Source organism: Dermacentor albipictus, chromosome 8, assembly GCF_038994185.2.
Source record: "Dermacentor albipictus isolate Rhodes 1998 colony chromosome 8, USDA_Dalb.pri_finalv2, whole genome shotgun sequence".
Classification (NCBI taxonomy): domain Eukaryota; kingdom Metazoa; phylum Arthropoda; class Arachnida; order Ixodida; family Ixodidae; genus Dermacentor; species Dermacentor albipictus.
The window spans coordinates 103,557,383-104,659,962 of NC_091828.1; the positions used below are offsets into that span (position 1 = coordinate 103,557,383).

General features: G+C 47.4%; 11 protein-coding genes and 1 long non-coding RNA gene across 24 annotated transcripts; 4 read left to right on the forward strand and 8 right to left on the reverse strand.

Annotated features, from left to right (window-relative positions):
• Window positions 1-2,053: 2,053 nt before the first annotated feature.
• On the reverse strand, window positions 2,054-78,847 carry LOC139048921 (3-phosphoinositide-dependent protein kinase 1-like). Of its 5 annotated transcripts, none has more exons than XM_070523887.1 (13): window positions 77,430-78,847; window positions 34,785-34,982; window positions 30,455-30,497; window positions 29,126-29,272; window positions 28,400-28,544; window positions 26,163-26,257; window positions 25,379-25,484; window positions 23,899-23,967; window positions 23,024-23,120; window positions 21,097-21,273; window positions 19,123-19,458; window positions 15,024-15,272; window positions 2,054-6,548 (listed from the first exon to the last, which is right to left on the reverse strand). In XM_070523887.1, the coding sequence occupies exons 2-13, from the start codon at window positions 34,932-34,934 to the stop codon at window positions 6,438-6,440; spliced, it is 1,725 nt and encodes a 574-aa protein (XP_070379988.1). In that variant the 5' UTR covers window positions 34,935-34,982; window positions 77,430-78,847; the 3' UTR covers window positions 2,054-6,437. The 5 variants fall into 5 exon arrangements, with proteins under 5 accessions (XP_070379988.1, XP_070379986.1, XP_070379989.1 ...); XM_070523885.1 differs by lacking the exon at window positions 77,430-78,847 and adding an exon at window positions 39,461-40,286; XM_070523888.1 differs by lacking the exon at window positions 77,430-78,847 and adding an exon at window positions 39,461-40,278 and having other exon boundaries at window positions 15,024-15,182.
• On the forward strand, window positions 60,076-77,976 carry LOC139048922 (uncharacterized). 2 transcript variants are annotated; one of them, XM_070523891.1, is made up of 6 exons: window positions 60,076-60,497; window positions 68,622-68,859; window positions 70,644-71,003; window positions 72,923-73,075; window positions 74,471-74,828; window positions 77,182-77,976. In XM_070523891.1, exons 2-5 carry the CDS (start codon window positions 68,638-68,640, stop codon window positions 74,804-74,806), a joined length of 1,071 nt encoding a protein of 356 aa, XP_070379992.1. In that variant the 5' UTR covers window positions 60,076-60,497; window positions 68,622-68,637; the 3' UTR covers window positions 74,807-74,828; window positions 77,182-77,976. The 2 variants fall into 2 exon arrangements, with proteins under 2 accessions (XP_070379992.1, XP_070379991.1); XM_070523890.1 differs by having other exon boundaries at window positions 60,077-60,497; window positions 74,471-74,824.
• Window positions 78,848-80,095: 1,248 nt separating the features above from the next.
• LOC139048923 (protein rhomboid-like) lies at window positions 80,096-306,869 on the reverse strand. Of its 4 annotated transcripts, XM_070523892.1 has the most exons (10): window positions 306,449-306,869; window positions 304,939-304,962; window positions 298,216-298,380; window positions 123,569-123,722; window positions 120,105-120,316; window positions 95,286-95,428; window positions 89,457-89,569; window positions 88,269-88,369; window positions 86,230-86,284; window positions 80,096-84,125 (listed from the first exon to the last, which is right to left on the reverse strand). In XM_070523892.1, the coding sequence occupies exons 4-10, from the start codon at window positions 123,720-123,722 to the stop codon at window positions 83,893-83,895; spliced, it is 1,011 nt and encodes a 336-aa protein (XP_070379993.1). In that variant the 5' UTR covers window positions 298,216-298,380; window positions 304,939-304,962; window positions 306,449-306,869; the 3' UTR covers window positions 80,096-83,892. The 4 variants fall into 4 exon arrangements, with proteins under 4 accessions (XP_070379993.1, XP_070379994.1, XP_070379996.1 ...); XM_070523893.1 differs by lacking the exons at window positions 298,216-298,380; window positions 304,939-304,962; window positions 306,449-306,869 and adding an exon at window positions 174,529-175,356; XM_070523895.1 differs by lacking the exons at window positions 298,216-298,380; window positions 304,939-304,962; window positions 306,449-306,869 and adding an exon at window positions 127,663-128,121.
• Window positions 306,870-383,548: 76,679 nt separating this feature from the next.
• On the reverse strand, window positions 383,549-464,405 carry TyrRS-m (Tyrosine--tRNA ligase, mitochondrial). 2 transcript variants are annotated; one of them, XM_070523927.1, is made up of 13 exons: window positions 464,340-464,405; window positions 408,941-409,054; window positions 408,274-408,418; window positions 407,262-407,446; window positions 405,809-405,910; window positions 405,019-405,133; window positions 402,840-402,918; window positions 399,521-399,630; window positions 398,451-398,549; window positions 394,168-394,234; window positions 390,885-391,079; window positions 386,911-387,036; window positions 383,549-385,309 (listed from the first exon to the last, which is right to left on the reverse strand). In XM_070523927.1, the coding sequence occupies exons 1-13, from the start codon at window positions 464,402-464,404 to the stop codon at window positions 385,272-385,274; spliced, it is 1,440 nt and encodes a 479-aa protein (XP_070380028.1). In that variant the 5' UTR covers window position 464,405; the 3' UTR covers window positions 383,549-385,271. The 2 variants fall into 2 exon arrangements, with proteins under 2 accessions (XP_070380028.1, XP_070380029.1); XM_070523928.1 differs by lacking the exon at window positions 464,340-464,405 and adding an exon at window positions 409,742-409,893.
• A 5,980-nt stretch (window positions 464,406-470,385) lies between these two features.
• Window positions 470,386-474,520, reverse strand: LOC139048926 (uncharacterized). Its single transcript, XM_070523902.1, has 3 exons — window positions 474,373-474,520; window positions 471,439-473,344; window positions 470,386-470,793 (listed from the first exon to the last, which is right to left on the reverse strand). The coding sequence occupies exons 2-3, from the start codon at window positions 473,337-473,339 to the stop codon at window positions 470,484-470,486; spliced, it is 2,211 nt and encodes a 736-aa protein (XP_070380003.1). The 5' UTR covers window positions 473,340-473,344; window positions 474,373-474,520; the 3' UTR covers window positions 470,386-470,483.
• Window positions 474,521-480,891: 6,371 nt separating this feature from the next.
• LOC139048927 (uncharacterized) lies at window positions 480,892-647,887 on the reverse strand. 4 transcript variants are annotated; one of them, XM_070523903.1, is made up of 4 exons: window positions 499,718-499,823; window positions 484,838-484,998; window positions 481,912-483,796; window positions 480,892-481,294 (listed from the first exon to the last, which is right to left on the reverse strand). In XM_070523903.1, exons 3-4 carry the CDS (start codon window positions 483,789-483,791, stop codon window positions 480,985-480,987), a joined length of 2,190 nt encoding a protein of 729 aa, XP_070380004.1. In that variant the 5' UTR covers window positions 483,792-483,796; window positions 484,838-484,998; window positions 499,718-499,823; the 3' UTR covers window positions 480,892-480,984. The 4 variants fall into 4 exon arrangements, with proteins under 4 accessions (XP_070380004.1, XP_070380006.1, XP_070380007.1 ...); XM_070523905.1 differs by lacking the exons at window positions 484,838-484,998; window positions 499,718-499,823 and adding an exon at window positions 647,760-647,887; XM_070523906.1 differs by lacking the exons at window positions 484,838-484,998; window positions 499,718-499,823 and adding an exon at window positions 643,862-643,888.
• On the forward strand, window positions 604,064-608,314 carry LOC139049296 (putative nuclease HARBI1). The gene is made up of 4 exons (XM_070524674.1): window positions 604,064-604,618; window positions 605,361-605,496; window positions 605,565-606,082; window positions 607,591-608,314. The coding sequence occupies exons 1-3, from the start codon at window positions 604,064-604,066 to the stop codon at window positions 606,065-606,067; spliced, it is 1,194 nt and encodes a 397-aa protein (XP_070380775.1). The 3' UTR covers window positions 606,068-606,082; window positions 607,591-608,314.
• Window positions 633,665-637,849, reverse strand: LOC139048941 (NLR family CARD domain-containing protein 3-like). Its single transcript, XM_070523929.1, has 3 exons — window positions 637,726-637,849; window positions 634,793-636,678; window positions 633,665-634,176 (listed from the first exon to the last, which is right to left on the reverse strand). Exon 2 carries the CDS (start codon window positions 636,640-636,642, stop codon window positions 635,425-635,427), a length of 1,218 nt encoding a protein of 405 aa, XP_070380030.1. The 5' UTR covers window positions 636,643-636,678; window positions 637,726-637,849; the 3' UTR covers window positions 633,665-634,176; window positions 634,793-635,424.
• Window positions 643,645-647,869, reverse strand: LOC139048928 (uncharacterized). Its single transcript, XM_070523907.1, has 3 exons — window positions 647,790-647,869; window positions 644,822-646,727; window positions 643,645-644,172 (listed from the first exon to the last, which is right to left on the reverse strand). The coding sequence occupies exons 2-3, from the start codon at window positions 646,720-646,722 to the stop codon at window positions 643,863-643,865; spliced, it is 2,211 nt and encodes a 736-aa protein (XP_070380008.1). The 5' UTR covers window positions 646,723-646,727; window positions 647,790-647,869; the 3' UTR covers window positions 643,645-643,862.
• Window positions 647,888-648,274: 387 nt separating the features above from the next.
• LOC139048932 (uncharacterized) lies at window positions 648,275-900,828 on the reverse strand. The gene is made up of 7 exons (XM_070523913.1): window positions 900,420-900,828; window positions 835,916-836,069; window positions 792,027-792,106; window positions 656,842-656,973; window positions 653,910-655,800; window positions 652,987-653,297; window positions 648,275-648,686 (listed from the first exon to the last, which is right to left on the reverse strand). The coding sequence occupies exons 5-6, from the start codon at window positions 655,793-655,795 to the stop codon at window positions 652,988-652,990; spliced, it is 2,196 nt and encodes a 731-aa protein (XP_070380014.1). The 5' UTR covers window positions 655,796-655,800; window positions 656,842-656,973; window positions 792,027-792,106; window positions 835,916-836,069; window positions 900,420-900,828; the 3' UTR covers window positions 648,275-648,686; window position 652,987.
• Window positions 859,133-873,381, forward strand: LOC139048534 (uncharacterized). The gene is made up of 4 exons (XR_011507754.1): window positions 859,133-859,597; window positions 861,139-861,225; window positions 867,345-867,558; window positions 873,185-873,381. It is a non-coding gene; the product is annotated as an uncharacterized lncRNA (long non-coding RNA).
• A 166,962-nt stretch (window positions 900,829-1,067,790) lies between the features above and the next one.
• LOC139048924 (uncharacterized) lies at window positions 1,067,791-1,071,423 on the forward strand. The gene is made up of 6 exons (XM_070523896.1): window positions 1,067,791-1,067,938; window positions 1,068,419-1,068,585; window positions 1,068,944-1,069,039; window positions 1,069,096-1,069,203; window positions 1,069,968-1,070,162; window positions 1,070,601-1,071,423. The coding sequence occupies exons 1-6, from the start codon at window positions 1,067,823-1,067,825 to the stop codon at window positions 1,071,065-1,071,067; spliced, it is 1,149 nt and encodes a 382-aa protein (XP_070379997.1). The 5' UTR covers window positions 1,067,791-1,067,822; the 3' UTR covers window positions 1,071,068-1,071,423.
• Window positions 1,071,424-1,102,580: the final 31,157 nt, after the last annotated feature.

The window sequence follows — 1,102,580 nt, forward strand, 5'->3', positions numbered from 1 at the left end:
CGAACAAACCGGTATAATGACAGTCATTTTCCCAATGCAATGTTTCTTATCCAAGTCACTCTCAGATGTGAGTCGCCAAATTGTTTAGCTAAAAGATGAAATCATACATTGCTGTCTTTCCACCGCGAGGACACGCATAATGGTACACAAGTCTTTTGACATCCATCTCATTTTTCATTTCTGGGCTTGTGATTTGAGCACAGCGATTTGAGCACTGCGAGGCCTTCAGCGCGTGCTGTGATAGGAGGCCCTCTTTCTCTTCAACCTTGAACCTGGATGAGCTGTTTCTCGATGCGACCGCTAGGGGGCGAGCGTTTAGTTCTAAAGCCACTTAAACTTCGTAATGTAGTGCCACGCTTTGAAGAATGCCGCCTCCTCCTCGCGCGCTCTGGCCGAGGCCGCCGCCGCGTCGCTATTGGCCTAATGGCATCACGTGGGCCCTCGCGCCATGCATCAGCGCCATTTTTGCTCGAGAAGCGTCTACGGAGTGGCGAGCAGCGCATGTTGGCGCCGTTGCTACGCTCGAGCAGTGTAGGCGGTGCTATAGTCGAGGAGGGAGCGTGAAAGAGAGGAGAAGCGAGACGGAGGGAATGTGGCGGAGGAGAGTGTCGCTACTTTAGGAAGTTTGAGGGGCTTTACTTAGTTCGAGTCGCCAATGGAGGAACCGACAATCGTAGGCGTGTTCTATTTGGCCGTGACAGTTCTTTATAGGTATGAACCGGTTTTTATTTCATTATCCAGGATGCGTCACGACAGAGACTCGTTTCACTAATCTATCATAGCTAGCCTTATTGCTAAGCAACGTCAGCAACTTGTGCTCCGTGTCGTGCACGTCACGATAACGGCGATGGCGCCAGGCTTCGACGGCAGCCCAGCTCGATCATCACTGGTTGACTCAGTCTTCAGATTAGTACGATCTGAAGCCTTACCTTGAGTCCAGCACTGACTTTTCCTATTCACATACAGCCAGCTCCCGTTAGTTCGACTCTAGCGAGACCGGAAGGTTTGATCGAATTATCCGAAATTTCGCGTTAACGAACGGCAGCAAAATGAACGAATTCACATACTTTTATTTTTATTGCTCGAGGCAGCCTGCTATGTCTTTCTGCTCAGAGCTCTTGAAGCGCAACTCTAAAGGCATGTGGCACGAGCCATCGACATGCTTAGATGCTGCCTCAGTGTTGAACTTAAAGGAAAGGTAAAGTTTGGAAAACTCTGAAAATAAACAAAGAAAACGCAATGCAAGGCAGGTTCGCACTTAGGCCGACAGTAGCAACGTCCGGCAAATTCCTAGTAGTTCAAGCCTTAGCAGTGCACGAGAGGATGTCGCCGTGGGTCAAATGAACTGAAGTTGTATACTTCCGTATACAGAGCTTTTCTTCCACAGCCAATGTAAGGTGTCTTGCCCGGACTTCCTAGTGTGTTCGAATTAAGCGTGAAGTTGATTTAACCGAGGTCAAATTGACAAGTGTTAGCCGCACAGGAAAAATGCAGAAATGCTCTCAGACTGCCGAAAGGACTTGAATGACATTTGCTGCATTCTAATGATTTAACAGAGAAAGTTACGTTTTAGCAACTGCATTAACCAGAATTTTGACATAGGACTTCAATTTTTTTACAAAAATTGCCGAAAATCTGCGAGTTTAGCAGCAATTCGAGCAAGAGGTTTAAAAATTTATAGTTCTGCAAAACAAAAGGAACAGTTATCACAATTCTGTTTACTGCAACTGATTGAGCACCTGAAGTGGACAAATTTAATGCATATAAGTTAACAGCCTATGTGAAATTATTACACGAAAGCTTACAAACATTCTTCAATGTCCCACTCGCAAATTCTTCGGATATTTCGTAGTGTCTGCTTTTCCAAGTTTTCCATCAACTAATCCACTTGCAGTTTATGCGCGAACTTCTGCACGGAACATTATGTGTACATTATCTGAAAGTACTCTTTCTAAATGGGGAAAAGTCCCCTACACGTGGTTTAACATGAAGAGCGTCTCACATGCTGCACAAGTATTTTTTGAATTGATAAAAAGAAAGAACAAGCACCGAAGAGGTTCCCGTATATTTTATTACAAGAAAAAAAACTGTTCGGAGGTTCCCACACTCTTTCACAAACACTTTCCAGGCACTCTCAGCACTTTTGTACAATGACAAAGGCATCCGTCCTTCAGTCCAGCAGTCCATCTCAAGTCCAACATCACACCAGCACGCACGTCACTTCAAACACAACACTCACATAAAAAACACGAAAAAAAAAAACGAAACAAGAACACAGTCCATGTCTCCATCTCCTGTGCAGTTTCTGAAAAACGTATAAAACACTCTCTTCCTCCTCCATTCTGCTTTCCTTTAATTTAGCCGTCTTAATTTGTAACTTGTCTAACTAGTGAGAAGCGGCCACTCCGCCGGCAAGTCGAAAACGTTGGCTCGTGAAGTATATTTACAACGCCTCCCCGAGGCAAAAGTGGACGTGGAGGCGCCTTCGGCAACGCCATGTGTGCGTGCGTGTGCAGGCATGCGACAAGTGTCGAGAAATAATAAGCGCGACAAAATGAAAACTTGCTCTCTGCATTTGATAACAGACACTGGAAGATATTTAGAGGCCGGCAAGCTGAGTGACCACAGTGCTTCGGGCACTTTGTGCACTTGAACTGGAGTACCCATTAGTCTACCGAATCTGGGTGACAGGCACAATGCTTGTGGCGATGGCCACCGCAAGACTGGCTACTATAGGCAGGCTTAGAAGAAATTCAATTCAAGTCACCAGCATTAGCTTAAAGAGCACTGAAAGGCCAGCTGCAACAAAATTTCCCTGCAGCTAATTACAAATGTGTACATATCCTATTGAAGTGATCTTGTTTAAGCCACTGTGCTTGTAATTGACCCATTCTTTAATTACAAAGCCTTCAAACAGTGGCTAAACAGACAACAAGGGCACCCGATTGTAAGCAGAAATGGTATTACTTGCCCACAGAAAATGGCAACAAACTTCGAAACTGATAATCTATTGATATAGCTCAACTTAATCATTTACTTTACGCGTCGCTTTAAATGTGGAGACTGCCCCTTAGCAACACAATCAGAAACAAGGCTTTGTGTGCAGTTCTGAAGTTCAAAATTTCATTGTAGATGACCTTTAAAGCATGTTTTGCCCAACTCCCAGGCCTACAGACCAACCTAACACCTAGAAAAACTATTAGGCAAATCTGTCCGCGATGTCTCATTGCTCAAGGTAAGGCAGCTAACCAAAGTTACCGCAGAGTATCTGCTGGCTCTGGTGGGTCTCCAGGCTTGCATATTGGCAAAAATATGTCTACCGTGGAGCGGCGCTATCGCCGCTGATTGCAAATCAAAATTTTTTTTCCAGTGAATCTTGAACGGATCTAAAAAATTTTTTTGTAGATTGCAGCGAACTTAAAATGCTGTTTTTGTAGCGTCTGAAACGCTGAAATCTCGCAGCGCCTGTCCCTGTTGCAACTTGGAAACTACAGTGCATCATCTGTTTGTTAAAGTCAACCGGCACACATCATTTCCAAAAGGTGTTGATCCGTTTTTAGGAAAATCATACTTAGGTCAGCATAACACTAACACTGTCGTCATAAACATATGCGACACTATAAACACTTATAAGCCTTCAAAGTATTCAAAAACACAATTTACCTTAAATACCCCATTTATCGTTCAGATTTCAAAAACAGATCTTTTGGGCACATTTATGAGGATACTTAGCAAACTTTGACATAGTTATAACTTTTGTTTTAATGTATCGCTTGCTTAAAAAAATCGCGAAACTGCAGCCAGCGCTGAAGTTACTGTTCTTGCCCACCCTCTCAAAACTTCTCTGCACACAACCTGTCGAAAACATGCTAAAGGTACTGCTTCAGCCACAAGCAGTGCTTCAATGTGATGGCAATAGCAGCAGGGCCAGTGCCAACTTCAAGGCCACTATTTCGTAGCTATATTTTCCTGCTCAATTCTATGAGTGTTACCATCCACTGCGTTATTCTGACCACTGACAAAGCACAAAAAAGTGCGAAAAGGCAGTAGCATTTTTCAAAATTGCGGCCCGAGTTTGTGCGAAGGGTCAGTACTGAGCTCACCATCAAATCTCCATCAGTCATTCATTGTATCACTGAATTCTAATGCATCTGCAAATGCACCAGCTAATGCTGACGCACCACCAGACGCTAATGCATCATTGAATAACAGTGCATCAGTGAATCCTAATGCATCACCAGACGTCTGTGCATCACCAAATGTTGACACATTATTCCACGTTAGTGCATCCGCAAATGCTAATGCATCAGCAAATGCTACATCAAAAAGCACACAAGCGTTTTTAAGAATGCAAAGAGGCAAACATGCAATGGCTGCTTTTCATGAACAAATTATGCAAAGGAACAGCATGGGCTCTCTGTAAAACACATACAAGGCTGAAAGTGAAATAAATGTGCGCACTGTACAAAGATGTTGACACCAAACTTGTGATGCGATTACATATTGCGTGTCTTAATGCACATGCACTTTTGTTTTAAACTAAATAATTGATCTTGCGAATTAGTTTTTAGGAACGATGGCAGCCTCGGGCATTGTCTAATTGCGATTAGGTGTATAATATGAGCGATAAAAGAAGAAATGCAGTTGGCCACGCGGTCAAATAGACATTAAGCAAAGGTCATAACTTAAAGCAGCATACGATGGACTAAATTTAAACTGATGCCACTTCCATTCTAGTCGTTCATAAAACATTTGTGATAGTTGTACTTTGGTATAATTTTTGCCCAACCTCATATGCCAAAATGTCATTTATCTCAAGTGATGCCCAACTAGCCCCAAGTCGCACGGTACTATGTTACCATGCGACAATGATATACCATCTATTTTTTAGCATCACTATGTGGGACACTCTTTTAAGGTTATCACACAATTCTTTATTCTACGTAGACTGTGATCTGGTTGCATGCTATTTGCACTTGATAGTGCCTCATGTTTCGCTTCTCAATGACACATCGTACAAGTGTCATTTGCCATTCCATGTGCAAACTTCTATTATGCCTTAACATGCCATTATGTAATTTACTAAGACTGTGATCTTGTTATATGTTGTTTGTACTCAAATAGTCTTTTCAAATTTAACTTTGTAATGGCATGTTGTGCAATTATTGTTTGCCATTTCACATGCAAACTTATATCATGCTTTAGCACCTACTGATTTAATCTACACAGACAGCAATCTCCTTATTTGTTACAAATATTATTGGCCATTCCTTGCGCTTCTATTATCAAACCTTAACTTCCAGTTTCAGCTCGACATTTAAGAAAGAAAAAAAAAATTTAAATACTAGGTGCCAGGCTATGCCACGCAAACTGCTAAGTTAAATAGGGACACATACACCATGACATAAAAAGAAAGTGCCGCGATTTCTAAGAGGCGATATACCATAACACGCACCTGAAAACATAGCAGACACATAAGGAAATAAGCAAGGTGGCGCATTGCAATACTGTAGCCACATCTGACGGTATAAATTAACACAAGCTAACTTCTCTTATAAGTTATGAAAAGGATACATCACCCCTTTCTGTCGCATATTTCTTTTAACGAAAGTGGCAAAAAACGTCGCTCAATTTTTTTTTTTTACATCGTGAAAGTGTCCACAAGAATGCAATTTTTGCTCGTACGTTTCAATGAACAAAGTAACACACTCCTGTGTAGTTGCAGGTGGAGTGATGATTGTAAGAGAGGGGAAGTAATAAAGAATTTAAGCTTACTTCAGCTTTGTGTTGCCACAAGTAGACCATATTACGAGCCTCTAGCAAGGAAACCCTTTATGCATGCAACAGTTCCAAGGGAACTACATTTACAAGGAGTAACATTCAGCCAAAGCAACGTTGCTATTCAGCTAAGCTCCCGAACGCTGCTAAACGTTGTCAAAGCAAGTATTTTTAAGATAAAAGTTGTTCTAATTCTTGCTTCAACAGAAAAACACTTCGAAGGTTTATAGAGTTCAGAAAACAGTCCAATGATCTCATGAGTAGCCTCTATCAAGACCTCTTATGCCGAGAACTATTCCCAGGGTAACAATTTCCGGGGCGCAATGTTTGGATGAAGCAACATCGTAGTTCAGCTGAACTCCCACAAGTTTCCACGAGGCAAAGCAAGGGTACATATATAAAGGAACTGTCCCAATTTTCGCTCCTACAGAAAAAAAAGTTTAGAAGGCTTATTTAAGAGTCCTGGAAATGGTTTGCCTGCCCCCGATCGCAGTCATCAGCAGGCACTGTACACTCCAGTCCACACCTCAGGACGCACTCGTCGAAGAGAGCTGGCAAACAGCGATGTCGAAGTGGTGAATCCTCTCCGCGGCCACTCGAGAGGAGGAAGCGGGCACGAGCCAACGGACAGCCAGGGAGAGAGCCGGCTAAAGCCATCATTAGGACGCATCGTCGGCTTGGTTGTAGGTGGCCTTGCGTACTTCCTCGATGGCCTTGCACCAAGCCAGGGCGTAGCCTTCGGGGTCTTCTAGGTAGTAGGTTCGGTTGGGCTGCGATGTCCACCACACAACACAGTCACTTTTCGAACTCCGAGGAGCAAGCTCTAGCCTGCTCTAAAGCATGCAGACTTCCAACAGACATAAAATTGCTGTACTTATGCAATTCTAGTGCACAGTTTTCGTGCCCAAGAAAATGAGTCCGAGAATTGTTTGCATGCTACAATTGCATAGTAAATAGCATGTTCATGGCTTTGGTGAAAGAACACACGTGCTTGTAAGTTGGCTACGACGGTGCTATTCGAGACCCTCGCACGTTGCAGGTTATCGTCTCATTTGCAACTGCCGAGTCCTTCACAAAATGCGGTATATCAAATGCATTGCACGGCAAAGGATGTGCACTGGTTCACAGGCAGTCATGATAAAACTGATACCTGTGCCACACAGGAACAGAAAATTACATTAACCTGCTAATGCCTCACATTTTAATGCCATTTGCATGATGCTACATGGGCAAAACCTAATGTAATTTGCCCTAATGTCATTTGTTACCTAATGCGTTCCCCAGAACTCCTTCAACTGAGAAATGCATACTCTCAATAGCATAGCTTGCGCAGTATAATTGAAGTACAGTAAAACATAATTAATCCTAATTTCACGGGACGGAAAAAATGTCCAGATTAATCAAATGTCTAATTGTCGACAGCATCAAGAAAAAGAAATGCTTACTATGTCAACACGCTTTTATTTACTGAATGAATCAGCAAATCTCGTTTCTATTTTGCACGAAAGCTGCGTAGAAGCTGCAATTCTGATCATTTCGTTACCGATTTGCACTCGCAGCAGCAAAGGCCTTGCGACTTCCTTCACAGCAGGGCAGAGTCAAAACGAAATTGCTGCTTGCCGCAATCGCTCTGGACGAAACCGTGGTAGCTATCGACAGGTCGGTTGCATCGCAGACTAGCACTGCATGCACAATGGCTCCTCTAACTGGATGACGCAACCCATCGCTTTCACTGTACTGCAAGCAGATTGCGAGATGGAGCATAGAACCGTGAACGTGCTGTCAAAATTCCTGGTGTCACGGCAAGTTGGCACAGGAACTTTAGGGCATCTTCTCTTCAGAGACTTCTCTGGCTTACCACACTTTCCTGTCTTGGCAAGAGTGGAATGTTTTGTCCTTGCAAAAGAGTTCATGCAGTTCAAAAGAAATGGCTTCTAAACCACCTTAAGTACTGTGAAGGCATCTTAAATGAACATGCATTTCATAGTAGGGTAGAAAGATGGGCGACTTGAAAAGGATGCATACTTATTGATCAGTGTGAAAACAACGGAAGACAAAAAGATAGTAGGACAGCACTCGTCCCGAGTCCTTCTACCTTGTTTCTGCCGTTGTTTCCGCGCCTATTAATAGGTACGAATTTCGTGTACGTAAAGCTGTGACGATAATCTTTGCCGGAGACTGCAGACCCACAGACCGTAAGAAAACCACAAATTCGAAAAACAATCCCATGCTCCTCTCTGGGCTTTTCCAGTCCACTCTTCGAACATGGCAGAAGGGTCATGTACGTGACATCACCAGGGTAAAAGCCGCCGATTGGTTGGCCGACCAGGGATGATAGGGCCGTGGTGACGAGAGCCGGCTGTGTTCCGAGACAAAAAGGGGGGCCTCGATGATTGTGCACCAATGATGCTTTTGAGAAGCTTCCATTCAGTTGGCATCATGGGGAGGCCTATTAAGGGAGAGCTTTCGCTCGGGGGCTCCTATCTAAATACATGGGAAAGAAGAAATAATTTTTCTCAGCAACCACTGCAGGAAATTTGATGAGGTTTGTTGTATTTAAAAGAAAAAGTGGAAATTAAGTGACTGTTGGAAGCAGATTTCCTTTATTTACGCTGTTTACTCTTTTATAAGAATGGTCTGAAATCAAACATTTTCAGAAAACGAAGCTATCAAGTTTAGAACTCTTAACTCGGCAATAAAATAAACTATCAAATTTCTGCAAATTGCCGCTAATAGTACATCTGAAACAGACAAAAGATATACACTATACAACACTCTGCAGTATACCATTGTTATGAGAGTGTGGCTTTTGCAAAGCCCTTGTAAAGATAGTAACCAGTTCATATAAGCTTTAAATGTATATATCGAATTTGTTCACTTTCGACGCTCTAACAGATGCAGTTTACAGAACAACGATATCTGTTTTTGATACAGAGGGCCAAATTTGTAAACTGTGGGCTTCCGTTGTTTTTTTTAACTTACGAAGATCTTTATACTGTATTCATTCAGGCCCCAAATCAAAATTTCGCTTTCAACAATCACTAGAATTTGACACTCTCTCTAAAATGCAACAAATTTCATTAAAATTGACCAAGGGTTAGCTCAGAAAAGGATATCTATAGGCAGCATCGGAGTTGGGCCTGAGCTAAATCTTCCTCTTAAGCACTGACAATGGAGAGCCGTTTTTCTGGTTCTCCATCTTGGTTCCGTTGCCCTACAGCGGCCTGCGCAGAGCTGGTGAGACAGCGCATAGAGAAGTACTCTGCCAAGGAGGAGAGAGTCCATGGGGAGAGTAGTGAACACAAGCAAGACACCACAATGACTATGCATAGTCATTTATGGAACATCTGTACCTTCGTTATCACCGCATCGTTCCGAAAAATTCTTTCGGCTGTATGTACATTGTAGACTGGTACACAACCACTGCTATATAACAGATTTTTGAGCTCAGGGTGGTTTAGGAGGTATTTTAATATTGTTGAAATTGAAGTGTCGAAGAAAGAGGACGACTTTTGCTCCAGGAATGCTGCAAAAGAACACAGCCTGGATCGAGCTCCCTTCCATCTTTGATCAACGCTGGTTCTCTTGTAGATAGAGTAGATCGTGTAAATAGTTTTCTTGTGAATAGTGCTTTCTCAACGTTACATATTTTGTGAAGCTAGGTAAGCGTCGTCGCCACAGTGTTCTACAGCGGAGCCACACTCAGCAATTGGCCATGCCTCCTTGGGACGACATGTCGTCCACACCTTGCATGTGTAGCAACGAACACCCAGTGTGTTGCCCTCTCCTCACCTCTAATCCCATCCCATACTCTGGCCTCGACATTGCTGACGTTTGAGAATGGCTGAGCATGTGCAAGAGCGTAAGGCAAGCTTGTGTGCATAGTGCTTTTATCAATACAGTCAAACCTTGGTGTATCAAATAAGGATAAAGTGAACTGTTGCTTAAGTCGAATAAGTGGGCAATCGCCAAGATAACTGCACATACGGTTGGACCTCGATATAACGAAGTTGGCAAAATCGGTAATTTGCTTTGTTATATCGAAATTTCATTCTATTGAAATTGCGTCTTTTATGCAAATAATTGCCGATGGATTTCTTTTACACTAAAGCGCCAGAAAATGTTCTAGATCATCAGGCAATCGGAAAAGGCTAACTTGAATGGAAAAATAAAAATTCATTTTGTTGAATCTGAGAGTTGATGACGAAAGATACGGCAACATGCCGTGTTGATCATATCTTCCCATCGGCAATACAAAGCGAAGCCTGCCACGAATTGGCGTACATTCTGCCCTCTCGGCTGATGGTGTCCCTCCTGCAGTGGGGCGACGCTATCACAAAAAGCGCCAGCTGAGGAGAGCAAACGCTTTGTCTGCCTCTCTGTTCAATGCGTCTCCAAAACTCGAGATTATGCAACCTACAGCACTAAACACGTGGGCAGACAGCGCACGATGGCATGCCACCTCAGTTTGCCCAGTCCTTGCTTACACGGCAGACAACCTATGAAACGGGGCGCACGGGCTGCGTCCGCGCTCAGCCACACTAGAAAAGGAGACAAGTGCGGTGGTAAGGAAGGAATGCTTTGTTTATCAAGCCAATGTTCACGCAGCTCATGTTTTCTGAGGTGTTGAATTATCCCTACAATAACAGTTGCGCTCTTGCTGGTTTCCGGTTCAAATGCTCTGGTCATATACAAGTCAAGGCATTCGTTTTCGGCATCGCCACTGCCACTCGTTTTTGTCTTTACAACGGCCCCTTTGACAGCCACCCAAATGATGCATCGGCACGGTGTGCGCCACGCTCTCTAACGACGGCGATTCCTCCTTGTTTGCGCCCTCTAAAGGGGCACGGCCATCGCCCTAAAACAAAGGGCTTAAATCGCCACAGCAAAGTAGTGCCCATTTCTACTTTCGACATGCTTCACTGCAATACACTATGTATGCTTCGCTGCACAACACTACTGTACTGCATCGAAACTTATTTTTAGAAAACGAGCATTACACAAAGCTTATGTGCTTGCCCTTAAACGCCTCCATGCTATTCGCCTGTTTCTCTCGTACTTTTACATATTGAATTCTGGCTATATAGTTGAACCTCACAATAATGAAACCGGCGGGGAACGCCAAGAAAATTGCTTTCGCGAGAATTTCATTCTTGTGAAATGAGACGGAACAGATAGGCAACGCGTCGAAGAACGAAGCTTTACTGCCACAATTACATTAGCCTAACTTTGGCAAGCTCTGCTCGAGGATATAGAACCGCACTGCTGACTGTACAACGTGCACCGCATGCATCGATCAGCTGCGGCAGCACTGCCGTGGAGCAGTATTCTCGGTCAATATCTTTCGGAGATGCGATCACTTTTGCGAGATTTTACGTAACTCTGCGCCGGACGCAAAGCAACAGTGCTCCACGCATGCAGCAGCATTCCTCCAGCGCACGCTGTTGCCCGCACGCACCGACGCGTCCGGTGTCGAGCGCGAAAGTGATCGTATCTCGTATACCCGAAGGCAATCGATCGAGATTACGGCCCCTTCGCACTAATCTACATCCGGCGCCTAATCTGCACACGAAGCCATTTGAGTGGCATCAAAACCAGTGTTCTTGAACCAATGCGTACAGACGTACAGGCGCCGACGCGTCAGGTGCTGAGCGCGAAAGTGATCGTATCTTGTACATCCGAAGGCAGTCATTTGAGATTACGGCCCCTTCACACTAATCTACGTCCGACGCCTAATCTGCACGCAATGCCATTCGAGTGGCATCAAAACCAGTGTCCTTGAGGCAAGGGATGTGTATTCCTGGACAATCGCTCAATTATGGCCGGATGCGCAGCCCTCCATGCTGCAACCGCCACCTCAAGCACCATAATTTTCCACGTCGGTGGGACATTTATTTCCTTGTTTTTGCTTGCTTGTATTTCCTTGTTTTTGCATTTTTCTCACAAAAGCGCACATCACATACTGCACTAGGTGTGCAAAAACTGTCGTCACATACCGGTAGCAACATGCATGCTGCTTCAAACAGGCGATCAACTAACAAGATGGTGGTCATGACGTGTTTTCAGCCCACGCGATCGCTTCCGGTGCTTGGTTGTTTTGTAAAAAAAAAAAAAGGCTGCGCCCACACAAGTGTAACGTGGTGGTATTTACGTGCAAAGCAATCGCATTTGAGCACATTTTGGAGCCTGCTAGCCTTGTGCGAGTAAGTAACAGTGCGGAGTTACGTTTCGGCAAATTTCGTTGATGCAGGCTTGTAGCACAGAGACATTTCGATGTCGAGAGGTGCGAAATGCATTGAATCCTATGGGCATTTGCTGCGGATACGAAAATATTTCGTTGTCACATATATTTTGTTATCGCGGATTTCAATTCTATAAAACAATTTTTTTATATAACAGGGTTTGACTGTATAACAATATTGCTTGATTGATTTCAATTTGCAATATTGATTTTTGTAAGTCACTATCATATGAAGCCAAGGAAAGCATAGGGGATATATTATTAGTTGTTTAATTGAAATGTGCAAATGATAAAGCAAAGAGAAATGAAAGCAGACAAAAAAAATGTAGTGCGAATTAAGCAGTAAATGCGAGAGATATGCATCAGCATTAAATCGCATCTTTTTGACATCCCGAATCCATGATTTGAGGAAGCTTTGGCTCGGCCACAATTCATATGTCGTCTACTCAAATACATGTAAAACGCAGAAATGGTTTTTGCCAAGATAGCCCCTGGGCTCATTTTCATGATACTTGTGGCATTTCAGAGAAAAAGTTAAATTATAGTGACTGTTGGAAGCAAAATGATAATTTACAGCCTGAACTTCTCACAAAAATTTTAAAATATTGGCAAGTTAGAAATAAATGGAAGCGCAATGCTCACAAATTCGTAAATCTGCACCAAGAAATGGTATCGCAGTTCCGTAAATTGCATCCACCAGAGCATCCAAAGCGGACAAATTTGATATATGAATTTAATTACAAAAGTATGTTGCAATCTTTATGAAAGTTTTTCAAAAGTCCTATTCACATATTAGAGAGCTTTAGAATAGGGGCCCCAAATGTTTTGGGGCCCCAAAGAAATAGCATCGAAGCCAGTGTGCATGGCCGAGACGCAAACTACGTTTGGGTTTTGCATTGGGCTCGCTAATTTCACTGATTTACTGGGAGCCTGAAAAGCTGCCCTATAAGTTTTGCGTTGGCAAACATGGCGGCCCACATCGAAGCGCGACGGCTCTGACCCAGTCCCATACTGTGCCTGATTCGTGGTGACGCGTGAAGTTCATAAGCTGGGAGAATGGACGGCAGTTAGTGCTTTCTCTCAACTAATGTAACTAATGTAACAAGTAATGAAGATTGATTCATTAACCGTGCTGATTCTGACTTCGATTGTAAATTTCATGGATCCTAGGTCTAACACGGCACTTGGCTGGTGAAGGCACACAAAGTTGGTTAGGCAAAACGAAGCACAACTCATTTGCTGCTAATAGAATAACCTCAAAATTGTAATTAAACTTGTAAACATGAGTAAAAATTACTCTTATCATAAAACAGTATATTTCATTTTAATATTTCTAATAGCTTTTCTTTGACGTCATAGTGCCACTGCAAGTGCAAAATGCTATCTGCAAACGCAATGTCTTATTCTAACATTTTTCACATCTGCGTGCCCCAATGCTAACGTTCGCAGAGCTCTTTGTGACCCTTATTCTAATACCCCTGTCACATGGGCACCCGCGAACTCCATTTTCGTTTTTAGGTCAAGGGAGTTGCACTCCGTGTCACACGGTCTCCCTCGTTCCTTGCAAGTTAAATGGAGATTTCGGCGAAGGAAGTTTGGCAATGACCACTACGGCTGGATGAAGTACTCTCGTTTCCAGATAGCTACAGCTGCGAAAAAAAAATTGCGCTAATAAAATCGTCGTAACTGGCTCACTCGCCAAATTTAAGATTATTTTCTTTTGCCTTGGTTCATATGCCACGTAGTGGGAACCTTTAATTTGCTTTTAGGGACATAGCACCTGCACCCTCAACACCAATGCTTCACCAGGCGCCATGTTGTTTCGGCATTTCGTATGTTTATCCGCCTCGTCGCTCATCTGGAAGCAGCCGAGTTCACCGCTAACACACGCGCAATTACACAGCGCAGAATCGCAATAGGAAGCGCACCGGTCAAACAATGTGACCCGCGCGGCCCATGCAAGAAACACGCAGCAAGCTCTCTCGCTGCAATTTTATTAGATTACGTACTGCCTTAAAAGAAAAGCTACCTTTAATGGCGACTGTATATATGAGCAGTTGCACGCAAAAGTAAGCGTAGCAGCGCCGTTTCTGTCCCATGCGGCGCCAGTCAAAAGCTCGCATTGTCCCATGAGGCACGGCTGCAGCTCCAGTGCCATAAATCACCGTTAGGGAGTTTCATGCGAACGGAGTTTGCGGGTGCCCGTGCGACAGGGGTATTAAACTCTCTATTAGTGGTGTACTTCAAAGCCATGTACAATACGTCAAATTTGTCCGTTTTGGATGTACCATTAGATGCAATTTGCAGAATTGCGGTATCATTTTTCTATAGCTGAGTTACACAGCTGCAAACTTGGTACTTACATATTCTGAAAATTGGCGATTTTTAACAACCTTTATTTAAAAAATTGCCAGCCTAAATAAAGATAATCTGCTTCCAACAGTGATTAGATTTTAACATTTTTTTTATAAGTGCAAGACACTTCATCAAATTCGGTGCAGCGGCTGCGGAGAAAAACAATTTCTCTGTTCCCCTGTATTTGCAAAGGAGACCTCGAGCTAAAGCATCCTCTTAAACCCCATTCACCACATTGCGAAGTGTTGTTCTCGAGCTCACTCTGCCCAGGCCCTGCCTCTTCGAGCAGCAATGTGCAACTGATGGTGGGGTAGGCCGGCGTGGGCATGCAGGCACACACACATACACACACACCTCCAACACCTAACCAGCTTCCCACACTTCACAAACGCATTTTTCCACTTCGACACTCCTAATGCTAACACAAAAAGGATTTGCTGAAGGCCGCAGCCAAACTTAGATGGTTTCTTTCCGGCAATAAATTGCTTTTTTCGTCAACTTTAATTTTCCTTTAACTTATCATTCCTACATTTCAATTAAAAACACCAAACAAGTTTCCCCTAAGCTTTCCTTGGCTTCACACGTACTAGTTGCGAACGCGCCCCATCCCTCGTTAAAGAAACCAAAGAGACAAGTGAAAAGCACGCACGCTCACCGTGTGTACGAAGAAAGTCTTGAAGTTCTTGGGCTCGGGCCTGAGCTCGGTGGACCAGGGTATCTCGCCCTTGAGCACCATCGCCTGGGGGTCCACATAGTATAGGTGGGGCCCCGTCGTCAGCAGCAGCATCCGCCGACGCGCGAACAGGCCCTGCTCGTTGAGGAGGCATAGTTGTAAACTGAGAAGGCTGCATCGTACCCTATGCCACCAGGGTGAAATAACGTCCGATTTCCCCATAATCTGAAAAGAACCCCGCAATAATATCTGTTCTTGAACCCCAAGCAAGACATTCAAGTAAGTGTAGATGTCTTTCAAGAAATCTATTTCCCACGCTAAAGAAATTTTGAAAAGAACATATAGTACTACAATGTGAAAACAGTTTAGAACGACAGAAAGCTGAGCTAGTTGGCAAGGATTCATTATGCAAAAAAGAGGTGAGGCGTGCAGACAGGACACAAGAGTAGAGAAGTGGGCAACATGAACGCCGACTATCAACTGAAGGGAGCACTGAGGCGAAAAAAGAAAGAAGACACAAAACTCATATGCGCAAGCTCAGGAATGGTAACACCACGTGTCAGTCGGGTACATGTGCCGGTCTACGTGAGAGATAACTGTTAAGGCACGTAATCTCTTCCTTATGTAAATTAATCGAAGGCTGGCTCACACATGCACTTCCACCATTATAGATAAGCCATGGCTCTACTATAAGACGCGTATCTTCATTCTTGTGCCTGTACAATATCGCGTATTCATCTAACTCTGGCGTGCAGTTGCAATCTTGGCAATGTAGCGAAAGATTAGAAGGCGATCCACCGGTTAACGCCCTTCTATGTTCCATTAGCCTCTGACTGATACAACGTCCCGTTTGCCCTACGTAGGACTGGCCAGGCTATTGTACAGACATAAGAATGACGATACGTGTCTTATGGTAGAGGCATGGCATATCTATAATGGTGGAAGTGCATGCTTGAGTCAGCCTTCAGTTACTTTACATAAGGAAGAGATTAAGGGAGGAAGTGGGTCTTAAAAATCTTTTTCTTATTTATGGGTTAATCTTTAATAAACTCCACTGTCTGGGGTAATTTTTCGTGCTGATTTCAGATCTGTAATTAGATTTTTGATAGCTGTAGCAGTTCAAAAAATATTGAGGTCTGAGAGAGAGAGAAACGTTTATTAGACGAAACAGTGTCCCGAGCGAGGCCGGGTATCACCCTAAGGTGGGAGGGCTCCTTAGTCCAGGAACCCTCTGGCTTCGACTGCCCTCTTAGCCCTGGAGACGAGTTGCCGTTGGTCTTCCAGGTCCCCGAGGGTTAGCTTGGCCTCCCACGTTTCGAACAGGTCGTTTGCCTGCGTTTCTGGTTGCATTTCGCTGCCTTCCTGCCACGGGCATTCCAGGAGCAAGTGTGCCAGAGTGTCGGGTACGTTGCACAGTGGGCAGAGGTAGCCGTGGAGTGTCGAAGTCAAATTAATTTCAAACTCGTTACGGGGCTTTTTGATGATTCCATCTTGCTAAACCAAAAACTAAATGCATGACACCATTGCTAAAGACCTACTGTAGGGGGTGATGCTATTTTTATTCATTTGGAAGCATTTTGCGGACAAGAAAACAATCTTGCATTTATTATGAAAATTTTTTTCTAATTAGCAGCGAGTACTATACTTGAATGTAATTTTCATGACGGGTCAAGAGTAATGAAAATAGCATCACCCCGCAGATCATTTCAATACGAATAAAATGATACCACCCTTGTCATTTTTGGCCAAAGACAACCTAGAAAAAACACCCGTAAGGCGGAGTACAGTGTGCAAAAACATCGAACTGAAATAAACGCATTTGAAGTTTCAAACAAATGTAGCTTTTGCTGAAGTGAATCTACAGCAATACAAATGGCACCATTTTGAAGCTCTATGTTTTGTAAGAATGGCCATACTAAATGTGTGACTGCACACTCTCAAAATAATAGCACACTGGCCACTGAACTAGCACAAGAAACTTTATTAGGCACCATGCTCTACAAAGAGCATAGTGCCTGGGTTTCAAACTGAAGTGTAGAACTCTGAGTGGGCATGAATATAGTTCCAGTGTTGTACATGCAGGCTGTCTGATTGATAGCAGTCTCCATTACAATCAGTTAGGCATTTTTTCATTTGGTATAATTGACCATGTTACTGAATGAAGGCTCTGAGTATGTGTAGCCTTCCAAGTCATCTTCACCTGACAGTGGCTGTGGAACTTAGGATCAGAGAGCCAGTGATAGATATGCAGCTGCTAGGTGCTTTCCAGAATTTTACTTTTGTATGATGCCTCGATCACTTCTGCAGCCAGGTGTGTGCCAGCCCAAGGGGCCTAGTGAACAGAGCTCATGATGAGGTTCTCTTTATAAAGGGGTGGTATGATAGATATTGTTACGAGCTATCGTGACAATATGATAATAGAGCGAACGCGCAATGTGCTTGGTTGCGAGTCCGAAGTGCCGATGTGCGAAATGCACAGCCGCAGATACAAGGAGCCGACGCGCGATGTGCTTAGTCGCGCAGTTCAAGGTGCCGACGCGCGAAATGCCTAGTTGCGGGCCCGAGGAGTCGACTTTCGACGCGCTTATTCGGGCAGTCCGAGGTGCCGATGCACGAAATGCCTAGTCGCGGGCTCGAGAAGTCGACCCTCGATGCGCTCATTCGGGCAGTCCGAGGTGCCGACGCGCGAAATGCCTAGCCGCGGGCTCGAGGAGTCGACACACGATGCGCTTATTCGCGCAGTCGGAGGCGCCGATGCACAAAATGATTAGGTGACGGTCCGAAAAGTCCGCGCGCGATGTGCATGATCGCCGACTCGGAGACTCCCTATGCGCGGTATGTTTAGCCGCGTTTCCGAGGATTGCGTGCGCGATACGAATTTGTCACGAATTCGAAACGCCGAGTGCTGAAAGGCTTAGCCGCATGTCCGCATGTCCGAGGATTCCGCGCGTGAATGTTGGTTGCGAAGTCCGCGTCGCCGATGCTCGGAATGCTTAGCCGCGAGTCTGAAACGTCCACAAGTGCAGGGATAGGCCACGCTACTGCGATGTCCGCGTAGCGCCCGTTTTGACACGTCGAGATTACGGCGAGTGGAGACATCAAACACGCGAGGTGCAAAGAGCCGAGCAGACGACGCGAGCGCCGGACCAATGGCGAACCGCGCTGGACCAATGGCGAACCGCGCTGGAGTCACGTGGCAGGCGCGGCCAATCGCAGACTCCGGCACGACCTTCAATCATTTGCTTTTTGTGCGCTTGTTTCTGTATGGAGGAGACTGCTGAAGCGGCAAATTTGAAGACGGAGAAATGCGCTTTCCAACGAGACCAAGATGGCGGCGCTCGGTCGCGCCGTTCCGGAGATATCGTGGCGTGAAAAACGCTGTTCTTTCTTGATTTCCGCGAGATTTTTCGCAACCTTGGCTGATAAAACGAATTTTTTAGAGCACTTCTAAGTGGTTTACAGTGATGATATTTGGGTATCAGATAGAAAAGGGGTTATAGAAACTGAAATTGTGATTTTCAAAAAATTGATTTTTTGGCCATTTTTCGCGATTTAAAACCCGCGTCCCCCCTTAAGTGCCTTAACAGTTATCTCTCACGTAGACCGGCACGTGTACCAGACTGACACGTGGTGTCACCATTTCTGAGCTTGCGCAGATGAGTTTTGTGTCTTCTTTCTTTTTTCGCCTCAGTGCTCCCTTCAGTTGATAGTCAGCGTTCGTGTCGTCCTCTTCTCTACTCTTGCGTCCTGTCTGCCCGCCTCACCTCTTTTTTGCATAATGAAAAGTTTACCCCCTCCGAGTCATGTCTCTGTCCCACAACAATCATCATTTGTCCTGTGTTTGATTTCTTGAAAACACGGCGCTCTGCTACTGTCCTTCCAAGAATGCTATGTCATGCTGACAACGTGCATGACATTTGTGATTGGGCACGCAGCTATCAAGAAAGGAAACGCAGGCGAGATTGACTATGCTTATCGTGGTGGGACGGAGATACGCCCCCAAAGCGTGAAACTGTTTTTTCACACTGTATTAACCGACATACAAAAAGCAGGACGCTGTCAGAAGTGCCCTTGCCTTGCGCTTGTCGACGAGACCTTGCTTGAGGATGAGGTTGCCATTGACAAACTTGTGGTACGGATTCGACTCGGACTGCTTCTGGAGCCGCCGGCTGTGCTCCTCGGGGCCGAAGTCCAGAATGTGAAGCTGCGTCCGAGAAATGCGCTGCTGCGGCTGTGTTCGTTGTTGCTGCTGCTGTTGTTGTTGTTGTTGTTGTTGTTGCTGCTGTTGCTGCTGCAGTGGTTGTTGGGGAGCCACGGTCGGCGAAGACACGGGCGTGTCGTCGTCGAAGGCGAGGCCCATGAGGCGCGTCATCTGCTTGTCGTCGAGGCCAGGCTCCAAGTCGTCTGGGACCTGAGTGGAATGCAGTAAAAACGAAACAGAGAAATAGTATTGGAAACAGAGGCAGACCGGATATCTTGTTCAGCCAGGCGACAAAGAAGCAGGAGCAGGTAAGGTTGCTGCTTTGGGCTGTTTTAACTGTTCTCCCATGGCTTCATTTTCTCATGTTATGTCAATGTCAGCATTCTAGCCTTTTGAATTGCGTATTTATCAGTGTGCCATGCCCCTCTTGCTTGGGCTACAAGGCCTGCAGTATGATGTAAATAAAACAAATAAAATATTTTTATTCCCCTTTTTTTGTTAATTTGCAGATTAAAGGCGTTGTAAACACTAGAAAATATACTAGAAAGCATCACAGCGCCTTATTCACTGTAATGCTTGTTTCTACAAATAATTTTCAGTTTCGGTACCCAGGAGCTTAACGCATGACGACTTTCATGAAACAGTGGCTTGCTGCATTCCCCATGATTGCCGACATGGCGGCCACACGCAAATACAACCAGAAGAAATGTACAGTGCTCACTGAATGAAACGCGCCAGTTTAGGGCTAAGTAACGTGCATACTTTCGTCTCAACCGGCTGCAGTTTGTGTCACATCGACGTAATTCTGGCGTGTACGCTTACATCGGAGTCCTCGTCACCTTTGGTGACCGAATTCCTAGCGACATGACATGGTGCTCTCGCGTACTTTGCACATATGTAGGGTTCTACTAAATCCTCCATGCCCCATTTGATTCCGTGAGCACTGTACATGGCATTCCTGCACCCCCTCCCCCCCCCCCCTTTTCTTTTGTTACCAGCAACATAAGAAACCTAGGCCTATTGCTACACGACATTGGCAAGATTCGGCTCTGTCTCACGGCGTAACAATAATTTAAATGACACGAGGTCTAGCATTTAGAAAGTAAGCTTAAAATAAACTTTTTTCCCAACCTTTATACTTGCCAGGTGCCATCCTTTCCCATGCACGGAGCTGGTACAGTAAAACCTCGTTAATTTGGATTTCACGAGACCGAAAAAAAGATGTCCGAATTAGCCGAGCGTCGAATGATCGAGAGCATCAAGAAAACGATAAACAAATGCCTACTACGTCAACATGCTTTTATTTACTGAATGAATCAGCCAATCCTGTTTCTATTTTGCACTAAAGCAGAGCAGAAGTTGCAGTTATCATCTCGCGACTGATTAGTGCTCGTAGCGGCAAAGGCCTCGCAACTTCCTTCACAGTATGGCTGCGATGCGCAACTTCATATGAGACACGCTTTTTATGTGCGCATATCAATTATTTTTTCGCCAGTAAGCTGCTCGCCAACAGATTGTCCGTCCATCACGATAGAGCTGGTGCTCTTCATCCTCGACAGCTCCGCACAAAGTCAAAACGAAACTAACATCTGCTGCAACCGCTGCGGACGAAACCACGGCTGCTGTCGATGCGATCATGGACAACGACTATGCAGTTATGAAGGTATGCGGCCGACGTGGCGTTGTGCGCGGCCATTTATGCTAGGATAAAGGGCCCCCTTGGGTAATGCCAGTGGGCCTCTGAGCAGGAAATAAGGTAAAATTAAACACTCCCGTGGTACCACTGGAAGCCAAATGAGGCCTGCACCAGCAGGTACGCCAAACGTCGGAAGGGAGAGGTCAGCTTACGCAGTATTGGGAGCGCAGCTCTTCGTTGCTCGACGTGCCGGGGAGGAATGGGAGCATCTTGGGCGGGTCCATCTCGGGCAGCTTCTCCCACCGGACCTCGGTGAAGAACTCGTGCTGCTTGAGCGTCGGGTAACCGCCCGTGGTCGCTGCACCCAACCTCTGGTTGGGGTCGAGCACCTGTATTCACACCGTGTTGGGAGAAACGCGTTATCACACGTAAAAAAAAAGCGAGACAACAAGATTGGAGAGGATAGAGAAAACTGTCGATGTCGCCGATTGCAACACTAACCACGATAACTTGTGAAGAAGAACCGAAGGGTGCGATTTTCATTAGTCGCAATCGCACGAAGCCAACAGAAGATGAAATCAAAGAAAGCACAGGGCAAGTTACTTGTTTCAATTGAAACGTCGAAATGATAGTGCAATGGGAAATGAAAGTACGTGTAAGTGGATGAAACTCTTGCCGATTGAGCTACATGTGGCATGCCACTTTTCCATCCACATTCTTGGGTATTATTATGTGTACTAGACTTAGCCTTGGAAGCACCAGTCAGTGCCGCAACTCAAGGCCATAGGAAGGATGGCAGAAGACTCAGTTTAAGCAGTGTTACCGAGTTTTGCCTAAAGAAGAACTTACTAATGCTACAACGTCCTTTACACTGCTCTCTCAGCACTAGACTGAAACAAAGTTACAGTAGGCCCTGCTACATTTAAATTTATTTGTTGAACACTGAAGTTGGCCACGAGAATACATAACAAAATGTATGGTTGCATCGGACAAAAATCGTATCCATAACTGACATGCGGACTCAACTCTCCGCCTGTGATGGTAACTTGGCAAGAAAGTTTCTAAATTTAGTCAGTTTTTAGTTGCATTAACAACAACTTCGCTTTTTTTGGAGTATTAGCGATCTCTTTAGTAATGCAGATAACCCGTAAAACGATCAAATAAAATTTTGCAAGGAGCTTTGGCCACGTACAATGCCTCAACCGCCATTTAAGCCGATCCAAGGGATATAGGGGGCTTCCAATTTTCACTACTCCCGATGATGTACTGAAGAGCTCACTAGTAAAGTCATCTAGATGCATTACAGTCACTTCTCTAGGCGAAGCGCAGTCTGGAGATCTGACATCGTTTCAGAAAATTGGCAGATGTCTCCTCCTTATCACGTTTCGAGTGCCGACTTGACACCGCAAGAAGTGATTTAAAGCTACATACTTCAAAAAAATTTATTAAGGAAGACGTGGAAATGATTAATTCCCAGCAAGTCATCCGTCATTATCATCACTTGGCGATTTTTGGAAAAAATGACGAGCTCAGGGCCTGAACCTAGCAACTTCGACCAAAAAAGAAAAAGTTACCAAAACGGCTTCGCACTACATCAAATAACTCTGTAAGCTTTCCTTCCTGCATGGCTGCTGCAGCCACCGTAAAGGCCAAACTGAAACCAACATTTACGAGCCTGGTATCCTACAGCTCCTTCGTGTCTCAACAAGTGAAACTTTTATTTGGTTTGATTCGGTTTGCCTGGCCACGTCAGTACATGATGAACTATGTCCTAATGGAGAGGACAATTTTAGCAGCATGACTAATCCCACCACACCCAGGTAATGAAGACGGCAACGAAACAGACAATGCAGGAGAATTCCTATGTTACATAACAGAGCAGACATGACAAATATTACTGAACAGAATATGCAAAAAGAAACATCAGAAAGCACAATCAAGACGCAATTTCCTATAACAGCATCCCTTGGATAATAAACGCAAGTGGTCATCCATCAGTTTGAGCCTTTCTAGCATGCCCAGTGCACAAAAAAGAAGCAGTTGCAGACCACAATTTTAGTATGTGGCCGTGGAATAAACCAGTGTTCTGTATGTCTTGTCATGCGAGAGGCAGGGTTAACTGTTAGATGGTAAACTTACCAGGAGGTTCTCTACAAGGTCTCTAACCACAGGGTTGAAGCCATCAGGAAACTCATACTTCAACTTCAGAATCTTCTGGAACGTTAAATACTCGTTCCTGGGCAGACCAGAAGAACAGAACGCAGGAGTTTTACACATAAGCCTGCAGTTGCGACTGCTACAACATGGACCGAGCAAACAATTTCAAGAGCTAGCCAATATTGCAATACTATGCACCACACATCTGAACAATGGCCAGTCTCTGGTTATTTTAAAATAAGGAATCGGAGACAAAATTATAATTTATTGCTGACCAAGCTCACAGCCCCAATGCAGCAATCATAAGTCATACTAATTAACCACGTTTGAGATTTTGTGGCTCTGGGGGGGGGGGGTCATATATTATGTTTGCAAGTTGTACTTAAAGCATAACTATTTTGCTAAAAAGCTGTGTTATGCTCCAGTTGCAAGAGATTAGTAGTCATAATCCGCAGCAAAACGCACCGCAGCAAAACGCACTGCCATTCTAGTCAATACCGCATGGAAAGCTGTTTTCGGAACGTGGTTTCAGAACGTTTCGGCACAGACGACGGACGTTTCGGCAACACACGCGCGATGCCAAAGTGGAGGTTGCCCTCGCTGGGAAGGAGCTTAAATGCAGGGATTTCAAATGACAATTTCGGGTCAAAAATGTGCACTGCGACCTCGGTTCTCTTGTGCGTAGTACACCCATACTGGCCCCTCTACTCTCAGTTACAGCGACAAGCTCAGGATATTTGGGCGACAATGTCATGAGATTTTCAATTACTAGGTATGAAACGACAGGGTCGCTATGTGGGGGTGAAAACAACCAAGAAAAACACATCTATACATATAAAGACATATATACGGCTTACGATGCTCGAAATGGAGGCAGGCCGGAAATCATCTGGTAGACGATGCATCCCAGAGCCCAGAGGTCGGTGCTGTTTGTCAAGAGAAGGAATGCAAGAGAGCAAAGAAATCAGGGGTGATGAACTCGTTAAGCTTTTCGTTCTCAAGAGGCAGCTTTAGGTCGGGAGCTCCTATCTAAATACATGGGAACGAAGAAATCTGTTTTCTCTGCAACTACTGCACCGATATGTATGAACTTTGTTGCATCCAAAAGAAGTACAAATCTAGGGACTCTATGAAGCAGATGTTTTATTTAGGCTGTCAATGTTTGCAGCACACACACTATTGAAAACTGCAAACCTGAAAAACAACAAAAACTGCAGTATCAAGTGTGCAACTCTAACCCGGCAAAATATAGTAATAATAATTATTATTATGTAATATAATATTCTATATTATTCGATAATATTCTATATTTTCGAATATTTGTGCACCCCTATTAAACATAATTATATTTAGGCAAGCATGGGAATGGCATGAACCAATCAACGCACTTTGTAGTAGAGTGCTGCCATGCAACAATGCAACCAGCTGGACTGTGATAGCACAACCCCTTTCCACTAAAATTTCAACTAAAAAATTACTTGCTGGATTTTTTTCATGCCAAAGCCACAAAGTGATTATGAGGCACGCCGCAGTGGGGGACTTCGGACAGATTTTGGCTACCTGGTGTTCTTTAACACGCATCTAAATTTAAAACCGCATGAGCAATTTTGCATTTCACCCACATCGAAACACGGCCGCTGCATCCTTTACCTCAGCATTGCAACACCATAACCAATAAGCTACTGCAGTGGGAGAAAAAGTTCGTTTCTCACCCCCCTCCCCCCCCCCCTCTAAAGAAAGAAGCAGTACAAAATCAAGAAAACTCAGCTACAAAAAAACTCGCAAGCATTACATAACGTGAAGGGCGCATTCACACCGACCACCGACAGAGTTCACGTGACCAACCGCAAGTGGTGACCAAGCAACAATTCAAGGTGACCGATGTTCACACCAACACGTGCGATTGGCCTGTCACCGCACGGAAGTGCCTCGCAGTTGATGCTGTTCATATCAGCCCTGACACGACCACATTGTATACCAAAAGAAAGACATCCTGCTTCCATGCCACTGATTGGTTCACTAGGTCTGCGACTGCACAAATGAAAAATTGAGCAGCGGGCGACTGACACAAAACAGTTGCTTTTGTCCGAGGCGACCATTCGTGGCCGGTCAAGTGACCACGGTGAGTCGCCGATGTGAATGAGCTCGATAGGGAAGAAGGAGGAAAATGAAAGCCATTCAAATGTGGCAAGTTTAAAATTACAGAATTTGCGCACACTCAAAGCTAGCCGCTAGTGCACACAGCAACTAAGACTAAAACAAGGTGTTTCACAATTTTTTTTTTTTTTTATCCAACGGAGATTGGGAAGGAAGACAGTCACATGCTGGCCAACGAACCTGGGTGAACAGCTCTTATCCGAGAGCATCTCCGGGGAGACGTACTGTGCCGTCCCAACGAACGAGTTGTGACCATTGAGCTCGATCTCCCCAATGTCCACCTCATCTGGAATGAGCAAGACGTACCAGTTAGGAGGAAGCTTTAGTTCGGGGGCTCTTGCCTAAATACATGGGAAGAGAGAAATTGTTTTGCTCGGCAACCCCCGCACTGACTTTGATGAGATTTGTTGCATCCCTGAGAAAAAGTTATCTAGTAACATTAGGCAGCAAATTATTTATATAAATAAGTAATGATATCACAATTCTGTAAACTGAACCTATTTGCACATCTCAAGGAAACAAACGGATGTATTATGCACAGCTCTGAAATATGCTGCTAATTTATGGGTAGGACTTTTGCAAAACCCTTGTAAACATTGTGATGGTGTTACACAAGCTGTAAGCTCGTATCACATTTGCCCCGCTTCAGATGCTCTTAAGGAATGCAGTTTACAGAAGTCCAAGATATATTTTCGTTGCCAAGTTCCGAATCTAAATGCCGTGCCCTGCTTTATTCTTATTTTTTCCAACTTATCGATTTTCGGCGATCTTGTAAAATGTACGAGGTTCTAAATTGAAACTTTGCTCCTAACGACTGCTAGAATGCAACTTTCATTCTCAAATGCAACGAATTTCATTCACATCAGTGCAGCGGTTGTCTCGTGAGAGCGTTTCCGCATTCAACATGCATTTGAAACAGCTGGAAAGTTCAGAACGGCCTGTAATGTAATGAGGTGTAACTCACCACAGAACTCCCTCGAAATAATCTTAGCAGAGCCAAAATCTGTGATCTGAATGTGCATTCGTTCATCCAGGAGAATATTCTCTGGTTTAAGGTCCCTGCAGAGAAACGCAATGCCTTAGTGGGATTACGAGTGCTCCTTAACAAGTACTAAAGGAAAAACAAAGAGAAAATATTGCGTAGCAACCGACGACGATGCCCGTCGATGCAAGCTACTAGCAGAATGCTTGCAGAAAGCCTAAACGCTTTATTGAAGAAATAATGTGCGTGAAAGCATATATTTGTTGCAGTGAGGATATTGAAAAATGGGCGATCAGAGCCAAGGAGTGTTATTTGCATTGAAATAATTTGAGTCGTACGACTATGTTACAGGTGAATCTCAATAATCCGAACTCGAAGAGGCCAAAAAAAATGTGTTTGAATCAAATGCAGTTCAAACTGCAGGAAGCTTATTAAATTGAGGACTTGTACACAGCAGCACGTTAGGCGGTGCATATTGTGCACTGAGCTAACACAGGTGACGAGTTCCGGAAGTGTGCCTTCATGGTAATGTACGTCACGCTGCCGTACGGCCTGGTCAGAAGCACCGCAGTGAGAATTGGCACGCTGCTGAGAACACGGCCGGCCGCGCGACATGTTTGAATCAACCGTCGCAAGCGCGTAAGCGTTCCGAATTGTCGGCCCGTTGTTACACATCAAAATGCACTTTTTCTTTTTTTTTACAGAGGCACGGCTTCAAATTTCAAGTTAAACAGGTTCAAATCAACGGGATTCCACTGTGCTGCTCAACAGAGACACGAGAACAAGAGACGACAACAAGGCCGCGTGGCAGTTCTCGCACCTGCTTGCCGTTACGTCAGGGGTTTCGATGGTGTCTGCTCCAAGCCTAGTTAGATTTTCGCTCGAAAAAGATTGACTGCAATGTATATTCTCAAGGAGCAAAAGATCGAACTTGGCAAATTTCAAGAAGCTTCACCGAGCCACCACTGCCCATATACGAAAAAAAGAAAAAGCATTGAAATCTACGTCATGCCAACACATACTAGCGCTGGGATATCGGTGTGAAATTCGGAAAATCAACCTTGACCTTCATTTCCTCTCCTATAGATCAACATTTTTGCCCTCCAAGTTCGCGAACATGGGAGTTTTGAAAGTGTGCTTGCACTCTAAGCCTAATTTAGTGATTTTTATTTAGTATCCCTTTAACGACATAGACATATTAGAAAAAGTATATAATTTCAGATTCATGAACCATCTTTCAAGACTTTTGGTTTCATTATTATTTTGCAGAAAAGTGCTTATTACAAGCGGGGAGAAAGAAAAATACAGGTGGAAGATTCCCTCTCCTAGATCTTGCAAGCCATTTGTGTCACCGGCACATCAGCATTACGGCACAAATTTTAAAGTGATTTTCCGTGTTTAAGCCTTCTCTCAGCTGAGGAGGTGCGAGTCAAAATATTAACTAGTAGTTCCAAGCAGACACTCTACAAAAAGTGCACGGCATCATGGGCACCTAGCGCGGTCACTCCAAGGAAACGCTGTCACCCATCGTTTGTTCTTGCTCCTTTTCTGCCTCATCAATTCTTCGATGTGTGGTGAGACTGACTTTTTTGGTGTCGCGGATGTGTAATTTGTCAATCTAATTTAACGTGGCATTTCTCTTTATAGTTCCTTGAAAGGAACAATAGTGAAACCTTCAATACACCACAAAACAATTTAGAGGCATTTCATACCAAGACTCAGTGGTGGTAGAACAAGATAAAGCATGGCTGCCAAGGTGTAGTTTCCAAGAGCGTGGCAAAACACTCACATTGTGATGCAAACTCCAGCTGTAAGCCCAAGTTTAAACATTCAAACTCCATTAAAAATTTATATATACACACATACGACATATCAAGCAAAAACTGATGTGTAGCACAGGATATGACATATTGTATTGGGGTGTCTCCCCTAACAGTTTCGAAGTTTAGGACCACATATCGTGCCACCCATTTGGTATTTTGGTCAAACGTAAACTACCATTGGAAGAAAAAAAGGGACTTGGTTCAAAATGTGCTCAATGGTGGTAATCCCACTTGCAAGTACGACAGGCACGTTGGATTCTGAGGCAGCTCAGATTTCTAGAAATGCAGTTGCATTTATCTAGAGTGACCCTTATTATATTCATCACATCAATATGTTGTGAAGCCTACAATCAGTAGCAACCTCGGGGCAGCCACTCGAACAACCACTTTCCTCACCTGTGCACAATGCCTAAAGAATGGAGGTGCTCTAATGCCGAGATGATCTCGGCCGTGTAGAATCGCGTCACGTCGACATCAAACGACCCATACTTGACAATGTGCGGAAGGAGTTCCCCATTTTTTGCATAGGTGACCACGAAATCTGCAGGGTCCCAAGGTCAAGGAATGCAAAACATGGTAACTCGAAAGTTTCTCAACGTTCTTTAAAATCCTCTGGTTAGAAGAAAGCCTTACTTCAAACAATCAGGTCATACTTTGAAGCAATGAAGCCAAGGAATGTAAGGCAATTAACTGAGGTTTTATATGAAAAGTAGAAATAATAAGGAAAAAGGAAATGAAAGCAGGCAAACTGAAAGTTGCTTTCAGTGGGAGTCAAACCTGCATCTTCCACATGGCAATAAGAAGGTCAGTGTATATTAAATGTCGGTAGCAATCGTATGTCTCCTCTAACTCGTTAAGTGCGACTCAATTTAACTGTATAACTCGCACTGTAAGCAAGCAACTACAAATTATGGTATTATGAGAGGTCCCACAGCAACGAACACTCAATTCCGAGAAAACATTTACTTGCACTATCATGACGATGTTCTAATATTAACACTAAACTCGCCATGGACGGTGACGCTCAATTTCTCTCTAGGCAGCATTACAAGGAGCCACATCTACAACTACTCATTCTGATTAAATAGAAAAGAAAAGCACAAATAAAAACACGAAGGATACAGAGTTTGTTTGCATCGTGGAACGTGGAGTGAAGGCGAATGAAGAACGGGTGCGGCCGAGCGCTGAGTATCCGGAGGATCTGCTTCTCGCGCATGATGGCCCGCTGCTTCTTCTCGCGGATGATGTGCTGCTTATAGCACACCTTAACTGCGGCGAGAATGAAGAAAGAAAACAACCCACGAAATCTTGCAATGCAGTGCACGAAGTCATGTCGCGACAGCCAACGGAAACCGCTTTCGTAACTTTCGGCTGCCTGTTCAAACACCAAGCTGTGTTGTCGCATACAGCCAGTATAGCCTGTGCGAACACATAGAGGGGTGCTGACAAAGAGCACTGAAGAGGTTGAAATCTGTTTCAGACTGGTAAACTATTGTCGCGTCATGGCAACAATGGTGGAGAACAAGGCAAATGCCCTAAACTGTGAGTCATGAATCTAACTCTTTAATTTCATAAACTTGTGCCTAGAAAAATATTTGACACTCAACGCACAAAGACAGCAGTAAAGCACTGTCATTGGTCGTTGAAGTCTGACGTACGAGTCAAGTGATTCGGCCATTTATATGTGGATTGCCGTAGTAAATTCCAGCATAATTGCTGCAGCTCACATCTGTCCCAGAATGTACTACACCGCTACTCGCGTTGCACACACAATCTGATTAGACAGGATCATTTCGCTATACAATTGGTGACAACATTCGGGGAAGTTCCAATACTTGTAGGCATCAACCGGTAACTTTGTAACAGTGGTTAGCCAGTGAAAAAATACGGTTGCTGGATAAAGGTAAACAATGTATGTGTCGCTATTCTACCAAAACAGTAGGTTGTGGAAAATTTTGGCTGATTATTGTGGGAGAAAATTAAGGGCTTTCTTCAATTCCGTGCCCAAAAACATCAGCTCCTATTTACATCAGTGTAAAGTCATGATTATTTAGGTATTTTCTTGAATTAGGCTACTTTGGCGCAGCGACTTTTCTCATAACTTAAGCATTTCTGGTTCTTTTAGATCACAATGTAGCCCTCCTTTAATGACAAACAACTAAAATTTAAAAACTGCACAAGTGAAACAAATAGTAAACAGAGAAATTCAGGCACTGTGTCAAGATAGTTATCTTTGCGCAGTGCCAGGTAGTCTGTTACAATGTCCAAACACACTGAAAAATTTTAGTCACTTCGCTATATGTGATCATTTGCTTTATCAAGGTTTGACTGTATTACACTTCCTTGGCTTAACAGGCACAACTGCACACCTTCATTATGCTTCTTCACAAACAAAGGACAGTGCAATGAGTGCGTTACTAGAAAGAGACAGTGAGGATATGCCGCACTCACTTGCATATTCCTTATTGGTACGAATTTCCTTGGCCAGGTACACCTGCAGAAGACAAAGCAGACGACACATAAGAACTAGTCATGACGAATACAAGCACATATAATCCGCTCAAGAGTGTTAAAGAATCAAAGAAAACAAACACATGCAAGCATTCACGAGACCGCCAATGCTTTTGAGTTAATGTTCTTTGTAGGGGTGTGCGAATATCAAAACATTTAAATACGAATTGAATACAAAAGCTTAGCATTGAATATCGAATCGAATAATGATATGCACATGCATTTACATTAGCAAGTTCGTTTATTTTAACATGCTGGAACATTGGAATTATATTGTAATTAGAAAAAGAAATTGAAATAATAAGCCATTATACTAAAGGATTGTGTATTGTGTTTATTGTGTAGCTTTGGAAAATTAAGTAATTTCCGCTAGTCGTCTTATTACACTGCATCAATTTCCCGTAAACTCACAGGCATTCAACCCTTTACCGGCCTTCACTCATTGCATTTGCTGTCAAGCAATAAACTCAGTATCGGCAGTGGAACCTGCAAACGAGCTTTCCCGAGCGGTTCTCAAACCTGTGCTCTTTGCAACAAAGATGCTGGCTTTCCTGCACAGCTTAGATGTCCAGTGGCTAAGCGTGTTTCACAGGGGAACTTCTGCCAGCAGCATGAAATTGCCGCAAAATTCAACACAACATCAGACACACTTTCTTAGGTTACCTAGGAATAAACGCTAAGAATCATGATTTCTCCCCTACACAGCCAGCAATACATTCGATTCGTTCCGAATATTCGTATCCAATCGAACATACGAAAATTTTCGAATACCTAGTTTTCTAATTGAATACAAATATTAACATGTGTATTCAACAATATTCCAAAGTTTAGAATTTTCGCACACTCCTAATTTTATGTCATTTGATTAGTTCAAGTCGTCTGTGCCATCTTGACGACATGCACATAGACCTGCGTTCTTATGACAGACTAATGCTCCCAGAGTGCTGCTTTTGCAATGTACAGTGGCAACTGAAAAACAGTGGCACAAGTAACCAGAGCACAGAAATTACAATACCCGGAACTGCAGCTGACGACATGCTGATAGCAAGAGTACTGGGCCGCTCACATTCATACAATGTGAGAGTGCGGTTCAGTAGACGATTGCAGCTTGGGAAGGAATGATTGCTAGCTAGGACGCGGAGGCAAGATAAAAAGAAATCGCAGTGCAGATTAACGATTGCTCGGACAAGGTTGTAGATAACTGCCATCTCCTCCACACTGCAAACACAGGAAAGGGACCCTTACTCGCTTGCCTACTCCCGCACGGGCGGTGGGAGTACATTGCAATTTTGCCGCTCCCAGTTGCCGGTCGTTCGTGCTTATCTTTCTTCATTGCCGCTGTGCTGCCAGCTTCAAAACGTTTAGCCGGCGTGAAGCTTTACCTTGAATGCTCCTGTCTTATAAACGGGAATGACAAATTGTTTTTCTCCGCAACCGCTGCACCAATTTTGATAAGGTTTGTTACATTTCAAAGGTGAAAGTTAAAATCTACCAAATGCAGGAGGCAATTGAGAAATTTCAGAAAATCCAATTATCAAAGTTTACAAGTTTAAGTAGGCAGTTAAAGAAAGGACATCACATCGTGTTAAACTGCCTTTGTCGAAAGATCCCAAGCAGAAAAAATTGATGTATTATGCACAGCTCTCAACTATACCCCTAATTTGTGATGACTTTTGTAAAACTTTTGTACACATTGCAGCATTTTCATGTCAGCTGCAAACTCGTACATCACACTTGTCAACTTCAGAAGTTCTAACAGGTAGAGTTTACCGAACTGTGGTATCTCTTTTTGGTACCGTCCCTTTGAATCTGTAAACTCTGTTCTTGAGTCTTCTTGAAAGTAACGAATTTTTAGCAATTTTGTTTTTAAAAAAATATTTAACACTTTAAATCAATATTTTTCATCTAACACTCAGTGGAATTCAGCTCTCCCCCTTCAATAAAACAAACTTCATTCAAGTTAGCTCCGTGATTGTCTTAACCCTCCTGTGTTTCGGATGTACTTAATAGAGAGATTGGAGTTCTCCCAGAGACAAAGCTCCTTAACAGGGCTGAAGATAAAAAGAACTGAATATTTTCAGAATATGGGCAAACAATCTGGAATTTAGATTTGCAGCTAGTAATAAGTGTCTGCAACCCTACACAATATTGCATTCTTTGCCGACTGCAGACCAAAATTGTGCATTAAAACAGGTTTTACTGCGGTAGCAATTATATATGGACACTCCAAGTGAATTTTCACCATCGTTGTCGTGAGGTTCCGTATATATTTCGGTATGTATGCATGCTATATGCCATGCCATGCTGTATTACATGCGGAATATGCGAGTTATATTGCCACACCGTTCTATCACTAAAATTGCTCATATTAGGTCTCAAACTCTCGACAAAATTATTCCTCAGAATTTTTCAAGAATTGCAGCCCACAGAAAAATGTCGTGAAACAAGACACCGACAGTCCCTTGGTTACCAACGCTTGCTTTTATCTTAAATATTCTTAGATTTAAATATTAGAAGTGTGAAACAATAGCAGGGACGCAACTTTGTAGCGATGCCTTTTCCCGACGCTAATGCCTTTTGTGCTTTTCGCGTTTGTGAGTGGTCAAGCGACGCTACGCCCTGGGCGAAGCTTTGAACGCGGCCTCTCACGAGCGTGAGAAGCACCGAAAGGCATCAGCATTGCGAAATAGGCATCGTTACAAAATCATGGCCCAGAGCTCAAACTTGAAAGTCGTATAACTTATTGGCGAGGCTGGGCACTACCTCAAAAATCAGTACAGGAAAGTTTGAAACATACCCGGTGCAGAAAAGTAGTGGTAAGGACGCTAAGGCAAACATGGGCTCCAATTAATAAACATTAATAAAATTGTCCGATGGCAGGATTCAAACAGAGGAACCCAAATACAACAGCTCATTTTGATGTAGTCACTTACGTTTGCTTCAATTCATACTGTCGTACACTTCGTGTAATATTCTAACATGTTGCCATCGTATTCATTGCTTCACCGTTATGGCAAAATTGTGATACCCTTTTGCAAGGTTGAAGGCCTGTACAGCTTCAATGGTAGCAGAACTAGGCAAACAGAAGGCGGCCCAAATGCAGCAAATAATTCTGAAGTCGCTCCTTTTTATCATAAGTGAGGAGATATCTTCATACCAGCGCTGACAATGGTTGTCAAGGTTAAGTAAACAAGGTGAACAGATAAGGTCAGACATGTTGGCTGTTGGACGGAAGTTTGTTAAAACAAACAAACAAAACTCATTCATTCAGACACAGATAAGACACGACATGATAAAATACAAGAACATGCCTGCAAGGGCTGCAAAAAAGGTGAAGAGATAAGTGTCCGTATACATGTGCAGCCAATTCATAAGGTACTGAGAGATAATACTTTTTTGTTGTTGTTTCTTCACATGTACAGATAACCTTGGTGATAACACCCACATTGTGCCCCTGAGCGTATTGCAAGCAATCACAGATGTTATCTAAAGCCAGAAAGACAGGGACCAATGCAGCTCACAACAAAAGCCTTCACAGATGTTAAGCCAGTTTATTTCTTGCAGTATAGTTCTTAATCTGCCCTTAGCTTTCGCCTGGCAAAGAATCATTCCGTAAAAGATATTGAAGTACTATTACGAGCAATACTTTGTTTAGTCTGTTGAAATCTTTTTTTTTTATTTTAATGGCTCGATTCACATTCATTAAGTTCGGCGAACGGTTACACTACAGGCAACACATCAGATAATTTTTTTCCTTGTCTAGTTCCGGTTGCGAGTACCGAGTTTCCTAGCTAAAGTGCATTCGGCAAATGCTGGATGACAGGCACCAAGCACCATTTGTTGGGTTAGAGCAGGATCAGAAGGGAAGGACTAAAGCAACACCTCCCACTGCGATGGTATCACACAGATAGCACACGGTTGTGCCAAGGTTCTCCCCTGTTTCACATTTGATCGGAGTGGCCTGTACAAGTTCTGCACAAAGCCATAGGTGGCTTGAGAGGTGAAGCTTGCTTTCAGTGTCCTGCCTGGTGTCATCCACCTATTGCTAAGAAAGCTTCTGCAAAACATTTCCTTCAGTTTTCGCAGAATATCCTCATTCACAGTGTATCTTGGCAAACTTATGCATTAAAAGATCATTGTTTCCTTCTGGCTTATATTGTTGTTGTTGTTGTTTCACGCTTAACACAATAAAGAGTATTCTAATGTTAAAAGAGGGAGAAAGGATTGAATTTATTACCCTAACAAGGAGGAAGGAAAGGGGGGGGCTTACCATGGAGAATGAGCCTTCGCCGATGAGCTTGCCAAAGATGAAATCATTGGCGCACATCTTGGCAGGCTGCTTGGACTCCTCGCCACCATGCTTGGACAACGCGGCTGCAGCTCCCGTCGAGGCAGCGGCACCAGTGACAGGCGTCGGCATCGCGGTAGTTCCAGCCAGAGGGGTTTCAGCAGATTCTTTCACGCTCCTCTACAAACCATGGCGTGAGAAGTAAACAACAGTTAAAAGGGCCCGTACGGAGAAACACAGTTCAGATCGACACAGCATTGTTTCAAAACTATTTTTCTTTAATGTCGTGGCAAGAAGTTGATTACCCAAAAAAATATGACTGTATTTCCACAATCTTAATTTCGCATCTGAAGCCCTTGAACCTGTATGTCAAATCGACATCAGAGATTTGTAAGTATTCCCTCATTTCATTTATTATCACCCTGAAGGCCCATAGGCATCTCCATTCCCATGTGTTGAAACACGAGCTCCCTATCTAGTAGTTGCATCTAATATCTAGTAATAGCAGTAACTGATGGGGTCCATCACGCCACCCATGGGCTATGAGACATGCAGTGGTGCAGAGATTCAAATAACCCGCCGCAGTAGCCTATTCACTCAGGACCATGAGCTCAGAACCATGAGTTCAACATCAGTGCACGTCGATGCGAGTGACATGCAAGAACGCTTGTGCACCTGGAACACCAGGCAGTCAAAATCACCTTGGAGTCACCCCATTAATGGCATGCCTCATAATCAGTCTGTGGCTTTTTGCACTTAAAACCCCCGATAATCTTCATTTTGTCCAAAATCCAAATCAACCCTGACAACCTGGAGTTCTTCAATGGGCACTTGAATTCAAGTGCACGGGCGTTGTCAGCGTCTGAACCACTGGCATCTGCAATTTTGACGCGCAGGCACCGTGGCTTAAAATCAAATACGACATTGTGCTCAACAAGGGAAGCTGTTGTTTTTTTTTTTATCAGTCAGGATTGATAGGAAGAAACTGAAGTTATCACACGGAGAGGCCGCCTTCCAGTGGCTTTAAATTCCAAAAAGTACACTTTCATTGCATCTTTGATAGCACACTACACTCAGTGCATTATTTCAAAGCAACTGTAGAAGCATGCAACCCTGCACTAGTTGTTTCGGGTTTGCTTTCGGACAACAAAACAGTGCAACAAAGGCAAGCGGAAGGAATGAATGGTGCTTTGTGGCGTGCATGTCCATCCCTTCCATCTGTCTTTGTTTTGCAGTGTTTTGTAGTTCAAAATGGCACTGAAACAAAGAGTTTTTCGTGCCATACATCTTGCACCAAATACAGCAATGGTTAAATTAAGATGGGCTAGTTGTCTTGTTGTCAATGTCACCTAAAAATTATTGTGCAAATAAATGACACCACAAGAGACACAGGCCTGTGTTGTTGTCGTTCTTACTTGAGCCCTATTCTGAACCGATACAGAAGTGACCTCAACACATGGTCTTCTATTAAACTAACATTTCTACAACAACGAATCAGCAGGCTTCCCAAGTCACACTGTAACTTGCTTTTGGTATTTCTTCTCACTTCAAACATAGTGAACCACATATCTTGAGACTTATCATGCACAGCTGAAAGCTTCACACAACTATTCTATAATGGATGATATGAACAATCATCTATAAAAAAAAATGCTGTCTGTCTCAGAAAATGCTTCTGTATATCACTACATCCTAAACTAGGGCACGTGAAGCTCGTGGATACTGAAATTTCAATTTATCCCCGCTGTACCGTGAACTGCAAATGAAAATAAATCAATTTACCGTAGCACGATCAGAACGCAAATGACTAGAGAGCGCTCCCTATCGGAATGTTATCGGCTCATCGGAGAAAGCCAGTTGACATTGACACCGCTACGAATTTATCAGGCAATGATTGCACCTGAAGGTTAGTCATCACCTCGGTTATCAGGCTACGTGGGAATGATACAGCTTGCGCAAGCTTACACTATGTGAGCCAAGCAGGAACCACTTGCTGGGCAAGCGGTTCGTAACATTACATGTTACGAATGCATTACAGCATCCACTTCTGACGGAATCTAGCTTCATATCTTGACAGGGAACTTGCCGCTTTGTCTTCTTTAACGGATGCCCAGTGTCATCGTCGTCATTGTAGTAGTAGTTCAGAGAAATAATAGCTTAAGCGGCAAAATGTTTGTAAAATCAGTGAGATCGTTTTCCAGCGGAAGGAAAAGTTGCAGCAGCACACATTTCTTTTTTTCTTTTTTTTTTTTGTCTAAATATGCGTGGCGATGCCTGCAGAGTCCTGCTTGTGTTATAACGCAACAGTTGGTTTCGCACTTTTTGCCAAACTGTAAATACTTTATCGCTTGCACATTTCTTCCCTTCTGAGTACAGTTGCTCTGTCGCTGTCAAAACCTACCACTCTTGTATATATTTCTGTGCGTTTCTAGAGCTGATGTACTCTTGCTTCACTACCTACACGTATTACTCTAAACCTCCCCTTACCCAATGCTCCCTCTGCGGGGCGTTTAAGGTATTAGAAATAAACAAATAAAATAAAAGGGGTCACTGCCACAGGTAGCACGGGTGAACAAGGACAACTGGGCTAGTCTAGTCCAGTCTATGTGCAGCTCTGCGCGGTTAGCGAAAACATGCTTATTGAAGCGGGAAGTTGGTAATACATTCATAATGGGAACAGAGCAAACCAGACGACGACGGAGTGAAAGGTCACAGGCCGAGCGCTGTCCTGTGCCCTTTCACTCCGTCGTTGTCCGATTCGCGCTGTTCCCATTATGAACAGCGAAAACAGCTGGAAGATCAACGGAACGTTCAGGTCGACATCCGACCGGCGAAAGTGTTGCGGACTCTTGTTTTTTTCAAATAGTAGTAACCTATATAGTGCGGTGGAACAACAAATAAAGCGACAAACGCCGGCGCACCGGATGTTGGAACTGACAATTATGAATGACTCGCACGCGCACACTCTATGCTTACGGTCTGGCGCGAAATAAAGGAACATCAATAAATAAATAACGGAGAGGGGGGGGGGGGGGTAAGAGAAAGGGCGAGTCGGGACAGGCTCCGACAGGACTGCGCATTTTCGGACCCTACGACGCACTGTCCGTTGGTACAAACATTCTTTTAAGTGTTCCTTTTATTTTTCCCTCCCCTCCACCCCCTCAACATCAGAAGTGAAAAAAAAAAAAGCACGGAAAGGTCTTGCTCAACAAGTCTACGCCGTCAACAACGTTATTTACGCCGTTGTTAACGCAGCAGTCCGTCTGCTGTTGTTCGCCCTGAGACTGACGCACGCAAATCGATAAGGAGGTGTCGGTCACGACCCGCGTGGTCGCTAAAAAAAAAAAAAAAATCCATTCCTTCGTCGAAGCGAGAGTTTTTAGTGGTGTCGAAAGTCGTCAGCGCTCGACGAGTTTTCGAAACGATAATCTCTGACTCGTGTTAGAACACACGGAAAGTACCTTAATCTTCCCGTTTAACGCTTTCTTTTCTTTTCCTTCTTTTTTCTGTTTTTAGAGTCCCATACTGATGTCCATATGCACACTTTTATCGCAGGCTCCGTCCCGAAACTTATCCACTTCAGAAAAAAAAACAAAAAAAAAACTCGAGCTTTTAAAATGGACCGAAGTGCCGATTTAGCTACCATGAAGCGATGCCTCTGTTCGTCGTATAACTTATTCAGATCGTATCCGTTTACTTTGTACATAACTTCAAACACTAAATCAAGCACAGCTAATTAAGCATTTTATTATATCGGGGTTGATTAGGCCAACACATTTGTAACGAGGGTAACAACACATTGAATAGCGCGATCGGCGAATTCATTCAAGACTGGCGGCCGAATTCGAAAAGTTTTATCATTCGTGAGCGATGTTTGCCGAGTTCTCAACAGACTTCTCAAAATCACGATTCACATGACTTCACTACTTTACGAACACCTCTAGCGCAGTAACTTTTACGTGAACAACGGGCCCTGATCCGCTAACTGCACGGAACAGCGAGGAAATGCATGTGTACTCATCGCCTACGCTTTTTTTTTAAAGCGGAGCAGAACAATGCCACGCACTACGGCACGAGACAAAGTTGCATACATACACATGTAGCAACAACAGCTCGAGCGATACATGGTTTCAGCGCGCCGCCTTTCTTTGTTTTTTTTTTTTTTTCTGCTACACTCGCGAGAACACCGTAACCGAGCTCGATTGTTCGGTTTCTGACGCTGCCGGCGGCAAGTAAACAGACCGGGCTACAGGACCTTCGAAAGAACCCCCTCGCAACATTCCCGAGTTCGGAGAAATAACACCGAAACAACATAAAACGCCACGGCGGCGGCTTTGGGACGGCGACAGCCACGCTAAGCGGCCGTGGGGACTTTCCCCGAGCGAAGTCACAAACAACCGAAGCCGGGCCAGCCGTCCGGCCCGCCGCTAGACAAAGGTCAGTGACATTCCTCGTTAGGCCTAACGCAGTGCCAGCCCTTCCCCACCGCCCTTCCGAACTCCCGCCGGCTACGCCAATGATCGCCGGCAAACGACGTGGTTGACGCCGTAGCCCCGGTTACGCAGGGTAGTCCCGAAACCCCCGGGGCTACCCCCCGGAGGCGATGGGCTCAAAAACAAATGACGCAACGACGCCCACCCGATATTCGTACTACTTACCTCATTCGAAGGAGCCTCAGCGGACATTCTCCGGTGGAAGGGGCTTGGGCGAGCGAACGAAACCGGCGTCCCTTCAAACCACTAGCCGCTGCAAGAATTCATGATCGTCGCGGCGGAGGGTGTTCCAACGCGAAGACGACCACGACGTCGTCCGACAGACGAGACTCGGACGTGCGAATGGACCACGCACCAGCACACCGCGCGCACAACACAACACGTACCGAGGCAGGAAATTCACTTGGTGCGCCGGTGTACTGCACCACCACACCCGGGCACGCATCCGCACCAACACCCGCCACGAAAGAAGAAGAAAGAAATGGGAACGTCTTCGCTTCTTTCTTCGCCGCGCGTGCTTTCAGGTTACACGAATGCCGGACCGCCGCGGCATGAATGAAAAATTCAACACCCCGAAGCCGGACAAGTTGCGGCGGCTGCACAAGAGTTTGTTGGTCTGTGTGGCGGCGGCTTCGACGGTGCGGTCGGTGTTGCCAGAGGAAGGAGTGCGACGCGCGCTGCCAGTGGCGCGGTCGTTCTCGTCAGACTGCAACGTGCCGAGGGGGGTGCCGAAGGAGCACTGAGCTTGCTGGCGCTGTATTCTTTGTGTTGTTGCCTCGAGCGTCGGCGCCGGCCGCCGTCCAGACTGTGCGTCATCGGCAGTGCGTCACGCGACCGTCATTTGGGAAGCACATGTTTTCGCTACGTCGGGCCTCTCACGACTGTTCGTGTGTGTGCGCGTCGGGGCCCTCAGTAAAGAATAATCACTCACTTTTCACCGTTTAACAAATCTCTTTCCGCTAACAAATTGTCCTGTCATCTACGAACAAGAACTAAAACTGCTATTTCTTAAATTATTAAAAAAATATTGGCAATTTTAGTTCTGACTTTGCCCCTAGATGACGCCACAACACGTAATAGGTCGGTATTTGTGAAAAAAAATACACATTTTATTTTGAACTACGGCGTCTGCGGTTGACTTGACTACTACGACGGAGGGTTCAAGTGCGCGCCGGTTGTTGAGACATCCGTCACAAGCTTGCGCGTCAGTTTAGTCGGAAGCGCACAGAGACAGCGGCTGCGAAGCAAAGAAATAAACAGACCGGCACAAGAGAGGAAGGGAATCACTCCAGAGGCGAACCCGTACCGCTCCTCCGCGCATGCAGATAGGCTGCAGGAACCGACAGAATCGTTCCTGCCGTTAAGGCAAACAAACCCCGCGCTGGGCGCAACTCTGTTAGCGTAGGATTTCCAGGATGGGCGTAACTCGGAAGGCGAGGGACGGTTGTTGTTTCCTTTCAGCATTTTTTTTTCCGGCGTATTACTGCGATATCGCAATTACACGGTCGCTGGAGCCGCATTCAAGCCGTTGGCGCCGCCTCCGTAGTGATGCCCCGCCATCGACGCAATGCGCATGCGCATTGCGCAATGCGCATTGACGCACCGTTGGCATGTTCGTAGTGCTCACGCATGCTAAAAGCAAAAACGTAGTCCGGATTTTTTTTTTTTTCAGTGAGGAAGGGAGGGGGGAGGGATCACTTGCTTGATGTGCCCCCTCTCCAGCACCGGGTATACGTTGTGAGCAGCTGCAGCGTGTATTCTGGTCTGAGCGGAATTGACAGTAACCGTCGAGTTATCGTTATTCAAATATTTCACCGTTGAATGCCGACTGTCTACCCCGTCGGTCTCTTATCGCACGCCGAAGAGGTGTGACGCTCCATATCACGCGAGCGAAAGGAACCTAGATAAAACAAGCTTTTGTTTTTGTTTTATCTAGGGGCCCTACGCTATAGCGTTGTGAGACGCCTGCTACGTGTGCAGCAAAATAATTTGCGCCCTCAAATGTGAATGGGGCTGTAAATCGATATTTAACTCGCAACCTCACACACCCAAGGGGTGCAACGACATCGTTTACAACCTTTGAGTGTAAGGGTGTGAGTTATATACCGATAATATACTGTAGTTGGAGTAGTATGGGAGAGGCCTTTGCCCTGCAGTAGGCATAGCCGGGATGATGATGATGATACCATACGCATATCCACTTGGTACGAATTCAGAGGATGGCACCGGCTTGGAGACATGGTGCTGTCAAACTCGCGGTAAAAAATGCACTGTTGCTCCACTAGCTTTTTAAAGAAAACGCTGCTCTATGCACTCAAGCACAGAGAGAGAGAGAGAGAACAACTTTGGTAAATATGCCTGCAGAGTCGGTTAGGCTCACTCCACGCAGGGAGGACAAGCTTAAGTAACCGCAACGACAATGCATTTCGTCGGACACTTTCAAAATTATTATCTCCTAAGACATTCACATATTAATAACGTTATTATATGAACATTATTAACATACGATTATTACGCGAGAACCGGCATATGTAGAAAGAAATAATATATTAAGCGCCTGCCGCGTTGAGTGAACGAAAGCTTGTTGCTTTCTTTTATGCGAAGCATATTACGAGGGCTCAACCCAGCTCCTCAGGCGCGGCGGTGACCATGAAATCACGTGACACCGTGACGTCACGACAGAGGAGAAGTGGCTTTGGCTCAACTCTTGCAAGACGGGCTGGGTGGGAATCGAACCAGGGTCTCCGGAGTGTGGGACGGAGACGCTACCACTGAGCCACGAGTACAACGCTTCAAAGCGGTACAAAAGCGCCTCTAGTGAATGCGGTGTTGCCTTAGAAACGCGCTGTTTCTAAGGCGTGCGTCTCTTGCTCAGGCGCACATTTCGTTGCCGCGCCGAACGCTGCTTTGCTCGACGCTCACCGCGTCCAATGCGGGGCGCGTAGTCGCTGCCCTGTAGCCCATTGTCTTACACCCCTTGGCGGGTCGACGGGAACGCTGTCGCGTTCCACTCTTGAAGGCGAAGAAGTAATGCATGAGTTGTTTCTTCGTCTAGCCGAACCAAATATAGCCAAGCAACAGCAGTTCACCAGGCTAAACAGTGGTTCAACAACTAAAATAAAGGCTAGTATGCTTCGCATCCTGGGCTTAACCTTACCTAAGCCACAGCCATTTTTTTTTTTAGTAGCCGCGTGTTTACATAAATGCGACAGCGGCGCATTGCGTCGCGTTTCCCGCGCGTCGCGCACGCGCGTGAACGGCGGTGACGGCTACGAAGCGAATCATAACGCGTTGCGAGCGAGAGCTGCGACTTTGAGAGGATGTTTACGCGACAGCGTTATACGTTCGCAGGAGGACGGCTGATTTGCCTGGCTGGTGTGTTCCAATAGTTTTGTTGCAGGAGCGTGCACTGTGAACCAGTAAAATGGGATCAAAAACAGACAAGGACGAAGCGCTCGCTGGGTCTACTATATAGGATACACGCAGAGATACTCCCAATACATATATACGATATTACGCATCGACAAGGAGTTTGCTAGTTGAGGAAAAGCATCACATTTCCGGTGAAGCTAGTCCGTGCGTACATCTTTTGGTGCTTCTTTCTTTTTTTGTTGCCTTTGTTAAAAAGTGCAGAGAACAAGGCATAGCAGACATTGCCAAAGCCGTTTCTATTTGTTGCTTTTGTTAATCTGGTTTCCTTAAAGTGTATAATTATGCGTGATAACGAGTCTTTGTAGAGAGGAGTTCGTCACGTGATTTGCGATTAGATATCTTTGCTTTTACACATTCCTGTGTATGACTTCGCTTGTTTAAGCATAGAGCGTCTGTGTCCAAAAGGAGACCGCTGCCTGTGTTGACCGTTCGTCGAAAAGGTTACCAGGAAAATCACGAACTGTAACCTGCCAGAGAAAGACTCCCCCCCCCCCTCCCCCCCTTCCCCGATTTTTCTTTGGTGCTTTCCTCTTTAAAGGTAGCACCCGAATACGAAGGAGCCTACTTATACAGTTTGTCCAGGTCCTTAACCTCGCGTAGTTGACCTGTATCACGTGATCGTTTGTACATATGCTGCTGAATCACTACTCGTGTTGTTGTAAACGTTGCTGTTAGCGCGGTTTTGCTCTATAGGGAGCCTAGATGAAAAGCAGACTTGCAGTTTTGTTTTACTCTCAATCTTCGTGCCTACTCGAAACTGCGCACGACTTTAGCTCGGGGGCTCCTATATATACATGCATGGGAAAGGAGAACTCGGCAATCAATGCATTCAATTTCAAAAGGTTTCCTGCACTACAAAAAAAAGCATAGAACTAGTTAAGATATTATAACTGTAGGAAGCAGATATTTTACTTAGGCCGTCAATTTAAAAAAAAAAAGATGTTGTTGTGAGGTCTTTTGGCTGGACTCAATAAGAAATTCCTGAACAGCGGAGCAAATCTCTCCGAGAATGAATGACACTCTGCACGAGGCCCGATACGAAAGAGTAACATGTCCCGCTAATTAATCCAGGTCAAATACTAGGAAGGGTATAACTCAAACGTCCTCTTCCTTTCAGTTTGTATAAAGCGGCGACGAGAGACAGAAGGAAGTGATGAATTGCTTCTTCACCAAACCTGACCTGCGTAAGCGGAGGTTCAGGGAGGGTGAATGCGGCAACGCAATTTTGCGAGCGACATCCTCAAGCATCCTATAGCTTGCGTTTGAGAATTCCCTATACGTACGCCAGGGAAATGCGACATGCTCATAATCTGGAGAAGTAGGGAGTGTATACTGGGTCTGAGAATGTATATGCTTTCACAATTGAACGCGCATCCGAAAGCTATACATGTAGCCGCCGTGACGTGCGCTGAAAGTTGTAAAACAGCGAGGAGTGTGCCGCAAGGCGACGCCCATTGTTGTCCGTCCGTCCGTCCCTCCGTCCGTCCGTCCGTCCGTCCGTCCATCCATCCATCCATCCATCCATCCATCCATCCGTCCGTCCGTCCGTCCGTCCGTCCGTCCGTCCGTCCGTCCGTCCGTCCGTCCGTCCGTCCATCCATCCATATCATCTATCCCATCCAATCCCACCAAACGGTGAAGAAAAGTCTGTATATTGAGCCAAAGTAAGGGTAGGCCGGTTAGAGGAAGGCAAGCTGCAGCACACCGGACGGATCCGCACATTCCAAGGTGATAACGAACCGCCAGTGCCACTGCCGCTGTCGTCTGGTCTTCATCCGGTACACAACCCGTGGAGCTGATTTCTCTGCACTCGAAACTCGTACACACACAATTTCGCGGAGCTTCAAGGTCAAACTATAAGCCCTGCCCGTTTATCTATCTATCTATCTATCTATCTATCTATCTATCTATCTATCTATCTATCTATCTATCTATCTATCTATCTATCTATCTATCTATCTATCTATCTATCTATCTATCTATCTATCTATCTATCTATCTATCTATCTATCTATCTATCTATCTATCTATCTATCTATCTATCTATCTATCTATCTATCTATCTATCTATCTATCTATCTATCTATCTATCTATCTATCTATCTATCTATCTATCTATCTATCTATCTATCTATCTATCTATCTATCTATTAATGAAGTGCACAGAGATAGCTAGTCGGTAACTGTAGCAGCCAATGTACAGTTGGAAGATTTAATTTACGTAGAGCTGTAGCTTTTACTGGAATAAACTCAACTCGGAAAGGAAAATCATGACAATCAGGCGACCTTATAACTTAAGAGAAAAAGGTCAAGTGCAGGACAAAAAACATTCCAATGCCAGACATTTTCCCTCACATTGCAACGCGTCTGTCGCAGTGACGACGTTTATTGCTACAGCGTATTTTTAGATGGTCTTGTGGCCGTAAGTAGTTTTAAGTAATGTCGCTCGATTTTGGAGAAGAAAAAGAAAGTAACCATCACGAAACGAAATTTTCCGCGTAATTAGGATGCGTATTCGCGCGAAGCACATCGAGAATTCGTATACACATTCAGTAGGTCAAGTATAATGTTTGAACAAACATATGTGTGTGTATATATATACATATATATATATATATAGGAAGGTAAGGGAACAAACGCGAGTTAATGATATCTTAGTTCAACTCAAGAAAAAGGAATGGGGGGCATGGGTACCCGACGGTCATCGAGAGTTACGGAATGGATTGCAAGGGAAGGGAAGCGTAGCAGAAGGCGGCAGAAAGTTAGGAGGCTGGATGAGATTAAGAAGTTTGCAGGGACAACATGGCCACTATTAGTACATGACCGGGGTAGTTGGAGAAGTATGGGAGAGGCCTTTGCCCTGCAGTGCGCTTAACCAGGCTGATGATGATGATGATGATGATGATGATGATGATGCTGATGATGGGAAGCTAAAAAATACGCAGATTCGACGCACACGTTGGAATCTATATACGTGAAGCTAAGTTTTCGCGAAGTGGGTGATTAAGTGCCGCAAATTTTGCCAATCCGTTTCCGCGTCTTTGTCACAAATGGAACTGGTGGCGCGCGCGCATGCGCTCTCACTCACCCGTGACAAACCTGTTACAATGTGAGAAATCTTATCAATTGCTTGCTTTCTTCATTTATTCTGACATATTTTAAGTGCGCCGGCCACTGAACTTGCCCGTCCCTCGCGGTGGGTATGTGTGCCATGGCGTGGAAATTGTAGTCGGCTGCAACACCACGGTGGCGACACCTCAAAGAAATGTATATATAGTTGGCGCGATATCTACCTGCCCGCTTCTTGGCCAACCATCCGTTGAGGGCAGGTTTCCACGGCATGGAATTCATTATCTTCAACAACAACAACAAAAACAACAACACGTGGCGACCATCTGCAAGAGCTATAGTTTGAGCTGGCACGAGATCCGTATACGTGCGATTGTGGCCAAGTGATAATAAAGGAAAAAAAAAGCAATTGCGGCCTAACGGTTAGAGCGCCGAGCTGCTGCACTGGGCGTCCGAGGTTTGAATCCCGCCGCTGGACGCTGTCTTCTTCCTTCTTGTTCGTTTTTTGAGAGTGAGGGGAACCTGTGCGGCGAGAATCCTACCAGCGACCTATAAGCGACCGACCAACTGACCGACACAGGCAAAACCATGCCTGTGCAAACAAAGTTTCGCTTTAGTAAATAAGGCCCCCAAGATAAAAGTAAATAAAATAAGAGGAAGCTAAATAGTCCTCTTAGTAATGACTTCTTTCTTCTTCTTCTTCGTCAGGCACACAAAGTGTCGTGTTGGTTTCCGTGGCCCCTGAGATGTGCGCGCAGACGCCGTTGCTCTCGGAGGCCGCGTGCGTTGGGCCCGCAAACTCGCACCAGAGGCGCTGCCCGCACTGATTGCATCCTTAACGGAATGCGAAGGGGATTTCCCCCAGTGAGGCCCGTAGGCAACGCGCACCTTCCAGAAGCGCTTGGAATTAAAGTGCGCGAAAGCGTCCACCGGTCAGCAGTCTAGGTAAGCAAGAGACGTCTTGAGCAAGATACGTTTGGAGGAAAAAATACAGGCAAAGATTGATACGACCGGTATCGGTACAGGATAGATAAGAAAGTTTTGAGGAAGAGACAAAGGATTAACGAGACGTATACAAAAATGTTTAGAATTAAAAACATGTGTGCAACATACCTGATCAATTAAAGCAGGCTAGGTGACTATTTGTCACCGCCCAGTTTGAAAGGTTATGCCAATAAATATTAATCATCATCATAATCACGGCCGGCTAGGGCATGTTAGATTTGCCAGCCCGATGCAAAGGGCTAATCCACATTTCATCATCATCATCACAAAGCGCCAGACCTACGCATGAGAGAGAGAGAGAGAGAGAGAGAGAGAAGGCAGGGATCTTAACCAGTCAAGAGTCCGGTTGGCTACCCTACGCTGGGGGAAGGGAGAAGGGGAAGAGAGGGAAGGAAGATAGAGAGGATATAGAGACGTGCATGGACAGTACTAGAGACAAAGCCGCTCGTACAAACCAGTCGTTCTAAGAAAGAACAAAAGTGAATTCACTGCCTTCTGAGCCGATGATGTGCGGGGACGGTGTTCTATTACCGTCTGTTCCTACGCAGAGGACAATCATCTAGTTTCCTCAATGTGTTGCTATAGCGTATATTTAGGTGACCTTGCAGCCGTAAGTAGTTTAATTAATACCACGACAACAGTCTCCTTGCAGACGTGATTCCGTGACACTGCCTATCCTTGTACCCCTACCGATATAGGCTAGGCCAGGTGCTGGCTCGGCGTTCTAGTCTCAGCCGCTTAGGCGAGAGTCAGTTCTCCGATGCAAATTGATGCTGGAACCGAGGCTAAATATTTCTACAGGGCAACTGAAGCGCTGCTTGTGGAACGCGACGGAACAATACAAGTGCTTGCGACTATTTTACGTTAGTGAACAATCAGGATGACGATGATGCTCCATGTTTATGGCACGTACACACTACAAGGGGGATAGGCCAAGAACCGAGCGGCAGGAGGTACCATGAGAGAAATTTTTATTCGAAGAGGAGAAGCGATAAAGTAAAAAGAAAGAAAGAAACGGAAATCAAAATGAAAGAGCGGAAAATACTAGAACAGTATGCAAGGGAACTGTCAGACCCTCTGAAAGAAAATTATGAAAGAGGTACTAATCGAGGACAGAATAAAGACCACGTTAGTAATACGTTGTAGCGTGACAAACAATTACGTACCTGAACTGCATGAAACACTAAATGACATACCACAAGCAACAATCACAGGTTGATCGTCTAGGCTTCAGCCGGAAAACGGAAAACAAAGTTGGTTTTACACATCTTTGTTCGTACCTTGCTTCGAGAAATTTTGTCGTTGACTTACTTCTGATGAGTGCCGTACACTTTTGTTTAGCAGACGAAGAACAATAACCAGACTTTATGATTCCGTTGTTTGGAAAATAATTGGTTAGTTTCGACATTCGAAAACACCGCGAATAGTCCCTTTTTCGAATGCGAACAGTCAGACTTTGAGGTAATAGTTCTGCGGAAACCCGCAAGGTGGAGCAATTGTAGCCTTTGTAGCAATTGCACTTGTAGCAGTTGCTACGAACGAGTGGATGTCTAATTCTCCCTTTAATAATTACTTCTCTCCACCTTGCGGGTTTCCGCACAACTATTATACGTCAAATTCTTGCCTTTGCTTCGAGTTTTTAACAAATTCTACTTCGCCCTGCCATCTGCTAGCCGCCTGGTTAACTCGGATGGTAGAGCTGCTGCCCCGGAAAGGCGGTGGTCCCTTGTTCGGGCGCCGGACCAGGACCAATTGTTCTTTAACTGCGAGGCTTTTCTTTCGAGGAACCCGTATGGATTTCCTTTGAAGCAATCGCTAGGAACGGGTGGACGTCTGATTTTCCCTTTATGAATAGTCACAGCGTCTCGAATTCGATTCGTATCCAAAACTTGAAAGTTAATTCACCCGCCCCTCCTATCACTGTAAAGTAATTTACACCCTTCAAAGTGATAAAAGGGTGTAAATGTGTCTATAACTCGCTCCCTTAGGCTGTCAGCTACACTCTTAGAAAAATTTACACCCTTTGGGGCGTATCTTGTCCCACAACAATAATCGTCATCCGTGCTGCCCGCGTTTCCTTTCTTTAACGCGGCGAGCCCGGCACTTTCCAGTCACGAACGGCATGCGCGTTATCAGTGTGACGCAGCATTCTCGACAGGAAAGTAGCGAGCGCAGAGTTTTCAAGAAAGGAAACGCAAGCAAGGCTGATGACGATTATTGTTGTGGGACAAATATACACCCCAAAGGGTACAACCGTTTTAAGAGTGTATATAAATCACACCCTAAGGAATTGACACCATTAGGGTGTGATTTATATAGCAGACACATTTACCCCCTTAGACCCTTACACACCATAGACACAGTTACACCCTTTTTTCACTTTGAAGGGTGTAAATTATTTTACTCTCTTGGGCTCTAGCCCTCGTTTCCGTGGTCGGCGGGCCGGAATTTCTCCTCTGACAGAATGAGGAGAGGTTAGCGTCGTACGGCATGATGAGTAGGATGGGGCAGCCGCCGAGGCGGAGCCATCCCCGGCAGCTTAGGCGTTACGCTATAGACGTCACGCTAGACGTCACGCTAGACGTCACGCTCGAGGTTGGCGAACTTCACGGGTCGGCGAAGCGGCCAGCCCACCGCGTGCTGCTTCGACGTCTGCGGCAGACGAGGAACAGAAGTCGATCAAAAAGCGAAGCGGGCCTCGGCGTGAGTTATGTGGAAGCAACGACCGCACGCAGAGGATACGCGAAGAATAAGCGTATAGAGCCAAAGAATTTCGCAGATAAGCATATTCGGCGGATTCGGACAGCTATTAGCTCACTTTGACAATCGCCAAAGATTCGAAACTTTCGAAATAACGAATCGAACGGCCGGTGTCCCATGCGATTCGGTTTTCGGATTCGAACAGTCGATATTCGTAACTGCGAACGTTTTGTCTGCGGACGCAGTGACCGCACGCAGAGGATACGTGAAGAGTAAGCGTAGAGACAACGAATTTCGCAGATAAACATATTCGGCGGATTCGGACAGCTATTAGCTCACTTTGACAATCGTCTAAGATTCGAAACATTCGAAATAACGAATCGAACGGCCGGTGTCCCATGCGATTCGGTTTTCGGATTCGAACAGTCGATATTCGTAACTGCGAATGTTTTGTCGAATACTTTTAGATGTTTCAGAACGTCAACTGCGCCCATGGTTAAACATAATATTGGAGCAAAAGTGGGGTAAATTTCCACTCCCGCAGGCATAGTATCGACATAGAAAAATGAGAACACGCTTATTGTGGCAGGCTGCAGGCGTCGCTTAGGTAGCCATACTTTACTGACTTTACAGCGGTCATTCGCACTCTCTGAAGAGCCCTCGACAACCGAAGAAAGCAACTTGTTTGTGCTCCTAATGCTCCATTCGTGCTTTTAATAAGGAATACTCCATACCGTAGTTGGCAATGATTGAAACTCGCTAACTTTAACGATACTGGGATGTGAACATCGTATTACATTACTTGTGATAACGGCTATTCAGTCTTCGAAATACTATTCCGAAAGCATTCGATATCCTATTCGATTCGCTTCTGTCGCTATTCGATTCGCATTCGAATCGGTCTCAGAAACCACTTTTCGTACACCACTAAGATTCATCTTCGGTGGTTCCTGCATAAGTTTTTACCTTTACCTTATGGCGGGGTTAAAACTGCACGATGTGCTCTGAGGGCAACGGCTATATACGATGACGGTAGTGTGCGCCTATTGGAAACGATGGGCTAAGGGACTCGGTGAATCAAGCTTGGAATTCTGAGCTTTAATATAATGAACTTGATGTGGCTATACTTCTTCAGTTAGCAAAAACATTAGCAAGCCATTCGAGTACAACGTCCCGTCCATCTTTTACTGCATCTTCTGTTATGCCATCGGCTCCTGCCGCTTCGCCCCTGGACATACCTTGCAGAGCCCTACCCGCACATGGTGTTCGTCCGTACATTCAGTAATGGTCACGCGTATAGATGTTGTGCATGGGTACAGTGCAGTATCGAGAAGATGAAATGATGACGGTTACAAGGCTCCAGTACAAGCCTTCCCATCTTGCATCAACGCTTCTGCAAAGGAAACACGGTGCACTTTGGTGTCCGAGTAACAGCTGTAATTTAATTCTTTCTACGGTGCTTGTCGGTTGTGTTGTAGTTGGTCGAAGAGCAAAGGCTCTTCAATTACCTTGCGCGGGTGAATCTGCGCAACTCCTCTGGTATGTGTATGTATACCTGTCATGACAGGGCGGGGCAGATGTCTGGTCGTCGTCTTGGCGCTGAGCACACCAACATCACAAAAGGGACAAAAATGTCCCGGCGCCTTCGTTCAATCACAATGAGAATGATTTCTAGCACGAGCATCGATTCATCCCATGCTTGTGACTTCGGACGTACTTGTGAGGCGTTATCTATATCTCTTTATCTTTCTGAATGTCCAAGCAATCGTAGTTTTTCTAAACACAGCAAAGCACTTAGAATGCATAAGCAATTTGGGAACTGTCGCACTTATAATGCGCAGTACCTTGCCGAAAATGATCAACGATTTAATTGCCAAGTCACAAAGCCGTTTGAAGCCAGAAGAACGAAGTTTAGGTGAATCAACGCCCTTCCCATAACTTTTTTCTTATTTCTTCTAGGCGAACCAACATACTTGCAGGTCCCGCAGACGTGACACATCGGCCGATTTCCTTCTTAGTAATTTTTGTAGGAAACGCGGTGGCCGCGAGGGTGATTCTATAAGCACGCCAACGAAACAAGCTGAAACGAGAATAAATAAGAGCGCTACACTGTGCAGTCTTCGGATGCAGACGACCGTACAGGGAAAGAGCGTCTGCTATCCCCGCATGGTCGCAGACGACGCGAAAGCTTTGAGCCGGCAACAAACGGTGACGTCAATAGCTTCAGCCGTGCATCTGGCAGTGCGTTACCTGCTGACGCAGCCGCGGAGAAAGCAAAATGGCCAATAAACCGATCCCTGACGTCAGGTTACCGCCATTCTTTTATTTGCCTTCTTGCCTGCCCATTGTGCAACTTGAGAAGCTATGGCCAACAGCTGTCCCGCTCGCGTGCGCGCAGCAGACGACGCCAGCAAAAATACGATTCGCGCAGGCATGCACGCACGTGTTGAGGCACGCTTCTGCCTGGGACTGCCGCAGGCGATCCATGACGTCATGTTCGAGGAATTCATTCGCCTTCTTCTGTCGGTGACGTCACGGGCTACGTTTGCGCAGTGCCGCGTGGCTTTACTCCGGACATGGGTCAGCAGCAGACGACGCGATACATCAGACTACGATTCGCGTATTCTCCCAGTTCCCACGTGATACAGGCTGCTGAGTCATCTTTCTCTCTCTGCTGCACGCCCGTCTCGTTCGGTGACGTCACCACATTAGCCGAATTGCTCTTCCTCTGGCAGATACGTCATTCGTTATGTTTGCGCGGTGACGCACGTTGGCCTGCTGCGGAGTTTTCTTTTTCTGCCAGCTGCCGCAACAGACGACGCCAACGACGCTATGGCGCCGAGCCGCCTATTGCAGCGCATCTTCAAACCTAGCCGTTGTCTTCAAGGCCTACTAGACTATTACACAGTGTATCACAGGTCAGTCAAACGCCAAATAAGCTGAAACTGGTAGTTACGTAGGTATACAGAGTTTCTACACCTTCCATTAGAGTGGTGTTAACAGAGTGCTTGAAGTCCGATCTTACTTGCCGGGACAGCGGCAGCGAAATTCGCAGCGTTGTTTGCTAAAACACTCTGTAACGCCCGTTTGAACCATGCATGACATGTGTTAACGCAAAACGAACCCAAAAGGAGTGCGAAAGTTACACGCGCGGTAAAACAATAGTAATTTCAAACACTGATTCTTCTTCTTTCTCTGCGCCAGAACGCCCTTTGTGCTTCGAACCTCCAGAGCTACCGTAAGCGAATCACAGACTGGCACACGTTACAGAAATCTCACTAGCGTGTCAGCTCTAGACCTTGATATTGTTAACAAATATATATTCTTATGAGTAACTGTTTCTGTAACGTTACCCACCACTTTTTTTTCTTTTTAGCTTCTGGCTTATCAACAGGGCGGCGAAAGCAAGTAATGACCACGGCTTCCTGGGGTAATATTCTGTAGGAGTCCACCTAGTGGACTGTCCATTTCGGCCGCTGCTGATTGGCTGGAGCCGCTCCACTCCTCCTCGCTCGTACAACTGCATCCAATCAGCAGCGGCCGAAATGGACAGTCCACCAGGTGGACTCTTACAGAATACCGCCCCTGGACTGTGGAAGCCGGTCAGAAACAAATGCAACGAATGCTTCAATAAACGTTTATTCACTCAATCAATCAACTAGTACTCAAGTGACCAGCAGGTGCCGTTGTATGTAGCTCTCTTGGTAAGCAGCGTACGCGTCATGCGGAGGTTGTGGGTTCGTCTCCAACTGGCGCACAAGTTGTTGCACGCACGCACGCACGCACGCACACGATCAACGCACTGTAACGCGGAGGAAATTCCGACCAAAATTATTCATTCTAATGGCGTGTGGGGTATTCCACACTTGTCACTCATAAAACGTCTGCTCTCGATTGCCTCAAAAGGGGTACGAAACAATAGGGCCTTACCACCCATACAGTGAAGACATCGGCAGACGTTTGCGGTGCAGTCTGAAACAACGATCTTTCCACAATCGCTGCTGTATCAATCAAAATTTTTGTTTGCAGACAGTTAATCACTGCATTCCTTACGCTCGCTCGAGTAGGTGTAGTAGTAGTAGTAGTATATAGTTGAGAAAAGAGAACATGCAGTCATTAATTCATTGTCTTGTCTGTCTGCCAACGGACGTACTCTGAAGCATAACAGCTCGTTAAATACCTCCAGATCATTAATTCTGCCAAGCAAAACTTCTTCGACGACAACCAGCCTCCTACGTGGATATGACGGGTTTCTTTCGGCAACTGGGAAAATTGCAGATTACTGACGTCCGTGCCACCTGTGAGCGACGGTCAGAAACATACCTCATCATGCGCATACGGCGACCAACAAATTCCTAGAAACTCATATGTTTGTATTCATCTGTGTAGCCTGCACACGCAGAACTACAGCGCTGCCAACCTTCCGCAGTTCCTATAGATTCAGCACGCCGTTTTACGAAACACGGTTTTACGAAACCCCGTATGATGAAACAGTTCCAAACAAAGAGCGCGCCCTGTGCAAAACAAGCGTCATATATAACAGACGACCGCCGCAGCAGACGGCAGCAGCAGACGACAGCCATACTACGGAGATGGAAAAATGCCATTGCGTAAACGCTTTCTCGATTTCCTCTGCAGCTTCACATCGCTTAGACGACGTGGTGCGCCTTTGTACACGGGTGTTTTCGCATTTAGCCCTCATCGAAATGCGGCTGCCGTGGCCGGGATTCGATCCCGCGACCTCGTGCTCAGCAGCCTAACACCATAGCCACTGAGCAACCGCGGCTGCGCCTTTGTTGAACCGTGGCACAGAACAATGGCCTCCTCGGCGACTCGGATTCGCTGACGCTCTAATCGACGAGAGAATAGAAACATCCTTTACTGAGGGGTTCTTCGAACATATTGGAAATTTGAGCCCTAATCGATCAGTTTAGCAGTGATTGCACACGGGACACTCAGTGCGTCAGAGAGATAGAAAGAATAAACCTTATGCAATAATTTGAGCCGGATGTTCTTCGTCCTAGGTGTGCGGCTCCAAAAAGAAAAGAAAGAAGGAAATATTTAAACAAAGAGTGGAGGAAGCACAAGAAAGCGCTCATTTTGTCGTCGTTCTCGCGCACTGTTCACGTTACTAATCGAATACTCTTGGTGGTTCGATTAGAGCCTGATTCCGGAGTTCGATGTGCGAAACTTTCGGATATTCATTTCGTTGCCGAATGCGCGCGAGATATGTGTCTTTGTTAGAGCAACAATGATAAATATAGGTTTTCAATATCGCCTAAACGAACACAAAGAGGATTGCTAAGTGAAATGTGAACGCTCAAGAAGAATATGTAGTTAAGCTGCATTAGTAAATTACGCTCCTTCAAGACGTGCCAGGGGGCTTGCTAAGCCAGAAAAGAGGAGAAAACGAAATGCAGGTGGTGACGCCACCCTACAAGTTGTTCATCATCAGTTTCAGCATCAGGTTCATCAGGTTCATCATTGTGAGTTCAGGCATCATCCTAGACGTGGGGTCATGGATTTTTACAGCGTCCACTGTTCGGTTCTGTTTTACCGCTTACCGACTTGAACTATCGTTTACCGACTCAAACGGGCGAGTTTTGCAAACTATAAGGGGACATTGAAAGTGCGTGCGCTTCTCCGAGCACCTTGTTTGACCTAACCAACATGGCGGACCTCGTGCTAGAAATGTCAAAGAGGTGTCGACATGCTGGCTGGTGACATCATTCCTGCTGCCAATGATGTCCCCGCACCGTCCAAGCTTTCAAAAAAGAACGTCTCACCTTTGACTGTATTACCGACGGGAACGCAGCCATCTTGGTAAGGACAAGTCAGACGAGCGGAAAAGCCTGCTCGCGGAATTTCGCATATCGTCCCCAAAACGGTCCGAATACACGAAAATACCTTTAAATTCGTGACTTTACACTGACGCGCCAGCACTGATGGTCTCGACTTCAAATTTGAGATCAAGAGAAGTTTGACATTAATTTTCTTTAGCAATTTGTCATTTTCTCGCCAAAATGTATACCGTGACAGCCTAAAACTGATTTAATACTGGCCTTTTGGCGTCATATTAAGGGGAACATGGAAGTTAGTAAAAAAAACTTTGAAAATAATGTTAAGGACGGCGCAACGAGCGTTGGAACACAAAGGCTCGCGCCGTGCGCGAGAGATGGCGCCAGGAGCGCGCGCAGCTGGAGCAGCGCACTGGCCCCGGCTACGGAGCTGGTTACGGCGAGGGACAACGGCGAGGCACAACGACGACGGCGACGCGAAACGCAGGAATGGGCGCCAAAGAGCTGCGCTCTAAAAAATGTTAGGAGCAACATTAAGAGACTGGACCGAGCGGCGTGAATTCGAGATAAACGGTGGTAGCCAATATTCTATAGTTGACATTAAGAGTATGAAATGGAGCCAAGCAGGTCATGTAATGCGTAGGACGGATAACCGTTGGTCTATTCGAGTTACAGAATGGGTGCCAAGGGAAGGGAAGTGCAGTCGAGGACGAAACAAAATCAAGTGGCTGACGAACTTAGGATATTTGCAGGCTCAAGCTGCAACGAGCTAGCGCAAGGCACGGACAACTCCGGGGATCGCTGGGAGAGGCCTTTGTGCTGATGTGGACATACAAATAGGACGCTGATGATGATAATGAACTTCTAGTGGCGCCTGCTGTCGCAGGCATGGAGACACGTAGGAAGTAACGGGCGGTTTTCTGTATACCGCCCGCATCATTCTTCGCATCAAATGCATTGCCTTGAAACGTGCAGAAAGGCTGGGGCGCCTGATACATGACGGCATAAATTTTCAAGGCGTTACTTGCGCTAACCACCGCGGTTATAATGGAGTTGTCAGCGCTCTCGGCTCAGAACCGAAGAGCAGGGCGAATACGACGAGTGGCGACGGTAACAGCAACCTCAACAGGCACAGCGGCGTTGTGGTCAGGCTAGGCGGGACCCAGTTCAAGGCTGCGACACCTTGGTTTATCGGATCAGGGGATACTACAGCTTCTCTGGCCAACAACTCTCACAGCGCGGACTGCGACCCACTTTCTGATTTCCGCATAACAGGCCTTCCAGCCATCCCACAATAAATACATTCGTTTAGCAGAGAGTTTTCTTCAACAAGAGACGATACGAACACTTGAGTCACAATGACGGCAAAATTCCACCAGGAAGATAACATATACAGAGTACGAAGCATTGCATGTTGTTACGATCAGCCTGCAGGGTGCCGACCTGCAAAATTTTCCCAAGCCCGCTGCAACTGTGAGGTGGCGATCTAGAGGAGAAGCGACCTCCGAACACTCCCGGCCCGCTGCGGCGACTCGCTTTGTAAGGACGACAATGCGCCGCGTCAACCGCCCGTCGGTGCCACCATGTCTAGACGCGGTCGGCGGACCAAATATTGTTAGTGGGTTCGTCGTCGCCGTCTCGGTTTGTTTGGAGGGGGGGAACTCCTGGAGGGAGATGTTTTGCGGTGCGGTCCCACGGGCACCAGAAGAGGTCACAGTCAATGGACAGACGCGGCGGCCACTGTCTGCAGGGTCAGCTCTGGGATCAAAGAGGCGCCTGCTCGGGCCAAGACCTCTGTCTGTGAAAAACCCTCTCATCTTGATGTGTTCAGTGAAACGTGTGCGGAAGCGAGTGTGTCAACCTTCCTTTTAAAGGCGATTACTTTGGGCGCTCCCATTGGTCGAAGGTTGAACAGCCGTTTTCCCTCACCCATGGATCTAGGGAGGACAGAGTGTTTATAAGCAGCTGTTGCGCGGCTGCTGAGTGTGCATTCCTCTTTCAGTCATGCTAGACTGATGGACTGTAACGCTCTCATGTAGCTACTGTAAATAAATCCCATATTCCTCGTTCTATGCACATGCACCTACATTCTATGCACATTCAATTAATACTTCTGATGGCCTGGCTACAAGTACCAGGCTGGTCGAAAATTAAGCATTATCACTATCGTAATGCAGTAGGTTTCCTCGCCAGACGACTTAACGTAAAACACTCGATTATAGTGCTACAGTATTGAACTGCCAAGGTTGCTCAACCGGATATTATGCTCTTGACTCAATTATTCCTCAGAATTTTTGAGAATGGTAACCCGCAAACAAACGTCGTTAAAGATAGCCATTAGCAGTGTATGGCTTTTATCTTAAATCTTATCAATATTTTAAGTATTAGAAGTACGTAACCATATAACTGCTCAACTTGAGGGCGCTGCAATTTTTTTTTGGCGTAGAAAGAATAGGAAACTTCACTGCCTTCGACCAGAGGCCCAGCGTCTGGTCGAATAGACAGACGCTGTCCTTCGAGACGCTGGCGCAATGTCTGGTCGAAGAGATAGACGCTGTCCTTCGAGACGCTGAGCCTCTGGTCGCAGGCATGGCGCAGGGTTCCGAACTGGTCCTGGCGGAAGTGGTGTTAAAAGTACCGGTTAGCTCCCGCGTGAGGGTAAGAACTAAGGAGGCGGGATCGCAAAGGGAGCGCCACCAATGACACACGTATTGCAGCATAGTACCGCATGTAATTACCTCCGATATAGCGAATTCTAGGATAGTAACCATGATTTGTTCCTCGTGAATTTTCTTTTTAAAGATGAAATTTTGGTGAGTTACCCCAAATTTTTCGTTTCGAAACCTCAAAATTGTCTGTTGTGCAAACTGTGTTCGAGTTGGAAAGCGTACATACTGTACATACATCTAACTTTAGTCAGAGTTTAAAAATATGCCGACGCACTCTAAGGGGACGCGACCAAATTCATGTTGCTTAATACTGTATGAAGTAACTAACACTATCTTTTATTCTGTTTAATTGCATAATTAGTCCAGATTAATTAACCAACTTCGGAAGCAGCGGAGATAGGCAAAAAAATTCCAATTAGAAAGTTGTGGAGCCATTGCAAATCGCCCGATTAAATAAGTTCTAACTTCCTATCTACTATTAAGTAGTGTTTTTTCAGCTTACTGCGGGATGCCCACGAAAGAAAAGAAAAAACACCACGTGATATCTTTAGCGGACATCTGTAGTAAGCGGGAAAACACTATTACCTAAACTGTTTAATGGGACGTTTTGCAAACCGTTCTACAACTTTCTCATTGGAATTTTTTTGCCTAACTTCGTTGCTTCCGAAGTTGGTTAATTAACCTTGGCTAATTATGTAATTAGGCAGAATACAAAAATAGTGTGTCTTACTCCATACAATAGTAAGCAACCTGCATTTGGTCGTGTCGCCTGGCTCATCGGCATATTTTTGAGCTCTGGCTAAAGTTAGCTGCGGCACCCTTCAACTGCAACAAATTTTATTCAAATCGGTCCAGCGGTTGTTTCAATAAATAATTTCAGCGTTTTAGACTTATTTGAATTGAGAAATCGGAGAATTGGGATTTCGCAAGGGCTCGGCACGGCAAACTTTCGCTCCATAGAGTTTCTCACTACATTTCCTAGAGGGAAATCTGGCGCTGCTGCGCTGTGGTATGCATGGGAATGCCGGTATATTGTGACTTCGGATTGGCATCATTGTCGGAGAGCCATGCAAGCGCCGTTCCATCTGTCACAATGATTAATTTTCTGGTAAAACTGCATGTAAAAAGTTGTTTTAGCTTTATTATCACACAAAAACACGTTTTGTTTAACTACGAGAACCTGTTATTGCATGCACAGTTATATGAAACGTAAAAAGTATCAGCGGGCCGCTAAAGTTGGAGAACAGACGACAGGATTCGTGCTCGATTTGGAAGAGTTTGTCGTCTGTTCTCACGTACGGGGCAGAAACCTGGAGGCTTACGAAAAGGGTTCTACTCAAATTGAGTACGAGGCAGCGAGCTATGGAAAGAAGAATTATAGGTGTAAGATTTAAGAAAAGAGCAGATTGGGTGAGGGAACAAACGCGAGTTAATGACATCTTAGTTGAAATCAAGGAAAAGAAATGGGCATGGGCAGGACATGTAATGAGGAGGGAAGATAACCGATGGTCATTAAGGGTTACGGACTGGATTCCAAGGGAAGGGAAGCGTAGCAGGGGACGGCAGAAAGTTAGGTGGGCGGATGAGATTAAGAAGATTGCAAGGACAACATGGCCACAATTAGTACATGACCGGGGTAGTCGGAGAAGTATGGGAGAGGCCTTTGCCCTGCAGTGAGCGTAACCAGCATGATGATGATGATGATGTCGTCTGTTCTTGCTTTTCTTCGCTTGGTTATGCATTGTAGGTGCGTAAACTTCACTGGAAGATGTAATATGCGTGAATGAAACAGTTTATGAAGATTTTACTTTCCGAACGCGTTATTTGTGTAGCCATATCCACGTTTTATAGACGAAGCCTCTTACAACACCAGCCAATACGAGCCTCGCAGACACATATACCGTCATTCCCATGACGGCACGGTGCCCCCTTAAGAAACTCCCATGGACGGTGGCGCCAGATTTCCCTCTAGGTGTTATAGTGAGAAACTCTATGGAAACTCCCATAGACAGTGGCACCAGATCGCCCTCTAGGTTTTATAGTGAGAAACTCTATGGTTCGCCCCGTCCCCGGCCGCGTCCAGCGTCTGGCGTCGATGCTGCGTCTCAAACGCTCTGTCGGACGCCAGCTAGCAGAAGCTGCGTCTCTGCATGCAGAAGCAGGTTGTTCAGAAGCGAACGTTCGTACTCGAAAGCGGGCTCCAGCAGTATACGCTGCGTCTCGCTGCGCAGAGAAGACGTGCCAACCGACACGAGATCGAGAGGGAGCAAACGTCAGAGCGGTGTCGGCAAGAATCCGCGGGTTGTCGGTGCAGTCGGCGTCCCCGAAGCAGAGCAGCCGGAAATCACTGAGGAGAAAGAAGCAGACGACACAACGCGCGTCTGTCGTCTGCACGTTCGTGGCTACTGACTGGCACGCGACCGTTGCTCGTGCATAGCCGGGATCCCTGGCTTCGACGAGTGGCTGCAACCGTTCCCCGCTGGGCTCTGGCGGTCAGCTGTGTGTCTCATCGGGGAGACCGTAGTCGAGGTAAGTGATTTCCTGCTCCGTGATGTGCGTATCGTAGAGTTATTGGAATATAGCAGTAAGTGCGAGGCCCACGTGTTCCTCCGCCTGCAGCGACGCTTGGCTCGGCTTGAAACGGACCACTCGCGTCCTTACGAAGTTAGCGACGCCTGGCAGTGGAGTTCTTCATTCGTGCGTAGCAGTTACGCTCCGCTTCGGCAAACAGTTTATAAGAGGCGGCCAAACACAGACGCGTGTGACTGATAGTTATTGGGGCGGCGTTACCTCTAAACGCATGTTTAGGCGTCAGCTCTTCGCTTAACCACAGTTTAGAAGCAGTGCTTAAAATATTGATATAATCTACAATTCTACATGCTCTCATTGCTTCAGAACACCGTAGAACTTCAGAACACCTGCGGAGGCTAACAGTGCTTTGTCTGTTTCCTTCTTATGTCCAGTTTCTTGCGCTGTTAGTCGTTTCGTATGCAACACGTACCAACCGGCCTCAGCGCGCACTTTATTGTTTCAGAACACATGGCTTAGCGACCAATTTATCTATACTCTGCAGGGCAACTAAGGACCAAATGCAGGTGATATATACGATTTTTCAGCCACGGCCTAAAGCTATAGGCGCGTCGTTCGTGCAGGAGAATCTTTCCTCGCGAACCGTGAATGGTCACAGTATAGAAGAGCGCGGCGAGCGAGAGAGTACTGCAGCAAATCGACACCAAACAGCTAAAGATGCTGGGCGGAAATGCAACGAGCAGAGGGGTTGACAGCGCACCGACTGGCCGACGACGGCGTCATCCCACGCTATCGCAATCAGCATTTGCCGTGTAAGGTACCAAGCTCCGATGGAAGTCTGTTCGATTCACGCGTGGGTCACTGAACCACGAGCACGCAGTCCACGGGGCGGCTGCACCGCGGCCTTCGATTGCGGCGTGGTGGAGGCAGTGGCGTAGCTAGGTCCTCTGGCACCCGGGGCCCATAGGTCTTCTGTCAACCCCCCCTCCCGGGTGTAGTCGAGGAACGCGAGGATATCAACAAGTTCCGGGTGTCTTCAGACGTATATGACACCCCCCCGCTGGCCCTTGCACCCGGGGCCCACGGCCCCCGGGCCCCCCCCTGTTGCTACGCCACTGGGTGGAGGCGAGGAACTGCTTCATTGCAGCAGGGAACTGCACCTCTGCAATTGCATGGCGAGGAGGCGCAGCAGAAGTGCTTGGCGTCATGCAGACGACACTCACGGGAAGTGGCGACACAGCGTGCGCTTCCGGTAGAGGCGGACACGCTCCTTAAAACCTCTTCGACGTATTACTGCCCGGTACGTCGAAATTTCGATGCGGGCGTGCTCCAGCGCCCGTCGGATTTGCTAAGCGGCGCAGGATCTCCAGGGCACCCAAGGGGGGATCAAAGCTGGAAGCAGGGCGGCACGTTGGTGGGGGCCGCGGAGGCTGAAGCGTAAGTGCCAGGGGGTATTCGCATAAAAAATTGCCTGTCCGCGACAGCGGACAGTCGATCTTATACACTCTGGCACGCGCATGCCTCGGCGAGCCCCATCCCACGGTCCAGTCGGGGTTCTAGCTTTGGTGTCCCCTATGCCGCTTTGGTTTCCTGGAGGCGCCGCCAATAGTGCGAAAAAAATCACACGTTGTTGCAATCAGTGCAAACCACGATTGAATAAATATTACGTTCAGCCGCCAACTTGAGACGCTAAGTTCAGCACTACCGCGACTTCTGCAAAACGAGTCAGAACTTTGCCTCTGAAGGTACGTCGGACAGACTTTCTCGCACCTGCGGCCCTGGTACTGGGTCAGTCATCGTCACCGGCAGCCTTTCAGCCATTTGCGTTCAACCGCGGTTGCTAAGATTTCTAGATTCTAGAAATCCAGCCTTCTAGGTTTTCAATATATGCAGCCGGCGTTCCGCTACGCTCGTCACTGCTCCCACAGAAACATCTGTGATCTCATTTACAAGGTACATCGCCGTAACGCGCGTGAAAGCTACGATCCGCCACGGCTTAGCCCGCCGCTTCACCTACTTCACCGCGCCGGCAGCCATGCTCGACCCCACTCCGCAATGCCGACACGCCTATAGGGACACACGCCTACAACACGCGCTAAGAAACCTCCCGCGTAGTACCTAGGCAGGATCATATATTCAGGGAGCAAAAGCCCCCAGATTTTCCCTCTCGTGCCCGCTCTTACTCACGCCTGCGCACAAACGACTGGCGATCCGTCCAATGAACGTCTCGAGGAAATGATACATGCGATGCGACCGCGGGCAACGGTTGCTGCCGGCGCCGACACGTATGGACAAGCATGTCGGGTTTTCGTCACTGTTCATACCCCTAAAGTTCGCACATGTATACGTCGGGTGTTCGTCACTGTTATGCCCCTAAAGTTACTTCAAGTGCAAGTAAATAACGCTTACGTGGTCTGTTACTTGCGCTGTCGCTTACGATCACTCGAGTATGCTCGCGAGATAGGCGACTGCGAGAGAGGGTGCGTTGATCCGTCAACGTTCAACCTGCTGGGACAGAAATCGTGGAGTCTCCACCTGGAACGTGTTTTCGCGTTGGTGTCCGCTGGTGTCCGCTGGTGGCCGTGTCGTCCATGACCGAGGAGTGCATACGTCATCGGTGTAGGATTCGCGCCGTGCCAACACCTTGGCCTTAGGCGAGGAGGTCGCCTTTTGAAAAGCGGCTGTGCGCAGAAGCCATCGGCTCGTGTACTGGGTGTGCTACGTCCGCGTCTGCCTGTCGGCAAGTATGAATTTCGCATTTCCGACTCTTGTTAACCACATCGCGACAGCAGCGTCGCATGGCGGTGCTAGCTATAGAATTCACACTAAAACCGCGGGGCCATAATACTCTTCAAGTGCAGAATTCATGGAGCTTTTCGTTCGTTGGGGCTGTTTGACAGAGACCGTCTGCTTTCTCCAACAAGATATCTTAACACCACGAGTAGCTGGCATCTAATTTTACGATAAATTGCAGCGTAATCACTTTTTTTTGTGTGTGAATGCGGGTCTGGTTGTGTCATTACGTAGTCGTTTAAATGGCAAACACCAAGGGCAGGGTTGAGATCTGTCTTAACGATCAGTAACTCGTCTCTAGGCAAGTGCAGAGTGTTTTAACGTCGGCTCTTTTTAACTCACAAGAATGCATATCGGGAAATGTTTCCGCCTTGGTTTCGTATGGCGCGATACCGGTAGCGCTGTAGCCTCGAAAATACACCTCGTATATCTCCCATGTTAAGAATACAATAGGCGCACGGGTTTTAAGCGGTACGAATTAAGGTGCCGTGCTGTGCTGTCGCGCGAACAGTGTGAGAGGAAACACGGAATTCGCTTTAAAGCAACGGTATTATTCGAGACGCGTAAATTCAAATCGGGGGAGCTATTCTGTAGAAGTCCACCTAGTGGACTGTCCATTTCGACCGCTGATGATTGGCTGGGGCCCGCTCGTCTTCTTTTCTCTCGTACAGCTGCATCCACTCAGCAGCGGCCGAAATAGATAGTCCACTAGGTGGACTCGTATACGGAATACCCTCCCACGTGCCTTAATATGTGTTAAGAGTAGCTCTCGCCTGTCTGAACAAGAGAGAGGTTCCCTGGGAAGACGGAGCTATGCTTCAAGTGATGAGCGGTAGTCGAACAAAGGATGTCGCTGCAGCCAACGTTTGGACTTCGTCATGGCGAGGACAACCTCCGGCATCCCTTGTTCGACTACTGTTAGTAATTTGCGCCCTGTCGAGCGTGTAGTCTCGTGGAACATGTGTACGTGGGGGGGGGGGGGGGGGGGGGGGGCATGTGTGCTTAGCCGCTACGTCTCTTTTGAAGTGTCATTTGGATGTTTCCGTTGCACTATAAGTCGGTACCCTTTTATCGTATTCCCAAAGGATATTCACTCATCTTGCGTGTTTTTTCCTTCTTTCACCGTTGCGCGCCCTGTATACTTCCATGTCACGAAACAGCATGCGCATTATCAGCGTGACTTAGCATTCTGGGCGGAGTAGTAGTGAGCGCGAAGTTTTCCGAGCGAGGAAACGCAACAGATCTCTACGCTCCGGCTGATAACTCCGTGCGCTACCCAACGCTGTGTGGGTCGCGCCAGCCAATCGGAAGACAGAACCGTCAAAGACAGTTACTGCGCTGCACTTTACCCCAATTTTTCCTTTCACAAATAAGAATCTCTATCTCTCAAAGGGCTCAACCACTGTCCGCCTCCGATCGCGCCCGCGCGCGACGCTCTCGAAAGAATGGAAAAGGGGGTGGGGATCAGTACCACCAGACAATGGACAAGGGCTGTTTTCTTCCTCGTCTGGAGCATCCAGCTGGTTCTCGTTTGCTGATCGGCTTACGCAATGTACATACCTTGCAGCACTGCACGAACTGGGGGTTGCATTCTGTAAGTGTTCACCTAGAGGACGTGTCCGTTTCGTCTGCTGCTGAAGCGCTGATTGGCTGGGGGGCGCCTGTCTCCTTCTGACGTGTACCTCAGCCCAGCCTTCAGCAGACATGTCCACTAGGTGGTAATGTAGGGGCGAGACTCCCCAGTATTGAGGCTCAGGCGTCGGTAAGACTTCAGCGCGGTTCGTCTGGTGGTAAACGTCATTCGCTGCGAAGGCAGCAGGACCTCGCGCAGCGCAGAAATGCCGTCTGCTCGAGGGCGTGCACTCGTCCCATTGCGATGCACGGGGAGTCTTTCTCGATCACTATGCACGCATTCAGTATGAGAGGCAACGCGAGAGAGAACACCGAATTCGTGTTCAAGCAGCGATCACTCGTTATGCGTGAATTTGAATCTGACGTGTTGCTTTGGAACAGACAGCTTTTCGATTGAACATGTGGTTCCATTGAACACGCGTGCGCTTGGCCAACTGCGTTTAGCCACTGCATGCCTCTTGAAGGCAGTCTGTGTAGCCACTACATTACACTACATGCATCTTGAAGGCAGGTTCTGTGTCCCCTTTCGTATTGCTCAGGGGGGGGGGGGGGGGTGGATACTGCCTGTCGTGGCCTCCCGATATACACGTGCAGACGCCGCCGCTCCCCGTATTGGCCTCGAGCTCCACCACTGGAAAAGCTGGCGCCACCGTCGGCGTGACGTGCTAGGAGGGATCACGTGGACATAGCGGCCGCGTCGGCTGCTTCGGGCGCGCCGGAGCGAGCTGAAAACGAGTTTAAATTCCCGCGTACGCTGCGGTTTTCATTTAGTGGCGAAATTTTCCCGCTTCGAGTGTCTCCTTTACAACGCTTGAAAGCACTACAATAGGTAGTAGTAGTGGCTGCCTTTGAAGGCGCGCAACATGGTAGGCTACTGCTCGGTGCCGCAGGGCCGGACGCACGTAACGGAGGCCGGTGTCGGTCTTATTCACACGTAGCCGCAGGACAAGAAGCTGTGTGAAGCTTGGCTCGCGAAACATAAAACCGGCAGTCATCGGCTACAACTCGGGTATGCAACAAGCACAGACGCGAGGAAGATTTCTGCTACGGCGCCCGGTCTGCGATGTTCTCAAAACGCGCACTGAGACGCTCGCCTGAGTCCGCTGTCCGACTAATGTCATGACGGTTTGGTCTATGAACTTGTCGATACTATAGATACTGCCAAGTTCAGTGGAGTGGAAAGGCAGCGGTGAGAAGCACATTTAAAGAAAGCATGGCATATGGTCATGTTTGTGTTATGAATTAATGCACTGGATTACAAAAAAGGAGCAGCGGGAAATTGCACGCTGAGAACGCCGATAAACATACAGTGCGACGCAACTCCAGAAATAGTATTGAAAGGGCAAAGAATTTAGAAGAAAAAAAAAGATTGCATCGTCGCGACGGCACATCACAGTCCCCGTAGGCGCCGAAGTCTCTACAATGAAATTATTTTTTAACAGCTCTGATAGCGCCCACGCAACAATGGTTGCCTGTATACTGTCAAATGCTCATATTCTGCGGCCTAAAGCTCATGGCACTGTGCGAAAACGCGCGCGCGGAGAAAGCGAAACAGTGCGCGGACAAGCATGCAGACGCGCAGTCGGTCGCTGCGAATCTGCGCGATCGCTGCATTGAGGCTTCATTCTATTACGCTCCATTTAGTTATAAAAACACTATAAGAACATATTTCACATAGTTTGCTCTCGGCGTTTACCTACCTTTCACGCAAGAAGCCGGTTCGGCAGACTCCATCGCGGCGACCGTGCGCAGTGGCGTTCACTGTACGTATTCGGTAAAGAGATAGCGGCTGTAAACAATTGTGTGCTTTCAGCTTGCCCAGGATTATTATTTAGACAGTAAGAAACTTCTCTCGTTTCGAAAGTACTTACAGAAATGTCCGGGAGAGCTCGCGCGTGGTGTTTTCAGTGAGCGCTGACAGCAAAACCTATGAGGAGCGCGTCACGTGATCCCTCATACTACGGCATCGAGGCGCTTCCGATAGAGGGCGACTCCGTAACTCCTCGCCGCCAATAGTCTGCGTAGCGCGCGAAAAAACACCGCACCATGACCCAGATCTCCGCGATCGCGTGGTGATAATCGCGTCCAGCTCTGCAACTGCACATTGTCGCAGAGGGCCGTCAGTTCGAATACCTGTGGCGGTGGTAATGGGAAAGGCTCCCGATTTTCTTCTCCCGGCTCCCTTCTTTCCTACGAAACAAAGTAATGTCGCATTTATTCTGTGGTACTCTGCTAAGCCAACTGAATTTCACCAAGGATTAAAAAAAATAACTGAGGGCATTACGCGAACGGCGTTCACTGTATGTTGATGGGTGTTATTCACGGTTGTCACAGTCAGCATTTCTTGTTCATTGTGCGCGAATACGTCCATAATTAGCTAACTTTATAAACTCACCTAATCGACGAGATGTCAACGAAAGAGTTGTAGAGGATGTTGAAACATGAGCGATAATTGGATTTAAAGCAACCTATGATTTTCATTATCCAATATCCTTATCGAAGAAGTGATGTAATGAATGTTAGCTAATCAAACTTAAATATTAGTTGCTTGTGCAGAACAAAAAAAAAAGAGAAAAGGCCTATCAACATACAATGGGTGCTGTCCGCGTACATCCCTTGGTTATATATTTTTTTTCAGGGCCACATTTAATTGGTTTCGTTTGTCGGGTGTGTGACATTTTTTTTCCCCTTTAGTGAATCTTCCTCCACCTTGCGGGCTTCAGCAGAACGGATTCGCCGTAACCTAATAAGTGTTCGGCAAAGTCGAAGAACATCTTGATTTGTCTGTATTTCACTCGCGTTGAGAGCTGCACGTAGTGTGCTCCAAAGCGCGCATACCTTCTGCTTCAAAACGAACAATTCCTGCTCGAAACCTGCTCCAGTGTGCCAAACTTGCTGCACCCAGAGCTACTCCAAAACTCCATTAGCCGCTTACATTCATGATCAATTTTCACTGTTTTCTTCGCACCAGTATGCATGCTCTCCGTGGCTGGAAATAAACGCGAGCGAATTGTTTTAATATTTCGTGATGTGAAGTGGGGTTCGAGCTTTGTGGGGTTAATTTAGCCTTATTTCACAGTGAAGGCCACATGAGTAAAGGCCATATGAGTAAATACCTTACGAGTAAAGGCCATACGAGTAAAGGCCATACGAGTCAATGTCATACGAGTAAAGACCTTACGAGTAAAGGCCTTACGAGTAAAGACCTTACGAGTAAAAACCATACGAGTAAAGGCCTTCCGAATAAAGACCTTACGAGTAAAGACCATACGAGTCAATGCCATACGAGTAAGTAAAGACATTACGAGTAAAGGCCTTACGAGTGAAGACCTTACAAGTAAAGTGAAGACCCTACGAGTAAAGGCCATACGAGTCAATGCCATGCGAGTAATGACATTACGAGTAAAGGTCTTACGAGTCAATGCCATGCGAGTAAAGGCCATACGAGTCAATGCCATACGAGTAAGGACATTACGAGTAAAGGCCATACGAGTCAATGCCATACGAGTAAAGACATTACACGTAAAGGCCTTACGAGTAAAGGCCTTACGAGTAAAGGCCATACGAGTAAAGGCCTTACGAGGAAAGGCCTTACGAGTAAAGGCCTGTGGTTCAATGGGAGAGTGCAATATGGAATCGGGACAGTGCCCAGAGTACAGTACCCCCCACCCCGGTATATATCGCTTCGGCTGCACGCAGGAAGCACGGGGCCGTCATGATTCCGGTGCGACCGATGTCCATGGCACCGGCGGGCGTGATCGCGGCCGCCGACACCCTGGGTGCCGCGCTGCCCCGCCAGACGGTGTACGTGTTCCCGCCGCTGGGCCAGTTCGACCCCAACTGCGTGCGGCTGGTGACCGAGGGTCGTGACCCGGCCACCGCGGTCGCCTGCCTGCTCGGCTTCTTCAAGCTCGTCTGCGAGGCCGGATACGAGCAGGCGAGCCGCAGCGAGTGCAGCTTTATCTTTTTTTAATGCCTTAGCATTAAGAGTGTCAGAGTGGGAAAAAGAAAGTATATGTTAAAATCGCAGAGAAATTGTCAATCAGAAAATTCTAGGCCATTGTGAAAAAAATGTCGCCATGCGTCTTTCTGTTGCTCAATACATGCTACATAAACGTTAATTCTTCCAAGTGTCCAAAGAATTAAAGCTCTCCAAAACACGCAAAATTGCTGCTCCACTGGCCACTCGAGGCACATTGCGTGCACATGTGTTCGCGGGCTTCTTTCACGCTCGGAAAAAAACGTGTGTAGATCGTATTGTGCAACGGAAAGCTGTGTCGGGAGTTTCTCAGGTTGCTGTTCAATTTTATCACGGACACTTTTCATCTCATTATAATAATTGAGAAGTTAATTAACCAATTTAAGAGTAATTATCTAATTAGGAAGAATGCAAAGAATAATCTGGGTATCTCCAAGCGACGGCAAAACTACATTACCTTGGTTCCGTCCAGCTACGTAGCATTTGCGTATTTTGAAAGTTTCGCTCAAGTTAAGTGAAGCACCCTGTAGTGCGCGGATAGAATACGCTGCCGTGAATAATTAAATTATGGGGTTTTACGTGCCAAAACCACTTTCTGATTATGAGGCACGCCGTAGTGGAGGACTCCGGAAATTTCGACCACCTGGGGTTCTTTAACGTGCACCTAAATCTAAGTACACGGGTGTTCTCGCATTTCGCCCCCATCGAAATGCGGCCGCCGTGGCCGGGATTCGATCCCACGACCTCGTGCTCAGCAGCCTAACACCATAGCCACTGAGCAACCATGGCGGGTACTGCCGTGAACAGTATCAGCCAAGTTTTGCTGTCGTACGCGGTGCGTAGAGCTCGCGCAAGCGGAGCGCGAACTCACCTTTCTCTCAAACGCCCTCTTTTCAACAGAAGCCTGCTCCTCATTCTCTTTTGGACGCTTTATTTCGCACTAAAGCGAATTCCCATACGCAGCTGCTATTGGTAGCTGCGGTCGGCTACGTAGCGTAGATACCGCGGCCGCCGCGGGGTGTCGCCACGAGTCCACTGGCCAAGCCCACCGCGGCTCGCCGAGGACAACACCGTCTGGCTTGCGTTTGGCGCGTCGTGGGGCACTAGCATCGGAAGTCGTGGCGTCTGCGTTAACGCCCAAAATGAAATTTGAACTGCGCGCCACTGTGACATTTAGAAGGCGGAGCGTTGTGGGCGTGCTCCGCCGTAGCCTTCGCAGTGCAAGGCACTGCAAAAGGAACGGGAGCACAGCGGAGGCCCTGTTTGATTGTCAATAACTCCGCTTCTGCTGAACGCATTGAAGTACGTTTTGAGGGCAAAGTATTTCCGAAATAGCCTGTATGTGTTCACTGATAATGCCTTCCTCCACTTCGATAAAAAAGTCGCGGTTTCGCACGAAAGGCGAAGCATCGGTTGCGATAGCAAATTAAAAAATAAATTAAAAATTAGATTGCGGGGGTTTTAGGTGCCAAAACCACTTTCTGATTATGAGGCGCGCCGTATAGTAGAGGTCTCGGAAATTTGGACCACCTGGGGTTCTTTATAACGTGCACCTAAGTCTAAGTACACGGGTGTTTTCGCATTTCGCCCCCGCATCGAAATGCGGCCGCCGCGGCCGGGACTCGATCCCGCGACCTCGTGCTCAGCAGCCCAACGCCATATATCCGCTGAGCAACCACGGCGGGTGACCCGCAGATTAAAATTGACGAGAGAACGCGCGTGTTATTGCACGCCGCCGCCAGGTGGTGCGCGCCAGCGACCTGGACGGCGTGTGGCTGGACGAGGTGCACGTGAGCGGCGCGTTCGTGCGGCGCCAGCTGCGGGCGCTGCGCGCCGACCCGCCGCCGGCCACCATGGACGACTTCCACGTGCTGCTCAGCGTGCTGCTGTGCAACCTGCCGCGCGCGCGGGGCTCCAACCTGAACCGCGACTGGTTCCAGCACCGGATCGACGACCTGGTCGCGCTCTTCCCGGCCGTCTCGGAGCCGCCGCCGGTGCCGCTGTACGGCGCCGAGCAGGCGGACGCCGTCTCCAGCTTCGGCGAGCAGTGGCCGCACACCAGGGCGGCGCTATGCAACGCCCTGCTCAAGGGACGCTTCGAGGTGCGTCGCGTCTAGCTGTATGTACGGGGCGGCCATCTTTTTTTTTCTTTTTTTGGAGATGTACTACGGAACTTTGTTTGTAATTTGCTGTGGCTCTTTCAACACGGCGTTCTCGAAAAAAACCCCACCCTACTCAAGGGACGCTTCGAGGTGCGTCGCGTCTAGCTGTATGTACGGGGCGGCCATTTTTTTTTTGAAGATGTACTACGGAACTTTTTTTACTATGCTGTGGCTCTTTCAGCACGGCGTTCTCGAAAAAAAAAACCTGCTCAAGGGACGCTTCGAGGTGCGTTGCGTCTGCGTGTCTGCGTGTGCGGCGCGGCCACCTTTTTTCTTTTTTTTCTTGAAGATTAACTACGGAACTATTTCTTGAAAATCTGCTGTGGCTCTTTCCGCATGGCGTTTTCAAAAAGAGAAAAAAAAAGGAAAACGCCCTGCTCAAGGGACGCTTCGGGGTGCGTTGCGTCTGTATGTACGGGGCGGCCATTTCTTTTTTTTTTTTGAAGATTTACTACGGAACTATATTTTTTTAAATCTGCTGTGGCTCTTTCAGCACGGCGTTTTCAAAAAGAAAGAAAGGAAAACGCCCTACTCAAGGGACGCTTCGAGGTGCGTGCTTGTCTATATACGGGGTGGCCATTTTTTAAAGATTAAAAAAAAGTCTGCTGTGACTTTTCAGCACGGCTTTTTCGAAAAACGCCATGCTGAAGGACCGCTTCGAGCAGGTGCGTCCACATTTGGCGGTGTTGTTACTCGACTGACCTCTTAATTATAGGAGGATCAGTGGTTGTACTAATTGCCTTGGCTTGGCTGTATGAGGCTATATGCAACGCGATTTGCTCACCAAAACCGAAGCTGCCGGGTTATGTTTCAACATTGACCGATATTTTTGTGCGTTCAAGATGCGCCGAAAATGTTCAAACAAAAATTTAGCAGTATAAAAGCGGGTAGCGAATTATACGCGAATTTCGACTGGAGCTGCGGCTTCTCGGCGGTGCTAAATTTCGTTTCGAGGTGTGTTTTCACGGCAGTGCGGGCCTGCGCTGCTGTGAAACCGCCGTTAGGGCGGAGTTCTTCGCTAAAATCAGCGTCGCCGAAGAGGTGGTGAAGAGAGCCGCTGGCCAGAGGTGCGCGACGTGTGTGATTCGCGCATGCGCGAACCGAGACATTTATTTTAACATTTTATTTGGGCGTTGTATGTGCAGTTACTTCTGCGGGCCGTACGCGCGGTACGTTCTTTTTTTCCCTTTCCGAGAGTGTGTAGTAATTGGGGAAGCGCGGCATATGCGCGAAAAAAAGAAAGTGAGTTTACATGCGCGTTCGTTTCGAATTCTTCGAAAACTTATTCGAACGCTGAAATTCGAGCCGAGGCGAATATCGAATAGCACGACATTCGATCGCACGTTCGAAAATACCGAATATTCGCACAAGCGTATAGCTTGGAAGAAAACCATAGGCAACTTGCGATCACTTTCTCGCGTTCTCGCCTCCTTTGTAACCTCCTGCGCCATGAAAGACAAACTATATATACCCAGTGATGAAGAAATTGCGGCCACTGACCAGGTCAAGGTGAAAAAACAGACGTTTCGGGAACCGTACGGGTTCCTCGATCACACTGATCAAGGAACACACTGATCACACTGAGTGTGATCAAGGAACCCGCACGGGTCCCGAAACGTCTCTGTGTGTTTTTTCACCTTGACTTGGTCAGTGGCCGCAATTTCTTCATCATCATGTTACCTGACCAGACAAACTTTCGTCGAACTCTTGACTATATATATATATATATATATATATATATATATATATATATATATATATATATATATATATATATATATACCTAGCTTCTTTTGTGTGTGTTTCTTTCTCCTCCTCGAGGAGCCCGTCTGAGAAGCCCTCCTCCGAACTCCGAGCAGGGCCCGATGCAGCAGGTGCAGGAGTACGTGTCCGTGGGCTGGCGCTTCGCGGGCATGAAGCACGTGCACCTCATCCTCGAGTTCCTCAAGGGGCGCAACTCCTGGGTCCTCGACATCATCCCGGAGCTGCGCGCCAAGGGCGACCGCCTCCAGGTGACGCATGCGTGGTGCAACGCGCCGGGGCGGTCGGAATAAGCGGGAAGACGCATGATGCGATACCGCGTTGGGAATCCCATTGCATGGCTCCAGGCGTGCCAAAGACCGCACGCAACGAGCTTCGCGGACAGGTTCCCTCCAGTTTCATCCGGGTCCTTATCACAGTCGGGACATCATGCTAGGGACGCATCGAAGTCTGCTTGCGTTTCGTTCGATACGACTCGAGACGAGGTCTTTTAGACGGCGTTTCTCTGACTGTCTGAACGCGCCGTAAGCTCGCTAGATGCGATTATTTGTGAAGACGGGTCGTATATGCGAATGATCTTAACGTGGAGCCGTTCAGTATGAGCCCCCTGCTTCAAATTCCGTCGCACGTCGTATCGGAAGCTGGTCGAGTGCTTGAAGATACGTGGCACAACGCTTCGTTCAACTCGATGCGACTCGCCGCACGCGACGAAATGTCGCTGTAGTTCCGGTGGTTGGGTCTTGCCGGGAACTTGTCGGATGCGTTTGTTACCGCGTGGCCGAGCCGCGCGGCCGATATAAAGCAACAGCGCTTCTGTGTTGCTCGCCGCTGGCAACAAGACTGCTGAATCGCGGGTCGAGGCGGCGATCTCTTTAGCATGCGTATAGCCTCGACTCCCATTTTCCTGTTTCGATAACGCGTCGTTCGCGCAGATGTTCTCATCGGATAGCCGCTGTGGAGCGCTTTGAATAGAATTTGTTACACCCTGGAGGTTTGGGCCAGAGTGAACCTGGGTATTGTAGACAGTGGCCTATGGGCGAAGACTACACGACGACGGCCTAACAAGAAAGGACATATGTACGAGACGTCGGGACGGTTACACAGCAAAACCGTTTTTGAGGTCCTAAACTGACATGTCGAAGTTAAAAAAAGAAGAAGCACGACACTGTGTGTCTAAACAATGACTGCGGTTGTACATGGGGCTTGTTACGTCGTACCGAAGGGTGCAGCGAACGGGACATAGGACACGAGAGCACACACACGCACGCAGGGCACTGTGCTCCTCTCGCGTTCTGTGTCGAACCTCCCCGAGGGTTGCAGTGTGGGCTTGTTGGTAATGCATCTTCAAGGGGTGTAGGGTAGCGCGATTAAAAGTTGGGACAAAAGAAGACACACGGGGACACGCAGCGCCGTGTGTGTCCCCGTGTGCCTTCTTTTTGTCCCGTCTTTCAATCGCGACACCCCTTGAAGAACCCTCCCCCCTCTAGCCCACGAAGATTTTGCGTCGAACTTGACGCCCACACAGCACATGACCGGGGTAGTCGGAAAAGTATAGGAGAGAGGCCATTTGCCCTGCAGTGGGCGTAGCCAGGCTTATGGTGATGATGGTGACGCCCGCAACGAATTCCGCGCGCGGGGTCCCGCAGGCGTTCCTGAAGGCGTACCAGCGGCTGGGCGAGGACGGCCCGTACATGAAGCTGCTGCACCTGCCCGAGGCGGCCACCGCGCTGCGCAAGCACCTGGGCCTGCACGTGGCGGCCGCGTACGCGCTGGCCGTGCTCGAGGACGACAACTGGCTCCAGTACAGGGGCGTGCCCCGCGACGAGGCCGAGGAGGCGGTGCTCGCCAAGATCTCCGCCATCAAGCGCATGGGCCTCGGCGCGCCCCCCAAGGACGCCGCGCCGCCGGGCCGGGGCGGCGCGAGGGACGACGCCGTCGACGTCGCCGCAGCGGGCGAGCCCGCCGCGTGCGCGGCGCCATAGACGTCGGCGGCGGGCCAGGTAGGTGAGCTCTCCTATTTTTGGAGCGAGGTGCGAGACCGGGCTGGTTGGTATTATGCGAAGCATACTAGCCGCACAACCACGCTCTTCTTGCTGCGCCGCGCGCGGCCGCGTAGCTACCATATGACGTCATAACAGCTGCAAAAGCGGAGGCTCAACTCGTGCGCTCGCTTGCGGCCGCGTAGCTACATAGCCGGGTCTCAGCTCGTGCGCTCGCCTGCATGAGTTGTTTCTTCGTCTAGCCGAACCAAATATAGCCAAGCAACAGCAGTTCACCAGGCTAAACAGTGGTTCAACAACTAAAATAAAGGCTAGTATGCTTCGCATCCTGGGCTTAACCTTAGCTAAGCCACAGCCATTTTTCCATAACGATGTGACCGGCGCGAACGTAGACACGGAGCACTCAAAGAAGTGACAAGGACACGGGTTCTTTTGGTTCGCTTCACGGGGCGTCATATCGTCAGATTGCAAAGGATTTCGGTGTGGAAAGTTTTGCGCGCGCTGAACGAAGACAACAAGAAAAGGACACAAAGACCAGCGTAGTCTGACCATACTGGCAATTGGCAAGTTGTCAGTCTGCACTGGTCTTCGTGTCGTGTTGTTGTCTTCATTCGGTGCGAGCAAAACTTCCCACAATGAAGTCAAACCAAGTAGCCCGCCTTTCATTCTTATTGCAATGGATTTTCTCAGTGGAGTATACACGAGAGTTTTAGCGCTCGCCCACAGCACTATAATATGGTTCGCATTGACTTCATCGTGGCCGCCATCTTGGGGTGCATGTTAGCACGTCGAAAAGCAGCGTAAACTAGAAACGCGACAGCACGACAGGCGCGTCGTGGACCGAGCGACAGATCGATAGCAGTGATAATACGGTGAGAAACTAGCCGCCAAAAAGAGAAAAAAAGCGTGACGATATGGTAGTCTGACGTCATCGTGTTAGGGCACTAACGGCGAAGAGCTGCGCCCGCGTGAGGTCACATGTAATCTATAGCTTCCGCTTCCGCGGCGTACCAGCTACGATTAGTCCGCGTAATATCGTAGCGGTGCTTTCATGCACTGCGTCCCTGCAGGCATCGTCACCACGCATCGTTTTAGCGGAAACGTTGGGGGAGTGTTTAAAGCGTTACTTACCTTACTTCCCCTAGATTTGACGTGTCGTCATCGTTGCCGGCTGTCTGTCTCCGAGTATCGAAGCCGTACACTTTCGCCATGGTTTCGGGCGACTCGCATCATCGGCTCCGGAAGCGTTGGCGCATGCAAGTTTGGACACAGCGATCCTGGTGCACAGCTTGCTGTCTTCGATTATATATGGGGTTTTACGTGCCAAAACCACTTTCTGATTATGAGGCACGCCGTAGTGGGGGACTCCGGATATTTTGACCACCTGGGGTTCTTTAACGTGCACCTAAATCTAAGTACACGGGTGTTTTCGCATTTCGCCCCCATCGAAATGCGGCCGCCGTGGCCGGGATTCGATCCCGCGACCTCGTGCTCAGCAGCCTAACACCATAGCCACTGAGCAACCAAGGCGGGTAGCTTGCTGTCTTCGAACATTATACCATAGGAATGCTTTCGACCGTATGCGCCGATGTTGTCAGGTCGCGTACGAAATCTGGCGAAGGTTATGAAGTGTCACAGTAAATGATCGCTTAAGAGTATCGCACCTCTGAACATTTGCGCCCTGCGAGGCCCGCCACCGTTGCAAAGGATGCGCGCGCGCGTCGCCGAAATCCGCCGCGAGTTTCTTATCGTGATGCGCCGTCTTGTCTTCGAAGGTTCGCTTCCGCACAGTGGGCGATTCGTTAGCAGTCTGCCACCGCTCTACACTTAACCGTTTCAGCCACCTACCGAGCTTTGCGCTTGCCGAGCTGCGCCAGATGCATGGGCGCGGCTCTGCGTATCAAGTGTGTCACGATCAAAGGTACCAAGTAAGTATTATAGAGCTTTAGCGTGTCCGCTATTCCGGCAAACGGGGGTGCTTTGGGCGGATTGCCGGATGGGCGGGGGCGGCCGGAGTGGTGTAGCCACCTGGTGACATAGAGCTCAACCAAACACAGAGCTAAAATCCCAGTAACCTACTGTATTCTGCTTCGCTGCTGGTGCACATTTGCGGCAGCGGCGTAATTATGAACGCAATTACGCCCCCGCTCATCCGGCAAACCGCCAGCGCTTGCCGGAATACCGGACGCACTAAACGTAGGTTGCCAGCGGTAATGCTAGCGTTCCGTATTGCTACATGAACGGCGAATGCGTTTCTGCGGCGTCGTCGACCTCCTCTGCAAACAGCGGCAGCAGGAAGTGTCGACGGGAGTGCAGCGCCCGTCTGGATCGGTTTCGTCTCCTTCCCCATTGTGCAGGCGGAGCTCGCGCCGCGGCGGGACGACGAAGACGCGCGCCGGAGCCACACGGCGGGTCACTCGGGAGGGCAGGCGATCGACGAAGGCCCGCGGGGGTTCATCATCGATCGGCGTGTCACTGCACGACGAACGTTCAAACCGCGGCGCACAATGCATTCGCCGGGGGGGGGCCGTCGTCGACGTACTACGCCTGCCCTCCCCCTCTGCGCGCCGTGTCCTTTTAGTCAAGAAAACCACAACCAACGTACCACCGTCGTCCAGTGCCGTGGCCAGCCGGCCAATTAGCGAGCCGCCTGTCGTCGTCGCCCGACGCCACAGCGCCGGGTGTGGACACCGCGGGTCCCCCAGGCTTCCGCACCGGCCGGCGTTGATGACCGCGCGATCCTTCTGCAAGCTCGAGGAACTTTTTTTTGTTTGGCCACGCCCACACGGTGCCGGGTGCGCCGTGATAAGAGCCGCCTCAGCGCCGCCCTGCATCTTCTCCGCGTTCGGCAGGGAAGCCCCCCCGCCGCCGCCGCGGAGACGACGGAAAGGGCGGCGTCGTAGATGAAGAAATAATTTTTCGTCCGTGCCGCGTGGCTCCGAGGGCGAGCCTTGCTTTCTTAGCGGCATTTACGGGTCCGAGGGCGGGCGGGAAGATAGCGCGGGGGCGCTCACCCTCCCCCCGCCCCCCCTTCCCCTCCACTCCACCTTCACCTGGCGGCGGCGAAGGCGCTGCCGTGCTTTTTTTGACCCCGTACGCGTTCGGGGACGCCGCCGTTGTGATCACGAACGAATAAAGGGCTTCCAGACGGTCGTGTCCCCGCTGCCTGCCGTGGTGAGCACACAATTGAGCAATGGAATCTGCGACGGTAGCTTTATCGCTGTCATCTTGTAACTAAGTAGCTAGACATAGGAACGATCTAGCATATGCACATGGCCTCCGAGAATCGCAGTGGTGAAGTTTGAGTTGCTTCGTCCTATGGCGAGAAGTTGGCCTGAAGACATTGATTCCAGTGGCACAACACAGGACGGATAGATTCTGCAAATCTTACTCAAGTCGTGTACTGCCGCCACAAAAACAAAAAAGAAGAGTTCAACACTGGGAATGCCAGTAGCAAAGCATGTTTACACCAAAAAAAGTGCAGGCCACAACGCATGGCAGCAGCATTGGCATTCCCACAGGAAAGCTGCTTAAAATAACAGGGAAAAAAATTCGGTGCTGTCAACCTTGAAATCAAAGGTCGTAAGCAAATTTACGGCTAGTAGTCCTTTTACTATTATTGCTTTTGCCAATCGTGACCACGGAGATATTCTGCCAGACCTCAATAGTCCTATGCTTGCCATTGTTGATTTTAGAACAGCCGTCAGGAATAATGTGGTAGGAGTTGCCCAGGTAGTATTCATCCAGCGATGAATGTGACAGTGCTTAGCCTGTGAAATGCTTTGACCTTTAGTTGAAGACTAGTGAGAGATGACTGGAAGATCGATTGTGAAAAAAGGAAAAAGAATTGTGCATTCAAGCAAACATTCTACAGACTTTATAACAAGGTGCTCAGGACCTCCAATATCCTTCATTATACAGGTCATTTCATTGCAAGGCCATGCACTTTACCACTTGCACTTGAGCAGGCTAAGTGCATTCAATAAAATAAAACCTTTAGCATGAATTTAATAGAGACTTGGTGAACTGAGTTGCTAGTTATTTTGCACATGCTTGGTCTGGAAGAATGTGCAACTGCTGCTAACCTTTTTGCACCAACGCTCACTGCATACCCCAGCGCAAAACGCAGAAGCGGCTCAAAGCGGCAGACCGTCGAGTGCCTTTATTGCCACCCTTCCCACCAATTCTTGATTTGTTTACACGATTTTCGTTGCAGTTGCCCTTGTTGACATTTGCGTCTTTTCCACCTTAAATGGCTTTGAAGATGCCGCTGGTCGTTATGTCATTACATAATTACTCCGTAGTCAACTGCGATGTATTCGTCAGCCCTTGCACCCGCTGACGAGTTGCAACAAGCAGCGTCCGACTTGAGCGATTCCTGCAGCAGTTGCGCAGGACTCTAAATATCGGCACAATCGTCAAGTGCATCAACAGCGCCACTGTTGGCAATAGTGCAGAGCGTACCTTGGCGACGACTGTAGTGGGCTGTGGTGGCACTGCTACGTGAATTTCGTTGTAAAGCAACCAATTGTCTAGTGGGGGGGGGCTCCTAAATTGCGTCGTCGTACAGGCAAATTCGTCGTAGAGGCATTCACACCACATATGAAAGATAGGAATTCAGCCAGGACATATTCAACCTTTCATAATACAGGCTATATTGCTGTAGAGGCGTTCGTTCTAGAGGCATCAGACTATTTGGAATAATGTGGCTTGATGTACAAAAGTATAAAACGTTTGGATATAAAGGGTAAAAGGAACAAACTTGTTAGCTGCGCCACAACACTGTTTCAAGGGAACTGCTCGTCATCATCAGGCAAATTTTCAGTTCCGATAACATATTCAATTTGGAGAATTGATGAAATTATATGACAAGGCGCCCTTCTACATCTGGCACCCATGCCACTGTTCCTTTCATGACCACCCCAAAAATTACTGATGTACCCTTCTTATTGGCTTCCGCTTCCTATGTGATTAATGAGTTGCTTTTATAAATTTGTACTAATTCAGCATGTGCATATGTAATGGTATGCACCATTGATGGAGTCTGTGAACTTGCTGTAAACGTCGCATTTTGAAGCTTGCAGAACACAAATAGACAAACAATGCGGACTTATGCAGCTGGAAAGACAAGACAAGGTGGAGATGGTAAAGCAGCATGTGAGAAGTCCACTGACTGTCAGAATTACCCTAAACGAGATATTACCTTTCTTGGACCCGCATAATCCATGGGTCCAAGAAAGCTGTGGGCGATGAATTCACAAAACACACAGGTAAAGGGAACAAAAGAAAACACTTTAATAAAGTTGCAAATCTGTTTTTTCAAATAAATTACTTTGTACAATAGGCTTAAAAAAAGAATCTCTCATCTACAGCTGTACAAACACGATACACGCGAACAGACTAAAATGGACACATACAAGGTGACACAGTGTCGGTGTTAGTGCCGCTTATACGAAAAAAAAATGTGGAATGACAGTGGGCGTGGGGTCATATTGTGACGCACATTGCTGCTGCACAGGATGTGACAGGTTTTTTTTTGTCAAAGGCCACACCGCAGGTAAAAGGAGGAAGAACAGGTTATACAGCGCACAAGCAGCTTTTCTTTTGCATGTGACTCGAGCAACAATGTGCAGGCACAGTCAGTGCCAAAACTGCCTGGGACATCGTAGACGCCTGGCAGTGTTGTGGATATTGGATGTGTAATCCTGGTCTCAAACCACTATGCACATAACTCTTGGCAAACTTAATATTATCCATTCTTTAATAAGAAATAGCTGTGACCAGTTATTATATGAAGTTACGTATAAACAGCTTGCGCTAAGCAATGAGGTGTTAAAATTGATATTAGTGATTGTCACTAACTTAGAGGTAAAGTGAGAAATGCGTGCAATGAGAAACATTGGCTGCCACCCTCAAAACTGTGGCAGGTGTTATCTTTTGAGGGTGCGATAAGCAATATTAGAGCTCCTGTCTTTACGTCAGCAGTCAATAAGCCTAATTTCGACAGCTTGATGTTCTAGACAGTTGTGGTACTGACTGTGCACAAATGGTGTGTCGGGTGATTTCAACCAGTGCTGGAAGTTTGTGACGTGGGCTCGCATCAATCTGTGCACGAACCCATTGGAAGCGGCCATGTCCGACTTTCTCAGGAAAGGGAATGACACAATTTGCAAAGAAAAAAAAAGGTGCTTTGGCTAAATAAGTGAAGAACAGTGTGCTAATGGAACATCACGGAATGTGCGCTGAAACAAACAGACCATGCGGTGCTCTTTTATATACACCGGTGAGCACTCGTGTCGTCTCCTGTGTACCAAGCAGCAAACAAGGCCGATGCGTAACGAAGAGCGACAACGCGTGCATTTTTTTTTTGGATTCCTGCCGAAACTTGTGAAAACTGTGGCTCCTGACGCAAGAAAAACGTGTGTCAGATTCAGCCATTGCTAGAGAAAAGCAACGCAAAAATGCGAGGCCCGTGGCTTGCTTGCACCAACATCTACGGAATGGTTGTGACAATGAAAGTAATATATCTGTGCAAAAAGCTGTGGATGGTCACATTTTCCGCGACCTGATGGATGGCGGAAGCAGTAGGTGCGACACACTAACACCTCAGCACTTGTCCAGCACTTGTTCACTGAGGTTGATGTGGCAGACTTGATAAACATTGTTCTTCTGAAGTGCAAGGCAAGCAGATTCGGTTACAAGCGCCACTTCGAGCGACATGACGCAGGCCTTTGCATGGTGAGAATTTCAACATGCCTGAAAAACCTGAGAATTGGCAGACAAATGCCTCTCTAGATGGTTTTGCAGATATCTATAATTATCAAGTTGCCACATTAGGACAGTAAGGGGAAATCACATGTGCGAGGTGCTAGCTGCACCAACCTTTTGGTTTAAAGAACGGGAATCTGCACTTGTGCCACTTCCGAATGATGTTCAAGACAGCTTTGCACACTAAGTTTTCCTTGTTGCATGGTAGTGCTAAGCCATGCAAAGGGTAAACTGAGGTAACTGGCGTTGTGGGCGTGAGCAAGGCAAAGTTGAAGCAAAAATATAAATAGAACAAAAATATCGACGTCAATCACTATTGTAAGAACCACTCTTCAGGATGCGCGACAATAAATGCTTGCTATTTAGAAGTTGCAGCTCGATGAGCACTATAGCGGTTTGTTAGAATGGCTACACGATCTTGTTCATATTATGATTATTAGACTGCAGTCTGATCATGTCAAATGAGAATTAAGAAATTAAACCTGATTATAACTCTCAGCATTGTGGTTACATAGTTGTTCATGTTGAAAAGAATAACACAATAAACTTGGATACGGAATCGAAGCACTTGCATTTATGCCCGCAGAGAGCATTCCAAATAAGCGCTTGAAAAAAAAAAGAGGCCATACGTAGCACCAAATTCATAAATAAATAAAATATACACAGCATGCCGCTTCTAAACACATCTCATTTATCAGATCTATAACTACATTCTGGAATATAATTGACATTGAGGTCATAAAAGGTCTATAGATATATCTGGGCAAGGCCTAAATAAATATATTCTCACCATCTGCGCTAGCACGCCTTGAGGAAATATAGACTATCTGTTTGTGAGCTTACAAAAAAAAGGTGCTGTACAGAAAAGCCACGCAAAGCAATTGGAGACACTTTTCTGTCTGGCGAGAGAGGGAGTTCGAAATGCACACATGGCGAAACACATACATGCACACTAGTCCAGAACGGTACGGCAGGATGTGAAACAAGGGTTCACGAAGTTTGTGTCCTTGCTTGCAATGGCTACTCATTCTCACGAAATGCGGAGGACCACTCGATTTTCCCATGCAGTTCGAAGAGGGTCCTTTCTTTTTCAGTGTCGTCAACAAAGCGCATCACACACTCAACGCTCTCGGAAAAGCATTCACTTTGTTGTTCGTTTTCGTTTGCACACCCTGTACACAGCAGTCGCACACACAGACACATTTGGAGTACTGTAAACAAAAGTCCCAGCTGCTTGTCTTGTAGCTGCCAGATGTCGAAAAGAAGGTCTCCGTCGATCCCTGAGGAGCTTCAACTTGTTTGTACGACGACTCCTTTTTCTAACTTTTTTTTTCATGGCAGGATTTGAGCTGCGAGCAGACATGCGGCAGTACTGTTTTTCTTGGCAGTGGGCTTGTATTTCGAACTCATCGGCTTGTCACAGTTGGTCGCTATAGCTCCAGAAGTCTTGCATGCTATTAGTGCGGCAGTGTGTGCTGTTGCATTCAGAGGCGGTGCTTTTACAGTGCTTTATCTGTCGGGTTAGTGAACCCACCGGAAATGGTAGGCTTACTAAAGTCACTGGAAATGGTAAAAGCAGTTCATTGACTCTTTGGTTTAGAGCTTTTTTTGAAATATGTTTCAGTGTTGGTGGCAGTCTAGAAAAGGCCTGCTCACACGCATTCTATGCATTCGGAAATTCTTCGTTGCCATTCAATCGATTAAAAGCATGTTCTTCTCTGGCTATACTGCGCTTTGACATGAGTCCACAAACTACGACACATGGTCTACACCCTGCTGCTTGTGTTTCTGTTGCATGCTTGTGGAAAGCCTCGGGAAGCATGAACAGCACGCCTCTTCCATATCTTGTTTCTTTGCACGAGTCACTGGAACACAGCAAAGTCCACTAAAAAGTCCTCACCTCACGGTGTTTTCACAAATTTCTTTGGTTTGTTCTGTGGTCATACATTTGTTTAAAACAAAGGCAACTTCGAGTCTGCCACACTTGTCTGTCGTTGACTTGCAAAGGGATCTTCAACTCTGGCCTGTAAGGAAGCAGTATCTTGCCGATTCTCAAAGTTTTGCTTCCACATATAAAACAGGCAGACACTTTTCTTGTGCTGACTCAGTGTTGCTAGCCATAGCATGTCGTCTTTTAGCGTATCAGTTCCAACCTCACACCATTTAAGCACGATTTAGAATTGACTTGATGTGAACGCTCCTCCACCAGCAAGCGCAAACTGCATTAACACGGTGGTCGCTCACAAGCTGTCGCAGTAGTTGCAAGACGCTAAAGACCCATTTGCTCTCACTTCCGGCGCTCAGTAATTGAAGATGTTGAAGAGCACGGCGAAGAGGGTACAGGCCGCGTAGACGCCTAGCGCCACCCACCAGAGCAGCTGTTCATGCAGTTTCTGCTCAAAGTTCTTGAGCACCAGCAGGCCGATGGTGAGGCCCGCCAGTGCACCGGTCAGGTGTGCCACGTACGATACTGGCGGCCCATGAGGCTCGGCGGCGTACCGGTCGTAGACCGCGAAGCCCACGTCGGCGGAGGCTGCGCAGAGCAAAGCAGAAACAACACGTCACCATGAAGCTTTCACTGCCTTTTGTCTCACACGTGACATGCTACATTTGCTGCTTTAAATGTTTGAATGGTGTACTATTTTTGTTCACACTTGCTTGCTTCCGTTATGCCTGTTTAGTAATTTGTACGCCAACTGCTTTTGGAGTCCCCTGCCCTTTAATCAACTAATCCTATGAGAACAGGAGGTCCTTCTGACAGTTTTCACTTTGAGGCCTCCTCCTGTAACCACCTATATACTAAGACACTTGCATATCTTTATGGCATCATAATAGACGTCAACAATTTGAACAACACAACCACTTTAGAATTGCTAAAAATTACGTTGTGGGGTTTTACGTGCCAAAACCACTTTCTGATTATGAGGTACGCCTTAGTGGAGGACTCCGGACATTTTGACTGCCTGAGGTTTATGTGCACCCAAATCTAAGTACACTGGTGTTCTCACATTTCGCCTCCATCGAAATGGGCCGCCGTGGCCGGGATTCGATCCCGTGACCTCGTGCTCAGCAGCCCAACATCACACTTTAGAATTGTACACTATGAACACCACAATGCCTTTCGCCACACAAGTGATGCAGTGCACATTCTTGTCTTAAAGAGGCTCTAACAATTAAAGCTATTGCTTTAGGTTGGTGAAGCATTCTTTGGTTCAGTTTATTTGGCACAAGAACGTTGGCTACAGCCGAGAAAATGAAGGCTAGTGTTTCCTTCTTGGATTTTCAAATGTCATTGATATGAGATTTCTGAGCCGTAGACAGGAGTTCAAATGTTAACTCGAATTTGGCCTAGTGCTGTGCAGAATGTGGTCCCTCTTTGACTATAGACTGCCATTTATTCTCGCGCAGATGCAATCAAAGACTGTACGTGACGTCTTGGGGAGTTAGTAGGGATTCAAAATGGCGTTGCAATTACTCCACCGCCATCCACTTTATGATTTTTTTATCTTTTCTGTCTTATCAAATGTTGATGCAATAAAAGGCCGAGAATTTGAGTGTCCTAGAAGCGAAATAAACCAATTCAGCTTGACTAATTAGCTCTTTAATGTCTCTGTAAAAGTCAATTTGAAATCGCAGTAGCTTAAAAGGAGCTTTACCTCGGGTGCTCCTATCTAAATAGATCTAAAAGGAGAGTTCGTTTTTCTTGGCAACCACTCCACCAAAGTTGACGTTGCATTTAAAACAAAAACTTAAAATCTAGTGACTATTGGTCTCGAATTTTTTTATTTAGGTTGTCAATTTCTCATTAAAAATTGGCAAATATCACAAATTTTCAGAAAACGAGAACCGTCAAGCTTAAAACTGTAACGTGGCAACGAAAAATGATATCACAATTTTGTGGTTTGTGCCTAATAGTACCTCTAAAGTGGACAAAATTGATATGTTACACGTGAATCTAAAAAAGTTTACTCATATGAAAATACAGCTTTTGCAGAACCCTCATACACAACGTAACAAATTCACGTAAGATATACATTTACATATCAACTTTGTCCACTTTGAATGATCTAATGGATGCCATTTACAGAACCACGATATTTGTTCTTCACGCAGAGATATTACTTTGTAAACATTGTGCTTCTATCTTTTCTTGAACTTTTAAATTTGTGAAAATTTTTTAAACAAAATTCAGGCCCTAAATCTGACTTCCGACGCGTAATTCGAAAACGTGGGATCGTTCCCCACCTGCGACAAGTTGTTCTTTCATCCTCTTTCATTGCCATTAATTTATCATTTCTTTAATTCAATAAGTAGGTACAAGTAATTCCCCCTATGTTATCCTTGGTGCCTTTATTGGCCTCTTATGATATGATTATATATATATATATATATATATATATATATATATATATATTGCAATGTTACATGGATCACAAAGATTTCCAATGATTAACTCCTCACACAAGTTCAAAGCCTTAAAGACTTCATTGTTTCTGCACACAAACATTCAAAAAGACCAAAATAACGCAAGAAGGGATTTAGGTTGCAAAAGAAATGAAATCAGAGCTGTCACTCTGACAGTGATGCACGAATACTGAACTACAACTAAGCAAGAATGAAGCATCAGAGTTGCTCACCAATCAAGAATACGCCCACCAGCCTCACGAGACCGAACTGCATCTGGTTGTAATTCTGAAAAGAGAAAGAGGAGGCAAACCATGATTGCACTGTCAGCTTGAGCAGCTCAGAGGAATTGAACCATGTTTTAAGATGAGATTACAAACTAATAAAAGGGGTATAACGTAAAAGAGGAACATAAGCTTATCGCATCATCAGCTGGAGCTGATGATGCAATAGAGCTGATGATTTATTTCTGCAAAAGGGCACCATCTGAATGCAGATTCTTACAGCAAGGCAGCTTTGTGACCGAGGCGGTTACGTAGGAGGTTCAACTAGGCCGAGCCGAGTTAGCGTCATGCAAACATACGGCTGTAGTTAGTCACGAATTTTTGAATTTCTTAGTGAAGACGTCGCTCTAACAGGCGTGCTATGGACCCTTTAAATAATTTGCTAGTGCGCTTCCCTGTACTGCGCATTCGACCAACTGGTGGCTGCACCGCTCAAACGAAAAACTAGGCGCTGACTGCGACATGCTGGGGCTTGTATCTTGTACGTTAATTCTCATCGTCATAGTACGGGCAAACTCTTGTTCGTGAATGTTCGTTCGAAAAAAAAAGAAAAAACGACTACGCCGCCATTATTGGTCGGGCAAACTGCCCTCGCAGCAAGTCTAACTTTTATACAACGATGACACCAAGTATTCGTACGTCCCCACCTGCCGAGCCTGTTTCACAGCTTGCGCTCTGCATGCCTCTGCCCGTTTTCTGATACGCAGCGTAACTGGCGAAGAACGAACACGCAGTGACGCGGGTGCACATGTTAGTTTAGTAAGGCACACGCAGTTTACATCGATACGGTTATAGTAAAACAAAAAACGCCGAAGTGGCAAAACAAGGTTTTGTTTAAAACCGAAACGAAAGCGCACCGAAAGCTCGCTTCACTGTTAAGCAATAATGTCGTGCGGCAGAGCACACATTCGCAAAACGAACTCGCGTAACCCCTGCTTCGCTGCTGAGCAATACTGTCATGCGGCGCAGCATATATATATATATATATATATATATATATATATATATATATATATATATATATATATATATATATATATATATATATATATATATATATATATATATATATATTACGTTGCTTATGCACAACGTAAAGTCGTACTGAAGACTTCGCGCCCCTTATGCATCTTTCGTTCACAGTATCACAGCAGACAAAGAAATAATGATGCCCCACTCAATGAACTGTCCTGTGCCTGGGGAGATTGATGCACCATTCGCCACTGACCTTTTCTTTCAGCCAGGACGGGAGTTATTGAATAGTAAATCGGCGTTCAATGACGTCATGCGCGCGTTTGTAATTCGCGCTAATATTCTTCCATTCCTTAAATAAATAAACAAATAACTAAATAAATATAAGGAGTCACGAAAGAGAAATAGAGATGTTCGCCTCAAGGTAGAAGTTCACTGACGTGCCCAGAGTACCTGCTTTACATCGAAAAGTAAACGTTGTCTTGGATGGGTTTAAATGTAATACGGCATGATTTAAATAAGCCGCATCACTTCCTTGGCAGTCATACAAATTAAGGGATGGGCTATATATAACGTTCACAATGAAAGTATCTATTTGCGACATTACTGCTTCACTGCCGCTCTGCGCTTGTGAGGAAAGCGAGAAAAAAAGACTGGTACGATAGGCGACGATTAGAGGAGGCAGGAAATTGCATCAGTACGCACGAATACCTGCCCCAATTAGCCGAGAATGTAAGCCCGCGATGCTAAAAAAGAGTATAGGAGACCACACGATCGAATGGCTTATTGGTGTAAGGCTGATACAAAGCGCGCAAAATTTAACGCGATAAAGCGGCTTAGTTGGCGTAAAGCTGATACAAGGCTCCCGAAATTCAACGCGATTAGCTCACCAAGGTGCGAACGAGTTCCCACCAATATTTTTTTCAATCTTAATTACATGGACGCGGCGCCGGGTAACCCACGAAGGCGCCAAAACGTGGGGGTCGACGAACGTCACGTGCCAAAGCGAAACTCACCAGTAGTACGTTCGCCAAGTGCGCCGCCAGCAGAGCGTAGACTCCGCCCGAAGCACCGACGAGGTAGACGTCCGTGTCGAACACTGACGTGCCTAGAGAACCTGCACGGAGAGGAGGGAATGGTGAACGAATGAATTAGTGAAGTGCCGGTAACGCGTACGCGTACAGAAACGAAAACGACATTGGAGAGTTTTAGGTTAGGGAACGCAAGCGGCTTGCGTACGCAGGAACTAGGGGCGACGGTACTGCGCATGCGCAGGTACGGACGGCCTGCGCATGCGCAGTACCGTCGCCCCTAGTTCTTGCGTACGCAAGCCGCTTGCGTCCCCTAACCTAAAACTCTCTATTGCTATTAGATACATTGCTATTCGATAGCAGTAATTAATAAGATTCTTGGGAGAATCTGGCGACCACAAAAGGGACACACACAGAGAAAAGATGGGTACTGTTATATTTCACATAGGCAAGCATAATCAAGAGTACCTTATAGAATGCTACAGGTAGTGTCCAAATGGCGTGAGCCAGCGACTGCTCTCTCTCTCTTTCTCTCTGGGTAACAGGAAGGAGCTAGTCTCGAAGGCCACACTTCCACTAACTGCATGCGTCGGAAGCGATTTCGTGAGCCGGGAACACGTCATACACGCCCCGCTTTTTCGGGGCACCACCATTGAACGCCGTTATGTACGGACGCATTCGGGGGGCTTTCGCTGCCTTGCCCGGATTCTGTGAGGCGGAGCGCACTTGCCGGGCAAGCATTGCACAGCGGGGAAGCGCACTTTGCACAACTGTCGCGCGTCGCGCCGCCAGCTGGCGCCACGTGTCCCATACGCCCCCCCCCCCCCCCCCCCCGACTCTCGCGCGCTGCATCAGCGGTTTCAAATGACTGTCTAAGCTTGTTTTGCGTAAACGACAGCTGCGCAGCGTGCTGTCAACGAGGCGAGGAAGGCCGCCACTTAAGTGCTTAAAAGAAAGAGAAAGAAAGTTAAATGAGAAAGGGTAAAGACGCGAGGGGGAGACGGGAGAGGGAGCAAGCGACACGTGACGCTTCTGAGGGCGAGGAGGAAAGCGAGGAATGGTAACAAAAAGGTCGGGACCGATAATTACACTGCGGGAAAACACTAGTAATGTAAGGAGCGGTAAGGATAATAACAAAAATAAAAGAGAAAGGGTCTCAGACGTGCGACTGACCGGCGAGCACTCCGGCCATGTAGACGGTGCCGATGCGTAGGGAGCCGTGGACCATTTCCAGGGGCAGGCCCACCAACATCTGGACGAGCAGGTTGAACAGCAGGTGGATCCACCTGTTGCCAAGGGGGGGTGTCGGGGGAGAAACGAGGTCAATCGCCAGTTTAACGACCCCCACGAGACAACGCCCGTCAGCTACTATACTGTTCGGCGCATGCTTTTGTTCTCTTCCTCGAAGTGCCTCTAGGACGACGTTAACGAGACAGGTGAACAGTGAGACTGCGGCCGTTTTACGATCGATGGTAAATCATCGTGCGTTTTACAAACGAAGCGGCTCTTCTGAGGAGAGCTCTGCACTCCGAAGTTGAGCGGCCGCGATTCCAGTGCGTCGTTCGAGAATAAATAAATAAATAAATAAATAAATAAATAAAGAACCGGAGTGGTTTATAGTGCACGTACGTCTCTCTTTTCCTCACTTTGGGACAGATACGTATGTAGGTCGGGAGGGCCGAGCTGCGAAACACCAATCACACTGGCAAAATAATCACAATTACTTCAAGGTTTCCGTCAGAGTTACGGGTATTTGACTAACAGGGGGGGGGGGGGGGGGGGGGGGGGGGGTGAGCTATCTTCCGAGAGGCGACGTACATGAGATGTACTGCGCACGTTAAATTAATTGTGCAGCCGAGTACAAAAAAAAAGAAAAAAAATCGGAGCGCGGAATAGGCGAAAAGGTTACAACAGCCTGAAATCTGGGCGAACAATGCGGTTGTCGTAGTACGGAGCCAAGTATCCACCGCAACTTTCGTGTTGAGGCTGTGTGGTGCACTGGGTGTGAAAAAAAAAAGTTTTTTTTCTTCTTCTCGGTTCCCACGCTCCGAAATTTACTTTCGCTTTCTGTGGTACACCCGGCCACAAAAGTTTACGGACCAGGGAATTGTAGAAAACGTCGAATTTCCGAGCAGTCTGTAGCAGTAGCCAGCAGAACTGTATACGACTGTGTTGTTAACATGTTCTAGTCAGTGGCGTAGCCAGAAATTTTGTTCGGGGGGGGCTACGCCACTGGCCCCATGTGTGTATGTATATATATATATATATATATATATATATATATATATATATATATATATATATATATATATATATATACATGGGGCCAGTGGCGTAGCCAGAAATTTTGTTGTTGCATTTAAAAGAAAAAGTTTAATTCTAGTGACTACTGGTTTCAAATTTTTTATTTAGGTGGTCAATTATTTAGTAAAAATTGGCCAAATCAAAAATTTTCAGAAAACGCAGCTATCAAGTTTAAAACTCCGTGACTCAACAATGAAAAATGATATCACAATTTTGTGAATTGCATCTAATAGTGCATCTACAGCGGACAAAATGCATATGTGACACATGAATCTCAAAAAAGTTTAGTATTGTGGAAATACGGCTTGTGCAGAACCCTTGTACACAACGTAACCAATTCACGTAAGATACAAATTGACATAGCAAACTTGTCCGCTTTGACTGTTATAATAGATGCCGTTTACAGAACCACAATGTCTGTTATTCATGCATAGCTATTAGTTTATAAACTTCGTGCTTCTATATTTTCAAACTTTCGAATTTTTCAAAATATATTAAACAACATTCAGGCCCTGAATCGAAGTTGTGTTTCCAACAGAACTAGGATTTAACTTTCTCTCTCAAATGCAACGAATTTCAATAAAAGCGATTAGCAGGATTATCTAAGAATAGGGTTTTTGCGTTTTACAAGTATTTGAATAGGCCGCGTCGGATTGGGCCCGAGCTAAAGCTCCCTCTTAAACAATTTGTCAAGGGATCAAATCCATGAATAACTGCATTGCCATTGCCAAAGATGCTGCAAACGAATTCTTGAACGCTACGCACAGTCAAAACAATAAAATATGTATTTTTTCATGAAAGAATATACTTGTATGTGCCAAAAATATTGCCCAAAATAACTGATATCAATGCTTCCATATTTTTGTCTATTTAAGTAAAGAAAATATCACAAGAACTTTAGAACTATATCAGTTCGAAACCAGGAAAGCAGTGCATGCCACTGATATGAAAAATTAAAAGGCAATGAACTGAACAAGTTGAGGACAAATATGTTAATGAAACTTTGTCATTCAAGAACCGTGCTTACATTCTTGTATATATGCAATGGACAGTGAAAAATCTCAATGACGCTGTAATTTGTTTTAATGTATTACGCAGAAGCAGCTGTCACGGGTCGTGTATCGTGAGTAATTGCACCGAAATCAGTCGCAACAGAGGGCACGTATAAAAAGCAGGAATTCTGCAAGATATACGAGGGCAAGTCAAATGAATGTGAGCCAACAACGGGGTACTTCTTTTAAAAGTAGTCTTCATGAGAATTTAGGCATTTGTCCCATTGACTAACGAGTCGCGTGATTCCCGTCTTATAAAACTCCTTGGGTTGCTGCTTCAAAAAGTCTGTATCTGGTTCCCTTGAGCTGTTTTTTTGGTTGCCCCAAAATGTAGAAGCCGCAAGGTGACAGGTCTGAGCTGTATGGCGGATGCTGCAGCGTTTCCCACTTGAACTTTGCCAGTTTTGTATTAACCACATAAGCGACATGGGGACAGGCATTGTCGTGGAACAAGATGACCCCATTCGTCAATTTTCCACGTTGTTCGTTCTTGATTGCGACACACTGCCGTTCTGGCGTTTCACAATATCGGAAACAATTGATAACCTCTCAAGATTTAGCAAATTCTATCAGTAATGGACCCTGACGACCGAAAGAAAAGTCAACACCACCTTTCCAGCGGAAGTGATGGCCTTTGCGTTCTTTGGGGGTGGTAAATTCGAATGTTTCCACTGTAAGCTTTGCCGCCGTGTTTCAGGCTCGTAGTAGTGGCACCAAGGTTCGTCCCCGATCACAATTTCAAACATGAAGTCGTCATCCTCATTGTGATACCCGATCAGATGAGTCAAGGCAGCGCGAAACTTCTCCGTCTTCTCGCTATGGATCAAAATCTTGGGGATCCATTGCGCAACAAAGAGCCGATAACCGAGAATCTCATGAATTAAGGCGTGAACCGAACCTTGACTGATGTTTCAGACGCTCTGCCAGTTCATCGATGCTTATCCTCCATTCTTGTTTCATCAGCTCATGAACCTTTGAAATTGTGTGGGGGTGATTGCACGATGGTTTTGGCCCGGTCTTGGAATGTATTTACAACGTCCTTTAAACCGTTTGCTACAATGCTTCACAGTGGTCAATGAAATGCCGTGTTCAACGTAAACGGCAGCCATACGGCGATTAATTTCTGTTTCGGAAACACCTTTAGCTGTTAAAGACTTCGCGACACCGAGCTGTTAAACTTTTGAAGTGTCCATTATGTGACGCAACCATATTCAACCCAGTGTATGAGAGCATTAAAGAACATTTATCTTCACACCTGCGTGCCACTTTTGTAAATGAGACATGCCGTTCTCCTACGCGCATGCCTCGCAGATAATGAACCGAACCATTATTGCGCGGGTAGGGTAGGCGCACTTTCATTTGACTCGCCCTCGTACATTAGAAATGCAAAGATACAATGGGATATACAAATGTGAAAATACGGCTTGATAAAGGACAAAAAAGTGTCAGTGGAAACATAGTTCACTGCATGTATACACAAAACATCGCAACAAGATATTTAAGTATACGTATAAGTCTCCTATGAGTCTATGTATGTAAGAAAAAGTAACTGTATGTAATGCGTCAAACAAGGCAAATAAACATGTTGCACAATCATAGATTCACAGAATCCTAGATTCCGCCCCCATTCCATCCACTCCCCCCGATGTATTGCGCGCGACGGAAGGCGGCGCGCTTGCTCCCCGCTTTTCTCCTTTGCGCACACAAGACTGAGCCAGCATCGTCGGCTCACCCATTCCACCTCCCCCCCTACGCTTTCACTCGCACATACAGCATGCAGCGCGTGGTCACGATTTTATCACCCTTGGACTTTATACGAAACATGGGGGCGACGGCGACGGCAGGAATGCGCCTGGAGTGTCCATATAATTGTTTTCGCAATAATACAATAAACGTATCCGGCAACTGAAGCGTCCCGTCGCCCATTACTTTCTGCAAAAGAAGTATAAAAATCGAACTTTCACCATGCGACAATTCGCTGCGCCGCAACAATGTATTTTTTTTTCTGTGGGGCGGAGACACCGAAATGGAAAAAAAAAACGCATAGGAAAGTATGTTGGCCAGAATCGAATGCCTACATCGGGCACCTAATGGGGCTACAGAATTAATACCGAAGAAAACATGAGACGATTGGCCCACTGAGAACCATACGCATATTGCTCAGTATCCTACACCGGCGAAACAAGACTTTCCGGAAAGGTTCCGCTCAAGGAACGCGGTGCAATCCTTCGAGTCCCCACAGTGATGGCGGCGAGTGACCATTGTTTTTTTTTCTCGTCTGCTAGCCAAAAAGCTTCCAAATCTCTGTCAGGTGAAAATCCACTCGTCCAGAGCAAACCGAATGCCCACCGAAGTGCACAGCACGGTGGTCGGGGCCATACGAGAAAAACACATGCGCTCTGGCTCGCTCTGGCAGCCCGCGGGTAGGGTAGTGAAAACAAAAAAAATTGAAGAGGCTCAATGTGTTCTCGGCGAATAAAAGTCAAAGTAGAAAAAATAAATAAGGACGTAGTTACTTTGGCTGGCTTTAGTGTCTTGACACGGTTGTTCTGGCGTAGGTTAAAAAAGTGTTGATATTTTTTATGTGACATGACGGCACAAATGAACCACCTCAACACATCGTCTCATTGGACCTCGCTGCGTGCTTTGTCAACTCGTCTGCTAGTGTGTCGATTTGGCTTGTCTCGTTGTATGTTCCGATGTAAGACTTTAGAAAAGTCAATGGGCCTTTGGTGTCAAATGTTTATAACAACATTAAACCAACAAAGTTCCGCAATTGAAAATTTAAAGCACAACTTTGGAAATGTCAATGCACGTTTCACATCAAGAGCTTATGAGCTTTATACCCATAAAGTTCCGCAATTGATATCCATGCGCTCCATAGATTCCATGGCCACAGTGAGATGCCGCGGCGAGCCCGCTCACCATCAAAGCGCCCTTGAAACAATGTGCTCGGATGGGACTGCTTGGCGTTATGTGACTGCCGGTGTATGGGCGTTGCCACGAAATCCAGCCCGAGTTCGCAATCTTCGCGCTTAAATGTCTTTTCGAGCGTCAAAAAGACATTCTAGACAAAATCCAGAGTGCTTTCCGGCGCCGGGGGCCGCTTTGGTCGGCGGTGCATGGACAGCACGAAAAAAATTTCGGGGGGGGCTGAAGCCCCATAAGCCCCCCCCCCTGGCTACGCCCCTGGTTCTAGTCGATGCCCGAAATGCAAATACCAGGTTGCGTTGTGAAGTTGCGGAGATGTTCAGCTTTTTCTCAGACTTTATGGTCCGTAATATTTTGTGGCTAGGTGTACGTGTCCATACGGCGTGTTCGCGATCGTCTTTCGTGGCTCTCTGAGCCTCGTTAAAAATTTGCACAGTGCAACAACTTCCCTTCCGCAACAATAAGATATCGACCCAGCTAGCCCTTGCGCCCGATCTTTAATAATATTACGATATGAATGAGCGATGCTCAAGAGACGCCGCGAGAACGACGAAGAAGTTGGTTGGTGCCCTTGGCACGAGCGAATGTCAGCCTGGCTGCCTGGCTCCAGTGTAAATAGCGTGTAAATAGCATCTCCCGTCTGTGTCTTTCCACACGTAACAATGTTTTTTAGGGGGATGCCGCGTGGGCGGGGGCAACGCGTGCACACACTCACCCTGCGTGCAGGACCATGTAGAAGACGAACCGCCATACTTGGAGGCGCTTGTCGGGCCGGTAGATGAAGAAGCTGTCGATGGGCACCGGACCCGTGGGCGTGACGGCGCCAGTGGTCACCGTGTAGTAGGTGAAGAAGCCAAGCTGCGAGAGACGGACAGCGGTCGAGCGACGGTGTCATGCGAGCCGCACAATAACACCCCCACGTGGAAGGGTGTGCGCCAACGCTATCTATCTATCTATCTATCTATCTATCTATCTATCTATCTATCTATCTATCTATCTATCTATCTATCTATCTATCTATCTATCTATCTATCTATCTATCTATCTATCTATCTATCTATCTATCTATCTATCTATCTATCTATCTATCTATCTATCTATCTATCTATCTATCTATCTATCTATCTATCTATCTATCTATCTATCTATCTATCTATCTATCTATCTATCTATCTATCTATCTATCTATCTATCTATCTATCTATCTATCTATCTATCTATCTATCTATCTATCTATCTATCTATCTATCTATCTATCTATCTATCTATCTATCTATCTATCTATCTATCTATCTATCTATCTATCTATCTATCTATCTATCTATCTATCTATCTATCTATCTATCTATCTATCTATCTATCTATCTATCTATCTATCTATCTATCTATCTATCTATCTATCTATCTATCTATCTATCTATCTATCTATCTATCTATCTATCTATCTATCTATCTATCTATCTATCTATCTATCTATCTATCTATCTATCTATCTATCATCTATCTATCTATCTATCTATCTATCTATCTATCTATCTATCTATCTATCTATCTATCTATCTCAAACACACACACACACACGTACGCCGTTATATAGTTGAGAAAGGGAGCGCTGACGAAATTACGCGCCCATATGCTACGAGAACTCACACACACTCCCCAAACGGAAGAGTGAAGAGCACATTCTATACACGTATAGACGAGCACGCGAAACGCCCGCGGCAAATCAGCCGTGGCACGAGGCAGTCTACACACACTCCGGTCGAAATATTCGCCGGCACTCGCTTTGTGTAGTATATATAGCCTAGATGCTGCGCGCACTTTGTGTTCAGAGCGAAACCGGTACAGAGTGCATGCACTGTGATGCACACGTGTGCGGCAGAGTTCGCACAATCAGCGGGCTGACTGCACGTATACCACGCTCTGCGCACGAGCGTCCATGTACGTTTCCTCGCCGAGGGAGGAAGTCCGATGGAATCCGAAACAGTTATTATTTCTTGAAACGACGAGTCGTGCACGAAAAGACGATCCCCCACTTTCCCACGCAGTCCCCCCCCCCCCCTATTCGGAATGAGACAGCGCCGCGACCGCGAGTCGAACTCGGGACCATCTCGCTGAGAAAAGCCGCAGCATGGACGCCGTAAGACAAACCGATAGACAGTCAGAGAGATAGGTTAGACAGACATGGTAGATATACGTAGATACGCAGAAAGACAGATCTGGCAAACAGATACATGCTTCCCCTGTGCACTGGTGAAGCAAAAGGTACCACTTTGCAAGGAAAGCAAATATGCATGGAAGGTGTACACTTTCAACGTACTACAACAATACCACAACAGGCTAACAGAAAAAAAAAGATGAATTTATTCGTAATTCAGGCGCACCGACCGAAATTGACGAGTACATCATCATCATCATCATCAGCCTGGTTACGCCCGCTGCATGGGCAAAGGCATCTCCCATACTTCTCCAACTACCCCGGTCATGTACTAATTGTGGCCACGTTGTCCCTGCAAACTTCTTAATCTCATCCACCCACCTAACTTTCTGCCGCCCCCTGCTACGCTTCCCTTCCCTTGGAATCCAGTCCGTAACCCTTAATGACCATCGGTTATCTTCCCTCGTCATTACATGTCCTGCCCATGCCCATTGTCCACTGATCACTTCATCACTGGTTGACAATTACAAGTTTGGAGTGCAGTCCCGAGTTTTCATTTGCGTTTACGACAGAAGAAAAATTAGGCTTTATCGCGGAATCTCTGACCCGTGCACTTTTCTCGCGGGAGTAAATTTCCCGCCCTCGTCCCTATAGGAGGGTCTGTTCTGTTGGCCTCGCCAGGCAATCCTCTGGATTCGTTTCACTTATATCGGCGATTATGATGGACGATCTCTATCAGCATCGCTTTCGAAATCGGGTGGCGACGAATAAGACACCTAGCCTGCTAGAGCTGATCAGGCATAACATAAACGTATTTCAATCTAGCCAGCAGCTTGTTTATCTCTCCTCGATCTTTCGACGCCTCTCCTCATCTAAACCTCTGTCACTCTATACTGCCCCGCTACCAGCGCAAGTAACGACTCCAGTTCTGTCGATTCCCTCCCTGTTAACCAGCTAGCCGCAGCGATCCTAGCGGTGCTCCTTGTCTAAACTGGCGCGCGCGTCTACAGTATACACCTCAAGCCAGACAGAAGTGGGGCAGGGGACTCCGGTTCTGTCGATATCCTTCCTCCCTGTTAACCAACCAGTCGCAGCGATCCTAGCGGTGCTCCTTGTCTAAACTGGCGCGCGCGTCTACAGTATACACCTCAAGCCAGACAGAAGTGGGGCAGGGGACTCCGGTTCTGTCGATATCCTTCCTCCCTGTTAACCAACCAGTCGCAGCGATCCTAGCGGTGCTCCTTGTCTAAACTGGCGCGCGCGTCTACAGTATGGCACCTACACCTCAAGGCAGACAGAAGTGGGGGAGGGGACTCCGGTTCTGTCGATATCCTTCCTCCCTGTTAACCAGCTATCCGCAGCGATCCTAGCGGTGCTCCTTGTCTAAACTGGCGCGCGCGTCTACAGTATGGCACCTACACCTCAAGGCAGACAGAAGTGGGGGAGGGGACTCCGGTTCTGTCGATATCCTTCCTCCCTGTTAACCAGCTATCCGCAGCGATCCTAGCGGTGCTCCTTGTCTAAACTGGCGCGCGCGTCTACAGTATGGCACCTATACCTCAAGGCAGACAGAAGTGGGGGAGGGGACTCCGGTTCTGTCGATATCCTTCCTCCCTGTTAACCAGCTATCCGCAGCGATCCTAGCGGTGCTCCTTGTCTAAACTGGCGCGCGCGTCTACAGTATGGCACCTACACCTCAAGGCAGACAGAAGTGGGGGAGGGGACTCCGGTTCTGTCGATATCCTTCCTCCAGTGGCGTAGCTAGGTCGTCTGGCACCCGGGGCCCATAGGTCTTCTGTCACCCCCCCCCCCCCGGGTGTAGCCGGCGGAAAGAGGGGTGTCTTCAGACGTATATGACACCCCCCCCCCCCATTGGCCCCTTGCACCCGGGGCCCAGGGCCCCCCGACCCCCCTGTTGCTACGCCACTGCCTTCCTCCCTGTTAACCAGCTATCCGCAGCGATCCTAGCGGTGCTCCTTGTCTAAACTGGCGCGCGCGTCTACAGTATGGCACCTACACCTCAAGGCAGACAGAAGTGGGGGAGGGGACTCCGGTTCTGTCGATATCCTTCCTCCCTGTTAACCAGCTATCCGCAGCGATCCTAGCGGTGCTCCTTGTCTAAACTGGCGCGCGCGTCTACAGTATGGCACCTACACCTCAAGGCAGACAGAAGTGGGGGAGGGGACTCCGGTTCTGTCGATATCCTTCCTCCCTGTTAACCAGCTATCCGCAGCGATCCTAGCGGTGCTCCTTGTCTAAACTGGCGCGCGCGTCTACAGTATGGCACCTATACCTCAAGGCAGACAGAAGTGGGGGAGGGGACTCCGGTTCTGTCGATATCCTTCCTCCCTGTTAACCAGCTATCCGCAGCGATCCTAGCGGTGCTCCTTGTCTAAACTGGCGCGCGCGTCTACAGTATGGCACCTACACCTCAAGGCAGACAGAAGTGGGGGAGGGGACTCCGGTTCTGTCGATATCCTTCCTCCCTGTTAACCAGCTATCCGCAGCGATCCTAGCGGTGCTCCTTGTCTATACTGGCGCGCGCGTCTACAGTATGGCACCTACACCTCAAGGCAGACAGAAGTGGGGGAGGGGACTCCGGTTCTGTCGATATCCTTCCTCCCTGTTAACCAGCTATCCGCAGCGATCCTAGCGGTGCTCCTTGTCTAAACTGGCGCGCGCGTCTACAGTATGGCACCTACACCTCAAGGCAGACAGAAGTGGGGGAGGGGACTCCGGTTCTGTCGATATCCTTCCTCCCTGTTAACCAGCTATCCGCAGCGATCCTAGCGGTGCTCCTTGTCTAAACTGGCGCGCGCGTCTACAGTATGGCACCTATACCTCAAGGCAGACAGAAGTGGGGGAGGGGACTCCGGTTCTGTCGATATCCTTCCTCCCTGTTAACCAGCTATCCGCAGCGATCCTAGCGGTGCTCCTTGTCTAAACTGGCGCGCGCGTCTACAGTATGGCACCTACACCTCAAGGCAGACAGAAGTGGGGGAGGGGACTCCGGTTCTGTCGATATCCTTCCTCCAGTGGCGTAGCTAGGTCGTCTGGCACCCGGGGCCCATAGGTCTTCTGTCACCCCCCCCCCCCCCCCGGGTGTAGCCGGCGGAAAGAGGGGTGTCTTCAGACGTATATGACACCCCCCCCCCATTGGCCCCTTGCACCCGGGGCCCAGGGCCCCCCGACCCCCCTGTTGCTACGCCACTGCCTTCCTCCCTGTTAACCAGCTATCCGCAGCGATCCTAGCGGTGCTCCTTGTCTAAACTGGCGCGCGCGTCTACAGTATGGCACCTACACCTCAAGGCAGACAGAAGTGGGGGAGGGGACTCCGGTTCTGTCGATATCCTTCCTCCCTGTTAACCAGCTATCCGCAGCGATCCTAGCGGTGCTCCTTGTCTAAACTGGCGCGCGCGTCTACAGTATGGCACCTACACCTCAAGGCAGACAGAAGTGGGGGAGGGGACTCCGGTTCTGTCGATATCCTTCCTCCCTGTTAACCAGCTATCCGCAGCGATCCTAGCGGTGCTCCTTGTCTAAACTGGCGCGCGCGTCTACAGTATGGCACCTACACCTCAAGGCAGACAGAAGTGGGGGAGGGGACTCCGGTTCTGTCGATATCCTTCCTCCCTGTTAACCAGCTATCCGCAGCGATCCTAGCGGTGCTCCTTGTCTAAACTGGCGCGCGCGTCTACAGTATGGCACCTACACCTCAAGGCAGACAGAAGTGGGGGAGGGGACTCCGGTTCTGTCGATATCCTTCCTCCCTGTTAACCAGCTATCCGCAGCGATCCTAGCGGTGCTCCTTGTCTATACTGGCGCGCGCGTCTACAGTATGGCACCTACACCTCAAGGCAGACAGAAGTGGGGGAGGGGACTCCGGTTCTGTCGATATCCTTCCTCCCTGTTAACCAGCTATCCGCAGCGATCCTAGCGGTGCTCCTTGTCTAAACTGGCGCGCGCGTCTACAGTATGGCACCTACACCTCAAGGCAGACAGAAGTGGGGGAGGGGACTCCGGTTCTGTCGATATCCTTCCTCCCTGTTAACCAGCTATCCGCAGCGATCCTAGCGGTGCTCCTTGTCTAAACTGGCGCGCGCGTCCACAGTATGGCACCTACACCTCAAGCCAGACCCAAGTGTGGAGGGGAAGAAAAGAAAGGAAGGAAACAAGAAGACACAAAGGAAGCAGACGGGAAGGTATAGCGATGATTAGCGGCCACTCGGAGGTCACCGCCGGCGCACGCCGCGTCCAAGACGCGTGGACGAAGACGGGAGGGAGGAGGAGGGGGGGAGTGTTCTCGTCTCGCAGCAGCGAGCCAGGCCGGCGAAGAAGACTTCGCGAGGCGGCGTCCGGGCGGCGCGCGCGCAAGGCATAGTCACGCCCGGACAGGCCCGCCACCTGGCATCCGCGTGGTGCGCGCGCACGCGTTACGCACCGCTAATGACCCTAATGAGACTGCGTGTGCGTGCGTGTGTTGTGGACGGACGCCCTCGCCTCCGTGTAACACGGCTCTCGAGCGACGCGGCGTCCTTCCTCCTCGAGAACGCTGTGCTGGACGGCGTTCCTCGCTACCGAATCCCTCATGCGCGGCACATACACGCCCATGCGGCAGCAGCAGCAGCGGCCGATATGGAGGAGGGATTGAACGCGAGGAGGTCGCCGAGTCTTTCTTTTCTCTCTCTCTCCCTCTCGATCGCGTGGGAGAGGGGAGGGGAAGGTGCGTGACCTCTCGAAGAGACCCTGTCCGAGCAGCCGTATACCAGATCGCGCGCAAGGCAGCCGAGTCTTGGAGGTTAATTGACGCCGTAACGCCGGATTCCGCATCGAGAAAAATTAGAACCACTTGTTCACCTCTATTTCAGGCCACGCAGAGAGAGGGGGGGGGGGAGAGGGAGAAAGAGAAAGGACACGAAATGCTATTTTAGCTGTAATCTAAGTAGAGCAGTAATTAATTAGTAATAGGTTTGTTGAACTATCCATGACAGGAGAAATCGCTCCGCCGTATCGAAAACATTACTACTACATGGTATGCGTTAAGTTTCCAGGGCTTAAGTACGAAACTGTAGGCGTTATAAACTGGGCGTAGCAAATCAGATACGTTGACATAAGACATACGACATTGCACCTAACAAGGCTGCGTTCTTGTTCCGCATTATACGTAGCCAATTCACACCTTCCGTATTTTCCTAGTCTGCCCGGACCTTTTATTGCTGCCGGGTCTCTGGATCCGCCCAATGCCTTATCTACCCGTCTAGACAGGTTATCTTTTCGTCCCCTTTCATTTTTCCTTTACCTTACCATCTGCACATTTCAATTAGAGACGGCGAGTAATTTCTCCGACGCTTCGTCTGGCTTCACTGTCTGCGTTTCGCGTGGCCGAAACTACGGCGATAAAACTGAGCCGCTCGGATGCTCCTATTCGTTTCCTTCGTCACACCGATACGCCAAGCACTGGAACACAAAAGCGTGGCAGCTTGGGCGAGTTGGTATGTCATTACTTTTTTAGGCTCGTAGCGCAGCTCAGAACGAGCAAGAAAGGAAGGTGGAAGGGGTGACCGTGTTCTCCGTTCCAATTAATTACCCTTCCTTTTTTTGCTCGTTCTGAGCTGCGCTACAAGCCTAAAAAAGTCATGACAGGAACACAGCTATAGCCATCGGGGGGCCGGCCGGTTCTAGGTGTGCGCGGGACGCGGGTGCAGCGCGGTTTCGTGGGCGGGGCGCGTACCGACCGAATGCCATCGGCTTGTCGCTACGCGCGCACGCAGTAATAACGCGCGTGGCTCGTACCGGTTGATACTGCGAATAACTCGCAGGCGTGTTTCATGGCGCGCGTGTACACAGAAAGGGGGGGCACACATTCCCGTCCGCACACACTCGGGGATCGAGAGTCAACGCGGTGGGTCCTCCCGTGTTTTTCCGCTTGGGTGCGCGCGCGCCTGCGTCGTGCGTCACCCAGCGGCATTTCCACGAACCACGCGCGCGCCCTATGTGTGTGTGTAGTGCTACTTATACGCGATACTCATCCGGGAACTTCGAGCACACCTCCTTCCCCCCCCGATGCGTAAAATGGGATCTCGCCTTTGAGGCACACCGCAGCAGTGGTGGAGACGGCTATGCATACGTATACCACATCCAATTACCCCTACGCTTTCCTTGGCTTCATCGCCCGTTGGCTTTACGTGGGCGCGATCAACAAAAATATCGAGCCCCTTCGTTTCCCTTCTTCTCTTTCTCCTTATTAAAGAGAATTGTGACATTTGTTTTTAGTTAGTCGAGGGTTGTACGTTTAGATTCAGCGCTATGTCCCAAATTCTTTTTCAATCTTCACTAGTCAAAAAAGTAAGTTGCGTCTCCATATAGAAACAGCAGTTTAAAAGGAGTACAGTCAGGTTGACTGCTGCCACAAATGTATAGCGTTCGAATTCACTGCACGGTGACTTGGTGGGGGCGGAATCTCGAAGACTACGACGACGCGTTCCCGCCGTCTCGTACTGAAAAATTCAATCCAAGTTCAAAGAGGAAGTTCTCCGCTTTAACACTTCTGCGCCGCGCTCTGCTTCCTGTATAGGCGACTTCGAGTTTTCGAGGCGTTTATTTTTTTTATTGGAGCGTGAAAACGCGCAACATGGCGAAAGAAGACTCGTGCGACGAAGCCGATGGACTCGGAAAAGAAGCCGCCTCGCATCAGGATGCAACAGGCGGTGCTCATTTAAGCCGTTTCTTCCGGAGAATTCGCAGGGCGCGCAGTCTTTCAGGTGTGAAAAAGCGGAAACTCGCGGCGTTTTAGGCTTTTTTAAATTGCCCGTATCGCGAAGGATGTACACTAAAAGTATATACGAACGGCCGCTAGGTGGCCGCTCGCAGAGTTCTTTAATGGCGGATAGGGCTAACCGAACAGACGAAAAATAGAGGGGGGAGCGACAGACGACGAGCTTTGTTTGTCAGTCGTCTGCTCCGTCGGAGCGCCGAAAGAATGGTCAATACTGCTTCGATGCAAATCCAATGTGACTCAGCCATACGGCCGATCACGGCTCAATATATATAGCCGATGTGGCCCCGCGTTAGACTTAGGTAAACTCGCTACGTTTGCTCCCTTCGTCGTGAATTCATGAGAGCATTTTTACCCTGTTCCAAAGCCGGTTAAGGGCATCAGGAGTGAACCACTCGTCACGACTGGATTATCACTAATCAAAAAGAAAGAAAGAAAGAAAGAAAGAAAGAAAGAAAGAAAGAAAGAAAGAAAGAAAGAAAGAAAGAAAGAAAGAAAGAAGGAAGGAAAGATGACTTCGCGCTTTGTTCACGTTCCGACACGGCAGACGGTAATGGCACTTAGGAGGCTATGATCCTGCTGCCGAGTTCGCAAATGAGACAGAGAGATACAAGATGGTGCTTGTCCCTTCCGGAATGACACGGTCAGAAAGTCAACAGAAACGCTAGATATGTGGATGTTAAACTCCGCAGCGTTTTCTACAGAGCTGTCCCGGACTATATAGAATAAATCAAAGGCTACACTTCGTAAATACCAAGTGTAGTAGCCAAGTTCAAGTTCTTCTGAAGCTGACGGCAGTTGGACTGCCAAATATCTACAGACTATATACGTTCGTAATAGATGTCTATTAGAGATACTGCTCGGACTTCCGAGAGACTGCGCAGCACGTCTGGGTCACCGGATGTGGGGGCCATGATAAGTGACGGATTACTGCATTTACTCTGAGCTACTCTGAATTACTACTTCTGCATCTACTGCTGCATCTACTGCATATTACTCTTGAAATTCGCTGAAAGTGTAAATCGGTCTATTCTACTCTATATTGAGATTAGTCGCTTCATTTTTCCTTCTTCACTTTTGTCTACAAGAAGTCCCTCTATAGTCGTATACAGGCAGCTTTCTTTTTCGAGAGGAGTGGGTTGGCATTAGTTTAGCAATTTGCTGAAAGTATAAAGCAGCCTACATTCTACTCTACGTTGGGATTCGTCGCTTCACTTTTCCTTTTTCACTTCTTCACCTCGGAGAAGACAAAGGTGCTCCGTAGGATGTCTACGAGAAGTTTCTCTATAGTCGTATACAAACCGCGTTTTTTCTTTTTTTCTCGAAAGGAGTGAGTTGGCATTACCCTTGCAATTCGCTGAAAGTGCGAAGCAGCCTATACTACTCTACGTCGCGATTCGTCGCTTCACTTTTCCTTCTTCGCTTCTCCAAATCTTGGAGAAGACAAAGGTGCTCCGCATGATGTCTACAAGAAGTCTCCCTATAGTCGTAACAAGTCGCATTTCTTTGCGAGAGGACTGAGTTGGTGTATAGCTACAGTCAGGTAGCCAAACAACGATAACAAGACAGTATACGGGCGGCAGCAGGGCGTGCGCTAAGCTCGCTTCTCCAGATCTCGGAGAAGACAAAGGTGCTCCGCATGATGTCTACAAGAAGTCTCTCTATAGTCGTATACAAGACGCATTTACTAGCGAGAGGGCCGAGTTGGTGTAAAGCTACAGTCAGGTAGCCAAACAACGATAACAAGACAGTATACGGGCGGCAGCAGGGCGTGCGCTAAGCTCGCTTCTCCAGATCTTGCAGAAGACAAAGTTGCTCCGCATGATGTCTACAAGAAGTCTCTCTGTAGTCGCATACAAGTCGCATTTCTTTGCGAGAGGGCCGAGTTGGTGTACGGCTACAGCCAGGTAGCCAAATAACAATGACAATGAGACAGTATACGGGCGGCAGCAGGGCGTGCGCTAAGCTCGCTTCTCCAGATCTTGGAGAAGACAAAGTTGTTCCGCAGGATGTCTACAAGAAGTCTCTCTGTAGTCGTATACAAGCCGCATTTCCTATCGAGAGGGCCGAGTTGGCGTACGGCTACCGTCAGGTAGCCAAATAACAACGATAACAAGACAGTATACGGGCGGCAGCAGGGCGTGCGCTAAGCTCGCTTCTCCAGATCTTGGAGAAGACAAAGTTGCGCCGCATGATGTCTACAAGTCTCTCTCTGGGCCGGTATTTTGTAGCGATGCCTTATGCCTTATTCTATGCTATTCTTATCACCTACCACACAGGGCCGCCTGATCGAGTTGATAATGTGGGAAGACCGTCGCTCTGACCAGTGGCCAAGCGCGAAAAGACGTAAAAAGCATAGAATCGGAAAAGGTATCGCTACGAAATTCCGGCCCTGTAGTCGCATACAAGTCGCATTTCCTTGCGAAAGGGCCGAGTTGGTGCACGGCTACAGCCAGGTAGCCAAATAACAATGACGATAAGACAGTATACGGGCGGCAGCAGGGCGTGCGCTTAGCGAACCGCACGGTGTCGGCGCGCCAAAGCCAGGTATCCTGCTTACAGCGACCTGCACGCCACCATGCACACACGGTTGCGTGCCGAGCGATCCGGCACCACGTTCGCGCCTACCATCTGTCGGCGGCGCAGGCGTTGCTCCACAGAGCACCGGCGGCGGCGGCGGGTAGCAGCAAAAGCGCCTTGCGAGGCCGTCGTGGCAGGTAGCAAGCAAACTGAACGCCTTCCTCCTCCTCCTCTAGCCCTCCTCCTCCCTTCCCAACCACCGCGCTCCCAACTCTGCCGGTGGATGCACTCCGTGGCCGATAGTAATTCATCTCGCCTGCTCTCCGCGCGCGCGGCGACGGCGGCAGCATGGCCTATTCTGAATGTTTTACTTTGTTTCGTTTTTTTTTTCTTTCAGTCCTCTGTCACAACCTTCCGAAGCGAGTGAGAGAGGGGGGGAGAGTTGTAGTCAGCACCAGTAGCCTCACGTTCACTGCCGATGCTTCTTCAGTCTTGCCATTCGGGTTCGAATGCATCGTATAACGCGTACATTTGTTTTTGTTTTATGGTTACCCTTCATTCTTAAAAGTATACCGGCCTCTTTTTTCTCTGTTTCTCTCATGCAACAACGTAGTTATGAAAAAGCATTCATTACTTGTGCCCCACCGCTTATGTAACACCCCTGATAAGGGGACCTTTAGGGGGGGGGGGGGCGGCTTTAAGTAGATAAGCTGACCTGACCTGAGAGAGGATGGTTACACGCGTCCGCGCGATTGGAACGCTTGGGTGATTGAGTAGGGCTTGAGAGAGGGTTACCCTGCAATAACATCACTAGTAAACTTAAAGCGCGAAGTAAGGAAAAGAAATACAGGGACGAAAGCGCGGGCAGCGCCTATCCGTGCCCGCCTTCTCGCTCCTGCTTTTTTTCGCGCTTCAAGTCTGTGCTAGCGGGTGCAAGGGACCAGTGGGAGGGGGGGGGGAGGAGGGTGTCATATACGTCTGAAGACACCCGGAAATAGTTGATATCCTCGCCTTCCTCGACTACACCCGGGGTAGGGGGAGGGGGGGGGGTTGTGACATAAGACCTATGGGTCCCGGGTGCCAGACGATCTAGCTACGCCATTGGGTATATAGTACAACGGCACAAGGAACAGACGGCGTCTTTTTAGGGGAAAATCGGGAGCGCGCCGAAAATCAATTAAAAGAACCTAAACGTTCTCCCGCCTCGCACCAGTCGTCGAAACACGCCCCCGTGCTGCTTTCCCCCCATAGAACGGTTCGTTCGCAACCCCTCTGCAACACACAGCAGTCGGGCGCCGTCAACAGCTTCAGAACCGTCCGTGCGTCCATAGATCACCCGCGTGCATATACACCGCGTCGCACGCAATCCCGCTTAGCACGACCACGCAGTCGGGCACGTCGCAGCTTGTTTTGCGGCCTTGCGCACACAGAGGCCGCAGTGTGTGGTGCAAGACAATGCGCGCCAGATGGAGACGTGGTGGAGAGAGTGCAAATGAGGGAAGGGTGGAAGAGGAGGAAAATGAGGCGGAGGTGGGGGTAGTTGCGTGGAGTGAGGCAAGGAGAGGTTAGCGTGGTGGAGAGAGTGCAAGTCAGGGAAGGGTGGAAGAGGAGGAAAATGACGAGGAGGGGGTAAGTTCCGTGGAGTGAGGCAAGGAGAGGTTAGCGTGGTGGAGAGAGTGCAAATTAGGGAAGGGTGAAAGAGGAGGACAATGAGGAGGAGTTGGGGGTAGTTGCGTAGAGTGAGGCAAGGAGAGGTTAGCGTGGTGGAGAGAGTGCAAATGAGGGAAGGGTGGAAGAGGAGGAAAATGAGGCGGAGGTGGGGGTAGTTGCGTGGAGTGAGGCAAGGAGAGGTTAGCGTGGTGGAGAGAGTGCAAATGAGGAAAGGGTGAAAGATGAGGAAAATGAGGAGGAGGGGGTAAGTTGCGTGGAGTGAGGCAAGGAGAGGTTAGCGTGGTGGAGAGAGTGCAAACGAGGGAAGGGTGGAAGAGGAGGAAAATGAGGAGGAGGAGGGGGTAAGTTGCGTGGAGTGAGGCAAGGAGAGGTTAGCGTGGTGGAGAGAGTGCAAGTGAGGGAAAGGTGGAAGAGGAGGAAAATGAGGAGGAGGAGGAGGAAGGGTAGTTGCGTGAAGGAGGGGCAAGGAGAGGTTAGAGACCACAAACGCAACGCGCCGCGGGCTTAATTTGCGCGTCGGTCGGCCCGCCGCCGTATTTTTTGCGCCACCTCGGATCGGAAACGGCCGCCGGAAAAACAGCCCCGCACGCTCGCCGCTACGTGGCTTTTACACGTACGCAAACTCGCCGCTACGTGGCCTTTCAAACCTGGTAACGTACAACGCGTCAAGTATGTGCTATATGAGGCGGGGCAGAGTCGTGAGTCCTTGGCAGTTCAGCAAACCAATTACTCACAGTTGAGCATACCAATTACTAATTAAATAATTAGTGTACCCATTCAGTAATTGCTATTCTAATAACACTTCGCTGTGCGCATGCGCGCACTGTCGGGACTAACGCGTTCCGTGCCACCATCGGCACCAAGCGATCCAGCATTGATCAGTTCTCTGAAAAATAATTTAAAAAAAAACGCAAGAAAAAAGAAAATTGTAATGAATAAGTAAGCGATAGGACGAAGGACGGAAAGAAGGAGGCGGGGGGAGGGAGGAGACATGGAATAAACGGGAGTGCTGTGTGTTTATCTCTGTCGTTCCGCCTGGCCGACGGTCACGAAATTTCCATCTCAGTTACGGCCGCCGTTAAACGGGCCCCCTACATACAACTCGCCCACAAAGCAGACGAGATACACTACCGTCCGCGGGCGCTCGGCTTCATTCTCGACACGCGCGCCTGCCCCCGCTGCGTCGTATATCGTGGCCTCCGAGATCCCGCACCGGCGCGTCCGGTGTGGCATCTCGGAGGCCACCGCTATTGCGGCAATGTTCCAGCAACCGCAGCATGCATATGTTGCCCGCTCGGGTGGTGAGAACGCCCTGAATTCTTTTTTTTTTTTTCACACAAGAGTTCTCCGCGACGTCATGAATAACGACGCCGCCTGGTCGGGCCTAGTTGAATGTTTATATTGTTAGATGTTTATTATATAGATATGTTTATTATGGATATTACATTATGCTCTAAAGGAGCCAAACAGTGGTGAAGTTAGGGACTGTCGATAAAGTTTCTTTCTGCGCCACCAACGGCCTAAATACGAGAAGATACATTGAAATCCGTTATGTCAAGCTGGCGCGCCCGCGATGATGTGTGAACACGACATAAAAATGAAAGAAAAGAAACCGGAACTTTGAATTGTCTCTTCTATCAATCAATCTGTGGCCCTGAAATCAACGAAAACAAGAGTGTTCAGAGAACACCTTATCACCCTATAAACTGACCTGACGTTTCTCTGCACTTAAGGCAACCAGGTCGTCGTCCCTGCCTTCGAAGCTCGCAGAGACACAGGAAATGGCCCGCCTTGTTGAGGAGCTCGCCCTCAACACCTCCTCCTCCTCCTTCATATTATCGAAGGGCGGGGCACGCCACTCTTCCGGCTGTGGACGTCTCTGACCCATCTCCCCATATCCGTATCTATACATGCCGCGCAGCGAATGGACCGTCGTCACCGGCTGGCGACAATTCGGTGCAGCGCAGCCCCGCGCACGTCCTGCCAGCTCGATGTATACACCTGCGCAGGACCTTACGCATGCGTTGCGCTTTAACTGCTGCCGTACTTCGCGCGTCTCCTACTTTAAATGCGGGGCTGCACGTAAATGATGAGCATGCTTAAGTTGAGCTCACGTTGCTGACAAGAATGCTTGCCTGATTAGATAGATAGATAGATAGATAGATAGATAGATAGATAGATAGATAGATAGATAGATAGATAGATAGATAGATAGATAGATAGATAGATAGATAGATAGATAGATAGATAGATAGATAGATAGATAGATAGATAGATAGATAGATAGATAGATAGATAGATAGATAGATAGATAGATAGATAGATAGATAGATAGATAGATAGATAGATAGATAGACAGACAGACAGACAGACAGACAGACAGACAGACAGACAGACAGACAGACAGACAGACAGACAGACAGACAGACAGACAGATAGATAGATAGATAGATAGATAGATAGATAGATAGATAGATAGATAGATAGATAGATAGATAGATAGATAGATAGATAGATAGATAGATAGATAGATAGATAGATGCCAACGTCTGAAACGCAACTCGGAGGTAGCAGCGACGCGGCAGAGCAATGGTGTTATTTTAGACCGCCTAAATGGAAAGACAAGAGCGTTTCTTGCGTTCCACCTCCTACAGCAACGCCTCCCCCACTCCCCCCACCGGTCACGAATCGAACCCGCGACATTGCGCTACGCAGCAGAAGTGCCCACAGCCGCGACTCGCGGCCGGCTTTTGCGTTGCTGCACCCAATTAGTGCCCAACGGGCTCACCTCTGTCTTCCTCATCTCTCTATCTCTCTCTCTCTCCGAAATGAATAATTCCCGTTCCGTCCGCGACGAGGCGTGGTCGAGTGCGACCTCTCTCTCTCTCTCTCTCTCTCTTTCTGCTAACTCCTTCCAGCCATTCTCGGCAACTTTCAGGACAACACACACACAAGAGGGGCATGCAGCGTCGTGAACTAACGGCAAAGAAACAAAAAAAAAATAAATAAAAGAAACAGAAAAGAAAGAACGCGGGCCTTTTTTTTTTTTTGCCCTCGGCACAGGTTAGGAGCCAACGCCCTGCAAAACCCCGGGCCAAGCCCCCCCATCGCGGGAAGGCCCAGAGACCCACAGCGCACGCCAGCTCGATCAAGGACGTGCGCGCATAACTGCCGTGTGTGCGTAGTTCCGCTTGCCTTCTTCGTGGCGTGCTTCGATTCTGGCGGTACTCTCTCGCTGCGCCGATATCGAGAGCGTCGATCAAACGAGCGCCCCGGAGAAGCCCTTCTTCCGGGGGCCGAGTTATGACGGGAACGAGATAGAGGTGGCGTGCGGAAAGGCCATCGCTCTATAAAGAAATAATAATAATAATATTTGGGGTTTTACGTGCCAAAACCACTTTCTGATTATGAGGCACGCCGTAGTGGAGGACTCCGGAAATTTCGACCCCCTGGAGTTTTTTAACGTGCGCCTAAATCTAAGCACACGGGTGTTTTCGCATTTCGCCCCCATCGAAATGCGGCCGCCGTGACCGGGATTCGATCCCGCGACCTTGTGCTCAGCAGCCCAACACCATAGCCACTGAGCAACCACGGCGGGTCTATAAAGAAAGGCGCGTTAAATAAAAATATTAAAGAAACAATAAACAGTAATAACTCCGCCGCCGTTCGCGGCCGTAATTAGGTTAGATTAATGGACTGCGCGTAAACGTTTATTAATAAAGTTAGGGCCCGAGCGGCGTTGCGGGTTCTGCTGCAGGCTTCTTTATGGTTTCCGTCCCGATGTGACAAGCAGCGCGAGGCGAACACGTGACCTGTATAACGGCGCACGCTACGCTGCGAAATTAATAACTGCGGCTACGTGATTATGCCTCCCCTATTTTCACATACGCCAGCTTTTCATGCATGGTTATTATTACAAAAAAAGGGGTAAAATGTAAAGTAGAAAAATATAACTTCAGTTTTGAAAGGGAATCTCAACATAAACACAACAGAGGGGCCAGGCGACGTACAGGAGCACAGCGAAGAAGTCGACAAAAAAAATCAGGTTAATATTTAGGACGGTCAATCAACAGAAATCAATTCTCGATGTGCACTGGCGATACGCGTAGCTTTGTCACGCAATGCGCCAATAATTTATTGTAGTGAATTGATAAATTGGCTGAGATTGAGTTCTTGCGCGATCGAACGAATAAATCAAACCTCCCGCATAAACAACCGGGCGGGGACTGGGAGACGCATCGAAAGAAAACAATACGTGCGATATCAATACGTCTCTGCTCAGCCATGTCGACAAATGCCGTCGTCGTTTATGCCTATCACGACACACGCTAATTAGAAAAGCCTTGAACGCGCAGCTGCATCACTTCGCGACTACATCGTACGCAATTAGGTAATTACGTAACGAAGCTTAACTAATAATTATCATCCTTAACGAATTAGGTGATAGTTATTTAAGTTGGTAAGCGATTACCAAAGGTATATGTTGAGGTCACCGCAGCTAATAAGCTACTACTACACAAAGGGCACTGCCACCATTGAAGTGAACTATCTAAAACCGGCCAAAGTTTTTGTGACCAGCGGCAAATAAGAAGAAGAAATGGAAGGTCACGTGTCGAGTACTAGAGGCAGCAGCATTTACGAAGTAGTCGAGCGCACAACTTTGCAAAAATCATGGAGTACATATTCGGTTTAATCTCAACAGAAAGTCTGTCGGACCTGACGAAAAGTCAACAAAAAGGCAACATAGCTTCGGCAAATGCTTTGGTAAGGGAACTGGCACAATGAGGAGGTAAATAAACTAAACAAAAGAAAGGTACTCGCGATGTTGCAGAAGGAAGCGATTCGCGAATTAGATACGGTTAAGAGCGTGCGTAGCTCATTTAGGAAGTGCAAGAACGCTAACGCGGTCGTTTTTTTTTTTCTCGCGCACCCAGAAAAAGAAAGACGCCGAACACTCTGCAGTGATGACTCGGCGTTCCTTATCCCTTTTCAGCCACCCCGGGTTCCCACAATAGCGGCCACGACAAGCTGAAGCAATCTCTGCAGCGCCCTTACTCGGAAGCGGCAAACTAAATACGGCGCCGCTATTTACTCAGCGCCCCTATAGCAGACGGTCGCTCTTAACTCTTCCGGCATGTATAGGCGAACGCGGTAAGGCGCCTGTCGTCTGTGACGCATGCAGCGGCGCGAAAGGTCCTTCTTACACGCCCGTTGATGAGAGCTATAGAGTTGCAGCCTGGCAGTAAACGCATTACAGTTTACGGCCGGTATTCCGTAAATGCATTCATGCAGTTTACGGGATACCGGCCTTCTGTAAACAGAGGGATAAAAAAAATGGCGGGGAGATGATTGTTGCGCGTGTCGTCTGTTTGCGCCGTTCGAGCAGACGACCGGCCGTGCGCGTATACCGGCATGTAGTAACGCACCCGTCTGTTCGCGTACGTTTACACGACTATAGTATTACCTTTTTAAAGCTCCGGTAGAGAAATATACGCCGCTTACACCAGACGTCCATGCAACCAGCTTGTGCGTTACAGTTCTATTGAAAGGTCGGAAAGGGCACGAGGAAGCGGACGGTATAATATTGGAATTTGTATACATTTTCTGTGGCGTCGTCTGTTAACGTGGACCAGTCGAAGACGCCTTCGTCATAGTTTGGTTCGGCTTTCTCGCTATACCATCCTGCAGCACACTATGCGCGATATTTCGACGAAAACATGGTAAATTCAGCAGGCCAGACGCGGGGGTAAGAAAGGACAGCAATTCGTCGTTCTGTAAACTTGACTATATATGTGCCGGTGAAGTTGCGAGTAATGACACAGCGTCATCCGAAGCGCTCCGCAAAGCGAGCCGGGTCTTATATGCGCCCGAAGCACCAGAGCGGGTGGCTCATTCGTCAAACGCGCCGAGGAACAAGCAACTAAAAATATAAGAGCCGGCGACGGTCTAAGAACAACTCGACGCCGCTAGACGGACACGTGCGCAGACGCGTGTGTTCGCATCCGCCGGTGAAGCAGACCGGATGTTGTGGCGCTCCCAAGAGTGAGGGACGCGGGGCGCGCGCCAAATGTGCGCGACAGCCTCAGTGCGACACCGGTGCATGCGCCGGAATTCAATTAGCCGTCGTCTGCTCGCGTCCCCCCCCCCCCCACCATCCTGTACTCAGCCCCCATAACTGGAAGCAGACGGACACCGGCAGACGACAAGAAACGTGCAGTGGCTCGGAAGGCGAATTCGATAGATGCCTGCCTAATTTGCAAAGCCGAATGAGCAACTTTGGCAAGAAACAGCTCGCCAATCAAACGACGGGCAAATAAAGCAGACAAACACGTGTTGTCTGCTGCCGTCTTCTCGCGTAGGGAGAAAGAAGGGGCTCAGATTCACAAATACTGCGACATGGCTAGCTGGTATGGGCTCACGGCTGTGCACGCAGCGGAAAGCAGATGAGAAGACAAGGAACAGACGACACAAGCATTCGGTATCGTCTGTCCCCTCTCTTCTCGTCTGTTCTGCGGTGCTTAAGGCCACTTATTTACAAAGCAGACGCTCGGTCGGGTTCATACATAAGAACAGAAGCCGGTCAGTCTTGATTGCCGACAAACGCGATCGTCCCAGATTTGCCGCAAGTGCTGCTAGTAGTCAGCAGACGCTAGCTTCCGCAGCACTGCACCCAATTAAGTACAAGCATAAAAATTGTGAGCGTAGGAATGAGAGAGGGAAAAGCGAACACGTGGGGAGAGAGAGATAGAGAGGGGGGCGGAGAATGGAATGACAGAACTGTAACTCTAGACGCGTCAAGCACGGAGGAAGGATGTGAGAGAAGGAGCGAATAGGGGTGACGTTACTACGTGCCCATGTCACGTGGCATCGGCGAAGCCCTTTCATGGTTTCGACTTACGGGTGGCCTCCCAAGACGCACAAACGAACGGCTGAAAGGGCCGATTGTTTCCAGCAGACGAGTGATCTGCAACCACGGAGAAACAACCCGCGGAACGGCTAAGGGCTTCGATAAATCATATGTTGGAGTTAAGTGACAACCGCCTAGCTCTTTGTGCGCCATCGTATGACCGTGGAATCCGCACTCCCACGGGCTGCAAAACGTCCTTGCATCCCTCATTTTATTTTATTTTTACTCGGCATTCTTCAGTTTAGATAATGGTGATGAGTGTTCGCTGCGGGCTAAAACATGTCTCGTATGCTGTTTAGTTTCGCTATAACGAGTGTGTTCCTCGCACGTTTTCACTATTGCCACGGATGCAACATCTAGACGGAAGAAGAGAAAAATCAGGCATATCTAACCAGAAAAACTAAAGGGGTATTCCCGCATGCAGCCTCAGAAGCGATAGTGTTTCTGAGATGCTTTTGCGAGACTACAAACACCGGCAGCGTACCTTAAACTCCGTCTTAAAAATAACTGCAAACGGACACCAAGGACGGATATGACGTTAAGCATTAATAGTAAGCTACACTTTCCAGTAGCGAAAAGATGGTACAGAAGTTACATAAACAGGGATCAAGTGCCTTAACAAGGCTCGCCAACGTTTCGATAGGTGGACCTACCTTTGTTAAAGGCCTTTGATAAAGATAGGTCCACCTACCGAAGCGTTAGCCAACCTTTCTGAGCTACCTTATCCCTGTTTATGCAACTTCTGCCCCAAAGTGTGCTACTTCATCTGTAGGCCCTCTTGAATAGCGAAAAGGTGATTTTTACCGTGAGAGACTGCTCTGCAAGGGGGGATAGGATGTCAGACGTAAAAAAACGAAAGACTGGTGGAGAAGCTTCACCACCAGCTCTCCGCGACGTCATGCAGTTTGACAGCGTCTGCTCGCAGTTAGTTACACATTTATTGACAAACAAGGATAGCGTTTAACGCTAACGAAACGAAAGGCTCAATCAAAGCGTCGAGAAGTTTCGACGAGATGACTTGTTGTAGTCAGGCCGAACACAAGTGCCGATGTGGAAACATTGCCCCCTGGCGGAGTCTTTCAATGGTTGCTCACTTTTAAGCATCTCAGGCCTCCGTAGTCCTATGACCCTTTTTTAGCTGCTTGCATAATAGTTCGGTGAATGCAATCAGTGACAAAAATGGTTCGCCTTCCTTACAAGCGCATCGCACAGCAAAGGAGCACCGGACAAAAGCTACGCTTGAACAGTTAACGTATACGTTACAGCAGACGCTTCCGCCCGATAATAACAAGCAGACAGCATATTCATCGGCGTCGTCTGCTCAACCCGATATTAACAAGCAGACGGCAAATAGCGATCGTCTGCTCGAGCCGATAATAACAAACAGACGACATAATACTCGTCGTCTGCTGCTCCACATCCGGGTTCCAGGAGACACAGTGCCGCAGCCGCCGCTGCTGCTGCACGGGCAGGCAGCGCCCTCCGATAAAAATAAAAAAATAAAAAAAGTACCGGCCTGCAACAGGTGTGCGCGAACTGAACCGTGCCGGAAAGGAGAAAAACCCTGCAACAGGGCGAACATCCGGGGTAACGTGAGACCGGATGTGCCGGAAGTGTATTTAACACCCTGGCCACAGCTACAGAGATGCAGACGACGCGTACGCGGCGACGCTATAGCGGGTGAAACCAGGAACCGTCCGTGGGTGTGCCCATGGGTGCGTAGTACAGTATACATACGCCCACCCTGTGCACTCTGCGTCTATACGCTTGCCCACTCGCGTATGATGATAAGTGAAAGAAAAATAATAACGAAGACACGACGCACGTAAGGCGAAACGGGTACAACGCGACGAAGGCGTTGCGCGGTGTTTTAGTTAAACGGTCTCCGAGATTAATTGAACCTTGCTGGCAAGGACGGTCGTTTAAAACGGTGGTTTTTAGGAAATGCTTGTTTGCTTTTTGTTGAAAGAAAATGAGTGAGAAAACACCTCCAACTACACTGCCGCGTTCTGTTTTCTCGCCACCGCGGGACGACCCACGGCAATTCAACAGCCCGTGATTGATGATCGTTTACGAAAGCCTCGTGGGCTGCTGTAGACGAGGCTGGCGCGTCTCTTCGTAGGCCTACCTTCGGAAACCGTACGATACAGACTTCGTAGACAGCAACCGCTGACGCGCACGAATGAACCGAACGAAAATAATAAAATTTAGAGGCACACTGGCTTAAAGAGAGAATAAAGAAGTTATTTAAGCTGTATATTAGCAAATTACTTATAGTTGCCAGAAAAAAATAGTAAAAAATAAGTCACTTCAAGGCGACACCGCCTTGAAGTACCGGTGGCAGAAAGAAAGAAATTTTCACGACGTCTATCCGCACAGTTCTCGTTAAAGATAGACTACGACGTATATTGAAAGTGCCCGCGACTGAATTTGGCAAGCTTAGACTACAACGCTTATTGAAAGAGCCAGCGACTCAATTTGGCAAGTTTAGGTAACGTTTAACGAGCCACAACGGCCGAAATACGACAAAAAAAGAAAAAAAATGAAAAAGAAAGCGCCGAAACCCGTGACGTCACATTGACGTAGGAACGCTGGGGGCTTCGGCGCGAAATTCAAAGTATCAAACTTCGCCATTCATTTTCTCCGCTGATAATCAAGCCATTCGCGCGAAACGCCTGCTTTTCTAAAGCGATAGACACATACTCAACGCGACGTTCTGCCCACAGACTGAGCAAGATTAAGCGAAAAAACTGTACCACGCGTCAGTCATCTGCTCGCCGTGTGCGCCTGGGCAGCGTCCGGCGAGTGAAGATGGCGACGGAGCCGGATTTGCGTCCAGCCGGTCAAACAGTTAAGCCGGACTTGAGTCCAGGCGGTCAAAGAATAAAGCCGGAACGGCCGGACGGAGTGCAAGACACAACACACGCACACGGGAACGCACGACAACGCACCGGAAGCGGCGGAGAAAAAAAAAAAAAGAAGGACGCCACGTTTGTTCAGACATGACTGCGGCCCAGCGGATGCGACAATACACTGGTGACCAAACGCCCCGGCTAGGTTGGCCCCTCCCGTATCCACTTCCCTTCCCTTGGCACCCATTCTGTAACTCTGATAGTCCAACGGATACACTGCGCTTTACATGGCCTGCCCAGCTCTTTTTTCCTCTTAATGTCAACTAGGAGAACATCGGCTATCCACGTTTGCTCACTGATCTATACCGCTCTCTTCCTGTCTCTTAACGTTACGCCTAACATTTTTTTCCCTCCATCACTCTTTGCGCGGTCCTTAACTTGTTTTCGCCCTTCTTAGTTAACCTCCAAGTTTCTGCACCACACGTTAGCACTGGTAGATTGCAATGATCGTACGCCTTTCTTTCGAACGATCAGCAATAAGCTCCCAGTCAGGATTTTGTATAACGCCTGCCGCATACGCTCCAACCCATTTTCCCCCCTTCTTCTTTACCATCACCAGAGACTTCAAAACTGTCACGTGACACTACCTCCTAGTCTTTCGTCTTTCTTCCCCATTCCTTGTGACTAAACACCCTGCATACTACTACATCCCAGCAGCACCGACATGCAGTGCGGATATGCATGTATTCTGGGACGATCACTTTCGGCGATACTATATATTGGATCGGCCACCAGGCTCACGCCGATTGGCTGGTCGAGCAAAATCGGACGAGCCGATTGTCTGGTCGAGCAAAATCAGACGAGCCGATTGTCTGGTCGAGCAAAATCAGACGAGCCGATTGGCTGGTAGAGCAAAATCGGACGAGCCAATTGTCTGGTCGAGCAAAAACGGACGAGTCGATTGGCTGGTCGAGCAAAATTGGAGGAGCCGATTGTCTGGTCGAGTAAAATCGGACGAGCCGATTGTCTGGTCGAGCAAAATCAGATGACCCGATTGTCTGGTCGAGCAAAATCGGACGAGCCGATCGTCTGGTCGAGCAAAATCGGACGAGCCGATTGGCTGGTCGAGCAAAATCGGACGAGCCCATTGGCTGGTCGAGCAAAATCAGATGAGCCGATTGTCTGGTCGAGCAATGTCAGATGAGCCGATTGTCTGGTCGAGCTAAATCGGACGAGCCGATCGGCTGGTCGAGCAAAGCACTACGTCACGCGAAGGCGACGGCGTCGTCGCCGAAAGTGGTCGTCCGCGAATACGTCTCCAGAGAGAGAGAGGGGGGGGAGAGAGAGGAGAGAGAGAGAGAGAGCCGCGCGAGCGGCTCACACCAAAAAATAGCAGCGGACGGACGCAGACTGCGGATTACAGAGGAAACCGGAACGCGGCCGATCGAGCGTGTGTGCGTGTGTGTATACGCGCGCCGTAAACGCGTTCTCCATTCACGCTGCCGCCGCCGAGAGAGACTATACGACGTGGTGGGCGGGAAGAAAACAGGTATACGGCAGCCACGAGAGACGAAGCCTGCGCGTGTACGGAACGGATCTGGACGGCCCACGCTGAGGTCACCGTCGTAGCACGTGGGCGCGCTGCGTATGTATAACGTAACCAGCAGTGCGCGCCGATCGCGTGGGTAAACAGCGCGGGTGAAAAGAACGCAAGAGAGAGAGAGAGGGAAATATTAAGGTCACAGCGGGTGGGCCAGCCTGGACGAGAGAGCGACATATCTGAGAAGGCGAAGCAAAACAGACGGGTGTATAAGGAAAAAAAAGAGAGAAGAAACTAGATTCGTGGGTTGACTGCAGTGTAAGGCAAGGTAGGGGTCTAGCGTGTGCGTACGAGCGCTGATTAGGTGTCCAGTGTATGCGAACGAACCGGAAGGAAAGGGGGGGGGGAGTGAGGGGACATCGCCCCGAGATTGAGCGGGCGGGAGAATTTTTTCGCTCCGGTTGTCGACGAGGGACGGGTGATGAAGCACACAGCGCGGTCAACTCGTAAATGGAGCACCGTATAACTAGTAATAAGGTCGACGAATAACTCGAACATTTCAAGCTGCCCAACTTTCGTCGGAAAAACAACGGCACTGCCAAACCACGTAAAAACACGTTGTAAACAACACGAGTGTAGCAATCTGTAGAACGTGCGTTTTTTTTTTTCGAACCTTCGGACGAACGCTAGAGTCTGCATGCCACACAAACGATTGTTGCCACGACTGACTCGGTGTTCAGGGCGATAATTACACTAATTTCGTAACTTCCAGCAATCATGTACAGAGGATCCCGGTACGGTCTTGTGACCTTGGGATCCCCTTCTGCGTATCCTTCTTGTTATTATAATAATGCTTTAAGACAAAAACAAATAAATATTTCATTTGATCGCGCGAACGCGACGGGCATGACAATGAAGAGGTGACATGATTTTGGCTTCTAGCGCGAAGTGAAACACGGACACAGAAAGGAGCGGACAGGACGAGCGCTAAGTGTCCGTGTTTCACTTCGCGCTAGAAGCCAAAATCATGTTACCGTACCAACTCGCCCAACTGTCTATCCTTTTGAATGAAGAGGTGGCCACGCCTCCTGGCGGAGGGGAGCCGACTGACCTCGATGAGGGTGACGACGAAGACGAACAGGGGCGGCGGCCGGCAGCTGTAGTGGTCCGCGTAGTACTTGCGGTCCCTGCCGTCCGGCAGGAACTCGGTGGCGATGGCGCGAACCATGCTGCGGAACACGGAGCCCTCGGCCCTCGCGCCGGCGCCAGGGCGGCGCCACGGGTCCTCCTCGTCGTCGGCCGCCGACGAAGACGAGCCGCAGCCTGCGCCGAATCCACGCACGTCTATATACAGCCACGTCCGCCAGATACTGTACACGCGCTTAGTGAGGAAGCTATTGTGGGCATTGGAACGACAGAAAGCTGAGCTAGTTGGTAAGGAGGATTCATTATGCGAAAAAGGTGAGGCGTGCAGACAGGACACAAGAGAAGTGGACAACCCGAACGGGTTCGTGTTGTCCACTTCTCTTTCTCTTGTGTCCCGTCTGCACGCCTCACCTTTTTTTTTGCATATTGTGGGCACCACCGGAGGAAGGAAATAACTTCGTTACTTCATCCATCGCGGAAATAAGTCTAGCTTCTTCCTCTAAGGTGGACGCCCAAATCCTGCCATGTCGTCGTGCTCCGCCATCTTGGCGTTTCGAGCCAATCAGAGAGGCCCGCATATACGTAGCACGCACCGTGAGCCAATGAGATACGACAAGATGGCGAGCTCTACGATGCGGCGGAAACCTACAATGCACATTTGACAGTGGCAGTGTCTAGGGACGCCATTCGGGAAATTGTCACACTCACTGGCTGCTTACAGGGCGGCTGAGACCTCTCTCGCTGGCTTCAAAGCACCGACATCCGTGGCGGAACGTGTCATTGCCCGGGGTGCTACGCGTGAACACCGTCCAATTCTGCCATATTGTCAAATTCTCTTAATGGCGTCGTCTTGTGCCAATCAGCAGAGGCCGTACATGAGCCATCCTCTGGACCAATCAGAGCTCACAAGATGGCGGATTCGACAGCGCGGCGGAATGTGACAATGCCCAGAAGAGCACCCGATAGCGCAAACCCTGGGAGCGTACAACAAGCTCGACTATTAGAACGCGTATCCGTAGCCACGTCCGTAGGCCACATCCACACTAAACTGCCCGCTCGAAGGACAGTGTCGGGTAAAGAGAGAGAGAGGGAGAGCGAGCGTACCGTAGTATCCCCTTCCGGGAGACACTAAACTGCCAACACCTTGAAACTGCCCGCTCCAAGGACAGCGTCGGGTAAAGAGAGAGAGAGGGAGAGAGAGAGAGAGAGCGTACCGTAGTATCCCCTTCCGGGAGACACTAAACTGCCAACACCTTGAAACTGCCCGCTCCAAGGACAGCGTCGGGTAAAGAGAGAGAGAGGGAGAGAGAGAGAGAGAGAGCGTACCGTAGTATCCCCTTCCGGGAGACACTAAACTGCCAACACCTTGAAACTGCCCGCTCCAAGGACAGCGTCGGGTAAAGAGAGAGAGAGGGAGAGAGAGAGAGAGAGAGCGTACCGTAGTATCCCCTTCCGGGAGACACTAAACTGCCAACACCTTGAAACTGCCCGCTCCAAGGACAGCGTCGGGTAAAGAGAGAGAGAGGGAGAGAGAGAGAGAGAGCGTACCGTAGTATCCCCTTCCGGGAGACACTAAACTGCCAACACCTTGAAACTGCCCGCTCCAAGGACAGCGTCGGGTAAAGAGAGAGAGAGGGAGAGAGAGAGAGAGAGAGCGTACCGTAGTATCCCCTTCCGGGAGACACTAAACTGCCAACACCTTGAAACTGCCCGCTCCAAGGACAGCGTCGGGTAAAGAGAGAGAGAGGGAGAGAGAGAGAGAGAGCGTACCGTAGTATCCCCTTCCGGGAGACACTAAACTGCCAACACCTTGAAACTGCCCGCTCCAAGGACAGCGTCGGGTAAAGAGAGAGAGAGGGAGAGAGAGAGAGAGAGCGTACCGTAGTATCCCCTTCCGGGAGACACTAAACTGCCAACACCTTGAAACTGCCCGCTCCAAGGACAGCGTCGGGTAAAGAGAGAGAGAGGGAGAGAGAGAGAGAGAGCGTACCGTAGTATCCCCTTCCGGGAGACACTAAACTGCCAACACCTTGAAACTGCCCGCTCCAAGGACAGCGTCGGGTAAAGAGAGAGAGAGGGAGAGAGAGAGAGAGAGAGCGTACCGTAGTATCCCCTTCCGGGAGACACTAAACTGCCAACACCTTGAAACTGCCCGCTCCAAGGACAGCGTCGGGTAAAGAGAGAGAGAGGGAGAGAGAGAGAGAGAGAGCGTACCGTAGTATCCCCTTCCGGGAGACACTAAACTGCCAACACCTTGAAACTGCCCGCTCCAAGGACAGCGTCGGGTAAAGAGAGAGAGAGGGAGAGAGAGAGAGAGAGCGTACCGTAGTATCCCCTTCCGGGAGACACTAAACTGCCAACACCTTGAAACTGCCCGCTCCAAGGACAGCGTCGGGTAAAGAGAGAGAGAGGGAGAGAGAGAGAGAGAGAGCGTACCGTAGTATCCCCTTCCGGGAGACACTAAACTGCCAACACCTTGAAACTGCCCGCTCCAAGGACAGCGTCGGGTAAAGAGAGAGAGAGGGAGAGAGAGAGAGAGAGCGTACCGTAGTATCCCCTTCCGGGAGACACTAAACTGCCAACACCTTGAAACTGCCCGCTCCAAGGACAGCGTCGGGTAAAGAGAGAGAGAGGGAGAGAGAGAGAGAGAGCGTACCGTAGTATCCCCTTCCGGGAGACACTAAACTGCCAACACCTTGAAACTGCCCGCTCCAAGGACAGCGTCGGGTAAAGAGAGAGAGAGGGAGAGAGAGAGAGAGAGCGTACCGTAGTATCCCCTTCCGGGAGACACTAAACTGCCAACACCTTGAAACTGCCCGCTCCAAGGACAGCGTCGGGTAAAGAGAGAGAGAGGGAGAGAGAGAGAGAGAGAGCGTACCGTAGTATCCCCTTCCGGGAGACACTAAACTGCCAACACCTTGAAACTGCCCGCTCCAAGGACAGCGTCGGGTAAAGAGAGAGAGAGGGAGAGAGAGAGAGAGAGCGTACCGTAGTATCCCCTTCCGGGAGACACTAAACTGCCAACACCTTGAAACTGCCCGCTCCAAGGACAGCGTCGGGTAAAGAGAGAGAGAGGGAGAGAGAGAGAGAGAGAGCGTACCGTAGTATCCCCTTCCGGGAGACACTAAACTGCCAACACCTTGAAACTGCCCGCTCCAAGGACAGCGTCGGGTAAAGAGAGAGAGAGGGAGAGAGAGAGAGAGAGCGTACCGTAGTATCCCCTTCCGGGAGACACTAAACTGCCAACACCTTGAAACTGCCCGCTCCAAGGACAGCGTCGGGTAAAGAGAGAGAGAGGGAGAGAGAGAGAGAGAGCGTACCGTAGTATCCCCTTCCGGGAGACACTAAACTGCCAACACCTTGAAACTGCCCGCTCCAAGGACAGCGTCGGGTAAAGAGAGAGGGAGGGGAGAGAGGGAGAGAGCGTACCGTAGTATCCCCTTCCGGGAGTGGTGGCAGCGCTGAGGCTGCCGTGCCGCTGGCAGTAGTTGCCCGCTCCGGCCCGCGTCTGCTGCTGCCAGATGTCGCGCTCGTCTCGGCGGTGCACGGCGATCTTAAAGCTCCGAGTGCGCTTGCCGCTCATCTGCGAGGACACACAAAGAGAAGCCGATCATGGTACGGCGGCTTAAGAACACACGGGACATATAAAGAATAGAACACTGGATACAAGTTTGAAAGAAAGACCACGACACATTTCGTCCCTCAGACGTGAGGCCTGCTCGTGAACGAGGCTCTGATCGAACTCAACGTCACCGGGTGGCATCAGAGACATTTAGCGGGTCCGCTATTCCGGCAAACCGGGGCGGTTTGGGCGGATTACCGGATGGTCGGGGGCGTAAACGTGAGCGGCGAGGTTGGTGGCGCCAGCTGGTGGTGCAAAGCTCAACCACCTAAACGCAGAGCCAATTACTATATTCTTCTTAACTGGGGTGTAAGTTTTCGACAGCGGCGTAACTGTGAATACAATTACGCCGCTGCCAAAATGCTTCGCTGCACCAGCAGCGAAGCATAAGTAGGTTACTGCAATTTTAGTTTTGTGTTTGTCTGAATAAGCTCTGCAACACCAGGCGGCTGCACTGCTCCGGCCGCTCACGTTTACGCCCCCGACCATCCGGTAATCCGCCCAAACCGTCCCGTTTTGCCGGAATAGCGGACACGCTAAAGGTCTCTATTTTTCGCTGCGCCTCCGGTATTCCGGACGTCTCCGGTATCCCGGACCTCCCGGTATCCCGGACGTCCCCGCTATTCCGCGAGTGGGAAGTTTGCGGACAAACCAAATTGTCTCACACTGGATCGATTGGCACCGCAATACCAGCGCGATGAACCGTAGTATAGCAACGACTGCGCGTGCGTGACACGTGACGTCACAAAAGAAAAAGACAGACAACCACGACATGTCCCTGTGGATGTCAAGTGCGTACAACTGCTTAACGAAAAAGTCGAATACAAAGATGAAAAACTGTTTCAACAGTGCAGTTTTAGTTTGTCCGTATGTACACCCATCGCGGAACACCTGGTCACCGGAAACACAGACGAGAGAAGCCGCGTTGCTGGCGCCCTTTTGCGGCGTAGAGTTGTAACCGGCGAGGACGCAGAGCTATTACTCCAGCCTGGCAACCATGTGTCACTTCTCTGCTGGTGTGAAGCACTGGCAGCGGCGAAAACATTAGCACGCAGTTTTTTAAATTTTTTTCCTGAGGCCACGGAACGTCAACGCAATACAAGATTGTTTCTATAGCGAGTTGTGGTTGGACAAAGCGTCACAAGATGTCGACACCGGCGTTGTTATGGGTTTCTCTATTACTGTTTACAACTTGGATGTACGATGACGGGAAATTCAATAGGACACCGGCCCTTCTGTATACGGAGAAGTCGTGAAGTTTTTCTCTAAATACCCACGGCCGTCCACGCATCCGGCGACCCGTTATACCGTGAAGGGTAATACGTGTATTGGCGAGCCAAAGCTTAAGTCTAATTAAAAACACAAACAAAAGGGTATTCCATTTTCCCCTCCAATCCATCGCCGAACACGAGAAAGCTTTCTTTTTCGATTGACCCCCGCGCTATCGGCGCTCGAACGAATACACACCGGAACTCATTAGCGGAGACCGTTCGATTGGAATCGGATCTAGTGAACATAGTCGCAACGCACGAGACACTTGGATGGCTGCGTGCACATTGCTGATGAACGGAGATTGGATGGTGCAATCGGGGGCTCTGAGTTGGGGGTTGAGCGGGCGGGGCGGAGGTTACGACCTAATCGGGGTCGCTGTTGAATCGATTCGCGCGTGTGCCCGGCCTCGCAGCGCTCTACCGAGAGACAAGAAGACCGCCAGGAAAAAGAAGAAAAAAAGAAAGAAAGAAAAAGAGGGGAGAAAGGTAAGATCACAGCAGCACGTCCGGTGGAGATGGAATCGACGCTTATATATACATCCGATTCGGAACGGGAAATGACCGCCCCGCGAGGACCTCGGAGATATACGGAGGAAACGGTGCCGTCAGCACGGCATGGCGGTCGCAAACTGAGCTCTACAGTTCTGGCATGAAAACACGAGGTGTGTGTGTGTGGGGGGGGGGGGGGGGGGGGGTCAACGCGCGTAACACATTCACTTTTTTTTTCGTTTCCCATTACGCAGAAGCGTATACGCACAAGCAGCCGTACGAGATTATCAGATATGGAAATTACAGCAGCGTGTATATAAACCGGTCTCGAGCCATTTCGACTGTTCATCTGTAAGTGCTCTAGAGTTGTTGTTTTTTTTTTTGTACCTCGAAAGTACAACTATTGCTCGCGAAACGCTGATCTGCTTGTAGCCAAAAAAAAAAAAAAAAAATGAGAGAGTTGTGGTTTACCGCTCTGTATACGGCTATATAAGCGGTATCCGTCGCAGCCACCTGCCAGCTTTGCGGGCTGTGCCAGCTGTGCATACGGGGCGCGGTGCATGCATCTATAGCATATATGATGAACTGGCAGGTGGTCCAAAGCATTTGCAGTAAGCGACAGCGTGGGTATACTATACGTTATGCTAAAGCCCTCTGTAACACATGCACGCTAAAGTCTGGCATGATGTCGGAATCCAAATATGTATACACATCGCCCACTTCTTCACCCTCTGCTCCCACAAATCGAACTTTTCAAATTTCAAGTTGCGCGCCCGATGCACGAGTAAGTTTCGTTCTAACCACTCACTCCCTCCGCGCCTCCCCCCTATCTTTGTCGCAAGAACTTTTCATAGTCGAGTTTACGTACTCGATTTAGCACTTGTCGGGTTTGCGCTATATAGCCTTACGGGCTTCGTCAAACCAACTGAAACTGACCGCAAGTCTTCCTAAAGCGTATACAGTACGTGTAACGCTATGTGAGCTCTGCCGTCCATCACCTAATTGCTGCTGACACAACTATTTTCGGCGTGGTCGCTGATCGGTGACTGCTGTCACAGGCTCAAAACAACGGTCTCACTCTCGCCTGACCATTGGCTCGTAGACCTCCATTTACTAAATAAGTTGCAATCGCCTATAGACACGGGAGGGGTCAAACAGCGATTTCGCGCATTACGAATACATGTGCGCCGTCGCCCGAAAGCCGTGCTGGTGTGTGTGTGTGTGTGTGTGTGTGTGTGTGTGTGTGTGTGTGTGTGTGTGTGTGTGAGAGAGAGAGAGAGAGAGAGAGAGATGCTTTCGCGGTTCCATGAAGCTTGCCTTATCCCACTTTATATGTTGGGACATTATAGCCGGCACGGCTGCTGCGCCACTAAAACCCCAGGTCATTGTCACCTGACTTTACATGGATATACATTTTCCAAGTAAACGACCGTAACAGACAAAAAACAACAAGGCTGCAGGCTACACCCTTGAAGCTTTCTACGACTGTGGGCCAAGTTGGTCAAGCACAGGTAAGGTGCGCTTGACTCGACTCGATAAAGTCGGGTCGAGTCGGTTCGTGGGAGCAAAACAGGGGCGTCGATCGGGTTCATGCAAACGGTACGGCGTGTCGTGCCGAGCGGGCGTCGAGGCGAGATCGGTCGACCAGCGATGCAGGAGACGGGTTAAATCGCCCAACCGTTCTGGGACGAAGCACGTAAACGCGGTTGAGTCAGGCCGAGTCGGCTCGACTTCTGACTTGACCCGCCTGCGTGCGTCGAGTTCATCGTGTAAGCGAAGCTGCTGTCATATGGCTTATTAGCTTTGCGGCCAGAAAAAGTGTGAAGGTAAACACCGGCGCGAAAACAACAGTCACGGTACGTTAGAGCAACAACTGAATGACGCGCCACCTGGAGACATCAAGACGATGAAAACAGACTTTGGCACTTTGTGTACTTTCAGTGCAGACTGGAGAAAGCGACGATGGGACAATCTCGACATCGCGACAGAGAAACACTAAAGCAGGACTCCGTCCTTTTTTTCTATATAAACAAAAAGAACAAAGGAGAAAAATCCGCATCTCAAGGCTGCCACGCTACCAGTCGGGACGTATATTAGGCGAAAAGAGAAAAAGGGGTACCCTTAGAAGTAGCCAAGCTCACCCGAGAACAGGCGAGGGAAGAACTCACGCGGTTCGCCGCAATGCCATTCTTCGCAGAGGCCCCGACAACCTCATCTCCTCGAAGAACGGAACAGGTTGGTCGCGTCTAGATATAGGTGACAACAAGGAGGTGGGGCGGCACAAGAAGGCGTCCACAGCCAACCGGACGCGCCGACTGCAGGGTGGGGGTGGAGGTGAAGTCGGTGCTGACCACTACGACGGTCAGCTATAGCGTCCTGGCCGATGGAGGCAGCGGCCTTGGCTGCTCTTGGACTCGAGGTTCCTGGACAGGTCACCGACGCGGAGCCACGGCGTGTAGTTGACGTCCGGCGAAGGCTGCTGCAGAATCGCCGATCGCCGTGGGACACAACAAAAAGCCACGTGGTGTCAGCGGCGCGGTTTGGGCCTTTCGTGGGGGGCTGAGGCGGCCACTGATTGGACGCCCGGCTGATCATCCGACCGGCAGCGTCTCTCGTGCAAACGAGGAACGCGTGCACGGTTTTTGTTTGTTTGTTTCTATTCGGGAGCGCGGCCAGCGCGAGACGGAAACAAGAGGAACGCGAACGACGAAAGAAGAAGACGAGGAAGAAGAATGACGGACGCTACGAGGTGATCATGACGTCAGGAGGTCAACAGCCAGACAAAAAAAGCCAGGCCGCTACGTCAGCGCGGTCTTTTCGAAAGTGAAGAGAAACGGGAACTGTCGGGCTCCTGAAAAGCGACGAAGGGGTGGATGCTATTCCCACCAACTAGGCCGTAATATTGCAACACTAGCGACTGGAAAAAGGACGACATCCACGACCACAACCCAGAAGTAAGCAAGGAAGAAGCCACCGCACCCGCCGCAGAATACAAATGGATATACACGTCCATGGAATTATCATGCACCGCATGGAACGTTGAGCGCACCTTAAACGGGCACTAAAACGCTCGAGACTTGCAAAGTGTTATTCCAAAATCCTATTCTAATTCAGTTGCTGGAGAGAGAGAGAGAGAAGACAGTTCATTATTTGCTAAACTAGAAAACGGTCGCCGATAAAGTGGGTCGTGTGATCTCTAGCTGAAAATTATCACTGAACAGGAATAGCGTTCATAACAAATACCAATAAAGGCTTTGCTTAAACCGGTTTCCATAGGGCGTCGGATCCGCAGAGTCTTTTCTTTTTCTTTTTAGTTTTCGCGCGGAAACCTGTGTGACGTGTAACGCCTGTGTGACGTCACGGATTTCAAAGTATTTCAAAGAGGCGCTTAGGCGCAGGAAAATGTTCATGAAGATCTCTGGGCTGAACCCTTGGTTTCCTTAGAATGCAGTGCCGCGCGGTCCAAACAATATATGCTCGCGTAGAAAGACACTGTGGAGATCCATGACGTCACGGCGATATGGTGCGGGGGCGTCACAGCGGCGTCGCCACCTGACCTCCTACTACGGCATAAGTCGAACCTGGATATATCGAACTCGAAGGAGATTGCGAAATATTTCGATATGTTAATCATTCTATATGTAAAGTAATAATTTTGTACAAAAATTTTCAAGGGAATCTTACAGTGGTTCGTTATACCAACAATTCGTTATATCCGGGTTCGACATATAAGAGCGACCGCTTTGCTACTGCTGCCTACCCTTTAGCTTATTTAATTAATGCAACCAGACAGCGTCTCCAGACAGAATGCAACCCCAAGTAAGCCCAAGTTATTCCTGATTCCCGCCACCTACGTCGCATTTCACAGCCACGCTTGTTGCTTTGATTCGCAAAGCACCGCGATTTCCGTCTCGGTTATTGCCGAGTTATAAGGAGGCCGCTACATGCTCATAACGGAGATGACTAGTCAGTCCTACGGCCTTAAATGCTACAAACACTCAAAATCCGGTCACGCTCCACCGACGGGTCGCCGGCGCGTGCCAATGTCGAACTGACGCAATGCGCCTGCGCGTTACGAGGTTCGCGCTTATATAAGGCAAACGGCGCTGTCGCACAGGCCAAGCCCACGGCGCGGCGAAAGCGAGGGAGGAGACCGCGTCCTCCCACGCGGCCTGCTCGAGTGCCCCCACCTCAAAGGCAAACGGGAACCGAGAAAAGTAAACCCCGACGACGTTTGAGCCAACGTTGCTAGGTTTGAGCGGTATAGCTGTCTCGAAACGTTGCGCGGCGCATTTTCGAGCAGGACAAACGGACCGCCTCCGTTTTGGCTGCGACGCGACCCGCATCCAGAGGGGGCAACCAGCCGACGACTTTGATAGAGGAGGTGGGGATGCTGCGTTGTGTACCGCATTTGCTCCGGTACTGAAGAGAGGGAGAGAGGGCGGTAGATGCGCCGCTTCCCCCCCCCCCTTTTTTTTTAAATCTTTTTCTTCAGGGGGACGTTACGTTAGCGGCGTTTACACGAATGCGAACAAGTGGCGCGTCGCATTTCGCGGTTGTATATCGCGTATATCGTGTTCGCGCAAACGGCGGTCACGCGATGTAGGAAAGGCGGATCTCACTGACGCGACGGGAGAGGTTAGTTGGAGACTATACAGGGCAAAAGCCGTTTCACGCGGTGCACGTTAATGGCATCACCGCTACAATTTCGAGTATACATATACCTAGGTCACATACACTGCAGTCAATGATATATAGCTTTTTTGTCTTCTGATCTATCTATCTATCTATCTATCTATCTATCTATCTATCTATCTATCTATCTATCTATCTATCTATCTATCTATCTATCTGTCTGTCTGTCTGTCTGTCTATCTATCTATCTATCTATCTGCCTATCTACCTGTCTAACACTAACTAACTAACTAACTAACTAACTAACTAACTAACTAACTAACTAACTAACTAACTAACTAACTAACTAACTAACTAACTAACTAACTAACTAACTAACTAACTAACTAACTAACTATCTATCTATCTATCTATCTATCTGTCTGTCTGTCTGTCTGTCTGTCTGTCTGTCTGTCTGTCTGTCTGTCTGTCTGTCTGTCTGTCTGTCTGTCTGTCTGTCTATCTATCTATCTATCTATCTATCTATCTATCTATCTATCTATCTCAAAATGGCGAAGAGGGCTCCTTCGCCGTCGAGCCTAGAACCGAATCGGGAACGCCGCAGCAAGGGAAGTAGCCCTGTCCGTCGGGCCAGTTGTGCTGCGGAGAGGGGGGGGGAGAGGGGGAGGCCGCTGTGCGTATAGATGTAGCCATAAATCGCCCGGGCGGCCGTGGGCCTAATTAAAGACGCCAGGGCCACGGCCGCCCGACGTCGTCCACCACGCAGTGATCACAAAGCGGAGCGCCTCTATTATGCTCCGACCCCCGCCTACTTTGACCGCCCCCACCCACACGGCCGCTTCGCATGCACTACACCATCATCTCTTCTCCAGTACGTATGTGTGTAAGGAAAGCAACACCTCCCCCCCCTCCCTCCCACTCGCGGCGACCCCCTTCCCAAGCCGTCTTTTTCAACCTCCTTGGTGTGTATATATATATATATATATATATATATATATATATATATATATATATATACACACACACACACACACACACACAAAAGAGAAACACTTAAGGGCGGGGTTTTAGAAAGACAAGCCGGGCAAACGGTATAAGGGGTATTATAGAAAGGGCAACGCACACGGGCCTTGTGACGTCACACCAGGGATCGGGGGCATCGCCTCCTAAACGCCGGAGAGTGGGTTCCGCGAGTCGACTTCGGGGGCAGATTTTGATGGGACGACATCAGGAGGGCCTGGGGAAGGCGTGTATGGATGACCGCGTAAATGACCTTGCGGACATGACCCGCGTGTGGCGGTAAAGTGAACGCGAAAGCGAAATGTAAGCGAAATGGGAATGCGCACTTCACCGTTGTGTACGCAATGCTTCAATATGTCGCCGGCCCCGTTTGAACACATACAGAGCTTAGCCCAACTACCTCGCCTCTTTTTCATGCACACAAGGAGAGAACGCATGAGGCCGTTGTGGAACGAGCAGTCGGGTAAACGGATAGAATTATTACTAAGGAGCATTTCATGCCATACATATACGATGCCACTTCGGGATCGGGCGTCCCCCTTTCGAAACCATCGGCGAATACCGTTGGTCAGTTTCAGGCACATTCCTGCGGTACGGCATGCGAGGGCCGGGAACCTGTGCAAATGACTTTGGAGACACGACGTGAAGGTAGGCAAAATCGAGGACGCGAAACAACTAAAGATAAAATAAAATAAAATAGCTTTGGCGCTCACCACCGTTGTAGTACTAACGCAAGGAAACGATGCCACGGCCAGCGACAGTTTCGTATTGCAGACAATAGGTCTTTGCAGTGTGTTATGCACACGGCATATCGATCGGAGGCAGTGCTGCTGTGTGCGTTGCAATAGATGTCGTCTCCCCTTATCCCTTCTCCAGTGCAGGGTACAAACTGCAGAGCTATATTCCGGTTAACCTCCCTGCCTTTCGTATATTTATCTCTATCTCCTCGGTAGTCGTCTAGTGAGTGAGTGAGTGAGTGAGTGAGTGAGTGAGTGAGTGAGTGAGTGAGTGAGTGAGTGAGTGAGTGAGTGAGTGAGTGAGTGAGTGAGTGCGTGAGTGAGTGAGTGAGTGAGTGAGTGAGTGAGTGAGTGAGTGAGTGAGTGAGTGAGTGAGAATGAGGGAGCGCGCGCATAAGTGATTCATAGTTGACCGTGTGAGGAGATAACCCACATTGCACTGTCCACATGGCGCATGCAAATGGCGCGCGCGAAGTCTCAAGAGCGACGTGCGATGTGACTAAGCTCGTGATACTTTAATTGGGCAGTAGTATGGAATGAAAATGGCTGAAATAAGACAATTGTTTCCCAACGAAGCAATCAAACAACGAAGTGCAAGTACCTATCACTTTCCGAAAGCGAAGTAAATAATAGTAAAGGTAGTAAAGAAATTAAGTGGTACAAGTTTCGTGAAACGACTTGCGAATATTGAAACCTTGCATCGTATTGTACGAGCCGCTTCTGCATGCGCAAAGCACACAATACACGTTGACAGGATCCAGAAGACCGAAGAACGCAGCAGACGGCAAGCAGAAGGCAAACAGAAGGCAAACAGAAGAAGAACAGACGACAAGCAGAAGGCAAACAGAAAGCGAGCAGAAGACAGAAGAAACAAGGGCTGTCACGCAGACGAAACACTCCTCGCGATTATGGGTGACGCCATTGTTGCGATAAACAATTGCGGCCGCGCGCTATACGAAGAGCCACTCGCAGCCTGCTTTATAGGGCCGTTAGGAGGCCCGACTATCGAAGCAAATAGTACAGGCCCGTTCCCGCGCGCGGGAAATGTGGCCACGACAGACGGTTGAGCCGGGTCGAGCTTTGGAACGAACGGAAGTATACGTGAGAAGCTTCGCTGCGGTCAACGCCACCGTACGTGTGTGCACAGCAGCTTACCACTTCTTGTGTGCACGCTCGTGCATGCGTGACTACATACATTGCGTACATACGCAGAAATTCATTCTCTCAACACCGCACAGGCAAACGTACCATATTTTCAAGTGTTTGCACATTCGTTCCATTGTGCGTACAATGTATGGCAGCCGGTCTGAACGCGTGTATGCTAATAGCGGGCTCGAGCAGTACATACATACATACATACATACATACATACATACATACATACATACATACATACATACATACATGCATACATACATACATACATACATACATACATACATACATACATATCCCCCTCAATACCACACATACGTACGTATACATACGGGCCACGTATATAGCATACATCCACACATCCCGTCACGCTTTTCAAGTGGAGTGCACAGAGAGCGTGTGTGTGTGTACAGAACGCATTTGCGGCGCTGACCACATGCAGCGCCTGTTTCGTGAGTCTATATGCCTTTCGGGGGGGGGGGGGGGTCCTTGAATAGATAGATTAGCGAGCGCCCTCGGACGAGGGCAAGTGCCATCATCACTCTATATACACTGGCGCGCAACGCCGCTACGGCACACACGCACCTACACGTCCACATAGCAGACGCCGCTCTCGCGGCCTTTCCGTTCTCACGGTGCCGCGGTCGGCGCTCCGGTATGCGCGCCCGCGACCTTTGACGGCGCCGCCGCCGCCGCTACACACACGTGAACTATACGCCGCCCTGCGTGAGGAGATCACGAGGACCGAGGGGGGCGGCGGCAAAACTGCGTTTAACAAAACATACGTTCCCACCACAGCGGCCGCGCGGCGCGCATGCTTTCAATTGCGTTTTATTTTTTTTTCCGTTATTTTATCGTCGAGTTGTTCTTTTGGCCGGTCGAGTACAAAGACGACGCGAAGGTCTGCCGCGCCGTTGCGTCGTTATAACGCGTAGAGCGATGATGATGCGTTTGCTTTGACGATTTGCGCGCGGCGACCGTCCGTGTGGAGGGTCAGAGAGGAGGTGTCGAAAAGAGAAGGTCGGCGCGCACCGCCGTCGAAGTTGTCGCGTTGACGTTTGACCCCCTGGCTTCCCCGTCTTTTTTTTGTCTTTTCTTATTTCACCTGCACGACTTCAAAATTTTCCCCGTTCCCAACACCTCCACTTCGAGTGCCACCCACCTCTCTCTGTCCGTGTCACACAATCTCTATGCCTCCATACAGACAGAAAGATTCGGCGGATATCGCCTGTGGAGCTTTTCGGCGTACGTAGTTGTCCTCGAAGTGTCCCACGGTGCTCGGGAATGCCTGGAAGAGTGGAGGGTTTGCTGCACGGGAGAAGCGAAAGTACAAAGGGATGCCCAATCGTGCCCACCGTTTACGAGATAAGGCCCAGAGCGTGCCTGGCGCGGTATTGTATTGCAGTATCGCGGGACGCATCTCACTGCATCAATGAGGCAGCACTTCTCTATATTTGGTCCCATCGCCGTTATATACAGTACCGCATGCCTTCTCCTAGAACAGTCCCGACCAATTTTTACCACCACGTGTAACACGTAGCTCGTCGCCGGCGGCTTCGGACACAAAGCTTGTCCTCCGAGCGCCTGACGCCCTCTCCCTCGGATAAGGGAGTGCGCCCGGCGAACTGCACAGCGGCGAGTGGGCATCAACGTATCTCCCCGGCGGCTTTGGACACAAAGCTCGTCCTCCGAGCGCGTGACGCCCTCTCCCTCGGAGAAGGGAGGGCGGGCGTCCGGCGAACTGCACAGCGGTGAGCATCAAAGAGTGTTGACGCGAGTCGTTCTCCGCTTTCCCTGGGAACGCCAAGCCGCGGTTTTCTTTCCTCCTCCGTTTCCTCTTTGACGTCTGCGCGTGACATTTCGCGGTCTCTCCTCAATCGCCGCAACCTAGGTGGGAGACCGAAGAGAGGGGTGGTGGTGGGGGGAGGGTATACGATATCGTGATTTCGAAGCCGTGGACTCTCGAGCCGGTAATGTTCCTTGGCCGCTCGCCGCCGGCCGCTTGACCCCTGCGGCTGACCGCTGCGATTATGCCGACGAACAGAAAGATGGAGGTTCTGCGAGAACGCATTGTTGTGTCCGAGATGCCACGCGTGGGTCGGCGAGACAAAGACGCCGTCCCCCCTTCCACTCCCCCACCTCCCGCGCACTCTCGCGGTGCGCGAGAAAGTGCGCATCTTCAGCGCGGTTAGTCGCTGATGACAGGGAGAGTGTAATACTGTATATTGAATTCCGGCGCGGCGACTCTTGTGAAAGCGTGCCGGCGGTCGGATCAATGGATGCGGCGCACGGCTACCGAGCTCGAGGTCGCCGGTTCGATGCCCCAGCCGCGGCGAAGTCGCGGTGAGGTGCGCAAAAGGTTTGTGTGCTTTGGGTCGGGTGAACGTTAAAAAGAGCGTCAAGCAGTCAAAATTGTGATCCCCGGGTTTTCAACACGGCGCTTTTCTCGAAGCCCCCGTGTTGCTCATGGACGGTAAATTTCGAATCAATCAATCAATCAATCAATCAATCAATCAATCAATCAATGAACTGCAGCAGAATGTAGGACTAACACAGCGACAGAAATGCAATTGACACCAATCACTGGCTCTTTGTCATGAGGCATCGTCAGTAATTCATTCCTCGTATCCAAGCACCTTGTCCTGGAATTGATCGCAGAATTGATGCAGATAAACGCGCTTAATTATCAGTGCCGTAAGCTCGCAGGAAACACTGAAACACCTTCCGACTCGTTAAACGGCGCACTCTAAGCGTAGAATTATAAATATTATTACGCCTTGTTAGAGAAGCACACGGACTCAATGAAGACAAGACAAGACAAGACAAGACAAGACAAGACAGACAGACAGACAGACAGACAGACAGACAGACAGACAGACAGACAGACAGACAGACAGACAGACAGACAGACAGACAGACAGACAGACAGACAGACAGACATACATACATACATACATACATACATACATACATACATACATACATACATACATACATACATACATACATACATACATACATACAAAGGACGCGGCCGAACAATTCCTACCGGCCCTCAACGCACCCCCGCAGATCGGCGTGGTGTCGTCTAAATGAAATGCAAACACGGCAGGCAGCCGCAATACCTAGCTAGCTGACCTCCCCGCACTCTAAGAAATGAGGCGGCCACGAAAGTGCAGCCACAAGATGACGTGTACAGAAACGACGTCGCTCTCAACAAAGACGGACTCCCCGCTGCTTTGGCTCTCTCTCTCTCTCTCTCTCTCTCTCTCTCTCTCTCAAGAGTTCCCAAAAAGGGGTGCACGGACAGTTCCTCGCATCAGCGCCAAGCAGCCCCCAATCGTCGGCAAAGGCGTCGACGAACGCGTGAACGATCACCGAAAACTGCACAAGTCGCCACGTGCCCAATGAGTGAGTGGGCCGAGCGGTGACTGAGTGAGCCGGGCCCGCTCACGGAGGATATGCGTAGTGCAGCTGATGAGCGGGCCGATTTCCGAAAGTTCACACACGTCAATTGGAACACGCGTGCACAGTAACAGAGTCACTAGTAGAGTCACTAGTACAACCGCCGGACCCCGGAGGTTGTGGCCTGTAAATAAGGGGAAACGTAGACGGATAGGAGGATGCAGAGTCGGCGGGATTTTGGAAATGGCCAAGCTGTCATTGCTTTGGCGTGTATACGGCCTACGCACGGCAGTGATGGTATATTCCTCAAGTAACTCCTTTTCGTTTCCCTCGATGTTACAGTGACTATACGTACTCACTGAATAGTTCTTCGTAGTATATCCCCTAGGAGCGCTGATAAAAAAAAACTGCAGTGCGTGTTTTCAAACCGCAAATGAATTAGCGGTGCGAAATGGCAAAAGAGTCGCTTGAAGGATTGCTGGGATTAAGGCAAGCAACAGAGGGAATGAAAATAAGTCATTTCAGGGCAATGAGATTCTTCCAGCTTTGATCGTTAATTAACGCGAACGCCGAATCCTAGGTAGCCACAATGAATTCAACAGAAAGGCTAGATTAACGAGCTTAGTGGCATCGACCACCACCCCGTTCCAAGGGGATTCCCGTAACATCTGGAGCTTTTACTCGATGCCCGTTTTATTGCGCAGGCAATTATGTGCACACTCCAGGCGATTTTTTTGCCGTCGCCGTGAGGTTCTGTATATATTTAGGTATATGTATTTTATGAATACGCGTCTATACAAGAACGCCGCGCGATCGGTCGGAGAGTGTGGGAATGGGACCGCGAGTCGGAAACATCCGAAACACACACAAGCACGCACGTAAGCACGCATACCGCAGCCTAAGAGCAAGCACTTCGCAGAAACTTCCCAGTTTCTTTTCTTTCTTTTCGTTTTTTTTTGTTTTTGTTTCGCGGCTAATGGTCATAGAGAGGCGCCAGGCGCAAGCGACCTGCACGAACACAGAAAAGGAAGAGGCGCTTGCTCTCATTGTTTAAACGGACAGTCCAAGAAGGAGAAGCGGTCGCCTTCAGACCCCCACACCGCGCTTCCCGCCCCACCTCCTCGCCTTTTCACTGCGCGCGAAAGACGCCGCACGCCAGTCGTTCATACAGGAACCGCAAGGGGTCGCTTTTGTCCGAAGCGCTACAGCGGCGCGTTGCTGCGCGCTTCTCGTCACACACAGCGACGGCTTTGTCGAGGAACGTTCATCTTCGGGCTCGCCGTGTGTGGACTACGCGGAACCGAGGAGGCGATCCGATCGAGAGTTCCGCGCAGAGGCGCGTCATCGTCGGTCGGTAAAACAAAACACCAGAAAAAAGAAAGTTACACGAAAGAAAGGCGAACGAAGCCTTTCGCTTCGGCCTCACTGCCTGCCTGTCTGCCTGGGGTCCTTTTGTTCTGGTCATGCTTCCACAGCGAAAACGGCTCCGCATATTCCGCGCGCGCATTACTACTACTACTACTTGTCGCTTTCTCCGAAGCCCGCGGCTTTCGGTTACTTTCACACGCGGCGGCGCCCGCGATTCTGTTTGCGCGGCGGCGACGGCCAGCGGGGGCGGATTGTGTTCTTCGCTCGTTCTTGCCGACGACCTGTTTGTTCTCGGACGGAGCTGGCGCGGTCTATAGGCGGGCCGTAATATGCCATATTTTTTGTTATTATTCTAGCGGTGGCTGTGTTTCGTCCACTCGATGCGGTGTCGACGGCGTACGCGTTGGACGGTGGGAAAAAGGGGGGAAGGTTTGTTTGGATTCTCCGCCGCCTGTACTACTTGTTTTTATTTATTTTTGGCTCGGATGAGCGTTAGCTCCGTCCGTCTATGGGAGGCTTTCTCACGCTCGGAGCATCAGCGGCCGTTGTTGGCCGGTACATTCCTTTGGGTGACCGAGTTTTTTTTCTCGCGGACTTCCTCTATCGTCATCGTACCCGAAGACAGCTCAAGGACATGATCGCTTTTCAAGTTTGGTTTTGATGAGGGCGCTTTAGATTAGGGGACGCGAGACCGACTTTCGCACGCATGCGCAAACGCGAGCCTCTTGCCTCCCCCAATCTAAAACAGGCTCGTAAGTGCTCAAGGAAATTTGGAATGTGCCCACATCAAGGAAATTTTCAGCCTTCTCACCTCTTATTTTTCGCTACGGAAAGCACATTTCTACAAAACAACAACAATGAAATGTTATTTGAATTATAACTTAACATAGTATTTAATAACCTAATCACTAATAGTTTGTTGAACAGTCCACAGATGAAAAAACTTCTCAAAGCTTCTCACTGGCATGTTGAAAACGCAACTACGGGCTTTGCGTAGAGCTTTCCGCTATTAAATCACGATTAGGTGGCATCAAACTAACCGCATCATATCTACGATGCGTTGGCAATTGCAGGGATGCCCCAGTACTGTCCAGTACTGACCGGTGCGTTAACCACACATTCGTAACATACCAACGTACAGCTCGCCAGTTGAATGCCACACTTTATGAGTCACCGCGGCACGTGCAACAGAATAATACGAAAGAAAGAAAGAAAGAAAGAAAGAAAGAAAGAAAGAAAGAAAGAAAGAAAGAAAGAAAGGAAGATATGGAAGGCAACAAATGCTCAAAAACGCGTGGCGGCCGTCGGGGTCGACGGGGACCTCTTCGATGGGCGTGGACGTCGCGAGGAACCGGGGGGGGGGGATAACGCGACATGCATCCGGCGGAAGGAGGCGCTGTCGCTACCTGCATGAGGCGTTTCGCGAAGGAGCAAAGGCCACGCGATCGCATAACACCGCGAGCACACCTACAGGTGAGCCACGCCACCTGGCGGGCCGAGCCAGCGTCTCTGGGATGCACAGCAGCCGGGTCAGGGGTTGCAGGTCCGAGCTGTGGATCGCTCGCTCGACGGGGTCCCCGAGACTCAAACCAGAACGGTAGGTAGAGACACTTCCAAGATGACCAGAATGAGGCCCAGAATGGGGAGGCGGGTGCGCGGTCTAGGAATCGAGAGGTTGTATAGGAAGCGCACAGCAACGATTGCGGATTCGCTCAACTCGTCCACTCGGGCCCGACCGCCGCAGTGTTTGTAGCGTTTCTTCTGCCGAGTTGCCGATGTCGTGGGTTCGACTTTCGATCGACTTCCGATTGTGAGGGAGCCACTCTAGAGAACGGATTACACACGAATTAGCTTGACGTTTATTGTCCGTTTGGTAACCACCGTGCGGTGCGCACACTGCTAACGCTATGTAATGACCACGAACGCTAAACGTGTCTGCGCCGAACGCTCAACACCAGCAGCGCGGAAGCCACAAGGGACGCATTCTGCGGCGATCACTTTCGGCGAATGTGTCGCCGTCAGGAGCGCGCTGATTGGTCGGTTGAGTGAGCTTAGTGGACTGGTCGAGCACTACGTCACGCGAAGGCGATAGCATCGCCGAAGCGATCGTCACAGAATGCGTCCCCAGAAAGCGGCTCCATGGCATCGGCAGATCCGACGGAGCGCAACGTGATGGGGCTTCCACGTATGACTTCCGTCGTTTTCTTTTTCTTTCTTTCTTTTTCTTTTTTTTCTTTTTGCAGCCAGCCGCACTTGCAGGTGCTCTTTAAAGCTCACCACGCGCGGCCTGCGCATGCGCCGTCGATAACAGGACCGCACGGCGGCGCGAATGCTCGTGTACTGTCAAATGCTTCTACAACGAACGCTCCTACAACGAAATTACCTGTATAACGAAGCAACAATTCTGTCCCGGTTCTATTACGAGCTGTGCGGTGCGCGACCTTTACCAACGAGGTGACCTGTATAACGAATGATTTCGGAGGCCCCGATCGCTTCGTTATAAAGAGGTTCTACTAATCGCAATGGCAGTAACATAAACCCGACAGCTACCCCTTCTTTTCTGCCAGCCCCCAAAGCGTTCCGTTTCCCTGCTAGTGACGGCGCGACAACGACTGTGGGCTCTTCGGAGAAAAACTGCGAAACGCGGGTTCATTAACCACGGCCGCGATGAACCATTCCTGTCGGTCATAGGACCGCGCAACCGACTAGACAAGCGCGCGCGCACTAACACTACACCCAAACGACGACGACTTCTCCGCACCTCGGCTCGCGCCAGAAGAAAGCGTGGGAAAAAAAATAACGCGCGGTGCGATGTGGGCGACGAGATGAGGGGGGGGGGGGTGGAGGGGGTGGCTTTCGAACGCAGTGGCGATGTGGAGGGAGTGGTTCGAAGGAGAGCACATAAACATCGCGCCGAGAGCGATGAGTCAGGCGCGCGCACACTGGGTCTTCGAAAGCAGGCGGCGACGACGACGACATCGCTCGGAAGTCGCGGGGCAGCGCCCGGCGTTTGGCGTGTAGAAACAAACAACCGACGGCGATCCAAATGTGAAAAGAAGGAATCCGTAAGCACGCTTTCCCGCGACACCTAACTCGCCTTAACCGGGACGGTGGCAGCGTTCCTGCTGGTTAGGGTATGAGGCACGCGTTTTGAAAGCTTGGACGTTGGATGGGGGGTGGGGGACCCCACATCCTTTCTCCCCACTTCCCAACCACCACCACCACCAGGAATGATGTTCCTCCGTCGCTCGCGTGTTGACACGCCTAATTACGATTCTATACTCCGAGGTTCGCCATCTCGATTGGTTCAAATCCTGTGCGTGGGGAAGCCCACACGCGGGTCCCTCGCATGTCGACGATTAATAGTTTTGCTACGGCCACGAACAGCCAAGGGTTCCCTAGAAAACAGTATCACGTACTGCTTCGCTGTCGTATGGATAATACCACAATAAGCGCCTCTGTAGCTAAGTCGTGACAAACCACTAGTCTCGTTCTGTTACATTTGATCTACTATCATTTTCATTTTATTAAAATTCGTTCTAGGGCTTGAAGACGGTTCTTCCTAAGCAGCGACGTCTGTTCTTCTCTCTTTTTTTTTTGTCACTCAGTAACATTCACAGTGCCGTTCTTTTCGGTCCTGTGAGCTCTGCGCTGCCCGAACGGGCACAGTACGGCCATCCAGAGGGCGCGCGCGATGCATCATTAACCACCGCTATCACCATCGCCTCAACGAACAACAACGAACGAACAATTAAGAACAACGACAACGCACCACCACCACCAACGAGACAGATCGCCGCAAACTGTTCAAACAAGCCGAGATGAGCGATAACAACAAAAAAATGGCTGTGGCTTAGCTAAGGTTAAGCCCAGGATGCGAAGCATACTAGCCTTTATTTTAACGCGACAGCGTTAAGGAGCTCGTGTCGCAGAAAAGCCGGTGTCGTCGGCTCAGGCGTGAGGCGCTTGTTCAGGCGCACATTTCGTTGTCGCGCCGAACGCTGCGTTGCTCGACGCTCACCGCGTCCGATGCGGGGCGCGTGGTCGCTGCGCCGTAGCAAAGCCACCTAGAAACAGTCTCTGTAGCACGCCGCAACCTTCGCTTCTCATTCCAACGACCAGCTCTGTCTCCAGGAGGCATCTCACCTCGTGAGTGTCTAGCAGAGGCAAGCGCAGCTGCTTGTATACCGCCGCGACGCCGCGAGCGACGGCGCGAGTTGGAGCCCCGTTTCTCCTCTCTCGTGACGTCACGGTGTCACGTGGTATTGAAGGCGACACCGCCGCGCCTGAGGAGCTGGGTTGAGCTCTCGTAATATGCTTCGCATAAAAAGAAAACACAGACGAACAAACAAAAGCGCGACGTCCGGCGTGCGGCCATTCCTCTCTCGCGAGGAGGCATTCCGGAGGCGGCGCCGCGGGCGCGGACAGCGTATTGCGCCAGGCGCGCCCCTGGTGGATGACGCACGCACACTTGGCGTGCGCGCTTCGCGGTGTCATCGAACAGAGCCGCGTCGTCGTCCTGCACCCCGGTCCTTCTCCATCCTCCGCCGCCTCCTCGTTCTCGTCGCAAAACGTGCGACGAGAACTATACGTGCTTGGCTTGGCTTGGCTGCTAGTACCGTTGAACCGCAGGCGACGACGAAGGTACGAGCAGTGTATAAATCCGTCATCGGCCGGTTCTCCAAGGTTCTGCCTTTTTCACACACCCAGTCTCTCTCTCTCTCTGAGCGTTGGTGTCCTGACGTTGCCAAGTTAACCCCACCGTCGCTTTCGTCCGGAACGGGAGCAAGGTTGTCGTAAATCACGTCGCCTGGCGCCGAGCGGCGACAAAGAGGAGACCGCGCAGTGTGTGTGTGTGTGTGTGTGTGTGTGTGTGTGTGTGTGTGTGTGTGTGTGTGTGTGTGCGTGCGTGCGTGCGTGCGTGCGTGTGCGGTATATACTGTGACACTTTGTTTCTCCGAGGTCTTTGACACCGGCCGGTGGAGGTGACGTCGGCCGACTTGCATCTGACGCGCGCGAAGAACGCTGTATATCGGTGCCTTGCCCGACAGCGGCGATAGCCGAGGCTCAATAACGGAGAAAAAAAATTAATGCTGAGCGCGGACGAAGCCATTCCGAAGTTGAAGACAGAGAACGGAGAGTTGCGCTAGCCATAGCAGAGAGTTTTCGATTGTACGCTTTCTGCAGAAATACCGGGTTGCGGTGATAGAGTTAGTACGCAAGCTCTATGCCACCGTAAACGTGGACGTCAGTGACGACGCTGGCAGCCACATCTCGCGGCGATTTGCTCAACAACCCGCCAAACGTATTTTGTTTTCCTTCTTTAGTGTTACGTGGATGTTGTATCCGAAAGAATATGAAGCGAAAGGTACTACACTTCACGTTGTTGGTTGGGTCATTTCCGACGCTTTACACCTGCAGATAAGTAGCGCATACGGTCACTGACGGCAATATTAACTCTGCGTCCTCTCTGGTTAAACTCTCTGCCACAAGATGGCGCCACCAACCCAGGATTATTTTCGTGAAAGGTTTATTACGTACACAGGAAAACCAAAACTTCCTATATTACGTACACAGGAAAACCAAAACTTCCTAATGAGGCTAGATCAGTATTATTGGCTGTGTTCTCCGCGGTGTAATGACCGAAAAAGTAATCATACCAATACAATAATAATAATAATAATGTGTGTGAGAGAGAAAGAGAGAGAGACATTCACAGAAGCCTGTGCAAAATACGAAGGCAGGAGGCGGAAAAGGACAACACACTTAGGAAAAATAGTTATACGCAGGCGTACGTCTTTACGTGCACACAGTTCGGCATTAGCACGTTTATCGTGCTAAGCACTTCGCGTGACATTCCGCGTAATTTCCGCATGCGGAGCAACGCTAAAAATAACGCTGGACATCATTCGACTGCATGAATAACGTTTCTCGAGACAGACAGAGAAGAACAACAGTAACACAAAAGAAGACACGTTCTGTTACACTGACACAATAACGGCTTCGTCACGGAGCGAGAACGTCTAGGGCTTTCCCAGATCACTTCCTATTCTCCCTCCCCATCGCTAAGGATATGAATCCGTCATTCTCTCGTACGCAACACAACAGCAACTGATCATACGAGGCGAGACGGCGCACGCCGTGCGACAGGTGCACCGATCATGCGAGCCTCATTAGAGGCAATTTACCGAGCAACGGCTGATGGCGACACGCTCGGAAACAATCAGCCGATCAGCGTGAGAACAAACGGGCATCGAAAGCGACATGGAAAGCGAGCGAACGGAAAGAAGCGGAAAAAAAAAAGGAGACAAGCGGAGACAGAAAGAAACAACCGCACAGTAGGTTATAGCTGACGTCGTTACGTACCGTATAACAAAAGCAAGAAAAAGGGCACAATGGGAAAGGCGCGTATTAGCGATCGAGCGAAGACAAAAGAGACACCGACGAACGCTACAGCTCACCTCCCCCCCCCCCCCTCCCTCGCCCCCTCGGAGGCTGCGTTGCAGTATCGTGGCGGCGGAAGCAGGCGTAATTACAGGAACACCGCAATCGACGCTTCGTCGCGGCTTGCAACAAGCCGTGTACGTATACGTACGCGGGATAACGGTGCCGCAATCGGCACTTACGCGAGAGGGATTCAATCGGGCGGTTTGTGCGTAACGGTGCGTGTACCCACGTGCCTATAGGACCCACCGTCTCAATAGTACCGTGCACTTTTGGGAAAGTTATTAGCAAAGTATTGAATGATGACGTCTGCTTATAGCGGCGATGCTAGACGATCAGGAGGAATCTGTTCTGCACGAACGCGTTCTTCCAGAAACCAGCATAAATCGTCTGCTTGGCAGAGTGCAGACGACTCTTAACGGCGGGCTCTGTATATATCGTCTGTCTGTGGAGCTCGCGAAGCAGACGACAAGAATCAGAGCTGCTTCCAACGCCTTAGAACAGGGACATAGGCAAAATATGCCAGTCGCGATTCTAATTGTGTCTGCTGACGTCAGTGTCACAACTTGAAGCCACCGGCGCTACGCACACGTCGATGTCTGCAACGATCCACCATTTCGCAAAAATTGAAGAGATTTAGATTGTCCGCAAACTTGTTATCGCGGAAGTAGAGAAACTCATAGCGACATATATAGTGGCGCTTTGTCTAATTACAAAGCGCCTGAAAACATTTTTATGCTCGGTGAGTGTTCTCGTCGATGGAACATTTGTACAAGTACTGCAGGTTAACGACCGTGACGGCTTACCAACGCTTTACACCAGCAGTTTAAGTATAGACTATAGCAAGTAACCGCAGTATTACCTTCGTGTGACCCTTGGTTAAACCCTGGGTCACGAGATGTCACTACCAGCGTTCCTGCGGCCTCAACACCTACGCTGTAAACCGGTTTTAGGCAAATGCTAATACGCTTACGCAACGGTTAAGTGCGCTCAATCCGCACGGAAGATGGGAAGATGTGTGCCTGTCATGGACAGGTGCACAAATTTTTAGTTTACACTGTGTTCGGACGAGCATGCGTGAACCTAAATTTGTGCACATGCATGCTGAATGCGCAGATTTTTGTTATTTCTTCTTTATTCTGTTTTTTTTAGGGGGGGGGGGGGGCACGTGCACGCCTGTGGCATGCTTGCGGAAGGCCGCGCTGAAGATCACGCGGAGTGAGCGTAAAAGTCGACCCGGAAAAAAAAAAGAATAAAGCCCTTTGGACTGTGTGTGCGGAAATGTATCAGCAGGGCAGTTGATAGATTGACCGCCTCGTTTCGTCACGGCTTCACTGCACGCTTTCTTTCAGCGAGTAAAACTGCGGGTGCATCTCGGCACCCCCTACCGAGGAAGCCATCTACCCACGCAAAGCGGAGTCGAGCGGAAGGAATCCCAAGATCGTACCGTCCATTGTTTTTCGCGTCGAGCGGCGATGGGTTCCGTAGACAATACGCGACGCTACCACACTGCTTGCCACACTCTTTTTCCTTTCAGATTTTCCGGCTATCTCTATCTACACATTCTTTTTTTCTATTAGCATAGCAGCTGTTGCGCTACTGCGGCTGCTGTATAAGAGACCGGATCGTTATAACTGTGATTACGGGGCTCATTTCCCATCGGCGATGAGACACAGACGATCCGGGTCAGTGGGCACCAGGATTGCGTGACGTCAATCTTTCTTTTTTTCTATACGCGGGTTGACAGATAAATCGTGCCGACTTGCCTCATGCTTTTCCGCTGACGTGTTTATGTATAGCACAGACATGAAATGGAGAAGCCTGTATTCTCAAAGAAAAACAAAAGTGGCAGGCCACGAGCGGAGACGACTCGCCTTATTAACGTAGAACGTATGCAGGGTATGCGACTTGGCGCCGCATATACACCCACGTGGCGATAAGGGTAATCCGATTCGTCATACACCGTTAAGCAAGTTACTCCCTGAGAAACGAAGAGGGTGTATGCCTGCGTGTAAGTCACATCTTTACACCCTTTTCGGTGTAAGGATGCGAGTTATAAAGCGATTCACACCTTTACACCCAAAAAGGGTTAAGGGTGTGACTTATGGACATACCTACACCCTTTTTTTCGCTTTTAAGTGCGCACATTTTACACAGTGCAAGTCTTGTCGGGCCCACAAGACATCGAACAAATCTCCCAACAAATATGTCCAACTGTGGTGTCAAACAAGTGCTAAGAACCCCGGAGGAGTCCTTTCCTCTCGCCCCCCCTCCTTCCCAATTTTTTTTTCTAAACCAGGAGACTGATGCCATGATATGTCGTCCTACAGGTAGGACATGCGGCGTGTGTGTATGCGAAAGGAGCGGTGGAGTTTATTCTCTGCCGGCGATGCAAATTCTGTTGAAATAAACAAAAAAGTTGTAGGACACGGTTGTGCTGGTACGACAGTGACGTTCGCCGAATTGCGACCCGAATCGTGCATATAGCACTATTAAGTTGAGCCGGAAAAAAAAAATCACCTACGCGATGCGTTGAATGAGACGACAGAAAGATGAGTGCTCTGTCTGTCGGAAACCGGGGTCCGTATTCTCTCTCTCTCTCTCTCTTTCACGCACACACACACACACACATACACACACACAAACACACACACACACACACACACACACACACACACACAGACAGACAGAGAAACAATTAAGCGCGCGCGCTAGAAATGTTCGTAAAGATGAAATCGCAGCCAATCTTGATGCCGCACATTGTCAGCGAAGGTGGCCAGGCAATGGCAAAGGGTGCCACTCACGAATGAAAACTTAAGCTTCGTGAATTTGGCCCCTTACGAAATCTATCGAGAAAAATCTTCTGTGTCACCTACAGCTGGAAACTTGTCGGACGGGGCGGCTACTGGTATGCGAATTGTATGATGGGACGGACGGCCCTCGCGCCCCCATAGAGTTTCGCGCTTCCACCTCCCTGCCCTCTCACTTTCCTCTCATATATATATATATATATATATATATATATATATATATATATATACGGGACCATCGCAAACACAAAAGCGGCCCGCGGCAGGCCGCGGATATGGCGGCTGGCGCCAGCGAGAGTATACTCGCACTGGCACTTCAGCGGGCTCGCATCTCAGCATACTGCAGTCGTAATGCGAGCTGAACGACAAGAGCCACCACCACCACCTTCGCCTTCCTATCCACTGCGCGCCTCGGCCGCGGGGTTCACGAAGGGAGCCCTTTGAATTGACGGGGCCATTATGTTCGCGGTGTACAACGGCCGTTCGTATATACCGGCCATTCGTATAAACCGGTATCCCCCCTCCCGCTCGTCTCGCTTTCTCGGCATTACACGCACGTGACCGAGCGTGCCAGTGGCAACGCGGAAACGCTCGGCACTCCAGAAACGCGCGCTCCTGCGGCAGCCGGGGCGGCCTGGCGTATACGTCGCCGCGGTCCTGTTTTTCTCACACGGTTTCTTCGCACGGCTGACGCGCGGTCATATATTGCCCGCTATGTTTTAGATCCCGAGACGTGAGGAAGTTTTGTAAGGAAGAAAGAAAGGAGAAGTAAAGCAGTGAAAGAGAGACGTGAATGGGCCCGGTACTTCCGCGAGGGGGCGGGCCAATTCGTAGCGAGGTCGACGGCGATCACGGCAGGGATCCAGTTTCTCCACAAGTGTATAACTTATATATCGAGGTAAACTCTGGCGCTGGTGGTTTTACTGGAGCTGCCGGCGGTTCGTCGGCCAACGTGGAGAGAATGGTCGGCTGCTATTCTGGAATGCCGTCAAATTCCGCCGTATGTACAGCTATATTGGCAAGTTCTGCACGAGGGGGGGAATTTTGAGCCAACGGGAGACACTGCATGTATATAACAGCAGTTTTTGCGGGTCCGATCAGAGCCGAGAGGATGGCGAATCGGACAATATGGCGGAACCTGGCAATGCCCTTAACGACACCCATGGTGTACGGGGTGTCTTGCTAACCCATGGCGGGATCGAGTGCGTGGATTTTTGCCTAAACGTCGCTGGATCTGCTACACTGCCTTCGATGAACGGTTTTGAGGGTTTGCAAATCAACCATTTTTTTCAACGAAGAAGTGCGTTACAAAATGAACCAGTTAGTAATGGTTATACGCACATGCGCGGAGAGTTATTGTCGTGCAGTGCTTACAGAAATCTATACATGGGTACTTGAAAAGTAGGGAGGGTAATAAAGCGTAGTAAATAAGGTTACAATAATCCGTGTTCGAAGCCGCAAGCACGAAGATTACGCAAATTCATGAGCTACACTTCTGCTGAAGAATCGTGCTTGGGTTTACTCTAATAATAATAATAATAATAATAATAATAATAATAATAATAATAATAATAACAAAGAAGAAGAAAAGCTATATTTGCTATAGAAAACAGCGTGGCTCGGCCAACTCCGGGCTCCGGGCTCACGAAACAGCTCACGAAACAGCTCCGGGCCGTCCAGAGGGCTCACGAAAGGGCGGAGGCTCACGGGCTATCCCGCCCCAACGTGGGTGCGGCCCGCGACCCCTGCTGCCCACTAAACCAAGAGTGGGTGGGGAGGGGTTCCTCAGGACACATTAAAGTTAGTTCCTCCTCCTCCTCGGCCAACTTCGCTGACCTGCCTGCCTGCCCATAAGCATTGCGTGTTTAGGTGTGGCAGTGAGTATGTGTGTTACCTTTGAAGACCAATAAAATTATTATTATTATTATTATTATTATTATTATTATTAACCGGAATGGCCTGCGTCGTATGTGCGACTAAAGAGACCAGAAAGGCAAAGAAAATGAAAGAACAGAAAAAAAAAGAAATGACCATTTGGAGAGGAAGCACTCGGATGTTTTTAAGGGCACACGGCCTCAGAGTCGCACACGGCTCTCCTTAGTAAAGGATCGGAGCCCGGCCGACAGTAAAGGGCGGACGATTTTAATTACCTGCGAAGAATGTGAGCTTTGTCGTTCGTATAGCCGCCAGTTGGTGAATAACGCGCGTCTTGCGATTGCAGTGGGGAATGCCGCTCCTGAATGAGACGAAGACTAGGTGCGAAAAGAGAAATGTGCACGAATGCAACAGTATGGTCTGTATAGTCTGGTGTGTCTCTTCCAGTGGCCCGGATCAGGAAAATTCGAATCCACTCCATCTTCCGGTACCCGAAGACTATATTCACGAAGCCCGTCGGGGGAATCAATGTCTATTGTATCAGTCTCACGATGTCTATATCTCAATGTCCATATCTCGATGTCCGTATCACGATATCCATATCTCGATGTCCATATCTCGATGTCCATATCTCGATGTCCATACCTCCATGTCTATATCGAAGTCTATATCAATGCCCACACATCGTTCAGGAGTCTCGTGTATCGGTGCTCGCGACTAAACGAAGGCACCAAGCTATATAGACTGCCCGTGTGGCCTTGGCTCGCGGAAGCCCAACCGCAGTGTTTTCTTTTTCCCCCTATCTTCGTTATTGGTCTTTTTTTTAAACGCACGGCGCGCGCTTCCGCGGACTCGATGAATAAGGGCGTGCGCAATTCTCTCTCCCGTCGCGCTCTCTCGCAGATATCTGCCGCGGCCCGGAACAGTTGTGGACCGGCAGGACGCGCTCCGTTTCCCCGCGACTAGGAAGCCGCAAGGTGGGTCGGTCGCGGAGATGGAGAGGAGAATGCCGACGGGGAGAGGGGGAGCAAGAAAGGGCTAACAGAGAGAGAGAGAGAACACGAAATAACGAAAGAGCGAGACAGAAATGTCAAGAAATACCGGAGGAAAGAGGGAGAAGAAACACGGAGTAAACAAAAGAAAGGCAGGGTAAGAGTAGGGTAGAAACAATGAGGAAGATGCGGTGAAACAAAGAAAGGATCAATCAGTCAGTCAGTCCGCTTTGTTACTTGAACATGGGAAAAAATTTGTGCATAATGAATGAATCGATAGCCATGAGACCGCATGGTTGCCTTTCAAAAGCAAACTCCGTCTGCAGTTAGGTTACAGGGCCCACACGCCAGGTACATAAAAAAATGAAAGCCGAAGAGAAAAGGGAATCAAAATTATGAAGGAGGAGGAGGAGAAGTAAGAGATAGTGAAACAAAGGTATGATGAAAGAAAGAAAGAATCGGGCCCTCTGGTGGCGGCAACGTGACCTACAGCGCGCGTTTCAGCCACGCAGCCGCACAAATTGAAAAAGAAGAAAGCCTCAGCGGCAGGCAGAAGCCGGGAGGCCGACGCGAAAATGAATTCCAACGCAGGGAGCACGCGAAGACCGGCTCGAAACAAAAGGCGCCCTGTATCGGCGAGTTTTATAACAAAGGCGGCGTGTGGTGGGGAGGCGGGCCCAGCCATAGCGAGCGGCGACTCTGCAAAGTGTGTGTTGAGTGCACACAATGCCTCACGCGCGGGCAGACGTGATTAACCGCCCGCTATATGCATGTCGAAGACGGCCGCGTTGTAATATAGTGCACTGGGCGCGCGCGGGACCGTCTGCTATATGGACGCGTGGGAACCAAGAGCCCGTACAAGCAAACACTGAGGCCTCCGAGACCGACGGTCTCGGAGGCCACGGTTTGCGTCGTTCCTGACAAGATTTGCTATTCCTGACACTGGCACTTCGAATTACGCCGAGCCAATCAGAGTAACCATAGCCGTCCTGTCAGCCAATCCGAGCAGACAGGAGGCGAATTGAACGATATGGCGGAATCTGGCGTACAGCTTTTGTTGTTGCGTTGATGATGATGATGATGATGATGATGATGACGATTACTTTACGCGTCAGCAGCGCTGTTCAGCGTCGGCATAAGCAGATTGGTGTTCTTAATTGTTCAGTAAAAACTGCTGAAAATGTGCGAGCACTAATCATTACAACACATCTTCTTTTAAGCCTTCGTCGTTGCTATAACAGCGTACGTTTAACTGAGCATAGGTAAGTCATGCCTTCACGACGTCATTATTTACGAATCACGCAATAAAATGCTGCAAAACGCGTTTTCGCACTCAACTTCTCTTGAGTCGTAGTCTACGCGGCATCCGCCCTTAACGTAATTCCTGCCACGGGCAGTCTGTAGCGCGCTTTCTCCGCATTTTCGTTCCTGCCATTGGCGCATTCATTTTGTCTCTCTGCAGTGCCAGCTTGCCATTTACACCAGAAAACACACGCAACACCAACGCTTTCTCGTCGGTTTGTGCATTCGTCGTCTGCGCAGCGGCCCTTTTCTGTCGTCTGCAGAGCGGCGCAACCCTTTGTGTTTTTTTCTGCCGTCTGCAACGGTGCGTGCGCGTCTGCTAGACAAGAGAGACCCGACTCCGTACGTCGTTGAAGCTGAAAGGATCGCTTTACAGCCCCACTACTCAATGAGCCGCTACTCTCTCGAGTCGTCGAACGCGCGTGTACAAATGACGCGGCGTAGAAATGGGACAAAAGGACAGGGATAAAAAAACAAAACGCAGCAGAAACGTAGAAGAAAGCAGCAGACGACAGAGGGAAAACAGACGACGCGAGCAGACGACGCAGAAGCGCCGATGAACGGGAACAGACGACGAAGCTCGTTGGGGAGCAGCGAAAATGAGAGGCGACAAAGAGGTACGTACGGAGCCGCAGTTCCGCGGTTGACAGGCGTTGCTATCTGAGAGTAAAAAAGAAAATGAAAAAAAGGAGAAGATAGAGAAACAAAAAGGAAGCGCTGCGGTGCTTGGCTTTTGTTGTCTCCGGCGTACGAGTTACTACGCGCAGGGTTCGTCTCACCCTCTTGGAAAGAGAATTAGTCGCGCCTCACTTGGAAACGCGCCCCAACTCGAGAAAGACAAAAGAACGGGAGGTTTTCCACGAAATAACTGCGCGGCTAGCTAGCGTGGGAGCCATGCGTTCTTTTTCTTTTTTTTTTTTCGTGGCGCCGTCTGCAACTCGTTCCTTTTCCTGCTTCGTGTGCATTCTAAGAGAGGTATACACGCCAGGGGGCTTCGTTTGGGTATACGGCGCTCTTCTGTCGAGCGCGCCCGAGGTCGCAGGTTCGGCTTCTAGAGGCAGCGGTCGTACTCTGGTGGGAGCGGAACGCATGGGTGAATTCGGCGGTAATAGTCGGTGAAGTTTTGAAGATGGCACAAAGCGAACACATCTGTTCGATCGATCGAGAGTGTTAACGGAAGCAAGCAATCTTTTATTTTTCCTTTTTAGGTTTGGCATTTCTAGCTCTGGTAGTTCGCTTTTGAACGCTGCTGTCATCTTTAGTTTGAAAGGCAGTAAATAGCAAAAAAAAAAAATCAGCGTAACAATCAATACATTGAAACCCGCCAACATGAACTAAAAGGCAGTTAGCAACGTTAATCACCGACAGTTACACGATTGTTCTTCCTCGGCACATCTCCAGCACACAGCCCCTTAGCGGCAACACCACATGGCAACCTGTCTACAGGTGGCCGGGGAGTCGAACCGTCGACCTCGAGCCATGCAGAACGCCGTACATATAGGCACCGACATCGAACAACAGACGAACGATACACCATGCGGTATCGACACACGCCTCTACCGAAATAAAAGTTTGTCAACGTCGCGTCCCAAAGTTGTGTGTACACAAACGACGTGGGCGTCTGCGGTCGGCCTCGCTGCCGCGGGGTTCGCTGACTCGAGTTCGCGGTCGCGGACATGCACCGCACGCGCCGGGCCACTCACGCTGTCTGTCTGCGTCTCGTCGTCGCCGAGACGACTAGTCTGCTAAAAATACGGTCCCAGCGCGGCCACCTTTAAAAGAGCCAACGCTGAAGCTCCGCGGCGGGTAAGCACGACTCACTCACGGCGCGCCGCCGACCGCTGCAGACGGCTTCCAGACGGCGTGTTGCGAATAGGTGGCGCCGGGAGAGTTCAAGCAGGCAGAAGAAGCAGACGACAAAACAAGAAAAAGAAAGAAATCGTCTGCGCATTTTCTGCGACTTCTGCAAGGAGCTTTAAATCGGTTCGGCAATATCGTACCTTGCTAACCTGTGAACTTTTGATTTCGCAAGGTCCCGCGACACGACAGCTAAAGGAGGGGTCTCATGGAAAGGGTGGCGATGGGAAGGAGGGTAGCGAACATTTTTTTTTAAAAGAAAGCTTGCCTTGAGCACACGCTATTTCGGAGACACATATGCACCTTATTAACGATGTTTTGCAAGCAACGCATTGTTCACAACATAATTTATTTTTCGTTAAACTTAACGCAACATTCGTAAAATTGTAAAACGAGACCACCTTAGTAAAATTGTGAAACATTCGGGAGAGTTGGCAGGTACGCATAATGTAACTTCAGCTGAAAGTGTAGGCGCAACTTCATATATAGAGATTCTGTTATAATAATCGATTTCGCTTTTTCTACCTAAGACATATATCAGCGCAGCCTGTGCGCAGGCGATATCTTTAGCGTCTGCAGCAAACCATGCATGCCCCTTCGAGCTGTGGAAGAAGCACGTAGCGCATTTAAAATAATAAAAAAATACGTAGTTTACAAGGTGTTCGTATACAATACGTAGAACGTTTGAACGTATGTTTAGGGTTACAGAGTTCACATAAACGCACGTATGGCGTCTTTGCGTAAATTAATGAAAACCTTAGCATCAGCATTCGCATGATCGCGTACGAACACAATAATAGAGCTTGCGTTTGCTGCATATCGTCGCAGCGAAACGGAAGTCCTTGTATATATATATATATACCATGACATGGCACTTTTCATACTCGACAAATACGAGCAGCACCACATTCTGAGAGTCTCGCCAGTTCTCGAAGGTGCGGAACAAACAAATCGAAACGCGCATGTGAGACGAAAACACGCGAAGTTCCCGTCGTCTGCACCAAACCGGACGGCGCTTGCGGAAACCGCCGATGTGGTTGTTCAACGAACAGAATAACAGTGGGAAACACATGTCAGACATATCTAACGGGAAAAATATATCAAATGGAAAAAAGAGAAAGCGAAAGAAAACAAGGGGGAAGGGGGAGGAGGGTTCTTTCAAAAGAAAGCGAAAAATAAGATGCCACTAAAGGCCTCGTGCGCAATCTGTAGAGTGAGGAAAGCCGCAGTTTCGCCACAAAAACGTCCTTCCTGAGGCACGTGTGTGTACATACGTATACATCTATGTGAGCCAGGAAAAACCTTAGCGCGCGCGCGCGCGTGCACACGATATATCGAAAACGAGCCGAAAATACCAGACGACAGAAAATCTCTTCTCAACGAAAGCAGACGACGCATTTATTTGATGCGAACGTCCGCAACGGCCTTCTGCAGCGTATTACTCGGTGCCGGCGCCGAAGATTACAGGCGTGCGCTGAGCTGCGGCGCCGGGTAAATAAGACGCGCCCGAACGAAAACAAAAGAAAGCGTTCTTAGCTTAGCGGTCCGGCGAGCAGGCAGGTCTAAGTGCCGGTCGTGATCCATTATTTTGGTACAGACGCGCGATACAGCTATCCTCTTTCTCTACCCCTACCCCCCTTCTTTTCCCTGACAAACAAGCGGCGATGGAGGCGGATATTTTATGCCGTTGCAACATGCCGGGCGACCGCGTTCGATCTGCCACGGCTTATTATATTGCCCGGGGAAAGCTTAGAGACCCACGTACAAGCGAGAGGTAGAAACCTTGTGACGACAAATGACATTTTAATGCGATCGTGTTTTTTTTTTCTTATTGAAAGACGGGATTAGAGCTTTCTTGAAGGAAAATACCCCGGATAAAGATGCAGGGGAAGTTTGGCTAAGTGTTTGTCGTTCAATATACCATTGAGGCTTAGATAAACACGCGCACCAGTCAGCAGCACAATTATCCGACCACACTATATGGTATATCAGCAGGGTAACTGTAGAAGTACGCACTCTCAACTTAGCAGACGGCTGTCACTACATGCAGATCGGTTGCAGACGCACACGTTCTAACAGACGTAATAGGCCTAGCAGACGAACCTTACTGCAGGCCAGTTGCAGACGTAAACGCTCTTGCAGACGTATACGCGCTCTTGCAGACGTAATGTACATACAGCAGACGAGAACGCGGACACTTACAGACAACGAGTGGGATGCAATGTTGTGAGTGACGTTAATCCATAGAGCAGTCGAAGAGCGAACAGTCAGTTACCCATTGAATCATAGATTCCGGATTGGACAGGTCGAAGCTCGTTAAGTATAGCTATGCCCTAGAAGCAGTCTGGTTCAAATTATGCTGAGCGAAAGCGACGGCATGGCGGATTGCCAGTAAGGAAAATACAAAGACGTTACATTGCCTCACACAGAAAAGGAGACGTTTATTCGTAGAAACACCTTTTCCGCCTCATCAATATCGCGCTGTTCTCTCTCTCTAAACACAAATGCCACGATATGGCCGTGCCACTTTATTTGTAGGTTCATTTTCTCGCAAGGCTAAGAACGTTAGGAGAGCCTCCTTGAAGGAAAAAAAAGAAACGACCGGGTATGCAGAGAATTAAGCCGTGGAAGTTTGCCTAAGTGACTACTTCTATGGTGCAATCCTGCTGGGGCGTGTATAAAACCCGAGGAGAGGACACGGCAAGCGAAGTATGCACGAAACGTTTCCTCCGAGCACATTATCCACAGCACAGTCCGCAGGCATGATACATGTACTTATCTCTCACCGTCGCATGCGCCCTTACCCCGAGTAAAAGACCGTGGTTTACATCTCGGCAATGCATGAGGAAAAGAAGACACAGCAGGACATATTGGAGCTCCCTAATAACTACATACGAATAGCCGAGACAGTTAGCTGTGTCCTTGAGAGGGAAGCTATATGCAAGGAAGGGTGATGGCTCGCTTGGGCGAGAAACCTGTGACACGTATTAGGAAAGACCTTCACATGACCGAATTTTTCTTGGCAAACGATTCCGCGATGACCTCAGTGTGTGTGTCCATGAGCTGCAGAGCGTGAGAAATGAGGTTACAGGGAAGGAAACACTTCCTTACGAAAATCCTTGCCGACATTTCGTTGATTTCTAACCGAGCATTTGTAGCCTTCAATATACTTTATGGTATATCAGCAGGGTAACTGTAAAAGTACGCGCTCTCAACTTAGCAGACGGCTGTCACTACGTGTAGATCGGTTGCAGACGCACACGTTCTAACAGACGTAATAGGCATAGCAGACGAACCTTACTGCAGGCCAGTTGCAGACGCAAACGCTCTTGCAGACGTATACGCGCTCTTGAAGACGTAATGTACATATAGCAGACGAGAACGCGGACACTTACAGACAACGAGTGGGATGCAATGTGGATGCAATACGCCATTAGATTTATATTTGTACTTCTGAAAGGGAAGCGCTAGCTTGCGACTGAAATTTTATTCCAATGACTCACACAAATTTCCTTTAGGCACTCTATAGAGGATCCATCGACATTTGTCTACAGGGTGGACTGACCCTCTAAAAGAATTCTATAGACTTCTATAGGAAAATTCTAGAGGCTTGTGTATAGACTTATGGCCTTACACTTCTCGTCGAGTATTCTCTATAGAATGGCTATAGACAGTGTAATGACTCATTGTCGTACAATATTTATCCACCACAGTATATTGAATGCTTATATGAAAAATTTCTATAGAACATCTGTGAATCTTTATGCATAATCTCACACTTCTTTATTGACTGTTGTTTATATAATGCATTTGGACAAACTCTCCAGAACGGTTTATAGATGCCTATAGACTGCGTAAAACTATTTCTGTAAGGGCGAGAAATCAGGTTTTATTACCGCAGACGCGGTAACAACGCCATTAAATCTATGAAAGAAGACACCATATATGAAGCGTGACCGAAGAACGGGTGTGGAAAGGTAAAAATGGAAAAACGGGGAAGGCATCCCTCAGAATTAATGTTGACATTCTGAAGAATTCCTGTTGAGATTTGTAGCTTTTAATAGGCATTATTAGTAAAGCTATCTAACTTCAAATTTTTGTAAGGAGAGGGTAGCTGACATTGAGTCGGAAGTATCACAATTAACGCCCTAGTTCTATCTCGCAGAAGGCGAACACCTTAACTATTTCCGACACTAGTGAGAAAAGCCAGCACTCGATATCAACCAGGTGGCCTCCCTCACAAATAATGACCAAGAACAACGCCGTTTAGCTTCAGTCGTGTAACGAGAAGCGTCGCATTCAACACGATACGTCCGATGATCTGCGAGCAAAGTGAAAATATAAGGTACCTCGCAAAAGACGTGCACGATATTCCATTGCATCTCAACCGAATGTCCACTGAACGCAACAAAAATTCAAGAAGAAGGCAACCCGTTTTTCAATAACGACTTTTGTAGGAGGTGAAACCGCCACCCGGCAGGGTTGTCTGGCCAATACGTGAGAAATGTAAGAACCAACAGAAAGAAAGCCATAGGAACTCAACACGAATTAATTAGAAAGTCAACGAGGAAGTCTTTTTTGCGAGTGATGCGGCATGCAGTGCTGGTAATGTGTACACTCAACAGAGTGTGTGTGTGTGTGTGCTTTTTTCGCGGATCGTAACGCAAACAAATGGCGATGTGGGTTAATTAGCGAGCGACCTACCGCGCCCTTCTACAACCTTTCATTAAGAGAAATCGTAAGATCGACGTGTACACACACACACACACACACACACACACACAGACACACACACACACGCACACACACACCTAAGGGCAAAGGCGAAGTCGAAGAAGCTGCAGACACACAGAAGAGAAGTCAGCTGAGAAAGAACGCGGCGCTAATGACACCGCTACTCCGGGCCTAATGATGACGGCTGCGGGGGGTGGGGGAGTCACCTTCCAAACAGCAACGCCGCTCAAAGGAAGGGGGCAAAACAAAGCGCGGAGGACTCCATTACGTAATTGGGGAGTGAGTAGCTGCGCGTATAGCGACTACGCCGTCAGTGGGATTGCGGGGGTCCGTGGCTTAGTGGGCCCCGGGTACAATAGACAGTTGTACGCACAGCTTGTTAGCTGTCGGCGGCTCGACTGCTTCAGCCGAAGATGACGTTTTATAAGGAACAGTCCAATGTGAACCTGAAAATGATCTATCTAGTCGGGATTGAAGCAACGATTTACACTTACCTTACTGGTTAAAAATACCGGGCAAAGGAGTTCGCCCGATAAGTAATACGCCATGTCACAGGTACTCTTTTACATTCCATCGCAAAGAGAACCGTTCCACAGTCTAGGGTGGATAATCGTTCTTTTTCATCTTGGTTTCGCATCTGCGTCAATCTGCTGTAATAAGCCTGGGGTATTGTAAACGATCTCGTGTCGTATTCCTGCGAATTAATTTTCGCAAGCTGCGGTTGTACAACGCGCACGGACATACTTGTCGACACGCGGGTACCATACTTAGCGTTCAGTTCCCATCGCATTGTAGTCAACCACGTGACGACGCGTTTGGAATCGAACTCGCTGCCTCCTTTTGCCCAGCGACACAAGGCAGGGCCACTCAGCCACCTCTGTGGATATAGCGAAAGCAATTAAACAAACGGACGACCATGACATCAAATTAACAGAGAAGTGCGTGTGTGTGTGTGTGTGTGTGTGCGTGTGTGTGTGTGTGTGTGTGTTTGTGTGTGAGAGAGAGAGAATCTGACATTCAAATGTTATGACATCAGCATTAACGCGGAAACTCATCTTACAAGGTACGCTATACAAATCTCGTAGCGCTTTCACTTTCGCATTCGCTAGACTTGCAGTTGAAATCCAAGTGAATGCCATACGTGGCGTTGACAAGGCGCGACACTTTTGAAAGTCAGCCACTTGTGAGACCACGTTTGACCACTGAAAGCGCGGACCTCTACACGAAGCGTGTTCAATAACTGGTAGCGTTGGAGCACATGACTTGAGGGCCAGCGGTGTGTGGATGGCGGATATATTTTTTTTGAAAGCTTTCATATCGCAGCATTCCGACGGAGCAACATCGCCGCTGCCATAGTTGCAGTCAGGGGTACTCGTGCTTCAGTCGCCGTCCTAGCAAGAAGCAGCGTACGCGCAAGCGCCGATTCGCAGAAGCTGAACGCATGCTGTTCAATTGAATTTCAACGGAAAGTCAATTTAAAGCAACGAATATTCAATAGAAATACAACGAATAGTCAACAGAAATACAACAACTACCTTAAATACTTTACAAGGGGTGGGCGGCGTCGCTTGCGAAACCGTGTAAACCGCGCGGAGAAACACTTGCACGCATACCGGACGCGAGCAAGGGGAGGGGGGGTGGGGTGAAAGGCTACTACGCAGCTGCGGCGACGCCTTAGTGGCCTCATTCCGCATGCATACCCCGACTGTGCGCGCACGAAGACGAAGAAGAAGCGAGCACCGCGGCAGAAGGACGCAGCTCAGCCGAGCCGGCATTCTCCAGCTCGCTTTCCTGCATATTTCTTTTTTTCTTTTCTCGTATTCCTTCCCCGCGCACCGAGAGTACGAATTCCGTGCAGCGTGGCAGAAACCGCTCGGGAACCTTCACACCGCGGCTTTTCTCTCCTTTTGGCTTTTTTTTTTGACATATCAGAGAAGGCGCATATAGTCGCCCTGTGAGCCCATCGGAAGTGACAATTAAGAAGGCCAACTTTAACAGTACGGCGGAATGTGACCAATCTATGAATGACGTTCCAGAAACGAAGATAGCGCTGAGGTGGGGTGTTGAAGCTCGTACGGATCGAGGAGGCTTCGAACCCGCCTTCGTACAGGTGCGTTTTTGAGCCACAAGAAAGTAAACATTAGACTTGCCAGGTGTCCTACCAAAAAAAAAAGGAGTTTCTACATAAAGGATCGATCACAGCTGACAATCAGAGCCAAGAGGACGATGGCGCGGACTCGACGACCATTTGGCGGAATCCGACGTCGTCCATAGAAATATAAGCCCCACGGAGAGGTAATACGCTTTTTTTTTTCACGGTTCAACCGTCGGTACGTAGGCGAGAACCGCAGCGCTCGCCGCACGCACACACTGCACGGAATTAAGCGAGACTTTGTGTATAAGCGGGAGAGAACGGCGGAACGGTGAGTGTGTACACGGTGTATACGCATACGAGAAGCGCTCGCGTAGTAGCAGCAGCAGCAGCAGTAGGAGCATACGGGTAGTACCTCGCAGTAGCTTTTGTAGACTCCCTGCTCGTTTTTTTTTTCTTTCCCTTGCTCCCCGTATGGTTTCGCGCACGCTCGTATTCGGTAGCGCGCACGCGCTGTACAGTCTTTCCGGTACGCTACATCATGCAAGAGAGAGAGAGGGAGCATTCTAGACGCGTAAAGTCGTCTTGCGTTCCATGCATGCAGAAAAGTATGCGCGCTACGGGCGCGGCGCGTGCGTATGGGCGAGTTGAGACGCGTCGCACAGCGTCGGCGCGCGCCAGATCGTTTTTCGACCAGGTGTGACGTATGATGAAAACCCGTTTAAAATTAACCCCCCCCCCCAACCCTTCCATTTCTTTTTCTTCTTCAAATTCAAGAGTCAGCATTGGTCTTTTTTGTTTAACTCAACAACATTTTCGTGTACGGGAGCCTACACTGAATGGCGCACAGAGTGCTTAAACAAACAAACAAACAAACAAACAAACAAACAAACAAACATGCATCGTATGCGGTATGTAACGGAACATTAACAGCTTCAGCAATTTTTCACAGCGAAGCTCTATATGGCTAGCCAATTCGTCCGCCCGTCTGTCGGTCGCCTGTACGGCGAAAACTTCTCCGGCGCAACCCAATGCGCATGCGCGTAGAAAAGAAGAAGAGGGAAAGAGGTGTGCGATTAGCCAGCACAACCTAGATAGCACAAGGCCTGTTCACTACGATCCGTGACGTCACGCTACTTGGTCTGAAATTTTAATTGACGAGGCTGGCGTGATGAAAGCGGTGACGTCAAAATCACTGTTGCCAAACTCGGGAGCATTAACGTTAGACTATATGACACTCGGGCGAGGTAACATGACATCACGGATCAGAGTGAAAACGCCTTGTACAGTCTAGCCCGGTTATAACGAAGCCACTTATAGCGAAATAGCGGTTATAACGAAGGGATTTCAATTTCCCATTCCCATGTCTGCATTTTTTTCATAGTCCACATATTACGAAATAGCGGATATAGCGAAATGATTTCCGATTCCCGCCGACTTCGTTATAACCGGGCTAGACTGTACTTTCTAGACGGTGTTGGATTAGCTGCGCCAGTAGTGACACCGTTGCTCTTCGTCGCAGCCGAGCGCACGCGCAGCAGTTTCTTTCCGGCTCCGAAATGGGTAGGCCACGCGTCATACGTGCTCCTTAGGAGTAGGCAGCTTTCGATCAGTAACGCCGCGAGCAGAACCGGGAACGAGGTCGTGTACGCCATGCCGATGTTGCAGTCCGGGCACAAGAACAGGCTTGTACAGCCGAGCGCAAGCAGCAACTGCGTACGGAGGATCCGGCAGCCTACCAAGCCGTCGTTTCATTAACCACAGGGATTAACCCAGTGATAATCACCGGGGCCGCACGCTTCAGCTTCATTGGTTAACCATCTGTACGGAGTGCTTGGGCAGTGATTTTTTATTCTAGTAACGTGTACCGATGTTTCACAGAGAAGTTCTGCGGCGATTGTAAGTGTTGCATCAAGAAGGAAAGTATATTAGCATAATGTTCACTTACACTCCAATGACTTCCCTTTGGAGTGAGGCGTTACATGTAGGGGACTTTCTGCACTGAGTACTACAATCAACACGTCGTCTATGATGCCAGGTGGAAAGTAACCAGATACGCTTGTTTCAATGACATTTAGACACTCTTTTGGTATTTCGTTGAATGTACAGTTACGTTCAGTGTCAATGCGAGCGGCGTATTACGTAGCATAACGCGTTTTCCTCCGCAAGTGTGCCTATATCGTAAGGCCAGGGATATATCTTTATTCGCTCTTTAAAAAAAAGAAACAAGAAAGCGAACAAACGAAAACGAAACCGCTGGTTTCCGATGGCACTTGTGACAGCAAAACCTATACCTCCGACGGCAAAACTTTCCCTCATCAGGAAATTGCATATGGAGTCCCACAGACTAAACAAGCCATATTAGCGCGTTACTTCTATAGAACATTGTAACACAGGGAGAATTTACCAAGGTCACGCAAGTCGGCCAACCGGACTTTCTGATAAAGGCGCCCAGACAAAGGACGAAGGCAACTTACGATTCTCGACACACACACACGCTGGCAATCAAGTCGCAGCCAGCCAAGCGGAAACAAAGAAACCCATTTGGCGCGACGATAACAAATTCGCTAGCAGCCCCAAAAGCAGGCGCGCATATCCCTTCTAGCTGCTCAAGAAATAAATAAATACGAAACAATAAAACGACTCGCGAGCTTCCATTGTCTCGCGACGCGCATCTGTCTCCTGCGCGTGGTCCGTTACTTCTTTTCTTCTGTCCACGTGATTTTTCGTTTTCTTTCTTTCTGTTTGTTGAACATTTCCGTTATAAGTCTTCCGCTAAGCGTATACCGTTAAGTGCGGTCTGGGCGGAGCCTTTATCTACAGCTTTAATTGCCCCGGAAAGCCTTGGGAAAGCGCCATGACAAGGTAGAGGCACGGCTCTTTATAGAGGCCAGAGAGCTGGCATACAGGTCCACGTTCGAAGTGACACGCACGGCCATTCAGGAAAGACAAAAGGGCGGTCTGTACCTATAACCCGCGATAAAAGGAAATCGATAAGACGTGGCACGTACTTACGCACGCACGCGCGCGTGCGTGCATCGAATGAGTCGTGATCGATTTGTAGATGCCCGCGACGACGTGGCGTTTCGATTCAAGGACGTCGTCTGCATCTCGATTGGGAAGCGTACGTAACAGCCGAGCGGTTAACGTCTGCAACCTGCTTCGAGCAGACGACGGAAGCAGACCAGCGGTGAGTGGTGCTCCAGCGACGCGCCATATTGGTGCGTCTGCTCGAAGACGAAAAGGTAATCGTTCCCTGTTTCTCATAAAGGAAAGGTTATACAGCGCACGCGCATGCTGCATGCTCGGGAAGGCGCGTCTGTGGTCAATTGGAATCGATTCCCATTTGCACAAGATGCGGCGATGAATTCAAGGTCGCGGCGCAGGCATCGAAAGGAGAAGAACCAGACGGCGAGCAGACACCTCGTACACGCGCGCAACAGACGGATCAAGTGTGATAGACGCATACTGCTCTGCGATGATGCAATCTGAAGAAAAGGTGCTCGTACAAAGGCTAGCGAAACTGGTGTGTCATTGCATTCAGAAACTAAAGATGGCGTATACCTAAACACACACACACACACACACACACACACACACACACACACACACAGGGCGGTCGGTCATGTACTCGCATGCGCATGCGTCTAGCTAATTGCGATCAATTCTTATGCGCGCGACGCCGCGGCAAGTCAAGGTCACCATGTGCATAAAAGGGGAAGCAGACGGCCAGCAGACGTGTGTGTGCGCGCTGAAGAGACGAAGCCATGCGCGACGCATAATGTTCAACGATGACGCAAGGTGAAAGCGAAGCAACGTGCGCCTCATCCATTCAGACATAAAGGAAAGGGTCTATATCTCCACCTGATAAGGAACAATTGATAAAAGAGACACGTATAGCACATGCACAGGCACGCATGCAGGCGCGCTCTCGTGTGATAAATTGCGGCCGATTCCTATGCACCGGACGACGCGGATAAACCAAGGCCGTCGTATACAACGGAATGGGGGAAGCAGACGGCTAGCAGACGGACGAAAATGTGAGCTGCATAAATGTCCACAGATGATGCAAGATTGGAGACCTTTCGTAACAAAAGCAGGGTCATGCGTGAAATAAAGAAAATTATCGCCTCATCGTGCAGCAGACGTCTGTTCGGAAACCGCAGCCACAGAAACGTCTTGAACGGCAATAATGCTTGAGTTAATGGGCGTAAAGTCAAAAAGATACAAGAGCCTTTGGGCTATTGGCGGCGAGGAGTGACGGAGTCGCCATCTATCGGAAGCGCCTCGCTGGCACAGTATGAGGGATCACGCGGCGCGCTCCTCATAAGTTTTGCTGTCAGCGCTCACTGAAAACACCACGCGCGAGCACTCCCGGACATATCTGTAAGTACTTTCGAAACTAGAGAAGTTTTTTACTGTCTAAATAATAATCTTGGGCAAACTGAAAGCATAGAATCGTTTACAGACGCTATCTCTTTACCGAATACGTACAGTGAACGCCACTGCGCGCGGTCGCCGCGATAGAGTCTCCCGAATCGGCTTCTTGCTTGAAAGGTAGGTAAACGCTGAGAACAAACGTGTGAAATATGCTTTTATAGTGTTTGTATAACTAAATGGAGCGTAATAGAATGAAGCCTCAATGCAGCGATCGCACAAATTCGCAGCGACCGACTGGGCGTCTGCATGCTTGTCCGCGCACTGTTTCGCTTTCGCCGTGTGCGCGCTTTCGCACCGTGTCATGAGCTTTAGGCCGCAGAATATGAGCATTTGACAGTATGCAAGCAACCCTTGTTGCGTGGGCGCTATCAGAACTAGAGCTGTTCAAAAATAATTTCATTGTAGAGACTTCGACGCCTACGGGGACTGTGATGTGCCGTCGCGACGATTCAATCTTTTTTTTTCTTCTAAATTCTTGGACGTTTCAACATTTCTCGAGTTGCGTCGCACTGTACGTTTATCGGTGTTCTCAGCGTGCGATTTCCCGCTGCTTCTTTTTTGTAATCCAGTGTATTAATTCATAACACAAACATGACCATATGCCATGCTTTTTTTTTAATGTGCTTCTTACCGCTCCCTTTCCACTCCACTGAACTTGCCAGTATTTATAGCATCAACAAGTTCATAGACCAAACCGTCATGACATTAGTCGGGCAGCGGACTCGGGCGAGCGTCTCAGTACGCGTTTTCCGAACATCGCAGACCCGGCGCCATAGCAGAAACCTTCCTCGCGTCTGTGCTTGCTGCATACCCGAGTTGTAGTCGATGACTGTTTGCCGGTTTTATGTTTCGCGAGCCAAGCTTCACGCAGCTTCTTGTCCTGCGGCTACGTGTGAATAAGGCTGACACCGGGCTCCGCTGCGTACGTCCGGCACTGCGGCACTGAGCAGTAGCCTACCATGTTGTGCGCCTTCAAAGGCAGCCACTACCTGTTGTAGTGCTTTCAAGCGTTGTAAAGGAGACACTCGAAGCGCGAAAATCTCGCCGCTAAATGAGGACCGCATCGTACGAGGGAATTTAAACTCACGTTTTCAGCTCGCTTCGGCGCTCCCGAAGCAGCCGACGCGGCCGCTATGTGCACGTGATCCCTAATAGTACGTCACGGCGACGGTGGCGCCAGCTTTTCCAGTGGTGGAGCTCGAGGCCAATAGCTATCAGCATTAACAGAAAGGAGACAACTACGGAAAGGAGTGAAATCCATTGGCTTTTTAAAGCGAGTGGCTTTCTTTAGCTTTTTCAGAGGACTTCGTGGTTGGTCGGGCTCGGCAAGGACAACGTACGTTGTCGTTCGTTCGTTCGTTCGTTCGTTCGTTCGTTCGTTCGTTCGTTCTATTCGCCAGCATTGACAATCATCGTCAAAAGTTTCCACACAGTCGTTCTTCTAAAGTAAATGGATATACAGGGGAAGTCGGCCCCTTGATATACGGACCAGCCTACAAGTGCACGTTGACGCTCGTGCACTCAGATTTACATAGGTGCACGCCACAGAAACAAACACCTTGAGGTCAAAATTTATACCGAGCCCTCCACTATAGCGCCGTATCCCATAGCCCCAGCAGTTGATTTGGACACATCCAACCTCACCGAATCGATCAATGTCTCTCTTTGTGTGCTTTTGACGTTTGCGAACGATAAAATAATGCACTCGCGGCGGGTACGCAGCAAAGGGTGTTTACGGGGTGTCATTTCAGGTGTACCGGAGACTTTCCTCCAAGACGCGCTGGGGTATTCCACCTCAAGAACAGCACCCGAATATATATACATATGATAAAGAAGACAACACGAGGCGAAATATAGGAGTAAGTATTTTCTGCATTACAGAGGGGAGGGTACTTGGCACGGGCGAATACCGGGGGGGACACAGTCCCGGCTTTATGTGCGGGACATTCAGGATGAATCAATTACAGCTGTAAAAGGTGCGGGCGAAAGGAGCCTCACTATTTAAGCGGGCGCAGACAAGACACTATAGGGAGGTTAGAAAAAAGAAAAAAGAATGAGTAAACCCTCTCTATATGTCTGAAGACGCAAACAAGCCCCCCCCCCCCCTTCCCCGGCCAGGTGGATTCCATCACGAAACCGCCGACGCCGACGCCACCGACACCTGTGAGCAATTCGCCATTTTTTGTTCTTTTTTGTTCTTTTTTTCATTTCTCTCTCTTTGTCTTCGCTTGGCTGGGCGTCCTTTTTGTCTCGCCAAGGACGCCGGCGACAAAAGGAATTAGCTAGCGGCGTGATACGGAATCCGGATGTCTTGGGAAGAGACGACCTTCGGTGGCGCCCGACGAAGCTGAGCGCTCGCTCGCGGCGCGTTTCGAGGATGCAAGCGGCTCCAGGCACGCACACACACCCGGAGACGTTTCGGAACGGGGAGAACGGTTTTTGGTTTCTTCGAGGGATACACTTTCGGGGGCAAAAAGGGTTCGGGAGAGAAGAGGACCGAGATGTCTTTCGCCGCGAAAGGGCTGTACCAGGGCTATACCACGGGATAGTATAGTGTGGTCCATGTGTAGGCGCGTTTACACGAATGCGACGGTGGCGCGTCGCATCGCATTTCTGTCGCATCGTGTTCACGTAAGCAACGGTAACGCGCTAGAGGAATGCGCGTCGCATTAAGAATCCAGGGGAGGGTAGTGGTTTGCGGGTGCAAGTCGACTCACGCATTTGGTGCGGTGTTCTCGCCAAAGTTAACGTGCTGCATGTAAACGGAGTCGCATCGTCTTTCCGAAACGCGCTTGTAAATGCGATGCGCTAGCTACTGTATGCGGCTGGTGTGGAGCAAGACTCGGAGTAACTTGGACGGCTGTGGCAGGAGTATAATAGGTGACATACGGGGCATACATCGTGGGAAGAAACACCCTAGAAACCGACAAATGGAGAAATGATTTCTTTTAACGATTCTTGAAAGTTCGAGTCATCTGATGTCGGAGTCTAGCGAGAGCGATAGATAAATTAGTAAACGTAGCGGATAAGATAAGAGAAAGGGCGGCCTGCACCTCAAGCCGCCGTGCCACACAGGGTTATACCACGGCGGGTTGATAAGGCTAGCGGTTTAAACCAGGTTTGAGGTTCAGTTAGTGCTGGGACACATACTAATAAGTTGCGCGTTCCATCGGTTGAGACGTCGCAAGAAAACAGATTCTGATTCTGATGCAGCTATGACGCGTGCTGTATGCCTCCCTGATAGAGTCGGGAGACAGCGGTTTATGCGACACCTGTCGGGTGACCAGCGTCGATATGCTTATTACGTCGTTAAGTGGAAAGCGGAAGTTTTCCAGAAGGCGTAGCCGCGACGCGATCATACGATAAGAAAGAATGATCGATGAGAAGCAAATTGCTTCGCAAAGCGCAAGAGATTGAAAAAAAGAAGAAGAAAAAAAAAAACAGGAAAGGTAGTATTAACAGGGACTTTCCTATCCTATAGCGGTGAGATGTATGCCCAACTGGACGCATACGAAACGAGACACGTAAAACGCAGTCACGGTCTTTGATTATGGAGGTTTTAATACAGTGTGTACGACATTGAAACACCGACAGATCGAGTGACCTCGGTCTTGTGATACGGCAAGGTCGTACGGCAAAAAAAAACAGTCGTCCGATATTTACGAGATACGTACGAACGATGGCGATGATTGGGAAAAACAAGATAATGTCACGCGAAGATAGGAAGAAACGAGGGCATCGTGAGAGAAGAACGTTTTCGCGTACGACTCCGACGAGATCGTGGTGTGTCGTCGGTGGACCTTCCCGGCTGATGTGACGTCCGTGCGTTTGGAGCCATGCCCTCTCGATAACTAAGTTGAGCGCGCGCATATAGGCGACATTGAGTACAGCGAAAGGACAAAGCAGAACGAATGGCGAACGTTCTAGGAGCGGCTGGATTTTATTTATTTTTTGTCTTCGTTTTTAGCCCTTCCTAACATATACCGTAATTGCGAGACTATAGTCCGCACCCCTTGTATAGCCTGCAAGGACAAATTATGGCAAAAAAAAAGTTTTTTTTTCTTTTGATAGTCTGCAGTGAAAGTAGTTTCTTTTTTCCGTTTGTGCACACAAACTTAAGCAATGAAAAAGAAAACGACGCAACCCACTTCAGTTTCATTTTATTGATGCGATTGAAATGTGTTACAGAAAACGTAACTCTAGGAGGTCCCATAGTCAAAGACCGGGGAGGGACCCTCCCCAGTATCGTATGCTTCGAGTATCCTGTGCTTACACATCCTCCCGATCTGCCATTGTGAGCTGAAAGTATAGTGCAGGTATACGCAAGAGACGATCTTGCGCAGCTAATTTCGCCACGTGATTTGGCCGTTAACGCGGGAAAAAGAATCTGCAAGTGCAGATATGGCAGCTTCTTTCTTCAAGCACGTCTCTGATGATACCCAACTTTAAAAAAAAAGTAGGAATGATGTAGCCCACTATCCCATAGATAGTCCTCGTGCACCACGAAAGCTTTTAGGACTTGTATATAGTCCGCGGACTATAGGCCGAAAGATACGGCAAATATAGCTCCTCTTTCGGGGTTACCACCGGTGAAGGTCGGAGTCGGACGCTTCGGGAAGCAGCGTGCCACCATCATAAACTCCAAATACCACCGCGCGCTTATCCAATGGCATCAACGGCTTAATCTTGTCAAGGCTGACTCGTTTTGCGGCTTTATCATCTTGGGGTAACGATACTCCTGGTTCCCGCTTCTGTTCGAGCGAGATTCGAGCGCCCTCAGATGTGCGGCGTGCTTCGTCTTATCTGCACGCGTAACACGTGCAAATGCAAACGGTCGCATCCGCGATACACATCTACATATCTCAGCGTGTTCGTGATTCTAAGATAACAAGAAAGAAAGAAAGAAAGAAAGAAAGAAAGAAAGAAAGAAAGAAAGAAAGAAAGAAAGAAAGAAAGAATGAAACATGCGAACGCGAGCATGGCCACAAAATTAGATGTTCCTGTTAGGCCAGTCGGTGCACAGATAGTTTTCGAGAAACTTCACCGCGTTAAATAATAAAAAAAAAGTTATGTGGTTTTACGAGCCAGGAACAACGATTTGAATATGAGAAACGCCGCATAGTGGGAGGGACATACGGTCTAATTTGTGCAAGCTTAGAAACGTCGCCTCGCAACAACAACAACAACATTAATAATAATAATAATAACAATAATAATAATGCAAACAGGCTGTATATGAATACTCTACAAGCACCTTGCCTTTCTTTTTTATTTAGGCGAAGTTTACATGTAGTCTAGCTAGATATATGCACTTCATGGCCTCACTTCCTTCCTTCTATTCTCTTTTCACTACCGTCCACAGACTTCCACGCAAACAATCTGCTCGCCAGTCTATGAAGCGCAATAGAGGCGAAAAGACGTAGACGCGTTAACGACTTTTGTCCAATAGGCAGCACGTAGATTTTTCAGAGCCGAAAGAAAGCTCTGTAACGAAGAGAAGGCGAACGCACGAAGTTTATACGTAGCCAATCCGTAGACTGCCAATATAGTTTTCGATAAAGGTTGTCGTACGTTGTGTCTTTGTCGGTCGTGCTCGAATTTCTTTGTTTTTTTGTTTCTTAGTTACTCGCTAGTCTTTCCTTTAGGAACACCGATGTTAAATTCAGCCGAAAGAAAGCTCTGGTCCTTTGTCCGAAGGAAAGCGATACAGCGTGCTGGTTCTGTGTGTATGTGTTCCTTGTTGTCGCAGTATTTTTTTCTTTTTTTTTCGCATCGTTTAAACTTGAAATTCCAGCGGTTGTTACTGTACAAGTTCAGACCGGAGTAGGGCGGCCTCCAATGTAACGCAGCGCTTCGCTCCTTGTGAGCTGCACTTGCTGTATCCACCCGCGCCGGCTCGTAATAGCGCCGTCGCGGTTGCAATTGATTGCCAATTATTCCAGGCCTTGCGTGGCACCGACTCGGGCATGAGCAGCGCCTTAAACGAAAGCAAGAGTGGAGGAGAAGAAAAAAAAAACGCGAAAGTCTTGCGTAACCTTGGCATTTGGGGCTGACCGGAAGTGATTCCTGGCACGGTTTCCCCATAAACGACGCAGGAAGTCCGCGAAGCCGCAGATGTAAACGGACATCCACGGCCATCCCGCTTAAAATTCGCCGATATGCTCGAACGAACCTGGCTTTTGTTTTTTCTGGCAGCGAACTGCGCCAGATTTGGCCGGAAGGCCAAGCAAGAGTGACGCAGCACGTATAGGTGGTGCGCTTAGAAACAACACTCGATCCGTTATTTTGAAACTACTATACGGTGCGTTTTGTTGGGCTCGTGTGGCCATCCTTGGTTAACGAAGCCAAAAAGAGCGAACGGAAAATCGTCTGCTTCTGCGCTTCATTGAGATCGTCTGTTCGCCTATAAGCTTGGCAGAAAGCAGACTACAGCGAACCAAACGTCAGGTATACGGCCAGAAGGCCAAGAAAGAGTGACGCAGCAGGTAGGTTTGCGCATTCAAACAACACTTCAGCCATTATCTCGGAACTATTAGCACTTTTTAATGAGCTGCTTGGTCTTTATTTAGTTTAACTGAAACGGACAAAAGCGCGAATAGAGAGTCGCCTGCGCCTGCCCTTCATCGTCTGTTTGTTAGGCTTGGCAGGTATAGCAGACAACCGTGAACTGCGCCATATTTTGTCGCAATGCCAAGCAAAAGTGACGCAGTATATGAATGTGCGCTTCGAAACATCACAACAGTTATTCAGGAGTTGCTATAACAGTCGCTTGCGTCCGCCTGTAAGTTTTCTGTCGCGATACCTGCACACTATAACATCCGACAGATGTGCCCTGACTAACCACCGCAATCTTGTTATAATGTGCGGATAAAATTAAATTTATCCAGTTTGGCACACAAGCCGCTAAAATTTTTGACGCCGTACAAGCGTTAACGACAATCGTGAAACTGATTGTGCAGTTGCCAAGCGCCTGCAAAATCTAAGATGGAAGACAACCACATGACAGCGTCGTCTGCTTTGTTTTCTGGAAGCGCCAGCGATATCTAAAGTCATAAAAAAAATTCAATTGATGGTTTTTAGGCGCCAAAATCACTTTCTGATTATGAGGCACGCCGTAGTGGAGGACTCCGGAAATTTCGATCACCTGGGGTTCTTTAACGTGCACCTAAATCTAGTACACGGGTGTCTTCGCATTTCGTCCCCATCGAAATGCGGCCGCCGCGGCCGGGATTCGATCTCGCGATTTTGTGCTCAGCAGCCTAACACCATAGCCACTGAGCAACCACGGCGGGTATCTGAAATCATAGGATGCGAGCCAAGCTACAAATGTTTGCAATAAGCAGAGCCCAAGATCATTGCAGTTAACCGGTCCAAGAAAGCAATATGTATATAGTGCAACTAGCTGACATATGTCAAGCGTCTTCAATTAAGGCAATTTATTGCGTCGTAGCGTTATAGGCTCGTAGCGTCATAGGCTCAGCATGTTGCAATCCTTCCGTACGTGCTACGGAAGCCGAAGCTTTTTCAGAGTTCCTACATCGCATCCCTGCTAACCAACAGTGCAATCAATACACTTTTGAAACCGACTGCGTCCTACGCGGAAGTGGCCATCTGGCTCGAGAGTCAAATTACCTACGCACCAGCCGCAGACGGACAAAGCTACAGAGGCCAATACGCCACTTACACGAACCGTCTGCAACTCCACAATCGCGGATCGTCTGGCTCTAATACGAAATCGTCTGCGCAGCGATCAATAAACCACGTCTATTACCCATCTGCAAATGTATACAGTCGTGATCGCCTTCTTCGAAGACCAAATCGTCTGCGCGTAAACGAGTGAAGGACGGCGACTCAATTATCGTTATACCGCGCCTTTAATGATGCGTCTGCAACTCTGCACCCGTGTCCGTCTGCATGCTCGAGACAAAATATCATCTGCGCACGAGTACTGCAGATAGCCGGGACTTGCCGTAATCAATATAATGCCGCCTTTATGAACCGCCTGCAATTCCGCAACCGTGATCGTCTCGTCGGCGACAAAAATATCGTCTGCGTACCGAACGCCGACGGACAACGTTGCAGACGTACAAAAAATAATAATAATGCGAAGCAGAAGATCGCACACTGCAAGTGCAGCTGAGACACCGCTGCGCACCCAGAAACTGCGGCCCTTTTCATTGCCCTTTAAAGTAATAATAATAATAAGGAACGCCGCGCTTGGCCTCAGCACCGTGTACCGCGTCGAACCGCTTACAAGCCATGCACTGCACCAGCCGAGTCCCGTAAAACCCCGCATTTACATTTAAAGTGCGTGCGCGTGTGCGGCGGTAAATAACCAGACGGCTCCGTAGGGCGAACGCTTTTTTTCCCATCGCTACAGCGGCTGACCGGGCGCTTGCTACCGCGACCATCTCGCGGCGGGGTTGCTTATGGAGACAAGAACATCGCGGTGTGACGCAAGGGCCATACGAGACCGCACCGACCGAGGGCTGCTCGTCGGCCCAACGAGGCAGCGGTGAAAGGCGACCTCTCTCGGGAGAAGAAAACAGGTCAACCTTGAACCCATCCGCCGCGTTGCCGCTGCCACGCGGGGTACAGACACAGAAAGAACGAACTTGCCGTTTCACCTTATGGCCAACACAAGCCCGCCCAGATGTCCGGAGCGGTCGCTTGAGCAATAACTGCAGGTCCGCGCGCAAGTGCCGATTGTAAGCGCGGCGTCGAAGTCGAGGGGGTGTATACCTTTTACCGAAAATTAAAAGAAAGAGTCATTATGGAGATGCCGTTGAGTTACTGTTTACTTTCCGTTGAAATTCGATGGAATATCTGTTGAGATGCAATTGGATGTCGCGCAACCTTTTCCGTAAGGGCTATAGCGTAGAAAGAAGTTTACTGCAAACCATTACTATAAGAAACTCTGCCGCTATAGTTGCCGACGGGAGCTGCAGTTACGGCAGTTCCGTCAGCGTGGGAATGATTGTTGGCGCATGGATTTGCCTAAATTTCGCCCTTCCGGCTTCAAACGACTTTTCCGACCTTGCAAATTGGTAATTTTCGAAACAAGATATCCACTATGAGTACAATTCGCGATGATTCTGCGTGTGCGTGTAGGCTTCTTGCCTTAGCGTGTTTAGAAAAAAATACTGATTAAAAAGTACTACATAATGCCACGAGAACGTCCGATGTTGTAAGCACACATTACAGACAAATGCATGTACTACCAATAATTCACATGGTGGATGAACAATCACAGCGCCATAGTCTCGTAAGTTCTGTATTAAATTATGTTATGAAAAGCACGTATGTTGAACACACAGAATAGCGCTTATAAAATTTGAAAAAAGAAATTAAAGAAAGTTCAGTAAAATAAAGAAACTAAGAAAAAGCAAGCGCACCTTTTCTTAAATCACACGACGGGTCAGAAGCCGAGAAAGCCAATTCGACGCGAAATATCTTTAGCGAATTATTAGAAGCCCTAGCAAAAATGCTTTGTGCAATATGACGTTTTGTTTGTGGGAATGCATAGATCGGAGATTGGAATACAAAGTCTAAAGGTAATTCCGTCTGATCATTACGTCACAGATTCCGATTCCACTTACGAAAGAATTTCATCATCGCCAGCCTGTATTAACACGAATGTCGGAAATGAAAGAGAAGAAAAGGAAATGCAGTAATTATGCGGCTCACATCGCGCATTGGAACGTCGAGGTGCGATCCGCTTCTACAGGCGCGATCGAATGAGGAGGTCCGGTGCGGAAACCGGGCTACGGCAAATCGCGTTTTCCCTGTCACCAACGTTAACGGAAACCGAAGCGGAAATACGAAAGGAAATAGGTGATTGTTACCTAGGCCACATTACTGGTCATCTAAGAGTTCCAACGACGTGACGATAATTAGACGCGTATTACTGTCCTCAATCGACCAGCTGATACGCGTTTGTACGCGCACGTCTGCTACCACGTCTGTCAACGCTACGGTTCAACGTCGTCTGCATTTAAACTGCATTCTTCTAATGAACATACATACAAATCCGAGTGGTTCGTTCGTTCAGAACAGACGACATATACGATCGTAGGCTTTAAGAAAACAAGTCAGATATCCCCGAGTCGTTTTACGGCACCAGCTGAAGCAAAGATCTCACCTGACATGGCTGAGCGGCTTGCAAAGGCAGGAATTCCACACGTGCTCCTTTCGAGACGAGGCTGCAAGCACTCCGTCGCAATCCGAATCACCATGTCGGCGTCGAAAGGAAATCAATTGGCGAAGCAACACGGCGACAAGTCTTTAAAACGACCGCACAGCGAAGGGGGGCCTTGTCGAAGGTCGTCGTCGAAACACGCACAGCCAACACCGAGACGGCTCTCCGGTCGGAGGACAACCGCGTCTCTCGCAAGAGCGCTCGACCTTACGGAGCCGAGGGGGTCGCCTTGGCGTCGAAGATCGGAACCGGCGATCTCAGATCAACCGCTCCGATCGCGCAAAATCTCGTCGCTGTCGTCGGCACACCAGTCGCCCGGGCACTCCACCACCACCACCACCTTCGGACGTCACGTCGACGATTATTACTACGTCAACCGGCGGGGACAGCCACCTAACCGACGAATACATCGGAGCAGCTCTTGGAAAGCACGCCAAGACATGAAACAAATTTTCCCCCACGCAAGCTCCGCTTATTTTTTCTTTCTTTCTTTTTTTCCTTTAGAGCCTCCGTGTGGTCGGTCCCCTTCTCGTACGAGGAGTGCGCGGAGTACGCCGGCACGCAGACGACACACACACTGCGAGCAGACGACGCGTCGAGCGACCGCCAGAGGGAAGCACACGCGATCCCAGGAGGGTTTTGTCTTGCGGCGAAGCCGAGCCGAGCCTCAACTCGCACACGCTCGCGGGAGCAGCAGACGACGCGAGAAGTCAGCGAGGAGCTGCAGCAACCGAACCACGACAGCCGACGGACCGCCGCCGACTGAAGAACTGCTGAACGCGAAAGCGGTACGGCGCCGGCGGCCCTTTCATCTCGTTTTGTTTCTTTTCTTTCTTTCTTTCTTTCTTTCTTTCTTCCTCGCTGGGTCGCCGCGCTTTTTTATCGCCAAACTAGGTTGCGAAGCGGAGGAGGAAATAGAGGAGAGAGACAAAAAAGGGGGAAAGAAAGCCTCCCGTCGCGCCGCGGGTCCCCCTCGCTTTCGTCTCTCTCCATCCGCTCCGCACTCGCACACGTACGTACACACACCTCCATCGGTTTACAAGAAGGAAACGCATTTCCTCCTCCTCGCCTCACCTCTCCGCGCCACCTTTTGCGCGCTCTTTAAAGAAAGAAAGCCCCGCACGGGGAAGCGAAAGTACCCATGTACAATAAAGTGCCTCAAGACGACGGGGGAGAAACCGGGCACCACACCTTTCGGCTTGGGGAGGCCCGAACTGACGACGAATCGGGGAGGAGGGTAGCTGCTACGCGGCATGTGAGAGACAAAGAACGTTGCTACACACCCTTGCCGTCTGCATCACTTCCCTCATCTACTATGCTTCCGTCTCGGAGAAAAATAAAGCACTCGGAGGGTAAGAGAAAACGGAGAGGGAGAGGACGTTGGCTAATAGACGCAAAGACGAACACGCGGTACAGGCGGCAGACGCAAATCAAAGTCACTCGGTCGGCCCCTCTCTTCATTGATACGAAAGCCGCCCCCACGTAGCCGGCCCTCATCACGGGCTAAGAAGAAACAGGTGAAGCCGGGCGGCAGAGCCGGGAAGTGCGGGAGTAAGCGGGCGAGGGTAGTTCCAATACACGCGAGATTAAAACGGCCGCAAAAGCGAAACAAGGTGGTGGTGGAGATGCGCGTGCGAGTCAGTGAGTGAGTGAGCGAGAGAGAGAAGAGCGAGGCGAGAGACAGCAGACGACGGGCGTCCGTTCGGCGAGAGCCAAAGCCGAGACAAGACAAGCGAGGTCAAAGTGGCAGACGAAACAAATCGCATTATAGGGTTCCGTCCCGGGGACGGCCGGGCTACCAGATCAAACACGGCCGTCGCTGTGGGAAACGGGTAGGTGGGTGCCCGCGGTGAGGGAATTCGCGCAGCGCCCCAAACTCGTTTATACACGCGCTCCATCCGCTCAGTAGTGGCCGATGTGCGATGAGCACGGGAGTTAGCAGCGCGGCAGAATCGGGCGCGCGCGCACCTTTCTCTTTTATCGGCCGTTGGCGTCCGCGTCGATGGTGCGTGGCGGAGGCGGCCTGCGTGGGAGTCGTTTTCGCGTTCGCATTCGTAGCAGACGACAGGAAAGAAAAAAAGCGTAACGCAGCCGCTTGATCAGGCATGGTAAAGGCATGGCGCGCGGCAGCGCCACGTGGTGGGCGGTTGCGGTGTGGACGAAATCGTCTGCAATGCGCTCATAATTGCTTATTAATGTGCCCAGATAGATAGAGTAAACTTTGTTGTCCAGCGGATCGGGTGATCTACCAAACCCCCGACACGCAGGTCAGGGGGCGGGTGTCGCGGCCAACAACAGCGTACCTGCCTTCTGATTTGATGGTAAAAAAATAATAGTAAAGAAAGAAAAAGAAAGAACTGACACCGAAAGGAGGCGAAGAAGAAATTGCATATAGCTTAGAGAGGTAATTAAGTACTAATTTCTTTTTTAAAACAGGTAATCGCTGGACCGTTAGGGTTACAGAATGGGTGCCACGAGAAGGGAAGCACAGTTACGCAGTTCGCGGCAGTAAACAAGGTGGAATGGTGAAATTAGGAAATTTGCTGGCGGAAGTTCGAATCCGCTAGACAAGGATAATTGGAGATTACTGGGAAAAGCCTTCGTCCAGCAGCGGACACTAAATAGGCTGATGATAATGATGATGTTGATGACCATGACATGAAAATGTCAGTATTGTCATATCACTCACGGTATTATAATGGGAGCGCGAGGAAAGGGGGGGGTGGCGTCTTTGCATTGTTTTGCTCCGGATAATGCGATGTCGCTCCCTACAGGAGAAGTTAGTTTCTCGAAAGTCAAACGGAAGATTGGTTGAGGAACCACGAAGAGCAATGCAACACTGTTCCGTCGGACAACGCAGAATCGCAAATACGCTGAAGGGAAAGTCGACTTATTCAAGAGAAAACTAGTCGATGGGGCGGGATACTGAAATGATTCAACAATAGCGGTACTGAAACGAAGAATAACAGGGAGCGTTTCAAGCACACACGTGCACAGGGAAAGAAGAGTAAGAGCACGTAGGGGGTGCATCCGATGATGATGATGATGATGATGATGGCTAAGAAATGTACAATCAACAGCAAAAGTTTGCCGGATGCGGTTTCCCCTCCGAATATGAATGATTGCACTGTTAAGGCATGACACTTCGTATTTAATGAATCACTGTGTAGGTGGCGAAGGCTACTACATGCTGGAGCATTTATTTCGAGGCTGTGTGACCATGCTTCGCGAGAATTCAGCTTCTTGGCAGACCCTGCGTCCCGTAAACTTTTGCGGTTGACTGTACATATCCGCTAGAGCGTATAGGCTACGAACCGGATGGTAATACGATAAAAAAAAAGAGACGAAAATGTATAAATGATGGTATGAAAGAAACCGATGATAAATTAAATGGCGTGTAATACAGTAATCGCTCCTGCATAAGCAAATATATACTTAATGTAAAGGAAAGGGCACCAAGGCGAAGGCTTAATGTGCGCTTTTTTTAGACAACTAAGGCAAAAAAGATATTACATTTTGATTATTACTATTACTGTCATTACTATATATATAAATTTACATACGAAGTAATATGAATTTGCCGTCTTGGTATCTGAACTTTATGATTTAATGATGAAGAAGTAAATCCATCGCGGAAGAAAATTGAAATATTAACAGCGACCGACTTTCAGACGAACAAAAAACTAATTTCTTCTTTTTTATTATTATTTTTTTCCTTGATGAAGACGGCGCCTGGTCAACAGAAGCGAAATTTCGGGCTTGCTGATAGGGCGATGCAGGCAATAACAGAACGCTAAAACGACACATGAGCGCTGACGAAAAGAAAAAAAAGACACCTTGTGGCGTCTGCTCACAAAGCTAGGCCTAAAAAAATAAACAATATCCAGGTTGATGCGGAACCGAGCTAAAGAATCCAAGCAACGGCCGCGACTATATACTGTGGGGAAAGGAAAACGTGAAATGGAGCGAATAAGGGGGAAGAGAGAGAGAAATAACAAAAAAAAAGGAAATCCACACGGCATATATAAAAGCCATTCGCCCTCATTTTGCCTCGCGTATAGCGCGTTTGTCGTAAACACGTAAAAAAGAATAAATTAACCGCCCGTATGGTACCTTGAAGCGAGTTACATCGGTACCAAACGTAGTACATTTTGTATCATACGTCTAACATCGTGTTGACAGACAGACAGACAGACAGACAGACAGACAGACAGACAGACAGACAGACAGACAGACAGACAGACAGACAGACAGACAGACAGATACACAGACAGACACACAGACAGATACACAGACACACATAGATAGATAGATAGATAGATAGATAGATAGACAGATAGACAGATAGACAGACAGACAGACAGACAGACAGACAGACAGACAGACAGACAGACAGACAGACAGACAGACAGACAGACAGACAGACTTCAAAAGAATTCATGAAAATCGCAAAATTTCGCAGAAAGAAGAAAATATGAAGCAACTAGCTTACAACTCTGTAAGTGGGGAACACAAGGTGATACCGCAATTCTGTCAAATGCAACTATCGAGACATCTAAAGCGGACAACGTCGATGAAGTCTACGCCACTCTGTTGTACTATACCACGGACTTGTGAACAGCGCTTTTTGCTAAAACCCTCGCAAACATCGCGACACTTTCACGTACAGGGCTGCAATTTCTCGCGCATCACATTTGTCCCTTTCGGATGCGTTGACACACGCAGTTTGCAGAACTGCGACATCCGCTTCCGGTACCGAACTGCGGATTTGTGAACTTCCGCTACCAATAAGCTTCCATGGATTATGCTACCGAATTACGAATTTGTAAATTTTAAGCTTCAGTCCTCGGACAAGCTGGTGGGTGCGTCGTTGTGGGCGTACGGAGAGACTCCGTTGTAGTCTGCTCAAAAACTACGCCGGCAGCTTTGTTCTGGAAGGAAGCTCTGTGCCTCTAAATACGACAATTCATTACCTAACCTTACCCACTTTGAGGCTGGTTGGGCCTCTACACAGCGCATACGCAATATGTCCCTTGTCAAAATAATCCACATCCATAGTCACCCCGATGCGACTGCATAGAAAGACGTACTAACGTAAAGCAAAACAGAAAACCAGGTCCCGAATTCAGAAAAGAAAAAAAAGAGATCTTGCGCTGAAATTGTTCGTAACAGCAGATGTCAGCCAATGCTGATGCTGGATGTATTTTTAGCGTAAAGGGACAGCCGATGGCAAAGAAAACTTATACGAACCAAAAGCCTTGTGAATACCCGCCCTGGTTATTTAGTGGGTTCGCACCAAGAATTCGATATGGCTGGCGCAGGTGGTTTTCCACATTCAGCACATTCAGCACATTCGGCATATTCAGCATATTCAGCGAATGAAAGCTATTCGCTTTAAAACAGAGCTACTTGGTGACAGCTGATCGCAAAGCGCTCGGCTTGTGGACTTATTGAAGCGAACAGCGCGAAAGATCCTAATGCGAAGGAGAAATAAAGACAGACACGGCTCTGCAAATACTTCGTATCTAAGACTTTTCGCGCTGTCAATTTCAAGAATGCAATACCAACTGACCGAACGAACCATCCTCGTGAACTTCATTTACAGGAACTCGATCGACCCAAGCGGGTCGAGTCCAAAGTCGATCTGAGCCATATCCCGATCCGACCGGGTTTCCACGCACTCTACTCCAAGTGGGTTGGGCGAGTCAAAATCCCCGCCCCTTGCTACCGTATATACCGACCGAACCCGCCTCGACCCCGCTCGACCTCGACACCACTCGGCCTCGACACCGCTACGCTGTTTACGTAAACCCGACGACAGCGGCTTCCGGCCCGACAAGTCTTGACTCTAGGCTACCTTTCTTTTTATAGGGTTCACGTAAACGCACCACCTGAGGGACGCCCGCACTACGTCCCTATAGCGGACGTTAAGAACCGTGCTTCGCTCCGTCCGTGTCGTCCTTCCCCTTGCAGAAGTAACGCATTCCATTCAACTGCGTCTCACCAGACATTCTATAGTCAACAACATAACCAGAACGAAAACGCAACAGGGTCACCATAGATATATTTTTTTGCAAGGGTTATACGTACTATATAGTCACGCATGTTATCTCGTCCAGCACAGCTCCGCAAGAAGTACACACACAGTTGGAATTCAGACGCGGTCTGTCGAAAGGTCAACAACGTGCAGTGACGCTAACGCGCATCCCCGCGAGAAGACGCACAGTGGCGGTTTACGCCGTGTCCCTGCCAACATATACGTGTGTGTGTGTGTGTATACCGTTCACAAGGCGTGGAGAATGCTACCGCGTCGCCCCCGCTGCCGCTGCACCGCAGCCGTACCGGCCGCGGGTCGTTCCTCGTCCCAGTTTTCTGTTGCAACGTCGCATGCATGGTTGCGGCTTCTTCGTCTCCGCTCGGATGGCCCTCGGCGAGCTACCGCGTTTTCACTCGCGTAACAGGCGTTCCAAACATTGGTGTGCGTGTGAGAGGTACGTGTATGTATGTATGTATGTATGTATGTATGTATGTATGTATGTATGTATGTATGTATGTATGTATGTATGTATGTATGTATGTATGTATGTATGTATGTATGTATGTATGTATGTATGTATGTATGTATGTATGTATGTATGTATGTATGTATGTATGTATGTATGTATGTATGTATGTATGTATGTATGTATGTATGTATGTATGTATGTATGTGCGTAAGCATGCGTCCTTAAATTGCCCCAGATAAGAACCAGCATGTTGATCAAACGGAAAAGCTGAAAGCATGCGCTTCCTGCTATTCTGTTTCACATTTATAATAAGCTAAAGCGTCGCGAGTGATGAAAATTACTTGAGAAAAGAAATGTACACACACACACGAACGAAAAAAAAAAGAATGAAATAGTGGAGCCCGCAATGGTCACACTTAAACGCGCGATGATAAGAGGAAATATTTTACACATGGCAGTAACCTGCTAGTTTGGACGAAAATTCCGGCCAGCATGCATTAGAAGCTCTATGGCAGGCAACTATCGCCGACTTTCCTCCTTTACCGCGCTCGCGGTATGCTTCGCTTTCAAAGTTGGCGGACTGTACGAAAGAAGACACGGTATAAGTGGCCGTGCACAAAGCACTGCGGGTGGCTGACACAGCGAGACGCTGTATCGCAACGCCTAAGCACTCCTAACAGGGATTAACCGGGCAGATTAGCCCACTCGTAACGATCAGCGCATTAATATGCATACTTGGACACGGCACGTACAGAGTTAAAGGGACACTAAAGCCAAACAATAAATCAGTTTAGAGTAATGAAGCATTGTTTGAGAACGCTGCTGGCAGTCATTTAAAAAATAGTTTGGTTATTAGATGGAGAAAATAAAGGTCCAAGTATCGGTATTTGAATTTCGCGCCGAAACCCCAGCGCCGTTACGTCAGCGTGACGTCAGGGATTCCAAAGTATGTTTTCGCATTTGGGCCGCGTTGGCTGAATAAAGGTTCCCGAAACTTGGCATGCTTAATATCTGGTTCCTTTAGAACACAATGTAGTCAATCTGTACCGCTATATATAGTTAGTAGGCCCTAGAAGGTGCCACCAAAATGCAAGACGTCACAGCCCCCAGGTGCGGGAACTTAAGTAGGCGTCGCCACCCGTATTTCGTTCTTGCGCTTTTTCTGGCTTACCAAACGCCTTATCGTTGTAAGAGTGGTGTTTTTTGGTGTTGTAGAACGGTAATTTACTGATGCAGAAGAAAACATTTTTCACTTTAGTGTCCCTTTAAGCTATGTATTAGACGACGGTAAGGGACCACACAGGGCCGAGATTGGCGAAAACATGGCACTGCCTCTCATGGTGCGGTCATCCCTTCATTGCGCGCCGGAAACATGCAGACTTTTCTCCATCACTTGCCGACGTCCAACTCAGAATTCGCACAGAAGCAGCGCCAGCCAATTACGTTCGCTCATTGTCATGACGTCACGGCGGAGGCAAACTTCTTTCAATACAAGTGTCCTTCTGTAACTAAGTTTCGGTGCGCAGGAGCAGAGAAAGCTATGTGCAATGAGGCCTTGTGTAGGCGGAGCCTGTACTACGTGTGGGTGTGTGTTGCCCCACGTTGCATACATGTCCCAATGAAGCCGCAAGCCAGTCGACTACAGGGTTACAATTCAGGCTCGCTGGCACATGCCACCTTGGGAAGTCATTATATTACGGTCATTATTACGAACGACAATCTTGTGGGCATCATTAAGGAGTGTGCAATGGAAGTCGGTGGTAACTCCGTTAGGCAGGATACCAGCAAACTATTGCAGGAGACGAAAGATCTGATCAAGAAACGCCAATGTATGAAAGCATCTAACCCTACAGCTAGAATAGAACTGGCAGAACTTTCGAAGTTAATCAACAAGCGTAAGACAGCTGACATAAGGAAGTATAATATGGATAGAATTGAACATGCTCTCAGGAACGGAGGAAGCCTAAAAACAGTGAAGAAGAAACTAGGAATTGGCAAGAATCAGATGTATGCGTTAAGAGACAAAGCCGGCAATATCATTACCAATATGGACGAGATAGTTCAAGTGGCTGAGGAGTTCTATAGAGATTTATACAGTACCAGTGGCACCCACGACGATAATGGAAGAGAAAATAGTTTAGAGGAATTCGAAATCCCGAAGGTAACGCCGGAAGAAGTAAAGAAAGCCTTGGATATGCAAAGGGGGAAGGCAGCTGGGGAGGAACAGGTAACAGCAGATTTGTTGAAGGATGGTGGACAGATTGTTCTAGAGAAACTGGCCACCCTGTATACGCAATGCCTCATGACCTCGAGCGTACCGGAATCATGGAAGAACGCTAACATAATCCTAATCCATAAGAAAGGGGACGCCAAAGACTTGAAAAATTATAGACCGATCAGCTTACTGTCGGTTGTCTACAAAGTATTTACTAAGGTAATTGCAAATAGAATCAGGAACACCTTAGACTTCTGTCAACCAAAGGACCAGGCAGGATTCCGTAGGGGCTACTCAACAATAGACCATATTCACACTATCAATCAAGTGATAGAGAAATGTGCAGAATATAACCAACCCTTATATATAGCTTTCATTGATTATGAGAAAGCGTTTGATTCAGTCGAGACCTCAGCAGTCATGGAGGCATTACGGAATCAGGGTGTAGACGAGCCATATGTAAAAATACTGGAAGATATCTATAGCGGCTCCACAGCAACCGTAGTCCTCCATAAAGCAAGCAACAAAATCCCAATAAAGAAAGGCGTCAGGCAGGGAGATACGATATCTCCAATGCTATTCACAGCGTGTTTACAGGAGGTATTCAGAGACCTGGATTGGGAAGAATTGGGGATAAAAGTTAATGGAGAATACCTTAGTAACTTGCGATTCGCTGATGATATTGCCTTGCTTAGTAACTCAGGGGACCAATTGCAATGCATGCTCACTGACCTGGAGAGGCAAAGCAGAAGAGTGGGTCTAAAAGTTAATCTGCAGAAAACTAAAGTAATGCTTAACAGTCTCGGCAGAGAACAGCAATTTACAATAGGCAGCGAGGCACTGGAAGTCGTAAGGGAATACATCTACTTAGGGCAGGTAGTGACGGCGGATCCGGATCATAAGACGGAAATAATCAGAAGAATAAGAATGGGCTGGGGTGCGTTTGGCAGGCATTCCCAAATCATGAACAGCAGGTTGCCATTATCCCTCAAGAGAAAAGTATATAATAGCTGTGTCTTACCAGTACTCACCTACGGGGCAGAAACCTGGAGGCTTACGAAAAGGGTTCTACTCAAATTGAGGACGACACAACGAGCTATGGAAAGAAGAATTATAGGTGTAACGTTAAGGGATAAGAAAAGAGCAGATTGGGTGAGGGAACAAACGCGAGTTAATGACATCTTAGTTGAAATCAAGAAAAAGAAATGGGCATGGGCAGGACATGTAATGAGGAGGGAAGATAACCGATGGTCATTAAGGGTTACGGACTGGATCCCAAGGGAAGGGAAGCGTAGCAGGGGGCGGCAGAAAGTTAGGTGGGCGGATGAGATTAAGAAGTTTGCAGGCACGGCATGGCCACAATTAGTACACGACCGGGGTTGTTGGAGAAGCATGGCAGATGCCTTTGCCCTGCAAGGGGGGCAACCAGGCTGATGATGATGATGATGATATTACGGTGGGATTCATAATGCGTCTTAATAATTTTCTAGGAATGTTGCACTGCAGCGCTATCGAGACGAGGACTCGGCAAGAGCACACAAACGCGAACATGCATAGCGACTGTGCGTGTTATCGTGCTCCTTTCCTCCTGCTTTCGCGTTGATTTCGCTACGCTACATTAGTATTTCAAGTCACAAAGGCCGTTTGTGGCGTACCTACCCGCCCGGTCTGTCGTCTGCTCGCGCTGCCGCATACGTTCGTCAGCAGACGTGCCTCGTCTGCTCCGGCCATGCACGAAAATTAGCGAAGAGATGTGAGCAAAGCGCTAGGTCCACGCAAAAAAAAAAGAAAAAAAGAAACCCAGGTAAGACACACGAGGGACAACGCACACGAATTTCACCCAGTGGCCCGCTCTCCGCAGCCAGCTTCCATCTCTCCCTCTCGCTCCCCTCTTTCTCGAAACACACCCCGCGTCTCTTCTCTGCAGCTTTGCGAAATACCTCCCGCGGCCTTTCTTGTTCCGCACGACGTGGACAGCCGCGCGCCAAAATCGCGTGCCTCCCGTAACAAGGAAAAACAAAACAAAACAAACAAACAAACAAACAACCAAACACACAAACAGTGGCGCTACTGCCGTAGCCAGTAGCGGCAGCAGGCAGCGGAGCCTACGATGCGGGAACGTAGGGGAAGCAGGCGGTTACGCAAGCCTCAAAAAAAGAGAGAGAGAGAGGTTGAGAAAGAAGAAAAAGGTGCGCCGGACAATGGCTGGCCAAGATTTTTCGTTCTCCCGTACCTATACAGCGGTATACGCGCTTATACATATCTACGAGGTGTACAAAACGGTCAAGACAGCGGCAGCAGGCCCCCCGGACAACAACAGAAAGGGGACGACGACATAAGCGCGTGCACAAAGGAGTTCTTTTTATTTTGTTTGTTTTTTTGTCAGGTCTTCCAGTGTGCGTTGAAAACTACGTACTGCCTACGCGTATACCTCTCTGTCTTATCTTTTTCGCGATCATATTTACTTCTTTTACGGGCTTGCACCAACATACGGTTTCACAACCTCAACACGTGCTGGACGGAAAATTAAAAGGAAGGAAGGAAAGAAAGAAAAAAAAGAAAGAAGGAAAGGAAGATTTCGATTCCATTTCCTGCAGTAATTAATGATCACACAGTAAACCTCAGCGTCCACAGGGTGACGCAAGATTCCACCCTGTGAACGTGGATGTGTACAGCGAAGATGTTGCCGACGTCATACAAGCACAAACGACGTTAGACAAGTATACCGCGACTCCAGCTGACGTCAGACGACGTCACACGGGCGCCACCGCAAGCGACGTACGTCACGCCGCCACGCTCGTATGCAGAAGTGCAACGTCACGTCCTCATTCTTCTAGGCCCTACGGCAAGCGCAAGTGGCCCTATCTAACTGATTTAATTTCTTGAAGTAAACGGCGTCGGATAACTTGTAAAGTACGAGTTACACACACACGATGCAGAACCGACAGCTTCGGAAATTGTCATTCGAATATACGAGAAAGCATAATTCTGTTACGCGGAAACTCAGACCCAAGGCCCGTTTTCCAGCTACCGTATGAGGTCTGTCAGAGCAGCCGCGGTAGCTAGGTGGCAGCACTGTTTTTGGGCTGAACGCGAGCCCACGAAAAATCCCGACCTCGTAAGGGGTAACAGCTTCGCCGTAAAACAGAAAGAACAAAAAAAAAATACAATGGTGGGTTTACGTGCCGGAACCATAATATAATTAGAGGCACGCCGTATATAGTGGCGAACTACGGATTAATTTTCACCACCTGAGGGTCTCTCTCTTTTTCTTTTTTAACGTGCACGTATACAAATCGAAGTACACAAACTTTTTTCTTTTCATTTTGCTGCCATCGAAATGCAGTCGCCGCTGCCGGAATCAAACCCCCAACCTATAGCTATACCGCGGATTCCCTGGTGTCGTGTTCGTACTATAAGTATTATCACACTACCAGGCTTAACACGCCCGTCAATGCATTAAGCTGAACAAACATAATTAGCTTTCCCTCGCCAAACAAATGAAAACGTCGGATTTTTATTTTTTAAAGAGGGCATTATACACCATTATAAACTGAATTACGCTCGCATCCGCTCCTGTCCCGTGGCCCAGCTCTTCACCTTGGGGGCGGGGGGGGGGGGGGTTCCGTTGGTAACACTCTCGAAGTTTGCGCGCCTACGCCCCCGGACGACATAACGCAGGTCAAGCTGCGCGCCACTGTCTGCGTTATAACAAGCGTCTATAGTTTCTGTTTCCCCTGCTCCAATCAACGCCGACACCGCGCTGCGCAGAACAGGCGGGAAGCAGGTCGGACGCTCAAAACAGTCGTCAGGCGTGTACCTTGTTCTCTCTCTATGGGGAATTAACAACCGAACACTTCTCCCCGAGATAAAGAAAGAAAGAAAGAAAGAAAGGAAAGAAAGAAAGACTCAGAGAAATATATACGGCGAGAAACAAAAGAAGTACGGCTTTCTTTTTCCTTTCCTTTTGTTTTTCTTTTGCGTAGCACAGGAGCAAACAACCAGGTCATCAGCGTGCGGCACACAAAGTGCTTACAACACAGCACAATCGGGCGCAAACGAAGGCGACTGGTCTCTCGAGTCGGTGCACAAAGGGGGGTAAAAAGAAAAAAAAAACAGCGTGCGCGTTTTGTGTAGCCAGGCACACATGTCGCGGCGTCTGCCTCGAGAGTCAGACGACGGGAAAAGAATCGGTGTCTAACTCTTTCTTTTTTCGGCGCCCACGGAATAACGCGGATACGCCGTATTATGAACCAAGTTTCGCGAAAATAAAGCGGGCAGTTCTGCCGACGCCGGTCAGAGAGAGAGAGAGAGAGTCAATAGCGACGCCGAAAGCGCAACACGGCAACCTTGCAAAGCAACCGAATTGTGCGATCACGCGTGTAAAAAAATGAAAGCAAAAATTGTTGCGAGCGCATCAAGATTTAAAAGAGCCAGCACATCGGGATTAATTTTCAGTCGAGTATACAGAGGAACGCGCAGACCTATACGGCCAATATTGGAGCAGGTCGCTGTGGCATATGCGCTACAAACGACGAAACAGAGAAAATTAATCGCGTTGCGGGCGCATTTCGAAATGTTTGCCGCGTGTATTGTGTTTGTGCATGCTTGTGTATGCATGTGTGCCTCTGCGAATGCGCCTGTCTGAATGTTTGTGAGTTTGCATACCAGTTTGCGTTCGTGGTTATTGTGTGTGTGTGCGTGCGTGCGTGTGATTTCGTGTACGCGCATGTTCGTGTGTTTCAAATGAGACAGCATGTATCTCTTCTCAAGAAATTCAACGCCCCACCCAATTCGCTCATAGATTTCTCCACTAAAATAAACGAGACATACGCTATAAACTATAGCTCCGGTATTAAGTACACAGCAAATTCTCGCATGTATCATCATCATCATCATTTATTGGACCCTTAAGGACCCTTTACAGGGTATTACATAAGGGGGGAGGGGGAGTCATAGATATACATAAGTCAAAGATGTTACATCAAGAATGAATTGAAATAGCGCAGGTTAAGAAATTCAGCAAAACAAAATAGGTGTACAGGCAACTTCAAATGCAACAACACTTGGAATGAAAAGAGAGATTGTTCAATTGTAGTTTCCAAAATGTGAAAGCAACCGCTCTTTAAATTCTTCAGGATCATGCTCCCTCACAATTGCATCTGGGAGTGCATTCCATTCCTGGATTGCTGAGGGTAAAAATGATTTATTGAAGGCAGCAGTTGATCCAGACAGGCGCTGTAAACTGAGTGAATTGGACAGGCGTCGTATGTATGTATGTATGTATGTATGTATGTATGTATGTATGTATGTATGTATGTATGTATGTATGTATGTATGTATGTATGTATGTATGTATGTATGTATGTATGTATGTATGTATGTATGTAGGTAGGTACACATGCATGCGAGTGTGCGCGCGTGTGTGTGTGTGTGTGTGTGCGTGTGTGTGTGTGTGTGTGTGTGTGTGTGTGTGTGTGTGTGTGTGTGTGTGTGTGTGTATGTGTGTGTGTGTGTGTTCATTTGGAACAGACGGTAGACTTTCGAGTGTGGATTCTTCGGGTGCTCGGATTGCAAGCCCTTGATCTACCTGTTCCGCCTCTTCGTTCCCCGCTATTCCTGCATGTCCAAGCACCCACAGTATCTTGTGTTGGATCGGCTGTGCTTGCGTTATGTGGTGTTTTGCGCCGCCTGTCGTCTCGGGGAGTATACACGGAGTCGCTTTCATTTCATGCAAGGAACCTGGCGCCCCATACTGAATTATGGACTGGCAGCAAATAGAGGGCACAATTAGATAGATTGTGACAAGCTCAAGGGACCTAAGCTGTATGAAAGCACAATATCGATACATTGGGCCAAGTTGCTTTCTGCGGTATATACCTGTAGAATTTATTGCCGTTGAAAGTGGCGGATAGTAACGACGAAGGGTGTAACCAAGCTATGTATAGGCCTCTATTTGGCCAAATCCGCTAATATAACTAACAATGTACATTTACATCGTGAGTTGCATCATTATGCCTTCTCTGTTGACGCAAACGGAGCTTGCCTAAATATCTAAGAGTTACATCGTACGCTTTCTTTTTCCGCTAGGACAAGTGCACAAGCTGAGCTGCGTACGCCTCATAGCTGGCGCAGAGTCTTCTGCTGTATAGGGCAGCGAAGCAGACGACGGTGCAATGAGCGTAGCGGTATATACGCCTGAATACCGTATAAAATGATAGCGCTGGCGAAGCTATCCATCGCATGGAAGCTGTTTATTATAAAGCTGCCGCCCGTCTAAGTGCCTTCTGCGTTGCGCAAGGCTGCACAGTGCTCTAGCATACGACTTGATCACAGTTGTAGGTTCCAGCGCCTATCGCATTTCGCTCAAGTGGGAGGCGAAAAAAGGAGCAGACGACACGGAAGCCAGCATTCACGAAAGAACAACTGCAGACGACGAACAGACGGCGAGCAGAAGAAAAATGGCGATATAAAGGAGGACGGAGGTGCGGAACAAAGGTGCAAGTGCGCAGAGTATACACAGAAAATAACGGAAAAGCGGGGAGGAAAAAAAAGGGGGGCCGTAATAAAGACACCCGCAAAATGTTGGCGGCGAGCGTTTCAGAGAAGCCGGGCCGCCGCGGCAGAGATGCTCGTTACACGAGAAACTGGAGCGTGATGGTGGTCTATGTAGCTCCCACACGCCGGCAGCAAGGAGCACGTGAGGAACCTAGATGCTCCTGCCGACTTCACGGACTTGCACAAATATTTGCGCCCGTCGGCGCGTTCATGAAGCTAGCGAAATCCGTGCAGTGTTGCGAAAGCTTGGAGAGGTGCAACCGAAGCAGCCGCTATAAAAAGATGTTGCGCTTACCGCTACTTTGTGTTTGCTCATAATTCGCATCAAGATTGCACTTATACCGGTCTGCGTCGTTAAATATAGCACTTGGCGATCTTACTTGCCTGGTTTGTCGAGGGAAACAAAGGCGAAGTTGCCTTCGTCTGCGAGTGATTCCCAATACGCAGCGAGTGATTCCCAATACCTGGCGGATATGACGCTCACTTCTGGCTTCTCTAGCACGGCAAAACATGAGCTTCGAGATTGGTTTCCACCAATTGCTGGGGGATGCAATGTACATTGAGGGAGGCGCAGACGAAGTAATATTTGCCTCTCTTTCTTGACCAAGCAGGCAAGTAAGAGTGGCAAGTGTTATATTACAACACTGATCATAAAACGTGATACTGGTGCGAAATCTCAGAAAGAATAAAGAAGCAGTGTGCACGAAGTATATTTTAAATGCTGGTAAGAGAAAGAACTCGGACTCCTGTAGAGTGCAGTAACAGAAGGAGTGCCAATCTTTAAAAGTGATTGGAAATGATGTTGATTAACGCCTAGGGCGGCAATAACTCCACAGTTTAGCCTGTGGATAAGAGAAAAAGGTTTGAACTAGCGAATCGGGAACTTACTCGCTTGCGTGGAGACATGTCCGGCGTTGCAGCACCATAGCTTTGTATGACCAGAGGCATCTAAACTGCTGAGCTATACGAGTAAACTAGGACCTGTGCCAGCAACATCGGCTGGTATTGTACCCAACGCTACCAGAACTTTGATAAAGGTGATTCAGCACTGCTAGTTATCACAGTAAGCTCGCCTCGAGGTGAACCTTTAACATCAGGACCTCCATCTCACGGTGTCGTCTGCTTACTATACTTTCTGGAGCAGACGACGTGATGGCTAACGCGAACTCTAAACATTCCCTAACATGGCAATCGTTTAACGAGGCATCTTTACTAGCGTTCGTTGGTTCACTGAACATATCTGGGTTAAGCGAAAGCAGGTAAAGCAGGCATAAGCGTTGTCGGAAAAAAGAATGAACGGACAACCTATGAAAAGGTTGCAATCAAACGTGCACGGTGCAGTGGGAGCAGCTGCGGTAGCCATAGAGCGTCTATGGATTGACTTTCTTTATTTATTTCCAGACAAAGCGGCAGCTGGGCCAAGGAAGACGCCATTGTAGCCCCACGAATGGGGTGTGCGCGAACCGCTCGTCTGTCTGTACACGGATGGGTGATCACGTGTTTCTTCAGCGGCAAGATGCTGAAATGAACGGTTTCAGGCGAACACTGGTGTACGCAGTACTAAAGTGGACAGGCGGTGGCCATACAAAAGTGCCTCTATACCATAGTTATTTCGACAGTATAACATCAGCACGCCCTACATTTCTTGAGCAGACATCTTTGTTTCGCGGATGCCAGGATTATTGCAGTGGTCAAGCCATCGCCACCTCCCGAATACAGCTAGGTGAGAGGAGTTGAACCCTGCCAGAAGTGCGGATGCTTGTGGCGCTCTACTTGGCCAAAATTGAACAGACCAGGAGAAAGCATGTCCTACATACCTTACGTACGTTTCTGCGAAGAACGCATCAAGATTATTAAATGAGTACTGGCACAATGTTTCGGACTGTTCATTATTGGTTCTCTGTTTCTTTTAGCCTCAGAGCGCCCAAAATATTTTTTATAATAGCTTTTGTACGAACAGCTGCGGTCTCCTTTCCCAGGTGGTTACTGTGTCGTGACATCACAACACAGAAGGTGGTCACGTGGCCTCCTACGCTGCTGCCTCGTTGTGAGGCACGGCGTTGCAGTACGGCTAGCAGGCGACCGAGGGAGCCGGAGCAAGTGTCAACTAAGTGACGTCACAACGCCCTGCTCCCACGTGACCACATTCTGCGTCGTGACGTCATGGCACAGCAGAAACGTAACCGGCTGTACAAAAGCTATTACAGTCATCTTTTTTATTGATATGTAATTTAAGGATAGGTTGGCGCCTTTAGTGGCGCCGGCTACTTCTCCTGAGCGAGGCAAGGAAGGCTAAACACACGCACAAACAAACAAACACACACACACACACCAAAACAAAGTTCACAAACATTGCCGAAACTCTGGCTATGAAGTATTTAAATATACTCTGAAACTTGCCGCTATATTTTGTAGGATTTAGAGGTCAAGAAACTTCATATAGCTAACGCAATATAATAATAATAATAATAATAATAATAATAATGAGCCGAAATTATCATGCCGGTACGCCTATAAAGAGACGATAATGAGAGAAACGAGTTCTACTGTATTGGTGAATTACTCTTCTGCAATAGCAATTAAGTCAATCTTGCCACGAGAGGAGGCTGACTGCTAGGCCAGAAAAGACGCAAATATGAAAGACCAGTGGTGACGCCACACAAGCTCGACGTGACGTCACGTATTTTTGACGTCGTCTGTTCGCGGGCCCAGTTAAATTCTTGATCGGTATGAAGGTGGGCAACACTGCATTCTAAAGTAGCCAGTAACTAAATTTCCCAAAACAAAATTCGACATCTAGTGCGCCAGGAAAAGTCCAAAATACGAAAGAGAGAGAAAAAGAAATGCTGCAATATAACGTGAAGTCACACCGACGTACCGGCGCGAGCATTTTGGCGCGAAATTCAAAAACTCAACTTTGACTTCCTCTTGGACAGTAACACAACCTACTAACCGCAAAATAAGCGAAAATACAATTTTCAAGGGCTGCTTTATCAGTCAACACAGATTAGTGTTTCTCTTTTGAAAAGAATACTGACACGACATTTTTCGACTTGTCATCATCTGCGATGAATCCGGTCGCAAACTTTAACAAACCATAGAAACACAGTGGCCTTATATACAGCTGTTTTTTCCCCATAATACATCTCCCTAGAGGCTAGTTTAAGGTTAGGTATAGTCTCAAGGTGGACACGTCTTGAAGGTCATGACGTCACTATCCTTTGGCTGGCTCCGTTCTTTCGACTGCTTATTTTTCAGTAATGATTAAGTAATCTTGGTGTACATTTTGTATCTTTTTATTACTACCAACTCTGCACACTTCCTTTTGTAGGAACTACGAGCGCCCAAGTCAAAACTCTGCTTCCATACAGTCAGCAGAATCGAGCCTTTCTTCTCTTCAATGCACACAGAGTGCGTCCGAATCGCTCCGGCAATTCTCTGACGACAGCAGATGCGCGTTTTCCACGCGTATTCGAATACGGAAGTCGCATTTGTCCCCGAGCTGCAGCTTCCACTCAAACCCAGACACTAAATGCGCGAACGAGAAAGAAAAAAAAAGAAAGAAAAAACAGACGACCCTCGTTCCGGGCGCCATTTTCTATAGGCGCGGTGGCGACTGCCGCGCCGCGCGGCGGACAAACTCCTCCCGAGGAACTCCCGGCGGAAACAGTCTGTCGCGGCTGCTGCAAACGGGGAGGATGTGCGCGCGGCCACAAAGTCCCGGAAACGCGAGTTGCCCCCAGACGGGTTCGGCTTTCTCTTCGCTCCTTCGACTCCGGGTCACGTGTGTCTGCACGACTGTGCCGCAGAGAACGGAAAGCGAAGAGCGCGCGACTCGATGAAGATAAAAAAGCCACGCGGTCGCAGCCCCAAACCCGGTGCTGCTACTGCTGCTGCTGCCGCCTCTGCTGTCGGCGTTGTTTGTGCGTGTGTGTGTGTGTGTGTGTGTGTGAGAGAGAGAGAGTGTGTGTGTGTGTATGCGTAAGAGAGAGAGAGAGAGTGTGTGTGTGTGTGAGAGAGAGGGTGTGTGTGTGTATGTGCGTGTGTGTGAGAGAGAGAGAGTGTGTGTGTGTATGCGTGTGAGAGAGAGAGAGAGTGTGTGTGTGTGCGTGTGTGAGAGAGAGAGTGTGTGTGTGTGTATGTGCGTGTGTGTGTGAGAGAGAGAGAGAGTGTGTGCGTGTGTGTGAGAGAGAGAGTGTGTGTGTGCGTGTGTGAGAGAGAGAGTGTGTGTATGCGTGTGTGAGAGAGAGAGAGTGTGTGTGTGTGCGTGTGTGAGAGAGTGTGTGTGTGTGTGTGCGTGCGTGCGCGTGTGCGTGTGTGTAATAGTGCCCGCCACCCCATTGGCGCCGGGGCCTTCCTGTGCGCGTGGAAAACCGACGAGTGCGACAATAAATTTGACCCGTCAGCCTGCTTTCTTGTTCGGTGCCGACTCTTACCTCTATTTATTCCCTTCCGTTTCTTTTTTTTTCCCCTTCTTTTCTTTAATTGCGCGCGCGCGCATGCTCTGTACAAAGGTGTCGTAAACGTGCTGCTCGTTACTATTCACCTTGAAACTCGCTTGCGTTCTTTTCCTGCGTCTTTTTTTAGTGGCAAGAGCATCGAGTGGCACTCTTGTGTCTTGCGCGACACTTCGGTTCACCTCCCGGGACGACCGGGTAGGAAATTAAAAATAAACCAGAAAAAAAAAGAAATAGGAAAAAGTAGTACAGTACAATACACACGGGTTTCATCGTATATATGATATCAGAGCATAAGTTTAGTTACAAGTTGAGTTACTGAAGTGTCTGGAATAAGTACAATTCATTAGACTTCACTGATTACCGCGCACCAAAGCACAGAATCGTAGGCAAAATTTAGAGACCCGCCACGTGGGCACGACTTTGGCGAAATTCCGGGCAACCCGGAAGTAGAAAGCGGAACTAATGACGTCACTAATGACTTCACACACAAGAAGGTGGCGTGATGTTTAACCGGCTAACTAATGGAAAACGGTTGCCTCCGAGTTCGGCTCTCGCGTTGCGTTTACCTAAAGTTAACCTAAAGAACACCAACGCCGAGGTGCGAGTACCGCTAAGAGACACCTAAGTCAAAGGTTAGGGTCGCCTACCATTTTTTTTGTTATTTTTTCTACCCGTTTCACGAACTACGCTTTGCCTACTGCTGGGTTAAATGGACGTCGATAGGACATTTCCGGTTTCTACTTTTTCGCGTTAAGAGGATACTAAAAGCGATACACCAAAACAGTTTAGAATTTTGAAACTCTGCCTTCATATTCCTTCAAAACTCCGTTTTCTTTTACTTCCCAGTACGAGATCGATTATTAATGCAGTAAATGAAAGGTACAAGTAAAGAACCTTAGAAACACCGTTCCGCCTTCTTAGATTAGATTTGAGTGTTGAAAACTATAGAATCCTGTATCTTCTTATTTACTATCTAATTTGCTAGCGACAGGAAGGCTTGCGAAGCCATCCGGGTTTTTCTTGTAGAGTCAATGAGATGTCGAAGCCTTAAGGTTCCAGTTCTTTTTCCGCCGAATTGATTTCGATTAGCTACATTTTTAAAAATTGTTTTAACTTAATCCTTCATTTTCACAAAATGGTTATCTGCTGTCTATATTTCGATGCTAATCCGCCTATTATCGAATTATGATGCAATAATTTAACATTTCTCCTTTCTTACTTTATATTCAACTACCCGGTCCACGGCCAATCCACCAGATTGTGCCGCAAATTCTAGGCTGTAAATCTGTGCCGCAAATTTCTAGGCTGTAAATCTGCGACAACGCATTTATATCTCGTATGCCCACCCGCACTAACTCCTATTTATCAATTTTTTGAGACCGCAGGTTTTGTTTTATTATCATACGTGGTTTACCCAAATCTACTCTTCTGCACTTGTAGGAACACTAAAGAAAAAAAATCCAACAGAGAGAGAGAGAAGCTACTCTTACAGCGAGAATCCACTTGATAAGCAGAAAATAAAATACAGGTGGCGCCGCCGCCGTTAACTTCCCGCACTAGGTCACCGTGACGTCACGGAATTCGACGGCGTCCGCTCGGGCGCAAAGCTATTTCTTTTTATCGGCCGAGATGGATCGCACTGCATTCTGAAAGACTCAACTACTGAAATTAGCAAGTTTCGGTAGCGTTTGCAGAGCCCGCCCACAAAGGCCCTGACAGTAAAATAATACTTTGCAATTTATGACGTCACAGTGGCGTACTGGCGCGCATTGGTTTCAGCGCCACTATAAAACAAAAATGAGTCTCTCTTCTTTTATTCCCCACACTGAAATAATCAACATATTACTGACGATACTAACGAAAGTGTATAGTTTTAAAGGAATGCTTCATCAATCTAAACCGATTCATTGTTTCACTTTAGCGCCCCTTTAAATACGCTTTCTATTCAGCGCATGACGCCATTTGCGCCTTATTCTCTAGTAATCTAGTGCTGGCGTTTCCGTCACCTAATTAATTAAGCACAACAATCCCGAAAGTCGACAGCGTGCGAATACTTGGACTCCACATCCACAAAGACGGATCGGGAGCTGCCAGCCTACCGAGACTAGAACGCACCCTTTCGCAACTAACGCACCTCATCAAACGGATCTCAAGCCAAAGAAGCGGGCTCAAGGAGCAAGACACTCTAAGAATAGTACAAGCGCTCCTCACCAGCCGCATCACATACGGCACGCCGTACCTGGCTTTAAAGAATGCTGAAATAGAAAAACTGAACATCATGATAAGGAAGGCAATCAAAGCCGCCCTGGGACTCCCCGCCATGGCCTCTACATCACGTCTCCTTAAGATGGGCGTCCACAACACGTGGCAAGAGCTCGCCGAAGCGCACAAGAACAGCCAGCTGGAACGACTCAAGCTCACGCCCACAGGGAGATCAGTACTCCGAAACCTAAACTACAGCGAGACGTATGTCGCAGACACGGACAAGAAAGAGCGAATACCACCGGACGTTCGAGAGTGCATTTCCATCGCACGTGTCCCGCGTAACATGCATCCCATATATCACAAGAGTAGAAGACAGGCTAGAGCCAACGCCATCAAAAGAAGTTTCAAGCATGACCCGAATGCCCGCTACACCGATGCGGCCAAGTATCCGCATCGAAACGCGTACGCTCTGAGCGTCGTCGACTCCCAAGGCTCCGAGCTTGCATCGGCAACCATCAAGGCACGCAACCCGGAAACGGCTGAAGAAGCGGCAATCGCTCTCGCCACCACCACATGCACAGACGCAGCAATTATATTCACCGACTCTCAGGCCGCCTGCAGAAACTTCTTGAGGGGCCGCATCTCGGCCGATGCACTCAAGATACTAAAAAGACGAAGCACTCCGCTCCCGTACACCTGCGTAACGTGGGTACCCGGACACGAGGGACTAGAGGGGAACGAAGCGGCCCACGCCGCTGCCCGCGAGCACGTCAGCCGGGCTCCCCACTTCCCACGCGCTCTCGGACCCGTGACAGAAGAGGCGGAGGCCGTACCCACCAACTATTCGGCCATATTGCAGCATTACAGGCTCGAGCGTCGAGTGTACCCTCCACCGCACCCTAAACTCGACAGAGAAGAAAGCCTAATCCTTAGACGCCTGCAAAGTAACACATACACGCACGGAACGATGATGCATCGCCTCTACCCGACACTCCACGGCTACCTCTGCCCACTGTGCAACGTACCCGACACTCTGGCACACTTGCTCCTGGAATGCCCGTGGCAGGAAGGCAGCGAAATGCAACCAGAAACGCAGGCAAACGACCTGTTCGAAACGTGGGAGGCCAAGCTAACCCTCGGGGACCTGGAAGACCAACGACAACTCGTCTCCAGGGCTAAGAGGGCAGTCGAAGCCAGAGGGTTCCTGGACTAAGGAGCCCTCCCACCTTAGGGTGATACCCGGCCTCGCTCGGGACACTGTTTCGTCTAATAAACGTTTCTCTCTCTCTCTACGTGTACGACTACGCTTTGTGAGTGCTCGAGCGATGGGACAAACTCTAAGAAAGAGAGCAGACGTATACAGACGTTGCAGACGACGACGAGTCGGAAGTACGCTTCCGTGGCTACAGCTACGCAGTGCGCGTGGAAGCGGAAAGACCAAGGGATGGGTGACGGATGAGCATGGGGGTCACGGTGTTGGAACGCAGGGCGCGTGCCCAAGGTTGCCGGGCGCATGGCCGCCATTCCGCTTGCCCTCCCCGCCCATCTAGGCAACCGCTATTTCTCTATATATGTATATATGTATATATATGCTCTCTCTGTATATATGTATACGCATAGACTCTTCTCCGAGTCTTGGACTGCAAGCAGACGGACCGACGCAAGACTGCACGCGCCGCGGTGAGGCCCGCAAAGCGGGTGATCTATTAAGGAGTGCGTAAACTCGAAATTCTCCGAAAACAGATGCGCCGGAGGAAAACGACATCGCTCTACGAGCTTTCAGCGCAGGGAAGCGGATATAAACTAAGCACTTTCAACGCGTTGGGTGACGTTGAACGAACGCGCCGTGGGCGCTCGATTCCAAGGAGGCGCTTTGTTCCGGACCAGAAGGGCAATTGTCTTCTGCTGTACGAACGGGTGACAGACGACGGCCTTCTGGAACGCAGAAGGCGACGTGGGAGGCGCAAGTTTTCGAAATAGACGAACAAAAGAAGAATCTCTGTCCTCTTAAACAAAAATAAAGGAAGAAACGTACTGAAACAATGGCGCATGAAATAAATACAGCGGCGGAGCAGTGAATGAACAGAACTGCAGGAGGATAAACATAAATTGTGACCCGCCAAAAAATATTTCGCTGAGATGCACGGCCGGGCGTGAACAGACGCACAGAATGGAAAATGCTCTGAGTTTTTCCCTTCGCTTAATTTCTTGCAGTTGAAATTCCTATATCTGTTATCTTGTATCTCAAGATTCCTTCAATGTGCTTTCCTTTCGCACCTAAAATACTTCAGAATTTTGCCGTACTATAGTTTATAATTGATTCTAGGTTCTCGGACGGCATGCACTTGTTCGCACAGATGCGCAGAAGTGCTCAAATTGAAACAGTGTAACGCCGCGAATGCAGGCGGGAATATGACAGAACGAGGGATATATGTTGCGTGTTTGTTCACCAGAAGTATTCTGAACACACTTGGTCACAACGCACAAATTTATAGTGCATCTGTTCAAGCTCAATTGCCATTGGTGAAAGAAACTGAAAGTGGCCAATAAGTGGCGCCTCTTCCCCCCTTTCATGATCATTTATTTTTCATCGCTTACAAAAGTAAGTGCGGTGATGTCACAGCGCGGTCTATAGGCTTTACCGTGTTTCCTATGCGAGTACGACTTCGCGTAATTAAGTACAAGTTGCCACAACCTATAAGCAAACCTTGACTAACAGATAAGCTAACTTCAGAACTAGGCTTACTTAAAACACGGTAAAACCGTGTCGAGTCGGCTTGTCGGGATGAGATCCGGTCGCCGTGTTTATGCGCTATAGCGAGTCGGCCAGAGCGGACGTCGAGGCGCTATCGATCATCCTGCCTGCGAGGGGTACGTTGACACGCCCACCCGCTTGTCAAGGTGCACGTAAACGCAGTCGGGTTGGGTTAGGCCAGCTCGGTTTCTGACTCGAACAGTTCGCGTTGAGTTCGCGCAAACCGAGCTTACTTGGCAGAAGAAAACACCACCCTCGCTGGCTTCCGTTCAGGTGAACTCGACAGGAACGCGAGTCGAGTCAAAAGTGGAGACGAAGAGGCGCCTCGGTGTCCTCCTCGCCCGGGCGAGTAGCACATCCGAGGCACCCCATGCAAGTGGGGACGATCCACAGCGAGCCGATCGCGGTCAAACCGACTTCGACGAGCGTTTCGAGCAACTCGACCCGCACCTCGCAGTCGATCGGAACGACTCGACCCCACTCGAATCGACTCTACCTGTCACTACCTGTACTAAGTAGATGTGGTAAGGGAATACATCTACTTAGGACAGGTAGTGACTGCGGATCCGGATCATGAGATTAAATAATCAGAAGAATAAGAATGGGCTGGGGTGCGTTTGGCAGGCATTCCAAGATCATGAACAACAGGTTGCCATTATCCCCTCAAGAGAAAAGTATATAACAGCTGTGTATTACCAGTACTCACGTACGGGGCAGAAACCTGGAGGCTCACGAAAAGGGTTCTACTTAAATTGAGGACGACGCAACGAGCTATGGAAAGAAGAATGATAGGTGTAACTTTAAGGGATATGAAAAGAGCAGTGGCGTTTACGCGAACCCAATGACCGAATTTCGGCACGACAAGGTGACTTGCCCCGACTGCTTCGGGTTCGTATAATCGTATACCTATGCTGAAGAGTTTAGCATTTCGGTTTTCGAAAGCAATGCGTTTCTCAATTACCACAGTAATCATATAGGCATCTCGTCACCAGCCAATCGAGTATGGCGGATCGACCACTTATATTTGAACAGAAAGTTACTGGCACGCAACAATATCGACGCAATATGGCTGCTTAATTGGTATTTCTAAGGACTCATTCAAACTTGTGACTCGACGAGGTCGCAAGTAGCTTCAAATGGTCGATTCGGTATATATCGCAGCTTCATTTTTTCAGTCGCGCGACTGCCGTCGCAAACCTACCGAACCAATCAGCGGCGCAGGAAGTCTACGTAGCGACAGCGGGGCGAGATATTTCGGTTTGGCGACTCGCAAGTAGCGCTTGCTGGTGTGAAACACCAGCCAGCGCGGATCGCTCCTTGGTCGCCAGGAGCGGTCGGTCGCGCGAGTTGTCCGAGTAGCCGGTGTGAACGTGCCTTAAGTGTTCGGTGACGCAGTTTGCTATTCTCGACAGAACTGTCAAAGTTCGCCCTGTTGGCTTTTCGAGCGAACCAATAAAGCCGAAGCGGCCCTACGAGCCAATAAGAAAGAAAAAAAAGATGGCCGATATGACAATAGGGCGGAATGAGACGTTGTTTGAGGTTAAAGGTGATTGCCCTTGAAAGTGATGGCTATAATAAAAGCCGGGAAAGTCCTACGCGCGCGTAGCGGCAGAGGGCAGTTCTCGGAGCAGACGAACGCGATAAATTTTAGAACGACAGAAAGCTGAGCTAGTTGTGGTAAGGATTCATAATGTAAGAAAGGGTAAGGCGCACAGACACGGACACAAGAGAAGTGGACAACACGAACGCCGACTATCACCTGAAGGAAGCTCTGCGCAGATGAGTTTTGTGTCTTCTTTCTTTTTTCGCATCAGTGCCTCTTTCAGTTGATATATAGTTGGCGTTCGTGTTGTCCACTTCTATTCTCGTGTGTCCGTATCTGCAGGCCTTACCCTATTTTGCATTATTAACGTGATCAAGCTTGGCTTTTTCAGTCAATCAGAAAGGTCGTAGCAGCCCTACGAGCCAATCAGAAGTGACAAGATGGCGAATTTGACAGTACGGCGGAATTTGACAGTGTATGGACTTAGAACGCACGGACGGGATTTGAAGTGCCTGCACTTGAGGCTGAATAAGCCTATATAGAGATGCCGAGAAAGTTCTGCGTGCGCATAGTTGCAGACGGCGGTTCTCGGGACAGAAGAGCGTATATATAAAGCGCTACCCTTCTGTCGAGAACAGAAGAAGCAGACGAAAATGCGGCAGTGAAGGGGTCAGTGAGCAGACGACATCAACTGGGAGCGCATCCTCAGAGGAAATCTTTTGTGTCGAACCACTCGTGCCTGAGCACGCGTGGGCGCATGCGCACACAGGTTGAAGTGACGGTGTGGTTTGGGAGATTTGAGGCTGAAACGGTGGCGAAACGAAACGAAACGCCAAAAAAAAAAAATCTGAACAGAAAGGCAGACGGAAAGCGCGCAGAATGGGTCACGCTTTGACGGTCTTTTTGTCCCTCGTCGCTCGGTCTCTGCGGGAACCCTGCAGTATACAGAGAACTCCCGGTCTCGTTTGCCAGGCGCGCTTCGTAAACTGTTTCCCCGACAAACGGATGTGCAATCGCGTAGCGTGGCTTCGGACGTCCGGCGAATGAGAAAACAGTTTTCATTCATAACGCGTTACGGCGCCATGACGCCGGTCAGGACGTGCCCGTACCAACTGTGCGTTTCTGTATAGCGTATGCATACGCATATAGTAGGGGCGCGGTTAGGCGAAACAGCACGACTTACGAAGGACACCAGATGTTGCCGGTGAAAAGCGGCAGCACCGAGATTTAAAGGGGAACTTGAGAGGAAGCTTTAGCTCGAAGCCAACTATACGATTTCAGCCGTGCTCGACCGATGTGGATACAATTTGTTGAATTGGAGAGAGAGAGAGAGAGAGACATTCTAGTAACCCTCAGAAGCAGAATATTTCAGACCTCCAACTTGATGAAAAAAAAAATTGTTGATGATGGGGAGTTTGAAAAGAAAGAATATAGGAGCCACGAAGTTTCGAAATTTGTATAGCTGCGTGCGCACCAAGAACACATATCGTAGTTGCGTAAACTACATTTGTTACAGCATCTAAAGTACGGCAACTAAAAAAAAAAATTATGGGTTTTTACGTGCCAAAACCACTTTCTGATTATGAGGCACGACGTTGTGGAGGGCTCCGAAAATTTCGACCACGTGGGGTTCTTTAACGTGCACCTAAATGTAAGTACACGGGTGTTTTCACATTTCGCCCCCATCCAAATGGGGCCGCCGTGGCCGATTCGATCCCGCGACCTCGTGCTCAGCAGCCCAACACCATAGCCACTGAGCAACCACGGCGGGTTAAAGTACGGGAACTGGATGCGAGCTAGAAAATTAAAAAAAAAACAAAGAATACCGAAGTGAGCGAGAAGTTCGCGCTGGTGTGTAAATTAATTAAGGCACACTCGGACGATCGCACTAATAGCAACATATCGCGCGCTCTTGTTTTTCCCGGTATTTCGAGAGGTGAAATTTTGACCGCCTTTTTCCCCCTTTATAACGTGCGCCAAATCTACAGTGCACGAATGGTTATTATTATTATTATTATTATTATTATTATTATTATTATTATTATTATTATTATTATTATTTGCATTTTGCCTCCATCGAAATAAGGCCGCGACGGCCGCGAATGCGAACCCACGACCTTACACCTCGTGCTACCGAGAAGGTTACGTAGAGGTTTGTAAGAGCGTTCCCGCCACTCAGCTTTTTTCTCGCAACGTGACGAGGCTAATAGAGGGGCCCCGTCTCTTCGATCGCTCAACCGTATCGACATTCGGCTACAGCTACACGTCGAAGGCGTCGACAGTGCAAGAAGGATCGAGCCCCAATAACCATCGACGCCCAATGCACACGTGAAACAACTCCGGGTCACGCAACCCGCGATCGCAGCTGGCGCGTTTCCTGCGAAACGCCACAATGCGCATGCGACTGCCTTTCCCTTCGCACAGCGGGGTCATACGGGTGTAATATACACACACACCTCAAGCCGGCGGGCCTAACAACCTGCCGTCCGGTTGTTACGACACCGGTCGGTTGATGCGGGAGCCAATCGGTGAAACGCGAGCTCCCCCCCCCCCCCTCTCTTCCGATGATCCCCAGTTTGAGGAGAGCGCCGCGAAATGGCATTTCTATGACACGCACGCAACCAATTACGGGAGCCCTCCGATTCGCGCAGGGTAGGGTGACCTTCTGGCTCGGCAAGGCGACGGCCGATCGCGCGTTCTGATTGGTTGGCGCGCGCACCTAGCGGCCTCTGGCGTGCAAGAAGCGCTGCAAACAGTAGAGAGAGAGAGAGAGAGAGAGAGAGAGAGAGGGGGGGAAATAAGAGATGAAATGCATTAACTTGAGTAACCGCTTGGGTGGCTACTCCGCAGTGAAGGAAGGGACAAACTATAAAAGATGAGAAAAAAAAAAGGTTTGGAAAGAAACTGTCCGCACAAATACTAGGAATCCAACTGACGACGATCGCAATTTTTCATTCAGTTCCAATGGCTTCAAAAACTACAGCAATAGTGCTTTTAAAGCAGCTCGACCTGAAGTCGGGTGGGACCAGAATTCAAACAGAAGTGCTTGCGAGGACTAAGGAACAAGAAAGAGCCATGCTAAATCTGGTTCGACCCCGTAGTCTTCCAAAAGCTTCATTTTTAATTATTGATAGTTGGAAGGTCGACTGATTTAGATGTAATTGGAAGTATTTGGGACTATTTTGTCACCTGCTCCTTCGCAATCAATGAATAGTTAAATGATTAAATGCGGATGACTATGAGATGACATGGGAAATTATGACAATTGAGCAGCTTTCGCAAACATTTGTGAATACTCAACTGAATGAACATCCCGAAATCATAGAATATGCAAAAGAAACCGCTAATGTACTACAATTCAAGGAAAAAGTTACCCACGTACGTGTTAAAAAATTAACTATCTGCATGTATATACACAGAACCGAAACTACAATGCGTTGTCTCATACAATGTATGTATCAGATTAGGTACGAATCGGCATTGCCACATATGTGAACACTATATTGTAGTTTGCTAATTGCTTGCTTTCATGTAAATTTGTGATGTGTTAGACAAACATCGATGTATATATAACTAACACATGCATTATGTATGACTGATGACCTGTGCGCTTGTTTATTTATTTTGTTGATGACGATGCATCTAATCTTCTCTGTACATAGTGTATTGTTTGTTTGTGTTCTGCTTTGCTGTACCTGTCCGAAGTGCATGCAGCACGAATAGTAGGCCCAATCAGGAGACAGAGTGTATCCGCTTGCCGCGAAATCTAAATCTATATCTAAAATGTAGCCAAGAAGAAAAACAAATCCGCGATATGGGACATTCTGTAGTTTTGTTGTCTAGCATTTCACTGAAGTCCCCCTGCCCCTCCCCTTCGCCCACGAACGAAAGACAGAGAGAGCGCGGAGTCGTAGAAGCACCTACACCGCATTTATTGATTTCGCTGTTTACGTTAGGCCAAGCCATGCGTGCCTTCTGCTTTCGGTACATTTGCGACATAAACGCTATCACGCACAGCTTACGCGCGTTTCACTCCATGGACTGTTCAGACCCGCGTGATGAAGACCAGAAACAACAACCACAACGCAGAGTGCAAAGCCACTACACGTCGTCTGCATTGCGACTGAGTTGCAGACGACACGGGTCTACCAGACGATGTAAGCTATCGCCTTCTGCCTTTACTATATACTCGAGCAAAGCAGCATCCGGCTGACTTTGAACAGACGACGGCGGGACTACCAGACGACGTGCCCCTATCGTCTGCCGACCTGGTTATGCAGAGCGACATCCTAACGTGCAAAAAAACAAACCAATCTCAGATTACGGTGCCTCGAGAGTGCATACCCTGACCTGAGCACGAGTCTACATACGTGTATTCGGGAACTCCGCAAGACGGCGGCAGCAGCGGCATAGAATGGCAGTGGCGGCACGCGCGAGGTGCCGCGCTATAGGCGCGCACGCATGTAGCAGACGACGAACGCAGCAGACGATGGACAACAACAACGCAACAACCGTTCGTGCGTGCCTTCGGTCCGCTACGATGCGGGCCGCGGGCACGCGAGATAAACTTTGCACGCGAACGACGCGTGAGCGCACGCGGAACGCCGCTCGCGCACAACAAAGCCGAAGAAAGCTTGTAGCACGCGCAGCGCCGCCGGCCATGCAGTTCGAAAAAGCGCCTCCCTTCGGTCCTGGCCTTGGATGCAGACGGCGTGTGCAGCGCGCGTGCGTGTGCTTGTATAGGCGTGCGTCTGCTCGCGTACGTCTGTTCAGCGCCTCCTGCGCAACATCCTGCGAGGGGTCGGGTCAGCGCTCTGTCACGCGTGACCAACGATGGCTGCAGGCGACGTGTGTACACCAATGATGCCAGGACACCAAAACCGTACAAATTTCGAGTGTGTTTTTTCTATCCCTGTCGTTTTCTTGCTCACCGTTTCGTGTGGACAAAATGGACGGAGGCCTCGCTCTAGATTGCGACGCTCTTTTCGCTACTATCGCTTTCGGCGCTCTCCGATTGGTTGGACTGAAAGCAGACGAATACGCGTGGCATACGCCTTCGAGACGGCATATCGAAAACATGCGATTCTGCGTGCTCGTTTGACACGTGTGCCATTTCGCGCCCCTCTACTAATGGCCATATTTCACCGACTATAGCCCAACAAGAAGTGCACCATCAAGCTATTATAGTCTACGGTTCGTAATGACTTTTCCGGGATGTAATATATAGAGCTACTCGCGAACTTCGCGAAAGGCGTCTGAGGGCTCCGAGTTAAGGAACATTTAATGACCTGACGCCGGCCGAAAAAAGAAACTCTAGACGTGCCTTTCGGGCGGCGAACTCCAGGTATGTTGCAGTGCTGTACAGAAAGAAAGAAAGTAAGGCGCTTAAAAGCGAAACCCGACGTCGCTTAACAATCCCCCTCCCCCCCCCCCCCCCAAAAAAAGAAGAAAGTCGAGGTGAGTGTGTGTACCACGGAAGGAAGCTGCTGACGAGAAGATGGGATGCGAACGTATGTGGAATATTTCGCATCCAAGAAGAGACAGTAAGCTTCGTCTCCCAAGCTTTCCTAAGAGGCTGAGAGAGCTGAACATAGCGCATGCAGGAAGGCGCGAAGCAGTCGCAGTGGCGCAAGAAAGCTCGCGAAACGTTCCCCAAAGTTCCGGAAATAGAGTGTCAAGTAGCGCGACAGAAAAAGAAGAAAACAAAGAATGTCAAAGGTTCCCATGCTTCACAGTGAGCAACGGTAATGCGACAGCATATTAAGAGGTAATATCAGGCATGAGAGAAAAAAAAGGGAGGGGGGGATTTGAGGGCTTAGATTTCTTTCTGAGTCGAAATCCTATCGAGAAAAAAAAAAGAATGCAAGAGAAACCAATTAGAGGAAGATAACTGACGAGTTCGAGTGAGACAGCAGAGCCAAATGTTTTACCATACAGTGATGCATATAACTTAACAAAGCGCAGGTAAACACAAGTACACGCTTGTTTCCCAACAGGAATCTGCAGACACATGCTCTGGTGCCAAAACTGTCGCACAGCCTAGTTATTAATCAAGCTTGCCTGCCGTCTTTGAAAGACGCTCGTTTGTTATTCTCCAGCTTAAAGGATCACCCAGGGTACTTCTCGCGAGAAAAGCACGAACGAGATATTTCGCTAAGCTTGGCGGTGTGGGGTATCTACCATATATATAGTTAGTTTAGTTTAGTTAGTTAGTTAGTTAGTTAGTTAGTTAGTTAGTTAGTTAGTTAGTTAGTTAGTTAGTTAGTTAGTTAGTTAAACAGACAGACAGACAGACAGACAGACAGACAGACAGACAGACAGACAGACAGACAGACAGACAGACAGACAGACAGACAGACAGACAGACAGACAGACAGACAGACAGACAGACTAGAAAATACGATGTTAGAAAAGATCGCGAGAAAGTGAAAAGAAACGAAGATTTGATAAGCCATACAGGCAAACAGTGACATTAAGGCAATCAATCATTGCAATCTAGAATGTCACTGAATAGATCAATGAAGCCGCAATATCTTCGCTGAGGCTCAGCCCACATAACTTCCTGACGTCTGGAATGACTTGCAGCCGACTTCATTCAGTTTGTACAGGGTGTCCCAGCTAACTTTAGCCCGAGCTCAAAAATATGGCGATGCACTCTTGAAACGACGCGACTAGATGCATGTTGCTGACCATTGCATGTAGTAAGCCAGGCTACTTTTTCTATTCTGTTTAATTGGATAATTAGTCCAGATTAAATAACCAAATTCTGAAGCAACTAAGTTAGGCAAAAAAATTCTGATTAGAAAGTTGTAGTGCGGTTTGCAAAACGTCCGATTAAACACTTTCTAACTTTTTTATCTGTTAAGTATTTTCTCGCTTACTGCATATGTCCTCTAAATACTAAAATATAACACCCGCCGTGGTTGCTCAGTGGCTATGGTGTTAGGCTGCTGAGCACAAGGTCGCAGGATGGAATCCCGGCCACGGCGGCCGCATTTCGATGAGGGCGAAATGCGAAAACACTCGTGTAGTTAGATTTAGGTGCACGTTAAAGAACCCCAGGTGGTCAAAATTTCCGGAGTCCCCCACTACGGCGTGCCTCATAATCAAAAAGTGGTTTTGGCACGTAAAATGCCATAATTATTACTAAAAAATAACACGTGAAATGCCCGCCCACTGCCAAATGCTATATGTTAGTTTGTACGCGGAACCTTAAGGAGCACTGCAATCACGGCGCACAAGCGAGCATGTGATTGCCCAAAGATTGGCTTTTTCCGGCAAACCAGTTACAATCGCACGAATGGCGTACGTAGCGCTATGTATGGTCTGCAACGTTAAATAGCAAGCGTGTATAACTCACAGCGTTTGTGTGTACGAACATGTACATATTTTTCAGTGGATGCTAGTGTATAAGGTGTCTATTCTATGGGTACGCCCCCAGCCAATGAATATGCATCCAGATGCGCCTATCACCACTTATCTTACTTTTCGGACGAAATAAACTTTTTTTTTTTCAATGTGGGTCCTTTAGATTGGCACGGCACAGAAACACGAATGTGCAGAGAAAACAACTAGGCAGGACGTAGTCCATGCATGCATTTGAGTAATGACCCTAACGGTGTCACTGTCCGAAGACGTCTCCGAGACCAGACAGCGCGGGCGCATCCGTCTTGGCGTTTCCGAGACAAATTTAGCCCCCCACACAACGGGCTTCCGAAACCCTTTCGGCACTTCCGATCGAAGACTTCTTTCGCACGGGGGACGCATTTTTGCAGAGAAATATATGCTCATCGGCATGCCTGGCGTAACGCAGACGACAGAAAAAAAGCTGTCGTGAAGACTGATGTCGTCACACCAGGAAGTGTAGCCGTCGTCTGCTCCGCATCCACGGGCCAAGACGAACCGTCTGCCCACGTTCCATAGGCACGCAGGAGCCTGGGAACAGAACGGAAGCTTCTGAAACACCCGGATGTTTTTTAAGACGTCTGCTCTGCAGCCTAAACGCGAGGTGCTGAGTGCTGCTTCCTAAGGACGAAGGGGGGCTCTGAGAGCAAAACAAAAGCAGAAGGAAGACAGAAGGATGCAGGAAGGAATCCACGTCAACCAGGAAGGGAGGCCAAAGCGTGCGCCCACGGCTAACTCCTTTTGCCGCACGAGAGCCGTGCAACAGTATAGGCAAGGCAGAGTGCCCTGCCCTGCCTATAGGTCGCGCTTCATGACTCATGCAGGCGACGGCAGGGTTGCCGTCGGGCCGTTGGCCGGCGGAAATAGAAGCGTGGGCGAAGTCGCTCGTCCCCGGGCGCACCCTTATAACTCGGTCTCCCCTCTTAAATGTGTGCACTGGTGTCCCAAGAGGCGTAGCCGGACGGCCACTCTGGAGAGGTAGGCGCGTAGATGCACCGTTTTACTATTCCGCCTCGTCTGCATACGCGCCCACGTTTGCCGTCTGCTATCAAGAACGGCCAGCAGACGACGCTCCGCTTGAGGCAAGCGTTCCCTGTTTTTGTAACATTTCATTTAAAGAAAGAACGACGACAACACCCACCAAGAAATAAGATGTTACAAGGCGTCCCACTTAGCATAGAAAGGTCAATCCAGTCCAACTTAGAAGGAAAAAGGTCTTTAACGTTCAAACAAGCACTAAAATACGAGTTGAAACGTCACTTGCCCTTATCACCTTCTCAGGGGTTCTCTTAGCCTGTTGAAAACGTATACCTGTAGCACTTTCTAATGTTTGGTGTACAATGTGGACGGTGCAAACGGTCCCGCGGTAACATTGAACTATCCTGTACTTGCTTCGCTGGAACACAATTTTTACCAAAAGAGGCGTGACGCAGCAATGTCAAGGCGTTATCAAGAAATATAGACGGTATGATGCCTATACCGTCAAGTTACACATTACGAAACTACACGCGTAGTCGGGTTAAGCGTTCCACTGTGCAATAAGCGTTCTCGCGCAATAAGGGTCGCACCTCGTCGAGACGGCGAGAGAGAAAAAGACAAACTGCGGTCCTTTCACGAGTTTATACGGTAAGTAGTGGATTTGCACGGATGCACCCACACACACACAGCTCTTTGCATTGCGTCTTCAACACGTGGTCATCGTCTTACAACGCACAGCTGTCGTAGCCCGGTGAGCAACAACCGGTCGACCTGATCGCGACCACGAATTACAGTGTCTGCTGCTGGATCGGCCCACTTCACACCGCGTGAAACTGACCGCGCAAACGCGGTCAAAACCCCGGCGAAGATGGCACAGAAAACTTCGCTGTATTAAAGGAATTGTGCGTTTTAAAGTGCACATTCGTTGCACTTAGATATTTTGAACACCATGTATCGCCTCATTGCGCAATTCCGTAGAGAACAGAGCCGGTCACCCGCACATCTGTGGTTGTAGTGCCGATAGCTATGCTGTCTTGCATGTGTGTGTGTGTGTGCGCGCGCGCGATTGTGAGATTTTCGACAGGGCAGCATCAGCTGTAGCCACGGTAATTAGAAGCCCGGGAGTGCCCGAAAGGGAAGTTTCGATAAAATATATTAGAAGTGTCATAGAAACGAGAGCACCGCGTGGATTTCTCACTCAGTCCGGCGCTGCTTCAGCGGAGAAACCAAGTCAATCAATTTCTTTTCAACGCCTAGTAACTTGGATACACTGTCAAGTAGGGGGTGCGAGAATATTCAGGATTTCCGAATAACGAATCGAATTCGGTCACCAACAGCCAATATTTTTCGAATACCTTTCGAATATTTCAAAACGTAAAGTGCGCCCAAATAAGCGCAAAATTGGAACAAAAGTACGGTAAGTTCTCATCCCCCCCCCCCCCCAGGCGTAGTAAAGGCATAAAACGTGAGAACTTGCGTAGTGGAGCAGACTGCGTAGCTTAGGCATCCATAGCTTACAGATTGCACAGTGATCATTCACTCTCTGAAGAGCCCCGCATATACATGCGAAGAAATTACTTGTTTGGTTTTAATGCTCCATTTGTGCTTTCAGCAAACAACGCTTCATACCGTACAATGTAATGACAGAAACTTTCTAACCTTAACGATACTGAGATCTAAACACCGCTCTATATTAATTGTGACAAGGGCTATTCATTATTCGAAAACTATTCGAAAAGCATCCGATTCGATTCGCTTCTGGCACTGCTCGATTCGTATTCGATTCGGTCCCGAAAATCCACTGTTCGAGCACACCCCTACTCTCAAAGCTATGTCGCAACCTTGAAAGGCGTCACTGACCCTAAGCACCACGGTTACGTGCGCGACAAATCACGCGACCGGATCCGGAAACGCGAAACAAAAGAAAGAAAGAAACAAACGAACAAAAAAACGGCAAGAGTTGCGGACCCCAGAGCAGTGGCAGGCAAAGCAGAGAACGGCATCGCGTGACAACGGTACCAGGCGGCATGCGCACGGCGCATGCGCAGCGCGCGCCAGTCGCGAGCGCGGCACGCGCGTTCCAGAAGGACGCGTGCGCGCACGCCACCGCGTCCGAGCGCATCTGCTGCAGCTGTTGCCGCAGACGCCGACAGAGGGCGGTGCGGAAGCTTTTCACAACATCTCCCCCCTGCTGCACCCCGACCGCATCAACACGCAGAGTCGCTGCACCGCGCTGGATGCGGACGGGAGGAGGCGAAAAAAAAAAGAGAGAATTCCAGCAATCAACAAATATACGCAGCGCGCTGAAGGCGACCACTGAAAGGCGTACAGGCCTTTCACTCTCAGCTCCGAGAACTACACCGTGCCTCCCCACTCCCTCCGCATCCCCTCTTACCTACAGCGCCCCCTTTGCTCCTCCAGCCCCCGGAGATACGACCTCCCCCCCCCCCCCAGCTTCTCGGGGTTGCCCTCCGTCACTGCTTGGCAGGATTCGGGAATCCCCTGAGGCTGGGAGGGATTTTCTTTTGGGTTGGCACTTTCTCTAAGAAAAGAGGGAGGGGGTGGGGTCAATCAGCTCAAAGAACGGGACCTCAGTCACGCGCAAGCAGCTAATGCCTCCAGTATATGCATAAAAAGGCTACGCACGAACTCACGCTCACGAAATAGTAATAACAAACACAAGAGAGAGAGAGAGAGGAACACCGTTTGTAGCAAGCCGGCAGAGTTCGCTGGTGGCGGCTGGCCCGAGTGAGGAAACAGAAGACGAACGAGCCAGCAGGCGGATCATTGGAAGAGGTTCAAACGGTGAGGTGCTCTAAACGAAGCAAAATAGCCAAGCGAAGGAAGAAAGACTGAAAGAAACGGTAGCTCAGAGCGACGACGGCGAACGAAACAATGGCGTTCTTCTCTTTCTGTACAACCGTGCGATTTCGAGAAACCGCGACAGCCTCGCTTTGGAAGACCACACCGCTTCACTCGCGAAGCTCAGGTGAGGCAGAACAAAAGAGAAAGGGCCCCCGAAGTAATGAAAAGACCACTCCGCGCGTGCTGGGACTACTCGCGGTCTGTTTCTGTTCGCTTCCAGCGCTGCGCTCCACCTCACTCCATCTTTATTTTTTTGCCTTCCTCTGCGCCGTACATTTTTCCATCTTTGATCTTTTTGTTGGCCCCTCCTGTCATCTGCGCAGCCAGTGCGCGAGCCACCACCGGTAGCCTTTCTTTTCGAGCCGACAGAAGACAAGAAAAGGCCTATAGCTCAGACTTCCAAGACGAAAAACAGAAAAAGAAAAATCGGTAAAGAACAGTGAGGCAAAGAAACAGACGGCGACGAGCAGACGAACAACAGAAAGCGAGCGGCTCTCATTCTCTAAGAGAGAAATGGGGGGCGCTGTTTTTCAAAGACCGCCACCAGGTGTCACTTATCAACGGAGCAATGGGCACGGCGGGACAAAGGGGGCAAAAAAGGATGGGTGTTGCTGTTCCTTTCAAAACTCCATCCATCCCTGCGGCTGTCTTCCTTTCCGTTCCTTTCCATCGCGTTCATTTATTTATTTTTTCATCATGTGTATTCCTTAGGTTCCCGTTCGGCCAAGGCTGCCGTGCTGCGGCACGGACGGGCCTTAAAAGAAGGAATGGGATTCTCTTGTGAAAGCCGCAACAAGTATTCTTGCAACGATGTACACACACACACGGGGCCGCTGCACCAACTCTCTCCTCCTCTCATATATGCCTCCTCCCTTCTTCCTGCCAACCTTCTTTTTTGAAGGACAACTGAAGCAGGAAAAGCGATTGTCATACGCCGCCCATAACGCCATTCGCCCAGGTAGGTATCCACTACGGGTTACTTGTTCGATGCAGTGTGGTTGGTAACCGCTACATGCCGACTAAATCGGTGACTTTCACACTTCAAGCGGTAAACGAGACGGTGAAATCGCGCATGACGACCTGGGAGAGGAACTGGAGTTATGAAAGCCTGTCGGAATCGATCAAAGCACGAACTCCTCGTGGCTGTAAGTAGCAGTATACAAGGCGCTGGCTATATACTTGTCATGATCATCAGCTTCCTCGCAGAAAAAGCCCGAATATTCCCTTAATGAGCAGAAATCTAGCACCGTGTCGCAAGTGCATCATGTCACGTTCCTTGTGGTCGGGACATTGAACAGAGTTCATAAGCGAAGAACGTATCGGCAAGGACGTCGGGGAATTATATGATATATGATACACATATATGATATACCTAGTAAATAATATAAGGTTAAAAGACGTTGGCGGGCTAGTTGGTTCGAATCCATGATAGATTGTATAAGCGTGACTGGAGAAGGACGTAGCAAGAAACAGATACACAGAGACAGCGCTGTCTCTGTGTATCTGTTTCTTGCTACGTCCTCGTTCAGTCACGCTTACACACTCTATCATGGACATCATATAAGTATACGCATAGACATCGACCTGAACGCCGAGAAGCCCTAGTGCACAGAACTTGCGGACGAATGAAGGAAGAACGCTCGGAAGCTGAAGGTGAGGAGAAGAGGTCAGCCGAAACAAAAATATGCAGAGAGAGGTGTGGCGTTCGAACCCCGGGGTGCTGTTACCTTGCTCGTGCCCTCAGAGGAGGGGGGGGGGGCAACCTTTTGAGAGGGACTGCGCGCGCAGCATAACAAATGAGACTCGTACACAAAAGAAATTGACGACAAAGAGGTCGCCAGGGGGCCTCCCCGTCTTGAATACTGAGCGGCAGGAGGAGGAGGGATTGCGCACGCGCGGAGCACGAGCCGGCATAAGGCCAGCGCGCACGGACCCCCGGCTTCAGTCCTTCTTCACCGGGGGGGGCCCTGCCATTTTTGCGTCCATCTTGTCGTCGTGCCGTGACGTGCCGCCACGAGCAACAGCCCAGACAAGAGACAAGCCAAGACAACACCAGCCGCGGCGTGGTTGGATGGCCGTGCCCTTCTGCTACTGCGGTTATATAGCAGACGACGTACGTGGAGATTCGAGGAAACAGCGGCAGACGACGCGGAAACAACGACAAACGGTGCCGCCGGCTTCACAGTATACGAGAAAAAAGAAGTGTTGCAGACGACGCGGGAATAAGAGGAGAGAACGGGATGAACACCGGACACAATACAAAACGGAAAGAAAGGTTGCAGACGACGCGGATCGGAGAGCGAAGAAAACAACGATAAACGGGTCTGCAGACGACACAATGCAAGAAAAAAAAGGTGTTTCAGACGACGGTGAATAGAGTAAGGGTAGGGACGAAACAGAATAAGCAAAATAATGACGGAAAGAAAAAAAGAGAAAAAGAAAAATAGTAGACGATGCGTGGAAGACCTCCCACGGCAGGCGTAAACTACTGGGGCGGTCCCCGTTCCTAAGCGTGGTAGAGTTAGAACTGGTTCGTAAACGGTTGCCGGGGCTCGCGAGGCAGTTAAGAAACGCGACTCTATGAGCTGTGTAATGGCCCCCGGTTATTTTACGCGTCCATGCTCAGCCGAGCCAACGAGGGATGTTTAGGGGGGATTGACACTTCACAGCCCTCCGCGAGGTGATTGCCCAAGGGAAGGAAACAAACAACAACAAAAAGAGGCAAAAGTCAGTGCAACTGCATGCGATAGCCGCCAAAGCGTGAAAACCCGTGATGCCTCTCTTCTAACGGGAAACGAAAAGCGCCTTTACAGCGGGAAATCTTCCGATGCTTGTTATACATGACAGAGACCAATTTTGTAGCGGCGATCCCGAGCCTTAGCAGTAAAAATGGGGATGCTTTCAATAGGAACTACGCGTCCGGGTCCCATTGCCAAATCGGAACAAATGTTCAGTCTAGTTGACAAACATCAACTAATCAGAAAAGGAAGAAAAAGGAACGCTGGCATTTCTGGTTTTGGCGGCAGCTAAGTTCCATACACATCTTCATGTTTGAGGGCATCATGCGGCGTTGCAGTGGTGGCGTGAATTATTAATGCCTCGTTATTTGTTTATTAGTATCATCATTGGCATTATCCCCAGAAAAAGTACACATTTTATTCTACAAAGTGAATCTCCTATCTTGACAAGCTCAGCATTCCAATTAAGTACGATATAGTGCCTCTGGCACGACATGTTTCTGCCGACATTTTTCCTGTAGATCAAGTGATTGGTTCTGTGGTGTGTTAATTGATTGCCCCACTACACACGTGAACAGAAATATGCCTCATGTCACTTCATGAGCGTAACTTAGGCATTCTAACACGCCCTGTATTGTTTCACGAATTCTCGTTAACTTGCAAGCTTCCAACAACTCTTTTTAACTCTTTTTTTTTCTGCAATAAATTAATGCTTGGGAAATCTAAACAATAGAAATGACGCTGGGTAGCCTCAGAGCACCGTAAACATTTTAATGTATTAGCTTTTGTACGAAGCAGTTTCGGTTTCGTATCCGGGGTGGAACAGAACCGAACAGAACAGAACACATACAGCACTTAGAGATAAGGAACTGCCCCTTCCACAGTGATACGGAAATCAAAGTAGCGGTGGAGTCCTATATAAAGTATACGAACTAGAGATGGCTCCGTCAAAAGCAAAGCTAATATCATGATCATCATTAGACAGCGAGAAATATGGCCGCTGCGGTAGCGGCTGGTGGGGCGCTTCGCGCTGTTGGCTCGCAGGTTTTGGGCGTTCTGTTACCGCTATCCGGGCAGTATTCGTCTGTACGGTACTCTAACGTGACCACAGATACCGTCGCCAGGTGATCGAGAGGCCTCTACCGGCAAAAAAAGAAACGCTTCAAACACGTAAGCTTATACATCGTTTATTGTCAATGGTGAATGAAACAGTCCATGCCCAGAATTTCCGTACAGGTCAGGTGGACTTAATGATGCCAGCTAGATTATAAAAAGACATAAAAAGTCGCACTTTCGCCCGAAAGGCGAAGCATCGATTGCGATCGCAAATTAGCAGACAACTATGAGAATTAAGGATAGTAGTCTTATCGGCCGTATAAACTTGGAAACATTTTCGCTTACTAACTGAATTAACAAGCACGGTGTCAGCGTGCACAAGCAAACATGAACACTTCACACTCTATGTGCGCGGACACACTCGCTGTCAAAACACTAGTGTGAGCAAACAAGGCAGCAGCAGCGAGCGAAGTGACCTTCGCGCTGTCTATCGCTTCAAAGCAACAGCGGCGGGAACCCAGCGCACACAAAGGTATGACCCGTCTGCAGATACCTATCAAGATACGGTGCGCGCGGTCGTGCAAAGTACGCGCCTGGTGGCGGAGTCGAAGCCTCCCTCCCTCCCCGCTTTCCTCCCCACCGCACGCCAGATGGAGCCACGATCGTCGACTGCCCCCCTCGCGCGCTCTCACTCGCACATGCAGCATACGAGGCGCGGCGACGGTGTTATCACCCTTGGACTTTATGCGGGACATCACGGCGACGGCGACGGCGAAAATACGCCTGGAGTGTCCGTATAATTGCTGTCGCAATAAGTGTGCCAGACAAATTGTAGTGTCAGAAAGATAAGCTCGAGCTGGCAATATCCCATTCCTTTCATAACACACTGGCGAGGGCCACGTGGTGTCGGAAAAGAAAACGTTATGCTAAATTTCCTAGCTCGTATTGTCTGTCCTTGATGTTTACCCTGCACATTTATTGTTCAGGGTACTCATAGGACAGCAAGGGACATTATGGAGACAACAGCGCTTACAAGGACTTCTGCAAAGATTGTGCGAACAAAGAAGGACACTAAATAAACATATATGCAAGCTCAATTAATCTTCGCAGAACCTTGGAAAATGCCGTTTACGGTTTCATGTTAAAAATTAAATCTCGGATTATGTATTCAAACAAGGCAAAGAGGTTGCAAGGAAATTCAGTGAGGGAGGTGAGCAAGGGACGCCTCAGCTTGGCGCCAACGTTTCGACAAGCAAACGTATTTGTGAGCGTCGCGACGAAGACAAGTTCTGAGGTTCCATTTGCTCGTCCGCTGTTGATTGGCTGAATGTTAAGCCAAATTTACCCCGAGTGTATTTTAAAAACTTTCTTTGGGTAACATAATGTGCTCAGGTTTGCCACCTGCTGTGGCGGCTATCGAATGTTGGACGCATAAACTGGCCGAGATAGTATAGTTATCAAAGGAAAGCTGCTTCAAAACGAACATGCGTGATGCTGCTCAAAGGAAACGACCACCCCGTTCGCAAATATTACTACTGTGCAATTTTAATCGATACACGGCCCGGACTGCAATCGATACCAAAGGGCTGCTGCTTATTGCACGGCAGTCAGATCTCAAAACATTTATTAAAGTAATAAAGCACAGTCTTTAAAGGGCCCCTGAAACGGTTCGGACAAATTTTGTAGGCGCGTAGGGTACAGCTTAAGTAGAACATTCGCACCACAATTTAAGTGAAGCGTTACGTATTAATGGAGCTGCAAGCGATTAGAAGTTAGCCTCCTCCCTAGCTATGCTTTTCCTCCTCAACTCGCTCGCCGAGCGAGCGGCGCTAAGCTCCGCCTTCACTGGTTCAGCGTCACGATGCGACGTCACATCATTCGCTTCCGGTTGTTTAGGAGCACGCCCCTACCGCGCGAGACCTCTCCGCTAGCCGCTTGGCCGTCGACCGAGAGCTATCGAAGCAGCGTGCGTTGCGAGCATTCTGTCGTAGCGCCGAACGTGTCCGGTACTCCGCTAAAAACAGGCAAGCTGGTCATTTCGGCAAATGACTGGAGGCATAAACTCAAGCTGATGAAGGAACTTTAGCGTAGACGTACGTGAGCAGCCTGATCGGTCTGCACGGACCAGACACTTGCTGGCGCAGCGCTTAACCAGTCAAACAAAGCGCTAATATTGCTCTAAGCAAGTGTAAAGCATTTTAAACATTTATAAATCAACGTGTTGATGATTACACTCCTGCGAAAAATACACACCAGCAGCAAAGAATACACTTCGTTGCTGCTACTGTGTATGGTTGAGCTCTGTGCCACCAGGTGGCTGCACCGTGCAGACCGTTCACATTTGCCCTTCTGCTCATCTCGTGGCTCATCCCGGCACAGTCAAGCGGCCAGACCCTGTCCCCTTGCGCTTGCGTTTGCCCTAATACTGGACTCGCGGTTTGCAGGTCGCTAGGTTTGCAGTCCACAAGGCAACAAAGTCGAATCATAGTGCTCCCGAAAAGACTGAGACCGACTCTGGCCGCGGAGCTCTCGTCAAAATGGAGTATGTTGTAACACAAGCAGACGACACTTGCTGTGTGCCGGAAGTGCTGAAGTGTACTAAAAACTATTCTTGTGTATTCTCTTTAAGTTATTTTCTTTTTACAAAAACAAAGTAACTAACATTCCAACTATTACGAGCATAATTTGTTCACCATAAAGTTGGAAAAATTATCGACCACGCGCCCTGGTCAGCCAATCAGATAGCTCGCCCATGTGACGTAATATGGGTTTATTTGCATCATATGGGTAGGGGCGGCTTAAAATTCCGCCGAGCAGTGCGCTGCGATCGGCAGCGATGTGTATTTTTAAAGCCTTATAATAAATTACACGCTTTACGCAGAGCACTTAGATGCATCAATCAATGATCAGAAGAACCTACACTAACGACTCAGTACGTTTGTAGAAAATCGCCAAAATCGTTTCAGGGTCCCTTTAATAACAGAAGTTCAATAAAAACCATGGCCTACCTTTTTTGTAAAGAATTATTGCAGGTTATTATGATCACCCATCTATAGATTAAATAATAATCCGCGTCGAGCGTCTCTAGCAGAAAAAAAAAATACAGATTAAAGCATGCGACCAAGTTACAGTAGCTCCACTTGCACGCTTCAAGCTGGAACGCGGATGGATGGATGGATGGATGGATGGATGGATGGATGGATGGATGGATGGATGGATGGATGGATGGATGGATGGATGGATGGTATGAGCGTCCCCTCTGGAACGGGGCGGTGGGTTGCGCCACCAAGCTCTTGCTACTAAACTGCCTAATATTCTACCTAGGTTAAAAAAGAAAAGAAAAAAAAAACACAATGAATTTCCATAACCAAATTTTCTGACATCCTATTGTGAACTTTGGTTTCGGACGTCTCCGTTTTTTGTCGTTGGGGCGCCGCGGTTTATTTTTCGCCATCTGCGGCGATCGCTGGAACTCGACAGCGTTCGGGGGGGGGGGGGGGGCTGGCGATTGCATCGGAGCATGACGACGCAGGAGGCGGTCCCGTGGGAAGCAGTACGTCACGATGAATAAAGGGAAAATCAGACATCCACCCGTTCGTAGCAATTGCTACAAGGGAAACCCATACGGGTTCCTCGAAAGAACCTGACAGCACAACTCTGGGCCGTCCAGCGAGCCGAGGAAGCCGCTTCGAGACAAGGTCTCGGAACCGCGTCCGCGGCGGGTGCCCAGACCCACTAAAAGACGGCGGACTCAAATCTTGCTGATTTGCAATAAAAGTTTACGCTCTCTCCCCTCGAAAAAAAATGGCTGTGGCTTAGGTAAGGTTAAGCCCAGGATGCGAAGCATACTAGCCTTTATTTTAGTTGTTGAACCACTGTTTAGCCTGGTGAACTGCTGTTGCTTGGCTATATTTGGTTCGGCTAGACGAAGAAACAACTCATGCATTACTTCTTCGCCTTCAAGAGTGGAACGCGACAGCGTTCCCGTCGACCCGCCAAGGGGTGTAAGACAATGGGCTACAGGGCAGCGACTACGCGCCCCGCATTGGACGCGGTGAGCGTCGAGCAAAGCAGCGTTCGGCGCGGCAACGAAATGTGCGCCTGAGCAAGAGACGCACGCCTTAGAAACAGCGCGTTTCTAAGGCAACACCGCATTCACTAGAGGCGCTTTTGTACCGCTTTGAAGCGTTGTACTCGTGGCTCAGTGGTAGCGTCTCCGTCCCACACTCCGGAGACCCTGGTTCGATTCCCACCCAGCCCGTCTTGCAAGAGTTGAGCCAAAGCCACTTCTCTGTCGTGACGTCACGGTGTCACGTGATTTCATGGTCACCGCCGCGCCTGAGGAGCTGGGTTGAGCCCTCGTAATATGCTTCGCATAAAAAAGCCTCATAGCTGAAGAAAAATTCGTCCTGGTCCCGGACCAGGACGAATTTTTCTTCAACTATGAGGCTTTTCTTTCGAGGAAGCCGTATGGGTTTCCCTTGTAGCAATTGCTACGAACGGGTGGATGTCTGATTTTCCCTTTATTCATTACTTCTCTCCACCTTGCGGGTTTCCGCAGAACTACTACGTCAGTACGTCACGAAGTTTCGGCACTCGCTCCGGTTCGGTCGGTCGCCTGCTCTGGTGCTGCGTCGGGTCTCGCGACGCGCAGCCCTAGCGCGTGCCAAAAAACGTCGCGACATCGTGTACCCACGTGACCAACCCTAATTCTGCGTCGCGACACAGTCGCCTCTCGGGAAACGAAACCGGGAATGGTTCTTAGGAAAGCTAAAGGTAACAGCCACTTTAGTATCCTTACGTGTGTATTGAACGCGAAAACGCGATGGCTTCTATAAGTTACCACCTTAAATTAAAGCTCTACCTTAATCCACCTCGCTCTCATTTGTACCAACCTTAATCAGCTTTGATCCACCGTATTCCACCTTAATCCACGCTGATGACGACTTTTCCTGCCACTCGTTGCAGACACCTCCGGCTTTTCTGCTTCGCAGGATATATAATGCTTTCGCATTAACAAATTACGTTATTTAGGTCGCCCTCAGGCTTGCCAGCATATTTTTTTTCTGAGATTTCGTCTAGGTCCTCCTTCTTCTAGCGGTAGAAACTGGGGGGTGGGGGAGTCGGAAATATCACGTCAGTGGTGCTCCTTTAGAATTACCGGCCAATCCTTCTAAAGGGAAGCTTCCTGCCTCGCTGCAACGGCGGCAGCAGAGCGACGTGAATCCCCCCCCCCCCCCCTCCCCCACCTCGTACACCGTGCACAGCGAAAGGAATCGCCCTGCGCGCCGGCACGTCAACCTTCGAGGAAAAGTGCCTTAGGGGGGGGGGGGGGAGGGGGGTACAGGTCCTCGTTTTCTGCGTGAGCGATGGGCAGCTGGATTCCGCCACTCCCGGGGTGGGGGGGTGGGGGGGGACGCACGACAGAAAAGAGCACGCGCCTCGCATTTCGCTGCGTCACGACACCGGCGGCCGAAGAAGGAGAACGCCGAGTTGCGCATGCGCGGCACGTGCTCTTTCGCCTGGCGACAGCGTGCGGCTGAGATTTGGCGCACTGGAAACACTGGAAGTACGGCGCGGGAAGGACGATCGACAAGGACAAGCGCTAACTCTCAACACAGCGTTTACTGCGGAAGAGGAGCACACGTACACAACTGATTCTGCTGAGGGAGGGAAAGAAGGAGATAAAAGCTTGACAAAAACACCACATCATGCCGTCGTGCCATGGATTACTACTAGAATACGAGAAGGCCTCTAGTACACTGTAGTTGAGAGCTATAGGTTCGACGACACGAAGCCCTTGCCGAGGTGCCTTTGTGAGCTACCCCGCCGCAAGAAGGCCCGCCACGGCGGTGTGCGCAGGGCCTCGGGGGGGGGGGGGCGTGAAAGGGAGGTCAAGGACTTGCACACACGGCTTTACGTAGAACACAAAAATGTACGCGGAAGGAAACACGGAGAACGCGTGCGGCGCGGGGGAGGAGGGGGTCGGGGGGTTCCTTCGCTCGGAGGGACAGACGGACAGACACACCTGCAGCATGTTTGCAACTATATACTGAGAAAGAAGCCTTGCGGCTGTCGCCATGGGATGGTTCGGAAAAGCGAAACTCTCAGCTCCAATGCTTCACTAGCTCTACTGACACCCGCATGACTTCGTCTATACTCTATGTACCGATCATGTGCGGGTTATTGGAATACTGTATGACCCACTGCTGTTGTCTACCAGTCGTTGGATGGATGGATGGATGGATGGATGGATGGATGGATGGATGGATGGATGGATGGATGTTATGAGCGTCCCCTTTGGAACGGGGCGGTGGGCTGCACCACCAAGCTCTTGCTATTGTACTGCCTAGTGTCCTACCTAGGTTTAAAAGAAAAAAAGGAACGCTATGAACTCCCACAAATGCGTTGCCAGAGAGTCGACAGCGTCACCTATTGGCCATTCGAAACACATCACCGCGAGGAGTGATTTTTCGTTCGTTGACTTTTTCTTTAAAGCAGAGCGATAGGTTTAAAGCTATTGCTGTGCACCGTACCATTCAGCTATCGCCATAATGAGTTCGCTATAAACTGGCCGTACCTATCGCTGCGTGGCCACGTACACGTCTGAACCACAGCTGTCTCTTTCTTGCAACCTCTTCCGCACAGAGCAGTGAGTGCACACTGGAGAGCACTGTGCAATCCAGCGGGCCCTGCCGCCTCCCCTGTAGCCTACTGTGACGTGCCTCGCTACGTCACGTCGCTCCTCCGCTCTTGCTTCGCCGGTTCGTCGCTCTCGCTCCACCAACCGCTCCGCCGAGTACGCAACTCCTTACATAGCCGAATTCGGACGAGGTTTTGATCCGTTTAATGCTACTGCATTAAAAGATGTGATAGCGTGCTACACTGAAAAACACTGCGGAAGGGCACGGACGAGTACTCTCTTTCGTGCCGTACATGGTTTTTTTCCCTTTAGTTTGGAACCTAACCATAACTACACTGAGCCGACGCTTTGCCGAGCGAGGGTGCGAAACGGTGAAAGTTTACGTGAGGTGGCACAAAAAACCGCAGCCACGAAACATAAGAAACGCGACCTCACATTACATACGTGTCACCTTTTTCGTCCGCAGGCTATACAGCGCCCGCCGCCGTCGCCGGTGTTCCATCATTTCCGCTTTCATTCAATCCCCAGAAAAACAATTTGCGCCACAGCCAGCTGGCCGACGCCGCACATCCTATTGCAGCGACCCCTCCCGGACGGCCCGCTAACCACATATACCACCGTCCCCTCCTTAGTGTGTGGGCGCCGGCCATGTAATTCGGAGTACACACACTGGTTCCTCGAACGGTATACTCGACGTCATCTCCAAGCGGCCCGCCAACCCACCCACTCTCGAGCGAGTAGGCGACGTCCGTCTCGTCAGTCCGGCTCGCATTCCGCGGGCGCGGCGCGGCGCGGTGGGGTCCCCCGCTCCGGTGCCCAACACTCGAAAAAGTGCACAACGCGGATGGCCGCACCGCCGAGCCGGGAACCACTCTCGGAGACCGACGACCGGCAACCCGAAGGCACCACCGTCGCCACCACCAAGTTAGGAAGGAGCGGCCTCCATCCCCCCCACCTTGTTCGTCTTTTGCTTCAGCCGGAACTCGCTCCCACCTCGTCTAAAAAGCGCGTCGTTCCAGAACGGGACGACGCCGGTCTATACCGCCACGGGTCCGGTGCACGGTACACCGCATACACCCTGGCTGTGGGCAACAGTGGCAGCGGCCCGAAGATGCGCGCGGACCACCAACCGCACGCTGGCGGGCGGGCGGTGGCTCTCGCACCGCCGATGCGGAGACCGCACCGCGCGCGGCAATTCTCCGCCGCTTTTGACTCAACGACCGAACCGCCGCGTCAATTTGGGCGCGGACCGCAATTCGGCGGCCGCCCGGCCTCTCCGAAGCGCTGCTGCTGCTGCCTCTCCTCTCATATCGTAAGCCTCGTATCCGTCTTTTCTTTGACTCCTTCGTTCGCTGCGTCCGGCGGCCGGGCCTCGCTGAAGACACCGCGGACCGGCTCGCTAGGGGACGCGCCGGGCGATCAACGCGGACCACACGTGACGATCGCCGCTATCTGGGGAGAGTGGGTGAGGTGGGGAGGGAGAAGGAGGCTTGCGGGCTGCGGGGAGGAGTTGGTACCGCTTCGCATCGCCTAGGAGATGCCAGGAATGCGCAGTGAAGTTATGTGTAGTGGACCGGTTAGAACCTAGTATGTTGACTGCTTGTTAGAACGTAGCGTTGCGGCGATAGAATAATAATGATATTCAGCCCATTTTTACGTCCACTGCTGACGGAATATAATAAATATCCGAAGACACCTAAGCACGTCTTATGAGTTGCGAATGCGAAAGCATTCATGGGAAATTGAACGCCGCTGATCGGTCCTTCGAGCAATGAACTCCTCACAGGCAAGCGAGCGCGCTGAGACGCTTCGGGCGTTATGAGATTTGGCCTCGCCGAAGCCACAGTTAAGAGCGCCAGTGAGAGCTTGCGCGGACGAGGAACGCGCGGACAACGCAAGCTTCCAAGAGCGAGGGCGATTTGGCGTAGCGACGATATCTAAAGCCCCTTAAACTTCGTAAAGTAGCGACACCCTCCTCCTCCGCGCTCCTTCCTCGACCGTGGCGCCACCTACACTGCTCGAGCTTAGCAACGGCACCAACATGCGCTCCTCGCCACTCCGTAGACGCTTCTCGAGCAAAAATGGCGCTGGAACAAGGCGCGAGGGCCCACGTGATGCTATTAGGCCAATAGCGACGCGGCGGCGGCCTCGGCCAGAGCGCGCGAGGAGGAGGCGGCATTCTTCAAAGCCTGGCACTACTTTACGATGTTTAAGGGGCTTTAACGATATCCTCTCCCCTCACGCGACACCTGGCGCGCGCTACTGGCGCGGCAGCTGTTCCCTTTCGCCCGCTCTGTTCCATCAACGTGGACTCGTAACGTGGCGTCGCAGCCAATGGGGATTTAGGTGCCGTATCACTGCTACAGACGCCGGACTCCAACTTCTTTTCGCTCAACGTGTCATTTGACACTTTCGCATCGATTATAACAGACAGCTTGCCTACGCTTTCATTTATTTTTCGTTTCGGGATACCGGAACAGCGGATTTTTTTCTCGTGTCGTTCCTACAGAAATTCAGCCGGCGCGGCCAGGAGTCGTACCCGCGACCTCGTCCACGAGAGCATCACAATGCCATAGCTACTGAGACACCCCGGCAGGAAGCATCTACACGGTCAAAAGCGGTATACACGCGCACGCGCAGATCCTTCGCGGAGAGGGTGTCCGAGGCGTCTTCTCGAACGGTGTATCATGTGTACTTCTCGGGGAACGGGTGTAGGGTCGCCGCCACCAGCTGCAACAACTACCATCCTCTCCTCACTCCTGCAGCCAAACCACACGAACAGTATACACGATTGCGCGCCATCAACTCTCCCGACGTTTTCTTTCACAAACAGAAACTATATACACATGTACACAGTCTCGCCGATCCACGTGCAGGGCCCAGAACAGCCAATCAGTAACGAGTGCCGGGCTGCGTGTTTCTGAGAAAGGGAGCAGCAGGGCTCGCTCGCCCACTGTGCGGCAGTGATCCTTCCGGGAAACCTTTTCCATTCGGTCGGCGTCGGACGGGCTGTTATTTGAGGCGATTAACTAGAGGGAATAATCTCGATTATTCAGGTTTTCATTTCTGAGCGGCTAATTAACGCGAACCTGGCCTTTTAATGCGATTAGCATTCTTTGGGAATTTCACTCAGTTTGCGGTACGCTTGTGTGTCTGTCCGTATCTAACCTCTTTCACGCCAACGTGGGTTACGAGGCATTTGCCACTGGGCATGCGCCGCTCTTCAATGAGGAAAGAATCATTTCAAATTTCTGAGGCGCTGGGCAAAATTGAACCCGATTCATATGCGTATATGTTAATCTTGATTTAATATATATCCTGGAACGCGCCAGACACGGTTACTTCGTGGCGGCGGCGCCAGATGGCGCAACGTGTCCGGAGGGAAGCGCGAGGGAGGTGCGCGGCTGAAGTACACGCGCCTCATGCATGACGCGTTTTCGCGGGGCCCACAGCCAGCGTGTCGCTGCATGGATGGATGGATGGATACAACTTTCTTGTACGTCCGGCAAGGTTTAACGCGACCCGGGCTCAGGTCTCCCATGGAGGAACGTCAAGGCCCTGCCTCAACGCCGCCTCACGGGCTTGCTGGACTGCCCACGTCTGGATTCCGAGGTCTGAGCTGCGCAGAGCGGCGGCCCACCTCGACGACAGGGTCTCCGGAGTAACTGCCATCCCTCCTATAACTACATTGCACTCCCACAGCATGTGTTTGAGTGTTGCTGGTCCTTCCTGGCACAATTTGCACGTGTCGTCGTGATGCTTATCTGGGAAGATGCGTTTGAGACGGAATGGATTAGGGAACGTGTTTGTCTGGAGTTGTCGCCAGGCGACGGCCTGCCTCCTGTTCAATTTGGGACTCGGCGGGGGGTATATCCTTCTGGCGTTCAAATATGCACTGGTGATGTCGTTGTATCTTGTGAGCCTGTCCCGTTCTGCTCGAGAAGCGTTCACTATCGTGCGAGAGGCGTTTCCCTGTTCGGCGCGGCGGGTCATGTCTCGCGCCGTCCGGTGCGCCGTCTCGTTTAGGTTCGGGAGCGCGTCGCCTTCCGTGGTGACGTGCGCGGGGAACCATATGATCCTCGAGTTCGCGGTTTTGGATCTGCCCGCTTTGGCCAGAATGGACATGGCTTCCTTGGAAATTCGACCTTTGGCATAATTCCTTACTGCCGTTTGCGAGTCACTTAGTACGACTTCGCATTCCTGTTCTGTGAGGGCTAGCGCAATCGCTACTTCCTCCGCTATTTCTGAGTGTTTGGTGTATACACTACATGTGGTTCTGATTTTTGATTCTGCGTATATGACTACGGCGGCGTATGTTTGGCCGTTCGCATATTCGGCTGCGTCGACAAAGCGCGCGTTTCTGTCCCTGCCGAATGAACGGAGCAGAGCCTCGGCTCTTGCCTTTCGTCTACCTCGGTTGTAATCGGGGTGCACGTTTCTTGGGATGGTTGCCACCGTAATGGTCTCTCTGATTTTGTTGGGGATTGGCATTTTCTGGCCGTGCTGGTTGTGGTACGTTATGCCGAGCGTGTTCATAATGTGTCTTCCCGTCGTGGTGGTCGACAGGCGTTCGAGCTGCGAGATGCGTTGTGCTTCGGCTATTTCTTCTATGGTGTTGTATATGCCCAGCTGAGTCAGGAGCTCGGTGCTCGTCGATTCCGGTAGGCCCAGGGCTATCTTGTACGTTTTCCTTATGAGCGTGTTAATCTTGTTCTTTTCCGCGACGTACCAGTTGTGGTAGGCGGCTACATAGGCGATGTGGCTGACAACGAATGAGTGGATCAGTCGAATGACGTTGTCTTCCTTCATGCCCGCGTGTCTATTGGTTATTCTCTTTATGAGTCTCGTGGCGCTGATGACTTTGCCTTCGATCTTCCTCACGGTTTCACCGTTAGCTCCGTTGGCCTCAATGATCATTCCGAGGATTTTGATCTTGTTCACTTTGGGGATTGCGTTTCCGTCTTGGGTGTACAGGCGGATTTCCTCGTACTCCCGGGGTCCTGTGTAGCTCTTTGGTGGCATGCCTCTGCGCGTGGGCCGGTAAAGGAGTAGTTCGGACTTGCTCGGGGAGCATTTGAGGCCCGTTCCTTGGAGGTACTCTTCCACTTTGTTAATGGCCGTTTGTAGTGCGTGTTCAATTTGCCCATCACTGCCGCGGTCTGCCCATATCGTTATATCGTCTGCATATATAGCGTGGTGGATTCCTTCGATTTCGCGTAGTTTGCTGGGGAGACCCAGCATGACTAAGTTGAAAAGGAGCGGAGATATAACTGAGCCCTGGGGGGTACCTCCACTTCCCTGGGCTCGTTCTTCGGACTCGAGGTCGCCAACCGTAAGGGTGGCTTTGCGATCGTTCAGAAAGTCCCTCACGTAGTTGTAGGACCTTTCCCCCAGGTTCAGATTAGACACTTGTTTAAGGATCGACTCGTGAGCGACGTTGTCGAATGCTTTCTCCAGGTCTAGTCCTAGGATGCCTCTGGTGTTTCTTGTCTTGTCGTCAAGGATCTGGTTCTTTAGTTGTAACATGACGTCCTGCGTGGACAGGCGGGATCGGAAGCCTATCATGGTGTGGGGGTAGGCTTCCGTCTCTTCTAGATGGCTGTTGATACGGTTCAGGAAGGCGTGTTCCAAGACCTTACCCACGCACGACGTGAGAGAGATTGGGCGTAGGTTCTCCAAACTCAACGGCATTCCGTGCTTGGGTATGAGGATAGCCTTGGACCTCTTCCACTGCTCCGGGATGCGGCCTTCTCTCCAGCACTTGTTCATATAGCCCGTGAGTTTGGTAACAGATTTGTCGTCCAGGTTTTTGAGCGTTTTGTTGTTAACCCTGTCCGGTCCTGGGGCTGACTTGCTGTTGAGTCCTTGGAGTGCCGTTCTGATTTCCGCCTCACTGAAGTCTTCATCTAACTTGGGACTAGGACTGCCAGTGTACCGGCCGTGCTCGACCGTCGGTCGTTGCGGGAGGTATTTGTCGCAGAGTTTCATGACGATTTGCTTCTCGCTCGCCACCCCTTTTTCTTTGTGCAGAAGTCTCTGCATGTCGGCTCTTTGCTTGGATTTGCACTGGGTTTCGCCCAGTAGGTGCCTCAGCAGTCGCCACGTATTTCCGTTGTGGAGTTGGCCATCCGCGGCATTGCAGACTTCGTCCCACTGTTGCTTGCTCAAGGTGTTGCAGTGCTCTTCGATTTGTTTGTTTAAGTCGGCTATCTTTTTTCTCAGCTTTCGATTGAACCGCTGGCCTTGCCATCGGGTTTTTATGGATTTCTTGGCTTCCCAGAGGTGGGCGAGGCGACTGTCCATCTTCTCCGTCAGGAAATCGGGAGTGATGGTTTGCGTGGCCTCCCCGACATCCCTGGTCAAGTCTGCGATCCATCTGTCAATGTCACCGATTGGCTCGTCGTCTTGCCTGGTATGCCGGTGCTTGCGGAACTTGTCCCAGTCTGTCCATTTGAAGCTTTTGACTGGGAGGGTGGTTCCCGCTCGGGGGATCGTGATCTCGATGATCATGTGGTCGCTACCTAGGTCTTCTAGGGTGTTTCTCCAGGTAGCCCTCTCGATGTTTTTGACCATTGTTAAGTCCGGTGTGGTATCTCTTGCAACCGAATTGCCCATACGCGTTGGGGCGCTGCAATCCGTGATGAGCGTGTATCCCAAGTCTTGCGAGTCCTGCCATAACTGTTTTCCCTTGGTTGTGGTGTGGCCGTATCCCCAGGCATGGCACGGCGCGTTGAAATCCCCACCCACTATTAGCGGGTTCAGGCCGGCGAGCTCGGCTGCCTTTTTGAGCAGGGAGAGAAAACGCTGCCGTCTTTTGGATGGGCTACTGTATATGTTCAATATGAAGATGCTATTCTTTTGCGTTCTGTTAGGAATAATTTCTATCATTATATGCTCGGCCTGCGGGCCTGTAATCTCATGTTCAATGGATACTAGACCCTTCCTGATTAGTGTGGCAATGCCCCTATCGTTTTGGAATTTAGGGACGAGGGCGTGGTAGCCCGGGATGTTGGCCGACGCGCCCACAGTTTCTTGAAGCATTATCACATCGGGTTTGGGTTGGATGTTTCTTACGTATTGTTGTAGGACAGGTTTTTTCCCGGCTATACCTCTGCAGTTCCACTGCCAGACCAATAACTCTTTATCGTGTCTGGCCATCCTGGAGTCTTGAAGAAGAAGCTGTTGAAAAACTGGAGCGGTGCACGGGGGGCGGTGCCACCATGGGAACGTCTGAGATTACGGGATTTATATTATGAGTTCCCATGTTTGGCTGTGGTGATTGCGACAGAGACGGTGCCCACATCGCACATTCTTCGAGCTTGACCACCCTGGTTGTGAGGCTGGATATGGCGGAAGACAGATTGCCGATTGCACTTTGTAGTTCGGTAAGCATGGCTTTTATTTCCGATCTAGCCTGTTCGGCGCGGCTGGTGTCTTGGCTTTGCACGGCTCGCTTTTTCGCGGGTGGGGTTGCTTTGTCCGGTTCCTCGCCATTGTTGCTCGGAGCAGGAGTACTGACGGGAGTGGGTATGGGGATTTGCGCGGGAGGCGCGACCTTTCTCAGTTCGCGTACCTCTTGGGTTAGCTGTTGTACAAGGCTCTTGAGCATGGCGTTCTCACGTTTTATTTCTGCAATTATCTCATTGTCTATGTTCTTTGTGACTTGCGGTTCTGAGGCAGTTACTCCGTATACCCCGCGCCTTGGCGCACCCTTGACCGCGTCTGCCCAGCTCACCTTTTCTGGGAGGGCCTGGATGGATCTGGACCTGGCTCGGCCCGGTCCTGGGGTGCGACTGCGAGCTCTGCTCCTCGACTGGCTGTGCTGGCGGGAACGAGGGGTCGCGGTAGCCGACGTCGATCTGGACCTGGCCCGGCCTCTGGATCTGGATCTTGGCTTTTGCAGGGCGGGGGCTTGATCTTCTCTGGATTCCTTGACCGCCTCGAGTTCTGCTTCCGCTTCGGCTCTTTTCCTTTCCCATCTTCGTTTCTTAACTATATACGGGGTCTTGAATTTTGCTCGGCAGGATTTGTCTGCCGTAGGGTGTTTCCCTCCGCATAAGCGGCAGTTTGGCGTGCACTGGTGATTGGGGTCTGGGTTCTTGGCACCGCAGCCCCTGCAGATCTTGTCCTGGGGATTTGGGCAGACGTCCATACGGTGCCCCAGTCTACCGCATTGGTGACAGATGTCGACCTGCTTCCTGTACAGCGAACAGCGAAGCAGAGTGCCTCCATACCTGACGAGAGTGGGCACTTTTAGGCCTTCGAAGGCGATGATGACTGTGGTCGTGTTGCTAAGACGCTTGGCTGCCAGGGCTGTCGGGTTCCTGTCGTTCACGATCTTGGAGTTAATTGTCCTGGAGTCTTCTTCGAGTGGTATGCCTCGGATGACCCCCTTGGCCGTATGATCGGGCGCCGTTTCATAGGCGTTGACTTCGTATTGGCGGTCGCCGATCCTGATGACCTCGAGCTTCCTGTATTTTTCTGCGTTGGTGCTGCTGGGTGTGCTGATAACGACGATATTTTGGTGGGTGTTGGGGCAGACGGTGTCTTTGCTGGCGTCTTGATCGGACACTCCTGCAGCCCGGTATATAGCTGACGCAATCCTGACTGCGCCAATCGTTGCGGTGTTGAGGCCGCAACAGTGTCGCTGCAGTGCCTCAATGGTAATAGCACTAAAAGTCGATATCCACCGTGAGACAGGGTTCTGTCGGCAACTTCTTTCGACAGAGGTCTGACCGCGCAAAGCACGAAGACGAGAAAGGCTGCACGGCGCACGGTTACAGCTGTATAAGGTGGCGAACACGGCGAACACACACGTGCGCAGGAAACGATCACGTGTGCCTTGCACAGCGCGACTTGCACCACACAGTGGTGCCAGATCAACTAGCTCGAGTGGAAGCAGTTTTGAACGTCAAGACGAAAAGGAACACATATGCGACAGGATCGGGCGCCGAACTTTCAGCTACAGCGTTTTTTGTTGCGAAAGCATCGCATGGCGCTCTGAGCAATACAAAAACAAAAAAAAAGCCGACGGTGTTTGTAGCAGCGAAATGGCGCGTAAATTCCCACTGGCTGCGGCTCTAGGTCGCGAGTGCGCCCACTGGTCGCGACGCCACGTCACAAGCGTTGTGACGTCACGCCACGTCACAAGCGCGCCTCGCTTGTGACGTGTGACACGGTGGCTCCCGCTTGCTGGCTCGGACCTCGACGGAGCAGAGCGGGAGAATCGTAACAACTGCTAGACCGGTAGCGCGCCAGGTCTTGCATGAGGGGAGAGCTACGCATCTCGGAAGCCGGCGCGCGGTGCGTATCTCTCCATCTCTTTCACCCCTACTTTAGTTTAACTCAGATTCTGCGTGCGCCAGCCGGCCTTGGTGGCCGCTGTTGCTTCCTCGGTCTCTGCTCCCGCAAGACATCGGCGGCATGCGGCATATCCTTGATTTCTTAGCAATATCGTCCAAATGATTTTGGTCCATAGCCAACATTCTAAAGTAGAAACTGTACAAGAAAAAAAATAATAACCCGCACCAATTTAATGGAAAAACTCCACACTATGTCCCGCATAAAAACTCGAAAGTGCTTAGGTATTTTCGGATTTCCTTTTGCCCTTACAGCGCCCGTACTGCTGCATGAGTTCCTTTTCGTCTTGATAGTTTGGCGCTGTTAGAACGGTAACGGCAAGGCGGCCCAAGTTCGGTGTATCAGTGATAACGTAGGCGCTGCTCGCACCGCTGACTGAGAGCGGAAACGAACAGCACTGGAACAGAATCGTTGCATTATTCCTGCAGCGCCCAAACACAAGGAAAATGAAAGCAACTTGTTCACCTATATTTTTTGAGAAAGCAGAGTATACATTTATGATAAAAAACGATATGTTCGTTTAATAGGAACCCACAGTTATTGGTTTTAAACTATCCGCCACTGAAATTTTGCTCCAGTGCATAAAAAACGTCACTGCGAGATATAAATTAGGCTTTCCAGAGTAAATGGTCATTTATTTTTACACGAAACGAAGTTAAAGGATAGTTACAAAAAAGAAACCACTCCTGACCGCACTGTAACTATCCAGCTAAAACGTCTGCGTACATCTGAACAGCGGTCGGAACTGGTGTTGAAGTGGGGGTAGTGGGGTTAGTGGGGGAGGAGCCAGGGTATAAAAAGAGATTTTGAGGTATCAAACTCGTCGTACCGTAAATGATACGTGCGGTGGGGCATTGCAGGCATTATAACGCATACCGGCTCAGCTCCTCCACGCCGAGGTAGCGTCGCCGTAGGCTTCGCCGCATTGCCCGGAGTCGATGAGGCGGAGTGCAACTCCCCGGACGCTCCCTCTCCCACCGCCCCGCTCTCCTCACCAGCTGCCGAAGGACCGTGGGGGCGCGTCAGAGGGCCTGTCCTACCTGTCCGTCGCGAGGGCGCCTCGTCTAAATAAGACCTCCGGGTTGAGGACGGCATGCGAAGAAGGAGGAGGAGGAGGTGTGCCAGGGGGGCATGGCGATGGGAGCGACGACTTCGGGCGGCGGACCGCCGCAGGTTGCGGCGACGGCGGCGGCGGCCGGGTGGTGCGTTTACGAGCGTCGAAAGCGGCCGCCGCCGCGCCTTCTCGCTTCGCCGGTCGCCCGAGTAGTTTTACTGGAGCTCGCGACGCAGGGAAACGCGAGCGACGGGTCAGAGCTGCGCGTTTTCGCCGCCGCACAAGAGGGCAGGGCCACTACTCCGAGGTGTTGGTGAGGAGCCGGAGCCAATGCCGGCGGCAGTGGGAGCATTGATTGCGAGAATTGGAAGTCCATGACAGACAGACAGACAGACAGACAGACAGAAACAGACAGACAGACAGACAGACAGACAGACAGACAGACAGACAGACAGACAGACAGACAGACAGACAGACAGACAGACAGAAACAGACAGACAGATAGACAGAAACAGACAGACAGACAGACAGACAGACAGACAGACAGACAGACAGACAGACAGACAGACAGACAGACAGACAGACAGACAGACAGACAGACAGACAGACAGACAGACAGACAGACAGACAGACAGACAGACAGACAGACAGACAGACAGACAGACAGACAGACAGACAGACAGACAGACAGATAGACAGACAGACAGACAGACAGACAGACAGACAGACAGATAGACAGACAGACAGACAGACAGACAGACAGACAGACAGACAGACAGACAGAAACAGACAGACAGACAGACAGACAGACAGACAGACAGACAGACAGACAGACAGACAGACAGACAGACAGACAGACAGACAGAAACAGACAGACAGATAGACAGAAACAGACAGACAGACAGACAGACAGACAGACAGACAGACAGACAGACAGACAGACAGACAGACAGACAGACAGACAGACAGACAGACAGACAGACAGACAGACAGACAGACAGACAGACAGACAGACAGACAGACAGATAGACAGACAGACAGACAGACAGACAGACAGACAGACAGACAGACAGACAGACAGACAGATAGACAGAAACAGACAGACAGACAGACAGACAGACAGACAGACAGACAGACAGACAGACAGACAGACAGACAGACAGACAGACAGACAGACAGACAGACAGACAGACAGACAGACAGACAGACAGACAGACAGACAGACAGACAGACAGACAGACAGACAGACAGACAGACAGACAGACAGACAGAAACAGACAGACAGATAGACAGAAACAGACAGACAGACAGACAGACAGACAGACAGACAGACAGACAGACAGACAGACAGACAGACAGACAGACAGACAGACAGACAGACAGACAGATGGACGAATGGAAGGATGGACAGACGAATGGAAGGATGGACAGACGAATGGAAGGATGGACGGACGGAAGGATGGACGGACAGATGGATGGACGGATGGACGTACGGAAGGATGGATGGATGGACGGATGGATGGATGGACGGATGGATGGATGGATGACTGTGCGATGAAATGTCCATATAATTGCCATGGCAATAAAATGACAGATATAGAGAGCATTCAACCACTCAAGAAAACAAAGAGAGATGACGAATAGTGTGCGTTCACGCTAGCTCCCGTTATCCCGACAAAGCAGTAGAGATGCGGACCTCTGGGCGAAAAACGAAAAGAATGAAGAAATGAGAGAGGAAGAGAAAGCAATACAATAAAGAGCGAGGACCGCGGACATTGACGCCGAATCTGCGTGATTTCGCAAAACGCTCACCCGCACAGTAGAGTCAGCTATATATGCGTTCGCGAGAGTGAAGAACGGTTTGTCTGCGAAGCTCAAGCGACAGTACTAGCAAGAAAAAAAAAGAAAAGAGAGAGAGAGAAATGAGAACAGGCGTTGAAGATATAACGCACGCTGTATGGAATGACACGGGCGCGCGACCATGCAACACCAACAACAACGGAGAGGCGCCTTCTAGTCCCGGCTACGCGAAAGTGAAGAAGCGGAGTTCAAGCAGCGGGATGGGGTGACAAAAGGAAAAAGAATGAAAAAGCCTACGTGTAAATTTATCCCGTGTTTTTCTCATACTCCCTGACTTTAGTGTAGTTAGGCGACTGGACTTTGTGTTACGAGGTTTTTATTCTGGCGTCCCTCTTTAGGTATTTTTGTGTGTGACTTCACTTTTAAGATTGAGTGCGTTTCACTGATACGTGGCTTGACCTTACTTATTTATACGATTCGACTACAATTTGAAGTATGCTTATATGTGATTTCTATCGTGCACATATGACGTTCCTTATTCGCATTTCTGCGTGAAACGCAATCGCCGGCGCCAACCTAAAGGCTCCAACATCTCCTTAACACCATACATATAAAAATATAACCCTCATATATGCCATGTCATATAGCATGACATGGCATATAGGATACGTATCCCTATATATATATATATATATATATACGAAACCTCACGGCGACGGCAACAATTTGCATGGATTGTCCATATAATTTCAACGGCAATAAAATGACAGATACAAAGAGCATTCAACCAGTCAATTAAACAGTGAATAACGGTGGCACCAACCAAGAACGACGGGGATGAATGCATCCGGAAACGAGTGAGGACAGCGAAGCGTTTCAACCCGAAACAAAGCAAAAAGTAAAAACCAAAAGGAAAAGAGTTAGACCGCTCACAAGAAAAGCAAGCTGGCAGACCGACACGCCGTATAGTTCTTGTGCGTACGCGCCCAACATGCAGCGCCCCCTACGCACACATACAGCTACTCGAGAAAAAGAGCGTCACGGTTACTGGTGGGACACGAGTGACGAACCAGAACAGACTTAGACGAGAGAGAATGAACGCGCCATACCGAAAAAACACAAAACATTGGCGACGCTGCGTAATCTATGGACTGCACAAGAGAGCTTTATAACAAGAGACGTCAGCGCCTGTGGCTGGACAAGTCCGGGCGATGTAGGCAGAGAGATCCATGCCCGGAAAGAAAAGCAGCATACAAAAGAAACTAAAGAGAAAGACGTAAGCGCGAATGGAAAAGCATCCATAAAAAAATTAGATGACAGGAAGACAACGCCCTCTCGTGAAAAGAAGGAGAAAATGGACGAAGGATGCAGGCGAGTAGAGAGACCAGAAAAAAAAGGGGGGCGTCATCGGGTGCGTGTGTATACATGGCGAGTACACGAAGGGCATACACAATGACCCAGCTCCCTTTCAGGAAGTCAAAGAACCCATCTCCGGGACGCCTCAGACATGAGGCATAAATCGATGACGACTGGCCCTTGCAACATATAAGCGCGACCATAGGCGCCGAACTGGGGTTGCTCGAAGAGAAAGCGACGCCCGCGACGCCACGCGAGAGAAACGCGAACTTACGAACACGCGGGTGCATTGAACTGCAGTTTCGCCACAGGAATAACGAGAGGGAAACTCTGGCGCTAGTGTCTAGGGAAGCTGCAAAGCACTGCGGTTTAGCCGGCGCGGGGAATTATGGGTAATACACGTGGATTTGCCTAAACTTCGTGTTTCTGGCTTCAAAACAGCTTGGCGACTTAGCAAACCGATCATTTCAAAACAAAGATGTTGCGTTACAGATGCCACAATGCATAGTGAGCGTAGTGCACGCGCGTCGAATATGATTGCCTCCTTCGTTTAGAAAGGTGGCGTTGGTGCGAAATGTAGGCTTACAAAGGCAGGTTATAAGCGCAGCAAACAAAGCCACAAGAACGTCCGAAGCCACAAGCAAAGGATCAGAGGACTCCGTGTATTGCACATCATTCCCATGGATGGATGGATGGATGGATGGATGTTATGAGCGCCCCTTTGGAACGGGCCGGTGGGTTGCGCCACCGAGCTCTTGCTATTATACAGCCTAATGAACTACCTAGGTTAAACAATAAAAAAGAAAGAAAAAACACTATGAACTCCTACAACCGAATTGTCTGATCCCCTATTGCGAACTGTTGTACGTCTCTGTTTTTTGCCGATTCCCTACTTTTATTCCACCAATCCTCCAATCACCTCTTACTGGTGGCAGTTACATGGTGGCTGAACGAGCTCCCTCTGGTGGCATTTGAAGGAAACTCGTGCGATAAAGGAATATTGCCGTCGCGGCACGGTCAACTCGTGCACGCCGGCGACAGCAGAGAGGTCTAGCATTTGTCCAATTAGATAATTAAATTTTACGGAATACCGGGTTACATACCGGGGTCGTACACAACAGTGGTAACGCTCGTAAGCGACACTTCGTGACACTTTGTCAAAGCAGAAAGCGTTATAAATGCCTTCGCGCTTACGTGGGTGTTCCATCGAAGGAAATTGTTAACATGCATACACACGCGGGTACGTATACGTTCACATGCACGTAAGTACATACACACGTACGTACACACATGCAAGTCGACCAAAAAAGTTTACGGACCAAGAGATCTGAAAAAAAGCTGAATATCTCCTCAGCCTCAAACCGCAGCCTGGTGTTCCCATTTCCAGCCTTTAGTGGTACGTGCGAACAACATTCGAATACCCGGTTTTAGTGGCTGCTTTTAAACGCTACTCGTATATTTAGAATTCTTTTAGATCTCATGGTCCGTAAACTTTTTTGGTCGACTGTACATTCATAACAGATACATATACGTACACACACACACACACGCACATTATATATATATACATACATACACACATATATATATATGCGTGCGTGTGTGTGTGTGTGTGTGTGTGTATACGTATATGCATACATGCAGCGCTTGTCTGTGGTATTTGTTTCCTTGTGTACTCGTTTTTTCGCGCTGTTTCACCTCAGTTCTATGCATACATAAATCGATACATAAGTCCGTACACGCACGTACGCACATACATACATACATACATACATACATACATACATACATACATACATACATACATACATACATACATACATACATACATACATACATACATACATACATACATACATACCTACCTACATACCTACATACATACATACATACATACATACATACATACATACATACATACATACATACATACATACATACATACATACATACATACATACATACATGCATGCACACATACACACACACACACATAAATACAAGAACCGAGACCTGAGCACCCGTTTAGTGCGAACGACTTGAATGAATCATGCTCGTCGGCAGAATATGGTTCGCTGGTTCTCCACAAAAGGGGACTCCATAAAATAACCCCGCCCCCGAGTCTCATTGGAACGACCTCGAATGAGGAGGAGACTATCTCTCCAGAAGCTTTTATAGTGTCGTCGCGGAAGATCGAGTCCAGAAACGAATTACTCTGTATATAGAGCCATGCGTATACACACACAGAGGATCTCAAGACGATCGAACCAATGAGAGAGTCGAGGCTGTTAGCAAGACTCGTTGGGTACACAAAAGATCGGGTCGTAAAGAAAGCTCCACCAGAGTTATTAGGCAATGCAAAAAAAAGAATAGAAAGACAAAAAAAGAAACGAAAGTACGAATGGTGAGAAAGGATTTAAGCATGGCCACGTCAACGGGACCACGTCATTCCGGATGTTGCCCCACGGTCCTTGCCATCGAAAAAAAAAATAGAAAAGTTGACGAAACGAAGTTTGTTCTCTCGTCGCTTATAACGTGTTTGTCGAAGGGAAAGCATCCCACGCCTTTCCGCTGCTTTAGCAGATAGATGTAGCATAGAAAAGAGTAAACTTACGAAAAACGAAAGGGGAAAGAAAAACAAGAAAAACAGAAAAAGGGCGTGTACGACTGTTTGCCCCGCCATCCTATTTTTTTTCTTTGTCGCGTAAAATCGTCGAACCGGAAATTGTGCACCACGCAACTCTTTTTTTTTTTTGGTTCTTTCGCGTCGTTTGCGAAGCACACAACTTTTTTGAGCCGTGTGCTCACTGACGTCATTGGAAACCATGACAACAAGAGAGACGTTATTGAGCACTTGATTCGCGCCAACGGAGCACATTGACATGAAGTTATTAAGCAAGTGTGTTACAGTTCTTTTATTGTTATCAATATTTCTTTAGCTGTTTTAGAGCTACACGACTGCGGGATGGTGCACTGACAACGCAAACCCGCCGTGGTTGCTCAGTGGCTACGGTGTTGGGCTGCTGAGCACGAGGTTGCGAGATCGAATCCCGGCCACGGCGGCCGCATTTCGATGGGGGCGAATGGCGAAAACATCCGTGTACTTAGATTTAGGTGCACGTTAAAGAACCCCAGGCGGTCAAAATTTCCGGAGTCCTCCACTACGGCGTGCCTCATAATCAGAAGTTGGTTTGGGCACGTAAAGCCCCATATAATTTAAGTTGACAACGCAAATGAAGAGATGTGCGAGTATAGTTGCCGAACGAGAATAGCAAGTGTCCGGAGCCAGCAGCCCTCATGCGTAAAAGTCGCGATGAACACGCTCATAATATTGCGAAGCGATAAATATATTGAAGGAGACATGTCCGATGCAGCGGATACACGCCGCTTTGCTTAATCCTGACGTCACAAGTCTTGAGGCGCAGTCAGCTTTCGTCCGCCTGTACCGTGTAGCGCAGACTGTCTCGACAACGTTTAATGCAATGTGCAAAAGAAACGAGACAATATGTTTGAAAAAAACAACAAAAAAACATTCAGTGCCATTGCACTCTGTGAAGGCGGGCGACCAGCGAAGCTGTGTGTGGTGATTATATATATATATATATATATATATATATATATATATAATGAAAAAAAACAATTTGGAGGGTTTGAATTGAATTCTGGGGATTTCCGTGGCAAAACCACGATCTGATTGTGCGGCACGCCGTTGTGGTGGCACTCCACATGAATGGCGACCACGACGGGGTTTTTTTACGTGCCCACAATGCGCGGGACCACGGGCAGTTTTGCATTTCGCCCGCGCCGAAATGCGGCCGCCTCGGCCGGGATTCGATCCCGCGACCTCGCGCTCGGCAGCGCAACACCACAGCCGCAAAGCCTTTACTTAACTTATGGGGTTATACGTGCCAAAACCACTTTCTGATTATGAGGCACGCCGTAGTGGAGGGCTCCGGAAATTTCGACCACCTGGGGTTCTTTAACGTGCGCCTAACTCTAAGTACACGGGTGTTTTCGCATTTCGCCCCCACCGAAATGCGGCCGCCGTGGCCGGTATTCGATCCCGCTACCTCGTGCTCAGCAGCCTAACACCATAGCCACTGAGCAACCACGGCGGGTGTTGGGGGGTTTAAGAACAACCAGTCATAAATGCGGAACTGAAGGGGTTTTATTGTACTCCCCCTTTGTGCCTAAAAAAAAAAAATGTTGCAGACATTCTGTTGCGTTAGAGCTTTTTTCTTTTGCATTCCATATAATTTCTTGCGAAATACAATTGAATGTGACGCATGATTTTTTTTTTAAAGGAGTATCTCTTTAAAATGACTCCAGGCGATCAAATTTTACTCGACGTCGTCCACTACACACGGTGTCCCTCACGGCTCACCACGTGGCTTTCGGTGTGCTAAATCTCCACGATCTAACTCCGTGTGGCACCACATCTTAGTTTGTTTTTTCTCTTTTTCTCTACCCGAGCCAGACGTGCAAGGTCTGTAAAACTGAATCGGCAACACTCCCCCACATGCTGTGGGAGTGCAAACACCAATACCAAGGCCTTAATCCCGTGACCCTCTCGTCGAGATGGCACGCCCCCCTGCGCAGCTCCCACCTCGACGACCAACTCTGGGCGACCCAGCAGGCCTACGAAGCGGCGAAGAGGCAAGACCTCGACGTCCCATCGTGGGAGGCCTAGGCCCAGCCGACTAAACTGCTGGTGCTTATTAAAGTTCTCTCTCTCTCTCTCTGTTCCAAGCTTCACACAGCGCAATTACGCAATTAAGTGACACGCATAATTCAGCCCCGTCCATCGGATACGCGCTCCTGTTTTTTTGTCAAGCTCCACACAACCAAGTTCGACGTTCCGGTCGCGTTTGCAAGAATCACGCTTGTCGCTGCACCCTGATCGAAGTAAAGCATAAAGTACAAACCCCATGCAAGCGATCTTGCGCGCGACAGCGACAAGCGACGCGATGGAGATGGCTGTCGCGTTCGCTCGTCGCCTGCAAGTCGTACCCCATGCGGGCGATGACTTCGAGCGACGTCTCCCCGGTGTCGCCGGTATGAGGGCAGCAATGTTGGCGCCGAAACTAGCGTGACGCGTGCTTTATTAACTTAAGTTGATGTGTTTTTACTGTAAAAAGCAGCATAACATACTTCTAAAGGTCTTGCAGTGGGTTCTTGTCCTTAATTTGCACGTATAAAAATTCAATCGTTCGCTCGTTCCGTGCCACAGTCGGTAGTATTTGAGTGACGTACAGTCGCGGACAGAATATTATGGACCGTGAAATCTAAGAAAAAGCGGAATATCTCCGCCACCTCACAACGCAATCTGGTATTTGCATTTTGGACCTCGACTAGAATATGCAAACAACGTTGTCGTGGGCAGTTTTACTGGTTACTGCTACAGGCTGCTCGGGAATTGAACGTTTTCGGAGATCTCGTGGTCCATTTTATTCTGTCCGCGACTGTACATCCAGTTCCGGCTGCGCGCTATTGGCTAGTCGCTCGTAGCAGTTCCGGGCGACGAATTTTAGATTTGCAGAACCGAGCGGTCTGTTCAAGCGACGGCCCGATCCATCGCTGGTCGCGCACAATATCGCGCTCACGGGGTTTAGCCTAAAAGCGAAGGAACCAGTGGCGACCCCTGCCGGCAGCCGCCGTCCCGGAACGATCGCGTGACGAACGATGTAGGCAAACCCGAAGCGCGGCAGTTGTGCCGCCACCCTCGCCGTTCCTCAGTTCCTGCGCTTCCAGGCGGCAAATTTTTACGGTTCCTCCTTCGAGGAAAAACGAAGAGGCATCGCTTTTAACCCCGCGTGCACATCAAAAGCTTCCGCCGCGGTCAAGGTGGTCGCGTCGTAAGCGCGTACGCACAACAAAGGCGTCAGTTTCTCAAGAAAAGAAGAGAAAGAGGACGGGGTACTTTGGAAAGTGAAAAAAGGGGCAGCCGACGACAGGTATGCGTGGGTGACGACAACGGTGGGAGGGACTTTTCGGGCTGTACAGGCGTCTAATCTTTGCAGGCATGGATACTGCAGGCTTTTATTTGTTTGTTTATTTTCCCCACACGTTCTAAGCGCGCGCCGTACAGCTCCTTGTGTGTTTGTGTGTCTTTAGTTACTTTGCGCCAGCGTTCGTAGAAAAAAGGAGGAAGGTGAGCGGTGACTCGGCAAACCAGGGGGGGAGGGGGGATAACAACACCGATCTCCGCTCCTTCTGCGGCGGTGGACATTCCGTTAGGAGAGAGGCCCCCGAGCATAACAACGTTCGAGTTCGGCGAGCGTCGCCGGGCGGATCTCGGAGGCAATCCACTGGGCGCCGCAGTTCTTTTCGCACGGTCTACGTCTACATCGTATATCGGAGGATCTCTACAGTGAAATCACGTACCGGGTTGCGAACGCATTAAGTTCTATAAGAGACGTGACAAACAAACAATACAACGGAGTAGCGCCGTAAAAATTGTTTGGTGCACGAAAGCCACGCAGTACGAGAGGCGATTGAGTACGGTGTGATGGAATACAGAGGCAAAAAATACACGACATTGTATTCGTATTGTACTCACAGGAGAATGAGAAAGATAATATCAATACCATCCGTAACGATATTTATCGGTAACTCTCGCGTAAATGCTTGGAATGGTATACACTGCAGCAAGGCCTGACATGCTACACTGCGCTTAATGCTCGGCTTGCCATACTTTAGGCGTAATAAATGACGAGGGTTAAAAAACCCAAGAAAATAAATTATGCCATAACGTAGCTTCGCAATCGTTTTTCTTTTTTTTTTAAGTACGGGATAGATTGCTATTATCGCGACGTTTCGACAGGCTGCGCGCGCGTGCATCACGAGCCGACGTTGCGTACTTTGACTTATCGAAGTGACGTTGCTGTAACTTCGTGTCTCCATTGCGATTGTGCGAATTCCGCCTATAACGTACGCTATAAAGAAGACGTAATAGTTCTGCGGAAACCCGCAAGGTGGAGAGAAGTAATTATTGTTTGAGCTTCAAGCAAAAATTTAAAGAGTTCACTAATTAGAAGTAATTAAGTGACACTACGCGATGAAAAAGATACTGGCCGTAAGTACAGTCAACCGCAAAAGTTTGCGGGACGCAGGATCTGCCAAGAAGCTGAATTCTCGCGAAGCGTGGTCAGACAGCTTCGAATAAAATGTCCCGGCATGTAGTAGCCTTCGCCACCTACACAGTGATTCCTTAAATACGAAGTGTCATGCCTTAACGGTGCAGGAATTCACATTTGAAGGGGAAATCGCATCCCGCAAACTTTTGCTGTTGACTACGGCTACGGCTACGACTACAACTACGGCTACTATGCAGTCGGTACGATCTTTCTATAGCTTTTGGGCATTCTTAAAATCTTGGTCCAAGTTAGCAGGGACACCCTTTGTATGTGAAACGCTTTGCGCATGCGTCGATCACGTGCCAGTTTCCCGTTTCCTTCACTCAGGACGCGTTAGCGGTGACACCGCATCCTCGTGGTAGGCAGAGCGTCCGCCTCGATCGGCTGCGGGAGGTGGTGGGTTGAATGCTCCCTGTCGCCGTTGGGCACCCCACCGGCTCTCCGAAATGATTACCGCAGTCCCCTCCTCCCTCCCGGCCTGGCGCTCGGCGTTCTTCGGGGTGTGATAAGCTTGGGTACAGTGTACTAGAATAGTAGTACACTGTAAGCTTGGCGCTGGGGGGAAGGAGCCTGCGCCTACAACATGCTACAACCACCGGGCGCGGGAGGAGCATGGACCTGTGGCGCCCTCATGCGGCGGCGCCGCGAATACAACGACATCTGGCGGCGGTCGCCGGACTCAACAAGCGTTGTCGCCAGCTACCTTGATTTAGTATTGCCACAGTACGGTACGTGCCGGCATCGCAGCAAGGGAAAAAAGACGAAGACCGACTGTTTTCCGACACCGTGGTTCGGAGCCCGCCTCCGCCATTTGCGTTTAATAGAACTCCGGTGCAGATCTCCTGCACCGACCGTCACAATACGTCGCGTCGTTTTTTTTCTTTTCTGTTTCGCGTAGTCGAAATACCACGTGAAACCAGATCGGATCGAACGTGTGTTTTTGGGTGCTCGAACAGTTCCTCAAATACGACTGAACCTGGTTAGGCCATTCACCCCAATCGTTTTTTTTTTTTTCCATCGTGGCCTCAACCAGGTGGAACGCCGGAAAGACTGGATACGCGGGGTCTGGAGGCAACGGTATACGTACAGTCGCGGACAGAATAAAATGGACCACGTAATCTCCGAAAACGTTTAATTCCCGAGCAGCCTCTAGCAGTAACCAGTAAAACTACGACAACGTTGTTAGCATATTCTAGTCGAGGTCCAAAATGCAAATACCAGACTGCGTTGTGAGATTGCGGAGATATTCAGCTTTTTCTTAGATTTCATGGTCCGTAATATTCTGTCCGCGACTGTACAGTACAGTGTTCAGCAATTGAAAAGCGATACTCGAAGCGCATGGTCGCCGCGCGTTCTTTTTGCGCCGACTGTAAGCGCTGGGGACAACACCGAGGTGATGCCTCGTGGCACACAGCGAGAACGAGAACATCTGTGACGCATTGCGACTGCATGTGGTCCCACTGCGATCACCTAGGGCTCACCTGTGGCGCAGAAAAAAAAAGAAAGAAAGAAGGACGGTGGTAGTCGTGCTCTCCGAGTATTACGTTTCAATCGCTGAGCACTGTACATTTACGACGCTATACGTTGCTATATGGTCTAGCATAGTTCTAACGTTAATAAAGGAGCCGTAAGTGCTCTAGCTCGTGCTATGTGGGGCGTGGACGTGCCAGTCGTGTCAAAGGAGTGTAATGCTGTCGAACGCCTTTATAACGAAGTGCTTGGGACCTCCGAAATCCTTCGTTATACAGGTCACTTCGTTATATAGGTCACTTCGCGCGCAGCTCACAGAAGAATGGGGTCGTTGCGTTCTACGAAGAGGTGCTAAACTGTGGCCATAGAGAAAGAAAAAGACTTGAGAGCGGACACTCCGAGAAATCTGGCCTCAGGAACTACGTCTCGGCTACTTAACGAACTAGTGCTCTCACCAGAGGACGCAGGCGCAAAAAAAAAAAACGAAAATGTTGTAATGAATTCTGCTCAATCGTTTTACAAAATGATGATTATGCGCCCAAATTTGCGTGTTTCTTATACATAAAAACAGAGTTTATCCAAGACGCCTTCCATGCTTCTTGTTCTTCATCCGTACCGCCATCAACACCAATCACCATTCGTCCATCGAGAAGAGGAGGAGGAGGAAGTAAACTTTATTGCTCTAGAAAGAGTAATTCAGCGGTCAGGCCGGATGTCTTCATGTTCTATTGGTTAATCAACGATTCGAGTACCAGCGGCGTGCCAGCGGGAAGGTTTCGTGAACGTCGGCTGCGGCGGTGTTTTCGTGTGTGAGGCAGGTGAGTCACGTTTTCAAGCGAAGCTTGGAGTAAGTGACTTGTGAGGGCGACGAGGTTCGTTAAAAAAAATGGCTGTGGCTTAGCTAAGGTTAAGCCCAGGATGCGAAGCATACTAGCCTTTATTTTAGTTGTTGAACCACTGTTTAGCCTGGTGAACTGCTGTTGCTTGGCTATATTTGGCTCGGCTAGACGAAGAAACAACTCATGCGTTACTCTGCTTCGCCTTCAAGAGTGGAACGCGACAGCGTTCCCGTCGACCCGCCAAGGGGTGTAAGACAATGGGCTACAGGGCAGCGACTACGCGCCCCGCATTGGACGCGGTGAGCGTCGAGCAACGCGGCGTTCGGCGCGGCAACGAAATGTGCGCCTGAGCAAGCGACGCACGCCTGAGCCTTAGAAACAGCTCGTTTCTAAGGCAACACCGCATTCACTAGAGGCGCTTTTGTACCGCTTTCAGGCATCGTACTCGTGGCTCAGTGGTAGCGTCTCCGTCTCACACTCCGGAGACCCTGGTTCGATTCCCACCCAGCCCATCTTGCAAGAGTTGCGCCAAAGTCACCTAGAAATTCAGTCTCTGTAGCACGCCGCAACCTTCGCTTCTCATTCCAACGAGCAGCTCTGTCTCCAGGAGGCCTCTCACCTCGTGAGTGTCTAGCAGAGGCAAGCGCAGCTGCTTATATACCGCCGCGACGCCGCGAGCGACGGCGCGAGTTGGAGCCCCGTTTCTCCTCTGTCGTGACGTCACGGTGTCACGTGGTATTGAAGGCGACACTGCCGCGCCTGAGGAGCTGGGTTGAGCCCTAGTAATATGCTTCGCATAAAAGTTTGCGGCTCTATATGAGGCGGCTAGACGCGAACAATGCGAGAAGCATGCCCCCTCAATAAACGCGTAGCGAGAGGGCTGTATACCATGTACTTTCTTGCTACCCCCGCCGGAAACGGAATAATCTTTGGTGGTTGCGTTCCGTGAAAATCGTCAAACAACGCGAAGCTGCCATTTAACTTGCACCGGTTCACGGCTGTGCACTGCACTGCGACTCGCAGCCTGCCAGACGCCATCGAGACGCTGCGTCTCGGTTTGCGAGGGTAAACCCTTCTTGCCTGCAGCGCTGTTTGCGACAACCACGGTATCGCCGCTCCACTGAAATAGTTCGTGTTGGCGGACTAAAAACAATCTGCTTTGACAACGCTGAAGGGCAATATCAGGAATTGCAGATTTCAGGAAAATTCCGGTTTCGAGAAAAATCGAATTCCTAACCCACGTTTACGTGATCGCGTGACGGTTTACGGTCCTTTCGTTGGCCCGTTCTAGAGGCTGACGAACGCTGGAAAGAACATAAAGGACGCCACGTCGATTCAGACCGAAAACGGCGTTCCTGGCACGGGTGCTACCTAAATTTTTATTTATTTATTTATTTATTTATTTATTTATTTATTTATTTATTTATTTATTAAGTACTGCTAGCCTGAATTCCAGGCCTTAAGCAGGAGTGGGTTACTCTTCGGTACAAATGTACCTGAACAACAAAAAGAGCACACATACAAATAAATGGAACTGGAGAAAAAGTGAATGTTGTGTGAAGTACGGCACTGGATTATATAATTTCAAATGGTAAAATGTTATATATATGAACACACATCATATCGCAATAGTAGATATATGAATACACATCAAGACATATTTGACAAGTGCGTTGCTCGACAATTGACAATGTGAAGGAAACAAGAGAAACAAAAAGGTATTTGGTTCGATGCGTTATACATGTCAATGCGATGCACAATATAAAGAAAACATAACTGTAAAAACATCAAAATAAAGAAAAGCAGGAGATAAGTGCGACGCTTTCATGAAAGGTTGCTATATAATTGGTGAAAAGACACTATCATTTCACATTTTGAAGTGCGGCAGTGAAAGTGGCAACAGAAGAGCTCTCGATTATTTCTCTGGGCAAACGATTCCAATCACGGATGGTACGGGGGAAGAAAGAATTCATGTAAGTGTTCGTTCTACAATAAATTTCGCTAAGTTTTTTTGAATGGAAAGAACGAGTGGAACGCTGCGTAAGAGGTTTCAAGTACGTGTTTTTGTCGATTCCAAGGTTATCATTGTATATCATGTAGAATATTTTTAGCCTTTCGCGGTACCGTCTTGTTTGAAGGGATTCTAGATTTGCAGAAGTTATTAGAGCCGTCGGCGATGTTTTGCTGCTATACGAATTAAAAATGAATCTAGCTGCCTTTCGCTGAATGCTTTCTAGTTTTCTTATATTTGTATTTGTGTGCGGATCCCACACTGCTGCAGCGTATTCGAGTGTTGGTCTTATATACGTTTTGTAGGCCAAAAGTTTTACATCGCTTGAAGCTTTGGGAAGTGTTCGCCGTAAGTAGCCTAGTTGTCTCGTGGCTTTCTTGTGTATGTATGTGGTGTGATCATTCCATCGAAGATCGGATGTAATAGTTACCCCTAAATATTTGTAACTTGGAACTACAGATAGATGTAGACAGATAGATAGATAGAAATAAAGAAAAGTAGGACGTTAGGCACGCTGTAGCCAAGCATTGCTTGCCCCCCTTTTGCCTTATAGAGTAAGGGCTGCTGAACATTTTAATAACATTGCTTGCAAACAATGGCATGTGACAAACAGCGAGCGTAGCTAATTGCGTCTTGTACTGCAGCGAGGGGTGTATCTACGGCGTACGGACGGACGGTGGTGTATGCGTCCGTGCGGATTGCGTCGGCATGAGTGGAGCACGCGTACGCTTTGAACATCGCGCTGCTCTCTGTGTTGCGTCATGGGTTCGGCCCCACGCTCTAAGCCCACGATATCGTCGGTAATACGGACACCAAAGTCAAACAACAGATGCGCAATCCTACCATCTTATCGCTCATAACCACCGCAGTCAGTCTGGGAATCTTCGTGGTCTTCTGACAAATGCTTCGTCATTGTATGATTTGACGAGAAAATCAGAGCAGTATTCGTGAACCACTTCGGTAGCAGCGAAGGTCTTTTAGCTCAATATCTGCCATGCAAAGCCCTTAATGTGCATAAACGCGATGTTGAAGGTCACATTTGTCAAGAACGCGCCTTTTGAGAGTCGCAAAAAAAAAAAAGAAGCCAGAACGTCGACACGGATCCCCATTTGCAAGAAAAATCGCGTTACGTGAACGTCACCATGTAGGTGTGATGTTGTTGTGATACTTGCAGTGATCCAAGTTGACGTCAAAAAAAAAAAAAGTGAATTGATGAGAGGCTGATGCCCGTTGGCTGCAGTGAGCACAAACTCAGTGGCACACACCCATGCAGCGGCTTCATGGGTACATACGTAATGGTATGTGTTTTAGACACTTTTCCTACATCGATCGTGCGTTTTCTGTGCTCTTCTCCCATTTTACACGGTTAAGCACGCGACAATGTTAAGGTGCACAGCTAACATCATCATCAGCAGCAGCAGCAGCAGCCTGGTTACGCCCACTGCAGGGCAAAGGCCTCTCCCATACTTCTCCCACTACCCCGGTCATGTACTAATTGTGGCCATGTCGTCCCTGCAAACTTCTTAATCTCATCCGCCCACCTAACTTTCGGCCACCCCCTGCAACAATTCCCTTCTCTTGGAATCCTGTCCGTAACCTTTAATGAACGCCGGTTATCTTCCCTCCACATTACATGGCCTGCCCATGCCAATTTATTTTTCTTTATTTCAATTAAGATGTCAATAACTCGCGTTTGTTCCCTCACCCAATTTGCTCATTTCTTATCCCTTAACGTTACACCCATCATTCCTCTTTCCATCTAATAACATCTGGAATACAAATGCTGGAGCTCCAGGTCTATGCTTACCGCGGGGAGCTCTGTTGGCGGAGTGCATTCGCATCGCAGTTTGCGCTATACTCTTCCACTTCCTATAGTACCGGTTGGTGCCGTGAATGTTACCTGCTTCGTACGAGCGGCGACTTTTCTCAAAAAGAAAAGGCAGACACACGAATAATGGTGCTTCTTTTTTCTTTTCTTTTTTTACCGGTACGTTAGGCCTTAAAACCGGCAGTGCGAAATCGCCGGGAGCACCGTGGGCGCCTTCGTCCCGTCGTCTGCTTCGCACGCCGTCTGCTACGACTTCTGCCGTTCGCCACCACTTCGCTGACGCACAGCTGACGCCTTTACGACGGCCGCCCGCGGTGCCCACAGCGCCTCGAGACACTTTGGGATTGGCCCACATCTTGTTCCGTTACATACACTGTAAAAGAATGTACACCCTAAAAAGTGAAAAAGGGTGTAAATGTGTCTATAACTGACACCCTTAGGGTGTTGTTTATATTACGGACACCGTAAGGGTGCGAGTTATAGACACATTTACACCCTTTTTCACTTTTTAGGGTGTAAATTATTTTACAGTGTAGCGCGGATGCCTCCAAAGCGGTTAAAGTCCGCCCATAATGCTGTCGCCTTACACGAAGAACACACGCGCGAAACGTTCCCATATAGCAATAAGACCAAAGGAGGAACATTTACAATCAAACAAAACGTTTGTATGTATGTGTGTATATATATAGCTCTGCCCGAAACCATCACCACCACAAGCGCGACGCCGTGTAACAACAAGCCTCTGTCCCACTGAGAGGATGCCGACCTCCGCGCACGCCTATATACCCTGTAACAGCGACGACACATAAAGCACGCCCCGTTAGCCCCGACTGAGCACAACGATACAATAAACAACGAAGCGGGGGGTGAGAGGAGGGGACGAGACGGAGAAAGAAAGAGAGCCCAAGGTATCTGGAGTCTTACACGTACGTCGACTCCTCGCGCGAATATATATACTCCTCCCCCGCTATGTACGTGTGGCAGCTATACACCACGAGGCCGTCCTCGGTCCGAGAGACAAAACGGACACCGCCCCGCCAACAGAAGCCAAAAAAAAAAGACACGACCAGAGAGGAGCAGCGCCCGCCCGCGGTTAGAGAAAAGGGGGGATCGCCGATTGTCCGGTCCAGCACCCCGCGCGGTCTCTCGTACGAGAAAGAATGCCGAGGACGCGGTGTTCGCCGCCGCCGCCGCACGACGTAGCGGCATCATCAGCGTCGGCGGGAGTTGACCGTCGCCGAAGCGCGTCGTACATACGCGCGCCGCACCGTCAGCGGCGGCGATCCGTAAAAAGAAACCGGGCCACACAGCCAACGTGGGCCCACCGCAGCGTGAGAGCCGCCCGGGCTTGACTGCCCCCTCGCGGCCAGATGACAATCACGTTTGGCGCTCGGCTCCATGCGCGCGCGAGCGCATATGGGGCGCGCCCCTGGGCCTTTCTCCGTCGTGTCGTTATTAGCGCGGTCACTAAAATCTTCTACTTCTCTCTCTCTCTCTCTCTTTTAGGTTCGTCTTCGTCTATACTCGGTCTTCGTTATAATCGTCGTCGTCACCGTCTTCTTGTTGATGCTTCTATTGCAATTGTAACGGTAATAAGGACGCCCGTCGATCGTGTGCTGTCACGGTATGTCCACGCGCATGTGGTGCGCCGGGAACGTTTCCAGAGACGCGCAGCCGAGTTTGGCTGCAAAAGCTACGACGCAAAGTGGGGCGCAACCATCCGCCACGCGCGCTCTGCATACGTCGGGGAAGCGTTGGGCTACTGGCACGAGAGCATTGAGCTCAGATACACTAGGATAGCTGCCGAGAAATTGACACCACGTGACATGGCACCACGTGGTACGTGCACGCAAAACTGTTCGCCTGTCTGAGCGGAACGGGTAGTGAACGCAAAAAAAAAAAAGAAGAAAGGAAGCTATAAATCTACGCAAATCCTTTCATTGGGCGCCGACGAAACGCCAAGGGTTCTCGCTCGGGCCCTTAATTCCGCGAGTGCATTCACCCGACGGGGAGGGCTGAAGCAACACACCTGCGACACATCGTCGCGGAGACAGCGTGCAGTGACACCACACCACCGCCTCCAGGCCTGGCAATCAGCCACTTGCCGTTCCTATCCAAGGAACCAACCAGCTGCTGGGTCAGTAACATATACTCTGAGGCTACTCGTCCTTACAAAATTTTTTATAGAAACCCACAGACTGTCTATAGACTTTCTGTAAAAAAATCTGTAAGAGCGGCTCTCGCCGAGCACCGTAGAAGAGCGATCGCCACCCTCCCGCCTGCTCCAAGGCCTCAGGATTGGGACGCCTGGCATCTTCCCACTAGTCACCCCCCCCCCCCCCCCTTACTCCCTTGAGAGCCGGAGCCTAATATTCCAGACATTACTTCCGTTTCTACTGGACTCAAAAATGGCCAATAATATCTGAACCTTTGTCCCTCCCACCGCCCTGATGGATGCACTTCGTGATCAATGTTATTTGCGCCTGTGTTTGTCGTTCCACAGTCCTCGTTCCAGGTGGTGCGCAAATATTGATCATGAATTGTAACGAACGAGCACAAACCAGTACCCTTCTAGGATCCACTTCCTGGGGGCGGAAACTTTTTTTATGGTTTGTATATATATATATATATACATATATATATATATATATATATGTATATATATATATATATATATATATATATATATATATATATATATATATATATATATATATATGTATATATATCTGAACGCCGTAACAACAGCAACAACCCAACGGGGACGGTCGGCCGGAGCGAAAGGACGTACTGCACAGCCTCTGGGGGATTTCATGCGGAAAGCGCCACTCCCGTATTTACTTTCGCCCCGACAGCCCGCCAAAGTATAGGGTGTTGGTCAAAGGGGCAAAATATGACGGCCACGTTCCCTATATAGTAGTTATTTGGCTTAACAAAGTAATTTAAACAGCAAGTCAGTTAGTGCGCCATCGCCGACGTCGTATTATTGCCACTTACCACGCCATGCTATCCGAGACGCCTTCAGCACAAACCTAAACCTTACCACCACCCTTCTTCCTCTTCGCGTCTTATCTCTTCCCCATATCCCTTCCCCAGCGTGGAGTTCCAAGTCAGAGACCCGTCAGTCAGGCCGACCTCTCCACCGTTCAGCGATTTAAAATATCTCTCTCTGGCTTAGTGCATGTGAAAGTGCGATCAATACTCGTGTCCTCCTCACCCTTTCTTTCACTCCCCAATCCCCACGTGTAGGGTAGCAAACTGGACAAAGTCTAACTGACCGCCCTGCTTTTCCTTCCTTCCACCTTCCAGACAAACGAGACTGCGCCTTCGGGCGAAACTGCCAAGTTTTGTTGTTCTACAACTTCTCAATCATCGTCTTGATCGCCAATGCCATCTTGTCGTTTGATAACAGCTCGGTCATCATTATCATCATCATCACCCCTAGATTCGTTATCTTGTTGTTGGTCTACTTCTTCAAGTGTCTTAAACACGCCAAATAATTCGCTGCAACACTTTATCTTTTGAGCCTCTTTCGCGATACCCAGGTGGCGTCCTCGTGGTGAGGCCATAATACATTGGCCAGCTCTGTTCCTGCCATACATAGCTGCGACAGGAGCTCATCCGCCAGAAGAAACGCTCGTTTATTTTGTTGCGAGCAAAAGCCGCGACACCTTGTCCTTATTGCTACGCCGCGTCAACAAACTTTGCTCCCTGCCATGACGTCACCATGATGTCGATGACGCCAGGTCCGGCATTTCGAGACGCACCTTAGTAGCAAATTAAAATATCGCGTAGAAGTGTTTCGACAAGCTTCCAACCTCCTAAGTTTCGTTCGCCCGTGCGCGATAAGCGTGCGACAGAGCCTCTCGAAACAAAAAGAAAATTAAACTACACAAAGTAAATGTGTGTCAGCACTGCTCTAAGACATGCGGCAACTGGGAACTATAGACATTCCGTGTCCGCGCGCTTGGCCTACACAATGTGTCGTCCGCACGGAGCTACACCCCAAGGTCACATCCACACAGCTCCCACGTAGCCCCCCACCACCACCCCTCCGTATGCCGTGGCATTAACAACACTTTCGCAGTCGGGGGGTCCTCCCTGCCCGCCCGGTGTGCTTAAGCGCAGACCCCAGCACGGCAGACAGTAGACGTCGATGGTAAAAATAAACGCGCACGCCCATCAGGCGGCCGGCCTGACGGCCGCAGCCTCTCTCCCACTCCTCCTCCCCCTTTTCTTGCAGCCATACGAGGGTCCCCCTCAATCCCCTCCCCCTTTCTCTTGCCTTCTCTCTCCCACTCCCCTCCCCCTTTCACTTGCACGCTCTCGCACTCCCCTCCCCTTTTTCTTTGCTGCCATACGAGGGTCCCCCTCAATCCCCTCCCCTTTCTCTTGCATTCTGTCCCATTCCCCTCGCCCTTTTCCTTGCTGCCGTACGAGGCTCCCCTCCCCCTTTCTATTGCACTCTCTCCCACTCCCCCTCCCCCTTTCCCTTGCAGCCAAACGAGGGCCGTGTCGTAGCCGCTAGGTCGGCCGACCTGCATATCAACCGCGAACAGGAAGGCGTGTCAGCCTGCGCCGCCGCCCGAATGAAGACCTCACGCGGAGCCATCCATGCGGCCTCGCCGGACAAGGCCTTGCGCAGCGCATGAGCGAGGCGGTGGTCACTCTGGGACGGGCCGAACCACCATAAAACACCGCGGGCGCGATTTGGGAGACGGTTCACGGATGCGGCTGGTTCGCGAACCCTGGTGGCACCTGCTTGTTGTTGTAATCAGAGCGTCGAACTGAAACTTTCTTCTTTCACGTTCCGGTTTTCGTTACAGTTAAGAGCAAACTGTTCGGTTCCGGTTCAACGACACACACACACACACACACACACACACACACACACACACACACACACACACACACGCACACACGCACGCACGCACGCACGCACGCACGCACGCACGCACACACGCACGCACACACGCACACACGCACGCACGCACGCACGCACGCACTTATATATATATATATATATATATATATATATATATATATATATATATATATATATATATATATATATATATATATATATATATATATATATATATATATATATATATATATATATATATATATATATATATATTATATATATATATATATATATATATATATATATATATATATATATATATATATATATATATATATATATATATATATATATATATATATATATATATATATATATATATATATATATATATATATATATATATATATATATATATATATATATATATATATATATATATATATATATATATATATATATATATATATATATATATATATATATATATATATATATATATATATATATATATATATATATATATATATATATATATATATATATATATATATATATATATATATATATATATATATAATATATATATATATATATATATATATATATATATATATATACTATATATATATATATATATATATATATATATATATATATATATATATATATATATATATATATATATATATTCAGCATAACGCATCGGTTCAGTTCCGGTTCGCGCAAGAATGACGGTTCATTTCGGTTTTCCACTCAGTCCCTCTTCAACGCCCTGATTTCAACGACCTTTTCGAAACTGTGCAGCTATATTTCCCGTGAGACTGTTTTCCGAGACTAATGGCAGCGTAGTCGTTTCCGCAGTCAACATGAACGAGCACAGTTTTGCTTGTCTTATCCGGAGTCATCCGGGCTATACGAAGTCATAATCAGATAGTTTCTTTTCTTTTTTTTTCTTTTTTGACACACAGAATTCCTAGAATGCCTTACGATTAAAAGGCGCACGTGACTGTCACGTTAGAACCATGCGCAATTAAGCATTATGCCCCAGAATGTGTCGACAGCGCCTCGTCGTCATTTGATTTATGAGAGCTGTCGCTGCATTAGTTGGCCAAAATGTGCAATGCTGAGAAGCACACTTTCGAATTATAGGAAATAAGGGTCTGTAATATACCGTCATCCTTGACTGCTCCGACGGGCGGTGGAACTTGGAAGATGTAACAAAGGAGTACTGACAAATATTCCTGAAGTTTTGCAAACTGTAAGGCACGGTTTTAGCACGTAAGTCAATTACATTTAGCAAGTACGTCAAAGTAGGGAACCGGTTATATAAGACATTTCAATTTGACACTTAAAGTTGGTCCCTCGAGAGGCCGGACCCGGCTTCGTCGACGTCAACGTGACGTCGCGATACCGCGCGAAATTTGCTCACGTCGCGTGTCAGTAAGTCTATATATAGGTACGATGACGTTGTTCGTAAAAGAAACGAAAACGAAAAATACCGAAGGTACTGCGCCGTAACAAAGACATGGCATGTGCCATTCAATGGCCTCTCACCAGAAAGTCTATAGTGGAGACAATAAAAACTCAATAGAAAAGCAACATAATTCTCATAACGGCTTTTGCAACAGCGCAAGTTTCACGTGGTTGTTGTGCTCGCATGCTAATCGCAGGAACGGAGTGGAACAGCGAGTCGTGATATCGCATCAACCGAAATGGGTTTGTGGAAAAAGGTGCTACAGACTACAATACCACCGCGGTGGCTAAGTGAATAAGAAGAAAGAATACACAAACGAAAAGAACGAGAAGAAGAAGCAGGTAATGTCCGTTGGTTTCATGGGCTATCCCCCTTAGAGGGTGCGAGCGACGACAAAGGTTCATCTGCATCTTCTTCTTTCTTCTGGGCAGGTACGAACTACACACTGTCTCAAAAATTTCCAGAAATTGAAAAAAAAGCGCACGAACGTACGCAAGCGCGCGCGCACGCACGCACGCACACACGCACACACTCAAAGTTTCTGTTCCGTCTTGGTTCCAGAGATATATATATACACACAGCGTGGTCCGTTAAACCTTAAAAGCGCCGTCGTGCCTTTTACCAGTCGCGGGGCAGAGATTCACATTTGTCGCGATACGCAGTTGTCCCGCCAACTTCCGCGCGGCCGGCTCTTTATTTTAGAGAAACGCAAATAACGCAAGCGCACGCACACACAGAAGGGAGGAAAGAACGAAGCAGCAGCATCGGCGGCGGCGACGACGACGACCGGCGAGCAAAAAGAACAGAGAAGGAGAAAATTCATCGTGTTCCTCCAGCGGAGAGAGAGAGAGACAGAGAGAGATAGACAGAGAGAGAGAGACGGCGACGGAAGACGTGTACAGGTATAGGTGCATGCAGAATCTCGCTCGCTCGCCCGGCATGAAGGCAGGCAACCCATACACAGGGCGTAGGTGTGCGCGCGGCATTTTGTTCCCACGTCCCCGCTGACCCAGAGCCAGGGCGCGGTCGCACGTCGGACGGACGGACGGACGACGCCGCCTAGCGATGCGGCGCCCCCATCCCCTCCCTACACCGCCGTCGACGGCGGAGCACCGCCACGTCTCGTGTTGTTGTTCTTCCTGAGGTGCTCCTTACACGGCCTGTTCAAAGTAAACGCGTACACAGGCATCACGCAGCCGTCCGGTTGGACGAAGGAACCACGTGGTTTCGCGGTCGACCACGGGACAATACTCTCTGTGAAATGCTCGTAGAAGAGTATGAGCATTAATTACAGTACCGTGATGTGCAGCTGAGGACGACAGAAGGATAAGTGGGCTGATGAAATTTAAGAAATTCGTAGGCACTATAGCTGGGATCGGTTGGCGCCGGACAGGGGTGATTGGAGATCGCGGGGAGAGGCCTTCGTAATGCAGTGGGCATTAAAGGATGACGACGACGACGACGACGACGACGACGACGACGACGACGATGATGATGATGATGATGATGAAGTGTGTGTTTTTTATTTGTTCTTTGGTTTGCCCTCTATGGTGGCACACACCCACTGCGGGGTGTGTGCCACCCCGCAGTGGGTGTGGCACTGCGGGGGATTGGCCGAGATATTACGGCATTACGAAATTGCCCTTAATACTAAAGTTCGTTAAATTGTCGCGAGGAAATTAATCAAAAGAAGTAACATATGAAGAACTTAGGATTATCTACCTGAAACAACTGTATAAGTTTCTCCACGGCCGAGCGAAACATCCCTGTGGTATAGTTTCCCAGAGAGGAGGCTCCTAGCCGAAACTACATTAATGGCAGAATCGGTCAAAAAGCGCTCCAAATCTTCCTCCGCGCTGGCCAACAGAATAAACGCATCAGACACACCATCTTTTGGGTACCTGGGCACACTGAGATTGAGGGCAACCAAAGGGTCGATAGGATCGCTCGCGAGCATGCAAACCGAGCAGACCTAAATAGAGATCCTGAGGATTTCATGACAGTGATCCCAACGTACTCTGACATACTAAATTACCATAGAGGGACGAGAATCAGATATCCCCCGCCCCACAATACACTCACTCAACAACAGGCAGTTTACTGGCGAAAGCTGCAGACAGGAACTTTCCCAAATTTACATATACTATGCAAAATGTTCCCAAGTCAATACAGGGACACATGCCCGTGGTGTGGTGCAATACCCACACTTTATCACATCACATGGGAGTGCAATACAAATAAGGAATTCCACAAAATAGAAAATCCGAGTGCGGAGCAGTGGGAGAGCGTGCTCTCCAGCGGCGACCCTAGCCTCCAACGGAAGCTGGTGGATCATGCCCGACGAGCAGCCACGCTCAGTGGTGCCCTGGAATAGGGGCGCCAACTATGCAGGCCGGAGATCTTCATCAACCAATAGAAGATCAAGACACCCGGCACGACCGCTGAATTACTCTTTCTAGAGTAATAAAGTTTGCTTCCTCCTCCTCCTAGAGAAAGAATATTCAGAACGGAAAAAAAAATGTTTACTGCAAGTTGGCTAAACCTTGTCTCAAATTTGTTTTTCCGCAACGAAGAAAAGCGTCTTGTGGTGTGCGTTCCTCTTCTCTCCCCCTTTCCCAATCTTCCTCTTCTTTTCTTTCTATTACTTTCCCTCTCCTGTGCAAGAGCGTTGGTGTGCGTCCATTTGAAGAGACAAAAGCCCGCTTCTCCGTCTCTTTTCGTGATCTTTATGTACGTTTACATTATTATTAATAATAATAATAATAATAATAATAATAATAATAATAATAATAATAATAATAATAATGTGGATGCGAAAGAAAGGATTTGTTGTATAAGCCAGCCAAGATGAATTTGCAGCTCCGAGATAACAGTTCTGCATAAATTCATTGGAGCGTCCGAAAGCTTAAGCTGCTATAGTAGTACCGACTGCGGTACATTAGGATACCTATTAGGAAAAAAAATACGTTGTCCTCGTATTACGCAGTGTTCTGCTTCTTGTTTTGCCGACAAAAAGTGAAATTCGGGCGAGTTCCTACGAATTCATACCTTACATAGTAGTGTGAAGTAGAGCTCGTCCTGTCTGGTCTTCCTTCTTGTGTCCTCGCTTTTTTTCGCGCTGCAAGTTAGGTATGAATTCTTTTTTATTGTTGGCTTTGTTTATATATATATATATATATATATATATATATATATATATATATATATATATATATATATATATATATATATATATATTGTGCATACTGTACTCGTATAGTGTGGCCATTCGAGGCCCCTCGTCGGTATCACAACTAGCCATGCTTTAAGGCAACAACAAGAACGGCGTATAGAAGAGAGAGAGAGAGAGAAAAGAAAAGACGGGGAGGTTACCTGGACGCAGGTCCGGTTTGCTATCCTACACAGGCGCAGGCCTCACAATCAGATGGTGGTCTTGGGACGTAAAACGCCATATATTTGTTTACCCTACACAAGAGGGCGACGGGGCGGGGCTAAAAGATGAGAGGAAGGCGAGCAAGAACATTCGAGTGTGATGGTTCATACGGAGGTGCACAACAGTTGCGCATTAAGGTTTGCAGGCCTTGATGGTCTGCATTAGGGTTTGCAGGCCTTGATGGTCTGCATTAAGGTTTGCAGGCCTTCATGGTCGACATTAAGATTTGCAGGCCTTGATGGTCTGCATTAAGGTTTGCAGGCCTTGATGGTCTGCATTAAGGTTTGCAGGCCTTCATGGTCGACATTAAGGTTTGCAGGCCTTGATGGTCTGCATTAGGGTTTGCAGGCCTTGATGGTCTGCATTAAGGTTTGCAGGCCTTAATGTTCGAGATTAAGGTTTGCAGGCCTTGATGGTCTGCATTAAGGTTTGCAGGCCTTAATGTTCGAGATTAAGGTTTGCAGGCCTTAATGGTCGACATTATGGTCTACAGACCTTAAATGAAGACGTCTTCCCGGTTTGAAGTAGTAGTAGTTCTTGGCATGGGGCAGCACCGCACAGCGAACGTACGGGAGGTCCATTGCGGATAGAAACGAACATTTTGTTAGATTGTATCTGACTTATTTGTAGCTAAACGAAAGGCATGCAAACAAAAGGCGCCTTGTTTGTACATCTGTGCTCCTACACACGTGTTCTTTGACCAACAAAAGATTCAGCTGCGTGGTATACAGTCCCTACCCGTCGTGGCGACTTCGTGGTTATGGCCTCGCACCGCTATATAAGCACGAGGTCGCGAGATCGAATCCCAACCGCGGCGGCCGCACTTCGACGGGTGTCGAAACTCAATAACGGCCGTGTACACCGTGTGTTCGGCGGTCGTTAAGGAACCCCACGAGCTCGAAGTTATTCTGAAGTCCGCCACTATAGCTATACAAATATGAAATTACATAATTCAGTGGGTTTTCTTTTCACCGCATTAACGTAATCGACTAGCGGTTATCCGTCTCACGCATTACGTCACCTGCTGGACTCCACTGCTTCCTCTTAATCTCAACGGCTTGCACGCCAGGTTAAATCTCTCGAACGCTTACTTTCGGACCGTATCAGGCAGTTGTTCAGCGTCCCCTGTGACGTATACGTAAGATGAGTACGAGTGCAAATTAAGTCCCCCATCGTCATTCATTCATTCATTCAACTCACTCATTAATTAACGTCGGATCGATTCCTTCACTCTCGAAACATGCGACGGCGCCGCTTCCACCGAAACCGTTCGATTTCGACCCCGCCACCATGCATCGTTAACTCTGTTTGGAACAACCAGCGCTGATTGAAGCTCCTCGAACAAGGGCCTACCGCGCAACGCTCCTTCGAGCTCTTTCGTCGGCAACCGAGCTTCTCAAAGGTTGCGCACAAACACTTTGTTTCGAGAAGCGTTTGCGGAAGTGTTCGCTGCATATATAGGCGGGTCAGAGAGAGAAAGAGAGAGAACGCGCCGTGCAGTTATGCGTAACAGGCTCTTCCGGAGAGAACAAACTTCGCGGCTCCCAAAATACACACACACACACGCGAAATGGAGGCTAGGGAAGGACCCCTGGCCGAAATCCAAGAGCCCGCGGCTGCAGCCCGGAGCGCGAGCCGGTGGTTCGTCGAACCCGAAGAGGCGAGTGCGGCGCCCTGGTAATCGGCGCCCTCTCGTCTCGCTTTTTGAGATGTTAAACAGCCACTGTGAAGACAAACAACACCGAATCGGTTGGGACTGATAAAGCATTCTTTTCAAAGCGAGACCTTGCTTAATTTTGCATTAATAGGCTGAATAACTAAAGAGAAAGTAACGGCGAAGCTTTCCTTTTTTTCTATAAAATGTTTCGCACCATAACCCCTCAGCGTTGACGTCACGGATTTCGATGTATTCTCTCCGTATTACAACGTAGTGGCGCAGTAAACGTTTTCTGAGCTAACTGAGTTCAGCCTTTCACTCTTTTAGAGTATAGTGTCACCCATGCTTAACGACAAAAACTTTACTATATAGGTCCAAGCCGACCCCGTGGAAATCTGTGACGTAACGACCGGCTAGTGCAGGAACTTCAAGACGGCGTCGCCACTTGTTCCATACGTTCTCGCGTATTCCTCTGACTCAAGCCTCTCCACAAATAAAAGGCACCGAACGTTAAAGGAAACCGAACGTTAACGCTGACAGTTTGCACACAGCCCCTACTTTAGCCCGATGGCGGCGAGGGAATAACCCAAGTCGGCGCGTGCGAATTATCCGATGAAGCGATACCAGCTTGCACGTGCATCTTTTACATCTGTTTTCTCCCATAGCTCTTACCAATTCAGTAGCGCGCAATCCGTCGTTATCTTGGCTACGCTCGAGCAACCTCCCCATACTACTGCTTGCAGTGCCAATAAAAATGTATCCGTCGTTTTCCCTGCCTCTATGCACTATGTCATTTATGCAATCTGTTATGATATCCAGTCAATAGAGTTACAGCACAAGCCCACACCCTAGTTTTTTGCGACGATTCAGCCAATGGACTGCCGTCGGAAGGCACTCGGCTGCACTCAGGAGGCGTCGTATGGCGCCGGAACCGGTAGCGCCATCTCTTGGAGCTCCGCAAACTAGCTACTGTAAAATGTCTATACTGCCCGGTCGCCTTGCTATAAACTTACCCTTCCGATCACATGGTGTATGCTCTATGTTAGCAAGTCAAAACGTTAAGTACGTCTCTCTCACTCCGTGTGTTTGTGGCCCATACACCCTCGAAATGAATGGAGAAGAAATGTACAGAGTAATAAACTGAAGGTGCTGGACATTGTGCATCCTTCATAGCAAATCCTAAAATCAATTTTTTTATTGATGTTCGAAATTAAATAATCGGCCAGGGCGCTGACTCAAGACTGACCGCTGTCGGTCGTTCAATGGGCGTTAATGCAACTGCCCAATTTGAAGCTGCAAGCAAACTGATTACGACTGTGATTTTACCCCGCATATTCGTTATTTTCCATTACAAGTAAACATTGTGGGGGAAAATCTGACAAGTGGCAACACCCCAGAAATGCCACTGTCCCTAAGATATATCTTCGCAAATTCAGCTGGAAGTAACAGAAAGTCAATCGAACGTAACCGACAGTCAAATGAATACAATCGAAGGTCGCTGAAAAAAAGTACGACTTTTGCAAGTGTATGAGAGTACATATACCTCGGTTGCAGGACGCCCCCAGCGCTTTATAATCAAGTACTGTAATGGGTCAGAATTTTTCACGTTCGACAGTCATTTATTGGCGAGTTCGCTCGCGAAGCGACCGACAGGTGACCTAGCATCCGAGGGCGCACGAGACGTAAAGCGAGAAACCCGCTAAACTAGAACTAGAACAACAACAACAACAACAACAACAACAACAACAACAACAACAACAACAACAACAACAACAACAACAACAACAACAAAGTCAGTTCTCAAGCTAACCATGATTTGTCGCTCGTCCTGCAGGAAGAACAACCGTTGGTTGGAAACACTCGGCAACTCGCTCTGCGAGCAGGGTTACACCGCCGTAACCGAAATCCCGGACACCGCGGGACGCCGGTTACAAGAAGCCCGAAGTAATCTGCGAAACGCATATATATACACGCACGAAAAGAAGCCGCAAGCGCGCGCGAAGGAAAGCTCGTATACCGGGGAATAATTAGAAAGACCAAGCAGCGGGCGAGACAGCGGGTCATCACTTATCCATAGCACACACAACGCGCGCGCAGGAGCAGGAGCAGGAGCAGGAGCGATCGCAGCGCCCCCCTCTCGCCTCCCCTTGAGCCCGATTTCCTGGAATGCGGAACTGCGCGGGCATCCAATGACGCGGCGCATATTAGATGGGCAAGCCCAGCTTGTTGCGAGCGAGGTAATCGCATCAGGGAAACTCATCGCCACTTGATGCAAAAACAAACGAGACACAGAAGAGGGATGAAAGTAAAAAGAAGAAAAAGCAGAGGGGGGGGGACACCAATGAGGAGAGGTGGTGGTGCGCTAGGGACGAAAGAAAGACGCGGCAGCAGGACAGAAGGCGTCACCGTGCTTGCTTTTTATTTCATTACTATTCTTTTTTTTTGTTTCACTCCTTCCCCCCCTGCCCCCCCCGGGAGACAGGGAGAAGGGTCCGCGTTCCTTGCAAAGCTTCGCGCTCTGGTTTTTTTTTTTTTTTAATTGCGGCCCTACCCACCAAGCGCCGCGCCAGAGCACTGCGCCACCACACGCTGTGAAGCGGCCCTCAGTGGCTACACGGAGCGGCGTCGTACCGATTGTTGTTGCTATTCGGGCAGGCTCCGCACGCTGCAATAATAATAATAATAATAATAATAATAATAATAATAATAATAATAATAATAATAATGCCTTTATTTTCCATCTCAAGGATGTGGGAGGGGGAGAGAAAAAGCTACATATCCAGCTTGACGAGCTCTCGCCTCCCCGATACAATACATGATGTTTAGAAAAAAAAGGCAAACAGTACAAGCATATCAGTACAGTCAAAAAGGATCAATGGGATCAATGCATCATCGAGCGGTGAAAAGTTCCTGGGTTATAATTGGCTCCGTCGACATCTCCCGTTTCTCCATTACCTCTCGCCGCCAGGCCGATACGCGATAGGATGGGTAGGATATCCCTCTACGATGGCGCGGTGTATGTCTGTAAAGCTTCATCGTCGTCACCGTCATGAGCTCACCAAGCTAGGACGAGTTTCACAAAGCATAGGCGCTTAAAGAAGAAAAGAAAAAAGGAAGCCAGGCAGACTCGGCTCTAGTAGACATCTCCGCGAAGAGAAGTATTCGTGTGTTTGGCTCGTCAATCATGTGTGACTGTACATGAAGTGTGGTTTTCGAGTTTTCGCCAATTTTGGTAAAAGCTACGAGATCTGAAATCGAAATTCCGTTCCCTATAGAGTGTGTACAGTTCTGCTTTCGCTCTCTTAAATGCAACAAATTTTACTGCAACAACTGTCAGCGCCAGGTAGCGGCCGCGGCGGCTCACCGTTGAAGGTGTGTAGAAAGTGGGGGGCATGGCGCCCCCCGCTTCCTATATATATATATATATATATATGTATATATATATATATATATATAGCACAAGACGAGTCGGCCCCACAAGCGGGCGATGGCTACATATTTATTTCCGAAAGTGCACCTGACATACGCCGCAGATCGGGCACACGAAAATAAAGTAAGAAACAGATGAAACAATCGCATGTGCGCGGTTACCGCTTAGCGGGAATTGCTGTTTTTGTTTTTCTTTATCTAAACGTAAGCACCTGCCAAATTACTTCTCTATATTTTTCTGTCAGACGAGATGCGTCGGAGTGTGTCGAGAGGAGTGTGTCATTCAGTTTAGGCATATATACCACCGCTGCTTCGATTATTAATCTAGTCCTCTCCAAAAATATAAGCTCGCAGCGCGAGGCTGTGTACACGCGCGAGCGGAATTCAAGATGCATAAACACGGACATCGATGTGACTTCCCACTGAATTTTAATCGCGGAGATACGACTCACCAAATTAGCCCAAACTCTGCTAATCTGGTCATTTTGTGAAAAAAGAAAGAAAAGAAAGAAAAAGAAAGCTGCTATTCGGGCGGACTGCGTCGACTTCCCGCATCGATATGACTTCCGACTGAATTCTAATCGCGGAAATACGACCCATCAACTAGCCCAAACTTTGCTAAACTGGTCATTTTGTGAGAAAGAAAGAAAAAAGAAAGCGGCTACTCGGGCGGACTGCGTCGACTTCCCACATCGATATGACTTCCAACTGAATTCTAATCGCGGAAATACGACCAATCAACTAGCCCAAACTTTGCTAAACTGGTCATTTTGTGAGAAAGAAAGAAGAAAGAAAGCGGCTACTCGGGCGGACTGCGTCGACTTCCCACATCGATATGACTTCCAACGGAATTCTAATCGCAGAAATACGACCCATCAACTAGCCCAAACTTTGCTAAACTGGTCATTTTGTGAGAAAGAAAGAAAAAAGGAAGCGGCTACTCGGGCGGACTGCGTCGACTTCCCACATCGATACGACTTCCAACTGAATTCTTCTAATCGGAGAAATACGACCCATCAACTAGCCCAAACTTTGCTAAACTGGCCATTTTGCAAGAAAGAAAGCAAAAAGAATGCGACTACTCGGGCGGACTGCGTCGACTTCCCACTTGGGCCTCGCTGCTGGCTCGTCTCGGGAAGCGTGGACGCGGGGTTACTGCCCCTCCGAGTGCGCGAGGGCGCAGCAACACCTCGTCCATCTTCGCATGCGCGCGCGGTCAGCGAGCTAGCTGCGCAACTTCGGCGGCGCGGACACCGGCCGCAGCAGCAGCAGCTCCGTCTTTCTGGGAGGGCGAAAGTGTGCGCGCGCAGCAGACGCGCAGACACCCAGGCGCCGGCGCGGCTGGCAGCTAGCAGACGACGTCGGCAGATGCAGAAGGCGCCGTCCTCCTGCACCGTAGGCGCATACCTTGTCTCGGTAGTACCGTGCAGCAGCGAGCAATGTGTTCCAAACCGCCGCAGAGTCGGCAAAGGTTACAGCGTTTTGGTACTGAGCGCGAGGTTGCGGGTTGGATACCCGGCCGCGCTGCGCGGCCGCCATTTCGTTGGCGGCGAGATGCAAAACGCGCGCTCGCGAATACCGTGCTTTTTTCAGTGCGTTGTTAAAGAACCCGAGGTACATCTAAATGAGCCCGGAACCCGCCATTGCGGCGTCTCTCGTGGCCCTAGGTCTGCTTTGGGACGTATACGCCAAATCAATCAATCAATCGATCGATCGATCAATCAATCAATCAATCAATCAATCAATCAATCAATTATCGAACGTGTATATAGGTATACGAGACGCTGGCCCAGAAGTGTCAACAGGTATACGACATTTTAAACGCGACTAGCAAGACGAAGGAACTACGCTTGAAAAAAAAAAAGAAGTCAACAAAAGCATACAGAAACAAAGAAGGAAACTGAAAAGGTGTGCGGGAAACTGCTTCTGCCAGAGTTGTCTAGTAAGTTGTCCCCTACGTCATACCGCTTTCAAGAGTTCTCGCGCTATTATCGATGAAGCACGAGAACAGCTTGAGAGAGCGCGCCGCTCTCTTCTCTCCCTCCGAAAAAGCAGTTTGTCCTATACATCGGAAATTATCCTTCCAAACGAACGCGCTATTTCACCTAAAAAAACATTCTTTTCTTTCTTTTTTGCGCTCAGATTACTATAAATTCGCAAAGCCTGCACTTTGTGTTCTGTCTGTCTTTCGCCGTCTCGTCCGGTGATGGAAACAGCAGACGACGCTGCAACGGGAAAACCGTACGATGAGTAGTGCGAAAACGTACATCGCGTTCATTATCCCTGACGTTAGGAACGCTGTTGCTCAAAATTCTGGGACGCCGCAATCTATAGTTAGTTAGCTGGAAATTTTCACAATATAGACCACACGCCCCTATTGCGCTAGATAGCGCGGTGTACACCTTGTCGAACTCCGTTTCCAATCTGATCATGCTTCCGCCTGCGACGCCGTCTGCAATACTGTGTTCGACAGCAGACGACAACAGGCGACTGCTGACGACAGTAAGCGATGCCACCGGAGCGAACAGCAGACGACATTCGTGCGCAAATAAAACAAACCTACGTAAGCTTGTCTCTCTAATAAGCACGCATGGAGAAGCTATGGCTTTGGGCGAGTATTATAACGTATATTCGAAATTATTCGATAGCTGTATGACATACAGACGAGAAACAGACGACAAACAAACAAGGTAAAATATATATAAAGGACATGAACGCATAGGTCGCTAATGAGCTTCAAGTAAGTCGAAGACTCCAAGCGAAGAAAGTTACATCTTGCAACGACGAAAAAGGGATTCAACGCCAAGCCCGAGGCTTCGACAACAGGCCCGTCTTCGCGTAGCCTTCGCCTCACTGCGCCCTTCTAGAAACGCCGCGCGTTATAGGCCCGGCAGCGCACGCAATACCGGAGCTTATTCGGAGTCCGACGCGTCGGACTTTCTCCCCGCCGCCGTGCCTTGCTCACCGCACACACCCACCCGCGCAACCTTTGCAGACTCCGGCGGCGCCTTTTCGAGGGCCCTACCCAAAAGCTGCTGGACGCCACCGGACGGTCCACCGCGCGGCCGAAATTCTTGACCCCTTAATGATTTTTGCGCCGTTCGTTTTCCTCCACACGGATGCCTTCGTATACCTACGGGCTCGCCTGGCAGCCGTACGTATACACCACCGCCCTGCTCATTTCCAAAGTTGTCTGCCAAGACCTCTCCTTTCTGTCTCAATTTTCTCTTCGTACTCTTTTTTGTTGATGTTCTCGCGAGATCTCGCGCAGTTTCGGGCTCGCTAAGAGGACCATTCTTTTCTTTTTGCGCGGTCCATAACATGACCCCGTACCGGGCCCGGCCTCGGGCGAGTTATTGCCTTGGCTTTTGACCGGCCACATAGTATATATGGGCTACAGGTTGACAGCCCCTGCCGCCGCGCTAATTAGTTCGACAGCGGGCGCCGTTGGTCCGCGGAGGTCGTCGAGTAAGGTTACCGCGCGGCGCGGGGCTAACTCAATTATGCGTGCCTCCTTTCAACCTGCAATTATTGGACGAACCTATTAATTCTGCTCAATTAGCGCGATCGGCCGTCGAAGAAGATAACCGAGATGATGCATATACGTGAAGTGCCCGTGCTTACGGATAAACGCGTGAGGTGCACCGCCGTGATTGTATATATCAAATCGCTGCAGCAGCATCTTACAACAAGAAAACAAAAGCTTATGTTTGTCAGTGATTGCACACTTTCGTATCTGGCGAATGTGGCGAATCTACTAATTTATACATCTCACGACCCCTGACACCCCCTGCGAGCAACTTCCCTTGAAAAGTTCACAGAATTCGATTCCACCATGCACGACAAAAGTTTCCTATCGAATCTGCGCCCGCCACCGTTTTCCTGGAATCGCGCATTCAAAAGTATAGAAAGAAATAAGACCGATGTATATACAACGTTTGGTACACCGTGGCCCTACGTTTGGACAACGTTGATACAACGTTGACACAGCATACACCCTCATTCGCAAGACTTTCGGTTCTACCGAAGTTCTACCAGGAGAAAGAAAAAGAATGACAGAAAGCGACGCAAACACCAAGTACAATTTACAATCGCAATAAGGAATGCGTGACCATGCACCAAGCACGTGTATACACACGAGGCAGGAGAGGAATCGATAATCAGTGTAAACGTTAAGTGTACCCCGATTGTACATATGACGGACAAAAGGCTTCAGACAAGAGGCCTCACGAACTAGTCCAAACAACGTAAGTATAGTTCACTACCGTAAAGCAAAGCACAAAATCATCCCACCCCGAAAATTGACATACGGGATAAACTCCGCTGCATCTGTGCTAAAAAGGAGGAACGATGAGTCAGCCACGGTTCTTGAATCCCGGACCACATGGACGCTTGCCGAAAACGCGCAAGCTCGCGCCTATACGCGCCTCGCTAGGAATGGCGGTTTGCATTTACGAGAAAGGCGCACACCAGGGCACGCTCACAGGACTCACTCATAGACGCCTCGACAGGCGACATTTCGTATTTTGCTATCGGCAGTGCTTCAAAATCCTTCAATATTAATTTATGAACGTAACAGATTATTTTTAGATATGTTGGATCGGCGCGAAAAGGTATACGGGAAGAGCTCTTTCTCGGATGACGTAAATCTACCTTTCTCAGAGTTCATTGTATAGCACGCCGCAGTTGCGTATCCAGGCGCGCCGAGGGGCTGTGCCGCACCCTCTGCGCATGCGCGGACTCGCGGATGCGAACTTGCGCACATCAGCAAGCATACCTGCTGTCTGGCCTGTAAGACAAACGATTAGAAAGCAAGCCAAACCAAAGAACATCACATCAGTGTCCAAGTTCTGTTCGTCGTTCGCCTGTTATGCTATGTTCACACTACAGTCGTAACGCGCGTAACAGCACTTTTGGCGTATCGACCGTATACCGGCTGTAAAAAACGTTACGGCAGTTAAGCCGGCACCTTTGTTCACATTTGCTGCAGCTTAAATTACGGCTTTTACAACAGGCCAATCAAATTTGGAGCTGCAGAATCGACGTCACCAGCGGTCCAATATGGCTCCTGCCAACATGCGAGCGCTGGCCGAGATCGAAGAAATTCACGCTCAAAACAAACTTATAGTCATGTATTCAATCGCCCAAAGACGACGAAGGCGACGCAGAAGGGTTTGGGTGCGGCAAGTATTTCTCGACAGGGCCGTGGACGGCGATTTTCACAACCTTTTCGCCAAGCTCCAAGTTGGTGACGCTGCGATGTTTCATAACATCATGCGCATGTCGCCCCAGCAGTTCCGCTTCCTTGAAAACCTAATGAGACCACTCATCGAAGTTCGGAGCACGCATCTGCGGCCATCGATTTTCTTGGTGGATAAACCAGATGAACTGAAAACAGTCTCGCAAGGCGCACTGCAAAAATTTTCACGAACACAGCCAATCGTGCGCACGGAATGACGGAATGGCACTTCCCGCGCCCGGAGCTGTCTGCAGACGGGAGGACGGAAGTGTCGTCACCGGTTGTTGAAAGCCGAAAGCTTATCGGTCATTGGCTGTGTCGCAACGGTCGTAACATAACAGTCGTAAATGTTGCCGACCCTTTAACACTCTCACCCACGATTTTTGCGAGAATTGCGCACGTTGGTACCTTTACGTTCGCAGTCTGAACTAGACGCATACGCTTGTTGCGCTTCCGCTTACGCATGTTACGAAAAATCGGCGCCTTACGAACGTAGTCTGAACATAGCATTATTCTCGCAACCGGTTTATACCTTCGCGTGCAAAGCAGCAAACCGAACGTTATTTGAATTCACATTTTGGGGGGCTTTCGATTAGCTCACGCCTCTTCCCAATTCACGTGCGCACCGTTCTACAAACGCGACCCGTGTCCGCTGAAGAACCTACGTTTCTCTTCCTTCCTACAACTTAATCCAATAGAACCAGCATGAGGCACACTAACGTTTAATCAGACACATCGCGGTCATACACGCCCGGGAAGACTGCAGATCCAAGGCAAAGCGGCGAACCCACCCAATATAGGCGGCCATGGGGTGACCAGCTGCGTCGTAAACATGTTCGAGGCTAATATCCAGCCCGGTCGATAGGTGATTAACGACTGCCGGTGTATATCGCGCCCGGTCCGGGAAAGTCACCGGGAAGGCCGCAGGGCGTCTTGGTACATACGGGAACTGGTTCAACGGCGATGCGTTCGCGGAACGAATCTGACGGATGATGTGGCGAACGGTGCGTGGTGCTGTACACAGCGTATACTACTACTACTGCGCATACACCTGCCATTTGCAAGGACTTTGTGCGCGGGCATAAATCACCGAGGAGCAGAGTGGAATGGCGTTTGCGTTCGCGGTGCTCCTGGATAATGTAAGGCTGTGAAACGGCACGCTTCGGAGCTGTCCGGATGCGGTGTGCTGTGCTAATCGAGGTTTGCACTTGGGGTGATGATGATGATGATGTTTCGAGATGCACGATCCTGTTCGGAGATGACTCCGGCTTGCTTACGCGCAAGACATAACGCCGCGAATGACAAAGCTATGTACTGTAAACGTGAGACCGGTTCTTTCTCGGGTGTGTTGCTCTTGTTCTAATATTAACAGCCGCTTTTTTTTTTTACTTTCGTAGTGTGCGTGGGGGCGCGCGTGTGTGTGTGTATGTGTATGTATGTGTGTGGGGGGGGAGGGGGATGCGTGTGTGGGTGGGTGTGGCACCTTCGGAAACGAGATTGAGGACACTGGTGATCCACAACAGAGAGGCTAGCTTTCCTAGGTGTCGGGTACCCTGACACTGAGGATGCGCAACGTTTTCACAGTACAGGTTCTCAAAAGTACAGCCTCCGTCATCCGCGACCACCTCGAGCACCTCTTTATAATTATTTTTCGGCAGAAGGCGCTGGAGATATCTGGTTTGATTGACTTGAATTGTGCTATAGCTTAATGAGAGAGATAGACGATGATAAATGAAAGGTAGAGAGGTTAACCAGGACTGAGCCCGGTTGGCTACCCTACACTGGGGAAAGGGAAAAGGGGGACGGAAAGAATAAAAGAAGAAGAGAAAGTCCACTGGGGATATCGTTCAGTCACTCAGTCCGGATCAGAGACGCTGACTCAATCCTGTAGCTTTCAAATATCGCAGCAGCGCTTTTGTGGCCTTTTGTAGCTGCGATATGCGAGGCCATGGTCCCAAGATCGTGTTCAAGGTGAACAGTTTTCTATCTAACTTAATGAGAACTGTGCAGCAGTCACGTCTTTCATTTTCAAAAGATGGGCCGTAGTACAGTAGATGTTCTATAGTTTCCTCGACCCACCGCAGGCATTGCACTCGGCGCTATCAACCATTCCAATCGAAAACCTATCTGCACTGGCGAATGCGACGCCCAAGCGTAAGCGGCACAGCATTGTTGCCTCATCACGCGGAAACCTTGGTAACAGCCGCAGTTGCATACATGGATCGAGGGAATGCAATCGATGTTGGGTGAATTCAGGTGTATGCCACTTCTCCAACGTCATACGGTGCGCTAGCTTGCTTAAGTGTTGGGCTGCGTCAGTCCGCGATATAGGTACGGAAACAAGGGTTGCTCCTTCGTGTGCTTTCCTAGCAGCTTCGTCACTGAGGTCGTTGCCGGAGATACCACAATGGCCGAATGCTTAATGAGTCTCCCTATACCTAAGCATGCGATACCTCAGTGTTTTCATCGAAGCGTCCAGTGGTCATTTTCCACGTGAATGCAGTCGGCGATTGTACGGCATGATCTACTGTTAAAGGGAACACAGAGTCTGCGCTCCGCTACCAATTATCGCTGGCACATAGCATAAAGACACCGAGACCAATTCATTTACGTACGTGTAACGTGCACGTCCAAGTCATGATATAGGTCACTTTTTTTTTGCGATAAATGCGAACATGCTAGCCCAATGTCTACGGCGTTGCGCTTGTAATCTCGAGGTGCCGGTTCGGTAGCCGTCGCATTTTGATGGGGGGAAACGCAAGGACGCTAATGAACTTAGATTTAGGTGCACGTTAAAGAAACCCACGTGGTCAAAATGATTCCGGTGTTCCCCGAAACACGGCCTGCTTCAGAATCGTATCGTGTATGGTTTTGGCACGTAACACCCTGTAGAATGCAATTTCTTTTTAAATAAAAGCGATGGATCGTTCCTGTTCAAATTGTTTTATTACTGCTTCGGTGATCCCTTGGACAGAATGGCGGTACTCGCGTATACCTCTGCAGGTCTCCTGTACTGTCCCCGTCCCGTAGGAAACGACTTTCACATTCACTATGTCACAACGGACCATTCCACATAGACTTTTGCATTTAAGCCTACCTTTCTTTCAGCAAAGCTATCCCATGGATGACGATCGCAATCTCGTTTGGTTCGCGCGAGCACTCATTATATATGCATACGCGTATTCGTCAACGTGGCGGAGCAGCAGGTAAAAGGAAACACTCAAAACCACGGGTTTCCGTGTGGAATAGACTGCACCACGCCATAAGCGGTCAGCTATGCGTACACGCTCTCGGAGGAAAAAAAAAAACGAAAATGACGGCTGCTCGTTGTCAACGTGCGGTTTCAGCGGTCCGACACTTGCTTTAAGTCTGTCTCGTCAAACAGCAGGCCAGCGTATAGATATATACACACACTTCAGGGCTTCTGGCTTACAACATCTGCCGGCAGGGGTCGCTGCTACGCAGAGGTCCGGAACCCGAGAAGGTCAAAATCCGAGGCAACGTCGCCGCACGCGCCGTCCCCCTTTTTCCTCCCCGCCACACAGCCTTCGTAATGTGTGTTTTTCATTTTCCGTTTCCTGCCGGACCGATGCACACTAGTGGACCAAAGTGTGACGCGTAAATACACACACGTGCAAAAAAATATATATGTATATACCGAGACCCAAAGCCCGCCCCCGGTGCCAGACGGTGTAGCTTCAAAGGGGAGCAAACAGCGAAGCCGACACCGCTGCATCCGCTATCCATCCATCCATCCGTACGTACTCGTACGTACATCCCATTGGTGAGCCGTCGTCGGACCACCCCTCCGAAAGAAGACAGCAGTCGCATGCGAGTCGCAGAACGCTGCCTCCTCGACCTCTTTCTCTCTCCCGTTCCTGCACAAACCCCGGTTACCTCCCCCCCCCCACCCCTCGACCCCACGACGGGGGTCAGAGGCGGAGGTCACCGGAAGGTCACCGCAGAAGCCCCCACGAGCGGAAGTTAATCGAACACAAACAGACCTTTGCACCGCCCCCCCCCCCCCCCAAAAAAAAGAACGTAACCACACCTAGCTAACAGCTAGACCTTGCCCTCTCGAAGCCTAAACCTGTATACTACACGCTATATGTACTTATATATTTTTGCGAACTGAACACCACACCCTTTTCTCTCCCACCCCCTGATTCCTCCTCTCCAAGTTCATGCACCCGCCTGTTGGTTGAAAGGAAACAGTTCACAAAAGCCGAAGTGACAATCGAGGCCAGGGCCAGAAAGACACAACGTCCCCGAAGCGGAAGAGCGGAGAGGGCACCGCGACCCCTGCAGACTATACTGCGCATAAAAGGAAATGCGTGTTGATACGAAAATAACAGAAGAAAATACGAAACGCTCGAAGGTAGAAGCAGGGAGTACGGTGCTTGTCTATAAGTACAGGCGTGCACGAAAGAAGGACCCGCTCACTCATATGCAGACGAACAGTCTGCAGAAGGCGCCGACAAAAACAGACGAAATGGCAGGCATCTTCCCTCGTCTGCTATACGTTCCAATTGAAGACGACTCGAGTACGTCTGCTGGAAGGGGAAACGAGAGAGAGAGAGAGAGCGAGAGAGACGGAGTGCGCAAAGCACGAGCCGGATGTCTCAGACGCCGAAACCGGAGCCAAAGGTGCTCTTCCTCCGAAAAAAAGAAAAAAAAAGAGGGAATGTATGCACGCAGAAAAAGAAAAAAAAAAGCAGTTAGAACTGTGGAAAACGCACGCGACGCCCAGGACAACGCTAGAAGCGGAAAGGAAGCACGTGAGACAATAAATGGCTAAACAGACGTCGGTTCCAGGACGGATAAAACCAGAAGCTGCAGAAGCGGCGCACGTCGTCTGCTGCGTGCAGCTCCAGCTTCCTCACGGGCAAGCAGCAGACGACGCGTGGCGATGCAGACGACACGAGCCGGATGTCCTCCAGCTCCGATTCCGTTCATTTCGGGAAGGCAAGGAAACAAGTACAAAGAAGTTTAAAAAAAAGAGCCTCCCGCACCACAGCTTTGCCGTTAGGCGGGGCGTTCTCGGCGGCACATACTTCACGTGTTTCACGCAATGAGCAGCACGCAACCGCGCCGGTCAGTCGCGCGCCGACCAGGCTCGCCCCCGTGCCGCCCGCCCGCCTCACTTCCGGTTTGCGTAAATATGTCGCCTTTTCCTGCCGCCTTCGATGCGCCCTACCCGCTTCCAGAATACGACAGAAAATACTCCTGGAGGGAACCGCGAACTTGCCAGTGTGGAGATGGATGCGCGCTTTCTCCTCTGTTCTTTGTCTTCCTCTGTCCTTTTTTTTTCCTTTGTTTAGAGGAACAGCGCCCACATCGCTTGAGCCATCTCTGCTGCACACACCTCTAGTGCTGGACGCATGCAGACACCAAATAAAACAACTCGAGGCTGCGGGCGACGTCGCCACATCTGCACCGTACGGTATTCGAAGTGGAACTCTGACCTGCAGACGATAATGTAGGGGTGCAAAGTTGCAGACGTCATCAAGATCGCTGCCGCATACGATTTTCAAAGCGGAAGCAGACGAACAGAGCACTCATATCTCTACAGACGACAGACACGGGAATGCCGAGGTTGCAGACGACATAAAGATAGATGCTGCGTACGGTTTGCGAAGCGGATGCAGGTGACCGAAACGCTCAATTGTGAAAACGGAGATGCCAAGGTCGCCAAATACGCAAAGATTACCAGCGCCTCTCGATCCTGGGCTGTGTCGCGCCAAGTGATGCTGATAAGTGCAGTCGACTCCGGTTGATTCGACTTCTCGCTTAATTCGGAAGCACTGAAATGCCCAGGCGAAAAGCTACACATTGCTATAAAAGGAAAACTAAAACTTACAATACCTCCTCAAGCACAGCAGTTACCATATGAGCATCAAAACACAAGAAATTCAATAGATGATATTGCTAATTTCTTAGGCGTGAAGCTGTTCCATATAAATTTATTTTTGTCTTCTATAGTCGCCAACTCTCCCACCCGTGAAGCAATGCGCTTGTTTTGTTGTCGTGTCACATAGAGTCAGTGTTTAAAACCTGTCGGCGCTCTTAATCGCTTCACGCTGGTTGATTACGGCCACTTATATAGGACGCCAATGCGAGGAAATCGCATATGGACAATTTTTGTTTATTCTTCTACAGCTTTCGATTGGACTTACCCGGGAGCGTCTTCTCCAAGTCCCAGGAACAGTGACGCGCTGCTCTTCATAGAGTACCAATAGATGCTGAGTATAACGACAACCTTTTGGGCAAGATATCCGTGTCTTACGCGTATACAGCACCGCCCTGTCCGCTACACTATAAAATCATTTACACCCTTAAAGGTCAAAAAGGGTGTAAATGCGTCTGTAACTGACACCCTTAGGGTGTCAGTTCTATAAATCACACCCTACGGGTGTGAGTTATAGACACATTTACACCCTTTTCTCACTTTTAAGGGTATAAACTATATTAGAGTGTATATAGCGCGCACGTCGAGGGAGTTTTCAGTGTCCCTGTTGACGTCTTCACAAAAACGAGGGTAGAAGACCGGCGCAAATCTTTTGAGAGGCAATTGTTAGTGAAGGTATAAGCAAAGTGTGTGGGGCTGCAGAGCACGCAGTGAACGTGCCAGGCCAGATCGTTCTGCTTGTTGTATTCTGTGGAAGGATAATGAAAGTTCGGAGGAAAGTAACGCAGAAGTAATCACTGTATAGCTTTGAGAAATTGGTTAAAACACGTTGGCGGGCTAGTTGGTTTGAATACACGATAGTGTGCAAGCGCGACTGAACGAAAACGTAGAAAGAAACAGATACACATCTATCTAAACGTATCTGTTTCTTTCGACGTTTCGTTCAGTTGCGCTTACACACTCTTTGAGCAATTTCTCAATCGCATTCGTGGGGCGGAAATTGGTAATTGCAATCAATTACACTTTTGAATGAAGTAATTGGAATTGCAATCACATTTTTTTTTGTGCGTGTGTGAAGAGTACAAGTCATGTTCAAGACCAAGAAAGAGAAAGACATTGCAGACTACTGCAGGCTACTGCAGGCAAAAAAAGAAGAAAAAGAAGAAACACAAGGAAATTCGAATTCGTTCTTTTTTTCTTTCTTTGCGTCGGTAACTCGGCCGTTCGTATATTTCGGCCAAATCTAGCGGTTAGGCAAAGGTGTAAATAACGGGAGTCGACTGTTATAAACAGGAGCACAGTACGCACGGCTCAGTTAATGCGGTAATGTTATGCATACAGTACAGAGAGAAGACATGGTAACGACGGACTTCGCGGTAAACAGCATAACGACAAAATGAAATCCCTTGCGTTAAGTACATCGCAAACCATACTAAGCGAATGTACTTCAAGCTGAAATTGCACTTTGATTCTATTAGCCGGCACGTATAACGGGCATACAGTTATGCGATAAACTTCTATACAAGAATCTACATTTGACATATCAAAGCACCACGTCGCAGGAATGACGCAAGCAGAACGGCATGATCGTACGAGTATATTCCTTAGGATGGAGTCGGGTGGCGCAGCTTCTAAAGCAGTGGTACTATATATATATATATATATATATATATATATATATATATATATATATATATATATATATATATATATATATATATATATATATATATATATTCCAAGCAGAGTTGTGCGAGCGTGTTGTTAGGCCTAACAATGCTGCTACATCGAGCAGACCACCGATCCACGTGCGCTGGAAAACTTTTCGGATAAACACAGAGAACAACAGAATAAACGTTAGCTGTCACATACATGACGGACTAAGTGACGGCTGGGGCCTCATAATGCACAAAACAAAGGCGTGGGAATGGAGCTTTCCTGCGCGAACAGGGCTAAGCACTGACATGCCGGTCACTATGTTCCCACGAGCAAAGACCCAATCACCTATGCAGCGCAGACAACATTCAAAACAGACGACGGGCTATTACGTCAATTAAACAAAACCTGCCGCAACCCTCGAAACCTAGGACAGGGGAACACAGCGGGGTATTAATCGAAGCGGACTAGGGAGCTGGCCAGACGGAACGGACTCTCGCCGCAGACGGCCAACGTGCAAAATACAAACCAAGAGCAGACGACCATAACGGAACAGCCGCCCCAAACCAAGCCGCCGCCGACTGCAGAAAGGCAGACGACAAGGAAAGCAAAGAAAAGCAGACGATCAAGCTAAACAGCCTCGGACGCAAAAGAAAGCCGTGGGCAAAATTCGCAGCCAAGCGCAGCGGCGCAAATCGCGAGGTCCCGTAATAGTAGCACGGGGCGCTACCAGGTGGTGCTGGCCTCCGAGTTCGGCACGCAAATAGACACGACCGCGCTGTTGAGCACGTACGTACAAGTCAATTACGCCGGCCTTTTGCCCCCAAGCCGCAATAACCTGTGTAAACAATGGAAGCTGGCACCACCGTCCCCCCTTGCACCCATCGGGGCTGCTTGCTTCTTGCTTATTGTCATTTGTCTTGCTTTTCTTTGTTATACTCTATCCACAAGTCAAGCCAGGCTAACCACCTTCCTTTAAGAGCGCGTGCTTCTCACGACCCACTGCGCGGGCAGCTGGTTCGACATGAAGCGGACCAATCAGCGACTGCCCTCGGGCACTGACGTCATGACAAACGTTGCAGGGTAAATGACAGCCAATCAGGAGCCGCGCTTAGTGATTGGCAACGAGGAAACGACGGAGCGAGGACCCGAACGCCCACGGCATGACAGGGCTCGTCATTCGTCTAGACGCGTCTCACGCGACCTAAAATAAAACTGAAGCTATAGCTACCTTTGTTTTTGTTTGTTCATTTGTTCTGAATACGCCGTTGCAGACCAATTACGACGGCCGTCGATAAACGATCGGCGGCAGGTAAAAATAGACGCTTTCTAGAAAAAAAGCAAGTGCATATCTGGCAAAGAAGACAAACTGGGCAATTAGAGATGGCAGACGTATAGAGCACTCCAAGGCACTCGTAAACCTGATGAGAAACTGGATCCTGGGAACAATTACATCAACAGCAATGGCTACCAGCAGAGCGTAGCACGAAGCTGTCATTAGGCCCCCTGCACGTCCCAGATAACCGACTTATTTCTCTCAAATGTGCCTCAAGACATGCCTAGGAGCAGCAAGAGAATGCCACCTCTTCGACTAAGGATCTATCGGTTACACTTTTCACGAGCCCGATGAAACACTATCACAAAAAAAGCCGTTGGCCACGTTTCTAGATCAGTAGTTATGGTATTACTAACCAACCATATTTTCTTATTTTCTAACTATCGTGGGCCGAACCATGACCGCGTCCGCTTGCACATGCCAGGTAACGTTTCTTTTATTTCGTTATTACCCTCTTGAGCAGCAGTCGTCTGCACGTATCTCGCCTTTGCGAGACCGTGATCCAACGTTTAACGCCAAATACAGTTTAGCAATGTTTAGAAGCTAGTATTCTGCTTCCAAAGGCTACATCCGTCCCGTCACTTTCTGCTTACTTCAACCTCGTGCGCACCCCTCTTTCGCCCCCCCCCCTTTTTTTTCGTCTGCTGCAAAGTTCACCATTCACTCGTTTCGCTTAGCCTATATTCCGTCTGTTTCTTATCTTCACGCGCGTTTCTTTTCTATCCTTATCCTTCCGTCGACGCTTTCCTTCTGCTTTCCGACAAAGATCGTCGTCTGCTTCCTCCGCGCCTTCTGCAACCCCGCGCAGCAGCAGACGACAACGACGGTGGCCAGCGGCGGGTAACTGACCCTGACGGGCAAGAGAACGCCACCGACACCTGCGTCCCAACTGCAACCGCCACCATGGGCGATTCCGGTATTGGCTCGCGTGCAGCCGGGTTCCACCATCGCAGCGTGAGGCGTTATCTCGTCCCTCCGAGAAAACCTGGCGGCACCAACCGTACGCACGCGCGTGTGTTTACGGTTTAGGCGAACGCCAGCAGCAGGCCCCGTCAAAAAACTAAAAAAGAAAGAAAAGAAAGAAAGACCGCTACCATCGGGAGAAAGAAGATGGTTGCACCCGCCAAACGCCGCGGGAGGGTCATTAGCTGAGAAGGAGCCCTCTTCGTTCCCCGAAAATCGGCCGGCGATTAGCGGACCACCTACTCCCCCTCCCCCCAAACACAATCTCCCCCCCCCCCCCTTTCTTGAGCGCTTCGATGACGCCATTATCGAAGAAGCGCCGCCGATTGTATCGCTCTCGCGTGCCGTTTGTACGGGAGGCTCACCCCCTGGCAAGTACGCAGCCTAGTTTGGGTACCGCGCTTCTTCATTGCCCGTTGCCCTCCAGCATAAAGTGAACGGAGCTGCGCGAAAAGCAGTAGCTGCTTATAGCGGCTCCTGTTCGCAACAAGGAGTGCGCGTACGTGGAGTGGGGACTCCGGTGATGCATGCGTGATTTGGCCCAAAAGACATCCACCGGCTGTTCCAATTTTGAATGCGAAACATTTACCGCACACGATGCACTTTGAGTTGGGTAGGTGTATGTTTCCGTCTCGCGTAGTTTCGGACCTTACTTTTTTTTTTCACTTAAACAAAAACACACGTATACGACGGTGGAACCGCACCTCGGCATCCCAGCACAGCAGACTGCTGCTGTAACCCTTAAGACACAATAGGTTTTTTTCTTTCTTGCTTGCCTGCTTGCTTTATTGCATCATTGGACAATCATCAAGCTTTTGCGTGCTGACATACCCCCCTGTTAAACGACGGCAACATAGTCATGAGGGGGGGGGGGGGTCCTCAACGACAGAAACCACACATTTCTCGTGCCAGCGCCAACTATAGATATCCATTACGTCACAAAGGCAGGAATGAAACGCGCGAAATAATTGTCTTTCGGACGCGTCACGTAGCAACAAGAGTTGCTAATAAAAGGCGAGAGGGAGACATTTTCACCCATTCATCTACCCTGCACAACCGTAAAATAATTTGCACCCTCAAACGTGAATAACGGCGTGAATCGGGTCTATAATTCACGCCCTTACGCCAAAAATCGGTGTAAAACCACACCCTTCCACATAAAGAAAGGGTGTATGGGTGTGACATGCATAAAGCGATTTGCAACCTCATTCACTTTTGGGTGGTGTTAATTGTTTTGCAGCGATGTATGCTACAGCGCCTCCGGACAACGTTCGAGATAATGCAGTCAACGTCGCAGCCGAACCGGTTGCAACGTTCCTCTATACTGAAGTGCAAGAAATCAATTGCTGTCATGTCAGTGCCCTCGTCACTTTCCTGCTGTCGTAACACACACACACAAACATACAACTGCTACACAGACGCTTCGATCCCTCTGGTAACGCCTTTCGGAACCTCCAACTACGACGGACAGGCCAAACACCTGCAAAACCCTTCGCATAACATCGACTGTGAATGTGCCACTTTGCATACTCACGTCCTGGCGTTTTCGCGCACCATCTGGTAATGCTTCTGCGTACATTTTTATCCTGACGTTCGGTTACCGTGGCCAATGCCACGACTGCAGAAAACACGTGATTCAATGTTTCCGAACAGCGATATCTCTTATCTCTGACTTCACGTGAAAGATTGCATGCATCCTTGTATTATTTTGCAGCATTATTCGTGGTCAGCTTTGTCATTGCCTTTCTTTTTCTCCTTGTCCACTGTATTATTACTCACCTGACAAATGTTTTTCTTCGTTTACATTACTCTCCTCCCATTGCGCAAAAAGTGTGTTGTATATGACGTAGCGAGCTGTGGTCAAGGCCGAAAGTCTGTTGCCAGGCACTAGAAATAAATAAATAAATATAAATAAATAAATAAATAAATAAATAAATAAATAAATAAATAAATTAATTAATTAATTAATTAAATTTTCACAGTGCACGACCTGCACATTTTTCTTTCCCGCTTCATACTTTATGCACCACTTCATGTTATTTTTTTCCTTCTACTGATTTATTTATCTGGACGCAGTTGGAAATTACGTTAACTATTTTGACGTACGCTTCTCCAGAAAAAAAAAATTGTTCAGCGATCAACGTATGACAACACGTGAGACGATTTCACAGCGCTTCGACAATAAAGGTGCTTTTCATTTATTTGTTTTGAAATGTGCTTGAACGTTTAATTGAAAGATAAAAAAGCAATGAAGGAACGAAACAGCAATAAAACGAGAAGTTCTCAGTTCTTGCATATATGGGTCAGTAAAGTGCCACCGACAGAAGTGGAAGAGAGAGTGACAAAACGACAGCATGTTGTTCAAGGATATAAACACACGCACAAGCTCCCCCCCCCCCCCACCTTTTATATTACACTCACCACATTTTCCTACTGAAGCCAAATCCGCAAAAGCGTGGCCAAGCGAAACAAAGTCGGTTGTTAGGAATGGCGAGCTGGAAAACAAGATTGCCACACAGTTACGACAGGGCGACAGGATGCGCATCTCCCCCTCACCGTCGCTGCAGCTAGGAGGCGTTCGAAGAAGCGGCCTTTGTGGTGAAATCCGCCTCCTTCCTCCAGCCCCTTCGACATTGTGACGGAACTAGTTCGGTGTATGAACAATGATTCCGGAGTTCCCCAACGCGGAGCTGATTTGACACGCATGGACAAGCTGCCGCGGGAACGACGTATTTTTGTGCTTCTCACGCTTCGGCGTGGCGCAGAACAACGAGCGACCCTCGATCGGCACCGATAATTCCCGGAACGGCAACCCTCCAACGCCGTCGTTTGGGCTTCGGAATGTGTGTGCCTTTGTGTATGTAAACTGATCTGCAGAGCAGCGGCGAGTTGGTGATGAGTAAACGAACAGTCGCCGCCTCGTATGGCCGGCGGATCGAGTGTATAAAAACTGTGGTTGTGCGAATGCTGAGGACACACTTCTCTTGAGCAGTCATGTTAGACTGATTCACTTCTCTTGAGCAGTCATGTTAGACTGAGTCACTTCTCTCATGCAGTCATGTTGGACTGATACTCTTTTTCTCAAGCAGTCATGTTAGACTGATTTAATTTCTGTAAATAAACCCTTTTCCTCGTTCTCGATGAGAAACAGTTCGTCACTTCATCAACGATCTCAGCGTAAATAAGTTGGACGACGGCATGGGCCAGCTACCTTCGAATTCATGCCGTACTCCAATCTTGGCAAAGGACCACGGACGATGGGATTGAGCCCCCAATCCTGACACGGTAAACTGGGTTCAACACGAAATACAATATCGGCACTGAAGCATACATTTCCAGTCTGAACATGGCGGATGACCAACGTGTTAGCGATGTATTCTCGATAACAATGCTTTTTCACGTACAATAACCACGATTCCGACGGCAGAAACCCAGATCGAATGATGGGGGACAAGCCAGAACATAATGGATGATAAAGTGAGATTAACATCTGCGATCGTAATCTTGCCGCGTGTTACGCCTCTGTCCTTGTCCCCACCTTGCCCTTTTCTTTTTACCGTTAACATTGCAGCTTTTATCATTCCAACTGTGTTAAGCGCACCAATAAATCATATCCTCGCAACTTCATGATATCACACTGAGTACCATTTGCCTTAAACTCTGCAGCATTTCTCCAAATTACACCGAGCCGATACAGCTCCTTCTCTTGCGAGAGACAGAGAAAAAACATAATTCCGTTATGTTTCATTTTGTATACACCCTAACAGGACGTTAAGATAACAGACAAACAGGACCCAAGAACACCGCACTAAAGGGCCAAATCCGTGTCACAAAATCCGTGACACGGGCCCCTGGCTCTCCTAAAACTAACAAACTCCTCCCGAAACTCATATGCCGTCGCCGTTTTTCCCTCCATTAAAGGGACGCTGGTGACGGCGCCGTAATCAATTATTTCTTTGTTGACAGCGAAGCGAGCGCCGCCGCGCGAGTCCGCTGTCAATCAAAGCCGCGACGATGTCGAGCAGCCCAACGCCAAATTTGAAAAGAAAGAAAAAACTAGGCCTCTCAGAAAAATAATGGAGGCAACGCGACAGCGTCAACCAAAACCTGCACTGAAGCGCCCCCTTGCGGGGCCGTCGTCAAATTTTTACAGGCTCATATATCTCGGTCACGTCGACCGTCCTTCAATGCTTGAGTCAAGTGCCGGCAGCTCCCTGCGAAGCGGGGAGGGTATAGAGATACCTCCACATCAAAAATACCGAAGCGGGAAAATGAATAAGAGAGGCTAACATGTGCGCTACGCTGCATCCAAAGCTCAACATCAATGCGCGAGGAAGTACGCACGAATAAGCGAGGGGAAGTAAACCGTAGCAGACTACAAAATAAATAAAGGAGCAGACGACAGAAAGCGAGCAGGCGCACGCGCAGGTAACAGCAGACGACAACGTTATTATTAGGGGCGCCCTCTTTCGGCAAGGCTTCCTTTCGAGTTTTGAACCGAAAACGAAAAAAAAAGAAGGTAGAAAGAATTCCCTGACCTGCTTCAAGAAAAATGTGCAAAGGGAGCCGAATGGGGGGGCTACAAACTAAATGAGAACACACACAAAAAAAGGAAGTAATGATTAACGAAAGAAAAGAAAAAAAGGAAGACATCGATTTGAAAGTAAGAAAGGCGGGGTTGCGGGGGGAACGCGAGCGGTAGACGCTCCGCACGAGCAGAGCACGCGACAGAGCGCACGCCGATGAAAAGCCTTCGCACGGGGAGGCGTGGTCTAGGGGGATTGGGGGGTGGGGGATACAGCAGCAAGAAGCAGGAGTGGTGTAGTAGGCGCGCAGTGCCATCTGGCGCCCAGAAGGCTGCCGGTGCACCTGGCGGTCCCAAGCGGAACTTCACCTAGGCCTTAGATGCACTACGCACCCTCTGACCCCCGTACTCCCCCGAGCCTCCTCTCAAGAATCAGATACGACCCACCACGCGCACCTCTTCTCGTTTGCGCCCCGCCGCCCCTAATCTTGGGCTCGATTCCGTCTGTTTTTATTTTGTCCTTCTTTCTTTCTTCCTTTCTCCCAATTTCCTCCCCCTTTTCTTCCTCCCCCTGACTTTCAGCGAGGCGCTAGCTGCACTGCTTTCTGGTGCGCCTCCTTGGAAGACGTTTCTTTCAGGGTTTTGAGAAGTTTCAGAATCTTCTTTTTTTTTAAATTCTTCACTAGTACTATTTTGCCTTCTGCTATAGTCCGCGTTCCTTCTTTCTTGTCGTCTGCTTTTTGCACAGGTCGCCTGCTGTCGCCGTCTGCGCGTCGTCTGTTACCGCGAGTTGGTCGCTGTGTCATCTGCGGGCCGAATTCAGTGTCTGCGAAAGGAAACGGAAACTCGAAGAAACCTTCAGGTTTTCATAAAAATATGACAGAAAACGCACGCGCACAAATAAAGAAGGAAAAAAAAGGAAAGCGGATATGTCGACAATATCTCCGCGTTTCCTGAGGATGTGGGTTTTAAAGAAGATGGCACGGAGTTAACAAGCAAATATGAAAAAAAGATAACGTCGGGCATTTGCCGCAAGGAAGCCGTTTCCACGGATCCCTTTCCGAGGAGCCGTAATGTCCGGTTAAATATAGAAACGACAAAGCCACCGTTTATTTCACAGTTACACCTGGAAACAATTAGTGGCGCTCCATGCTTCAGCGTACCAAAAAAGAATGTCGTCATTGAAGTAGCAGCTAGGAACGTATGAGGCACGTATGTGTGCATTTTAGTGGAAAATAAAGTAAAATAAAAGAATTTGCTGCGACCAGATAATAGAAAACACGATGCATCACAAGAATAAAGCCAGGAAAGTTAGAAGATAGCGGAAAATTCAGCATAAGCGCGCAGCTAATTCGCGAATAAAAATTATTGACAGTGGGAAAAAAAATAAGGACAGTGCTATACAAGTTTAGAAAGCCGCACAGATGAGAGGAAACCCGCATCGCTGCAGCCACAATACAAAACGGCGGATCAAGCAGTCTACGTCAGCCATTCGTTCCTGTAATCTAGTTTCCGTCCCAGCAATGCGCATGTTTTGCAGCCAGTGACGTCAACAAATATAGCAACAACGAAACGATAAGCATCGCGCATTGCAAAATACGTTGGTCAAAATTCCCCCGTCAAGATTTTCGGGGGGCCTCATTTAATCTAAACCACTGAATAAAACCAATAATTTACATCTGCGTACAGCAGTATAGGCAAGCAACTGCTGGGCAGTTTGATACGATGAGATCACTACACTTGCAGTTCTCAGGCAGACACCGCGAAGTCGGAAAAAAAGGGAAGCGTAGATATACAGCACGATAAGGGATGATCAAAATAACCTTTTCTTTTCTTTTTTCGCTACGGGGCATAGGAACGCTAATGCAACGCGTCGAAGTTCGTACCGCGTACAACAGTCACAAGTAGAGCGGACGTAGCAGCCAAGAATTTCGAAGCACGCCGGATCAGACATCGCAGCCTCGATGAACCCGAAGTCCACAATATAGGGCGGCTGCGAAGCCTAGCTTAAGAGAACAGAAGGCACACACAGAAGTTCCAACACCCGCGGCCAGCACTAAAAACGCCAACCAGACACCCGGTCTCCCACCTCAGAGTTCGTGCAGTGAAACGTTCTCCAAATCCGAAACGTCATAATTCACCGGACGAAACAAAGCGGTCGTGAGCCCACGAAAAAAGAAGAAAAAAGAAATAAGTCATGGACTTAAAGGAGGCTGTGATGGAGAGGGGGGGGGGGGGCGAGGGGTGGTGGGATGGGGCGTTACGGCGATGCTCCGTTCTACGGTAATAGCACCCAAGCCTCCAGGCGCCGGGCAAACCCAAAGGTAGCTAGCGGACGCCCTTACTGTAAGCTTTCATAAAAGAGTCACGGCCCACCTTCCGCACCTTTGGTCCAGATGGCGCCACGCGACCGGAAGTCGCGAGTCCGCCGCGGAATCCAGAAACAGCGGTGCCTCCCTCTGTAGCTATAATACACTTGCGCACTCACGCACAAACAGAGCGGTGACTCTGGGCTTTCTCCATTGCTGCAAGAAAGAAAGAAAGAAAGAAAGAAAGAAAGCCGTCGCAGGCCGCGAGGGAAGGAAACAAGACCGGATACCGCGGATTTCAAGCAGACGTACGCGCGCGCACGAACAGACGACAGACAGACGTTCAAAAAGAAGTGCCAGAACAGACGCTTCTGTTAAGCGCGTATTATACGCGCTGAAGCACCGCGAATTCGAATCCGGTCACCGCGTACGCGCGGGGCGCATCTTAGGTGTATCAAAAAATAAAAAGGAATAAAAAGGGAGACAGTCCCGATCCACAAGGACTCCAAAAGAAAGCAAACAGCTCGCCGCGCATATGGCGCGTGTGCGCAGTTGCGCCATCCCTATGGCCTGGCTTCTATACAGCTGCAGCCTTCAAACACTCCCTAACTCCTCCCGGCGTTCCTTTTTTTTGTACTATTGTTACTCCCCATATCCTCCTTCCGACAGCAGTTCCAAGTTACGAAACACGCCTCATACAGAGAGACCTTCAATACCTTTTGTCACGAACGGAACACGAGGGTAGGTCGGTCGGCCATGTCCCCCTTCTTCTAAAGCTTCCCTCGACCGCGAAAGAAAAGCGCATCCTTTTCAAATCCCTAAATCACTGTGCACGCCACGTCCAATGGCACGGGGTGTGGTACACCTCTGAAGACGGAGTCCCCCATCTCTCTTATCCCCTAAGCCCCGTTTTCCTATCCCCGAACCAAAGCCTCACAGCTTTAGAAGAGCTTTTCGAAAGCGTGCCTGCGTACATAGGAGGAGGGTTACACAATCGGCCGTCACAACCCGCAGCTTCGATTTGTGCCGGAAGTGAAAAGAAACAGCTGCGGGGCGCCAGCGACCTAAACCTTGAACGAAATTAGTTGTCCCCTGCATAGTGCAGACATTACCCCGTTTTTTGCTGTACAGACGCGTAGGAGAATGACACCCACTTTGACATTTTTCTCAAGCCGCGAATGGGCATCACTTGACAGAACAGTTGTCGATTATTTGAGCTGTGGTCCTGCGCCTGAAGAACATAACAAAGTAGAGACATATTTGCCAAGTGATAAATTATGCAAAGTTGGAATAATCTTGCCTTGGGTAATAACTGATGCAAAGACTGAGATGAAAAGTGGAAGTGGTGGACGAGAAACAGACGTCGAACATGCGTTTTGCTGAGTGCACTCAAAATCAGGACACTCCACGGAGATTTTGCGCAGCGTGAGTTTATTCTAGTAAATTTTATGATGCAATCACGAAGTAGAATAAACACCGACGTTCCTCGAAGTTTGCTTTTGCCGTGTTATTTTCCAACCGAAAGACGTGCACTCGTAGCCCGCCTCACCGGATAAGTGTTAAATGTGCTATGACACCGCAATACCATCTTCACCCAGAAGTTCATTGCTGGCTGATTAATCACCCCAATTAGGACTGAGGAAACGCGCTGTGCTACCTCAGGGCGTTTCCTAGAGCCGAAACGTTTCAGCAAAGCTATGGGCGAAGAATCTCGATGCTGCTGTTGCACCAGCAGCCGAAAGGAACGCGCAGCAGTACATGGAAAGCAGACGAAGACGCAGAAAACAAACAGACGAACAGTGAGCGCATAGGTGGTTCAACAACCACACATACAGCAGGGCCATCTGCGGGGGCTTCTCGGCGGTCGGTCAGTCAGCCAGTGCAGGGCTTAATTGGCTCCCCCGAAGAAGAAAGCTCGCCGCCAAAGGAGCGAATAGTACACCAGAGCCGAAGGCATGGGAGAGGGTGGAAAAGCAACAAAACAGACGAAACAGAAGCAGAGAACAACAACCTGCCTCCGTCTCGAACGCCGCGGGATACCGCGGGAGCACGCGCCAAACAACAACGACGACGGCGAAGGGTCACTGCAGCAGACGGCTCGCGTGCCGGAGGCGGTTTCTCCGGACTCGCCGTTTGCAGACGACCGCCAGTTGAGACACGATGCAGTTCTGCGGCACCCACTTCTGTATCCTCGCTTTGCGTCGCCTGTTTACTGCGCGATCTAAGCAGACGACAGTGAAGGTGATCGCGTGCAGGAGGCGGTTGTACAGGAGTCGGCGTTTGCAGACGATCGTCAGTTGAGACACGGTGGCCGTCTATACGCCCACTTTTTCTTTCTTCGGTTTCCCCTCTTCGCCTCTTCTCCGTTACTCGGCGCACGAAGCAGACGACAGCTGCAGCCGCTGCGCGTAAACACAGAGGCGACCTGAGCCAGACATTCCGTAAAATTTTCTTGTTTCCCGTTTTTCTCTCTGCTCAAAGCTAACGTCGTGCGGTCGTTTCTGTTCACTTAGACCTTTCCAGGAATCGACTTTCTACGTTGGCGGCCTATGTGGACTTCTTGGAAGGAGCGATACCGTTCTGCTTGCCGTGTCCAATGACTCAGAGTGGATCCGTATACAGTGGAGTGCGCAGTTTCGTAAACCCCGGTGGCGTTCGTGTTGACTCCTCGAACCAGAATAATAAATTATCGCGATTATAAATATTAGCGATTATCCCTAGCAATTAGGCAACCGGATCACGCCAGCAAGGAAGGAAGGAAGGAAAAAGTGCAGAAGGAAAGGTAGGCAGGTTAACCAGTATGGCTTAACCGGTTTGCTACCCTACACATGGGAGAGGGATGGGGGAGATTAAAGATGGGGAAGGGGGAGAGGGAGAGAGAGCACATATCACAGCACACACACATCGTCCGTTGGAGTCCATCATTCTGGCATGGTACGCGACGTTACTCTCACAGCCGCTTGTCCAATCCCGTCTCTTTCAAAAACCGAAGTAGTCCCTTTGTCGCCTTCACCTGCGATATCTTCTGTCGGCGGCATGTGAAAATCGTGTCGAGCGACAATGGTCTACTGTCAAGGCGCGCTAGAACAGATGCCAGGGACTGTCGCTGAACGTTATAGTCAGGACAGTCGCACAGAACGTGTTCCAGCACACGCCAGCAAAGTGTATGCATAACGCAGCCATATGAATGAGCCATGTAGACAACCACAGTGCGTCCTGCTTCGGACCACCTTGAAAGCGGCCCGAAGGATGACGCAGCGGATTTAGCGGTATACCTCCCAAAAGTGCATCCCGCTAATTGACCCATGCTTCCGACTGGGAAGGCACTTGCAGACGTTTTACCAGGGGTGTTCCCGGCGGTACAGGGATTCGAGCAAGCGACCTGCCGATGCCGAGACTGGCGTCCTAACCCGTACGCCACGGTCTACGAATGAGTAAACGGTGAATCGCCTAATACGTGCTTATCGACAGTGAGCGATTTCGCCCGAGACGTGTATACGTGCGCAAAGCAGACGACTGAGTGAGTAGTACTTGTCGGCGAGTGCTTGCGCAACGCTGACAGTTCAAGCAACCCTCTGTACGCGTGTCTGGCGTTTCTGTTCACAGTACAACTGCAGATGTCACAGATGGACTGTGAACTCGTTAGAACAGCCGCGTTTTATTGCGATAGCAATTATATGGACACTCGAGGAACACTTTTGCCGTCGCCGTGATGTTCCAATAAACTCCCAGGGTGATAATACGGTCGCCGCGCACCGTATGCTGCGCATGCAAGGGAGGAAAGCGGGGAGGAAGCGCGCCGTCTTCCGTCGCGCACACGGAACCGGGGGAGGTGCGGGCGTTGTACTTCAACAGCAACTGAGTATAGGCCCGGGCTTAATATTGAAAGCGATCTGCTTTGGTGGCAGAGACTAGGTGCACCGGCGGCTCGAAGCTTCGCGTGTACTGTGTTCTCGCCGCTCAGTTTGCGTTGAAGCGATAGACAGCACGAAGGTCACTTCGCTCGCTGCCGCTGCCGCACTTCCTCACGCCAGCGTTTTGAGAGCGAGTGCCCGCGGTCATCGAGTGCGATGTGTGCATGTTTGCCTGCGCGCGCTGACACCATGCTTGGGTAATTTAGTTAGCAATTCAGCGAGTGTTTACAAGATTATACGGTCCATAAAACTACTGTCCTTACTTATTATTTCTGTCTACTAATTTGCTGTCGCCATCGGTGCCTCGGCTTTTGGGCGAAACTGCGACGTTTCTTTTTTTTTTTTTACTGCCCCCATCGACGAGTGACATATAACAACAAAGCGTCCGTAAAATTCGCTTTCACGACTCCAACCCGGAGTCCTGGCACGTGACCCGCACACGCTCATCCCTTAAAATAAAGAAAAAAAATCTAGCATTGAACTTCATCAAGAATACGCGACTCTAAGCGAAAGCCACCAGAAAATCGGGCAACCGATCGCTGCATCTTCCCATGCCTTTACTTCCTCCGGTCGCCCTATATTTACTTCTCACGCTTTCACAAGCCTGCGTGACACGCCTGACACGGCGCACTTGTTAATAAAGGCGAACGGGCCGGAAACACAGTCGGTCGCTCGTCTCAACCTAACGCGTATTCACGTACCGATCCGACCGACGATAGGCAAACACACCGACCCCTCGGTTCCGCATCAAATCTCGAACACAGTAATATGCCCTCTCACGGCAAGTCATTCCATTTACGAGCAGTAGCTCCGCCCACATTTATACCTCCCAACTCCCCCTCCCCCTCACACACACACACACACACACACACAAACACACACACACACACACACGTATGCGACAGCCCCCTCCTCTATCCCGCGCTGCAATCCGCCACGCCCATCGAGCCATTGTATATACTACGGTGACTTCGGGGATCGTTAACCGAACAAGCGTATCGTAGCGTGACAAGCCCACCACACCAGCCACCCCAACATACATACGCTGGCCTGTCGGCGCGTCGCAGGTTGTAAAAACGTTTTGCCAACGATCGTTCCGGTCCACAGCCTCCCTGAATCGACGGGAAGGGGGGGGGGGGGCGCAGAGAAGACCCGTCGAACCGCGATATGTGGCTGCAGTTCGCCATGTGTGCGTCATTTGTACGTGTGCCTGCGTAAGCGTGAAAGAGCCAGCGCGTCTGTATGTCGGGAAAATAAACGAGAGGCGGAGTATCGCAGAATGGAAACAGCGTGACCAGACGCTGTCCTACATGGTAAGCATGCGCGCGCGCGCACACACACACACACACACGATGGCGATTAAGTTGGACACATTTTTCACAGGTAAACGCTCCGCTCAACGTAGACAGGACACTAGAACGTGGCGAATCCCACTGAAAGAATGATGACCACGGCACGGCGACCACAGTTGTGACGCGTATAGGACGAGCACGACGGCGTGAAGATCGATGACCGTATGAAGACGACGGTATAAGAGGACAGCTGAACGACGACGACTGCAGCATGACGAAAGTATGACAGCGAAGGCATGGCGTCACAGCAGGTAATGCGCTGAAGCGGACAAGGACAAGGTTGTGCGCATAGCAAAGAAGTGAATGTACTGTGTTGACATTAGGGGTGCGATCTTGCACGCGTTCCAAACTCGAACGGAGGCGGTCCGATCCATCGCGTTCGTCCGATAGCAGACAACATGGAATGATTGACAGCAGATATCATTTCACAATTGACGTCATGGCGTTCGTCACCGTTCAAACTGACCAACTGTGTGCGGCTCGATGGAACGGACCGCCTCCGTTCTATTTTGGAACGCGTACAAGATCGCACCCTAGGAGTGTCAAAGTGAAGGTAACATATATATATATATATATATATATATATATATATATATATATATATATATATATAGTAGGCAAAGAGGGTTTCTTCAGGCTACCTTTCAAACGTAAAGAACTTGAGTGGTGCTACAAGGTAAACAGAACAAGTATTTAATTTCGACAGTTTCGATCGGTGGACCGATCTTCGTCAGGGGAAGATCGGTCCACCGATCGAAACTGTCGAAATTAAATACTTGTTCTGTTTACCTTGTAGCACCACTGAAGTTCTATATATATATATATATATAGCCTCAAAGAGGTGCGACGTAATGCCAACGCATTTGAAGTTATTTCAGAGCCAAACATTTGAGTTTGCCGCAACACGGCATCGAATCACGTCAACTGAGGGGCAAAAAGTCTGGACGTGGCGAGAGAGAGAATGTTTCTGGCGAGACCACTAAGTGAACTGGACCGCGAAGGGCGACGCCGGCCGCGGTCAACGCCAGGGGGCTCGGCGAGCGCGTGTTGTACCGCGCCACGTCCGCGGGCTCCGGAAGCGGAGACACGCGCCGCCAGGTGACGTCACGGGGAGTCGCGTACTTCCGGCCGCCCGATCTCGTTAGCACCGGGGGTTGCGGCGTGCCACACCGCCGAGTCTCGAGGGCGGAAGCGATCTAGAACAACGTAGCCGGCATTACGCAGTCCTTCAACCTTGGAGAACAATGGGTCCTGGACGTACGTGACACGGAAGGGCAACGAATTGGGACCTATACGTATGCGCTAGAGCTGCCCCGGACGCCGTCCCGCTCGGCTAAAGCGAAACTGGCCTCGCCGTAGAAGCCACCTGTTGGACTGTAACGCGACTAGTTGCGGCTACGGTCGTTACATGTTTTGCAAAGAAACGGCGCTACAGAAGCGGGGCGAACAAGAAGGCACAGCGCACTGTATTGCATCTAGTAGTACTGTCTCGTCTTTAGGAACGTTTGCTTCCGAAACACCTGGACGCTTTGCCTCTGCGGGCGACGGAAGTGAACTATGATATGACAACTCTGCAAATTTTAAAGGGACACATGGAAAAGCTACTGCTTTAAAAGTTAGTCAGATCCTTTCATCTCTTGATTAGTCTTCTCCTTCTTGCTCTCGCATTGTCGCCCCTGATCTTCAGGAATGTGTGGATCACGTACTTGTTTGATGATCGAAATGTACCAGGCTCTTCGGTGGCCTGTTTTCCCAATTACTCATCATTTAGTGCACAACGACACTATATTTATTCACTTGTTTCCTCCTGTTTCCCTGGACCTTCTGTCACGTGTTGGCGAGTGTCGTGCGTGAAATGTGGAAATCGAGAGAGAGAGCCCCTTCGCACCTGCCCAAAAACGTTTGTATTTTGTGAACGATTACGTTGCGTGCGCGTTAACTTTCAGGAATGATGCCACTGTAACTTTTTTATCGAATCGTCGCTTCCGTTACACCATTTTAAAAGAGAGGATGTAGCCGGGTCTACTCGTAGGCATCTTGACAATATATGCATGTGCCTACAGGTAGCGTCGGCTACTGTGACACCGCCCCCTACTATGACACTTATCGCTACAACGCCTTCCCCTCTCGCTTCCCTTCCCCGCTGTTTATATTATTTTTTTCCATTTGGAATTCTTAGACCGCTCTGAATTCGTATTCAAGACTCAACGACGGTAACAAAGTATCATTCATTCAGTATTTAGTGCGCGCAAGTCGCAATGCAACGTAGCAATACTAGTGGTAGGAGGAGCAAGAATAATACTCCAATCTCCGCAGTCAGTGCCCAAAGAATTGCTCCAGACGACCTTTACTGAAATACCCCATTAAACAGCCAACTTCCACCGCTAGGCTGTGTACATCAAACTAAAACCGCATCCTACGCCTGGTGTATGCAGTAAATCCAGAGTAGCCCGCGACTAAGACTTCGCATTTCCTCGTAAACATCGGTGTCACTAGTTTGTTCGATACGCCGTGAATTAGTGACGTCGAAACATCCGCTCAGGGGTCCGTAGCTAGCGTAATAACGCGCCCATAAACAAAATAGGAATAGCCGACGCCAAACCTTTGACCCGTGGCGCCATCTATCGGGAGCACCCGCACCGAACTCCGTTGCATGGAGCGACCATAGATGGCGCCAGCACCAAAGGCCGTATTGACGCTCACTTTGGCTTTTGCAGCAGCCGCCGCTGCCGCCAACTTAGTTCTTTCTTTTTGCCGCGTCAATATTGACGGAGAACGTCAAAAATTATTAATAAGCGAGAGCCAGGCAGGCGCACGTTTCGTTTCATCCCCCCAAATAAAGAATGTGCGCGCAGCCTCTCTTCTCCTGGGAAGCGTGCTCTGTCGCGCTAACACTGTTGATGCGGGAAAGGCGAACGCGAAAGAACCTCGTGGGAACTGCGGTAACATGGCCATCGTCTATATCTACAATTTACCGATGTGGTATCCCTCAGAAGAGAGAGAGAGAGAGAGAGAACGTTTGTAATGCCGAAGAGCGCGAATCCCAATTCTGTGCCCTCCAGCTTCCATGAGTGTTAACCGAGAAACTGCGCTTCGTCCGCGTTGCGAAAAACGTGTTGCTTTACGTGACGTGGACCGTTGCACCATGCGGGGAAAGTCAGGGCGTAGCGTTGCGGGGTGTTGAGCAGTTCCACTTCCCTTCCCAGCAACCAGCTGCTGTCGAACTTCGCAAACTGAAGTTGCCGTCTGAGTAGAAGCGTTCAATTGTAAACAGCCGAGTGGATTCTTCTTCTTAGTGGATTCTTCTTAGGAAACTTCTTCCTAGGTGAGTGGGTGCATACTTGACTTAAAAATTGCAACAGCACAATTGTAACAGTGTCTCGTCCTTGCTACTTTGCGGATGCATGTGCTTGCACTGTTACAGTTTTTAAGTCAAGGCTACATTCAGTGTAATGCGCTAGCATTGGAAGTGTCAAAGCGAGACAAAAAGCGTATAAAGTGTGGAAAGCTGGTGTGGTGCATGTGTACATATACATAAATATATATACCTGACGGTAGTCTGCCGCTCCTCGAAAAGGCAGGACGTGTGTCGAATGAGCTCCTGAACAAAACTTTACAATGTTGTGAACGCGGTTTCGATCATGGATCTCGGACCTCAAAGAGGCGCGACGTAGTGCTAACGCATTTGGCTGGCATTTACCGGTAAATCGCCAATTAATCTTTATATAGATATCTTTTTTATTATGCCCAAGAAGCCTACCTCTGACAGAAGAAAAAAAGTAGATGGGTGGGGGGGGGGGAAGGAAGAGATACAGAATATAAAATAGGAAAACCCAAGTCCGATGGGCGTGAAAACAAACGGGAAAGTTTTTGTCGATCGTTCACGAGAGTCGCGATTCGGCGTGATTCAAAGGAGTAACGAGCGCTAGCAGATAAAAGCTCGGTGGTTTAAACCCTGCGGTTTTACGCGGCCAAACGAGTATACCTGATTAAGCCCAAACCCCATGAGGGCGATTGTGTGCGCGACGGCTTCGAGCGACGAAACGGGCTGCCGCGCTGTTTAGAAAAAAAATTAAATTATGGGGTTTTTCGGTGCCAAAACCACTTTCTGATTATGAGGCACGCCGTAGTGGAGGACTCCGGAAATTTAGACCACGTGGGGTTCTTTAACGTTCACCTAAATCCAAGTACACGGGTGTTTTCGCATTTCGCCCCCATCGAAGTGCGGCCGCCGTGGCCGGGATTCGATCCCGCTACCTCGTGCTCAGCAGCCCAACACCTTAGCCACTGAGCAACCACGGCGGGTCAAGCGCTGTTCAGATCGCTCGTTCTTGTCGCTCGGTCGCTCGGGTTCTGCAAACTTAGAATTCGCGTCGCTCGTCACCCGGGAGTGCTGTAGGAGCGACTCAGCCAACAGCGGGAAGCCGGAACTGGATGTACTACACCACTCAAGTAGTACCGATGGTCGCGCGGAACAAGCAAACGATTAAAATTCCGATACGTGCAAGGATAATATCACTGCAAGACCTTCAGAAATATTTTACGCCGCCTCTTACGGTAAAGCACATCGGCTTAAAATTAATAAGGCGTGCTTCAAGCCAGTTTTTCGGTGTCGCACGGAACCGGCAGACGACTGAAACTTTGACACGTGCAAGGATAATAAGAACCTTACAGCGAGACCTTCAGAAATATTTTACGCCGCTTCTTACGGTAAAGCAGACCGGCTTAAAATTAATAAAGCGCGCGTCTCAAGACAGTTTCTCGGCGCGTATTTGCTACCCTCGTACCGGCAACTACACCGGGACAGATGTCGCTCAAAAGTCGTCGCTCGCTAGGGGTGTACGATTTTTAGCGTAGGCGATGAGCCAAACGCGACCACCGTATCCATCGCGTCGCTTGTCGCGCGCAAGATCGCTTGCATGTTGTTCCTACTTTATGAGGAACGTCGTAGAGGAGGTGAGAGATTGGATTAATTTTGACTATATGCTTTATTTTTTTTTATGAGAACCTGAATATAGGCACGCGCTCGTGCAGTTTCGCCACCGTCGAAATTCAGCCGTCGCGGCGGGGATCGAGCCCGCGACCTCCAGTCCAGCAACACAGCGCCATAGCCGCTGGGCCACCACTGCGGGCAGGCTCTATCGTCCTCCCACAAGATGCGAAGTCGTAAAAGAAAGTGTAGCACCGTTAAAGTGCTTTCTTTTTACGGACGCAAGCGATGCTTCACAAGATGACGGGCTCGTCTGAAGGTAGCGAACACTGTGGTTACAAACGTGAAAGCGCATTAGTGCGGGCTCTTAAGTTATTCAGGAGAGAGCGAGAGAGAGAGAGGGGGGGGCAAAGGAAATACACGGAGGTTCACCGGAGATTACCTCCGGTTGGCTATCCTGTACCGGGGGAAAGGGGTGCGATAGTTGAGAGAAGAATAATACGAAAAGAAAAGGAGAAAGAAAAAAAAACACCACATACACAATCCAGAACATCTCGATACACCCCAGTACCGAGTTTTTCGCATCGGAAAAGCGTTACTTTCGCAGTTATGGTGCTTAAGATCTGCGCTGAACCTACCTTGCAATTCTTTAACATGGAGGAGTTCCAAGAATCGCCAAGTTGTCAACATATAGTAACCCGCAAGAATGAACAGTGCGCATCCACACAAACTGCGCGTACGTGCATGCTGATACGCCGGTTTTCGCCCGATCACAGTGCGCTACCGTGCATCTTACAAGATTCGGATCGCACGACAAATCGTACTCGGCCTCAATCAAACGGGGAACAATTCTAACGCACGTCTAGCCCCATGACGGTGACAATCCTTTACGCCGCGCTGGCACGTGAAATCATGTGACGTCATGGCGTGAATGCGTGTTACTCAAATGTACACAAAACGCCCTGTCCAGAAAAAATTAAATAAAAACCAATGCGCTGTATATGGCCAATTTTACATAACACAATCAACAGTGCGCAGAGAAAGAATGCCCCACCCGAAACAAACATTGAGTCCCTTGTACGTCCTCTGCTAATAAATTCCGTCTCCATCTTCTTGCAACGTATTGACCTAGTTTCTAAAGGTATCATCCGTACTACTGCAATATCATACTTAACGAGCGAACCCAATGCCTAGGTTCCAAATATCCATCGCATAGTACATCCAACGTCTTCTATAGCTTTTCGCAGCACAATTCATGCTTAACCTCCTGTCATGGTGTACAGAAAAGAAAAAAAAAAGGGAAAGGGGGGGGGGGGAATAACCGCTCGAGATGTGACTATGTGACAAGTGATTTCCCCTTCGAGACCTGTCATACCGCACTGCGATTAACCGAGTAAAGCAATCGCTGAAAAAATCCGCGGCGGACGTCCATGGTTATCTAGCGAGCTGCGACAAATTAACTAATGCAATCTACGAATCAACCTTCTGATGGCATCTAGTTTTCAATATTGACGCAATCAATCGGTGAATAAATTTTTCCGCGGTCGTCTGGTCATCCAACGCGTTTCTGCGACAAACGAAGCAAACGTCGAATCAACCGCCTGCTGACATTTCGCTACCCACAGCATGCTTCGACAAATTAGACAAACAAATCATTGAGTCAATTCTTTCAGCAGATGTGCGCTTATCTACCACGCTGACGACCGACAGAGATGCGCATGCGCGTTTGTGACAATCATGTGACTTCGCGTAAAGGCGCAGCTGTCGTCTGTCAGCACGAGACGTCTTGCGCGATCCAGAAGTGTACTTCGCGCTGAAAGAAGAAAATAAAATAAAACAATGATGGCGTACTTACCACGGCCACGAAGTCGTCGAAGGTGATGGCCGACGTACGGCTCCGGTGCGCCTTGGCAGTTAAGATCTCGCGTTTGGCCGGTCCCACGGCCTGGCAGAACTCCGGGGTCTCCAGGGCGCGGAGGAAGTCCGACCACGGTATCTCGCCGAAGCCCTCCGGGTCGAACTGTGTCATCAATTTCGGGATGCAGACGGGGAGAAGGGCGAGCGTTAAACTCACGGGCATCCGTCCATCACGCTGTGCGCTTTAGCGTTTATACATTATACGACGAACAGACGGAAGCTGTCTGCTTGCTCGGCTCGAGAGTAGGTTATTCCACCTCAAGCAGAAGCAGACGAGCTTTATTCTTTTGAGCCCTTAGAGGCTTATCGACGAACAGACGAACGTCGTCTGCTTGGCTCGAAGACAGCGCCTCGCACACTGGTATAGGGGCATCACCACTCCTTAGAGTTACTGTTAGGGTGTGTGCGAATATTCGAAACTTTCGAATGACGACTCGAATAGTGTCCTACTCGATTCGGCCACTATATAGCCAATATTCGTCAATGCGAATATTTTCGAATACGTTTTCGAATATTTCGAAACATCAACAGCGTCCAGTTCAAGAAACAACTGGAGCAGAAGTACGGTAAATGTTCGCCCCCATGCGGGCATAGCATGGACATAAAACGTGAGAAGTTGCGCAGTGGAACAGGCTATATCGCTTAGGTAGCCACACTTTACAGGCTGTACATCGATCATTCGCACTTTCTGAAGAGTCCTGCTCATGCGAAGAAACTACATGTTCGCTCCTCAATGCTACATTTGTGCTTTTAATAAACAACGCTTCATAACGTACGATGTAATGACATAAACTGGCTAATGTTAGGAAGACTAGCATGTCAACATCGTTTTTATGTGAATTCTGATAAAAGGTTGTTCACTCTTCGAAAACTGTTCCATATACTATTTGATTCGCTTCTGTCCGCGGACGTTGAAGAGACAAGACTACGAACGTTGCACTTCACAAAAACAATCAAAATCAAGTCGATTCGCATTCTCGTGTGCATCCTCGTGTGATGGATGTTATGAGCGTCCCCTTGGGAACGGGGCGGTGGGTTGCACCCCCAAGCTCTTGCTATTATGCTGCCTAATGTCTTACCTAGGTTGAAAAAAAAAAAACTATGAACTACAACCAAATTTTCTGATCCCCCATTGCAGACTTTGCTTTTGTACGCCTCCGTTGTTTGTCGTTTCCCTACTTTTCTTCCATCAATCTTCCAATCGCCTCTTACTAATCTCTATTATGGACATGTTTACTTTTCCACTACTCTCGCCGAACCAAAGGACCTCAAGGAGGCAAGTGATGCCTAAATCCACCGCTGGGCAGACGTCTTTCCATTCTAATAAAACATGCTCTATCGTTTCCCTAGCTTTACCGCAGCAAGCACATGCTTCTTTTTCCTTCTTATATCTAGTTTTATAGGTGCGTGTTCTAAGGCATCCCGATTTCTCTTTGAAAAGTAATAAGCTTCCCTTTGAGTTATCATGAATTGTTCCTCCTCCTTGTCGCCTCGCGCCCCCTGCTGGACGAGTTGTGCACATTGTATGGGTTCTGCCATGGCCTCCCAGATCACCCCCGCGCAAGCTTATAAAATAGCGCGCGGGGGAGATCTCGGAGGCTATGGTTCTGAGCGCGGCGCGTGGTCGTAGGCGCGAACGTACGGCAGCTGCTGGTTACTGCTGACAGCACTTCGCGGCTTTAGTGCAATAGAAAAACGTCAGCAGCATTTTTTGTTAGTATAAAGCGTAAGCGCTTTGCTGTAGCCGTGCCAACTATATGCGGGCTAGCTGATTCGCGCACAGTATTAGGGGCGAGCTCCACCACTGGAAAAGCTAGCGCCACCGTCGGCGTGACGCGGCATGAGGGATCACGTGGGCACAGCGGCCGCGTTGGCTGCTTCGGAAGCGAGCTGAAAACGAAAGTTTAAAGTCCCACCTGCGCCGCGGTTCTGATTAAGTGATGAGGCTTTACCGCCTTGGGTGTCTGCTTGACAACATTTGAAAAAACAATAATTCACACGTAGCCGCAGGACAAGAAGCTGCGTGAAGCTTGGCTGGCGAAACTTGGAACCGGCAGACAGCCATCGACTACAACTCGGATACGCAGCAAGCACAGACGCGAGGATGATTTCTGTTACGGCGCCGGAACTTGGCGATGTTCGGTGAGTACCAGAAAACGCGCACTGAGACGCTCGCCCGCACCCGCTGCCCGGCTAATGTCATGACGGCTTGGTTCACGAAATTGTTATGCTAGATACTGGCAAGTTCACCGGAACGGAAAGGGAGAGGTAAGATGCACGCTCAAAAAAGACACGGCGTATGGTCATGTTTGTGTTATGAATTAATGCACAGGATTGCGAAAAACAAGCAGAGGGAAATCGCACGCTGAGAAGACCAATAAACATACAGTGCGACGCAACTTGAGAAATAATATTGAAATGTCTAAGAATTTAGAAGACAAAAAAAGATTGAATCGTCGCGACGGCACACCACAGTCGCCGTAGCTAGGCGTCGAGGTCTCTGTAACGGAATTGTTTTTCAACAGTTATCATAGCGTCCACGTAACAATGGTTGCTGGTGTACTGTCAAATGCTCATATGCTACGGCCTATAAAGCTCACGGCATGGTGCGAAAACGCGCTCACAGCGAAAGCAAAACATTGCGCGCGGACATGCATGCAGACGCGCAATCGGTCGCTGCGAACCCGTGCGATCGCTGGACTGAGGCTCCATTCTGTTATGCTCCATCTGGTTATACAGACAGCCCACTATAAGAACGTATTTCACATGGTTTACTCTCAGCGTATGCCTAGTTTTCACGCAAGAAGCCGGTTCGGGAGACTCCATCGCGGCGACCGCGCGCAGTGGCGTTCACTGTACGTAATCGGTAAAGCATCTGTAAACGATTCTGTGCTTTCAGTTTGCCCAAGATTATTATATCGACTGGAATGGAAATGCGTCAGCCGGACAGATCTTACCAAGCGCCATCACCTGTACAATATATAGCCAGGATAATGGGACAACTTCCGCACTTGGTATAGCTTCACGGCTGGTTTTAGCGCGCTCATTGCGACACCCGTGTAGGAGCGATCGCGCAGAGAAAGGCTGTTTCTCCGCCGTGCACTCGGACGCTCGATCGCTCCCAGTCGCCAAGCTGAATACTTTATGACCGCGCGCCCGGATCACACGCTTTTCGCCCGCCGCAGATGGCGCCACATGTTCGGCTCGAAATGGCAGCGCAAGAGGTCCACAAGTGGTTCTATAGTGTAAGCAGACGCATTATGCAAAAAAAGTGAGGCGTGCAGACAGGACACAAGAGTAGAGAAGTGAACAACACGAACACGGCGTTCGTGTTGCTCACTTCTCTACTCTTGTGTCCTGTCTGCACGCCTCACTTCTTTTTTTGCAGAATGAATCCTTACCAACTAGCTCAGCTTTCTGTCGTTCTAAGCAGACGCAGACAGGCCTAACGTCGAACAGACGACATTGTGCCATTTTCAGCGCGAAAGACAGGGTGGGGCTACTGAATACGTGATGTAAGACAATACAGAGCGCTTGACTGTCAAGTAACGTTTATTTTTTTTGCGATTCTGCAGGATATATACAGCGTAACGGGAGAAGCGAAATAACTCATTAAAAAAAAAGGACACCTTTGAAGCATCGGGTATACCTTACAGCCATTCGCGCCGCATGCCCAAAATACAAAGTTCCCTCCTTCGACAGTGAAACGGAGTCAACACTGATGCACACGTGGTATCAGCAAGGACAGCATAATTTCTTTCGCCTCCTATTGTCTCTCGCGGCAGCTGGTCGCGACTTCTATGCAAGCGCATTCGCTTCAACAAACAAAGACGCACGCAGTCTGTTTGGGTCTGGAGTCAACACCTACCGCTATCTATAGAGGCTTAACGACGAGCGCAGTCCTTCGGAGTGCTGATACCTTGCACGTGACGTCACGGGCCCAGCGTATCACCGTGACGGTTCTCCAATATGGCGCTTAGGATGACGCGAGGGTATCACATTCGCTGCCGCGGGTAACCTGCTTCCACGGGGCGAAGGAAAGCTTAGAGGGGGCCCCTGCCCTACACTGGCTGAGTTGAAGAGTGTTACAGCGTGCTGGTTCGCCAACATGGCGCCTTACGTCGTTCAAGCCATCTTTGTGTGTTTCAAAGCGCAAAGCAGACGTAGGCGATTATTTACAATAATGACAACACACGCATAGGCACCGAGCAGTTTTTTTTACTGATATTTTCGATTACACTCATAATGCGTCAGTCGAACTCACCCATGCACCTCATGGCTCTCTAATTTCACATCGCTCCGTTTACTTTGGCGTATACCTCTCGACAGCACTGAACTCTGAAATTGTTTTTCTTTTCTTCTTATGTGTGCTGACTAGAAATTAACGTACTCGCTTTCGTCCCGCAATACAGGCTTCCCTTTCTTCCCTGTCTTCATCGTTCGAGGCGCGGACGCTATCTTTAATTGTTTCTAGTCTCTATGTTATCTTCCACCTGGAGCACACAGTATGTGGACGAAACGAAGCCTCACGTGAACGCTCATGCTAAAAAAAAGAAGAAAAAAAAAACGTTACATGCTGAACGTTCGGATTTCAGTCAGTGCAAACTTCTCATGAGGGCCTCCTTACAAACGACGCCCTAATTCCCGTGGGAAAGTTGAGTTATCTGTAGGAAAAAGGATCGCCGTACGTCTGGATATCTGAAAACACGGCGTCAAAATCCACGTCCCCAGCGATGGCGGCTATGTGTAAGAGAAACGAATCGCAGAGGCCGTGTTTTTTCGGGCTACGCGCGCCGGAAGCGACTTCAGCTAAGAGCCGGAAACCCGTCACGATCGCCACGGTTTTGGACGTGACCCGCTTTCGCGAACAAAGCGAACGACGTCATACCAGAAGGTGCGAGGGAATGCATAACGGAGAACGTCTTGGAATAATTTTTCTTTTCTATTTTTCTTTTTTTTTGGCCGCGTGAGCACACGACGCGACGATACACAAGGTCTATCAGGAGACCCAAAAAGGAAGGTGGCACGAACGCGTTGGAGCGGTTACGCCGAGGGACGGCAACGCTAAACCCAGGAACGGGCGTGTAGGAGCTGCGCTCCGAGATCCGAGGGAAATGTAGAGGAACCAGCGCACCTTGCATAGGACGGAGTGCCAAAAAGCGAACGGGCGGTTACGACCGAGGGTTCGAGCTCGTAGAAAACCGCGATACGAGCTCCTTCCAGCCTATCTCCCTGCTCTCCTTAAAAAAACCCGAAAAAGATAAAAGGAGATCTAAAACCGAAAGTTAAAGCACCGCTGCTCCAGCCGCAGCCGCACCCAATGCAATAACGCGGTTCGCGTCGTATAACGACCGGTCAGAGACGGCGTTAAAGAATGATGACGTTGGGGGAAGGCCGTCGCGCTAAGAGCCCTTATCCACGAGGACACTCCCGAATGGCTCATCTCCGCAGAGGTCGGCTCGGTAATTACCGTGTTATCGCGAGTATTGGGCAGGCACCGTTGTATGTTAGCCGTGTCGAAGGCACGCAGTCGCTCATATATGCGATGTTTTTTTTTCACGCTGCGACACCACAATGTCCTTAGGTGGTCGACCAAACGGGCACGGTAATCCACGTCGAGGGCTATATATGGCTGATATACGATCATTCCCGCGAGTCCTTCTTTATGGGAGCTTCTCCACGCCGCGCTCGAGTCGAGCGATAATGGCTGCTCAGTCGTGCCTAACACCGGGATCGCCTGTAGAGGGCGCCACTTTCCCGGTAGCTGGTCACAGTTTACACTGTGGCGAAGTTAGGGTCACATCAACTTTCGCAACGGCGCATCTCATAGAGAGAGGGTGGAACGGCGACGGCGCGTTGCGAGAGTTGTCTGTGCTCTAACAACGACGTGAATCGTCTGGAAATGTATGGGCGGCCGCATGGCCACCGCTGTGGCGAAGCATCGTAAGCATACCGGAGGCTCGCAAGCATACCGGAGGCCCTGGCTCGAATAAGGCAATCGTTTCGAAAACGCCAGCGCTCTGATGCTGGCGTAATGTTTTGAGAGTATTTTATTAATTAAATACTCGCAATCCCAATATCAATTTATTTATTATGAAAACAAATACTTATTCATTAATTCACTATTTCTATGAAATGCTTTACGAATATTCCCCTAAATTTCATGTTTACGCACTGCTTTACTAAGTCGATCTTGTTACCCGGACTAGTTTACTTCGTAGCTTCATGCTTCACACGCACGCACGACACACACAAACGCTTTGGACTCCTTGGAGTCGGAAAGGGCGAAATTACCTAAAATTCACTTACTTTTCACTTCTGCATTTACGAAGAACACCTGTCATCAGAAACATGAAAGCAGCCATGCCGTGAGGCTGTAGTTTGCTGAATCAGATTTTTTTCTTCGAGCCTGGCAGTCTTTCAACGGATTTCATCACCGTATTTGTCAATGAATTGCGGCATATTTCGCACAGCGAGGGGTAAATTACGGTGCCGCATGCACGCAGTCCACGGTAATGCATTTATTTACGAATCAATCAATCAATCAATCAATCAATCAATCAATCAATCAATCAATCAATCAATCAATCAATGTTCTCTTTTTTCTTGCGCACATTTACTCATCACATCATCACTAGAGTAGACAAGAAACCAAACATACCTTGTCGAAAAGCCTGCGCCATTTCTGAAAAGGAACAAGACAAAAGAACATATCGAATCAGTCTATAGACACTACAACTTCATCATTAGGCACATTTATTTTTTATTTTTAATAATAATATTTGGGGTTTTACGTGCCAAAACCACTTTCTGATTATGAGGCACGCCGTAGTGGAGGACTCCGGAAATTTTGACCACCTGGGGTTCTTTAACGTGCACCTAAATCTAAGCACACGGGTGTTTTCGCATTTCGCCCCCATCGAAATGCGGCCGCCGTGGCCGGGATTCGATCCCGCGACCTCGTGCTCGGCAGCCCAACACCATAGCCACTGAGCAACCACGGCGGGTTATTATTTTTTTTTTAGTTAGCAAAAGAAACCGAGGGCATAACGTTATTATTATTATTATTTTATTTGAATCCAGGAAGCCTCTTGGAGGAAGCCAGAAGCTCGTGAGAGAGAGCACCGTCTGTGGAGACGGCCTGAAAGTGCCTGACAGGAATTGAAATGTTTAAGTTTTTGAAATGCACGACAAAGTACACACGTTGGAGAAAGGAGAAATTCGGCTCCACGGTGAGTAATTACAGCCTCTCTTCTGCTGAAATAGCGTGAGTGTTAACAGATCACCTTTTCCCGGTCGTACACTGTAAACGGCTGTATGTGATTTACAAATCGGCAAGTTTTATTACTTTTGAAATTAACCGCGCCGCTTTTTTATCGCAGTTCAGGTTCTCTGCGTACTCTATTTTTTCATCAGGCAAACAAAGCAAATACGAATCGGAAGAAAAATTGGCGTAAAAGACGTAACAGTGCCACGAGACGTCACATTACTTGATCGTAAAACATGTACCACGTGCTTCCCTGTTCCTTAAGTGAAATAGAACGCGTTGAAGATGTCCTGTGACCGATAGCGTATTTCCATCACATCGGCTGAGTTACTTTAAGAAATGCGCGTAGATACTCCCACGACAAACCGCAATGTGGCGTTAGCTAACACTATTTAACTTTCTAACTATTCACGTTTGGACAAATGTGCCAATAGCGGGTCTGAAGCCGGACAACCATTTAGTCGCATCCGCTTCGTAGAGATTTCCCTGAGCGCCAGTTTCGATCAATACGTCACCGAATTACGTAGGCAATCGATGTTCCTGACATTAACATTTCGCAACGCTTCATTTATCTAGTACGCTGAGTAGAATTTTCCTATTCTGCTGATAAGATCCCAGACGTACCGTTTACCGATGATGTTATCAAATCCCGTTTGCCATTCGACAACGAGATCGTTTAGCCTACTTTCTCGACATCCGTTAACGGACGCATTCAGCCTGTTAGTGCGCCATTGAATTAATGACTGAACCAATCGCTCCATCAGTCACTAACCTAATCATCTATTTATCTTTCTAATCTATCGGCGAGTTGGTCAGTAGGTCTCAGCAAGTCGCTTCATCGATCAATCAACCACTACTATGACTACGACGCGCACGCGTCCTTGAGGAACCAAAAGGCACTCACGTCGTTGAGGAGCAGGCTGCGACGCAGAGGCGACTCGAGGTCCCCGGCGACGACCAGGACCTCTTCGACGAAGACGCCTTCGTCCTCGACGTAATCGTCGTTGTCGACGGCGCGGCCGACGTTGGCATCGAGGTCGCCTTCGCCGATGACGGCGACCGCTCCTGCTCCTCCGGGGGGTCGCCACGCGGGCCCCGGGCGCCGGCCCGGGCCCGGCGACGCGACCACCACGACCACGGCTGTCGACGCCGAGGAGCCGCTCGACGAAGAGCCGCTCGACGAGGCGGCGCCGGGAGGCGGTGAGGGCGGAGACGACGCCGACGCGACGGCGTTCCCGGTCGTCGCCTCGGCCCAGGGCCCGCGTTCGCCCCTGTCGAGACCCAGCGCTGCGGCTCCGGTCGCCGGAGACGGTACACGGCGGAGAGTGTGGTGGCTGCGCTACCACGTGACTAAGTTGGACCGGAAGCGGTCGCCGGGAGACGTCGTCGCTTCGTTTTCTACGACGACGTGGGCAACGCTGACACAGGAGTCACGCCGAACGTCGACGCTCCGTCGTCTGTGACGACGTCGGCGCTAAACGTTGTGTCGATCGACCCCGGGAGTCGTGGTCCACGTCGACGGTTGGCGATCGACGATGGCCTCGACGCCAAAGGCAAAGGCAGACCTTTAGTCGTCGATTCACGTGTTCGCTACGATGGATTACGTCGGCTTTCAAGGCAACGCTCAACCGGAAGGCAACGTCGCGCTTTGCCGTCGACAGTGATGTCGCTGGTAAAGGCAATACTGATCCACAGGTCGTTGCTCATGGCGACGCTCCGTCTTAGATGATGACAAAGCACTCGCTGTACCGATTGCCAGACTGTTCACTGCAGCGTTCGGTAGTTGTGGCGACAGACAGTCACGACCAGAAACAGAATCGAGGTAGCGAGAGCGTGTACGAAAAGCACGTGATATTCGCGAATGCGGATAGGGCATTCGATAATCTTGAGACGTGGTCCCGTGAAAGTCTCAACAGCCGTGGACTTGTTCTGGACTGCGCTGGAAATACGCAACCCGACGTAACCGCAAACCGGAAGCGGCTATCCGCAAGGAAGGTGTTAATCAGCTACGCTTACGGGACTGCGCTCAATTGCGTCCACTTGTTCATTTCTTTTTTTTTTGACGCTTTAAACCTAGATGCGTTGAGTCACCGAAGCACACCGCGAGGGAGTGCCACTTATACGGGCGCTCTCAAACTTGAAAGACTCATAGGAAAGCTTCCAACGACTAGGCTGGAAGCGAAGGCCCCCGGCGTGACGTCACCTCTCATAGCTAGTTGAGGGATCATCGCTCGCAAGAAACCGTCACGCGATCGACAAAACGCGGTCTCGCTCTTTCTCTCTCTCTTTCTCAATCAAGCGTCCTTCCTTTCTTTAGATCACTATCATCGCTCTTTCTCCTGGAGCTTTCTCACGTCACGTGCTACTTGCGCCCTCGGTCGAACCTCAACAAGCCCGGCAGCGAAACCAGGGCCCAGCTGAAAGCAGCGCAGCTTCGGTCGGGCGTGACGAACTCCAGGGTTTACCGACGCCGCGGGGCGACAAACGCAACGCACTTCTCGTTTCGATCATATCGCGACGGAAGGGCACTTCTTACATTAAGGGGGCACAAGGAACAAGCATGTACTGGGCAGTGTTGTAGCCAGAGTGTCAGATTTAAACCGCGCTTCTTTAAGCCATCGTATACAACGCTGGACAGTTGAGGTGGACACGTGCTCTGCGAAGCTGCGTCTTCGCGGGTGGGCGTCGTCTGGACCAGTCTCTCATCGTCTTCGTGCGCGGACTCGTAAACTCGCACTGGCCAACAGGCTTCAGCAACCACTACCTGCGTCAAAGAGAAACATGCGTTAGTGTTTACCCGACAACGACAGAAGCGTCGACCACTGACGCGCGAAACACACACATAAAGAAAGAACTTTTGTCCCCATAAAATAGCAAGAGCGCAGAAAACAGGTGACGCGGCGTGACAAGCAGACTTCTGCAAAGGTACACAAAAGAAGCTCGCCTTTATCAACCATTGTGATAGCAGCTGGGATCGTTTCCGGCTTTGCATGGTCATTTCATATTGCTGGCTAATAATAATTTGTTTCGGCGCTTCTCGCTTGGCCGAGCGTGCTTCAGAGGCGTGACTGTTAAGTTTTTCTTCTAAGAAATCCGCACTGGGTTTCCTTTGTATCTTAGTGCTGCAGGTGCGCGGAAGGCTATTTTTTTCCTTTAACGAACATTCACCCTCGTCGTGGGCTTTCGCTGAACTAATTTACCACAGGTACTCGTCCTACTGTGTTTTGCAGTTTCCTGCTTTGTTCAGTTTGTTTGTTTGTTTGCTTGTTTGTTTGTTTGCTTTCAACCGAGGTTCAATTGTGAGCTAAACGTTTGTATGAACGGATAGCGACGATCGCGGATATTCTCTTCCGTCTTTCGCAGCCACTACACAACTAATTTGCCATAGATACTCGTCATATTGTGTTTTGCAGTTTCCTGTATTGTTTAGCTTGTTTGCTTGCTTGTTTGCTTGCTTTCAACCGAGGTTCAATTGTGAGCTAAACGTTTGTATGACCGGCTAGCGATAATCGCGAGTCTTCTTCTCCGTTTTTCGCAGCCACTACACTCTATGAGAAGAGTTCGCACCTTTCTTTGGGCCCTCTTATCCTGCCTCCAAACAATAGTCCTCATCTCATCTTGCGCGCCTTCGCTTAATTTAACGCTGCGTGCCCGGTACACGTCCAGGTCCCCACGGTAAAAAGTAGTGCAAAAAAATAACGGCAGCACAAGACAGACAGGGGAGTATCGAGCGTATAGTTTTCTCTAGCGAGGCAACTGTCTCATGTACATAAGCACTCACCACTTCTCTTATCATCATCATCCGTCCCAGTATTTTCACTCCCCTTCCCTCTTCCCCAGTGCAGAGTAGCAGACTAGAGCGCACCAGCTCAGGTCGACCTCTATGTCTTTCCTATCAATAAATTCTATTCATTCTTCAATTCATTTCGAGGAAGGAAACACTTGCAAGACAGATGACGATTATTGTTTGGGTACAAGACACGTCAAAAACAGTATAAACTTTTTCACGGTGTTCTTTTTTTTAGGACAAATACGCTTCGAAGGGCGTAAACATTTTCATAGTGTTTTTCAGGACACGCCCCGCCCAAAAGGGTGTAAACATTTCATCGTGTTTTGAGGGCAAGATACGCCCTAGAAGGTGTAAACATTTTCATTTTGTATGTGTGTGTCTATGTGGTTTAAGGCAAGATACGCCCCAAAGTGCGTAGCTTTCTTTAATGTATTGGAAAACCGGAGATGACCACCGCAGTGAGTGAGTGGTCATTACATTATGCTTATTACGCTTATGCTTATTATTATTATCGATTCCCGTCTTCGTCAGAAAAATTTCGATGAAGGGACGATACGTAAGAAAAACTCTCGTCTACTTAAATATCTCTCCGCATTCAGTGAAACCCCGGTGGTGTCGACAGTTAACCAGAAAACACCCGCCGCGTTTGCTCCAGTGGCCATGGTGTTGGACTGCTGAGCACGAGGTCGCGGGATCGAATCCCGGCCACGGCGGCCACATTTCGACGTGGGCGAAGTGAGAAAACCCCCGTGTACTTGGATTTTAGATGCACGTTAAAAAAAAAGAAACCCAGGTGGTCGAAATTTCCGCAGTCCTACACTACGGTGTGCCTCGTAACCAGAAAGCGGTTTTGGCCCGTAAAACCCCATAATTTAGTTAACCCGGAAACCCTTCAGTACGGCGTTCCTCCTAACGCGTCGTGCGATTAAGGGCGGTTAATCTGTACACTAATTTCTTTTTTCACAAGAAAAAAATTAAGAAGGAAAAGAAAAGGGCCGATAACCCCTTACACATCTTTATAGAAAGTCTATAGGCAGTCTATAAACGTATATAGACTTTCTATAAAAAAATTTGTAAGGGACTGACGTGTAGTTGCTGCGTCGGGTGTACCCGGCGATGGCAACATTCACGATACCCAATCAATTCGCGACAAACATGGCGACGTTTGCACAGACATGGTTAAAACTCCGGCGCAGAGCAAACACGCGATATACTACGTGCCTTTGGTACACACATGCGCTGGCGGAAGCCGGGAACAGGCATAGATTGCGGGCCCGCATTTTGCCGGCGGCTAATCCAATTTGCGACGACCCCCAACCACGGTTACACCCCCCCCCCCTCCGCTACCCCGGTGGCAGTGCCCGATTGCGCCGTTTTTTTTTTCTTGGCGGCCCCTAATCCAGAGAGGATTAGAGGGACGACGAGACGCGCGTGGGACGCCAGCGACGGCAGTATGCCGCCGAAGGTCTAAGCTCGTGTAATGCAAATGTCGTCGATATACCGGATGTCTCTTTTTTATGAAGAACGCTTAAAAAAAAAAGAAGAAGACTGGTCGTTCCCTCTTTCAGATGAATTGGTTGATAACGCGAAAGTGAAACGTACGTCTGTTCTATGAAGCAGCGGGCCGCTTCCTTGCACCATTCGAAGAAAATACAAGTCCGTAAATGTGCAGTCTAGTCGTTTCTTTGCAGTACAAAAAGAAAAAAAAGAGTTTCGCTCGGAGGGAGAAGCAGCAACGACAGCGACAGCAAGCACGAGAGCCCGGAACAGATGCGCAACGTAAATATATAACCCAGGAAAGGTTATCGGGATTCGTGTGCCTATCTGGCGCAACAGTGAGTTCGTATGCAGCGACACGGCGTCGTTACGCGACTCCGGTGAGCAGACGCCCGAAAAGGAAAACGAAAGAAAAAAAAAGAAAGAGAAAGCGCGATGCAACCGTGGCGCCACCGAGCGGCGGCGGTTGTTGGTTGTCGCCATAGAGTTTGTCACTATACCACCTAGAGGGTAATCTGGCGCCACCGTCTATGGGAGTTTCTTAAGGGGGCACCGTGCCGTCATGGGAATGACGGTATATGTGTCTGCGAGGCTCGTGTTGGCTGGTGTCGTAAGAGGCTTCGTCTAAAACGTGGATATGGCTACGCAAATAACGCGTTCTCAAAGTAGAATCTTCATAAAATGTTTCCATTCACGCGTATTACATCTTTACTCACCCACGATGCATGACCAAGTGAAGAAAAGCAAGAACAGACGACCAACTGTTGCAAAGCGAGCGCGAACCTTGTCGTCTGTTCTCCAACTTTAGCGGCCCGCTGATACTTTTTACGTAACATGTAGTCGCGCACACAATAACAAGTTCTCATACACTCTAAGAACAGTTTACACCCTTTGGCTTGCCCCTTCTGCCACACAAAAATAATCGTCATCTGCCTTGATGCGTTTCCTTTCTTTATCGATGCGAGCTCGGAACTTTCCAGTAACGAACGGCACGCGCGTTATCAGCATAGAACAGTTTACACCCTTTGGAGTGCCTCTTCTGATAACGCGCGTGCCGTTCGTCACTGGAAAGTTCCGGGCTTGCAGCGATAAAGAAAGGAAACGCATCAAGGCAGATGACGATTATTTTTGTGTGGCAGAAGGGGCAAGCCAAAGGGTGTAAACTGTTCTTAGAGTGTAGTTAAACAAAACATGTTTTCGCGTAAAAATAAAGCTAAAACAGCTTTTTACGTGCTGTTCTAGTAGAAAATGAGTCATTGTGACAGACGGAACGGTGCATGCCAAGCGCGTCTTCAAGGTGTCCTGTCTCTCCGAGAACGATGCCAATCCGAATCCACAATATACCGGCATTCCCATGCATACCACAGCGCAGCAGCGCCAGATTTCCCTCTAGGTAATGTAGTGAGAAACTCTATGCGGTCGGCAATGCTACGTCATGCTGATGACGTGCATGCCGTTCGTTACTGGGAAGTACCGGGCTAGCAGCGTTAAAGAAAGGAAATGCGGACAACACAGATGACGTTTATTGTTGTGCGGCAGCATGCGACCCAAAGGGCGTAATTTTGTTTTAGAGCGTAGACGCCGACCGAATTTCTACCGCAAGAACACCACCGTGCACTATCATCCCCTCAACGATGTCCCAGATGCTGGCCACGTTTTCTACCGACTTAGTGATAAAAAAAAAAGGAATGAAGCTTGAATATATATCCTCGCTGCGATAAATACGCGTCACCCAGAGCACGATTCCGTTAATAAAGCCGACTTTTCCAACGTTTCTAGACTAGTTTTCTGAACATTAGGCAGAGAGTTTCTCACTATAACACCTACAGGGAAATCTGGCGCCACCGCCTTTGGGAGTTTCCTAAGGGGCGCTGCGCCGTCATAGGAATGACGGTATGTGTGTCTGCGAGGCTTGTGTTGGCTGGTGTTGTAAGAGGCTTCGTCTAAAACGTGCATATGGCTGCACAAATAACGCGTTCATAAAGTAGAATCTTCGTAAAATGTTTCCATTCGCGCAAATTGCATCTTTGCTCACCTACAATGCATGACGAAGGGACGGAAAAAAAAGAGCAGACGACAAACTGTTCCAAAGCGAGCGCGAACCTTGCCGTCTGTCCTCCAACTTTAGCGGCCCGCTGATACTTTTTACGTTTCATACATTTGTACATGCAATAACACGTTATCATAGTTAAACAAAACATGTTTTCGCATAAAAATAAAGCTAAAACAGCTTTTTACGTGCTGTTTTAGTAGGAAATTACTTATTGTAACAGACGGAACGGTGTTTGCCTGGCTCTCCGAGGACGATGCCAATCCGAAGTCACAATATGCCGGAATTCCCATGCATACCACAGCGCAGCAGCGCCAGATTTCCTTCTAGGTAATATAGTGAGAAACTCTATGCCATTAGGTAGGCACGACATGGCAAACTATATTGACCCATCGCCAGCTTGCGTGATGATGATTTTTATGTGAGAAATCTTTTGCTGGGGCCCGGAAGAGAACACTTCCTCGATAAAAATTTTTTTTTATCATATCTAGGATCTTTACATTTCTGCTCGTACGCGACGTGGATGGGCAAACATTAGCAGCGAGAGCATGTCAACGATAATCTTGCTAATCACAGCTGCAATATGCAAAATTTACCCCTTTAGTGAACAACTTTAGGACACGTTCTAATTGCGAAGTTAAAGCCGATGAGTAGTGAAGTCGAGTGAAGCTGCTTAGAGGAGAGCCTAAGAATAACTCCAGTTTCGAGGTATCCATCCACTAAAAGATGCCTAGGCTTTATATTTACGGTCGTCCCGAACTGTTAGAGGGAAACTGTTCGATAAAACACCAACGCATCTAGTAGCACATGTTTAGGGTCGCGTTTTTTCCAGCGACCGGAAACGCAGACGCGGCGAGAAACGCGATTCTATTCCTCGTCAGACACTATTCCAAGTTTGGAATTGCGGATAAATAAGGAATACGAACTTGTACCAAGAACAAAGCGGCGAGCATTATTATCATATTGAAAAAAAAAACATATACACACTTGAGAGGAAAAGGGAAAGCGAGGAGTAGGCTGAAAACTGTCACCGGAAGGGGCACAACAATTTCCTACTCTATAGAAGGGAGGAGAAGATAGACATACAGAAACGGAATCAAACAGCCAGCAAAACCCTCACCCGTTAGTGCGGCGCGCTTCCTGTAAAGCGTGCTCTGTCCTGCCAGCACCGGTGCCGTGCGACGAAGCGCATTCAAAGCCGTCAAAGGGGACGCGACGGGAGGTGGCGGTGGGGGAGCGGAGATGTGGCGAAGACGTCAGAGAGACAAGGAGGAAGACGGGTCGACGGCACCGGAAATGACGTCGGTGGCTCCAGCCGCTGCGACGCCGGATGCAACGTTAGGAAATATAAAGAAAAAAGATGGACCAAGGGCGGAGGTAATGCGCCGCGAAAAAGGAAAGGAGTGGCCGCCCTAAAACCGAGAAACCACCTGCTGTTCGGAACGGGCGGAGCGCCGACCGACCTCTGGTCTGGCGGCACAAGGACAGACGCTGTCACTGTAGTGTCGCTGAAGTAAAAAAAAAAGGATTACGTGCGGTACTCAGGCAGCTAAAAAGAACGAAACTGATGGATCTAACGTCTGGATTGTGAGTAAAGTAGAAAGTTGGGCTAGTTGGTGAGTGATCATGATACCTTGCTGGTGAAGCAGCGCACTGACACGGACACAGTGAAGATGTCGTCTTTTCCTGTTTGTCTTCACTGTGTCCGTGTCAGTGCGCTGCTTCACCAGCAAGGTCTGGATTGTGACTTGGAAGGATGCTTGAACCGTGGCCAGTTAGTAGAGAGATGAAAGGACAGTTTTCAGTGCGGTTAAATGCTTTTAAATGAAAATAGCTTTATTTGGATCTTTCGGCCGCTTTCGTGCTTGCTCGGTGGTCGGTGTCGGCTTTCGTTTTCTGGATACGGGAAGCACCTGTACTTTAAGGGATATAGTACAGATTCAGCATACAGTATCTTTTCTAAATACAGGACGCACCTGTACTTCACCGGTTATAGTACACATTCAGCATGCAGTCATTCGTTTTCCGAATACGTGAAGCACCTGTACTTAACGGTTATAGTACATATTCAGCATACAGTCTATCGTTTTCTGAATACGGGAAGCACCTGTACTTTAACAGTTATAGTACATATTCAGCATACAGAGTCTTTCATTTTCTGAATACGCGAAGCACCTGTACTTTAACGGTTATAGTGCAGATTCAGCATACATAGTGTTCCGTTTTCTGAATACGAGCAGCAGCTGTACTTTAAGGGTTACAGTACAGATTCAGCACGCATTGTGTTCCGTTTTCTGAATACGAGCAGCACCTGTACTTTACCGGTTATAGTACAGATTCAGCATACAGAGTCTTTCGTTTTCTGAATACCGGAAGCAGCTGTACTTTAACGGTTATAGTACAGATTCAGCATACAGAGTCTTCCGTTTTCCGAATACGGGAAGCACCTGTACTTTAACGGATATAGTACAGATTCAGCATACATTGCGTTCCGTTTTCTGAATGCGAGCAGCAGCTGTACTTTAACGGTTATAGTACATGCTCAGTATACAGTGAGCTCCATTTTCTAGACACGAAAGCGCTCGTATATCGTATTAAGGTCTGTCTTTTACGGCTGTCCATTCTGCGGAAATTACCTTTATTTATTTACGGAAAAGCGTTCAGTCACACATTACCAGCAGATTTGCTGTAAAACCAGGGAATTTTTTACAGTGTACATGGCACTGGTGGGTGATAGTATACAGAATGAACGCATAAAATTTTCTGCAGGTTCATAACCACAGCCCAAAAGTTCAAGTTTATGAAAAACTAAGAATTCAAGTGAGCAAACGGAAATAAAACCTGCCATGCAGACTAGTCGCAGAACTGAACCCGTGTCACGGCACGCGAATCGAACGAATCAAACGAACGAAGACGCAATTCCATCATCGTACGTCGAAACCAAACCGGCAGCAGCAGAAACAGGAAACAGACGACGCTAACGAAAAACGAACAGACGAACAACGCTGCTTCGTCTGCACCGAAACAAACACGATACATTGTGCCGCATTGCACTAACCTTTGTTGGCGCTAACTTTAGTACCCCGCGCGCAGCGCCGAATTAGCGAAAGAAACGCGATTCCGGCTGCATGCGTCGACGCCATGGCAGCAGAAGCAGACGGTGCGTCCACAGACGAACAACAATCCGTCGTCTGCAACGAAACGACCTCCGCCTGCCCCGCGACACAGAGCGCCGCCCCGCGAACACCTGCCTCGACGTCGGTCGGGCGTTGCGCCCAGCCGCCGCGACTATAAACAAAAAAATGCAGTACGACTGGCCTCACCGTGACCCCATTTCGGGTTCCGTTTATCTTCCGTCCTCGCCCTTCTGTAACAACTTCCCCGCCGCCGCCTCTATAACAACGTGGCCCCAGGAGCGGCGATTCACTTTCCGCCAGGCTGTAAAACATCGTTGAAGGTCTGCGCCGGATCCTAAATAAAGGGCTCATTTAGGTACGCCGCGAACTGGTTTATTCTTGCCTTTCGTACGTGATTTCAAGCCGAGCGAAATGTGTTTATTAATTGTTTTTTCTTTCTGCATCCCGCTGCCACTGCAGCGGTACGACAGACCTCGTGTTAAAAGAAAGCCACCTGCGGAGTGCGGAGTTCAAGCACCCTACGTTTGCCCATCTAGAACGAAACCTGCAGGCCAGCGCGGAGTGGCGAGTTAGAACGGGTTGCGAGAAAAAAAGAAAGAGCGTTTCTGCCAGTTTATACTGTTTTCTTGTTTATCTTGAGTGACACAGGCTGAAGCAATTCTTTTTAAACCCTTAAAATGCCTCAACGTAACTTCTAATACGAATAGCATTCATTGCCTACTTCAGTCGTTTTGAGCGTATCTATCTCTATCCATCCATCCATCCATCCATTCCCTTTACGCCAACCAAGTGGGCCAAATTGTCTACTTGTTTGGGTCACTCGGTATGTGCACCTAGTCATGAAGCCGTCGTTCCATCATCATGATTTGATTTTACTCTCGTTATGCCGTCGTCTTCAGGTCTTCTACGTCGCACCCGGTGATCCAACCTGTCTAATATCTTGGGCCACTAGGTACGGGCGAGTGGTCGCGATGCCGTCGTGGTCGTTGCACCGTCATCACCTTTCCAGCTTTGTCATCATTTTTTATCCGATGTGACAAGCCACAGATGTAAGGCAACACTGGATGTAAGGCAAGTGTTGCCTTACGTCCATGGCCTGGCACATCGGATAAAAAACACAGCCCAACGCCATGATGTTCAAGTCCTGTTCTCCGCCCCGCAAAAACAAAAAGGCATGTGCCAGAGGGTGAACGCAGGATCCAAAGAGGCCAACCCTAGTGCTACGTTCTGTCAGACTAAGCACGCGAAAAAGTACGTGGAATGCGCTACTTCAGTGGTTTTCCAAATCCCACTAGATTGCGGGAAAGTATACATTGGGCAAACTGGACGTTGTCTAAATGACAGGTTACGGGAGCACAAATACGCGTGCCAGCTTCTGACAGCACCTAGCAACTTGGCCGCACATTGCAAACAATGCAAATGCTCCCCGCTAATAGAAAGCACCACAGTCATTGAAACATCAAAAACAAAAACAGAGCGAGAAATATGGGAGGCGCTTGCGATAGCTAAAGAAAAAGAGATGTGCGTAAGCACTCCGTCCATCGCGTTCATCAAAGCTGAGGTCGAGTTTGCCAGGGCGAACGGGTGCATGCGAACGATGTATGCCTGACCCAAACTATGATCACATGTCGTCACCTTGTCATATCTTTTTATATGTACCCCCCCCCCCCTCCCCCCGCACCATATCTCCTTGTATATAAGCGCGTTTTTTAACAGTATTAAACAGTTGGTAGTTTGCGCTACGTCCGTCCACGTCCTGTCCTTCCTTAATATCGTGTTTGTAAAACTGAGCGCAATATAACCATGGATATCAATCACTTGACGGTGCACGGGTGCATGGTGTACGGGCCTGTTGTGACCGGAGAGTATTATAGCTTTCTTTTTTTTTTATGGCACGAGGTTTCGACGGGAGAGACGTGGACACCACGGTGACGGGACGTGCAAGCGGTGCTTCTGGTTCTCTCGAGGCACTTGCAGACGAGCGCGTGCAATGCAATATACTGCTACGAGGCCAACACGCTCCGAGAGAGACATCCTGCCTGGAGCAGACGACGAAGAAGACGGGTCTGTCTGGTGTGCAGGCTGTCCACCATTGCGGTTGCTGATGTGTACCTCAGTGTAAACACATCGTAAACGGTCACGCCTCGCGTAGTTTTACGTAACAACATGTTGGCGTTGTGCGCGACGTAGGCGGAAAAAAAAGACGAAAATTCGGGATATACACGCGAGTGCCACACTGGGAACCGGCCAGAACATTACACGCGTGCCCGGTAATAAGCCGCGACGTGGGAAGGTCAGCCTGGTGCAGCATAGTAGAGACCACTGACTCTACTCTCTCAAATCAACGCGAATACGCGAGAAAAAGAAGCGGGGGAGAGAGAGAAGGGGAGGGGGGGAGCGCTAGAAAAAAAAGAAAAAAAAACAAAGACTGGAAGACCCGACAACATACCGGCGAGAACAGAAAATGGCGTCCACAGACAATGCGTGGCAAACAGAGTGTGCTCTAGTCGCAAAGTTACCGCGGAAAGTTCAAGAAACTGGCGGCGCGAGATCGTGAGTCAAATTTAGCCGACAAAGGAGCCATAGCGCACGACATCTGGCGGTCGTTACGGGAGAAAGCGCGCGTCCGAATGATGCGCGCCTAATCGACGCTTCGCGAAAAGTTTTGCGCACACGCGCACACGCAACGGGGCAGGGGAAAGCGGAGAAACCCAGAGGGCGCCTCCGTAGTGATTACGACAAACGCCGCCGCCTTCACGTAGGACGGTTTTTTTTTTCTCTCCTCAGACCCGGACAACAAGCAGCTCAGAGACATAATGGCTTTTCAAGTTGATTTTGATAGCTCCCGATATGTTACGAACGTGAAAAACACTTTGTTCGTTCGTTCGTTCGGTCGGTCGTTAGGTCATACGTTCGTTCGTTCGGTCGGTCGGTTAAATGAATGGTCACATGACTGATGGAAAGACATCCATGTATACGCTATCGAGGGCAAATGAAACGCAAACAGTGGAGCGCATGCCCCGAGCATAACCGAAGGTACAGCGCAGGCGCCGTTGACCAGTCGTCCAATTGTCCCCTGCGCAGGCACATTGTTTTCGCGCACAGCGCGGTGTTGAATCGCCCTACTGCGATATTGTCGTCTATACCGCATTGTTTTTCCTCACCCAGCCGACTCCGCAGGCAGCGCCATTCTAACCTTGCCAGTAGCGTTAGGGTGGCTAGAGCGACCGCTGCGTTAGCGCAGTGCAACATATCGTCGATTGATCCGTGGAAGAGCGGCACGTGTAAGCTGTGGCGCACGCGTGCCCATTCACACAAGGTGGCGTGCAGACGGATTAGCTGACGAACGACGCATGCGCAGAGTCACGTGACCGCGTACCCAGGTTGGGCGCCCGGCGATTTCGGATATTACAAGAATTGCAGAAAACTTTGGGTGTTTCAACGAAATCGAAGCATGATGTTTACATATCCTTAACTCTGCACCACAAACAGATATATGGCAGTTCTGTAAACTACATCAGCCAGGAGATCTAAAGAGGACAAATTTCGGTGTATCACTTGATATCTTACGCGAATTTGTTGCGAGGTTTACGGGGGTTCTGCGCAGGTCCTACTCACGTATTAGTGGCGTACATTTGAAAGCCGCTGTACAATGCAGCAATATTGTCAGTTTTAGGTGTACTGGGTGAGGCTGTTTATAGAATTGCGATATCTCATGTTTCGTTGCTCAGTTGATAAGTTGTAAGTATTATAGTTTCGTTTTCTGAAAATGTGCAATTTTCGGCAATTTTTAATCAAGAAATTGACGGTCTAAATCAAAAATTGGCCTTAAACAATCGCTATAGGCTTTACGGTTTTCTTTGAAATACAAAGAACGTGATAAAATACATTTCAGTGGTTGCTAATAAAAAAAAAAGATTTCTCCGTTCCCATGTATTCAGATCGAGGACAATTTAGCTCGGCTCACTTCTATCTAAATACGTGGCAAGGGAGAAATAATATTTCTCAGCAACCATTGCATCGATTTTGATGAGGGTTAGTGCACTTAAAATTAAGAAGTCAGAATCTAGTCAACGTAGGAAGTGGACTCTCAGTTTATGTCATCAATCTTTAAACTCGGCAGTGATCTCAGCGATATATTCAGCAAGCATCAAACTCAGCAATAAGAAACGATATTGCCATTCTGTAAACTCTCCCTATAATAATACATTAAAGGAGGTCAAAATCGATTTCTTTTACACGGCTCTAAAATAAGCCACTAATTCATGGGTAAGAATTTTGCAAAAGTCTCGTAAACATTGCAACAATTTCACGTAAGCTTTTAATTACTACATCACATTTGTTTGCTTGAGACACTCACACAGACGTAGTTTACATAACTGCGATACCTATTTTCGGTGCAGAGTTTTGGATATGTAAACTTCATGCATCCATATTTCTAGACTTACCAATATTTACCAATTTTTGTAAAGAAATGTTGGGTTTCAAATCAAAACTTTGATTTGGAACCTAGAGCCGCTGTAACATCAATCCACGCCTCCTATGTTAATACAATTGGAAAGGAGAAATCGTTTCATCTCGGAAACCACAGCCCCGAATTTGATAAGCTTTGTTACATTTATAATAAAGAGTTAAAATCTAGTGACTGCAGGAAGTGGACTTTATTCAGACAGTGGATGTTTCCGTAAAAATTGCCGAAAATTGCAAACTTTAGGAAAACGACACTATTACGTTTCCGACTCTGTAACTCAGCAATCAAAAGCGACATAAAGATAATGTAAACTGGATTGAATAATAAATCTAAAGCGGAAAAATTGAAATATTATAAACACGTGTGAACTATCTCACTGATTTGTGAATAGGCGTTTTGCAGAACGTTTGTAAACATTGTAAAACATCCACACAATCTGTAATTAATATACCAAATTTGTCGTTTTGGATGTTCTAACGGATGCAGTTTACAGAATTGCGACATCCGATTTTCAAGTCTGTATTCTTCTTTAAAGCTTACGGGCTTTTTTCGTAAATTTTGCAAGATACATTCGGACCCCAAATCGAAATTCCGCTTCCAACAGTCACAAGAATTTACCTTTCTCTGCCAAATTGAAGAAATCTCATTCACATCGGCCCACGGCCTATCTCTGAAAAAGCATTTCGGCGCTTTCATCATCATCATCATCATCATCATCATCATCATCATCATCAGCCTGGTTACGCCCACTGCAGGGCAAAGGCCTCTCCCATATTTCTCCAACAACCCCGGTCATGTACTAATTGTGGCCATGTCGTCCCTGCAAACTTCTTAATCTCATCCGCCCACCTAACTTTCTGCCGTCCCCTGCTACGCTTCCCTTCCCTTGGAATCCAGTCCGTAACCCTTAATGACCATCGGTTATCTTCCCTCCTCATTACATGTCCTGCCCATGCCCATTTCTTTTTCTTGATTTCAACTAAGATGTCATTAACTCGCGTTTGTTCCCTCACCCAATCTGCTCTTTTCTTATCCCTTAACGTTACACCTATCATTCTTCTTTCCATAGCTCGTTGCGTCGTCCTCAATTTGAGTAGAACCCTTTTCGTAAGCCTCCAGGTTTCTGCCCCGTAGGTGAGTACTGGTAAGACACAGCTATTATACACTTTTCTCTTGAGGGATAATGGCAACCTGCTGTTCATGATTTGAGAATGCCTGCCAAACGCACCCCAGCCCATTCTTATTCTTCTGATTATTTCTGTCTCATGATCCGGATCCGCAGTCACTACCTGCCCTAAGTAGATGTATTCCTTTACGACTTCCAGTGCCTCGCTGCCTATTGTAAACTGCTGTTCTCTTCCGAGACTGTTAAACATTACTTTAGTTTTCTGCAGACTAATTTTTAGACCCACTCTTCTGCTTTGCCTCTCGAGGTCAGTGAGCATGCATTGCAGTTGGTCCCCTGAGTTACCAAGCAAGGCAATATCATCAGCGAATCGCAAGTTACTAAGGTATTCTCCATTAACTTTTATCCCCATTTCTTCCCAATCCAGGTATCTGAATACCTCCTGTAAACACGCTGTGAATAGCATTGGAGAGATCGTATCTCCCTGCCTGACGCCTTTCTTTATTGGGATTTTGTTGCTTTCTTTATGGAGGACTACGGTGGCTGTGGAGCCGCTATAGATATCTTCCAGTACTTTTACATATGGCTCGTCTACACCCTGATTCCGTAATGCCTCCATGACTGCTGAGGTTTCGACAGAATCAAATGCTTTCTCGTAATCAATGAAAGCTATATATAAGGGTTGGTTATATTCCGCACATTTCTCTATCACCTGATTGATAGTGTGAATACGATCTATTGTTCAGTAGCCTTTACGGAATCCTGCCTGGTCCTTTGCTTGACAGAAGTCTAAGGTGTTCCTGATTCTATTTGCGATTACCTTAGTAAATAGTTTGTAGGCAACGGACAGTAAGCTGATTGGTCTATAATTTTTCAAGTCTTTGGCGTCCCCTTTCTTATGGATTAGGATTATGTTAGCGTTTTTCCAAGATTCCGGTACGCTCGACGTTATGAGGCATTGCGTATACATGGTGGCCAGTTTCTCTAGAACAATCTACCCACCATCCCTCAACAAATCTGCTGTTACCTGATCCTCCCCAGCTGCCTTCCCCCTTTGCATATCTCCCAAGGCTTTCTTTACTTCTTCCGGCGCTACCTGTGGGATTTCGAATTCCTCTAGACTATTTTCTCTTCCATTATCGTCGTGTGTGGCACTGGTACTGTACAAATCTCTATAGAACTCCTCAGCCACTTGTACTATCTCATCCATATTAGTAATGATATTGCCGGCTTTGTCTCTTAACGCATACATCTGATTCTTGCCAATTCCTAGTTTCTTCACTGTTTTTAGGCTTGCTCCGTTCCTGAGAGCATGTTCAATTCTATCCACATTATACTTCCTTATGTCAGCTGTCTTACGCTTGTTGATTAACTTCGAAAGTTCTGCGAGTTCTATTCTAGCTGTAGGGTTAGAGGCTTTCATACATTGGCGTTTCTTGATCAGATCTTTCGTCTCCTGCGATAGTTTACTGGTATCTTGCCTAACGGAGTTACCACCGACTTCCATTGCACACTCCTTAATGATGTCCACAAGATTGTCGTTCATTGCTTGAACACTAAGGTCCTCTTCCTGAGTTAAAGCCGAATACCTGTTCTGTAGCTTGATCTGGAATTGCTCTATTTTCCCTCTTACCGCTAACTCATTGATCGGCTTCTTACGTACCAGTTTCTTTCGTTCCCTTCTCAGGTCTAGGCTAATTCGAGTTCTTACCATCCTGTGGTCACTGCAGCGCACCTTGCCGAGCACGTCCACATCTTTTATGATGCCAGGGTTAGCGCAGAGTATGAAGTCTATTTCATTTCTAGTCTCGCCGTTCGGGCCCCTCCACGTCCACTTTCGGCTATCCCGTTTGCGGAAGAAGGTATTCATTATCCTCATATCATTCTTTTCCGCAAACTCTACCAATAACTCCCCCCTGATATTCCTTGTGCCTATGCCATATTCCCCCACAGCCTTGTCTCCAGCCTGCTTTTTGCCTACCTTGGCATTAAAGTCACCCATTAGTCTAGTGTATTTAGTTTTCACTCTACCCATCGCCGATTCCACGTCTTCATAGAAGCTTTCGACTTCCTGGTCATCATGACTGGATGTAGGGGCGTAGACCTGTACAATCTTCATTTTGTACCTCTTATTAAGTTTCACAACAAGACCTGCCACCCTCTCATTAATGCTATAGAATTCCTGTATGTTACCAGCTATATTCTTATTAATCAGGAATCCGACGCCTAGTTCCCTTCTCTCTGCTAAGCCCCGGTAGCACAGGACGTGCCCGCTTTTTAGCACTGTATATGCTTCTTTTGGCCTCCTAACTTCGCTGAGCCCTATTATATCCCATTTACTGCCCTCTAATTCCTCCAATAACACTGCTAGACTCGCCTCACTAGATAACGTTCTAGCGTTAAACGTTGCCAGGTTCATATTCCAATGGCGGCCTGTCCGGAGCCAGTGATTCTTAGCACCCTCTGCAGCGTCGCAGGTCTGACCGCCGCCGTGGTCAGTTGCTTCGCAGCTGCTGGGGACTGAGGGCCGGGGTTTGATTGCGTTGTTCATATAGGAGGTTGTGGCCAAGTACTGCACCAGGGTGGCCAATCCTGCTCTGGTGAGGGAGTGCGTTACCGGTTCTGGTCACCGGGCGCAGGCCACACTCCAGGCCTGCGCTTTACATGTATTTCAATAGGCGGCATCGGAGTCAAGCACGAGCTAAAGCTTCTTACCAACGTTAACCGCCTGTTCATGGGTTGACCTGCTACGGCAAGCAGTGGACGACATCGAGGCGTCTCAATCCAAAGTCGATCAGCATGCAAAACGAAAACCGCCCGCAGACATGGCTGAACGCGGTACCCCCATATCCTACACTACTCTCCCACATTCGGGAAGCCGGTTCGGATTAGTTACCTGCTGCAAAGAGATGAGCATGACAATATGAATGCGAAGAATCATACAGGAAGCTCTCGACAAGATCACGCAAGGTCATTTTCAATTTTTCAGGTTCACCTTAAAAAATTTCATTTTACAAGTACGTCAAAATATTCTTACAGTCTTAAACTAGGTCTCATTTCTATGATATCTTAATATCAATGTGAATATATGCAGCAGTTATTTATTGAAATTTAAAATAAATATAAATGTCTCGGTATTTTGAGGAGGGTAAAGCGATAAAACTTATTTAGGAATTTGAGAAAGAAATGCCGATCTGTATTACCCATGCACTGATGGTCCATTTAGAGCGGGTCACGTGGCCCCACGATAATTTGGGGCGGGTGCCGGGTCCTTTGGACACGAAGGCCGCATCCCCAACGGCAACGCGCGAAACATTGCCCCCTAGGAGGCGCAGCTACCGCGCAACTGGCGTGCGCTCATTGGTGCAATTATTGGACACCAGAGGCCACTTCCCCACAGCTGATCTTACGCTCGGACTGCAAAACATTCCTCGGCCAAAGAAAGTGAGCACTGATTCGACGTCACATGCGCCAGAACAGCCAATGATGGGCAGGCTATACCCTAATCTAACGGAAGGAGCGAAGCAAGAAGGTTTAATTAGCTCGCAAGACGCGCAAATAGGGAGCCACTGTGCAATGCTTCGCACCACGATAACTGACCTTCAGGGGAGTTTCGGCCATATTTCTTTCACCCCCGTCCCATCGTAGGACGAGAGAACATCTTCATTCAAATCTCCTCCACCTTCTCATCTTCCTCCTCCTCCTTCTTCAATGAAGAGGTATTGAATAGTAAGTTTGACGTGTTCGTGTAGAGACTAACGAGCAACATTAGGTTATACTGTTAACGAGTTCTTTCACTATCCTATTAATTGATTCATATGACGGAAAAATGATGGATTGTCAATGAATGAACGAAAGCCTGGGCTTTCTCCCCTTTAATTTGACGCCGAATAAGACCCAGCATCGGTGCGTTGGCGCAACGTCACAAGTTTCAACGCGTACTGTTTTCTCATTTCGAGCCGCTTCAGCGCAGGACTATTTCTCCCAACTTGTTACGTTGAGTCTATCTCATTCTAAATGAAATACCAAACCCTAAAAGGGACCACACGCTGTCACAGTCGCACGGAAAGAAGGCTTCGCGTTTCAGTTGATTGGTTATTCCGCAACTAGCCGGAGTATACGAGTTTTACCGAGGAAACCCCCTTCGTACAACCTCGCACTAAGCTCTGGCGGGTGCTCAACTGTCCCTTTCCAATATAACCGTCCCTTTCGCGGGTGCCCCGCAGAATCCATTTCGTCGAGTCCTCCGGCCACAGAGAGCGTTTCAGCGTTAAGCCGCTGCAGCGGCCGATGCTTTGCTAGCGCCGGCAATATCTGGGCCGAGAACAACGCATACAACCCTCTTCAAACGCACCGCCCGACCGTTCCGCGGCCAACGACCCCCCCCCCCCCCTTCGTATGCCGGGCGGCAGTTTCGTAAGAGCCGCACAATAGAGCGTCATATACGAAGGTCGACCACGGCGGTGCGATTAAGGCCCGAAATGAACCCGGCGAGCTGGAAAGGCAGGGTTGGGGAAGCGATCGCGCGGGCACCGCACATTCCGAGCCCAATGCGCATATCGCACGACCGTCACGCCACCTCGCGGTCTCTTATTAACAAAAAAAAAAGCAAAGTAAAACGCGCCATGCGCGCCGCACCGAAACGTTGCGCCCTACGGTGTCCGCCAGCCCGCCCACACATGCGCGCGTGCGTCTTTTTTTTTTTTTAGGGAACGACGCGTGCCTAATCGGGTCGCCCTCGACTGCGCATGCGCATCGTCGGAGGGGGCGTGCGCGTCACGCGACTAGCGCGCCCCCTATAGCGAACGTGGGGTGGGCTACGCCCGTCGCTGACGCGTGTAAGCAAGCTAGCACGTGTCGATTTCCTTTTAAGCGCTTGTAAGCACATTCCTCGTCTCGCGTGATTTCTCGCCGAAGCCGAAAGGGCTCTGTTGAGATAAATTCCTAGGAGGGGGGTGGGGTGGGTCCTGTATCACGATTGTGCTCCACGAAAGTGAGAATCCATTACGAAAGAAAGACAGTGGATGTGGGTGAAAAATGGAAAGAACCCAAGAAAACGAAAGTAAACGCGAGTATAGCGATGCCCATAATGAATAGGTTACGCGTGAAATCAAAGAGTGCGCGCAGGCATCTTCCTCGACGAATATAATATACGCAATCAAGGAAACGTGATCTCGGGTCGTTCTGCCGAGGAGCTCGTCGACTCTGGCCGCATGTGTGTCCGTACACGTGGATGGCTTGGCGATGACGGACACGCTCTGCTAATGGTTTGGAGATTAGCCCAGGACACCAAGGACGCCGAAATAATTTGGATATAGTAACGGAATGTGTCGTAAGCCGTCTGGAAGACGTCTCTGCGATGTGATGCCACCTCGCGTCGACAAAAAAAAAGAAATGCTAGGAAAAGCACATGTTATCGCAGAATTGTAGCACTATCCGAATGCGAACCTACGAAAAACACAAAGTCGCTTGCATTAGGCGCGTAATAATAGAGCATGACAACGTTTTCCCTTGAGCAGACGACCTCGCCGTCGAGTTTCGAAGCCTTCTGCACGGCCGCCATCTTGTGTGGAGAGCAAATTAAGTCGTCTGCAACGTTCTTGTGAAGCTGCCTCGGCTGTTTTTTTATCTAAGAAAGAATTTGAGCAAGACTTAAGATGGTTGCTGTCCATTTAACTTTCTATATAGCTGTCCACATCGAGTACCGGAACACAACCTCAGTCAGCTTAGGAAGAAAGTATTTCGCAACGCAATTTTCATTCATTTAGTCGAAAGAGTCTTCCTTCTAAAACTGCATTACCGAAGAAAGCGAAGGAAAAACTCATCTTGCCTAAATTTCAAGCTTCAATCTCAGTGCCGGTGCGTCATGGTGACGTCACATACTTCAACGTACATATTGTCATTTTTTCGGACATTTTCTCGCAGGCGGAATCCTACGAACTGCTTAGGCCGAATATTTGGCTCCTTCAGAACGGAATGATGAAGTCCACTACCGATAAACGATTGGGTCATCATCGTCATCAACAGCAGTCTATTTTTTAGGTGCATTGCAGGACGAACTCCTCTCCAAGCTAATTCCAAGTCGTGCCTACAAGTTTCCTAGTTTAATCACCCCATCTAGTTATCAGCCCATCCTCAAGAGCGATTCGTGTCCCGTGGCCATGCCGTGACTCTAATAGACAACCGGTTAGCCGTCCAACGCATTACATGGCCTGCACAGCTCCATGCCTTGCTCTTAATTATAGAATAACGGGCAACCACGTTTCCTTCTCTAGTTCACATTGCTGTTTTCCCGCCTCTCAACATTACGCCGAACATTTCTTTTTCATTCTATCGTTATGTTCGAACAGAAAACTGTACAACTATTGCATCCTACCAGTACTGACGTATGGAGCAGGAACTTGGAGCTAAACACAAAACAAAGGAGCCTGAGAAGAAGTTAGGGACCACCAGTTAAGAATGATTAAGTATGCACCAACAAACGCTGTCAGAATCCGCGACGTCATGTGAACTGACAATGCCCGAACATGAAGGTGGTGGCGCCACTGGACATACAGTTTTGTGTGCATTCAGGCTTTACAAGCCTCTTTTCACGGGAAGAGCGGTTGCTTAGCTATTGCAGAAGCACACTTTACCAGTAGAACTCAACCCTACAGTGTCTCGTTAAACGCCAACTGCGACGAAACTTTAGACAGTTTGTTTAAAGAACATATTTTCGAAAGCGTAAACGTACAGCAGTCCCGCGAGAAAAATTGGAGGACGCTGAAGCTTCGCCTTCAAGAGTGGAACGCGATAGCTTTATCGCACCCCGTTCGCACCGCCGACTCATTCGCTCGGCATGCTCTTGACGAGACGGAGGGGAGAAGCGGGCGAGTGGCGCGCCATCTGTCGGGGCAGCGCCGTACATTGCGAGGCGGGGGTCTTCTGTGTTTGCCGCCAGATGGCTCTGTGTGTGCGCCAAGCGCAGAAGAAATGTAGCAGAAACGTACTTCGCTACTCGTTTAACGGCGACTTCGGTAATTTACATGCTCGTAATTACCGACATACACCGCAGTATAACTTTCTACGGCACGTTTATAAGGCAACACCACATTCACTACAGGCACTTTTGTCCCGCTCTGAACCATTGAACTCATGGCTGAGTGGTAGCGTCTACGTCTCACACGCCGGAGACCTTGGTTCGATTCCCATCCCGCCCATCTTGCAAGTTGTTTTTATTTATGAATTGCCTTCCGGGATTTCTCGCTCACGGCCAACGCCGACGACGACACCGGCTTTTCTGCGACACGAGCATCTTAACGCTGTCGCATTTAAAAAATATGTTTATTATGCGAGCGGATACCTCACGAAAAACCCGTATAGACAGACGTTTGTGCTAAAGAAAGAACAAATAAAAAATAACGCTGTCATCGCTGCTTGCCGAATGACCCGGAACTCTCAGAACAAGTGCGCGCCTCATCGGCGCGGCCTCCGAGATATTACGGCGCCCGTGGCGCACTGAAGATCTCGGAGGCAACGTGCAGGGAGGATTCGCGACACATTAGCCAAGCCAGTCACCAAGTAACCGCGTCGTCTGCGTAGGCGCCTATTTTAAAGGCTGTCAATACGCAAACTGGAATACTACCAGACGCACAGATTTGGCAAGATCGCTTCAACAGTTAGTTATAACAAATTTAGCACAGAAATCTACCACGAGGAGAATTTCATTGCAGCCGGCCTTCATTGTCCGTTTAGGAGAGCGATTCAGCCGATCGGAACGGGGTAAACTGGAGGCCTCCTCATTGGGTAAACGAGAAAGGTTCGATCAACGAGCCAATAGACGTCCCCAACTGACCTCCACGTTTCAGAGAAGTCATTGGCTTCTGCAAGCATTATTATCAGTATTAAGAGGAAGCTTTAGCTCGGGTGCTCCTGTCTAAATACACGTAAAAGGAGAATCATTTTTTCGCGGAAACCACTGCACCAAATTTGACGAGGTTTGTTGCATTTAAAAATAAACCTAAAATCTAGTTACTGTTGGCTTCAGATTTTTTATTTAAGTCGTAAGTTTTTCATTAAAAATTGGCAAAAATTGAAAATCTTCAAAAACAAAACTGAAGTTTAGAACTCTAACTTAGCAACGAAAAATGAAATACAATACTGTGAATTGCATCTGATAGTACATCTAAGGCGGACAAAATTGGTCTTTTACACATGAATCTCAAAAATTTAGTAATACGGAAATAGAGCTTTTGCAGTACCCTTGTAAACAACGTAACGAATTCACGCAAGATATAAAATTACGTATCTAATTTGTCCCCTTTCAATGATCTAGTGGGTGCCGTTTACAAAACCGCGATATCTGTTCTTGATGCAGCTGCTATGAATTTGTAAACTTCATGCTTCTATTATTTTTTCACTCTTTCGAATTTTCCGGACCTAAATCGGAATTCCGTATCCGACAGTCACTAAAATCTAACTTTCTCTCGCAAATGCAAGAAACGTCAATAAAATCGGCCCAGGGGTTATTTCAGAAAAACGTTTTTGCGTTTTACACGTATTTGAATAGGGCGCGTCGGAGTTGGGCCCGAGCTAAAGCTTCCTCTTAGCAGGGCTCTTCTGTACCTTCTGTCGAAGGACCCTGGCATTACCCAAGTTCAACTGGATGTTAGCGCCTGTAGACGGCGCCACATACCCCTCTAAATTGACAGACGTGCGCCAAACGACGCAACAAAAATTGCAAACAGAGAATAGAAAAAGGAACGTAGTGAAAACAGTGCTAGAACACACACACACACACACACACACACACACACACACACACACACACACACACACACACACACACACACACACACACACACACACACACACACACACACACACACACACACACACACACACACACACACACACACACACACACACACACACACACACACACACACACACACACACACACACACACACACACACACACACACACACACACACACACACACACACACACACACACACACACACACACACACACACACACACACACACACACACACACACACACACACACACACACACACACACACACACACACACACACACACACACACACACACACACACACACACACACACACACACACACACACACACACACACACACACACACACACACACACACACACACACACACACACACACACACACACACACACACACACACACACACACACACACACACACACACACACACACACACACACACACACACACACACACACACACACACACACACACACACACACACACACACACACACACACACACACACACACGTATACAACAATACAACATAAATACACACAAAAAAATGCACTCGCAAACATCTTCACGACAGCCACGCAAAACCGGTAACAAAGGGCAGTATATGTTGTATCACTTTCCTTGCGTCTGCTTCAACCGGCATATCTCGGTCGCGTACTGTCTGTCCTTTCGTTTCCTCGTTTGTTTCTGTTAGCCGGTCAATGTTTTTTTTCTATAAGTACTGTTTGCCTAAGAGAGAAATGTTAGCGGGCATCACCCACGAGGCCAACCTCTCCTGCGTGCGAGTCCAATAAAATTAAAGAAAAGAAAAGGCATCACATGCGCTACTCTCGCGCCAGTGCGAAATAAATAAGCGAATAAATAAACAAGGAACGGAGCAGAAAGGAGCCGAAAAGCAAGGCAGGACGCCGCATGCATACGGGGGGCGCTATATGACCGTGAATGGCCACGATTTCGCGATTAAGCGCGCCTCTCTTTTTTTTGTGGAGCCCGAAACTCGGGGTTCCGCCGCAAATAGCCAAGACGCACCGTGACCGCAACAAACAGCGCAACGAAACGAAGGCAAACTTCGCTCTCCCCGCGCGTCCACGTTGGTCACGGGCGTTTTCGCCTTCTTCCCTGTAATGACAGGCTTCGCCAAAGCGAAGCGTGCTTTGGCAAAGCGCGCACGACCCCCCCCCCTCTCTCTCTCTCTCTCTCACACACACACACACACATACATACATACATATATATATATATATATATATATATATATATATATATATATATATATATATATATATATATATATATATATATTCCTTCCGCAAAGTCGTGAATGGAGGATGGAGCGACGCGAATGAAAACAGCGCACGAACACGTGAAGGCGCGTTAAGAAAGAAAGAAAGAAAGAAAGAAAGAAAGAAAGAAAGAAAGAAAGAAAGAAAGAAAGAAAGAAAGAGAAATTATCGCACTAAGAGATCGACAGGAACGGACGGAAGAGGCACGCAGAAGCTCGTAGCATTTAGGTGCATACGTGCGGAGCGCGAAAGCGTGTACATATACTTAGCGGGGTCGCGTCGTCGCCGATGCAGGCTCTTTCGAGCGATTGATCGGCGCCAATAACGCATTACAGCTTCACGCCGATAGGGCAACGAAAACCGTTCACAACGAACGTGCACGGGAGTCACGTGCGTGCAGTTTTTTTAAAAGGCCTTTCTAGGCTCACGGTGATATTTGTGTCAGCAGACCTGACCACCGGAGTGTCGGCCGAAGCATCATCACGCCATATGAAGACAGAGTAAGGAATGAAACATGATTGATAGTGACAGTTAGTGAATGACAACGCTATAATAGAGATTGTTAGAGGTTAATAATAACTAGTAATGTCTAATAACTACTAATGACTCTGAAATGAGCGATATGTCTAACGACCCCTTGTAATGACCACAATTGATTACAAATGACTAGAAATGTCTAGTAATGAGTAGTAATGACTAAGATGACTACTAATGACTTGTAATGACTAGCAAAGACTACGAAATGGCTTGTAATGACTTGTAATGACTTTGAAATGACCAATACGTCTAACAACTTGTAACGACTACAATTTAACTAGAAATGGCTAATAAAATTGAAATGACTTGTAATGACTACTAATGACTATGATATGACCAACATGTCTAACGACGGCTTGTAGTGACCACAATTGACTAAAAATGCTTACTACTGAGCAGTAACGACTAAATGAAAGAAGAGAAAGAAAAGAGGCAAAGAGGCGAATGATAAGAGGAGGAAGAGTAGTAGGCTTTCACCGTTCACATCTTAAGAGAGATTTTGAAAGTTTTTCCTATTCTGCGCTTCTGTAATTGAAGCGCCTTTCCTGTTACCTTTTCTGTTTCTTTCTCTCTCTTTGCCCTCATTCCAGCCCCTATACCTCCTCCTTCACCCCAGTGCAGGGTAGCAAACCGGAAACTCGCACCTGGTTAACTTCCCTGCCTTTCCTCTCTTTCTCTCTGAGCTTCTGGCACATCGGAACTTGTGCGCTAAGTGCGCTAATTAAATACGCTGTACGGTTTCTATGTACACGACATATGTTGCGCAGCTGCTGTCACTGATCACGTTTCAGGCACAAGCCTCCAAGATAATGCAGGCCGCGCGTTCGATTATCACCGTCGGCAAGTTTTATTCTCTTCTCTTAATATTTTTTTCTTCTCTCTATTGTGCGAATACGAAGCGTGTATATCACAAATTGAGGCATCATTCATAAATATTCCCGACTTCGATTTCTAAACGCGTCACGTTCTCCCACACCTGCCCTGGATGAATATGGCGTCGTTCTAGAAGTTATTCTTTATGCTAATCAGCCGTTCCTCGTGTTTCAATCGCGTTTGAAGAAGAAACGTTCAACGCAGACCACATTTCAACGGACATCCAAATCGAAAGTGCGATCGCAGTGTTAACGGGACACTGAAACAAAGCAAAACACCAAATAAATTTAGACTGATACAGTATTATTTAAAATACTACGTTTTTGACAACTTCGCAGTAACATATGTTCGTTACGACAATATAACATGAAGGACAAAGTTTCACTCCCGAAATTTTGGCGCCGGAGCCGCGCGGTTCCGGTGCGTCGGTGTGACGTCACAGATGTCACAGTTCATTTTTACATTTTTTATTGCATTATGCTGTTACGGAGAGGAAGACCGATGCACAAATGCACGATGCCCGGTCCTGTACAAATGCACCGTAGCAATGTGGTCACTCCAGGCGCATTTCTGTCATCGGCGTCGGCGACGCCGTGAGGTCCCGTATAAAGTCCGAGGGCGATAATGTCGTCGCCGCGCGCCGTGTGGAAAGGAAAGCAGGGAGGACGCGCGCCGTCTTGCGTCGCGCGCAAGGCTCCGGCGGGAGGTATAGGGAGCGGTGCAACGTGAAATTGTCCTAATGCGTGAACGCTCGTCAAACAGGCGCACGTAGGCATCATATACCACGTGATTTCAGCCCTTGTGCCTATAGGCTGCGAAGAAGGAAAAATGGCCAGGCTTAGCTTGGTTAAGCCAAGAATGCGTTGCATATTGCGCGAGTTGGGGCCCAGCTTTTCCTCCGGCTGTCGTGACGTCACGTCACGTGGTTGCGCTAAAGGTCAATGGTGGCTGCCCGGCCGCGCCCAAGGGCTGAACTGAGTGACTGCAATATGCAACGCATAAAAATAGAAGCAACTTAATAACAAACATAGCAAACTTAAAAGAGAATAGACCCACGTATGAGACGCGCAGCAATGAACAATGGCTCATACCCTCAATGGTGGCTGCCCGGCCGCGCCCAAGGGCTGAACTGAGTGATTGCATTATGCAACGCATAACAACGCATAAAAATTAGGTGGCACCTCGGGTGTCAAAACTTTTGCGATCGCAACTGCACATTAATCGTCACAAATGCCTCGCTTGCGTAATACTTCCCTTAAAGCGTTGCGCTCGCTACTTCTCTGTCGACAATGCTGTGGCACGCTGATGCATCGCGTACGCCGTTGGCGGCCTGAAAGTGCCGGGGGCGCAGCATTTACGAAAGCAAAGACGCGCAAGATATATACAGCATGGATTGTCGTCGTTGAGCGACAACATAAGCAAGGAACAGCGCAAATCGTACGGCAGTGTCTCTCAAACGGCTGGTCACGACCCCCAATTTTTCGCGAGTCTATTGTTCCTGGGTGTCACGGAACGTCCAACTGTCACCAATGCCGTGAATGCTTCTCTTACCAACGTTTGACGTCAAAGATTCAGCTGTATACCCCATTCCCTCTTCGCACTCCTTCGTTAATCGGTATACGACACGACGGAATTTTGCCTGGGAGGTAACCAAGAACACGAAGTCCGCGCCTCAAACGTTAAACTACATCCTTCTCATTAAAATACGTAATTAAATCAATCCTTGTAAAAAAACGCTAACCAGCATTCTTGGTAGCTCTCCCTGATGAGGTTATAATGTCGTTAAAATAAATTAGAACGCGAATGTACTCGCGTAATTTTAAAAAGCAAATTTTCAGAAGGATTGTAATGTCCGGAGGGTGTGGGCGAGGGCGGGGTGTCAAGGTATGTTTCGTACTACTCAAAGGGCTAAAATACTGGAAAACTTCGAGAAGCACTGGGTGTGTAGACGGGATTCCACTGCACACAACTACGCAGCGCATCGCGCAGAGCCTTGGCTCAGGCGGTTTGCCTGCGGAAAGAAAGGCGAGTCCGGCCTGCAACCTACGTACTGCATGCAACCGAGCAGCGACGTGTGCCGGCAGTCACGAATCGCGTGGCCGCCCTGGCCGAGCCTCGTTCACGATTATCTCAGTTTACGCGAAAGTCTTCTCCAAGCGGCGGCCGTACTTGGCACGCCATTCGGCCGTTCCGTCTCATCTATCTATCTTTCCATCTCTTTCTTTTCCGCGTTTCCATCTTACGGCAGCCCCGCGTGCTGCCTCGTACTGCTTACTACCTCAACCCCCGCGTGCCCCCCCCCCCCCCTCCACCCCTCACTCTCCCCCCTTCCTCCGACCCCCACCTCACCTACGCACGCGTCGTCTCGTCTTTTTCAGCCACGCGGCCGTGTGCAATCTGTTCGATTCATCGCTGCGGCGAGTAGGCGAGCGGTTCGTGCATTGTGGCGCCGTAGGTGGTGTACATGCGGCCCGGACGAAATCGGACACCCGCCATTACGGTATCACCGCCGTGTCTCGGGAGCTCTCCGCGGCGGCCTTCTTTCTTTCTTCCTTCCTTTCTTTTTTCCTTTCTTTCTTTCTTTCTTTGTTCTTACGTAAAGAAACCGCCGGCTGCCTCGACGCCTTCTCCGTGAGTGCGACGGGCGAGAGAGAGAGAGGCCCATATACGGGGGAGCGGCAGCAAATGGCCGCACGCGCAAGGTATATGTAAACTGGTATAGCGAAGCTTTCACAGAAGCCCACATGTCAATAAAATGGCGGCTCGCTGCAACCGTCGCCATCTACGTATCGTGGGGACAACTAACACCGAGCAAAAAAATAAAGATAAGACAGTGACGTCACAACCGGAAGTGGCAGTGACGTCGAGATCACACGCTGCTTAGCGCGAGCGTTTGAATTTCTTTAGCGTCCGGCATTTCGATCGCTACGCCAGCAGTTATTTTTCTTTCGAGGCGGAAGCGAGCTTGCGACTCGCCTCAGCTGAAACGCCGGCGTGTCCATTAACTACAGGAGTGTTGTACGTCTTAACGTGAAACTAATTATGCTGTTATTGACGCCAAATGCTCCAGTAAATTCCTTAGGAAAGTGAGCGCATAGGATGGAAATAAATGACACTGCCACAGAGGTTTCAAAAGCAACTTCAGTTTTACTCGTCTAGAATAATGCAACCAATATAATCGACCAAACAAAACGTGTTTCAATGGATGAAAAGTACTATGGCCAGCAGACAGACGTGATGTATAGCAACGTATGCGGAACATTTTTTAAATTTAATCATGGGGTTTTACGTTCCAAAACCACTTTCTGATTATGAGGCACGCCGTAGTGGAGGACTCCGGAAATTTCGACCGCCTGGGCTTCTTTAACGTGCACCTAAATATAAGTCCCACGGGTGTTTTCGCATTTCGCCCCCATCGAAATGCAGCCGCCGGGGCCGCGATTCGATCCCGCGACATCATGCTCAGTAGCCCAACACCATAGCCACTGAGCAACCACGGCGGGTGGATCCTTTTCACTGAATCATTCGTAATTCCTTGCGACGCTATTTATTCATGTGCAACAGTTATCAGACAAGACAACATTGCTGCACGTTATCACTTAGAAAACATTCGACTTGCTAATTTTGCTGCCCGTCGCACACTCAGAGCCTGTGTTACGGAGAGTAAACGAACATATAGTAACAGTAAACGAACATATAGTAACAGTAGTAACAGTAACAGTAGTAACCCGCCGTGGTTGCTCAGTGGCTATGGTGTTGGGCTGCTGAGCACGAGGTCGCGGGATCGAATCCCGGCCACGGCGGCCGCATTTCGATGGGGGCGAAATGCGAAAACACCCGTGTGCTTAGATTTAGGTGCACGTTAAAGAACCCCAGGTGGTCAAAATTTCCGGAGTCCTCCACTACGGCGTGCCTCATAATCAGAAAGTGGTTTTGGCACGTAAAACCCCAAATATTATTATTAGTAACAGTAGTAACAGTAAACGAACATATAGCGCGACGTTCCTTCGCGGCGGGTTGCGCATTTATCGTCACTGCGAGACAAGCGCATCGGATGCCGCAGCGTGAACTTGCACGATTAACAAAAAAACTTGCACTCAGACCTTTCGCCAATGAATACCGTGCGCTAGGTCACGCAATACTTGAAGTGAAGAGCAGGCCACACTTTTAACAAACACGCAAAGAAATAAAAAGAAACTCGGTCGAAACTGCCGCGTTGACGTGAGCAACGCCATTCCGCACGACGTAATAGCACAGAACACCTATACAAACTTAGAGAAGGGAAACTGTACCTTCCACAGTGCTACGGAAATAAGCGTAGCGGTGGCGTCGTGAACTAAAGTATGTGACCACGGGTGGCGCTGTACAACAGGAAACGGAAACGGGGTTTTGCACACGCTTTACCAGGTGTTCTGTGGCTTTATTGGGTTTCTGGCTGCTGCGCCAGCTGCGCCTCGATCGTGCTCCCGCCACTTTGGTTGCTGTGTGGCAAACGTAGCGCCTATGTGTATATGTAGGCGTTACGTTTGCCACACAGCAACCAAACTGGCGGGAGCGCGATCGAGGCGCAGCAGAATACATGTAGCGCTGAGTCATATCGAGTTAAGGCACACTCTGAACTGACTTTTAAGGGCATCCCGAGCGGTTTTTCGTTTATTACGCCGCCGTTACCCCGAGTTGTGCCGCCGCGCTCCAGCTGTTGCATTTCGTGTAGGGCTACTGACAGAATGCGGTTTCCAGGTGGCACGATGGCCTCGACTGGAATAAACGCACATGACACCAAAGATTGAGTAAGCCTGAAAATATTTTATTTGCATTTTACAAGTACAAACAGAAAGCACACGTCTACGCATCCACACAAACGCGGTTACATAGTCAAGAACATAATCAAGAAATGGCTCATTAATAAGGGTAGCACAAACGCACAAGAAAGAAGACCGAAACTACAAAACGTACGGTCGGCTGCTAAGTATAATAATTTCCCTGTCACCGCGTGTCACTTTTATACAGCATCTTTACAGCACTACCAGGCAGGGTAGTTTGGCCGAAAGAACGCAACAGCTTATGGCCGTCAGCTGCCTCTTCCTTACGGGTGTCATAATTATCCTAATCTCCGCATCAACGTCGTGCAATCTGAAACATATGTGCCAGCTTAATACATGTGTAGTGAAATTATGATAACCACTGCGTCTTATCAAACGTATTGGTTTTGCAAATGCGCATTACAGCTGACGGAACGACATACTGTAAGTGAAGCACAAGAGAACAAGACCAAAAGGAGGGTACAACACTTGAAGAAATGAAGAATTAGTAGGCGTACAGCAAACAAGCGATGACGGAGAACACACGATGCATCGGGTGTTCTGTGACATCGGTTTGCGTACTCACGGTGTTATGGAGATCAACGGCATAAAAACGTACCTTCAAACGTACTCCCTCAACCTCCGCCGCATTCATTATGATAATCAACGCCTAAACAAAATGAGGCACTATTTTTTGCCAAGAGCAGACCTCTTTACAGCAAGTCAATGTAATGACTCGCAGACGAAACCAGCATGCTTTCGAAAATGTTTTACCGGTTTTACCGCCGCAGTATTTGAACGCCAACGGCCAGGAAACACATCGATACCAATAGGCTGTCGGCTGCCGGTGGTTAATCAAGTACAAAAACCTTGACGCTATGACTAAAAAGCAGCTTCAACAATGAAATAAAAAAAAATCAACTGCCTATTTGCCTGAGGTATCAAAACAACCTTAGACGCCTCGATTGTTTATGTCAATGGTTTGTGTAAAGTAAAAAATTCAGCGTGTTCAGCGCCCCTAGCAGAGAAAGCACAAATTAAAGTATTCGACCAAATTATAGTAGCTCCACTTGCGCGCTTACGCTGAAACGCGCCTCGATTGATTTTTCGCCCTCTGTGGCCATTTGTTGAACTTGAGAGTGTACGGGGCCTGGTAATAGCTGGTTTGCACAGTGTTGCCAAGTCTTGCGCTGGAATCACTGGTTGATAGGAGTCACCAAGAGCTAATGAATTGTGAAATAAGAAAATGAAAGATTTGTTGTATTCGTACATCAAAAATATGTGAAACGGAATATTTACTCGTATGACAGTATTCTGATTAAAAATTTCCGAACATTCATTTTGTTTTTCACATAGGTTTCCTAGTTTCAGTGTTTGTAGTCGCGCTTCATTCGTGCACCGCTAACTGATATCTTTGGCGATAGGTTTTGGCACGCTTTTCGTTCCAAGCTTCGCGACCTATTTAGATGGACCTTGTCAGGCGCGCGCAAAGCACTTTTCTTTTTGTCCGCAAGGATGACACACATCCTGGACAGAAGCGAAGGCGCGAGCGAGGCTGCCTTCTAGCGTTCCCGACCTGCAAAAAACACGTGTACTGTTGATCAACTGTTACCGTTAAACGACGCTGGAGCTCGCCGACAAGACTCGGAGCGCTGCAATCTCAAAGGACGCCAGTACATACATCCCCAGAAAAAGACACAGACAGACGACAGACAGACAAAGTGGGTAGCAGACGATTTTAAGTCCCCAGAAAAACACTGGCTTTGCGAGAGAGAGAGAGAGAGAGACAGAGACAGAGAGAACGTATATCGACAACTATAAATTCTGCGTAGTCGGTATACTTTAAAGGAGGCGCTACAATTGGTCCGTTTATAGCAGAAGAGTCCGGTGGTGCACCCCGAAGGTGCGTATAGGCCGAGGGCTACGGATTCATCTTTGACCACCTGGAGGAAGACCGCCCCTACAGTTCGTACCCAATCAATGTGGCACGGAAATGAAACCGGCCACCTCGGGCTCATCAGCTCCGCGCCACCGCGGCCGGCTCGGTGAGCTACTGAGTGCGGCTAATTAATTATGCACAGACGTTCATTGGAAAGACGAACACGCATGCGGTAGAGACGACGCCGCATATATACGGAGTTACGTGCATCGCTGGCCGCTGATGAAAACCCCGACGCACTTATGACAGTGTATCGGCCAACATTAAATGACGAGGAAACAATTTCTTGTAACTCGCACTAATGTGTTTTCACGTTGCGTAATATTATAGTGAATAGCTTTCTTTGCTGTTTTTTGTCCGAACAGGTAGGTAGGTAGGTAGGTAGGTAGGTAGGTAGGTAGGTAGGTAGGTAGGTTCGTTCCTTCCTTCCTTCCTTCGTTCGTTCGTTCGTTCGTTCGTTCGTTCGTTCGTTCGTTCGTTCGTTCGTTCGTTCGTTCGTTCGTTCGTTCGTTCGTTCGTTCGTTCGTTCGTTCGTTCGTTCGTTCGTTCGTTCGTTCGTTCGTTCGTTCGTTCGTTCGTTCGTTCGTTCGTTCGTTCGTTCGTTCGTTCGTTCGTTCGTTCGTTCGTTCGTTCGTTCGTTCGTTCGTTCGTTCGTTCGTTCGTTCGTTCGTTCGTTCGTTCGTTCGTTCGTTCGTTCGTTCGTTCGTTCGTTCGTTCGTTCGTTCGTTCGTTCGTTCGTTCGTTCGTTCGTTCGTTCGTTCGTTCGTTCGTTCGTTCGTTCGTTCGTTCGTTCGTTCGTTCGTTCGTTCGTTCGTTCGTTCGTTCGTTCGTTCGTTCGTTCGTTCGTTCGTTCGTTCGTTCGTTCGTTCGTTCGTTCGTTCGTTCGTTCGTTCGTTCGTTCGTTCGTTCGTTCGTTCGTTCGTTCGTTCGTTCGTTCGTTCGTTCGTTCGTTCGTTCGTTCGTTCGTTCGTTCGTTCGTTCGTTCGTTCGTTCGTTCGTTCGTTCGTTCGTTCGTTCGTTCGTTCGTTCGTTCGTTCGTTCGTTCGTTCGTTCGTTCGTTCGTTCGTTCGTTCGTTCGTTCGTTCGTTCGTTCGTTCGTTCGTTCGTTCGTTCGTTCGTTCGTTCGTTCGTTCGTTCGTTCGTTCGTTCGTTCGTTCGTTCGTTCGTTCGTTCGTTCGTTCGTTCGTTCGTTCGTTCGTTCGTTCGTTCGTTCGTTCGTTCGTTCGTTCGTTCGTTCGTTCGTTCGTTCGTTCGTTCGTTCGTTCGTTCGTTCGTTCGTTCGTTCGTTCGTTCGTTCGTTCGTTCGTTCGTTCGTTCGTTCGTTCGTTCGTTCGTTCGTTCGTTCGTTCGTTCGTTCGTTCGTTCGTTCGTTCGTTCGTTCGTTCGTTCGTTCGTTCGTTCGTTCGTTCGTTCGTTCGTTCGTTCGTTCGTTCGTTCGTTCGTTCGTTCGTTCGTTCGTTCGTTCGTTCGTTCGTTCGTTCGTTCGTTCGTTCGTTCGTTCGTTCGTTCGTTCGTTCGTTCGTTCGTTCGTTCGTTCGTTCGTTCGTTCGTTCGTTCGTTCGTTCGTTCGTTCGTTCGTTCGTTCGTTCGTTCGTTCGTTCGTTCGTTCGTTCGTTCGTTCGTTCGTTCGTTCGTTCGTTCGTTCGTTCGTTCGTTCGTTCGTTCGTTCGTTCGTTCGTTCGTTCGTTCGTTCGTTCGTTCGTTCGTTCGTTCGTTCGTTCGTTCGTTCGTTCGTTCGTTCGTTCGTTCGTTCGTTCGTTCGTTCGTTCGTTCGTTCGTTCGTTCGTTCGTTCGTTCGTTCGTTCGTTCGTTCGTTCGTTCGTTCGTTCGTTCGTTCGTTCGTTCGTTCGTTCGTTCGTTCGTTCGTTCGTTCGTTCGTTCGTTCGTTCGTTCGTTCGTTCGTTCGTTCGTTCGTTCGTTCGTTCGTTCGTTCGTTCGTTCGTTCGTTCGTTCGTTCGTTCGTTCGTTCGTTCGTTCGTTCGTTCGTTCGTTCGTTCGTTCGTTCGTTCGTTCGTTCGTTCGTTCGTTCGTTCGTTCGTTCGTTCGTTCGTTCGTTCGTTCGTTCGTTCGTTCGTTCGTTCGTTCGTTCGTTCGTTCGTTCGTTCGTTCGTTCGTTCGTTCGTTCGTTCGTTCGTTCGTTCGTTCGTTCGTTCGTTCGTTCGTTCGTTCGTTCGTTCGTTCGTTCGTTCGTTCGTTCGTTCGTTCGTTCGTTCGTTCGTTCGTTCGTTCGTTCGTTCGTTCGTTCGTTCGTTCGTTCGTCCGTCCGTCCGTCCGTCCGTCCGTCCGTCCGTCCGTCCGTCCGTCCGTCCGTCCGTCCGTCCGTCCGTCCGTCCGTCCGTCCGTTCGTTCGTTCGTTCGTTCGTTCTATTCGCTTACACGAACAATCACCATCGATGGTTTCTCCACAACTGTTAAGCATGTTCCATTTTTTTTTCTAGTTACGATTGTGTCCTTTTCTAGGACAATTCTCATTGCACCAGTTAGAGCGACATTTTATTTCGTTATAATTAGTGTACACTGATAGCATATGCTCTTCAGCTCGTAAAGAATTGGGCTACCTAACACACAAATTAATAACATCAAACCAGCCAAGAAACGAGGCGTACAAAGCCATAGTAAGACCGTCTCTAGAGTACGCAAGTATTGTGTGGGACACTCACACAACGGTAGGTATAGAAAAAAATAGAAAAAAATCTAAGATTATCGGCTCGTTTCACATATAACCGCTATAAACGCCGGGACCTTCCGTCTGCTATGCTGCAGGAAGCAAAGTTGTAATGCTTAAACGCTTACATTTTTTCGAAACTAGGCATTGATCACCAAGAATACATAACTAAACAAGCATTCGAAAAAAACTTGTCATATAGGCATCAACACTTCATCGAACCTATTTTTGCTCGTACGAATATTTACAAGCATTCAGTTTTCCCCAATACGATCACAGAATGGAATGCACTGTCGCATGATACTCTACTTCCCCTGATGAGTGACTTGGACCGTCAGAATGCATTGTCCGTATTGTGATATGTTAACGTTGCTTCTCTTCTTGTGTGGCTTTTTCTTATGCGTGCAATATCTCGTTCAGTTTTGTATGAGCATGCATCGTCCATTTTTGGTGTCTGTTTGTCAATACACGTGCTTTTTTTCAAGGTCGAATATTTTTGTCGTCTCTGTATTCTGTCCTCCTGCTCGGACCGTATTCTGTCCGCAGTATGTAATAAACAAACAGTATGTGATAAATAAGACTATTAACATCAGATTATTATTATTATTTTGCGTAAGCATTCTCTTCTGTAATGTATGTTGACCTTGAGGGCATTTTAACACTGTTATGCCCGACGCGTCACCTTTGCTGCGCACCTAGTTTGACGCACCTGAATATTCCCATTTCAGGATGTTAAATTTAACGCGTCGCCTATAGAGTAGTGTCTGTCACACGCCGGAGCGAGTTCTGCAAAACAATTATTATACAATTATGAATTGATTAGTACACTGATTATCCTTACTAAATTTTTTTCGTAAAGATATATTCTTAATCTCAATAAACGCGACCGAGTTGCTGTAGTGTTTTTCTTAACGCGAAAAACTCCGTACGGACATTGCAGGGTTAAGTACATAAATAAACCAAGGAATTAATTAGCCGAACAAACCGACCTGCCTAATCGATTTCCCCATTCCCTAACCACTTCTATGCCTCAATTTGACAAAGAGGCTAAACTCGTTTGAGAAAGGCCAAGTCATTAACGTTGCGCCCCAGCGACGCCAGCACAGCCCGGTAAAAAAAACAAAAGACAGAAATAAAAAGAGCAGACGACCGCGGAGCGGCAAGCGGTGACGCGTGCAGAGACAGGAAGGCGCAAGGCTCGCCACGTGACCCCATTCTGACCCAACGTTGGCTTCTTTTCTTACTTGCTCTTACGCACACCCGGCCGGCCAGCGGCGGTGGCGGCAGGTGCAGACGGTGCAGACGACAGCTCCGCGAGTGTGTGCACACACTTTCCCGCTGGCGCTGCAGCTTGCAAGTTCGAGGTGAACGCCACCGTGCGAGGAAGCATCCGTGCGTGTAAAAAAAGCACCGCAGGAGGAATGGGTGGGTGCGGTTAAATAAGTGGGAGGGAGGGGGTTGCCGGTTGCTCCAGATGCACGCACAGGTGAGACGGAAAAGAAAGTCGCGCGCACAGGCACAGATAGTTTCGCCACGTTTTACTGCGTCAATATGCGCTACGCGCAACGGCCAACCACCCGCGAACTAGGCCTAACGGCAGCGGTAGACGGGGAGTAAAGTAATGAAGACGGAATGAACCTGGCACCTTGCTAACAGAATTTTAGTTAAGGTCCCCGAGGAAGTCTGTCTACCAGCTGTTCTTTCTTTTCTTCTAGTGTGGGCGCTTGTGTGTGTGTATGTACTGTACGTATGTGTGACTACGTAAAACCCACACACAGTTCCACATCAAGAAAATTTTAGAACTATTTCCGCCTTCAATTCTGGCCAAGGAGAGTGCGTAATGTTTATACGAGTAGAGCATGAAATGTCATTCGAGCGAAAAACTTATTTATGGTAAAGAAGGAGATTCTTGATGATGGGAAGGAAAGGTTGGGGTAAAGTGCAGCGCAGTAACTGTCTCTCAGCAGAGGACACCTCAACCGCGCTGCACAGGGGGTAGGGAATGAAAGTATAGGGGGAGAGAAAAAGCACCAGGATATTTATGGTAAATAATCAACAAGTTTGCTATAGAAGGGGGAAGGGGGGCTTGCACATATTCGAAACTCGAATAACGCATCGAATACTGGCCTATTCGATGCGGTTTCTCGACTCGAACGGGCAATGTTCAATTAGGTCCCCGAATCGAACAGTCACTATTCCAAAAACTGAATGTTTTTGGAATGTCTTTCGTCGCTGACTGTACGCAATCGAACATGAAATTGAACCAATAACGAAACGATAATTTATATCTGTTGTAGCGGGTGGCAGAGTGACGGAGACGATCCAAAAGCACGTACCGCACCGTTTTATTTCAGTGACAGCGAACTATATATATAGGCTGCTTGCCTATGACGTAACATAAAAAGAACGAATCATGTTTGACACGTGTGGCACAGCACTTCATATCAATATCCCATGCACAGTGGTCATAACGCACTAGAACACGGTGCATCCCTCAGACAGCGGGGCTTTTCCGGTTAAACACGATCACTCGCAACAAAGTGTTGTTTAAACACAGCATTCCGGTACTGGGCATTGTTTAGTGCTATTTATAGTTGCATGTAATTATATCCTCTCATCAAACTAGATCAAGATACGTTTCATTGATCATATCTTACACAATGCTGGCACCATTAGCCTCAACCATTCAAACTACACAATAAATGTCCTTTCTTTTTTTGTTTATTTTTTTTGCGCTCTGCTGTCGCAGCAGACGACAGACACGTCCGCTTTGATCGCGAAGGGACAAACATATATGAACTGTCACCGCAGCAGACGACAGAACCGTCTGATTTTGGTCGCGAAGGAACGCAAATATTAATTAACCCCACATGATTAGTTTTATCAGCTTGATATGATAATTCGTGACCGCGTATCCTGCTAAGAGCCCGGAGTTCACAAACAATCTGCTTTGTGTTCCGTTCGTAACGCTCATTTCATTTTAATTTCAATTTATTGGTCTCAAAGACCCCAGATTGGGGCATTGCACGAGGCATGCGAGTAAAACGACAAAAGTAGCGACGACGGAAGGAGCAATTCAGAGTACAAGGTGATGGAGTGCGCATGTACAAGCACAAAGCAAAATCAGCTGCGCCCATGAGGCGTACGTAAGCACAGAATGGGCACAACGTCAAGAAGTGTGCCCATTTCGGGTGCTCTTTTAAACACAAAATGGGCACAACGTCGAAAACTGCCCATTTTGTGTGTGCTTTTAATAAAAAGGCATGAAGCAATAAAGCAGGAAGGAGGGAAGGGATCGTGCAAACAGAGAGAGAGAAAATGATAAAAGGAAGGTAGGGAGGTTAACCAGGACTGAGCCCGGTTGGCTACCCTATACTGGGGAAAGGGAAAGGGGGACGGAAAGATGAAAAGAAGAGAAAGTCCACTGGAGATATCAGTCGGTCACTCAGTACGAATCACAGGCGCTCACTCAATCCGGTCGCTTTCAAATACCGCAGCAGCGCTTTTGTGGCCTTTTGTAGCTGCGATATGCGAGGCCATGGTCACAAGATCTTCTTCAAGGTGAACGGCTTCCCATCCAGCTGATTGAGAGCTGTGCAGAGGTCTTGCCTTTCGTTTTCATAAGATGGGCAGTAGCACAGTAGGTGTTCTATGGTTTCCTCGACACCGCAGGCATTGCACTCGGCGCTATCAGCCATTCCAATCAGAAATGCATAAGCATTTGTGAATGCGACTCCCAAACGTAAGCGGCACAGCACTGTTTCCTCATTTCGCCGAAGACCTGGTAACAGCCGCAGTTGCATAGAGGGATCGAGGGAATGCAAGCGATGGTGAGTGAATTCAGATGTGTGCCACTTCTCCAATGTCAAAGAGTGCGCTAGCTTGCCTAAGTGTTGGGCTGCGTCGGTCCGCGATAAAGGTATTGAAACAAGGGTTGCTCCTTCGTGTGCTTTTCTAGCAGCTTCGTCAGCGAGGTCGTTGCCGGAGATACCGCAATGACCAGGCAGCCACTGAAACACGACGTCGTGTCCTTTCGCGATCATGAGATGGTGCATTTCTCGTATCTCCGACACGAGTTGTTCACATGACCCGCGACGAAGAGATGCCAGAAGACATTGTAAGGCTGCCTTGGAATCGCAGAATATAGCCCACCGATTAGCCGGTTGGTTATTAATATAATCAACGGCACCTCGGAGGGCAACAAGCTCCGAACCAGTCGATGTTGTCAAATGCGAAATCTTGTATTGGATGCTTAGTGATCGTGATGGTATAACCACTGCGCTGGTGGAGCTGGTCTGAGTGGAAGAGCCATCCGTATATATGTGTATTCGATCAAAGTAGAAAGTGTGCAAACAATCCAGAGCTGCTTGCTTCAAAGCCAAGGTAGGCAGGTCGGTCTTCTTTCTTATTCCTGGAATCGTAAGACGCACTTGAGGTTGTTTTAAACACCACAAAGCTGAGGTTCAACGTGAAGAGGGTGTGAAACCCGATGGTAAGGAGGCACGATGGATGTTGACCTTGTTGGAGAAGGACGCCTGTGGTCGTCGTTCCGGCAGGCACGCAAGAGAGCTTGACTGCATCCGTGAAACATGACGAACATGGGCTCTAAGCGTTTCGGTACTAATATAAGTCGTGATGGGATGGTCTTGAGCCATTACAATGGTTCCAGCTGTTGAGGCGCTGCGCGGAAGGCCTAGGCAAACACGTAGTGCCTGCGCCTGCACGCTCTGAAGTTCTCGAAGATTTGACTTGCATGTTTTAGCAAGCACGGGAGAACTGTAGCGTAGGAATCCGATGAACAGTGCTCTATATAACTGTAGCATGGAGCCCACTGACGATCCCCATGTTTTGCCGGCGATAAACTTGAAAACGTGAACAATAGATGTGAGCTTCTTCTTTAAGTGGGCAACATGAGGGCTCCAAGTGAGGTCTCGGTCTACAATGACGCCCAAAAACCGGTGATTTCTCTTGTAGGAGATAGGCTGACCATTGATGCATACCGGATAAGGCCTCATCGCTTTTCGCGTAAAAGCGACTATCGCACATTTTTCTGTTGAGATGGTAAGGCCTTGTGCGTGAAGGTAGTCAGATGCCTGCGTTGCTGCTTTCTGTAGCCGTGCGCGAACCTGCAGGCGAGTGACCGCTGATGTCCAGATGCAGATGTCGTCGGCGTAGATGGAAACACTCACTGTTTCTGGTAGGGATTTGGCCAGCCCAAAAAGCGCGAGGTTGAAAAGAATAGGGCTTAGAACACCACCTTGGGGAACGCCTCGGCATGTGTAGTGGTCGGTAGTCGGACCATCTTCCGTTCGTACGAACAAGGACCTTTGTGTCAAGTAGTTACTGACCCAACGATATACTCGTCCTCCTAGTTCGATTGTCAAAAGTGCGTCTAGAATGGTTTGATGGAAAACGTTGTCATAAGCGCCTTTCACGTCAAGAAAGAGTGCTACTGATAATCGCTTCCGATATTTTTGTTGTTCCACAGATGTTACTAGATCGATGACATTGTCAATCGATGAACGACCCCGTCGAAATCCCGCCATAGAGTCAGGGTAAATCTTGTGGTGTTCAAGGTACCATTCGAGACGCATGAGGATCATACGTTCCATGAGCTTCCCGACGCAGCTGGCAAGAGCTATAGGCCGATAGGATGCCAGTTCGAGCGGTGACTTTCCTGCTTTTAGAAGCGGTACCAGGCGGCTGCGTTTCCATTCCTGTGGGACGACACCATCTTGCCATGAACTATTAAAAATGCTGAGGAGTTCTCTTCGTGCTTCTCTGCCTAGGTGGCGCAAAGCAGTATACGTTATGCCATCGGGCCCTGGTGAAGACGAACAATTACAGAGCGCCATAGCAGCTTCTAGCTCTTCCATAGAGAATGGAGCGTCCATACTTGCATCTCGTGGGCCGGGGATGTTGCCTAGAGCCATGTCAGGGACTAAAACTGCGCCGCCGGCGACGTTCGCACAAAATTCCTCTGCGACGTCTATCTCACAGCGGTTTTGATAGAGAGCAAGGGCGTTGAATGGGTGTCGTTGCTGGGGACTTGAGCAAAGACCCCGTAGGGTACGCCATACACAGGACAATGGCTTGCGGGGGTCTAGTGAGTCGCAAAAACACTTCCATCTTTGATTCGCTAGCTTATCCATACGGCGTTTGATCTTCTTTTGCATGCGCCGAGCTTCTCTGAGGTCAAGAATTGACTTCGTGCGCCTGTACCTCCTTTCAGCTCGGCGACGTAGTGCACGAAGCCTTTCCAATTCAATGTCATTCTCTGTACGCTTTGATGGATGTGTGAAGCAGCGTGTACAATCTTGCATAGCGTCCGCAATTATGTCTTCTAATCTGCGTGCAATATGTGTCTTGCATGTGTCTTCTACGCGATCCTGAAAGACTGACCAGTCGATTTGGCGAGAAACAACCGGTAATGTGGCGTCTAGTCCATCAATTCTCACATAGGTCGGTATATGATCACTTCCATGAGTTTCAATATCAGTGAACCACTGCACGCTCAAAGTCAGGCAACGTGACACCAAAGTCAAGTCAAGGCAGCTACTGTACTTAGTTCCTCGCAGAAATGTCGGGCTTCCGTCATTTAGAAGACACAGGTTGTGGCCTGATGCAAAGGATACTAGTGACCTGCCCCTCGAATTTATCCTGGAGCTTCCCCATATATGGTGGTGAGCGTTGAAGTCCCCTGTTATTATCCAAGGACCGGGAGTAGCAGCCATAATATATTCCAGTCTTTTTCTATCAAACTGACTTGTTGGGGAAAGGTAGACGCCGATAAGAGTAAAAGACAGCTTCTTCTTTTTCACAGTAACAGAGACGTATTGGTTACCGTCGTGTGGCGCTACTTGTTGGGAAAAATACGTAAGGTCCTTGCGAATGTAGACCAGAACCTTACTGCTACGGACACACGTGTTGGAAACAAAAGATTCATATCCCGACAGTCTTATGGAAGCTGATAAGTTCGGTTCACAGATGACTAGTATAGGAAAATGGTTTGCAAATACGAACTGTCGAAAATCCGAAATACGGGACCTCAGGCCTCTCGCATTCCATTGGAATATGGAGGCATTTCTCACATCATCCCGGAACGATCGTTGGTGGTGTCGATGAGCCATGGTGCTGCTGTAGAAGTTCTCAAGCACTGGACTTCTGAAGGCTCGCCAGAACCGGACTGATGGCATCCAGCACTTGCAATGCACTTCGAGCTGTTGGTGTCTGTAGCTTGTCCAGAAGAACACGAATAGCACTCACCAGAGAGCTGATCATAACAACAATTTGTTGATCTTGGTCCGCCAATTTATCAGGAACAGACGAAGTGTCCCCTGCTGTAGAAGTATCACTCCGCTCAGTAGGGGCATGTAGCTTCGGGAGTGCAGGCCACGCGTCAGCAGCCGTGCTGTTCGATGCACCCGTGTCCTTGGAGCTGACTGCGTTTGGCCTGGGCGGAAGAGTGGGTGGTGATATACGTGTGTGGCGTTCTGCAGAGGCTTTGGAGGGTCTTGATCGACGCCGGCGACGTGATCGTCGTCGCTTAATAGATGCTGCTGCTTCTCGGTGAGACGAGTGGTCTCTAACCATTTTCTTCAATATTTGCATTTCCTTTCGAATCAAAGGGCATTCCTTCGAAGATGCATCGTGAGGGCCGCTGCAGTTTGTGCACTTCAGCACACTGGCCTCGCATGTGTTTGTGGTGTGGGGCCCAGTGCAGCGAGAACAGACGGTAGTGTTATTGCACACACTACTCACATGGCCAAGCTTCATGCACTTCCAGCACTGCAGTGGTTTTGGTATAAAAGGGCGAACTGCGTGTCGGAAGTGGCCCACTTTTACATGCGATGGGAGGGATTCGCCCTTAAATATGATCTTCACACACCGTGACGTGCCTAGACGAAACGCGTTTGTGATGATGGTGTTCTCTGTAGCTGGCTTGATTAAGATTGACAGGTCGGAGTCGACGATGGTCTCGTCAACATCGTAAATTACGCCAGTACGGACTTGTTTGCCCAGCGGAATATAAGGGCGGACTTTCATCCCGCCAAGTTCCGTGATCTTGCGCAAGGAATCCAACGCAGCCGCGTGTTCTACGTCAATCGCTAGCACGTTCTTACGGGTGTTCACTCTGATGTCTTTGATTTCGTTTGGAACCAGCGCTTCTAGATGAGAAGACACGGCTTGCCTGTTGAGGCGTCTCAGGTTGTCAGTGGCGAGAACAGGCGAGAACAGGATGGTGAGCTCCTCGGTATCCCGCGAAGATCTCACGGTGGATTCACTCGAACTCGATGATGCGCTGAGAAATCTGCGCTTTGCTTTACGACTCCGCCCCAGCTCGAAGGTGTCGTCACAAGAATCTTCACCGCTGATATAGTAGTGCATGGTGTCGTCGCTGTCCGTGTCGCTCTCGGTGCCGTTGCGCTTCCTGGAGGCAGCCGCCGCGGGCACTGCCGAGTCCGGTGGACGCGCGTGAGACTCGATCTCCATCGCAGTTAAGGAGGAAATAGCAGTCCACTGGCAAAGTCTAGGAAATTCACAAAATGAGTAGAGCTGGAAGAGCCGGCGTTCTGCCTGAAGACACTTCGTCCCGTGCAAACAGCGTCGGGCTAATCTGTTCGAAGTCAAACGCAGTGGGAAGAATCTTTTTTTTTTTTTAACTGGACGATGCGAAAGGCGCCTTCATTCCGCCTCTAGGCTGTTCATATAGTCTTCGTCATTGCTTTTTTTTTTCTTCTTCACGTATAGTTTAGCCGCATTGTGTTGTTGAACCCCGCGCACTAAAGCTTCTTGTAGTACTGAAAGCAAAGCACCCTTTTGCACAGTCGCCCTAAATCAGGAAAAATCACTCCAGCATGAAACATATGCCCTCTAGTTGTATTTTTTCTTTCGTCTTCTTGTTCTACTTCTCCCGCTTTAAAGCCATTCTCAGTAAACAAGAGCAATGTGGGGCGCCTTGATCTCTTCGTACTGGAGAAAAAAAGAAGGCAAACCAACTGAACAAAACAACTCATCGAGCAGGCGGTCTTTCTTGCTTGCTTTTTTTTTTTTCTCTCGCTTGTAGTCTGACGAGGAGCTTTCCTTACCAACTCAAACGAGCCACAAAGGATACTCAGTGAGAGAAAGAGTTACAACTGGCTACGCTTTTTCTTCCGCGACTTTAATCAAAGCCCCGCGCACCATCCGCATTGCAGCGCCATAAAAAAGAGGTAGCGAGCAAGAGAAAAAAAGAAAGAAAGAAAGCTTTTGCGAAGCAACAGAAAGCAAATCGCATGGTGTTGCGCTGCATATTCGAGCGTAATGCATCTATTGTACGAAAGTCACAGCGAACGCAAGAACAAAAAACGTTAACCCCAACGAAAGCAACAAAGAAAAGAAGTTAAGAGAGAAAGAACATAGAGGAAGGTGCGAAAATAAATGCGATTCTGCTCGGTGATGAACGGCCGATGTCCGCTTCTCCAGCGCTACGAGCATTTGTTCGGAGCGGAGCTTCCTGGCTGCTGTGTAGGCGTCGGTATAGAGCGCCGTGTTGTAGGCACTGTACTGCACAATGAACTGGCTAACAAAGCCCTACATTGCTTCTGTAGTCTGCTGCACATATTTTGTACACTGCTTAGCCTTAAGAGGAGATACAAAGGAAGAATATATTGTTGGTTGTACTGGCAATACTAGTATTAGTCACACTAGTATTTCTGGTACGGAAGCTGTACTGGTAATCACGCTTCTGCAACGGCGAAAAGCAAGAAACTCGGGAAGAACGCTTTTTTTCTTTTTTTTTGGGGGGGGGGGGGGTGATTATCCAGGCGTACATTAATAGTTCGTACTTCAAACTTTCCCTGTTACGTAACAAAGGCGGTATAAACACAAAAATTTAATTATAAGTGCGTAATTTTGTACGTTTTTACTCGTCTATTACAGTGGAACGGTGAAAGCCGAATTCATTCCTGAACTATGTCTGTTGCACACCTCATCGCTTCCGCCGATGGAAAGACTCTTCAACAGCAGACGTTCCGGAGGAATAAAAAACGACGCCATTTTGAAGAGGTCGCATTATTACGATTTTGTTTGCTTCCGTGATTGGGTGGCGGAGTAATACAACTCCGCGCGGTCCGTTCTCCTTGGTTGCCAACTGCTGTTTCTTTTTTTTAGTTGTATCCAACTGTAAAGTGAAATAACACGAAAAAAAAAAGATGTGTCGCTTCCACTAGCACTAACGCTTCACTAAGACCCCTGAGTACAAAGACCTGCAGACACGTGCTCTACAATATAGTACACGCTCGCAGCAATACCCTCTAATAACCTACAGCACAACATCGTGTAAAAATTTAAGCGCTGCCTTGGTCTCAAACATAGGCACTATAGGCCAAGAAACAGTGACGGATGTAAGGGAATGTGTAGTTTGTATATCAGTCGAAAGTTTTTTTTTTTTTTCCCCCGTTCTGCTTCTGCTTCTCGGCAGTCCATGCAAAACGTGGAGTACACGGTAGGCCTTTCGCCACATATGCCACAGAGGGGAATTTAGCGCCCAGTCAAAAAGGTATGAATAGGTAAAAAGCGCGTGCCCTATTATGAGGCGGCAAAAGATGACGTCAGATCGTCGAGACCGTGTTAACGATGGTTAGTTCCCTAGAAGTGGCTTAATTACGTGGAGCTTATTTAAGGTTAGCGCATCCCACAAGCGTTGCCAATAGCTTCTAAGTTCTTTTTTCTTGTTTCTCTCTCGTAGGAGTGGCTTCAAGTCTGCGGCAGGAACGGGTATACGTACGAAGGCGTTCGAAGTGACCCAAGAGTACACGTCGAGCTCCTGTCGAACTGTAGTGATACAGAAACATCCTCGCCCGGCATCTTTATATGCGCTTCTGTGTCTGGGTTGGGTTTTGTTTCTTGCGGGGAGATACGTGAAACATTTTTGATAATGAGTGCCGTAACGGAACGTGTTCTTGGCTGTGCGCATTCAGTGCATTTCGGTTTAGCACACTCTGCCGGGTTTTTCTCTTCTTTCTTCAAAGATTTGTTGCATTTTCTCATGTTTGAGTATACCGCATGCTCGGCGGGCCAAGTCCACTGGTTTTCCCTCGCGATTCTTTTTTTATTATTTTTCGTATGACTTTTCCGTTGTGGTCTTCTGGGTAGTGTTCGTTTACTGTGTCGACGCCTTGCTGTGGATTTGCGCAGCGTTCATCCTCCGCAATAAAATACATACGTACATATACATCGGCAAAGTACAAGCTCTACACCTGTTTCAATGACATGATCTAGTTTTTTTTTTTAATAGCCAGGTTTAATAAAGTACACGGTGTCTACGCGTAATGCCATATGCCACGCGAATAACAAGATACCGGTAACTTGAAGCGATCGCTGCTCATACGCGCGACTTGACGCCGCCATGTCGCCTGCTACTTACGCTGCATTGCCCCGACGCAATGACACCAAAATACGAAATGACAGGCAACGAAGCCTAAGAAGCCAAAGGGAAGTTATAGTTGCTGTTTAATTGTAAAAAAGAAACATAAAAATAATCAGGTCGAATAAAGGAAAGCGGACTGCGCTCGTAATGCGGCGGTCGTGGGTTCGGACCCCACCCGAGGCAAGTTCTCCTTTTCAACCGCTTCCATTTCCCTTTACCCGATTATTCCAACATTCATATTTTTTCTTTCAATTAAGTGTGACAATTGTACCTCGCTTTTGCCTACGCTTTCTCCGGCATCATTCGTTTGTCATTTCGCATACGACCGCGACCAACAAAAACGACCCGGGTCCCTCGGTGCCCCACCCCCTCCCACCCCTTATTCTTCTCGATCATAGGATCCAAAACTGTCACGTGACCCTTCCTTTCCACTCTCTCTCTCTCTCTCTCTATCTATCTATCTCTTTCTTTCTCTATCTATATATATATATATATCTCTCTCTATCCTTTTCTCTCTCTCCCTCTCTATCTCTTTCTCCCTCTATCTATCTATCTATCTATCTATCTATCTATCTATCTATCTATCTATCTATCTATCTCTTTCTCTCTCTCTCTATCTCTCTCTCTCTCTCTCTCTCTCGCTATCCCTTTCTCTCTCTCCGTCTCTATCTTTCTCTATCTATCTATCTATCTATCTATCTCTTTCTTTCTCTCTCACTCTCTCTCTCTCGCTATCCCTTTCTCTCTCTCCCTCTCTATCTTTCTCTATCTATCTATCTATCTATCTATCTATCTATCTATCTATCTATCTATCTATCTATCTATCTATCTATCTATCTCTTTCTCTCTCTCTCTATCTATCTATCTCTATCCCTTGCTCTCTCTCCCTCTCTATCTCTTTCTCCATCTATCTATCTATCTATCTATCTATCTCTTTCTCTCTCTATCTATCTATCTCTCTCTCTATCCCTTTCTCTCTCTCCCTCTCTATCTCTTTCTCCATCTATCTATCTATCTCTATTTCCCTCTTTCTCTCTGTCTCGCTGCTCTCTCTCGTTGCTCTTACGGCGAAGACGCGGCGATGCCCGGAAGCTCGGCCAGACAATGGCGTTCGCCGCCAACGCGGAAGCCGCGCATCGGTGCCCAGGAGAAGCCACGCGATGCGCACGTCGTGGCGTAAAAGGCGCCGCCGACGCACGTTATACACAGGGGGGGGGGGGGGGGGGGGGGTCAGCGCCGATGCTTCTTCATTGTGCGACGCTATATTCCGATCCCTACACACCGCATCGTTCGAGAGTCTCGGATAGAGAAAGAGAGAGAGAGAGCATGAAGTAACGGTTAAAGTGGTACATGCTTTCACGTCGGAAACTGCTGCACGAATATACGAACGGAAGCTTTGTCGCGTAAAAGAAATTTCGAATCTACTGAATGCGGGGATCGTATTTTCTTTTTTTATCCAGACCTCCAATTTCTTTACAATATTTGTCGAAAAATGAAAAAAAAAATCTAGAATATAAAGCAGCAATAAACGAGTTAAAACCGCAAGCTTGTCCCAACTCTTTTTTCTCAGAGAGAGAGAGAGAGAGAGAGAGAGAGAGAGAGATAGATAGATAGATAGATAGATAGATAGATAGATAGATAGGTAGATAGGTAGATAGGTAGATAGGTAGATAGATAGATAGATAGATAGATAGATAGATAGATAGATAGATAGATAGATAGATAGATAGATAGATAGATAGATAGATAGATAGATAGATAGATAGATAGATAGATAAACAAACAACAAGTCCCTCACTCACCTGGCGTTTACTCGTAATTGAGCTTACGACGGGCCATCAATGCCCATCATGCTTTGCAGAGATTTCAAGCTCTGTTCTTAGCCTGACACCGGTCCAGAGCTAACGGAGACAATTAAAAAACAAAGCCTCCCGAAAGCAAGCCTGATCTGCAGTCACTGTGAGGAGTCAAGATGTTTACAACGAAGGCGCCAAATAAAACGACGGAAGAAGGAAGGAGACACGAGACATCCACGTAGGCAGCACTAACAACTGAGCGTTTTATTTCTTGACATAGGAATATATAGGTGCTGTCAAGGATCTTGATAGAACCTGTGTTTTGAACAGAGATGATGATCAACTGACAAGGGATATATTGGAAGCGCTTGAGATCAAGAACCGGGGTGACGATTGTATCAGTGAAGCCTCGGTTTCTCTTTCGATGAAGGAACTGGCGTATCTTGGGAGCGACACTTTTTAGAAGTTACCCTGTATCGTGCCTTCCTTGTGCGATGCAGATGACGGCCCTGTTTCTTATTCTTGTTTTGATCCTTGACAGCAGTTATTTATACCTGTGTCAAGAAATACCCTTTTCATTACCCCTTCCACCTTCCTTTCTGTTCTTTCTGGGCTGCGCTACAGGCCCAAAAAATGTCATGACATACCAACTCGTCCGAATTGCCACGCTTTTGACGTGTATACTTGGACTCCGTGCTCGCCACAAAGGTGCTCTCGAATCCTTTCTCCAGAAACGCCGCCCTCGACCCGGCACGCTCTATAGTTAATTGTCACTGCGCGTGCGCTTGCGTATACAGCCTAGCCCGGTTATAACGAAGCCACTTGCAGCGAAAAAGCGGTTATAACGAAGGGATTTCAATTTCCCATTCCCATGTTTCCATTTTCAATACTATTTGGGTCCGGTTTTAACGAAGTAAATAAGAGCGCGTCAGCGGATATAACGAAGAGATTTAATACCAACCGAAAAATAATCTGTCAATCAACACATTTTTGCGTCCTTGAGGCGATTTTTTCCGCGAAAATAAAGAGCAAAATTGACATCGCTGCAACCACTGGTGCTGCCGCCGCGACGGCCTGCTTGGAGCAGCTTTGGGATTCCGCTAGCGATTTGAACCTTGTGCCTGCGGGTCTAAGCCACATGGACTTCGTTTTCGCCGGCGAAGACCTTGTCGCCACCGAGGACTTCACGACTGAAGAAGTTGCCGGGAGTGTCATGGAAGAGACCTTGGCGGACAGCGCCTCCCACAGCGAATGCGACGATGCTAGTTGTGCACCTAAGCCGGTCACCTCCGTAGCGGCCATCGCGGCTGTTGACACGCTACGGATGTACCTCGGGAGTGCGGAGTTCGACCAGATCTTTGGTTCGCAGTTGGATGGTATGGAAGCCGCAATCCTGAAATCTGCACTCGCGAAACGTGTTCAGGGGACGCTGGACCACTTCTTTCAGCGGCAATAAATCGGTATGCCCATGTTTGCATTCTTTTTTTGCACAGTCCACATATTACGAAATAGCGGATATAGCGAAGTGATTTCCGATTCCCGCCGACTTCGTTATAACCGGGCTAGACTGTATATGTTGCGTGCGTGGGTATAGTATGACGCATGCACGCGTCACTTCACGCGTCACCCTCGTCGTCTAAAATTACAATATGGCACGCGTTCGCACAGGCATACAGATCTCCATCATCCAGTAACGAATGTTCCCCTCTTCCTGCGTGTGTAGACTCCGGAAGTTTTTATAAATAGCACGCAGGCGCGGCGGAATCGTCCAGATTTCGTGGCGACGTCACCGATGCTCCCGCGCATCATTGCAGCAAAGGGAGGTACACCCGCGAGCAAAAGTATACGGACCACAGCGTCGCCGGAAACGCTGAATTTCTTCGTAATTACAATGCACAAACTGAGGTTCACGAGCACACTGGAAAGTTCGCAATGCCAGGTTTGGACTGCAGTCCTCAGTTTCAGGTTGCATTCACCGGCAGAGAAAACAATCGGCTTCATCGCACAATCCGTGGTCCGTATACTTTTGCTCACGGGTGTACGTGCTCTACAAAATAGTGCACGCTCGCAGCAATACCCTCCAATAGCATGCAGCCACGCAACACCCTCTCACACGTGGCAGGTGAGTGAGTGAGTGAGTGAGTGAGTGAGTGAGTGAGTGAGTGAGTGAGTGAGTGAGTGAGTGAGTGAGTGAGTGAGTGAGTGAGTGAGTGAGTGAGTGAGTGAGTGAGTGAGTGAGTGAGTGAGTGAGTGAGTGAGTGAGTGAGTGTGCGGGGGGAGAGTGAGAGCGCGTAAGTGCGCGAGACAGAACGAGTCAGTGGGTGAGAGAGAGTGTGTGGGAGAGAGTGTGTGAGAGAGTGAATGTGAGAGTGAGTGAGTGAGTGAGTAAGCGAATAAACTTTTACTGGATCCAGCAAAACGCGATCAGGCCCCGTACACTCTCAAGTTCAACTAATGGCCACAGAGGGCGAAAAAATCGACCGCGCGCCGCTGCTAACAAAGCCGACCTAGTAGCATCACCTCGGGATTCGTTCGTTAGTTCCAACATTTCCCGGTAGAGGCGTCGTAATAAGCGCAATTTTATCTTACAAACTTTCTCTTACAATTACCGAAGCATTTTCTTTTACATAAAAACAGGGCAAAATTATCATTGCTAATTAGATATTGTACTCTTTGTTAGTAAGTTTATTGTTTCTTCGCCATTATGAACGCAAATAGCGTTCAGCATCATCGATCTTTCACGTGACCTCTGGCCTGGATTTAAAATTTTTACCGGTATTTCCGAGTGCACGGCGGCACGGATTCATTCGTTCGTACACTCAAGACTGGTTGCTTCTTTGTTTCTAAAACTAGTTTCTTGCGCTTCTATGTAACTTGGGGTGAAGTTACGTGTTTGCAAGCGGACATGTAAGCCCGGCAGTTGGGTTTCGGTCGTGAGCCATTCGGAACAGGTCTGCATCGAAACGGGAGCTGGATTTTGCTGCGGCTGACAACGGCAATAACGGTGAGTCGTTTAACACCGCTGCTTCAATCGTTATATAATATCTGTCTCATTACCTTCCAGGCGGGCACAAGTTAACGAACTAGATCCTGCATTACATATGGGCAGTGAGGATCTCAGTTGCTGTTTCCTAAATAAACCTTTACTTGCGAGGCTGTCGTTTGGTTTACACACACAACCAGGAAAGAAAGAGCGATATCGAAACGCGCGTCTCATTTTTCATGTTATTGTAGCCGTGGTTGTAGGTGACTGAGTAGCCTTATCAATATACAGATTAAACTTTTTTTCGAGTCGGCCGGCAACGTCTTTCGTCCACAAAACCGAATAATCCTTTGGTAAAATGAAGTGAAAGTACAGAATTTAATGTATTAAACAGTTGCAAGCATGATACCCATATTTCGTACTTGTTGGTTCCAAATGTTCTTGCTGTTCAGATTGGTTTACCGTAGGGCATTTATTTTTGCAGTAGTGAAGCGGTGCATCACGTTCGTGGAGAAAAATAATGCATCAGTTCTAATAGCTTCATGACTTTCATGCATTTGCTTGAGTAACTAGCAGTGTGATCACTTCTAGAGCATAAATGAACCCACAAATGTTCTCATTTGTGATCTTAATAGTACTTGCGCTGTTGACATGCATTGTAGTTAGGCAGACATCAATTTTATGGGCAATAGCAATATTTATTTAACATGCTGCTTAAGCACCCTAGAATAGACAGTGTACATTTGCATGTGTTCTGTAGTCGCAAATCATTACAACATATATGTCACACCTTTTTGCATTTCATATTGCAAAACTTTGCTTTTTCAATTTCTGATTCAGTCAAAATTTCTGTTCCAGACATGCAGTAATGAGGACGGCACCAGTATAAAGCAACACACTCCACGCACTAAACAGAAGCTGCTGCCTGCTACGACAAGGTCATTGTGTGGACATTGGCTACTACTACAAGGTAAACAACATATGGTTCAGAAATAAATATGTTTGATCTATGCTGTATTGGCTTGCCGTTTGCAGCAGATATGAATGTTTGTTCATATATATGGTTCAGTATAATTGGTTCGAACATATAAAACCCACATAAATTTGGCTAATCTGTGCTATATCTCACGTGTCACCGTTTTGCCCCAACAGAGTCTATGCCAAGCACATCTTGGTCATCACAGGAGCTCCTATCTGCACCAACAGGAAGGGGCTGGAGCCGAATTTGCTAGGCTTTTACACCAAGAACAAAGAAGCACATGCACAAGAATATGGATGAGATATCAAGTCTGCAAAGGACTGTGTTAAGACTGCAAAGAGCTTCAGCCACCATTCCACCAGCATGGACATTTGGCTGAGTCATCCAAGTAACTCAAAAAGGACTTTCTAGAAATTCTTCGTCTTCAGATGCACCTGCAACATCTGACCAAGCACGGACGACGCTGGCCAAAAGATTGAGTTTCATCAGTTCGTCCTTAATCAGCTTCCAAGCCATGTTAATTCCGTTTGTGCGAAGTGTAATTTTTCTTCTATAAATGCAAGCTTTCTCATTGCCCATTTTTGTTAGAGGTTATTCATCCTCATCCAAATATAAAGGTCAACCTTTATATTTGGATATTTCGCTGATACTTAATACCAGTCACTGTCTAGCAGCCTAACATATCTGTAGCAGTATCTTCTAGTGTATGTTGTCATGCGCAATTACTCTCCTGAAATAGCTGATGCAGCATCGGCATGCGTCTTGCATTAACCTATGCACATGTGCTATGCACCATTTTACTTTTCTTGGTGTTTTTAGCCTTCAATGCTTGCAGAGCAGAGTGGCTTCTCTCTTGAATTTAAGCTTTCTCATTTTCCATATTCCTAGTCTCGTTGATGATTGCTCCTCTTCCTTGATAGCCTGGGTCTTTGTGCAAGCTACAGTGAAGTGATTGATTGCAGAATCTGGTTTTGCTGCCACACTTGGTAGTGGTAACTGTGTTACAGATGTGGGGGCCTGGTCAGTTGCATTGGTAAGCAGTCCCTCGAGGTAAGCATTTGCTACTGCAGTCCGCAAAGCGACATAGACTCCCAGTATACACGCACCGTAACTGGTGCGCCCCGTTCGTTCTGGCCTGCTGCAGCCATGGGCAAATTGTGCTTGTGGCCTACCTCGGCCATGATTTGCTCAAAACGGAGACCAGCATATGTGCTTACATGGTTCGAAGTGTATGAAGTTGATAGCCGTATGGGTGGAAAGGCCCGCAAGAATGGCTGCCGAAGGTGATGCCCACAAAAGCGACTTGTCCACATTGCGACAAAGTGGGACACAAAGTGTGAGCCACACATAGCGGCCCCCGAAAGAAAATAAATGTGCAGGTTGGAAAGGAGTTAACGCTAAAATGCCGGGTAGTCCATGTCGCTGTGTTGGTTGCGGCAGCAGATGCCTGCGTCACCTGATTGCTTCGCAATGGAAGTTGCTCATCTTCAACGGCAACTGTTGGTTCAAACAGGTGCAAGGCTCTGTCCAATCTGTTTGTACCGCAGGTTGTCGCTCGTTACCAGACCACCACATGTGACAAAGGCAAGCATTATGCCTGTAAGATGGTTCGTAGCCAATGTATAATGTATTGTCAACCTCAAGCGGTGACTGATCGCCGTTTAATTTTGCTGTTATGTCACTTGGTTACGGTCGCAGTTTTATGTTTTTCGAATATTGCTGCCTGGTCGGTTGCACTGGGAAGCAGCCTCTCGAAGTAACAATTTGATCCTGCAGTCTGCACAGCGACATAGACTCCCAATTTACGCACACCGTGATTCGTGCTCCCCGTTCACCCTTTCCTGCTGCAGCCATGGGCAAATTGTGCCTCTGGCCTTTCTCGGCCGCGATTAGGCATGAACGGAGACCAGCATAAGTGCTTACATGGTCGGACGTGTATGAAGTTGGGTGGAAAGGCCCGCAAAAGTGGCCGATGAAGGTGATGCCCACGAAAGCGACTTGTCCATATTGAGACAATGTGGGACACCAAGTGTGAGCCACACATTAGCGGCCTCCAAAAGAAAAGAAACATGCAGGCTGGAAAGGAGTCAATGCTAAAATGATGGGTAGTCCATGTCGCTGTGTAGGCTGCGGCAGCAGATGCCTGCGTCACCCGACTGCTTTGCACTGCAAGTTGCTCATCTTTAACAGCGACTGTCGCCGCAAACAGGTGGGACACTCTGTCCAATCTGTTTCTGCTGCTGGTTGTTGCTCGTTAGTAGACTACCACGTGCGACGAAGTCGGGCACTACGCCTGTAGGTAGGCAGCTCAATGTACCCTAAGAGACCCGTGTATGTGAATGCTCACTGTTGCCATATAGTTCGTCGCCAATGTATAACGTATTGTCAGAACCTCATGCGGTGACTGATTGCTGTTTAATTTTGCTGTTATGTCACTTGGTTATGGTCGCAGTGTTATGTTTTTAGAATATTGCGGCCTGGTCGGTTGCACTGGGAAGCAGTCTCTCGAAGTAAGCATTCGCTCCTGCAGCCTGCACAGCGACATAGACTCCCAATTTTCATGCACCGTGATTCGTGCTCCCCGTTCGCGCTTTCCTGCTGCAGCAATGGGCATATTGTGCCTCTGGCCTTTCTCGGCCGCGATTAGGCATGAACGGAGACCAGCATACGTGCTTACATAGTCCGATGCGTATGAAGTTGATAGCTACATGGGTGGAAAGGCCCGCAAAAGTAGCTGATGGAGGCGATGCCCACGAAAGCGACTTGTCCATAGCGAGACAATGTGAGACCCCAAGTGTGAGCCACACATTAGCGGCCCCCGAAAGAAAAGAAACGTGCAGGTTGGAAAGGAGTGAACGGCTAAAATCTGGGGTAGCCCATGTCGCTGTGTAGGCTGCGGCAGCAGATGCCTGCGTCTCCCGATTGCTTCGCAATGCAATTTGGGCATTTTTAACGGCGACTGTCGCTGCAAATAAGTGGCACACTCTGTCCAATATGTTTCCGCTGCTGGTTCTTGCTCGTTAACCTGACCACCACGTGCGACGACGACGGTGAGCCGTTTACGAGCTCGCGTCAATGATTCCAGCGTATCTCGACATGCAAGTTTTATTTCTGCTATTGCACGAGGATGTACACTGCTTGTCTTCTGCCAATAAAGTCGCGCGTTCTGTTCACTCACTTGTGGCTTGTTTGTATGGGCGTCAGTAGAGGCTCTTGGCAATTAGAACGCACCAGCTAAGCGGCAGCGAAGGCATTGAGGCATGCCGCATAGCCTGCAGGGCAAGCACGGCACGTACCAGCGTACGCGACCGGCAAAAAACGGCCATATTGAATTTTGCGCTAAAAAAAAAAGTTTGCACTTCCGCTTCCGGATTGAGCAACGTCATCTGGCGTCCCCGAAAGTTAGTTCCATGCGCTGCCGCTGCTTATTTTCGAACCACTGCCAAAGGTACAGTTTCCCTTCTCTAAAGTTGTTCTTTATTCTATGACGCGATGCTACGCGCACTCGGCTAATCCCGCACTGAATCGCGGCACAACGCTACCGCGAAGCACGTACCACCTGCTGCTGTGTCTCAGCGTGTAACTATATAGCCAACGTCTCCTATAGATAGCACAAGACATAAAAACTGTTTACAGCGCGAACACATGCAACCACAAAGTATCCTGTCCCTTATACTTTGTGTTTGCATGTGTTCGCGCTGTAAACAGTTTTTATGTCAAGTATGCACCAACTCGCCCAGAAAGAAGTTTTAATAAAGATAGCACAAGGCCGGTGCACTTCGATCCGTGACGTCACGCTACCTTGACCGACTGTCACATAGAATCCAGTGGGGACGCTTCCCTATAGGAAGCCGCGGTGATCTTGAGACTCGCTGCTTTCGTAGACACCGGGCTTGGCAACGCAAGTTTCGGCCCAAGTATAGCTCGTTACTGGAAAGTACCGGCTCGCAGCGTTAAAGAAAGGAAACGCATCAAGGCAGATGACGATTATCGTTGTGTGGCAGAAGGGGCACTCCAAAGGGTGTAAATAAACTCTTATTAGAGTGTATAGTGTTCGCATAAGAGTGTGGCCACTGAGTCGGCGTAACAGGCGTGACGAAGATGGCATCACAGGGATCAGATGACCAAGCGAAAAGACGATGATGGACCGAACAAGACGGTATCTCAACCATGAGCACATAGGTAGTGGCTCAAGCTGGCAGACAACTTGGGCAAGTGTGTTGGCGTAAGCAGATAGATTAATAACGCCTGAAGTAGGCAAAGAAGGCTAGGCAAAGAATGCTAATCGCATAATAACCTGCATTGGAAAGGTCTCCGGAGATCTACCACAGTTCGAAGGCGTGTACTGCTATAAAATGACAGTGGAACTGCATATGACTAGAAGTTAGCGCTACGGTTAAAATACGTTCCTTTAATAACGCTCTACACCAATAACCATAAGGTGACCCAGGTTCGTTTCGATTTTGACGATTCCAAGTGCTATGCTAGAACGGTCTTATACAGAGGGGACCACATGCTACATTTCAATGACGTATACTAAGAAAAAAACAAAAAGGCTTTCCACTTTTCCGGCTAGTTATTAAACAGCAGGACTGAACAGTTCCAAACCGCCAAAATAGGCTCCAACTAGCTCTGACTGCAAATAGCACTGTCATTATTATCGCTAGACCACGAGTCACCGCGCTCAGAACATGCTACCGGTTGTTACGCAACTTAAGGTTTCGAGCGCACACCAACACTTCGCGCATTCGAGTTCCCTAGAGATACAACAAATCCCCCCAATCTTCTGCTTCCCAGAAGAGAAAAAGCTGCTGCTCGCAGGAAGTGCAAGTAAAGAGAACGAGGAGAGAATCGAACGAAGCGAAAGGCGGGAAAGACGCGGCGTCGCGGCACAGCACATTTCGCCAAAAAAAAACCAGGCCTTTCTCACCACTTACCGCTCAAACCGCCTTCTTCCGTCAACATCCCGCTTGCGCAATCGATGGCATCCCGGTCCTCGTCTGCTCTCCGCACCAAGACGATGCCAGCCAGGCTCCACGCGGATTTTGACACAGCGTATCCTCGCAGCTTCGATCAACCTCGGCAATTCTACGAGCGACAGGCAGCTGGCGAAGACCTCCGAGGTAGTGAGTGGGACCACACGCAAACACACACGCGCTCAACCGACAACGAACAGGACAACGACCAGCCGAATTCCGGAACTGTAGTAACGGAGCCTGCACCTTTCGCTTTCTTGTCCTTCCTTCGTCGTCACAGTGAACTACTACGAGGGGCGGCAGTGATGCCAACGCGAACAGCGCCCCGTGGAAGTCGAAACCAGCAGCAGCAGCCGCTTGCAGTCCGAGCCGCGGCTGCATCGGCCGGCTCTCCCGTACCCGGCGTGAGTCATAATTTAATGGCAGCAGAAGCAGCGGCCCGCGAGCCCTCGGGAAGCCAAATTACAAACAGGGCCCGAGCTGCCCGCGTTTGCCAAGCACGCACGAAAAGAAGAGAAACGGGAGGATCCGAGAGAACGGCTGGAGAGGCAGCCACAAGCACCGCCGCCGCGGACGACGGCGCGATGAGTTGAGCGAGCGGTAGCCTATTAGCGTGTGAGAGAGTTCAGTAGCACCACGCGTGACCGAGCGAGAAGGTGTAGCGCTGAAGAAGCCCGCTCCGCGGTGTCTGGCGCTGCGGTAGCTTCCGCACCGCACTTGAGCGATTGTGATGACGCGCTAAGAATGAGCGACGGGCAGAAGAGGCAGTACTTAGGCTGCTACAGCCACTCTAGTTTCTTGTGCTATTACTCTGTCGTTATGTGCTAACGAGCCCAAACATTTTTTTTTTCGTCGATTGTGATAGGTTTTTGCTTTCGAAAGCTACGACGCGCTCACAAGCCCAAGAAAGGAGCTTGGAATACGTTTCTGTGGGTCACATTTCGCGGATGTGGCAGTTGCAGAATTAAGAAGCACGTAGATACTCATAATATAGACAGGACTGAACATTTTGTACACTGATGTTCTCTTATTGTTCTGGGTTCCTCATCATTCTTATGTTCGTTTTCGCTCCCTTATCCCTTATCGCACTGAAGGGATTTACTAATTGTGATCGCAGTTCACAGCGGATTCACGATGGACAACTTATTGTACTTATAAATATGCAGTAATCAGTTGGGGTGCTTTCACGAAACGGAATATTAACAAATTAGAAAACATTCAAAAGACGCCATTAAAATTATGTACGATTCTTACGGTCGAACTTAAATCACCGGACTGTTAAGGCAAAGTGGGTTTCCTCTGTGGCAAATAGAAATCGAAGGAAGCCCTTAAAATTATTTTCTGTACTTTTAAATCGCCATTGAAGCATTACTGCCTCGCGTATAACAGTAAGTAAACACTCCCTATCATTTACACCGCATAAGAATTGATTTAATTATTTTTATTTTCCAAGAACAGTTATAAACTGAAACAACCTAACATTTTTTTTAAAACGCAGATTCTGTCATGACCTTTTCCTACATGTACTTGTGTCCTCGTTTTTCTCAATCGACACCTCCCCCGTGCCCTACATTGTACTTGATTATGGTTGTCAGTGCTTACTGTATTTGTGCCACTCAGCAAAGATCTTATATACGAGCGTAGCACACAGAAATAAAACATACATAAACAAGAAAAGTATCAACCTTAGCACCAAAAAGAAAAATTGAGCGAAATTATCGGTGTTAGGAGAGTATTCTAATATTACGCTTGCAGGTTACCTGAACAGTATGGTATTACTTCGTTGCGCAATCACAATATTAAATTAGTTAATTGTATTACACCTAACTTCGTAATTACTTGTCTTAGGAAAGACAGCGAGTAAACGAAGCCAACGAGTGGACAAGCATATCCAACCACACAAAATACCTAGGGTAGCTAATACTTAACCTTATTAGGTACCTAAAGTTCGGACTTTCCGGAAAGATTGAATCAGCAGATTGATGCAACACAAAACAAGGGAAAAGAAGAAGCCCGTGGTGGAGTCCTTTCATATTGCCCTTGCTCTGTGTTAGCCCTCCTGATTTAAGTTTCCACGTTCCCATGGCTCAACATTTTTTTTTCCTTTTTAAACAAACGACCCGAGCCCAACACCATGCAAATCTGTTCCTTCCGGATCTATCACTTCACCGAACTTGCAAAAAAGAACAAGAAATAACGTAAATGTTTTGTATTATTACGGGTCTATTTCTAACGGCCGTGGTTGTCTTGTTGGCTGGAGCGGTTTTGCTGTACAGCGCGCCTAGATGCCCGACTACGACAACGAGAATCTGTGGGAAAACCCGCCGTGGTTGCTTAGGGGCTATATGGTGTTGGGCTGCTGAGCACGAGGACGCGGGATCGAATCCCGGCGACGGCGGCCGCATTTCGATGGGGCGAAATGCGAAAACACCCGTGTACTTAGATTTAGGTGCAGGTTAAACAACCCCAGGTGGTCTAAATTTCCGGAGTGCCCCACTAAGGCGTGCCTCATGATCAGAAAGTGGTTCTGGCACGGAAAACCCCATAATTTTAAAGATCTGTGGGCAAATACAGTGTGGTACTCCCTTGAAGCTAACATAGAATCGGTATATAGAAACCAACACAACGCGAACGTATCATTTGATTCATAGGAAAAGAGAGTTCTTGATACGTGATGTGGTGGTTACGCCCTATTTCGGTAAAAATGTTATCGTCACAGCTTTCGTGCCAGAACTGAGCTGTGCAAGTCCTGGAATCCAAACTTGACGCTCCCTTTAATAGTGGACTGTACTGTACATGTAAAGAGACTCAACGTGTAAGACAAAAATTTCGAATCCCTTGGCTCCGAAGTATGCCGTCCCAAAACATGCAAGGCGGCCGTCTTGTATGTTTGCGACGTCAAATCTCAACAATTTTTTTACTAGAGCAGCACTGCCATCTATTTGTGGAAACACAAGAGCATGAGCTGCTGCGGATGCTCCTGATGATGTTGATTTTTATTTGAATTTCCTTCAAAACGGTACGGCGACAAAAAGTCACCTACCCTGGTTGAGCTAAACAGGTTTTACTACACAAATTGCCGTCTAGCAATTTTGCCAATCCCTTTTTTTTATGCTTCTATCGTCATTAAAACCTCAAAGCGTCTACCTCTATATCGTTCAGTTACCTATACATGTCTCAACGCTGGTTATCCCAAACTCTTCTTAGCATTCTTTTTCTATCAATGCCCTAAACGTCCCCTATGCTTATCTCGACCGCTGACCAGTTAATACATCCACCCACTTTGAGTCCCAGCGCATGCAGAAAGTGAACGTTCTTTACCGTTTTCAATGATTGAATGTGTTGGAATTCCTTTACAATTTGCCGGGACATCTCGGGAATTTCGCTGCAGCAGGCACACGCCTCATCCTGTTGCGAATATTTACTCCGGGATATTTTTGTCCTCAGCTCGCGGCTCAAATGGCCAGGCAGCTGCGATTTGCGTTATCGTGCAGATTTTGCCTGCTGATTTCTTTCTTGCCTTAGTTGTAAACCTCCACATACTTTTCGCTTCCTTCCTTTCTTTTTTTCAAGAAAGGAAACGCAAGCAAGGCAGATGACTATTATCGTTGTGGGACAAGCCCCAAAGGGTGCAACCATATCTTTAAGAGTGTAGATATGTGTGCACTTTAGCCACCCGTTTCTTTTCTTCAATGTTCCTGATACTTTCTTCGAAAGTAATCTTGCTTTGTGTTTCTTTGGCTTCAAAAAAGGTTCAATACATGTCACCCTACACTGCCTCATTTGGGGTTTCACCGGCCGCCCTCAATTACAATCGGCCCGCCGACGTGTGGTTAACTTCCAACGCCGACGGGGCTTCTTATTTTAAGCACAGAATGGCGTTTTCGAACGTTAGTGCTGGCGTCATTGCTGCTTACCAAATTCACTCCGTATAAACTCGCTCCATACCTTAGCTCCATACAAACTGCGGCGCTCCTGGCGGCGCGTCTAAGCCCCAGTGATGCGTCTGCCTCACTTTTCTCTTCCTAAACTAAGGAACAGAACGCGCGCGCTGAGCGGCGCATGCGCGTTTAGGGCAACAATGAGGGAGCAGAGCAAGAGAGAGATGCGAGGAGGAGTGGAAAGTGCAGAGCAGAACGGCATCGTAATGGAGGAAGCAGACGATATCATCGGAGGCGGCAGACGAGAGCAGCAGACGACGGCGCTTCCAGGGAAGCACGGGCGCGCTCCCTCCGAAAACCGAGCTCCCGCGCACGACCGCTATTCGGCTTGCGTCGCCGCGCTAGGCAACCCAGCGCACGCTACACCGCACGTCACGCTCCGGCGATCGTGAGAAGGCCACTGCCAGAGTAGAATGCAAAAATTGCGACTTCAAGAATGAAATCACCCTCGCCAGCTTTCGCTCTCTCATGTTCTCTTCGACGCCATCACGTTACGGCGGCTGAAGCGGGCGTCGTCTGCAGGTCGTCTGTTTGTACGCGTCGTCGTCTGCTTCTGGCGCACGCTCGCTTCGGCGATGCGGATGCATCGAGATTTCCAGGAATCCGCTCCCGCCCGGCGCTGTGTACGCCGGAGGGGGATGACTGCAATTTGTCTGGAAACGACGTTAAGAACCGTGCCCACTGTGCTGCTTTGGTGTTCACTTGATTGATGGATGATTCGGCTGCGTGTGTTACGCGGTTCGGGCGGTTTGCGAACGTCAGCAAGAAAGATGACAAAAAAAGATGGAAAACCGAACAAAGCGGGGAGTGAAAAGGCGGGACACAGTCACGCGAAGTGCGCAACGTGGAAGGGGAAAGTGCACATGGCGTAGGAATGACGCCATTGACGCCTTTCTTCACCAATTTGTAAGCGTCGTCATCGAAGTGATACAATAACGACGCGCTATTTTGCTCCTTTCTATCCACGCTTGGCTGTTCCATCCCTTCTGTCACCTGTAAAGAAGAGTGCAGGCATCTATTTGATATAATTACACGTGCTCCTTATCACTTTCGCCATCCACATTTAAATCATGCGTTTATTATCTGTCGTTCTTGCTTATCCACTTGTTGAGAATTGATAAGTCGCTTTCGTGAGTTACAGTTTCAAGACTTCGTTCTCATTTTGAAGGCGCAAAAGTGAAAAAAAAGAAAAAAATACTGGGCGACCTCTCATGCTTGAGTGCAGCGTGGAAAAGGTCCTGTAACGTCACGGTTGGTATTGCAATTTCATATCTTTCATCTATGGTCATGCTGTAAGTAAGTCAGTAAATAAGTAAGTAAGGAAGTGAATAAATAAATGAATGAATTAATGTGCTCGGAAGTTACAAACTTTGGTGTTCCCCCACATTAAATGCTACTGTTGCTGCTGCTGGTAGCAGCAGCAGCAGCAGCAAGAAAGTCGAAAGAAGAGTAAAAAAATTGTCTTAAAACCCACTGGTTGTTACATATCGTATAGGACAAATATCATACGATTCCGATATACCTATATGGAATTACTGGATATGGGACCTATGAGGCTCTTTTTTCGATAGGGTAGCACCCTGGTCTTTCGCTCTCTGGCTTACCAAGCCTTCACTAGCACCAGGGTCCTTCTATACTTGTACAGAAGGGCACCGCTTACACTAACACTTATGTATTTGCTTCTGCAGGAGTGCTACCTACCATATCATCGAAACTTGCATTTCTTTTTCGCAAAGCATAAGCCCCGCCACTGAGCTGCGGTCATTTTTCTTTGTTTACAAATAATGATTGTGTGTTTTCTTGTTTAGGGCACACCGCCTCTGAAAAACGTCGTTAGTCGGGTGCTTCTGTCACTTAGTGCGAACGAAAGACGGGCCTGTCGGCATTACGTGAACATGCTCTTTCAAAGCCCCTCAGTTTGTTGGTTTAGTTACTTCACGTGCGGGGAAGGCATGTTATTAAGACGACCAAGTAGACGCTAATAACGCAAGGACGAACAAAAGCACTCGTCCTTGCGCACTTATTTAACTATCTGATTGTTTAATACTTCCTATGACCCGCCGTGGTCGCTCAGTGGCTATGGTATTGGGCTGCTGAGCACGAGGTCGCGGGATCGAATCCCGGCCACGGCGGCCGCATTCCGATGTGGGCGAAATGCGAAAACACCCGCGCACTTAGATTTAGGTGCACGTTAAAGAAACCCAGGTGGTCGAAATTTCCGGAGTCCTCCACTACGGCGTGCCTCAAAATCAGGAAGTGGTCTTGGCACGTAAAATCCCATAATTAAATTAATGAATACTTCCAATGTAGAAACGTCCACAACAGTGTCCACTGTGTACCGATAGTAGTGTCGGGAACAGATGCAGCTACAAGGCTTCGCTCGCTCGTACGCGAGCTTATACGGGCACGGTATAGAAGCGAAGTGAATTCACCAAACGCACGTCTGCACAGCTTGGATCTCCACGTCTGCATGGAAATCATCTGGATACCTGGTCATGATGGACTGCCGGGAAATGAAAGAGCTAATCAGCTCGCCTGCGAGACTTTGAACCAGGCACCCTGCATTTCGCGACCAGCCCAGACGAAAAGGTGGGCTCCCCTGCTTCTGCGGCCATATCAAGAGGCAAGACACAAGTTCCCCAAGCTCAGCAAAGTGCTCACCCGTGAACAGGGTGTACTGATTCGTCAGGCCCAGACAGAAACACTCCCTACACCAGCGCGAATGCACCTCCTCCGCGGTCTCTTACCTGAAGATCCCCCCCTGCCGATATTGTGGAGAACACCCGAACACATCCCATATCCTCTGGTCCTGTGGACCACCTCCCCTTCCTGCCCCCGCAAATCTTTCCCCTAAACCCCATGCCGGGTGGCTGACAGAAGCAGCCAGCGCCGACGACCAACGGTACCTTGCGGCGTTTATCAGTGCTGCACTGAAGAATGCCGCAAGCGAGACTCTGGACTGAGGGCCTTTCCACCATACCAACCAACATGAAAATAAAGTTTTTTCTCTCTCTCCACGTCTGCAGCTCCATCTTCCGCCGGGCGATACCACGAGGGGAAGAAAAAATGCCAGTGGCTTAGCTCGGCTATGCCAGGATATACGTAGCGAAAGCTACGACAAAGCAGGTTTAGCCTTGGTTAATCTTGATTCCAAGTCCAGGTTAGTCTGGTTGTCTAGCTATGCTGCGGCATTTAGCCAGTCGTTCGGCGCGCTGTTCGCGTCTGTTTCCTGGGCGATTCGTTTCCTCGTCACCTCGTTCCGATGTCGATTCCAGGGCTCCTCCTGCTTATCAGAATTGTCGCCGTCGATACTGCCGCCTCAACTGTGGTTGCGGCGCACGCGAGCTCTCCTTTCCGATCCTCCGACATGCTATCGGGCATGCGACGCAGCTGGCGAAGCGAGCGGAGGCGAACGCAACGACGAGGAACGCGGTGTGACGTCATACCAAACGACGGCGGCGAAAAGGCGCGGCGCCGCGCAGTGGCGGAACACCTGTGGCTCGGTGCTACTAGTGGCGCATGCGCAGTAGTGACTAGGGAGCGAGAGAGAGAGAAACATCCGCGGCGTAGCGCGCGTTGTGACGTCATGTGCCTCCTCGGAGCACCGCCACCGCGAAATCGCAATTTCGCGGCCAGTAAAGCTTTCGCTTTGAAACATTTCTGTGCCTCCCGTGGTTCGGTGTGGAATTCACGAACGCCTACCCGTTTCGCGTTGTAGTGGCCGACAGCCCCGATTGCGACAACTACCGCTCCGCGGAGACGATAAAGAAGCACCACTTTGACTCTCCCCCGTTAGCGTGGCAGTTGCTGGCGACCCGCTTGGCAAAGTAAACGATCACCCCCCCTTTAACGGAGGAAAAAAGGTCCCAGGACATTGACCCGGATCGGTATCCGTACTTAAGGCCTTGAAATTGCTGCTCCGACACTTAAGGACTCGCGAATTTCGCGAACGTTACTGAAAGTTGTAGCCCGTTGCATCTCATTAATGTGCGATTTTTTGTTTGAGTGATATGGGCGGCGTTCATCGCTCGCGCACGCGAGATTGAATCGCGTTCGCCGGCACACCCTCACACGCTTTCCCTCATACGAAACCTCACGGCTACGGCGACGGCAGAAATCCGCCTGCAGTGTCCAAGCATATAATTGCTGTCGCAATAAAGTGACAGCCCTTCGCCTACAGGCATACATTCCCAAAAGACGCAAATGTTTATCTTATCGACCGCCAGGCTATATCGAACACGAGCGCTAGTCGTCTGGTTGGGGTCGCCTGATGGTCGTTCGTACCTGTTTTTCGCATAGCTATACTCAGATGCAGAAGGCTTACCAGTGTTGTCGCATCTACCGCTAACGACACAGAGAGTAGTAATTAGACAAACGAAGGAATGACAAGAACGTTTATTAAAGATTAACCCAACGTTCCGCAGTCATTCCGACTTCATCAAATGCGGCTTCGGGAACTTGCAACAGCTTTTCACACTATATTAGTCTTGCAGCCCTGTCGGTGGTTTCCTCGGGAGGTGACACTGCGTAGGTCCTACGCGCGTAGGTTAGCGGCAACACTTCCAACCACTGGTTCATGGACCCCGTGGGTGGCTTGGATATGCCGCGACTTCAGGTCCACTTCGGTATAGATTCTTCTGTCTTCAGGAAAACGGCGACATCAATATCAACCCATGCTAACCAGGTTTATTTTAGCGGAATGTTCACCCTCGAGCGAGTAATAAGCACAGAGAACCGGCACGGACGATGCATTCAGTGACGATAGACTATAGACTCATGCATAAAAAGCAACTCCGTGAAATGTAGCGACGGATAGCTATAGGGCTCACGCCAGCCAATCAGCAACGCCTGGGCGTTCCAGAGAAGAGACGAAGGCTAACCGACTCACCGCTACACGTATTCCGTGAAGCTAACATTCAGTAAGCCTTGCGTTAAAGGTAATCAGAGGCGGACAATGGGAGGAGCCCTTCTACTGCTGGTTCTCTTTTCTTGTTAGCTGACGCTATACCTCACACCTGCCGCTGCGCTACGCACGCTTCGTGACATGTACTATAGGAAAGGCAGGCCTAATGAGTGAACCCCGGTTCAAATCTACGGGAAATATAAAGTTTAACCTATAGCAACAACCGTACGAATGCGGTCGCTGTTTGCCGTCTGCGGATATCGTCTGATCGCCGTTCGCTCAAAAGATGCAGAAGGCCCCGGTGCAGACGAGCGAAAACAAGCGCCAAGTAACGCTGAACGGCGCAGTCGAGAATTCCGGAGTCCATAAATACAGGAATACATTTTTCCGTACGCCCAACAGATGTAGCAGATACGCGCTAAACGTCCTGGCAGAGCTCCTTTACAAAACGCCCGGCTTCTTCGTGGACTGCAGCAGCGACGTTTGCATAACACCTCGGTAAAAAAAAAAAAAAACCTTTCATCGTCGGAGATTACCTCGACCCCCCGAGGATGTCGTCTGCTCTCTTCTTTGCTTGTCTTCTGCATCTGGTCAGGCGGGCGGCGGCGGCATCGTCTGTCCGCGCCGCGAACTCCGTGAGAAAGCGAACTCTGCGGTCACGAGAGCGCCAGGACGTTACCGGACGTTCGCGGAACGCTCAGCCTTAACAACTGCAACAAACACCGAGGGCGGATCACGCATGAGGTGGTATCGAAACTAGTTCCGGGATGATGCAAACTTGAAAGGAAGCCGACAGAGAATGGAAGAATGGAAATAGGCAAGCAGAAAGATTGGCCAAGCCGTAGGATGAACGAGTTCTCAGTCAATTCTCGTATTGTTCGCGGCCCGTCCAGCAGACGATCGACGTCCGTGCCTTCTGCGATGTTGTTCCGGTTGCACGGAAGAGATTGTTTGCTTGCGCGGTGAAAAGACAGAAAAAAGAAAAGAAAAAAAAAACAATCAAGGAACAGAATGCGCGTCCCTCGCCGTTCTTTTGAAAGACGCAGATCGAATTTCGATTTCGGCACTAGGAAGCAGACGATGGCAATTTCGCGATTATCTCCTGGGAGGTCGAAAGATTTTTTGTTGTTGTTCTTCCGTCTATGCTTCACTCGGAGACCTGCGAGATCGGGTCGGGTGCGGTGCTATCTCTGCTTCTTTTTTACACGAAGAATCATCCATCTCAAGCGGACAGCAGCAGCTCTCGACCTATGGAAATAGAATTCTTCGCCAAATCTCGGTCCTGTACAGCAGCCGACAGTCTGGTACACGGTTCATATTTCCCCCGTGACGTAACACGAAACCCGTATGACGAAGACATAAGGAATAGCTCGGTCGGGCGGCCCATACCGTCTTGTATAACAAGCAACTTCTCCTAGGACCTGCGATGGCTCGCTGGATAGATTTTCTTTCGTTCGAAAGCTGCGCTTGCATTCTGAGGTAGTCCTTGCACGTGTAAGTGCTTATGGATGTTGGTGCCGAGTCAGTACGTAAACTTTGTGAATAAAAGTTTAAACACGCACGTGCTGTTTTGCATTTTGGGCACTGTCGGAATGAGGGCGTCGCTGTCGGCAATCGATCGAACACGCCTGCTTGCGACGCCTTCTACGACGACCCACAGAGTTTTCTATAAAAATTGCTTAGAACTCTGGCGCTGCGATCGTCCAGACACAAAGGGAATCATGGGTAGCAAACGGGTTTGTACAGTCTTCGTGTATGAGGCTTTAGAAGTTGCTGTGGCGGTACTTCGTTGCCTCCAAGACTGCCGGCAACCGCTTCCACAGCGGGCTATTTAATGATGATGATCAATTTCTTAATAAACACAGACACAAACACACTGTGGGGAATGTAAGCCACGAGCCGGCTGGTTATCAGGGTTGTCAACTCTCGCGTGGACAAATTCGGGACAAGGGGTGGTTGGTGGCGGGATTGGGTAGATGACCGACCCATTCACTGGCAGGAGCCGTCCGTCTGTACGCGAAAAAAAAACAGCAGAAAAAAAAACAGCAAAAGTCGGGACATTTTGCCTTCCCGACCAGGTGAAGTCGGAACATGGGGCATTTCCTCAAAAGCGCCTGGATTGTGCCGCTGAATTCGAGACGACGGTTGGCAAACCTAGTGGCAATACGAGATTTAGGTAACGGAAAGAACGATCGCGTGCCAAAACTTCTTCGCCGTCCTCTGTTCCCGCCCTAAATCAACAAATGACGCTTGCTGCCCACAATCTATAGTGCTGGCCGAAGACTTTTTTTTTTACCACACACTCCGCGCTATTAGCTGAAACTCGGTAACTAATAATGTATTATTTTTTGTTGTTGTTGTTGCCCGTAGTCAACAGTCATTGGAAGAGAAGTCGGCCTGGGGTTGACTCCTCTGGGCTGCTATATTCGGCGTCGGGACAAAGGGAAGTGGATGAGAGGTTACGACGCAAGTATAGAGAAGAGCAGGAGCGTTATCAAATCGAACACGAATGTCCGAGTGAAACAACCTCTGGTTATTAGAAAAAGACGGCCCGTCAAGCCATATGTAACTTGAGGGCAGACAAATAAGATTGTCAAGTTCGGTGGACTGTCCCGCGATCAGGCGAAAAAGACAGCGCTCATCGGGCATCATTATAAAACATAAAAACGCCAAATAAACGGACACACACAAGAGAAGAGAACGGGACAGTGCGTCGTTTATTTGGCGTCTTTATATTTTATAATGAACAGCTACCAACTAGCCCAACAAGAAGTGCTATAAGCTCATCGGCATCAATGTGCAGCTCGACATCCTGACTAGCTTGGACAAAATATAATGTGGGATGTAGGTATTGTAAATAAATAAATAAATAAATAAATAAATAAATAAATAAATAAAGCAAGGAGTGCAGATAGAACTGGCTTCTGTGGCACGCGTCTATAGTGTACACACGAGGAAAACGCCTGCTTCACTTCTTGCCTCTTTGTTGGACAATGTGGAGCCCGCATGGACGCATTCGTTCTACGATTAAGGAATTTGAATACCCAACCGGCAACCGAGTGACGCATTGTGCCCGTGGACGCACACTGGCGTGGTCAAATCTGGTCAAAGTGAGCAAAATAGGCAAATCTAAGAATCACCAGCGATACGTTTTGAATAGATCAAGAGAACACTATAGTAAAGCAAACAGTGAACCTTACAGGGATCGCTTGTTGACGATGACGGGGATGATGACGCTCCTTCGAACCTTGGCACACGTGACCCACGAAGGTCGACGGTCCAAGAACCGGGCGGTGGCATTGTACGATAAGATAGAAACGGGAGAAACTTCGAATAACGCAGTATCTGCGCGCTTTCTCTTTACAGGCCTCCCCGTAAAGCACGGTTACGCGGCTTGACTAGCCCTATAAATGTGGCGGTGGAGCACAGGACGCAGGCGCCGTTTCGAATCAAGACAGAACCGGCATCGCCACCGCTCGCAGCGCCCTCTCGTCGAACACACGTGACTCGCTGCTCGGCTCCGTCGTCGGTGACCCGGTAGTGGACGTGCAGACACTTCAGCTGCGACAGCTTGGCAGCGAGCTCTAGCACGAACGTGCGAGCCACGTTATCAGAAACGGGCTTCGCAGAGAGAAGGCAAAGGTACTCCAAGCTGGTGATGAGGGACAGGCTAGCCTGGAATAGACGGATGCATTTCCAATCGTTTCGGTATCTCGATGCAGCAGGGCGCAGCCTATGGTGCAGCCGAGAACGCGGCACTGCACACTTTGCTGGTTTAGTCCAAGTTTGATTATGAGCTTTTTTTTTTCTTCAACGCTTCGACTGGTTCGCCATTTCACTTCGACATGTGCTCTCAAAGAAGCAATGCTAAACCTGCAGGGCGCTTCAGCTAAGTCGTGGCAAGCTTTAAAAAAAAAAGGATTAATCCATGTGTGAGTTGAGAGCGAGACCAACTAGCAATGTTTGTTGACCTCTTCGGAGTAGTTAAATTATATTTTACTTCGAGCTGAAGCAAACAATAATGACTAAACTATTAAAGTATCGACTAAAACGCAACACCTTCAATCTGGGGGTTGTAGAGCCTATTGAAATATATCCGAATATTCACTTTTTTCTTGGGGTCTGCAAAGAAAGCGCGCGAGATTTGAAAAAGTACCACGCGACTACGTGCAGCGAACACTGTTGTCCTCTAACATGCCACGAAAGAATGATCGATGACGTACGCAGACCCAGCCGCGCACGAACAGGCATTGAGCTTCTCTCCGGCTCCGACATGGGTAGGCCACACGTCATAGGTGCTCCTGAGGAGCAGGCTGCTTTCGATTAGCAACGCCGCGAGCCGAACCGGGAACGAGCATGTCTACGCCGCGCCGATGCTGCAGCCAGGGCACAAGAACAGGCTCGTGTAGCCGAGCGGAAGCAGCAACCGCGTTTCTTAATGAACCGTCGGGATTAACTCAGTGATAAACATCGGGGCCGCACGTTTCAGCTTCGCTGGTTAACCATCTGTACGGAGTGCTTGGGCGGTGATTTTTTTGAGAGCGCACGTTCACAATCCGGCTAGCACTTTTGGAGTGGCTTGGCTACAAACAAGTGCTTTTGTTTTTGAACTTTTAGAGGCGGCGACGTGTTTACGTAGGTGAACAGTCCCGTGTACTAAATGCCCTGTCGGGGCACGCGCTGCCATGTACCGCAACACGCTTATGTGCTGCGCTTGTGTGATCATGGCGCGGTACTAAAACTCCCTAGTAATAGGAGTAAAATGCTCTCACATGGTCGCTGAAGGACGCGCATTATCGGGTGGAGTGTTCTGCTTCAGGAAGTTGTTCAAGCACAGGCGGACAGACGCCTTTGACACCCTCCTTCCTTCTAAAGAAAAAAAGAAAATAAGAGGCAGGCTCAACTGCAGTTGACATCTATACGAGAAGCGAAGCATTCTTGGTGTGATTGGCTCACGAAACCTGTGTATGAAGTGTGGTCTTCGTGGTATATAGTAGTGTAGTTGGTATATAGTCGCGGTATATAGCCTGTGATACGAAGAAGTTTTGTGTGGTATGAATTATAAACATACGCGATAACACACACACACACACACACACACACACACACACACACACACACACACACACACACACATCGTGCTGTTTCTGATACGTCGGTTTTATTTTCTAGTGTCACTGCGTATCGAAGCACGTCAAGAGCCTCAAATCGTTACATGGCTTGCCCGCTAGAAAGGGTGTTGTGCCGCTTGTCGACGCATGGGTGTTCTAAAGCTGTAATCTTTTCTCATTCCGTGCGACATCTGGCGCCAACTAGTTGCGACGACGAACCCTTTCACATGCTTCCACTCACTGCAATGCGGAGTCTACGAAACACGCTGTCGTTTAGGAACCTCCTGCTTACCTCGCGAAGGCGCGCAGACGGTGACCCGTCGGAGTTTGCGTGATCCATCCGGTGCAGCCACATCTTTCTTCGCCGCACATCATGCTTGCCGGAGAGCGGCATAAAAAGCTTTTCTTTTTCCTTTATTGAAGCGATTACAGCAACCATAGGCGCAGCAACTCATGACGAAGAGTAGAAACAGTGCCAAGGAAGCGCGCCGTTCTTAACGACGCGCTCACGATGGAAGCTACCGTCACCATATAAACCGCACATTACGTACACTACGGCGCGTCTTCGTTCAGTGCATCGAAAATGGCGCTGGACAAACGCCAGATAGCGCCATGGAAAGCGCGCGCTTTCTTCTCGGATGTAGGTGGTGGTGGTAACAACTTTATTGAGATTCTGCTCAGTTATGTTCTGGCAGGCCCGAGTCCTAGGATGGCCCCTCACGAGGAGCTACCCTTTCCGCCCAGGCAACGAGGGCTTTTTGTACTTTGACGTCCGGCGTTCTGAGCAGCTCTTCCCACGTCTGTTGTGAGGGAGCTGGCAGGAGCGACCTGGGAGGGGGTAAAACTACAAAATAGAAAGAGCACGCGCTGCCACGTGACGGCAGTAGTCCGATCGGGAAGGGGAAATGTGGGCGGCGCGGGTAAGGGAGAAAGGCGGAGAGCCCGCGCGGCGGCAAGTTTGAAATGCTGGCGCTACTTTTAAACATTGAGGTACCTTATAGGCACGAGGGCGCACGGCGACAGGCCCACCTCAGCTTCGAGCACCGAGCCGAAAGGCAGTTGGCCTGCTCCGGCCGTACGTACGGAGCTTTCTCCTAGGCAGGTACACGAGACGTCCAGGACAGTTAACGCATTTATTGCCTAGAATATTACGCCCAGTGCATACAAAACTGCACTTAAAACGCACACGGAGCACACTCGGCGCCCGCGGCCTCACCCGACGGCGGGGCAAGGCAGGGTCCAGCGCTTCCCGCCACCGACTAGCTGCGTGTTCTAAGGCATCCCGATCTCGCTTCGAAAAGTAGTGAGCTTCCCTTTGAGTTATCATAAACTGTTTTTTTCCCGATTTCGCTTTTTCCTCTTAAGTACTTCCTCATGGCAGGTTCCCTTTCTATTGCCGCCACCCATGAGATTATTTCGGCCTCTCTGACTTTCCGCTTGACCGTCTTTGTTGCTTTGTCTCCCTACTGTTAGTGTTGCGGGCTCAATTTTTCGCCCTTTGTTGTAATGCTTGCACCCAATAATCAACCTGTGCATGTAATTCGAGCGGGAGATTCAATATTTTTAATGAAGAAACTGTAGCATGACTAACATTACAATAAATTAATATTTAATTACTATGTAATTATGATGGGTCACTATATAAAATGCACAGAATCATTCTCCCACATTCACTTGCTTTCCATGGAGTTTCCAGCACCTTGGCATAAAATTATGTAAATTTCACACATTTACCGACAGTCGATCGCTATTCGCGACTGAAGGGGCTAAATCAATAAAGTTCAACATAGCTTCAACATAACTTCAATAGAGCAAAAATGGATATGCAGTCCATTTCCGTTCATTCTATACTGACAGGACCGAAGAAACTGGTCGAATTTACCAGCGGGTCGAATTACATGAAACGCAAAAGAAAGAAAAAAATAATAAACGTCGAAACGCACGTTCAATCACTCGGTAGGATTTGCCTTTAGGTTTAGCTTCGCCGCACAACAGCAATGTTATGCGGTGGGGCCCACCAAGTAACCAAAAAAAAGTGCCACAGTTACAGGACATAGCACGCGTTCCTTAATTGACACCCGCACATGCGCCCTCTCCGGTCGCAGTACGAGCACCGAAACGCCTAAGCTAACTGGCAAGGCTTCAACGCTCATGCAGGCTCTAAACGTCCCCTCGATTTCTTTTACTTTTTTTCATTCATCCGCCTTCCTTTTCGGTAGCTTTTCCAAAACGCAGACGATCTTTCTCCCCTTCTTGATGCATGGCGCGTGCGTGCATATATAATTAATGGACGCGTACCTGGCCCCGTTGACGGTCTGTCATACAAGATGCGCATGGGCGGCCGAAGCGAAGGCTCAAATCACCACAGCAACGTCAGAAGCAGCTCAGAATGGCTGCCAGTACGCTCATTAGGCGCATAGGTAAACGGAGCATGCCCCACCTGTACAATAAGAATCTAATATGAATCTAATACGAATGCAATATGAATACGGCACAAGAGAGCAGCAGGCAGCGTGTCTCGACCAGAGCAGCTCAGGCCATCTCGAGCTCGCGCCTCCCGGACGACTGGCGATGTGTCTGCAGCGCCGGGCATTCCTTTTCACTACAATAGTAATGAAAAAATACATACTACGCCCCGTGACAGTGGCCCCTTTCTAAATATGCTTCACCGCAACAATTTGCGCGCACCACACCACACGGCTGTATTGCAGCAAAGCTTACCCAAAGTCAAGTTCGAATAATCCGACCAATTATGAGATGAAGTTCGGGCCCACAGAAATGCACGGGCGCCGACCGGGACCTTCGGTCGATATCGAATTAACCGGAGTCGATATACCAGACGTGTACTGTGATGAATTGGTTGCTATAATACAGACCGTCCTGCTAAGAGTGGTACATACTAACAAATTGCACAGTGCCGCTTGGTGGATATGGCAGTGTGCATTAACACAATGTTCATGCTGGCACGTAAAGGAGGAAACACTGCCGTCACTCTGCTGCAGAGTTGATTAAATGGTATGACTTGGCACCTCCGTCATTCTTTGTTGTTTACTACAAAGCTAACTGCATGCCGCTTGTTTGTCCGGGAAACGCGCTTATCAAAAATGCAAAATCGTCAAAATTCTCTGCAATGCCTGACCACGTGAAACGTGAGCAGAGTCGACCGTAAGCTAGGCCCGGATGCACTGGTCCGAGCAAACTAAACAGCAAACACTAAGCTAAAACTCTCTAATGATGTAAATCTAAAATCTTACATGTCTTACAAAATCTTACAATCTAAAATGTATTTCCTGCTATAACAAAACCAAAAATGCAGGTCTAATGCGATATCGGTTATAGTGAAACAAATTTTCGTTTGAATGTGGCTCAAGATGTGTGTACTGAAAGCTAAAATGTCAAGTGCAACCACTGACCTTTTCTTTTCTTATGCCTGACGCAACAAATATTGGATTTACCCAAAGGTATTTCTTGTGTCAAACAAGACTATGTTATAGCAAAGTTAGACTGCATCCATGTTTTTGCAGTCACACATGGTGAATAACGGCCACAATTTGCCAGCGACTCATAATTCTGCGAACATAAAAAAAAAGTGGAATACTGGCATCCACAAGCAAACCAGAATACGGATGTAAAATTTCCACAATTTTGAGTGAGTGAAAAATTTTTTGGATTTCTTTCAGGAAATTTAGAGAATTAAAATTGCAGCATAAACAGCTTCAATATATTATCATTATAAAATAATTATTCTTAACAGGAAGCTTTAGCTCGGAGGCTGCTGTTTTGAATACATGGGAAAGGAGAAATCGTTTTTCTCGGAAACCACACCAAATTTGATGAGGTTTATTGCATTAAAAAAAAAGGAACAATCTAGTGACTGTTGGTACGAACTTTTTTATTTATGCAGTCCACTTCTAAAATAAAAATTGCCCAAAATAAAGTTTTTCAGGAAACGACACTATCAAGTTTACAACTCCAACTTAGCAATGAAAAGATATCACAATTCTTTAAATTGCACTCAATAGTACACCTAAACCATACACATGATGCATTATAGATGGCTCTCGAAGAGACCAACCATTAAGATCCTCATAGGACCATTGCGAAAACTTTGTAATCTTTGTAATAAATTCACTTAAGGTATCAATTTATTTATCAAATTTGTGTGGTTTAGACACCCTAACAGCTTCAGTTTACAGAACTGTGATATCTGTTCTTAGTGCAGAGCTACAAACTTGTAAATTTCGTGCTTGTATCTTTTTAACTAAGCAATTTTTAAAAATTCCTTTGGAAACATTCAGTCCCTACATCAATATTCCGGTTCTAACAGCCACTAGAATGTAACTTTCACTTTTAAATGCAACAACTTTCATTAAAATTGGCCCAGCAATTATGTCAGAAAAGCGTTTCTGCGTTTTACCTGTATTTCAATAGGCGGCGCCAGAGTTGGGCCCAAGCTAAAGCTCTCTCTTAAATATACATGCGATAATTAGGCAGTGAACACAAAGACAATGAAATTTACTCTTTGTTCTTTTATACGAAAGATTGCTAATCTGATAACCAAGAAAAAGTTCACTCAGTGTCTAAGTCACTACCGCCAAACACGCATTAGAATCGCTCGTGGCTGTTTTCATAAATTTGATAGTAAGCAGACGGAGTTTTTCAATATGTTTACTTGTGAGCCTATTGCAAAGCTTGCTATGAACATTTCCAAAGGAACAGCAGCTTTATCACAACTGGTAGACGATGGTACTTGTAGCAGCCGAGAAGCTATAGGGAAGCTATACGTGCCAGCGGCAAATAGCACGGTTCCAAGTGCTTCGTGGAGTCCCAGGCACCAGTCCTGGGCCAAAACCCAGAAGGAATCCTGTATTCGGTTACGTTTGAAAGCCGCGCTGTGTTTTCGAAGTGAAACTGAAGTCATATAACAAAGAAACTTCAAAACTGTGCTGCTGCTTTATTCTTGCCGTCACTTCTAGAATTGTATGCTACACAGTGGAGGATCGCAAGTGTAAGTGTAAGGGCAAATTTAAAGGGACACTAAAGGTTACTATTAAGTCAACGTGGACTGTTGAAATACCATCACAGAAACCTTGAAACGCTTGTTTCGTGCCAAGGAGAGACTTATTTTAAGAGAAAATGCGTTCTGAAGCGTCCGCATACCTCTAGCGCAGTTCAGATCGCCCGCCCTCCGATCGAGGAGTACTGACATCATGGTCTCATAGTGACGTCGCGCCATCGGCGAGTAGAATGGCGTCCGCAAACGGCGCTACGGCTTTTCTGCGCAAAACGCAAACGCGCGGCCAGAAACAGAGCCAAGACAGAGCCGACAGCAGAGCGAAAGCGGGAGTATGGTGGCTAGCGGAAGGAGAAACGAATTACGTCTCACGGCACACGGAGAGTCCGTTTTCGTTAAACTATAGGCTGCGGCGAGCTCGCAGCATGGTCGGCGTGGTCTGTGAGCTTTTCGCACTCGCAACAGGGCATAAAAAAGTGCAAATCGACGCAAAACTCGGCCTAGAAACGTGCTTCGCCACAGCCAAGCTGGCATGACCCAGATGTCGTTTCCCGCATCGCCACCAGGCGCCGCTACTATACCTCAAACTCCAGCGCAATACGCCCATAAGCTGGTACTTCATTCTATGACGCAAACTTCGACGCTCATCGCAATGGACCCTGACACCGACAGATTGGCTCGCGATGGTGGGCTCAACTTCAGCGATTTAAACACCAACGAGCGCGACCTGCTGCTGAGGGCTCACACTGCCGGCGTCGTTGAGTACTACGACGGCGGCCTCGACACCGGCTCTCCGGAGCGGGAAAGCAACGAGGGCTTCCCACGACATCACATGGACGTGGTATTCTCGCTGCTTGTTCCAAATGAAAGTTTCGCGAGCCAGCAGAACCCTCACAGCACGACGCGATAACGAAAGTACTGAAACTCCAAAGCGTGCGCGGCGCAGAGTCGAGCGCGCAGAGTCGAGCGAAAACGAAACCTTTCGAACACCCATATTACTGAAGGGCAACGTCAAAATGTTATTTTTTCTTAGAATCGAATAGACGTAGACAAGCAGCATTTTTTTCCGTATTGTAATCGAATGAAATGATATTTTCAATACAAGTAGTTGAGTATTAGTAACACAAATTATGAGGAGTCCTTTCATCATCGGGCTAGTACCGGAATGTCGCTGGGGGGTCTCAAATCGTGTCATGCATTTACCTCAATTTCTTGGTTACTAAAGCTCTGTTCGCGATTAAATTGACGCCTTAGACGTTCTAGAACATTGCTCTACCACTTTAACTTGAGTTTCTGGTAACCTTTAGTGTCCCTTTAATGTTTTTGTTTTCCCACTTTCTCCGTCTTGCAAAAAAAAAGGGAGTTTTTTTCCCACAATCTTTCCGTGTTTTTTTTTTTCGTGACCCTTACTTCTTTAAAGCAGAAAAGAGGGCATCGTGACTGTCCAGCTCATTTGTGCAAAGTTTGTGTTTGACACAGAGAGGAAACACTATTCCGGGCCTGCCCACTCCTTTCCTTCCAAAGGTACCAACGAAACTGAGCATCTTGATGTCACTTGAGCCTCGCTACTTGTCATGCAGTCTATGGGCGGTGGTTGGAAGCATAGTCCCATTTCAGGTCGCTCGCAATGGCTGCTTCTTTTGTCAAACGAGCCATTTGATGAGGTAGTAGTTTTTCTTGCCTGGAACAAATAAACCAGCAAAGAGAAGAGCACCATGTCAAACATCTGTCTACAAATTACAGACGCCTGAGTTGATGAGTGCCTGGTACAATCAAGCCCAAAATAAGCATCTACAAGGCAGGTTGTAGAACATGGCATTTTCTGAAACACTTTGGAAAAAAAAAACTTAGGGTGTTTATAGTGGATGGATAGAGGTGGACAAAAAAGGAAGCATTGTGCCTCCTGTTTGCAGTTTGCATGGGACAGCAACTCGCTATAACTAATACAAACTTAATGGCGCATAACACATACTAACAAGGGTGTCTGCAGCAGTTGCCATTTCAAGTTTTCTGATCTTTCCTGATGTTTTCCCTGGTTAGCTTTATAAAAATTCGCCGGCAGTCTATGGTCACTGGAGGTTTAAGCAATTAAAGGAAGGATGGTTTCCAGCATGCCAAGTCACTATGCCAGCTCATAACTTTCAACAAGTACTACATCCACTCAACAAGTACTTTCGACAAGTAAGCTGTACATCAGGCGGGATGCACTATCCTATTTGACTGAATCATGCATTCCATGATATTCAAACCACCTGGCCTGGCTCACACTGACCAAACCAGTCAAACACACCATTATTTGTGAAGTGCATAGGCTCAGTTAAAAACTTCACTTTCTACTGGCACACCACCAGCTCCGACATAACTACTGTAGGTACCAATTTCCCTGATTCAAAGAAATTGGGATGAAATGCTCCCGTTTCCCCTAAATATTCAAGAACAGATAAATTCATCCCGAATTTCATGTTTGTCAGGTTTTCCCTGAAGGCAGACAACCTGGCAATTCCAAAAGACATATGAGTGCAGCATTACCCACACACGTATGCAAATCACATGCTTGCTTTGCTAACTCTTGAGAAAGTAACATGATCTTTCTAATTTAAGCAGAACAATAACTTGCCCTGACTTCAAATCTGGTGTCAGCCTATTTGACTACAATGGTTACTAGAAATGAGGGCCACACACTGAAAACCACACTTTTACAACAATTGTTAACTATGCCATCATAATTACTCGTAGTGACAGCAGTCTCTTTAGCAGCAGTTGAATGGCAAATATCATACGGGGGCGCCCATAAGTGGTTCCTCAATACTTCACTTTCGCAGTCTGATGCGAAAAAACACGAGAGTGCTATCTTCCGGAATGGGGCATGGTGAGAAGCCAGTTTGCAAAAACTGCAAGAAACAGGATGCAAAAAGACGGCAGGATAGTGTTTCTTGCACTGTTTTGTTAACATGAAGCCACCGCCAACAACTACACCGTTCACGTCCTGACTACATTGTGCCGTCAAGACTCTAAGAGACTGACAGGAAAAGCTGCAGGTTGACACAGTGCGAAAGTAAATGCACGAAAACTGCAATTATGCACCACTAGAATCCCACATGCTCTCCTCCCAGCATTCCCCTTTACCTTGTAACTGCTAAATACATACAACCGTTTTGGTGAAATAGGCTCATTCTCACTAGAAAACTAACTTTGTGATCAGTTTAATTAAACAACAACAGGGTCAGCAAAACATCACACGGAAGGCTGCGGTCACACAAATACCAGAAACTGCGCACTCACCAACTCTTGCTAGCGTGTAGTTGCTGGGAAGAACGTGGACACCGGGAACGATCACATGACTAGGTGTGCTTACACGACACTGGTTGATGTACAGCCCACCGGCTGTGATGATGCGGAGAGCATCGTCTGCATGAAGCAAAAGGAAGCATTCTTTTTTTTCTTAAAACATCCAGGGCTTGCTTACACCGGAGGGAATCAGAGACATTTAGTATGCGGCACGACTTGTGACGAAAGTGGTGACTGCTCTTCCTTAGGCTGCGCGACATACTAATGCAATTTGCCCCTTTTTGAGTGCTTCACACACTTTTCTGTGTGATGCACGTTTCCAACCTCTTTCATGCCAACCTGGGTCGCTGGGCATATGTCCGAACAGACAACCTGGGCCATAAGGAATGCACAAGAACAAACAACGTGGGCCACTGGATATGTACAACTGTGCATGTGACACTGGCTGTGTGCCCGAATAGATAAAAGTGGGTCACAAGGTTACGTGCAACTGGGTAGGTGACACTAGGCGTGCAAACATCCTTGGCCGATCCTCTGGAACGGGTATGTGCCAGTGGGTAGGGCTCCGGGTAGGTAAGCACAACAAGAGGAAGGAGGCAATGAAGCTGGCAACTAAGAAGACAGCTTCAGAGAAGAGAGGTCAATGAGTGGGCATCAAAAGTGGCCGAGTGTGGAGAAAGAGGTGAAGCGAACGGAATGGGACTGCAGCGTGCATTCAGTGAGGAGCGCTGAGCTACGGAAAAGTGAATAAGGAGTTGGTAACGAAACATGGATGAACTCGGCTACAGATGAAAGCAAAGGATTCGGCAACACACAGTGTGTCGCTATGTCAGAGCTGTCAACTCGAGGGACATTTCCCATATAAAGGTAATTTTTGGGTCTACGAGGGAATCTTGGGGAAATGTTGCAAGTTTGAGGGAAATCTTGGGTTCCATATATAGCTGGAGTTTTAAAGGTCATTTGCATTTTTTTTCAGAGATAACATCCAATATCAGCAGCTTTGGCTGCATTTGAGGTTGCTGCTTCCAGCAGTGCGACAGTTTGCTGTGCGATTATCTGGCAACACTAAAGCACTCGAACAACCTCTTTCAGCAAAAATGGCAAAATCAGTCTAGAAGCGCACCTCCCGTCACTGCTACCACTTACCACGCCGACAGCTCGGTAAGCGGCATAAAGGAACGCTTGACTGTCTGCTAGCGTGACACTAATAAAATTATTAAAGAAGTACCACATCCTGATGAGGTGCATTACATCTAAGCTAAAGATGGGGTTTCCTTTGTCAGTTTGGATCTTTTGGTAATGCTTCACCTCACCAGATGTGCTTTGGCTAGTGTTTTAGCCCCCAATACTAATTTTTCAGAAGTTTACGAGAGGCATTGAGGCTATATAAGGTTATTTCTCAATGTAAAAATGGAAGTGATTAAGAAAACAATGACTACTTAGGATTATATAATTATTTGGGCAAGCAAGGGAAATTTTAGCAGAAATAGGGAAATTGTGCGTGTTTGATAGGGAAATTCCGACTTTGGCGGCCCTGTGCCGCATGTCTTCAATGCTAATCGGATTAACGTCGACATTCATCATGAGATGGGTTCTGCAGCAATTCTTTGCAGTGCTTAAGACAGAACACTGCACAAAACATACAGGACAGGCAACGGTCACCAACCGGTTTACTACAACAGAATGCCTCACAGCATAATAACAGAGCTTGGAGTGGTAATCAAAAGAGTGACATCCACTCATTGTGCATACATACTTTTTTGCAACCTATAAAGGCTTTTCTTCATCGGGTTTAATGCACACCTTGGCAGAATCTGTTGTATCTTCCATATTGCCTACCAGCTGCTCGTTGCAGTTTCAAGTAAAACATTACAAGGCTGCAAATTACAGCCCAATCACTGACTGAGCCCGACAAGCAAGCCGACGCGTGAATGTGCTGATGACAGCCTGGCTCTCAACAGTGGTGATATTTGTGAAGAGACCTCAAGTGATGAACCTTCCTGCCTATTCTGTCGCTACCCCAGTATAGTAGCTGCTATTACTTTTAGCGTGTGCAAGCAACTCGAAAAGACACAAAAGTAAAATGCAGTAGAGTTCTGTTAATTTGACTCTAGTTAATGAAAACTGAAAGTCCTGGCCAGTGCCCACCTATCTCTTGCAGCCCACAAAGTTTCGTTATGTTGATTCTGAAACTGCTGCCTGTCCAGTGGGCCTCTCCCTGTGTCTTTCGTCCCTTTGGAAATGCTACGAAAATGGATGTTAACCAGCATGTCCAACTGTCAATTTTGCTACTGAAGTTTGCCTCTGTCAAATAATTCGAACATGACTGGTCAGCACAGATGTGCCTGACCTCAAGGGTGGTCCCAATAGCAGCAGCATCTGTCCCGCTGAAAATGTCTATATTCTGCCTGTCCTAGGAAGATTGTCAAGTGAAAATGCTTGAATGCCCACATTGAATGATTACAGTATTCACTCAATTATATCATTTGCCTTTCTTTCCAGAAAGTCAGAAAACTGCTTGGCAACACAACTGCATACAATACCACAACCTCGTTTGAGGCACTCACAAGCCTGCTGTCAGAGCCAGTCCAGCCAGCATCGCCGAGACTGCCATCACAAGATGGCGACAGAACAAGTTTTTGCGTAGCATGCCAATTGCAGTGCCATACATTGTCTTTTATTACAAAAGATCATTTAAAGGGCAGGTTATTTTACACGCTACTATAATTTAGCAGCGAAAAGTCACGTCACATGTTTTTGGCATTCCGGAGAATTGTGTGTGTAGCAAGACAAACTAGTGAAGCGGTTACTCCAGGCATGAGCCACCAACCCTCTTGCCCAATTGTTGCCAGAGAAATTTGACAAGCGCAAAACATCAAATGTGCAATGAATCACGTGGAGGTCATCCTACGGTCCACAGATAGTGATGAAGTGATGTCTGGGAGTGATGATGATGCTCATATAGGCAAATTTTCATTCTGTAATTGGTTCACTGGATTCAGATTTCTCTGATTGGGAGAACTAGAGGCACGCTACATTTTTCTTCCAAAAAAATTGGGTGTGTTTGATTTCTACCTTGTTTGGGAGCTCAAACAAGATTTTATAAATTAGTTTTCTGCTTTGAACTGTTTTTCTTGCTTAGTTTCACTTTTGAGTACAGAGTTTTCGGCTAAACGTTTTCGGCGAACACTGGACGGGCCGCAAGCATCATCCGTTCGACTGCAGCAGGAGTAGTGGAGGGCAATGCAGAAGTTGACACGCGACTCGCTTTCTTGTGAAAGCACGGTCAGAGGAAAAGGACTGGTAAAAATCTCCAGCTGCAGTGATATCACAAGGCAATGCAAAGAGAATGCAACGCACACCTCTGTTTACCATTTGGCGAGACCTGCACATGAAACTGTTCTACGTGAAACTACAGGTGGCTTGGGGTGAAGCTCACTTTCAGTGTGCTGCAAGTGAGCGTTTCAGTACGTTTCAGTGTGCAGCGTGAGTGTTTCAGTACTGCAAGTGAACAAACCCATCACTGAAAAAGTTTCTACAAAATATATGTTTGTTCTCCTTGGATAGTATCTTTATTCTCGGTTTATTTCGCACATTTTAAGAAAAAATAAGCACTCAATTTAGGTATTCTTCTTTTCTTTATATTTATGCACACTGCAGGCCGTGGTCGGACCCAAGCAGGAGTGACGAATAAATAAACATACAATACAATGAAACATAATAAGATAACATAAGATACCAATATGAAAAAAAAATTGTTTTCATTAATTACATAATGTGAATATGAATTAAGGGCCTTAGAGTGATGTATTACGAGCACGTCACATACCGAAGTTGGTATCTGCAATAATGCTAGCGAAAGATTAACCCGAAGTAGAGGAGATGGCCATACCTCTGGTAGCTTGGTACTACATCCCTAAATTATCTGCTTTCACAGTACAGAAGGAAACAGCCACTGCAGCACTCACTCATGGTTGGGAAGAGGCGAGCCTTCATAGCCATGTCCAGTATGGTCGTCCCCGCCTCCGACGCGAGCGTCGCGAAAGCAGCGTCGCCGAAAATCAGGTGAAGCTCCTCCTCCTTGAGATGCTGCAGCGCCTCAGTCGCAGCTGCTCCGCCAAAGAGCACCGCACTGGCACGTTTCGCCAGCTCCAGCCCTTTCTCTGCGCAGGGAAACGAGGTACTCACGGATTGTCGACGCTTTCTCGGGCCCATTTCAATGGGGTAACTGTCTCAACAACCGCGACAGTTTGCAAATGTGAGCGAGCTCACCGCAGCGACGTGCGAGACATGCCACAGCGCAAAATCACAACAGGCGTACACGGACAACGCGGACACTGGACTACGACTGGCATTTACTTGGTGCTAAGCTATACTAGTATCCGAGCCACACGAGCAGAGAAAGTGACATTAACTTGCCCTAATTTTAATGCCATTTGCGCAATGAAGCATTGACATACCTAATGTAATTTCAGTAAATGCCATTCATTATTTAACGCGTTCGAAAGAGCTCAGTCGTCTGAAAAGTGCATACGCTCGACGCTATAGCTTGAACAGAGCAGTATAACGAAGTGCGTTTGAAACAGTGGCTATCATGTAAAAAATAATTTATACATAACTCTTAAGTTGTACCTGGCAAACTTACCCAGGTCAACGTTACAATGGCTTCAATGTAACGGGTGCCATTTTACTTCAGGGACTTACTATGGTTGTTTGCAAAGTTGTAAAAGTGAGCAACAAACTCAAGCAAATGGCATGATAGTGTGCTTACCTTTTCATTCCACTATTTACAAAGGCATTTGTAAATGCATGTCTATTTATAAATTATAGCCCCAAAATTACTCACTTCAGAAGACACTGTCATAGACACCATCATGTCAAATATCACTAAATTTGTACGTGTGGTAGTGACTCCCCCCCCCCCCAAAAAAAAGAGGCTGTCATTAGAGAACTCTAAGCACAAACAATCAAATGTAATTTTTTTGTGCACTTGTAGCACACATGAAAGTTTTCATGGGTTAGATTCTTTTAAACTCTGGGAAATTGACAAAAAAAAATTAACCGAGACAATAATTTTGCTGATGCAGCATTCATTGTAGCAGTGTTGAAGTGCATTTCAATAGGAGCTACTGAAATATACCTAGCTCTTAATTTGAAGATCAAGATTTAAGTTTAAAATAAAGAAATGTAACAATTTAACTTTCGTTTAAGCTGCTAAGCAAAATGTGTCGTTTCTGTCTGCTTCTCCAGACAACCTAAATTTGTGTTACTCCAATGACGGCTTTTTTTTTTTTGTTGCGGAGTTGTAAAGCTCTCTCTTTATCAAATTAAAGAGAGAGAGATAGAAAAAGAGAAAGGAACTCAATACTACCTGCACCTTACTAGTATTGCACGCAATTGAATGCCTATCAGCAAATACAATCTAGAATAACTAAAAGAGAAACTTGAGTTCTGAGATTTGACATGTCAAAACTGCGATCTGATTATGAGGCATGCCATAGTGTGCGTGGGGTGGGGGGGGTGGAGGGAGGGGCTCCAAATTAGTTTCATCCACCTGGTGTTCTTTAATGCACACCCAATGCATGGTACACAAGAATTTTGCATTGTAGCCCCATGAGAATGCAGCATGCTCTAATACAGTTGAACCTTAATACAATGTTCGCATATACAACAAAATATCAAGTAGAGTAGACTCCTAATACAGTTGAACCTTTATACAATGTTTGCACATACAACAAAACATCAAGTAGAGTAGACTCCTGTTAATTCAATCTCTACTGAAGGTCCCGACTGGCACCCATGCTTTTATTATTTCGATCTTAAAATTGGCCTTTGCCAGATAATTCAAGCTTGACCAGTCAACATGCACGTGCCTGACCCCTATGGTGACCCCAGTAGAGACCCCTTCAGTGACAGCGTCTGTCTCGACGGAGCTTGGGGGGTACAGTGGATACGTTGAACAAACACTCAAAACGCTCTCGTTGAAAATGCCTACTTTCTTGGCCTGCCCTACGAAGATTTTCAAGCAATAACCGTTGCTCATAACTCCTGTTAAAAAAAAAATCCGGCGTCCGTTACATTTCTTTCATTAGAAGCTTTAATGTCATTTTGATGCGCTTTTCTATTTCGGACACAGAAAGTTGGCGGCGCGCATTTGATTCGGGGGGGCATGTTAAAATCGTGCAAATACTGGCGAAGGAATTAGTGGTGTGCCTAGGAGAGAGAGCATAAACTTTATTTTCGAATCAATAAGGTTTGAGTCCGGCGTCTTTTTAGTGGGTCTGGGCACCCGCCGCGGACGCAGTTCCGAGACCTTGTCTCGAAGCGGCTTCCTCGGCTCACTGGACTGCCCAGAGTTGTGCTGTCAGATTCGAGCTGAGCAGTGCGGTCTTGCAGCGTGAGCAGGGGCTGGCGGTGGAAGAGACAGAGGGGTCGGCAATGCCCGACTTGTTTGTTAAGTCCTGGCACTCCCATAACGTGATTTAGTGTGGCAACCTTGCCACACGATATGCATCTGTTTGTAGTGTACATGTCTGGATACATGGTGTGCATGAGTTTGGGGTTTCTGTAAGAATCTGTTTGTAATTTTCTGATGTGTACTGCTTGCATCCTGTCTAACCTAGCGTGAGGGACTGGGTATATGCGTCTTTGTAACTGGCAGTGTGTCGTGATGTCGTAGAACCTGGTCATATGATCCTTCCACGCCCAGATGTTTGCAGTACCCTGCGGGGTACAGTACCCCACGGTGAGCCGCATCGTTGGGGGTTCTCAATCCAGTGTGTGCCGGGATCCACAGCAAATGCCTTCGGTTATCAAAGTCGGCCTCTCCCTGGTGTATGGGATGTCGCTGGAGTATGTGATACGCCTCTTGCGAGATGCTGCCATTTGCAAAATTTCGAATTGCCGTTTGCGAATCATAGATCACGTATGTCGCTTTGGTTTGTGTGAGGGCCAGTACTATGGCTGCTTCCTCTGCCTAGGAGGTTTTTTTTCTGCACTTTAATTTGACCAGCGGGATGATCTGATCGAGTTCTTCGGCCCCATCAGGGTCGAAGTAACACAAGTCGACTGTACGACGAAGTAAATGCAAAACATGTCTCACTGGCATGAGCAAACAAGAAACATATGCTTATAACAAATATTGGATATAACAAAGCTATTTTTGCATTGGCTACAACTTTGTTATAGTGACATTCAACAACTCTCTCCCAACTTATGATACGGCTCAGTATAAAAATGACATGCACTCACCCCCGTGAACAAGGAGTGTGAGATCTTCAGCAAGCCGTTTCTGAGCCGCTCGCTTCTCGGGAGCTCTCTGCATCATTGAACACAAAAGTATCCCAATGATTTAAAAACAGAATTTTATAAAATTGGATGCATCATAAATTCAGGTGCCCTTTGAATTGAAACACCAATGCTGGCATGTAATTTAACATGTACTGGTCTTTTATGCTTTCACAAGTCTGTAGTTGGGGAAAAAACATGTTTGCTGCTTAAGCCATGACCCTAGCATAGCGTCTGCCTACCTGTCGCAAATGAAGACAAACAGAGAAGGAGTGGGACAAATGGAAGAGTGGGACAAACTTGGGTGCTCACTTTAACAAATGGTATTCCGCAGAATCGACAGAGGAACGATCAGAGTTACCATCCTTTACCTAAATGTGCACCATTAATGCTATATGAAAATGTTTTTCTTTTAGCAGGAGAGACTGACACAGCGCAGATGCACCCTCCTCGAAGTTTAATCTGTTTTATCCCTTTCTAGACTCCAGCATTAAATTAATTTTTCCTTGCTACTATTGTTACTATTTGGTTCATTGAAGTAAATCAGGGAAATTTGCTATACGAAAAAGAACATTCAAAACAAGGAGAAAATCAATTTATTCGTATAAAACCTTCGACAGAGTTAGAAAAAGAAGCTTCCTCAAAAGAAACTATTCAATGCAATCTTCACAATCTGCCAAGGCCTTTTCAAGCCTAGACCTGAAATGGCTGCAGGCATGCTTTACCTCCTCTTTGTTCAGCTTCATGCCAGTCAAGCGTCAGGACTCAACTTCCACAATTATTTTCTCACTTAAAACAAAAATTGTTGAGATTAAACTTTGAGAAATAATGTCAATTGTACTGTGCAACTTACTATTTTTCGTATTTTTACTACGACTGCATCACTATGCAATTGACGGCTGAATATGCCTAAAAAAGCAAATTTTCTCAAGTTATGTTTCTTGATCTCCGAAACATTTTTATCATCTTCATCGGTTCCTGGACAATTGAGAGAAATAACTGGAATGACTACTGGCAGAACATAAAATTTCATTTAAAAGTTTTGACCAGTTCAGCGGGCCGAGGATGCCGCCAGGACCCACAAACTCCTGGCCGTCAGTTAGGTGAGGGCCTTTGGCCCTCCCCACCAACTCACAGGATACACAATAAAGTTATTTCCTCCTCCTCCACCTTTTTGTGCCTTCGTCCATGTTTTATATTCAAACAAAAGTAAAACCAGATCAGTTCAAGTTCATATATATAAAAACACTATCTCTTTCATATGTATGAAAAAAGTGTTATAGTCATTGGTAAAAATGTTTATTTTGTGCAAATTTTTTGGTTAGACTACGTTTTGCTACCGCTTGCACACATAAGATGGCGGCCACTGGGCGAGAAATTTTTTTCTCACCAAAAACAAGCTTGGATAATGTTTGTCATTGTAATGCAATAAGCCATGATTTTTTAAAGATAAATCGAAGTTGGTCGAGCGCCAAGTCTGGATCAGTTGGCACGGAATGACCCCATAGTGTTTGCAGCGCGTAGCAACAGTAGTTATCGTGCGTCAAGATGCCTTACGAGCTAGTATTTAGAATCTGGCCTTAGCATCTTTCTTATGACACGACTTAAAACAATATGAGAATCATCATCATAATCAACCTGGTTACGCCCACTTCAGGGCAAAGGCCTCTCCCATACTTCTCCAACTACCTTGGTCATGTACTAATTGTGGCCATGTCAACCCTGCAAACTTCTTAATCTCATCCGCCCATTTAACCTTCTGCCTCCCCCTGCTATGCTTCTTGTCCCTTGGAATCCAGTCCGTAACCCTTAATGACCATCGGTTATCTTCCCTCCTCATTACATGTCCTGCCCATGCCCATTTCTTTTTCTTGATTTCAACTAAGATGTCATTAACTCGCGTTTGTTCCCTGACCCAATCTGCTCTTTTCTTATCCCTTAACGTTACACCTATCATTCTTCTTTCCATAGCTCGTTGCGTCGTCCTCAATTTGAGTAGAACCCTTTTCGTAAGCCTCCAGGCTTCTGCCACGTACGTGAGTACTGGTAAGACACAGCTATTATATACTTTTCTCTTGAGGGATAATGGCAACCTGCTGTTCATGATCTGAGAATGCCTGCCAAACGCACCCCAGCCCATTCTTTTTCTTCTGATTATTTCAGTCTCATGATCCGGATCCGCGGTCACTACCTGCCCTAAGTAGATGTATTCCTTTACCACTTTCAGTGCCTTGCTGCCTATTGTAAATTGCTGTTCTCTTCCGAGACTGTTAAACATTAATTTAGTTTTCTGCAGATTAATTTTTAGACTCACCCTTCTGCTTTGCCTCTCCAGATCAGTGAGCATGCATTGCAATTGGTCCCCCGAGTTACTAAGCAAGGCAATATCATTAGTGAATCGCAAGTTACTAAGGTATTCTCCATTATCTCTTATCCCCAATTCTTCCCAATCCAGGTCTCTGAATACCTCCTGTAAACAGGCTGTGAATAGCATTGGAGAGATCGTATCTCCCTGCCTGATGCCTTTCTTTATTGGGATTTTGTTGCTTTCTTTATGGAGGACTACGGCGGCTGTGGAGCTGCTATAGAAATCTTTCAGTATCTTTACATACAGCTCATCTACACCCCGATTCCGTAATGCCTCCATGACTGCTGAGGTTTCGACAGAATCAAACATTTTCTCGTAATCAATGAAAGCTATATATAAGGGTTCTTTATATTCCGCACATTTCTCTATCATCTGATTGATAGTGCGGATATGGTCTATTGTTGAGTAGCCTTTACGGAATCCTGCCTGGTCCTTTGCTTGGCAGAAGTCTAAGGTGTTCCTGATTCTATTTGCGATTACCTTAGTAAATATTTTGTAGGCGACGGACAGTAAGCTGATCAGTCTATAATTTTTCAAATCTTTGGCGTCCCTTTTCTTATGGATTAGGATTATGTTGGCATTCTTCCAAGGTTCCCGTACGCTCGAGGTCATGAGGCATTGAGTCTACAGGGTGGCCAGTTTTTCTAAAACAACGTGCCCACCATCCTTCAACAAATCTGCCGTTACCTGATCCTCCGCAGCTGCCTTACCCCTTTGCATACCTCCCAAGGCTTTCTTTACTTCTTCCGGCGTTACTTGTGGGATTTCAAGTTCCTCTAGACTATTCTCTCTTACATTATAGTCGTGGGTGCCACTGGTACTGTATATATTTCTATTGAACTCCACAGCCACTTGAACTATCTCATCCATATTAGTAATGATATTGCCGGATTTGTCTCTTAACGCATACATCTGATTCTTGCCAATTCCTAGTTTCTTCTTCACTGCTTGAGAATGAATATGAAAATAGTATTCCTATTTGCTTTAATGATTACCGAACCTAAGCCTCGGTAGACCTTCCTGAGGAGGTCAAGCCTTGATCGCAAAATTCGGCCCCCTGCTAATAAATATACTGAGCACTTCTTAGACAACCACCTCAGATTACTGAATGCCAACAGCAAAAAAATTTCCCCTTGGCTATCGAGCAATCCTTGAAAAGCTGCAGGGGTAGTTAGCTGCGTAATTTTTTTATCAACAGACTTTAAACAGCACCTTTAGGTGATGATGCAAGCACTTAATGGTTAACAGGTATGATGCAAAATTCAAAACAGAGCCTTCCAAAATTTTCTGCGTGCCACAAGCGGTTTCCAGTGTCGGAGGTCATGCTCAAGCGCCAAGCTGTTTCTCAATCTCAATATTCCGGGTTATCTTCTGTGTTATTTCCTGGAAGTGGTAATGGCAGCATATCTGTTTGTTTGTTTAGTTTTGGTATCAAAAACATCTATTACTGTGAGCTTTTCATGGTGCATCCACTCATATTTCAAAGGCAAAGCTTCATGCAGAGGCCACTTTAAACCTGCACATTTAAGTAAGCTGTCAACATGTGTGCCAAAATTTCATTGCAGTTGGCCTTTAAAAATGTAATTTATTCAAGACTAAGTGATCATTTCTACCCGTCAAGCTCCACAGCAGTGGTGGCCGTGAGAATGTGCGATAATTGCTAATGCAGTTATTGGGTTGTTTTCACTAGCTGACTTCTTCATTGTTGAAATTAAGGGGTCACGTTGTATAAAGGCAGAACTGAAGTAAGCCAGTATACTTAAAGCTTAAGCATTTGCTAGAAACATTGCGCCAAGCGTCAGTTTTGGGAAATGTCTCTCATTATACTGCTGAGGTATTAGAAGTGAACTTGTTTCATGAGACACTGTTTAATGCTCACCATTTGCACTTCGATGAGGGCGTCCAGCTCATGCAGATCGGCAAAGATGAATAACTTCAGGAGTTGCACTGCCTCGGCATCTGTCAAGCGCATGAAGAACTGGCGAAGGAAAGAAGAAAAATGAGAAAGCACAGTTACCACCTGACCCATTGTAGTCCCGTGCTGTGAGCTTGGAAACAATTGCAGTAGTAATCAGAATGCTTTAGCGCACCGCTATGGTCCCACTCCTGCAGTAATGATGCCATTACTGGCTCTGCCAGGCGCACAGTGAACCGAGTATACCGGTACAAGAGAGAATCTCTTTATTACAGGGAGATATATTTTTGTAACTGTTCAGTGACCAATGCCATGCTACTCTTCATAGGGAGAGGGAAGGGGATCAAATAATTCCAAAGAGAAGAGAGTAAAAAAAAAAGCCAGCAGTTTTGTGAAGCAGTGCCAGCAACAGCAAATTATGAGACTATTGTAAGAAGTAACAATTACAGTTTTATGGGCAGTACGAATTACAGTAAACATTAGCTTACAAGAGAGAGAGAGAACTTATTTGAAAGAAGGCAGAGAAGTCGACCTGAGATGGCGCACTTTGGCCTGCTACTTTGCATAGAAGGGGGAGGGGGAACGGGGACACAAAGGTGCAATGAGGATGACATAGATGAGGGATGCACAATGGGTTAGGAGACAAGTTGAGCATACTGTTTATTACCAAGAAAGTCCAGATGTGCGATTCAGAAATGTCTTCCAAGAAACCACCTGGTTTCAGATGCTGGCTGGGTTCACTAATTCGATTGAACATCAGAAAAAGGGCGTAAAGGCATTGGTTGGGCGAAACCACACCTGGTTGGTTAAGAAAGCGAGCATTTACAACAATTTAGACTACCCATGAAACCAGAAGCCTTTCTTTCCTATGTAGTCTATATGCTATTGCTGTCAATGCTTTGCCATTGGTGCAATAACACACATATTTTTATCATCTCTGTATTAAATGGCTTCAAGTTTATTAAAATTTCGGTGAGAGACAGGAACATGAACTGAACCGAAAATTAATATTTTAGCACCACAGTTCACGGCACCTGGTAGAACTCATATGGCGACGTCTTGCTTGGGTCCAGCCATACGGCGTTGCCAGACGACTTTCCGTACTTATCACCAGACTCTGCTGTTATGAGTGGAACCAAGAGGCCTACAAGAGATGAGAAGAACAAGATGTGTTTCACAAAAGCAGGGAAGACTACTTGACGACGAAAACCACGTATAAAAGGTCTGCGCTACCACAATCGGAGCTCAGTGCATTTTTACAAGAACAGTGCAAACAGACAACACGCAAGGACAAGGAAGGCCTCGGGAAATGTGCCGACTCATGACTCGCTGTCGCTACAAAAATGCAGTTATACTAACTCGCACACCTTCCGGCCATGATGAAGAGGTCACTGCTTAGAAAACTAAATCGTGTTCGCCAAAGCCTCTAGTGAACCCAATTGGCTTTTCTGAACAGCCAACTCTGCATGTTTGGCTGGGAGGATATTATAGTTGCACTGCATAAGGTATCTTTTACACCTTGCATGCACTAATGGAGTAAGGAGCAGGGCAAAGGGGTGGGGGAGGATATGAATACTCTATTTCATACTTAGGAGGCAACACTGCAGAAACCATGCAAGCATAGTGCGACAGTTGGAAATGTCACTCCACTCGTTTCACAGCACACTTGCTCTTGATATTGATGTGCGATGTGTGATGCTGACGCTTTGTGAGGAATGGACTACTGTGCCTATAAATACTACTAGTACTTGTGGACAGCAATTTATGTCTAACGTATTATTTGCATACCTTTGAGCTTTCAGTTTGTGAAGTATACTGCGCTTCTGGTTGCGGGTGCAAACGGGGCCCTGTGGCCAATGGTCGCACAAATGTGCCGCTCCGCTCATTTGGTGGTCAGTAGCTTCAGACCTTCGACACCTCTAATGTCATGAATATGTCGTATTTCACGATACGCAAGTGAGAGACTTCATTTTTCATCGAATTACTCGGCCTGTGCTCAATATCTTTCTTTCACAAGTGATGTGCTATTTTTTGGTCGTGGATGAGAACAGTGAAAAAGTCTCTCTAGCCTTCATAGTGTTGCCTGATGCGTAACAAAAGACGAGCATAAAAAATATTAAGAGGTTCCTTGAGGCCATGAGGTTTAGGATCCCCTCTCAGCAACCACTACACCGAAATTGATTAGGTTTCCTGCATTTAAAAGAAAAAGTTAAAATCTAGTTACCGTAGGAAGCAGATTTTTTATTTAGTAGTCAATCTTTGAATAAAAATTCTTGACCATTGCAAACTTTCAAGGAAGGAAACTAAACTATCAAGTTTACAACTTTGTAACTCAGCCATTAAAAATGATATCCCAATTCTGCTAGTTACATCTAGTAGCACATCTAAAGCGAACAAAACTTATGTAATGCCCATGGCTATCAAATACACCACTGATATGCAAGTATGACTTATGCGAAACCGTCTTAAATATTGTAACAAATTCACTTAGTAAGATAAAAATTCACATAGTATCAAATTTGTCCGCACTGGATGTCCTAGCGGATTCAGTTTACAGAACTGCGATATCGGTTTTGGTGCAGAGTTATGGATTTGTAAACTACTTGCGTCTTTCTTTTCTGAGCTCATCAACTTTCGTCAGTTACTGTAAAAAAAATTCAGGCCCTAAATAAAAATTTTGCTGCCAACAGTCACTAGAATTTGCCTTTCTTTCTGAAATCCAATAAAATTTATTAAAATTGGTCTAGGAGTTATCCCAGAAAATCATTTCTGCGCTTTACACACACTATTTGAATAGGCCGCAAAGGAGTTGGGCCGGAGCTTATACGCTTCTTCTTTTAGAGAAACATCACACAAAGCCCGCCAAAAAAACTGTGCATGATATGCAGAAACTTACTTTGATCCAAGAATTCAAAGCTGCAAAGGTGAAATCAATAATTAAAGTGGCTGTCAGCGCAAAAAGTGTGTCAAAACAGCCAGCGATAAAACCAGGACAAAACGCTACTGTTAACATGGACTCATCTCTACACTACTTGCACGAGGTGACCACCTTATGTAATACATTCCGTAGGAAGGCTCCCCCCACATCTGCGCAGAGGTTGAAGGTGACATGGATCTTGTCACCAATCCACACAATCATTGCCTCATTTCTCGCTGTTAACTGGGTCGAGCAAGACGTGGAGAAACTCACTGTATCTATTTGGATCTAGACACGCCTCCAATTCCAGGTCAATTCCCAGAACTCTGAAGGTCAGAAAAATTTTAAAGAGCTTTCCTCGAATGTGAGCTGAGTTGATAAAGCAGGAGTTGGCTGCGGGAGGGGCGTTACTCAATCCCCATTGCCAAGCACCCACCAGTAGTGTATAAAACACGCAGTACAAGCAAGCACCCCCGGCGGATCATCTGGCTTCTCAGGGGTGCATTGCGTACAGACTGCAGTCATTGGTGCACAAGAACTAAGACGAAAAAGGCACCACACAATTCTAAGAAATGTCCGTAGCAAGGATTGTCCTACGTGCCGTCTGGGGAACTTTCTTATTGAGGTTAGGAATGCCACTCCAGTTGGATCATTTTTCAGGCACCGAGGTTTCTTAGTGGCCGTGGCCCTGGTCGGGAGCGCATTTGTACCTATTTTATCAGAAGGTACAGCATGTCAGCTCTGGTCAACCACCCGCAGCAACAGAGGGGGAATTCGAGTCGAGCTGACTTCGACACCCTTGAATATAAGACGACTCCCAACTTTCCCGCATTATTTTTTTTAAGGAAAAGTACCGGCCTACATTCGACTAGATACAATATTCGTGGCCTTTTCTGCATAAACTCTAGTAGTGCTACCGTTGTTACTAAAAACAACAGCCTTGAGGTACCATACGCAGGTTTATAGGCAAGCTGCCTGCTCCTACGTTCACACATTGCAGGACACCTGTGGTTGAAAGGATGTCTACTACTGTTATTAATCCTTAGTTATTCCCTTCAACCATGATATGATAATGTCAATATTGTGAACTTGGCATGCCCTAATAGCATGGTTAGAACAAAAAAATATGCCTGCAAGCATGACTGGAAACCTAATTTTAAAGAAAGTGATGATGATAGAAAGCTAACTGCCATCTATGTTGTAAGGAAGGGTTGTCATGAGCCAGTAAGGGACAATCACTCACGATGAGTTGAGAGGACTGCTGAAATATTTCAACGAGACAAAGAAACAATGGAACTGCTGACAATATTACCAACTTGAAATGCTTGTTCACAACAGTCAAGTGAGGTACATAATGGGGCTGGGAGGCCACACTGAGGTTTAAGTTTGTCGTACCTAATGAGCCAGAGAGAGAGAGAGAGAGAGAGAAGTCTCACCATAGCCCACGTCCGACCTTGTTTTTCTTATAAGGTCATGGCCTGAATCAATGTTGCCTAGCTGGTCGCCACCTCCTATCTGGAATGACAAAGACCAATGTCACTGTGCTGGCAAAGTGATTTTGCTCTGCAACCTGAAATGTTGCGAGGGATGCTTGAAAAATATGACACGACAAGAGTCTTCAGCTGTGGGATGTTCTTGGACCGTGCCAATGCCCTACTAATATAGCTTTCCTATGGGATACAGGCTTTGACGAAACACTGTGAATAACTTTTGTGAAAGTTCTTTAATGTTACTGTACATGGCTGTTTGTCTACCTGTGTGCTTTGAATTCTGTGTTAATCTCATTTCTTCTCTTCCATTCTTCACCATCTCACCTGAAGTATGATGCTGGGCTTGTTGCTAGGCTAACCACACATATAAAAAAATCTTTTTTCCTCTCTCTCTCTCTACAAGTGAGTTTGCATGCTCGAAACCTGCATGTTTAGTCCAGATGAATGGCGCAGCAGACGGCTTAGGTATTGTCTCAACCGTAAGCAGTTTCCCGCAAAGCTTAGTAGGGAAAACTCGGGCCCTGCAGTCATCCCGCTACCATGTGAATGACATACAGTACATGGATTTGTCCAGTCTTCATGCTTGTGGCTTCAGATACTCTTGTAGTATAATTTATTACGCTGTGTCATTCTAAACTTCAAGACAATCATCAAACAAAGCAAGGTAATAAGTTCCTGCGCACATGCATAATAATGGCGAGCTGCTGCATCGACAAAGCCATATTAGTTGAATGTGACCAACCTGCACAGTCGTTTGAAGTCGAAAGGACCAAGTTTAGGCAGGTCTGTGTATTGCTACATATCCTTCTCATGCTGGATGAACTGTCATACTCACAGCTCCCACAGACATTACCCCATGTATTCCCCTCGGGAAACATTTTGTAGTAAACTTCATGGCTTGCACCCCTTCAGGTTACTGCGAGCAACTAAGCCAGCCTCCGTGTTTCACTGCGAAATAAGCTTGTGCCCTACACACGTGAAAGTTTGATGTTCCTTGATCAACGATTCTTGACGTTGAAACAGCCTCCTGCCATCCATGACAAATTTCCCATTAATTTGTTTCCCACTAGCCCAAAAGCGGTAAAAAAACAAAAAAAGAAAACTATGGTGTTTAACATTCCAAAATTTCCGACCTCAATGCAATGGAATAGTCCCGGCCTCCTTGCTTTCTGTAAAGGGCCCCTAACTACTTCCCCTACCCTGAACAGATTTAAATAAATACATGCATAGTGTAGACAATGCCATGACATTTATGGCAAATGTAGCAGCTTTATGTGCACCGTGACATCCACAAATTAAACAAACAATCCTGTGCTACTTCCTGAACTTTTCCAGTTCCTTCTTTGCACATCGTTATGCCAGCAGGGCCATGCATGTGACGTCACCAAGGTAAAAGCTGTCGATTGGTCAATCGATAGAACATGACAAGCCAGCTGTGTGTTTTGAGAAGGAAAGTGAGGGGGGGAGGCTCACCCACAGTGTGCTACTGATCCTGCTGCAGAGGTTGCATTACGTCAAGTTCGCACGGAAAGTGATCAGAGATGGACAATGGAGAAGCCCTTCATCTAGTTGGCTGATGGTACCTGTAGCTTTTCCCATGCTCCAAGGAATCATGTCACACGGTGAGGAGAGAGGGCCCGCGCAAAGGGGAGTGAGAAACCGCAGTGGCCACACGGTTGTTGCCAAAATGCCTGCGACTTTGCTATTATGGCTCAATTTAAAACAGAAGTACTCCTCCTGTGTAGACTGGTACGCAGCTGGCACAAATAACAAGTTCTCGAGCTCAGAGTGCTCTAGGGGCCCCTTAACGTGTACATAAATTTAGGCAGCCGAGCGTTCTTGCATTCTACCCGCACTTAAATGCGACTGCCGTGACTGGGAACCGAACCTCTGACCTCGTGCTGCCCAGGCCACAACCAATGGGCCAGTATGGTGCGTTCTTCTCAAGCACCCTTCTCAAATCGGTTCTCGGGTTAGAGCAAACTGGCAATCAGTTTATTTTCATCGCTCCCAGAATTGGCTAACAGCGGGGAGGCAATCCGAACTGCGGCCGCCCGTCGCCGGCACTCTCGTGACTGTTGCGGCCTGCGTGACCAATCGAGGTGCAATTAAACTGCGCGGTTACCTGGAAGCGGCACTTGTAGTTGTCGTAGAGGTGCAGCCAGTCGTATGCCTGGAAGACTTGGTAGGAGAATTCAGCCAAGCTGATGCCCTCACTAGAGTTGAGCCGCTGCTGTACACTGAGAGAAAAAAAAAGAACAAAATGAAAGGAAGAAACTGAAATGAAAATGAGAAACATATATTGAGAGTGGTGTTATAAATTATCACCGATGGTTGCCAATGTAAGAAACATTAGCCACGCGCCTCTAGAAAGCTATTCACTTAACTAATTAAGGAAGTAATGCTCTTGAATGCGTGTATTTGTTGCAATGAGGATATTTGTACTCACAACTTTCTGTGGAAATGAAGGAGAAGCTACAGGGATGAAGGCTCTGCGCGCTTGTTACTGCGCAAGGCATTCTGGCAGCATTTGACCGCACTTTTGTTTAATTGGAACAGATACTGAATCAGCCTAAGTTAGATGTGCGCTGGTATTGCTCAAATGCAGTATAGGAAAGGAAAAAGTGACATTTAACACCCAGTGGTGTATTTTGCCTTGTTTTCCTGGTGTAATGAAGATATTTATGTTACCTTTTCCTTAGATAAAGCTAATGCGGATGAAAACGTGAGACTATCTTCAGGAGCGCTCTTACTTGCGCGTGCCTTGCCTCCTCAGCTTTCCCTTTATCGCCGCAGAAAGCTTTCACACGACAGCACGTACATCTTAAGAAGCTATAACAGATGGCGTTTGGCATAGCTGAATGTCAACCACTGAAGTCGAAGGATGTGATAAAGACAAAAAAAAAAGGATTCACCTTGTTCGTGACATCATTTTCCCCAACCTGAAGTTCCGGCCAACAGTACCAAGGAAGCCTATGACATCATGGCCAAGGTACCACTCTGAGTTCCGGACTATCCTGCACGGCAAGAAAAAGCCAGCCTTTATCGCGTTTCGTTCACGAAGATACTGTTATGTTGGCGGACTGCAAAAGAAAGGTGTTGAGCAAGTTCTCGCAAAAATGGCACTCTCAATAAATTGAGGTAACGCTAAAAGTTCGAAGCCTTAAAAGGAAACCAGAAGAACGCATTAAGTAAAGCTGCGTGTGACAGACCAATTAGTGCTGTGAAATTATCGTGGTAACACTTTTATTAAAAACAGAGCTCTCGTTAGCAGCTGTAGTGGCTCAGGGGCTATGGCATTATACTGCCGAGCACGAGGAACTGGCTTCGATCCTGGGCTGCATCTGAATGGAGGCACAATGCGAGAATGCTGTGCTTAAGGAAACACAGATGGTCAAAATTAATCCGGAGCTCTCTACAACAATGTCCCTCATAACCCTGTGTGTAGTTTCAGCATGGTAAATCACAGCCCCCTCCATTGCCCCGCCAAAAATGAGAAGAGCTCTCATCAGGAAGCTCAGGACATAAGCACAGGACAGGATCCATACCACCACCACTGCAAAAATAATAGAACAAGCTCCCCAATGGTTGTAGTAGGCAGCAAGCGGTAATAGACAGGCAATCACTTGGCATAGTGACATGAGAGGTATGGGGATCGATAGACATCCTGCACCTCTACCAAACATATAAGGAGGTTCATTCGCTGGAAAGATCACTCCTGAAAGCCACTGCAAGTGTTAGCCAGCAACAGAGGCTCTCAGCAATCATGGCATGGATCTTTGTCTTCTCCTTCAAAGCACCACTGAACATATAGGGGCGCATCTGCTCCATTACAATAAATACAGTTTGGCCAATTTCACTGCCAAACCATGCTTGCTGCAATCCAGCTAGCACACTACACAGAATGCAAGGTAATTAGGACAGCGCATAGTGTTCTCAAAGTCTGGGACCAATGCCAAAGTATATACAGTAAGCTAATCACATCTTGTGACGATGAGCTGATTGAGAACATGGTTATCTGTGCTGAACCGCCCCACCGCCGACCCCTCCCGCCTCCCCCCCCACACACACGTTATGATGCATGGCAACCCGGGCCAATAAAAGGAAAGACCCAGGAAACATCAATTGTTGGCAATCTGATTTACAAAAGGTGCCTTTGCCTAACAAGACAGGGTTCGGTCAGACTCTTGATTACATCGGCTTACAAATGTATATTTCTGCTTCCGCACCAAGACACTGGTCAGCACTCCCTCTACGTCCGCTGCAAAATTCTGTCAGTTCCCTCACACCACTTGGCTGAAGCCGGCGCCCAGTTTAGGAAGCAGTGAAATAAGCAAGAAGCGATTCCTAACCTGTGTGACACCTCACCTCAGGGGGCTCAGGGTCTTGTTAGGTTTGGTTGGCTTCCAGAAGTGGGCCGCGTGGTTTGCAAAGACTGTCTCCAGGTTGTAACGGAGGCCGGCAACATTTTTCTCGATGACATCTCCGGCCATTTTGTCGCGCTCTGTGAGGCGACCACTCGGATCTCCCACTTGAGCCGTGCAGTCGCCAATCTGCGAAAATGTAGTAACTAGGAGTCATGGCTGTGGAAAATGGGAGCAACTACGCAATTTCTACACTGCTCCAGCACTGCAACATGAGTGTGAAAAGAAGGTGAAAGGAGGCCGAGATGAGGCTTGCGGTGTCTTTGGTGCACTGTTGGAGGATTCACACTTCTGGTCAACAAACTGGCTCCTTCTTGTTGTGCTGCAAAACTGATTAGCATTGTGTGCAAAGCGTGCTAGAGCAATGAGCTGGTTCATAGACGTCTGCTGAGGATTTGTATACAACGCCAGTTAGTGACCATGTAATTAATTCATTTGTCTCTCTCTCTCTCTTTTTATCACAGTTAATGGTTTAGGTGAAACAAAACTTCTCAAGTGACTGCATTTTCCAAGAAGTAAACTGTCCGTGCCACAGTGGACTGAGCTTCCACAGCCGAAATATCCTCAAGTGTTACGGTGTGGACTCTACGCTCGTCAGTGTGACAAAACTTGCCTTAAAATTTAAAACTGTTAACCTGTTTTGCTGGTGCGTGGTATTAATGGTTCTGAAAACACACGACATGAGGTAAAAGTAAATATTCAATGGTCAGAATTAACTAAACTGTGAGAGGGTTACAGAAACTTAATGCCTACATCGCAAGATAGCTAAATATTTTCACAACTTCCATGTTTCTAAGACCTTTGTTAGTGGATGTGGGTTGTCCTGAGTGGTGGAGCTGCAAGATGATGTCTGTAAATCAGTCCTACCACACAGTGGTGTAGTGGGAGGTGCACCCCAAATGTCAGTTACTACTACCATGTTGCCATTAGGGGGCGTAAGCAGCTGCGGCACTTACCACAGCAATAACATCATGCCCCATTCTCTGCATGTGAAGCATTAGCACGATGGCCAAGAGGTTGCCGACATGAAGAGAGTCAGCTGTGGGGTCGAAACCGCAGTAGATGCACTGCTTCGTGGCCAACAGCTCGGTGACCTTGTCACTGTCGAATGACAAGAACCAAAGACGGTCACACTCTGGTCGGCAATCACGGCTGAAGTGCAGCCAGTGTGAGCAAAGAAACCTGCTACTTGTCGCACAAGGATGACAGTGGAATGTACAAATAACAATGTGATTTGCCAGTAGAAACGTGACCAAAGCCAATGCTCACTGTTTCTACATTACACGAACATCCTCCACTCGTCTTCCAGAACAACAGTGATGTCACAAACGATGCGACTATTGTGCAAGCCAAAGTGAGTACCCATGTGCCTTTGAAAGTTGATCTAACCTAACCTAACCTAAGCAAACATCACTTTATGTGCACATCTGTCAGCCACTGTGCATCCCAGTAAAATGTGGGTTATGTCAGACTACTCTGTTTAAAAAGTTCTGTTTCGATTTTTTCACTGCCACATATCTCGCCATAGTGTCAAATTCGTTATCTTGGCAACTGATGGTTTAGCGCATGCGCTCATTGGCTCAACACGCAGACATAGCGGGAACGGCACCCACGGGTACTCACATTTCAGGTGGATGCACTTCCCGGATGACAGCCCGCTGAAGAAGTTGTTTGAGCGCTTCCTTCGTACTGTGCTTTCGTGCCAAACATTGCGGCAGAGAAGCACGCCGTAAAAGCCTAAAGAAAGGAAGAAAAAATGGAAACGGTCAGACAACAATTACGAATTCTACGTTAGCTGATGATTGAGGCAGAATATTTGTCTTTTTTGTTAAGTTTAGCACGATTCGATTTTTCAAGGTCGTACTTCAGTAAAATCACGCGTTCGGGCCGCCGGTATGCCAACTCCCCAGGGCAAAATGCCTGTCGCGTGTGTTGCTTCGTTCAAGGCGATCCGAAGCTTCGCGTGTGTCTAATGCCGTTGTAACACGGACCATTTTCGATCGCGACAAGCCCTTTCGAGATCGAATTTGTCGACAGCGACCAACTTCTATTAGTATCTTGCGCAAAGGAACCTACCACGATCGAGGAACTTGATCCCGATCCGACTTCACCTCCAAAATGCACCGTGTAATACCCCTGTTTTAATGACAACACAGGCGAGGCAGCGCATCCCAGAAAAATACGAAGTTCGTTCTTCGCCCTTGAGTCAAACGTCAAGATCGCACTTGCGTAGAATTAGCAAGATTACGCAAACGCAATAAAATAATAATTATAATAATAAAAACACGGCGAACGTACAGCGGCTACCGACCGAGTTGAGTTCCCAAGAGTTCCCATCCTCTCTCTACCTGGCGGCTACAACTGCCAGCCAGCACAGGCATTGACCGACTGCGATGTGCTCGAGCCGCGTGCCAAGAAACTTACCTTGTTGATTTCGAGAAAGATACCACGACTTTTCGAGACAACATGAAGACACAACGAAATGTATCGCCTTGTCTCAAACTCTAGCCGCTCTTGTGTTCATGCAACACACGTGAAAAGCACGGCGGTTTCGTGCGGTTATGTTTTGCACAATGTTGGCAGCGCAAGGATAAAGATTACGCTAACGATCGCAGAATCTGCTAAATGGGCCCATTTAGCATGCACAATAATTTACAACAAATTTGACGCAAAGTATAGAAGGGTCGCTCAGGAGCGAGCCGGATCTCTCGAGCCGCTCTTTTTAAAGATCGAGTGAGCCGTGAGACGGAGCCGGCTCCCTCTAGCTCAGTGAGCGTGGCGCGAGAAAGCACCTGCACTCAACCCTTTCTCACACGAGCTCACAAGAGTCGCAATCATGGTAGCAATTAACATGAGTCGCAACCGCTGTCTTTGAATAAGTTTACTGTAGTGTGAGAGAAAGAGGTATTTATTACAATAGAAAAGCTGAGAGGTCGGCCTGAATCGGTGTTCTGACCTGCCACTCGGCGTTGGAGGAAGGAGAAAGTAGTGCGCCCATATTATGTGGCGTTAATTCGCGCTGTCTTGTGGAGGACAAGCGGATACTTGAGGCCGAACACGTAATTTTATTTTAGTCGGCACCAGTGGTACAGTGAGTAGTGTGGTTGAAGTGGTGTTCTGTGCCCCGACCTCACAACGAGGTTGGCCCACGATTGCTTACCGACCTGTGAGAGCAGCCCATGACACTACGTCACCCCAAGACGTTGGACCAAGCCATTTGCCAAGCAAAAGGCCCGACCTTCCGACGTGATCAAAGGGCATGCAGGCATGAGCTGATCATGGCCCTCGCTTAATTGTCTGCTCGGCCACCGACTTCCCGGCCTGTTACCGACCGTCAACCATTGGCCCAGTTGCATTGGGAGGCCAGTCATGCCGGCGCGGTCACATGATCAAGCATGGCCGCGCCCACGCGCCGCTGCTGAAAACCGTCTGTATGGAAACAAAGCGCTGCATTAGCTGAGGTCTACTGCGTCGGCTGCAGTGAACCGCGCCCACGCGTCACCTGCGCGCTGCATCTCGCGGTCTAACCATTAGCGATCGCGAGGCGTTGATCGCGCCACACCTCGCTCCGTTTGCAATGTGCCGCACGAGACAGATTGTCCGCGCCAGCCACGCTAGTCGCACTCGATCGCACTGTTCCTTTCAGCCAGTTCTTTCTGAACGATGAGCGACGCAACCGGTGGGAGTGCTTCGTCAGCCGCCGCAGCTGCCAAACGAGCTGCCCGAGCTGAGGCTCAGCGCCGGAGACGTCAGAATCCAGAGGTCCGCGCCGCCGAAGCAGAAGCCAAGCGCCGGCGCCGTGAAGAAGTGCGCGCCGCCGAAGCAGAAGCCAGGCGTCGCCGAGAAGACCCTGCATTTCGTGCCGCCGAGGCAGAAGCTCGACGCCGCCGACGTCAGAATGCAGAGGACCGCGCCGTCGAAGCAGAAGCTAACTGCCGTCGCCAGGGGGAAGTACGCGCCGCCGAAGCGGAAGTTAGGCGTCGCCGCCGCCGAGAAGACCTTGCTTTTCGCGCCGCCGAGGCCGAAGCTCGACGCCGCCGACGTCAGAATGCAGCGGTCCGCGCCGCCGAAGCAGAAGCCAAGCGCCGTCGCCGAAAAGATCCGGAAGTGCGCGCGGCCGAAGCGGAAGCTAGGCGTCGCCGTCGCCGTGAAAACCCTGCGGTCCGCGCCACCGAGGCCGAAACCAGACGCAAGGCGAAGCTCGCAAGGACTCGGGGTGCAACAGAGACGTCCCGGCGGCAGTTTCGAGACAATCCGTTAGGGAGTGCGTGTTCAGTGTGTGGTCGGCTCTGGTTCCAAAACGACCTGAAACCGCTAACGGATAGGTGCCACAAGACGCTCCAGCGAGAATTTCCCAACTCGGACCTGTGCCAGTTCAGGCTGTGCTCGACGTGCATGCAATCTGTGCGGAAGGGCGACGTTCCTTCATCTTCCCACAACCAACGGTTGCAAATGTCCCCCGAAACCAGCACACCTCCCAGAACTCGATGCGGTGAGTGAAGGCCGTTTCATATGCTGCGACTTGAGTGACAAAAAATTTGTGCAGTCACACGCATCACTATGCGATTTTTAGAGGGCCAATTTGACCTGACTGAGATTTCAACTTTGCAACTGGTGCGATGCCCAGGGTTGATTGCTACCAAGTTCTGTGGCACGCGCCAATAATTATTCAGTATAATGACAAAAAAAAAGCTGTTTGTTATACAGTTGAACCCCTTTATAAGTGACATGTACCAGGGAGCAGTTTATGTCTCTTATATGAGAGGTCTCTTATAAGCAGGGTACCAAGTTCTCATTTCCTAACCAGCCCTTATTTCGATATTGGCATCATACAATGAAAACAAGCACAAAGGAAGGCTGTTGTAAAAGGTTTATCATTTGACATTTGTTGTTACACGACGTTACTGGTGAAATAGTTCTCAAGCTTGGTTTACTTCATGGCTGCATTGACAGTGTTCTTCAGCACTTCTTCCAGCTTGGTGACAAGGTGAAGAGTTCCTTCATGATCACTGGTCCAAAGCTGTATGTGGTAATGAACTCAGCCAAGTACTGTCATGACCTCCCCAGGAGTCACTGGTGCTGCACAATCACTTTCATTGTCAGACACATCTGTAACACTGTCTTCACTTTTCTAATTTTCCTGCACCATCCTGATTATGTTCTCATCACAGAGGTCTTCTGTAACAGCAAGATTTTCATCCACTTCAACAAAGCCCTGAAGAGTGCCTGATTTGTTAAGGTTCCTCTGGATGATTGCTCAAGATTCTGGCTCCTCATCCGCATAATCAGAAATCTTCTGCAATGTCCTTGTCCTGTGTCATCCTGCGGCAGATTAAACCTGCTTTATGGAAGTACCCTCTCACAGTGCTCTTATTAATGTCATTCCAGGAGCCAGTTAGCATTTCAACTGCTGTCCTCAAGCTGATTGTTGTTTCCCCATTCTGCAGCATATAAAACAGCAGCCGTTGAACAAGCAATCCTCTGTACTTTGCTTTGACGGCTCTTATGGCCCCTTGATCCAGAGGCTGTGGCAAAGACTTGCAGCCAGGTGGGAAATAGCTCAGCTCAACAACTTTAAATAACGAGGTTTTCATGTGTGCCGACCAGCTGTCTAGAAACAGTAGCATTCTTCTGCTTTTTGATGCCATCTTCTGATCAAAACTGGACAGCCATTTGTCAAAAATCTGAGCTGTCATCCGTGCAGCCTTTTTTGCAGTGTGTATTTATTTATTTACAGGTATACTGCGGTCATAAATGAGATCAAGCAAATGGGATTCTGTACAAACAATAAAATATTCGTTTTTTACTGTCCCAACATATCAAAAACAAAATAACACTCGCATAGAACAAGAATGGATGAACACATTACAATAACAAGGTAGAACAGACACCACACCATATTTAAAGGGCAGACACAGCATGCTCAAATACGGTGACTGTATCTGATAAAAATACACTGGCAGGCAAGGCATTCCACTCCTGGACTATGCGTGGAAAAAAATGAATGTTTGAAAATGTTTGTGCGAGACGAATAGGGAAGCAAGTTGTGAGAACTACGCTACATTCACAGAGTAGTTCTTTAGCCACCGTGGGTTTTAGGACTTGCCAATAACCATAACTTTTCTTTTTCAGTTTTTCATATTAGTACAGAACATAGCTGTAATACGATCTTTGGACTTTTGCCTTCACTGAAATCTTGTTTAGCAAGGGTAAACGTTTTTCCAGGGAGCATTTTGAAAAATATTTCCGACTCATCCAGGTTGAAGACATTGCAAGCCTTCCTTCCTCTCAGCAGTACTGGGAATGTCTCGTCTTTCCACTGTGTTACGTTATTCTCGTTGGCAGCTTTACTTTCGCTGCAAGCAGCTTTGTAGCTGATTCCATGTTTACGCCTGAAGCGGTCAAATCATCCTTGACTGACCTCAAACTCGATGCCAAGGCCAAACGCAAGCTGCCTGCCTCTGGCTTCAACCAAGGGTCTGCTGAGTGGTATGTTTTTGCTCTGTGCATCCGTATTCACAGAAGTGCTTCTAAGGCAGGAAGGGATGACTTACGCAGTTTCAATGTGCTTGCTCCGGTTGGAACTTCTTTTAACAGCTTCTCTCGTTGGGTCCAAATCCTGCCGATCGTCTTTCTAGACAACCCAAATATTCCTGACAGTGTGTGCTTGCTTCATTCTGCACTTTATATCCGCAATGGTGTCCAACTTTGTTGCAGCAGTCGGGAAAGTACGGCGCTCGAAGGAGCTGTCCGCCATAGTTAGGCGGTGACAGCCAGGCAATGACAGCGAATAAAGACAACAGCACATGGAAAAAGAAGATTAGAACAGTGGGGCGATGGCGATTTGGCTATACACTGTGGATAGGGTTCATAGGGTCACCTGCAGCCTAAGCAGAACTAAGAATTTATAATGAAGCTAAATGGAAAAAAATATACGGGGATGTATAAATGGTGAAAATGATGGGTAAAATACATTATTTCTAAAAGCGTAGCCTTTGAGATTTATAGCTTCGTCTGTCGTCGCGCTTTCTGCTGATTCTTTGCTAACTCAAGTGCCTGAAAGTGCGGTCGTGCTTGTACCCTTGGTGGTAAGCTTGGAGTGCTTCTCTGTGAAGCATTCCATTGCAGTGGCTTTAATTGTTGTTCTTTTGCTGACTGATCCACTATGTGAACGTCTGTCACTTCCTTTTGCTACCATAATGGCCATAACTGCAGTCGCTGGCCGACAGCACCGCATGTAAGGAAAGAATTTCTGTTACAAGTGAGGTTATTGACCAAAATTCACAAACAACTAGTCCTTTACAACCAATTGTCTTCTATATCCTTTGTCTCTTACAAAAGAGGTCTAATTAATGGGAGAGATAAGGTGGCCTACTATGTGAGCAAATAGTGTCCATTATACCCGATTTACCGTTATATCCATGCCTCTTATAAAAGGGTTCCTCTGTAATAATATTGACCTGTCTCTATTTGGAGCAAACAATATGCGTGTTCTGTGATTTAAAAGTGTTTTGAAGCTTATATGTGCTTTGGAGTGTACAACAGCAGCTTGTGAACTTCAGTGCGAGGAGACATAGCAGATGTTCACAGTTGTTCGCAGCTGGTAGTTCAGCACTTTGTGTTGTCTCATGTGCCTGCTATGTCCCTGTCATTCTGCCTGCACTACAACAAATGGCAAGATGAACTATCAACATGCCATATCAACAAGCCCGTAGAGGTAAATGTATTCTTTCATAGTCTGTAGAGGGTGACTGGTGATCCTGAACTCTTGTTCCCTTGCCAGGCTACTGATCATTAGCTTTGTCTTCTGCATATTAATCTTCAACCCCACTCTTACACCTTCTCTGTTAAGGCCCTCAATCATTAGTTGTAATTTGTCGCCAGTGTTGCTTAACAGGACAATGTCATGTGCAAACCAAAGGTTGCTGAGATATGTATTTGCCGTTGATCCTCACTCCTATGCCTTCCCTATTTAATAGCTTGAATACTTCTTCCAAGCACGCACTGAATAGCATTGGAGAGATTGTGTCTCCTTGCCTGACCCCTTTCTTTATGGGCATGTTTCTAGTTTTCTTCTGGAGAATCAAGGTAGCTGCGGAATCTTTGTAGATATTCTCAGATATTCATGTAAGCCTCCTGTACTCCTTGATTACGTAATGCCTCTATGACTGCTGGTATCTCTACTGGATCAAATGCCTTTTCATAATCCATGAAAGCCATGTAGAGAGGTTGATTGTACTCTGCAGTTTACCTGATTGATGAAATGGATGTGATCCATGGTAGAGTATCCCTTCCTGAAGCCAGCCTGTTCTCTAGGTTGACTTAAATCAAGTGTTGCCCTTATTCTATTGGAAATTGTCGTGGTTAATGTCCAACAATGCAACACGTCATCTTTTGCAAGGTTATTTTAGGCACTGCATAGGTCACAAGCTTATTGTCACATAATCTTTATACACTTGACTGTTCACAAACTATGCCAAAATGTGAACGACAGTTAATATAGATGTGCACTGCAGGACATCAAAACAGTGACATTTGTCGAGGGAGGTTTGGTGAAAGGTGTATGCAGAGAAATGAATGACACATGCTGAAGCATTCATTTATTTATTTATTTACTTCACAGGCTGCAAGGTTGTAGTAGTAGGTGAGGGGGAATAAAGAAGTAGATACAGAAGGAAGGAGGGCACAACATTACACAACACTTAACAAACAATAACAGAAAAAAACATGAAAAGGGCTCTTTCAAACAGAACTGAAGCGGAATGAAAGAAAAACGATAACAGGGCACAAAGCTATGCAAAGCTTAACAATAAAAATCAGCTAACGAAGAAGGCTTTCCTATGAATAGCATAAAAAGGCTTAAATCTGCCCATGTGTCATGGTGATACATACTCAGTGGCCCAAGAATGGGCTAGGTTAAACAAAGGAAATTCAAGTAAATTATTAAAAATAATGATGTCATGACATCTTTGCACTCTGATGGTACCTGTGAGCTGACATAACATTTGCAAGCCTTGCGTGGTTTATTTCTTGGCTACAAAGAAACGTGCTAATTGAAACTTGGAGCAACCAGACCATAAATAATTCAGGAATCCCGTTTTTACCGTTCTTTACCTCGGTGTGGAGCAGCAGGCCAAGGATGCGCTCCTTCGGTCAACCGTTTCGCTTTTTCTCATCATTAAATATTCTTCTCCTTCCCTCTATCTGCCCTAGCGATTCTAGGGGTTAAGGAGTTCTTAATTGCTGCAAAAATGTAAGCTAAAATGCTTGCCAGCGAACGTATTGTCTCCCTTGGAAATGCAGTGGGTTTCGACACTTCCTTTGTGCTATCGCTCCACGATGCCCTACTACAGCTGTTGGTGTTCTGTTAAAAAGCCCTCATTCTGTTGTTCAGGGACTAACATCCCATTAATTCCTTATATGAACATAGGCTTCGCTGACGAGTGTCGCATACACTGGCCTCTCACTACTTCCACTGATGGTTCCATACTTCAGCATGACTTGCAACTGATCCAAGTCTGGTGCAGTAAATGGCTTGTGTCCCTTTATGTTAACAAAGCAATAGTATTTTCATTTTACCATCGATGTAACTACATATACCTGCTACTTACTTTCTGAATGAAAGTAAAAATGGCATGAAAATGGCTGTCGGGCTGCGTCCATTTTTTACGGCTTCTTCAGTGTTTCTCACTTTATAATTTCGAATAGCCCTTATTTTCTCCTTGTTGATAAGGTTTGACAGTTCCGCTAATTCTATGTTATCTCTTGAGTTGGACACTTTCATTCTTTGTAGCTTATTTATTAGGTCCTTTGTTGCTTGGGAGAGTCTGCCTACTGGTTTCCTTGCCTCCCACTTCAATTGCTGCCTCTGAAGCAAGCCTCGTTATGGTTTGATTCATTACCTCTATGTCATCATCATCATCTTTCTGTTCTAAGGTTGCATATTTGTTTGCAAGTACCAGCCTAAATTTGTCTGCTTTTACCCTTACTGCCTCTAAGTTGACCTGTTTCTTCTTGACAAATTTTACTCTTTCTCCATTCCTTGCCTAGCCCTCACTAACCTATGATCACTGAACTTTACCCTACCTGTCACTTCTACGCCCTTCACTATGCTGGGATCGGCTGGAAGTATGAAATCAGTTTCATTTCTCGTTTCACCATTAGGGCTTTTCCGGGTCCACTTTCTGTTGCTATGCTTCCTGAAAGAGGTGTTCATTACTCGCAGCTTATTCCTTTCTGCGAATTCTACCAGTATCTCTCGTCTAGCATTCCTAGAATCGACGCCACAGTTGCCAAGTGCTTGTTCACCAGCTTGGATCCCATAGGGCAGACATTGTCAGCTCCAAACTGGAAGCTTACCATTATTATTAAAAAGGAAGGTGTACAATCAGTGCATTTTACCGGTGCTGACATATGGGGCAGAGACTTGGAGACTGACAAAGAAGCTCGAGAACAAGTTAAGGACTGCACAAAGAGTGATGGAATGAAGAATACTAGGCATAATGTTAAGAGACAGAAAGAGAGCACTTTGGATCAGAGAGCAAATGGGTATAGCCGATATTCTAATTGACATAATGAGAAAAAATGAAGCTGGGAAGGTCATGTTAGATAACCGTTGGACCAGTAGGGTTACAGAATGGGTAACAAGAGAAGGGAAGTGCAGTCGAGGGTGGCAGAAGACTAGGCGGGGCGATGAAATTAGGAAATTCACGGGCGCTAGTTGGAATCAGTTGGCGCAGGACAGGGGTAATTGGAGATCGCAGGGAAAGGCCTTCATCCTGCAGTGGACATAGAATGGGTTGATGATGGATGGATAGAATGTTTTCCACACTTGAAGTATCAGAAATATGCTTGATTTACAGTTGTGCGCTTTGCTTTTGGTTGGTGTTAGTATTCCTTGTTAGATCTTGCATATGCATGCCCCGCTGATGTAATAGTCTTTGGAAGTTTAAGGGTTCAATAAATGATGAAGGAATAAATTTGAGCGCAAGAGCTTTTTTTTACCTGTGACTCCCATTGAGAGAGAAATAAATAAATAAACATGTTTATTACATAAACGAAGCTTTGGACAGGCGTCCTCATTCCAGCATTCCTTGAGCTCAGGCCTCGTCCTGGGCCCTCGCTATCAGTTGTTGCTGATCCTCGAGGTCGAAGCTAGCCAAGGCTCTGTCCCAAAGCTTGTTGGTTTGACAAAGGTTTGGAAGATGTAATGATGATAATGTTTGGAGGATGATGGCTGCTTGCCTGCAACCCTCTACTATGCCTGACCCGGGTTCCGTGCAGAAGTGGCATTGCAAAGAGAATTATTGTGTAGGGGCTATGAGGTGATTTCTGGTTGGGTGGGGGAATGTAATAATTTGCAGAGTTCAGCGAAATCGCTCCTGCTCTCTAGGTAGTGACTTGCGTGGGGTTGCATATGTTTTGCGGGTCAGCTTGTAACGTTGCATGATGTCTTGGTACGAGACTAGAGGGTGGACATGCTCGGGTTCGATTTCCTCGGCGTCGACTCAGTGTGTCAAATCTCGAGTCGTGTGGTTCGAGACCTCGTTGCCAGGAATGCTGTCATGAGCTGGCACCCTGCTGATCATGAGCGACCTCGTTGGTGGCCTTTGGTTGATGATTTTGAGCTCAATGGCATGAATTCTGCCCCGCTAGCGAAGCTGCGTCATGCCTGTTGGGAGTCAGTCACTGTGATGTCCACCTCTGTTTGGGAAAGCGCGAGGCCTATGGCCGCTTCTCCGGCTTGTAGGGTTGTTTTGGGGGAGTGAAATGCTGCTTCTATGTTCTTTGTTGATTATCGTGCCTGTTGTGCCTGCGCACCTGGGGTTAGACCCTGCATCCATGTAGGCTGTAGAGGGTTGACTCCCAAATTACTTGTGTATGGCTCGGGTGCGGGCCTCCGTTCGCTGTGCATGGTGCACTGGGTGCATGTTATGAGGTAGGGGACTTACGGTGATGTTTTTCCCGATGGCATGGGGCAAGCTCTCAATCTGAGACGGCGGATGGCTGAGTGGTGCAGAGAGCCCCAGACACAAGAGGATGGACCTCTCTGTTTCCGTAACCGCCAACCTAATTCGCTGGCTGGATAAATGTGCCTTAATCAGCTCGTCGGCTGTGTTGTGCACTCCTAGTCGTACAAGGTGTGCTGTGGACATACTGATCAGCAGGCCCATTGCCTGCTTATGTGACTTTCTGATCATTGTGTTGATTTCTTTAATTGCGTCGCATTGAATAGTGCGTGTTGAATAGTGATTGCCATAGAAATGTGACTGCCACGGCTGGCAATTCAACCCCTCACCTTGTGTTAGCAGCAGAATGCCACAGCCATAGTGGCAGGTGAATAAATTGAAAGAAATTTCATTGCCGACATACTTTTTTTTTTCTTGCTTGTATGTATGTAAAAATTGCGAGAAATGAGTGTGTCATTGCAATAAAAAGCTGTTAGTAGCCCTTTATTATATAAACTGCATATTGTGTACTTGAAATGCAGCAATTTCTTTTAAAATCCCAGGGTGAAATGTTCTTGCAAGTAGCATTGTACTTCATTACTTCTAAAGGTAGTAATGACAGAGAATATGTATGGGTTTGCACAGTAACATGTGTGAACACAAACTTTATTAGAAAATGTTACGCATGTATACCTCTGCACACTTGATTAGCTGTGGACATGCAAGAACCGTTTATACTTGAAGGATACAATCATTCATCATTCACACAAAGAGCAACTGGCTGACTTCACTGCAGTTTGGTTTACTTTTCTTTAACATGTTGTCTTCTACTGTTTCATCTACATAAGAACAGGCTGTGTGCGTGCGTTTTGAATTGCTGCACAAGTTTCACATGACGTTGCGGGAGGGTGCGCTGTCACTGTGCAAGCTAACAATGTTATGCAACAGTATAATTAGTTAGCGTTCAAAGCCAGGGTTAATACTGGTGCAGTAAGGATACAAAGTCTGCAACATAATAAAGGTATATTGGTCTCCTTGCATGCAAAAAAAGAAAAGACTCCATCAGAGAAGAGATACAGTGTATATGAAATATTCTGAGACAAATTGACGACTCTGTTTATTCATGCCACAGAGTTAAATATGCTATCATGGAAAATTCATTACGATAGCCTGCGCATTTGTCATGTCAAATTTAATAAGCAAGTGGGGTAATATAACCTTCAAGATGCATTGGGAAATTTACGTGTGTGGAAAACCAATAGGAAAAGAATGCAACTAAACAGTCGTGCATTCAGAGCAACATTGAAACTTCGTGTACTCTGCTGTCTTGCCATTTGCCCTTGCAGAGGGTGCAATTACTTAAACTGCTCCGTACGGGCTATTTTTGTATGCTACTAAACAATTAAGAAAATCGTGATGACCTCAAAAGGCCATTTTGTCTCGTGGGGATCGAACATCTCGTAGCATTGGCAACTCAGGTGTGCCTATAGCATACGAAGCAAACGTGAAAATGCATTTCATTTGCCACGTGGCCGTCAACGAATGCACAGAAATGGGAGAATGGAATCTGCAGTACAAGTTCTTACAGCCAAGCTGCATACGGCCGCCCCGGCAATTTTTCTACGTCCGTGCGTGTACACCGTCGCGTTGCCAAAGAAAAACTTTCGTCTCCAGAGCTAGTGTAAAAGAGCCCAGTCTTGTAGGTTCATTAGCATAAGTGTCAAAACGTATGATGGATGGCCCACTGTTCGTCCCGGTGCGCTCGTCGCAAGTCTGGAGTGATTGATGACCGATTGAGCTCGGCGGAGCGCCGCCAGGGGGCAACCGTATCGCTGAGAAGGCCGTAATAAACCAATGCCTCCTTTACTAGATGCCAGCCGCGTTGCTCGCTTTCCCATTGCGGTTGCGGTTCCCTTAGTTGAAGTTAGTTCAGCATAAATTCCGTGAGGCGACGCTCGTTGCCTTTTCAACTTCCGGCGGATGTGGGCGGGGCGGCTGAATGCCGGCCTCAGAGATAGCAACAGACGCCGTGATAATCTCAGAGGCCGCAGCACGTGATCTAGGTCGCAGACGTCCGCCACAAGCGGCGCTCGTTGCCTTTTCGCGGAGGAGAGAAAAGGGAGAGGGCCAGGAACCGAGTTTACAGACAACGCGGCTGGCATCTAGTAAAGGAGGCATTGAATAAACACATACACGTGTGTATCGTCCTTTGTCTGTTCCTCTGTAGAGCGACTTCAGTGTCGCCTGTAGCGACCTTATCGGGAGTCGTTCTCAAGCGCCTCCCATGGGGCGGGGGCGGCCGCGTATCGTGCGCACCGAAGAGGAGCAACGCGTTCACCTACAACGACGACGGGAGAAGCAGCGAGAATGCGCGCGACGGCGGCGTGCAGCCGCCAGGGCCGCTCGTGCGTCCGTCGACGAGCTCGACCCGCTGCGTGCCCGCCTGGCCCGCCAAGAGCGTCGGCGCGCGCAGAACCGGGAATGCCAGCGCCGGCGGCGGGCCGCCGCCAAGGCCCGTCGCGGCGATCCCCGACCCGGCGACGATCTGCTGCTGCGGGCCCACGACGAGCGGGCGCGCGAACAGCACCGGGAACGCGAGCGGAGGCGGCGACGGAGCAGCACCGGCGAGATGCGGGCGGCGGAAGCCGCTCGCAAGCGGCGAGCCCGCGACGACCCCGAGTACAGCGAGGCCGAAAACGCGAAACGGCGACGGTGCTACAAGCCCCCGCAACTTTCCCCCGGTGTTTCGGCGCGGTTTGAGCGTGAGTTTCTGAAACGATCCGTTCGGCTCTGCGTGTGGTGGGGTGTGTGTGACCCAATCTCTGGTTCGCGGGCGATCTTACTAGCCTTTGATACGGCGTGCGTCGTCGGAGCGTGTGGAACGTGCCGTGTGAAGCGTTGCCGAAAGGCACAGTGCCTCGTTTCGCTGACGCGAACGAGTATACGTGCATCCGCCTATTCTCCCTTCGCGTACGTACCGGATTCGGCAATCTCCACGCATCGCACTTGTGTTGAGAGACGCCATTTCCCAAAACAGACCGCGAAATAGCTTTGGGCGTAATTTCGACGGCAGGTCGCAGCGATTGGTTCGATCGGTTGGTCGCAGTCAAAAAGGAGGTGCGGAGAGGGGAGGTCACTGCTGTTTCTGACGAAGGTTTTTTAACCAGAAAATACGCGTTTTGCGATTTTCTGAGAGGGACTGTTTGCTTATCGGCTGCCGCCCGTGACTAGAGAGAAAGCGGAGTCGTAACGTGCGCACCGCGATCGCAAGGCTGTAGATCAGCCGCAGCCTACTTTACAACGACGCCGTTTCGGAGAAAGGTACTACGCGAGGCGACTCCGCAATGGGACGGCCACGCATCGTTCGTTCTCCCGACGAGCAGGTGGTGGTGGTAGAAACATTTTATTCAAGAATAAGAGAGTTGCTGTGCGCCTGAGTAACGTGTGCGTAACCTCATCGAGGAACACGAAAGCCGTAACCAATAATTGAGTAAGAGTATAACGAACGGTCGGAATTCGGCCAGTGATAAACACCGGGGCCGCACATCTCCGCTCCGTCTGTACGTTTAATCTCGGACGAGATCTATCGGTGTCCACTGCAACGCCTGTCACCAGCTCCGGTCGATCGAGGTGGTGCTGTGGGGGGGGGGGGGGGGGTGCGGAGTGAGGAAGTTATTGTGGTGGAGAAAAGATGCGTGTTTACGCAGCCCTCGTAGGGCGCACGGCTCAGCATCTGTGGGTAAGGGAAACGATGCGTGGAAACGTTCAGGCAGTTCGACGAGAGAGGCGTTCCCGTCGCGACCGGTAGACGCGAACCCGGACGCCGGAAGTGTCCGACTTCTCCGGGTGTAGCGCACGTCCGCGCGGCGCGTCCTGCCGTTGATCGACAAGCTCGTGAGTGAACGAATAATTTCGCGTGCACTTAGTTTTTTTCTATACGAAAGCGTCAAATGGCCCATTGAGCGGAAAAGCAGGCGTCTGTAGCAGCAAAATGGCGCCTGAATTCCCATTGGCTGAGACGCGACGTCACGTGGGCGCCACGCCACGAGCGAGGGAGACTGGGCGAAAGGGAACAGCTGCGCGCCAGCTGTCGCGTGAGGGGAGAGGGCGCCGCCGTGACGCTGGCTCGGGCGGCACGCACCGCTATGGAGTCTCGAGCACCTATATCGCCGGCGGCCTCAACCTCGGCCGTACGGAAACGCGGCCGTCCGCGCCAGTACACTGCGGACGAAGTGAGGCAGCGCAAGAACGCGGCAAGACGAGCGAAGAGGCGGGCAGCGAAATCCACCGCCACCAAGACTCGAGACGCCAACACTCGCCGGGCGGAACGAGCAGCAGCGCAGCGCGCTCGGAGACAACACGAAGCCATCCGAAAGCGTGAGGCGGAAGCGGATCGCCAGGCAAAGCGTCTCAAGCGGCAAGACGAGGCGTTTCGACGACGCGAAGCCGAAGCAAAGCGTCGCAGGAGGCGGGAGCAGGCAGAGGCGAGGCGCCAGATGCGCGGAGGGGAAGCCGAAGCAAGATCGCTGTTGCACCGAGCAGCCACAGACCGATTCGTCGAAGCGTTCGTCGGGAATCCGTTCGGCAGCGCGTGTGGTGTGTGCGACAGATCGTGGTTTGCCGACGATGGGACCAAGGCACCGGAGAGGACGCATTCCCTCCTGGAACAACACTTCCCAGGTCAGAGAGTCACGGCATTCCAACTCTGTCGCGCATGCCTCGCGTCTCATTACTCGCATCGTCAAAGTCTCGAAGGGCCGCTATAATGATATCGCATTCACAACTCGCAAGAAGTGCTTAGGTGTCCCCGAGGGGGTATTTAGTTAGAAAAGGGAACTCACGAGGCAGTAACGAAACTGCAACACTGAAATCGGCTCAGAATCGTCATTATTTTGAGACCTTTTTGATCTTGACGGGAAGAGTTGGCTACCGTCCGAGAAAATGGACCTATGTTTTTTCTTTTCGAATTTCGCGCGTAAATAGCCCTGCCGCACCGTCAGTGTTACGTAACGCAAAAAGCAGGGATCTTTCATGAGAAGGAAGAAGCGGTGGTGACCAACGTGATGGCGCCTTGCTAGCAGGGCAATAAAGGCATGGAGTTTCTCTATAAACTCTGAGTAAAAAAAAAATGGCTGTGGCTTAGCTAAGGTTAAGCCCAGGATGCGAAGCATACTAGCCTTTATTTTAGTTGTTGAACCACTGTTTAGCCTGGTGAACTGCTGTTCCTTGGCTATATTTGGTTCGGCTAGACGAAGAAACAACTCATGCGTTACCCTGCTTCGCCTTCAAGAGTGGAACGCGACAGCGTTCCCGTCGACCCGCCAGCGACTACGCGCCCCGCATTGGACGCGGTGAGCGTCGAGCAACGCAGCGTTCGGCGCGGCAACGAAATGTGCGCCTGAGCAAGCGTCGCACGCCTGAGCCTTAGAAACAGCTCGTTTCTAAGGCAACACCGCATTCACTAGAGGCGCTTTTGTACCGCTTTGAAGCATCGTACTCGTGGCTCAGTGGTAGCGTCTCCGTCCCACACTCCGGAGACCCTGGTTCGATTCCCACCCAGCCCGTCTTGCAAGAGTTGAGCCAAAGCCACTTCTCCTCTGTCGTGACGTCACGGTGTCACGTGATTTCATGGTCACCGCCGCGCCTGAGGAGCTGGGTTGAGCCCTCGTAATATGCTTCGCATAAAAAATCGCCGCCCAAATTGTTAACCAGCGAAGCTGACACGTGCGGCCCCAGCGTTTATCACTGGGTTAAACCCTGACGTGTACGCAGCAGTTTCTCTCTGGCTTGAAACGGGTAGGCCACGCGTCGGACGTACTCCTGAGGAGCAAGCAGCTTTCATTCAGCGACGCGGCGAGCTGTACGTCTTGCCAATGCTGCAGCCAGGGCACAAGTACAGGCTTGTGTAGTCGAGCGCAAGCAGCAACTGCGTACTGAGAGCATCCACTAGCGTACCAAGCCGTCGTTTAATGAGCCGTCAGGATTAACCCAGTGATAAACACCGGGGCCGCACGTTTCAGCTTCGCTGGTTAACCATCTGTACGGAGTGCTTGGGCGGTGATTTTTACAGCGAAGCCAGCCGATTCGTCCGTCCTGTCGCCTGTACGCCGAAAACTCCGACGCAACCCCATGCGCGAGAAAAGAGGCGCGCGATAGGCTGCGCCAGTAGTGACGTCGATCGTTGCTCTCCGTCGCTGCCGAGCGCGCGCGCAGCAGTTTCTCCCCGGCCCCGAAATGGGGAGGCCACGCGTCATACGAACTCTTGAGGAGCAGGCAGCTTTCGATAAGCGACGCCGCGAGCAGAACCGGGAACGAGCCCGTCTTCGCCGTGCCAATGCTGCAGCCCGGGCACACGAACAAGCTCGTGCAGCAGAGCGCAAGCTGCAACTGCGTGCCGAGGATCCAGCAGCCTTCCAAGCAGTGCTTCAACGCAAAGCGGAATGCAAGCGGCAATGGCGGGCGGACGCCGCCAACCGAGAAGCCGAACTCAGTCGCGACGTTGAACGAAAGCGACTACGGCGGGCCCGCGAGCGGGAGCAACGTCGGCGGCGGCAATATGACGGCAACAGCACCTTCGCCGGAGCCAACGCCCGCTTGAGGCGGGAGTTTCTAGATCATCACGTCGGCTCCAGCTGCGACAGGCTCTGGTTCGATAACTTGACTAGCATCGATGGTAGCCGGGCCCATCAACAACTCGATGCCGCCATGTCGGTTCTGACGCGGTGGCTTCCGGCTGCTCCCGACGTCGGTGAGTTCAAGGTCTGTGGAACGCGCAAGGAATCGTTGATCAAATAGAATTTACCGAACCTAAGCACCGTTAACGGTTACGCTTGCTTTTCGCGCTTGCGCATGGGGTTGTGCCGGAGGAGTTTTCGGTGTACGAGCGACAGACAGACGGACGGGCGAATCGGCTAGCCACATACCTGTATCTAGCCGTGGCATGGCCTCCGAAATCGGACGGCGCGCGTGTGCTTGAAGCGTTTCATAGCGCAGCTGTTTTCCTGACGGCCGTATGCGTGGTAGCTTTGGGGGGGGGGGGGAGGTGTTTCCAGGCTACCGCGTGGTTATGGTGGCGTGGTCCGATAAACCCGGTTCTGTGCCCTCTCCCCTTTTCTCACTTGCTGCGGCCATCGTCTCGGAGGCCCGCTAGAACGCTCGTTGAAAGGAGCTGTCGACCCGCAGGCGGAAGCATTCGGCTGTTGCCGCCGGAAGTGGAAAAAGCAACGAGCGCCGCCCCCCGGAATCAATGGAAAACTGAGAACCGCCGCTACAATGTGAAAGCGAGCGACGCGAAGGGCATTTAGTAAACGAGCCCGCGGAGGTAGCGTTCCTGACCTTCCTATCTGAAAGGAGGCTTTGGTAAAGTGAATAAAAAGATGGCGGTGCGAGCGCAGAATAGGGGAGAACGAACGATAGTACGGTGGAGAAGAGAGCACACGTTATTTCTCCGCGCGCCGCACCTGCGAGTTGGGGTGGAGTGCGCCCGCGCTGGCCGCCGTTGCTGCCGGATCCGTCTGCTGTCGTCTGCCCTCAATACAACGGCGCGGCAGTTGCGGCGTGAAAACACGTGGATGTGCGCCGCGGTGCGTAGGAACCGGATTGTGCATTGCAGAGCTAGACCATTGCAACAGTTGCAGCTCCAACAAAAATGGGAAAGCTGGGAAGACCACGCATTGTGCGCACGGCCGAAGAACAAGCCGAGTGCGAGGAGAGGCGTCGACAGCAGAGACGCGACTATAACCGACGACAACGTGCCCGCGCGAAGGCGGAGAACGCGACCAGTGACTTCGCCTCCAAAGAACGTCATCGACAGCAGATGCGAGAGGCTAATCGCCGGCGTCGAGCGCAAGCTACCGACGAAGATCGCGCACGGGAGGCCGCTCGCAAGCGTCAAGCTAGGTCGTTCGAGTCTGCGGCCAAGCGGCAGAAGCGTGAGTTGCCACCTCCTCAGAGTTTCACCGGGGCGAATCCGAAATTCAAGAGAATGTTTCTGGTCGCGGAGATTGGCCGTAGTTGCGCAGAACGGCTTCACTGGCTAATCCGTCACGATATGAATGGGTCGACCCGGAATGTTACAGTGAAACTGGTTCATGTCCGTCACAAAAAAGAAAAACAAAATGGAACAGAAAAGTGCATATCTCCTTTGGAATCGGGCATAGAACACACAGATAAGTATTAATTTCAGTAAAGAAGAGCACAAAGCAAGCGTCAAAACTGCTTGATGGACAATATAAGGCACCTGTGAACAATGCGATGCACATTCCTTTACCCTGTGTGTGTTCTCCGGTAAAGTTTACGGTTGCGTAAGCTGCTCCGGTGGGGAATGGCAACAGCAGCCTACTAATCGGTGAGTGATGTCACCAAACTTTGTACATAAAAGGGAAACCTGCCTAGCAACTCAGTTCATTGCAAGACCACTATGGGTAGACCACGCAGATTCCATCGCATGAATACGATGAGTGTCGAAGAGAGCATAATCGTAATGCTCCACAACGGTGTTGTGCTAAGACGAGGCAGAACCCAGCAGTTCGCACCATGGAAAACAGTCACAAGCGACAAGCCTACTGAGCCATAGTCTCCTACAATATACTGGAAAGAACTTTGGTGCTGCAGTTCTTGAGCCACCAAGGGAATGATGGGAAGTACATGGATTTGTCTGATCTTCGTGCTTGTGGATTCAGACGTTCTTGTGAATTTTTTTATTATGCTTTATATGCCTTCATTGTCGTAAATTTCAGAGCAATCTATACCCTTCGAAGTGAAGACGCCGTGAACATGCAAAACCACTACTAACTGCAACGATTGAGCTTTTCGAGGTGGCCAAATCGATACGTGCCACAGGGGGAGGGGGGGGTATTCTGCAAGAGTCCACCTAGTGGACTGCCCGTTTTGGCCGCTGCTGATTGGCTAGGTCCGCTCCTCTCTTCCTCTCTTTTACAGCTGCATACAATCAGCAGCGGCCGAAATGGACAGTCCACTAGGTAGACTCTTGCAGAATAACCCCCCTGGTGTCTCGGGCCACTGGCATGGCCGCAATAAATTAATAAGGGCATTTCACATCGTCTACTGATGCATGCGTCCGTGGCCTAATCATTTCAATATCAAGCTTCTGTGCTAGGGGTCCTGTGTTTGAATCCTGCCGTCGGACAATTTTAATAATGTTTGTTTAATTATTTCTTACGCAGTACATTGTTGGAAATTACGAGATTACAAAGTCACAAGGCCGCTTGAAGCCAGAATGACGAAGTTTAGGCAAATCCATGTACTCCCCATAATTCCCATGCTGGTACAACCGCCCCACTGTAGCTCTCGTTCCCTCTAGTAATTATTGTATGAAACCTTATATGCCGAGCCAATGAGGAGCGCCATCAAGCAGAGAACACTGCCAAGTGTAGAAGTATCACGCGGATCAATTGGCCAATGATCACAAGCTACGAGCCCGCCCTGACAATGAGGAGTGTTGTCAAGCACCGCTTGTTGCCAAGCGGTGCAAGGACCACGTGGATCAGTTGGGAGAGGGACTGGTTTCCGTCTTTTGCGCGGAACAGAACGTGTTTGGTCTTGGCCAAGAATGTAGGGAAAGCGATTGCTGAACCAATCAAGGTTTGTCACAGTGACCACAAAGCGATAATTACCATGATTTCATATCCACATTGACGGCATTTGAGTGGTTTTCTAAGAGCTGCGCTGGCCATCGCCTGTTTTTGCAGTCAAAATTGGGAGGCTAAGTGAGATGGGGGAGAGGGAGAGCTGTGTATGAGCACGCAGTGCGTGCGTCATATGGAATTGGCTGAGCCTGGTGATGCGTAAGCTCTGACGTGCAGCTGCTCTCCTGGAAGAGAGGTGATGTGTGTTCCGGCAGCGTCAGTGATCAAGTGAGACTCGGCATTCAGTCACCGCATAAGGTTCAGACAATACACTATACATTGGCTCAGATACACATAACAGTGAGCATTCACGCACCACGGATTACTTACGGCACATTCAGCCATCCGACTTCGGGCACAGTGCTTGTCTTCGTCGCACATGGCAGTCTGATAATGAGCGACAACCGGCAGCGCAAGCAGATTGAACAGTGTCCCACCAGTTTGCACCAACAGTCGCCATTGAAGATCAGCAACCTGCATTGTGAAGCATTCGGGTGATGCAAGCATCTGCTGCCGCAGCCAATACAGCGACTTGGATGACCCGGCATTTTAGTGTTACCTCTTTTCCAACCTGCACGTTTCGTTTTGTTCCTTCGCATTCCGCTAATGTGTAACTCGCGCTTGGTGCCCCACATTGTCTCCATATGGGCATGGTCGGTTTTGTGGGCATCACCATTTTGCAGCCACTCTTGTAGGCCTTTCTACCGATGTGGTTGTCAACTTCATACACTTCAGACCATGTATGCTCATATGCTAGTCTCCATTCACACCAAATCACGGCCGAGAAAGGCTGCAAGTACACTTTGCCCGCGGCTGCAGCAGGAAGGATGGAACGAAAAGCACCGATCATGGTGTGTTTAAATTCGGAGTCTGTCGCTGGTGTTGTGTTCTCCAGGGTAGCGTATCCCACCGCTGCCGAGTTGTTGCGACGCCTGTTTATCGAAGCTGCACCGACGTTACTATTGGGTAGTGTGGCGTTTTTGACGCGCTGCAGGCATCTGGTAGACCCTTGCGACTAGGCAAGGACGAGATGATGGCTAGTGCATAACTTGCACGGTTTATTCAATGGTTGGTGAAAAAATGAAAAGAAGAGAATGAGGTAAAAAGTACATTGCAGGCCCCTTAAATAGGCCCCCGAGAATTGTAGGCGGGATCTTGCCCACATCAATGTCACTTGACCCACACTGTGTGTGGTTGTGGATGGGTGGCTGCTCCCACTTTCTTCGGTGAGCCTAGACGGGCTCGCATCCGCAGGTGGCCCTCAGCAGGTGACGTAAGTCCTCGTCGTGGCTTAGCAGCAGGTTCCACTTTCAGTGGGCCTTTCTTCTAGGCGACGTTGGTTCTCAGAAAATGTTGACAGTTCGTGGAAGGGGTCCCTCTTTGAGTCACACCGTTTGTGAAAAAGGGTTCTCCCGCAAACACACAAAGGGGCCTGTGAAGACTGCGGGGTGTCCGCCCGACCGGCATTCACTCGAGACAACCATAACAAATTGGGAATTCACCCTTTGTTTCGATGAGGCATTGTGGTCGAGCATCCTTATTGCACGGGGTGCTACGCGCCAACCGTAACATTGGGCAGACTGCAAGAGCAGGTGCTTACCTCAATAGACCGTTTCCCAATGCAGCTGACCAGGCTCCCACATACAAGAAACATAACAAGGCGACCAGGACCAAGTAGGACAGCAGTGAAACCAGATTCTGAAATCAATCATTTCAATGTAGCTTGTGCAAAGACCCAGGCTACCGAGGAAGAAGAGCAAACAACGAGAGAAGGAATATAGTAATGACTTAGCTTGCATTCAAGAAAGAAGCCACTCTGCTCTGCAAGCACTGACGGCTAAAAATATTGAGAAAAGTAAAATGCTGCATAGCACATCGTGCATAGATTAATGCAAGACACATACCGATGCTGCATCAGCTATTTCAGGAGAGGAAATATACATGGCAACATACAATAGAAAATACTGCTACAGATATGTTGCTAGACAGCGACTGGTATTAAGCATGAGCAAAGAATAGGTTCACCTTTATGTCTGAATAACGAAGAATGATCTCTAACAAGCATGGGCAATGTAAAAGCTTGCGTTCATAGGAAAAAAATTTTTACTTGGCATATATGAAATTTGACATTGCCAGGAAGCTGATTAAGGGCAAACTGATGGAATAATTTTGTCCAGCATTGTCCGTGCTTGGTAAGAGGTTGCAGGTGCATCCGAACATAAAAAATTTGTAGAAAGTCCTTTTTGAGGTACCTGAATGACGCGGCCAATGTCTGTGCTGGTGGAATGGTGGCTGGAGCTGTTGACACAGTCCTCCGTAGACCTTATATCTCATCCAAGTACTTCTGCATTGGCTTCTTTGTTTGTGGCGTAAAAGCCTTGCAAGTTCGGCTCTAGGCCCTTCCTGTTGGTATAGATGGGGGCTCTTGTGATGTCCAAGATGTGCTTGATGCAAACTCTGTTGGGGCAGTACCGTGACACATGAGATACAGCACAGATCGGCTAAACTCGCGTAGTGTTTTCTTTTATGTTTGGACCATTTATGCTAAACGGTAAATGTGAACAAACATTTATATCATCTGCTACAAACAAATGACATGCATCTCAAGACTAGTAACCCAACACAGCATATATCAAGCATATTTATTTCTGAACCAGCTGTTGCTTGCCTTATAGTAGCAGCCATGGTCCACACAATGACCTTGTCATAGGGAGGCAGTAGCTTCTCTTTAGTGCATAGAATGTGTTGCTTTATACTGATGCCATTCTCAATACTGTATGTCTGGAACAAATATTGACTGCATCAGAAAATGAGAAAACACTATTTTGCAGTATGAAATACAAAAAGATGTAACATATATATTGTAATGGTTTGTAACTACAGAACACATGCAAATGTACATTGTTCTAGGGTGCTTAAGCAGCATGTTAAATACTGTTATGGTCCATAAAATTGATGTCTGCCTAACTACTATGCATGTCAACAGTTTAATTATTATTAAGATCACAAATGAGAACATTTATACACTAGAAAAGATCACAATGCTGGTTTCACCAGGGAACGCATAGAAGTCGTGAAGCTAGATGAACTGATGCATCCTTTTTCTGCACGTGATCACCGCTTCACTACTGCAAAAATAAATGCTTAAAGGTAAACCAAACTGAACAGCAAGAACGTTTGGAACCAACAAGTATGAAATATGGGTGAATTATCACGCTTGCAACTGTTTAATACAATAAATTCTGTACTTTCACTTCACTTTATCAAACGGTTATTTAGTTTTGTGGACGAAAGAAGTTGCTGGCAGACTCGAAAAAAATTTATATGAGGTCTGTTAGGAAAGTATCCGACCTTTGGCCGAAGAGAAAAATAAACTGGCATAACTGGAGCGTTAGAAACCTGATTACCCTCAAACTAGTCTCCTTGGGACTCCACACACTTCTCTCAGCAGTGCTGTCATCGTTGGAAGCATTCCGAGAAGGCCTCTTTCGGAATGAAGGTCAGCTCTCATTGCAGCCATAATGTCCTCTCTTGTCTGAAATCGCGCTCCTTTCAATGGCCTCTTGAGTTTGGGAAAGAGCCAGAAGTCGCAGGGGGCCATATTAGGAGCATAAGGAGCCTGTTGAACCATAGGAGTCTGGTTTTTTCAAAAAAGTCTGAATCAAGTGCGAGGAATGTGCAGGAGCATTGTCGTAATGGATGCGCCGATTTCCTGTTGACCACAACTCTGGCCTCCTGCGTCGCACCTCGTCACGTAGGCGACGGTGGACATCCCTGTAGTACTGTTTCGTGATTGTTTGACTCTGGTGCGTACTCATGGTGTACTAGACCACCGGAGTCAAACAAAGCAGTCAGCATCACTTTGATGTTGCTGCGCGCTTGGCGGGCCTTCTTTGGTCTTGGTGACTTAGAATGCTTTCACTGTGATGACTGGGATTTGGTTTCCAGGTCGTACCCGTACACACAAGACTCGTCACCAGTTATTATGGTGTTCATAAAGTCAGGGTCACTGTTTGTGCAATCCAGCATGTCCTGCGAGACTTGAACACGAAGTTGCTTTTGCTCCACCGTGGGCAGTTTCGGCACAAATTTCGCCGCAACTCTCTTTCATGGCCAAATCTTCGGTCATAATGGAATATGCAGAAAAATTTCCGATGCCCACCTCTTCCGCAAATTCTCGGATAGTCACACGACGGTCCCGCATCGCCACAGTGTTCACTTCGGCAATGACCTGGCCATTTCGGCATGATGTTCAGATGTTCGGCATTTCAGCATGAGGTTCGAATGATGGCCGACCGGAGCATGGCTCACTCTCTACTGATGTGGGGCCGTCATTAAAGCGGTTGTACCACTCCTTAATCTGTGTGCTGCTCATAGCATCATCACCGAAAGCCGTCAATCTTCTGAATGGTTTCCATTTGGCTGTCGCCCAGTTTCTGGCAAAATTTGATGCAGTAGCGCTGCTCCAGTCCATTCGCCATTTTGCTTGGCAATAAAAAAAAACGACCAGAGCATTGCGCACTACCTCACTCAAACGCTGCATCCCAGCGACTGATGCTATCGGCCGGAAGGAAAAAATTCGTGCATTTGCACGAAGGTTCAAGGTCGGCTGATGCAAGCGCGCTCGTTTCATATGCATCAGGTGTTCAAAAAAAAAGATATGGTCGGATACTTTTCTTACAGACCTCGTATATATATATATATATATATATATATATATATATATTGATAAGGCTACTCACTATTGATAAGGCGTCACCTATGGCCACGGCTACAATAAGATGAAAAATGTGATGTGCATTCCGCTATCGCTCTTTCTTTCGTGATTGTATGTGTATAACGACGGCCTCGCAACTAAATGTTTATTTAGGAAACAGCAACGGAGGGTCCTGACTGCCCATATGTAATGCAGGATGTAGTTTTATTTCTCTCTGACTGTAAGTTAACGAGATGAATATTACATAACGATTCAAGCAGTGATGTTAAACGGCTCACCGTTATTGCTGTCGTCAGTCCCAGCAGAATCTGTCTCCCGTTTCGATGCAGGCGTGTACCGCATGGCGCATGATGGAAACCTTGCGACCTTGCTTTCGCACTTATATCCACTCGCAGCACGTCTCTTCACCCCGAGTTAAATAACACAAGGTATCGAAGTGCAGCAAACTGGTTTTAACGCGAAATAAGCAACCAGCGTGAGTGTACGAACAAATTAATCCGTGCCTGCCGTGCACGCGAACATACCGGTAAAAATGTTAAATCCAGGCCAAAGGTCATGTGGAAAATCAGTGATGCTGAGCGCTATTTGCGTTTATAATGGAAAAAAAACAAGTTACTAATAAAGAGTGAAATATCTAATTAGCAGTGATAATTTTGTACTCTTTTCTTATGTAATAAAATGCTTCAATTATTGTGGGAGAAAGGTTGGAGGATAAAATTGCGCTTATTACGGCGCCTCTGGCGCGGGATATTGAACTTGCGCAGGCATCCTTCAAGTGGCTTCACTCTGCTTGTTGTATTAGCAGGGGCGCGCGGTCGATTTTTTCGCCCTCTGTGGCCATTTGTTGTGTTGTGGCTGCCCCTGCTTTTAGTTCCGCCGTGGGGCGTTACCAGAAAACTCAGTCCAGCTGTGCGCGGCCTCGCGTTGCCTAGCAACCAGGTGCGAGAGGACCGAGCCACGCAACCTCCTCGCACACCACGCGCGCAGGGCGGAGTCGTGGCGTCACAGGCGAGCGAAAACGCTCGGAACAGCCGGCGCAGCGACACACCTCTCGCCTCCTCTGCTCCGTGCGTACGTGCTTGCAGCCATGGGGAGACCGAAAAAAGTCCGGACGCCCGAAGAAGAAGCGGCTTACAAGGAAAAGCGCCGTACTGCCAAACGAGAAGCGATGCGTCGCCGGCGAGCTGATCCGGAACGCCGCGCCGAGGCTGCGGCTGCGAAGAGGCGGCGCCGAGTCGAGGACCCCGAGTTCCAGACCAGGGAACGCGAGAGTCGGCGCCTGAACGCTCGACGTCGCCGAGAAAGGGACCCCGGCCTGCGACTGCTGGAAAACTTCCAGCGTCAAGCCCGCCGAGACAACACATTGCGTAACGGAATTATGTTTTCTCGTGTGTTCAAATTACAATCCGAGAGCTATCGTGTATGTAGGGTGTGCGTAAGTCGTAGGTTACGATTTTTCCACGTATTTTAGCTTGAGAAATTCTATTAAGTCAATTCCTAGCGTCACATGGAAGTCCTGGGTATGCGCCGTCCGGCGAAATATTTTCGCCGAAGCGACGTCCGAGACCAGACGCGGGACGCCGACATCGTTCTCTGCGACATCGCGTTAGTAACAGAATAGATAAGCGCTTCGTCCTGTCCACTCTCTTCGTTTTCTCGTTTTTGTGCGCTTTTACAGTGTCAAGGCGCGTTAGTAAGTTCCGATCACGGTGGAAGACCATTTAGGAGGTGAAACTCCCTTCAGTGCGAGCGAGCGCGGGCGACCGGATGTGCGGCGCCGACGGGGCCCTATGCAGTGGCGGCGCCATGCAGCGCGTCGTAGGAGCCGCAGCGAAAAAACGAAAAATGCAGCGCCCGGGCAGGCGGCTCCGGCGCGCTCTCTGGCGGCGCCCACTCAAAGCAGAAGGCACGGGCGTTTGCATCAGCGGGCACACCGTAACGTTGTATTTGTGCGCTTGTATTTGTATTTGTACAGTTCTTGTCAGTGTCTGTTCGAGGGCTGCAGTACTAACAGCGCTGCTACGCGCAGCACGACCTCCTTCGGAATTTGCTAGACCAAGATGGGACGCAGGTGTTTTGTTCAAGATTGCAAAAGCGGTTACAAGTGTTGCAAGGAGAAGGTGACCCTCTTCAAGGCACCGAATGATCCCGAGCGTCTGCAAGTATGGGCTGCGGCAATTCCTGGGGGCAACCGTCAGCTCACATCGAAAGATTTTGTCTGCGAGAAGCATTTCGCGAGCAACATGATGAGACGTGATAAGTACTACGGTGAGCTCAGTGGCGAGGTAATCCTTGACCACCCGAAGAAACCTGGGCTGCGTCAAGGGGCTGTTCCCTGCATCTTCCCTCCGTCTTCGGCACCTTTGACATCTCCGAAAAGGAAGCGGACTCGCCGGGAAGTTATGTCATGTCGTGCTACCAAAGCTCCAAAAATGAGTGTATGCGACAAGCCGGGAACATCAACGGCAGGGAACGTCTGCGATGTTGACACAGCGGGTGAGGCGTAGCAGCAGTTGCTCTTCGGGCTACAAGCATAGAGAAAGAAATGCTGCAAGCGGTAAAGAATCGCGCGAGAGTGCCCTCAATAGAAGTCAGGCGCGCGCGGCCGAAAGGGAGCAACCCGCTCGACCGGTTGCCCTGGCAACCGAAACGGCGGTAATTTCTTTCCAGGCCGCCAGCACGATAGTAGTGGCTCCGCGGGCTCGTGACCTTTTCTGGTCGCCGCAAACAGCGGTGTTTGCACTCCTTGTGGTAACGGATGTTTCGCGCCCTTCCCACTAGATGGCGGGAGTTGCTCGTTGACCTCTGACGTCGTGGCAATGGCGGCAACGCGCGGGTCGCCGGCGCCGCGTCTTTTTCTTTGTGCGGTCGGTTTTCGCGGTCGGCTCGGCCTGCGTGTGTCCGCTGCCGGAAGCGAGAGTCCGCAATGGAGAGCGTCCGTTTGACGGCGTACGACGCCGCGTTTAAACTCAAGGTTGTCGCGTACGCCGAGGAGCACGGCAAGCGCGTTGCAGGCCGCAACTTCGGCGTCGACGACAAGTGCGTGCGCCGGTGGCTGAAGCAGAAGGCGGTGCTCGCGGCGACGAACAAGTCGCGCGAGGCGTTCCGCGGGAAGGCGTGCAAGTTCCCGGAACTCGAGCGAGAGCTGGCGCAGTACGTGGTCGCGACGAGGAAGAGCGGCTCCGCTCTGTCGACCGAGATGATCCGCGTGAAGGCGTTCGCGATCGCCCGCCTCCTGGGCATCGATCCGCCGGAATTCAAGGCCAGCAGGGGGTGGCTTCAGCGATTTATGAAGCGAAACGAGCTGCGCCTCCGCCGGCGGACTTGCCAAGTGTTACCGCGTGAGTACGAAGTGGTGAAGGTTTGATCGCTTCGCAAACGTCCCGAGGCGAGTGGAGGCACGGGCTTGTTCGCGAATCTATTGTGCGCGCGCGCAGTGTGCGGTGTCGTCGGTAGTCCTGAACTTAGCGTCACCTATTAAGGCGGAAGCCTTTAATGGCTCGTTCTCAAGATCATCTGCCGTTAGCAGAAACTGTCACAGCTTTCCGGCCTCCTGATTGGTTTCCTCTGTGTCGTGACGTAAGTGTCGCAGGTGTGCGCCTCCTGATTGGCGCGCGTGCGCGACGTCAGTGTCGTCAGGCGCTTGAGGTGGCCTCCCGATTGGGCGCTGTGTGGCCTGACGTCACTGTTGCGAGGCGCGCGCGGCGACCGTCTGCTTGGGCATTTCTTTCTCTATGGCTTGGGTGTGGTGTGGCGGCGGCGGCAGTTTACTTTGCGGTATCGTGCAGGAAGGATGCCTCGTCTTGCCAAACCAGTGTCTCCCAACACGCGACGTGCGGCAGCCGCTGAACGCAAGCGACGCTCAAGAGAGGCTGCGCGTATACGTCGCATGCAACAGGGCGGCGAGGCGCGTCCAGCACCACAGAGTCCAGGGACGCGGCGGGCCAAAGCAAGAGAGGCAATGCGCTTGAAGCGACGCGCTGCATCTCCGGGTACCAAAGCAAATGAAGCCCGGAAGCGCCGTGACCGCCGTCTTGCCGCGGCAAGCCGAGCAAGTACGAGTTTTGTGCCTCCATGGTGTTTCCGACGCAACAAATCGGCATGTGTCTCGACAAAGTGTCTTCCATTTTTTACTCCTGCTCTGCATTCTGGATTGGACTGGCGCGGCTCGCCACGAGCTAGCGCGCGCTTTTCCGAGCTCAGATTGGTGTGCGCCTGGTTTCTGCACTGGTCTTTTTTATACCATCGCTTGTCGCTGCTTTCCTTTCCTCTGCATTGATTAGGCGCGGCTTGGTGTGCGCCTGCTTTTAAGGCGGAAGCCTTTAATGGCTCCTGCTGGCGGCGTCCGACCGTCCGTCCGTGCCCTGGAACAGTGCCAGCTGTGGCCTCTCCCCCTCACACTCTCTCAGCAATCACGTGATGCCACAGCAGCGCATAGCAACAGTTGCGCCGCCACAGCTGTCTTCTCCCCTCTCGGCAATCACGTGATGATACAGCCGTCTCGTTGCAGCAGTCGATCGAGTTAGTCGGATGGCTCCCGAGCGGCCCGGTGATGATTCCACTGCAAGCGGTTCGGAAAAGCGCCCCAAGAATGTGGATTCCCCTGATATGAAACGCCAGAAGAAGAACGAGCGCATGCGCATGCGGCGCGCTAACATGTCACCGGGCGCCAAGGCCAGGGAAGCGGAACGGAAGCGACAACAGCGAGTGGCCGCGTCACCAGACACCAAGGCCAGGGAAGCGGAAAGAAAGCGGCAGCAGCGAGTGGCAGCATCACCAGGCACCAAGGCCAGGGAAGTGGAGCGTAGACGGCAACGGCGACTGGCGGCGTCACCAGGTGCCAAGGCCAGGGAAGCGGAAAGAAAGCGGCAGCAGCGAGTGGCCGCGTCACCGGGCACCAAGGCCAGGGAAGCGAAACGAACGCGGCAGCAGTGGCTATCGTCACAACCGGGTCCGACCATAGACTACAGCAACACACCCAGTATGTCTAGTGCCAACAATCCTCGACAGCACTCGGCACCGAGTCAGTCGAATGGGCACAGGCTTTCACCGAACACACTTTGGAATTTACAAAGTGACCTTCAAATTTTTTCGCACTGGGCTTTCAACACATCGCTCGCTGCTTGCGCTTATATATAAAGATGCAGTGAGCGTCGCTTAGTGCGGAAGTGCTGTGCCATGGGCGTACCATGTATGTAAGCGCGCAGCAATGTCGGGAAACATTCATACAAAAGAAAAGGGTCAGAAAACTGCGCTTTATTTTCCATTACTTTGTGATGTACCTTCACATTGGGTAGCGCCGAGCAATGGCTTCTAACAAGCGCAGAAATGAGTCTTTGCAGAGCATGTGGCCATTAATTGATACCCGCCACAGCCATGTGAGGTGAGACTCCAGCAGCGGTGCGGTTACCCTGTAGCCGGCAGAGATGAGGTGGCGCTTCATTTTCTGCCAATAACTTTCTATTTTTTGCTTGTGAACGCCAGTGATCGGGTCCACGAAGTTCACGCTGTGGTTTGCTGCTTCCCATTGCAGATTGAAGCTCGCTCCGTTAGCATCCACTAAGTTTGGGATGCAGTTGTATGCGGCCCATTCATCACTGTGGATGGTCGTCCCCGGTTCAACATTTGGCATTGCTGTGTGCTTACATACACGGTACGCCCACAGCACAGCACTTTCGCGCTAAGCGACACCCACTTCATCTTAATATATAAGTCCGAGCAGCGAGCGATGTGTTGAAAGCCCAGTGCAAAAAGCAGGCGCACACCAAGCCTGTGCGCCTGCCCCAAGCCACGTCGAATCAATCCAGAGGAAAGGAAAGCAGCGACACGCGATTGTATAAAAGCCCAGTGCAGAAAGCAGGCGCACACCAATCTGCGCTCGGAAAAGCACGCGGAAGCACCTAGTGAGCTGTGCCAATCCAATTCAGAAGGCAGAGGAGGAGCGGGAGTAATAGGTGATGCTAAGTTCGACTACCGTGTCGTTGGAGGCTGTTGCCGAGAGCTCAAAAATAACGGGGATCTCCAACACCATGGATGACGGATGTGCCGTGGTGAATAAGCGTGCAAGCAGTGGCATTGATAGCGAAGACGAGTGTGTCAAATGCGCGGCATGCATGAATGAATGAGTGAATTCGTTATAATAAGGGTAGCACTCCCGCTTGTGGTGGTCGGCGAGCACGGAGGATTATGGCGGGTACCATAGTCACGGTCAAAAAACAAGACCAAATAACTGGGTTCAGTGTAAAAGCCGCACATATATGTATCTATATAGAGACATTCCACTCTGTGAAGGTGGAAGACCAGCGAAGCTATAGCACATCACACATGGTTAGACAAGGATACATGTATTAATTTTCATTATCTGGTAATGATAGCGACGATAGTTTTGTGATCACTGGGATATACACGACTGTTGAGTAGTTGGGTGACTTGGATTGGGGTGGAACATCAAACTCTTCGAGCACAAATTGAGTGAACCATTTGTTATCTTACTTTAGAATGTCCACATTGAAGCCTCCAGCTATGATCACAGATGTAATGTCATCACAGCCAACCCGTGCAAAGTGCGTGGTCATGAACTTCTTGGAATCTCACTTGGGTGTGCCTGGAGATATATACACAGTGGATAACATAATTCTGTCTTTTCTTAGTATGGCGCAGACATCTTCACAGTCGGTGGCATTGTCCTCTTGCAAGTCAAGGGTCAATGGTTGTTTGTATGTTTTGTCCTTTGCATATGAGGCAGTGCCTCCTTCTCGAGAGTCCATGTGCTGTTCACAAGCGATTACAGTTTACCCATTAATTTGAAACAGTGCATTTTGATCCATTCACTTCATTTAGTATTATCTTTATTATTATTGGGGGCAGAGGGCTTGAAGCCTGCTTCACCTCCGGGATAGGACCACAGACAGGACAGACACATTGGGTGGTGGAAGTATACAGCTTTGCTTTAAAAAGTGCGGCCTTTGCACGAGTCCCGATGGTACCTTGCTCGTGATGCAACAGAATGCCTACAACCACTGGTGCATTCATGTTGGAAGGTGCTGTTTGGCAACGCACTGGCCGAAACGCCTGAAATGGCTCGCCCTAGGGAGATTTGGACCGACGCGGCAAAGGCTCGTCGTGAGGCCGAGACTTCCAGCAGCGATCAGTGCATTCGGCTGCAGTTTGCGAACGGATACTCGAGATGAACAAGGAGTGGCTGGAAATGCGATTGATTATTGGTGCACAGTCATGGAGTGCGAGAGTCTAGTTTGTGCAGGTATATGCTGGCAGTGCAAGAAGGTCATGCTTAAAGGTGGTAGTATGTTACGGCACAATAGTACACTGTAGTTACAGCCGCACTAGTCGGTAAAACTATATGCTCCGTTTCATACACGAAGTGCAACTCTGTGGAAGCTTTGCAAGAAGTTTGGTCACCAAAATTCATCACTCTGAACATTCCGTGTGTGCTTTGCTGTGCGCCAGTGGTGTTTACTTGCGTGAGCATGTGCATGAGGCTGCCGCAACAGTGTGCAAATGAAAAACAATGAAAAGCAGGTTGATCTAAAACAACATCTTGGGAGCCGTTTGAGTACACGGTTTGTTTGTTTCCAAGGGTTAAATGTTTTTTATGCGAAAGCAGCATCATATGGCACATTGAGCAAGAAGGCCTATATCTGCAGCAGTGGAACGGGACCTAAATTCTTACTGGCTGCGACACAACGTCACAAGCCTAAACCAACTACCAGGCCTCTCTACTACCTGCGTGACGTCGCACACCTGGCCTGACGTAGCTAGCTGCTGCCGGTGGAGCTGCACGTTTTTGTGCACTGTGGCTGAATTGCATTGAGCAATGCCACCTACTGTTCTGGTAGTAGCTAGTAAAATTGTTAATAATAATAATAATATTTGGGGTTTTACATGCCAAAACCACTTTCTGATTATGAGGCACGCCGTAGTGGAGGACTCCGGAAATTTTGACCACCTGGGGTTCTTTAACGTGCACCTAAATCTAAGCACACGGGAGTAAAATTGTTGAGGAACTTTAAATGGCAAAATATAAAAAGCAAGAAGAGATCTTGTGAAATAGCGCCAGGTTTGGCCTCATGCACTGTTGCTGAAGAAAGTTGCAACAGGGTTGATTGGTGGCAAAACTAAAATGTTCACTATTATAAATGCATGGGTTTTTAGTTGCTCATTTCACTTATTGCACACACATAACTGCACAGTCACTTAATAAAATTTTATCTTTAGAGCAAAAGATAAGCACGTATGTATACTATGTACCGGCTTCGTTCATGTTCATTTGTTATTTCAGATTCACTGAAAAGCACTTGTTTATCATAAAAAAAAGTATTCATGCCCACATACAACTCCGCTTATCATACACATGTAGCGTTCCTACTTAAAGGACACAGTAAACGTAAAGCCTTGCTGTGGAACTGGCGTCCATCTTGTCTACATTTTATTCTCACTTCCTTCTTCTCTTCTCCTGAACCCAGACTCCTGCGCTTCTTCATCTTCTATTCCAAGGCTCATACCGCTTCACCCTTCCAGGTTTCTTTTGCTAACCCCTCCTGGGGTAATACTTGAAAACGTTTCCAATCGAAGCACATTCAACTGAGCCACGTTCGCCAATGTACCACACAGTCTTCAATATTCCTTTCTGAGTGGCCGTCTTTGTCACAGAGTAAGGACCATAAAATTTGGCATTGGATTCTCTTACTCCTTTCCTAACTAGAATGAGGTCGGTGACTTGAATGTCTGGAATGTCTGAGCAATGTCTCTTGTCAAAATTTTTTTTCATTCGTTTACGGTACCTCTCCTCCTGCGATTTCTGTTTCCTTTCCTCGACGATCTGGAGATTTTCTAACAGCCCAAGTTCACGGTCCGCCTGAAGAATAGGGGTTTCTCCTGAAGAAGCGAATTGCGGGCTGCATCCCAAGCCGCTGGTGTAGGAGCGATTGTGATGTCTTACAGCTGCTTCTAAAGAGCATTTCCAACCACCAGGGAAACTATCGTACATCCTGATGTATTGTTTAACATCTCGTATAGCACGCTCTGCAAGCCCATTCGCTGCGGGATGGTATGGCGCACAGAACTGGATTGATATATTATGGTCTCGAGCCCATCTTGCTAGCTTTTCGCTCTTGAACGCTGGACCGTTGTCACATACAATTGTCTTGGTTGTCCTAAACATATCCCGTTCGAGAAGGGCGATGACACTATTCGCATCTTCTTTTCCTGCCCGTGCCGCGACCATCCTGGTGCATTCATCTATGGCCAGAAGAAAAGCTTGCGTTTTTCGGACTCCTTCTCGTTTCTTATTTAGCTCGGCGAAATCCAGGTGTATAACTTCAAAAGGCACGTTTGAGTGGCAAGGTATTATCATGGCGTCCGTAGGCTGCTTATATTTCACTTTGTTGATTTGACAAATGTGGCATGAACGAACGTATCGATTGACGTCGTCTTTCATGTGAGGCCACGTAAATCTCTTGACTAGCTTGTTGTAGGTGCGCCAAAATCTGTCGTGTCCTCCAGATTCTGGGCTATCGTGGTACAAATAAAGCACCCTGGAAACCAGCGTTGGCGGGACTTGATAGCGACCTTCCCTAAAAATCAATTGTTCAGTGCCTTCCCACAATTTAATTTCATTGATTTCTACCGATTGTTCGTTGTTGGCCTGTATCATCAGTCTAGACAATGCATCTGCATCAGTCAAAAGGGGTCCAGGTCTGTGGGAGATGGTGAAATCGAACTGCTGCAAATAGTTCACCCATCTGGCGATACGTCCCTTAGGTTGGGTCATATTCAAGAGATGAGTGAGGGCTTGGTGATCGGTGAACAAAGTAAACTTCGCACCTTCTAGGTACGTACGGAAGTACTGAATTGCTTTGAGGACTGCAAGAGCTTCCTTTTCAGTAGTGGTGTAGTTGACTTCAGGTGGCTTGAGGGTGTAGCTGTAGTAACCTACTACGTGTCGCTTTTCTCGGCCGGATGCTTCTGGACATTTCTGGTACAAGACTGCACCTGTCCCATAGTGTGAGGCGTCGGTATTCAGTTCAAAGGGTAAAGTGAAATCTGGTATGCGTAGAATAGGGTCAGCAGATATTCTGTGCACCAGATCACGGTAGACTCTCTCACATTCCTCATTCCACTCAAATGGAACTTCTTTCTGTGTTAGGCGCGTGAGGCATCTTGTTTTGATGGCAAAGTCTTTTATGAAGGGCCTGAAATGTCCTGCTAATCCCAAAAATACACGCAATGAGTGTACGTCATATGGTTTTACCAGTTGGGATATCCTCTCGACGGACTCTTGTTTCGTGCTTTTGGTAGTCCCATCAAAGACTCTTCCAAGAAACACCACTTTTCTTTGAAAGAACGCACTTTTCTTAAAATTAACCTTGAGGTGTGCCAAGCTCAAGGCATTTAATACCTGGGACAGGTGTGCCTGATGCTCCGTCTCTGTTTTGGAGAAGACGATAATATCGTCTATGTACACGTTACAAAAGACACCTAGGAAAGGCTTCAGGACTTCGTTCATAATCTTCTGGAACCATGCTGGTGAGTTTTTCCAGCCGAAAGGAAGCCGGTTATACTCGTACAGGTCGAAGGGCGTGATAAAAGCAGTGTACATTTTTGTTTCTTCGGTTAGCGGGATCTGCCAGAAACCTTTGCACAAGTCAATACGTGAAAAACATCGGCAACCACCTGTCTCATCTATAATCGTGTCTATCTTCGGCATGGGAAATGGTATAAGTTCTGTCTGTCGGTTGAGAACCCTGTAATCTGTGCACAGTCTGAAAGTTCCATCTTCTTTCGGCGCAATAGTTATGGGAGAGGCGAAGGGTGACACCGAAGGCCGGATTATATTGGCGTCTAGCATCTCCTGCAATTCCTTCTTCAACCATATCTTGCGCTCTCTTGACATGTTGTAAGGTGATTTTCGGATGACGGTCTTGTCGGTGAGTTCGAAAGGCACCTTGTGTGACGTCATCGCCGGTGGATAGCTTCCTATGCATATTAGTTCAGGATAGGTCGTTGCAATATCCTCCGCGCAATTGACAACTCGCAGGTTATCCTTTCTATCCGGCTGTGTCTCTTGCCTTGATAGTCCTTCCACTAAAACCGCATCGTCCCAGTATACGTTGATTTTTAGTTTCTTTATATCTGGTCTGGATAGCAGAAAGTCATACGTCACCCCCTCAATCACCAGTACTTCACTCGCTATTTCATGACCTTGGAACTCGATGTTTACTGAGGCCCACTGATTATGCATTGTCACTTTTCCATCGTAGCCTTGCACCCGTAGTACTCTTCCACTATGCAGGTGACTTGCATCTACCAGCTTGGCATTTATTATAGACACAGAAGCACCGCTGTCAACCAAAGCCATCATGTGTCTGTTTCCCACTTTCACAGGGATGTGAAGTAGGCTAGAGCAAGTTAAATAAACAGTCTCAGTTGTGGTCATCGGGTCGGACTGATCACCCTTGTTTATCAGTTTTTTGTCGTCGGAGCCTCTTCAGCGTCCGAAAGTAGGGGAACAGGGTCGCTGTCGATGTTATGCACCCGACCTCTGGGAGCGCGCCAACCCAAGCTCTCTGTGCCGCCTGCAAGGCGGCGTGGTTCTCGCTGATTACGGCTTGACCAATCCGTGCCGGACCGTGTGAAGTGACCGCTTGAGCTAGCGTTTATATTTTCTTCTGAAGTAAATGATATGTCGTGAAGGCACTCCAGGAGCCCGTCCATAGTTTTAGGTGACCGTAGTTGCACTTGCTTCAGGACTTGCGCGTGCAGTCCGTGCATTATTAGGGCTACTACGGCAGACGGAGGAAGCATAGGCTCGGCCAGCTTTAAAAGGCGGCATTTGTCAAAGAAATACTCTACGAGGGAGCCATGCTTGAATTTGAAATTAAGCGCGGCGTCCCACCTTTGCACTGGGTTGCTTCGGAATGTCGTCAAGAATTTTTCTTTCCACTGATTCCAAGAGTTGCCAGCCTCTTCAATAATGTGCAAATCATACCACTTCCGTGCAACACCGCTTAAGTAACTACGCATGTTAGTAATCTTGTCCTCATTAGAGTGCCAGTTGTTCTTTCTAGCGGCATATTCATAGAATTCAAGCCAACCTTCTGGACTTGATGACATGCCGTCGAATGCATCAGGTTCTACAAATTTAGTCACTGGCTTCTCAGCGTTTAAAGAGCTTATAAGCGATGTCACCAGCTGGTTTTGTTGCGAAATCTGTTCTTGTTGTAGCCGAAGTGCTTTCAAAACGAGGCTCACCTCTTCCGTCGACGACTGTGATCCAGAGTCCTTCCGACGCATCGGTTGAAGAACTAATTCGTCGAAGATCACCAGAGGCAAGTTCACGTTCACAGCACCCTTCCGACGTAGTTCATCAGGGTCCATGGAAGCCTTCTCTAAAACCAGGTTCATGAGGTCTGCCGAGTTGAGTTCGCGAGGTAGTTCCACCGCTGGTTCATCTTCAGCTTGGTATCTCGAAAAGATGATCTTGTCCGCGGAGGTCTCCTCAAGGAAAAATCTCACCCACATGTTGGAGTTCGCTGTCGGCTGCGCCAAAATAATGTAGCGTTCCTACTTAAAGGACACAGTAAACGTAAAGCCTTGCTGTGGAACTGGCGTCCATCTTGTCTACATTTTATTCTCACTTCCTTCTTCTCTTCTCCTGAACCCAGACTCCTGCGCTTCTTCATCTTCTATTCCAAGGCTCATACCGCTTCAACACATATGCTGGACAGTTGGGACAGCTATAACAGTTGACACAGCGTAAGACGTCAACCATGTCAAATTGGCGCTTCAGTGGTCCGTCCATCAGCATCCCAGCATGTCAACATTATTCGCAGATATTCAGGTTTGAAGTGGCGCTCGCATACGTGTACATAATCAAGACAGAAAAGAAGCATGCAGCTAAATGAAGCACTCTGAAGCCGGCTCAACCGACTGACAATTGAAGCCATGCTGTGTAGCGAGCTGTCGAATGCAGCAAATGAGTGGACCTACATAATGTAGGGGCCCTGTGAAATCTAATGGCATTTTAGCATCTACTATATTGTACACTCAGGAGGACTAATCAGTATTCATTTTCTGAACATAGCTCTAAAGGCCAGACCTCCCACTGAGAAGACGTCATGGTGTCGTTCTGCAGACGACTAAATGAAGTTTTTCTCTCTCTAAAGGCCATCAACGTGATGGTATTAAAGAGGGGGGAGTCGAACAGCGTTTCCATAGAAAAATCTAACTGCCACAGAGAAAACACGAGTTAAATTGTAATGCCAAAATAACAATAAAGAAAAAAATGTTCCAGGAGCATTAAATTTTAACACCAAAAGAAGAACCACAGAAAAAAAGAAAACATCTGGAGCATTACCTGGCGAAGCAATACAATAAAACGGTGATCATTACAACATGTCTCACAGAAGCCATGTCAGAAGAAAACTCTGGCGCTATCAATGTGTATAAGTACTTTAAAATTAGGTAGATTAGTTTCGATGGTAGTCTGTGATGGAAGTTCCTTCCAATCGTTTATTGTATTTGATCGCATACCTTGCATCAAACGTTGCAGCACAAAACTCGAAGGACCACTCAGCGGGGTTTCATCAGACGTAAATGCTTTTGCATTTGCAGCTCGTGAGAAGTGCTTAGGTGTCCTTTGATTTTTCTTTTGAAACTGAAGCATTTTCAAAAAAATCTGGCAGGAAATATTATACTATTTCTAAGTGCAAATGCAGCAACTGCAAAAAGTATCTCTATCCTCCACAGCGTTGCACGTGATGTATAAAACTGAGGGAAAACGCATGCACTGTGAAAGCTCGAGCTAAGCATTAGCGCATCTTTCTCGATCGCAAGATTAGCATGCCTTCTGACATAAAACCAATCTCAAAGCCCATACTTATGCTTGCTGCCAGCACCAGAAGTGACTATTATGGTGTGTGTATGTGGCAGCAAAGACATGATTCCAGCAGTAGCATGGCATAGCATAGTTTCCATAGCGCAGGAAGCATAGGAGGTCGGTTTAGTTACTCCAAGGGAGTCTCTGGAAGGTGCAGTTATCGATATCCTGCAGGATGGTGCAGCTGAGGTAGATGGAAGGGGCTGCTGAAATTATAATTGTTAATATTGCATTAAAAGTGTAACAGTTCGTAAGGATTACTCGTATGCGCTGAAGCTCATTGCCTATACATGTTTAGAACAATAAGATCGCTTGGAAATTCAGAAAAAGAAAGTGCAATTAACAGATGCAAGAGTTTGACAAACACACGTACTACCCATCATTGCCTTGGTATAGGAGAATGACCACAGCGCCATAGTTCCCTCTACTAATTTTTGTAGGAAACAAGAAAATACATTCGTTATGTGTATATCTGACATTCATTATGCACTGATGTTGAGGAAAATCAAATTAATTTTACTTGCTATAATGTTCGATAATTCGTGATATCTGTGCACATTACATTAAGGTTCAAGTGTGCAGTATTAGGTGGCCTTGTCTGGGATTTGAACCTGAAGCCACCGCTTTCTGTTGTTGACGCCAGCTCGTCTCTCCCTCCTTTAAATTTCGCAACTATGCTATAAGTGTTACAAGATCGCATACATTGTGCTTGAGATTCGTAACGAATGCCGTGCGAATGTCCTGTTCACTTTCTCTGATCTGGACTCCTCAATATCTTGGTGCCGCCCTCGGCTAGAAGAATTTGTAGCTGGCCTGGTTGGCAATCCATCTCGGCAAGAGCTTCAGAGAGCAAGATAACCAATTCACATATGCCCAACATTGATGCCAAACTTATTAGTAGCATTATAGGTGCACTTCACCCACTCAAGATGCATTTAATGTATACGAGCGGACCACAAAGTGCACAATATAGTGTATAGAAATGTCACTTTGATAAATGAGATTGTGCAAGTTCACCCGTGATGCATGCACGTTCAGCTCTCAAGATTGTCACAATCTTCACGTTCTAAGTATGCTATCACATACTGAGAGAGTTGGCTGTGCCAAGTTCTGGCCCAGTTTTCCTGCCACCTCTGGATGGGAGTGGCAAGAACCAGTCGCACACACAAATGTATACGCTATGACTGGAGGGTTTATACTTGAGGGGGCATTATTCCTTCTTGTCGAGTTGTCTCATTTTTCAAACCTGTTGTCCTGTAGGTGTTGCATTTATGCATCTTTTTGTTTCTGTATTCAACTTGTGCTCCTCCTGCTTGGGCCTGAAATGTGTGTATAAATAAAAAGAATGCTCCTTTCTTATCTGACAGTGGGAGAAGCCTTGCCGGCAGCTGATGGAGTCAAGGCGCGGAGAGCTCGGGTGCACAGGACGACAGAAAGGAGATGGCCGCTTGTCACGTGTCCGCATCATTCAACCTCGGCAGCTGGAACTCTTAGGGTGGCATCGGCCGACTTCAGCGCTGTGTTTCCAGACATCGATTTCAAACAGGTACGCCGATCCTTGCTTCTGCATTCAAACGATGTCATGCCACCTTTTGCGGAGTATGCGGCGGTGCTATTCCCATCGTTCCCATCTTGCATAGACTGGCTGTGGTAGAGAGATACGAAAGGAAACTGAATAAGCTGTTGATCGAACTCTGCTTAATATAAATATTTTCCTTTAACGTCTCTTTAGTGTGAGATGCTATTAAAGCATCAGCCTGTGGACACTTAAAGGAGGTAGCAGCTTGCAGGTGGGAGCGAGCTGCACCAAGGGCTAAAACGATGGAGCTTCAAACTAAGAGTACGAGTGGAAAACCTGGTGCATTAGTCGTTTAACCACCATTGTTATCATTGGTTGCACACATATTTTCCTATGACTTGGCAAGTATTCGTTGATAAACTACAGCACAAATTATCCTGTTATTTGTGGTGCAATTACATTGTGTTCTAGCCAAATTGAATTTCTCTGTAGCAGTTAGTGTTCCACCATCATGATTTATTCATTCCATCGTGTAATTTCTGCCGCATAAATAAATTGAACTGTCTTGAGTGTCTGTGCCACTAAAGCTACGTAGTGGTTGGTGAATTATGGCATAGCCGAATTATTTTTAATATCCTAAATCATTATTGTTGTTTGTCAATTGTTATGTTGAAAACCAACTAAATTGTAGAGAGGAAAACGAAAGTAATTGTTTGCATACAAAAGAAATTGCAATGAAAAATTAATTTCAGGGAGGTTATTGGTATAAGGATTTACAAGGCCTTAAGGAACAAGCTTAAGCAAGGTGCTAAGTGCACAATTGGTGCACTTAGCACCAATTTTCGTCCACGCATCCGATGACGCCGAGAATGGAGCCGCGTCGAAGGAACCCTTGCTTCACGGCTGCCTTCTCCTCCGACGTCCTCGGGAAATGGACCCACTTGTTTCGGGCTCCGGCGTGGACGATTGCCTCCGCCACGCGTCGCACACACTTGCTGACCGCAGGCTGGGTCACGCTGATCGTCTCCTCGCTCCCTACCAAGGCTTGAAAGCTGCCCATTGCGAAGAATCGCAATGCGCACAACACTTGCCGCTCCACCGACTGCGCTGAAGTTCTCACGCCTCCGAGTTCCTCCGCCACTTCGTCGCACAGCCACCGCACAGTTTCTTTCTTCAGGCGAAAGTGCCACCGAAACTGATCGTCTGGCATGTTAAACGCATCCTCGGGCTCCCTCCTCCCGCACCCGGGCTGACGAGCCGCCGCCGCCGCCAAAGCAATCAAGAAGGCCGACATTTTTTTCTATTCCAAATTGAACGGGGCACTCACCGGTTATTCCACGAATTTGCCGGGTTTGTTCGGCATAATTTAGCATAATGAGTGCGTAAAAGTCACTTTGACGTGGCAGTTTTTGAGCATTCCTGACGTCGCTTGACAGGCAGGAAAAATAGGCGCGGCCTCAAAAAATTCGACCAATGAGCGAGCGGTGTCAGCCATTTTGGAATAGAAACAGAACGGAATAGTTTTACGTTATACCGACCCAGAAGGCGACAAATCTTAGGCCTGCCGGCATCCGCTTGCCGGCATTCCCCAGCGCTGTCTGCGCAGGCACTGTGGCACCATTAGACACTTGGCGCAATGTTTTCGTATGCCGTGTTGGATCACCAGAACCTCGACACAGCACACAAAGCAAACACCACCACACCGTCATGCCGACACCAGTTGCACAAACGAATAACGTGGCCTACTCGCAGCGTCGTGCACGAAGAAACAATCAAATCAGCTGCTGCATTGACTTGACATGGCTTACCAAGCTGAGACCGGAACTGCTGTAGCCAGTTTTTTGAACCAGGCAGAAACGATGATGATGAGCGGGGATTCGCAGTAGCGCCACTTCGTGGGGAGGCAAGGAGGCTCTGTTCAAAACAAAAATGGCGTTCAGCAAGTCGAACCATGCACTGGTCAGAGTTGGTGCATGGTGCTCTTGATCGAGTTGGCTCAAGGAGTGTCCGAAAAATCAGATGAGAGGTTGCAAGGTGTCCGAACTTTCGGCAGTTGTTACACATCATGGTCTATGGGCAGGATGGCGGTGCCGCGAAGCAGTACGAATAATCGAGCATGTCCGAATTTTTGGATTCTGGAAAATCGGTCGGCGACTGCACAATCTGTTGTGCACCATCTGTGCATGCGTGAGGCGTGTGGGCGCGAGTTTCCATGTGCCGGCACGTTTACGTGTAGTTTGGCCTTAAACGAGGAAGACTCATGATTCATGTTCACTTAGATTGTATGCGTGATGGGTTTGAAGTAGGCAGTTTTGAAGCCCACTGGCGGGAAGCCTCTCGAGCTCAAATGTGCATTGAAACCTGCTTGTAAGTGACACTCAGTTATACATGGCTGTTGATGTTGGCTGTATCCAAACTTAACCCCTGGGAGCTGAGTTGTAGCAACATTGAAAGTGGGAACAGTGACAGCGACTTTTTGGTGTCACTGACATTCCTTGCCTTTTTTTTAATTACCACAGTTTTCACACTCCTTTATCTGAAATAGACATTATGGAATTCACCTTTTCTTGCTCCGATTAGAGTGGGATAAAAAACTAGAGGTTTGAGGCTTTTCAGGCACTGATAGTGTTTGTTGACCTAATCAACACAACAGCAAAAGGAAGAAAAACGTGACATTAATATAGCTAAAACTCGACTACAGTACAACCAAAACTGATTTGTTTTATTCTTCATTTGGTGCATGGCAACAGCGGTAGACGGCTTTTATTTACAGTAAACATGCAACTTGAGAGTTTTAGCTTAACCTCTATAACATTTTGCTGTTGTCCCAATTTTCTTGAATATGCAGAACAAGGTAGTTGATGAGTGTATGAGGTAGTTGGCTAGTATCTAATCGTGCATTCCAACAAGCTCTCCATTTTCTAATTTCTATAACCAGGATGAAACTTTCTGCACGAAAATAAGCGTCTCTAGGGATTAATTAGGAATATGTTGGCGCCTCAGTACAGCATACATTCACAGTTCACATATTTGACCACCCTTATGCCATTAACAAAGTACTTATGGCAGTTCGCTTTGGCTTTTTAGTGCATTCTGATGATAACGATGTATAAGGTTTCACTTTCCCAAACTGTGCCAGGGATAGAGAGACACCATAGTGCTTGGCTCTGGTGATTTCTACCACATAAGTTTTTGTAGGTTTATTTAAATATACTTATGAAATATAGTAAATTAAAAGAAGTCATATAGCCAGCTTTCGTGATTGCAAAAATATCGTGCTGTGTCTTGTTTCACCATTTCATTCTCACGTTAACAAGTTGCACTTTCTGCTAATAACAAATGAAAAAAAAAGATGGAAGGTGAGGTGGTCACATTGTGAGCATTGTGGACGGCTTAATCTTTAGGTTTAATCAATGCCTCTATAAGCAGAACAATGTGGCATGCTTCGTCTATTAGAATGGCATGGCTGGCAATCATTTTTGTAAACTAAGCTGACGAGATGAGTGAGCAGCATGAGGGTGAGGTTAGCACGGGACTTGCATCATAAGGGAGGTAAACCAAGAATTTTTTTTTTTTTCATTTATTTACCCTAAAGGTTCAGCTTGGGCATTACATGGGGGGGAGAACAATTGATATACAAAGGTATAAGGCAATGTGTATGTAAGTCGAATATCATTATATGAAGTCATACATGCTATGCAACTTTTACATCACTTCTCATTCGGCAACATTATACGCCAATAATTCTTACATTATACAAACACTAATCTTACATCCTCTGACATCTGAATAAATTCAGGAAGAAATGTTAATGTTATTAATTTCTGAATGTTTCATTAAGTGCTTGTTTGGTCAATTATTTCGGCTATGCTACTTGGGAGATGATTCCATTCCGAAATGGCTAAGTGCAGACATGAAAATTGCAATAGTTTAGTACATGCAAATGGTTGTTGGACCTTAAATTCGTGATCAATTCGTGGGAATTTCCTTTTGGCTGGTAAGATGTGTGCCTGAGAGAAGATATTTGGGTGATGAAAAAGCTGATGGAAGAAAGTTAGCCGAGATATCTTTCTTCTAGTCTGCAATGGGATGAGTCCTAGGTCATGTTTTATTTTGGTGATGCTTGAATGTTGTGAATAGTTACCTGTAATAAATCGCGCTGCCTTGTTCTGGAAAGATTCTAATTTGTTAATAAGATGCGTTTGGTGCTGGTTCCATATAAATGAGGCATACTCAAGCTTTGAACGAAGTATGGTGGTATATGCAAGGAGCTTGGTATCACTCTTAGCCTGACAAAGCGTTCGACGAATGAAGCCAAGAGATTTGCATGCCCCCCCCCCCCCCCCATGCTTGTGAATGCTGAACAGAAAGAGGCCTTGTTACCTACAGAGCAAGCACGGAAAGGTTGTCAGCTGTGCGTGCTCTACCGAGCAAAGTTATGCACACCCTGCGTAGAACTGTGTTTACCAGCACATTGAGGTATGGTGAACAGCTGAAAGCCTAGAATGAATCGCTTTTAATGCGAAAGCATTATATTCCCCATTACATGAAAATCTCGCGGCAGTGTGATCGAGTGATGGTACCAAAAATGCTCGGATTGGCATCAAATTTCTCAGGGAGGGTCCTGTAGTCAGGGTAAATTAGTGGCTTGGAAAAGAAAATTTGGTACATTTCGGTCGAGATGGGAATCGAAGGCGGGCCTCCAGGGTGCGAGATGAGCATGCTTCCCTGATGGCTCCACGTTTCTGGCTAACTAAAAGGTGCGGCCTAGTGCGAGCGTCATTGGGCACGCCACGTCATGTGTATAAAATGAGTGCGCTGCCTCCCACGCTTTGCTTGCACTTTGGATTTCATCGATGCTCTCTCTATTGCGATGGGCTCACAAGCGTTTATGGCAGTGGCAGCTGCGAAATGTGGCTGCCCACGGAAGTAGGCCTAAGAAGAAGCAAGGAAACACAAAAATGCCGCACGACAAGCAAGGAGGCAGGGGCTTGCTGCTGCCAAAACAATCACCAGCATGTCCCCAAAGGAATGCCATGCAAGTTTACAATATTGTTACGTAGGAAGACGTAACACCGCGCCTTCACCAGATATGTTACGTAGGAAGACGCCGATGAAAAGCTGTATACAACTATATTTACAAGGCAATACGTCGCACTTGGCCAAGAGGCAACAGCCTGCGCTAGCCTCTGACCGTCGTCGTCGTCTTTGCCCTGCTCGCCTCTTTGTCATCGCAAATACTGTTCCGTAGCAATATGTACAATGGCATGCGGATGAAGACCTGAGACAAAGTGACGCCGGAGCTAAACATCGAAAGCGGGAATATGATGAAGCACTTCGACACCGCTAGGCTGAAGCAACACGTCAAAAGCGTGAACAGGATGAATTCAGACAACACGAGGCCAGAGACCAATAGAAAACATTCACCAAAGCTGCTATAATGATTTTCCATTCCCACACATAAGCAGTCTTAAGTGTCTCTGCTGAACTTACTTGCTATTCCGGTGTATATCATTGTGCTGTTTTTTTTTACTGCAAGTGAAAGTTAATGCCCGTACTGGTCATCCCATCCCGGCTTTCGTGCTTAATTCAATGCTAATCAGTGAATTGTTCTGGAATATCGGCTATACTGCATTTTACACTTAGGTGATGCTGCCGAAGCTACCGAAATAGCACACTCGTAAAAGTCTCACTCCGTTTATCTCGCAGTGTGGTTGTATTTTATCTGCAACACATTTTACGGAATAACTATCCTATACATGGTGATTAAAGCTTATGAATCTAGAAGTTACTTCACCACGTATTACATGTGCAGTTTTGCACTTCCGGTATGTTACATACTACGTTTTGGTGACGAGCCCAAGCAGCACACTGTGGCCATTGATCGCAAAAATGTGTCACTCTGCTTATTCAGATCTGTGACGCCTTCCCATGGAATAAATACGTCATATCTTGCAACATAAAAACCTGAGACTTGGTGTTCCATCCCCATATATATTATATTTTGTTTAGATGTTTCGTGAATGGGAACAGTGAGATTAATCTTCCTAGCCTGCTTGCTATGTGGGAAATTGGGGATGGCTTGCTTACAGCCTAGGCACGTTAGGTAGCCCTCGCAAGGAAGATGATATGCCGTTGGCAGCTTGTCTGAGCTGTTTGTTATGTCAAACTAGCATTTTACCCTTTTTTTTGCATGTGCTTTAAACGCATCCAATTTCTTTGACAGGCTGTTGAGGTGGCATGTGACAAGGCACCATTCATCGAGGCCAGCTTGGCGAGTACCACCTGCCGGGTAGAACCGTGGCGAGGCCTCCAAGACAAGTGTGTCGGCGAGGTAAGGCTTTCTTGTGCCTGCTGGGTTGAAACGCATGGGTATCTTATTCAGTGTGATTGCTCAGCCGAGCTTGTTTTTTTTTGTTGTTGTTCTGTGTTATACAAAACCAGACAGATGTCAGTGCCTGGTGTCCACAAATTATATTTTAACAGGGCCTGTTCAGTCAGGTGGGAGCGGGACAAAGCGCTGCTGGCCTTCAATCTTGCAACCGCCGATTCCTTGCTTGCGCTCCGTCAGCGCGCTCGGCGTGTCATCGTTGTATTTTTGGTCGAATCATGTGGCTCGTATTAGCATGCTACAAAAACAATCCTTTCATTTGCAAGAAGTGTGTGGGAAAGGCTCTAAAGGTTCAAAAAATATGTATAAGCAGTCGTTTAACGGCTGCAGTTCTGATTACCGTATTTACTCGCATAATGATCGCACTCGCGTAATGATCGCACCCATGAATTTTGTCGTCAAAATTCGATTTTTTTAATTTCCCGTGTAATGATCGCACCCCGAACTTGCCGCAGCGATATGTCGTGTGCCAAGTCTAGCTAATAATGATCGCGCTTACAATCTGTCGAATGCTAAGCGAACGACTCGTCTGCACGCACGCAACATTCTTAAGCAGATGCCTCATTTCATTACTTTCATCACTTTCCGATCTTCCATGACAAAAAGAGGTACAACCAAACTTGCCTTTATTATGGGTAGGCTTTATAATGGTTGCGGTCAACAAAAGCAAAAGAGGCGCCTTTCGATTCTTTTCATCTGCACTCGTGAGCACGCAACAAATCGCGCGCGGCAATGATAGTAGCCACGTTTACACGGATACGTTAAATGTGTACCCTATTCATACACCGACGCTTGTAACACAGCTAAGATATTCGCCCACCCTTAGCGGAAACGTGCCGTGTCAGGATAGTAGTGAAGACAGATGCCGCAGTTTCCGCAGCACGCCGGCCGTGCGTTTCTGTCACTGTCAGCTAAGTGCGCCCATCTGTTTCTGTCCCCTCAAAGTGGACATGGCTACGTTATTGCCGCAAACTTGTTGATATTAACGATATTATTCATCACTGATACGGAAGAAACTGTTTCAATGCACGTAATGTACTCACGAGAAGAAAAAAAAAATCGCGTTCGGCACATTCGGCTTGCTCCGCCGGCCGCCATTTTTGTTTTGGTGTCCCGCACCCGCATCCCGCAGCAAATGCGGGACGAAAAAAAAAATTTTTTTTCGCGCGAAATTTCGCCCATGACCGTGCGCGAGATCTAACACGCCGCGGCGGCATGGAGGCCTTATGGGGACAGGATGAAATCCAGCAGAACGATCCGCTCCTTACTTTTCACGAGATAACATCTCACTATCGGCTTAGCAGAAGGGCCTATCCTCTTCCTCACCCGAAGTTGGACAGGTCTCAGACAGTTTTACTTAGAATGCTCCAGACGGGCTCATTCCCTTCGCTGGGCTTTCTCAGCCGTATCTACAGAGACGTCGATTCAAGCTGTCCGGACTGCAATGAGATCTATTGTTCCGTAGCGCACATGCTCTGGCAATGCCCCGCGTTACCTAACGGCCCTCTCTCCAGCGAAGCCGACTGGGAAGAAGCACTCCGGAGCCCATCGCTCCAGACACAACTAGAGGCAATCCAGAGGGCCCGAGAAAGGGCGGAACATCACGGCGTTCCTGCCCCGACTTGGACGCGGCCAGCGGCTTCCGCGGGTCCCCGATAGGGGCCTCCGCTGAAGCTCCTCAGGATCAAATAAAGTTCGTTGTCTGTCTGTCGCGCGAAATTTAACCCGCGTAATGATCGCACCCCTGAATTTGCGTCAATTTTTCTGGCGAAAAAAGTGCGATCATTATGCGAGTAAATACGGTATTAATGGGGCCCAAACGATCCAAGACATTTAGCCACAAGGGCTCTAAGCTATGAACTGCTTCCCTTGCAGGCAGACCCCAGCCTTATGGGTTAGATGCACTTGCCAGAAACTCTACTGCGATTTGTTTCATTCAATGGTAAATACAAAACTACCATGCGTTCAGTTCATCAGAAGCCTCCCTAGCAGCATTGGGTGGAACTGCTAAAAACAAGTAACGTACGCAAACATGCACAGTGTGACTAAAGGATGTTTCCACTTGAATAATTTCTTCTTCATAAATGTCATGGTGCATGAATTGGTGCATTTATTCTGTTTTCCTTGGCATTGACCTTGCCATGTTGGTGCGGGTGTTACTGTCATTGTTTTCTGCCAATACTGAGTTAATGGTCCATGTTCAGAAAAAAAAACAGCACTCAAATCACAGTGATAGTGGTTAGTATGCAGTTGTCAGACACCAAACATATTCTTGTGGATCAAGCCTGTGCACGGTTATCGTGGTACATTTGAGAGTAATTGCTGGTGCTCATGTGAATTTTTGAATGCAATACACTATTCGTATTGCGTGCACAATCTGATTAGACATGTCTGTTTTGTTATAGAATGGGTGGCATTGATTTTGAAGCTTTGACTACACTATTCTGTGACTTGCCCAGAGCGACAGCTTTGTAATGGTGATGAACCGTTGAAAGTCAATGTCGGCTGAAAGTGTAACACATATGCATGGCAGTGTTATCAGTTACATGATGTTTGCAACTGACAAGTCTCTCAACTCGTGAAATTTCAGTACGAGGCCCTGCTCCAGCATGCAGAACAGTCGTGCCAGACTGAACATCACATCACCCTAGTCCGGTGCACAAAGCCACAAGTTTCAACTTGCAGCGTCGAAGTGCAGGCTGATCCATGGTGGCAGCACCATTGTGGTAAGCGTTCGTGTTTATATAACCACATGTTTGACAGTTTATGATGCATTGGCTGTTTATTGTTATATCCGACATATTGTTGAAACCGGTATCGCTATAAGTGGGTTCAACTGTATATCAGGTTGTCCATCATCGATGCTTAGACTGTGAACATTGGGCGGCAGTGCTTCCATGCTATTCATCATATTGGATGGCTAGGCTTTGGCTTGAAACACTAGTATTGTTCTACCCTTTGTAAAGGCTGGTATGGATCCCTAGGGCCAGAAAGCTTAATGCCATCTCTTATACTGTAAAATCTTAACGCAACCTTTGCGAATTTGGAATATTTTGCCATGTAATTGTAATTACGTAGTGATATTGTAATATTTTGTATAAGTGTCTCTCTTTCAAATGCGATGTGCCAGCGTTAATGAACACCGCGCGAAATAATTTGAATTACCTTCCTGTCACAACACTGTGGCTGCTTTTTCCGTTTTACCTGGCAACTAGGGCTGGCTGCCATTGGCGTATTTGTCACTTGTACGGAATCACTCTAATTTAGGTGCCAGCAAGATCTGTTCTGTTTGGTATAAAGTGAGTTGAGCTTGTTGTTCTTTATGTACTATGCATACATTATCGTTGATTGTTGAATGGATAATAAACTAAAGTAACTCGTAAAGTGGCGTGGTTGACATAGAGTTGCTGTCAGCTCTCGCAGGTATCAAATTTTTTTGACCTGCTTGATTATATTTGGGTTTCTACATGGCACTGCCACTTTCTCTGGAGAACCAACGTATAATGGTAACTGAAATTTCAGAAGCCACTGGTGCGTCACTTAGCTTTCAAGACAAATCCACATATGTGATGTCGCAAAAATAATGGCTTGGGACAAAGTTGCACTACTATTCAGAATTCAGCTCGGTGCCCTCGCTTTCTTTTGAGAGGAAATTTCTCAGCTTTTCAGATGTCACACTACAGTGGCTAGAATGGATATGACTGCTGTGAAGCGAGTTTTAGTGACTTGGTACAAAGCCGCAACTTTGTGTACCAGCTCCTGACAAAGTTAGACTGGTTAGCCCTATTGAAGACACTTGGTGTTGATATTTTCATACTGACAACTATACCGGACATGGTATAGATCACTTGCATGGCTGTCAATTTAGCCCTTGTGCTTGAAGCAGAGTACGGGTCCACAGGCTATAAGCTATCGACTACAGTGAAGAACCCACAGTGTTTGTGCTTACTGGATAGAGTGGCATTAACCTTCATGTAGGCATATAAACTGAAAATTGAAATTGTGCGACGCAGCCTCAGACGTGTAGTGAGCGACATGTGCACAATATCTGCGCTTGGTGACAATGTTTGATAGAGGGTTGGGCTGCGTGATGGGCCACTGTGACGCACACCCGTGGCTTCGACACTAAGGGAGTTTTAAGTAAACATCTTTAAGAAGTGCAGCATAAAGTAGAATTGCATTAATGAATATTCCACTGTGCTGATGTAAAAAAAATAATGGAATTGATTTGTCCAAATTCATTTTTTGTACTGTCCAGTCATTCAAACATTCTTGCGGCCGAGTCACTGTCATGAAAATTCGGCCAGCAATTGTATATGTTTGTTATTTTTTCTGAAAAATCTTTGTGTACTCTTAATTTCAGAAATTCGGCCCATCGGTGTCGACTTGTGTGAAACCTGAAGCCTACAAGTCCAAGCACTAAGGACCTGCCATGGCTTACAAAACTGTACATTATCGAGCACACTATGGTTGAGGTGTGAGTTTGCTCGGCACTCGCTGAAGGACCACTTCGAGCTTCATATGACATCTTGCAAGCCATCAATGCCAGCCACTGTCCAGCCATCCTCGAGCAATCCGAGTACACCTTGTCAATGGCTGTAGTGTTACGGTGCTTTTTACGTGCCATCTGGGTATCGCCGTTCTGAATTCCTCAGAACCTGCTGAGGGTGATGTCGAGTCTATAACTGGTGTTACCATTTCCTGAGCTGGAAATAAATCAAGAATACCAGCAGTAGGCATCAAACACTGTTGTCTTATGCCCACAAGTAATCGCATCTAGTCACATTTTCATGCCTTTCCTGTGTTCGTGTATCATAGGTAACTTGGGCTTCTATTATCCAAGCATCTGCAGTACTTGCAAGTGACTTGAGATTGCGATGAAGTCTGCAAACAAGACATTTTGTGTGCTGACAAACATGTCTCTCCATAATAGAAGAGGCAAAGGGGCAATATACTGCAATAAGACTAAAAGGCGGGCTAGTTAGTTTGTCTTCATTGTGGCAAGTTTTGCGCACATTGAACGAAACAAGAAAAGGACACAAAGACCAGCACAGACTGACAACTGACAAAAGGAGTTGTCAATCTGCACTGGTCTTTGTGTCCTTTTCTTCATTCAGTGTGCGCAAAACTATGCACAATGAGGGCAACGTACCTTTGACAATGCGAGTTTGTATTGCAAAGCACTTGAATACTGATGGCCATAGCATACTATAAGAGGTCTGATCGGGCATCTCCTGAAATCATAGCTGACCCACGCCATCGTATGCCTCTTTCATGCTTGATGAGAACGCCTTGAAGAGAGAGGTAGAGGTGTGATGTGAAGCAAAGAGCAGTGTGATTGTTTTAAATGTTGCAAGTGTTACATGTTTACAACAGTTCAAGAGTTGAGGCCTTCTCCCTGCCACATGCTCTAACCAACTGCCTGCCTTGCACAGTGATAGCTGCTAGGTCTGTCAACACACCAGAAGAAAGGCTGCTCCACTGGCCTCCCCTAATCTCCATCTGCAAGACATTGACTGAAATGAAGCTTCACGGTTGTATCCTTGGTGCACAGTGGGGCACTGAAAAAAATGTGCTGGCTTGAATCCATGCTGTGAAGGGGGTTGGCCAGCAAAGCTGTGGTATCACTTGATCCAATAGACCAATGTAACGTAGCCTTGAACTACAGTGCAGTCCACTTACAACGATATCAAGAAGAATGAAAAATGTGATCGCTATAACTGATTATCGCTATACCTGGACTGCTGCCTAAAAAGAGAGAGAGAGAGAGCTGCCGAACCATCCTTCATAGCTCCGACACCAAATTTATCACTTATGATAAAAAATTGCCGTTGTAGAAAGTAGGCTGTGAAAAATTAACCGTTAATTTATACCTCTAAGCAGCGTGTCAAGCGTTAGGCTCACTGAAATAGAAATCTGCATTTGCTTTCGTGGAAGTTGCAGGTTCACAATCACGGTGTGCATCGTGTCCAGGGGCTGCGCGAACACTGGTGGCTATAGTTTAGCATGCGTGAAGTCGGTGAGCGACTCGATCGACGACAGTGCACTTTGCATGAACGTTGGGGTCAGTGTCAAAGGCAGGCCACCGTCAATCTCGTCGTCACTGCTGTGGCTTCTGTTGCACCACGCTGCCGCCTGTGTCGCGACAACAATCGCCCCGTCGGAGATTCTTTGCAGAACAAGAAAGCACTATCTGCACTCAGACACTCCTCTGTCGAAGCTCCACCTATTTTATCGCCAGTAGCGACGTGCTTCCAGAGTTCACTAATGTCAGCGACTGCCACCGTGTTGGTTACACACGTGGGGGTTTCGCCCCTGGTGCACAAAGTCTGCCGTTTCCGTTGATAGGAATGATCACTGCTTCTAGCCTTCATGATCATGGCGGTGCTCACGGTTTTCAGAATCATTGATATCGTCGACTGTGCGAGCTCATATTTTGCATCGCCCCAAGCGACAAAGCTTTGTGCTTTGTTGGCGCACCAACCACTGCTTCCGCAGCACATTCCCGCACTCGCTGAGGGAGATTGTAGAAAGGGAGCGCAGCTGCGGTTTGCTTTGCGTTAAAAAAATTTTTTTTTTTCTCTGGACGCGAAGCAGCTGGCGCCAACTTGCGATGCTCTCCATGGCTTTTGCAATCCGTGCACTGGCAGGACGCGCTGCACGGTAATGGTGGCAGATATGAACTCGCGTAGGCAAACTTCTTGCCCTGTCTCGGTTAAGAGGAACTTAGCAACGCAAATTTCATGATTATTTTGCATGGAAAATGCCACCCAAAAGGCAGAATTTCGATCGTTATTATCGATGTGTGGTGAATAACATCATTAAATACTGGATTTTTCTCATAGCCCTAATAAGTAAGCTGATACTCTGAAGTCGATATATCGTTATATGTGGTATCATTACATGTGGACTGCACTATACATGAAGTGATTGATGGCAAGTCAAAATTGCCTAACCTGAGCACGAGGCCGTTGTGAATATTGACGTTTTTGTTCCAGTTTCCGTACCCGCTCATCGTGTTCATGCTGCTCTTCGGGAGTCAGTTGGTGCTCACGTAGAATCAATAGCTCCTTGCCATTTCTCTGAGCGCCTTCCGGCTTCGAATACAGACGACAAACTTAGCCCATTTTGTTGAAATGCCACCTTGCTCGCCGTGAAATTACCCTTCTAGGGCACCTTGCCAACCCTGAGCGTATTTGACCTAACCTGAACAAAATTCACACTGTGCTAGACTTCACAGTTCAATGCTCGGTTAAGGAAGTTCGAAGCTCTATTGGCTTGTGTTCGTATTACCGTTGCTTTGTTCAGAATTTTGCTAACATTACTCGCCCTGTCCAAACTTTTGAAGAATGATATCGCTTTCTCATGCAAACAATGGCAGGCCGAAGCCTTCTCAACACCTCGGCCGCTGGTTAAAAAGAGGTGCTGCCTGCCACGTGAGGCAGGCTGCAATGGGAGCAAATGTCTCAGCCGTAGTTGCATTTTCGGCTGCTTGGCTGGGCCAAACGGCGCTAGCTTCTGAGGACGGGATGTGTCAGTTTCCACGGGCGACGGCGTTCGAAGTGCTTTCTTCATGCATTTTTTGTGCTGATCACATACAACAGTCCCCAACTGGTGGTGCGTTAGTGAATCACAGCCCTATTGATGCACACGGCAGGCCACACCTTTTTTTTTTTTACCCAGCGGCTGTGTCAGTACTCGTCAAACTCCTGAGGATGCCCCCAGTTTTAGCTAATTTTGGCCCCTCTGCACCTACCGAGGTCTGCACAGATGCTAGTGGCGATGGCATCGGTGCTGCTCTTGGCTAGATTCAGCATGGCCAAGAGTGCGTTCTGCATCCCAAGCTTCCCAAGTCTCGTTACGATAGGAATTAAGCACCACAGGTCTGTCAAGGTTTTACCTGACTCCCTCATACTATTGTGGTCACCATCTTGTGTCGGCCTATCAGGAAAAAAGCTTCTGTCGCATTATTTAAATCTATATCGAATTCTACGACAGCTTTCAGGTGTCATCTATGAAATCGCTCCCGAAGACTCTGGCCCATCATATGCACAACCAAGAACTGATGCCATACATATAGCCTGCTTGAATCTCTACGTGTGAGCTGTTCCTGTGCCACATTAGCTTGCTCCGGGACGGCACTCCATCGCCGGTGGGGTAGTGTTGCAATGAAGACGAGCAAATAAAAAACGATCAGGACAAAGTGTGCTGTTTTTGATAGTGCTGCACTCGCCATGTATTAAGAGGAAGCTTTAGCTCGAGCGCAACTTGTGCTTTCAGCACCGCTACTGTGTCAAAGAAAAGCTATTATATATAATTAAATAGAATATACCCTTATATGAGAGCAATTTTGACATTCGTGTTTCTGTGTTTAATTACTATTTCGATGTTATTGCATTAGCAGTGAGCAATTAGTTGCGCGTAGTTTTGACTAACCAAGTTAACGTGCCTTCACCAGCTAAGTTAAGCCGTGTTGGGCCTCCGAGCCATGACCGTGAAATCGACGACGTCAATAGCCAGATACAAGTTAAGTCTGCAGTGAAGCCCTGCCCATGCCCTCATAACCGCCATCCACTGTTCCTCCGCGAAGGCTGCAAAGTCAGCATTTCAAACGTTCTCTGTTACCTAAATATGGGGGTAACCACAAAAATAAAGTTATAATCGCGTAATTTTGTACGTTTTCACTGGTCTAATGTGACATAACAGTGAAAGTCTAATTCTTTAATGCACTGAAGTAAAACCCTTGCTTCGTTGCAACTATTTACTGTCAAGTTTCACTTCAGTTGGCATTGAAGTTTCATGAGTAAAACGGGCTCAGCAGTCAAATGAATTGTACCGCGGACTTTAGAACAGTAAGATGCTCAGATTCCATACACATTGTCGATGTCTGTTTCACAGCTCACCGCTTCTGTCGATGAAAAGACTTCAAGAACAGCAGACGCTCCGGAGGTATCAGGTACGACGCCATTTCGAAAACGTCGCATGACGATGACTTTACTTCTGTGATTGGCTAGCGGGGTAACACAAAGCCGCGCGGTCCGTGTGCCTCGGTTGCCAACTGCTGTTTCTTTTAAAAGTTGTATCCGACTATAATGAATCATTCTTCATAACACGCGAGTTAAGACAAAGCGATAACCGCATTCATTGGTCCTAGCTTGCAAACTTCACGCGTTACCACGAATCGAACTCAGTTTGATGCTAGGTTAGAGCCGTCCACGGAGGAAGGAAACTAAGGAGAGGCCCTGACGTCACTCTTTGTGAAGCAAAAGTGAAGCCGGAAGTTGGCGTTGCTCATGGCGATGCTCCGCCTTTTGTGCCACCCTCCTCTCTTGTTTACATCTTTCGCGAAACCACGCCGCGTTGCGCGTGGTTTCGCACGCGGAGCGCTCGCGCTCGCGCAACATCCGGCAGAGCACGGTGCAGGTAACACAGCGCAACAAGACACGGTGACTAACGCAAACCCGCCCACACAGCGCCTTTGCCACGGCACGAAACCCTACCAGAGCAACACATGTGAGCGCTCAAAATCAGAACAACGCCGCCATTGTGGCCCAAAAGGCGCGGCCATACAGCAAAAAAAAAGCAGCAGAAAATGAGAACCTATTACGTCATTTCCGCCACACTTTTCTCCTAGCGCACGGAGGGGGTAGGGCCTCTCCTTAGTTTCCTTCCTCCGAGCCGTCCCTTCGGTGGGTGCCGACATGTTTCTTGACGCAAAGCCTTTAGGGCAGCTTTTGGGGCATACAAATTGGGATAGACAGCGCAAGAATGACTCAAGGACAAAGCAGGAACACGGGTGCTAGCACATTGTGTTAGCACGCCGTCTATTCTTTTATCAAAGAAAGAGCTTGCATTTTTGGGCATAGTAGTCACATGACTGCTTTTCCTCCTTCCCTTCAGGGTGCCTGTTGCAGTGGCGTCCCACTGAGTATATATACATGCTCACCAGCTGCAATAAATAAATTGTTGAAAGTTAGCGCTCGTCCCGCGTTCCTTCTTTGTCCTTGTGTCATTCTTGCGCTATGTATCCCAGTTTGTATGTATCCCACCGACACGCCCAAGCTTCTTCCCTGCTAAAGCTTTTGGGGCTTCTGCTAAGTAAGTGAAATAACGTGCTCGACGTAAAAGCCAAACGCAGTTTGAGTCTCGAGCATGCGCAGTGCCTTCGACGCTATAACGTTTGGGGCCCCTATTCTAAAACTCTATATTAAGGCGAAAGCCTTAATGCTACGTTCACACTTGGTCTCGGAGCAGGCGGAAGCGAAAAAAAAAACTTGACAAAACCTGCCCGCCTAGGCGGAAATACGGGCGGAAAACCAGGCGGTGAAAAAATCGGTCTCGGACCGAATTTTTCGCCCTGGCGAAGCGGAAGGCGGTTCCGCTTCACCGGAAGCTGCACTAGCATGTAAACATCTGGTCGTAAAATTTAACACTGTCCGTTGCTCATTGTCTATTTTTAGGAAAAGTAACTGGCCAAAAACTATCGAAACTATGTCTTCTTTATCTTCCATGGTACGCGAAAGTCAAGGACGACATATGCAGCTGGGCGAAATGATAGCTTTTAATAAGTGATGGATCAATGAATGAACGGATGTCTTGGAAATAGTGTGCTGCACAGCGCCACCTCGCGGGCAAACGTGCACAAAAACATGGATGTGGGTGAAAGCGGCAGTGGCGAAACAAATGTGAACATCTTGTACGTGCGCGCAGAAGATTTTCCGGCCGCTTCCCAAGTATGAACGTAGCCTAAGCGGTTAATACCCCCGGTGAACTTGAATAAAACACGTCGTCCGGCGTAATGGTACAAAAACTGTAATCATCAGCAATGGCTCATACCCTCCTAAGCGAGCAAGAAATGCAATCTCTTGTCCCTCTCAATTCGGAGACCGCAAGCACTCGGCAAAGTGAATATTACAGTGCATACATTGGAATCACGCATACAACGTACGGTAAAGCGGCGTCTAGTCGAGTGGAACAAAAAAAAAGCATGTGACCTTCTCAGTGGCTCATACCCTCGTAAGCAGGCAAAAAATGCAATGGCTCATACACCCGTAAGGCTGAGGCAACAAGTGTTCACAAAAGTGACGCGAACAGTGCACACCCTCATTCAAATCACCCACACAACAGCACACGTTTCAATCCCCTGCTGAGCGGATGCAACTAAAGTCGAAGGGAAAGGTCGCTGGCGCGAGTCTGACCCCGCTATTAGCGGCGAGAATTAGGAGTGGCGCCCTCTCGCGTGTGACGTCACGGCCAGGACGCCGCTCGCTCCGTCTCGCTCGGCGGCCGCGCGCGCTCGTTTCCTTCGTGTATGCTTGGGGTACGGGTGGCTCGAGCCGCACTTGATGATGATGATGTCCTGGATGAGTTTGGCGCTTACCCACTCGCGGGGATTGGCCAAGAGTCGGGCAGACTTTACTTATGTGTTCAGAAAAGGAGGTAAAAATCTAAAATTTTGTTACATGAATTTAGGCGAGGGAAAATCGAAATGGTTCAGTAGATTGTCATGCTGCGTAGAGGAGAATAAAAAAATAAGTATCTTGAATATATCAATGAGGCAATAGAGGAGGAATGAATAAAATAATATGGTCATCAATGAAATCGGTTTGATTCAATAAGAAATTTTTCTAAGGCGAAGCAAACATTCCTGTGTGAGTGCCCAAGCACAGACGCTCCGAAAGACAGCAGTACCGGAGTGTTCAATGGCAGACCAAGCTGTCGCACTGTAATTTCTAATGTCATTTTCCTCATGGAGGAGAAACGCCGGCATTCCAGTAGGTAGTGCTCAATCGTCTCTAATGCATTGCAAAAATGGCACAATGGGGATATTGCCAGACCAGATCGGTAAATATTGAAGGGTATGTCGGCTTCTTTCTGCTGCCATGCCTGAACCACAGTTCCTTCCCCTAAAGCACGTGAGTCAATAAAATTTGGGGCTTGGATGTCGCAAGCTATGTAGCGTTGAACGAGGCTACTGGTTTTACAATGCATATATGCGCCGTGCCTGTCCATAAATTTTCGCGTAAAAAGAATGTCTGCAAATTCAATACGCGAAGTGGTGTACGATGCTTGGCTAAACACTTAACATTCCCTTAGAATTTAGCTATGAGAGACCTTGCATTTTACATGAAAGAACAATCTTGGTAATTGGCGGGAGCATGTTATCCGTGTTAAAAAGACATTTCCCAGCGAAGCTGTTATCATGATTCTTATTACTCTGGTGAGTTGTTGTAGCCAAATATGGTAATTTATTAATGCGTAAAAGAAAGAGTTACGCGCCCATTTTTCATGAAAAGGTCTGCTGGTAGTTTCACCCCTCTCTGCAACAGGCCTCCAAAAAACGAATCGCTCATGGCTGCTAACACGACGGCGCGTCATGTAGAGTATTTACATAGTTAATTCACAAATACCATAGTAACAATCACCTGAGAGAAAAGTTTCGTTGTTAAGATCGAGAGCCAATCAATTGCAAGCGATGAAATGTTCCATAGTGGCCCTCAGTAGCCTTTATCGACAGTATGGCACACCCATCACGCAACGGTAGCACGCAACGGTAGCAACCGACTGTCGGTATGGCGAGGCACGCTTTGTTCGTGAAACCCATCAGTTCACTACAATTTCGAATTGAAACCATAAAACATTTTTTACAGCTCCAATTGGAATGGCTATTCTCCAGCTACTACAGCGCAGATTAGATTGCCCAGAAAAGGAAAATTCAAGCACTTTCTGTCTCACCATGTCTCGATCCAGCGTTGTTTAATTATGCAAACGGAGAACTATTCGCTTCGTCGGTACATAAAAGAGAACCTCGCCCAACTGCAGGCAAAATAAAGTTTGCTCCAATCCAATCGAAAGCATTCATAAAGAAAACACCACAAGACTTAATATTCACTTGATTTTTGACCACAGGGGAATTATATCCTCAATATGTCCCATACTACTAATGATTGACGCTTCGACTTCTTTCTGACTGCAGCATGCGGTCCAACAGGCATATTTCACTAAAAAATTTAGGCCGAGTAGCCTGTGTCAGTTCGCCAAACAAATTAGTCTTGTATATTCCTCAAGCGACAAGCAGCAGTAAATTTCTCATGTGAGTTGAACGTGTAGCACAGAAAAAGGAATATAAATTGGTACATTCCAATTTGTATTCTGTAAATAGACGTAAGCCTACATTAGCTTTACTTCAAATTACCGCCGCTTAAAATAAACACGTGAAGAACCGCCTAATTTTAAGCAGCAGTAAAATAAGCAAGTTGTGCTTGTAGAACCTAACTGCAGTATTAGTTAAGTCCTCATGTTACTGCCGAGCGTTTCTGTGAAGAAACGCGAAAATTCGATATTACACCATAAACTACTGGTGGTGAGCAAACCAGTTTTAGCGGTTTGTAACTGTTGTAGAAGTCATATATAGCCAGTGACGGTGACATACTTGTTGCACCGCGGCAGGTATGGTGTCATAACTGGATTCTTATTTTCTATATTTTTGCGGTTGTCGATTGAAAAACCTACAATGGGCGGGTCTGCGCTCCTTCGGCTGGTACTGTAGCGTTGCCTTCGAGAGCTGCATTTTCGTCTAAGAAATAAGTTATTGGAATAAATTTTCACAAAGGAAGACGTCGTAAAAATATATCTGAGACGACCGCCATAAGTACACAAGCAGAGAGAACGAGGGCGAGCAAACTAAAACACCGCAGAAAGCGCCCGGACACCGCCCGAACTGTAGCAGACGACAGGCGCGAGTCCTTGCCCTGACGTCACGCGAGCCGCGCTCGCAGCGCCCCTGTAGTTCGTTTTTGGGGCTAATACGAGCGCGCGAAGCCGCAGCGAAGCGCAGGAAAACGAGCCGTAGAAGCCGAACTGCGAAAGCAGCAACACGACGATGCCAAGATTGCCAAGTGTGCAGCAGGCCTTCGCATGCTACAGGAGTTTAACATACGGCTGAACTTTTTGCTTCCATTAGCTGTATTTTCCAATAAAAATGTCTCTGTCACTTCGCGCCCTGCACTGATCGCTTCTTCCCGCGTCTTTCGGGCCTTCTGCGCCGTTTAAGAAATTGATCTTGATGAAATGCCTTCAGAATGTCACAGGGAAAAGCTGTATGGAATATCATGTTCGCGTTGTGGCTAATCGCACAGTGACGTTATTTTTTTTTCTTCCGGCATTCGCGTAGGCGTCCGGTTTGCCTACATTGGTAGCACCGAGATTGTTTTTCAGCACTGCCTTTGGTATATTACAGGGCCACACTAATGACTTTGCGCACTAATACATGCATGGTACGTCTGCCGCTGAAGCACCACTTTTGGCGAGTAGCACTTGCGCCTTTCGGAACACAAGAGTTTTCAGAACACGGGATCCGAGTAAAATCTGAATTTCATCGCAGCCTATAGAGGTCCATCAACCGAACGGTGGAGTTGATACTTCGTCGCACAGTCATCGCATTCCTGACGTATATTTCACACTCTGCGGTGAAGTCGCGAGAAAATTTTCCCTTATGCTCATTTTCCGTGCTCTGAAATATCTTGAGCGTGGCCGTACGCGTTATATAGCCGAACTCCCGTGTCACACGACCTGCGCGCTTAAGGGTTGCGAACTACACGCGTCTGCTGGTCAGCGCAACTTCATCTACGACCCACGCGACGATAAGAGTACGAGGCCCCACTGCGCGCCGGCCCAGTCGGAATGAATTCATCCTCAAACTTTGCGCTAGTCCTTGTGCATCTCTGTCCCCGTTTGTCCAGCGCAACGTTTGAGGACGAGGCCCGTCCGCGTGCTCATCAGACGCGGTGTCACCAAATTTGCCTTTCAGCCACACCAGAACCCCAATAGTACGTGTTTATGTGTTTTGTTAGATTGCATTCATGAACTTCTCTTTTGGACTGCTTTTTGTTTTTGAGTTACGGCATTTCGCGGTGGATGGCTCCTGCAAATAACGACGAACACGCGTAGTATGTGCAATTTCTTCTTTTTTTTTTGCTGGACTGTCCGTCTGGGCAGATGGCATGTCTCTGAGACAAAATACAACGACGGGCAGCATCGTGCTTACGTCACACGCGGTTCGGCTCTGATTGGGCCCATTCGTCCACGACGTCATCGAGTGCGAGGCAGCGCCGGATCACGATCCAGCAGTGCTCGTTGAGGTCGTCGAGCTGCGTGCGCCCGTCTTCCCGTCGATGACACGTGACCCTTTCCTTCACGACTCCTGCGAGTCGCATGAAATCGTGCAAGCCTTCGAAGGACCTGACTTCGTCTCGGAGAGCAGCCGCTGTGTCGTCTTCGCCGATGGACAGCACTTCGGCAAGTTCCGCCAGCAGAGCACGGTGCCGCAAGACCCGCTCCAGCGCCGCCGCAGTGGTCCTGTCGAAAACACGATATTTCCGGGACAGTTTTACATCTAGTCGAAGTCACTAAACTCAAGACTTCAGCGTGATACAATATCAAGACTTCAGCGTGATACAATAGCAGTGATAACATGTGTTATAGCGTGGTCGAGCCGATGCAGTCATACGAAGGAACTTGTTGGAGTAGCTCCTCTGTAAGGTTCGTAATGAAATGCTGTGCTCAGGAGAAGCAAGATAATTAAATATCGAAAGAAAAGTATGTGTCCTCTTCTAGTGGATACATTGAGGCGTTAGGTTTCAAAAAGGAGCAAACGCATCACTACCCTGAAGCACTTTCTTAGCTAACCTCGGCTTCCTTTGGCCTAATCGAGGATTAGGTGGCGACCTCGTTAGGGCTGTTTCAACAGGTTGTCCACATTTGTTTCTAAGCAGCTGTTCCGCCGGCTAATAGCGAATGCTATAAGCAACAGTGGATAAGCCAACGAGCAGTCCTAATAAGAACGGCGGGATGATTATTCGGACATTTCAATGGCAGGGTTAAACGGCAGGTCTAAAAGAAGTGATCAAAGTTAAAAAAAAACAAGAACATGCGTTATTCTTCCCGACACGAGTCTTGCTAGTATTTGTGTCGAAGTGCTGCAGTTTCATTACTGGTACTTACTTGTCAGGATTAGCTCCTGCGAGGAATTGCGAAGCACTGGCCACCAGGCGGGAGTTCCTCCGCGCCGTTTCCCAGACGGCAAACGAGTCCTTGTTCATGTAACCAGGAAACTCGACTCTTAGGAGGCTGTAGTTGCGAGATATGCCGTCGGACAAGCGACTCACGAACACCGCCAAATGCCAGCTATGTTGTACCGAAATGGAGAACCTTCGTATGTTTTCGCTGTGCTTGACGACATCAGCCATGCGCTCAGAGTCCTCCTTAGACACGCAAGTCGCGCTGACCCACAGCTCTGCTAAGCTGCTGTTCCTTGACAACGACTCTACCACGGCCGTCCAAGCTAGGTCAGTTTCATTCACCGGGTCGGCAACAGACACCGAGATCAGCCGCAGTGTCTTGAGCGTGGTGGTGGTTCCAACATAGTCTGCCAGAGCAGACGACAGGTCCTCCCTGTACGTACCAGGATCAATAGTCACAGTAAGTGATGTCACGTGGTTCAGCGAACACAGCTGGTGCAGAAGCCTTCCAAGCGGCGGAGCATCGGCTCCGTCATCAGCCTGCGAGGCGATGACGTCGCGGAAACAATGGTACCTGAGTAAATGCAAATCTTGCCGATAGCAGACAACCCCCAAGTGTGGCCGAAAAACGACCTTCTCCTCTGCGCCACTTTCTCGTAAGGACTCGCAGACTTGCTGCAAGGCGATGGCATCCTTGACGACCCCGTTTATGATCACTTGCTTTAGGCTGTGCTTCGTCGAAAGCGCTCTAAAGAACAGAGCCCACGTCTGTGGCCTCCAGATGCTGAATGGCAGTGCAAGTTCTTCAAGCGTCTCATTCTCTGTGAGGGATGTCAACCAGACATCCCAAATGAAGGGAACCCTCTGTTGGTAAAAACTGTAGAGGTCACGATGGATGGCCGCAATGTGAATACTGCGCAGCGTCGTATTTCTTGCAAAAATGTTATGCACGGCTTCCAAACATCGCTCCGACACGGACGCTGCCCCGAAGTCTAGTCTGGTGATCGTCCTGTTTTTCTCGAGTCCTCGTAGTATCAACTCCATCTCAGGGCTGTAAAGGAAGCCGTCTCCCACAAAGCTTAGCGTCGTTAAGGCAGTCGAACTCTTCAGGTACTCCGCGAAAGTAGCACACATTTCTTCCTCGACGTAGAGCTGGAATGCAATGTTCATCGATAGCTCCCTTAGGGTTGAGCACGCCATGATCGCAGTCAAGAACGCCTTTATAGCCCTGCATTTCATGGTTACATTGGGAACATGGAGAGACGTGAGCGACCTCGTCGTCAACAGGAGAGACGTCAGCGCGTCCAGAAAACACCGCCGGCACTCCGCATCACTGGTGCACTCGAAGTGCTTCAAGTTTGGCAGGGTCGGGACGACCGCGCAGAAGTTACTGTGGGGGCCGAGGCCCCGGCTGAACGAGTCCCGCAACTTGAGCGACTCGACGAACTGGTTTCCACGGAGGGCGTCGCACAGGAGCTCGTCGTACAAGTTGAGCCTGCCCATCGTGACGTCCACATGCGTCACGCAGTGATGCTTCTTGACGAGGCAGTGCAGCAGCGTGGCGACCCGGTGCAGTGTGTCCAGCGAGTGGTCCCTCATGTACGGGCAGTCGATGCTCGCTACGGTCAGCCCGCTGCGCGTTCGCGGGCTTTCTCTCAGTTCGAGCTTGGCCTGCGAAAGCACTTCGTTCCACACACTGAGGTGTCGAACGATATGACACGCTCGGTCCTCGGTCGCAGTGCAAGGTGACGTGTGGTCAACGGCACGGCCCGAGAAGAAGCCCTTTATTCCTTCGATGTCTGCCAAGCCAACGTCGCACACATTCAACGAATCTGACCGACCAGTTGTCACCGGAAAGTTTCTTGGGGCTTCACCGCTTGCCATTGAACCTGGAAGGACAGATGGGTAGCTCTTCCGAAAGCGATCATGCGTGTTGACGCGTTAAATGTAAGCTATACCAACTATTTACTCTTAAAATGGTGCATTAACTGGATCGTTCCGCAGATTTTCTTTTTGAGCCGTCCGGCTTGTCACAGCCGCAAAGGCTGTTTGGAAGCGGTGTTTGAATGTGACGTCAAGCATTCTCTCCCTCACGCTCTCACGTACGCATCACGTATTCCCGTCTAGATCGCGGTCCATGCAATTTTGCCATCGTTCACTCTACGTTCTTGCATCGTGCTTTGTACTCCGGCTATCGGCAGGGAGTCGCTGCAGATTGCACCGCGGGTAGCTGGCGTTACAATGGGGACACAGAGCTGGGCGCTCAGAGCTTCTGCTTTGTTTCGGTTCCGATGGCCACCACGCGATCCCCCAGAGCGAAATAATAGCGTTAGCTTTTCGTGCTGCTGTTAAAACGACGTTGAGACCAGCAAGGAGATGGGTATAGCAGACACTCGTGCACATTAATGGCAGATTAGACCAGACTTTTGAGAGCGCTTCCAAAGCGTTTCCATGGTCGCGTAAAGCGACAATGCAGCTGTACTACGGACCCAAATGACTTTACAGTCACATTACTCCGGACTTGTTAAGACTATCATAACGCGCCATGATAGTATTATTGCCACGATAAAGCTTGCTTACATTTTTAAAGGACAACTGATTGTTGGTAGGGGTGCCCGAAAAAGGAGCATTCGAATGTGCCATAAGGTAGAATGTTATAAGTTAAATGATACGCGTTGTTAATGCAAGTGCTCAGAATTTACGTATAATTTGCCTCCTGATGTGAGGCGAATGAGCTCGCTGCTCGGTTGACGCAAGAGATCTAGACTTGGCATATTGGCCTCAGAAATCGGCCGGCTCGCATTCGCGGGGATCACAGAGCCCATCCGAAGACGCCATCGGATTTAGCTTACACTCGCCATTCCCCCTGGTTCAGCGGTTCGAGCCTTTCGGGAACACGCACGCACTTGGCACTCACCAGAGACGCCAGTCGATGTTTCTAGCTTACTCTTGTACTTGTTGAGTCTTGTTCTCCCTTCTGACGTGGTTGTTGTTCTTGACGCTCCGACTCCACCGCCAACGCCCTGTAGACTGCTTCTTCTTCGTCGACCTTAGCACGAGAATCAACAATCGTTCCTCTCGTTTTAATTTTCTACATGAATATTGTTACGAAGACTAAATCGTCAAAGTACAGATGAGAAAAGAGTGTGCAGCTAGGCTAGAAAGCGCGGCGGTGCCGTGGGTTCCATCTCCGCACTAAAACAAATATTTTTTTTTTCGCTAACAGCGAGGCTGTCTGCCAGAGGAAACCGCGTGGAATTTCATTGGTATAGCTTCACGTATTCTGATGATGACTACAGAAACGACGAGGATGAAATCAGAAAATAAAATAACGAACATTGTACAATATAATTTTACACAATTGTATATTTTTAAAAATATAATTTATAATGACAAATTCACGTAGTCAGCAACTTGTGGGTGTTCACGATGCGACCCTTTCGGTCTCGAACCACTTTCCAACGAAAGGCCTTCACTGCCGCATTTGTCATCCGTCCACATGTTTCTTGTGGTGATCTCAGATGTTCTTGGTTTGAGTAAACTGTTTACTCCAAAACACGCAGCGATGGTTGACGCACTTACGTTGACCCGCTCATCTGAGCTGATCGCAACTATTCGCAAGTTCCGTCGTAGATCTCAGTTCTCGTGTGATCACCCCGATCTTCCATCAAGCACGCCGGCCATGTTCTGATGCTCACGTGACGCGCCAGGTACTTCGCAGCGTCATAGGGAACACACGAATGATAAACACATAATTCTGGGGACAACGAAGGAAAGAAAAATCTTGTGTGACGTCAGAGCAACTATTCTTCGGAACCAGCCGTCCTGCGGGGAGACGCATGTTGGCTTATAAGTGCAATGACGATGATGATGGTGATTATGATGGTTGTAGTGATGATGATAATGATGAAGAAGGACCTGTTTGCGGTAGGTGTAAAGAGCCAGAATAACTATTGTGAGTTGGAAGCTAGCCGAATGCGTGCATGGTAGGCAACTGCAGATATATAAATCGAGATCTAAGACCGATAAACATGAAAGAAAAAGGCTCGATTCAGTTCTAGAGACGTCAAGAAATGCACTAATTATGCATAACTGAGAAGCGATACAAACTTAATCCAAAGTATTGAATAGAGAATTGAAGCACGAAGCACAGAAGACCGCTCTATGAACAAAGTCGAAGCATAAGAAAATTGAAATAATTAGTGACAAGAGTAGAAGAAATGCTGATGAAAATAAAATTAGAGGGAGCCTGGAAAAATTTAGGACAATTGTACTGAGTCATTAAAGTAGGTCCTTCTGATCATTAAGGGACGCATTTAAGTAGCCCGCGTAAAGCGTGTAATTTATTATGAGGTTTAGAAGAGGTGAATCGCTACCGATCGCAGCGATGCCACTCTCCTGAGTTTTCAGCCCAATTGATGTCACTTAAGGGAAAGCATTGGTTTGGGGAGATTGGCTCCCGAGGTGGCGTTACAACGTTCTCCGTGTTGACGTGAGCTGCGTTGGTCACTGTTGATCTCGAGCTTTTTAACGCGATAGCGTTAAGGAGCTCGTGTCGCAGAAAAGCCGGTGTCGTCGGCGTCCGTGGCGTTGACCGTGAGCTTCAAATCACGGCAGGCACTTCATAAATAAAAAGCAACTTCCAAGATGTGCTGGGTGGGTATCGAACCAGGGTCTCCGGAGTGTGAGACGGAGACGCTACCGCTAAGCCACGAGTTCGATGTTTCCAAGCGGTACAAACGCGCCTCTAGTGAATGAGGTGTTGCCTTCGAAACTAGCCGTGGAAAGTTATACTGCGGTGTATATCGGCAATTATGAACATGTAACTTACAGAAGTCGCAATTACACGAGTAGCGAAGTGCGTTTCCGCTGCATTTCTTCTGCGCTTTCCGCACACGCAGAGCCATCTTGCGGGAAACACATAAGACCCCCTCCTCTCCATGTACGGCGCTGCCCGGACAGATGGCGCGCCACGCGCGCATTGGAGCTGCGAGGACCGGTGCGAGGCGGTTCGCGGCCCGGACTCTCTCTCCCCTGACAACGCTTCGCCTTGCTCCCACTGGAGAATCAAGCGTCCTTCCTTTCTTTAGATCGCTATCTGTCTATCTCTCTGCCCGTGCCGATCACGACGTTTGGCTGGCGTGCATCATTTCCCCCTCCGAGATACCGAGTTCTTCGGTTGGTTCCGCTTGCTCGGGCGCACGTTTCGTTGCTGCGCCGAACGCCGCGTTGCTCGACCATATGGCTCGACGCTCACCGCGTCCGATGCGGGGCACCTCGTAAGTGATGGCTGCCCTGTAGCCCATTGTCTTACACCCCTTGGCGGGTCGACGGGAACGCTGTCGCGTTCCACTCTTGAAGGCGAAGCTTAAGCGTCCTCCAATTTTTTTTTTTCGCAAGCACGGTTTTCTGGTTACGTTGTGGGCTGCAGATCATGCCACTGGCGACATGTCAAGCTGCGACATTGTGTCACTCTGCAGCAGAATACGCGAACAGAGTGGCCTCAGCGCATCGGCCGGTCGTTATCCGATCGGCTCCAGCATCTAGCCAATCACAGAAGCAGACAAAATCGTCATGAGACCATTTCAAAATGGCGTCGTACTTGATACCTCTGGAGCGTCTGCTATTCTTGAAAAGTTTTCTTCGGTGGAAGCGAGCAGGTGTGCAACTGACATGGACAAAGTGCATAGAGTCTGACCATTTGAATCTTCAAAAGTCTGCGGTAGAGTTCATTTCACTGCAGACCCCGTTTTACTGATTAAACTTAACTGCCAACTGAAGTGAAACTTGAGAATACTTGCAGCAAAGCATACATTTTATTTCATTTCAATGAAGAATTAGGCTTTCACCGTTCCACTATGCTATACGAATGAAAACGTACAAAATTACGAGCTTATATTTCTTTGTGGCTATCTCCTTGTTTATGTAACGAGGAAAGTTTGAAATACGAACTATTTTCAGTCTCGCCGAGGAACAGTGGCTGGCGGTTGTGAGGGCGTGGGCGGGGCTTCACTGCAGACTTAAGTTCTTTCCGACTATAGTACACTGCAGCTTAGCGCTAGCGGATAGCGTCTTGTGCCTTCTGTGCCGCTACGGCGTCAAAGAAAAACTGTTATAAATAATGAAATATACCATTTTATTGTGAGCGAAATATTGACCATTCGTGTTTCTTCGTTTAAGTCCAATTTAGAGGTTATTGCATTAGCAGCAAGCAATTAGTTGCGCATAGTATAACCAAGTTTACGTGCCTTCACCAGGCAAGTTGAGCCGTGTAAGGCGTACGAGCCATGACCATGAAATTGAATTCGAAATGAACGCCGTCCATAACCAGAAATCAATGCCAACTGAAGTTTCACTTCAGTTGGCATTGAAGCTTCATGAGTAAAACGGGCTCAAGCAGTGAAATTAATTGTACCGAGGATTTAGAGGAGTAAAATGCTCAGACCCCATACACTTTGTCGATGTCTGTAGCGCAGCTCATCGCTTCCGCTGATGAAAAGACTATTCAAGAACAGCAGACCCTCTGGAGGTATCATGTACGACGCCATTTTGAAAACGTCACCTGACGACTTTGTTTGCTCCTGTGATTGGTTAGCTGAGCAACACAACGCCGCGCGGTTCGTGTGCCTCGGTTGCCAACTGCTGTTTGTTAAAGTTGTATCCGACTATAACGAATCAGTCTTCATAAGATACGCTAGATTGGAGAAAGCGATAACCGCAGCCATTGTTCCTATAGCTTGCAAACTTCACGCGTTACCATGAATCGAGCCCAGTTTGGTGCTAGGTTGGAGCCGTCCCTTAGGTGGGTGCCGCCACGTTTGTTGACGCAAAGCCTTTGGGGCAGCTTTTGGGGCTGCAGCTAAAATCAGTGAAATAATGTGCCGGACGCGAAAGCCAAACGCAGTTTGAGTCTCGAGCATGCGCAGTGCCTTCAACGCTAATTCTTTGGGGCCCGAAACATTTATGGGGCCGCGATTCTGAAACTCTATTAAAGCGGAAGCCTTAATTGGCTCATACCGCCGATGAGCTTGAATAAAACGCCTTGTCCGGTATAAAGGTACAAAAACTATCTTCAACAATGGCTCATACCCCCCTAAGCAAGCAAAAAAATGCAATGTCTTATCCCTCTCGTCTGAAGACAAGTGGCTCTCCGCTATCAAGAGCCCTGATGCCGGGGTGCAACTATGGGCTGTCCAGAGGGCCCACGATGCGGCGGTCGGGCAAGGCCTGGCTGTCCCAACGTGGGAGCGGCCCGCGGCGCTATAACGCGTACCTCAGGACCTTATTAAAGTTTCGCATCCATCCATTTATCCATCCCTCTCGTAACGCAGAGGCTACAAGCACTCGGCAAAGTGAGGCGTACAGTGCGTATACATTGTAATCACGCATACAACGCACAGAAAAGCGTCGTCTAGTCGAGTGGCACAAAAAAAAAAACACGTGTCCTTCTCAATGGCTCATACCCCCGTAAGCAGAGAAAAAGTGCGGCGGCTCATACCCCCGTAAGGCTGAGGCAGCAAGCGCTCAGAAAACTGAAGCGAGCAGTGCATGTATTCATTTAAATCACCCAAACAACACACAGAACTGCACGCGTTTCAATCCCCTGCTCAGAGGATGGACAGTAAAGTCGAAAAGGAAGGTCGTTGGTGCGAGTCTGACCCCGCTATACGAGCGCGCTAAGCCGCAGCGAAGCATCGGAAAACGAGCCGAAGAAGCCGAACCGCGAAAGCAGCAACACGACGATGCCGAGATTACCAAGTGAGCAGCAGGCCTTCGCCTTCACATGTTACAGGAGTGTAACATACTGCTGAACGTTTTGCTTCCATTAGCTGTATTTTCCAATAAAAATGTCACTTTGCCCGTCCACGCCCTGCACTGATCGGTTTCGCCCGTGTCTTTCATCCCTTTTGCACCGTTTGAGAAATGAATTTCGATGAAATGACTTCAGAATGTCACAGCGAGAAACTGTATACACGATGTTCGCGTTGCGGCTAGTCACACAGGGATTCTTTTTTTCTCGGCATTCGCGTGGGCGTATGTTTTGCCTACATGGTTAGCACCGAGATTGTTTTTCAGCACTGCCTTTGGTATATTACAGGGGCACACTAACGACTTTGCGCACCAATACATGCTGTGTGCGTCTGCCGCTGAAGCACCACTTTCGGCGGCAACTACTTGTGCCTTTCGGAATACAGTTTTCAGAACACGGGATCAAAGTGAAATCTAAATTTCATCGCAGCCTGCAGTCAGAGGTCCGTACCGAAAGGTAGAGTTGGTACTTCGCTGTACAATCATCGCATTCCTGACACACATGTCACACTGGGCGGTGAAGTCGCGGAAAATGTTGAGTTATGCTCATTTTCCGGGCTCGGAAATATTCTAACATATTACGTTATATATATACGGCATATATACGTATGTATACGTTAGATAGCCCAACTCCGGTGTCACATGACCTGCGCGCTTAAGGGTTACGAGCTACACGCGTCTTCTGGTCAGCGAAACTTCATTTACGACTCACGCGACGATAACTGGACGAGGCTCCACTGTGAGCCGGCCAACTTGGAGTCGATTCATCGTCAAACTTTGCGCTAGTCCTTGTGCATCTTTATTTGTCCCCGTTTGTCCAGCGCGAAGTTTGAGGACGATCGAGGCCCGTCCGCGTGCACTATCAGAGGCTGTGTCACCTAATTTGCCTTTCAGCCACACCAGAACCACAATAGTACGTGTTTATGTGTTTTGTTAGATTGGGCGCGTTAAGTTAAGGCGCTCGAGCGCGCTCTAGCCAGCAGAGCGCGCTCTTTTAAGCTTAACGGCTAAAAAGCGACTTCCGGTGCGTGACTGCGGAGCGCGCTCCACGCGCACCATCCTGGAAAAGGTGCGCGAGAGCGCGCGCCTGCTACGGCTTCCGGAAAAATGACGTGTTTCCTACTCTTTCCACCAATGCAAGTCCGTTCTCCTTGCCCACTCGTTCCTCTCACCGCCGTGCTGCCGGGCGTCTGAAGCTACTGTCAGGCGAGATCGGCAACATGTTGGCGCGCTTTGAGCTTGCATCGCATCCTAAGCGGCTGCTGCTGCCTCCGTCGCCGCGCGTCAAGTTCTTCTTCGTCTAACAAGGACTGCAGAAGTACGGTCGGCGGGGCCATTTTCGAAAAGCGCGCGAAGTGCAATAGCGGATGCGGAAGCAACATAACATTCGCCAGACGGCACGGCACGTTCGTGCACCCGAAAACAGTCGGCGAAAATGGCCGTTAAGTTAAGCTCCGAAGGCGTCGCACTCGAGCGCACTCGAGCGTGCTCCTTTGGAGTTCGGAGCGCGCTAACTTAACGCGCCCATTGCATTCATGAACTTCTCTTTTGGACTGCTTTTTGTTTTTGAGTGACGGCATTTCGCGGTGGATGGCTCCTGCAAATAACGACGAACACGCGTAGTATGTCCGATTGCTTTTTGTTTTCTTCTTGACTGCCGGTCTGGGCAGATGGCATGTCTCTGAGACAAAATACAACGACGGGCAGCATCGTGCTTACGTCACACGCGGCTCGGCTCTGATTGGCCGCATTCGTCCACGACGTCACCAAGCGCGAGACAGCGCCGAATCGCGATCCAGCAGTACTCGTCGAGGTCGTCGAGCTGCGTGCGCCCGTCTTCCCGTCGATGACACGTGACCCTCTCCTTGACGACTCCTGCGAGTCGCATGAAATCGTGCAAGCTTTCGAAGGACCTGACTTCGTCTCGGAGAGCGGCCGCTGCCTCGTCCTCGCTGATGGACTGGATTTCGGCAAGTTCCTCCAGAAGAGCTCGGTGCCGCAGGACCCGCTCCAGCGCCGCCGCAGTGGTCCTGTCGAAAACGCGATACGTGCCGGGACACGTTTACATCTAGTCGAAGTCGCTAAACTCAAGAAAAGGTTTCACCGCGATACAATAGCAGTGGTAACATGTGTTATGGCGTGGTAGAGCCGATGCAGTCATACGAAGGAAGTTGTTGGAGTAGCTCCTCTGCAAGGTTCGTAATGAAATGCTGTGCTCAGGATAAGACAAGATATTGAAAAATCGAAAGGTATATATATCGCCATCTTGTGGATACGCTGAGGCGTTATGCTTCAAAAAGTAGTAAACGCATCACTTCCTGAAGCACTTGATTAGCTTATCTCAGATCCCTTTAGCCCAACCGAGGATGAGGTCGCGACCTCATTAGGGCAGTTTCAAGAGATTGTTCACATTTCTTTCGAAGCAGCTGCTATGCCGGCTGAAAGCGAATGCTATAAGCGACAGTGGATAAGCCAACGAGCAGTCTTAATAAGAACGGCGGGATTTTTCGGACATTGCAAGGTTAAAGGCAGATCTAAAAGAAATGATCAAAATTCAAGAAACGAATAAGAGCACGCGCTATTGTTCCCGACACGAGTCTTGCGAGTATTTGTGTCTAAGTGCTGCAGTTTCATTACTGGTACTTACTTGTCAGGATTAGCTCCTGCGAGGAATTGCGAAGCAGTGGCCACCAGGCGGGAGTTCCTCCGGGCCGTGTCCCAAATGGCAAACGAGTCCTTGTTCATGTAGCCAGGAACTTCGACTCTTAGGAGGCTGTAGTTGCGACATATGCCCTCGGACAAGCGACTCACGAACGCCGCCCAGTTCCAGCCCCTTCGTACCGAAACGGAGAACCTTCGTATATTTTCGCTGTGGTTGACGACATCAGCCATGCGCTCAAAGTCGTCCTCAGACATGCATGTGGCGCTCACGTACAGCTCTGCTAAGCTGCTGTTCCTTGAAAACGACTCAACCACGGCCGTCCAATCTAGGTCAGTTTCATTAGCCGAGTAGGCGGGAGACATCGAGATCAATCGCAGTTTCTTGAGCGTGGTGGTTGTTCCAACATAGTCTGTGAGAGCAGACGACAGGTTCTTCCTGTGTCTGCTAGGATCAACAGTCACAGTCAGCGATGTCACGTGGTTCAGCGAACACAGCTGGCGCAGGAGCCTGCCAAGCGGCGGAGCATCGCTGGTAGCCTGCCAGGCTACGACGTCGCGAAAACAATGGTACCCGAGTAAACGGAGAGCGTACCGATAGCAGGCAACCCCCAAGTGTGGCCAGAAAACGACCTTCTCCTCGGCGCCACTTTCTCGAAGGGCTTCGCAGACTTCTTGCAGGACGACGGCGCTCGCGGAGTCCCCATCTATGACCACGTGCTTCAGACTGTGCTTCGCCGAAAGCGCTCTGAAGAACAGAGCCCACTTCTGGGGTCGCCAGATGTGCAAGGGCAGCGTAAGTTCTTGCAGCGTCTCATTCTCCGTGAGAGCCGTCAGCCAGCCATCCCAAACAAAAGCACCTGTGTGGTGCTGATGAAGACGGCAATGAACAAAGTGAATACTGCGCAGCGTCTTATTCTTTGCAAAGATGTTAGATACTTCTTCGACGCACTGCTCCAGCACCAACGCCCTCCTGAAGTCCAGTCTGGTGATGGTTTTGTTTTCCACGAGTCCTCGCAGTATCAACTGCATAGAGGTGCGGTAAAAAGAGCGCTCTCCCACAAAGCTTAGCGTCGTTAAGGCAGTCGAACTCTTCAGGTACTCCGCGAAAGTGGCACACATTCCTTCTTGAGAGGAGGCCACGACTGCAGTGTTCAAAGAGAGTTCTCTCAGGGTTGAGCACGCCGTGATCGCAGTCAAGAATGCCTCAGCTTCCTTACGTTTCATGTACAAATTAGGAAGATGGAGAGACGTGAGCGACCTTGTCGTCAGCAAAAGGGACGTCAGTTCGTCCAAAAATGAGCGCCGGCACTCCGCATTACTGGTGCACTCGAAGTGCTTCAAGTTTGGCAGGGTCGGCACGACCGCGCAGAAGATACGGTCAGGACCGATGCCCCGGCCGTACGAGTCCCGCAACTTGAGCGACTCGACGAATTGGTTTCCGCGGAGGGCGTCGCACAGGAGCTCGTCGTACAAGTTGAGCCTGCCCATCGTGACGTCCAGATGCGTCACGCAGTGATGCTTCTTGACGAGGCAGTGCAGCAGCGTGGCGACCCGGTGCAGTGTGTCCAGCGAGTGGTCCCTCATGTACGGGCAGTCGATGCTCGCTACGGTCAGCCCGCTGCGCTTTCGCGGTGTTTCTCTCAGTTCGAGCTTGGCCTGGGAAAGCACTTCGTTCCACACACTGAGGTGTCGAACGATGTGACACGCTCGGTCCTCGGTCGCAGTGCAAGGTGACGTGTGTTCAATAGCTTCGCCCGAGAAGAAGCCCTTTATTCCTTCGATGTCTGCCAAGCCCACGTCGAGCAGCTTCAATGAATCGGCCTGACCAGTCGTCACCGGGAACTTCCTTGGGTCACCGCCTGCCATTGTACCTGGAAGGACAGATGAGTAGCTGTTCCAAAATCGATCATGCGCATGCCTTCATAGCGATAATGCGTCTTGAGGCATGATATTTAAGCTATTCCAACAATTTACCATTAAAGTGGTGCATTAATTGGCTCGTTCCCCGGACTGTCTTCTTCGCCGTCCGGCTTGTCTTAGGCGCAAAGGCTGTTGGGAAGCGATGTTTGAATGTGACGTCAAGCATTCTCTCCCTCACCTTCTCACGTACGCGGCAGGTATTCCCGTCCAGTTCGCGGTCCATGCAATTTTGTCATCGTTCACTCTACTCTAGTGCATCGTGTTTTGTGCTCCGACTATTGGCAGGCATTCACTGCAGACTGCACCGCGGGTAGCTAGCCTTACACTGGTGACACAGAGCTAGGCACTCAGAGATTGTGCTTTATTTTGTTGCCGCGATCCCCCAGAGCGAAAGAATAGCGTAAGCTTGTCGTGCGGTTATTAAAACGACGTTGAGAACAGCCAGCAAATGGGTATAGCAGACAATTGTGCACATTAATGGCAGATTAAACCAGACCTTTGAGAGCGCTTCGAAAGCGTTTCCATGGTCGCGTAAAATGACAATGAAGCTGAACTACGGACCCAAGTGACTTTACAGTCACATTACTGCGGACTTGTAAACACTATCATAACGCGCCATGGTAGTATTATTGCCACGATAAAGCTTGCTTACATTTTTAAAGGACCACTGATTGTTCGTAGGGGTGCCCGAAAAAGGAGCATTCGAATGTGCCATAAGGTAGAAAGTTATAAGTTAATTGGTATGCCTTGTTAGTGCAAGTGCTCAGAATTTACGCATAATTTGCCTCGTGACGTGAGTAAAATGAGCTCGCAGCTCGGTTGACGCAAGAGATCTAGACCTGGTGGCATAGTGGCCTCAGAAATCGGCCGGCTCGCATTTGCGGGGATCACAGAGACCATCCGAAGATGCCATCGGATTTCGCTTACACTCGCCATTCCCCCTTGTTCAGCGGTTCGAGCCTTTCGCGAACACACACGGACCTGGCACTCACCAGAGACGCCAGTCGATGTTTCTATCTTACTCTTGTACTTGTTGAGTCTTGTTCTCGCTTCTGACGTGGTTGTTGTTCTTGACGCTCCGACTCCACCACCAACGCCCTGTAGACTGCTTCTTCTTCGTCGACCTTAGCACGAGAATCAGCAATCGTTCCTCCTGTTTTAATTTTCTACATGGATATTGTTACGAAGACTAAATCGTCAAAGTACAGATGAAAAAATTGTGTGCAACTAGCCTAAAAAACGCGGCGGTGCGGTGGGTTCCATCTCAGCGCTAAAACAAGTTTTTTTTTCGTTAACAGCGAGGCTGTCTGCCCGAGGAAACCGCGTGGATTTCCATTGGTATAGCTTCACGTATTCTGATGATGACTACAGCGACGACGAGGATGATGATAAGTGCTATGATTATGATGATGTTGGTGATGATGGTGGTGGTAGTGATGGTGATGATAATGATAAAGAAGTTCCGGTTTGCGGGAGGTTTAAAGAGGCAGAATAACTATTGAGAGTTGCAAGCTAGTCGAATGTGGGATAGGCTACGGCAGATAATCAAAGCGATATCTAAGACTGATAAACATGAAAGAAAAAACACTCGATTCAGTCATGAAGACGTCAAGAAAAGCAGTAATAATGCATAATTGAGAAGTGACACAAACTCAATCTAAACTGTTGAATAGACAATAAAAGAACAAGGCGTAGACGACCTCTGTATGAACAAAGTTGAAGCGTAAGCAAATTGAAATTATTAGTGACACGAGTACAAGGAATGCTGAATAAAATAAAATTGAAGGGACCCTGAAACGATTTGGACGATTTTGGACAACGGTACGGAGTCGTTAGTGTAAGTCCCTCTGATCAATAAGGGACGCATTTAGGCATCAGCGTAAAGTGTTTAATTTATTTTGAGGTATTACAGAGGTGAATCGCTACCGATCGCAGCGACGCCGCTCTCCCGAGTTTTTAGCCCAATTGATGTCAATTTGGCGAAAACGTTGGGTTGGGGAGCTTGGCTATCTAAACCCGGTTGGCTATCTAGGTGACGTCACCGATAATTTTTCCAACCTAATGAAGAACAAATGTTCTTCGTAATGGTTGCAATATTGTTAAACTTGTTTCTATAAAATGTCACAGAAAGAGCATACACAGCAACAATCTATCGCTACACTTCTTAATCGAATTAATCGTTCTTCTTTTGCCCTGTTCTGACGCGCTACGCCTTTTTGACTCCATCGTGATGTACCAACAAGGCTCGACGTGCAAGTTTAGTTTACGCCACCGCCCATCCGTCGAAACGCCCAGCTCGCCTGCGTTTGCCGGATTGCCGGATGGGCTCGGCCCTGCGACACAACGCTCGCGATGCACGATGCTTGGGTTGCTCTCGCTGTGGATGGACGGCCAGGCGGCTTGCGGAGTGGTTGGAGACGCTGCGCGCGCTGGCTCCGAGCACAGACCTCCCCACTGCCGGTCACCTGGGTGTGTCACGTACATACGACCGGATCCGCAGACGCTTCTTTGCCAACGACGCAAGACACCATCAACGCTCCCTGCTGGGTACCTTCAACCACTCGACGTTCCCGCGATACCATTCTTTCAGGTTGGTTTGGACTTACTGGGACCTTTTCCTCTTTCTACCTCCGGGACCAGGTGTATCACTGTGGCCACGGATTACGCCATGCGCTATGCCATCACCCGAGCGCTCCCTATACAAGCTGCGCCACAGATGTCGCCGATTTTCTTCTACGCGACGTGATTTTATTACATGGAGCTCCGCGACAACTTCTCACAGACCAAGTACGCACATTCCTATCAAAAGTTATTGCGGACATTCTGATGTCCTGTGCCACGAGGCACATGCTATGCACGCCGTACCATCCGCAAACAAATGGCCTCACGGAGCGTCTCAATCTCACTCTCACAGACGTGCTCGCGAAATATGTCTCTTCAGACCACACTGACTGGGACCTCGCTGTACCGTGTGTCACAATTGCTTATAATTCCTCGCGCCACGACACAGCCGGTTATTCCCCACTTTTCCTTCTGTGCGGCCGAGAACCAGCACTGCCTCTCGACACTACCCTCCCTGTTCACGCGGCACCGACTAGTGAATATGCACTTGACGCCATCGCCCGCTGTGCCCACGCAATGGAAATTGCCCAGGACTGCCTTCTGAAATCCCAAGGGTGTCAAAGGCGTTTGTACGACCGGCGACACCGAGAAGTACGCTTCTGGCCTGGTTCTTTGGCTCTGCTATGGTCTCCGTCGCGTCAGGTTCACCTGTCAGAAAAACTGCTGTCTCGTTACACAGGCCCATACCGAGTGCTTCGTGCCGTGACTCCCGTCACCTACGTGATCGCCCCTGACACCCCATCTGCTTCCCACTCCAGTGACATCGTGCACGTTACACGACTGAAGCAGTATCACCCTCCCAGTGATGACGTTTAGACGCTCCGGGACGTCGCTTCTGCCACCGGGGAATTATGCTACACGCGTGTGGCATTTTATTGCTCGAACGAGGCACGTGGGCCCCATCACTGGAGAAAATAGGAGGAAGAACGAACTGGGCTCGCGCTGTGAATCTAACCGGTCAGCGCTACAACCGCTGTTGTATGTATACCCTGTAAATAGTTGCTCGTCGTACTCCTCCTTCGCGTAACAATATTGTATGGCGCTTCGCAGTATTACGCAACGGGCTCGTTTGAGCCTGTCGGATCAATCTTTCCTGTCGTCTCGTGAGGAATGGCTTGAGAGGAGGGAGCAGATGACGCTTGGGACGGTATCTGAAGGGTGGGGGATCGATGTTGACACTCTGTTGCATGTGCAGGCCCCAATGCAAGGCGTCCGGTAAAGGGTTCTGCGGGCAAGCTGGTCAGCTGTGTCATGACCTGGCAATGCAGCGCTGCCTGGTGCTCGCGTTATCCCTATGGGATAAGATACGCACTCCGTGAAGTGTGAGGTCATGGAAGCTATCAAGTTGTCATTTTCTAGACGCCCGACTGCCTCCATGGAGTCTGCAAAAATATGGGAGCAGTCGCAGGAAGGAGGTGTGGGAGGCGCTCAGGGCGTTCACCACCGCCTCAATTTCGGCCTGGTCACGGTCAGCTATCGCTTCTATAGACTTCATAATCGTATGTCCGCGATGGTTTCCAACTCCTCTGGCTGCACCTTTGTTTGGTAGGCTGGCGTCTGCATTGAAGCAGAGTGTGTTAGAATGCTTGAGAGCATGTTTAGTGCAGGACATAACACGCTGCCTGCCTCTTTCGGGGTGTCGGGTGAGGTGCCTATTGGTAGGTAGCAGAGCGACGTGGAGGAAATGCCACATCTGTGTCGGCATCGGAGTTACTTCTGGCGGTGGCAGTTACGTTACCTCCTTCTTGATGTCAATGCGTGTGGCCTGGCCTTGAGACGTGAAGGTCAGGCGGAGCGCTTGCCATTTGCGTTGAATAGATGTTATATTTCATAGAGGGTTGTGCCGTTGCGTTTTTTCCAACGGGGCCGCGTTGGCATCGAAAGATAGGGATGGTGAATTAATTTTCCTTCGCATAAGGATTATTCATTCATTATTTTAGCGCGTAATCAATTAACCGATTTCGATGCAGGGTTTTTTGTCGAATAATTGAATAATCAAAACTTCTGCCGGGAACATTTCAAAATGTTGAAACATCTACTGTTGTTGGACCCGATTTTATGTTATAGAGGTAGATCCAAGTTTGAAGCACAAGTATACAATCGTTTGAACGTCCGCTTGCATTTGACGTAAGGACACCTCATTTCGTGCCGCGCAAGCTCAGGCTCTGGTCACCTAAGTGAAATCGGAAAGGAGGCATGAATTCGGCACGGTGACGAGCATATCCACACGGATGGATTATGCGAGTCTGAAGGCGTATTTTGAAATCGAACCTCTCTTTAATTTTCTGCTTGCTTTTTTCACGACCTTACGTCGGCTGAGTAATCTGTCTGTGTAAGGTGGGTTAATTTCGAAAACAGTGCAAACATAGACTGTGACTTGGTGGACCGATCTTCATACCCCAACGGACGATACATGCCCTCGAAAGGAGTTAAATTTGCAGAGCGCCAAATGGTGAAAGAACTGCAACGATACAGCAACCACAGGACTCACGGCCTTATCTGTTATTGCTAACTAGCAAGCGTCCTTAGCACTGTCTCTGCAGGTATACCGGGATACTATCGACTGACATCCACAATCAGCTTCCACAGATTATGTACACGTTTTTTCAAAGTCACGCTCACTCTTTCTCTTCATTCGGCAACGGTTAAGCCCAGTGCGTCGCAAGAACGTCGATTGAGTAGACGAGCGACATGCTGGAAACAGCCGGGACGTCACGTGATACGAAGGCACAACGCTTCAATATATCAAAATTGATGTCACACATTTATTCTGATATTGATTTTACGAACGCTGAAAACCTTGCTGCTGGTCCTCGGCCAAACTGCTGGCACGAGCCCAGCGTCTCGGCGCACTCCAAGAGCATGTTGCCCAGCTGTTCTCGGTCAGTGCGGCTGAGGCGGCCGCCATAGAGTTTCCTACAAAAATTACTAGAGGGAACTCTGGCGCTGCAGTCGTTGTCCTACCATTGGAATGATGGGAAGTACATGGATTTGTCTGATCTTCGTGGTTATGGATTCAGACGTTCTTGTGGCTTTGTATATTACGCTATATAAATCTTATTGTCGTAGATTTCAGTGCAATCTATATTCTTCGAAGTGCGGAAGACGCCGGGAACGCGTACAATTGCTATTAATTGCAACGATTGAGCTTGTATATGCCCAAATCGAAACGCGCCAAGCGTCTCAAGGAATTGGCATGCCCGCGATAAATTCATAAGTGCGGTTCATTCGCTTGTGGATACATGCATCTGTGGCTTAATGGTTTTAATATCAGGCTTCTGTACTAGAGTCCCTGTGTTCGAATCCTGCCGTGGGGCAATTTTAATGATGTTTATTCAATTATTTATTACGCAATACACTGTTGAAAATGACGAGTTCACAAAGCCGTTTGAAGCCAAAAAGGACGAAGTTTAGGCAAATCCATGTACTTCCCATAATTCCCATGCTGGGGCAACCGCTCCCATTGCAGCTCCCGTAGACACTAGCACCAGAGTTCCCTCTGGTAATTTTGTAGGAAACTCTGTGGCAGCCGCCATGATTTGAGAGGCCGTCAGGAGCTTTCAGGACATGGACGCACTTCGTGCTAATAGCCGGCGTCGTCAAACGCCGGGCCATGCTGCCATTGTCGCGAGGATTCCCGTCTGCAATTAGACAGCGTGAACGAGGATTGCTGGAACCTCGCGAGGCGACACCTGATGCTCGAGTATACATAAAGGAAGCCCGCGTAGGAGGACGCGACGGCGGCCAATGAACCGTTCCGTCGCCCTACACTTATTTCCGCAAAAGGGCGAAGGCGCCGAGTGGAGTGGCAGCTTGGGCGGCGAACGAGGCATGCATCCACAAGGACACTGCGGGTGCCGAGCTTGCGTCTTGAGCGTGAACTGCGCTTGTTTATTAACGCGATAGCGTTAAGGAGCTCGTGTCGCAGAAAAGCCGGTGTCGTCGGCGTCGGTGTCAGCGTCGGCGTTGGCGGCGTTGGCCGTGAGCGATAAATCCCAGCAGGCCCTTCATGAATAAAAAACAACTTGCAAGATGGGCTGGGTGGGAATCGAACCAAGGTCTCCGGAGTGTGAGACAGAGGTGCTACCACTGAGCCACGAGTTCCATGCTTCAAAGCGGTACAAACGCGCCTCTAGTGAATGCGGTGTTGCCTTAGAAACGAGCTCTTCTAAGGCTCAGGCGTGCGTCGCTTGCTCAGGCGCACATTTCGTTGCCGCGCCGAACGCTGCGTTGCTCGACGCTCACCGTGTCCGATGCGGGGCACGTAGTCGCTGCGCCGTAGCCCGTTGTCTCACATCCCTTGGCGGGTCGACGTGAACGCTGTCGCGTTCCACCCTTGAAGGCGAAGCTTAAGCGTCCTCCAGTTTTTTTTTTCTGTTTAAACCGGCAGCAAGGCGCCGGCTGAGAACGCCGAGCATAGGGTGCCCGCTTTGCAGCGTGGTTGGGTACTACACCCTTACTGAGCCGTCCACCCCTTGTGACAGCATCTCACGGGGTGGACGCTGTTGGCAACTCTGCAATACCACCACCATTTGTGCCTGTTACTTTTATTTCATCCAATGTGGGCATGCAACTTGGCGTACTTTTCTTTTCTTCTAAGACAGGTGATGGTTACCGATAACTCCCACTAGAGAAAGGTTCTAGCAATATGGACTGAAACAGTCCTGATTTATAGTGCTATTACACCAATATTTGCGCGTACGACGATGTTTATTCGTATGTATGCATGAAATTTGGCAAAAACTGCCTTTAAAAAAGTTTCTTTCGTGGTTTTTTTTTTTGACACTTCTCTCTCCATAATATTTGTACTGGTGCTTCCTGACGCTGTTAGGCTCGAGTGGTAGATACCCATACTTTTCCCCATGCCACCCATCTTATGGACCTTCAACGGGTGCTGCAATATTTGGATAAAGGTAACATTGACATCCGCCTTTCCTGTAACAAGAAAATGATTTCTTTGCAGTTTCGTCCTCTTTTATGATAATTACTTCTTGCACGTTTGTACGTTTTCCCCGAATTAAGTTGTATTTGCTGTCTGGAAGCTACGTTTTGCTCATCAATTCGACCGCCCCTTGCAATGTGCTAGACTCCTTTGCTTTGATGTTAGAGCGACCGACTCGGAAAAGCGTTGGTCTCCGATTCTATTCTCTGACCTGGACAAACTTCCCTTCAGCTTTGAAGGCTTCTTTCCAAGAAAGCTGCGGGTGGGTTTCTGTATTTTTTAGTAGTTTTTCGCTAAAGTCCATATAGTGCCAATTTTTTTTTACCTTATACATGAAACTTCCACATTTTTGCGAATTTTGATCGGAACTCACTTCAAAATTCGCAAAAATGTGGAAGTTTCATGTATAAGGTAAAAAAAATTGGCACTATATGGACTTTAGCGAAAAACTACTAAAAAATATAGAAACCCACCCGCAGCTTTCTTGGAAAGAAGCCTTCAAAGCTGAAGGGAAGTTCGTCCAGGTCAGAGAATAGAATCGAAGTCCAACGCCTTTCCGAGTCGGTCGCTCTAACATCAAAGCAAAGGAGTCTAGCACATTGCAAGGGGAGGTCGAAGTGATGAGCAAAACGTAGCTTCCAGACAGCAAATACAACTTAATTCGGGGAAAACGTACAAACGTGCAAGAAGTAATTATCATAAAAGAGGACGAAACTGCAAAGAAATCGAATTTTGATCGGAACTCACTTCCGGGGACCTTCTCCGTAGGCGTCGCCGCCGCTGGGAGGCGGCTATCAGAAGTTCAGAGCTGGCAGACCAGCTCTGGGCCGTCCGGCAAGCCGAAGATGCCGCTCGAGTCCAAGAAATTCGAGCCGTCACCTGAGGCCACCACATCAAGAACTGCCGGACTATTCTTTACTAAAGTTTCTTCTTCTTCTTCGGAACTCACTTGCCATTTGGCGGCATTTGATATTAAAAAGTTTTCCCCTTGTAAGCGCTTCTTGAGTTCGAATCACTTCTGACTTTCGCCATAAGCTCGTGCATCGCCATGTTACAAAAATGAGCGCGTAATTGTCGAAGGACGGTTTACAAAAAATACTTTCTATACGTTCTTTCTCCTAGCGTTGGAATTTTGACAAGGATTTCACGCTGAAAGTGGCCACTGGAGCTTCTTGGAACGGCAAACTTGTTGGCATCATCGTTGCTTCGGGAAGCATTACGATGTCCAGGCTACTAGAGCCAACGTTACTCTGACGCATGAACTGCGTAATGCTTGTCGGTCCAGCGTTCGTAACGTACTCTGCCGGTTTCCATCCCGTCGCTGAGGACCTCCTCATTTATTGTTTCTATAGTGTAATATTCCTGCCGGTTTCAATGTTTTCGTTGGGCACTTTATCGATTAATGTTTCGACAGTGTTGACCGCCATCTCGCTGCTGATTTTCGTGTCTTAATCGATTATATATGGGCTTTTATGAAAGTTACAGAAAGAATGCCAAGCAAGGACAACCGCATTAGCGAGTGCTTTGTTCACTGCAAAAATGTCGGTAATTCTAATGAAGCACCTACGTTTTGTCGTTGTTGCAGACAGTAGATTAAAAGGCACGCGCTGAGAAGGAAACGCCAACACAGTTTTTGAAGTCGCACTAAAAGAATTGCGATTTTAGTAAAAACTTCACTCGAAAACAATGACAACAGTCATATTCACTTTGAAGGTTGTGTAACGTGCTGTCTGGGAGCCAATATAATCATTTTGGCTCCATTGGAAATACACTTTCCCTCGTCATATATGGTCTACCTAAGAATATATATATTTACCTCAAAGACGGAAAGTATAGTGCAAGTGTTGAGCTACGAAAAATAAATGTACAATGAATGATTGAGCAATGTTGCAGGGATTAACTTTGCAAGGCAGTTGTACAAACAGTGAAGTAAGTCGACCGAGGACAACCAGGGCATTGGCGTTTGCTTTCCGTCTTGTTCCTCTTTTGCCATGTTTTGGAGCCTGCCTTTAGTATCATGAACACACGTATGTTACAGTTACTGATTGTGTGACATTTCCGCATAACTGCATGCCATGAGACCGCCCTGATACACCAGCTGCTTCTTTCATGGCTCCAAGACCTAATGATGAACAAAACAGTTTAGCAAAGGAAGTATCAAGGCTGCATATTTATTGTTGATGTCACGTACGAATACACCTTTGCTACGGAAAGTTAATCTATAAATAGGTGTGAGTAATTACTATACCCGCTCTCAATGGTACCTTATCTTAAAACTCGAGATGGATTTTATAATAATTACCACCCAAAAAAATGGAGTCTTACGCGAAAAAAAAAGTAAATTTCTTCCGGTTTCAGCTCTTGTAACTCAATGTGACGGTTAAGAATAAGAAGTCTCGTCATGATGCAATGTCGGGTGCTGGCAGGCAACAGCAAAACGCATGCCCACACCTGCCTACGCTTTTCGTCAGAATCATAAAAATTTTATTGCCGCATGGAGCTTCTGGCGCTTCACAAAGAATACCTGGATTCGTTGCATGTAGTTGAAATGCTGCTAGAATACCTGAACGCAATGCCTTAGAGATTCCTTGTGGCATTGTGTTGATTATTCCGCAATCTTTACTATACCATGAAAGACGAAGGTTGCCTGGGGCAACACATCATGCAGTAGGAAAGATCATCTTAGGCGTCGTTTTGATTTTGCACGATAGAATTGATCTGGCTCATATGATTGCATGATTCTGTTTAGTGGTTATGCGACAATCCTGGGTTGTTTCAGAGGGTGCAAGCGCACTTTCCCGCTTTGCTGCTACAAAAGGAAATCGCAAATAGAGTATTACAAAATCATCATGCGTAATATTTCACTCGTTAGACACAGGTCACCTAAAAACTAAGTTGCTTGAGGCCAATGTGAGCTCTTTAGCGTGGTGTTGTCAGCTTGACGTAAGATAACGGCCATTATTTTGACAAATAAAGAAAACAACGGAATAAGGCTTCCATTTAAAAGTACGCAAAATTGCTCGCATTATTCTCATGCAAATAATTATTCAAAAACAACCTTGTTGCTAAAATAATATCTTTGAAATACTACCGCGCAAAAAAAAAAAGAAACTGTGAAGCCAAGTGGTGATCCTTCCAAAGCACACTCAGTCCCGTAATTACGCATCTGATAAAGGGTGAAATAGCAGTCAAAGGCTGTTACGTGACACACGAGTGGTGAAGTAGAGATGCAAGAACTTGACAATTTAACACCATTGCTCAGGAATACAGGCATTTTTATAACCGACTAGAAGAAGTTTCACTTGCCTAACGGTAGCGAAAACCAGAATGGGCAAACCGCAAGCCAAACTCAAACAAAAAGTACCGTGGATGTACCAGAACAAACTGTGTCTTGCACTCCGCTCTCGTATAGTTGGTATTTTTCGTGTGTTTCGTACAAAAGTGTGGCATGATAGTGCAATGCAGTAAACCTTGATTGCAGTCGGTGCCTTTCAAAACAAAAAAAATGAACTCAAATCGCGCACAGCGAAGCGCCGCCGCGTATGTACACCCGGCCACAAAATATTACGGACCATGAAATTTGAGCAAAAGCTGAATATCTCCACAACCTCACAACGCAACCTGGTATTTGCATATCGGGCATCGGCTAGAATATGGTTAGAACATTTTCGCATACAGTTCTACTGGCTACTGCTGCAGGCTGCTTAGAAATTGAACGTTTTCTGCGATCCTGTGGTCCGTAAACTTTTGTGGCCGGGTGTACATTTCAATGCGCGCAGCCGATTGACCATCCACAATATGGTGGCGATGGTGCTGCCACCTATAGCCTAGTCTGCCGGCCACTTCAAAGATGAGCGCGGCGTAATTAGCACAAGAGCGGTCACGTGGCTCAGCGCAGTAGTCTCCCGGATTCACTCAACTGTACGCAAGGTTGCCTCACTTGTACACTGTGTGCATAGTCCTGGAGCAATGGCACAGACAGATCGTCGCCGATAATTTCCCGTCGTGAAAGATACTGCTTGTGCTCAGGTCTCAGGTCATTCATGTTGCGTTGAGAGTAAAAAAAAATAGCTAGACAAGAACAGGGCCACGACCAACTTCGAATTACAGCTATCGCTTTGTATGAAGAGCTGTTCTATTTTAAAGTACAAATTACAACGTTGCCATAGATCTAAAAGAAAGGAACAGAATAACTCCCAATTGGAAGCAAAACATTGCTCTCAATTTCTTAATAATGCTTGTTCACAATATCGCTGAAGCTGTAACCCATTGTACACTAAGGTTTAATTTGTCATATCCAATAGCGACGTTCAAAAGTCAGACACAGTGCACCATACACTTGTCATCTTCTGGTTGCCTGCGCTCTTATCAACGCCAGCGGTCCGTGAATTCCACGGCGCGAGTAATACGCCGCCTCGGTCGAGAGATGGCGCCACGTGTAGTGTCTAGGCCGCCAGCGTCCGGCGCGCCGCGTATGGTTGTGCGATGGTTGACAATAATCGTCGTAATTCCTGCAACCAATATGCTTTGCCGGTAGTCATCTCACACTTACATCTACTTTCGATTACGGGTGAAACAGCTTTTTTTGTTGTCATACATATCTAATCTCGTCTGGGCAGGTTTCAAATATCAAAGTAAAGAGTTTGGCGGCGGTACCCATCCCGATGTGCTGATCCACATCGTAATAGCATCGGCACAGTTTGCCTAATCAATCTAGCATATCCACCGATGTGTGCAATGCCACTTACACGCGGCAAAAATACATATATTTAAGGCATAATACCGAGACTTGAGGTATTCCACTCTTAGGATGATGGAATGACAGGGGAGGGGGGGGGGAGTGTATAGCGCCGACAATGCTTGCAGCCGGAGCACAAACGATATCAGGGATAATTTCAACGACAGAAAGCCGAACTAGTTGGTAAGGATTCATTATGCAAAAAAAGAGGTGAGGGGGGCAGACAGGACATATGAGTATGGAAGTGGACAACACGAACGCCGACTATCAACTGAAGAGAGCACTGAGGCGAAAAAAGAAAGAAGACACAAAACTCATCTGCGCAAGTTCTGGAATGGTATCACCACGTGTCAGTCGAGTACATGTTCCGGCCTACGTGTCAGATAACTGTTAAGGCACTTAATCTCTTCCTTATCGAAGGCTGACTCATGCACGTGCTTCCACCATTATAGATATGCCATGCCTCTACCATAAGACGCGGTATAACTGTTAATCTAACTGTTTACTGCCTTAACAGTTATCTCTCGCGTAAACCGGCACATGTATTTGACTGACACGTCGTGGTACCATTCCAGAGCTTGCGCAGATGAGTTTTGTGTCTTCTTTCTTTTTTCGCCTCTGTGCTCCCTTCAGTTGATAGTCGGCGTTCGTGCTGTCCACTTCTGTACTCTTGTGTCCTGTCTGCACACCTCACCTCTTTTTTGCATGATGTCACGGATATTATTGCACGTACGTGTCCCATTATATCCAGTATTCCGTTGTAGTTCGTCCTGCACGTTGTCATGGGTTGTGCACTGCAATGCCGTCTTCAGATAAGAAGCAAGTGTGGCTCTAAGTTGGGCCGTACAGGAATTTTCGATTTGTTCGGAAATTTTGAGCAGCACATCTTGAGTTGCAGATGAGTCGCGAATAGCCAAATAGTCGTGAGTATAGCTGGTCGAATTGCCGAAGATGGTGGTTAAATACGCTAAATATTATGTCTTCTAGGAGCTTGTGCACGCCTCATGTGAGAGAAATAGGCCTTAGGTTATCGATGCCATACGGTTTCCCGTGCTTGGTAATGAACGTGCTTTTAGTCTGATGCGGAGTGATTGGGGAGCGAAGCTCACGGTAACGGGGTCTGGGCCGGCGGCCGTGTTTGTTCAGGCAGCGGCAATTGCCTGATTGAGCTCTGCAAGCGTTATGTCGCCGTCTAAATGGGACGCAGACGCCCCAACATATCCGGAATAGAAGCGTCTGCGACTGCGACATGTTTGTTACAAAGTGCATCAAAAATTTCCGTATTGGACGCATGCTACAACAGGATGATCTTGCTGCTGAATTCTGCAGCAGCGACAGTCCAAGATTCTGAGGGGCCAACTAGTTCGCAAGCTATGTGTCACGTTTCGCAAAGTTGTAAGGTATTGTTCGGATCATCACATACGAAATGCCATTTCTCACGGGTGCGATGGCGAGAATATTGTCCAATGGTGTCATTCGGTTGCGCGATGCGTTTTGGAAGCGACATGTTGCATTCGATCTTGCGCCAGAGACGGAGGATCCAATACCTTGCTTTCCAAGGGTGGATGACTTGAAAGTCAATAGCAGGCTCGCCGTTGTGTCGTGCAGCTTCTGTATATTTCAATCTTGTCACGAAGGTCATCGGTCCATCCTTGGGGCGTGATGGATCAACCAATCACCGGTGTCTCAACATTACGCATATGGATAATTGTATTATGCGGTGTTTTGGGGCAGAAATTCGGGTAAAACGGTATGATCTCTCGTAAGAGCACCCTGTGAGTTGTGCCACGTGACATGAGCAATTACGAGCAAGCAGTGCGGTACGAGCAATCAAAGCAATTCCCGCGACGTGTGGGAAATCATGGTAGTGTACAAAAATGAAGCGATCTCACTGAATCTAAGCCGAGAGTGCGCGAGTTCTGTGGAATGTATGGGATGTATGCGACAAGGCTACCGTAGCATGATTGCGGATCTTGAATGCTCTGACACTCTCGGCGGACAGTCCCGCGCCTATGTAATCAAATGCTTGAATAAAGTGAGCTTTATTGTTGTGATTATCATGCAGTTGCGTCGCCGTTGCGAGTTACAATATGGATATTTTCTTCCGTTTTCTTTACTCCAAAAGCTTAAATAAATAAAACAGTAAATAAATAAAATAAAATAAATAAATAAATAATAGGCTTACTGCTTCCCGTCCACCCACATATATCAAGCTACAAAAGGAGGAAATTGTGGGGATGTGTGTATGCAGGCATCCAACTGCGCCATGCAGTACGGCAGTTCGCAGTTCAGGGAAATAGAGGAGGTAAATATAGTGTAGAGATTCGGGCGTGTGATTATAACACTGTAAACAGCGCCGCCGCAGCTGCAGTAGGAAATAAACTACGCTGTACATAACACTTGTCGCCACCGTCTACCCCTCCCCCCCCCCCCACTCCCATTCCTCGTTTGTCAACCAAGTAATCGGAGCTGTTACAGGAGGCGGTGCCCAAGGGAAACAACGAAACGTTTAACGGCTCTCAAGGTTTTTTCACATATAAACGGAAACAAAGAAATAGGCAATAAAGCTTGTGTTCAGGCAATATACGTTGCATGGGCACGAGACACTCGTGTGATAAGGCGTGTGCAAACAGAACAAGACTTTGTTTTTGATGGCCCTTGTTATCATTCGACCAACGGAGATTTTTTTCAGCCTACGTTGCTGCTAAGGATATATATTGACACCCTTACTCCTTTATTTTTCTGTGGTAACCACTTTTCACCGGCCAACAAACGTTAAACGTTATCGCCCGGCGCAAAAAGAAAGCGAACTCGGCGAACGAGCACTTACGAGTTTAATTGGTGAACTTTCACCGCGAAACAAACGAAGAACAAAGAACTCGGTGGCAGCGCCGCCAGCAATCGGCCAGAATGAGTGCCAGCCCACTCCCCGATACGTCTTTGTACTTGCGTCATCGAACTTCTTCGACGAAGTATTGGTCAGGAAATACATTCCAGAACACTGTACAGCTTACTTCGAGCGTGCGCCCGAACTGATGACGTGTCCAAACGCTTCTATAGAAAGAACGACAGCACTGAAGACACCTCAGTGGCTATGGTGTTAGGCTGCTGAGCGCGAGGTCGCGGGATCGAATCCCGGCCACGGCGGCCGTATTTCGATGGGGGCGAAATGCGAGAAACACCCGTGTACTTAGATTTAGGTGCACGTTAAAGAACCCCAGGTGGTCGAAGTTTCCGGAGTCCTCCACTACGGCGTGCCTCATAATCAGAAAGTGGTTTTGGCACGTAAAACCCCATAATTAATTAATTAGCACTGAAGACACGTGCGCTATATTAAAGCGACGGTGCCCTCTCCACGTCACAACCGGAAAGCGACAACAAAGCGGTGCAGTCACAGCGAAGGACTCAAAGCCGAAATAAGCCCACGAGGCACTATCAAGGCTTACGACATAACAAGTCCGAATCATATACGAAATCAGTGTTTTATAGCAAGATCCGAGCACATGTCGGACGTGATGCTTTCTAGAACGACTCAACTGCAACGACTTAACTGCCAAGACGTACACGTACCTTCGGATCAAGGCGAGAACGCCAATATCGATGTCATCTCCACGGAGGGAAGCCCCCCACGTCACTCTTTGGTCCGTCCTTTGGAGACGAGAACACTCGAACCTTCGGTCGCTTGTCATAGTTGCCGGGACAGTGTGGCACGTGGCGTCGCCCCACGGCGACAGTGTGTAGGCACACACTAACGTGAACACTGCGCGAACACAAAACTTCACATCGCGACGCAGCAGTTCACAGATGCGGAAAACACTTCCTTCCCGGTCGCCAACGGAAACGACAGTCCGACGCTTCAGGGGCTCGGCAGGCTTAGCAATCGTGTTCTTTCGAACGTCGTGGCCATACTTGGGGACACGTCCGCGATACGCGAGGTGTTGGTCAAAACTGAGTGACGTCAGGGGCCACGGCAGAAGGGGTGAGCAAGTCTGAATACATCTTAGAGGGCGCTGCGTCTGAACGGGGACGAAGTTTTTAAAAAGGATTCTGGAAGGGCACGCCCTGCTGTGGCCAGAGTTCTGTACGATTCTCGCAAGAACAATTAAATTGAATTCTGGAGTTTTACGTGGAAAACCAACAATCTGAAGTTACCACAAGGAACTCCGGCGCTAGGTTATGTGGAAACCGGGCCATTCGGCCAGGAGTTCTCGCAAGACATTGTCGAATTCTGCCCTCTTGTTGAATTTCCGCTCTGGTTAGCACTAATTGGCCAAGATGCCTGCAATGGCTCGCCTGCTTAACTTTCAAAAAATGTGACTATAGAATTTGACAATACGGTGGAGTTTGACCAGAATGTTAAGGATTTTGCCCCAGAATGGGGCTTAGTACATGAATGTCCCTAAACTCGTTCCTTAAGGTTTGAAACGCTTTGTGACTTCGGAAGCTGATCATTTACAACGAATATTGCGTTTCCGTAACTAAATAAGTAAACATCAATAAAATTGTGTGACGACAGCATTGGATCAGAGGACGGCTAGTACAGAAGCCTAACATTGTAATCATGATACGCCACGGGCTCAGGCATCGAGAGGCGGAATAAAACACCTTTAAGAAGTTTAATGAGGTAAGCCAGCGGCGCCGAGTCGCTTTAGCAATCTTGACGCGTTTCGACTTGACCACAGACGCCTCCATAGCCGGAATCACTGGCACTAGCAGGCATGATAAGAGTTGAGTTCTCAGAGTCATCTATGTGCTACGCCCGAAGGAGCGGTATCAAACTGCGGCATTTAACGTGCATTGGTGGCATGTTAAAGAACCTTAGGTGGTTGAAATTATTGCGGGGTCTCCTACAACGGCGTGAAACATAATCATATGGTTGTTTTGGCGCGCGAAACCCGCAGAATATAATTTAATTTAGGTTAGTTATTTATCCGAGTCTTCATGCGTTTAGAAAAATCTAAGATTAGAGGATTTTGGCTAATAAAGGTAGACAAGGCGAAATGAACGAAGCCGCCAAAACAACGGAAGTCATAGGCGAGCATATCAGACAAATTTATCTACAATTTATCACTCGACAGTTGGCTTACGCAAATGGGCAGGCCGTTTGCGATACACCCCTGCCCCCCTTCATGTCTGGTTGTGCCACCGTTCCCCAGTTTCATGCGCGGTATCTTGATCTGACGAAAACAATAAGGGCAGCCGGTGGCCACCTTCAGTGGCAGCTATGCGTCAATCAATGTTCGACACACAGTTCCGCCATGTAACTTTTGCAGATACTAGACAACGAGTTCGCCGCAACATTTATATTGCATATATTGCGATTCCACGCGGAAAGAGAGAAAGGAAAAATGTAGTCATTGAGCTGCAATGCAATAGCATGTGTGATCATAGTGGCATCGAGGAGAGATAAGACGACCTTGAAATTCTAAGGTGCCGGCAGATTTCGTTTCCAGATACACGGAGGACACCAAGATCGCCCTAAATGTTGACCACCGCTCCGTTAGGATTCTTTTCAAGAAAGAAATGTTTCATCCTTCAGCTTTGAAGAGAGGACGAAAGCAGGCATAAAGGGGCTACGTCCGAAACAGTCGGTACGCTTGATTCGCCTGATCCACATGGACCAGTTAATCACAAGGTGCTGCACACTGCCATTTGTTTCAGCGGTGTAGCAGTTGTGACCTCTGAACCACGCCGTTCCTTTCAAGAGTTCAAGGAAAGTTGCAGGTTTGGTTCATGATTTTGCTTCACCCTGTCTTCTGTCGGTGCCGACTTGGTGCAGACGTACAGGTGCGAAACAGCGGCGCAGCAGACGACGCAGAACACATGCGCAGACGCCGTTATAAGCTATCTTGCGTGCGTCCTCATAACAGAAGTTCACGACTTCCGAAACTTATGCACTCCGCCCACTGTGGTCGGAAAAAGAAAAAAAAACGACTGCACCACATCTGCACCGCGTCTGCACCTCAACATTCGTTTCAAGTGTCGCGCTGTGATTGCACCGAAGAAACCAAGTTGTGCAATTTCGGAACTTCTCGTGAACCGCCCTGAACTGGTTATGTTTCCGGAAATCGAACGGACCTAATAACAGCCGCACCCTCTCCCTTTGAGACGGGGATACCGCACTAGTCGGCGCGATTAGTCGACATGCCAAAGCGCCTTCCCTTCAAAGTTCCCTTGATGTCAGGTTTTCTATATGTATGTTTTATAGTTTAACATATTATTAATCTTGGTAGCCTATTACGTATTGTTTGTAAACATTAAATTGTCTATAACGTTGTCATTCATGATAGTTCCGTGCTACGTACCTGCCTTATCATTTGTAACGTACTTGTTTTTGTATATAGCTGAGCGTTGTTAAGAAATGTCTCCGTCCTAAATGTTGTACAAGATATAATCAATTATGTGTGTCCCAGGAAATACGTTAGGTTTGATCAATAGGCTGTTCATTTATTAATACAGACATACGTCTTCAACTGTCTGAAGGCATTGTTTTTGCAACTGATTTATCTTGTGTTAACATTCATGCATCATCGTTGCCCGGACCTCAAAATTCTCAACTCTAAAATGAGAATATAACACTCTAATAAAAGAAGGTTCTGTAGAAAAAGGCGTTGCCAACATTACTTCGAAGACTATTGCAATGAGATCACTCACGTAATTTTCTTAGAGTGAGATAACTGCATCAATTACATTGTGAACTTGCCTGTTAAGAATTCGTACTAGTATCGTCGGCGTATATGACAAATTTCAACGTTGTATTTACTCATTATAATGGTAATAATAAATAATTACATTGAATAAAAACGGTCCTACCGACCTTCATTGATGATAAATGAAGAGAGTCGGAAAGTGATTCAGTAATTCAAAGTGTTTCCGTGCGTTCTTCCTGGTAATAACTCTTTAGAACTGAGCCTTCCTCGCCTACACCACATCGTTAATGTTGGCTTAAAAAAACATTCGAAATCATATCGTCAAAAGATTTTGGCAGCTCTACAAAAATTCTGTATACATTATTTTTATCTTCAAATTGGGAAAATGTGTTATTTCTCAGAGAGCAATGCGTGCTCAGTACTGGGGCCTTCGCGGAATTCATATTCAGAGTTCGATACTGGAATGCATTTATGCTGAACTCATTCAAAAATAACTTTATCAATTATACTTGAAAAGAGAACCCTGGTAACATAGTGCTTGGCCGATAGAATCCCACGTCACTTTTATTGCCTTTCTTTAGCAGAACGGTTCGATGCCATAGGAAAATGTAGGCATGGGTGGACACGAACGTACTTAGAAGGAAACGGACGAGGACTGAAAACTGAAACTGAAACGACTATCAACTGAAAAGTCGGACCACGTCAGATAAAAAGGCAGTCCATGATTGTCATGTGGCGGCGTTATTCCTGAGCATGCGCTGATAAGGTTTTTTCCTTACCGGCTTTCCGCGTGATGGTGGGACCTTGGATGCCATAAATATCTCTGTCGTTGCTATTCTTTTTATTGCAAATACCACTAATTATCTTAAGTATATGTTAATTGTCTATATATATATATATATATATATATATATATATATATATATATATATATATATATATATATAAATTATCGTGATGCGCTTTGAGCAGTAGGCGCTCGCGACAAGAACGTTGGAGCAGCGAGAGGTAGTGTACCCGATCGAGCACCGAAACGAGGTTGTTCTTTCTGGTCGCCGTGGTCTCTCTCCTAGCCACAGCCCCAATGCTCCTTATTTTACAGTACAGTTATGTCCCCCGCGGAAAAGGAAGCCGTCCCGGCGACCTACGGGTAGGACAACACAGGCGGATCCAACGTTACTAGACTAGGTTCAGTTGTCAAACTCTCCGTAGGCGCCATACATCGCGGGTGGCCCCTTGTCTTGGTTTGCCGCCAGAGGGCGGGAGCACCGCAAGTAGCTCTACGCGGGCGCAGCTCTGCGTTGGCGAAGGGGCTTGAGTCCTCAGACTTCGCAACATACGTACTCAGCAAGTGTTTTCACCGATGTGTCTTTAAATGTTTGTATAGTCTCGCGTTTAGGAGATTGATTAAACAACTTTACGTAGCTGTGAAAATGCTGCTGCGCTGCCCCAGAGTGCGCTGTGGAGTCCTTAGTCCAGAGCCGCAGCAGCCCCGGCCGTCCACTGCGCTCTATATTAATCAGCTGTTGCTGATGAGTAGCTGTAAGTAGCTGATTAGTAGTTGTAATCAGCTGTTGCTGCTTAGTACTAATTAAATAATATTGCGAACGCATGAGGCGATGTTAGCGCGACCACACGATGGTCCAAGAAAGTCACGGGAGCCCAAGCGAACCAATCGAGGCAGTTCACGAGGCCAGTCAAGGCTCAGTGAATTAGGCGAAGTTAATTAAGGCACAGTTAATTAAAATAGAGTTAAGGCACTCGAACCCACGGTCGTTGAAACCTGGACCTTTGGTGGTGGCAACGAATTACATAAATAGATGAACTAATTTATTCATTAGTGAATTAAGAAGTACACTAACAATTATTGGATAACTTTTAATTAATAACGAATTAACTACGCATTACCTAACTGGGCGGATTTATAATTTGAACATCTCAAAGCTACGGCAAACATTACCTTGGTTGTGCCCAGCTACGCAGCATTCGCATATTTTAAAACTCTGGCTGAAGTTAGCTGGGAAACACGGTATATACACACTCTCAGCGCTTCATTTCGGGATAAAAAAAAATGAAGCTAGCACTATTTCTTTCATCAGAGCACCGCATTCACAAGTGCAATGTTGAAACCTACGTGAGGTTTGCTTCCTTGCGAGCAGACTTGCACATTCAAAGTAAGTTATCGCTGCAGGAACGGTGCATAAATATGCATTCGCGTCAGTAAATAAAATTGGATGATACGGCCCGTAAACTCTTCAAAACCCACAGGGCATTTAAAACGCATAAGAGTGTCGCAAAAATGCACCGAGACTGCAGCAAAACACGCATATATACAACGCGCCAAAACGCATAAACAACGGACAGTGCTTCGTCGCCCTGTCCGCGCCGCGCTGACCGAGCAAAGTGCGACAGCAGCGCCACGAGATGGGTGGTGGGTCCACGCAGTCACGGGAGTTTGAAAACTGAACCTAGTCTAGTAACGTTGGGCGGATCATAGTAGGGCTTGAGACGCTGGGCATGCACAACTTCGCGTCCTCGATGGCGATGATCCAAAGGTAGCTCGAGGGGTTCCACAATATAGTTGACTGGAGACGTTTGGTTGATCACGCGGTACATGGCTTGGTACTTTGACGCGAGTTTCGCTGACAGTCCATGGGTAGAGGCTGCAACCCAAAAGCCACACTAGCGAGCCACGAACATAGGATACAGGAGCACTGGAAGTTTCTCGATGGTGCTTCTGGCGTTGCTGGTCCTCTGACGTAAATATACGGGAAAGCTTGCGACACTTGTACGAACGAAGCGACACATTGTACGACACATTGCGACACATTGTACGAACGAAGCGCATTTTACAAAAGCAACGCCTAATTCGATTCGAAGCGGGTAGCCAGGACCGCCGCCATGTTTCACGCAAACTCTGCAAACCACGCATTGACGCATGTGCAGTGACGGCCCGCTATTTTGTAGCGTACGCAGTGGTCTAGCGTACGCTAAACTAAACCTGTCTAATGAAGGGAAAGCTAATGAAGCGCGCACAGGGGGGAGCGCTCCTGAAAAGAATGCCGTGTTTTCACTCTCGTTAGTTTAAGCAACAGAAGAGGAAACGTAGGCATCTGATTAGCGGCAGTTATGCAGGACAAAACACGCCACTGAATGTAAAAGTTTTCCTATCTTGCGGCTTTTCCCTTCCGCGTCTGAACAAACGCGAAACCACCGCAAGTGGAAGGTGCGTCGATTAAGCGTCTGTACCGAGCAACCAAAAGCACGGTCAAACGCTGGCGGAGTACTTGGCGCAGTAACACGAGTGCAGAAGCTGAGCCCTCGTAGCTTTTCCTCAACAGCCACTCGGAGTTGTCCGCGAATGTAGGCACGGCAGGCAAACTCCGAAAGCGTGCCAAGCCGGAACACCCGCATTAGGCAGCGCTACGTTGACTAGATAAATGTGGCCAAAGCTAATGGCGCGCTAAGGTCCTTCGTTGTTGCAGACATTGTATTAAAAGGCATGTGCTGGTAAGAAAGCTTATCACGACTTTTGCAGCATTTCTCAAAAGGTTGTTATGCTGATAAATTATAATACCAAAAATTCAGATCTACGCATATACACTTTGAAGGTCTTATATAGTTACATGTCAAAGCCCATCTATTAGATGCTGGCTCCATCGATAGTGAAGGCATTTGGATACCGTTGGAAAGAAACCTTGAGTACGAAATAATTGATGCCTCGAAAGCTACGTGCAGACTCATTTGATCACGCGTATCAAGAATAGTAAATGAGAGTTTTAACCTACTGCACATTTCATTGTTGTTGGTTGTTAACGGTTATTCCCCACTAAATTTCCTTGGCCATTACGTAACATTACACACAGAAATAAATATACCTGGAATGAGAAAACGATGTGGCAGGGATTTGTTGTCTGTGACGGCAGGTGTGCAAACAGGGACGTAAATAGACCGAGGACAACGGCGTTTGTGTTGTCCAGCTCATTCGTCTTCAATGCTTGCCATTGCGCGCCTTGAATACACGCATGTTACATTTCCTCGCTACACAACATTTCAGCAAAACTGCAGGTCATCAGAGCGCCCTAATATTCCAGTTTCGTGGCTCCAAGATCCTCTCCTGGAAAATAAATTTGCCCAATGGAAGCAGCATGGCTGAATATTTATTCGAGATGTCACGAGCCAGTGGACCTACGCTATGAAAGTTAACGTATGGACAGATGCTAATAACGCCCACTAATGTTCATATCAGTACCGCATTTTTTGAAAACTCGAGATGAACTTACTTTCAACTAACACTTTGATTACCACAGAAGAAATCAAGTTTTACTCGAAAAGAAAAAAGAGACTTTCTGCGGAGTTTTGTGGTGTGGCAACTCGAAGTGACGGCGAGGAATTCAAAGCCTCGTCATGAGACTATCAAAACTGCTGCTGGGCAAACCGCAAGAAGCATCCGCGCGGCAGTCTAAGCTTTGCAAAAGAATTTAAATTGCCCTGGTTGCTCGTGGAAGGTTTTTGTTTTTTTCAATCAAATGCAGAAAAGGTCAAGTTACTATATCAGTGAAAGTGAAAAAACTACACCTTGCAAGGACAGGAACGGAGTTTTTAAACGATCGACGTCTCATCTACCTCCCTCCCCTCTTTCGTTTGGGAGGCGGGAGGAAGGTGATACAAAGAGCCCCTGCGATATCTTGCACTTCTACATAATGCTCCGCTCATAAGTTGCAGCGCGGGGCCCACCGCGCCAACGCTCGGGGATAAATGTTGCCGTTGCAGCAGGGTCAGTGCCTCCATGTACAATTGCGGAGAGCTGAATGTCTCGCATGTGGCGAGCAGGAAGCGAGCGCGATAAGCCGGAGAACGCGGCGCCAACAACAGCGGCGAGCGCCATTGAAAACGATGTCACAAACCAAGCAACATGGGGAATCACGTATGGCGTGCTGTCCCCAGGATTCAAAGTCTGGTGCGCGCATTTGGCTACAGAATGCATGCAGCCAACAGCGTTACTCGTGGCTGCTTTGCGAACAATAACTGCATGACGACCCTACTATGTTTATTTTACTGCTATATCAATTGTATGGACCCTCCGGGTGCATTTCTGCCGTCGCCGACGCCGTGAGGTTCCGTATAAATTTCAAGGTCGATAAAATAGGCGGCGCGCCCAGTGTGGTGTAGGTGAGAGTGAAAGCGTGCGAGAGTTAGCCGTCGAACGCGGCTCACTCTCAGCCCGGAGTTGAGTGGAAGACGGGAGGGGGGGGGGGGGGGTGGGGTTGTTTTCCGTCGGCAGCTGCCCACAGCGTGTCCATGCAAGATCCATAGATTGCGAGCGTCTGCGACGTGGCTGAAGTGAACGCCCGCGCGGGCCTCATCTCGAAAGCGATCTGCGATGTTTGAAGAGTGCGCGTATTGCCGGTAGCTTCGTATACGCTGTGTTCTCGAGGTTTCGTTCGCGTTGAAGCGAGAGATACCCGAAGGTCAATTCGATTGCTGGCGATGGCGTCATTCCTCGCTCCAGCATTTTGACAGCGAGTTTCCGCGCTCATCGCGTGATATGTGTTCATGTTTGCATGTACGCGCATGACATCGTCCTTATTAACACAAATCATATAGGCGGGCTTGTTGGTTTCAATCCATGGTAGAATGTGTGAGCGCGACTGAACCAGGACGTAGAAAGAAACACAAAGACAGAGAAAGCGCTGTCTCTGTGTGTCCGTTTATTTCTAAGCCCTCGTTCAGACCGGCTTACAGATTATATCATCTTTAATTTGGTTAGGAAGCGAATGCTTACAAGATTACGCGGCCCATAAAACCACTATCCTCGATTCCTAAAGCTATTGTAGAGAAGGATTGGAACGATGTAGAGGGTTGTCCTCTTCAGCGTTTTGCTCGTTAATGATGCTCGCGTTGAGAGTCCGTGCCCTGAGCTAAGGTTCGGTCCAAAACGCCGGTGACTAATAAATGCCTAGGCAAGTGTTGTATTTTTCTACAGTGTTCTCAGCCATTTCCCTGGAACTTTTCATGGCGTTTTCGACGATTCCATAGCGTTTTTGTGCACAGGACGGTTATATGCTCATCGGATAGCCAACGTCGCCTCAGGTTTCGTCGCTGTACCCTTCGACTGGGGATCGCCGTAAAGGCGTCCAACCCTCTAGGGTGTGTTGACTCTACGCAGGCTGTCTCAGTGTTTCTAGTCCCGCTTAGCAAATACGAGAAAGTCGCCAAGCCCGGATAAACGAATTAGCGAGTGCTACGCTTACTGGATAAATGTTGCTAATGCTAAAGGCGCCTTTATGTTCCTTCGCTGCTGCACACGTTAGGTCAAAAAAACTTTTGCTGATTACAAAGTTTCTTAAGAATGTCGCAGTATATGGTAAAAGTTCGTTAAGTTGACAAAGTAATTATTCAACATTGTGGATGTAGCGATATTCACTTGGAAGGTCGCATAAAATGGCATGTGTCAGCCTTTCGATTACATGTTGGCTCCATTGGCAGTAGAGTTACCTTCGCCGTGACGAAAAATGCATAATTACAAAAAAAATATATGATGGCTGGAAGACAGCGTGTACGCTTAGTTCTGTAGTTGTACAAACTATAATGAGTATATGCTTTGCCCTACTGCACATTTCATTACTGGTAATTGTTCACAGTCATTGCCCACTACATTTCATTGGCCATAATATAACAATAAACAGAGGAATAAATATACCAGGAATGTGAGAGAGATGTGGCATGAATTTGTTGTCTATAAAGGCAGCTCTGCAATCAGGGACGTAAATAGAGCGCGTACAGCGAGGACAACGGCATCTATATTATTCAGCTCGTTCTTCTTGCAAGCCTGCCTTTGCGTGCCATGAATACAGGCATGTTACATTTACTCCCTACACAAGATTTTAGGATAACTGCATGCCACCAGGGCACCCTATTTATACCGCAGTGTCATGGCTCCAAGCATCTGATCTTGAAAATAAATATGGCCAAAGGAAGCAGCGTAGTTGGGTATTTCTGCTTGACGTTACGAACCAATGTACCTATGCTGTGAAATTTAACAGATGGACAGATGCTAAGGATGCCCATTAATGTTCTTATCTGTTGCGCATTCCATGAAAACACGCGATGAACTTACCTTGCACTATGGTATTGGTTACCACCTAAGAAATTAAGTCTCACTCGAAAAAGGGAATTTCTGCCGCGTTTCAGCTGTGGTAACTCGAAGTGGCAGCGATGAATTCAATGTCTCGTCATGATACAATCAAAGCTGCTTGTGGGCAAGCGCTAAAGGCATCCATGCAGCAGTCTAAGCTTTGCCCAATAACTTAAATTGCCGCAGTTGGTTGTTAAAGTTACTAAATGTCTGAATCAAATGCAGGAAAAGCCAAGTTATTAACGCATAAATGTGAAGAACCTACACCTTGCAACGAGAGGAACAGAATTTTGCAATGATAAACGTATCATGTGTCTCCCTCCTCCCTTTCTTTTGGGAGGGCGGAGGCAGGTGATTCAAAGCCAGTCGGTACAGTGCCGCTTGTAACTAGTAGGCTGCAGCCGACCGCGCCAATGCTCGGAGATAACTGTTGCCCTTGCAGCAGCGTCCAGGATACAACTGCGGAGAGCTGAAGGTCTCGCATGAGGCGAGCAGGAAGCGAATGCCGTGAGGCTCCGTGTGAAGCCCAAGGGCTGTAAAATAGTCGATGGGCGCCGTATGCCGTAAGTGCGAGTGGAAGTTTGCGAGGGTGAGCCCGCGAACGCAGCTGATTCTCGCTTGCGCGATCGAGGAAGGCTGGCCGGAAGCGCGCCCTCTCCTGTCGCACGCGAGACACAGGCAAAAGACGGGGAATGCGGGAGACGGAAATTCAAGACGATGAGCGAAACGTGGACAAGGTGAATGCAGGAGCTACCGTTTCGACAAGTGGACTTGTCTTCTTCAAGGCGACATATGCTTTCCTCGCCACAGTATAGATAGATGGGGTTCTTCTAAAGGGGAGGGGGTGTGAGGCGGGAGGACGCGGAAACGAGGGAAAATGTTAAAAATGAAATTATGGGGTTTTACGTGCCAAAACCACTTTCTGATTATGAGGCGCGCCGTAGTGGGGGACTCTGGAAATTTCGACCACCTGGGGTTCTTTAACGTGCACCTAAATCTAAGTACACGGGTGTTTTCGCATTTCGCCCCCATCGAAATGTGGCCGCCATGGCCGGGATTCGATCCCGCGACCTCGTGCTCAGCAGTCTAACACCATAGCCACTGAGCAACCACGGCGGGTGAGGGAAAATGCGTTAGCGTGTCGAATTGAGAGTAAATTGAGAGTAATTGAGAGTTTCTTTACTCTCAACTCTACACGCTAAGACATTTTCCCTCGTTTCCGCGTCCTCCCGCCTCACACCCTCTCCCCTTTAGAAGAACCCCACCTATATATACTGTGGCGAGGAAAGCATATGTCGCCTTGAAGAAGACAAGTCCACTTGTCGAAACGTTGGCTCCTGCATTCAACTTGTTCACGTTTTGCTCATCGGCGAGACACAGGGGTGACTCGATGGATGCGGGGGTGGGGGAGGGGGGGGGGCGTTATTTTTTCGCCAGGCCTCCGAGCGGAGAGAACTCCCTCGCTTTCCCTCAGCCATCATCTTCAAATCAATTCGCCATGTTTGCAGAGGACGCGTAATGACGGCAGCTCCGCAAGCGCTGCGCTTTCGACGTTGCATTCGCGTTGAAGCGAGAAAATGCACTAAGGTCTATTCGATCGCTGCTGCTGCTGCGATTCCTCTCTCCGGCATTTTGACAGCGAGTTTCCGCGCCCATCGACCGAGATGCATTCACGTTTCCAGCGCGCGGGGCACCGTGCTTGCAAATTTAATTAAAACACGTAGGCGCACTTGTTAGTTTGAATTCACGAGAAAATATGTATGCGCGACTGAAGGAGGACGTAGAAAGAAACACAGACACAAAGACAGCGTTGTGTATGTGTGTGTCTTTTATTCTATAGTACGTCCTCACTTAGTCGCGCTTACACATTATATCATACTTAATTTAGTTAGTAAGCTAATGCTTACAAGTTAACACTGCCCATAAAACCATTATCCTTACTCAGTTTAGCTATCTACTAACTTGATATCGCAATCGGTGCTTGTAACATCAGGCTACAAGTCCCAATGACCACGTCCTGGCGTAAGTGCCACCTGTTGGCGCGGCTACTGAAAATCTGAAGTGCAGGAAAAGCAGTTATTGAAGAGAGAGGAGGAGACGTCGACTTAAACACTGTGTGCAGCCCACGTGATGCGAGAGCACAACGCTTCAATATATCGATATCAATGCCACACACTTATGCTTATATTGAGTTCACGAACTTTGGCAACATAGATGGAGCTCCTGGGCGCAAGCGCTGGAACGAGATCCGCGTCACAGCGCACTCCCGGAGCAGGCTGCCCGGCTGTCGTTGATCAGTGCTGCATAGACAGCCGCCATGATTCGAGAGGCCGTCAGGCTCGTTTCGAGACATGGACGCCTTCATGCAAATGACCGGCGTTGTCAAGCGGCCTGTCGTCTGCCACTCTCGCGAGGATTTCCGTCTGCAACTGCACAGCATGAACGAGGAATGCTGCTACCTTGTGAGACGACACCTGATGCAGGAATACTTAAGTAAACTCTCGTAGATGGATGCGACGGCGGCCAATGAACCGTTCCGTCGACCTGCAATTTATTTCCTCAAAAGGGCGATGGCGGCGAGTGAAGTGGCAGGTTGTGTGTCTAACGTGGCATGCTTCCAGAAGGACACCGCACATGTGTAAGTTGCGCCTGGAGGACACGCAATGCGCATCTTTATTTTTTGCTTCTCATTAAGCCGGCACCGAGGCACCGGCTGAGAGCGGTGACTATAGGGTGCCCGCGTTGAAGCGTCGGTGGGTGTTACACCCTTACTGTGGTGTCCACCCCATGAGATGCCAACATCGTCTCACGGGGTGGTCGCTGTTGGCAAATCTGCAATACCACTCCGCCAATGATCCCATTGTGACGGTGATGTTTATTTCATCCAACATGTGCACGTAACTTAACGTAATGTTTTTCTTCTAAAACCGGTGTCGGTTGCTGATAGCTCCCACTACCCAAAGGTTATAGTAATGTGGACTGATACACTCCTGGTCTATAGTGTTATTACATCAATAGTTTGCGCTTACGATGATGTTTAGTCCCACTTGTGCTTGAAATTTCTCGAAAACTGTTTCTAAAAAGCTTTTTTCCGTAGTTTTTTTGGACAGTTCTCTCTCCATAATATTTGTACTGGTGCTTCCCAACGCGGTAAGGTTCGAGTGGTAGATACCCACACTTCTCCCCATGGCACTCATCTTACGGACCTTCAACGGGTGCTGTAATTTTTGGAGAAAGGTAAAACTGACATCTTTTCTTGTAACAGGAAACGGAAAGGGAAGCGAAAATGATTTCTTTGCAGTTCCGTTCTCTTTTATGAAAATTCCTTCACTTTACACGTTTTCCCCGAATTAAGTTGTCGTATCCGCTGTGTTTAAAGCTACATTTTGCCCATCAATTTGGTCTCCCCTCGCATTCTGCAGGACTCCTCCTTTGTTTATATGGCACACGGACCAACTGGGAAAGGCGACGGTATATGGTGAAGCGACCAATTGGGAAAGGCGACGGTTGACGGTTCTATCCTCTGACTTCCCTTCAGCTTCGAAGGCTTGTTTCCGAGAAAGCCGCGGGTGGTTTGGATATTTTATAGTACCGTTGCTTGAAGTCCACGCAGTGCCACTTTTTTTACCCTTGACGAAACTTCCACTTTTTTGCGCGTTTCCTCAGAACTGACTTGCCATTTCGCTGCATTTGATATCAGAAGGTTTCCCCTTTTAAGTTTTGCTTGATTTGGCATCATTGAGACGCACTCGACCGGTAAAACTGCCGTTTACAATCAGTTCTTCCGTCATGATCTGATGCGTCGCCATGTTACAACAAAAACTACATCATTGGCGAAGGATGGTTTACGAAAAAAATAGTGTACATATCCCTTCTCCTAGCGTTGCAATTTTAGGGAGAGATTTCACGCTGAAAGTGGCTACTGGAGCAACGTCAAAACGGCACACTGTGAGGAATCGTACTTGCTCCGGGAACTATTACGATGTGCAGGCTCGATCCAACGTTGGGCTCATATATGAACTGCGTATTGCTCGTCGTTGCAACGCTCGTAACGTTCTCTGCTGGTTTCCATCCCATCGCTGAAGACCTCCTGATTTATTGTTTCTATAGTCTATCATGCTCTAGCTGGTTTCAATGTTTTTGTTGAGTAGCTTGTCCGTTAATATTTCTTCAATGTAGACCGTCATCTCGCTGCAGATTTTCATGTAATTTTTCACGATTTCATGTGCACCTTCATGGTAGTTAACGAAAGGATACCAAGCAGGCACAGCGGCATTAGCGAGTGCTACGTTCACAAGATAAATGGGTGTAATTCTAACGGCGCACTTAGATTTCTTCACTGTTGCAGACATCGGATTAAAAACCATGTGCTGAGAAGGAAAAATTGTCATTATTTCTGCAGTCGCTCTCAAAACTTTTTCATGTTAGTAAAACACTCATTCGAAAACAACTGGAACAGACATATTCACTTTGAAGGATGTGTAACATGGCGTGCCGGAGGCAATGTATCATTCATTGGCTCCATTGACGTCTGCGCCTGCGAAGTTGAATGAGAACTGCGCCTCAAAGACAAGATGTGGGCTTACTAGATCACACCCATAAACTATATATTATATGGTTTATTTAACCTACTATAATTAAATGTGCGCTCGATGATTGAGCAACGTGGCAGGGATTCGTTGTAAGTAAAGGCAGGTGTGCGAACAGTCACGTAAGTCGAACAAGGACAACGGTGTTTGTGTTGTCCGTCTTGTTTTTTATTAAAGAATGTTTTGAAGGCTACATTTAGGTGTCATGAAGACATGTATATTACAGTGACTATTTGTACGACATTTCAGCATAACTGAATTGAATTGAATATTTGATGTTTATTGGCGCAAGGGCCAGGTGTGGCTTAAAAGCTAATGTTAATGAGTTCGCAGTGGACTGATGAGTTCTGTGATCTTAATGTGCCCTGGCTGTAAAGGGGCCTAAAAGAGTTGATGCAAATTCCATAAAATGTACGAGTAAGAAAATTATGGGAATGACTATTGACGTGTACTATGAACATTAAAATGCATTGAGAAAGAATGATGCAATATATAAAATATGCGCTTGTCTAGATGTATAAAATTGTCTAGAGCACTACTGCCTCCCCGGGGCCCTTGAAACCCAAGGGCCTAAAGGCATGTGCTATACAGAGAATCTATCCTAGCGATATCCCCTGAAAAGAGGATGCGCTACGAAATGAATGGGCTTGTAACATGTAGTACATCTTTTAAGAAAGCGTGGACTGCGTTGGTCTTAAAAAGCGGTTCTCCACCAAGAAACATAGCCGGATGCAGGGGAATACAATGGTGGTATGCAAAGGGGAAATGCTTCCTCCCGTCTCTTTCGGCTTCCCGGCACTCCAGGAAGACATGGAGGACGGTCAGCCGCTTACCACATCTGCCACAGGTTGGAGGCTCGTTACCGGACAAGAGAAAGTTGTGAGTGCCAAATGTGTGACCTATTCTCAGTCTAGTAAATAGGACATCTGTTTTTCGTATTTCCGTAGTTGAGTGCCAGGAACCTAACTTCGGCTTAATTACGTATAGCTTATTACTTGTTTCTGCGTCCCACAATTGTTGCCAGTGGCTTCGGAGTTTGTTTCTTAGGAAAGGCTTCATGTCTGTGGCAGGGACAGCTGCAGAACGACTGCCTTGCGATGCTATTGATTTGGCGATCTCGTCGGCAAGCACATTTCCCTCGATTCCTCTATGGCCAGGAATCCAGCATATTACTACATGTCTATGTGATAAGTAGATGTTACATAAGTGTGATGTTACATAAGATGTTACATAACATAGATGTTACATAAGTTACATACTACTACATGTCTATGTGATAAGTAGATGTTACATAAGTGTGTGTAGAGTTCATTGAAGAGAGGATTTGTATGCTTTTGTAAAGAAATGAGGGCTTTTACAAGACTTAACGGGTCTGTGAATATTATTTCTCTCTCAAGTTTCAGTGTCTTTATATGCTTTACTGCAGACAGTACTGCATAGGCTCCTGCAGTAAAGATACTTGTTAGGGGGTTCAACACGTCAGATTCAGAAAGAGAGGGACCAACAGCAGTGTAGGATACGCCAGCATGGGATTTGGACGCGTCTGTGTGAAATTCGTAGCGGGAGTACTTCGATTGAAGCTCTCGGAAATGCATAGCAATTTCAAGCTCAGGAGCGTGCTTCGAGACCTCTACGAAAGATTTGCCACAATCTGTTACCTGCCACTCCCAGGGCGGTAATAGGTTAGCAGGAGCCATTAGGCGATGTTCGAGTATCGGGACATCCATTTCTTCACTAAGTTCTCTTACACGCAGTGACAAAGGAAGTCTCATGGAGGGTCTGTTACGGAAAAGTGTTTCACACGTGAGGTCGTTTACTGTCGTGAAACACGGATGTTCCTTATTAGAGCGCACTTTAAGAAAGTAGGTGAAGCTGATGTATGTTCTCTGAAAATGGAGTGACCACACGTCTGACTCTACGTATAGGCTTTCGACAGGGCTTGTTCTTAAGGTGCTAGGGGCCAGGCAGATACCCAGGTGGTGGACGGGGTCTAACATTTTTAGCGCGCTCAGGGCGGCAGAGTGGTAAACCACGCCACCATAGTCCAGTCGTGATCGAACTAGGCTCCTGTAAAGATTCAATAAACACTTTCTGTCGCTACCCCATGTTGTGTGGGATAGGATATTAAGTAACTTTGTTGTTTTAAGACAGTTTGCTTTACGATGTTTTATGTGTAGGATGAATGTAAGCCTGGAGTCAAGTATAATACCTAGGAATTTGTGTTCCTTGTTTACGGGTATTCGTTCTCCATATAATTCAACAGTGGGATCCGCAGCAAGCCCTTTTTTCCTGGTGAAGAGAACGCAAGAAGTTTTGTTGGGGTTCACTTTGAAACCATTTCCGTCTACCCACTTGGAGACTTTGCTTAAGCACTGTTGTACCTGCCTCTCACAGACTGTTTGGCTGCAGGATTTGAAACCTACATGTGTGTCGTCTAAGTAGACGGAATAAAAAAATAGATGGGGGTAATGTTTTACGAAGCGTGTTCATTTTAACTACGAAAAGCGTGCAGCTCAGTAGGCCTCCCTGGGGTACACCAGTTTCCTGTATGAATGCACGCGACAACCCATTACCTATTTTCACCCGGAATGTACGGTTGTGCAGGTAGCTTTCTATTATGTTCAACATAGTGCCGCGGCTGCCAAGCGTCGATAGGTCACGTAGGATACCGTAGCGCCAAGTTGTATCCTACGCCTTTTCCATGTCGAGAAACACGAATAAGGACTGTTTACGCACGAAGGCATCGCAAATATTTGCTTCCATGCGCACTAGGTGGTCGGCTGTAGATCGTCCTACTCTAAATCCACACTGATACGGATCGAGAAATTTATTCAATTCAAGGAAGTGTAAAAGTCGACGGTTTATCATTTGTTCAAAAAGTTTGCATATAGAACTTGTGAGGGCGATCGGGCGATAACTTGTTACTAATGTGGGGTCTTTGCCCTGTTTAAGAATCGGAACGACCAACACTTCTTTCCATGCGGTAGGGAGGTATCCCGCAGCCTCTATTGCATTAAAAAGTGCTAGCAGAGTCATTTGAGCATAACTGGGGAGGTGTTTAATCATGTCGTACATGATCCTGTCCGGTCCAGGTGCGGAGCTCTGACATGCAGTCAGGGAGGCTCTCAACTCGGCGATGTTTGCGGTCGATAGCCTTGTGTTCTGCTACTTGTTTGTGTTTTAGAAACGCCTTGGAGTAATGGTTAGAACTGCAAACATGCTGGAAGTGTTCGCCAAGGGTGTCTGCTTGGCCTTCCAAGTGGTTTGCTTCACTGTTTACTAGGGGTAACGGATGAATTTCTTGCCCGTTAAGCCTTCTCAGCCCATCCCATACTTTTGATTCTTGAGTGTATGAGTTTATACCAGATAGGAGCCTCTGCCAGCTTGCCCTCTTTGCCAGTCGATCGTCGCGTCCTTCTTCCCTGCGATTTAACCTGTTTAAATTCTATTAGATCTTCTGCTGTAGGACTTTCGCGTAGTTTGCTCCAAGCTTTATTTTGTCTCCTCCGCGCCTCTCTGCAATCGTCATTCCACCAGGGGACCCGTCTTTTGGATGATGTGCCTCTTGTTTGAGGAATGCACTTTTCAGAGGCGTCAATGATAAAAGCGGTGAAGTATGAAACAGCATGATCTATGGTAAAATTATCTATAAAATCCCGTCATATGTGGGCGGATTCACTAAAATGTTCCCAGTCAGCTGAGGCCAATTTCCAGCGAGGGAAGTGTGGACGCAAGTCATGTTTGTTTACGAAGTTCAGCGTTACTGGGAAATGATCACTTCCAAATGGGTTTTTAATTACATACCATTTTAAATCAGCAAAGATGGAAGCGGAGCCGATCGCCAGGTCTATTGATGAGTACGAGTTATGATGTGGATTATAATACGTTGGTTCTTTCTTGTTAAAGAGGCACGCACCGGAGGTTAAAAGGAAATTTTCAATGATTCGGCCTCTCGCGTCGCACCGCGAGTCTCCCCACATTGTGTTATGAGCGTTAAAATCTCCCACGAGTATATAGGGCTCGGGGAGCTGGTCAATGAGCTTATAAAAGCCTGTTTTTTCGAGACGCTGGTTCGGCGGTATATATATGGAACACGCAGTTACTATTTTATTAATAAGAATAGCCTGAACGGACACTGCCTCAAGGGGCGTGTTAAGGGCGACGGGTCGGCAAGCTACCGCCTTGTCGGCTATTATTGCTACACCGCCGGAGGCATTAGCCTCCTCACGGTCTTTGCGGAAGATGGTGTAACTTCTAAGAAAATTTGTATTGGTAGGTTTGAGATGTGTCTCTTGAACACACAGCAGCTTCGGATTGTGTTTGTGTATTATTTCTCTAATGTCGCCGAGGTTATGGAGAAGTCCTCTCACATTCCACTGTAGTATTTGTGTATCCATAATGCTATATGTGTTGGGTGCTGTGTGTTTAAGAGACTAAGGTTAGTTCACGGGCCTTTTTCAGGCACCGTGACGGGAGTGACGGGAGAAACAAGTCTGTGCGAGAAAGCGCCACGTGACGATCTTAAAACCTAGTAAAAACAGTAAAAAACAGACGAAAGGCTCCACAGCTCGTGATGGAAGCGTTCTCTACCCCACCCCTTGTTTATTGTGGGGGGGGGGGGTAGGGGATGCAGGGGGCAAGGGTGCTCTGTAGCACCTCAGCCTAATGCACCGCTCAAAAGTGGCAGAGCGCGGCCGACCGGGCAACTGCTCAGGGATTAATGGTGTCGTTGATATGGCGTCAATGCTTCCAAGTACAAAGGCGGAGAGCTAAAGTTCTGAAGAGTGGCGAGCAGGTAGTGAGTGGCAAGAGCCGAAGAACGCGGCGCCAACTACAGCGGCGAGCGCCATTGAAACTGATCCACACGAACCAAGCAACGGGCGGTGTCACCGACTGCGTGCTGTCCCCAGGATTCAACGTCTGGTGTGCGCATTTGGCCCCAGAAAGCATGAAGCTAAAAGCTTTAGTCAAGGCTGCTTTGCGAACGCTAACTTCCTGACGTAATATTCCCACCCAGGTTTCTTTTATTACGATATCAATTCTGTAGACACTCCAGACGTATTTCTGCCTTCACCGTGAGATTCGGTATAAAGTACTGTACTGTACTGTACTTCTCTTGTAATTTTTAAAAATCACCTTAAGCATCATTTCCTGCGATAACTTAACTACGATCTGGCGGTGTACCTTTGACTTATCTCACATGTCATTTCTTGTATTTCACCCATGCTTTTTTTCCGACTTTCTTTTATAACGTGCTTTTTCGTGTTTGATTGTAAATGACGTGTCCAATGATGTATTTGATCTGTAGATGTTGTTTTATAATACGCTAATTTGCTGACCATTGATATAACCATCAATGTTGTTATTATTAACCGAGGCCATAAATATAGCTCTCTTTGCTTTTCTTTTTATTTTAAATAACACCACTTACCTTACTTTTATGCGCAGAATATGTAAAGAAACAACTGCGACATATCTGTATGGATCAAAGTCTATGCGTCGATGTGGTCTTACAGGCTTTAATAAAGAAGTGCTTCTTAAAAGCACCCCCCCCCCCCTGCTGTTGCCTTGATCTTCAATTCACTGCCATCTGTATAAGACGATCATATTTTTTACCGCAGATATATTGCTATTCAGCAAGCAGGTTAACCTTCTTCACATTGTTTCTGTAGACCCCCCAGCGGAAGCGAATGTATTGGAGAAGCATTAACGCATTGCTTTTTCCAAACATTGAGTTAGACAATAGGGAAGATTGTATACAATTCGAACATACCTTGGTTTTTATCTCCTTAAGAGAAAGCTTTAACACGTTCACTCCAATCTAAATGCATGGGGAAGGAGAAAGTGTTTCTCGCCTACCACTGAGTTTAGTTATAGGAATTGTTTCACGTAAAAGAAAAAAAAAGTTAATATCCAGTCACTGTTGCCAGCAAATTTACGAATTAGGGCATCAATTTTTTATTGTGCATCGTTGAGATTCGCAAGCTTTTAGGTAACGAAACTACGAAGTTTAACACTCTGCAACTCAGCAACAAAAAATAGGATCACAATTCTGTAACTTGCAGTTTATACTGCTTCTAAAGGGAACGAAACTGATGTGGCTGTTATATGCATCATTAATACGTTAGTAGTAATTTTACAAAATCCTTGTAAACACTAACAAATTACCTGAGACGAAATTTTTTGGATAAAATGTTTCCGTGTTGGATGTTCTAACGGGTGCAATTTACAGAACTGCGATACTTGTTCTGGTACAGTGTTAGGGAGTTGTAGTCTTCGTGCTTTTATTTTCTTTCAAGCTTACCGATTTGCCGCAAATAAAAGAAATCAGACTCTCCACATTGCATCCGCAACAAAAGTCAATAGAACTGAGCTTTTTGTCACAAATGCACACAGCACCCAAAAGCACACAAAGCATTTACGCGTTTTCCAAGTATTTGTTTCGGCGCAATCGAAGTTACGCCCGAGCTAAATATTGGTTAATGACTGCTGGCGTTTGATGTAAGGACACTTTATTTTGTGCCGCGTCAACGGAAGCTCTGGCCACTGAAGTGCAATCGAAAAGCAGAGGTGCATTCGACACTGAGACACGGTTGGAATATGCGAGTCTGAAGGCATATTCTGCAGACCAAGTGTTTTTATCTTTCTTCATTTTTGCTTGCTTTTTCGCAACATCACGTCGACTGAGTAATATGAGTAACCTGGATTCATTTGTGTTCTCTAGACCTGTCTCTTACGTACTCCAGGGTAGCGCACCGTACTGCTGCCGACAAGTAGCGGCGCCTGCCTATCGATGCTCGACCGACATTACTTATTGGGTAGCGTGGCGTTGTCGGCGGGCTGCAGGCATCCGGTAGACCATGGCGACCGAGCAAGGGCGAGACGATTTGCTAGTGCGAAACTTGCACGGTTTATTCAAAGGTAGTAGAAAGAAAATAAGAAAAGCAGGAAGTTAATAAAAGTACATTTCGGAGCCCCTTAAATAGGCTCTCTACAAGTGTGGGCGGGATCTTGCTTCCGTCGATGTCGCGTGACAGGCACAGAGAGAGGGCCCCTCCTCCTGCATTACCGAGCAAGGAAAGGAGAAGTCAACCCTTATTTCGACGAATCCTAGTAGAAGCCCCCTTGTGCGCAAGGTGCCTGAAGATAACCATCGCAGGAGAAGTCAACCCTCATTTCGACGAATCCTGGTAGAAGGTCGGGCGAAATTCCTGTCGCCACGTGGTCTCAGACGCAAACCGTAACACAGGGCAAGTTTTCCTTCGACCTTTAGGTTTCTTTCGGAGAAAGTCTCGTGGATGTTTCAACGTTTTTAAGTAGTTTCACGCTACAGTCACTGCAGTGCCAATTTTTTCCCTTTGGTGAAACATCCAGCTCTGTGCGGGTTTCCGCAGGACGGACTTGCCATTTGGCGGCGTTTGATATCGAAAAGCTTCACAATCTAAGTGTATCCAGAGTTCACTCCATTCAGACGCACACGACCGGTAAAATTGTCATTTACAATCTGTTCTGAGATTCGCCATGAGCCGATGCATTGGTTTGTTACAATGGAAACCACATAAATGGAGCGGGATGACTTACGAAAAACAAGGAGTAGTCTATACATTCTTGTTCTTGAGCTGTATTATTCGATAAGGATTTGACGCTGGTCATGTTGGCTCCATTGGAGCAAGTTGGGAATGGCAGGCTGTGGAGCATTATCGTTGCTTCGTGAGCCACTACAATGTACAGGCTCGAGCCAAGGTTGGGCTGACGTATGAACTGCGTACTGCTCCTCGGCCGAACGCTTATGATTTGCTCTGCCGGTTGCCATGCCTTCGCTGATGAGCTCCTGAATTATTTTTTTATAGTGTAATTTCTAATATCCCAGACGGTTTGCATTTCTTTGCTGGGGGCCTGCTCAATTTTTTTTTTTTGCAACAGTGGTATTCATCATCTCCCTGCAGATCTTTCTGTCATTTCAGAATATCCAATATGGGTTATCGGCGCACAAACATTATTTTTTCATAGGGTAGCTAAGATCACCTCAGCCTCTCGACAGGTAAGTGCACAGACAGCCCGTCATGCTCATTCTTGCGGCCTGCGAGTTGGGAACACCGTAAGAGCGTTGAACCTTCTAGGAGGCGCTGACACGACCCGGGCTTTCTCAGTGTCTCTAAGCCCGGCTGGAAAAGACCGAAAGAGTGCCAAGCCGGGACAGCCGCATTAGTGAGCTCTTCGCTTACTGAAAATATGTGGCCAATGCTAAGAGCGCACTTAGGTCCTTTCGCTGATGCTAACAGCAAATTAAAAGGCTTACGTTGCTAAGGAAGCTTATCAAAACTGTTGTATTCTGTCATAAAAGTTTGCTATGTTCATAAAATATTCGTTCGAAAACAGCGCAAGTACCTATATTCACTTTGACGGCTGCGTAATGTGGCGTGGGCGAGCCGATGTATTTAAAGGTGGCTCCATCGACACTGCACGCTCTGGGTTTGTCAATGCATGAAATGAACTGAGTGCACGAAACCGCGAAAGTTGCATAATAATGATCCCTCAATAGAAAAGTAAAAATGTCTTGGCTTACCAGATCACACGCATGAAGTATAATATGCGTTTTAATATGGTTTACTTTTCACCGTTCATTTATTCTCTCATCCATTCCTCAGTACCAATTATGGATTGGCCTAATGTTCCTGTACATGAACAATGAATGATACACTCAATGATTGCTCGACGTAGTAGGGACTCGATGTATGCAAATGCACGTGTGCAAACAAGGACGTATGTAGAACGAGGACAACAAAGAACAACGGCGTTTGTGATTGTGCACCTCGTTATTTTTACAATCCAGCCTCTACGCACCACGAATGCACGTATGTCAGATCTCCTCATTGCACGACATTTCAGCATGAACGCGTGCCACCAGCTCGCTCGAATAAACCAGCTGCTTCATTCAGTGCTCCAACACGTGATGTTGGAAATTAATTTGGTCAAAGGAAACAGCATGGCTGTGTATTATTGCGTGATAATCCGCTACAATAGTAGCATGGTATAAAAAATTAATTTAGGGATATATGCGATTTATAACAATTCTCTTCATATGAAGTATTTCCACTTGCGCTCAGAACCACAAGGCATTACAAAATTTTCTGCACGCTTTTTAAGATTGTTTGGTTTGTTTGAACGAGCACTGCTTGCAGAAAATCATATCTAAGCACTCGGAAAACATACACCGGCCGACGAAGCACATCGCACTGCCCTCATCAGCATTTAAGCAAAGCGAATTTTTGAGGGGTAAGAGAGGCGGTAATCCTCAACAAAAAGTACCCGCAGAGGAAGAATTGCCCCCCAGGAAATCCCACATCTGTCTCTGGCACTCTTTTTTCGAAGTGGCTAACGCGAGGAAGAAGGTCTCGTGACGAAAGCTGGGAGCGCCGTCTCAGATTTTTTATACTTCTTCGCTGCCGTCGAGGAAGTCCTAGCACGGTATCTATCGCAGTGTGCGGGAATTTGGAACGTCACGATGCCATCGCGTCGGACGATAGCTGTCGAAACAGAAGAGAGAAAAATGCCAGCACGCCGGACGCCGCATTTTTCTTCACGCAAATGAGAGTACCGCAGTGCACAATTACAATTACGCTCCGGCCATGACAAGATGACTGCCGGAGCTCGCAAGGTCAGTCTCGCAAGAAGGATTAAAATAACTTTTCTTGCCCTCTCGTCCTAGTGCGCGATTCGCGTAATGTGAGCCAAGAGCCGAAGTGCCTCGACAAAGGTTCGTGATTGATGACGTAAGAAGGCGTAGGTGTGGCTGCGGAGTCTGCGCACGAATGCAACGAGCGTGTCCTACGTTGCAGGACGGCCGCGAGAACTATAGTGGGGCACGTCGCGATTGCGTGTAGAAGACGATAAGATTAAAATATGAATTAAGTCAAGAATAGGCATGAAGAAAGTGCACCTCCATTCCACCGTGTGAAAGTGGATGTATACAGCGAAGCCATTCCCGAGTTTACCCAAGCACCACCATTACAAAGCGTCGCACCGTCGAGGTCAATGTAGCGTCAGCGAGCTCGTTCGCACCCTTTCAGATTCTGCTTTGCCGCCGCACTAATGGCTGCACCTGTTTACGGCGTCCATCAGGATGTCTAGAAAAATTCGCAGTTCTGCCAGAAAAGCGAAGGACACTTTGCGATAGGAAATATGTTTTTATACCTGTACGAGAGCGATCTGCGATGTTTGCAGAGTGCGCGTAGTGCGGGTAGCTTTTTATGCGCTCTGCTTTTGACGTTTCGTATGCGTTAAAGCGACCTGCGCACGTTGGTGAATTGGCTCGCGGCTGCTGCCGCGATTCCTATCTCCAGCGTTTTCAGAGACCCTTTCCGCTGTCATCGAGCGACGCGTGTTTATCTTTACCTGTACGCACGTGACGTCGTGCTGGTTAATTTAGTTTAAACACGTTGACGGGCTAGTTGGTTTGAATCCATGACAGAATGGGTAACTGGGACTGAACAAGAACGTAGAACGAAAGAGACACGCAAAGACCGCGCTGTCTCTGTGTGTCCGTTTCTTTCTACACCCTGGTTCAGTCACACTTACATATTCTTTGATTGGTAATTTAGTTAGTAAGCGAATGTCTAGATGTTAATAGTGCCTATAAAACTGCTATGCTTACTTCATACAGCTATCTACTAATTCGATATCGCAATCGGTGCTTCGCGTTTCGGGCGCACTTGCGAGTTTTCTTTCTTCAATGGCGGCCAGATAAGGCCGATTTTACCGTTCACCACCCTCCCCTATCTTCCCTTCCTACTCTCCCCAGCTGGCAAGCGTTCGCGCCTGCTTTACGGTCGGGGAGGAGAGTACCATCTGGCGGGGCTCCGCCCAACGGAAGCCGGAGGTAGACTGAGAGACGCGTAATAATCCGACACCTGACAGATGCACGGACGGAGCGTCTAAAACTTCTCACGGAGAACGGCAGCGGTGCGCGCTCAGACGCCCGCGTTACGCAAGCAGGCGTAGCTAAATTATTCGTACCTTCTGGGTAGCGTCGCATCGCGGCCACTCACTGAACTAAGGCGCACCAATGGTTCTCACTGTTGAGGGGGAGATTTCACTGGCATAAAATATTGGGGGCGAGCTCCACCACTCGAAAAGCTGGCGCCACCGTCGGCGTGACGTTGGATGAAGGATCACATGGACACAGCGGACGCGTCGGCTGCTTCGGAAGCGCCGAAGCGAGCTGAAAACGAAAGTTTAAAGTCCCACGTGCGCCGTGGTTCTGTATGTTTAAGTGGTGAGGCTTTACCGCCTTGGCTGTCTGCTTGACGACATCTGAAAGCACTACAATAGGTAGGGGCCGCGTTTGTAGTTGTGCAACAACGTAGGCTACTGTTTGGATCCGCAGCGCCGGACGTGCGCAACGGAGCCCGGTGTCAGCCTTATTCACGTGTAGCCACAGGGCTAGGAGCTGCATGAAGCTTGGCTGGCGAAACTTAGAATCGGCACACAGCCATCGGCTACTACTCAAGTATGCAGCGAAGCACGGACGCGAGGAAGATTTCTGCTACGGCGCCCGGACTGCACAATGTTCGTTGAGTAGCAGAAAACGTGCACTGGGACGCTCGCCCACGCTCGCTGCCCAGCTAATGTCATGACGCTATATTAGGTCTATGAAATTGGTAATACTAGATTCGTGCAAGTTCACTGGAATGGAAAGGGAGCGGTAAGAAGCGCATAAAAAGCATGGCATATGGTCATGTTTGTGTTATGAATTAATCCACTGGAATATGAAAAAGAAGCAGCGGGAAATCGCACGCTGAGAAGACCGATAAACAAACAGTGCCACGCAACTTGAGAAATAATATTGAAATGACCAAGAATTTAGAAGACAATGAAAGATTGAATCGTCGCGACGGCACATCACAGTGGTCGTACGCGTCGAAGTCTCTAGAGCGAAATTATGTTTGAACAGTTCTGATAGCGTCCGCGCAGCAATGGTTGCTAGCGTGCTGTCAAATGCTTATGCGCTGCGACCTAAAGCTCGCGGCACGGTGCAAAAACGCGCTCACAGCGGAAGCAAAACATTGTGCACGGACATGCATGCAGACGCGCAGTCGGTCGCTACGAACCCGTGTGATCGCTGCATTGACGCTTCACTCTGTTATTCCCCATTTGGTTATACAGACAGCCCACTATAAGAACATATTTCACATAGGTTACTCTCAGCGTTTGCCTATCTTTCATGCAAGAAGCCGTTTCGGGAGACTCCATCACGGCGACCGTGCGCAGTGGCGTTCCCTGTACGTATTCGGTAAAGAGATAGCGTCTGTAAAGGCTTCTGCGCTTTCAGCTTGCCCAAGGCTTCCTATATCGACAGTCAAAAAGTTCCTTCGTTTTAAGAGTACCTACATAAATGTACAAGGGGGCTGCCGCGGGGTGTTTTATTGAGCACCGTAAGCGAAACCTACGAGGAGCACGCCGCGTGATCCCTCTTACTGCGCAAGGGAGGCGCTTCCGACAGGTGGCGACCCCGTAACTCATCGCGTTGGTTCGGCCGAGGCAGCCACCATGATTCGAGACTGTGTCAGAGCTTTCGAGACATGGAGGCCTTCATGCAAATGGCCGGAATCGTCAAACGCCGCGTGCACTGCCATTCGCACGAGGATTCCCGGCTGCAAATGGACAGGCTGAACGAGTATTGCTGGTACCTCGCGACGCATTACTTGATGCTCGAATACATGAAGGAAACCGTTGTAGGAGGACGCGATGGCGACCAATAATGCGTTCCGTTGTCCTCGCATTTATTTCATCAAAAGGGCGATCGCGGCCACTGGGGCGGCGGCCTGGGCGACCGACGTCACATGCTTCTAAAACGACACTGCGTATGTCGAGCTTGCGTGTGGGGTGTCTTACTTTTATCTTATTTTTGTGTCTGACGCATCTTTCTTTTTCTCTTCTGTTTAAGCCGGCACCAAGGCGCCAGCTGAGAACGCCGAGCATAGAGTGCATGCTTTCCAGCGTCGGTGGGTACGACACCCTTACAGAGCCGTCCCACCAGTGAAACGCCAACAGCGTCTCACGAGGTGGACGCTGTTGGCAACCCTGCAATACCACTACCACTCCGCCGCTGAGCTGATTATGCCTGAGGTGTTTGCCTCATCCCACGTGTGAATGCAACTTAGAGTGTGTTTTTTTCTTCTAAAACCGGGTTCGGTTACTGATAACTACCCCTACGGAAAGGTTCGAGTAATATGGGCTGAAAAACTGATTCATAGCCTTATTATACCAATAGTTACGTTTACGATGATGATTATTCGCATGTATCCATGAAATTTGGCTAAAACTCTTTCTAAAAGGCATTGTTCGGTAGTTTTCTAGACACTTCTCCCTCTCTAATATTTGTACTGGTGCTTCGCAATGTGGTTAGGCTCAAATGGTAAGTACCGATACTTTTCCCTTCGTTTCAGTTTCAGTTTATTCGTCATTCAAAAAAACAATGAGTAAACAAGAAATAGTATGCAGACGACGGTCTCAAAGTCAATGACTGCAACGGGACCCTCCCGGCAGTAAGCCACCCATCTTACGTACTTTCAACAGGTGCTGCAACATTCCAAAAAAGGTAAAAAAAAGGTAAAATTGACATCCGCCATTACTGTAACACGAAGCGGAAGACGAAATGCAAACAATTTTCTTGCAGTTGCGTCCTCTTTGATTAAGATTCCTTTACTTTGCACGTTTTCCCCGAATTGAGTTGTCGTATTCGGTGTCTCGGAGTTCCAGGTTGCCCATCAATTCGGCCTCTCCTTGCAATCTGCAAGACTCCTGATTGCTGAAATGGTAGAGCGACCGATTCAGAAAATCGTTGGTTGATGGTTCCCTCCTCTGACGAAGGCAAACTTCGCTTCAACATTGAAGGCCTCTTTCCGAGAAAGCCGCTGGGGGTCTCCATATTTTTTTAATAGGTTTGCACTAAAGTCCATGAAGTGCCACTTTTATTTTTCTTTGACGAAACTTTCACATCTTTGTGGGTTTCCTCAGAACTGACTGGCCATAGGCGGCGTTCGATATCAAAAGGTTTCCCGTTCTGAATGTTTCTTGAGTTCGCTTCATTCAGACGCTGACGACCGGTAAAACTGGCATTCGCAATGTGTTCTCACTTTCGCCATAAGGAGATGCCACGTTACACCGAAAACCACATAATTGGCGAAAGACGATTTAGGAAAAAAAAAAGTAGTCTATACATCCCTTGACCTAGCGTTGTAATTTTGGAGAAGGATTTCACGCTCATAGTGACCACTGGTGCAACGCGAAAACGGCAAAATGTGAGGCGTCGTGGTTGCTTCGGGAACCATCACGATGTCAAGGCTCGAGCTAACTAACGTTGGGCTCATATATAAACTGCACATTGCTCGTCGTTCCAGCGCTCGTAACGTTCTCTGTTGTTTTCCATCCCGTCGCTGACGAACTCCTCATCTATTGTTTCTATAGGCTAATACGTCATATTCTCGCCGGTTTCAGTGTTTCTGTTGGACACCTTCTCAATTATTTTTTCTAGAAGATTGACCGTCATCTCGCTGCAGATTTGCATGGCATTTTCGACTATTTTCTATGGAGCTTCATGGCAGTTACCGAAAGGATGCCAAGCAGGGATAGCCGCATAAGCGAGTGCTACGTTCGATAGATAAGCATGTGTACTTGTAATGTCGCACTTAGGGTTCTTTGCTGTTGCAGAAAATAGATTAAAAGGCATGTGCTGAGAGGGAAAATTTCTCATTATTTGTGCAGTCGCTTTCAAAAGTTTGTTATGGTAGTAGAACATGCATTCAAAAACAAAGGGAACTGCCATATTCACTTTGAAGGATGTGTTACGTGGCGTGTGGGAGCCAATCCACTAATTCTTGGCTCCATTGGCGGTGACAACCCATCTTCCATGCATGATACATAGTAAGATAGCATAGAAATGGAAAATTATAATAAAAACTATACCTCAAAGACAACATGTCGGCTTGCTAGATCACGCAAGTAAAATATATGCTTTAAAATAGTATAAATAAATGTACTCTACATGCTGGAGCAATGTGGCAGGGATTCTTTGTAATTAAAGGCAGGAGTGAAAGCAGTGACGTTATTCGAACGAGGACAACAAAGACAATGGCGTTTGTGTTGCCCGTCTTTTTCTTCTGTTGCCATGTTTTGGAGCCCGCCTTTAAGTGTCATGAACATGGGTATGTTGCTGTTACTAATTGTTCGACATTTCATGAACTGCATGCCATGAGAGCGCCCTAATACATCAGCTGCTTATTTCATTGCTCCAAGGTCTAAGCATAAAAAGAAAAAGTTTAGGAAAGAAAGCACCAAGGCCGGATATTTATTCTTGATGTCAAGGACGAATCCACTATGGACAGATGATACTCATTGCTATACATGGTCCCAATGGTACCTTATGTTGTCAAAACTCGAGATGGATTTTATATCAAAATAATTACCACCAAACATCAAGTCTTACACGAAGAAAAAAATTCTTCCGTGTTTTAGCTCATGTAACTCAATGTGAAGGTTAAGTGGACCCTTGGCGCTCAAGCGCACATAACCAAAGTCCAAGCCGCAGCCGTAAAAATTGATGGTCTCGTCATGAGGCAATGTCGGTTGCTGGCACACAAGCGCGAGCACCTGTCTTCCATTTGCCAGAACAATTCCAATTGCCACAGTTGCTCGTTGAGGTTTAATAATTTCTTAATCGAATGCAGCAATGGCCTAATAAATAAGGCAACGAAAATGACACAGGGTACCTCCCGAGGGAAGGAACGGAATGTTCGAACGAGGAACGTTTTATTATTCGTCGAGATGTTCCTATTGTTTGGGCGCAGCAGCCGCAATTTTAGTTTCTGATTTGTTCTTACTGGAAAAATCTCAAACCCCGAGCCAATGGCGTCTGCCCCAATGTCTCATTCAAGTCACGACGAAATAAGTGGATGCGAAGCCGCATGAGGTGAGAGCACAGTGATAACTTTCACGAACTGGCATGGACTCAGCTTGTTTGTGCGCTGGACCGCTGCTTTATGTGCTTTCCCATTTGCCATGCTTTCAAAGCACATGCTCTATTATTATTGATGAGTATTTAGCTAAACATTTTGATCTAAAACTTAAGGCGCAACGTTTTTTTTTGTTCCAACGAGAGAAGGATTCCGTGTGGCGAGTGCGACACAATTGATGCTCCATCAGCGGCAGCGGCGAGAAAGTGGCTGCCGTGCTTGGAGGAAAACAAATCTTCACGACGAAACTGCACGTGACGATTTTGAAACCCAGAAAAAGAAATAAACAAAGTGACACTCTGGAGAAAAGCACTGAAACTTGCGATGGCAGCGGTCTCCCCTACCCCCCTTTCTTTTATTGAGGAAGCGGGAGGGGGCACTGAGGGCAATGGCGCAAGTTTCGACGTCTTTCTCGATGTTCATGTTCATCGTTCGCTCATGTTCATATCTTTGTCATATCCTATTTGAATCACAATTACGCCTGCCTTGTCTTAGTTTGCATCGACATTTGGTTGACACCCCTCCCTTCTTTCTGAACCCCAGAGGCAAGGTGGGCCCATCCCGTAGATTGTATTGCCAATGGTGCGATGCAGTTAATATTGAGCTATAATGGCGCGTATTATGTTCGCAACGCTAATTTTACCTATATTCAGTTCAGTTCGGCTTACTTCCAACGCAATGTGGGGCATACTACAGGCATAAAGTTGTTATAGGCAACTGGAGGGGACCTGGGGACCATACAGAGAGCAGGCAAAGTGATACAGTTACAAAATAACGATTTGAAAGACTTTACATCACAGGGTATTTTGAAATAGTGAACATAATATACAATGCGAGATAAAATCAAATGCAGATATGGCCGCTACGGACATACAATGAAAACATAGAAACGTGAAAAAAATAAATATGCACTTGCGTTAAAGGGTTCTTCACTCATTCAACAAAAAACATCTTATTTGCGACTTGAATTAAGAGTAAACCGCTCTTCGTGTGGGGAAAACCGCAGCTGCCTTCCGGATGCCATTGGCTGGATTACACGATACCTACTTTGGCCAAGCAAACGCGCTCAATTTCCCAAAAATATGCCGCATGGCGGCGTTGCCTCATGCTGTATATATACACGACAAAGCACTCTTTACAGAGATATAGTGGAATTCGGCAAATTCTTTACTATATTGGCGCCAATTTACGCCCCTCCTGTAAAACTGAGATTTCTGCGACTAATTCTCGCTTCCGGTGAGCCCATCCGGGTCAATCTTCCAGGCGCAATTTTGTTGCCCAATTTCACGCTTATTAAACCCATACCGTAACTCTTACCTACTGTGTGACCAACACTTGCTTTTCGCCTTGTTGAGACCTTCATTTTGGTATTTCTCGCGACTCGCTAAGGCTCTCTGGAGGAGCGACAAGGTTATTTATTCGGAAACGGTTAAGAGAGATCCCCGACCTCATTTGCACCATAACCATGTGAAATGGACTTAGAAGACCTTGTCTTCAGAAGTTCTATAGACATAGTATTGAGCATTGCGTTTCGTAAGCCCTTCTCTCTGAGTCTAAACTACTCCCTATACAGCCGTATATTGAAGGAACACGCTAGGATTTTGGTATACGGTGTCTAGAGTGTGAGAGATGCAGCTGTCAACATCTTTTTTTTTCACTTCACTCTTTCGAAATCATTTACAATTGTTGTGGCACCAGAATATTTTTCAGTCGTGTTGGAACAGAACACGAAGGAGAATTTTTTGAGAAACCATACCAAACCACTTCGACCAAAAGTTCAACACAGGCTCATTGGTGCTGAAATTATATCAGATCGAACAACGTCTCCAGCTTCTCTTGCTCGCGAGAAATAGCAGAGTAGCCGGCTGGCGGCCACTGGCTGGTCCACAATAGCATGGATAGGTGTGAATGATACGTCGCGTTGGCTCCTATTCGCTGCTTGCGCAAACGTGCACGTTCGGCGCTCATATCCATCAAAGTCTTTATTTTCTACGGATGTATCGCAGTCCTTTTTTTCCCTTTGATGTAACATGCAACTCTTTACGGGTTTTCGCATGATTACCTTTCCATGTTGCGACGTATAATATCAAAAGGGTTCCCCAAAAGTTTCGTGCGCTTCCCTCTGAAGTGTCTCATGGGTTCGCTCCATTCAGACGCATTCAGCCAGCAAAATTGGCGTTTAAAATCTGTTCTGACTGTCACCATAAGCTGTTTCGTTGCTATGATACAACGAGATTCACATAATTGGCGAAGGACAACTTACGAAAAGAGAACTGGGCCATGCATTCCCTGTTGCAGCATTTTGTGCTTCGAGAATGATTTGACGCTGATAGTGGGCAGTGCAGTAAGGTGGAAGCGGCAAACTGTGAGGCATCGTGGTCACTTTATCAAACAGGCTTGAGCCATCGTTGGGCTGATATATGAACTCCGTATAGCTCGTCGGTCCAACGCTCGTAACGCCGTCTGCCGGTTTACATCACGTCACTGAGAACCTCTTCATTTATTGTTTGTGTGGTGTAATCTCTGACATTCCTTCCGGTTTCAATGTTCTTGACGGTGACCTGCGCATACCCTTTTTTTTCCATAGTGGTGTCAGAAATTTCCCTGTGATTTTCATGTGATTTTCGACGATTACATAAGGTTTGTATGCACAGAATAGTTATTCGTTCATCGAGTAGCTAACGTTGCCTCAGACATGCGGCTAACCAGTGCGCAAGCAACCCATTCGGTTTGTCCCAGTAGCATGTGAGTGGCCAATCGACGCAAGGGCGGCCAACCCTCTAGAAGGTGTTCTATGATAATAAACATTCTGTGATAATGAACAGATTTAGTTTAGCATACACAGCTATACCGTACGCGATATGCTATAGTATAGCGCACACTAAGCAGCGCACGTTTTTTACAGCTTTAGTTGCTGTGCGAGGTCTTCGGACCTCAGAGGCCATATGCCTTCGTTGCGGTTATCTCACGACTGTAGCAATAGGTGGCGATGACATCTCGAATGTTTTTCGAATATTGACGTAGGACACCAAGCACTATAACAGCAAGAGCTTGGTGGCGCAACTCACCGCACCGTTCCAAAGGCGACGCGCATACAATCCATCCAAACATCCATTTCTTTCTTTAGGCTTCGATTCGTTCGAAACTAGAAGCGATCTCGAAAACACCACAAGGTTATCCATAATACTATGTCGCCGAAGCGGCCTGAGACTAAGCGAAAGCCATTTATAGTCATTTCTACGAACGAAGCGCATTTTACAAAAGCAACGCCTAATTCGATTCGAAGCGGGTAGCCAGGACCGCCGCCATGTTTCACGCAAACCCTGCAAACCACGTATTGACGCATGCGCAGTGACGGCCCGCTATATAGTAGCGTACGCAATGGTGTAGCGTAGGCTAAACTAAACCTGTCTAATGAAGGGAAAGCTAATGAAGCGCGCACAGGAGGGAGCGATCCTGAAAAGAATGCCGTGTTTTCACTCACGTTAGTTTAAGCAACAGACGAGGAAACGTAGGCATCTGATTAGCAGCCGTTATACAGGACAAAACAGGCCACTGAATGCAAAAGTTTACTTATTTTGCGGCTTTTCCCTTCCGCGTCTGGGCAAACGCGAAACCGCCGCAAGTGGAAGGTGCGTCGATTCAGCGTCTGTCCCGAGCAACCAAAAGCATCGTCAAACGCTGTCGGAGTACTTGGCGCGGTAACACGAGTGCAGAAGCTGAGCCCTCGTAGCTTTTCCTCAACTGCCACACGGAGTTGTCCGCGAATGTAGGCACGGCAGGCAAACTGCGAAAGCGTGCCAAGCCGGAACACCCTCATTAGGCAGCGCTACGTTGACTAGATAAACGTTGCCAAAGCTAATGGCGCGCTAAAGTCCTTCGTTAAAAACATTAAAATACGGGGTTTTACGTGCCAAAACTACTTTATGATTATACGGCACGCCGTAGTGGAGGACTCTGGAAATTTCGTCCACCTGGGGTTCTTTACGTGCACCTAAATCTTAAAGTCCTTCGTTGATGCAGACACTGTATTAAAAGGCATCTGCTGGTAAAAAAGTTTATCATGAGCTTTGCAGCATTTCTCAAGAGGTTGTTGTGTTCATAAATTATATTTCCGAAAATCCGGATCTAGCTATATACACTTTGAAGGCCTTATGTAGCTACATGTGCGAGCCGATCTATTGGAAGCTGGCTCCATCAACAGTGCATGTCGGTATGGTACGTACAAAACCTCGAGTACAAAATAACTGATGCCCCGAAAACTACGTGCAGGCTTGCTTGATCACACGTATCAAGAATAGTAAATATGAGTTTTAACCTACTGCAGATTTCATTGTTGTTGGTTGTTAACGGCTATTCCCCACTAAATTTTATTGACCATTACGTAACATTGCACACACAATTAAATATACCTGGAATGAGAAAACGATGTGGCAGGGATTTGTTGTCTGTGATGGCAGGTGTGCAAACAGGGACGTAAATTGACCGAGGACAACGGCGTTCGTGTTGTCCAGCTCATTCTACTTGCATGCTTGCCATTGCGCGCCATGAATACACGCATGTTACATTTCCTCACTACACAACATTTCAGCAAAACTGCATGTCATCAGATCGCCCTAATATCCCAGTTTCGTGGCTCCAAGATCCTCACCTCAAAAATAAATTTGCCCAACGGAAGCAGCGTGGCTGGATATTTATTCTTGATGTCACGAGCCATTGGACCTATGCTATGAAAGTTAACGCATGGACAGATGCTAATAACACCCATTAATGTTGATATCGCTACCGCATTTTTTGAAAACTTGAGATGAACTTACTTTACACTAAGATTTTGATTACCAGCGAATAAATCACGTTTTACTCGAAAAGAAAAAAGAGACTTTCTGCGGAGTTTTGTGCTGTGGCAACTCGAAGTGACCGCGAGGAATTCAAAGTCTCGTCATGTGACTATCAAAACTGCTGCTGGGCAAACAGCAAGAAGCATCCGCGCGGCAGTCTAAGCTTTAAAAAAGAATTTAAATTGCCGCTGTTGCTCGTTGAAGTTTTTCATTTTTTTAACCAAATGCAGAAAAGGTCCAGTTACTAAATCAGTGAAAGTGAAAAAAATTACACCTTGCAAGGACAGAAACGGAGTTTTTAAAAGATCGACGTCTCATCTCCCTCCCTCCCCTCTTTATTTTGGGAGGCGGGAGGAAGGTGATACAAAGAGCCCCTGCGATAGGTTGCACTTCTACATAATGCTCCGCTCGTAAGTTGCAGCGCGGGGCCCACCACGCTAACGCTCGGGGATAAATGTTGCCGTTGCAGCAGGGTCAGTGCCTCCACGTACAATTGCGGAGAGCTGAATGTCTCGCATGTGGCGAGCAGGAAGCAAGCGCCATGAGCCGGAGAACGCGGCGCCAACAACAGCGGCGAGCGCCATTGAAGACGATACCGCAAACCAAGCAACATGGGGAATCACGTGCGGCTCGCTGTCCCCAGGATTCAAAGTCTGGTACGCGCATTTAGCTACAGAATGCATGCAGCCAACAGCGTTAGTCGTGGCTGCTTTGCGAAAGATGACTGCCTGACGTCCCTACTGTGTTCATTTTACTGCAATATCAATTGTATGGACCCTCCGGCTGTATTTCCGCCGTCGCCGACGCCGTGATGTTCCGTATAAATTTCAAGGTCGATAAAATCGGCGGCGCGCCCAGTATGCTGTAGGTGAGAGCGAAAGCGTGCGAGAGTTAGCCGTCGAACGCGGCTCACTCTCGGCCCGGAGTTGAGTAGAGGACGGGAGAGGGGGGAGGGGGGGGCGTTCTTTTCCGTCGGCGGCTGCCCACGGCGTGGCCGTGCAAGACCCGTAGCTTGCGTGCGTCTGCGACATGGCCGAAGTGAACGCCCGCGCGGGCCTCATCTCGAAAGCGATCTGCGATGTTTGAAGAGTGCCCGTATTGCCGGTAGCTTCGTATACGCTGTGTTCTCGAGGATTCGTGCGCGTTGAAGCGAGAGACACCCGAAGGTCAATTCGATCGCTGGTGATGACGTCATTCCTCGCTTCAGCATTTTGACAGTGAGTTTCCGCGCTCATCGAGGCGATGTGTGTTCATGTTTGCCTGTGCGCGCATGACATCGTCCTTGTTAACTTAAAACATATAGGCGGTCTTGTTGGTTTCACAAGTAAGTGACTACGCAAGTGTTTCAATGCATGGTAACGGTGATGCTAAGGGCACCGAAAAAACGCACACCGAGTAGAGCAGCGACGTGCTTGTAAAGGCCGAGCGGTCACATGTTAAAAAGCCAGAACGCTTCGTTATTTCGAAATCGATGTCACGCATATATGCCGATATTGATTTCACGAACTCTGGCAGCCTTGCTGCAGGTCCTCGTCCCAAACGCTGGAATGTGTCCAGCGTCACCGCGCACTCCAGGAGCAGGTTGCCCGGCTTTCATCGGTCAGTGGAGCCGAGACAGCCGCCATGATTCGAGACACTGTCAGGAGCTTTCGAGACATGGACGCCTTCACTCAAATGTCCTGCATCGTCAAACACCGCGTCGTCTGCCATTCTCGCGAGGATTCCCATTTTCAACTGGATGGCCTGGCCGAGCATTACTGGTTCCTGGTGAGGCGATACCTGATGCTCGAATACAAAAAGGAAACCATTACTCAACCGTCCACCCCGTGAGACGCTGCTGGGCTGACCATCTACCACCCTGGAATAAAACCGATAAGCCGATAGCGACCATGGTTTCGTTTCTTGCTATCCGAGCATGCAATTTAGAGTGTCTTTCACCGTTTTTTCTAAAACCGGTGGTGGTCATCTAGATCTACCATTACGGAATGGTTTTAGTAATATGCACGAAGGACTCGTAAATACTGCCGCTAGAATTATTTGGAGTTTGGAAGGCTATTTGGAATGCCGACATAAACTGTCGTCGTACCGAAAGTTGTTATTGGCCTTGTTTACCTTTTTACGTGGCAGTGGCGTATTAGAAAAACCATACTGATCCCCTTACGTGCCTTTTCACTTCTTTTCACAATTTTTTTTTGTCACCGCTCCTCTTTTCTTCTTTATTTCCCCTTCTCTTCCCCTAGTGCAAGGTAACAAACCGGATGTTTTACCTCGCGTTAACCTCCCGGCCTTTCTCTCATTTGCATCTTCCTCTCTTTCTCTCTCTCTCTCTCTCTGCTGCTACTAAACCTATATTTGTCTTTCGGATTATGTTTCATCTCGTAAATGGACGAAACTTATCGAACATTCTTTCTAAAAATGTTTTCTTCCATTGTTTTCTAGAAAGCTTCACTAGCTCAAACTTTCTACTGGAAATACGCGACGCACTAGAATCAAGCGGTAGACACGCATACTTTTCCCCAAGTCACCTGCGTTACGGACTTTCAGCGGGTGCGGCAAAATTTGGAGAAATACGAAAATTGACAGCCGCCTTTACTGTAACACAAAGCTAAAGAGGAAACCAAATGGTTTTCTCGGCAGTATTGTTCCCTTTTCTGAAACTTTCTTCACTTTGCGTGCTTTTGCGGAATCGAGTTGTCGTCTTCTGTGTCTTGAAGCTTCGGATTGCCCGTTATTTCAGCCTTCCCTCGCAATCTGCAAAGCTACTGCTTTCCCGAGATTGTAGAGCGACCAACGCGGAAAGGCGTTGGACGCGGTTATGTTCTCGAGACCAGGGCAAATTTTCCTTCAACCTTTAGGTTTCTTTTGGAGAAAGTCTCGTGGATGTTTCAATTTTTTTAGTAGTTTTGCGCGACAGTCACTGCAGTGCCAGTTTTCTCCCTTTGATGAAACATCCAGCTCTGTGCGGGTTTTCGCAGGACTGACTTGCCATTTGGCGGCGTTTGATACCCAGCAGCTTCATAATCTAAGTGTATGCAGAGTTCGCTCCATTCAGACGCACTCGACCGGTAAAAGTGTCATTTACAATCTGTTCTGAGTTTCGCCATGAGCCGATGCATTGGTTTGTTACAATGAAAACCAGATAAATAGAGCGGGATGACTTACGAAAAACAAGGAGTGGTCTATAAATTCTTGTTCTTGAGCTGTATTATTCGAGAATGATTTGACGCGGGTCCAGTTGACTCCGCTGAAGCAAGTTGGAAACGGCATACTGTGGAGCATCATGGTTGCTTTGTGAGCCACTGCAGTGTACAGGCTCGAGCCAAGGTTGGGCTGACGTATGAGCTGCGTATTGCTCCTCGGCCGAACGCTTATGATTTGCTCTGCCGGTTGCCATGCCTTCGCTGATGAGCTCCTGAATTATTTTTTATGCGAAGCATATAGAGCTCAACCCAGCTCCTCAGGCGCGGCGGTGTCGCCTTCAATACCACGTGACACTGTGACGTCACGACAGAGGAGAAACGGGGCTCCAACTCGCGCCGTCGCTCGCGGCGTCGCCTTCAAGGCTGTCCACGTGACACCGTGACGTCACGACAGAGGAGAAACGGGGCTCCAACTCGCGCCGTCGCTCGCGGCGTCGCGGTGGTATATAAGCAGCTGCGCTTGCCTCTGCTAGACACTCACGAGGTGAGATGCCTCCTGGAGACAGAGCTGCTCGTTGGAATGAGAAGCGAAGGTTGCGGCGTGCTACAGAGAATGTTTCTAGGTGGCTTTGCTACGGCGCAGCGACTACGCGCCCCGCATCGGACGCGGTGAGCGTCGAGCAACGCAGCGTTCGGCGCGACAAGGAAATGTGCGCCTGAGAAAGCGACGCACGCCTGAGCCGAAGCCGACGACACCGGCTTTTCTGCGACACGAGCTCCTTAACGCTGTCGTGTTAAAATAAAGGCTAGTATGCTTCGACGTAGAAGGAAGCAGACACGCAGAGACCGCGCTGTCTCTGTGTGTCTGTTTCTTTCTACGTTCACACCTACATATCCTTTCATTGGTAGTTTAGTTTGTAAGCGAATGTTTAGAAGTTTATAAGGCCTATTAAACTACTATGCTAACTTCTTACAGCTTTCGACTAATTTTCTATCGCAATCGGTGATTCTTATTTCGGGTGGAACTGCGAATTTTCTGTTTTCAATGCCGGCCAGATAAGGCCGATTTGACCGTTCGCCACCCTCCCCTATCTTCCCTTCCCTTCTCTCCCCAGCTGGCAAGCGTTCGCGCCGGCTTTGCGGTCGGGGAGGAGAGTGCCATCTGGCGAGGCTCCTCCCAACGGAAGCCGGAGGTAGACTGAGAGACGCGTAATAATCCGACACCTGACAGATGCACGGACGGAGCGTCTAACACTTCTCACGGAGAACGGCAGCGGTGCGCGCTCAGAGGCCCGCGTTACGCAAGCAGGCGTAGCTGAATTATTCGTACCTTCTGGGTAGCGTCGCATCACGGCAGCTCACTGAACTAAGGCGCACCAACGGCTCTCACTGGGGAGAGGGCGATTTCACTGGCATCGCAAATATTATATTCTAGCCTGTTTCAGTGTTTCTGTTGGGCACCTTCTCAATTATTTTTCTAGGAGGTTGACCATCATCTCGCTGCAGATTTTCATGGCATTTTCGACTATTTCATATGGATCTTCATCGCAGTTACCGAAAGGATGTTAAGCAGGGATAGCCGCATAAGCGAGTGCTACGTTCACTAGATTAGCATGTGTACTTGTAATGTCGCACTTAGGTTTCTTTGCTGTTGCAGAAAATAGATTAAAAGGCATGTGCTGAGAAGGAAAATTTCTCATTATTTGTGCAATCGCTCTCAAAAGTTTGGTATAGTAGTAGAACATGCATTCAAAAACAAAGGGAACAACCATATTGACTTTGAAGGATTTGTTACGTGGCGTGTGGGAGCCAATCCACTAATTTTTGGCTCCATTCGCGGTGCGAGGAATCCCTCTATGAATGATACATAGTAAGATTGCATAAAAATGGAAAATTATAATAAAAACTATACCTCAAAGACAACATGTCGGCTTGCTAGATCACGCAAGTAAAATATATGTTTTAAAATAGTATAAATAAATGTACTCTAAATGCTGGAGCAATGTGGCAGGGATTCATTGTAAGTAAACGCAGGAGTGAAAGCAGTGACGTACTTCGAACGAGGACAACAAAGAGAAAGGTGTCCGTCTTTTTCTTCTGTTGCCATGTTTTGGAGCCCGCCTTTAAGTGTCATGAACATGGGTATGTTACTGTTACTAATTGTTCGACATTTCATGAACTGCATGCCATCAGAGCGCCCTAATACATCAGCTGCTTATTTCATGGCTCGAAGTTCTAAGCATAAAAAAAAGTTTACGAAAGAAAGCACTAAGGACGGATATTTATTCTTCATGTGAAGGACGAATCCACTATGGACAGATGCGACTCATTCCTGTACACGGTCACAATGGTACCTTATTTTGTCAAAACTCGAGATGGATTTTATATCAAAACAATTACCACCAAAAAATCAAGTCTTACACGAAGAAAAAATTTCTTCCGTGTTTCAGCTCATGTAACTCAATGTGAAGGTTAAGTGGACCCTTGGCGCTCAAGCGCACGTAAGCACAGTCCAAGCCGCAGCCGTAAAAATCGATGGTCTTGTCATGAGGCAATGTCGGGTGCTGGCACAGAAGCGCGAACACCTGTCTACCCATTGCCAGAACAATTCCAATTGCCACAGTTGCTAGTTGAGGTATAATAATTTCTTAATCAAGGGCAGCAATGGCACAATAAATAAGGCAACGAAAACGACACTGGACACCTCCCGAGGGAAGGAACGGAATTTTCGACGAGGAACGTTTTATTATTAATCGATATGTAACTATTGTTTGGACGCAGCAGCCGCAGTTCTCGTTTCTCATGTGTTCTTATTGGAAAAATGTCGAATCCCGAGCCAATGGCGTCTGCCTCAATGTCTCATTCAAGTCACGACGAAATAGGTGGATGCGAAGCCGCACGTGGTGAGAGCACAGTGATAACTTTCACCAACTGGCACGGACTCAGCTTGTTTGTGCGCTGGACCGCCGCTTTATGTGCTTTCCCATTTGCCATGCTTTCAAAACGCATGCTCTGTTATTAGTGATGAGTATTTAGCAAAATCTTTTGATCTTAAAAGTTAAGGCTCAACCTTCTTTTCTGTTCCAACGAGCATACAAGACGGCTCTCCATCTGCCGAAAAACACTTCAAACGAAAAACTGCTCCAACTGGGCATCAGCAACACTTTCAGCGAACTGGCGGAAGCCCTGCTTGAAATGCAAAAAGCCAGACTCAAAAGCACCCCTGCAGGGAGAGCGCTCCTGACTAGGCTGGGACGGGACACGAGTGGACACGTAGATAGATACGCAGACGTGCCCGAGTGCTTAAGAAAAACAATAAGCGTTAGGCCAGTACCTAAGAACATGGACCCCAACCTCCACGAGAGCAGAAGGCAGGCGCGAGCCGAATACGTGGAAAAGACACTCGCGCTACTAGAGAACACGGTGTACACGGATGCTGCCACGTAGCCGCGAGAAGGGAAGCGCGCGGCCACGGCGGTGGTGGTGGACGGCGACGGGAATCTGATCACATGTGCGAAGGCAAAGGCAGCCGACACAGCGGAGGCCGAAGAAATTGCCGCGGCGCTGGCGGCAGTAGAAGGATATAGGACAGGCAGGCCTCTAAACATCCTAACAGACTCGAAGGTAGCGTGCAAAATTACACGCGGGGCAGGATTAGCAAAGCCGCCCTCAGAATTCTTGGCGGAGCCAACATCGCCGAGAGGAACGTTACGCACAAGTTAATTTGGATTCCAGCCCACGCAGGCATAGAGGGTAACGAAAGGGCAGACAGCCTAGCTCGAGAGACCACGTTCCGAGCAGAGCCGTCGCGCGCCCCGGAGTATCACCCATACGCTTGTGAGGGAGGATACACTGAAATCTTAAACTTATACAGAGGGACGAGAGCCAAATATCCCCCACCGCACAAAGCTCTAACGCAGGAGGAAGCAACGAGTTGGCGCAGATTGCAGACAAACTCCTTCCCAAATTTATACATCCTAAACAAAATGTACCCAATACAATACAGAGACACCTGCCCATGGTGCGGGGCCACACCCACACTATACCATGTCACATGGGAATGTAAACACAATAAATCATTCCACCAACACAATAACCCGAGTGCGGAGCAATGGGAGAGTCGGCTTACCAGCTTCGAGCTCACGGCCCAAAGGGCCTTAGTGCAGCATGCTAGTGAGGTAGCTAGGCTCAGTGGAGCCCTGGAATAGGGGCCCACGCTTGCTGGAAGAGGCTCCAAGTCGCCGGCGCCCAAGACGACCGAGACCTCGAGACGCTAAATCCTTGAAGGAACCAAAATAAAGTTTCTCTCTCTCTCTCTCTCTCCAACCAGAGAAGGATTCCGCGTGGCGACTGCGACACAATTAAGGCCCCGTCGGCGGCAGCGGCGAGAAAGTGGCTGCCGTGCTTGGAGGAAAACAAATCTTTACGTCGAAACCACACGTGACGATTTTGAAACCTAGTAAAAAAAATAGACAAAGTGACCCTATGGAGAAAAGCACTGAACCTTGTGATGACAGTGGTCTCCCCTACCCCCTTTCTGTTATTCAGGAAACGGGAGGGGGTACTGAGGGCAATGGCGTCAAAGTCTTTATTTTCTACAGATCTATCACACTCCTTTTTTTTTCGCTTTGATGTAACATTCAACTCCTTACGGGTTTTCGCATCATTACCTTTCCATCTTGCGATGTATGATATCAAAAGGCTTCCCCTAAAGCTTCGTGCGCTTCCCTCTGAAGTGTCTCATGGGTTCGCTCCATTCAGACGCGTTCAGCCAGTAAAAGTGGCGTTTAAAGTCTGTTCTGACTGTCACCATAAGCTGTTGTTGCGTTGCTATGATACAACCAGATTCACATAATTGGCGAAGGACAACTTACTAAAAGAGAAGTAGGCCATGCATTCCCTGTTGCAGCGTTTTGTCCTTCGAGAATGATTTGAAGCTGATAGTGAGCAGTGGAGAAAGTTGGAAGCGGCAAACTGTGAGTCATCGCGGTTGCTTTATCAAACAGACTCGAGCCAACGTTGGGCTGATATGTGAACTCCGTATAGCTCGTCGGTCTAACGCTGGTAACGCCGTCTGCCGGTTTCCATCACGTCACTGAGAACCTCTTCATTTATTGTTTGTATAGTGTAATCTCTGACGTTCCTTTCGGTTTCAATGTTCTTGACGGTGACCTGCGCATACCCCCCCTTTTTTTTCTATAGTGGTGATCTTCTGCGATTCGATAAGGTTTTTCTGCACAGAATAGCTATTTGCTCATCGAGTACTTAACGTTGCCTCAGACATGCGGCTAGCCAGCGCGCAAGCAACACATCCGGTTTGTCCCAGTAGCGTGTGAGTGGCGAATCGACGCAAGGGCGGCCAACCCTCTAGAAGGTGTTGACCCAACGCCGGCTGTCTCAGTGTTTCTGTGCTGGCGGACAACATTCTGTGACAATGGACAGATTAGGTTTAGTATACGCAACTATACCGTGCGTTATATGCTAAAGTATAGCGCACATTAAGCAGCGCGCGTTTTTTACAGTTTTAGTTGCTGTGCGAGGTCTTCGGACCTCACAGGCCATATGCCTTCGTTGCGGTTATCTCACGACGGTAGCAATCGGTGGCGATGACATCTCGAATGTTTCTCGAACATTGAGGTAGGAGACCAAGCACTATAATAGCAAGAGCTTGATGGCGCAACCCACCGCACCGTTCCAAAGGCGACTCGCATAAAATCCATCCAAACAGCCATTTCTTTCGTTAGGTTTCGATTCGTTCGAAACTAGAAGCGATCTCGAAAACGCCACAAGGTTATCCATAATACTATGTCGCCGAAGCGGCCTGAGACTAAGCGAAAACCATTTATGGCCATTTGTACGAACGAAGCGCATTTTACAAAAGCAACGCCTAATTCGATTCGAAGCGGGTAGCCAGGACCGCCGCCATGTTTCACGCAAACTCTGCAAACCACGCATTGACGCATGCGCAGAGACGGCCCGCTATATTGTAGCGCACGCAATGGTGTAGCGTACGCTAAACTAAACCTGTCTAATGAAGGGAAAGCTAATGAAGCGCGCACAGGAGGGAGCGATCCTGAAAAGAATGCCGTGTTTTCACTCACGTTAGTTAAAGCAACAGAAGAAGAAACGTAGGCATCTGATTAGCAGCCGTTATACAGGACAATACACGCCACTGAATGTAAAAGTTTACCTATTTTGCTGCTTTTCCCATCCGCGTCTGGGCAAACGTGAAACCGCCGCAAGTGGAAGGTGCGTCGATTAAGCGTCTGTTCCGAGCAACCGAAAGCACTGTCAAACGCTGTGGGAGTACTTGGCGCGGTAACACGAGTGCAGAAGCTGAGCCCTCGTAGCTTTTCCTCAACTGCCACACGGAGTTGTCCGCGAATGTAGGCACGGCAGGCAAACTCCGAATGGGTGCCAAGCCGGAACACCCGCATTAGGCAGCGCTTGGTTTGCTAGATAAACGTGGCCAAAGCTAATGGCGCGCTAAGGTCCTTCGTTGTTGCATACATTGTATTAAAAGGCATGTGCTAGTAAGAAAGCTTATTACGACTTTTGCAGCATTTCTCAAAAGGTTGTTATGCTGATAAATTATAATACCAAAAATTCAGATCTACGCATATACACTTTGAAGGTCTTATATAGTTACATGTCAAAGCCCATCTATTATACGCTGGCTCCATCGACAGTACAGGCATGTTGATACCGTTGGAAAGAAACCTTGAGTACGAAATAATTGATGCCTTGAAAGCTAGGTGCCCACTCATTTGATCACGCGTATCAAGAATAGTAAATATGAGTTTTAACCTACTACACATTTCATTGTTGTTGGGTGTTAACGGCTATTCCCCACTAAATTTTATTGGCCATTACGTAACATTACACACAGAAATAAATATACCTGGAATGAGAAAACGATGTGGCAGGGATTTGTTGTCTGTGACGGCAGGTGTGCAAACAGGGACGTAAATAGACCGAGGACAAAGGCGTTCGCGTTGTCCACCTCATTCGTCTTCAATGCTTGCCATTACGCGCCATGAATACACGCATGTTACATTTCCTCACTACGCAACATTTCAGCAAAACTGTGTGTCATCAGAGCAGCCTAATATCCCAGTTTCGTGGCTCCAAGATGCTCACCTCGAAAATAAATTTGCCCAATGGAATCAGCATTGCTGGATATTTATTCTTGATGTGACGAGCCAATGGCCCTACGCTATGGAAGTTAATGGATGGACAGATGCTAATAATACCCACAAATGTTCATATCACGGCCAAATTTTTCGAAAACTCGAGATTAACTTACTTTACACTAACATTTGGATTACCACCGAAAAAATCAAGTTTACTCGAAAATAAAAAAGAGACTTTTTGCCGAGTTTTGAGTTTTGGCAACTAGAAGTGACGGCGAGGAATTCAAGGTCTGGTCATGTGATAGTCAAAGCTGCTGCTGGGCAAGCGCAAGAAGCATCCGCGCGGCAGTCTAAGCTTTATAAAATCATTTGAATTACCGTGGTTGCTCGTTGAAGTTTTAAAGTTTCTTTAGTCAAATGTCGAAAAGGCCAAGTTACTGAATCAGTGAAAGTGAAAAATCTACACCTTGCAAGGACAGGAACGGAATTTTTAAACGATCGACGTTTGATCTCCCTCCCTCCCCTCTTTCTTTTGGGAGGCGGGAGGAAGGTGATACAAAGAGCCCCTGCGATATGTTGCACTTCAACATAATGCTCCGCTCGTAAGTTGCAGCGCGGGGCCCACCACGCCAACGCTCGGGGATAAATGTTGCCGTTGCAGCAGGGTCAGTGCCTCCACGTACAATTGCGGAGAGCTGAAGGTCTTGCATGGGGCGAGCAGGAAGCGAGTGTCGTGAGACTGCGTGTGAAGCCCAAGGGCTATGAAATTGTCGACGCGCGCCGTATGCCGTAAGTGCGAGTGGAAGCTTGCGAGGGTGAGCCCGCGAACGGAGCTCATTCACGCATGCGCGAGCGAGAAAGGCTCTCACGGAAGCACGTCCCATCCTGTCGCACGCGAGACATAGTGGCATAGTGGCAAGGGATTCGGTGGAGAGAGCACCCCCTCACGTCCACTCAGCCATCATCTTCAAATGAATTTGCCATGTTTTCAGAGGAAGCGTAATGACGGCAGCTCCGTAAGCACTGCGCTTTCGACGTTGCATTCGCGCTGAAGCGAGAAAATGCACGAAGGCCTATTCGATCGCTGCTGCTGCCGCGATTCCTCTCTCCGGCATTTTGACAGCGAGTTTCCGCGACCATCGAGCGAGATGTGTTCATCTGATGTGTGCGCGAGGCAGCGTGCTTGTAAATTTAATTAAAACTCGTATGCGCGCTGGTTGGTTTCATTCCACGAGAAAATATGTATGCGCGACTGAAGGAGGAAGTAGGAAGAAACACACCCACAACGACAGCGCTGTCTCTGTGTGTCTGTATATTTTTCAGTACCTTTGGTTTGTGTCCACGCACTGTCACTTTCTTTTAACTTTGACGAAACTTCCACATGGTTGCGCGTTTCCTCAGAACTGATTTGCCTTTCGCGGCATTTGATATCAGGTTTCCTCTTCTAAGTGTTTCTTGATTTCGCTTCATTCAGGCGCACTCGACCGGTAAAACTAGCGTTTATAATCAGTTCTGACTTTCCACATGTGCTACATGTTACAACGAAAACTACATAATCAGCGAGAAACGGTTTACGAAAAAAATACTCTACATACTCCTTGTCCTAGCGTTGCAATTTTTGAAAAGGATTTCACGCTGAAAGTGACCACTGGAGCAGCGTCAAAACGGCACACTCTGAGGCATCGTGGTTGCTCCAGGAACTATTACGTTGTCCAGGCTATATATCAGCTGCGTATAGCTCGTCGGTCCAGCGCTCATAACTTTCTTTGTCGGTTTCCATCCCGTCGCTGAGTATCTCCTCATTTATTGTTTCTATAGTCTAATCTCTAATACTGCTGCCGGCTTCAATGTTTTAGTTGGGCAGCATGTCAATTCCTATTTCTTCAACGTTGATCGTGATGTCGCTGCAGAGTTTCATGTCACTCACGACGATTTCATACGCAGTTTCACGGCAGTTACTGAAAGGATACAAAAGCAGGCACAGCGGCATTAGCGAGTGCTACGTTCACTAGATAAATGTGTGTAATTCTAATGGTACACATAGGTTTCTTCGCTGATGCAGAAAACAGATGAAAAGCCATATGCGGAGCAGGAACATTTATCATTTGTTTTCAAGCCGCTCTCAAAAGATCTTGATGTTAGTAAAACATCCAATCGAAAACAACAGGAGCAGTCATGTTCACTTTGGAGGATGTGTAACGTGGCGTGTGGGAGGCAATCAACGAATAGTTGGATCCATTGACGATAACTCCTTGATGTTGCTTGATCTTTGTATAACATAAGAAAGTAGAATACTAACTTTTCCTCAAAGACATGTGGGCTTACCAGGTCAACCACATAAACTATAATACATGTTTTAACTTACTATAAGTAAATGTGCCCTGCAGGATTGAGCAACGTGGCAGGGATTTGCAAGTAGAGGCAGGCGTGCGAACAGTCACGTAAGTCGAAGGATAACCGTGTTCGTGTGGTCCGTCTCGTTCTTCTTTTAGAATGTTTTGAAGGCTGCGTTTAGGTGTCATGAAGACACGTATGTTACAGTTACTAATTGTACGACATTTCAGCATAAGTGCATGCCATCAGAGCACCCTAATATCTAAGCTGCTTCTTTCATGGCTCCAGGCCTAATCATGAGAAAGAAAAAAAAATATTTACGAAGGGAAGTACCAAGGCTGGATATTTATTCTTGATGTCACGGAAATATGCATCTTTGCAACGGTATACTAATCTATGGAGAGATGCGACTAATTCCTATGCATGCTTACTATGGTACGTTATTTTTTCAAAACATGAGATGGATTTTATAATAATTACCTCTAAAAATATAAAGTCTTACGTGGAAAAAAGTGAATTTCGTTCGAGTTTCAACTCTGGTAGCTCAATCTAACAGTTCAGAATCGAAAGTCCCCTCTTGAGGCAATGTCGGGTGGTGGCAATTGTCGCAATTGCTCGTTTATATTTAATAATTTCTTAATCGAATGCAGCCAACGCTAACTAAATAATGCAACAAAAATTACCCACTATGCATTGTGAGGGAAGGAACGGAATGTTCCAAACACGAACTGTTTATTATTCTTCGAAATGTTCCAGTTGTCTAGAGACAGCAGCCGTAATTCTTGTTTCAGGTGTATTCTTATAGAAAAAATCTCAAACCATGAGCCAGTCTCATCCAAGTGACGACGAAATAAGTGGATTCTAAGAGGAACGTGGCGATAGCATTAGTGATAACATCCGCAAACACGCACGAACTCGGTTTGTTTCTGTGCTCGACCGCTGCTTCATGTGCGTTCCCATTTGCCACGCTTTCAGCTGGACATGCTCTGTTTGCTATTCTTGATGACTATTTAGTAAAATTTCTGAACTTTGTAAGGTAAGGCGTAATCTTTTCTCTTGTTCCAACGAGAGCAGGGTTCCGCGTCGTCCGTGCGAAACAATTGTGGCCCCATCGGCGGCAGCGACGAGAAAATGGCTGCCGTGCTCGGAGAAAAAACAAATCTTTAGGACGAAGTGACACGTGGCTATCTTAAAACCTAGTCAAAACAATAAAGTGACGATCCAGAGAAAAGCACCGCACCCTGTGATGGAAGTGGTCGCTCCCCCCCCTTTCGTTTATAGAGTGTGGGGGAGGAGGGGGCACGGAGCACAACGTCGCTAGGTTGGATGACTGTCTAACGCTCCGCTCGTATTATGCAGTTCCTGTTCATGTTCATCATTCGCTCGTTTTGTATTTTTGTCATGTGCTATTTGAAGCACAAGTGCGCCTACCTAGTCGTCTTTTGCGTCGGCATTTGGTTTATCCTGTACCCTATTTTTTTCAGTCCGAGACCAGGTGGGCCCATCCGGCTGAGTGTATTGCCAATGGTGCAGTGCGCTTAATATTGAATTTATTGGTGGGAATTAAGTCCGCATCAGGTAATATTACGTATTTCAAGAGTAAACCCACTCCTTGTGGACAAAACTGTAGCCGCCTTCAGGACACGGCTGGTTCGATTAGGCGATGCCTACTTTGTCCAAGGTAACTCGCTCCATTCCAGGAAAATGTGCTGTACGGCGGCTTTGCCTCATTGTGCGTATATCCACGGTAGTGCACCCTTTACAGGGGTGTAGTGCAATGAGGTTAATTTTCGCTATATTGGAGCTAGCAACGCCCCTGCCCTATTATTTACATACCGTGCGACTACTTCTCGCTTCCCGTGGGCGCAGTCGGAGCTGCCTTCCAAACATAGTTTCGCAGCGCCAGTCCTTTTTAGTCCATGTAACCTATCCCCATTTCACAAAAGTGTGCCGGATGGCTTCTTTGCATCATTCTTTCTTATGTATGGCGGTGCCTCATTTAAGCTGTGTAATGCAATGCGGTTAATTTTTGAGTAATAGTAGACCCATGCCGCAATTTTTAACTACTTTGCGACTCACACATGCTTTTCGTCTTCTTGAGAGATTCATTGTGATACTTCTTGCGACTCGCTAAGGCCCTCTGCAGGCGCGAAGGGGCTGTTTTTTTTTTCGGAAGAACATACAAGATACCCAGATACGCTCCACCGGTGTGAAGTCAGCTGTGCCGACCTTGTCTTCAAATTTTTGCAGGGATATTATTGTGCATCGCGTATCGTAAAGCCACCTCTATGTGCCAAAATTTTTCTTTCAAAAGGGGCTATATCCCAAACAGTCTACTGTAAGCTCGAATATTGTGCCCTCAGCCATATATTGAAGGAACGCTTTCATGATATGGCCGGCGTATACAGTCTCTAAAGTGTGACAGACGCAATTGTCAATGCTTTGTTTCAATTTAATCTTGCGAAACCATTGGCGAGTGTAAGGGACAGAAGAATACTTTTCAGTAATGTTGGAAGAGAACAAGAAGGGGAACTTTTTTGAGAGACCGTTCGGAACAGTTTTGGGCCAAAAGATGAACAGAGGATCATTGTCGCTGAAATCGAATGAGATCGGACGACGTCTCCTGCTTGTATTGGCTGCGAAAGAGAGCAGAGTAGCCGCCTGGCAGAAACTGGCTGGATCACAATAGTGTGGATGGATGTGGATGCCGCATCACATTGGCCGTAAGTTGCTACTTATTCGCATAAACGCGTGCGGCTCAAATATTTTTAAAGCCTATATGTTCTGCGGTTGTATCGAAATCGTAAATGGTGGTATACATATTTTGATGATGTGAATACTAACTTTTTTTTGCACTGCAACAAAATTAGTGACTGCACATTTCAAGTGCATGATGGGTGTGTCCGCACTCCCCATTCATCACAATTAATAATTTTATTGACGTATTGCGCTTTTGGTGATTCACGAAAAATACTTGGCTTCGTTGTATATAAATGAAGTAGTGCAATAATGCCCTAACATCATTCTTTAGAGATTCCTTTCAGAGATGTGTTGATCATTTTGCAATCTTTCCTATACCATGAAACCTGAAGAAGGTGGCTGAGATCACTCAGCAGTACGAAAGAAAATCTTAAGCGTCCATATATGATAGCAGCACAGAAATTATCTGAGTCATATGATTGCGGGACTGTAATTTTGTGGTTACGCGACAATCCTTTCGTTATGCATTTTCATTATGTGAATATTCGACTAAGCAGAAATATTTTGCATCGCAAGTCCATTCTCCCGCTTTAGTTCTAGAAAACGCTTCGGTGTTGCAAAAGTGAATGGTGAATAGAGTATAACAAGAACATCGTGCGTAAGGCTGCAGTCACAGAACATAGGACATCCAAAAACTGAGTTCCTTAAAGCTAATATTATGAACTCTTTAGCATGGTCTTGTTAGGTTGAGTGAAGATAACAGCCATAATTTTCACAAATAAAGAAAAGAACGCAATGATGCTTTCGCAATTATCAAAATTATTGATAATTGTTCGCATCATTTTGAGGCAATTATTCAAAATCAACCTTGCTGTTAAAATGTAGTGTTCCTAATGCTACAGCGTAAAAAAAAGTTTGTGAAGCAGCGGTGGTTTTTCCAGAGCGCATTCATTCCATATTTCGCATGTGATAAAGAATGGAATAGCAAATAACAGTGAAAGCCAGTTAAGTATGCGTTCAAGTGGTGAAGTAGAGTCACAAGAACTTGACAATTTAACACTTTTGCATAGGAGCAGAGAAGTTCCTATAGCCAGTGCGAGACTAGCAGGAATTTCTCTTGCCTAACGGTAGCGAAAACAGAATGGGTGAAATGCAAGCCAAACGCGAACAATAGAGAGAGAGAGAGAGAATGAAGAGGAAAGGCAGGGAGGTTAACCAGATATGAGTTTCCAGTTTGCTACCCTACACTGGGGATGGGGGATAGGGGTTAGAAAGATGACAGAGAGGAAAACTGTAAAAAAAAAACACGCACATATGGAGGCACACACACAAAAGGCGTTTCAGTTAAAGACGTTCACACAGGCCGGTAGATCGCAAAAAGCACAATAGCGCTTGCACGGCCTTCTTCTGAGATGCTAGGTCATTTCGATGTTGTAGAATTCTTTTTTCGGATAGCGGTTGGTCGTCCAGTTGGTCAAGTTCGTGCCAAAAATGCCATGGATGTAACAAAATAAACTGCATTTTGCGCACCGTTCGCATATAGTAGGTATATGCGGCGTGTTTCGTTCAAAAATTTGGCATTGGAGTGTCATACAAATAATATACCGTGAGCGCAGTCAATGCGTTTAATAACGAAAAAGGTAAGCTCAAATCGCCCGCAGAGAAGCACCGCCGTGTGTGTACATTTCACTGAGGGCAGCCAACCACACTAGCGCTGCGATCATGCTGCGTCACTTGTCGCCCCCTCTGGCGGCTACTACAGCGAAGCGCGCGGCGCAATTATCTCAACAACGGTCACATGGCTCACCACAGAGATCTCGCAGGCTCACTCAACTCTAGGGACAGTTGCCTTGCTTCTACACTGTGAGTATAGTCTGCGTGCACCTACACAAGCAGATCTTCGCAGATGGTGTGACGTCGTGAAATATATTCCTTGTGCTCGGGTCATTCATTGCGTTCAGACCCAGCGGTGCAGTGGTTGCGTTTTGGGACTGATATTGTACATCCAGTAACTGCTGTTGTTTTTGCAGCGTCATTGAAGTTTCGTGAAATTCTTTTTCGCAAAGCAAACATGGGGGCAAATAATTATAGGAATCAGTCGGAATTCGTTTTGCTGTCCTCGGAAATGAATAAGAGGGTCATATGCCGTCGTAATTGCAATCGCTTTCTCTATAGCTATGTCTATTGGATAGCCTCCCTACTTTCTCTGTGTGATCAGGTGGTTTCTCTGGTGTCTTTTGGCAAATAGTTTAGCAGAGTGCATATGGGTCAAGTATTTCCACTCGCACTGGTAAGCACACGACATTAAAGAATCCACTGCACACTTCTTCAGATCATTAACCTCATTTAAGTTAGCATTGCCGGTAACTAATTGTCTCTAACCAATGCAAATGAAAGCGTCCGACGAATCAAGGTGGATGGTCTGCCTAAGTACCTGGGCTGAGCCACATTTCCATGAGCAATAGATGCAATAATCCCCCCCCCCCCAAAAAAAAAATCTCCCCTACAGGGGTAAAATTCTCCACCAGAAAGTCCCCACATTTATGCCTAGGGACTTTTTTCCCATGGGCCAAACGCGAGAAAGAAGCTCTCGTTGCGAAAGCGGCGCGCCGGCCTGAATGATCTTTTGGCTCAATGGCCACCCTCGACGAAGTTTTAGCGTGGAGCGTTATCTCAGTATGTGGGGATTTGTAACAGAATCATGACCACGGGTCGACAGACAGATGTCGACAGGAAACGGAAGCGTGCCAAGGCTCCGTGCTTTCTGCATGCAAATGAGAGTACCGACGCGCGTCAATCCAAAAAGTACACGCCAGCCACGACGAGGAGACAGCCGATGCTCGCGGGGCACGCCTCACAAATAGCATTTCAGTAAAATTCTTTTTCAGTCTCATCCAAATGCGTGACTCCTGTCGTGCCTTGCCAGAAGACCCACGACGTCGAGCAATTTTCCTGCGTCATGACGAAAAAGTGTCGCCCAACGCGAATGCGTGGCTGCCAACAGTTCTCAAGAACACAACGAGCCTGTCCCATGTTGCAGGACGGCGAGGGTGACCCGCTGGGGCCGATTTTATTTGCCCGTGGAAAAGGACACGGTTAAAATATGAAATAATTTATTAAAAATCAAGAGAGAAGAGAGGGAACACAGATGTGAGATCGACATTTATTCATCGAATAATCTGAGCAGCCACGTACCTCCTGTTTGCCCTCCTTAGCGTCGACACTTGGTTGATACTTTCACTTTTTTTCTGCCGTTATTCTAAAATAAATCCTAGAACCTGAACTGTGTCGAGTACAAATACTTTTCGGACTTTTTATTCTAGTTCCTAAATATTGCACCGTTCTTAAAATATTCTTTAAGTAACTTCCCGGAACCGAACCCGAACGAATTAGACCTGAACCACACCCCGAACACCTTGAATTTCGAGCTTAGAATAAGTGCACCTTAGAATTCGGATGAGATGCTGTCAGGACCCTTCGAGACATGGACGCCCTCATGCAAATGGCCGACGTCATCAAGCCTTGCGTCGCGTGCCACTCTCGCGAGGAATCCCGTCTGCGATTGGACAGCCGGAAGGAGGGTTGCTGGTTCCTTGCGATGGGAGACCTGATGCTCGAATACATCAAGCTACCCTTACTCAACCGCCCACCTCGTGAGACGCTGTTGGCGTGACCATCTACCACTCTGCAATGAAGCCAATCAGCAGGTTCTCACTACGGTTACGTTCCAAAAGCACTTCTTCTTGGGCAAGTTGGTGCTTAGATTTCCTAGGTATACTTTGTGGCGCAAAATAAATTTCTTGAAAAGGGACACAAGAAAGGGAGACAGTGAAGCGCCAAACCACCAACTGTTTAATCACAGCCTGAACAAACGCATAGAAGAAAATACAACTTCCGCTCATGCGCAGGGAGCCAAGGTGTGACAGAAAACATGGTCATGATAACATACTTTGGATGAAGCACATTTCTGTGGAATATAATACGATAGATGTATCGCTGACACGCGGTTACGTTCGTTCGCATGTGTGCCCGCAACTTCGCGCATTTTTCTTTTTTACTAATCTATTCTAATCTAATCCAGTCTGTTCTGGGCCCGTTATTATTTCTTATTTTTATTGACGATATAGCTAAGAGCATCCAGTCGAACCTACGATCGTACGCAGATGACTGCGTTGTTTACCGCTCGATAAACAATCCAAATGACAGCAAAATCCTTCAAAAGGACCTTAATAAAATTTTGAAGTGCTGTACCCCCTTGGTGCATGACTCTAAATGAATTAAAATGCAACTACGTGGATTTTCTAGGAAAAAAAAACGGAGGTGTCCCATTCTAACAGGTTAAATAATTCAACCATTTCGAGCGTAACAGGGGCGAAGGACCTCGGCGCCCACTTCTCAAGCGATCTTACTTGTCAGGATCACACATGCAGAGATTGCCGCGAAAGGGGATAACACACTAATGTTCTTGGCTCAAAATCTTCATCCCTGTCCTCTGGCAACCAAAACGTTATTATACGCCACATACGTAAGGCCCATTCTTGAATACGCGTGTACGATATGGGACCCTTATCAGGACAGCCTTAAATACATCTTAGAGCGCGTACGAAACCGAGCGGCACGCGTTATCACTGGGAGCTATCGCAGATCTAGCAGCGTCACACAAATGAAAATACGCCTAGCGCTTACGACGTTAGCCGAACGCCGGCGCTGCTTGCGTCTCAAATTTTTTCATAAGATCTTTTACAACAACACTGGCATTAATAAATCAAAATACATGCTCAACCCGCATTACATATCCCATCGCTTGAACACACATGAAAAGTAAGGCCAATGAAGTCAAGAACGAACTTGTTAATGTATTCTTTATTTCCCAAAACCATCAATGAATGGAATGCTCTCCCTCAGGATGCCGTTTCTAAAACATCAAATTCAGCCTTTTTCAATGAACTGCGTGACATGTGATCAGCTCGCGTGCTTCAAGTTTTTTTTCTTCATCTTATTTTGCGCGATTGCTTGCCTACTTTATGTATTTCTGAGTGTATATGTGTTCATATGTTCATTTATGCCCATGCATGTGTATATATGTACATATAGTCCTTTTCTTTCTTTTTTTTCCCTTTTTGTTTTGGGATAGTTATGCTGCCTGCACTGCATTATTCGACACCGTGTGTTTTTGTTATGTAACCTTAATTACAACTGTTAACCACATGTATTATCCCACCCCCTCCCTGCACTGTAATGCTCTCTGATCGAATGTGGGTCTGTATAACAAATAATAAATAAATAAATAAAAGCGGTGTCCGTCACTGAAAACTTCCACTACGGCAAAGTTCCTGCAGTCTGGACTGAAGCACTCGTGATCCATAAAAGTAATACACAATTATTTGAATTTACGTTTACTTTTATTCGCATGTATTCATGCACCTTACTGAAAGGTGTTTTTTAAGATTATTTTTTTCGCAAATTTTGTGGAAACCCACTTTCTTATTCTATATTCTAGAAACTCATGCCGCGGTTGGACTCTACTGGTAGATACCCATACTTATCAGAAGCCACGCACATTACGAACCTTAAGCGAGTGCTGCAATATTTGGAGAATGAGAAAAATTGACATTCGCTTTTACTTTAATACGAATTAAATAAGAAAACCAGACTGTTCGCTTTGCAGCTTCGTTTCCTTTTCTGAACCTTCCGTTCCCCTGCGCGCTCTGGCAGAAATGATTTGCCGTATTCGGTGTCTTGAGCCTTCGGTTTACCCATCAATTCAGCATCACCTTGAAGTCTGCTAGGCTCCTGTTTTGCCTAAATGCTGGTTGGCTGGTACACTCTTAGTAATATTTACACCCTTTGGGGCTTATCTTGTCCCGCAACAATAATCGTCATCTGTCTTGCCCGAGTTTCCTTTCTTGAAAGCTCGCCGCTCGCTACTTTCCTGTCGAGAATGCTGCGTCACACTGATAACGCGGATGCCGTTCGTCACTGGGAAGTGCCGGGCTCGCAGCGATAAAGGAAACGCGGGCAAGACAGATGACGTTTATTGTTGTGGGACAAGATACGCCCCAAAGGGTGTAAATATTTCTAAGAGTGTAGCTGAGCGACAGACCTTAAAGTCGTTGGTTTTGGGTTCGAGCTTCGCACAAGGGCAAATTTTCCTTCAACGTTGAAGGTTTCTTCGTTGGAGTGCTACGTGAGCGTCTCGTTATTGTTTCACGCCATAGTTGCTAAGTTCAGGTAATGCCGATTTTTACATTCGTTCATCTTCATTCATTTTCATTCAGGCGTATCGAACAAGTACAATGGGCATTTAAAATATATTCCTCCTGTCACCATAAGCTGACGTGTTGCTATGATACTACGAGAGCCACATAATGGGCGAAGGACAACTTACAAAAAAAATTAGTCCATGCATTTGCTTGTTGCTGTTTTTTGTACTTCGAGGAAGATTTGACGCCGATAGTGGGCAGTGAGGCAAGTAGGAAGCGGCCTGCTGTGAGGCCTCGCGGTTGCTTTGTGAACCAGGCTCGAGCCAACGTTGTGCTGACTTATGCACTGCGTACAGCCAACTTGTCCTACGCTCTTAACGTTCTCTGCCGATTTCCCTCCCGTCGCTGAGGACCTCCTCATTTATTGCTTCTACAGTCTAATCTAAGACATCCCTTCCGGTTTCAATGTTCTTGACGGGGACTTCTGAATTAACTTTTTTTGTGTAGCGTTTTCAGAAGTTTCCCTGGTGATAATATTCTCATTTTCGACCATTATATCATGTTTTTGTGAACAGAATGGTTATTTGCTCATCGAGTAGCTAACGTTGCCTCAGACATCCGCCTAAGGAGTGCGCAAGCAACCCATCTGGCTTGTCCCAGTAGCGTGTCAGTGAGGAACGACGCAGGGGTGGCTAACGCTCCAGAAGGTGTTGACCCAAACCGGGCTGTTTCAGTGTTTCTATGCTCGCGGACAACTTTCTGTTGCTATGAAGGGAAAGCAAGGGAGGCAAAGGGGTAACGAGAGAGGGCGCTTCTGAAAGGAGACCAGTGTTTTCATTCACGTTAGCATAAGCTCGGGAAGAGAAAAGATAATCTTCTTGTTAGCAACCGTTAAATAAGACAAGGCACACAAAAGAATATACGCGTTTGCTTATTTTGCGGGTTTTCCCTTCCACGTGTGGGCAAACGCGAGACCGCCGGACGTGGAAACTGCGTCGATTGAGCTCCTTTGCCGGGCAACCAAAAGCACTGACCAACGCTGGTGGGCTGCTTGGCGTGGTAACACGAGTGCAGAGAAGCGCCACCCCCGTCGCTTTCCTTACAATGCCACACGGATTTAGTTGTCCGCGAGTGTACGTACGAACCGCAGACAAACACCCAAAGGGTGCCTAGGTGGGACAGCTGCATTAGCGAGGGCTATGTTTACTACATAAATGCGGCGAAACGATATGACACGCTTAAGTTCCTTCGTTGTTGCAGATAGTAGATTAAAAGGCCTGTGCTCGTAAGGAAGTGTATTGCGACCATTGCAGAAGTTTTCAGGAGATTATCATACTCATAAAACTATTTTTAGAATAACGCGCTTGCAGCCATATAAACTTTGAATGTCGTGTATAGTGACATGTGCGAGCCGATCTATTTCTAGTTGGCTCCATTGACGTCTTCTAGTGCGACGTGTGCAGACGAAAAATGCAGTAGTAGAAAAGGAATGTTTCGGAAAACAACGTGTAGACTGACGTGATCGATTGTGTAAAGTATAATGCCGCACATTTCATTGCTGTAGGTTGTTCACAACTTTTTCTTACTAAATTTCATGAGCCGTTATGTAATAATAAACACAAAAGTATACCTGTAATGAGAAAGCGATGTGGCAGGGTTTCATTGTCCGTAACGGCAGGTGTGCCTAAAGGGGCGTACATATAGAGAGGACAACAGCGTTTGTGTTGTCCAGTTCGTTCTTCTTCCATGCATGCCATTACGCGCAAAGAATAGAAGCCTGTGATATTTCATCACTACAGAACATTTAAGCAAAACTGCATGTCTTCAGAGCACCCTAATATAATTGACTTTGTAGGCGTACACTAACATGAACATTCGGCAAACAAAACGCTTCACAACGTGACGCAGCAGTTCACAGATGCAGAAAAGAAAACATGTCATCCTCGGTCGCCAACAGAAACGCCAGCGCGCCGCTTCAGGGGATCGTCAGGTCATTCCTGGTCTCTCGAACGACGTGGCCAGACCTGGGGACACGTACGCGCGACGGGAGGTGAAGGTCAAAACTGAGTGACGTCAGAGGCCACGGCAGGAGTGAGCAGGTCTGAATATATTCTAGAGGGCGCTGCGTCTGAACGAGGACAACGTTTTCTAAAACGATTCCGAAAGGGTATACGCCCTGTTGTAGCAAGAGTTTCGTACAATAATCACATGAACAAATAAAGTGAATCCTGGAATTTGGCGTGCAGAAGCAACAATTTGTAATTAGTACTAGGAACTCTGGCGCCAGTTTATATAGAAACCGGGCCATTTAGTCCTAAGTTCTTGACATTGTCGAATCCTGCCTTATTGACAAATTTCGGTTGTAGTTAGCTGCGATTTCTAAAGAATATTGTATTTCTATATTTGATGTAATAAACCTAAATAAAATCGTGTGATGGCAGCATTGGATGAGAGGACATCTGGCACAGAAGCCCAACATTGTAATCATTATACGCCACGGACGCAGGCGTCCAGATTGATTGATTGATGAGTGATGTTTAATGGCGCAAGGGCCAGGTGTGATGTCCTTGGTGATGTGATCGCAGTGTAATTATGGGTTATATGAAATTGGTGTGACGTGGGGGGGGGCTGTAAGGGGGCCTTAAATATAGTCGCGCTAAAGTGCGTAGAATCTGTATAATAAGATTATGGCGATGATGTATGACGTGCTATGAACAATAAGATGCATGTTAGAAAAATAATACGATGTGTAAAAATATATCAGGTTATAAGATATGCTAGAGCACTACTGCCTCCTTAGAGCCCTTGAAACACAAGGGCTTGGAGGCATGTGCTAAACAGTACAACTATCCCAGCGGCATCCTCTAAAGAGAGGAAGCGCTACGAATGCATGGGAATATTAACATGTAAGACCACATCTCTGAGGAAACCTAGGACTGTGTCTGTACTAAAACGCGGTTCTGGACCGAGAAACATTACAGGATGAAGAGGAGTGTGCTGCCTGTATGCTAACGAAAAATGTCTCATTCTCTCAGATTCAGCTTCCCGGCACTCCAGGAGGACGTGGAGCACGGTCAGCCTCTCTTCGCATCTACCACACAATCGAGGCTCACTTCCGGTGAGCAGAAGTTTATGGGTGCCAAATGTGTGTCCTATTCTGAGACTACAAAATAGGACATCGGTTCGGCGCGATTTTCTAGTAGAGGGCCAGAATCCTAACTGTGGTCTTATCAGGTGGAGCTTATTATCCGTTTCCGCATCCCACGTGTGTGGTCAGTGGTCTCGCATCCTCGTTCGCAAGAAAGGCCCCAGATCTGCGACAGGCACTTCAGCGTTAGGGTTAACAGCTTGCGATGCGACTGACGTGGCCATCTCGTCCGCCAGAACGTTACCCTCGATGCTCATGTGGCCCGGCACCCAGCATATAATGATATGCTGGTTAGATATGATTGATGTTGGATGTTTAATGGCGCAAGGACCAGGAACGGCCACAGAGCGCCATGCTAGTGCTAAAGAGTTCGTCCTGGTCTGATAGTTTCTGTGAATTTTATGTGACGTGGCTTTGTAGGGGCCTGAAAGAGTTTGAGTAAATTGTATAAAATATACCCGTAATAAAACTATGGCAATGATTATTGACGTGTAATATGAACACTAATATGCATTGGGAACAGAATGGTACAATATACAAAATATTTCAGATGCTAAAATTTTCTAGAGCACTTCTGCCTCACAAGAGCCCTTGAAAGCCAAGGACCTAGAGGCATGTGCTATGCAAAGAAACCTATCGTAGAGGTATCCTCTTGAAAGAGGATGCACTACGTAAGTAATGGGCTTATCACGTGTAGCACAACATCTTTCAAGTAAGCGAAGACTGCTTTAGCCTTAAAAAGCGGTTCTGCACCAAGAAACATGGCCGGATGCAGAGGGACGTGATGGCTGCATGCAAAAGAAAAATGGTTCTACCCAATGTTTCTGTAGACCAAGCAGCGGAAGTGAATGTTATAGCGAAGTGTCTACGCCAAGCTTTTTCCAAAGCTTTATTTACACAATTGAGAAGTTTGCATATGATTCAACAATCCTTTATTCTTGGTTTTTACATTTTCGTTGCACAATGAATGCTTTATTTTGCGTATTGTGGATAGGACCACTTTTAACAAGGAATTGTAAATTTTTCTCTTTATTATTATACCTTTAAATAGAAAGCCAACTACATAAATGGACTTGGTGACGCTTGAAATATATTTTTAATTTCTTCGTGCGTCGTCACGCATACGGACGGTGGGCCAATATGGCTGCGTCATTTAATAGGGAAGTTTCGCAAGATTTTAATTTGTGAGGAAATGGGTCAGGTACTCTGTCTGTAGATTTTCGTATTTGAAGTGCACCTGATGAGGAAGCTTTAGCTCGGTGGTTCCTACCTAATACATGGCAAAGGAGAGACTGTTTATCTCGGTAACCACGATACCATATTTGATGAGGCTCGTTTCAATTAGAAGAAAAAGCTAAAATCTCCTGAATGTTACTAGCGAACATTTGAATTATAGTGTTAATTCTTTTATTCGAGAGTGTTCAAAAACGCAAATTTTCCGTAGACCGCAATTATTAAGTTTAGAACTCTAACTCAGCAAGAAAAACAAGATTTCGATTGCGTAAATACCCTCTAACAGTGCATCTAAAACACACAAGATTTGTGTATTATACATGGCTCTTACAAGCACCGTTATTGTGTGAGTAAGAATAGTGCAAATACTTTGTAAACAGTGTAGCAAATTACGTAAAATATATATCAATGCACTAAATCCGTGCGCTTTGCTTGTTCTACGGGATGCGTTTTACCTAACATTGGTATCTGTTCCGGTGCAGAGTTAAGGATATGTAAGCTTCGTGTTGCTATTTACTTTAAAACTTAGATTTTCCGCAATTAAAAAAGTCAGCCTCTAAGTAATGCATCCACTTGAACAGTCCCTAGAACGTAACGTACTCTCCCAAACGCACGCAGGGTGGTTGAAATCGGCCAATGGGTTTTCTCAGGAAAAAAATATCTGTTTTAGAAGTACTTGAATAGCCGAAATCTGAGTTACGCCTGAGGTGAATATAGGTCAATGACCGCTTGCGCTTGGTGTAAGGACACATGGTTTTACGCCCCGCCATCGGCTATTCTCACTGAACTGAAATTGGTGAAATCGAACAGCAAAGGTGCATCAGAGGTACCTCGGGATTGAATCTCGACAGCTGTAGCCGGGATTCGATCCCGAGACCTCGTGCAGAGCAGCCTTGCGCCATAACCATTAGGCAACCACGGGTTATGGACTGCTACTCTACGGACCGATCCGGATACACCAATGCCCGAAATGTGCTGTTGAAAGCACTAAACGTAATTTACAATGCGTCAAACCATGACAGCACTTATACGTCACAGAACCATATGGCTCGTGTCGTTACGACTCTACCTTTGAAGCTATAAAGGGATTCTATCACTTGATACCGACATCCAGCTTCGATGGTTTACGTTCGTGTGTGTGTGTGTTTTTTTTTTCGCCGTCGCTCTCGCTCTCCCTCAAAACGCCAATCGATTAGACGAGCGACACGCTTGGGAAGGCCGAGTCGTCACATGTTATAAAGTCAGACCGCTTCATTACAGCGAAATCGATGTCGCACATACACTCCTGTATTGATTTCACGAACTTTGGCAGCCTTGCTGCAAGTCCTCATCCCAAGCGCCGGAACGTGTCCAGCGTCACAGCGCACTCCAGGAGCAGGTTGACCGGCTGTCGTCGGTGAGCGGAGCCGAGGCAGCCGCCATGATTCGAGACGCTGTCAGGAGCTTTCGAGATATGGACGCCTTCATGCACGTGTCCTGCATCGTCAAAAGCAGCGTCGTCTGCCATTCTTGCGAAGATTCCCGTCTGCAACTGGACAGCATGAATGACGATTGCTGGTTCCTGGTGAGGCGGTACCTGATGCTCGAATACAAAAAGGAAACCAATACTCAACCGTCCGCCCCGTGAGACGCTGCTGGACTGACCGTCTACCACTCTGCAATAAAGCCAACCGGCCGATAGCGACCACGGTTTCGTTCCTTTTCATGAGGGAATTCAATTTAGAGTGGTTTTCGTTGTTTTTCTACAACCGGTGAAGCTCACCTATAACTACCGCTACGGAAAGGCTCTAGTAACATGTAATGAAACACACCGGATCCATGCTGCTACAATACCTACATTTGTCCTTATGATTATGTTTCTTCGCGTAAATGCATGAAACTTATTGAAAACTCTTTGTATACAGTTTTATTCCCTTGTTTTCTAGAAAACTTTATTGCCTAAACTTTGTACTGGAAACTCGTGATACGCTAGACTGAAGTGGTAGACACCTGTACTTTTCCCCAAGCCACCTAACTTACGGACTTTCGGTGGGTTCTGCAATATTTCGAGAAAGATGAAAATTGACATCAGCCGTTGCTTTAACACGAAGCTAATGAGGAAACCAAATAGTTTTCTTTGCAGTTTCGTCACCCTTGATGAAACTTTCTTCACCTTGCGTTCTATCACGGAATTGAGTTGTCGTATTCAACGTCTTGAAGTTTCGGGCAGCCCATTATTTCAGCCTCCACTCGCAATCTGCAAGACTACTGCTTATGGTAGAGCGAGCAGCGCGGAAACGCGTTGGTCGCGGTTACGATCTCGAGAGTACGGCAAATTTTCCTTCAACTGAAACATTTCTCTCGTACAAAGTCTCGTGGGTGTTTCTATGCTTTTAGGTCACTTCGCGCTACAGTCGCTGCAGCATCAATTTTTTTCCCTTTGATAAAACATCCAGCTCTGTGCGGGTATTCGCAAGACTGATTTGCCGTTTGACGGTGTTTAATATCGAAAAACTTCCGCACCTAAGTGTATCCAGAGTTCGCTTCATTCAGACGCACTCGACCGGCAAAATTGTCGTTTACAACCTGTTATGAGTTTCGCCATAAGCTGATGCATTGCCTTGTTATAACAAAAACCATATAAATAGAGCAGGATGACTTATGAAAAAAAATAGTCTATGCATTCTTGTTCTTGAGTTGTATTATTCGAGAAGGAAGTTCTCCACTGGAGCTAGTTGCAAACGGCTAACTGTGAGGCACCATGGTTGCTTTGTCAGCCACTACATTGTACAGGCTCGAGCCAAGGTTGGGCTGATATATGAACTGCGTAGTGTTCCTCGGCCGAACGCTTGTGATTCGCTCAGCCAATTTCCATACATTCGCTGAGCAGCTCCTGAATTATTGTTTTTATAGCGTAATTTCCCATTTCCCAGCCGGTTTGAATTTCTTTGTTGGGTACCTCAATTTTTTTTGTCGCAACAGTGTTGTTCATCATCTCCATGCAGATTTTCTTGTCATTTTATACGATTCCATATGGGTTATGTGCACAGAAACATTATTTTTTCACCGACAGATAAGTGCACAGACAGCCCGTCGCGCTCGTTCATGTGGCATGCGAATGAGGAACGCCGTAAGGGCGTCGAACGCTCGAGTACCTACTGACGCAACCCGGGCTGTCTCTGTTTCTAAGCCTGGCTGGAAGATACCGAAAGGCTGTCTAGCCGGGACTGCCGCATTAGCGAGCTTTATGCTTACTAGGCATATGTGGTCAATGCTAATGGCGCACTTACTTTCTCCACTTATGCTAAAAGCAAATTAAAAGGCATACGCTGATTATGAAGCTTTTCGGGACTGTTGCATGACATTAAAAAAATGTTGCTTAGTTATTGAAACATTCATCCGAAAATGCGCATGCACCAGTATCCACTTTGGCGGTAGCGCAAAGTGCCGTGGGCGAGCAACGTATTCAAAAGTGGCTCCATTGACTGTCCTACGGCTGTGGAGGTGCTTGAATAACCATGATGCCTCAAAAAGAAAGAGGATAGAAAAGCAATAACATGTGGGCTTACTAGATCACACGCACGAATTGAAATATATGCTTTAGCGTACTGCACGTTTCATTGTTGTTATTGTTGCAATCCGTTCTTCGCTACAAATTATGCATTAGGCAAATGTACTTCTAAATTAAGAATGATTTATGCATTGAATGACTGGGCGTCGTGGTAGGGATTCAATGTATTGTAAGAGTGGTCGGACGATCTCGCCGCTGCCACCATTTGTAAGGGTTGAAGGTCGTAGGGAGAAACTTGGGAGGAACTAGGCGTACGGGGTTTATTTACAGTAATTAAGTTTTAGACAAGAGATACATTTACACAGTGTAGCGTGGCTCCCAAATGGAGCCCGCAAGACGAAGCATACAGCATACGAGCACGAAGCTCCAAACACACTGACGAGCCCGCTGCTCACGAGCACAGCCGCTTATAAACACTCCATTCGTCCCTAGTTCCCTAGGTGAGGGAAACGTTCGACCAGTCAATTCGTAGAAAATCTTCTTGGCCGCTTTTGAGAGAAGAGGTAGGGGGTTTACACACACACACTCCTCACGGGTTTCACTGCCCCCTCCGAGGTGAGACGGGCTTCGCAGAACTCGGGGCGTACTTCTTGACCAAGCTGCAGAGTCACCGCCGGTGACTTTGCAGAATCACCGCCGGTTGTCCATTGTCTTGCGTCCCCGTAGCCAGGTGGTCGCGCCTGACCCCAGCCGGCGCCTCTAAATTCCAGAGCTGCCTTTCTCCTGTAGTCGCCACGAGTGTCAGCAGACTGCGACGAATCCTGGGGCCGCCGTACCGCAAAGCACCCTTTTGTCAAGGAAGCTCTTCTTGCTGCCAAGAGAGACCTTGAAGACCCGGCAAATCAACCAACAATGCACTGGGCGCCAAACGTGGCCAGCCCTGCTGTCGTCACCGATCCTCCAAACGAGGCGCATGGTCGGTTAGCGCTGGCGTCCTCGCTGGTTCTCGGAAGGGCGTCACCACCGCGGATCGATGGAAACACCTGCAGCGGGCTGAGATAGCTTTGCAGAGCAGTACCCCTGCAGGCCCATCCTACCAGTATGTAAAGGCACGTGTGCACACAAGCACGTATGTACACCGAGGTCAGCAAAGGACAACGGCTTTGCGGTTGCCCACCTCGTTATTCTTGCAATCATACCCTTGCGCACCAGGAAGGCAGGTATGTCACATATCCTCATTGCACGAAATTGCAACACACAAGCTTGCCATCAGGTGCGTTTAATAAGCCAGCTGCTTCACTCAGGGTTGCAACACGCATTCTCTGAAATAAATTTGGCCAAAGGAAGCAGCATGGCTGCATATTTATGCTTGATGATCCGCTCCAATAGTAGTATGCTATAAAACGTTAATTTAGGGATAGATGTGAATTGTCACAACTGTCCTCATATTTGTAAGGCATTCTTTTTAAAGCTCGAGATGGATTTCCTTTGCAATATGGTACTGTTTACAATTCAAGAAATCTAGCGTCACTCGAATAGGGAAATTTCTTCCGACTGTCAACTCTGCTAATTCAACATGACGGTGAAAACTGAAAGTACCGCAATGAGACAAAGACGGCTGCCGGTGGGCAAACGCGAAAAGCATCCGATCACACCTATCTATGCTTTGTAAAAGAATTTAAATTGCCACAATTGCTTACTGGTGTTTATTAATTTTCATTGAATGCCACAGTGGGCAAATAACTAAATCAAAGAAGATGACACTACACTCTTCAACCAGAGGAACGGAAGGTTCCGATAAAGATGAACTCACGCGTTCTTCTTGTAGAAGTCCAAATAAACGAGCCTGTGCCATCTGCCGCACCTTCTCATTCAAGTCGTGATGAAATAAGCGGGGACGAAGCCGGACAAGGCAATAGCACAGTGATACCTTTCACGGACATGCACGGAGTCAGGTTGTTTTTCTGCTCGACCGCCGCTTTTTGTTTCCAACTTGGGAGGCTTTCAACAGCGGGCATTTCGTTAAAGTTTCCTAGGTTTAATACGTCAGGCGCAACCTTCTTTTTATTCTATAAGGTAGGAGTGTTCTCCACGGCCAGTGCGAAATATTGGGTCTTTTTGTTTTTCCGGTGCTGCCATCGGCCGAATGCCGATGGAAACGTGTTGAAAGAGTGCCGGGACTTCCAGCGGTTGATTTGTGAACCAGCACCCATGTTGAGTGCGCGTTGGTTGTGCGTTTCGTAGATTGTGCGTTTCGTAGATTGTGCGTTTCGTAGATTCGTAGGCTTATTTAAATACATGCAAAACGCAGAAACGCTTTTGTGAGATAACCCCTGGACTAGTTTAACGAGATTTGTTGCATTTGAGAGAAAAAGGCAAATATTTGTGACTGTTGCCAGCAAAATTTTGATTTACGCGCTGCATTTTCTTGAGAATCTTCAAATACTGAAAAGTTCGGAAAAAATGAACGCACGAAGTTAACAAGTTAATAGCTCTGCATCAATGACAGATATCACAGTTCTGTAAACGAGATCGATTAGACCATTCAAACCGGACAAATTGAATTTTTCAGTTTGCATCTTACATGAATTCGTTGCGCTATGTAGAAGGGTTGTGCTAAAGCTGTGTTTCCATATTACTAAATATCTTTAAATTCGTGTGTAACATATCATTTTTTTTCCGCTGTATGTGTACTATTAGAAGCGATTCCCTGAATTGTGGTATCGTTTTTTATTGCTGAGAGATATACTTGTAATTTTGATAGTTTCATTTTCTCAAAATTTGCATTCCTTGCCAATATTTCGTAAGAAATTAACGACATAAATCAGTCATTCGAAACCGACAGTCAGTAGATATAAGGTTTTTCTGTTCAATGCAACAGCCCTGGTCAAGTTTGGTGCAATGGTTGCCGAGAAAAAGGAAATCTTCTTCTAGATGTATTGCGATAGGAGCACCCGAGCTAAAGCTTTCTCTGAACAGTGCAGCCGATATAGGCTCGATGAGTTACATTTGCCGATGCAGCCGCGTTGGAGTTAGTTTTCGCTGATTCCTGCACTTGCAACTAGGTTTTAACAGCGGAGCTGTTTAAGCTTTAGTTCCGCGGCGGAACGATAACAGAAAATTGCGTTGCCAGAAATCGCGTTGTCTAGCAACCACCTGCGATAGCACCGCGCCACATATACTCCTGGCAGCCCACGAGCATGGGATGGAGTCGTGACGTCACAAACAGGTAAAAGATTGGAACAGCCGGCGCGGCAACACACATCTGGACTCTTCCACTCCGCGCGTACGTGCTGCTGCCGTGGGAAGACAGAAGAAAGTCCAGAAGCCCGAATAAGAAGCGGCTTAGCAGCAAGAGCACCGTACGGCCAAGCGAGAAGTGGTGCCTCACCGCCGAGCTGATCCGGAACACGAAGCCGAAGCTGTGGCTAAGAAGAGGCCACGAGGAGTCGGGGATACCGAGTTTCTGTCCACGGAACGCGATGGTCGGCTCCTGAACGCTCGATGTCGCCGACCAAGCGATCCTGGCCGGCGACTGCTCGATAATTTCCAGCGTCAACCCCTTGGAGACAACAACTTAGCAAAGGTTAGCATAACCTCGGAAAACCTAGAAGCATCTTTGCTAAGCCTACCATAACATGAAAAACCCAGAGACGAATCAGCGAAGCCCTCAAACAACTCAGCAAAACAAAGTATAACCTTGCAAAACGTACAAAACACTTAGGCAAACCACGTAAAAGTTAGGTGAACCCATGCTCCACTGCTGACTCCAGCCTTGCAGCACTACCGCAAGCTGCGCACGTTTTTTTTTATTCTTATTATACATTCTTTTGACATATTGCTTATTGAACAAGTCTTCGAGGGTAGCCTTGGGCATCGGATTTATCAAATCGGTGCACTTGTTAAACACCGAGATCTACAGCGACAGATCGCTCTTAGCGCCAAATATTGGGAAAAGGTACACAGCTGACATCTTATGCAATAATGTCAAAAATCGGCCAAACACATTTTCCGCATATGAGCAGTGTTGCTACAGCACCTTCAACGGGTGCTGTAATTTTTGGAGAAAGGTAAAACTGACATCTGCTTTTCTTGTAACAGGAAACGGAAAAGGAAGCGAAAATGATTTCTTTGCAGTTCCGTTCTCCTTTATGAAAATTCCTTCACTTTACACGTTTTCCCCGAATTAAGTTATCGTATCCGCTGTCTTGAAGCTACATTTTGCCCATAAATTCGGTCTGTCATCCCATTCTGCCGGGCTCCTCTTTTGTTTATATGGTACACGGACCAACTGGGAAAGGCAACGGTATATGGTGATGCGACCAAATGGGAAAGGCGATGTTTGCCGGTTTTATCCTCTGACTTCCCTTCAGCTTTGAAGGCTTGTTTCGGAGAAAGCCGCAGGTGGTTTGGATATTTTATAGTACCGTTGCTTAAAGTCCACGCAGTGCCACTTTTTTTACCTCTGACGAAACTTCCACTTATTTGCGCATTTCCTCAGAACTGACTTGCCATTTCGCTGTATTTGATATCAGAAGGTTTCCCCTTCTAAGTGTTTCTTGATTTCGCTTCACTCAGACGAACTCGACCGCTTAAACTGCCGTTGACAATCAGTTCTGACTTTCGTCATGATCTGATGCGTCGCCAAGTTACAAACAAAACTACATAATTGGCGAAAGACGGTTTACGAAAAAAATAGTCTACATATTCCTTCTCCTAGCGTTGTAATTTTGTGGAGAGATTTCACGCTGAAAGTGGCTACTGGAGCAACGTCCAAACGGCACACTGTGGGGTATCGTACTTGCTCCGGGAATTATTACGATGTGCAGGCTCGAGCCAACGTTCGGCTCATATATGCACTGCGAATTGCTCGTCCGTGCAACGCTCGTAATGTTCTCTGCTGGTTTCCATCCCATCGCTGAAGACCTCCTAATTTATTGTTACTATAGTCTGCCATGCTCTAGCTGGTTTCAATGTTTTTGTAGAGTAGCTTGTCCGTTATTATTTCTTCAATGTTGACCGTCATCTCGCTGCAGATTTTCGTGTAATTCTCCACGATTTTATGTGCACCATTACGGCAGTTACCGAAAGGATACCAAGCAGGCACAGCGGCATCAGCGAGTGTTACGTTCACAAGATAAATGGGTGTAATTCTAACGGCGCACTTAGATTTCTTCACTGTTGCAGACATCGGATTAAAAACCTTGTGCTGAGAAGGAAAAATTGTCATTATGTCTGCAACCGCTCTCAAAACTTTTTCATGTTAGTAAAACACTCATTCAAAAACAACTGGAACAGGCATATTCACTTTGAAGGATGTGTAACATGGCGTGCCGGAGCCAATCTATCATTGATTGGCTCCATTGACGTATGCACATGCAAAGTTGAATGAGAACTGCGCCTCAAAGACAAGATGTGGGCTTACTAGATCGCACCCATAAACTATATATTATATGGTTTGTTTAACCTACTATAATTAAATGTGCGCTCGATAATTGAGCAACGTGGCAGGGATTCGTTGTAAGTAAAGGCAGGTGTGCGAACAGTTACGTAAGTCGAACAAGGACAACTGTGTTTGTGTTGTCCGTCTTGTTTTTTATTAAAGAATGTTTTGAAGGCTACATTTAGGTGTCATGAAGACATGTATATTACAGTGACTATTTGTACGACATTTCAGCATAACTGAATTGAATTGAATATTTGGTGTTTATTGGCGCAAGGGCCAGGTGTGGCTTAAAAGCTAATGTTAATGAGTTCGCAGTGGACTGATGAGTTCTGTGATCTTAATGTGCCCTGGCTGTAAACGGGCCTAAAAGAGTTGATGCAAATTCCATAAAATGTACGAGTAAGAAAATTATGGGAATGACTATTGACGTGTACTATGAACATTAAAATGCATTGAGAAAGAATGATGCAATATATAAAATTTGTGCTTGTCTAGATGTATAAAATTGTCTAGAGCACTACTGCCTCCCCGGGGCCCTTGAAACCCAAGGGCCTAAAGGCATGTGCTATACAGAGAATCTATCCTAGCGATATCTCCTGGAAAGAGGATGCGCTACGAAATTAATGGGCTTGTAACATGTAGTACATCTTTTAAGAAAGCGAGGACTGCGTTGGTCCTAAAAAGCGGTTCTTCAAGAAACATAGCCGGATGCAGGGGAATACAATGGTGGTATGCAAACGGGAAATGCTTCCTCCTGTCTCTTTCGGCTTCCCGGCACTCCAGGAAGACATGGAGGACGGTCAGCCGCTTACCACATCTGCCACAGGTTGGAGGCTCGTTACCGGACAAGAGAAAGTTGTGAGTGCCAAATGTGTGTCCTATTCTCAGTCTAGTAAAGAGGACATCTGTTTTTCGTGTTTTCGTAGTTGAGTGCCAGGAACCTAACTTCGGCTTAAGTAGGTGGAGCTTATTACTTGTTTCTGAGTCCCACAATCGTTGCCAGTGGCTTCGGAGTTTATTTCTTAGGAAAGGCTTCATGTCTGTGGCAGGGACAGCAGCAGAACGACTGCCTTGCGATGCTATTGATTTGGCGATCTCGTCGGCAAGCACATTTCCCTCGATTCCTCTATGGCCAGGAATCCAGCATATTACTACATGTCCATGTGATAAGTAGATGTTACATAAGTGTGTGTAGAGTTCATTGAAGAGAGGATTTGTATGCTTTTGTAAAGAAATGAGTGCTTTTACAAGACTTAACGAGTCGGTGAATATTATTTCTCTGTCAAGTTTCAGTGTCTTTATATGCTTTACTGCAGCCAGTACTGCATAGGCTTCTGCAGTGAAGATACGTGTTAGGGGGTTCAACACGTCACATTCAGAAAGAGAGGGACCAACAGCAGCGTAGGATACGCCAGCATGGGATTTGGACGCGTCTGTGTGAAATTCGTAGAAGGAGTACTTCGATTGAAGCTCTCGGAAATGCATAGCAATTTCAAGCTCAGGAGCGTGCTTCGAGACCTCTACGAAGGATATGCCACAATCTGTTACCTGCCACTCCCAGGGCCGTAATAGGTTAGCAGGAGCCATTAGGCGATGTTCGAGTATCGGGACATCCATTTCTTCACTAAGTTCTCTTACACGAAGTGACAAAGGAAGTCTCATGGAGGGTCTGTTACGGAAAAGTGTTTCACATGTGAGGTCGTTTACTGTCGTGAAACACGGATGTTCCTTATAAGAGCGCACTTTAAGAAAGTAGGTGAAGCTGATGTATGTTCTCTGAAAATGGAGTGACCACCCGTCTGACTCTACGTATAGGCTTTCGACAGGGCTTGTTCTTAAGGTGCTAGTGGCCAGGCAGATACCCAGGTGGTGGACGGGGTCTAACATTTTTGGCCCGCTCAGGGCGGCAGAGTGGTAAACCACGGCACCATAGTCCAGTCGTGATCGAACTAGGCTCCTGTAAAGATTCAGTAAACCCTTTCTGTCGCTACCCCATGTTGTGTGAGATAGGATTTTAAGTAAGTTTGTTGTTTTAAGACATTTTGCTTTACGATATTTTATCTGTGGGATGAATGTAAGCCTGGAGTCAAGTATAACACCTAGGAATTTGTGTTCCTTGTTTACGGGTATTCGTTGTCCATATAGTTCAACGGTGGGATCTGCAGCAAGACCTTTTTTCCTGGTGAAGAGAACGCAAAAAGTTTTGTTGGGGTTCACTTTGAAACCATTTTCGTCTGCCCACTTAGAGACTTTGCTTAAGCACTGTTGTACCTGCCTCTCACAGACTGTTTGGTTGCAGGATTTGAAACCTACCTGTGTGTCGTCTACGTAGACGGAATAAAAAAATAGATGGGGGCAATGTTTTACGTAGCGTGTTCATTTTAACTACGAAGAGCGTGCAGCTCAGTAGGCCTCCCTGGGGTACACCAGTTTCCTGTATGAATGCACGTGACAACGCATTACCTATTTTCACCCGGAATGTACGGTTGCGCAGGTACCTTTCTATTATGTTCAATATAATGCCGCGGATGCCAAGCGTCGATAGGTCACGCAGGATACCGTAGCGCCTAGTTGTATCGCACGCCTTTTCCATGTCGAGAAACACGAATAAGGACTGTTTACGCACGAAGGAATCGCAAATGTTTGCTTCCATGCGCACTAGGTGGTCGGCTGTAGATCGTCCGACTCTAAATCCACACTGATACGGATCAAGAAATTTATTTAATTCAAGGAAGTGCAAAAGTCGACGGTTTATCATTTGTTCAAAAAGTTTGCATGTAGAACTTGTGAGGGCGATCGGGCGATAACTTATTACTAATGTGGGGTCTTTGCCCTGTTTAAGAATCGGAACGACCAACACTTCTTTCCATGCGATAGGGAGGTATCCCGCAGCCTATGTTGCATTAAAAGTGCTAGCAGAGTCATTTGAGCATAACTGGGGAGGTGTTTAATCATGTCGTACATGATCCTGTCCGGTCCAGGTACGGAGTTCTGACATGCAGTCAGGGAGGCTCTCAACTCGGCGATGTTAAAAGGCGCGTTGAAGGGTTCGTTCTGTCTGCATTTGCGGTCGATAGCCTTGTTTTCTGCTACTTGTTTGTGTTTTAGAAACGCCTTGGAGTAATGGTTAGAACTGGAAACATGCTGGAAGTGTTTGCCAAGGATGTCTGCTTGGCCTTCGAAGTGGTTTGCTTCACTGTTTACTAGGGGTAACGGATGAATTTCTTGCCCGTTAAGCTTTCTCAGCCCATCCCATACTTTTGATTCTTGAGTATACGAGTTTATACCAGATAGAAGCCTCTGCCAGCTTGCCCTCTTTGCCAGTCGATCGTCGCGTCCTTCTTCCCTGCGATTTAACCTGTTTAAATTCTATTAGATTTTCTGCTGTAGGACTTTCGCGTAGTTTGCTCCAAGCTTTATTTTGTCTCTTCCGCGCCTCTCTGCAATCGTCATTCCACCAGGGGACCCGTCTTTTGGATGAAGTGCCTCTTGTTTGAGGAATGCACTTTTCAGCGGCGTCAATGATGAAAGCGGTGAAGTTGTTTGTTTGTTTGTTAGTTTGGCTTTAATGGCACAAAGGCAACTAAGGCCATGCTGCGCCAGACACAAGACAAAATGAAATGCAACGTTAGAATAGGTAAACCTGTATTAAGTTATAGTTGGTGTAAATAACCACTTTTTTCTAAAAAGTCGAACAAGTTAGCAAATGGCACTAGGGGGTCGTCTGCTAGTAATAGGGCAGGGTGTAATGGAGTGTGCAAATTATATAGGCTGTGTAAAAACCTCCGTCTCAGTATGTCGATGTGTGGGCATGTTATTAGTATGTGTATGACTGTGAGAGGTTCAAGGCATTTCTCGCATGTTGGCGGGTTTTCTTTTCGGAGGAGGAAATTGTGCGTCAGATGCGTGTGTCCAATTCACAGTCGAGACAAGATCACCTCGTAGAACCGTTGTTGGTGACTGCATGATTTCCACTCGCTTATTACAGGTTTAATAAGATGCAGCTTGTTTTCTGTACAATGGTCCCATTCGTATTGCCACTTTGACGTTAAGGCCTTCCTAATGGCACGGATACTATCTTTATATGGAAGTGCTGTGCTTATTATGTCTTTGTGCGCTGCCATTGAAGCGCATCTATCCGCCGCTTCGTTGCCCGGTATACCAACATGACTTGGTACCCAGCAAAACCTAATTGACCTGCCGTATTTGTTTATTGTTATCATGTTTAAGATATCCCCTATGAGGGGTTCACATTCGGATTTCAGGTGAAGAGCCTTCAGCGTGCTCAACGAGTCAGTGTATATGATTGTGTTTTCGTATTTTTCAGCGATGATTTTTTTCACCACAGTCCATAATGCATAGACTTCAGCTGTGTAGACAGAGGCGTGCTGTGGTAAACGAATACTTACTTCCCAATGTTCTGTTACAGCCCCCACACCCACATGTTCTTTTGTTTTAGAGCCATCAGTGTAAAATTCTGTGTAATTTTCATATTTGTCCTGTAGAAAGCGGAATTCTTGTATATTGTGTTCGTGTGGGGTGTCGTTTTTCTTTAAATGTGTCAATGTCCAATCACATACCTGTGCGAAAACGTGCCACGGCGGCAAACGCTGTGGTTTTCTCGCAACCTGAAGGACTTCGCGAGGAATGTTATAATCCCGAATATATTCCTCATATCGTAGGACAAGTGGCTTAATCGTGTTTGGTTTGTTTGTATAGTGTAAACGTGAGTTACACTGTGTGACAATGTTGAAACATATGTGTTGTGGTGAGGACTGGATTCTGAGTACGTAAGAGAGAGTTAGTAGCGCTCTACGGTGCTGTAGCGGAGGTTCATTACAGTCAACATACAAACTCTGGACAGGCGATGTTCTGTAAGCGCCACTTGCCAGTCGCAGTCCAAGGTTGTGAACTGGATCAAGTCGACGGACGTAGGACTGTCTAGCTGAGCCGTATACAATGCTGCCATAATCTAATATGCTGCGCACCAAAGTACGGTAGATGCGTAGCAGGCATTCACGGTCAGAGCCCCAGCGCTTCCGGGACAGGACTTTGAGGACGTTAAGTGCATTGTTTGCTTTTATTTTAAGGCTCTTTATGTGTGCCAGGAAGTTTAACTTTTTATCAAACAGAACACCCAGAAACTTGTGTTCTTGTTTTACTGGTAATGTGGCTTGTTGTAGCTTAAGGGTGGGTTCTGGTTGTAGGCCTCTTTTTTGTGTAAATACAACACTAATAGTTTTTTCGCTTGAGAAACGAAAACCATTTTCACACGCCCACTGTGTTAGTTTGTTTAATGTAATTTGAATTTGCCGCTCGCAGGAATTCAGGTTCGATGCACGACACGCAATTTGTAGATCATCCACATATAATGAATGCATTATAGAGGATGGGATTACCTTATTGACCGAGTTCATTTTCACCACAAACAATGTTGTGCTCAATACGCATCCTTGTGGCACACCATTTTCCTGGGTAAATACACGTGACAGCGCCGTTCCTAAACGTACCTGGAAAGTTCGGTCTGACATGAAATCGGCTAGACATTTAAGCATTCTACCTCGGATTCCCAAATCTGCCAAGTCCTTCAATATACCAAACCTCCATGTTGTGTCATATGCCTTTTCTAAGTCAAAGAAAACAGTGAGACAATGTTGTTTATGTAGAAAGGCAGCACGTATCTCGTCTTCTAGCCGGACTAGGTGATCTGTTGTGGAGCAACCTTTCTTGTATCCACACTGATGGTTATCAAGCATGTTCTCTGTGTCAAGGACGTATGTTAATCTTATGTTGATGATGGTTTCATAGGATTTTGCCAGGCAACTTGTGAGTGCTATCGGTCTATAGCTGGTTGCTGTTGTAGGAGGTTTTCCAGCTTTCAAGAAAGGGATAATGATGGCTTTCTTCCACTCTTTTGGCAATTTTCCCGTTTCCCAGATTTTATTAAAAAAACGAAGCAAGGTTTCAACTGCTTTAGGAGATAAATGGGCGAGCATCGCGTAGTGTACTCTGTCTGGACCAGGTGCTGTTTTTTTGCCAGTGGTAAGCACTCTATTGATTTCTGGAAGTGTTAAAGCGGCATTATACTGGGTTTCTGAACTTCCTGTGGTCGGAAGCTTTAGTTTTTCTGCTAGCTGTTTATGTTTTAGAAATTCTGCAGAGTAGTTTACTGAGCTTGATATGTCATGAAAGTGCTGCCCTAATATGTCTGCTTGTTCTACTAAATTTGTTTGCGTGTCTGGGGGTGAAAGTATGGGTATCGTGTAAGGAGCGTAGTCGCCTCTAAACTTACGAACCTGATCCCACATTCGTTCGGAAGTTATCGAGCTATTTATTGAGGAGACATAATTTTTCCAGGACTGTCTTTCGGCTTGTCTGCGTGTATACCTGGCTTTCGCTTTTGCTTTTTTGAATGAGAGTAGATTATCTTGTGTTGGATATCGCCGAAAGATACCCCACGCTTTGTTTTGTAGTTTTTTTGTTTGCGTACAATCCTTCGTCCACCAGGGTTTTAGGTTTTTTCTTAGGAAGCCAGACGATTGTGGGATTGTTTCTGCTGCGGCAGCAAGTATACAGGCGGTGATCTTATCATTCATTTCATCTACGGTTAGCTCATCTCGTATGTTGTCCAGAGTGGCCTTTTCAGTGAAGAGAGGCCAGTCTGCCAGATGGAGTTTCCAGCGGGGTGGCCTCAGTGGGATGGTAGGAGGAGGAGATGTTCTTTTAATGACAGCAGGCATATGGTCGCTACCATAGGGGTTATCAATAACACTCCACTCAAAATCGCAAAGAAGTGATGGAGAGCATAGTGCCAGATCTAAGCAACTCATAGCTCCTGTGCTTGGGGAGTAGTAAGTTGCCGCACCGGTGTTTAAAAGGCATATGTCATTTGTTAGAATAAAATCTTCAAGCGTTTGACCCCTGTTGTCAGTAGTTTTACTACCCCATAACGTGTTATGTGAATTAAAATCACCGCCTATTAAAAATGGTTCAGGTAGCTGGTTTAAAATTAACTCTAGGTCTCTTACGGTAAAATGTGAATGCGGCGGAATGTATACTGAACAAATGGTGATGGTTTTGTGAGCTAAAACGGTTACAGCAACTGCTTCTATGTGAGTGTTAATAGGGACTTCTCTGGCTGCAATACCGCCCTGCAGAACAATGGCTACACCACCTGACAGCCGGCTCGTCTGCGTACGGTCTCGCCGTATAACAGTGAAACCGTTTAAAATGTTTTTGTGTTTTTCGCCTAGGTTTGTTTCCTGTAGGCACAGGGCCACAGGAGAGAAGTTTATTAACATGTCTTTGATGTCACCCAAGTTATTTAAGAGACCTCTACAATTCCATTGGATCATAAAAGCCATTTTAAAATTGAAAGGTAAAAAATGATATTAACAAGTGAGCAGGAGATGAGAAAGATGTTAGGTGACATGTATCTGAAGAAAATAGATACAATGGAGCGATAACCCATTAGGTTATCGCCTTCTTATTTAGGGTTGTTATTGGGAGTTTGTCCCTCTTTAAGCGCTCCAGAGAGCGCTTGTCCTTGGGTGTCGATGACACCGGGGTTTTTGCGTCGACCTCCATCGCTCTCTCTGAGGCGCTGGAGGACCGAGAGTTTGGCGCCGAGACACGTGTCTCGGGCCTTGGTGTTCGCTTGATCTTAGGGCCCTGCGGGACTGGTGTCTGCAGGGCCTGCGAAGATGATGGAGCAGCACTGGCTGCTACCACCAAGGGGGCGGGAGGCGTCACTACGGGACCACTGTGCGTGGGCTCGCAGGACTCCTCAGGCCTCTGTGACGATGCCCCCACCTTCGTCACATCGGCATAACTGCGTCGCGAAAGGTACGACAGTCGTTTTCGGGCTTCAAAGAACGAAATTTTTTCTTTTACAGTTAGGGCAATGACTTCTTTTTCTTTTTTCCAGCAAGGGCAGGACCGCGAATAAGCTGGGTGATCTCCCTTGCAGTTAACACAATGTGGCGAAGAGGTGCAATTCTCTGATTGGTGGTCGTTAGAGCTACATTTAGCACAAGTTGTTTGTCCTCGGCATGCATGTGAAGCATGTCCAAATCTTTGGCACTTAAAACACCGTCTGGGATTAGGGATATATGGTCTGACGTTTACTTTTACATAGCCTGCATCCAGAGAGGTAGGCATTTCGCTTGTTCCAAATGTGAGTATGACATGTTTTGTTGGGATCTCTTGGTCATTTCTACGGATTATTATTCTTTGTACCTTTGTCACGTTTTGCTCCTGGAAACCCTCAAGGAGTTCCTCATCGCTCAGGCCAATGAAGTCTTCCTCTGATATCACACCCCGGCTTGTGTTCAGTGTTCTATGTGGTGAAATTGTCACCGTGGCGTCACCAATAGTGGTAAGTTCCGATAGCTTTTGCGCTTGATCTTTGTCACTTAGTTCTAGGAGTAGGTCCCCACTAGACATTTTTGAAGCTTTATATGTAGTTCCGATTTTGTCCTTGAGACACTTGGCCACCAGAAAGGGAGATAGCTTTCTTACTGGTATGTTATTTTCACTGTGGACGACATAGTATTTGGGAAATGACGGGGCGTTGCTCCGAAAGGAGAACAGGAACGGTGCTTCGGTGCGGCATCTTTTGAGACGCCGATCATAGACAGAAGTTTGCGCTGCCATAAGAAAATTTGTTTGTTCGGCAACAGCGCCGACCGCCCACCACGGAGCCCAACGAGGGGACGCGGCAGGGCTTGTGTCCAAGCCTGCACGACGCCAGCCGTACGCCGTCACTATAACCAAATATGGTGTACCCAAGGTAGGATATCCACACAAGGTTAACCCTTGCCGCCGTGGAGAAAGGAAGTAAATGGAAGAGAGAAGAAGACAGGAAAGGTAAAAAAGTGAGAGATAAAGACGAAGGTTTGAGGAGAGAGAGATAGGAAGAGGCGACTACCGATTTCCCCCGGGTGGGTCAGTCCGGGGGTGCCGTCTACGTGAAGCAGAGGCCAAAGAGGTGTGTTGCCTCCGCCGGGGGGCCTTAAAGGTCCAAACACCCGGCATCGGCTCAACCCCCAGGATCCCCCTTTCCCCGGACACGGCTGAGCCGCGCACGGCTACACGCGGGAGGGTCCGACCCTCGTGTGCTCGGGTCCGTGGTGTCGCAACACACCAAACGCCTGCTTGCGCAGACGCCCCTGCGGGGAAAGCGGTGAAGTATGAAACAGCATGATCGATGGTAAAATTATAAAATCCCGCCATATGTGGGCGGATTCCCTAAAATGTTCCCACTCAGCTGAGGCCAATTTCCAGCCAGGGAAGTGTGGACGCAAGTCATGTTTGTTTACGAAGTTCAGCGTTACTGGGAAATGATCACTTCCAAATGGGTTTTTAATTACATACCATTCTAAATCAGGAAAGATGGAAGTGGAGCCGATCGCAAGGTCTATTGATGAGTACGAGGTATGATGTGGATTATAATACGTCGGTTCTTTCTTGTTAAAGAGGCACGCACCGGAGGTTAAAAGGAAATTTTCAATGATTCGGCCTCTCGCGTCGCACCGCGAGTCTCCCCACATTGTGTTATGAGCGTTAAAATCTCCCACGAGTATATAGGGCTCGGGGAGCTGGTCAATGAGCTTATAATAGCCTGTTTTTTCGAGTCGCTGGTTCGGCGGTATATATATGGAACACACAGTTACTATTTTATTAAAAAGAATAGCCTGAACTGACACTGCCTCAAGGGGCGTGTTAAGGGCGACGGGTCGGCAAGCTACCGCCTTGTCGGCTATTATTGCTACACCGCCGGAGGCATTAGCCTCCTCACGGTCTTTGCCGAAGATGGTGTAATTTCTAAGAAAATTTTGTATTGGTAGGTTTGAGATGTGTCTCTTGAACACACAGCAGCTTCGGATTGTGTTTGTGTATTATTTCTCTAATGTCGCCGAGGTTATGGAGAAGTCCTCTCACATTTCATTGTAGTATTTGTGTATCCATGACGCTATATGTGTTGGGTGCTGTGTGTTTAAGAGACTGAGGTTAGTTCACGGGCCTTTTTCAGGCACCGTGACGGAAGGTTTGTCTCTTTTGGAGCGGTCGAAAGCGCCTCGCCGCTCCTTAGGCACTGGTAGCACCGTGTTGCTGATGGTTGTGTCCATCGCCTCTTGTGAGGCTCTGAGCCCGCGGTCTTCCGAGCGCTTTGTTTGGTGTGAAGGCCTCGGCATGTTGGACGAGGCCTTTGGGGGCACCTGCCCGGAGGTAGATGGCCCAGTGTGCTCGGTTGGCGCAGCAGCGCTAGCTGCAGCCGCAGGGGGTGGCGGATGGCGTTGCTGCCGCCTCACTGGGTGTGAGTAGGACAGCCGCCAGAGACCGCTGTGGCGCTGCCCCGTGACGCGCCACTTCGGCAAATGTGTTTTTGGGCAGGTAGCATACCCGCCTGCGTGTGTCTCCTTGAAGCTAATATTTTCCTTGACTTTTATCGTCACAATTTCTTTTTCTTTTTTCCAGGATGGGCACGACCGCGAGTATGCGGCGTGCTCCCCTTTACAGTTTACACAATGAAGAGTGTTCTCACAAGCTTCAGAGGTATGTTCGTGGGCACTGCACTTCGCACAGGTTTGACGGCCTCGGCAGCTCTGCGAACTGTGGCCGAAACGTTGGCATTTGAAACATCTGAGCGGATTGGGCACATATGGCCTAACACGGAGCTTGATGGACCCTGCCTTGATTGACTCGGGCAGGACAGTTGATCCGAAGGTGATTATCAAGTGCTTGGTTTGGATTTCTTTGCCATCTCGACTAACATTAATTCTTTCCACATTGATTACATTCTGTTCGCTGATGCCCTCCAAGAGTTCGGCCTCAGTGAGCTCGAGCAAGTCATCGCCCGACACAACGCCGCGGGTGGTGTTCATAGTACGGTGCGGGGTTACTGTTAGTTGGTTATCCCCAAATGACACAAGCTTAGGCAGTTTTTCGTATTGTTTTTCATCGCGGAGCTCCACGAGGAGATCACCGCTTGCCATCCTGGTCGCATTATAACCGGCTCCAAAAACATCAGTCAAAGTCTTTGACACAAGGAACGGTGAAACAGTGCGCACTGGTTTGCCGGGTTTTTCCGAGTGAACTACATGGAAACGTGGGAAGTTGTGGACTTGGCGTCGGAAAAACTGAAAAACTTCATCGGTGCGCCCTCTTTTCTGAGGGCGATCAGGGAGCGGAGGAAAGGCGCTATATCCACAAATATATGTGAGATTTCGGCAGTAACGCCAGCCACCCACCGTGGAGTCCTACAAGGGGACGCTGCAGGGCCTGAAAAACAGGGCCTGCAAACGCCAGCTGTACGTTACCACTATACCCAAATATGAAATAACCTAGGTTGGCAATTCACACAAGTTAACTCTTGCTGCCTGGAAAATTGGAAGTAAGAAGAAGCCAGGAGAAGACAGGAAAGGTAGAAAGTTAGAGATAGACGAAGGCTGGAGGGAGACAGACAGGAAAAGGCAACTACCGATTTCCACCGGGTGGGTGAGTCCGGTGGTGCCGTCTATGTGAAGCAGAGGCCAAAGGGGTGTGTTGCCTCCGCCGGGGGGCCTTAAAGGTCCAAACACCAAGCATCAGCTCAACCCACAGTATCCCCCTTTCCCCAGATATGGCTAAGCCGCGCACGGCTACACGCGGGAGGGTCCAACCCTCGTGTGCTCGGGTACGTGGTGTCGCAACACACCAAACGCCTGCTGACGCAGACGCCCCTGCGGGGGCTTTTTGCTTTTTGCTTGCGATTTTGCAACTTTACGTCGAATGACTAATCTGAGTAACCTGGATTCATTTCGGCAATAGCGCAGTCACAGGATGAGGCTTCATTAAAATAAATTATTGGGGTTAACGTGCCAAGACAACGATTTCATACCGAGGCTCACCGTAGCGGGGTACTGCGGTATAATTTGAACCTCTAGGACATCTACAGCGTCTACCTAAATGTAAGTACAGATGTGTTTCCACATTTCTTCCCTATCGAAATGTTACAGCTGCGGCTGCGATTCGATCCTGAAACCTTGTGCCTAGCAGCCCAGCACCACAGCCATTAAGCAACCACGGGGGTATAGATTGAAACTCTATGGACTGATCTGGCTACGCCAATGCCCGAAATTTGCTCTTGAAAGCAGTTAGCGTAACTTGCAATGCGTCAAACCATGGTGACACCTAAATGCCATCGAATGATACGACTCGCGGCCTTAATCAATAATGTAAACTATTAAGCGTCATTACCAATGTGTACTTGGAGGTATAACTGGATTTTATCGCTGCATATCCACAATGAGCTTCGGTGGTGCACATTCGTGTTTTTCGATGTCGCACTCTCTCTGCGTCGTCCATCGGCAACGCTGATGCTAAGGGTGCCAAAAAAACGTACACCATGTAGAACAGCAACATGCTGGTAAAAGCCGAGCCGTCGCGTCTTAAAAAGTCAGAACTCTTCATTATAGCGAAGTCGATGTCGCACATATTTGCCGATATTTCTTTCAAGACCTCTGGCAGCCTGGCTGCAGGTCCTCGTCCCAAACGCTGGAACGCGTCCAGCGTCACCGCGCACTCCAGGAGCAGGTTGCCCGGCTGTCGTCGGTCAGTGGAGCCGAGGCGGCCGTCATTATTCGAGAAGCTGTAAGGAGCATTCGAGACATTGACGCCTTCATGCAAATGTCCTGCGTCGTCAAGCGCCGCGGAGTCTGCCATTCTTGCGAGATTTCCCGTCTGCAACTGGATGGCCTCGCCAGGGGTTACTTGTTCCTTGTGAGGCGATACCTGATGCTCGAATACAAAAACGAAACCATTACTCAACCGTCCAGCCTGTAGGAGCTTGCTTGTCTGACCATCTACCATTTTGGCCATCCGGGCATGCAATTTCATGTGTTTTTCATTGTTTTTTAAAACTGGTGACGGTCACTTATATCTATGAATACGGAATGGTCCTAGTAATATGCACGGAAAGGCTCCATGTCCCTGCTGCTACTACTATTTGTAATTTGTAATGCTCTTCGGAATGCCGGCATGAACTGCCGTCGCACCGAAAGTCGGTCAAAGCTTTGGTGACATTTTTACGTGGCAGTGGCTTATTAGACAGACTATACTGATCTCATTCCGTCCCTTTTCACATTTCTTTCACGATTTTATTTTTTTCACCGCTAATCTTTCCACCTTCTGTACCCCTTCTCTTCCCCTAGTGCAAGGTAGCAAACCGGACGTTTTAACTTGGGGTAACCTCCCGGCCTTTCTCTCATTTGCATGTCTCTCTCTCTCTCTCTCTCTCTGCTGCTGCTACTAAACCTATATTTGTCCTTAGGATTATCTTTCTTCGCGTAAATGAACGAAACTTGTCAAAAATTCCATCTAAAACTATTTTCTTCCGTTGTTTTCTAGAAAGCTTCACTTGCTTAAACTTTGTACTGGAAACTCGCGACGCAGTATAATCCAGTGGTAGACACCCGAATTTTTGCCCAAGTCACCTATGTTACGGACTCTCAGCGGGAGCGGCAATATTTGGAGAAATACGAAAATTGACAGCCGCCTTTAACACGAAGCTAAAGAGAAAACCAAATAGTTTTTTGGCAGTTTTCTTCCCTTTTCTGAAACTTTTTTCACTTTGCGTGGTTTTGCGGAATCGAGTAGTCGTCTTCTGTGTCTTGAAGCTTCGGGTCGCCCATTAATTCAGCGTCCCCTCGCAATCTGCAAGACTGAGATGGTAGAGCGACCAACGCTGAAAGGCGTTGGACGTGGTTGCGATCTCGAGACCAGGGCAAATTATCATTCAACCTTTAGGTTTCTTTTGGAGACAGTCTCGTGGATGTTTCAATGTTTATAAGTAGTTTTGTGCTGCAGTCTCTGGAGTGCCAATTTTCTCCCTTTGATGAAACATCCAGCACTTTGCGGGTTTCCGCAGGACAAACTTGCCATTTGGCGGCGTTTGATATCGAAAAGCTTCACGATCTAAGTGTATCCAGAGTTCGCTTCATTCAGACGCACTCGACCGGTAAAATTGTCATTTACAATCTGTTCTGAGTTTCGCCATGAGCCGATGCATTGGTTTGTTACAATGAAAGCCACATAAATAGAGCGGGATGACTTACGAAAAACAAGGAGTAGTCTATACATTTTTGTTCTTGAGCTGTATTATTCGATGAGGATTTCACGCTGGTCATGTTGGCTCCATTGGAGCAAGTTGGGAATGGCAGACTGTGGAGCATTATCGTTGCTTTGTGAGCTACTACAATGTACAGGCTCGAGCCAAGGTTGGGCTGACCTATGAACTGCGTATTGCTCCTCGGCCGAACGCTTATGATTTGCTCTGCCTGTTTCCATGCCTTCGCTGATGAGCTCCTGAATTATTTTTTATGCGAAGCATATAGAGCTCAACCCAGCTCCTCAGGCGCAGCGGCGTCGCCTTCAATACCACGTGACACTGTGACGTCACGACAGAGGAGAAACGGGGCTCCAACTCGCGCCGTCGCTCGCGGCGTCGCGGTGGTATATAAGCAGCTGCGCTTGCCTCTGCTAGACACTCACGAGGTGAGATGCCTCCTGGAGACAGAGCTGCTCGTTGGAATGAGAAGCGAAGGTTGCGGCGTGCTACAGAGACTGTTTCTAGGTGGCTTTGCTATGGCGCAGCGACTACGCGCCCCGCATCGGACGCGGTGAGCGTCGAGCAACGCAGCGTTCGGCGCGACAACAAAATGTGCGCCTGAGCAAGCGCCGCACGCCTGAGCCGACGCCGAAGACACCGGCTTTTCTGCGACACGAGCTCCTTAATGCTGTCGCGTTGAAATAAAGGCTAGTATGCTTCGCATCCTGGGCTTAACCTTAGCTAAGCCACAGCCAGTTTTTATAGTGTAATTTCTAATATCCCAGATGGTTTGAATTTCTTTGCTGGAGACCTGCTGATTTTTTTTTTTGCAACGGTGTTATTCAGCATCTCCCTGCACATTTTTTTTGTCATTTCAGACGTTCAAATATGGGTTATCGACGCACAAACATTATTTTTTCATCATCTATCTAACATCTCCTCAGCCTCCCGACGGACAAGTGCACAGACAGCCCGTCACGCTCATTCTTGCGGCCTGCGTGTTGGGAACGCCGTAAGAGCGTTGAAACTTCTCGGTGGCGCTGACACAACCCGGGCTGTCTCAGTGTTTTTAAGCCCGGCTGGAAAAGAACAAAAAGGGGCCAACCCGGGACAGCCGCCTTAGTGAGCTCTTCACTTACTAGAGATATGTGGCCAATGCTAATGGCGCTCTTACGTCCTTTCGCTGGTGCTGACAGCAGATTAAAAGGGGTACGCTGATAAGGAAGCTTATCAGGGTTGTTGCATCATATCATAAAGGTATGCTATGCTCGTAAAAAATTTATTCTAGAACTGTGCACGTAGCCATATTCACTTTGACGGTTGCGTAATGTGGCGTAGGCGAGCCGATCTGTATCAAGGTGGCTCCATCGACAGTGCCGTCGATGCCCAACTCGTTTGCGGTCTACACAGTGCATGAAAAGGCAAAAGTTGAATAATAATGATCGCTCAATAGAAAAGAAAAGCGAAAGCCTCTTGAATTACAGGATCACACGCAAGAAGCATAATATGTGCTTTAACTTGGTGTACTTTTCACAGTTTTTTTATTGTTCCCATCCATTCCTCACTACAAATTATGCATTGGCCTACTGTTGCTCTAAATGAACAATTTACGCACTGAATGACTGGGCGACGTGGTAGGGATTCGATGTATGTATTTGAAGACACGTGTGCAAACAAGGACGTATGTAGAACGAGGACAACAAAGAACAAATGCATTTGTGATTGTGCACCTCGTTATTCTTACAATCCCGCCTCCATGCACCACGAATACGCGTATGTCAGTTCTCCTCATTGCACGACATTTCAGCACAAATGGGTGCCACCAGCTCGCTAGAATAAACCAGCTGCTTCATTCAGGTCTCCAAGACGTGATTTTGGAAATAAGTTTGGTCAAAGGAAGCAGCATGGTTGTATATTGATGCTTGATAATCCGCTGCAATAGTAGTGTGGTAGAAAAAGTTAATTTAGGGATAGATGCGATTTATAACAATTATCTTCATATGAAGTATGAAGATAACAAGGCATTACAGAAGTTTCTGCACCTATTTAATATTGTTTGGCTCGTATGATCGAGCGCTGTTTGCAGAAAATTGTATCTAAGCAATGGGAAAACAAATAGTCGACGAAGCACAGCGCACTGCCCTGATCAGCATCTAGGCGAAGCCAATTTTTGAGGAGTAAGAGAGGCAATAATCCTCAGCAAAAAGTACCCACAGAGGTAGAATTGTCCCCCTGAAAATGTCACATTTGTCTCTGTGATTTCTTATTTTTTTTTTTTCGAAGGGGCCAACGAGAGGAAGAACATCTCGTGGCGAAAGCGGGGAACGGCGTCTGAGATTTTTCTTTTTTTTTACTTCTTCGCTGCCCTCGACGAAGTCCTAGCATGGTATCTATCGCAGTGTGCGGGAATTTAGAAAGCCAAGATGCCGCCGCGTCGGACGATAGTTGTCGAAAGTGAAGAGAGAAAAATGCCGGCACGCCCGACGCCGCATTTTTCTTCAGGCAAATGAGAGTACCGCAGGGCACAATTAAAATTACGCTCCGGCCATGACAAGATGACTGCCGGAGCTCGCGAGGTCAGTCTCGCACGGAGGATTAAAATAAATTTCCTTGCCTTCTCGTCCTACTGCGCGATTCGCGTCATGTGAGCCAAGAGCCGAAGTACCTCGACAAATGTTCGTGATTGATGACGCAAGAACGCGGTGGTGTGGCTGCAGAGTCCGCGCACGAATACAACGAGCGTCTCCTACGTTGCAGGACGGCCGCGGGAACTATGATGGGGCACATCGTAATTGTACGTGGACGACGATATTATTAAAATACGAATTAAGTGAAGAATAGGCATGAACAAAGTGCACCTCCATTCCACCGCGTGAAAGTGGATGTATACAGCGAAGCCATTGCCGAGGTTACACAAGCGCCACCATTACAAAGCGTCGCACCGTCGAGATCAATGTAGCGTCAGCGATCTCGTTTGCACCCTTTCAGATTCTGCTTTGCCGCCGCGGTACTGGCTGCGCGTGTTCACAGCGTCCATCAGGATGTTTAGAAAAATTCGCAGTTCCGCTGGAAAAAGGGAGCACCGTTAGCGATAGGAAATATGTTTTTATACCTGCACGAAAGCGATATGCGATGTTTGCAGAGTGCGCGTAGTGCGGGTAGCTTTCTATGCGCTGTGCTTTTGACGTTTCGTATGCGTTAAAGCGAGCTATACACGTTGGTGAATTGGCTCGCGGCTGCTGCCGCGATTCCTATCTCCAGCGTTTTCAGAGACACTTTCCGCTGTCATCGAGCGACGCGTGTTCATGCGTACGTGAACGCGCGCGACGCCGGTCTGGTTAATTTAGTTTAAACACGTTGACGGGCTAGTTGGTTCGAATCCATGATATAATGGGTAACTGGGACTGAACAAGAACGTAGAACGAATGAGACACGCAAAGACCGCGCTGTCTCTGTGTGTCCGTTTCTTTCTACACCCTGGTGCAGTCACACTTACACATTCTTTAATTGGTAAGTTAGTTAGTCAGGCCTATAAAACTACTATGCTCACTTCGCACAGCTATCTACTAATTCGATATCGCAATCGGTGCTCCGCATTTCGGGCGGACTTGCGATTTTTTTTTTTCAATGCCGGCCATATAAGGCCGATTTTACCTTTCTCCCCCCTCTCCTATCTTCCCTTCCTACTCTCCCCAGCTGGCAAGCATTCGCGCCTTCTTTACGGTCGTGGAGGAGAGTACCATCTGGCGAGGCTCCTCCCAACGGAAGCCGGAGGTAGACTGACAGACGCGTCATAATCCGACACCTGACAGATGCACGGACGGAGCGTCTAACACTTCTCACGGAGAACAGCAGCGGTGCGCGCTCAGACGCCCGCGTTACGCAAGCAGGCGTAGCTAAATTATTCGTATCTTCTGGGTAGCGTCGCATCGCGGCAGCTTACTGAACTAAGGCGCACCAACGGCTCTCACTTGGGAGGGGGATATTTCACTGGCATCGCAAAAAAAAATGGCTGTGGCTTAGCTAAGGTTAAGCCCAGGATGCGAAGCATACTAGCCTTTATTTTAGTTGTTGAACCACTGTTTAGCCTGGTGAACTGCTGTTGCTTGGCTATATTTGGTTCGGCTAGATGAAGAAACAACTCATGCGTTACTCTGCTTCGCCTTCAAGAGTGGAACGCGAAAGCGTTCCCGTCGACCCGCCAAGGGGTGTAAGAAAATGGGCTACGGCGCAGCGACTACGCGCCCCGCATTGGACGCGGTGAGCGTCGAGCAACGCAGCGTTCGGCGCGGCAACGAATTGTGCGCCTGAGCAAGCGACGCACGCCTAGAAACAGCTCGTTTCTAAGGCAACACCGCATTCACTAGAAGCGCTTTTGTACCGCTTTGAAGCATCGTACTCGTGGTTCAGTGGTAGCGTCTCCGTCTCACACACCGGAGACCCTGATTCGATTCCCACCCAGCCCATCTTGCAAGAGTTGAGCCAAAGCCACCTAGAAACAAGCGCAGCTGCTTATATACCGCCGCAACGCCGCGAGCGACGGCGCGAGTTGGAGCCCCGTTTCTCCTATGTAATGACGTCACGGTGTCACGTGGTATGGCATGGGGTCAAAGGTCATTGAAGGCGACACCGCCGCGCCTGAGGAGCTGGGTTGAGCTCTCGTAATATGCTTCGCATAATATTGGGGGCGAGGTCCACCACTGGAAAAGCTGGCGCCACCGTCGGCGTGACGTGGGATGAAGGATCACGTGGACACAGCGGACGCGTCGGCTGCTTCGGAAGCGCCGGAGCGAGGTGAAAATGAGAGCTTAAAGTCCCACGTGCGCCGTGGTTCTGTTTGTTTAAGTGGTCAGGCTTTACCGCCTTGGCTGTCTGCTTGACGACATTTGAAAGCACTACAATAGGTAGGGGCTACCTTTGTAGTTGTGCAACAACGTAGGCTACTGTTTGGATCCGCAGTGCCGGACGTGCGCAACGGAGCCCGGTGTCAGCCTTATTCACGTGTAGCCACAGGGCTAGGAGCTGCATAAAGCTTGGCTGGCGAAACCTAGAACCGGCACACAGCCATCGGCTGCTACTCAAGTATGCAGCGAAGCACGGACGCGAGGAAGATTTCCGCTACGGCGCCTGGACTGCGCGATGTTCGGTGAGTAGCAGAAAACGTGCACTGAGACGCTCGCCCGCGCCTGCTGCCCAGCTAATGTCATGATGCTTTATTAGGTCTATGAAGTTGGTAATACTGGATTCGGGCAAGTTCACTGCAATGGAAAGGGAGCGGCAAGAAGCGCATAAAAAGCATTGGATATGGTCATGTTTCTGTTATGAATTAATCCACTGGAACATGAAAAAGAAGCAGTGGGAAATCGCACGCTGAGAAGACCGATAAACATACAGTGTGAGGCAACTTGAGAAATAATATTGAAATGTCCAAGAATTTAGGAGACAAGGAAAGATTGAATCGTCGCGACGGCACATAATAGCCGTTGTACGCGTCGAAGTCTCCATAGCGAAATTATTTTTGAACAGTTCTGATAGCGGCCACGCAACAATGGTTGCTAGCGTGCTGTCAAATGCTCATACGCTGAGGCCTAAAGCTCGCGGCACTGTGCAAAAACGCACTCACAGCGGACATTATGCGCGGACATGCATGCAGACGCGCAGTCGGTCGCTGCGAACCCGTGTGATCGCTGCATTGAAGCTTCACTCTGTTATGCCCCATTTGGTTATACAGACAGCCGACTATAAGAACATATTTCACATGGCTTATTCTCAGCGTTTGCCTATCTTTCATGCAAGAAGCCGTTTCGGGAGACGCCATCATGGCGACCACGCGCAGTGGCGTTCACTGTACGTATTCGGTAAAGAGATAGCGTCTGTAAAAGCTTCTGTGCTTTCAACTTGCCCAAGGCTTATGATATCGACAGTCAAAAAGTTCCTTCGTTTTAAAAGCACCTACATAAATGTACAAGAGGGCTGCCGCGGGGTGTTTTATTGAGCACCGTAAGCGAAACCTATGAGGAGCGCGCCGCGTGATCCCTCATACTGCGCAAGGGAGGCGCTTCCGACAGGTGGCGACTCCGTAACTCATCGCGTTGGTTCGGCCGAGGCAGCCGCCATGATTCGAGACTGTGTCAGAGCTTTCGAGACATGGACTCCTTCATGCAAATGGCCGGCATCGTCAAACGCCGAGCGACCGGCCATTCTCGCGAGGATTCCCGGCTGCAAATGGACAGGCTGAACGAGTATTGCTGGTACCTCGCGACGCATTACTTGATGCTCGAATACATGAAGGAAACCGTTGTAGGAGGATGCGATGGCGACCAATGATGCGTTCCGTTGTCCTCGCATTTATTGCATCAAAAGGGCGAACGCGGCCACTGGGGCGGCGGCCTGGGCGACCGACGTCACATGCTTCTTAAACGACACTGCGGATGTCGAGCTTGCGTCTGGGGTATATTACTTTTAACGCGACAGCGTTAAGGAGCTCGTGTCGCAGAAAAGCCGGTGTCGTCGGTGTCGGCGTCGGTGTCAGCGTCGGCAGCGTTAGTCGTGAGCGATAAATCCCAGCAGGCACTTCATGAATAAAAAACAACTTGCTAGTTGGGCTGGGTGGGAATCGAACCAGGGCCTCCGGAGTGTGAGACGGAGACGTTACCACTGTTATCTTATTTCTGTGTCTAGCGCATCTTTATTTTTCGCTTCTGTTTAAGCCGGCACCAAGGCGCCGGTTGAGAACGCCGAGCATAGAGTGCACGCTTTGCAGCGTCGGTGGGTACGCCAACCTTACTGAGCCGTCCGCCCAGTGAAACGCGAACAGCGTCTCACGAGGTGGACGCTGTTGGCAACCCTGCAATACCACTACCACTCCGCCACTGAGCTGATTATGCCTGAGGTGTTTGCTTCATCCCACGTGTCAATGCAACTTAGAGTGTTTTTTTTCTTCTTCTAAAACCGGTGTCGGTTACTGATAACTATCCCTACGGAAAGGTTCGAGTAATATGGGCTGAAAAACTGATTCATAGCCTTATTATACCAATAGTTACGTTTACGATGATGATTATTCGCATGTATCCATGAAATTTGGCTAAAACTCTTTCTAAAAGGCATTGTTCGCTAGTTTTCTAGACACTTCTCCCTCTCTAATATTTGTACTGGCGCTTCGCAATATGGTTAGGCTCAAATGGTAAGTACCGATACTTTTCCCTTCGTTTCAGTTTCACTTTATTCGTCATTCAAAAAAAAAACAAAGAGTAAACAACAAATAGTATGCAGACGAGGGTCTCAAAGTCAATGACTGCAACGAGACCCTCCCGGCAGTAAGCCACCCATCTTACGTACTTTCAACAGGTGCTGCAATATTTGGAAAAAGGTAAAAAAAGGTAAAATTGACATCCGCCATTACTGTAACACGAAGCGGAAGACGAAATGCAAATGATTTTCTTGCAGTTCCGTCCTCTTTTATGAAGATTCCTTTACTTTGCACGTTTTCCCCGAATTGAGTTGTATTCGGTGTCTCGGAGGTACAGGATGCCCATTGATTCGGCCTCGCCTTGCAATCTGCAAGACTCCTGCTTGCTGGAATGGTAGAGCGACCGATTCAGAACATCATTGGTTGATGGTACCCTCCTCTGACGAAGGCAAACTCCGCTTCAACATTGAAGGCCTCTTTCCGAGAAAGCCGCTGGGTGTCTCCATATTTTTTTAATAGATTTGCACTAAAGTCCATGTAGTGGCACCACTTTTTTTTTACATTGACGAAACTTTCACATCTTTGTGGGTTTCCTCAGAACTGACTGGCCATAGGCGGCGTTCGATATCAAAAGGTTTCCCGCTCTGAATGTTTCTTGAGTTCGCGTTCATTCAGACGCAGTCGACCGGTCAAACTGGCATTCGCAATGTGTTCTCACTTTCGCCATAAGGAGATGCGTTGCCACGTTACACCGAAAACCACGTAATTGGCGAAAGACGATTTAGGCAAAAAAAAATTGTCTATACATCCCTTGACCTAGCGTTGTAATTTTGGAGAAGGATTTCACGCTGATAGTGGCCACTGGTGCAACGCGAAAACGGCAAAATGTGAGGCGTCGTGGTTGCTTCGGGAACCATCACGATGTCAAGGCCCGAGCTAACTAACGTTGGGCTCATATATAAACTACGTGCTGCTCGTTGGTCCAGCGCTCGTAACGTTCTCTGCTGGTTTCCATCCCGTCGCTGACGAACTCCTCATCTATTGTTTCTATAGCCTAATATGTCATATTCTAGCCTGTTTCAGTGTTTCTGTTGGGCACCTTCTCAATTATTTTTTCTAGAAGGTTGACCGTCATCTCGCTGCAGATTCGCATGGCATTTTCGACTATTTCATATGGATCTTCATCGCAGTTACCGAAAGGATGTTAAGCAGGGATAGCCGCATAAGCGAGTGCTACGTTCACTAGATAAGCATGTGTACTTGTAATGTCGCACTTAGGTTTCTTTGCTGTTGCAGAAAATAGATTAAAAGGCATGTGCTGAGAAGGAAAATTTCTCATTATTTGTGCAGTCGCTCTCAAAAGTTTGTCATGGTAGTAGAACATGCATTCAAAAACAAAGGGAACCACCATATTCACTTTGAAGGATGTGTAACGTGGCGTGTGGGAGCCAATCCATTGATTCTTGGCTCCATTGGCGGTGCGACTGCGCAGTATGTGACAAATAGTAAGATTGCATGGAAATGGAAAATTATAATAACTATACCTCAAGACAACATGTCCACTAGCTAGATCATACAAATAAAATATATGTTAAGAATAGTATAAATAAATGTACTCTAAATGCTGGAGCAATGTGGCAGGGATTCTTTGTAAGTAAAGGCAGGAGTGAAAACAGTGACGTAATTCGAACTAGGACAGCAAAGACAATGGCGTTTGTGTTGTCCGTGTTTTTCTTCTGCTGCCATGTTTTGGAGCCCGTCTTTAAGTGTCATGAACATGGGTATGTTACAATTACTAATTGTTCGACATTTAAGCGTAACTGCATGCCATAAGAGTACCCTAATACCTGAGCTGCTTCTTTCATGGCTCCAAGGCCTAATCATGACAAAATAGTTTACCAAAGAAAGCACCAAAGCTGGATATTTATTCTTGATGTCAGGAACGAATCCACTATGGACAGATGCGACTCATTCCTATACATGGTCACAGTGGCACCTTATTTTGTCAAAACTCGAGATGGATTTTATATCAAAATAATTACCATTAAAAAATCAAGTCTTACACGAAGAAAACATTTCTTCCGTGTTTCAGCTCATGTAACTCAATGTGAAGGTTAATTGGAGCCTTGGCGCTCATGCGCACGTAACCAAAGTCCAAGCCGCAGCCGTAAAAATTGATGGTCTCATCATGAGGCAATGTCGGGTGCTGGCACACAAGCGCGAACACCTGTCTACCCATTGCCAGAACAATTCCAATTGCCACAGTTGTTCGTTGAGGTTTAGTAATTTCTTAATCGAAGGCAGCACTGGCCTAATAAATAGGGCAACGAAAATGACACAGGATACCTCCCGAGGGAAGGAACGGAATGTTCGAACGAGGAACGTTTTATTATACGTCGAGATGTAGCTATTGTATGGGCGCAGCAGCCGCAATTTTCGTTTCTCCTGTGTTCTTATAGGAAAAATCTCAAATCGCGAGCCAATGGCATCTGCCACAGCGTATCATTCAAGTCACGACGAAATAAATGTATGCAAAGCCGCACGTGGTGAGAGCACAGTGATAACTTTCACCAACTGGCACGGACTCAGCTTGTTTGTGCTGTGGACCGCCGCTTTATGTGCCTTCCCATTTGCCACGCTTTCAAAGCGCATGCTTTGCTATTCTTGATGACTATTTAGTTAAAACTTTTGACCTTAAAAATTAAGGCTCAACCTTCTTTTCTGTTCCAACGAGAGAAGGATTCCGCTTGGCGACTGCGACGCAATTGATGCTCCATTGGCGGCAGCGGCGAGAAAGTGGCTGCCGTGCTTGGAGGAAAGCAAATCTTTACGACGAAACCACACGTGACGATTTTGAAACCTAGCAAAAAAAAAATAAACAAAGTGACACTCTGGAGAAAAGCATTGAACGTTGTGATGACAGTGGTCTTCCCTATCCCCTTTCTCTTATTCAGGAAACGGGAGGGGGTACTGAGGGCAATGGCTTCAAAGTCTATTTTCTACAGGTGTATCGCAGTCCGTTTTTTCGCTTTGATGTAACATTCAACTCCTTACGGGTTTTCGCATCATTACCTTTCCATCTTGCGACGTATGATATCAAAAGGCTTCCCCTAAAGCTTCGTGCGCTTCCCTCTGAACTGTCTCATGGATTCGCTCCATTCAGACGCGCTCAGCCAGTAAAATTGGCGTTTAAAATCTGTTCTGACTGTCACCATAAGCTGTCGTTGCGTTGCTATGATACAACGAGATTCACATAATTGACGAAGGACAACTTACTAAGAGAGAAGTAGGCCATACATTCCCTGTTGCAGCGTTTTGTCCTTCGAGAATGATTTGAAGCTGATAGTGAGCAGTGGAGAAAGTTGGAAGCGGCAAACTGTGAGTCATCGCGGTTGCTTTATCAAACAGACTCGAGCCAACGTTGGGCTGATATATGAACTCCGTATAGCTCATCAATCGAACGCTCGTAACGCCGTCTGCCGGTTTCCATCACGTCACTAAGAACCTCTTCATTTATTGTTTGTATAGTGTGATCTCTGACGTTCCTTTCGGTTTCAATGTCCTTGACGGTGACCTGCGCATACCCCCCCCCCCTTTTTTTTTCTATAGTGGTGTCAGAAATTTCCCTGTGATTTTCATCTGATTTTCTGCGATTCAATAAGGTTTTTGTGCACAGAATAGTTATTTGCTCATCGAGTACCTAACGTTGCCTCAGACATGCGTCCAACCAGTGCGCAAGCAACACATGCGGTTGGTCCCAGTAGCTGTGAGTGGCAAATCGACGCAAGGGCGGCCAACCCTCTCGAAGGTGTTGACCCAACCCGGGCTGTGTCAGTGTTTCTGTGCTGGCGCACAGCATTCTGTGACAATAGACAGATTTAGTTTAGCATACGCAACTATACCGTACGCGATATGCTATAGTATAGCGCACACTAAGCAGCGCGCGTTTTATACAGTTTTAGTTGCTGTGCGAGGTCTTCGGACCTCAGAGGCCGTATGCCTTCGTTGCGGTTATCTCACGACTGTAGCAATAGGTGGCGATGACACCTCGAATGTTTCTCGAACATTGAGGTAGGACACCAAGCACTATAATAGCAAGAGCTTGGTGGCGCAACTCACCGCCCCGTTCCAAAGGCGACGCGCATAAAATCCATCGAAACATCCATTTCTTTCGTTAGGCTTCGATTCGTTCGAAACTAGAAGCGATCTCGAAAACGCCACAAGCTTATCCATAATACTATGTCGCCGAAGTGGCCCGAGACTAAGCCAAAGCCATTTATAGTCAACTGTACGAACGAAGCGCATTTTACAAAAGCACCGCCGAATTCGATTCGTAGCGGGTAGCCAGGACCGCCGCCATGTTTCACGCAAACTCTGCAAACCACGCATTCACGCATGTGCAGTGACGGCCCGCTATTTTGTAGCGTACGCAATGGTGTAGCGTACGCTAAACTAAAACTGTCTAATGAAGAGACAGCTACGGAGTGAAGCGCGCCTAGGGGGGAGCGCTCCTGAAAAGAATGCCGTGTTTTCACTCACGTTAGTTTAAGCAACAGAGGAGAAAACGTAGGCATCTGATTAGCAGCCGTTATACAGGACAAGACAGGCCACTGAATGTAAAGGTTTACTTATTTTGCGGCTTTTCCCTTTCGCGCCTGGGCAAACGCGAAACCGCCGCAAGTGGAAGGTGCGTCGATTAAGCGTCTGTCCCGAGCAACCGAAAGCATCGTCAAACGCTGGCGGACTACTTGGCGCGGTAACACGAGTGCAGAAGCTGAGCCCCCGTAGCTTTTACTCAACGGCCACACGGAGTTGTCCGCGAATGTAGGCACGGCAGGAAAAACTCCGAAAGCGTGCCAAGCCGGAACACCCGCATTGGGCAGCGCTACGTTTGCTAGATAAACGTGGCCAAAGCTAATGGCGCACTAAAGTCCTTCGTTAAAAACATTAAAATACGGGGTTTTACGTGCCAAAACTACTTTATGATTATACGGCACGCCGTAGTGGAGGACTCTGTAAATTTCGTCTATCTGGGGTTCTTTACGTGCACCTAAATCTTAAAGTCCTTTGTTGATGCAGACACTGTATTAAAAGGCATCTGCTCGTAAAAACGTTTATCATGAGCTTTGCAGCATTTCTCAAGAGGTTGTTGTGTTCATAAATTATATTTCCGAAAATCCGGATCTAGCTATATACACTTTGAAGGCCTTATGTAGCTACATGTGCGAGCCGATCTATTGGAAGCTGGCTCCATCAACCGTGCATGCTGATATGGTGGGTACAAAACCTCGAGTACAAAATAGCTGATGCCCAGACAACTACGTGCAGGCTTGCTTGATCACACGTATCAAGAGTAGTAAATATGAGTTTTAACCTACTGCAGATTTCATTGTTGTTGGTTGTTAGCGGCTATGCCCCACTAAATTTCATTGGCCATTACGCAACATTACACACAGAAATAAATATACCTGGAATGAGAAAACGATGTGGCAGGAATTTTTTGTCTGTGGGGGCAGGTGTGCAAACAGGGACGTAAATAGAGCGAGGACAACGGCGTTCGTGTTGTCCAGCTCATGCTACTTCCATGCTTGCCATTACGCGCCATGAATACACGCATGTTACATTTCCTCACTACACAACATTTCACCAAACTGCATGTCATCAGAGCACCCTAATATCCCAGTTTCGTGGCTCCAAGATCCTCACCTCAAAAATAAATTTCCACAATGGAAGCAGCGTGGCTGGATGTTTATTCGAGATTTCACAAGCCAGTGGACCTATGCTATGAAAGTTAACGTATGGACAGATGCTAATAACACCCATTAGTGTTGATATCGGCACTGCATTTTTTGAAAACTTGACATGAACTTACTTTACACTAACATTTTGATTACCACCGAAGAAATGAAGTTTTACTCGAAAAGAAAAAAGACATTCTGCGGAGTTTTGTGCTGTGGCAACTCGAAGTGACCGCGAGGAATTCAAAGTCTCGTCAAGTGACTATCAAAACTGCTGCTGGGCAAACCGCAAGAAGCATCCGCGCGTCAGTCTAAGCTTTGCAAAAGAATTTAAATTGCCGCGGTTGCTCGTTGACGTTTTTCATTTTTTAATCAAATGCAGAAAATGTCAAGTTACTAAATCAGTGAAAATGAAAAAACTACACCTTGCAAGGGCAGGAACGGAATTTTTAAACGATCGACGTTTCATCTACCTCCCCCCCCCTTTCTTTTGGGAGGCGGGAGGAAGGTAATACAAAGAGCCCGTGCGATATGTTGCACTTCTACATAATGCTCCGCTCGTAAGTTGCAGCGCGGGGCCCACAGCGCTAACGCTCGGGGATAAATGTTGCCGTTGCAGCAGGGTCAATGCCTCCACGTACAATTGCTTAGAGCTGAATGTCTCGCATGTGGCGAACAGGAAGCAAAGCGCCATGAGCCAGAGAATGCGGCACTAACAACAGGGGCGAGCGCCATTGAAAACGATACCACAAACCAAGCGACATGGGGAGTCACGTGCGGCGTGCTGTCCCGAGGATTCAAAGTCTGGTAGGCGCATTTGGCTACAGAATGCATGGAGCCAACAGCGTTACTCGTGGCTGCTTTGCGAACAATAACTGCCTGACGACCCTACTATGTTTACTTTACTCCAATATCAATTGTATGGACCCACCGGGTGCATTTCTGCCGTCGCCGACGCCGTGATGTTCCGTATAAATTTCAAGGTCGATAGAATCGGCGGCGCGCCCTGTATGCTGTGGGTGAGAGTGAAAGCGTGCGAGAGTTAGCCGTAGAACGCGGCTCACTCTCAGCCCGGAGTTGAGTAGAGGACGGGAGGGGGGGGGGGGGGCGTTCTTTTCCGTCGGCGGCCCTCATCTCGAAAGCGATCTGCGATGTTTGAAGAGTGCGCGTATTGCCGGTAGCTTCGTATACGCTGTGTTCTCGAGGTTTCGTTCGCGTTGAAGCGAGAGATAACCGAAGGTCAATTCGATCGCTGGTGATGGCGTCATTCCTCGCTCCGGCATTTTGACAGTGAGTTTCCGCGCTCATCGAGCGATGTGTGTTCATGTTTGCATGTACGCGCATGACATCGTCCTTATTAACACAAAGCATATAGGCGGGCTTGTTGGTTCCAATCCATGGTAGAATGTGTGTGCGCGACTGAATGAGGACGTAGAAAGAAACACAAAGTCAGAGAAAGCGCTGTCTGTGTTTGTCCGTTTATTTCCAAGCACTCATTCAGACCCGCTTAGACATTACATCATTCTTCATTTGGTTAGTAAGCGAAAGCTTACAAGATTACGCGGCCCATAAAACCACTATCCTCGATTCCTAAAGCTATTGCAGAGAAGGATCGGAACGATGTAGAGGGTTGTCCTCTTCAGCGTTTTGCTCGGTAATGGCGCTCGCGTTGAGAGTCCGTGCCCTGAGCTAAGGTTCGGTCCCAAACGTCGGTGACTCATAAACGCCTAGGCAAGTGTTGTATTTTTCTACAGTGTTCTCAGCCATTTGCCTGGAGACTTTCATGGCGTTATCGACGATTCCATAGCGTATTTGTGCACAGGGTGGTTATGTGCTCATCGGGTAGCCAACGTCGCCTCAGGCTTCCGCCTAACCAGTGCGAAAGCAGCCCATCGGGCTCCTCGCTGTACCCTGGGACTGGGGATCGCCGTAAAGGCGTCCAACCCTCTAGGGTGTGTTGACTCAACGCAGGCTGTCTCAGTGTTTCTAGTCCCGCTTAGCAAACACGGGAAGGCTGCCAAGCCCGGATAAACGAATGAGCGAGTGCTACGTTTACTGGACAAATCGCTAATGCTAAAGGCGCCTTTATGTTCCTTCACTGCTGCACACATTAGATAAAAAAATCATTTACTGATAACAAAGTTTCTTAAGAATGTCGCAGTATACGTTAAAAATTCATTAACAAAGTCATTATTCAACATTGTGGATGTAGCGATATTCACTTGGAAAGTCGTATATAATGGCATATGTGAGCCTGTCTATTACATGTTGGCTCCATTGGCAGTGGAGTTGCCTTCGCCGTGACGAAAAATGCATAATTACAAGAAAAAATATGATGGCTGGAAGACAACGTGTAGGCTTATTTCTATAGTTGTATAAGCTATAATAAGTATATGCTCAACCCTACTGCACATTTCATTACTGTTAATTGTTCACAGTCATTGCCCACTACATTTCATTGGCGATAATGTAACAATAAACAGAGGAATAAATATACCAAGAATCTGAGACCAATGTGGCATGAATTTGTTGTATGTGAAGGCAGCTCTGCAATCAGGGACGTAAATAGAGCGCCTACAACGAGAACAACGGCGTCTATATTATTCAGCTCGCTGTTCTTGCAAGCCTGCCTTTGCGTGCCATGAATACAGCCATGTTACATATTTACTCACTACACAAAATTTTAGCATAACTGCATGTCACCAGAGCACCTTATTAATACCGCAGTGTCATGGCTCCAAGCATCTGATCTTGAAAATAAATATGGTCAAAGGAAGCAGCGTAGTTGAATATTTCTGCTTGACGTTACGAACCAATGTACCTATGCTATGAAATTTAACGGATGGACAGATGCTAAGGATGCCCGTTAATGTTATCTGTTGCGCATTCCATGAACACACGAGATGAACTTACTCTACACTAGGACATTGGTTACCACCGAAGAAATCAAGTCTTACTCGAAACAGAGAATTTCTGCCAAGTTTCAGCTCTACCAACTCGAAGTGACGGCGAGGAATTCAATGTCTCCTCATGAGACAAGCAAAGCTGCTGGTGGGCAAGCGCTAAAAGCATTCACACGGCAGTCTAAGCATTGCCAAACAAGTGAAATTGCCGCATTCGGTTGTAACAATTTTTAAATTTCTTAATCAAACGCAGAAAAAGCCAAGTCACTAACGCAAAGACGGTGAGGAAACTACACCTTGCAAGAAGAGGAACGTAATTTCGCAACGATCACGGTTTCATGTGCCTCCCTAACCCCTTTCTGTTGGTAGGGGGGAGGATGGTGATACAAAGCCACTCGATACAGCGCCGCTCGTAAGTTGTAGGGTCAACGCCTCCAGGTACAACTGCGGAGAGCTGACGGTCTCGCATGTGGCGAGCAGGGAGGGAGGCTCCGTGTGAAGCCCAAGGGCTATAATGTTGTCGATGCGTGCCGTGTGCCGTAAGTGCGAGTGCAAGCTCGCGAGGGTGAGCCTGCGAGCGCAGCTCATACTCGCATGCTCGAGCGAGGAAGGCTCAAGGAAGCACGCCCTCTCCGGTCTCACGCGAGACGTACGGGCGAGGCGAGGGATTCGGGGGGGGGGGCAATTATTTTCCGTGAAGGCCTCCGAGCTGACAGCACCCCCTAGCGTCCGCGCAGCCATCATCTTCACAGCAATTTGCCGTGTTTGCAGAGGACGCGTAATGACGGCAGCTCCTTAAGCGCTGCGTTTTCGACGTTTCGTTCGCGTTGAAGCGAGAAAATGCACAAAGGCCTATTCGATCGCTGCTGCTGCCGCAATTCCTCTCTCCGGAATTTTTACAGCGAGTTTCCGCGCCCGTCTAGCGAGATGCGTTCATGTTTACTGCGCGTGCGGGGCAGCGGGCTTGTAAATTTAAAACACGTAGGCGTGATTGTTGGTTTCAATCCACGAGAAAATATATATGCGCCACTGAACGAGGGCGTAGAAAGAAACACACACACAAAAGCAGCGCTGTCTCTGCGTGTGTTTTTCATTCTTCGTCCTCATTCAGTCGCGCTTACACACTATATCATATTTAATTTAGTTATTAGGCTAATGCTTACAAGTTTACACTGCCCATAAAACCACTATCCTCACTCCGTTTACCTATCTACGAACATGCTATCGCAATCGGTGGTCGTAACCTTAGGCTACATGCTCCATTAACTGCGGCCTGGCGTAAGAGCCATCTGTTGGCGCGGCTACTGAAAATCTAAAGTGGAGGAAAAGCAGTTATTGAAGAGAGCGCAGGAGACGTCGACTTAAACACTGTGTGTAGCCCACGTGATGTGAAGGCACAGCGCTTCAATATATCGATGTCGATGCCACACGCTTATGCTTATAGTGATTTCAAGAACTGGCAATCCAGCTGGAGCTCCTGGGTTTAAGCTCTGGAACGAGATCCGCGTCACAGCGCAATCCCGGAGCAGGTTGCCCGGCTGTCATTGATCAGTGCTGCATAGACAGCCGTCATGATTCGAGAGGCTGTCAGGCGCTTTCGGGACATGGACGCCTTCATGATAATGGCCGGCGTCATCAAGCGGAGTGTCGTCTGCTACTCTCGCGAGGATTCCCGTCTGCAAATGGACAGGCCAAACGAGGATTGCTGGTACCACGTGAGGCGATACCTGATGCTGGAATACTTAAGTAAACCTTCGTAGGAGGACGCGACGGCAGCCACTGAACCGTTCCGTCGTCGTAACATTTATTTCCTGAAAAGGGCCACGGCGGTGAGTGAAGTGGCAGCTTGTGCGAACAACGTGGCATGTTTCCAGAAGGACACTGCGCATGTTGATCTTCCGCCTGGAGGACACGTAAGGCACATTCTTCTCATTAAGCCGGCAACAAGGCACCGGCTGAGAGCGCCGACTACAGGGTGCCCACGTTGAGGCGTCAGTGGGTGCCACACCTACTGTGGTGTCCGCCCCGTGAAATTCCAACAGCGTCCCATGGGGGGAGGCTTTTCGCAACTCTGTAATACCACTACCACTCCGCCAATATTTGGAGAAAGGTAAAATTGACATCTGCTTTTCCTGTAACACGAAACGGAAGCGGAAACGAAAACGACTTCCTTGCAGTTCCGTCTACGTTTATGAAAATTCCTTCACTTTACACTTTACACATGCATGCTTACTCCTGCTTTGTTTACGTGGTAGAGCGACCAACTCGGCAAGGCGATGGTTGACGGTTCTATCCTCCGACCAAGGCAACCTTGCCTTCAGATTTGAAGGCTTCTTTCCGAGAAAGCCGCGGTGGTTTGTATATTTTTTAGTACCTTTGGTTTAAGTCTACGCAGTGTCAGTTTTTTTGTTACCTTTGACGAAACTTCCGCATATTTGCGCGTTTCCTCAGAACTGACTTGCCTTTCGCAGCATTTCATACAGAATGTTTCCCCTTATAAGTGTTTCTTGATTTCGCTTCATTCAGATGCAATTGACCGGCAAAACTGGCTTTACAGTCAGTTCTGACTTTCTTTATGAGTTTATGCGTTGCCATGTTACAACGAAAACTACATAATTGGCGAAGGCCGGTTTACTAAGTAAATGCTCTATATAATCCTTGTCGTTGAAAGTGGCCACTGGACCAATGTCAAAACGGCACACTGTGAGGCATCGTGGTTGCTCCAGGAACTATTACGATGTCCAGGCTATATATCAGTTGCGTACAGCTCGTCGGTCCAGCGCTCGTAACTTTCTCTGTCGGTTTCCATCCCGTCGCTGAGGATCTCTTCATTTATTGATTCTATAGTCTAATCTCTAATACTGCTGCCGGTTTCAATGTTTTAGTTGGGCAGCATGTCAATTACTATTTCTTCAACGTTGACCGTGATGTCGCTGCAGAGTTTCATGTCATTCTCGACGATTTCATACGCAGCTTCATGGCAGTTACCGAAAGGATACAAAAGCAGGCACAGCGGCATTAGCGAGTGCTACGTTCACTAGATAAATGTGTGTAATTCTAATGGTGCACTTAGGTTTCTTCGCTGATGCAGAAAACAGATTAAAATCCATATGCGGAGCAGGAATATTTATCACTATTTCTGCAGCCACTCTCAAAAGATCTTGATATTAGTAAAACATTCAATTGAAAACAACGGGAGCCGATATTCACTTTGAAGGATATCTAGCATGGCGTGTGGGAGCCAATCTGCGAATTGTTGGCTCCATTGAAAATGACAGTGTCGTGCTGGCAGATCTTACGTAAGAGGGTTGTACAAAATGCGCAAGTAGAATAATAGCTTTGCCTCAGAGACAACATGTGGCCTTACCAGATCACGCACATAAACTATAATACATGTTTTAACCTACTATAAGTAAATGCGCCCTACATGATTGAGCAAGGTGGCAGGAATTTGTAAGTAAAGGCAGGCGTGCGAACAGTCACGTAAGTCGAACAAAGACGACGGCGTTTGTGTTGTCCGTCTTCTTCTTTTACATTATTTTGAAGGCTGCGTTTACGTGTCATGAAGACACGTATGTTACAGTTATTAATTGTACGACATTTGAGCATAACTACATGCCATCAGGGGTGCGATCGGAGATGGTTGTTCGGCGCGTTCGTTCGGTTACCGGCGCGCGCGATTGGCCTACTCCGCGCCGACGTCGGCAGCCGCGGGGCGCCGCCCCGTTTTTGGTGACGTCAAAATGGCAACACCCTCCTGTCAATCATCCGCCCACCGAGCATTTCGACCGAACGCGACGGGAGTTGAGAAGTTTGGAGCGATCATTGTTCGTTACGCGACCGGCTTGGCATGGCGCGTCTGACAGATTGGATTAGACCCGAAGGCGGCTTCGGCAGCGGACTAGCACGTTCGGATCCAATCCATAGTTTAATTCGAGAAAAATGGCGCTTGCGTTGGAAACTTCGGTTGTTGCGTTGGCGTTGCTTGAGGAGGAAGGAGAGCGGGTGGAGGTGCGAAATGCGTTCGAAGAGATGACAGAAGGTGAATTCCGGCGTCGTTATCGTTTCTCGAAAGAAACGGTGCGTTGGTTGTGCGGCGAACTCGACCCCATCATCGGGTGCCAGCGAGCCAGCGGAATTTCTACCGAGCGGAAGGTGTTGTGCGCGCTGAGGTTTTTTGCAACGGGAAGCTTCCAGCGGGGCGTCGGAAGTGAAGAATTCATCGGCCTGTCGCAGTCGTCCGTCAGCGACACCATCCACGAAGTGGCAAACGCCATAACTGTCGTTGGCGGGCAAAAGCGGTGGGTGGACTTCCCCCAGACGACAGCCGCGAAGGCCAGAGCAAAGGCGGCGTTTGCGCGGCTCGGACGGATCCCCGGTGTGCTCGGCTGCGTCGATGGCACTCTCATCGCCATAAAGCAGCCCCAAGGCCTGAGCCCCGGGGATACACAGAGCTACATGTCGAGGAAGGGATTCTACGCCATGAACACCATGATCGTAAGTATTATTCTTGCATTGTATCCTTAGGGATATATTTTTGTTCGTTTGTCTCGCAGTAATTTTCCATTTCACTCGGTCTGTTGCAACAGAATGTAGTAGGAGCGGTATTCTCTATCTATCCACAACAGGAATTGATTCCTTTCGAGGGTACATCGCGATGGAACAGTGACGCAATCTTGCGGCGCGGGACACACTGCGGCTCAGCGGTCTCCACAGCGCATGAAATTGACGTTGCTCGATCGCGGAGGATCCCCGAAGCTTGATTCACGATTTCGATGGATTCAAAACGCCGCTCCTGCTGGATTATGCCGTAGTACTCGCTGTCCTGTGCTGCCGTCCTGCACACGTTTAATGACGGGCGCTACATCTTGCAATACATCTGCCATTTAATAGCACTAAAGGAGTTCTTTTATTCCGGTTTTGTGCCTGCAATTTTTCATGTTGGAGTTGTTGCGGGACATTAGCTGAAACACGTAATAGTAATGTGGGTAAACGCGGGGGTGCCAGCAATTTGTGACGTTCCGAGCAGTTAACCGGCGGGCTTGTCTGACAGTGCCCTGGCGAAAACAAGTCCGCGTGTTGAAACTTTGACTACGAAACGAACCATGTCCGACCGAGATTTTCTCATAGCAGTATTCGAACAGTCTGTCACAGTGTGCGGATATTCAATTAGGTTCATATAAGAAAGTGCTTTAAAGGACTTGTACGACAACTGTTTGCACTAATTTTTAATCTGCAGACATGCGATGCAGACCTCTGGATTGAAGACATCAACCCCTGCTTCCCGGGGTCCTGCCATGATTCATGGGTGTGGCGTAGGAACCCTCTTCGTGCATACCTCGAAGCAGAACTGCGCCCTGGCGAATGTTTGCTTGGTAAGTGCTGCAAATGTGCGCCACAATGAAGTAGATATCACTTAAACTGTCACCCTGCCCTTGCGCAGGAGACTCCGGCTATCCCTTGGAGCCGTGGCTCCTGACACCAGTGCCGGGGCATCCAGCTGGCAGCACCCCTGAGGGCCTCTACAACAAGGAGCACACCGCCATGCGCAATGTTGTGGAGAGGTGCATCGGAGTCCTAAAGAGCAGGTTCCGCTGCTTGCAGCGTTACCGGACCCTGCTCTACAACCCCGATCGAGCAGCGACCATCATTGCTGCTTGTGCAGCTCTTCACAACATAGCCTTGGCGGCACGTGAGCCTGCCCCGGAAGAGGAGGACGACGACGACGACAGTGACGTTGCTCCAGCTGCCCAGCAGAATGCTGATCTGGTCGACCCGCCAGCACCACCCATGCGTGTCCCACAACCGCAGGAGCTGTACCTGAGGGGCCTACAGCAGCGCAACCGTGTGGTGAACCTTTTCCAAGGACCACGCGGAGTGCATACTCACCACCTCCGGAGGGTACGCCGCCGCCTGCTGCGACCTCGTCGGCAGCAGCCAATGTAGTGCTGCAACTGCTTGGTACGTTATTTTTTTTTCCACAGGTGGGAAAAGAAAGTGACACGAATGCTGTCGGTATGCCAAAGTTTACACACACACTAATGGCATGGGCTCATTAGCCACGGTGAATTTATTAGTCACTTATTATCAAGTCAACGTCAAGCAATACAATGCACTGTTTCCTCCCCAGAGCATCACGCTGCGACTCAGTTTACTATGTTCTCCAGTCTGGCGCAATATTTTTGGCATGATAACATCTTGTACATTAGCTACCCATCTCAATAAAACCATGTTCTTTTCATTAATGACCCTATGGCTGCACAAGCTTGTACACAATGCCATCCTGATGAACTGTGCATATTTTTTATGCATAAGGTAAGAAGCATAACATAAGCATATATGGCATGTGCTTCTTTGTTGTCCTCTTTAGCACACAATAACTTGCTATCCTTCCTGTGAAGTATGTTGCCTAACACTTATGCACAAGCAGCGGCCTAACTGTGAATGGGACACGGTGTCGGAGTTTGTCACCGAGCCGAAGGGACCACCCCACAAACTAGCGGGTAGTCCGAAAAAGCCTGTTTGAATCGGGACTGCAATGCTGGCAAGTCGGAATACTGAATCATGCTTTAAGAAATTAAATGCTCGACACGAGCGCCATCTTAGAACTGAAATTCTATCAGAACTGCGCAATATAATATAGTTGAGTAAAAGAAAGTTGCCCTTACTGTAAGGTAAAAAGAAAAAAAAAGAGTCATTTTCTAATATACGTACAGACGTTAAGAGGCGCCTGCCTCTCCTCTGCACAGACACATACACATAGCACAACAAAGTCGAAGCAATACACAAAAACGAACTCCCGCAAGTATTTCAGAAGTCGCGACACAAAACCTAGTGCACAGTCCAAGTTCTTAAGTGCCCTCATGTGGAATGCGATATTTTTGAAAGTATACAAAAAAGGCAACCTTTGGTGCTTGTTTAAACATATGCACAACAACCTTCACTGCAGGTTTAAAACTATACACAACAACCTTTGCTGCAGGTTTAAAACTATACACAACAACCTTTGCTGCAGGTTTAAAACTATACACAACAACCTTTGCTGCAGGTTTAAAACTATATACAACACCTTTTGGTGCAGGTTTAAAACTATACACAACAACCTTCGCTGCAGGTTTACAACTATACACAACACCTTTTGGTGCAGGTTTAAAACTATACACAACAACCTTTGCTGCAGGTTTAAAACTATATACAACACCTTTTGGTGCAGGTTTAAAACTATACACAACCTTCGCTGCAGGTTTAAAACTGTACACAACACCATTCACTGCAGATTTTAAAAAATCTGCACTGCAGACTTAAAAAACAACTGCAACAGCCTTTGCTACAGATAAAAAAGAAAACTGCAGCAGTCTTTGCTGCAGATAAAAAAAACTGCAGCAGTGTTTGATGCAGATAAAAAAAAACTACAGCAGTCTTTGCTGCAGATAAAAAAAAATATAGCACAATTTTAAATTATTCTGCAGGCCGCCTCAGTGCCGCTGCAATGGCCCGTGACAGCACCCCCACGCTTCGCAGCTCCTGCAGAGCCTGGCCCTGTTGCTGCAGGATGGCCTCCAGGGCTGTAGCCTGCCTCTCTGCAGCCTCCCTGTGGAGCCTGGCCTCTGCTGCCAGCTGTTCCAGGGCCACAGCCTGGCGGGTGGCCGCATCCCGGAGCTCTGCAATCACCTGGAAACGAAGAAATATGTCGCCAATGTCACCTCGGAATTCTTCGCTACCGACACTTCGCTGGGAGCTTCTGTTTATGGAGTCTCAGCGTGCACAACACATCCTCTCCGCTGAAAATCCACTGACCCAGCGGCATCCGTCAATGGTGCCGAGTTCAGCGCACAACCAATTCCCGTTGTTCGGACAGACCGTAGTGGTGTCAGAATTCATTTTCTGTCACCTCCTCAAACGCATCTCACACCTCCAAGCACCTCTTCGTAAGAAGAAACCAAACAGCCCTTTTCAGGGCTACGCACCAGTTTGCCTGGCGGGCGATTGTGCAGTATCGGCGATTCTCTGTCCTGATCCCCCTCCAGCATGCAAAACATACCCCAACCAATGATCGAAGAAGGCGTGCATATGCAACGTTATAATTGCAAAAATGTACATTTGTTCTTGGTGACTATGCTGAGGATTTAGTTCCTTACATACTTAGGTTTGGTTTTCTGTAGGAGTGTGCAAATAGTAAATGTTTGGTACGAATTAATTTTGAAGAAAATACCTAATAGGAAGACACTCCATCGAATATTGTAAAATAGCAAATATTCGTCCATAGATGTTCTTATGTTCCATTTGCCCAGATTCACCATAATGTTTTTGTTTAATTTCAAGGCAGAATGGCTGTTTATTGCACTTCAAAGTTATTGAAGAAAAATTCTCGGCTACATCCATTTGCATCCTATCTCTTTTTGAGATATATCCGCAGTGCACAGAAATAGTATTCACGAACCGTGTTGGTTTGCAGCTGCTGCTCGCTGCTCCGGGTATGCAGTTCCACTAGGCGTGGGAGGGCTTCTCGGGCACTTGGCGGCGGCACTCGGCGGCGCCTTTGGCGTTGTGGTGCTGAAAGCATACAAGTTATGGTATTTTTTTCACAGCAGAAGCCTATGTAACTCATGTTTAAAAGGAATGACACGGTGAGAAGCATCACATGCCGATGGGTGATTCCATTAAACTTAATATTGGTACAGCTAACAGGACAAGGCAACTCCAACTTACGAGCTGGAGCACTCGGGCACTCCTGGCCCGCATCCTGCGCGGCCACACCACCGGCACCGCGTGCAACGCTCTGAAAAGCCCGTTCTAGTAAGACACTGCTTTATGCACACCAAGTGCAATAAACGAAAAAAAAAAGAAATGTGATGTGTGCAAATTCACCTGCAAGCCACTGGGGCCGGGCGTCTCGCCAACCGAAACTCTAGGCTGGGCGGGCAATGGCTGGAAGGGCTGAGGGCGCCGGAAGTCCCCAGCGAGAGCTCGCGCCTGCAGGCTCTCATCTGGGGGGACCAACTGTAAGCATGTGTTGAGAATGTGTCACAAAACTTCTCTGCACGCACAGCGATGTTTGTGCCAGCAGCTACTAATCATAACTGATACGGTTCAATGTAGCGAGTCTGCACGTAATGGGGGTAGTGCGCAGCAAGATTTTTTTCTTTTCGAGGGGTGTTTGAAAACATAGCATGCTATCCACACAAAGACCTTCGAGAAGGGGGGGGGGCGCCGTGTTTGGTGCGCCAGACACTGGCTATGGCCCTCAGTCGATGGTCTCAAACAGTTTCGAGCACGTAGGTTTCTCTAATATGCCTCAAAATTAACTTCACGGGCGTCCTTTCACCACTGCAGATTCGACCGTTTCCGACAAAGGTCTAAGCAACACCGCCCTAGCGTGAACTTTTCCTAAACGTATGTAGGCAAATGAACCCACTTTTTACCGTCTCGACGCGACACGCAAGCGCATATTTTCGACGCCTAACGTGAGCTACACACCGTGTCGCGACAAACGACACACCGTAATACGCTTTTTGTCACCGTAGGCCGCGTCGCATTGAACCTCGCTTGCCGAATTTCTGACGGTCACAAAGTGCTAGTTCAAAACACTTAGGCGATAATAGTATTCTAAGCCAGTGCTTACCGCTTCCGACCGCCCGTACACAGCGGCTCGCCCACCATCCACCCGCGCGGTTCCGGTTAGCTGCAGGATGCGGCCGTGGAACCCAGCAAGGTGACCGCCTCCGGTGCCCCTGTAAATAACAAACCGAGCGTATGAGACGACCGGCTGAAATTAATCCGCGCACGCTCACCTTTGCTGCTGCCTCAGAAGGGCCAGCGCCTGGTCCGCGTAGAATCGCTGCTTCCGCCAGAAGGCCTGCCACTGCTGCACGGTCTTGCGTGCAGGGCCTTCGGCATCCAGCAGCGCCTTCAGCTGGAGCCACAGCGCGTCCTTATCGGCCTTTGTGAACGATGGCCCCAATGGGTACGACGGCGTCACGAGGGCGGGGTGCTCCTCCATAAAAGACAGGAGGAGCTCCCTCTGACGCGCCGAAACCCGGGGGCCGAGCGGCACGTTCCGGTGAGAAGACATTTTGAAAAGTGCGCCGAGTAGACCGCTCTTTTTTTTTTCTTTTTCTCGCGCCGTGCGCAACACCACCTAGCGACCTTGCAGAAAAACTGATTCTAATAAATTGTAATAGTCGTACGCATTACTATTTGAGAACGTGTTTAGGCTTGAGAATAAAATTACATATTTTTGATACAGACATTTGATTTATTAGAAAGCGAAAACCATTTCGGTTTATAGTATATGGTCCCCAAGCAGACGAGAGACGAGGCAACGCAACGTCCGGGGAGTTCACCGCTTGCTGATTGGCTGCTCTCTCCGTCCCCTCGTCATTCGTGACGTTGCAGCAACTGAACAGAACGCGCAGCGAACAAAATATCTCCGATCGCGCCCCAGAGCACCCTAATATCTCAGCTGCTTCTTTCATGGCTCCCAGGCCAAATCATGGAAAAAAATGTTTATGAAAGGAAGGACCAAGGCTGCATATTTATTTGTGATGTCACGCAAAAATGCATCTTTATAACGGAATTTTAATCTATGGAGAGATGCGACTAATTCCTATGCATGCTCACTATGGTACCTTATTTTTATGCGAAGCATATTACGAGAGCTCAACCCAGCTCCTCAGGCGCGGCGGTGTCGCCATGAAACCACGTGACACCGTGACGTCACGACAGAGGAGAAGTGGCTTTGGCTCAACTCTTGCAAGACGGGCTGGGTGGGAATCGAACCAGGGTCTCCGGAGTGTGGGACGGAGACGCTACCACTGAGCCACGAGTACGATGCTTCAAAGCGGTACAAAAGCGCCTCTAGTGAATGCGGTGTTGCCTTAGAAACGCGCTGTTTCTAAGGCGTGCGTCTCTTGCTCAGGCGCACATTTCGTTGCCGCGCCGAACGCTGCTTTGCTCGACGCTCACCGCGTCCAATGCGGGGCGCGTAGTCGCTGCCCTCTAGCCCATTGTCTTACACCCCTTGGCGGGTCGACGGGAACGCTGTCGCGTTCCACTCTTGAAGGCGAAGCAGAGTAACGCATGAGTTGTTTCTTCATCTAGCCGAACCAAATATAGCCAAGCAACAGCAGTTCACCAGGCTAAACAGTGGTTCAACAACTAAAATAAAGGCTAGTATGCTTTGCATCCTGGGCTTAACCTTACCTAAGCCACAGCCATTTTTCAAAACAGGAGATGGATTTTATAATAATTACCACAAAAAATATCAAGCCTTACGTGGAAAAAAGTGAATTTCGTTCATTTTCAGCTCTGGTAGCTCAATGTAACAGTTCAGAATCGAAAGTCTCCTCTTGAGGCAGTGTCGGGTGGTGGCAATTGTCGCAATTGCTCGTTTATATTTAATAATGTTTTATTCGAATGCAGCCAAGGCCAATCAACTAATGCAACTAAAATTACACAATATACCTTGCGAGGGAAAGAGCGGAATTTTCGAAACACGAACTGTTTATTATTCCTCGAAATGTTCCAATTGTCTAGAGACAACAGCCGTAGTTCTTGTTTCTGATGTATTCTTCCTGAAAAAATCTCAAACCATGAGCCAATGGCGTCTGCCACGTCTTATTCAAGTGACAACGAAATAAGCGGATTCGAATACGTATGTGGCGAGAGCACAGTGATAAGTTCGACAAGCACGCATGAACTCGGCTTGTTTCTGTGATCGACTGGTGCTGCATGTGCGTTCCCCTTTGCCACGCTTTCAAGTGCACATGCGCTGTTTGTTATTCTTGATCACTATTTAGTAAAATTTCTGAACTTTGCAAGGTAAGGCGTAATGTTCTTTCTTTTCCCAACGAGAGCGGGGTTCCGCGTCGTCCGTGCGAAACAATTGCGGCCCCATCGGCGGCAGCGACGAGAAAAATCACAAATCTTTAGGACGAAGTGACACGTGGCTATCTTAAAACCTAGTCTAAAAAATAAAGTGACGATCCAGAGAAAAACACCGCACCCTGTGATGGAAGCGGTCACACCCCCTTTTCGTTTATTGAGCGTGGGGGAGGGGGCACTGAGCACAACGACGCTAGGTTGGATGACTATCTAATGCTCCGCTCGTATTATGCAGTTCACGTTCATGTACATCATTCGCTCGTTTCGTATTTTTCTCATGTCCTATTTGAAGCACAATTGCGCCTACCTTGTTTTCTTTTGCATCGGCATTTGGTTTATCCTCTTCACTATGTTTTTTCAGTCCGAGAGCAGGTGGGCCCGGGCATCCCGGAGATTGTATTGCCAATGGTGCAGTGCGCTTAATATTGGATTTATTGGCGGGAATTCCGTCCGCACCGGTAATATTACATATTTCAAGACTAAACCCGCTCCTTGTGGACAAAACTGTAGCCGCCTTCAGGATACCCTTGGTTCGATTGCGCGATGCCTACCTTGTCCAAGGAAACTCGGCCCATTTCCGAAAAATGTGCTGCACGGAGGCTTTGTCTCATCCTGCGTATATCCACGGTAGTGCACCCTTTACAGGGGTGTAGTGCAATGAGGTTAATTTTCGCTATATTGGAGCTAACAGCGCCCCTGCCCTAACATTTACATACTCTGCGACTACTTCTCGCTTCCCGTGGGCGCAGTCGGAGCAGCCTTCCAAACATAGTTTCGTAGCGCCAGTCCTGCTTAGTCCATGCAACCTATCCCCGTTTCACAAAAGTGTGACGGATGGCCTCTTTGCATCACCCTTTCTTTATGTGTGGCGGTGCCTCATTTTAGCTGTATAATGCAATGCGGTTAATTTTCGAGTAATAGTAGACCCATGCCGTAATTTTTAACTACTTTGCGACTCACACTTGCTTTTCGTCTTCTTGAGACATTCACTTTGATACTTCTTGTGACACGCTAAGGCCCTCTGCAGTCGCGAAGGGGCTGTTTTTTTTTCTGTAGAACATACAAGATACCCAGATACGCTCCACCGGTGTGAAGTACGCTCAGCCGACCTTGTCTTCAAATTTTTTCAGGGATATTATTGTGCATAGCGTATCGTAAACCACCTCTATGTGCAAAAATTTTTCTTTCAAAAGGGGCTAGATCCAAAACAGTCTACTGTAAGCTCGAATATCGTGCCCTCAGCCGCATATTGAAGGAACGCGTTCATCATGCGGTATACAGTCTCTAAAGTGTGACAGACGCAACTGTCAATGTTTTGTTTCAATTTAATCTTGCGAAATCATTGGCTAGTGTAGGCGGCAGAAGAATATTTTTCAATCATGTTGGAAGAGAACAAGAAGGGGAACTTTTTTGAGAAACCATTCGGTCAAAAGGTGAACAGGGGATCACTGTCGCTGCAATCGAATCAGATCGGGCGACGTCTCCTGCTTCTATTGGCTGCGAAAGAGAGCAGAGTAGCCACCTGGCAGAAACTGTTTGAGTCGCAATAGTGTGGATGGATGTGGATGCCGCATCGCATTGGCCGTAAGTTGCTACTTATTTGCATAAACGCGTGCGGCTCAAATATTTTTAAAGCCTGTATGTTCTGCGGTTGTATCGAAGTCGCAAATGGTGGTATACATATTTTTATGATGTGAATACTAACTTTTCTTTGCACTGCAAGAAAATTAGTGACTGCACATTTCACGTGCACGATGCTTGTCTCCGCATTCCCCGTTCGTCACAATTATTAACTTTAATGACGCACTGTGCTTTTAGTGCTTCCCAAAAATTCCTTGGCTTCGTTATATATGAATGAAATAGTGCAATAATGCCCTAACATGATTCTTTAGAGATTCCTTTCAGGGACGTGTTGATTATTTTGCAATTTTTCCTATACCATGAAACCTTAAAAAGGTGGCTGAGATCACTAAGCAGTACGAAATAAAATATTAAGCGCCCATATATGATTGTGGCACGGAATTTATCGGTGTCATATGATTGCGCGACTCTAATTTTGTGGTTAAGCGACAATCCCTTCATCATGCCCTTTTATTATGTGAATATTAGACTAAGAAGAAATATTTTCCAGCTTTAGTACTAGAAAACGCTTCGGTGTTGCAAAATGGAATGGTAAATAGAGTAAATATCAAGAACATCGTGCGTAAGACTGCAGCCACAGCACATAAGACATCCTAACACTGAGTTCCTTAAAGCTGACATTATGAACTCTTTAGCATGATGTTGGGTTGAGTGAAGATAACGGCCATTATTTTCACAAATAAAGATATAACAGAATGATGCTGCCATTTAAAATTATTGAGAATTGTTCGCATCATTTTAGGGCAATTGTTCAAAATCAACCTTGTTGGTAAAATGTAGTGTTCTTAATGCTACAGCGTAAAAAAAGTTTGTGACGTGGCGGTGGTCCTTCCTGAGCGGCCTCATTCCGTATTGCGCATGTGATAAAGAATGGAATAGCAAATACCAGTAAAAGCCAGTTATGTATGCGTTAAAGTGGTGAAGTACAGTCACAAGAACTTGAGAATTTACCACCCCTGCATACGGGTAGAGAACTTCTTATAACCAATACGTGACTAGCAGAAATTTCTCTTGCCTAAGGTAGCGAGAACAGGATGGGTGAAACGCAAGCCAAACCATAACAAAAAGTGCCATGGATGTAACAAAACAAACTGCATTTTGCGCACCGTTCGCTTATAGTAGGTATATGCGGCGTGTTTCGTTCAAAAATTTGGCATTGGAGTGTCATACAAATAATATAGCTTGAGCGCAGTCAATTCGTTTAATAACGAAACAAGTAAGCTCAAATCGCCCACCGAGAAACACCGCCGTGTGTGTACAATCGGCGAAAAAAGTAAACGGCACACGGCTCAAGTGGCCGGAGCGGCTGCGGAGCCACACCGGGGCGCTGCTATCGCGCTCCGTGCGCTGACGACGAGAGTGCCCCGAGTGACGCCAGACTTCGCCCTCACTCTCATGCGGGGCTTCGTCATGCTTGATAAATTTCTATTGCACTGTTCGGTTGCTCTGCTACTGACGGTCGCAACGAAGGGGACCGTGCGTCGCCGGTAGTCCAGCACATGGCGCTGTCGTGCAGTGGCGGGCGGCCGCAGCGCATCAAAGCGCCGCACTTAGAAGGAACGAATACCCGCTGTGATTGTTGTTTTGCTTACATTCACCTTGTGTTTCATACTAGTGCATGTCGCTGGCCTCCACCGCTGCTCGATTTTAGGCAGCATAACGCAAGTAGCTGCAACGGCGGCTACGGTGACGCGCGCTCTTTCACGTCCGCGCAATAAGTTAGATAGCGGGAAGCGCTGCGCAGACGTCCGAAGCTATAGGGGCGGCGCTCTACGACTCAATGCCAAGGCGAGTAAGCCAAGTCATCGCGGTCGACGGCAACTTTTCATCGCACTGAGGAACCCTTCAAGCTTTCACGACTAACTAGTTTCTCCGATTCGTCTTCCCAATTATCTTTTCCTGGCCGTACTGTTGTAAAGTTTCATAGCGGCCTACGCATTGTAGTAGCTAACTAAAACAGTTTTCAGAGGTGTCACTCATGTAAATAGTAAACCCACTGCTGGAGACACTGCCGAAAAAGTACCCCTGAGAGAAAAGCCGTGCCCTCAGTAAAGCTTCGCGTCTGCAACTTATAGGGCTGGCGTGAAAAAGCGCGTATCACTATCACCACCGTTGCTGCTACTTGTGTTATGCAGCTTAATATGGAGCAGCGGTGGACGCCGGCGACATGCAGTAATATGAAACACAAGGTGAACATAAGCAAAACAACAATCAGAACGGGTCTTCATTCCTTCTGAGTCCCGCGCTTCGATGCGCTGCGGCCACCCGCTACTGCACTACAGCGTCATGTGCTGGACTACCGGCGACGCACGGTCCCCTTCGTCGCGACCGTCAGCAGCAGAGCAACCGAATGGTGCACTAGAAATTTATCAAGCGTGACGAGACCCGGCGTGAGGGTGAGGGTGAAGTCTGGCGTCACTCGGGGCACTCTCGCCGTCAGCGCGCGGAGCGCGATAGCAACGCCCCGGTGTGGCCCCGCAGCCGCTCCGGCCACTTGAGCCGTGGTCCGTTTACTTTTTTGGCCGATAGTACATTTCAATGCGTGCAGCCAACCACACTAGTGCTGCGATCATGCTGTGTCACTTGTCGGCCGCTCTCGCGGCTACTACAGCGAAGCGCGCGGCGCAATTATCTCAACAACGGTCACGTGGCTTACCACAGAGATCTCGCGGGCTCACTCAACTCTATGGACAGTTGCCTTGCTTCAACACTGTGGGTATAGTCTGCGCGCACCTATACTGGCAGATCTTCGCAGATGGTGTGACGTCGTGAAATATATTCCTTGTGCTCGGGTCATTCATAGCGTTCAGACCCAGCGGTGCAGTGGTTGCATTTTGGAATTGATATTGTACATCGTGTAACTGCTGTTGTTTTTGCAGCGTCATTGAAGCTTCGTGAAATTCCTTTTTCGCAAAGCGCACATGGGGGCAAATAAATATAGTAATCAGTCGGAATTAGTTTTGCTGTGCTCGGAAATGAATAAGCGGGTCATATGCCGTCGTAATTGCAATCGCTTTCTCTATAGCTATGTCTATTGGATAGCCTCTCCGCTTTCTTTGTGTGGTCAGGTGGTTTCTTTGGGGTCTTTTGGCAAATAGTTTAGCAGATTGCACACGGGTCAAGTATTTCCGCTTGCACTGGTAAGCACACGACATTAAAGAATCCACTGCACACTTCTTCAGACCATTAACCTCATTTAAGTTCGCACTGCCTGTAAAAAAATAGTCTCTAACCAATGCCAATGAAGGCGTCCGGCGAATCAAGGTGGATGGTCCTCCTCAGTACCTGGGCTGAGCCACATTTACAGGACCAATAAGTGCAATAATCCACACCCCCCCCCCCCCCACCGAAAAAAAAAGAGTCCCCACAGAGATAAAATTCTCCATCTGAAAGTCCCCACATTTATGTCTAGGGAGTTTTTTCCCATGGGCCAAACGCGAGAAAGCAGCTCTCGTTGCGAAAGCGGCGCGCCAGCCTCAGGGATCTTTTGGCTCAATGGCCGCCCTCGACGAAGCTTTACTGTGGAGCGTTATCTCAGTATGCAGGGATTTGTACCAAAATCATGACGTCGCGATGACAGACAGATGTCGACGCTGACGACAGCAATCGGAAGCGCACCGAGGCTCCGTGCTTTCTACATGCAAATGAGAGTACCGACGCGCGTCAATCCAAAACGTACACGCCAGCCACGACGAGGAGATGGCCGATGCTCGCGAGGCACGTCTCACAAAAAGCACTTAAGTAAAACTCTTTTTCAGTCTCTTCCAAATGCCCAACTCCTGTCGTGCCCGCCAGGAGACCCACGTCTTCGAGCAACGTTCGACCTTCATGATGGAAGAGTCGGCCAATGCGGATGCATGGCTGTAGACAGTTCTCAAGAATACGACGAGCGTGCCCTACGTTGCAAGACGGCCACGGTGACCCGGTGGGGCCAATCTTAATTGCCCGTGGAATACGATGCGATTAAAATACGAAATATGCTAATAAAAATTACGAGAAATGAGAGAAAACACAGACGTAAGATCAGCATTTATTCATCGAATAATTTGAGCAACCGCGTATGTCAGCTTTCCCCTCCTTAGCATCGACCCTCGGTTGATACTTTAGAATCACGGAAGAAAAAAAATAAGTAAGTTAGGTCAACAGAAGTGTCGTGTACCATGACAATCGTGACTTTTTATTCTAGGTCTCGAATGTTGCACCGTTCTTAAAATATTTTGTAAGGAACTGCCCAGAACAGTACCCGAACGGATTAGACCTGAACAGCGCACCGAGCACCTTAGAATTCGAGCTATCGCCACAAAGTGTGTAAACACACTTTGTATGAAGCGCTGGTGTGTGTTGAATCACAACGTTGTCCTTCCTTCAAAAGAAAGGGTTTATATAACTCCAAATCAGAAGTAAAATACTGTCTCCGATTACTTAATATGGTGTGTTCACAATATCAGTGCAGCTCAATTTTTTTTTTTTTTTGCGGACAGCGCGAAGAACAGGGCGCACAAGAGAGGCACGTGACAAAGGCGCTGTGTTGTATGCCTCTTTCGTGAGCCGTCGTCAAAGATGCTTCATGTGCTCAGGTCATTCATTGCCTTGAGGCCCAGCGGTGCAGTGGTTGCGTTTTGGAATTGATATTGCACACTCAGTAACGGCTGTTGCTTCTGCAGCGTGATTGGGGCTTCCTGAAATTATTTTACGCAGAGGGCAGTGGGCGGTAAATCACGGTAAAAATGAGGCGGAATTTGTTTTGCGGTGCTTGGAAATCAATAAGCGGGTCGCATGCCTTCGTAACTGCAGGCGCTCTCTGTCTGTATAGCAAATTTTATTGGATAGCCTCTCCACCTTTTTTGTGTTGTCATGTGGTTTCCCTGGGGTCTTTTGGTAATCACTTTAGCAGAGAGGCACTGCCTGTCTGCTTTAGCAGACAGGCACAGACTGCATATGGGTCAAGTATTCAAGTCCCGTTATTCGTAGTCAAGTCCTGTTATTCGCCCTGTTTTCCAAAAATGTGTTCGTACCATCAAGCCCGCCTAGCGACTATTCTGATGTAACTTCTTGCACGCTGAAGTCTAATTTGTCATCTTCAATGGCGACGTTGAAAAGGCAGATGCAGTGCACCATGCACTTGATTGTCGTCTTCTCGCGCTGAGACAGAGTTGCACTGTGTTTTTTGCAAAGCCAGCGGTCCGTGAGTTCCGCGGCGCGGTTTCTACGCCGCCTCCTTCGAGAGATGGCGCCACGCGGCGTGACATTCACGCATATTTCATCGTTCTCGACTTGGACCTCCGCAATAGCATTCTTTTCTGGAGTGTTGTCAGCCATTTCCCGGAGATTTTCACGTCATTTCCGACGATACCATAGCGTTTTTGTGCACAGAATGGTTATTTGCTCATCGGGTAGCTAACGTCGCCTCAGGCTTCCGCCAAAGCAGTGTTCAAGCAGCCCACCACGCTCGTGTCACTTGTCTGCCACTGGGGATCGCCATAAGGGCGTCCAACCCTCAAGGAGGTGTTGACCCAACCCCGGCTGCTTCAATGTTTCTAGCCCACCCTGGCAAAAACGGAAAGGCTGCCACGCCCGGGTAACCGCATAACCGAGTGCTACAGTTACTGGATAAATGTGGCTAATGCTGAAGGCGCCTTCATGCTCCTTCGCTGCTGCAGACATTAGATTAAAAAAAAACGTTTGCTGATAACAAAGCTTGTTAATAACTTCGCAGTCTATCTTGAAAGCCCGTAAGATAAATAAAATTTTATTGAAAAATGCGTATGTAGCCATGGTCGCTTTGAAGTTCGTATCTAATGTCATGTGCGAGCGCAACTGTTAAAGTTGGCTCAAGTGACGGTGCGATAGGTCATGCCCTGTGGATGACAAATTCCAAGAATAGGAAAATAATGATGCCTCGATGACAACGTGTAGGCTTACTTGATGACATGTATAAAGTATGGTAAATATATGGTTGGGGGGGGGGGGACCCTTGTGTACATTTAATTGTTGATGCTTGATCACAGCTATTCGGCACTAAGTTTTGTCGGCAATTATGCAACATTGAACGCAGAAATAAATATACCTAAAATGAAAAATCAATGTTGCGGGGCTTCATTGCCTGTAAAGGGAGGTGTTCAAACCGGGATGCAAATGGAGCGAGTACGACAAGAACAACGGCGTTTGTATTGTCCAGCTCATTCTTGTTGCAAGCTTGCTTTTCCGCGCCATGAACACACGGATATTAAATTTCCTCACTGCACAGCATTTCAGCATAACTGCATCTCATCAGAGCGCGTTCACACGAAAGTTTCATGGCTTCAAGAACCTGATCATGAAATCAATTTTGCTAAAGGAAGCAGCATGGCTCCATATTTCTTCTTAATGTCAGTAACCAATGCACCTATGCAACGGAAAGTTAATCGATGCACATATGCGAATAATCTCAATTCAAGTTCACGTCTGTACCGCATTCATTGATTGCTTGAGATGGATTTACTTTGGACTAACATATTGATTTACGAGGAAGAAATATAGCTGTACTCGAAAAGAAACCGCATTGCTGTCGAGTTTCACCTCCGGCAACTCGATGTGATGATGAGAAATTCAAAGTCTCGTCATGAGGTAATCTCAGGGTCTTGTACACAAGCGTGAAAAGCCTATGCTATCTGTCTAGGCTTTGCAAAAGCATCTAGAATTGCCGCAATCGCTTCTTGGTGTTTCGTAATTTTTTGATGGAATGTAGCAATGGCCATATTAATAAAAAAAACGAAAATGACGCGCTACACCTTGCACAGAGAGGAAAGGAAGTATGCAACGATCAATGATTTATCTTTCATTGAGATGTTCCTATTATTTAGGTGCAGTAGCTGCAATGCTTTGTTTTTCGTGCGTTTTTGTCGTAATTATACCGAAGCACTAGCCAGTCGCGTAAGACAAAACTTCGCATTCAAAACACAACGAAATAAGTGGGTGTGAAGCTGCACAAGAGGAGGATACACTGATGACTTTCATGAACACACATGTAGTCAGCTTGTTTGTTAACTAGAATACCGCTTTAACTGTCTTCATTTGCCTCGCTTTAAAGAGGGCGTGCTCTATTATTCCTAACGAGTATGTTGTTAAAGTCTCTGAACTTGATTACGTCAGGTGCAACCTTCTTTATTCTAACCAGAGCAGTGTCACGTGGTCCGTGCTAAACAATTCGGCTTCATCTGGGGCAGCGACGAGAATGTGGCCGCAATGCTTGAAGGAAAAAAAAAGGGGGGGGGGGTCTTCGCGAGAAAGCATCACGTGACGATCTTAAAACCTAGTAAAAACAGTAAAAACCAGGGGAAAAGCTCCACGTGCACCTCGTAATGGAAGCGTTCTTTCCCCCACCCTTGTTTTTTCTGGGGGAAGCAATACAGAGAGCGAGTGTGTTCGGTTGAACGTCCCAAAAATGACAGAGCTCGGCAGACCGGGCAAGTGTTCAGGTATAAACGTTGTCGTTGCAATTGCGTCAGAGCTTCCAGTTACAAAGGCGGAGAGCTAAAGGTCTCAAATGTGGCGAGCAGGAAGCGAGTGGCACGAGCCGCAGAAGGCGGCGCCAACTACAGCGGCGAACGCTATTGTAACTGATCCACACGAACCAAGCAACGGGCGGTGTCACCGACTGCGTGCTGTCCCCAGGATTCCACGTCTGGTGTGCGCATTTGCCTACAGAAAGCATGAAGCTAACATGTATAGTCGAGGCCGCTTTGCGAACGCTAACTGCCTAACGTAATATTCCCATCCAGGTTTCTTTTATTACGGTATCAATTCTGTAGAGACTCCAGACGTATTTCTGCCGTTGCCGTGAGGTTCGGTATAAAGTTGAAGGGCGAAAAAATTGCCGCCGCGGGCGCTATGCTGTAGGTGCGAGTGAAAGTATGCGAGAGTGAGCCATCGAATGCGACTCAATCTCGCGTATGTGAGCGGTCATTCCTGAGCATGCGCAGATAAGGTTTGTGCCGACCGTCCTTTCCGTTAATGCGTAATCTTCCGGTTATGCGAGTGATTGTGAAGTCCGCTTTCCCTTACTTGTGTCTGCGTCGGAACACCTGCCTTTTTCTAACGTAAATCCCTACCAGCAAGCCGAACTTTCCGTCATCACATTGCTATAAGCGGCTCTGCATATCTTGGAAAAAAATAGTTTCGATGAACCCAACTTTCATACCATGCGTAATGTACGATGCTGTCAGATTTACAGGTTTTAATTGCAGGCCATAATTACCTCTCTCGTTGCTTTTCGTTCTATTGTAAATAACACAATTTCATCATCATCATTATCAGCCTGGTTACGCCCACTGCAGGGCAACGGCCTCTCCCACACTTCTCCAACTACCCCGGTCATGTACTAATTGTGGCCATGTTTTCCCTGCAAACTTCTTAATCTCATTCGCCAACCCAACTTTCTGCCGCCCTCTGCTACGCTTCCCTTCCCTTGGAATCAATTCCTAACTCTTAATGACCATCGGTTATCTTTCCTTCTCATTACGTGTCCTGCCCATGCCCGTTTCTTTTCCTTGATTTCAACCAAGATATCATTAACTCGCGTTTTTCCCTGACCCAATCTGCTCTTTTCTTATACCTTAACGTTACACCTATCATTCTTCTTTCCATAGCTCGTTGCGTCGTCCTCAATTTAAGTAGAACCCTTTTCGTAAGCCTCCAGGTTTCTGCCCCGTAAGTACTGGTAAGACACAGCTGTTATAGACTTTTATACAATACTATTATACAATACTATTACACACTACTCTTATACCACTGTACAATTACCCGAGATATAAATTCTTGGTTAAAAGTTTTCTGTTTTGGGTGTTCTAACGGGTGCAATTTACAAAACTGCGGTAGTTGTTCTGGTAGAAAGATAGGGAGTTGTAGTATTCGTGCTTCTATTTGCTTTCAAGCTTAGCGATTTCCCGCAAATAATATAAATCTGACTCTCAACATTGCATCCGCACCAATAAACACCAGAACTTAGCTTCCTGTCACAAATGCGCATAATTTAGTAAAAATAAGCCTTGAGTTTATCTCAGTAAAGCATTTCTGCGTTTTGCAAATATTTGAATAGGCGGAGACGGAATTCCGCCCGAGCTAAATAGTGGTTAATGACTGCTTGCCTTTGATGTAGGCACTTCATATCGTGCCGCGTCAACGGAGTCTCTGGCCACTGAAGTGCATTCGAAAAGCAGAGTTGCATTCGACAGTGAGACAGGGTTGGATTATGCGAGTCTGAAGGCATATTCTGCAGGCCAAGTGTTTTTCTTTTTTGCTTTATGCTTGCTTTTTCGCAATTTTACGTCGACTGAATAATCTGAGTAACCTGGATTCATTTCGGCAAGAGCGCACTCACAGGTTGAGGCGTCATTAAAATAAATTATTGACTTTAAAATGCCAAGACAACAATTTGATTATGCGGCTCGCGCTAGTAGAGTACTGCGGAATAATTTGGACCTCCAGGGGTTCTTTAGAGTGCACATAAATGCAAGTACACGTGTGTTTCCACATATCTTTCCTATCGAAATGCGGCCGCTGCGCCCGAGATTCGATCCCGAGACCTCGTGCCTGGCAGCCCAACACCACAACCATTATGTAACCGCGGGGGTATAGACTGCGACTCTATGGACCGATCCGGATACGCCAATGCCCGAAACGTGCTCTTGAAAGCAATTAACGTAATTTACAATGTGTCACAAAAATTGGAGCACTTAAACCTCACAGAAGCACACGACTCACAGCCTCAGCCAATAATGCTAACTATTAAGCGTCATTACCGCTGTGTCTCCGCAGGTATAACTGGATCCTATCGCTGCATATCCACAATCAGCTTCGGGGGTGTACGCTCGTGTTTTACGCGAAGCATATTACGAGAGCTCAACCCAGCTCCTCAGGCGCGGCGGTGTCGCCTTGAAACCACGTGACACCGTGACGTCACGACAGAGGAGAAGTGGCTTTGGCTCAACTCTTGCAAGACGGGCTGGGTGGGAATCGAACCAGGGTCTCCGAAGTGTGGGACGGAGACGCTACCACTGAGCCACGAGTACGATGTTTCACAGCGGTACAAAAGCGCCTCTAGTGAATGCGGTGTTGCCTTAGAAACGAGCTGTTTCTAAGGCGTGCGTCTCTTGCTCAGGCGCACATTTCGTTGCCGCGCCGAACGCTGCTTTGCTCGACGCTCACCGCGTCCAATGCGGGGCGCGTAGTCCCTGCCCTGTAGCCCATTGTCTTACACCCCTTGGCGGGTCGACGGGAACGCTATCGCGTTCCACTCTTGAAGGCGAAGCTTAAGCGTCCGCTTTGTTTTCCTATTTCGGTGTCTGACGCATCTTTCTTTTATGCGAAGCATATTAACGTAGGTTTCGGGCCTTCGCGCGACGCCCGGTGGTGGCCACCATTGACCATGAAGTGGGGTCACTTGACATGACGTCACGTGATGACGTAACACAGGCAGCAGATGGGGCCTCATCGCGCCGTCGGACGTCGCCCGGCGGAGGCCTCCACGCTTCGGTTCGCGCTGTCGCACGCGACGCGGCGGCGGCGCCACCATTGCTGCATCACGTGATATGTGACGTCAGGCCAGGGATGAAGCGGCGCGCGCCTGCCGTCGCGTCAGTCTCTGTGCCCGCAACCGCGCCAGCGTCTTTGCGCCGGGCGTGTATGCGGTCAAGATGCCTCCAAACGCTAAGGATATGCTAAGGTTAAGCCCAGTGGATGCTTCGCATCCACTGGGCTCAACTTTGATAAGCCTCCAATTTTTTTTTCGCTTCTGTTTAAGCCGGCACCAACGCTCCGGCTGAGAACACCGAGCATAGGGTGCATGCTTTCCAGCGTCAGCGGATAGGACACCCTTACTGAGCAGTCCCACCAGTGAAACGCGAACAGCGTCTCACGAGGTGGACGCTGTTGGCAACTCTGCAATACCACTACTACTATGCCACGGAGCTGATTATGCCTGGGATTCTTGCTTCATCCCACGGGTGTATGTAACTTATAGTGTTTTTTCTTCTAAAACTGATGTCGGTTACTGATAACCACCACTACGGAATGGTTATAGTAACATGGTCTGAAACCATATTGTTGCTATACCAATATTTACGCTTACAATGATGTTTATTCGCATGTATGCATGAAATTTGACTTAAACTCTTCTTAAAAAGTATTGTTCGCTAGTTTTCTAGACACTTCCCTTACACCGTTTAATTGTACTGGCACTTTGCAATGTGGTTAGGCTTGAATGGTAAGTACCGATACTTTTCCCTTAAGCCACCCATCTTACGTTCTTTCAACGGGTGCTTCAATATTAGGAGGTACGTAAAATTGACATCCGCCTTTACTGTACACAACATGAAGCGGAAGACGAAATGCAAATGATTTCTTTCCAGTTCCGTCCTCTTTTATGAAGATTCCTTTACTTCGCACGTTTTCCCCGAATTAAGTTCTCGTCTTCGGTGTCTCAGAGCTTCAGGTTGCCCATCAATTTGGCCTCGCCTTGCAATCTGCTAGACTCCTGCTTGCTGAAATGCTAGAGCGACCGATTCAGAAAATTGTTCGTTGATGGTTCCCTGCTCTGAGGAAGGCAAACTTCGCTTCAACATTGAAGGCCTCTTTCGGATAAAGCCGCTGGGGGTCTCCAAAATTTTTTGATAGATTTGGACTAAAGTCCATGTAGTGCCACTTTTATTTTTCTTTGACGAAACTTTCACATCTTTGTGGGTTTCCTGAGAACTGACTGGCCATAGGCGGCGTTCCATATCAAAAGGTTTCCCGTTCTGAATGTTTCTTGAGTTCGCTTCATTCAGACGCAGTCAACCGGTAAAACTGGCATTCGCAATGTGTTCTCACTTTCGCCGTAAGGAGATGCGTTGCCACGTTACACGGAAAACCACATAATTGGCGAAAGACGATTTAGGAAAAAAAAGTTAGTCTATACATCCCTTGACCTAGCGTTGTAATTTTTGAGAAGGATTTCACGCTGATAGTGATCACTGGTGCAACGCGAAAACGGCAAAATGTGAGGCGTCGTGGTTGCTTCGGGAACCATCACGATGTCAAGGCTCGAGCTAACTAACGTTGGGCTCACATATAAACTACGTGCTGCTCTTCGGTCCAGCGCTCGTAACGTTCTCTGCTGGTTTCCATCCCGTCGCTGACGAACTCCTCATCTATTGTTTCTATAGCCTAATATGTCATAATCTCACCGGTTTCAGTGTTTCTGTTTGGCACCTTCTCAACTATTTCTTCTAGAAGGTTGACCGTCATCTCGCTGCAGATTTGCATGGAATTTCGACTATTTCATATGGAGCTTCATGGCAGTTACCGAAAGGATGCCAAGCAGGGATAGCCGCATAAGCGAGTGCTACGTTCATTAGATAAGCACGTGTACTTGTAAAGTCGCACTTAGGTTTCTTTGCTGTTGCAGAAAATAGATTAAAAGGCATGTGCTGAGAAGGAAAATTTCTCATTATCTGTGCAGTCGCTCTCAAAAGTTTGTTATGGTAGTAGAACATGCATTCAAAAACAAAGGGAACCGCCATATTCACTTTGAAGGATGTGTAACGTGGCGTGTGGGAGCGAATCTATAAATTCTTGGCTCCATTGGCGGTGCCAGTACTAGCTCATAAATGATCAATAGTAAGATTGCATGAAAGTGGGAAATTATAATAACTATACCTCAAAGACAGCGTGACGGCTTGCTAGATCATGCAAATAAAATATATGTTTAGAATAGTATAAATAAATGTACTCTAAATGCTGGAGCAATGTGGCAGGGATTCTTTGTAAGTAAACACAGGAGTGATAACAGCGACGTAATTCGAACGAGGACAACAAAGACAATGCTGTTTGTTTTGTCCGTCTTTTTCTTCTGTTGCCATGTTTTGGAGCCCGCCTTTAAGTGTCATGAACATGGGTATGTTACTGTTACTAATTGTTCGATATTTCATGAACTGCATGCCATCAGAGCACCCTAATACATCAGCTGCTTATTTCATGGCTCCTAGGTCTAAGCATAAAAAAAAGTTTACGAAGGAAAGCACTAAGGTCGGATATTTATTCTTGATGTCAAGGACGAATCCACTATGAACAGATGCGAACCATTCCTATGCATGGTCACAGTGGTACCTTATAAAATCCATCTCGAGTTTTGACAAAATATCAATATAATTACCACCAAAAAATCAAGTCTTACACGAAGAAAAAATTCTTCCGTGTTTCAGCTCATGTAACTCAATGTGAAGGTTAAGTGGACCCTTGGCACTCAAGCGCACTTAACCAAAGTCCAAGCCGCAGCCGTAAAAGTTGATGGTCTCGTCATGAGGCAATGTCGCGTGCTGGCAGACAAGCGCGAACACCTGTCTTCCCTTTGCCAGAACAATTCCAATTGCCACACTTGCTCACTGAGGTTTAATAATTTCTTAATCGAATGCAGCACTGGCCTAATAATTAAGGCAACGAAAATGACACAGGGTACCTCACGAGGGAAGGAACGGAATGTTCGAACGAGGAACGTTTTATTATTAATCGATATGTAACTATTGTTTGGACGCAGCAGCCGCAGTTCTCGTTTCTCCTGTGTTCTTATTGAAAAATCTCAGACCCCGAGCCAATGGCGTCTGTCACAATGTCTCATTCAAGTCACGACGAAATAAGTGGATGCGAAGCCGCACGTGGTGAGAGCACAGTGATAACTTTCACGAACTGGCACGGACTCAGCTTGTTTGTGCGCTGGACCGCCGCTTCATGTGCTTTCCCATTTGCCACGCTTTCAAAGCGCATGCTCTGCTATTCTTGACGACTATTCAGTGAAAACTGTTGACCTTAAAAATTAATGCTCAACCTTCTTTTCTGCTCCAACGAGAGAAGGATTCCGCGTGGCGACTGGGACACAATTGAGGCCCCGTCGGCGGCAGCGGCGAGAAAGTGGCGGCCGTGCATGGAGGAAAACAAATCTTTACGATGAAACCACACGTGACGATTTTGAAACCCAGTAAAAAAAATAAACACAGTGACACTCTGGAGAAAAGCACTGAACGTTGTGATGACAGTGCTCTCCCCTACCCCCTTTCTCTTATTCAGGAAACGGGAGGGGGTACTGAGGGCAATGGCTTCAAAGTCCTTATTTTCTACAGATGTATCGCACTCCTTTTTTTCCCCTTTGATGTAACATTCAACTCTTTACGAGTTTTCGCATCATTACTTTTCCATATTGCGACGTATGATATCAAAAGGCTTCCTCAAAAGCTTCGTGCGCTTCCCTCTGAAGTGTCTCATGAATTCGCTCCATTCAGACGCATTCAGCCAGTAAAATTGGCGTTTACAATGTGTTCTGACTGTCACCATAAGCTGTTGCGTTGCTATGATACAACGATATTCACATAATTGGCGAAGGACAACTTACACCGGACGCATTTCTCGGTCATGCATTCCCTGTTGCAGCGTTTTGTCCTTCGAGAATAATTTGAAGCTGATAATGGGCAGTGAAGTTGGAAACGGCAAACTGTGAGGCATCGCGTTGCTTTATCAAACAGACTCGAGCCAACGTTGGGCTGATATATGAACTCCGTATAGCTCATGAATCGAACGCTCGTGACGCCATCTGGCGGTTTCCATCACGTCACTGAGAACCTCTTCATTTATTGTTTGTATAGTGTAATCTCTGACGTTCCTATCGGTTTCGATGTTCGTGACGGTGACCTGCGCATACCCTTTTCTTTTTCTATAGTGGTGTCAGAAATTTCCCAGTGATTTTCATCTGATTTTCGACCATTCCATAAGCTTTTTGTGCACAGAATATTTATTTGCTCATCGAGTAGTTAACGTTGCCTCAGACATGCGGCTAACCAGCGCGTAAGCAACACATCCGGTTTGTCCCAGTAGCGTGTGAGTGGCGAATCGACGCAAGGGCGGCCAACCCTCTAGAAGGTGTTGACCCAACCCGGGCTGTCTCAGTGTTTCTGAGCTGGCGGAAACATTCTATGATAATAGACAGGTTTACTTTAGCATACGCAACTATACCGTACGCGATATGCTATTGCATAGCGCACACTAAGCAGCACACGTTTTTTTCCAGCTTTAGTTGCTGTGCGAGGTCTCCGGACCTCAGAGGCCATATGCCTTTGTTGCGGCTATCTCACGACTGTAGCAATACGTGGCGATGATATCTCGAATGTTTCTCGAACATTGAGGTAGGACACCAAGCACTATAATAGCAAGAGCTTGATGGAGCAACTCACCGCACCTTTCCAAAGGCGACGCGCATGAATTCCATCCAAACATCCATTTCTTTCGTTACGCTTCGATTCGTTCGAAACTAGAAGCAATCTCGAAAACAGCACAAGGTTATCCATAATACTATGTCGCCGAAGCGGCCTGAGACCAAGCGAAAACCATTTATAGTCATCTGTACGAACGAAGCGCATTTTACAAAAGCAACGCCGAATACTATTCGAAGCGGGCAGCAAGGACCACCGCCATGTTTCACGCAAACTCTGCAAACCACGCATTGACGCATGCGCAGTGACTGACCGCTATATTGTAGGGCGCGCAATGGTGTAGCGTACGCTAAACTAAACCTAATGAAGGGAAAGCTAATGAAGCGCGCACAGGAAGGAGCGATCCTGAAAAGAACGCCGTGTTTTCACTCACGTTAGTTTAAGCAAGAGAAGAGGAAACGTAGGCATCTGATTAGCAGCCGTTATACAGGACAAGACAGGCCACTGAATGTAAAAGTTTTCCTATCTTGCGGCTTTTCCCATCCGCGTCTGGGCAAACGCGAAACCGCCGCAAGTGGAAGGTGCGTCGATTCAGCGTCTGTCCCGAGCAACCGAAAGCATCGTCAAACGCTGGCGGAGTACTTGGCGCGCTAACACGAGTGCAGAAGCTGAGCCCCCGTAGCTTTTCCTCAACTGCCACACGGAGTTGTCCGCGAATGTAGGCACGGCAGGAAAAACTCCGAAAGCGCGCCAAGCCGGAACACCCGCATTAGGCAGCGCTAGGTTTGCTAGATAAACGTGGCCAAAGCTAATGGCGCGCTAAGGTCCTTCGTTGTTGCAGACATTGTACTAAAAGGCATGTGCTGGTAAGAAAGCTTATCGCGAGTTTTGCAGCATTTCTGAAAAGATTGTTATGCTCATAAACTATATTTCGAAAAATCCGGATCCACCTATATACACTTTGAAGGTCTTATATATTTACATGTGCAAGCCCATGTATTAGATGCCGGCTCCATGAACAGTGACGGATAGTCTGATATGCTTGGAAAAAAAAAAAAACCTCGAGTGCAAAATAATTGATGCCTCGAAAATTACGTGCAGGCTTACTTGATCACGCGTATCAAGAATAATAAATAAGAGTTTTAACCTACTGCACATTTCATTGTTGTTGGTTGTTAGCCGCTATGCCCCACTAAATTTCATTGGCCATTACGCAACATTACACACAGAAATAAATATACCTGGAATGAGAAAACGATGTGGCAGGGATTTGTTGTCTGTGACGGCAGGTGTGCAAACAGGGACGTAAATAGACCGAGGACAACGGCATTCGTGTTGTCCACCTCATTCGTCTTCAATGCTTGCCATTGCGCGCCATGAATACACGCATGTTACATTTCCTCACTACACAACATTTCAGCAAAACTGCGTGTCATCAGAGCGCCCTAATATCCCAGTTTCGTTCCTCCAAGATCCACACATCGAAAATAAATTTGCACAATGTAAGCAGCGTGGCTGCACATTTATTCGAGGTGTCACGAGCCAGTGGACCTATCCTATGAAAGTTAACGGATGGACAGATGCTAATAACACCCATTAATGTTGATATCGGTACCGCATTTTTTGAAAACTCGAGATGAACTTACTTTACGCTAAGATTTTGATTACCACCGAAGAAATCAAGTTTTACTAGAAAAGAAAAAAAAGAGTCCTTCTGCGGAGTTTTGTGCTGTGGACATTCGAAGTGACGGCGAGGAATTCAAAGTCTCGTCATGTGACTATCAAAACTGCTGCTGGGAAAAGCGCAAGAAGCATCCGCGCGGCAGTCTAAGCTTTGCAATTGAATTTCATTACCGCGGTTGCTCGTTGAAATTTTTCGTTTTTTTAATCAAATGTAGAAAAGGTCAAGTTACTATATCAATGAAAGTGAAAAGACTACACCTTGCAAGGACATGAATGGAGTTTTTAAACGATCAACATCTCATCTACCTCCCTCCCCTCTTTCTTTTGGGAGGCGGGAGGAAGGTGATACAAAGAGCCCCTGCGATAGGTTGCACTTCTACATAATGCTCCGCTCGTAAGTTGCAGCGCGGGGCCCACCGCGCCAACGCTAGGGGATAAATGTTGCCGTTGCAGCAGAGTCAATGCCTCCACGTACAATTGCGGAGAGCTGAATGTCTCGCATGTGGCGAGCAGGAAGCGAGCTCCATGAGTCGGAGAACGCGGCACCAGCTACAGCGGCGAGCGCCATTGAAAACGATACCCCAAACCAAGCAACACTGGGAATCACGTACGGCGTGCTGTCCCCAGGATTCAAAGTGTGGTGCGCGCATTTGGCTACATAATGCACGCAGCCAACAGCGTTACTCGTGGCTGCTTTGCGAAACATGACTTGCTGACCTCCCTACTGTGTTTACTTTACTGCAACATCAATTGCATGGACCCTCCGGGTGCATTTCTGCCGTCGCCGACGCCGTGAGGTTCCGTATAAATTTCAAGGTCGATGAAATCGGCGGCGCGCCAAGTATGCTGTGGGTGAGAGCGAAAGCGTGCGAGAGTTAGCCGTCGAACGCGGCTCACTCTCAGCCCGGAGTTGAGTAGAGGACGGGAGGAGGGGGTTAGGGGGGCGTGCTTTTCCGTCGGCGGCTGCCCACGGCGTGACCTGCACGGTTTGCCTGCACGCGCAAATACATCGTCTAACATGTAAGTGGGCTTGTTGGTTTCAATCCACGATAGAATGTGCCAGCGCGACTGAACCAGGACGTAAAAAGAAGCAGACAAACAGAGAAAGCGCTGTCTCTTTGTGTCCGTTTATTTCTAAGCCCTCGTTCAGACCCGCTTAGACAATAAATCATTCGTAATTTGGTTAGTAAGCGAATAAAGCTTACAAGATACAACGCCGCGCGTTTCGTGTGCCTCGGTTGCCAACTGCTGTTTTTTTTAAGTTGTATCTGACTATAACGAATCAGTCTTGATAAGGTACGCTAGTTGAGAGAAAGCGATAACCGTAGTCATTGGTCCTAGCTTGCAAACTTCACGCGTTACAACGAATCGAGCACAGTTTGGTGCTAGGTGCCGTCTTTTCGGTGGGTGCCGCCGCGTTTGTTGACGCAAAGCCTTTGGGGCAGCTTTTGGGGCTTCAGCTGAAATCAGTGAAATAACGTGCCGGACGCGAAAGCCAAACGCAGTTTGAGCCTCGAGCATGCGCAGTTCCTTCAACGCTATTTCTTTGGGGTTCGAAACATTCATGGGGCCCCGATTCTAAAACTCCATTAAGGCGGAAGCCTTAATTGGCTCATACCGCCGATGAGCTTGAATAAAACGCGTCGTCCGGTATAATGGTACAAAACAATGGCTCATACCCCCCTAAGCAAGCAAAAAAATGCAATGTCTTATCCCTCTCGTAACGCAGAGGCTACAAGCACTCGGCAATGTGAGGCGTACAGTGCATATACACTGTAATCACGCATACAACGCACAGAAAAGCGTCGTCTAGTCGAGTGGCACAAAAAAACAACCCTGACCTTCTCAATGTCTCATACCCCCGTAAGCAGGGAAAAAAAATGCGACAGCTCATACCCCCGTAAGGCTGAGGCAGCTATCGCTCAGAAAACTGAAGCGAGCACTGCATGCATTCATTTAAATCACCCAAACAACACACAGATCTGCACGCGTTTCAATCCCCTGCAGAGAGGACGCAACATAAAGTTGAAGAGAAAGGTCGTCGGCGCGAGTCTGACCCCGCTATGCGAGCGCGCTTAGCCGCAGCGGAGCGTCGGAAAAACGAGCCGAAGAAGCCGAACTGCGAAAGCAGCTACACAGCGATGCAAAGCTTACCAAGTGTGTAGCAGGCATTCACTGTCACATGCTACAGGAGTTTAACATACTGCTGAACTTTATGTTCCCATTTGCTGTATTTTCCAATAAAAATGTCACTTTGCCCGTCCACGCCCTGCACTGATCGCTTTTTCCCGCGTCTTTCGTCCCGTTTGCGCCGTTTGAGAAATGAATTTTGATGAAATGACTTCAGAATTTCACAGCGAAAAACTGTATACACGATGTTCGCGTTGCGGCTAATCGCACAGCGATTTCTTTTTTCGGCATTCGCATCGGCGTCTGTTTTGCCTACATGGTTAGCACCGAGATTGTTTTTCAGCACTGCCTTTGGTATATTACAGGGGCACACTAATGACTTTGCGCGCCAGTACATGCTGTGTACGTCTGCCGCTGAAGCACCACTTTCGGCGGCAACTACTTGTGCCTTTCGGAATACAGTTATCTGAACACGGGATCAAAGTGAAATCTAAGTTTCATCGCAGCCTGCAGTCAGAGGTCCGTATCGAAAGGTAGAGTTGGTACTTCGCTGTACACTCATCGCATACCTGACACACATGTCACACTGGGCGGTGAAGTCGCGAGAAAATGTTGAGTTATGCTCATTTTCCGGGCTCGGAAATATTCTCACATATTACGTTATATATATACGGTATATATACGTATATATGCGTTAGATAGCCCAACTCCGGTGTCACATGACCTGCGCGCTTAAGGGTTACGAGCTACACGCGTCTTCTGTTCAGCGAAACTTCATTTACGATTCACGCGACGATAACTGGACGAGGCTCCACTGTGAGCCGGCCAACTTGGAATCGATTCATCGTCAAACTTTGCGCTAGCCCTTGTGCATCTTTCTTTGTCCCCGTTTGTCCAGCGCGAAGTTTGAGGACGATCGAGGCCCGTCCGCGTGCACTATCAGAGGCAGTGTCACCTAATTTGCCTTTTAGCCACACCAGAACCACAGTAGTACGTGTTTATGTGTTTTGTTAGATTGCATTCATGAACTTCTCTTTTGGACTGCTTTTTGTTTTTGAGTTACGGCATTTCGCGGTGGATGGCTCCTGTAAATAACGACGAACACGCTCTTCTTTATTTCTTCTTGACTGTCCGTCTGGGCAGATGATATGTCTCTAAGACAAAATACAACGACGGGCAGCATCGTGCTTACGTCACACGCGGTTCGGCTCTGATTGGCCGCATTCGTCCACGACGTCACCAAGCGCGAGGCAGCGCCGGATCGCGATCCAGCAGTGCTCGTTGAGGTCGTCGAGCTGCGTGCGCCCGTCTTCCCGTCGATGACACGTGACCCTTTCCTTGACGACTCCTGCGAGTCGCATGAAATCGTGCAAGCCTTCGAAGGACCTGACTTCGTCTCGGAGAGCGCCCACTGCCTCGTCCTCGCTGATGGACTGGACTTCGGCAAGTTCCTCCAGAAGAGCTCGGTGCCGCAGGACCCGCTCCAGCGCCGCCGCAGTGGTCCTGTCGAAAACGCGATACGTGCCGGGACACGTTTACATCTAGTCGAAGTCGCTAAACTGAAGAAAAGGTTTCATCGCGATACAATAGCAGTGGTAACATGTGTTATGGCGTGGTAGAGCCGATGCAGTCATACGAAGGAAGTTGTTGGAGCAGCTCCTCTGCAAGGTTCGTAATGAAAGCTGTGCTCAGGATAAGACAAGATAATGAAAAATCGAAAGGTATATATATCGCCATCTTGTGGATACGCTGAGGCGTTATGCTTCAAAAAGTAATAAACGCATCACTTCCTGAAGCACTTGATTAGCTTATCTCAGATCCCTTTAGCCCAACCGAGGATGAGGTCGCGACCTCATTAGGGCAGTTTCAAGAGATTGTTCACATTTCTTTCGAAGCAGCTGCTATGCCGGCTGAAAGCGAATGCTATAAGCGACAGTGGATAAGCCAACGAGCAGTCTTAATAAGAACGGCGGGATTTTTCGGACATTGCAAGGTTAAAGGCAGATCTAAAAGAAATGATCAAAATTCAAGAAACGAATAAGAGCACGCGCTATTGTTCCCGACACGAGTCTTGCGAGTATTTGTGTCTAAGTGCTGCAGTTTCATTACTGGTACTTACTTGTCAGGATTAGCTCCAGCGAGGAATTGCGAAGCAGTGGCCACCAGGCGGGAGTTCCTCCGGGCCGTGTCCCAAATGGCAAACGAGTCCTTGTTCATGTAGCCAGGAACATCGACTCTTAGGAGGCTGTAGTTGCGACATATGCCGTCGGACAAGCGACTCACGAACGCCGCCCAGTTCCAGCCCCTTCGTACCGAAACCGAGAACCTTCGTATGTTTTCGCTGTGCTTGACCACATCAGCCATGCACTCAGAGTCGTCCTCAGACATGCATGTGGCGCTGACGTACAGCTCTGCAAAGCTGCTGTTCCTTGAAAACGACTCAACCACGGCCGTCCAATCTAGGTCAGTTTCATTCGCCGAGTAGGCGAGAGGCATCGAGATCAATCGCAGTATCTGGAGCGTGGTGGTTGTTCCAACATAGTCTGTGAGAGCAGACGACAGGTTCTCACTGTGTCTGCCAGGATCAATAGTCACAGTCAGCGATGTCACGTGGTTCAGCGAACACAGCTGGTGCAGGAGCCTGCCAAGCGGCGGAGCATCGCTGGTATCCTGCCCGGCTATGACGTCGCGAAAACAATGGTACCTGAGTAAATGGAGAGCGTACCGATAGCAGGCAACCCCCAAGTGTGGCTAGAAAACGACCTTCTCCTCGGCGCCACTTTCTCGAAGGGCTTCGCAGACTTCTTGCAGGACTACGGCGCTCGCGGAGTCCCCATCTATGACCACGTGCTTCAGACTGTGCTTCGCCGAAAGCGCTCTGAAGAAGAGAGCCCACTTCTGGGGTCGCCAGATGTGCAAGGGCAGCGTAAGTTCTTGCAGCGTCTCATTCTCCGTGAGAGCCGTCAGCCAGCCATCCCAAACAAAAGCACCTGTGTGGTGCTGTTGAAGACGGCAATGAACAATGTGAATACTGCGCAGCGTCTTATTCTTTGCGAAGATGTTAGATACTTCTTCGACGCAGTGCTCCAGCACCAACGCCTTCCTGAAGTCCAGTCTGGTGATGGTTTTGTTTTCCACGAGTCCTCGCAGTATCAACTGCATAGAGGTGCGGAAAAAAGAGCGCTCTCCCACAAAGCTTAGCGTCGTTAAGGCAGTCGAACTCTTCAGGTACTCCGCGAAAGTGGCACACATTCCTTCTTGAGAGGAGGCCACGACTGCAGTGTTCAAAGAGAGTTCTTTCAGGGTTGAGCACGCCGTGATCGCAGTCAAGAATGCCTCTGCTTCCTTACGTTTCATGTACAAATTAGGAAGATGGAGAGACGTGAGCGACCTCGTCGTCAGCAAAAGGGACGTCAGTTCGTCCAGAAAAGAGCGTCGGCACTCCGCATTACTGGTGCACTCGAAGTGCTTCAAGTTTGGCAGGGTCGGCAGGACCGCGCAGAAGATACGGTCAGGACCGATGCCCCGGCCGTACGAGTCCCGCAACTTGAGCGACTCGACGAATTGGTTTCCGCGGAGGGCGTCGCACAGCAGCTCGTCGTACAAGTTGAGCCTGCCCATCGTGACGTCCACATGCGTCACGCAGTGATGCTTCTTGACGAGGCAGTGCAGCAGCGTGGCGACCCGGTGCAGTGTGTCCAGCGAGTGGTCCCTCATGTACGGGCAGTCGATGCTCGCTACGGTCAGCCCGCTGCGAGTACGCGGGGTTTCTCTCAGTTCGAGCTTGGCCTGCGAGAGCACTTCGTTCCACACACTGAGGTGTCGAACGATGTGACACGCTCGGTCCTCGGTCGCAGTGCAAGGTGATGCGTGGTCAACGGCATGACCCGAGAAGAAGCCCTTTATTCCTTGGATGTCTGCCAAGCCGACGTCGAACAGATTCAACGAGTCTGCCCGACCAGTAGTCATCGGGAACTGCCTTTGGGTCACCGCCTGCCATTGTACCTGGAAGGACAGATGGGTAGCTCTTCCAAAATCGATCATGCGCATGCCTTCATAGCGATAATGCGTCTTGAGGCATGGTATTTAAGCTATTCCAACAATTTACCATTAAAGAGGTGGACTAATTGGCTCGGTCCCCGGACTTTCTTCGCCGTCCGGCTTGTCTTAGCCACTAAGGCTGTTGGGAAGCGATGTTTGAATCTGACGTGAAGCATTCTCTCCCTCACCTTCTCACGTACGCGGCAGGTATTCCCGTCCAGTTCGCGGTCCATGCAATTTTGTCATCGTTCACTCTACGCTAGTGCATCGTGTTTTGTGCTCCGACTATTGGCATGCATTCACTGCAGACTGCACCGCGGGTAGCTAGCCTTACACTGGTGACACAGAGCTAGGCACTCGGAGCTTGTGCTTTATTTTGTCGCCGATGGCCACCTCGCGATCCCCCAGAGCGAAAGAATAGCGTAAGCTTCTCGTGCGGCTATTAAAACGACGTTGAGACCAACCAGCAAATGGGTATAGCAGGCAATTGTGCACATTAATGGCAGATTAGACCAGACCTTTGAGAGTGCTTCCAAAGCGTTTCCATGGTCGCGTAAAATGACAATGAAGCTGAACTACAGACAATAATGACTTTATAGTCACATTATTGACGTGGCTGTTAACACTATCGTAACGCGCCATGATAGTTTTATTGCCACGATAATGCTTACCTATTTAAAGGACCACTGATTGTTCGCAGGGCTGCCCGAAAAAGGAGCATTCGAATGTGCCATAAGGTAGAATGGTACAGGTTAAATGATATGCCTTGTCAGTGCAAGTGCTCAGAATTTACGTATGACTTGCCTCGTGACGTGAGGCGAATGAGCTCGCAGCTCGGTTGACGCAAGAGATCTCCACTTGAAGGCACAGTGGCCTCAGAAATCGGCCGGCTCGCATTCGCGGGGATCACAGAGACCATCCGAAGACGCCATCGGATTTAGCTTACACTCGCCACTCTCCTTTGTTCAGCGGTTCGAGCCTTTCACGAACATACACGGGTGTGGCACTCACCAGAGACGCCAGTCGATGTTTCTAGCTTACTCTTGTACTTGTTGAGTCTTGTTCTCGCTTCTGCCGTGACTGTTGTTCTTGACGCTCAGACTCCACCACCAACGCCCTGTAGACTACTTCTTCTTCGTCGACCTTAGCACGAGAATCAGTAATCGTGCTTCTCGTTTTAATTTTCTACATGAATATTGTTACGAAGACTAAATCGTCAAAGTACAGATGAGAAAAGAGTGTGCAGCTAGGCTAAAAAGCGCGGTGGTGCCGTGGGTTCCATCTCCGCACTAAAACAAATTTTTTTTTTTCGCTAACAGCGAGGCTGTCTGCCAGAGGAAACCGCGTGGATTTCCATTGGTATAGCTTCACGTATTCTGATGATGACTACAGCAACGACGAGGATGAAATCAGAAAATTAACTAACGAACATTATACAATATAATTTTACACAATTTCATATTTTTAAAAATATAATTAATAATGACAAATTCACGAAGTCAGCAACTTGTGGGTGTTCACGATGCGACCCTTTCGGTCTCGAACCACTTTCCAACGAAAGGCCTTCACTGCCGCATTTGTCATCCCTCCACATGTTTCTTGTGGTGATCTCAGATGTTCTTGGTTTGAGTAAAGTGTTTACTCCAAAACACGCAGCGATGGTTGGAGCACTTACGTTGACCCGCTCGTCTGAGCTGATCGCAACTATTCGCAAGTTCCATCGTAAATCTAAATTCTCGTTTTATCTTCCCTATCTTCCATCAAGCACGCCCGGCCATGTTCTCATGCCCACGTGACGCGCCAGGTACTTCGCGGCGTCATAGGGAACACACGAATGATAAACACATAATTCTGGGGACAACGTAGGGAAGAAATGTATAGTGTGACGCCAGAGCATCCATTCTTCGGGTCCAGCGGGCCTGCGGAGAGACGCATGTTGGCGTATAAGTGCTATGATGGTGATGATGATGATAATGATGTTTGCAGTGATGGTGATAATGATGAAGAAGAACCTGTTTGCCGGAGGTGTAAACCGGCAGAATAACTATTGTGAGTTGGAAGCTAGCCGAATGAGTTGTAGGCTACTGCAGATATATAAAGCGAGATCTAAGACTGATTTACATGAAAGAAAAAAAGGCTCGATTCAGTTATACAGACGTCAGGAAATGCACTAATAGTGCATAACTGAAAAGTGATACAAACCTATTCCAAGGTATTGAGTAGCGAATAAAAGAACAACGAAGAAGACCGCTCTATTAACAAAGTCGAAGCATAAGAAAATTAAAATAATTAGTGACAAGAGTAGGAGAAATGCTGATGAAAATAACAATAAAGGGACCCTGGAATGATTTTGACGATTCTGGAAAGTGCTACTGAGTCATTAGGGTAGGTCCTTCTGATCATTAAGGAATGCATTTAAGCAGTCCGCGTAAAGCATGTAATTTATTAGGTTTTAAAGAAGTGAATAGCTACCGATCGAAGTGATGCCACTCTCCCGAGTTTTCAGCCCAGCTGGTGTCACTTTAGGGAAAGCATTGATTTGGGGAGGTACCCGATTGACTCCCTAGGTGGCGTGACCGTTAATTGTTTCGAGCTTTACGATCAACGAATGTTCTTCGTAATAGTTGCAATGCTCGTAAACTTGTTTCTATAAAATGTCACAGAAAGAGCATACACAACGACAATTAATCGCTACACTCAAACACTTGCGGCACACAGCAAGTGTCGTCTGCTTGCGTTTCAACCTTCTCCGTGTTGACGTGAGCTGCGCCGGTCAATGTTGATCTCGAGCTTTCTTTTCGCGAGCACAGTTTTCTGTTTACGTTGTGGGCTGCAGATCGAGCGACTGGCGACATGTCAAGCCGCGACATCGTGTCAGTCTGCAGCAGAATATGCGAACAGAGCGGCCTCTGCGCATCGTCTAGTCGTTATCCGATCGGCTCCACCATCTAGCCAATAACAGAAGCAAATAAAATTATCATGAGACCATTTCAAAATGGCGTCATACTTGATACCTGGAGCGTCTGCTATTGAAAAGTTTTCGTCGGGGCAAGCGAGGAGGTGTGCAACAGACATGGACAAAGTGCATAGAGTCTGACCATTTCAATCTTCAAAAGTCCGCGGTGCAGTTAATTTCACTGCTGACCCCGTTTTAGTCATTAAACTGCACTGCCAACTGAAGTGAAACTTGAGAATAGATGCAGCAAAGCATACGTTTTATTTCTTTTCAAGAAAGAATTAGGCTTTCACCGTTCCACTATACTATACGAATGAAAACGTACAAAATTACGCGCTGATATATATTTTTTGTGGCTAGCGCCTTATTTATGCAATGGGGAAAGTTTCAAATATGAACTATTTGCAGTCTCGCCGAGCAACAGTGGCTGGCGGTTATGAGGGCGTGGGCAGGGCTTCACTGCAGACTTCAGTTGTATCCGACTATAGTACACTGTAGCTTTGCGCTAGCGCATAGCTTTTTGTGCTTTCAGTGCCGCTACGGCGTCAAAAAAAAACTATTATAAATAATTAAATATACCATTTTATTGTGAGATTAATATTGACCATTCCTGTTTCTGCGTTTAATTCCAATTTAGAGGTTATTGCACTAGCAGCAAGCAAATAGTTGCGCATAGTATTGAGTAACCAAGTTTACGTGCCTTCACCAGGCAAGTTGAGCCGTGTAAGGCGTACGAGCCATGACCATGAAATTGAATTTGAAATCAACGCCGTCTGTAAGCAGTTTCATGAGTAAAATGGGCTCAAGCAGTGAAACTAATTGTACCGCGGATTTAGAAGAGTAAAATGCTCAGACTCCACACACTTTGTCGATGTCTGTTGCACAGCTCATCGCTTCCGCCGATGAAAAGACTATTCAAGGAGAGTAGACGCTCTGGAGGTATCAAGTACAGTTCGCGAGGGTTGCAATTTGGGCTTGTTGGTAATGCATCTTCAAGGGGGTTATGGTAGCGCGATTGAAAGACGGGACAAAAGACGACACAAAGGGACACACACAGCGCTGTGTGTGTCCCTTTGTGTCTTCTTTTGTCCCGTCTTTGAATCGCGGTATCAAATACGACGCCATTTTGAAAACGTCATATGACGACTTTGTTTGCTCCTGCGATTGGTTAGCTGAGTAACACAACGCCACGCGGTTCGTGTGTCTCGGTTGCCAACTGCTGTTTTTTAAAGTTGTATTCGACTATAATGAATCAATCTTCATAAGATACGCTAGTTGAGAGAAAGCGATAACAGCAGTCATTGCTCCTAGCTTGCAAAGTTCACGCGTTACCACGAATCGAGCCCAGTTTGGTGCTAGGTGCCGTCTTTTCGGTGGGTGCCGCCACATTTGTTGACGCAAAGCCTTTGGGGCAGCTTTTGGGGCTTCAGCTCAAATCAGTGAAATAACGTGCCGGACGCGAAAGCCAAACGCAGTTTGAGTCTCGAGCATGCGCAGCGCCTTCGACGCTATTTCTTTGGGGCCCCAAGCGTTTGGGGACGCTATCTTAAACTCTCTTTTAAGGTGGAAGCCTTAGCTGGCTCATACCCCCGATGAGCTTAAATACAACGCGTCGTCCGGTGTAATGGTAGAAAAAGTGTCATCGTCAGCAATGGCTCATATCCGCCTAAGGAAGCAAAAAAAATGCAATGTCTTATCCCTCTCGTAATGCCGAGGCTACAAGCACTCGGCAAAGTGAGGCGTACAGTGCGTATACATTGTAATCACGCATACAACGCACAGAAAAGCGTAGTCTTGTCGATTGGCACACACACAGAAAAAAAAAAACGTGACCTTCTCAATGGCTCATACCCCCGCAAGTATAGAAAAAGTGCGGCGGCTCATACCCCCGTAAGGCTGAGGCAGCCTGCGCTCAGAAAAGTGGAGCGAACAGTGCATACATTCATTTAAATCACCCAAACAACACACAGAGCTGCACGCGTTTCAATCCCCTGCTGAGAGGATGCAACGTAAAGTCAAAGAGAAAGGTCGTCGGCGCGAGTCTGACCCCGCTATACGAGCGCGCTAAGCCGCAGCGAAGCGTCGGAAAACGAGCCGAAGAAGCCGAACTACGAAAGCAGCAACACGACGATTCCAAGATTACCAAGTGTGTAGCAGGCCTTCGCCTTCACATACTACAGGAGTTTAAAATACTGCTGAACTTTTCGCGTCCATTAGCTGTATTTTCCAATGCAAATGTCCCTTTGTCCGTCCGCGTCCTGCACTGATCGCTTTTTCCCGCGTCTTTCGTCCCGTTTGTGCCGTTTGAGAAATGAATTTTGATGAAATGCCTTCAGAATGTCACAGCAGAAAACTATGCGTGATGTTCGCGTTGTGGATAATCGCGCAGCGATTTTTTTTTTCTTCCGGCACTCGCGTCGGGGTCTGGTTTGCCTACATTGTTAGCACCGAGGTTGTTTTTCAGCACTGCCTTTGGTATAAAGGAGCACAATAATATGGCTTTGCGCAACAATACATGCAGTGTACGTCTGCCGCTGAAGCACCACTTTCGGCGGCAACTACTTGTGCCTTTCGGAATACAGTTTTCAGAACACGGGATCGAAGTGAAATCTAAATTTCATCGCAGCCTGCAGTCAGAGGTCCGTACCGAAAGGTAGAGTTGGTACTTCGCTGTACAATCATCGCATTCCTGACACACATGTCACACTGGGCGGTGAAGTCGCGGAAAATGTTGAGTTATGCTCATTTTCCGGGCTCGGAAATATTCTAACATACAGTAAAAGCTCGTTAATTCGAACCGCAAGGGGAAGCCGCTTCAGTTCGAATTAACGAAAGTTCGAACTAACGAAAGTGAAGGAGCGCAACAGCTACACTGCGATTTGGAAGCATTAGGGCATGTCAGAAATTTGGCGTGTCAGAAAGTGATGGCGTGTGCCGCGGGCACACGCCATCTTCAAGTCGAAGCTCTGGGTCCGACTGTGCCACACCACCGATGTCCACCGAAACGAACGTTAGCCGAGGCTTAACACCATCACAATGAATCGCGACGGCCGATACCTCCTAAGCTGAAAACAGAGGTGCACAACCGATGAAGACTGCCGAGACAAAAACGCTGAACATGTGAAGGTGGCGAAGGCCCTGATTCGTTGGGTCTTGATTGCAAGCGCAACTGCAACTTGATTGCACCTTAACTGTAACTTGATGGGCAACTTGATTCGCTGTGTTTTGGCGCTTGCCGTGCCATCTCCGCACATTAGCAGCTGTATAAGATTTGCAAAGCCTCCGAGATTCGCAACGGGCAAGAAGTCTCGGAGGTTACGTAGAACGGAGAGGCGGCAGCCGCCGCTGCCTTCTGGCTGACCCTGCGTCGGTTAGATTTTTTTCCGATTTGGCCTTCTCTCGCCGTTCTCTCCGTTTCGGAGGCAATACAGCCTTGTGTGTAGGCAGTAGGCGCGTTTGTCTGGCCGTGTGCCAGGCGAGCGTAGTTCGAATTATCCGTGAGGGAACCTTCTCGCGTTCGAATTAACGGACTTTTTTATATATAGACTTCTGTGGAGCTTGGCCGGACCAAATCGTACAGTTCAGATTATCCATAAATTCGAATTATTGAAGTTCGAATTAACGAGCTTTCACTGTATTACGTTATATATATACGGCATATATACGTATATATACGTTAGATAGCCCAACTCCGGTGTCACATGACCTGCGCGCTTAAGGGTTACGAGCTACACGCGTCTTCTGTTCAGCGAAACTTCACTTACGACTCACGCGACGATAACTGGACGAGGCTCCACTGTGAGCCGGCCAACTTGGAATCGATTCATCGTCAAACATTGCGCTAGTCCTTGTGCATCTTTCTTTGTCCCCGTTTGTCCAGCGCGAAGTTTTGAGGACGATCGAGGCCCGTCCGCGCGCACTATCAGAGGCAGTGTCACCTAATTTGCCTTTTAGCCACACCAGAACCACAGTAGTACGTGTTTATGTGTTTTGTTAGATTGCATTCATGAACTTCTCTTTTGGACTGCTTTTTGTTTTTGAGTTACGGCGTATCGCGGTGGATGGCTCCTGCAAATAACGACGAACACGCGTAGTATGTGCGATTTCTTCTTTTTTTTTTGCTGGACTGTCCGTCTGGGCAGATGGCATGTCTCTGAGACAAAATACAATGACGGGCAGCATCGTGCTTACGTCACACGCGGTTCGGCTCTGATTGGGCGCATTCGTCCACGACGTCACCAAGCGCGAGGCAGCGCCGGATCGCGATCCAGCAGTGCTCGTTGAGGTCGTCGAGCTGCGTGCGCCCGTCTTCCCGTCGATGACACGTGACCCTCTCCTTGACGACTCCCGCGAGTCGCATGAAATCGTGCAAGCCTTCGAAGGACCTGACTTCGTCTCGGAGAGCAGCCGCTGCGTCGTCTTCGCCGATGGACAGCACTTCGGCAAGTTCCGCCAGCAGAGCACGGTGCCGCAAGACCCGCTCCAGCGCCGTCGCAGTGGTCCTGTCGAAAACACGATATTTCCGGGACCGTTTTACATCTAGTCGAAGTCACTAAACTCAAGACTTCAGCGTGATACAATATCAAGACTTCAGCGTGATACAATAGCAGTGATAACATGTGTTATAGCGTGGTCGAGCCGATGCAGTCATACGAAGGAACTTGTTGGAGTAGCTCCTCTGTAAGGTTCGTAATGAAATGCTGTGCTCAGGAGAAGCAAGATAATTAAAAATCGAAAGAAAAGTATGTGTCCTCGTCTAGTGGATACATTGAGGCGTTAGGTTTCAAAAAGGAGCAAACGCATCACTACCCTGAAGCACTTTCTTAGCTAACCTCGGCTTCCTTTGGCCTAATCGAGGATTAGGTCGCGACCTCGTTAGGGCTGTTTCAAGAGGTTGTCCACATTTGTTTCTAAGGAGCTGTTCCACCGGCTAATAGCAAATGCTATATAAGCGACAGTGGATAAGCCAACGAGCAGTCTTAATAAGAACGGCGGGATGATTATTCGGACATTTCAATGGCAGGGTTAAACGGCAGGTCTAAAAGAAATGATCAAAATTCAAAAAACCAATAAGAGCATGCGTTATTCTTCCCGACGCGAGTCTTGCTAGTATTTGTGTCGAAGTGCTGCAGTCTCATTATTAGTACTTACTTGTCAGGATTAGCTCCTGCTAGGAATTGCGAAGCACTGGCCACAAGGCGGGAGTTCCTCCGCGCCGTTTCCCAGACGGCAAACGAGTCCTTGTTCATGTAACCAGGAAACTCGACTCTTAAGAGGCTGTAGTTGTGAGATATGCCGTCGGACAAGCGACTCACGAACACCGCCAAATGCCAGCTATGTTGTACCGAAACGGAGAACCTTCGTATGTTTTCGCTGTGCTTGACGACATCAGCCATGCGCTCAGAGTCCTCCTTAGACACGCAAGTCGCGCTGACCCACAGCTCTGCTAAGCTGCTGTTCCTTGACAACGACTCTACCACGGCCGTCCAAGCTAGGTCAGTTTCATTCACCGGGTCGGCAACAGACACCGAGATCAGCCGCAGTGTCTTGAGCGTGGTGGTGGTTCCAACATAGTCTGCCAGAGCAGACGACAGGTCCTCCCTGTACGTACCAGGATCAATAGTCACAGTCAGTGATGTCACGTGGTTCAGCGAACACAGCTGGTGCAGAAGCCTTCCAAGCGGCGGAGCATCGGCTTCGTCATCAGCCTGCGAGGCGATGACGTCGCGGAAACAATGGTACCTGAGTAAATGCAAATCCTGCCGATAGCAGACAACCCCCAAGTGTGGCCGAAAAACGACCTTCTCCTCTGCGCCACTTTCTCGTAAGGACTCGCAGACTTGCTGCAAGGCGATGGCATCCTTGACGACCCCGTTTATGATCACGTGCTTTAGACTGTGCTTCGTCGAAAGCGCTCTAAAGAACAGAGCCCACGTCTGTGGCCTCCAGATGCTGAATGGCAGTGCAAGTTCTTCAAGCGTCTCATTCTCTGTGAGGGATGTCAACCAGACATCCCAAATGAAGGGAACCCTCTGTTGGTAAAAACTGTAGAGGTTACGATGGATGGCCGCAATGTGAATACTGCGCAGCGTCGTATTTCTTGCAAAAATGTTATGTACGGCTTCCAAACATCGCTCCGACACGGACGCTGCCCCGAAGTCTAGTCTGGTGATCGTCCTGTTTTTCTCGAGTCCTCGTAGTATCAACTCCATCTCAGGGCTGTAAAGGAAGCCGTCTCCCACAAAGCTTAGCGTCGTTAAGGCAGTCGAACTCTTCAGGTACTCCGCGAAAGTAGCACACATTTCTTCCTCGACGTAGAGCTGGAATGCAATGTTCATCGATAGCTCCCTTAGGGTTGAGCACGCCATGATCGCAGTCAAGAACGCCTTTGTAGCCCTGCATTTCATGATTACATTGGGAACATGGAGAGACGTGAGCGACCTCGTCGTCAACAGGAGGGACGTCAGCGCGTCCAGAAAACACCGCCGGCACTCCGCATCACTGGTGCACTCGAAGTGCTTCAAGTTTGGCAGGGTCGGGACGACCGCGCAGAAGTTACTGTGGGGGCCGAGGCCCCGGCTGAACGAGTCCCGCAACTTAAGCGACTCGACGAATTGGTTTCCACGGAGGGCGTCGCACAGGAGCTCGTCGTACAAGTTGAGCCTGCCCATCGTGACGTCCACATGCGTCACGCAGTGATGCTTCTTGACGAGGCAGTGCAGCAGCGTGGCGACCCGGTGCAGTGTGTCCAGCGAGTGGTCCCTCATGTACGGACAGTCGATGCTCGCTACGGTCAGCCCGCTGCGCGTTCGCGGGGTTTCTCTCAGTTCTAGCTTGGCCTGCGAGAGCATTTCGTTCCATACACTGAGGTGTCGAACGATATGACACGCTCGGTCCTCGGTCGCAGTGCAAGGTGACGTGTGGTCAACGGCATGGCCCGAGAAGAAGCCCTTTATTCCTTCGATGTCTGCCAAGCCAACGTCGCACACATTCAACGAATCTGACCGACCAGTTGTCATCGGAAAGTTTCTTGGGGCTTCACCGCTTGCCATTGAACCTGGAAGGACAGATGGGTAGCTCTTCCGAAAGCGATCATGCGTGCTGACGCGTTAAATGTAAGCTATACCAACTATTTATTCTTAAAATGGTGCATTAACTGGATCGTTCCCCAGATTTTCTTTTTGAGCCGTCCGGCTCGTCACAGCCGCAAAGGCTGTTTGGAAGCGGTGTTTGAATGTGACGTCAAGCATTCTCTCACTCACGCTCTCACGTACGCATCACGTATTCCCATCTAGATCGCGGTCCATGCAATTTTGCCACCGTTCGCTCTACGCTCTAGCATCTTGCGTTGTACTCCGGGTATCGGCAGGGATTCGCTGCAGATTGCACCGCGGGTAGCTGGCGTTACAATGGGGACACAGAGCTGGGCGCTCAGAGCTTTCGCTTTGTTTCGGTTCCGATGGCCACCACGCGATCCCCCAGAGCGAAATAATAGCGTTAGCTTTTCGTGCTGCTGTTAAAACTACGTTGAGACCGGCAAGGAGATGGGTATAGCAGACACTCATGCACATTAATGGCAGATTAGACCAGACCTTTGAGAGCGCTTCCAAAGCGTTTCCATGGTCGCCTAAAGCGACAATGAAGCTGTACTACGGACCTAAATGACTTTACAGTCACATTACTCCGGACTTGTTAACACTATCATAACGCGCCATGATAGTATTATTGCCACGATAAAGCTTGCTTACATTTTTAAAGGACCACTGATTGTTCGCAGGAGTGCCCGAAAAAGGAGCATTCGAATGTGCCATCGGGCAGATTGTTATAAGTTATATGATATGCCTTGTCAGTGCAAGTGCTCAGAATTTGCGTATAATTTGCCTCGTGACGTGAGGCGAATGAGCTCGCAGCTCGGTTGACGCAAGAGATCTAGACTTGGAGGCACAGTGGCCTCAGAAATCGGCCGGCTCGCATTCGCGGGGATCACAGAGACCATCCGAAGATGCCATCGGATTTAGCTTACAATCGCCATTCCCCCTTTGTTCAGCGGTTCGAGCCTTTCGCGAACACACACAGACCTGGCACTCACCAGGGACGCCAGCCGATGTGTTTAGCTTACTCTTGTACTTGTTGAGTCTTGTTCTAGCTTCTTGATTCTTGTTCTCGCTTCTGACGTGGCTGTTGTTCTTGACGCTCCGACTCCACCACCAACTCCCTGTCGACTACTTCTTCTTCGTCGACCTTAGCACGAGAATCAGCAATCGTTCCTCTTGTTTTAATTTTCTACATGAATATTGTTACGAAGACTAAATCGTCAAAGTACAGATGAGAAAAGAGTGTGCAGCTAGGCTAAAAAGCGCGGCGGTGCCGTGGGTTCCATCTCCGCACTAAAACAATTTTTTTTTTTCGCTAACAGCGAGGCTGTCTGCCAGAGGAAACCGCGTGGAATTCCATTGGTATAGCTTCACGTATTCTGATGATGACTACAGAAACGACGAGGATGAAATCAGAAAATAAACTAACGAACATTATACAATATAATTTTACACAATTTCATATTTTTAAAAATATAATTTATAATGACAAATTCACGTAGTCAGCAACTTGTGGGTGTTCACGATGCGACCCTTTCGGTCTCGAACCACTTTCCAACGAAAGGCCTTCACTGCCGCATTTGTCATCCCTCCACATGTTTCTTGTGGTGATCTCAGATGTTCTTGGTTTGAGTAAAGTGTTTACTCCAAAACACGCAGCGATGGTTGGAGCACTTACGTTGACCCGCTCGTCTGAGCTGATCGCAACTATTCGCAAGTTCCATCGTAAATCTAAATTCTCGTTTTATCTTCCCTATCTTCCATCAAGCACGCCCGGCCATGTTCTCATGCCCACGTGACGCGCCAGGTACTTCGCGGCGTCATAGGGAACACACGAATGATAAACACATAATTCTGGGGACAACGTAGGGAAGAAATGTATAGTGTGACGCCAGAGCATCCATTCTTCGGGTCCAGCGGGCCTGCGGGGAGACGCATGTTGGCTTATAAGTGCTATGATGGTGATGATGATGATAATGATGTTTGCAGTGATGGTGATAATGATGAAGAAGAAACTGTTTGCCGGAGGTGTAAACCGGCAGAATAACTATTGTCAGTTGGAAGCTAGCCGAATGAGTTGTAGGCTACTCCAGATATATAAAGCGAGATCTAAGACTGATTTACATGAAAGAAAAAAGGCTCGATTCAGTTATACAGACGTCAGGAAATGCACTAATAGTGCATAACTGAAAAGTGATACAAACCTATTCCAAAGTATTGAGTAGCGATTAAAAGAACAACGAAGAAGACCGCTCTATTAACAAAGTCGAAGCATAAGAAAATTAAAATAATTAGTGACAAGAGTAGGAGAAATGCTGATGAAAATAAAATTAAAGGGACCCTGGAATGATTTTGACGATTCTGGACAGTGCTACTGAGTCATTAGGGTAGGTCTTTCTGATCATTAAGGAATGCGTTTAAGCAGTCCTCGTAAAGCGTGTAATTTATTATGAGGTTTTAAAGATGTGAATCGCTACCGATCGCAGTGATGCCACTCTCCCGAGTTTTCAGCCCAGCTGGTGTCACTTTAGGGAAAGCATTGGTTTGGGGAGCTACCCGAGTGGCTCCCTAGGTGGCGTCATCGATAATTTTTCCAGCTTTATGATCAACGAATATTCTTCGTAATAGTTGCAATGCTTGTAAACTTGTTTCTATAAAATGTAACAGAAAGAGCATACACAACGACAATTTACCGCTACGCTCGAACACTTGCGACACACAGCAAGTGTCGTCTTCTTGCGTTGCAACGTTCTCCGTGTTGACGTGAGCTGCGCCGGTCAATGCTGATCTCGAGCTTTCTTTTCGCGAGCACAGTTTTCTGGTTACGTTGTGGGCTGCAGATCATGCGACTGGAGACGTGTCAAGCTGCGACATTGTGTCACTCTGCAGCAGAATACGCGAACAGAATGGCCTCAGCGCATCGGCCGGTCGTTATCCGATCGGCTCCAGCATCTAGCCAATCACAGAAGCAAATAAAATCATCATGAGACCATTTCAAAATGGCGTCGTACTTGATACCTGGAGCGTCTGCTATTGAAAAGTTTTCGTCGGTGCAAGCGAGGAGGTGTGCAACAGACATGGACAAAGTGCATAGAGTCTGACCATTTCAATCTTCAAAAGTCCGCGGTGCAGTTAATTTCACTGCTGACCCCGTTTTAGTCATTAAACTGCACTGCGAACTGAAGTGAAACTTGAGAATAGATGCAGCAAAGCATACGTTTTATTTCTTTTCAATAAAGAATTAGGCTTTCACCGTTCCACTATACTATACGAATGAAAACGTACAAAATTACGAGCTTATATTTTTTGTGGCTATCTCCTTGTTTATGTAACGAGGAAAGTTTGAAATACGAACTATTTTCAGTCTCGCCGAGGAACAGTGGCTGGCGGTTATGAGGGCGTGGGCGGGGCTTCACTGCAGACTTCAGTTGTATCCGACTATAGTACACTGTAGCTTTGCGCTAGTGGATGGCGTCTTGTGCTTTCAATGCCACTACGGCGTCAAAGAAAAGCTATTATGAATAATTAAATATACCATATTATGCTAAGAGTAATTTTCGCATTCGTGCTTCTGCGTTTAATCCCAATTTAGAGGTTATTGCATTAGCAGCAAGCACTTAGTTGCGCATAGTAGTGAGTAACCCAGTTTACGTGCCTTTAGAAGCCAAGTTGAGCCGTGTAAGGCGTACGAGCCATGACCATGAAATTGAATTTGAAATGAACGCCGTCTATAACCAAAAGTCAATGCCAACTGAAGTGAAACTTCAGTTGGCATTGAAGTTTCATGAGTAAAATGGGCTCAAGCAGTGAAACTAATTGTACCGCGGATTTAGAAGAGTAAAATGCTCAGACCCCATAAACTTTGTCGGTGTCTGTTGCACAGCTCATCGCTTCCGCCGAGGAAAAGACTATTCAAGAACAGTAGATGCTCTGGAGGTATCAAATACAGTTCGCGAGGGTTGCAATGTGGGCTTGTTGGTAATGCATCTTCAAGGGGGTTATGGTAGCGCGATTGAAAGAGGGGACAAAAGAAGACACAAAGGGACACACACAGCGCTGTGTGTGTCCCTTTGTCTCTTCTTCGTCACATGACGACTTTGTTTGCTCCTGTGATTGGTTAGCTGAGTAACACAACGACACGTGGTTCGTGTGCCTCGGTTGCCAAATGCTGTTTCTTAAAGTTGTATCCGACTATAACGAATGAGTCTTGATAAGGTACGCTAGTTGAGAGAAAGCGATAACCGCAGTCATTGCTCCTACCTTGCAAACTTCACGCGTTACCACGAGTCGAGCCCAGTTTGGAGCTAGGTGCCGTCCTTTCGGTGGGTACCGCCACGTTTGTTGACGCAAAGCCTTTGGGGGACCTTTTGGGGCTGCAGCTAACATCAGTGAAATAACGTGCCTGATGGGAAAGCCAAACGCAGTTTGAGTCTCGAGCATGCGCAGTGCCTTCGACGCTATTTCTTTGGGGCCCCAAACGTTTGGGGCGCCTATTCTAAAACTTTTTTTTAAGGTGGAAGCTTTAATTGACTCATACCCCCGACGAGGTTGAATATTCAACGCGTCGTCCGGTGTAATGGTAGAAAAAGTGTCATCATCAGCAATGGCTCACACCCCCCTAAGCAAGCAAAAAAATGCAATGTCTTATCCATCTCGTAACGCAGAGGCTACAACCACTCGGCAAAGTGAGGCGTACAGTGCGTATACATTGTAATCACGCATACAACGCACAGAAAAGCGTCGTCTAGTCGAGTGGCACAAAAAAAAAACACGTGACCTTCTTAATGGCTCATACCCCCGTAAGGCTGAGGCAGCAAGCGCTCAGAAAAGTGAAGCGAACAGTGCATACATTCATTTATATCACCCAAACAACACACAGAACAGCACATGTTTCAATCCTCTGCTGAGAGGACGCAACGTAAAGTCGAAGAGAAAGGTCGTTGGTGCGAGTGTGACCCCGCTATACGAGCGCGCTAAGCCGCAGCGAAGCGTACGAAAACGAGCCGAAGAAGCCGAACCGCGAAAGCAGCAACACGGCCATGCCAAGTTTACCAAGTGAGCAGCAGGCCTTCGCCTTCACATGTTACAGGAGTGTAACATACTGCTGAACGTTTTGCTTCCATTAGCTGTATTTTCCAATAAAAATGTGACTTTGTCCGTCCACGCCTTGCACTGATCGCTCTTGCCCGTGTCTTTCGTCCCTTTTGCACCGTTTGAGAAATGAATTTCGATGAAATGACTTCAGAATGTCACAGCGAGAAACTGTATACACGATGTTCGCGTTGCGGCTAGTCACACAGGGATTCTTTTTTTCTCGGCATTCGCGTGGGCGTATGTTTTGCCTACATGGTTAGCACCGAGATTGTTTTTCAGCACTGCCTTTGGTATATTACAGGGGCACACTAACGACTTTGCGCACCAATACATGCAGTGTACGCCTGCCGCTGAAGCACCACTTTCGGCGGCAACTACTTGTGCCTTCAGGAATACAGTTTTCAGAACACGGGATCAAAGTGAAATCTAAATTTCATCGCAGCCTGCAGTCAGAGGTCCGTACCGAAAGGTAGAGTTGGTACTTCGCTGTACAATCATCGCATTCCTGACACACATTTCAATGGGCGGTGAAGTCGCGAGAAAATGTTGAGTTATGCTCATTTTCCGGGCTCGGAAATATTCTAACATATTACGTTATATATATATACGGTACATATACGTATATATACGTTAGATAGCCCAACTCCGGTGTCACATGACCTGCGCGCTTAAGGATTACGAGCTACACGCGTCTTCTGGTCAGCGAAACTTCATTTACGACTCACGCGACGATAACTGGACGATGCTCCACTGTGAGCCGGCCAACTTGGAATCGATTCATCGTCAAACATTGCGCTAGTCCTTGTGCATCTTTCTTTGTCCCCGTTTGTCCAGCGCGAAGTTTGAGGACGATCGAGGCCCGTCCGCGTGCACTATCAGAGGCGGTGTCACCAAATTTGCCGTTCAGCCACAGCAGAACCACAATAGTACGTGTTTATGTGTTTCGTTAGATTGCATTCATGAACTTCTCTTTTGGACTGCTTTTTGTTTTTGAGTTACGGCATTTCGCGGTGGATGGCTCCTGTAAATAACGACAAACACGCTCTTCTTTATTTCTTCTTGACTGTCCGTCTGGGCAGATGGCATGTCTCTGAGACAAAATACAACGATGGGCAGCATCGTGCTTACGTCACACGCGGTTCGGCTCTGATTGGGCGCATTCGTCCACGACGTCATCAAGCGCGAGGCAGCGCAGGATCGCGATCCAGCAGTGCTCGTTGAGGTCGTCGAGCTGCGCGCGCCCGTCTTCCCGTCGATGACACGTGACCCTCTCCTTGACGACTCCTGCGAGTCGCATGAAATCGTGCAAGCCTTCGAAGAACCTGACTTCGTCTCGGAGAGCGGCCGCTCCCTCGTCCTCGCTGATGGACTGGACTTCGGCAAGTTCCTCCAGAAGAGCACGGTGCCGCAGGACCCGCTCCAGCGCCGCCGCAGTAGTCCTGCCGAAAACGCGATACGTGCCGGGACACGTTTACATCTAGTCGAAGTCGCTAAACTCAACACTTCACCGCGGTACAATAGCAGTGATAACATGTGTTATAGCGTGGTAGAGCCGATGCAGTTATACGAAGGAAGTTGTTGGAGTAGCTCCTCTGCAAGGTTCGTAATGAAATGCTGTGCTCAGGATAAGACAAGATAATGAAAAATCGAAAGGTATATATATCGCCATCTTGTGGATACGCTCAGGCGTTATGCTTCAAAAAGTAGTAAACGCATCACTTCCTGAAGCACTTGATTAGCTTATCTCAGATTCCTTTAGCCCAACCGAGGATGAGGTCGCGACCTCATTAGGGCAGTTTCAAGAGGTTGTTCACATTTGTTTCTAAGCAGCTGCTCCGCTGGCTAAAAGCGAATGCTATAAGCGACAGTGGATAAGCCAACGAGCAGTCTTAATAAGAACGGCGGGATTTTTCGGACATTGCAAGGTTAAAGGCAGATCTAAAAGAAATGATCAAAATTCAAGAAACGAATAAGAGCACGCGCTATTCTTCCCGACACGAGTCTTGCGAGTATTTGTGTCGAAGTGCTGCAGTTTCATTACTGGTACTTACTTGTCACGATTAGCTCCTGCGAGGAATTGCGAAGCAGTGGCCACCAGGCGGGAGTTCCTCCGGGCCGTGTCCCAAATGGCAAACGAGTCCTTGTTCATGTAGCCAGGAACTTCGACTCTTAGGAGGTTGTAGTTGCGACATATGCCGTCGGACAAGCGACTCACGAACGCCGCCCAGTTCCAGCCCCTTCGTACCGAAACCGAGAACCTTCGTATGTTTTCGCTGTGGTTGACGACATCAGCCATGCACTCAGAGTCGTCCTCAGACATGCATGTGGCGCTCACATACAGCTCTGCTAAGCTGCTGTTCCTTGAAAACGACTCAACCACGGCCGTCCAATCTAGGTCAGTTTCATTAGCCGAGTAGGCGGGAGATATCGAGATCAATCGCAGTTTCTTGAGCGTGGTGGTTGTTCCAACATAGTCTGTGAGAGCAGACGACAGGTTCTCACTGTGTCTGCCAGGATCAATAGTCACAGTCAGCGATGTCACGTGGTTCAGCGAACACAGCTGGTGCAGAAGCCTTCCAAGCGGCGGAGCATCGGCTCCGTCATCAGCCTGCCAGGCTACGACGTCGCGAAAACAATGGTACCTGAGTAAATGGAGAGCGTACCGACAGGAGGCAACCCCCAAGTGTGGCCAGAAAACGACCTTCTCCTCGGCGCCACTTTCTCGAAGGGCTTCGCAGACTTCTTGCAGGACGACGGCGCTCGCGGAGTCCCCATCTATGGCCACGTGCTTCAGACTGTGCTTCGCCGAAAGCGCTCTGAAGAACAGAGCCCACTTCTGGGGTCGCCAGATGTGCAAGGGCAGCGTAAGTTCTTGCACCGTCTCATTCTCCGTGAGAGCTGTCAGCCAGCCATCCCAAACAAAAGCACCTGTGTGGTGCTGATGACGACGGCAATGAACAATGTGAATACTGCGCAGCGTCTTATTCTTTGCAAAGATGTTAGATACTTCTTCGACGCACTGCTCCAGCACCAACGCCCTCCTGAAGTCCAGTCTGGTGATGGTTTTGTTTTCCACGAGTCCTCGCAGTATCAACTGCATAGAGGTGCGGTAAAAAGAACGCTCTCCCACAAAGCTTAGCGTCGTTAAGGCAGTCGAACTCTTCAGGTACTCCGCGAAAGTGGCACAGATTTCTTCTTGAGAGGAGGCCACGACTGCATTGTTCAAAGAGAGTTCTTTCAGGGTTGAGCACGCCGTGATCGCAGTCAAGAATGCCTCAGCTTCCTTACGTTTCATGTACAAATTAGGAAGATGGAGAGACGTGAGCGACCTCGTCGTCAGCAAAAGGGACGTCAGTTCATCCAGAAAAGAGCACAGGCACTCCGCATTACTGGTGCACTCGAAGTGCTTCAAGTTTGGCAGGGTCGGCACGACCGCGCAGAAGATACGGTCAGGACCGATGCCCCGGCCGTACGAGTCCCGCAACTTGAGCGACTCGACGAATTGGTTTCCGCGGAGGGCGTCGCACAGGAGCTCGTCGTACAAGTTGAGCCAGCGCATCGTGACGTCGAAATGCGTCACGCAGTGATGCTTCTTGACGAGGCAGTGCAGCAGCGTGGCGACCCGGTGCAGTGTGTCCAGCGAGTGGTCCCTCATGTACGGGCAGTCGATGCTCGCTACGGTCAGCCCGTTGCGCGTTCGTGGCGTTTCTCTCAGTTCAAACTTGGCCTGCGAGAGCATTTCGTTCCACACACTGAGGTGTCGAACGATGTGACACGCTCGGTCCTCGGTTGCAGTGCAAGGTGACGCGTAATCAACGGCATGACCCGAGAAGAAGCCCTTTATTCTTTCGATGTCTGCCAAGCCCACGTCGAACAGCTTCAACGAATCGGCCCGACCAGTCGTCACCGGGAACTTCCTTGGGTCACCGCCTGCCATTGTACCTGGAAGGACAGATGAGTAGCTCTTCCAAAATCGATCATGCGCATGCCTTCATAGAGATAGTGCGTCTTGACGCATGAAATTTAAGCTATTCCATCTGTTTACCCTTAAAGTGGTGCATTAATTGGCTCGTTCCCCGAACTTTCTTCTTCGCCGTCCGGCTTGTCTTAGGCGAAAAGGCTGTTGGGAAGCGATGTTTTAATGTGACGTCAAGCATTCTCCCCCTCACCTTCTCACGTACGCGGCAGGTATTCCCGTCCAGTTCACGGTCCATGCAATTTTGTCATCGTTCACTCTACGCTAGTGCATCGTGTTTTGTGCTCCGACTATTGGCAGGCATTCACTGCAGATTGCACCGCGGGTAGCTAGCCTTACACTGGTGACACAGAGCTAGGCACTCAGAGATTGTGCTTTATTTTGTTGCCGCGATCCCCCAGAGCGAAAGAATAGCGTAAGTTTGTCGTGCGGCTATTAAAACGACGTTGAGACCAGCCAGCAAATGGGTATAGCAGACAATTGTGCACATTAATGGCAGATTAGACCAGACCTTTGAGAGCGCTTGGAAAGCGTTTCCATGGTCGCGTAAAATGACAATGAAGCTGAACTACGGACCCAAGTGACTTTACAGTCACATTACTGCGGACTTGTTAACACTATCATAACGCGCCATGGTAGTGTTATTGCCACGATAAAGCTTGCTTACATTTTTAAAGGACCACTGATTGTTCGTAGGGGTGCCCGAAAAAGGAGCATTCGAATGTGCCATAAGGTAGAAAGTTATAAGTTAATTGGTATGCCTTGTTAGTGCAAGTGCTCAGAATTTACGCATAATTTGCCTCGTAACGTGAGTAAAATGAGCTCGCAGCTCGGTTGACGCAAGAGATCTAGACCTGGTGGCATAGTGGCCTCAGAAATCGGCCGGCTCGCATTCGCGGGGATCACAGAGACCATCCGAAGATGCCGTCGGATTTAGCTTACACTCGCCACTCTCCCTTGTTCAGCGGTTCGAGCCTTTCGGGAACACGCACGCACTTGGCACTCACCAGGGACGCCAGTCGATGTTTCCAGCTTACTCTTGTACTTGTTGAGTCTTGTTCTCGCTTCTGACGTGGTTGTTGTTCTTGACGCTCCGACTCCACCACCAACGCCCTGTAGACTGCTTCTTCTTTGTCGACCTTAGCACGAGAATCAGCAATCGTTCCTCCTGTTTTAATTTTCTACATGAATATTGTTACGAAGACTAAATCGTCAAAGTACAGATGAAAAAATTGTGTGCAACTTGCCTAAAAAACGCGGCGGTGCCGTGGGTTCCATCTCAGCGCTAAAACAAGTTTTTTTTCGTTAACAGCGAGGCTGTCTGCCCGAGGAAACCGCGTGGATTTCCTTTGGTATAGCTTCACGTATTCTGATGATGACTACAGCGACGACGAGGATGATAAGTGCTATGATTATGATGATGCTGGTGATGATGGTGGTGGTAGTGATGGTGATGATAATGATGAAGAAGTTCCGGTTTGCGGGAGGTTTAAAGAGGCAGAATAACTACTGAGAGTTGGAAGCTAGTCGAATGTGGGATAGGCTACTGCAGATAATCAAAGCGATATCTAAGACTGATAAACATGAAAGAAAAAACACTCGATTCAGTCATGAAGAGGTCAAGAAAAGCAGTAATAATGCATAATTGAGAAGTGACACAAACTCAATCTAAACTGTTGAATAGACAATAAAAGAACAAGGCGTAGACGACCGCTGTATGAACAAAGTCGAAGCGTCAGCAAATTGAAATTATTAGTGACACGAGTACAAGGAATGCTGAATAAAATAAAATTGAAGGGACCCTGAAACGATTTTGACGATTTTGGACAACGGTACGGAGTCGTTAGTGTAAGTCCATCTGATCAATAAGGGACGCATTTAGGCAGTCAGCGTAAAGCGTTTAATTTATTATGAGGTATTACAGAGGTGAATCGCTACCGATCGCAGCGACGCCGCTCTCCCGAGTTTTCAGCCCAATTCATGTCAGTTTGGCGAAAACGTTGGGTTGGGGAGCTTGGCTATCTAAACCCGGTTGGCTATCTAGGTGACTTCACCGATAATTTTTTTCAACCTAATGACGAACAAATATTCTTCGTAATGGTTGCAATATTGTTAAACTTGTTTCTATAAAATGTCACAGAAAGAGCATACACAGCAACAATCTGTCGCTACACTTCTTAATCGAATTAATCGTTCTTCTTTCGCCCTGTTCTGATGCGTTACGCCTTTTGACTCCATCATGATGTACCAACAAGGCTCAACGTGCAAGTTTAGTTTACGCCACCGCCCATCCGTCGAAACGCCCAGCTCGCCTGCGTTTGCCGGATTGCCGGATGGGCTCGGCGCTGCGACACAACGCCCGCGACGCACGATGCTTGGATAGGTCTCGCTGTCGATGGACGGCCAGGCGGCTTGCGGAGTGGTTGGCGAGGCTGCGTGCGCTGGCTCCGAGCACAGACCCCCCCCCCACTGCCGGTCACCTGGGGGTGTCACGTACATACGACCGGATCCGCAGACGCTTCTTTGCCAACGACGCAAGACACCATCAACGCTCCCTGCTGGGTACCTTCAACCACTGGACGTTCCCGCGATACAATTCTTTCCGCTTGGTTTGGACTTACTGGGACCTGTTCCTCTTTCTACCTCTGGGACCAGGTGTATCACTGTGGCCACGGATTACGCCATGCGGTTACGCCATAACCCGAGCGCTCCCTACAAGCTGCGCCACAGATGTCGCCGATTTTCTCCTACGCTACGTGATTTTATTACGTGGAGCTCCGCGACAACTTCTCACAGACCACGGACGCACATTCCTATGAAAAGTTATTGCGGACATCCTGACGTCCTGTGCCACGAGGCACATGCTATCCACGTCATACCATCCGCAAACAAATGGCCTCACGGAGCGTCTCAATCGCACTCTCACAGATGTGCTCACGAAATACCACACTTCAGACCACACTGACTGGGACCTCGCTCTACCGTGTGTCACAATTGCTTTTAATTCCTCGCGCCACGACACAGCCGGTTATTCCCCACTTTTTCTTCTGTGCGGCCGAGAACCGGTACTGCCTCTCGACACTACCCTCCCTGTTCACACGGCACCGCCCAGTGAATATGCACTTGACGCCATCACCCGCTGTGCCCACGCAATGGAAATTGCCCGGGACTGCCTTCTGAAATACCAAGGGAGTTAAAGGCGTTTGTACGACCGGCGACACCGATAAGTACACTTCTGGCCTGGTTCTTTGGGGCTGCTATGGTCTCCGTCACGTCAGGTTGGCCTGTCAGAAAAACTGCTGTCCCGTTACACAGGCCCATACCGAGTGCTTCGTGCCGGGACTCCCGTCACCTACGTGATCGCCCCTGACGCCCCATCTGCTTCCCAGTCCACTGATATCGTGCACGTTACACGACTGAAGCAGTATCACTCTCCCAGTGATGACGTTTAGACGCTCCAGGACGTCTCTTCTGCCACCGGGGAATTATGATGCACGCGTGTGGCATTTTATTGCTCGAACGAGGCACGTGGGCCTCATCACCGGAGAAAATAGGAGGAAGAACGAACTGGGCTCGTGCTGTGAATCTAACCGGTCAGCGCTACAACCGTTGTTGTATATATACCCTGTAAATAGTTGCCCGTCTGACTCCTCCTTCGCGGAGCAATATTGTATGGCGCCTCGCAGTATTACGCAACGGGCTCGTTTGAGCCTGTCGGATCAGTCTTTCCTGTCGTCTCGTGAGGGATGGCTTGAGAGGAGGGAGCCGACGACGCTTGCGATGGTATCTGAAGGGTGGGGAATCCATGTAGACACTCTGTTGCATGTGCAGGCCCCAATGCAAGGCGTCCGGTAAAGAGTTCTGCGGGCAAGCTGGTCAGCTCTGTCATGACCTGGCAATGCAGCGTTGCCTGGTGCTCGCGTTATCTCTATGGCATAAGGTACGCACGTAAGATACGCACGCATAAGATACGCAAGTGTGAGGTCATGGAAGCTATCAAGTTGTCACTTTCTAGACGCCTGACTGCCACCATGGAGTCTGCAAAAATATGGAAGTAGTCGCAGGAAGGAGGTGTGAGAGGCGTTCAGGGCGTTCACCACGGCCTCAATTTCGGCCTGGTCACGGTCAATTATCGCTTCTATAGACTTCATAATCGTATGTCCACGATGGTTTCCAACTCCTCTGGCTGCACCTTTGTTTGGTAGGCTGGCCTCTGCATTGGAGGAGAGTGTGTTAGAATGCTTGAGAGCATTTTTAGTGTAGTACATAACACGCTGCCTGCCTCTTTCGGGTTGTCGGGTGGGGTGCCTGTTGGTAGGTGGAAGAGCGACGTGGAGGAAATGCCACTTCTGTGTCGGCATGGGGGCTACTTGTGGCGGTGATGGTTACATTACCGGTTTCTTGATGACGGTTTCTTGATGACGGTTTCTTGATGACGAAGGCACAATGCTTCAATATATCAAAATCGATGTCACACATTTATTGTGATATTGATTTTACGAACGCCGAAAGCTTGCTGCTGCTCCTCGGCCAAAGCGCTTCAACAAGCCCAGCGTCTCAGCGCACTCCAAGAGCAGGTTGCCCAGCTGTGGTCGGTCAGTGCGGCTGAGGCGGCCGCCATGATTTGAGAGGCCGTCAGGGGCTTTCAGGACATGGACGCCTTCGTGCTAATAGCCGGCGTCGTCAAACGCCGTGTCGTCTGCCACTCTCGCGGGGATTCCCGTCTGCAATTGGACAGCGTGAACGAGCATTGCTGGAACCTCGCGAGGCGACACCTGATGCTCTGGCGGCCAATGAATCGTTCCGTCGCCCTACACTTATTTCCGCAAAAGGGCGAAGGCATCCAGTGGAGTGGAAGCTTGGGTGACCAACGAGGCATGCATCCACAAGGACAATGCTCGTGCCCAGCTTGCGTCTGGAGCGCATCTCACGGGGTGGACGCCGTTGGCAACTCTGCAATACCACTACCATTTGTGCCTGTTATATTAATTTCATCCAACGTGTGCATGCAACTTGGCGTACTTTTCTTTCCTTCTAAGACCGCTGATGGTTACCGATAACTCCCACTAGAGAAAGGTTCTGGTAATATGGACTGAAACAGTCCTGATCTATAGTGCTATTACCCCAATATTTGCGGTAACGATGATGTTTATTCGCACGTATGCATCAAATTTGGCAAAAACTGCCTTTAAAAAGGTTTCTTCAGTGTTTTTTTTGACACTTCTCTCTCCATAATATTTGTACTGGTGCTTCCTGACGCGGTTAGGCTCGAGTGGTAGATACCCATACTTTTCCCCATGCCACCCATCTTATGGACCTTCAACGGGTGCTGCAATATTTGGACAAAGGTAACATTGACATCCGCCTTTCCTGTAACAAGAAAATGATTTCTTTGCAGTTTCGTCCTCTTTTATGATAATTACTTCTTGCACGTTTGTACGTTTTCTCCGAATTAAGTTGTATTTGCTCTCTGGAAGCTACGTTTTGCTCATCAATTCGACCTCCCCTTGCAATGTGCTAGACTCCTTTGCTTTGATGTTAGAGCGACCGGCTCGGAAAGGCGTTGGTCTCCGATTCTATTCTCTGACCTGGACAAACTTCCCTTCAGCTTTGAAGGCTTCTTTCCAAGAAAGCTGCGGGTGGGTTTCTATATTTTGTAGTAGTTTTTCGCTAAACTCCATATAGTGCCAATTTTTTTACCTTATACATGAAACTTCCACATTTTTGCGAATTTTGATCGGAACTCACTTGCCATTTGGCGGCATTTGATATTAAAAAGTTTTCCCCTTGTAAGTGCTTCTTGAGTTCGAATCACTTCCGACTTTCGCCATAAGCTCATGCATCGCCATGTTACAAAAATGACCACATAATTGTCGAAGGACGGTTTACAAAAAATACTTTCTATACGTTCTTTCTCCTAGCGTTGGAATTTTGACAAGGATTTCACGCTGAAAGTGGCCACTGGAGCTTCTTGGAACGGCAAACTTGTTGGCATCATCGTTGCTTCGGGAAGCATTACGATGTCCAGGCTACTAGAGCCAACGTTGGACTGACGCATGAACTGCGTAATGCTCGTCGGTCCAGCGTTCGTAACGTACTCTGCCGGTTTCCATCCCGTCGCTGAGGACCTCCTCATTTATTGTTTCTATAGTGTAATATTCCTGCCGGTTTCAATGTTTTCGTTGGGCACTTTATCGATTAATGTTTCGACAGTGTTGCCCGCCATCTCGCTGCTGATTTTCGTGTCTTAATCGATTATATATGGGCCTTTATGAAAGCTACAGAAAGAATGCCAAGCAAGGACAACCGCATTAGCGAGTGCTTTGTTCACTGCAAAAATGTCGGTAATTCTAATGAAGCACCTATGGTTTGTCGTTGTTGCAGACAGTAGATTAAAAAGCACGCGCTGAGAAGGAAACGCCAACACAGTTTTGAAGTCGCACTAAAGAAATTGCGATTTTAGTGAAAACTTCATTCGAAAACAATGGCAACAGTCATATTCACTTTGAAGGTTGTGTAACGTGCTGTCTGGGAGCCAATCTAATCATTTTGGCTCCATCGGAACCGTCTGCTGCTGCATGGTACATATGGGCTACCTAAGAATATATATATTTGCCTCAAAGACGCAAAGTATAGTGCAAGTGTTGAGCTACGAAAAATAAATGTACAATGAATGATTGAGCAATGTTGCAGGGATTAACTTTGCAAGGCAGTTGTACAAACAGCGACGTAAGTCGACCGAGGACAACCAGGGCATTGGCGTTTGCTTTCCGTCTTGTTCCTCTTTTGCCATGTTTTGGAGCCTCCCTTTAGTATCATGAACACACGTATGTTACAGTTACTGATTGTGCGACATTTCCGCATAACCGCATGCCATGAGACCGCCCTGATACACCGGCTGCTTCTTTCATGGCTCCAAGACCTAATGATGAACAAAACAGTTTAGCAAAGGAAGTATCAAGGCTGCATATTTATTGTTGATGTCACGTACGAATACACCTTTGCTACGGAAAGTTAATCTATAAATAGGTGTGAGTAATTACTATACCCGCTCTCAATGGTATCTTATCTTTTTAAAACTCGAGATGGGTTTTATAATAATAACCACCCAAAAAAATCGAGTCTTACGCGAAAAAAAAGTAAATTTCTTCCGGTTTCAGCTCTTCTAACTCAATGTGACGGTTAAGAATCAGAAGTCTCGTCATGAGACAATGTCGGGTGCTGGCAGGCAACAGCAAAACGCATCCTCACACCTGCCTACGCTTCGTTAAAATCATTAAAATTTTATTGCTGCATGAAGCATTGGCGCTTCTAAAGAAATACCTGGATTCGTTGCATATAATTGAAATGCTGCTAGAATACCTGAACGCAATGCCTTAGAGATTCCTTGTAGCATTGTGTTGATTATTCCGCAATATTTACTATACCATGAAACACGAAGAAGGTTGCCTGTGGCAATACAGCAGTAGGAAAGAAAATCTTCCGTTTTGATTTTGCCGGATAGAGTTGATCTGACTCATATGATTGCATGATTCTGTTTAGTGGTTATGAGACAATCCTGGGTTGTTTTAGAGGGTTGTTTCAGAAGGTGCAAGCGCATTTTCCCGCTTTGCTGCTACAAAACAGAATCGCATATAGAGTATTACAAGATTATCATGCGTAATATTTCAATCGCTAGACACAGGTCGCCTTAAAAGTAAGTTGCTCGAGGCTAATGTGAGCTCTTTAGCGTGGTGTTGTTAGCTTGACGTAAGATAACGGCCATTGTTTTCACAAATAAAGAAAACAACGGAATAAGGCTTCCACTTAAAATTACGTAATATTGTTCGAATTATTCTCATGCAAATAATTATTCAAAAGCAACCGCGTTGCTAAAATAATATCTTTCAAATACTACCGCGCAAAAAAAGAAACTGTGAAGCCAAGTGGTCATCCTTCCAAAGCACACTCAGTCCCGTAATTACGCATCTGATAAAGGATGAAATAGCAATCAAAGACAGTTACGTGACACACGAGTGGTGAAGTAGAGATGCAAGAACTTGACAATTTAACACCATTGCTCAGGAATACGGGCATTTTTATAACCGACTAGAAGAAGTTTCACTTGCCTAACGGTAGCGAAAACCAGAATGGGCAAAACGCAAGCCAAACTCAAACAAAAACTACCGTGGATGTACCAGAACAAACTGTGTCTTGCACTCCGCTCTCGTATAGTTGGTATTTTCCGTGTGTTTCGTACAAAAGTGTGGCATGGGAGTGCAATGCCGTAAACCTTGATTGCAGTCGGTGCCTTTCAAAACAAAAAAAAATGAACTCAAATCGTGCACAGCGAAGCGCCGCTGCGTATGTACATTTCAATGCGCGCAGCCGATTGACCATCCACAATATGGTGGCGATGATGCTGCCACCTATAGCCTGGTCTGCCGGCCACTTCAAAGATGAGCGCGCGCTGTAATTAGCACAAGAGCGGTCACGTGGCTCAGCGCAGTAGTCTCCAGGATTCACTCAACTGTACGCAAGGTTGCCTCACTTGTACACTGTGTGCATAGTCCTGGAGCAATGGCACAGACAGATCGTCACCAATGATTTCGCGTCGTGAAAGATGCTGCTTGTGCTCAGGTCTCAGGTCATTCATGTTGCATTGAGAGTAAAAAAAAATAACTAGACGAGAACAGGGCCACGACCAACTTAGAATTACAGCTATCGCTCTGTATGAAGAGCTGTTGTGTTTTAAATTACAAATTACAACCTTGCCATAGCTCTAAAAGAAAGGAACAGAATAACTCCCAATTGGAAGCAAAATATTGCTATCAATTTCTTAACAATGCTTGTTCACAATATCACTGAAGCTGTTGCTTGTTTACAATATCACTGAAGCTGTAACCCATTGTACACCAAGGTTTAATTTGTCATATCCATTGGCGACGTTCAAAAGTCAAACACAGTGCACCATACACTTGTCATCTTCTGGTTGCCTGCGCTCTTATCAACGCCAGCGGTCCGTGAGTTCCACGGCGCGAGTAATACGCCGCCTCCTTCTAGAGATGGCGCCACGTGCAGTGTCCAGGCCGCCAGCGTCCGGCGCGCCGCGTATGGTTGTGAGATGGTTGACAATAATCGTCGTAATTCCTGCAACCAATACGCTTTGCCGGTAGTCATCTCACACTTATATGTACTCTCGATTACGGGTGAGACAGCTTGTTTTTGTTGCGATGCATAACTAATCTCATCTGGGCAGATTTCGAATGTGAAAGTAAGTAGTTTAGCGGTGGTGACTATCCCGATGTGCTGATCCACCTTGTAATAGCATCGGCATAGTTTGCCTAATCAGTCTAGCATATCGACCGAGGTGTGCAATGCAACTTACACGCGGCAAAAATACATATTTAAGGTGTAGTACCGAGACTTGAGGTATTCCTCTCTTAGGATGATGGAATGACAGGGGGGCGGGATAGCGCCGACAATGCTCGCACCGGAGTATGAACGATGTCACGGATAATTTAGAACGACTGAAAGCTGAGCTAGTTGGTAAGGATTCATTATGCAAAAGAGAGGTGAGGCGGGCAGACAGGAGACAAGAGTAGGGAAGTGAACAACACGAACGCCGCGACTATCAACTGAAGGCAGCAATGAGGCGAAAAAAGAAAGAAGACACAAAACTCATCTGCGCAAGCTCTGGAATGGTATCACCACGTGTCAGTCGAGTACATGTGCCGGCCTACGTAAGAGATAACTGTTAAGGCACTTACCCCCGTATGCAGAAATGCAACTTAAGTCGAAGCACATGCTTGACTTGATTTAGATGACGCCTGGCGTTAACGTGCCCAAAGACGCTCACTGCGTTTCCTACGGCGTGTTCCCGATAGGCGTCACTCGAATCAAGTCAAGTATGGGCTTCAACTTAAGTTGCATTTCTGCATACGGGGATTAATCTCTTCCTTATGTAAAGTAGAGCTGTGCACGGGCTCGGGCCGGCCCGAAAGCCCGGACCCGGCCCAGCCCGTGGGCCGGGCTCGGGCGATTCTCTCACTCGGGCTTGGGCCGGGCCCGGGCCAGGCTTTCTATGTCTCGGACGGACCGGTCGGGCTCCCAGATCGCGACTGCGTACCGTATGCGAAAGTATGCTTGTCTCGCATGTAGGTACAGCAGGAAGTGCAACGTATTTATTCATCCAAAATGGAATCTACAGGGACGGGAGAAAAGTACAAACGATAACAAAAGGCAAACGAAAGATAGCGGAGGCTCAGAATGGGTTTTCGGTTCTACCAAGTACCGACGCTGTGGAAAAGCCGCCGCTTGCAGGCGCCTTCCAGTAAAATGGCTGAGAAGCGAAGCGTTTGGGAAGCAAAGATGAGTCTGTGTAGGGCGCACGCGGGGTCGCCTTTGCCACACATACAAATTAGCCAAGCAGGGGGGTAAAGGGGGCTTTTCCAATGGGCAGTGGTATTGCTTGAAGACGCCGTTGACCGAAGTCGACAGGAAGCTCACGGCATCACTGCCCATGCTAGAAAGGTCAATGTTTTCTTTCAGCAGCACCTTAGAAACGGGTGAACTTTTTCAACTCGCCGCTGTCGGCACCCAAAAAAAGGGGACGATCGGGTGTTTTGTGGCGTTCTCAGGACTAGGCTTCACAAAGCTCCGAAGACGCGCACCCGGAAGCGCTTGCCTTAACCCTTCATCAATGGACAACTTGTTGTTTTTGCACAATAACTTAGAATAACAATTGTGTGCGCGCGCTGCATCTGTACATATATTGACGATTTTGTCATATGGAATGCAAGAGTTGAACATTACAAGGTCAGTTAAATAAACTGATTTTCCTGATATTGTGTCTTTTTGTGTCGGCGTCGCTTTATTGCAGGTCGGGCCGGGCCGGGGCCGCCTGTGGTAGTGTAGGGCCCGGGCCGGGCGCGGGCTCAGAATCGCAGCCCGTGCACAGCTCTAATGTAAAGCAATTGATGGCTGACTCATGCACGCACTTCCACCATTATATATAAGCCATGCGTCTACCACAAGACGCGGTATAACTGTTAACTGCTTAGTGCCTTAACAGTTATCTCTCACGTAGACTGGCACATGTATTCGACTGACACGTGGCGATACCATTCCAGAGCTTGCGCAGATGAGTTTTGTGTCTTCTTTCTTTTTTCGCCTCAGTGCTCCTTTGAGTTGATAGTCGGCGTTCATGTTGTCCAATTCTCTACTCTTGTGTCCTGTCTGCACACCTCACCTCTTTTTTGCGTTATGTCACGGATATTATTGCACGTACGTGTCCCATTGTATCCATCATTCCATTGTAGTTCGTCCTGCACGTTGACATGGGTTGTGTACTGTAATGCCTTCTTCAGATAAGAAGCAAGTTTGGCTCTCAGTTGGGCCGTGCAGGAATTCTCGATTCGGTCGGAAATTTTGAGCAGCACATCAGATGAGTCGCGAATAGCCAAATAGACGTGAGCATAGCTGGTCGAATTGCCGAAGATGGTGGTTAAATACACTAAATATTATGTCTTCTAGGAGCTTGTGCACGCCTTATGTGAGAGAAATAGGCCTTAGGTTATCGATATCATAAGGTATCCCGTGCTAGGTAATGAAGGTGCTGTTAGTCTGATTCGGAGTGATTGGAGAGGTAGCTCACGGTGAAGTGGTCTGGGGCCGGAGGCCGTGTTTGTTCAGGCAGCGGCAATTGCCTGATCGAGCTCTGCAAGCGTTATATCGCCGCCTAAATGGGACGCAGAGGCCCCCAACATATCCGGAATAGACGTGTCTGCGGCTGCGACATGTTTGCTACAAAGTGCATCGAAAATTTCCGTATTGGACGCATACTACAACAGGATGATCTTGCTGCTGAATTCTGCAGTAGTGACAGTTCAAGATTCTGAGGGGCCAATTAGTTCGCAAGCTATGTGTCACGTTTCGCAAAGTTGTAAGGTGTTGTTCAGATCATCACATACGAAATGCCATTTCTCCCGTGTGCGATGGTGAGAATACTGTGCAATGGTGTCATTCGGTTGCGAGACACGTTTTGGAAGAGACATGTTGCGTTTGATCTTGCGCCATAGACGGAGGATCTAATACCTCGCTTTGTAGGGGTGGATGTCGTGAAAGTCACTAGCAGGCTCGCCGTTGTGTCGTGCAGTTTCTGTATGTTTCAATCTTGTCACAAAGGTCATCGGTCCATCCTTGGAGCGTGGTGGATCAACCAATCACCGGTGTCTCAACATTACGCCAATCGGTAATTGTATTATGCGGTGTTTTGGGGCAGAAATTCGGGTAAAACGGGATGACCTCTCGTAAGAACACCCTGTGAGTTGTGCCACGTGACATGAGCAATTACGAGCAAGCAGTGCGACACGAGCAATCAAAGCAATTCCCGCGACGCGTGGGAAATCATGGTAGTTTAGAAAAAATGGAGTGATCTTATTGAATCCAAGCTGAGAGTGCGCGACTTATGTGGGCTGTATGGGCTGTATGCGACAAGGCCACCGTAGCATGGCTGAGCATCTTGGATGCTCAGACACTCTCGGCGGACAGTCCCGCGCCTATATAATCAAATGCTTGAATAAAGCGAGCTTTATTGTTGCGATTATCATGCAGTTGCGTCGCCGTTGCGAGTTACAATATGGATATTTTCTTCTGTTTTCTTTACTCTAAAAGCTTTCAGCTGAATTACGATCTATCAGGCTTCTTCATTGCTGGATGTCATCGCGTTTGGACTGTGCTCTCTTTGTCGCCGAAGTTATCCCCAACACCAGCGAAACACAGAACCACTTGAAAACGTCTTGAGATGCCTGCAAACGGCTACAGACGTACGTCTTTCTGTATGGTAAGAGTGAAAATAAAATTTCTTCCAAAGGCAACCCAACTGCCTGAAATACACGAGCATATATTCTGCACGTGGTAAGAACCCACTACGGGGGTCACATGAGTATATTTGTAAACGGATTCTGAACGTCTAACTCGAGAACTTGTTAAGCTACCTTTGGCTGAAAGTGCTTGAAATGACTAATGACGAGTTAAAGGCATGGCGACCGACGGCTTTAACGAACGAAAGAACCCACGGGCAGAGCGACTTCCCAAGGTGCAACATAACAAAATGGCTTCAACGCACCGGAACTTCAACAATCGAGGGTGCGTTAGAGATTTCCACTCGAGGTGCGCACACGGCTATAATTCGAAACTCGCGCATGACACTTTGCGAGAGGAAATCTGTTTTTATACCTGTACGAGAGCGATCTGCGGTGTTTGCAGAGTGCGCGTAGTGCCGGTAGCTTTGTATGCGCTGTGCTTTTGACGTTTCGTACGTGTTAAAGCGACCTATGCACGTTGGTGAATTGGCTCGCGGCTGCTGCCGCGATTTCTATCTCCAGCGTTTTCAGAGACTCTTTCCGCTGTCATCGAGCGACGTGTGTTTATCTTTACCTGTATGCACATGACGTCGTGCTGGTTAATTTAGTTTAAACACGTTGACGGGCTAGTTGGTTTGAATCCATGACAGAATGGGTAACTGCGACGGAACAAGAACGTAGAAAGAACGAGACACGCAAAGACCGCGCTGTCTCTGTGTGTCCGTTTCTTTCTACACCCTGGTTCAGTCACAATTACATATTCTTTAATTGGTAATTTAGTTAGTAAGCGAATGTTTAGATGTTTATAAGGCCTATAAAACTACAATGTTCACTTCGTACAGCTGTCTAATAATTTGGTATCGCAATCGGTGCTTCGCATTTCGGGCGGACTTGCGATTTTTCGTTTTTCAATGCCGGCCAGATAAGGCCGATTTTACCGTTCACCACCCTCCCCTATCTCCCCTTCCTACTCTCCCCAGCTGGCAAGCATTCGCGCCTGCTTTACGGCCGTGGAGGAGAGTACCATCTGGGTGGCTCCTCCCAACGGAAGCCGGAGGTAGACTGAGAGACGCGTAATAATCCGACACCTGACAGATGCACGGACGGAGCTTCTAGCACTTCTCACGAAGAACGGCAGCGGTGCGCGCTCAGACGTCCGCCTTACGCAAGCAGGCGTACCTAAATTATTCGTACCTTCTGGGTAGCGTCGCATCGCGGCCACTCACTGAACTAAGGCGCACCAACGGCTCTCACTGGGGAGGGGGATATTTCACTGGCATCGCAAATATTGGGGGCCAGCTCCACCACTCGAAAAGCTGGCGCCACCGTCGGCGTGACGTAGGATGAAGGATCACATGGACACAGCGGACGCGTCGGCTGCTTCGGAAGCGCCGAAGCGAGGTGAAAACGAAAGCTTAAAGTCCCACGTGCGCCATGGTTCTGTATGTTTAAGTGGTGAGGCTTTACCGCCTTGGCTGTCTGCTTGACGACGTTTGAAAGCATTACGATAGGTAGGGGCTGCCTTAGTAGTTGTGCAACAACGTAGGCTACTGTTTGGTGCTGAAGTGCTGGACGTACGCAACGGAGCCCGGTGTCATCTTTATTCACGTGTAGCCGCATGTCTTGGAGCTGCATGAAGCTTGGCCGGCGAAACTTAGAACCGGCAGACAGCCATCGGCTACTACTCAATTATGCAGCAAAGCACAGACGCGAGGAAGATTTCTGCTACGGCGCCCGGACGGCGCGATGTTCGGTGAGTAGCAGAAAACGTGCACTGAGACGCTCGCCTGCGCCCGCTGCCCGGCTAATGTCATGACGCTTTAATAGGTCTATGAAATTGGTAATACTAGATTCGGGCAAGTTGATTGGAATGCAAAGGGAGCGGTAAGAAGCGCATAAAAAGCATGGCATATGGTCATGTCTGTGTTATGAATTAATGCACTGGATTATGAAAAAGAAGCAGCGGGAAATCGCACGCTGAGAAGACCGATAAACAAACAGTGCCACGCAACTTGAGAAATAATATTGAAATGACCAAGAATTTAGAAGACAATGAAAGATTGAATCGTCGCGACGGCACATCACAGTGGTCGTACGCGTCGAAGTCTCAATAGCGAAATTATGTTTGAACAGTTATGACAGCGTCCACGCAACAATGGTTGCTAGTGTGCTGTCAAATGCCCATACGCTGCGGCCTAAAGCTCGCGGCACGGTGAAAAAACGCGCTCACAGCGGAAGCAAAACATTGTGCGCGAACATGCACGCAGACGCGTAGTCGGTCACTGCGAACCCGCGTGATCGCTTCATTGAGGCTTCACTCTTTTATGCCCCATTTGGCTATACAGAGAGTCCACTATAAGAACATATTTCACATAGCTTTCTCTCAGCGTTTGCCTATCTTTCATGCAAGAAGCCGTTTCGGGAGACTCCATCACGGCGACCGCGAGCATTGGCGTTCACTGTACGTATTCGGTAAAGAGATAGCGTCTGTAAAGGCTTCTGTGCTTTCAGCTTGCCCAAGACTTACTATATCGACAGTCAAAAATGTCCTTCGTTTTACGAGTACCTACATAAGTTTACAGGAGGGCTGCCGCGGGCTGTTTCATTGAGCACCGTAAGCGAAACCTATGAGGAGCGCGCCGCGTGATCCCTCATACTGCGCAACGGAGGCGCTTCCGACAGGTGGCGACTCCGTAACTCATCGCGTTGGTTCGGCCGAGGCAGCCGCCATGATTCGAGACTCTGTCAGAGCTTTCCAGACATGGACGCCTTCATGCAAATGGCCGGCATCGTCAAACGCCGCGCGACCGGCCATTCTCGCGAGGATTCCCGGCTGCGTCGCCCGGCTGAAAGAGTATTGCTGGTACCTCGCGACGCATTACTTGATGCTCGAATGCATGAAGGAAACCCTTGTAGGAGGACGCGATGGAGACCAATGATGCCTTCCGTTCTCCTCACATTTATTTCATCAAAAGGGCGAACGCGACCACTGGGGCGGCGGCCTGATCGACCGACGTCACACGCTTCTAAAACGACACTGCGCATGTCGAGCTTGCGTGTGGGGTATCTTACTTTTAACGCGACAGCGTTAAGGAGCTCGTGTCGCAGAAAAGCCGGTGTCGTCGGCGTCGGCGTCGGCAGCGTTGGCCGTGAGCGATAAATCCCAGCAGGCACTTCATGAATAAAAAACAACTTGCAAGATGGGCTGGGTGGGAATCGAACCAGGTTCTCCGGAGTGTGAGACGGAGACGTTACCACTGTTATCTTATTTCTGTGTCTTGGCGCATCTTTCTTTTCGCTTCTGTTTAAGCCGGCATCAAGGCGCCGGCTGAGAACGCCGAACATAGAGTGCACGCTTTGCAGCGTCGGTGGGTACGCCACCCTTACTGAGCCGTCTGCCCAGTGAAACGCGAACAGCGTCTAACGAGGTGGACGCTGTTGGCAACCCTGCAATACCACTACCACTCCGCCACTGAGCTGATTATGCCTGAGGTGTTTGCTTCGTCCCACGTGTGAATGCAACTTAGAGTGTTTTTTTTTCTTCTAAAACCGGGTTCGGTTACTGATAACCACCCCAACGGAAAGGTACGTGTAATATTGACTTAAAAACTCCTGATTCATAGCCTTATTATACAAATAGTTACGCTTAGGATGATGATTATTCGCATGTATCCATGAAATTTGGCTAAAACTCTTTCTAAAAAGCATTGTTCGCTAGTTTTCTAGACACTTCTCCCTCTCTAATATTTGTACTGGTGCTTCGCAATGTGGTTAGGCTCAAATAGTAAGTACCGATATTTTTCCCTTCGTTTAAGTTTCAGTTTATTCGTCATTCAAAAAAAACAGTGAGTAAACAACAAATAGTATGCAGACGAGGGTCTCAAAGTCAATGACTGCAACGGGACCCTCCCGGCAGTAAGCCACCCATCTTACGTACTTTCAACAGGTGCTGCAACACTTGGACAAAGGTAAAAAAAAGGTAAAATTGACATCCGCCATTACTCTAACACGAAGCGGAAGACGAAATGCAAATGATTTTCTTGCAGTTCCGTCCTCTTTTATGAAGATTCCTTTACTTTGCACGTTTTCCCCGAATTGAGTTGTCGTATTCGGTGTCTCGGAGCTTCAGGTTGCCCGTGAATTGGGCCTCGCCTTGCAATCTGCTAGACTCCTGCTTGCTGAAATGGTAGACCGACCGATTCAGAAAATCGTTGGTTGATGGTTCCCTCCTCTGACGAAGGCAAACTTCGCTTCAACATTGAGGGCCTCTTTCCGAGAAAGCCGCTGGGGGTCTCCATATTTTTAAATAGATTTGCACTAAAGTCCATGTAGCGCCACTTCTTTTTTAGTTTGACGAAACTTCCACATCTTTGTGGGTTTCCTCAGAACTGACTGGCCATAGGCGGCGTTCGATATCAAAAGGTTTCCCGTTCGAAGTGTTTCTTGAGTTCGCTTCATTCAGACGCAGTCGACCGGTAAAACTGGCATTCGCAATGTGTTCTCAATTTCGCCATAAGTAGATGCGTTGCCACGTTGCACCGAAAACCACATAATTGGCGAAAGACGATTTAGGAAAAAAAAAATTAGTCTATACATCCCTTGACCTAGCGTTGTAATCTTGGAGAAGGATTTCACGCTGATAGTGACCACTGGTGCAATGCGAAAACGGCACGATGTGAGGCGTCGTGGTTGCTTCGGGAACCATCACGATGTCAAGGCCCGAGCTAACTAACGTTGGGCTCTTATATAAACTGCGCATTGCTCTTCGGTCCAGCGCTCGTAACGTTCTCTGCTGGTTTCCATGCCGTCGCTGACGAACTCCTCATCTATTGTTTCTATAGCCTAATATGTCATATTCTAGCCGGTTTCAGTGTTTCTGTTGGGCACCTTCTCAATTATTTTCTCTAGAAGGTTGACCGTCATCTCGCTGCAGATTTTCATGGTATTCTCCACTCTTTCATATGCCTCTTCATGGCAGTTACCGAAAGGATGCCAAGCAGGGATAGCCGCATAAACGAGTGCTATGTTCATTAGATAAACGTGCGTACTTGTAATGGCGCACTTAGGTTGCTTCACTGTTGCAGACAATAGATTAAAAGGCATATTCTGAAAAGGAAAATTTGCCATTTTTTCTGCAGTCGCTCTCAAAAGTTTGTTATATTAGTAGAATATGCATTCGAAAACAACAGTAGCAGCCATATTCATTTTGAGGGATATGTAATGTAGTGTGTGGTAGCCAAACTGTAAGTTGTTGGCTCCATTGACAGTCTGTTCGATCCCACGGTGGATGATGCGTAGTAAGATTGCATCGAAATCCGAAACTAGAATAACAACTATGCCTCGAAGATAACATGTGGGCTTGCTAGATCACCCACATAAAGCAAATATGTTAAAATACTATAAATAAATGTACTCCGAATGATTGAGCAATGTGGCACGGATTCTTTGCAAGTAAAGGCAGCAGTGAATACAGTGACGTAATTCGAACGAGGGCAACGAATACAATGGCGTTTGTGTTGTCCGTCTTTTTCTTCAGTTGCCATGTTTTGGAGCCCGCCTTTAAGTGTCATGAACATACGTTTGTTACAGTTACTAATTGTTCGACATTTCTGCATAACTGCATGCCATCAGAGTGCCCTAATACCTCAGCTGCTTCTTTCATGGCTCGAAGGCCTAATCATAAAAAAAGCAGTTTATCAAAAAAAGCCCCAAGGCTGGATATTTATTCTTGATGTCAAGGACGAATCCACTATGGACAGATGCGACTAATTCTTATACATGGTCACAGTGGTACCTGATTTTGTTTAAACTCAAGATGGATTTTATGATAATTACCACCAAAAAATTAAGTATTACACAAGAAAAATCGATTTCTTCTGAGTTTCAGCTCTCGTAACTCAATGTGAAAGTAAAGTGGACCATTTGCGCACAAGCACACATCACCAAAGGCCAAGCCGCAGCCGTAAGAATTGATAGTCTCGTCATGAGACAATGTGGAGCGCTGGCAGACAAGCGCAAACACCTGTCTACGCTTTGCCAGAACATTTCCAATTGCCTGAATTGCACAGTGATGTTTAATAATTTCATAATCAAATTCAGCAATGGCCTCAGAAATAATGCAACGATAATGACATAGGATACCTCCCGAGGGAAGGAACGGAATGTTCGAACGATTAAGGTTTTTTTAATCATCGAGATATTCCTATCGTTTGGGCTCAGCAGCAGAATTTTTCATTTCTGATCTGTTCTTATTGGGAAAATGTCAAATCACGAGCCAATGGCGTCTGTCACAAGGTATCACTCAAGTCACGACGAAATAAGTGGATGCGAAGCCGCACGAGGTGAGAGCACAGTTACAACTTTCACGAACTGGCATGGACTCTGCTTGTTTGTGCGCTGGACCGCCGCTTTATGTGCTTTCCCATTTACCGTGCTTTCAAAGCGCATACTCTGTTATTATTGATGAGTATTTAGCTAAAACTTCTTATCTTAAAAGGTGAGGCGCAACCTTCTTTTTTGTTCCAACGAGAGAAGGGTTCCGTGTGGCGAGTGCGAAACAATTTGGGCTACATCAGCGACAGCGGCGAGAAAGTGGCTGCCGTGCTTGGAGGAAAAGAAATCTTTACGACCAAGCCACACGTGACGATTTTGAAACATAAACAAAGTGACACTCTGGTGAAAAGCACCGAACCTTGTGATGGCAGCGGTCTCCCCTCCCCCCTTTCTTTTATTGAGGAAACGGGAGGGAGGACAGAGCGCAAGGCGCAAGGTTCGCCGTCTTTCTCGATGTTCGATGTTCATGTCCGTCGTTCGCTCATTTCGTATCTTTGTCATACCATATTTGAATCACAATTACGCCTACCTTGTCTTAGTTTGCATCGGCATTTGGTTGACACCCCTCCCTTTTTCTTGAACCCCAGAGGCCAGGTGGGCCCATCCCGTAGATTGTATTGCCAATGGTGCAATGCAGTTAATATTGAGAAATAATGGCGCGAATTACGTTCGCAACGCTAATTTTACCTATATTCAGTTCAGTTCAGAATATTTCCAACGCAATGTTTGGGGTCCTCCAGGCATAAAAGTTGTTATAGGCAACTGGAGGGGACCTGGGGACCATACAGAGAGCAGGCAAAGTGGTACATTTACAAAATAAAGATTTGAAAGACTTTACATCGCAGGGTATTTTGAAATGGGGAACATAATATAAAATGCGAGATAATATCAAATACAGATATCGCCACTACGAACATACAATGAAAACATAGAAACATGAAAAAAATAAATATGCACTTGTGTTACAGGGTTCTTCACTCATTCAACAAAAAACATCTTATTTGCGACTTGAATTAAGAGTAAACCTCCCTTCTTGTGGAGAAAACCGCAGCCGCCTTCCGGATACCATTGGCTGGATTACACGATACCTACTTTGGCCAAGCAAATGCGCTCAATTTCCCAAAATATGCCGTATGGCGGCGATGCCTCATGCTGTATATATACACGCCAGAGTACTCTTTACAGAGATATAGTGGAATGCGGCAAATTCTTTACTATAATGGCGCCAATTTACGCCGCTCCCGTAATACTGAGATTTCTGCGACTGATTCTCGCTTCTCGTGGGCGCAGCCGGGCAATCTTCCAGGCGCAATTTCGTTGCCCAATTTCACGCTCATTAAACCCATACCGTAACTCTTACCTACTGTGCGACTAATACTTGCTTTTCGCATTGTTGAGACGTTCATTTTGATATTTCTTGCGACTCGCTAAGGCTCTCTGGAGGAGCGACAAGGTTTTTCATTCGGACACGGTTACAAGAAACCCCCGACCCCAGATGCGCCATAACCATGTGAAGTCGGCTTAGAAGACCTTGTCTTCAAAATTTCTGTAGACATTATATTGAGCATTGCGTATCGTAAGCCTTTCTCTCTGTGTCTAAAATACTCCCTATACAGCCGTATATTGAAGGAACAAGCTAGGCGTTTGGTATACGGTCTCCAGAGTGTGAGAGACGTTGCTGTCAACATGTTTTTTTTTCACTTCAGTCTTTGGAAACCATTTACGATTGTTGTGGCACCAGAATCTTTTTCAGTCGTGTTGGAACAGAACACGAAGGAGAATTTTTTGACAAACCGTTCCGAACCACTTCGACAAAAAATTCAACGCAGGGTCATTGTTGCTGATATTCGATCAGATCGAATGACGTCTCCAGTTTCTCCTGGCCGCGAGAAATAGCGGAGTAGCCGGCTGGCGGACACTGGCTGGTCCACAATAGCATGGATAGGTGTGGATGATGCGTCGCGTTGGCTCCTATTCGCTGCTTGCGTAAACGTGCACGTTAGGCGCTCATATCCATCAAAGTCTTTATTTTCTACGGATGTATCGCAGTCCTTTTTTCCCTTTGATGTAACATTAAACTCTTTACGGGTTTTCGCATCATTACCTTTCCACCTTGCGACGTATGATATCAAAAGGCTTCCCCAAAAGCTTCGTGCGCTTCCCTCTGAAGTGTCTCATGGGTTCGCTCTATTCAGACGCATTCAGCCAGTAAAATTGGCGTTTAAAATCTGTTCTGACTGTCACCATAAGCTGTCGTCGCGTTGCTATGATACTACGAGATTCACATAATTGGCGAAGGACAACTTACTAAGGGAGAAGTAGGCCATACATTCCCTGATGCAGCGTTTTGTCCTTCGAGAATGATTTGAAGCTGACAGTGAGCAGTGGAATAAACTGGAAGCGGCAAACTCAGAGTCATCACGGTTGCTTTATCAAACAGACTCGAGCCAACGTTGGGCTGATATGTGAACTCCGTATGGCTCATCAATCCAACGCTCGTAACGCCATCTGCCGGTTTCCATCACGTCACTGAGAACCTCTTCATTTATTGTTTGTATAGTGTAATCTCTGACGTTCCTTTTGGTTTCAATGTTTTTGACCGTGACCTGAACCACTGAGCCACGAGTACACTGCTTCAAAGCGGTACAAAAGCGCCTATAGTGAATGCGGTGTTGCCTTAGAAACGAGCTGTTTCTAAGGCTCAGGCGTGCGTCGCTTGCTCAGGCGCACATTTCGTTGCCGCGCCGAACGCTGCGTTGCTCGACGCTCACCGCGTCCAATGCGGGGCGCGTAGTCGCTGCGTCATAGCACATTGTCTTACACCCCTTGGCGGGTCGACGGGAACGCTGTCGCGTTCCGCTCTTGAAGGCGAAGCAGAGTAACGCATGAGTTGTTTCTTCGTCTAGCCGAACCAAACATAGCCAAGCAACAGCAGTTCACCAGGCTAAACAGTGGTTCAACAACTAAAATAAAGGCTAGTATGCTTCGCATCCTGGGTTTAACCTTAGCTAAGCCACAGCCATTTTTTTTTCTAGAGTGGTGTCAGAAATGTTCCTGTGATTTTCATTTGCTCATCGAGTAGCTAACGTTGCCTCAGAAATGCGCCCAACCAGCGCGCAAGTAACACATCCGGTTTGTCCCAGTAGCGTGTGAGTGGCGAATCGACGCAAGGGCGGCCAACCCTCTAGAAGGCCTTGACCCAACCCGGGCTGTCTCAGTGTTTCTGTGCTGGCGGACAACATTTTGTGACAATAGACAGATTTAGTTGAGCATACGCAACTATACCGTGCGCTGTATGTTATAGCATAGCGCACACTAAGCAGCGCGCGTTTTTTACAGTTTTAGTTGGTGTGCCAGGTCTTCGGACCTCAGAGGCCATATGCCATCGTTGTGTCTATCTCACAACTATAACAATGAATGGTGATGACATCTCGAATGTTTCTCGAATATTGAGGTAGGACACTAAACAGTATAACAGCAAGAGCTCGGTGGCAAAACCCACCGCCCCGTTCCAAAGGCGACGCGCATAAAATCCATCCAAACAGCCATTTCTTTCGTTAGGCTTCGAATCGTTCGAAACTAGAAGCGATCTCGAAAACACCACAAGGTTATCCATAATACTATGTCGCCGAAGCGGCCTGAGACTAAGCGAAAACCATTTATAGTCATTTGTACGAACGAAGCGCATTTTACAAAAGCAACGCCAAATTCGATTTGAAGCGTGTTAGCAGGACTGCCGCCATGTTTCACGCAAACTATGCAAACCACGCATTGACGCATGCGCAGTGACGGTCCGCTATATAGTAGCGTACGCAATGGTGTAGCGTACGCTAAACTAAAACTGTCTAATGAAGGGAAAGCTAATGAAGCGCGCACAGGAGGGAGCGATCCTGAAAAGAATGCCGTGTTTTCACTCACGTTAGTTTAAGCAACAGAAGAGGAAACGTAGGCATCTGATTAGCAGCCGTTATACAGGACAAAACAGGCCACTGAATGTAAAAGTTTACTTATTTTGCGGCTTTTCCCTTCCGCGTCTGGGCAAACGCGAAACCACCGCAATTGGAAGGTGCGTCGATTAAGCGTCTGTCCCGAGCAACCAAAAGCATCGTCAAACGCTGTCGGAGTACTTGGCGCGGTAACACGAGTGCAGAAGCTGAGCCCTCGTAGCTTTTCCTCAACTGCCACACGGAGTTGTCCGCGAATGTAGGCACGGCAGGCAAACTCCGAAAGCGTGCCAAGCCGGAACACCCTCGTTAGGTAGCGCTACGTTGACTAGATAAATGTGGCCAAAGCTAATGGCGCGCTAAGGTCCTTCGTTGTTGCAGAAATTGTATTAAAAGGCATGTGCTGGTAAAGAAGCTTATCATGAGCCCTGCATCGTTTCTCAAAATGCTGTTATGCTGATAAATTATAATACCAAAAATCCAGATCTATGCATATACACTTTGAAGGCCTTATATAGTTACATGTCAAAGCCCATCCATTACATGCTGGCTCCATCAACAGCAATATCCCTACGACATCGTGGGAGAGAAACCTCCAGTACAAAATAATTGATGCCTCGAAAGCTACGTGCAGACTCATTTGATCACGCGTATCAAGAATAGTAAATATGAGTTTTAACCTACTACACATTTCATTGTTGGTGGTTGTTAACGGTTATTCCCCACTAAATTTCCTTGGCCATAAGGTAACATTACACACAGAAATAAATATACCTGGAATGAGAAAACGATGTGGCAGGGATTTGTTGTCTGTGACGGCAGGTGTGCAAACGGGGACGTAAATAGACCGAGGACAACGGCCTTCGTGTTGTCCACCTCATTCGTCTTCAATGCTTGCCATTGCGCGCCATGAATACACGCATGTTACATTTCCTCACTACACAACATTTCAGCAAAACTGCGTGTCATCAGAGCACCCTAATATCCCAGTTTCGTGGCTCCAAGATCCTCACCTGGAAAATAAATTTGCCCAACGGAAGCAGCGTGACTGGATATTTATTCGAGATGTCACGAGCCAGTGGACCTATGCTATGAAAGTTAACGTATGGACAGATGCTAATAACACCCATTAATGTTGATATCGGTACCGCATTTTTTGAAAACTCGAGATGAACTTACTTTACACTAAGTTTTTGATTACCACCGAAGAAATGAAGTTTTACTGGAAAAGAAAAGGAGACTTTCTGCGGAGATTTGTGCTGTGGCAACTCGAAGTGACGGCGAGGAATTCAAAGTCTAGTCATGTGACTATCAAAACTGCTGCTGGGAAAACCGCAAGAAGCATCCGCGCGGCAGTCTAAGCTTTGCAAAAAAAACTTTAATTCCCGCGGTTGCTCGTTGAAGCTTTTCATTTTTTTAATCAAATGCAGAAAAGGTCCTGTTACTAAATCAGTGAAAGTGAAAAAACTACACCTTGCAAGGACAGGAATCGAATTTTCACACGATCAACGTTTCATCTCCCTCCCTCCCCTCTTTCTTTTGGGAGGCAGGAGGAAGGTGATACAAAGAGCCCCTGCGATATGTTGCACTTCTACATAATGCTCCGCTCGTAAGTTGCAGCGCGGGGCCCACCGCGCTAACGCTCGGGGATAAATGTCGCCGTTGCAGCAGGGTCAGTGCCTCCACGTACAATTGCGGAGAGCTGAATGTCTCGCATGTGGCGAGCAGGAAGCGAGCGCCATGAGCCGGAGAACGCGGCACCAACAACAGCGGCGAGCGCCATTGAAAACGATACCGCAAACCAAGCAACATGGGGAATCACGTACGGCGTGCTGTCCCCAGGATTCAAAGTCTGGTACGCGCATTTGCCTACAGAATGCATGCAGCCAACAGCGTTACTCGTGGCTGCTGTGTGAACAATAACTGCCTGACGACCCTACTATGTTTAATTTACCGCAATATCAATTGTATGGACCCTCCGCCTGCATTTCCGCCGTCGCCGACGCCGTGAGGTTCCGTATAAATTTCAAGGTCGATGAAATCGGCGGCGCGCCCAGTATGCTGTGGGTGAGAGTGAAAACGTGCGAGAGTTAGCCGTCGAACGCGGCTCACTCTCAGCCCGGAGTTGAGTAGAGGACGGGAGGGGGGGGGGGGAGGGGGGCGTTCTTTTCCGTCGGCGGCTGCCCACGGCGTGGCCGTGCAAGACCCGTAGATTGCAAGCGTCTGCGACGTGGCCGAAGTGAACGCCCGCGCGGGCCTCATCATGAAAGCGATCTGCGATGTTTGAAGAGTACGCGTATTGCAGGTTGGGTCGTATACGCTGTGTTCTCGAGGATTCGTTCGCGTTGAAGCGAGACAGCGAGAGATACCCGAAGGTCAATTCGATTGCTGGTTATGGCGTCATTCCTTGCTCCACCATTTTGACAGTGAGCTTCCGCGCTCATCGAGCGATGTGTGTTCATGTTTGCCTGTGCGCGCAAATACATCGTCTTTGTTAACTTAAAACATATAGGCGGGCTTGTTGGTTTCAATCCATGATAAAATGTGCCAGCGCGACTGAACCAGGACGTAGAAAGAAGCACACAGACAGAGAAAGCGCTGTCTCTGTGTGTCCGTTTATTTCCAAGCCTTAGTTCAGACCCGCTTACACATTATATCATATTTAATTTGGTTAGTAAGCGAACGCTTACCAGATTACGCGGCCCATAAAACCACTATCCATGATTCCTAATGCTATTGTAGAGAAGGATTGGAACGATGTAGAAGGTTGTCCTCTTCAGCGTTTTGCTTGTTAATGGCGCTCGTGTTCAGAGTCCGTGCCCTGAACTAAGGTTCGGTGCAAGCCGCCGGTAACTAATAAACGCCTGGGCAAGTGTTGCATTTTTCCACAGTGTTTTCAGCCGTTTCCGTGGAGGTTTTCGTGGCGTTATCGACAATTCCATAGCGTTTTTTGTGCAGAGGATGGTTATAAGCTCATCGGGTAGCCAACGTCGCCTCAGGCTTCCGCCTAACCAGTGCGCAAGCAGCCCATCGGGCTCGTCGCTGTACCCTGGGACTGGGGATCGCCGTAAAGGCGTCCAACCCTCTAGGGTGTGTTGACTCAACCCAGGCTGTCTCAGTGTTTCTAGCCCCGGCTAGCAAACACGGAAAGGCCGCCAAGCCCGGATAAACGAATTAGCGAGTGCTGCGCTTACTGGATAATTGTTGCTAATGGTAAAGGCCCCTTTATGTTCCTTCGCTGCTGCACACATTAGATAAAAAAAACATTTACTGATTACAAAGTTTCTTAAGAATGTCGCAGTATATGTTAAATGTTCGCTAAGTTAACAAAGTAATCATTCAGCATTGTGAATGTAGCGATATTCACTTGGAAAGTCGTATATAATGGCATATGTGAGCCTGTCTATAACATACGTGTTCGCTCCATTGGCAGTGGAGTTGCCTTCGCCGTGAGGAAAAATGCATAACTACAAAAAAAATATGATGGCTGGAAGACAACGTGTCGGCTTAGCTCTATACTTGTATAAAATATAATAAGTATATGCTTTACCCTACTGCACATTTCATTACTGTTAGTAATTCCCAGTCATTCCTCACTACATTTCATTGGTCATAATGTAACATTAAACAGAGGAATGAATATACCTGGAATGAGAGAGTGATGTGGCAGGAGAGAGAGAGATAATTTAATTGAAAGAAGGCAGAGAGGTCGGCCTGAGCTAAGGTGCTCTAGCCTGCTACTCTGCACAGGGGGAGGGGGAACGGGGACATAAAGATGTGATGAGGGATGATGATGACATAGCAAGAGAGATGCGCAAAGGCGAAAGCAAGTTCAACACTCTGACGATAAACATTCACAAATATCATCCATGAAGCCACAATCAGGCTTCGCATCAAGTTTGTAGTCACTAATTTGAGTGAACATAAATATAGAGGCGTTAGGACGATGCTGGTGGGGGCCTCCCCTGCGTGCACAGCACAAGCGCCAAGCAAAATATTCATAGCATATAAAGAGCTGCGATAAGCGGCTCTAGCACGGCGAGCACTTGTAGGGCACTTTTAGCGGCCGGAGTCTCGAGACCACCGAGAATCGCGCGCATTGATTCTACTAGGTCCTTCAGCATTTTTTGTACTCTCCTCATTGTGTTCATCTCTTTGCTTGCTCGTAGTGTCGCCAGTTTCATTGGCCCTATGATTCTTGGCTTCATGGCGCAGAGGACCGCTAGTGCCCGCTGGCATGGCCGTGGGCCTAGAGGGCAGCAAAGGCCATTCCGTGTCTGTATCAGCCGGTGGAGGTGAATGTTTGCCGCGTGCTCTCGTCGAGCTTGGATTATCAGTAGACGCCGTTACCGTCCTCGGTGCACGCACAGGCAGAGGTGACCATGGTACCTCTGCCACGCTAGGTAGTTCTCCTGGAATGGTTTTATGATGCTTCTGTCGCGAGCGTTGGCCACTTTGGCGAACAGATTGAGCAGCCTCTGTACGCGAAGATTGGTCTCTTGCCATTTTTCGAAGGATACGAACCTCCTGTTTCATCTTCGGGCATTCCTTCGAAGTCGCTTCGTGAGAGCCAGTGCAGTTGGGACATTTAAATGAAGACGCCTCACAGTCGGTGGTATCATGCTCTCCGGCGCAACGCGATCAGGTGGCTTTGCTTCTACAAACAGCGCTCACGTGTCCTATCTTGTGACATTTCCGGCACTGAATAGGCCTCGGAACGAATGGTCGTACTCGGTGTATAACGTAGCCCACTTTGAGAGACGCTGGTAATGTCGAAGAAGCAAACGTTAACTTGATACATCGGGAGTCCCCCAAGCGGTGAATGTCAAGAATGCGCACCGATGACGTCAAAAGACTCTTGAGGTCCGCATGCTTGATTTCAAGTTCTACGTCGGAAATCACTCCAGTTGTTGTCTCCTTCCCGTAAGTAATAAAGGAGCGGACGGGGATTGCGCTTAACTGTGGAATGTTCTTTAACTTCTCAAGTATTGCGGAATTTTTCACATCTGTTGTCAGGATGTTCTTGCGAGCGTAGATCCTGATTTCGTTAATTTGCCCAGGGGCCACACTTTCAAAATATTCGGTGAGGAACTGCCTACTGAGGGAGTTCATGCTGTGTGACGTCGAGAGCGGCACGTAAGAAACCATGAAGGATTCTTGCTCACTCTGATACGATGAAGTCGCCTCAGTCGACATACGGCGCATCTTCTTCATGCGGCGGCCCATGACTACGGTGTACTCGCTGTCAGAGTCCATGGCTTCTGGCGTTGAGCTCTCTCAGGAATCGAGCTGGTCCGAGCTTCCAAAGCCACGTCGTCCAAAAATGAGCGATGAAGTAGACGACTGACCTTGTTCAGGTGGTCGTGGGAACATCTTCTTGCTCATCCTTGATGAAATAACTCTCACGAAAATGACAAGAACGTAAAAAAATGCATAACAGCGAGAGGTGCAGAACACCAGTGAGCATTGGGCACTTCTTTTTCTTCGATGTGGCAGGGATTTGTGATACAATCAAAGGGTTCATGACACAATCAAAGCTGCTGGTGTGCAAACACTAAAGCCATTGCCAGAACCATTGAACCAAGACCATTGAATCAGAACCATTGAACGAGGACGTAGAAAGAAGCACACGGACAGAGACAGCGCTGTCTCCGTCTGAGCTTTGCCAAAGAACTGAAATTGCCGCTGTCGGTTGTAAAAGTTTAAATATTTCATAATCAAATGCAGGAAAAGCCACGTTACTAAAGCAAAGAATGTGAAGAAACTACACCTTGCAAGGAGAGGAACGGTATTTTGCAACGATCAAGGTTTTCATTTGCCTCCCTCCCCTCTTTCTTTCGGGAGGAGGAAGGGAGGTGATACAAAGCCGCTCGACACAGCGTCGCTGGTAAGTTGTAGGGCTCGGCCGACCGCGGTAACGCTCGGAGATAACTGTTGCCCTTGCAGCAGCGTCAATGCCTCCAGGATACAACTGCGGAGAGCTGAAGGTCTCGCATGAGGCGAGCAGGAAGCGAGGTCCGTCAGGCTCCGTGTGAAGCCCAAGGGCTATAAAATTGTCGACCGCCGCCGTATGCCGTAAGTGCGAGTGGAAGCTTGCGAGGGTGAGCCCGCGAACGCAGCTGATTCTCGCGTGCGCGATCGAGGAAGGCTGGCCGGAAGCGCGCACTCTCCTGTCGTACGCGAGACACAGTGAAAAGACGGGCAATGCGGGAGACGGAAATTCAAGACGATGAGCAAAACGTGAACAAGGTGAATGCAGGAGCCCAACGTTTCGACAAGTGGACTAGTCATCTTCAAGGCGACATATGCTTTCCTCGCCACAGTATGTATAGGTGGGGTTCTTCTAAAGGGAAGAGGGTGTGAGGCGGGAGGACGCGGAAATGAGGGAAAATGTTAAAAATTAAATTATGGGGTTTTACGTGTAAAAACCACTTTCTGATTATAAGGCGCGCCGTAGTGGGGGACTCCGGAAATTTCGACCACCTGGGGTTCTTTAACGTCCACCTAAATCTAAGTACACGGGTGTTTTCGTGTTTCGCCCCCATCGAAATGCGGCCGCCGTGGCCGGGATTCGATCCCGCGACCTCGTGCTCAGCAGCCTAACACCATAGCCACTGAGCAACCACGGCGGGTGAGGGAAAATGTGTTAGCGTGTCGAATTGAGAGTAAATTGAGAGTAATTGAGAGTTTCTTTACTCTCGATCCTACACGCTAAGACATTTTCCCACGTTTCCGCGTCCTCCCGCCTCACACCCTCTCCCCTTTAGAAGAACCCCACCCTATACACTGTGGCGAGGAAAGCATATGTCGCCTTGAAGAAGAAAAGTCCACTTGTCGATACGTTGGCTCCTGCATTCACCTTGTTCATGATTTGCTCATCGGTGAGACACAGGGGTGATTCGATGGATGCGGGGGTGGGGGAGGGGGGGGGGGGCGTTATTTTTCGCCAGGCCTCCGATTGAAGAGAACTCCCTCGCTTCCACTCAGCCATCATCTTCAAATCAATTTGCCATGTTTTCAGAGTAAGCGTAATGACGGCAGCTCCGTAAGCGCTGCGCTTTCGACGTTGCATTCGCGCTGAAGCGACAAAATGCACGAAGGTCTATTCGAGCGCTGCTGCTGCTGCGATTCCTCTCTCCGGCATTTTGACAGCGAGTTTCCGCGCCCATCGACCGAGATGCATTCATGTTTCCAGCGCGCGGGACACCGTGCTTGCAAATTTATTTAAAACACGTAGGCGCGCTTGTTAGTTTGCATCCACGAGAAAATATGTACGCGCGACTGAAGGAGGACGTAGAAAGAAACATGGGCACAACGACGGCGCTGTCCCTGTGTGTGTCTTTCATTCTACGTCCTCAATCAGTCGCGCTTACACATTATATCATATTCAATTCAGTTAGTAAGCTAATGCTTACAAGTTTAGACTTGCCATAAAAGCACTACCCTTACTGCCTATAGGTATCTACTAACTTGCTCTCGCAATCGGTGCTCGTAACTTTAGGCTACATCTCCCATTCACCGCGGCCTGGCGTAAGTGCCACCTGTTGGCGCGGCTACTGAAAATCTAAAGTGCAGGAAAAGCAGTTAATAAAGAGAGCGGAGGAGACGTCGACTTAAACACTGTGTGCAGCCCACGTGATGCGAAGGCACAACGCTTCAATATATCGATATCGATGCCACACACTTATGCTTATATTGACTTCACGAACTTTGGTAACCTAGCTGGAGCTCCTGGGCTTAAGCGCTGGAACGAGATCCGCGTCACAGCGCACTCCCGGAACAAGTTGGCCGGCTGTCGTTGATCAGTGCTGCAGAGACAGCCGCCATGATACGAGAGGCTGTCTGGCGCTTTCGGGACATGGACGCCTTCATGATAATGGCCGGCGTCATCAAGCGGAGTGTCGTCTGCCACTCTCGCGAAGGTTGCCGTCTGCAAATGGACAGGCCAAACGAGGATTGCTGGTACCTCCCGAGGTGATACCTGATGCTGGAATACTTAAGTAAACCCTCGTTGGAGGACGCGACGGCAGCCACTGAACCGTTCCGTCATCGTTACATTTATTTCCTGAAAAGGGCCACGGCGGCGTGTGAAGTGGCAGCTTGTGCGAACAACGTGACATGTTTCCAGAAGGACACGGCGCATGTTGAGCTTGCGCCTGGAGGACACGCAACGCGGATTCTTCTCATTAAGCCGGCACCAAGGCACCGGCTGAGAGAGCCGACTACAGGGTGCCCGCGTTGAGGCGTCGGTGGTGGCCACACCCTTACTGTGGCGTCCACCCCGTGAGATGCCAACAGCGTCTCACGATGGGGGAAGCTGTTGGCAACTCTGCAATACCAGCACCACTGCGCCAATATTTGGAGAAAGGTAAAATTGTCATCTGCTTTTCCTGTAACGCGAAACGGAAGCGGAAGCGAAAACGACTTCTTTGCAGTTCCGTCCACGTTTATGAAAATGCCTTCACTTTACACTTTACACATGCGTGCTAACTCCTGCTTTGTTTACTTAGTAGAGCAACCAACTCCGAAAGGCGATGGTTGACGATTCTATCCTCTGACGAAGGCGAACTTCCCTTCAGCTTTGAAGGCTTCTTTCGAGAAATTTAGCCGCGGGGGTTTGTATATTCCTTAGTACCTTTGGTTTAAGTCCACGCAGTGTCACTTTCTTTCACCTTTGACGAAACTTCCACATGGTTGCGCGTTTCCTCAGAACTGATTTGCCTTTCGCGCCATTTGATATCAGGTTTCCTCTTCTAAGTGTTTCTTGATTTCGCTTCATTCAGGCGCACTCGAACGGTAAAACTGGCGTTTATAATCAGTTCTGACTTTCGACATGTGCTACATGTTACAACGAAAACTACATAATTAGCGAGAAACGGTTTACGAAAAAAATACTCTATATAGTCCTTGTACTAGCGCTGCAATATTTTAGAAGGATTTCACGCTGAAAGTGGCCACTGGAGCAGCGTCAAAACGGCACACTATGAGGCATCGTGGTTGCTCCAGGAACTATTACGATGTCCAGGCTATATATCAGCTGCGTATAGCTCGTCGATCCAGCGCTCGTAACTTTCTTTGACGTTTTCCACCCCGTCGCTGAGGATCTCTTCATTTATTGTTTCTATAGTCTAATCTCTAATACTGCTGCCGGTTTCAATGTTTTAGTTGGGCAGCATGTCAATTACTACTTCTTCAACGTTGACCGTGATGTCGCTGCAGAGTTTCATGTAATTCACGACGATTTCATACGCAGCTTCATGGCAGTTACTGAAAGGATACAAAAGAAGGCACAGCGGCATTAGCGAGTGCTACGTTCACTAGATAAATGTGTGTAATTCTAATGGTACACTTAGGTTTCTTCGCTGATGCAGAAAAACCGATTAAAAGCCATGTGCTAAGCAGGAATATTTATCATTATTTCTGCAGCTGCTTTCAAAAGATCTTGATGTTAGTAAAACATCCATTCGAAAACAACGGGAGCAGTCATGTTCACTTTGAAGGATGTGTAACGTGGCGTATGGGAGCCAATCTACGGATCGTTGGCTCCATTGACGACTGCACTGCTAATTTTCTAGGTGTTGCGGAAGAGATTGTACAACATACGAAAGTAGAATCATAGAGAAAGAAATTTCAACTTTCTTTCTCTATGGTAGAATACTAACTTTGCTTTAAAGAAAATGTGTGGGCTTACTAGATCACGCACATAAAGTATAATACATGTTTTAACCTACTATAAGCATATTTGCCTTGCATGATTGAGCAACGTGGCAGGGAATTGTAAGTAAAGGCAGCCGTGCGAACAGTCACGTAAGTCGCAGGACAACCGTGTTTGTGTGGTCCGTCTTGTTCTTCTTTTAAAATGTTTTGAAGGCTGCGTTTAGCTGTCATGAATACTCGTATGTTACAGTTACTAATTGTATGACATTTCAGCATAACTGCATGCCATCAGAGCACCCTAATACCTCAGCTGCTTCTTTCATGGCTCCAAGGCCTAATCATGAAAAAAAAAATATTTACGAAAGGAAGCCCCAAGGCTGAATATTTATTTTTGATGTCTCACAAAAATGCATCTTTGCAACGGAATTTTAATCTACGGAGAGATGCGACTAATTCCTATGTATGCTCACTATGGTACGTCATTTTTTCAAAACATGAGATGGATTTTATAATAATTACCACCCAAAATATCAAGTCTTACGTGGAAAAAAGTGAATTTCGTTCGAGTTTCAGCTCTGGTAGCTCAATGTAACAGTTCAGAATCGAAAGTCTCCTCATAAGGCAATGTCGGGTGATGGCACACAAACGCGAAAAGCTTCCTCAGACCTGTCTACGCTTTGCAAGGGCAATTTAAGTTGTCGCAATTGCTCGTTTATATTTATAATTTGTTAATCGAATGCAGCCAAGGCCAAATAATTAATGCAGCGAAAATTACACACTATACCTTGCGAGGGAAAGAACGGAATGTTCCATGTTCCAAACACGAACTGTTTATTATTCCTCGAAATGTTCTAATTGTCTAGAGACAGCAGCCGTAATTGTTGTTTCTGGTGTATTCTTACTGAAAAAATCTCGAACCATGGGTGAGTGGCGTCTGCCACAACGTCTCATCCAAGTGACGACGAAATAAGCTGATTAGAAGAGGCAAGTGGCGAGCGCACAGTGATAAGTTCGACAAACACGGATGAACTCGGTTTGTTTCTGTGCTCGACCGCTGCTTCATGCGCGTTCCCATTTGCCACGCTTTCAACTGGACATGCTCTGTTTGCTATTCTTGATGACTATTTAGTAAAATTTCCGAACTTTGTAAGGTAAGGCGTAATCTTCTTTCTTTTTCCAACGAGAGCAGGGTTCCGCGTCGTCCGTGCGAAACAATTGCGGCCCCATCGGCGGCAGCGACGAGAAAATGGCTGCCGTGCTCGGAGAAAAAACAAATCTTTAGGACGAAGTGACACGTGGCTATCTTAAAACCTAGTCAAAACAATAAAGTGACGATCCAGAGAAAAGCACCGCACCCTGTGATGGAAGTGGTCGCTCCCCCCCTTTCGTTTATAGAGTGTGGGGGATGGGGGCACGGAGCACAACGACGCTAGGTTGGATGACTGTCTAATGCTCCGCTCGTATTATGCAGTTCCTGTTCATGTTCATCATTCGCTCGTTTTGTATTTTTGTCATGTGCTATTTGAAGCACAATCGCGCCTACCTTGTCTACTTTTGCATCGGCATTTGGTTTATTCTCTTCACTATATTTTTTCAGTCCGAGACCAGGTGGGCCCATCCGGCTGAGTGTATTGCCAATGGTGCAGTGCGCTTAATATTGGATTTATTGGCGGGAATTACGTCCGCACCAGGTAATATTACGTATTTCAAGAGTAAACCCGTTCCTTGTGGACAAAACTGTAGCCGCCTTCAGCATACGGCTGGTTCGATTGGGCGATGCCTACTTTGTCCAAGGTAACTCGCTCCATTCCAGGAAAATGTGTTGTACGGCGGCTTTGCCTCATTGTGCGTATATTCACGGTAGTGCACCCTTTACAGGGGTGTAGTGCAATGAGGTTAATTTTCGCTATATTGGAGCTAGCAACGCCCCTGCCCTAATATTTACATACCGTGCGACTACTTCTCGCTTCCCGTGGGCGCAGTCGGAGCTGCCTTCCAAACATAGTTTCGCAGCGCCAGTCCTTTTTAGTCCATGCAACCTATCCCCATTTCACAAAAGTGTGCCGGATGGCTTCTTTGCATCAACCTTTCTTATGTATGGCGGTGCCTCATGTTAGCTGTGTAATGCAATGCGGTTAATTTTCGAGTAATAGTCGACCCATGCCGTAATTTTTAACTACTTTGCGACTCACACTTGCTTTTCGTCTTCTTGAGACATTCCCTTTGATACTTCTTGTGACTCGCTAAGGCCCTCTGCAGGCGCGAAGGGGCTGTTTTTTTTTTCGGAAGAACATACAAGATACCTAGATACGCTTCACCGGTGTGAAGTACGCTCAGCCGACCTTGTCTTCAAATTCTTGCAGGGATATTTTTGTGCATAGCGTATCGTAAAACCACCTCTGTGTGTCAAAATTTTTCTTTCAAAAGGGGCTATATCCCAAACAGTCTGCTGTAAGCTCGAATATTGTGCCCTCAGCCGTATATTGAAGGAACGCGTTCATCATAAGGTATACAGTCTCTAAAGTGTGACAGACGCAGCTGTCAATGCTTTGTTTCAATTTAATCTTGCGAAATCATTGGCGAGTGTAGGGGGCAGAAGAATATTTTTCAGTGATGTTGGAAGAGAACAAGAAGCGGAACTTTTTTGAGAAACTGTTCGGAACCGTTTCGGCCAAAAGGTGAACAGGGGATCATTGTCACTGAAATCGAATCAGATCGGACGACGTCTCCTGCTTCTATTGGCTGCGAGAGAGAGCAGAGTAGCCGCCTGGCAGAAACTGGCTGGATCACAATAGTGTGGATGGATGTGGATGCCGCATCGCATTGGCCGTAAGTTGCTACTTATTTGCATAAACGCGTGCGGCTCAAATATTCTTAAAGCCTATATGTTCTGCGGTTGTATCGAAATCGTAAATGGTGGTATATATATTTTGATGATGTGAATACTAACTTTTTTTGCACTGCAACAAGATTAGTAACTGCACATTTCAAGTGCACGATGGGTGTCTCCGCACTCCCTGTTCATCACAATTATTAATTTTATTGACGTATTGTGCTTTTGTTTCGTTACAAAAAATACTTGGCTTTGTTGCATATAAGTGAAGTAGTGCAATAATGGCCTAACATCATTCTTGAGAGATTCCTTTCAGAGATGCGTTGATTATTTTGCGATCTTTCCTATACCATGAAACCTGAGGAAGGTGGCCGAGATCACTCAGCAGTACGAAACAAAATCTTAAGCGTCCATATATGATAGCAGCACAGAATTTATTCGAGTCATATGGTCGTTCAAGTGGTGAAGTAGAGTCACAAGAGCTTGAGAATTTAGCACCCTTGCATACGAGTAGAGAAGTTCCTATAACCAGTGCGAGACTAGCAGAAATTTCTCTTGCCTAACGGTAGCGAAAACAGAATGGGTGAAATGCAAGCCAAACGCGAACAAGAGAGAGAGAGAGAATGAAGAGGAAAGGCAGGGAGGTTAACCAGATATGAGTCTCCAGTTTGCTACCCTACACTGGGGATGGGGGATATGGGTTAGAAAGATGACAGAGAGGAAAACTGTAAAAAAAAACACGCACACATGGAGGCACACACACAAAAGGCGTTCCAGTTAAAGACGTTCACACAGGCCGGTAGATCGCAAAAAGCGCAATAGCGCTTGCACGGCCTTCTGTGATGGTAGGTCCTTTCGATGTTGTAGAATTCTTTTTTCGGATAGCGGTTGGTCGTCCAGTTGGTCAAGTTCGTGCCAAAAGTGCCATGGATATAACAAAAAAACTGCATTTTGCACACCGTTCGCATATAGTAGGTATATGCTGTGTGTTTCGTTCAAAAATTTGGCATTGGAGTGTCATACAAATAATATACCTTGAGCGCAGTCAATGCGTTTAATAACGCAAAAAGTAAGCTCATATCGCCCACAGAGAAGCACCGCCGTGTGTGTAGATTTCAATCCGTGCAGCCAACCACACTAGCGCTGCGATCATGCTGTGTCACTTGTCGCCGGCTCTCGCGGCTACCACAGCGAAGCGCGCAGCGCAATTATCTCAACAACGGTCACGTGGCTCATCACAGAGATCTCGCAGGCTCACTCAACTCTATGGACAGTTGCCTTGGTTCAACACTGTGAGTATAGTCTGCGCGCACCTATACAGGCAGATCTTCGCAGATGGTGTGACGTCGTGAAATATTGTCCTTATGCTCGGGTCATTCATTGCGTTCAGACCCAGCGGTGCAGTGGTTGCGTTTTGGAATTTATATTGTGCATCCAGTAACTGCTGTTGTTCTTGCAGCGCCACTGAATCTTCGTGAAATTCCTTTTCGCAAAGCGCACATGGGGGCAAATAAATATAGTGATCAGTCGGAATTAGTTTTGCTGTCCTCGGAAATGAATAAGCGGGCACTATGCCGTCGCAATTGCAATCGCTTTCACCATAGCTATGTCTGTTGGATAGCCTCTCCACTTTCTTTGTGCGGTCAGGTGGTTTCTCTGGGGTATTTTGGCAAATAGTTTAGCGCAGTGCATATGGGTCAATTATTTCCACTTGCACTGGTAAGCACACGACATTAAAGAATCCACTGCACACTTCTTCAGATCATTAACCTCATTGAAGTTAGCATTGCCTGTAAAAAATAGTCTCCAACCAATGCCAATGAAAGCGTCCGAAGAATCAAGGTGGATGGTCCTCCTCAGTACCTGGGCTGAGCTACATTTCCAGGAGTAAGAGATGCAATAATCCCCACCAAAAAAGTCCCCACAGAGATAAAATTCTCCACCAGAAATTACCCACATTCATGTCTGGGGACTTTTTTCCCATGAGCAAAACGCGACAAAGAAGCACTCGTTGCGAAAGCGGCGCGCCAGCCTCAGGGATCTTTTGGCTCAATGGCCACCCTCGACGAAGCTTCAGCGTGGGGAATCCCCACATCTCAGTATGTGGGGATTTGTACCAGAATCATGACGTTGCGCCGACAGACAGATGTCAACGCTGAAGACAGGAAAGGGAAGCGCACCGAGGCTCCGTGCTTTCTACATGCAAATGAGAGTACCGACGCGCGTCAATCCAAAAGTACACGCCAGCCACGACGAGGAGATGGCCGATGCTCGCGAGGCACGTCTCACAAAGAGAACTTCAGTAAAATTCTTTTTCAATCTCTTCCAAATGCGCGACTCCTGTCGTGCCCGCCAGGAGACCCACGTCGTCGAGCAACGTTCGACCTTCATGATGGAAGAGTCGGCCAGCGCGGATGCACGGCTGTCGACAGTTCTCAAGAATAAAACGAGCGTGTCCAACGTTGCAAGACGGCCACGGTGACCCGGTGGGGCCAATCTTAATTGCCCGTGGAATACGATGCGATTAAAATACGAAATATGCTAATAAAAATTACGAGAAATGAGAGAAAACACAGACGTAAGATCAGCATTTATTCATCGAATAATTTGAGCAACCACGTATGTCATTTTTCCCTTCCTTAGCATCGACCCTGGGTTGATACTTTTCTTTTTTTTCTGCCGTTCTTCTAAAGCAAGTTAGATAAACAGAAGTGCTTCGAGTACCGTGACATTCGTGACTTTTTATTGTAGGTCTCGGATGTTGCACCGCTCTTAAAATATTTTGTAAGGAACTGCCCGGAACAGAACCCGAACGGATTAGTCCTGAACCGCGCACCAAGCACCTTAGAATTCGGACTATCGCCACAAAGGGTGCAAACACACATTGTATGAAGAGCTGTTCTGTGTTGAATCACAACGTTCTCATTCCTTCAAAAGAAAGGATTTCTGTAGCTCCAAATCGGTACAATATATTGCTTCCGATTAGTTAATATGGCGTGTTCACAATATCACTGAAGCTCTAATTTTATCAAACAGCGCGAACAACAGGGCACACAAAAGAGGCACCCGACAAAGGCGCTGTGTCGTATGCCTCTTTCGTGAGCCGTCGTCAAAGATACTGCTTGTGCTCATGTCATCCATTGCCTTGAGGCCCAGCGGTGCAGTGGTGGGGTTTTCGAATTGATATTGCACATTCAGTAACGGCTGTTTTTTTCTGCAGTGTGATTGGGACATCTTGAAATTATTTTCCGCATAGCGCAGAAAGCGGCAAATCAGGGTAGGAATTAGGCGGAATTTGTTTTGCGGAGTTCGGAAATCCATAAGCGGGTCGCATGCCTTCGTAATAGCAGTCGCTCTGTGTCTCAATAGCTAATTCTATTGGATAGCCTCTCCACCTTTCTTTTGTGTTGTAATGTGGTTTCTCTGGGGTCTTTTGGTAATCAGTTCAGCAGACTGCATATAGGTCAAGCATTCAAGTCCCGTTATTCATAGTCAAGTCCCTTTTTTCGCGCAGTTTTCCAAAAATGTGTTCGTACCATCAAGCCTGCCTAGCCGGTATTCTGATGTAACTTCTCTTACCCTGAAGCTTAATTTGTCATCTCCAATGGCGACGTTGAAAAGATGCAGTGCACCACACACTTGATTGTCGTCTTTTGGCGCTGAGACAGGTTTGCACTGTGCTTTTTACAAAGCCGGCGGTCCGTGAGTTCCGCGGCGCGGGCAATACGCCGCCTCCTTCGAGAGATGGCGCCACGCGAAGTAATATTCATGCATATTCCAACGTTCTCGACGTAGACCTCCACAATAGAATTTTTTTTCTATAATGTTGTCAGCCATTTCCCTGACGTTTTCATGTCATTTCCGGTGATTCCATAGCGTTTTTGTGCACAGAATGGTTATTTGCTCATCGGGTAGCTAACGTCGCCTCAGGCTTCCGCCAAACCAGTGCTCAAGCAGCCCATGGCGCTCGTGCCAGTAGTCTGCCAGTGGGGATCGGCATGAGGGCGTTCTACCCTCTAGCAGGTGTTGCCAGGAGAGTATAAGACCAGGGGGGATAAGATAATGTTCTATGCGAACACCCCCAGGCACGCTTCGGCCTCTGCGGCCCCAACCCACGGGCCGCCAGGCTTCCAGCTTTGATCCCCCCGCTACCGCTTGGGTGCCCCTGAAACCCTGCGCCGCCTGCTTTAATATAACCTCAGGTGCTCTCCTGAGGCCTCCGTTTGCCGGTTACATGCGCCCTCCTGGAGCAGTGCTTGTAAAAAATCCGATCCATCGTCGCGACGAAAAAAGCGACCCGCGACTTATAAAACACCAGTCAGAACATTGTCCATTGAGACACAGCGATCACCAAGCAGCGTCCGCGCCGACTGCCTCACCGCGCGGGCAGCCAGCGGCGGAGCGTATAAATCAACTCGACCGAACTCCACAATGCCGGCATGTCTAGGGGACAAACGAATACAACGCGCTCTGAGAAACCTCCTCCGTAGTGCCTAGGCTGAGTCATAAATTCAAGGAGCAAAAGCCCCCGGATTTTCTCTCTCGCGCCCGCTCTTACTCCCGCCTGCGCAGAAACGTCGAGCTACGTCAAAAGTGACACGCGCCGCTGTATCTATGAGCAATCCTAAATACGCAACCCGGGCTGTCTCAGTGTTGCAAGCCAGGCTGGAAAAGACCAAAAGGGTGCCAAGCCGGGACAGCCGCATTAGTGAGCTCTTCGCTTACTAAAGATATGTGGCCAATGCTAATAGCGCACTGACGTCCTATCACTGGCGCTGACAGCTAATTAAAAGGCATATGCTGATAAGGAAGCTTATAAGGACTGTTGCAATACATAATACGCGCTTGTTACGTTCATAAAATACTTATTCGTAAACAGCGCACGTACCCATATCCACTTTAATGGTTGCGGAACGTGTCGTGGGCGAGCTGATGTATCTGAAGGTGGCTCCATCGACACGTGCAATGAATCCCGTAGGAGTGAATGAAGAGGCGAAAATTGAATAATAATGATCCCTCAATAGAAAAGAAAAGCAAAAACGTCTTGGCTTGCAAGATCACACGCATGAAGCATTCTATGTGCCTTAACCAGGTGTACCTTTCATTCTGTTATATTGTTCCCATCCATTCGTCACTACAAGTTATGCGTTGGCCTAATGTTGCTCTAAATGAACAACGATTCGTACACTCAATGACTGGGCGATGTGGTAGGGATTCAATGTATGTATTTAAAGACACGTGTGCAAAGAAGGACGTATGTAGAACGAGGACAAGAAAGTACGGCGTTTGTGATTGTCCACCTCGTTATTCTTACAATCGCGCCTCTACGCACCACGAATACATGTTAGGTCTTCCTGCATGTCAGATATCCTCATTGCACGACATTCGAGCACAAATGCGTGCCACCAGCTCGCTCGAATAAACCAGCTGCTTCAATCAGGGCTCCAACACGTGATTTTGGAAATACGTTTGGTCAAAGGAAGCAACATGGCTTTGTACATATGCTTGACAATCCGCTACAATAGTAGTGTGGTAGAATAAGTTAATTTAGGAAGAGATGCGATTTATAACAATTCTCTTCATATGAAGTATTTCCATTTGCGCTCAGAGCCACAAGGCATTACCGAATTTTCTGCACCATTTTTAAGATTGTTTGGTTGGTTTGAACGAGCACTGCTTGCAGAAAATTGTAGCTATGCAATGGGAAAACAAATACCAGCCGATGAAGCACAGCGCACTGCCCTGATTAGCATCTAGGCAAAGCCCATCTTTGAGGGGTAAGAGAGGCAATAATCCTCAGCAAAAAGTAGCCACAGAGGTATAATTGCCCCCCAAGAAATCCCACATCTGTCTCTGGCATTTTTTTTCGAAGTGGCCAACGCGAGGAAGAAGCTCTCGTGACGAAAGCTGGGTGCGGCGTCTGAGATTATTTATTTCTTCGCTGCCCTCGACGATGCCCTAGCACGGTATCTATCGCACTGTCTGGGAATTCGGAACCCCAAGATGCCACCGCGTCGGACGATAGCTGTCGAAATTGAAGAGAGAAAAACGCAGGCGCGCCGACGCTGTGTGCTTTCTTTAGACAAATGAGAGTGGCGTCCCCCGTTAATCCAACAATTACGCTCCAGCCATGACAGGATGACTGCCGGAGCTCGCGAGGTCTGTCTCGCGAGGAAGATTAAAATATATTTCCTTGCCATCTCGTCCCAAGGCGGGATTCGGGTCATGTGAGCCAAGAGCCGAAGTACCTCGACAAATTTTGGTGGTTGATGACCTAAGAACGCGGAGGTGTTTCTGCGGAGTCTGCGCACGAATACAACGAGCGTGTCCTACGTTGCAAGACGGCCACGAGAACTATGATGGGGCCCGTCGCAATTGCGTGTAAAAGACGATAAGATTAAAATGCGAATTAAGTGGAACAAAAGGCACGAAATATTGGCACCTCCATTCCACCGTGTGAAAGTGGATGTATACAGCGAAGCCATTCCCGAGTTTACCCAAGCACCACCATTACAAAGCGTCGCACCATCGAGGTCAATGTAGCGTCAGCGAGCTCGTTTGCACCCTTTCAGATTCTGCTTTGCCGCCGCGGTACTGGCTGCGCCTGTTTACGGCGTCCATCAGGATGTTTAGAAAAATTCGCTGTTCTGCCGGAAAAGCGAAGGACCCTTTGCGATAGGAATTATGTTTTTATACCTGTACGAGAGCGATCTGCGATGTTTGCAGAGTGCGCGTAGTGCGGGTAGCTTTCTATGCGCTGTGCTTTTGACGTTTCGTATGCGTTAAAGCGACCTATGCACGTTGGTGAATTGGCCCGCGGCTGCTGCCGCGATTCCTATCCACAGCGTTTTCAGAGACAGTTTCCGCTGTCACTGAGCGCCGTGTGTTCATGTTTACGTGTGCGCGCGTGACGCCGGGGTGGGTAATTTAGTTTAAACACGTTGACGGTCTGGTTGGTTTGAATCCATGATAGAATGGGTAACTGGGATGGAACAAGAACGTCGAACGAACGAGACACGCAAAGACCGCGCTGTCTCTGTGTGTCCGTTTCTTTCTACACCCTGGTTCAGTCACACTTACATATTCCTTAATTGGTAACTTAGTCATTAAGCGAATGTTTAGATGTTTATAAGGCCTTAAAACTTCTATGCTCACTTCGTACAGCTGTCTAATAATTTGATATCGCAATCGGTGCTTCGCATTTCGGGCGGACTTGAGATTTTTCTTTTTTCAATGCCGGCCAGATAAGGCTGATTTTACCGTTCACCACCCTCTTCTATCTTCCCTTTCTACTCTCCACAGCTGGCAAGCATTCGCGCCTGCTTTACGGTCGTGGAGGAGAGCACCATCTGGCGAGGGTCCTCCCAACGGAAGCCAGAGGTAGACTGAGAGACGCGTAATAATCCGACACCTGACAGATGCACGGATGGAGCGTCTAACACTTCTCATGGAGAACAGTAGCGGTGCGCGCTCAGACGCCCACGTTACGCAAGCAGGCGTAGCTAAATTATTCGTACCTTCTGGTAGCGTCGCGTCGCGGCAACTCACTGAACTAAGGCGCAGCAACGGCTCTCACTGGGGAGGGGGATATTTCACTCGCATCGCAAATATTGGGGGCGAGCTCCACCACTGGAAAAGCTGGCGCCACCGTCGGCGTGACGTTGGATGAAGGATCAGATGGACACAGCGGACGCGTCGGCTGCTTCGGAAGCGCCGAAGCGAGCTGAAAACGAAAGTTTAAAGTCCCACGTGCGCCGTGGTTCTGTATGTCTAAGTGGTGAGGCTTTACCGCCTTGGCTGCCTGCTTGACGACATTTGAAAGCACTACAATAGGTAGGGGCTGCGTTTGTAGTTGTGCAACAACGTAGGCTACTGTTTGGAACCGCAGCACCGGACGTGCGCAACGGAGCCCGGTGTCAGCTTCATTCACATGTAGCCACAGGGCTCGGAGCTGCATGAAGCTTGGCTGGGGAAACTTAGAATCGGCACACAGCCATCGGCTACTACTCAAGTATGCAGCGAAGCACGGACGCGAGGAAGATTTCTGCTACGGCGCCCGGACTGCGCGATGTTCGGTGAGTAGCAGAAAACGTGCACTGAGACGCTCGCCCGCGCCCGCTGCCCAGCTAATGTCATGACGCTTTATTAGGTCTATGAAATTGGTAATACTAGATTCGGGCAAGTTCACTGGAATGGAAAGGGAGCGGTAAGAAGCGCATAAAAAGCATGGCATATGGTCATGTTTGTGTTATGAATCAATCCACTGGAATATGAAAAAGAAGCAGTGGGAAATCGCACGCTGAGAAGACCAATAAACAAACAGTGCGAGGCAACTTGAGAAATAATATTGAAATGTCCAAGAATTCAGGAGACAAGGAAAGATTGAATCGTAGCGACGGCACATCACAGTGGTCGTACGCGTCGATGTCTCCATAGCGAAATTATTTTTGAACAGTTCTGATATCGGCCACGCAACAATGGTTGCTAGCGTGCTGTCAAATGCTCATACGCTGAGGCCTAAAGCTCGCGGCACTGTGCAAAAACGCGCTCACAGCGGAAGCAAAACATTATGCGCGGACATGCATGCAGACGCGCAGTCGGTCGCTGCGAACCCGTGTGATGGCTGCATTGAAGCTTCACTCTGTTATGCCCCATTTGGTTATACAGACAGCCCACTATAAGAACATATTTCACATGGCTTACTCTCAGCGTTTGCCTATCTTTCATGCAAGAAGCCGTTTCGGGAGACTCCATCATGGCGACCACGCGCAGTGGCGTTCACTGTACGTATTCGGTAAAGAGATAGCGTCTGTAAAGGCTTCTGTGCTTTCAACTTGCCCAAGGCTTATGATATCGACAGTCAAAAAGTTCCTTCGTTTTAAAAGCACCTACATAAATGTACAAGAGGGCTGCCGCGGGGTGTTTTATTGAGCACCGTAAGCGAAACCTATGAGGAGCGCCCCGCGTGATCCCTCATACTGCGCAAGGGAGGCGCTTCCGACAGGTGGCGACTCCGTAACTCATCGCGTTGGTTCGGCCGAGGCAGCCGCCATGATTCGAGACTGTGTCAGAGCTTTCGAGACATGGAGGCCTTCATGCAAATGGCCGGCATCGTCAAACACCGCGTGCACTGCCATTCTCGCGAGGATTCCCGGCTGCAAAGGGACAGGCTGAACGACTATTGCTGGTACCTCGCGACGCATTACTCGATGCTCGAATACATGAAGGAAACCGTTGTAGGAGGATGCGATGGCGACCAATGATGCGTTCCGTTGTCCTCGCATTCATTTCATCAAAAGGGCGATCGCCGCCACTGGGGCGGCGGCCTGGGCGACCGACGTCACATGCTTCTAAAACGACACTGCGTATGTCGAGCTTGCGTGTGGGGTATCTTACTTTTATCTTATTTTTGCCTCTGACACATCTTTCCTTTTCTGTTTAAGCCGGCACCAAGGCGCCAGCTGAGAACGCCGAGCATAGAGTGCACGCTTTCCAGCGTCGGTGGGTACGACACCCTTACTGAGCCGTCCCACCAGTGAAACGCCAACAGCGTCTCACGAGGTGGACGCTGTTGGCAACCCTGCAATACCACTACCACTCCGCCACTGAGCTGATTATGCCTGAGGTGTTTGCCTCATCCCACGTGTGAATGAAACTTAGAGTGTGTTTTTTTCTTCTAAAACCGGGTTTGGTTACTGATAACTACCCCTACGGAAAGGTTCGAGTAATATGGACTGAAAAACTCCTGATTCATAGCCTTATTATACCCATAGTTAGGCTTACGATGATGATTATTCGCATGTATCCATGAAATTTGGCTAAAACTCTTTCTAAAAAGCATTGTTCGGTAGTTTTCTAGACACTTCTCCCTCTCTAATATTTGTACTGGTGCTTCGCAATGTGGTTAGGCTCAAATGGTAAGTACCGATACTTTTCCCTTCGTTTCAGTTTCAGTTTATTCGTCATTAAAAAAACAATGAGTAAACAAGAAATACTACGCAGACGACGGTCTCAAAGTCAATGACTGCAACGGGACCCTCCCGGCAGTAAGCCACCCATCTTACGTACTTTCAACAGGTGCTGCAACATTCCAAAAAAGGTAAAGAAAAGGTAAAATTGACATCCGCCATTACTGTAACACGAAGCGGAAGACGAAATGCAAACGATTTTCTTGCAGTTGTGTCCTCTTTTATGAAGATTCCTCTACTTTGCACGTTTTCCCCGAATTGAGTTGTCGTATTCGGTGTCTCGGAGTTCCAGGTTGCCCATCAATTCGGCCTCTCCTTGCCATCTGCAAGACTCCTGATTGCTGAAATGGTAGAGCGACCGATTCAGAAAATCGTTGGTTGATGGTTCCCTCCTCTGACGAAGGCAAACTTCGCTTCAACATTGAAGGCCTCTTTCCGAGAAAGCGGCTGGGGGTCTCCATATTTTTTTAATAGGTTTGCACTAAAGTCCATGTAGTGCCACTTTTTTTTTAATTTGACGAAACTTTCACATCTTTGTGGGTTTCCTCAGAACTGACTGGCCATAGGCGGTGTTCGATATCAAAAGGTTTCCCGTTCTAAGTGTTTCTTGAGTTCGCTTCATTCAGACGCAGTCGACCGGTAAAAACTGGAGGACGCTTAAGTTTCGCCTTCAAGAGTGGAACGCGACAGCGTTCCCGTCGACCCGCCAAGGGATGTAAGACAGTGGGCTTCGGCGCAGCGACTACGCGGCCCGCATCGGACGCGGTGAGCGTCGAGCAACGCAGCGTTCGGCGCGGCAACGAAATGTGCGCCTGAGCAAGCGACGCACGCCTCCAAGGCAACACCGCATTCACTAGAGGCGCGTTTGTACCGCTTTGAAGCATGGAACCCGTGGCTCAGTGGTAGCGCATCCGTCTCACACTCCGGAGACCCTGGTTCGATGCCCACCCAGCCCATCTTGGAAGTTGCTTTTTATTTATGGAGTGCCTGCCGTGATTTATCGCTCACGGTCAACGCCGGGCGCAAACGCCGACGCCGACACCGAAGCCGACACCCGACACCGACGCCGACGGCACCGGCTTTTCTGCGACACGAGCTCCTTAACGCTATCGCGTTAAAACTGGCATTCGCCATGTGTTCTCACTTTCGCCATATGGAGATGCGTTGCCACGTTACACCGAAAACCACATAATTGGCGAAAGACGATTTAAGAAAAAAAATTAGTCTATACATCCCTTGACCTAGCGTTGTAATTTTCAAGAAGGATTTCACGCTGATAGTGATCACTGGTGCAACGCGAAAACGGCAAAATGTGAGGCGTCGTGGTTGCTTCGGGAACCATCACGATCAGTGGCGTAGCCAGAAATTTTGTTCGGGGGGGGCTACGCCACTGGCCCCATGTGGTGTGTATATATATATATATATATATATATATATATATATATATATATATATATATATATATATATATATATATATATATATATATATATATATATATATATATATATATATATACACATGGGGCCAGTGGCGTAGCCAGAAATTTTGTTGTTGCATTTAAAAGCAAAAGTTTAATTCTAGTGACTACTGGTTTCCAATTTTTTATTTAGGTGGTCAATTATTTATTAAAAATTGGCCAAATCGAAAATTTTCTGAAAACGAAACTATCAAGTTTAAAACTCCGTGACTCAACAATGAAAAATGATATCACAATTCTGTGAATTGCATCTAATAGTACATCTACAGCGCACAAAATGGATATGTTACACATGAATCTCAAAAAAAATTAGTATTGTGGAAATACGGCTTGTGCAGAACCCTTGTACACAACGTAACCAATTCACGTAAGATACAAATTGACATAGCAAACTTGTCCGCTTTGACTGTTATAATAGATGCCGTTTACAGAACCGCAATGTCTGTTATTCATGCATAGTTATTAGTTTGTAAACGTCGTGCTTCTATATTTTCAAGCTTTCGAATTTTTCAAAATATTTTAAACAACATTCAGGCCTTAAATGGAAGTTTTGTTTCCAACAGAACTAGGATTTAACTTTCTCTCTCGAATGCAACGAATTTCAATAAAAGCGATTCGCAGGATTATCTCAGAAAAGCGTTTCTGCGTTTTAAAAGTATTTGAATAGGCCGCGTCGGATTGGGCCCCAGCTAAAGCTTAAGATCCTCTTAAACAATTTCGCAAGGGATCAAATCCATGAATAATAACTGCATTGTCATTGCCAAAGATGCTGCAAACGAATTCTTGAACGCTACGCACAGTCAAAACAATAAAATATGTATTTTTTCACAAAAGAATATACTCGTATGTGCCAAAAATATTGCCCAAAATAACTGATATCAATGCTTCCATATTTTTGTCTATATAAGTAAAGAAAATATCACACGAACTTTAGAACTATATCAGTTCGAAACCAGGAAAGCAGTGCATGCCACTGATATGAAAAATTAAAAGGCAATGAACTGGACAAGTTGAGGACAAATATGTTGATGAAACTTTGTCATTCAAGAACCATGCTTACATTCTTGTATATATGCAATGGCCAGTGAAAAATCTCAATGACGCTGTAATTTGTTTTAATGTATTACGCAGAAGCAGATGCCACCGGTCGTGTATCGTGAGTAATTGCACCGAAATCAGTCGCAACAGAGGGCACGTATAAAAAGCAGGAATTCTGCAAGATGTACGAGGGCAAGTCAAATGAATGTGAGCCAACAACGGGGTACTTCTTTTAAAAGTAGTCTTCATGAGAATTTAGACATTTGTCCCATTGACTAACGAGTCGCGTGATTCCCGTCTTATAAAACTCCTTGGGTTGCAGCTTCAAAAAGTCTGTATCTGGTTCCCTTGATCTGTTTTTTCGGTTGCCCCAAAATGTAGAAGTCGCAAGGTGACAGGTCTGAGCTGTATGGAGGATGCTGCAGCGTTTCCCACTTGAACTTTGCCAGTTTTGTATTAACCACATAAGCGACGTGGGGACAGGCATTGTCGTGGAACAAGATGACCCCATTCGTCAATTTTCCACGTTGTTCGTTCTTGATTGCGACACACTGCCGTTCTGGCGTTTCACAATATCGGAAACAATTGATAGCCTCTCAAGATTTAGCAAATTCTATCAGTAATAGACCCTGACGACCGAAAGAAAAGTCAACAATACCTTTCCAGCGGAAATGATGGCCTTTGCGTTCTTTGGGCGCGGTAAATTCGAATGTTTCCACTGTAAGCTTTGCCGTCGTGTTTCAGGCTCGTAGTAGTGGCACCAAGGTTCGTCCCCGATCACAATTAAAACATGAAGTCGTCATCCTCATTGTGATATCCGATCAGATGAGTCAAGGCAGCGCGAAACTTCTCCGTCTTCTCGCTATGGATCAAAATCTTGGGGATCCATTGCGCACCAAAGAGCCGATAACTGAGAAGCTCATGAATTAAGGCGTGAACCGAACCGTGACTGATGTTCAGACGGTCTGCCAGTTCATCGATGCTTATCCTCCGTTCTTGTTTCATCGGCTCATGAACCTTTGAAATTGTGTGGGGGGTGATTGCACGATGGTTTTGGCCCGGTCTTGGAATCTCTTTACAACGTCCTTTCAACCGTTTGCTCCAACGCTTCACAGTGGTCAATGAAATGCCGTGTTCAACGTAAACGGCAGCCATACGGCGATTAATTTCTGTTTCGGAAACACCTTTAGCTGTCAAAAACTTCGCGACACCGAGCTGTTCAACTTTTGAAGTGTCCATTATGTGACGCAACCATATTCAACCCAGTGTATGAGAGCATTAAAGAACATTTATCTTCGCACCTGCGTGTCACTTTTGTAAATGAGACATGCCGTTCTCCTACGCGCATGCCTCGCAGATAATGAACCGAACCATTATTGCGCGGTTAGGGTGGGCGCACTTTCATTTGACTCGCCCTCGTACATTAGAAATCCAAAGATACAATGGGATATACAAATGTGAAAATACGGCTTGATAAAGGACAAAAAAATGTCACTGGAAACATAGTTCACTGCATGTATACACAAAACACCGCAACAAGATATTTAAGTATACGTATAAGTCTCCAATGAGTCTATGTATGTAAGAAAAAGTAACTGTATGTAATGCGTCAAACAAGGCAAATAAACATGTTGCACATTCATAGATTCACAGAATCCTAGATTCCGCCCCCATTCCATCCACTCCCCCCGATGTATTGCGCGCGATGGAAGGCGGCGCGCTTGCTCCCCGCTTTTCTCCTTTGCGCACACAAGACTGAGCCACCATCGTCGGCTCAGCCATTCCACCTCCCCCCCCTACGCTTTCACTCACACATACAGCATGCAGCGCGTGGTCACGATTTTATCAGCCTTGGACTTTATACGAAACATGAGGGCGATGGCAGGAATGCGCCTGGAGGGTCCATATAATTGCTTTCGCAATGATATAATAAACGTATCCGGCAACTGAAGCGTCCCGTCACCCATTACTTTCCACAAAAGAAATATCAAAATCGAACTTTCACCATGCGACAATTCGCTGCGCCGCAACAATGTATTTTTTTTCTGTGGGGCGGAGGCACCGAAATGGAAAAAAAAAAACGCATAGGAAAGTATGTTTGCCAGAATCGAATGCCTACATCGGGCACCTAATGGGGCTACAGAATTAATACCGAAGAAAACATGAGACGATTGGCCCACTGAGAACCATACGCATATTGCTTAGTATCCTACACCGGCGAAACAAGACTTTCCGGAAAGGTTGCGCTCAAGGAACGCGGTGCAATCCTTCGAGTCCCCACAGTGATGGCGGCGAGCGACCATTGTTTTTTTTTTCTCGTCTGCTAGCCAGAAAGCTTCCAAAACTCTGTCAGGTGAAAATCCACTCGGCCAGAGCAAACCGAACGCCCACCGAAGTGCACCGCGCGGTGGTCGGGGCCATACGAGAAAAACATATGCGCTCTGGCTCGCTCTGGCAGCCCGCGGGTAGGGTAGCGAGAACAAAAAAAAATTGAAGAGGCTCAATGTGTTCTCGGCGAATAAAAGTCAAAGTAGAAAAAAATAAATAAGAGCGTAGTTACTTTGGCTGGCTTTAGTGTCTTGACATGGTTGTTCTGGCGTAGGGTAAAAAAGTGTTAATATTTTTTTATGTGACATGACGGCACAAATGAACCACCCCAACACATCGTCTCATTGGACCTCGCTGCGTGCTTTGTCAACTCGTCTGCTAGTGTGTTGATTTGGCTTGTCTCGTTGTATGTTCCGATGTAAGACTTTAGAAAAGTCAATGGACCTTTGGCGTCAAATGTTTATAACAACATTGAACCCACAAAGTTCCGCAATTGAAAATTTAAAGCACAACTTTGGAAATGTCAATGCACGTTTAACATCAAGAGATTGTGAGATTTATACCCATAAAGTTTCGCAATTGATATCCATGCGCTCCATAGATTCCGTGGCCTCAGTGAGATGCCGCGGCGCACCCGCTCACCATCAAAGCGCCCTTGAAACATTGTGCTCGGATGGGACTGCTTGGCGTTATGTGACTGCCAGTGTATGGGCGTTGCCACGAAATCCAGCCCGAGTTCACAATCTTCGCGGTTAAATGTCTTTTCGAGCGTCAAAAAGACATTCTAGACAAAATCCAGAGTGATTTCCGGCGCCGGGGGTCGCTTTGGTCAGCGGTGCGTGGACAGCACGAAAAAATTTCGGGGGGGGCTGAAGCCCCATAAGCCCCCCCCCTGGCTACGCCCCTGATCACGATGTCCAGGCTCGAGCTAACTAACGTTGGGCTAATATGTAAACTACGTGCTGCTCGTTGGTCCAGCGCTCGTAACGTTCTCTGCTGGTTTCCATGCCGTCGCTGACGAACTCCTCATCTATTGTTTCTATAGCCTAATATGTCATATTCTAGCCGGTTTCAGTGTTTCTGTTGGGCACCTTCTCAATTATTTTCTCTAGAAGGTTGATCGCCATCTCGCTGCATATTCGCATGACATTTTTGACTATTTCCTATGGAGTTTCACGGCAGTTACCGAAAGCATGCCAAGCAGGGATAGCCGCATAAACGAGTGCTACGTTCATTAGATAAACGTGCGTACTTGTAATGGCGCACTTAGGTTTCTTCGCTGTTGCAGACAATAGATTAAAAGGCATATTCTGAGAAGGAAAATTTGCCATTATTTCTGCAGTCGCTCTCAAAAGTTTGTTATATTAGTAAAACATGTATTCGAAAACAACAGAAGCAGCCATATTCATTTTGAGGGATATGTAATGTAGTGTGTGGTAGCCAAACTAAGTTGTTGGCTCCATTGACAATGTGCGCGGTCCCACGGTGGATGATGCGTAGTAGGATTGCATCGAAATCCGAAACTAGAATAACAACTATGCCTCGAAGATAACATGTGGGCTTGCTAGATCACCCACATAAAGCAAATATGTTAAAATACTATAAATAAATGTACTCCGAATGATTTAGCAATGTGGCACGGATTCTTTGAAAGTAAAGGCAGCAGTGAATACAGTGACGTAATTCGAACGAGGGCAACGAAGACAATAGCGTTTGTGTGGTCCGTCTTTTTCTTCAGTTGCCATGTTTTGGAACCCGCCTTTAAGTGTCATGAACATACGTTTGCTACAGTTAATAACTGTTCGACATTTCTGCATAACTGCATGCCATCAGAGTGCCCTAATACCTCAGCTGCTTCTTTCATGGCTGGAAGGCCTAATCATGAAAAAAAGCAGTTTATCAAAGAAAGCCCCAAGGCTGGATATTTATTCTTGATGTCAAGGACGAATCCACTATGGACAGATGCGACTAATTCCTATACATGGTCACAGTGGTACCTTATTTTGTCTAAACTCGAGATGGATTTTATAATAATTACCACCAAAAAATCAAGTCCTACACAAAGAAATCGATTTCTTCCGAGTTTCAGCTCTTGTAACTCAATGTGAAGGTTAAGTGGACCATTTGCGCACAAGCACACATAACCAAAGGCCAAGCCGCAGCTTTAAGAATCGATAATCTCGTCATGAGACAATGTGGGGTGCTGGCAGACAAGTGCGAACACCTGTCTATGCTTTGACATAACATTTCCAATTGCCAGAATTGCTCAGTGATGTTTATTAATTTCATAATCGAATTCAGCAATGGCCTCAGAAATAATGCAACGATAATGACATAGGATGCCTTCCGAGGGAAGGAACGGAATGTTCGAATGATGAAGGTTTTTTTATTCATCGAGATATTCTTATCGTTTGGGCTCAGCAGCAGAATTTTTCATTTCTGATCTGTTGTTATTGGGAAAATGTCAAATCACGAGCCAATGGCGTCTGTCACAACGTCTCATTCAAGTCACGACGAAATAAGTGGATGCGAAGCCGCACATGGTGAGAGCACAGTCTTCACTTTCACGAACTCGCACAGACTCAGCTTGTCTGTGCGCTGGACCGCCGCTTTACGTGCTTTCCCCTTTGCGACGCTTTCAAAGCGCATACTCTGTTATTATTGATGAGTATTTAGCTAAAACTTATCTTAAAAGGTGAGGCGCAACCTTCTTTTTTGTTCCAACGAGAGAAGGATTCCGTGTGGCGAGTGCGAAACAATTTGGGCTACATCAGCGGCAGCGGCGAGAAAGTGGCTGCCGTGCTTGGAAGAAAACAAATCTTTACGACCAAGCCCCACGTGACGATTTTGAAATATAAACAAAGTGACACTCTGGTGAAAAGCACCGAACCTTGTGATGGCAGCGGTCTCCCCTCCCCCCTTTCTTTTATTGAGGGAACGGGAGGGAGGACAGACCGCAAAGGCGCAAGGTTCGCCGTCATTCTCGATGTTCGATGTTCATGTTCATCGTTCGCTCATTTTCGTATCTTTGTCATATCCTATTTGAATTACCATTACGCCTACCTTGTCTTAGTTTGCATCGACATTTTGTTGCCACCCCTTCCTTCTTTCTGAACCCCAGAGGCCAGGTGGGCCCATCCCGTAGACTGTATTTCCAATGGTGCAATGCAGTTAATATTGAGAAATAATGGTGCGAATTACGTTCGCAACGCTAATTTTACCTATATTCAGTTCAGTTCACAATATTTCCAACGCAATGTTTGGGGTCCTCCAGGCATAAAAGTTGTTATAGGCAACTGGAGGGGACCAGGGGACCATACAGAGAGCAGGCAAAGTGATACATTTACAAAATAAAGATTTGAAAGACTTTACATCGCAGGGTATTTTGAAATGGGGAACATAATATAAAATGCGAGATAATATCAAATACAGATATCGCCACTACGAACATACAATGAAAACATAGAAACATGAAAAAATTAATATGCACTTGTGCTACAGGGTTCTTCACTCATTCAACAAAAAACATCTTATTTGCGACTTGAATTAAGAGTAAACCTCCCTTCTTGTGGAGAAAACCGCAGCCGCCTTCCGGATACCATTGGCTGGATTACACGATACCTACTTTGGCCAAGCAAATGCGCTCAATTTCCCAAATATATGCCGTATGGCGGCGATGCCTCATGCTGTATATATACACGCCAGAGTACTCTTTACAGAGATATAGTGGAATGCGGCAAATTCTTTACTATAATGGCGCCAATTTACGCCGCTCCCGTAATACTGAGATTTCTGCGACTGATTCTCGCTTCTCGTGGGCGCAGCCGGGCAATCTTCCAGGCGCAATTTCGTTGCCCGATTTCACGCTCATTAAACCCATACCGTAACTCTTAGCTACTGTGCGACTAATACTTGCTTTTCGCATTGTTGAGACGTTCATTTTGATATTTCTTGCGACTCGCTAAGGCTCCCTAGAGGAGCGACAAGGTTTTTCATTCGGACACGGTTACAAAAAACCCCCGACCCCAGATGCGCCATAACCATGTGAAGTCGGCTTAGAAGACCTTGTCTTCAAAATTTCTGTAGACATTATATTGAGCATTGCGTATCGTAAGCCTTTCTCTCTGTGTCTAAAATACTCCCTATACAGCCGTATATTGAAGGAACACGCTAGGCGTTTGGTATACGGTCTCCAGAGTGTGAGAGACGTAGCTGTCAACATGTTTTTTTTTTCACTTCAGTCTTTGGAAACCATTTACGATTGTTGTGGCACCAGAATCTTTTTCAGTCGTGTTGGAACAGAACACGAAGGAGAATTTTTTGACAAACCGTTCCGAACCACTTCGACCAAAAGTTCAACGGAGGGTCATTGTTGCTGATATTCGATCAGATCGAATGACGTCTCCAGCTTCTCCTGGCCGCGAGAAATAGCGGAGTAGCCGGCTGGCGGACACTGGCTGGTCCACAATAGCATGGATAGGTGTGGATGATGCGTCGCGTTGGCTCCTATTCGCTGCTTGCGTAAACGTGCACGTTAGGCGCTCATATCCATCAAAGTCTTTATTTTCTACGGATGTATCGCAGTCCTTTTTTTTCCCTTTGATGTAACATTCAACTCTTTACGGGTTTTCGCATCATTAGCTTCCCACCTTGCGACGTATGATATCAAAAGGCTTCCCCAAAAGCTTCGTGCGCTTCCCTCTGAAGTGTCTCATGGGTTCGCTCTATTCAGACGCATTCAGCCAGTAAAATTGGCGTTTAAAATCTGTTCTGACTGTCACCATAAGCTGTCGTTGCGTTGCCATGATACTACGAGATTCACATAATTGGCGAAGGACAACTTACTAAGAGAGAAGTAGGCCATACATTCCCTGTTGCAGCGTTTTGTCCTTCGAGAATGATTTGAAGCTGACAGTGAGCAGTGGAATAAATTGGAAGCGGCAAACTCTGAGTCATCACGGTTGCTTTATCAAACAGACTCGAGCCAACGTTGGGCTGATATGTGAACTCCGTATGGCTCATCAATCCAACGCTCGTAACGCCATCTGCCGGTTTCCATCACGTCACTGAGAACCTCTTCATTTATTGTTTGTATAGTGTAATCTCTGACGTTCCTTTTGGTTTCAATGTTTTTGACCGTGACCTGAACCACTGAGCCACGAGTACACTGCTTCAAAGCGGTACAAAAGCGCCTATAGTGAATGCGGTGTTGCCTTAGAAACGAGCTGTTTCTAAGGCTCAGGCATGCGTCGCTTGCTCAGGTGCACATTTCGTTGCCGCGCCGAACGCTGCGTTGCTCGACGCTCACCGCGTCCAATGCGGGGCGCGTAGTCGCTGCGTCATAGCCCATTGTCTTACACCCCTTGGCGGGTCGACGGGAACGCTGTCGCGTTCCGCTCTTGAAGGCGAAGCAGAGTAACGCATGAGTTGTTTCTTCGTCTAGCCGAACCAAACATGGCCAAGCAACAGCAGTTCACCAGGCTAAACAGTGGTTCAACAACTAAAATAAAGGCTAGTATGCTTCGCATCCTGGGTTTAACCTTAGCTAAGCCACAGCCATTTTTTTTCTAGAGTGGTGTCAGAAATTTCCCTGTGATTTTTATTTGCTCATCGAGTAGCTAACGTTGCCTCAGAAATGCGCCCAACCAGCGCGCAAGTAACACATCCGGTTTGTCCCAGTAGCGTGTGAGTGGCGAATCGACGCAAGGGCGGCCAACCCTCTAGAAGGCCTTCACCCAACCCGGGCTGTCTCAGTGTTTCTGTGCTGGCGGACAACATTTTGTGACAATAGACAGATTTAGTTGAGCATACGCAACTATACCGTGCGCTGTATGTTATAGCATAGCGCACACTAAGCAGCGCGCGTTTTTTACAGTTTTAGTTGGTGTGCCAGGTCTTCGGACCTCAGAGGCCATATGCCATCGTTGTGTCTATCTCACAACTATAACAATAAATGGTGATGACATCTCGAATGTTTCTCGAATATTGAGGTAGGACACTAAACAGTATAACAGCAAGAGCTCGGTGGCAAAACCCACCGCCCCGTTCCAAAGGCGACGCGCATAAAATCCATCCAAACAGCCATTTCTTTCGTTAGGCTTCGATTCGTTCGAAACTAGAAGCGATCTCGAAAACACCACAAGGTTATCCATAATACTATGTCGCCGAAGCGGCCTGAGACTAAGCGAAAACCATTTATAGTCATTTGTACGAACGAAGCGCATTTTACAAAAGCAACGCCAAATTCGATTTGAAGCGGGTTAGCAGGACTGCCGCCATGTTTCACGCAAACTCTGCAAACAACGCATTGACGCATGCGCAGTGACGGTCCGCTATATAGTAGCGTACGCAATGGTGTAGCGTACGCTCAACTAAAGCTGTCTAATGAAGGGAAAGCTAATGAAGCGCGCACAGGAGGTAGCGATCCTGAAAAGAATGCCGTGTTTTCACTCACGTTAGTTTAAGCAACAGAAGAGGAAACGTAGGCATGTTATTAGCAGCCGTTATACAGGACAAGACAGGCCACTGAATGTAAAAGTTTACTTATTCTGCGGCTTTTCCCTTCCGCGTCTGGGCAAACGCGAAACCGCCGCAAGTGGAAAGTGCGTCGATTCAGCGTCTGTCCCGAGCAACCAAAAGCATCGTCAAACGCTGGCGGACTACTTGGCGCGCTAACACGAGTGCAGAAGCTGAGCCCTCGTAGCTTTTCCTCAACTGACACACGGAGTTGTCCGCGAATGTAGGCACGGCAGGCAAACTCCGAAAGCGTGCCAAGCCGGAACACCCTCGTTAGGTAGCGCTACGTTGACTAGATAAATGTGGCCAAAGCTAATGGCGCGCTAAGGTCCTTCGTTGTTGCAGAAATTGTATTAAAAGGCATGTGCTGGTAAAGAAGCTTATCATGAGCCCTGCATCGTTTCTCAAATAGCTGTTATGCTGATAAATTATAATACCAAAAATCCAGATCTATGCATATACTCTTTGAAGGTCTTATATAGTTACATGTCAAAGCCCATCTATTACATGCTGGCTCCATCGACAGCAATACCCTTACGATATCGTCGGAGAGAAACCTCGAGTACAAAATAATTGATGCCTCGAAAGCTACGTGCAGACTCATTTGATCACGCGTATCAAGAATAGTAAATATGAGTTTTAACCTACTACACATTTCATTGTTGGTGGTTGTTAACGGTTATTCCCCACTAAATTTCCTTGGCCATAAGGTAACATTACACACAGAAATAAATATACCTGGAATGAGAAAACGATGTGGCAGGGATTTGTTGTCTGTGACGGCAGGTGTGCAAACGGGGACGTAAATAGACCGAGGACAACTGCCTTCGTGTTGTCCACCTCATTCGTCTTCAATGCTTGCCATTGCGCGCCATGAATACACGCATGTTACATTTCCTCACTACGCAACATTTCAGCAAAACTTGTTGTCATCAGAGCACCCTAATATCCCAGTTTCGTGGCTCCAAGATCCTCACCTCGAAAATAAATTTGCCCAATGGAAGCAGCGTGGCTGGATATTTATTCGAGATGTCACGAGCCAATGCACCTTTGCTATAAACGTTAAGGGATGGACAGATGCTAATAATACCCACTAATGTTCATATCAGTACCGCATTTCTTGAAAACTCGAGGTGAACTTACTTTACACTAACACTTTGATTACCACCGAAGAACTCAAGTTTTACTCGAAAAGAAAAAAGAGTCTTTCTGCGGAGTTTTGTGCTGTGGCAACTCGAAGTGACGGCGAGGAATTCAGTCTAGTCATGTGACTATAAAAACTGCTGCTGGGCAAACCGCAAGAAGCATCCGCGTGGCAGTCTAAGCTTTGCAAAAGAGGTTGAATTGCCGTGGTTGCTCGTTGAAGCTTTTCATTTTTTTAATCAAATGCAGAAAAGGTCAAGTTACTAAATCAGTGAAAGTAAGAAGACTACACCTTGCAAGGACAGGAACGGAGTTTTTAAACGATCAACGTTTCATCTACCTCCCTCCCCTCTTTCTTTTGGGAGGCGGGAGGAAGGTGAGACAAAGAGCCCCTGCGATATGTGGCACTTCTACATAATGCTCCTCTCGTAAGTTGCAGCGTGGGGCCCACCGCGCTAACGCTCGGGGATAAATGTTGCCGTTGCAGCAGGGTCAATGCCTCCACGTACAATTGCGGAGAGCTGAATGTCTCGCACGTGGCGAGCAGGAAGCAAGCGCCATGAGCCGGAGAATGCGGCGCCAACAACAGCGGCGAGCGCCATTGAAAACGATACCGCAAACCAAGCAACATGGGGAATCGCGTGCGGCGTGCTGTCCCCAGGATTCAAAGTCTGGTACGCGCATTTGGCTACAAAATGCATGCAGCCAACAGCGTTACTCGTGGCTGCTTTGCGAACAATAACTGCCTGACGACCCTGCTATGTTTATTTTACTGCAATATCAATTGTGTGGACCCTCCGGTTGCATTTCTGCCGTCGCCGACGTCGTGAGGTTCCGTATAAATTTGAAGGCCGATAAAATCGGTGCCGCCCCCGGTATGCTGTGGGTGAGGGTGAAAGCGTGCGAGAGTTACCGTCGAACGCGGCGCAAGTGTTGTATTTTTTTACAGTGTTCTCAGCCATTTCCCTGGAGATGTTCATGGCGTTTTCGACAATTCCATAGCGTTTTTGTGCACAGGCTGGTTATGTGCTCCTCGGGTAGCCAACGTCGCCACACGCTTCCACCTAATCAGTGCGCAAGCAGCCCATGTACCCTGGGACTGGGGATCGCCGTATGGGCGTACAATCCTCTAGGGAAGTGTTGACTCAGCCCGGGCTGTCTCAGTGTTTCTAGGCCCGGCTAGCAAACACGGATAGGCTGCCAAGCCCGGATAAACGAATTAGCGAGTGCTACGTTTACTGGACAAATGTTGCTAATGCTAATGGCGCCTTTATGTTCCTTCGCTGCTGCACAAATTAGATCACAAAACCATTTCCTGATTACAAAGTTTCTTAAGAATGTCGCAGTATATGTTAAGAGTTCGTTAGGCTAACAAAGTAATTATTCAACATTGTTGATGTAGCGATATTCACTTGGAACGTGGCATAAAATGGCATGTGTCAGCCTTTCGATTACATGTTGGCTCCATTGGCAGCAGAGTTGGTAGAGTCGCTTTGACAGCCGTGACGACAAATGCAAAATTACAGAAATAATCATGGCTCGAAGAGAAAGCATAGGCTTAATTCTCTAGTTGTATAAAGTAGAATAAGTATGTGCTTTACCCTACTGCAAATTGTTCAGTAATTCGCCCCTACGTTTTAATGGCCATAATGTAGCATTAAACAGAGAAATAAATATACCTGGAATGAGAGAGCGACGCGGAAGCCATTTGTTGTCTGTAAAGGCAGGTGTGCAATCAGGGACGTAAATAGAGCGAGTACAACGAGGCCAACGACGTTTATATTGTCCAGCTCCTTCTTCTTGCAAGCCTGCCTTTACGCGCCATGAATGGACACAAGTTACATTTCTTCACTACACAACATTTCAGCATAACTGCATGCCATCAGAGAACCCTTTTAATACCTCAGTCTGATGGCGCCAAGCATCTGACCTTGAAAATAAATATGGACAAAGGAAGCAGCATAGGTGGATATTTCTGCTTGACGTTACGAACCAATGGACCTATGCTATGAAAGTTAACGGATGGACAGATGCTAACGATGCCCAATAATGTTCTTATCTGTTCCGCATTCTATGAAAACGCGAGATGAACTTACTCTGCACTGCGATATTGGAGGCCGCGAAGACCTCCGAGCGGAGACTACCCCTTCGCGTCCGCGCAGCCATCATCTTCAAAGCAATTTGTCATGTTTTCAGAGGAAGCGTAATGACGGCAGCTCCATAAGCGCTGCGTTTTCGACGTTTCGTTCGTGTTGAAGCGAGAAAATGCCCGAAGGTCTATTCAATTGCTGCTTCTGCCGCGATTCCTCTCTTCGGCATTTTGACAGCGAGTTTTCGCGCCCATCGAGCGAGATGCATTCATGTTTACTGCGCCCGCTGGGCACCGTGCTTGTAATTTTAAAACACGTAGGCGCGCTTGTTCGTTTCAATCCACGAGAAAATATGCATGCGCGACTGAACGAGGACGTAGAAAGAAACACACACACAAAGACAGCGCTGTGTCTGTGAGTGTCTTTCATTCTTCGTCCTCACTCAGTCGCGCTTACACATTATAGCATATTTAATTTAGTTATTAAGCTAATGCTTGCAAGTTTACACCGCCCATAAAACCACTATCCTTACTCAGTTTGGCTATCTACTAACTTGCTATCGCAATCGGCGCTCGTAACTTTAGACCACATGTCCCATTGACCGCGCCCTGGCCTAAGTGCCACTGGTTGGCGCGGCAACTGAAAATATCAAGTGCAGGAAAAGCAGTTATTGAAGAGAGAGGAGGAGACATCGACTTAAACAGTGTGTGCACCCCATGTGATGCGAAGGCACAACGCTTCAATATATCGATATCGATGCCACACACTTATGCTCATATTGATTTCACGAACTTTGGCAACCTAGATGGAGCTCCTGGGCGTAAGCGCTAGAACTAGATCCGCGTCACAGCGCACTCCCGGAGCAGGCTGCCCGGCTGTCGTTGATCAGTGCTGCTAGACAGCCGCCATGATTCGAGAGGCAGTCAGGCCGCCTTCGAGACACGGACGCCTTCATGCAAATGACCGGCGTTGTCAAGCGGCGTGTCGTCTGCCACTCTCGCGAGGATTCCCGTCTGCAACTGGACAGCATGAACGAGGAATGCTGCTACCTTGTGAGACGACACTTGATGCAGGAATACTTAAGTAAACCCTCGTAGGAGGACGCGACGGCGGTCAATGAACCGATCCGTAGTCGTTACATTTATTTCCTGAAAAGGGCCACGGTGGCGAGTGAAGTGGCAGCTTGTGCGAACAACGTGGCATGTTTCCAGAAGGACACTGCGCATGTTGAGCTTGCGCCTGGAGGACACGCAATGCGCGTTCTTCTCATTAAGCCGGCACCAAGGCACCGGCTGAGAGCGCCGACTACAGGGTGCCCGCGCTGAAGCTTCGGTGGGTGGCACACCCTCCCGTGAGATGCCAACAGCGACTCATGGGGGGACACTTTTGGCAACTCCTCAATACCACTACAACTGCGCCAATATTTGGAGAAAGGTAAAATTGACATCTGCTTTTCCTGTAACACGAAACGGAAGCGGAAGCGAAAACGACTTCTTTGCAGTTCCGTCCACGTTTATGAAAATGCCTTCACTTTACACTTTACACACGCGTGCTATCTCCTGCTTTGTTTACTTGGTAGAGCGACCAACTCGGAAAGGCGATGGTTGACGTTTCTAGCCTCTGACCAAGGCAAACTTCCCTTCTGCTTTGAAGGCTTCCTTCCGAGAAATCCGCGGGGGTTTGTATATTTTTTAGTACGTTTGGTTTATGTCTACTCAGTGTCACTTTTTTTTACCTTTGACGAAACTTCCGCATATTTGCGCGTTTCCTCAGAACTGATTTCCCTTTCGCGGCATTTAATATCAGGTTCCCCTTATAAGTGTTTTTTGATTTCGTTTCATTCAGATGCACTCGACCGGTAAAACTGGCGTTTACAATCAGTTCTGACTTTCGACATGTGCTACATGTTACAACCAAAACTACATAATTAGCGAAGGATGGTTTACGAAAAAAATACTCTACATACTCCTTGTCCTAGCGTTGCAATTTTTGAGAAGGATTTCACGCTTAAAGTGGTCACTGGAGCAACGTAAAAACGGCACACTATGAGGCATCGTGGTTGCTCCAGGAACTATTACCATGTCCAGGCTATATATCAGCTGCGTATAGCTCGTCGGTCCAGCGCTAGTAACTTTCTTTGTCGGTTTCCCTCCCGTCGCTGAGGATCTCTTCATTTATTGTTTCTATAGTCTAATCTCTAATACTGCTGCCGGTTTCAATGTTTTAGCTGGGCAGCATGTCAATTACTATTTCTTCAACGTTGACCGTGATGTCGCTGCAGAGTTTCATGTAATTCACGACGATTTCATACGCAGCTTCATGGCAGTTACTGAAAGGATAGAAAAGAAGGCACAGCGGCATTAGCGAGTGCTACGTTCACTAGATAAATGTGTGTAATTCTAATGGTACACTTAGGTTTCTTCGCTGATGCAGAAAAACCGATTAAAAGCCATATGCTAAGCAGGAATATTTATCATTATTTCTGCAGCTGCTCTCAAAAGATCTTGATGTTAGTAAAACATCCTTTCGAAAACAACGGGCGCAGTCATGTTCACTTTGAAGGATGTGTAACGTGGCGTGTGGGAGCCAATGTACGAATCGTTGGCTCCATTGACGACTGTACGGCAACTTTTCTAGGTGTTGCGGAAGAGATTGTACAACATACGAAAGTAGAATACTAACTTTGCTTTAAAGAGAACGTGTGGGCTTACTAGATCACGCACATAAACTATAATACATGTTTTACCCTACTATAAGCATATTTTCCTTGCATGATTGAGCAACGTGGCAGGGATTTGTAAGTAAAGGCAGCCGTGCGAACAGTCACGTAAGTCGCAGGACAACCGTGTTTGTGTGGTCCGTCTTGTTCTTCTTTTACAATGTTTTGAAGGCTGCGTTTAGCTGTCATGAAGACTCGTATGTTACAGTTACTAATTGTATGTCATTTCAGCATAACTGCATGCCATCAGAGCACCCTAATATCTCAGCTGCTTCTTTCATGGCTCCCAGGCCTAAACATGAAAGAATAATGTTTACGAAAGGAAGCACCAAGCCTGGATACTTATTCTTGATGTCACGCAGAAATGCATCTTTGCAATGGAATTTTAATCTATGGAGAGATGGGACTAATTCCTACGCATGCTCACTATGGTACCTTATTTCTTCAAAACATTAGATAGATTTTATAATAATTACCGCCATAAATATCAAGTCTTACGTGGAAAAAAGTGAATTTCATCCGAGTTTCAGCTCTGGTAGCTCAATGTGACGGTTCAGAATCGAAAGTTTCCTCATGAGGCAATGCCGGGTGGTGGCGCACAAACGCGAAAAGCATCCTCACACCTGTCTGCGCTTTGGAAGGGCAATTTAAGTTGTCTAAATTGCTCGTTTATATTTAATAATTTCTTAATCGAATGCAGGCAAGGCCAAATAATTAATGCAACGAAAATTACACACTATACATTGCGAGGGAAAGAACGGAATGTTCCAAACACGAACTGTTTATTATTCCTCGGAATGTTTTAATTGTCTAGAGACAGCAGCCGTGATTCTTGTTTCTGGTGTATTCTTATTGAAAAAAATCTCAAACCATGAGCGAGTGGCGTCTGCCACAACGTCTCATCCAAGTGACGACGAAATAAGCGGATTCGAAGAGGCAAGTGGCGAGAGCACAGTGATAAGTTCGACAAACATGGACGAACTCGGTTTGTTTCTGTGCTCGACCGCTGCTTCATTTGCGTTATCTTTGACACGGTTTCAACTGCACGTGCTCTGTTGTCATTCTTGATCACTATTTTGTAAAATTTCTGAACTTTCTAAGGTAAGGCGTAATCTTCTTTCTTTTTCCAACAAGAGCAGGGTTCCGCGTCGTCCGTGTGAAACAATTGCGGCCCCATCGGCGGCAGCGACGAGAAAATGGCTGCCGTGCTCGGAGGAGAAACAAATCTTTAGGATGAAGCGACACGTGGCTATTTTGAAACCTTGTCTAAAAAATAAAGTGACGATCCAGAGAAAAGCACTGCACCCTGTGATGGAGCGGTCACTCCCCCCCCCCCCTTCGTTTATTGAGTGTGGGGGAGGGGGCACTGAGCACAACGACGCTAGGTTGGATGACTGTCTAATGCTCTGCTCGTATTATGCAGTTCCTGTTAATGTTCATCATTCGCTCGTTTTGTATTTTTGTCGTGTCCTATTTGAAGCACAATTGCGCCTACCTTGTCTTCTTTTGCATCGGCATTTGGTTTATCCTCTCCCCTATTTTTTTCAGTCCGAGACCAGGTGGGCCCGGGCATCCGGGAGATTGTATTGCCAATGGTGCAGTGCGCTTAATATTGGATTATATTGGCGGGAATAACGTCCGCACCGGTAATTTTACATATTTCAAGAGTAAACCCACTCCTTGTGGACAAAACTGTAGCCGCCTTCAGGATACGGCTGGTTCAATTGCGCGAAGCCTACTTTGTCCAGGGAAACACGCTCCATTTCCGAAAAATGTTCTGTACAGCGGCTTTGCCTCATTGTGCCTATATCCACGGTAGTCCACCCTTTACAGGGGTGTAGTGCAATGAGGTTAATTTTCGATATATTGGAGCTAACGACCTGCCCTAATATTTACATACTCTGTGACTACTTCTCGCTTCCCGTGGGTGCAGTCGGAGCTGCCTTCCAAACATAGTTTCGTAGCGCCTGTCCTGCTTAGTCCATGCAACCTATCCCCATTAAACAAAAGTTCCAGACGGCTTCTTTGCAACACCCTTTCTTTATGTATGGCGGTGCCTCATTTTAGCTGTGTAATGCAATGCGGTTAATTTTCGAGTAATAATAAACCCATGCTGTAACTTTTAACTGCTCTGCGACTCACACTTGCTTTTCGTCTTCTTGAGACATTCATTTTGATACTTCTTGCGACTCGCTGAGGCCCTCTGCAGGCGCGAAGGGGCTGTTTTTTTTTTTCAGAAGAACATACAAGATACCGAGATACGCTTCACCGGTGTGAAGTACGCTCAGCCGACCTTGTCTTCAAATTCTTGCAGGGATATTATTGTGCATAGCGTATCGTAAAACCACCTCTATGTGCCAGAATTTTTTTTTCAAAAGGGGCTAGATCCCAAACAGTCTACTGTAAGCTCGAATATTGTGCCCTCAGCTGTATATTGAAGGAACGCGTTCATCATAAGGTATACAGTCTCTAAAGTGCGATAGACGCAACTCTCAATGCTTTGTTTCAATTTATTCTTGCGAAATCATTGGCGAGTGTAGGGAGCAGAAGAATATTTTTCAGTGATGTTGGAAGAGAACAAGAAGGGGATCTTTTTTGAGAAACCGTTCGGAACAGTTTCGGCCAAAAGATGAAGTCAAAATTGCCGGAGTCCTCCACTACGGCGTGCCTCATAATCAGAAAGTGGTTTTGGCACGTAAAACCCCATAATTTAATTTTTTTTTAAATTTTGTGGTTACGTGACAATCCTTTCATTATGCCCTTTCATTATGTGAATATTAAACTAAGCAGAAATATTTTCCTTCGCAAGTCCATTTTCCAGCTTTAGTACTAGAAAATACTTCGTTTTGCAAAAGGGAATGGTAAATAGAGTATAACAAGAACATCGTGCGTAAGGCTGCAGTCACAGAACATAGGACATCCAAAAACTGAGTTCCTTAAAGGTAATATTATGAACTCTTTAGCATGGTCTTGTTAGGTTGAGTGAAGATAATGGCCATTATTTTCACAAATAAAGAAAAGAACGCAATGATGCTGCCATTCAAAATTATTGAGAATTGTTCGCATCATTTTAGGGCAATGATTCAAAATCAACCTTGTTCTTAAAATGTAGTGTTCTTAATGCTACAGCGTAAAAAAAAGTTTGTGATGCAGCAGCGCACTCATTCCATTTTGCGCATGTGATAAAGAATGTAATAGCAAATAACAGTAAAAGGCAGTTATGTATGCGTTCAAGTGGTGAAGTAGAGTCACCCCTGCATACGAGTAGAGAAGTTCTTATAACCAGTGCGAGACTAGCAGAAATTTCTCTTGCCTTCGCAGATGGTGTCACACCATCTTCGCAGATGGTGTGACGTCGGGAAATATATTCCTTGTGCTCGGGTCATTCATTGCGTTCAGATCCTGCGGTGCAGTGGTTGCGTTTTGAATTGATATTGTACATCCAGTAACTGCTGTTGTTTTTGCAGCGTCATTGAAGCTTCGTGAAATTCTTTTTTCGCAAAGCGCACATGGGGGCAAATAAATGTAGTAATCAATCGGAATTAGTTTTGCTGTCTTTGGAAATGAATAAGGGGGTCATATGCCGTCGTAATTGCAATCGCTTTATCTATAGCTATGTCTATTGGATAACCTCTCACCTTTCCTTGTGTGGTCAGGTGGTTTCTCTGGTGTCTTTTGGCAATAGTTTAGCAGAGTGCATATGGGTCAAGTATTTCCACTCGCACTGGTAAGCACACGACATTAAAGAATCCACTGCACACTTCTTCAGATCATTAACCTCATTTAAGTTAGCATTGCCGGTAAAAAATTGTCTCTAACCAATGCAAATGAAAGCGTCCGACGAATCAAGGTGCATGGTCCTCCTCAGTCCCTGGGCTAAGCCATATTTCCAGGAGTAATAGATGCAAAATCCCCCCCCTCCCTCCGAAAAAAAACAAGTCCCCACAGAGATAAAATTCTGCACCAGAAAGTCTCCACATTTATGTCTGGGGACTTTTTTCCCCATGGGCCAAACGCGAGAAAGAAGCTCTCGACGCGAAAGCGACGCGCCAGCCTCAGGGACCTTTTGGCTCAATGGCCGCCCTCGACGAAGTTTTTTTTTTGGGGGGGGGGTGGCGTTTTCTCAGCATGTGGGGATTTGTAGCAGAATCATGACGTTGCGTTGACAGCCAGATCTCGACGCCGAAGACAGGAAACGGAAATACGCCGAGGCTCCGTGCTTTCTACATGCAAATGAGGGTACCGACGCGCGTCAATCCAAAACGTACACGCCAGCCACGACGAGGAGATGGCCGATGCTCGCGGGGCACGTCTCACAAAGAGCATTTCAGTAAAATTCTTTTTCAATCTCGTCCAAATTCGTGACACCTGTCGTGCCCGCCAGAAGACCCACGACGTCGAGCAATGTTCCTGCGTCATGACGAAAGAGTGTCGGCCAAGGCGGATGCGTTGCTGTCAACAGTTCTCACAAAGACAACGAGCCTGTCCTATGTTGCAGGACGGAGAGGGTGACCCGCTGCGGCCGATTTTAATTGCCCGTGCAAGAGGATACGGTTAAAATAGGAAATAAGTTAATAAAAATCAAGAAGGAAGAGAGAGAACACAGATGTAAGATCGGCATTTATTCATCAAATAATTTGAGCAACCATGTACCTCCTGTTTGCCCTCCTTAGCGTCGACACTTGGTTGGTGCTTTCACTTTTTTCTGCCATTATTCTAAAATAAATCCGAGAAACTGGACTGTGTCGAGTACAAAAACTTTTATGACTTTTTATTGTAGTTCCTAAATACTGCACCGTTCTTAATATATTTTTTAAGTAACTTCGCGGAACCGAACCCAAATGAATTAGACCTGAACCACACCTCGAACACCTTGAAATTCGAGCTTAGAATAACAGAACCTTACAATTCGGAGGAGAAGCTGTCAGGACCTTTCGATACATGGACGCCTTCATGCAAATGGCCGACGTCATCAAGCCTTGCGTCGCGGGGCACTCTCGCGAGGATTCCCGTCTGCGATTGGACAGCCGGAAGGAGGATTGCTGGTTCCTTGTGATGCGAGACCTGATGCTCGAGTACATCAAGCTACCCCTATTCAGCCACCCACCTCGTGAGACGCTGTTGGCATGACCATCTACCACTCTGCAATGAAGCCAATCAGCAGGTTCTCAGTACGGTTACGTTCCAAAAGCACTTCTTCTTGGGCAAGTTGGTGCTTCGATTTCCTAGGTATGCTTTGTGGCGCAAAATAAATTTCTTGAAAAGGGACACAAAAAAGTCAGACAGTGAAGCGCCAAATTACCAACTGTTTAATCACAGCCTGAACAAACGCATAGAAAAAAATATGCGCTGGGAGTCAAGGTGTGCGCAGGGAGCCAAGGTGTGACAGAACAACATGGTCATGATAACATACTTTGGATGAAGCACATTTCTGCGGAATATAATACGATAGATGTATCGCTGACACACGGTTACGTTCGTTCGCATGTGTACCCGCAACTTCGCGCATTTTTCTTTTTTACTAATCTGTTCTAATCTAATCTAGTCTGTTCTGGGCCCGTTATTATTTCTTATTTTTATTGACGATATAGCTAAAAACATCCAGTCGAACCTACGATTGTACGCAGATGACTGCGTTGTTTACCGCTCGATAAACAATCCAAATGACAGCAAAATCCTTCGAGAGGACCTTAATAAAATTTCGAACTGGTGTACCCACTTGGTGCATGACTCTAAATGAATCAAAATGCAACTACACGCGCTTTTAGAGGAAAACAACTGACGTTTCCCATTCTTACAGGCTAAATAATTAGACCATTTCGAGCGTAACAGGGGCCAAGTACCTTGGCGTTCACTTCTCAAGCGATCTTACTTTGCAGGATCACACATGCAGAGATTGCCGCGAAAGGGGATAACACACTAATGATCTTGGCTCGAAATCTTCAGCCCTGTCCTCTGGCAACCAAAAAGTTATTATACGCGACATACGTAAGGCCTACTCTTGAATACGCGTGCGCGATATGGGAGCCTTATGAGGACAGCCTTAAATACATCTTAGAGCGTGTACAAAACCGAGCGGCACGCTTTATCACTGGGAGCTATCGAAGATCTAGTAGCGTCACACAAATGAAAATACGCCTAGTGCTTACGACGTTAGCAGAACGCCGGTGCTACTTGCGTCTCAAATTTTTTCATAACATCTTTTACAACAACACTGGCAATAATAAATCAAAATACATGCTTAACCCGCATTACATATCCCATCGCTGTGAACACACATTAAAAGTAAGGCCAATGAAGTCAAGAATGAACTCGTTAAAGTATTCTTTCTTTCCCAAAACCATCAATGAAGGGAATGCTCTGCCTCAGGATACCGTTTCTAAAACATCAAATTCAGCCTTTTTCAATGAACTGCGTGACATGTGATCAGCTCGCGTGCTTCAAGTTTTTTTCTTCATCTTATTTTGCGCGATTGCTTGCCTACTGTATGTATTTCTGAGTGTATGTTGTTCATATGTTCATTTATGCCCATGCATGTGTATATATGTACATATAGTCCTTTTCTTTCTTTTTTTCCCTTTTTGTTTTGGGATAGTTATGCTGCCTGCACTGCATTATTCGACACCGTGTGTTTTTGTTATGTAACCTTAATTACAACTGTTTAACACATGTATTATCCCACCCCCTCCCTGCACTGTAATGCTCTCTGATCGAATGTGGGTCTGTATAACAAATAATAAATAAATAAATAAAAGCGGTGTCCGTCACTGAAAACTTCCACTACGGCAAAGTTCCTGTAGTATGGACTGAAGCACTCGTGATCCATAAAAGTAATACACAATTATTTCAATTTGCGTTTACTTTTATTCGCATGTATTCATGCACCTTACTGAAAGGTGTTTTTTAGGAATATTTTTTCGCAAATTTTGTGGAAACCTATTTTCTTATTATATATTCTTGAAACTCACGACGCGGTTAGACTCTACTGGTAGATACCCATACTTATCCAGAAGCCACGCACATTAAGAACCTTAAGCGAGTGCTGCAATATTTGGAGAATGAGAAAAATTGACATTCGCTTTTACTGTAATACGAATTAAATAAGAAAACCAGACTGTTCGCTTTGCAGCTTCGTTTCCTTTTCTGAACCTTCCGTTCCCCTGCGTGCTCTGGCAGAAATGATTTGCCGTATTCGGTGTCTTGAGCCTTCGGTTTGCCCATCAATTCAGCATCACCTTGAAATCTGCTAGGCTCCTGTTTTGCCTATATGCTGGTTGGCTGGTACACTCTTAGAAATATTTACACCCTTTGGGGCTTATTTTGTCCCGCAACAATAATCGTCATCTGTTTTGCCCGAGTTTCCTTTCTCGAAAGCTCGGCTCTGGCTACTTTCCTGTCGAGAATGCTGCGTCACACTGATAACGCGCATGCCGTTCGTGAGTGGGAAGTGCCGGGCTCGCAGCGATAAAGGAAACGCGGGCAAGACAGATGACGATTATTGTTGTGGGACAAGGTACGCCCCAAAGGGTGTAAATATTTCTAAGAGTGTAGCTGAGCGACAGAACTTAAAGTCGTTGGTTTTGGGTTCGAGCTTCGCACAAGGGCAAATTTTCCTTCAACGTTGAAGGTTTCTTTGTTGGAGTGCTACGTGAGCGTCTCGTTATTGTTTCACGCCATAGTTGGTAAGTTCAGGTAATGCCAATTTTTTCATTCTTTCATTTTCATTCATCTCCATTCAGGCGTATCGGACAAGTACAATGGGCATTTAAAATATATTCTGCCTGTCACCATAAGCTGACGTGTTCCTATGATACTACGAGAGCCACATTATGGGCGAAGGACAACTTAGAAAAAAAAATTTGTCCATGCATTCGCTTGTTGCTGTTTTTTGTACTTCCAGGAAGATTTGACGCTGATAGTGGGCAGTGAGGCAAGTAGGAAGCGGCCTGCTGTTAGGCTTCGCGGTTGCTTTGTGAACCAGGCTCGAGCGAACGTTGTGCTGATGTTTGCATTGCGTACAGAAAATTGGTCCAATGCTCTTAACGTTCTCTGCCGGTTTCCCTCTCGTCGCTGAGGACCTCCTCATTTATTGCTTCTACAGTATAATCTAAGACATTCCTTCCGGTTTCAATGTTCTTGACGGGGACTTCTGAAATAACTTTTTTTGTGTAGCGTTTTCAGAAATTTCCCTGGTGATATTATTCTCATTTTCGACGATTCCATCATGTTTTTGTGGACAGAATGGTTATTTGCTCATCGAGTAGCCAACGTTGCCTCACGCTTTCGCCAAACCAGTGCGAAAACAGCCCATCCGGCTTGTCCTAGTAGCGTGTGAATGGGGAACGACGCAGGGACAGCTAACGTTCCAGAAGGTGTTGACCCAACCGGGGCTGTCTCAGTGTTTCTATATATGCTCGCAGACAACTTTCTGTGGCAATGAAGGGAAAGCAAGGGAGGCAAAGGGGGAATGAGACAGAGCGCTTCTGAAAGGAGACCAGCGTTTTCATTCACGTTAGCTTAAGCTCAGGAAGAGAAAAGATAATCTCCTTGTTAGCAACCGTTAAATAAGACAAAGCACACAAAAGAATGTAGCCGTTTACTTATTTTGCGGCTCTTCCCTTCGGCGTATGGGCAAATGCGAGACCGCCGGATGTGGCAGCTGCGTCCATTGAGCTCCTTTCCCGGGCAACCAAAAGCACTGACCAATGCTGGCGGACAGCTTGGCGTGGTAACAGGTATGCAGAGAAGCTCTGGCCCCGTCGCTTTCCTTTCAATGCCACACGGAGTTAGTCGTCCGCGAGTGTACGAACGCACCACAGGCAAACACCCAAAGGGTGCCTAGGTGAGACAGCTGCATTAGCGAGGGCTACGTTTACTAGATAAATGCGGCGAAACGGAATGACGCGCTTAAGTTCCTTCGTGTTTGCAGATAGTAGAATAAAAGGCCTGTGCTCGCAAGGAAGTTTCTTAGGACGGTTGCAGAAGGTTTCAAGACATTGTTATATTCATAAAATTATTTTTTGAAAAACGCGGTTGCTGCCTTATAAACTTTGAATGTCGTGTGTAGTGACATGTGCGAGCCGATCTATTTCTAGTTGCCTCCATTGACGTCCTCCAATGCGACATGTCCACATGAAGAATGCAGTAGTAGAAATGGAATGTCTCGGAAAACAACGTGTAGACTAACGTGATCGATTGTGTAAAGTATAATGCTGCACATTTCATTGCTGTAGGTTGTTCACAACTTTTTCTTACTAAATTTCATGAGCCCTTTATGCAATAATAAACACAGAAGTATACCTGTAATGAGAAAGCGATGTGGCAGGGTTTCATTGTCTGTAACGGCAGGTGTGCCAAAAGGGACGTAAGTATAGAGAGGACAACGGCGTTTGTGTTGTCCAGTTCGTTCTTCTTCCATGCATGCCAGTGCGCGCAAAGAATAGAAGGCTGTGATATTTCATCACTACAGAACACTTCAGCAAAACTGTATGTCTTCAGAGCGCCCTAATGTAATAGACTTTGTAGGCGTACACTAACATGAACATTCGGCAAACAAAACGCTTCACAACGTGACGCAGCAGTTTACAGATGCAGAAAAGAAAACACGTCCTCCTCGGTCGCCAACAGAAACGCCAGCGCGCCGCTTCAGGGGATCGTCAGGTCATACCTGGTCTCTCGAACGATGCGGCCATACCTGCGGACACGTCCGCGGGACGGGAGTCTGAGTCACGTCAGAGGCCACGGCAGATGCGAGCAGGTCTCAACGAATTCTAGAGAGCGTTGCGTCTGAACGGGGACAACGTTTTCTAAAACGATTCCGAAAGGGTGCGCCCTGTCGCGGCAAGAGTTTCCTACAAAGATCACAAGAATAATTAAAATGAATTCTGGAACTCCACGTGCAGAAGCCACAATTCGAAATTACTACAAGGAACTCTGGCGCAAGATTATATAGAAACCGGTCCATTTAGTCATAAGCTCTTGACACTGTAGAATCCTGCCTTGTTGACAAATTTCCGTTGTAGTTAGCTGCGATTTCCAAAGAATATTGTATTTATATATTTGATTTAATAAACCTAAATAAAATTGTGTGATGGCAGCATTGGATGAGAGGAGATCTAGCACAGAAGCCCTACATTGTAATCATTATACGCCACGGACGCAGGCGTCCAGATTGATTGATTGATGAGTGATGTTTAATGGCGCAAGGGCCAGGTGTGATGTCCTTGGTGATGTGATCGGAGTGTAATTATGGGTTATATGAAATTGGTGTGATCTGTGGGGGAGGGGGGGAGGCTGTAAAGGGGCCATAAATATAGTCGCGCTAAAGTGCGTAGAATCTGTATAATAAGATTATGGCGATGACCTATGACGTGTGCTATGAACAATAAGATGCATTTTAGAAAAATAATACGATGTGTAAAAATATATCAGGTTATAAGATATGCTAGAGCACTACTGCCTCCTTAGAGCCCTTGAAACACAAGGGCTTGGAGGCATGTGCTAAGGAGGAGGAGGCAAAGGAGAGGAAAGACAGGGAGGTTAGCCAGTGTAAGTACCGGCTGGCTACCCTGTGCTGGGGAAAGGGGTAAAGGGAATAAAAGGAGAAAGAAGATGAAAAGGAAACAAAATAAAAAAATCACACAGTAATGCGAAACTACGCTCTACAACGTTCAAAGGCGGTCGCACAATTCACATGTCCTTAAAAACTTCAACATGTGCATGTTGCCATGTTGCCATGTGCAGCATGGCATGTGCTAAACAGCACAACTATTCCAGCGGCATCCTCTAAAGAGAGGAAGCGCTACGAATGTATGGGAGTATTAACATGTAAGACCACATCTCTGAGGAAACCTAGGACTGTGTCTGTACTAAAACGCGGTTCTGGACCGAGAAACATTACAGGATGAAGAGGAGTGTGCTGCCTGTATGCTAACGAAAAATGTCTCATTCTCTCAGATTCAGCTTCCCGACATTCCAGGAGGACGTGCAGCGCGGTCAGCCTCTCCTCGCATCTACCACACAATGGAGGCTCACTTCCGGTGAGTAGAGATTTATGAGTGCCAAATGTGTGTCCTATTCTCACACGACAGAATAGGACATAAGTTCGGCGCGATGTTGTAGTAGAGGGCCAGAATCGTAACTGTGGTCTTATCAGGTGGAGCTTATTATCCGTTTCCACATCCCACATGCGTGGTCAGTGGTCTCGCAGCCTCGTTCGCAAGAAAGTCCTCAGATCTGCGACAGGAACTTCAGCGTTAGGGTTAACAGCTTGCGATGCGACTGACGTGGCCATCTCGTCCGCCAGAACGTTACCCTCGATGCTCCTATGGCCCGGCACCCAGCATAGAATGATATGCTGGTTAGATATGATTGATGTTTGATGTTTAATGGCGCAAGGACCAGGAACGGCCACAGAGCGCCATGCTAGTGCTAAAGAGTTCGTCCTGGTCTGATAGCTTCTGTGAATTTAATGTGACGTGGCTTTAAAGGGGCCTAAAAGAGTTTGAGTAAATTGTATAAAATATACGTGTAATAAAACTATGGCAATGATTATTGACGTGTAATATGAACACTAAAATGCATTAGGAACAGAATGGTACAATATACAAAATATGTCAGATGCTAAAATTTTCTAGAGCACTTCTGCCTCACAAGAGCCCTTGAAAGCCAAGGACCTAGAGGCATGTGCTATGCAAAGAAAACTATCGTAGAGGTATCCACTTGAAAGAGGATGCACTACCTAAGTAATGGGCTTATCAGGTGTAGCACAACATCTTTCCAGTAAGCGAGGACTGCTTTGGCCTTCAAAAGCGCTTCTGCACCAAGAAACATGGCCGGATGCAGAGGGACGTGATGGCTGCATGCAAAAGAAAAATGGTTCTACCCAATGTTTCTGTAGACCAAGCAGCGGAAGTGAATGTTATAGCGAAGTGTCTACGCCAAGCTTTTTCCAAAGCTTTATTTACAGAATTGAGAAGTTTGCATATGATTCAACAATCCTTTATTCTTAGTTTTTACATTTTCGTTGCACAATGAATGCTTTATTTTGCGTTTTGTGGATAGGACCACTTTTAACAAGGAAGTGTAAATTTTTCTCTTTATTATTATACCTTTAAATAGAAAACCAACTACATAAATGGACTTGGTGACGCATGAAATATATTTTTAATTTCTTCGCGCGTCGTCACGCATACGGACGGTGGGCCAATATGTCTGCGTCATTTTCTCGGGAAGTTTCACAAGATTTTTATTAGTGAGGAAATGGGTCAGATACGCTTTCTGTAGGTTTTAATATCTGAAGTGTACTTGATGAGGAAGCTTTAGCTCGGGGGTTCCTACCCAATACATAGCAAAGGAGAGACGGTTTATCTCGGTAACCACGATATCATATTTGATGAGGTTCGTTTCAATTAGAAGAAAAAGCTAAAATCTCGTGACTGTTAGTAGCGAACATTTGAATTATAGTGTTAATTCTTTTATTAGAGATTGTTCAAAAACGCAAATTTTCCATAGACCGCAATTATTAAGTTTACAACTCTAACTCGGCAAGAAAAACAAGATCTCGATTCCGTAAATACCCTCTAACAGTGTGTCTAAAACACACAAAATTGGTGTATTAGACATGGCTCTTACAAGCACCACTATTGTGTTAGTAGGAATAGTGCAAAAACTGTACAGAGTGTAGCAAATTACGTGAAATATATATGAATGCACTAAACGTGTGCGCTTTGGTTGTTTTACGGGATGCGTTTTACCTAACATTGGTATCTGCTCTGGTACAGCCTTAAGGATTTGTAAACTTGGTGTTGCTATTTACATTAAAACTTACAGATTTTCCGCGATTAAAAAAGCCAGCCTCTAAGTAACGCATCCGCTTCAACAGTCGCTAGAACGTAACGTACTCTCTGAAATGCACGCAGGGTGGTTGAAATCGGCCAATGCGTTTTCTCATAAAAAAAAAATATCTCTGTTTTAGAAGCATTTGAATAGCCGAAATCGGAGTTTACGCCTGAGGCAAATATTGGTCAATGACCCCTTGCGTTTGGTGTAAGGAGATCTGGTTTTACACCCCGCCACCGCCTCTTCTCACTGAAATGAAATCGAACAGCAGAGGTGCAGCAGAGGTATCTCGCGATCGAATCTCGCCCGCTGCAGCCGGGTTTCGATCCCGAGACCTTGTGCCTAGCAGCCTTGCGCCATAACCATTAAGCAACCACGGGTTATGGACTGCGACTCTACGAACCGATCCGGATACACCAATGCCCGAAATTTGCTGTTGAAAGCACTAAACGTAATTTAGAATGCATCCAACCATGACTTCACTTATACGTCACAGAATCATACGGCTCACGTCGTTACGACTCTATCTCTGCAGGTATAAAGGGATCCTATCACTTGATACCGACGGTCAGCTTCGATGGTTTACGTTCGTGTTTTTTTTTTGTAAATGTCGCGCTCTCTCTGCCTCGTCAATTGGCAACGCTGATGCTAAGGGCGCAGAAAAAAAACGCCCATAGATTAGATGAGCGACACGCTTGTGAAGGCCGAGTTGTCACATGTTAAAAAGTCAGACCGCTTCATTAGAGCGAAATCGATGTCGCACATACATTCCTGTAATAATTTCACGAACTTTGGCAGCCTTGCTGCAAGTCCTCGTCCCAAGCGCTGGAACGTGCCCAGCGTCAGAGCAGACTCCAGGAGCAGGTTGACCGGCTGTCGTCGGTGAGCGGAGCCGAGGCAGTCGTCATGATTGGAGACGCTGTCAGGAGCTTTCGAGATATGGACGCCATTCAAGCACATGTCCTGCATCGTCAAAGGCCGCGTCGTCTGCCATTCTTGCGAAGATTGCCGTCTGCAACTGGACAGCCTGAATGATGACTGCTGGCTCCTGGTGAAGCCAAACCTGATGCTCGAATACAAAAAGGAAACCACTACTTAGCCTTCCATCACGTGAGACCCTGCTGGACTGACCATTTACCAATCTGCAATAAAGCCAACTAGCCGATAGCGACCACGGTTTCGTTTCTTGCCATCCGGACATGTAATTTAGAGTGTTTTTCTTTTTTTTTCTACAACCGGTGAAGTTCACCCATAAGTACCACTACGGAAAGGTTCCAGTAACATGTAATGAAACACACCGGATCCATGCTGCTGCAATACCTACATTTGTCCTTACGATTATGTTTCTTCGCGTAAATGCATGAAACCTATTGAAAATTCTTTGTATACAGTTTCCTTCCCTTGTTTTCTAGAAAGCTTCACTTGCTCAAACTTTCTACTGGAAATTCGCGACGCACTAGAATCAACTGGTAGACACGCATACTTTTCCCCAAGTCACCTATGTTACAGACTTTCAGCCGGTGCGGCAATATTTGGAGAAATACGAAAATTGACAGCCGCCTTTATTTTAACACGAAGCTAAAGAGGAAACCAAATAGTTTTCTTGGCAGTTTTCTTCCCTTTTCTTCCCTTTTTTCACTTTGCGTGGTTTTGCGGAATCGAGTAGTCGTCTTCTGTGTCTTGAAGCTTCGGGTTGCCCATTAATTCAGCGTCCCCTCGCAATCTGCAAGACTGAGATGGTAGAGCGAGCAGCGCGGAAACGCGTTGGTCGCGGTTACGATCTCGAGACCACGGCGAATTTCCCTTCAACTGAAACGTTTCTCTCGTACAAAGTCTCATGCGTGTTTTTATGTTTATAGGTCATCTCGCGCTACAGTCGCTGCAGTGCCAATTTTTTCCCTTTGATGAAACATCCAGCTCTGTGCGGGCATTCACAAGACGGAATTGCCGTTTGGCGGCGTTTAATATCGAAAAACTTCCGCACCTAAGGGTGTCCAGAGTTCGCTTCATTCAGGCGCACTCGACCGGTAAAATTGTCGTTTATAATCTGTTCCGAGTTTCGCCATAAGCTGATGCATTGCCTTGTTACAACAAAAACCACATAAATAGAGCAGGATGACTTGTGAAAAAAAATTATAGTCTATGCATTCTTGTTCTTGCGTTGTATTATTCGAGAAGGAAGTTCTCCACTGGAGCAAGTAGCAAACGGCAAACTGTGAGGCACCATTGTTGCTTTGTCAGCCGCTACACTGTACAGGCTCGAGCCTAGGTTGGGCTGACATATGAACTGCGTATTGCTCCTCGGCCGAACGCTTGTGATTTGCTCAGCCAGTTTCCATAGATTCGCTGAGGAGCTCCTGAATTATTGTTTTTATAGCGTAATTTCCCATATCCCAGCCGGTTTGAATTTCTTTGTTGGGGACCTCAATTTTTCTGTACCAACAGAGTTGGTCATCATCTCCGCGCAGATTTTCTTGACATTTTATGCGATCCCATATGGGTTATGTGCACAGACACATTATTTTTTCATCGGGTAGCTAACATCACCACAGCTTCCCGACAGATAAGTGCACAGACAGCCCGTCGCGCTCGTTCATGTGGCATGCAAGTGGGGAACGCCGTAAGAGCATCGAACACTCTAGTACCTACTGACGAAACCCGGGCTGTCCCTGTTTCTAAGCCTGGCTGGAAGAGACCGAAAGGCTGCCAAGCCGGGACTGCCGCATTAGCGAGCTTTACGCTTACTAGGTATATGTGGTCAATGCTAATGGCGCACTTACTTTCTCCACTTGTGCTAAAAGCAAATTAAAAGGCATACGCTGACTGTGAAGCTTTTTAGGACCGTTGCATGACATTATAAAATGTTGCTCAGTTAATGAAAAATTCATCCGAAAATGCGCATGAACCAGTATCCACTTTGACGGTAGCGCAGTGTGGCGTGGGCGAGAAACGTATTCAATAGCGGCTCCATTGACAGTGCTCCGACTGTGAAGGTGGTTGAATAACCATGATGCCTCAAAAAGAAAGAGGAAAGAAAAGCAATAACATGTGGGCTTACTAGATCACACGCACGAATTGAAATATATGCTTTAGCGTACTGCACGTTTCGTTGTTGGTATTGTTGCAATCCGTTCCTCGCTACAAATTATGCATTAGCCTAATGTACCTCTAAATTAAGAATGATTTGTACATTGAATGACTGGGTGACGTGTAGGGATTTAATGTATTGTAAGAGTTGGCGGACGATCCCGCCGCTGCCACCATTTGTAAGGGTTAAAGGTCGTAGGGAGAAACTTGGGAGGAACTAGACGTACGGGGTTTATTTACAGTAATTACGTTTTAGACAAGAGATACATTTACAAAGTCTAGCATGGCTTCCAAATGAAGCCCGCAAGACGAAGCATACAGCATACGAGCACGAAGCTCCAAACACACTGACGAGCCCGCAGCTCACGAGCACAGCCGCTTATAAACACTCCATTCGTCCCTAGTTCCCTAGGTGAGGGAAACGTTCGACCAGTCAATTCGTAGAAAATCTTCTTGGCCGCCTTTGAGAGAAGAGGTATAGGGGGTTTACACACGCATTCCTCACGGGTTTCACTGCCCCCTCCGAGGTGAGACGGGCTTCGCAGAACTCGGGGCGTACTTCTTGACCAAGCTGCAGAGTCACCGCCGGTGACTTTGCAGAGTCACCGCCGGTTGTCCATTGTCTTGCGTCCCCGTAGCCAGGTGGTCGCGCCTGACCCCAGCCGGCGCCTCTAAATTCCAGAGCTGCCTTTCTCCTGTAGTCGCCACGAGTGTCAGCAGACTGCGACGAATCCTGGGGCCCCCCGTACCGCAAAGCACCCTTTTGTCAGGGAAGCTCTTCTTGCTGCCAAGAGAGACCATGAAGACCCGGCAAATCAACCAACAATGCACTGGGCGCCAAACGTGGCCAACCCTGCTGTCTTCACCGATCCTCCAAACGAGGCACATGGTCGGTTAGCGCTGGCGTCCTCGCTCGTTCTCCGAAGGGCTTCACCACCGCGGATCGATGGAAGCACCTGCAGCGGGCTGAGGATAGCTTTGCAGAGCAGTACCCCTGCAGGCTGATCCTACCAGTATGTAAAGGCACGTGTGCAAACAAGCACGTATGTAGGACGAGGTCAGCAAAGGACAACGGCTTTGCGATTGCCCACCTTGTTATTCTTGCTATCCTACCCTTGCGCACCCCGAAGGCACGTATGTCACATATCCTGATTGCACGAAATTTTAACGCAAAAGATTGCCATCATGGGGGGTCGAATAAACCAGCCACTTCACTCAGGGTTCCAACACGCGTTCTTGGAACTAAATTTGGCCAAAGGAAGCAGCATGCCAGTTTACTTATGCTTGATGATCCACTCCAATAGTAGTATGCTACAAAACGTTAATTTAGGGATAGATGTGAATTGTCACAACTGTCCTCATATTAGCAAGGTATTCTTTTTAAAGCTCCAGATGGATTTCCTTTGCAATATGGTATTGTTTACAACTGAAGAAATCTATCTTTACTCGAATAGAAAAATTTCTTCCGGCTTTCAACTCTGCTAATTCAATGTGACGGTGAAAATTGAAAGTATCACATTGAGAAATGACGGCTGCCGGCAGGAAACGCGAAAAGCATCCGCACATCTATATAAATTGCCACAATTTCTTGGTGATGTTTATTAACTTTAATTAAATGGCCCAATGGTCAAATAACTAAATCAAAGAAAATGACACACTATACTCTTCAACCACAGGAACGGAAGGTTCTGATAAAGATGAACTCATGCCTTCTTCTTGTAGAATGCGAATAAACGAGCCTGTGCCATCTGCCGCACCTTCTCATTCAAGTCGTGATGAAAGGAGCGGGCACGAAGCCGGACAAGCCAATAGCACAGTGATACCTTTCACAGACACGCACGGAGTCGGGTTGTTTTTCTGCTCGACCGCCGCTTTTTGTTTCCAATTTGAGAGGCTTTCAACAGCACACACTCTGTTATTTTTAGCGGGCATTTCGTTAAAGTTTCCTAGTTTTAATACGTCAGGCGCAACCTTCGTCTTATATCATAACGGAGGAGTGTTCTCCATGGCCAGTGCGAAATATTGGATCTTTTATTTTTCCGGTGCTGCCATCTGTCGAACGAAGCTTGAGATGGTTGAAGCTTGGGCATTTTAACTTGATAAGCAAGTTTTGACTCGTTTCGAGCACGAATAGTTACATATACAAGCGATGGCGTTGCGGCTATCACGTGGTCTTTTAGACGGCCGATCGCGCGGGGTTTTGTCGAAAGATGGTCGGCATGCCGATTTTGCCGGCACCGTCGACGAGGAATCCCTCCGCCCTATTACTCACGCCCGTCGGTTGCGTCGTTGTCAGCCTCGTGATGCAGTACCTGAAGCCAGGCACACGTTGCCGCTACCAGCGAGAGAGGCTGACGCTGCAAGAAAATTTCGTCAGCAGCGCCATGTTTTTGAATTGTCACCTAAGTGTAACGCACGGACTTTTATTTAAATTTCCTAGCCATAAACGAAAGCCGGCAACTACGTGGGTCATGGCACCGTCAGTGGTCCAGACGAAGCCCCGGTCGCTTTGTGTTTTAAATTGGAGTTGACGTCTTACGCCACGCATGTTTTCGGCACCGCTTGGACGTCGAGCAACCAGTCGAGTGTCAACATGGTACACGGCACGAGTGCTTGCAGTAGGACGCGTCCGAGTGCTTTTGTTATTTATTTTTCGAAAACGTTTTCCCACCTAGTTCGCTAGGGCAGAGCGCATACGCCGTCAGGCCGAGTAGCAGACGGCTTGCAGCGCCATCGGCGATGGCCACGAGAAAGTGGCCGCAGTGCTGGGAGGAAAAGAAAGAATATACACGAGGAAGCCTCGTGGGACGATCTTGAAATCTAGTCAAAAATAAAAATAGCGGGCGGTAATAGAAACGCCTCACAGCTCGTGATGCAAGCGTTCTCGCCCCCATTTCCTTTTCTGGGTGGGTGGGGGCAATGAGCTCGCGGCGCTAGGTTGGACGTCTGTCTAATGCGCCGTTCGAAAGTTGCAGAGAGTTGAGAAAGGTGTAGAGGCCGGTTGACCAAAGAAAGGACAGTGAACTATGCACACATTGTTCAATACTCAGGTTGTTAAGTATACACGCACTACGCGGAGGGTAGCACGTCCTCACACTTCTCGTGGAAAGAAAGCACATTCTCATTTACCCCACAAACGTTCTCAAGACGACCGTCTAAGCCTGTCTCACATAAAAACCAAGAGGGTCAATCAAATGTCGACAGTAAAGAACACAGGGTTGACGTACATGATGTTTCAAATTATTTATTGAAAAAATGTTGATTATTTCTGTAAATTCCGTCACTTTCTGCCTTTTTTCATGCCCATTCTTTCATTTCGTATCTTCGCATCGTATTTGAAACACAATTACGCCTACGTTGTCTATATTTATGTCGACATTCGGCTGACGTGTTTTCTATCAAGAGGCCAGGTGGGATCATCCCAGAGAATGTGTTCCCTATGGCGCAATGCGGTTATTTTTCTGCTATATTGGCACTAATTATGCCGCTCCCGTAAAATTTACATTGTCTGCGACTAATTCTCGCTTCCGGTGGGCGCAGGCGTCGCCGCCTTTCAGACACAATTTCCTCGCGTCAGCCCTTCTTCGTAAAAGCGAAGTCTCCCCATTCAACAAACGTGTGACGTTCCTCAAACCCTTTATACGCATGGTGGTCAGCACTTTACAGGTGTCTAATGCAATGTGGTTAATTTTCGACTATATTCGCTCAAATTACGGCATATGTGAACTCCGGCATCGGAGCCACCAGTAGAAGAAGTGGAGTACAAAGCAAGTCGTGAGCGGGAGCGCTGGTTGGAGGCTCGACTGGGCGCTCTTGGGCGCGGCCGGCCAGGACTGGGGCCTGCTGGCGTGGACAGAGGGACAGTGCCATTCCCGCAAGCAATACCGTTGCATCCACCTACTCTGCGACTAACGCTCGCGTTTCGTCTTGTTGAGACCTTCGTTTCGATTCTTCCGACTCGCTATGGCCCTCTGAAGGAGCGATAGGGCTGTTTTCTTTTTTCCAGAAGACGTTACAAGATACCCAGATACGCCCCACCGGTGTTGAACCACCTCAGAAGACCTTGCCTTCAAACCTTTTGCAGGGCTATTATTACGCGTTGCGTATCGCAAACTGTTAAGAATGGCGAGCTGCAATGCAAGATTGCCACCCAGTTACGACCGGGGAACAAGACACGCATCCCCCACTCTCCGTCGCTTCAGCTAGGATGTGTTCGATGAAGCGGGCTTTTTGCTGACACCGCCGCCATCCTCCAGCCCCATCGCCGTTGTGACGGAACGAGTTCGGCGGGCGAACTATTTTGCCCGAGCTACCCAGCGCGGACCTGATCTGCTAGGCGTGAGCGAGCTGCCGCGGGAAAGCCGTTTTTTTGTTGCTTCCCACGTGCCATCTGCGACGCAGGACAACGAGCTACCCACTATGGCTCCGAGCTTCCCGGAACGGCGCCACTCTGTCGTCGACTCCGGACATGGGAATGTGTGCGCCTATGTGTGCGTGAACTGTTCTGCGGGGCGGCGGCGAGTTGACAATGAGCAAACGAACGTTCGCGTCACCTGGTATCGCGGGAGGACCGAGTGTTTAAAAACTGCTGTGGTGCGAATGCTGGACACTTCTCTCGTGCAGTCATGTCCGACTGACACTCTTTTTCTCAAGCAGTCATGTTAGACTGATTAAAATACTGTAAATAAACCCATATTCCTCTTTCTCGTTGAGAAGCAGTCCTTCCCTTCATCAACGTCCTCAGCGTGTATAAGTTGGACGATGGCACTGGCCAGCTACCTTCGAATTCATGCCGGACTCCAATCTTGACAACAGATCACGAGCGATGGGATTGAGCCCCCAATCCTGACAACTGGCTGACAGCGGTGAGATGGACTTTGCGACATGATGCTGTATCTGCGGTAAGTGCTTGGTTCTTGCTTTGACTCTCTAGGCTTCATTTTGTGGTTGTTCTGTTTAGAACAGTAGGGAAGCTAGATTGTTGAGTGTTAGCTAGGTTGTGTTTTCCTAGCTAGATTTAGAGAGCAGAATCAAGGCAGTAAAGCAGCAATCATGGAGTTAAAGACACTGCTGAGAGACGAATTGTTGATTGTTGGTGAGGAACTTGGCCTAGATGTGCGCAAGGAAATGCTAAAATCGGAATTATTGGAACTAATTTCCAATCAGGCCAGTGAGGAAGATATTGAAATGGGATTGAAACTTATCAAAAAGAGAGAGAAACGGGAAAGAAAAAGATAAGAATGGGACAGAGAAAAACTAGAGAGAGAGGAACGCGATGAAGATCGCGAGATAAGAAAAATGCAACTTGAACTTGAAAGCAAACGTTTGGAGTTGTCTCAAGGAAGTGAAGGCGCTCTGGGACGATCAAGTAAGGCAGAATCGTACGGCATGGACAGGCTATTAAAGCCATTTGAGGTCGGGACCGACAAAGGCTTGTTCCTATGCAATTTTGAAAGGACTTGCGAAAAGATGAACTTCGGTCCGAGTACATGGCCACAGCGGTTGCTGTCTATGTTGCCGTGTGAGGCGGCGGAAGTAATCGCCAGACTGAGTGCACAGGATGCATATGATTACGCAAAAGTTAAGTCTAGTTTCCTGAAGAAATACCGCCTTTCAGCCGAAGCTTTTCGGCAAAGGTTTAGGAGCACAGGCAAGAAAGATAGCGAGGGATATCCGGAGTTTGCATATAGCTAATAGGCCAACCTAGACGAGTGGCTTAAAAGCGCGGAAGCGCACGACAACAGAGACATGATCATTGAATGCATGTGTCTAGAGCAGTTTTACAAAACCATCTCCCAAGCTGTGAAACTGTGGGTTCAAGACAGAGGGAATGTAAACACTGTGGAAAGGGCGGCCGAATTAGCCGAAGAGTACGCAACCCGTAGAAAGTTGAACTCCGAGGACGGAAACTTGGACGGTCGATATGGACCGCGGAAACCATTTCCGTTCAAAAAGGGTGCGCAAACTAGACGATCGGAGCCTGTAGACATGGCGGAAAAGCCCGCAAAAGAGAGCGAGGAGAAACTTAACCAGGAAACCGCACAAAAAGAACAGAAAGAAAATTCGAATCTTTTAGACCAATTCGCTGTTAATAATGCCACAAACTGCCACAAGCGTAGTTTTCTCCTACGTGGAGGAAAAAGATGAGAATATGGAACTTTTAAGTCCATATCTTCACAACCTGCAAGTTAATGGCAAATCATGCCGAGTGCTAAGAGACAGTGCCGCCACGATGGACATTGTCCATGCGTCTTACGTGACGGTAGATGACTTCACCGGAGAAGTAGCATAGATAAAACAGGTTGTAGAAGAACACAGCGTGTGTCTGCCCATGTCCAAAGTCAAAATCAGTGGACCATTCGGGGAGCTAGAGACATGAGGCCGCAGTTTCCAAATTTTTGTCACTGCAGTATCCTTACATCTTTTCGAATCGTTCGAATCAGTTACTGCGTGCCAAAGGCTCAAACTGGGAGAGGGCATAGTACAGGCATTGACCCGCTGCCAAGCTCGTAAGATCGCGGCGCTTTCGACTGAAAAGGCACAAGCTCCTCCAGCGGAAGCAGAAAAGGGGATAACTTCAATACCCGAATCCGAGCAAGGCCCGAGGGACAAAAGAACAGTTGAGGAGAGCCTGCCAGCTCACCAGCTCAATGAGAGCGTAGCACTAGAGTGTCAGAGCTCTAACCTGCAGGAAGAGCAAGTAGACGCGCTCACAAGCAAGACAGGGTCGTTATTATCACCGGCCTCAATGAACTTTGATCAGCTCTTACGTGTGGATAGAGAGTCACTGGCAGCCGAGCAAAAGAATGATGAGAGCTTAGCTAAATTACACGACACAGCTAAAGAAGGCATTGCTAGGAAGGGAAGGGGAAGGGAGGCGATACAGAGCTCAACGGCACTAGGTTTCACGTCTGTATAATGGGCCGCTAAAAAGTTGCAGACCACGGCCGACCGCGCCAACGCTCAGAGATAAGCGTTGCCATCGCAGAGGCGTCTATGCCTCCAGGTGCAAACGTGGAGAGCTAAAGGTCTCACATGTGTCGAGTAGAAAGCGATCACCATGAGCCGCAGCATGCAGCGACAACAGGAGCGCCGAGCGCTATAAAAACCGCCCCCACGAACAAAGCAGCACGCGGCTTAACATACGGCGTTGATCCCAGGGTTCAGTCTCGTGCACGCATTCGGCTACTGAATGCATGCCGACAACAGCGTTAGTCGAGGCTCCTTTGCGAACGCTGACTGCCTGACGTGCGTTAACCAACATGAACCAAGCACGAACCAGCTAGCCCAAGGAAATGTATTTACTAGTCCCTAGTAAGTTTCTTTTATTGCGATAGCAATTATAACGACACTCCAGGCCTAGTTCTGCCGTCGCCGTCGCCGTGAGGCTCCGTATAAAGACCAAGGGCAATAAAACTTTCGACGCGCGCCGTGTGCCATGAGTGCGAGTGAAAGCTTGCGAGAGTGAACCGGCGAATGCTGCTCATTTTCGCGTGCCCGAGCGAGGAAAGCTGGCCGGATGCGCGCCTTCTCTTATCGCACGCGAGATACAGCGATAACGCGAGGGAATGGGAGGGGGGGGGGTCTTGTTTTCCACGCAGTCCTCTGCGCGTAGAAGACACCCTCCCGTCTGCGCGGCCCACATCTTCAAAGCGATTTGCGACGTTTGCAGAGTGCGCGTAGTGACGGTAGCTCCGCATGCGCTGTGCTTTCGACGTTTCGTTCGCGTGGAAGCGAGAAGAAGTATTGTAATGATTGGAAAATGTAGAGAGGTCGTCCGGATAATGGAGCATCTGGCCTGCTACTCTAGGTAAGGGAAGGGGAAGAGGGGAAGAAAAAGGGTCACAATGGGGGATGATAATGGGAGGAAGGAGGTGAATGACACGTTACACAACTGGTATCACAGGCGTGAGTCCAGGCCCGTGTCACCTAGGAAACGTGAAAGTGCACGCATTGTCTCTGTCGTCTGCCAACTCTGTGGTCACGCGCCTAGCAAGAGGTCCTCCGACAGTGGTCCATTGTGTAAATGTCTCAATGCGTGGAAGCGAGAAAATCCACTAAGGTCTATGCGATCGCTGCTGGTGGCGCAATTCCTCACTGCGGCATTCTGACAGCGAGATTCCGCGCTCGTCGAGCGAGATGTGTTCATGTTTACCTGTGCGTGCGTGACACCGTGCTTGTTAACTTAATAAAAACACATAGCCGGGCTTGTTGCTTTCAATCTATTATAAAATGTGTAAGTGTGACTGAAGGAGAACGCAGAAAGGAACACACACACGGAGACAGCGATCTCCGTGTGTGTGTGCTTCTTTCTAGGTCCTCATTCAGTCCCGCTTACACATCATATCATCTTTAATTTCTTTAGTAACCTAATGCTTACAAGTTTACACGGCCCATAAGACCACTATCTTTACTCTGTATAGGTAACTACTAAATTGCTATCCTAATCGGTGCTTCGCCTTTCGGACCAAAGTGGTACTTCTTTATATTAAGCTACATGCCCCAGTGGCCGTGGCCTGGCGTAAGTGCCACCTGTTGGTGCAGCAACTGAATATCTAAAGCGCAGGAAAAGCATCTATTGAAGACAAAGGAGGAGACGTCGACTTGAACACATTGTGTAGCCCTCGTCGTACAAAGGCACAACGCTTCAATATATCAAAAGCAATGCCACACGCTTGAGCTGATAGTGATTTTACGAACTTTGGCAACCTTACTGCAGATCCTCGGCCCAAGCGCTGGAACGAGATCAGCGTCACAGCAAACTCCCGGAGCAGGTTGACCGGCTGTCGTTGATAAGAGCGGCAGAGACAGCCGCCATGATTCGAGAGGCTCTCAGGAGCTTTGGAGACATGGGCGCCTTCATGCTAATGGCAGGCGTCGTCACACGCCGTGTCGTCTGCCACCCTCGCGAGAATTGACGTATCCAACTGTACAGCCTGAATCAGGATTGCTGTCACCCCGTGAAGCGATTCCTGATGCTCGAATACATCGAGAACACTCTTGCTCGGTCGTTCACCTCATGAAACGGGGTTGTGCCCGACCATCTATCACTCTACAATTAAGACAACTAACCGACTGCGCCTGTCCTTTCGTTTCATCCCATGTGTGCATGCAACTTAGCGTGTTTTTCTTCTTTTTCTTCTGAAAATCAGTGTCGGTAACCAGTAAGCACAACTACGGATAGGTTCCAGTAATATAGACTGAAGCACTCTTGATCCATACTGCGAATACACTAATATTTGCGCTTACGATTACATTTCTTCGTATGTATGGATTAAACTTAGGAAAAATTGATGCTAAAAATATCTCTTCGCTAGTTTTCTAGAAACCTTTATTTGCTTATTATTTTTACTGGAAACTCGCGACGCGGCTAGAATAAAGCGGTTAAAATAGAAAGCTACCCACAAATCACGCATATTATGAACCTTACGGGTGTGTTCAATATTCGCAGAATGAGAAAAATTGACCGCCGCTTTTAGTGCACTAAGAAGCTGACTAGGAAACCAGAATGTTTGCTTTGCAACTTCGTTCCATTTCCTGAAAATTTCTTTCCCTTGCGCGTTCACGCAGAACTGATTAGCCATATTCCGTATGATGATATTTCGGGTTGCCCATCGATTGAGCACCTATTTGCAATATGCTAGGACGCTGCTTTGCTTATATGGTGGTTTGCTGAATGCTCAGCGACCGGCCTTAAAGGCCTTGGTCCTGGGTCCAATCTTCGCAAAACGTCAAATTTTCTTCAACGTTGAAGTTTACCTTGTGAGAATGTCGCGTGAGCTTTCTTTGTTGCAGTTCCGCGCTACAGTGCAGGTAATGCGATGTTCTTTTTTTTACTTTGATGAAACTTCCAACTATTGACGCGTTTTTGCAGGATTGATTTCCCATATTACGGCATGTGATATAAAAAGGCTTATCGTAAATCTTCGTCCGCTTTACTCATACGTCTTTCGTGAGTTCGTTTCATTCTGACGAATCCCACAGGTAAAACTGGCTTTTAATATGTGTTCTGACTGTCGCCATAAGCGGATGCATTGCTATGTGTTACAACGAGAACTCCATAATGGGCGAAGCACAACTTTGGAAATGAAAAGCAGTGCATGCATTCCCCGTGGCTGCGTTTATTATTCGCGAAGGATTTCACGCTAATAGTGGCCACTGGAGCAAGCTGGAAACGTCAAACTGCGAGATATTGTAGTTACTTTGTAAACCAGGCTCGAGCCAACCTAGAGCAGACTTACGAACCGCGTGTAGCAAGCTCATCGGTGTAATGCTCGTAACGTTCTCATCCAGTTTCCATCCCATCGCTGAGGACCTCCAAGTTTATTGTTTCTTCAGTCTAACTGCTGAGATTCCTGCTAATTTCAGCGGTCTAGTGGGGGACCTCCGCCATAACTGTTTTCTTTCTATAGTGTATTCATTATTTTGCCTGCAAATTGTCATGTCATTTTCGATGACTGCATAGCGGTTTTGTGCGCAGAAAGGTTATGGGGTCATTCGTTTGCTAACGTCGCCCCAGACATCCGTAAAATCCAGTGCGCAAGCAGCCCATCGGTCTCGTTCCACTAGCCTGCGACTGGGGATTGCCCTAGGGACGTCCGACCCTGTAGGAGGCGTTGACCCAACCCAGGCTGTCTCAGTGTTGCTAGTCCCGGCCAGCAAATATGGAAATGCTGCAAAGCCCCCCCCCCCCCCCCCCCCGACTGCCGCATTAGGGAGTGCTACGTTTACTGGATAAATACAGTTATTGCTAAGGGCAGATTTATGTGCCTGTGCTACTAAGAAATTAAATTAAAAAGCATTTGCTCACAACAAAGATTGTTAAGAATGTCGCAGTATGTCTTAAATGTTTGTTAGGCTAATTAGATAACTATTTGAGAGGGAAGGACGTAGCCATATTCACTTTAAAAGTCGTATTTAGTGGTATGTGCATGCCCATCTGTTACTTGTGGCTCCATTAGAAATCGCCGGTTTCCCAGTCACGTGTACAAATGCAAAACTGAAAAATAAGCATGCCGCGAATGTGTACTCGAATGAAAAGTTAAATTATGGTGTTTTACGTGCCAAAACCACTTTCCGATTATGAGGCACGCCGTAGTGGAGGGCTCCAGGAATTCCTACCACCTGGGGTCCTTTAACATGCACCTAAATCTAAATACATGGGTGTTTTCGCATTTCGCACCCATCGAAATGCGGCCGCCTTGGCCAGGATTCAATCTCGCGACCTTGTGCTCAGCAGCATAACACCATAGCCATTGAGCAACCACGGCGGGTACTCGAATGAAGAACACGCATATGCATTACCCTATTGCACATTTAATTATTTGTAATGGTTAATTTCACTACCCCACTAAATTTCATTAAATACAGGAATAAATATACCTTGAATGAGAGAGTGATATGGCAGGGATTTATAGTCTGAAGGCAGGTGCGGAACAGCAACGTAAATACAACGAGGACAATGGCGTTTATGTTGTCCAGTTCATTATTCTTGCAAGCTTGCATTTACTCGTCATATATTCACGCATGTTACATTTTCTCACTACGCAACATTTCAACCTAACTGCGAGCCATCAGGGCGTCCTAATACCCCAGACTCATGGCTGCAAGCAAATGATCTTGTAAATAAATTTGGACAATCGAAGCAGCATGACTGGATGTTTGTTCTTGATGTCAGGAAGAAATGGACCTATGCTACTGAAAGGTAATCGATGGACACATGTGAATAATCCCGATTGATATTCATATCTGTACCGTATTCTTTGAAGACCGATCAATATACTGTCCGAGATTATTATAGCCCGATCAGCATACTGTCCTTTACCTGCAAAGTAGTTACTAAGGTAATCGCAAGTCGAATCAGGAACACCTTAGACTTCTGTCAACCAAAGGACCAGGCAGGGTTCCGCAAAAGCTACTCAACAATAGGCCATATTCACACTATCAATCAGGTGATAGAGAAATGTGCGGAATATAACCAACGCTTACATACAGTTTTCATTGACTACGAGAAAGCGTTTGATTCAGTCGAAACCTCAACAGTCATGCAGGCATTGCGGAATCAGGGTGTAGACGAGCCGTATTTATAAATACTAAAATACATCTATACCGGCTCCACAGCCACCGTAGTCCTCCATAAAGAAAGCAACAAAATACCAATAAAGAAAGGCGTCAGACAGGGAGATACGATCTCTCCAATGCTATTCACAGCGTGTCTACAGGAGGTATTCAGAGACCAGGATCGGGAAGAATTCGGGATAAGGGTTATTGGAGAATACCTTAGTAACTTTCGATTCGCTGATAATATTGCCTTGCTTAGTAGCTCAGGGGACCAATTGCAATGCATGCTCACTGACCTGGAGAGGCAAAGCAGAAGAGTGGGTCTAAAAATTAATCTGCAGAAAAATAATGCAAAGTTGAACAGTCTCGGCAGAGAACCGTTTACGATAGGTAGCGAGGCACTGGAAGTGGTACGGGAATACATCTACTTAGGGCAGGTTTTGACCACGGATCCGGATCATGAGATTTAAATAATCACAAGAATGGGCTGGGGTGCGTTTGCCAGGCATTCTCAGATCATGAACAGCAGGTTGTCATTATCCCTCAAAAGAAAATTGTATAACAGCTGTGCCTGACCAGTACTCACGTACGGGGCAGAAACCTGTAGGCTTACAAAAAGGGTTCTACTTAAATTGAGGACGACACAACGAGCTATGGAAAGAAGAATAATGGGCGTAAGGTTAAGGGATAAGAAAAGGGCAGATTGGGTGACGTAACAAACGCGAGTTAATGACATCTTAGTTTAAACCAACAAAAAGAAATGGGCATGGGCAGGGCATTTAATGAGGAGGGAAGGTAACCGATGGTGATTAGGGGTTACGGATTGGATTCCAAGGGAAGGTAAGCGTAGCCGGGGGCGGCAGAAAGTTAGGTGGGCGGATGCGATTAAAAAGCTTGCAGGGACAACATGGCCACAATTAGTACATGACCGGGGTAGTTGAAGGAGTATGGAAGAGGCCTTTGCCCTGCAGTGGGCATAACTAGGCAGATGATGATGATGATTCTTTGAAAACTCCAAGTTGACTGCCTTTACACTAAGCTATCGATTATTACCAAATAAATGAAGCCTTACTCGAAAATAAAAAGGGAATTTCTGCCGACTTTCCACTCTGGTAACTCGATGTGATGGCGAGGTATTGAAAGTATCGTCACGCGGCAATGACGGCAGCAGGCGGGCAGCCCCGAAAAGCGCCCACGAGCCTGTCTAAGCTTTGTAAAACCGTTTATTATTGCCGCATTTTCTTGTTGATGTTTCTTAAATTTTTTAATTTTTCCTAATTATTAAGGAAACGAAAATGACTACGTTCACCTTGCATAGAGAGCAACGGAAGTATGAAACGATCAATGGCTTATCTTTTCTCGAGATCTTCCTATTATTTAGGGGCAGCAACCGCAATCTGTTTCTCGTGTGTATTTATCGGAAAGAATGACAACGCACGAGCCGAGGGCGTCTGCCAGAACTTCTCATTCAAAAGAGCACGAAATAAGTGGCTGCGAAGCCGCAGAATGCGAGAACACAGTGATCACTTCCAATATCACCCGTGCACTCAGCTTGTTTCCGAGCTCGAGCACCGCTTTATGTGGCTTCCCATCTGCCATGCTTTCAAAAGCACAAGCTCTGTTATTCCCACTGAGTATTATGTTAAAATTTCTTAACTGTATTACGACAGGCGCAAACTTCTTTATTTCAACGAGAGCATGCAGTGTACCACGTGGTCCATGCGAAATAATTGCGGCTCCATCTGCAGCAGCGACGAAAAAGAGGCCGCAATGCTTGGGGGGAAAAAGCGCTTGCGAGAAAGCTTCACGTGACAATCTTCAAACCCAGTAAAAAGTGCTAGAGGTCTCCAATGTGGCGAGCAGGAAGCGAGGGGCACGAGGCGCAGAACGCGGCGCCAACTACAGCGACGACCGCTATTGAAACCGACACCACAAACCGAACAACGTGTGGCGTCACGTCTGGCTTTCTGTACCCAGGACTCTAAGTCTAGACTCAAAGTCTAACCCCCGTATTGAGAAATGCGTCTTAACTTGAAGCCCATGCTTCACTTGATTTAAATGACGCCTGTCGTGAACGCACCTAAAGAAATGCAGTGAGCGTCTTGGGCGCGTTCACACCAGGCGTCATTTGTATCAAGTCAAGCATGAGCTTCACGTTAAGATACATTTCTGAGTACGGGGGTAAGTGTGCGTGAAATCGTGCGAGCGTGAGGCGGCGATCGCAGCTGATTCTCGCGTGTGCGAGAGAAGAAGAAGGGCCGGAAGCGTACTTTCTCCTTTCGCACACGAAGCAGCTGAGGTGAGGGATGGGATGGGAGGGGGGTGGGGGTGAGGTCTTCCCTGCGTAGGCCTCTGGACGGGGAAGAACACCCTCTCCCGTCCGCGCGGTCCTCATCTTCAAAGCTGCTTGCTATGTTTGCACAGTGCGCGTAGTGACTGTAGCTCGGTATGCGCTGTGCTTTCGACGTACCGTTCGCGTTGAAGTGAGGAAACGCACGAAGGTGTATTCGATCGCTGCTGGTGTCACGATCCCTCACTGTGGCATTTCGACAGCGAGTTTCGCGCTCGTTGAGTGAGATGTGTTAATTCATGTTTACATTCGCGCGCGTGACACGGTGTTTGTCAATTCAATTAAGACACCTCGGCGTGTTTGTTGGTTTCAATACATGATATAATGTGTAAGTACGTCTGAACGACGACGTAGAAAGAAACACACATACAAAGAGAGCACTGTCTGTGTGTACGTTTCTTCCTACGTCTTCGTTCAGTCGCGATTACGCATATCATATTTAATTTAGTTTGTAAGGCAATGCTTGCAAATTTACACGGCCCATATAACGACTATCGTCACTTCGCATAGCAATGTACTAATATCCTATCGTAATCGATGCTCGTAACTTATGGCAGCGTGCCCTATTGACCGCGGCCTGGCTTATGTGCCGCCTGCTAGCGCCGCAATTGAAAATCTGAAATGCAGGAAAAGCATTTATTGAAGAAAAAGGAGGAGAAGTCGGCTTGAACACAGTGTGTAACCCACGTCGTACGAAGGCACAACGCTTCAATATATCGATATCGATGTCACAGATTTATGCTAATATTGATTTCATGAACTTTGGCAACCTAGCTGGAAGTCCTCGGCGCAAGCGCTGAAACGAGACCAGCTTCAAAAGCACTTCCGGAGAAGGTTGCCCGGCTGTCGGCGATCAGTGCTGCAGAGACAGCCGCCATGATTGGAGACGCTGCCAGGAGCTTTCGAAACATGGACGCCTTCATGGTAATGGCCGGCGTCGTCAAGCGGCGTGTCGTCTGCCACTCTCGCGTGGATTCCCGTCTGCAACTCGACAGCCTGAACGAGCATTTCTGGTACCTCGTGAGGCGACACGTGATGCTGGAATCAAAAATAACGTACAGCGCAAACGACAAGGACAGCGATAGACGACATACACAGCGCTGGATCAAAAATAACGTACAGCAAATAAATAACTCAGCGCTGTGTATGTCGTCTATCACTGTCCTTGTCCTTTGCGCTGTACGTTATTTTTGATCAGCGCTGTGTATGTCGTCTATCGCTGTCCTTGTCCTTTGCGCTGTACGTCATTTTTGATCATGAATTACCAACTAGCCCAAGCAACCACCCTAGATGCTGGAATACTTAAGTAAACCTTCGTAGGAGGACGTCACGGCTGTTAATGAGCCGTTCCGTCGTGCTTCCATTTATTTCCGCAAAGAGTGGTGGCGGCGAGTGAAGTGGCAGCTTGTGCGACCAACGTGGAATGCTTCCAGAAGGACACCGCGCATGTCGAGCTTACGCCTGGAGGACATGGAATGCCCATCTTTATTTTTTTTTATTCTGATTAAGCCGGCACGAAGGCACTTGCAGAGAGCACCGACTACAGGGTGCCCCCTCTGCAGCGTCGGTGGGAGCCACACTCTTACTTCGCTGTCCACCCCGTGAGATGCCAACAGCGTCTCACGGGGTGGTCGTAGTTTTCAACTCTGCAATACCACTACCATTCCGCCAATGAAACCATTCTGCCTGTCATGTTTATTTCATCCAATGTATGCATGTAACTTAACGTAAGGTTTTTTTATTGTAAAACCGGTGTCAGTTACTGATAATTCCCACAACCCAAAGGTTCTGGTAACATGGACTGATGCACTCCTGGTCTAGTGTTATTACACCAATATTTGCGCTTACGATGATGTTTAGTCGCATGTGTGCATGACATTTGGCGAAGACTGTTTCTAAAAAGGTTTATTTGGTAGTTTTTTTAGACACTTCTATCTCCATATTATTTGCACTGGTGCTTCCCAATGCGGTTAGGTTCAAGTGGTAGATACCCATGCTTCTCCCCATGGCGCCCATCTCACGGACCTTCAACGTGTGCTGTAATATTTGGAGAAATGTAAAATTGTCATCTCCTTTTCCTGTAACACGAAACGGAAGAGGAAACGAAAATGATTTCTTTTCCGTTTTGTTCTCTTTTATGGAAATTCCTTCACTTTACACGTTTTCCGCGAATAAAGTTGTCGTAATCGCTGTCTCGAGGCTACATTTTGACCATCAATTCGGTCTCCCCTCGCATACGACGGAGACTCCTGCTTCGTTTAGATGGTAGAGCGACCAACTCCGAAAGATGATGGTCGACGGTTCGATCCTCTGACCAAGGCAAACTTCCCGTCAGCATTGAAGGCTTGTTTCCAAAAAGGCCGCGAGGGGTTTGTATATTTTTTGGTTTCAACATTTTTGTTGAGTAGCTTGTCCATTATTATTTCGTCAATGTTGACCGTCTCGCTGCAGATTTTCATGTAATTCTCCACGATTTTATGTGCACCTTCACAGCAGTTACCGAAAGGAGACCAAGCAGGCACAGCGGCATTAGCGAGTGCTATGTTCACCACATAAATGTGTGTAATTCTAGCGGCACACTTAGGCTTCTTCGCTGTTGCAGACAGCAAATAAAAAACCAGGTGCTAAGAAGGAAAAATTATCATTATGACTGCAGCTGCTTTCAAAAGTTTTTCATATTAGTAAAACACATAATCAAAAACAACTGGATGAGCCATATTTACTTTGAAGGATGTGTAACATGGCGTGCGGAAGCCAATCTGTGAGTCGTTGGCTCCATTGACGATTCGGGATGCCCACTGTTACACGTAAGTGCGAAAGTAGAATAAGAACTATGCGTCAACGACAACATGTGGGCTCACTAGATCATGCACATAAACCAGAGAAAGAAGTTTCAACAAGAGCGGACACTCCCATAGAGCCCAGCGGCCGAATTGACTGTAGCGCACCAAGCGGTCGTTGTCGACTCCTTCCGGTTTCGGATTTGGGCGCGCGCGTTTTGAACACCAGTTGGTACACGCCGCGCCGGCTCCGCTGATCGGCCGTTCCTATGCTTTCCTGAACAGGGTTCAGGCGCGCGCCTTTTTAGAGCGCAGCTCTTTGGCGTCCGTTCCTGGGTTTCGCGTCGTCGTCGTCGTCGTCGGCCTCGTAACCAGCTCCGCCCCCCTTTCATCCCCCCAGCGCTAGCAGCGACCGACTGATACCGCTGGATGCCGCTGACGCCGCTAGAGAGTGGAGATAACGTGACTGCATAGAACGCCGTCGCCGCCATGCAGAAAGAGGAGGAAAGGGTCCCCCCCCCCCCCCTGGTTCTTAGCGCTGCGGAAGCGAGGGTATCATATTGTTTGTGTCCGCATCGGCGGCGTTGTCCCTGAAACCAACTCCGCAGCTGGGGTTGACTCACTATCGGCGTCAGCGGCATCAGTCAGTCGCTTCAGTCGCTGCTATCTCTTCCCTCCTCCCTTTATCGTGTTGTCCGCTTGCTGCACGCGCTTCTGCCCCCATCGTTTGCCGCTGGGTGTACACGCCGCCCCCTTCCCACCTCTTCCTGCGAGTTTCCGGTTGTCAAAGCGCCGGCTCGAACTTTGAAGTTGGCGAACTGTGCGCCGCAAAGTTGCCCAACGGTTTGCTGGTAGTAGCTGCCTACTTCGCCCCTACCGCACTCACGAAAGACGTCGTGCACCTCCTGCAGCTCGCATTAACCGTCCATCGATCCACACCGATGTTAGTAGTGGGGGACTTTAATGTTGACATAAAGACAAACAGCAATTTCCTAACACTTATGCGGGAGAACATCCCGTTCCTCTCGCTCGTAACGCGTCCCACGGCTGTGACAACCTCGTGAGGCACTTGTATAGATCTCGTCTTTGAGAATCAAGCATTGGTGTACCAAGTCGAACATATATCAGTATATTTCTCCGACCACAAAGCTTCCTTCATGACTGTCAAGAACTGTTAGTGGAGTCTTTGTTAAAGGAATACGTGTGAAAAATAAAAAAAAATTCTGTGATAGCGCATACATGTGTTGCTCGATTTCTTTGCCTCAATCTATCGAAAAGGTGAAACAGCTTATTTGCTGCGCTCAAATTTCGCATTAGGAAGTAACGTAATCGTCGGTAATTTTTTTTTTCTACGCGCGCGCGTTTTGTTTTATGCGCGCGCGGCTTAACGTGGTAAGCAGCATGCAAAATATAAGATACGGAAAGGCAGCTGTCCATCAGCGTTGGGCAACTGCTATTCCACAAAACAGATGCTACAGAACATTTCAATTGAATATTTATTTCACTTCAATATACAAAAACATTGATACAGTACACAGTAAACATAGCCCATGTTTGGCGCACTATAAGAAAGCTGATACATGCCGGCATAAAGTCAGGAAATGAGTGCAATACAGCGCACAGGGTAAACAAATTAATGTCATTTCATTTTATCAAAAAATGTGAAGCTTAATACATTCGCGAATAACACCATTTTGGAATGAACACATCCTGGTCAGAAAAAAATTGCATCTGCCAGCTTAAAAGGAAGCCGAGGAAGCAACTTAACACAAAACATGTTCTATGTTTAAGAAAAAAAAATTTCACGAGTGGGCATATATGTGTACTTGTGCCACTTCCTGCACAAGGCTATTTTTGTCTAGACACATTTGATGTTTCATGACCGCTACTGGTCCCTCGTTTGAACCAATAACTCGCGACGTCCATTTGATGACATCGCACTTTACATCCGCAAGCCCCTACCCCCCAATCCCTCATTCCGCAAGCTCCCGCCCACCCCCCACCAGAAAAAAAAACCGTATACTTTTGGCATGAAGTATCCGATTGTTAACAAGCAAGAGCAAGCCTTTTCGAGGCCACCCAGAGTGATTTGCACTCCAAAATCCCAGCCCCCTCCCCCCCCCCAATCCCTCATTCTGCAAGCTCCGCCCCTCCCCCCAAGACGAAAACCCATGTATACTTTTGGCATTGAGTATCCAATTGGTAACATGCACGCGCAAGCCTTCCCAAGACCGTGCACTGTGATTTGCACCTAAAATCCACACCCCCTCCCCCCCCAATCCCTCGTTCCGCAAGCTCTACCCCCCCCCCCCAAGAAAAAAAACCGTATACTTTTGGCGTTAAGTATCAGATTGTTAACAAGCAGGAGCAAGCCTTCTCGAGGCCACCCAGAGTGCTTTGCACTAAAAATCCGAGCCCCCCCCCCAATCCCTCATTCTGAAAGCTCCGCCCCCCCCCCCCCCCCAAGACGAAAACCATGTACACTTTTGGCATTGAGTATCCAATCGGTAACAAGCACGCGCAAGCCTTCCCAAGACCGTCCACTGTGATTTGCACTTAAAATCCACACCCCCTCCCCCCCAATCCCTCGTTCCGCAAGCTCCACCCCCCCTCCCCCCCAAGAAAAAACCCGTATACTTTTGGCGTTAAGTATCCGATTGTTAACAAGCAGGAGCAAGCCTTCTCGAGGCCACCCAGAGTGATTTGCATTTACATCACTTTACATCCTTACCCACCCCCTTTCGCGTCAGCTGTTACGTGAGCAAAAAATAACGCGCACTAATCTAAGCCGGACCCAGGCTGAGTAACCTTCCAGAAATCACTTCGTATGCTTTTACCTCCTCCCCCTTAGGAACTCGGCGACTGTGAAAAATGTTTCAAAACCTGCTGCGGATGACTTGGTCGCAATTAATAGCATTCGGAAGGTACATGTTGCCCCCCTCCCCCCTCCTCCGGAAGTGCTGTTGCTGTTGCACCTCCGGAGGGAGCCACCACCCACCACAGCCACCCCACCCCACCCCACCACCGCCACCACCCCCACCGCCCCCCTCTACCACACCACCACCACACGTCACTGTTGTACGACTGACCCTTCCGAATTGCGATCCAGTGTGAACAAGCAAGCAGTAGCAGTCCTGAAACAGCAATGTTATGTTAGAAAAATTGTGTTCACTGGTTTAACGGAAGTCCTAATTCCTTGAAATTTGCATTTTTCAACCTTTGAATTTTTCAAGCTGCACGCCAGAAACAGATGACTGAAAGCGAATTTTATCTAAATTACGGTTGACAAATCGGATATGCCAACACAAACGGATCCGGCAATACATTTTGACAAACCTCTGCCGACACTCAACGGAACAAAATTCCATGTCCCCAACGCGAGACAGGTACTGAAACAAAACATCACAGACAGATGCAAGATGCGCTGTAGCCTCGATTATGGCAAGGAAGTGGGTCTCCAATTCCTGAACAAAAGTAAATACCCTTTGTGATGGCACAGTGAGATTGCCAAAAAGTTTGCTTCTACGAGATATGCTTTTAACATTGTGAAATATTGGTGCGCTCCACTCAGTGCGTTTTCTTCACCCAGTAACAAATGGCGACAAGTGCAATCTTTCACAGTCCTTGTAACAAATAATTTCACCAGGAAGTCAGCGACGTAATATGCTGCGGATTCATCGATTATATGAGAGTCAATGTGGGCTGCCAGTTCTGAAATGTCCTCAAGACTAGGAAAGTCGTCTGGCTTAACCCATTCCACAGTGTCAACCAGAGAAGAACTGTTCAGGGAGAACGGCGACACTTCCTTAAGGAGTTCAGTTTCATCATCTTCTACATTTGCTTTCTCGGAGAGTTTAAAAGCTTTTTGAATGCAAATATGTTTCAAACCAGAAATAAATTGTGCTACATTGGGGTTAGTGTTGCACCCTTGTTTCTGCCTGATGTGCCCAAACATATTTTCAAGGGGGTCCTGCTGCAGCCGACGAGTTAGCAAGTAAATAAATTCATAATTTCTTGAGAGGTCTTCCCAAAGATAGAGAATTGCCTGAATAGTGATCTGCCATCCAATGACTGTTCGTGGCTGACGCTTTGCAGAAAATTTCCATGATGGGAACCACAGAAGCTGTTCTTGAAGAAATTGAATTAATTCATTGTCACCCTTTTTAATTCCGTATCGACACTTTTGTGCATTTTTATGGGGGCTTGAACTGTTCAGGGCATCAAAGATTTTATCTATACGCTCACAGAAATTTGCTGTAGCTATGGCTGATGCTGGGAGTTCATTCACATAAACCAATGCCATAATTGCGATGCTAACGGATGAACTAAGTACTTGTGCCGCTCGGCTAACTTTCATGTTGGAAAAAGGTTTCTGGTAGATGTGCCGCTCTGTCAGCTTCGGAGCCAATCGCAACCGCAGTTCATGCGTCGATTTGTAGAGGTGTTCAATGTACGACCAATCGACAACCTCGTTCCCAATTAGTAGCTTATGAGCTTGGACATTGTTACGTGTGGTTTTGACCAAATGAGGCACATCAAAAATTAAATAGACTCGCTCACCCAGAACCTCAAAAAACGGTTTTTCAACAGTAATGCCCAACTGCTGAGATAGGCTTACATTAGATGTACCTTGATCACAAACTACTGCTTTCACAATAATTTGGACGGCTTTCAGTTGCATAATAATTGAGTTGAGTAATTTAGCCATAATGCTTGCTGATGTCAGTGTGTGTCCTACTGTAAATGCGACTGGTTGCACCCACCTCTTGGAAACACCAGCGAGAAGCACAACCAGTGCCCTGTCAGCAATAGTCGATGACCGTTCCATGCCATCATCTACAAATCCATGGACAACATCCTGACCCGCATCATAAGACAAGTTCTTTTTTAAGATTATTTCGTCAAAAATCAGGGTGCACACTCGATCGCGCGCATTCCAATCCCGAGTGCTAGCTGAAACACACTGTATTATTCCAGGAATTACACCTGGTGACATTCTAATGTTGCTCAACCAACGTCTCAGTGACCGTTGTGTAGGTAGAGAGAAAATTGGTGCCAAAAAACGGTATGCTCGTGGTCCCCGAAAGTTTAAATGTAATGCAAATTTCTTAAGCCAAACAGGGAAGCGCTTGCCTTTGCCCCTCTGCTGCAACCGCATGTGTGTACACAGCAGTTTATAAACCTCCTCTGTCACATGCGGTTGGATAATGCCTAGTGCCTTCGAAATGGACGGTGGTAGCTTGCGCTGGTTCTTCCGCAACCGTGAGATAGTCCGCTGGCAGCTTGCTACCTTAGACTGCAGTCGTCGGATGGTCCTCCTAAATTTCTTCGATGGAGAGCCCTTTGCTGCACTGTTGCAAGCAACTGTAACAGACAAACAGTATGCATGTATTAAGTTATGGGTACTAGTCCTTGATACAATCCCAATTTATTGGTTGCCTCATTTGCAAGAGTGCATAAGAGACTAAAGCAGAAACAGACATTTAAGCAATTGTTTTAATTCACAAACAGTATTCCTAAATAGAGGCACTATGACCAAAATCAGAACTAGATCAAAATTTCTTTGTCAAAGCCGTACGTATTAACTCGTGATAATACTTGACTACACAGCAAGAATATCAAATGATTGGTTTGACTGTTCCTCAAACTTTTCATTAACACAATGAGCCAAATAACAGCCACTATCTTACAGAGACAGACAGAAAAGTTTCATGATATGCAATACAAATAGGTCGGCCTGGTGCACATTCCTCTAGCTGGGTAGTCTACAAATCTATTTACTAGCATTACAAGAACACTTACCAGGGAAGCCACCTGCTGAGCTTGAGGCTGAATCAAGAAAGCTGCTGGCACTTGGGGACATGCTTGGGGAGACCTCAGACGCAAGGAAGCTGCTGGCACTTGGGGAGACCTCAGAGGCAAGAAAGCTGCTGGTACTTGGGGAGACCTCGGACGCAAGAAAGCTGCTGCAACTTGGGGAGACCTCGGACGCATAATCTGCACAAACACAAAGAACAAGATAATTTGCCCCGCTGGCAGACAACTTGAATATCCTACAGGTAATATACTGCAGTGCAAGCGTACTACCGAAAATCTTATGTGTCACGTGCATTCCACGGGCTACAACACTAACAAGAACATGTCCAGCACAATTTTCCGGTACTTCACTCCCACTGCCTATATATGCGACAGTACACAGCAATGGTAGCTCACTTGTTGGCAAGTATTTACTAAATTGTTCCACAAGATAACCAAACCCAAAGCATTAACAGTTACCATCATGGTCTTCAAACTAAGAATACATTGCATAATTTTATAGATTGTAGGTCATGTGGTTATACAATTCGTTAAACAGAAATCGCCCTATGCATTTACAAAGGTCATGGTCCTGCACATATTCATGCTATAAAGCTACGTCAATTGGTGATACGAGGAGTAGTGCTAGAAATTGTGCAGCCGCTCCTTTCAAAAAAATGAAGCCTTAACATACAGATACATTAATACGAAACGATATATCAATAAAAAATTATGTCGTATCAAGAATCGCCCTAAAATATATTGGCCTTTTCGAGGCTACCATAAAGTTATACGCACATCTAATTAGGTATAGCATTGCGTATAGATTGCACCTTGACCTTCCGGTTACCGCACGTGTCGCCTTGTGTAGAGCGTGGGAACGACGTTCCCGCGCTTTACGCAAGGGTGCCGTGCACTGTAGTGTCTACACAGAGGTTGAGAGTGACACTTGATGTGATAGTTACCATGAACAGCACAAAACTCAGCTCCAGTCGAACTGCTGCCAGAGATGTCCATTTGGGAGTCTGCAGGATCTAGCTCGCTCACGGGAGCAACGTAGCCTGGTAGGTTTCCTAGAAAATGACTCGTCATTGCCAATTTGTCAAGTAAAGCTTGACGCCAAACTCACCTTCGGCAACACAGCTCGCCGTCACGATGAATCTTTTCTTGTCCTCCTGCACGACACATTCGCCAGCTTGACCCTCAGTTACAGGATGGACGTAACCTGCATGGGTTTAAAAATTTGCATGTTAGTGAGGTTGCCATTAGCAAACACTAGGAACTGCTAGCACCTAGCACGGCAGGGCCTTCAGACTACATGCTGATGCATAAAGCTTCTACCGGATAGTCCTCTGGTGCATTGTTTTCAGGTTAATTAAATACAAAAGCTTTGGCAGGTGCCGCACGAGCAGAATATAAAATATTTAAATAGAAATAAATGTCCCCGTGATGCTGGTTTATGCTGCAATTATAGCTACAAAAACTGCTATTGCTAACTATTTTATGAAGACATTGTCACATACGTTAACCACGGCAAAGGTGCATTAAGATAGTGCTAGTGCTGCAACTGTTCCATTGCGCACCTGGGTTAACTGTTGGCACGGCCATTTTAGTAGGCCGTGTGTGCCCTGGGTCCATGAAGTCTTGCGCAGTAAAATGGTCACTGCAAATCTTGTATGATGTGTACAGTAGATTGACTGGCTTTTCCATAAGGTCAGTCCTTCGGGTGTATGTCACCCATGCCGTCGACCTGCGCACGTTTTAGAAAAAGTGTGTTGTATCACTCAATCAGTAATCATTCAATATTTCATGACAGCCCAACACGAGTGCGTACACGCATGATGCATCAGGCATTTAAGAATCCATACATTATTCTGAAAAAAAAACAAGTGTACACTGCTTTTGCAATTACCGAACAGATGTAGGGTGCACCATGTCTAGCTTGGAACGATACAATATTTCATATTGCAAATTTTACATATCCACAAAAAATGCCGACAAAGAGGCACAACATGTGACGTGCAAGAGTATAATGGTTATACTGCTCGTACCACAAAAAAATAAAATGCATTTGCTGCAACAATAAAATGCACACCACTTTTAAGACTCCCAAACTGATCCGTTATGCCTCTCACCGGCGCAACGCGGGTTATAACCGGGCGAAAGTACTTCAAAAACGCTAGATATCTTCGTTTAAATCAGGAGAAACAGAGCTTAACGCAGCAAACCTGTGGTCCCGTGGGATTCGAAAAAAGTGGCTTCCGGGCTTCTTTCGCGTTCTTCCGTTGTTTGTGCACCACGCTACACAACAGTAGCTGCCGTACGAGGCTTTGCAGGAGGCCATCTGTTGAAAAACGTAAATTACAACATATATAATACTTACATAAACAGCTCGGGAAGGCAATACGTGCGAAAGTGGTGAACCGCCAAAATTACGCTCAAGGGCAATTAGCTTTAAGCAAGTTCTGGTACTTAAGCATTTAAGTATCAAAAAATAAATTACAATATTGGGGCCTGAGAAATAACGAACTTCTCGCATTAAGATTCAGTACACTCGCAACTGCGTCAATAAGCCGGGCGCGGCAACCGTGCTTCTAAACTACCCCCAAATATAACGACGTTAGTTACAATAACGTTGGGGGCCACAGAATGCGCGAAAACTTGCCTGTCTTAGGCGCTACGACGTAGTACACGGCAAATGCGTCACACGGCCGAGCTATGGCCGAGCTGGTTTACATAGACGCTTACTGCGTCAATAAGCCGGGCGCGGCAACCGTGCCCAAAAACTACCGAAATAAGTTACAGTAATGTTGGGGCTCATAGAAAGCGTCGCAAACATCTCCCAGGACGAGGCATTAACTCAATTTAACTGCGCCACTCGAACTAAGCCTAAATGTGAGTAAACTGCGCAGCACACTGTCAAACAGAATTTCTCACCTTTCCGTCGTCCAATAGTGCAGTGGTGCCGTGTCGAAATGCAGACCATACGCAAGAAAAGCACAGAGAAGGCCGGGAACCCAATGAAATGGGCTAAATCCAAAACAGACGGGTCGCCTAGCACGCGAGCTTCGCACGTACGACCGTCCTCGCTCACTCCTGCAGCTTATCTGACGCCGCGCATGACGTATGCACGCGTGTCTGGCGTGCCGCTAGCTTGTTGCTAGGCAACGCAACAAAAAGTTGCAAAGTATAAGTTTATTTACACGCAAAACTTTTTCACTTTTAGTGCGAGGGAATAAAAAAAATAAAAAGTTGTCTGGAAGTTTATTTCACATACTTTTTGTCTGATGCTCGCGTCAACCAACGGTTGTTGTTGAAACCAGGCGTGACGTGTTTCCTGTTGCCAGTTTTTGAAGAGTGTCCCCTCTTGTTGAATTTCTTTCTCTATGCATAAACTATGATATATGTTTTTACCTACCATAAATAAATGTGCCCGAGATGATTGAGCAACGTAGCAGGGATTCTTTGTAATAAAGGCAGGTGTGCGAACAGTCACGTAGGTCGAAAAAGGTCAACGGTATTTGTGTTGTCCTTCTTGTTCTTCTTTTACAATGTTTTGGAGGCTGCATTTGGGTGTCGTGAAAACACATATGTTACAGTGACTATTTGTACGACATTTCAGCATAACTGCATGCCATCAGAGCACCCTAATATCTCAGCTGCTTCTTTCATGTCTCCAAGACCTGATCATGAAAAAAAAAGTGTTTACGAAAGGAGGCTCCAAGCCTGAATTCGTATTCTTGATGTCAAGGAAAAATGTATCTTTGCTGCGAAAATTTAATCTATGGACAGACGCGACTAATTCCTATGCATGCTCACAATGGTACCTTATTTTTTCAAAACATTACATAGATTTTATAATCATTACCACCGAAGAAATCAAGTCTTACGTAGAAAAAAAGTGAATTTCTTCCGAGTTTCAGCTCTGGTAACTCAATGTGACGGTTCAGAATCGAAAGTCTCCTCATGAGGCAATGTCGGGTGCTGGCACACAAACGCGAAAAGCATCGTCACACCTGTCAACGCTTTGCAAGAACAATTTAAACTGCCGCAATTGCTCGTTGATGCTTAATAATTTCTTAATCGAATGCAGCCAAGGCCGAATTATTAATGCAACGAAAATTACACACTATACCTTGCGAGGGAAAGAACGGAATGTTCCAAACACGAACTCTTTATTATTCCTCGAAATGTTCGTATTGTCTAGGGACAGCAGTCGTAGTTTTTGTTTCTGATGAATTCTTATTGAAAAAAAAATCTAACGACGAACCAGTGGCGTCTGCCACAACGTTTTACTCAAGGGACGAGAAATAATAAGCGGATTTCAAGAGGCACGTGGCGGTAGCATCGGTGATAACTTCGACGAACACGCACGAACTCGGCTTGTTTCTGCGCTCGACCGCCGCTTTATGTGCTTTTCCATTTGCCACGCTTTCAACTGCAGATGCTCTCTTATTTCTAATGAGTATTTAGTTAAAGTTTCGGAACTTTGTTAGATAAGGCGCCACCTTATTTTTTGGTTCCAACAAGAGCGGGGTTCCGCGTGGTGATAGCGACACAATCGCGGCTCCATCAGCGGCAGCGACCAAAAAATGTCTGCCATACTCAGAGGAAAAACAAATCTTTATGACGAAGCGACACGTAACGATCTTCAAACCTAGTAAAAAAAATAAAAGGGAAAATCCGGAGAAAAGCACCACACCTCTTGATGGAAGCGGTCTACACCCCCCCCCCCCTCTTTTTTTGTTGAATGAGTGTGGGGGAAGAAGCACTGAGCGCAACGACGCTAGGTTGGACGACTCTCTAATGCTCCGCTCGTACGTTGCAGCTCATGTTCATGTTCATTATTCGTTCATTTCATATTTTTGTCACGTACTAGTTGAAGCACAATTGTCCCTACCTTGACTTCCTTTGCATCGAAATTTGGTAGATGCCCTCCCCACTTTTTTTTATCCTGAGGCCAGGTGGGCCCATCCCGGAGATTGTATTGCCAATGGTGCCGGGCGCTTAATTTTGGACCACATTGGCGCGAATTACGTCCGCACCGCTCATTTGACCTATTTTAAGGGTAAACCCCGCTTCTTGTTGACAAAACCGTAGCCGCCATCAGAACACCGTTGCCTCGATTGCGTGATGCCTACTTTGTCCAAGCAAACGCGCTCCATTTCCCGAACATTTGCCGTACGACTGCTTTGCCTCCTCCTGTACATATGCACCATGACCTCGTATATGGCAGCTACAAAAGGCCACGAAAGCGCTGCTGCGATATTTGAAAGATACAGGATTGAGTCAGCGTCTGTAATCCGGACTGAGTGACTGAACGATATCCCCGGTGGACTTTCTCTTGTTTCTTTAATCTTTCCGTCCCCGTTTCCCTTTCCCCAGTGTAGGGTAGCCAACCGGGCTCAGTCTTGGTTAACCTCCCTACCTTTCTTTTATCATTTGATCTCTCTCTCTCACGGTAGTGCACCCTTTACAGGGATATAGTGCAATGTGGTTAATTTCGGCTATATTGGGTCTAATTACACCCCAGCCCTAACATATACATATTCTGCGACTAATTCTCACTTCCGGTGGGCGCGGCCGGAGCCGCCTTCCAGACTTAGTTTACTAGCGCCAGTGCTGCTTAGTCCATGCAAACTATCTCGATTTCACAGAAGTGTGCTGGATTGCTTTCTTGCATCACCATTTCTTTATGTATGGCGGTTCCCCATTTTTCGCTGTGTCATCCAATGCGGTTAATTTTCGACTAATTACGAGCTTATTAATGCCATACCGTAACTTTTATCGACTCTGCGACTAACACTTGCGCTTCGTCTTCTTGAACCCTTCATTTCGATACTTCTTGCGGCTAGCCAAGACCCTCTGGAGGCACGAAGAGCCTGTTTTTTTTTCCAGAAGTTACAAGGTACCCAGACACGCTCCAACGGTGTAAAGTCATCTCAGAAGACCTGTCTTCAGACTTTTTGCAGGGTTATTATTGCGCGCTGCGTAACGTAAACCCATCTCTATCTGCCGGACTTTTTCGCTGAGAAGAACCTCAACCTCTTTTTCGTCACTGAGAACCTCTTCATTTATTGTTTGTATAGTGTAATCTCTGACGTTCCTTTCGGTTTTAATGTTCGTGACGGTGACCTGCGCATACCCTTATTTTTTTCTATAGTGGTGTCAGAAATTTCCCTGTGATTTTCATTTGATTTTCTGCGATTCGATAATGTTTTTGTGCACCGAATAGTTATTTGCTCATGGAGTAGCTAACGTTGCCTCAGACATGCGGCTAACCAGCGCGCAAGCAACACATCCGGTTTGTCCAGGTAGCATGTGAGTGTCGAATCGACGCAAGGGCGGCCAACCCTCTAGAAGGTGTTGACCCAACCCGGGTTGTCTCAGTGTTTCTGTGCTGGTGGACGAAATTCTGTTAGAATAGACAGCTTTAGCTTAGCGTACGCAACTATAGCGTACGCTATATGCTACAGTATAGCGTACACTAAGCAGCGCACGTTTTTTACAGTTTTAGTTGGTGTGCGAGATCTTCAGATCTCACAGGCCATATGCCTTCGTTGCGGCTATCTACCGACTTTAGCAATAGGTGGCCATGACATCTCGGATGTTAATCGAATATTGAGGTAGGACACCAAGCACTGTAATAGCAAGAGCTTGGTGGCGCAACCCACCGCCCCGTTCCAAAGGCGACGCGCATAAAATCCATCCAAACATCAATTTCTTTCGTTAGGCTTCGATTCGTTCGAAACTAGAAGCGATCTCGAAAACACCACAAGGTTATCCATAATACTATGTCGCCGAAGCGGCCTGAGACTAAGCGAAAACCATTTATAGTCATTTGTACGAACGAAGCACATTTTACAAAAGCAACGCCAAATTCCATTCGAAGCGGGTTAGCAGGACCGCCGCCATGTTTCACGCAAACTCGGCAAACCATGCATTGACGCATGCGCAGAGACGGCCCGCTCTTCAGTAGCGTACGCAACGGTGTAGCGTACGCTAAACTAAAACTGTCTAATGAAGGGAAAGCTAATGAAGCGCGCACAGGAGGGAGCGATCCTGAAAAGAATGCCGTGTTTTCACTCACGTTAGTTTAAGCAACAGAAGAGGAAACGTAGGCATCTGATTAGCAGCCGTTATACAGGACAAAACAGGCCACCGAATGCAAAAGTTTACTTATCTTGCGGCTTTTCCCTTCCGCGTCTGGGCAAACGCGAAACCGCCGCAAGTGGAAGGTGCGTCGATTAAGCGTCTGTCCCGAGCAACCAAAAGCACTGTCATATGCTGGCGGACTACTTGGCGCGGTAGCACGAGTGCAGAAGTTGAGCCCTCGTAGCTTTTCCTCAACTGCCACACGGAGTTGTCCGCGAATGTAGGCACGGCAGGCAAACTCCGAAAGCGTGCCAAACCGGAACACCCTCATTGGGCAGCGCTACGTTGACTGGATAAACGTGGCCAAAGCTAATGGTGCGCTGAGGTCCTTCGTTGTTGCAGACATTGTATTAAAAGGCATGTGCTGGTAAGGAAGTTCATCGCGCGTTTTGCAGCATTTCTCAAAAGATTGTTATGCTCATAAACTATAATTCGAAAAATCCGGATCCAGCTATATACACTTTGAAGGTCTTATATAGTTACATGTGCAAGCCCATGTATTAGATGCTGGCTCCATCAACAGTGACAGCTAGTCTGATATGCTTGGAAAAAAAACCTCGAGTGCAAAATAACTGATGCCTCGAAAATTTCGTGCAGGCTTACTTGACCACGCGTTTCAAGAATAATAAATAAGAGTTTTAACCTACTGCACATTTCATTGTTGTTGGTTGTTAGCCGCTATGCCCCACTAAATTTCATTGGCCATTACGCAACTTTACAAACAGAAATATATATACCAGGAATGAGAAAACGATGTGGCAGGGATTTTTTGTCTGTGGGAGCAGGTGTGCAAACAGGGGCGTAAAGAGACAGAGGACAACGGCGTTTGTGTTGTCCACCTCATTCGTCTTCAATGCTTGCCATTGCGCGCCATGAATACACGCATGTTACGTTTCCTCACTACACAACATTTCAGCAAAACTGCGTGTCATCAGAGCACCCTAATATCCCAGTTTCGTGGCTCCAAGATCCTCTCCTGGAAAACAAATTTGCCCAATGGAAGCAGCGTGGCTGGATATTTATTCGAGATGTCACGAGGCAGTGGACCTATGCTATAAATGTTAATGGATAGACAGATGCTAATAATACCGACTAATGTTCATATCAGTACCGCATTTCTTGAAAACTCGAGGTGAACTTACTTTACACTAACATTTTGATTACCACCGAAGAACTCAAGTTTTACTCGAAAAGAAAAAAAAAGAGACTTTGTGCGGAGTTTTGTGCTGTGGCAACTCGAAGTGACCGCAAGGAATTCAAAGTCTAGTCATGTGACTATCAAAACTGCTGCTGGGAAAACCGCAAGAAGCATCCGCGCGGCAGTCTAAGCTTTGCAAAAAAAAATCTTAATTGCCGCGGTTGCTCGTTGAAGCTTTTAATTTTTTTTAATCAAATGCAGAAAAGGTCCAGTTACTAAATCAGTGAAAGTGAAAAAACTACACCTTGCAAGGCCAGGAACGGAGTTTTTAAACGATCAACGTCTCATCTACCTCCCTCCCCTCTTTCTTTTGGGAGGCGGGAGGAAGGTGATACAAAGAGCCCCTGCGATATGTTGCACTTCTACATAATGCTCCTCTCGTAAGTTGCTGCGTGGGGCCCACCGCGCCAACGCTCGGGGATAAATGTTGCCGTTGCAGCAGGGTCAGTGCCTCCACCTACAATTGCGGAGAGCTGAGGGTCTCAAATGTGGCGAGCAGGAAGCAAGCGCCATGAGCCGGACAATGCGGCGCCAACAACAGCGGCGAGCGCCATTGAAAACGTTACCGCAAACCAAGCAACATGGGGAATCACGTGCGGCGTGCTGTGCCGAGAATTCAAAGTCTGGTACGCGCATTTGTCTACAGAATGCATGCACCCAACAGCGTTAGTCGTGGCTGCTTTGCGAACAATAACTGCCTGATGACCCTACTATGTTTATTTTACTGCAATATCAATTGTATGGACCCTCCGGCTGCATTTCTGCCGTCGCCGACGCCATGAGGTTCCGTATAAATTTCAAGCTCGATGAAATCGGCGGCGCGCCCGGTATGCTGTGGGTGAGAGCGAAAGCGTGCGAGAGTTAGCCGTCGAACGCGGCTCACTCTAGGCCCGGAGTTGAGGAGAGGACGGGAGGGGGGGGGGGGCGGGGGCGTTCTTTTCCGTCGACGGCTGCCCACGGCGTGACCGTGCAAGACCCGTGGATTGAGAGCGTCTGCGACGTGGCCGAAGTGAACGCCCGCGCAGGCCTCATCTCGAAAGCGATCTGCGATGTTTGAAGAGTACGCGTATTGCCGGTAGCTTCGTATACGCTGTGTTCTCGAGGTTTCCTTCGCGTTGAAGCGAGAGGTAACCGAAGGTCAATTCGATTGCTGGCGTCATTCCTCGCTCCAGCATTTTGACAGCGAGTTTCCGAGCTCATCGAGTGATATGTGTTCATGTTTGCATGTGCGCGCATGACATCGTCCTTGTTAACTTAAAACATTTAGGCGGGCTTGTTGGTTTCACTCCATGATAGAATGTGCCAGCGCGACTAAACCAGGACGCAGAAAGGAGCACACAGAGAGAGAAAGCGCTGTCTCTGTGTCCGTTTATTTCTAAGCCCTCGTTCAGACCCGCTTACACATTATATTATGTTTAATTTGGTTAGTAAGCGAATGCTTACAACATTGCGCGGCCCATAAAACCGCTATCCTCGATTCCTAAATTTATTGTAGAGAAGGATTGGATCGATGTAGAGGGTTGTCCTCTTCAGCGTTTTGCTCGTTAATGGCGCTCGTGCTGACAGTCCGTGCCCTGAACTAAGGTTCGGTCCAAAACGCCGGTAACTAATAAACGCCTAGGCAAGTGTATTTTTCTACAGTGTTCTCAGCCGTTTCCCTGGAGATTTTCATGCCATTTTCGACGATTCCATAGCGTTTTTGTGCACAGGATGGTTATATGCACAACGGGTAGCCAACGTCGCCTCAGACTTCCGCCTAACCGGTGCGCAAGCAGCCCATCGGGCACCTCGCTGTAACCTGGGACTGGGGATCGGCGTAAAGGCGTCCAACCCTCTAGGGTGTGTTGACTCAACGCAGGCTGTCTCAGTGTTTCTAGCCCCGGCTAGCAAACATGGGAAGGCTGCCAGGCCCGGATAAACGAATTAGCGAGTGCTACGTTTACTGGATAAATGTTGCTAATGCTAAAGGCGCCTTTATGTTCCTTCGCTGCTGCACGCATTAGATAAAAAAACATTTGTTGATTACAAAGTTTTTTAATAATGTCGCAGTATATGTTAAAAGTTCGTTAAGTTAACAAAGTAATTATTCAACATTGTGGATGTAGTGATATTCACTTGGAAAGTCGTATATAATGGCTTATGTGAGCCTGTGAGCCAACATATGTTGGCTCATTGGCAGTGGAGTTGCCTTCACCGTGACGAAAAATGCATAACTACAAAAAAAAATATGATGGCTGGAAGACAACGTGTAGGCTTAGTTCTATAGTTGTATAAACTATGATAAGTATATGCTTTACCCTACTGCACATTTCATTACTGTTAATTGTTCACAGTCATTGCCCACTACATTTCATTGGCCCTAATGTAACAATAAACAGGGGAATAAATATACCAGGAATGTGAGAGCGATGTGGCATGAATTTGTTGTCTGCAAAGGCAGCTCTGCAATCAGGGACGTAAACAGAGCGCGTACAACCAGGACAACGACGTCTATATTATTCAGCTCGTTCTTCTTGCAAGCCTGCCTTTGCGTGCCACGAATACAGGCATGTTACATTTACTCATTACACAAGATTTTAGCATAACTGCATGTCACCAGAGCACCCTATTAATACCGCAGTGTCATGGCTCCAAGCATCTGACCTTGAAAATAATTATGGTCAAAGGAAGCAGCGTAGTTGGATATTTCTGCTTGACGTTACGAACCAATGGACCTATGCTATGAAAGTTAACGGATGGACAGATGCTAAGGATGCCAATAATTGTTCTTATCTGTTCCGCATTCCACGAAAACACAAGATGAACTTACTCTAAACTAGGACATTGGCTACCACCGAAGAAATCAAGTCTCACTCGAAACAGAGAATTTCTGCCAAGTTTCAGCTCTACTAACTCGAAGTGACGGCGAGGAATTCAATGTCTCGTCATGAGACAAGCAAAGCTGCTGGTGGGCAAGCGCTAAAAGCATTCACACGGCAGTCTAAGCACAGCCAAACAACTGAAATTGCCGCATTTGGTTGTGAAAGTTTTTAAATTTCTTAATCAAATCCAGGAAAAGCCAAGTTAGCGACGCAAAGACTGTGAAGAAACTACACCTTGCAGGGAGAGGAACGGAATTTTGCAGCGATCGGCGTTTCATGTGCCTCCCTAACCCCTTTCTTTTGGTAGGGGGGAGGGAGGTGATACAAAGCCGCTCGATACAGCACCGCTCGTAACTTATAGGGCGCGGCCGAGCGTGCCAACCCTCAGAGATCAAAGTTGCCGTTGCAGCAGCGTCAACACCTGCAGGTACAACTGCGGAGAGCTGAAGGTCTCGCATGTGGCGAGCAGGAAGTCAGGCTCCGTGTGAAGCCCAAGGGCTATAAAGTTGCCGAAGCGCGCCGTGTGCCGTAAGTGCGAGTGCAAGCTCGCGAGGGTGAGCCTGCGAGTGCAGCTCATTCTCACATGCGCGAGCGAGGAAGGCTCATGGAAGCACGCCCTCTCCGGTCTCACGCGAGGCATAGGGGCGAGGCGAGGGATTCGGTTGGGGGGACGGGGGGGGGGGGATTCTTTTTCGCGAAGGCCTCCCAGCGGACAGCACCACCTCGCGTCCGTGCAGCTAGCCATCATCTTCAAAGCAATTTGCCGGGTTTGCAGAGGACGCGTAATGACGGCAGCTCCATAAGCGCTGCGTCTTCGACGTTTCGTTCGCGTTGAAGCGAGGAAATGCACGAAGGTCTATTCGATCGCTTCTGCTGCCGCGACTCCTCTCTCCGGCATTTTGACAGCGAGTTTCCGCGCCCATCGAGCGAGATGCATTCGTGTTTACTGCCCGCGCGGGGCACCATGCTTGTGAAACCAACAAGCGCGCCTACGTGTAAACACGTAGGCGCGCTTGTTGGTTTCAGTCCACGAGAAAACATGTACGCGCGACTGAACGGGGACGTAGAAAGAAACACAGACACAAAGACAGCGTTGTGTATGTGTATGTATTTTATTCTATAGCACGTCCTCACTCAGTCGCGCTTACACATTATATCATATTTAATTTAGTAAGCTAATGCTTACAAGTTTACACTGCCCATAAAACCACTATCCTTACTCAGTTTAGCTATCTACTAACTTGCTATCGCAATCGGTGCTCGTAACTTTTCGCTACATGTTCCATTGACCGCGGCCTGGCGTAAGTGCCACCTGTTAGCGCGGCTACTGAAAATCTAAAGTGCAGGAAAAGCAGTCATTGAAGAGAGCAGAGGAGACATCGACTTAAACACTGTGTGTAGCCAACGTGAGGCGAAGGCACAACGCTTCAATATATCGATATCGATGCCACACACTAATGCTTATATCGATTTCAAGAACACTGGCAACCTAGCTGGAGCTCCTGGGCCCAAGCGCTGGAACGAGATCCGCGTCACAGCGAACTCCCGGAGCAGGTTGCCCGGCTGTCGTTGATCAGTGCTGCATAGACAGCCGCCATGATTCGAGAGGCTGTCAGGCGCTTTCGGGACATGGACACCTTCATGATAATGGCCGGCGTCATCAAGCGGAGTGTCGTCTGCCACTCTCGCGAGGAATGCCGTCTGCAAATGGACAGGCTTAACGAGGATTGCTGGTACCTCGTGAGGCGATACCCGATGCTGGAATACTTAAGTAAACCCTCGTAGGAGGACGCAACGGCGGCCACTGAACCGTTCCGTCGTCCTTACATTTATTTCCGGAAACGGGCCACGGTGGCGAGTGAAGTGGCAGCTTGCGCGAACAACGTGGCATGTTTCCAGAAGGACACTGCTCATGTTGAGCTTGCGCCTGGAGGACACGCAATGCGCGTTCTTCTCGTTAAGCCGGCACAAAGGCACCGGCTGAGAGCGCCGACTACAGGGTGCCCGCGTTGAGGCGTCGGTGGGTGCCACACCCCTACTGTGGTGTCCACCCCGTGAGATGCCAACAGCGTCTCGTGGGGGGACGCTTTTGGCAACTCTGCAATACCACTAGCACTGCGCCGATATTTGGAGAATGATAAAATTGACATCTGCTTTTCCTGTAACACGAAACGGAAGCGGAAGCGAAAGCGACTTCTTTGCAGTTCCGTCCACGTTTATGAAAATGCCTTCACTTTACACTTTACACTTTACACATGCGTGCTTACTCCTGCTTTGTTTACATGGTAGAGCGACCAACTCGGAAAGGCGACGGTTGACGGTTCTATCCTCTGACGAAGGCAAACTTCCCTTCAGATTTGAAGGCTTCTTTCTGAGAGAACCGCGGGGGTTTGCATATTTTCGAGTACCTTTGGTTTAAGTCCACGCAGTCCCACTTTTTTTACCTTTGACGAAACTTCCACATATTTTCGCGTTTCCTGAGAACTGATTTGCCTTTCGCGGAATTAGACATTAGGTTTCCCCTTCTAAGTGTTTCTTGATTTCGCTTCATTCAGACGCACTCGACCGGCAGAAATGGCGTTTACAATAAGTTCTGACTTTCGTCATGAGCTGATGCGTTGCCTTGTTACAACGAAAACTTCATAATTGGCGAAGGACGGTTCACTAAATAAATCCTCTATACATTCCTTGTCCTGGGGCTGTAATTTTTGAGAAGGATTTCACGTTGAAAGTGGCCACTGGAGCAACGTCAAAACGGCACACTGTGAGGCATCCTGGTTGCTCCAGGAACTATTTCGATGTCCAGGCTATAGCCAACGTTGGGCTCATATATCAATTTCGTATAGCTCATCAGTCCGGCGCTCGTAACTTTCTCGGTCGGTTTCCATCCCGTCGCTAATGATGTCCTCATTTATTGTTTCTATAGTCAAATCTCCAATATTGCTGCGTGTTTGAATATTTTTGATGGGCACTTGTCAATTACTATTTCTTAAATGTTGACCGTGTTGTCGCTGCAGATTTTCATGTCATTCCCGAATATTTCATACGCGGCTTCATGGCAGTTACCGAAAGGATACAAAAGCAGGCACAGCGGCATTAGTGAGTGATGCGTTCACTAGATAAATGTGTGTAATTTTAAAGGTACACTCAGGTTTCTTCGCTGATGCAGACAACAAAATAAAATCCATATGCGGAGCAGGAATATTTACACTATTTCTGCAGCCACTCTCAAAAGATCTTGATGGTTGTAAAACATTCAATTGAAAACAACGGGAGCCGCCATATTCACTTTGAAGGATGTGTAGCATGGCGTGTGGGAGCCAATCTACGAATTGTTGGCTCCGTTGACAATCAACGCAACAAATGCATATATTGCGCACAAACAGGGACCAACGCGCATGTAGTAAAGGACTGCGTTGTGGCACGCACCTTCTGGAAGCTAGTTGCAAGAATGTTCGGAATATCCATCGTGCGGCCACCACAGCGCCGAGATCGGTTTGCGAGTCTCGTCTACTACAGCGCTAGCTACATTTTGTGGTGCTTCCGTAACATCGCAGAACGATCTCGACAGACAAATAGAGCAATGTACCCCAGATTGCGGAAACTACGGGTGTTAATATGGGGTCATCTTGAAGAACAGTTGTTCAAACTTGGTGAAGTCGAGTTTCTTCGCCGCTGGTCTACGCGGTACATAACCGTCTCCCGAGGCAAAGTCTCTCTACAGCCAGAATAATGCTCCATTCGGTTGCCCGAGTTCAGGCTGTGTCAGTATGTGCCCCGAGTACCTTTTATAAATTCGAGGCCGACAATAATGCTTTTACGTGGATGTGGTAATGAGTTTCGTTGTTGTTGTTGTTGTGTGTGGCAAAGCCAGTGTCTAGAAGACACCATTTAGTATTTCATTTGTTCATCTTTTTTGTTTACATCAAGTATGATGTATTACATGTGATGTACCTCATACTGTACTTTTCGTTCCTACCACTGCTGTAAGTGTGCCTACGGGTGAATAAATTTCCTTTTCAATCTTATGTAAGAAGATTGTACAAAATCTGAAAGTACAGTAATAGCTTTGCCTCAGAGACAACATGTGGGCTAACTAGATCACGCACATAAACTATAATACATGTTTTAACTTACTATAAGTAAATGTGCCCTACATGATTGAGCAAGGTGGCAGGGATTTGTAAGTAAAGGCAGACGTGCGAACAGTCACGTAAGTCGAACAAAGACGACGGCGTTTGTGTTGTCCGTCTTCTTCTTTTACATTATTTTGAAGGCTGCGTGTACGTGTCATGAAGACACGTATGTTACAGTTATTGATTGCACGACATTTGAGCATAACTACATGCCATCAGAGCACCCTAATATCTCAGCTGCTTCTTTCATGGCTCCAGGCCTAATTATGACAAAGAAAAAAATGTTTACGAAAGGAAGAACCAATGCTGGATATTTATTCTTGATGTCACGGAAATATGCATCTTTGCAACGGTATACTAATCTATAGAGAGATGCGACTAATTCCTATGCATGCTTACTATGGTACGTTATTTTTTCAAAACATGAGATGGATTTTATAATAATTACCCCTAAAAATATCAAGTCTTATGTGGAAAAAAGTGAATTTCGTTCGAGTTTCAGCTCTGGTAGCTCAATGTAACAGTTCAGAATCGAAAGCCCCTCTTGAGGCAATGTCGGGTGGTGGCAATTGTCGCAATTCCTCGTTTATATTTAATAATTTCTTAATCTAATGCAGCCAAGGACAACGAATTAATGCATCGAAAATTACCCACTATTCATTGCGAGGGAAAGAACGGAATGTTCCAAACACGAACTGTTTATTATTCTTCGAAATGTTCCAGTTGTCTAGAGACAGCAGCCGTAATTCTTGTTTCAGGTGTATTCTTATAGAAAAAATCTCAAACCATGAACCAGTCTCATCCAAGTGACGACGAAATAAGCAGATTCGAAGAGGCCCTGGCCGAGCACAGTATAACATCCGCAAACACGCATGAACTCGGTTTGTTTCTGCGCTCGACCGCTGGTTCATGTGCGTTCCCATTTGCCACGCTTTCAGCTGCACATGCTCTGTTTGCTATTCTTGAAGACTATTTAGTAAAATTTCTGAACTTTGCAAGGTAAGCCGTAATCTTCTTTATTTTTCCAACGAGAGCAGGGTTCCGCGTCGTCCGTGCGAAACAATTGTGGCCCCATCGGCGGCAGTGACGAGAAAATGGCTGCCGTGCTCGGAGAAAAAACAAATCTTTAGGACGAAGTGGCGCGTGGCTATCTTAAAACCTAGTCTAAAAAATAAAGTGACGATCCAGAGAAAAGCACCGCACCCTGTGATGGAAGTGGTCGCTCCCCCCCTTTCGTTTATAGAGTGTGGGGGAGGAGGAGGCACGGAGCACAACGACGCTAGGTTGGATGACTGTCTAATTATCCGCTCGTATTATGCAGTTCCTGTTCATGTTCATCATTCGCTCGTTTTGTATTTTTGTCATGTGCTATTTGAAGCACAATTGCGCCTACCTTGTCTTCTTTTGCATCGGCATTTGGTTTATCCTCTCCACTATGTTTTTTTCAGTCCGAGACCAGGTGGGCCCGGGCATTCCGGAGATTGTATTGCCAATGGTGCAGTGCGCTTAATATTGGATTTATTGGCGGGAATTCCGTCCGCACCGGTAATATTACATATTTCAAGACTAAACCCGCTCCTTGTGGACAAAACTGTAGCCGCCTTCAGAATACCCTTGGTTCGATTGCGCGATGCCTACCTTGTCCAAGGAAACTCGCCCCATTTCCGAAAAAATGTGCTGCACGGAGGCTTTGCCTCATCCTGTATATATCCACGGTAGTGCACCCTTTACAGGGGTATAGTGCAATGAGGTTAATTTTCGCTATATTGGAGCTAAGAACGCCTCTGCCCTAACATTTACATATTCTGCGACTAATTCTCGCTTCCCGTTGGCGCAGTCGGAGCTGCCTTCCAAGCATAGTTTCGCAGCGCCAGTCCTTTTTAGTCCATGCAACCTATCCCCATTTCACAGAAGTGTGCTGGATGGCTTCTTTGCATCACCATTTTTTATGTATGGCAGTGCCTCGTTTTAGCTGTGTAATTGCAATGCGGTTAATTTTCGAGTAATAATAGACCCATGCCGCTATTTTTAACTACTTTGCAAATCACACTTGCTTTTCGTGTTCTTGAGACATTCACTTTGACACTTCTTGCGACTCGCTAAGGCCCTCTGCGGGCGCGAAGGGGCTGTTTTTTTTTTCTAGAAGAACTTACAAGATACCCAGATACGCTTCACCGGCGTGAAGTCAGCTCAGCCGACCTTGTCTTCAAATTTTTGAAGGGATATTATTGTGCATAGCCTATCGTAAAGCCACCTCTATGTGCCAAAATTTTTCTTTCAAAAGGGGCTAGAGCCCAGACAGTCTACTGCAAGCTCGCATATTGTGCCCTCAGCCGTTTACTGAAGGAACGCGCTCATCATATGGTATACAGTCTCTAAAGTGTGACAGACGCAGCTGTGAATGCTTTGTTTCAATGTAATCTTGCGAAATCATTGGCGAGTGTAGGTGGCAGAAGAATATTTTTCAGTGATGTTGAAAGAGAACAAGAAGGGGAACTTTTTTGAGAAACCGTTTGGAAGTTTCGGCCAAAAGATGAACAGAGGATCATTGTCGCTGAAATCGAATCAGATCGGACGACGTTTCTTGCTTCGATTGGCTGCGAGAGAGAGCAGAGCAGCCACCTGGCAGAAACTGGCTGGATCACAATAGTGTGGGTGGATGTGGATGCCACATCGCATTGGCCGTAAGTTGCTACTTATTTGCATAAACGCGTGTGGTTCAAATATTTTAAAGCCTATATGTTCTGCGGTTGTATCGAAGTCGTAAATGGTAGTATACATATTTTGATGATGTGAAAACTAACTTCTCTTTGCGCTGCAACAAAATTAGTGACTGCACATTTTAAGTGCAGGATGCCTGTCTCCGCACAATTATGCGTGTTCGTCACAATTATTAATTTTATTGACGCATTGTGCTTGTGGTGCTTCACAAAAAAATACTTGGCTTCGTTGTATCTAAATGATGTAGTGCAACAATGCCCTAACAACATTCTTTGGAGATTCCTTTCAGGGATGTGTTCATTATTTTGCAATCTTTCCTATACCATGAAACTTGGAATGAATGAATGTGTATTGTTTAGTGGCGCAAGGGCCAGGGATGGCCAAAGAGCGCCATGACTAATTATGTGTTGTTAAGCGCTGATTTGTGAGTTTCGATGGTGGGATGTAACATGGCTGTAAAGTGGCCTAAAATCAATGCGTATCATAGAAGCGTAAAATGATATATAGTATAAAATTATGATAGTGACATATGTAGTTGTCTATGGGTATAGTACGCTTGATAAGTATCATAACGCTAAAATGCAAGAACATGGAAATAGCTCTATGCCTCCGGAAGGCCTTTGAGCCCAAAGGCTGGGAGGCAGGCGCTTTCTATGTGGCTGAAATCACTCGGCAGTACGAAAGAAATTCTGAAGCGCCCGTATATTATTGCAGCACAGACTATCTGATTCATATGATTGCGCGACTGTAATTTTGTGGTTACGCGACGATCCTTTCATTATGCCCTTTCATTATGTGAATATTCCACTAAGCAGAAATATTTTCCAGCTTTAGTACTAGAAAACGCTTCGGTGTTGCAAAAAGGAATGCTAAATAGAGTATAACAAGAACATCGTGCGTAAGACTGCAGCCACAGAACATAAGACACCGTAAAATTGAGTTCCTGAGTGAAGATAACGACCACTATTTTCACAAATAAAGAAAAGAACGCAATGATGCTGCCATTTAAAATCATTAAAAATTGATCGCATCATTTTAAGGCAATTATTCAAAATCAACCTTGTTAAAATGTAGCGTTCTTAATGCTACAGCGTAAAAAAAAAGTTTGTGAAGCAGCTGTGGTTTTTCCAGAGCGCATTCATTCCATATTGCCCATGTGATAAAGAATTTAATAGCAAATAACAGTAAAGCCAGTTATGTATGCGTTCAAGTCGTGAAGTGGAGCCACAAGAATTTGACAATTTAACACCCATGCATAAGAGTAGAGAAGTTCTAATAACCAGTGCGAGACTAGCAGAAATTTCTCTTGCCTAACGGTAGCGAAAACAGAATGGGTGAAATGCAAGCCAAATCCGAACAAAAAGTGCCATGGATGTAACAAAACAAACTGCATTTTGCGCACCGTTCGCATATAGTAGGTATATGCGGTGTGTTTCGTTCAAAAATTTGGCATTGGAGTGTCATACAGATAATATACCTTCAGCGCAGTCAATGCGTTTAATAACGAAAAAAGTAAGCTCAAATCGCCCACAGAGAAGCACCGCCGTGTGCGTACATTTCAATGCGTGCAGCCAACCACACTAGCGCTGCGATCATTCTGCGTCACTTGTTGGCCGCTCTCGTGGCTACTACAGAGAAGCGCACGGCGCAATTATCTCAACAACGGTCAGTTGGCTCACCACAGAGATCTCGCGGGCTCACTCAACTCTATGGACAGTCGCCTTGCTTCTACACTGTGAGTATAGTCTGCGCGCACCCATACAGGCAGATCTTCGCAGATGGTGTGACGTCGTGAAATATATTCCTTGTGCTCGGGTCATTCATTGCGTTCAGACCCAGCGGTGCAGTGGTAGCGTTTTGGAATTGATATGTGCATCCAGTAACTGCGGTTGTTTTTGCAGCGTCATTGAAGCTTCGTGAAATTCTTTTCCGCAAAGCGCACATGGGGGCAAATAAATGCAGTAATCAGTCGGAATTAGTTTTGCTGTCCTCGGAAATGAATAAGCGGGTCATATGCCGTTGTAATTGCAATCGCTTTCTCTGTAGCTATGTCTATAGGAAGCCTCTCCACTTTCTTTGTGTAGTCAGGTGGTTTCTCTGGGGTCTTTTGCCAAATAGTTTAGCAGAGTGCATATGGGTCAAGTATTTCCACTTGCACTGGTAAGCACACGACATTAAAGAATCCACTGCACACTTCTTCAGATCATTAACCTCATTTAAGTTAGCATTGCCGGTAAAAAATAGTCTCTAACCAATGCGAATGAAAGCGTCCGACGAGTCAATGTGGATGGTCCTCCTCAGTACCTTGGCTGAGCCACATTTCCATGAGCAATAGATGCAATAATCCCCCCCGAAAAATGTCCCCACAGAGGTAAAATTCTCCACCACAAAGTCCCCACATTTATCTCTGGGGACTTTTTCCCCCATGGGCCAAACGCGAGAAAAAAGCTCTCGTTGCGAAAGCGGCACGCCAGCCTGAATGATCTTTTGGCTCAATGGCCGCCCTCGACGAAGCTTTAGCGTGGAGCGTTATCTCAGTATGCGGGGATGTGTAGCAGAATCATGACGTTGCGCCGACAGACAGACGTCGACGCTGAAGACAGAAAACGGAAGCGCACCGAGGCTCCGTGCTTTCTACATGCAAATGAGAGTACCGACGCGCGTCAATCGAAAAAGTACACGCCAGCCACTACGAGGAGATGGCCGATGCTCGCGAGGCACGTCTCACATAGAGTAAAACTCTTTTTCAGTCTCTTCCAAATGCGCGACTCCTGTCGTGCCCGCCAAGAGACCCACGTCGTCGAGAAACGTTCGAGCTTCATGATGAAAGAGCCGGCCAACGCGGATGCATGGCTGTAGACAGTTCCGAAGAATACAACGAGCGTGTCCTACGTTGCAAGATGGCCACGGTGACCCGATGGGGCCAATCTTGATTGCCCGTGGAAAACGATGCGACTAAAATATGAAATAAGCTAATAAAATACACGAGAAATTAGAGAGAACACAGACGTAAAATCAGCATTTATTCATCGAATAATTTCACCAACCACGTACGTCGTCTTTCCCCTCCTTAGCATCGACCCTCGGTTAATACTCTTCTTTTCTTTCTGCCGTTCTTCTATAGTAAGTTAGAGGAACAGAAGTGCTTCGAGTACCGTGACATTCGTGATATTTTATTCTAGGTCTCGAATGTTGCACCGTTCTTAAAATATTTTGTAAGGAACTGCCCGGAACAGAACCCGAACGAATTAGACCTGAACCGCACACCGAGCACCTTAGAATTCCAGCTATCGCCACCAAGGGTGTAAACACAGTTCGTATGAAGCGCAGTTGTGTGTTGAATCACAACGTTGTCCTTCCTTCAAAAGAAAGGGTTTATATAACTCCAAATCGGAAGCAAAATATTGCTTCCGATTACTTGATATGGTGTGTTCACAGTATCAGTGCAGCTCATTTTTTTAGCAAATAGCGTGAACGACAGGGCGCACAAAAGAGGCACCCGACAAAGGCGCTGTGTCGTATGCCTCTTTTGTGAGCCGTCGTCAAAGATACTGCTTGTGCTCAGGTCAATCATTGCCTTGAGGCACAGCGGTGCAGTGGTTGGGTTTTGGAGTTGATATTGCACATTCAGTAACGGCTGTTGGTTCTGTAGCGTGATTGAGGCTTCTTGAAATTGTTTTCCGCAAAACGCAGAAAGCGGCAAACCAGGGTACAAATTAGGCGGAATAGGTTTTGCGGAGCTCGGAAATCGATAAGCCGGTCACGTGCCTTCGTAATTGCAGTCGCTCTGTGTCTCTATAGCTAATTCTATTATATAGCCTGTCCACCTTTCTTTTGTGTTGTAATGTGGTTTCTCTGGGGTCTTTTGGTAATCAGTTTAGCAGGCCGCAAATGGCTCAAGTATTCAAGTCCCGTTATTCACAGTCAAGTCCCGTTTTTCGCGCAGTTTTCCAAAAATGTGTTCGTACCATAAAGCCCGCCTAGCCAGTATTCTGATGTAACTTCTCGTACGCTGAAGTTTAATTTGTCATCTCTAATGGCGACGTTGAAAAGGCAGATTCAGTACACCATACACTTGATTTACGTCTTCTGGCGCTGAGACAGAGCTGCACTGTGTTTTTTGCAAAGCCAGCGGTCCGTGAGTTCCGCGGCGCGGTTTCTACGCCGCCTCCTTCGAGAGATGGCGCCACGCGGCGTGACATTCACGCATATTTCATCGTTCTCGACATGGACCTCCACAATAGCATTTTTTTCTGGAGTGTTTTCAGCCATTTCCAGCAGATTTTCATGTCATTTCCGACGATTCCATAACGTCTTTGAGCACAGAATGGTTACAGGCTCATCGGGTAGCTAACGTCGCCTCAGGCTTTCGCCAAACCAGTGGTTCAAGCAGCCCATGGCGCTCGTGCCACTTGTCTGGCACTGGGGATCGCCTTAAGGGCGTCCAACCCTCTAACAGGTGTTGACCCAACCCCGGCTGTTTCAATGTTTCTAGCCCACCCTGGTAAAAACGGAAAGGCTGCCACGCCCGGGTAACCGCATAAGTGAGTAACCGCATAAGTGGGTAACCGCATAAGGATAAATGGGGCTAATGCTAAAGGCGCCTTCATGCTCCTTCGCTGCTGCAGACATTATATTACAAGTCGTTTGCTGGTAACAAAGCTTATTAAGAACTTCGCAGTATATCTTGAAAGTTCGTAAGATAAATAAAATATTTATTGAAAATTGCGCATGTCACCATAGTCGCTTTGAAGGTCGTATATAATGACATGTGCGAGCCCAAGTGTTAAAGTTGTCTCAAGTGACGGTGAGATAGGCCCTTCTCCATGCACGACAAATTGCAAAAGTAGGAAAATAATGATGCCTCGAAGACAACGTGCAGGCTTACTTGATGACACGTATAAATTATGGTAAATATATGGTTGACCCTAGTGCACATTTCATTGTTGTTGCTTGTTCACAGCTATTCGGCACTAAGTTTTGTCGTCAATTATGGAACATTGAACGGAGAAATAAATATACCTAAAATGAGAAATCGATGTTGCAGGCATTCATTGCCTGTAAAGGGAGGTGTTCAAACAGGGACGTAAATGGAGCGAGTGCGAAAAGAACAACGGCGTTTGTGTTGTCCAGCTCATTCTTCTTGCAAGCTTGCTTTGTCGTGCCATGAACACATGGATGTTACATTTCCTCACTACACAACATTTCAGCATAAGTGCATGTCATCAGAGCGCCATAACACCCCACTTTAATGGCTTCAAGAACCTGATCATGAAATTAATTTGAGTAAAGGAAGCAGCATGGCTCGGTATTTCTTCTTGATGTGAGTAACCAATGCACCTATGCAACGGAAAGTTAATCGAATGACATATGCGAATAATCTCGATTCAAGTTCACATCTGTAGCGCATTCATTGATGGCTTGAGATGGATTTACTTTGTTAAGATATCGATTTGCGAGAAAGAAATCAAGCTGTACTCGAAAAGAAACAGAGAATTGCTGTCGAGTTTCACGTCTGGCAACTCGATGTGATTGTGAGGAATTTAAAGACTCGTCACGAGGCATTGTCAGGTGCTGCAACACAAACGTGAAAAGCCCATGATATCTGTCTAGGCTTTGCAAAAGCATTTAGAATTGCCCCAACTGCTTCTTGGTGTTTCTTAAATTTTTGATGGAATGTAGCAATGGCATAATTATTAAAGAAACGAAAATGACGCGCTACACCATGCAAAGAGAGAAGAACGGAAGTATGCAACAATCAACGATTTACCTTTCCTCGAGATGTTCCCATTATTGAGGTGCAGTAGCCGCAATGCTTAGTTCTTCGCGTGTTTTTATCGTAATTATGCCGAAGCACGAGACAGTCGCGTCAGACAAAAGTTCGCATTGAGAACATAACGGAATAAGTGAATGTGAGGCTGCAAAAGGGGAGGGTACACTGATAACTTTCATGAACACACATGTACTCAGCTTCTTTGTTAGCTCGACCACCGCTTTAACTAACTTTGCATTTGCCTCGCTTTCAAGAGCACGTGCTCTGTTATTCCTAACGTGTATTTAGTTAAAGTCTCTGAACTTGATTATGTCAGGCGCAACCATCTTTTTTCCAGCGAGAGCAATGTCACGTGGTCCGTGCTAAACAATTGCGGCTCCATCCGCGGCAGCCAGGAGAAAGTGCCCGCAATGCTTGAAATGAAAAAAAAAAGAAACAAGTCTGTGCTAGAAAGCGCCACGTGACGAACTTAAAACCTAGTAAAAACAGTAAAAAACAGACGAAAAGCTCCACAGCTCGTGATGAAAGCGTTCTCTCCCCCACCCCTTGTTTATAGTGGGGGGGGGGGGGGGGGTGAAGACACAGGTCGCAAAGGCGCTTGGCTGCACCTCCGTCTAACGCACCGCTCAAAAGTGGCAGAGCGCGGCAGACCGGGCCAGTGGTCAGGGATAAACGTTTTCGTTGCAATGGCGTCAATGCTTCCAGCTACAAAGGCGGAGAGCTACAATTCTCAAGATTGGCGAGCAGGAAGCGAATGTCAAGAGCCGCAAAAGGCGGCGCCAACTACAGCGGCGAGCGCTATTGAAACTGATCCGCACGAACCAAGCAACGGGCGGTGTCACCGGCTGGTGCTGTCCCCAGGATTCAACGTCTGGTGTGCACATTTGGCTACAGAAAGCACGAAACTAACAGCTTTAGTCGAGGTTGCTTTGCGAACGCGAACTGCCTGACGTAATATTCCCATCCAGGTTTCTTTTATTACGATATCAATTCTGTAGACACTCAAGACGTATTTCTGCCGTCACCGTGAGATTCGGTATAAAGTACTGTACTGTGCTTCTCTTGCAATTTTTAAAAATCACCTTAAGCATCATTTCCTGCGAAAACTTAACTACGATCTGGCGGTGTACCTTTGACTTATCTCACAAGTCATTTCTTGTATTTCACCCATGCTTTTTTTCCGACTTTCTTTTATAACCTGCTTTTTCGTGTTTGATTGTAAATGACGTGTCCAATGATGTATTTGATCTGTATATGTTGTTTTATAATACGCTAATTTGCTGACTATTGATATAACCATCAATGTTGTTATTATTAACCGAGGGTCCCACTACAGATCTTTGAATTTGGGACCCTCGTCTGTATATTTGTCATGCAATTACTTCTGTTTAAAAAAAAACTTCGAGGGCGATAAAATGCTCCGGGTGCGAGTGAAAGCGTGCGAGAGTGAGTCGTCGAACGCGGTTCAATCTCGCGTATGCGAGCGGTCATTACTGAGCATGCGCAGATATGTTTAGTGCCTTATCGTGTTTTCCGTTATTGCGTAATATTTCAGTTATGTGGGTGATTGTGCAGACCGCTTTCCCTTACTTGTGTCTGCGTCGGAACACCTGCCTTTTGGTAACGTAAATCCCTACAGCAAGCTGAACTTTCCAAAATCATAATATTATACACGGCTCTGCGTATCTCGGAGAAAAAAAATAGTGTCGATGACCCTAACATTCATAGTATGCGTTATGGACGGTGCTGTCAGATCAATTACACAATTTTCAGGTTTTAATTGCAGACCTTAAATATATCTCTCGTTACTTTTCTTTCTCTTTTAATTAACACCATTTACCTTACTCTTATACGCAGAATATGTAAAGAAACAACTGCGACTGATCTATATGAATCAAAGTCTATTCGTAGATGTGGTTTTACAGGCTTTAATTAAGAAATGCGTGTTGAAAGCACTGCTCTTGCCGCTCTCTTATTTTCACGGCCACCTGTAAAAATGCATCATATTTTTTTACCGCAGATATATTGCTATTCAGCAAGAAGGTTAACCTTCTCCACGATGTTTCTGTATACCCCCCAGCGGAAGCGAATGTATTAGGGAAGCATTCACGCATTGCTTTTTCAAAACATTTAGTTAGTTTAGATTAGATTATGGGGTTTTACGTGCCAAAACCACTTTCTGATTATGAGGCACGCCGTAGCGGAGAACTCCGGAAATTTCGACCACCTGGGGTTCTTTAACGTGCACCTAAATCTAAGTACACGGGTGTTTTCGCATTTCGCCCCCATCGAAATGCGGCCGCCGTGGCCGGGATTCGATCCCGCGACCTCGTGCTCAGCAGGCTAACACCATAGCCACTGAGCAACCGCGGCGTGTAACACTTAGTTAGACAATAGCGAAATTTGTATACAATTCGAACATACTTCGGTTTTTATCTCCTTAACAGAAAGATTTACCACGTTCGCTGCAGTCTAAATGCCTGAGGAAGGAGAAAGTTTTTCTCGCCTGCGACTGAGTTTACTTCATAGGAATTGTTTCACGTAAAAGAAAAAAAAACGTTAAAATCCGGTCACTGTTGCTAGCAAATTTTCGAATTAGGGCATCAATTTTTAATTGTGCATCGTTGAGATTCGCAAACTTTCCGGAAAAGAAAGTGCGAAGTTTAACACTCTGCAACTCAGCAATTAAATATAATATCACAGTTCTGTAACTTGCAGTCTATACTGCTTTTAAAGGGAACGAAACTGATGTCTTGTACATGGCTGTTATATGCATCACTAATACTTTAGTAGAATATTACAAAATCCTTATAAACAGTAACAAATTCCCTGAGACATAACTTTTTGGATAAAATGTTTCCGTGTTGGATGTTCTAACGGGTGCAATTTACAGAAGTGCGATACTTGTGGTGGTGCAGAGTTAGGGAGTTGTAGTCTTCGTGTTTCTCTTTTCTTTCAAGCTTACCGATTTGCCGCAAATAAAAGAAATCAGAGTCTCAATATTACATCCGCACCAACAGTCACTAGAACTTACCTTTCTGTCACAAAAGCAAACAGATTAGTTAAAATGGACCTTGGCTTTATCTGAGTAAAACATTTCTGCGATTTCAAGTATTGAATTAGGCGGAATTGAAGTTACGCCCGAGCTAAATATTGGTTTATGACTGCTGGCGTTTGATGTAAAGACACTTTATTTCTTGCCGCGTCAACGGAGGCTCTGGCCACTGAAGTGCAATCGAAAAGCATAAGTGCATTCCACATTGAATCATGGTTGGATTATGCGAGTCTGTAAGGCATATTCTGCAGGCCAAGTGTTTTTTTCGTTTTGCTTTTTTCTTGCTTTTTTTGCAACTTTACGTCGAACGACTAATCTAAGTAACCTGGATTAATTTCGGCAATAGCGCATTCTCAGGCTAAGGCTTCCTTAAAATAATGTTTCGGGGGTTACGACGCGGCGTCTGACGATGCAGGACATTTGCATGAAGGCGTCCATGTCTAGAATGCTCCTTACAGCTTCTCGATTCATGACGGCCGCCTCGGCTCCACTGACCGACGACAGCCGGGCAACCTGCTCCTGGAGTGTGCTGTGACGCTGGACACTTTCCAGCGTTTGGGACGAGGACCTGCAGCAAGGCTGCCAGAGTTCTTGAAATCCATATCGGCATATATTGTGTGACATCGACTTCGCCATAATGAGTTCTGACTTTTTAACACGTGACGGCTCGGCCTTTACGAGCATGTTGCTGGTCTACACGGTGTACGTTTTTTCGGCGCCCTTAGCATCAGCGTTGCCGATTGACGACGCAGAGAGAGTGCGACATCGAAAAAACACGAACGTGCACCACCAAAGCTGATTGTGGATACGCAGCGACAGAATCAAGTTAAACCTGCAAGGACACATTGGTAATGACGCTTAATAGTTTGCATTATTCGTTAAGGCCGCGAGTCGCATCATTCGATGGCATTTAGGTGCTGCCATGGTTGGATGCACAGCAAATGACGTTAACTGCTTTCAAGAGCACATTTTGGGCATTGGCGTATTCGGATCAGTCCATAGAGTTTCAGTCTATACACCCGTGGTTGCTTAATGGTTGTAGTGCCGGGCTGCTATGCACGAGGTCTTAGGATCGAATCCCGGCCGCAGCTGTCGCATTTCGATAGGGAAGAAATGTGGAAACACGCGTGTATTTACATTTAGGTGGACGCTGAAGAACCCCTGGAGGTCCGAATTTTTCCGCAGTACCCCACTACGGTGAGCCTCTGTATCAAATCGTTGTCTTGGTACATTGGTCAAGGCTTTGTTCACCTTTTTACGTGGCAGCGGCTTATCAGAACGACTCATCCAATTCCGTCCCGTTTCACATTTTTTTATTATTTTATTTTTGTCACCGCTCATCTTTCCTTCTTTACTTCCCCCTTCTCTTCCCCTAGTCCAAGGTAGCAAACCGGACGTTTTACCTCGGGTTAACCTCCCGGCCTTTCTCTCATTTGCATCTCTCTCTCTCTGTCTGCTGCTGCTACTAAACCTATATTTGTCCTTAGGATTATGTTTCTTCGCGTTAATGAATGAACCTATCAAAAGTTATTTCTAAAAATCTTTTCTTCCGTTGTTTTCTAGAAAGCTTCACTTGCTTAAACTTTGTACTGGAAACTCGCGACGCAGTAGAATCAAGTGGTAGACACCCGTACTTTTCCCCAAGTCACCTATGTTACGGACTTTCAGCGGGAGCGGCAATATTTGGAGAAATACGAAAATTAAGAGCAGTCTTTACTTTAACACGAAGCTAAAGAGGAAACCATATAGTTTTCTTGGCAGTTTTGTTCCCTTTTCTGAAACTTTCTTCACTTTGCGTCCTTTTGCGGAATCGAGCTGTCGTCTTCTGTGTCTTTAAGCTTCGGGTTGCGCATTAATTCAGCGTCCCCTCGCAATCTGCAAGACTACTGCTTTGCTGAGATGGTAGAGCGACCAACGCGTAAAGGCGTTGGACGCGGTTACGTTCTCGAGACAAGGGCAAATTTTCCTTCAACCTTTAAGTTTCTTTTGGAGAAAGTCTCGTGGATGTTTCAATTTTTTTAGTAGTTTTGCGCTACAATCATTGCTGTGCCAGTTTTTCCCTTTGATGAGACATCCAGCACTGTGCGGGTTTCCGAAGGACAGACTTACCATTTGGTGGCGTTTGATATTCAAAACCTTCACGATCTGATTGTATCCAGAGTTCGCTTCATTCAGACGCACTCGACCGGTAAAATTGTCGTTTACAATGTGTTCTGAGTGTCGCCATGAGCCGATGCATTGGTTTGTTACAATGAAAACCACATAAATAGAGCGGGATGACTTACGAAAAACAAAGAGTAGTCTATACATTCTTGTTCTTGAGCTGTATTATTCGATAAGGATTTGACGCTGGTCATGTTGGCTCCATTGGAGCAAGTTGGGAATGGCAGGCTGTGGAGCATTATCGTTGCTTCGTGAGCCACTACAATGTACAGGCTCGAGCCAAGGTTGGGCTGGCATATGAACTGCGTATTGCTCCTCGGCCGAACGCTTATGATTTGCTCTGCCGGTTGCTATGCGTTCCCTTATGAGCTCCTGAATTATTTTATTATAGTGTAATTTCTAATATCCCAGACCGTTTGCATTTCTTTGCTGGGGGCCTGCTCAATTTTTTTTTTTTGCAACAGTGGTATTCATCATCTCCCTGCACATCTTTCTGTCATTTCAGAATATCCCATATGGGTTATCGGCGCACAAACATTTTTTCATCGGGTAGCTAAGATCACCTCAGCCTCCCGACAGGTAAGTGCACAGGCAGCCCGTCACGCTCATTCTTGCTGCCTGCGAGTTGGGAACGCCGTAAGAGCGTTGAACCTTCTATGAGGCGCTGACACAATCCGGGCTGTCTCAGTGTCTCTAAGCTCTGCTGGAAAAGACCGAAAGAGTTCCAAGCCGGGACAGCCGCATTAGTGAGTTATTCGCTTACTGAAAATATGTGGCCAATGCTAAGAGCGCACTTAAGTCCTTTCGCTGATGCTAACAGCAAATTAAAAGGCTTACGCTGCTAAGGAAGCTTATCAAAAGTGTTGTATTCTGTTATAAAAGTTTGCTATGTTCATAAAATATTTGTTCGAAAACAGCGCAAGTAGCTATATTCACTTTGACGGCTGCGTAATGTGGCGTGGGCGAGCCGATGTATTTAAAGGTGGCTCCATCGACATTACACGCTGCTGGTCGGTCAATGCATGAAATGAACTGAGTGCACGAAACCGCAAAGGTTGGATAAAAATGATCCCGCAATAGAAAAGTAAAAATGTCTTGGCTTACCAGATCACACGCATGAAGTATAATATGCGTTTTAATATGGTTTAAATTTCACCGTTCATTTATTGTTCTCATCCATTCCTCAGTACCAATTATGGATTGGCCTAATGTTCCTGTATATGAACAATGAATGATACACTCAATGATTGCTCGACGTAGTAGGGACTCGATGTATGCAAATGCACGGGTGCAAACAAGGAAGTATCTAGAACGAGGACAACAAAGAACGGCGTTTGTGATTGTGCACCTCGTTATTCTTACAATCCCGCCTCTACGCACCACGAATGCACGTATGTCAGATCTCCTCATTGCACGACATTTCAGCACGAACGCGTGCCACCAGCTTGCTCGAATAAACCAGCTGCTTCATTCAGGGCTCCAAGACGTGATTTTGGAAATACGTTTGGTCAAACGAAGCAGCATGGCTGTATATTGATGCTTGATAATCCGCTACAATAGTAGTATGGTAGAAAAAGTTAATTTAGGGATAGATGCGATTTATAACAATTCTCTTTATACTAAGTATTTCCACCTGTTCTGAGAACCACAGGGCATTACAGAATTTTCTGCACCTTTTGTTATTATTGTTTGGCTCGTATGATCGAGCATTGCTTGCAGAAAATTGTGTCTAAGCGATGGGAAAACAAATAGTCGACGAAACACAGCGCACTGCCCTCATCAGCATCTAGGCGAAGCCAATTTTTGAGGGGTAAGATCGGCAACAATCCTCAACAAAAAGTACCCACAGAGGTAGAATTGCCCCCCTGAAAATGTCAGATTTGTCTGTGGGATTTTTTTTTGTTTGTTGAAGGGGCCAACGAGAGAAAGAACATCTCGTGGCGAAAGCGGGGAACGGCGTCTGAGATTTTTTTTTTACTTCTTCGCTGCCCTCGACGAAGTCCTAGCACGGTATCTATCGCAGTGTGCGGGAATTTAGAAAGCCAAGATGCCGCCGCGTCGGACGATAGCTGTCGAAAGTGAAGAGAGAAAAAATTACCGACGATTACGTTACTTCCTAATGCGAAATTTGAGCGCAGCAAATAAGCTGTTTCACCTTTTCGATAGACTGAGGCAAAGAAATCGAGCAACACATGTATGCGCTATCACAGAATTTTTTTTTAATTTTTCACACGTATTCCTTTAACAAAGACTCCACTAACAGTTCTTGACAGTCATGAAGGAAGCTTTGTGGTCGGAGAAATAGACTGATATATGTTCGGCTTGGTACACCAATGCTTGATTCTCAAAGACGAGATCTATACAAGTGCCTCGCGAGGTTGTCACAGACGTGGGACGCGTTACGAGCGAGAGGAACGGGATGTTCTCCCGCATAAGTGTTAGGAAATTGCTGTTTGTCTTTATGTCAACATTAAAGTCCCCCACTACTAACATCGGTGTGGATCGATGGACGGTTAATGCGAGTTGCAGGAAGTGCACGACGTCTTTCGTGAGTGCGGTAGCGGACTCACGAAAGCGGTATCAGTCGGTCGCTGCTAGCGCTGGGGGGATGAAAGGGGGGCGGAGCTGGTTACGAGGCCGACGACAACGCCGACGACGACGCGAAACCCAGGAACGGACGCCAAAGAGCCATTTGTGTAGCCAGCCCTCCTCCACAGTCTCTCCTCCCTTCCATCATCCTCCCTCGCCCGGAGAGCCGACAGCGCGCATGCGCGGCGGCGGAGCAGATTCGTCGGCGAGCTGGTTACGAGGCCGACGACAACGACGACGACGCCGACGACGACGCGAAACCCAGGAACGGACGCCAAATAGCTGCGCTCTAAAATGCCAGCACGCCAGACGCTGCGTTTTTCTTCAGGCAAATGAGAGTACCGCAGTGCATAATTACAATTACGCTCCGGCCATGACAAGATGACTGCCGGAGCTCGCGAGGTAAGTCTCGCACGGAGGATTAAAATAAATTTTCTTGCCCTCTCGTCCTAATGCGCGATTCGCGTCATGTGAGCCAAGAGCCGAGACACTTGGACAAATGTTCGTGATTAATGACGTAAGAACGCGAAGGTGCGGCTGCGGAGTCTGCGCACGAATACAACGAGCGTCTCCTACGTTGCAGGACGGCCGCGGGAACTAGATGGGGCACATCGTAATTGTACGTGGAAGACGATATTATTAAAACACGAATTAAGTCAAGAATAGGCACGAAGAAAGTGCACCTCCATTCCACCGTGTTAAAGTGGGTTTAAACAGCGAAGCAATTGTCGAGGTTACACAAGCGCCACCATTACAAAGCGTCGCACCGTCGAGGTCAATGTAGCGTCAGCGAGCTCGTTCACACCCTTTCAGATTCTGCTTTGCCGCCACGGTAATGGCTGCGCCTGTTCACGGCGTCCATCAGGATGTCCATAAAAATTCGCAGTTCCGCCGGAAAAGCGAAGGACACTTTGCGATAGGAAATATGTTTTTATACCTGTACGAAAGCGATCTGCGGTGTTTGCAGAGTGCGCGTAGTGGCGGTAGCTTTGTATGCGCTGTGCTTTTGACGTTTCGTATGCTTTAAAGCGACCTATGCATGGAGGTGAGTTGGCTCGAAGCTGCTGCCGCGATTCCTATCTCCAGCGTTTTCAGAGACCCTTTCCGCTGTCATCGAGCGACGTGTGTTCATCTTTACCTGTACGCAGGTGACGTCGTGCTGGTTAATTTAGTTTAAGCACGTTGACGGGCTAGTTGGTTTGAATCCATGACAGAATGGGAAACTGGGACGGAACAAGAACGTAGAAGGAAGCAGACACGCAAAGACCGCGCTGTCTCTGTGTGTCTGTTTCTTTCTACGTCCTCGTTGAGTCACACCTACATATCCTTTCATTGGTAGTTTAGTTAGTAAGCGAATGTTTAGAAGTTTATAAGGCCTATAAAACTACTATGCTAACTTCTTACAGCTTTCGACTAATTTTCTATCGCAATCGGTAACTCTTATTTCGGGTGGAACTACGAATTGTCTGTTTTCAATGCCGGCCAGGTAAGGCCGATTTGACCGTTCGCCACCCTCACCTATCTTCTCTTTCCTTCTCTCCCGAGCTGGCAAGCATTCGCGCCTGCTTTACGGTCGGGGAGGAGAGTGCCATCTAGGTGGCTCCTCCCAACGGAAGTCAGAGGTAGACTGACAGACGCGCAATTGAAGGTTCCGACAGCTGACAGATCCACGGACGGAACTTGGAGCACTTCTCATGGAGAACGGCAGCGGTGCGCGCTCAGACGCCCGCCTTAGCAAGCAGGCGTATGTAAATTATTCATGAGGTCTGGGTAGCGTCAACTCGCTGAACTAAGGCGCACCAACGGCATTCACTGGGGAGGGGGCAATTTCACTGGCATCGAAAATATTTGGGGTGAGATCCACCACTGGAAAAGCTGGTGACACCGTCGGCACCAGCAACACGAACGCCGGCGTTGTTGTTGTCTTTTTTTTTCTTGTCCGTGTTCAGTTGTGCGCTGGAACGATGTTTAATAATGCTAATCACAACCAACTAGCCCAGCTGTCCATAACTTAGCGAGAAACAGAACAACGCTCTGCTTTTTATAGCGCTTGTAATCACTCGACGAACAGACGTTTCCTTTTTCAGCCGACCTTAGTGATAACGATATGTATTCACACGCGTAATTTATTATTTTTCCGGTGAGCTCTTTTCACCGGCCCACAATTGTTAAACGTTATCGCTCGGCGCAAGAAGGCGAAATCGGTGAACGAGCGTTTACGAGTTTAATGGGCAAACTTGGTCCCCGAAACAAAGAAAGAACAAGGAAGTCGGTGGCGGCGCCGGCAGCAATCGGATCGAATGAGTGCCAGCTTTGTGTACGTGTTTGTACTTGCGTAATGAGTGTACGTCTTTGTACTTGCGTCATCGAACTTCCTCGGCGAATAATTGGTCAGGAAATACATTCGAGCACACTGTACATATTCGAGCATGTGCGCGAACTGAAGATGTGTCCAAGTGGTTCTACAAAAAGAACGACCGCACTCAACACACGTGCGCGATCTCTCAGTGACCAACGCCCTCATCACGCAAGAACCAAAAAGCGACAGCAAAGCAGCGCAGTCAGAAAGAAGGATTCAAAACAGAAATAAACTGACGACGCGATATCATGGCCTTACGATATAGTAAATCAAGAGCATATACGAAATCATTGTTTTGCCGCGAGAACCGAGCACATGTTGGACGCGGTGTTTTCTAAAACGCCTTAAATGCAAGCAGTGAAGACGTACACGTACCTTCGGATGACGGAGAGAACGTGGATATCGATGTCAGCTGCACGAACGGTAGGCTCCCGCGTCACTTTTTGGTCCATCCTCTGGGAACGATAAAAAAAAAAACATTTCGAAACTTCGGTCCCTCGTAGTCTCCGGGACAGTGTGGAATGCGTCAGCGCCACACTGTTAGAGTTTGTAGGCGTGCACCTAACGCGAACATTCAAAGAATACAACACTTCACATAGGGACGAAGCGGTTCACAAATGCAGAAAAAGAAAATACGTCGTCTCCGGCCGCCAACAGAAACGCCAGCATGCCCTCCAGGATCTCGTGAGGCTTAGTAATCATGGTCTCTTGAACCGCGTGGCCATACCTGGGTACACGTCCGCGCGACGGGAGGTGTTCGTCAAAACTGAGTGACGTCACAGGCCACGGCAGGAGGATTGAGCAGGTCTGAATATATTCTAGAGGGCGCTCAGGCTGAACGGGGACGAACTTTCCTAAAATTGTCAGAAAGGGTGCGCCCTGTAGTGACAAGAGTTTCGTGCAATAGTCACAAGAACAGTTAAATTGAACTCTAGGATTTTACGTGGGAAAACTACCGTTTTGAAATTACTAGAAGCAACTCTGTCGCTAGCTAATATAAAAACCGGATAGTTCAGGTCTTCGACACTGCCGAATCCTGAGTTGTCAAACTTGTGCTCTGGTTAGCTGTCATTGGCTAAGAGGGCTGCTACGGCTTGTCTGCTTACGTCTCAAAAATGGAATCCTTATAGAATTAGACAATATGGCGGAGTTTGACCAGAATGTCCAGAATTGTACCCCGGAATGATGATTAGTACATGGATATCCGTAAACTTCTTCCTTGATGCTTTCAACGGTTTTGTGGTTTCGGAAGCTAATCATTTCCCTCAAATTTTGCGTTTCTATAACTCAATAAATAAACATAAATAAAACTGTGCGACCACAGCATTGGATGAGAGGACCGCTAGGACCGAAGCACCACATTGTAATCATAATACGCCACGGACGCTGACGCCTAGCTAGGGCGGAAAAAAATCATCTTGAAGAATTTTCTTGGAGCAAGGCGGTGGCGCGGGGTCGCTTAACCTATCTTGCCGCGTTTCAATTTGAGCACCGACGCCGCGAGAGCTGAAATCACTGAAACTAGCACCGGTTATAAAACTTCTAAGAGTCTTCAACGTGCTGCCTCCAAGTGTGGAGGATAAAATCGCTACCTTTAGGATGCAGTCGGTGCACGTTAAAGAACCGCAGGTGGGTCGAAATTAATGCGGAGTACCCTACTACGGCGTGCCAGTAATCATGTCGTGTGTGTGGCACCTAAATCCGCAGAATATAGTTTAATTTGTTTCTTTTTTTTAGTGTTCATACGTTTAGAGAAATATAGATTTGTCGAAAAATTTAGGCTAATAAAGGCCGACAGGGCGAAATGAACAAGGCCGCTAAAGCACCGCATGTCATAATCAAGCATATCAGACAAATCCACGGACAAATCAACCCTAAATAGTCGAATTATGCAATTTGGCGGGTCGTGTTCCCAATTTCAAGGGAGAGAAATTGTTGCGCTGTTTTGCCTTCGTACAGCCCTCCCCCCCCCTTCATGTCTGGTTTTGCCTCCCTCCTCCCGTTCCATGCGCAGTATTTTGACCTGACGAAAACGATAAGGGCCGCCCGTGGCAACTTCAGTGGCAGCTATCCGTCAATCAATTTCGACGCCCAATTGAGTTTAAATTTAATTTCTCCATAGTTATGCTAACAGAAACTAGGTACCATGATGACTCGGACGTTTTTAATATCGCAGGTTACACACCAGCTTAATTAAATAGCAAATTAAGGACAGAGGATGGCGTATGTATGTATGTTAAACAAGAGATGAGGTACGAATGGCTTAACGAGTGGTCTCAATGCACGGATGGTATGGAAATTGTATGTCTTAAAGTAGAAAACTGTCTGTCTGTTGCAGTATACAGACCACCCGATGGCAGCATAAACAATTTTATAGTTTGCAGATAACACATTTTACTTTGTTAATGACAATGGGTATAGACTCGTGTTGGGAGGCGACGTGAATATTGATGTGTTAGCAAGTACTAATGGGCAAAAGGATCTTTCGGTACTTCTTGATTCGCACTTTTTATCGAATGTTATTAACACCCCTACTCGTACTACTGACTCGAGTGCAACCTTAATAGGCCTGCTCATAACAAACTTTCCCTTCAATTCCGTACTTTCTGGTACTATTTGTACCGCTATCAGTGATCACCTACCTATATATTTTATTGTACACCAATCTCGCTGCACACTCAGAGAGGCTGCTTCTGGTATATATTATAGAGCTGTAAATTTAAGCTCTCTTTCGCGCTTTCGTGATGAAATTGAGCAAACGCTATGGGATGACTTATTTTCTTTCTCCTGTCCTGATTTAGCTTACGACTATTTTATCCGAATGATTTGTTCAGTTTAAAATAAACACTTCCAACTTCAGGTTTTTTATGGTTTTCAGGTCCTATTTTATGAAGATGCCTTCACTTTGCACGTTTTCCCCGAATTGAATATTCGTATTCGGTGTCTCGGATCTTCAGGTTGCCCATCAATTCGGCCTCGCCTTGCAATCTGCAAGACTCCTGATTGCTGAAATGGTAGAGCGACCGATTCAGAAAATCGTTGGTTGATGGTTCCCTCCTCTGACGAAGGCAAACTTCGCTTTAACATTGAAGGCCTCTTTCCGAGAAAGCCGCTGGGGGCCTCCATATTTTTTTAAATAGATTTGCACTAAAGTCCATGTAGCGCCACTTTTTTTTACTTTGATGAAACTTTCACATCTTTGTAAGTTTCCTCAGAACTGACTGGCCATAGGCGGCGTTCGATATCAAAAGGTTTCCCGTTCTAAGTGTTTCTTGAGTTCGCTTCATTCAGACGCAGTCGACCGGTAAAACTGGCATTCGCAATGTGTTCTCACTTTCGCCATAAGGAGATGCGTTGCCACGTTACACCGAAAACCACATAATTGGCGAAAGACGATTTAGGAAAAACAATTAGTCCGTACATCCCTTGACCTAGCGTTGTAATTTTGGAGAAGGATTTCACGCTGATAGTGACCACTGGTGCAACACGAAAACGGCAAAATGTGAGGCGTCGTGGTTGCTTCGGGAACCATCACGATGTCAAGGCTCGAGCTAACTAACGTTGGGCTCCTATATAAACTACGTGCTGCTCTTCGGTCCAGCGCTCGTAACGTTCTCTGTTGGTTTCCATCCCGTCGCTGACGAACTCCTCATCTATTGTTTCTATAGCCTAATATGTCATATTCTAGCCTGTTTCAGTGTTTCTGTTGGGCACCTTCTCAATTATTTTTTCTAGAAGGTTGACCGTCATCTCGCTGCAGATTCGCATGGCATTTTTGACTATTTCCTATGGAGCATCATGGCAGTTACCGAAAGGATGCCAAGCAGAGATAGCCGCATAAGCGAGTGCTACGTTCACTAGATAAGCATGTGTACTTGTAATGTCGCACTTAGGTTTCTTTGCTGTTGCAGAAAATAAATTAAAAGGCATGTGCTGAGAAGGAAAATTTCTCATTATTTGTGCAGTTGCTCTCAAAAGTTTGTTATGGTAGTAGAACATGCATTCAAAAACAAAGGCAACCGCCATATTCACTTTGAAGGATGTGTAACGTGGCGTGTGGGAGCCAATCCATTAATTCTTGGCTCCATCGGCGGTGCAAGCACCGTCGCAATAGACGAATAGTAAGATAGCATGAAAGTGGTAAATTATAATAATAACTATACCTCAAAGACAACATGTCGGCTTGCTAAATCACGCAACAAAAATATATGTTTAGAATGGTATAAATAAATGTGCTCTAAATGCTGGAGCAATGTGGCAGGGATTCTTTGTAAGTAAAGGCAGGAGTGAAAGCAGTGACGTAATTCGAACGAGGACAACAAAGACAGTGGCGTTTGTGTTGTCCGTCTTTTTCTTCTGTTGCCATGTTTTGCAGCCCGCCTTTAAGTGTCATGAACATGGGTATGTTACTGTTACTAATTGTTCGACATTTCATGAACTGCATGCCATCAGAGCGCCCTAATACATCAGCTGCTTATTTCATTGCTACAAGTTCTAAGCATAAAAAGAAAAAGTTTACGAAAGAAAGCACCAAGGCCGGATATTTATTCTTGATGTCAAGGACGAATCCACTATGGACAGATGCGACTCATTCCTATACATGGTCACAGTGGTACCTTATTTTGTCAAAACTCGAGATGGATTTTATGTCAAAATAATTGCCACCAAAAAAACAAGTCTTACGCGAAGAAAAAATTTCTTCCGTGTTTCAGCTCATGTAACTCAATGTGAAGATTAAGTGGACCCTTGCCACTCAAGCGCACGTAACCAAAGTCCAAGCCGCAGCCGTAAGAATCGATGGTCTCGTCATGAGGCAATGTCGGGTGCTGGCACACAAGCGCGAACACCTGTCTACCCATTGCCAGAACAATTCCAATTGTTACAGTTGCTCGCTGAGGTTTAATAATTTCTTAATCGAATGCAGCACTCGCCTTATTAATACGGCAACCAAAACGACACAGGATACCTCCCGAGGAAAAAAACGGGATGTTCGAGTGAGGAATGTTTTATTATTAATCGAGATGTAGCCATTGTTTGGACGCAGCAGCCGCAGTTCTCGTTTCTCATGTGTTCTTATTGGAAAAATCTCAAATCCCGAGCCAATGGCGTCTGCCACAACGTCTCATTCAAGTCACGACGAAATAAGTGGATGCAAAGCCGCACGGCGTGAGAGCACAGTGATAACTTTCACGAACTGGCACGGACTCAGCTTGTTTGTGCGCTGGACGGCCGCTTTATGTGCTTTCCCATTTGCTACGCTTTCAAAGCGCGTGCTCTGCTATTCTTGACGACTATTTAGTTAAAGCTTTTGATCTTAAAAGTTAAGGCGCTGCCTTCTTTTTTGTTCCAACGAGAGAAGGATTCCGCGTGGCGACTGCGACACAATTGAGGCTCCATCAGCGGCAGCGGCGAGAAAGTGGCTGCCGTGCTTGGAGGAAAACAAATCCTCACAACGAAACCACACGTGACGATTTTGAAACCTAGTAAAAAAAATAAACAAAGTGACACTCTGGAGAAAAGCACTGAACCTTGTGATGACGGGGGTCCCCCCTACCCTCTTTCTTTTATTCAGGAAACGGGAGGGGGTACTGAGGGCAATGGCCCAAGTTTCGACGTCTTTCTCGATGTTCGATGTTCATGTTCATCGTTCGCTCATTTTCGTATCTTTGTCATATCCTATTTGAATCACAATTACACCTACCTTGTCTTAGTTTACATCGACATTTGGTTTACACCCCTCCCTTTGTTTTTGAACCCCAGAGGCCAAGTGGGCCCATCCCATAGGTTGTATTGCCAATGGTGCAATGCAGTTAATATTGAGCTATAATGTCGCGTATTACGTTCGCAACGCTAATTTTACCTATATTCAGTTCAGTTCAGTTCAGATTATTTCCGACGCATTGTTTGGGGTCCTCCAGGCATAAAAGTTGTTATAGGCAAGTGGAGGGGACCTGGGGACCATACAGAGAGCAGGCAAAGTGATACAGTTACAAAATAACGATTTGATATACTTTACATCACAGGGTATTTCGAAATAGTGAACATAATATACAATGCGAGATAAAATCAAATACAGATATGGCCACTACGAACATACAATGAAGACATAAAAAACGTGAAAAAATAAATATGCACTTGCGTTACAGGGTTCTTCACTCATTCAACAAAAAATGGCTGTGGCTTAGCTAAGGTTAAGCCCAGGATGCGAAGCATACTAGCCTTTATTTTAACGCGACAGCGTTAAGGAGCTCGTGTCGCAGAAAAGCCGGTGTCGTCGGCGTCGGCTCAGACGTGCGGCACTTCCTCAGGCGCACATTTCGTTGGCGCGCCGAACGCTGCGTTGCTCGACGCTCACCGCGTCCGATGCGGGGCGCGTAGTCGCTGCGCCGTAGCAAAGCCACCTAGAAACAGTCTCTGTAGCACGCCGCAACCTTCGCTTCTCATTCCAACGAGCAGCTCTGTCTTAGGAGGCATCTCACCTCGTGAGTGTCTAGAAGAGGCAAGCGCAGCGGCTTATATACCGCCGCGACGCCGCGAGCGACGGCGCGAGTTGGAGCCCCGTTTCTCCTCTGTCGTGACGTCACGGTGTCACGTGGTATTGAAGGCGACACCGCCGTGCCTGAGGATCTGGGTTGAGCTCTAGTAATATGCTTCGCATAAAAACATCTTATTTGCGACTTGAATTAAGAGGAAACCTCTCTTCTTGTGGGGAAAACCGCAGCCGCCTTCCGGATACCTTTGGCTGGATTACACGACCCCTACTTTGGCCAAGGAAATGCGCTCAATTTTCAAAAATATGCTGTATGGCGGCGGTGCCTCATCCTGTATATATACACGCCAGACCACTCTTTACAGAGATACAATGGAATGCGGCAAATATTTACTATGTTGGCGCCAATTTACACCCCTCCCGTAAAACTGAGATTTCTGCGACTAATTCTCGCTTCCGGTGGGCGCAGCCGGGGCAATCTTCCAGGCGCAATTTCGTTGCCAAATTTCACGCTTATTAAACCCATACCGTAACTCTTACCTGCTGTGCGACTAACACTTGCTTTTCGCCTTCTGAGACCTTGAGTTTGATATTTCTTGCAACTCGCTAAGGCTCTCTGGAGGAGCGACAAGGTTTTTTTATTCGTACACGGTTACAAGAGATCCCCGACCTCAGACGCACCATAACCATGTGAAGCCGGCTTAGAAGACCTGGTCTTCAAAAGCTTTGTAGACATAATATTGAGCATTGCGTACCGTAAGCCCTTCTCTCTGTGTCTAAAATACTCTCTATACAGCCGTATATTGAAGGAACACGCTAGGCGTTTGGTATGCGGTCTCTAGAGTGTGAGAAATGCAGCTGTCAACATTTTTTTTTTCACTTCACACTTTCGAAATCGTTTAAGATTGTTGTGGCACCAGAATCTTTTTCAGTCGTGTTGGAACAGAACACGAAGGATAATTTTTTGTGAAACCGTTCCATACCACTTCGACCTAAAGTTCAACACAGGGTCATTGTTGCTGAAATTCTATCAGAATGAACGACGTCTCGAGCTTCTCTTGGCCGCAAGAAATAGCGGAGTAGCCGGCTGGCGGCCACTGGCTGGTCCACAATAGCATGGATGGGTGTGGATGATGCGTCGCGTTGGCTCCTATTCGCTGCTTGCGTAAACGTGCACGTTCGGCGTTCATATCCTTCAAAGTCTTTATTTCCTACGGATGTGTCGCAGTCCTTTTTTTCCCTTTGATGTAACATTCAACTCTTTACGGGTTTTCGCATCATTACCTTTCCATGTTGCGACGTATGATATCAAAAGGGTTCCCCAAAAGCTTCGTGCGCTTCCCTCTGAAGTGTCTCATGGGTTCGCTCCACTCAGACGCATTCAGCCAGTAAAATTGGCGTTTAAAATCTGTTCTGACTGTCACCATAAGCTGTTTCGTTGCTATGATACAACGAGATTCACATAATTGGCGAAGGACAACTTACGAAAAGAGAAGTAGGCCATGCATTCCCTGTTGCAGCGTTTTGTGCTTCGAGAATGATTTGACGCTGATAATGGGCAGTGCAGTAAGGTGGAAGCGGAAAACTGTGAGTCATCGCGGTTGCTTTATCGAACAGACTGGAGTCAACGTTGGGCTGATATATGAACTCCGTATAGCTCATCAATTCAACGCTCGTAACGCCGCCTTCCGGTTTCCATCACGTCACTGAGAACTTCATTTATTGTTTGTATAGTGTAACCTCTGACATTACTTCCGGTTTCAATGTTCATGACGGTGACCTGCGCATGCCCCTTTTTTTTATAGTGGTGTCAGGAATCTCCCCGCGATTTTCGTCTGATTTTCGATGATTCCATAAGGTTTTTGTGCACAGAATATTTATTTGCTCATCGAGTAGTTAACGTTGCCTCAGACATGCGGCTAGCCAGCGCGCAAGCAACACATTCGGTTTGTCCCAGTATCATGTGAGTGTCGAATCGACGCAAGGCGGCCAACCCTCTAGAAGGTGTTGACCCAACGCGGGCTGTCTCAGTGTTTCTGTGCTGGCGGACAACATTCTGTGACAATGGACAGATTTAGTTTAGTATACGCAACTATACCGTGCGTTATATGCTAAAGTATAGCGCACATTAAGCAGCGCGCGTTTTTTACAGTTTTAGTTGCTGTGCGAGGTCTTCGGACCTCAGAGGCCATATGCCTTTGTTGCGGTTATCTCACGACTGTACCAATAAGTGGCGATGACATCTCGAATGTTTTTCGAATATTGAGATAGGACACCAAACACTATAATAGCAAGAGCATGGTGGCGCAACCCACCGCACCGTTCCAAAGGCGACTCGCATAAAATCCATCCAAACAGCCATTTCTTTCGTTAGGTTTCGATTCGTTCGAAACTAGAAGCGATCTCGAAAACGCCACAAGGTTATCCATAATACTATGTCGCCGAAGCGGCCTGAGACTAAGCGAAAACCATTTATGGTCATTTGTACGAACGAAGCGCATTTTACAAAAGCAACGCCTAATTCGATTCGAAGCGGGTAGCCAGGACCGCCGCCATGTTTCACGCAAACTCTGCAAATCACGCATTGACGCATGCGCAGAGACGGCCCGCTATATTGTAGCGCACGCAATGGTGTAGCGTACGCTAAACTAAAGCTGTCTAATGAAGGGAAAGCTACGGAGTGAAGCGCGCACAGGAGGGAGCGATCCTGAAAAGAATGCCGTGTTTTCACTCACGTTAGTTTAAGCAACAGAAGAGGAAACGTAGGCATCTGATTAGCAGCCGTTATACAGGACGAAACAGGCCACTGAATGTAAAAGTTTACCTATTTTGCGGCTTTTCCCTTCCGCGTCTGGGCAAACGCGAAACCGCCGCAAGTGGAAGGTGCGTCGATTAAGCGTCTGTTCCGAGCAACCGAAAGCATCGTCAAACGCTGGCGGACAACTTGGCGCGGTAGCACGAGTGCAGAAGCTGCGCCCTCGTAGCTTTTCCTCAACTGCCACACGGAGTTGTCCGCGAATGTAGGCACGGCAGGCAAACTACGAAAGCGTGCCAAGCCGGAACACCCGCATTAGGCAGCGCTACGTTTGCTAGATAAACGTGGCCAAAGCTAATGGTGCACTGAGGTCCTTCGTAATTGCAGACATTGTATTAAAAGGCATGTGCTGGTAAGAAAGCTTATCGGGAGTTTTGCAGAATTTCTCAAAAGATTGTTATGCTCATAAACTATAATTCGAAAAATCCGGATCCACCTATATACACTTTGAAGCTCTTATATAGTTACATGTGCTAGCCCATCTATTAGATGCTGGCTCCATCAACGACACGGGAAACCCTGAAATGCTTGGAAAAAAACCTCGAGGGCAAAATAACTGATGCCTCGAAAATTACGTGCAGGCTTACTTGATCACGCGTATCACGAATAGTAACTAAGAGTTTTAACCTACTGCACATTTCATTGTTGTTGGTTGTTAGCCGCTATGCCCCACTAAATTTCATTGGCCATTACGCAACATTACACACAGAAATAAATATACCTGGAATGAGAAAACGATGTGGCAGGGATTTGTTGTCTGTGACGGCAGGTGTGCAAACAGGGACGTAAATAGACCGAGGACAACGGCGTTTGTGTTGTCCACCTCATTCGTCTTCAATGCTTGCCATTACGCGCCATGAATACACGCATGTTACATTTCCTCACTACACAACATTTCAGCAATACTGCATGTCATCAGAGCACCCTAATATCCCAGTTTCGTGGCTCCAAGATCCTCACCTCGAAAATAAATTTGCCCAACGGAAGCAGCATGGCTGGATATTTATTCGAGATGTCACGAGCCAATGCACCTTTGCTATAAAAGTTAACGGATGGACAGATGCTAATAATACCCATTAATGTTGATATCGGTACCGCATTTTTTGAAAACTCGAGATGAACTTACTTTACACTAACATTTTGATTACCACCGAAGAAATGAAGTTCTACTCGAAAAGAAAAAGAAAGAGACTTTCTGCGGAGTTTTGTGCTGTGGCAACTTGAAGTGACGGCTAGTCTAGTCATGTGACTATCAAAACTGCTGCTGGGCAAACCGCAAGAAGCATCCGCGCGGCAGTCTAAGCTTTGCAAAAAAAAATTTTAATTGCCGCGGTTGCTCGTTGAAGCTTTTCATTTTTTTAATCAAATGCAGAAAAGGTCCAGTTACTAAATCAGTGAAAGCGAAAAAACTACACCTTGCAAGGACAGGAACGGAGATTTTAAACGATCAACATCTCATCTACCTCCCTCCCCTCTTTCTTTTGGGAGGCGGGAGGAAGGTGATACAAAGAGCCCCTGCGATATGCTGCACTTCTATATAATGCTGCTCTCATAAGTTGCAGCGTGGGGCCCACCGCGCCAACGCTCGGGGATAAATGTTGCCGTTGCAGCAGGGTCAGTGCCGCCACTTACAATTGCGGAGAGCTGAATGTCTCGCATGTGGCGAGCAGGATGCAAGCGCCATGACCTTGAGAATGCGGCGCCAACAACAGCGGCGAGCGCCATTGAAAACGATACCACAAACCAAGCAACATGGGGAGTCACGTGCGGCGGGCTGTCCCGAGGATTCAAAGTCTGGTACGCGCATTTGGCTACAGAATGCATGCAGCCAACAGCGTTAGTCGTGGCTGCTTTGCGAACAATAACTGCATGACGACCCTACTATGTTTATTTAACTGCAATATCAATTGTATGGACCCTCCGGGTGCATTTATGCCGTCGCCGTGATGTTCCGTATAAATTTCAAGGTCGATAAAATCGGCGGCGCGCCCAGTATGCTGTGGGTGAGAGTGAAAGCGTGCGAGAGTTACTGTCGAACGCGGCTCACTCTCAGCCCGGAGTTGAGTAGAGGACGGGAGGGGGGGAGGGGGCGTTCTTTTCCGTCGGCGGCTGCCCACGGCGTGGCCGTGCAAGACTCGTAGATTGCGAGCGTCTGCGACGTGGTCGAAGTGCACGCCCGCGCGGGCCTCATCTCGAAAGCGATCTGCGATGTTTGAAGAGTACGCGTATGGCCGGTAGCTTCGTATACGCTGTGTTCTCGATGTTTCGTTCGCGTTGAAGCGAGAGATAACCGAAGGTCAATTCGATCGCTGCTGATCGCGTCATTCCTCGCTCCAGCATCTTGACAGTGAGTTTCCGAGCTCATCGAGCGATGTGTGTTCATGTTTGGCTGTGCGCGCAAATACATCGTCTTTGTTAACTTAAAGTATGTAGGCGGGCTTGTTGGTTTCAATCCATGATAGAATGTGCCAGCGCGACTGAACCAGGACGTAGAAAGGAGCACACAGAGAGAGAAAGCGCTGTCTCTGTGTGGCCGTTTATTTCCAAGCCCTCGTTCAGACCCGCTTACCCATTATATCGTTTTTAATTTTGGTTAGTAAGCGAATGCTTACAAGATTACGCGGCCCCATAAAACCACTATCCTCGATTCCTAAAGCTATTGTAGAGAAGGATTGGAACGATGTAGAGGGTTGTCCTCTTCAGCGTTTTGGTCGTTAGTGGCGCTCGTGTTGAGAGTCCGTGCCCTGAGCTAAGGTTCGGTCCAAAACGCCGGTCACTACTAAACGCCTAGGCAAGTGTTGTATTTTTCTACAGTCTTCTCAGCCGTTTCCCTGGAGATTTTCATGGCGTTTTCGACGATTTCATAGCGTTTTTGTGCACAGGACGGTTATATGCTCATCGGGTAGCCAACGTCGCCTGAGGTTTCGTCGCTGTACCCTTCGACTGGGGATCGCCGTAAAGGCGTCCAACCGTCTAGGGTGTGTTGACTCAACGCAGGCTGTCTGAGTGTTTCTAGTCCCGGCTAGCAAACACGGGAAGGCTTCCAAGCCAGGATAAACCAATTAGCGAGTGCTACGTTTACTGGATAAATGTTGCTAATGCTAAAGGCGCCTTTATGTTTCTTCGCTGCTGCACACATTAGATATAAAAGTTCCTTAAGAATGTTGCAGTATATGTTAAAAGTTCGTTAAGTTTACAAAGTAATTATTCAACATTGTGGATGTAGCGATATTCACTTGGAAAGTCGTATATAATGGCATATGTGAGCCTGTCTATTACGTGTTGGCTCCATTAGCAGTGGAGTTGCCTTCGCCGTTACGAAAAATGCATAATTACAAAAAAATATGATGGTTGGAAGACAACGTGCAGGCTTACTTCTATAGTTGTATAAGCTATAATAAGTATATGCTTTACCCTGCTGCACATTTCATTAATGTTAATTGTTCACAGTCATGCCCACTACACTTCATTGGCCATAATATAACAATAAACAGAGGAATAAATATACCAGCAATGTGAGAGCGATGTGGCATGAATTTGTCGTGTGTAAAGGCAGCTCTGCAATCAGGGACGTGAATAGAGCGCGTACAACGAGGACAACGACGTCTATATTATTCAGCTCGTTCTTCTTGCAAGCCTGCCTTTGCGTGCCATGAATACAGGCATGTTACATTTACTCACTACACAAGATTTTAGCATAACTGCATGCCACCAGAGCACCCTATCAATACCGCAGTGTCATGGCTCCAAGCATCTTATCTTGAAAATAAATAAGGCCAAAGGAAGCAGCGTACTTGGATATTTCTGCTTGACATCACGAACCAATGGACCTATGCTATGAAAGTTAACAGATGGACAGATGCTAAGGATGCCCATTAATGTTGCCATCTGTTCCGCATTCCATGAAAACACGAGATGAACTTACTCTACACTAGGACATTGGTTACCACCGAAGAAATCAAGTCTTGCTCGAAACAGAGAATTTCTGCCAAGTTTCAGCTCTACTAACTCGAAGTGACGGCGAGGAATTCAATGTCTCGTCATGAGACAAGCAAAGCTGCTGGTGGGCAAGCGCTAAAAGCATTCACACGACAGTCTAAGCATTGCCAAACAACTGAAATTGCCGCACTTGGTTGTACGAATTTTTAAATTGCTTAATAAAACGCAGAAAAAGCCAAGTTAGTAACGCAAAGACTGTGAAGAAACTACACCTTGCAGGGAGAGGAACGCAATTTTGCAATGATCGACGTTTCATGTGCCTCCCTCCCCCTTTCTTTTGAGAGGGTGGAGGGAGGTGATACAAAGCCGGTCGATACAGCGCCGCTCGTAAGTTGTAGGGCGCGGCCGACCGTGCCAACGCACGGAGATAAATGTTGCCGTTGCAGCAGCGTCAACGACTCCAGGTACAACTGCGGAGAGCTGATGGTCTCGCAAGTGGCGAGCAGGAATTCAGGCTCCGTGTGAAGCCCAAGGGCTATGAAATTGTCGATGCGCGCCGTGTGCCGTAAGTGCGAGTGGAAGCTCGCGAGGGTGAGCCAGCGAGCGCAGCTCATTCAGGCATGCTCGAGCGAGGAAGGCTCAAGGAAGCACGCCCTCTCCTGTCGCAAGCGAGACATAGGGGCGAGGCGAGGGATTCGGTGGGGAGGGGGGGGGGGATTCTTTTCCGCGAAGGCCTCCCAGCGGACAGCACCCCCTAGCGTCCGCGCAGCCATCATCTTCACAGCAATTTGCCGTGTTTGCAGAGGACGCGTAATGACGGCTGCTCCATAAGCGCTGCGTTTTCGACGTTTCGTTCGCGTTGAAGCGAGGAAATGCGCAAAGGCCTATTCGATCGCCGCAGCTGCCGCGATTCCTCTCTCCGGCATTTTGACAGCGAGTTTCCGCGCCCATCGAACGAGATGCGTTCGTGTTTACTGCGCGCGCGGGGCGCCAGGCTTGTAAATTGAAAACACGTAGGCGCGCTTGTTGGTTTCAATCCACGAGAAAATATGCATGCGCGACTGAACGAGGACGTAAAAAGAAACACACAGATAACGACAGTGCTGCCTCTGTGTGTGTCTTTCTTTCTACGTCCTCAATCAGTCACGCTTACACATTTTATCATATTTAATTTAGTTATTAGGCTAATGCTTGCAAGTTTACACTGCCCATAAAACCACTATCCTTACTCAGTTTGGCTATCTACTAACTTGCTATCGCCATCGGTGCTCGTAACTTTAGGCTACATGTTCCATTGACCGCGGCCTGGCGTAAGTGCCACCTGGCGCGGCTACTGAAAATCTATACTGCAGGAAAAGCAGTTATTGAAGACAGCGGAGGAGACGTCGACTTAAACAATGTGTGTAGCCCACGTGATGCGAAGGCACAACGCTTCAATATATCGATATCGATGCCACACACTTATGCTTATATAGATTTCAAGAACTTTGGCAACCTGGCTGGAGCTCCTGGTCATAAGCGCTGGAACGAGATCCGCGTGACAACGCAATCCCGGAGCACGTTGCCCGGCTGTCGTTGATCAGTGCTGCATAGACAGCCGCCATGATTCGAGAGGCAGTCAGGCGCTTTCGGGACATGGACGCCTTCATGATAATGGCCGGCGTCATCAAGCGGAGTGTCGTCTGCCACTCTCGCGAGGATTGACGTCTGCAAATGGACACGCCAAACGAGGATTGCTGGTACCACGTGAGGCGATACCCGATGCTGGAATACTTAAGTAAACCCTCGTAGGAGGACACGACGGGGGCCACTGAACCGTTCCGTCGTCGTTACATTTATTTCCTGAAAAAGGCCATGGCGGCGAGTGAAGTGGCAGGTTGTGCGACCAACGTGGCATGCTTCCAGAAGGACACCGCACATGTGCAGCTTGCGCCTGGAGGACACGCAATGCGCATTCTTCTCATTAAGCCGGCACCAAGGCACCGGCTGAGAGCGCCGACTACAGGGTGCCAGCGTGAGATGCCAACAGCGACTCATGGGGGGACGTTTTTGGCAACTCCTCAATACCACTACCACTGCGCCAATATTTGGCGAAAGGTAAAATTGACATCTGCTTTTCCGCTAACACGAAACGGAAGCGGAAGCGAAAACGACTTCTTTGCAGTTCCGTCCACGTTTATGAAAATGCCTTCACTTTACACTTTACACATGCGTGCTTACTCCTGCTTTGTTTACATGGTAGAGCGACCAACTCGGAAAGGCGATGGTTGACGGTTCTATCCTCCGACCAGGGCAAACTTGCCTTCAGCTTTGAAGGCTTCTTTCCGAGAAAGCCGTGGGGGTTTGTATATTTTTTAGTGCCTTTGGTTGAAGTCCACGCAGTGTCAGTTTTTTTTTTACCTTTGACGAAACTTCCGCATATTTGTGCGTTTCCTCAGAACTGACTTGCCTTTCGCGGCATTCCATATCAGAAGGTTTCCCCTTCTAAGTGTTTCTTCATTTCGCTTCACTCAGATGCACTCGACCGGCAAAACTGGCGTTTACAATCAGTTCCGACTTTCGACATGAGCTGATGCATTGCCATGTTACAACGAAAACTACATAATTGGTGAAGGATGGTTTACTAAATATATGCTCTATATATTCCTTGTCCTGGCGCTGTAATTTTTTATAAGGATTTCACGTCGAAAGTGGCCACTGGAGCAACGTCAAAACGGAACACTGTGAGGCATCCTGGTTGCTCCAGGAACTATTTCGATGTCCAGGCTATAGCCAATGTTGGGCTCATATATCAATTTCGTATAGCTCATCGGTCCGGCGCTAGTAACTTTTCGGTCGGTTTCCATCCCGTCGCTAATGATCTCCTAATTTATTGTTTCTATAGTATAATCTCTAATATTGCTGCGGGTTTCAATATTTTTGTTGGGCACTTGTCAATTACTATTTCTTAAATGTTGAGCGTGATGTGGCTGCAGAATTTCATGTCATTCACGACGATTTCATAGGCAGCTTCATGGCAGTTACCGAAAGGATACAAAAGCAGGCACAGCGGCATTAGCGAGTGCTACGTTCACTAGATAAATGTGTGTAATTCTAATGGTACACTTAGGTTTCTTCGCTGATGCAGAAAACTGATTAAAAGCCATATGCGGAGCAGGAATATTTATCACTATTTCTGCAGCCACTCTCAAAAGATCTTGATGTTAGTAAAACATTCAATTGAAAACAACGGGAGCCGCCATATTCACTTTGAAGGATGTGTAGCATGGCGTGTGGGAGCCAATCTCCATTGTGGGCTCCATTGACAATGAACACGGCGTGCTGGCACAGCTTACGTAAGAAGATTGTACAAAATGCGAAAGTAGAATAACTTTGCCTCAGAGACAACATGTGGGCTTACCAGATCACGCACATAAACTATAATACAGGTTTTAACCTACTAAAAGTAAATGCGCCCTACATGATTGAGCAAGGTGGCAGGAATTTGTAAGTAAAGGCACGCGTGCGAACAGTCACGTAAGTCGAACAAAGATGACGGCGTTTGTGTTGTCTGTCTTCTTCTTCTTTTACATTAATTTGAAGGTTGTGTTTACGTGTCATGAAGACACGTATGTTACAGGTATTAATTGTACGACATTTGAGCATAACTACATGCCATCAGAGCACCCTAATATCTCAGCTGCTTCTTTCATGGCTCCCAGGCCTAATCATGGAAAAAAATATTTACGAAAGGAAGGACCAAGGCTGGATATTTATTTGTGATGTCACGCAAAAATGCATCTTTACAACGGAATTTTAATCTATCCAGAGATGCGACTAATTCCTATGCATGCTCACTATGGTACCTTATTTTTTCAAAACATGAGATGGATTTTATAATAATTAGCACCAAAAATATCAAGTCTTACGTGGAAAAAAGTGAATTTCGTCCGAGTTTCAGTTCTGGTAGCTCAACGTGACGGTTCAGAATCGAAAGTTTCCTCATGAGTCAATGTCGGGTGGTGGCACACAAACGCGAAAAGCAACCTCACACCTGTCTACGCTTCGCAAGGGCAATATAAATTGTCGCAATTGCTCGTTTACATTTAATAATTTCTTAATCGAATGCAGCCAAGGCCAACTAATTAATGCAACGAAAATTACCAACTATACATTGCGAGGGAAAGAGCGGAATTTTCCAAACACGAACTGTTTATTATTCCTCGGAATGTTCCAGTTATCTAGAGACAGAAGCCGTAATTGTTGTTTCTGGTGTATTCTTGTTCAAAAAATCTCAAACCATGAGCGAGTGGCGTCTGCCACAACGTCTCATCCCAGTGACGACGAAATAAGCGAATTCAAATACACACTTGGTGAGAGCACGGTGATATGCTCGACAAACACGGACGAACTCGGTTTGTTTCTGTGTTCGACCACTGCTGCATGTGCGTTCGCCTTTGCCACGCTTTCAACTGCACGTGCTGTGTTGTCATTCTTGATGACTATTTAGTAAAATTTCTTAACTTTGCAAGGTAAGGCGTAATCTTCTTTCTTGTTCCAACGAGAGCAGGGTTCCACGTCGTCCGTGCGAAGCAATTGCGGCCCCATCGGTGGCAGCGACGAGAAAATGGCTGCCGTGCTCGGAGGAAAAACAAATCTTTAGGACGAAGTGACACGTGGCTATCTTAAAACCTAGTCAAAACAATAAAGTGACGATCCAGAGAAAAGCACCGCACCCTGTGATGGAAGCGTTCACTCCCCCCCTTTCGTTTATTGAGTGCGCGGGAGGGGGCACTGAGCACAACGACGCTAGGTTGGATGACTGTCTAATGCTCCGCTCGTATTATGCAGTTCCTGTTCATGTTCATCATTCGCTCGTTTTGTATTTTTGTCATGTGCTATTTGAAGCACAATCGCGCCTACCTTGTCTTCTTTTGCATCGGCATTTGGTTTATCCTCTCCACTATTTTTTTTTCAGTCCGAGACCAGGTGGGCCCATCCGGCTGAGTGTATTGCCAATGGTGCAGTGCGCTTAATATTGGATTTATTGGCGGGAATTACGTCCGCACCAGGTAATATTACGTATTTCAAGAGTAAACCCGCTCCTTGTGGACAAAACTGTAGCCGCCTTCAGGATACGGCTGGTTCGATTGCGCGATGCCTAGTTTGTCCAAGGAAACTCGCTCCATTTCCGGAAAATGTGCTGTACGGCGGCATTGCCTCATCCTGTAGATATCCACGGTAGGGCACCCTTTACAGGCATATAGTGCAATGAGGTTAATTTTCACTATATTGGAGCTAACAACGCCCCTGCCCTAATATTTACATACTCTGCGACTACTACTCGCTTCCCGTGGGCGCAGTCGGAGCTGCCTTCCAAACATAGTTTCGCAGCGCCAGTCCTTTTCAGTCCATGCAACATATCCCCATTTCACAAAAGTGTGCCAGATGGCTTCTTTGCATCAACCTTTCTTATGGATGGCGGTGCCTCATTTTAGCTGTGTAATGCAATGCGGTTAATTTTCGAGTAATAGTAGACCCATGCCGTAATTTTTAACTACTTTGCGACTCACACTTGCTTTTCGTCTTCTTGAGACATTCATTTTTGATACTTCTCTCCACAGCCCTCTCCAGGCGCGAAGGGGCTATTTTTTCCCAGAAGAAATGACAAGATACCCAGATACGCTTCACCGGTGTGAAGTACGCTCAGCCGATCTTGTCTTCAAATTCTTGCAGGGATATTATTGAGCATAGCGTATCGTAAAACCACCTCTATGTGCCAAAATTTTTCTTCAAAAGGGGCTATATCCCAAACAGTCTACTGTAAGCTCGAATATTGTGCCCTCAGCCGTATATTGAAGGAACGCGTTCATCATAAGGTATACAGTCTCTAAAGTGTGACAGACGCAACTCTTAATGCTTTGTTTCAATTTAATCTTGCGAAATCATTGGCGAGTGTAGGGGGCAGAAGAATATTTTTCAGTGATGTTGGAAGAGAACAAGATGGGGAACTTTTTTGAGAAAGCGTTCGGAACAGTTTCGGCCAAAAGATGAACAAACGGTCATTGTCGCTGAAATTGAATCAGATCGGACGATGTCTCCTGCTTCTATTGGCTGCGAGAGAGAGCAGAGTAGCCGCCTGGCAGAAACTGGCTGGATCACAATAGTGTGGATGGATGTGGATGCCGCATCGCATTGGCCGCAAGTTGCTACTTATTTGCATAAACGCGTGGGGCTCAAATATTTTTAAAGCCTACAGGTTCTGCGGTTGTATCGAAATCGTAAATGGTGGTATACATATTTTGATGATGTGAATACTAACTTTTTTTTGCACTGCAACAAAATTAGTGACTGCACATTTCAAGTGCACGATGGGTGTCTCCGCACTCCCCGTTCATCACAATTATTAATTTTATTGACTTATCGTGCTTTTGGTGATTCACGAAAAATACTTGGCTTCGTTGTATATAAATGAAGTAGTGCAATAATGCCCTAACATCCTTCTTGAGAGATTCCCTTCAGGAATGTGTTGATTATTTTGCAATCTTTCCTTTCCCATTAAACTTGAAGAAGGTGGCTGAGATCACTCAGCAGTACGAAAGAAAATCTTAAGCGTCCATATATGATTGCAGCACAGAATTTATCTGATTCATATGATTGCGCGACGATAATTTTGTGGTTCCGCGCCAATCCTTTCATTATGCCATTTCATTACGTAAATATTCCTCTAAGCAGAAATATTTTCTGTCGCAAGTACATTTTCCCACTTTAGTTCTAGGAAACGCTCCGGTGTTGCAAAAGGGCGTGGTAGGTAGATATACGAAGAACATCGTGCCTAAGACTGCAGCTACAGAACATAAGACATCTTAAACTGAGTTCCTTAAAGCTAACATGAACTCTTTTACATGGTGTTGTGGGGTTGAGGGAAGATAACGTCCATTATTTCCACAAATAAATAAAAGGACGCAATGATGCTGCCATTTAGGATTATTGAGAATTGTTCGCATCATTTTAAGGCAATTATTCAAAATCAACCTTGTTAAAATGTAGTGTTCTTAATGCTACAGCGTAAAAAAAGTTTGTGAAGCAGCGGTGGTCCTTCCAGAGCGCACTCATTCCATATTGCGCATGTGATAAAGAATGGAATAGCAAATAATAGTAAAAGCCAGTTATGTATGCGTTCAAGTGTTGAAGTAGAGTCACAAGAACTTGACAATTTAACACCCTTGGATAGGGATAGAGAAGTTCTTATAACCAGTGCGAGACTAGCAGAAATTTCTGTTGCCTAAGGGTAGCGAAAACAGAATGGGTGAAACGCAAGCCAAACCCGAACAAAAAGTGCCATGGATGTAACAAAACAAACAGCATTTTGCGCACCGTTCGCATATAGTAGGCATATGCGGTGTGTTTCGTTCAAAAATTTGGCATTGGAGTGCCATACAAATAATATAGGTTGAGCGCAGTCAATGCGTTTAATAACGAAAAAAGTAAGCTCGAATCGCCCACAGAGAAGCACCGCCGTGTTTGTACATTTAAATGCGTCGAGCCAACCACACTAGCGCTGCGATCATGCTGTGTCACTTGTCGCCCCCTCTGGCGGCTACTCCAGTGAAGCGCGCGGCGCAATTATCTCAACAACGGTCACGTGGCTCACCACAGAGATCTCGCGGGCTCACTCAACTCTATGGACAGTTGCCTTGCTTCAACACTGTGGGTATAATCTGCGCGCACCTATACTGGCAGATCTTCGCAGATGGTGTGACGTCGGGAAATATATTCCTTGTGCTCGGGTCATTCATTTCGTTCAGACCCAGCGGTGCAGTGGTTGCCTTTTGGAATTGATATTGCACATCCAGTAACTGCTGTTGTTTTTGCAGCGTCATTGAAGCTTCGTGAAATTCTTTTTCACAAAGCAAACATGGGGGCAAATAAATATAGTAATCAGTCGGAATTAGTTTTGTTGTCCTCAAAAAAGAATAACTGGGTCGTATGCCGTCGTAATTGCAATCGCTTTCTCTATAGCTATCTCTATTGGATAGCCTCTCCTCTTTCTTTGTGTTGTCAGGTGGTTTCTCTGGGGTCATTTCGCAATTAGTTTAGCAGAGTGCATATCGGTCACGTATTTCCACTTGCACTGGTAAGCACACATTGAAGAATCGACTGCGCACTTCTTCAGATCATTAACCTGAATAAATTTAGCATTGCTTGTAAAAAAATAGTCTCTAACCAATGCCAGTGAAAGCGTCCGATAAATCAAGGTGGATGGTCCTCCTCAGTACCTGGGCTGAGCCACATTTCCAGGAGTTATAGATGAAATAATCCCACAAAAAAAAAGTGCCCGCAGAGATAAAATTCTCCACCAGAAAGTCCCCACATTTATGTCTGGGGACTTTTTTCCCATGGGCGAAACGCGAGAAAGAAGCTCTCGTTGCGAAAGCGGCGCGCCAGCCTCAGGGATCTTTTGGCTCAATGGCCGCCCTCGACGAAGCTTCAGCGTGGAGCGTTATCTTGGTACGTGCGGATTTGTAGGAGAATGATGACGTTGCGCCGACAGACAGATGTCGACGCTGAAGACAGTTAACGGAAGCGTGCCGAGGCTCCGTGCTTTCTACATGCAAATGAGGGTACCGATGCGCGTCAATCCAAAAAGTACGTGCCAGCCACGACGAGGAGACAGCCGATGCTCGAGGGGCACGCCTCACAAAGAGAACTTAAGTAAAACTCTTTTTCAGTCTCTTCCAAATGCGCGACTCCTGTCGTGCCCCCCAGGAGACCCACGTCGTCGAGCAACGTTCGTGCGTCATGACGAAAGAGTCGGCCAACGCGGATGCATGGCTGTCAACAGTTCTCACAAATACAACGAGCGTGTGCTACGTTGCAAGACGGCCACGGTGACCCGATGGGGACAATCTTAATTGCCCGTGGAATGCGATGCGATTAAAATATGAAATAAGCTAATAAAAATCATGAGAAGCTAGACAAAACACAGATATAAGATCAGCATTTATTCATCGAATAATTCGAGCAACCACGTACGTCGTCTTTCCCCTCCTTAGCAACAACCCTCGGTGAATACTCTTCTTTTTTTGTGCCGTTGTTCTAAAGTAAGTTAGATTAACAGAAGTGTGTCGATTACCAAGAGATTCGTGACTTCTTATTCTAGGTCTCGAATGTTGCACCGTTCTTAAAATGTTTTGTAAGGAACTGCCCGGAACAGAACCCGAACGAATTAGACCTGAACCATGAACCGAGCACTTTAGATTTCGAGCTATCGCCACAAAGGGTGTAAACACACTTTGTATGAAGCGCTGTTGCGTGTTGAATTACAACGTTGTCCTTCCTTCAAAAGAAAGAGTTTATATAACTCTAAATCGGAAGAAAAATATACCTTCCGATTACTTAATATGATGTGTTCACAATATCACTGAAGCTCATTTTTTTAGCAAACAGCGCTAACGACAGGGCGCACAAAAGAGGCACACAACAAAGGCGCTGTGTCGTAGGCCTCTTTCGTGAGCCGTCGTCAAAGATACTGCTTGCGCTCAGGTCATTCATTGCCTTGAGGCCCAGCGGTGCAGTGGTTAGGTTTTCGAATTGATATTGCACATTCAGTAACGGCTGTTGGTTCTGCAGCGTGATTGGGGCTTCTTGAAATTATTTTTTCCAAAGCGCAGAAAGCGGTAACTCAGGGTATAAATCACGCGGAATTTGTTTTTCGGTGCTCGGAAATCAATAAGCCGGTTGCGTGCCTTCGTATTTACAGTCGCTCTGTTTCTATATAGCTAATTTTATTGGATAGCCTCTCCACCTATTTCTGTGTTGTCATGTGGTGTCTCTGGAGACTTTTGGTAATCAGTTTAGCAGACTGCATATGGGTCAAGTATTCAAGTCCCGTTATTCACAGTCGAGTCCCATTTTCGCGCTGCTTTCCAAAAATGTGTTCGTACCATCAAGCCCGCGTAGCCACTATTCTGATGTAACTTCTCGTACGCTGAAGTTTAATTTGTCATCTCTAATGGCGAAGTTGAAGAGGCAGACGAAGTGCACCGTACACTTGATTGTCGTCTTCTGGTGCTGATACAGGGTTGCAATGTGTTTTTTGCAAAGCCAGCGGTCCGTGAGTTCCGCGGCGCGGGTTCTACGCCGCCTCCTTGGATAGATGGCGCCACGCGACGTGACATTCATGCATATTTCCTCGTTCTCGACATGGACCTCCACAATAGCATTTTTTTCTGGAGTGTTGTCAGCCATTTCCCGGATATTTTCATGTCATTTCCGACGATACCATAGCGTTTTTGTGCACAGAATGGTTATTTGCTCATTGGGTAGCTAACGTCACCCCAGGCTTCCGCCCAACCAGTGCTGAAGCAGCCCATGGCACTCGTGCCAGTAGTCTGCCAGTGGGGATCGCCTTAAGGGCGTCCAACCCTCTAACAGGTGTTGACCCAACCCCGGCTGTTTCAATGTTTCTAGCCCACCCTGGCAAAAACGGAAAGGCTGCCACGCCCGGGTAACCGCATAAGTGAGTGCTACGTTTACTAGATAAATGTGGCTAATGCTAAAGGCGCCTTCATGCTCCTTCGCTGCTGCAGACATTAGATTAAAAAAGGTTTGCTGATAACAAAGCTTGCTAAGAACTTCGCAGTCTATCTTGAAAGTTCGTAAGATAAATAAAATATTTATTGAAAATTGCGTACGTAGCCATGGTGGCTTTGAAGGTCGTATATCATGGCATGTGCGAGCCCAACTGTTAAAGTTGGCTGAAGTGAGAGTGGGATAGGCCCTTCTCCGTGCACGACAAATTGCAAAAGTAGGAAAATAATGATGCCTCGAAGACAACGTGTAGGCTTAGTTGATGACACGTGTAAATTATGGTAAATATAATGTTGACCCTAGTGCACATTTCATTGTTGTTGCTTGTTCACAGCTATTCGGCACTAAGTTTTGTCGGCAATTAAGCAACATTGAACGCAGAAATAAATATACCTAAAATGAGAAAGTGATGTTGCATGGATTCATTGCCTGTAAAGGGAGGTGTTCAAACAGGGACGTAAATGGAGCGAGTACGATAAGAACAACGGTGTTTGTGTATTGTCCAGCTCATTCTTCTTGCAAGCTTGCTTTTGCGTGCCATGAACACATGGATGTTACATTTCCTCACTACACAACATTTCAGCATAACTGCATGTCATCATAGCGCCCTAACACCCCAGTTTAATGGCTTGAAGCACCTGATCATGAAATTAATTTGACTAAAGGAACCAGCATGGCTTGATAGTTCTTGATGTTACGAACTAATGGACCTATGCAACGGAAAGTTAATCGATGGACATATGCGAATAATCCCGATTCAAGTTCCTATCTGTACAGTATTGTTTGATAACTTGAGATGGATATACTTTGCGCTAAGATATTGATTTACGAGGAAGAAATGAAGCTGTACTCGAAAAGAAACAGAATTGCTGTCGTGTTTCACCTCTGGCAAGTCAATGTGATGGTGAGAAATTCAAAGTCTCGTCATGAGGCAATCTCGGGGTCTAGCACAGAAGTGTGAAAAGCCTATGCTATCTGTCTAGGCTTTGCAAGAGCATTTAGAATTGCCCCAATTGATTTTTGGTGTTTCTTAATTTTTTATTCGAATGTAGCAATGGCCTGATAATTAAAAAAACGAAAATTACGCGCCACACGTTGCACAGAGTGGAAAGGAAGAATGCAACGATCAACGATTTACCTTGCCTCGAGATGTTCCTATTATTTAGGTGCAGTAGTCGCAATGCTTTGTTTTTCGCGTGCTTTTATCGTAATTATGCTGAAGCATGAGCCAGTCGCGTCAGACAGAACGTCGCATTTAGAACATAACGAAATAAGTGGATGTGAGGCTGCACAAGGGGAGGGTATACACCGATAACTTTCATGAACACACATGAACTACGCTTCTTTGTTAGCTCGACCACCGCTTTAAGTGACTTCATTTGCCCCGCTTTCAAGAAGACGTGCTCTGTTATCCCTAACGAGTATTTAGTTAAAGTCTCTGAACTTGATTATGTCAGGCGCAACCATCTTTTTTCCAGCGAGAGCAGTGTCACGTGGTCCGTGCTAAACAATTGCGGCTCCATCCGCTGCAGCCACGAGAAAGTGCCCGCAATGCTTGAAATGAAAAAAAAAAAGAAACAAGTCTGTGCGAGAAAGCGCCACGTGACGATCCTAAAACCTAGTAAAAACAGTAAAAAACGGATTAAAAGCTCCACGGCTCGTGATGGAAGCGTTCTCTCCCCGACCCCTTGTTTGTTGTGGGGGGGGGGGGGGGGATACAGGTCGCAAAGGCGCTTGGCTGCACCTCCGACTAATGCACCGCTCAAAAGTGGCAGAGCGCGGCCGACCGGGCAACTGCACAGAGATAAATGGTGTCGTTGAAATGGCGCCAATGCTCCCATGTACAAAGGCGGAGAGCTGAAGTTCTCAAATGTGGCGAGCAGGAAGTGAATGGCACGAGCCGCAGAAGGCGGCGCAAACTAGAGCGGCGAGCTCTATAGAAACTGATCCACACGAACCAAGCGATGTGCGGTGTCAGCGACTGCGTGCTGTCCCCAGGATTCAACGTCTGGTGTCCGCATTTGGCCACAGAAAGCATGAAGCTAAAGGCTTTAGTCGAGGTTGCTTTGCGAACGCTAACTGCCTGACGTAATATTCCCATCCAGGTTTCTTTTATTACGATATCAATTCTGTAGACACTCCAGGCGTATTTCTGCCGTCACCGTGAGATTCGGTATAAAGTACTGTACTGTACTGTACTTCTCTTGCAATTTTTAAAAATCACCTTAAGCATCATTTCCTGCGATAACTTAACTACGATCTGGCGGTGTACCTTTGACTTATCTCACATGTCATTTCTTGTATTTCACCCATGCTTTTTTTCCGACTTTTTTTTATAACGTGCTTTTTCGTGTTCGATTGTAAATGACATGTCTAATGATGTATTTGATCTGTAGATGTTGTTTTATAATAGGCTAATTTGCTGACTATTGGTATAACCATCAATGTTGTCATTATTCACCGAGGGTCCCACTACAGTTCTTTGACTTTGGGACCCTCGTCTGTATATTTGTCATGTAATTACTTCTGTTTAAAAAAAAAGTTCAAGGGCGATAAAATGCTCTAGGTGCGAGTGAAAGCGTGCGATAGTTATACGTCGAACGCGCCTCAATCTCGCGTATGCGAGCGGTCATTGCTGAGCATGCGCAGATATGTTTTGTGCCTTATCGTCTTTTCCGTTATTGCGTAATATTTCAGTATGCGTGTGATTGTGCAGACCGCTTTTGTGTCTGCGTCGGAACACCTCCCTTTTGGTAAGGGAAATCCCTACCAGCAAGCTGAACTTTCCGTCATCATATTATTATGCATGGTTCTGCATATCCCGGAGAAAAAAATAGTTTCGATGGCCCCAACATTCACAGTATGCGTTATGGACGGTGCTGTCAGCTCAGTTACACAATTTACAGGTTTTAATTGCGGGCCATAAATATATCTCTTGTTGCTTTTCTTTCTGTTTTAATTAACACTATTTACCGTACTTTTATGCGCACAATACGTAAAGAAACAACTGCGACTTATCTATACGAATCAAAGTCTATTCGTAGATGTGGTTTTTTAGGCTTTAATAATGAAGTGCTTGTTGAAAGCACTGCTCTTGCCTTTCTCTTATTTTCACTGCTATCTGTAGCAGAGCATCATATTTTTTACCGCAGATATATTGCTATTCAGCAAGGAGGTTAACCTTCTCCACACTGTTTCTGTAGACCCCCAGCGGAAGCGAATGTATTGGGGAAGCATTCACGCATTGCTTTTTCAAAAAAATTAGTTAGAAAATACCAAAGTTTGTATACAATCCGAACATACCTTGGTTTTTATCTCCTTAAGAGAAAGATTTACCACGTTCGCTCCAATCTACATGCATGGGGAAGAAGAAAGTTTTTTCTCACCTACGACTGATTTTACTTCATAGAAATTGTTTCATGTAAAAGAAAAAAAAAGTCAAAGTCCAGTCACTGTAGCTAGCGAATTTTCGAATAAGCGCATCAATTTTTTATTGAGCATCGTTGAGATTCGCAACTTTGAGGTAACGAAAATACGAAGTTCAACGCTCTGCAACTCAGCAACAAAAAAATAAGATCACAATTATGTAACTTACAGGTTATACTGCTTCTAAAGGGAACGAAACTGATGTCTTATACATGGCTGTTATATGCATCAATAATACGCTGGTAGCAATTTTACAAAATCTTTGTAAACGGTAACAAATTAACTGAAACATATATTATTGGCTAAAATGTTTCCGTGCTGGATGTTCTAATGGGCGCAATTTACAGAACTGCGAAACTCGTTCTGGTACAGAGCTAAGGAGTTGTAGTCTTCTTGCTTCTCTTTTCTTTCAAGCTTACCGATTTGCCGCAAATAAAAGAAATTAGACTCAATATTGCATCCACACCAACAGTCACTTGAAATTAGCTTTCTGTCACAAATGCACACAGTTTAGTTAAAGTGGGTCTTGGGTTTATCTCAGTAAAACATATCTCCGTTTTTCAAGTATTTGATTAGGCTGAATGAAAGTTACGCCCGAGCTAAATATTGGTTGATGACTGCTGGCGTTTGATGCAAAGACACTTTATTTCGTGCCGTGTCAACGGAGGTTCTGGCCACTGAAGTGCAATCGAAAAGCAGAGGTGCATTCGATACTGAGACATGGTTGGATTATGCGAGTCTGAAGGCATATTCTGCAGGCCAAGTGTCTTTTTCTTTTTGCATTTTCCTTGCTTTTCTGTACATTTACGTCGACTGAGTAATCTGAGTAACCTGGATTCATTTCGGCAACAGCGCATTCACAGACTGAGGCTTCAATAAAATAAATTATATGGGTTAACGTGGCAAGACAACGATTTGATACAGAAGCTCACCGTAGTGGGGGACTGCGCAATAATTTGGACCTCCAGGGCTTCTTCAGCGTCCACATAAATCTAAGTGCACCGTATGTTTCCACATTTCTTCCCTATCGAAATGCGACAACTGCGGCCGGGATTCGATCCTGAGACCTCGTGCCTAGCAGCCCAGCACCACAGCCATTAAGCAACGACGGGGGTACAGACTGAAACTCTATGGACTGATCCGGATACGCATATGCCCGAAATGTGCTCTTGAAAGCAGTTAACGTAACTTGCAATGCGTCAAACCAGGTAGCACCTAAATGTCATCGAGTGATAGGACTCGCGGCCTTAACCAATAATGCAAACTATTAAGCGTCATTAACACGGTATCCTTGCAGGTATAACTGGATTCTCTCACTGCATATCTACAATCAGCTTCGGTGGTGTACGTTGCTGTTTTTTCGATGTCGCACTCCCTCTGCGTCGTCAATCGGCACCGCTGATGCTAAGGACGCCGAGAAAACGTACACCGTGTAGACCAGCAACATGCTCGAAACGGCCGAGCCGTCTGTGTTAAAAAGTCAGAACGTTCATTATAACGATGTCGATGTCACACATATGCGTCGATATTGATTTCACGAACTCTGGCAGCCTTGCTGCAGGTCCTCGTCCCAAACGCTGGAACGCGGCCAGCGTCACCGCGCACTCCAGGAGCAGGTTGCCCGGCTGTCGTCGGTCAGCTGAGCCGAGCCGTCATGATTCCAGAAGCTGTAAGGAGCATCCGAGACATTGACGCCTTCATGCAAATGTCCTGCGTCGTCAAACGCCGCGTCGTCTGCCATTCTCGCGAGGATTCCCATCTGCAACTGAATGGCCTGGCCGAGGGTTACGGGTTCCTTGTGAGGCGATAACTGATGTTCCAATACAAAAACAAAATCAATACTCTACCGTCCGCACCGTAAGAGCTTGCTTGCCTGACCATCTACCTCTCTGCAAGAAAGCCAACCAGCCGATAACGACAATGTTTTCGTTTTTGGCCATCCGGGCATGCAATTTAGAGTGTTTTTCAATGTTTTTCTAAAACCGGTGGTGGTCACCTGTAGCTATCTCTACGGAATGCTTCTAGTAGTATCCTAGTAGTATCTTATAGTAGTAGGCTCCAGATCCCTGCTGCTACTACTATTTGTAATTTGGAATGCTATTCCAAATGCCGACATGAACTGTCGTCACACCGAAAGTCGGTCAAGGCTTTGTTGACATTTTTACGTGGCAGTGGCTTATTATAAAGACTATATTGATCTCCTTCACTTCCCCCTTCTCTTCCCCCAGTGCAAGGTAGGAAACCGGACGTTTTAGCTCGGGTTAACCTCCCGGCCTTTCTCTCATTTGCATCTCTCTCTCTCTGTCTCTGCTGCTGCTACTAAACCTATATTTGTCCTTAGGATTATCTTTCATCGCGTAATTGAACGAAATTTATCAAAAATTCTTTCTAAAGATGTTTCCTTCCGTTGTTTTCTAGAAAGCTTCACTTGCTTAAACTTTGTACTGAAAACTCGCGACGCACTAGAATCAAGTGGTAGAGACCCGTACTTTTCTCCAAGCCGCCTATATGTTACGGACTTTCAGCGGAAGCGGCAATATTTGGAGAAATACGAAAATTGATAGCCGCCTTTAACACGAAGCTAAAGAGGAAACCAAATAGTTTTCTTAGCAGTTTTGTTCTCTTTTCTGAAATTTTCTTCCCTTTGCGTGCTTAGGCGGAATCGAGTTGTCTTCTGTGTCTTGAAGCTTCGGGTTGCCCATTAATTCAGCGTCCCCTCGCAATCTGCAAGACTACTGCTTTGCTGAGATGGCAGAGCGACCAACGCGGAAAGGCGATGGGCGCGGTTACGTTCTCGAGACCAGGGCAAATTTTCCTTCAACCTTTAGGTTTCTTTTGGAGAAAGTCTCGTGGATGTTGCAATTTTTTTGAGTAGTTTTGCGCTACAGTTACCGCAGTGCCAATTTTTCCCTTTCATGAAACATCCAGGTCTGTGCGGGTTTCCGCAGGACGGACTTGCCATTTGGCGGCGTTTGATATCGAAAAGCTTCACAATCTAAGTGTATCCAGAGTTCACTCCATTCAGACGCACTCGACCGGTAAAATTGTCATTTACAATCTGTTCTGAGTTTCGCCATGAGCCGATGCATTGGTTTGTTACAATGAAAACCACATAAATAGAGCGGGATGACTTACGAAAAACAAGGAGTAGTCTATACATTCTTGTTCTTGAGCTGTATTATTCGAGAATGATTTGACGCGGGTCCAGTTGACTCCGCTGCAGCAAGTTGGAAACGGCATACTGTGGAGCATCATGGTTGCTTTGTGAGTCACTGCAATGTACAGGCTCGAGCCAAGGTTGGGCTGACGTATGAACTGCGTATTGCTCCTCGGCCGAACGCTTATGATTTGCTATGCCAGTTTCCATGGCTTCGCTGAGGGGCTCCTGAATTATCATTTTTATAGTGTAATTTCTAATATTCCAGACGCTTTGAATTTCTTAGTCGGGGACCTGCTCATCTCTTTTTGCAACAGCGTTATTCATCATCTCCCTGTAGATTTTTTTGTCATTTCAGACGATCCCATATGGGTTATCGGCGCACAAACATGATTTTTTCATCGGGTAGCTAACATCACCTCAGCCTCCCGACGGACAAGTGCACAGACAGGCCGTCACGCTCATTCTTGCGGCCTGCGAGTTGGGAACGCCGTAAGAGCGTTGAAAATTCTAGGAGGCGCTGACACAACCCGGGCTGTCTCAGTGTTTTAAGCCCGGCTGGAAAGGACCAAAAAGGTGCCAACCCGGGACAGCCGCCTTAGTGAGCTCTTCACTTACTAGAGATATGTGGCCAATGCTAATGGCGCACTTACGTCCTTTCGCTGGTGTTGACAGCAAATTAAAAGGGGTACGCTGATAAGGAAGCTTATCAGGGTTGTTGCATCATATCATAAAGGTATGCTATGCTCGTAAAAAATTTATTCTAGAACTGTGCACGTAGGCACATTCACTTTGAAGGTTGTGTAATGTGGCGTAGGCGAGCCTATCTGTATCAAGGTGGCTCCATAGCCATGTGGGAACAGGTATTCCTTACTTGCGGTCTACACGGTGCATGAAAAGGCGAAAGTTGAATAATAATGACCGCTCAATAGAAAAGAAAAGCGACAGCTTCTTGAATTACAGGATCACACGCAAGAAGCATAATATGTGCTTTAACCTGGTGTACTTTTCACAGTTTTTTTATTGTTCCCATCCATTCCTCACTACAAATTATGCATTGGCCTACTGTTGCGCTAAATGAACAATGATTTATGCACTGAATGACTGGGCGACGTGGTAGGGATTCCATGTATGTAAAGGCACGTGTGCAAACAAGGACGTATGTAGAACGAGGACAACAAAGAACAACGGCGTTTGTGATTGTCCACCTCGTTATTCTTACAATCCCGCCTCCACGCACCACGGATACGCGTGCGTCAGATCTCCTCATTGCACGACATTTCAGCACAAATTGCGTGCCACCAGCTCGCTAGAATAAACCAGCTGCTTCATTCAGGGCTCCAAGACGTGATTTTGGAAATAATTTTTGTCAAAGGAAGCAGCATGGCTGCATATTGATGCTTGATAATCCGCTACAATAGTGGTATGGTAGAAAAAGTTAATTTAGGGATAGATGCGATTTATAACAATTATCTTCATATTAAGTATAAAGATAACAAGGCATTACAGAATTTTCTGCACCTTTTTAATATTGTTTCGCTCGTATGATCGAGCGCTGTTTGCAGAAAATTGTATCTAAGCGATGGGAAAACACATAGCAGTCGACGAAGCGCAGTGCACTGCCCTCATCAGCATCTAGGCGAAGCCAATTTTTGAGGGGTAAGAGAGGCAATAATCCTCAACAAAAAGTACCCACAGAGGAAGAATTGTCCCCCTGAAAATGTCACATTTGTCTCTGGGATTTATTTTTTTTTTGTCGAAGGGGCCAACGAGAGGAAGAACATCTCGTGACGAAAGCTGGGAGCACCGTCTCAGATTTTTTATACTTCTTCGCTGCCGTCGAGGAAGCCCTAGCACGGTATCTATCGCACTGTGCGGGAATTTAGAAAGCCAAGATGCCGTCGCGTCGGACGATAGCTGTCGAAAGTGAAGAGAGAAAAACGCCAGCACGCCGGACGCCGCATTTTTCTTGAGGCAAATGAGAGTACCGCAGTGCACAATTACAATTACGCTCCGGCCATGACAAGATGACTGCCGGCGCTCGCGAGGTCAGTCTCGCAAGGAGGATTAAAATAAATTTTCTTGCCCTCTCGTCCAAATGCGCGATTCGCGTCATGTGAGCCAAGAGCCGAAGTACCTCGACAAATGTTCGTGACTGATGACGTAAGAACGCGGAGGTGTGGCTGCGGAGTGTGCGCACGAATACAACGAGCGTCTCCTACGTTGCAGGACGGCCGCGGGAACTATGATGGGGCACATCGTAATTGTACGTGGAAGACGATTTTATTAAAATACGAATGAAGTGAAGAATAGGCATGAACAAAGTGCACCTCCATTCCACCGCGTGAAAGTGGATGTATACAGCGAAGCCATTGCCGAGTTTACGCAAGCGCCACCATTACAAAGCGTCGCACCGTCGAGGTCAATGTAGCGTCAGCGAGCTCGTTCACACCCTTTCAGATTCTGCTTTGCCGCCGCGCTAATGGCTGCGCCTGTTCACAGCGTCCATCAGGATGTTTAGAAAAATTCGCAGTTCCGCCGGAAAAAGGGAGCACGGTTAGCGATAGGAAATATGTTATGCGAAGCATATTACTAGAGCTCAACTTAGCTCCTCAGCTCCTTCAATACCACGTGACACCGTGACGTCATGACAGAGGAGAAACGGGGCTCCAACTCGCGCCGTCGCTCGCGGCGTCGCGCCGGTATATAAGCAGCTGCGCTTGCCTCTGCTAGACACTCACGAGGTGAGATGCCTCCTGCAGACAGAGCTGCTCGTTGGAATGAGAAGCGAAAGTTGCGGCGTGCTACAGAGACTGTTTCTAGGTGGCTTTGCTACGGCGCAGCGACTACGCGCCCCGCATCGGACGCGGTGAGCGTCGAGCAACGCAGCGTTCGGCGCGACAACGAAATGTGCGCCTGAGCAAGCGCCGCATGCCTGAGCCGACGCCGACGACACCGGCTTTTCTGCTACACGAGCTCCTTAACGCTGTCGCGTTAAAATAAAGACTAGTATGCTTCGCATCCTGGGCTTAACCTTAGCTAAGCCACAGCCATTTTTTTTATACCTGTACGAAAGCGATCTGTGGTGTTTGCAGAGTGCGCGTAGTGCCGGTAGCTTTCTATGCGCTGTGCTTTTGACGTTTCGTATGCGTTAAAGCGACCCATGCCCGGAAGTGAATTGGCTCGCGGCTGCTGCCGCGATTCCTATCTCCAGCGTTTTCAGAGACTGTTTGCGCTGTCATCGAGCGACGCGGTTTCATGTTTACCTGCACGCGCGTGACGCCGTGCTGGTTTATTTAGTTAAAACACGTTGACGGGCTAGTTGGCTTGAGTACATCATAGAATGAGTAAGTGCGATTGAACAAGAACGTAGAAAAAAGCACACGCACTAAGGCAGCGCTATCTCTGTTTGTAGAATCATTAAAACAACCGTGCAAGTCAACCTTAGCGCATACACAGGCTATGCTTGGTTAATATCTTGTGGTGCTTGCTGATCTTAGCTTATCCGGCTATGGCCTTGAAACATAGTTGAAAGGTTGAAACATACTTGTCTACAGTTGTAAGACCCGATTTTAATACTTAAAAGGTGGAAAGAAGTTTGAAGCACAAGTGTATAATCGTTCCAATGACCACTTGCATTTGTTGTAAGGGTACCTCATTTCTTGCCGCGCAAACGGAGGCTCTGGTCAATGGAGTGCAATCGAACAGCAGAGGTGCATTCGGCCCGGTGCAAAGTATATCCTCAGGGCTGGATTATGCGAATCTGAAGGCATATTTTAAAATCGAACCTCACTTTTTTTTTCTTTACTTGATCGCGACGTTACATTGTTTGAGCAATCTGGCTGAGTAAACTGGGTTCATTTAGAAAAGAGTGCAATCATAGGTTGTGACTTGGTGGACTTATCTTCACTCACCAAAGCACGATACATGCCCTGGAAAGGAGTTAACGCAATTTTCAGTGCACCAAATCGTGAAAGAACTGCAACGTCGCAGCAAACAGAGGACTCACGGCCTTATCCGAGAATGCTAACTAACAAGCATCCTTAGCACTGTATCTCTGCAGGCGGGATGTTATCGCTTTGACGGATTATGCAAATCTTCTTTTCAAGGTCGCGAGCATTTGGTCTCGTCATTCGTCAACAGCGATGCCAAGTGCGTCGCAAGAACGTAGATGGATTGAACGAGCGACATGCTGGAAACAACCGAGACGTCACGTGATACGAAGGCACAATGCTTCAATATATCAAGATCAATGTTACACACTTATGCTGGTATTGATTCTGCGAACGTTGGAAACCTTGCTGTTGGTCCTCGGCCAAAGCGCTGAAACAAGCCCAGCGTCACAGCGCAGTTCCAGAGCAGGTCGCCCGGTTGTCGCTGGTCAGTGCGCCCGAGGCAGCCGCCATGACTCCAGACGCTAGCTGTCAGGAGCTTTCGAGACATAGACGCCTTCATGCTAATGGCCGGCGTTGTCAAACGCGGTGTCGTCTGCCACTCTCGCGAACATTCCCGTCTGCAACTGGACAGCCTGAAGGAGGATTAGTGGAACCTTCTGAGGCGATACCTGATGTTCGAATACTTGAAGTAATCTCTCGTAAGAGGACGTGATGGTGGCCAATGAGGCGTTACGTGCGCCTTACATTTATTTCCGTCAAAGGGTGAAGGCGACAAGTGGAGTGGCAGCTTGGGCGAGCAACTTGCGATGCTTCCGGAACGAGACTGCGCGTGGTGAGCTTGCATCTAGAGCACACGCTGCGTATCTTTATGTTTCTCTTCTGTTTAAGGCGCCGGCTGAGAGCGCTGACCTTAGGGCGCCAGTGTTGCAGAGTCGGTGGGTGCTACACCCTTTCTCAGCCATCCATCCCGTGAAACGCCAACAGTGTCTCAAAGGGTGGACGCTGTCGGCAACTCTGCAATGCCGCTGCAGCTCCGCCAGTGAGCCGATTGTGCTTGTGATTTCTGTTTCTTCCCAGGTGCGCGTGCAACTTAGCGTTTCTTCTAAAACCGGCGTCGGTGACTGATAACTCCCACTACGAAGTGGTTCTAGTAATATGGTCTGAACCACTCCTGATTCATAGTGTTATTACACCGATATTTACGCTTACGATTTTGTTTATTCGCATGTATGCATGAAGTTTGTCCAAAACGGTTCCTAAAAAGCATTGTTCTTTAGTTTTCAAGACACTTCTCTGTCTCTAATAATGCTATTAGTGCTTCGCAACGCGGTTACGTTCGAGTGGTACATACCAATACTTTTCGCCAAGCCACCCGTCTTACGGACCTCCAACAGGTGGAACTCGGAGACAGGGGTACCCCACAGGGGTCTGTAATGTCACTTCTGCTTTTCAACTTAGCACTAATGCCCCTACCCGAACTACTCAATCAGATCGAGGGCGTGGACCACGCGTTCTATGCCGACAATAAAACGGTGTGGGCGAACCGCGCGGGGTCTGATGCCTGGGCAGAGGAAGCCCTGCAGAGAGCGGCAACGACCGTCCACGAGTATGCCACGACCTGCGGCCTGAGCTGCGCTCCACAGAAATCGGAGCTGCTCATGGCGCAGCCCGGAAGACCAAAGAAAGAGCCGCTGCCGAATATAATCATCACCATCGACGGCGCATAGATCAAACCAACGCAGCAGATACGGATACTGGGCCAGCTGTTGCGCAGTGATGGCAAGGAGCACGCAGCCGTCAACAAAATCAAGACCAAATCAGAGCAAGTTTTGAGCATGATCCGGAGAGTCACCAACCGGAACAGAGGAATCAAAGAAGAAGACGCACTGCGCCTGGTGCAGGCATTCGTCGTGTCACGCGTAACGTACTCCGCCCCGTACCTCCAGCTTGCGAAGGTGAACCGCGACACGCTGAACACGACGATAAGGAAAGCAGTCAAACTCGCCATGGGAATCCCAGTCTACTCGTCAACGCAGAAGCTGCTGGAAATGGGTGTCCACAACACGGTGGAAGAGCTGGTGGAAGCACACCTATCCCACCAGAGAGTAAGGCTGAGCCGGACAGAGCACGGTCGGGCCGTTCTACGCAAGATAGGATGGCAAATTGAACAGCAACCGACAACGGAGCCGCTCCCAACAGCATGGAGAGACATTAAGACCAAGCCCCTCCCCCGGAACATGGAGCCGGGGAGAAACAACGAGAGACGCTCTGCGCGGGCCAAGGCACTGGCTCGACAGCTGGAAGAGGACCCCGAGGTCCTCTACGCGGACTCCTCGCTTCCCAAGCACGGAACCAGAGCAACGGCGGTCGTCACCACCATCGATAAACTGGTCACAGGCGCGTCGATACGGACGACGAATACAGCCGAAGCAGAAGAAGTGGCCATGGCCCTCGCACTCGCACAACCGGGAGTGAGGACCGGGGTCACAGACTCCCAGACCGCCTACGCAAGCTACCGCAAGGGGAACATCTCTCCCGCGGCACTAGCGATCCTCACCAAATGCAAACCACCGGGACGGGCCGTTGAACTCGTGTGGGTCCCGGCTCACTCGCAAGTGGAAGGCAACGCACTCGCCGACCACTATGCCCGAGAACTGTCAATCCAGGACGAGGACGAGCCAGAGCTACCGCACGCCGTGACAAGCTACAAAGAAATCACGCAAATGTACAGAAGCGGCAGATGTAGGCTTCCCCGTCCGCATCCGCAACTCAGCCGAATGCAGCAAACGATCGTGCGACGCACGCAAGCGGGGCCGCTAGTGCATCCCGTGCTCTTGCACAAGGTGTTCCCAACAGAGCATGACACTTCATGCCCTTTTTTGCAGACGGTCAAAAGGCACTCTCGCACACATCCTTGCAGAGTGCACTAAGCTCAAGAACCCCCCACTATCCCTACCCCCCACCCTCCCCAGCCCCAACCCCCCTGAGCGATGGGAGACCTTGTTGTCGAGCCCCGACCTACCGACCCAGCTCGTGCTGGCGGCTAGGGGCCAGGAACTGCTGGACGCATATGGGACCTGAGAAGAAGGTTCCACCCCATCTGGTGCCAGCGCGCACCAACCGTCACTAAGGGCTCAGTACAAAAGTTGATTCTCTCTCTCTTCAATAGGTGCGGATATATTTGTACAAAGGTAAAATCGACATCCACCTTAGGAAGCGGAAGAGGAAATGAAAATGATTTCCTTGCAGTTCCGTCCTATTTCATTAGAAATCCTTCACTCTGCACGTTTTCCCCAAATCGAGTTGTCGTATTCACTGTCACGAACATTAGGGTTGCCCATCTATTGGATCTCGGGTTACAATCTGCCAGACTATCTTTCCTGAGATGGTAGAGCGACCGACTCAGAAAGTCTTGGTCGCCGGTTCTATGCTCTGACCAGGGCAAACTTCCTTTCAACTTCGAAGGCTTCTTTCTGAGAAAGCCGCGGGGAGTTCGTATATTTTTAGTGCTTTTGCTTAAAATGAATGCCGTGCCACTTTTTTGCCTTTGATGAAAGTTCCACATCTTTCGGGTTTCCTCAGAACTAAATTGTCATTTGGCGGCGTTTGATATCAAAAGGTTTCCCCTTCTAAGTGTTTGAGTTCGCATCATTCAGACGAACTCGACTGGTAAAATTGGCGTTCGCAATGACTTCTGACTGTCGTCATCAGTTTATACGGTGCCGTGTTACAACGAAAACCACCTAATTGGCAAAGGGCGATTTACGAAAAAAATTGTCTATACATTACTTGTCCTAATGTTGTAATTTTTGAGAAGGATCTCGCGCTGATAGTGGCCACTCGAGCAAGATGGAAATTGCTAACTTTGTGGCATCGTGGTTGCTTCGGGGAAGCATTACGATGTCCAGGCTATAGAGCAGACGTGGGCCTTATACATGAAATGCGTATTGCTCATCGGCCCAGCGCTCGTAACGGTCTCTGGCGGTTTCCATGCCGTCACCCAGGATCGCCTCATTTATTGTTTTTATGAACTGATCTCTCAGATTCTTGCCGGTTTCCATGTTCTTGGTGGGCACCTCCTAAATTATTATTTCTACAGGATTGACGGTCATCTGCCTGCCGATGTTCATGTCCTTCTCGGCGATTTCATGCGGGCCTTTATGACAGTTACCGAAAGGATGCCAAGCAGGGACAGTCGTGTTAGCGAGTGCTGCCTTCACTAGATAACTAGGGGTAATTCTAATGGTTCCCTTGGGTTTCTCGGGTGTTGCAGAAGTTAAATTAAAAGACATGTGCTGAGAAAGAAAACTTCCAATAATTTCCGTGGTTGCTCTCCAAACTTTGTCATGGTGGTAAAACATTCATTCGAAAACAACCCGAGCAGCCACATTCATTTTGAAGGATGTGTAACGTGGCGTGAGGGAGCGCATCTATTAATTTCTGGCTCCGTTGACGCTGCAGAGTGTTAGGGCAGGGCAATTTACGTAAAAATAATATCCATGCCTCAAAGACAAGGTGTCGCCGTACTAAATAATAAACATACAGTATAATATATGTTTTAACCTACTATACATAAACGCGAATGACTGAGCAACGCGGCAGGGATTCATGGTAGCAACGGCACCTGTGCAAACAGAGAATTAAGTCGAACGAGGACAAGCACAATGTCATTATCGTTGTCAGTCTTATTCTACTTTTGGCATGTTTTCAAGCCTGCCTTTACGTGCCATGAATACACGCGTTACAGGTACTAATTGTACGATATTTGAGCACAACAGCATGTCATCAGAGCGCCGTAATACCTCAGCTACTTCTTTCACGGTTCCTAGGCCTAATCACGAAAAAAAAATCTGTTTACTAAAGGAAGCACCAATGCTGGATATTTATTCTTGATGTCACGAAAGAATACACCTTTCGTATGCAAAATTATTCTATCGACAGATGCGACAAATCCGTATACATGCTCACAATAGTATCTTATTTTTCTAAACTCGATATGGATTTTACAACAATTACCACCAAGGAAATCAAGTCGTACCAAACCAAACTGATTTTCGTACGAGTTTGAGCTCCGGTAACTTAATGCGACGCTTAAGAATCGAAAGTCTCGTCACGAGACAATGTCAGGTGCTGGCACGCAAGTGCGAAAAGTATCCTGACACTTGTTTAGACTTTGCAAGAACCATTTGAATTGCCACAATTGCGTGCAATACAGCAATCGCATAATAACTAATGCAACCAATATGACACACTATACCTCCCGAAAGAAGGAACAGAACGTTCAAACGAGGAACGTTTTATTATTCGTTGACATGTTCCGATTGTTTATTTCGTTAATATTTCTGAACTTTGTAAGGTAAGCTTATTGCGGCTCCATCGGCGGCAGCGACGAGAAAGTGGCTGCCATGCTCATAGAAAAACAAATCTTTACGACGAAGCGACACGTCACTAGCTTGGAACCTAGTAAAAAATATAAAAAGACTGACAATGAGAAGAAAAGCACCACACCTCGTGACGGAAGCGGTCTCACCCCTCGCACCCTCCCCCCTCTCTTCCATTTATTGAGGGTGGGAGGGGCTTGAACGGAACGGCGCGAGGTTGGACGTCTGTCCAATGCTTCGGTCGTATGTTTCAGTTCTTGTTGATGCTTCTCGTTCATCGTTCGCCGATTTCGTATTTTTGTCATTTGCTATTTGAAGCACAATTGCGGCTACCTTGTCTTTTGATTCGACATTTGGTTGACTCCCCTCCCCTCTTTTTTAACCCGAAGGTCAGGTGGGCCCACCCCGGAGATTGTATTGCCAATGGTGCAAAGGGGTTATTTTGGACTATATTTGAGCAAATTACGTCCGCACCGCTAATTTTAGCTACTCCAAGAGCAAATCCCGCTTCTTGCGGAACAAACCGTAGCGGCCTTCAGGATACCATTGGCTTGATTGCACGATACCTACTTCGGTCAAACGCACTCGCCCCATTTCCCAAGAGTGTACCGGACGGCAGCTTTGCCTCATACTGTATATATTCACGGCACTGCACCGTTTACAATGGTACTCTGCAATATGGCAAATTTTCGACTATGTTGGCGCTGATTACGCCCCTCCCGTAACATCTGCATCTTCTGCGATTAATTCTTGCTTTCTGTGGGCGCTGTGGTAGCCACCTTTCAGGCACAATTTCTTCGCGCGAGCCCTGTATTGACCAAGCGCCCCTCCCGGACGCTTGGTCAATACAGGGCTCCCATTCAAACAGAAGTTGACCGTACGGCTTCTTTGCCTCAACCGAACTTTGTCTGGTGGTGTGCCCTATTTAGCTGTGTAATTCAATCGGTAATTTTCGACTAATTTTGCGCTTACTAAACCCGTACCGTAACTTTTACGTACTCTTCGACTAACACTTGCTTTTCGTCTAGTTGAGACCTTCGTTTTGATACCTAATCTTGCGACTCGCTAAGACCCTCTTCAGGCGCGAACGGTTTTTTATTCGGAAGAGGTCACAAAATACCCCGATCCCGGATACGCCATACCCGTGTGAAGACAGCTTAGAAGACCTCGTCTTCAAAAGTTCTGCAGGGATAATATTGAGCACAATGGACAAGCTTGTCCATTGTGCTCTCTGCGTATCTTAAGCCATCTCTGTGTGCCCGAAATTTTCCCTCACAAGGCGTGAGATCCCAGAGAGCCTACTGTAAACTCGAATATTCGGCTCTCAGCAGTATACGGAAGGAACACGTCGATAATATGGTATACTGTCTCTAAAGTTTGACAGAGAAAGCTGTGAATGTTTTGTTTAAATTCAATCTATCGAAATCACAGGCGAGGGTAGACGGCACCAGCATATTTTTTAGTCGTGTTGGAACAGAACCCGGACGAGAACTTTTTTGAGAAACCAATTGCGAATCGGTTTGACCAAAAGTTCGAAAGAGGGTCATTGTTCAATTTGTGACATACGAAATGCGATTTCTCACGTGTGCGACTGTTACGATACCGTGCAATGGTGTCATTCACTTGCGAGAGTCATTTCGAAAGCGACATGTTGCATTTGACCTTCCTCCAGAGACGGAGAATTCAATACCACGCTTCCCAAGGGTGAATGATGGGAAAGGCGACAGCATGCTCGACTTGGTGTCGTGCAACTTCTATATGTTTCGGGCTTGTCACGAAGGTCATCGGTCCATCCTTGGAGAGTGATGCACCAACCAATCACCGGTGTCTCAACATTACGCCAATCGGTAATTGTTTTATGAGGTGTTCGGCGCAAGAATTCGCGTAGAACGGTATGATCTCTAATAAAAGTGCCCTGGGTGCTCTGCCACATGACAGGACAACTTACGCCAAGAAGTGTTAAACTACGAGCAGTGTCCCATTCAAAAGCATTCCCGTGGCGCGCGGGGAAATCAGGGTAGTTTAAGAAAGTGAAGCGATCTGGTTGAATCCAAACCATAAGTGCATGACCTCTATGCGAGTTGCTTCGGCTGTATGCGACAAGGCTACTGTAGCATGACTGCGCATCTTCAATGCTCAGACATTCTCGGCGCACGGTCCCGCGCCTATATAATCAAATGCTTGAATAAAGCGAGCTTTAATGTTGTTGTGACCATCATGTTATTGCGTCGCCGTTGCTAGTTAGAATGTGGACATTTTCTTCTGTTTTCTTTACTCAGAAAGCTTTCTGCTGAATTATGATCTCTCAGGCTTCTTTATAGCTGGATCTCTTTGTGTTTGGACTATGCTCTCTTTCCTGCCGATGTTATCCTCAACACCCGCGAAACACAGAACCACATGAAAACGTCTTGAGAGGCTTGCAGAAAGCTATAGACGTACGCCTTGGTGTGTGGTAAGACCGAAATTAAAATTTCTTCCACGGGTAACCTAACGACCTGTAATACACAAGTATGCATTCTCTGCGCTCTAACAGCCTACTACTGGGGTCACCAGAGTCTATTCCTAAAAAGGATTCGGAACGTCTAACTCGAGAACTTGTTCAGAGGATTTCATCTGAAAGCGCATAAAATGACGAACAGCATGTTATAAGTACGGCGACCATTGGCGTTAACGAAAGGAAGAACCCACGGACAGAGTAACTCCCAAGGTTCAGCATAATAAACTGGCTTCAGCGTACCGGAACTCCTACAATCAAGGGTGTGTTCGCGATTTAGACCCTAGGAGCACACACCACCATTCTTCAATGCTCGCGCAGCAGTGGCTGACAGCAGGAGAGAAACGCCGGTGTCCCACTGTACGTAATAGCAGCGGTGTGACAGCCGCGCTGTGATCACCTGGGAAGTTTTCAAGTGGACAGGCTCTAAATTTGTTAGGCATATCAATGCGTAATGGAAACGCTGCGATGTAGGAAGTTCGACAAAAAAGAAAGAAAAATACGGTTGCTGGTTTATTAAATGTCTCAGACGGTGTTCGGTTAACCCTTTGTCTCCCAGCTGCAACACATTTTGCCACAAAGTAAAATAATGCTGTGAATATTGTGTGCGACGTCAATCTTTGAAATCCAATATATTTTTTTTTTGTTTTTCCCAGCACTTCGACCTTTCTTAGTATACCTAATAGGTTGCACCGTGTTGTCTCCTAACGAGCAGTGCAGCGACAGAAATATGGCGTCGTCCTCCGAACACTCGCATCGCATTTCTACCTGATCTTTCTCCCAGCTTGTCATAAAGCGTTTTATTTTTGTTAATCCTACATGGAATTTTTCGTAGACAGGAGCTCTGCACACAACAATCATTTTTATGTAATTTATAGGAAAGAGGCAAGAAGTATTTCGGTGGACAGGGATTGTGTTGGCGAAATGGAGCTCACATACATGAAAACGATTGACTAAAAAGCATGAACAGTATATTGTACTATAGGCTTACTGCTTCACATCGACAACATGTACCAAGCTACAAAAGGACGAAATTGTTGAGATGTGTGCTTAGGCATCCCATTGTGGTTGAAGTGTGGCGGTACACAGTCCAAGGAAGTAGAGCACGGCAAGAGATATGGGCGTGTGATTGTAATACTGTAAACATGCCGCGGGAGCTGCGGCAAGCAATAAACTACGTTGTACCCCCTCCACCCCCTCCACCCTCTCCCTCCACCTTTCTTTCTTCAGCTAAGTAATCGGAGCTGTTAGAAGAGGAGCGCGGTGCCCAAGGGAACGAATTAAATGTTTAACGACTCTCAAGACGTTTTCATGCAAACGGGATAAAAATATCTGCAATAAAAGTTGTTTTCTGAGAATATACCTTTCAAAGGCACAGGACACTCGTATGTTAACGCGTGTACAAGTAGAACAACACTCTGCTTTTTATGGTGCTTGTTATCATTGGAAGAATGGACTTTTCTTTCTTCAGCCTCCCTTTGTCCTAACGATATTGGCACGTGTAGTCGTTTATTTTTTTCCGGTGAACGCTTTTCCCCAGTAAACAAAAGTTAACTGTTATCGCTCGACGCAAGAAAGCGAACTAGGGGAACGAGTGCTTCGTGTTTAATGCTTGAACTTTCTCCTCTAAACAAACGAAGAACAAGGAACTCAGAGGTGTTGAGGCCAGCAGTCGGCGAGGATGAGTCGCAGCTTGCTTCTTTGTGGTTGCGTCATCGAACTTCCTCGAAGAAGCACTGGTCAACAAATGCATTTGAGGACATTCAAACGATTACTTCGGGCGTGAGCGCGAACTGAACGGCGCGTCCACGCGGTTCTGCAGAAAGAACGAAAGCACTCAAGACACGTGAGCGATCTGACGGCGATAGCACCCCCACCACGCGACAACCGAAAAGCGACAGCAAAGCGGTGCAGTCGAAGCGAATAATGCAAACCAGATGTAAACCCACAACGCAATATCAAGACTTAGGATATAGTAAGTCAAAACCATATACGAAATCATTGTTTTTTTAGCGAGAACCAAGCACATGTTGGACGTGGTCTTTTCTATAATTACATAACTGCAACGACTTAACTGCGAAGACATGCACATACCTTCCGATCTAGGAGAGAACGTGAATATCGATGTCGGCTCGACGAACGGCAGGCTCCCACGTCACTTTTCGGTCGTCCATTGGGAACGCGAACACTCGAACCTGCGGTCCCTTGTCGTAGTTACCTCGGCATCGTGGTACGTGGCACCGCCCCACTGTGAGAGTTGTAGGCGCACACTCACGTGAACATTCGGAAGGCAAAACACTTTACATCGCGACGCAGCAGTTCACTGATGTAAAAGAAAACACGTCCTCCCCGGTCTGCAGCAGAAATGCCAGCACGCCGCCCCATGGGATCGTGTGACGTAGCAATCGTGGTATTGCGAACGGCGTGGCCATACCCGGGGACACGTCCGAGCGATGGGAGGTGTTGGTCAAATCTGAGTGACGTCATCAGCCACGGCAGTAGGGGCAAGGTAAATATACCTGGTAGCGAAGCTTCCATAGGAGCCCATACGTTCAAAACATGGCGGTTCATCGGCAGTTCATAGGACTTAGCGCCATCTGTATGTGGTGGGAACACTTCCGGCAAAAGAAAAAATAATGTGACGCCATATCCGTTAAAAAAGAAGTGGCGTCATTTTGTTTTCAAAGGCGCGAAATTTGTTTCCTTGGCCTGCCTTTAGGGCTACATATTCAAATGCCCCGCCATTCGACTTGATGAGCGTTTCGAGCTTTTAACGCGGAAATTGACGCAGGAAAAGGCCAGCAGGCAGTAGGGTTGTCATAATCGCACCCCTGCACAGAACATACTTTCTTTGGAGGCCGATGAAAACTTTAGGTGTAGAGTGCTGATCCTTCGTTGGATGCCAAGCCCGTCAGCCAGCGTAGTCGCACGAAAACAACCACACAATTATCTGGCGGTCCTGACTCCCTACTTTTGACTGAGGAGGTTAAGAAGCGATGAAACTACCCGCGTCACAAAATTCAGACAAACTTCGACAAGCAAAAAGCACTTGAAACATGAAATTTGAAAGTTGACACATGAAAAATGATCGTAAGCTCTGTCCACATCACCACTCATAAGGACCGCCTCCCATGACGGTCACGCAAATTTTTCAGGAAATTCGGCAAGATTCTCATCTGTGAATAAATGCGCCATATACGTTGTCTGTTGATGTTTACCTCTGAAGTGTTCATTCAGAGGAAGCTCCAGCTAGGCGGCACCCACTTAAACATAAGGTAAAAGAGAAATACTGTTTCTTGGCAACCACTGCACGAAATTTTATTAGGTTTCTTGTTGGATGTAAATGAAGAAGTTTACCCGCCGCCATGGCTTAGCGCCCATGGAGTTACGATGCTAAGCACGAGGTCGTGACATCGATTGATGGCATCAATTCGATGGGGCACGTTAAATGACCTCTGGTGACCAAAATAATTCCGTAATCACTCACTACGCGTGCCTCATAACCAAGTCATGGTTTCGTCAGGTAAAACCCCAGAATTCAATTCGACTGAGAAAAAAAAGTTAAAGCCTAATCACTGTTGGTAGCACATTTTCGAAGTGCTGCTTCAAGTATTTATTGAAAATTGTTGAGAGTCGCGAATTTACACAAACAGAAACTGTCATGTTTACAACTATGTAGCTCAGCAATGTAAATGACATCACAATCCTGTAGATTGCACTAATAGCTAGTGCATCTAGAATAGACAAAATTGGTGTATTATACATGACGCTTAAATGCACCACTATTATGCGAGTAGGACCTTTGCGAAAGCTCTGTAAACAGTGCAACGAATTAGGTAAAATATCAATTACTGCTTAAAATTGTCCCCTTTGGACGCCCTAACGGATGCCGTTTGCAGAGCTTCTAACTTACCTATTTTCCGCAATTTAACATTAGGCTGCAATTAAAGCATCTACTGCAACAGTCACTAGAAGTAAACTTTCGCTCTAAAATTCACCGAATTTAGATAAAATCAGCCGAGGGATCTTCTGAAAAAAGCATTTCGGCGTTTTAAAGTATTTGAATAGGCGGGATCAGAGTTGCGCCCGAGCTGACCCTTTCTCCCAATGCACAGAAATATTGGTGAATGACCGCTCCCATTTGATGTAAAGACACCTCATTTCGCGCCACGCCCAATTGCTTGCTTGCTCTCTTGATTACACTGCGTATGCGTGCAAATTCTCACTCGCTTCACTGCAATACTCTAAATGCTTCGCCGCATCACAAAAATGCCGTGCGTTGAAGACATCGTAAATTAAAGTTGTCCATATTCTCTTTTTTTTTGTAACTGAGGAATCGCAGCAAGCTCGGTGTTTTACAGCTTGCCCCTTAATCTACGATTTATTCCAATGAGATGCGAGACAATTGTGTGTTGGCCACGCGCTTTTCCATCACGCATAGCGGGTATAACGAAATCATATTCCACGACGACTCGAGCGTCAGAGCTAAGCCGCACACGCGGCAGCAGGAAAGTCCTTATGGTTTGAAGCATGCCTTGAAGACTTATGGGCGCCAACCTCCAAATGTATGCGCGCTTCTCATTCTGCGTGGCATGTTTCAGTCACTCTGTGCGGCGTCGAATTATTTCGGACAAGCGCGCGCTCCGCGTAACGTTTGCGGCGTCAAGTCTTACCTGATCGCTCTAGCGTTCTCGGAAATATGCACTGTGAACTGCAACAAAAACTTATCGTGTCGTCGTTACCGCGCTGGCCTCAGCGAATTGATTCACGATAATGCCGTGGCCGTCTTCTTCCTTTTCGATTCGGCGCGTGTCCACTTTTCGCATGAATGCTTTTGTTGTCGAAAAACGGAGCCACGCGGCTTTCGGCAGCGAGGTGCGGCGCTGTCAAAGGCCTGCACGCAATCATTGCGCAACGTTGCACAGGGGTTTCTTAAAGCATTTAAAGTTGCTTGCCGGACCTGGGATACGCCACAATGCAAGTGATGTGGGCTCCAGTCACGAAATGGGCGTCACCGCTGCATCGCGTTCACCGCGGCGGCAGCCCAGCGTCGGTGCGTAAACAAACTTAAATCTCGGAGGCAACGTCGGAGGCAGCATAACTGGGTGCCGCCATGCTTGCGGAAGTGGCCTGTGACGAGAGCCAATAGGCACGCAGCTCTGACACCTTCCCCCCCCCCCCCTCCCAACGGCACCTGCGGGATATGCTTTCCGTATACGCAGCCCGGATAGCCGCGTTAGCGAGCGCTACACTTACTGGATAAATGTTGGTAATCCTAAAAGTGCCTTTATGCTCCTTCGCTGCTGCATACATTAGATTAACCAACATTTGCTGATAACAAACTGTCTTATGAATGTCGCAGTATATCTCAAAGTTTCGTTAGATTAACAAACTAATTATTCTAAAATGCAGACATGGCTATATTCACTTTGAAGGTCGTACATAATGGCATGTGCGAGCCAATCCGATAAATGTGGTTCCATGGACGGTGCGACACAGTGTGTACGTCAAATGTAAAATTACGTAAATAATAATGCCTCGAAGACAATGTCTACGCTTAGCTTAGTTGGACAAATGTATAAATTAGAATAAGTATACGTGTTACTCTACAGCACACTACATTCCTGTTAATTAATCATAGCTATTCCCCAGTAAATCTCATTGGCCATAATGTAAGAATAAACAGAGGAATAAATCTACCTGCAATGAAAGAGCGCTGTGGCAGGGAATTCTTGTCTGTACTGGCAGGTCTGCAAGCAGAAACGTAAATACAGCGAATATAAGGAGGACAACGGTGTTTATGTTGTCCAGCTCGTTCTTCTTGCAAGCTCGCCTTTACGCACCATACACAGCATTTCAGCATAACTGCATGCCATCAGAGCGCCCTAGTTCCCCGGTCTCACGGTTCCAAGCATTTGATCTCGAAAATAAATTTGCCCAATGGAAGCAGCATAGCTGAATATTTGTTCTTGATGCCACGAACCAATGGACCTGTGCTAGGGAAAGTTAATCGAAGTACAGATGCGAATTATGCCGATTTATATTCATATCTGTACCGTACTCGAAAACTGCAAATAGACTGCCTTTACACTAACCTATCGATTACTAAAGAAAGAAAATCTGTAATGGAAAAGAAAAAGGAAATTTCTGTCGAGTTTCAGGTCTGGACTCTCGAAGTGATGGCCAGGAATTGAAAGCATTGTCATGCGGTAATGACTGCTGCAGGCGTGCAAGCACCAAAAGCAACCGCATGCCTGTCTAAGCTTTGTAAAAGCACTTAAAATTGCCGCACTTACTTGGTGACGTTTCTTAATTTTTAATCGAACGCATAGATGGCCTAATAACAAAGAAACGAAAATGACAAGCTACATTTTCCATAGAGAGCAACGGAAGTTTCCAGAGATGAACGATTTATCCTTCCTCGAGATAGTCCTATTATTTAGGTGCAGCAGCCGCAATCCTTGTTTCTTTTGTTTTTATCTTTAAAAAAATGTCAAAGCACGAGCCAATTGCGTCTTCCAAAACTGCTCATTCAAGAAAGCACGAAATTAATTGGTGCGAAGTCGTAGAAGGCGAGAGCACAGCTATCACTTCCACTCACACGCGTGAACTCAGCATGTTTCCGCGCTCGAGCACCGCTTTATGTGGCTTGCCATTTGCCACGCTTTCAAGGGCACACGCTCTGTTATTTCCGGTGAGCATTTAGTTAAAGTTTCTGGACTTTATTACGTCACGCCCAAGCTTCTTGTTTATTTCAATAAGAGCAGTGTTCTCCGTTGCGAGTACGAAACAACTGCAGCTCCACCAGCGGCAGCGACGAGACAGTGGACGCAGTGCTTGCAGGAAAAAAAAACTGTTAGCGAGAAAGCATTCCGTGACGATCTTAAAACCTAATAAAAATAGCAAATCAGGAGAAAAGGACCACATCTCGTGATGGAAGCGTTCTCCCTCCCCCCATTCTTTTGGCAAAGGGGTGGGAGGCGATACAGAGTCCAGCGGCGCTAGCAGCGCTAGGTTTCACGTCTGTGTAATGGGCCGCTGAAAAGCTGCAGACCACGGCCGACCGCGCCAATGCTCAGAGATAAACGTTGCCGTCGCAGACGCGTCTATGCCTCCAGGTGCAAACGTGGAGAGCTAAAGGTCTCACATGTGTCGAGTAGAAAGCGAGCACCATGAGCCGCCGTATGCAGCGACGACAGGAGCGCCGAGCGCCATTAAAACCGACCCCACGAACGAAGCAGCGCGCGGCTTCACGTACGGCGTTGATCCCGGGGTTCAGTCTCGTGCGCGCATTCGGCTACTGAATGCATGTCGAAAACAGCGTTAGTCGAGGCTTCTTTGCGAACGCTGACTGCCTGACGTGCGTGAACCAACATGAACCAAGCACGAACCAGCTAGCCCAGGGAATATATATACTAGTCCCTACTAAGTTTCTTTTATTGCGATAGCAGATATAACGACACTCCAGGCGAAGTTCTGCCGTCGCCGTCGCTGTGAGGCTCCGTATAAAGACCGAGGGCAATAAAACTTTCGACGCACGCCGTGTGCCATGAGTGCGAGTGAAAGCGTGAGAGAATGAACCGGCGAATGCTGCTCATTTTCGCGTGCCCGAGCGAGGAAAGCTGGCCGGATGCGCGACCTCTCCTATCGCACGCGAGATACAGCGATAACGCGAGGGAATGGGGGGGGGGGGGGTCTTGTTTTCCACGCAGTACTCCGCCCGTAGAAGACACCCTCCCGTCTGCGCGGCCCACGTCTCCAAAGCGATTTGCGATGTTTGCAAAGTGCGCGTAGTGACGGTAGCTCCGCATGCGCTGTGCTTTCGACGTTTCGTTCGCGTGGAAGCGAGACGAAGTATTTTAATGATTGGAAAATGTAGAGAGGTCGGCCGGATAATGGAGCATCTGGCCTGCTACTCTGCGTAAGGGAAGGGGAAGAGGGGAAGAAAAAGGGTCACAATGGGGGATGATAATGGGAGGAACGAGGTGAAGGACACATTACAGAACTGGTATCACAGGCGTGAGTCCAGGCCCCTGTCACCTAGGAAACGTAAAAGTGCACGCATTGTCTCTGTCGTCTGCCAACTCCGTGGCCACGCGCCTAGCAAGAGGTCCTCCGACAGTGGTCCATTGTGTAAATGTTTCAATGCGTGGAAGCGAGAAAATGCACTAAGGTGTAAGCGATCGCTGCTGGTGGCGGAATTTCTCACTCCGACATTCTGACAGCGAGATTCCGCGCTCGTCGAGCGAGATGTGTTCATCTTTACCTGTCCGTGCGTGACACCGTGCTTGTTAATTTAATAAAAACACATAGCCGGGCTTGTTGCTTTCAATCGAATATAAAATGTGTAAGCGTGACTGAAGGAGAACGCAGAAAGGAACACATACACGGAGACAGCGATCTCCGTGTGTGTGTGTGTTTTTTTCTAGGTCCTCATTCAGTCCCGCTTACACATCATATCAACTTTAATTTATTTAGTAACCTAATGCTTACAAGTTTACACGGCCCATAAAACCACTATCTTTACTCTGTATAGGTAACTACTAAATTCCTATCCTAATCGGTGCTTCGCCTTTCGGACCCAACTGGTACTTCTTTATATTAGGCTACATGCCCCAGTGGCCGTGGCCTGGCGTAAGTGCCACCTGTTGGTGCAGCAAGTGAATATCTAAAGTGCAGGAAAAGCATCTATTGAAGAGAAAGGAGGAGACGTCGACTTGAACACATTGTGCAGCCCTCGTCATACGAAGGCACAACGCTTCAATATATCATAACCAATGCAACACATTTAGGCTGATATTGATTTTGCGAACTTCGGCAACCCGACTGCAAACCCTCGGCCCAAGCACTGGAACGAGATCAGCCTCACAGCACGCTCCCGGAGCAGGTTGACTGGCTCTCGTTGATACGTGCGGCAGAGACAGCCGCCATGATACGAGAGGCTCTCAGGAGCTTTGGAGACATGGGCGCCTTCATACTAATGGCAGGAGTCGTCACATGCCGTGCCGTCTGCCACCCTCGCGTGGATTGCCGTCTGCTACTCGACAGCCAGAATCAGGATTGCTGTCACCCCGTGAAGCGATACCTGATGCTCGAATACATCGAGAACACTCTTGCTCAGCCGTTTACCTCATGAAACGGGGCTGTGCCCGACCATCTATAGCTCTACAATCAAGACAATGAAGCGACTGCGCCTGTCCTTTCCAATAACACATGTGTGCATGCAACTTAGCGAGTTTTTCTTCTTTTTCTTCCGAAAATCAGTGTCCGTAACCAGTAACCAAAACTACGTATAGGTTCCAGTAATATAGACTGAAACAGTCTTGATCCATGCTGTGAATACACTAATATTTGCGCTTACGATTACATTTCTTCGTATGTATGGATTAAACTTAGGCAAAATTGCTTCTAAAAATATTTCTTCGCTAGTTTTCTAGAAACCTTTATTTGCTCATCATTTTTACTGGAATCTCGCGACGCGGTTAGAATCAAGTGGCTGAGATTAAGACCTACCCACAAATCACGCATATTATGAACCTTACGGGTGTGTTCAATCTTCGCAGAATGAGAAAAATTGACCGCCGCGTTTAGTGTACTAAGAATCTGACTAGGAAACGAGAATGTTTGCTTTGCAACTTCGTTCCATTTCCTCAAAATTTATTTCCCTTGCGCGTTCACGCAGAACTGATTAGCCGTATTCAGTGTCTTGAAATTTCGGGTTGACCATCGATTGAGCACCTATTTGCAATCTGCTAGGACGCTCCTTTGCTGATATGGTGGTTTGCTCATTGCTGAGCGACCGACCTTAAAGGCCTTGGTCCTGGGTCCAATCTTCGCTAAAGGTCAAATTTTCCTTCAACGTTGAAGTTTACCTTGTGGGAATAACGCGTGAGCTTTCTTTGTTGCAGTTCCGCGCTACAGTGCAGGTAATGCGATGTTCTTTTTTTTACTTTGATGAAACTTCCAACTATTGACGCGTTTTTGCAGGATTGATTTCCCATATTACGGCGTGTGAAATAAAAAGACTTAACGTAAATCTTCGTCCGCTTTACTCTTACGTCTTCCGTGAGTTCGTTTCATTCTGACGAATCCCACAGGTAAAACTGGCTTTTAATATGTGTTCTGACTGTCGCCATAAGCTAATGCATTGCTATGTGTTACAACGAGAACCCCATAATGGGCGAAGCACAACTTTGGAAATGAAAAGCAGTGCATGCATTCCCCGTGGCAGCGTTTGTTATTCGCGAAGGATTTCACGCTGATAGTTGCCACTGGAGCAAGCTGGAAACGTCAAACTGCGAGATATCGTAGTTACTTTGTACACCAGGCTCGAGCCAACGTTGAGCTGACTTATGAACTGCGTATAGCCAGCTCATCGGTCTAATGCTCGTAACGTTCTCATCCAGTTTCCATCCCATCGCTGAGGACCTCCACCTTTATTGTTTCTTCAGTCTAACTTCTGAGATTCCTGCCAATTTCAACGGTCTAGAAGGGGACCTCCGCCATAACTGTTTTCTTTCTATAGTATATTGATTATTTTCTCTGCAAATTTTCATGTCATTTTCGATGACTGCATAGCATTTTTGTGCGCAGAAAGGTTATGGGCTCATCCGTTTGCTAACATCGCCCCAGACTTCCGTAAAATCCAGTACCTAAGCAGCCCATCGGGCTCGTTCCACTAGCCTGCGACTGGGGATTGCTCTAAGGACGTCCGAACCTGTAGGAGGTGTTGACCCAACCCCGGCTGTCTCAGTGTTTCTAGTCCCGGCTAGCAAACATGGAAATGCTGCCAAGCCCACGATTGCCGCATTAGGGAGTGCTACGTTTACTGGATAAATATAGCTAATGCTGAGGGCACACTTATGTGCCTACGCAGAAATTTAATTAAAAAGCATTTGCTCACAACAAAGATGGTTAAGAGTGTCGCAGGATATCTCAAATATTTGTTAGGCTAATTAAATAACTATTCGAGAGAAAACGACGTAGCCATATTCACTTTAAAGGTCACTTTTAGTAGTATTTGCATGCCCATCTATTACATCTGGCTCCATTGAGAATGGCAGTTAGCGGGAAATGTCAAGAAATGCAAAACTAAAAAAATAAGAATGCTTGAATATGCACTCGAATGAAAAAATAAATTCTGGTGTTTTACGGGCCAAAACCACTTTCTGATTATGAGGCACGCCGTAGTGGAGGGCTCCGGAAATGTCTACCACCTGGGGTCCTTTAACGAGCACCTAAATCTAAGTACATGGGTGTTTTCGCATTTCGCCCCCATCGAAATGCGGCCGCCATGGCCGGGATTCGACCTCGCGACCTTGTGCCCAGCAGCCTAACACCATAGCCATTGAGCAACCACGGCGGGTACTCGAATGAAGAACACGCATATGCATTACCCTATTGCACATTTAATTATTTGTAATGGTTAATTTCACTACCCCACTAAATTTCATTAAATACAGGAATAAATATACCTTGAATGAGAGAGTGATATGGCAGGGATTTATAGTCTGTGAAGGCAGGCGTGGAACAGCAACGTAAATACAACGAGGACAATGGCGTTTATGTTGTCCAGCTCATTATTCTTGCAAGCTTGCATTTACTCGTCATATATTCACGCATGTTACATTTTCTCACTACGCAACATTTCAGCCTAACTGCGTGCCATGAGGGCGTCCTAATACCCCAGACTCATGGCTGCAAGCAAATGATCTTGTAAATAAATTTGGACAATCGAAGCAGCACGACTGGATATTTGTTCTTGATGTCAGGAAGAAATGTACCTATGCTACTGAAAGTTATTCGATGGACAGATGCGAATAATCCCGATTGATATTCAATTCTGTACCGTATTCTTTGAAGACCGATCAGTATACTGTCCGAGATTATTATAGACCGATCAGCATAAAGTTGTTTACCTACAAAGTATTTCTAAGGTAATCGCAAATCGAATCAGGAACACCTTAGACTTCGGTCAACCAAAGGACCAGGCAGGATTCCGCAAAGGCTACTCAACAATAGGCTATATTCACGCTATCAATCATGTGATAGAGAAATGTGCGGAATATAAACAACGCTTACCTACAGTTTTCATTGACTACGAGAAAGCGTTTGATTCAGTCGAAACCTCAGTAGCCATGCAGGCATTGCGGAATCAGGGTGTAGACGAGCCGTATGTATAAATACTAAAATACATCTATAGCGGCTCCACAGCCACCGCAGTCCTCCATAAAGAAAACAACAAAATCCCAAAAAAGAAAGGCGTTAGGCTGGGAGATACGATCTCTCCAATGCTATTCACCGCGTGTCTACAGGAGGTATTCAGAGACCAGGATTGGGAAGAATTGTGGATAAGAGTTAATGTAGAATACCGTAGTAACTTTCGATTCGCTGATAATATTGCCTTGCTTGGTAACTCAGGGGACCAATTGCAATGCATGCTTACTGACCTGGAGAGGCAAAGCAGAAGAGTGTGTCTAAAAATTAATCTGCAGAAAACGAAAGGAAAGTTTAACAGTCTCGGAAGAGAACAACAGTTTACGATAGGTAGCGAGGCACTGGAAGTGGTAAGGGAATACATCTACTTAGGGCAGGTATTGACCGCGGATCCGGATCATGAGACTGAAATAATCAGAAGAATATGAATGGGCTGGGGTGCGTTTGGCAGACATTCTCAGATCATGAGCAGCAGGTTGTCATTATCCCTCAAGAGAAAAGTGTATAACAGCTGTGCCTAACCAGTACTCACGTACGGGGCAGGAACTTGGAGACTTACGAAAAGGGTTCTACTTAAATTGAGGACGACGCAACGAGCTATGGAAAGAAGAATAAGGGGCGTATGGTTAAGGGATAAGAAAATATCAGATTGGGTCAGGGAACAAACGCGAGTTAATGACATCTTAGTTGAAATCAAGAAAAAGAAATGGCCATGGGCAGGGCATGTAATGAGGAGGGAAGATAACCGATGGTCATTAAGGGTTACGGACTGGATTCCAAGGGAAGGTAAGCGTAGCTGGGGGCGGCAGAAAGTTAGGTGGGCGGATGCGATTAAGAAACTTGCAGGGACGACATGGCCAGAATTAGTGCATGACCGGGGAATTTGGAGAAGTATGGGAGAGGCCTTTGCCCTGCAGTGGGCATAACCAGGCTGATGATGATGATGATTCTTTGAAAACTCCAAGTTGACTTCCTTTACACTAAACTATCGATTACTATTAAATAAATGAAGCCTTACTCGAAAATAAAAAGGGAATTTCTGCTGACTTTCCACTCTGGTAACTCGATGTGATGGCGAGGAATTGAAAGTATCGTCACGCGGCAATGATGGCAGCAGGCAGGCAGGCCCGAAAAGCATCCACGAGCCTGTCTAAGCTTTGTAAAAGCGTTTAATATTGCAGCCTTTCCTTGTTGATGTTTCTTAATTTTTTAGTTGAATGCAGAAATGCCCTAATTACTAAGGAAACGAATATGACTACGTTCACCTTGCATAGAGAGCAACGGAAGTATCAAACGATCAATGGCTTATCTTTTCGCGAGATCTTCGTCTTATTTAGGGGCAGCAACCGCAATCTGTTTCTAGTGTGTATTTATCGGATAGAAAGACAAAGCACGAGCCAATGGCGTCTGCCAGAACTACTCGTTCAAAAGAGCACGACATAAGTGGGTGTGAAGCCGCAGAATGCGAGAACACAGTGATCACTTCCACTAACACCCGTGCACTCAGCTTGTTTCCTAGCTCGAGCACCTCATTATGTGGCTTCCCATTTGCCATGCTTTCAAAAGCACATGCTCTGTTATTCCCACTGAGTATTCAGTTAACATTTCTGAACTGTATTACGTCAGGCGCAAGCTTCTTTATTTCAACGAGAGCAGTGTACCACGTGGTCCGTGCGAAAGAATTGCGGCTCCATCTGCAGCAGCGACGAAAAAATGGCCGCAATGCTTGGGCGGAAAAAGCGCTTGCGAGAAAGCGTCACGTGACAATCTTCAAACCTAGTAAAAAGGGCCAAAGGTCTCTAATGTGGCGAGCAGGAAGTGAGGGGCACGAGCCAACTACATCGGCGACCGCTATTGAAACCGACACCATGAACCGAACAACGTGCGGCTTGACGTCTGGCTTTCTGTCCCCAGGACTCCAAGTCTAGACTCAAAGTCTAAGTGTGCGTGAAAGCGTGTGAGCGTGAGCCGGCGATCGCTGCTAATTCTCGCGTGTACGAGAGAAGAAGGGCCGGAAGCGTACTCTCTCCTTTCGCACACGAAGCAGCTGAGGTGAGGGATGGGATGGGAAGAGGGGGGGGGGAGAGAGCTCTTCCCTGCGCAGGCCTCTGGACGGGGAAGAACACCCTCTCCCGTCCGCACGGTCCTCATCTTCAAAGCTACTTGCTATGTTTGCACAGTGCGCGTAGTGACTGTAGCTCGGTATGCGCTGTGCTTTCGACGTTTCGTTCGCGTTGAAGCGAGAAAACTCACGAAGGTCTATTCGATCACCGCTGGTGTCACGATCCCTCACTGTGGCATTTTGACGGCGAGTTTGTGGGCTCGTTGAGTGATACGCGTTCATGTTTACAGGCGCATGCGTGGCACCTTGCTTGTTAATTCAATTAAAACACCTAGGCGTGTTTGTTGGTTTCAATACATGATAGAATGTGTAAGTACGACTGAACGACGACGTAGAAACACACATACAAAGAGAGCACTGTCTGTGTGTACGTTTCTTTCTACGTCTTCGTTCAGTCGCGATTACGCATATCATATTTAATTTAGTTAGTAAGCCAATGCTTGTAAGTTTACACGGCCCATATAACGACTATTCCTACTTCGTATATCTATGTACTAACATACTATCGTAATCGATGCTCGTAACTTATGGCAACGTGCCCCGTCGACCACGCCCTGGCTTAATTGAAACCTGCTAGCGCGGCATCTGAAAAGCTAAAACGCAGGAAAAGCATTTATTGAAGAAAAAGGAGGAGAAGCCGACTTGAATACTGCGTGTAACCCACGTCGTACGAAGGCGTAACTCTTCAATATATCGATATCGATGTCACACATTTATGCTGATATTGATTTCACGAACTTTGGCAACCTAGCTGGAAGTCCTCGGCGCAAGCGCTGAAACGACACCAGCTTCAAAAGCACTTCCGGAGAAGGTTGCCCGGCTGTCGCCGATCAGTGCTGCAGAGACAGCCGCCATGATTGGAGACGCTGCCAGGAGCTTCCGAAACATGGACGCCTTCATGCTAATGGCCGGCGTCGTCAAGCGGCGAGTCGTCTGCCACTCTCGCGTGGATTCCCGTCTGCAACTCGACAGCCTGAACGAGCATTTCTGGTACCTCGTGAGGCGACACGTGATGCTGGAATACTTAAGTAAACCTTCCTAGGAGGACGTCACGGCTACTATTGAGCCGTACCGTCGTGCCTTCATTTATTTCCGCAAAAGGGCGGTGCTGGCGAGTGAAGTGGCAGCTTGTGCGAGCAACGTGGCATGCTTCCAGAAGGACACCGCGCACGTAGAGCTTGCGCTTGGAGGACGTGCAATGCCCATCTTTATTTTTTTATTCTAACTAAGCCGGCACGAACGCACCTGCAGAGAGCACATACTATAGGGTGCCCGCTTTGCAGCGTCGGTGGGAGCCACACTCTTACTGCGCTGTGCACCCCGTGAGACGCCATCAGCGCCTCACGGGGTGGTCGCAGTTGGCAACTCTGCAATACCACTACCATTCCGCCAATGAAACCATTCTGCCTGTCATGTTTATTTCATCCAATGTATGCATGCGACTTAACGTAATGTTTTTTGTTCTAAAACCTGTGTCAGTTACTGATAAGTCCCACAACCCAAAGGTTCTAGTAATAGGGACTGATAGACTCCTGGTCTAGTGTTATTACACCAATATTTGGCCTTAAGATGTTTAGTCGCATGTGTGCATGACATTTGGCGAAGACTGTTTCTAAAAAGGTTTATTTGGTAGTTTTTTTAGACACTTCTATCTCCATATTATTTGCACTGGTGCTTCCCAATGCGGTTAGGTTCAAGTGGTAGATACCCATGCTTCTCCCCACGGCGCCCATCTCACGGACCTTCAACGTGTGCTGTAATATTTGCAGAAATGTAAAATTGTCATCTCCTTTTCCTGTAACACGAAACGGAAGAGGAAACGAAAATGATTTCTTTTCAGTTTTGTTCTCTTTTATGGAAATTCCTTCACTTTACACGTTTTCCGCGAATAAAGTTGTCGTAATCGCTGTCTCGAAGCTACATTTTGACCATCAATTCGGTCTCCCCTCGCATACGACGGGGACTCCTGCTTCGTTTAGATGGTAGAGCGACCAACTCGGAAAGACGATGGTCGACGGTTCGATCCTCTGACCAAGGCAAACTTCCCGTCAGCTTTAAAGGCTTGTTTCCAAAAAGGCCGCGGAGGGTTTGTATATATTTTATTTCGTTTACCTAAAGTCCACGCAGTGTCACTTTTTTTACCTTTGACGAAAGTTCCACATTTTTGCGCGTTTCCTCAGAACTGACTTCCCATTTCGCTGCATTTCGTATCAGATAAGGTTTCCCCTTCTAAGTGTTTCTTGATTTTGCTTCATTCAGACGCACTCGACCGGTAAAACTGCCGTTTACAATCAGTTCTGACTTTCATCATGAGCTGATGCGTCGCCATGTTACAACCAAAACTACATAATTGGCGAAGAACGGATTACGAAAAAAATAGTGTACATATCCCTTGTCCTTGCGTAGCAATTTTAGGGAGAGATTTGACACTGAGAGTGGCTACTGGAGCAACGTCCAACCGGCACACTGTGAGGTATCGTACTTGCTCCGGGAACTATTACGATGTGCAGGCTCGATCCAACGTTGGGCTCATATATGAACTGCGTATTGCTGGTCGGTGCAACGCTCGTAACGGTCTCTGCTGGTTTCCATCCCATCGCTGAAGACCTCCTGATTTATTGTTTCTATAGTCTGTCATGCTCTCGCTGGTTTCAATGTTTTTGTTGAGTAGCTTGTCCGTTATTATTTCTTCAATGTTGACCGTCATCTCGCTGCAGATTTACATGTTATTCTTCACGATTTCATGTGCACCTTCATGGTAGTTAACGAAAGGGTACCAAGCAGGCACAGCGGCATTAGCGAGTACTATGTTCACCACAAAAATGTGTGTAATTCTAGCGGCGCACTTAGGCTTCTTCGCTGTTGCAGAAAGCAAATTAAAAACCAGGTGCTAAGAAGGAAAAATTGTCATTATTTCTGCAGCTGCTCTCAAAAGTTTTTCATCTTAGTAAAACACTTTTTCAAAAACAACTGGAAGAGCCATATTCACTTTGAAGGATGTGTAACATGGCGTGCGGAAGCCAATCTGTGAGTCGTTGGCTCCATGCACGATGCCTCACGCTCACTGCCAGACGGAAGTTCGAAGTGCGAAAGTAGAATAAGAACTATGCGTCAAAGACAACATGTGGGCTCACTAGATCATGCACATAAACTATGATATATGTTTTTACCTACCACAAATAAATGTGCCCGGGATGATTGAGCAACGTAGCAGGGATTCTTTGTAATAAAGGCAGGTGTGCGAACAGTCACGTAGGTCGAAAAAGGTCAACGGTATTTGTGTTGTCCTTCTTGTTCTTCTTTTACAATGTTTTGGAGGCTGCATTTAGGTGTCATGAAAACACATATGTTACAGTGACTATTTGTACGACATTTCAGCATAACTGCATGCCATCAGAGCACCCTAATATCTCAGCTGCTTCTTTCATGGCTCCAAGACCTGATAATGAAAAAAAAAGTGTTTACGAAAGGAGGCTCCAAGCCTGGATAAATATTCTTGATGTCAAGAAAAAATGTATTTTTGCTGCGAAAATTTATTCTATAGAGAGATGCGACTAATTCCTATGCATGCTCACAATGGTACCTTATTTTTTCAAGACATTAGATAGATTTTATAATCATTACAACCGAAGAAATCAAGTCTTGCGTAGAAAAAAAGTGAATTTCTTCCGAGTTTCAGCTCTGGTAACTCAATGTGACGGTTCAGAATCGAAAGTCTCCTCATGAGGCAATGTCGGGTGCTGGCACACAAACGCGAAGAGCATCTTCACAGCTGTCAACGCTTTGCAAGAACAATTTAAATTGCCGCAATTGCTCGATGATGTTTAATAATCTCTTAATGGAATGCAGCCAAGGCCAAATAATTATGCAACGAAAATTACATACCATACCTTGCGAAGAAAAGAACGGAATGTTCCGAACACGAACTCTTTATTATTCCTCGAAATGTTCCTATTGTCTAGGGACAGCAGTCGTAATTTTTGTTTCTGGTGAATTCTTATCGAAAAAAAAAATCTCAAACGACGAGGCAGTGGCATCTGCCACAACGTTTTACTCAAGGGACGCGAAATAAGCGGATTTGAAGAGGCACGTGGGGATAGCATTTGTGATAACTTCGACGAACAGGCGCGAACTCCGCTTGTTTCTGCGCTCGACCACCGCTTTATGTGCTTTTCCATTTGCCGCGCTTCCAACAGCAGATGCTCTGGTATTTCTAATGAGGATTTAGTTAATGTTTCAGAACTTTTTTAGATAAGGCGCCACCTTATTTTTTGTTCGAACAAGAGCGGGGTTCCACGTGGTGATTGCGACACAATCGCGGCTCCATCGTCGGCAGCGACCAAAAAATGTCTGCCATGCTCGGAGGAAAAACATATGTTTGCGACGAAGCGACACGTAACGATCTTCAAACCTAGTAAAAAAATTAAAGGCACAATCAGGAGAAAAGCACCACACCTCTTGATGGAAGCGGTCTACCCCCCCCCCCCTTTCTTTTTTGTTGATTGAGGGTGGGGGAAGGAGCACTGAGCGCAACGACGCTAGGTTGGACGACTCTCTAATGCTCCGTTCGTAGGTTGCAGTTCATGTCCATGTTCATTATTCGCTCATTTCGTAGTTTTGTCATGTGCTATTTGACGCACAATTGCGCCCTTGTCTTGTTTTGCATCCAAATTTGGTTGATGCCCTCCCCCCTTCTATTTTACCCTGAGGCCAGGTGGGCCCATCCCTGAGATTGTATTGCCAGTGGTGCCGTGCGCTTAATTTTAGACTACATTGGCGCGAATTACGTCTGCACTGCTCATTTTACCTATTTTAAGGGTAAACCCCGCTTCTTGTTGACAAAACCGTAGCCGCCATGAGAACACCGTTGCCTCGATTGCATGATGCCTACTTTGTCCAAGCAAACTCGCTCCATTTCCTGAAGATTTGCCGTGCCACTGCTCTGCCTCCTCCTGTATATATCCACGGTAGAGTACCCTTTACAGGGATATAGTGCAGTGGGGTTAATTTCCGCTATATTGGGTCTAATTACGCCCCAGCCCTAACATATACGTATTCTGCGACTAATTCTCACTTCCGGTGGGCGCAGCCGGAGCCGCCTTCCAGACATAGCTTACTAGCGCCAGTGCTGCTTAGTCCATGCTAACTATCCCCATTTCACAAAAGTGTGCCGGATTGCTTTCTTGCATCACCCTTTCTTTATGTATGGCGGTGCCCCATTTCTCGCTGTGTAATCCAATGCGGTCAATTTATGACTAATTTCGAGCTTATTAATGCCATCCTGTAACTTACAAGGTACCCATCCTGTTACAAGGTACCCAGACAGGCTCCAACGGTGTAAAGTCATCTCAGAAAACTTGTCTTCAAACTTTTTGCATTTATTATTGCGCGCTGCGTAATGTAAACCCATCTCTATCTGCCCGACTTTTTCGCTCAGAAGAACCTCAACCTCTTTTTCGTCACTGAGAACCTCTTCATTTATTGTTTGTATAGTGTAATCTCTGACGTTCTTTCCGGTTTCAATGCTCGTGATGGTGACCTGCGCATACCCCTTTTTTTTCTATAGTGGTGTCAGAAATTTCCCTGTGATTTTCATCTGATTTTCCGCGATTCGATAAGGTTTTTGTGCACAGAATAGTTATTTGCTCATCGAGTACCTAACGTTGCCTCAGACATGCGGCTAGCCAGCGCGCAAGCAACACATCCGTTTTGTCCCAGCAGCGTGTGAGTGGCGAATCGACGCAAGGGCGGCCAACCCTCCAAAAGGTGTTGACCCAACCCGGGCGGCCTCAGTGTCTCTGTGCTGGCGGACAACGTTCCGTGACCACAGACAAATTTAGTTTAGCATACGCAACAATACCGTACGCTCTATGCTATAGTATAGCACACACTAAACAGCGCGCGTTTTCTACGGCTTTAGTTGGTGTGCGAGGTCTTCGGGCCTCAGAGGTCATATGCCTTCGTTGCGGTTATCTCACGACTTTACGAATAGGTGGCGATGACATCTCGAATGTTTCTCGAACATTGAGGTAGGACACCAAGCACTATAATAGCAAGAGCTTGGTGGCGCAACTCACCGCCCCGTTCCAAAGGCGACGCGCATAAAATCCACCCAAACAGCCATTTCTTTCGTTAGGCTTCGATTCGTTCGAAACTAGAAGCGATCTCGAAAACACCAGAAGGTTATCCATAATACTATGTCGCCGAAGCGGCCTGAGACTAAGCGAAAGCCATTTATAGTCATTTGTACGAACGAAGCGCATTTTACAAAAGCAACGCCTAATTCGATTCGAAGCGGGTTAGCAGGACCGCCGCCATGTTTCACGCAAACTCTGCAAACCACGCATTGACGCATGCGCAGTGACGGGACGCTATTTAGTAGCGTACGCAATGGTGTAGCGTACGCTAAACTAAACCTGTCTAATGAAGGGAAAGCTAATGAAGCGCGCACAGGAGGGAGCGATCCTGAAAAGAATGCCGTGTTTTCACTCACGTTAGTTTAAGCAACAGTAGAGGAAACGTAGGCATCTGATTAGCAGCCGTTATACAGGACAAAACAGGCCACTGAATGTAAACGTTTACTTATTTTGCGGCTTTTCCCTTCCGCGTCTGGGCAAACGCGAAACCGCCGCAAGTGGAAGGTGCGTCGATTAAGCGTCTGTCCCGAGCAATCGAAAGCACCGTGAAACGCGGTCGGACTGCTAGGCGCGCTAACACGAGTGCAGAAGCTGAGCCCTCGTAGCTTTTCCTCAACTGCCACACGGAGTTGTCCGCGAATGTAGGCATGGCAGGCAAACTACGAAAGCGTGCCAAGCCGGAACACCTTCATTAGGCAGCGCTACGTTGACTAGAAAAACGTGGCCAAAGCTAATGGTGCGCTGAGGTCCTTCGTTGTGGCAGACATTGTATTAAAAGGCATGTGCTGGTAAGAAAGCTTATCGCGAGTTTTGCAGCATTTCTCAAAAGATTGGTATGTTCATAAACTATAATTCGAAAAATCCGGATCAACCTATTGGCGGCGAGGAGTTACGGAGTCGCCATCTAGCGGAAGCGCCTCGCTGGCGTAGTATGAGGGATCACGCGGCGCGCTCCTCATAGGTTTTGCTGTCAGCGCTGACTGAAAACACCACGCGCGAGCTCTCCCGGACATTTCTGTAAGTACTTTCGAAACGAGAGAAGTTTTTTACTGTCTAAATAATAATCTTGGCCAAACTGAGAGCACACAATCGTTTACAGACGCTATCTCTTTACCGAATACGTACAGTGAACGCCACTGCGCGCGGTCGCCGCGATGGAGTCTCCCGAACCGGCTTCTTGCGTGAAAGGTAGGTAAACGCTGAGAGCAAGCTATGTGAAATATGTTCTTATAGTGTTTGTGTCACTAAATGGAGCGTAATAGAACGAAGCCTCAATGCAGCGATCGCGTAGATTCGCAGCGACCGACTGCGCGTCTGCATGCTTGTCCGCGCACTGTTTCGCTTTCTCCGCGCGCGCGTTTTCGCACCGTGCCATGAGCTTTAGGCCGCAGAATATGAGCATTTTACAGTATGCAAGCAACCATTGTTGCGTGGGTGCTATCAGAGATGTTCAAAAATAACTTCATTGTAGAGACTTCGACGCCTACGGGGACTGTGATGTGCCGTCGCGACGATTCAATCTTTTTTTTCTTCTGAATTATTTGATCTTTCAATATTATTTCTCGAGTTGCGTCGCACTGCATGTTTATCGGTGTTCTAAGCGTGCCATTTCCCGCTGCTCCTTTTTTTTGTAATCCAGTGCATTAATTCATAACGCAAACATGACCACATGCCATGCTTTTTTAAATGTGCTTCTTACCGTCGCCTTTCCACTCCACTGAACTTGCCAGTATCTATAGCATCGGCAAGTTCATAGACCAAACCGTCATGACATTAGTCGGGCAGCGGACTCGGGCGAGCGTCTCAGTGCGCGTTTTCCGAACATCGCAGACCCGGCGCCTAGCAGAAATCTTCCTCGCGCCTGTGCTTGCTGCATTCCCGAGTTGTAGCCGATGACTGTTTGCCGGTTTTATGTTTCGCGACCCTATTGAAAATCCCAGCATTGCCCATCATGAATTTTATGCTGGGCATGATGGAAAATGTGCTGGGCATGATGGAAAACATGGTGGTTATGGTGGAATTCATCGTGGGTATAATGGGTGGATGGTGGGTACAGTGGTAGATGGTGGGATGTATTGGTGGGATACATACTGGGTGACTTGTCTCAATGGTGGGCGGGCTGGGTGAATGGTGGGTGTAGTGGGTGGATGGTGGGATGACTAGTGGGTGACCTGTGTAAATGGTGGGTGAATGCTGGGCGTGCTGGGAGGATGGTGGGTACATACTGGGTGAACTGTGGGAATGGTGGGTGAATGATGGATGTGCTGGGTGAATACTGCATGTACGTACTGGGTGAAATGTAAATGGTGGGTGAATGGTGGTATACTCGGTGGTTCGTGAAGCACATAGTGAAGACAAATTTTGCTTTATAGTACGATTTCTACAGCTTGATTGCTATGAAATTTCAACCACACTAGAGGCATTTTACTGTCAAGCAGGAACAGGGCACTTATTGAAGAAGGCAAAGAAGACAAAATTAGTCACAATGTGACGTCATGTCCCACTTTGAAAACACAACCTGATGAATATTTAATTAAAAATTGAGAGACCTCCTTAAGAAAATGTAAATTTCTTAGTAAAAAAAAGTATAAAAAAATATTTCCTCAACCGGGATTCGAACTTGGGACCTTAGGATCACGAGCCAAGCATCTTACCACTGCACCACGACTGTGGTAAGAAGTCTAGCAGCTTACCACTGCACCACGACGCTGTTACGTTTTAGCGTGCATTTTGGCTATGTCAACAGTAAAAACCTCTGTCTGCGTTTCTGTTTACATTTGTATTTTAAAAGCCAATTATGCGGGTTCCCTCCACAGCGTCAGCTGCCGCATCTCTAGAAGAGCACAAGTGTTGTTACCATCGACAGGTAGTACATCGTGGAGTGATAGAACATCGCTTTTGCTGTACGATATGCATATTGAATAAGAAATTCGGAAATAGACAACGGTGACCGGGGACATAGTTAGGGTTGTTACTGCTAATTTCGACAGTTGTCTCTCTCTCTTTACACTTTTGAGCGCGCACATAATTCGTGTGCTCAACGCAAAATAGCTACATAAACACTCGTGGATGAGTCTTCATTCTGACAGCATACTGGCTTCTCACGGCAGCGCTGTACCAGGTTAATGAGACTCGAGCGAGACAGGTTTTCACGCAACTTTGTGGAACAACCGAAAACTTCTTTTCCGCTTCGCATAAGCTTGTGCAATAATTCTGGGAAATTAACTAATGTGACAGTGTAACCACACATATAAGTCCACAGGCTTGTGTGCCACATCTTACCAAATAAAACAAAACGGATACGCAGCCATTCCCGCAGATGGTATGATTTTGATCAGCGGCCGATTTTGAGGAGGCGGGTAGGTGCCGCGTCGTCACGGCACAATTATAACAATTGGCCACGTCGACTTTAATACCGGTGTCGGTGCTATCAGCATTGCCGGCTTGAGAGAAGCACGGTTGAATACCGCGCAAGAGAAAAGTACAGTGCACACCACCGATGCGAAACTGACAAACAATTTTAAAGGGCAGCGACGGAAAGCGCTTCTGTTGCGACTTCAGGACTCTTGGCCGTCGCGACCGGATGTTTCTGTTGCGACGTCAGAATTGCTGTCGTAATGTCAGAGTCGCTGTCATGATAGAAAGCTGTTGTTCCGACTTCAGAACTCTTGTTGTCGCGACAGAACGTTTCTGTTGCGACTTCAGAGATCTTGGTCTTCGCGACAGAATGCTTCTGTTGCGACATCAGACTTTCTGTCGTAACGTCAGGAATGTCTGTCAACTACGGAAACGTGAGGAACTTCTGTCGTACAACAGAAATTTCTCTAGTTGCGACATGAATTCCTGTTGTCTTTTTCAACTGGTACCTTGTGGATTCTATCGCAGACGCAAGTGAATCACAAAGCTAATGAAGAAACACTGAATAAAACCGTGCATAAGCAGCCGCGTCTATTCGCTGGAATGCACGGTAGCACTTGGCTGCGAACATATTGTACACCGCCGCACATTTCTGGCACCCACCACATAGGACACATTCACGCGGCAGAGACATGCGGTTTTTTCCAGGAATATTCGTGGGCCGCACGATAAATACAGAAGGCATGGACGACAGGAGCGCAATACGCACACATTCACCACACCAACCCGAGAGCAATGCGGGTGACACGGGTGTAACCCGCGCCAACCGAGTGCTTAATCCTCGTAGATTTGATGCTTTCTGACTGAATAAGTTACAACGCGCACGGAAACATCGCACACTGGACGTGTACCTCCGAGATCATGTCAACAATTTCTAATGCTACAGTAGAGGGTGACGAAAGCAACAAGTCGTTTAAAACGAAGTGACGGCGCAGGTAGCACGGGTCAATGCACGGGCAGTAGCGCAAGGCGTCGTGGGTGGGCATGGATGGGCTTCAAAACAGCTGAAAGTAGGCGGCAAACTTTCCGGAAGGGAGCAAAGACTTGGCTCGCCAGCCTCGACCAGGCACGGCGGACCGCACAAGCCAGTGGAGTTCTGGGCTAGGGGCTCCACCCCCTCGCTTTCCACACGGTTTTATTTTCTTTTTTACTAAACCTTTTTATACATATTTCTTCAAATTACAGCCCAGAGAAGGCTTCCTAAGAATGGCATACGCGAATCTCGAAGGCCATCTTTTTACTGCCCGCATGCGACGGAAGCTCCTGGAAATCGAAAATACGTCATAGAATTTCTTTCTGCGCTTAAGTATAGCGGATAATATAAACTGTGCGATGGTTGTTTATGTATTGCAACATTTATATGCAGTTTCGTGCAACAAGGCACAAAGCGAGTGTGTGCTGGTTATTATTTTAGTCATCGCGGAGGCCAACCAAACTCCCAAGTTCACAGGTGGCGCCACCCACCACCCCATTTCAAAGTCGTTGCTCATAGTATCCATCCACCAGTCTTGTTCCCTTGTTTACATGTGCTGTCGGTCGTACGAGTTGCTACGATGTGTTTGTTTGATCGTGTTTTTGCGTTTGGTGTAATGAATTGTGACTTAGTTCGCGTGCACAAAAGTGCCAGAAGATAGCTTGTGTCTCGCTGCAAACTCGCGGTATGCGTGGTGCGCCAGGCAAACGTGGACCAACGATTTTCATGCCATGGAGTGCGTTCCCTTTGTCCGTGGTGGTTGTGGAGAGTTCGGTGGACGCCGCAAAGAAATGATGCGCATTATTAGCGTTCCGCAGGTCGTCCACTACGCAACTGCACGTATGCGGGAATAACTTTGCAGCTCCGGCAACTTGGAGGGCGCTTTTCGACCGCATCGTACCATTTAAAAGGTGAGTACACGCATGCTGTGCTTGCTTCTCGTGTGTGCCTAGAGTGCCTTGCGGGCGCAAGAAATCGAACTCCCACGACGACATTGACCGTGCCGATGCTTGCTGAGCGTTGGTTGACATAATTTGCTTGCGCAAGTTTATTGGCTTAATGCTAAATTTAAAGTCTTGGTGAGCGCTTCCTTCCGATGAGAGGGATTAGGTTCGGCAACAGTCCTCATTTGCGCGAGCTGCCACTTTTCTGCTGAAGTTGGATAATAAAGACTCATCTGCCTCTTTACCTATTCTTACTGCAATGACGTTTCCTCTCTTACTTATGCTTCGAGGTTGTAAATGTCTGTCTAAGCGGTTGTTGGTTTGTGAGCAGTTATTGGGAAAAAGTATAAACAGCATGCAAGTGATCTTGCGCGCGACAGAGACGCGATGTAGATGGCTGTCGCGCTCGCTCGTTCCCTACAAGTCGTACCCCATGCAAGTGATCTTGCGCGCGACAGAGACGCGATGTAGATGGCTGTCGCGCTCGCTCGTTCCCTACAAGTCGTACCCCATGCGAGCGGTCTTGCGCGCGACAGAGACGCGATGTAGATGGCTGTCGCGCTCGCTCGTTCCCTACAAGTCGTACCCCATGCAAGTGATCTTGCGCGCGACAGAGACGCGATGTAGATGGCTGTCGCGCTCGCTCGTTCCCTACAAGTCGTACCCCATGCGAGCGGTCTTGCGCGCGACAGAGACGCGATGTAGATGGCTGTCTCGCTCGTTCCCTACAAGTCGTACCCTATGCGAGCGACGACATTGAGAGCCGTCTCCCCGGTGTTGCCGGTATGAGGGCAGCAAATACGCGCCAAAAGTGTGCATTATTAATTTAGTTTGCTGTGTTTTACTCAAAGGAGCAGCGTAAAACATTTCTTTAAAGTCTTGCAGTAGGTTCTTAACCTTGCACGTATGAAAATAGTCGTTTGCTTGTTCCGTGCAACAAGCGGTAGTACTCGACTGATGTAGTACATCCAGATCCGGCTTCGCGCTATTGTCTGTTTGCTCATAACACTTCTGGGCGACGAGCGACGAATTCTAGATTTCCAGAACCAGGCGACAAAGAACGAGCGATATGTTCGCGCGACGGCCCGTTTTCTCGCTCAAAGCCGTCGCGCGTCGCCGTTGCGCACGAAATCTCCCTCATAGGGTTCGGGCAAAAAAATTTAAGCAATTGCGGCTTGCTACTACTGCAGCTTACGTTTTGAGACAAGGTGTTTTGACATAACTAGAGATGACAAGGGAAAGTTGCTTAACCGATAGAAAAAAATGAATTGTTACGTAAACTAACATTTGTTTGTAATGTACTGTAGCTGTAGGTCTTAAAAATTTTATTGTCATGAAGAGGTCCCTATTATCGCAACACTCATCAGTAACTTTGACCTTGTGCTTTGTTCCCACCCTGCAGTGGTGCAAACATTGTTTTTGTGACTTTTTCTGTGCTCCTTGCATGTGTTCACAATGACTTCTTTAAAGTGCCACTGCTGTAAGTTAACACAGAACCTATCTTGCAGTGGCAAGGCCGTGACCAACAACAGTGTCCACGTCAGGGAGGAGCTATGGCTGCAGCAGCACTGTGTGTAATCGGATGGTCTGGTCAGGTATGACTGAAGTGTATGTGTTTGCAAAAGTAGGATCTCGGTATCATTCGTCAATAAGTTTATGGACATATTACTCAGCAGTGCTTACTAAATAGGCTAAATATCTGCTCAACTTTATTCAACTTGCTGCTTATTTGTGTTTGTATACATTATGTACACATTACCTTGTTCACTTTAAAGCTAGATCTAACATGTCTTGAGGTATATTTTTTCTTGCATCAATCACTTCGCTGCGCGTTACATTTTATTTTGCTTCGTACACATTATATCTACCTCTTGTTATTTTGTTTTATTGATTTGAAACTTTCCTGTGTTATACCTTTTATATCCACTTTTTTTTTCGTTTAGGCTACACGCTTGTGCAGTTTCTGCACACGTAAGCATTAAAAGTGTAATGGGCCAAATATGTCACAGGTCTAAGTATGCAGCATGCTTACCATTGTTTAACATTGGTATTACAATTATTGTGAGGGTTACTTGCACGAACAAGACTAATTGAAAAAAGTTGGACAAGACAGTGCACTAGACTTCAACTTACAAGCTTTATTCAGAAAACACGCAATGAGGCCCCACCTTATGCTCAAAAATATCTGCAGACAGATGCATAATTAAATGTGCCACATGGGAGGAAACCAAATGCACAACAAAGCCAATACCGCCCACCACAACAAGCCATTACAAAGCATTCAGCAGGTTCTTCTCAAGGTACAACAAACACTCCTTTATCAGTGAGTTCCAGTGAAGGAGTGCTTACACATTCATCAACAGCCTTTGAAATGCCAAACACCAAATATTTCCTTATATAACTGCCTGCCAAACCATCTGAACACTTGCTTGTTTTGAAAACACAGGTAGCATTTACGAGCACATCTTCGGCAGTGGTCAGCCAAACGGGCAGTGCCTGCTAGAGCGTTTACAGCGTTCCGGTGCTCCCTAAGCCTCTCATTCAAGAACCTGCCCTTTTGTCCAATACAGCACTTTCTACAGGGAAGTGAAATCCTGTATACTACCCCCACATTGCAGTTAAAAAAGTGGATGACATGCTCCTTAGTGCATGTACCCTGATTCCCGGCGTTGCTTACCAACCTGCACATTCTTGCGAGCTCTAGTGGTGCTGAAGAAAACACCTACACTGCACTGGTTTGCCACGTTGTTTAGGTGGTGGGACACCCCATGTACAGATGGCACAGCCACAGGGCGCCCACTGGGACGTGCGTTATTGCACCGAGCAGCTGCCAGATCTGTTTTTACCTCTTTAATGAGGCTCCCACTAATTGACACCAAGGTGTTATCGAGATACCTGGCCCTACATAAATGGCTCGCTTGTTGCTGAGCGCTGCAGGAGACCTGGTGCACAAGATTTAACCAGAACAGCTCTCGGGCAGCTAGGAGCTATGCATCCTTTAACATGGAGTATGCCAAACGGTAGTCGAGCAAGGGCTTCTTTTTCCTAAGAGAGTATACATAATAAAGGAAAGTATGATTTAAAATTATACGAATATCGAATGATTGCAGGCGATCATCTTCTGGCAACTCATGTGTGAACTTGAGTCCTACTGAACACTGTTCGAAAACACCCACAATGTTTTTAGCAGCAAAGCCAGCACAACAAGAAAGTCATTGGCACTACCACATTGCCCACTGGATGTGCAGTAACGCATGTCCCAGTGGTAGCCGTGCAGCGCTGCCATACGTACACAGGGTGTCTCACCGCCTAGAAGAAAGGTGGCGAACAAGTTTGGTGTAGGCATTTTTTCAGCACCGCTAACGCTCACAAGAATATGCAAGTTGGTAAACATTGCCGGGCGTCAAGGTACATGCACTAAGGAGCATGTCACCTGCTTTGTTAACTGAAATGTAGTGGTGGTATACTACATTTCACTTCCCTGTGGAAAGTGGTATATTGAACAAACAGGTGCCTGAATGAGTGGCTTGGGGAGTACCGGAACGCTGTAAATGCTCTCACAGGCGCTGGCTACTTGGCTGATCACTGTTAAAGTACCCATAAATGCTCCCCATGTTTTCATAACACACCAGTGCTCAGTCAGTTTGCCAGGCAGTTATATAGGGAAATGTTTGGGGTGTTTTGCATTTCGAAAGCTGCTGATGAATGCATAAGCACTCCATCACTGGTACCAGCTGATAAATAAGTGTTGTGTCTTCAGAAAAATCTGGTGAATGCTTTGTAATGGCTTCTTGTGGATGCTTATCAGCTTCTATATGCATTTCGTTATCCCCCTATGTGGCATATTCGTTTATGCATCTGTCTCCACATTAACTAAGCATGCGGTGGCCTGTTTGCATGTTTCTTCTGAATAAAGCTTGTCAGTTGAAGTCTACCGCTTTGGCTAGTCCGACCTTTATTCCATACACCTTGTTTGTGCTAGTAACTATGTCACAGGAGCTGTGTCAACGCCAACTAGCCCAACCTTCTCCATTAATTTCACAATTATTTCTCAAGTTCCCAGAACAATGGACACGAGCTTGAATTTCTTTAAATGGTACATGAAGGCCAGTATTGACTGTGCTGTAAGTACTACAGCAGTGAGGAGTTTTCTAGTAAGCTTGCTTTCTTTCTCTACATTTTTTTATATTCTTCTTAAGCTATACCCATTCATGCAAGCAGGCATTGTGGCAGAGTCTGTGTCCAGTTGCATCGTTTTCGACTTTGTCTATACTGCATAGACCACATAGTTGGTACATAGTTCAGTCTATTGATGCACTATCATTAAATAAGCATTTAGTTTTGCACATGCAAGATTGCCTGCTCGCTATTGCTAAAGCATTTGCTGGTTATTGCTATGTTGCTCATCAAGTGAACTTGATTTCAACAGCAGCACACAGAACATCTGCTTGGCAGTGGTGTAATTTTAATAGTGATTATCAGCCAACAAGCTCTAAGTCTACAGCTGTCCAGAAATAATTCTATTAGTTTGGGTCTCTCCACATATTTGGTTAGCACAGTGGGCTGTTTTCTATTTATTCTGCTTGGTGCTGTTCAGGTGAGAATATTTTCAACTAGCAAGTACAAAGTGTAATGCTGTCAAACGCCTTTGATTACTGGGCAGATGAATTGAAAGCATTGTACGTAATCCAAAAAGTATTTTTCACAAAATACTAGTGTCATGAACAAGCATCATATGCACTGCAACTCATGGTTCTATGTTGGTATGCAGGTATTTCAAGTTAAGATTGCTTGTGCATGTATTTTCCACATATTAGCTAATGCTTTAGCTATATGAAACTGCATATGTTCTGGCTGCTGAAGTCAAGCTTGTGGTTGATGAACCTGCTTGTTTTTGCTGTGCACTTGCATTTCTGTTGTTTCTTAAGGGTTGTAGCCATGTGACAACTGATGTATTGCAGCAATGTCAAAGGTAGCTTCCACCCATTATTGCTACAGTGTGCCAACAGACACCTGTCGCCGTATTTATGCATTTTCTGAGAACCAGCCGTATCCTCTAGGTGAAATTTGTAGTGTCGTTTTGAGTTCGCCAGTGAGTTCGTATAAATCTTGAGGACAAAATTTACACAGTGAAGGAAGGGAGACCATACAACATGACCAGTGATGACTGAATTTGATAGAAGGAATAAAATTAACACTGAATGTGTGCTTATATTGTGCACAAGTTCCTTCAGAAGGAAAATGTGAGTTGTAATACAAAGGTGAAAAATCACAATAAACAGTATTTGCGTAAAAAAAGGTGAATAGTCAGACTAATTTCTATCCCTTGTCATCTAGAAAGGACGCCTTTTTTCATGCATTCATAATGGGGGCTTGCTAACACGTCTTGTGGTATGCCTCTCTGATTTCTCTTGTCAATTTTTCGCCGTGGGTGGAAATAGATAAACTAATTTAATCTGGCCTCAAGCCCTATCGCGGCAATGCACGGCCAAGTCAGACGAGCATGCCGGTCTTCTCAGTAAAATGTGGTGATTTCTTTGGTACATATTTAGTTCCTAACATTAGAATGCAGTACACTGCTCCTAACACGCACTAGACATATTTCGTGGTATGTTTAACCAAGCGTACCTCGCTTGCCTGCTCGCTTTTCTCAGTTCACTTGTGGATTGTGCTGCATACCTGCCTACTTCATTTTTTCGCTCGAAATATGTGTGCATAGCATTCCACAAGCGCATTGAGAAAGGCGTCCAGACAAGGGAGATTTGTATAAATTACCACTAAATGTCTTGTGTCCGTCATTAGTAGTGTAGTCTATGCCTTTGTTCATGTGTATGTTTGGTCAAATGTACAGGGTCGTCAACTCTTGGCACGAACACAACTCAGCGTGACCACGCCCCGCGGAGTGCCAGCGTGCATGGCGCAGGGGGGATATGGAGCTTCGTGTCATCTGCTAAAGTGCGGGAGCACGCCATGCTTTAGCGGATGACACACGACATGAAGTCCCACCTCTAAGCCCCTGTGCGCCTGCACCGCTTAGCTCCGTTGCACAGCCATGCCATGCGCGCTGGCAATCCGCGGAGTTCAGCCACTCTGCACCATCTTCGTACTAAGAATGGACGGTCTTGTACATGGGGCAGACTGGCCGGTGTATAAGCATGTGCCCAGGAGAGCACCATTATTCACTCAAGGGACAAGCATGCTCATCCCACTTGACAATGCATTGACACAACTGGTGATGTACGCCAGATTTAGATTGTTCATCTCTTTTGTTTATTTAAGGCAACCGATTGATCAACAATATCACTGAGGCATACCATTTAAAAAAGAGGGACATCTGTCAGCCAGTGCTCATTATGATTGCATTACAAAGAGGAATACTCTCTAAATGACACAGAATAGTGATCACTCTGTGCTTATTTGTTCTATTTCTATGCAAGTACTGTTTATCATGATTTTATACATTTGTATTGCAACTTGTGCCCTTTGTTTTAAAAGATCGCTTGTGCAGTGCAAGGGCACACGCAGTATAAATATTATCTTTAATTTTTGCATCAAAATTAATGTTGAATTGGTAGTTTTCGTGTCTTGTTGTCTTCTTTCTGTCCCTTGTGTCACTCAAAAGGTAAACATTAACGTACACCAACTTTCTTAATTACGTGCCCGTCAGTGTTGATAAACATGAAATGTTTTCAGCCAGAATATTCTTACCATTTCTCATTTCCGGTCAGCATAGTGCTAATCCTTTGGCTTTTTATAAAGCGTGCTAATATGTACTTCTGATTAATGCAAAACTTAGTTCTAGTTGGTGGTAGCTGAACTTGGACATCATGACAAGTGCAAGGGCACACACACACACAAAGAGACACAGTCTGAACGGGCGCTATACATCAACTGAAGGGCTTAATGACAAAAAGCAGCAACGCACATATTGCGCAAAAACCTACAAAAAGACGTAGAAGGTGCAATTGTCCCTAAAGAGAATTCCGCTGCCGCTGTACTAGCGCTGTACTGTTACAACAAACATTTCAAACCTGGTCGCAGTAAAAGGAGCGTGCACACCGAGTTCTGAAGTTTGAAGTTGTGACGAGACTTGGCGCATTCATCGCTGCAGTTTAGTCATGACGAAAATATAACTGCTGAGATCAGTGAGTGGTGCGAGTGGTTTTCAGAGCCCACAAAAGAATTCACTTGTTTTCAACTATGCAAGGGTAATCATACTTTCAAGGCATGTCTCCAGTGTTCTTTAGAACAAGGCCACGTAGTGTGTGATGGTGGTGGATTTTGGAGACTGGCGCGCGTAGGTCTCTGGTAACATGTGCTACACTGTTCTCCGTGTGACTGCAATCTTGGAGGCCTTGACGTCACTCGTTCTTGCACTGTTCTCTGCATGGCGGTGCGCCTATTTGAATCAATTGTTTCGCTTTCTCTGTTAATTTCATTATTGCAAGGTTAGACTGTACGAGATATGAGTGTTTACTGCCCTTAAAATGGAAAAATTTTATTAGTTTATACCTTTACACAAAAATGAATTTCTTGGTGAGGTTGGGTTTAACCCCAGTTTCTTTTAAAATTTGTTCGAGGGGCAGAAATTGGAAATTATAGAGTTGCATCAGAAATTGACGGACCTAATTAACCTATATCATATTGTTTTATACAAGTGCGTTTTAGTGTTAAGAATACTGCTCAGGAAAAAAACACTTCATATCTATTGCAGGTACAGATTGGTGTGGGATTTGTGATGCCACTCAACAAGTGGCATTACATATTTAAGTCGGCTTCCGACGGAAAGTGCCCATTAGAGGTGGCATGGCACCTGTGGACACCAGTGCAAGCAGGTGAAAGCAGCCTGACTGGACAGGCCTGCCGAACAATGTGCCGCGCATCTGGGAAGCTTCCGGCAACACCGGAGAAAGTGGCTGCTTTGAAAAGTAAGTCAACAGTCACCTCATTTAAGAAACATAACTGCATATCTGCAAGTTATCTGAATGAGTTAGCATTACATGATGTATACAGAGCGACAAGAAATGCCAAAGCAAGAATGAGGCAAGTGTCTATATATTATATCTTTTTCTTCTGCTGTATATGCACTGTGTCTCGACACACAATTTAAATGTCTCTGTGCGTATGAAAAGCAGCACAAGACAATTTCGGGATATGGGTTTCCTGCGAAAACCGCCCACAAAGCTTCCCCCATAATCAGTTTCAATTAAAAACAATCAAGAAAGTCGGGTGGCTACACGAGCGGTTAATTTTGACAGGACCTTAACAGCTTGCATTCACCTGCTGCTCATTGTCTTAAGAGAAGTGAACATTTAAGCACCTCATTGTCTTTGAAATTTCTAATGTAGACTTGGCATGCGTAATTGTAGCTTTTCACGCTTCAGCTTTCATTTCACTTTTTTGAAATAATGCTTCTCAAGAAAATTGGGTTCCGACACAGCTTGGCAAATTGTATGGTCTAAAAGAAGCTTTTTAAACCACTGCCTTCTTAAGTGTTGACTGTGGTCACCTGATGTGCTGCTTTACAATCTGCAGCGTTCACAGCCATGCAATTTCAAAACACTATTCTCATTATTGGGATGTAAAGTTATAAACAGGGATAAAGTGCCTCAGAAAGGGTAGCCAACGTTTCGTTAGGAAGACCTATCTTCTCAAAGGCTGCCTCGTCATCCTCGGCATGTTAGTTTTAAAGTGTTAGTGGAGTGACGTCACATGCAGTTGTCGGGAGTAGCTGGTTGTAAAGGGAGAGACTTGAAGGAGAATGAGCGCAGTCACTTGATGTCTGTAAGCATGATTCCTAAGACGTAGGAACAATAGTGGGAGTGGGAAGGCGGGGAGAAAAGGAGAAAAAAAGAGACACCCAGAGGGAAAGAAAGAACAAGAAAAGAAAAAGAAGGGCAAAGGAAGGTGTTGGGGAAGCAAGAGGTTAGGGAGCATTCAGGAGTGTCTTTGGCAGCATGTTCTTGTGGCTTTAAAGGAGCCGGTGAGGCGGTCAGTGCTCGAGTAACATAAACAACCCGAAAAGACATTAGTTGAAAGAATGACTTGAGTAACATAGCAGCAATGCGTCGGATGATTTAGAAGGAGTTAAGATGGCAGCAAGGAGTCCGGAATGCAGTGCATAGGACAGCTGGAAGGCAGCGGCATGGTCTTTCTAGGGACCTTAGTCCCAGTAGCTCAACGTACGTGTCGTCACAGCGGTACACAGAAGTGGCGATACCCTGTGTGGCTGAGGCACCGAAGAAGGTATCCTAGTGCCTGGGACTTTGGAGTGTGTTGGTGAGGGTGTTTCGAAAAAATATAATAAAGAACAGACAAATATGGGGGTGAACTGAAACTGGAATAACAAATAAGAGGGTGGCATGAGAAAAAGCTGGCGGAAGCAGATGTACATGGGAAAACATATTTATGCGAACATATTTATGGGGATTCTAGAGACTTCCTATTGCGCTGCACTGACAGGCCCCACGCATACCTACGATACATAGACGACATATTCATAATATGGTGACATGGTCAAGACAGCCTAGATAAATATGTAGGATTTCTAAATTCTTTTCACCCAACAATAAAATTCACATCAAAATCTTCAATGGAGCGCATAAACATTCTGGACACAACAATATACATTGACACTGGGACACTAATGACAATGCTGTATGGAAACCTTTGACCAACAACAGTACCTAGAATATACAAGCCACCATCAAGCCACATTGCAAAGAAGGCATCTTTAAAGGCCAAGCACATGGCTACGTCACATGTGCGTTGAAAACCAAGAGTACATAGACTTGATCACCTTAAAGAAACCCTATCAAACGGGAACCACCCAAAGAGTGCCCTTCAGAAAGCCTGCACCAATGCAACCAAACCTGACTGAGCCGAGGTGCTCAAGCCCCACCATAGGATCACAAAGAACAGCGCCTCTTCTTACTACTAAATTCTCAAACACACTGCCAAACATGAACAACATCCTCAATAAATACTACCCAATTCTCGCCAGCAACCAGAAACAAGATTTTTCCCGCCCTGCCCAGAGTAGTCTTGAGATGCAACACTATAATATTAAGGATGTTCTTGTACGTGCCAAACTAAAAACAACAACGAAGTTGGGAACCAGTCCCTGTGGCTGCCCGGGTGCTCTACATGCAAACACATTTAATCTACTACTACAGTAATAAGTACAGCATCAAATTACTCAAACAAGGTAATTTCGAGTTTCATCTGCACATCAAGCAATGTAGTCTACTGTCTAGAATGTGCCACTTGTAGCAAATAATACATAGGTGAGACAGGACAAAAAATTCATAAAAGACTGAACGGTCATCGCGCAGATACAAAACAATTTACCTAAAGCAGTAGCCAGCCACTTCAATTAACATGTCATATGTGACAAAGCAAGGCTCTATAGACTACAAATTTCCGCTCACCTCGCTAGAGGAAATATATGGAATCATACCTCATACACAAGTTTAAATGCCTACATCCAATGGAAATCAATTTAACACATAGCAACTTAGAATCTTTAAAAACTTTAAAGCTGTAACTTAAATCGGAAAGCCTCATGTCATCAACCAAGGCACAAAACACATTGTGCCACCACCTAAACTTAATTCTTAACCTCACCTATTCCACCGTTTCTAATTTTTACCTGCTTACTACTCAATTTATTATATTCTTTCATGTTTTAATGTTTATATCAACTGTATGACCCCTTTTCCCATGTACACCTGCCTCCGCCCGCTTTTGCTCATGTAACCCTCCTATTTGTTATTCCACTTTCAGTTCCCCCCTTTTGTCTGTTTTCTATCATATTTTTTTAACACCCTCACCACCACAATCCAAAATCCCAGATGCCAGGATACCTTTTTCTGCGCATCAGTCACACAGGGTATCACCAGCTCTATATACCACTGTGACGACACCTGCGTTGAGCTACTGAGGCTGACATCCCTAAAACACCATGCTTCTTCCTGCCAGCTACCACATGCATTGCATCCCAGACTCCTTGTCGCCATCTTAATTTCTTCAACATTACCCGACGCGTTGCTGCTACGCTACTCAAGTCATTCTTTCAACTGATGTCTTTTGGGGTGTTTTTTGTTACTCGCACACTGACCGCCTGACCAGTTCTAAAACGGCAGAAACATGCTGCCAATGACACTCCTGAATGCTCCCTAACCCCTCACTTCCTTAACACGCTCCCATGCCCGTCTTTTTCTTGTCTTTCTTTTTTTGCCTCTTGGCATGTCTTTTTTTTCTCCTTTTCTTTCGTTTCTTTTCTCGCCGCCTTCCTATCCTCACGGTCTTGTGCCCTCGTCTTAGGAACCATGCTTACAGACGTCAGACGACAACGCTCATTCTCTTTAATGTCTCTCCCTTTACAACCAGCTGCCACTGACAACAACTGCACGTGACGTCACCCTACTAGTCCTTTAAAACTAACATGCCAAGGCTGACCAGGCCACTTTTGACGAAGATAGCTCCTATCGAAACGTTGGCCAGCCTTTCTGAGGCACCTCATCCGTGTTTATAACCTTCATACCACAGTGTGCTATTCCATCTGTCAGCCGCTTTCTTGATTTTAGATGTTCTGATTATTGAAGTTTGTAAGACATGGCCTATCAGCACTTTCGGCATACTTTCAGTGATCTCATTTTATTTAAGCATAAGAATGAGGAAAGAACTGCTACACAAAGAAAGCACCTCGTACATTATTCACATGTACGCTCTGATCTGCATAGCTGATCTTGTTCTACGCAAAGCATCCTAAAATTTTCATGCCTCTCTTCGGTGCCAAGAAAAGCAAGGTGCTGGGCATCATGCGGAATTCCAGCGATTTCCGCCAGCCTGGATTAGAAAGGACTGTATAGTGTGGCTTTAACTGGCATTCTTCTGCCAAGATTCAATTGTTTTATGGATCAAAGTACCAGGTACTCTTGTAGTCGCATCAACACTCTGCCGAAGATTTCATTTCCTACAGAAATATGCTTTTTTTTAAACAGACGAACATGAAAGATTGCTCTGTATTACGTTAAGATGCTTCTTTAGGCTTTTTTACATTGAAGATGTAGGTTAGCTTAGCAAAGTAGCAATATGGAGATTGAAAAGTAGAAAAAAAATGGCAGATCCCATGCCCTGTGAGAATCGATGTACACGAAGCACACATTGTTTGCATTGATTGACAATAATTAACGGTGATGTTAGTAGCAAGTTTGTAATTTTTTCAGCGTTTAGTCCAATACGAAAGTGGTGAGTTGATGTTAAGCTTTACCTTGCATGCACCACTTCTGTTTGTCTGCATAGTCCGCAGAACACACAGAGAGATGTGTTTGCTTGAGGTGTTGTTGCGAGTCATTGTTCATAATCTCTGGGAGGGAATTGAGCGTTGTCATTGCCTCACATGGCGCAGCGCATCATGGCAGAAATATTAAACTTTAATTGAATTATGAGGCTGTGCATACTTCAATTAGGTATTGTAATTGTATGTATACATAAGTTCGCGGTCTGCACTACATTTCACTGCATAGCGAAGACGCTCCTGTTCTGTGTGACACTTCTTTCAAGTCTGGGTGTCCTCGACGTCGAGTGCACGCCTTGCTGGCGTGTGTTAATGGGCTCCTTCTACATACATGGCCAACACACTGTTGAGATTCCAGCTCAAAGCGCTCTCTTCAGACTAAGGACGATTCTAATGTTTACACTATCACAGCCCAGCATCTGCATTTTTCTCGCATAGAAATTAAAACCAGCACAGTACGTGCAATACACCCTAACGGTGAAATGCTGGGGCAGCAGCGCCGGTCAGGATGTGCAGAGGTGAGCGCCATCTGGTAATGTTGCAAGAAATCCAACGGCATGCATGACAAGACCATAGCAGCTGCAGCGCCCGTAATGTTGGGAGAAGAGGCAAAAAAAGCTTCACTTTAAAACATTAGTTGCCATCATTTGCAGCTAAATAAAGCTTGCAAGCCAGCCATTATACAGTTTTTACATGAAATCTTTTATGCCTATATGGCAAATGCTAAAGTTACGACTTCCTCACCAACCGCATGAGCAACAAGTAAAGCTAACAAATGATAGAATGGACAAACCAGACAGCTTGCACCTTGCAGCTCTCCTGCATGCGTTAGAGACAGTGTAGCCAAATTGTGGTTCTCCGAATTTGACAGGAATTTGGGTGGTCGAAGAGCAGACAAATTATGCAAAATCAGAAGCCAAATATCCACCCCATGAGGCTTTGAGTACAGCTCCCATGTGTCTAAATTTTGCAGTTAAGCCAACCTTAGATGAGAAGAGGCGTGGCTTTGGCAAAAAACATACAAAAATTCCATGTAAATCTGCAAAACAATGTGATGCATGTGTATGCATTCTCACTGCAAATAAACCTGTGCTGGCTTGCGCCTTGGGTAGCATGTTTGTGTGTGACATTTGCTGCATTTTGTTATCTGAAACTTTTTTTGAAGTGATAAGGGCAGATTTTCTTCATTCACTTATTGCTGGAAATCATTGGAAAAACAATTTACTTATATATTTATTGCACTCTCCTTTTAGACTGCCTGGAGAAATACATAAGTGACCATCCAATGATGCCACCTACACCACATCCGGAGAACCACCTTGCTTCCCTGCGAAAGCACCTTTGGAGCTTTCTTTTACACAAGCAGGACGCCAGGGCAAGCGAGTGGAAAAGTAAATACAGTACAAGTCCAGTGATGCTTTTTCAATAAAGTGTGATGATATGCTACGTAGTATGGTGCTTTACAGATTGATTCGTTATGGCATGAAAATAGCCGCATCTTGGCAACATGTATATACAGACTGTACACTTCATAAGACTCAACATCACATATAAAGATAGCCCATCATGAGCTTCCGTATAGCAATGGCTGCTCCTTCAATTCATCACACAACTTGCCTTTGACGTGCTGTGCCCACGATGATATCCAACCAAGTGCCCACCGTGCCACCCATCACCCACCGTGCCACCCATCACCCACCGTGCCGCCCAGCACCCGCTGTGCCCAGCAACCAGCATGCTGCCCAGCACCCACCATGCCACCCGTCACCCACCATGTCACCCAGCACCCACCGTGCCACCCGTCACCCGGCATGCCACCCAGCACCCACCGTGCCACCCGTCACCCGGCATGCCACCCATTACCATAATCCACCATGATGATGGATGATGGATTCCACTATGCCCAGCATCGGGCAAATTTTCAATAGGGGAGCCAAGCTTCACGCAGCTTCTTGTCCTGCGGCTACGAGTGAATAAGGTTGACACCGGGCTACGTTGCGTACGCCCGGCCCTGCGGCACCGAGCAGTAGCATATCATGTCGCGCGCCTTCAAAGGCAGCCACTACATATTGTAGTGTTTTCAAGCGTTGTAAAGGAGACACTCGAAGCGGGAAAATTTCGCCACTAAATGAGGACCGCAGCGTATGAGGGAATTTAAACTCGTTTTCAGCTCACTTCGGCGCTCCCGAAGCAGCCGACGCGGCCGCTATGTCCACGTGATCCCTCCTAGCACGTCACGCCGACGGTGGCGCCAGCTTTTCCAGCGGTGGAGCTCAAGGCCAATACACACTTTGAAGGTCTTATATAGTTACATGTGCTAGCCCATCTATTAGATGCTGGCTCCATCAACAATGCTGACGTTCTGGGTGCAAAATAACTGATGCCTAGAAAGCTACGTGCAGACTCATTTGATCACGCGCATGAAAAATATGAAATATGAGTTTTAACCTAGGACACATTTCATTGTTGGTTGTTAACGGTTATTCCCCACTAAATTTCATTGGCCATTACGCAACCTTACAAACAGAAATAAATATGCCTGGAATGAGAAAACGATGTGGCAGGAATTTTTTGTCTGTGGGGGCAGGTGTGCAAACAGTGACGTAAATTGACCGAGGACAACGGCGTTCGTGTTGTCCAGCTCATTGTACTTGCATGCTTGCCATTACGCGCCATGAATACACGCATGTTACATTTCCTCACTACACAACATTTCAGCAAAACTGCATGTCATCAGAGCGCCCTAATACCCCAGATTCGTGGCTCCAAGATCCTCTCCTGGAAAATAAATGTGCACAATGGAAGCAGCATGGCTGGATATTTATTCTTGATGTCACGAGCCAATGCACCTTTGCTATAAAAGTTAACGGATGGACAGATGCTAATAATACCCATCAATGTTCATATTTCTACCGCATTTTTTGAAAACTTGAGATGAACTTACTTTACACTAAGATTTTGATTACCACCGAAGAACTCAAGTTTTACTCGTAAAGAAAAAAGAGTCTTTCTGCGGAGTTTTGTGCTGTGGCAAATCGAAGCGACCGCGAGGAATTCAAAGTCTAGTCATGTGACTATCAAAACTGCTGCTGGGAAAAGCGCTAGAAGCATCCGCGCGGCAGTCTAAGCTTCGCAAAAAAAATTTTAATTGCCGCGGTTGTTCGTTGAAGCTTTCCATTTTTTTAATCAAATGCAGAAAAGGACCCGTTACTAAATCAGTGAAAGTGAAAAAAACTACACCTTGCAAGGACAGGAACGGGATTTTTAAACAATCAACGTTTCATCTCCCTCCCTCGCCTCTTTCTGTTGGGAGGCGGGAGGAAGGTGATACAAAGAGCCCCTGCGATTGTTTACACTTCTACATAATGCTCCGCTCGTAAGTTGCAGCGCGGGGCCCACCACGCTAACGCTCGGGGATAAATGTTGCCGTTGCAGCAGGGTCAGTGCCTCCACGTACAATTGCGGAGAGCTGAGTGTCTCGCACGTGGCGAGCAGGATGCAAGCACCATGAGCCGGAGAACGCGGCGCCAACAACAGCGGCGAGCGCCATTAAAAACGATACCGTAAACCAAGCAACATGGGCAAATCACGTGCGGCGTGCTGTCCCCAGGATTCAAAGTCTGGTAGGCGCATTTGTCTACAGAATGCATGCAGCCAACAGTGTTAGTCGTGGCTGCTTTGCGAACAATAACTGCCTGACGACCCTGCTATGTTTATTTTACTGCAATATCAATTGTATGGACCCAGCGGGTGCATTTCTGCCGTCGCCGACGCCGTGATGTTCCGTATAAATTTCAAGGCCGATAAAATCGGCGGCGCGCCCAGTATGCTGTAGGTGAGAGTGAGAGCGTGCGAGAGTTAGCCGTCGAACGCGGCTCACTCTCGGCCCGGAGTTGAGTAGAGGACGGGAAGGGAGGGGGGGCGGGCGTTCTTTTCCGTCGGCGGCTGCCCACGGCGTGACCGTGCAAGACCCGTAGATTGCGAGGGTCTGCGACGTGGCCGAAGTGAACGGCCGCGCGGGCCTCATCTCGAAAGCGATCTGCGATGTTCGAAGAGTGCGCGTATTGCCGGTAGCTTCGTATACGCTGTGTTGTCGAGGATTCGTTCGCAGTGAAGCGAGAGATAACCGAAGGTCAATTCAATTGCTGGTTATGGCGTCATTCCTCGCTCCGCCATTTCGACAGCGAGTTTCCGCGCTCATAGAGCGATGTGTGTTCATGTGTGCCTGCGCGCGCAAATACATCGTCATTGTTAACTTAAAACATGTAGGCGGGCTTGTTGGCTTCAACCCATGAAATAATGTGTGTGCGCGACTGAACCAGGACGTAGAAAGAAACACAAAGACAGAGGAAGCGCTGTCTCTGTCTGGCCGTTTATTTCTAAGCCCTCGTTCAGACCCGGTTACACATTATATCATTTTTAATTTGGTTAGTAAGCGAATGCTTACAAGATAACGCGGCCCATAAAACCACTATCCTCGATTCCTAAAGCTCTTGTAGAGAAGCATTGGAACGATATAGAGGGTTGTCCTCTTCAGCGTTTTGCTCGTTAATGGCCCAGTATTGTTCTTATTTGTTGCGCATTCCATGAAAACACGAGATGAACTTACCCTGCACTATGGTATTGGTTACCACCTAAGAAATTAAGTCTTACTCGAAAAAGGGAATTTCTGCCGCATTTCAGCTGTGGTAACTCGAAGTGGCAGCGATGAATTCAATGTCTCGTCATGACACAATCAAAGCTGCTTGTGGGCAAGCGCCAAAGGCATCGATGCGGCAGTCTAAGCTTTGCCCAATAACTTAAATTGCCGCAGTTGGTTGTTAAAGTTACTAAATTTCTGAATCAAATACAGGAAAAGCCAAGTTATTAACGCATGAATGTGAAGAAGCTACACCTTGCAACGAGAGGAAAAGAATTTTGCAATGATCAGCGTATCATGTGTCTCCCTCCTCCCTTCCTTTTGGGAGGGGGGAGGCAGGTGATTCAAAGCCACTCGGTACAGCGCCGCTCGTAACTAGTAGGCTGCGGCCGACCGCGCCAATGCTCGGAGATATATGCTGCCGTTGCAACAGCGTCAATGCCTCCAGGATACAATTGCGGAGAGCTGAAGGTCTCGCATGTGGCGAGCAGGAAGCGAGTGTCGTGAGACTCCGTGTGAAGCCCATCATCATCATCATCATCATCATCATCAGCCTGATTACGCCCACTGCAGGGCAAAGGCCTCTCCCATATTTCTACAACAACCCCAGTCATGTACTAATTGTGGCCATGCCGTCCCTGCAAACTTCTTAATCTCATCCGCCCACCTAACTTTCTGCCGCCCCCTGCTACGCTTCCCTTCCCTTGGGATCCAGTCCGTAACCCTCAATGACCATCGGTTATCTTCCCTCCTCATTACATGTCCTGCCCATGCCCATTTCTTTTTCTTGATTTCAACTAAGATGTCATTAACTCGCGTTTGTTCCCTCACCCAATCTGCTCTTTTCTTATCCCTTAACGTTACACCTATCATTCTTCTTTCCATAGCTCGTTGTGTCGTCCTTAATTTGAGTAGTACCTTTTTCGTAAGCCTCCAGGTTTCTGCCCCGTAAGTGAGTACTGGTAAGACACAGCTATTATATACTTTTCTCTTGAGGGATAATGGCAACCTGCTGTTCATGATTTGGGAATGCCTGCCAAACGCACCGCAGCCCATTCTTATTCTTCTGATTATTTCCGTCTCATGATCCGGATCCGCCGTCAATACCTGTCCTAAGTAGATGTATTCCCTTACGACTTCCAGTGTGTCGCTGCCTATTGTAAATTGCTGTTGTCTCCCGAGACTGTTAAGCATTACTTTAGTTTTCTGCAGATTAATTTTTAGACCCACTCGTCTGCTTTGCCTCTCCAGGTCAGTGAGCATGCATTGCAATTGGTCCCCTGAGCTACTAAACAAGGCAATATCATCAGCGAATCGCAAGTTACTAAGGTATTCTCCACCAACTTTTATCCCAAGCCCAAGGGCTATACAAAATTGTCGACGCGCGCCGTATGCCGTAAGTGTGAGTGGAAGCTTGCGATGGTGAGCCCGCGAACGCAGCTGATTCTCGCGTGCGCTAGTGAGGAAGGCTCACGGAAGCACGTCCTATCCTGTCGCACGCGAGACATAGTGGCATAGTGGCAAGGGATTTGGTGGGGAGAGCACCCCCTCACGTCCACTCCGCCATCATCTTCAAATGAATCTGCCATGTTTTCAGAGGAAGCGCAATGACGGCAGCTCCGTAAGCACTGCGCTTTCGACGTTGCATTCGCGCTGAAGCGAGAAAATGCACGAAGGCCTATTCGATCGCTGCTGCTGCCGCGATTCCTCTCTCCGGCATTTTGACAGCGAGTTTCTGCGCCCATCGAGCGAGATGTGTTCATCTGATGAGCGCGCGAGGCAGCGTGCTTGTAAATTTAATTAAAACACGTAGGCGCGCTTGTTGGTTTCATTCCACGAGAAAATATGTATGCGCGACTGAAGGAGGAAGTAGGAAGAAACACACCCACAACGACAGCGCTGTCTCTGTGTGTCTGTATATTTTTCAGTACCTTTGGTTTAAGTCCGCGCAGTGTCACTTTCTTTTACCTTTGGCGAAACTTCCACATGGTTGCGCGTTTCCTCAGAACTGATTTGCCTTTCGCGGCATTTGATATCAGGTTTCCTCTTCTAAGTGTTTCTTGATTTCGCTTCATTCAGGCGCACTCGACCGGTAAAACTGGCGTTTATAATCAGTTCTGACTTTCCACATGTGCTACATGTTACAACGAAAACTACATAATCAGCGAGAAACGGTTTACGAAAAAAATACTCTATATACTCCTTGTCCTAGCGTTGCAATTTTTGAAAAGGATTTCACGCTGAAAGTGGCCACTGGAGCAGCGTCAAAACGGCACACTCTGAGGCATCATGGTTGCTCCAGGAACTATTACGTTGTCCAGGCTATATATCAGCTGCGTATAGCTCGTCGGTCCAGCGCTCATAACTTTCTTTGTTGGTTTCCATCCCGTCGCTGAGGATATCCTCATTTATTGTTTCTATAGTCTAATCTCTAATACTGCTGCCGGCTTCAATGTTTTAGTTGGGCAGCATGTCAATTACTATTTCTTCAACGTTGATCGTGATGTCGCTGCAGAGTTTCATGTCACTCACGACGATTTCATACGCAGTTTCACGGCAGTTACTGAAAGGATACAAAAGCAGGCACAGCGGCATTAGCGAGTGCTACGTTCACTAGATAAATGTGTGTAATTCTAATGGTACACATAGCTTTCTTCGCTGATTCAGAAAACAGATTAAAAGCCATATGCGGAGCAGGAACATTTATCATTAGTTTTCAAGCCGCTCTCAAAAGATCTTGATGTTAGTAAAACATGCAATCGAAAACAACAGGAGCAGTCATGTTCACTTTGAAGGATGTGTAACGTGGCGTGTGGGAGCCAATCAACGAATAGTTGGCTGCATTGACGATAACGCCTTGATGTTGGTTGATCTTTGTACAACATACGAAAGTAGAATACTAACTTTTCCTCAAAGACAACATGTGGTCTTACGAGGTCAACCACATAAACTATAATACATGTTTTAACTTACTATAAGTAAATGTGCCCTGCATGATTGAGCAACGTGGCAGGGATTTGCAAGTAGAGGCAGGCGTGCGAACAGTCACGTAAGTCGAAGGATAACCGTGTTCGTGTGGTCCATCTTGTTCTTCTTTTAGAATGTTTTGAAGGCTGCGTTTAGGTGTCATGAAGACACGTATGTTACAGTTACTAATTGTATGACATTTCAGCATAAGTGCATGCCATCAGAGCACCCTAATATCTAAGCTGCTTCTTTCATGGCTCCAGGCCTAATCATGAGAAAGAAAAAAATCTTTACGAAGGGAAGTACCAAGGCTGGATATTTATTCTTGATGTCACGGAAATATGCATCTTTGTAACGGTATACTAATCTATGGAGAGATGCGACTAATTCCTATGCATGCTTACTATGGTACGTTATTTTTTCAAAACATGAGATGGATTTTATAATAATTACCCCTAAAAATATCAAGTCTTACGTGGAAAAAAGTGAATTTCGTTCGAGTTTCAACTCTGGTCGCTCAATGTAACAGTTCAGAATCGAAAGTCCCCTCTTGAGGCAATGTCGGGTGGTGGCAATTGTCGCAATTGCTCGTTTATATTTAATAATTTCTTAATCGAATGCAGCCAAGGCTAACTAAATAATGCAACAAAAATTACCCACTATGCATTGTGAGGGAAGGAACGGAATGTTCCAAACACGAACTGTTTATTATTCTTCGAAATGTTCCAGTTGTCTAGAGACACCAGCCGTAATTCTTGTTTCAGGTGTATTCTTATAGAAAAAATCTCAAACCATGAGCCAGTCTCAACCAAGTGACGACGAAATAAGCAGATTCGAAGAGGCCCTGGCCGAGCACAGTGATAACATCCGCAAAGACGCACGAACTCGGTTTGTTTCTGTGCTCGACCGCTGCTTCATGTGCGTTCCCATTTTCCACGCTTTCAACTACACATGCTCTGTTTGCTATTCTTGATGACTATTTAGTAAAATTTCTGAACTTTGCAAGGTAAGACGTAATCTTCTTTCTTGTTCCAACGAGAGCAGGGTTCCGCTTCGTCCGTGCGAAACAATTGCGTCCCCATCGGCGGCAGCGACGAGAAAATGGCTGCCGTGCTCGGAGGAAAAACAAATCTTTAGGACGAAGTGACACGTGGCTATCTTAAAACCTAGTCAAAACAATAAAGTGACGATCCAGAGAAAAGCACCGCACCCTGTGATGGAAGTGGTCACTGTTCCCCCCCCCCCCTTCGTTTATAGAGTGTGGGGGGGAGGGGGCACGGAGCACAACGACGCTAGGTTGGATGACTGTCTAATTATCCGCTCGTATTATGCAGTTCCTGTTCATGTTCATCATTCGCTCGTTTTGTATTTTTGTCATGTCCTATTTGAAGCACAATTGCGCCGACCTTGTCTTCTTTTGCATCGGCATTTGATAATAATAATAATAATATGTGGGGTTTTACGTGCCAAAACCACTTTCTGATTATGAGGCACGCCGTAGTGGAGGACTCCGGAAATTTTGACCACCTGGGGTTCTTTAACGTGCACCTAAATCTAAGCACACGGGTGTTTTCGCATTTCGCCCCCATCGGCATCGGCATTTGGTTTATCCTCTCCACTATGTTTTTTTCAGTCCGAGACCAGGTGGGCCCGGGCATCCGGGAGATTGTATTGCCAATGGCGCAGTGCGCTTAATATTGGATTATATTGGCGGGAATAACGTCCGCACCGGTAATTTTACATATTTCAAGAGTAAACCCACTCCTTATGGACAAAACTGTAGCCGCCTTCAGCATACGGCTGGTTCGATTGCGCGATGCCTAGTTTGTCCAAGGAAACTCGCTTCATTTCAGGAAAATGTGTTGTACGGCGGCTTTGCCTCATTGTGCCTATATCCACGGTAGTGCACCCTTTACAGGGGTGTAGTGCAATGAGGTTAATTTTCGCTATATTGGAGCTAACGACGCCCCTGCCCTAATATTTACATACTCTGCGACTACTTCTCGCTTCCCGTGGGCGCAGTCGGAGCTGCCTTCCAAACATAGTTTCGCAGCGCCAGTCCTTTTCAGTCCATGCAACCTATCCCCATTTCACAAAAGTGTGCCAGATGGCTTCTTTGCATCACCCTTTGTTTATGTATGGCGCTGCCTCATGTTAGCTTTGTAATGCATGGCGATTAATTTTCAAGTAATAATAAACCCATGCCGTAATTTTTAACTACTTTGCGACTCGCACTTGCTTTTCGTCTTCTTGAGACATTCATTTTGATGCTTCTTGCGACTCGCTAAGGCCCTCTGCAGGCGCGAAGGGGCTGTTTTTTTTTTTCGGAAGAACATACAAGATACCCAGATACGCTTCACTGGTGTGAAGTACGCTCAGCCGACCTTGTCTTCAATTTTTAGAGGGATATTATTGTGCCTAGCGTATCGTAAAGCCACCTCTATGTGCCAAAATTTTTCTTTCAAAAGGGGCTATATCCCAAACAGTCTACTGTAAGCTCGAATATTGTGCCCTCAGCCATATATTGAAGGAACGCTTTTATGATATGGCCGGCGTATACAGTCTCTAAAGTGTGACAGACGCAACTGTCAATGCTTTGTTTCAATTTATACTTGCGAAATCATTGGCTAGTGTAGGCGGCAGAAGAATATTTTTCAGTGATGTTGGAAGAGAACAAGAAGGGGAACTTTTTTGAGAAACCGTTCGGAACCGTTTCGGCCAAAAGGTGAACAGGAGATCTCTGTCGCTGAAATCGAATCAGATCGGACGACGTCTCCTGCTTCTATTGGCTGCGAGAGAGAGCAGAGTAGCCGCCTGGCAGAAACTGGCCGGATCACAATAGTGTGGGTGGATGCCGCATCGCACTAGCCGTAAGTTACTACTTATTTGCATAAACGCGTGCGGCTCAAATATTTTTAAAGCCTATATGTTCTGCGGTTGTATCGAAATCGTAAATGGTGGTATACATATTTCGATGATGCGAATACTAACTTTTTTTTGCACTGCAACAAAATTAGTTACTGCACATTTAAAGTGCACGATGGGTGTCTCCGCACTCCCCGTTCATAACAATTATTAATTTTATTGACGTATTGTGCTATTGGTGATTCACGAAAAATACTTGGCTGCGTTGTATATAAATGAAGTAGTGCAATAATGCCCTAACATCATTCTTTAGAGATTCCTTTCAGGGATGTGTTGATCATTTTGCAATCTTTCCTATACCATGAAACCTAAAGAAGGTGGCTGAGATCACTCATCAGTACGAAAGAAAATCTTAAGCGTCCATATATGATTTCAGTACATAATTTATTTGAGTCATAGGATTGCGCGACTGTAATTTTGTGGTTACGCGACAATCCTTTCATTATGCCCTTTCATTATGTGAATATTCCACTGTTACGACTTTGCACCGCTGCACCACTATTACGACTTTGTGGTTCCGTAGCGCTCGTCACCCGTTTCATGACAGAGCATTGGTAGCGAAGACTCCGAGCCAGGCGTCGATGAGAATAACGAAAGGGATTTTATACATTATATACAGGTCATTGTACAGGACAAAATCGGATCGGCACTGGGGCCGAGAGCCCCAGTGCCGAAACTTGCTTCACCTTGCGTTCTATCATGGAATTGCGTTGTCGTATTCAGCGTCTTGAAGTTTCGGGTAGCCCATTATTTGAGCCTCCCCTCGCAATCTGCAAGACTACTGCTTAGCTGAGATGGTAGAGCGAGCAGCGCGGAAACGTGTTGGTCGCGGTTACAATCTCGAGACCACGGCGAATTTCCCTTCAACTGAAACGTTTCTCTCGGACAAAGTCCCGTGGGTGTCTTTATGTTTTTAGGTCATCTCGCGCTAGTGTCGCTGCAGTGCCAATTTTTTCCCTTTGTTGAAACATCCAGCTCTGTGCGGGCATTAACAAGACGGACTTGCCGTTTGGCGGTGTTTAATATCGAAAAACTTCCGCACCTAAGTGTATCCAGAGTACGCTTCATTCAGACGCACTCGACCGGTAAAATTGTCGTTTACAATCTGTTATGAGTTTCGACATAAGCTGATGCATTGCCTTGTTACAACAAAAACCATATATTAGAGCAGGATGACTTATGAAAAAAAAAGAGTAGTCCATGCATTCTTGTACTTGAGTTGTATTATTCGAGAAGGAAGTTCTCCACTGGAGCAAGTTGCAAATGGCAAACTGTGAGGCACCATGGTTGCTTTGTCAGCCACTACATTGTACAGGCTCGAGCCAAAGTTGGGCTGATATATAAACTTCGTAGTGTTCCTCGGCCGAACGCTTCTGATTCGCTCAGCCAGTTTGCATACATTCGCTGAGGAGCTCCTGAATTATTGTTTTTATAGCGTCATTTCCCATATCCCAGCCGGTTTGAAGTTCTTTTTTGGGGACCTCAATTTTTTGTCGCAACAGTGTTGTTCATCATCTCCGTGCAGATTTTCTTGACATTTTATACGATCCCATATGGGTTATGTGCACGGAAACATTATTTTTTCACCGGATAGCTAACATCACCACAGCCTCCCGACAGATAAATGCACAGACAGCGTGTCGCGCTCGTTCATGTGGCATGCGAGTGGGTAACGCCGTAAGAGCGTCGAACGCTCTAGTACCTACTGACGCAACCCGGGCTGTCTCTGTTTCTAAGCCTGGCTGGAAGAGACCGAAAGGCTACCAAGCCGGGACCGCCGCATAAGCGAGCTTTACGCTTACTAGGTATATGTGGTCAATGCTAATGGCGCACTTACTTTCTCCACTTATGCTAAAAGCAAATTAAAAGGCATACGCTGATTATGAAGCTTTTCAGGACTGTTGCATGACATTGTAAAATGTTGCTTAGTTAATGAAACATTCATCCTAAAATGCGCATGAACCAGTATCCACTTTGACGGTAGCGCAATGTGGCGTGGGCGAGCAACGTATTCAAAAGTGGCTCCATTGACACCCCCACAGCTGTTCAGGTGCTTGAATAACCATGATGCCTCAAAAAGAAAGAGGAAAGAAAAGCAATAACATGTGGGCTTACTAGATCACACGCACGAATTGAAACATATGCTTTAGCGTACCATTTACAGTGGAAGTGCTGTTGCGGAGCATGGAATTGCGAAAGTAGAATAACCATGATGCCTCAAAAAGAAAGAGGAAAGAAAAGCAATAACATGTCGGCTTACTAGATCACACGCAGAAATTGAAATACAGTGAAAGCTCGTTAATTCGAACTTCAATAATTCGAATTTATGGATAATTCGAACTGTACGATTTGGTCCGGCCAAGCTCCACAGAAGTCTAAGTATAAAAAAGTCCGTTAATTCGAACGCGAGAAGGTTCCCTCACGGATAATTCGAACTACGCTCGCCTGGCACACGGCCAGAGAAACGCGCCTACTGCCTACACACAAGGCTGTATTGCCTCCTAAACGGAGAGAACGGCAAGAGAAGGCAAAATCGGAAAAAAATCTAACCAACGCGGAGTCAGCCAGAAGGCAGCGGCGGCTGCCACCTCTCCGTTCTACGTAACCTCCGAGACTTCTTGCCCATTGCGAATCTCGGAGGCTTTGCAAATCTTGTACAGCTGCTAATGTTGTGCGGAGATGGCACGGCAAGCGCCAAAACACAGCGAATCAAGTACGTCGCAGCTGCGCTTGCAATCAAGAACCAACGAATCAGGGCCTTCGCCACCTTCACATGTTCGGCGTCTTTGTCTAGGCAGTCTTCATCGGTTGTGTACCTGTGTTTTCAGCTTAGGAGGTATCAGCCGTCGCGATTCATTGTGATGGTGTTAAGCCTCGGCTAACGTTCGTTTCGGTGTACGTCGGTGGTGTGGCAGAGTCGGACCCAGAGCTTCGACTTGAAAGTGGCGTGAGCCGAGCGGCACATGCCATCAGTTTTTGACACGCCAAATTTCTGACATTCCCTACTGCTTCCAAATCGCAGTGTACTGTTGCTCTACTTCACTTTCGTTAGTTCGAACTTTCATTAATTCGAACTGAAGCGGCTTCCCCTTGCGGTTCGAATTAACGAGCTTTTACTGTATATGCTTTAGCGTACTGCACGTTTCATTGTTGTTATTGTTGCAATCCGTTCCTCGCTACATATTATGCATTAGCGTAATGTACTTCTAAATTAAGAATGATTTATGCATTGAATGACTGGGCGTCGTGGTAGGGATTCAATGCATTGTAAGAGTTGTCGGACGATCCCGCCGCTGCCACCATTTGTATGGGTTGACGGTCGTAGGGAGAAACTTGGTAGGAACTAGGCGTACGGGGTTTATTTACAGTAATTACGTTGTAGACAAGAGATACATTTACACAGTCTAGCGTGGTTCCCAAATGGAGCCCGCAAGACGAAGCATCCAGCATACGATCATGAAGCTGCAAACACTGACGAGCACGCAGCTGACGAGCACACTGACGAGCACACTCACAGGGTACGAGCACAACCTAGCAGCCGACAACCGCTTATAAACACTCCATTGGTCCCTAGTTCCCTCGGTGAGGGAAGCGTTCGACCAGTCAATTCGTAGAAAGACCTCGTGGCCGCCTTTGAGAGAAGGGGTAGGGGGTTTACAGACACACATTCCGCGCAGGTTTCACTGCCCCCTCCGAGGTGAGACGGGCTTCGCAGAACTCGGGGCGTACTTCTTGACCAAGCTGACCTTTGCAGAGTCACCGCCGGTTGTCTACTGTCTTGCGTCGCCGTTGGCAGATGGTCATTTTCTTCTGTTTTCTTTACTCAGAAAGCTTTCTGCTGAATTATGATCTCTCAGGCTCCTTCATTGCTGGATCTCTTCGTGTTCGGACTATGCTCTCTTTCTTTCCTAAATTATCCCCAACACCCGCGGAACACAGAACTACTTGAAAACGTCTTGAGATGCCTGCAAAAAGCTACAGACGTACGCCTTGGTGTATGGTAGAATGACAGTACAATTTCTTCCATAGATAACCTAACCGCCTGGAATACACAAGCAAGTATTCTCTGCGCGCTAACAGCCCACTGCTGGGGTCACCAGAGTTTTTTTAATGTATTCGGGACGTCTAAATCGAGAATGATGATGATGATATGTTGTGTTTAATGGCGCAAGGGCCAGGTTTGGCCAAAGAGCGCCATGACAAGTGGTGATGTTGACGATGTAATATGGAGATGTGACTTGGCTGTAAAGTGGCCTAAAAAATTGTCGCTGTAAAGTGCGTAACATCTACGTGCTATAAAATTATGGCGATGACTAATGACGAATACTCTAAACACTAAAATCCATCGTAGAATAATGATGCCAGATATAAAATATATAAGATGGTAAAATTACTTTGAGCACTGCTGCCTCGCCTGAGCCCTTGAACCACAAGGGCCTAGAGGCATGTGCTATTCAAAATAATGATCACAGCGACATCCTCTGAAGAGAGGAAGCGCTACGAACATGTGGGGCTAAAAACATGCAAAACAACATCTTTCAGAAAACTTAAGACTGCGTTAGTGTCAAATAGAGGTTCCGGGCCGAGTAACATAACAGGATGAAGGGGGATGCGCTGCCGGTATGCTAAGGGAAAATGCTTCTTTCTTTCATGTTCGGCTTCCCGACACTCCAGGAGGACGTGGAGGACGGTCAGCCTCTCCCCGCATCTACCACAGGTTGGAGGCTCGTTTCCCGTGAGTAAAAAGTTATGTGTGCCAAAAGTGTGTCCTATTCTTAGACGGCAGAATAGGACATCTGTCCGGCGGGATTTTGTTACAGGAGGCCAGAAACCTAATTGTGGCTTTATTACATGCAGTTTATTATTTATTTCTTCGTCCCACATACGTTGCCAGTGGCTTCGTAGTTTCCTTCTTAAGAAAGGCTTCAGGTCTGTGACAGGGACCGAAGCAGTAGGATTATCTGCATGCAATGAGATTGATGTGGCCATCTGGTCAGCTAGAACGTTTCCCTCGATGCCCCTATGTCCAGGCACCCAGCATATGATCACATGTTGGTTAGATATATATGATTTCCACAGTGCGGAGTAAAGTTCAATAACTACTGGATTTTTATGATTACAGAAAGACATCAAGGCCTTCACAACACTGAGGGAGTCCGTATATATCACTGATTTCGGGAGTTGTGATTTGTTTATGTGCTTTACGGCCGACAGTAGGGCGTAGGCCTCAGCCGTAAATATACTAGTTTCCGGGTGCAGTACGTCGGATTCTGAGAAGGATGGACCGACGGCTGCATAGGACACCCCGTCGTGTGACTTTGATGCGTCTGTGTAGAACTCCGTGCAGGAGTATTTGTGCTGGAGTTCCCGGAAATGCATCTTGATTTCAATCTCTGGAGCATGCTTTGTGACTTCCACGAAAGATATATCACAATGTATGAGCTGCCACTCCCAAGGGGGTAGCAGCTTGGCTGGATGCATTAGGCGAAGCTCGAGGAGTGGAACGTGCATTTCTTCACTAAGCTCCCTCACACGCAGCGAGAAAGGCTGTCTTACGGAGGGACGATTGCGAAAGAGTGTAGCATATGTCATGTCATGAATGGTATTAAAACAGGGATGTTCAGGATTTGAGTGGACTTTCAGAAAATATGTATGGCTGATGTATGTTCTCTGGATATGAAGAGACCACTCATTCGATTCTGCATATAAACTTTGTATGGGACTCGTTCTGAATGCGCCAGTGGCCAGACGGATTCCTAGATGGTGGACCGGATCTAGCATCTTTAGCGCGCTCGGGGCTGCAGAATGATAGATCACGGCACCATAGTCTAGTCGTGATCGAATGAGGCTCTTATAGATATTCATTAAACACTTTCTGTCACTACCCCACGTAGTCTGGGATAGAAGTTTGATTATGTTCATTGTTTTCAGACATTTTTCTTTAAGATATTTAATGTGGGGCACGAAAGTGAGTCTGTAGTCAAGGATGACACCTAGGAATTTGTGCTCTTTGCTTATAGGTATTCGTTGTCCACACAGTTCTAAGGAAGGATCCGGAGCCAGGCCTCTCTTTCTTGTAAAAAACGCAAGAGCTTTTGTTAGGATTGATCTTAAATCCATTCTTGTCTGCCCACACTGAGACTTTATTCAGGCCATGCTGTACCTGTCTCTCGCAGACTGCGAGGTTACAAGATTTGAAAGCTATTTGAATGTCGTCCACGTAAACAGAGTAAAACATGGCGGGTGGTAAGGATGCACGAAGCGTGTTCATCTTCACGATAAAAAGCGTGCACCTGAGCACGCCTCCTTGGGGTACGCCCGTTTCTTGGGTAAAAGGGCGTGAGAGTGCATTGCCGACTTTTACCCGGAAGGTACGATTTGACAGATAGCTTTTTATTATATTAAACATATTACCGTGGATGCCCATTTCTGACAAGTCTCTTAGGATTCCGTAACGCCACGTCGTATCGTACGCCTTCTCCATATCGAGGAATATGGATAAGAAGAATTGTTTGTGTACAAATGCGTCCCGGATATTAGCTTCTACACGTACAAGGTGGTCAGTTGTGGAGCGTCCTTCTCGGAAGCCGCACTGATAAGGATCAAGAATTTTGCTCTGTTCAAGGAAAAAGATCAGTCGCCGATTTATCTTTTTTTGGAACACCTTACAAATGCAACTTGTGAGGGCTATCGGGCGGTAACTCGCCACTGAGGAAGGGTCTTTTCCTTGTTTCAAAACAGGGACCACAATGGCTTCCTTCCACGCAATTGGAAGGTGCCCTGCATCCCAGATGGTGTTGAAGAGTGTGAGTAGTGTGACTTTCGTATCATTGTGTAAATTTTTGAGCATTTCGTACATGATTCGATCCGATCCTGGTGCGGAGCTCTTGCATGCGCTCAAGGCAGCTCTCAATTCAGCAATACTAAAAGGACGGTTGTAAGGCTGATTTTCTCGATATTTTGTTGTTAGTGGCTTACGTTCTTCTGTTTGTTTGTATTTGAGAAAGGACTGTGTATAATTTGTTTCACTTGACACGCTCTCAAAATATTCCCCAAGTGAGTCTGCCTGGTCTTGCAGGGTATCGCCTTGTGTGTTTACCAGGGGGAGTGAATATGTTTCCCGCCCTCTAATCCTATTAACTCTGTTCCAAGCTTTAGCCTCATCCCTAAACGAGTTCATACTCGATAAAAACTTGTGCCAGCTTTCCCTTCTGGCCTGTCGGCGGGTTCGCCTGCCTTGGGATTTTACTTTTTTAAAGTTGACAAGATTCTCAGCGGTGGGAGAAGCTCGCAGCAACCCCCACGCCTTGTTCTGGTTCTTACGGGCGGTCCGACATTCACTGTTCCACCACGGTACACGTGGTTTGCATGCCAAACCACTTACTTCGGATATGCAGTGTGATGCGGCATCTATTATGAATGCTGTAAGATAATCCACAGCAGCATCAATTTCTAAAGAAGATAGGTCAGCCCATGAGATGCTAGAGAGAGTTCGAAATTTCTGCCAGTCGGCTGTGTCTATCTTCCACCTAGGAGTTTGTGGAGGACATTCGTTTTCTTTAGATGTTCTTATCAGTATGGGGAAGTGGTCGCTCCCGTAAGGATTTTCCATAACTTCCCATTCGACTTCAGGCAATATACACGGGGAAACTAGGCTGAGGTCAATTGATGAAAATGTTCTGTTGGCGAGAGAATAATATGTGGGTGCCTTCTTATTCAGCAGGCATACACCAGAAGAGAAGAGGAACTGTTCAACAAGACGACCTCGCGCATCTATACGAGAGTCGCCCCACAGGCTGTTGTGCGCATTGAAATCCCCAAGTACAACGTACGGTTCTGGCAATTCATCTATGAAGGACTGAAATTCATGTTTGTTTAGTTTGTAGTGTGGGGGTATATAAAGCGAGCAAATAGTGATGAGTTTGTTTAGCAGAACAGCTCGCACCGCCACTGCCTCAAGGGGCGTACGTAGCTGTAAAGATTGGCATGCTATACTTTTATGAGTGAGAATCGCCACACCACCCGATGATGCAACGGCATCATCGCGATCTTTGCGAAACGTAACATACGTACGGAGAAAGTTTGTGTGTTTGGATTTTAAGTGTGTTTCCTGTAGACACAGCACTTTTGGATTGTGTTTTTGAATGAGCTCTTGCACGTCATCAAGGTTTCTGAGAAGACCTCTGACGTTCCATTGAATAATTTGTGTATCCATATTGGGTGATATGTGCTGTGTGTACAGAAACAGAAGTAGTGTTTATGGAAATTACTGTGATTAAATTACAGAGCCCTTTCGAGGCCCTGTAACGGGAGTTTTGCCCTTTCTGGAGCGTTCGAGTGAACCTCGCCGCTCCTTAGGCGCTTGGCACCCCTGGAGGATAGGTGTAGTGTCCATTGCCTCTTGTGAGGCGCCGGACACCTGCTCTTGCGAGCGAGAAGTCACCAGGGAGAGTCTCGCCTTGGAGGGCAAGACCCCTGCGCCCACCAGCCCGGAGGTCGATGGGGTTCCCTGGGGGATTTGGCTGCGCCGGCCGTTGCCAGCGCTAGGAGGGACCTGGGAGGTTGAGGCAGCCTCGGCTGCACCCCCCTTCGGGGTCGATGGCCCCTTTTCCTCGGTTGGCGGAGCAGCGCTAGCTGCAACCGCCGTGGGGGCAGACGGCGTAACTGCCGACTCACTGCGTGTGGGTCGGGCAGTCGCCGGAGACCGTTGTGACGCTGCCCCCTGACGCGCCACATCGGCAAAGGTTTTCTTGGGCAGGTATGATACCCGCCTCCGTGCCTCTCTGAAAGTTATGTTTTCCGCGAGTACGCGGCGTGCTCCCCATCGCAGTTTACACAGCGGAGAGCGTTCTCACAAGTTTCAGTGGTGTGTTCTGTGGCACTGCATTTAGCACAAGTTTGGCGGCCGCGGCAGCTCTGCGAGCTGTGGCCGAAGCGCTGACATTTGAAACAACGGAGTGGATTGGGCACGTAAGGCCTGACACGGAGCTTTATGTACCCGGCCTCGATTGATTCGGGCAGGACACTTGAATTGAATGTGAGAATTAGGTGTTTGGTCGCAATTTCCTTACCATCGCGCCTCATCTTTATTCTTTTCACATTAACAACATTTTGCTCATTGAAGCCCTCTAGGAGCTCTGACTCTGTCAACTGAAGCAGGTCATCATCTGAGACAACGCCGCGTGTAGTGTTCATAGTGCGGTGCGGAGTCACTGTCACTTGAAAGTCTCCAAAAGACACTAGATTAGGTAGCTTTTCGTATTGTTTCAGGTCACGGAGCTCCAAAAGGAGATCTCCACTTGCCATCCTTGATGCCTTGTAACCTGAACCAAGAACCTCAGTTAAAGACTTCGAAACTAGAAATGGGGAGATCGTGCGTACTTGTTTATCTGACTTTTCCGAATGAGTTACGTGAAATCGTGGGAAGTTGGGTTTTTGTCGTCCAAAAAACTGAAATACGTCTACGGTGCGCCCTCTTTTCTGAGGGCGATCTGGGAGGGTAGGGAAGGAACTAGCCATAGAATAATTTTAATTTTCGGCAATAACGCCAACCACCCACCATGGAGCCCTACTAGGGGACGTTACAGGGACTGTAAGAACAGGTCCTGCAAACGCCAGTTGTACGTTATCACTATAACCAAATATGAGATAACCTAGGTTGGTTATTCACACAAGGTTAACCCTTGCCGCCTGGAAAATTTGGAAGTAAACGGAAGCTAGGAGAAGACAGGAAAGATGAAAAGTGAGAAAAAGACGAAGACTGGAGGGATAGAGAGACAGGAAAAGGCAACTACCGATTTCCCCCGGGTGGGTCAGTCCGGGGGTGCCGTCTACGTGAAGCCGAGGCCAAAGGGATGTGTTGCCTCCGCTGAGGGGCCTTAAGGTCCTGACACTCAGCATCGGCTCAATCCCCAGGATCCCCTTTTCCCCGGACACGGCTAAGCCGCGCACGGCTACACGCGGGAGGGTCCAACCCTCGTGTGCTCGGGTACGTGGTGGCGCAACACACCAAACGCCTGCTTGCGCAGACGCCCCTGCGGGGGTCTAACTCGAGAACTTGTTCAGAGGATTTCATCTGAAAGCGCATAAAATGACGAAAAGTATGTTATAAGTATAGCGGCCATTGGCGTTAACGAACGGCAGAGCCCGCGGACGGAGTGACTCCCAAGGTGCAGCATAATAAACTGGCTTCAATGCACCGGAACTTCAACAATCAAGGATGTGTTCGCGATTTCGACCCAAGGAGCGCACACCACCATTCTTCCATGCTCGCGCAGCAGTGGCTGACAGCAGGAGAGAAACGCCGGTGTCCCACTGTACGTAATAACAGCGGTGTGGCAGCCGCACTGTGAACATCTGGGAGGTTATCAAGTAGACAGGCTCTAAATTTGTTAGGCATCTCAATGCGTGATGGAAACGCTGCGAAGTAGGAAGTGCGACAAAAAAGAAAGAACAAAATACGGTTGCTGGTGTATTCAATGTCTGAGTCGGAGTTCGGTTAACCCTTTGTGTCCCAGCGGTAACAAATTTTGCCACAAGGTAAAACAATGCTGTGAATATCGTGTGCGACATCGATCTTTTAAGTCCAATATTTTTTTTGTTTTTCCCATCACTTCGACCTTTCGAAGTATACCTAATAAGTAGCACCGTGTCTCCTGACGAGCAGTGCAGCGACAGAAATATGGCATCGTCCTCCGAACATTCGCATCGCATTTCTACGTGATCTTTCTCTCAGCTTCTTATGAAGCGTTTTATTTTCGTTAATCCTACATGACATTTTTCGTAGACAGGAGCTATGCACACAACAATCATTTTTATGTAATTTACAGGAAAGAGGCGAGAAGCATTTCTGTGGACAGGGATTGTGTTGGCGAAATGGAGCTCTCATACATGAAAACGATGCACTAAAAAGCTTGAACTGTATATTGTATTAGAAGCTTACTGCTTCACATCGACCACATGTACCAAGCTACAAAAGGACGAACTTGTTGAGATGTGTGCTTAGGCATCCGATTGTGGTTTAAGTGCGGCGGTACACAGGCCAAGGAAGTAGAGGACGGCAAGAGATATGGGCGTGTGATTATACCTTAAACATGCCGCCCGAGCTGCGGTAAGCAATACACTACGTTGTACATAACACTTGTCGCGACAGCCTACACCCTCCACCTTTCTTTCTTCAGCTAAGTAATCGGAGCTGTTAGAAGAGGGGCGCGGTGCCCAAGGGAACCACCTAAATGTTTAACAACCCTAAGATGTTTTCATGCAAACGGAATAAAAAACACGTAATAAAACTTGTGCTCTGAGAATATACCTTTCAAAGCCACAGGACACTCGTACGATAACGCGTGTACAAGTAGAACAACACTCTGCTTTTTATGGTGCTTGTTATCACTAGATGAACGGACTTTTTTTTCTTCAGCCTAGCTTGGTCCTAACGATATATATTGGCACGTGTAGTCGTTTATTTTTTTTCGGTGAACGCTTTTCCCCAGTAAACAAATGTCAACTGTTATCGCTCGACGCAAGAAAGCGAACTCGGGGAACGAGCGCTTCGTGTTTAATGCTTGAACTTTCGCATCTATACTGTCACGTGGTAGTGTCGGCGAAGAAAGAAGCAGTACGGTGGAATGCAAAACTAGCTTTTATTGGGCGAACCTGTGCCCACAAAACAGGCTACACTTATAGCACAACGAAAGCGGCGAACACAGTCGGCGATCGTCGAAAATCTGATCAGCGGGTCAAGCGCGTCGGCTTTTATAGATCAGTCGTCGAATGTTCCAGATTAGCTGATGGGACCCGCGTGCTTTCTACAAAGTTCTACATCATTTGCGTCAAGCGATGAAATCAGATAACACAAGGTTCGGCGACAACAGACAGCGGATAGAAGCATCGATAAATTTCCAGAAAGTTCGGATACATGCAAGCGCGTCCCGCGCTGTGCGATAACATTTGTTAGGCGGCTAAACGTGGTCGCCCGATAAAGATAAGTACATGTGTCATTACCCCCCTCTTAAAAAGCATCGACCCGATGCTGCAAACAAACGAAAGTAATAAATAAGCACTCGTAGCAATGAAAACAACAAAATAAGGGGGGTTCGTTAGCGTCCGTAAAACGGTTTAAGACGCACCACGTGGACGACTTCAGGTCGTGCGCGGCGCCGCTGTGAATGCGAGATGCCGTCTGGCACGACCTCATAGTCCAGTGCGCCAATACGTCGAATGACCTTGTAAGATCCGAAGTAGCGGCGCAATAGCTTCTCGCTCAGTCCTCGTCGGCGTATAGGGGTCCATACCCAAACACGGTCGCCGGGCTGGTACTCGACGAAGCGTCGTCGGAGGTTGTAGTGTCGGCTGTCGGTCCTCTGCTGGCTCTTGATCCGTAGGCGGGCGAGTTGTCGGGCTTCTTCGGCGCGCTGGAGATAGCTAGCGACGTCAACATTCTCTTCGTCTGTTACGTGCGGCAGCATGGCGTCAAGCGTCGTCGTCGGGTTCCTGCCGTAAACTAGCTTAAACGGCGTGATTTGTGTTGTTTCCTGCACCGCCGTGTTGTACGCAAAGGTTACGTACGGCAGGACGGCGTCCCATGTCTTGTGTTCGACGTCGACGTACATTGCTAGCATGTCGGCGAGGGTCTTGTTCAGGCGCTCCGTGAGACCATTCGTCTGCGGATGGTAGGCAGTTGTCCTCCTGTGACTTGTCTGGCTGTACTGCAGAATGGCTTGGGTGAGCTCTGCTGTAAAAGCCGTTCCTCTGTCGGTGATGAGGACTTCTGGGGCACCATGTCGCAGCAGGATGTGCTCGACGAAAAATTTCGCCACTTCGGCTGCGCTCCCTTTTGGTAGAGCTTTAGTTTCAGCGAAGCGGGTGAGGTAGTCCGTCGCCACGACGATCCACTTATTCCCGGATGTTGACGTCGGAAACGGCCCCAACAAATCCATCCCAATCTGCTGGAATGGTCGACGAGGAGGTTCGATCGGCTGTAGTAATCCTGTTGGCCTTGTCGGTGGTGTCTTGCGCCGCTGACAGTCTCGGCATGTCTTGACGTAATGGGCGACGTCGGCGGTGAGACGCGGCCAGTAGTACCTTTCCTGTATCCTCGACAGCGTCCGGGAGAATCCGAGGTGCCCAGCGGTTGGGTCGTCGTGTAGGGCGTGCAGTACTTCTGGGCGCAGCGCTGACGGTACAACAAGAAGGTAGCTGGCGCGGACTGGTGAGAAGTTCTTCACGAGCAGGTTGTTTTGTAGCGTGAACGAAGACAACCCGCGCTTAAATGCCCTAGGGACAACGTCGGTGTTCCCTTCCAAGTACTCGACGAGGCCTTTTAACTCCGGGTCGGCTCGCTGCTGTTTAGTGAAGTCTTCCGCGCCTATTATTCCAAGGAAGGCGTCGTCGTCCTCGTCGTCTGGCGGCGGGGGATCGATGGGGGCGCGTGATAGGCAGTCGGCGTCTGAGTGTTTTCGTCCGGACTTGTAGATCACCGTGACGTCATATTCTTGCAGTCTGAGGCTCCACCTCGCCAGCCGTCCTGAAGGGTCCTTCAAGTTAGCTAGCCAACACAACGCGTGATGGTCGCTGACGACTTTGAATGGCCTGCCATATAGGTAAGGGCGGAATTTTGCTGTAGCCCAAATGATGGCGAGGCATTCCTTTTCAGTCGTAGAATAATTGCCTTCCGCTTTTGACAGCGACCGGCTAGCATAGGATATCACCCGTTCATGTCCGTCTTTCTTCTGGACTAGGACGGCACCGAGGCCTAGGCTACTGGCGTCAGTGTGGATTTCGGTATCGGCGTCTTCGTCGAAATGTGCGAGTACAGGCGGTGACTGCATGCGTCGTTTTAGTTCTTGAAATGCGTCGGCCTGCGGCGTTTGCCATTTGAACTCGACATCAGATTTGGTTAGATGCGTTAGCGGCTCAGCGATGCGTGAAAAGTCCTTGACAAAGCGCCTGTAGTAGGCACACATGCCAAGGAATCTACGCACTGCCTTCTTGTCGGTGGGCTGCGGGAACTTTGCGATGGCAGCTGTTTTCTGCGGGTCGGGGCGTACTCCGGATTTACTGATGACGTGGCCTAGGAACAGAAGCTCGTCGTAAGCGAAGCGGCATTTTTCTGGCTTCAGAGTGAGCCCTGATGACTTGATGGCCTCAAGTACTGTCGTAAGCCGCCTAAGGTGATCGTCGAAATTTTCGGCGAAGATGACGACGTCATCCAAGTAAACAAGGCAGGTCTGCCACTTCAATCCTGCTAACACCGTGTCCATGACGCGCTGGAAAGTTGCAGGTGCCGAGCAGAGTCCGAATGGCATGACCTTGAACTCGTAGAGGCCGTCTGGCGTGATGAAGGCGGTCTTTTCGCGATCTCTCTCGTCGACTTCTATTTGCCAGTAGCCAGACTTGAGATCCATCGACGAGAAGTACTTAGCGTTGCAGAGCCGATCCAATGCGTCGTCTATCCGTGGGAGGGGGTATACGTCTTTCTTCGTGATTTTGTTCAGTCGACGATAATCGACGCAGAAACGTAGCGTTCCGTCCTTTTTCTTCACTAAAACAACTGGAGACGCCCACGGGCTTTTCGACGGCTGGATGATGTCGTCGCGCAGCATTTCGTCGACTTGTTCTCTTATAGCTTCGCGTTCCCGCGTCGAAACTCGGTAAGGGCTCTGGCGTAGTGGTCGAGCGCACTCTTCGGTTATTATGCGATGCTTTGCGACTGGTGTTTGTCGAATCTTTGATGACGTCGAAAAGCAGTCTTTGTATCGTTGAAGCAGACTTCTGAGCTGTTGCTCCTTAATCACGGGGAGACTTGGATTTATGTTGAAGTCTGGCTCGGGAACTACGGTCGTCGGGGTAGATGCAACAGAATCCGAGAGGGCCAAGGCATCGCTGGTTTCCTGAATTTCCTCGATGTAAGCGATCGTCGTTCCCTTGTTGATGTGCTTGAACTCCTGGCTGAAGTTTGTCAGCAACACTTTCGTGTTTCCTCCGTGTAGTCGAGCGATCCCTCTTGCGATGCAAATTTCACGGTCTAGCAGGAGACGTTGGTCGCCTTCGATGACACCTTCTACGTCAGCGGGTATTTTGGTGCCGACCGAAATAACAATGCTGGAGCGGGGCGGGATGCTCACTTGGTCTTCGAGCACACTCAAGGCGTGGTGACTACGAGGGCTCTCCGGCGGTATCGCTTTATCTTCAGACAGCGTTATTGACTTCGACTTTAGGTCGATGACTGCGCCGTGTTGGTTCAGGAAGTCCATACCGAGAATGACGTCTCGAGAACACTGTTGGAGGATAACGAAGGTGGCCGGGTAAGTCCGATCATGAATGGTTATCCTCGCAGTGCAGATTCCAGTCGGCGTAATCAGGTGTCCTCCAGCGGTCCGAATTTGGGGGCCCTCCCATGCAGTCTTAACCTTCTTCAACTGGGCGGCGATGTGTCCACTCATTACGGAGTAATCGGCCCCTGTGTCGACTAAGGCAGTGACTGCGTGGCCGTCGAGTAGTACGTCGAGGTCGGTGGTTCTTTGTCTGGCGTTGCAGTTGGGTCTTGGCGTCGGATCACGGCTGCGTCGTGTTAAGCTGAAGCTGGAACGTCGCGTCGTCAGGTTGTCTTTCGTCGTCGTATTCTTTACTTCCAGACTTCGTCGGGACGGCGGCGTGTCGTTATATCGTCGAGGTAGTTTCTTCGGCGTCTTCGTCGGCGGCGGAGGATCTTCGTCAGTTCGACGAACAGCAACCGCACCTCCATCGGTTGCTGCTTTTAGTTTTCCGGGTATGGGCTCGCAGAGCGGCCCCGGGCTGGGCCAGTGTATGGACGGCGCTGCGGTGACAGGTAGCGGCCTGGTGACGGCGAACGGGATGGTCGTCGAGGGCTCCATTGAGTAGCGGCGAGGTAGTCGGCGATGTCACGTGGGCGCTCTCCAAGCTGTGGACGCGGCGCGTTGACGGCGAAACCTCGCAGTCCCATTTCCCGATATGGACATCGTCGGTAGACGTGACCCGCTTCCCCGCAGTGGTAGCACAGCGGGCGGTGGTCAGGAGCACGCCAGATGTCCGTCTTCCTCGCGTAGGTGCGCTGGGCGACGGGTAGTCGTGCTGGCGGCGGCGGCGGTGGACGACGAAACTGTGGCGTGACAGGGCCCTGGCGCGGTCGCGGAGGGGGTCCTTGACGGCGTGCGACGGCGGCGTAGGCCATCGCTTGCGGCTCACGCTGCGGCGATTCAGGGGCTACTCCAAGTTGTTGTTGGAGTTCCTCACGCACGGCGTCGGCAATCGAAGCCACTTGAGGCTGTGATGATGGGAACAGCTTTTGTAGCTCTTCCCGCACGACAGCTCGGATAGTCTCGCGCAGGTCGTCGGTGGCCACTGATTGAATGCCGGCGTAGCTTGTTGGCTTGGTGCGTCGGTCGAATTGCCGGTTCCGCAATTCCAGTGTCTTCTCAATGTTCGTCGCCTCAAGGAGGAACTCGTCGACGGTCTTCGGTGGGCTTCTTACCATTCCGGCAAAAAGTTCCTCCTTTACACCACGCATCAGTAGTCGGACTTTCTTCTCCTCTGACATTTCCGGGTCGGCGTGGCGGAACAGACGGGTCATTTCCTCAGTGAAGATCGCAATCGTCTCATTCGGCAGCTGCGCTCTGGTCTCCAGTAGAGCTTGGGCTCGCTCTTTTCGCACGACGCTCGTAAATGTTTGCAGGAAGCCGCTTCGGAACAGGTCCCACGTCGTCAAGGTGGCTTCTCGATTCTCGAACCACGTCCTGGCGGCGTCTTCCAATGCGAAATAGACCTGCCGCAGCTTGTCGTCACTGTCCCAACTGTTAAACTTAGCGACCCTCTCATACGTTTCGAGCCAGGTTTCTGGGTCGTCGAATGTTGATCCGCGGAACGTCGGAGGTTCCCTGGGCTGCTGCAGCACGATGGGGGATGCTGGGGCTGCCATTGGGGTTGCCTTGTCCACAATCTTCTTGGTCTTCTCAGGTAGAAGTCCGTGCTCCGGGGGCAGCTGTTGAAGACGGCGGCTTGCTCGATGTTCCGGGACGGCGCTGGTGTTGTCTTTGCGGTCCGGGCTTGTATTACGGCTTGTCGGGGGCGTCCGGTACATGGACGTGAAGCACCTCCACCAGATGTCACGTGGTAGTGTCGGCGAAGAAAGAAGCAGTACGGTGGAATGCAAAACTAGCTTTTATTGGGCGAACCTGTGCCCACAAAACAGGCTACACTTATAGCACAACGAAAGCGGCGAACACAGTCGGCGATCGTCGAAAATCTGATCAGCGGGTCAAACGCGTCGGCTTTTATAGATCAGTCGTCGAATGTTCCAGATTAGCTGATGGGACCCGCGTGCTTTCTACAAAGTTCTACATCATTTGCGTCAAGCGATGAAATCAGATAACACAAGGTTCGGCGACAACAGACAGCGGATAGAAGCATCGATAAATTTCCAGAAAGTTCGGATACATGCAAGCGCGTCCCGCGCTGTGCGATAACATTTGTTAGGCGGCTAAACGTGGTCGCCCGATAAAGATAAGTACATGTGTCAATACAAACGAAGAACAAGGAACAGCTTCCTCCCCGATACGTCTTCGTAGTCGCGTCATCGAACTTCCTCGAAGAAGCACTGGTCAACAAATGCATTTGAGGACACACTACAGATTAGTCAGGGCGTGAGCGCGTCCAAGCGGTTCTAGAGAAAGAACGACCGCACTCAAGACACGTGAGCGATCTGACGGCGATAGCACCCTCACCACTCGACAACCGAAAAGCGACCGCAAAGTGGTGCAGTCAAAGCGAATGATTCAAGCCAGAAGTAAACCTACGACGCAATATCAAGACTTAGGATATAGTAAGTCAAAAGCATACGCGAAATTATTGTTTTTTAGCAAGAACCGAGCACATGTTGGACGTGCTCTTTTCTAGAATTACATAATTGCAATGACTTAACTGCGAAGACGTGCACATACCTTCCGATCTAGAAGAGAACGTGAATATCGATGTCGGCTCGACGAACGGCAGGCTCCCACGTCACTTTTCGGTCATCCATTGGGAACGCGAACACTTGAACCTGCGGTCCCTTGTCGTAGTTACCTCGGCATCGTGGTACGTGGCACCGCCCCATTGTGAGAGTTCTAGGTGCACACTAACGTGAACATCCGGAAGGCAAAACACTTTACATCGTGACGCAGCAGTTCACTGATGCAAAAGAAAACACGTCCTCCTCGGTCTGCAGCAGAAATGCCAGCACGCCGCCCCATGCAGTCGTCTGACTTAGCAATCGCGGTCTTGCGAACGGCGTGGCCATACCCAGGGACAAGTCCGAGCGATGGGAGGTGTTGGTCAAATCTGAGTGACGTCATCAGCCACGGCAGTAGGGGCAAGGTAAATATACCTGGTAGCGAAGCTTCCATAGGAGCCCATACGTTCAATATATGGCGATTCATCGGTAGTTCATAGGGCTTAGCGCCATCTGTATGTGGTGGGAACACTTCCGGCAGAAGAAAAAATAATGTGACGCCATATCCGTTAAAAAAGAAGTGGCGTCATTCTGTTTTCAAAGGCGCGAAATTTGTTTTCTTGGCCTGCATTTAGGGCTATATATTCAGATGCCCCGCCATTCGACTTGATGCGCGTTTCGAGCTTTTAGCGCGGAAAGCAATGCAGGAAAAGGCCAGCAGTAGGGTTGTCATAATCGCACCCTTGCAGAGATCATACTTTCTTTGGAGGCCGACGAAAGCTTTAGCTGCAGAGTGCTGATCCTAAGCCCGTCGGCCAGCGCTGACGCACGATAACGACCACACAATTATCTGGCGGTCCTGACTCCCTGCTTTTGATTGAAGAGGTTAAGAAGCGATGAAGCTACCCGCGTCACGAAATTCAGACAGACTTCGATAAGCGAAAAACACTTGAAACTGGAAATTTGAAACTTGACACTTCAAAAAAGATGGTAAGCTCTGTCCACATCACCACTCATAAGGACCGCCTCCCATGACGGTCGCGCAAATTTTTCAGGAAATTTGGCAAGATTCTCATCTGTGAACAAATGCGCCATAAACGTTGTCTGTTAATGTTTACCTCTGAAGTGTTCATTCAGAGGAAGCTCCAGCGAGGTGGCACCCACTTAAGCATAACGTAAAAGAGAAATACCGTTTCTTGGCAACCACTGCACGAAATTTTATGAGGTTTCTTGTTGGATGTAAATGAAGAAGTTTACCCGCCGCCATGACTTAGCGGCTATGGAGTTACGATGCTAAGCACGAGGTCGTGACATCGATTGATGGCGACAATTCGATGGGGCACGTTAAATGACCTCTGGGGACCAAAATTATTTCGTAATCTCTCACTACGCGTGCCTCATAAGCAAGTCATGGTTTCGTCAGGTAAAACCCCAGAATTCAATTCGACTGAGAAAAAAAAGTTAAAGCCTAGTCACTGTTGGTAGCACTTTTTCGAAGTGCTGCTTCAAGTATTTATTGAAAATTGTTGAGAGTCGCGAATTTTCACAAACAGAAACTGTCATGTTTACAACTATGTAGCTCAGCAATGTAAATGACATCACAATTGTGTAGATTGCACTAATAGCTAGGGCATCTAGAATAGACAAAATTGGTGTATTATACATGACGCTTAAATGCACCACTATTATGCGAGTAGGACGTTGGCGAAAGCTCCGTAAACAGTGCAACAAATTAGGTAAAATATCAATTATTGCTTAAAATTGTCCCCTTTGGACGTCCTAACGGATGCCGTTTGCAGAGCTTCTAACTTACCAATTTTCTGCAATTTAACATTAGGCTGCAATTAAAGCATCTACTGCAACAGTCACTAGAAGTTAACTTTCGCTCTCAAATTCACCGAATTTGGATATATTCAGCCGAGGGATCTTCTGACAAAAGCATTTCGGCGTTTTATAGTATTTGGATAGGCGGGATCAGAGTTGCGCCCGAGCTGACCCTTTCTCCCAATGCACAAAAATGTTGGTGAATGACCGCTCGCATTTCATCTAAAGACACCTCATTTCGCACCACGCCCAATTGCTTGCTTCCTGTCTTGATTACGCCGCGTATGTGTGCAAATTCTCACTCGCTTCACTGCAGTACACTAAATGCTTCGCCGCAATACAAACATGCCATGCGCTGAAGCCATGGCAAATTACTGTTTTCCATTTTTTTTTTCATAATTGAAGAATCGCACCAAGGTAGGCGTTTAAGTGTTTGCCCCTTAAACTACGGTTTATTCAAGTAAGAGCCCAGACAATTACGTGTTGGCTCCATGCTTTCATTTTTTTTTCATGCATAGCGTGTATAAAGAGATATCCCACGAAGAAGCGAGCGTCAGAGCTAAGCCGCACGTGCGGCAGCAGGAAAGTCCTTATGGTTTGAAGCATGCCTTGAAGACTTATGGGCGCCAACCTCCAAATGTATGCGCGCTTCTCATTCTGCGTGGCATGTTTCAGTCACTCTGTGCGGCGTCGAATTATTTCGGACAAGCGCGCGCTCCGCGTAACGTTTGCGGCGTCAAGTCTTACCTTATCGCACTAGCGTTCTCGGAAATATGCACTGTGAACTGCAACAAAAACTTATCGTGTCGTCGTTATCGCACTGGCCTGAGGAAATGGATTCACGATCATGGCACCGCCGTCTTCTTCCTTTTCGATGTGGCGCGTGTCCACTTTCCGCATGAATGCTTTTGTTGTCGAAAAACGGAGCCACGCGGCTTTCGGCAGCGAGGTGCCGCGCCGTCAAAGGCCTGCACGCAATCATTGCGCAATGTTGCACAGGCGTTTCTTGAATCATTTCAAGTTGCTTCCCGCGCATGGGATACGCCACAATGCAAGTGATGCGGGCTCCAGTCACCAAATGGGCGTCACCGCTGCATCGCGTTCACCGCGGCGGCAGCCCAGCGTCGGTGCGTAAACAAACTTAAATCTCGGAGGCAACGTCGGAGGCAGCATAACTGGGTGCCGCCATGCTTGCGGAAGTGGCCTGTGACGAGAGCCAATAGGCACGCAGCTCTGACACCTACCCCCCCAACGGCACCTGCGGGATATGCTTACCGTATACGCAGCCCGGATAGCCGCATTAGCGAGCGCTACACTTACTGGATAAATGTTGGTAATGCTAAAAGTGCCTTTATGCTCCTTCGCTGCTGCAGACTTTACATTAACAAACATTTGCTGATAACAATGTCGCAGTATATCTCAAAAAATGTCGCAGTATATCTCAAAGTTTCGTTAGATTAACAAACTAATTATTCCAAAATGCAGACATGGCTATATTCACTTTGAAGGTCGTACATAATGGCATGTACGAGCCAATCTGATAAATTTGGCTCCATGGACGGTGCGACACAGTGTGAGCGTCAAATCCAAAGTTACGTAAATAATGATGCCTCGAAGACAATGTCTAGGCTTAGCTTAGTTGGACAATTGTATAAATTAAAATAAGTATATGTTTTACTCTACAGCACACTACATTCCTGTTAATTGTTCATAGCTGTTCCCCACTAAATCTCATTGGCCATAATGTAAGAATAAACACAGGAATAAATTTACCTGGAATGAGAGAGCGATTTGGCAGGGATTTCTTGTCTGTATTGGCAGGTGTGCAAGCAGAAACGTAAATACATCGAATACAAGGAGGAAAGTGGTGTTTATGTTGTCCAGCTCGTTCTTCTTGCAAGCTTGCCTTGACGCGCCATACACAACATTTCAGCATCACTGCATGCCATCAGAGCGCCCTAATTCCCCGGACTCATGGCTCCAAGCATCTAATCTCGAAAAGAAAGTTGGCCAATGGGAGCAGCACAGCTGAATATTTGTTCTTGATGTCACGAACCAATGTACCTGTGCTAGGGAAAGTTAATCGAAGTAAAAATGCGAATTATGCCGATTTATATTCATATCTGTACCGTACTCTAGAACTGCAAATAGACTTCCTTTACACTAAGCTATCGAATACTACCGAAGAAAATCTTTAACGGAAAAGAAAAAGGACATTTCTGTCGAGTTTAAGCTCTGGTAACTCGATATGATGGCGAGGAATTGAAAGTATTGTCATGCGGCAATGACGGTTGCAGGCGTGCAAGCACGAAAAGCAACTGCATGCCTGTCTAAGATTTGTAAAATCATTTAAACTTGCCGCACTTACTTGGTGACGTTTCTCATTTTTAAATCTAACGCATAGATGGCCTAATTAATGAAGAAACGAAAATGACAAGCTACATTTCGCATAGAAAGACACGGAAGTTTCCAGAGATCAACGACTTATCCTTCCTCGAGATATTCCTATTATTTATGTGCAGCAGCCGCAATCTATGTTTCTTTTGTTTTTATCTTTAAAAAAATATCAAAGCACGAGCCAATTGCGTCTTCCAAAACTGCTCATTCAAAAAAGCACGAAATAAATGGGTGCGAAGCCGCAGAAGGCGACGGCACAGCGATCACTACCACTAACACGCGTGAACTCAGCATGTTTCCGCGCTCGAGCACCGCTTTATGTGGCTTGCCATTTGCCACGCTTTCAAGGGCACACGCTCTGTTATTTCCGGTGAGCATTTAGTTAAAGTTTCTGAACTTTATTACGTCACGCCCAAGCTTCTTCTTTATTCCAATGAGAGCAGTGTTCCCCGTAGTCAGTGCGAAACAATTGCAGCTTCACCGGATGCAAGGACGAGACAGTGGACGCAGTGCTTGGAGGAAAAAAAGAAGAACTGTTAGCGAGAAAGCATTCCATGACGATCTTAAAACCCAGTAAAAGCAGCAAAATCCGGAGAAAAGGACCACAGCTTGTGATGGAAGCGTTCTTCCTTCCCCCCTTATTTGGCAAGGGGGAGGGAGGTGATACAGAGTCCAGCGGCGCTAGGTTTCACGTCTGTGTAATGGGACGCTGAAAAGTTGCATACCACGGCCGACCGCGCCAACGCTCAGACATAAATGTTGCCGTCGGAGAGGCGTCTATGCCTCCAGGTGCAAACGTGGAGAGCTAAAGGTCTCACATGTGTCGAGTAGAAAGCGAGCACTATGAGCCGCAGTATGCAGCGACAACAGGGGCGGCGAGCGCTATTAAAACCGACCCCACGAACGAAGCAGCGCGCGGCTTCACGTACGGCGTCGATCCCAGGGTTCAGTCTCGTGCGCGCATTTGGCTACTAAATGCCTGCCGACAACAGCGTTAGTCGAGGCTTCTTGGCGAACGCTGACTCCCTGACGTGCGTGAACCAAGATGAACCAAGCACGAACCAGCTAGCCCAAGGAATATATTTACTAGTCCCTACTAAGTTTCTTTTATTGCGATAGCAATTATAACGGCACTCAGACGCAGTTCTGCCGTTGCCGTCGCCGTGAGGCTCCGTATAAAGACCAAGGGCAATAAAACTTTCGACGCGCGCCGTGTGCCATAAGTGCGAGTGAAAGCGTGCGAGAATGAACCGGTGAACGCAGCTCATTTTCGCGTGCCCGAGCGAGGAAAGCTTGCCGGAGGCGCGCCCTCTCTTATCGCACGCGAGACGCAGGGGTTAGGCGAGGGAATGGGGGGGGGGGGGGTCTTGTTTTTCACGCAGTCCTCTGCGCGTCGAAGACAGCCTACCGTCTGCGGGGCCCTACTCTTCAAAGCGATTTGCGATGTTTGCAGAGTGCGCGTAGTGACGGTAGCTCCGCATGCGCTGTGCTTTCGACGTTTCGTTCGCGTGGAAGCGAGAAGAAGTATTTTAATGATTGGAAAATGTAGAGAGGTCGGCCGGTTAATGGAGCATCTGACCTGCTACTCTACGTAAGGGAAGGGGAAGAGGGGAAGAAAAAGGGTCGCAGTGGGGGATGATAATGGGAGGAACGAGGTGAATGACACATTACACAACTGGTATCACAGGCGTGAGTCCAGGCCCGTGTCACCTAGGAAACGTGAAAGTGCACGCGTTGTCTCTGTCGTCTGCCAACTCTGTGGCCACGCGCCTAGCAAGAGGTCCTCCGATAGTGGTCCACTGTGTAAATGTCTCAATGCGTGGAAGCGAGAAAATCCACTAAGGTGTATGCGGTCGCTGCTGGTGGCGCAATTCCTCACTCCGGCATTCTGACAGCGAGATTCCGCGCTCGTCGAGCGAGATGTGTTCATGTTTACCTGTCCGTGCGTGACACCATGCTTGTTAATTTAATAAAAACACATAGCCGGGCTTGTTACTTTCAATCAATTATAAAATGTGTAAGTGTGACTGAAGGAGAACGTACAAAGGAACACACACGCGGAGACAGCGACCTCTGTGTGTGTGCGTGCTTCTTTCTAGGTCCTCATTCAGTCCCACTTACACATCATATCATTTTTAATTTATTTAGTAACCTAATGCTTACAAGTTTACACGGCCCATAAAACCACTATCTTTACTCTGTGTACTCAACTACTAACTTGCTATCGTAATCGGTGCTTCGCCTTTCGGACCAAACTCGTACTTCCTTATTTTAGACTACATGCCCCAGTGGCCGTGGCCTGGCGTAAGTGCCACCTGTTGGTGCAGCAACTGAATATCTAAAGTGCAGGAAAAGCATTTATAGAAGAGAAAGGAGGAGACGTCGACTTCAACACATTGTGTAGCCCTCGTCATACGAAGGCACAACGCTTCAATATATCATAACCAATGCAACACATTTAGGCTGATATTGATTTTGCGAACTTCGGCAACCCGACTGCAAACCCTCGGCCCAAGCACTGGAACGAGATCAGCCTCACAGCACGCTCCCGGAGCAGGTTGACTGGCTCTCGTTGATAAGTGCGGCAGAGACAGCCGCCATGATACGAGAGGCTCTCAGGAGCTTTGGAGACATGGGCGCCTTCATGCTAATGGCAGGAGTCGTCACACGCCGTGCCGTCTGCCACCCTCGCGTGGATTGCCGTCTGCTACTCGACAGCCGGAATCAGGATTGCTGTCACCCCGTGAAGCGATACCTGATGCTCGAATACATCGATAATACTCTTGCTCAGCCGTTCACCTCATGAAACGGGGCTGTGCCCGACCATCTACAGCTCTACAATCAAGACAATGAACAGACTGCTCCTGTCCTTTCCATTAACACATGTGTGCATGCAACTTAGCGTGTTTTTCTTCTTTTTCTTCTGAAAACCAGTGTCGGTAACCAGTAACTACAACTACGTATAGGTTCCAGTAATATAGACTGAAACACTCTTGATCCATGCTGTGAATACACTAATATTTGCGCTTACGATTACATTTCTTCTTATGTGTGGATTAAACTTAGGCAAAATTGATGCTAAAAATATTTCTTCGCTAGTTTTCTAGAAACCTTTATTTGCTCAATATTTTTACTGAAAACTCGCGACGCGGTTAGAATCAAGCGGCTGAGACCCATGACTACCCACAAATAAATCACGCATATTATGAACCTCACGGGTGTGTTCAATATTCGCAGAATGAGAAAAATTGACCGCAGCTTTTAGTGCACTAAGAAACTGACTAGGAAACGAGAATGTTTGCTTTGCAAGTTCGTTCCATTTCCTCAAAATTTATTTCCCTTGGGCGTTCACGCAGAACTGATTAGCCATATTCAGTATCTTGAAATTTCGGGTTGCCCATCGATTGAGCACCTATTTGCAATCTGCTAGGACGCTCCTTTGCTGATATGGTGGTTTCCTGATTGCTGAGCGACCGACCTTAAAGGCCTTGGTCCTGGGTCCAATTTTCCCAAAAGCTCAAATTTTCTTTCAACGTTGAAGTTTACCTTGTGGGAATGTCGCGTGAGCTTTCGTTGTTGCAGTTCCGCGCTACAGTGCAGGTAATGCGATGTTCTTTTTTTTTACTTTGATGAAACTTCCAACTATTGACGCGTTCTTGCAGGATTGATTTCCCATATTACGGGATGTGATATAGAAAGGCTTATCGCAAATCTTCGTCCGCTTTACTCTTACGTCTTTCGTGAGTTCGTTTCATTCTGACGAATCCCACAGGTAAAACTGGCTTTTAATATGTGTTCTGACTGTCGACATAAGCTGATGCATTGCTATGTGTTACAACGAGAACTCCATAATGGGCGAAGCACAACTTTGGAAATTAAAAGCAGTGCATGCATTCCCCGTGGCTGCGTTTATTATTCGCGAAGGATTTCACGCTAATAGTGGCCACTGGAGCAAGCTAAGCTGGAAACGTCAAACTGCGAGATATCGTAGTTACTTTGTAAACCAGGCTCGAGCCAATGTAGAGCAGACTTATGAACTGCGTAAAGCAAGCTCATCGGTCCAATACTTGTAACGTTCTCATCCAGTTTCGATCCCATCGCTGAGGACCTCCACATTTATTGTTTCTTCAGTCTAACTTCTAAGATTCCTGCCAAAATCAACGGTGTAGAAGGGTACCTCCGCCATAATTGTTTTCTTTCTATAGTATATTCATTATTTTCCCTGCAAATTTTTATGTCATTTTCGATGATTGCATAGCGTTTCTGTGCGCAGAAAGGTTATGGGCTCATCCGTTTGCTAACGTCGCCCCAGACTTCCGTAAAATCCAGTGCGTAAGCAGCCCGTCGGGCTCGTTCCACTAGCCTGCGACTGGGGATTGCCCTAGGGACGTCAGACCCTGTAGGAGGTGTTGACCCAACCCGGGCTGTCTCAGTGTTTCTAGTCCCGGCTAGCAAACATGGAAATGCTGCCAAGCCCCCCTGATTGCCGCATTAGGGACTGCTACGTTTACTGGATAAATATTGCTAATGCTAAGGGCACACATATGTGCCTACGCAGAAATTAAATTAGAAAGCATTTGCTCCCAACAAAGATTGCTAAGAATGTCGCAGTGTATCTTAAATGTTTGTTAGGCTAAATAAATAACTATTCGAGAGAAAAGGATAAAGTCATATTCAATTTCAAGGTCCTATTTAGTGGTATGTGCATGCCCATCCATTACATGTGGCTCCATTGACAATGGCAGTCTTTTCATCAGTTCAAGAAATGCGAAACTGAAAAAATAAGCATGCCGCAAATATGTACTCGAATAAAAAATTAAATTATGGTGTTTTGCGTACCAAAACCACTCTCTGATTATGAGGCACGCCGTACTGGAGGGCTCCGGAAATTTCTACCACCTGAGGTTCTTTAACGTGCACCTAAATCTAAGTACATGGGTGTTTTCGCATTTCGCCCGCATCGAAATGCGGCCGCCATGGCCGGGATTCCATCTCGCGACCTCGTGCTCAGCAGCCTAACCCCAGTGCCATTGAGCAACCACGGCGGGTACTCGAATGAACAATACGCATATGCGTTACCCTATTGCACATTTATTCATTTGTAATTGTTAATTTCACTACCCCACTAAATTTCATTGACCATAACGTAACTATAAATACCGGAATAAATATACCTTGAATGAGAGAGTGATATGGCAGGGATTTATAGTCTGTGAAGGTAGGTGTGCAACACGAACGTAAATACAACGATGACAATGGTGTTTATGTTGTCCAGCTCATTATTTTTGCATGCTTGCATTTACTCGCCATATATTCATGTATGTTACATTTTCTCACTACACAACATTTCAGCCTAACTGCGTGCCATCAGGGCCTCCTAATTCCCCATGCTCATGGCTGCAAGCACATAATCTTGAAAATAAATTTAGACAATTGAAGCAGCATGTTCTTGATTTCAGGAAGAAATGTACCTATGCTACTGAAAGTTAATCGATGGACAGATGCGAATAATCCCGATCGATGTTCATGTCTGTACCGTATTCTTTGAAGACCGATCAATATACTGTCCTTTACCTGCAAAGTATTTACTAAGGTAATCGCAAACCGAATCAGGAACACCTTAGACTTCTGTCAACCAAAGGACCAGGCAGGATTCCGCAAAGGCTACTCAACAACAGGCCATATTCAAACTATCAATCAGGTGGTAGAGAAATGTGCGGAATATAACCAACGCTTACATACAGTTTTCATTGACTACGAGAAAGCGTTTGATTCAGTCGAAACTTCAGCAGTCATGCAGGCATTGCGGAATCAGGGTGTAGACGAGCCGTATGTATAAATACTAAAATACATCTATAGCGGCTCCACAGCCACCGTAGTCCTCCATAGAAAAAAAAAACAACAAAATCCCAATAGAGAAAGGCGTTAGACTGGGAGATACGATCTCTCCAATACTATTCACCGCCTGTGTACAGGAGGTATTCAGAGAACAGGATTGGGAAGAATTGGGGTTAAGAGGTAATTGAGAATACCTAGTAACTTTCTTCCATTCGCTGATAATATTGCCTTGCTTAGTAACTCAGGGGACCAATTGCAATGCATGCTCACTGGCCTGGAGAGGCAAAGCAGAAGAGTGTGTCTAAAAATTAATCTGCAGAAAACTAAAGCAAAGTTTAACACTCTCGGAAGAGAACAACAGTTTACGATAGGTAGCAAGGCACTGGAAGTGGTAAGGGAATACATCTACTTAGGGCAGGTATTGACCGCGGATCCGGATCATGAGACAAAAATAATCAGAAGAATAAGAATGGGCTGGGGTGCGTTTGGCAGGCATTCTCATATCATGAGCAGAAGGTTGTCATTATCCCTCGAGAGAAAAGTGTATAACAGCTGTGCCTGACCAGTACTCACGTATGGGGCAGAAACTTGGAGACTTACGAAAAGGGTTCTACTTAAATTGAGGACGACGCAACGAGCTATGGAAAGAAGAATAATGGGCTTAAGGTTAAGGGATAAGGAAAGAAACGATTGGGTGACGTAACAAACGCGAGTTAATGACATCTTAGTTTAAATCAACAAAAAGAAATGGGCATGGGGAGGGCATGTAATGAGGAGGGAAGGTAACCGATGGCGATTAGGGGTTACGGACTGGATTCCAAGGGAAGGTAAGCGTAGCCTGGGGCGGCAGAAAGTTAGGTGGGCGGATGCGATTAAGAAGCTTGCAGGGACAACATGGCCACAATTAGTACATGACCGGGGTAGTTGGAGGAGTATGGAAGAGGCCTTTGCCCTGCAGTGGGCATAACTAGGCAGATGATGAGGATGATTCTGTGAAAACTCCAAGTTGACTGCCTTTACACTGAGCTATCGATTATTACCAAATAAATGAAGCCTTACTCGAAAATAAAAGGGAATTTCTGCCGACTTTCCACTCTGGTAACTCGATGTGATGGCGAGGAATTGAAAGTATCGTCACGCGGCAATGACGGCAGCAGGCGGGCAGCCCCGAAAAGCATCCACGTCTAAGCTTTGTAAAACCGTTTATTATTGCCGCATTTCCTTGTTGACGCTTCTGAAATTTTTTAATTTTTCTTAATTATTAAGGAAACGAAAATGACTACGTTCACCTTGCATAGAGAGCAACGGAAGTATGAAACGATCAATGGCTTATCTTTTCTCGAGATCTTCCTATTATTTAGGGGCAGCAACCGCAATCTGCTTCTCGTGTGTATTTATCGGAAAGAATCACAAAGCACGAGCCAAGGGCGTCTGCCAGAACTTCTCATTCAAAACGGCACGAAATAAGTGGGTGCGAAGCCTCAGAATGCGAAAGCACAGTGATCACTTCCAATATCACCCGTGCACTCAGCTTGTTTCCGAGCTCGAGAACCGCTTTATGTGGCTTCCCATTTGCCATGCTTTCAAAAGTACATGCTCTGTTATTCCCACTGAGTATTCAGTTAAGATTTCTGAACTGTATTACGTCAGGCGCAAGATTCTTTATTTCAACGAGAGCAGTGTACCACGTGGTCCGTGCGAAAGAATTTCGGCTCCATCTGCAGCAGCGACGAAAAAGTGGCCGCAATGCTTGGGGGGAAAAAGCGCTTGCGAGAAAGCGTCACGTGACAATCTTCAAACCTAGTAAAAAGGGCCAAAGGTCTCCAATGTGGCGAGCAGGAAGCGAGGGGCACGAGGCGCAGAACGCGGCGCCAACTACATCGGCCACCGCTATTGAAACCGACACCACGAACCGAACAACGTGCGGCGTCACGTCTGGCTTTCTGTCCCCAGGACTCTGAGTCTAGGCTCAAAGTCTAAGTGTGCGTGAAAGCGTGCGAGCTTGAGCTGGCGATCGCAGCTGATTCTCGCGTGTACGAGAGAAGATGGGCCGGAAGCGTACTGTCACCTTTCGCACACGAAGCAGCTGAGGTGAGGGATGAGATGGGAAGAGGGGGGGGGGAGGTATTCCCTGCGCAGGCCTCTGCACGGGGAAGAACACCCTCTCCCGTTCGCGCGCTCCTCATCTTCAAAGCGACTTCCTATGTTTGCATAGTGCGCGTAGTGACTGTAGCTCGGTATGCGCTGTGCTTTCGACGTTTCGTTCGCGTTGAAGCGAGGAAACGCACGAAGGTCTATTCGATCGCTGCTGGTGTCACGATCCCTCACTGCGGCATTTTGACAGCGAGTTTGTGGGCTCGTTGAGTGAGATGTGTTCATGTTTACAGGCGCACGCGTGGCACCTTGCTTGTTAATTCAATTAAAACACCTAGGCGTGTTTGTTGGTTTCAATCAATGACAGAATGTGTAAGTACGTCTGAACGACGACGTAGAAAGAAACACACATGCAAAGACAGCACTGTCTCTGTGTGTGCGTTTCTTTCTACGTCTTCGTTCAGTCGCGATTGCGCATATCATATTTATTTAGTTAGTAAGTCAATGCTTGTAAGTTTACACGGCCCATATAACGACTATCCCTACGTCGTATATCTATGTACTAACATACTATCGTAATCGATGCTCGTAACTTATGGCAACATGCCCCATCGAACGCGCCCTGGCTTAAGTGAAACCTGCTAGCGCGGCAACTGAAAATCTAAAACGCAGGAAAAGCATTTACTGAAGAAAAAGGAGGAGAAGTCGACTTGAATACTGTGTGTAACCCACGTCGTACGAAGGCACAATGCTTCAATATATCGATATCGATGTCACACATTTATGCTGATATTTATTTCACGATCTTTGGCAACCTAGCTGGAAGTCCTCGGCGCAAGCGTTGAAACGAGACCAGCTTCAAAAGCACTTGCGGAGAAGGTTGCCCGGCTGTCGCCGATCAGTGCTGCAGAGACAGCCGCCATGATTGGAGACGCTGCCAGGAGCTTTCGAAACATGGACGCCTTCATGCTAATGGCCGGCGTCGTCAAGCGGCGTGTCGTCTGCCACTCTCGCGTGGATTCCCGTTTGCAACTCGACAGCCTGAACGAGCATTTCTAGTACCTCGTGAGGCGACACGTGATGCTGGAATACTTAAGTAAACCTTCGTAGGAGGACGTCACGGCTGTTAATGAGCCGTTCCGTCGTGCCTTCATTTATTTCCGCAAAAGGGCGGTGGCGGCGAGTGAAGTGGCAGCTTGTGCGACCAACGTGGCATGCTTCCAGAAGGACATCGCGCATGTCGAGCTTGCGCTTGAAGGACATGGAATGCCCATATTTATTTTTTTTATTCTGACTAAGCCAGCACGAAGGCACCTGCAGAGAGCACCGACTATGGGGTGCCCGCTTTGCAGCGTCGGTGGGAGCCACACTCTTACTGTCCACCCCGTGAGATGCCAACAGCGTCTCACGGGGTGGTCGCAGTTGGCAACTCGGCAATACCACTACCATTCCGCCAATGAAACCATTCTGCCTGTCATGTTTATTTCATCCAATGGATGCATGCAACTTAACGTAATGTTTTTTTTTGTTCTAAAACCGGTGTCAGTTAGTGATAAGTCCCACAACCCAAGAATTCTAGTAATATGGACTGATAGACTCCTGGTCTAGTGTTATTACACCAATATTTGCCCTTACGATGATGTTTAGTCGCATGTGTGCATGACATTTGGCGAAAACTGTTTCTAAAAAGGTTTATTTGGTAGTTTTTTTAGACACTTCTATCTCCATATTATTTGCACTGGTGCTTCCCAATGCGGTTAGGTTCAAGTGGTAGATACCCATGCTTCTCCCCATGGCGCCCATCTCACGGACCTTCAACGTGTGCTGTAATATTTGGAGAAATGTAAAATTGTCATCTCCTTTTCCTGTAACACGAAACGGAAGAGGAAACGACAATGATTTCTTTTCAGTTTTGTTCTCTTTTATGGAAATTCCTTCACTTTACACATTTTCCGCGAATAAAGTTGTCGTAATCGCTGTCTCGAAGCTACATTTTGGCCATAAATTCGGTCTCCCCTCGCATACGACGGGGACTCCTGCTTCGTTTAGGTGGTAGAGCGACCAACTCGGAAAGATGATGCATGGTCCACTGTTCGATCCTCTGACCAAGGCAAACTTCCCGCCAGCTTTGAATGCTTGTTTCCAAAAAACCCGCGGGTGGTTTGTAAATTTTTCAGTACATTTGCCTAAAGTCCACGCAGTGTCACTTTTTTACCTTTGACGAAACTTCCACATTTTTGCGCGTTTCCTCAGAAGTGAGTTGCCATTTCGTTGCATTTGGTATCAGAAGGTTTCCCCTTCTAAATGTTTCTTGATTTCGCTTCACTCAGACGAACTCGACCACTTAAACTGCCGCTTACAATCAGTTCTGACTTTCGTCATGATCTGATGCGTCGCCATGTTAGAACCAAAACTACATAATTGGCGAAAGACGGTTTACGAAAAAAATAGTCTATATATTCCTTCTCCTAGCGTTGTAATTTTAGGGAGAGATTTCACGCTGAAAGTGGCTACTGGAGCAACGTCCAAACGGCACACTGTGAGGTATCGTACTTGCTCCGGGAACTATTACGATGTCCAGGCTCGATCCAACGTTGGGCTCATATATGCACTGCGAATTGCTCGTCCTTGCAACGCTCGTAACGTTCTCTGCTGGCTTCCATCCCATCGCCGAAGACCTGATTTATTGTTACTATAGTCTGTCATGCTCTAGCTGGTTTCAACATTTTTGTTGAGTAGCTTGTCCATTATTATTTCTTCGATGTTGACCGTCATCTCGCTGCAGATTTTCATGTAATTCTTCACGATTTCATGTGCACCTTCATGGTAGTTAACGAAAGGATACCAAGCAGCCACAGCGGCATTAGGGAGTGCTACGTTCACAAGATCAATGGGTGTAATTCTAACGGCGCACTTAGATTTCTTCACTGTTGCAGACATCGGATTAAAAACCATGTGCTGAGAAGGAAAAATTGCCATTATGTCCGCAGTCGCTCTCAAAACTTTTTCATGTTAGTAAAACACTCATTCGAAAACAACTGAAACAGACATATTCACTTTGAAGGATGTGTAACATGGCGTGCCGAAGCCAATCTATGATTCATTGGCTCCATTGACGCAAACTTTTGGGAAGCGTCGAAGTTTACGTAAGAAAATTGTACAAAATGCAAAGTTGAATAAGAACTGTGCCTCAAAGACATGATGTGGGCTTACTATATCACGCCCATAAACTATATTTTATGGTTTAACGTACTATAATTAAATGTGCGCTCGATGATTGAGCAACGTGGCAGGGACTCGTTGTAAGTAAAGGCAGGTGTGCGAACAGTCACGTAAGTCGAACAAGGACAACGGTGTTTGTGTTGTCCGTCTTGTTTTATGCGAAGCATATTACTAGAGCTCAACCCAGCTCCTCAGGCGCGGCGGTGTCGCCTTCAATACCACGTGACACCGTGACGTCATGACAGAGGAGAAACGGGGCTCCAACTCGCGCCGTCGCTCGCGGCGTCGCGGCGGTATATAAGCAGCCGCGCTTGCCTCTGCTAGACACTCACGAGGTGAGATGCCTCCTGGAGACAGGGCTGTTCGTCGGAATGAGAAACGAAGGTTGCGGCGTGCTACAGAGACTGTTTCTAGGTGGCTTTGCTACGGCGCAGCCACTACGCGCCCCGCATCGGACGCGGTGAGCGTCGAGCAACGCAGCGTTCGGCGCGACAACGAAATGTGCGGCTGAGCAAGCGTCTCACGCCTGAGCCGACGACACCGGCTTTTCTGCGACACGAGCTCCTTAACGCTGTCGCGTTAAAACAAAGGCTAGTATGCTTCGCATCCTGGGCTTAACCTTAGCGAAGCCACAGCCAGTTTTTTATTAAACAATTTTTTGAAGGCTACATTTAGGTGTCATGAAGACATGTATATTACAGTGACTATTTGTACGACATTTCAGCATAACTGAATTGAATTGAATATTTGATGTTTATTGGCGCAAGGGGCAGGTGTGGCCAACGAGCGCCACGCTAATGTCTTGACCCTACTGCACATTTCTTTGGTGTTGCTTGTTCATAGCTATTACGCGCTAAATTTTGTTGGAAATTATGTAACATTAAACGCAGAAATAAATATACCTGAAATGAGAAAGTGATGTTGAAGGGATTCATTGTGGGTAAAGCAAGATGTGCAAACAGCGACATAAATGGAGTGAGTACGAAAAGGAAAACGGCGTTTATGTTGTGCAGGTCATTCTTCTTGCACGCTTCCTTTTGCGTGCCACGAACACATGGGTGTTACATTTCAGCATAACTGCATGTCATCAGAGCGCCCTAACATCCCACTTTCATGGCTTGAAGAACCTCATCATGAAATTATTTTAACTAAAGGAAGCAGTGTAGCTTGATATTTCTTCTTGATATCATGAACAAATGCACCTATGCAACGGAAATTTCATGGATTGACGTATGCGAATAATCCCGATTCAAGTTCATACCTGCACGGTATTGTTTGATAACTTGAGATGGATTTACTTTGCTCTAAGACAATAATTTCCGAGAAAAAAATCAAGCTTTACTCGAAAAGAAAAAGGAATTGCTGTCGAGTTTCGGCTCTGGCAAGTCGATGTGATGGTGAGGAATTTAAAGTCTCGTCATGAGGCATTGTCAGGTGCTGGAACACAAGCGTGAAAAGCCTATGCTATCCGTCTAAGCTGTGCAAAAGCATTTAATATTGCCGCAATTGCTTGTTGGTGTTCCTTAATTTTTTAATCGAATGTAGCAATGGCATGATTAATAATGAAACGAAAATAACGCGCTACACTTTGAAAAGAGATGAACGGAAGTATGCAACGATCAACGATTTATCTCTGCTCGAGATGTTCCTATTATTTAGGTGCAGTAGCCGCAATGTTTTGTTTGTCGTGTGTTTTTATCGTAAATATGCCAAAGCACGAACCAGTGGCGTCAGACAAAACTTCGCATTCAAAACACCACGAAATAAGTGGGTGCGAAGCCGCACAAGAGGAGGATACACTGATGACTTTCGTAAAAAAACATGTAGTCAGCTTGTTTGTTAGCTTGACCACATCTTTATGCGAGTTCGCATTTGCCTCGCTTTCGAGAGAATGTGCTCTTTTATTCCGAACGAGTATTTTGTTAAAGTTTATGAGCATGATTACGTCAAGCGCAACTTTCTTCTTTATTCCAACAACGAGAGCAGTGTCACACGTGGTCCGTGCGAAAAAATTGGGCTCCATCTGCAGCAGCGACGAGAAAAGGGCCGCAATGCTTGAAATGAAAAAAAAAAAATTTCTTTGCGGGAAAGCGTCACGTGACGATTTTAAAACCTAGTAAAAACAGCAAAAAACAGGCGAAAAGCGCCACAGCTCGTGATGGAAGCGTTCTTTCTCGTTTTCTTGTTTTCTTCCGGGGGGGGGGGGGGGGAGGGGATACAGAGCACAAGGGTGCTTGGTTGCACGTCCGACTAATGCGCCGCCCAAAAGTGACAGAGCGCGGCCGACCGGGCAACTGCTCAGAGATAAATGGTGTCGTTGAAATGGCGTCACCGCTTCCAGTTACAAAGGCGGAGAGCTAAAGGTCTCAAATGTGGCGAGCCGGAAGCAAGTGGCAAGAGCCGCAGAAGGCGGCGCCAACTACAGCGGAGAGCGCTATTGAAACTGATCCCACGAACCAAGCAACGGGCGGTGTCACCGATTGCGTGCTGTCCCCAGGATTGAACGTCTGGTGTCCGCATTCGGCCGCAGAAAGCGTGAAGCTAAAGGCTTTAGTCGAGGTTGCTTTGCGAACGCTAACTGCCTGACGTAATATTCCCATCCAGGTTTCTTTTATTACGATATCAATTCTGTAGACACTCAAGACGTATTTCTGCGGTCACCGTGAGATTCGGTCTAAAGTACTGTACTGTACTGTACTTGTCTTGCAATTTTTAAAAATCACCTTACGCATCATTTCCTGCGATAAATTAACTACGATCTGGCGGTGTACCTTTGACTTATCTCACATGTCATTTCTTGTATTTCACCCATGCTTTTTTTCCGACTTTCTTTTATAACGTGCTTTTTTCGTGTTTGATTGTAAATGACGTGTCTAATGATGTATTTGATCTGTAGATGTTGTTTTATAATACGCTAAATTGCTGACTATTCATATAACCGTCAATGTTGTTATTATTAACCGAGGGTCCCACTACAGGTCTTTGACTTTGGGACCCTCGTCTGCATATTTGTCATGTAATTACTTCTGTTAAAAAATAGTTCAAGGGCGATAAAATGCTCCGGGTGCGAGTGAAAGCGTGCGAGAGTGAGTCGTCGAACGCGGTTCAATCTCGCGTATGCGAGCGGTCATTACTGAGCATGCGCAGATAAGTTTTGTGCCCTATCGTCTTTTCCTTCATTGCGTAATATTTCAGTTATGTGGGTGATTGTGCAGACCGCTTTCACTTACTTGTGTCTGCGTCGGTACACCTCCCTTTTGGTGACGTAAATCTCTACCAGCAAGCTGAACTTCCATAATCATAATCATTTACACGGCTCTGCATATCTCGCAGAAAAATATTGTTTCGATGGCCCCAACATTCATAGTATGCGTAAGCACCGTGCTGTCAGATCAGTTACACAATTTACAGATTTTAATTGCAGGCCATAAATATATCTCTCGTTGCTTTTCTTTCTATTTTAATTAACACGATTTACCTTACTTTTATGCGCGTAATATGTAAAGAAACAACTGCGACTTATCTATATGAATCAAAGTCTATTCGTAGATGTGGTTTTTTAGGCTTTAATAAGAAGTGCTTGTTGAAAGCACTGCTCTTGCCTTTCTCTTATTTTCACTACCATCTGTAAAAGAGGATATTTTTTTTTACCACAGATATTGTGATATTCACCAAGGAGGTTAACCTTCTCCACACTGTTTCTGTAAACCCCCCAGCGGAAGCGAATTTATTAGGAAAACATTCACGCATTGCTTTTTCAAAACATTTAGTTAGACAATAGCGAAGTTTGTATACAATCCGAACACACCTTCGGTTTTATCTCCTTAAGAGCAAGCTTTAGCATGTTCACTCCAATCTAAATGCATGGGGAAGGAGAAAGTTTTTCTCGCCTACGACCGAGTTTAGTTCATAGGAAATATTTCGCGTAAAAGAAAAAAAGTTAGAATCCAGTAGCTGCTGCTAGCAAATTTTCGAATTAGGGCATCAATTTTTTATTGTGCATCGTTGAGGTTCGCAAGCTTTCAGGCAACGAAAGTGGGAAATTAAACACTCTGCAACTCAGCAACGAAAAATAAGATCACAATTCTGTAACTTGCAGTTTATATTGCTTCTAAAGGGAACGAAACTGATCCGGGTGTTATATGCATCATTAATACGTTAGTAGGAATTTTACAAAATCCTTGTAAACAGTAACAAATTGCCTGAGACAAAATTTTTTGGAGAAAATGTTTCCGTGCTGGATGTTCTAACGGGTGCAACTTACAGAACTGCGATACTTGTTCTGGTACAGCGTTAGGGAGTTGTAGTCTTCGTGCTTTTATTTTCTTTCAAGCTTACCGATTTGACGCAAATGAAAGAAATCAGACTCTCCACATTGCATCCGCTACAAAAGCCAATAGAAGTGAGCTTTCTGTCACAAATGCACACAGCACACAAAAGCACACAAAGCATTTATGCGTTTTCCAAGTATTTGTTTCGGCGCAATCGAAGTTACGCCCGAGCTAAATATTGGTTAATGACTGCTGGCGTTTGATGTTAGGGCACTTTATTTTGTGTCGCGTCAACGGAGGTCCTGGCCACTGGAGGGCAATCGAAAAGCAGAGGTGCATTCGACACTGAGACACGGCTGGATTATGCGAGTCTGAAGGAATTCTGCAGGTCAAGTGTTTTTATCTTTTTTTCATTTTGCTTGCTTTCTCGCAACATTGCGTCGACTGAGTAATATGAGTAACCTGGATTCATTTCGGCAACAGCGCATTCACAGGCTGATGCTTGATTAAAATAAATTTTGGGGGGTTATTGTGTCAAGACAACGATATGATACCGAGGTTCACCGTAGTGGGGTACTGCGGAATAATTTGGACCTCCAGGGGTTCTTCAGCGTCCACCTAAAGGTAACTACAAACGTGTTTCCGCATTTCTTCCCTATCGAAATGCGACTGCTGCGGCCGGGATTCGATCCTGAGACCTCGTGCCTAGCAGCCCAGCACTACCACCTTTAGGCAACCACGGGTGTATAGACTGCAACTCTAAGGACAGATCCGGATACGCCAATGCCCGAAATGAGCTCTTGAAGCAGTTAACGTAACTTGCAATGCGTCAAACCAGGTAGCACCTAAATGTCATCGAGTGATAGGACTCGCGGCCTTAACCAATAATGCAAACTATTAAGCGTCATTACCACGGTATCCTTGCAGGTATAACGGGATTCTCTCTCTGCATATCTACAATGAAATTCGGTGGTGCACGTTCGTGTTTTTTCGATGTCGCACTCTCCCTGCGTCGTCAATCGGCAGCGCTGATGCTAAGGGCACCGAAAAAACACATACCGTGTAGACCAGCAACATGCTCGTAAAGGCCGAGCCATCCCGTGTTAAAAAGTCAGAACGATTCATTATAGCGAAGTCGATGTCACACATATGTGCAGATATTTCTTTCAAGAACTCTGGCAGCCTTGCTGCAGGTCCTCGTCCCAAACGCTGGAACGCGTCCAGCGTCACCGCGTAATCCAGGAGGAGGTTGCCCGGCTGTCGTCGCTCAGTGGAGCCGAGGCAGCCGTCATGATTCGAGAAGCTGTTAGCAAGATTCGATACATTGACGCCTTCATGCAAATGTCCTGCATCGTCCAGCGTCGCGTCGTCTGCCATTCTCGCGAGGATTCCCATCTGCAACTGAATGGCCTGGCCGACGGTTACGGGTTCCTTGTGAGGCGATACCTGATGCTCGAATACAAAAATGAAACCATTACTCAACCGTCCAGCCCGTAAGAGCCTACTTGCGTGACCATCTACCATTTTGGCCATCCGGGCATGCAATTGCAAGTGTTTTTCATTGTTTTTCTAAAACCGGTGGCGGTCACTAATTTCTATCACTACGGAATGGTCCTAGTAATATGTACTGAAAGGCTCCATGTCCCTGCTGCTACTTCTATTTGTAATTTGTAATGCTATTCGGAATGCCGGCATGAACTGTCGTCGCACCGAAAGTCGGTCAAGGGTTTGCTGACCTTTTTACGTGGCAGTGGCTTATTGGAAGGACTATACCCATCCCATTCCGTCCCTTCGCACATTTTTTTAACGATTTTATTTTTGTCACCGCTCATCTTTCCTTCTTTACTTCCCCCTTCTCATCCCCTAGTGTAGGGTAGCAAACCGGACGTTTTACCTCCGGTTACCCTCCCCGCCTTTCCCTCATTTGCATCTCTCTCTTTCTCTCTCTCTGTGCTGCTGCTACTAAACCTATATTTGTCCTTAGGATTATGTTTCTTCCCGTAAATGAACGAACCATATCAAAAATTCTTACTAAAAATCTTTTCTTCCGTTGTTTTCTAGAAAGCTTCACTTGCTTAAACTTTGTACTGGAAACTCCCGACGCACTAGAATCAAGTGGTAGACACCCGTACTTTTTCCCAAGTCACCTACGTTACGAATTTTCAGCGGGTGCGGCAGTATTTGGAGAAATACGAAAATTGACAGCCCCCTTTACATTTTCATGAAGCTAAAGAGGAAACCAAACAGTTTTCTCAGCAGTTTTGTTCCCTTTTCTGAAACTTTTTTCACTTTGGGTGCTTTTCCGAAATCGTGTTGTCTTCTGTGTCTTGAAGCTTCGGGTTGTCCATTATTTCAGCCTCCCCTCGCATTCTGCAAGACTACTGCTTTGCTGAGATGGTAGAGCGACCAGCGCGGGAAGGTGTTGGGCACGGTTACGCTCTCGAGACAGGGCAAGTTTTCCTTCGACCTCTAGGTTTCTTTCGGAGAAGTTCTTGGGGATGTTTCAACATTTTTAAGTAGTTTCGCGCTACAGTCACTGCAGTGCCAATTTTTTTCCCTTTGGTGAAACATCAAGCTCTGTGCGGGTTTCCGCAGGACAGACTTGCCATTTGGCGGCGTTTGATATCCAAAAGCTTCACAATCCAAGTGTATCCAGAGTTTGCTCCATTCAGACGCACTCGACCGGTAAAATTGTCGTTTACAATCTATTCTTAGTTTCGCTATGAGCCGATGCGCTGGGTTGTTACAATGAAAACCACATAAATAGAGCAGGATGACTTACCAAAAACAAGGAGTAGTCTATAAATTCTTGTTCTTGAGCTGTATTATTCGAGAATGATTTGACGCGGGTCCAGTTGACTCCGCTGAAGCAAGTTGGAAACGGCATACTGTGGAGCATCATGGTTGCTTTGTGAGCCACTACAATGTACCGGCTCGAGCCAAGGTTGGGCTGGCATATGAACGGCGTATTGCTCCTCGGCCGAACGCTTTTGATTTGCTGTGCCGGTTTCCATGCCTTCGCTGAGGAACTCCTGAATTATTATTTTTATAGTGTAATTTCTAATATTCCAGACGCTTTGAATTTTTTTGTCGGGGACCTGCTCATTTTTTTTTTGCAACAGCGTTATTCTTCATCTCCCTGTAGATTTTTTTGTCATTTCAGACGATCCCATATGGGTTATCGGCGCACAAACATTATTTTTTCATCGGGTAGCTAACATCACCTCAGCCTCCCGACGGACAAGTGCACAGACAGCCCGTCACGCTCATTCTTGCGGCCTGCGAGTTGGGAACACCGTATAAGCGTTGAAACTTCTAGGAGGCGCTGACACAACCCGGGCTGTCTCAGTGTTTTTAAGCCCGGCTGGAAAAGAACAAAAAGGGGCCAAGCCGGGACAGCCGCATTAGTCAGCTCTTCACTTACTAAATATACGGGATGAATGCTACTAGCACACTGACGTCCTTTCGCTGATGCTGACTGCAAATTAAAAGGCATACGCTGGTAAGGAAGTTTATCAAGAGAGTAGCACTCTATCATAAAGATTCGCTACGTTCATAAAATAATTATTCAGAAACAACGCATTTAGCCATATTCACTATGAAGGGTGCGTAATGTGGCGTGGACGAGCTGATCTGCCTAAAGATGGCTCCATCGGCAGTCCGAAGGTGTGCCAATACTAGAAAGTTGTGTAATAATGATCCCTCAATAGAAAAGAAAAGCGAAAGCGTATTGCCCTGTAAGATCACACGCATGAAAGCATCCTATGTGCTTTAACCTGGTGTACTTTTCATTGTTTTTTGTTGTTCCCATGCATTCCACAGTACAAATTATGCGTCGGCCTAATGTTGCTCTAAATGAACAATGATATGTACACTCAATGACTGGGTGACGTGGTAGGGATTCAATGTATGTATTTAAAGACACGTGTGCAAACAAGGACGTATGTAGAACGAGGACAAGAAAGAACAATGACGTTTGTGATTGTGCACCTCGTTATTCTTACAATCCCGTCTCTACGCACCACAAATGCACGTGTGACAGATCTCCTCATTGCACGACATTCCAGCACAAATGCGTGCCACCAGCTGCTTCATTCAGGGCTCCAACACCTGATTTTGGAAATACGTTTGGTCAAAGGAAGCAGCATGGCTGTATATTTATGCTTGATAATCTGCTGCAATAGTGGTGTGGTAGAATAAGTTAATTTAGGAATAGATGCAATTTATAACAATTCTCTTCATATTAACTATTTCCACCTGCGCTCAGAACCACAAGGCATTACAGAATTTTCTGCATGCTTTTTAAGATTGTTTGGTTTGTTTGAACGAGCACTGCTTGCAGAAAATTGTAGCTATGCAATGTGAAAACAAATACCAGTCGACGAAACACAGCGCACTGCCCTCATCAGCATCTCGGCGAAGCCAATTTTTGAGAGGTAAGTGAGGCAACTATCCTCAACAAAAAGTACCCACAGATGTAGAATTGTCCCCCAGAAAATCCCACATTTGCCTCTGGGATATTTTTTGTCGAAGGGACCAAAGAGAGGAAGATCTCGTGACGAAATCTTGGAGCGGCGTCTGAGATTTTTTTTTTTTACTTCTTCGCTGCCCTCGACGACGTCCTAGCACGGTATCTATCGCAGTTTGCGGGAATTTAGAAAGCCAAGATGCCGCCGCGTCGGACGACAGCTGTCGAAAGTGAAGAGAGAAAAATGCCAGGACGCCGGACGCCGCATTTTTCTTCAGGCAAATGAGAGTACCGCAGTGCATAATTACAATTACGCTCCGGCCAGGACAAGATGACTGCCGGAGCTCGCGAGGTCAGTCTTGCACGGAGGATTAAAATAAATTTACATGCCGAATCGTCCCAGTGCGCGATTCGCGTCATGTGAGCCAAGAGCCGAGACACCTCGACAAATGTTCGTGATTGATGACGTAAGAACGCGGAGGTGTGGCTGCGGAGTCTGCGCACGAATACAACGAGCGTCTCCTACGTTGCAGGACGGCCGCGGGAACTATGATGGGGCACATCGTAATTGTATGTAGAAGGCGATATTATTAAAATACGAATTAAGTCAAGAATAGGCACGAAGAAATTGCACCTCCATGCCACCGTGTGAAAGTGGATGTATACAGCGAAGCCATTGCCGAGGTTACACAAGCGCCACTATGGCAATGCGTCGCACCGTCGAGATCAACGTAGCGTCAGCGAGCTCGTTCGCACCCTTTCAGATTCTGCTTTGCCGCCACGGTACTGGCTGCGCTTGTTTACGGCGTCCATCAGGATGTCTAGAAAAATTCGCAGTTCTGCCGCAAAAGCGAAGCACACTTTGCGATAGGAAATATGTTGTTATACCTGTACGAGAGCGATCTCCGGTGTTTGCAGAGTGCGCGTAGTGCGGGTAGCTTTCAATGCGCTGTGCTTTTGACGTTTCGTATGCGTTAAAGCGACCTATGCACGTTGGTGAATTGGCTCGCGGCTGCTGCCGCGATTCCTATCTACAGCGGTTTCAGAGACCCTTTCCGCGGTCAACGAGCGACGTGTGTTTATCTTTACCTGTATGCGCGTGACGTCGTGCTGGTTAATTTAGTTTAAACACATTGACGGGCTAGTTGGTTTGAATCCATTATAGAATGGGTAACTGGAACTGAACCAGTACGTAGATGATGATGATGATATGTGGTGTTTAATGGCGCAAGGGCCAGGTTTGGCCAAAGAGCGCCATGACAAGTGGTGATGTTGACGATGTATTATGGAGATGTGACTTGGCTGTAAAGTGGCCTAAACAATTGTCGCTGTAAAGTGCGTAAAATCTACGTGCTATAAAATTATGGCGATGACTAATGACGAATACTCTAAACATTAAAATCCATCGTAGAATAATGATGCAAAATATAAAATATATAAGATGGTAAAAAAACTTTGAGCACTGCTGCCTCGCCTGAGCCCTTGAACCACAAGGGCCTAGAGGCATGTGCTATTCAAAATAATGATCACAGCGACATCCTCTGAAGAGAGGAAGCGCTACGAACATGTGGGGCTAAAAACATGCAAAACAACATCTTTCAGAAAACTTAAGACTGCGTTAGTGTCAAATAGAGGTTCCGGGCCGAGTAACATAACAGGATGAAGGGGGATGCGCTGTCGGTATGCTAAGGGAAAATGCTTCTTTCTTTCATGTTCGGCTTCCCGACACTCCAGGAGGACGTGGAGGACGGTCAGCCTCTCACCGCATCTACCGCAGGTTGGAGGCTCGTTTCCCGTGAGTAAAAAGTTATGTGTGCCAAAAGTGTGTCCTATTCTTAGCCGACAGAATAGGACATCTGTCCGGCGGGATTTTGTTACAGGAGGCCAGAAACCTAATTGTGGCTTTATTACATGCAGTTTATTATTTATTTCTTCGTCCCACATACGTTGCCAGTGGCTTCGCAGTTTCCTTCTTAAGAAAGGCTTCAGGTCTGTGACAGGGACCGAAGCAGTAGGATTATCTGCATGCAATGAGATTGATGTGGCCATCTGGTCAGCTAGAACGTTTCCCTCGATGCCCCTATGTCCAGGCACCCAGCATATGATCACATGTTGGTTAGATATATATGATTTGCACAGTGCGGAGTAAAGTTCAATAACTACTGGATTTTTATGATTACAGAAAGACATCAAGGCCTTCACAACACTGAGGGAGTCCGTATATATCACTGATTTCGGGAGTTGTGATTTGTTTATACGCTTTACGGCCGAGAGCAGTGCGTAGGCCTCAGCCGTAAAGATGCTAGTTTCCGGGTGCAGTACGTCGGATTCCGAGAAGGATGGACCGACGGCTGCATAGGACACCCCGTCGTGTGACTTTGATGCGTGTGTGTAGAACTCCGTGCAGGAGTATTTGTGCTGGAGTTCCCGGAAATGCATCTTGATTTCAATCTCTGGAGCATGCTTTGTGACTTCCACGAAAGATATATCACATTGTATGAGCTGCCACTCCCAAGGAGGTAGCAGCTTGGCTGGATGCATTAGGCGAAGCTCGAGGAGTGGAACGTGCATTTCTTCACTAAGCTCCCTCACACGCAGCGAGAAAGGCTGTCTTACGGAGGGACGATTGCGAAAGAGTGTAGCATATGTCATGTCATGAATGGTATTAAAACAGGGATGTTGAGGATTTGAGTGGACTTTCAGAAAATATGTATGGCTGATGTATGTTCTCTGGATATGAAGAGACCACTCATTCGATTCTGCATATAAACTTTGTATGGGACTCGTTCTGAATGCGCCAGTGGCCAGACGGATTCCTAGATGGTGGACCGGATCTAGCATCTTTAGCGCGCTCGGGGCTGCAGAATGATAGATCACGGCACCATAGTCTAGTCGTGATCGAATGAGGCTCTTATAGATATTCATTAAACACTTTCTGTCACTACCCCACGTAGTCTGGGATAGAAGTTTGATTATGTTCATTGTTTTCAGACATTTTTCTTTAAGATATTTAATGTGGGGCACGAAAGTGAGTCTGTAGTCAAGGATGACACCTAGGAATTTGTGCTCTTTGCTGATAGGTATTCGTTGTCCACACAGTTCTAAGGAAGGATCCGGAGCCAGGCCTCTCTTTCTTGTAAAAAGAACGCAAGAGCTTTTGTTAGGATTGATCTTAAATCCATTCTTGTCTGCCCACACTGAGACTTTATTCAGGCCATGCTGTACCTGTCTCTCGCAGACTGCGAGGTTACAAGATTTGAAAGCTATTTGAATGTCGTCCACGTAAACAGAGTAAAACATGGCGGGTGGTAAGGATGCACGAAGCGTGTTCATCTTCACGATAAAAAGCGTGCAGCTGAGCACGCCTCCTTGGGGTACGCCCGTTTCTTGGGTAAAATGGCGTGAGAGTGCATTGCCGACTTTTACCCGGAAGGTACGGTTTGACAGATAGCTTTTTATTATATTAAACATATTACCGTGGATGCCCATTTCTGACAAGTCTCTTAGGATTCCGTAACGCCACGTCGTATCGTACGCCTTCTCCATATCGAGGAATATGGATAAGAAGAATTGTTTGTGTACAAACGCGTCCCGGATATTTGCTTCTACACGTACAAGGTGGTCAGTTGTGGAGCGTCCTTCTCGGAAGCCACACTGATAAGGATCAAGAATTTTGCTCTGTTCAAGGAAAAAGATGAGTCGCCGATTTATCATTTTTTCGAACACCTTACAAATGCAACTTGTGAGGGCTATCGGGCGGTAACTCGCCACTGAGGAAGGGTCTTTTCCTTGTTTCAAAACAGGGACCACAATGGCTTCCTTCCACGCAATTGGAAGGTGCCCTGCATCCCAGATGGTGTTGAAGAGTGTGAGTAGTGTGACTTTCGTATCATTGTGTAAATTTTTGAGCATTTCGTACATGATTCGATCCGATCCTGGTGCGGAGCTCTTGCATGCGCTCAAGGCAGCTCTCAATTCAGCAATACTAAAAGGACGGTTGTAAGGCTGATTTTCTCGATCTTTTGTTGTTAGTGGCTTGCGTTCTTCTGTTTGTTTGTATTTGAGAAAGGACTGTGTATAATTTGTTTCACTTGACACGCTCTCAAAATACTCCCCAAGTGAGTCTGCCTGGTCTTGCAGGGTATCGCCTTGTGTGTTTACCAGGGGGAGTGAATATGTTTCCCGCCCTCTAATCCTATTAACTCTGTTCCAAGCTTTGGCCTCATCCCTAAACGAGTTAATACTGGATAAAAACTTGTGCCAGCTTTCTCTTCTGGCCTGTCGGCGGGTTCGTCTGCCTTGGGATTTTACTTTTTTAAAGTTGACAAGATTCTCAGCGGTGGGAGAAGCTCGCAGCAACCCCCACGCCTTGTTCTGGTTCTTACGGGCGGTCCGACATTCACTGTTCCACCACGGTACACGTGGTTTGCATGCCAAACCACTTACTTCGGATATGCAATGTGATGCGGCATCTATTATGAATGCTGTAAGATAATCCACAGCAGCATCAATTTCTAAAGAAGATAGGTCAGCCCATGATATGCTAGAGAGTGTTCGAAATTTCTGCCAGTCGGCTGTGTCTATCTTCCACCTAGGAGTTTGTGGAGGACATTCGTTTTCTTTAGATGTTCTTATCAGTATGGGGAAGTGGTCGCTCCCGTAAGGATTTTCCATAGCTTCCCATTCGAGTTCAGGCAATATACACGCGGAAACTAGGCTGAGGTCAATTGATGAAAATGTTCTGTTGGCGAGAGAATAATACGTGGGTGCCTTCTTATTCAGCAGGCATACACCAGAAGAGAAGAGGAACTGTTCAACAAGACGACCTCGCGCATCTATACGAGAGTCGCCCCACAGGCTGTTGTGCGCATTGAAATCCCCAAGTACAACGTACGGTTCTGGCAATTCATCTATGAAGGACTGAAATTCATGTTTGTTTAGTTTGTAGTGTGGGGGTATATAAAGCGAGCAAATAGTGATGAGTTTGTTTAGCAGAACAGCTCGCACCGCCACTGCCTCAAGGGGCGTACGTAGCTGTAAAGATTGGCATGCTATACTTTTATGAGTGAGAATCGCCACACCACCCGATGATGCAACGGCATCATCGCGATCTTTGCGAAACGTAACATACGTACGGAGAAAGTTTGTGTGTTTGGATTTTAAGTGTGTTTCCTGTAGACACAGCACTTTTGGATTGTGTTTTTGAATGAGCTCTTGCACGTCATCAAGGTTTCTGAGAAGACCTCTGACGTTCCATTGAATAATTTGTGTATCCATATTGGGTGATAATATGTGCTGTGTGTACAGAAACAGAAGTAGTGTTTATGGAAATTACTGTGATTAAATTACAGAGCCCTTTCGAGGCCCTGTAACGGGAGTTTTGCCCTTTCTGGAGCGTTCGAGTGAACCTCGCCGCTCCTTAGGCGCTTGGCGCCCCTGGAGGATAGGTGTAGTGTCCATTGCCTCTTGTGAGGCGCCGGACACCTGCTCTTGCGAGCGAGAAGTCACCAGGGAGAGTCTCGCCTTGGAGGGCAAGACCCCTGCGCCCACCAGCCCGGAGGTCGATGGGGTTCCCTGGGGGATTTGGCTGCGCCGGCCGTTGCCAGCGCTAGAAGGGACCTGGGAGGTTGAGGCAGCCTCGGCTGCACCCACCTTCGGGGTCGATGGCCCCTTTTCCTCGGTTGGCGGAGCAGCGCTAGCTGCAACCGCCGTGGGGGCAGATGGCGTAACTGCCGACTCACTGCGTGTGGGTCGGACAGTCGCCGGAGACCGTTGTGACGCTGCCCCCTGACGCGCCACTTCGGCAAAGCTTTTCTTTGGCAGGTATGCAACCCGCCTGCGTGCCTCCTTGAATGATATATTCTCTTTTACTTTTATAGTTACTATTTCCTTTTCCTTCTTCCAGGAGGGGCACGATCGCGAGTACGCGGCGTGATCCCCGTCACAGTTTGCACAGTGGAGAGGGTTATTACATGCTTCAGTGGCGTGTTCAAGGGCACTACATTTCGCACACGTTTGGCGGCCTCGGCAGCTCTGCGAGCTGTGGCCGAAACGCTGGCATTTGTAACATCTCAAGGGATTTGGCACGTATGGTCTCACACGGAGCTTGATGTACCCGGCCTCGATTGAGTCGGGCAGGACACTTGTATTGAAGGTAAGTATTAGGTGTTTGGTCGCAAGTTCTTTTCCATCTCGCCTTATCTTAATTCTTTTGACACTTATAACATTCTGTTCGCTGAAGCCCTCTAAGAGCTCAGCCTCAGTGAGCTCCAGCAAATCATCGTCAGAGACAACGCCGCGGGAGGTATTCATCGTGCGGTGCGGGGTTACTACTACTTGGGTCTCCCCAAATGATACTAGCAGTGGCAGCTTTTCAAATTGCTTCTGGTCGCGGAGCTCCAAGAGGAGGTCACCGCTAGCCATCCTTGACACCTTATATCCTGGGCCAAAAACTTCGGTAAGGGACTTGGATACTAGGAACGGGGAGATTGTTCGTACTTGTTTAGCCGGTTTTTCTGAGTGGATGACATGAAAACGAGGAAAATTGTGGACTTGGCGTCCGAAAAACTGAAAGACCTCTTCGGTGCGCCCTCGTTTGTGAGGGCGATCAGGGAGTTTAGGAAAAGCGTTTTCCATAAGTACAATTGGGTTTTCGGCCGCGATGCCGACCACCCACCATGGAGCCCAACAGGGGGACGTGACAGGAGCTCCTGCTATAGAAACCCTGCCAACGCCAGCCGTACATCGCTGCTATAACCAAATACAGCATAACCAAGGCTGGTTAGCTACACAAGGTTAACCCTTGCCGCCGGGAAACTAGGAAGTGAGGAGAAGTGATGAGAAGACAGGAAAGATGAAAAAGGCGAGAGAGAAAGACGAAGATTGGAGAGGAGGACAGGAAAAGGCGACTGCCGATTTCCCCCCGGGTGGGTCAGTCCGGGGGTGCCGTCTACGTGAAGCCGAGGCCAAAGGGGTGTGTTGCCGCCGCCGAGGGGCCGTAAAGGTCCAAACACCCGGCATTGGCTCAACCCCCAGGATCCCCTTTTCCCCGGACACGGCTAAGCCGCGCACGGCTACACGCGGGAGGGTCCAACCCTCGTGTGCTCGGGTCCGTGGTGTCGCAACGCACCAAACGCCTGCTGACGCAGACGCCCCTGCGGGGACCAGTACGTAGAACGATATAGACCCGCAAAGACCGCGTTTTCTCTCTGTGTCCGTTTCTTTCTACACCCTGGTTCAGTCACACTCACATATTCTTTAATTGGTAATTTAGTTAGTGAGCGAATGTCTAGATGTTAATAAGGCCTATAAAACTACTATGCTTACTTCATACAGCTATCTACTAATTTGATATCGCAATTGGTGCTTCGCATTTCGGGCGCACTTGCGATTTTTCTTTTTTCAATGCCGGCCAGATAAGGCCGATTTTACCGTTCACCACCCTCTCCTATCTTCCCTTCCCTTCTCTCCCCAGCTGGCAAGTGTTCGCGCCTGCTTTACGGTCGTGGAGGAGAGTGCCATCTGGCCAGGCTCCTCCCAACGGAAGCCGGAGGTAGACTGACAGACGCGTAGTAATCCGACACCAGACAGATGCACGGACGGAGCGTCTAACACTTCTCATGGAGAACAGCAGCGGTGCGCGCTCAGACGCCCGCGTTACGCAAGCAGGCGTAGCTAAATTATTCGTACCATCTGGGTAGCGTCGCATCCCGGCCACTCACTGAACTAAGGCGCACCAACGGTTCTCACTGGGCGGGGGGAGATTTCACTGGCATAAAATATTGGGGGCGAGCTCCACCACTCGAAAAGCTGGCGCCAGCGTCGGCGTGACGTGGCATGAAGGATCACGTGGACACAGCGGACGCGTTGGCTGCTCCGGAAGCGCCGAAATGAGCTGAAAACGAAAGTTTAAAGTCACCTGCACCAAGGCTTTACCGCCTTGGCTGTCTGCTTGACGACATTTGAAAGCACTACAATACATAGGGGCTACCTTTGTAGTTGTGCAACAACGTAGGCTACTGTTTGGTACCGCAGCGCCGGACGTGCGCAACGGAGCCCGGTGTCAGCCTTATTCATGTGTAGCCGCAGGGCTAGGAGCTGCATGAAGCTTGGCTGGCGAAACTTAGAATTGGCAGACAGCCATCGGCTACTACTCAAGTATGCAGCGAAGCACGGACACGAGGAAGATTTCTGCTACGGCGCCCGGACTGCGCGATGTTCGCTGAGTAGCAGAAAACGCGCACTGAGACGCTCGCCCGCGCCCGCTGTCCAGCTAATGTCATGACGCTTTATTAGGTCTATGAAATTGGTAATACTAGATTCGGGGAAGTTCACTGGAATGCAAAGGGAGCGGTAAGAAGCGCATAAAAAGCATGGCATATGGTCATGTTTCTGTTATGAATTAATCCACTGGAATATGAAAAAGAAGCAGTGGGAACTCGCACGCTGAGAAGACCGATAAGCAAACAGTGCGACGCAACTTGAGAAATAATATTGAAATGACCAAAAATTTAGAAGACAATGAAAGATTGAATCGTCGCGACGGCACATCACAGTGGTCGTACGCGTCCAAGTCTCTATAGCGAAATTATTTTTGAAGAGTTATGACAGCGTCCACGCAACAATGGTTGCTAGTGTGCTGTCAAATGCTCATACGCTGCGGCCTAAAGCTCGCGGCACTGTGCAAAAACGCGCTCACAGCGGAAGCAAAACATTGTGCGCGGACATGCATGCAGACGCGCAGTCGGTCGCTGCGAACCCGCGTGATCGCTGCATTGAGGCTTCACTCTGTTATGCTCCATTTGGTTATACAGACAGCCCAATATAAGAACATATTTCACATAGCTTACTCAGCGTTTGCCTACCATTCATGCAAGAAGCCGTTTTGGGGACTCCATAACGGCGACCGTGAGCAGTGGCGTTCATTGTACGTATTCGGTAAAGAGATAGCGTCTGTAAAGGCTTCTGCGCTTTCAGCTTGCCCAAGGCTTACTATATCGACAGTCAAAAAGTTACTTCGTTTTAGGAGTACCTACATAAATGTACAGGAGGGCTACCGCGGGGTGTTTTATTGAGCACCGTAAGCGAAACCTATAAGGAGCACGCCGAGTGATTCCTCATACTACGCAAGAGAGGCGCTTCCGACAGGTGGCGACTCCGTAACTCATCGCGTTGGTTCGGCCGAGGCAGCCGCCATGATTCGAGACTGTGTCAGAGCTTTCGAGACATGGAGGCCTTCATGCAAATGGCCGGCATCGTCAAACACCGCGTGCACTGCCATTCTCGCGAGGATTCCCGGCTGCAAAGGGACAGGCTGAACAAGTATTGCTGGTACCTTGCGACGCATTACTTGATGCTCGAATACATGAAGGAAACCGTTGTAGGAGGATGCGATGGCGACCAATGATGCCTTCCGTTGTCCTCGCATTTATTTCATTAAAAGGGCGATCGCGGCCACTGGGGCGGCGGCCTGGGCGACCGACGTCACATGCTTCTAAAACAACACTGCGTATGTCGAGCTTGCGTGTGGGGTATCTTACTTTTATCTTATTTTTGCCTCTGACACATCTTTCCTTTTCTCTTCTGTTTAAGCCGGCACCAAGGCGCCAGCTGAGAACGCCGAGCATAGAGTGCACGCTTTCCAGCGTCGGTGGGTACGACACCCTTACTGACCCGTCCCACCAGTGAAACGCCAACAGCGTCTCACGAGGTGGACGCTGTTGGCAACCCTGCAATACCACTACCACTCCGCCACTGAGCTGATTATGCCTGAGGTGTTTGCCTCATCCCACGTGTGAATGCAACTTAGAGTGTGTTTTTTTCTTCTAAAACCGGGTTCGGTTACTGATAACTACCCCTACGGAAAGGTTCGAGTAATATGGACTGAAAAACTCCTGATTCATAGCCTTATTATATCAATAGTTAGGCTTACGATGATGATTATTCGCATGTATCCATGAAATTTGGCTAAAACTCTTTCTAAAAAGCATTGTTCGGTAGTTTTCTAGACACTTCTCCCTCTCTAATATTTGTACTGGTGCTTCGCAATGTGGTTAGGCTCAAATGGTAAGTACCGATACTTTTCCCTTCGTTTCAGTTTCAGTTTATTTGTCATTAAAAAAACAATGAGTAAACAAGAAATAGTTTGCAGACGACGGTCTCAAAGTCAATGACTGCAACGGGACCCTCCCGGCAGTAAGCCACCCATCTTACGTACTTTCAACAGGTGCTGCAACATTTTAAAAAGGTAAAGAAAAGGTAAAATTGACATCCGCCATTACTGTAACACGAAGCGGAAGACGAAATGCAAACGATTTTCTTGCAGTTGCGTCCTCTTTTATGAAGATTCCTCTACTTTGCACGTTTTCCCCGAATTGAGTTGTCGTATTCGGTGTCTCGGAGTTCCAGGTTGCCCATCAATTCGGCCTCTCCTTGCAATCTGCAAGACTCCTGCTTGCTGAAATGGTAGAGCGACCGATTCAGAAAATCGTTTGTTGATGGTTCCCTCCTCTGACGAAGGCAAACTTCGCTTCAACATTGAAGGCCTCTTTCCGAGAAAGCCGCTGGGGGCCTCCATATTTTTTTAATAGGTTTGCACTAAAGTCCATGTAGTGCCACTTTTTTTTTTAATTTGACGAAACTTTCACATCTTTGTGGGTTTCCTCAGAACTGACTGGCCATAGGCGGCGTTCGATATCAAAAGGTTTCCCGTTCTAAGTGTTTCTTGAGTTCGCTTCATTCAGACGCAGTCGACCGGTAAAAACTGGAGGACGCTTAAGTTTCGCCTTCAAGAGTGGAACGCGAAAGCATTCCCGTCGACCCGCCAAGGGATGTAAGACAGTGGGCTTCGGCGCAGCGACTACGCGCCCCGCTTCGGACGCTGTGAGCGTCGAGCAACGCAGCGTTCGGCGCGGCAACGAAATGTGCGCCTGAGCAAGCGACGCACGGCTCCAAGGCAACACCGCATTCACTAGAGGCGCGTTTGTACCGCTTTGAAGCATGGAACCCGTGGCTCAGTGGTAGCGCCTCCGTCTCACACTCCGGAGACCCTTGTTCGATTCCCACCCAGCCCATCTTGGAAGTTGCTTTTTATTTATGGAGTGCCTGCCGTGATTTATCGCTCACGGTCAACGCCGGGCGCAAACGCCGACGCCGACAGCGAACCGACACCCGACACCGACGCCGACGGCACCAGCTTTTCTGCGACACGAGCTCCTTAACGCTATCGCGTTAAAACTGGCATTCGCCATGTGTTCTCACTTTCGCCATAAGGAGATGCGTTGCCACGTTAAACCGAAAACCACATAGTTGGCGAAAGACGATTTAGGAAAAAAATTAGTCTATGCATCCTTTGACCTAGCGTTGTAATTTTGGAGAAGGATTTCACGCTGATAGTGATCACTGGTGCAACGCGAAAACGGAAAAATGTGAGGCGTCGTGGTTGCTTCGGGAACCATCACGATGTCCAGGCTCGAGCTAACTAACGTTGGGCTCATATATAAACTACGTGCTGCTCGTTGGTCCAGCGCTCGTAACGTTCTCTGCTGGTTTCCATCCCGTCGCTGACGAACTCCTCATCTATTGTTTCTATAGCCTAATATGTCATATTCTAGCCGCTTTCAGTGTTTCTGTTGGGCACCTTCTCAATTATTTTTTCTAGAAGGTTGACCGTCATCTCGCTGCAAATTTGCATGGCATTTTCGACTAATTCATATGGAGCTTCATGGCAGTTACCGAAAGGATGCCAAGCAGGGATAGCCGCATAAGCGAGTGCTACGTTCACTAGATAAGCATGTGAACTTGTAATGTCGCACTTAGATTTCTTTGCTGTTGCAGAAAATAAATTAAAAGGCATGTGCTGAGAAGGAAAATTTCTCATTATTTGTGCAATCGCTCTCAAAAGTTTGGTATAGTAGTAGAACATGCATTCAAAAACAAAGGGAACCACCATATTGACTTTGAAGGATGTGTAACTTGGCGTGTGGGAGCCAATCCATTAATTCTTGGCTACATTGGCGGTGGATGTACCTGCACGGGCAATGATAAATAGTAAGATTGCATAAAAACGGAAAATTTTAATAATAATTATACCTCAAAGTCAACATGTCAGCTTGCTAGATTGCGCAAGTAAAATATATGTTTTAGAATAGTATGAATAAATGTACTCTGAATATTGGAGTAATGTGGCTGGGATTCTTTGTAAGTAAAGGCAGGAGTGAAAACAGTGACGTAATTCCAACGAGGACAACAAAGACAATGGCGTTTGTCTTGTCCGTCTTTTTCTTCTGTTGCCATGTTTTGGAGCCCGCCTTTAAATGTCATGAACATGGGTATGTTACTGTTTCTAATTGTTCGACATTTCATGAACTGCATGCCATCAGAGCCCCCTAATACATCAGGTGCTTATTTCATGGCTCCAAGGTCTAAGCATAAAAAAAAAGTTTACGAATGAAAGCACCAAGTTCGGATATTTATTCTTGGTGTCAAGCACGAATCCACTATGGACCGATGCGACTCATTCCTATATATGGTCACAATGGTACCTTATTTTGTCAAAACTCGAGATGGATTTTATATGGAAATAATTACCACCAAAAAATCAAGTCTTACACGAAGAAAAAAATTCTTCCGTGTTTCAGCTCATGTAACTCAATGTGAAGGTTAAGTGGACCCTTGGCGCTCAAGCGCACGTAACCATAGTCCAAGCCGCAGCCGTAAAAATCGATGGTCTCGTCATGAGGCAATGTCGGGTGCCGGCACACAAGCGCGAACACCTGTCTTCCCTTCGCCAGAACAATTTCAATTTCCACAGTAGCTAGTTGAGGTTTAATAATTTCTTAATCGAGGGCAGCAATGGCCTAATAAATAAGGCAACGAAAACGACACAGGATACCTCCCTAGGAAAGGAACGGAATGTTCGAACGAGGAATGTTTTATTATTTATCGAGATGTAACTATTGTTTGGACGCAGCAGCCGCAGTTCTCGTTTCTCATGTGTTCGTATTGGAAAAATGTCAAATCCCGAGCCAATGGCGCCTGCCACAACGTCTCGTTCAAGTCACGACGAAATAAGTGGATGCGAAGCCGCACGTGGTGAGAACACAGTGATAACATTCACCAACTGCCACGGACTCAGCTGGTTTGTGCGCTGGACCACCGCTTTATGTGCTTTCCCATTTCCCATGCTTTCAAAGAGGATGCACTGTTATTAGTGATGAGTATTTAGTTAAATCTTTTGATCTTAAAAGTTAAAGCGCAAGCTTATTTTTGTTCCAACGAGAGGATTCCGCATGGCGACTGCGACACAATTGATGCTCCATCAGCGGCAGCGGCGAGAAAGTGGCTGCCGTGCTTGGAGGAAAACAAATCTTTACGTCGAAACCACACGTGATGATTTTGAAACCTAGAAAAAAAATAAACAAAGTGACACTCTGGAGAAAAGCACTGAACCTTGTGATGACAGTGGTCTCCCCTACCCCCTTTCTTTTATTCAGGAAACGGTAGGGGCACTGAGGGCAATGGCGCAAGTTTCGACGTCTTTCTCGATGTTCGATGTTCATGTTCATCAATCGCTCATTTCGTAACTTTGTCATATCCTATTTAATTTTTCACAATTACGCCTACCTTGTCTTAGTTTGCATCGGCATTTGGTTGACACCCCTCCCTTTTTCTTGAACCCCAGAGCCCAGGTGGGCCCATCCCGTAGATTGTATTGCCAATGGTGCGATGCAGTTAATATTGAGCTATAATGACGCGAATTACGTTCGCAACGCCAATTTTACCTATATTCAGTTCAGTTCAGCTTAATTCCAACGCAATGTTTCGGGTCCTCCAGGCATAAAAGTTGTTATAGGCAACTGGAGGGGACCTGGGGCACATACAGAGACCAGGCAAAGTGATACATTTACAAAATAACGATTTGAAAGACTTTACATCACAGGGTATTTTGAAGTAGTGAACATATCATACAATGCAAGATAAAATCAAATACAGATATGCCACTACGAACATACAATGAAAAAATAAATATGCACTTGTGTTACAGGGTTCTTCACTCATTCAACAAAAAAAAAATATCTTATTTGCGACTTGAATTAAGAGTAAACCTCTCTACTTGTGGGAAAAATAACAGCCGCCTTCCGGATACCATTGGCAAGATTACACGACATTTACTTTGGCCAATCAAACGCGCTCAATTTCCCAAAAATATGCTGTATGGCGGCGTTGCCTCATGCTGTATATATACACGCCAGCGCACTCTTTACAGAGATATAGTGCAATGCGGCAAATTTTTTGCTATATTGGCGCCAATTTACGCCCCTCCTATAATACTGATATTTCTGCGACTAATTCTCGCTTCCGGTGGGCGCAGCCGCGGCAATCTTCCAGGCACAATTTTGTTGCCCGATTTCACGCTTATTAAACCCATACCGTAACTCTTACCTACTGTGCGACTAACACTTGCTTTTCGCCTTGTTGAGACCTTCATTTTGATATTTCTCGCGACTCGCTAAGGCTCTCTGGAGGAGCGACGAGGTTTTTTATTCGGACACGGTTACAAGAGATCCCCGACCTAAGATACACCATAACCATGTGAAATTGGCTTAGAAGACCTTGTCTTCAAAAGTTCTGTAGACATAATATTGAGCATTGCGTATTGTAAGCCCTTCTCTCTGTGGTTAAAATACGCCCTACACAGCCGTATATTGAAGGAACACGCTAGGCGTTTGGTATACGGTCTCTAGAGTGTGAGAGACGCAGCTGTCTACAGTTTTTTTTTCGCTTCACTGTATCGAAATCATTTACGATTGTTGTGGCACCAGAATATTTTTCAGTCGTGTTGGAACAGAACACGAAGGAGAATTTTTTGACAAACCATTCCGAACCACTTCGACCAAAAGTTCAACACAGGGTCATCGTTGCTGAAATTCGATCAGATCGAATGACGTCTCGAGCTTCTCTTGGCCGCGAGAAATAGTGGAGTAGCCGGCTGGCGGACACTGGCTGGTCCACAATAGCATGGATTGGTGTGGATGATGCGTCGCGTTGGCTCCTATTCGCTGCTTAAGCAAACGTGCACGTTCGGCGCTCGTATCCTTCAAAGTCCTTATTTCCTACGGATGTATCGCAGTCCTTTTTTCCCTTTGATGTAACACTCAACTCTTTACGGGTTTTCGCATGATTACCTTTCCATGTTGCGACGTATGATATCAAAAGGCTTCCCCAAGAGCTTCGTGCGCTTCCCTATTGAGATAGGACACCAAGCACTATAATAGCAAGAGCATGGTGGCGCAACTCACCGCCCCGTTCCAAAGGCGACGCGCATAAAATCCACCCAAACAGCCATTTATTTCGTTAGGCCTCGATTCCTTCGAAACTAGAAGCGATCTCGAAAACACCACAAGGTTATCCATAATACTATGTCGCCGAAGCGGCCTGAAACTAAGCGAAAGCCATTTATAGTCAATCGTACGAACGAAGCGCATTTTACAAAAAGAAACGCCTAATTCGATTCGAAGCGGGTAGCCAGGAGCGCCGCCATGTTTCACGCAAACTCTGCAAACCATGCATTGACGCATGCGCAGTGACGGCCCGCTATATAGTAGCGTACGCAATGGTGTGGCGTACGCTAAACTAAACCTGTCTAATGAAGGGAAAGCTAATGAAGGGCGCACAGGAGGGAGCGATCCTGAAAAAAATGCCGTGTTTTCACTCACGTTAGTTTAAGCAACAGAAGAGAAAACGTAGGCATCTGATTAGCAGCCGTTATACAGGACAAAACAGGCCACTGAATGCAAAAGTTTACTTATTTTGCGGCTTTTCCCTTCCGCGTCTGGGAAAATACGAAACCGCCGCAAGTGGAAGGTGCGTCGATTAAGCGTCTGTCCCGAGCAACCGAAAGCACCGTCAAACGCTGGCGGACTACTTGCCGCGGTAACACGAGTGCAGAAGCTGAGCCCTCGTAGCTTTTACTCAACTGCCACACGGAGTTGTCTTTGAATGTAGGCACGGCAGACAAGCTCCGAAAGCGCGCCAAGCCGGAACACCCTCATTAGGCAGCGCTACGTTGACTAGATAGATGTGGCCAAAGCTAATGGCGCGCTAAGGTCCTTCGTTGTTGCACACATTGTATTAAAAGGCATGTGCTAGTAAGAAAGCTTATTACGACTATTGCAGCATTTCTCAAAAGGTTGTTATGCTGATAAATTATAATACCAAAAATTCAGATCTACGCATATACACTTTGAAGGTCTTATATAGTTACATGTCAAAGCCCATCTATTATATGCTGGCTCCATCGACAGTGACCGCATGTTGATACCGTTGGAAAGTAACCTTGAGTACGAAATAATTGATGCCTCGAAAGCTACGTGCAGACTCATTTGATCACGCGTATCAAGAATAGTAAATATGAGTTTTAACCTACTACACATTTCATTGTTGTTGGGTGTTAACGGCTATTCCCCACTAAATTTTATTGGCCATTACGTAACATTACACACAGAAATAAATATACCTGGAATGACAAAACGATGTGGCAGGGATTTGTTGTCTGTGACGGCAGGTGTGCAAACAGGGTCGTAAATAGACCGAGGACAACGGCGTTTGTGTTGTCCACCTCATTCGTCTTCAATGCTTGCCATTAGGCGCTATGAATACACGCATGTTACATTTCCTCACTACGGAACATTTCAGCAAAACTGTGTGTCATCAGAGCACCCTAATATCCCAGTTTCTTGGCTCCAAGATGCTCACCTCGAAAATAAATTTGCCCAATGGAAGCAGCATTGCTGGATATTTATTCTTGATGTGACGAGCCAATGGCCCTACGCTATGGAAGTTAATGGATGGACAGATGCTAATAATACCCAGAAATGTTCATATCAGGGCCAAATTTTTCGAAAACTCGAGATTAACTTACTTTACACTAACATTTGGATTAGCACCGAAAAAATCAAGTTTTACTCGAAAAGAAAAAAAGATACTTTTTGCCGAGTTTTGAGTTTTGGCAACTAGAAGTGACAGCGAGGAATTCAAGGTCTGGTCATGTGATAGTCAAAGCTGCTGCTGGGCAAGCGCAAGAAGCATCCGCGCGGCAGTCTAAGCTTTATAAAATCATTTGAATTACCGTGGTTGCTCGTTGAAGTTTTAAAGTTTCTTTAGTCAAATGTCGAAAAGGCCAAGTTACTGAATCAGTGAAAGTGAAAAATCTACACCTTGCAAGGACAGGAACGGAATTTTTAAACGATCGACGTTTCATCTCCCTCCCTCCCCTCTTTCTTTTGGGAGGCGGGAGGAAGGTGATACAGAGAGCCCCTGTGATATGTTGCACTTCCACATAATCCTCCGCTCGTAAGTTGCAGTGCGAGGCCTACCGCGCCAACGCTCGGGGATAAATGTCGTTGCAGTATGGTCAATGCCTCCACGTACAATTGCGGAGAGCTGAGGGTCTCGCATGTGGCGAGCAGGAAGCAAGCGCCATGAGCCGCAGAATGCGGCGCCAACAACAGCGGCGAGTGCCATTCAAAACGATGTCACAAACCAAGCAACATGGGGAATCACGTACGGCGTGCTGTCCCCAGGATTCAAAGTCTGGTACGCGCATTTGTCTACAGAATGCATGCAGCCAACAGCGTTAGTCGCGGCTGCTTTGCGAACGATGACTAGCTGACGTACCTACTACGTTTCTTTTATTGCAATATCAATTGTATGAACCCTCCGAGTGCATTTCTCCCGTCGCCGACGCCGTGATGTTCCGTATAAATTTCAAGGTCGATAGAATCGGCGGCGCGCCCAGTATGCTGTAGGTGAGAGCGAAAGCGTTCGAGAGTTAGCCGGCGAACGCGGCTCACTCTCGGCCCGGAGTTGAGTAGAGGACGGGAGAGGGGGGGGGGGCGTTCTTTTCGGTAGGCGGCTGCCCACGGCGTGGCCGTGCAAGACCCGTAGATTGCGAGCGTCTGCGACGTGGCCGAAGTGAACGCCCGCGTGGGCCTCACCTCGAAAGCGATCTGCGATGTTTGAAGAGTGCGCGTATTGCCGGTAGCTTCGTATACGCTGTGTTCTTGAGGTTTAGTTCGCGCTGAAGTGAGAGATACCCGAAGGTCAATTCGATTGCTGGTGATGGCGTCATTCTTCGCTCCAGCATTTTGACAGTGAGTTTCCGCGCTCATCGAGCCATGTGTGTTCATGTATGCCTGTGCGCGCATGACATCGTCCTTGTGAACTTAAAACATATAGGCGGTCTTGTTGGTTTTTAATCCATGGTAGAACGTGTGAGCGCCACTGAACGAGGACGTAGGAAGGAACACACAGACCGAGAAAGCGCTGTCTCTGTGTGTCCGTTTATTTCCAAGCCCTCGTTCAGACCCGCTTACGGATTATATCATCTTTAATTTGGTTAGGAAGCGAATGCTTACAAGATTACGCGGCCCATAAAACTACTATCCTCGATTCCTGAAGCTATTGTAGAGAAGGATTGGAACGATGTAGAGGGTTGTCCTCTTCAGCGTTTTGCTCGTTAATGGCGTTCGTGCTGAGGGTCCGTGCCCTGGGCTAAGGTTCGGTCCAAAACGCCGGTGACTAATAAACGCCTAGGCAAGTGTTGTATTTTTCTATGGTGTTCTCAGCCATTTCCCTAGAAGTTTTCATGGCGTTTTCGACGATTCCATAGCGTTTTTGTGCACAGGATGGTTATATGCTCTTCGGGAATCCAACGTCGCCACACGCTTCCACCTGACCAGTGAGCAAGCAGCCCATCGGGCTCGTCGCTGTACCCTGGGACTGGGGATCGCCGTGAGGGCGTCCAACCCTCTAGGGTGTGTTGACTCAACGCAGGCTGTCTCAGTGTTTCTAGTCCCGCCTAGGAAACTCGGGAAGGCTGCCAAGCCCGGATAAATGAATTAGCGAGTGCTACGTTTGCTGGATAAATGTTGCTAATGCTAAAGGCGCCTTTATGTTCCTTCGCTGCTGCAGACATCAGATCACAAAACATTTGCTGATTACAAAGTTCCTTAAGGATGTTGCAGTATATGTTAAATGTTCGCTAAGTTAACAAAGTAATTATCCAACATTGTGGATGTAGCGATATTCACTTGGAAAGTCGTATATAATGGCATATGTGAGCCTGTCTATTACATACATGTTAGCTCCATTGGCAGTGGAGTCGCCTTCGCCGTGAAGAAAAATGCATAATTACAAAAAAAATATGATGGCTGGAAGACAACGTGTAGGCTTAGTTCTATAGTTGTATAAACTATAACAAGTATATGCTCTACCCTACTGCACATTTCATTACTGTTAATTGTACACAGTCATTTCCCACTACATTTCATTAGCCATAATGTAACAATAAACAGAGCAAAAAATATACCAGGAATGGGAGGCGATGTGGCATGAATTTGTTGTCTATAAAGGCAGCTCTGCAAACAGGGACGTAAATAGAGCGCGTACAACGAGGACAACGGCGTCTATATTATTCAGCTCGTTCTTCTTGCAAGCCTGCCTTTGCGTGCCATGAATGCAGGCATGTTACATTTACTCACTACACAAGATTTTAGCATAACTGCATGCCACCAGAGCACCCTGTTAATACCGCAGTGTCATGGCTCCAAGCATATGATAATGAACATAAATATGGCCAAAGGAAGCAGGGTAGTTGGATATTTCTGCTTGACGTTACGAACCGATGGACCTATGCTATGAAAGTTAACGGATGGACAGATGCTAAGGATGCCCATTAATGTTCTTATCTGTTGCGCATTCCATGAAAACACGCGATGAACTTATTCTACACTAGGACATTGGTTACCACCGAAGAAATCAAGTCGTGCTCGAAACAGAGAATTTCTGCCAAGTTTCAGCTCTACTAACTCGAAGTGACGGAGAGGAATTCAATGTCTCGTCATGAGACAAGCAGAGCTGCTGGTGGGCAAGCGCTAAAATCATTCACACGGCAGTTTAAGCATTGCCAAACAACTGAAATGGCCGCATTTGGTTGTAAAAGCTTTTAAATTTCCTAATCAAACGCAGGAAAAGCCAAGTTACTAACGCAAATAATGTGAAGAAACTACACCTTGCCACGAATGAATGAATGAATGAATGAATGAATGAATGAATGAATGAATGAATGAATGAATGAATGAATGAATGATGTTTTATGGCGCAAGGGCCAAATATGGCCAAAGAACGCCATGTCCGTGTTAATGAGTTTGCAGTGAAATCCTGAGTTCGATGAAGTTGGTGTGACGTGGCTGTAGAGGGGCCTTAAAAATGGTCGCGCTAAAGTGCGCAAAATCTGTATAATATGATTATGTCGATGACTTATGACGTGTACTATGAATATTAAGATGCATTTAAATAGAATGATACGATGCGTAAAAATATATAATGTTATAAGCTATGCTAGAGCACTACTGCCTCCTTAGAGCCCTTGAAAAACAAGGGCCTGGAGGCATGTGCTATGCAAAACTGTTATCGCAGCGGCATCCTCTGGAGCGAGGATGCTCTACGAATTTAATGGGCATATAACGTGTAGTACGACATCATTTAAGAAGCTGAGGACTGCCTTGGTGTCAAAAAGCGGTTCCTTACCAAGAAACATAGCCGGGTGTAGGGGGATGTGAAGTTTGGAAGCAAGCGGAAAATGTTTCTTTCTCTCCGTTTCGGCTTCCCGACACTCCAGGAGCACGTGGAGGACGATAAGGCTCTCACCGCATCTACCATAGATTGGAGGTTCACTTCCAGTAAGCAGATAATTATGGGTGCCAAATGTGTGTCCTATTCTGAGGCGACAGAATAGGAAATCTGTTCGCCGAGATTTTGTTGGGGAGGGCCAAAAACCAACTGTGGCTTTAAACGTGCACTTTATTATTTATCTCTGCGTCCCACATGCGTTGCCAGTGGTTTCGCAGTTTCTTTCGTATGTAAGGTTTCAGATCTGTGAGAGGCACCAAAGCAGTATTATTAACAGCACGGAGTGCAATTGACGTAGCCATCTGGTCTGCCAAAACGTTACCTTCAATTCCCCTGTGGCCAGGTACCCAGCATATGATGATTTGCTGGTTAGATAGATAAGGTTTGCGCATGTCGGAATAGACCTGAGTAAGTACAGGATTTTTATGTTTGTAGGGTGGCATTAAGGCCTTCACCACACTTAGGGAGTCTGTATATATAACGGCTTTTTGGAGTTTTCCTTTCTCTATATGCTTTACAGCCGACCATATAGCGTAGGCCTCCGAGCGGACAGCACCCCCTAGCGTCTGCGCAGCCGGCATCTTCAAAGCGATTTGCAGTGTTTGCAGAGGACGCGTAATGACGGCAGCTCCATAAGCGCTGCGTTTTCGACGTTTCGTTCGCGTTGAAGCGAGAAAATGCCCGAAGGTCTATTCGATCGCTGCTGCTGCCGCGATTCCTCTCTCCGGCATTTTGAGAGCGAGTTTCCCCGCCCATCGAACAAGGTGCATTCACGTATACTGCGCGCGCGGGGCACCAGGCTTGTAAATTTAAAGCACGTAGGCGCGCTTGTTGGTTTCAATCCACGAGAAAATATGCATGCGCCTCTGAACGAGGACGTAGAAAGAAACACACACACAAAGACAGCGCTGTCTCTGTGTGTCGCATTCTTTCTTTATCCTCACTCAGTCGCGCTTACACATTATATCATATTTAATTTAGATATTAAGCTAGTGCTTACAAGTTTACACTGCCCGTAAAACCACTATCCTTACTCTGTTTAGCTATCTACTAACTTGCTATCGCAATCGGTGCTCGTAACTTTAGGCTACATCTCCCATTCACCGCGGCCTGGCGTAAGTGCCACCTGTTGGCGCGGCTACTGAAAATCTAAAGTGCAGGAAAAGCAGTTATTGAACAGAGCGGAAGACACGTCGACCTAAACACTGTGTGTAGACCACGTGATGCGAAGGCACAACGCTTCAATATATCGATATCGATGCCACACACTTATGTCTATATCGATTTCAAGAACTTTGGCAACCTAGATGGAGCTCCTGGGCTTAAGCGCTGGAACTTGATCCGCGTCACAGCGCACTCCCGGAGTAGGTTGCCCGGCTGTCGTTGATCAGTGCGGCACAGACAGCCCCCATGATACGAGAGGCCGTCAGGCTGGTTTCGAGACATGGACGCCTTCATGATAATGACCGGCGTTGTCAAGCGGCCTGTCGTCTGCCACTCTCGCGAAGATTGCCGTCTGCAAATGGACAGGCCAAACGAGGATTGCTGGTACCTTGTGAGACGACACCTGATGCAGGAATACTTAAGTTAACTCTCGTAGGAAGATGCGACGGCGGCAAATGAACCGTTCCGTCGACCTGCAACTTATTTCCGCAAGAGGGCGATGGCGGCGAGTGAAGTGGCAGGCTATGCGACCAACGTGGCGTGATTCCAGAAGGACACCGCACATGTGCAGCTTGCGCCTGGAGGACACGCAATGCGCATCTTTAATTCTTGCTTCTCATTAAGCCGGCACCGAGGCAGCGGCTGAGAGCGGTGACTATAGGGCGCCTGCGTTGAAGCGTGGGTGGGTGTTACAATCTTACTGTGGTGTCCACACCGTGAGATGCCAACATCGTCTCACGGGGTCGTCGCTGTTGGCAAATCTGCAATACCACTCCGCCAATAAGCCCATTGTGACGGGGATGTTTATTTCATCCAATGTGTACATGTAACTTAACGTCATGTTTTTCTTCTAAAACCGGTCTCGGTTACTGATAGCTCCCACTACCCAAAGGTTATAGTAATGTGGACTGATACACTCCCGGTCTATAGTGTTATTACATCAATAGTTGGCACTTACGATGATGTTTAGTCGCATTTGTGCGTGAAATTTCGCGAAAACTGTTTCTAAAACGCTTTTTTCCGTAGTTTTTTGGACACTTCTCTCTCCATAATATTTGTACTGGTGCTTCCCAACGCGGTAAGGCTCGAGTGGAAGGTACCCACACTTCTCCCCATAGCACTCAACTTACGGACCTTCAACGGGTGCTGTAATTTTTAGAGAAAGGTAAAACTGGCGTCTGCTTTTCTTGTAACAGGAAACGGAAGAGGAAACGAAAATGATTTCTTTGCAGTTCCGTTCTGTTCTATGAAAATTCCTTCACTTTACACGTTTTCCCCGAATTAGGTTGTCGTATACGCTGTCTTGAAGCTACATTTTGCCCATAAATTCGGTCTGTCATCGCATTCTGCCGGGCTCCTCCTTTGTTTATATGGTGCAAGCGACCAAATGGGAAAGGCGATGGTTCACGGTTCTATGCTCTGACTTCCCTTCAGCTTTGAAGGCTTCTTTCCGAGAAAGCCGTTGAGGGTTTGGATATCTTTTAGTACCGTTGCGTAAAGTCCATGCACTGTCACTTGTTTTACCTTTGACCGAACTTCCACTTATTTGCGCATTTCCACAGAACTGACTTCCCATTTCGCTGCATTTGATATCAGACGGTTTCCCCTTCTAAGTGTTTCTTGATTTTGCTTCATAGAGACGCACTCGACCGGTAAAACTGCCGTTTACTTTCTGCATGAGCTGATGCGTCGCCATGTTACAACCAAAACTACATATTTGGCGAAGAACGGATTACGAAGAAAAATAGTGTACATATCCTTTGTCCTAGCGTTGCAATTTTAGGGAGAGATTTGACACTGAGAGTGGCTACAGGAGCAACGCCAAAACGGCACACTGTGAGGCGTCGTAGTTGCTCAGGGAACTATTACAGATGTGCAGGCTCGAGCCAACGTTGGGCTCATATATGAACTGCGTATTGCTCGTCGGTGCAGCGCTCGTAGCGTTCTCTGCTGGTTTCCATACCGTCGCTGAAGACCTCCTGATCTATTGTTTCTATAGTCTAATCTGTCATGCCCTATCTGGTTTCAGTGTTTTTGTTGGGCAGCTTGTAAATTATTATTTCTTCAATGTTGACCGTCATCTCGCTGCAGATTTTCATGTAATTCTCCACGATTTCATGTGCACCTCCATGGCAGTTACCGAAACGATACCAAGCAGGCAAAGCGGCATCTGCGAGTGCTACGTTCACGAGATAAATGGGTGTAATTCTAACGGCGCACATAGGTTTTTTCGCTGTTGCAGACAACAGATTAGAAACCATGTGCTGAGAACGAAAAATTATCATTATTTCTGCAGTCGCTATGAAAACTTTTTTATGTTAGTAAAACATTCCTTCGAAAACAACTGGAACAGCCATAGTCACTTTGAAGGATGTGTAATAATAATAATAATAATATTTGGGGTTTTACGTGCCAAAACCACTTTCTGATTATGAGGCACGCCGTAGTGGAGGACTCCGGAAATTTTGACCACCTGGGGTTCTTTAACGTGCACCTAAATCTAAGCACACGGGTGTTTTCGCATTTTGCCCCCATCGAAATGCGGCCGCCGTGGCCGGGATTCGATCCCGCGACCTCGTGCTCAGCAGCCCAACACCATAGCCACTGAGCAACCACGGCGGGTTTGAAGGATGTGTAACGTGGCCTACGGGAGCCAATCTCTGAGTCGTTGGCTCCGTTGACGTACCAGACAGGCGCATTGCTTTTACGTAAGGTGGGCTTACTAGATCACGCGCATAAAGTATAATATGTTTTAACCTACTATAAATGAATGTGCCCTGGGTGATTGAGCAACGTGGCAGAGATTCTTTGTAAGTAAAGGCAGGTGTGCGTACAGACACGTAAGTCGAACGAGGACAACGGCGTTTGTATTGTCCGTCTTGTTCTTCTCTTACAATGTTTTGAAGGCTGCGTTTAGGTGTCATGAAGACACGTGCGTTACAATTACTAATTGTACGACATTTCAGCAAACTGCATACCATCAGAGCGCCTTATTATCGCAGCTGCTTCGTTCGTGGCTGCAAGGCCTGATCATGAAAAAAAAATCTGTTTACGAAAGGAGGCACCAAGACTGGATATGTATTCTTGATATCAGGGAAAAATGCATCTTTGCTACGAAAATTTAAACTATGGACATATGCGACTAATTCATATGCATGCTCACAGTGGTACCTTATTTTTTCAAAACATGAGATAGATTTTATAATCATTACCACCAAAGAAATGTAGTGTTACTCATCCGCAAGCCACGGATATTATGAACCTTAAGCGGGTGCTACAATATACGCAGAATGAGAAAAATTGACATCCGATTTTACTGCAATACGAAGCTGAATAGGAAACCAGAATATTTGACCTTCAGTTTCGTTTCTTTTTCACAACTTCCTTTCCCTTGCGTGCTTTCGCAGAAGTGATTTGCCGTATTCATTGTCTTGGTGCTTTGGGTTGCCCATCTACTCCGCCTCCAACCTTGCAATCTGTAGGCTCCTGGTGTACTGAAATGCTGGTCTCCGAGTGACCGATTAAAAGGCGTGGATTCTGGGTTGGATCCTCGCACGAGGGCACGGAGCAAGAAATATAGGAGTGGAAACTCCGCTGTTTGCGGCGTCCAGAAAAGGTCACAAGCCCGCGGATATATTTTCATGCTGGCGGCACCTGGTGGCATGGGAAGAAATTACCGCTGTTTCGGTTGCCAGGGCAACCGGTCGAGTGTTGCTCCCGTTCGGCCGCGCGCGCCTGACTTCTACTGAGGGCACTCTCGCGCGCTTCTTTACCGCTTGTAGCCCGAAAAGCAACTGCTGCTACGCTTCAGCCATTTGAGCAGAGTAAAAAATAAAACGCGTTTTCCACGACAGCTATAAGATGATACGTAGCTTCTGGTTGTAGCCAGGGCTATCTTGCTCCGTGGCGGGCGGTTTTCGGCTTTTTGCGCTTGCGAAACTGATGGCTATCTCGTTCCTAATCGCTCAAAGGGCGACCGCTTCTTTCTCGCTCTAGTGCTCACAGGGGTGCGCTTAGGAAGGATGCCGCCGTGCATGTGTTTCCGTTCCTTTTCTTTTTTATAAGACTCGCGAAAACTAGTTGCCCAAGCAGCTTGGCGATAAGAGGAAGATTAGCGGAAGTTTGCCACACGTGTTGCTTTTTTTGATGGGCACACAACAAAACAGTTTTCTTGAGTGCGCGCACCTACGCAGTTCGGTTACGGCGTGCCCGCTGAAGCAAACACCCGTGTCGTCTGCTTGTCGTCTGCTTTGAGCGGGTGCCGCCGGAGTGAGCGCCGGGCGCTGCTTTATTTTTTTTCCGCTGCTGCTTCTACGACGCGCCGCATGGTGCCGCCACTGCATAGGGTAGCGTCGGCGCATGCGACAATTGTGACCTTATCTGGTCGGCCGCGCTCGCTGGCGCTGACGGGAGTTTCACCTCCTATACGTCTTACTCCGTGCACGAGGGTAAGCTAGGGAGGCAAAGCGCGTACAGGAGGGAGCGCTTCTGAGAAGAGTCACGTGTTTTCATCCACGTTACTTTAAGCTCGGGAAGAGAAAACAAAAACACCTGATTAGCAGCAGGTATATAGTGCAAAACACCACTGAATGTAAAAGTTCACTTATTTTGCGGCTTTTCTCTTCCGTGTCTGGGCAAACGCGAAAGCGCCGGACGGGGAAGGTGCGCCGATTCAGCGTCTGTCCCGAGCAACCAAAAGCACTGTCATACGCCGGCAGACTACTTGACGCGGTAGCACGTGTCCAGAAGCTCCGCCACCGTAGCTTTCCCTTCACTGCCACAGAGAGTTGTCCGCAGGTGTAGGCACGGCAGGCGAACACCGAAAGGGTGCCAAGTCGGAACAGCTGCATTAGCTAGCAGAGAGAGAGAGAGAGAGAGAGAGAGAGAAAGAAACAGAGAGAGGGCTCTTTATTAGAAAAATAGAGAATTTTGCCGGCGCGTATATAACCGCTGGCATGCTACTCTGTAAAATGGTGGGGAATGGGATTAAAAGATTCCAGAAAAGAGTGGGAGATAAAAAGGATAAAAATAAGTATGAGATGTCCGAGTGGACCTGATATTAATGTTTACAGGTGTCATGGCGGGTAAATTTAGGCTTTTGTATAGGAAGGATGCAATTTTTAAAGCTATCCTATTTCATCAATTTCTGTCAGGTATTTGAACAATAAATCCAAAACCCGTCGCTGTTTTGAAGGGCCGGGCATTGGACCTAAGATGCTCGGTAGCGTTAACGGTTCGTGGCAAATCATGTCCATTTGGTGCTCAGAAAATTCTCTCTCGTCGCGGTACGTGGGGCATTCTAGTAATATGTGCTCAATTGTATCTGAGTTGCGACAGTTATCACAGTATGAGTTAGTGGGAAGTCCTATGCGGTACAGATAATGTTCGTGTATGCCACGTTCAGTCGAAGACGATGGTACAATGTACATTTACTAGACAAATGTGGCCAAAGCTAAAGGCGTGCTTAAGTTCCTCGTTGTTGCCATGAATAAATTAAAAGGCATGTGCTCATAAGGAATTTATAAAAATGTTTTCAGCAATTTTCAAACTATTGCAATATTCATCAAATAACTATGTGAAAACAACAGATGTAGCCGTATACGCCTTCATGGTCATGTATAGTGTCATGTGCGATCCGATCTAACCGAAGTGGCTCCATGAACAGTATTTGCCGAGAAGTTCTGTACCTGCCTCGAAAAAGAAAAAAAAACGCACATATAGGCTGACTTGATCAGACGTATAAAGTATAATACATGGAAGTTTTACCCTACTGCACATTTCATTGTTGATTGTTCATAGCTATTCCCCAATAAATTTCATTGGCCATTATGCAACACTAAGCACAGAAATAAATAAACCACGAATGAGAAAGCGATGTGGCAGCAATTCCTTGTGTGTAGAGGCAAGCGTGCAAACAGGCAGGTAACTAGAGCTAGGACAACGGCGGGCTTGGGTTGTCCAGCTCATTTTTCTTCCCAGCATGCCATTACGCGCCATGAATACGCGCATGTTACATTTCCTCACTACACCACATTTCACCACAACTGCATGTGGTCAGCGTGCCCTAACAACCGAGTTTCAGGGGTCCAAGATCCTCTTCGCGAAAAGGAAATTTGCCCTACGGAAGCAGTATGGCTGGATATTTGAACTTGATGCCACAAACCAATGCACCAATGCTATAAATGTGAACGGATGGACACATCCTAATAATATCCATTAATGTTGTTACTTGTCGCGCATTCCATGAAAACACGAGATGAACTTACTTTACACTAAAATATTGATCCCCACCGAAGAAATCATCTCTTACCCAGGAAGAAAAAGAGAATTTCTGCCGAGTTTCAGCTCTGGTAACTCGAAGTGACGGTGAGGAATTCAAATTCTCGTCATGAGACTATCAAAGCTGCTGGTGCGCTAGAGCAAAAAGCATCCGCGCGCCAGTCTAAGCATTGCAAAAAATTTAGATTGCCGCGGTTGCTCGTTGAAATTTTTAAATTGTTTAATCAGATGCAGAAAAGTCCAATTTACTAAAGCAATGAAAGTGAAAAAACGACCCCTTGCAAGGAGAGGAATGGATTTTTGCAACGATCAAGGTTTTATCTGCCTCCCGCCCTTTTCTTTGAGAGGGAGGAGGGAGCTGATACAAAGCGCCCCGGCGACAGGTTGCATTTCTACATAATGTACCGCTCGTAAGTTGTAGGGCGTGGCCGACCACGCCAACGCTCGGAGGTAAGTGCTGCCGTTGCAGCAGCGTCAATGCCTCCAGGTAAAAATGCGGAGAGCTGAAGATAAACGTGGCGAGCAGGAAGCGAGCGCCATGAACCGGAGAATGCGTCGGCAACAACAGCGGCGAACGCCATAGAAAACGATGTCACAAACCAAGCAACATGGGGAATCACGTACGGCGTGCTCTCCCGAGGACTCAAAGTCTGGTGCGCGCATTTGGCTACAAAATGCATGCAGCCAACAGCGTTACTCGTGGCTGCTTTGCGAATGATAACTGCCTGACGACCCTACTATGTTTATTTTACTGCAATATCAATTGCATGGACCCTCCGGGTGCATTTCTGCTGACGCCGACGCCGTGAGGTTCCGTATAAATTTCAAGGTCGATAAAATCGGCGGCGCACCCAGTATGCTGTGGGTGAGAGTGAAAGCGTGCGAGAGTTACAGTAGAACGCGGCTCACTCTCGGCCCGGAGTTGAGTAGAGGACGGGAGGGGGGGGAGGGGGGGGGCGTTCTTTTCCGTCAGCGGCTGCCCACAGCGTGGCCGTGCAAGACCCGTAGATTGCGAGCGTCTGCGACGTGGCCGAAGTGAACGGCCGCGCGGGCCTCATATCGAAAGCGATCTGCGATGTTCGAAGAGTGAGCGTATTGCCGGTAGCTTCGTAGACGCTGTGTTCTCGAGGTTTCGTTCGCGTTGAAGCGAGAGATAACCGAAGGTCAATTCGATCGCTGGTGATCGGGTCATGCCTCGCGCGAGCATTTTTAACGCGATAGCGTTAAGGAGCTCGTGTCGCAGAAAAGACGGTGTCGTCGGCGTCGTTTTATGCGTACGCGGCGTTGGCCGTGAGCGATAAATCACGGCAGGCACTTCATAAATAAAAAGCAACTTCCAAGATGGGCTGGGTGGGAATTGAACCAGGGTCTCCGGAGTGTGAGACGGAGACGCTACCACTCAGCCACGAGTTCGATGCTTCCAAGCGGTACAAACGCGCCTCTAGTGAATGCGGTGTTGCCTTCTAAACGAGCCGTGGAAAGTTATACTGCGGTGTATATCGGTAATTATGACCATGTAACTTACAGAAGTCGCAATTACATGAGTAGCGAAGTGCGTTTCCGCTGCATTTCTTCTGCACTTTCCGCACACGCAGAGCCATCTTGTGGCAAACACAGAAGACCCCCTCCTCTCCATGTACGGCGCTGCTCCGACAGATGGCGCGCCACGCGCGCATTGGAGCTGTGCGAGGCGGGTCGCGGCCCGGACTCTCTCTCCCCTGACAACGCTTCGCCTTGCTCCCTCTGCAGAATCAAGCGTCCTTCCTTTCTTTAGATCACTATCTGTCTATCCCTCTGCCCGTGCCGATCACGACGTTTGGCTGGCGTGCATCATTTCCCCCTCCGAGATACCGAGTTCTTTGGTTCATTCCGCTTGCTCAGGCGCACGTTTCGTTGCTGCGCTGAACGCCGCGTTGCTCGACCATATGGCTCGACGCTCACCGCGTCCGATGCGGGGCGCCTCGTAAATGATGGCTGCCCTGTAACCCATTGTCTTACGCCCCTTGGCGGGTCGACGGGAACGCTGTCGCGTTCCACTCTTGAAGGCGAAGCATAAGCGTCCTCCAATTTTTTGACAGCGAGTTTCCGCGCCCATCGAGCGAGATGCGTTCATCTTTACTGTGCGCGCGGGGCACCGTGCTTGCAAATTTATTAAAACACGTAGGCGCGTTTGTTGGTTTCATTCCACGAGAAAATATGTATGCGCCACTGAACGAGGACGTAGAAAGAAAGACACACACAAAGACAGCGCTGTCTCTGCGTGTGTTTTTCATTCTTCGTCCTCATTCAGTCGCGCTTACACATTATATCATATTTAATTTATTTATTAAGCTAATGCTTACAAGTTTACACTGCCCATAAAACCACTATCCTTACTCTGTTTAGCTATCTACTAACTTGCTCTCGCAATCAGTGCTCGTAACTTTAGGCTACATGTTTCATTGACCGCAGCATGGCGTAAGTGCCACCTGCTGGCGCGGCTACTGAAAATCTAAAGTGCAGAAAAGCAGTTATTGAAGAGAGAGGAGGAGACGTCGACTTAAACACTGTGTGTAGCCCACGTGATACGAAGGCACAACGCTTCAATATATCGATATCGATGCCACACACTTATGGTTATATAGATTTCACGAACTTTGTCAACCTAGCTGGAGCTCCTGGGCGCAAGCGCTGGAACGATATCCGCGTCACAGCGCACTCCCGGAGCAGGTTGCCCGGTTGTCGTTCATCAGTGCTGCACAGACAGCCGCCATGATTCGAGAGGCCGTCAGGCGCTTTCGGGACATGGACGCCCTCATGATAATGGCCGGCGTCATCAAGCGGAGTGTCGTCTGCCACTCTCGCGAGGATTCCCGTCTGCAAATGGACAGGCTTAACGAGGTTTGCTGGCACCTCACGTGGCGATACCTGATGCTGGAATACTTAAGTGAACCCTCGTAGGAGGACGCGACGGCGGCCACTGAACCGTTCCATCGTCGTTACATTTATTTCCTGAAAAGGGCCACGGCGGCGAGTGAAGTGGCAGCTTGTGCGAGCAACGTGGCATGTTTACAGAAGGACACTGCGCATGTTGAGCTTGCGCCTGGAGGACACGCAACGCGCATTCTTCTCATTAAGCCGGCACCGAGGCACCGGCTGAGAGCGCCGACCACAGGGTGCCCGCGTTGAAGTTTCGGTGGGTGCCACACCCTTACTGTGGCGTCCACCCCGAGAGATTCCGACAGCGTCCCATGGGGGGAGGCTTTTGGCAACTCTGCAATACCGCTACCACTCCGCCAATATTTGGAGAAAGGTAAAATTGACATCTGCTTTTCCTGTAACACGAAACGGAAGCGGAAACGAAAATGACTTCTTGGCACTTCCGTCCACATTTATGAAAATACCTTCACTTTACACTTCACACATGCGTGCTTACTCCTGCTTTGTTTACATGGTAGAGCGACCAACTCGGAAAGGCGATGGTTGACGATTCTATCCTCTGACCAAGGCAAACTTGCCTTCAGCTTTGAAGACTTCGTTCCGAGAAAGCCGTGGGGGTTTGTATATTTTTTAGTAACTTTGGTTTAGGTCCACGCAGTGTCACTTTTATTGCCTTTGATGAAACTTCCGCATATTTGCGCGTTTCCTCAGAACCAACTTGCCTTTCGCGGCATTTCATATAGAAAGTTTCCCCTTATAAGTGTTTCTTGATTTCAGTTCATTCAGACGCACTCGACCGGCAAAAATGGCGTTTACAGTAAGTTCTGACTTTCTTCATGAGCTGATGCGTTGCCATGTTACAACGAAAACTACATAATTGGCGAAGGACGGCTTACTAAATAAATGCTCTATATATTCCTTGTCCTGGCGTTGTAATTTTCAAGAAGGATTTCACGTTGAAAGTGGCCACTGGAGCAACGTGAATACGGCACACTGTGAGGCATCGTGGTTGCTCAAGGAACTATTACGATGTCCAGGCTATAGCCAACGTTGGGCTCATATATCAACGGCGTATAGCTCGTCCATCCAGCGCTCGTAACTTTCTCTGTCGGTTGCCATCCCGTCGCTGACGATCTCCTCATTTATTGTTTCTATAGTCTAATCTCTAATATTGCTGCGGGTTTCAATATATTTGTAGGACACTTGTCCATTAATATTTCTTAAATGTTGACCGTGATGTCGCTGCAGATTTTCATGTCATTCACGACGATTTCATACGCAGCTTCATGCCAGTTACCGAAAGGATACAAAAGCAGGCACAGCGGCATTAGCGAGTGCTACGTTCACTAGATAAATGTGTGTAATTCTAATGCTACAATTAGGTTTCTTCGCTGATGCAGAAAACAGATTAATAGCCATATGCTAAGTAGGAATATTTATCATTTTTTCTGGAGCCGCTCTCAAAAGATCTTGATGTCAGTAAAACATTTAACTGAAAACAACGGGAGCCGCCATATTCACTTTGAAGGATGTGTAGCATGGCGTGTGGAAGCCAATCTACGCATAGTTGGCTCCATTGACGGTCTACTTCTGGTGCTGGCAGATCTTACGTAAGCAGATTGTACAAAATGCGAAAGTAGAATAATAACTTTGCCTCAGAGACAACGTGTGGGCTTACTAGATCACGCACATAATCTCTAATACATGCTTTAACCTACTATAAGTAAATGTGCCCTACATGATTGAGCAAGGTGGCAGGGATTTGTAAGTAAAGGCAGGCGTGCGAACAGTCACGAAAGGCTGCATTTACGTGTCATGAAGACACGTATGTTACAGTTATTAATTGTACGACATTTGAGCATAACTACATGCCATCAGAGCACCCTAATATCTCGGCTACTTCTTTCATGGCTCCCAGGCCTAAACATGAAAAAATAATGTTTACGAAATGAAGCACCAAGGCTGGATACTTATTCTTGATGTCACGCAAAAATGCATCTTTGCAAAGGAATTTTATTCTATGGAGAGATGCGACAAACTCCTATGCATGCTCACTATGGTACTGCATTTTTTCAAAACATGAGATGGATTTTATAATTACCACCAAAATATCAAGTCTTACGTGGAAAACAGTGAATTTCATCCGAGTTTCAGCTCTGGTAGCTCAATGTGACGGTTCAGAATCGAAAGTTTCCTCATGAGGCAATGTCGGTTGGTGGCCCACAAACTCGAAAAGCATCCTTACACCTGTCTACGCTTTGCAAGGGCAATTTAAATTGTGGCAATTGCTCGTTTATATTTAATCATTTCTTAATCGAACGCAGCCAAGGCCAACTAATTAATGCAACGAAAATTACCCACTATACATTGCGAGGGAAAGAACGGAATGTTCCAAACACGAACTGTTTATTACTCTTCGAAATGTTCCAGTTATCTAGAGACAGCAACCGTAATTCTTGTTTCTGGTGTATTCTAATTGAAAAAATCTCAAACCACGAGCGAGTGGCGTCTGCCACAACGTCTCATCCAAGTGACGACGAAATAAGCGGATTCGAAGAGGCAAGTGGCGAGAGCACAGTGATAAGTTCGACAAACACGGACGAACTCGGTTTGTTTCTGTGCTCGACCGCTGCTTCTTGTGCGTTATCTTTGCCACGCTTTCAACTGGACATGCACCATTTCTTATTCTTGATGACTATTTAGTAAAATTTCGGAACTTTGCAAGGTAAGGCGTAATCTTCTTTCTTTTTCCAACGAGAGCAGGGTTCCGCGTCGTCCGTGCGAAGCAATTGCGGCCCCATCGGCGGCAGCGACGAGAAAATGGCTGCCGTGCTCGGAGGAAAAACAAATCTTTAAGACGAAGCGACACGAGGCTATCTTGAAACCTAGTCGAAAAATAAAGTGACGATCCATAGAAAAGCACCACACCTCGTGATGGAAGCGGTCGCTCCCCCCCTTTCGTTTATTGAGTGTGGGGGAGGGGGCACGGAGCACAACGACGCTAGGTTGGATGACTGTCTAATGCTCCACTCGCATTATGCAGTTCCTGTTCATGTTCATCATTCGCTCGTTTTGTATTTTTGTCATGTGCTATTTGAAGCACAATCGCGCCTACCTTGTCTTCTTTTGCATCGGCATTTGGTTTATCCTCTCCACTATTTTTTTTTCAGTCCGAGACCAGGTGGGCCCATCCGGCTGAGTGTATTGCCAATGGTGCAGTGCCCTTAATATTGGATTTATTGGCGGGAATTACGTCCGCACCAGGTAATATTACGTATTTCAAGAGTAAAGCCGCTCCTTGTGGACAAAACTGTAGCCGCCTTCAGGATACGGCTGGTTCGATTGGGCGATGCCTACTTTGTCCAAGGTAACTCGCTCCATTCCAGGAAAATGTGCTGCACGGCGGCTTTGCCTCATTGTGCGTATATCCACGGTAGTGCACCCTTTACAGGGGTGTAGTGCAATGAGGTTAATTTTCGCTATATTGGAGCTAGCAACGCCCCTGCCCTAATATTTACATATCGTGCGACTACTTCTCGCTTCCCGTGGGCGCAGTCGGAGCTGCCTTCCAAACATAGTTTCGCAGCGCCAGTACTTTTTAGTCCATGTAACCTATCCCCATTTCAAAAAAGTGTGCCGGATGGCTTCTTTGCATCAACCTTTTTTATGTATGGCGGTGCCTCATTTTAGCTGTGTAATGCAATGCGGTTAATTTTCGAGTAATAGTAGACCCATGCCGTAATTTTTAACTACTTTGCGACTCACACTTGCTTTTCGTCTTCTTGAGACATTCACTTTGATACTTCTTGTGACTCGCCAAGGCCCTCTGCAGGCGCGAAGGGGCTGTTTTTTTTCCGGAAGAACATACAAGATACCCAGATACGCTTCACCGGTGTGAAGTACGCTCAGCCGACCTTGTCCTCAAATTTTTGCAGGGATATTATTGTGCATAGCGTATCGTAAAATCACCTCTATGTGCCAAAATGTTTCTTTCAAAAGGGGCTATATCCCAAACAGTCTACTGCAAGCTTGAATATTGTGCCCTCAGCCGTATATTGAAGGAACGCGTTCATCATAAGGTATACAGTCTCTAAAGTGTGACAGACGCAACTGTCAATGCTTTGTTTCAATTTAATCTTGCGAAATCATTGGCGAGTGTTGGGGGCAGAAGAATATTTTTTCAGTGATGTTGGAAGAGAACAAGAAGGGGAACGTTTTTGAGAAACCGTTCGGAACAGCTTTGGCCAAAAGATGAACAAAGGATCATTGTCGCTGAAATCGAATCAGATCGGACGACGTCTCCTGCTTCTATTGGCTGCGAGAGAGAGCAGAGTAGCCGCCTGGCAGAAACTGGCTGGATCACAATAGTGTGGATGGATGTGGATGCCGCATCGCATTGGCCGTTAGTTGCTACTTATTTGCATGAACGCGTGCGGCTCAAATATTTTGAAAGCCTATATGTTCTGCGGTTGTATCGAAATCGTAAATGGTGGTATACATATTTTGATAATGTGAATACTAACTTTTTTTTTGCACTGCAACAAAATTAGTGGCTGCACATTTCAAGTGCACGATGGGTGTCTCCGCACTCCCCGTTCACCACAATTATTAATTTTATTGACTTATTGTGCTTTTGGTGATTCACGAAAAATACTTGGCTTCGTTGTATATATATGAAGTAGTGCAATAATGCGCTAACATCATTCTTTAGAGATTCCTTTCAGGGATGTGTTGATCATTTTGCAATCTTTCCTATACCATGAAACCTGAAGAAGGTGGCTCAGATCAGTCAGCAGTACGAAAGAAAATCTCAAGTGTCCATATATGATAGCAGCACAGAAATTATCTGAGTCATATGATTGCGGGACTGTAATTTTGTGGTTACGCGACGGTCCTTTCATTATGTGAATATTCGGCTAAGCAGAAATATTTTCCTTCACAAGTCCATTTTCCAGCTTTAGTACTAGAAAACACTTCGGTGTTGCAAAAGTGAATGGTGAATAGAGTATAACAAGAACATCGTGCGTAAGGCCGCACTCATAGAACATAGGACATCCAAAAACTGAGTTCCTTAAAGCTAATATTATGAACTCTTTAGCATTGTCTTGTTAGGTTGAGTGAAGATAACGGCCATTATTTTCACAAATAAAGAAAAGAACGCAATGATGCTGCCATTCAAAATTATTGAGAATTGTTCGCATCATTTTAGGGCAATGATTCAAAATCAACCTTGTTGTTAAAATGTAGTGTTCTTAATGCTACAGCGTAAAAAAAGTTTGTGATGCAGCGGTGGTCCTTCCAGAGCGCACTCATTCCATATTGCTCATGTGATAAAGAATGGAGTAGCAAATAACAGTAAAAGCCAGTTATGTATGCGTTAAAGTGGGCGAAGGGCGAAGGACAACTTACAAAAAATGTAGTCAATGCATTTGCTTGTTGCTGTTTTTTGTACTTCCAAAAAGATTTGACGCCGATAGTGGGCAGTGAGGCAAGTAGGAAGCGGCCTGCTGTGAGGCCTCGCGGTTGCTTTGTTACCAGGCTCGAGCCAACGTTGTGCTGACTTGTGCACTGCGTACAGCCAACTGGCGCTACGCTCTTAACGTTCTCTGCCGATTTCCCTCCCGTCGCAGAGGACCTCCTCATTTATTGCTTCTACACTCTGATCTAAGACATTCCTTCCGGTTTCAATGTTCTTGACGGGGACTTCTGAAATAACTTTTTTTGTGTAGCGGTTTCAGAAATTTCCCTGGTGATATTATTCTCATTTTCGGCCATTCCATCATGTTTTTGTGAACAGAATGGTTATTTGCTCATCGCGTAGCTAACGTTGCCTCAGACATCCGCCTAACGAGTGCGCAAGCAACCCATCTGGCTTGTCCCACTAGCGTGTCAGTGGGGGACGATGCAGGGGCGGCTAACGCTCCAGAAGGTGTTGACCCAAACCGGGCTGTCTCAGTGTTTCTATGCTGGCGGACAACTTTCTGTTGCAATGAAGGGAAAGCAAGGGAGCCAAAGGGGGAACGAGAGAGAGCGCTTCTGAAAGGAGACCAGTGTTTTCATTCACGTTAGCATAAGCTCGGGAAGAGAAAAGATAATCTCCTTGTTAGCAACCGTTAAATAAGACAAGGCACACAAAAGAATATACGCGTTTGCTTATTTTGCGGCTTTTCCCTTCCACGTGTGGGCAAACGCGAGACCGCCGGACGTGGAAGCTGCGTCGATTGAGCTCCTTTGCCGGGCAAACAGAAGCACTGACCAACGCTGGCGGACAGCTTGGCGTGGTAACACGTGTGCAGAGAAGCTCCACCCCCGTCGCTTTCCTTTCAATGCCACACGGATTTAGTTGTCCGCGAGTGTACGTACGCACCGCAGCCAAACACCCAAAGGGTGCCTAGGTGGGACAGCTGCATTAGCGAGGGCTACGTTTACTAGATAAATGCGGCGAAAGGAAATGACGCGCTTAAGTTCCTTCGTTGTTGCAGAGAGTAGACTAAAAGGCCTGTGCTCGTAAGGAAGTTTCTTATTCTTAGGACCGTTGCAGAAAGTTTCAAGAGATTGTCATACTCATAAAACTATTTTTAGAAAAACGCGCTTGCAGCCATATAAACTTTGAATGTCGTGTGTAGTGACATGTGCGAGCCGATCTATTTCTAGTTGGCTCCATTGACGTCCATCAGTACGACATCTGCCGACGAAAAATGCAGTAGTAGAAAAGGAATGTCTCAGAAAACAACGTGTAGACTAACGTGATCGATTGTGTAAAGTAAAATGCTGCACATTTCATTGCTGTAGGTTGTTCACAACTTTTTCTTACTAAATTTCATTAGCCATTATGTAAGATTAAACACAGAAATATACTTGTAATGAGAAAGCAATGTGGCAGGGTTTCATTGTCCGTAACGGCAGGTGTGCCATAAGGGACGTAAGTATAGAGAGGACAACGGCGTTTGTGTTGTCCAGTTCGTTCTTCTTCCATGCATGCCAGTGCGCGCAAAGAATAGAAGCCCGTTGTATTTCATCACTACAGAACACTTCAGCAAAACTGCATGTCTTCAGAGCGCCCTAATATAATAGACTTTGTAGGCGTACACTAACATGAACATTCGGCAAACAAAACGCTTCACAACGTGACGCAGCAGTTCACAGATGCAGAAAAGAAAACACGCCCTCCTCAGTCGCCAACAGAAACGCCAGCGCGCCGCTTCAGGGGATCGTCAGGTCATTCCTGGTCTCTCGAACGACGTGGCCATACCTGGGGACACGTACGCGCGACGGGAGGTGTTGGTCACAACTGAGTGACGTCAGAGGCTACGGCAAGAGTGAGCAGGTCTGAATGTATTCGAGAGGGCGCTGCGTCTGAACGAGGACAACGTTAATCTAAAACGATTCCGAAAGGGTACGCCCTGTTGTAGCAAGAGTTTCGTACAATAATCACGTGAACAAATAAATTGAATCCTGGAATTTGGCGCGCAGAAGCCACAATTTGTAATTAGTACTAGGAACTCTGGCACCACTTTATATAGAAACCGGGCCATTTAGTCATAAGTTCTTGACATTGTCGAATCCTGCCTTATTGACAAATTTCCGTTGTAGTTAGCTGCGATTTCTAAAGAATATTGTATTTCTATATTTGATGTAATAAACCTAAATAAAATTGTGTGATGGCAGCATTGGATGAGAGGACATCTATCACAGAAGCCCAACATTGTAATCATTATACGCCACGGACGCAGGCTTCCAGATTGACTGATTGATGAGTGATGTTCAATGGCGCAAGGGCCAGGTGTGATGTCCTCGGTGATGTGATCGCAGTGTAATTATGGGTTATATGAAATCGGTGGGACGTGGGGGAGGGGGGCTGTAAAGGGGCCTTAAATATAGTCGCGCTAAAGTGCGTAGAATTTGTATAATAAGATTATGGCGATGACGTGTGACGTGTGCTATGAAGAATAAGATGCATTTTAGAAAAATAATACGATGTGTAAAAATATATCAGGTTATAAGATATGCTACAGCACTACTGCCTCCTGTAGGGGTTGAGGGACGGACTTCGGGATGAAAACCAAACTTGGGAGAATTTATTTTACATTATGTACAGGGAGGTGAGACGTCAAGTAACAGTTGTACAGTCATTAGGGGCCGGCAGCAACTCGGACGCTGCGGCCCGCGGCAAGAAGTTCGAGAGAGGTAAATCAGGGAATCAGGGAATCAGGGACTGCCCTGGTCTCTCTGGAAGGCTTCTTATAAACCCTTCGAGCACTGGAAGTCGCGTCATGTTCGACCAATGGGAGAGTCCGCTCCGATGACGCCACTTTCAGCCAATGGTAGGCGCCCGTGCGATGGTGTCATAGCCGGCGAAGACAGTCGGCGCCTGGTCCTCCACTCTTGATCACTTGATCCCGGTGCTGCGGCCCCTCAGCGGTAGCAATTGTCTTCTTCAAAGGCGATGAAGAGGTACGCTTGGGCCTTCCCGGCACGTCTGGCTGTCACGGCGCATTACCGCCGTCTTGGTTTGCACCCACTTCTAAGGTGGAGAAGGAGGGGGGGCGCTCATGCTCCATTGCACAAGGGCCCACCTGCTCCCGGTGGCTCGGCTCCGCAGTGATGGCAAATGCCTTCTTCAAAGGCGAAGGGAGACGATTGGGCTCTATTGTCCGAGGACCCCTTCTAATCCCGGCGGCGTACGACCTTGTTGGCTGCAAACTTGTTTGAACTTGTCTGGTGCTCCTCTGGAATGTGCTTTCCTGCTTCTGCATTCCTCAATTAGCTGTGCTGCGTTTGAAGTGGTTTGGGGAACTCGATGTAATCGCAGGAAACAGCTCCATATCTAACACTCCTTAGAGCCCTTGAAACACAAGGGCTTGGAGGCGTGTGCTAAACAGTACAACTATCCCAGCGGCATCCTCTAAAGAGACGAAGCGCTACGAATGCATGGAAATAACAACATGTAAGACCACATCTCTGAGGAAACCTAGGACTGTTTCTGTACTAAAACGCGGTTCTGGACCGAGAAACATTACCGGATGAAGCGTTGTGTGCTGCCTGTATGCTAACGAAAAATGTCTCATTCTCTCAGATTCAGCTTCCCGACACTCCAGGAGGACGTGGAGCACGGGCAGCCTCTCCTCGCATCTACCACACAATGGAGGCTCACTTCCGGTGAGTAGAAATTTATGGGTGCCAAATGTGTGTCCTATTCTGAGACGACAGAATAGGACATCTGTTCGGCGCGATTTTGTAGTAGAGGGCCAGAATCCTAACTGTGGTCTTATCAGGTGGAGCTTATTATCCGTTTCCGCATCCCACATGCGTGGTCAGTGGTCTCGCAGCCTCGTTTGCAAGAAAGGCCTCAGATCTGTGACAGGCACCTCCGCGTTAGGGTTAAAAGCTTGCGATGCGACTGACGTGGCCATCTCGTCCGCCAGAACGTTACCCTCGATCCTCCTATGGCCCGGCACCCAGCATATAATGATATGCTGGTTAGATATGATTGATGTTTGATGTTTAATGGCGCAAGGGCCAGGAACGGCCAAAGAGCGCCATGCTAGTGTTAAAGAGTTCGTCCTGGTCTGATAGTTTCTGTGAATTTAATGTGACGTGGCTTTAAAGGGGCCTAAAAGAGTGAGTAAATTGTATAAAATATACGTGTAATAAAACTATGGCAATGATTATTGACGTGTAATATGAACACTAAAATGCATTAGGAACAGGATGGTACAATATACAAAATATGTCAGATGCTAAAATTTTCTAGAGCACTTCTGCCTCACAAGAGCCCTTGAAAGCCAAGGACCTAGAGGCATGTGCTATGCAAAGAAAACTATCGTAGAGGTATCCTCTTGAAAGAGGATGCACTACCTAAGTAATGGGCTTATCACGTGTAGCACAACATCTTTCAAGTAAGCGAGGACTGCTTTGGCCTTAAAAAGCGGTTCTGCACCAAGAAACATGGCCGGATGCAGAGGGACGTGATGGCTGCATGCAAAAGAAAAATGGTTCTACCCAATGTTTCTGTAGACCAAGCAGCGGAAGTGAATGTTATAGCGAAGTGCCTACGCCAAGCTTTTTCCAAAGCTTTATTTACACAATTGAGAAGTTTGCATATGATTCAACAACCCTTTATTCTTGGTTTTTATATTTTCGTTGCACAATGAATGCTTTATTTTGCGTATTGTGGATAGGACCACTTTTAACAAGGAAGTGTAAATTTTTCTTTTTATTGTTATACCTTTAAATAGAAAAGCAACTACATAAATGGACTTGGTGACGCTTGAAATATATTTTTAATTTCTTCGCGCGTCGTCACGCATACGGACGGTGGGTCAATATGTCTGCATCATTTTCTCGGGAAGTTTCGCAAGATTTTAATTTGTGAGGAAATGGGTCAGATACGCTGTCGGTAGGTTTTCATATTTGAAGTGTACTTGATGAGGAATTAAGCTTTAGCTCGGGGGTTGCTACCTAATACACGGTAAAGGAGAGACGGTTTATCTCGGTAACCACGATACCATATTTGATGAGGTTCGTTTCAATTAGAAGAAAAAGCTAAAATCTCGTGACTGTTACTAGCGGACACATTGAATTATAGTGTTAATTTTTTATTAGAGATTGTTCAAAAACGCAAATTTTCCATAGACCGCAATTATTAAGTTTACAACTCTAACTCAGCAAGAAAAACAAGATCTCGATTCCGTAAATACCCTCTAACAGTGTATCTAAAACACACAAAATTGGTGTATTACACATGGCTCTTACAAACACCACTATTGTGTTAGTAGGAATAGTGCTAAAACTTTGTAAAGAGTGTAGAAAATTCCGTGAAATATATATGAATGCACCAAACTTGTGCGCTTTGGTTGCTCTACGGGATGCGTTTTACCTAACATTGGTATTTGTTCTGGTACAGCCTTAAGGATTTGTAAACTTGGCGTTGCTATTTACTTTAAAACTTAGATTTTCCGCGATTAAGAAAGCCAGCCTCTAAGTAACGCATCCGCATCAACAGTCGCTAGAACGTAACGTACTCTCTGAAACACACGCAGGGTGGTTGAAATCGGCCAATGGGTTTTCCCAGAAAAAAAATATCTGTTTTAGAAGCATTTGAATAGCCGAAATCGGAGTTATACCTGAGTTGAATATAGGTCAATGACCTCTTGCGTTTGGTGTAAGGACATCTGGTTTTACGCCCCGCCACCGCCTCTTCTCACTGAAGTGAAATCGAACAGCAGAGGTGCAGCAGAGGTATTTCGGGATCGAAGCCCGGCCGCTGCAGCCGGGTTTCGATCCCGAGACCTTGTGCCTAGCAGCCTTGCGCCATAACCATTAAGCAACCACGGGTTATGGACTGCTACTGTGTGGACCGATCCGGATACACCAATGCCCGAAATGTGCTGTTGAAAGCACTAAACGTAATGCGTCAAACCATGACAGCACTTATACGTCACAGAATCATACGGCTCACGTCGTTACGACTCTATCTCTGCAGGTATAAAGGGATCCTATCACTCGATACCGACAACCAGCTTCGATGGTTTACGTTCATGTTTTTTTTAAATGTCGCGCTCTCTCTGCCTCGTCAATCGGCAACGCTGATGCTAAGGGCGCAGAAAAAAAAACGCCCTTCCGTTAGACGAGTGACACGCTTGTGAAGGCCGAGTTGTCGCATGTTATAAAGTCAGACCGCTTCATTACAGCGAAATCGATGTCGCACATACATTCCTGTAATAATTTCACGAACTTTGGCAGCCTTGCTGCAAGTCCTCGACCCAAGTGCTGGAACGTGTCCAGTGTCATAGCATATTCCAGGAGCAGATTGATCGGCTGATGTCGGTGAGCGGAGCCCAGGCAGCCGTCATGATTGGAGACGCTGTCAGGAGCTTTCGAGATATGGACGCCATTCAAGCACATGTCCTGCATCGTCAAACGCCGCGTCGTCTGCCATTCTTGCGAAGATTCCCGTCTGCAACTGGACAATCTGAATGACGATTGCTGGTTCTTGGTGAGGCGGTACCTGATGCTCGAATACAAAAAGGAAACCAATACTCAACCATCCACCCGGTGAGACGCTGCTTGACTGACCATCTACCACTCTGCAATAAAGCCAACCGGCCGATAGCGACCACGGTTTCGTTTCTTTTCATCCGGGCATTCAATTTAGAGTGGTTTTCGTTGTTTTTCTACAACCGGTGAAGCTCACCTATATAACTACCGCTACGGAAAGGTTCTAGTAACATGTAATGAAACACACCGGATCCATGCTGCTACAGTACCTACATTAGTCCTTACGATTATGTTTCTTCGCGTAAATGCTTGAAACTTATTGAAAACTCTTTGTAAACTGTTTTCTTCCCCTGTTTTTTAGAAAGCTTTATTGCCAAAACTTTGTACTTGAAACTCGCGACACGCTAGACTGAAGTAGTAGACAGCTGTGCTTTTCCCCAAGCCACTTAACGTACGGACTTTCGGTGGGTTCGGCAATATTTCGAGAAAGATGAAAATTGACATCAGCCATTCCTTTAACACGAAGCTAATGAGCAAACCAAATAGTTTTCTTTGCAATTTAGTTCCGCTTTATAAAACTTGCTTCACCTTGCGTTCTATCGCGGAATTGAGTTGTCGTATTCAGCGTCTTGAAGTTTCGGGCAGCCCATTATTTGAGCCTCCCCTCGCAATCTGCAAGACTACTGCTTAGCTGAGATGGTAGAGCGAGCAGCGCGGAAACGCGTTGGTCGCGGTTACGATCTCGAGACCACGGCGAATTTCCCTTCAACTGAAACGTTTCTCTCGGACAAAGTTCCTTGGGTGTTTTTATGTTTTTACGTAATTTCGCGCTACATTCGCTGCAGTGCCAATTTTTTCCCTTTGATGAAACATCTAGCTTTGTGCGGGCATTCGCAAGACTGATTTGCCGTTTGACGGTGTTATATATCGAAAAACTTTCGCACCTAAGTGTATCCAAAATTCGCTTCATTCAGACGCACTCGACCGGTAAAATCGTCGTTTACAATCTGTTATGAGTTTCGCCATAAGCTGATGCATTGCCTTGTTACAACAAAAACCATATAAATAGAGCAGGATGACTTATGAAAAAAAAGAGTAGTCTATGCATTCTTGTTCTTGAGTTGTATTATTCGAAAAGGAAGTTCTCCACTGGAGCTAGTTGCAAACGGCAAACTGTCAGGCACCATGGTTGCTTTGTTAGCCACTACATTGTACAGGCTCGAGCCTAGGTTGGTGCTGATATATGAACTGCGTATTGCTCCTCGGCCGAACGCTTGTGATTTGCTCGGCCAGTTTCCACACATTCGCTGAGGAGCTCCTGAATTATTGTTTTTATAGCGTCATTTCCCATATCCCGGCCGGTTTGAATTTCTTTGTTGGGGACCTCAATTTTTTTGTCGCAGCAGTGTTGTTCATCATCTCCGTGCAGATTTTCTTGACATTTTATGCGATCCCATATGGGTTAAGTGCACAGAAACATTATTTTTTCACCGGATAGCTAACATCACCACAGCCTCCCGACAGATAACTGCACAGACAGCCCGTCGCGCTCGTTCATGTGGCATGCGAGTGGGAAGCGCCGTAAGAGCGTCGAACGCTCTAGTACCTACTGACGCAACCCGGGCTGTCCCTGTTTCTAAGCCTGGCTGGACGAGACCGAAAGGCTGCCAAGCCGGGACCGCCGCTTTAGCAAGCTTCACGCTTACTAGGTATATGTGGTCAATGCTAATGGCGCACTTACTTTCTCGACTTATGCTAAAAGCAAATTAAAAGGCATACGCTGATTATGAAGCTTTTCAGGACTGTTGCATGACATTACAAAATGTTGCTCAGTTAATGAAGCATTCATCCGAAAATGCGCATGAACCAGTTTCCACTTTGACGGTAGCGCAATGTGGCATGGGCGAGCAACGTATTCAAAAGTGGCTTCATTGACTGTCCTACGGCTGTGGAGGTGCTTGAATAACCATGATGCCTCAAAAAGAAAGAGGATATAAAAGCAATAACATGTGGGCTTACTAGATCGCACGCACGAATTGAAATATATGCTTTAGCGTACTGCACGTTTCATTGTTGTTATTGTTGCAATCCATTCCTCGCTACAAATTATGCATTAGCCTAATGTACTTCTAAATTAAGAATGATTTATGCATTGAATGACTGGGCGTCGGGGTAGGGATTCAATATATTGTAAGAGTTGTCGGACGATCCCGCCGCTGCCACCATTTGTAAGGGTTCAAGGTCGTAGGGAGAAACTTGGTAGGAACTAGGCGTACGGGGTTTATTTGCAGTAATTACGTTTCAGACAACAGATACATTTACACAGTCTAGCGTGGCTTCCAAATGGAGCCCGCAAGACGAAGCATACAGCATACGAGCAAGAAGCTCCAAACACACTGACGAGCCCGCAGCTCACGAGCACAGCCGCTTATAAACACTCCATTCGTCCCTAGTTCCCTAGGTGAGGGAAACGTTCGACCAGTCAGTTCGTAGAAAATCTTCTTGGCCGCTTTTGAGAGAAGAGGTAGGGGGTTTACACACACACACTCCTCACGGGTTTCACTGTCCCCTCCGAGGTGAGACGGGCTTCGCAGAACTCGGGGCGTACTTCTTGACCAAGCTGCAGAGTCACCGCCGGTGACTTTGCAGAGTCACCGTCGGTTGTCCATTGTCTTGCGTCCCCGTAGCCAGGTGGTCGCGCCTGACCCCAGCCGGCGCCTCTAAATTCCAGAGCTGCCTTTCTCCTGTAGTTGCCACGAGTGTCAGCAGACTGCGACGAATCCTGGGGCCCCCGTACCGCAAAGCACCCTTTTGTGAAGGAAGCTCTTCTTGCTGCCAAGAGATACCATGAAGACCCGGCAAATGAACCAACAATGCACTGGGCGCCAAACGTGGCCAGCCCTGCTGTCGCCACCGATCCTCCAAACGAGGTGCATGGTCGGCTAGCGCTGGCGTCCTCGCTCGTTCTCCGAAGGGCGTCACCACCGCGGATCGATGGAAGCACCTGCAGCGGGCTGAGATAGCTTTGCAGAGCAGTACCCCTGCAGGCCGATCCTACCAGTGTGTAAAAGCACGTGTGCAAACAAGCACGTATGTAGAACGAGGTCAGCAAAGGACAACGGCTTTGCGATTGCCCACCTCGTTATTCTTGCTATCCTACCCTACCGCACCACGAAGGCACGTATGTCACATATCCTGATTGCACGAAATTTTAACGCAAAAGATTGCCATCATGGGGGGTCGAATAAACCAGCTGCTTCACTCAGGGTTCCAACACGCGTTCTTGGAAATAAATTTGGCCAAAGGAAGCAGCATGGCTGTATATTTATGCTTGATGATCCGCTCCAATAGTAGTATGCTACAAAACGATAATTTAGGGATAGATGTGAGTTGTCACAACTGTCCTCATATTTCTAAGGCATTTTTTTAAAGCTCGAGATGGATTCCCTTCGCAATATGGTACTTTGGTATTCAAAGCGATTTGCGATGTTTTCAGAGTGCACGTAGTGACGATAGCTCCGCCTGCTCTGTGCTTTCGACGTTTCGTTCACGTGGAAGCGAAAAAATTGCACTAAGGTCTATTCGATTGCTGTTGCTGCCGCGATTCCTCACTCTGGCATTTTGACAGCGAGATTCCGCGCTCGTCGAGCGAGATGTGTTCATGTTTACCTCTGCGTGCGTGACACCGTGCTTGTTAATTTAATAAAAACACGTAGCCGGGCTTGTTGCTTTCAATCTATTATAAAATGTGTAAGTGTGACTGAAGGAGAACGCAGAAAGGAACACACACACGGAGACAGCGATCTCCGTGTGTGTGTGCTTCTTTCTAGGTCCTCATTCAGTCCCGCTTACACATCATATCATCTTTAATTTATTTAGTAACCTAATGCTTACAAGTTTACACGGCCCATAAAACCACTATCTTTACTCTGTATAGGTAACTACTAAATTGCTATCCTAATCGGTGCTTCGCCTTTCGGACCAAACTGGTACTTCTTTATATTAGGCTACATGCCCCAGTGGCCGTGGCCTGGCGTAAGTGCCACCTGTTGGTACAGCAACTGAATATCTAAAGTGCAGGAAAAGCATTTATTGAAAAGAAAGGAGGAGACGTCGACTTGAGCACATTGTGTAGCCCTCCTCATACGAAGGCACAACGCTTCAATATATCATAATCAATGCCACACATTTAGGCTGATATTGATTTTGCGAACTTTGGCAACCTTACTGCAGATCCTCGGCCCAAGGCCTGGAACGAGATCAGCGTCACAGCGTACTCCCGGAACAGGTTGACTGGCTGTCGTTGATAAGTGCGGCAGAGACAGCCACCATGATTCGAGAGGCTCTCAGGAGCTTTGGAGACATGGGCGTCTTCATGCTAATGGCAGGCGTCGTCACACGCCGTGCCGTCTGCCACCCTCGCGAGTATTGACGTATCCAACTGTACAGCTTGAATCAGGATTGCTGTCACCCCGTGAAGCTATACCTGATGCTCGAATAGATAGATAATACTCTTGCTCAGCCGTTCACCTCATGAAACGGGGCTGTGCCCGACCATCTGTCACTCTACAATTAAGACAACTAACCGACTGCGCCTGTCCTTTCGTTTAATCCCATGTGTGCATGCAACTTAGCGTGTTTTTCTTCTTTTTCTTCTAAAACCAATGCCGGTCACCAGTAACCACATCAACGGATAGGTTCCAGTAATATAGACTGAAACACTCTTGATCCATACTGCGAATACACTAATATTTGCGCTTTCGATTACATTTCTTCGTATGCATGGAATAAACTTAGGCAAAATTGATGCTAAAAATATTTCTTCGCTAGTTTTCTAGAAACCTTTATTTGCTTATTTTTACTGGAATCTCGCGACGCGGTTAGAATCAAGCGGCGGAGATCCATACCTACCCACAAATCACGCATATTATGAACCTTACGGGTGTGTTCAATATTCGCAGAATGAGAAAAATTGACCGCCGCGTTTAGTGTACTAAGAATCTGACTAGGAAACGAGAACGTTTGCTTTGCAACTTCGTCCCATTTCCTCAAAATTTATTTCCCTTGCGCGTTCACGCAGAACTGATTAGCCATATTCAGTATGTTGAAATTTCGGGTTGCCCATTGATTGAGCACCTATTTGCAATGTGCTGGGACGCTCGTTTGCTGATATGGTGGTTTGCTGAATGCTGGGCGACCGACCATAAAGGCCTTGGTCCTGGGTCCAATCTTCGCAAAAGGTCAAATTTTCTTTCAACGTTGAAGTTTACCTTGTGGGAATGTCGCGTGAGCTTTCGTTGTTGCAGTTCCGTGCTACAGTGCAGGTAACGCGATGTTCTTTTTTTTACTTTGATGAAACTTCCAACTATTGACGCGTTTTTGCAGGATTGATTTCCCATATTACGGCATGTGATATAAAAAGGCTTCTCGTAAATCTTTGTCCGCTTTACTCTTATGTCTTTCGTGAGTTCGTTTCGTTCAGACGAATCCCACAGGTAAAACTGGCTTTTAATATGGGTTCTGACTGCCGCCATAAGCTGATGCATTGCTATGTGTTACAACGAGAACCCCATAATGGGCGAAGCACAACTTAAGAAATGAAAAGCAGTGCATGCATACCCCTTGGCTGCGTTTATTATTGGCGAAGAATTTCACGCTGATAGTGGCCACTGGAGCAAGCTGGAAACGTCAAACTGCGAGATATCGTAGTTACTTTGTAAACCAAGCTCGAGCCAACCTAGAGCAGACTTATGAACTGCGTGTAGCAAGCTCATCGGTCCAATGCTCGTAACGTTCTCATCCAGTTTCCATCCCATCGCTGAGGACCTCTAAGTTTATTGTTTCTTCAGTCTAACTTCTGAGATTCCTGCCAATTTCAACGGTCTAGAAGGGGACCTCCGCCATAACTGTTTTCTTTCTATAGTATATTCATTATTTTCCCTGCAAATTTTCATGTCACTTTCGATGACTGCATAGCGTTTTTGTGCGCAGAAAGGTTATGGGCTCATCCGTTTCCTAACGTCGCCCCAGACTTCCGTAAAATCCAGTGCACAAGCAGCCCATCGGGCTCGTTCCACTAGCCTGCGACTGGGGATTGCCCTAGGGACGTCCGACCCTGTAGGAGGCGTTTACCCAACCCGGGCTGTCTCAGTGTTTCTAGTCCCGGCTAGCAAATATGGAAATGCTGCAAAGCCCCCCCCCCCCCCGACTGCCGCATTAGGGAGTGCTACTGGATAAATACAGTTATTGCTAAGGGCAGATTTATGTGCCTGTGCTACTAAGAAATTAAATTAAAAAGCATTTGCTCACAACAAAGATTGTTAAGAATGTCACAGTATATCTTAAATGCTTGTTAGGATAATTAAATAACTATTTGAGAGGAAAGGACGTAGCCATATTCACTTTAAAAGTCGTATTTAGTGGTATGTGCATGCCCATCTGTTACTTGTGGCTCCATTAGCAATCCCCGGTTTCCCAGTAACGTGTACAAATGCAAAACTTGAAAATAAGCATGCCGCGAATGTGTATACTCGAATGAAAATTTAAATTATGGTGTTTTACGTGCCAGAACCACTTTCTGATTATGACTCACGCCGTAGTGGAAGGCTCCAGGAATTTCTACCACCTGGGGTCCTTTAACATGCACTTAAATCTAAGTACATGGGTGTTTTCGCATTTCGCACCCATCGAAATGCGGCCGCCTTGGCCGGGATTCGATCTCGCGACCTTGTGCTCAGCAGCCTAACACCATAGCCATTGAGCAACCACGGCGGGTACTCGAATGAAGAACACGCATATGCATTACCCTATTGCACATTTAATTATTTGTAATGGTTAATTTCACTACCCCACTAAATTTCATTAAATACAGGAATAAATATACCTTGAATGAGAGAGTGATATGGCAGGGATTTATAGTCTGTGAAGGCAGGCGCGGAACAGCAACGTAAATACAACGAGGACAGTGGCGTTTATGTTGTCCAGCTCATTATTCTTGCAAGCTTGCATTTACTCGTCATATATTCACGCATGTTACATTTTCTCACTACACAACATTTCAACCTAACTGCGTGCCATGAGGGTGTCCTAATACCCCAGACTCATGGCTGCAAGCAAATGATCTTGTAAATAAATTTGGACAATCGAAGCAGCATGACTGGATGTTTGTTCTTGATGTCAGGAAGAAATGTACCTATGCTACTGAAAGCTATTCGATGGACAGATGCGAATAATCCCGATTGATATTCAATTCTGTACCGTATTCTTTGAAGACCGATCAGTATACTGTCCGAGATTATTATAGACCGATCAGCATAAAGTCATTTACCTACAAAGTATTTACTAAGGTAATCGCAAATCGAATCAGGAACACCTTAGACTTCGGTCAACCAAAGGACCAGGCAGGATTCCGCAAAGGCTACTCAACAATAGGCCATATTCACACTATGAATCAGGTGATAGAGAAATGTGCGGAATATAAACAACGCTTACCTACAGTTTTCATTGACTACGAGAAAGCGTTTGATTCAGTCGAAACCTCAGTACTCATGCAGGCATTGCGGAATCAGGGTGTAGACGAGCCGTATGTATAAATACTAAAATACATCTATAGCGGCTCCACAGCCACCGTAGTCCTCCATAAAGAAAGCCACAAAATACCAATAAAGAAAGGCGTCAGACAGGGAGATACGATCTCTCCAATGCTATTCACAGCGTGTCTACAGGAGGTATTCAGAGACCAGGATCGGGAAGAATTGGGGATAAAGGTTAATGGAGAATACCTTAGTAACTTTCGATTCGCTGATAATATTGCCTTGCTTAGTAACTCAGGGGACCAATTGCAATGCATGCTCACTGACCTGGAGAGGCAAAGCAGAAGAGTGGGTCTAAAAATTAATCTGCAGAAAAATAATGCAAAGTTTAACAGTCTCGGCAGAGAACCGTTTACGATAGGTAGCGAGGCACTGGAAGTGGTAAGGGAATACATCTACTTAGGGCAGGTATTGACCGCGGATCCGGATCATGAGATTTAAATAATCAGAAGAATTAGGATGGGCTGGGGTGCGTTTGGCAGGCATTCTCAGATCATGAAAAGCAGGTTGTCATTATCCCTCAAAAGAAAATTGTATGACAGCTGTGCCTGACCTGTACTCACGTACGGGGCAGAAACCTGTAGGCTTACAAAAAGGGTTCTACTTAAATTGAGGACGACACAACGAGCTATGGAAAGAAGAATAATGGGCGTAAGGTTAAGGGATAAGAAAAGGGCAGATTGGGCAGATGACTCTCAACTAGGCAGATGATGATGAAGATTCTTTGAAAACTCCAAGTTGACTGCCTTTACACTAAACTATCGATTACTACCAAATAAATGAAGCCTTACTCGAAAATAAAAAGGGAATTTCTGCCGACTTTCCACTCTGGTAACTGGATGTGATGGCGAGGAATTGAGAGTATCGTCACGCGGCAATGACGGCAGCAGGCGGGCAGGCCCGAAAAGCATCCACGAGCCTGTCTGAGCTTTGTAAAAGCATTTAATGTTGCCGCATTGCTTTGTTGATGTTTCTTAAATTTTTCAGTCGAATGCAGAAATGCCCTAATTACTAAGGAAACGAAAATGACTACGTTCACCTTCCATAGAGAGCAACGGAAGTATCAAACGATCAATGGCTTATCTTTTCTCGAGATCTTTCTATTATTTAGGGGCAGCAACCGCAATCTGTTTCTCGTGTGTATTTATCGGAAAGAATCACAAAGCACGAGCCAATGGCGTCTGCCAGAACTTCTCATTCAAAACAGCACGAAATAAGTGGGTGCGAAGCATCAGAATGCGAAAACACAGTGATCACTTCCAATATCACCCGTGTACTCAGCTTGTTTCCGAGCTCGAGCACCGCTTTATGTGGCTTCCCATTTGCCATGCTTTCAAAAGTACATGCTCTGTTATTCCCAATGAGTATTCAGTCAAAATTTCTCAACTGTATTACGTCAGGCGCAAGCTTCTTTATTCCAACGAGAGCAGTGTACCACGTGGTCCGTCCGGAAGAATTGCGGCCCCATCTGCAGCAGCGACGAAAAAGAGGCCGCAATGCTTGGGGGGAAAAAGCATTTGCGAGAAAGCGTCACGTGACAATCTTCAAACCTAGTAAAAAGGGCCAAAGATCTCCAATGTGGCGAGCAGGAAGTGAGGGGCACGAGCCGCAGTACGCGGCGCCAACTACAGCGACGACCGCTATTGAAACCGACACCACGAACCGAACAACGCGCGGCGTCACGTCTGGCTTTCTGTCGCCAGGACTCATAGTCTAGACTCAAAGTCTAAGTGTGCGCGGAAGCGTGCAAGCGTGAGCCGGCGATCGGAGCTGATTCTCGCGCGTACGAGAGAAGAAGAAGGGCCGGAAGCGTACTCTCTCCTTTCGCACACGAAGCAGCTGAGGTGAGGGATGGGATGGGAAGAGGGGGGGGAGAGCTCTTCCCTGCGCAGGCCTCTGGACGGGGAAGAACACCCTCTCCCGTCCGCGCGGTCCTCATCTTCAAAGCTGCTTGCTACGTTTGCACAGTGCGCGTAGTGAGTGTAGCTCGGTATGCGCAGTGCTTTCGACGTTTCGTTCGCGTTGAAGCGAGAAAAAGCACGAAGGTCTATTCGATCGCCGCTGGTGTCACGATCCCTCACTGTGGCATTTTGACAGCGAGTTTGTGCGCTCGTTGAGTGAGATGTGTTAATTCATGTTTACATGCGCGCGCGTGACACCGTGCTTGTGAATTCAATTTAAACACCTAGGCGTGTTTGTTGGTTTCAATCCATGACAGAATGTGTAAGTACGACTGAATGACGACGTAGAAAGAAACACACATACAAAGAGAGCACTGTCTGTGTGTGCGTTTCTTTCTACTTCTTAGTTCAGTCGCGGTTACACATAATATCATATTTAATTTAGTAAGCCAATGCTTGCAAGTTTACACGGCCCATATAACGACTATCCTTGCTTCGTATATCTATGTACTAACATCCTATCGTAATCTATGCTCGTAACTTATGGCAACATGCCCCATCGACCGCGCCCTGGCTTAAGTGAAACCTGCTAGCGCGGCAACTGAAAACCTAAAACGCAGGCAAAGCATTTATTGAAGAAAAAGGAGGAGAAGTCGACTTGAATACTGAGCGTTTTCGTTTTTCTCGGGTTGCTCCGCCCACCGCGCGACGCACTTCCGCCGGGCGTTCGTTTTGCTCGCGCTGGACGGTTCTGGCTACCCGCGGGCTGCCAGAACCTGCGAGGACGATTTTGGCCTCGCTGCTCTCTGGAAGTTCTCTGGCTAGCAGACGACTAAAAGAGGCGATGGGCGCTCGCCGCCATCTTTGCGGGGACTTCACGGATTGCAACGCGGGCGCTTGAGGACTTAAATTTACCTCGCTCAGCCAAGAGTATACGGTCATCTCCGGATTTCCTTACTTCTAGCGTTATCTTTTTAGGTGCTAACGCTCCGTTCCGCATCGCGAAGCGGTGTGATACGAGCCGTGGTGAACCGTTTGAAGCTTTTGTGCGTGTGTGTGTCCCCTGATTGCTTCTTCGCGGCGGTGAACAGAGCGCCGCGCTCTCATGCGTGCATGTTATCTGCATCGTGTTCCACGCAAATTGTAGACGCTCATTCACACATTGCGGTACATCTTGGTTTCGTCTTTCTCTGGTGGCGTTCCTTTTCACATATTTCGCGTATGTATATCTCTCCTTTCTCTGCAATTAGCGAAAGCTTTGCAGTTAGCCCGTGTTCGCTCCGTCTCTCCGTCGTATGATTAGGGGGCAGCTCGAAACCGATATGTGTTCGAACTGCAGGCCGTTGATCTAAGCATACACTGATTGCACTCGGTACATTTAGACACACGTACATTGGCTTATTGCTCTCATGATTGCGACCAATGTTGTTTTTCGTGTGAAACGTTTCGCTAGTCACAGGCGACGTGCATTTTCACGCGCCAGCCGCGTCCCCAGCTCCTTAAATGAGAAGCACCATCAGCCACAACAAACTTTCTGAAATCGAAGCCCAAACAGGTCGGCGCGAAATTTTATGCGTATGAGACGTACCCGTTAACCTGCTTTTTCATGTCTTGTGATGACAACGCCAACTCATCATTGCCGCCGGTGGTCGACGTGATCGCTGCGAACAGGGATCCTTCAGCTATCGCTTTCGAGTATACAATCACGATTTCGCGTCTTGTCATGCGCCTCGTCGGAGGCCATCTGTTGCGCTGCGCAAGATGAGGTTGGCCGAGTACGCGTCCTGCGCCGATTCGCGCGAAAGTGATCGTATTCCTGAATGCAACTATATATTTTCAAGCTGGCAACGCATAAATGAGCCGACTACGCCGAGCGCGCGTCGGCCTCGACGGGCGCTGCCATGCTGGTAGCATGTTTACATTTGGCCAGCTGTACCGGCGTTCGATTTTGCAAACTTCGGGCAGGTTCGGGTTGTCTTGGGATCCCAGCCCACGTGACTTCCTGTCAGAACCGGAACTAGCTGGCTGCCGTCTGGCTCCCAGCGGGCTGCCAGAACTCCGACAATTGAAGAAGCCCATTGTGTGTAACCCATGTCATACGAAGGCGTAACGCTTCAATATATCGATATCGATATATATATATATATATATATATATATATATATATATATATATATATATATATATATATATATATAATGTCACAAGCTGTCATGAACCACGCCTGCCGCGCAAACAACCAGATGAAAGAAAGAAAAGAACGACGTGAGCCAAGCTGCCGCGAGACCGCTCTGAAACAACCGCGCCTATCAACCAGATTCATCTGGTGCTGCATTAAAACACCTCGTGTGTAACATTTGGTGGAGGTGCGGGGTAACTCCCACGACCTACAACGGAGCCACCAGCACAAGAGCTACGCCGAAGCCGTCGCCTCGCCGGACTTTCGCCGTCGCGCTCAGTCATGGCCACAGAGCAAAATACCCTCACCAGCAGTGCCTCGGCGAGCCCAGTCCCTATCCAGCACTACCGAGAGCCACGCACGTTCTCGGCGAAGGCAGAGGAAGATGTGGATGAGTGGCTAACCCATTACGAAAGGGTAAGCCAATACAATAACTGGAACGCTGCCAGTCAGCTTAGGAACGTTGTTTTCTTCTTGGCCGGCACGGCGTTGGTATGGTACGACAACCACGCGGACATGCTAACTACTTGGACACGCTTCGTTGAGGAAATCAAAAAGTGTTTCGGTGACTGTGACTGTGACGGTGACTGCGCACTCAGTGGCCAGGAGACTCCTCTTCAGGAAGCCACTTTCGAGAGGACCGATGCACCGCCCAGGAGACCTACTTTGGAGCAGAAAGAACCCGGAACCGCTACCGCTCCCCTGCCTCCGACCGTACTCTGACGCCACCACCAGCCTTCCGAGCCTCCCGATCACCATCCCCTCGGCCGCGATTCACGTCACCATCGCCTCGGCGCCGTTTCGTGTCGCCCCCGCCGGGAAACTAGCCAGCGCGGCCGATGGAGGTGAGGTCGCTGGAAAATGTGTGCTGCCGACTCAACTGCCTCCAACTATTTTCATGCTAAAGAATAAGGTTCATGTACTGATTGATGGGGTCTCCACAATGGCTTTAGTCGACACGGGAGCAACTGTCTCGGTCATGAGTGTGGGGTTTAAAGGCCTTCTGGGACGCAAGGTTATGTTTCGTTGGGACCAGTGCACAAGTTTCCGTGGAGTCAGTGGTGAAGCATTATACCCGGTTGGTGTGTGTAACGTGGATGTGTCTTTGGGTGAGAAAGTTTTTAATGCAGAGTTTACTGTTCTTCCTCGCTCCTCGCATGACGTGATTCTGGGGATTGACTTTTTGCAGTTGTGTGGTGCGAATGTTGATTGCCGGACGGGAGAACTCAGTGTCGACACCAGTGTTTCACCTGTGCTCTTTGAAGGTGAAGCTTGCCCGGAGAGTGTGCTGTGCGTGTCTGAGGATACAGTTGTGCCCGCCTTATCCGCGATGCGTGTTGCCGTCGCCTGTTCATCTCCGACTCCTATCTCGTTCGATGCTGCAGTGGAACCTGTACATCGGAACTGCCTCAAGAAAAACGTATTAGTTCCGCACTGCGTGGTCTCAGTGACCAATGGATGCGCGGGGCTGTGGGCGCTAAACTGTTCCACTGAAGCGGCAGTGCTACCTCAAGGCCTAAAGATTGCCACGTTTCCGACAGACTCTCCCGTATCGGTGGCAGTACTTGCGGAACTCCCCGATGAAGGAGCAACCAGTGTCTCGAGCTCCGGGAGCTCGAAGATACTTTCCATGATTGATAAGTCACTCAGCGATAATGAGCGTCAAGTTTTGATGGCCCTGCTTACGAAACATACCTCGGTATTCGACTTTGCGCAGCACAATGGACCGCCATCAATTCCTGCGTCCAGAACTCGTCACCGCATCAACACAGGAGCCGCCCAGCCAATCCGACAAAAACCCTATCGTGTATCCCCATCAGAACGCAAGATAATCAGTGATCAGGTCCAAGAAATGCTATGCAAAGGCGTCATTCGAGAATCATCTAGTCCTTGGGCAGCCCCCGTAATATTGGTGAAGAAGAAAGACGGTACGTGGCGGTTCTGTGTTGATTACCGTCGCCTAAACGCCGTTACTAAGAAAGATGTATATCCGCTTCCCCGAATTGACGACGCCATCGACTGTCTCTTTGCGGCATCTTACTTTTCCTCAATCGATTTACGGTCAGGTTACTGGCAAATTCCTATACACAAGGACGACAGAGAAAAGACAGCATTTGTAACACCCGACGGACTATTCGAGTTTAACGTGATGCCTTTCGGGTTGTGTAACGCGCCCGCAACGTTCGAAAGGTTCATGGACACGATATTACGCGGCTTAAAATGGGAAGTTTGCATGTGCTACTTAGACGATGTTGTGATCTTCGGGCGAACGTTTAGTGAGCACAACAAACGTTTGGATTTGGTCTTGAACTGCTTGGAGAAAGCGGGTCTTGTGCTCAATTCAAAAAAATGCCGTTTTGGGGAACGGCAAACTCTTGTGCTAGGCCATCTGGTCGCTAAAGAAGGCATCCGACCAGATCCGCAAAAGACTGCGGCCGTAGAAGCATTTAGAGCACCCAACTCTGTCAAGCAGTTAAGAAGTTTCTTGGGCTTGTGCTCCTATTTTCGCCGCTTCATTCCCCGGTTTGCTGACATGGCTCATCCCCTTACACGCCTTCTCCAAAAAGGCATTCCCTTTGAATGGACTGCAGATTGCGACTCATCATTTCGCCAGCTCAAGTTCCTGTTGACATCCCAACCAATTCTTCGCCACTTTGATCCTTCATCACCAACTGAGATTCACACCGATGCCAGTGGCGTAGGCATCGGTGCTGTGCTAGTTCAGCGTGTTGGCGACCGAGAGCACGTGATCTCTTACGCTAGCCGGTCCTTGAGCCGCTCCGAGCGCAACTACACAGTCACCGAACAAGAGTGTCTGGCGGTCATCTTCGCCGTGCAACGGTTTCGTTCGTATCTCTATGGGCACCCCTTCACTGTCGTAACAGATCATCATTCGCTATGCTGGCTTGTGAATCTGCGGGATCCCTCAGGACGACTAGCGCGCTGGGCCCTCCGTCTACAGGAATACGATTTCGTTATTTGCTACAAAAGTGGTCGGCGGCATGCTGACGCTGATTGGCTCTCTCGGATGCCACTTGAAACAACTGAATGTGATGCGGACAATTTTGATGAGTACATCGCTTTTGTGTCCCGGGAATTTCCGGATATGGGTACCGTCATATCCGAGCAGCACAAGGACGAGAGCTTACAACCGCTCTTCGCGGCAGCACAGGAGTCACCTGCGGGCAGTCGCTTTCGCCTACGGGATGGTGGCGCGCTGTATAAGAAGAGCTACTCGACCACCGGTGCACGCTACCTTTTAGTTGTCCCCACGAACCTTCGCCACCAAGTATTACACGCCATGCACGATGACCCAACTTCCGGTCATCTTGGTTCCACACGGACACTCTACCGGGCTCAAGAACGTTTTTACTGGCCTAAGATGCGGAAAGATATCCAACGGTACGTCGCCAGCTGCTCTAAATGCCAGCGCTACAAGCGTCCGCCACAAGCGCCACATGGCCTGCTTCAACCAGTTCCCCCTTCTAGCGTCCCCTTTGAGCAAGTTGGTATAGATCTTCTGGGCCCTTTCCCGCGATCCCCCAAGGGTAATCGTTGGGTTATCGTTTGCGCAGATCACCTTACCCGCTATTGTGAGACCGCCGCATTGCCATCGGCCACAGCTACAGAAGTTTCTATCTTCTTCCTGGCTAACATTATACTCCGACATGGACCTCCTCGCATAGTAATCAGCGATCGTGGGCGACAGTTTACCGCGGACGTGGTTGAAGAAACCCTTCGTCTGTGTTCATGTAGCTTCCGCCATTCTACGCCCTACCATCCACAAACTAATGGTCTGGTCGAGCGCACAAACAGAACGCTTGCCAACATGCTGTCCATGTACGTCGATTCAGCACACAAGAATTGGGACAGTATCTTGCCTTTCATTACCTATGCCTTCAATACCGCGAGACACGAGACCACTGGTTACTCACCATTTTTCCTTCTGTATGCTCGTCCGCCGCGCTACACCCTCGACACAATATTTCCCTACTTCGCTCATGACAACGAATCAATTGATGAGCTCCTATGTCGAGCAGAAGAAGCGCGACGCCTCGCTAGGCTACGCACCATAGCATCGCAGGACCGGTCCAAGATACGCTATGACGGGCATCACCGCCACGTTTACTTCGATCCTGGTGACCTTGTGTGGCTCTGGACGCCGTTGCGGAAGCGTGGCTTGTGCCAGAAGTTTCTCGCCCACTACGTCGGCCCTTACGTTATTCTGGAGCGCCTCAGCGATGTAAACTACCGCATTGCGCGTCTCACGAGCAGTGGACGACGCTCGGCCAAGGCTGAAGTGACACACGTCGCGCGTCTGAGGCGTTACAATCCGCGAGATGACTGACTCGCCCGGCGGGCTTCGTCTGCCAGCGGGGAAATGTCACAAGCTGTCATGAACCACGCCTGCCGCGCAAACAACCAGATGAAAGAAAGAAAAGAACGACGTGAGCCAAGCTGCCGCGAGACCGCTCTGAAACAACCGCGCCTATCAACCAGATTCATCTGGTGCTGCATTAAAACACCTCGTGTGTAACAATATATATATATATATATATATATATATATATATATATATATATATATATATATATATATATATATATATATATATATATATATATCTATATATATATATATATATATATATATATATAATATATATATATATATATATATATATATATATATATATATATATATATATATATATATATCGATATGCGAACTTTGGCAACCTAGCTGGAAGTTCTCGGCGCAAGCGTTGAAACGGGACCAGCTTCAAAAGCACTTCCGGAGAAGGTTGCCCGGCTGTCGGCGATCAGTGCTGCAGAGACAGCCGCCATGATTGGAGACGCTGCCAGGAGCTTTCGAAACATGGACGCCTTCATGGTAATGGCCGGCGTCGTCAAGCGGCATGTCGTCTGCCACTCTCGCGTTGGTTCCCGTCTGCAACTCCACAGCCTTGAACGAGCATTTCTGGTACCTCGTGAGGCGACACCTGATGCTGGAATACTTAAGTAAACCTTCGTAGGAGGACGTCACAGCTGTTAATGAGCCGTTCCGTCGTGCCTTCATTTATTTCCGCAAAAGGGTGGTGGCGGCGAGGGAAGTGGCAGCTTGTGCGACCAACGTGGCATGCTTCCAGAAGGACACCGCGCACGTCAAGCTTGCGCCTGGAGGACATGGAATGCCCATCTTTATTTTTTTTATTCTGACTAAGCCGGAACGAAGGCACTTGAAGAGAGCACCGACTATAGGGTGCCCGCTTTGCAGCGTCGGTGGGAGCCACACTCTTACTGCGCTGTCCACCCCGTGAGATGCCAACAGCGTCTCACAGGGTGGTCGCAGTTGGCAACTCTGCAATACCACTACCATTCCGCCAATGAAACCATTCTGCCTGTCATGTTTATTTCATCCAATGTATGCATGCAACTTAACGTAACGTTTTTTGTTCTAAAACCGGTGTCAGTTACTGATAAGTCCCACAACCCAAACGTTCTAGTAATATGGACTGATAGACTCCTGGTCTAGTGTTATTACACCAATATTTGCCCTTACGATGATGTTTAGTCGCATGTGTGCATGACATTTGGCGAAGACTGTTTCTAAAAAGGTTTATTTGGTAGTTTTTTTAGACACTTCTATCTCCATATTATTTGCACTGGTGCTTCCCAATGCGGTTAGGTTCAAGTGGTAGATACCCATGCTTCTCCCCATGGCGCCCATCTCACGGACCTTCAACGTGTGCTGTAATATTTGGAGAAATGTAAAATTGTCATCTCCTTTTCCTGTAACACAAAACGGAAGAGGAAACGAAAATGATTTCTTTTCAGTTTTGTTCTCTTTTATGGAAATTCCTTCACTTTACACGTTTTCCGCGAATAAAGTTGTCGTAATCGCTGTCTCGAAGCTACATTTTGACCATCAATTCGGTCTCCCCTCGCATACGACGGGGACTCCTGCTTCGTTTAGATGGTAGAGCGACCAACTCGCAAAGATGATGGTCGACGGTTCGATACTCTGAGCAAGGCAAATTTCCCGTCAGCTTTGAAGGCTTGTTTCCAAAAAGGACGCGGGGGGTTTGTATATTGTTTAGTACGTTTACCTAAATTCCACGCAGTGTCACTTTTTTACCTTTGACGAAACTTCCAAATTCTTGTGCGTTTCCTCAGAAGTGAGTTGCCATTTCGTTGCATTTGGTATCAGAAGGTTTCCCCTTCTAAATGTTTCTTGATTTCGCTTCACTCAGACGAACTCCACCGCTTAAACTGCCGTTTACAATCAGTTCTGACTTTCGTCATGATCTGATGCGTCGCCATGTTAGAACCAAAACTACATAATTGGCGAAAGACGGTTTACGAAAAAATAGTCTATATATTCCTTCTCCTAGCGTTGTAATTTTAGGGAGAGATTTCACGCTGAAAGTGGCTACTGGAGCAACGTCCAAACGGCACACTGTGAGGCGTCGTAGTTGCTCAGGGAACTATTACAGATGTGCAGGCTCGATCCAACGTTGGGCTCGTATATGAACTGCGTATTGCTCGTTTGTGCAACGCTCGTAACGTTCTCTGCTGGTTTCCATCCCATCGCTGAAGACCACCTGATTTATTGTTTCTATATAGTCTGTCATGCTCTAGCTGGTTTCAATGTTTCTGTTGAGTAGCTTGTCCGTTATTATTTCTTCAATGTTGACCGTCATCTCGCTGCAGACTTTCATGTAATTCTTCACGATTTCATGTGCACCTTCACGGCAGTTACCGAAAGTATACCAAGCAGGCACAGCGGCATTAGCGAGTGCTACGTTCTCCAGATAAATGGGTGTAATTCTAACGGCGCACTTAGATTTCTTCACTGTTGCAGACATCGGATTAAAAACCATGTGCTGAGAAGGAAAAATTGTCATTATGTCTGCAGTCGCTCTCAAAACTTTTTCATCTTAGTAAAACACTTATTCAAAAACAACAGGAAGAGCCATATTCACTTTGAAGGATCTGTAACATGGCCTGCGGAAGCCAATCTGTGAGACGTTGGCTCCATTGACGATCCGCTACACCCACTTCTAGAAGTAAGTGCGAAGTGCGAAAGTAGAATGAGAACTATGCGTCAAAGACAACATGTGGGCTCAATAGATCATGCACATAAACTATTATATATGTTTTTACCTACCATAAATGAATGTGCCCGAGATGGTTGAGCAACGTAGCAGGGATTCTTTGTAATAAAGGCAGGTGTGCGAACAGTCACGTAGGTCGAAAAAGGTCAACGGTATTTGTGTTGTCCTTCTTGTTCTTCTTTTACAATGTTTTGGAGGCTGCATTTAGGTGTCACGAAAACACATATGTTACAGTGACTATTTGTACGACATTTCAGCATAACTGCATGCCATCAGAGCACCCTAATATCTCAGCTGCTTCTTTCATGTCTCCAAGACCTGATCATGAAAAAAAAAAGTGTTTACGAAAGGAGGCTCCAAGCCTGAATACGTATTCTTGATGTCAAGGAAAAATGTATCTTTGCTGCGAAAATTTAATCTATGGACAGATGCGACTAATTCCTATGCATGCTCACAATGGTACCTTATTTTTTCAAAACATTAGATAGATTTTATAATCATTACCACCGAAGAAATCAAGTCTTACGTAGAAAAAAAGCGAATTTCTTCCGAGTTTCAGCTCTGGTAACACAACCTGACGGTTCAGAATCGAAAGACTCGCATTAGGCAATGTCGGGTGCTGGCACACAAACGCGAAAAGTATCGTCACATTTGTCAACGCTTTGCAAGAACAATTTAAACTGCCGCAATTGCTCGATGATATTTAATCATTTCCTAATCAAATGCAGCCAAGGCCAAATAATTATGCAACCAAAATTACACACTATACCTTGCGAGGGCAAGAACGGAATGTTCCAAACACGAACTCTTTATTATTCCTATTGTCTAGGGACAGCAGTCCTAATATTTGTTTCTGATGAATTGTTATTGAAAAAAAATCTCTAACGACGAGCCAGTGGCGTCTCCCACAACGTTTTATTCAAGGGACGCGAAATAAGCGGACTTGAAGAGGCTCGTGGCGATAGCATTAGTGATAACTTCGACGAACACGCACGAACTCGGCTTGTTTCTGCGCTCGACCGCCGCTTTATAAGCTTTTCCATTTGCCACGCTTCCAACAGCAGATGCTCTGTTATTTCTAATGAGGATTTAGTTAAAGTTTCGGAACTTTTTTAGACAAGGCGCCATCTTATTTTTGGTTCCAACAAGAGCGGGGTTCCGCGTGGTGATTGCGACCCAATCGCGGCTCCATCGGCGGCAGCGACCAAAATATGTCTGCCACGCTCGGAGGAAAAACAAATCTTTACGACGAAGAGACACGCGACGATCTTCAAACCTAGTAAAAAAATGAAAGGTACAATCAGGAGAAAAGCACCACACCTTTTCATGGAAGCGGTCTAGCCCCCCCCCTCTTTTTTTGTTGAATGAGGGTGGGGGAAGGGGCACTGAGCGCAACGACGCTAGGTTGGACGACTCTCTAATGCTCCGCTCGTACGTTGCAGCTCATGTTCATGTTCATTATTCGTTCATTTCACATTTTTGTCACGTACTAGTTGAAGCACAATTGTCCCTACCTTGACTTCCTTTGCATCGAAATTTGGTAGATGCCCTCCCCACTTTTTTTTATCCTGAGGCCAGGTGGGCCCATCCCGGAGATTGTATTGCCAATGGTGCCGGGCGCTTAATTTTGGACCACATTGGCGCGAATTACGTCCACACCGGTCATTTTACCTATTTTGAGGGTAAACCCCGCTTCTTGTTGACAAAACCGTAGCCGCCATCAGGACACCGTTGCCTCGATTGCGTGATGCCTACTTTGTCCAAGCAAACTCGCTCCATTTCCCAAAAATTTGCCGTGCCATTGCTCTGCCTCCTCCTGTATATATCCACGGTAGTGTGCCCTTTACAGGGCTATAGGGCTATGTGGTTAATTTCAGCTATATTGGGTCTAATTACGCCCCAGCCCTAACATATACATATTCTGCGACTACTTCTCACTTCCGGTGGGCGCAGCCGGAGCCGCCTTCCAGACATAGTTTACTAGCGCCAGTGCTGCTTAGTCCATGCAAACTATCCCCATTTCACAAAAGTGTGCCGGATTGCTTTATTGCATCACCGTTTCTTTATGTATGGCGGTGCTCCCTCTTTAGCTCTGTAATCTAATGCGGTTAATCTGCGATTAAGTTCGAGCTTAATAATGCCATCACGTAACTTTTATCTACTCTGCGACTAACACTTGCGTTTCGTCTTCTTGAAACCTTCATTTTGATACTTCTTGCGACTCGCTAAGGCCCCCTGGAAGCGCGAAACGGCTGTTTTTTTTTTACAGAAGCTACAAGGTACCCAGACACGCTCCAACGGTGTAAAGTCATCTCAGAAGACTTGTCTTCAAACTTTTTGCAGGGTTATTATTGCGCGCTGCGTAACGTAAACCCACCTCTATCTGCCCGACTTTTTCGCTCAGAAGAACCTCAACCTCTTTTTCGTCACTGAGAACCTCTTCGTTTATTGTTTGTATAGTGTAATCTCTGACGTTCCTTTCGGTTTCAATGTTCGTGACGGTGACCTGCGCATACCCCCCCTTTTTTTTCTATAGTGGTGTCAGAAATTTCCCTGTGATTTTCATCTGATTTTCTGCGATTCGATAAGGTTTTTGTGCACAGAATAGTTATTTGCTCATCGAGTAGCTAACGTTGCCTCGGACATGCGGCTAGCCAGCGCGCAAGCAACACATCCGGCTTGTCCCAGTAGCATGTGAGTGGCGAATCGACGCAAGGGCGGCCAACCCTCTAGAAGGTGTTGACACAACCCGGGTTGTCTCAGTGTTTCTGTGCTGGCGGACAACATTCTGTGACAATGGACATATTTAGTTTAGCATACGCAACTATACCGTACGCTATATGCTATAGTATAGCACACACTAAACAGCGCGCGTTTTCTACGGCTTTAGTTGGTGTGCGAGGTCTTCGGATCTCAGAGGCCATATGCCTTCGTTGCGGTTATCTCACGACTATAGCAATAGGTGGCGATGACATCTCGAATGTTTTTCGAATATTGAGGTGGGACACCAAGCACTATAATAGCAAGAGCTTGTTGGCGCAACTCACCGCCCCGTTTCAAAGGCGACGCGCATAAAATCCATCCAAACAGCCATTTCGTTCGTTAGGCTTCGATTCGTTCAAAACTAGAAGCGATCTCGAAAACACCACAAGGTTATCCATTATACTATGCCGCCGAAGCGGCCTGAGACTAAGCGAAAGCCATTTATAGTCATTTGTACGAACGAAGCGCATTTTACAAAAGCAACGCCTAATTCGATTCGAAGCGGGTAGCCAGGACCGCCGCCATGTTTCACGCAAACTCTGCAAACCACGCATTGACGCATGCGCAGTGACGGCCCGCTATTTAGTAGCGTACGCAATGGTCTAGCGTACGCTAAACTAAAACTGTCTAATGAAGGGAAAGCTACGGAGTGAAGCGCGCACAGGGGGGAGCGCTGCTGAAAAGAATGCCGTGTTTTCACTCACGTTAGTTTAAGCAACAGAAGAGAAAACGTAGGCATCTGATTAGCAGCCGTTATACAGGACAAAACAGGCCACTGAATGTAAAAGTTTACTTATTTTGCGGCTTTTCCCTTCCGCGTCTGGGCAAACGCGAAACCGCCGCAAGTGGAAGCTGCGTCGATTAAGCGTCTGTCCCGAGCAACCGAAAGCATCGTCAAACGCTGGCGGAGTACTTGGCGCGGTAACACGAGTGCAGAAGCTGCGCCCTCGTAGCTTTTCCTCAAATGCCACATGGAGTTGTCCGCGAATGTAGGCATGGCAGGCAAACTACGAAAGCGTGCCAAGCCGGAACACCCGTATTGGGCAGCGCTACGTTTACTAGATAAATGTGGCGAGAGTAAATGGCGCGCTAAGGTCCTTCGTTGTTGCAGACATTGTATAAAAGGCATGTGCTGGTAGGAAAGCTTATCACGAGCTTTGCAGCATTTCTCAAAAGGTTATTATGCTCATAAATTATAATACCAAAAATCCAGATCTATGCATATACACTTTGAAGGTCTTATATAGTTACATGTGCGAGCCCATCTATTACATGCTGGCTCCATCGACAGTGCATGCACTAATATATACTGGGGAACCTCGAGTACGAAATAATTGATGCCTCGAACGTTACTTGCAGGCTTACTTGATCACACGTATCAAGAATAGCAAAAATGAGTTTTAACGTACTGCACATTTCATTATTGTTGGTTGTTAATGGCTATTCCCCACTAAATTTTATTGGCCATTACCTAACATTACACACAGAAATAAAGATACCTGGAATGAGAAAACGATGTGGCAGGGATTTGTTGTCTGTTACGGCAGGTGTAAATAGACCGTGGACAACGGCGTTCGTGTTGTCCAGCTCATTCTAATTCCATGTTTGCCATTACGCGCCATGATTACATCCATGCTACATTTCCTCACTACACAACATTTAAGCAAAACTGCATGTCATCAGAGAACCCTAATATCCCAGTTACGTGGCTCCAAGATCCTCACCTCGAAAATAAATTTGCCCAATGGAAGCAGCATGGCTGGATATTTATTCGACATGTCACGAGCCAGTGGACCTATGCTATGAAAGTTAATGGATGGACACAGGCTAATAACACCCATTGATGTTCATATCGGTACCGCATTTCCTGAAAAGTCGAGATGTGCTTACTTTACACTAACACTTTGATTACCACCGAAGAAATGAAGTTTTACTCGAAAAGAAAAAAGACTTTCTGCGGAGTTTTGTGCTGTGGCAACTCGAAGTGACGGCGAGGAATTCAAAGTCTCGTCATGTGACTATCAAAACTGCTGCTGGGCAAACCGCAAGAAGCATCCGCGCGGCAGTCTAAGCTTTGCAAAAAAATTTTAATTGCCGCGGTTGCTCGTTGAAGCTTTTCATTTTTTTTAATCAAATGCAGAAAAGGTCCAATTACTAAATCAGTGAAAGCGAAAAAACTACACCTTGCAAGGACAGGAACGGAGTTTTTAAACGATCAACGTCTCATCTACCTCCCTCCCCTCTTTCTTTTGGGAGGCGGGAGGAAGGTGATACAAAGAGCCCCTGCGATATGCTGCACTTCTACATAATGCTGCTCTCGTAAGTTGCAGCGTGGGGCCCACCGCGCCAACGCTCGGGGATAAATGTTGCGGTTGCAGCAGGGTCAGTGCCGCCACGTACAATTGCGGAGAGCTGAATGTCTCGCATGTGGCGAGCAGGAAGCAAGCGCCATGAGTCGGAGAATGCGGCGCCACAACAGCGGCGAGCGCCATTGAAAACGATACCACAAACCAAGCAACATGGGGAATCACGTGCGGCGTGCTGTCCCGAGGATTCAAAGTCTGGTGCGCGCATTTGGCTACAGAATGCATGCAGCCAACAGCGTTAGTCGTGGCTGCTTTGCGAACGATAACTGCCTGACGACCCTACTATGTTTATTTTACTGCAATGTCAATTGTATGGACCCTCCGGGTGCATTTCTGCCGTCGCCGACGCCGTGATGTTCCGTATAAATTTCAAGGTGGATAAAATCGGTGGCGCGCCCAGTATGCTGTAGGTGAGAGTGAAGGCGTGCGAGAGTTACCGTAGAACGCTGCTCACTCTCAGCGCGGAGTTGAGTAGAGGAAGGGAGGGGGGGGGGGGGGGGGAGGGGGGCGTTCTTTTTCGTCGGCGGCTGCCCACGGCGTGGCCGTGCAAGACCCGTAGATTGCGAGCGTCTGCGACGTGGCCGAAGTGAACGCCCGCGCGGGCCTCATCTCGAAAGCGATCTGCGATGTTTGAAGAGTGCGCGTATTGCCCGTAGCTTCGTATACGCTGTGTTCTCGAGGCTTAATTCGCGTTGAAGCGAGAAATACACGAAGGTCAATTCGATTGCTGGTGATGGCGTGATTCCTCGCTCCAACATTTTGATAGTGAGTTTTCGCGCTCATCGAGCGATGTGTGCTCATGTTTGCCTGCGCGCGCAAATACATCGTCTTTGTTAACTTAAAACATGTAGGTGGGCTTGTTGGTTTCAATCCATGATAGAATGTACCAGGGCGACGGAACCAGGACGTACAAAGCAGCACACATACAGAGAAAGCGCTGTCTCTGTATGTCCGTTTATTTCTAAGCCCTCGTTCAGACCCGCTTACACATTATATCATTTTTAATTTGGTTAGTAAGCGAATGCTTACAGGAATACGCGGCCCATAAAACAACTATCCTCAATTCCTAATGCTATTGCAGAGAAGAATTGGAACGATGTAGAGGGTTGTCCTCTTCAGCGTTTTGCTTGTTAATGGCGCTCGTGTTCAGAGTCCATACCCTGAACTAAGGTTCGGTCCAAACCGGCGGTAACTAATAAGCGACTAGGCAAGTGTTGTATTTTTCTACAATGTTCTCAGCCATTTCCCTGGAGGTTTTCGTGACGTTTCATGGACAGGATGGCTATGAGCTCATCGGGTAGCCAACGTCGCCTCAGGCTTCCGCCTAACCAGTGCGCAAGCAGCACATCGGGCTCGTCGCTGTACCCTGGGACTGGGGACCGCCGTAAGGGCGTACAATCCTCTAGGAAGTGTTGACTCAGCCCGGGCTGTCTCAGTGTTTCTAGTCCCGGCTAGCAAAGACGGAAAGGCTTCCAAGCCCGGATAAACGAATTAACGAGTGCTACGTTCACTGGACAAGTGTTGCTAATGCTAAAGGTGCCTTTATGTTCCTTCACTGCTGCACACATTAGATAAAAAAATCATTTACTGATAACAAAGTTTCTTAAGAATGTCGCAGTATACGTTAAAAGTTCATTATCAATGTAATTATTCAACATTGTGGACGTAGCGATATTCACTTGGAAAGTAGTATTGATGGCATATGCTGTAGGTTAGTACTGGTAAGACACAGCTATTATACACTTTTCTCTTGAGGGATAATGGCAACCTGCTGTTCATGATCTGAGAATGCCTGCCAAACGCACGGCGTGGCAGGCGTGGCGTGCACGCAGGCAGGCATGATGGCATATGTGAGCCTGTCTACTACATGTTGGCTCCATTAGCAGTGGAGTTACCTTCGCCGTGACGAAAAATGCATAATTACAAAAAAATATGATGTCCGGAAGACAACGCGTAGGCTTAGTTCTATAGTTCTATAAGCTATAATAAGTATATGCTTTACCCTACTGCACATTTCATTACTGTTACTTGTTCACAGTCATTGCCCACTACATTTCATTTGCCATAATGTAACAATAAACAGAGGAATAAATATACCAGTAATGGGAGGCGATGTGGCATGAATTTGTTGTCTGTAAAGGCAGCTCTGCAATCAAGGACGTAAATAGAGCGCGTACAACGAGGACAACGGCGTCTATATTATTCAGCTCGTTCTTCTTGCAAGCCTGCCTTTGCGTGCCACGAATACAGGCATGTTACATTTACTCCCTACACAAGATTTTAGCATAACTGCATGCCACCAGAGCACCCTAATAATACCGCAGTGTCATGGCTCCAAGCATCTGATCTTTAAAATAAATATGGCCAAAGGAAGCAGCGTAGTTGGATATTTCTGCTTGACGTCACGAACCAATGGACCCATGCTATGAAAGTTAAGATGCTAAGGATGCCCATTAATGTTCTTATCTGTTGCGCATTTCATGAAAACCCGAGATGAACTTACTCTACACTAGGACATTGGTTACCACCGAAGAAATCAAGTCTTACTCGAAACAGAGAATTTCTGCCAAGTTTCAGCTCTACCAACTCGAAGTGACGGCGAGGAATTCAATGTCTCGTCATGAGACAAGCAAAGCTGCTGGTGGGCAAGCGCTAAAGGCATCCACGCGGCAGTCTAAGGTTTGCCGAAGAATTTAAATTGCCGCAGTTGGTTGTTAAAGTTACTAAATTTCTTAATCAAATGCAGGAAAAGCCAAGTTATTAACGCATGAATGTGAAGAATCTACAGCTTGCAAGGATTGATTGATGGATATTGTTTCTTGGCGCAAGGGCCAGAAATGGCCAAAGAGCGCCATGACATTTGGTGATGGATGGCAATGAGTATCGGTGAATATGTCGGTGATCGAGTAAAAGCAGTAAATGGTGTAAAATATGTACTTATTAAAATAATGTCAATGAAAAGTGAGTCCTTTGGTTGTAAAAGTACGTTGAGAACGATAAGACACTAAAACATGTTAATTTATAGCAGCACCAGTGCCTCTACAGAGCCCTTCAGTGCAAGGGCTGCGAGGCATGTGCTCTGTGAGTGATTTCATTGCAGCTACAGCCTCTAGGCAGAGGCTGTGCTACAAATAGCCTGGCCAAATAATGTCTATGGTATTTGTTTCTTCTAAGAACTTGAGAACTAGTTTAAAATTAAATAGAGGTTCATTGCCTAAAAAGAAGACTGGGTGTAAAGGTACATTATGATGGTACAAGAAAGGGAAGAACTTTTTTCTCTCCATTTCTAATAATGGGCACTGAACGAGAACATGAAGGACTGTAAGTCTACTGCCACACCTAGTGCATGTTGGAGGGTCAGTTCCAGTAAGAATATACGAATGGGTGCTATAGGTATGCCCAATTCTTAATCTACAGAGCAGTACTTCCTGGTGTCTTGTTTTTTTCTCAGAGATCCAGTTGCCTATCTTTGGTTTAATTAGGTGTAGTTTGTTGGATACCTGAGTGTCCCATTGCCTTTGCCAATATTTCCGTAGTTTATATTGTAAGAAAGGCTTAAGATCTGTGTAAGGTACAGGTATATTGAGGTCTTCATCACAAAAAGCTACAGATGTAGCCCTTTCGTCAGCAGCTACGTTGCCCTCTAGGCCTCTATGGCCAGGCACCCAACAAAGAACAATTGTTTGGTTCGACATGTAGGCTGAGCATAGAAGGTTGTAGACCTGATTAAGGATAGGGTTATTGTGTTTTCGTAGATTTGATATCCCACTAACAACGCTTAATGAATCTGTGAATATGACAGCCTTTATTATACCTGTTTGTTTTATATGTTTCACAGCAGAGAGAATCGCGTATGCCTCTGCTGTGAAAATGCTGGTGTTTGGATTTAGTGCACCGGACGTTGAGAATGACGGTCCGAGAGCTGCATAGGCTACACCATAAGTAGACTTTGAAGCGTCTGTATAAAACTCCGCGCAAGAGTACTTTGCCTGGAGTTTGAGGAAATGTGAACGTATCTGTACCTCAGGCGCATGTTTTGTTAATGCGACGAAAGACATATCACATTGGATATTCTGCCATTCCCAAGGTGGTGCAATGTTACTGGGAGTCATTAGGACTATTTCTCGATGTTGAATAGCAGTTTCATGAGCCAGTTGTTCTAAGCGCACAGATAGAGGAGGTCGAACAGATGGGCGGTTATGGTAAAGTCTTGCAGAAGATAAGTCATGTATAGTTAAATAACACGGATGTTCGTTATTCGATTTACATTTTAAAAAGTAGGAGAAGGTTAGATACGTTCTGCGCAGATGTAACGACCATTCGTTCGCCTCCACATACAGACTTTCCACAGGACTTGTCCTAAATGCGCCTGTTGCCAGCCGTATGCCTAGATTGTGGACTGGGTCGAGAGTTCTGAGAGCACTATCCGATGCGGATTGGTACACCACGGCTCCATAGTCGAGGCGTGATCGTACAAGGCTCCTATATAGGCTAAGCAAACACCTCCTGTCACTGCCCCAGTTTGTTCGAGAAAGTAGCTTCAGCAGGTTCATTGTCTTCAGGCACTTCGCTTTGAGATATTTCAAGTGCGGAATAAAATTAAGTTTTGTGTCTAAGATGATGCCTAAAAATTTGTGTTCAAGGCTGACCGACAGTCGTTGTCCATTAAGGTGAATAGTGGGTCCTGGTGATATGCCTCTCTTGTTTGAGAAAAGAACACATGTGCTTTTCTGAGGGTTAAATTTAAAACCATTTTCTTCTGACCACTTTGAGAGTTTGTTTAGGCCGAGCTGTAGCTGCCTCTCGCAGATGCTAAGATTGCACGATCTAAAAGCTATCTGTACATCGTCTACATAGACCGAGTAAAAGAGTGTGCGAGGTATGACGGTGTGTAAGGAGTTCATTTTCACAATAAAGAGAGTACAGCTCAGCACTCCACCCTGCGGTACACCTGTCTCCTGTACGAATGATCGTGACTCCACATTGCCAACTCTGACACGAAACGTTCTGTCAGACAGGTAGCTTTCAATAATGGTCAGCAGGTTGCCACGTATACCCATTCCAGAAAGATCCCGAAGGATCCCAAAGCGCCACGTAGTGTCATACGCCTTTTCCATATCAAGGAATACAGATACGACAAGCTGTTTGTGGATAAAGGCTTCACGGATGTACATTTCCATGCGGACAAGCTGGTCTGTCGTCGACCTACCTTCCCTGAAACCGCATTGGTATGGGTCTAATATTTTGTTGGTTTCCAGATAGTGGAGCAAGCGTTTATTCACCATCTTTTCAAAGAGTTTGCACAGGCAGCTTGTCAACGCTATCGGCCTATAACTGTTTGCCAAGGAGGGGTCCTTACCCTGTTTCAGAATGGGAATTATAATGGCCTCTTTCCAGACAGAGGGAATCTGGCCGGAAGACCATATACCATTGTAAAGGAAAAGAAGTGTTCTTTGTGTTTCAGATGGCAGGTGTTTTAGCATTTCATATATTATACGGTCAGAGCCTGGGGCAGATTTGTTGCAGTCGTTTAGTGCTGCTTGAAGCTCTGCTATGCTAAATGGTCTATTGTATACCTCAGATTTTGCACTTTTTCGTACTAATTGCTGCCGTTCTATTCGTGTTTTTTGTGTTTGAAATGTGTCAGAGTAGTGCGACGAACTGGATATGCGTTCAAAATGTGCGCCTAGAAAGTTCGCCTGGTCTTCCATGCTATTTCCCTGTGTATTTACTAAAGGTAGCGAGTAGGGTTGTCGACCTTTTATTCTGTGCACTCTATTCCAGACCTTTGTCTCATCCGTGTAAGAGTTAATTCCTGATATATATTTCTGCCAACTCTCTCTTCTTGCTTGTCGGCGCGTTCTCCTTCCCTGAGATTTCACATGCTTGAAATTAACAAGGTTTTCTGCCGTCGGAGAATCGCGGAGCAACCCCCATGCTTTGTTCTGCTTTTTACGCGCGTTACGACACTCCTCGTTCCACCACGGAACACGACGCTTGTTAGATGACCCCTTTGTTTCTGGGATACATTTGGTTGCGGCATCTATCAGAAAAATAGTGAAGTATTCAACCGCAACTTCCAGGCTTAGAGCACTGATGTCAGCCCACGATATCAGAGTAATTTTTTGGAATTGTTCCCAGTCAGCTGAATCAGTTTTCCACCGAGGAAACTGTGGGAAACATTCATTCATCTTCGGTGTGGACAGAACTATCGGGAAATGGTCGCTCCCGTATGGATTTCTAATAACACTCCATTTAAGATCAGGTAAAAGGGTGGGAGATGCAATACTGAGGTCTATAGAGGAATAGGTTTTATGTGCAGTATTATAATATGTAGGTGCCTTACTATTCAAAAGACATGCACCAGAAGAGAAAAGAAACTGTTCAATCAGTCGACCTCGCACATCGCAATGAGAGTCACCCCATAAATTGCTGTGTGCATTTAAATCTCCTAGAACCAAATAGGGTTGAGGTAATTGATCTATTAATGTATGGAACTCATGTTTATGGAGCTGATAATGCGGGGGTATGTACAGAGAGCAGATGGTAATAAGTTTGTTTAGAAGTATGGCTCGAACGGCCACTGCCTCTAGGGGCGTGTGTAGTTGTAGATGTTGGCACGCTATACCTTTGTCGAGTATAATGGCTACACCACCAGATGATGCGATGGCATCATCACGATCTTTACGAAAAATAACATAATGACGAAGAAAGTTAGTGTGTTTAGATTTAAGATGGGTTTCCTGTACACACATCACTTTTGGAGTGAGTTCGTAGAGAAGTTCTTGAACATCATCAAGGTTTCTGAGGAGACCTCTGACGTTCCACTGGATAATTAGCGTGTCCATAATGAAGTTAATTTGGTGCTGTGTGTACGGAAATAGAAGTTATGCCTTAGACTATAGAGCCCTTTCGAGGCCCTGTAACGGGAGTTTTGCCCTTTCTGGAGCGTTCGAGTGAACCTCGCCGCTCCTTAGGCGCTTGGCGCCCCTGGAGGATAGGTGTAGTGTCCATTGCCTCTTGTGAGGCGCTGGACACCTGCTCTTGCGAGCGAGAAGTCACCAGGGAGAGTCTCGCCTTGGAGGGCAAGACCCCTGCGCCCAGCAGCCCGGAGGTCGATGGGGTTCCCTGGGGGATTTGGCTGCGCCGGCCGTTGCCAGCGCTGGAAGGGACCTGGGAGGTTGAGGCAGCCTCAGCTGCGCCCACCTTCGGGGTCGATGGCCCCTTTTCCTCGGTTGGCGGAGCAGCGCTAGCTGCAACCACCGTGGGGGCAGATGGCGTAACTGCCGACTCACTGCGTGTGGGTCGGACAGTCGCCGGAGGCCGTTGTGACGCTGCCCCCTGACGCGCCACATCGGCAAAGGTTTTCTTGGGCAGGTATGATACCCGCCTCCGTGCCTCCTTGAAAGTTATGTTTTCCTTTACTTTGATTGTAACGATTTCCTTTTCTTTTTTCCAAGAAGGGCAAGACCGCGAGTACGCGGCGTGCTCACCATCACAATTAACACAATGTGGAGTGTTCTGGCACGTTTCAGAGGAATGTTCTTTGTCACTGCACTTGGCACAAGTCAGCCGGCCTCGACAGTTCTGTGAACTGTGGCCGAAACGTTGGCACTTAAAGCATCTGAGAGGGTTGGGAACGTATGGTCGAACCCGAAGTTTGATATAACCGGCCTCGATGGACTCGGGAAGGACACTTGAGCCGAACGTGAGTATCAGGTGTTTCGTGTTGATCTCTTTTCCATCTCGCCTTATCTTAATTCGTTTAACATTTACAACATTCTGGTCACTGAAGCCCTCCAAGAGTTCAGCCTCAGTGAGCTCCATCAAGTCATCATCAGAGACAACACCACGGGTGGTGTTCATGGTGCGGTGCGGGGTTATAATTATTTGGGTTTCCCCAAATGACACTAATGTTGACAATTTTTCATATTGTTTGTGATCGCGGAGCTCCAGGAGGAGGTCACCGCTAGCCATCCTCGACGCCTTATATCCTGGACCAAAAACTTCGGTAAGGGACTTCGATACAAGAAATGGAGAAATTGTTCGCACTGGTTTAGCTGGTGTTTCAGAATGGATAACGTGGAAACGAGGGAAAGATTCTTTTTGCCGACCAAAAAATTTGAATACTTCATCGGTGCGCCCTCTTTTCTGAGGGCGATCAGGGAGTGTAGGGAAGGAGGTAGCCATAAACATATGTGAGATTTCGGCAGTAACGCCAGCCACCCACCGTGGAGTCCTACAAGGGGACGCTGCAGGACCTGTGAAACACGGCCTGCAAACGCCAGCTGTACATTACTACTATAACCAAATATGAAATAACCAAGGTTGGCTATCCACACAGGGTTAACCCTTGCCGCCAGGAAAAAAAGAAGTAAAAAGAAGAGAGCAGGAGACAGGAAAGGTGGAAAGTAAGAGAAAGACGAAGGTAATAGGGAGAGAGAGACAGGAAAAGGCAACTACCGATTTCCCTCGGGTGGGTCAGTCCGGGGGTGCCGTCTATGTGAAGCAGAGGCCAAAGAGGTGTGTTGCCTCCGCCGGGGGGCCTTAAAGGTCCAAGCACCCAGCATCGGCTCAACCCCCAGGATCCCCCTTTCCCCAGACACGGCTAAGCCGCGCACGGCTACACGCGGGAGGGTCCAACCCTCGTGTGCTCGGGTACGTGGTGGCGCAACACACCAAACGCCTGCTTACGCAGACGCCCCTGCGGGGAGCTTGCAAGGAGAGAAACGGAATTTTGGAACGATCAACGTTTCATGTGCCTCCCTAACCCCTTTCTTTTGGTAGGGGGGAGGGAGGTGATACAAAGCCGCTCTACAACGCGCCGCTCGTAAGTTGTAGGGCGCTCGAAGATAAATGTTGCCGTTGCAGCAGCGTCAACGCCTCCAGGTACAACTGCGGAGAGCTGAAGGTCTCGCATGTGGCGAGCAGGAATTCAGGCTCCGTGTGAAGCCCAAGGGCTATAAAGTTGTCGACGCGAGCCGTGCGCCGTAAGTGCGAGTGGAAGCAAGCGAGGGTGAGCCTGCGAGCGCAGCTCATTCACGCATGCGCGAGCGAGGAAGGCTCACGGAAGCACGCCCTCTCCTGTCGCACGCGAGACATAGGGGCGAGGTGAGGGATTCGGGGGGGGGGGGGGAGGATTCTTTTCCGCGAAGGCCTCCCAGCGGACAGCACCCCTTCGCGTCCGCGCAGCCATCATCTTCAAAGCAATTTGCTGGGTTTGCATAGGACGCGTAATGACGGCAGCTACATAAGCGCTGCGTTTTCGACGTTTCGTTCGGGTTGAAGCGAGAAAATGCACGAAGGTCTATTCGATCGCCGCTGCTGCCGCGATTCCTCTCTCCGGCATTTTGACAGCGAGTTTCCGCGCCCGTCTAGCGAGATGCGTTCATGTTTACTGCGCGCGCGGGTCAGCGGGCTTGTAAATTTAAAACACGTGGGCGCGCTTGTTGGTTTCAATCCACCAGAAAATATGTATGCGCGACTGAACGAGGACGTAGAAAGAAACACAGACACAAAGACAGCGTTGTGTATGTGTGTGTCTTTTGTTCTATAGTACGTCCTCACTCAGTCGCGCTTACACATTACATCATACTTAATTTAGTTAGTAAGCTAATACTTACAAGTTTACACTGCCCGTAAAACCACTATCCTTACTCAGTTTAGCTATCTACTACGTTGCTATCGCAATCGGTGCTCGTAACATTAGGCTACATGTTCCATTGACCGCGGCCTGGCGTAAGTGCCACCTGTTGGCGCGGCTACTGCAAATCTAAAGTGGAGGAAAAGCAGTTATTGAAGAGAGCGGAGGAGACGTCGACATAAACACTGTGTGTAGCCCACGTGATGGGAAGGCACAACGCTTCAGTATATCGATATCGATGCCACACACTTATGCTTATATTGACTTCAAGAACTTTGGCAACCTAGCTGGAGCTCCTGGGCGCAAGTGCTGGAACGAGATCCGCGTCACAGCGCACTCCCGGAGCAGGTTGCCCGGCTGTCGTTGATCAATGCTGCATAGACAGCCGCCATGATTCGAGAGGCTGTCAGGCCGCTTTCGGGACATGGACGCCTTCATGCAAATGACCGGCGTCGTCAAGCGGCGTGTCGTCTGCCACTCTCGCGAGGATTGCCGTCTGCAAATGGACAGGCCAAACGAGGATTGCTGGTACCCCGCGAGGCCATACCTGATGCTGGAATACTTAAGTGAACCCTCGTAGGAGGACGCGACGGCGGCCACTGAACCGTTTCGTCGTCGTTACATTTATTTCCTGAAAAGGGCCACGGCGGCCAGTGAAGTGGCAGCTTCTGCGAACAACGTGGCATGTTTCCAGAAGGACACTGCGCATGTTGAGCTTGCGCCTGGAGGACACGCAAGGCACATTCTACTCATTAAGGCGGCAACAAGGCACCGGCTGAGAGCGCCGACTACAGGGTGCCCACGTTGAGGCGTCAGTGGGTGCCACACCCCTACTGTGGTGTCCACCCCGTGAGATGCCAACAGCGACTCATGGAGGGACGCTTTTGGCAACTCTGCAATACCACTACCACTGGGCCAATATTTGGAGAAAGGTAAAATTGACATCTGCTTTTCCTGTAACACGAAACGGAAGCGGAAGCGAAAACGACTTCTTTGCAGTTCCGTCCACGTTTATGAAAATGCCTTCACTTCACACTTTACACACGCGTGCTATCTCCTGCTTTGTTTACTTGGTAGAGCGACCAACTCGGAAAGGCGATGGTTAAGGGTTCTATCCTCTGACCAAGACAAGCTTCCTTTCTCCTTTGAGGGCTTCTTTCTGAGAGAGCCGTGGGGGTTTGTATATTTTTTAGTACCGTTGGCTTAAGTCCACGCACTGTCACTTTTTTTACCTTTGACGAAACTTCAACATATTTTCGTGTTTCCTCAGAACTGATTGCCTTTCGCGGCATTTGATATCAGGTTTCCTTTTCAAAGTCTTTCTTGATTTCGCTTCATTCAGACGCAGTCGACCGCTAAAACTGGCGTTTACAATCAGTTCTGACTTTCGACATGAGCTGATGCGTTGCCATGCTACAACGAAAACTTCATAATTAGCGTAGGACGGTTTACGAAAAAGATACTCTATATACTCCTTGCCCTAGCGTTGTGATTTTTGAGAAGGATTTCACGCTGAAAGTGGCCACTGGGGCAACGTCACAACGGCACACTGTTCCAGGAAGCATTACGATGTCCAGGCTATATATCAGCTGCGTATATCTCGTACGTCCGGCGCTCGTAACTTTCTCTGTCGGTTTCCATCCCGTCGCTAATGATCTCCTCATTTATTGTTTCTATAGTCTAATCTCTAATACTGCTGCCGGTTTCAATGTTTTAGTTGGGCAGCATGTCAATTACTATTTCTTCAACGTTGACCGTGATGTCGCTGCAGAGTTTCATGTTATTCACGACGATTTCCTACGCAGCTTCATGGCAGTTACTGAAAGGATACAGAAGTAGGCACAGCGGCATTAGCGAGTGCTACGTTCACTAGATAAATGTGTGTAATTCTAATGGTACACTTAGGTTTCTTCGTTGATGCAGAAAACAGATTAAAAGCCATGTGCTAAGCAGGAATATTTATCATTATTTCTGCAGCTGCACTCAAAAGATCTTGATTTTAGTAAAGCATTCAATCGAAAACCACGGGAGCAGTCACGTTCGCTTTGAAGGATGTGTAACGTGGCGTGTGGGAGCCAATCTACGAATCGTTGGCTCCATTGACGACAGTGAATGTGGAGTACGAGTCTTTGCGTAAGAAGATTGTACAACATACGAAACTAGAATGCTAACTTTGACTCACTTTGACAACTTTGACATGTGGGCTTCCTAGGTCACGCACATAAACTATAATACATGTTTTAACCTACTACAAGCATATTTGCCCTGCATGATTGAGCAATGTGGCAGGGATTAGTAAGTAAAGGCAGCCGTGCGAATAGTCACGTAAGTCGAAGGACAACCGTGTTTGTGTGGTCCGTCTTGTTCTTTTACAATGTTTTAAAGGCTGCGTTTAGCTGTCATGAAGACTCGTATGTTACAGTTACTAATTGTATGACATTTCAGCATAACTGCATGCCTTCAGAGCACCCTAATATCTCAGCTGCTTCTTTCATGGCTCCCAGGCCTAATCATAAGAAAATGATGTTTACGAAAGGGAACACAAAGGCTGGATACTTATTCTTGATGTCTCGCAAAAATGCATCTTTGCAATGGAATTTTAATCTATGGAGAGATGCGACTGATTTCTACGCATGGTCACTACGGTACCTTATTTCTTCAAAACATTAGATGGATTTTATAATAATTACCGCCATAAATATCAAGTCTTACGTGGAAAAAAGTGAATTTCATCCGAGTTTCAGCTCTGGTAGCTCAATGTGACGGTTCAGAATCGAAAGTTTCCTCATGAGGCAATGTCGGGTGGTGGCACACAAACGCGAAAAGCATCCTCACACCTGTCTACGCTTCGCAAGGGCAATATAAATTGTCGCAATTGCCCGTTTACATTTAATATTTCTTAATCGAATGCAGCCAAGGCCAACTGATTAATGCAACGAAAATTTCCCACTATACATTGCGAAAGAAAGAACGGAATGTTCCAAACACGAACTGTTTATTATTCTTCGAAATGTTCCAGTTGTCTAGAGACAGAAGCCGTAATTGTTGTGTCTGGTGTATTCTCAGTGAAAAAATCTCAAACCATGAGCGAGTGGCGTCTGCCACAACGTCTCATCCAAGTGACGACGAAATAAGCGGATTAGAAGAGGCACATGGCGAGAGCACAGTGATAACTTCGACGAACACGCTCGAACTCGGTTTGTTTCTGTGATCGACCGCTGCTTCATGTGCGTTATCTTTGCCACGCTTTCAACTGGACATGCACCGTTTCTTATTCTTGATGACTATTTAGTAAATTTCTGAACTTTGCAAGGTAAGGCGTAGTCTTTTCTCTTGTTCCAACGAGAGCAGCGTTCCGCGTCGTCCGTGCGAAACAATTGCGGCTCCATCGGCGGCAGCGACGAGAAAATGGCCGCCGTGCTCGGAGGAGAAACAAATCTTCAGGATGAAGCGACACGTGGCTATCTTGAAACCTAGTCTAAAAAATAAAGTGACGATCCAGAGAAAAGCACCACACCCTGTAAGGGAGCGGGCACTACCCCCCCCCCCCCCCTTCGTTAATTGAGTGTGGTGGAGAGGGCACTGAGCACAACGACGCTAGGTTGGATGACTGTCTAATGCTCCGCTCGTATTATGCAGTTCACGTTCATGTACATCATTCGCTCGTTTCGTTTTTTGCTCATGTCCTATTTGAAGCACAATTGCGCCTACCTTGTCTTCTTTTGGATCGGCATTTGGTTTATGCTCTCCCCCTTTTTTTTCAATCCGAGACCAGGTGGGGTCATCCGGGTGAGTATATTCCCTATGGTGCAGTGCGCTTAATGTTTGTTTATATTAGGCGGGAATTACGTCCGCACCGGTAATTTTACATATTTCAAGACTAAACTCGCTCTTTGTGGACAAAACCGTAGCCGCCTTCAGGATACCCTTGGTTCGATTGCGCGATGCCTACTTTGTCCAAGGAAGCTCGCCCCATTTCCGAAAAATGTGCTGCACGGTGGCTTTGCCTCATCCTGTATATATCCACGGTAGTGCACCCTTTACAGGGGTATAGTACAATGAGGTTAATTTTCGCTATATTAACAACGCCCCTGCCCTAATATTTACATATTCTGCGACTAATTCTCGCTTCCCGTGGGCGCAGTCGGAGCAGCCTTACAAACATAGTTTCGTAGCGCCAGTCCTGCTTAGTCCATGCAACCTATCCCCATTGCACAAAAGTGTGCCGGATGGCCTCTTTGCATCACCCTTTCTTTGTGTATGCCGGTGCCCCATTTTAGCCGTGTAATGCAATGCGGTTAATTTTTGACTAATATTAAAACCATGCTGCAACTTCCAACTACTCTGGGACTCACTTGCTTTCCGCCTTCTTGAGACATTCATTTTGATACTTCTTGCGACTCGCTAAGGCCCTCTGCAGGCGCGAAGGGGCTCTTTTTTTTTTCGGAAGAACATACAAGATACCCAGATACGCTCCAGAGGTGTGAAGTCAGCTCAGCCGACCTTGTCTTCGAATTTTTGCAGATATATTATTGTGCATAGCGTATCTTAAACCACCTCTATATGCCAACACTTTTCTTTCAAAAGGGGCTAGAGCCCAGACAGTCTACTGTAAGCTCGAATATTGTGCCCTCAGCCGTATATTGAAGGAACGCGTTCATCATATGGTATACAGTCTCTAAAGTGTAACAGACGCAGCGTTAAATGCTTTGTTTCAATTTAATCTTGGAAAATCATTGGCGAGTGTAGGCGGCAGAAGAATATTTTCCCGTGATGTTAGAAGAGAACAAGAAGGGGAACTTTTTGAAAAACCGTTCGGAACCATTTCGGCCAAAAGTTGAACACAGGATCATTGTCGCTGAAATCGAATCAGATCGGACGACGTCTCCTGCTTCTATTGGCTGCGAGAGAGAGCAGAGCAGCCACCTGGCAGAAACTGGCTGGACCACAATAGTGTGGATGGATGTGAGTGCCGCATCGCATTGCACGTAAGTTGCTACTTATTTGCATAAACGCGTGCGGCTCAAATATTTTTAAAGCCTGTATGTTCTGCGGTTGTACCGAAGTCGCAAATGGTGGTACACATATTTTGATGATGTGAATACTAAGGGCCAGACAATGAAATCTTCCTTACCTCAGTAAGGAAGCCTTCATTGCAGTGAGGCCACCTTATGTCACTCTGAAAGGTTCCTTACTGAGGCGCCCTCGGTGAAGGCTTCCTTGGTGCTTCCTCAGCATAAGGTAGCTCCAAAGCTACCTTCATGCGTCCTTACGCCACTCCTGGCCCTGAACGAGCGCTTCACCTCACTGCTTAACCACGTGGCATTCGCTTGCGCATGCGCACTGTCGCCCACCTGCGGAGAAGCGCGAGCACGGTACGTCTTGCCAGGCATGTTCGTTTCAGTCACGCGTGCGGCATGCAAGCATTGCTAGGCATTGCTAGGCGTTGCTAGGCGTTGCAAGACGCCGGCGTGCCAGCGTTGCTGGAGCACATCAAGTTTTGCACTGTAATGCGCAACTTTTTTTTAACTTTAGTAAACGAAACTAGAAGAAAGCGTCCACGCTTCTCTATATTAGCTATTCAATTTAAAGATTGTGCGACGATACAACATTTTTAATAGAATAATGGTGTTCGCGGAAAGATTTGAAGAGATAATCTCGAACCCAGGCACGCGGCAACCGCTCCTTAGGTGAGGACGGGTGAAGGGAGCTTTCAGAGTACGCTTGCTTCCTCCATCGGTCCTTCGCTGTAAGGAGGCCTCACGTAAGGTTAGGAAGCGCTCGAAGGAAAGGAACTAGGGGTGTGCGAATATTCTGAGTTTCGAATACGAATCGAATATTTTCCATATTCGAAGCGTATGCGATTCGAGAAATGCATGTTCGGAAATTCACGAATATCCGAGGACGGCCGAATAACGGTGGAAACGGCGAATATTCGGATAGACTGCGAATAATTGAGCAATTAACCAATTGTATGCTTGCTCCGCATTCTCCTAAGAACATGTTTATTAACTGAGAACTTCGCATGATCCGCTCATTATCTGTATGCTCTGTTTCAGTCTATCTGCTTCAGGCATTTGAGACATGATCAGTTTCGGTTTCTTTTTCACCAAGCTTTATAATTCCAATTATTTTGGAATGCCCCATTGCCTTGAAGGTTGCAAAGGCAACTCAGGGTTGCCTTTGCAACCCTGAGTTGCCATTATCTGTATGCTCTGTTTCAGTCTATCTGCTTCAGGCATTTGAGACATGATCAGTTTCGGTTTCTTTTTCACCAAGCTTTATAATTCCAATTATTTTTGGAATGCCCCATTACCTTGAAGGTTGCCAAGGCAACTCAGGGTTTCCTAACATTGATTCAAAATGTATCAAGGCTCTTTGTGCGGAGTGGAAATTTGATGAAGTGGCCAGCCTAGGCATGTTTCTTGATCCGCGCTTTATGGTCACAGTTCATCAGGCATCTGGTCAGATGATCTGGCTGAAAAACCTTGTGACAAGGGAGCTCCAGGAAGCCGTCGTGGAACACCGTGGGGACACCGCCGTGCCAGCGTCGACTTCGTGTCCACTGGTGGCATCGAGTGTATGGAATGCTTTTGACGATCTAGTGATGAACAAAGAGAAGACACATTTGGCATCTGCCCCTGAGAGGGAAGTTACAGACTACGCGCAAAAGCCTCTTCTGGAAAGGGGCATGAATCCTTGTGAGTGGTGGCAGTCCATTGGCCGCTTCAGGTACCCGCTTTTAAGTGCACTCGCCCGGAAGTACTTGGCGATCCCTGCCACTTCAGTTCCTAGTGAAAGAGTCTTTTCTACCGGTAGAAATGTGACAGTGCATAGAGAGCGTTTACTTTCTGGCCATATTGAGCAGTTAATTTTCCTTCACGACAATCTGTAACAAGCGTTTTACCTGACTGAGGGCATTACCTGAGTCCATTATCTATAATTGAGTACCTCTTTAATTTGAAGCAACCTTGAAAATGCAATGTTATTTTTAAAAGGGTAATAAAGCTATTGTTACCTCTCTTGCCATTTTTTAATACTACACATATGTATTCGATATTCGATTCGATATTCGAAGAGAGTTCTTCGCCTTATTCGTATTCGATTCGTAATCGAAAATTTCAATATTCGCACACCCCTAAAAGGAACGTTTTATTGTTTGGGCCAAGCTACCTTCATGCGTCCTTACGCCGCTCCTGGCCCTGAACGAGCACTTCGCCTCACTGCTTAACCACGTGACGTTTGCGTGCGCGTGCGTGCTGTCGCCCACCTTCGGAGAAGCGCGAGCACGGTACGTTTTGCCAGGCACGTTCGTTTCAGTCACGCGTGCGGCATGGAAGCGTTGCTAGGCGTTGCACGACGCCGGCGTGCCAGCGTTGCTGGAGCACATCAAGTTTCGCACTGTAATGCACTGCTTCTTTAGATTTAGTAAACAAAACTAAAAAATAGCGTCCACGCTTCTCTATATTAGCTCATCAACTATGAGACTGTGCGACGATACAACCTTCTTTATTGAATAGGGGTGTTCTGGTGTTCGCCTAAAGCTTTTAAGAGATAATCTCGAACCCAGGCATGGCGGCAACCGCTCCTTACGTGAGGACGGGTGAAGGGAGCTTTCAGAGTATGCTTGCTTCCTCCATCGGTCCTTCGCTGTAAGGAGGCCTCACGTAAGGTTAGGAAGCGCTCGAAGGAAAGGAACGTTTCATTGTTTGGGCCTAACTTTTCTTTGCACTGCAACGAAATTAGTGACTGCACATTTCAAGTGCACGATGCATATCTCCGCACTCCTCGTTCGTCACAATTATTGATTTTATTGACGCATTGTGATTTTGGTGTTTCACAAGAAATACTTGGTTTCGTTGCCTATAAATGAAGTAGTGCAATAATTCCCTAACACTATTTTTTAGAGATTCCTTTCAGTGATGTGTTGATTATTTTGAAATCTTTACTATACCACGAAACCTGAAGAAGGTGGCTGAGATCACTCAGCAGTAGGCAAGAAAATCTTAAGCGTCCATATATGATTGCAGCACAGAATTTACCTGAGTCATATGATTGCGCGACTGTAGTTTTGTGGTTACGCGACAATCCTTTCGATTTTCCTTCGCAAGTCCATTCTCCCGCTCTAGTACTAGAAAACGCTTCGGTGTTGCAAAAGGGAATGGTAAATAGAGTATAACAAGAACATCGTGCGTAAGACTGCAGTCACAGAACATAGGACATTCCAAAACTGAGTTCCTTAAACTAATATTATGAACTATTTTGCATGGTGTTGTTGTTGGGTTGAGAGAGGATAATGGCCTATATTTTCACAAATAAAGAAAAGAACGCCATGATGCTGCCATTTAAAATTATTGAAAATTGTTTTAAGGCAAATATTCAAAATCAACCTTGTTGGTAAAATGTTGTGTTCTTAATGCTACAGCATAAAAAAAAGTTTGTGAAGCAGCGGTGGTCTTTCCAGAGCGCATTCATTCCATATTGCGCATGCGATAAAGAATGGAATAGCAAATAACAGTAAAAGGCAGTTAAGTATGCGTTCAAGTGGTGAAGTAGAGTCACAAGAACTTGAGAATTTAACACCCCTGCATACGAGTAGAGTTCTTATAACCAGTGCGAGACTAGCAGAAATTTCTCTTGCCTAACGGTAGCGAAAACAGAATGGGTGAAATGCAAGCCAAATCCGAACAAAAAGTGCCATGGATGTAACAAAACAAACTGCATTTTGCGCACCGTTCGCATATAGTAGGTACATGTTGTGTGTTTCGTTCAAAAATTTGGCATTGAAGGGTCATACAAATACTATACCTTGAGCGCAGTCAATGTGTTTAATATCGAAACAAGTAAGCTCAAATGGCCCACAGAGAAGCACCGCCGTGTGTGTACATTTCAATGCGTGCAGCCAACCACACTAGCGCTGCGATCATGCTGTGTCACTTGTCGCCCCCTCTGGCGGCTACTACAGCGAAGCGCGCGGCGCAATTATCTCAACAACGGTCACGTGGCTCACCGCAAAGATCTCGCGGGCTCCCTCAACTCTATGGACAGTTGCCTTGCTTCAACACTGTGAGTATAGCCTGCGCACCTGCACAGGCAGATCTTGGCAGATTGTGGTGTGACGTCGGGAAATATATTCCTTGTGCTCGGGTCATTCATTGCGTTCAGACCCAGCGGTGCAGTGGTTGCGTTTTGGAATTGATATTGTACATCCAGTAACTGCTGTTGTTTTTGCAGCGTCATCGAAGCTTCATGAAATTCTTTTTCGCAAAGCGCACATGGGGGCAAATAAACATAGTAATCAGTAGGAATTAGTTTTGCTGTGCTCGGAAATGAATAAGCGGGTCATATGCCGTCGTAATTGCAATCGCTTTCTCTTTAGCTATGTGTATTGGATAACCTCTCCACTTTCTTTGTGTGGTCAGGTGGTTTCTCAAGGGTCTTTTGGCAAATAGTTTAGCAGAGTGCATATGGATCAAGTATTTCCACTTGCACTGGTAAGCACACTATAAAGAATCCACTGCGCACTTGTTCAGATCATTAACCTCATTTAAGTTAGCATTGCCTGTAAAATATAGTCTCTAAGCAATGCCAATGAAAGCGTCCTACGAATCAAGGTGGATGGTCCTCCTCAGTACCTGGGCTGAGCCACATTTCCAGGAGTAATAGATGCAATAATCCCCCCCCCCCCAAAAAAAAATTCCCACAGAGATAAAATTCTCCACCAGAAAATCCCCACATTTATGCCTAGGGACTTTTTTCCCATGGTCCAAACGCGAGAAAGAAGCGCTCGTTGCGAAAGCGGCGCGCCAGCCTCAGGGATCTTCTGGCTCAATGGCCGCCCTTGACGAAGCTTTAGCGTGGAGCGTTATCTCAGTACGTGGGGATTTGTAGCAGAATCATGACGTTGCGTTGACAGACAGATGTCAGCGCTGAAGACAGGAAACGGAAGCGCGCCGAGGCTCCGTGCTTTCTACATGCAAATGAGAGTACCGACGCGCGTCAATCCAAAAAGTACACGCCAGCCACGACGAGGAGATGGCCGATACCCGCGAGACAGGTCTCACAAAGAGCACTTAAGCAAAATTCTTTTTCAATCTCTTCCAAATGCGCGACTCCTGTCGTGCCCGCCAGGAGACCCACGTCGTCGAGCAACGTTCGAGCTTCATGAGGAAAGAGTCGGCCAGCGCGGATGCATGGCTGTCGACAGTTCTCAAGAATAAAACGAGCGTGTCCTACGTTGCAAGACGGCCACGGTGACCCGAAGGGGACAATCTTAATTGCCCGTGGAATACGATGCGTTTAAAATATGAAATAAGCTAATAAAAATCATGAGAAATTAGACAAAACACAGATATAAGATCAGCATTTATTCGTCGAATAATTCGAGCAACCACGTACGTCGTCTTTCCCCTCGTTAGCATCGACCCTCGGTTAATGCTCCTTTTTCTGCCATTCTTCTAAAGTTAGTTAGATTAACAGAAGTGTGTCGAGTACCGAGACATTCGTGACTTTTTATTCTAGGTCTCGAATGTTGACCCGTTCTTGAAATATTTTGTAAGGAACTGCCCGGAACAGAACCCGAACGAATTAGACCTGAACCGCGCACCGAGCACCTTGGAATTCGAGCAATGGCCACAAAGGGTGTAAACACACTTTGTATGAAGCGCTGGTGTGTGTTGAATCACAACGTTGCATTTCCTTCAAAAGAAAGGGTTTATATAACTCCAAATCAGAAGCAAAATATTGCTTCCGATTACTTAATATGGTGTGTTCACAATATCACTGAAGCTCAATTTTTTTAGCCAGCAGCGCGAACAAGAGGGTGCACAAAAGAGGCACACGACAAAGGCGCTGTGTCGTATGGCTCTTTTGTGAGCCGTCGTCAAAGATACTGCTTGTGCTCAGGTCATTCATTGCCTTGAGGCGCAGTGGTGCAGTGGTTGGGTTTTGGAGTTGATATTGCACATTCAGTAACGGCTGTTGCTTCTGCAGCGTGATTGGGGCTTCGTGAATTTATTTTCCGCGTACCGCAGAAAGCGTTCAATCAGGGCAGAAATTAGGCGGAATTTGTTTTGTGGTGCTCGGAAATCAATAAGCCGGTCGCGTGTCTTCGTAATTGCAGTCGCTCTGTGTCTAGCTAATTTTATTGGAGAGCCTCTCCACCTTTTTTGTGTTGTCATGTGGTTTCTCTGGGGTCGTTTGGTAATCACTTTAGCAGACCTCAAATGGCTCAAGCATTCAAGTCCAGTTATTCATAGTCAAGTCCCGTTTTTCGCGCTGTTTTCCAAAAATGTGTTCGTGCCATCAAGCCCGCCTAGCCACTATTATGATGTAACTTCTTGTACGCTGAAGTTTAATTTGTCATCTCCAATGGCGACGTTGAAAAGGCAGATGCAGAGCACCACACACTTGATTGTCGTCTTTTGGTGCTGATACAGGGTTGCACTGTGTTTTTTGCAAAGCCAGCGGTCCGTGAGTTCCGCGGCGCGCGCAATACGCCGCCTCCTGCGAGAGATGGCGCCACGCGGCGTCACATTCATGCATATTTCTCCGCAATAGCATTTTTTTCTATTGTGTTGTCAGCCATTTCCCTGGGATTTTCATGTCATTTCCGACGATTTCATAGCGTTTTTGTGAACAGAATGGATATTTGCTCATGGGGTAGCTAACGTCGCCTCAGGCTTCCGCCAAACCACTGCTGAAGCAGCCCATGGCGCTCGTGCAAGCAGTCTGCCACTGGGAATCGGCATAAGGGCGTCCAACCCTCTAACAGGTGTGGACCTAACCCGGGCTGTTTCAATGTTTCTAGCCCACCCTGGCAAAAACGGAAAGGCTGCCACGCCCGGGTAACCGCATAAGCGAGTGCTTCGTTTACTGGATAAATGTGGCTAATGCTAAAGGCGCCTTCATGCTCCTTCACTGCTGCAGACATTCGATTAAAAAAACGTTTGCTGATAAAGCTTGTTAAGAACTTCGCAGTCTATCTTGAAAGTTCATAAGATAAATAAAATATTTATTGAAAATTGCGGATGTTGCCACAGTCGCCTTGAGGGCCGTATGCAATGGCATATGCGAGCCCAACTATTAAAGTTTGCTCAAGCGGCAGTGGGATTGGTCCTGCCCCGTAGACTACATTTGCAAGAGTAGGAAAACAATGATGCCTCGAAGACAACGTGCACGCTTACTTGAAGACACGTATAAAGTGTGGTAAACATATGGTTGACCCCAGAGCACATTTAATTGCTGTTACTTGTTCACAGCTATTCGGCACTAAGTTTTGTCGGGAATTATGCAACATTGAACGCAGAAATAAATATACCTAAAATTAGAAATCGATGTTGCAGGGACTCATTGCCTGTAAAGGGAGGTGTTTAAACAGGGACGTAAATGAAGCGAGTACGAAAAGAACAACAGCGTTTGTGTTGCCCAGCTCATTCTTCTTGCAAGCTTGCTTTTGCGTTCCATGAACACATGGAAGTTACATTTCCTGACTACACAACATTTTAGCATAACTGCATGTCATCAGAGCTCCCTAACACGCCATTTTAATGGCTTCAACAACGTAATCATGAAATTAATTTCACTAAAGGAAGCAGCATGGCTCGATATTTCTTCTTGATGTTAGTAAACAATGCACCTATGCAACGGAAAGTTAATCGATGGACATGTGCGAATAATCTCGATTCAAGTTCACATCTGTACCGCATTCATTGATGGCTTGAGATGGATTTACTTTGCGCTAAGATATTGATTTTCGAGGAAGAAAGCAAGCTGTACACGAAAAGAAACAGAGAATTGCTGTCGAGTTTCACCTCTGGCAACTCGATGTGATGGTGAGGAAGTCAAAGTCTCGTCATGAGATAATCTTAGGGTCTGGCACACAATCGCGGATAGCCTATGCTATCTGTCTAGGCTTCGCAAAAGCATTTAAAATTGCCGCAATTGCTTCTTGGTGTTTCTTAATTTTTTATTCCAATGTAGCAATGGCCATATTAATAAAAAAAAACGAAAATGACGCGCTACACCTTGCACAGAAAGGAAAGGAAGTATGCAACGATCAACGATTTATCTTTCATCGAGATGTTCCTATTATTTAGGTGCAGTAGCCGCAATGCTTTGTTTTGTCGTCTGTTTTTATCGTAATTATGCCGAAGCACGAGCCAGTCGCGTCTGACAAAACTTCGCATTCAAAACACAACGAAATGAGTGTGTGCGAAGCTGCACAAGAGGAGGGTACACTGATGGCTTTCATGAACACACATGTAGTCGGCTTGTTTGTTAACTCGACTACCGCTTTAACTGTCTTCATTTGCCTCGCTTTCAAGAGGGCGTGCTCTATTATTCCCAACGAGCATGTTGTTAAAGTCTCTGAACTTGATTACGTCAGGTGCAACCTTCTTTATTCCACCCAGAGCAGTGTCACGTGGTCCGTGCTAAATAATTAGGCCCCGTCTGCGGCAGCGACGAGAAAGTGGCCGCAATGCTTGAAGGAAAAAAAAAGGGGGGGGGGGTCTTCGCGAGAAAGCATCACGTGACGATCTTAAAGCCTAGTAAAAACAGTCAAAACCAGGCGAAAAGCTCCACGTGCACCTCGTGATGGAAGCGTTCTTTCCCCCACCCCTTGTTTTTCCTGGGGGGGAAAGCAATACAGAGGGCGAGTGTGTTCGGTTGAACGTCCGTCTAATGCACTGCTTAAGAGTGGCAGAGTGCGGCCGACCGGGCAAGTGCTCAGACATAAACGTTGTCGTTGCAATGGCGTCAGTGCTTCCAGTTACAAAGGCGGAGAGCTAAAGGTCTCAAATGTGGCGAGCAGGAAGCGAGTGGCACGGGCCGCAGACGGCAGCGCCAACTACAGCGGCGAGCGCTATTGAAACTGATCCGCACGAACCAAGCAACGTGCGGTGTCACCGACTGCGTACTGTCCCCAGGATTCAACGTCTGGTGTGCGCATTTGGCTACAGAAAGCACGAAGCCAACATCTATAGTCGAGGCCGCTTTGCGGAACGCTGACTGCCTGACGTCGTATTCTCAACCATGTTTCTTTCATTACGATATCAATTCTGTAGACATTCCAGACGTATTTCTGCCGTCGCCGTGAGGTTCGGTATAAAGTTTAAGGTCACCGCCGCGCGCGCTATGCTGTAGGTGCGAGTGAGAGTGCGAGAGTGACCCGTCGAATACGACTTAATCTTGCGTATGTGAGCAGTCATTCCTGAGCATGCGCGGATAAGCTTTGTGCCGACCGTCCTTCCCGTTAATGCGTAATCTTCCAGTTATGCGGGTGATTGTGAAGTCCGCTTTCCCTTACTTGTGTCTGCGTCGGAACACCTGCCTTTTTCAAACGTAAATCCCAACCAGCAAGCTCAACTTTCCGTCATCAGTTAGGGAGTTGCAGTATTCGTGCTTCTGTTTGCTTTCCAACTTACCGATTTCCCGCAAATAAAATAACTCAGTCTCTCAGCATTGCATCCGCACCAATAAACACCAGAACTTAGCTTTCTCTCACAAATGCGTATAATTTAGTAAAAATGGGCCTTGAGTTTATCTCAGTAAAGCATTTCTGCGTTTTGCTAGTATTTGACTAGGCCGAATAGGAATTTCGCCCGAGGTAAATATTGGTTAATGACTGCTTGCGTTTGATGTAGGCACTTCATATCGTGCCACGTCAACGGAGGCTCTGACCACTGAAGTGGAATCGAAAAGCAGATGTGCATTCGACAATGAGACAATGTTGGATTATGCGAGTTTGTTGGCATATTCTGCTGGCCAAGCGTTCTTTCCGTTTTGCATTCTGCTCGCTTTTTCGCAACTTTACGTTTACTGAGTAAGCTGAGTAACCTGGACTCATTTCAGCAACAGCGCATTCATAGGTTGAAGCTTCATTAATATAAATTATGGGCTTTAATATGCGAAGACAACGATTTGATTATGCGTCTCGCCGTAGTAGGGTACTGCGGAATAATTTGGGCATCCAGGGGTTCTTTAGCGTACGCATAAATGCAAGTGCACGTGTGCTTCCACATTTCTTTCCTATTGAAATGCGACAGCTGCGGCCGGGTTTCGATCCTGAGACCTCATGCCTGGCAGCCCAGCATCACAGCCATCAAGTAACCACGGGGTTATACACTGCGACTCTGTGGACCGATCCGGGATACACCAATGCCCGCAACGTGCTCTTGAAAGCAGTTAACATAATTTACAATGCGTCAAACCATGGGAGCACTTAAACCTCACAGAAGCATATGACTCGCGGCCTCAACCAATAATGCTAACTATTAAGCGTCATTACCGCTGTGTCTCTGCAGCTATAACTGGATTCTATCGCTGCGTATCTACAATCTCGGTGGTGTACGTTCGTGTTTTTTAAATGTGTCACTGTCTCTGCGTCGTCAATAGGCAACGGTGACGCTAAGGGCGCCGAAAAAACGCACGCCGAGTTGAGCAGCGATGTGCTTGTAAAGGCCGAGCGGTCACATGTTAAAAAGCCAGAATTCTTCGTTACAGCGAAATCGATGTCGCACATATATGCCTATATTTATTTCAAGAACTGTGGCAGCCTCGCTGCAGGTCCTCGTCCCAAACACTGGAACGTGTCCAGCGTCACCGCGCACTCCAGGAGAAGGTGGCCCGGATGTCGTCGGTCAGTGGAGCCGAGGCGGCCGTCATTATTCGAGAAGCTGTAAGGAACATTCGAGACATGGGCGCCTTCATGCAAATGTCTTGCATCGTCCAACGCCACGTAGTCTGCCATTCTCGCGAGGATTCCCATCTGCAACTGGATGGCCTCGCCGGGGGTTACTTGTTCCTTGTGAGGCGATACCTGATGCTCGAATACAAGAACGAAACCATTACTCAACCGTCCAGCCCGTAGGAGCTTGCTTGTCTGACCATCTACCGTTTTAGCCATCCGGGCATGCAAGTTAAAGTGTTTTTTATTGTTTTTCTAAAACTGGTGGCAGTCATCTAGATTTACCATTACGGAATGGTTCTAGTAATATGCACGAAAGGCTCGTAAATACTGCCGCTAGAATTATTTGGAGTTTTGAAGGCTATTTGGAATGCCGACATAAACTGTCATCGCACCGAAAGTTGTTATAGGCTTTGTCGACCTCTTCACGTGGCAGTGGCCTATTAGAAAGACTATACTGATCCCCTTCCGTCCCTTTTCACTTTTTTTCACAATTTTTTTTTCTCACCGCTCCTCTTTCGTTCTTTACTTCCCCTTCTCTTCCCTTAGTGCAAGGTAACAAACCGGATGTTTTACCTCGTGTTTACCTCCCGGCCTTTCTCTCATTTGCGTCTCCCTCTATCTCTCTCTCTCTGCTACTACTCAACCTATATTTGTCTTTCGGATTATGTTTCATCTCGTAAATGTACGAAACTTATCGAACATTCTTTCTAAAAATGTTTTCATCCATTGTTTTCTAGAAAGCTTCACTAGCTCAAACTTTCTACTGGAAATACGCGACGCACTAGAATCAAGCGGTAGACACGCATACTTTTCCCCAAATCACCTACGTTGCGGACTTTCAGCGGGTGCGGCAATATTTGGAGAAATACGAAAATTGACAGCCGCCGTTACTTTAACACGAAGCTAAAGAGGGAACCAAACAGTTTTCTCGGCAGTATTGTTCCCTTTTCTGAAACTTTCATCACTTTGCGTGCTTTTGCGGAATCGAGTTGTCGTCTTCTGTGTCTTGAAGCTTCGGTTTGCCGATTATTTCAGCGTCCTCTCGCAATCTGCAAGATTACTGCTTTCCCGAGATTGTAGAGCGACCAACGCGGAAAGGCGTTGGACGCGGTTACGTTCTCGAGACCAGGGCGAATTTTCCTTCGACCTTCAGGTTTCTTTTGGGGAAAGTCTCGTGGATGTTTCAATGTTTTTAAGTAGTTTTGCGCTACAGTCCCTGCAGAGCCAATTCTTTTCCTTTGATGAAACATCCAGCACTGTGCGGGTTTCCGAAGGACGGACTTGCCATTTGGTGGCGTTTGATATTCAAAACCTTCACAATCTGATTGTATCCAGAGTTCGCTTCATTCAGACGCACTCGACCGGTAGAATTGCCGTTCACAATCTATTCTGAGTTTCGCCATGAGCCGATGCGCGGGTTTGTTACAACGAAAACCACATCAATAGAGCGGGGTGACTTACGAAAAACAAGGAGTCGTCTATACATTTTTGTTCTTGAGCTATATTATTCGAGAATGATTTGACACGGGTCCAGTTGACTCCGCTGAAGCAAGTTGGAAACGGCATACTGTGGAGCATCATGGTTGCTTCGTGAGCCACTGCAATGTACAGGCTCGAGCCAAGGTTGGGCTGACGTATGAACTGCGTACTGCTCCTCGGCCGAACGCTTATGATTTGCTCTGCCGGTTGCCATGCCTTCGCTGATGAGCTCCTGAATTATTTTTTTATAGTGTAATTTCTAATATCCCAGACGGTTTGAATTTCTTTGCTGGGGACCTGCTCTTTTTTTTTTGCAACAGTGGTATTCATCATCTCCCTGCAGATCTTTCTGTCATTTCAGAATATCCCATATGGGTTATCAGCGCACAAACATTATTTTTTCATCGGGTAGCTAAGATCACCTCAGCCTCCCGACGGACAAGGGCACAGACAGCCCGTCACGCTCATTCTTGCGGCCTGCGAGTTGGGAACGCCGTAAGAGCGTTGAACCTTCTAGGAGGCGCTGACACAACCCGGGCTATCTCAGTGTTTTTAAGCCCGGCTGGAAAAGAACAAAAAGGGGCCAACCCGGGACAGCCGCCTTAGTGAGCTCTTCACTTACTAGAGATATGTGGCCAATGCTAATGGCGCTCTTACGTCCTTTCGCTGGTGCTGACAGCAGATTAAAAGGGATACGCTGATAACGAAGCTTATCAGGGTTGTTGCATCATATCGTAAAGGTATGCTATGCTCGTAAAAAATTTATTCTAGAACTGTGCACGTAGCCATATTCACTTTGAAGGTTGCGTAATGTGGCGTAGGCGAGCCGACCTGTATCAAGGTGGCTCCATAGACAGTTTGCGAGCCTTGCTCCTTGCTTGCGGTCTACACAGTACATGAAAAGGCGAAAGTTGAATAATAATGATCGCTCAATAGAAAAGAAAAGCGAAAGCCTCTTGAATTACAGGATCACACGCAAGAAGCATAATATGTGCTTTAACCTGGTGTACTTTTCACAGTTTTTTTTATTGTTCCCATCCATTCCTCACTACAAATTATGCATTGGCCTACTGTTGCTCTTAATGAACAATGATTTATGCACTCAATGACTGGGCGACGTTGTAGGGACTCGATGTATGTAAAGGCACGTGTGCAAACAAGGATGTCGAACGAGGACAACAAAGAACAACGGCGTTTGTGATTGTCCACCTCGTTATTCTTACAATCCCGCCTCCACGCACCACGAATACGCGTACGTCAGATCTCCTCATTAGACGACATTTCAGCACAAATTGCGTGCCACCAGCTCGCTAGTATAAACCAACTGCTTCATTCAGGGCTCCAAGACGCGATTTTGGAAATAACTTTGGTCAAAGGAAGCAGCATGGCTGCATATTGATGCTTGATAATCCGCTACAATACTAGTATGGTAGAAAAAGTTAATTTAGGGATAGATGCGATTTATAACAATTATCTTAATATTAAGTATGAAGATAACAACGCGTTACAGAATTTTCTGCACCTTTTTAATATTGTTTGGCTCGTATGATCGAGCGCTGTTTGCAGAAAATTGTATCTAAGCAATGGGAAAACAAATACCAGCCGACGAAGCACAGCGCATTGCCCTCATCAGCATTTAAGCAAAGCGAATTTTTGAGGGGTAAGAGAGGCGATAATACTCAACAAAAAGTACCCACAGAGTAAGAATTGCTCCCCAGAAAATCCCACATTTGTCTCTGGGATTTTTTTTTTTTTGTCGAAGGGACCAACGAGAGGAAGAACATCTCTTGGCGAAAGCGGGGAGCGGCGTCTCAGATTTTTTATACTTCTTCGCTGCCGTCGAGGAAGCCCTAGCACGGTACCTATCGCACTGTGCGGAATTTGGAACGCCAAGATGCCACCGCGTCGGACGATAGCTGTCGATACAGAAGAGAGAAAAACGCAAGCGCGCCGACGCTGCATGCTTTCTTCAGGCAAATGAGAGTACCGCAGTGCACAATTACAATTACGCTCCGGCCGTGACAAGATGACTGCCGGAGCTCGCGAGGTCAGTCTCGCAAGGAGGATTAAAATAAATTTCCACGCCAACACCTCCCAGTGCGCGATTCGCGTCATGTGAGCCAAGAGCCGAAGTACCTCGACAAACGTTCGTGGTTGACGACGTAAGAACGAGGAGGCGTGGCTGCGGAGTCTGCGCACGAATACAATGAGCGTCTCCTACGTTGCAGGATGGCCGCGGGAACTATGATGGGGCACATCGTAATTGTACGTGGAAGACGATATTGTTAAAATACGAATTAAGTGAAGAATAGACATGAAGAAAGTGCACCTCCATTCCACCGCGTGAATGACTTCGCTGTATACAGCGAAGTCATTGCCGAGATTACACAAGTGCCACCATTAGAAAGCGTCGACGCGTCAAGGTCAATGTAGCGTCAGCGAGCTCGTTTGCACCCTTTCAGATCCTGCTTTGCCGCCGCGGTAATGGCTGCGCCTGTTCACAGCGTCCGTCAGGATGTTTAGAAAAATTCGCAGTTCCGCGGGAAAAGGGGAGCACCGATAGCGATAGGAAATATGTTTTTATACCTGTACGAAAGATATCTGCGGTGTTTGCAGAGTGCGCGTAGTGCGGGTAGCTTTCTATGCGCTGTGCTTTTGACATTTCGTATGCGTGAAAGCGACGTGTGCACGTTGGTGAATTGGCTCGCGGCTGCTGCCGCGATTCCTATCTCCAGCGTTTTCAGAGACCCTTTCCGCTGTCATCGAGCGACGCGTGTTCATGCTTACCTGAGCGCGCGTGACGCCGGGCTGGTTAATTTAGTTTAAACACGTTGACGGGATAGTTGGTTTGAATCCATGACAGAATGGGTAACTGGGACGGAACAAGAACGTAGAACGAAGGAGACACGCAATGACCGCGCTGTCTCTGTGTGTCCGTTTCTTTCTACACCCTGGTTCAGTCACACTTACATATTCTTTAATTGGTAATTTAGTTAGTGAGCGAATGTTTAGATGTTTATAAGGCCTATAAAACTAGTATGCTCACTTCGTACAGCTGTCTAATAATTTGCTATCACAATCGGTGCTTCGCATTTCGGGCGGACTTGCGATTTTTCTTTATTCAATGCCGGCCAGATAAGGCCGATTTTACCGTTCACCACGCTCTTCTATCTTCCCTTTCTAGTCTCCCCAGCTGGCAAGCGTTCGCGCCTGCTTTACGGTCGTGGGGGAGAGTACCATCTGGCCAGGCTCCTCCCAACGGAAGCCGGAGGTAGACTGAGAGACGCGTAATAATCCGACACCTGACAGATGCACGGACGGAGCGTCTAACACTTCTCACGGAGAACGGCAGCGGTGCGCGCTCAGACGCCCGCGTTACGCAAACAGGCGTAGCTGAATTATTCGTACCTTCTGGGTAGCGTCGCATCGCGGCCACTCACTGAACTAAGGCGCACCAACGGTTCTCACTGGGGAGGGGGAGATTTCACTGGCATAAAATATTGATGGCGAGCTCCACCACTCGAAAAGCTGGCGCCACGGTCGGCGTGACGTGGCATGAAGGATCACGTGGACACAGCGGACGCGTTGGATGCTCCGGAAGCACCGAAATGAGCAGAAAACGAAAGTTTAAAGTCACCTGCACCAAGGCTTTACCGCCTTGGCTGTCTGCTTGACGACGTTTGAAAGCACTACAATAGGTAGGGGCTACCTTTGTAGTTGTGCAACAACGTAGGCTACTGTTTGGTGCCGCAGTGCCGGACGTACGCAACGGAGCCCGGTGTCAGCCTTATTCACGTGTAGCCGCAGGGCTAGGAGCTGCATGAAGCTTGGCTGGCGAAACTTAGAACCGGCAGACAGCCATCGGATACAACTCGGGTATACAGCAAGCACGGACGCGAGGAAGATTTCTGCTACAGCGCCCGGACTGCGCGATGTTCGGTGAGTAGCAGAAAACGTGCACTGAGGCGCTCGCCCGCGCCCGCTGCCCAGCTAATGTCATGACGCTTTATTAGGTCTATGAAATAGGTAATACTAGATTCTGGCAAGTTCACTGGAATGGAAAGGGAGCGGTAAGAAGTGCACAAAAAAGCATGGCATATGGTCATGTTTGTGTTATGAATTATTGCACTGGATTATGAAAAAAAAGCAGTGGGAAATCGCACGCTTAGAAGACCGATAAACATACAGTGTGACGCAACTTGAGAAATAGTATTGAAATGTCCAAGAATTTAGAAGACAATGAAAGATTGAATCGTCGCGACAGCACATCACAGTGGTCGTACGCGTCGAAGTCTCTATAGCGAAATTATTTTTGAACAGTTCTGATAGCGGCCACGCAACAATGGTTGCTAGCGTGCTGTCAAATGCTCATACGCTGCGGCCTAAATTTCGCGGCACGGTGCAGCGGAAGAAAAAGCGGAAGAAAAACATTGTGCGCGGACATGCATGCAGACGCGCAGTCGGTCGCTGCGAACCCGTGTGATCGCTGCATTGAAGCTTCACTCTGTTATGCCCCATTTGGTTAAACAGACAGCCCACTATAAGAACATATTTCACATAAGTTACTCTCAGCGTTTGTCTATCTCATGCAAGAAGCCGTTTCGAGAGACTCCATCACGGCGACCGCGCAGAGTGGCGTTCAATGTACGTATTCGGTAAAGAGATAGCGTCTGTAAAGGCTTCTATGCTTTCAGCTTGCCCAAGGCTTACTATATCGACAGTCGAAAAGTTCCTTCCTTTTAAGAGTACCTACATAAATGTACAGGAGGGCTGCCGCGGGGTGTTTTATTGAGCACCGTAAGCGAAACCTATGAGGAGCGCGCCGCGTGATTCCTCATACCGCGCAACGGAGGCGCTTCCGACAGGTGGCGACCCCGTAACTCATCGCGTTGGTTCGGCCGAGGCAGCCGCCATAATTCGAGACTGTGTCAGAGCTTTCGAGACATGGAAGCCTTCACGCAAATGGCCGGCATCGTCAAACGCCGCGCGACCTGCCATTGTCGCGAGGATTCCCGGCTGCAAAGGGACAGGCTGAACGAGCATTGCTGGTACCTCGTGACGCAATACTTGATGCTCGAATATATGAAGGAAACCCTTGTATGAGGACGCGATGGCGACCGATGATGCGTTCCGTTGTCCTCGCATTTATTTCATCAAAAGGGCGAACGCGGCCACTGGGGTGGCGGCCTGGGCGACCGACGTCACATGCTTCTAAAACGACACTGCGCATGTCGAGCTTGCTTCTGGGGTATATCACTTTTAACGCCACAGCGTTAAGGAGCTCGTGTCGCAGAAAAGCCGGTGTCTTCGGCGTCGGTGTCAGCGTCGGCGGCGTTGGCCGTGAGCGATAAATCTCAGCAGGCCCTTCATGAATAAAAAACAACTTGCAAGATGGGCTGGGTGGGAATCGAACCAGGGTCTCCGGAGTGTGAGACGGAGACGCTACCACTGTTATCTTATTTCTGTGTCTACCGCATCTTTATTTTTCTCTTCTGTTTAAGCCGGCATCAAGGCGCCGGCTGTGAACACCGAGCATAGAGTGCACGCTTTCCAGCGTCGGTGGGTACGACGCCCTTACTGAGCCGTCCCACCAGTGAAACGCGAACAGCGTCTCACGAGGTGGACGCTGTTGGCAACCCTGCAATACCACTACCACTCCGCCACTGAGCTGATTATGCCTGAGGTGTTTGCTTCATCCCATGTGTGAATGCAACTTAGAGTGTTTTTTTTTTCTTCTAAAACCGGGTTCGGTTACTGATAACTACCCCTACGGAAAGGTTCGTGTAATATGGATTGAAAAACTCCTGATTCATAGCCGTAGTATACCTATAGTTACGCTTACGATGATGATTATTCGCATGTATCCATGAAATTTGGCTAAATCTCTTTCTAAAAAGCATTGTTCGCTAGTTTTCTAGACACTTCTCCCTCTCTAATATTTGTACTGGTGCTTCGCAATGTGGTTAGGCTCAAATGGTAAGTACCGATACTTTTCCCTTCGTTTCAGTTTCAGTTTATTCGTCATTCAAAAAAACAATGAGTAAACAACAAAGAGTGTGCAGACGAGGGTCTCAAAGTGAATGACTGCAACGGGACCCTCCCGGCAGTAAGCAACCCATCTTACGTACTTTCAACGGGTGCTGCAATGTTTGGAGAAAGGTAAAATTGGCATCCTGCATTACTGTAACACGAAGCCGAAGACGAAATGCAAATGATTTTCTTGTAGTGCCGTCCTCTTTTATGAAGATTCCTTTACTTTGCACATTTTCCCCGAATTGAGTTGTATTCGGTGTCTCGGAGGTTCAGGATGCCCATTGATTCGGCCTCGCCTTGCAATCTGCTAGACTCCTGCTTGCTGAAATGGTAGAGCGACCGATTCAGAAAATCATTGGTTGATGGTTCCCTCCTCTGACGAAGGCAAACTCCGCTTCAACATTGAAGGCCTCTTTCCGAGAAAGCCGCTGGGGGTCGCCATACTTTTTTAATAGGTTTGTACTGAAGTCCATGAAGTGCCACTTTTATTTTTCTTTGACGAAACTTTCACATCTTTGTGGGTTTCCTCAGAACTGACTGGCCATAGGCGGCGTTCGATATCAAAAGGTTTCCCGTTCTGAATGTTTCTTGAGTTCGCTTCACTCAGACGCTGTCGACCGGTAAAACTGGCATTCGCAATCTGTTCTCACTTTCGCCATAAGGAGATGCCACGTTACACCGAAAACCACATAATTGGCGAAAGACGATTTAGGAAAAAAAAAAGTAGTCTATACATCCCTTGACCTAGCGTTGTAATTTTGGAGAAGGATTTCACGCTCATAGTGACCACTGGTGCAACGCGAAAACGGCAAAATGTGAGGCGTCGTGGTTGCTTCGGGACCCATCACGATGTCAAGGCTCGAGCTAACTAACGTTGGGCTCATATATAAACTGCACATTGCTCGTCGTTCCAGCGCTCGTAACGTTCTCTATTGGTTTCCATCCCGTCGCTGACGAACTCCTCATCTATTGTTTCTATAGGCTAATACGTCATATTCTCGCCGGTTTCAGTGTTTCTGTTGGGCACCTTCTCAATTATTTTTTCTAGAAGATTGACCGTCATCTCGCTGCAGATTTGCATGGCATTTTCGACTATTTTCTATGGAGCTTCATGGCAGTTACCGAAAGGATGCCAAGCAGGGATAGCCGCATAAGCGAGTGCTACGTTCGATAGATAAGCATGTGTACTTGTAATGTCGCACTTAGGGTTCTTTGCTGTTGCAGAAAATAGATTAAAAGGCATGTGCTGAGAGGGAAAATTTCTAATATTTGTGCAGTCGCTCTCAAAAGTTTGTTATGGTAGTAGAACATGCATTCAAAAACAAAGGGAACTGCCATGTTCACTTTGAAGGATGTGTTACGTGGCGTGTGGGAGCCAATCCACTAATTCTTGGCTCCATTGGCGGTGACAACCCCGCTTCCATGAATGATACATAGTAAGATAGCATAGAAATGGAAATATATAATAAAAACTATACCTCAAAGACAACATGTCGGCTTGCTAGATCACGCAAGTAAAATATATGCTTTAAAATAGTATAAATAAATGTACTCTACATGCTGGAGCAATGTGGCAGGGATTCTTTGTAATTAAAGGCAGGAGTGAAAGCAGTGACGTTATTCGAACGAGGACAACAAAGACAATGGCGTTTGTGTTGCCCGTCTTTTTCTTCTGTTGCCATGTTTTGGAGCCCGCCTTTAAGTGTCATGAACATGGGTATGTTACTGTTACTAATTGTTCGACATTTCATGAGCTGCATGCCATGAGAGCACCCTAATACATCAGCTGCTTATTTCATTGCTCCAAGGTCTAAGCATAAAAAGAAAAAGTTTAGGAAAGAAAGCACCAAGGCCGGATATTTATTCTTGATGTCAAGGACGAATCCACTATGGACAGATGCGACTCATTGCTATACATGGTCCCAATGGTACCTTATGTTGTCAAAACTCGAGATGGATTTTATATCAAAATAATTACCACCAAACATCAAGTCTTACACGAAGAAAAAAATTCTTCCGTGTTTTAGCTCATGTAACTCAATGTGAAGGTTAAGTGGACCCTTGGCGCTCAAGCGCACATAACCAAAGTCCAAGCCGCAGCCATAAAAATTGATGGTCTCGTCATGAGGCAATGTCGGATGCTGGCACACAAGCGCGAGCACCTGTCTTCCATTTGCCAGAACAATTCCAATTGCCACAGTTGCTCGCTGAGGTTTAATAATTTCTTAATCGAATGCAGCACTGGCCTAATAAATAAGGCAACGAAAATGACACAGGGTACCTCCCGAGGAAAGGAACGGAATGTTCGAACGAGGAACGTTTTATTATTCGTCGAGATGTAGCTATGGTTTGGACGCAGCAGCCGCAGTTCTCGTTTCTCATGTGTTCTTATTGGAAAAATCTCAAATCCCGAGCCAACGGCGTCTGCCCCAATGTCTCATTCAAGTCACGACGAAATAAGTGGATGCGAAGGCGCACGTGGTGAGAGCACAGCGATTTCATGAACTGGCACGGACTCAACTGGTTTGTGCGCTGGACCGCCGCTGTATGTGCTTTCCCATTTGCCACGCTTTCGAAGCGCATGCTTTGCTATTCTTGATAACTATTTAGTTAAAACTCTTGATCTTAAAAGTTAAGGCTCAACCTTCTTTTTTGTTCCATCGAGAGAAGGATTCCGCGTGGCGACTGCGACAGAATTGAGGCTCCATCGGCGCCAGCGGCGAGAAGGTGGCTGCCGCGCTTGGAGGAAAACAAATCTTTACGTCGAAACCTCTAATGACGATTTTGAAACGTAGTAAAATAAAAAAAATAAACGAAGTCACACTCTGGAGAAAAACACTGAACATTGTGATGACGGTTGTCTCCCCTACCCCCTTTCTTTTATTCAGGAAACGGTAGGGGCACTGAGGGCAATGGCACAAGTTTCGACGTCTTTCTCGATGTTCGATGTTCATGTTCATCGTTCGCCCATTTTCGTATCTTTGTCATATCCTATTTGAATCACAATTACGCCTGCCTTGTCTTAATTAGTTTGCACCGACATTTGGTTGACACCCCTCCCTTCTTTCAGAACCCCAGAGGCCAGGTGGGCCCATCCCGTAGATTGTATTGCCAATGGTGCAATGTAGTTAATATTGAGCTATAACGTCGCGTATTACGTTCGCAACGCTCATTTTACCTATATTCAATTCAGTTCACTTCAGATTATTTCCAACGCAATGTTTGGGGTCCTCCAGGCATAAAAGTTGTTATAGGCAACTGGAGGGGATCTGGAGACCATACAGAGAGCAGGCAAAGTGATACATTTACAAAATAACGATTTGAAAGACTATATCACAGGGTATTTTGAAATAGTGAACTTAATATACAATGCGAGATAAAATGAAATACAGATATGGCCACTACGAACATACAATGAAAACATAGAAACGTGAAAAAATAAATATGCACTTCCGTTAAAAGGTTCTTCAATCATTCAACAAAAAACATCTTATTTGCGACTTGAATTAAGAGTAAACGTCCCTTCTTGTGGGGAAAACCGCAGCCGCCTTCCGAATACCATTGGCTAGATTGCACGATACCTACTTTGACCAAGGAAACGCGCTCAATTTCTCAAAAATATACCGTACGGCGGCGTTTCCTCATGCTGTATATATACACGCCAGATCCCTCTATACAGAGATACATTGCAATGCGGCAAATCTTTACTATATTGCCGCCAATTAACGCCCCTCCCGTAATACTGAGATTTCGGCGACTAATTCTCGCTTCCGGTGGGCGCAGCCGGGGCAATCTTCCAGGCGCAATTTAGTTGCCATATTTCACGCTTATTAAACCCATACCGTAACTCTTGCCTACTCTTCGACTAACACTTGCTTTTCACCTTGTTGAGACCTTGATTTTGATATTTCTTGCGACTCGCTAAGGCTTTCTGGAGGAGCGACAAGGTTTTTTATTCGGACACGGTTACAGGAGACCCCCGACCCCAGATGCGCCATAACCATGTGAAGTCGGCTTAGAAGACCTTGTCTTCAAAAGTTCTTTAGACATAATATTAAGCATTGCGTACCGTAAGCCCTTGTCTCTGTGTCTAAAGTACTCCCTCTACAGCCGTATATTGAAGGAACACGCTAGGCGTTTGGTATACGGTCTCTAGAGTGTGAGAGACGCAGCTGTCAACATTTTGTTTTTTCACTTCACTCTTTGGAAACCATTTACGATTGTTGTGGCACCAGAATATTTTTCAGTCGTATTGGAACGGAACACGTAGGAGAATTTTTTGACAAACCATTCCGAACCACTTCAACCAAAAGTTCAACACAGGGTCAGTGTTGCTGATATTCGATCAGATCGAATGACGTCTCGAGCTTCTCTTGGCCGCGAGAAATAGCGGAGTAGCCGGCTGGCGGACACTGGCTGGTCCACAATAGCATGGATCGGTGTGGATGATGCGTCGCGTTGGCTCCTATTCGCTGCTTGCGTAAACGTGCATGTTAGGCGCTCATATACTTCAAAGTCTTTATTGTCTACGGATGTATCGCAGTCCTTTTTTTTTCCCTTTGATGTAACACTCAACTCTTTACGGGTTTTCGCATGATTACCTTTCCATGTCGCGACGCATGATATCAAAAGGCTTCCCCAAAAGCTTCGTGCGCTTCCCTCTGAAGTGTCTCATGAGTTCGCTGCATTCAGACGCATTCAGTCAGTAAAAATGGCGTTTAAAATATGTTCTGACTGTCACCATAAGCTGTTGCGGTGCTATGATACAGCGAGATTCACATAATTGGCAAAGGACAACTTACGAAAAGGGAAGTAGGCCATGCATTCCCTGTTGCAGCGTTTTGTGCTTCGGGAATGATTTGACGCTGATAGTGGGCAGTGGAGTAAGTTGGAAGCGGCAAACTGTGAGGCATCGCGGTTGCTTTATCGAACAGACTGGAGCCAACGTTGGGCTGATATATGAACTCCGTATAGCTCATCAATCGAACGCTCGTAACGCCATCTGCCGGTTCCCATCACGTCACTGAGAACCTCTTCATTTATTTTTTGTATAGTGTAATCTCTGACGTTCCTTCCGGTTTCAATGTCCTTGACGGTGACCTGCGCATACCCCCCCCTTTTTTTTCTATAGTGGTGTCAGAAATTTCCCTGTGATTTTCATCTGATCTTCTGCGATTCCATAAGGTTTTTGTGCAGAGACTAGTTATTTGCTCAACGAGTAGCTAACGTTGCCTCAGACATGCGGCTAACCAGCGCGGAAGCAACACATCCGGTTTGTCCCAGTAGCGTGTGAGTGGCGAATCAACGCAAGGACGGCCAACCCTCTAGAAGGTGTTGACCCAACCCGGGCTGTCTCAGTGTTTCTGTGCTGGCGGACAACATTTTGTGACAATAGATAGATTAAATTTAGTACACGCAACTATACCGTACGCGATATGCTATAGTATAGCGCACACTAAGCAGCGCGTGTTTTTCACAGTTTTAGTTGCTGTGCGAGGTCTTCGGACCTCAGAAGCCATATGCCTTCGTTTCGGTTATCTCAAGACGGCTGGAATAGGTGGCGATGACATCTCGAATGTTTCTCGAATATTGAGTTAGGACACCAAGCATTATAATAGCAAGAGCTTGGTGGCGCAACTCACCGCCCCGTTCCAAAGGCGACGCGCATAAAATCCATCCAAACATCCATTTCTTTCGTTAGGCTTCGATTCGTTCGAAACTAGAAGCGATCTCGAAAACAACACAAGGTTATCCATAATACTATGTCGCCGAAGCGGCCTGAGACTAAGCGAAAGCCATTTATAGTCAATTGTACGAACGAAGCGCATTTTACAAAAGCAACGCCTAATTCGATTCGAAGCGGGTAGCCAGGACCGCCGCCATGTTTCACGCAAACTCTGCAAACCACGCATTGATGCATGCGCAGTGACGGCCCGCTATATAGTAGCGTACGCAATGGTGTAGCGTACGCTCAACTAAACCTGTCTAATGAAGGGAAAGCTAATGAAGCGCGCACAGGAGGGAGCGATCCTGAAAAGAATGCCGTGATTTCACTCACGTTAGTTTAAGCAACAGAAGAGGAAACGTAAGCATCTGATTAGCAGCAGTTATACAGGACAAAACAGGCCACTGAATGTAAAAGTTTACTTATTTTGCGGCTTTTCCCATCCGCGTCTGGGCAAACGCGAGACCGCCGCAACTGGAAGCTGCGTCGCTTCAGCGTTTCTACCGAGCAACCAAAAGCATCGTCAGACGCTGGCGGACTACTTGGCGCGGTAACACGAGTGCAGAAGCTGAGCCCTCGTAGCTTTTACTCAACTGCCACACGGAGTTGTCTTTGAATGTAGGCACGGCAGGCAAACTCCGAAAGCGTGCCAAGCCGGAACACCCTCATTAGGCAGCGCTACGTTGACTAGATAGATGTGGCCAAAGCTAATGGCGCGCTAAGGTCCTTCGTTGTTGCAGACATTGTATTAAAAGGCATGTGCTAGTAAGAAAGCTTATTACGACTTTTGCAGCATTTCTCAAAAGGTTGTTATGCTGATAAATTATAATACCAAAAATTCAGATCTACGCATATACACTTTGAAGGTCTTATATAGTTACATGTCAAAGCCCATCTATTATATGCTGGCTCCATCGTCAGTACAGGCATGTTGATACCGTTGGAAGGAAACCTTGAGTACGAAATAATTGATGCCTCGAAAGCTACGTGCAGACTCATTTGATCACGCGTATCAAGAATAGTAAATATGAGTTTTAACCTACTACACATTTCATTGTTGTTGGGTGTTAACGGCTATTCCCCACTAAATTTTATTGGCCATTACGTAACATTACACACAGAAATAAATATACCTGGAATGAGAAAACGATGTGGCAGGGATTTGTTGTCTGTGACGGCAGGTGTGCAAACAGGGGCGTAAATAGACCGAGGACAACGGCGTTTGTGTAGTCCACCTCATTCGTCTTCAATGCTTGCCATTAGGCGCTATGAATACACGCATGTTACATTTCCTCACTACGCAACATTTCAGCAAAACTGTGTGTCATCAGAGCACCCTAATATCCCAGTTTCGTGGCTCCAAGATGCTCACCTCGAAAATAAATTTGCCCAATGGAAGCAGCATTGCTGGATATTTATTCTTGATGTGACGAGCGAATGGCCCTACGCTATGGAAGTTAATGGATGGACAGATGCTAATAATACCCACAAATGTTCATATCAGGGCCAAATTTTTCGAAAACTCGAGATTAACTTACTTTACACTAACATTTGGATTAGCACCGAAAAAATCAAGTTTTACTCGAAAAGAAAAAAGAGACTTTCTTCGGAGTTTTGTGCTGTGGCGACTCGAAGTGACGGCGAGGAATTCAAAGTCTAGTCATGTGACTATCAAAACTGCTGCTGGGCAAACCGCAAGAAGCATCAGCGCGGCAGTCTAAGCTTTGCAAAAGAATTTAAATTGCCGTGGTTGCTCGTTGATGTTTTCATTTTTTTAATCAAATGCAGAAAAGGTCCTGTTACTAAATCAGTGAAAGTGAAAAAACTACACCTTGCAAGGACAGGAACGGAATTTTTAAACGATCAACGTCTCATCTACCTCCCTCCCCTATTTCTTTTGGGAGGCGGGAGGAAGGTGATACAAAGAGCCCCTGCAATAGGTTGCACTTCTACATAATGCTCCTCTCGTAAGTTGCAGCGCGGGGCCCACCACGCTAACGCTCGGGGATAAATGTTGCCGTTGCAGCAGGGTCGATGCCTCCACGTACAATTGCGGAGAGCTGAATGTCTCGCATGTGGCGAGCAGGAAACGAGCACGATGAGCCGGAGAATGCGGTGCCAACTACAGCGGCGAACGCCATTGAAAACGATACCACAAACCAAGCAACATGGGGAGTCACGTACGGCGTGCTGTCCCGAGAATTCAAAGTCTGGTACGCGCATTTGGCTACAGAATGCATGCAGGCAACAGCGTTACTCGTGGCTGCTTTGCGAACAATAACTGCCTCACGACTCTACTATGTTTCTTTTACTGCAAAATCAATTGCATGGACCCTCCGGGTGCATTTCTGCCGTCGCCGACGCCGTGATGTTCCGTATAAATTTCAAGGTTGACAAAATCGGCGGCGCGCCTAATATGCTGTGGGTGTGAGCGAAAGCGTGCGAGAGTTAGCCGTCGAACGCGGCTCACTCTCGGCCCGGAGTTGAGTAGAGCACGGCAGGTGGGGGGGGGGGGGGGCGTTCTTATTTTTCGGCGGCTGCCCACGGCGTGGCCGTGCAAGACCCGTAGCTTGCGAACGTCTGCGAGGTGGCCGAAGTGAACGCCCGCGCGGGCCTCGTCTCGAAAGCGATCTGCGATGTTTGAAGAGTGCGCGTATTGCCGGTAGCTTCGTATACGCTGTGTTTACCAGGTTTCGTTCGCGTTGAAGCGAGAGATACCCGAAGGTCAATTCGATTTCTGGTGATGGCGTCATACCTCGCTCCAGCATTTTGACAGTGAGTTTCCGCACTCATCGAGCGATGTGTGTTCATGTTTGCCTGGGCGCGCAAATACATCGTCTTCGTGTACTTAAAACATGTAGGCGGGCTTGTTGGTTTCAATCCATGATAGAATGTGCCAGCGCGACTGAACCAGAACGTAGAAAGAAGCACACAGACAGAGAAAGCGCTGTCTCTGTGTGTCCGTATATTTCCAAGTCCTCTTTCAGACCATCTTACACATTATATCATTGTTATATTGGTTAGTAAGCGAATGCTTACAAGATTACGCGGCCCATAAAACCACTATCCTCGATTCCTAAAGCTATTGCAGAGTAGGATGGGAACGATGTAGAGGGTTGTCCTCTTCAACGTTTTGCTCGTTAATGGCGCTCGCGTTGAGAGTCCGTGCCCTTAGCTAAGGTTCGGCCTCAAACGCCTGTGACTCATAAACGCCTAGGCAAGTGTTGTATTTTTCTACAGTCTTCTCAGCCGTTTCCCTGGAAATATTTATGGCGTTTTCGACGATTCCATAGCGTTTTTGTGCACAGGACGGTTATATGCTCATCGGGTAGCCAACGTCGCCTGAGGTTTCGTCGCTGTACCCTTCGACTGGGGATCGCCGTAAAGGCATCCAACCCTCTAGGGTGTGTTGACTCGACGCAGGCTGTCTGAGTGTTTCTAGTCCCGGATAGCAAACACGGGAAGGCTGCCAAGCCCGGATAAAGGAATTAGCGAGTGCTACGTTTACTGGATAAATGTTGCTAATGCTAAAGGTGCCTTCATGCTCCTTCGCTGCTGTGGACATTCGATTTAAAAAAACGTTTGCTGATAACAAAGCTTGTTTAGAACTTCGCAGTCTATCTTGAAAGTTCATAAGATAAATAAAATATTTATTTAAAATTGCGGATGTCGCCATAGTCGCTTTGAAGGCTGTATGTAATGGCATGTGCGAGCCCAACTATTAAAGTTTGCTCAAGTGAGAGTGGGATCGGTACTGCCTCGTAGACGACAAATTGCAAAAGTAGGAAAATAATGATTACTCGAAGACAACGTGCAGGCTTACTTGATGACACGTATAAAGTATGGTAAATATATGTAGGGGGAGGGGGAGACCCCAGAGCACATTTAATTGCTGTTACTTGTTCACAGCTATTCGGCACTAAATTTTGTCGGCAATTATGCAACATTGAACGCAGGAATATATATACCTAAAATGAGAAATCGATGTTGCAGGGATTCATTGCCTGTAAAGGGAGGTGTTCAAACAGGGACGTAAATGGAGCGTGTACGAAAAGAACATTGGCGTTTGTGTTGCCCAGCTGATTCTTCTTGCAAGCTTGCTTTTGCGTTCCATGAACACATGGAAGTTACATTTCCTGACTACACAACATTTTAGCATAACTGTATGTCATCAGAGCTCCCTAACACCCCACTTTAATGGCTTCAACAACATGATCATGAAATTAATTTCACTAAAGGAAGCAGCATGGCTCGATATTTCTTCTTGATGTTAGTAACAAATGCACCTATGCAACGGAAAGTTAATCGATGGACATGTGCGAATAATCTCGATTCAAGTTCACATCTCTACCGCATTCATTGATGGCTTGCGATGGATTTACTTCACCTCTGGCAACTCGATGTGATGGTGCATGAGGAATTCAAAGTCTGGTCATGAGGGAATGTCAGTTGCTGGCACACAAGCGTGGAAAGCCTATGCTATGTGTCTAGGCTTCGCAAAAGCATTTAAAATTGCCGCAATTGCTTCTTGGTGTTTCCTAATTTTTTATTCCAATGTAGCAATGGCCATGTTAATAAAAAAAAACAAAAATGACGCGCTACAACTTGCACAGAGAGGAAAGGAAGTATGCAACGATCAACTATTTATCTTTCATTGAGATGTTCCTATTATTTAGGTGCAGTAGCCGCAATGCTTTGTTTTGTCGTGTTTTTATCGTAATTATACGAAGCACGAGCCAGTCGCGTCTGACAAAACTTCGCATTCAAAATACAACGAAATAAGTGGGTGTGAAGCTGCACACGAGGAGGGTACACTGACGGCTTTCATGAACACACTTGTAGTCAGCTTGTTTGTTAACTCGACCACCGCATTAGCTGACTTCATTTGCCTCGCTTTCAAGAGGGCGTGCTCTATTATTCCCAACGAGCATGTTGTTAAAGTCAATGAACTTGATTACGTCAGGTGCAACCTTCTTTATTCCAACCAGACCAGTGTCACGTGGTCCGCGCTAAGCAATTCGGCTCCATCTGCGGCAGCGACGAGAAAGTGGCCGCAATGCTTGAAGGGGGAAAAAAAGGGTCTTCGCGAGAAAGCATCACGAGACGATCTTAAAACCTAGTAAAAACAGTAAAAACCAGGCGAAAAGCTCCACGTGCACCTCGTGATGGAAGCGTTCTTTCCCCCACCCCTTGTGTTTCCTTGGGGGGGGGGGGAAGCAATACAGAGGGCGAGTGTGTTCGGTTGAACGTCCGTCTAATGCACCGCTTAAGAGTGGCAGAGCGCGGCAGACCGGGCAAGTGCTCAGGGATAAACGTTGTCGTTGCAATGGCGTCAATGCTTCCAGCTACAATGGCGGTGAGCTAAAGGTCTCAAACGTGGCGAGCAGGAAGCGAGTGGCACGGTCCGCAGAACGCGACGCCTACTACAGCGGCGAGCGCTATTGAAACTGGTCCCACGAACCAAGCAACGTGCGGTGACACCGACTGCGTACTGTCCCCAGGATTCCACGTCTGGTGTGCGCATTTGGCTACAGAAAGCATGAAGCTAACATGTATAGTCGAGGCCGCTTTGCGAACGTTGACTGCCTGACGTCGTATTCTCAACCATGTTTCTTTTATTACGATATCAATTCTGTAGACATTCCAGACGTATTTCTGCCGTCGCCGTGAGGTTCGGTATAAAGTTCAAGGTCACCGCCGCGCGCGCTATGCTGTAGGTGCGAGTGAAAGAGTGCGTGAGTGAGCCGTCGAATGCGACTCAATCTCGCATATATGAGTGGTCATTCCTGAGCATGCGCAGACAAGGTTTGTGCCTACCGTCCTTTCCGTTAATGCGTAATCTTCCGGTTATGCGGGTGATTGTGAAGTCCGCTTTGCCTTACTTCTGTCTGCGTCGGAACACCTGCCTTTTTCTAACGTAAATCCCTACCAGCAAGCTGAACTTTCCGTCATCACATTGCTATAAGCGGCTCTGCATATCTTGGAAAAAAATAGTTTCGATGAACCCAACTTTCATACCATGCGTAATGTACGATGCTGTCAGATTTACAGGTTTTATTTGCAGGCCATAATTACCTCTCTCGTTGCTTTTCGTTCTATTGTACATAACACAATTTCATCATCATCATCATCATCAGCCTGGTTACGCCCACTGCAGGGCAACGGCCTCTCCCATACTTCTCCAACTACCCCGGTCATGTACTAATTGTGGCCATGTTGTCCCTGCAAACTTTTTAATCTCAATCGCCAACCCAACTTTCTGCCGCCCTCTGCTAGCTTCCCTTCCCTTGGAATCCATTCCTAACTCTTAATGACCATCGGTTATCTTTCCTTCTCATTACGTGTCCTGCCCATGCCCATTTCTTTTTCTTGATTTCAACCAAGATATCATTTACTCGCGTTTTTCCCTCACCCAATCTGCTCTTTTCTTATCCCTTAACGTTACACCTATCATTCTTCTTTCCATAGCTCGTTGCGTCGTCCTCAATTTAAGTAGAACCCTTTTCGTAAGCCTCCAGGTTTCTGCCCCGTGAGTACTGGTAAGACACAGCTGTTATACACTTTAATACAATACTATTATACAATACTATTACACAATACTCTTATACAACTGTACAATTACCCGAGATATAAATTCTTGGATAAAATTTTTCTGTTTTGGATGTTCTAACGGGTGCAATTTACAAAACTGCTGTAGTTGTTCTGGTAGAGAGTTAGGGAGTTGTAGTATTCGTGCTTCTATTTGCTTTCCAACTTACCGATTTCCCGCAAATAAAATAAATCAGTCGCTCAGCATCGCAACCGCACCAATAAACACCAGAACTTAGCTTTCTGTCACAAATGCGCACAATTTAATAAAAATGGGCCTTGAGTTTATCTCAGTAAAGCATTTCTGCGTTTTGCAAGTATTTGAATAGGCGGAATCGGAATTTCGCGCGAGGTAAATATTGGTTAATGACTGCTTGCGTTTGATGTAGGCACTTCATATCGTGCCACGTCAACGGAGGCTCTGGCCACCGAAGTGGAATCGCAAAGCAGATGTGCATTCGACAATGAGACAAGGTTGGAATATGCGAGTTTGTTGGCATATTCTGCTGGCCAAGTGTTCTTTCCTTTTTGCTTTATGCTCGCTTTTTCGCAACTTTACGTCGACTGAGTAATCTGAGTAACCTGGACTCATTTCAGCAACAGCGCATTCATAGGTTGAAGCTTCATTCATATAAATTATGGGCATTAATATGCCAAGACAACGATTTGATTATGTGGCTCACCGTAGTAGGGTACTGCGGAATAATTTGGACCTCCAGGGGTTCTTCAGCGTCCACCTAAAGGTAAGTACACGTGTGTTTCCACATTTCTTCCCTATCGAAATGCGGCAGCTGCGGCCGGGATTCGATCCTGAGACCTCGTGCCTAGCAGCCCGGCACTACATCCATTAAGTAACCACGGGGGTATAGACAAACTCTATGGACCTATCCGAATACGCCAGTTCCCGAAATCTGCTCTTGAAAGCAGTTAACGTAACTTGCAATGCGCCAAACCATGGTAGCACTTAAACCTCACAGAAGCATACGACTCGTGGCCTCAGCCAATAATGCCAACTATTAAGCGTCATTACCGCTGTCTCTCTGCAGGTATAACTGGATTCTATCGCTGCGTATCTACAATCTCGGTGGTGTACGTTCGTGTTTTTTCAATGTGTCACTGTCTCTGCGTCGTCAATAGGCAACGGTGATGCTAAGGGCGCCGAAAAAACGTACACCGTGTAGACTAGCAACACGCTCGTAAAGGCCGAGCCATCACGTGTTAAAAAGTCAGAATTCTTCATTACAGCGAAGTCGATGTCGCACATATGTGCCGATATTTATTTCACGAACTGTGGCAGCCTTGCTGCAGGTCCTCGTCCCAAACGCTGGAACGCGTCCAGCGTCACCGCGCACTCCAGGAGGAGGTTGCCCGGCTGTCGTCGCTCAGTGGAGCCGAGGCAGCCGTCATGATTCGAGATGCTGTCAGGAGCATCCGAGACATTGACGCCTTCATGCAAATGTCCTGCGTCGTCAAACGCCGCGTCGTCTGCCATTCTTACGAGGATTCCCATTTTCAACTGGATGGCCTGGCCGAGGGTTACTGGTTCCTTGTGAGGCGATACCTGATGCTCGAATACAAAAAGGAAACCATTACTCAACCGTCCACCCCGTGAGACGCTGCTGCGCTGACCATCTACCACCCTGGAATAAAGCCGGTAAGCCGATAGCGACCATGGTTTCGTTTCTTGCTATCCGGGCATGCAATTTAGAGTGTCTTTCACTGTTTTTCCAAAACCGGTGGCGGTCATCTAGATCTACCATTACGCAATGGTTCTACTAATATGCCCTGAAAGACTCCTAAATCCTGCTGCTAGAATTATTTGGAATTTGGAATGCTATTTGGAATGCCGACATAAACTGTCGTCGTACCGAAAGTTGTTATTGGCCTTGTTGACCTTTTTACGTGGCAGTGGCGTATTAGAAAAACCATACTGATACCCTTACGTCCCTTTTCACTTTTTTCACAATTTTATTTTGTCACCGCTCCTCTTTCCTTCTTTATTTCCCCTTCTCTTCCCCTAGTGCAAGGTAACAAAACGGACGTTTTACTTCGCGTTAACCTCCCGGCCTTTATCTCATTTGCATCTCTCTCTCTCTCTCTCTCTGCTGCTGCTACTAAAGCTATATTTATCCTTAGGATTATGTTTCTTCGCGTAAATGAACGAAACTTATCGAACGTTCTTTCTCAAAAGGTTTTCTTCCATTGTTTTCTAGAAAGCTTCAGTTGCTTAAGCTTTCTACTGGAAATTCGCGACGCACTAGAATCAAGTGGTAGACACCCGAATTTTTGCCCAAGTCACCTATGTTACGGACTTTCAGTGGGTGCGGCAATATTTGGAGAAATACGAAAATTGACAGCCGCCGTTACTTTAACACGAAGCTAAAGAGGGAACCAAACAGTTTTCTCGGCAGTATTGTTCCCTTTTCTGAAACTTTCTTCACTTTGCGTGCTTTTGCGGAATCGAGTTGTCGTCTTCTGTGTCTTGAAGCTTCGGGTTGCCCATTAATTCAGCGTCCCCTCGCATTCTGCAAGACTACTGCTTTGCTGAGATAGTAGAGCGATCAACGCTGAAAGGCGTTGGGCGTGGTTACGTTCTCGAGACCAGGGGCGCTATGCAGGATGCGCCGAGTTTGGCGAAACTCGGGATCTTCACGAGCTCTGGCGACACCCCAAAATGAAAGCACGAATGGTACCGAGACACAGTTTATCTTTCGACAAGCCTCCAGTTTCATTGGTTTATCTAGATTCACTCTGGCTGGCTATCATTTCTTGGGCGTTGCCTTCTGGGCGGTCGACAAACTGGGGCTCACGTGATCATACCGTCGGTGCATGGTCGTGCCTTCTTTCACTTGTTTGTCGTTCCACCGAGTGCATTACATGCAGAAGCAAGTTGTAAAACAAATGCATTTAGTACAATATTATTAGTTACTTTAACGTGGTTTAGAAGCATTTTGAAGCTTACGAGATGTGCACTGAATGCGTCTTAGACTAATTTGTAATTTAGTACGCTTCTCATTATACCACGAGGGAGCGAGGGAGCGCTGTAGTGGCGTCATCACATCCATTCACCGGGCAAGCATGGCGGCTAAGCATCAGGGAGGCCCAGCGTAAACAAACCCGTACAACGAGCTTGCAGTGCGCGACGTAGTGATCAGGCTCGACGAAGGCCACTATTTCTTGGATAGTTCTGTTCCTCCGTGGGCAATCTTCCCGTGCACCCGGTAAGACTGCCAATAGCTTCGGCGATTTTACAGATCGCAACGCTTACCTACTGTTCACGGCGAAGTGCTGAAGAAACAACTTGTCCGGTGCTGCTTCTGCGAGTGCGCCGAGTTCCTCCACTCTGCGTGACTGCGAGCGTCACGAACATTACATAGTGTGGGCAAAAGGTAGACATCCTATATAGCTACGAAGCGACGAGGTGGTACCGACGATGGATCTCGCTACCAACACAGTGAAGGAGACTTCGACAAACTGCAGATAAGTATATTTCTACTGTTTCATATTTAGCATAATAAGAGTGCACGGATTAAGTCACTTTCGTAGTAACGAACTGAATGTCCAGCAGTTTAAAGAAGGCAGTGAGAACCAATGAGTGTTCGTGCTTTTACGTGCAAGTGGGCCCGCGAAAATATGGAATAGATGAAGGTAACCTCCACTAACTTGGTAAGGCATCAGAAATTCATGAGTGACATTAAGCTAGAAAATTTATGGAAGAGTATCTTTATCCAAGTGAAATATCAATAGCAAGTACTGATATAAAGCAGGAAACTTATACAAAAATTTCATGGGTTGAACAGCACATGGAAGGCATTACCGAATCGTGATCGCCACGTTACCGATATCCTTGAAAAAAGTCTAGAATCATTGCATTCCACCGGTTATGCAATATGGGACATAAACCTGGAGGTTAACAAAGAAACTTGAGATGTCAAGGACTGTGTAGAAAGCGAAGTAACAAAAATTGTTGCAGATAGCATTAAGGCAGGAAGACAGTGGCGTAGTAAACCGTGGCAACTGATATGCTAGTTGAGATTAAAAAAGAAAGGAATCGGCAGGCAGGCCATGCACGTATTCGATCACTTGTTGCCAATTCATATCAGGTGATTACATAAGCATTACAGAATGAATGTCAAGGAGAGAGAACTACAGCCAAGGATGGTAGAAAATTGCGTAATGGGACAAGAATATGATGTTTGTAGGCATAGGATGCAATCAGCTCGTATAAGACGGGATTGTAGGGTGAGGCATTTGTTTTGCAGCGAACAAAAATAGGTTTGTGGTGCTGACAGTAGAGACTCGTGAAGGTGCAGGGCCACCTCAGCTGCTGGCACACTAATCAACATGACAATTGGCTCTGAAAAAGAAAACCCCAGTTTTGAAAAATAAAGCAATGTTGTCCCAACGCATTGTTTTACTATGCATACTACACTAGAGGCTTCCACATTTAAGGGCACTTGGTACTAATAGTGCAACGAGCATTTTTCTTTGTAAATAATGGTTTGTACGTGGCTGATTCATTCCAATACACTTTTTTGCAGCAAAACATTCTGCTGCTGGAGCCACTCAACCGCCTGGTGGCAGTAGGCGAGCGCCAGGCACGTGCTCTTGAGAGTGTGGCAAAGGTCCAGAGGGCTGCTCCGCAACAGTAGTATCGGTGCCCTCACTGCTCTCCTGTCGAGCCCACAGAAGGCACCTTATAAAGGAGCTTTCAGTTTAATATTTTGTTTATTATTCAGGAACATGAATAAAATTATTGCAGTAAACATTGTGCTGTGCATATTAGGAGACTTATAACATGCACTTTGTGTCCCTTCAAAATAGGCAAAAACGTAAGACAACCTGTGCCACTCTTGGACCATGTAAATAAAAAATACACTAATGCAGCATACACGTCATCATGCTGTTTGTTCTTTCTATGTGCAAGAATACAGTGCGTGTTCATTAGCCACAAGATGAACGGTGTGTGTAATTCACAATGAAGAAAGGAAACAGCAGGAGCTTAATAATGCTATCACCTATAGACTGTGCATATGACTGCAACACTCCCCAATTCAAATGTGCCATGCATTTACAAATTACATGCATGTTCGATACCACATATTCTTTAACATTGTCTTATAATTGCATGTACCATATTTCACACATCTTAAGCCCTTGCATAGCACACTTCTGATGTATCCATTTCATAGGCCAAATAATTGTACACTTTGTCCTTTTGTGTTGTATGAAAAGCAGCATCCTTTACAGTCGGATAAAACTTCAGAAGACAGGAGAGGCCCCACCCAGATGACCAAAGCGCAGCAGCCGATTGCCTACACGTCTAAAGAAATAGTCCCTCTCCAACGAGCAATATTAGTCTGTCTGGCGGCACGATATCAGTCTCGAGTGCGTGCCCATTGGTGCAGGCTTGTGTTCACCTGCCTTAAAGTGCAGATTCCGCAGCCTCCTAAAGTTGTATCCGACTACAGAAACACGTAATGCCTTGCACCGGTTGCATAGGCTTCTGCAATTTGATAGCACACAATGATCAGGAGCAGAAATCTATAAAGGCATCCAAGCAAAGCTGGCTGGCCACACTTCCATTATGAGGGGCTGAAAAAGGTCTCGCCAAATATTCCCATGACGTCCTTGAAAAAGAGGTGGTGTTTGGCACTTCTTTAGAATCAAAAACAGATTACACTGAATGTTGTGTAGCACGTCAAAACAAACTGAGCTTGGTTATTTGCACAGCATGTAATGGGAGGTCGAGCTTCACATAGGAAACAAACTGCTCTGTCCAGTACAATTTTGAGGCCGGTATGGCACCTATTATGGCACCGGTATGGCACCTATTATGTCAACAGTATCTATATACAAATTACACTTTTCACAGGCCATTGATTTCACCATTATTTTTGTGTGATGGTTCTTTCAATCAGCGCTTGTATTACATGAGCAGGTGGATTTGAAAGCAAAGCTTTGTTTGCAAACCTTCCGACTTCCATAAGTGTGTGGCAAGGCACTGGCATGTTGTCGAATAGCTCACACTTCCTCGGTCCTGCACCAAAGAAGCCCAATGCTCTATTTTAAGTTGGATCGCACAACAATTCAACGGCACACAAAGGAGTGTAACACACACAGCAAAGCATTCTGCTGTGTGTATTTCTCTTTGTGCCCCGTCGAATTGTTGTGCAATTAAACTTCAAGCTTCTATACCAATACACCGTCTTCAACCTCACCAATGCTCTAGTTATTAGGCCACAATGGTGCACATCTTTGAAATTTCCCAACACAAATTAGTTCTCCAAAAAATCACAAATGTTAAATTTTGCAGCACAGCTGTATGTATGAACGTGCCATATTCTTTACCACTAAACTCACAGGAATCAAAGAGGCAAGCATTAACGAGCCTTGCTGCCGCCGTTACCATTATCATCATGACACCAATGGAAAGACAGTGCCACGTTTCAGTAAAGGGAGTGCTGGAGGGAAAGGTGTGACAGCGAGGGCTTACAATAAAAATAACAGTTACGAGACATGTTCAATGCCAACATATGCTGCATGTCGCTCAGCCTACTTTGGCAATGCGGCAAGTGTTTACTCGTTTGGGCATATCACGTTTTGTGTAGTTATTGCTCTAAAGCTGTACAAATGGTCTATTTGCTCTGCAAGTTTTATTTTTATTATGGTAGGTTAAAGACCCACTTTTCATTGGCATCTGCACCACATTTCTCCCGATATGTAATAATGCCTTGGTGGTTCATGACATCTTCACGTACAGAGAGTTCTGCAGAGTATCGGATGTGCATTGCTCTAATGCTTAAGAATTAGAGCCCCATTATGAGACGAAAATATACAATTTATCCATCCAAAATAACGCCGCCCCCCCCCCCCCAAAAAAAAAAAGAAGATGCACTGAACCTCTGGCACATGCATCGACAGTGAACAGAGCAAACAATCTGAAGTATTTTCTTCATGCAAGCCAACACACTAAGATTCTCAATGCATTTTCATTTCGCCACAAATGCATAGGCACAACCGGCTTGGCGCAACATCCACATCTCGCGCTGCAACAAATTGTGCAATGCCTCGCTGTTTCATAGTGCGGCCGATAGATTACGCATGACCAAAATTCAGCATTGTGCATACTTAGTAACTTCACCAATGAAGAACCCCAAGTTCTTTATGAGATTAGGATTCATAGGTTACTTCACACAATTAGTGATATCCATTTATCTATTTATACTTAACCCCTTTCCCAAGAAAGTGAGCCATTTGGAAGGCACCCTGACAGATAAATAGAACAATTGACAAAAAGTGATCAACCAGCGAAAAAGTCTGTTAATCACAGTAACGCTGACATTGAAGGCGCCTTAATTCCTACGTACGTTCCTTCGACACACCCGACTACGTTCGTAATGTTCCCACGAAGTGGGAAGCATTCTTTTATATATGCCCGCTCCGCCGCAGTATTCTGGAAAGCTAGCCACCGCTTACGCACTGCCGCATCGATAAGCGCGTCAGACACATCTCTGACACAGTGGCTAACAGTAGTTTGATGGCGTCCGATGTAACGCTCGGCGCCGACGCTTCCCTGAAAACTCCCAGTCCCGTAGAAACGGAGGGCACAGATGACTTGCTCTAAGACGGTGAGCGAATGAAGCCCGCCACGCTGTCACCGCAGACGAGAGTCTTCGCCTCGCTCGTCACACAGCCAGCACACTGATGTCTTCGACAGGCGAAAATGACGCTGAAACTCCCCGCCGGTCATGCAGGTGAACGGGTCCGCACGGTCATACTGACGCTTGCTGCCGCTGGATGCAATGCCGCTGCCGCTGCTGCTGCCGCCGCCATGTTCCCGAGTTGAACTCGGAGGGGGTTTCGCGATGTACGAGTTTAGCACGAGTTCGCCTGTCAATCAAAACCAGAGGTCACGCCCCGCGCGAGGCATGTAACTATTGCGCGCGCACCCACTACAGTTGGGCCACGCCCAACTTATCTGCCGGCAACAGCGACGCGGTGTCGAGCTGAGAGGCATCAACAATCTTGACCGCCGACATAAAACACGCACAACGCACTGTCATCGGTGATGTACTGAGCACCACTATCGAAAACAAAGCGTTGACTGTCGCTGGCACACATCTTCTCGGGCTGAGATGGCCGCACAACACGGTTTCATTGCCTGCATTGCGGCGCGTAGCGCACAGTAAATAATTATCGGCACGTCACTGTAGGTGCTTGCAAGGCGTCGAGGGGGACGACGATGCTGAGGAGGGCTTATTGCAGCAGTCGTTTCAGATAGCTGCTCTGTCATCGGTGATGAAACGGAGCCACAACGTCGTAAACACGATCAGCGTCCGAGAATCGCTCGCTCTTCTAGGCCAAGTGCAATGACATTTCTTCATCACAAGCACTGCGCACTCAACAGTTCCAACACATCTCTCCGTTCGAAATCTGATTTCATAACTGCACACAAGAGTCCTCACCTGCCAAAATGCGAGTGCTGCGGTGTCGTTACGACATCCATCTGCGATCGCTGCTGGCTCCAGCAGAGGTAATCCGCAAGCACCTTCGACTGCACAACACACTCATATACTGCGTACGTGCGCTCAGAGGCGCCTTCACTGGGCAAGCGATGACAAGCGATGAATTCTGTCGCTGGGGAAGCACGCACGTTTCGCAATGTATCGCAAAGGCTTCGCGCACAAAGATAAACTGGTACATTTTCACTGAACTGCGACACTACGCACTCTAAAATAACATACCGCCATTTTACAGCGACAGCTGTTGTGTCGTTTTTAGTTGGTAAAGCGGGGGCCTTAATAGCCTAGTGAAGCGCCTGCGATGAACAGCCGTACCGCGGCGCTGCGTTTCTATTCCCCTAATAGAGAAAGAGTGGCCATGACCCTCCATGGATCATGACCGACTTTATTGAGAATAGCACTGCAGCGCCCCTAGGCGACTTATCACCGTATGAACGCCCTCGTGCGTGCGACCCGTTTCAATGTACCGCTTCTAAGCTTTCGCCTCCCTGTCGCCACTCACGGCAAGATGTGCAAAATTTAATAATTTGCTCGATCTCCGTTTATCATCACAAATTTCTAGCATTGAAAACGAAAAACAGATACCTAAAGAAATAAAAATGTGCGTTATTTTATTTGTCACATTTTAACGTATTCGTTTGAGTGAAAGTGTAGGTGCAAGAATGCGCCGCATGTACCCCGTTCGCATTCGATGGAGGATAGATAGATAGCGCCCGAAAGATGAGGCACGCCCTTGACGCGCCCGGGAAAGGCGTGGCAAACGGCTCACGGCAAGTGTGCTGACAGACAGCGGGGCAGTCACGGTATCGCTAAGTTGCGATAATCCGTTGATAACAATACGCGGCGCTGGCGCGTTTCGTTGTGCAGCCTTCTGCGCTTGAAACGTGGAGGCAGCGTGCCGCGCAGGGTGCGCTCATGTTGTCATACGCGACTTTCTGTCTACATATTTTTTGCCTGCACCTTCGGGCCGTTGCGCGCTATCTCCGTTCACTGACTGCCGTCGAGCAAACTCGGGCAAAACTCGGGTGAACGAGAAACTCGGGGCATCCTGCATAGCACCCCAGGGCAAATTTTCCTTCGACCTTTAGGTTTCTTTCGGAGGAAGACTCGTGGAGGTTTCAATGTTTTTGAGCAGTTTTGCGCTACAGTCCCTGCAGTGCCAATTTTTTCCCTTTGGTGAAAAATCCAGATCTGTGCGGGTTTCCGCAGGACGGACTTGCCATTTGGCGGCGTTTGATATCCAAAAGCTTCACAATCTAAGTCTATCTAGACTTCGCTCCATTCAGACGCACTCGACCGGTAAAATTGTCGTTTACAATCTGTTCTAAGTTTCGCCATGAGCTGATGCGCTGGTTTCTTACAATGAAAACCACATAAATAGAGCAGGATGACTTACGAAAAACAAGGAGTAGTCTATACATTCTTGTTCTTGAGCTGTATTATTCGAGACTGATTTGACGCGGCTCCAGTTGACTCCGCTGAAGCAAGTTGGAAACGGCATACTGTGGAGCATCATGGTTGCTTTGTGAGCCACTACAATGTACCGGCTCGAGCCAAGGTTGGGCTGGCATATGAACTGCGTATTGCTCCTCGGCCGAACGCTTATGATTTGCTCTGCCGGTTGCCATGCTTTCGCTGATGAGCTTCTGAATTATTTTTTTATAGTGTAATTTCTAATATCCCAGTCTGTTTGAATTTCTTCGTTGGGGACCTGCTAATTTTTTTTTTTTTGCAACAGTGTTATTCATCATCTCCCTGCACATTTTTTTTTTCATTTCAGACGATCCCATATGGGTTATCGGCGCACAAACATTATTTTTTCATCGGGTAGCTAAGATCACCTCAGCCTCCCGACGGACAAGTGCACAGACAGCCCGTCACGCTCATTCTTGCGGCCTGCGAGTTGGGAACGCCGTGTAAGCGTTGAAAATTTTCGGTGGCGCTGACACAACCCAAGCTGTCTCAGTGTTTTTAAGACCGGCTGGAAAGGACCAAAAAGGTGCCAAGCCGGGACAGCCGCCTTACTGAGCTCTTCAGTTACTTGAGATATGTGGCTAATGCTAATGGCGCACTTACGTCGTTTAGCTGGTGCTGACAGCAGAATAAAAGGGGTACGCTGATAAGGAAGCTTATCAGGGTTGTTGCATCATATCATAAAGGTATGCTATGCTCATAAAAAATTTATTCTAGAACTGTGCACGTAGCCATATTCACTTTGAAGGTTGTGTAATGTGGCGTAGGCGAGCCGATCTGTATGAAGGTGGCTCCATAGACGGTTCGGGACTCGTATTCCTTACTTGCGGTCTACACGGTGCATGAAGAGGCGAAAGTTGAATAATAATGATCGCTCAATAGAAAAGAAAAGCGAAAGCCTCTTGAATTACAGGATCACACGCCAGAAGCATAATATGTGCTTTAACCTGGTGTACTTTTCACAGTGTTTTTATTTTCCCATCCATTCCTCACTACAAATTATGCATTGGCCTACTGTTGCTCTAGATGAACAATGATTTATGCACTGAATGACTGGGCGACGTGGTAGAGATTCAATGTATGTAAAGGCACGTGTGCAAACAAGGATGTCGAACGAGGACAACAAAGAACAACGGTGTTTGTGATTGTGCACCTCGATATTCTTACAATCCCGCCTCTACGCACCACGAATACACGTATGACAGATTTCCTCATTAGACGACATTTCAGCACAAATGGGTGCCACCAGCTCGCTAGAATAAACCAGCTGCTTCATTCAGGGCTCCAAGACGTGATTTTGGAAATAAGTTTGGTCAAAGGAAGCAGCATGGTTGTATATTGATGCTTGATAATCCGCTACAATAGTAGTATGGTACAAAAAGTTAAGTTAGGGATAGATGCGATTTATAACAATTATCTTCATATTAAGTATGAAGATAACAAGGCATTAAAGAATTTTCGGCACCTTTTTAATATTGTTTGGCTCGTATGATCGAGCACTGTTTGCAGAAAATTGTATCTAAGCAATGGGAAAACAAATAGTCGACGAAGCACAGCACACTGCCCGCATCAGCATCTAGGCGAAGCCACCTTTTGAGGGGTAAGAGAGGCAATAATCCTCAACAAAAAATAGCCACAGAGGTAGAATTGTCCCGCTGAAAATGTCACATTTGTCTCTGGGTTTTTTTTTTTTGTCGAAGGGGCCAACGAGAGGAAGATCGTCTCGTGGCGAAAGCGGGGAACGGCGTCTGAGATTTTTTTTTTACTTCTTCGCTGCCCTCGACGAAGTCCTAGCACGGTATCTATCGCAGTGTGCGGGAATTTAGAAAGCCAAGATGCCGCCGCGTCGGACGATAGCTGTCGAAAGTGAAGAGAGAAATATGCCAGCACGCCGGACGCCGCATTTTTCTTCAGGCAAATGAGAGCACCGCAGTGCATAATTACAATTACGCTCCGGCCATGACAAGATGACTGCCGGAGCTCGCGAGGTCAGTCTCGCACGGAGGATTAAAATAAATTTTCTTGCCCTCTCGTCCAAATGCGCGATTCGCGTCATTTGAGCCAAGAGCCGAGACACCTCGACAAATGTTCGGGATTTATGCCGTAAGAACGCGGAGGTGTGGCTGCGGAGTCTGCGCACGAATACAACGAGCGTCTCCTACGTTGCAGGACGGCCGCGGGAACTAGATGGGGCACATCGTAATTGTACGTGGAAGACGATATTATTAAAATACGAATTAAGTCAAGAATAGGCATGAAGAAAGTGCACCTCCATTCCACCGTGTGAAAGTGGATGTATACAGCGAAGCCATTGCCAAGGTTACCCAAGCACCACCATTACAAAGCGTCACACCGTCGAGATCAATGTAGCGTCAGCGAGCTCGTTCACACGCTTTCAGATTCTGCTTTGCCGCCGCGGTACTGGCTGCGCCTGTTTACGGCGTCCATCAGGATGTTTAGAAAAATTCGCAGTTCTGCCGGAAAAGCGGAAGGACACTTTACGATAGGAAATATGTTTTTATACCTGTACGAAAGATATCTGCGATGTTTGCAGAGTGCGCGTAGTGCGGGTAGCTTTCTATGCGCTGTGCTTTTGACGTTTCGTATGCGTTAAAGCGACCTATGCACGTTGGTGAATTGGCTCGAAGCTGCTGCCGCGATTCCTATCTCCAGCGTTTTCAGAGAGAGTTTCCGCTGTCATCGAGCGACGCGTGTTCATGCTTACCTGAACGCGCGTGACGTCGTGCTGGTTAATTTAGTTTAAACACGTTGACGGGCTGGTTGGTTTGAATCCATGACAGAATGGGTAACTGGAACTGAACCAGTACGTAGAACGAACGAGACACGCAAAGACCGCGCTGTCTCTGTGTGTCCGTTTCTTTCTACACCCTGGTTCAGTCACACTTACATATTTTTTAATTGGCAATTTAGTTAGTGAGCGAATGTTTAGATCGTAATAAGGCCTATAAAACTACTATGCTTACTTCATACAGCTATCTACTAATTTGATATCGCAATCGGTGCTTCGCATTTCGGGCGGACTTGCGATTTTTCTTTTTTCAATGCCGGCCAGATAAGGCCGATTTTACCGTTCACTACCCTCTCCTATCTTCCCTTCCTACTCTCCCCAGCTGGCAATCGTTCGCGCCTGCTTTATACGGCCGTGGAGGAGAGTACCATCTGGCGAGGCTCCTCCCAACGGAAGCCGGAGGTAGACTGAGAGACGCGTAATAATCCGACACCTGACAGATGCACGGACGGAGCGCCTTAACACTTCTCACGGAGAACGGCAGCGGTGCGCGCTCAGAGGCCCGCCTTACGCAAGCAGGCGTAGCTGAATTATTCGTACCTTCTGGGTAGCGTCGCATCGCGGCAGCTCACTGAACTAAGGCGCACCAACGGTTCTCACTGGGGAGGGGGAGTGTTCACTAGCATAAAATATTGGGGGCGAGCTCCACCACTCGAAAAGCTGGCGCCACCGTCGGCGTGACGTGGCATGAAGGATCACGCGGACACAGCGAACGCGTTGGCTGCTCCGGAAGCGCCGAAACGAGCTGAAAACGAAAGTTTAAAGTCACCTGCACCAAGGCTTTACCGCCTCTGCTGTCTGCTTGACGACGTTTGAAAGCATTATAATAGGTAGGGGCTGCCTTTGTAGTTGTGCAACAACGCAGGCTACTGCTCGGTGCCGCAGTGCCGGACGTACGCAATGGAGCCCGGTGTCAGCCTTATTCACGTGTAGCCGCAGGGCTAGGAGCTGCATGAAGATTGGCTGGCGAAACTTAGGACCTGCAGACAGCCATCGGATGCAACTCGGGTATGCAGCAAGCACAGACGCGAGGAAGATTTTTGCTACAGCCCCCCGGACTGCGCGATGTTTGGTGAGTAGCAAAAAACGTGCACTGAGGCGCTCGCCTGCGCCCGCTGCCCAGCTAATGTCATGACGCTTTATTAGGTCTATGAAATTGTTAATACTAGATTCTGGCAAGTTCACTGGAATGGAAAGGGAGCGGTAAGAAGCGCATAAAGAAGCATGACACATGGTCATGTTTGTGTTATGAATTAATGCACTGGATTATGAAAAAGAAGCAGTGGGAAATCGCACGCTGAGAAGACCGATAAACATACAGTGCGAGGCAACTTGAGAAATAATATTGAAATGTCCAAGAATTCAGGATACAAGGAAAGATTGAATCGTCGCGACGGCACATCACAGTCGTTGTACGCGTCAAAGTCTCCATAGCGAAATTATTTTTGAACAGTTATGATAGCGGCCACGCAACAATGGTTGCTAGCGTGCTCTCAAATGCTCATACGCTGCGGCCTAAAGCTCGCGGCACTGCAAAAACGCGCTCATAACGGAAGCAAAACAATGTTCGAGGACATGCATGCAGACGCGCAGTCGGTCGCTGCGAACCCGTGTGATCGCTGCAATGAGGCTTTACTCTTTTATGCCCCATTTGGCTATACAGACAGCCCACTATAAGAACATATTTCACATAGCTTGCAAGAAGCCGTTTCGGGAGACTCCATCACGGCGACCGCACGCAGTGGCGTTCACTGTACGTATGCGGTAAAGAGATAGCGTCTGTAAAGGCTTCTGTGCTTTCAATTTGCCCGAGACTTACTATATCGACAGTCGAAAAGTTCCTTCCTTTTCAGAGTACCTACATAAATGTACAGGAGGGCTGCCGCGGGCTGTTTCATTGAGCACCGTAAGCGAAACCTATGAGGAGCGCGCCGCGTGATCCCTCATACTGCGCAAGGGAGGCGCTTCCGACACGTGGCGGCTCCGTAACTCATCGCGTTGGTTCGGCCGAGGCAGTCGCCATGATTCGAGACTGTGTCAGAGCTTTCGAGACATGGACGCCTTCATGCAAATGGCCGCCATCGTCAAACGCCGCGCGACCGGCCATTCTCGCGAGGATTCCCGGCTGCAAATGGAGAGGCTGAACGAGTATTGCTGGTATCTCGTGATGCAATACTTGATGCTGGAATACATGAAGGAAACAGTTGTAAGAGGACGCGATGGCGACCAATGATGCGTTCCGCTGTCCTCGCATTTATTTCATCTAAAGGGCGAACGCGGCCACTGGGGCGGCGGCCTGGGCGACCGACGTCACATGCTTCTATAACGATACTGCGCATGTCGAGCTTGCGTGTGGGGTATCTTACGTTTAACGCGACAGCGTTAAGGAGCTCGTGTCGCAGAAAAGCCGGTGTCGTCGGCGTCGGTGTTGGCGTCGGCAGCGTTGGCCGTGAGCAATGAATCCCAGCAGGCACTTCATGAATAAAAAACTTGCAAGATGGGCTGGGTGGGAATCGAACCAGGGTCTCCGGAGTGGGAGACGGAGACGTTACCACTGTTATCTTATTTCTGTGTCTAGCACATCTTTATTTTTCTCTTCTGTTAAGGCCGGCATCAAGGCGCCGGCTGAGAACGCCGAGCATAGAGTGCACGCTTTCCAGCGTCGGTGGGTACGCCACCCTTACTCAAACGTCCCACCAGTGAAACGCGAACAGCGTCTCACGAGGTGGACGCTGTTAGCAACTCTGCAATACCGCTACTAATCTGCCACTGAGCTGATTATGCCTGGGATATTTTATTTCTCCCACGTGTGCATGCTTCTTAGAGTGTTTTTTTTCTTCTAAAATTGGTGTCGCTTACTGATAACTACCACTACGGAAAGGATCTAGTAATATGGACTGAAACACTCGTGATTCATAGTCTTACCATGCCAATATTTATGCTTACGTCGATGTTACTTCGCACGTATGCATGAAATTTGGCTAACAATCTACACAAAAAGCATTGTTCGCTAGTTTTCTAGACACCTCTCGTTCTCTAATATTTGTACTGGTGCTTCGCAATGTGGTTAGGCTTGAATGGTAAGTACCGATACTTTTGCCTTAAGCCACTCATCTTACGTACTTTCAACGGGTGCTGCAATATTTGGAGGTACGTAAAATTGACATCCGCCTTTACTGTACACAACATGAAGCGGAAGACGAAATGCAAATGATTTCTTTCCAGTTCCGTCCTCTTTTATGAAGATTCCTTTACTTCGCACGTTTTCCCCGAATTGAGTTCTCGTCTTCGGTGTCTCGGAGGTTCAGGATGCCCATCGATTCGGCCTCGCCTTGCAATCTGCTAGACTCATGCTTGCTGAAATGGTAGAGCGACCGATTCAGAAAATCATTGGTTGATGGTTCCCTCCTCTGACGAAGGCAAACTTCGCTTCAACATTGAAGGCCTCTTTCCGAGAAAGCCGCTGGGGGTCTCCATATTTTTTAAATAGATTTGCACTAAAGTCCATGTAGCGCCACTTCTTTTTTAGTTTGACGAAATTTCCACATCTTTGTGGGTTTCCTCAGAACTGACTGGCCATAGGCGGCATTTGATATCAAAAGGTTTCCCGTTCTAAGTGTTTCTTGAGTTCGCTTCATTCAGACGCAGTCGACCGGTAAAACTGGCGTTCGCAATGTGTTCTCACTTTCACCATAAGGAGATGCGTTGCCACGTTACACCGAAAACCACATAATTGGCGAAAGACGATTTAGGAAAAAAAATTAGTTTATACATCCCTTGACCTAGCGTTGTAATTTTGGAGAAGGATTTCACGCTGATAGTGATCACTGGTGCAACGTGAAAACGGCAAAATGTGAGGCGTCGTGGTTGCTTCGGGAACCATCACGACGTCAAGGCTCGAGCTAACTAACGTTGGGCTCATATATAAACTACGTGCTGCTCGTTGGTCCAGCGCTCGTAACGTTCTCTGCTGGTTTCCATCCCGTCGCTGACGAACTCCTCATCTATTGTTTCTATAGCCTAATATGTCATATTCTAGCCGGTTTCAGTGTTTCTGTTTGGCACCTTCTCAACTATTTCTTCTAGAAGGTTGACCGTCATCTCGCTGCAGATTTGCATGGCATTTTCGACTATTTCATATGGAGCTTCATGGCAGTTACCGAAAGGATGCCAAGCAGGGATAGCCGCATAAGCGAGTGCTACGTTCACTAGATAAGCACGTGTACTTGTAAAGTCGCACTTACGTTTCTTTGCTGTTGCAGAAAATAGATTAAAAGGCATGTGCTGAGAAGGAAAATTTCTCATTATCTGTGCAGTCGCTCTCAAAAGTTTGTTATGGTAGTAGAACATGCATTCAAAAACAAAGGAAACCGCCATATTCACTTTGAAGGATGTGTAACGTGGCGTGTGGGAGCGAATCTATAAATTCTTGGCTCCATTGGCGCTGCCAGCACAAGCTCATAAATGATCAATAGGAAGATTGCATGAAAGTGGGACATTATAATAGCTATACCTCAAAGACAACGTGTCGGCATAGAGAAAGAAAAATACTATGGTGTCGGCTTGCTAGAGCATGCAAATAAAATATATGTTTAGAATAGTATAAATAAATGTACTCTAAATGCTGGAACAATGTGGCAGGGATTCTTTGTAATTAAAGACAGGAGTGAAAACAGCGACGTAATTCGAACGAGGACAACAAAGACAATGGTGTTTGTGTTGTCCGTCTTTTTCTTCTGTTGCCATGTTTTGGAGCCCGCCTTTAAGTGTCATGAACATGGGTATGTTACTGTTACTAATTGTTCGACATTTCATGAACTGCATGCCATCAGAGCACCCTAATACATCAGCTGCTTATTTCATGGCTCCAAGGTCTAAGCATAAAAAAAAAGTTTACGAAGGAAAGCACTAAGGTCGGATATTTATTCTTGATGTCAAGGACGAATCCACTATGGACAGATGCGAATCATTCCTATGCATGGTCACAGTGGTACCTTATTTTGTCAAAACTCGAGATGGATTTTATATCAATATAATTACCACCAAAAAATCAAGTCTTACACGAAGAAAAAATTTCTTCCGTGTTTCAGCTCATGTAACTCAATGTGAAGGTTAAGTGGAGCCTTGGCGCTCAAGCGCACGTAACCAAAGTCCAAGCCGCAGCCGTAAGAATCGCTGGTCTCATCATGAGGCAATGTCGGGTGCTGGCACACAAGCGCGAACACCTGTCTTCCCTTTGCCAGAACAATTCCAATTGCCACAGTTGCTCGTTGAGGTTTAATAATTTCCTAATCGAGGGCAGCAATGGCCTAATAAATAAGGCAACGAAAACGACACCGGATACCTCCCGAGGGAAGGAACGGAATGTTCGAACGAGGAACGTTTTATTATTAATCGATATGTAACTATTGTTTGGACGGAGAAGCCGCAGTTCTCGTTTCTCATGTGTTATTATTGGAAAAATCTCAGACCCCGAGCCAATGGCGTCTGTCACAATGTCTCATTCAAGTCACGACGAAATAAGTGGATGCGAAGACGCACGTGGTGAGAGCACAGTGATAACTTTCACGAACTGGCACGGACTCAGCTTGTTTGTGCGCTGGACCGCCGCTTTATGTGCTTTCCCATTTGCCACGCTTTCAAAGCGCATGCTCTGCTATTCTTGACGACTATTTAGTGAAAACTGTTGACCTTAAAAATTAATGCTCAACCTTCTTTTCTGTTCCAACGAGAGAAGGATTCCGCGTGGCGACTGCGACACAATTGAGGCTCCATCAGCGCCAGCGGCGAGAATGTGGCTGCCGTGCTTGGAGGAAAACAAATCTTTTCGACGAAACCACACGTGACGATTTTGATACCTAGCAAAAAAATAAACAAAGTTATACTCTGGAGAAAAGCACTGAACCTTGCGATGGCAGTGGTCTCCCCTACCCCCCTTTCTTTTATTGAGGAAGCGGGAGGGGGCACTGAGGACAATGGCGCAAGTTTCGACGTCTTTCTCGATGTTCGATGTTCATGTTCGTCGTTCGCTCATGTCATATCTTTGTCATATCCTATTTGAATCACAATTACGCCTACCTTGTCTCAGTTTGCGTCGACATTTGGTTGACACCCCTCCCTTCTTTTTGAACCCCAGAGGTGGGCCAGGTGGGCCCATGCCGTAGATTGTATTGCCAATGGTGCAATGCAGTTAATATTGTGCTATAATGGCGCGAATTACGTTCGCAACGCTAATTTTACCTATATTCAGTTCAGTTCAGTTCAGATTATTTCCAACGCAATGTTCGGGGTCCTCCAGGCATAAACATTGTTATAGACAAGTGGAGGGGACCTGGGGACCATACAGAGAGCAGGCAAAGTGATACATTTACAAAGTAACGATTTGAAAGATTTTATATCACAGGGTATCTTGAAATAGTGAACATGATATACAATGCAAGATAAAATCAAATACAGATCTGGCCACTAAGAGCATACAATGAAAACATAGAAACGTGAAACAATAAATATGCACTTGCGTTAAAGGGTTCTTCACTCATTCAACAAAAAACATCTTATTTGCGACTTCAATTAATAGTAAACCTCCCTTCTTGTGGAGAAAACCGCAGCCGCCTTCCGGATACCATTGGCCGGATTACACGATACCCACTTCGGCCAAGCAAATGCGCGCAATTTCCCAAAAATATGCCGTACGGCGGCGATGCCTCATGCTGTATATATACACGCCAGAGTACTCTTTACAGAGATATAGTGGAATGCGGCAAATTCTTTACTATATTGGCGCCAATTTACGCCCATCCGGTAAAACTGAGATTTCTGCGGCTAATTCTCGCTTCCGGTGGGCGCAGCCGCGGCAATCTTCCAGGCGCAATTTCGTTGCCAAATTTCACGCTTATTAAACCCACACCGTAACTCTTACCTACTCTGCGACTAACACTTGCTTTTCGCCTTCTGAGACCTTGATTTTGATATTTTTTGCGACTCGCTAAGGCTCTCTGGAGGAGCGACAAGGTTTTTTTATTCGGAAACGGTTACAAGAGATACCGGACCTCAGATGCACCATAACCATGTGAAGTCGGCTTAGAAGACCTTGTCTTCAAAAGTTCTGTAGACATAATATTGAGCATTGCGTATTGTAAGCCCTTCTCTCTGTGGTTAAAATACTCCCTATACAGCCGTATATTGAAGGAACACGCTAGGCGTTTGGTGTACGGTCTCTAGAGTGTGAGAGATGCAGCTGTCAACATTTTTTTTTCACTTCACACTTTCGAAATCATTTACGATTGTTGTGGCACCAGAATATTTTTCAGTCGTGTTGGAACAGAACACGAAGGAGAATTTTTTGAGAAACCATACCAAACCACTTCGACCAAAAGTTCAACACAGGCTCATTGGTGCTGAAGTTATATCAGATCGAACAACGTCTCCAGCTTCTCTTGCTCGCGAGAAATAGCAGAGTAGCCGGCTGGCGGCCACTGGCTGGTCCACAATAGCATGGATAGGTGTGAATGATACGTCGCGTTGGCTCCTATTCGCTGCTTGCGCAAACGTGCACGTTCGGCGCTCATATCCATCAAAGTCTTTATTTTCTACGGATGTATCGCAGTCGTTTTTTTCCCTTTGATGTAACATGCAACTCTTTACGGGTTTTCGCATGATTACCTTTCCATGTTGCGACGTATAATATCAAAAGGGTTCCCCAAAAGTTTCGTGCGCTTCCCTCTGAAGTGTCTCATGGGTTCGCTCCATTCAGACGCATTCAGCCAGCAAAATTGGCGTTTAAAATCTGTTCTGACTGTCACCATAAGCTGTTTCGTTGCTATGATACAACGAGATTCACATAATTGGCGAAGGACAACTTACGAAAAGAGAAGTAGGCCATGCATTCCCTGTTGCAGCATTTTGTGCTTCGAGAATGATTTGACGCTGATAGTGGGCAGTGCAGTAAGGTGGAAGCGGCAAACTGTGAGTCATCTCGGTTGCTTTATCAAACAGGCTTGAGTCAACGTTGGACTGATATATGAACTCCGTATCGCTCGTCGGTCCAACGCTCGTAACGCCGTCTGCCGGTTTACATCACGTCACTGAGAACCTCGTCATTTATTGTTTGAGTGGTGTAATCTCTGACATTCCTTCCGGTTTCAATGTTCTTGACGGTGACCTGCGCATACCCTTTTTTTTCCATAGTGGTGTCAGAAATTTCCCTGTGATTTTCATGTGATTTTTGACGATTACATAAGGTTTGTATGCACAGAATAGTTATTCGTTCATCGAGTAGCTAACGTTGCCTCAGACATGCGGCTAACCAGTGCGCAAGCAACCCATTCGGTTTGTCCCAGTATCATGTGAGTGGCGAATCGACGCAAGGGCGGCCAACCCTCTAGAAGGTGTTCTATGATAATAAACATTCTATGATAATGAACAGATTTAGTTTAGCATACACAGCTATACCGTACGCGATATGCTATAGTATAGCGCACACTAAGCAGCGCACGTTTTTTACAGCTTTAGTTGCTGTGCGAGGTCTTCGGACCTCAGAGGCCATATGCCTTTGTTGCGGTTATCTCACGACTGTACCAATAGGTGGCGATGACATCTCGAATGTTTTTCGAATATTGAGGTAGGACACCAAGCATTATAATAGCAAGAGCTTGGTGGCGCAACTCACCGCACCGTTCCAAAGGCGACGCGCATACAATCCATCCAAACATCCATTTCTTTCTTTAGGCTTCGATTCGTTCGAAACTAGAAGCGATCTCGAAAACACCACAAGGTTATCCATAATACCATGTCGCCGAAGCGGCCTGAGACTAAGCGAAAGCCATTTATAGTCATTTCTACGAACGAAGCGCATTTTACAAAAGCAACGCCTAATTCGATTCGAAGCGGGTAGCCAGGACCGCCGCCATGTTTCACGCAAACTCTGCAAACCACGCATTGACGCATGCGCAGTGACGGCCCGCTATATAGTAGCGTACACAATGGTGTAGCGTAGGCTAAACTAAACCTGTCTAATGAAGGGAGAGCTAATGAAGCGCGCACAGGAGGGAGTGATCCTGAAAAGAATGCCGTGTTTTCACTCACGTTAGTTTAAGCAACAGAGGAGAAAATGTAGGCATCTGATTAGCAGCCGTTATACAGGACAAGACAGGCCACTGTATGTAAAGGTTTACTTATTTTGCGGCTTTTCCCTTTCGCGTCTGGGCAAACGCGAAACCGCCGCAAGTGGAAGGTGCGTCGATTAAGCGTCTGTCCCGAGCAACCGAAAGCATCGTCAAACGCTGGCGGACTACTTGGCGCGGTAACACGAGTGCAGAAGCTGAGCCCTCGTAGCTTTTACTCAACGGCCACACGGAGTTGTCCGCGAATGTAATCACGGCAGGAAAAACTCCGAAAGCGTGCCAAGCCGGAACACCCGCATTGGGCAGCGCTATGTTTGCTAGATAAACGTGGCCAAAGCTAATGGCGCACTAAAGTCCTTCGTTAAAAACATTAAAATACGGGGTTTTACGCGCCAAAACTACTTTATGATTATACGGCACGCCGTAGTGGAGGACTCTGTAAATTTCGTCCATCTGGGGTTCTTTACGTGCACCTAAATCTTAAAGTCCTTCGTTGATGCAGACACTGTATTAAAAGGCATCTGCTGGTAAAAAAGTTTATCATGAGCTTTGCAGCATTTCTGAAGAGGTTGTTGTGTTCATAAATTATATTTCCGAAAATCTGGATCTAGCTATATACACTTTGAAGGCCTTATGTAGCTACATGTGCGAGCCGATCTATTGGAAGCTGGCTCCATCACCCGTGCATGCGGATATGGTGGGTACAAAACCTCGAGTACAAAATAGCTGATGCCCAGAAAACTACGTGCAGGCTTGCTTGATCACACGTATCAAGAATAGTAAATATGAGTTTTAACCTACTGCAGATTTCATTGTTGTTGGTTGTTAGCGGCTATGCCCCAGTAAATTTCATTGGCCATTACGCAACATTACACACAGAAATAAATATACCTGGAATGAGAAAACTATGTGGCAGGAATTTTTTGTCTGTGGGGGCAGGTGTGCAAACAGGGACGTAAATAGACCGAGGACAACGGCGTTCGTGTTGTCCAGCTCATTTTACTTCCATGCTTGCCATTACGCGCCATGAATACACGCATGTTACATTTCCTCACTACACAACATTTCACCAAAACTGCATGTCATCAGAGCGCCCTAATATCCCAGTTTCGTGGCTCCGAGATCCTCACCTCGAAAATAAATTTGCACAATGGAAGCAGTGTGGCTGGATGTTTATTCGAGATTTCACAAGCCAGTGGACCTATGCTATGAAAGTTAACGTATGGACAGATGCTAATAACACCCATTAGTGTTGATATCGGCACTGCATTTTTTGAAAACTTGAGATGAACTTACTTTACACTAACATTTTGATTACCACCGAAGAAATGAAGTTTTACTCGAAAAGAAAAAAGACATTCTGCGGAGTTTTGTGCTGTGGCAACTCGAAGTGACCGCGAGGAATTCAAAGTCTCGTCAAGTGACTATCAAAACTGCTGCTGGGCAAACCGCAAGAAGCATCCGCGCGTCAGTCTAAGCTTTGCAAAAGAATTTAAATTGCCGCGGTTGCTCGTTGACGTTTTTCATTTTTTAATCAAATGCAGAAAATGTCAATTTACTAAATCAGTGAAAGTGAAAAGACTACACCTTGCAAGGACACGAACTGAGTTTTTAAACGATCGACGTTTCATCTACCTCCCTCCCCTCTTTCTTTTGGGAGGCGGGAGGAAGGTGATACAGAGAGCCCCTGCGATAGGTTGCACTTCTACATAATGCTCCGCTCGTAGGTTGCAGCGCGGGGACCCCCGCGCTAATGCTCAGAGATAAATGTTGCCGTTGCAGCAGGGTCAGTGCCTCCACGTACAATTGCGGAGAGCTGAATGTCTCGCACGTGGCGAGCAGGAAACGAGCACGATGAGCCGGAGAATGCGGTGCCAACTACAGCAGCAAGTGCCATTGAAAACGATACCCCAAACCAAGCAACATGGGGAATCACGTGCGGCGTGCTGTCCCGAGGATTCAAAGTCTGGTGCGCGCATTTGGCTACAGAATGCATGCAGCCAACAGCGTTAGTCGTGGCTGCTTTGCGAAAGATGACTGCCTAACGACCCTACTATGTTTGTTTTTCTGCAATGTCAATTGTATGGACCCCCCGGCTGCATTTTCGCCGTCGCCGACGCCGTGATGTTCCGTATAAATTTCAAGGTCGATAAAATCGGCGGCGCGCCCAGTATGCTGTAGGTGAGAGTGAAAGCGTGCGAGAGTTAGCCGTCGAACGCGGCCCACTCTCGGCCCAGAATTGAGTAGAGGACGGGAGGGAGGGGGGGAGGGGGGCGTTCTTTTCCGTCGGCGGCTGCCCACGGCGTGGCCGTGCAAGACCCGTAGATTGCGAGCGTCTGCGACGTGGCCGAAGTGAACGCCCGCGCGGGCCTCAACTCGAAAGCGATCTGCGATGTTTGAAGAGTGCGCGTATTGCCGGTAGCTTCGTACACGCTGTGTTCTCGACGATTCGTTCGCGTTGAAGCGAGAGATAACCGAAGGTCAATTCGATTGCTGGTGATGGTGTCATTCCTCGCTCCAGCATTTTGATAGTGAGTTTTCGCGCTTATCGAGTGATGTGTGTTCATGTTTGCATGTACACGCATGACATCGTCCTTATTAACACAAAGCATATAGGCGGGCTTGTTGGTTTCAATCCATGGTAGAATGTTTGAGCGCGACTGAACCAGGACGTAGAAAGAAACACAAAGACAGAGAAAGCGCTGTCTCTGTGTGTCCTTTTATTTCTGAGCCCTCGTTCAGACCGGCTTACAGATTATATCATCTTTAATTTGTTTAGGAAGCGAATGCTTACAAGATTACGCGGCCCATAAAACCACTATCCTCGATTCCTAAAGCTATCGTCGAGAAGGATTGGAACGATGTAGAGGGTTGTCCTCTTCAGCGTTTTGCTCGATAATGGCGCTCGCGCTGAGAGTCCGTGCCCTGAGCTAAGGTTCGGTCCAAAACGCCGGTGACTAATAAACGCCTAGGCAAGTGTTGTATTTTTCTACAGTGTTCTCAGCCATTTCCCTGGAGATTTTCAAGGCGTTATCGACGATTCCATAGCGTTTTTGTGCACAGGATGGTTATATGCACATCGGGTAGCCAACGTCGCCTCAGGCTTCCGCGTAACCAGTGCGCAAGCAGCCCATCGGGCTCGTCGCTGTGCCCTGGGACTGGGGATCGCCGTAAGGACGTGCAACCCTCTAGGGTGTGTTGACTCAACGCAGGCTGTCTCAGTGTTTCTAGTCCCGGCTAGCAAACACGGAAAGGCTGCCAAGCCCGGAAGAACGAATTAGCGAGTGGTAAGTTTAGTGGATAAATGTTGCTAATGCTAAAGGCGCCTTTATGTTTCCTCGCTGCTGCAGACATCAGATCACAAAACATTTGCTGATAACGAAGTTTCTTAAGAATGTCGCAGTATGTGTTAAAAGTAGGTTAGATTAACAAAGTAATTATTTAAAAATACGGATGTAACGATATGGCATGTGTCATGTTAATATGACATGTGTCAGCCTTTCGAATACATGTGGCTCCATTGGCAGCAGAGTTGCTTTGACAGCCGTGACGACAAATGAGAAAGTGCAATAATTATCATGGCTCGCCGACAAAGCGTAGGCTTAATTTTCTAGTTGTATAAAGTAGAATAGGTATATGCTTTACCCTACTGCAAATCGTTCAGTCATTCCCCCCTACATTTCAATGGCCATAATGTAGCATTAAACAGAGAAATAAATATACCTGGAATGAGAGAGCAATGTGGCAGGCATTTGTTGTGTGTAAAGGCAGGTGTTCAATCAGGGACGTAAATAGAGCGAGTACAACAAGGCCAACGACGTTTATATTGTCCAGCTCCTTCTTCTTGCAAGCCTGCATTTACGCGCTATGAATGGACACAAGTTACATTTCTTCACTGCACAACATTTCAGCGTAACTGCATGCCATCAGAGAACCCTTTTAATACCTCAGTCTGATGGCGCCAAGCATCTGACCTTGAAAATAATTATGGCCAAAGGAAGCAGCATAGCTGGATATTTGTGCTTGACGTTACGAACCAATGGACCTATGCTATGAAAGTTAACGGGTGGACAGATGCTAACGATGCCCATTAATGTTCTTATCTGTTCCGCATTCTATGAAAACACGAGATGAACTTACTCTACACTAAGATATTGGAGGCCGCGAAGACCTCCGAGCGGAGACTACCCCTTCGCGTCCGCGCAGCCTTCATCTTCAAAGCAATTTGCCATGTTTGCAGAGCACGCGTAACGACGACAGCTCCGTAAGCACTGCGCTTACGACGTTGCCTTCGCGTTGAAGCGCGAAAATGCACGGAGGTTTATTCAATTGCTGCTGCTGCCGCGATTCCTCTCTTCGGCATTTTGACAGCGAGTTTCCGCGCCCGTCGAGCGAGATGCATTCACGTATACTGCGCGCGCGGGGCAGAGTGCTTGCAAGTTTAATTAAAACACGTAGGCGCGCTTGTTGGTTTCAATCCACGAGAAAATATGTATGCGTGACTGAACGAGGACGTAGAAAGAAACACACACACAAAGACAGCGCTGTCTTTGTGTGCGTTTTCTATTCTTCGTCCTCACTCAGTCACGTTTACACATTATATCATATCTAATTTAGTTATTAAGCTAATGCCTACAAGTTTACACTGCGTATAAAACTACTATCCTTACTCAGTTAGCTATCTACTAACTTGCTATCGCAATTGGTGCTCGTAACTTTAGTCTTCATGTTCGATTGACCGCGGCCTGGCGTAAGTGCCGCCGGTTGGCGCGGCTACTGAAAATCTAAAGTGTAGGAAAAGCAGTTATTGAAGAGAGAGGAGGAGACGTCGACTTAAACACTCTGTGTAGTCCACGTGATGCGAGAGCACAACGCTTCAATATATCGATATCGATGCCACACACTTATGCTTATATTGATTTGAAGAACTTTGGCATCCTAGCTGGAGCTCCTGGGCTTAAGCGCTGGAACAAGATCCGCGTCACAGCTCACTCCCGGAGCAGGTTGCCCGGCTGTCGTTGATCAGTGCTGCACAGACAGCCGCCATGATTCGAGAGGCAGTCAGGCGCTTTCGAGACACGGACGCCTTCATGCAAATGACCGGCTTTGTCAAGCGGCGTGTCGTCTGCCACTCTCGCGAGAATTTCCGTCTGCAACTGGAGAGCATGAACGAGGATTGCTGCTACTTTGTTAGACGACACCTGATACAGGAATACTTAAGTAAACTCGCGTAGATGGATGCGACGGCGGCCAATGAACCGTTCCGTCGGCCTGCAACTTATTTCCGCAAAAGGGCGATGGCGGCGAGTGAAGTGGCAGGTTGTGCGACCAACGTGGCATGCTTCCAGAAGGACACCGTACATGTGTAGGTTGCGCCTGGAGGACACGCAATGCGCATCTTTATTTTTTGCTTCTCATTAAGCCGGCACCGAGGCACCGGCTGAGAGCGGTGACTATAGGGTGCCTGCGTTGAAGCGTCGGTGGGTGTCACACCCGGGCCTTACTGTGGTGTCCACCCCGTGAGATGCCAACAGCGTCTCACGGGGTGGTCGCTGCTGGCAAATCTGCAATACCACTCCGCCAATGAGCCCATTGAGACGGTGATGTTTATTTCATCCAACGTGTGCATGTAACATAACGTAATGTTTTTCTTCTAAAACCGGTGTCGGTTACTGGTAGCTCCCACTACACAAAGGTTATAGTAATGTGGACTGGTACACTCCTGCTCTATAGTGTTATTACATCAATAGTTTCCGCTTACGATGATGTTTAGTCGCATTTGTGCGTGAAATTTTGCGAAAACTGTTTCTAAAGAGCTTTTTTTTTGGTAGTTTTTTAGACACTTCTCTCTCCATAATATTTGTACTGGTGCTTCCCAACGCGGTAAGGTGCGAGTGGTAGATACCCACACTTCTCCCCATGACACTCATCTTAAGGACCTTCAACGGGTGCTGTAATTTTTGGAGAATGGTAAAACTGGCGTCTGCTTTTCTTGTAAATGGAAACGGAAGAGGAAACGAAAATGATTTCTTTGCAGTTCGTTCTGTTTTATGAAAATTTCTTCACGTTACACGTTTTCCCCGAATTAGGTTGTCGTATCCGTTGTCTTGAAGCTACATTTTGCCCATAAATACGGTCTGTCATCGCATTCTGCCGGACTCCCCCTTTGTTTATATGGTACACGGACCAACTGGGAAAGGCGATGGTATATGGCGAAGCGACCAAATGGGAAAGGCGATGGTTCACGGTTCTATGCTCTGACTTCCCTTCAGCTTTGAAGGCTTCATTCCGAGAAAGCCGCGGAGGGTTTGGATATCTTTTAGTACCGTTGCATAAAGTCCCTGCACTGTCACTTGTTTTACCTTTGACCGAACTTCCACTTATTTGCGCGTTTCCTCAGAACTGACTTCCCATTTCGCTGCATTTGATATCAGAAGGTTTCCCCTTCTAAGTGTGTCTTGATTTTGCTTCATTCAGACGCACTCGACCGGTAAAACTGCCATTTACAATCAGTTCTGGCTTTCGTCATGAGCTGATGCTTCGCCATGTTACAACCAAAACTACATAATTGGCGAAGAACGGATTACGAAAAAAATAGTGTACATATCCCTTGTCTTAGCGTTGAAATTTTAGGGAGAGATTTGGCACTGAGAGTGGCTGCTGGAGCAACATCAAAACGGCACACTGTGAGGCGTCGTAGTTGCTCAGGGAACTATTACAGATGTGCAGGCTCGAGCCAACGTTGGGCTCATATATGAACTGCGTATTGCTCCTCGGACCAGCGCTCGTAACGTTCTCTGCTGGTTTCCATCCCATCGCTGAAGACCTCCTGATTTATTGTTTCTATAGTCTGTCATGCTCTAGCTGGTTTCAACATTTTTGTTGAGTAGCTTGTCCATTATTATTTATTCAATGTTGAGCGTCAACTCGCTGCAAGATTTTCATGTAATTCTCCACGGTTTCATGTGCACCTTCACGGCAGTTACCGAAAGGAGACCAAGGAGGCACAGCGGCAATGGCGAGTGCTATGTTCACCACATAAATGTGTGTAATTCTAACGGCGCACTTAGGCTTCTTCGCTGTTGCAGACCGCAAATTAAAAACCAGGTGCTAAGATGGAAAAATTATCACTACTTCTGCAGCTGCTCTCAAAAGTTTTTCATGTTAGTAAAACACTTATTCAAAAACAACTGGAAGAGCCATATTCACTTTGAAGGATGTGTAACATGGCGTGCGGAAGCCAATCTGTGAGTCGTTGGCTCCATTGACGGTAACGATGGATCGCCGTAGCAGGCAAGTGCGCAGTGCGAAAGTAGAATAAGAACTATGCGTCAAAGACAACATGTGGGCTCACTAGATCATGCACATAAACCATAGAGAAAGAAATTCAACAAGAGGGGACACTCTTCAAAAAGTGGCAACAGGAAACACGTCACGCCTGGTTTCAACAACAACCGTTAGTTGACGCGAGCATCAGACAAAAAGAATGTGAAATAAACTTCCAGACAACTTTTTATTTTTTTTATTCCCTCGCACTAAAAGTGAAAAAGTTTTGCGTGTAAATAAACTTATACTTTGCAACTTTTTGTTGCGTTGCCTAGCAACAAGCTAGCGGCACGCCAGACACGCGTGCATACGTCATGCGCGGCGTCAGATAAGCTGCAGGAGTGAGCGAGGACGGTCGTACGTGCGAAGCTCGCGTGCTCGGCGACCCGTCTGTTTTGGGTATTGCCCATTTTTGGGGGGCTCCCGGCCTTCTCTGTGCTTCTCTTGCGTGTCGTCTGCATTTCCACACGGCACCACTGCACTACTGGACTACGGCAAGGTGAGAAATTGTGTTTGACAGTGTGCGGCGCATTTATACACATTTAGGCTTAGTTCGAGTGGCGCAGTTAGCGAAAAACAGCACCGCCGTCCTGGCGCAGTTAAATTGAGTTAATAGACAGTTTTAGTACTGCGTCATGACGATACGTACGCAGCACGCAAGGGCTTTGCGGAACGTAGGAGCACGTGTCGCGTTGGGGCTTTTAGTACTGCGAAATGCCTACGTACGTAAGAGGGCGAGCGTTAGACGCCGGGCGCGTCGGAGCGCATTGGCCGTGTCCACCAGTACGTCGAACCGTCGGCCAAACTAGACGCTGTTGATCTGACTAACGTGATGTAACGTGTGGGCGCGTTCCCGCTTCGTCGAACTATATTTAGGCCTTCAAGAGACTCTACTTTAATGCGGATGAAATGCACGAATCACATAGAGAAAAATAAAGAGCAAACACTTGCTTTCTGGGGCTGGCACGGTCCTTTCCGATGAACTGCGCCAAGAGTAGGTCGAGCCTTTCGCGCAAACAGCGCACGCTGAAGACTTTCGTAAAAGCAAAATTCATATTTTTGGTTATACATTCCCACTTTGCAGAATCCTGGAAAGAGTTCTGCGCGTTTACTTCGCGCAGCAAAGCCAAGTCGTACGCCCCGGAAAAGAACAGCCTTCCGCTGGTCGTCTTCGACACCGCCATTTTTCGAAACTCTTGACTCGCGCTCTCCCGAACGAACGAGCTATGCGAGAACCACGAGAGCAGCACGCAAGGCTCCCTACGTACGCACGCAAGAATCGGATGCGTGCGTACGCAGCGGCCGCGTACGCATCTCGTAGCGTTTGTGTTGCGTTCTGCACATGCGTTTGCAGAACGCAGCGATCTTACGTACGCAACGCCGTTGCGTACGCTACGTACGCAGTACTAAAACTGTCTAATGCCTCGTCCTGGGAGATGTTTGCGACGCTTTCTATGAGCCCCAACATTACTGTAACTTATTTCGGTAGTTTTTGGGCACGGTTGCCGCGCCCGGCTTATTGACGCAGTAAGCGAAAACCAGCTCGGCCGTGTGACGCATTTGCCGTGTACTACGTCGTAGCGCCTAAGACAGGCAAGTTTTCGCGCATTCTGTGGCCCCCAACGTTATTGTAACTAACGTCGTTATATTTGGGGGTAGTTTAGAAGCACGGTTGCCGCGCCCGGCTTATTGACGCAGTTGCGAGTGTACTGAATCTTAATGCGAGAAGTTCGTTATTTCTCAGGCCCCAATATTGTATTTTATTTTTTGATACTTTAATGCTTAAGTATCAGAACTTGCTTAAAGCTAATTGCCCTTGAGCGTAATTTTGGCGGTTCACCACTTTCGCACGTATTGCCTTCCCGAGCTGTTTATGTAAGTATTATATATGTTGTAATTTACGTTTTTCAACAGATGGCCTCCTGCAAAGCCTCGTACGGCAGCTACTGTTGTGTAGCGTGGTGCACAAACAACGGAAGAACGCGAAAGAAGCCCGGAACCCACTTTTTTCGAATCCCACGGGACCACAGGTTTGCTGCGTTAAGCTCTGTTTCTCCTGATTTAAACGAAGATATCTAGCGTTTTTGAAGTACTTTCGCCCGGTTATAACCCGCGTTGCGCCGGTGAGAGGCATAACGGATCAGTTTGGGAGTCTTAAAAGTGGTGTGCATTTTATTGTTGCAGCAAATGCATTTCATTTTTTTGTGGTACGAGCAGTATAACCATTATACTCTTGCACGTCACACGTTGTGCCTCTTTGTCGGCATTTTTTGTGGTTATGTAAAATTTGCAATATGAAATATTGTATCGTTCCAAGCTAGACATGGTGCACCCTACATCTGTTCGGTAATTGCAAAAGCAGTGTACACTTGTTTTTTTTTTTCAGAATAATGTATGGATTCTTAAATGCCTGATGCATCATGCGTGTACGCACTCGTGTTGGGCTGTCATGAAATATTGAATGATTACTGATTGAGTGATACAACACACTTTTTCTAAAACGTGCGCAGGTCGACGGCATGGGTGACATACACCCGAAGGACTGACCTTATGGAAAAGCCAGTCAATCTACTGTACACATCATACAAGATTTGCAGTGACCATTTTACTGCGCAAGACTTCATGGACCCAGGGCACACACGGCTCACTAAAATGGCCGTGCCAACAGTTAACCCAGGTGCGCAATGGAACAGTTGCAGCACTAGCACTATCTTAATGCACCTTTGCCGTGGTTAACGTATGTTACAATGTCTTCATAAAATAGTTAGCAATAGCAGTTTTTGTAGCTATAATTGCAGCATAAACCAGCATCACGTGGACATTTATTTCTATTTAAATATTTTATATTCTGCTCGTGCGGCACCTGCCAAAGCTTCTGTATTTAATTGACCTGAAAACAATGCACCAGAGGACTATCCGGTAGAAGCTTTATGCATCAGCATGTAGTCTGAAGGCCCTGCCGTGCTAGGTGCTAGCAGTTCCTAGTGTTTGCTAATGGCAACCTCACTAACATGCAAATTTTTAAACCCATGCAGGTTACGTCCATCCTGTAACTGAGGGTCAAGCTGGCGAATGTGTCGTGCAGGAGGACAAGAAAAGATTCATCGTGACGGCGAGCTGTGTTGCCGAAGGTGAGTTTGGCGTCAAGCTTTACTTGACAAATTGGCAATGACGAGTCATTTTCCAGGAAACCTACCAGGCTACGTTGCTCCCGTGAGCGAGCTAGATCCTGCAGACTCCCAAATGGACATCTCTGGCAGCAGTTCGACTGGAGCTGAGTTTTGTGCTGTTCATGGTAACTATGACATCAAGTGTCACTCTCAACCTCTGTGTAGACACTACAGTGCGCGGCACCCTTGCGTAAAGCGCGGGAACGTCGTTCCCACGCTCTACACAAGGCGACACGTGCGGTAACCGGAAGGTCAAGGTGCAATGTATACGCAATGCTATACCTAATTAGATGTGCTGATAACTTTATGGTAGCCTCGAAAAGGCCAATATATTTTAGGGCGATTCTTGATACGACATAATTTTTTATTGATATATAGTTTCGTATTAATGTATCTGTATGTTAAGGCTTCATGTGTTTGAAAGGAGCGGCTGCACAATTTGTAGCACTACTCCTCGTATCACCAATTGACGTAGCTTTATAGCGTGAATTTGTGCAGGACCATGACCTTTGTAAATGCATAGGGCGATTTCTGTTTAACGAATTGTATAACCACATGGCCTACAATCTATAAAATTATGCAATGTATTCTTCGTTTGAAGACCATGATGGTAACTGTTAATGCTTTGGGTTTGGTTATCTTGTGGAACAATTTAGAAAATACTTGCCAACAAGTGAGCTACCATTGCTGTGTACTGTCGCATATATAGGCAGTGGGAGTGAAGTACCGCAAAATTGTGCTGGACATGTTCTTGTTAGTGTTGTAGCCCGTGGAATGCACGTGACACATAAGATTTTTGGTAGTACGCTTGCACTGCAGTATATTACCTGTAGGATATTCAAGTTGTCTGCCAGCGGGGCAAATTATCTTGTTCTTTGTGTTTGTGCAGATGATGCGTCCGAGGTCTCCCCAAGTTCCAGCAGCTTTCTTGCGTCCGAGTTCTCCCCAAGTACCAGCAGCTTTCTTGCCTCTGAGGTCTCCCCAAGTGCCAGCAGCTTCCTTGCGTCTGAGGTCTCCCCAAGCATGTCCCCAAGTGCCAGCAGCTTTCTTGATTCAGCCTCAAGCTCAGTAGGAGGCTTCCCTGGTAAGTGTTCTTGTAATGCTAGTAAATAGATTTGTAGACTACCCAGCTAGAGGAATGTGCACCAGGCCGACCCATTTGTATTGCATATCATGAAACTTTTCTGTCTGTCTCTGTAAGATAGTGGCTGTTATTTGGCTCATTGTGTTAATGCAAAGTTTGAGGAACAGTCAAACCAATCATTTGATATTCTTGCTGTGTAGTCAAGTATTATCACGAGTTAATACGTACGGCTTTGACAAAGAAATTTTGATCTAGTTGTGATTGTGGTCATAGTGCCTCTATTTAGGAATACTGTTTGTGAATTAAAACAATTGCTTAAATGTCTGTTTCTGCTTTAGTCTCTTATGCAGTCTTGCAAATGAGGCAACCAATAAATTAGGATTGTATCAAGGACTAGTACCCATAACTTAATACATGCATACTGTTTGTCTGTTACAGTTGCTTGCAACACTGCAGCAAAGGGCTCTCCATCGAAGAAATTTAGGAGGACCATCCGACGACTGCAGTCTAAGGTAGCAAGCTGCCAGCGGACTATCTCACGGTTGCGGAAGAACCAGCGCAAGCTACCACCGTCCATTTCAAAGGCACTAGGCATTATCCAACCGCATGTGACAGAGGAGGTTTATAAACTGTTGTGTACACACATGCGGTTGCAGCAGAGGGGCAAAGGCAAGCGCTTCCCTGTTTGGCTTAAGAAATTTGCATTACATTTAAACTTTCGGGGACCACGAGCATACCGTTTTTTGGCACCAATTTTCTCTCTACCTACACAACGGTCACTGAGACGTTGGTTGCGCAACATTAGAATGTCACCAGGTGTAATTCCTGGAATAATACAGTGTGTTTCAGCTAGCACTCGGGATTGGAATGCGCGCGATCGAGTGTGCACCCTGATTTTTGACTAAATAATCTTAAAAAAGAACTTGTCTTATGATGCGGGTCAGGATGTTGTCCATGGATTTGTAGATGATGGCATGGAACGGTCATCGACTATTGCTGACAGGGCACTGGTTGTGCTTCTCGCTGGTGTTTCCAAGAGGTGGGTGCAACCAGTCGCATTTACAGTAGGACACACACAGACATCAGCAAGCATTATGGCTAAATTACTCAACTCAATTATTATGCAACTGAAAGCCGTCCAAATTATTGTGAAAGCAGTAGTTTGTGATCAAGGTACATCTAATGTAAGCCTAGCTCAGCAGTTGGGCATTACTGTTGAAAAACCGTTTTTTGAGGTTCTGGGTGAGCGAGTCTATTTCATTTTTGATGTGCCTCATTTGGTCAAAACCACACGTAACAATGTCCAAGCTCATAAGCTACTAATTGGGAACGAGGTTGTCGATTGGTCGTACATTGAACACCTCTACAAATCGACGCATGAACTGCGGTTGCGATTGGCTCCGAAGCTGACAGAGCGGCACATCTACCAGAAACCTTTTTCCAACATGAAAGTTAGCCGAGCGGCACAAGTACTTAGTTCATCCGTTAGCATCGCAATTATGGCATTGGTTTATGTGAATGAACTCCCAGCATCAGCCATAGCTACAGCAAATTTCTGTGAGCGTATAGATAAAATCTTTGATGCCCTGAACAGTTCAAGCCCCCACAAAAATGCACAAAAGTGTCGATACGGAATTAAGAAGGGTGACAATGAATTAATTCAATTTCTTCAAGAACAGCTTCTGTGGTTCCCATCATGGAAATTTTCTGCAAAGCGTCAGCCACGAACAGTCATTGGATGGCAGATCACTATTCAGGCAATTCTCTATCTTTGGGAAGACCTCTCAAGAAATTATGAATTTATTTACTTGCTAACTCGTCGGCTGCAGCAGGACCCCCTTGAAAATATGTTTGGGCACATCAGGCAGAAACAAGGGTGCAACACTAACCCCAATGTAGCACAATTTATTTCTGGTTTGAAACATATTTGCATTCAAAAAGCTTTTAAACTCTCCGAGAAAGCAAATGTAGAAGATGATGAAACTGAACTCCTTAAGGAAGTGTCGCCGTTCTCCCTGAACAGTTCTTCTCTGGTTGACACTGTGGAATGGGTTAAGCCAGACGACTTTCCATGTCTTGAGGACATTTCAGAACTGGCAGCCCACATTGACTCTCATATAATCGATGAATCCGCAGCATATTACGTCGCTGGCTTCCTGGTGAAATTATTTGTTACAAGGACTGTGAAAGATTGCACTTGTCGCCATTTGTTACTGGGTGAAGAAAACGCACTGAGTGGAGCGCACCAATATTTCACAATGTTAAAAGCATATCACGTACCAAGCAAACTTTTTGGCAATCTCACTGTGCCATCACAAAGGGTATTTACTTTTGTTCAGGAATTGGAGACCCACTTCCTTGCCATGATCGAGGCTACAGCGCATCTTGCATCTGTCTGTGATGTTTTGTTTCAGTACCTGTCTCGCGTTGGGGACATGGAATTTTGTTCCGTTGAGTGTCGGCAGAGGTTTGTCAAAATGTATTGCCGGATCCGTTTGTGTTGGCATATCCGATTTGTCAACCGTAATTTAGATAAAATTCGCTTTCAGTCATCTGTTTCTGGCGTGCAGCTTGAAAAATTCAAAGGTTGAAAAATGCAAATTTCAAGGAATTAGGACTTCCGTTAAACCAGTGAACACAATTTTTCTAGCATAACATTGCTGTTTCAGGACTGCTACTGCTTGCTTGTTCACACTGGATCGCAATTCGGAAGAGTCAGTCGTACAACAGTGACGTGTGGTGGTGGTGTGGTAGAGGGGGGCGGTGGGGGTGGTGGCGGTGGTGGGGTGGGGTGGGGTGGCTGTGGTGGGTGGTGGCTCCCTCCGGAGGTGCAACAGCAACAGCACTTCCGGAGGAGGGGGGAGGGGGGCAACATGGACCTTCCGAATGCTATTAATTGCGACCAAGTCATCCGCAGCAGGTTTTGAAACATTTTTCACAGTCGCCGAGTTCCTAAGGGGGAGGAGGTAAAAGCATACGAAGTGATTTCTGGAAGGTTACTCAGCCTGGGTCCGGCTTAGATTAGTGTGCGTTATTTTTTGCTCACGTAACAGCTGACGCGAAAGGGGGTGGGTAAGGATGTAAAGTGATGTAAATGCAAATCAATCTGGGTGGCCTCGAGAAGGCTTGCTCCTGCTTGTTAACAAACGGATACTTAACGCCAAAAGTATACGGGTTTTTTCTTGGGGGGGAGGGGGGGTGGAGCTTGCGGAACGAGGGATTGGGGGCGAGGGGGTGTGGATTTTAAGTGCAAATCACAGTGCACGGTCTTGGGAAGGCTTGCGCGTGCTTGTTACCAATTGGATACTCAATGCCAAAAGTGTACATGGTTTTCGTCTTGGGGGGGGGGGGGGGGCGGAGCTTGCAAAATGAGGGATTGGGGGGAGGGGGGCTCGGATTTTTAGTGCAAAGCACTCTGGGTGGCCTCGAGAAGGCTTGCTCCTGCTTGTTAACAATCTGATACTTAACGCCAAAAGTATACGGGTTTTTTTTCTTGGGGGGGGTAGAGCTTGCGGAACGAGGGATTGGGGGGGGGAGGGGGTTTTTAGGTGCAAATCACAGTGCACGGTCTTGGGAAGGCTTGCGCGTGCTTGTTACCAATTGGATACTCAATGCCAAAAGTGTACATGGTTTTCGTCTTGGGGGGAGGGGCGGAGCTTGCAGAATGAGGGATTGGGGGGGGGGGGGAGGGGGCTGGGATTTTGGAGTGCAAATCACTCTGGGTGGCCTCGAGAAGGCTTGCTCTTGCTTGTTAACAATCGGATACTTCATGCCAAAAGTATACGGTTTTTTTTTTCTGGGGGGGGGGAGCTTGCGGCATGAGGGATTGGGGGGGGGGGTAGGGGCTTGCGGATGTAAAGTGCGATGTCATCAAATGGACGTCGCGAGTTATTGGTTCAAACGAGGGACCAGTAGCGGTCATGAAACATCAAATGTGTCTAGACAAAAATAGCCTTGTGCAGGAAGTGGCACAAGTACACATATATGCCCACTCGTGAAATTTTTTTTTCTTAAACATAGAACATGTTTTGTGTTAAGTTGCTTCCTCGGCTTCCTTTTAAGCTGGCAGATGCAATTTTTTTCTGACCAGGATGTGTTCATTCCAAAATGGTGTTATTCGCGAATGTATTGAGCTTCACATTTTTTGATAAAATGAAATGACATTAATTTTTTTACCCTGTGCGCTGTATTGCACTCATTTCCTGACTTTATGCCGGCATGTATCAGCTTTCTTATAGTGCGCCAAACATGGGCTATGTTTACTGTGTACTGTATCAATGTTTTTGTATATTGAAGTGAAATAAATATTCAATTGAAATGTTCTGTAGCATCTGTTTTGTGGAATAGCAGTTGCCCAACGCTGATGGACAGCTGCCTTTCCGTATCTTATATTTTGCATGCTGCTTCCCACGTTAAGCCGCGCGCGCATAAAAGAAAACGCGCGCGCGTAGAAAAAAAAAACGCGCGCGCCTGAACCCTGATCAGGAAAGCATAGGAACGGCCGATCAGCGGAGCCGGCGCGGCGTGTACCAACTGGTGTTCAAAACGCGCGCGCCCAAAACCGAAACCGGAAGGAGTCGACAACGACCGCTTGGTGCGCTACAGTCAATTCGGCCGCTGGGCTCTATGGGAGTGTCCGCTCTTGTTGAAATTTTCTTTCTCTATGCATAAACTATGATATATGTTTTTACCTACCATAAATAAATGTGCCCGGGATGATTAAGCAACGTAGCCGGGATTCTTTGTAATAAAGGCAGGTGTGCGAACAGTCATGTGCGAACAGTCACGTAGGTCGAAAAAGGTCAACGGTATTTGTGTTGTCCTTATTGTTCTTCTTTTACAATGTTTTGGAGGCTGCATTTAGGTGTCGTGAAAACACATATGTTACAGTGACTATTTGTACGACATTCCAGCATAACTGCATGCCATCAGAGCACCCTAATATCTCAGCTGCTTCTTTCATGGCTCCAAGACCTGATCATGAAAAAAAAAGTGTTTACGAAAGGAGGCTCCAAGCCTGGATACGTATTCTTGATGTCAAGGAAAAATGTATCTTTGCTACGAAAATTTAATCTATGGACAGATGCGACTAATTCCTATGCATGCTCACAATGGTACCTTATTTTTTCAAAACATTAGATAGATTTTATAATCATTACCACCGAAGAAATCAAGTCTTACGTAGAAAAAAAGTGAATTTCTTCCGAGTTTCAGCTCTGGTAACTCAATGTGACGGTTCAGAATCGAAAGTCTCCTCATGAGGCAATGTCGGGTGCTGGCACACAAACGCGAAAAGCATCGTCACACCTGTCAGCGCTTTGCAAGATCAATTTAAATTGCCGCAATTGCTCGATGATGTTCAATAATCTCCTAATCGAATGCAGCCAAGGCCGAATTATTAATGCAACGAAAATTACATAATAATAATAATAATATTTGGGGTTTTACGTGCCAAAACCACTTTCTGATTATGAGGCACGCCGTAGTGGAGGACTCCGGAAATTTTGACCACCTGGGGTTCTTTAACGTGCACCTAAATCTAAGCACACGGGTGTTTTCGCATTTCGCCCCCATCGAAATGCGGCCGCCGTGGCCGGGATTCGATCCCGCGACCTCGTGCTCAGCAGCCCAACACCATAGCCACTGAGCAACCACGGCGGGTGAAAATTACATACCATACCTTGCGAGGGCAAGAACGGAATGTTGCAAACACGAACTCTTTCTTATTCCTCGAAATGTTCCTATTGTCTAGAGACAGCAGTCGTAATTTTTGTTTCTGATGAATTCTTGTTGAAAAAAAAATCTCTAAGAACGAGCCAGTGGCGTCTGCCACAACGTTTCATTCAAGGGGCGCGAAATAAGCGGATTTGAAGAGGCACGTGGCGATAGCATTTGTGATAACTTCGACGAACACGCACGAACTCGGCTTGTTTCTGAGCTCGACCACCGCTTTGTGTGCTTTCCCGTTTGCCACGCTTCCAACAGCAGATGCTCTGTAATTTCTAATGAGGATTTAGTTAATGTTTCGGAACTTTTTTAGATAAGGCGCCATCTTATTTTTGGTTCCAACAAGAGCGGAGTTCCGCGTGGTGATTGCGACACAATCGCGGCTCCATCGGCGGCAGCGACGAAAAAATGTCTGCCACGCTCGGAGGAAAAGCAAATCTTCATGACGAAGCGACGCGTAATGATCTTCAAACCTAGTAAAAAAATTGAAGGGACAATCAGGAGAAACGCACCACACCTTGATGGAAGTCGTCTACCCCCATCCTCTTTTTTTTGTTGAATGAGGGTGGGGGAAGGGGCACTGAGCGCAATGACGCTAGGTTGGACGATTCTCTAATGCTCCGCTCGTACGTTGCAGTTCATGTTCATGTTCATTATTCGTTCATTTCGTGTTTTTGTCATGTACTAGTTGAAGCACAACTGCGCCTACCTTGACTTCTTCTGCATCCAAATTTGGTTGATGCCCTCCCCCCCCCCCTTTTTTTTTACCCTGAGGCCAGGTGGGCCCATCCCGGAGATTATATTGCCAATGGTGTCGTGCGCTTATTTTGGACTACATTGGCGCGAATCACGTCCGCACCGCTCATTTCAACTATTTTAAGGGTAAACACCGGTTCTTGTTGACAAAACCATAGCCGCTATCAGAACACCGTTGCCTCGATTGCGTGATGCCTACTTTGTCCAAGCAAACTCGCTCCACTTCCCGAAAATTTGCCGTACGACTGTTCTGCCTCCTCCTGTATATATCCATGGTAGTGTAGCCTTTAAAGGGACATAGTGATATGTGGTTAATTTCCGCTATATTGGGTCTAATTACGCCCCAGCCCTAACATATACATATTCTGCGATTAATTCTCACTTCCGGTGGGCGCAGCCGGAACCGCCTTCCAGACATAGTTTACTAGCGCCAGTGCTGCTTAGTCCATGCAAACTATCCCCATTTCACAAAAGTGTGCCGGATTGCTTTCTTGCATCACCCTTTCTTTATGTATGGCTGTGCTCCCTTTTTAGCTATGTAATCCAATGCGGTTAATTTTCGACTAATTTCGAGCTTAATAATGCCATCCCGTAACTTTTATCGACTCTGCGACTAACACTTGCGTTTCGTCTTCTTGAAATCTTCATTTTGATACTTCTTGCGACTAGCTAAGACCCCCTGGAAGCGCGAAACAGCTGTTTTTTTTTCCAGAACCTACAAGGCATCCAGACACGCTCCAATGGTGTAAAGTCATCTCAGAAAACTTGTCTTCAAACTTTTTGCAGGGTTATTATTGCGCGCTGCGTAACGTAAACCCATCTCTATCTGCCCGACTTTTTCGCTCAGAAGAACCTCAACCTCTTTTTCGTCACTGAGAACCTCTTCGTTTATTGTTTGTATAGTGTAATCTCTGACGTTCCTTTCGGTTTCAATGGTCGTGACGGTCACCTGCGCATACCCTTTTTTTTTTCTATAGTGGTGTCAGAAATTTCCCTGCGATTTTCACCTGATTTTCTGCGATTCGATAAGGTTTTTCTGTACAGAATAGTTATTTGCTCAACGAGTAGCTAACGTTGCCTCAGACACGCGGCTAACCAGCGCGCAAGCAACACATCAGGTTTGTCCCAGTAGCATCTGAGAGGTGGATCGACGCAAGGGCGGCCAACCCTCTAGAGGGTGTTGACCTAACCCGGGCTGTCTCAGTGTTTCTGTGCTGGCGGACAACATTCTATGATAATAGAAAGATTTAGTTTAGCATACGCAACTATACCGTACGCGATATGCTATAGTATAGCGCACACTAAGCAGCGCACGTTTGTTACAGTTTTAGTTGCTGTGCGAGGTCTTCGGACCTCAGAGGCCATATGCCTTCGTTGCGGTTATCTCACGACTGTACCAATAGGTGGCGATGACATCTCGAATGTTCCCCGAATATTTAGGTAGGACACCAAGCACTATAGTAGCAAGAGCTTGGTGGCGCAACCCACCGCCCCCTTCCAAAGGTGACGCGCATAAAATCCATCCAAACAGCCATTTCTTTCGTTAGGCTTCGATTCGTTCGAAAATAGAAGGAATCTCGAAAACACCACAAGATTATCCATAATACTATGTCGCCGAAGCGGCCTGAGACTAAGCGAAAGCCATTTATAGTCAATTGTACGAACGAAGCGCATTTTACAAAAGCAACGCCTAATTCGATTCGAAGCGGGTAGCCAGGACCACCGCCATGTTTCACGCAAACTCTGCAAACCACGCATTGACGCATGCGCAGTGACGGCCCGCTATATAGTAGCGTACGCAATGGAGTAGCGTACGCTAAACTAAACCTGTCTAATGAAGGGAAAGCTAATGAAGCGCGCACAGGAGGGAGCGATCCTGAAAAGAATGCCGTGTTTTCACTCACGTTAGTTTAAGCAACAGAAGAGAAAACATAGGCACCTGATTAGCAGCCGTTATACAGGACAAAACAGGCCACTGAATGTAAAAGTGTACCTATTTTGCTGCTTTTCCCATCCGCGTCTGGGCAAACGCGAAACCACCGCAAGTGGAAGCTGCGTCGATTCAGCGTCTGTCCCGAGCAACCGAAAGCATCGTCGAACGCTGGCGGACTACTTGGCGCGGTAACACGAGTGCAGAAGCTGAGCCCTCGTAGCTTTTCCTTAACTGTCACACGGAGTTGTCCGCGAATGTAGGCACGGCAGGCAAACTCCGAAAGCGTGCCAAGCCGGAACACCCTCATTAGGCAGCGCTACGTTGACTAGATAAACGTGGCCAAAGCTAACGGCGCGCTAAGGTCCTTCGTTGTTGCAGAAATTGTATTAAAAGGCATGTGCTGGTAAAGAAGCTTATCATGAGCCCTGCATCGTTTCTCAAAATGCTATTATGCTGATAAATTATAATGCCAAAAATCCAGATCTATGCATATACACTTTGAAGGTCTTATATAGTTACATGTCAAAGCCCATCTATTACATGCTGGCTCAATCGACAGCAATGTCCTTACGATATCGTGGGAGAGAAACCTCGAGTACAAAATAATTGATGCCTCGAAAGCTACGTGCAGACTCATTCGATCACGCGTATCAAGAATAGTAAATATGAGTTTTAACCTACTACACATTTCATTGTTGGTGGTTGTTAACGGTTATTCCCCACTGAATTTCCTTGGCCATAAGGTAACATTACACACAGAAATAAATATACCTGGAATGAGAAAACGATGTGGCAGGGATTTGTTGTCTGTGACGGCAGGTGTGCAAACGGGGACGTAAATAGACCGAGGACAACGGCCTTCGTGTTGTCCACCTCATTCGTCTTCAATGCTTGCCATTGCGCGCCATGAATACACGCATGTTACATTTCCTCACTACACAACATTTCAGCAAAACTGCGTGTCATCAGAGCACCCTAATATCATAGTTTCGTGGCTCCAAGATCCTGTCGCTGAGGATCTCCTCATTTATTGTTTCTATAGTCTAATCTCTAATACTGCTGCCGGTTTTAATGTTTTTGTTGGGCAGCTTGTCAATTACTATTTCTTCAACGTTGACCGTGATGTCGCTGCAGATTTTCATGTCATTCACGAAGATTTCATACGGGGCTTCATGGCAGTTACCGAAAGGATACAAAAGCAGGAAAAGCGGTATTATCGAGTGCTACGTTCACTAGATAAATGTGTGTAATTCTAATGGTACACTTAGGTTTCTTCGCTGATGCAGAAAAGCCGATTAAAAGCCATATGCTACGCAGGAATATTTGTCATTATTTCTGCAGCTGCTCTCAAAAGATCTTGATGTTAGTAAAACATCCATTCGAAAACAACGGGGGCAGTCATGTTCACTTTGAAGGATGTGTAACGTGGCGTGTGGGAGCCAATCTACGGATCGTTGGCTACATTGACGGCTGTACAACAAGTTTCCTAGGTGTGTCCGAAGAGATTGTAAAGCATACGAAAGTAGAATACTAACTTTGCTTTAAAGAGAACGTGTGGGTTTACTAGATCACGCACATAAACTATAATACATGTTTTAACCTACTATAAGCATATTTGCCTTGCATGATTGAGCAACGTGGCAGGGATTTGTAAGTAAAGGCAGCCGTGCGAACAGTCACGTAAGTCGCAGGACAACCGTGTTTGTGTGGTCCGTCTTGTTCTTCTTTCACAATGTTTTGCGTTTAGCTTGAAGACTTGTATATTACAGTTACTAATTGTATGACATTTCAGCATAACTGCATGCTATCAGAGCGCCCTAATGTCTCAGCTGCTTCTTTCATGGCTCCCAGGCCTAAACATGAAAGAATAATGTTTACGAAAGGAAGCACCAAGGCTGGATACTTATTCTTGATGTCACGCAAAAATGCATCTTTGCAATGGAATTTTAATCTATGGAGAGATGCGACTAATTCCTACGCATGCTCACTATGGTGCCTTATTTTTTCAAAACATTAGGTGGATTTTATAATAATTACCGCCATAAATATCAAGTCTTACGTGGAAAAAAGTGAATTTCATCCGAGTTTCAGCTCTGGTAGCTCAATGTGACGGTTCAGAATCGAAAGTTTCCTCATGAGGCAATGTCGGGTGGTGGCACACAAACGCGAAAAGCATCCTCACACCAGTCTACGCTTTGCAAGGGCAATTTAAATTGTCGCAATTGCTCGTTTATATTTAATAATTTCTTAATCAAACGCACCCAAGGCCAACTAATTAATGCAACGAAAATTACCCACTATACATTGCGAGGGAAAGAACGGAATGTTCCAAACACGAACTGTTTAATATTCTTCGAAATGTTCCAGTTATCTAGAGACATCAGCCGTGATTCTTGTTTCTGGTGTATTCTTATTGAAAAAATCTCAAACCATGAGCGAGTGGCGTCTGCCACAACGTCTCATCCAAGTGACGACGAAATAAGCGGCTTCGAAGAGGCACGGGGCGATAGCACAATGATAAGCTCGACAAACACGGATGAACTGTGTTTGTTTCTGTGATCGACTGCTGCTTCATGTGCGTTCGCCTTTGCCATGCTTTCAACTGCACGTGCTCTGTTGTCATTCTTGATCACTATTTAGTAAAATTTCTGAACTTTGCAAGGTAAGACGTAATCTTCTTCCTTGTTCCAACGAGAGCAGGCTTCCGCGTCGTCCGTGCGAAACAATTGTGGCCCCATCAGCGGCAGCGACGAGAAAGTGGCTGCCGTGCTCGGATGAAAACAAATCTTTAGGACGAAGCGACACCTGGTTATCTTGAAACCTAGTCTAAAAAATAAAGTAACGATCCAGAGAAAAGCACCGCACCCTGTAATGCAGCGGTCACTCCCCCCCCCCCCCCCATTTCGTTTCTTGAGTGTGGGGGAGGGGCCACTAAGCACAACGACGCTAGGTTGGATGACTGTCTAATGCTCCGCTCGTATTACGCAGTTCCTGTTCATGTTCATCATTCGCTCGTTTTGTATTTTTGTCATGTCCTACTTGAAGCACAATTGCGCCTACCTTGTCTTCTTTTGCATCGGCATTTGGTTTATCCTCTCCACTATGTTTTTTCAGTCCGAGACCAGGTGGGCCCGGGAATCCGGGAGATTGTATTGCCAATGGTGCAGTGCGCCTAATATTGGATTATATTGGCGGGAATAACGTCCGCACCGGTAATTTTACATATTTCAAGAGTAAACCCACTCCTTGTGGACAAAACTGTAGCCGCCTTCAGGATACGGCTGGTTCGATTGCGCGAAGCCTACTTTGTCCAGGGAAACTCGCTCCATTTCCGAAAAATGTTCTGTACAGCGGCTTTGCCTCATTGTGCCTATATCCACGGTAGTGCAACCTTTACAGGGGTGTAGTGCAATGAGGTTAATTTTCGCTATATTGGAGCTAACAACGACCCTGCCCTAATATTTACATATTCTGCGACTACTTCTCGCTTCCCGTGGGCGCAGTCGGAGCAGCCTTACAAACATAGTTTCGTAGCGCCAGTCCTGCTTAGTCCATTCAACCTATCCCCATTTCAAAAAAGTGTGCCGGATGGCTTCTTTGCATCAACCTTTCTTAAGATGGCGGTGCCTCATTTTTGCTGTGTAATGCAATGCGGTTAATTTTCGAGTAATAGTAGACCCATGCCGTAATTTTTAACTACTTTGCGACTCCCACTTGCTTTTCGTCTTCTTGAGACATTCACTTTGATACTTCTTGTGACTCGCTAAAGCCCTCTGCAGTCGCGAAGGGGCTGTTTTTTTTTCGGAAGAACATACAAGATACCCAGATACGCTTCACCGGTGTGAAGTACGCTCAGCCGACCTTGTCTTCAAATTTTGCAGGGATGTTATTGTGCATAGCGTATCGTAAAGCCACCTCTAGGTGCCCAAATTTTTCTTTCCAAAGGGGCTAGATCCCAAACATTCTACTGTGAGCTCGAATATTGTGCCCTCAGCCGTATATTGAAGGAACGCGTTCATCATATGGTATACATTCTAAAGTGTGACAGACACGACTGTCAATGCTTTGTTTCAATTTAATCTTGTGAAATCATTGGCTAGTGGAGGCGGCAGAAGAATATTTTTCAATGATGTTGGAAGAGAACAAGAAGGGGAACTTTTTTGAGAAACCGTTCGGAACCGTTTCGGCCAAAAGGTGAACAGGGGATCATTGTCGCTGAAATCGAATCAGATCGGACGACGTCTCCTGCTTCTATTGGCTGCGAGAGAGAGCAGAGTAGCCGCCTGGCAGAAACTGGCTGGATCACAATAGTGTGGATGGATGTGGATGCCGCATCGCATTGGCCGTAAGTTGCTACCTATTTGCATAAACGCGTGCGGCTCAAATATTTTTAAAGCCTTTATGTTCTGCGGTTGTATGCAAATCGTAAATGGCGGTATACATATTTTGATAATGTGAATACTAACTTTTTTTTTGCACTGCAACAAAATTAGTGACTGCACATTTCAAGTGCACGATGCGTGTCTCCGCACTCCCCGTTCATCACAATTATTAATTTTATTGACGTATTGTGCTTTTGGTGATTCACGAAAAATACTTGGCTTCGTTGTATATAAATGAAGTAGTGCAATAATGCCCTAACATCATTCTTTAGAGATTCGTTTCAGGGATGTGTTGATCATTTTGCAATCTTTCCTATACCATGAAACCTGAAGAAGGTGGCTGAGATCACTCAGCAGTACGAAAGAAAATATTAGGCGCCCATATATGATTGCAGCACAAAATTTATCTGAGTCATATGATTGCGCGACTGTAGTTTTGTGGTTACGCGACAATCCTTTCATTATGCGCTTTCATTATGTGAATATTCGACTAAGCAGAAATATTTTGCTTCGCAAGTTCATTCTCCCGCTATAGTACTACACGGTGCTTCGGTGTTGCAAATGGGAATGGTAAATAGATATAAGAAGAATATCGTGCGTAAGACTGCAGCCACAGAACATAGGCCAACCTAAAACTGAGTTCCTTATAGCTAATATTATGAACTCTTTAGCATGGTGTTGTTTGGTTGAGTGAAGATAACGGCTATTATTTTCACAAATGAAGAAAAGAACGCAATGATGCTGCCATTTAAAATTATTGAAAATTGTTTTAAGGCAATTATTCAAAATCAAACTTGTTGTTAAAATGTAGTGTTCTTAATGCTACAGGGTAAAAAAGAAGTTCGTGAAGCAGCGGTGGTCCTTCCAGAGCGCACTCATTCCATATTGCGCATGTGATAAATAATGGAATAGCAAACAACAGTAAAAGCCAGTTATGTATGCGTTCAAGTGGTGAAGTAGGGTCACAAGAACTTGACCATTCAGCACCCTTGCATACGAGTAGAGAAGTTCTTATAACCAGCGCGAAACTAGCAGAAATTTCTCTTGCCTAAGGTAGCGAAAACAGGATGGGTGAAACGCAAGCCAAACCCGAACAAAAAGTACCATGGATGTAACAAAACAAACTGCTTTGCGCACCGTTCGCATATAGTAGGTATATGCGGTGTGTTTCGTTCAAAAATTTGGCATTGGACTGTCATACAAATAATATACATTGAGCGCAGTCAATGCGTTTAATAACGAAAAAAGTAAGCTCAAATCGCCCACGGAGAAGCACCGCCGTGTGTGTACATTTAAATGCGTGGAGCCAACCACACTAGCGCTGCGATCATGCTGTGTCACTTGTCGACCGCTCTCGCGGCTACTACAGCGAAGCGCGCGGCGCAATTATCTCAACAACGGTCAGTTGGCTCACCACAGAGATCTCGCGGGCTTACTCAACCCTATGGACAGTTGCCTTGCTTCTACACTGTGAGTATAGTCTGCGCGCACCTATACAGGCAGATCTTCGCAGATGGTGTTAGTTAGTTAGTTAGTTTGGGTTCAGTGGCACAAAGGCAACTAAGACCATGCTGCGCCAGTCACAAGAGAAAATAAAACGGAACGTTAGGGCAGGTAAACCTGCATACATTATAGTTGGTTTAAATAACCAGTTTTTTCTAAAACGTTGAAGAGGTTACGAAATGGCACTAGGGGGTCATCTGCTAGTAATAGGGCAGGGTGTAATGGAATGTGCAAATTATACAGGCCGTGTAAAAACCTCCGTCTCAATGTATCGATGTGTGGACATGTTATTAAGATGTCCATGACTGTAAAAGCTTCATTACATTTTTCGCAAATTGGCGGGTTTTCTTTTCGGAGGAGGAAATTGTGCGTCAGATGTGTGTGTCCAATGCGAAGTCGACACAAGATCACCTCGTAGAATCGTTGCTGGTGACTGCATGATTTCCACTCGCCAATTACAGGTGAAATATATTCCTTGTGCTCGGGTCATTCATTGCGTTCAGACCCAGCGGTGCAGTGGTTGCGTTTTGGAATTGATATTGTACATCCAGTAACTGCTGTTTTTGCTGCGTCATTGAAGCTTGGTGAATTTCTTTTTCGCAAAGCGCACATGGGGGCAAATAAATATAGTGATCAGTCGGAATTACTTTTGCTGTCCTCGGAAATGAATAAGCGGGTCATATGCCATCGTAATTGCAATCGCTTTTTCTATAGCTATGTCTATCGGATAGCCTCTCCACTTTCTTTGTGTGGTCAGGTGGTTTCTCTGGGGTCTTTTGCCAAATAGTTTAGCAGACTGCATATGGGTCAAGTATTTCCACTTGCACTCGTAAGCACACGACATTAAAGAATCCACTGAACACTTCTTCAGATCATTAACCTCATTTAAGTTAGCATTACTTGTAAAAAATAGTCTAACTAATGCCAATGAAAGCGTCCGATGAATCAAGGTGGATGGTTCTCCTAAGTACCTTGGCTGAGCCACATTTCCATGAGCTATAGATGCAATAATCGCCCCCCCCCCAAAAAAATGTCCCCACAGAGGTAAAATTCTCCACCAGAAAGTCCCCACATTTCTCTCTGGGGACATTTTTCCCCATGGGTCAAACGCGAGAAAGAAGCTCTCGTCGCGAAAGCGGCGCGCCAGCCTCAGGGATCTTTTGGCTCAATGGCCGCCCTCGACGAAGCTTTAGCGTGGAGCGTTATCTCAGTATGCGCGGATTTGTAGCAGAATCATGACGTTGCGCCGACAGACAGACGTCGACGCTGAAGACAGGAAACGGAAGCGCGCCGAGGCTCCGTGCTTTCTACATGCAAATGAGAGTACCGACGCGCGTCAATCCAAAAAGTACACGCCAGCCACGACGAGGAGATGGCCGATGCTCGCGAGGCACGTCTCACAAAGAGCACTTAAGTAAAACTCTTTTTCAATCTCTTCCAAATGCGCGACTCCTGTCGTGCCCGCCAGGAGACCCACGTCGTGGATCAACGTTCGAGCTTCATGATGATAGAGTCGGCCAACGCGGATGCATGGCTGTAGACCGTTCTCAAGAATACGACGAGCGTGTCCTACATTGCAAGACGGCCACGGTGATCCGATGGGGCCAATCTTAGTTTCCCGTGGAATACGATGCGAATAAAATACGAAATATGCTAATAAAAATTACGAGAAATGAGAGAAAACACAGACGTAAGATCAGCATTTATTCATCGAATAATTTGAGCAACCGCGTATGTCAGCTTTCCCCTCCTTAGCATCGACCCTCGTTTGATACTTATTTTTTTTCTGCCGTGATTCTAAAGTAAGTTAGATCAACAGAAGTGTGTCGTTTACCATGACAATCGTGACTTTTTATTCTAGGTCTCGAATGTTGCACCGTTCTTAAAATATTTTGTAAGGAACTGCCCAGAACAGAACCCGAACGGATTAGACCTGAACAGCGCACTGAGCACCTTAGAATTCGAGCTATCGCCACAAAGGGTGTAAACACACTTTGTATGAAGCGCTGGTGTGTGTTGAATCACAACGTTGTCCTTCCTTCAAAAGAAAGGGTTTATATAACTCCAAATCAGAAGCAAAATACTGTCTCCGATTACTTAATATGGTGTGTTCACAATATCAGTGCAGCTCAATTTTTTTTTTTTTTTTTGCGGACAGCGCGAACAACAGGGCGCACAAGAAAGGCACGTGACAAAGGCGCTGTGTTGTATGCCTCTTTCGTGAGCCGTCGTCAAAGATGCTTCATGTGCTCAGGTCATTCATTGCCTTGAGGCCCAGCGGTGCAGTGGTTGCGTTTTGGAATTGATATTGCACACTCAGTAACGGCTGTTGCTTCTGCAGCGTGATTGGGGCTTCCTGAAATTATTTTACGCAGAGGGCAGTGGGCGGTAAATCACGGTAAAAATGAGGCGGAATTTGTTTTGCGGTGCTCGGAAATGAATAAGCGGGTCGCATGCCTTCGTAACTGCAGGCGCTCTCTGTCTGTATAGCAAATTTTATTGGATAGCCTCTCCACCTTTTTTGTGTTGTCATGTGGTTTCCCTGGGGTCTTTTGGTAATCACTTTAGCAGAGAGGCACTGCCTGTCTGCTTTAGCAGACAGGCACAGACTGCATATGGGTCAAGTATTCAAGTCCCGTTATTCGCAGTCAAGTCCTGTTATTCGCCCTGTTTTCCAAAAATGTGTTCGCACCATCAAGCCCGCCTAGCGACTATTCTGATGTAACTTCTTGCACGCTCAAGTCTAATTTGTCATCTTCAATGGCGACGTTGAAAAGGCAGATGCAGTGCACCATGCACTTGATTGTCGTCTTCTCGCGCTGAGACAGAGTTGCACTGTGTTTTTTGCAAAGCCAGCGGCCCGTGAGTTCCGCGGCGCGGGAAATATGCCGCCTCCTTCGAGAGATGGCGCCACGCGGCGTGACATTCACGCATATTTCATCGTTCTCGACATGGACCTCCACAATAGCATATTTTTCTGGAGTGTTTTCAGCCATTTCCTCGAGATTTTCATGTCATTTCCGACGATTCTATATCGTTTTTGTATACAGAATGGTTATTTGCTAATCGGGTAGCTAACGTCGCCTCAGGCTTCCGCCAAACCACTGCTGAAGCAGCCCATGGCGCTCGTGCAAGCAGTCTGCCACTGGGGATCGCCATAAGGGCGTCCAACCCTCTAACAGGTGTTGACCCAACCCGGGCTGTTTCAATGTTTCTAGCCCACACTGGTAAAAACGCAAAGGCTGCCACGCCCGGGTAACCGCATAAGCGAGTGCTACGTTTACTGGATTAATGTGGCTTATGCTAAAGGCGCCTTCATGCTCCTTCGCTGCTGCAGACATTATATTAATTAAAAAACGTTTGCTGATAACAAAGCTTGTTAAGAACTTCGCAGTATATCTTGAAAGTTCGTAAGATAAATAGAATATTTATTGAAAATTGCGCATGTCGCCATAGTCGCCTTGAAGGCCGTATGTAATGGCATGTGCGACCCCAACTGTTAAAGTTTGCTCAAGTGACGGTAAGATCAGTCCTGCCCCGTAGACTACATTTGCAAGAGTAGGAAACCAATGATGCCTCGAAGACAACGTGCAGGCTTACTTGATGACACGTATAAAGTATAGTAAATATATGGTTGACCCTAGTGCAACTTTAATTGCTGCTGCTTGTTCACAGCTATTCGGCACTAAGTTTTGTCGGCAATTAAGTAACGTCGAACGCAGGAATAAATATACCTAATATGAGAAATCGATGTTGCAGGGATTCATTGCCTGTAAAGGGAGGTGTTCAAACAGGGACGTAATTGGAGCGAGTACGATAAGAACAACGGTGTTTGTGTATTGTCCAGCTCATTCTTCTTGCAAGCATGCTTTTGCGTGCCATGAACACATGGATGTTACATTTCCTCACTACACAACATTTCAGCAAAACTGCATGTCATCAGAGCAGCCTAACATCCCACTTTCAAGGCCTCAAGAACCTGATCACGAAATTAATTTGACTAAACGAAGCAGTATGGCTCGATACTTCTTCTCGATGTCAGTAACCAACTGACATCTATATAGCTAATATAGATGTCAGTTGACACCTATGCAACGGAAAGTTAATCGATGGACATCTGCGAAAAATCTCGATTCAAGTTCACATCTGTACCGCATTCATTGATGGCTTGAGATGGATTTACTTTGCGCTAAGATATTGATTATAGAGGAAGAAATCAAGCTGTACACGAAAAGAAACAGAGAATTGCTGTCGAGTTTCACCTCTGGCAACTCGATGTGATGGTGAGGAATTCAAAGTCTCGTCATGATGCAATGTCAGGGTCTGGCACACAAGCGTGAAAAGCCTATGGTAGCTGTATAGGCTTTGCAAAAGCATTTAAGATTGCCGCAATTACTTGTTGGTGTTTCCTAATTTTTTAATAGAATGTAGCTTTGGCCTGATTAATAAAGCAGCGAAAATGACACGCTGCAGCTTGCAGAGAGAGGAACGGAAGTATGCAACGATCAACGATTTATCTTTGATGGAGATGCTGCTTTTATTTAGATGCAGTAGTCGCAATGTTTAGTTTCCCTTGTGTATTTATCGCAAATACGCCAAAGCACAAGCCAGTGGCGTCTGACAAAACTTCTCATTCAAACCCAACGAAATATGTGGGTGCGAAGCAGCACAAGGAGGGGGTACAGTGATAACTTTCACGAACACGCATGGACTCTGCTTGCTTGTTAGGTCGCCCACCGCTTTAACTGACTTCGAATTTCACTCGCTTTCAAGTGCACGTTCTCTGTTATTCCTAATGAGTATTTAGTTACAGTTTTCTGAACTTGATTACGTCAGGCGCAACATTCTTTTTGTTTTTCTATGCAAGCCTATGCTATCTGTATAGGCTTCGCAAAAGCATTTGAAATTGCCGCAATTGCTTCTTCGTGTTTCTTAATTTCTTATTCCAATGTAGCAATGGCCATATTAATAAAAAAACGAAAATGACGCGCTACACCTTGCACAGAGAGGAAAGGAAGTATGCAACGATTAACGATTTATCTTTCATTGAGATGTTCCTATTATTTAGGTGCAGTAGCCGCAATGCTTTGTTTTGTCGTCTGTTTTTATCGTAATTATGACGAAGCACGAGTCCGTCGCGTCTGACAAAACTTCGCATTCAAAAACAACGAAATAAGTGGGTGTGAAGCTGCACAAGAGGAGGGTACACTGATGACTTTCATGAACACACATGTAGTCAGCTTGTTTGTTAACTCGAGCACCGCATTAACTGACTTCATTTGCCTCGCTTTCAAGAGGGCGTGTTCTATTATTCCCAACGAGTATGTTGTTAAAGTCTCTGAACTTGATTACGTCAGGTGCAACCTTCTTTATTCCAACCAGAGCAGTGTCGCGTGGTCCATGCTAAACAATTCGGCTCCGTCTGCGGCAGCGACGAGAAAGTGGCCGCAATGCTTGAAGGAAAAAAAGGGGGGGGGGGGTCTTCGCGAGAAAGCATCACGTGACGATTTTAAAACCTAGTAAAAACAGTAAAAACCAGGCGAAAAGCTCCACACCTCGGGATGGAAGCGTTCCTTCCCCCACCCTTTGTTTTTCCTGGGGGGAAAGCAATACAGAGGGCGAGTGTGTTCGGTTGAACGTCCCAAAAGTGGCAGAGCGCGGCAGACCGGGCAAGTGCTCAGACATAAACGTTGTCGTTGCAATGGCCCCAATGCTTCTAGGTACAAAGGCGGAGAGCTAAAGGTCTCAAATGTGGCCACCAGGAACGAGTGGCACGGGCCGCAGAACGCGGCGCCTACTACAGCGGCGAGCGCTATTGAAACTGGTCCCACGAACCAAGCAATGTGCGGTGACACCGACTGCGTACTGTCCCCAGGATTCCACGTCTGGTGTGCGCATTTAACTACAGAAAGCATGAAGCTAACATCTATAGTCGAGGCCGCTTTGCGAACGCTGACTGCCTGACGTCTTATTCTCAACCATGTTTCTTTTATTACGATATCAATTCTGTAGACCCTCCAGACGTATTTCTGCCGTCGCCGTGAGGTTCGGTATAAAGTTCAAGGTCGCCGCCGCGCGCGCTATGCTGTAGGTGTGAGTGAAAGAGTGCTAGAGTGAGCCATCGAATGCGACTCAATCTTGCTTATGTGAGCGGTCATTCCTGAGGATGCGCAGATAAGTTTTGTGCCTACCGTCCTTTCCGTTAATACGTAATCTTCCTGTTATGCGGGTGATTGTCAAGTCCTCTTTGCCTTACTTCTGTCTGCGTCGGAACACCTGTCTTTTTCTAACGTAAATCCCTACCAGCAAGCGGAACTTTCCGTCATCACATTGCTATAAGCGGCTCTGCATATCTTGGAAAAAGAATAGTTTCGATGAACCCAAGTTTCATACCATGCGTAATGTACGATGCTGTCAGATTTACAGGTTTTAATTGCAGGCCATAATTACCTCTCTCGTTGCTTTTCGTTCTATTGTAAATAACACAATTTCATCATCATCATCATCAGCCTGGTTACGCCCACTGCAGGGCAACGGCCTCTCCCATACTTCTCCAACTAGCCCGGTCATGTACTAATTGTGGCCATGTTTTCCCTGCAAACTTCTTAATCTCATTCGCCAACCCAACTTTCTGCCGCCCTCTGCTACGCTTCCCTTCCCTTGGAATCCATTCCTAACTCTTAATGACCATCGGTTATCTTTCCTTCTCATTACGTGTCCTGCCCATGCCCATTTCTTTTTCTTGATTTCAACCAAGATATCATTTACTCGCGTTTTTCCCTCACCCAATCTGCTCTTTTCTTATCCTTTAACGTTACACCTATCATTCTTCTTTCCATAGCTCGTTGCGTCGTCCTCAATTTAAGTAGAACCCTTTTCGTAAGCCTCCAGGTTTCTGCCCCGTGAGTACTGGTAAGACACAGCTGTTATAGACTTTTATACAATACTATTATACAATACTATTACACACTACTCTTATACCACTGTACAATTACCCGAGATATAAATTCTTGGTTAAAATTTTTCTGTTTTGGGTGTTCTAAAGGGTGCAATTTACAAAACTGCGGTAGTTGTTCTGGTAGAAAGATAGGGAGTTGTAGTATTCGTGCTTCTATTTGCTTTCAAGCTTACCGATTTCCCGCAAATAATATAAATCTGACTCTCAACATTGCATCCGCACCAATAAACACCAGAACTTAGCTTCCTGTCACAAATGCGCATAATTTAGTAAAAATAAGCCTTGAGTTTATCTCAGTAAAGCATTTCTGCGTTTTGCAAGTATTTGAATAGGCGGAGACGGAATTACGCCCGAGCTAAATAGTGGTTAATGACTGCTTGCCTTTGATGTAGGCACTTCATATCGTGCCGCGTCAACGGAGTCTCTGGCCACTGAAGTGCATTCGAAAAGCAGAGTTGCATTCGACAGTGAGACAGGGTTGGATTATGCGAGTCTGAAGGCATATTCTGCAGGCCAAGTGTTTTTCTTTTTTGCTTTATGCTTGCTTTTTCGCAATTTTACGTCGACTGAATAATCTGAGTAACCTGGATTCATTTCGGCAAGAGCGCACTCACAGGTTAAGGCGTCAGTAAAATAAATTATTGACTTTAAAATGCCAAGACAACAATTTGATTATGCGGCTCGCGCTAGTAGAGTACTGCGGAATAATTTGGACCTCCAGGGGTTCTTTAGCGTGCACATAAATGCAAGTACACGTGTGTTTCCACATATCTTTCCTATCGAAATGCGGCCGCTGCGCCCGAGATTCGATCCCGAGACCTCGTGCCTGGCAGCCCAACACCACAACCATTATGTAACCGCGGGGGTATAGACTGCGACTCTATGGACCGATCCGGATACGCCAATGCCCGAAACGTGCTCTTGAAAGCAATTAACGTAATTTACAATGTGTCACAAAAATTGGAGCACTTAAACCTCACAGAAGCACACGACTCAGAGCCTCAGCCAATAATGCTAACTATTAAGCGTCATTACCGCTGTGTCTCCGCAGGTATAACTGGATCCTATCGCTGCATATCCACAATCAGCTTCGGGGGTGTACGCTCGTGTTTTATGCGAAGCATATTACGAGAGCTCAACCCAGCTCCTCAGGCGCGGCGGTGTCGCCTTGAAACCACGTGACACCGTGACGCAACGACAGAGGAGAAGTGGCTTTGGCTCAACTCTTGCAAGACGGGCTGGGTGGGAATCGAACCAGGGTCTCCGGAGTGTGGGACGGAGACGCTACCACTGAGCCACGAGTACGATGCTTCACAGCGGTACAAAAGCGCCTCTAGTGAATGCGGTGTTGCCTTAGAAACGAGCTGTTTCTAAGGCGTGCGTCTCTTGCTCAGGCGCACATTTCGTTGCCGCGCCGAACGCTGCTTTGCTCGACGCTCACCGCGTCCAATGCGGGGCGCGTAGTCGCTGCCCTGTAGCCCATTGTCTTACACCCCTTGGCGGGTCGACGGGAACGCTATCGCGTTCCACTCTTGAAGGCGAAGCTTAAGCGTCCGCTTTGTTTTCCTATTTCTGTGTCTGACGCATCTTTCTTTTATGCGAAGCATATTAACGTAGGTTTCGGGCCTTCGCGCGACGCCCGGTGGTGGCCACCATTGACCATGAAGTGGGGTCACTTGACATGACGTCACGTGATGACGTAACACAGGCAGCAGATGGGGCCTCATCGCGCCGTCGGACGTCGCCCGGCGGAGGCCTCCACACTTCGGTTCGCGCCGTCGCACGCGACGCGGCGGCGGCGCCACCATCGCTGCATCACGTGATATGTGACGTCAGGCCAGGGATGAAGCGGCGCGCGCCTGCCGTCGCGTCAGTCTCTGTGCCCGCAACCGCGCCAGCGTCTTTGCGCCGGGCGTGTATGCGGTCAAGATGCCTCCAAACGCTAAGGATACGCTAAGGTTAAGCCCAGTGGATGCGAAGCATCCACTGGGCTCAACTTTGATAAGCCTCCAATTTTTTTTTTCGCTTCTGTTTAAGCCGGCACCAACGCGCCGGCTGAGAACGCCGAGCATAGGGTGCATGCTTTCCAGCGCCGGCGGATACGACACCCTTACTGAGCAGTCCCGCCAGTGAAACGCGAACAGCGTCTCACGAGGTGGACGCTGTTGGCAACTCTGCAATATCACTACTACTATGCCACGGAGCTGTTTATGCCTGGGATTCTTGCTTCATCCCACGGGTGTATGTAACTTATAGTGTTTTTTTCTTCTAAAACTGGTGTCGGTTACTGATAACCACCACTACGGAAAGGTTATAGTAACATGGTCTGAAACCATATTGTTACTATACCAATATTTACGCTTACGATGATGTTTATTCGCATGTATGCATGAAATTTGACTTAAACTCTTCTTAAAAAGTATTGTTCGCTAGTTTTCTACACTTCCCTTACACCGTTTAATTGTACTGGCACTTTGCAATGTGGTTAGGCTTGAATGGTAAGTACCGATACTTTTCCCTTAAGCCACCCATCTTACGTTCTTTCAACGGGTGCTTCAATATTAGGAGGTACGTAAAATTGACATCCGCCTTTACTGTACACAACATGAAGCGGAAGACGAAATGCAAATGATTTCTTTCCAGTTCCGTCCTCTTTTATGAAGATTCCTTTACTTCGCACGTTTTCCCCGAATTGAGTTCTCGTCTTCGGTGTCTCAGAGCTTCAGGTTGCCCATCAATTTGGCCTCGCCTTGCAATCTGCTAGACTCCTGCTTGCTGAAATGCTAGAGCGACCGATTCAGAAAATCGTTGGTTGATGGTTCCCTGCTCTGAGGAAGGCAAACTTCGCTTCAACATTGAAGGCCTCTTTCGGATAAAGCCGCTGGGGGTCTCCAAAATTTTTTGATAGATTTGGACTAAAGTCCATGTAGTGCCACTTTTATTTTTCTTTGACGAAACTTTCACATCTTTGTGGGTTTCCTGAGAACTGACTGGCCATAGGCGGCGTTCGATATCAAAAGGTTTCCCGTTCTGAATGTTTCTTGAGTTCGCTTCATTCAGACGCCGTCAATCGGTAAAACTGGCATTCGCAATGTGTTCTCACTTTCGCCGTAAGGAGATGCGTTGCCACGTTACACGGAAAACCACATAATTGGCGAAAGACGATTTAGGAAAAAAAATTAGTCTATACATCCCTTGACCTAGCGTTGTAATTTTGGAGAAGGATTTCACGCTGATAGTGATCACTGGTGCAACGCGAAAACGGCAAAATATGAGGCGTCGTGGTTGCTTCGGGAACCATCACGATGTCAAGGCTCGAGCTAACTAACGTTGGGCTCATATATAAACTACGTGCTGCTCTTCGGTCCAGCGCTCGTAACGTTCTCTGCTGGTTTCCATCCCGTCGCTGACGAACTCCTCATCTATTGTTTCTATAGCCTAATATGTCATACTCTAGCCGGTTTCAGTGTTTCTGTTTGGCACCTTCTCAACTATTTCTTCTAGAAGGTTGACCGTCATCTCGCTGCAGATTTGCATGACATTTTCGACTATTTCATATGGAGCTTCATGGCAGTTACCGAAAGGATGCCAAGCAGGGATAGCCGCATAAGCGAGTGCTACGTTCATTAGATAAGCACGTGTACTTGTAAAGTCGCACTTAGGTTTCTTTGCTGTTGCAGAAAATAGATTAAAAGGCATGTGCTGAGAAGGAAAATTTCTCATTATCTGTGCAGTCGCTCTCAAAAGTTTGTTATGGTAGTAGAACATGCATTCAAAAACAAAGGGAACCGCCATATTCACTCTGAAGGATGTGTAACGTGGCGTGTGGGAGCGAATCTATAAATTCTTGGCTCCATTGGCTGTGCCAAGACAAGCCCATAAATGATCAATAGTAAGATTGCATGAAAGTGGGAAATTATAATAACTATACCTCAAAGACAACGTGTCGGCTTGCTAGATCATGCAAATAAAATATATGTTTAGAATAGTATAAATAAATGTACTCTAAATGCTGGAGCAATGTGGCAGGGATTCTTTGTAAGTAAAGACAGGAGTGATAACAGCGACGTAATTCGAACGAGGACAACAAAGACAATGCTGTTTGTGTTGTCCGTCTTTTTTTTCTGTTGCCATGTTTTGGAGCCCGCCTTTAAGTGTCATGAACATGGGTATGTTACTGTTACTAATTGTTCGACATTTCATGAACTGCATGCCATCAGAGCACCCTAATACATCAGCTGCTTATTTCATGGCTCCAAGGTCTAAGCATAAAAAAAAAGTTTACGAAGGAAAGCACTAAGGTCGGATATTTATTCTTGATGTCAAGGACGAATCCACTATGGACAGATGCGAATCATTCCTATGCATGGTCACAGTGGTACCTTATTTTGTCAAAACTCGAGATGGATTTTATATCAATATAATTACCACCAAAAAATCAAGTCTTACACGAAGAAAAAATTCTTCCGTGTTTCAGCTCATGTAACTCAATGTGAAGGTTAAGTGGAGCCTTGGCGCTCAAGCGCACGTAACCAAAGTCCAAGCCGCAGCCGTAAGAATCGCTGGTCTCATCATGAGGCAATGTCGGGTGCTGGCACACAAGCGCGAACACCTGTCTTCCCTTTGCCAGAACAATTCCAATTGCCACAGTTGCTCGTTGAGGTTTAATAATTTCCTAATCGAGCGCAGCAATGGCCTAATAAATAAGGCAATGAAAACGACACCGGATACCTCCCGAGGGAAGGAACGGAATGTTCGAACGAGGAACGTTTTATTATTAATCGATATGTAACTATTGTTTGGACGCAGCAGCCGCAGTTCTCGTTTCTCCTGTGTTCTTATTGGAAAAATCTCAAATCCCGAGCCAATGGCGTCTGTCACAATGTCTCGTTCAAGTCACGACGAAATAAGTGGATGCGAAGCCGCATGTGGTGAGAGCACAGTGATAACTTTCACGAACTGGCACGGACTCAGCTTGTTTGTGCGCTGGACCGCCGCTTTATGTGCTTTCCCATTTGCCACGCTTTCAAAGCGCATGCTCTGCTATTCTTGACGACTATTTAGTGAAAACTGTTGACCTTAAAAATTTATGCTCAACCTTCTTTTCTGTTCCAACGAGAGAAGGATTCCGCGTGGCGACTGGGACACAATTGAGGCCCCGTCGGCGGCAGCGGCGAGAAAGTGGCGGCCGTGCATGGAGGAAAACAAATCTTTACGACGAAACCACACGTGACGATTTTGAAACCCAGTAAAAAAAATAAACAAAGTGACACTCTGGAGAAAAGCACTGAACGTTGTGATGACAGTGCTCTCCCCTACCCCCTTTCTCTTATTCAGGAAACGGGAGGGGGTACTGAGGGCAATGGCTTCAAAGTCCTTATTTTCTACAGATGTATCGCACTCCTTTTTTTCCCCTTTGATGTAACATTCAACTCTTTACGAGTTTTCGCATCATTACCTTTCCATCTTGCGACGTATGATATCAAAAGGCTTCCCCAAAAGCTTCGTGCGCTTCCCTCTGAAGTGTCTCATGAATTCGCTCCATTCAGACGCATTTAGCCAGTAAAATTGGCGTTTACAATGTGTTCTGACTGTCACCATAAGCTGTTGCGTTGCTATGATACAACGATATTCACATAATTGGCGAAGGACAACTTACACCGGACGCATTTCTCGGTCATGCATTCCCTGTTGCAGCGTTTTGTCCTTCGAGAATAATTTGAAGCTGATAATGGGCAGTGAAGTTGGAAACGGCAAACTGTGAGGCATCGCGTTGCTTTATCAAACAGACTCGAGCCAACGTTGGGCTGATATATGAACTCCGTATAGCTCATGAATCGAACGCTCGTGACGCCATCTGGCGGTTTCCATCACGTCACTGAGAACCTCTTCATTTATTGTTTGTATAGTGTAATCTCTGACGTTCCTATCGGTTTCGATGTTCGTGACGGTGACCTGCGCATACCCTTTTCTTTTTCTATAGTGGTGTCAGAAATTTCCCAGTGATTTTCATCTGATTTTCGACCATTCCATAAGCTTTTTGTGCACAGAATATTTATTTGCTCATCGAGTAGTTAACGTTGCCTCAGACATGCGGCTAACCAGCGCGCAAGCAACACATCCGGTTTGTCCCAGTAGCGTGTGAGTGGCGAATCGACGCAAGGGCGGCCAACCCTCTAGAAGGTGTTGACTCAACCCGGGCTGTCTCAGTGTTTCTGAGCTGGCGGAAACATTCTATGATAATAGACCGATTTACTTTAGCATACGCAACTATACCGTACGCGATATGCTATTGCATAGCGCACACTAAGCAGCACACGTTTTTTTCCAGCTTTAGTTGCTGTGCGAGGTCTCCGGACCTCAGAGGCCATATGCCTTTGTTGCGGCTATCTCACGACTCTAGCAATACGTGGCGATGATATCTCGAATGTTTCTCGAACATTGAGGTAGGACACCAAGCACTATAATAGCAAGAGCTTGATGGAGCAACTCACCGCACCTTTCCAAAGGCGACGCGCATGAATTCCATCCAAACATCCATTTCTTTCGTTACGCTTCGATTCGTTCGAAACTAGAAGCAATCTCAAAAACAGCACAAGGTTATCCATAATACTATGTCGCCGAAGCGGCCTGAGACCAAGCGAAAACCATTTATAGTCATCTGTACGAACGAAGCGCATTTTACAAAAGCAACGCCGAATACGATTCGAAGCGGGCAGCAAGGACCACCGCCATGTTTCACGCAAACTCTGCAAACCACGCATTGACGCATGCGCAGTGACTGCCCGCTATATTGTAGGGCACGCAATGGTGTAGCGTACGCTAAACTAAACCTGTCTAATGAAGGGAAAGCTAATGAAGCGCGCACAGGAGGGAGCGATCCTGAAAAGAACGCCGTGTTTTCACTCACGTTAGTTTAAGCAACAGAAGAGGAAACGTAGGCATCTGATTAGCAGCCGTTATACAGGACAAGACAGGCCACTGAATGTAAAAGTTTTCCTATCTTGCGGCTTTTCCCATCCGCGTCTGGGCAAACGCGAAACCGCCGCAAGTGGAAGGTGCGTCGATTAAGCGTCTGTCCCGAACAACCGAAAGCATCGTCAAACGCTGGCGGACTACTTGGCGCGCTAACACGAGTGCAGAAGCTGAGCCCTCGTAGCTTTTCCTCAGCTGCCACACGGAGTTGTCCGCGAATGTAGGCACGGCAGGAAAAACTCCGAAAGCGCGCCAAGCCGGAACACCCGCATTAGGCAGCGCTAGGTTTGCTAGATAAATGTGGCCAAAGCTAATGGCGCGCTAAAGTCCTTCGTTAAAAAAATAAAAATACGGGGTTTTACGTGCCAAAACTACTTTATGATTATGAGGCACGCCGTAGTGGAGGACTCTGGAAATTTGGTCCACCTGGGGTTCTTTACGTGCACCTAAATCTTAAAGTAAAGATCTACAAACAAATACGTATGTACATGGAATTATCATGCACCGAATGCACCCCACCAAATTCTCATACCTATGCCGGTATTGTGACGTTCCAGACACGCTCCCACACATGGTGTTGGTGTGCCCGCACCGCGAGAAAAACAGTGAAGATGATGCCTCAGAACCGCTACAAGCGATCGAAGAAACGTGGGAGGCAATGTTAAAGGCACAGAGCCTGGAAGATCAGCGAAGTCTGGTGGACCGGGCCCGGGCTGCAGCATTAGCCAACGGCTTTCTGGACTAAGAGAGCCGCCCACCTAGGGCGAAGAAAGGACACTTTCTCGCTGTTTCTTAAAATAGACGTTCATTCCTCCTCCTCCTCCTTCGTTGATGCAGACACTGTATTAAAAGGCATCTGCTGGTAAAAAAGTTTATCATGAGCTTTGCAGCATTTCTCAAGAGGTTGTTGTGCTCATAAATTATATTTCCGAAAATCCGGATATAGCTATGTACACTTTGAAGGCATTATGTAGTTACATGCGCGAGCCGATCTATTGGAAGCTGGCTCCATCAACAGTGAATGTCGCTCAATATCGTAGGTGCCAAACCTCGAGTACAAAATAACTGATGCCTCGAAAATTACGTGCAGGCTTACTTGATCCCACGTATCAAGAATGGTAAATAAGAGTTTTAACCTACTGCACATTTCATTGTTGTTGGTTGTTAGCGGCTATGCCCCACTAAATTTCATTGGCCATTACGCAAAATTACACACAGAAATAAATATACCTGGAATGAGAAAACGATGTGGCAGGGATTTGTTGTCTGTGGGGGCAGGTGTGCATAGAGGGACGTAAATAGACCGAGGACAACGGCGTTCACGTTGTCCAGCTCACTCTACTTCCATGCTTGCCATTACGCGCCATGAATACACGCATTCTACAATTCTTCACTGCACAACATTTCAGCAAAACTGTATGTCATCAGAGCGCCCAAATATCCCTGTTTCGTGGCTCCAAGATACTCACCGCGAAAATAAATTTGCCCAATGGAAGCAGCATGGCTGGATATCTATTCTTGATGTCACGATACAATGCAACTATGCTATGAAAGTTAACAGCTGGACAGATGCTAATAATATCCACTAATGTTCATAGGGGTACCGCATTTTTAGAAAACTCGAGGTGAACCTACTTTACACTCACATTTTGATCACCACCGAAGAAATCAACTTTTACTCGAAAAGAAAAAAAGAGACTTTCTGCGGAGTTTTGTGCTGTGGCAACTCGAAGTGACGGCGAGGAATTCAAAGTCTCGTCATGTGACTATCAAAACTGCTGCTGGGCAATGCGCAAGAAGCATCCACGCGGCAGTCTAAGCTTTGCAAAAGAATTTAAATTGCCGCGGTTGCTCGTTGAAGCTTTTCATTTTTTTAATCAAATGCAGAAAAGGTCAAGTTACTAAATCAGTGAAAGTGAAAAGACTACACCTTGCAAGGACAGGAACGGAATTTTTAAACGATCAACGTTTCATCTACCTCCCTCCCCTGTTTCTTTTGGGAGGCGGGAGGAAGGTGATACAAAGAGCCCCTGCGATAGGCTGCACTTCCACATAATGCTCCGCTCGTAAGTTGCAGCGCGGGGCCCACCGCGCCAACGCTCGGGGATAAATGTTGCCGTTGCAACAGGGTCAGTGCCTCCACGTACAGTTGCGGAGAGCTGAATGTCTCACACGTGGCGAGCAGGAAGCAAGCGCCATGAGTCGAAAAATGCGGCACCGACAACAGCGGCGAGCGCCATTCAAAACGATACGGCAAACCAAGCAACATGGGGAATCGCGTACGGCGTGCTGTCCCCTGGATTCAAAGTCTGGTGCGCGCATTTGGCTACAGAATGCATGCAGCCAACAGCGTTAGTCGTGGCTGCTTTGCGAACGATAACTGCCCGACGACCATACTATGTTTATTTTGCTGCAACATCAATTGTATGGACCCTCCGGGTGCATTTATGCCGTTGCCGACGCCGTGATGTTCCGTATAAATTTCAAGGCCGATAAAATCTGCGGCGCGCCCGGTATGCTGTAGGTGAGGGTGAAAGCGTGCGAGTGTTACCGTAGAACGCGGCTCACTCTCAGCCCGGAGTTGAGTAGAGGACGGGAGAGGGGGGGGGGGGGGCGTTCTTTTCCGTCGGCGGCTTCCACGGCGCGGCCGTGCAAGACCCGTAGATTGCGAGCGTCTGCGACGTGGCCGAAGTGAACGCCCGCGCGGGCCTCATCTCGAAAGCGATCTGCGATGTTTGAAGAGTGCGCGCATTCCGGGTACTTCGTATACGCTGTGTTCTCGAGGATTCGTTCGCATTGAAGCGAGAGATAACCGAAGGTCAATTCGATTGCTGGTAATGGCGTCATTCCTCGCTCCAGCATTTTGACAGCGAGTTTCCGCGCTCATCGAGCGATATGTGTTCATGTTTGCCTGTGCGCCCAAATACACCGCCTTTGTTAACTTAAAACATATAGGCGGGCTTGTTGGTTTCTATCCATGATAGAATGTGCCAGCGCGACTGAACCAGGACGTAGAAAGAAGCACACAGACAGAGACAGGACACACTGTCTCTGTGTGTCCATTGATTTCTAAGCCCTCGTTCAGACCCACTTAGACATTATATCATACTTAATTTGGTTAGTAAGCGAATGCTTACAGATTACACGGCCCATAAAACCCCTATCCTCGGTTCCTAAAGCTATTGTAGAGAAAAATTGGAACGATGTAGAGGGTTGTCCTCATCAGCGTTTTGCTCGTTAATGGCGCTCGCGCTGAGAGTCCGTGCCCTGAGCTAAGGTTCGGCCTCAAACGCCGGTGACTAATAAACGCCTAGGCAAGTGTTGTATTTTTCTAGTGTTCTCAGCCATTTCCTTGGAGATTTTCATGGCGTTTTCGACGAATTCCATAGCGTTTTTGTGCACAGGATGGTTATATGCTCATCGGGTAGCCAACGTCGCCTCAGTATTCCGCCTAACCAGTGCGCAAGCAGCCCATCGGGCTCGTCGCTGTACCTTGGGACTGGGGATCGCCGCAAAGGCGTCCAACCCTCTTGGGTGTGTTGACTCAACGCAGGCTGTCTCAGTGTTTCTAGTCCCGGCTAGCAAACACGGGAAGGCTATGAATACTTAGTTTAGCGCAAAACGACAGACACAAGAAAGACGACAGGACAAGGCGCTACTCTCAACTGACATCATTTTATTGCGTCACTCCTTTATAGATCGCTCAAACAAGAGGAACATGCGCAGTGAGCATGAGCACCATGCGGTGGAGCCACCAACAACCAATCCCAAGAGCGCACTCATGCGACAGAATCCAAAAAACCAAATTCAGCGCTGTACAAGGTTAAGGAAGGCACACTAATGCACTGGTTCTTTTCACAATCAGGTTTTTTACTTTTTTTAGAAATACGGTTGCATAACATTGACAGTTTCTGAGGAGCGGAAAACACTACCGGAATTTGGTATCTATTGGCGACATTCTTTAGATTGTGAGCCACTCTGTGGCAATACGGCACAACTTCAGGCCTCTTCTTTTGTGTGATGCAGTTACTTTTGTGCCGCTTCCCTTTCAGTTTTTGAAGCAAAACCTCCGAGACTGACGTCACCACCACACTTGGGTAACCAGCAGCCTGCAGCCTATTTAACTGTGCACTGAAACTCATGTTCGCAGAGTGATGACAAGATTTCTTTAAGGAAGATTCTAA

What these genes read in the sequence shown, in the direction of transcription:
- LOC139048921 (XM_070523885.1), bottom strand. Translation starts at nt 39,487, where the DNA reads ATGTCCGCTGAGGCTCCTTCGAATGAG. An exon ending in TCTTTAGGCATTGTGCACAG is followed by an intron (nt 26,258 to 28,399) that starts GTGAGGAAAGTG and finishes GTTTCTCTGCAG; the next exon opens with GGACCTTAAACCAGAGAATA. An exon ending in ACCTTGTAGAGAACCTCCTG is followed by an intron (nt 21,274 to 23,023) that starts GTAAGTTTACCA and finishes GTGTGAATACAG; the next exon opens with GTGCTCGACCCCAACCAGAG.
- LOC139048922 (XM_070523891.1), top strand. Translation starts at nt 68,638, where the DNA reads ATGATTCCGGTGCGACCGATGTCCATGGCACCGGCGGGCGTGATCGCG. An exon ending in TGCTCAAGGGACGCTTCGAG is followed by an intron (nt 71,004 to 72,922) that starts GTGCGTCGCGTC and finishes AACTCCGAGCAG; the next exon opens with GGCCCGATGCAGCAGGTGCA. An exon ending in CCAAGGGCGACCGCCTCCAG is followed by an intron (nt 73,076 to 74,470) that starts GTGACGCATGCG and finishes GGGGTCCCGCAG; the next exon opens with GCGTTCCTGAAGGCGTACCA.
- LOC139048923 (XM_070523892.1), bottom strand. Translation starts at nt 123,722, where the DNA reads ATGAGCGGCAAGCGCACTCGGAGCTTTAAGATCGCCGTGCACCGCCGA. An exon ending in TCCCGGAAGGGGATACTACG is followed by an intron (nt 120,317 to 123,568) that starts GTACGCTCTCTC and finishes GATTCGGCGCAG; the next exon opens with GCTGCGGCTCGTCTTCGTCG. An exon ending in CATGGCCGGAGTGCTCGCCG is followed by an intron (nt 88,370 to 89,456) that starts GTCAGTCGCACG and finishes CTCTCCGTGCAG; the next exon opens with GTTCTCTAGGCACGTCAGTG.
- TyrRS-m (XM_070523927.1), bottom strand. Translation starts at nt 464,404, where the DNA reads ATGGCGTCGTACCTGATACCTCCGGAGCGTCTGCTGTTCTTGAAGTCT. An exon ending in GGCATGATGTTATTGCTGTG is followed by an intron (nt 407,447 to 408,273) that starts GTAAGTGCCGCA and finishes ACATTTTCGCAG; the next exon opens with ATTGGCGACTGCACGGCTCA. An exon ending in AAAATGATGTCACGAACAAG is followed by an intron (nt 405,134 to 405,808) that starts GTGAATCCTTTT and finishes TTTTTCTCTCAG; the next exon opens with TGTACAGCAGCGGCTCAACT.
- LOC139048926 (XM_070523902.1), bottom strand. Translation starts at nt 473,339, where the DNA reads ATGGCAAGCGGTGAAGCCCCAAGAAACTTTCCGGTGACAACTGGTCGG. An exon ending in GCAGGAGCTAATCCTGACAA is followed by an intron (nt 470,794 to 471,438) that starts GTAAGTACCAGT and finishes TGTTTTCGACAG; the next exon opens with GACCACTGCGGCGGCGCTGG.
- LOC139048927 (XM_070523905.1), bottom strand. Translation starts at nt 483,791, where the DNA reads ATGGCAGGCGGTGACCCAAGGAAGTTCCCGGTGACGACTGGTCAGGCC. An exon ending in GCAGGAGCTAATCCTGACAA is followed by an intron (nt 481,295 to 481,911) that starts GTAAGTACCAGT and finishes CGTTTTCGACAG; the next exon opens with GACCACTGCGGCGGCGCTGG.
- LOC139049296 (XM_070524674.1), top strand. Translation starts at nt 604,064, where the DNA reads ATGGCGCTTGCGTTGGAAACTTCGGTTGTTGCGTTGGCGTTGCTTGAG. An exon ending in ACGCCATGAACACCATGATC is followed by an intron (nt 604,619 to 605,360) that starts GTAAGTATTATT and finishes TTTAATCTGCAG; the next exon opens with ACATGCGATGCAGACCTCTG. An exon ending in CCCTGGCGAATGTTTGCTTG is followed by an intron (nt 605,497 to 605,564) that starts GTAAGTGCTGCA and finishes GCCCTTGCGCAG; the next exon opens with GAGACTCCGGCTATCCCTTG.
- LOC139048941 (XM_070523929.1), bottom strand. Translation starts at nt 636,642, where the DNA reads ATGACTACTGGTCGGGCAGACTCGTTGAATCTGTTCGACGTCGGCTTG.
- LOC139048928 (XM_070523907.1), bottom strand. Translation starts at nt 646,722, where the DNA reads ATGGCAAGCGGTGAAGCCCCAAGAAACTTTCCGATGACAACTGGTCGG. An exon ending in GCAGGAGCTAATCCTGACAA is followed by an intron (nt 644,173 to 644,821) that starts GTAAGTACTAAT and finishes TGTTTTCGACAG; the next exon opens with GACCACTGCGACGGCGCTGG.
- LOC139048932 (XM_070523913.1), bottom strand. Translation starts at nt 655,795, where the DNA reads ATGGCAGGCGGTGACCCAAGGAAGTTCCCGGTGACGACTGGTCGGGCC. An exon ending in GCAGGAGCTAATCGTGACAA is followed by an intron (nt 653,298 to 653,909) that starts GTAAGTACCAGT and finishes CGTTTTCGGCAG; the next exon opens with GACTACTGCGGCGGCGCTGG.
- LOC139048924 (XM_070523896.1), top strand. Translation starts at nt 1,067,823, where the DNA reads ATGGCCTCCTGCAAAGCCTCGTACGGCAGCTACTGTTGTGTAGCGTGG. An exon ending in GGCGAGCTGTGTTGCCGAAG is followed by an intron (nt 1,069,040 to 1,069,095) that starts GTGAGTTTGGCG and finishes GTCATTTTCCAG; the next exon opens with GAAACCTACCAGGCTACGTT. An exon ending in CTCAGTAGGAGGCTTCCCTG is followed by an intron (nt 1,070,163 to 1,070,600) that starts GTAAGTGTTCTT and finishes TGTCTGTTACAG; the next exon opens with TTGCTTGCAACACTGCAGCA.